Source organism: Jaculus jaculus, chromosome 7 (genome assembly GCF_020740685.1).
Source record: "Jaculus jaculus isolate mJacJac1 chromosome 7, mJacJac1.mat.Y.cur, whole genome shotgun sequence".
NCBI classification, from domain to species: Eukaryota; Metazoa; Chordata; class Mammalia; order Rodentia; family Dipodidae; genus Jaculus; species Jaculus jaculus.
Window position 1 is genome coordinate 122,304,697 of NC_059108.1, and position 1,153,433 is coordinate 123,458,129.

General features: G+C 43.8%; 6 protein-coding genes, 1 long non-coding RNA gene and 6 pseudogenes across 10 annotated transcripts; 4 read left to right on the forward strand and 9 right to left on the reverse strand.

Annotated features, from left to right (window-relative positions):
- The first annotated feature begins 295 nt into the window (after window positions 1-295).
- Arg2 (arginase 2) lies at window positions 296-35,562 on the forward strand. The gene is made up of 8 exons (XM_045154248.1): window positions 296-514; window positions 1,409-1,481; window positions 26,607-26,784; window positions 29,541-29,700; window positions 30,735-30,829; window positions 31,012-31,116; window positions 32,349-32,485; window positions 35,163-35,562. Exons 1-8 carry the CDS (start codon window positions 404-406, stop codon window positions 35,366-35,368), a joined length of 1,065 nt encoding a protein of 354 aa, XP_045010183.1. The 5' UTR covers window positions 296-403; the 3' UTR covers window positions 35,369-35,562.
- A 41-nt stretch (window positions 35,563-35,603) lies between these two features.
- On the reverse strand, window positions 35,604-56,470 carry Vti1b (vesicle transport through interaction with t-SNAREs 1B). 2 transcript variants are annotated; one of them, XM_004649274.2, is made up of 6 exons: window positions 56,277-56,470; window positions 47,795-47,853; window positions 44,919-45,110; window positions 40,148-40,321; window positions 38,304-38,365; window positions 35,604-35,924 (listed from the first exon to the last, which is right to left on the reverse strand). In XM_004649274.2, the coding sequence occupies exons 1-6, from the start codon at window positions 56,389-56,391 to the stop codon at window positions 35,828-35,830; spliced, it is 699 nt and encodes a 232-aa protein (XP_004649331.1). In that variant the 5' UTR covers window positions 56,392-56,470; the 3' UTR covers window positions 35,604-35,827. The 2 variants fall into 2 exon arrangements, with proteins under 2 accessions (XP_004649331.1, XP_045010184.1); XM_045154249.1 differs by lacking the exon at window positions 47,795-47,853 and having other exon boundaries at window positions 56,277-56,403.
- Window positions 56,471-58,301: 1,831 nt separating this feature from the next.
- Rdh11 (retinol dehydrogenase 11) lies at window positions 58,302-83,079 on the reverse strand. The gene is made up of 7 exons (XM_004649275.2): window positions 82,967-83,079; window positions 77,650-77,768; window positions 77,184-77,339; window positions 75,064-75,168; window positions 73,915-74,124; window positions 64,354-64,543; window positions 58,302-60,414 (listed from the first exon to the last, which is right to left on the reverse strand). Exons 1-7 carry the CDS (start codon window positions 83,026-83,028, stop codon window positions 60,312-60,314), a joined length of 945 nt encoding a protein of 314 aa, XP_004649332.1. The 5' UTR covers window positions 83,029-83,079; the 3' UTR covers window positions 58,302-60,311.
- LOC123462585 lies at window positions 67,058-67,179 on the forward strand (annotated as a pseudogene).
- Window positions 83,080-99,266: 16,187 nt separating the features above from the next.
- LOC123462051 lies at window positions 99,267-100,050 on the reverse strand (annotated as a pseudogene).
- A 3,325-nt stretch (window positions 100,051-103,375) lies between these two features.
- Window positions 103,376-120,528, forward strand: Rdh12 (retinol dehydrogenase 12). Its single transcript, XM_004649276.2, has 7 exons — window positions 103,376-103,536; window positions 106,127-106,245; window positions 107,634-107,789; window positions 108,527-108,631; window positions 110,419-110,628; window positions 112,746-112,935; window positions 119,784-120,528. Exons 1-7 carry the CDS (start codon window positions 103,469-103,471, stop codon window positions 119,884-119,886), a joined length of 951 nt encoding a protein of 316 aa, XP_004649333.1. The 5' UTR covers window positions 103,376-103,468; the 3' UTR covers window positions 119,887-120,528.
- Window positions 120,529-121,561: 1,033 nt separating this feature from the next.
- Window positions 121,562-123,491, reverse strand: LOC101596560 (annotated as a pseudogene).
- A 5,879-nt stretch (window positions 123,492-129,370) lies between these two features.
- Window positions 129,371-130,445, reverse strand: LOC101596853 (annotated as a pseudogene).
- A 9,174-nt stretch (window positions 130,446-139,619) lies between these two features.
- Zfyve26 (zinc finger FYVE-type containing 26) lies at window positions 139,620-221,971 on the reverse strand. Its single transcript, XM_045153927.1, has 42 exons — window positions 221,896-221,971; window positions 221,159-221,436; window positions 216,730-216,808; window positions 212,823-212,912; window positions 206,873-207,398; window positions 206,379-206,509; window positions 205,610-205,774; window positions 205,394-205,482; window positions 203,330-203,493; window positions 201,701-201,901; window positions 199,210-199,818; window positions 198,664-198,750; window positions 196,394-196,441; window positions 195,646-195,797; window positions 192,772-192,973; window positions 190,005-190,268; window positions 189,651-189,770; window positions 189,391-189,555; window positions 188,443-188,661; window positions 186,885-186,987; window positions 183,424-184,160; window positions 181,056-181,252; window positions 178,736-178,840; window positions 177,073-177,195; window positions 176,309-176,485; window positions 173,381-173,627; window positions 171,573-171,671; window positions 170,640-170,803; window positions 168,843-168,979; window positions 166,771-166,802; window positions 165,957-166,093; window positions 163,084-163,304; window positions 158,019-158,166; window positions 157,561-157,770; window positions 155,239-155,457; window positions 151,716-151,913; window positions 150,248-150,447; window positions 148,892-149,033; window positions 147,373-147,432; window positions 145,713-145,895; window positions 144,896-144,940; window positions 139,620-141,806 (listed from the first exon to the last, which is right to left on the reverse strand). Exons 2-42 carry the CDS (start codon window positions 221,350-221,352, stop codon window positions 141,603-141,605), a joined length of 7,593 nt encoding a protein of 2,530 aa, XP_045009862.1. The 5' UTR covers window positions 221,353-221,436; window positions 221,896-221,971; the 3' UTR covers window positions 139,620-141,602.
- A 125-nt stretch (window positions 221,972-222,096) lies between these two features.
- Rad51b (RAD51 paralog B) lies at window positions 222,097-853,137 on the forward strand. Of its 3 annotated transcripts, none has more exons than XM_045154309.1 (11): window positions 222,097-222,213; window positions 231,213-231,307; window positions 235,442-235,555; window positions 237,213-237,329; window positions 253,019-253,155; window positions 260,907-261,026; window positions 262,185-262,368; window positions 672,564-672,660; window positions 799,041-799,144; window positions 841,274-841,352; window positions 852,671-853,137. In XM_045154309.1, exons 2-11 carry the CDS (start codon window positions 231,224-231,226, stop codon window positions 852,685-852,687), a joined length of 1,053 nt encoding a protein of 350 aa, XP_045010244.1. In that variant the 5' UTR covers window positions 222,097-222,213; window positions 231,213-231,223; the 3' UTR covers window positions 852,688-853,137. The 3 variants fall into 3 exon arrangements, with proteins under 3 accessions (XP_045010244.1, XP_045010243.1, XP_045010245.1); XM_045154308.1 differs by lacking the exon at window positions 222,097-222,213 and adding an exon at window positions 225,900-225,958; XM_045154310.1 differs by lacking the exons at window positions 222,097-222,213; window positions 841,274-841,352 and adding an exon at window positions 225,900-225,958.
- LOC105944124 lies at window positions 512,232-513,057 on the reverse strand (annotated as a pseudogene).
- Window positions 853,138-865,812: 12,675 nt separating the features above from the next.
- On the reverse strand, window positions 865,813-897,286 carry LOC123462119. The gene is made up of 3 exons (XR_006638118.1): window positions 896,800-897,286; window positions 875,717-875,762; window positions 865,813-865,916 (listed from the first exon to the last, which is right to left on the reverse strand). It is a non-coding gene; the product is annotated as an uncharacterized LOC123462119 (long non-coding RNA).
- A 228,133-nt stretch (window positions 897,287-1,125,419) lies between these two features.
- Window positions 1,125,420-1,126,130, reverse strand: LOC101597735 (annotated as a pseudogene).
- Between the last annotated feature and the right edge of the window lie 27,303 nt (window positions 1,126,131-1,153,433).

The following is a 1,153,433-nucleotide window of genomic DNA, read 5'->3' on the forward strand; positions in this document are numbered from 1 at the left end:
AGCTCATAATGAGGGGCGGGGCTCGAAGGCTCCGGGGGTCCGGAAACCCCGCTTCCCGCCCCGGGACGCACCTGCGGGCGGACCTCGCGCTCTTTATCCGCTCGTCCTCTCCACCGCCCCGGCGGCGTCACGGAGGGGGGCGTGTCTCCGGCGGCGGGGCGGGGCCAGCGGCGCTGACGTCACGGGGCGGGCCCGGGCCCTGCGAGGGAAGGTGTGCTGCGGGGCGGGGGCGCGGCGCGGCGGGGCGGGGCCAGCGGCGCTGACGTCACGGGGCGGGGCGCCGGCGCCAGTCCGTCAAGAGGGTCAGCGCGGCGCGGCGGCGGTGCTCGCTGGAGGTCGGGAGCGGCTCGGAGCCATCCTCTGCCGGCTTTTTTTCCCCCCGACTCTTCCCCTCCTGCCAGCCATGTCCCTGAGGAGCAGCGTGTCGCGTCTCCTCCGGACGCAGGTGCACTGGGTGCTGAAGAAATCCGTGCACTCCGTGGCTGTGATAGGCGCTCCCTTCTCCCAGGGGCAGGTGAGAGCGGGGCCCCGGCCCGCATCGCCGGGGCGGCCAGGGTCACCCGCCTTCTGCAAGCCCGGTGAAAGGATGGGGCAGGAACCGGCGCCGCGAGGGGCCGACGACGCCTTCCCGCTGTGGGGAGACCACGTGGGCTGCTTTCCTCCCCGGGATGGGGATGGGGATGGAGGGGCCACAGCGGGCATCGCCCCCTTCCCGGGTGCGGTGAGTTAGGGCGGCGAGGGGACGGGCTCCTGCGGCCTCCGGACGAAGAGGGAGAGGTCGGTCGCTCCCGCGTGGGGTGATGGAGGGGAGGCAGGATTCCATGCCGGCGGGGCTGGAGAGGACTAAACCGGTCGGAATCCCCGGTGGAACACTGACCCGAGTTGGAGGTGGAGGGAGTGCGAGCTGGGATTAAGGCTTCAGGACCCGTTCTTCCAAGGCAGAGCGTTAGTTAACCTGGAAAGAAATTGAAATTGGCTCTGGCCTCTCCAGCATCGAGGGGAGCCCGGGCGCTTTGTTCTCTCCACTGGAGGAAACCTGCAGCCGCGGGCGCCCGCTCACTGATGGGGGAGCCCGGCCCCCCGGCCCAGTCCACACACACATGTCCAGCCACCACATCCTAGGTTTGTTTAGCTGTCGCCAGCCTCCCTTGGCCGTCCCACAACGAGGGGCTTGGAAGGTTGATTTGCTTTTAACAATGGAGTTCCCCACCGCCCCCTCCCCCGCCACGTTCCTTGCAAGGATTTGGTGAAATGACGAGACACCTGAAGTTTTAATGCTGTGGCCGCAGGTTTGCAGAGAAATCTGTTAGGATTAAATGTAATGGCATAGATTTCTGTGTGAAAGTTTTTCCGTCCTCAGCCCCAACCATCTTCCCTCACATCTGTGTAATTGGTGTGATTTTTGCAGAAAAGGAAAGGAGTGGAAAATGGTCCAGCTGCAGTTAGAGAAGCTGGCTTGCTGAAGAGGCTCTCCAATTTGGGTATGTGTCTGGATTTCAAACGTTTGTACATGATTGAAAACAGACCAGTATGGGGTCTCCTCCCTCTCTCTCCCCCCCCGCCCCGCCCCCCCCCCCTCTCTCTCTCTCTCTCTCTCTCTCTCTCGCCTTTTTTTTTTTTTTTTTTTGGTTGGTTTTTTTTTTTTTCGAGGTAGGGTTTCACTCTGGCCCAGGCTGACCTGGAATTCACTATGTAGTCTCAGGGTGGCCTCAAACTCACAGCGATCCTCCTCTTCTGCCTCCCGCGTTGGAGTCTTATCCCTTTATATCCAGGGACTGTGGTATTGGCTATGTACTTGGAAACAGTCTGTCTTATCCCTTGGTCTCCTTTAGATTCCATCTGTAGATTAAAATATCAAAGAGCCTTCAGGGGGAATCTTCCAGGAATAGTGAGAAAGGCAGGAACGCAGAGCCAAGTAGAGCCTCTGTAGAGAACAGGAACAGGCTTCCTGTAACTGAGGAGTGGAGCTAAGCAAGCTGGCCCCAGCTTTAACTGTACAGTTAACCTTTCCCTTAAGATTCTAGCTTTCCTAACTCATTGAGGTACTTCTGAGTCATCAGGGTCATCAGTTTTCTTTCTTGACATCATTTCCGCTTTGATGTCAATGGCTTTGTGTTATAGTAAGCAGGGTGTGGATCTGTGTCTTTCAAACTTGCCTAATTGTGAAAATTACTTGGGTCACTTGTTGAAAATACAAGGTCCGATGGAGAATGGAATTTCAAAGGGGAAAGTTTGGGGGAGGGAATTACCATGGGATTTTTTTTAATAATCATGGAAAATGTTAATAAAAATTTAAAAATAAAAAAAAAGAAAATACAAGGTCCTAGGCTCCTTTATGGAAGAGTTTGGCTTTTTGGGTCCACATCATGACCCAGGTATGTGCATTTTTACAAGGACTCCAAGTTTACAAGTTGCACCTTTGCAATTAAGATAGCATTTAGGACTGGGGAGATGGCTCACCAGCTAAAGGTATTTGCTTGGAAAGCCTATTGGCCTGGGTTCAATTCCCTAGCACCCATTAAAGCCATTCTCCAAGTGGAGCATGTGAATTACACACAAGTAAGTAAATTAATTAAATAAAATACAGTATTTAGGTATTTTAAAATCAAAAGTGAATCTGACCCAAACGTAAATGGTATTTATATAGCAATGGAGAAACTGTTGCAACAGGGCACCAAATTTCAATACCTTCATGGCTAAGATGATTTCTTCCTTTTATAGCTAACCAAAATGTTTCTAGCTGCCATTTTCTCCATTCTTACTAGGGCTATTTAGATTTTTAAAAAAAATATTTTCATTTCAGTTTACACTGAAGACGACAATCTCTGGTAATCACTACTTTTAAATGCTGGGTGCATTTCTGTAGCCCATCTGATGAAATGGTCCTGGCACTGCTCAAATTGTTGTATTGTCTCCAGATTCTGCCTCAAGGGACTCTTGACAAGAAGAGGTTTCATCCTCTACAGAGACCTTTGTAGCATTCAGCTGAGCCTGCTGAGGGTGAGGGGCACACTTATAAGAGTTTCTCTCATGCTTTATAGAACCTTCTTTCTGTCACAGTTCTTGGTTATTTTCCACTCTACTTCAGGGAAAGCCTTTCTTTTAAATACTCTTCCTTATACTTCCTCTTTAACCTAAACTGATGGTAAAGTTTCAGTGTTTCCCTTTTATTTTTTCAAATATATATTTTTAAAATTTCTTCATTTATTTATTTTTTGAGAGCTACAGACAGAAAGAGGTAGGGAGGGAAAGAGAGAGAGAGAGAGAGAGAGAGAGAGAGAGAAAGAAAATGAATGGGCATGCCAGGGCCTCCAGCCACTGCAAACGGAGCTCCAGAAATGTGCGCCCCCTTGTGCATCTGGCTAACGTGGGTCCTGGGGAATCAAGCCTCGAACCAAGGTCCCTAGGCTTCAGAGGCAAGCACTTAACCTCTAAGCCATCTCTACAGCCCCTATTTTTTCAAATATTTTCAGTTATGGAATTATGTCCCTATCCTATGGGTAGCCTGGCATCACCAGTTGTCTGAAACAATCTCATTGCATGTTAATAAGGTGTGACACTCAGCATATTTCTAGCTCTTGGTTTTGGCTAATCTCCTGGAATATGTTGGAGAAAAGTACCAAGAGGAGTTTCAATTGACCTACACCTAAATAGTACCAAAATAACTTTGGTCATTTGAGCTCTTTCAAATTATCGTGGATCAGATTTCAAAGGAGAAGGCCTTGAAAAGGTAACTTTCAGGAATCATTGTTCCCCTTGCCTTCTGCTTGGATTTCATAGGTTGCCTGTGTTGCCAGGACATCACTTTAACTTCCTGTTTGCTTGGATTGATAGTATTTGACTTAAGGGTATCCCAGGTATCTGTTCCTGTGGAGAGCCTACGAGAAATGAAGAGACATAGAAACGGTTCATCTGCTCCTGGTTCTAGCCAACTCTGACAGTCATGGAAGTTTGTCCAGTTGTCATTACAAGCTCACATGTTCTATGGGTAAAGATAGTGGTAAAACCAAATGAACACTTTGAAGTTTCTCTGTGTAATTATGGTCCTGTGAGCTCAACTATGATAGGGAGTCACTGAGAAGACTGTCAGTGTCACCAGGTCACAGGTGCTGGAGTTCAAGAAGCAGTTTTGAAAACTATTTTGGTTCCTCTCAACTGGGCTAACACATTTATTCTCCCTAATCCACTTGGCACTCCTTTAGATAGCAGGATAGAACTGCCTTTGGGTGAGAATGGTTAAGACCCAAGAGTATGGCTTGATAATGCAAGAACTGTGGATATAGGCCCTGAGGTAGTTCTTAAAGATTATAAGAGCAAATCAATGAGTTCAGCACCTGTGGGTAAGATTCGTGGAAGGCTTGAGTTGTGCAATAGTAGTGTTCTAGCCTTGCTTCCCTCATGCCGTTCTACTCGCTGCCTTGCGCATGCTCAGAGTTGCCAGCCTGATTTCACTGCCCTTCACATCACCCAGTTCTTGCTTTGTTCCTGATCATCTCCTCTGATACTCAGCCCTTCACTCTTTCTCCCTTTACATTTAAGTGGTCCTTTCTGGATCCCTTATGGAAGATGCTCCTCTTTTTATCCCTTAAATGATTTAGTGTGGTATTTTCTCAAATGAATGCCCAGGTGACCAATCTCATTCACTCCCACCTTAATCTTAGAACTCTGCCCTTCCTCTAGAAAACCATGCTTGTGTTTAATAGTTTTATCTAACTTGTGCAGGTATCTCACTCAAACCCAACATGTTCAAAACCAAGATTTATTTCTTTTCCCTCAAATTTGCTTTATCTGCTATTTTCTGCTTGACCCTATCACCCATTATTTACTCAAGTCAATTCAAAAAGCACCGTGATTCTCTTTTCCTTCTCTTTCATCCCTTTGATTAGATTCTTTCCATAACAATATTGTGCAAGTTCTTTAAGAAAATTATTTGCAAGCAGAGAGGGAGAAAGAGGAAAAAAATATGGGCACACCAGGGCCTCCATCTACTAAAGATGAACTCCAGATGCATGTACCCCTTTGTGCTTCTAGCTTTATGTGGGTACTGGGGAATCAAACCCAGGTTGTCTGGCTTTGCAGGAAAGTGCCAAGTTCTTCTCACACTTAAATGTAAAATATAGCTTTCAAATAACAACCTGGTTTTTTTGTTTTTGTTTTTGTTTTAAGGTAGGGTCTCCCTGTAAACCACGCTGACCTGGAATTCACTATGAAGTCTCGGGATGGCTTTGAACTCACAGCAGGCCTCCTACCTCTGCCTCCCAAGTGCTGGGATTAAAGGCGTGCATCACCATGCCTGGCTCATTTTTGTTGGTTGGTTTGTTTTGAGGTAGGGTCTCACTCTGGCCCAGGCTAACCTGGAATTCACTATGTAGTCTCAGGCTGGCCTCGAACTCACAGCGATCCTCCTACCTCTTCCTCCAGAGTGCTGGGATTAAAGGCATGTGCTACCACACCCATCTCTGGCTCCTATTTTTTGTCTTCCTTACTTTGTCGTCTTCACTGTCACCCTCCTAAAATGCTTGTCCCTTTCCTCACAAAGACAAGTTAATTATGATAAATGTAGAAATTTGGGCTGGAGAAATGTCCCAGCTGTTCTGTTTGCTTCCTGTGCAAGCATGAGGGCCTGAAAATGCTGGAGTTGGAATTTCCAGATGCCACACAAACAGTTGGGTGTGCTGGACACGGGCATGCCTGCCTGTAACCCCAGTTCCTCAAAGGGGGAAGCAATGAGGCCAGGATTGTCCCTGCTTACGAAGAACCACAAGCTCTGGTATCGGAAGAGACTCAAATAGGAACAGGCAGAGTGATGGAGCAGCTAGGCCTCAACCCCCAGGCGAGCACACATGGGAGGCTTTGCAAGGGAACATAGATGTGACTACACGTGCATGCTTATAACCCCCCCCCCACCATTTCCATGCACATTTCACCTTGTTTGCATCGTAACTAAGGATGTGGCCACTTGACCTACATTCCACCAACAGAAGCATCCATGCCAAATTTTGATTTGAAATTCAAGAAGAGGCAGCAGTAATGTGTACTGGACCATTCTGCCTTGTGACTTGGGCATCATGGAGGGGGTGGGGTGTGTCAGTGTGTCATTATTCCTGGCAATGAACTAAGGCATTTAAACTAGACTGAATTTTTTTTTTGAGTCAAAGTCTCACCGTACCCTGGCTGGCCTGGAGCTAACTATGCAGACCAGAACGGCTGCAAACTTGCAACAATGCCGCCTGTGCCTCCCTAGCGCTGACGTTACAAATGTGTCACGATGTCTGGTTTTAGACTTGGATGCTTAAAGATTCTTGTAAGATTTTTGGGAATGACTCAGACTTGATAAGTTGTTTTTCTTCTGAAATTAAGTTTCTATTGCTTGCAGCCTGAAGACCCTAACTAGCAAACTAGTCTGTTTCTGAAAGAGCATGCAAAGGATTCTCTTCTCAGGACCTTAACTGTAAATCTTGTTCATTTCTTGAGGTAGGGTCTTGCTATATACAGCCTAATTTGCAATTCACTATGTAGTCCCAGGCTAGGCTTGAACTTAGAGCAACCCTCCTACCTCTGCCTCCCAAGTGCTGGGACCAAGTGCCACCATGCCAGCTCCTTCTGATTCTTTTTACCTTAGTAATTCGCAGTCATTGTCTTTCTTTCTTTTCTTTTTTTTTTTTTTTTCCCCTCAAGGTAGGGTGTCCCTAGCTCAGGCTGACCTGGAATTCACTATGTAGTCTCAGGGTGGCTTCAAACTCATGGCAATCCTCCTACCTCTGCCTCCCGAGTGCTGGGATTAAAGGCATGCGCCACCAGCCCGGCTTGCAGTCTTCTTGTAAGTTAATGTAACTCATTAGGTTAGCTTCTTTAGCCTTTAATCTTGGACTGCATCAGAATTATCTGGCATCTTAGCAAGTCCTTGTTCTTTGATTTTTGAACTATCACATTCCTTAATGTGACTTTTGAAAATAGTAGCCCAGTGTCTTGATTTGTTTAAAGATACCAAGTTTCAAGTATACCTGACAGTAGTAAATTACTTTAAAAGTAATTTCATTGTTCTCCATTTTTAGTGTGGTGATGGTTATAGAACTATATATTTGTTGAAATACATTGAACTTATAAAATGTGAATTAATATAAAATATGCTTCAAAACTTCAGGTTTTTTCTTTCCTTTCCCTTTCCTTCCCTTTGATTTTTCTCCCTCCCTCCCCTTTTCTCTTTTCTTTTCCTTTCCTTCTTTATGTATCCCAGGCTGGCCTCAAACTCACAATCCTGTTACCTCAGTGTGATGACATTACAACCATGATTTCCAGCTTTTTAATTTATTTTTCTTTGGAGCAGCTTGTAGGTGCTAAAAACTATAGTAAGTGCGTTCATTTACTGATCTATGTATGGAGACTGTATTTTTACATACTTGCATTTGAGCATGCTAAGCTCCAGGTGTTAGAAATATAGTAGTGAACAAAACAAATCTGTCAAGAAATTCATTCCAAGAAGGTGTGGTTAGAAAGGTCTAGAAGTGAAACCTACAGTAAGTCTATCGAGTGGCAGTGGGTGCTCCGAGAGCAAGTAAAAGCAAGGGGTGGGGATCAGAGGTTGGAGATGGGGTAAGCATTGCCCATGCAGACAGCAGGTCTCAGTGAGACAGTACTAAGTGAGCAGACCTTGGGAGTAAAGCAAGGAGCCTGATCATATTTGGGAGAAGAGTATTTAAGCCCTGGGGACAGGAAGGTATCTGGAATACTCATGGAACAAAAACTGCTCCTGAGCACTACATGTGTGAAGGGGTGAACCCTCTACTCCAGCTTTGTATTTGGAACACCTGCAAAGATTATTCCTAGAGCATGGCAGTATGTGGCCATTCTGGTAGTCTTCTGGAAACCCCACTTGCAAGGCTGTTTATTTGACCAACACAAGTCAATAGGGAAACAATAGTCTTGAGTAGATAGTGCTGGGCCAACTGCATGTCCATGTACAGAATTAGTGTGTGGGAAGTGGGTCTCCTATCTGAAAGCATAATATAAAATAACTCAGAGTAGATTAAAATTCTAGAAATCATGCTAATAATATGAAAATAGAAAACCTAAGAACAAATTGACATGATATTGGGTTAGACAGCTGTTTATTTGCTATCTAACCCAAATCGCCAAAATCACAAGTGGCAGAAAATAAAAATAGACCAGGCATTTGGGGCTTGAGATGGCTCAGCAGTTGAAGGCGCTTGTCTGCAAAGCCTGACAGCCTGGGTTCAGTTTCCAGCACCTATGTGAAAGCCAGATGTACAAAGTGACACATGCGTCTGGAGTTTGCAGTGGCAAGAGGCACACCCATTCTCCCTCCCTCTCTGATTGCAAATAAATAAAATACTTTAAAAAAGTAAAAACATTTGTGTTTCAAAGGACAGTATTAGGGAAGTGAAGACAGCCCATAAGAGTAGGAGAAAATATTTACAAGTCATGTGCCTGATAATGTTCCAGAGTTCCAAGATATGTAAATACAACAATCAAAATTTTAAATGGATAATTTATAAAGAAAATGAGAAAAGACAACTCAGAAATTTGCAATAGAGTCGCTGGGCCCGGTGGCACACACCTTTAATCCCAGCACTTGGGAGGCAGAGGTAGATTTGCTGTGAGTTCCAGGCCACCCAGAGACTACATAGTGAATTCCAGGTCAGCCTGGGCTATAGCAAGACCCTATCTTCTAAAGCCACCAAAAAAAGGGGGGGGGAATAGAGGGCTGGAGAGATGGCTCAGTGGTTACAAGAGCTTGCTTGGCAACTCAGGTTCCATTCCCCAGTACCCATATAAAGCCAGATATACTAGGTACGTGTGTCTGGAGTTTATTTGTAATGGCAGGAGGCCCTGGTGGACCTGTACTCTCTTGTGTCTGCCTCTTTATCTCATTCTCAAATAATTAAATAAAAAACATAGAACTTTCAGTTAAGATGGTGGCATAGGAGCCATGCCAAAGCAGCCTAGGGGCAAAAAAGCCAAAAATAAACAGTGAGCTAGAGAGGTTGCTTAGTGGTAAAGGTACATGCCTGCGAAGCCTAAGGACCTAGGTTTAATTCTCCAGGTTCCATGCAAGCCAGATGCACATGGTGGTGCATGCATGTAGAGTTTGTTTGCAATGGCTAGAGGCCTTGGCACACCCATTCTCTCTATCAAATAAATAGCAATAGATGAGCTAGAGAGATGGATCAGTGGTTAAGGTGTTTGCCTGCAAAGCCTAAGGACCCAGGTTAAACTCCCTGGAACTCACATAAGCCAGATGTACAAGGTGGCGCATGTGTCTGGAGTTCGTTTGCAGTGGCTAGAGGCCGTGATGCTCCCATTCTCTGTAATAAGTAAATAAAAATTTTTTAAAAAGGCAATAGAACCAGGTGTGGTTGTACATGCCAGCACTAGGCAGAGGAAGGAGGATTGCTATGAGTTTGAGGCCAGCCTGGAGCTACAGAGTGAGACCCTACCTCAAAAAATTTAAAAATGGGCCAGGCATAGTGGTGTACATCTTTAGTCCCAGCACTAGAGGTAAAGGTAGGATCACCATGAGTTCAAGGTCAGCCTGATACTACATAGTTAATTCCAAGTCAGCCTGGGCTAAGTGAGACCCTACCTCAAAGCTCCCCCCCCAAAAAAAAAATTAAAAATGGGCTGGAGCCAGGTGTGGTGGTGCACACCTTTAATCCCAGCACTTGGGAGGCAGAGGTAGGAGTATCCCTGAGTTTGAGGCCACCCTGAGTGTACATAGTGAATTCCAGGTCAGTGTAGGCCAGAGATCCTACCTCAAAAAAAGGGGGGGGATGCTGAAGAGGTGGCTTAGCAGTTAAGGTGCTTGCCTGCAAAGCTAAAGGACCTAGGTTCGATTCAATTCCTCAGGACCCACGTAAGCCAGATGCACAGGGTGGTGCATGTGCCTGGAGTTTGTTTACAGTGACTGAAGGCCCTGGTGCACTCATTCTCTCTCTATGAAATAAATAATACAACTAAAAAAACGGCAGAAAGATAGTACCAAGAATTAGGATGTAGAGCCATTGGAACTTGCATTTTCTACTGGTGAGAATGTAAAAATTGAAGTACTTTAGAAAAACAGCTTGGAAGTTCCCCCAGATTAAATATATAGTTATCATATGACTGGGTGCTTGTACTCCTACATTCACCTAACACATGTCCACACAAAACCTTATAAACCAGCTGTTCCCAGCAGTAGTATTACAGCCAAAAAGGAGAGCAGACTCAAATTTCCAACAATTGTGAATGGGTGAGAAAACTGGCATATTTGTACTTTTTCTGCTTGCTTGGGTTTTCTTTTCTTTCTGTTTTTTTTTTTTTTGTTGTTGTTGTTTTTTTTTAAAGACAGGGTCTCACTTTAACCTAGACTGACCTATAACTCATAATAAAGCCCAGGCTGGCCTTAAAATCATGGTGATCCCCCTACCTCAGCTTGGATCAAAGGTGTGAGCCAGAATGCCTAGTGAAAAATGGCATGTTTGAATAATAAAGTATTGAGCTACAAAAGGAATGATGTATTCATTTGTGACTTAATCTGGTTGCCCTTGAAAGCATTTTGCTAAGTGAGAGAAGGCAGACACAAAAGGCCGTATCTATGACCTCACGCATAGAAGATTTAGAATAGGCAGCTCCATAGAATGTAGACTGGTTCCTAGGAGCAGAGGTTATGGGAAGTGGTGACTAATGGGCTCAGGTCTTTTGGGAAGGTAATAAAGCTGTTTAGGGATTAGGTAGGATTGATTAATAATAGTAAAACTTTGTTAATATATTAATACATTAAAAATTTATTTGGAGCTGGGAGATGGCTCAGTGGTTAAAGGTACTTGAGAAGCCTGCTGACCCAAATTCAATTTCTCAGTACCCATGTAAAGTCACAGGCAAAATGCCACACACAAATCCCTCCACACTTACATACAAATTAAGAAATCTGATTTTTTTGTAAATTCCAAGTAAGTTTTCTGGTTTATGAATTCTCTCCATAACCATAAATTATAGATAGCTGTGACTGGAAATGATATATGGGACTTCTGAATTGTCAGTACTGGTCTATTTTATGACTTCATTATAGGGTGTTTGCTTTATAACTGTTTATTATAGTTTATATACTGTCTTTGTTTTATGTTATGGTGTGAAACAATGTACAACAAAAATACGACAAATTTTTATATATCATATCTGTTGGCAGATTTGGATCTTAGGATGCCAAGTTTCTAAAATTATTATGGGTGGGGGGGAGGGAGAGAATGGGTGCACCAGGGCCTCCAACCACTGTGAACAAACTCAAGATGCATGCGTCACCTTGCACATCTGGCTTATGTGGGTCCTGGGGAATTGAACCAAGGTCCTTTGGCTTTCCAGGCAAGTACCTTAACCGCTAAGCCATCACCTCAGCCCTAATTTTTTTTTTTTGAGGTAGTCTCACTGTAGTCCAGACTGAACTGAATTACACTCTGTAATCCCAGGCTGGCCTTGAACTCATGGCGATCCTCTTATGCCTCTCAAGTGCTGGGATTAAAGGTGTGCACCACGAGGCCTGGTTCACAGATTTTTTTCATGCATGCAGTAGGTGTGGTGCATGTGTCTGTGCAGTTGCACATGCCTTTGTGTACACATGGAGGCCAGAGGATAATGTCCGTGTCTTGATCATTTACTTGTGTATTGCCTTGAGACAGAGCCTCTCTCTGAATGCAGAGCTGCAGTTCTTGCCTCAGTGATTCTGTTCTCTGCTGCCCATAGAAGTGGGGTTACAGATGTGCATGGCCATGTCCAGCTGTTTACATGGGTCCTGAAGAATTGAACTCAGGTGGTCTCAGGGCCTCTTAAGGCTTTGATGCTTAGAACAAGCGCTTTTATCTGCTGAGCCATCTTTCAGCCCAGGCTGGCAGTTTTCAACCTCTAGTTTGGGGAAAAAAAAGATAAAACCATCATTAGTAGGTTGCTGGTTGAACAGCATTCTTTTTTTCTTTTTAATATTTTGTTAGGGAGAATGGACATGCTAGGACCTCTAGACACTGCAAATGAATTCCAGACACATGCACCACCTTATGCATCTGGCTTTATGTGCATACTGGGGAACTGAATCTGGATCCTTTGGCTTTGTATGCAAGTGCCCTAACAGCTAAGCCATTAGTTTATTTTTTGAATAGCATTCTTATCTTTGGGTTGAAAATTGGTTTCTAGGTTACCTTAAAGCAAACCCAACTGATGAATATGTTAGAGGGAAGTATAGGGTGTATGTATTCACTCTTCTATAGAGTCTGGACCACAAGGTGACACAAGCACGCAAGGTCGCACGTGCACAAGTTGGCACATGCATGTGGAGTTTGATTACAGTGGCTGGAGGTCCTGGTGCACGCAATTCTCTCGCTCTGTTGCATTAAAAAAAAAAAAAAAAAAAAAGGCCAGTCTGTTGGGCTTGCCTCAAAAAAATAAGACAGTCTGAGCTGGTCATGGTGGCATATGCCTTCTAATTTTTATTTGAAAGTGACAGACAGAGAGAAAGACAGATAGAGGGAGAGAGAATGGGCGCACCAGGGCTTCCAGCCTCTGCAAACGAACTCCACACGCGTGCGCCCCCTTGTGCATCTGGCTAACGTGGGACCTGGGGAACCGAGCCTCGAACCGGGGTCCTTAGGCTTCACAGGCAAGCGCTTAACTGCTAAGCCATCTCTCCAGCCCGGCATATGCCTTCTAATCGCAGCACTCAGAAGGCAGAGGTAGGGGGATTGCAGTCAGTGAGGCCAGCCTGAGACTACAGAGTAAATTCCAGGTCAGCCTGGGTGTCACAAGCAAGCAAGGGCTAAACTCATTAGTCAAGAGGCAGATTATGTAGATTCAGTTTACACACTTTATTCACTCTTCACACGTTAATTAAGCCAATTCCCTTTTTCTTATCCTCTCAACTACCCTAGCCTCCTGGCCCTAACCCTCTGGGGTACTCACAAGCTACTCCACGTGGTCCACAGGCAACAACGTCCTGGTCTGGGCCTTTCTTCTCTCAGTACCAGGCTGCTGAGGGGTCCCATGGGCTGCAGCTTCTTGCGGCGGGTGTCAACACAGAGACGTGGAGTCTGCCTCTCAGAGTTGAGTGACAATTTCCAGAGCCTTTGCTGGAAATCTTATACCCATTTTTTCCTCATTCTGGCTGCTGATAACTACCTTAGGGGTAGTTCATTTGCATATCAGCTCGCAGAGGATCTCTGGTCAGTCTCTGGTCTTGGCCCCTGGTTGCCATGGTGATCTCACCACTGCTGAGTGCCCGCCCATTTCTACTTCTAATTATTGCTTCTAGCAGTTCCCATTTTACTTCTAACTATTGCTTCTGACAAACCATTTTTACTTTTAAGTATTGCTCCTGACACTGGGCTAGAGCAAGAACCTGCCTGGGGGCGGGGGTGGGGGGGGGACGGGACAGTCTTTGTACTAAGGAGGAAATACAAGCAGAGCAACACTTTTTGGTTGGTTGTTCTAAAAACAATACCAAGGGCTGGAGAGAGAGCTCAGTGGTTAGGCGCTTGCCTGTGAAGCCTAAGGACCCTGGTTCGAGGCTTAGGACCAGGACCCACATTAGCCAGATGCAGAAGGTGGTGTACACATCTGGGGTTTGCTTGCAGTGGCTGGAGGCCCTGGCATGCCATTCTTTCTCTGCCTATCACTCTCAAATAAGTAAAATAAATAAGCAAACAAATAAAAATATAAAAACAATACCAAAATATCCAACCAAACAAAAGCAGTCTAGGTCTGAGTACATGATTGGAAGTTGTTAAAATAAGCTTAAGATTAGTAAAGTTTTAGCTTCTGTTTCTAAAGTGACTTGGATATATTTTTGGAATATGAGATGTCTAGCAAATTGGCTCTAGGTCTGGAGGCTAGCAAGTCCGAGATCAAGGACCACATTTGGTGAGACCAACTTAGTGCTTCAACACATGGCAAGAGTGAACAGGAGATTAAATTTAGAACTCAGACAGTTCTGTAGTTGGCATTAATCCATTAGTGAAGGGCTTAAGGAAAAATAATTCATCGTACTCTCAACCAACTTGGAGAGATGAGTCCAGAACTGGTTTGGTGGTCGTGTCCCATCAGACCTATGTTCATCACTTGTGGTGATAGCAAGGCTTCTGCCTAGTGGTCCCACATACTTGTAGCCTCATCTCTGGCAGCAAAATAGAAGATTGAACAAAGTGTGGCACAGAGCTTTTCCCTTTCTAAGAAGTTACTTGTCCAGAGCTGGTCACATGGCCTGGTCCAGTTTCTGGGAAAGCTAGTGAATGTAGTCTATTTTAATAGGTCATGCTCAAGATAAAAATCTTCCCTGTTAATGTTAATAAAAATTAAAAAAAAAATTTAAAGAAACATGACATAAATAAAAGCTGGAATAATGAAAAAAAAAAATCTTCCCTGCAGATCAATGGAAAAAAACAGATTTTGGTCAACTTACCCTCAACCACATCATCTTCATGTGTTCTGCCTTTCTCTCTGTAGTACGTGTAGTGTGTGGTATATGCATGTGTGTATGCAGATGAGCATGCCCTGTGTGGGCAGGTGTGGAGGCCAGAGGAGTGTCACATGTTGTAGCAGAAATCACCCAAAGGGAAGCTTGTGGGGGGTAGGGGGAAGGGTTTATTTTGGCTTGCAGACTCGAGGGGAAGCTCCATGATGGCAGGAGAAAGCGATGGCATGAGTTAAGAGGGTGGACATCACCCTCTGGCTAACATAAGGTGGACAACAGGAACAGGAGAATGTGTCAAACACTGGCATGGAGAAACTGGCTATAATACCCATTAGCCCACCCCACAGTACACCACCTCCAGGAGGTTTTAATTTCCAATTGCCATCAGCTGGGGAGACGCATTCAGAATACCTGGGGACACCTGAATCAAGCCACCACACATGTCCTCTTGTCTGTCCCTGAACTCCGGAAGTGCTGTCTTTGGTCAGTCTGGCTGAGCAGTAAGCCCCGGCAATTCTGCCATCTCTGCTTTCTTCAGGACTAGGGTTATAGATGTGTGTGGATACATACAGCTGTTTATGGGCTGAAGATCAAAATCAGATGGACTCAGGCCTCAGGACTTCTTGGCCTTTTCCTACTTATTACTCTCCCCCCACCTTGTTTTTTTTTGAGGGTCTCTCTAGCCCAGGCTGATCTGGAAATCACTATGTAGTATCCTCTACCTCTGCCTCCCAAGTGTTGGGATTGAAGGCGTGCGCTACCACTCCCAGCTTATTACTCTGTGTGTGTGTGTGTGTGTGTAAGCAAGCTCCTTTAACTGAAATGGCTTTTTATTTCTTTAAACTTTATTTTTATTTGAGAGAAAGAGAATGGATGCGCCAGGGCCTCCAGCCAATGCAAATGAACTCCAGATACATGTGCCCCCTTGTGCATCTGGCTAACGTGGGTCCTGGAGAATTGAACCTGGGCCCTTTGGCATTTGCAGGCAAATGCCTTAACCGCTAAGCCATCCCTCCAGCCCCTGAAAGGACTTTTAACCACTGAGTCATTGCCCCAGCCTGGTGATCTTTACTTAAATTTTTTTTTTTCCAGTGATTCAAACTGAAACTTTTATGCAATCCCAGGGATATAAAATAGAAAATAAATCATACATTTTAAAACTTCTGTGGTATACATATAATTTTACCATTTAGCAAAGGCAAATCTGCACACTAAAGAGATGGAGAGGCTTGTTTATGTAGTCTCAGGATGGCCTTGAACTCAGTACCTCTGCTTCCCAAGTGCTGGGATTAAACATGTGTGTCACCATGCCCAGCTTAAAAAAAAAATTATTATTGACCACTTCAATAATTGGAGACAATAAGCCATGATAATCCCCCCTTTCCCACTTTGCTCTTCACAACACCACTCTCCATCATATCCCCTCCCCCTCGCAGTCTCTTATTTTGATATCATCTTTTCCTCCTCTTATACTGGTTTTATGTAGGCAGTGCCAGACATTGCGAGGTCATGGATATCCAAGCCATTTTGTGTCTGGAAGATTGCATTGTAAGGGGTCTTATCCTTCGTCTCTTAAATTCTTTCTGCCACCTCTTCCACAATGGCCCCTGAGCTTTGGAAGGTATGATAGAGATGTTTCACTGCTAAACACTCCTCTGTCACTTCTCAGCACTGTGTTGCCTTTTGAGTCATCCCAGAGATCACTGCTATCTGAAAAGAAAATCTTCTCTAGCCAAAAGTGAGAATACCATTAATATATGGGTAAGAACATTAAGAAAAGTGCTCCAGCATCAAAAAATATATATATTTTTTGAGAGAAAGAGAACGAGCACCCGAGGACCTCTAGCCACTTCAAACACCAGACACATGTGCATCTATCTTATGTAGGTTCTGAGGAATCAAACCTAGATGCTTAGACTTTGTAGGCAAGTGCCTTAAACATTAAGCCATCTTTCCAGCCCTCAGTTGACCAGTATTTTTCTTTTATATTCATCAATGCTGAGAATGCCATTTCACATAAAAATGGAAGAAATAGCTGGGTGTGGTGGTGCACACCTTTAATCCCAGCACTTGGGATGCAGAGATAGGAGAACTGCTGTGAGTTTGAGGCCACCTTGACACTACCTAGTGAATTCCAGGTCAGGGTGGGCTAGAGTGAGACCATACCTTGAAAAATTAATCAATAAATTTTTAATGGCAGGAGTTTAAGACCATTTTAGCAATTGTTGAAAATTCTGTCCTAATCCCAAGTTAAAATTCATTTAATACTTTTTAATTTGAAAGAAACAAAGAGGCCTCCAGCCACTGTAAATGAACTCCAGATGCATGTGCTACCTTACATGGGTCCTGGGGAATTGACACTGGGTCCTTTGGCTTTGCAGGCAAGCACCTTAACCACTAAGTCATCTCTCCAGCCCTTATTTAAAAAAAAAAAAAAAAAATTATGGGACTTAAGCCAGCAACTAAAGGAGCAAGTTGTGGTTTTTGAGGTAGGGTTTTATTCTAGTCTAGGCTGATCTGGAATTCACTATGTAATCTCAGAGTGGCCTCAACCTCATGGCAATCCTGTTTTTTGAGGTAGAATTTCACTCTAATCCAGGGCTGACCTGGAATTCACTATGTAGTCTCAGGGTAGCCTTGAACTCATGATCCTCCTATCTCTGCCTCCCGAATGCTGGGATTAAAAGCGTGTGCCACCAGGCCTGGGCAAGTTTTATTTTTATGTGGGGAATGACTGTTTCTTGCAGCAATCCTCCTGTATCAACTTCTCAAGTTCTGGTACTACAAGCATTCGCCACCACATTGAGCACAAACAGCACCTTTCAAAATCAAGTATTCTCAGTGGTTCAAGGCACTTGTTGGCAAAGCCTGGTGGTCTGAGTTTGAGTCCCAACCAGTACCCACATAGAGCCAGATGCACAAAGTGATGGATGTATCTGGAGTTTGTTTGCAGTAGCCTTAGGCCCTGGCATGTGCCCATTCTCATTTTCTTTCTCTACTTGCAAATAAATATTTTTTAAGAATATAGCCAGAGGGCTGGAGAGATGGCTTAGCGGTTAAGCGCTTGCCTGTGAAGCCTAAGGACCCCGGTTCGAGGCTCGGTTCCCCAGGTCCCACGTTAGCCAGATGCACAAGGGGGCGCACGCGTCTGGAGTTCGTTTGCAGAGGCTGGAAGCCCTGGCGCGGCCATTCTCTCTCTCTCCCTCTATCTGTCTTTCTCCCTGTGTCTGTCGCTCTCAAATAAATAAATAAAAAATGAACAAAAAATATTTAAAAAAAAAAAAAAAGAATATAGCCAGAAATGGTGGCACATGCCTTTAATCCTAGCACTCAGCATACAGAGGTTGGAGGATCACTGAGTTCGAGGTCAGCCTGGGCTAAAGTGAGACCCTACCATGGGGAAAAATAGAAATAAAATAGTAAGATCAAGCATTCTATGATGGTACAATCCAAAGATGTCCTAATACACTTACATGCTAAAGAATGATGGTAGAAAAATATTTTCTTTTCCCCAGTTAAGTCATTTCTTGTTACAACATCAAATTTTGTACACTAAAACACTGCATTCTAACATACCGTAGTCTCAAATCTGAGGTGAGGTGTTGCAGGCAGTATTTATTGCATGGCGTAATGCAAAGATCACATGTGTGTTCAGAACCCAAGCTGCAGTATAGCTGTGGGATGCAGTTCAGGCTCATGTTGCCAGAAACACTTGGGATTGGCTGTGAATTTGATTTTTGAATTACTTTTTGGTCATTGAATATTCAGAAATCTTTTACTGTTAGCTTTTTTTTTTTTTTTTTTTTTTTAATGACCATTCCCCCTACACTTGTTACAGTTTAATAAGCTCTAATTCCAGTCTCTTTCCTTCTGGGCATCCCTATTCCAGCAAGCCTCCCTCCTCTATGCTGTTTTCATTTATTTTCATTTATTAGAGACAGCTAGAAGGAGCGGGGAGAATGGGCGTGCCAGGGCCTCTAACCACTGCAAACAAAACTCCAGATGAATGTGCCACCTTGTGTATCTGGTTAACATGAGACCTGGAGTATCGAACTTGGGTCCTTAGGCTTGACAGGCAAGCACCTTAACCACTAAACCATCTCCTTTAAAAAAAATTTTTTTTAAATTTTATTTATTTGAGAGAGAGCGCATGCAAGAGCAAGCAAGCGCACGCAAGCACACCAGGGCCTTCAGCCACTGCAAATGAACTCCAGATGCATATGCCACCTTGTATATCTAGCTTACATGGGTCCTGGGGAATTGAACTTGGGTCCTTAGACTTCGCAGGCAAGTGCCTTAACAGCTAAGCCATCTCTCCTCTCTTAACTCAACTTCCTCCTAACTTGTTTATCAATAATTGTATAAACTTATAAAAAACATTCATTTAAGACAGAAAGAGGCAGATAGAATGGGCATACTAGGGTCTCTAACCACTGCAAACAAGCACCAGAGGCATGTGCTCACTTGTTCATCTGTCTTGACTTGGGTACTGGGAAATCCAAATTGGGTGCTTAGGCTTTGCAGGCAAGCACCTTAACCACTGAGCAATCTCTCCAGCCCCTGGGTGTATAAATTTACACTTATCATCCTCATCTTACCCTTCTTGGGTTTATGTAGCCCTCTAGCTATCAGTTCATTAGTTTTCCTTCAGAGCTATGTTTTTGGCTGTCCCACTTTCTTTACAATTTAACTTGCTATAATCTGGCTTCTGGGCCTTCTTGCTGAGGTCCTTGACCTCTTACTTTCTAGTGGACACTGGAGCACTCATCTCAGTTGTCACTGTTAACCATTCCTTCCTTATTGAAACTGGCACTACTCCCTCTAGTTCTAACTCAGGTTCCTCAGCCACACCTTTTTCTACTTATCCCTCATGTTAGTGTGCTCAGGAACCTATTTTTGGTCTTGTTTTCTGTCTTGATTCCTGGTCTGTGTATTCCCCTGGCCCCACCAAGTCCAGTCTTTCTCTACAAGCTTTATCTCTAGTGCTTATTTCTCTAAGCTCCAACATGCATATGTGGTAGCTACCATGCATTTTCTCTTTTTTAATATTTATTTTTATTTACTAGTGACAGAGAAAGAATGGGCACACCAGGGCCTCTAGCCACCGCAAACGAACTCCAGACGCATACGCCACCTTATGCATCTGGCTTAAGTGGAACCTGGAGAGTTGAGCCTGAATCCTTGGGCTTCACAGGCAAATGCCTTAACAGCTAAGCTCTCTCTCCAACCTAACATTTTCTTTTTAATACTATGGAAGCATAGTGAAAGTGAAGCCCTAAGCAGTAGCACCAGCTTATATATCAGTCATGAGTCATTGTCAGCCATATGGCAGTGTTTTCTACCCTCCTTCCAGAAAAGGCAAAACATACATATGCTGTTTCACCTGCAAAGATTTCATTCTGGCCAGGGAAAGATGGCTTAATGGTTACAGTGCTTGCCTATGAAGTCTAAGGACCCATGTAAGCCAGATACACAAGGTGGCACATGCCTGTGGGGTTCATTTGCAGTGGCTGGATGCCCTGCCATGCCCATTTTATCTGCCCCTTTCTCTCCAAAAAGTAAATATTTTTTCCCTTGTTTGTTTTTTCAAGGTAGGGTCTCACTCTAGCTCAGGCAAACTTGGAATTCACTGTGTAGTCTCAGGGTGACCTCAAACTCACTGTGATCCTCCTATTGCTGCCTCCCCAGTGCTGAAATTAAAGGTATGCACCACCACACCCAGCTAGTTTTTCTTTATCACTTAGCTTGTCTTTATTTGTAATTGCTCAGAGCAAAAAAAAAAAAAAAAAAATCCTGAGGTAGGGTCTCACTCTAGCCCAGGCTGACCTGGAATTCACTATGTAGTCTCAGGTGGCTTCAAAGTCATGATCCTCCTACCTTCTGCCTCCTTAGTGCTGGGATTAAAGGTGTGCACCACCATGCCTGGCCAAGAAAATCTTCTTTAAAAGATTCCATTCTGTTTTCAAAATATACACAGAAATTTTTCCTTTTTTTCTTAAATTTATTTGAGACAGAAAGAGACAGAATGAGGCATAGCAGGCCTCTAGCTACGGCACATGAACTTCAGATGCATGCGTCACCTTGTGTATCTGGCTTATGTGGGTACTGGACCACTGAACTTGGGTCCTCAGGTTTCACAGGCAAGCACCTTAACCACTAAGCCATCTTTCCAGTCCTCCTTTTTCCTATCTTTAAAGATAAGGTCTTGATGCGTAGCCTTGGCTGGCCTGTAAATTGCTGTATCATGCTGGCTTCAAACTTGCAGTTATGATCATCCCTCTATTTCCTGAATGCTGGCATTACAGCTGTGCATCATCATGCCTAGATGAAATACTGTAATTCTTTAAGACCTAACTACAGTGCCATTATCACATCTAAAATTAAAATCAGATATCTGGTTTTAGGTAATTTCCCAATCAATGCAGAAGACCTCTCCACACAGGTATTAAGAGAAAAACAAAACAGCTTTGTTGAAGTTAGTAATAAACCAGAATGTGTTGTCTCAATGGGAATCTGCCAAGAGATTAGACAGAAAAGTCACCTTTTCATTTAGTCAAGCAGTTATAACCATTTCATAAAAGTTTCAGAATCAACAAAAAGTTAGTGCTTAAGATCTGACAAAGCCTTTTAATGTTTTGTTTATTTGCAAAGAAAATGGGCATGCCAGGCTCACTAACCCCACCACAAACTCCAGATACATGCACCATTTTGTGCATCTGCCTTTACATGGATACTGGGAAAAATCGAACCTGGGTCATTAGGCTTTGTAAGCAGGTTCCTTAACTGTTGAACAATCTTTCTAGCTCCCACACTTTGGGCAGGGGGGCAGTATTTTATACTTGAGCTTTAAATAAGATCTTTTATGGCTCACACATGTGCATGCATATGGTGTGTTTGTCTTACAGGTTACTTGTAAAAGAATCTAGGTTATTTGCAGTATCTTTTTGGATTTTTCAGTTCACTTCCCCAGGTATTCCAAGTTGTTTTTTTAATTTGTTTCTGTCTCCACACATTTTCAATGGGATAGTCAAGTGCCAAAGTGTCTAAAACAACTGAGTGTCCTTGTTATCTTTTCTCCCCCTTCCTCTTCCCTCTCACCCACCCTCTCTCTCATGCTTGCTCACGCGCTCTCTCAAGGATTAACAGGCAGGTGAGCTAGAAACAGCTTTCAACTGTCTTGCATACCCCTTTAATATCTGCAATCTGTTCTGACCCCTCTCTTCTCCAGGCCACTAGACTGGCTAAGATACATTTGCAATGTGAGACTGGGGATGTGGTTTAGAGGTTAAAAATCCTTGCCTAACTTGGACAGGGCTCTGTGTTTGTTTGATCCTCAGCATGGCAACCCCTCCTCTCTAACCCTAAACAAAGCATTAAAATGAGTACTGATTTGAAACTTTAAATTAAAGTGGAGGCAACAGGGAAGCTGTTAAATGACTTCTGCTGGCAATATACCCATTTAGAACTCTCCGTGCACTCATCTCTTCACAATCTTCCTCACGAGCCTTTGACCAAGCAAACTGTTCTGTATTCTGTGCCTCTTCCAAGTCCTTCCTCTCCCTTTCATTCATGGCCAATACCTTCAAGATTCAGCTATAGTCTCTTCTGAGAAGCCCTCACTGCTCTTCCCTTCTCTGGTCTGCTTCCTCCACACCCTGTGTAGACGATCTATCCAGGACTGGACTGTCACCTTCCCATGTCTGTCTGCTCACCAGGCTGTGAGTTCCTTTTGTGTCTGTGTACCCAGGACCTAGCTAGGTACACTGAGCATAAGAAGGGGGCAAAACATCATAGCTCCGTCTTGTAACTTCCTTCCCAGTGTGACTCATGGGATTTTTGCAGGTCACCATCTCCTTTCTCTCAGTAACTAACTGCTCAGAAGCCCAGTGGTTTCCCAGATTTTCAAGCTAAACAGTAGCAGGTAATAATGGCTAACTCCCCACCCCGCCCCTTCTGAAACATGTTTTGAACCAGTATGTGAGCAGATAATGACGTTTTCAAGGAAAGCTGATTTCTAGTTACTTTATATAGATGCTACATTATTCTTTTAAAATTCAAACTAGCACAGTTCACCTTACTGGGGATGTAGTATAGACATATAGGGCTTGCCTAACATGCATGAGGCCCTAGCTTTTATTTTTAGCACTGCCAAAAAAAACCGTTTTTGTAGGAGCCAGGTGTGTTGGCGCACGCCTTTAATCCCAGCACTCGGGAGGCAGAGGTAGGAGGATCGACATGAGTTCAAGGCCACCCTGAGACTACATAGTGAATTCCAGGTCAGTCTGGGCCAAAGTGAGACCCTACCTTGAAAAAACAAAAACAAACAAAAAAGTTTTTGTAATGCAGTAGCCCCTCCCTCTTTTCTTATTCCTGGCCATTACCAATACCTTCAACATTTAGCTGTGGCCTGTTCTGAGAAGTCTTCCTGTTTGTCACTGGCTTAACCAATTTCATCTATGAATAAATTTATGCTAGTTAAGATCAAACTTCTACTGTTAAGGCTGCATAAAATAGGTGTGGTCATGTTTTGATCTGAGGTGGTGGAGTCTTTTCTTCCCTCACTACAAAGAGGTGAATTGTGAATAGCAAAAGTAGAAAAGCCTTCCTGTGTGCTCCAAGAGTTGTCATAGCACTGTCATTAGGCTTTCAGAGAATTTCTGTTCCAAGAGTTACTTCCTACTGGCCTTGCTGGTCCACACCTTTAGTCTCAGCACTCAGGAAGCTGAGGTAGAAGGATCTAGGAGAACTGCCATGAGTTTGAGGCCAGCCTAGGGCTACAGAGTGAGTTCTAGGTCAGCTTAGGCTAGAGTGAGAACCTACCTCAAAAAAAAAAAAAAAAAAAAAACCACTAATTTCCTGGTCTTTATAGTCCTGCATAGGGGTAATAGAAAATTCAAGCTGAAATCAAAAGTTATTTCACTGAGAAATCAGTGGTATATGTTGGTTACTTAAAGTGTTTTTACCAGAATAATGAAGCCATATTTCAAACAGGTTTGGGGAAGTCCTAAGTTTCATCAGTTTTAAAGAAAAGAGAAAGAGAAGGATGGCGAGAAAAACCACAAAGATGCCTCATCCAGTTGTATTCTGTACTAGTAAGCCAGTCCTCATTCTCTTGGTAATCCTTATGACCTCTTTTAAACAGCAGTGTGGCAAGACAGGTTTAAGTTGGTGAGAAGTCCTCACTCTTCTAGGAAGTCCGATGCCAGTAGGCAGGGAGACTTGCCAATTGCAGAATCCAGCATATCACTTAGCTTCCAGGCCTTTCAGTGTTTACTCCACTTTGAGTCCTGAGTAGTATCAGGTTTCAGATTCCTGTGCAGACTCCCTAGGTGTCAGTCCAGGCTCTGGGCTGCAGCTCCCTATCAGAGCTGGTAACTGTCAAAGCTGTAGTCATTAGTCTGATGTTTCCCTTTAAATCTTTTTTTGAGCCAAGGCCTAACCTAATGATGTTTAACAATAGCATGTTTGGGGCTAGAGGGGAGACCTTGCAGTTAAGGCCATTTGCCTATGTAAACCTCAGGACCCATGTAAGCCATATGCACAAGGTGGTGGGTCTGGAGTTTGTTTACAGTAGTTGAAGGCCCTGGTGTGCCCATATTCTCTCTCTGTATCTGCCTCTCAATTTTTATGTTTTGTTTTGATTTTTGAGGTAGAGTCTCACTCTAGCTCAGAATGACCTGGAATTCACTATACAGTCTCAGGGTGGCCTTGAACTCACGGCACTCCTACCTCTGTTGAGTGCTGGGATTAAAGGTGTGTGCCACCACCTCCAGCAATAAATTTTTTAAACTATATTTAAAAGCAGAGAGAGAAGAGTGGGGAGAGGAAAGAGAATTGGCATGTCAGGGCCTCTAAGTGCTGCAAATGAACTCTAGATGTATGTGCCTCTGTACATCAGACTTTTATGTGGGTACTGGGGAATCGAACCTAGTCATTAGGTTTTGAAGGCAAGCATCTTATCTGTTGAGCCCAATAAAATAAAATAAAAATTTTTAAACTCAGGTTTGTTGCCATCTTTCTCTTTGGTTAGATTTGAGAAAGATGATCAGCATATTAAGTCAGCAGATCTTTGTTTTTTCAGAGCATCTTAGCAGTCTTGTGGACAACCCTTCTTACCTCTCATCCTTACCCTGTCTCTGCTGGAACCAGGCCACTAGCTTGCTATCCACTGGTGCTTAGAGGCTGGCCTGAGTTTGGCTCAGGGGGTATGTTACTGTCATGAATCACTGATACTCTAATCTGTTCTCTTTGGACAAAAAGGACAGATGTGACTGGAAAACCAATGCTAACAGCAGGAAACAAATCACTAGCATTGCGAGTCATGTTACTATTTAGAGCTAAATTTTAGATTGTTTTATATTTAGCACTTTTTTAACTTCTGGGATCACATTAGTGCAGATGAATCTAACATCATATATTGTGTGGTCTTGAGGTCAACTCTGGTGTTACAGTAGACAAGTCTGAAGTGACTGGCCAGAACCCCAGGTCACCTTCCATCCGTGAACCCCTAGTGCCACTCTTTCTGCTCTTACACTCCTCAGGCAGTCTTTACTACTTGGAGAACACCTGCCTGGTACAGAGCCAACAGGAGAGCAAATGAAGGAGATGAAGAAGATGAAGTAGAGCAGTATGTCTACTTGCATGAGGCTTTCTTTCCCTAGAATACCAAACTCATTTTGGAGACCATATAAAGAAGCAAAGAGGTGTTTGAGAGTATCTCTGTATTTTAATGGTGGTGACTAAAATAGTTCACCTAAGTAAGTCTTCATTTTGAATCTTGAATTAAGTCCTAAAGTCAGGTTTTGGATTTCTACTGAATATAGTTGGAGGGGCAGAGTCTCACTCTAGACCACGTTGACCTAGAATGATGAAACCAGAAAAGGATGTGAGAATTAGCAGGTATCTGTAAAGTGCCTAGCACAGTGGGTGTGTGTGTGGACACAGACAACTATGTTCTATTTCCTTCTTTTCTGTCACTGGCTTCCTGCTGGGATTCACTCACAACTCCAGAAATAGAAGTGCTGTCCGCAGACACAGCTAAGGTCAGGCAGGGCTGTTCTAATGTCTTCCTCACCACTGGTTACATCATCCTGTTGGATGCACTTGTATTTTTGTTCCTCTCTCATGAAGCCTGCAGAGGTTTATCAAGGCCAAAGGTAACACATGGGCCTGAAAGATGAGAGTAGTGTTCAGCGTGTTTTACTACTAGTACTTGGGACAAAAGGAAAGTGGCAATGTCAGTATATAAAAGTGGAAGTGAAAAATTGAGAGAATGGGGCTGGAGAGATGGCTTAGTAGATAAGGAGCTTGCCTGTGAAGCCTAAGGACCCAGGTTTGATTTCCCCAGGACCCACATAAGACACATGGTAGTGCATGCTTTTGGAGTTTGTTTGCAGTGGCTGGAGGCTCTGGCATGCTCATTCTTAAAAAAAAAAAAAAAAAAAAAAAAGAAATTATACACACATATATATATTATTGAGAGAGAATGGGGACACCAGGGTCTCCAGCTGCTGCATATCAACTCCAGACGCATGTGCTACATTGTGCATCTGGCTTTCATGAGTCCTGGGGTATCAAACCTGGGTCTTTTGGCTTCGCAGACAAGTACCTTAACTACTAAGCCATTTCTCCAGCCCCTGGTGTGCCCATTCCATCTGCCTCTTTTATTTCTCTAATTTTTTTTAATTATTATTTTTTTTTAAATTTTTTATTTATTTGAGAGCGACAGACACAGAGAGAAAGACAGATAGAGGGAGAGAGAGAGAATGGGCGCGCCAGGGCTTCCAGCCTCTGCAAACGAACTCCAGACGCGTGCGCCCCCTTGTGCATCTGGCTAACGTGGGACCTGGGGAACCGAGCCTCGAACCGGGGTCCTTAGGCTTCACAGGCGAGTGCTTAACCGCTAAGCCATCTCTCCAGCCCTCTCTAATTTTTTTAATTTAAATTTTTTTTCAAATGAGAGAATGCCTTCAAACTGGTCTAAAGTACAGCTGCTGCATGCTAGGAAGATTGAGATTATCTGGCTAGTCATGTGATGTTTTGAATATTCTGTGATAAAATGAGTATGTGTACTTTATACTGCAAGTTACTATTTATGAGAGACCAGCAAGAGTCAGAATAGCACGTGCAGCTCATTTTGTCACCCCATTTGTTTCAGGCTGTCACATAAAAGACTTCGGAGATTTGAGTTTTACTCCCGTCCCCAAAGATGACCTCTACAACAATCGAGTAGTGAATCCCCGCTCAGTGGGCCTTGCCAACCAGGAACTGACTGAGGTGGTTAGTGGAGCTGTGTCAAGTGGCTACAGCTGTGTCACCGTGGGAGGCGACCACAGGTAAGGGGGCTGAGGGGCTAGACTTCATAGTACTTGGGCTTACCGCTGGCTTTTTTCAGTGTCCCACCTAAAAAAAATACCTAAGAAAGAGGGCATGTGTCTAGCACAGCAAGTGTAGAAGCAGGCTAAGCCAGGTTTTTGAGAAACAGTCTCAGGACTGACATTGGCTATTTGGAGAACTGATAGGATCCATCAACAGGCCGGATTTAGGTGTTACGGGTACTTCTGTTCATAGATTTGTTAGAGATCACTCTTAGACATGGGAGTACATTTTCTGTCTCTATAATGTGGACCCTAGGTGACCAATGTGATCAGTCCTTTGCTCTTTGCTTACTGGATCAGTAGGTTCTTTGCAAAGGATTTGTACTGCTGGTTTTGTAATTTATGATTAGGACTAAATGAAATAAATCCATGTGAAATGAGACTGAAAAAGATGGGCTAGGGAGAGGCTCAGCAGATAAGAGCACTTGCTGTGCACACATTAAGATCTGGGTTGGATCCTCAGCACCCATGTAAAAAGCTAGGAGTGGGCTGGAGAGATAGCTTAGCAGTTAAGGCACTTGTATGAGAAGTTTAAGGATCCAGGCTCAATTTCCCAGTATCCACATAAGCCAGATGTACATGGTGGTGCCTAAGTCTGAATTTGTTTGGAGTGGCTGGAGACTCTGATGTGCCCATTCTCTCTGCCTCTTTCTCTCAAATGAATAAATAACAATTTAAAAATTAAATTTTTTTAAAAGCCAGGAGTGGTCAGAAACAGGAGCAATGCTGGGGCTATCTGGTCAGCCCAGCTGACAGAAAAAATGGCAGCTCCAGATTCAGGAGACTCCGTCTCAAGGAAACAACTGGAAGAGCAGTAGAGGAAGGCACCCAACATTCTACTCTAGCCTCCATACAGGCGCACAGAGTATGTGCAACTGCACACACATTTGCATACTCCATACAGCCACATGTAAAATTAAAACTGGCTGGGGAAATGGCTTAGTGGTTAAGGCTCTTGCCTGTGAACCCGAAGGACCCAGTACTCATGTAAACCAAATGCACAAGGGGGCACATGTGTCTGAAACTCATTTGCAGTAGCTGTCAATGCTGGCACACCCATTGTTTCTCTTATAAATAAAAATAAAATATTTAAAAAATAAAACTGAAAGACACTGAATTCTACAGATTTGAAGAGGAATGGGTCAGCCTGGGCTATGGTAGTCCTATCTCACAGGGGAGTGTGATATGAGCTAAGCAGTAAAGGTTTGGTTAGGAAAAAACTCAAGTACTGGGAGCACATACAATACATTGTTAGTCCTAATGATGAGGTAGATATGGTTTATCTAGTTGATTGCTGGAAGCTCTGAAGGACAGAAGTCAAATGATCTTTTTTTTTTTTAATTTTATTTTTATTTATTTATTTGAGAGCGAAAGATGGAGAGAGAAAGACAGAGAGAGAGACAGACAGACAGACAGACACAGAATGTGTGCATCAGGGCCTCCAGCCACTGCAAACGAACTTCAGATGCGTGTGCCCCCTTGTGCATCTGGTTAACGTGGGTCCTGGGGAATGGAGCCTCGAACCGGGGTCCTTGGGCTTCACAGGCAAGCGCTTAACCGCTAAGCCATTTCTCCAGCCCTCAAATGATCTTTTTTAAAAATTTATGTTAGAGACAGAGGGAGAGAGACAGAGTGAGAATGGGCACATCAGGGCCTTTAGCCACTGTGAATGAACTCCAGACACATGTGTCATCATGTGGATCTGGCTTATGTAGGACCTGGAAAATTGAACCTGGGTCCTTAGGTTTCACAGGCATGTACCTTAACTGCTAAGCCATTTCTCCAGCCCTAGATGACTTTTTCAGGGCCCAGAACCAGGAAGCAGCAAAGCTGGGGTTCAAATTCATTCCTCTTTTCAGATCCAATCTAACATTTTTCACCGAAGTGCTCAGAATTCTTTAGATGGCTATCAAAAGTTAAACCTTGGGGCTGGAGAGATGGCTTAGCAGTTAAGGCACTTGCCTGCAAAGCCTAAGAACTCATGTTTGAATCTCCAGGTCCCATGTAAGCCAGGTGCACAGTGATATATGTGCACAGTGTTGCACATGCACACAAGGGGGCACACACACCTGGAGTCCATTTGCAGCGCTGAAGATTCTGGCATGCCCATTTCTCTGCCATTTTCTCTCTCAAATAAAAAAAAATTTGAAAATTTGAAAAAATTAAACCCTGGGCTGGAGAGATGGCTGATTTAAGGTACTTGACTACAAAACCTAATGACCCAGGTCCAATGCCCCAGTGCCCAAATAAAGCCAGATGCAGAGTGGGACACGTATCTGGAGTGGCTAGAGTCCCTAGTGCACCCGTGCTGCTTGCAAATAATTTAAAAAAAAAAAAGCTAAACCTGAGCCAGGCATGGTGGTGCATGTTATATGTCATATACTTGAACTTTGAAGTCATTTTCTGGGCCAGAGCTAACAGATCAAATTAACATGGATTTGGGGAGCAGCAATGACAACTGTCACATTGCAGGGACAGCCAGTCATCAACAATGGCATTTAAATGGCTTCACCTTTCTCCCTTTGTTTAAGGTCTAACCCGTTCAAAAGTTAATCTTGGGGAACTTCAACTGAAGGATTTTTATCTGACCGTAACCTAGGCTTGGTCCAGGCCCTGACTTTGCCCTGAGGACACAGTATAAGCTATGTTGGCCAAGGTTGTTACTGGGGATGCTTGCCAAGCAGAGGGCCTTTAAGATTATTTGTTCTTTGCAGCCTGGCAATTGGTACAATTAGCGGTCACGCCCGGCACTGCCCAGACCTCTGTGTCATCTGGGTTGATGCTCATGCCGACATCAATACACCCCTGACCACTTTAACAGGAAATCTCCATGGACAGCCAGTTTCATTTCTCCTCAGAGAACTACAAGACAAGGTAAGTGGGCCAAAATGAGCAGGTGAATGTTTTGCTGGTTATTCTGGGGTTTTGTTTGGGTTTTTGAGGTAGGGTCTCAATCTAGCTCAGGCTGACCTGGATTTCACTATGTAGTCTCAGGGTGGCCTCAAACTCATGATGATCCTACCTCTGCTTCCCAAGTGTTGGGATTAAAGGTGTGTGCTACCACACCTGGCTCTTGTCCTGGGGTTTTAGGAATCTAGTTAAACACAATTTGGGTTGAGGTTGTCCTGGGACTTTAGGAGTATAGTTAAGATTTTGGTGGAGAGTGGCTTACCACTCCTTCATTGGTTCAGTAAGGGCCAGTCTGCTAGGTACTAGGGGTAATAAAGATGACTAGACTGTGGGTCCTGTTTGGAGGAGTATGGGGTGGATTCATAATCCTTTAGGAAGATAAGACGGTAAGAGGCAGTAACTAGTGACGGATACTCCCAGAGCCAGAGGACTTCTTGGTTAGAGACTTCTAGTCCACACTCTTAGGCACACCAATTTAGAAGCTAAGGGACACTGTGATTACCTATGGGTTAATATTTTTCTGAGCCCTTCAGAAGCCATGGGAGTCCATGTTAAGTATGACAGAATATGTATAACCCTTTCCTCAGTGAAAAAACAATGTAAGCCAGGACAGATAATTTATCAAAGATTTAGGAAAGATTATTCACTAAAGCAGGAGTCATTCAGATATTGGCAACTAGTCTGTGCCTTAAGAACCAATCTATCCAGTTCAGTAATGAGCAAAGGAGTACAAAAGGCTAATCAATATACTCCAAGATTTAGATAAGTTAGTGAGAAACCAAGATCACCCTAGATTTTTTTTTCATTTTTTTGAAAGAGCTGTATATTTTGCAGCTGCCTTCCTGAAACATTTCCACTTGTGAGTTTTCTTTCCTAGCTCAAGTATGTTGCTTTACATAAACTATGGACAGAAGAAAGTCCAGTCCTAGAAGCAAATGGAAATTATCTTGGTGAGAATAAGAATTTTTGATTAATCCTGCTCATTCCTCTTTTCATAGGTACCCCAACTCCCAGGATTTTCCTGGATCAAACCATGTATCTCTTCCCCAAACATTGTGTACATTGGCCTAAGAGATGTGGACCCTGCTGAACAGTAAGTTGATGCAGCAGAGTTAAGCTGTGGATCTGGCCTGGCCACTGAGTCATTTTAGAGTTGATGCTTGACTTAATCTGTTGTAGGTAGATATAAAGGAAAACGGAAAAAGAAAAACCCCCAAAGCCCTAAATTTAGTTTGTTCAAACTGTTTGTTAAAGATTCTTTCATTTATATTGTAGTTTTATTTTAAAGAACTACGACATCCAGTATTTTTCCATGAGAGACATTGATCAACTTGGCATACAGAAGGTTATGGAACAGACATTTGATCTGCTGATTGGCAAGTAAGTAATAAAAACATATTTACTTCTAGATCTCAGGGAGAGACAGGGCAAACTCCCCAACAGTAGTACACTTAAGTCTGACTTCAGCATAGTTACTCACAAGTACATATAAAATTCTCATGTACTTCCAAAAGGCAGAATATGAAACAAATCATGTTTTCTTCTGGACTTGAGAAAGGGTTTCCGTTTAGTTATTGCCTCAATCCCTCCCATCTCATAATTTTTTTTAAATCCTTTTAATGCTTCTTTTGAGATAAGCAGCATAGGTTTTTTTGTTGTTGTTTAGTTGATTGGTTTTTGTTTTTTTCGAGGTAGGGTCTCACTCTGGTCCAAGCTGACCTGGAATTAACTCTGTAGTCTCAGGGTGGCCTCGAACTCTCAGCGATCCTAACTCTGCCTCCCAAGTGTTGGGATTAAAGGTGTGTACCACCATGCCCAGCTCAGCATATTGTTTTAATGGGCCTATTCTTTCTAGCCTATGTGGTCTCATTCTAGCCTCAGACCTGAGTTTATATTAAGCACAATCAAATGCTAGTTTAAAGAGCATATTCCCAGGTTTCCATCTGGGTGATTAAAGTCAGAATTGCCATCTGGTAGTCTGCCATTCCCTAAGCTGTTAAGAAAATTAGTTACTTGGTATAAGGTAGTATATGTTAAGTTTCAGCCATTGGATACTTGCATTCATTTAAAACTGGAATATGGCAGGGCGTGGTGGCGCACGCCTTTAATCCCAGCACTTGGGAGGCAGAGGTAGGAGGATTACCATGAGTTCAAGGCCACCCTGAGACTACAGAGTTAATACCAGGTCAGCCTGGACCCAAGTGAGACCCTACCTTGAAAAAACAAAAAACTGGAATATGGTAAATTTGGAGAAATAAAATCATAATTATGCTTAGCTGCTGTTATACTCAGGTAATAAAAACAATTATAACTCAAATCGAGTTATCTTAAATTGGTATGTCAGAGTCCAGTCTTACAAAGGTAGAGTTGCCTGCACAAGAGGCTGATTGCCCAGGGTAAGCCAGAAATATGCACTGGAGTTTGAGGCATGCAGAACAAATGGCATTATCATGAGGTACTCTGCTACTTAGTAATTTCTAGGAAGAGAAAAACATATAAACACACTGAATTTACAAAGTGTCAGGACCAACAGCCACAAAAATCAAGAGCTGTGATCACACTGACAAGACGAGAATAACCAAGTACGTATTCTCTGCCCTCTTCCTTTCCAGAAGACAAAGGCCTATCCACCTGAGTTTTGATATTGATGCGTTTGACCCTACTCTCGCTCCAGCCACAGGAACCCCTGTTGTTGGGGGATTGACCTATCGAGAAGGCATGTATATTACTGAAGAAATACATAATACAGGTGCGTGGCAGCTGCACTTGCAGCCTGTTAACTATGTATGTAAAACATACTGGTTGCGCCTTGAATGGTGGCATACACCTTTAATCCCAGCATGTGGGAGGCAGAAATAAGAGGATCACTGAGTTTGAAGGCACCCTGAGACTATGTAGTGAACTCTAGGTCATCCTGGACTACAAGACCCTACTTGAAAAATCAAAACGATAATAATTTGAAAAATGCTGGTCTCGTTTGCAGAGGTCTCTAATTCAACTGTCACTGCAAACTAACCTTTTGTAGCTCAGTCACCTGGCTAGGTTAATAAAGGACATAAATATCTAGAGGCATGTTGGGATTTGGATTCTACCCAGATATGCCAAGGTACTATTGGGTACACTTTCTTTTGTTTTTGTTGTTTTGTCTTTGTTTTTCCAGGTAGGGTCTCACTCTAGCCCAGGCTGGCCTGGAATTCACTCAGTATTCTTAGGGAGGCCTAGAACTCATGGCAATCCTTCTACCTCTGCCTCCCGAGTGCTGGGACTAAAGGCATGTGCCACCACACCTGGCTTGTTCATATACTCTTAACAGAAGAACAAATTGCCAGATAGATGCAGTTCCATGTGTTGAAATGTTTACAGGTAGATTAAGGCAAGGCCAATTTCTACTTTTGTAGGGCTGGGGATTGAACCCATGGCCTTGTGCATGCTATGCAAACACTGTCCTACCAAGTTATTCCCATAGTCCCAATTTTCACTTTTTACGCTAATAAGAGGTTGTTGGTTTACTGGGAGTTGAGAATTTGGATTTAAGACAGACTGTTTTGGAGACAGGAAGGTCTCATAGTCCAGCTGAGCCTTAACTATGTAGATCAGGGTGAATTTTGAATCTGAATCCACCTGGCTTCCCTTCACAAGTGCTGGCAAGTTACCACACCTGGCTTTTGGCATGATCTATTAAGTTGGACAGTGTCTTGGTCTTTTTTTAAATATATTTATTTGAGAGAAATACATGGGGGCAGGGAATGGGTGCATCAGGGCCTCCGACTACTGCAAACAAACTCCAGGCGCATGTACCACCTGTGCACCTGCCTTACAGGGGTCCTGGGAAATCGCACCAAGGTCCTTTGGCTTTGTAGGCAAATGCCTTAACTGCTAATCCATCTCTCCAGCCCTGTCCTGGTCTTTCTAAGTCTTGTAGTATAGCTTGCTTGGAACTTTCAAAAGGACTGGATGATGGACAGAAGAACATGATGAATTCTGGATCAATAGTGGCTCTTGGAGATTAACTCAGACTTGTTTGCAGTTTCAATTCTGTAAAACAGCTCCTGGCTCTTTAGACTTCTGGAAATGAACTTGCAAAATTTTAATCAGTTGCCACATAATGTTCTATATAACCATTTCATTAAACTGAGGTATATAAAGAAACAGACTCCAGGTCAAAGTCTGTAAGGAATCCATGACTAGCTAGGATGAGACAGGTATCAAGTCCTAAGGCATGCTAGAATTTCTCCTCAGGCAAGTAATGGCTATATCTGACAAAGATATAGTCCCATAATCATAAATATTGACAGTGGTCTTTTGGTTAGAAGGTCAGTCAGTACTTGAGCTCACCTCACTCTGGAGAGGCAGGAGGAATACAGCCTGGGATGTACAGCAAGTCCTTGTCACCAAAAAAAGTTGTAGCAATAACTACATTTCAGGGCAAGTGGTACTATAAGAACTACTGAGGAGGCTGAAGATGTGACTCCACTGTGAAGTATGTGTTTCGTACGTGCAGGACTCTGGGTTCATACATAGCACAGGGAAAACAAAACAAGGCCTGACACCTGGGCCTGTTGGGATAGCTTAACAGGATAGATTTGTTTCACTACCTTCAAGGTTTCTTCCAGTCCTACTCTAGCATACTATTTTCTGTTAGATTTGGTAAAAATGAGGTCCAAGGGCTGACAATGGGCAGTCTTACAGTGGAAATTGACTTGCTTCTTCAGGCACAATGACTGCCATCGAAAGTAGTAGCCAGGGAATTTCAGGAGGTTCTTTTTTGGTTGTCTTGGTTTTTGTTCCTGGTTTTGTTTTTTTTTTTTAATGTGAGAATTGGTGCACTAGAGCCTCTATCCACTGAAGTTGAACTCCATGTGTACACCACCTTATGCTTATGGCCCCTTAACCCCTAGGCACCATCTCTCCAGCCTGATGGGTTTTAATTTTCAAGGTAGGGTCTTACTCTAGCTCAGGCTGACCTGGAATTCACTATGTAGTCTCAGGCTGGCCTCAAACTCATAGCAATTCTGTATCGGCGTCATAAATGCTGGAATTAAAGGTGTGCACCACCATGCCTAGCACAGAGAACGGGTGCAGCAGGGCCTCTAGCCACTGCAAACAAACTCCATACACATGTGCCACTTTGTGCATCAGGTAGATACTAGGGAATTGAACTCAGGTTGTTAGGCTTTAACTGCTGAGCCATCTATCTAGCCTGAGGTTTTTTTATCAATATTTTTTATAATATTTGAGAGAGAATGGGTGCACCAGGGCCTTCAGCCACTGCAAATGAACTCCAGATGCATGTGCCACCTTGTGTACCTGGCTTTATGTGGGTCCTGGGGAATCAAACCTGGGTCCTTTGTCTTTGCAGGCAAGCACTTTAACTGCTAAGCCATCCCTCCAGCCCCACCTGAGGTTTCTATACTTCATTCTTCCAGGGCTGCTGTCGGCACTGGACCTTGTTGAAGTCAATCCTCAGCTGGCCACTTCAGAGGAAGAAGCGAAGGCCACAGCCAGCCTCGCAGTGGATGTGATTGCTTCAAGTTTTGGTCAGACAAGAGAAGGAGGACATATTGTCTATGACCAGCTTCCTACCCCAAGTTCACCAGATGAGTCAGAAAATGAAGAACGTGTGAGAATTTAGGAAATACTGTGCACTGGCACCTTCTACAGTGGGCATTCCAGAGTTGCAAAGCATTTTAGGAGACAGATATTAAATGGCTGTCTGGGTCAATACTGCCTTAATGAGAACATAGGTGCATTCTCACAATTGCAAACTTCTGTTCTCCATTATGGTAACCAATACTACTACTGTAAATGCATTTTTTTTTTTTTTTTTTTGCTGCTCACTAGGTATTAATGTCATAATACCATGTAAATTTTAAGAAGTGATAAACAGCATTTATTACCTTGGTATATCATAGTGGTCTTGTTGCTTTTCCTTGACATTTATGTGGTTTTCCCATCACTCTCCCTTCTCCCACGGTTTGGCTACACAGTGCATTCTTGCATCTAACCCAGGGCAGCAACACATTTAACATCCCTAACACCATTCGTTCACGGGGCCAAGGTTCTGGTCCACAAACCCTTCTGTACAGGATGTTCAGTGCTTGTGAAAGAATTTGTAATAAACCAGACCAGCTAGGATGGCCAGCTCCAGTAAGATGATGATGGAGAGCAGCAGCTTGTTGGTTGTCACTCTACAAAGAGAAGAGTCAGTCAGTCTGGATACTGAGACAGGAGCACACGTGCCATGGTGCATACACGGACGTCAAGACAGCTTTGGGCTGGTCCTTGTGCTTACTATTTCTATTCACTGCTCCATTTTCCATGCTAGCTGGCCCGAGTTTCTAGGAAATTGTTTCCACCTGTTTCGTGAGCTGGGATTATAGAAGCCTGCCAGCTTCCAGCTTTTTACATGGGGTTTGAGGATCTGAACTGAGGAACTTGGGCATTTGCTTTACTCACTGACTCACCTCCCTGGCCCCAGACAGGGCTTTTGTTGCTCACACAGCCACTTAATACTTAAAGTTCTTTGGAAAGTAACATCAGTGTTCTTTGGCTGCAACTAAGGGATAACATGGGCTACCTCAGAGGAAGGTGGGAAACCAGGACAACAAATATCAAAGAATGAAAAAATGGTTTTTAGGTCAGACATGGTGGTACATGCCTTTAATCCTAGCACTCGGGAGTAGGATTGCTGAGAGTCCAGGTCAGCCTGGGCTACAGACAACTACCTCAGTGGGGGAGGGGAGCTTGTATTTCTGTTTTCTACATAAGGCTCTGTAAGGGTACATAAAGAAGTTATCAGTTACAGAAAACATGAATATAGATGGGTCCTTCCTGCTTTTCAACCTCTTGTAAACTTATTCTCTCCACCCTCTGTTCTTCTGCTTATCTCTAGTCTAAAACTTCGTATGAACAAAGTCTCTAGTTCTCATTGGGTGTGTCTATCCCAAAATACATTTACCATTGTTTTGGAAAATTTTATATGCTAGGACACATGTACCTAAGGAAGTGTCACACTACTTACCTGGCTTCAGTCTCAATGACAGTACTTCCCTTTGGTCCCAGTTTGATTGCTGCTATACTTAATAGGGGTTTTTGTTTTTCAAAGTAGGGTTTTACTTTAGCCTAGGCTGACCTGGAACTCAGCAATCCTACCACCTCTGCCTCCCCAATGCTGTGATTAAAGGTGTGCACCACCAAGTCCAACAGGTTTTAATTTTTGGTTTTTCGAGGTAGGATGTCAGTCTAGCCCAGGCTGACCTGGAATTCACTCTGTAGTCTCAGGGTGGCCTCGAACTTACGGCAATCCACCTACCTCTGCCTCCTGAGTGTTGGGATTAAAAGCGTGTGCCACTGTACCTGAGGTTTTTGTTTTGTTTTGTTTTTCCGAGGTAGGGTCTCACTTTAGCTCAGGCTGACCTGGATTTCACTATGTAGTCTCAGGGTTGCCTCAAACTCATGGCAATCCTCACACCTGTCTCCTGAGTGCTGGGATTAAAGGTGTGTGCCACCACACCCGGCTGGTTTTTATTTTTTAAGATGATTTAAGACAGGACTCTCAGAAAAGGGCCCAATTGCCATGAAAGATAAGTAGCTGCAACAACAGCAAGAAAAACTTTTCAAATCAAGTTACATATATATGTGTATATATATATATGTAATATATATACATATGAAACTTTTTTTGTTTTTCAAGGTAGAGTCTGGTCTCACTATACCCCATGCTGACCTGAAATTCACTATGTAGTCTCAGTTAAGCTGGGCCTTGATCTCACAGCAATTCTATCTCTGCCTCCTGAGTGCTGGGATGAAAGATGTGCCATCACACCTGGCTTCTATAAATATTTTTAAAGAGGTATAAAAGCTCTATTACTCCCACATATCTTCCTTAAGGAATGTTAGTAAATTTAAATCCTTTTAGTGAATAAGTTTTTCACTGCTTCAGCTTGGAGCAACACATAAATTTCTGCATGTGTATATGTGGAGGCCAGAGGTCAACATTGGGTTTCTCCCTCACCTTCAACTTTATCTTCCTCTCAAGTGCTGGGATTACAGGCATGTACCACACACCTGGCATTTACATGGATGTTGGGGATCCAAACTCAGGTACTCACGCTTCACGATAATCACTTTTTTTTTTTAAAACCAACTGAGTCATCTCCCTAACACACAATACATAATCTTTAAAAATATTTTATTTTTATTGATTTGAGAGAGAGAATGGGTGCACCAAGGCCTACAGCCACTGAAAACTAACTCCAGGTGCATGCGCCACCTTGTGTATTTGGCTTATGAGGTTCCTGGGGAACTGAACCAAGGTCCTTTCTTTGGTTTTGCAGGCAAGTGCCTTAACTGTTAAGCCACCTCCCCAGTCCCCAATACATAATTTTAATAAAAGATTTTATCCTTGGACATTAATCTGTACAAAACCCTAGATCTTCAGGAACTGAAGGTGAGGAACTATGTCAAGGTGATTTATTAGGATTCATTATGTTACTGTTAATGCTTTCTTAGTTGCAAAAGATCAAAAGTTAAGAGATGCTAAAATTTTGTGACTTTTTGATACTTACTTTCTGGACATCGAGCGGAGAATCTTTCGACTTTTGCTCAAGTTTTCACTTGTATTTACCAGCTGAGAAGGGAAAACAACAATTATTTCCTCCTCCTTTCAAAAGTATGTACTGTTTAGAATTTGAACATTCCTACCCTGGATGTTAAGAAGTTTGTGGGAAAGCATGAAATCAAGCCAATTTAATAGCTGTGACTACAAGTAAGAGAACATGGAAAGGACAAGACATTTTGGTGCACATTAATGAGATTTGGGAATCACTATCCCCCAACACTGCTGGAGGGGGAGGGCAAGTGGCTGAGATGGTGCTAATCCTTCCCTTGGCTACTCAGAATGTACCAGGCCAGTGACTGAAGCAACGGAACACTTAAGTTTCATCAGTTAAATACTAGGAGAGCCTCCAGAGTTGGTGTTTATTTTTGTAGGTGGGTGATCTAACAGTTTGGGATCTTGGGTTTTTTTTTTTTTTTTCTTTCCATGTTTAAGGCAATTACATTTCTTTCTGATTTATCTGAAAGAGAAAGAGGCAGATAGAGAAAGAATGGGCACATCAGGTCCTTCAGCCACGGCAAATGAACTCCAGACACATGCAACACCTTGTGCATCTGGCTTAAGTGGATCCTGGGAAACTGAACCTGGGTCCTTTGGCTTTGCAAGCAAGTGCCTTAACTGCTAAGCCATCTCTCCAGTCCATGAAGGTTTGTTTTTGAAAAGTAAAATGTAAGCCAATTTGGGGGGAAGGGGAATTTATTTGTGAGGCAGTTATTTAATAGTGAAAATAATTGCCCTGATGGACTTTCCCCATTTCATCACTTGTTACTAACCGAGATAGCCAGAGGATATTTCAAGGCTGCTCCTTGCCATCTGTTCCCACTCCCTAGTGGCCTTGGTAAGTTGATCTCAGCTCATTCTTTGGTGTTTAAATTGAACCAATCCAGTAGGTATGTTGAAAACTCAAAACCCACACAATTTGTTAGCATTCTCCACAGCTGGCCTTGAAACTGGGACTTTACTGTGAAATTTCACTAAAGAGGGAAAAGGGGAATCACTTTAAATGTGGAGACTTGCAGCTAATAAGATGTACAAGAAAATCTCCCCAAGTCCCCACAATGAGCTTGTATTTATCTGTCCAAGTATTGGTAACAACATCTGTTTTTCCAGTTTGGATTTGCCTTAGGCTATTAAGGATACAGCATTCACTAGCAAACTGTACTGTTTTATAAATCCTGCATAGATTAACCCATTGGTAGAAAAGAAAAATTATTTTTCAAAACAGTTATTTTTCAAAGCCTCTTAAGAGTCATAGTAGACACCCCCCCCCCACCTCATCATTCATCATTTGGCCTACATATTTTTGTTTTCTTCCCACAGTGATCCAACTTATCTTAGGATTGAACTACAATTAATAACTTAGGGATATTACTTTTGCACATATGGAAAAATAGCCTTTGCTATAAATGATAGTCTCACAAGCAGATGTAGTGTTATAAGAATAGAAAAATATGCTACTAGGTATGAAATTAAAATCTCAGATTGGTGGCTTTGAATGCTTACATGCCCTTTGACACTCCTGCTAATTGATAAGATGTGAGACTGAATGGCTGCAATCGTAAATATGCAAATGAGGTCCCTTCATTGTCTTTTTGCCATGAAATTAAAACAGTCTGAGGGGTAAAATTACTTCTAACCAAGCAATTTAAAAATTGAGAAAAGTGTAACTTAAAAAAAAAAAAAGTATTCTCTGAATTAAAAAATATTTCTAGTCTCAGGTATGTATGGTCCCTAGATGTAGTGAAACTACCTACTTTACCCAATCTTCCCTCTTTCCCATCTGTCCAAACTTACTCTGCTTTTGGTACGTTCCAATTGTTCTCTCTGTTCCCCAAGCTCTTCTATGATTTCTGAGCCAATCTGGTCAGTTTCTGTAGCAATTCGATGAGAACGCTCAATGCTTTGGGTAGCTCGGTTCAGGCTTTCAGTGCCTTGTAGAAGCAATGTTCTTTGTGTCTGTAGCCGATTCTGACAGGAGTATAAAAGGGAAGTGTTAAGACTTCTTCCATTACCAATTCATTGACAGTGCTTTCCTTATGAACTGTCTTGTATAAAGGGGGCATAGCAAACAATAATTTCCATTTCAGTTGTCTTAGTATTTATAAGGAATTGGTTCCAAAATCTTTGGATGCTCAAGACTCTTGTGTAAAATAGCATAATATTTGCACATAACCTATACAATCCTCTCCTATCCATTAAATTATCTCTAGATTACTTATAATACCTGTTATAATACAAATGCTATATATACAGCAGTAATAACAAGTGTTCAGTATAGTACTTTTCTCTGTTTAAACTTTGAGAGAGAGAGGCAGAGAAAGAGAATGGCCCCATCAGGGCCTTCAGCTGCTGTAAACAAACTCAAGACACGTGCACCCCCTTGTGCACATGTGCAAAATTGCATGCTTGTGTCAATGTGCACCTGGCTTACGTGGAACCTGGAGATTCCAACACCAGTTCTGGGGCTTCTCAAGCAAGCACCTTAACCACTAAGCCATCTCTTCAGCCTGTACTTTTTTTTTTTTTAATTGGAGAGAGAATGGATACAACCGGGCCTCCAGCCACTGCAAATGAACTCCAAACGCAGATGCAATCCTGTACATCTGGCTTTAAATGGGTACTGGGGAATCAAACTTGGGTCATTAGGCTTTGCAGGCAAGTATCTTAACCATTACACCATCACCATCTCTCTAGCCTCCTCCTTTTTTTTTTTCTTTTCTTTCTTTTTTCTTCTTTTTTAGGCAGGGTCTCACTCTATCTAGCCCAGGCTGGCCTTAAACTCACAGTGATCCTTCTACCTCAACCTCCTGAATGCTGGGATTAAAAGCAGGAGCCATCACACCTGCACTATTTTTAAAACTGTTTCAGTCCAAGGCTGGTTGAATATTCAGACACTGTGGATATGGAAGGCTGTCAGCTGTACTTTTAAGATAGAACCAAAAATACTACTGAACTATTGATATCCTGTTCAAGGTCACAGACTAAAGTGGAACCTAAAGTCCAATGAAGATTGCAGCAGGACCATAGTGCTGCCATTTCACCACTTGTTACACTTGAGTGATGCACAGGCGGAAGACTAAAAACAGTGTTGGCTGAAATTCATCGTAGGCATGAGGCTCTGGGATCAGAACTTCAGAAAGGTAGCAACGCACACTGAGAGATTTAGGAGCAACCTGACCACGCAAATAACCTACCTCAATTTTTGTTTGCTTATTTTTTTGATAGGCTCTCACTCTGTAGTCCACGCTGGCCTCAAACTCACTATGGCCCTCCTGCCTCAGCCTCCCCAGAGCTGGGATTATAAGTGTGGGCTGCCATGTACTACAAGTAAACCAACTAGCCTGTACAGCTCTAGAAAAATATGAGTCACTGAAGATTCCCACTTGACTAGTACTCGGGACTTAGGGGCCATGAATAAGTTAGCTATTCTGTCTCAGCACATAAATCATTAAAAGCCCAACATTACTATGCTGTGGAAGAAACTTAGGTGGCTACACTACACTTGGCAACACCCACCCTCGACACTCTCCTACCTAGACAAAAAGAGAACTTCACCTCAGGCCAAACGCATACACAGGACTTGGAAATTACCACACAGGTGATCTGCTGTCCCGGAAGGCAGGATGTGATGACCAGGCAAGCTTCCCCAGCTGCCCTAACTTTCCAATCACCCTAATTTTCTAAATTCCCATGGAAGCTCTCCTCTACCTAAGCACAGACAGCATGATGACAAAAGTACTTTGTCAGGCCAGAATTAGCAACTATGAACAGCGATGGCAGCACTAAGTTCATAGGAATGCAACATACAAAATCAATAGAGGCTCGGCTCAGAGCATACCACAACAAGTGACAAACAGCAGCAAGATGTCTTCAGTAGACTCTCAGGGCAGAGGCATGAGAAGCATGTTCGCCTAACAAGGAGCATGCAGAAGATGAAGCCATTAAGTTAAGCCCAGGTAAGCCTGTTATGTCTGCTCAAAGGAAGATAAAGATTTTAAAACAAAGGTGAGATTTTCAAATGACTAAGCTAAAGAAAAACAGGAAAGACAGTAGCATCACCTAAATCAATCCCAGACAGAATATTACTAAAGGCATGCACTATCTAAATTATGACTTTGAGAGCTGGGTGAGGTGGCAAGTGCTAACATTTTCAGCTTGGGGTATTGAGGCAGGAGGATCACTTGACAACAGGCATTTGAGCCCAGCCCAGGCAACACAGATACCCCTTTCAAAAATAAATTTTGGGCTGGAGGGATGGGTTAATGGTTAAAGTGCTTACCTGTGAAGCCTAAGGACCCAGGTTTGATTCCCCAGAACCCATGTAAGCCAGATGCACATGGTGGTACATGCATCTGAAGTTCATTTTCAGTGGCAAAGACCCTGGCATGCTCATTCTCTGTCTCTCAAATAAATAATAAAATAAAAATACATGTATTTCTTTTTTAAAAAAAATTAAGAGCCAGGCATGATGGCACACACCTTTAATCCCAGCACTCTGGGGACAGAGATAGGAAGATCACGAAGAGTTCGAGGCCACCCTGAGATGACATAGTGAATTCTAGTTCAGAACTTCAAAAAAGCAAAAAAAAAAAAAAAAAAAAGAGCTGATGCACGCCTTTAATCCCAGCACTTGGGAGCAGAGGTTGGAAGATCATTGTGAGTTCAAGGCCACCCTGAGACTAGAGAGTGAAGTCCAGATCAGCCTGGGCTAGAGTGAGATCCTACCCCACCCAAAAAAAAGTAAACTATGACACCATTTCTGAAACTAATTTTTTTGGTGTGTGGTGTGTACATGTACAGCATATGTACAGATGTGTCTGCCTGTGCACTCACGTGGAGAGCAGAGGAGAACACTGGGTGTCCTCCTCTATTGCTCTTCCATTTTATTTCCTTGGGTCAGAATCTCTCACTGAACCCGGAACTGCCATTTTTTTCAATGAGCCTGGTTGACCAGTAGTTCTCTGGTCTTCAGGCACCCTCCCACCCACCATGACTGGGATCACCTCTTCATGGGTGCTGGGGATGGAGCTCAGACAAGTCTTGTGCTCTCAGGCTCTCAGGCTTGTATGGCAAATGGTCTTATCCGTTAAACCATTTCCAAAGCCCCCTGAAACTAATACTCTAAAGCAAAATGTTTGGGCTTGTTAACCTTCCAAAGTCATTTTTACAAGTTTTTTTTCCTCCATTTTTTAAGGTAGGGTCTTGTTCTAGGCCAGGCTGACCTGCAATTGGTCTGAAGCTGACCTCGAACTCACAGTGATCCTCTTACCTCAGCCTCCCAAGTGCTGGGATTAAAGGTGTGTGCCACCATGCCCAGCTTACTTTTACAATTTAACAAACTCACCCTGCTTTTTTTTTTTTCCAGTTTTCCTTCACAAGTACACTCTTAGGTATCCATTTGAAAGTTTTATATTACTTTCAAAATGCTGTGTTTTAACAGCAATGTGAGCCAGTCTCTCAAACTATCATCCAGATGTGTCAAAGTAGGATTTAATTTTTTTTTTTTGCACATGTGTGCGCATGCATGTATGTGTAGTCCATGTGCCCCAGGGATCCATTTGTCTGTCTTCTCAGCCTTGTATCACAGACATGCAGTACCACACTGAGCATTTATGTGGGTGCTGGGGATCCAAACTCAGACCGCATGCTGATGAAGCAAGCACTTTGCTGACTGAGCCAGGACCCTAGCCCTTAAAATCCTATTACTAGCTTTTCCTTACATATCCTCAGTTTGCTGTGGTGACTTACTTTACATTTCTTAAAATATTTTATTCATTTATTTGAGAGAGAGAAAGAATGAGCATGCCAGGGCCTCCTGCCACTGCAAACGAATTCTAGAGGTCTGTGCCACTTTGTACATGTGGCTTTGCAAGAAAGTACCTTTAGCCACTAAACTCTCTCTCCAACTCTTTCCATTCCTTTTACATGCTACTTGCCAGAAAATGCTTACTCTGAACTTTATTTGTGAAATATAATCTAAATGTAATGTATTAAAGTTAATCTTTGTGAAGTTTTCTCTCTCTCTTTTTTTTTTTTTCCTTTACCTGTCCAGCTTTTCTAGATGGTGTCAGCATACAGGTTTTCAACTGACTGGCTCAAAACAAAATAAAAAACTAAATAAAGGTTGGAGAAACTGCTCAGCATTTAAAGGTGCTTGCCTACAAAACCTACTGGCCTGGATTCAATTCCCCAGGACCCACATAAAGCCAGACACAAGGTAGCACATGTGTCTGCAGTTTGTAGCAGTAAGAGACCCTGGTGTGCCCATATACACACACACATGAAAACGAGTAACAGGTCATAGAATACAGGGTCCAGGTACGAACAGGCAACATACATTGTTAGACACAAAGCACTGCTCTATATACACACACATGCCCAACTAAACAAACATGGTTTAGAAGCACCTGGATTAAAAAAAGAGCAGGAACTAGAGGGGAGAAAGGGAACTAGGAAGCAGGAAAGAGGACAAGTGTAGAAAACTGAGACCCCAGGATGCTCTGATAACATGAACTAAACTTTAGAATAGACCCCTTGAGGAGGAAGGGAAACAGCTAGCAGTTACCATGTGCTCATTCTCTAGGGCGTATGCGCCATACTTCATGTCTCCTCGGCCCCCAGGTGTGCCTGTCAAAGGTGTGCTTCTCACTTCCCGATGGAGTTTGGCAAGGTCTTTCCGGTAGTTTCGAAGCTTAGACATCATGGGGTTACGGAAAGACATGGGTGCATATCGTAGTTCTTCCTCCATTTCTGCCAACTAAGAAGGTAGAGAGGAATGAGTAGGTGGCTTGGTTCACCCTTTTACCTGGGATTAGTCTAGTATGAATTCTCAAACTGCACACTACACCGAATAAGACCAAAGGATCCATGAGGTAATGCCTTATTCACTTCAAGTGCAGAAAATAGTGCCTAACAGGCATTCAATTTTAAAAGTCTGATTAATGAATGAATGAAAAAACTAGTGGGTAAAACAGTGGCAGAGTGCTTGCCTACAAATACTAAGTATGTGCAAGGTTGTGGGTTCTATACCTAATGCTACAAATAAACAAAAACAACAAAAAAAAGTACCATATAATTATGAACCATTTTTACATATCCTTTCAATCCCAATGACAAGTCACTAGGGTGGAAAATAATTTCTCCACTTCATATATGACTTAAACTGACTTCAGGTTAAGCCATAGAGAGTCAAGATTCAATCCTTTTAAATTCTTGGATTGTATCTACAGTTTTGAGACTGATGCAGCTTAATACTGCTGTCAAGAAGTGAAGTATAGTGTATTAAAACAGCATAGGGGGTGCCAGTTGTGGGGGTGCACTCCTTTAATCCCAGCACTTGGGAGGCAGAGATAGGAGGACCACCTGAGTTTGAGGCCATCTTGAGACTACAGAGTAAACTCTAGGTCAACCTGGGCTAGCATGAGACTATGCCTCAAAATCAAACAAAAAAAGCCCTAGAAACAGTATAGGTCTGTTTGTGAAATATAATCTGAATGAAACACATTAAATTTAATTTTTGTTATGTTTATACCAATGTTTGCTTGTTTATTTAAAAGAGAGAGAAAGAGAATGGGTATGTTAAGGCCTTCAGCCACTGCAAAAAAACTCCAGATGAGTGTGCCTCCTTGTGTGCATGTGTGACAATGCACTCTTGTGTCACTGTGTGCATCTGGCTTACGTGGGACCTGGAAGTTCAAACATGAGCTCTTAGGTTTTGAAGGCAAGCACCTTAACCACTAAGCTATTTCTCTAGCCCCAATGTGAAGTTTTAATGCCAATACTTCTGTTGAGGCAGGTACATTTCAAGATCTAGGCCAGCACAGGATACATAGCAAACCAAAAAACAAACAAAGCCCTAAAAACAGGATGGGTCTGGTCTCAAAATTATCCTTCTTCTGGAATTTCTGAAAATTATGATTGTCTCCATGATAAATAACTAGGAGCCCACAGAGCAAGCTGCTTTGAAGAATCAACTCTCCATTTACCTGGGGTAAGTAAAATGTAACTTTTAGATATATTCACAAAAGCCATAAATTATTTTCGTTTGTCTAAAATAGAGTATAATTGCTAATTTTGCTAATTTGAGAGAAATTATCAGAGAATCAAATGAAATCAGTAGTGGCTAGAAGATATTTGTGTTTGTTTTTAGACAGGCTATTACTATATAGCCCCTGCTGGCTGGGAATTCACTGTGAAGACCAGGCTGGCCTCCAGCTTGTCTGTCTGTCCTCCTGCCTCTATTTCCCAAGGGCTGGAATTACAGGCATGGACCAGCAGACCTAGCTTTCCTGGGAGATTTTTTAAATGCTAACAAGTGTTAAATGAAAGAGATGATTGGTTGCATAACAAGAATCATGGATACGCCCAGCTGTATACTGGTATCAAAAGTGTCCAGTTCTCCTGTTATGAACGAGATCGTTTCCATGGCCTAGTGGCCTGTGCTTCTTAAAATACGTCTCATACTTTCATTGGGACCAAGCCTCATAGTATACACCTTTAATGCCAATACTCCTGCAGAGGCCGGAACATTCAAGATCTAGGCCAGCATAGGCTATTTAACAAGTTCCATGACAGCATAAACTACTACAGTGAGATACTGTCTCAAAAACAAAACAAAAAAGGGCTGCAGAGATAGATGACTTAACAGTTATAGCACTTGCCAGCAAAGCCTAAGGACCTAGGTTCAACTCCTCAGAACCCACAGAAGCCAGACACACATGGTAGTACATGTGTCTAGAATTCATTCGCAGTGGCTAAAGACCCTGGCACACCCATTCTCTCTTATAAATAAATAAATATTTTTAAAAATTTAATCCATAGAATAACCATTGGGTTAGCTGGAAAGTTGATCTTTAACAAGTTAAGGAAGTTCTCTGGCTTAAAAATAATTTTCTCCTCAGTCTATTTGCAGGACAGCAAAAATTAGGGGAATTTATTTCTGTGTGAGATGACCAGAGATCTGGATTTTACCCTATTTTAATGGATTCATTGAAGCTAGAAAATAAAGACACACTATTTCTAATAGGCTCTGGGTCCTCACTGGAACAGCTCCTCTTCATATGAGTCTTTCACAGGGAACTGAGTCCAGCTATGATGTCTTTAAGACATAAAAGAACATGGCTAGATCAACGTCAGAGCTATACTTTCTATGGCATTAAGTTTAACAAAGGTCAGTATCCTACCTTAATAGCCAGCTTAGACAAAGACAGGAGCATGGCCTTACATGAGGAATATAGATAGTGTCAAGAGCTCATAGCTCAGAAGAGGATCTTTACCCATTTGTGTTGTCAAACTCATTCCCATCAACTAGCCTCATTGAATTAACCATCAAATCAAGACCAATATACAGGAAAAGATAATCTGTGGACGTTATGGTATTGTTTCTAGGAAAGTCCAACAAGAAGTAGAAGAAACAAGGACTTGCTTGCTCCCTGTTCTCACCGTTTCATTTGCTTCCTGTTGCTTTTCATCAAAATCTCTGACCAACTTCTTCTTCTCTTCTAGAAAAGATAAGTTTCAAGCATCCATTACTGCTTCCAAACATTTGCAGAAGCCACTGGGGATCTTTGCATCCCTCCCTGGGTGGGGTAACATACTTCATCACCTCAGAAAGATTTTACAGTATATGGTGACTTGCTCTCAGTGGCAAAGGGAGAGACAATTACTATTGGCGTTTAAAGTTTGGGGAAACAACATCATCCCTACTAAGAAATACAACAGGTTTAACTTTGTTTGTTTGTTTTTTTTTGGGGGGGGGGCATTTCAAGGCAGGGTCTCACCCTAGCCCAGTCTGACCTGGATCTCATAGTCTCAGGGTGGCGTTGAACTCAAGAGATCCTCCTACTCCTGCCTCCCAAGTGGGGATTAAAGGCATGCGCCACCAGGCCCAGCTGTACTTTGTCTCTTTTACTTTGTCTATAGCTTTTGTGACTTTAAACCCTCTCTAGATGTGGCTACTTGCCTGAAAGTACAAGTGACACCACCCCATGAATGACTGTCTCATTCATTGTGACACTCCCTGAACATACACAAGGCTCTGTCAATGAACTATCTCCACACTGCTCACAAAACCCATGCAAATGGCGTGGATCCATGGCAGCACTGGAATGAACACTCAAGCAGCGATTACTGTTCCTAAGGAGCCATGCTCTTAGCACAAAGGGTGAAGAAATGAAACCTGCAGTCAAGAATGGTTACATCTCTGAAGAACAGAAGAGCTGAGTACCATTATTCCTTGATCTGGCCTATCTCTAAACTCAAGCACACTGCTCCATGACCCAAGCTAGACAGTAAAATGCAGTGGTGAACACATCCATGCATTCCTTTCCTAGCTCTGATTTTCCTACATTTGTAAATTCAATATGCTTTTTTAATCCTAGAATGGTTCTAGAAAGTACACTGGTGAAGTGGTACCCAATGAACTGCTATCCTTTCACTACCTTCCCTGTGCAATCATCTGTTAGTCTTACTCATTTTGGAATTGCAGTATTACACTTTCTACTTTCATAAAGTACACTTTCCCCCCTACAAATGCTCTATGGTTTACATGATTTTAAGAAATATACTCCCAGCTGGACATGGTGGCGCACGCCTTTAATCCCAGCACTTGGGAGGCAGAGGTAGGAGGATCACCGTGTGTTTGAAGCCACCCTGAGACTACATAGTGAATTCCAGGTCAACCTGAGCTAGAGTGAGACCCTACCTTGGAAAAAAAAAAAAAAATGGAGGAATGAATGAATTTCCCATTTAGGAACTCCTTTATGGACTTCTAAGATTGAGAGCAAAAGGAAAGCCTATGAAATTGTCCTTGCTAACAATGAATAAAATAAAGGTGCTGGAGAGATGACTGAGCAGGTTAAGGCGCTTGAATACAAAACCTAAGGACCCCAGATTTTAATACCCAAGTAAGCCAGATGCACAAGGTGGCACATGCATTTGGAGTTTGTCTGCAGTGGCTAGAGGCCCTGGTACACCCATTCTCTCTCTCTCTGTGTCAAATGAATAAAATTTTAAAGTCAAAAAAGGGACTGGAGAGATGGCTTAGCAGTTAAGGTGCATGCCTGTGAAGCCTAAGAACCCAGGTTCAATTCTCTAGGTCCCATGTAAGCTAGATGTACATGGTGGCACATGCGTCTGGAGTTCGTCTGCAGTGGCTAGAGGCCCTAGCATGCCCATTCCCACTCACTCTCTGTCTCTATCTCCCTTTCTGTCTGTCTCTAATAAATAAATAAATAATAATCTTAAAAAATAAAATAAAAAGCCAAAAGGCTGATCTTGGGCTGGAGAAATGGTTTAGCGGTTAAGGTGCAAACCTGTGAAGCCTAAGGACTCTGGTTCCATTTTCCAGGTTCCACGTAAGCCTAATCCACATGTGGCACATACATCTAGAGTTCGTTTCTGTGGCTAGAGGCCCTGGCGTGCCCATTCTCTCTCTCTCCCCCCTGCTCTCTGTCTCTAATAAAGTAAAAATAAGATCTTTAAAAAAAAAAAAAAAAAAGGCTGATCTCTACCCAACTGAGAGGGGTCTTGAGCTGTTCTTTAGGCCTTATTCTCAAATGTCAATGAACAGTAGCACTGGGATGGACCTCACAGATCACCTGGCCTAACCTTCTTATTTTACAGTTGTGGGAATTTGAACCTGAAGACACTGAGTACCTTTCCCAAGGCCAGAAAAGGGATGAAAAGTGTGACAGCTGAGTTCTAGAATACATGTGTCCTGACTCTAAATCTAATGTTTTTATACATTCCAGTATACAAATGAATGGTGCTCTTAAGATATAAAGCCTTTAACAACCAGTAAAATGTGCTTTATGGAAAAAAAAAAAAAAAAGCAAAGATGGGGATGGTGGCTTATGCCTTTAACCCCAGCACTTGGGAGGCTGAGGTAGGAATCTGAGGCCAGCCTGGGCTACAGAGTGATAGGAGGTCAGCCTGGGCAAAGGAGTTTGATTTATTTGTAGAGAGTTAGGATTGTTGCTGCAATCAACTATACAATCAACTGCATACTGGAGAGGATGAGCACCAAAAATAAAAGCGAGCCTGTCAAGAAGCACTGTTCCTCCATGCCACATACATACATTCCCAAAGCTTCATGTGTGAGGGACAAACTGTCCCACTTGATAAACTGGGTGAGTGGTGGCACCAGCACCAGGACACAGCATAAAATGGAAATAGCTTAAAAAACAGAGCTATAAAAGCCAACCTTAATGTCCTACAAGGTAGGTAGCCTTTATTCCTTAGAAGAATTTGAATGACTAATTCAAATGACTAATTGACTACTCTTGGCCCAATAGAGTTGTAGAAATAGTTTCTTTTTCACCAGGATCTTTTTTTTTTTTTTTTGAGAGGAAGGAAAAAGATAAGAATGGGCATGCCAGGCCCTCCAGCCACTGTAAATGAACTCCAGATGCATGTGACCCTTTGTGCATGTGGCTTACGTGGGTCCCGGAGAGTCAAACCGGGATCCTCCAGCTTTGCAGGCAAACGCCTTAACCACTAAGCCAGTGCTCCAGCCCTTTCAGCAGGATCTTTAGAACACAAGACTCACTGGCCTCTGGAACCTCAGCACAGCTACGACCCACAACCTCTATCAGCAGACTACCTGATCTTACAACACACCAGAGTTAAAAGCATCAGTTCTAAACCTGCTTCCCAGCTGTAAATAAAATATATTACTACTGATTCCACATGGTTATTTGAAAGGTAAAAGACATACTGTAAACAATTGAGACTTACCCAGTGCCACACTTAGTAAATTCAATAAATATGAATAGGAGTAACTAGCCGGGCATGGTGGTACACACCTTTAATCCTAGCATTTGGGAGGCTGAGGTAGGAGGATGTCTGTGAGTTCGAGGGCACCCTGACTAGACAGTGAACTCCAGGTCAGAGCAAGATCCTACCTTAAAAACAAAGAATAGGAGTAATTAAAATCCCGTGGTCTGAGAGCAATTAGTGTTTACCAGCCTGCTTCAATGTTCTATACTACAATTTTTCTTTCCTGGCTTTCAAAATCTTGTGCCTAAAATCTTGGTACTGAAATTTAAGCAAAATAGGAAACTTTCCATGATTTTCAAATGATTTTACAAGTATAGGATACATAATAAATGAAACAAAAATATTGACCTTATAGTCTAACTCATTAGCTTTCAAACTTGAGCTAGCACCAGAAATCCTCTAGATGTTCATTAAAACAGGCTGTCAAATCAGTTTCCAATTCTGCAAAACTGGGTGGGGTTTAAGAAAGTGCATTTCTGACAAGTTTCCAGGTGGTGTTGATGGTGTTGGTTCATAAACCACACTTTCAGACTCCTTTTTAATGACAGAAAGACAAATGATACATATATATGTATTAATAATATGTAAAATGCTAAGTTAAAAATATGCTCTGGATTTAAAAAGTAGAGAGGGCTGGCAAGACAGCTTAGCAGTTAAGGCACTTGCCTGAGAAGCCTAAAAAGTCATGTTTGAATCTCCAGGTCCCATGTAGCCAGATGCCGAGATGCAAGCATGCAATGTTCCAGATATACCATAAGGGGGCACACGTGTCTGGAGGTTATAAACAACAGCTGGCCCATTCTCTCTCTCAAAAATATAAAAAAGGGGCTGGAGAGATGGCTTAGCGGTTAAGCACTTGCCTGTGAAGCCTAAGGACCCCAGTTCGAGGCTCGGTTCCCCAGGTCCCACGTTAGCCAGATGCACAAGGGGGCGCACGCGTCTGGAGTTCGTTTGCAGTGGCTGGAGGCCCTGGCGCGCCCATTCTCTCTCTCTCCCTCTATCTGTCTTTCTCTCTATGTCTGTCGCTCTCAAATAAATAAAAAATGAACAAAAAAAATTTTTTTAATTAAAAAAAATAAAATAAAATAAATAAAAATAAAAAAGTAGAGAATCCCAAGAGTAACTATAAAGAGTATTATTTTTTTAATTCTTTAAAATTTTTTTTAATATAAAAAAATTGTTTGAGAGATGCACAGAGAGACAGTGAGAAAGAATAGGCACATCAGGGCCTCAAGTGACTGCAAATGAACTCTAGATGCATGTGCCCCCTTGTGCATCTGGCTTACTTGGATCCTGGGGAATTGAACCTGAGTCCTTTGGTTTTACAGGCAAGCACCCTAACCATCAAGCCATCTCCCCAGCCCTTTTAAAAAATATTTATTTTGGGGCTGAAGAGATGGCTTAGCGGTTAAGCGCTTGCCTAGGAAGCCTAAGGACCCTGGTTCAAGGCTCAGTTCCCCAGGACCCACATTAGCCAGATGCACAAGGGGGTGCACGCATCTAGAGTTCGTTTGCAGTGGCTGGAGGTCCCGGTGCGCCTATTCTCTCTATCTCTGCCTCTTTCTCTCTTTGTCACTCTCAAATAAAAGTTAAATTAAATTAAATTAAATTTTAAAAATATATTTATTTTTGAGCCAGATGTGGTGGTGCATGCATTTAATCCCAGCACTTGAGAGGCAGAGGTAGGAGGATTGCTGGTGAGTTCAAGGCCACCCTGAGACAACATAGTGAATTCCAGGTCAGCCTGAGCTAGAGACCCTACCTTGGAAAAACAAAAAACAAAACAAAAAATACTTATTTTTATTTATTTATGAGAGAGAGAGAGAGAGAGAGAGTGGGTACGCCAAGGCCTCTAGCCACTGCAAATGAACTCCAGACACATGCACCACCATGTGCATCTGGCCTACATGGGTTCTGGGGAGTAGAACCTGGGTCCTTAGGCTTCACAGGCAAAGCCTAACAACCCTAGTTTGACTCGCTAGTATCCATATAAAGCCACAAAAAGGCACATGCATCTGGACTTGTTTGCAGCCCCTGACACAACCATTCTCCTCTTTGTTTGTTTTTTTTTGGGGGGGGGGTTCAAGGTAGGGTCTTGCTCTGGCTCAGGCTGACCTGGAATTAACTATGTAGTCTCAGGGTGACCTCGAACTCACAGCAATCCTACCTCTGCCTCCCGAGTGCTGGGATTAAAGGCATGCGCCACCACGCCTGGCTATCTTCTACCTCTTTTAAACAAATAAATTTTTTTTAAATATTTAAAAAAAAAAACTGCAAACGTACCATGTAAAATTAGCTCTAATTGCTCTTACCATTGTCTGGTAGTACTATTAAGGAGGGATAAGTAAATAGATACTCCTTGCTCCTCACAAATCCCTGTGACGTTAGAGTCTAACTTATCTCCACTTTGTACGGAACATTAGTCTGATTAAAATAGCTTGCAAGGGCAAACAGCTATGAAGTGAACTTAGGGCTGGGCATGGTGGCACCCACCTTTAATTCCAGGTCAGCCTGGACTAGCGTGAAGCCCTATCTCGAAAAACCAAAAACAAAACCCCCCAAAAGTGGATTTAGTTCATGCAGTCTGGCTCTAGAATTCTTTTAAGTTAATTACTGCCTTTCAAATCTACATTAATTTATTCTTCGTTAATGTGTGAATGGCAGAGGAAATATTCTGTCAGACTAGAATAGACACACATTGTTAGGTCAAGATGGGCTTCCCAAAATGGAGTCACCAAAGAGAGCAGGATGGCATAAGGAAGTGGGTCATCCATATTCCTCAAGGAATTGCCCAGCTATTACCCCCTTCCCTACCTAACAATGCCCCAGGTCTAGGTTTCAGCCCCCTGATCTCTCACCTGGTCACTTCTGCTCTCACACCCTATGGCTAATGTAAAGTACAAAGAAATTCCTTCCCTTCCTCACCTTCCCCCAACTGAAGAGCTCTTTATAGGGCACTATCCATAACCTCAAAGCTAACTGCTCTGCTCTTGAGAGTCAGTCCTGGCAACTTGTGTGTCCCCCCCCCACACACACACCCATAAATCCATCTTTGCCTCAGAGTGGTCTCCGTGGTCTTGGTCACTCCTGAACCTTACAATTATGATCTTTAATCAACAAGTACCCCTGACTCTCTCATCTACAACCCAAACAAATCTTTATTTAAGTTCATTGTTCACTCAGCTGGCCAAGTGAGAAAACACAGAAACTCTTAAATCTTTCTCCCTAATTCTTCATAACCATTTAATGTTCAGTCCTGAGACTCATGTTACCTGGGAAATGGCTGCAGAGGCTTCTAACACAGTCCCCTTTATTTTGTTGGTTTCTCGCTCTCTTTTTTTTTTAGACAGGGTCTCACCCTAGCCCAGGCTGACCCGGAACTCACTCTGTAGTCCCAAGATGGCCTCAAACTCATGGTGATCCTACCTCTGCCTCCCAAACAGGTGGGTGCCACCAAGCCTGGCTTCCTGTATCAGCTTTTAATTTCTACAACCCTGCTTCGAAAATAAAATGCATGTTAATCAGCAGCTTAACTCCCTGATTTTTCCTATCAAATAAAAGATGTCTTAATGTAGAGCTGGGCATGGTGGTGCATGCCTTTAATCCCAGGTGGATCGCTGTGAGTTCGAGGTCACCCTGTGTGATGGTTAAATTTGTGTCAACTTGTTCTGTTTAGAAATCCACCCCCCATAGTGAGCGCTTCCCCCAGAGTGGATGGCCCCTCTCAGAGGGGGAGGCTTTATCAAAAGAAGCTCTGGGAAGAAAGGTCTTCTCCTCCCCTCCCACCTGGCTGCCAGTGCTGTTTGCTGCTTTCCAGTGAGGACCAAAGACCAGCGTGGACCTCCAGGCCTTCAGTGCCAGACTGGTACTGCTGAGGCGTCCAGCCTCGTGGACTGAGCAAGTACCAGGTTCCTTGACTCTCAGGCCTGTAATCCGCTGTTGTTGGATTTTCATAAAATAATACAATAAATCTCTTTTAATACAATTCATTCTATCAGTTCTGTTCCTCTAGAAAACCCTGACTAATACACCCAGAGACTACAAAGTGAAATCCAGGTCAGCCTGAGATTACCTCTAAAAACAAAAACAGGGCTGGAGAGATGGATTAGCGGTTAAAGCATTTCCCTGCAAAGCCAAAGTACTCAGGTTCGGGCTGGAGAGATGGCTTAGCGGTTAAGTGCTTGCCTGTGAAGCCTAAGGACCCCGGTTCGAGGCTCGGTTCCCCAGGTCCCACGTTAGCCAGATGCACAAGGGGGCGCACGCATCTGGAGTTCGTTTGCAGAGGCTGGAAGCCCTGGCGCACCCATTCTCTCTCTCTCTCCCTGTATCTGTCTTTCTGTGTCTGTCACTCTCAAATTAAAAAAAAAAAAAAAAAAAAAAAGAGCTATTTGCAAAGTACCCAGGTTCAATTCCCCAGGACCCACGTAAAATGGATGCATAAGGTGGAGCATGTGTCTGGAGTTTGTTTACAGTGGCTGAAGGCTCTGGCATGCCCATTCTCTCTGCCTTTATCTGTCTTTCTCTGCTTTCAAATAAATAAAATAAATAATAAACAAAAAAAATCTTAATGTGACATTTAGGTTCCTCTTCAATGTGGCTCATTGTCCTCATCTACTTTCCTATGTATAACCTAAACTCCATAGCTAGAAGTATTTCTTTCTTTTGAAACAGGCCCTCACATAGGCTCAGCCTGGCTTTCAAACTCACTACATAAAATGCAGCCAACTGAGTCACATCCCCAGCCCCAATTATTCCGTCTCATTCCTTCACAGCCTCCTTTCCCTTGCCCCCAAAAAGTTATGACTTAAAATTTTTAAAAAACTCATTCCACCGAAATACAGGACTGCAGATTTAAGAAGCCCTGTGCTATCGAGAGAAAGAGAATGAAAACTCGGGGAACCAGGGGCATTGGAGGATCCCCAGAAGACGACACCAGGACGTCCACCCTGCACACGCCCCCAGGCTCGGAGCGGCGGCAGGCAGACCCAGGGCGGCAGGGAGCCTGCGGGCCAAGCCGCAGGGGGCGTGTCTGAGGACGAGTATTGGGGAGGGAACCAGGGTCCAAGGTGTCGGACGAAGGAGGAAGCTTTTCAACCCCAAGAACACCAGGCCGAGCCTTCCGGATCTGACCTCGCCCCCGCCTCACCGGTCCCCGCCGTTCCCAGCAGCCGCTCGGGGACCCCTCGTAGGTCTTCATGGAGGCCGCGGAAGATCTCATGCAGTTTCTCAAAGTGCTCGGAGGAGACGGCGGAGGTAGCCATGACGCCGGCTTCCTTACAGCTGCGGCCGCCCCCTGGCTCCGAGCGCTGAGCCCACCCCTCACCCCGGAGCTCAGCCGCCCAGCCCCCACGCCATGACGCCGAGCGACCCACCGCCGCCGCCGCCCGGAACGAGGCGCTTCCGGGGCCGCGGGAGGGGTCCTTCGAGCCGGACCGCCCACCGCTCAGCTGTCACCGCGGGGGCTCCGGGAGCGAATGCCTGCCGGAAAAGCCGGATCAGGCGACGCTGCCCCAGCGACTTCTGGCTAAAAGACTCCGCGCCCGGGCAAGCAAATGTCCATAACCCTGGGAATAAGCGGCTCTGGCTGGAAAAGACGACACAGCGAAGGGCCCGAGAGAAAACGTAGGACGGGCACCTCGGCCACCTCATCCAGTCCTGGTGGGGGCCCAGCGAGGGGGGCGGGTACTTGCAGTGCATGCTGGGAGTTGTAGTTCGGGTAAGGCTGCTCAGCCAAGCCTTCACACGCAGCACCTGGTCAGCAAGGTCGCCTGGTGACATAGAGTATCATCACGTGCACCTTAATGTCATCTTCGCTGTCATCGCACTTTGGCCATCCTGACTCCCTGGGTTCGCGTCTTGCTTAAATGTTCGCTGTCAGCCCTGGAGACATAGGCGAACTAGGATCCCACCTGTGCTCAGTTGGTAGCCCACTCAGGCTGGGGAGATCAAGTGATCAGAGAAGTGGACCCCCCCCCCATATGCCCACAGCCTCCAGCGACTGGATCGGCCTTCTGCAGTAGGCTACCTCGCACATTTGTTCTCTACAGGTTTGGCAAGCATAGGTATTGTGTAGTGATGTAGGCATATATTGTAAACAAAATAGATTTACTGTCTGTCCTTTGGTAAGTTGAGGACTGGGGTGGAAGGCAAATCCGACTTCATCAAGTCTAATATCAACAATTATGAAGGCCTTGATTGCCCTCTATGAGTATAAATTCCTATGTATAGCTATTACAAGGTTTGCCTAAGGAGCACGTTCTTAAATGTTTGCTGGAGACTCCAGTATTTAAACTGCCCACACACAATGGAAGGTATACGTGGGTCTGAGGAGTACAACTCTTGCCTAGCATGAGCAAGGCCCTCCGTTCCTACAGGGAGGTGTGTGTTCTTGGGGAATGTTTGGTGATTTGTATCTTTTTGCTTTTACTAGCTAGAGTTCATTAGCCATTGATTCAACAAATAAATGTGTTGAGTGTATTATGCACTGAGCATAGATAACTGAGGTCAGCAGTAATGTGGTGTTAACAGTCCCACAGCATTGTATCACAGAAATAAAGAGCAGATACATAAAGGACAGCCTGGGAAAGAAGTATGGAAAAAGTCATGTCTAAATAGTGTCATAAAAGTAGGATATAGCAGCTGGGCAGATGGCTCAGTGGCTAAAGGTGCTTGCTTGCATAGCCTCCTGGCCAAGGTTCAATTCCCAAGTCACCCACATAAGCCAGTTGCATAAAGTGGCACAAAGGCTGGAGAGATGGCTTAGCAGTTAAGGCGTTTGCCTGCAAACCCAAAGGACCCAGGTTCCATCCCCCAGTACCCACAAAGCCAGATGCACAAGGTGCATGTACCTGGAGTTCATCTGCAGCAGATGAAGGCCCTGACACACCCATATTCTCTCCCTCCCTCTCTCTCTCTGCCTCTATCCCTCTTAAATAAATAAATAATTTTCAAGAATTGGGTGTTCCTTCACAGCACCAGAAAGCCCTGACATGTCCATAGACACACACACACAAAAAAAAAAAAAAACTTTTAAAGAATGAAATGCATCAGTGGTCAACTTATCACAACCTAAATTACTGACTTAGGAATTGAGGTTATAGTGTAATGATCCTAGAACAAATTCATTGATTCAACAAATCAGAATGAGAAATAATTGCATAACTATAAGTGATTTAACTACAATTAAGCTTTTGTTTAATTCTGTAGTAATCTGGTACTAAAACATGATAATCACAAAGAAGTTTTATTTACATTGACAGTTCAGTATAAATTAAGTAAAATATTAATTCAGTTATTCACTACATTATCAAAAGTTTTCCAATTGCCCCATAAAACGGTAATTTCTAAATATATAATTTAATGGTCAAAACAAGCCCAGCAAGATTACTAATTGACAAATATAAAGAGGTGAGGACTATGATCCTATAACTCTTACCTAGCAAAGCTGAAAATGCAATTAGTCCAAAAAAATCATAGACTCTCTTCCCATAACATATCCCAAACAAGTGATGAGAACATTAGCAATTCCTCAGACTTCCTTTGCCTACATTACTTTTAATAAAGGCTCTCCAAGTAAAACACAACTTACGAATTTTTTTTGACATTTGTCTTTTGTGGTGTAGAGGATCAAATCTAGGGCCTTACGTATACCAGGAACACATTCTACCCCTGAGCTGCACCTCCAGCCCTCAAGTTGGCATCTCTTGAGATATTATAAGGAAATGACCTGAAAGACTGATTTCAGGTCTGTTCTTATATTTTCTAAATAAAAAGTTTAAAATGTTGTTTGCTTTCAAGGTAGTCTCACCGTAGACCAGGATGACCTGGAATTCACTGTTGTTTTTTGAGTCAGGGTCACCTTCACTCTGTAGCCCCAGACTCATGATGATCCTCCTAGTTCTGCCTCTGGCAGGCTGGGGTCGTAGGTAGGAGCCACAGCAGCCAGTTTCATGTTAATGTTTTTTAACCCTTGTGCTTTGGGCTTTTTTCTGCCACATGGATTGGTGGTTAAAATAGTACCTCATCAGCCTTGCTAACCAGAGTTCTCGCCCTCAGTTCTTCCCTAGCTATACAATTCCTGCCTTTCAGTTGTGTTTTTAGATCCTGAACCAAGCCCTTCATATCATGCATTATGTCCCAGAATCCTCTTTTAAAACAAACTTACTCCCTGTTATGCATGTGCTTTGTGGTGATTGGTTAGCATCACATACAGAATCTACTTCCTTTGGCAACTGTATTTATTTCTGTCAGTGACTCCACACTGGTTTGCTCCACTTCTGGTCCTTTATCTGCACTAGGGTCTGATTTGTGGCCGCAGTGAATTTGGTGAAAATACTTCCTACTGCATAAGTAAATAGGAAAGACACATAAAGACAGGCCCAGTGACAATGAGCAGGCCTTTCCTGTCCTCTTGGAGTCTTCTAAGAGGAACTAAGGCACAGAAAGGAGGCCTCTGTGGGTTCAGAATCAGTCAATGAAGCCATGTGGCCTCGCTTCTCATAATGCTCCTTTCCTGACCTCCTGACTGCAACGAGGAACAGTAGGAAAATGAGTTTAGGTTTGTTTTTATTCTACCCTTCCCAAAATTCTACAAACTTCTTAGAAAGGTGTAGACATGGGACGGTGTCTCAACAGCAGTAGCTTCCAATTGTCCAAGACAAGGCTAGGCCAAAATCCAGATTCTGTGATGTTTGCCTAAAAGGATCCAGAAGCTGGGGTCGTGAAGCCCTGCTCTTGAGACTCTTGGCATTCTGCTGGGGTTCCACTGGGGCCAATGGTCCCCTTCAGGTGAAGATAGGCTGGGGGAAGTACGCCGTGACAAGAAGAGGACAGAAACTAGACCACGTTCCCATACACAAACCCTGTCAGAGTGTCAAGTCTCCCAGGTTGAATTTGGTTTCCAGAGGAACATAGGAGCTGTGCAGGTCATATAGGAGCCATCTTAGACAATGACACTGCCAGAAGTGTTGGCAGGAGCAGGCACAAAGTATGTCTGGAGAGACACAAGTTTAGAGGAACTGGGCAGTGTGCTGGACTTTAACTGGATGGACACCAAGCAGGCAAGACTGGAAGACTCTTCGCTATATGCTCAAAGTTTTGACCACTTCAGAGGAGAATTATTTGGTAGGGTGTACTGTATCGCATACTGCAGTCTTCTTTTGGGTCCATATACCACCACTTATCAATCCATTGGGAGGCCCAGTAGGTCACAGCTGACGTCCCATAGCCGCCTTGCTACAGTCTCATTACGACCTTGGGCAGAGACCCATGCCACATGGCAGTCACTGGAAGAGAAAGAGAAGCATGGGGCAGAGGGGTAAAATGGGATTTGTTCTCTCTGTGGGATAAGGAGTATGATACAAAGACAACCAGGAATCATGTGTCCTCCAAACCCTGGGTTTAATCTCTAGCACCGCAATATACACCTCCCAAATTAAAAGCTTTCCTCCCAAAAAACAAGGTCTCACGTAGCCCAAGCTAGCCTTAAGCCCGCCATATATAGCTGGGGCTGATCCTCCCAAACGGAGGGCTGAAGGCCTGCACCCTCACAACCGGGTGCACAGTGCTGGGGATCAATCCCATGACTTGATCAGGCTGTGCAAGCACCTTTTCAAGTGAGCCCCATCCTCGGCCCTCAAAGCTTTTATACTTCAAAGGACACCACTTAAAAAGTGAAAAAATGGGGCTGGAGAGATGGGTTAGCGGTTAAGCACTTGCCTGAAAAGCCAAAGGACCTTGGCTTGACTCCCCAGGACCCACGTAAGCCAGATGTAAAAAGGTGGCACATACACCTGCAGTTTGTTTGCAGTGGCTGGAAGCCCTGGTGCAACCATGCTCACTCATTCACTCTCTCTCTCTCAAATAAATAAATAAAAATAGAGTATTTTTTTAAGTGAAAAAAATGGGCTGGAGAGAAATCTCAGTGGTCAAGGCACTTGTCTGCTAAGCCTAGCAGCACTGTTTCAATTCCTAGGTACCCATATAAAGTCAGATGCACAAAGTGACACACACATCTGGAGTCTGAATGTTCATAGCAGTATTATTCAAATAGACAAAAAGTAGAAATTCAAATGTACATCAACTGATGAATGCAAAAACAAACAAACAAAAATATTCCTATGGTGGCTTGAATCAGATGGCCCCCATACATTCAGTGGGTTTTCAAAAATATATATATTATTTAGGAGAGATGGGGAGGGGGGGTGGGGAAAGGAACAGAAAGAAAGAAAGAAAGAAAGAAAGAAAGAAAGAAAGAAAGAAAGAAAGAAAGAAAGAAAGAAAGAAAGAAAGAGAGGGAAAGGAAAGGAAAGGAAAGAGGGAGGATGGATGGAAGGATGGAAGGAAGGAAGGAAGGAAGGAAGGAAGGAAGGAAGGAAGGATGGACGGAAGGAAGAAAAGAAAGAGGAGGGGAGGGGAGAGGAAGGGAGGTGAATGGAGAAGGGGAGGGGAAGGGGGAAGGGAAGGAAGAAGGAAGGAAGGAGGGAAGGAAGGAAGGAAGGAAGGAAGGAAGGAAGGAAGGAAGGAAGGAAGGAAGGAATGCACTCCACAGCCTCCTGCCACTACAAAACAAATGCTAGGACACCTTCACCACTTTGGGCGTCTGGGGAATCGAACCCTGGTGGGGAGGCTTTGCAACGAAGCACCTCTAACCACTGAGCTCTCTCTAGCAACCCCTTTTGAACTCATGTCTTTTGAACGCTTGGTCCCCAGCAGATGGTAATTTGGGCGGGGGGAGCCTTGTTGGAGGAGGTGTGCTGTTTGGGACCCTCTTTGAGGTGTTAGAGCCAGCTTCCCCTTGCCCAGGCTCGACTCACTCTGGCTGCCGCTGTCTCCACCTGCCGTGGCAGACTGTGATGCCCAGCCTTTGCTCTGCCATTGTTCCCCGGCCACCCTGAAGTTCTCATCGGCACAAAGCCTTTCCTCCCATCAGCTGCTTTGGTCAGGTGATCTGTCCCAGCAAGGGGCAAGTAACTGCAATCCTCAGGCCAGTAGTTCTCCATTTTCTCCTCTCTTCTCAATGGCAAGTTTTCCTGGGAAACTCCCTTCAGCCTGAAGGGAAAGGCTCCCACTTCTAGCAACCTTCTGTCTTATCATACTTTAAGAGATAACCCTTAAGAGGCATATTTATCACCTCAGACTTGTACTTTGCAAGCAAGTGCTTTTAACTGTTGAGCCATCTCCCCAGCACCCCAATAAAATTTCTCACTTTGTTTTATTTCTTAAATCCTTTAATTTTAATTTTCTTATTTAATTTGGGGGGCATATGTGTGGAGGTCAGGACAACTTTTGGTTTGGTCTTCACCTTCGGTGGTGGTTTGATTCAGGTGTCCCCCATAAACTTAGCTGTTCTGAATGCTTGGTTCCCAGCTGATGGAGATTTAGGAATTAACACCTCCTGGAGGGAGTGTATTGTTAGGGGTGGGCTTATGGGTGCTATAGCCAGTTTCCCCTTGCCAGTGTTTGGCACACTGTCCTGTCCCTGTTGTCCACTTTCTGTGGGCCAGGGAGTGATGTCCACCCTCTGCTAATGCCATCATTTCCCCCTGCCATCATGGAGCTTCCCCTCGAGCCTGTAAGTCAAAATAAACCTCTTTCCCCACAAGCTGCTCTTGGTCAGGTGATTTCTACCATCAATGCAAACCCAACTGCAACAGTGAAGTGGTACCGAGGAGTGGGATTGCTGCTGGACACCTGACTGTTTGGCTTTGGCCTTTGGGGGGTGATTTTCAAGAGGAATGTGGAAGGATTTGAAACCTTGGCCTAAGAGATGCCTTGCAGTGCTGTAAGTACAGCTTGATGGACTATTCTGGTCAGAGTTGAAAAACCTGAATGCCTGGACTAGCAATTTGTGTGGGAAGCTTGCTGCTATGCCCGTGTCCTGAGAAGTTGTGCAGGGTTGCTTTGCGTAGAAATGAACTGGTGTGAGCAGAGGGGTATGGCACAGAAAGAAAAAAAAAATCTTTGGGTGATTTGCTGCCCCTTCAGCTGCAATTGAGAAATTACAACCTTTGAGATTGGGCCAGCTGACCTGCGCTGGGGCAACAGGAAGAATGTCGACTCTTTTGAAGGGCCTGAGTGCTCAAGGAATGTCCTGTTCTTCAAAGTCTGTTTAATATATTCCGCCATGGATTAACAAATTGGCACCCTACCTGGTATTGTGGAGTATAAGAAGTGCAGGGAAGAGAGGGTCATTGAGTTTGCAATGTGGTCTTCTGTTCTGAGAGAGAGAGAGAGGGTGAATGGGTGTGCCAGGGTCTCTAGCCACTGCAAAGGAACTCCAGATGCATGCGCCCCCTTGTGCAACTGGCTTTTACATGGGGTCTGGAGAGCTGAACTCAGGTCAAGAGTTATGCAGCATGTCTCTTATCCTCTCAGCCTTCTCTTTCTTTTTCTTTTTTCATTTTTGTTCGAGGTAGAGTCTCAGTCTAGCCCAGGCTGACGAGGAACTTGCTCTATAGTTCCAGGCTGGCCTCAAACTCACATCTATCCTACCTGTCTCCTGAGTGCTGGGATTAATGGCATGCACCACCATGCCCAGCCAGCCCCTATTTCTTAAATCTTTTTATATTTATATATTTTGAAAGCTGTTTAAGATATCTGGAATTTTCTTTGCTATTCCTAAGTGATAGAAATAATGCTGTTATTGGTTTTGGTAAAGCCCACTGTTCCCTTGCAGAGTTCCTGTACTTTCTCTTTAAATAAACCTTGTGCTTTGATATCTGTGTGTACTTTTTAAATTAGTTGGCATTCATTTGCAGTGGCCGGAGGCTCTGGTGTACCCTCTTTGCTTGCAAATAAATGAATAAAAATATTAACAATAAATTAGAAACCTAGAGTTAAAAGACAAAAGCTATATTAGATGGACAAAAAGAGAATATGACAGGCTGGAGAGATGGCTTAGTGGTTAAGTGCTTGCCTGTGAAGCCTAAGGACCCCGGTTCTAGGCTCGATTCCCCAGGACCCATGTTAGCCAGATGTACAAGGGGGCGCATGCATCTGGAGTTCATTTGCAGTGGCTGAAGGCCTTGGCGTACCCATTCTCTCTCTCTCTCTCTCTCTCTCTCTCTCTCTCTCTCTCTGCCTCTTTCTCTCTCTTTCTCTGTCGCTCTCAAATAAATAAATAAAAATACAAAAAAAACAAGAGAGAATATGACATACCAGACAATCTAAGTTACTTCCCTTGAGCAAGAAAATCTCATTTTCAAAAACAGATACATTCCTACCTGAAATGTTTGCCACTTAGTGCCTCAAGACCTTCTGTTAAGGCGCAGTGCAGGCTGGTCTGGGCTCCCTGCTGAGGAGTCTTGATGAAGGGGGAGAAAAGCCACCACATCCATCTCATTGCAGCTGAATGCCGAACCAGTTCAGACTGGACTGTGCCGGGGTGGACGGAATACGTCGTTACTCCAGAGCCTGGTGCGGGAAGGTACCGTGTAGGGAAGAAAGACAGGACTTGATGTTACCAAAGCGCAAAGGACGGGAGAACACACGCGCCCGACCCCCACAGGCGAGCTCTCTGCTCTTGGTGACGCACAACTACTGCTCACAGTCACTTTCCTGTCCATCTCAGCTTCTGGTTCCAGGCAGCAGAACCTACCCTCGGCCCCTGGGCAGCTCTTGCCCATGTGAACAGACCCACCCGTCTCCTCCTGCTCCTAACCCTCTGGCTGCTTTGACACATTTCTGCATGTTTTCAGTCATCATTGTCTTTCTCTTTCTCTTTGTCTGTGGTTTTTCAAGGTAGGGTCTCGCTCTGTAAGACCCCCAAAATGGGGACCCCACACTCTGCCCTGATATGGCGACACCCCAAATCACTCACGAGAAGCGGTCTTGATGCAAACTGCAAGAGGATTTTATTTCAAGCGCGCTGGGGCCCACAGTCGTACACCGCACAGGGGTAGAGGACTGCAGAGCCCCGAATGCAGGAACAGGACAGTTTTTATAGGGTTTCTAACAAAGCCTGTGCATTAGACCAATCATTTTTTAACATGAGGAGCCCGCGGGGTGCGAGTCAGTCAGTTTGTGCCACTCCATAGTTTGTAAGCCAATTAGTTTAAATTGCTCAAGCCCCTCGTGGACCAGTCAGTCTCCTATGACCTCGGTGGTCAGCATTTGCGAGGGTCCTTGGGTGGGGGTAGCAAAGTGTGGTCTAAGGCGGGCTACTAAGGCTTATGGTGTGGGCTACTAAGGCTTACGGTGCGGGCTACTAAGGCTTATGGTGTGGGCTATTAAGGCTTATGGTGCAGGCTATTTACAGAAACCAAATAAGCGGTTTACTTCATTACTCATTTCCCATCCTTGAGGGCTATCTCATGCCCTTTTTACCTAGTTTTATATTAGGAGTGGGCTCTGATATAATGAGAAGAGGGATTCTTTACTTACTTCCAACAGAGAGTAAAGCCTGGAATTTGATGTATGCAGGGGCCCGCTTAAGCTCCCTTTGGAGCATGATAGTATTTCTGGGCTTCTGGATTCTTGGGCCTTTCAGCTCTAGCTCAGGCTGATCTGGAATTCATTATACAGTCTCAGGCTAGCCTTGAACTCATGGTGATCCTTCTACCTGTACCTCCCGAGTGGGCCTAGTCAGCATTTTTTTTCTTTACTTTTTTTTTTTTTTTTTAAGTTTTTCGATGTAGGGTCTCTCTCTAGCCCAGGCTGAGCTGGAATTCACTATGTAGTCACAGCGTGGCCTCAAACTCATGGGGATTCTCCTACCTCTGCCTCCCAAATGCTGGAATTATAGGCGTGCACTACCATGCCTGGCTGTATCATTTTCTATCCAAATTTTAAATCTTGGTACTCTCATGGCTCATTTAAGCTGCCTCTCTATAATTTTATGATACTCACATCTGTAAATCTGCAGCCCATGCTGCTCCTTTGAGTTCTAGACTGACCATATCAAGAAGCCAACATGAGACGTGAAGAGCATGGACTTTGAGGCTAGACTCTTCAGTGTCTGCTTTCCTGGTTATCTGTGTAACCCTGGATAAGCTCCTGTTGCCATGTCTTCATCTCTACCATGGACATAATCATAATGCCTTTGCCTCACAGGGTGCTTCTGTGGATTAGATAGTTTGGGGCTTATAAGTGCTGAATGATACTCTTGCACATGCTATTTTGGATCTCCAGTCCTTTACTGGCAACTGATGGTTTGTATTGCTGTCAATTTAGCAGGAACTAGAACTACCTGTGAGGGATTATGTGGTTTAGTCTCTGCATGTCTGTGAGGGATTACCTTGACTAGCCTAATTACGGTGGGAAGACCCCCCTTAACTGTGAATAGCACTATTCCATGGGCTGAGGTCCTGGACGGATGAAAAGGACAGAGCTGACTGGGCAGCAGCAGCCATCACTCTGTTTCCTCCCTGTGAACTGAATGTGACTTAGTTACCTCAAGTTCCTGTAGCTGTGTCCTCCCCGCCACAGTGGACTATGACCTGGAACTGACAGCTGAAATAAACCTTTTCCCGAAGCTAATTTTTGTTTGTTTGATTTTTGAGGTAGATCTCGCTCTAGCCCAGGCTGACCTGGAATTCACTATGTAGTCTCAGGGTGGCCTCAAACTCATGGGGATTTTCCTACCTCTGCCTCCCCATTCCTGGGATTAAAGGCATGTATCACCACGCCCAGCCCCAAAGCTGATTTTTGTCAGGTATTTTGTCTCAGAAACAAGGTAACTAATACAGAAACCCTGAGGCAAAAAAAAAAAAAAAAAAAGCCTCACATTTCTTATTTTAAAAAGATAGTATGAGCTGGGCATGGTGGAGCACGCCTTTAATCCCAGCACTGGGGAGGCAGAAGTAGGAGGATCGGTGTGAGTTGGAGGCCACCCAGAGACTACATAGTGAATTCCAGGTCAGCCTGAGCTAGAGCGAGACCCTACCTCAAAAAAAAAACAAAAAAAAACAAAAAAAAAACAGAATTTTCCTGAAGCCAATTAAGCTAACTGGGTTCCTATCCTCATGGGGGCCCAGTGTGTAATAGCTGCAGACAGTAGTGTAGTAACCTGTTGCTTATATAGGTGGCCCTAAGGGACCTGGGAGAGAGTTTCTGGTGGATCCCTGTGTTTCTGATCTCATGCTATTCCCAATCTAGGCTACAGACCGGTATTCGAGGTGCTTTAGGAAAGCACCAGGGCACAGTGGCCAGGTTCATCTTGGTCAGGTTATCATGTCCACTGGCACCACGCTACAGAATAAAGAGCATGTGATGGAGACCTTCAGAGCCAAGTTCAAGTTTCCTGGCCGCCAGAAGATCCACATGTCAAAGTGGGGCTTCACCAAGTTCAATGCAGATGAGTTTGAAGATACGGTAGCTGAGAAGCAGCTCATCCCCAATGGCTGTGGGGTCTCTCAGATAGACCCCAATTGTGGTCCCCTGGACAAGCAGTGGGCTCTGCACTTGTGGGGGCTCCCACTGCTCATACCTTAGCAACCACGCTCACCTAAAAATACCTTACCAATAAATACCTCACTCAATAAATCTCACAATACAAAAAAAAAAAAAAAGGCTAGAAAGATGGCCTAGCAGTTAAGGTGCTTGCCTACAAAGCCTAAGAACCCAGGTTCGATTCTCCAATACCCACATAAGCCAGATACACAAGGTGGTGCATGCATCTGAAGTTTGTTTGCAGTGGCTAGAGGCTCTGGTGTGCCCGTTCTCTCTATGTATATGTCTCTTTCTCTCTCTCCTAAATAAATAAATAAATAAAAATTTTTTTAAAAAGAGGGTTGGAGAGATGGCTTAGTGGTTAAGGTACTTGCCTATGAAGCCTAAGTTCAACTCTCCAGCCCCACGTAGGCCAGATGCGCAAAGTGACGCTAGCATGCAAGGTTGCACATGCGCAAAAGCAGGCTCACGCATCTGGAGTTCAACTGCAGTGGCTAGAGGCCCCAGTGCACCAATTCTTCCTTTTTTTTCTCTCTCTCTCTCACATAAAAAAGGAAAAGAAAAAAAGACCACCATGCATGGTGGTGCACACTTTAATCCCAGCACTCAGGAGGCAGCAGAACTGCCATGAGTTCAAGGCCACCCTAAGACTACATAGTGAATTCCAGGTCAGGTCAGCCTAGGCTAGAGCAAAACCCTAGCTTGAAAAGCAAAAAAAAAAAAAAAACCAAACCAAAAAACCCAGAATTTTCAGTTTTCTGATTTCACAGCTATGAACAAAATACTGTGTGTCTATATTATTTCCATATGCTCACTCCAAATCCTAGACGATCCACAGTAACATAGACTCTGAAGTCCTAAACCAACCTCTCCTATTAACCTGATTTAGAGTGTTCCCGACATGCACCACCTGGCACTCAGGAGAAGGTCCACACCGTACATGTCCATCACCGAGCTCTGTGGTTTTCACATTTAAAATTCCCTCAGGAGTGTCTGTTACCTCCCTCTCCATCACAGCCCAAGCTGCCCTCATGTCTCACCTCAACAACTGGAGCTGCCTGTTGTAACTACTTCTGTTTATTTCTAAAAGGCTTTCATTTTCAAATTGTCTGCATTCTTAGAAGGCACACTCATATCCTTCCTGGGGCCTCTACCTACCTTTCAGTCTATGCTCAATGCTCTATGCTAACAGCCATCAGAACTCCCATTTTTCCCAAGCCAAGCCCACACCTTCATAATTTATCTTCCTTTTGCCTGTAATGTTCACCCCACTGGCACCTGTAATCTATTTAATTTCTTTTTTGTTATTGTGATTTTTGTCTGTTTTTGTTGTTCTGGTTGAGACAGGGTCTCACTTTGTAGCAGAGCCTGGCCTGAAACTATGTACCCATGTTGGCCTCAAACTCATGGCAATTCTCCTGCCTCAGCCTCCAAAGTGTGACGATAAATGGGCACAAACCATTATACCCAGCGAAGGTATTTAATTTCTAATCATCTTTCCTCAGTCTTCCTGAACCTTTAGACTGAATAAGGTTCCCCCAAAATCCATTAGATAAGTGCTTGTGCTTCTCCTTTATAACATTGTCACAATTATAATTAAAGAGAAACAACGAGCCAGGCGTGGTGGCACACGCTTTCAATCCTATCACTCGGGAGGCAGCGGTAGGAGGATTGTCATGAGTTCGAGGCCACCCTGAGACTACATAGTGAATTCCAGGTCAGCCTGGGCTACAGCAAGACCCTACCTCAAAAAACAAAAACAACAAAAAGGAAACAGTGTAGATGTTGTTAAGGAAGTGGGGCAGTAAACTGAGGCACATTTCTACTACAAAATATGATGTGGCCAACAAAATGAACGGGGATAACTCTGTATGTACTACATGGAAAGATCATCAAGATTAATTTTGGGTTGAAGGGATGGCATAGCAGTTACAGCACTTGCCTGCAAAACCAAAGGACCCAGGTTCAATTTCCCAGGACCCACATAAGCCAGATGCACAAGGTATTTGCTTGCAGCAGGTGGAGGCCCTAGCACACCCATCCACAGTGCACATACTGAGGTTAGAGACAACTTCTAGGTATCTGTGCTCTACCTTCTTTTTTTTTCTTTTGACAGAGAGAGAAAATTGGCATGCCAGGGCCTCGGCTACTGCAATTGAACTCCAGATGCTTGCGCCACCTAGTGGGCATGTGCGACCTTGCACTTGCCTCACTTTTGTGCATCTGGCTAACCTGGGATCTGGAGAGTCAAAAGTGAGTCCTTAGGCTTTGCAGGCAAGCGCCTTAACCACTAAGCCATCTATCCAGCCCCGTCTACCTTCTTTAAGACAGGGTGTCTTCTAGAAAGTGGAGAAACATCCCTTTTTCCTGGATTGGAAGAATCAATATCGTGAAAATGGCAATCTTACCTAAAGCAATCTACACATTTAATGCAATCCCTATCAAAATTCCAAAGGCTTTCTTCATGGAAATAGAAAAAACAATCCAAAAATTCATTTGGAATCACAAAAAACCTCGAATATCTAAAATAATACTGAGCAACAAAAAAGAGGCTGGTGGTATCACCATACCTGATTTTAACCTATACTACAGAGCCATAGTAACAAAAACAGCATGGTACTGGCACAAAAACAGACATGTAGATCAGTGGAACAGAATAGAGGACCCAGATGTAAGCCCAAGTAGCTATAGCCACCTGATATTCGATAAAAATGCCAAAAATACTCATTGGAGAAGAGACAGCCTCTTCAGCAAATGGTGTTTTGAAAACTGGATATATATCTGCAGAAAGATGAAAATAGATTTGTCTCTCTTGCCATGCACAAGAATTAAGTCCAAATGGATTAAAGACCTTAACATCACACCAGAAACTCTGAAACTGCTAGAGGAAAAAGTAGGGGAAACCCTTCAACATATTGGTCTTGGCAAAGACTTTCCGAATACAACCCCAATTGCTCAGGCAATAAAACCACAGATTAACCACTGGGACCTCATGAAATTACAAAGATTTTGCACCTCAAAGGACACAGTGAAAAAAGCAAAGAGGCAACCTACAGAATGGGAAAAAATCTTCGCCAGCTATATATCTGATAGAGGATTAATATCTAGGATATACAAAGAACTCAAAAAGTTAAATAATAAGGAATCAAACAAGCCAATCAAAAAATGGGCTATGGAGCTAAATAGAGAGTTCTCAAAGGAAGAAATACGAATGGCATATAAGCATCTAAAAAAATGTTCTACGTCACTAGTCATCAGGGAAATGCAGATTAAAACTACATTGAGATTCCATCTCACTCCTGTCAGATTGGCCACCATCATGAAAACAAATGATCATAAATGTTGGCGGGGATGTGGAAAAACAGGAACCCTTCTACACTGCTGGTGGGAATGCAATCTGGTCCAGCCATTGTGGAAAACAGTGTGGAGGTTCCTAAAACAGCTAGAGATTGATCTACCATATGACCCAGCTATAGCACTCCTAGGCATATATCCGAAGGACTCATCTCATTTCCTTAGAAGTACATGCTCAACCATGTTTATTGCTGCTCAATTTATAATAGCTGGGAAATGGAACCAGCCTAGATGTCCCTCAACAGATGAGTGGATAATGAAGATGTGGCACATTTATACAATGGAGTTCTACTCAGCGGTAAAGAAAAATGAAGTTAAGAAATTTGCAGAAAAATGGATGGACCTGGAAAGTATTATACTAAGTGAGGTAACCCAGGCCCAGAAAGCCAAGCACCACATGTTCTCTCTCATATGTGGATCCTAGCTACAGATGACTGGGCTTCTGCGTGAGAATGCAAATACTTAGTAGCAGAGGCCAGTAAGTTAAAAAGGAGACATAATGGGTAGAGAAAGGAAAGGGAGGAGGATACTTAATAGGTTGATATTGTATATATGTAATTACAATGATTGTAATGGGGAAGTAATATGATGGAGAATGGAATTTCAAATGGGAAAGTGTGGGGTTGGGGAGGGAGGGAATTACCATGGGATATATTTTATAATCATGGAAAATGTTAATAAAAATTAAAAAAAAAAGACAGGGTGTCTTGCTGCTGCAAATGAACCACTAGACTACAAGTATGCATCAGACTAGCTGGCCTGTGAGCTTTGAAGTCTCCTGACTCTGACTCCCATGGTTAAAGGCACATTGGGATCACAGATGCATGAGCCACGTTGCATTCAGCTCTACATGGGTGCTGGGGAATTGAGCCTGGGCCAGCAGTCTTTGCAAGGAAACACCTTTAACCACAGAGCCATCTTCCCAATCCCATTACCAAGATCTTTAAGAATTATAGTTCCTTGCGTATGATATATACACATGCAAATGCCTAAGAAAGGGACTGAGAAGAGGCAAAATCAGCTGCTACCAGTGGTCACTTGAAGACAGAAAAGCATGAGAGGTAATGAATGGAAGGAGCTTTCTACCTTTAATTCTATATGCTTCTAAACTATTTGAACTCTTGTTTTTTTAATTTTTTTTGTTCATTTTTTATTTATTTATTTGAGAGCGACAGACACAAGGAGAAAGACAGATAGAGGGAAAGAGATAGAATGGGCACGCCAGGGCTTCCAGCCACTGCAAACGAACTCCAGACGCGTGCGCCCCCTTGTGCATCTGGCTAACGTGGGACCTGGGGAACCGAGCCTTGAACCGGGGTCTTTAGGCTTCACAGGCAAGCGCTTAACCACTAAGCCATCTCTCCAGCCCTATTTGAACTCTTTATAGTGAACATTAGTCATGTATAACTAGACTGATTTTACATGTGGCAGTTGTACAACACTTGTTAATGTCTCTGCCCATGAGCTCTAAACCTAATCAAGGAAGAGGCCGTTCCTATCTTGTCCCTCATCCCACAGTCCCTGAGCAGGGCATGAGAGACATGTCTGTGGAATGCAACACAGCTCCTCTCCACTCACTGCTCACCACTGTCAGGGCTGCCTCACTGGTGTGCCCTCTGCTTTTACCTCATTCTCACATTGGACCTCTCTCTACCTCCTGGCCACCCGAGCTCCCGGACTAGCCCTTGACGGAGCTCACCATCTGTTCTCACCCTTCCTGGGCTGATAAAGGCTGTCACACCCTGCACACAGACTGGGCATGTGGCCTGAGCTGACCACCGTCCTCCCTTTCATCTTGTCTATGTGGTGTGACAATCCTGTCCCCACAGTGGGGCTTGTGCAGCTGGTTCCTTGAGCCTGAATTGTGCCTGCCTCAACTCCTAAGCTCTACCTATCCTGGATTTCCTTTGTATTAGAAATCCACAGTAAACCATGCTAAGGCCCTCTGTGTGCTTGTGACTGGAGATCCCTCCTCTCAGAAATGCTTTTCTTCTTCTTTAACCCTTTGTTATTAAGGAGATGCCCTAGGTCCACCCAGTACATGTTCCAGCCCAGGCTTACTCTAGTGCTACTTTGGTTCACTGCCTTTATTCAACACAGGTATGAATGAGAAACCCTGCCTGGTACCTGGTTTGTGAGGACTGAATGAAATATGACAATAACCTGTGAAGCAGTCCTCATTTTACACAGTAGAAACTAAGTCTTCAAAAGTTTAGTAATTTAACAACAACAACAAAAAAAATAAAACATTGCTGAACCTGAAAGTCAGCACCAGGGTGAAGGAGACAAACCCTGAGGACACTCAACACTTACCAAGGCAGAGATCCAGAGGCTCCTAAGAGCTCATTACTGAAGTAGACTTAAAACTCATGCACCACAGCTCAGGGAATTTTGCAGAAGAGTGGGTAGAAAGATTGTGAGAGCCACAGGTAGAGACATCATGCCCAGAGGCATTTCCTCCCCCCAAAATAACTGACTTCTGCTCCCACAATGCATAAACCACAACCCCATGGGGAATACCTGCAACCCCACTGAGGAGCCTCCTCAACAGAATGGGGGCAGGGATGAGGGAAAAGAGATACCAACACATGATGTACCCTCACAAAACATGTGGTTAATAATAGCCAGGCATGGTGGTGCACACCTTTAATCCCAGCACTTGGGAGACAGAGGTAGGAGGATCACCATGAATTCGAGGCCACCCTGAGAGTACATAGCGAATTCCAGGTCAACCTGGGCTATAGCAAGACCCTACCTCAAAAAACCAAAATAATAATAATAATAAACATTTTTTTTAAAAAAAAGAGGTTAGTAACTTGTTTCACGTCACACAGCTAGTAAGCGGTCAAGCCAAGCTTTCAGCTCCAAAGTCAGAATTTCCGTGTCTCTAACCAGCCACCTGCAATATTCAGTATCAGTGCCTTACTATGACCATACCTGATTATACTCATAGCATGTCCTGTCCAGGTGGCAGGCTCTGGAAAACAGTACCTATTCTGTGCCTTTTTGGTATCTTCTACTGACTCATGTCATCCACTCACCTTTCAGCCTCCTGGCCAGTTCCTGGGTGAAGAGAATGTTGGCTAACTTGCTGTGACAATAGGCCAGACCTGCACTGTAGAATGTCTCACCATGCAGGTCATGGAAGTGGATTCTTCCCAGATGGTGTGCCAAGGAAGACACGTTGACTACCCTTGCTGGGGCTGAGTCCTTCAGTTTCTCTAGCAGCAGATGAGTTAGTAGGAAGTGACCTGTCAAGAAAAACTGGGATGAACACAATTCAGTGTCAATGCAGGGATAAGAGGGGAAGCAGGGGCTGAAGAGATGGCTTAGTGGTTAAGGCACTTGCCTGCAAAGCCAAAGGATCCTGGTTCAATTCTCCAGGACCCATGTAAGCCAGATGCACAAGGGGGCGCATGCATCTGGAGTTCGTTTGCAGTGGCTGGAGGCCATGGCACGCCCATTCTCTCTCTTTCTCCAATAAATAAAATAAAATAATTTTTTTTTTAAATGGGGGGAAGCAGGACTCAGCTATGGAAGATAGGGAACTCAGAAATGAAGCTTTCCACTTCAACTTTTCATCATCAATTACAGCAGTTCAGTGAAACTTGAAGGAAATATAAATAGCCAAAAGGCCTGAGACACCGATCTGCAGGGTGACTATGGGTCTGGAATATGAATGTGAATCCTGTCTCATGTCAATGGCGGTTATCATCAGTCTGTAAGAGCAGGTGGCCTGCCAGGTGCAATGGCACACACCTGGGACCCTGGCACTCAGAAAGCTGAGGCAAGAAGATGATGGGTGGGAGGCCAGTCTGGGCTACAGAGCAAGATCCTGACTCAAAAAAAAAGAACAAGGCTGGAGAGATGGCTTAGCAGGTTAAGGCACTTGCCTGCAAAAGCAAAGGACCCAGGTTGAACTGCCCAGGACCCACATAAGCCAGATACACAAGGTGGCACACGCATCTGGAGTTTGTTTACAGTGGCTGAAGGCCCTGATGCACCCATTCTATCTGCCTCTTTCTCTTTCTCCCTCCCTCCCTTTCTCTCTCTCAAAGAAAACATAAAACATGTGGTCGATTATGACCTTGAGCTCCCATGATGGCACAAAGAAGGTTCAATCTGACTTTTAAGTTTTCCAAGGCAACTTTAGGTTCCCTTTAGCGCTGCAGCAAGGCCAGACTTCTTACCCAAATGGTTGACTCCAATGTGCATCTCAAAGCCATCTGCTGTCTTAGAGTAGGGGCACATCATCACTCCGGCATTGTTGATGAGGATGTGCAGGTGCCGTTCCTCTGGAGGGAAGACAAAGCAGTGTGTGGGGGGTGGCTGGCCAGCCACAGCTTGTGCAGCCCAGAGACCTCACTCAGCACCCAGGCCTAGGCTCCAAGGAAGGTAAGTGAAAGCGGGGACACAAGACTTCAAATCGTCTCTGCCTTTACCCTTCAGTTGTTTTTTGTTGGTGGTGGTGTTTGGTTGTTTTTTTTTTTGTTTTGTTTTGTTTTTTGAGGTAGGGTCTCACTCTAGCTCAGGCTGACTTGGAATTCATTATGTAGTCTCAGGGTGATCTCGAACTCATGGCGATCCTCCTACCTCTGCCTCCCAAGTGCTGGGATTAAAGGCGTGCGCCACCACGCCCGGCTCCCTTCAGTTTTGTGTGTGTGTGTGTGTATTTATTTATTTATGTAATTCATTTGAGAGAGTGAGAGAGAAAGAGCCAGGAGGAGAGAGAAAATGGGCATGCCAGGGCCTCCAGCCACTGCAAATGAACTCCAGACACGTGTGCTACCTTGTGCATCTGCGTCCTTGTGTATGTAGGTCCTGGGGAATTGAACCGAGGTCCTTTGGCCTTGCAGGCAAACACCTTAACTGCCAAGCCATCTCTTCCAACCCATTTTTTTGTTTTGTTTTGTTTAGTTTTTTGAGGTAGAGTCTCACTCTAGCCCAGGCTGACCTGTAATTCACTATGTAGTCTCAGAGTGGCCTCGATCGAACTCACAGCGATCCTCCTACCTCTGCCTCTTGACAGCTGGGATTAAAGGTGTGTGCCACCACACCTGACTTTTTTTTTTTTTTTTTTTTATTGTAGGGCTTCAGTTGAATCTCACATACTTTCACTAGGCAAAATGCTGTTTCACAATATTGAATGATATTTTCCAGGCTTTCCAGTTCAGGAGCTACACAATGCTTCAAGAAGTGCTCCATTTGCCAATTCTAACAGAAAGACTTTCCAAGCTGAATGGAAAGATTCCAAAGCCAGAGGGAAAGGATGTACTATAAGCACCCTTCTCTGGGCTTTGAGTCCCAAAGAAGCCTACCAACTCTCTTATAGTTCACTTCCTTATATGGTTTGTAATCTATGATTGTAAGCTCACAGCAGTAGAAACTGTTTTCCTAGGAAGGACTATAACCCTGGAGACCAGGGAGTATCTATCCAGTACTCTTAGATTTGCCTTTAAGTGAGATTCCATGGGCTTTTATGATTTCTTGCCCAAGAATCCTGGAGCAAACGTAAACAGAAGGAAAGGAGGAAAGGAAAGGATAGGACAGGACAGGAAAGGAAAGGAGAGAAGGGAGGAAAGAGAGGGTGGGAGGGAGAAAGGGAAGAAAGGATCTCTGCTATTTGGTGGTGTAACTACATGGTTTCTAATTTCTTTTTTTGGTTTTTCGAGGTAGGGTCTCACTCTAGCCCAGCCTGACCTGGAATTCACTATAGAGTCTCAGGGTGGCCTTGAACTCACAATGATCCTCCTACCTCTGCCACCCAAGTGCTGGGATTAAAGGTGTGCGCCACCATACCCAGCTGGGTTCTAATTTCTTACAGATCACCCTTTATTTATCCAGTGCCTAAAGAGATGATAAGCTTCTCTGTCATACCCCTGAGCTGGTGGCCAGGAATCTTAAATTTTTTCCCCTCTACCATGGAGCAAGCAGATGGTCTTCTGTGAATCTCAACCTTACCTACAGCTCCAGCTCTAGGTCCCGAGGCCTCTGCCAATTCCTGCATGGGTGCTTAGACACCACACCCCACCAACACCATATCTCAGAACTCTCATGGCAGTTTTGGTTATAACCTGTTGCTCACTGCTATGGCTTTTTAGATTCCCTCTTTGTTTCCCCTCCTGGAGATGTTCCTTTGATATAAATCATGTCCCAAGAATCATGACTCAGCTATGTATTGAACATGGAAAGTTTTGGCTTACATTTTAGCTGTTGTTTCTATGTACTGGAGGAAGTGGGATCTTTCCCCTGTAGCTACATCTGCCATGTGGATCGTGAGACCAGCAACACAGTCTCTGGTTCTACTTACCTGCTAAGAAGTCCTTGGCAAAGGCTCGGATAGACTTAGTATCAGCCAGGTCCAGTTTCCGCACCAACACCTGCTGGTTCCCTGTGGTGGCTTGGATCTCCTTGGCCACCACTTCCCCCTTTGGCACATCCCGGCAAGCTAAATACACTCGAGCTCCTGTCAGTCAACAGAGGCAAGAGAAAACAATCAGCTTGGTTTTGGAGTGAGCATTAAACACTGAATGCCCAAATGACCCTGAGGGTCATTTTCTCCTAAAGGTTTACAGAACAGGAATTTTCACTCCCATGTCACAAACCAGGAGGAAAAAAAGAGAGATAGACACTTTTAAGTGCCCGTTATATGACAAGCTTCTTCGGAGCAAATCTATGAGGGGCTTGGAGTATTCTTGCACTCCAGGTCTGGGAGGAAATAGTTTTAATGACCATCATGGGAGGGAGGAAGGGAGAAGATGATCAGGTGCACTTGCCTCTTTGAGCCAACTCTTTGGCTGTCTCTTTCCCAATGCCTGTGTTAGCTCCAGTGACTATAGCTACCTTTCCCGGAAGCTGGACGGTAGATGTGCACACCCCACTGGATAGCATTTTCCTACAGACAGAGGAGAGAACATCATTTCTTCATATCCCACTCCCGATGAGGGCTCTCTGTAACTTCCTATGTCTTCAGTTCCCAAAGTTGAGGTTTACTTACTTTTTTTTTTTTGGGGGGGGGTTTCGAGGTAGGTTCTCACTCTGGCTCAGGCTGACCTGGAATTCACTATGGAGTCTCAGGGTAGCCTTGAACTCACGGCGGTCCTCCTACCTCTGCCTCCCAAGTGCTGGAATTAAAGGCGTGCACCACCACGCCCGGCACTCTTTTTGGTTTGTTGTTGTTTTTTTTTAATTTAATTTGTTAGTTTTCTTTTCAGCAAATACAGGCAGTTTGGTACCATTGTTTAGGCTCATCTATGATCTACCCCCTCCCATTAGACCCTCCTTGTTGATGTAAATGGGTCGTGCATTGTGGAGTTAGCCCACAGTTATGGGTAAGATAAATGTCTCTGCATATCATGACCCAACATGTGACTCTGACATTCTTTCCGCCCCCTCTTCCGCAAGATTTCCCTGAGCCATGTTGGGTTCATTTTTGGTCTGCTTCAGTGCTGAGGTGTTGGGGGCCTCTGAGGCTCTGGCTCTCTGATTTGGTAGGAGTTGATTTTTCTCTGTGTTGGTCTCCGTCCCCTTTGTGCTGGTATCCGGTTCACAGGAAAACATCACCCTTGCTTGTTTTGCCAATTGTCCTTAGTTTCAGTCGGGCCCCTTTTGAGGTATGGTGGGGCAGCTCTCTCCTTAGGATCTGCATCTATCTCTCTTTCCCCGGTATCTGCAGCGCAGCTAGGCGGTTGCCATCTTGGCCGGAAGTCCCCCCTCTTTTTGTTTTTTTGAGGTAGGTTCTCACTCTAGCCCAGGCTGACTTGGAATTCACTATGGAGTCTCAGGGTGGCCTCAAACTCATGGCAATCCTCCTACCTCTGCCTCCCCAATGCTGGGATTAAAGGTGTGTGCCACCACGCCCAGCTCAGGTTTACTTTCTTTTTGTAAAAAAATATTTTCTTTGATTGCTTATTTATTTATGCATGTGTATAAGAGAATGGTCACACCAGGGCCTCTCGCCACTGCAAATGAACTCCCACACATGGCGCCACCATGTGCATCTGCCTTACATAGGTTCTGGAGAATTGAACCTGGGTCCTTAGGCTTCACAGGCAAGAGCCTTCACCACTAAGCCATCTCTCCAGCCTGAGGTTTACTCTCATTTCTTCCACTGCTGTCCTTTTGTAAGTTTAAGGAATATTAGAGGAAAGAAGGAAGGCAGTTTTCTACCCTTAAGGTATGGAGGCACACAACTGTAATCTCATCTCTCAGGAGGCTGAAGCAGGAGGATCAAGAGTTTGAGGCTAGCCTGGGCTATATACCAACTGTCTCAGAAGACAAAACTGGGGGCTAGAGAGAGGGCTTAGCAGTTAAGGCACTTACCTACAAGGCCGAAGGACCTAGGTTCAATTTCCCAGTACCAATGTAAGCCAGATGCACAAGGTGGTACATGCATCTGGAGCTGGTTTGCAGTGGCTAGAGGCCCTGATGCACCCATTCTCTGGCCCCCCGTATCAAATAATAAATAAACAAAATATTATAAAAGAAAACCAGGGCTGGGAAGATGGCTTTTTCTAGCACTGCTGTACAAGCATGAGGACCTGAGTTCAGATCCCCAGCAGCCACCTAGGTGACAGGCATGGTGGTTACATGCCTGAACCCCACTACTGGGAAGGCAGAGATAGAATTCCCAGGGCTGACTGACTGGCTTGTCTAGCTGAATTGGAGAGCTCTGGGATCAGAGAGACCCTATCTCAAAATAAGGCAGAGACTGACAGAGGAAGATCCCTGGTATCAGCCTCTGGCTTCCACACACACAAACATGCAAACACACATGTGCTTATAGATATGCAAAAAGTTTTTTGCAGCCGGGCATAGTGGCGCACACCTTTAATCCCAGCACTCAGGAGGCAGAGATAGGAGGATCGCTGTGAGTCTGAGGCCAGCCTGAAAATTACATGGCAAATTCCAGGTCAGCTCATGGTAAAGCAAGACCCTACCTTGAAAAAAACAAAACAAAAAAAGATTTTTTGTTTTTGCTCAATGACAAAACTGATGGTATTTAAAAGGCAAAGGTTAGACCTGTACCCTGCACATAAAAGCTTGATGCATATTTGATTAGCCAGGCACTGACTTCAGACTGAGCTCTCTGTGAGGCACTCTTGACTTAGGAAAACTAAAGACTCTGCCAAGGAGAGAAACGAACTGATCTCTGCATGTCCATCTGCCCACAACTAACATTTAATGGTCTTGAGAATGGCTAATTCAATTCAAAGAGTTGCAATTATGACAGCTTGTGATCTAGGACAAAACCACCTCAGCCCCCCCCCCCAAATAAGCGCATTAAAACAGTTAGAAATAAAACTGGGATTGAGGAGGTAGCTCAGCGGTAAAGCATTGCAAAGCCCTGGGTTTGATCACCACACACACACACACACACACATGCAGACACGCAAGCAGAGAGAGAGAGAGAGAAAGAGAGAGAGGGAGGGAGGGAGAGGGAGAGGGAGAGGGGAGAGAGCGCCAGAACGGAGTTAAGCAAACAGAGGAGTACAGATGCAAGTCTTGCTCCATGTAATCCATCCCTGCTCCTAAATATGCTACATGCGATACTGCCTTTCCAAATGAACAAAGCACATTATTTTGTGTGTGCATGTTTGTGTCTGTGCACATGCACGTGGAAACCAGAGGACAATCTTAGGTAGCATTCCTCAAGCCCTGTCCATCTTTTGTGAGACAAGGTCTCTCACAGGCTTGAAGCTCAACAACTGGGTTAGACTGGCAGTCTCTGCCTCCCTGGTACATGCCACCATTCCCAGCTTGCTTTAAACATGGGTTCTGAGGAGCTCATGCTTCCATGGCAAGCACTTTAACCCCTGCGCTATCTCCCCAACCCAGATTGTTTTGTTTTTCTCTATAATCTTGGAACTAAAAGTATCTGTTGACTAAGAGGTGAATTTTTTAAAAATTATCTTATTTGCTTATTTTTAAACATTTTATTTCTTTATTTGAGAGAGAATAGGCACCCCAGGGCCTCTAGCCTCTGCAAACAAACTCCAGATGCATGTGCCACATTGTGCATATGTCTTACGTGGGTACTAGGGAATCAACCCTGGGTCCTTAGGTTTTGTGGGCAAGTGCCTTAACCTGCTAACCTATCTCTCCAGCCCCTTTATTTTATATTTTATTTTTAATATTTTTAATTTTTAGAGAGATAGAATGGACGTGCCAAGGCCTCTTGCCACTACAAACAAACTCCAGATGCATGTGCCATTTTGTTCATCTGGCTTTACATGGGTATTGGAGAACTGGACTCCAGCCGACAGGCTTTGCAAGCAAGCTCCTTTAACTGCTGAGCCATCTCCCTAGCCCTTGTTTTACTTTTTTAGTTGGCATACAGAGATTTAGGATCATTCAGTCTGGCTTTTTTTGGTTGTTGTTTTAGGTTTTGTTTTATTGGGCTTTAATATTTTTATTTTTATTTATTTGAGAGAGAGGGAAAGAAAAGAAGTCAGAGAGAAGGAAAGAGAGAAAGAGAGGGAGAGAATGAACATGCCAGGACCTCCAGCCACTGCAAGCAATAAACATATGTGCTACCTTGTACATCTGGCTAACATGGGTCCTGGGAAATTGAACCTGGGTCCTTTGGTTTTGCAGGCAAATGCCTTAACTGCTAAGGCATCTCTTCAGCCCTCATTCTGCCATTTTTCAAACACAAGATGTTTTAGTTGATTCTTGCCCCCCTCTCCTATCCTCCCCCCCCCTTCTGTTTACATATGACAGAACTTTCACCCTTCCCTCACTCCTCTTCCAGGTCATCTCTTTATCTTGTTTTTCTGTAATCATTCTACATTTATAGGTTTTACCCACATTTGCCTCCCCCACCCCCCCGATCTATATACAGCCCCTGGGCTCTGCTTCCCACAGTCCTTCAATTTGAGTTCCAGAAAGTGACACATTCTGGGGACCAGTTCTTGGCTCTTTCCTCTTAATCATCAGGAATGTAAGTCCAAGTGTGGCTGGGCTCCCACAAGCTGTCTGAATAGAGACAAAGTCCTCAGAGTAAATAAAATCGTTCTCAGAAAAATCTCGTGATTTTGTGGTTCCGGTTTCAACTTTTCGTTGAGACTCTATGTGGATAAGAAAATCTTGTGGTGGAAAGAGAGAAAGATCCGTTTTCATATAAGTTGCCATGTGTACCTAAAAGTGGGGGCTGCGAGTATTACAGAGAGAAGAAAAACTACAAATGCAAGAGGGTCAGCAGGGAGGGAAAGGAAGCCGCCAACGAAGGAGGGGAGGCCAACCTTGACGGACCAAGAGGAAAAAAAAAATAATCAAAAAACCAATTACAGTGGGACCTGGCACAGCTTCAGGTTCGATGGGAACTCTGACCATGCCTTGTCTGTTCAGTCACTGGCCCATCGTCACTCCTGGTGACTCACTCGGAGCCAATCAGAAGGCTGACCGTTGTGCTGATTTCCCGGGTCAGCCTTGGGCTGGTCAGACCACCGGGTCTCCCCTGCATGCTCCCGGCCCTCCCTTCCCCAGGTCCCTGCAGGTCCAACTCAGCACGCACACACACCCACACATACACGCCCCGCTGCGAAGGCGGGAGAAAGCTCACAATCACCTTTCCTTTTCACATCCGCATGGAGGAGAGGAGGGACTCCAACAGCAATCGGGGAAGCATGCAATGGAGCTACTGATGTCCCATCAGGTTCAGGGAGCCAAAAATGCAATCGCATTTCAAAGGATGGAAGCTAGACAGAGGCTGGTTCAAGGCGCAGGAATTACGGTGAAATCGTGTTGAGGGGCACATTCTCCCCTGCCCCCCCCCAAAAAAAAAGCATTTGAGGTAGCCCAGAGGCAGGAGGTACCAGACCAGAGAGTCCAGGAGAAGCAAGCAGGATGCTTGGGACCGTAGCCCTGTCCCAACTGCCCGAGGTCTGGCATCTTGCCGTCCCCGTATCCAGGGCACCTGGATCTCGCATGTAAATTTACTGACTGTCAAGGTCTCGGCCATCTTGGGGACCCCCATCCCCTTGGGGAAAGTTTTCCTATGCCTTCTTTTGAAGAGAAGGAAGAGCTCCGGGGAGGATTCACGCCCCTCCCGAAAAAGGCTTCTCGAGAGAAGCCCGACGCATTTGCACAGACCTGATCCGGGGCGCGGCCACCAACAGCACGACGGGGAGAACGAGGAGCAGGAGGCCAACCATCTCTTCGGCAGGGCGGCAGCGCGGCCGAGCCGACGCCCGCGAGCCGCCGGCCCTCTGCGGCCGCTTTCTCCGAGACACGCCCTGGTTCGCTCGCAACCGCCCCGGAGCAAAGCCCTCTGGGAAATGTAGTTCAAAGGCCCGGCGGTGCCCACTAAAGATGCTGCTTGCAGATAGCGTGACATGCGCGACACGGTTTCCACCGTCTAGGGCCCAGGGTCTGGGGCTGGGGATGGAGCGGGGGGGGGGGGGGGGGGGGCTCGTTCTGCCAGCTCGACCGCAGCCTTGTGGCTGCCAGTGGTTCCTGTGACAGCCCCCTAGCCCCCTTTCTCTAAAGAAGCCCGATCCTTGCTTCAGTTTTCCCCAATCATGATTAGGAAGCTAGCTCACTTCCGCTAGAGAACTGGCTTATGGCCTCTGGAAGTGTTCTAAGGCCTGTTAACCAGGGGAGAAGCCATTGGTCTTGACAGGTGTTGGGGGCGGGGAGGGCGTCCCTTCTCAGAGATGCCCTTTATCCAACGGAAGGGAAGCAACCATGGATCCTTGAAGACATTCCCTGAAGAATCACTGGATTGTCTCTGTTTTGAATTGCAATGTTAACCATCATAATTTTCCCAGTGTCTGATTATTTGATTAAAAAAAGGAGGTGGCGGGGAGGTAATATGATGGAGAATGGAATTTCAAAGGGGAAAGTGTCAGGGGGGAGGGAGGGAATTACCATGGGATATTTTTTTATATTCATGGAAAATGTTAATGAAAATTAAAAAAAATAAAATAAAGGAAAAAATTGTGAAAAGAGAAAATAACAACAACAACAACAAAAAAGGAGGTGGGGGCAACAGGTACAGTGACGCACGCCTTTAATCCCAGCACTCGGGAGGCAGAGGTAGGAGGATCACTGTGAGTTCGAGGCCACCCTGAGACTACATAGTGAATTCCAGGTCAGCCTGGGCCAGAGTGAGACCCAATCTTGAAAAAATAAAAAAAAAAAACTTTTTAGAAAAGAAACAGTTTTCTTAATAGAAATTTAAAAAGAGGGCAGGGGATATGATGGAGAATGGAATTTCAAAGGGGTAAAGGGGGGGAGGGAGGGCATTACCATGGGATATTTTTTATAACCATGGAAAATGCTTTAAAATTTTGAGAAAAAATAAAATTAAATTTAAAAAATTAAAAAAGAAAGTTTTGTCTTCTTTTTTTTTAAGTTACCTCATCTTTTTTTAAACTTTTTGTTTATTTTTATATATTTATTTGAGAGCGACAGACAGAGAGAAAGAGGCAGAGAGAAAGAGAGAGAGAGAATGGGTATGTCAAGGCCTCCAGCCACTGCAAACAAACTCCAGATGCCTGTGCCCCCTTGTGCATCTGGTTAACGTGGGTCCTGGGGAATCGAGCCTCAACCCCCGGTCCTTAGGCTTCACAGGCAAGAACTTAACCGCTAAGCCATCTCTCCAGCCCAACAGTTTTCTTAATAACTTGTATCTTATGTACGAACCCCCAGGGTAGCAATGAACTTCTTATACTGGCACAGTTGGTTTTGCCAATTGATGAAAGGATTCAATCCTGTCTTGAATAAAGGCCATGGGCATGTTCTCTAGAAACAGGCAAAATCCTCTGTTCACAATCTTTTCTTTCATCAGAGGTCTGTCTCCAGGGGAGGCTGAATGTAGAAGTTTAACAAGTCATTATCTACCTATGATTTCCTGTCTACACATAGTATTGCTTTCTGGTTTGTTTGTCTTTTCACAGTTCGTTTTCATTTGATTGAAAGACACATGTTCCAAGAACAACTTGAACCAATAAATATTACATAGCATTGGAGAGGTTTCCTTCACACAATACATATTTATATTGATTTAACATTAGATTATCTAATGATCACCAGATTTTTGTCATTTTCTTGTGGTGCCTAATATTTGTATAGTAGCTTATAACTATAAAATCCTTTCACATGTTTTGTTCCTCGTTCGTTTAGTCATTCTTTTTACAAGTGTTTGTGGTATTGCTGGCAGCTAGCTGGTGGGTTCTTCTCTGACAAAGAATTACGAGACAGGAAGATGGTGTGGCAAGGCTGAAGTAAGAATTTGTTGACATAAAAGCGTCCACAGACACAGGGAGGGATCCTAACTGGGTTATCAGGGACGGCAGAGGGTGGGTTTTATTACTTTGGAGTGCCCCTCTCACCCCTCCCTGTCCTTGGACTGGCATTCAGGGTGTACTGGCTCTGTTCCTGTGCGCTTTCTGGACTTGCAATTGGATCTCCTGCCTTAGTCCACTTCCAGCGTTGGTCCCTGCAGGAAGCCTGATATTATCTCGAGGAACCAAAACCACATGGAGTTGCCAGAAGCTGGGGCCCTAGTTTCACATGGGAACCAGAAACCGCCCAGAGGAGATCCCAGCCTGGGAGCAGAAGCCTTAGTATCATCTTGTCCTCACAGAGCACTTGGCATCCTGGAACCCCCAAAACTCCTGGGGCCATCGGTCCCAGTATTTGTATAGTGAGCTACACTGGTTTTTTTTTTGTTTTTTTTTTTTGTTCTTTTTTTGAGGTAGGGTCTCACCTCTCACTGTAGCTCAGGCTGACCTGGAATTTACTCTGCAGTCTCAGGGTGGCCTTTAATTCATGACAATAATCCTACCACCACGCCCCGGCTGAAAAACTGCACTGTTTTGAAGCCCAAGGGGATTCAGACAGATATGACCTCTACCCCGCCAGAGTTTGTAACATGTCCTGGGAAACCTTAGCCCAGGGTTCTCTATAGATAAATGGTGATGAGGTTATGATGGAAAATAGAAAATAGAGAAAACTTGGGGAGTTGATAGCATTCGGAATTCTCCTGGTCTAGAGATTGACAGACACTTCTTTGAGAAAATAACATTTGAGCTGAGGTCTCTGGGAAGGTTGAGAGATAGTGAACAACAAAGCCACAGACGAAAATGCTCAAGGAAAGAGCCCGCCTGAGGGCTCAGAGTCAGGGATGCAGGCGCATGAGAGCCTCAGGAAACACTGGCCCAGCTGGGCCCTAAGGGCTACAGTGAGAGCCAGAAATGGCAACAATAGCCAGCACTTAAACAGTGCTTAGTACGTGCCAGGTCATGTCCAAGTGCATATCTCTTTCTCCCCCCTATCCCATCTATTTAAATTGTCTAGGCTAGCCAGGCGTGGTGGCGCACGCCTTTAATCCCAGCACTCAGGAGGAAGAGGTAGGAGGATTGCCATGAGTTCGAGGCCACCCTGAGACTCCATAGTGAATTCCAGGTCAGCCTGGGCTACAATGAGACCCTACCTCAGAAAACCAAAAAAAAAAAAAAAAAGGTTTCCTAAATTGTCTGGGCTGGCCCTCAAACTCGACATGTGCCCAACTAGCCTGAAATACATTAACTCTCCTAATTCTTCTAACAGTTAAGTAGATACTATACTTTCCTGGTTTATTTGTTTTGTTTTGTCTTTTGGTTTGGTTTTTTGAGGTAGGGTCTTCCTCTAGCCTAGACTGACCTGGAATTAGTCTCAGGGTGGCCTCAAACTCATAGCAATCCTCCTGCTTCAGCCTGCTGAGGGCTGGGATTAAAGGTGTGAGTCCACTGTGCCCAACAACTTTTCTGTTTTAAAGACCAGGCAGTAAAGGCACAGCAAGGTTAAATGAGTTTTGGTCATACTGATAACGGCAGAACTGGGGTTCTGATTTCAGCAAGTTGTATTCCAGGCTTCTGCCCTTAACCGGATACAATTGCCAAAACAATTAACTTGGAAACCTTCTCACCATACATATGCACGTTACATAGCTATATAAAATTTGCACATAATTTCAGATCATTTGGCACATGAGACTCATCCATGGAATTCTGGTTAAAAGCCACTGGTTAGGGGCTGGGAGAGATGACTTAGTAGTTAAGCACTTGCCTGTGAAGCCTAAGGACCCCAGTTCAAGGCTCAGTTCCCAGGACCCACGTTAGCCGGATGCACAAGGGGGTGCACGCCTCTGGAGTTTGTTTGCAGTGGCGGGAGGCTCTGGCGCCTGGATCTCACTATGTAGTCTCAGGGTGGCCTCGAACTCTTGGCGATCCTCCTACCTCTGCCTCCCAAGTACTGGGATTAAAGGCTTGCGCCACCACGCCTGGCTCTCTCTCTTTCTATCTGCCTCTTTCTCTCTCTGTCACTCTCAACTAAATAAATAAATAAAATGAACAACAACAGCAAAAAAAAAAAAAAACACCACTGGTTAGGACTGGAGAGATGGCTTAGCGGTTAAGGTGCTTGCCTGCAAAGTCTTTAGGACCCAGGTCCAATGTAAGCTGGATACACATGAAGGCACATGTGTCTGCAATTCATTTGCAGTGACTAGAGGCCCTGGTACGTCATTCTTCCTCTCTCTCTTTCTCTCTCTCCCTCTTTTTCTCTTTCGCTCCCCTTCTCTGTCTCTAATAAAATAAATAAAAATAAACTTAAAAAAAAAGTTCTGGTTTGTGCTGGCCTGCAGCACGAAGGTCAAAACAGACCCCGAAGGAGGGAGTGGGAATGGATCTGAGACAAGAACACAAGGAATAGAGCCAAGACAAGTTCTGATCAAGGCTCAGGTTTATTCAGGCAGACACAAGCTTATATACAGAATAAGAAACTTTCTTGACAATGCCTACATGCCTAAAGTCAGCTTCACCAGGGCCGTAGGGTAATTTATGGCTCTGTGTCTGGTGCCTGCTTCATTTAGGCCGTACGATAAGGCCTGTGTGCCTGGTGCCCACCTCACGTTAATTGCTTCTGTGTCAAGAGGTCAAAGAGCAGCTTCAGTTCCCAAGGTCGAAAAGAGGCTGCAGCTCCCGACACTGGCTAAGCCAGGAATGCTAGAGCAACCCTATGATCCCAGCACTGAGACGGGAGAATCAGAAGCTCAGGGCAAGCCTGGACTACATAGCAAGACCCTGTTTCAAAACAACAACAGCAACTGTATAAGCAGTGAATTGTTTAGAGAGGTGGTTTCAGGGAGCAGTGAGGGGAGTCTGGAAGAGCACTAACTGAATGGAATAGAGAGGGACAGAAGCTGAAGAGGGACTGAGAAAAATGACCAGAGAGGCTGGAGATGTTCAGTCAAGTTCATTGCTGGGTGAGTGAAGGGGCAGTCTCAGCATGTCAGGCAGAGATGCAAAGACAATGAAGTGACTGAGCTGAAAGTGTTCTAGAATGAGACTGAGTCTGGATTAAAGGGTGGGAATATACAGAGATACTTGCACATCCATGTTTATTGCTGCACTATTCACAATATGGAACTGCATAGATGTCTACAAACAGATGAATGGATAAGGAAACTGGAACGTATGTGTGTGCGTGCGTGCATGCATGCGTGTGTGCGTGTGTGCGTGCGTGCGTGCATGCGTGCGTGCGTGCGTGTGTGTGTGCGTGCATGCGTGCGTGCGTGTGTGTAATAGAATTTTATTGAATTATGAAGAAGAATGAAATTAGACCATTTGCAGGAAAATTGATGGAACTGGAGATCCTCATGCTGAATGAAATAAACCAGGTTCAGAAAGCAAATAACCATGTTTTCTCTCATATGCAGAATGTGATTCAAATATGAATATATGGGGCTGGAGAGATGGCTTAGTGGTTCAGCGCTTGTCTATGAAGCCTAAGGACCCCAATTCGAGGCTCGGTTCCCCAGGTCCCACGTTAGCCAGATGCACAAGGGGGCGCACGCGTCTGGAGTTCGTTTGCAGAGGCTGGAAGCCCTGGCGCGCCCGATCTCTCTCTCCCTCTGCCTCTTTCTCTCTCTGTCTCTCTCAAATAAATAAAGAAAATAAATAAATATGAATATATGTATACAAAGGACATGAGTATGAGGCAGATTATGAGAGGAGAGGACTGAAGGGACGGCTAAGGGAGGAACAAGAAGATAATTGGGGGAAAGACAAAATGCTACATGTCTTCTTATGTAGAATCTTGATTTAATGACATATATACACACATACGTGACAGGAAAGCAGAAAGAGGTTATTTGGGGGAAGGGATCAAAAAGACAGAGACAAGGGCTAGGAAGGGTAGTAGCTGGGCAAATATGAGCAAGGTAAAATCGTATAGGTATTAATTTATCACAGTGAAACCTATCATTATGTATGCTAGTTAATAATTTAAAAGGCAGGCGTGGGCACGTGTATCAATTACCCTCTCACTGTGGGGACAAAATGACCCTACCAGAAGCAGCTCATGGAAGAAAAGGGTTGATGTCTGGGTTATAGCTTCGAGGGAAAATTTCATCAAGGCAAGGTAAGTATGGTAGGGGCAGACAGCTGGGCATCATATCTTCTCACCAGCAGGGAGGAAGTAGAGTGAGCTAGCAGTGCCAAGCAGGGCCAGGCTATCACACTGTAAGGCCTGCACCTAGTGACACACCTCCTCCAGTAAGGCTCTGCCTCCCAAAGGCTACACCAACTGAGGAGTAAATATGAGGCTTAATCACAAACATATGAGGCTGGGGAGGGGGCATTTTACATTCAAACCACATCAGCAAGGGGGAATAGGTAAGCTCAGAGGCACAGCAGAGTCCAGGGAGAGCACAGGGGGGCCTGGGTTGCAAGTTAGAGCTACGCCTTCATCTTCAAATCAAGCTTGTGGAGTGGGGTGGGCTGAAGATGCGCGATGCTGTGTCCCACCCTCCCAAAGAAATCGCAATCCTCCAGCAGAGGAAATGGCCCAGTGATTAAAGTGCTCGCTGCACAGCCACGACGGCCTAAACGTGGATCTCTGTCACCCACATGAAAGAAAAGCTGGGCATAGTGGTTTGCCTATAATCCCAGCTGTGGAGAGGTAGAGACAGGATAATCCCTGGGACTTGCTGGTTAACTTGTCTTGCCTAACCGGTTCACTGAAAGACCCTATCTCAAGGAAGTAAAGTGGAGAGCAACCGAGGAAAATGCTTGTCATCAATCTCTGGCCTCTCCACGCACACACCCCCGACACACACATAATGAAATACATATACACTGCCCACCACACACATACACATGAAAGGAAGAGTTAGGGAGATGGTTCAGCAGTTAAAGGACTTGCTTAGAAGCCTGCTGAACTGAGTTCTGTTCTCCTCATCACCCCACAAAAAGCCCGATGCAAAGTGGCACATGCGTCTGTACTCCTAATGTATCTACAGCAATGGAAGGCAGTACCAGGAGAATACAGACGCTCATAAGCAGCAGTTAAACCAGAGAGACATGGTCACTGAAAGAAGGTGGAAAGAAGCTGGGCAGGGTGGCACATGCCTTTATTTTACTTATTTATTTTTTTTAAATTTATTGATTTGAAAGTGATAGAGAGAGAGAGAAAGAGGCAGCTAGGTAGAGAGAGAACGGACACTCCAGAGCCTCCAGCCACTGCAAACGAACTCCAGATGTGTGCACCATCTTGTGCAACTGGCTTACGTGGGTCCTGGGGAATCGAGCTTCGAACTGAGGTCCTTAAGCTTCACAGGCAAGCACTTAACCTCTAAGCCATCTCCCCAGCCTGGCACGCACCTTTAGTCCCAGCACTTGGGAGGCAGAGGTAGGAGGATCACCATGAGTTCGAGGGACTACAGAGTGAGCATCAGTTTAGCCAGGGTTAGAGTGAGATCCTACCTCAAAATAAATAAATAAAGGTGGAAAGAGAAGCTGCCTGTCATCTTACCTTTACACATGTGCTGTGGCACATGTACACATACAAAATAAATGATAATAAAAAGGAAGGAAAGAAGCTGGGCATGATAGTGAATGCTTTTAATCCCAGCCTTTTGGAGGCTGAAGTAGGAGAATGGCTGTGAGTTCATGGCCAACCTGAGAATACACAGTGAATTCCAGGTCAGCCTGGGCTACGGTAAGATCATGCCTAGAAAAAAAAAAAAAAAACAGGAAAGAAAGAAATTGCAATGTTCAGTAAACCAATTTCTCTTAACCAGCTCTAATTTTAGACTTCTCTATTTTGGTATCTTGGCTTCCCTGATGAGTTTCTTAAATTTGGTGAATGAGGGCTAGAGAGATGGCTTCATGGTTAAGGCACTTGCCTGCAAAGCCAAAGGACCTAGGTTTGGTTCCCCAGGACCCACATAAGCCAGATGCACAAGGTGGCACATGTGTCTGGAGTTCATTTGCAGTGGATGAAGGTCCTGGCATACATCTCTCTCATCTGCCTCTTTCCCTCTCAAATAAATAAATAAAAATAAAATATTTTTAAGAATTTTTTAAAATTTGATGAATGACACTGTTTATCTGTGTTTACCCTGAACCTGATGGGTGCTGGTAGAGTATGGTGCTCCTGGTTAGGTTAGTGCCTAGAAAAATAACCAGCAAGTTTTCTAACATGCAAGTTCATTAATCCGTGCCACTAACATGCTTAGTAGATGTTTGGAGACAAAGTGAATGTCCACAGAGCCCAGTCAATATCCTAGGTTCAAAAGTGCTAACCTATGGCTTAATTGTTTTTCCTCTTTCAAATTTTTTTTTTTTTTTTTTTTTTTCCTGAGGTAGGGTCTCACTCTAGCCCAGGCTGACCTGGAATTCACTATGTAGTCTCAGGGTGGCCTCAAACTCACTGTGATCCTCCTACCTCTGCCTCCCTAGTGCTGAGATTAAAGGCATGCACCACCATGCCTGATTTATAGATTGGCCTCACCCTTGCCTGTTTCAGGGTCACTCATTATGTAATTTCAGGGTGGCCTTGAACTCACGGCAATCCTCCTACCTCTGCCTCCTGAGTGCTGGGATTAAAGTCGCGCCGCCATGCTCCGGCTTCCTCCTTCAAATTTTTGTCCAAAAGACAAAGGCAAGGATAGTAAAATTTCATTAGTAAGAAACCTTCTATTGCTTAAGGAACTTATTTTGCAAATGCAAGCTTAGCAAGCGTTCCCCAGGGCAGTCCTTTTAAATCATTATTCCAATTATCTGTAGTTGTATAACAATCCACCCACACAGGGATTAAAGAAAATGTGAGTTATAATGGCCATGATTTGGTCAGGCTGAGGCGCTCAGGAGGGCTTCACTACATGGCTTTTCTACTCCATACGAAGTTGTGTGTTATGGCTCCATGGGATACTGCCAGGGTCTGGGTAGCTCTGGGGGCATCCAGGAAGGTGTAAGTAAAATGCCTAGAGTTTTGGCAGGGAAAACTAGAAGTTAAGCTCTGCCTGGCTCATCTCCCACCTTTGTAGTTGCAAGCCTCTCCATGATCTTCCCAACATGATTGTTGCCTTCCTCCTTCTCCACGTCCTCCTTTTTCTCTTTCTTTTGCATTTTTCTTCTAATACTTTGGGATTTTTTTTTTTTTCAAAGTAAGGTCTCACTCTAGCTCAGGCTGATCTGAAATTTACTATGTAGTCTCAGGGTGGCGTCAAACTCATGGAAATTCTCCTGCCTCTGGCCTACTGAGTGCTGTGATTAAAGGCATGTGCCACCACGACCAGCTGATTTTTTTTTTTTTTTTTTTTTTGGTTTTTCAAGGTAGGGTCTCACTCTGGCTCAGGCTGACTTGGAGCTCACTATGTAGTCTCAGGGGTGGCCTCGAACTCATGGCAATCCTCCTACCTCGACTTCCCAAATGCTGGGATTAAAGGCCTGCACCACCACTCCCGGCTTACTTTGGGAATTTTATTTATTATTTAGAAACTCTTTTGCATAGTGCTAGTTATAAGGGAAAAACTCAACAAATATGAAGCCAGTTACCTATCAACACTAAGAACATGATACAGAGAACCTTTGATGAGGGATAAAGCATTGAGTGAGATTAGAACTCCAATCCCAACTTCTTTTTTTTTTTTAATTTTTTATTTATTTATTTGAGAGCGACAGACACAGAGAGAAAGACAGATAGAGGGAGAGAGAGAGAATGGGCGCGCCAGGGCTTCCAGCCTCTGCAAACGAACTCCAGACGCGTGCGCCCCCTTGTGCATCTGGCTAACGTGGGACCTGGGGAACTGAGCCTCGAACCGGGGTCCTTAGGCTTCACAGGCAAGCGCTTAACCGCTAAGCCATCTCTCCAGCCCCAATCCCAACTTCTTATCTACATTTATCTACAAAGAATTGAAAAATCTAGACACAAAGTAAATCATTAAAGATGCATTTTTTAAAATATATATATATATATATATATACATATATATATATATATATATATATATATTTTTAAATCTGCTGCTCTTTATGGCAACATTTTTTTTTTGGTCATTATTTATTTATTTATTTGAGAGCGACAGACACAGAGAGAAAGACAGATAGAGGGGGAGAGAGAGAATGGGCGCGCCAGGGCTTCCAGCCTCTGCAAACGAACTCCAGACGCGTGCGCCCCCTTGTGCATCTGGCTAACGTGGGACCTGGGGAACCGAGCCTCGAACCGGGGTCCTTAGGCTTCACAGGCAAGTGCTTAACCGCTAAGCCATCTCTCCAGCCCTAAAATATATTTTTATTTTAATTTATTTATTTAACAGAGAGAGAAAGTGAGAGAACGCACACCCCAGGGCCTTCAGCCACTGCAAAGGAACTCCAGACACGTGTGCCCCCTTGTGCATCTGGCCGGCGTGGGTCCTGGGGAACTGAACCTGGGTGCTTTGGTTTTGCAGGCAAATGCCACTAAGCCATCCCTCCAGCCCTGAAGATGTATTTTAAGGATATAGGTAAGAGGAAAGAAGTAAAGTTCCCAAACTGAGTAGCTGGAAGTGGTCTTGAATAGGTTGCCACATGACAGCCCAATTTGGGCTTCTTTTAAGTCCTTTTAAATGCAAATTAAGAGGCACAACATTGAGATGTGTCTCATTGTCAGGCTGAGGTGTACAGCACAGATCACAGTTGGGTGGTGGGTACACAGGAGAGAAGTGCATGCTTAGGAAGAGCCCTCCAGCCTGGGAGGGGAGGAGGCAGGTTTGGAGAATACCCCCAAAGCCTTTCAGGGTCAAGGACTGGACAGTGGCTCTTGGTGGCCATTTTCTTTCTTTTTTTAAACATTAATTTATTTTTTATTAATAACTTCCATGATTGTAAACAATATCCCATAGTAATGCCCTCCCTCCCCCACTTTCCTCTTTGAAACTCCATTCTCCATCATATCCCCTCCTCCTCTCAATCAGACTCTCTTTTATTTTGATGTCATGATCTTTTCCTCCCATTATGATGGTCTTGTGTAGGTAGTGTCAGGCACTGTGAGGTCATGGATATCCAGGCCACTTTGTGTCTGGTGGAGCCCAATGTAGGGAGTCCTACCCTTCCTTTGGTTCTTACATTCTTTCTGCCACCTCTTCTGCAATAGACCCTGAGCCTTAGAAGGTGTGATAGAGATACTGCAGTATTGAGCACTCCTCTGTCACTTCTTCCCAGCACCATGATGCCTTCCGAGTCATCCCAAGGTCACTACTGTCTGAAAAGAGAAGGTTCTCTACCAAAAGTGAGAGTAACATTAATATATGGGTATGAACACTAAGAGAAGTGCTTACTGGGCAGTTTGATAAGCATAGTATATACATTTAGCCAGACAGCAACAGACGTTACACCCCTAGGGCTCATGACTACCCCTGTTTTAAGGTTTTTTGTTTATTTGTTTGTTTTTATTTTTGTTTTTGTTTGTTGTTGTTGTTTTTTTTTTTTTTTTTTTTGAGGTAGGGTCTTACTCCAGCCCAGGCTGACCTGGAATTCACTATGGAGTCTCAGGGTGGCCTCGAACTCACGGCAATCCTCCTACCTCTGTCTCCCAAGTGCTGGGATTAAAGGCATGCACCACCATGCCCAGCTCTGTTTTTAGTTTTCTTATCAGGGATGTATTCCCTCCCATGGAGCGGGCCTCCAGTCCAATTACAGGGCAGTTGGTTTCCACCATGATAGACATGCCACTATTGCACTGGTTGGCTCATTTGGCCTGGCTGGCCAAATATAAGGCTTGCAGTGTCCACTGTGGAGTATCTTCACTGGTGATTTCTCTCTCTCCCATTGAACTGCAAGCAGAATGGCTTCTTCCAGCTTTCTGTCAGCTGGTCTACATGGAGGAGGTCATCAGCTCAGTTCCAGCAGGATTTCTCAGTGACCTTGCAGCCCAAGTATGTGTAGTCTTCAGCAGTAGGGCCTTATCGTCTATTCCTGGTGGGAAACCAAGGGCCTTGGCAACGGCCTGTAATGTTTTGGGGGCATCAGAGACCTCCCTGGCCAACATCTCACTGGAAGGAATCCCATCCCTGGCACTGAAAATTTTCTAGCAAAAATATATGTCTCCTGAGTCTTCCATTGTCCAAAAAAGTATGTTTCCATATGATGTTTTTACATCCTCTTAGATTTTGATTAGCCCTCTCCCCACCTTTCCTTACTCAATCTCTTCCCCTGGCCTCAGGTTGGTGGTCGTTTTCTATTCTTGCCAGGGAGGCTGGCATCTATGTTCTTCTTGGGCCCATGGCCCTGACAGCCTATGAGCAGCCGGCCTGCTCCTAATCTGTGTCATTTTGCTTGTTGAACTTCTTACAGGCTGAATTGTACACGTTTCTGGATGAGCATATGTGTCCATTGTCCTGAGTGTATGACCAGGAGTGCCATTTCTGGGCCATCTGTTATTTCTGTGCTCAATTATCTGAAGAATGGCTAGATTATTTTACAAAGGAGCGGTAGTAGTTTGAACGGATCAGGTGTTCCCCATAAACTCCTATGTTTTGAATGACTGGTCCCAGCTGGTGGGAAGTGGGGAGGTGGAGCCTTGCTAAAGGAGGTGTGTTCCTGGGGGCAGATCTTGTAGTGTTATATAGCCCAGTTGCCCCCCTGCCCGAGCTCAGCCCCTTCATTCTCATTCTCCCTCCCCCCTCCCTCCCTCCCTCCCTCCCTCTCTCTCTCTCTCTCTCTTTGGTTTTTAGAGGTAGGGTCTCGTTATAGCCCAGGCTGACCTGGAATTCACCATGTAGTCTCAGGGTGGCCTCGAACTCATGGTGATCCTCCTACCTCTGCCTCCCGAGTGCTGAGATTAAAGGCGTGTGCCACCACACCTGGCTCTTATTTTTTGATTGGGTGTTTTGTCCCAGCAATGCAAGGTGACAACATCTATTTCATGACATATTCTCACCAGCAGTATGTGAAGGTTACAATTTCTTTTCTTTTTTTTTTTAATAAAAATTATTTGCAAGCAGAGAGAGTTAAGAAGTAGAGAGAGACAGAATGGGTGGGCCAGGTTCTCCAGCTCCTGTATATGAACTCCAGACACATGTGCCACTTTGTGCATCTGGCTGTACTTAGGTACTGGACTGAACTCTGATCATTAGGTTTTGTAGGCAAGTGCCTTAACCACTGAGCCATCCCTCCAACCCTGCAATTCCTTTACATCATTTCTGACAATTGTTATTTGATTTTAGCATATCAAGTGGGTTAAGTTTCCCTGATGACTAAAGACACTGAGCATCTTTTCGTGTACTTATTAAATTAAGTGGTTTTTTTTTTTTTTTGGTTTTTCAAAACCCAAATTCCAGCTCAGGCTGACCTGGAATTCACTTTGTGGTCTCAGGGTGGCGTTGAACTCATAGCAATCTTCCTACCTCTGCCTCCTGAGTGCTGGGATTAAAGGCATGCGCCACCATGCCCGGCTGAATCAAGTTTTATTTGTGTGTATGTGTTCCTGTGTGTAAGAGAGTGAGTATGGGCGTGCACATGTAGAGGTCAAAGAACACCTTTTGGGTGGATCTTCATCCTTCTACCTCATTTGAGGCAGGGTTTCCCTCTCTGTATCTTGATCACCCTGAACTTCCAGAAAATATTCCTGTGTCCACTTCTCATTCCTTTCTTCCTTCCTTCCTTCCTTCCTTCCTTCCTTCCTTCCTTCCTTCTTTCTTTCTTTCTTTCTTTCTTTCTTTCTTTTTTTTAAGTTAGGGTCTCACTTTAGCCCAGGCTGACCTGGAAGTCACTGTGTAATCTTAGGGCGGCTTCGAACTCATGGTGATCCTCCTCCTACCTCTGTCTCCCTAGTGCTGGGATTAAAGGTCCCGCACCACTATGCCCGACCAGCTTCCCATTTCACCATCAGTATGCTGGAATTACAGAAGCCTCCACACCTTGTGGCTTTTGCGGGGGAGGAGGCAGTCTTGCAACATTTTAAAAACTTAATTAACAAAAACTTTTTTGGTGTTTCGAGGTAGGGTCTTGCTCTAGTCCAGGCTGACCTGGAATTCACTTTCTTAAAATACATTTTTATTTGAGAGGGAGAAAGAAGGAGAGAGAGAGAGAGAGAGAGAGGGAGGGAGGGAGGGAGGGAGGGAGAGCATGAGCATGCCAGGGCCTCCAGTCACTGTAAATGAACTCCAGATGCATGCATCTCTTTGTGCATCTGGCTTATGTGGGTTCTGGAGAGTGGAACTGGGATCCTCTGGCTTTGCAGGCAAGCGCCTTAACTGCTAAGCCATCTCTCCAGCCCCTGACCTGGAATTCGCTATGTAGGCTCAGGGTGGCCTGGAATTCACGGCAATCCACCTACCCCTGAGTGCTGGGATTAAAGGCATTTGCCACCATGCCAGGCTAAATTAATTTTTTATTAGCATGCAAAGAATTAGGTTTCGTTTTGTTGCATTTCACAATTTTTTTTGTTCCCTCCATCCTTTTCTTCTCCCCCTTTGCTGTCTTCCCCTACCATAGCTTCCTTTCTGCTTTCATACTGCATTTTTCCTTTTGTCTCCCACATTTCTCATCACCTCTTGTACCTCTCTCAGGGTCCATCTCTTTTTAAATTTATTTATTTGCACATGAAGGTGTGTGAGTGAGAGAGAGAGAGTCTGGACACACAAGGGTCTCTTCTTACTGCAAAGGAACAGCAACACCCTTCCAGCTTTTGAGTGGTTGAAGCATTGAACCTGGGTTTTGCAAGCAAATGTCTTTAACTACAGAGCCATCTCTCCACCCTCTCTCATTGTCTAGCTTGACTCAGAGTCTATACTCACTCTCTCATGCCATTCTTTACTTATATACAAATATTAATAATATGATCATCACATTTATGAAACATTTTTGTCTTTCTAGGCCTGGATTACCTCACTTAGTATAATCTTTTCCAATTCCATGTACTTTTCTGAAAATTTCATACTGTCATTTTTATTTTTTGTTTTTTGTTTTTTTTTTTTTTGACATAGGGTCTCCCTGTAGCCCAGGCTGACCTGGAACTCACTATGTAGTCCCAGGCTGGCCTCAAACTCACAGTGATCCTCCTACCCCTGCCTCCCAAGTGCTGGGGTTCAAGGTGTATGTCACCACACCTGGCTCATTTTTTAAAATTGATTTGAAAGAGCTTGAGAGAATGGGCATCCCAGGGCCTCTAGCCACTGCAAATGAACTCCAGACACATGTGCCACCTTGTGCATCTGGCTTACATGGATACTAAGGAATTGAACCTAGGTCCTTAGGCTTCACAGCCAAGTGCCTTAACCACTAAGGCATCATTCCAGCCCATCTTTATATTTATTTATTTATTTACAAGCAGGTGGCGGGGGGGGGCAGAGAGAGAGAAAATGGGCATATCAGGCTCTCTAGCCACTGCAAACAACTCCAGATGCCTGTACCACTGTGTACATCTGGCTTTACATGGGTCCTGAGAAATTGAACCTGGGGTGTTAGGCTTTGCAGGTAAGCTGTTTAACCACTGAGCCATCTCTCCAGCCCTCAGTTCTCTTTACAGCTAAATAAAATTCCATTGGATATATTTACATATATTACATCTTCATTATCCAATAACCAATTGATGGACATCTAGGTTGATTCCATTTCTTAGCTATTGTGAATAGATCAGCAATAAACATGGGCATGCAAGTATCTCTGTGGTGCGATATAGACAGTCCTTGGGTATATACCCAGGGTATAGGTAGGTTATAGTAGGTCAATATTTAGCTTTTTGAGAAACCTCCACACTGATTTCTATAGTGACTACACCAGTTTACACTCCCACCAACAGTGAATAAGAGTTCCCCTATCCCCATAACCTCACCAGCATTTGTTGTCATTAGGTTTCTTTTTTTAATTAAAAAAAATATTTTGAGAGGAAGACACAGAGAGAGAGAGAGAGAGAGAGAGAGGACGCTAGGGCCTTCAGCTGCTATGAATGAACTCCAGATGTCTGAGTCCCCTTGTGGCCCATTGTGACATTGCATGCTTGCGTCACTGTGCTACGTGGGACCAGGAGATTCAGACATGAGTTCTTAGGCTTTGCAGGCTAAGCCATCTCTCCAGCCCCTATCTGTTAATTTAAAAAAAAAAAAAACAGGCTTAATCCACTTTTATTTTTTTGTATAAAATCCCTATGTGGTAGCCACAGCTGGAACCTGGGTCCTCTGCACTGAGACCCTGGTGTGGGTTTTCACAAGATGGTCAGTGAACTCCTGGCAGGGAGGCTCAGTGAACAGTCTCCTTCCAGAGGTCGGGGTCAGAGAGCTGTAGGTCTTAGAGATGGCATCAAAAGTGGCCTTAGCAAAGTGTAGCAGGCATCAATACCAGCCATCAGCAGCAGCTCCTTGGGCATGGGGGCAGAGACAATGGCAGTGCCCGGGGGCAGGGATAAGGCGCATCAGTGCAGAGCCGCAGCGGCCTGTCACCTTACAGGGGACTGTGTGGGGCTTGCCCATCTCGTTCCTCCAGTAGCCTCTCCAGACAGGCACTATGGAGAGCTTGGCCAAGATGATCCTCGCATGACAGTGGCTGCTCCCTCCGAGCACTTAACACCCAGGCTGACAAGACTGCTGTAGTCCCCAGTGGCAACAAAAGCCTTGCACCTGGTCCGCTGGCCAGAGTCTGCTTCTGCACTGGCACAATCTTCAAAACCTCCTTCTTAAAGGACACCCCCAAGAAGAGGTTAATAATCCCAGAGTCCTTGACGGGCAGGGAAAACACATGGATCTCCTGCAGGGACTGGATCTTCATGTCCTTGACCAGGCGTCCCAGCTTGTGATGGGATCCACTAGCCCTGTGGTCGGCTTTGCCTCCATGGGCACCGCAGCAGAAACCTCTGCGGAGGCCGCCGCGGCCTCCTAGTCCTGGGACCCCGGGTCTTCCGGGGCCTCCCGCTGCACAGGTGTCATCCACCATTGGGTGTTTTCCCAAGGAAGAAGAAGGTCTTCTCATTTTTTTAAACTATTTTTATTTATTTATTTGCAAGCAGAGAGAGGTAGAGAGAGAAAGAGAGAATTGGCGTACCAAGGCCTCCAGGTGCTGCAAACAACTTCCAGATGCATGCTCTTGATTTATTTATTTATTATTTAAAAAAAAATTTTATTAGCATTTTCCATGATTATAAAAAAAATCCCATGTTAATTCCCTCTTCCCCCCCCCAACTTTCTCCTTTGAAATTCCATTCTCCATCATATTACCTCCCCATCACAATCACTGTACTTACATATATACAATAGCATGCTCTTTTTTGTGCATCTGGCTTTATGTGGGTACTAGGAAATTGAACCTAGGTCCTTAGGCTTTGCAGGCAAGTGTGGTATCTGTTGAGCCATCTCCTCAGCCCTGTCCATTTTTATTGTCTCTTTCTGTATGTGTGATATGCATGCATATGCGTGTGCACGTGGAGGCCAGAGGTTGACATGGGCATCTTCCTCCATAGCTCTCCTTCCTTTTCAGTTTAACTTGTTATCGGCAACTTCCATATGTATAGACAATATAACATGATCGTAATCCTCTCCCACCACCGTCACTTTTCCCCACCCAAGTCCTCCCTTCGCTGAATCCCCTCTTTCCAACTAGTCTCTCTTCTATTTTGAAGTCATCATTTCTCCCTTGTTATGCAGGTTTTGTAGAGGTATTTTCAGCCCCTGTGAGGTCATGAATATCACAGTCTCTGTGTCTTGAAGACGGTATTATAAAAACAGTCCTTGGGCCAGAGAGATGGCTTAGTGGTGAAGGGCTTGCCTGTGAAGCCTAAGGACCCCAGTTCGAGGCTCGGTTCCCCAGCACCCACGTAAGCCAGATGCACAAGGTGGCACATACATCTGGAGTTCATTTGCAGTGGCTGAAAGACCTGGTGTGCCCATTCTCTCTCTCTCTCTGTCACTCTCAAATAAATAAATAAAAATGAAAAAAACTCCTCCCCTTCCTTTGTCTTACATTCTTTTTTTAAAAAAAAACATTTTTTTAAAAAGTTACTATTATTTTATTTTTGAATGAGAGACACAGAGAGAGAGAGAGAAAAAAAAAGAGGCAGAGAGGGAGAGAGAAAATGGGCATGCCAGGGCCTTTCAGCCACTGTGAACAAACTCTAGATGTGTGCGCCTCCAGTGCTGGGATTAAAGGCTTGCACCATCAGGCCCAGCCAGTGTGGTTTTTTCACTTTTTTTTTTCTTTTTAAATTTTTTGAGGTAGGGTCTCACTTTAGTCTAGGCTGACCTAGAATTCACTTGGTAGTTTCAGGGTGGCCTTGAACTCCCAGCAGTCCTCCTACCTCTGCCTCCCGAGTGCTAGGATTAAAGGTGTGCAACACCATGCCTGGCCAGTTTTTTTCTTTTGATGTAAAATTTACTTACAATGAAATGAATAGGTTTAAAATCTATATTTGACATTTTGACCACTACATAGATCTATGTAACCCAAATCCCTAACAAGATAAAATATTCTTATCACCCCAGAAAGTCACTCATGTGAGGTAATAGTTTGAATTGTATATGTGTGCAGAAATCGTAGGTTAATGGAGCAATCAGAGTTAGAGAGCATTAGGTTGGAGAAGATAAAGTTTTGAAGGTCAAAAGGATTAGCAGGTGGCCAGCATCCTGGACTCTAAGAAGAGGCTAATAACTCGCTGTGAACAGTAAGCAGATTAGGTTGACTGGAACTCAGCCAAAATCATGAGATCTAATGTTATAGCAAACTTTTTGTGTATTACCATAATTTGAATAATTTATATCCCTTCTAATGTCCAGAGTTGGGTGTTTTTTTGTTTGTTTGTTTTTGTTTTTTCAAGATAGAATCTCACTCTAACCCTTGCTGACCTGGAATTTATTAGGTAGCCTCAGACTCAAACTCAGCAATCTCCTACCTCTGCTTTCATCAGTGCTGGGATTAAAAGCATGTACCACCACATCCAGCACGCAGAGTTCTTTATTTTTTATTTTTATTTTTGGTTTTTCTAGGTAGGGTCTCACTTGAGCTCAGGCTGACCTGGAATTCACTGTGTAGTCTCAGGGTGGCCTTGAACTCACAGTGATCCTTCTACTTCTGCCTCCTGAGTGCTGGGATTAAAGGCGTGCACCAACACTCCCGGCACCTGCTGGATTATTTTTTAAAGTATATTTATTTATTTGAGACAGAGAGACAATGAAAGAGAGAGAAAATGGGTGTACCAGGGCCTCCAGCCACTGCAGGTACCACCCTGCGCATCTGGTTTACATGGGTCCTAGGGACTCGAACTTGGGTCCTTTGGCTTTGCAGACAAGTGCCTTAACCGCTAAGCCATCTCTCCAGCCTTGGGTTATTTTTTCGTTTGCCTGTTTTTCTTATTTTTATGGGGTTTCTTTTGTGTGTGTGTGTGTTCGTGTGGCGTACACCCCATGCACATGCATGTGGAAGCCCGAGTTGGACGTTGGGGGTCTCCTCTACTACTTTTCTGCCTTATTTCCCTAGGCCAAGTGTCTCAGTGAATCTGGAGCTCCCTGTACTCTGGCGAGGCAGGCTGGCTAGCGTGGTTCTCCTGTCCAGGCCATGCTTATTGCAGGAGTCACAGGTCACAGGCACGCGCAGCCATGCTCAGCCTTTTTTTTTCGTTTTTGGTTTTTTGAGGTAAGGTCTCATTCTAGCTCAGGCTGACCTGGATCTCATAGTCTCAGGGTGGCGCTGAACTCACAGAGATCCTCCTACCTCTGCCTCCCAAGTGCTGGGATTAAAGGTGTGCACCACCACTCCCAGCTCAAGCTCAGCTTTTTACGTGGGTGCTGGGGATCAAACTCAGGTGCTCATGCTTGTGCAACAAGTGCTCTTAGCCACTGAGCCATCGATGGCCCCAGCCTGCTTGTTTTTAGTTTTTTGAGACAGGGTCTTGTTATATTGCTTAGGCTGGTCTCGAACTTATAGGCTCAAGTGCTCGTTCTGCCTCAGCCTCCTAAGTTATTTAGGCTACAGGAGGGGCATCACTATGCATTGCTTTTCTGAAGTCTGTTGTTAAAATCCTATCTCGCAGGAACAGAGGAGAGGTTTTTGAAGAAACACATCCTCTGGAAAAGAAACACAACTTAGAGTGGGAAAACCAAGAGGCAGTTAAGTCCAGTTTCCCCACATTCTCTTTGCCAGTAAATGTAAAACCGCAGTATTTCCTCAAGCTCCTCCCTTCCAGGACTACATTTCCCAGGAGACTCTGCTCTGACAGCTCTCGGATTTAAATAGGATTCTGCGCTCTCTGCCAAAAGCCAAGGCTGTTGGAGAACGTCCCGGTGTAAGAGGAGCAAGAGGCAGACCAGGAGCCCAGCCTGGGGTTATAGCAGCAGCCGCCGCTGCCGCTGAGGAAGTTCCAGAGATGCTGGTTGCTTTGGGACTGCTCACCTCCTTCCTCTCACTCCTGTACCTGACCGCTCCATCCATCAGGTTTGCCTTAATTCAACAACTAGCAATAGTTTACAAAACCCTGCCTTGGTAGCCGGTTCTCAGATGCTACAAAAAGAGCAAGGGAAGGAGGCTGAAGGAAAAAAAAAAAAAGTTAGAGCAGGAAAAGCATGAAGAAAGGAGGGGTTCTAGGTGCCCGGTGGAAAGGGAGAAGGCAGCCCGTGGGGTGGAGGGAGGTAGGGCTGACGTGAATGCTGATGCCAGCCGAGCCTGAGTGGGTGACTGTGAAGTAGTTCAGTGTGACTTAGGTGAGAGACCCGGTGTCGTCATTCTGTTCCCTTAGGTTTTTCTTTTCTTTTCTTTTCTTTTTAAAATTTTTATTAGCATTTTCCATGATTATAAAAAAATATCCCATTGTAATTCCCTCCCTCCCACACTTTCCCCTTTGAAATTCCATTCTCCATCATATTACCTCCCCATCTCAATCATTGTACTTACATATATACAATATCAACCTATTAAGTACCCTCCTCCCTTCCTTTCTCTTCCCTTTATGTCTCCTTTTTAACTTACTGGCTTCTGCTACTAAGTATTTTCCTTCTCATGCAGAAGCCCAATCATCTGTAGCTAGGATCCACATATGAGAGAGAACATGTGGCGCTTGGCTTTCTGGGCCTGGGTTACCTCACTTAGTATAATCCTTTCCAGGTCCATCCATTTTTCTGCAAATTTCATAACTGCATTTTTCTTTACCACTGTGTAGAACTCTCTCTCTCTCTTTTTTTAATGTGGGCTGGAGAGATGACTTAGCGGTCAAGGCGCTTGCCTGTGAAGCCTTAAGGACCCAGGCTTGATTCTCCAGATCTCACGTAAGCCAGGTGCACAAGATGGTGCATGTGTCTGTCACTTGTTTGCAGTGGCTGGAGGCTCTGGCACACCCATTTTCTCAAATTCTCTCTGTCCTTCCCTCTTTCTGTCTCAAATAAATAAATAAATATATACACATGAACTCCAGACACATGTGCCACTGTGTGCATCTGACTTTACGTGGGTATTGGGAAATCAAACCTGGGTCATCAGACTTCCAGGCTTGGCAAGCAAGCGCCTTTAACCACCAAGTGGTCTCTCCAGCACCCCCACCTTAGGATTTTTTTGTTTATAATTTTTGAAAATTTATTTATTTGAGATAGAGAAAAACAGAACAAGAGAGAGTGTGGGGGGCACCAGGGCTTCCTGCCACTGCAAATGAACTCCAGATGCATGTGCCACTTTGTGCATCTGGATTTACATGGGTACTAGGGAATTGAACCAGGGCCATCAGGCTTTGCAAGCAAATGGCATAACTGTTGAGTCATCTCCCCAACCCTATTCTCTTAGGTTCACCTGGGAAGGAAATGAACTTCCTCTCCTCGACACTACTCTCAATAAATGTTGTGGAATTGGCACTTTCACTGTAGGATTCCTGGAGGTGTCAAAGACATGTGTGTTCCTAGTAGAGAGTTTTAAAACTACCAATAATTAAGAAGGTTAAATGACATATTGGTGACAGAGTGTCATTCCAGATCCTAACATAGACAAGTGGATTCAAATTCCAGTTTTGCCATTATTTGAAAGGATGTAAGCTTCTCTGGGCTTCAGTTTTCTCCACTGTAATGTGGAAATGATACTGGAGAGGCAGAGAAGATTCAAATACAGGAAATGGGGGAAGGTGCCTGTCCTGAGAAAGTAGTGTGTATGGAAAGTGCCTAGCCTGGTGTCCGACAGTCAGTGACACCCAGGAAATGTTGGTTCTGTCTTCACTAGTCCTGTTTTGGGGAACTTGAGGAGTCAAACAAGGGAGATTTTCTGTGTGTGCCAATGGCCATGTTAAACCCCTAATATGGGACTGGGGAGATGGCTCAGGGGGTAAAGCACTTACTGCACAATCATGAGGACCTGAGTCTGGACCCCAGAACCAGTGTAAAGCTGACTGCTGCAGTGAGCATCTGTAATCCCAGCATGCCTCTCTGGGGAGCCAGAAGAAACAAGAGGCCCTGCTTTAAGGGGGAAGGTAAGGGCCTGCACACATTGTTATCCTCTGACCTCCACACATGTACACACAAACACACACATCATATGCACACACACCCTACAATGCACACCCAGATTCCTAATAGGATGGCAGAAAGCCTCTGAGGATGCCCTACTGTCTAAGGCTTAGGGTGGCCCAAGGGTGGTATTTGTATATTCTATTCCCCAGTTCCCATGGTATCTACTGGAGACCTAACACCCAGAACCACTGGTTCCATTATGTTCATGACGTTGACCTCTGAGAACCTCTAGAAATGAGACTGTTATATCTTCATGATCCAACAAAGAATGTCTACATTGGCCCTGGCTCAAGAGCACTTATTCTGTTTGCCCAGATGACCATGTGTAGCCTCTGAACACATGAACTTCCAACCTGTGCCTATGAGCTGGCAACTATATTGCCTAATAGAAAACAAAATGGCCCATGTAAATTAGCTCCTTCAAGTGATATGACTCCAACTTAAAAGATCTCCCACTTTGGGGCTTGGGAACTTGATTTTGTGCCTCTCATCAGGAATTTGTGGGAGACGGTGTATGGTACTTTTGTTTTCCTTGGTTGCAGGAAGTTCTTTGCTGGTGGAGTTTGTAGAACGAACGTGCAGCTTCCTGGGAAAGTAGTGGTGATCACGGGTGCCAACACGGGCATTGGCAAGGAGACAGCCAGGGAGCTGGCTCGCAGAGGTGAGTGTTTATTCTTCCGGCCCTGTAGGGCCATGCTTCCTGCCCTTATTGGCACTCTGCCCTCATTTCCTTGTCCTTCTTCCTTCCTGGGTTTAGAGTCTGTGATAGGAATTCATGGAAGCTAGGCTCCAAGTCCAATGTAATACTAACTCATACTGTGACTTCTAACACACCTCCCTTCCTCCCTGTCCCTTCCCTATTACAGGGAATAAGGAAAATGATGTCTGTGTGACATTAGTCATCAGTTATTTCTTTGTTTTGCTGTCAAGGTAGGGTCTCTCTCTAGCCCAGGTTGACCCTGAACCACACAATCTTCCTACCTTTGCTTCCTGAGTGCTGGGATTAGAGGCATGCACCACCATATACTAACCAAAATTATTTTTATTGTTATTTAGTTATCTTATTTATTTGAGAGACAGAGAGAGGATGGGTGCACCAAGGCCTTCAGCCACTGTATACAAACTCCAGGCTCATGTGCTACCTTGTGCATCTGGCTTACATGGGTCCTGGGAAATTGAACCTTGATAACTTTTTTTTGTTTTATTTATTTTTAGTTTTTGGTTTTTCAAGGTAGAGTCTCATTCTAGCTCAGGCTGACCTAGAATTCACTATGCAGTCTCAGGGTGGCCTTGAATTCATGGCAATCCTCCTATCTCTGCTTCTCAAGTGCTAGGATTAAAGGTGTGCACCACCATGCCTGACATTATTTTTATTTTTTTAAAAATATTTTATTTATTTATTTGAGAGAGAAAGAGAGACAAATAGAGAGAGAAAGAATGGGCATGCCAGAGCCTCTAGCCACTGCAAATGAACTCCAGATGCATGCACCACCTTGTGCATCTGTTTTATGTGGGTACTAGGGAATTGAACCTGGGTTTTTAGACTTTGCAGGCAAGGGCCTTAACTACTAAGCCATCTGTCCAGTCCACTAAGCAAAATTAAATGTCATGGGTGGGGAGATGGCTTAGCAGTTAAGGTACTGGCCTTCAAAGCTTAAGGACCCATGTTTGACTTTCCAGGTCCCACATAAGTCAGACACACAAGGTAATGCAAGCTCATAAGGTCGCACATGTGCACAAGGTGGCGCATGTGTCTGGAGTTGATTACAGTGGCTGGAGATCCTGGCATGCCAATTCTCTCTCTCTCATTAAAAAAAAAAAAAAAAGACCAGTCTGTTGGGCTTGCCTCAGAAAAAAAAAAATTAAATATCAAAGTGTCCGACCAGGTTTCCAGCCTGGGGTTAAGGTGACAGCAAGACCAAGCAGCAGTGCCAGCAGACGGTGGGGATAGAAAGACGCTTTAGGAGTGGCTGGAGAGCACTCTGTCCACCAGCCCCGTCCTCACTTATTGTGCCTCTGAACACACTGCCCACCTTGCTTGGGCCCCAGGAGCGCGGGTATACATCGCATGTCGGGATGTACTGAAGGGAGAGTCTGCGGCCAGCGAGATCCGAGCAGACACCAAGAACTCCCAGGTGCTGGTGCGGAAACTGGACCTCTCGGACACCAAATCCATCCGTGCCTTTGCCGAGGGCTTCTTGGCAGGTGAGGCTCCCGTGGAGGAGCTAGGAAAGCAGGAATGGCTGCTCCACCCTGGGCCTTCGCCGCTGTCATGATCCCACTGGACAGGTTCTGCCACATGACTCAACAGGGCAGGGAAGGGCAAGGGATGGTGGGTGGACAGGCTAGGCGGGATCCTTATCAACGTTCTGCTCCACACTGGGAACGTTGCAGGTGTCATCTCCCTGTCTGGGCTTGTGCCTTGGCATCCAGGTGTGGCCTGGATGCCACTTTCTTCTTTACTCCAGAAGATCAACCACCTATGGCCACACAGGCACTAGATGAGTTTGTGCCACTGCCAAAATGCACCTGGGTTTTGGAAAATGGCCAGCGTCTACCAAGGACTACAGATTCTCTGAGGGGCAGGGGTCAGGTCTGCCTTGTTTTTATCGCTGGATTCCCAGGACCCAGCAGTGTGGGCCTGGCCCAGGGTCAGTAGTTAGTACACATCAGCCATCTAAATGAACAAAATGTCCAGGAGCAAGGGAAATTAGAAACCCAATCATGATGGTGGTTGAATACCACTGAGATAGGTTCAAATGGAGTGTGTGTGTGGGGGGGGGTAGCTGTTGGCAGCTGACATTTTATTTAGAGGAAAGAAGCAGAGTGAGAGACAACAGAGACAGTTCACAGATGAAAGCAAGGGGTGAGTGCTCAGGGCTGTGATGGATGGCCAGTAGACACTCTGCTAACCACGACTTCTCCTTGGTTGTGTGCCACAGAGGAAAAACAGCTCCATATTCTGATCAACAATGCAGGAGTGATGATGTGTCCATATTCCAAGACAGCTGATGGCTTTGAAACTCACCTAGGGGTCAACCACTTGGGTGAGTATCCTAGGGTGGCTACAAAGAGAGGCATCCTGGCATGAGACAAGCCATCTCTATCACATCTGCCAGGGCCCAGGAGACATTACAGAGGAAGTACTGGATTAAACATGAGTGCTGCTCTTACTGATAGCCTGGGACCTCCTCCAGAGAGATGGTGGTTGACACTGAGGAGACTCAAAACTCATCAAAGTAGGGGCTTATAATACACCCTCCAAGGCTTAAGATGGGGACAGAAAAAATGCAACAACCTTGGGGTAAGAAGGTATAGTCTGAGGTATTATCCCTCCTCAACACATACCGAAAGAGAGAGAGAAAAACTGGTGCATTCATGAACCCATAGTGATTACCAATAACCCTGCTGAGGCAGGCCCTCAGGAAAATGGGACTGAGGGAGAGGGGACACAAGATTAGAACTCAATGGGAATATGACCAGTTTGCAATCTGTTCATGTATTAAAGTTCTCAATTTTAAAAGTGTGAGGCATTCCTACCTCATTCTCTGTAGGAAGATGGCCTTGTACCAGTGGTGAGGATCTCCCCTCTAGAACCTTCATCTTGAACTCCTCATTGATCTCCACAGAGCCTAGGATTCCAGTATACTGCACATATTGCTTCTTAGCACGGTATCCTACTGAGCAGGCTAAAAAGTGACTCTCCTGCCAGCTCCAGTCAGAAAACACAGGCTCAGCAGATAGCAGGGAGAAGGTTATTCTTGGATGGGTCAGGGCCAGCGCAGGGCTTGCCAGACAGGGCTAGACGGTAAGTGTGCAGCAATCTGGGTTTGGCTGGAGGAGTCACATTTGTACGGGAGCCAAAAATAGCTGAAGATTTGTCTGTAGAGTTAGTAAGCTTTGAAAACCTGAGACACGAAACAGGCTAGGGGTTAGAGTTCAAGTGGATGGACCTAGAGGTCAAGGTGGTGGGGGTGGGCAGAGCATGGACCATGTTCTTGGATATGAAGCAAATGCTATTTTTCCCTTACTAGTGTAGCCTTCTTTTAAAAATATTTGTTTTAGGGCTGGAGAGATGGCTTAGCGGTTAAGCGCTTGCCTGCGAAGCCTAAGGGCCCTGGTTCGAGGCTCGGTTCCCCAGGATCCACGTTAGCCAGATGCACAAGGGGGCGCACACATCTGGAGTTTGTTTGCAGTGGCTGGAGGCCCTGGCGCGCCCATTCTCTCTCTCTCTTTCTGTCTGCCTTTTTCTCTCTCTGTCTGTCACTCTCAAATAAATAAATAAAAATAAACAACAAAACAAAATTTAAAAAAATATTTGTTTATTAGAGAGAGAGACAGAGAATATGAATGAACATACCAGCGTCTTCTGCCACTGAAAATGAACTCCGGAGACAGGTTCTACCTTGTGTATCCAACATTACATGGTTACTAAGGAATCAAACCCTGGTCGTGAGGCTTTGTAAGCAAATGCCTTTAACCACTGAGCCGTCTCTCCAGCCCTGGTCTGGCTTTCTTTCCATACCTGAGTATACAGGGGCTCTTCGTTGTGTGTGTGTGGGGGGAGACGACTGTGGGGAGCCAGAAGTGGGACAAAAGCAGAGTTACAAACAAATGTAGATTAAGTATTGTTGCTTTACAGTCTGGCTGTGCTCCTTGTCTTGGAGAATATGCTAACTCAGACCGGGTGACCATCAGCACTGAGTTACTCCTGTTATCCACCTTTGTTCACACCCAGAAGATAGTGAACTAACAATGCTGAAGTCTTGTCATCAGCTCCCACACCCTGAGCCTGGGCTGCCACTCTCACTTTCTCTGCCCGCTGTCCTTGTAGGCCACTTTCTTCTTACCTACCTGCTCTTGGGGCGCCTGAAGGAGTCTGCCCCCGCCCGGGTGGTAAACCTATCCTCAGTGGTCCACCATGTCGGCAAGATTCGCTTCCACGATCTCCAGGGTGAGAAGCGCTACTGCAGCGGTTTTGCCTATTGTCATAGCAAGCTGGCCAACGTCCTTTTCACTCGAGAGCTGGCCAGCAGGCTCCAAGGTAAGTGTCGGAGAAGTACCAGGGTTAACATAATAAAAAGCAAGGTCTGCGGTCCAGATTACAGGTTCGTAGAACCTTCTGGAGCCAGGCTGCTAAATGTGTATACTTCAGTAGTAACTGTACACTAAGAATGAGTTTATAGGACTGGAGAGATGGCTTAGCGGTTAAGGCGCTTGCCTGAGAAGACTAAGGACCCAGGTTCAACTCCCCAGAACCGCATGCACATGGTGGCGCTTGAGTCTAGAGTTTGTTTGTAGTAGCTTGAGGTCCTGGCACACTCATTCTCATTCTCTCTCTAATAAAAATCAATAAATAAAAATAAACAGAACATAGTCTTTGCCCTTCAGGAAGCTTCATATTGACTAGGTATTAGGCACCCTGTTTGTTGCCTATTATCTTATATCTGTCATCTCATTTGATTTTCACAATCACTCTTTGCAATAGGCAGAGTGGGCATTATTATTCCTATTTTATAGGTCAGAGGTGAGGTCCAAGGAAATGGCCAGTTTAAGATTATCTGGCAAGTGAAGGAGTCATCAGACTATATCTCAGGGACTCCTTCTATAGTCCATAAAGGAGTCAGAATTCTGGAGCCCAGAGTGTTTCCTCTTGTATGCCATTTGCCAAGTCCTGTGGTGAGTTGAGCTACAGAGTGGTCATTGCCTGCAGCCAGGGAGCGGGGGCTGGATTTCAGGCCCCTGGGTTTGAGTTCTTGCTCTCCTTCACTTGCCCTGTCTGGATGTGAACAGGTCCCTTTAACTTCCCTGACTTCATCTCTTTAGCTATAAAACGAGGTGAGGCCTGGTTTGTTTTTTTTCTTTTTTCTTTTTTCTTTTTTTTTCTTTTTTTTTTGTGGTAGAGTCTTGCTCTAGCCCAGGCTGACCTGGAATTCACTTGTAGTTTCAGGCTGGCCTTGAACTCACAGCAGTCCTCCTAACCCTATCTCTGCCTCCAGAGTGCTGGGATTAAAGGTGTGTACCACCACACCTATTTTTTAAACAATTTTATTTATTTATTTATTTGAGACAGAGAGAGAGAGAGATGTAGAAATAGGCAGGGAGGAAGAGAGAGAGAGAATGGGCATGCCAGGGCCTCCAGCCTCTGCAAATGAACTCCAGATGTGTGCACCCCCTTGTGCATCTGGCTTATGTGGGTTCTCGGTAATTGAACCTGGGTCCTTTGGCTTTGTAGGTAAGCGCCTTAGCTGATAAGCCATTCTCCAGCCCTGTTTTTTTTTTATATGTTTTATTTTTATTTATTTACTTGAGAGAGAGAGAGCAAGGCACACAGAGAGAGAATAGGCATACCAGGGCCTCTAGCCATAGCAATAGCAAACAAACTCCAGACACATCTGCCACCTTGTACATCTGGCTTATGTGGGTACTGGGGAATCAAACCTGGGTCCTTTGACTTTGCAGGCAAGTATCCCAACTGCTAAGCCATCTCCTCAGCCCCACACCCAGCACCCCTTACACCCCCCACCCTAGGTAAGGTTTCTCTTTCTAGCCCAGGCTGACCTAGAATTCACTATGTAGTCTCAGGGTGTCCTTGAACTCACAGCAATCCACCTACCTCTGCCTCCCATGTACTAGGACTAAAGGCCCAGCTCCCACACCCAGCTTTTTAAGAGGTAGGATCTCCCTGTAGCTCAGGCTGATGGGGAACTCACCCTATAACCCCAGCCTGGCCTCGACCTGCTCTTCCTATCCCAGCCCGATTACTGAGACTGAAGGCATGTGCCACCTTCCTGGCCCCCATTAATGTGTTTTAATCCACACCTCATACAATGTGCTTCCCAAACTAGACCCTACGCCCAACTCTCATACAGATTGCTGCCCAAAGCTCCTCCTGGCAAAGGTACTGCTATTGATAATCGATACTACTACTTCTCGTACGTTGTTTTATCCATGGTTCTTAAGTCCCAGTATAAAGAAGAAATCGAAATAGAAGGACCCTTCTCTTGGAGCAGATCAACTCAAGACTGAGTTGATTCCGCCTGGCTAGGCGTAGAACCTTCTGAAGCCTGGACTTGGGTTTCTCAAGTCCCTTCTCATTTGTATATTTTGCGGCAGGGCTCGGAGCATGTCCCTGGCCTCACTGTGTTCTCTTCACCCTAGGGACAGGGGTTACCACCTACGCCGTGCACCCAGGCATCGTCAGCTCCGAGCTTGTCCGACACTCTTTCCTGATGTGCCTGTTCTGGCGGCTTTTCTCCCCCTTCGTCAAGTCCACCCGGCAGGGGGCGCAGACCAGCCTGCACTGTGCCCTGGCCGAGGGCCTGGAGCCCCTGAGTGGCAAGTACTTCAGGTGTGCAGTGACGGTGTGGGGGTCTCCCCCCGCCCGTGGATGTGTGAGTCACGCCCTGATCTGTGACCAGTTATGAAATCTAGGCTTGGCTGGGCCTGTTAGTTTTTCAAGAAAACAACGTTGGACTATTATGGTTGACCAAATCCCTGTTTATGCCCCTACTTTCACACACATTTCCTTGTAAACAGTGTAGCTTTCTGGAAGCTCTTGAAGTCCGTCTGTTGGTTATGCCATGGGAGGAATGCAAGCCAGTCCTCTCGATTCTTTTTCTCTTTAAGCTTTTGGCTGACTTGTCTCATGAATTCCTTGTGTATGTGCATGCACGCATGTGTGTGTGCACACATGTGTGTTTTGTGTGTGGTGTGTGCATGTTCAAGTGTGGGCATATGCATGTGTGTGGAGGTCAGAAAATAACTTGTGGGTCCTTACCTGTCCACCTCATTTTGATTTTGATTTTGTTTGTTTGTTATTTTGTTTTTCAAGGTAGGGTTTTACTCTAGCCCAGGCTAACCTGGAACTCACTAAGAGTCTCATGGTGGCCTTGAACTCATGGCAATCCTCCTACCTCTGCCTCCCGAGTGCTGGGATTAAAGGCGTGCGCCACCATACCCGGCCTGTCCCCTCATCTAAAGCAGGAGTTCTCTCTGCCTTCTCGCTGTACTGTTCTCTTCTGTGCTTGCCATGGTCTTCTGGGAAGTGGTCCTGTCTCTGTCTTCCATCCTGCCATTAGCACAACATGCTGGGATTGCGGAAGTCCACTGTGGCTTCCAGCTTTTTGCCTACGGTCCAGGGAATGAACTGGGGTACTCTGGCTTGAGTGGTGGGCACTGTATCCACTGTGTCATCTCCCTCCCCTGGCCTCATGAACTCTTTGATACCACTTGGCACAGAGTGTGAAGGGGAGGGCTCATTGCCAACCCTGTCTCCAGGCGCTGTCAAGATTGATATTATCTGTTGGGATATAGAAACAGGTATTTCAGTACTGAATCTAAAAACAAGCTCAATGTAAGATCACAGCTTGAGAATCAAGGGAAGCCCAGCATTATACCTCTTCCCCATCTTATGACTTAAGCTAGCCCAGTCTGCTCCGCTCTCTTGGTTAAGCAATGCACCATTTGTCAAGGGAAACACTGGGAGTAACTTCAGCTTCCAGCCACAGGGGAATGGATAGACGATAGCAGCTAATGCTGCTTGACTCTGATAATGTGCTTGGCACTCACCTAAGTGTCGTATGTATATTAATTCTGAGAAGTAGGTAATTCTATCCTCATCTTATTTAGGAAATGGAAGTACAGGATAATTTGAACACTAGTTAAAGTACATGGAGTTCATAATTAGTAGACCTGGGGTTTATACTGAGGAGTCTAACATCAGAGCTGTGCCAGTTACTGTGGTTACCAATGGACACTTGAAATATTACTAGTCCAAGAATGTACTATAAGTGTAAAATTTAAGATGGATGTGTTGAAAAGAAATGCAAAATGTCTCATTTATAATTTTTATACCAATTATGTCTATATTTGGCTAAACAAGATATATAGTTTTAACTTTTATTTATTTATTTATTTATTTATTTTGGTTTTTCAAGGTAGGGTCTCACTCTGGCCCAGGCTGACCTGGAATTCACTATGTAGTCTCAGGGTGGCCTCGAACTCAAAGCGATCCTTCTACCTCTGCCTCCTGAGTGCTGGGATTAAAGGCGTGTGCCACCATGCCTGACTAAATTTTTTTATTTATTTATTTATTTGAGAGAGAGAGAGAGAGAGAGAGACAGAGAAAAAAATGGGCATGCCAGGGCCTCCAGTCACTGAAAATAAACCAGATGCATGTGCCGCCTTGTGTATCTGGCTTACGTAGGTCCTGGGGAATCGAACCTGGGTCCTTTGGCTTTGCAGGCAAACACCTTAACCACTAAGCAATCCCTCCAGCCTTTTTGTTGTTGTTTCTTGTTTTGTTTTGTTTTGTTTTTAAAGATTTATTTTTATTTATATACTTGAGGCAGAGAGATAGAGAGATAATGGATGTGCCAGGGCTTTCAGCCCCTGCAAACAAACTCCAGACACATGCCCACCATGTGCATCTGGCTTATGTGGGACCTGAAGAATCGAACCTGGGTCCTTAAGCTTTGCAGGCATGAGCTAAGCCATCTTTCCAGCCTCCCCCTTTTTTGAGGTAGGGTCTAGCTCTAGCCCAGGCTGACCTGGAATTTACTATGTAGTCTCAGACTGGCCTCAAGCTCACAGCAACCTTACGTCTGCCTCCTGAGTGCTGGGATTAAAGGTTGCGCTACCACACCTGGCTCCACCATTTCTTTTTACTTTTTTGTTTGTTTGTTTGTTATTTTTGATTTTTTAAAAAATGCTTTTTGGGGCTAGACAGTTAAGGTGCTTGCTGGCAAAGCCAAGGGACCCAGGTTTGATTCCCAAGTACCCACATAAAGCCAGATGCATAAGGTGGCACAGGTGTCTGGAGTTTGTTTGCAGTGGCTAGAGGTCCTGAAATACCCATTTATTTTCTCTCTCTCTCAAATAAATTAAAAAATTAAAAATTTATTCATTTGCAAGGAGAGGGAGAGAAAAAGAATGAGCACACCAAGACCATTGCAAATGAACTCCAGAATCATGTACAACTTTGTGCATTGGGAATCAAACCCAGGCTGGCAGGCTTTGCCAGCAAGTGCCTTGAACTGCTGATTACTTTTTTGAGACAGAGTCTCACTTTATAGCACAAGCTGGCTGTGTCACCTGATCTTGTCTGAAACTTGTGATCTTCCTATTTTAGCCTCCTGAATTCTAGAATTACAGTCAGTCCCATCATGCCAAGTTGATTTTATTTTATTTACTTATTTATTTATTTTTTGAGGTATGGTCTTGGTCTAGTCCAGACTGACCTGGAATTCACTATGTAGTCTCAAACTGGCCTCTAACTCACAGTGATCTTCCTACCTCTGCCTCCTGAGTGCTGGGATTAAGGGTGTATGCCATGACTCCCAGAAAAAAAATTTAAATTATGTATATAGTTCATGTTTGTGGTTTGTAGTGTGTTTTTATTGATCAAATTGACTCTAGAATGTGTTACTGCATTAAAGCTATGACAAATATCATACAAACATATTTTTAGATAATATTTAATTAATAAGAATAGTTTGGTAATATAACATTATGAGGAAAACTATAATGCAAAACTATGTAAATATTCACTGTAAACACTTAGAGAACAGCCTGAAAAGACACCAGGCCATTGGTTAGTAGTGGTTTATTAAAAGGTGTTTGAGAGAGAGTCAGGCATTGTATGAAAGCAGATTTTAACTTTTTATTCTAGATATTTTAAATTTAAATATCTTTTTTCTATATTTATTTGAGAGAGAGAGAGAAGAAGAGGAGGCAGAGAGAAAGAGAGAATGGGCGTGCTAGGGCCTTTAGCCACTGCAAACGAACTTCAGACACATGTGCCCCCATGTGCTTCTGGCTTATGTGGGTCGTGGGGAATTGAGCCGGGGTCCTTAGGCTTTGTAGGTAAACTCCTTAACCGCTAAGCCATTTCCCCAGCTCCCTAGATATCTCTTTATTATTTAAAAAGCAGACTTTATTTATTCATTTGCTTATATAATTAAAATACAATTTAACAAGAGAAAGGATTTCTCTCCAAACTGAATTTTATATAAAAGTTTGTATAAAAAAGACAGAAAAACTATATGATAATACATAAACAAAGGCAAACAAGACTTTTGTTTTTTTTTTTTTTTCCAATGTAGGGTTTCATTCTAGTCCAGGCTGACCTGGAATTCATTATGTAGTCTTAGGGTAGCCTTGAACTCACAGTGATTCTCCTACCTCTTCCTCCCGAGTGCTGGGATTAAAGACATGCACCACCATGCCTGGTTTAAATAAAACTATTTTTAAAATATTTTATTTATTTATTTGAGAGAGAGAAAGAGGCAAATAGAGAGAAAGAGAGAATGGGCACGCCAGGGCCTCCAGCCACTGCAAACGAACCCCAGATGCATGTGCCCCCTTGTGCATTGGGCTTACGTGGGTCCCAGGGAAATGAACCAGGGTCCTTAGGCTTCTCAGGCAAACTCCTTAACTCCTTAGCCCAAGACTATTTTTTTAATTTTATTTATTTATTTGAGAGAGAATGGGCGCGCCAGGGCCTCCAGCCACTGCAAACGAACTCCAGACACGTGCACCTCCTTGTGCATCTGGCTAACGTGGGTCCTGAGGAATTGAGCCTTGAACTAGGGTCCTTAGGCTTCATAGGCAAGCGCTTAACCGCTAAGCCATCTCTCCAGCCCCCAAGACTATTTTTTAAAAGTGGTTTAGGGCTGGAGAGATGGCTTAGTGGTTAAATGCTTGCCTGTGAAGCCTAAGGACTCAGGTTCAATTCTCCAGTACCCACATAAGCCAGATACACAAAGTGGTGCATGCATTTGGAGTTTTTTTTTTTTTGCAGTGGCTAGAGGCCCTGGTTCACCCATTCTTTCTCAGCCTCTTTCTCTCTCTCTCAAAGAAATAAATAGATTAGGGCTGGAGAGATAGCTTAGCGGTTAAGTGCTTGCCTGTGAAGTCTAAGGACCCAGTTCAAGGCTCAGTTCCCCAGGACCCACATAAGCCAGATGCACAAAGTTGTGCATGCAGCTGGAGTTTGCAGTGGCTTCAGGCTCTGGTGCGCCCCTTCTCTCTATCTATCTGCTTTTTTATCTCTCTGTCTGTTGCTCTTAAATAAATAAATAAAAATTTAAAAAGTAAATTTAAAAAGAGTAGGTGGTCGGGCTGGAGAGATGGCTTAGCGGTTAAGCGCTTGCTTGTGAAGCCTAAGGACCCCGGTTCGAGGCTCGGTTCCCCAGGTCCCACGTTAGCCAGATGCACAAGGGGGCGCACGCGTCTGGAGTTCGTTTGCAGTGGCTGGAAGCCCTGGCGCGCCCATTCTCTCTCTCTCTCTCTCTCTCTCTCTCTCTCTCTCTGTCATTCTCAAATAAATAAAAACAAACAAACAAACAAGAGTAAGTGGTTTAAGTGATAGACTTTTCTTCATTATCCAAAGGCCATAGAGGAAGTTAGAAAAATACTATTTCAAAAAAAAAAAAACACTGTGAGAAATATACTCCTACCTCATTACCCCTGTAATGCCCAGTACCTTCTGGGGCACTCTAGAACAAGACAGTGCTTAGTGTAGGGATACCAGTGACTCTGGATAGAATAACTTCATCCTCAGATTCACAAATTTCCAAATGAAATAGCATTTTCATATGTGGTGAGCATTGTGATGGCCCACGGTAGCAAGGTGATGTCTGTGCCCTTGTCACTGGAGCACAACCGATGTTTTCTTGCCTCTTTATAGTTGCAGGTTCATAATACTATTTCTGCTGGTGGTGAGTTCTGGCACTAGACTTGCTGTAGAGTATACTAATGAAGAACGCCACGTCACACATTTGCAATACACATACTGTTTTGCACATGTGTGTCATATGTGTGGTGTGGCATGTGTATATATGGTGAATGATGCATGCATGTGTGTGTGTGTGTGTGCAGATGTGGTGCCCTGTGCACACACATATGGCAGCCAGAGGAGAATGCTGAGTGTTCCCTCCATCTCTCTTCCACTTGTTTCTCCATGAGACAGAGTCTCTTACTGATCCTGGAGCTTGCTCTCTCATCGCCCCTTCATCCCCCAGGCAAGCCCCACTGATTCTTTGACCTCTGCCCCCTCCCCACAGAATCCGGGTTACAGATGTGTATTGCCACACCCAGATGTTTATGTAGATGCTGGGGACTGGAACTCAAGCAGTCTCGAGCCTCCTCAGACCCTTATGCTTGTGCAAGTAGCGCTCTTAATCACCGAGCCATCTCTCCAGTCCCCAGCATGTGTGTGTGTGTGTGTGTGTGTGTGTGTGTGTGTGTGTGTGTGTATGTTTTTTGTTGTTGTTTTTTCGAGATAGGGTCTCACTCTGGCTCCGGCTGACCTGGGATTCACTATGGAGTCTCAGGGTGGCCTCGAAATCACGGCAATCCTCCTACCTCTGCCTCCCAAGTGCTGGGATTAAAGGCATGAGCCACCACGCCCGGCTACATATATCATTTTTTTTTATTAATAATTTTATTTATTTATTTATTTTTTTGAGAGTGACAGACACAGAGAGAAAGACAGATAGAGGGAGAGAGAGAATGGGCGCGCCAGGGCTTCCAGCCTCTGCAAACGAACTCCAGACGCGTGCGCCCCCTTGTGCATCTGGCTAACATGGGACCTGGGGAACCGAGCCTCGAACCGGGGTCCTTAGGCTTTACAGGCAAGCGCTTAACCGCTAAGCCATCTCTCCAGCCCACATATATCATTTTTGAGACAGGGTCTCATGTAGCCCACGTTGACCTCAAACTCACTATGTAGCCAAAAATGACCTTGAACTCCTGAGCTTCCTCCTTCGGTCTCTCAAGTGGTAGGATTACAGGCACATACCACTACCCCTGACCTTAAAATATCTTTAAATGTATGTCAATGTAGTTTCTTTGATTCTAGTACATGATGTTTTTTAAAATTTTTATTTATTTATTTATTTGATGGAGAAAGTGGGAGAGAGAGGTGGGGGGGGGGAGAGAATGGATGCACCAGGACTTCCAGCCACTGCAAACAAACTCCAGACGCATGTGTCCCCTCGTGCATCTGGCTAACGTGGGTCCTGGGGAATTGAAACTGGGTCCTTTGGCTTTGCAGGCAAATGCCTTAACCGCTAAACCATCCCTCTAACCCACCTTAAGTTTTTTGTATTTACAAAAATATTCTGAGAAGAGGGCCAGAAGCATTCCCAGACTGCCAATTCTTGTTCCTAATACCCACCCCTGTCTGCTCTCTAGTGACTGCAAGAAGACCTGGGTGTCTCCAAGAGCCCGAAACAAGAAAACAGCTGAGCGCCTGTGGCATGTCAGCTGTGAGCTTCTAGGAATCCAGTGGGAGTAACTGGAGGGAGGCCATGGCTTTATCAGGCTCAATCCACGCCATAAAGAAAGGAGAACCAAAGAAAAGGCTAACCCTAAAGAGTTATCCTCCTGGCCAGTTGCAGCTGTGAACCTTGCCTGCTCTGAGCCTCCTGACCCTTCTCCTTCAAGAAACCTTTATACATCCAACCTTCTTGTGAGGCTACCTCAGTACATGGTGTTCGTACCCACAAATTACTTTTCTCAAAAATTTGGAGACTTGGCAAACTTCTAGGGCAAGAGGACCAGGCATATGCCAGGCTGGCCATGGGGGTGGCAGAAGAGCCTGGAAAACAGGGTCAGTTTCCTCACAACACCTGTAGCACTCACCCGCATGCTCAGTGGAGGTGACAGGAGCATTCGCATCACGTATTTCCATGGACTGTAGCCTCAAACATGATTGACTTCATTTCCTATTTGAAATGAAATGCTGGTCATAACCTTGGAGTCTGGACCAGCTCAGGAAGAGCCCAGCTAACCTTGGCCACATTTGCTGTCTTCCTTCGAGCATCCTGAAGCCACTGCATGAAGCTGGAAGTTCCCATTTTCTATTATGGAGATGGCGTCTTTTTTTTTTTTTTCCTAATGAGTTCCCTTTATTTCAAAGTTTAGAGAAAATAAAGACTTGTGCCGGGTGTGGTGCCACACACCTTTAATCCTAGCACTTGGGAGTCAGAGGTAGGAGGATCGTCCTGAGTTCAAGACCAGCCTAAAACTATAGAGTGAGTTGCATGTCAGCCTGGGCTAGAGTGAGACTCTACCTCAAAATAAAATGAATTAAAATTAAAATACTAAATAAAGATTTGCATTCTTGGCAGTCAGCTTGCTTTATTCCATGGGACTCCAGATTGCAGGGCCCAGCCTGAAGCACCTGAGAAGACGCCCCCCCACCCTCTCCCTCTGGCACCCTTGTGGCGATTCCATAGCAGTGCTTTGTGCTGGCCCACATCCCGACACCCACTTTACAGCAGTTGAGGTTGGACATCAGGTTCCTGGGTCCAAATACCAGTCCCTGCTCTTCTTACTAGCACTTTACTAATCCAGCCTCTGTATAATGGGGGAAACTGAACTACCTAGTTATGGTAATACTCAACTTGGCAGTGCATCCGTCACGTTCCCTGGCCCTTGCCCATTTCAGCATAGGACCTGAAAATCTGAAATTCAAATTCCAGAGAAGCACCATGTTTATCAAGTTACCACTGAATCTGAAGTCAATGACCCTCTCAGGAAGATGTAGTTACCCATTCTTTCTTTTTTTCTTTTTTCTTTTAATGTATTTTATTCAATATTTGAGAGAGAGAGACAGAGGAAGAGGCATATAGAAAGAATGGGTGCACCAGGGCCTCCAGCCACTGCCGATGAACTCCAGATACACATGCCACCTGTGCATCTGCCTTACATGGGTCCTGGAGAATCGAACATGGGTCCTTAGGCTTCACAGGCAAGTGCCTTAACCACTAAGCCATCTCTATAGCCCTATTACCCATTATTTCTTTCCACCAGGAAAACAGCTGTCCAGGACATTACTAGAGGTTCCAAAAAGTAACCACAAAGGTGAAAATGACAACCCCCTCAGTGCCTGGGGGGGAGCCTGGTGCACAGCTGAGGTTTTGGGGTGAGCATCTTCAAGATCTATAGACAACAACCCAGTCTTGAGGTTAGGAGAGTTGGGGTACAGGCTCAGCTTTCACCTGAATTCTTTGTGTCAACTCACACAAGTTGGGTCTGCTCTGAGGGCCAGGGGAAGGACCAGAAACTGGGCTCCTCGGGTCTGAGGGCACTTGGAGAAGACAGGGCCTCTGGGTCCTCAGGCTGGGGATCTTCATGGGGACCACCCTCCTCCACAGGCCCAAGCCCTGCCAGCCTTTTGCTGGCTTCCCATAGCCGATGGGCCACCCAGTCATCTCTGGCTGCTGGAAGTGCCTCCTCTGCGTGGCAGTTAGCAAAGTAACTCCGACTGAGGATCTTGATGCCCTCCTGCAGAGCACAGTACAGGGGTGCCTGGATGGCCCCTTGGGATACCCAGGGTACCAGCCAAGCCAGTGGGCACAAAACAGGTTGCAGCCATCCAAGAAGGTGGCACAGGAACAACTCTGAGTTCACAGGCTCTGGGTGGGCTGCATAGCAGGTCATACTGGTGCCCTCAAGCTGGGTGGCGAGCTCCTGGGCAAACAGTACGTTGGCCAACTTAACTGTTGGCATATGCCCACAGCTCTTGTCACTGGCCCACCACTAGGCAGTTTAGTCTGTGACGTCCAGGCACCCACGCCGACGGGCAGCAGAGGACACCACCACACACGGCCTGGAACACACATGCTCAGGCAGGGCAGCAATGTGTGTGTCAGCAGGAATAGGCCAACATGGTTTACCCGCAGCAGCTGGTTAGAAGGTCTCACAAGGGCTGGAGAGGTGGCTTAGCGGTTAAGCGCTTGCCTGTGAAGCCTAAGGACCCCGGTTCGAGGCTTGGTTCCCCAGGTCCCACGTTAGCCAGATGCACAAGGGGGCGCATGCGTCTGGAATTCGTTTGCAGAGGCTGGAAGCCCTGGCGCGCCCATTCTCTCTCTCTTCCTCTATCTGTCTTTCTCTCTGTGTCTGTCGCTCTCAAATAAATAAATAAATAAATAAATAATTTTAAAAAATAAACAAAAAGTATTTTTTGAAAAAGTTCTCACAAGAACTGATCCCAGCATTGTGGATGAGGATGTAGAGGCTCAGAGCTCAGGAAGACAGTGGCAAAGGCCCGAACTGAAGTGAGACTGGCCAAGTCCAAGGCCATAAAGATGACCTCAACCAGGCATGTGGCGCCCACCTTTAATTCCAGTACCTGGGAGGCAGAGGTAGGAGGATCACTGTGTATTCGAGGCCACCCTAAGATGACATAGTGAATTCCAGGCCAGCTTGGGCTACAGTGAGACCCAACCTCAAAAAACAAAACAAAACAAAACAAAACAAACAACAAGAAAAGATGACCTCATTGTTTCCACTCTCCAGTCACCATGGCTTTGAGACCTTGCAGGATGCCAGGCTTCCACATGGCAGGGCCTTCACCAGATTGTAAAAGATGAGCACATAGGTGCTCAGGTGCCAGGTACCATTGCCTCCCCACCCCCCACATTCATCTTTTTTGTTTTTACAAGGTAGGGTCTCACTCTAGCCCAGGCTGACCTGGGAGTCACTATGTAATCTCAGGGTGGCCTCGAACTCACAGCGATCCTCCTCCCTCTGCCTCCCCAGTGCTGGAAGTGAAGGCATGTGCCACCACACACAACTTACTGACTTCTTTTTCCCAGGGATAAATGAAACAAGGAGGGGAAAGCAGCCTTCTAGTTTAGGGAGACAAGTCACCGTATTAGTTAACTTGATCGGTTTAAGGAAGGAAGGGTTTCTTTCCTCTTACACTTCCAGGCCACAGTCCGTGGTGTTGGGGAGGGCCCAGCAGCAGGAGGTCCAGGCTGCTGCTCACATTCAGTCCACAGTGAGGCTGTGCAGAGAGATGGATGCAGGTGCAAGACCCCAGCCCATGCCATGGCCCCACCCACAACCTAATCCAGATGATCCCTCACAGACCTGCTCAGAGGCTCCCCTCATCTACGTGATCCCTCACAGGTGACCGTAGATCCTGTCAAGCTGACCGTCACTGTAAGCCACCTCAGTCACACGGCCTATTCACTCACCGACTGTCTTCAGACGTTGTGTCTGCATGCGAAGGAGAATGGCCAGGCTGGGTACTTCCTCAAGCTTCTTTCATTGCTGGCCTCGTATGAGCTGAGAAGTGAGAGGAGAGCTTTAAAGGCAGAGCCTTTCAGCTCCATCACACATTAAGTTGACATGTAGATGCAGAAAGAGTAAGGCTCTGTCAGTCCTAACCTAAGCTCATAACTCCCCTTCCTTCCAAGCCTCCTGCTCTCTCGTGCTGTGGACCAGGCCACCTTCTTCATTTTTTTATTTGAGAGTGACAGACAGACAGAGAAAGAGACGGGGGGGGGGGCGGGAATGGGTGCATCAGGGCCTCCAGCCATTGCAAACGAACTCCAGATGCATGTACTACCTTGTGCATCTGGCTTACGTGGGTCCTGGGGAATCAAGCCTTGAACCGGGGTCCTTAGGCATTCACAGGCAAGAACTTAACTGCTAAGCCATCTCTCCAGCCCCAACTTAAAATAATATTTATTTTATTCATTTATTTGAGAGAAGGAAAGAGAGAGAGAGAGAAAGAAGCAGAGAGAGAGAGGGAGAGAGAGAGAATAGGCATTCCAGGCCTCCAGCCACTGCAAACAAACTCCAGATACATGTACCACCTTGTGCATCTGGCTTACATGGGTCTTGGGGAATTGAACCTAGGTCCTTTGGCTTTGTAGGCAAGTGCCTTAACCGCTAAGCCATCCCTCCAGTCCCCACCTACTTCTTGATTCAGGTGCTGAAGGTCACCAAGAAGTGGGGGGAGATGTGCTTCTATTTCACTTAGGCCAGGAAGAAGGGGGAAGTGGGGTCACATAGCCATCCACCGAGGTTCCTTTCTCCCTATCTGTCTGCCTAGCCAAGGAAAGTGCCTGTCTGCTACAGTGTTTTAGCAATGCATACCATGGATGTGTGGGCTCGGGGTCACACGTGTTCACGTGTCGGGTCTACAAGACAAGAGTGAGAACAGTGGCTTGGGGAGCAGGCTTGAGGTGGAGGTAATATACATGCCAGAACGGGGCTAGCTATGAGAAGAAACAGCCATGAGTGCCATCCAAGCAGCTCTGGCACCCACATCCGGGACATCACAGTCATATTGGAATCAGTGGTGCTTACATTCCAAACTCCCTTGCTTCTTGTGCTGTTCAGGTACTCCCAGAAGCCACAGCCCCCCCCCCCCCCAGAATCACACCTTCAAGCTACCTCCTGCATCTCCACAGCTCCCGTCCCCCCCCCCCCCATTGCCAAAAGTATTAGCTAGTCTGCTCGGCCTGGGCAAAGAAGAGACGTCTGCCTTGGCCTCTTGTCAAATTTTCAGAAGAGACTTGCCCAAGCAAACTGAGCAAGCAAAAAAATAAATAAATAAATAAAATAAACCTTGGCCCTGTACCAGTAATGCTGGGATCAGTAATGTCATCACTGACCCTCCCGTCTTAGGTCTCTCCTGTGACCACAGAGAATGTTGTTCTTCGACCTACTTGTGTTGACGTGTTGATATGCTTCCTGCCTTGGCACAAGGCCTTTATAGCCCAGGAGACAAGATCCTGGATGGGAAGGGATCAGGGATGACAGTCATCCCCACTGTCCTCCAAACTGCCCCAGTTCTGCAGGCCTTGTGATTCCTGGCTGCCCGGAGGCTCTACCACCCTTAGCTAGGCTAGTTCAGGGGAGAAAAAAATTTCTTTCCCCTTTGACTTGCCTGAGAGACTATCATAGATGTCTTTAAAATAACACTTAACCTGGAAAACTAAGAGGAAAGGCAGAGCTGGAGAGATTGCTTGGTGGTTAAGGTGTTTGCCTACACAGCCAAAGGATCCTGCTTTGATTCCCCAGGACCCACATAAGCCAGATGCACAAGGGGTCACATGCACCTGGAGTTTGTCTGCAGTTGCTGGATCCCCTGACGTGCCCATTCCCTCTCTCTCTTTGCCCCCCCCCTTTTTTTTCTCTCTCTCTCAAATAAAAATTAAATAAATAAACATAATCTTTAAAAAGAAAGATAGCAACTTCAAGCTGGGTGTGGTGGCGCATGCCTTTAATCCCAGCACTCGGGAGGCAGAGGTAGGAGGAGCGTTGTGAGTTCAAGGCCACCCTGAGACTACATAGTGAATTCTAGGTCAGAGTGAGACCCTACCTCAAAAAAACAAAAAACAAACAAAGAAACAAACAAAAAAGAAGCAACTTCAAATCCACCAAAGTCCTGTGCACATGACTATTGTGAGGACAAGGGGAATGACTCTCAGCTCTCGGGTGTGGCTTACTTTCTGAGCATCTCCCTTTGCTCTTAACCCTCAAGCTTAAATCTATATTAAAATATCTTTAAAAAGAAAAAGAGGAAAGGAAATCCGTGATATGAAAGTGAAGGAGCAAAGAGCTTCACCTAAATGCTGATTAACTGTAGATGACTTTGGCTGCCCATGGCCAACTCAACTCTGCACAGGTTGCTGTCAGGCATTCTAGGCCCTGGAGAATCCACTTTGCACATTTAGTCTCTTTTGGTTATAACACGGACAGACACCCACCTCCAGCAAGCTTGGGCCAAAAAGCAGTCTGCTTAGAAACTCAAGGAAGATTTAAAAATAAAAAGTGGGAAAGGAGGGCTGGAGAGCTGGCTTAGCGGTTAAGCGCTTGCCTGTGAAAGCCCAGGGACCCCGGTTCGAGGCTCAGTTACCCAGGACCCACGTTAGCCAAGATGCACAAGGGGGCGCACGCTTCTGGAGTTCGTTTGCAGAGGCTGGAAGCCCTGGCGCGCCCATTCTCTCTCTCTCTCTCTGCCTCTTTCTCTCTCTGTCGCTCTTAAATAAATAAATAAGTAATTTTTTTAAAAAAGTGGAAAAGGACTGGGATGTGCCTCAGAAATAACTAGAACTCAAGCAGTGAGGATGACCAGGGCCTTCCTTCCCTCCTTGCCTTTCTCTAAGGACTTCACATCAGAATAAGTGGCCACTGACATGACTGTTGACAGCTCCTAAGCTTCACACTCCTGGTTTCTGTCACTGAGGGCACTCCAGCTGAGCCTGGCGTATCGAATTTAAAGAACGAATTTAAAGGTTTGGCTTGGCTCAGTCACCACAAAGCACTTAGCTGTGGTAAGGCAGAAGAGTCATGTGAGATGTGGTAGGTGCAGAGGTGACATTGCAAATTATTCAGTACAGGGTGTTATGCAAACTTTTCTTTTCCCCCGTAAGGTAGGAAACTATGTTTTCATTTAGAAAGAACCACCAGAAAAGAAAAAAGATTATCTTAGAGCCTTTGGAAGTAGGGCTTTCTTAAGACCCAAGAAGAATACCTGGGTAAAGAGGGATAAATCTAAGAATACCAATGCTTAGCAAGTTAAAAACAAGAGAGAGGGCTGGAGAGATGGTTTAGCGGTTAAGCGCTTGCCTGTGAAGCCTAAGGACCCCGGTTTAAGGCTCGATTCCCCAGAACCCACGTTAGCCAGATGCACAAGGGGCGCATGCGTCTGGAGTTCGTTTGCAGTGGCTGTAGGCCCTGGTGCGCCCATTCTCTCTCTCTCTCTCTGTCACTCTCAAATAAATAAATAAAAATAAATTTTAAAAATTAAACAAAAAAGAAGAGATGATGGTGAATGTATTTGTAAGGTGGTCAGGGAAAGTATCCTAGAAAACAAGACTTTGGGTGGATATTTACACATAGAAAATTTATTGGGAGGTGGGTGTAGTGGTGCATACCTGTAATCCCAGCACACGGGAGGCAGAGGTAGGAGGATTGCTGTGAATTCAAGGCCAGCCTCATCTATATAGGGAGTTCCAGGTCAGCCAGAGCTACAAAGTGAAACTTTAAAAAAAAACCATTTTATTTATTTTTTAATTTTTATTTATTTAGGAGAGAGAGAGAAAGTGGTGGGGGGGGGGGGCTGGGGAGAATGGGCACAACAGGGCATCCAGTCAGTGCAAATGAACTCCACCTGCATGTACCACCTTATGTATCTGGCTTACATGGGTCCCTGGGGAATTGAACCTGAGTCCTTTGGCTTTGTAGGTAGGCACCTTAACCACTAAGCCATCTTTCCAGCCCAAAGTGCAACACTTAAAAAGATAAAAGAAGGAGTTGGGCATGGTGGCACACACCTTTAATCCCAGCACTTGGGAGGCAGAGGTAGGAGGATTGCTGTGAGTTTGAGGTCATCCTGAAACTACACAGTGAATTCCAGGTCAGTCTGGGCTAGAATGAAACCTCAAAAAATCACCTCAAAAAATAAATAAATAAAAGATAAAAGAAGGAAAAGAAGGGGCCAGTAAACTAGAAAGGGGATATAAAGGGAATAAAAAGGGAGGGAGGGGGGACTTAAGAGGATGGTATTGTATATATATAAGTAGAAGAACAGATTACTGGGGGTGAAGAGGCCTAAGTGAGGTCAGAGGGAAAGAATGAATAAAGGAAAAGTGGGGGCAGGGCTAATCAAAATATAAGAGGGTATGAAAAAGTCATACGTAAATCTACTGTTTTGGACAATGGTGCACCCAGAAGCCATAGATTTTTACTAGAAAATTTTCATTGCTAGGAATGGGATACATTCCTGTGAGTTGTTGGCCAGGGATATCCGTGGTGTCCCCCAAAACATTACAGGTCATTGCTGAGGCTCTTGATTTCCCACCAGAAATAGATTGCAAGATCCTATTGTTGAAGACTCCACATGCTTGGGCTGCAAATGTCACTGAGAAATCCTGTTGGAACTGAGCTGATAAACTCTTGATCTGGCCAGCCAGCCAAATGAGCCAATGGGTGCAATAGTGGTACATTTGTTACGGGAGAAACCAATCATTCTCTAATTGGACTGGAGGCCCACTCCATGGGTAGGAATACATCCCTGATACTGAAAACCTGCAACAGGGGTAGTCATGAGCCCTAGGGATGTAATGTCTGCTGGTGTCTGGCTAGATGTAGATACTATGATCACCAAACTGCCTGGTAGGCACTTCTCTTAATATCATACCCATATATTAATGCTACTCTGATTTTTGGTTAGAGATGTTTCTCTTTTCAGACAGCAGTGACGTTGGGATGACTCAGAAGTCACAATGGTGCTGAGAAGTGACAGAGGAGTGCTCAGCACTGAAATATCTCTATCACACCTTCCAAGGCTCAGGGGCCATTGTGGAAGAAGTGGCAGAAAGAATGTAAGAGCCAAAGAAAGGAAAGGACTCCTTACAATGTGTTCCTCCAGACACAAAATGGTCTGGATATCTATGACCTCACAGTGCCTGACACTACCTATACAAGACCATCATAGTAGGAGGAAAAGATGATGACATCAAAATAAAAGAGAGACTGATTGAGAGGGGGAGGGGGAATGATGGAGAGTGGAGTTGCAAAGGGGAAAGTGGGGGGATTACCATGGGTTATTGTCTATAATTATGAAAGTTGTAAAGAAAAAAAAACTTAAAATAAAAGGAAGGCAGAGGAAGGAGGATCTCTGTGAATTCGAGGCCACCCTGAGATTCTATAGTAAATTTCAGGTCAGCATGGGCTACAGCTAGACCGAGACCCTACCTTGAAAAATCAAAAAAGAAAAAAAAATATACATACATATATACATATATGTATATATATATATATATTTATAGAGAGAGAGAGAGAGAGAGAGAACTTCTTTTCAAGTCATTACCCATGGGAGAATGATGGAAGTAGGCCTGGACAGAAGGTACAGTTGAAATATGATACAACCATCATAAATTTCAGATGATCCCATCCCACAGGGAACCCTGAAGCCCATTTGTCTTGAATTAAGGAAATGAGATTGGCCTTTGTAACTCCACAGTGACCTGTCACTGGATGTGGACAGCTTCTAGTAACGGGTTATGACCTGGGTGGAGCAGAACAGTTTAGGGAGGGCAAGTTCTAAAGGAAGGTGAGAGCTGTGAGCTGTCTACACACTTTCAGCAGCTGGTGGGAGGTGCTTTGTTTCTGAGGGGGGCATCAGTGGCCGCAGCATCTGCGGCAGGATGGGGAGAAAGGTGTGCAGACCGCAGGCAAAACAGCCGGACTATATTACGGAAAAGCTTGTACTCTGAAGTGGGGCTAGTTGGGAAGGAGAAGGAGGTCCCTGGGAGGCGCAGGGGGACAAAGGAAGGCGGGGGGGGGGTGAATATGAGGAGATTTGAAGAAGAAATGCAAATGTCTCTCTCCTTAGCCAGAGATACTAAACCTTACCAGTGATTGGAAAATTACAGATTAAATAAAATACCATGATGTCTTAACCAGCAGATTCTTTTTAAAAAAAAATATTCATGTTTATTAAACAAATTTAAAAAGTATTATAAGATGTTTAACCCTCAAGCTGGGCATAGTGGCACATGCCTTTAATCCCAGCGCTTGGCAGGCAGAGATAGGTGGGTTGCCGTGAGTTCAAGGTCCCCCTGAGAGTACAGAGTGAATTCCAGGTCAGCCTACCTCAAAAAAAAAAAAAAAAAAAAAAAGTGTAACTCTCATCAGCTTCAAGGTTTATGTTGCTGCCGAATTTTGCATGTAACTGAACTTTCAAATCCGCTAAGACCCGCTGAATCGATGCCACCCTAGATTCTGAGGGGTCAGTGTCTTCCTGCAAGGTTTTCTTTGCTTCCTTGAACATTTCTTGTGTTTCTTCTTGAGAGTAGTGAACGAAAACGTCTCCAAGTTGATATGGCATCATCAAGCAGCCGTCCCTGGCAAGCAGGATGTCATTGCAAGCATCTTCTAAATTCTGGACTTGCTTCTGTGTTTTGGTTTTTTTTTTTCACTTCTCTTCCTTTTTTCAGCTCCATGATTTTACTCATGTTCCGTGCAAATTTGTTTATTTTTCTGTTGATCTTAAAAGGTAACACTGACATCCTCTGCAGCCACCTGCTTCATGGTGGCCGCCATCTTGGACTCCAGATTCTTAATATTAGAAAGATTATCAAATGTTGGAAAAATTGAATTGAACCAGTTGAAGAGACAGATTCTCTGTGTATCCAGAGGTGATCTTGAACTTCAGATCCTCCTGCTTCCACCTCTAGCGTACAGGGGTTACAGGCAGATGCCACCACATCGCACTTATACTGCTGCTGGGACTGAACCCCAGGCTTCATGCATGTTAGATAAGCACTCTACCAACTCAGCTGCATCCCCAGGGCTCTCCCACCCCCTCTAAAACCATGGGGAGGCTGGTCTTGTCAACCAAAAGGTGAAGAACTTTTTTTTAATTTTTGGTTTTTCGAGGTAGGGTCTCACTCTAGCCCAGGCTGACCTGGAATTCACTATGGAGTCTCAGGGTGGCTTCGAACTCATGGCGATCCTTCTACCTCTGCCTCCCGAGTGCTGGGATGAAAGGCGTGCGCCACCATGCCCGGCTTGTGAAGAATTATTTTTGTCACACGCTCCCTCTACCATGATATTTTGCCCAAGCACATCCTGGTACTGTGAGCCAAGATAAAAACCCTTCTTCCTCAGTTTGCTTTCGTCATAGCAGTGAGAAAAGTAACCCATACACCAACCAGTAGTTATTTACTACTCCCTCTCTTTTCTGGTTCTGATTTGCCAATTTCAGCAATTCTCAGCTCTATACCAAAACCTAGACTTCTTTCACCCTGGTGATTCATATTTAACTGTTCTATTCTTTTTTTGTTGTTGTTGTTGTTTTTGTTTTTGGAGGTAGGGTCTCACTCTAGCTCAGGCTGACCTGGAATTCACTCTGTATTTTCAGGGTGGCCTCGAACTCACAGCCATCCTTTTACCTCTGCCTCCCGAAAGCTGGGATTAAAGGCGTGTGCCACTGGTGGCTAAGTGTTGTATTCTTTTTTTTTTTTTTTCCAAGGTAGGGTCTTGCTGTAGCTCAGACTGACCTGGAATTCACTATGTAGTCTCAGGGTGGCCTCAAACTCATGGCAATCCTCCTACCTCTGCCTCCCAAGTGCTGGGAACTGTTCTATTCTTGAGGTGTTCCCAAATTCTTCCTGTATGATGTGGATGTATAGCTGGCCTGGAGAGATCAATCACAGTGATCACATTCCCTCTGCAAACAATTGGTTACAGAAAAGACATGTGACTGAATCATAGCCAATGGGATGTAGAAAGTTTTGGGTAGCTTCTAGGAAAAGTTTCCTCAGTTAGGGAGGGCATTACCATGGGATATTTACAATCACGGAAGTTGTTAATAATTTTTTAATTAAAAAAGTCAATATATATATATATATATATGTATGTATTTCAAAAAAAATCACAAGCCGGGCATGGTGGTGCGCAACTTTAATCCCAGCACTCAGGAGGCAGAGAGGTAGGAGGCTCACCATGAGTCCAAGGCCACCCTGAGACTACATAGTTAATTCCAGGTCAGCATGATCCAGAGTGAGACCCTACCTCAAAAAAAAAAAAAAATTAAAGATAATGTATAACAGCATGTAATACCATCCCTTAGGGATGGCCAGGAGAATCTAGAATTCCAGGCCAACTTGGGTTACATATATAACACCAGTCTAGGCATCAGAATGAGATTCTATCTCAAAGAAATTAAAATCTTGAGAAAATACATTAATAAGTCTGTCTGTTTTATTGAGCCCACTCTTTTCTAAACTAAAACCAATATCAGTATTTCACATAACTTGGTGTTCTGTATTCACAATGCAAGAATATCTGACTTATATTAAATATATATTAAAATTCCAATAAAGATGGTTTGCCTCTTCTGTACATTATAAAAAAAAGTTTCCTCAGTTAAAATGTGAGACTGAGGCTGTCAGGCTGGTTTTGATTTCCCCAGTACCCACATAAAGCCATATGTGCTGGGCAAGTAACCTGACATGTCCATACACAGACACACGTATATACACAAATACAAATGCATTAAAATGAGAGAAAGTGTGGTGGTACATGCCTGTAATTCCAGCACTCAGAAGGCTGGGTAAGAGGATGGCAGGTTTGCGGCCAGCCTAGGCTACATAGTGAGTTTCAGACAAGTATTACCTACATAGCAAGACCCTGTTTAAATAAATAACATAAAAGAAAAAGTGAGGCATGGGCAGAATTTTTCCATTTTGTGCTGCATGCTATCATGGTTAAATGTGATGTCATCTTAAGTCCCTGAGTAGAGCTAAGCCGGCCCAGCAAACAACGTGTGGAGGGTATAGACGGAAAGATGGAGAAAACCTGAGTTGCTAACTACAGAATACTGAACTAACCATTGTCCTCCATTGAAAGTTCTTGTTACATGATAATAGATTGTCCTCATTGTTTAAGTTTGTGTCCTGATACAGTAGTAGTAGTATGTTAAACTACATAAAATTTCTGATATTCAGCCATTCGACCTACCCTCTTCAGATATCTTTTTTTTAATCTTGTTTTATTTTTTTCTCAATTTTTTAAAACATTTTCCATGATTATAAAAAATATCCCATGGTAATACTATTCCTCCCCCCTTTTCCCCTTTGAAATTCCATTCTCCATCATATCCCCTCCCCATCTCAATAAGTCTCTCTTTTATTTATTTTATTTATTTACTTATTTATTTATTTGAGAGCGACAGACACAGAGAGAAAGACAGATAGAGGGAGAGAGAGAGATCGGGCGCGCCAGGGCTTCCAGCCTCTGCAAACGAACTCCAGACGCGTGCACCCCCTTGTGCATCTGGCTAACGTGGGACCTGGGGAACCGAGCCTCGAACTGGGGTCCTTAGGCTTCACAGGCAAGCACTTAACCGCTAAGCCATCTCTCCAGCCCAAGTCTCTCTTTTATTTTGATGTCGTGGTCTTTCCCTCCTCTTACGATGGTCTTGTGTAGGTAGTGTCAGGCACTGTGAGGTCATGGATATTGAAGCCATTTTGTCTAACACAGATGTCTTTATGGTCTTTCTTTTTCTTCCCCTTTCTTTCCCTTCCTTTCCAAGCCTTTTCCTTCCTTTCTCTTCCCTTTTCTCTTTCTGGGATTATAGGTACATGTCACCATACTGGCTTCCTGGCCTACTTTCATCACTCTCAATTTCTTCATCTTCCAAGTGAAATTTTGACACTTGTCTTATATATTTCTCCACCCCCAGGTCCTGTCATTGTCAAATGACTTCAGAGGTTAAGTGTCCTAACATTCTACTATAGAGAATCTTACATAGTCCACCCTCACATGTGCTCATCCAAATCCTTTTTCTGAAGTAGGGTTTCACTCTGGTCCAGGCTGACCTGGAATTTCCTATGTAATTTCAGGGTGGCCTCGAACTCTCACCAATTCTCCTACCTCTGCCTCCCGAAAGCTGGGATTAAGGGCGTGAACCACCATGCCCAACTCCAAATCCAAATTTTGTCCAGTGTGTTCAATCTATGTTTTCTATAATGGCACCTATTAGCCAAAACAGTCAGCCGGACTGGAGCGATGGTTAAGTGGTTAAGGTGCTTGCCTGCAAAGCCTAATAATCTAGGTTCAATTCCCTGGTACCCATGTACAGCCAGATGCACAAAGTAGTTCATGAATCTGTAGTTCATTTGCAGAGGCTGGAGGCCCTGGTGTGCCCATTCTCTCTCTGTCTGTGCCTCCTCTCTATCTCTGCTTGCTTGCAAATAAATATTAAAGAAGATATATATATATATATATTATATATATATATATATAATATATATACATATATATATTAGTTTTTATTGTTTATTTATTTATTTATATGACACAGAGGGGGACAGAGAATGGGCACACCAGGGCCTCTAGCCACTGCAAATGAACTCCAGATGCATGCGCCACGACATGCTTCTGGCTAACATGGAACCTGGAGAATCGAACCGGGGTCCTTGGGCTTCACAGGCAAGTGCTTAACCACTAAGCCATCTCTCTAGCCCTATAATTTTTTTTTTTTTCCGAGGTAGGGTCTCACTCTATCCCAGGCTGACCTGGAACTTGTTATGTAGTCTCAGGCTTGCCTAGAACTTACGGTGCTCCTCCTACCTTTGCCTACTGAGTGCTGGGATTAAAGGTGAGTGCCACCACGCCTGGCTCAGGATTTGGCCTTCCATTAAACATGTGCGAAACAAGAAGAAACAGAACAGATATTCCTAACCCAGGAAGCTTGCCTGATCATAATAATATTAATTATACTGATATTTACTGGAGGAGGATGCATTCCATTTTGGACATGCTAAGATTTTTAGGTGCAGGTCAGCCATGTAGGCAAATTTCAGCAGATAGATGTGATGTAGGAGAGTTAAGGGGAATAAATTTGGTTTAAAACTCAGCCAATGAAGATGATTCCTGGAGCTATGGGATTAGAATGTGTAAGTGTCCACAGGGAATGGCAGAATCATGAAGAAATGGGAATATAAAGCCAGGTGTGGTGGCGCACACCTTTAATCCCAGCACTTGGGAGACAGAGGTAGAAGGATCACTGTGAGTTCGAGGCCACCCTGAGACTCCATAGTGAATTCCAGGTCAACCTGGGCTAGAGTGAGATCCTACCTCGAAAAATAAAAACAAACAAACAAACAAAAAGAAATGGGAATATAACCAGAGGCAAATAATTTGTAGAGCGGATGCCACTGAACATGGACTCCAAGGAAGGGCTTTCACAGTGGTAGTCTGGAGAGTGGGCTTGGAGGGCGGTGTAGGAAGGGTTCCAACCAGTAATGGTATGAAAAACAGGGGACAGGAAGGCACTTCACCAACACCCATCAACTAAAATGCTAAAGGCACCAGCTGCAGAACAGGTAATTTCAAGCCTGGCCAATCAATAATTATCACAGTATTGTGTAGCTATTTCCACCGAATTGAAACATTTCCTTTCAGGGAATTGGGAGGCTTATAAGACTCAGGAAGCCCACAAATCTTCTAAGACTAGAAAGTTCAGAAAGTTAAGTCACAAAGCCACTCACCAAGATTATATAAACACCAAACAAGTGCTGGGGAAGAGAAGACTGTCTTTGGTGGACCAGTTTGCAAGTTGGGCAGGGAGCTCAGGGAAACAGCTTTTGTGATCATCACCCATACTGGTGTGGGCGTTTTTTTGCTGTTTTAAAAAAATATTTTTATTTATTTATTTGACAGAGAGAAAGGGAGAGGTAGGGAGGGAGAGAATGGGTATGCCAGGGCCTCTAGCCACTGCAAACGAACTCCAAACGCATGTGCCACCTTGTGCATCTGGCTAACCCGAGTCCTGGGGAATTGAACCTGGGTCCTCTGGCTTTGCAGGAAAACATTTTAATTACTAAGCCATCTCTCCAGCCTTGGGGTGGGCTTTTCAGTGAGGCAGCCTCCTCACAGTCACCATGCTCCTCTAAGTGATTCTAATAAACTCACTAAGACTTGAGTGGAATTGTTTCTTTGGTCTGTCATCAGAGCTCCACATGAGTGAACAGATGTGTGTTTGTGTCTCCCTGAGAAAAGTCACACAACACAAAAATGGCTATGAAGATTAAGAAGAGTCCATTTTCACCAGGGTAGCCATGACTGTTGATATTTGGTTGTGTGGGTATTAAGAGTCTAATAGCCTATGATCTACTTTGCTGTAGCCAAAGACATCTGGTAACTTCAGTGTGTCTCAAGTTTCTAAACAAAGCGTTCCTCTGTCCTACATTTAGATCGAATGTTCCAGTATTCTTCCTTGGGACATACCTTTGTGTCATATCCACATCAGGTGGTTTTCAGGTCTACTTTCATCATTATGATTTGTTGTATTTCTTTTTGAATTTTTGAAAATGAGAAATTAGGTATGATCATGTTTCTGGGATTAGATAATAGCAGTGATGCTAATGCTTGCAGCTCATTTCATTCTGCAGAAAAATGCCCCGAGGTTAGCAACAAACAGTTCTTTAAAATTATGTACCTTTAATTTTTATTCATTTATTTGCAAGGAGAGAGAGAGAGAAAGGGAGAATGGGTACACCAGGGCCTCCAGCTGCTACAAATGAACTCCAGGTACATGTGACACTGCACATCTGACTTTATGGGTACTGGGGAATCAAACCCAGGAAGTTGAGGCTTTGCAGGCAAGTGCCTTAAATGCAGAGCCATCTCTCCAGCCCCCAAAGAGTTTTCTTTTCCCATATTTATTCATTTGAGAGAGAAAGAGGAAGAGGCTGATGGAGAAAGAATGGGCACATGCCAGGGCCTTCAGCCATCACAGACAAACTCCAGATGCATGTGCCACCTTGTACATCTGGCTTATGTGGGCACTGGGGAATCGAACATGAATCCTTAGGCTTCACAGGCAAGTGCCTTAACTACTAAGCCATTCCTTCAACCCCCAAACCATTTTTAAAGCTTGAGTTGTGCTTTCCTTAAATACTCAACAGCTGGTTTCAGAAATTTGTAATTTGGCTGCTATCAGAAAAAAAGTAGTTGTTTGGCTTTTTTTGTTTGTCATGCTGGGGATCACATACAGATTTTAACATGACAAGTACATTTTGGTTTTTCAAGGTAGTGACCTAGCATCTCAGGGTCACCTCAAACACATAGTGATCCTACCTCTGCCTCCCAAGTGCTGGGACTAAAGGTGTGACCCAAGCCCGGCTCAACAAGTATCTTTGAAAGAAGGTTTCTGGGTACCACCTTTCTCCTCCAATAGTGGCAAAGATCTATAAAGTTTGCTCGCTATTAAAGCAAGAATAGGGCTGGAGGGATGGTTTAGCAGTTAAGGTGCTTGCCTACAAAGCCAAAGAATCCAGGTTCAATTCCCCAAGACCCAGGTTAGCCAGATGCACAAGGGGGCGCATGTGTCTGGAGTTCGTTTGCAATGGCTGGAGGCCCTGGCATGCCCATTCTCTCTCTCTGTCAAATAAATAAATAAAAATAAAAATTAAAGCAAGAATCGGATGCTCTCTACACAGCTGGGGGGAGAGTCAATTGCCATGTCCTCTTTGAAGGTGACTCAGGTTATTTGCAGGAGGTACACATTCCCTGATCAGATATCATGGCAAAAAATAGCACCAAGGGCTGGAGAGATGGCTTAGAGGTTAAGCGCTTGCCTGTGAAGCTGAAGGACCCCGGTTTGAGGCTCGGTTCCCCAGGTCCCACGTTAGCCAGATGCACAAGGGGGCGCACGCGTCTGGAGTTCGTTTGCAGAGGCTGGAAGCCCTGGCGTGCCCATTCTCTCTCTCTCCCTCTACCTGTCTTTCTCTCTGTGTCTGTCACTCTCAAATAAATAAATAAAAATTAAAAAAAAAATAGCACCAAGCCCAGACACAAAATGGCCTGGATATCCATGACCTCACAGTGCCTGACACTACCTACACAAGACCATCATAATAGGATGAAAAGATCATGACATCAGAATAAAAGCAAAACTGATTGAGATGGGGAGGGGATATGATGGAGAGTGGAGTTTCAAAGGGGAAAGTGGGAGGAGGGAAGGTATTACCACGGAATATTTTTTTATAATCATGGAAGTTGTTAACAAAAAATTTGAGGGCTGGAGAAATGGCTTAGTAGTTCAGCGCTTGCCTATGAAGCCTAAGGACCCCAGTTCAAGGCTCGATTCCCCAGGACCCACATTAGCGAGATGCACAAGGGGGCGCATGCATCTGGAGTTCGTTTGCAGTGGCTGGAGGCCCTGGCGCGCCCATTCTTTCTCTCTCCCTCTTTCTCAGTCTGTTGCTGTCAAATAAATAAATAAAAATAAAAAAATTTAAATTTGAAAAGAAAAAAAAATAGCACCAATCTAAGCTGCCAATCAATAAAGACTGACTGAATCACTATGACATTATCTCTAACATAGAACACTTTAGTCATTAAAACTTTTGAACTGGACACTACATATTGGTAAGACTGGTAGCCTCTGGGAGGAGACAGGCTGGGGGACAGGGATGGGAGGGGCTTTACATTTATGTTTTACACTTGTAAATGCATTATCACCACCATCTCAACTGAAGCAAAAGGAAAAAAAAAGTTGTTCTAGTGATAAGAGATACACTCGTTAAAAAATTTTCTTAAAAATTTTAAAATGAGGGCTGGAGAGATGGCTTAGTGGTTAAAGCACTTGCCTAAGAAGCCTAAGGACCCAGGTTCAATTCTCCAGGTCCCATGTAAGGCAGATGCACATAGTGGCACATGTGTCTGGAGTTTGTTTGCACTGGCTAGAGGCCCTGGTGTGCCCATTCTCTCTCCCCCACCTTCTCTGTCTCTGATAAATAAATAAAAATAGAACAACAACAACAACAAAAATTAAAACGAGGCAAGAGAGAGTGGTTAAGGCACTTGCCTGTGAAGCCTAAAGACCCATGTTCAACTGTCCAGGTCCCACATAAGCCAGACTCACAAGGTGATGCAAGCATGCAAAGTTGCACATGTACAAAAGGGGGCGCACATGTCTGGAGTTTGACTGTAGTAGCTAGAGGCCCTGGCATGCCAATTCTCTCTTTCTCCCAAGAAACAATTAAAATTTTTTTCTAAAGTTTTTAAAAACTAAAAAAAAAAAAAAAATGTTTTAGGGCTGGAGAGATGTCTTAGTGGTAAAGGTGCTTACCTGCAAAACCAAAGGACCCAGGTTTGATTCCCAGGACTCATGTAATCCAGATGCACAAGGTGGCCCATGCAACGGGAGTTTGTTTGTAGTGGTGGAAGGCCATGGTGTGCCTATTCTCTCTGTATCTGCCTCTTTCTCTCTCTCAAATAAATAAAAGTTAAAAATTGTTAAAAGCATGCCAGTGCTTTACTACGAAGCTACATCAACACACTATTTACATGTATGTATATTGTAAGCCAGGGTCTCTTGCTGCTGCAATCAAAATGTCTGCCAGTTTTATGTGGGTGCTTGGTTGGCAGGCTTTGCAAGCAAGTACCTGTAATGGCAAAGCCATCTCTCCAGGTCCACACACTAAGTTTTTAATCCATAGATAGGTAACTTGAGAAACTCCTAACTGACGAGTCACTAAGTCATTCTAGAGAGTGTGGGCCAGTTGAAGGCCACCTGATCCTTCCAGGTCACCTTTCCTTTCTGCAGAGAACACCAGGACAAAGATGGGGTGTGTGTGTGAGAGAGAGAAAGAGAGCACACAGAAGTCAGGAAGCAGTAAGGATGAAGGCAAGAAGGTCAGGACAGGTTTCTACAGCCCATCTCCCTGCTGTCCTGCCCCCCAAAAGAAAGCCACGAGGCCAGCCAGGACAGACACTTTATTGTGGCTTGCTCATAGTAGAACATTTTACTCCTCGGTGAATACAATTGTTTTGGTGTCACTGTCACTTTGCTGGAGACCACAGTGTGATGCTCAACCTCGTCTCTGCCAGTTTGGTCAATGGTTACCTGTTTTACAGTTCAGCTATTAGAGGAAAGTCAGAAAAATCTGGTTGTTACATCCCGAATTTGCAACTCATTTGTATAAAGTGCATATGCTCAGTGCAAAAAGGGCAGACGTGGAGGTGCAGGCAGACACCAGGCCATGGCGTTTCCTGGGGGGCTGGGTACCTTCTATGACTCAAGGAAGGAGAAGCTACTGTAAGACTTCACCCTGGGGGGGGGCTAGTGTTTGCCTTTAGCCTTGCTCCTCCACTGCGACCAAACCTCAAAGGGCGACAGTGCTACCACACCTGCTTTCTACTGAAAACACGTGGTTTTGAGGGAACCCACAGCAATTCTTTTTTGTTTGTGTTTGTTTTTCGAGGTAGGGTCTCACTCTAGTCTAGGCTGACCTGGAATTCACTAGGTAGTCTCAGGCTAGCTTCGAACTCACGGCGATCCTCCCTCCTCTGCCTCCCAAGTGCTGGGATTGAAGGTGTGCGCCACCACGCCTACCCTTAACCCACAGCATTTCTATGCACCTGTCCCTGACTTCAGGTTCCGTTCTGTTTGTCTCACTATCAAAGGTGAGATCAACAGACTGATGCCTGGTTGGCAAGACATAAGGTCACAGAGCCTTTCTTTAGGCCCCTCATTTGCAAATTCATTACTGAGAAGGACACGCCTCTAAAACCATGGTCGCATCTCTGGTGGAAAGGCAAACTGACCAACTCATGTTACAGAGCTTCACCCAGCTTTCCACCAACTGGGTGCGACATAGTCATTATCCCTTCATTCTGCCTTACCTACCAACTCTGAAATGAACCCTTGGTTCCCTCTATTAAGACAGGGAGTATACTGTTGCCTCAATGGCCCGGTGTTGCCTATCCATCCAGGGGTCCTGAGGAGGTTGAAGAAAGCATGAGGAATGGGGAAGTGACTTCTTAACCAATTCAAGACGCATAAGTAGGACTGGAACTCAAGTGTAGAGTCCCACCTATTCACTCCTCGGATCCCGGCTACCATTTTATTTCACAGACTCTGAAAGAGGGAGCCACATTCCCTCACTCGTCAACTTGGCAGCACAGACAGTCACAAGAGCCAGCTCTGGGCTTGGGAGAGGCCTGCCCTGCCCTCCCCTCTGGATGATTCCTGTGATGGGGTCTCTCCTGTGATGGGGTCAGCCTCCCAAACCTCTTAACTCATGCTGCAGCTAGAGCTTTCAAGTGCCCGCGTTGGAAAACCTTGAGTTCGGCTACCGTTCAAAGACTCACATCCACTCCTTGTGCTTGTAAGAAGAGGTACCTGGAGAGTGGTTATGGCCATCTGCCCCAGGCAGTACCTGCCCAAGGCTACCTCTGAACTCTGGGAGGGAAAAGGAAGCAATGCTCTTGGCATTGCTCTGTAATTCCATTCGGCCCCTTCAGTTAGGAGGGGCTGCTGGAAGTCTCAGCACAGGGAACAGCATACAAACAGGATGACCCGGGTTAAGAACCAAAACGCAGGGAAGGTTTTTGGACCAGCAGAAGTGGAAAGTAAAGTGCCTCTTTTCCCAGGGAGGAGAGTCATGTGTTCCTAAATGCATGGGTGTAAACATGAGTGCACGGGAGCATGCACACGCTTACTCTGAGGTAGAAAGAACTGGCCATCTCTGGGCGAACACACAGATTCCACAACTTTACAGACACATGGCACTTGTGTGAAAGGTCCTGCTCTTGCCCAACCAGGCAAGGAGGGCCCAATGCAGCCTTTTCCCATCCAGGCAGAACCAGAGATGTCCCACTCTACAGGAGGAAAGAGGCCGAGGGCCTCGCTCCTGTTGCCATAGTTCTCTGGCTACGCTTTCCCGGCCCTGTTGCGCAGGGTCACTTCCTGGAGCCCGAGCCAGGGCCACCACGGGGGTGGCTCGTCAGCAGCCACTGAGCACAGATGTCTTGCACTACAGCGTCCCCGCTGCTCTTCGCGGCCTGCTGCACCTGCTGGACGAGGGCCGTGGCCCGGGAGAAGTCTTGCTTCACAGCAACCAGGTAGGCGGAACGCAGTTTGCAGCATGTCACGTAGGCCCGGACCTGGTCATTGGATGTGAGAGACACGTGAAAGGAAATGATCGCCGAGGGCGCCAACAAATTCAGAGCTGCACCAGAAAGCACGGGGGCGGGGGGGGGGGGGGGTGGGTGGGTGGATGGGGGGGGTGGGGATGCGGGTGGTGGTGGTGGTGGTGGCGCCTCTTACTGAATTAATCACTAGGCACTTGCCTTTTATTGTTTTGTGGCAACTTGAAATACTCTGGTGATTAAACTGTTACATGATGTTATTTAGAGTGGATATTAAAAAAAAAAAAAGGCAAAAAGGCAAAAAGGCAGGCGTGGTGGCACACATCTTTAATCCCAACACTCAAGAGGCAGAGGTAGGTGGATTGTGGTGAGTTCAAGGCCACCCTGGGCTAAAGTGAGACCTTACCTTGAAACCCACCCCCCAAATTAAAAAAAATATTTATTTATTTATATATTTTATTTTCGAGGTGGTATTTCACTGTAGCCCAGGCTGACCTGGAACTCACTATATAGTCTCAGGGTGGCGTCAAACTCATGGTGATCCTCCTACCTCTGTCTCCCAAGTGCTGGGATTAAAGGTGGCACCACTATTTCCTGCTTTTATTATTTTTATTTATTTATTTGAGAAAGACGAGAGAGAGAGAGAGAGAGAGGGAGAGAGGGAGAGAGGGAGAGAATGGGTGCACCAGGGCCTTTGGCCACCACAAATAAACTCCAGATGCATGTTCCACCTTGTTTATCTGACTTACGTGGGTCCTGGGGAATCAAACCTTGGTTCTTTGGCTTTGTAGGCAAGTGTCTTAAATGCTAAGCCATCTCTTAGCCCTCCCCCCAAAAAAATTCTTAATAAGAATTTTTGGGTAAAATTGATGAACAATTAGAGGTTTAGTTAGACCTGTTTTAACTGCTTTTGTCTGGATCTGAGGCAGCTCAGTTTGGGGGTACGGATTGCCCATGCTGTCTCATAAGTCAAGAACCTGGTCTGTCCTTGGCCTGGGTCTCCCTAGTGCCTTCCTGGCCAGCCAGCCCTCTGAGCAGCGGAGCACTGAGGTCCCACAGGCTGCCACAGATCTCCCAGTGGCAGCTGCCTGCTCTTAACAGTTCTTCCTGGTAGCGGGGGAGACTTTTGCTCCATGTTTAATGAATATATGTATATTTTGTTTTGGTCACAGTCACTTAAGATTGTTTTTCCCCTTAGCCTGATTATAGATAATCTATCATTAGAAATGTCTGGTGTGGCCAGGTGTGGTGATGTACACCTTTAATTCCAGCACTTAGGACGAAGAGGTAAGAGGACTGTCACCATGAGCTCCAGACTAGCCTGGGACTAGAGTGAGATTCAGGTCAGTCTGAGCTAGAGTGAGACCCTACCTCAACAACAACAACAAAGCGACTTCTTGGGGCCAGGTGCGGTAGCATGTGTCTTTAATCCCAGCACTCGGGAGGCAGAGGCAGGAAGATCACCTTGAGTTCAAGGCCACCCTGAGACTACATAATGAATTCCAGGCCAGCCTGGGTTAGAGTGAGATCCTGCCTCAGAAAAAAGAAAGAAAGAAAATAAAGAAAAGAAGAAGAAAATGTCTATAGGGAGCTCACTTAAGTGACTGGGTTCTGCTCCTGGTGTAGGTACATGATGCCCTAGGGGGTGAACCCTCGCTCAGGCCTCTAGCTCCAGTTAAGCCCACGTATGTGAACTGCCACGAGTTGGCAGGCAAAATTCCTATCAAGAGGACAATGGTATTTTGTCGGAAAGGTCAAGCTAGTTTTTGGGTAAGACCCTGTAGCCTGACATCATAAGTGTATTAGAATAGCTGCTGAGAAGGAAAACAAAAAACAAAAAACCCTCCAAAAAACAAAAACCAAAACAAAACAAAAAAACCTAGAAAAATTTGTATCACCTGTCTAGATTGTCCAACACGTCTTCTCAGGAACAAAGCTATTGTCTAGCTGAGGGAAGACACAGTGCAGCCTTAATAAAAGGACCTGTGTTTGGGATTCAAGGGACCTTGGTGTCTGTTATTTTAGAAAAGTGATTCTACCCATTTCCAAATGTCAGAGCCTCATTCTTTCTAAGGACCTCATTAAGACATCACAACAATACTGAGGAGATTCCAGAACATGTTCTTCTTTATCCCTAGGTTGAGAATATATCCCAGTGAGTAACCATCCTGCAGTGGGGAGCAGTTTGGTGGTGGAGCGAGAAGCCATTTGCATAGCATTCGTTTTTTGTTACAGGGGACTCGGTGGCCAGGGCATCTCTACTGATGGCCGGTCCAGTGTGGCTGGGCTTTCTCACATCGCTCCTGGCCAGAAGGCCATCCTGCAGATGGCAGGAAGACTGATCTCAAGGGCAGCCACAACCAGGGGCAGCTGGGAATACTTTTACCCTGGCTAGCACGCCTCACAGAGGCAACACAAAACAAAAGGTTCATCCATTTCCAAAACAGGGAAGAGTTCCTTGGCCCCAGAGAAAAGGCTCACTGGGTGAATGAGAAACTGGCTTGGGTGGGGCTCTTTCTTACTGTACCCCTTTCCCTGCAGAATAAAGAAATCCATGCCCACCTTGGTTACCTCACAGCCAACCTAAAGATGGAAAAGAGGGAATGCCTATTTACTTTCTGCTGGAGATCTCAGTAGAACATGAAGATTTCAATGTGGTTTCAGAGATCAAGAACTGGGAATGGGGGCTGGAAAGATGGCTTAGCAGTTAAGGCACTTGCCTGCCAAGCCAAAGGAACCATGTTCGATCCCCCAGGACTCATGTAAACCAGATGCACAAGGTGGGGCATGTGTCTGGGGTTTGTCTGCAGTGGCTGGAGGCCCTGGTGTGCCCATTCTCTCTCTCTCTGGCTCTGGCTCTTTCAAATAAATAAATAAATAAATAACTATTTTATAAAAAGGAACTGGGGAGAGAAAGGCTTAGGCCATCTAGTCTTTCCCTTTTCAACATCTGTCCAGGGCCAGTTTCACTTCTGGATAACAAAGAAACTGGGATAGGAGACTGCATGGGAAGGGGGTGCCGTGAGGAGTGAGGAAAGCCCTGGGCACTCAGGAGCGTCACCAGTGTGGGGTGAGGGGAGGACGGACACGATGCCTGTGCTCACCTTGTTGTCATCACTGTGTATCGCCTGGATCAGGCCCTCCAGCTCCTGTGCGGAAGAGACACAGAGGTTGTGAAAGGGAGAAGAACCAAGTCCAGTCTTGGCCCAGCTGCTGTGACTGCTGGGTGGGGATGCCTGCCTGACTTCTCTCTAAACTCACTTCCCACTGAAAGAGCCACAGAGGAAAGCTAAGGAGAACACCCAGCTTGGAATTGGTGGAGGAGGGACATCGCCCAAGAGGTCTGTGCATGGTCTCCATGAATGTGGCTCTGCTCACCTTCCAAGTGCAGACTACGTGCCTCAAAGACCATCTGCTGGCTCACTCTGACCTCTAGAATGGCAGGGAGTAGTGTAACCTTGTCAGGCCACAGTCATTTCCAAGTGTGTACCATATCAGCCAAGGGGATGCTGAGGGCCCCTCCCTGCCTTCCTTGGTGCACCACAACCTCAGCCACCAAAATTGAATGCCAGACACTTGCGCCATCTAGCGGGCACATGTGACCTTGTGCTTGCCTCACCTTTGTGTGTCTGGCCTACATGGGATCTGGAGAGCCGAACATGGGTCCTTAGGCTTCTCAGGCAAGCACCTTAACTGCTAAGCCATATCTCAGCCCTGAGGGCCACTTTCTGTGTATCGAGGTCAAAGTCATGACTTCTTTACCGGGAGAGTTGTTCAGAGTGAGGCCATTGTTACAGAGAGGTCAGAAAGAGAAAGGGATCTTGAAGCATTTCAGGCACATCATGAGGACAGAGAAATGAGGGTGGCATGGGGTGATACTGCCCTGGGTGGAGGACCTGAGAGGTATGGTTGTGAGCACACCTGGGGTGGGATTCTCTTGAAGGCTTCTAGGCAGTTGAGGAGGATGGCGTCCCCGTCGCTTTTGGCTGCCATGCCCGACTCGCTGACACATTTGAGCAGTTGGCGGATCTCGCTGTACTTCCCCTTCTCCACCAGCTGCCGGGCAGCTCTGCAGTAGGTTGCAGCGGCATCCAGCTGGAAGTCCTAGAACAGAACGTGAGTGATGGACGCAGGAGAGCAGGGGACGCCCACAGAGGGGAGGCAGCATTTAGCAGGTACCCACTAGGCTTGCAGTATGCGAGCCATCTCCACTGCAGTCCCAACAGGGAATGTGACCAGCATAAAAGCTAGAAAGATCCTCTTGGATGCTAGGCAAACATTTAGGAAGCGTCTATAAAAGCTGTCACCTTAATACCTGACATGGAACATCTCACTTGCTTCCATGAAACTTTCTTTTTTGGTGGGGGATGGTAATGGTCTCACATAGCCCAGGTTGGCCTTGAACTCACAATGTACTTATGATTTACTTTGAACTCCTAATCCTCCTGTTTCCACCTTTCCAGTGCTGGGATTACTGGATTGTGCCACGGTAGCTGGTTCCATGGGACTTTTAAAAATGTTCTACTTGCCAGGTGTGGTGGCATGTGCCTTTAATTACAGCACTCGTGAGGCCAAGGTAGAAGGATGGCTGTGAGTTCAAGGCCAGCCTGAGACTACATAGTGAATTCCAGGTCAGTCTGGGTTAGAGCAAGATCCTACCTTGAAAACATTCCCCCCCATTAAAAATTAAAAGAAGGTCTACCTGATTCCTAAAACCAGGCCATTCTCTCTCTTGAGTTACCTTTCTCTGGTAAATTATGTGGGGAGCTGGTGTTAGCCAGCCTGGACAACTGGCACTCAGGAGCTGCCTTAAGTGTTCAAAAATAGATGGGTCTGCTGAAAACTGCCTGATAAGCATCTTAACTCTAGTTCAGCAGAACCTTTATGCCTCAGGTTTTGGGTGAGCCATCCCAGCTTCTCTCTCCAGCCATGCTTCCCTGGAAAGGCACGTGGCATTTCTGCATGGGACCAGCTGTGGGGAATTGTCCTAGATGTGGCTCTAGGCACTTACTTGATAGCTTTGAATAGGTCATTTGGCTGTTGGTAAAGTGGCCCAGTTCTATGACAGCCAACTCCCTTCTTCATCCTAATACATATTTACATGTACTTGTAAATCTTCTTTTCCTGGGATAGAGCTTGCTAACAAACAATGCCTCATGGAAATGTGTGGTGGTCTGAATGTGAGAATGCATGTCCCCCACAGACTCATGTGTTTTATTATGCTTGTAACTTGGGTCTCCAGCCTCCTTCCTGGAGGAGGTGTCACTGGGGGTGGATTCTGGGATCCAGCCTAAAGGTGTGTTTGGGGGTCGATCTGATTCCAGCCCATAGGTGTGCAGAGTAGGCTGAGCTCTGGCATATTTTTGCTGTGTTTTTTGGTGTTTGCTGGTTGTTGTTGGTTTTTCCCTCTACTTGGATCAGTGGAAGTAAGCATTGTCTGCCACTGTGATGGAGCTTCCCCTTGGGTCTGTAAGCTGAAGTAAATCTCTTCCTCCCCTAAACTGTGCCTGGTTTGGATGTTCATCCCAGCAGTGTGAAACTGTCTACAACACCAGGCCCAACATTGAGTAATCTATTATACCTGCAGGACACGGAATGCAATTCCAAAACCATCTTCCACATTTTTCCCTCCCAGCATGACCTGGAAAGGAGAGGGAAACATGCTTAAAGCAATTATAATTAGTAGAATAGCTCCTCAGTCAAAAATGAAGGCCTCCTATTTACTCAATTATTGAACAAGTATCTGTTGAGAGTTTAGTAAGCACTAGGGACACAGAAGTATGGACTCCTTCCCTCGCCATCTGTTGTCCACATTCCAGTGGGGAGGCAGCTATCAAACAGCTGAGACAGTGGCTGGCAAGATGGCTCCAAGGAGAAGAGCACTTGCTGCGCAAGCATGAGAGCCTGAGAGAGTCGGGATTGCCACACATGTGGCACTCCAGTCCTGAGGGGTACAGAGACCAAAGAGTGAGTAGTTGGGGATTGTGAAAACAGCAGCTCTGGGTTCAGAGAGAGACTTGTTGTAAAGAAAATACACAGGGGCTAAAGAGATAGCTTAAAGGTTAAGGCGCTTGTCTGCAAAGCCAAAGGACCCAGGTTTCATTACCCAGTACCCACATAAGCCAGATGCACAAGGTGGCACATGTGTCTGGAGTTCATTTGCAGTGGCTGGAGGCCCTGGCATGCCCCTTCTTTCTCTCTGTCTGACTCTTCCTCTCTCTCTTCCTCCCTTCCTCTCTCAAATAAACAAATAAATATCCTCCTCCATCTGCCTCCCTAGTGCTAGGATTAAAGGTGTGTGCCAGCACCCGGCAAAAATTTTTTTTATAAAAATGGAAAAATACAGTCTCTGATCACTTGGGAACTTCCAGCTGTGGGAGGGGCTTGGTCTGGGCCCTAGCCCTTACTCTCCATGTGGGTTCTTTTTTTTTTTAATTTTTATTTATTTGAGAGTGACAGACACAGAGAGAAAGACAGATAGAGGGAGAGAGAGAGAATGGGCATGCCAGGGCTTCCAGCCTCTGCAAACGAACTCCAGACGCGTGCGCCCCCTTGTGCATCTGGCTAACGTGGGACCTGGGGAACCGAGCCTCGAACTGGGGTCCTTAGGCTTCACAGGCAAGCGCTTAACCGCTAAGCCATCTCTCCAGCCCTCCACCTGGGTTCTTTATCCCCTCCAGCTCCCCACATGGCAGAAGCTCCTTGAACTTTCTTTTCTCTTTCCATGCTTTTTTCCAGGCCCTCCATGTGGGATCTCTAGCCATGTGAGTGCCTTTCCTTGACTCTGTACTTCTTTCAATAAATATAAGAATTTAGTAAAAAAAAAAAAAAGAAGGAAAATACATAGATGAGCACTATAGGAAGACCCCCAGTGGTCTCTCCTGGCCTCTTCATGTATGCAACTTGGGGCACACACACCTGCACACACATGTGCACGTAGACACATGACACATACATACTACATATACACCATACCACAATACTATGTATGTCCACACAAACCAACAAGACAAGCCAGCTGAGACAATCAGACAACTACAGTTGAGACAGGTGTTCTAGAGGATGCGAGCAGATTGCCAGACATGAAACAGTACACGTACCTTGCAGGCAACCTCCATTTTCATGTGGTTATTTCCAAACAGCGTTGGCAGAGGCAAAGTGGTGATTTGAGAGGTCCCAGCACTTTCACACCGATGTAAGAACCTGGTTACTTCCATCTGCAGCTGAAGTGTGTTCATGTGTCTATGGGGACAAGGCAGGCATGGTCCAGTCTCATAAAGGCTCTCAGGGGTGAGGTGTCTGGGGCTGGGTAACTGATTCACAAGAAGATAGTGATGGAAAAGGCAAAAGAAATGATATGAACGGAAGAGATCGTAAATACCCTCAGTGGCTCTGACATGACAGAAACAAGAGGTCTACAGTCCAGCACAGACACGTAATCGTTAAAGTGCGCTACAGATCCCAGCATTGGATCAAGTACTATTTACTGAGGACCCATGTGCCAGCTACAATACCAGGAAGGGAGGCATGAGCCCCACCTCCTGGTTCAAAGGCCAGAGCAGAAACTAATAGTAAACAAACACAGAAAGCATCCAGTGTTTGAGTCTATGTGGGCGAGAAGCTGGAGTGGCAGAGCATCTGTTTGTGTGTTTAGGTTTTATCTTTTTGTTGTTGTTGTTTTGTTTTTGTTTTTCAAGGTAGGGTCTCATTCTAGCCCAGGTTGACCTGGAATTCACTATGGAGTCTCAGGGTGGCCTTGAAATCACGGTGATCCTCCTACCTCTGCCTCCCGAGTGCTGGGATTAAAGACATGTGCCATCATGCCTGGCTATGTTTAGGTTTTTGTTTTTTAAATTTTATTTTCACTTATTTATTTATTTGACAGAGAGAGAGAGAGAGAGAGAGAGAGAGAGAGAGAGAGAATGGGCATATCAGGACCTCCAGCCTCTGCAAGCAAACTCCAGATGTGTGCGTCCCCTTGTATGTCTGGCTAATGTGGGTCTTGGGGAATTGAACCGAGGTCCTTTGGCTTTGCAAGCAAATGCCTTAACCTCTAAGCCATCCCTCTAGTGCTAGTTTTTTGGTTGTTTTTTTTTTTTTGGACAGGGTTTAGCTATGTTGCCCAGGATAGCCTTGACCTCAACAGTCATGCCTCAGCTTCCCAAGAGCTGGGATTACAGGTGTGCACACCTGGCTAAGCATTCCCTTTAGACGCTGTCTTCTAAGTTGAGGATTTGGCAAGAACAAAAGCCCAGAGGAAGAAAGCCTTTGGCCGAACACCTCTGGAGGCCAGTGAGTGATGCTTATAAGGGAGACAAGAGGAATAGATGGGATTTGACAGGATCTTTTTGCCCATTGTAAGGAGTGTGGGGCTTGGTTTGGCTACAGCACAGCTTCCTAATCCTCCTCCCCAAGCCTTTCAGATGTAAAGGATCAGGTAACAAGTAGGAGCATACCTGGACACGTCAGCTGCAGACATTTTCTTTCGGAAAAAGGTGGTTTTCTTCCTTCCAGAGCTGCGAGATGTTTCTTGGAGGTAGATCTTCAGGTGGTCCTTGGCCTTAAGCAGCCATGACAGCTTCTCTCCCAGCTCTGTGTAGGACTTTGCTTTGTGACTGAAGAAACGGATACAGGTCATGGCGGCCCGGACTTGGTCCTAGAAGAGAAAAACAAATATTCAGGTCAAAAGAAATAGAAGCCGGGCGTAATGGCACATATCTTTAATCCCAGCACTTGAGAGGCAGAGGTAGGAGGATCGCTGTGAGTTCAAGGCCACCCTGAGACTACATAGGGAATTCCAGGTCAGCCTGGGCTACAGTGAGACCCTACCTGGAAAAACCAAAAAAAAAGAGCCAGTCATGGTACATATGCCTTAATTCCCAACTGAGACTACATAGTAAACTCCAGGTGAGTCTGGGTTAGAATGAGACCCTACCTCCAAAACCCAAGAGAGATCAGGGATGTCAGAGGGTGGATGTGATGAGAATTCTAATCTGATTCCCCCTTAAGAAGAAGAACCAGCCTATTTTGGCTGATGTCTCATCCTTATCTTCTGCTCCTTTGTTTTTCCTTACTAAGTATTGGTATCTGGAGCCATCCATGGTGGCACATGCCTTTAATCCCAGCACTTGGGAGACAGAGGTAGGTGGATCGCCATGAGTTTGAGGCCACCCTCAGACTACATATGGATTCCAGGTCAGCCTGGTCTAGAGTGAGGCCCTACCTCGGAAAACAACTACTCCCATCACCAGCTGACCTAGTGTTGGTGTTAGTAACTTCAAGGTCCCGGAGATCCTGTACTGAACTGCCTGGGCACCAGGACTGGACATTATTCTACCACTAAAAATAGACATTTCTCATGCTCTGTTCAGAATGGCCTCACTCTTAGCTTGGCATTAGATAATTTAATTTCTTTGTCATTTAGTGGAAAATTATCTCCTCTCCTTTCATGCATTTCCCCCTGAAGACACTAGCCTTTTCATCACTCTTCCTGAATCCTGTAGACATTTTTTACAATGCCATTAGGGATAAATTTGGGGCTGGAGAGATGGCTTAGCAGTTAAGCACTTGCCTATGAAGCCTAAGGACCCTGGTTTGAGGCTCGATTCCCCAGGACCCATGTAAGCCAGATAGATGCACAAGGTGGCACGTGCATCTGTAGTCTGTTTGCAGTGGCTGGAGGCCCTGGCACATCCATTCTCTCTCTATATGCCTCTTCCTTTATGTCTGTCACTCTCAAATAAATAAAAAATAAATGAAGAAACAACAACAAAAAGGACTTAAGTTTGCCTCTTATGTCCAACAAAAATCCTCATGTTTACCAATGCTAGAAGGCAAGAAGGATTTGCTCTCAGGTCAAATAGCAAGGCCAGGCATCCAATGGCCGCTCTGTTCCCTTGTAAGGCAGGTCGCGGCTACGGTTACCTTCATGAACTGCTGCAGCTCATACAGGATGTGGTAGTAGTTCTTCTTCTGGAGGTGCTGGCAGGCAGCGATCAGGTATGTTCCCCAGCTCTCCAAGGTTGGATCGATGGATTCTAGCAAGTTTTCCAGCATGTGCAGCTTCCCATTTTTATAGCTTGGCTGGAAAATGCCTTCTATGAAGACTTCTGGAGGACTTTCCTACAGCAGGATAAGGCCAGAAGTCAGCAGCCTGAGCCTGGGTCTGGCACAGTCTGGTTCCACTTTGAACTCCTCCCACTTGGGCACCATCAGCATCCTCCATGGGCAGTGCTGCTCAACCTTCGTGTCCCACATGTCTCGGACAGTCACACTTCTCTCCCTCCCCCCCCCCCCGCCCACAGAAAAGGCCCCTGACGCGGTTCTCTACACAGTCTCTGCTGCGTTCTCTCCAAGCATTTTCTTTGAACACACTCTAACCTTGCTTTGATACCCAAATGCCATTGAAATAGCACCTTAGGTCACGAGGGAGGCTCTAAGCTCTTAATTCCAGCAGTTAATTTTTGGTCTTTTTTTTTTTTTTTTTTTTTTTTTTTACCAGATATATCTCAGCACCTAACTTCCCTCCCTCCCTCCCTTTCTTCCTTCCTTCCTCTAACTCTCTCCTTACTGCTTGCCCCAGAAGCTGCCCACTTCTCACTACTTCTTATTGTGCCGTGCGGAGAGAAGTTAGCAATTAAATTCCAAATAATAACAATGCCTGATATTATTTGTGATCACCATCAACTACAATGTACATTTACTTGTCTTACTTATTAGCTCTCCACCCAGGTTTTGTGAGACAGACATGTCTATGTTTTTTTCACTGCCACATTCCAGGTCCCCAGCACAGTCCTTGAGTCAGTAACTATTTGTCGGATTCATGAACTGATGAACATTACAGACCATCTCCTCTGGAAAGTGCACACACTATATTTTCCTCCCAGCCTCTGAAACCCACTAGTGGTTCAGAGGCCTTGAATCATAAAACCCTAGTCCACAGTCATAGAAAAGAGAAATTAGGGCTGGGAAGATGGTTCAGAAATTTAAGGTATTTACAAGGGTTTCTGGCCCTGGGTTTAATTTCCCAGATCCCACATAAAGCAAGGGGCCCTCACAGGACCCCTACCCCCACTCTGTCTCTCTTTCTCTCCCTTACAAATCAATACAAATATTTTGAAAAACAAATCATTTTGACATTCAGCTGTTAGGTAAGGAGCCACTAGTGAAGAATAAAGGCTGGCTACAAATGTCTGGTGGTGTGGCATGCTGGATGCAGCTACTTAGACATGGGCAGGACCTGTGCTTACAGAACATCCACAGTGGACAAGGCTTCTTTTCTCGAATCTGGCTCGTCCTAATCAAGAAACCCAAACCTAATCTAAACTCTAGAGGCCGGACCTTAAGGGGCAGGGGAATCAGTTCTGTGAAAAAGGTGGAATTCCTCAGGAGAGCACTTTAAGAACATCCATTTCATCAGCCATCCATCCACTTGAATGTGAATGGTACCAGGTGAGATGACTGAACACACAGGTAAGGGAGTCTAGGGCTTCCCTGTCCAGATGGGAACCTCTCTTGTAAATCAACAGTAGCAGTCAAGTGGGAGAAATGCAGTGACAGGTGCAAAGGCGGGACAGAGGGAAGGTGACTTACGCTGTTTGTACGTTCTGTAGGGGCTTAACAGGGAGGGCCTGAAAGGAAAAGAAGGGATTTTTCAAGAAAACAAGAAGGGGCTGAAGAGAGGGCTCAGTGCTTAAAGCACTTGCTTGCAAAGTCTGACAGCCTAGGTTCAACTCCCCAGTACTCATGTAAAGCCAGACACACAAAGTGGCACATGTACCTGGGGTTTGATCTGTCTCCCTGGATAGGACGGTTCACAAAGACTTGTGGAAATGACATACTACATGGTAGTGCTTTGATGAGTCTGGAATATGGGGCAACATTAGGATTTGTGGTGAAAATGCGAGAAGTGTGGGAGGCAGATCACGAGGGGGCTGTAGCATGCTGAGGAACTGGACTTCATCCCAGGTGCTCACAGAAGGCCTGTTAAGGGCGGGAACAGCATGAGGATGTTATGTTATGGGAAGCTCACTGAGATCCATGTGGGGGAGTGGCTAACACGGACAGGGGAAAGATGAGAAACAGAGTATCTTCCACATGCAAGGCACTCAGGAGTCATTTCCACAGTATGTTCTTTCTGCAGCCCTCCTTGCTTGAGAATAAATGCAGCATATTTCTGCTCAGGGGTAGCTGATTACAGGAGATCAAGGAAGGCTTCCTTCCTTGCTCTGACAAGCATAAAGCAGGGTCAGTGCTGTTGTCAGCTTCTACCAGGATAATGAGGTAAGCAGCTTAACTGTGGGCTGTATGATTTCCATTCTCCACTTGTGCCTGCTAGAAACAGCTTTATTTTTCAAATTCATTAGGAAATGGGAAAAAAAAGGGGAAAAAATTAACAATTAAATTCCAGGACTGGAGAGATGGCTTAGCGGTTAGGCACTTGCCTGTGAAGCTTTGAGGTTTGATTCCCCAGGGTCCACGTTAGCCAGATGCACAAGGGCGTGCACGCATCTGGAGTTTGTTTGCAGTGACTGGCAACCCTGGCGCACCCATTCTCTCTCTCTCTCTGCCTCTTTCTCTGTCTGTCACTCTCAAATAAATAAATAAAAAATAAGCAACAACAACAACAAAAATCCAAATAACAAGACTTCCACATGATTCCTGAGACTTGGTTAGTAGCTGAGTTACAGAAGTAGCCCGGGAGGGGGACACAGGCATTTCCCCTTTACTGACCCCCGAGGGTCTGATTACCACGATGCTGAGTTGTTGCTTTTTCTTGGGGTCATCTTACAAGATATGTCTCTTTGCAAACTTTCACTGGCTGCTGTTTTGATTTAGGGAGGCTGCATGATGCGAGCGCTTGCTGTGAATTCCTTTACTGCTCTATGAAATATGGCAAATGTCAGCCAGTTTCTCAAATGTTTAAATAAAGAAGGAATGCTGAAGAGTCATGGGGAAATGGAGATGGAGTCCTGATTGCTTTATATTGGCGACTCTAAGAAAAAATAATGCACTTTGGTGGCTCTAAAAAAAAAGTAACATACTTCAGTGGTGTCTTGCCTCCAGTGGTAGGAGCTGGGGGTGTGAGAGCAAGAGAAGGGGAACATGTGCTTCTGTCACCCTGCACCATCATGCCTGTGCTCTGTGGCCCTGGAGGCGGTAACTCTGGGTGGACACCCTTCCAGGCCAGGCGCAAAGCAGGTAAGAAACCCAGAGGCTCAGCAATGCTCTCAAGGCCATACTGGACACCCATGAAGCATCGCACCCCAGAGACCAGTTCTTCGACTCCTCCACGTGAACTTGCCGTTGGCAGTCAGGAAGGTGAACTGCGATCCGAGTGAAGACTTACCGGGCGCTGCAGGCAGTCTCCCTTTTGAACCAGACTCTGCCAGAGGCCCTCTGACAAGAGAAGTGGTCGAAGCCACCGCTGCCCTTCTTGGGCACCCACCTTGTTGAGGAGGTGTAGCAGGGCTTCGCGCAGGCAGCTGTGCCTCATGAAGAAGCTGATGATGGCCAGGTTGGTGCTGTAGTTATGCAGGTAGAACAGGCATTCTTGGTAGTAGGTGTTGTTCAGGATCTTCCCTTCTGGAATCAACTCAAGGGAGAGGCTCTGAGTTCGAAGGGTGGTTTCCAGCTCCCTCAAGGTGGCTAAGTAATCGTCGTCTTGCTGACAGGAAAGGAGAATGTGACGGGAAAAAACAAATAACCAAAACAGAAAGCATAGTTTCAGCAGCTGCCGGAAGCAGACATTGACGGATATTTAATAGTGGGAAAATGCTCACATTCCAATGTCCAGAGTAGAAAAGTAGGCAGGAAACAAAATTCTATATAATGTGTGAGGGTTAATCTTGATTGTCAACCTGACAGGATTTAGAGTCCCTATGGAAACCCACCTCTGGGTGTGTCTTTAAGAATGTTTCCAGGAAGGTTTAACTGAGGAGGAGGGAAGGCCTACTCTGAATAAGAACAGCACCATCACATGGCCTAGGCTCTGGGACTGAATGGAAAGGAGAACGAGAGTGGAGTCCCCGAATCCATCTCTCTGCTTCCTGACCGAGGACGCAGTGTGACCAGCTGCCTCAGGCCTCTGACACCAGGACGTTCTGCTACAATGGACCAGACCCTCAACTCATGAACCAAAATAAGTCCTTCCTTAGTTCCATTGCTTTTGCTGGGTATTTCACAATAGCAATGAAAAAGTAACTGATATAGTAGGGTACAACACTAATTTCACGCAAAAACATTGTCCAGCCAATTTACTGTCTCTCTCTCTTTTCTTTTTGAGACAGTCTTGCAATGTTGCCAAGTTTGGCATTGAACTCACAGGCTCAAAAGATGTCCCCCAACTCCAAGTAGCTATATGTATGCATCTCTACATTTGAGTTCAATCAAAATCTCAGTGCTAGCTGAGCTTGGTGGCACATGCACAGACTGAGGCAGGAGGATTATGAGTTTACGGTTTCCATGGATTATATAGTAGGAGCCTCTTTGCAAAAACAAAATAAACTGGAGAGATGGCTTAGCAGTTAAGCATTTGCCTGTGAAGCCTAAGGACCCCAGTTCAAGTCTTGATTTCCCAGGACCCACATAAGCCAGATACACAAGGGGGTGCATGCGTCTGGAGTTTGTTTGCAGTGACTAGAGGCCCTGGTGCACTCATTCTCTCTTTCTCTCTCTGCCTCTTTCTCTCAAATCATAGTAAAACTAATTAATATGGGTATGGGGTTATGTGTGATTTTTACTTTTGTTTGTGTGTGTGTAGATATGAGTGTGTGCATGCCACAGCACATGGATTGAGTTTGGAGGACAACCTTGGGGTGTCAGCCCTGGCCTTCCACCTTGTTTGAGACAAGGTCTTTCATTTTTGCTGCTGCAAATGCCAAATTAGCTGACCTGCAAACTCTGGAATTCTCCTGGCTCTGCCTCCCATTGCCATGGGTGCACTGGGATGTATCTGGCTCTTATGTGGGTTCTGGGGCTCTGCACTCCAGTCTTCAGGCTTATGCAGCAAGTACTTTTGACCATAGAGCCATCTCCATAGTCTAATGTTTTTGTTTTTTAATTTGTTTTCAGGTAGTGGGGAGATTGCTCACTGGTTAAAGGACTTGCTTGCAAAGCCTGCCAGTCTGAGTTCCATCCATTCTAGCACCCACATAATGCTGTACACAAAGTGGTGTGTGTATCTGTGATCCCAATGTGCCTGTAACAATGGAACCAGGTGAATCCCAAGCCCACAGGCCAGTTAAGCAGGCATTAGTACACAGTGGCGAAAGACCTTGTCTCAAAGGTGGAAGAAGAGCACAGACACCTTGAGGTTGTCCTCTGACCTCCATATGTGTGCCATAGCATGAAATTTAAAAAAAAAAAAAAATTAAGTTTTCAGTTTCCTTTAAAAACTTTTAATTCTGAGCCAGGCATGGTAGCATACGCCTTCAATCCCAGCACTTGGGAGGCAGGGGTAGACGGACTGCCATAACTTCAAGGCCACCCTGAGACTACAGAGTGAATTCCAGGTCAGCCTGGGCTAGAGTGAGACCCTACTTTGGAAAAAACAAAACAAAACAAAACAATTTTAATTCTTTAATACTTACCTAACCATGTACAATTTTTTTTAACCTAACTGTATATAAGATAAACATACAAAGAAAATATCAGCCTAGCAACATCTGGGCCAAGACCACTACTGACTACTAATCCTTTCTCCAGATCAGAGCAACACGGTTCCTAGCCCCCCTCCCAGAGCGGGGCGCTCCGCCTGCTTTCCTCTTACCAGGGAAACGAGGGGCCTTGCTGTGGACTCCAGGTATTCAATCACATCCTGGACCAGCCTCGAGCCATGGCTCAACTGATTGAGGTCAAAAGGGGGCTTCAGACAGCGACTGAACTTCTCCCGTGCGGCAGTAAGGTTTCCGGCTTTGAGGCAGGCCATGCCCCAAGCGTGCCATGCCCCTGCGGAATCAAGCCCAGTCTTTGTGGAGACCTAGAGGAAAAATGGCTCTTTTTGGTGAGAGATGTCTCTATGTAGGTCTGAGAGTCTCTCAAAAACGTATTCCCTTGCACCAAAAACTTCCCCACCACCATGCCTGCAATATCTTTCACAATGGCAAACTGGTCATGCCCTGGGCGCTTCTCATGGGCAGGACAGTGGAGATGACAAGACCTGCTTGCAAGGCTAAGCAAAGGCCACTCGAGACAGTGGGGTAGAAGGACACTTTATCTTTGTCTCACCTCAACACCCAGTTGGTAGTATTCAGCTTCCAGCAGTTGGTTCCTAAGCCTGGTTACCGCAGCCGGCTGCAAGATCTGATCTAGAGATGGCACGTGGCGATAGGCCGCAGCAACTAAAATATTCAGTACGTCTACTTTGCTGATGTAACTACAGGGAGGAAGAGGGCATGGCAGTGAGGCTGTGCAGAGTCTCAGAACAGTTGTTGCTTGAAGCTTTTCTATTTCATTTTCTTTTTAAAAAGATTTTATTTTTCTTTATTTGAGAGAGAGAAATAGGCAGGGAGAGAGAGACTGAGAATGGGCATGCCAGGCTTTGAGGCAGAACTCCAGATGCATGTACCCCCTTACGTGGCTTATGTTGGTCCTGCGGAACTGAACGTGGGTCCTTTGGCTTTGTAGGCAAGTGCCTTAACTGCTCAGCCATCTCTCCAGCCCTCTATTTCATTTACAACGTGAAGTGTGATCGTGAGAACTGAGAAGTACACAGCGCAGACACTGCAGTCAGACTCTGAACCCAGCTCCATCATTTTTTTTTTTTGTAATAAATTTATTTAGGTATAACTGACAAAAGTTCTATCTAGGTAAGTTGTACAATATGATGTTTTGGGATGCATGTACATTATAAGAGTATTACCAAGATCAAGGTAATTAACATAAATATTGTCTCATATGGTTCCTTTTGGTATGTGGTAGGAATGCTTGGGGTCTGCTCAATCTTGTTAGCACATTTCAAGTATATACAATACATTGTTACAACTATAGTCATCGTGGTATATATAAGGTCTCCATACTTTCATTTTATCACTGAAAATTTATTTCCTTGGTTCACCATCTCTCTATTTCTCCCATACCCAGTCCCTGGTGTCAGCATTCAACTTTTTTTTTTTTTGGGGGGGGGGTGATAGGGTCTTGCTCTAGCCCATGCTGACCTGGAATTTACTACATAGGCTCAGGGTGGCCTCAAACTCACCGCAATTGTCCTACCTCTGCCTCCCAAGTGCTGGGATTAATGGCATGCACCACCATGCCTGGCTCAGCATTCTATTTTTGTTTTATTTTGTTTTTTGAGGAAGGGTTTCACTCTAGCTCAGGCTGACCTGGAATTCGCTATGTAGTCTCATGGTGGCCTCAAACTTACAACGATCCTCCTACCTCTGCCTCCCGAGTCCAGCTCCATCATTTGGTAGCTTGGATACTTAAGGCAACTTAATTGACTTTTCTCTGCCTCAACTTACTCATCCATGCAGTCAATAGAACAGAGGATTTAGGATAATATCAAATGTGTCAAATGAAATTGCTAAGGATAGTGTCTACAACTTCATCAGTAGTCATAACATGTTAATGTTTGGGGTAGGGATTTACATAGAATCATGGGGGCTTACAAATTCCCCATTTGCTATTTGGTCCTTTGAACTGCTGTTTGGTTGGGAGAACACAAATTACATATCACTCTGGCCCTTCTAGTGTAGTCTCTTGAACTTGATATCCTCTCCCCAAGGCTAAGAATGGCATTCTTAGAGCACCCTAGGACTGCCTTTTGTGATCTTACTCTTGACACCTGAGGACTGTAAAATTGTGACCAAAAGGAACATGGAGGGCCTGGACATTCTGCCTGGTGTTGTCTGAAACAAGCCCACACCCATGGTGTCTGCATCGTGTCTCATAATTACTGCAAAAAGCCTTGGGGACCCTGACTTCTTTGCCCATCCATTGCCCTGGAAAGGATTTCATATGTCAGTGATTTTTAACCTTGATAGGAACAGGGCAGGGTAAAGAATGGGATATAAAAGCAGACTTGGGAGGTAGATAGGGCTTAGTGGTTAAGGAGCTTGCCTTAAAAGCCAAAGGACCTAGGTTTGATTCCCTAGGGCCCACATAAACCAGATGCACAGGGTGGGGCATGTATCTGGAGTTTGTTTGCAGTGGCTAGAGGCCCTGGTGCACCCCTTCTCTTTCTATCTGCCTCTCTCTCTCTCTCTCTTTCAAATAAATAAATAAAAATAAAAATATTTTTTAAAAGCAGATTGAGAGCCGGGCACAGTGGTGCATGCCTTTAGTCCCAGCACTTGGGAGGCAGAGGTAGGTGGATCACCATGAGTTTGAGGCTTGAGTTCAAGACCACCCTGAGACTACATAGTGAATTCCAGGTCAGCATGGACCAGAGTGAGACCCTACCTCTTCTTTATTCTCAGCGTGGCCTCAAACTCATGGTGATCCTCCTACCTCTGCCTCCTGAGTGCTAGGATTAAAAGGCATGTGCCACCATGCCCAGCTACAAATTTTTTTAAAGTAAATTTTATTTTATTTATATTACTATTATTTGTGATATAATAAGATATATTTTATTTTATTTGTTGATAATTTTTGTACTTTTTTTTGGAGGGGGTTTCGAGGTAGGGTCTTGCTCTAGCTCAGGCTGACCTGGAATTCACTCTGTAGTCTCAGGGTGGCCTCAAACTCATGGTGATCCTCCTACCTCAGCCTCCCAAGTGCTGGGATTACAGGTAGGTACCACCAGGCCTGGTTATACATGTATTTAAAAAAAAATATTTTATTTATTTATTTTCGACAGAAATAGACAGAGAAAGACATACAGAGAAAATAGGCATGCCAGGGCCTCTAGCCACTGCAAACAAACTACAGATGCTTGTGCCACTTTGTGCACCTGGCTTTACATGGGTACTGGGGAACCAAACCTGGGTTGTTAGGCCTTGCAGGCAAGTACCTTAACTTCTGAGCCCTCTCTCCAGCCCTATAATGTACTTTGATCATAATTCCCTGCTCTTCCCTCCTCTTGTTCCTTTTCTCCCTTCCCACTAACCCCTTCTTCCAAAGTAGTCCCTCTTTTACTTTGATGACTTTTCCTTTCCTTGTGTGAGTGACTCACTGCATTTAGTTAGGGCCCCTGCATGGGCATGAGTGGAGGGCTATTTACCAGAGCAGTGCAACTTACCAGTGGTGACACCAATGAGGTATTCCCCCTCCCTCAGCAATATGTTTATTTTGTTTTTAAATAATATTTCATTATTATTTTTCCTTTTTCCTATTAGTTATGTACACAGTGTGTATACAACCACGTTGGTACCATCGTGAGCCTCCTCCCTGTTCTCCCCCCTCTGCAGGGACCCTCTTAGTTGGGCAATGTGGGGTAGTGCATTATGGGGTTAGCCATCAGTGATGGGTAAGAGGCAATGTCTGCGCATAATGCCCCAACATGTGGCTCATAATATTTTAGTTTTATTTATTTATTTGTAAAAGAGACACAAAGAGGCAGATAGAGAGAGAATGGGCACTCCAGGGCCTCCAACCACTGCAAAGTAACTCCACCTTGTGCATCTGGCTTACCTGGGTCCTGGGGAATCGAACCTGGGTCCTTTGGCTTTGCAGGCAAGTGCCTTAAGCACTAAGCTATCTCTCTAGCCCAATATATGTTTATTTTTGCCTTAAACACCATTTTGTCAAGTTTCTTTTGCTTTCTACCTTTTGCTACATAGTGGTGTTTTTTTCTCCTTGTTTTTCCACCATTCTTCTAGTAATTTGCTAAGTTTTTTGTTCTTTTCGTGGCCATTATTGTTTTTTATCTATTATTTTTATGGTGCTGGGGATTAAATCCAGAGCTTCATGTATATTGAGTACACAGTCCACCTCTGAACTACACTACTACCTCTTAATGTTTACTTATTTTTAAGATGGAGTTGGAATATGTTGTCTAGATTAGCCTTAAACTTGTAGGCTCAAATGATCCTCCTGCCTCAGCCCCTCAGCTTCTCATGTACCTAATACTAAAAGCTCATGCTATCATGCCTGGATTTTCATAGATATTTAAAAATAATACTTTATTTGTTTATGAGAGACAATTGGAGAAAGAGAGAGAATGTTAATAAAAAGACCAACATTTTTGGAGTATTCAGTATGTACCCGGCTCTATGTCTCAGTTTTTGACACAGGGGATCTCATTTTACCGTACCAGCTCTGTATTTTATCATCCTCCTTTTATAGGGACAGGGGTGCCAGAGCTAGGAGGCAGCAGAGGTGGGGCAAGTGCTCTGAGCAAGTATCTTCGGGGAAGCATTTACACTTCGAAGAATGTTAGGACTTGTGCTGGGAACATACAATATGAGTCACACATCTTCGTGAATAAGCAGAGAATTAGGAGTTTTCTTTGTCAGTTAATGAATGAGGTCAAAGCAGGTTGTGTGGGAATCTGAGGGAGAAGGAGGCCTAGTCACACTTCTACTGGAATGACTCACACACCACTCCCTACATGCTTTTGTAGATCTATTACCCAGAACTCTCTGGAGACACAGTCAAGATTGGGGTAGAGTTCCACACAGCGCTAATATTGAGCACTAAAGGACACATTACTTTTACAAACGAGAAAGTTCCACAGGCACTAAAGTACTTCCCTGACTATACTCAGAAATCAAGCAGTCTTTACTTTCTTTGTGAGAGGGTATAGCTAGGAAACCCTGCTCTGAGGGACTTGGGGAAGAGCAGGCTAAAGGCTGACAAGAAAAGGCAAGGGAGATCACTTGTGATCAGGTTATCACATTTCATCCACAGCAAAACGAGATACATTTCAGCACATTTCATCAGACAGGATGGGAAGATATACAAAATTCATAATGGGGTCAAAAAGAAAGCAGAAGAAAAAGATGATGACATCAAAAATAAAAGAGAGACTGATTGAGGGGGAAGGGATAGGATGGAGAGTGGAATTGCGAAGGGGAGGGAATTACCGTGGTTTATTATCTATAATTATGGAAGCTGTCAATAAAAATAAATTTAAAAAAGAAAAAGAAAAAGAAAAAAGAAAGCTGGACCTCTCACCTATGTTTATGCAGATGACCCTAATTTTAATTGGTGGGTCAAAAATAAATAAATAAATAGACACAAAAGTAGGATGGAGGACAAGGGGAAGGGGAGGAAGAAAGGTCTTAGGGGAGGGAGGAGAAGAGGATAATTGGGAGAGCAGGATCAGAAACCATTGTGTACACGTGTGAAAATGTAAACCGTACGAAAGAAGATGCTGCTACGTGAAAGCAAGGCGGCCATTCTTACGCACCTGTCACAAACAGCCAAGTCCTGGCTTTGGCCGGCCTTGACGAACATCATCTTGGCGCTGAACAGCAGCTGCTTCATGACGTCTGTGAGCAGCCCCGCATCCACCTCGGGGTTGGTGAGGCCTTTGGACAGCCTGCAGCAGTGCTCGATCAGCTGGTGGCCGCACGCAGTGCTGTCCCGGTGCAGGTTCATGATGGCGATGCACAAGGAGGCGCTGGGGGCCTGGCCGGGGTGGGAGGGAGAAACGCGCAGTGAATTCAGGACCCCAGGCAGTCTTCCAGTGCAGCTGGATGGCAGAAACGACCCTTCCCCCTTCATGTCTGGAAACCGCCAGAGGAGGGAGCCAAGCAGCCACAGCAAAGGGAAGTGGAGTTCAACGCGGGCTGCTCAGAGAAGGCAGCGGTGTTACTACTACTTCCTGACAATGTCCATAGGTCCTCTTCTTGCTCTGGCCTGCGGTGCCATTAACACAATTTTCCTTATCACTGGCTTGGGCTATAACAATCCCTCACTTATCTGCCACCTGGAGAAGCCTCAGCTTCAAGTCCTGAAAGTGCTGCTGCTAAGTCAATATCCCCAAAGTATTCTTGGAGAAGTTCCTAGGTCTCTGACACCTACCAAATACATATTTTGACTGCATAATTCACTGCTCTACACATAAACAGTCTTCCTCAATCTTACCATTCACCCTCTATCTCCCTCCACTTTAACCTCCAGTTCCCCAATCATGCTCTGTGATTTTTAAAAATATTCAATTTGGGCTGGAGGAATGGCTTTAGCGGTTAAGGCGTTTGCCTGCAAAGCCAAAGGACCCAGGTTCGATTCCCCAGGACCCACGTTAGCCAGATGCACAAGGGGCGCAGGTGTCTGGAGCTTGTTTGCAGTGACTAGAGGCCCTGGCGTTCCCATCTGTGTTCTCTCTCTATCAAATATGCAGAGAAACAGGAAAGAGAAAGAGAGAAAGAGAATGGATGCACCAGTGGCTCTAGCCACTACAAATGATCTTCAGATGCATGCATCACTAGGTAAATCTGGCTTTACGTGGGTACTGGGGAATTGAAACCTGGTTGTTAAGGCTTTGTAGACAAGTGCCTTAACTGCTGAGCCATCTATCCAGCCTTCCTGTAAATTAAAAAAAAAAAATGTTAATAAAAATAAAATATTTTAAAAAATGGGCTGGAGGCATGGCTTAGTGGTTAAGGCCTTTGCCTGCAAAGCCAAAGACCCAGGTTCAATTCCCCAGGACCCACATTAGCCAGAGGCACAAGGGGGTGCACTTGTCTGGAATTCGTTTGCAGTGGCTGGAGGCCCTAGAGTGTCCATTTATTCTCTCTCTCTCTCTCTCTCTCTTCCTTCCTCTCTCCCTCTTTCTCTCTCAGATAAACAAATAAATAAAAATATTTAAAAAATGGTTTCCTTGGGGCTGGAGAGATGGCTTAGTGATTAAGTGCTTGTTTGTGAAGCCTAAGGACTCTGGTTTGAGGCTCAATTCCCCAGTACCCATGTAAGCCAGATGCACAAGGTGGCACATGCATCTGGAGTTTGTTTGCAATGGCTGGAGGCCCTGGTATACCCATTCTCTCTCTGTCTCTTTCTCTCTCTCTGTTGCTCTCAAGTAAATAAATAAATAAAATATTTTTCTTTATTTATTTAAGAAAGAAAGGAAGAGAGAGTGTGAGAGAGTGGGCATAGCAGGGTCTCTTGCTGTTGTAAATGAACTTGAGACACATGTACTTTGTGCATCTGGCTTTAGGTGGGTGCTGGGGAATTAAACCTGGGTTTCCAGGTTTTGCAAGCAAGTGCTTTTAGCCACTGAGTCATCTCTCCAACCCCTCTTCCCTGTGACTCTTACAAAATTATTTATTTGCAAGGAGAGAGAGGGAGAAAGAGAATCAGCACACCAGGGCCTCCAGCTATTGCAAACAAACTCCAGACACATGCATACTTTGTGTATCTGGCTTTATGTGGGTACTGGGGAATCAAACTTGGTCTTTAGGCTTTGCAGGCAAACATCTTAACCCCTGAGCCATATCATTAGCCCCCTTGTATTTTTTTTTTCTGTTTTATTTCTTTATTTGCAAGCAGAGAGAGGGAGGGAGGGAGGGAGGGAGGGAGGGGGGAGGGAGAGGGAGAGAGAGAGAGAGAGAGAGAGAGAGAGAGAGAACAGACAGACAGAGAGAAACAGCTTGCCAGGACTTCCAGCTGCTGCAAATGAGCTCCAGATGCATGCACCACCTTTGCATCTGGCTTTATGTGGGCCCTGGGGAATTGAACTTGGGTCATTAGCTTTGCAGGCAAGCACCTTAACTGCTAAGCCATCTCTTCAGCCACGCCCCCCTGTTTTTTTAAAAATATTTTTTATTTATTTTCAAGTAGAGACAGAAAGGGAGGGAGAAGAAACGAGAAAGAGAGAGAAAGATAAAGTGAAAGAGAGAAAAAGAAACTAGGCAAGCCAGGGCCTCTTGCTGCTGCAAATGAACCCCAGATACATGTGCCACTTTGTGGGTACTGGGGAACTGAACTTGGGCCCACAGGCTTTGCAAGCAAGTGCCTTTAACTGCTAAGCCATGTCTCCAGTCCTCTGTGATATTTTTGATGCTGTCTTTGCTCAGACACTTGTTTTGTACTCTGTCCTCCTATCCTCACTCCCTTCTCAATCCAAACAAATCTCTTCTCGTTACACTCCTGCCCCTCTTCCCAGTCTTGCACGTTTACTAAGACGCTTCTGCCATCTGCCTAACTGGATTACTTGTCTGTTCCCATGAAACCACACAGCAGTAAACACACAAAGTCCAGGTTGTGCGCACCCAGCCCTGTATTTCCCACCACACTAGGACACAGCTTAAAATGCCCAGTACATCGTGTTGCTATTACCTGCTCATAGTAAAATTCACTCCGCACCATCTCATTTTCCTCCTCATTCAGACTCAAAATCCATTCCACCTCAGGTGCTTTAGGCACTCTCACCACAGCTGAATAGGGAGGGCTTTCACTCTTAGAGCTCTCTGGGACTGAAAAAAGAATTGTCATTTACATGTCAGTCACTGGGTGGCAATTCAGTCCAGTCCAGTCTAGTCCAGTCCAGGGAGCTGATATGAGTTACAGGCAGATATCTGCTTGCCGTCTGAGGGCCCCTGTCTTTCTCCTCAGTCCTTTTGATTTGCTTTGGGAAATGCCATCAGACACCTCAAACTTTCTTCTCCAAGCACAGTCCTAGAGTGAATGTCAGTGCTTTTCGCATGACCTTGCTTTCGAACCTAAGAAACCCTGAAAGGTACCTGGTTCGTCAATGGATGGCTGAGCCCTTGAGTCCTCTGAAAAACTGACATGCCGCGAAGGACACTGACAAAGCTGCTGCTGGAAGGGGTTACCTGGGGGAAGTGGGGGTACTGGGTGGTGGCTTGGTAGTGGAGGGGAGCCTGGGGGTGATGGGAGAAAGAACTTAACTAAACCATGAAGCATCAAATTCCCTGGTTGTTGGCTTTCTCAATGCTGGAAGCTAATGAACCCGTGTGAGGGTTCATGTGCAATGCTTCACAGGAAACACGTTAAGGGAAAAGCCACGACTTTTCTTTGCCAAACAAAGGGGACTGAGCTGCCACGGAGTCTATCAGTCGTAGCTGGCACACCAACCACAAAGCCCACTCTAGCCTATGAATGAAGTCACCAGGAATAGCAGTAGGCTCACCTGCTGACTGGCCCGGATCACCCTCTGGTGCACTAGAAACACAGAAAGGAAAAGGAAATGAATGCCTAAGTCGTGGCTTCTCTTGGTTTTGAGCTCAGTGTGCAGCACTGACTCTCTCTTACTATTCAGCGAGGTACCAGGGATTCAATCAGCCGTAACTCTTTTCCCTCCCTTCTCTGCCACCTAGCTAATCTTTCACCATGTCCTGTCCGTCTTGTCTCTTACACATCCCTCTAAATGTCCCCATTTTCTCTTTATCCCTGTTTCTGCGGGTGCCCTTGCCATTTTACACTGGAGTCTGCAATGCCTTTCCTGTTGGTGCCTTAGATTCTGTCCACCTGGTCTCTGCTTTGCAACGGCAGCCAGCTTCCAAACATGCGAAGCTGGACACATTCGGTTCCTGTCTAAAACCCTTCCAAAGCTGCTCAGGGTGAATACACGCTACATTCAAAGTCAAGCAGCCAAAGCCTTTACGATCTGGCCTGATGACCTCTTCAGAGCTCTCTGCTGTCTGTGTCCAGTGCACATGCGATGAAAGTCCCCTGTGTTCTGTCACTAGCCATGGTCAACTTGTGCTGGTGCCACCAAGGACTAGTGCCAATGTCACAAGGAAGAGTCCCAGTTTATCACCTGTACAGGGCGCCTGGTGGTCAATCCCAACCAGGAGCAAGGGGCACCAGAGAACAAGCCCCAAGCCTTGTGCCATTGCCCAAGTCTTGCCACTTTAGCCATCAGGTCTAGGGTTCACTGGTTAGAACCCTCACCCATCACCTGCCTGGTATAGTTCCTCAAATGACCTCCATTTTCTCTTGTCTCTGTCTTTGCAGTGATACTCTCACCTCTGACCAAAGATTTTTCTTTGTTTTTGTTTTTTTCAAGGTAGGGTTTCACTCTAGCCCTGGCTGACCTGACCTGGAACTCACTCTGTAGTCCCAGGCTCATCTCAAACTCACAGCAACCCTTCAACCTCTGGCTCCCAAGTGCTTGGATCAAAGGCGTGCACCATCACGTCCAGCTCTAAATCACTTTTTATAAGGCTCTGGTAATCTCATGGAAGAAGAGATGGAAAAGATAGAACCAGAGGATGGGGAAGAATACCGTAGAACGCTTTCTTCTGGATACATAATGTATGTTACGCTCATGAACTCATAGCACTGCAGTTTCCTGCATGAGATTGACTTTGTCAACATTCCACCATGAAGTTAGGAAGGTCTCACACGACCTCACTCCTCCTACAGTAGCTATTGGCAGTTAATAATTGCTGGAGGAGGGGAAGTCATTCTTTCCAATGCTGTATCCACTGATAAGTTGTCCATACCCAGTTAATAACGTTCCCCCCATGCTCATGCAAGCAACCCATTTAACTCAATGGACGCGCACACACACACACACACACACACACACACACACACACAATATGAAAGTAGGAAGTGGGGAAAAGAAAAGTTTTAGTAGGAGTGGGCAGAGAATAAGATAGGATAATGGGGAGTGAATAAGATCAAAATACATTTTGAGTGTGTGTGTGTGTGTGTGTGTATGAAATTGTCAAAATAAAAAATTGAGCAATATTGAGTCAGAAAGCAAGTCTTGCCAGAGGTCAGAGTAGTTTCTGAAATTTATCTGCAGGTGAACTATGTGGAGGAAAGTGTAAGGGATTTTGTGTACTTGTGGGTAACGAGCCAGGATGACAACCTAGGTTAGAGCTATTGCAAGTAGTGTTCAAATACCCAGGAAGTATGAACATGTCCCTTCAGGTCCACACAGAACCTCGTGAAGCAAGAGTGGCCAGCAAATAGGTGAGGTGGCCAAGTAAGGTCATGACATCAGTCTGGGGAAGGGCTGATGAGCCCAGGGTCTTGATTACTTCTTCTCCTGGTAGTTTGCCTGGACGAGGCCAGTCTAGAAGCATTTCACTGTATGACTCATGGCACTGCAGTGTGAATGTCAAATCAAACACTGCTGTGAGTGTTCCAGCTTCGAAGAACTTTCCACAATGAGACTCCTGGAAGTGTAAGGACTCAGGGAGGGAGCAATGGTCAATGACAGTATCAGGCCTCCTAGAGGACACTCACTCTTTGTTGTAATAACTGTAGCACTGGTCACACACCCGTGTCGGGCTCTCTCTGTAGCCTTCTACAACCATTTTCTTAGTGGAGCAGGAACCGCATACTAGCCGGCCACAGCGACGACAGTGATGACGCCTGTTAAACTGGAGAGAGCCATTGGGATACAAGGAAGAGGGAGGAGGTGAAGGCGAGATGGCCACCAGTCCAGGTATTGGGCCACCACTGAAAATGAACATTGCCCCCCCCCCAAGTGGCATTTAAAGGCCTGTGGATATAGGTTAATGTGCAAGACTCTGGGTTTAATTGTGCATGTGTGTACACATACAAATAATCTTCAAAACAGACATTTTAAGCTATTGCTGGCTGATGTTCTAAATATTTCAAGTCAAAGCAATTGGTAATCAACACTGCCAACAGCTGTTAACTTTTGTATGGAAGTAACATGTGGAGACATAGCAAAAAGCAATGGGGAAGGTATGCTGGTGGCTCACCCCCATAATCCTAGCTCCTGGGAGGCTGAAGAAGGATTGCTATGTCACTGTAAGCTACATAGTGAATTCCAGACCAGCCTGGGCTACAGAGTGAGATTCTGTGTTGAAATAAAGAAAGAAAAATAAAATAAAACAACAACAAAAGCAGTGGAGAAGTGACTCTCTTAGCCAGTGAGGATCATGCTTCTATACACTTCTGATGATGATGATAATGAAAAAGTTTCTTTTTCTCAAGTGTTAAAAAAAAAAAAAAATCAGGCCTGGTGGTACACGCCTTTTTAATCCCAACACTTAGGAGGCAGAGGTAGGAGGAGCGCCATGAGTTCGAGGCCACCCTGAAGCTACATAGTGCATTCCAGGTCAGCCTGGACCAAAGTGAGACCCGGCCTCAAAAAAACCAAAAAAATAAAATAAAACAAGTACTGGGCTAGAGAGATGGCTTAGCAGTTAAAGTGCTTGCCTGCAAAGCCTGAGAGCACTTGTTCAAGTCTCCAGGTTCCACATATAGCCAGACGCCAAAGTGCACAAACGTGCAATGTCGCACATGTGCGCGCAGAGCCGCACATGCACACAAGGGGGTGCACATGTCTGGAGTTCATTCAAAGCAGCTGAGAGGTCCTGATGCACCTATTCCCTCTCTCTCTCTCAAAAACAAACAGAAACAAGTATTGCTTCACTTCATTATAAGAGGTTATTAGACATCTTACACACCTTTATAACTGAAGAGGAAAGAGACCCAGAGAAATTACGTCATCACTGTTTTCATCACTACTGAGCTAATCTGCCAGAGAGATACTGTGTCAGGTGTGGTACCATTTGTTATCATATGCAGTTCTAATAGCTTCGTCAACTAACGAACTTGTAATCCCTGGTTTATAAGTAGGCACATTAAACTAAAAATGTTTCTAGACTTGTTTCTGTTAGGAGGCAAAGTTGGGATTAGGAACCAGGTATTCTTTCTCATGTGCAGCATGTATAACCACCATCAGGTCACTGTCTTATGTGAAAGACATGAGAGCTAGAAACAAGATCCCATGAGATCTGGTGACTCCCATTGCCTGTTACTTATTAAAATGGCTTATACAACATACACGTGCACACACAAAAATGGAAATAGCAAAGGTTTTAGAACTAGGGCTATCTAAAGATGTCTACTGCAACACTGAATCCTGAAAATATAGTCAGGTCAGGTCACAAGTAAATTTAAGTTTAGTCTTATGTTTGGAGACTGGAAAACAGCACCATGTGCTTGGGAACAAGTGACTAAGAGTGGCTTTCCTTTAAGGTGGTGCTGAGGATGGACGCGGCTTACCATAGTGAAGTGTTCTCTGCAGCAGACCATGCAGATGTTTTCACTCTCGTCTGGTACCCACTGATCTCGGGCAGGGGGTGTTTCTGGGGGAACAAACTCCAGCAGGGGCTGAGTCTGAGGGAAACTTCTCTCCTTTGGACTGGGGGAATGTACCAGGGAGACACCTAGGGTAAGAAGTCAGAGCAAAGAGTGATCTCTGCTCCAGCTTACAAGTGAAGAGGGGAGGATAGCTCCTTGCCATTTTCCAAGACCCCACTGGAATGACAGATCATCTTCAATGGCTGCCAGAGTCACACACACACACACACACAGAGACAAGGCGACACTGTGCACATCCTGTTGAAAATGTCCAACAAAACTTATCAAATATATTTAGTTTAAAAAAAATACTAAGTCGTAATCAAGACAAGCAAGACCATAGAAATTTAGGACACAGAGACCTGGACTTCATGAGGCTACTAACAAAATCCAGCAGGTGGGAGGTTCTATGAGCCAAATGACCTGGATTTTCTTCACAAGTAAATGAAATGCAGGAATAAAAATTTATAAAAAAGACAAAAGGTAGGCAGACCAATTGATCAAAATAGATTTAAAGCCAGGTGTGGTGGCACATGCCTTTAATCCTAGCACTCCTGAGAGTACACAATGAATTCCAGGTTAGCTGGAGCTTAGGTTGAGACCTTACCTCTAAGAAACAAACAAACAAAAAAAAAAAAAAGAAAGAAAGAAAAGAAAAAGAAACTCCAAAACAAACCAGATTTAAGTTCTTGGGAAGTTGGGCTTAACGTAACTGCTTGCTCAATCTATTGATACATGCAAAGCTGGAATGAATTATGAACATAAATGAATAAGAATATCATGAAAACAGAGGCAAAAGAATCAGAAAACAAGAACAAAGCAGAACTGAACTAACAAATGGGAAGCAGTTCTTACCAGGAGCAGCAGCTGCTGAGAACTCAGCAGATGATGATCTTGACAGGGCCTCAGGGTCTGAGGCTGAATGGACAGTCTCCTGGAGATGAGTCACAGAATCTGTTGGGAGGGAAAAAGCTGGTAAGATACTGGTCTACTACCTGCATCTTTCTTCACTGTGCTACACATTTAGTTCAAACTTCTGTTGGCTTTCCTGACTGCCACACCTGGGTTCTATTACGTATAAAGAGAGTGGTGGAGGAACTTCCAAGCAAAAAAAAAATGTATGTTCATAGCTGGGTGTGGTGGTGCGCACCTTTCATTCAAGCAGTTGGGAGGCAGAGGCAGGAGGATTACCATGAGTTCAAGGCCACCCTGAGACTATAGAGTGAATTTCAGGTCAGCCTGGACTAGAGTGAAACCCTACCTTCAAAAAAAAAAAAAAAAAGCTCTTTAAACTCTTTAACAATAAGTCTTATTGGACTGGAGAGATGGCTTAGTGGTTAAGGCGCTTGCCTACAAAGCCTAATGACCCATGTTTGACTCTCCAGGTCCCATATAAGCCATATACAAGGTGATGCAAGTGTGCAGGGTTGCACATGTGCACTAGGTGGCACACATGTCTAGAGTTAAATTACAGTGCCTGGAGGACCTGGTAAGCCAATTCTCTCTGTCATTCTTACTCCCACTCTCATTAAAAGGCAAAAAAAAAAAAAAAAGGAAACAAAGAGGTTGGAGAGATGGTTTAGTGGATAAGGCACTTGCCTGCAAAGCCAAAGGTCCTGGTTTGACACTTCAGGACCCACATAAGCCAGATGCACAAGGGGGTGCACACGTCTGCAGTTTGTTTGCAGTGGCTGAAGGCCCTGGCACGCCCACTCTCTCCCTCAAATAAATAAATAAATAAATAAATAAATAAATAAATAAATAAATAAATAAAACATATTTATAAAAAAAGAAAAAGGCAGGGCATGGTGATGCATGCCTTAAAAAAAAAAAAAAAAGAAAGAAAAAAAGCCCAGTCTGTTGGGTTTGCCTCAAAAGAAAGTCTCGTTTAAAGTGAGATAATGGAGCAGGCGCTAGGATTTTTCAAAGTAAATCTAAAAATGCTTGACACGAAGTGGTGCTCCTGTGGAAAATAGGGAGTAACAAAACGAGTGGGCCTAGTCTGCACTTATTTCCTTTTCTTCATTCTAGGAGAGGCTCAATCAGTTCACACACAAGGGATATGTGATGTGACCCTGGAAATGAAGCATGCTTCTCATATAAAATGATAGCATTTACAAGCCCACCGTATCAAGGAAGACAGAGATTGCATCAAGCAATATTTGATTCTCCAAACTTTTTATTTTTTTTTTTACTATCATTTTTATGAGAGAGAAAGAGAGCGAGCATTGGCATGTCAGGGCCATCAGCCACTGTAATTGAACTCCAGACGCATGCATCACCTTGTGCACATGTGAAAACTTGCGTGCTTGCATCACACTGTGTATTTGGCTTACGCTGGACCTACAGAGTTGAATGTGAGTCCTTAGACTTTGCAAGCAAGTGCCTTAACCACTAAGCTAATTCTCTCTAGCCCATTTCTCCAAACTTTAATGTTGTACATGCAGCGTTTGGTCAACTTCTCCCAAGACCAAGATTTTGTCTAAATAAAGAGCTTTATCTCCTGAAGTATACTCCTTGCAGTTTATTTGTTTTTTTGTTTTTCAAGGTAGGGTTTTACTCTAGCCCAGGCTGACCTGGAACTCAAGGAGAAATTAAAGCCAAGAATGTAGCATGCATTTCTTTCTCCACGTAGAGCCACTGTCTAGAATGTTGCCAGTTACCTGAGCGCTTCTCCCTGAGAGGGTACGGGAGGTCCAGGGCTTTCCCTGCGTATCTGGAAAGCAGCGAGTCAACCTCGTCCAGAGTGAGGCCCATCTCCTGGCTGGCCAGTTGCTGGTGCAGAGTCTGAACAGCTACAGTGGCCCAGTCCACTTTCATGTTCATCAGCAGCTGCTCCAACATGAGCAGTGGATTGGAGGACAAGTGGGAATAGCTGGCCCGATGCTGCTCAGGGAGGGTCAGCAGAATCTGTGAGGTAGAGCCACAGAGCAAAGCAAGTAGCATGCAGACATTAGCAGATTCTCAAGGTTCCTAATTGGAAGGGGATGGATTACTGGGACCAAATGTCCCACTGCAGCTGGCCAGGCATCTTTCAGGAACTAAGGTGGTCTCCCAACTAAGTCCTCCAGGTGGCAAAGGACCCTCAGTATCTTTATCTAGGCAAAGGGTTAGTTCTGTAAAAGGACTAGTGAGTAAATATTTTAGGCTTTAGGACCATAAAACTATTTAACTATTTGAGCAACTATAGGCAAATATATAAATATATGAATGACAGGCTGGGGAAATGGCCTAGCAGTTAAGGCGTTGGCCTGCAAAGCTAAAGGACCTAGGTTCAATTCCCCAGGACCCACGTAAGCCAGATGTACAAGGTGGTGCATGCATCTGGAGCTCGTTTGCAGTGGCTGGAGGCTCTGGCACACCCATTCCTCCCCCCCCCCAAATATATATATGAATGCCTACGCCTTATTCTAGTACCTCACTCACAGAAAGTGGACTTCAGGTGGTAATCTCCTGTCCTCTGGCCTAACCTTGCAGGAGTGACTGAGCTCTGTAGAACCCCTAGTGCCGCCATTCTGCCGATGTAAGGGTTAACTCAGAATGGCCAATACAAGGTGATGTCAGCGGGCAGCCCAATCCTCCTGTGTTCTAATCATACATTATGGATCTAGACTCCTTTTAGAGGTCAGGGTTACTAGACTTGAAGTAGGTTTGCAGGTTCTGCTCTGCTTGCTCTTGAACTCAAATGCAGTGAATCAGAAAGATAAGAGAGCTGAGCATTGTGGGACTCACCTAAAATCTCAGCACTGGGAAGGTGGAGGCAGAAGGATCCGTTCAGGATACTCTCAGCTACTTAGTGAGCTGGAAGCCAGCCTGGGCTACTTAAGACCCTGTCTCAGTAAAACCAAGAAGAAAGAAAGAAGGAAAAAATGTATTTCTTCTTAAGGGGAAGTGGCTGTAACTATGGGTTTCCTGGCACTTGTTCTGTTTGTGGGGCAACATATATGATGCCAAATCAGAATTAGGAGAATGTCAGAGAGTTCCAACTCTCCAAATCCTTCTTCACTGGGTTATTTATTCTAGCTTGTAAAATGGCCCTCTTCCATGAGCACAGACTACTTTATCAAGCAGTGGATTGAAATCTTCACATTAAACTACCAAGTCTGATCCCAAGACCACTTATAGCTGGTATGGTATGGAGGTCAACTATTGGTAAATTTTCAATATTTTATTTATTTGAGAGAGAGAGGGAGAAAGAGCAAAAGTAGAGAGACAATGGGTGCACCAGGGCCTTTAGCTACTGCAAACAAACTCCAGACACATGTGCCACCGTGTGCATCTGGTTTACATGGGTACTGGGGAATCATATCAGGGTCCTTAGGCTTTGCAGGCAAGTACCTTAAACATTGAGCCATCACTCCAGCCCCTAACTATTGGTAGTTTTTGTTTTTTTTTTTGAGGTAGGGTCTCACTCTAGCCCAGGCTGACCTGGAATTTACTATGTAGTCTCAGGGTGGTCTTGAACTCAAGGCAATCCTATCTCTGCCTCCCTAGTGTTGAGATTAAAGGCATGTACCACCATGCCTGGCTTATTGGTACTTTTTTTTTTTTTTCAGTTTTTCGAGGTGGAGTCTCACTCAAGCCCAGGCTGAACTGAAATTCACTACATAGTCTCAGGGTAACCTTGAACTCATGGTGATTCTCCTACCTCTGCCTCCCAAGTGTTAGGAGCATGTGCCACCATGGCCGGCCTGGTAATTTAAAAAAATATATATTTGTATTTATTTGAGAGAGAGAGGCAGATAGATAGATAGATAGATAGATAGATAGATAGATAGACAGACAGACAGACAGAGAGAGAGAGAGAGAGAGAGAATGGGCATACCAGTGCCTCCAGTTGTTGCAAACGATCTCCAGATGCATATGCTACCTTGTGCATCTAGTTTATGTCCTGGGGAATTGATCCTAGGTCCTTAGATTTTGCAGGCAAGCACCTTAACTGCTAAGCCATCTTTCCAGCCTCTACTGGTAATTTTTTTTTTAATTTTTATTAACATTTTCCATGATTATAAAATATATCCCATGGTAATTCCCTCCCTCCCCACCCCCACACTTTCCCATTTGAAATTCCATTCTCCATCATATTACCTCCCCATTACAATCATTGTAATTACATATATACAATATCAACCTATTAAGTACCCTCCTCCCTTCCTTTCTCTACCCTTTATGTCTCCTTTTTAACTTACTGGCCTCTGCTACTAAGTATTTCCATTCTCACGCAGAAACCCAGTCATCTGTAGCTAGGATCCACATATGAGAGAGAGCATGTGGCGCTTGGCTTTCTGGGTCTGGGTTCTACTGGTAATTTTTAAAGTCCAGGTGGTTCTAATATATAGCTGGTCTTGAGAAGCACTGATCCAACAGGTGCCACAGAAAGCCCAAGGGCAACCTGAGAGGTTTCAGTAAATTCTCTTTGTAGGCAGGGCAGGAAGAGATTCAATTAGCATTAGGTGGGCTAGGTCAAGATTTAGATGGTCAAGGATAGCAGATCTTGGCAGAAGAGGCTCTGAAAGGGCAGGTTCTGAAATGGAAGTGGGCCAGCAGTCCCCGTCTCAGGCAACGTTCCTTCAAAACTATTTCATACTCACCTTGGATCCCATGTACAGTGCCTGGATTTCACGGTGTCGGGCAGTGGTCAGTTCTCCGTAGAAGTGGGTGGTGAGGTAGTTGGCCAAAAAATGTGAAGTGGCCAAGCTAGGATGCTGGTCAAGGGATTGCTCTGTGACCTCAAGGCACATGGTGGGGTCAGGAACTCTTCTAAGGAGCTGTGGCAGGAGAGGGGAGAGGGGCAAAGTCAGAAGAGTTCTCTGGCCAGCCTTGTTTGTTTTGAGGAAAGAACATTTAGGTGCATTTACTTTAAAGAACATTTAGGTGTATTTACTTTGAGTTAAATCCTTTCTCTATACTTTTTTATGAGAGAGAGAGAGAGAGAGAGAGAGAGAGAGAGAGAGAGAGAGAGAGAAAATTGACCTGCTAGGGCCTCCAGCCACTGCAATTAAACTCCAGACACATGCACCACCTTGTGCATCTGGTTTATGTGTGATCTCAGGAGTCAAACATGGGTTCTTAGGCTTCGCAGGCAGGCACCTTAACCACTGAGCCATCTCTCTAGCCCCTCTAAACATTTTAAATCACTGCTATAGCTTTACTAATGAGCTATGGCTTTGACAGGACCCATCTTGGAGCTCAAGATGACTGCAACTGACTGCAGAAGAACACCAAGGAACGGATATATCTATGAGTGCAAGCAACATTTTTAGCAGTAAAAAAAAAAAAAAAAAAAAAAGCCATCAGGGTCCACTAACTTTCTTGTCTTTCCCCTAGTGGAAAAGGAGAAGAATCAAAGACTTACTTGCAAAGCGCTTTCATGATCTCTTCTTTCTAGCAGGTGGAGAAGATGCTTTTGATGTAAACTGATCAAATCCTCCCTTGGCATGGGGTAGAGGCAGCCCCATTCCTCACACAGCCCATACTCCTGAAAGATATCACATACACACTTAGAATTATTTTACTGCTTTGTCACCAAAGCTCTAGCCCAGGCTGACCTGGAATTCACTACGTAGTCTCAGTGTGGACTCGAACTCACAGTGATCCTCCTACCTCTGCCTCCTGAGTGCTGGGATTAAAGGCGTGCGCCACCATGCTCACCATCCTTAGACGTTTTTGAGTGTGCTAAGCTCTAGGAACATTTGGTCAGTGTTGATTGGATTTCTGCTATGGGATTATGTGAAATCATAAGTGTAAAGACCTAGAGTAGCAAGATAAGGCATGAACAGGGTTGAGGCAGACTGGCTGTTAATATCACTTTCCTTGTGACTTTTCCGTAAAAGAGATAATATGGGTGACTGACGTTGGTGCTATTCCTGGAGGCATCAAAGAGGACGAAACTGACAAGGCTCTGTTCAGCTTTGATTTGCGGCCACTGGAATGTGAAGGCCTAGTGTTGTCAGGCTTCTAGGCAATTAAAATTAGCTCCTTGAGTTAAGGATGTCCACACTGTAATATTTTGGCAATGAAGTCACTATCAATAAATTAAAATTCTGTGGACCAGTATTACATGGGCCAAACAAAACATGCTGTGGGATAGATGTCCTCCTCCCTTTTCCACCCCAAGTTGTGAATTCCTCATGGAAGTTTCAGAAGATGGAATTCACAGGGCACTACCCGAATATTCCAACACACTAGTGTCTGGGATACCTTCCTTACACCTGTGCCCGGGATGCCCTCTTCACACCTGTGCCCGAGGTGCCTTCCTAATGCTTCCTTGTTTCTCAGGCTTTTGATATTTGAGCTTAATTCTGCCACTTGACATCCTACATGGCAACTGCCTTGGGAAGCATCTTACATTGCCCCCACCCTAAAGTAGTCCTTGCTCCAGGGCAAGGACTAAGCTTAATTATCTTCGTCTTACTGCCATCTAGATCAGTGGCCAGCAGTCTTCAGTAAATGCTGCCTCAGTGACGGAGCATTGCAATGAGCATCTGTACGGACTGTGGGGCATCCGCTTCTTAGGATGTAGCTATAGATTCCTAATCGGTGCTCAAATAGACAGTAAACATGGGAAACTCATTCACATTCATTGCTAATCATGGAAATGCAAATTGGAAGGATGAGATACCATCCTAGTGGCAGAAAGTGAAAAGACGGACAATATGAAGAGTTGGCAAGGATATGCAGCCATGGGAACGTAGTGGGATCGTCACTGAGAGCCCATCTGCTGACAGACTTAGAACCATCCTCGTAAAGGAAGGATGCTCATATCTGCTGACATGGCAATTCCAGTCCTAGGAAGATACTCTGTACCTAGAGTGCACAGTACAGAAAACCTCTCGTAGGAATACGGGGTAGTGATAGCATTATCCTTTACACCTGCTTGCATTGGCACGTCTTACAATTTAAAGGAAGTAAAAAGCAGTGATGTGGCTATAAAAAGAACACAGACACTGATACAAGGAAAGAGGCCTACAAAACCAGCCAGGAGTTGCAGCTCTGGAATCGTCCCTGGAAAATGGTACCTGTGCTTCTAGGATCCTGTTCATGACAGTGGATGGGTCATCAACACAGGAGTTCCTCAGGGTCTGCCAGTCACACCACACTGGGGGATCCTGCAAACCTAGAATCTAAGGAAAGACATGCAAATCCATCAGACAGCTCTGCAACCTCTACCTCCATGAACATCGTTGATGTGTCTGGGAAAAGGCCTCCCTAGATTTCTGCTCCAAAGTCACACTGTCAGAACTTGCCAGGCAAGAAGAAAGCAAATGGGGCATAAACTGTCTAAAGAGAATGAATTTCTCCAGGAAGTAAAACCAGGGGAAAGGGCTGAACCTGAGACCAGGATGGGGATGTTTACTGGCAAGGACCACGCCAAGAGGCTCAAAGCTTGTCTGGTGGCCTTCTGAGTTCATTTGTCTCAAGTTACTCCATTTCAAAACTCCACCCAAGAAATTCTTCCAGCTTGAACCCTCTGTGGGATCCCCTTTCCTATAGGGTTTTGTTTTGTGTGAAAATTGCTAAAGAGGCATGAAAAGACTCCTTGCCATTTTCTCCTTCCCTGGGAGCCTCTGTTTTGTTCTAAGGATACAGGAGAAGGTTAGCATTACTATTCACATCACAGACATGCACCTCCTGAGTCTGTCCCCTAAGCCTCTTTTTTAATATATATATATATATATATTATTTTTTTTTTTTTAACTTTTAAATTTATTTGAGACAGAGACAGAAAGAGAAAGAAGCAGACAGAATAAATGAGCCAGGGCCTTCAGCCACTGCAAACAAACTCCAGACATATGTTCCATCTTGTGCATCTGACCTGAGCCTCTTTTATTTTTTTAAATTATTTTATTTGTTTGCAAACAGAAAGAGAGAGAGAGAATGGGCACACCAGGGTTTCATGGCACTGCAAATGAATTCCAGATGCATGTGGCACTTTACATCTGGCTTTACATGTGCACTGGGGAATTGAACCTGGGTTGTTAGGCTTTTCAGGCAAGTGCCTGAACTGCTGAGCCATCTCTTCAGCCCTCCCCTACTCTCCACCCTGAGCCTTTTTAGCTTGGATATAACATGCCCCTCAAGAATCTTTCACTTTAAAGACATCCTCAAAATGGCAATGGAAATTTGGTTGAAATGTATTTATTTTTAAAATTAATGTGTGTTGGGCTGGAGAGATGGCTTAGCGGTTAAGCGCTTGCCTGTGAAGCCTAAGGACCCCGGTTTGAGGCTCGGTTTCCCAGGTCCCACGTTAGCCAGCTGCACAAGGGGGCGCACGCGTCTGGAGTTTGTTTGCAGAGGCTGGAAGCCCTGGCGTACCCATTCTCTCTCTCTCCCTCTATCTGTCTTTCTCTCTGTGTCTGTCGCTCTCAAATAAATTAAAAAAAATTAAAAATAAAAAATAAATTAAAAAAATTAATGTGTGTGTGTGGGGGGGGATGAACCAGCCCCCCCGCCCCCGTATATTTTTGAGGTAGGGTCTTATTCTAGCTCAAGATGACTTGGAACTCAGTCTATACTCCAATGCTGGCCTTGAACTCATAGGGATCTTCTTAGCTCTGCCTCCTGAGTTTTGGGATTAAAGGTGTGTACTACCATGCCAGTATGAGCCAGAATCTCTTACTGCTACTGGTATAATTGAATGCCAGACATATGTGTCCCGCCTAACCCCCCACCCCTTTTTTTTGCGTCTGGCTTTACATGGGTGCTGAATCCAGACCAGCAGGTTTTGCAAGCAAGCACCTTTAACAACCACTGAGTCACCTCCTCAGCTCAGCTGAAATTTAGAACACTCTTTAAGAAAAGATATAATTTAAATAGTATATGCACAAAGCTCAAATAAATGTGAAAAAAACCTGTGGCTGTGAAGCACCATTCCAACACTAATTTATTATTATTCTTGTTTGATGCAGATGTATTAAAATAATAACAGTAAATAGCATAAGAACCATATAAAAAGTCTCTTTTCTGTTCACCTAAGAACAGGTACCAGATTTAGAGCAAAAGCCAGGCACCTACTGTCTCACATATCATACCTTATGGTATGAGAGCTGGCTGAGCACGGACAATGGGTGTGAAGCCTGCTTGCTACTCTCTCTCTTTTTTAAAAAAATATTTTATTTTTATTTATTTGACAGAGAAAAGGGGGGGGGGAGAGAATGGGCACGCTAGGGTCTCCAGCCACTGCAGATGAACTCCAGATGCATGTGCCCCCTTGTGAATCTGGGTAACGTGGGTCCTGGGGAATCAAACCTGGGTCCTTTGACTTTGCAGGCAAATGCCTTCACCACTAAGCCATCCCTCCAGCCTATCACTTGCTACTCTTGATGCTCCAGCCCGTACCTTCTGATAGACCTGCAGCTCTGCCAGCTTCCTCTGCAGTTCAGATTTTAGTTCTTTCTGGACAGCTGCATCTGAAATGCAGTAGGCCAGGATCTCCAGGCAAGACTCCAGAGGCCACCTGTCCATAAACCGTAGGGCCAGTTGACTTCTCAGGGATGCATCATTCACAGGAAACAGGTATTGCCAACCTTCTTTGTCTGTAAGACAAAACAATATCCAGAGGCAGCAAGTCTGCCCTGAAAGAGCTGAAAGGCCCACGTTAGTTTGTGCGTGTGCGCCATGGCACAAAGGTGGTGAGAGGCCGACTGTGGGTGTTGCTCTTGCTTTCCACCTTGTTTTGAGGCAGGGTCTCTCTTGATGTTCTGACCTGTGTACCAGGCCAGCTGGCCCGTATGCTTCTGGGTTCTCCTGCCTCCCCCTGCTTTCTGGAATGACAGATGCTAGTGCTCTGCATCTGTCTTTAAGTGGGTTCTGGAGATCTGGACTCAGGTCGTCAAGCTTGCAGAGCAAGAACTTTACCTATTGAGCCCTCCCTCCTTCCTTGGCTAGGTCACTTCTTAAAAGAGAGCTTTACTCCATCTTATAAAACAGGAGCTTGGAGGATCCTTAAGATCCATGTGACTTTACTAGTTCTTGTGCTGTGCTGGGAACCACTGTATGACAAGGAGCAATCCTACACCCCTATGTGCAAATCTGATTGCAGTCATGATATTTTCAGAAGGGAGAGATGGAAGGAAAGATGAAGGAGAGGAGAGAAAAGGAAGGATGAAAGAGTGAAGAGAAGCTGTTGTCATGCTGCAAGTGTGGCACTCTTGCAGACTCCTCTTGTCGGCTGACTTGTTTCCCCTGCAATTTCCACTGTGCATTATACACATAACCACTTGGAAGTTATTGCACATAAACAAGTTTCATTCGCCGGATTGTCTCTAATTGGTAGATCTAATACCTATAGATTGGACCTTGGAGATACAAAATAAAACAAAACACAAGACAAACCAACCCACAAACCCCAAGCTATTGAGATGTCACAGCCTTTCAGGGATTTTCTCCTTTCAAAGGACAGTCAAGCCTTTACCGCACACCCCACTTTTGCTCTTCCTAGTGGAGTACTGCAGCTGATTGGGTTTTTTATTTTTGTTACATGAAAATCTCTTGGGGTGCTCTTAAAGTAGAGCTGTCAAGAATATCTACAGTTTTGTACTTGAGCATTTTAGAGACAGTTTTGCTATGCAGCCCAGGCTGGCCTAGAACTCACGATCTTCCTGCCTCAGCATCTTTAATGCTGGAATAACAGGGATGTGCCAATAGACTCGCCTATAGTTTTATAAGCAGTTTTATTAGGGTACAGCCACTCATTCCTTTATGTACTGACTATGGCTGCTTTCATGCTACAGTGGCAGATCTGAGTATCTGGTAAGCTGAGACCATATGGCCTGTAATGTACTGCACAGAAAAAACATGGCAATAATCATCTCCTTGAACTCCATCCTCCACTTCTGAGGGTGTGGCCAAGCTTACTTGTCATTTACAGACTTTCACAATGATGCTATTATACAGGATTGATAATACTGGATATTGACTGGAGTATCTGCAGTGATGTGATTCAGGTGTGCCCCACAAACTTATGTGTTCTGAATGCTAGGTCCCCAGCTGGTGGCATGTTGGAAATTGAATCCTCCTGGAGGTGATGTAACGGAGGCAGGCTCATGGGTATTATAGCCAGCTTCTTTTCGCCAGTGTTTGGCACATTCTCCTGTTGCTATTGTCCACCTGATGTTGGCCAGGAGGTGATGTCCACCTGCTGCTCATGCCATCATTTTCCCCTGCCATCATGAAGCTTCTCCTAGAGTCTACAAGCCAAAATAAACTCTTTCCTCCCACAAGCTGCTCCTGGGTGTTTTCTGACAATAACGAGAAGCTAACTGTAACAGTACTCATCCTAAAGTCAGATAAATTTGGGTTCCCAGGCTGGAGAGATGGCTTAGCGGTGAAGCGCTTGCCTGTGAAGCCTAAGGACCCTGGTTTGATTCTCCAGGACCCATGTTAGCCAGGTGCACAAGGGGGTGCATGCATCTGGAGTTTGTTTGCAGTAGCTAGAGGCCCTGGTGTGCCCATTCTCTTCCTCTTTCTCTCTCTCTCTCTTGCTCTCAAATAAATATTTTTTAAAAATTTGGGTTCCCAGCTCTAGTCCACTTACCATTCTGGCAAATTTTTGAACGTCTCTGAGCCTTAGTTCAATCCTAGTAAAATGACATTATGGTCACACTTCTCCCTAGTGTTATTACTGTGAGGGTTAAATGTGATTGTTTACTCAGCAAATGCTGAATATTATCTGGCTAGTGAAAGCAGGAGGCGGTTTTCTGCTTACCACAGGCCACAGCACAGCTCAGGACCGCATCTTTCACGTTGTACAGCTCGTCCGCCTCTTGCCCATATGTTTCAATAAGATGAAGGGCTCGTGGCCAATCTGCAGCCACCAGGGCTTCCTCGAAGGCCTCAGTCAGTACATCAAGGGCAGCAGGAGAATGCAGGCCCAGAAGCACAGTAGAGAGACTTGCCTGGCCACAGAGACTGGCTGCCAGACTCTTTTCTTGCTCAGGGGACCCTTGGAGAGGCTTCCAGGCAGCCAAGAGGAAGGCCTCAAACATAGGAAACCGTTCCAAGAGGTGCTCACACTCCCGGGCTACCTGTTCTGCGGTCAGAGGAGCCTCCCTGCGGCCTCGCAGCTCCTTCCACAAGCTGGGCTTGGTGACCTTTGTCCCCGGAGAAGCCCCCAGGCAGGCCACTGTGGACAGCAGCTTTGAGCAAGACTTAAGGAAGGCCAGCGTGGAGGAGGTGAAGGCTGGGGGTGGTAAGTCTTTGGGGCAGGAGCGGGGCTTTCTCTCGGTCATGGGGCTCTTGCCTGTTCTAGGGGAGCTTGGTGTAGAGTGGTTTTCCAGGCAGCGGGAGGCATGCTGCTGAGCCAGGAGGTGCAGGTGGGTTAGAAGGGATGAGGCCTGCTGGCTTTGCCTAGAAGGGCAAAGAGTAAGGGGTTCACAGCAGCAGCTGATGATGATCTGTGGCACACTTAGTCTGAGACCCGCTCGAGCCAGAAGGGCTGCCAACCTGGAGAGACAGAGCATAGGGCATGTGAGGCCTAAACACACAGGCACCAGCCTTCCAATTTCTCATTTTAAAATTTAATTAATTTACATGTGTATGTGTATACACGTGCATGCGTGCGGGGTTCTTTTATCATTTTATTTATTTGTTTATTTATTAGACACAGAAGGAAAGAGAGAATGGGGGGTACACCAGGGCCTCTAGCCATTGCCAATGAACTCCAGATGCATACACCATGATGGGCATCTGGCTAATGTGGGACTTGGAGAATCGAACCTGGGTCCTTAGGCTTTGCATGCATGCACCTTAACTGCTAAGCCATCTCCCCAGCCCACATGCAGGGCTCTTTTGCTACCAGTCTGGCTTTACGTGGGGGACTAGCGATTGAACTTGGACAGGCAAGCTTTATAAACAAGCAAGCACCTTTAACCACTGAGCAATCTTCCCAGCCCCACATGTCTTTTTTTTATGTACCACCATTTTTATTTAATTAATTAATTAATTTTATTTTTAATTGGAGAGAGAAAAAGATCACGCAAGAGCAAGAGTATTGCCGTGCCAGGGCCTCTAGCCACTACAGTTGATTTCCTGATGTATATGCCACATTGTGCACATGCATGACCTTGTGTGAATGTGTCACCTTGTGCAGCTGGCTTACCTGGGTTCTGGAAGTTGAACCTGGGTCCTTGGGCTTCACAGACAAGTGCCTTAACTGCTAAACCATCCTGCCAGTCCTATTTATTTACTTTTGAGGCAAGGTATTGCTGTGTATTACAGGCTACTAGCCTTGGATATTGATCTTCCTGGCATTTATTTATTTATTTATTTAGAGAAGGGGTGTGCTAGGTCCTCTAGCCGTTGCAAATGAACTCCAGATGCATACATCACCATGTGCATCTGGTTCTACCACATGTCTTTTTATTCATTCATTCATTTAGGGTTTTGAGGCAGGGTCTGGCGGTGTAGCCCTAGCTGTCCTGGAACTTGCTTTGTAGACCTGGCTGACTCTATACCTCCCAGGAGATGGGATTACAGATGGGTTCCATCTCACATGGCTCCCGTCTTAACATTTTTTTAAATGTTTGCACAGCAAATGTAAATGAAAGCTTTTAATCATTCTCCTCTTTCCCTCCCTTTAATTTTTTTTTTTTTTCAGGTAGGGTCTTGCTGTAGACCAGGCTGATTTAGAATTCACTATGTCGTCTCAGGTGTCCTTGAACTCATAGGGATCCTCCTCTTCTGCCTTCTGAGAGCTGGAATTAAAGGGGTGTGCCACCACACCCAGCTTCAGCATGATTTTTTATAGCTACAAAGTATCCATTTTAAGAATGAACTAACCGAAGTGGGGTGTCATGCACACCTTTAATCCCAGCACTAGGGCGGCAAAGGTAGGAGGATCACCATGACTTTGAGGACACCCTGAGATGACATAGTGAATTCCAGTTCAGCCTGGGCTAGAGTGAGACCCTACCTCGGAAAAAAAAAATAAATAAAACTATAATTTGACTAGTGTTAGTGGACCATGGAACATTCTAATGTGTGCATATATCACTTTTTTTTTGTTTGTTTCATTTTGTTTTTTTGAGGCAGGGTCTCACTATAGCCCAGGCTGACCTGGAATTTAGTGTCAGGTTGGCCTCAAACTCACAGTGATCCTCCTACCTCTGCCTCCCGAATGCTGGGATTAAAGGCTTATATCACTTTTCTCATGTAATAAAACTGCTAGATCAAAGGGCCTATCAACTTATTTATTTATTTAACATATAAAGTAATAGGTCCAATTTTGGTATTTTAATATGTAATGTGACACACACACACACACACACACACACACATATATATATTTTTTTTGAGGTAGGGTCTTGCTCTAGCCCAGGCTCACCTGGAATTCACTGTGTCTCAGGCTGGCCTCAAACTCACAGCAATCCTTCTACCTCAGCATCCTGAGTGCTGAGATTGAGTGCTGGTGTGCACCAACATGGCCCGCTGATAATTTGCCTGTGTTAATCATTCTCCCTTCCTCTTCTCCTCTATCCCTTACTCCTTCCATCACCAGGAATCCCCTTTCTGCTTTCATATCATGTGTTCTATTAAATAAACCCTTTTTTCCTATTGTGGTCTCTTCCCAATTTCATGAATTATACCCATACCCACATTATTAAAAGCAAGGATGTAAGCTGGGCATGGTGGCACACACCTTTAATCCCAGTACTTGGGAAGCACAGGTAAGAAGGTCGTCTTGAATTCAAGACCACCCTGAGACTACATAGTGAATTATAAATCCAGGTCAGCCTGGGTTAGAGCAAAACCATACTCTGAAAAACAAAAAGCTAGGATGGAGAGAGAATGTTTGGTATTTGTCTTTTTGAGCTTATTAATAATTCTTGACAGACTGCTTTCCTATAGGGGCTATGACAATTTATACCCTACTGGTAATGTCTGAGAATGTTTATTTTCCTATAGCCTATATAACCATCATTACCAAATTGACTTTTTTGCCTACCTATAAATGAAGGGTCATCCATTAGTCTCTACTTGCAGTGCAAGAAAGGAAAAGAAACAAGGTTCACTATTTTAATATGCTATACAAGAGTAAGTGAATGTCAAGGCGAAAGTTGGGAAGCAATCTACCCTCTGTGAAGTCGGGCACGACTCCAGTGAACCCTTGGCACCTATGATCAAGCAGTAAGCAGGCCCTCGGCCAAGCCCCATGGAAGTGGCTCCTACCTGTCTGGAGGAACTTGTCTCTCAAGCAGGAGGTCTGACACCAGTTGGGAAGAGCTCTGTTGCAGGAGAACAAAGGGATTTCCAACCTTGACCTCCACATTATCTGTAAAGGAAAAGAAGTGACCCTTTCTTGCACTGAGCCCTGTTTCCCAGACTAGTTAATTACACTGTAAATCATCAAGTCACAATGAAGACAACATTGAGAGCCCTTTGATTTATGTTAGATAAAGAGCATTCTCAATAGATACTGACCACAAATACATCTACACCTTCCAGTGGTAAGAACTTCCCATCCAGATAAACTTGAGCAGTCTACTCACAGGCAGCTCACTCCTGCTCACATCAACCTAAATGAACCGCAGGCAGGACAGGCTGAGTCTCCCATGTCCAACACGCTGTAGCTAGAAGTATTTTGGATTTTGGAATATTTGCATGTACATAATGAGATATCCTGGGAACAGTACCCAAGTCTGAGTTTATTTAGGTTTCATTTACAACTCATACACAGAGCCTGAAGGTCAGTGTGTGTGTGTGTGTGTGTGTGTGTGTGTATGTGTGTATGTGTGTGTGTTTATAATTTATTTATTTATATACATACACATTCATATTTAGTGCACCTGTGTTTTGACTATGACCTGTGATATAAGTATTTTGGATTTTGGAATATTTGCATGTACATAATGAGATATCCTGGGAATAGTACCCAAGTCTGAGTTTATTTAGGTTTCATTTACAACTCATACACAGAGCCTGAAGGTCAGTGTGTGTGTGTGTGTATGTGTGTATGTGTGTGTGTTTATAATTTATTTATTTATATACATACACATACATATTTAGTGCACCTGTGTTTTGACTATGACCTGTGATATAGATCTCCCATTCATCATATAAAATTGTTGTTCAAAAGTTTTGGATTTTGGAACATTTAAGATTTCAGGTTTTAAACTGGGCGTGGTGGTGCACGCCTTTTATCCCAGCACTTGGAAGAGGTAGGAGGATTGCTGTGAGTTCAAGGCCACCCTGAGACTACATAGTGAATTCCAGGTCAACCTGGACTAGAGTGAGACCCTACCTCAAAAAAACAAAACAAAACAAAAAAACAAAAAAAAGATTTTGGGTTTTCAGGTTAGGGATGTTCACATACACTTGCTTTGTGAACTTAAGGATATACTCCTTGTATAAAAAGCTCAAGTTTTCTACTGGATCCTCAAATCTACAATGGACCCAGGGTGTAAGAGTTTATTTATTATTTTGTTTTTTTTTCAAGATAGGGTCTCATTCTAGCCCAGGCTGACCAGGAACTCACTCTGTAGTCCGAGGCTGGCTTCAAACTCATGGGGATCCTCCTACCTCTGCCTCCTCAGTGCTGGGATCTCTTGCCATGTGCCACCACACCCGGCAAGAGTTATTTTTTGAGTCACTCTTGTGCGCTGTATACATGTACTTAGTACAAGGACACAGAGAACGGACACGATTAAGAGGAGAATTTTACAAATCTGGTGTTCTTGGCTTAGCCTTCCTAGTCAAGCACCTTGCTTCCTCCTGGTCTGTTACTTACCAGGCTCTGAGCTCAAACTTTGAAGGAGGACTGCAGCCAAGGTACTGCAGTAGCTAAAGAAAGCATCCACATAATCGGTCTGTCTGTTGCCTGCTGGGGTCTGTCTGGCCAGGTTCTTCTGGAGGAGCTGAGCTTGGATGTGCACGGGGTGGCCCTCTGCCTCTGAAGCTTTCTGGGCAGCCTGCTCAGCCAGAGAAGCGAGAGGAGTACTCTTGGGATCTGAGAAGAATTAGGGTGGGGGAAGGGACAGTAAATTTCTGGCCCAAGATATAGACTGAGCTTCCTATACAGTGCAAGGGTATCCCACAGCTTGGGTGCTATACTTGAAGGGTAGACATAAATGCCTAATTCAGTCCCTGCACAAGTGATTCTCAGCTAGGAAGAGCTTCGAGTTTGTTTGTTTGTTTGTTTTGTTTTGGTTTGGTTTTTTCGAGGTAGGGTCTCACTCTGGTCCAGGCTGGCCTAGAATTAACTCTGTAGTCTCAGGGTGGCCTTGAACTCACGGCAATCCTCCTACCTCTGCCTCCCGAGTGCTGGGATTAAAGGCATGAACCACCACGCCCGGCGGAAGAGCTTCGAGTTTGGAGACATCAGAGTATTCTGTTCTGTTTCACCCTGTTGTCTCTCAGGGTGAAATAGCTTGATGAAGAACAAAGCAACCTTTTGGGGAAAAGGTTGACCAATGCTGCCTTAGTACTGGCTGGGCACATTCTTCATTAGCAGTAAGGAAAATGTATTCACTAACAGAGAATTAACCATCCTTTCAATAGAGATGGGGAAATGGGAAGCTCAGTTCTGAGATGTGCCTTGGTTAGCTGAAAAGGGCTGGCTGAGCCCAGGTCTAGAGTCCAGAGCATCAGCTCCAAAGGGGCCATTTATTCTTGATTGCTTCCTCTCTCTAGTCCAGTCCTCATGTGTTGACCCATTCCTACACTGATAATCCTGTACCTGGCAGTGCCAGGGCCTCTCTCAGTGACTGAAGAGCCTGGTCCAGCTGCTGGCAGAGGCTGGTGTGGCTGGCAACACAGTCCTCCGTCAGGCTGGGCCAGCATGTCTGAAGCAGCTCAGTGACGCTGCACCGAAGAGGGCCTCCTCCCTTTTCTTCTGGATTCTCTGTGGAGAGGGAGCAAGAAAGGGGCCGGGTGGATATGAAATGAAGGCTGCTATCGATGCATCCAAGTCCAGGAGAAAAAAAAAAAGGAACTCACCTGACTTAGCTTGTCCAGCTAATGTAACTTGATAATTGAGAATCTTACTTATTTGTTGAAGGACAACTGGAAAACCTCGAATGCCATCAGAATTGGGGGGTACTTGGTCTAGCTGCCGACCTGGAAATACACGCAGAAGGAGGGAATGCAGGAGAAACAAGGGACTTTCAACTCCACCAGTAGCAACTCTCCTGCAGAAGTTCTCAGTTCTCTGGAGCGCACCTCCAAAGCTGAGAATGACCAGAGGAGGCAGAGAGCATCCACTCAGCCCGACACACAGTGACAGGAAGAAGAGAACAGCACCCACTCACCCTGACCCTCAGTGACAGGGTTAGGAGGACAGCACCCACTCACCCCGGCTCTCCAGGCTGCTGTTCAGACGCCGCTCAGCTGTTTCCAGGAGCTGTTTGCAGGTTTTCCAGAGCTGGCACTGAGAACAAGCTAGGTCAAATGCAGCCATGGCAGGGGGACTGAGGTCTTCCAGGACCTCTCTCAGAGGTGTGGTAGGATCTGTCAGCAGAGTACGTATCCAAAAGTCCTCCTGGAGAATGGGTATGGGGTCTTTGGGGGTGCTGAGCAGCTTGTCAGTTACATCAGAGATAGAGTAAAACACCATTCCTGGATACAGAGCAGTATAGAAAAAAAAAACAAAAAACCTAAGGGTTAGGGAGGTTTCAACTACTACTTTTTTTTTTTTAAATTTATTTATTTGAGAGCAACAGACACAGAGAGAAAGACAGATAGAGGGAGAGAGAGAGAATGGGCGCGCCAGGGCTTCCAGCCTCTGCAAACGAACTCCAGACGCGTGCGCCCCCTTGTGCATCTGGCTAACGTGGGACCTGGGGAACCGAGCCTCGAACCGGGGTCCTTAGGCTTCACAGGCAAGCACTTAACCGCTAAGCCATCTCTCCAGCCCTCCAACTACTACTTTAAAAAAAATATTTTATTTTTCTTTCTTTCTTTATTTCACAGAGAAATAGGGAGAGAGAGAGAGAGAGAGAGAGAGAGAGAGAGAGAGAGAGAGAGAGAGGGAGGGAGAGAATGGGCACGCCAGGGCCTCCAGCCACTGCAAGCGAACTCCAGATGCATGTATCCCTGTGTGCATCTGGCTAACGTGGGCCCTGGAGAATTGAATTTGGGTCCTTTGGCTTTGCAGGCAAATGCCTTAACCGCTAAGCCATCCCTCCAGACCCTTAACTACTACTTTTATTAGAAAAGAAGTTATTGGGCTAGGGAAATGGCTTAGTGGTTAAGGCATTTGCCTGCAAAGCCTAAGGACCCCAGTTTGATTCCCCAGGACCCACGTAGGCCAGAAGCACAGGGGAGCACATGCGTCTGGAGTTCGTTTGCAGTGGCTGGAGGCCCTTGCACACCCAGACTCTTCCCCTCTCTCTCAAATAAATAAAATATGTTTTTAAAAAATGAAAAAGCAGTTACTTAAAGATTGGCTCTTCTTGGGCTGGAGAGATGGCTTAGTGGTTAAGTGCTTGCCTGTGAAGCCTAAGGACCCCAGTTCAAGGCTCGATTCCCCAGGACCCACGTTAGCCAGATGCCCAAGGGGGCGCATGCGTCTGGAGTTTGTTTGCAGTGCCTAGAGGCCCTGGCACACTCATTCTCTCTCTCTCTCTATCTGCCTCTTTCTCTCTGTGTCTGTTGCTCTCAAATAAATAAATAAATAAATAAATAAATAAATAAATAAATAAACAAACAACAAAAAAGATTGGCTTTTCTGCACACTACCAATGCATATATTATATCATTACAGCCTTCTCGTAGAGGATCAAAACAAAAGCCTGATCCAGGCATGGCAGCTCATACCTTTAATTCCAGAAGGCTGAGGTAGGAGGATCACTGGGAATTTGAGCCCATCCTGAACTACAGACTGCAGTATAGGTTCCAGGTCAGCCTGGGCTGAAGTCAAACCCTACCTCAAAAAAAAAAAAAAAAAAAAAAAAAGGCATGAAAAAAGAAGACATAGATAACTCAAAATGGTGGAGATAAGAGAAACATTCCTCCCAGTAAGAACTTAAAAGCGCCACCATGCCTTTAAAATTGGGAGGCTAAGGGAGGAGGATCTCTATGAGTTTGAGGTCAGCCTGAGATTGCATAGAGAATTCCAGCTCTGCCTGGGCTAGAGCAAGACCCTACCTTGAAAAACAAAAACAAAAACAAACAAAAAAAGATGTTAAAAGCAGGCATAGGAAAAAAGATCCGCATGTGCCAGGTGTGGTGGCGCACGCCTTTAATCCCAGCATTGGGAGGCAGAGGTAGGAGGACTGCCAAGGGTTCAAGGCCACCCTGAGACTGCCTAATGAATTCAACATCAGCCTGGGATAGAGTGAGACCCTTTCTTGAAAAAACTAAAGAGATCAGCATGCGCTAATTGGAAAATGACTCTAAGATGTATTGCCAAGCAAACAAACCAACAAAAAAGTATGTGTTATAAAAGCCCATTATATCACAAACATAAAACAAATGTGCCTTTTATTTAAATGGGCATAGAAAAACTTCTGGGAGTACAGGTAAGTATAGATAAGAAGCAACAGATGATGTCCTATGACCCATGGGTCACATGGATCCCAGGATAGGTACAAATGCAGCCCAACATGTTTCTAGATGACAATGTCATGTCTCAGAATCAAAAGGTTGGACAAGCCTACAGAGCCAAGGCGATATGAAAATATGGGACAAGATTCCACTTTGAGAAATAAGAACAGCTGAACTTCTAAATTACACAGCCACAGCTAGGGACGGAGCCATGTGGACCCCAGGCTATCAATGTTAATATACAACTTCTCCCCCTTACGAACAGTTAAGTAATATGCTTCATCGCTGAATAAATTATAAAGGTCTGAAATAAATACCAGTGTCCTGACCTAAGGGACATCATTTAGGCTCTTTGGCTTACATCATGAAGAACAAGCTGGCATGGCACAAATGGCAGCTTTGTGAGGGAGGTTGGATCAGCTACTCTGATGGGCGAGGAAGGCTGGGTTCTACAAGCGTCGTCCTGCTTTGGGTTTCTGTCCATTTCCCAAAGAGCCTCTCTTTTGTGGTTTCGTCCCTCGTGCCGCCTTCCTCAGCTCCCTTCCCACCCATGATGATGGCGAGGAAGACCCACCTGCTGCTACAGCGCTGCCTATGGCCTGGAGCGTTGAGCGGCCGCTGCCAGTCCTCCGAATGGTGCTGCTGGCCCCATCGGAGTTCTGGTTTTCAATCTTGTGCTCTACTTGGGCCAGCTCCTGGATCACTTCTTGGTAGCGCTCTACAAACATCAGCTCCCCTGCGCCGGGAGAGGCCTCCAGGTTGAACATGACTACCACCTGCCACGGGAGAACAAGGAGTGTCCACAGCCAGGAGGGCTTGTCAATCATGAGACTACATAAGGTTGAAGAATGGTAAGAGCAGATCAAGCCGGCTGTGGTGGCGCATGCCATTAATCCCAGCACTCAGGAGGCTGAGGCAACAGGACTGCTGTGAGTTTGAGGCCAGCCTGAGACTACATTGCGAATTCCGGGTCAGCCTGGGCAGGAGCAAGACCCTACCTCGTAAAACCAAAGAGTAGATCAAATACAAAAATTGCTCGTAAAAGTCAATAATAAAACCACCATAGGCCAGTAGAAAATGAGCAAGAGATGTTGATAATTTCAGAGGGAATATTTATGACAAGTACAGAAATGAGAAAACTTTTTTCCTTACCAGCAGCCTAGGAATTTAACAACTATTTCGCATGGAACACACTAGCAAAGAGAAGGCATCTCTCCTTAGGTGGCAGTGTACCATCTGAACTGTTTTGAAAAATAGTTTGACAAACTGCCAAACTTTTTTTTTTTTTTCCTGAGATATGGTTTTGCTGTAGCCCATACTGACCTGGAACTCACGATGTAGTTTCAGGGTGGCCTTGAACTTATAGCAATCCTCCTACCTCTGTGTCCCAAGTGCTGGGACCAAAGGGGTGGGCCACCATATCTGGCTAAAACTTTTAACATATCTTTGATCCAGTAATTAAAAAACAATATTTATAGCCGGGCATGGAGGTATACCCCTTTAATCCTAGCACTCGGGAGGCAGAGGATCGCCATAAGTTTGAGGCCACCCTGAGACTACATCGTGAGTTCCAGGTCAGCCTGAGTTAGAGTGAAACCCTACCTCTAAAATCAAAACAAAACTAAACAACAAAAAAAAAAATTATTTATGACAAAGAGAGGAGAAAAATGGATGTACACCAAAGCCTCTAGCTACTGCAAATGAACTCCAGATGCATGCGCCATTTTGTGCATCTGGTTTTATGTGGGTACTGAGGAAATCAAACCTGGGTCCTTAGACTTTGCAGGCAAGTGCCTTAACCACTAAGCCATCTCTCCTGCCTATGACCCAGTAATTTTAGTGAGACTATTTCATTCTTTTCTTTTTCCTTGCAAGAGAGCTTTCACTCTACAGACCTGGCCAACCTTGAACTCACTGCAATTCTGTTGCCTCAGCCACTTGAGAGCTGGGGTCACTGGCATGAGCCCCCAGGACCAGCTGTAAGAATCTTTCTGTTACATTTAACTACAATTTTCCTATGAAGATAGTGAAGCTCAGGCTCTTTTTTTCTCCAGTATTGTTTTCCTTACATACCATGGGCATTCTAGTTTGCTACGTCCTCTGTTGTCATCATCATCATCATCATTATTATTATTATTGGTTTTTTTGAGGTGGGGTCTCTCTCTTGGGCCCAGGCTGACCTGGAATTCACTATGTACTCTCAGGGTGACCTCGAACTCATGGCGATCCTCCTACCTTTGCCTCCTGAGTGCTGGGATTAAAGGCGTGTGCCACCATGCCCAGCCTTTTTTTATTATTATTATTATTATTATTATTATTATTATTATTGTTTGTTTTTGGTTTTTTCGAGGTAGGGTCTCACTCTAGCCCAGGCTGACCTGGAATTCACTACTGAGTCTCAGGGTGGCCTCGAACTCTTGGCGATCCTCCTACCTCTGCCTCCCGAGTGCTGGGATTAAAGGCGTGTGCCACCACGCCCGGCTCTTTATTATTTTTTTATAAATTAAAAAAATATATTTATTTTATTTGAAGGGTGGAGGAGAGGGAGAGAGAGAGAGAAAGAGAGAGAATGGGTGTACCAGGGCCTCCAGCTGCTACAAACAAACTCCAGGTACATGCACCACCTTGGGCATCTGGCTTATGTGGGTCCTTGGGACTCGAACCTGGGTTCTTTGGCTTTGTGCAAGCAAGTGCATCAACTGCTAAGCCATATCTCTAGGCCCTCTTTTTAAATATATTTTTTGAAAAATTATTTTATATTATTGGAGAGAGAGAGGTAGATAGAGAGAATGCCCTGTCATTCTTGAACATTGAACTGTCTTTTTTTTTTACTGAAAATGGTCTACGTTATGATGTTTAACTAGATGAAACCATGAATGTGCTCATAGATGGAGTATGAAGAAAGAAACAAAAATCTTTCACTGTTCTGAAGTGGTAGGATTGAGGCTAGATATTTTCTTATATCTTGCTAAAATACTGTTTACACTGAGAACGTGAGCAAAGTTAAAGGTGTTTGCAAAACCTGCAGACCCAGGTCCAGTTCCCCAGAGCCCACGTCAAGCCAGATACAATCCTACACTTGCAACTGTGGCAACAAGAGACCCTGTCTCTGAAGGGAGCACAGACAACCTGAGGCTGTCCTCTGAGCTCCGCATGCTCACCATGGCATGGGTGTGCCCATGGGCATACACACGTACATACAAAACAAATACTAGTAAAGATCGGGACATGAACAATTCATGTTTCTAACTGCAGTGTTGAGGACTGGGCCTGGACATTTGGGACTTCCCTTCTGTTTCTTCTGCTCAATGTGGCCTCCTACAAGCACTCGGGCTCTGCTGTCACGCGCACTTGGCTTTCCTGGAGGCTCAGTGTGACGGACACAGCTAGCTAAGAGCTCATTTAGCCATGCTTTACTATGACAAGGTGTGGCTAAGGCTCCCCTCACCTGATGGGCTTCTGCAAAGTTTCCTCGGAGAATACAGGATGCCAGCAGTGACTCAGGAGGGGAGAACATCATGGGGATGAGAGAGCTCTGAGGTTGGGGCTGCAACCGGCCATCCAGCTTGCTCTGCCCAGACACAGCACTCAGACTCCCTTCTGTTGGGATATAAGAACATGGGAGGCCAGAGACACTGATGGACTATCATACTGCTGCTGCTTCCCTCCACACTCATGTCTTCAAACATGTGCTGCCATCTTGCTTGGTTATGTGCCATTTTCTCTCTGCTGCTGGGCACCTCAACTGAGAGCAAAGGCTTTTTCCTTTATGCTAGCGGACATCTGTGCAGCTGTTTAGTTACCTGAAGAACAAATTGTCTTCCTTCCTTCTCCTACCTCTGCCTCCCAAATGTTGGGATTGAAGGTGTGTCACCATGCCTGGCTCCACCTTAATTTTTGAGATGCCTACCTCTCAATGAAACTAGAACTCACTGATTTAACCAGGCTAGCAAGCTAGTAAGCCCTAGGGCTTTTCCTTCTTAGCACTGGGAGTAAGTGCACCACATGTCATTTTACCTGGGTGCTGGGGACCGGAATTTACTTTACCCACTGAGCCATCTCCCTAGTCCCAGAACAAACCTTCCTGAACATGTGTATTAAGACAAGCACAGTGCTGGCTTTTCTACAGTGGCGTATGGTAAATATGTATCAGGACAAAGCTGTCTCAGGTTAGCAACCTGTTGGCCCCCACATACCTGAAGTACTTGTGCTCAGCTCACTACTTGAGCCTCTGTCCCGGCCATCTGGAGTTATCACAAAAAAAGAGAAAAATCAATCATTAATTCCTTACAGTGTGAAAGGTCCAAAGTGAGATCGCAGGCCAAGATATGGGAAAAGGGGGGGTGGGTGGGAGGGAAAGATAAAGTGTGCCTAAACCTGCATCTGCTTCTTTCTCTCTCTCTGTCAAAATAAATTAATAAAAATTAAAACAAATAATTTTAAATAAATAAACAATGCTACAGTCAGGAATGATGGCACATACTTGTAATTCTAGCACTTAGGAGGCTAACGCAGGAAGATCTCAAATGGGAGACTAGCCTAGGTATATAGTGAAATTCTGCCTCAAACAAAACAAAATAGGGCCCCCCCAAAATAAACAGTGTTGTTATGTCCTATATTTCTTCCATTTTTTCTTTTTAACAAATTTTTTTAATTGGAAACTTCTACATTACAGACGATAAACCATATTTCCCTCCCCTTCCCCACTTTCCCCTTCACAACTCCACTCTCCAACATCTCCCCTCCCTCTCTCTGTTAGTCTCTCTTTTATTTTTATGTCTTTTGGACATCTGGGTTTCTGTGGGTACTGGGGAATCGAACCTGGGTCCGTTAGCTTTGCTGGCAGGTGCCTTAACTGCAAAGCCATCTTTCCAGACCTAACATTATTTTATTTTAATTAATTTATTTAGTGTGTATGTGTGTGTGTGTGTGTGTGTGTGTGTGTGTGTGTGCGTGCGCAAGTAAGCACCAGGATCTCTAGACACTTGCACCACTTTTTGCATCCAGCTTTATGTGGGTGGCTGGGAACTGGAACAAAGGCAGGCAGGCTTTGCAAGTAAGAGCCTTTAACTGCTGAGCCATCGCCTTAGCCTCTGTAGAATGTTTTGTTTGTTTTTCAAGGTAGGGTCTCACTCTAGCCCAGGCTGACTTGGAATTCACTATGTAGTCTCAGGGTGGCCTTGAGCTCACAGCGATCCTCTTACCTCTGTCTCCCAAGTGCTGGGATTAAAGGTGTGCACCACCACGCCCGGCCTAGTGCTTTTTATTTTTAATGAGAGAGAGAGAAAGAGAAAGAAAGAGAGAATTGGTGCGCCAGGGCCTCTAGCCACTGCAATTGATCTCCAAACGCGTGCGCCATCTTGTGTTTATGTACGACCTTGCACGCTGGCATCACCTTTGTGTGTCTGGCTTACATGGGATCTGGAGAGTGGACATGGGTCCTTAGGCTTTGCAGGCAAGTGCCTTAACTGCTAAACCATCTCCCTGGCCTCTAGCACTTTTTTCTTGCTCCTGCTTCTCCCCCCCCTTTTTTTTTGAGGTAGGGTCTTACTCTGGCTCAGGCTGACCTGGAATTTACTATGTAATTCTCAGGGTGGCCTTGAACTCACAGAGATCCTCCTACCTCTGCCTCCCCAGTGCTGGGATTAAAGGTGTGCGTCACCATGCCCGGCTCCTAGCACAGCTTTTAATAATAGAAAACTTAACACAACTTAAATGTCCTCTAAGAGTATGTATAACAATGGAATGCTAAGTAACTTTTAAAAGAATAAAAAAATTCTCAATATATAGAATGAGGACTTTATATATAAAAAAGGATATTAATAAAAAAGCACATTGTAGCTGGGCATGGTGGCACATGTCTTTAGTCCTAGCACTTGGGAGACAGACATAGGAGGAACACTGAGTTCTAGGCCAACCTGGGCCTACAGAGTGAGTTCCAGGTCAGCTTGGCTACAGCAAGACCCTACCTCCAAAGAAAAAAAAGCATGCTGCAATTCTTAGTGTGCACATATATATTATTTTATTATTATGTGTCTGGATATATGAAAGGATACATATTTGTATTGGGTGGAAATTTTCTGGATGGATATGTAACGAACTGTTAAGCATTAAATCAGGGAGCTGGAGAAATGGCTCAGCAGTTAAAGACGCTTGCTTACAAAGTCTGATGATCCTGGTTCAAATCCGCAGTGCTTATGTAAAGCTACATGCACAAAGCAGTACATGTGTCTGGAGCTGGTTTGCAGTGGCAGGAGGCCCTGGTGTGCCCATCCTCCACCTCCTCCCCCACCCCAGCTTGCATATAAGTTTTAAAAAAATTTTTTTATTTAAAGTGAACTTAGGGAAGAGTAGGACTGGCATAATCTGTCAATACTGTTTTTTTTTTTTTTAATTGACTATATGCTCTATTTCAAAGATCATGAGACAGGCGGCAGTATGCCAAGGAGAAAGATCTTCAGATTACCTGCCCGGCTCCTTCTAGTCCGACGACTTCTGCAGAGACTAGAGCGCCTTGCGGGAGCGGGCCTGAGTCTTCGGGAAGGTTGTGCCTCTGAAACAGCAAACACGGGCAGTGGTCAGCTTTCATTTAACCCCCTGGGTGAACAGGCAGGGATGACTGGCGCTAAGCTCTGAGACTACCTCTCTCGGCTCTGGCTTGTGATGACAGGTCCTGAGTTAGGAATGACTACCATGTACCCGATCTTCTGCCTGTTGCTGGGAGGTTTCCCTTTTTTAACATTCTAAAAATATATTTTTTAAAAGATTTTTTTGTTTATTGGAGAGACAGAGGGTGGGGGACAGATAGAGAGAGAATGGGCATGACAGGCCCTCTAGCCACCGCAAAGAACTCCAGATGCATGTGCCACTTTGTGCATCTGCTTTTACACGGCTACTGGGGAATCAAACCAGGGTCCTTAGGCTTCCCATACAAGGGCCTAAACCACTAAGTAATCTCTGCAGTCCTCCCTTTCGACTGCCTAGACCTTCCGTTTCTGCTCCCTCCCCTCACCTGAGGCCTGGTTGCTTGTCACCACTTTGTATCTCCACTGGGCCTCAGAGAGCACCTTGGCAAAGCGCAGCAAGCGGCTCTGCAGCCCATCTCTACTCCCCAAGCAGCTTGGGCCTTCTAGCACCTTTGCCTCCTCCAGCGTGCTGTGACTGCTGATCTCATTCAGCTGCTCCTGAAGAAGCCAGAGGAACTTTCCCATTGCAAATTCATCAGCCAGGAATCCACTGATACCACTAGTAAAGTGCTTTAGATCCAAAAAGTTGTGCCCATGGGGGCCTAGAATGCTGGCTTTTGGTTCTGCCTTTGGACCTCTTTGCATCCTATGGGCAAGGCTCCTGGGTGCTGGGGAACCTTGCTCTGGCTTCCTCTCAGGTGGCATGATGTGCTGAGGGCTCTCCGATGGGGACCTCAAGCGTAGGGAGCCTTTCCCCTCGACGTCATCATCCTCGGCATAGTCCTCAGGCAGGTGAGGCTCAGGGTGGAGATCCGCAGAGGTGACGAGCAGCAGGGAGAAGATGTTCTCGAGAAGTTCCAGGCACAGGGAGTCGGGGACGCTGCGCAGATACTGTTGGCACCTGGCCAGGTATGTGGAGAAGACTTGGGAGGCACCTAAAGCAGGCGGGAGGGAGAGGCCAGGGGAGGAGCAGAGGCTGAAAACACTGACAAGCACGGCTTACTGAGCGCTCCGTTGCTTCCGCTCTTTCAAATACGAATCATTCCTCGGCTCTAACAAACACTCTGTATTTTAGTTCCAGGACTTAAGGTAGTGTGGACTCCTCCTTCACTTCAATATGAACCCAGTGATCCATCAAAGATGATAACAGCTGCCTAGATCTCTCTCTCTCTCTTTTCTTTTTTTTGGTTTTTCTGAGGTAGGGTCCCGCTCTAGCCCAGGCTGACCTGGAATGCTCACTCTGTCGTTCCAGGCTGGCCTCAAACTCACAGCGATCCTCCTACCTCTGCATACCAAGTGCTGGGATTAAAGGCGTGCACTACCATGCCCAGCCTAGTCAGTAAACTGGGTGTGGTGGCACACGTCTGCAATCCTAGCAATCAGGAGGCTGAGGCAGGAGGATTGCCTTGCGTTCAAGCACAGCGTGGGCTACACAGTGAACTTCAGAGCAGTCTGGCCTATAGAGTGAGACCCTGCCTTAGACAAGATGTGGGCAAGGTGCTGACTATGCTAGGGAGGCTTGAGTTCGAAGCCAGCCTGGACAAGCCCAACTTCTGTTTGCCATACACAGAAAGACCTTATTAAGGACATAGCTCGGTGGTAGAGTACTTGCTCAGCAAAAGCAAGGCCCTATTTATATTCCCTAGGCCATAAAAAAAAAAAAAGAAAAAAAAAGGCAGATATGATGGCCTGCACCTATAATCCTGCACTTGGAGGCTGAGGTAGGAGGATTTGCTACAGAGTTCTAGGCCAACCTAGGTTACATTGAGACCCTCAAAAAAAAAAAAAAAAAAAAAAGAAGAAGAAGCCAGGCATGGTGGCGCATGCCTTTAATGCCAGCACTCAGGAGGCAGAGGTAAGTGGATTGCCGTGAGTTCAAGGCCATCCTGAGACTCCATAGAGAATTCCAGGTCAGCCTGGGCTAGAGTGAGATGCTACCTCAAAAAACAAAACAAAACAAAACAAAACAAAACAAAACAAAACAAAACAAAACAAAACAAAACAAAAAAAGATATGGAATAGAAAAAAAAAAGTCATCACAAATGTGCTCCATTTGGAGGGGTCCTGTTTCTTTTTCTTTCTTTTTTTAAGGCAGGGTCTCACTCTAGCCCAGGCCTTACCTGGCATTCACTATGCAGTCTCAGGGTGGCCTTGAACTCAAGGTGATTCTCCTACCTCTGCCACTTCAGTGCTGGGATTAAAGGCATGTACCACCACACCCAGCTAGAGACTGCTTTCTTGAAACTTAGTTTTAGTTTATATATTACATGTACTTGCACATAAGGTCACTTATATATCAAGAAGCAAGTTGCATGCCCAAGTTCAAGCTGGCATGTGATGTGAAGCACCATTCTTTTTTTTTTTTAATTTTTATTTATTTATTTATTTGAGAGCAACAGACACAGAGAGAAAGACAGGTTGAGGGAGAGAGAGAGAATGGGTGCGCCAGGGCTTCCAGCCTCTGCAAACGAACTCCAGACGTGTGCGCCCCCTTGTGCATCTGGCTAACGTGGGACCTGGGGAACCAAGCCTCGAACCGGGGTCCTTAGGCTTCACAAGCAAGCGCTTAACTGCTAAGCCATCTCTCCAGCCCTGAAGCGCCATTCTTACCATGTACTCTAGCTACAAGGAAGAGAGTGTTTGCCTAACCCTACATCGATGGTTTCCCTTTGGTTCAGGAACTTGTCTGTGCATAAAATTATTCTTGAGTTCTGTCAAGTCAAGGACAATTCAGTCCTGGTGAAAGAGCTGATAGCCAAAGCCCTCTCTGGGGCAGATCTCACCTGCATCTTCCTGGATGGGGAGGAAGTTCCGTACCTGGGAAGGGGGGAGAGTCATCCCCTGGCTCCCCAGGAGCCAGGTCCTCAGAGGGGCCGTCTTTGTGGTCCTGGCACTGGGAGTGCCGATGCGAGTTCACACAAAGGGCATAGATGGCATACTTCATGGCACAGAAGCCCTGGTAGAGGGTCAGGTTCTGGCACTGACTCAGGTGCTCGGGGTCGGAGGCATCAACTGTAGCTAAGAGCAGAAACAGGTAGGACTTCAGTCAATTACTTTAGGCCCAAACAGCAGGTATAGCTAAAGTGAAGAGAAGCTACCTGTGTAGGTTCTCACCCTCGCTCCTATGGGTCACACGTGCAGCCCTTCCAGGCTTTTCCTCTAGGCAGCGCCCACTTCCTCTTGGCTTCCTTTCCTCATTGACCTTCTTTCTACATGACTAGGACCTCAATGTGATGCTACTGCCAAGGGCCATGACTTGCAACTTCTTAAGTTTTGGTCCCAACCCTGTTAGTGCCTTTTTCAAGTTCAAGTTCCAAGCTTATCATAGTAGGTTCCCAGGGATCAAATTTAAAGTATTTCTTGGAGCCAGGTATGGTGGCGCATGCCTTTAATCCCAGCACTGAGGAGGCAGAGGTAGGAGGACTGCTGTGAGTCTGAGACCACCCTGAGATTACATAGTGAATTCCAGGTCAGCCTGAGCTAGAGTGAGACCCTACCTCAAAAGATTTATTTTTATTTTTACTTATTTATTTGGGAGAGAGAGAGAAAAAAAAAACACAGAGAAAGAGAGAATAGGCATTCCAGGGCCTTCAGCCACTGCAAACCAATTCCAGACACATATGCCAGCTTGTGCATCTGGCTTACGTGGGTCCTGGGGAATTGAACCTCAGTCCTTTGGCTTTGTAGGAAAGCACCTTAACCACTAAGCAATCTCCCCTGCCCTGATAAGATTTTTGACAGCAAAAAAAGAAAAATCTTATCAATAGGATCTTGAATTTTTAAGCAAAGATAAAGATTAAATTGAGGCTTTGTTATTGTTTCTGGCAGGCTTTTTTCCCTCAAACTTTTGATCCGTTCCTTAGAGTGTGAAGGAGGCATGGGAAGGAGGGAGGGCTGTGAGGAAGCTCATGGAGCATGAAGCCACTCACTAGAACTTCCATAAGCACTGACAAAGACACTGCTGTGAAGGCAGACGACATTTCCTAATTCTTCCTCACTGGCTTTAGGGCATGCTAGTAGCTCCTGACATGATTCCACAGGACAACAGATGTGGGAGCATCTCCATGGGACTCTCTACACCTCACCAGGAGAGGGGTTGGATTGCCACTACATCCCAGAATCTGACTGGAGCAAATACCAATAGTTCACATGCTGAACCACACTCTTTTATTTTTGGCGTGGGGGGGGGGGCGGTTTCGAGGTAGGGTCTCACTCTAGCCCAGGCTGACCTGGAATTCACTCTGTGGTCTCAGGGTGGCCTCGAACTCATGGCGATCCTTCTACCTCTGCCTCCCGAGTGCTGGGATTAAAGGTGTGCGCCACCATGCCCGGCTGAACCACCCTCTTGACAGATATCCCAGCAGTCACAGCTAGATCGATCTCATACTGGAGGACAGAAGAGCAAGACTATTCCAAGAGGGAATCCTGGCCACACTGCCAACTCACCCTGTTCTTGTTGGAGGCCCTTGGCTGGTGTCTTCTGTAAGAGCTTGAGAACCTCTTCCTCCCTGAGGGCTGGGAGGCTTGTAAGGTGGTGGAGGGAGTAGAGCACGGAGTGGCTGTCTCCACCATGTAAATGACACAAGAGGTCTCTCTCTGGTATGGGGGTGCTGAAAGGGAAAGTTGGCATGAATGGAAGGGAGGCAGTTTATATTGATTCTTGCCCTGCAGAGAAAGAGGAGCCTCTGTTTCTTCTTGTCCCTCTTCTGGCATATGACACCATAGGATTGACTTCCCCAAACTCTATGTGTCAGCATGTCTGGGACAGAGCCTGACATTAATTTGCCTTTAGGAAAAACATTCATCCAGTTAGCTTTGTTTGTCCAGAAAGGATCTAGGACAGGCTTTCTGGTCAGTGGGGTCTAAAAAGGGCTAGCAGATTGTATTTCCTGATTTCTACTCTGTCTAGCTTTGCCATGGGGTTCTCTGGCTTTGCTGTGGGTAAGAGCCCCTAGTTACTCACCCCTCCGCCTACTTTATTTCAGGAAGATAGACACTCAGATCTAGGCTACATTATCAGGGAACATAAAGTTTTATACAAAGTTCAATGAAAAGGTTTTATGTTTTTAAAATATTTTATTCTGCCAGGTGTGGTGGCACATGCCTTTAATCCCAGCACTTAGGAGGCACAGGTAGGAGGATCACCGTGAGTTTGAGGCCACCCTGAGACTCCATAGTGAATTCCAGGTCAGCCTGGACTAGAGTGAGAAAACCAATATGTATATGTATATATATAATTTTATTTATTTGAGAGAGGGAGAAAAAAAGAAAGAGAAAGAGGCAGATAGAGAGAAAGGGCGTGCCATGACCTTCAGCCACTGTAAATGAACTCCAGACACATGTACCACCTTGTGCATCAGCTTACGTGGGTCTTGAGGAATCAAACCTGGGTTCTTTGGCTTGGCAGGCAAACATCTTAAGTGCTAAGCTATCTCTCCAGCCCTAAAAATATTTTTAAATTTGTATTTACTTATGAGACAGAAGGGTGAGGGTGGGATGGGCGGATGCCAGGGCCTTTACTGCAAACCAACTCCAAATACATGTGCCACCATGGGCATCTGGTTTATGTGGGTAATGGGAAATTGAACCTGGGTCCTTAGGCTTCACAGGCAAACACTTTAACTGTTAAGCCATTTCTCCAGCCCTAATGAAAAGTTATTGAACAAATATGTGATCCCGGATAGCATATGACTAAGAATATGGATGATATTTACTCATTATGTAACTTGGAGCAAATTATTTAACAGTTCTAGGCTTCAGTGTTTTGCCTTTCAAATGAAGCTAACATGGGTATCTGTTTCACAGGATTGTAAGGGCTTAGATCAATGCCTGGATGATAGCATGTGCCTAGGAATCATAAACTATTATTCCTTTTTTTGGTTTTCCAAGGTAGGGTCTCACTCTAGCTCAGGCTGAACTGGAATTCACTATGTAGTCTTAAATAGGCCTTGAACTCATGAGATTCTCCTACCCGTGCTGGGATTAAAAGGGTGTGCCTCCGCATCTGACTGCTATTGTTCTTTTTTATTTTATTTATTTATTAGCAATGAGAGAGAGAGAGAATGGTTGTACTATGTACTGGGGCCTCTAGACACTACAAACTCCAGATGCATGCACCATTTTGTGCAGCTGGCTTTACAGGGGTACATGGGAATCGAACCAGGGTCCTTAGGCTTTGCAGACAAGCACCTTAACTGCTAAGCTATCCTTCCAGCCTGACTGCTCTTTTCATTATTGTTACTTTGAAATTATCCTCTGCAGAGCTTCAGTGGCACAATCTGTTAGTATGCAGCACTTATATAACATTATCCTCTGGTTAATCATTTATGACTTATAATTTACCCCCTTCTGGGTTAATAGCTGGGGCAATTCTTCATGTCTCATCAACACTGTCAACTGAAAACAGTCCTGTGGAAGATGTTCTTGAATGGCTGCCCACATGGAGCTCACGGATGAGAGTGCCTAGGGGTAAGAATGGGATGGGAAGGGAGCTGAGGGAACAGGACATACCGGCTTTGCTGCACACACCACTCCAGGACCTCCAGGTGAGCCCACAGTCCTTCACAGGCACCCCTGAGGAGTTCATCATGGCGTTGGTCCTACATCAGTACAGAAGAAGGCACCTGGCATCAGAGATCATGACCAACCTGGGGACCCTGTACCCTGTCTGTACCCAAAGCTCCATGGAACTCGCTTCCGGAGCAGTGTCGGGGCTGCAGGAGATACCTGGGTTCTGTGGAGTGTTTGGAGCAGTTTCTTAGCTGACTCGAGGCTCTGGCAGTGTGTCCAGCCCAGAAGCACGAGCAGGTGACTGAGAGGTTTGAATTCTCTATCGAGCAGGTGGATGAGGTTTGGGAAGTCTTCCTCTTTCAGCAGGGCTAGTGCCGTCACCTGCAAGTTAAAGAAGGCCACCGTAAGCAGCTATCTGGACTACAAAAGGTAAGTTCTAGCTTGTTGCTCATTAGGGAAGACGCTTTTTAGTACAGCAGGGAGACTTCTGATAATGGCAAAATTGACATTGTGTAAAATAACGGTCCACAGAAGCACACAACTCCAAGCTCTTTGAAGCCAGGGATTGACTTCTGGTATGACCTCAGCTCCCAGCACATAGCCCAAGACACACAGGATGGGATCCATCAGTATCTGTGGAGTTAAATGAAGTTGAATTGCAATATGGAGGTCAGAGTTAGAGTAATTAAACTCCCCTGTCAGCTGGGTCTTGTTGTACTGTTTTGGTCTTTTAGTTCTCACACCCTCCAAAAAGCTCACACATATCTGATATAATACTTACAGCTGGAGGATGAACATAAAGTGACGACCGCTATAATTATGAATGGTACTGATGCTCACAGCTCCCTCTTTCCTGGGACTGTGGGGTGACAAGCAAATGACTTGTCACTCATCAGACTGCTTGAGTGGGAGCAAAATGAAGTCAGGAAAGGCCAGGGAGAGTTCTGAGCCCTTCTGGGACGGAGCATGATTAAGCTCGACTCACCAGGACCTGCTCCAGGAAGTGCTTGTTGTTGCTTAGGCAGTAGAAAAAAGCCATTTTCCAAGCTTGAGCTGGGTCAGGAGTGGAGAACAGGGCCAGCATTGCCCTCTCTGGATCTGGATGGTCCAGGGAGACTGAATGGCAAATCAGACAGGGTTACTGGGAAATAAAAAGACTTTTTCCTCACTATGCCAGAGCCCATGTGATAAGCCACTTGACATGAGAGAAAGCTCACTTACACTGGATTTTTTTTAAAAAGATACTTTACTTCTCTCAGTAGCTTCTATCTTTCCTGCTATTTCTATTCCTTTTAATTTTTTTCTCATTTTCAATTTTCACTAGAAAAGCTGTGACAGCTTTTACAAAAGAATATTGTATCCATTTTGCCCAGCCTCTCCTGTTAGGTGTCCTGGACAAGCAAGGTAGCAGGCTAGCGGAACTAGCCTGGGCAGAGTGGAACTACCAAAACATAGGGAGAAACAACAAAAGGAACATACGTTTTCCGGAGGTTGGAGCCCTTTGTGGCTTTTCTGCAAACTTCTCTGCATAGGTGTGGCCGTAGAGGGCCAGCAGGCCCCTGCCAGCCTTGTGTGACATGCAGCTGAGCAGCTTCTCCTCCCGCACAGGACTGCCCTCCCTCGTGCAGGCTTCTAGGAGCTCCTCACACAGGACATGCCACTCAGCGTCAGCTGGCTCTGCAGGGCAATGCAGAACCCGCAGGGCTCCATAGATGGCATCTACTACCCCAGGGGGTCCAGAGGCAGGGCCTCGCAGAGCCCTCAGGGCCTTACAAATGTGGTCCACCAGTGCCTTCTGCAGAGGCCTGTGACAAGGGCTGGTGCCATGGTGTTCCTCCAGCAGGAGCTCCAACAGGGCCTGTGCTGGCCCCGGAGCCTGCCTCAGAAGATTCCAGATCACAGAGATAGCTTCTGAGCTGAGCTGAGGCACCCAGTTCTCCTGCCTGTGACCTCCATCAGCCACACAGCCTGTTGGGTCTTGTGTAGTTAAGGTCTCATACAGCTCCTAAATAGAGAAGGAGGACAGGGGTGGGGTGGCCATCTAGAATGTAGGCCTTGATGGCTTAGTAACCATAGTCAGCACGTCTGAAGGAGTTACTATGTGCCAGACACTGTCCTAGGCCCTTTACACAGGAATCAAGTCAATCTTTACAGTATCCTAAAGAGGAAGATGTTACTATTAACTCCATCTTAAGCTGAGGGGATTAAGGATGAGAGATGGGCTCAATTACCCAAGTCCTTCATGCTCAAGCTAGTCCCACCTCACTAGCTCCAACAAGTGGAATAGTGACTTAAACAGAGAACTGTAAATTATAGATCAGGCAGATAAGATATTATACCCACCTACAGACAATTCAAATGACTTTGCTTTTTGTATGTGCATGGTGTGTGAGTGGTATATGCAAGTGTGTGTGCTGATGCAGTGCCCCCTGGGTGCACCTGTGGCGGCCAAACAAGAACATCCAGGTGTCCCCCTCCGTCACTCACTCAGCTGTGTTTCCCTGCAATGCAGCCTTACTGATCCAGAGCTTGCTGTTCACAATGCTCGAACATGCTCCTCCACAGACTAAGGTCAGAGGCTCACATGGCCACTCCCAGCCATTTACATGGGTTCTGGACCTTTTTTTTTAAAAAAATATTAATTATTTAAGAAGAGAAAGAGAAAAAGACAGAGACAGAGACAGAGAAAGAGAAAGAGAAAGAGAAAGAGAAAGAGAAAGAGAAAGAGAAAGAGAAAGAGAAAGAGAAAGAAAGAGAAAGAGAAAGAGAGAGAGAGAGGGAGAGAGACAGGAGAATGGGTGCGCCAGGGGCCTCCAACCACTGCAAAGGACCTCCAGATACGTGCGCCCCCTTGTGTATCTGGCTAATGTGGATCCTGCAGAATCAAACCTGGGTCCTTTGGCTTTGCAGGCAAATGCCTTAACTGCTAAGCCATCTCTCCAGCCCATCTTATGGACTTTTGAGCTTGGGTAGCCTCAGCCTCCCTTACACTCTCATGCTTATATGGGGAAGTGCATTTAGCCACTAAACTTTCTCACCAGCCTTCCACTTATTTTTACTTATTTATTTTTTATTTTTTATTTTTTTGGTTTTTCGAGGTAGGGTCTCACTCTAGCCCAGGCTGACCTGGAATTCACTATGGAATCTCAGGGTGGCCTCGAACTCAGGGTGATCCTCCTACCTCTGCCTCCCGAGTGCTGGGATTAAGGGTGTAAGCCACCACGCCTGGCTCAACTTACTTTTAAAATTTATTTATTTGCAAACAGAGAGAGATAGAGGAAGAAAGAAAACAGATATAAAGAATGGACACACCAGGGCTTCTAGCTGCTGCAAACAAACTCCAGGTGCATGTACCACCATGTTTATCTGGCTTCACATGGGCACTGGAAAATCAAATGAGTCATTAGGCTTTGTAGGCAAGTGCCTTAGCCACTAAGTCATCTTTCCAGCCCCATTAATTTACTTTCTATTTAATTTTTTTCTGCTTTTTAAAAATTTATTTATGAGAGAGAGAAAGAAGGGGAGAGAGGGAAGGAGACAGTGGATGTACCAGGATCTCTAGCCACTGCAAAGGAATTCCAGATGCATGAGCCACCATGTGCATCTGGCTTATATGGGTTCTGGAGAATTGAACCTAGGTCCTTAGACTTCGTAGGCAAGTGCCTTAACTGCTAAACTATCTCTCCAGCACTATCAATTTGCTTTTAAATAATTTTATTTATTTATTTGCATTTTAGACAGTAAGAGACAGAGAGGAACTGGCACACCAGGGCCTCAGCCACTGCAATTGAACTCCAGGCTCTTGCACCGCCCCTACTGGGCATGCACAACCTTGTGCTTACCTCACCTTTGTGCATCTGGCTTATGTGGGATCTGGAGAGTTGAACATGGGTCCTTAGGCTTTGCAGACAAGCACCTTAACCACTAAGCCATCTCTCCAGCCCCAATTTATACGTTTTTTTATTTTTGGTTTTTTGAGGTAGAGTCTCACTCTGGTTCCAGGTTAACCTGGAATTCACTATGTAGTCTCAGGGTGGCCTCGAACTCTCGGCGATCCTCCTACCTCTGCCTCCTGAGTGCTGGGATTAAAGGCGTGCGTCACCACTCCTGGCTCACCAATTTACATTTTTAAAAAATTTATTTATTTATTTGACAGAGAAAGAGGGGGAGAGAGAGAGAGAATGGATGCTCCAGGTCCTCTAGCCACTACGGGCAAACACCAGACACATGCGCCCCTTTGTGCATTTGGCTAATGTGGGTCCTGGGGAATTGAACCTGGGTACTTTGGCTTGCAGGCAAACACCTTAACTGGTAAGCCATCCCTCCAGCCCAAAGATAGAATCTCTCTCTCTTTTTTTTTTTGGTTTGGTTTGTCATGGTAGAGTCTCACTCTAGCTTAGGCTGACCTGGAATTCACTTTGCAGTCTTAGGGTGGCCTCCAATTCATGGCAATCCTCCTACCTCTGCACCCCAAGTGCTGGGATTAAAGGCATGCACCACCGTGCCCGGTACCCAGTTTACTTATTTATTTATTTATTTTTAATTTATTTATTTGATTTTTATTTATTCATTTGAGAGAGACAGAGAGAGAAAGACACACAGAGAAAGAGAGACACAGAGAGAGAGAGAATGGGTGCGCCAGAGCCTCCAGCCACTGCAAACGAACTCTAGATGCGTGCGCCCCCTTGTGCATCTGGCTAACGTGGGTTCTGGGGAATCAAGCCTCGAACCAGGGTCCTTAGGCTTCACAGGCAAGCGCTTAACTGCTAAGTCATCTCTCCAGCCCTCAATTTACTTTTTTAGTGTTTTTTTTTTGTTGTTGTTGTTTTGTTTTTTCGAGGTAGGGTCTCACTGTAGCCCAGGCTGACCTGGAATTCACTATGGAGTCTCAGGGTGGCCTCGAACTCACGGCAATCCTCCCACCTCTGCCTCCCGAGTGCTAGGATTAAAGGCGTGAGCCACCATGCCCGGCTTCAATTTATGTTTTTAAAAGAACGTTACCTATCAGCTTTCAACTCCCGATGTAAATCCTATCCATGCTTTAGGGTAGAGTCCATATTTTATCCTTTCACAAAACTTTCCTACTATGGTTTGAATGTGTCTCTTTAATGTTTATATTTTACCCGTCAGGCATGGTGGCCTGTAATCCCAGTACTTGGGACAGTAAGGCAAGTTGATCCAGAGTGTGAGGCCAGCCTGGGCTACAAAGCAAGACTCTGCACTTTGGAAATTACCAAACCTGTGGTATTCAGTCATAGCAACAGAAAACAAACTAAGGCACTTCCTTAATACTTCTAACCTACATAACGTCAACAGAATTACTAAATAATTGTCTCACATTCAAGGACAAATAGGAGAAAGCTAGCTTCTTTTAGGTAGTTTCAGTTAGAAACAGAGGCCCAGAGAGAACCCATTCCACCTCGCCTTGGCAGAAATGGAACCTTTGTCTTCAAGACTCATCCACAACAGCTGCAGTGCCCCTGCTGCCCACCGTCTAGCACACTGTCCGTCACTACCCAGGTGGGCTGGCCCTGGGCTCCACCCTTCAAATCTACAAACCAACCCGGTCTTCCTCTACATACCTGAATCTGATGAAAGGATGTATTTCCAGTCTACCATTAAGGCTGTCTTTTAGCTTTCTTTCCCTCTCTGTGTTCCTCCTTCCCCTTCCCTGTGCTGCTTGGATACACGAGTCCGCTTGGACCGCACAGCTGGGGTAGGGTGGGGAGAGCAGAGTTCTCTTTCTTCATCTGAGTTCTTCTGTTTGCCTCCGCCTTATACTTTGGGGTAACTTCTCACTTGAATTGCACGCATGATTTTCCTTTGGTCTCTGAATCTACCACACGTGTGTTTCCCTTGCACTCCAGATCTACTGTAATGTAGGTGCTTTCTCTTAACTCTGGGCCGGTTACCTGTGTAATTTCTCTAAACTCAGGTAACCATGGGTAAATCTTAGTCTCTGCTTTGATGTTTTCCCCCTGCAACTCTTCCTTAAGCCAGTTCCCTTCTTAACTTTCTTCCATGGGGAAGCTCAGGGTAGATGCCCGGTGAGTTCCTTCTACGTCTCCGTACACAAACTCCCAGGTTCCATCTTCCACATGCTTGTGGCTCCTCTCTAGCCCTTCCCTAAAAACCTCAATTTCTCCTAAACAAATCTCACGGACTTCACTGTGTCTTACACACGAGTGTTTCCTTCCCTCCACCTGCTTATGACTCTTCTGTAGCCTTTTTCTTGGATCCCAACTTCCCTTAAATAAATTCCACAATTTGATTCCTCTCTAAACAAACTCAATAATTCATAATTTATCCTTATTGAGTCCATTTTTATCTATTTTTGTTAAAAATAGGACATGAGTGCTGGAGAGATGGCTTAGTGGTTAAGGCACTTGCCTGCGAAGCCTGAGGACCCATGTTTGACTCTCCAGGTCCCACGTAAGCCAGATGCAAGGTGTTGCAAGTGTGCAAGGTCGCACAGGCGCACTAGGTGACACATGCATCTGGAGTTCAATTACAGTGGTTGGAGGCCCTGGTGCGCCAATTCTCTTTCTCTCTTGCTCCCAGTCTTGCATTAAAAAAAAAAAAAAGGCCAGTCTGTTGAGCTTGCATAAAAAAGTAGGATATGATCCAAAATTGGGGTTCATAAATTTGGGGGATCCATCCTGAACCCCAAAATCCTGCATCAATATGTGTATTCTGCCTCCCCCACTCAACTGTTATTCCTTACAAGCAGGAAGCAGGAGCCTCTAGTTTGTTTATGGAGTGAGGTAGAGGGACGCAAGGGGTGAAGAAGCAGGTTATTTCCCACAGGGATGCCTCTTCATTAATCACAGGCTCATGAGACCTTGCACTACTACAAGTGCCCACCTGAAATCCTACGTAAATATCTCTTAACTGGTAGTGGGGTTCTTAAGAAAATTAAAAAAAAAAAAAAATGAAGCCGGGAGTGGTGGTGCATGCCTTTAATCCCAGCCCTCGGGAGGCAGAGGTAGGAGGATCACTGAGTTTGAGGCCACCCTGAGACTCCATAGTGAATTCCAGGTCAGCCTGGGCTAGAGCGAGACCCTGCCTTGAAAAACGAAAAAAGCAAAAAAAGAATGGACTGATGAAAGGTGTGGCTCAATGGTCCAGTGCTCGTTTAGAATGTGTATGTGAAAGAACCTGGATGCAATCCTGTAGCCACACACATACACCACACACCCAAAGGGGGGGGGGGGGGGAGAAGAGAAAAAAAAAGAAGTACTGAGCCTCAGACACTTAAGTAGTAACTAATAAGTGGTATATATGACACTAAATCTAAACTCCACTAGGAAGGACCCTCTACCTTGCTTTCCCTGAGAATAAAGTATAGTGAAGAGCTTAGAGACCTGTCCTTCTGGGACTCTGGAGTTGGGCTTGTTGAGTGACTGAACAGATAGCCCAGGTCTCTCACCTTGAGGATGTCCTCTGGGATGCTACCTTGCAGGTCTTCTGACAAAAAAAGAAACTCGAGTTTTCTCCGGAAAACAGCAGGGACTAACCTCTAGAGGAATCACAAGAAGGAATGATACAGATTAGGTATATGCTTTACACATTATAAGGAGATGTTTTCTTGAGCCACTTATTTCTGTTGCTTAAAAGCAAAGTATTTTTAGCCACTAAATTCTAGGATATGGTTTTAGATACTTGTACACTGATCAGCCTAACTCCAAGGTTTGTTCATTTCATATGAACCATGTTTTTTTAATGAGATGGGTGGGGCAGGGTCTTGCTCGATATCCCAGGATGGCCTTCAACTCCAGATCCCTCTGCCTGCCCCTCCCAAGTACTGGAATTAAAATATATGTGTGTGTGTGTGTGTGTGTGTGTGTGTGTGTGTTCCAAGCTGGACATAGTAGCCCATGCCTTTGATCCCAGCACTTGTGAGGCAGAGTTAGGAGGATTGCTATGAGTTCAAGGCCACTCTGAGACAACATAATGAATTCCAGGTCAGCCTGGGTTAAAGTGAGACCCTATCTCAAAAAAAAAAAAGAAAAAAGAAAAAAGAAAAAAGAGAAGAACATTCCTATAACTATTTAAATAAGTGAGCCACTGAAGCTTTAAAGATTAAATGATGTATGAAGTGAGTATGACACCAAAATCTTTTTTCTTTCTAAAAAAGGACACTTCAGCTTTTTCCTTCAAGAGTCCCTTGTTGTGTGTAAAATCTCCAGTTATATAAGGGTTAATTCAAAAAGCTACGGCCTTCATAATTCTCTCAAAAAAAAAAAAAACCAGAATAATAACAAGTTTAAAAAAGATTATTATCTACAATTCTCAAGCTGATAAGCTCATACTTACTTCTGGCAACATTACTTTTAAGTAACCTTAAGCATGCATACAGGATGACATTCCTAAAATAGTTAAGAACTTGCTTAATATATATATATATATTTTGGTTTTTCGAGGTAGGGTCTCACTCTGGTCCAGGCTGACCTGGAATTAACTCTGTCATCTCAGGGTGGCCTTGAACTCATGGCAATCCTCCTACCTCTGCCTCCCGAGTGCTGGGATTAAAGGCGTGCGCCACCACGCCCGGCAAGAACTTGCTTAATATTTTTAAGTACAGTTGTCCTTAGTAGGAAATCAAGACATGTTTAATGGAGGAAAATTAGAAAGTACATATATGACAAAACATTATTAATGTGGTCTGAGGGAACCCATGTCGTTTTCTGTGAATGCGTACAAAATGTACTTTCTATTTTTTTCAGGGCTGGAGAGATGGCTTAGTGGTTAAGGACCCAGGTCCGATTCTCCAGGTTCCATGTGAGCCAGATGCACATAGTGGCACATGCATCAGGAATTTGTTTGCCGTGGCTGGAGGCCCTGGTGTACCCATTCTCACTCTCTCTATCTCTAATAAATGAATAAATAAAAATAAAATCTTAAAATTTTTTTTCAATCTAGTAGAGTATGAATATTCTTCTGTCCCTGAAAAATTAATTTCCTGTTATGTTTTTTAATTGTGGCATAGTGTTTTACACATAGGTATGTTTCCATTCATTAATCAGTACTAAGTACTGTAGACATGGGGGTTATTTCTAGTTTTGTCTATTATAGGTAGCATATCATTGTACATCTTGGCACACATGTTTACACATGGAGAGATAAGCTACTGCAAGACAAAGAGGCAGGAGGTACAGGGGAATGAAAGAAAGGCAAAACAGAACCACTGCTTTACCCAGACATGAAAAAGGAAGCTGTTAGTAGATGGTGACTACCAGAAAGGAACAGGCAGCTAGCAATGGCCAGGCGTGGTGGTGCACGCCCTTAATCCCAGCACTCGGGAGGTAGAGGTAGGAGGATCGCCATGAGTTTGAGGCCACCTTGAGATTCCATAGTGAATTCCAGGTCGGCCTGGGTTAGGGCGAGACCCTACCTTGAAAACCCCCCAGAAATAAAATAAAATAAATAAATAAAATTAAATAAAAATAAAGTCACACTGGCCTTCTAGAACTACTCCAAGAATGCACTTAGACCCACGGTCCGTATATAAAGTTTTAAAATCCTCTGAACAACAAAAATATTCCTGTAACTGTGTAAGTAAGCAAATCACTGGAGCTTTAAGGACTAAATGATCTCAGATACTTTTGGTCTTTGCTAAGGGCCAGGGAAGTGCAATCCACTGGCTGAGGTGGTTGCGCAACTGTCCAGAACACAAGCAATAGATGAGGCCACGGCAGGCAGGCAGGCAGTCCCCCCAAGGGAGAGTTCATGGGTTGACAAACGGCATGTTTGTCATAGAGAAACCCTTGACCAGCAACAAAGTTCCCTTCCCGAACCCCCACCTCTGCCCTGCTTTCAAGGTACTGCTGCAGCTATGGTATTTCTACTTTAGCTGCCTGTCCCCCGCCCCCCCACATGCTGCCTTTTCTTCTTTTAATTGACTTCTTTGTCCTGAGTTTCAGTAGTTTTCAATATTGCCTCACTTCTCCTTCCCACCAGTCTTTCTCTCGTTTCTCTCCTTCTTACTAGCCTGTCATTTCTCTTTGCTTGATAGCAAGATAAAACCCATCTAAGAGATACATTTCAAATGGTGAGGCAGCTGAGCATGGTGACACACACCTTGAATCCCAGTACTCGGAAGGCAAAGGTAGGAGGATCGCCGTGAGTTCAAGACCACCCTGAGACTACATAGTGAATTCCAGGTCAGCCTGGACCAGAGTAAGACCCTACCTCAAAAAAAAAGAATGATGAGGAACTGATTGTTACGGAAGGGATACATGCTATGCAAAAATAAAACTAAAGATAAAATTAATCCTTATGACTAAAGAGCAATAAGTAAAAATAAAATAAGAAAAAATAGGATTAAATGATAGACATTTTAAAAAATAGAAATAAGTCTACAGAGGCTAAAAAAAATGTCGAGAAGTGGACAAAAAGGAGAGGGCTGGGGGTTGGATCTTGGTTTCAGCTCCATTTCTGCTCCACTCATTTCACTCGAGCCAGATGTTCTTTAAGTATTAAAAAAATTATTTCATTATTATTATTTTTTATTTTTATCTCTTTGGTTTTTCTTTTTTTGTTGTTTATTTTTATTTATTTCTTTGAAAGCGACAGAGAGAAGGAAGGAGAGAGGGAGGGAGGGAGGGAGGGAGGGAGAAAGAGAGGGAAGAAGGGAAAGAGAGAGAGAGAGAATGGGCGCACCAGGGCTTCCAGCCACTGCAAACGAACTCCAGATGTGTGCGTCCCTTTGTGCATCTGGCTAATGTGGGTCCTGGGGAATCGAGCCTCGAACCAGGGTCCTTAGGCTTCACAGGCAAGCACTTAACCGCTAAGCCATCTCTCCAGCCCTTGTTTTGGTTTTTCGAAGCAGGGTCTCATTCTAGCCCAGGCTGACTTGGAATTCACTATGGAGTCTCAGGGTGGCCTCGAACTTACGGGGATCCTCCTGCCTCTGCCTCCCGAGTGCTGGAATTAAAGGCATGTGCCACCACGCCCAGCTTCATTATTATTCTTAAAGACTGAATCTCACTCTGTTTTTAAGCTGATGTTGAACTTCTGGCCTCAGGAATCCTCCTACCTCAGCATGCGAAGTACAGGCCTATGCCACCACACTTTGTCACCTTCACTGAGTTCCATAAGGTTCTCTGCAGGTGCAAGATACATGGTGGTACCACTTCAAATGGTACTATATGTCAGATGTGAGAGGGTGAATCCAAGTAAGGAGACAGTTTTAATCATTGGCACTGTCACCATGGAGACAAACTATGCCTAATTTCATAATTAAAGGAAGGAAGAGGCAGAAGGGAAATCCCATAAGTACTATACTTCTAAGTTTTTCTCAGTCCTTGAAGACACTGAAATCTAAAGCTACTTGCCTTTTCCTTGGCAAACCATTCTTCCAGTACAAGAAGCCAGAGCCAGGCTAATCTTTGAGAGTTGATGTCTGGCCCACATCTGAAAAAGGCAAAAAGAAAGATTTTGTAAAAAGGGGGTTCAACTGTCCATTTCTCTTTTGTGATCCAAGATTTAGAGTCCCCCTCTTCCTTCAGTTCACTTTCAATCTAAAGAGGTACGTCTTAATAAGAACGTTTCCATGGCATATGACAATTCAATAGGACAGAACCAGGTTATAACTGGCAGCTTTCATTAAAGCCTCAATCCCATGTCTGCCTTCCCATCTGATTTTTTTTTTTTTCAGATGGAATGTTGCTGTTACTCAGGCTGGTTTTGAACTCCTGGGTTCAGGAGATCCTTCCATGCCTCAGCCTCCAGAGTCTCCGGGACTACAGACATGCTTCAGTATACCTGACTTAATCTTATTTTTAAGTACAATATTACAGAGAAAATCAATAGTCAATGCATCTACATACTTAAAGCAGATATACTTTTTTAAGACAAGACCTCATACTGTAGCCCAGGCTGGCCTGAAATTCATGGCAGTCCTGTTACAGCTTCTAGGGCACTGGGGTTGCAGACTGAGCCACAAAGCCTAACTCTTGTATTTTAGAAATGAGGGTCTGCAGAAGTAGGTAAGAGCACTCGCTGCACAAGCTTGAGAACCTGAGTTTGATCCCCAGCACTCATGAAAACTGGGTATATGGGCTGGAAAGATGGCTTAGTGGTTAAGGCACTTGCTTACAAAGCAAAAGGACTCAGGCTCAATTCCCCCAGGCCCACCTAAGCCAGATGCACAAGGGGGCGCATGTGGGCACATGCATGCGGAGTTCATTTGCAGTGGCTAGAGGACCTGGTGCACCCATTCTCTCTCTATCTCCTCTCTATCTCTTTCTCTCTGCTTGCAAATAAATAAATAAATAAAATAAAATAAATTTAAAAAACAATAAAAGAAAACCTGGGTGTAGCCATACATGTCTGTGTCCCCAGCACTGAGGAAGGGCAGAGACAAGAGGGCTGCTTAGGCCCGCTGGTCAGCCAGTCTGACCAAAAACAACGGCGAGCTCCAGGTTCAGGGAGCCTGTCTCACGGAAATACCTGATGTCCTCCTCTGGCTTCCGTACATGTGCTGCGCAGGGTGCATGCATCTGCTCATATATGTGCCTCTCCCCACCCCCCAAAACGAGCTAAATGTAAATAGAGAAAATGGATGGCCAGGGCTGGAGAGATGGCTTAGCAGTTAAAGCACATGCCGCCAAAGGACCCAGGTTCAAATCCCTAAACTTAAAAAAGATTAGCCAAGCCGGGCGTGGTGGCGCACGCCTTTAGTCCCAGCACTCGGGAGGCAGAGGTAGGAGGATCGCCGTGAGTTCGAGGCCACCCTGAGACTCCATAGTGACTTCCAGGTCAGCCTGGGCTAGAGTGAGACCCTACCTCGAAAAAAAAAAAAACCAAAAAAAAAAAGATTAGCCAGGTGTGGTGGTATACACCTTTAATCTCAACACTCAGGAGGCATAGGTAAGAGGATTTCCCTGAGTTCAAGGCTACTCTGAGACTACATAGTGAATTCCAGGTCAGCCTGGGCTAGAGCAAGACCCTAGCTCAAAAAAAAAAAAAAAAAAATCAAATAAATAAAAATGGACATTCATAAACTTTGTTTTTTTAGAGACATGGTCTATTTTGAATAATTTGTACAAGGAATAACCTTATAAATTGAGGATTTTAAAACACATTTTAAACATTTATTTTATTATTATTATTATTTTGGGTTTTTTGAGGTAGGATCTTAATCTAGCTCAGGTTGACCTGGAATTCACTCTATAGTCTCAGGGTGGCCTTGAACTTACAATGATCCTCCTACCTCTGCCTCCCAAGTGCTAGGATTAAAGGCATGTGCCACCAGACACGGCTAAAAATTTATTCTTTAAAATTATTTTTATTTATTTATTTGAGAGAGAGAGAGAGAGCTAATACAGAAATAGGCAGGTAGAGAAAGAGAGAATGGGCACGCCAGGGCCTCCAGCCACTGCAAACGAACTCCAGATGCATGCGCCCCCTTCTGCATCTGGGTTATGTGGGTCCTGGGGAGTTGAACCTGGGTCCTTTGGCTTTGCAGGCAAATGCCTTAACTCCTAAGCCATCACTCCAACCCTAAACATTTATTTTTAACCATATGATAAACACAGAGTTGTATATATATGTATGTATATATATATATATTTTCATCAGTCTTTCTTTGAGACAACAGCCACCTAGAACCCAAATTTAAAGGGAAAAAGTAAAAGGAAAGAATCATTTGTTTCTTTACTATTTATGTGCTAGCATAACACTTCAACAGTACAATATAACAAAGTAAGGACAAGCCAAGGAAAAAATAAAACTGTACACTTGGCTCTGACACCACTAGCTAACATCACTGCCGAGAACTTCATTAAAAATCCAAGATGAGGGCTGGAGAGATGGCTTAGTGGTTAAGCGCTTGCCTGTGAAGCCTAAGGACCCCGGTTCGAGGCTCGGTTCCCCAGGACCCACGTTAGCCAGATGCACAAGGGGGCGCACGCATCTGGAGTTCGTTTGCAGAGGCTGGAAGCCCTGGCGCGCCCATTCTCTCTCTCTCCCTCTATCTGTCTTTCTCTCTGTGTCAGTTGCTCTCAAATAAATAAATAAAAATAAAAATAAAAAACATCCAAGATGAGGACTGGAGAGATGGCTCAGCGGTTAAAGGCACTTGCTTACAAAGCCTGATGGCCAGGATTCTATTCCCTGATACCCATGTACAGCCAGATACACAAAGTGGTGCGTGCATCTGGAGTTTGTTTGTAGTGGCAAGAGATGCTGGTGCACCCATACTTTTACTCTCTCTCAAGTAAATAAATAAAAACATTAAAAAAATCTAGGATTTAATTTAATTTAATGCCTTTAATCCCAGCACTTGGGAGGCAGAGGTGGGAGGATCACCGTGAGTTTGAGGCCACCCTGAAACTATTTAGTGAGTTCTAGGTCAGCCTGGGCTAGAGTGAGATCCTACCTTGGAAAATAAACAAAAATTTAGGATGAAGAAATATGGTTACTGGGGGACAGGGAGCAGAAACAGTGCAAATACAAGGTGAAGTAACAAGGAGGAAGGATTCCTTTTTTTTTTTCTTTTTTTGGTTTTTGGAGGTAGGGTCTCACTCTAGCCCAGGCTGACCTGGAACTCACTATGGAATCTCAGGGTGGTCTCAAACTCATGGTGATTCTCCTACCTCTGCCTCCCGAGTGCTGGGATTAAAGGCGTGAGCTACTATGCCCGGCTGAGGAGGGATTCTTTTCTTGTGGCTGACATAATAGTTGTCTTTATTATTGTAGGATTATATGAATCTACATATGGATAAAATTGCATAGAATTACAACTAAAAATTATTGTAGATTTGAAAATATTGAAGCCAAATCAGACGTGCATTGTAATTAACAGTAATGTACAAATGTTAATTTCCTCATTTCAATGTTTTATTACAATTAGATGAAGTTGGAGAAAAAGGGTACAGTTAACTCTATGTTATCTTTGTAACTTCTTGTGAGTCTATGATTATTTCAAAATACAGTTTTTAGTTGATGAGTTTTTAAATCTTTTTTAAAAACATTTTTTATTTATTAAGTTGAGAGGGAGAAAAAGAAGGAGAGAGAGAGAAAGAGAGAATGGGTCGGGCGTGGTGGAGCACACCTTTAATCCCAGCACTCACTCGGGAGGCAGAGGTAAAAGGATCACTGTGAGTTCAAGGCCACCCTGAGACTCCATAGTGAATCCCAGGTCAGCCTGGGCTAGAGTGAGACCCTACGTTGATATAACAAAAACAAATACAAAAACAAAAAAAAGAAAGAGAGAATGGGTGCGCCAGGGCCTCCAGCCACTGCAAACAAACTCCAGACACATGCGCCACCTTGTGCATCTGGCTTACATGGGTCTTGGGGAATTGAACCTAGATTCTCTGGCTTTGCAGGTAGGCACCTTAACCACTAAGCCATCTCTCCAGCCCATTTGATGCATTTTAAATCCTTTGGTAAAGCTATAATATCTTCAAACTCGGAAGCAAGAGGGGAGCTGGGTTTGATTTTTTTTGGAGACAAAATATAATACTTTTTAGTATATGTACACCATCTTCTTGAATGATAATGAACAGAAAATGGTTTCAGGCACACCTTGGTGGCCAGGCGTACAGTTAGCTCCAGTGGATAATGCAAGGGCAGTGGTTTATATTAAATGTAATAGGCGTATATTATACAGTCAATTTTCAGAGCATTGAAATACACTCTACTGCTAATTTTTCAGAGGGAGTTGAATGGAGCACAAAGCCCAGGGTCTTTATAAATACTGAACCGTGTGTCTTGTCTCTTGCCTCTGGGACCCTGGCAGGAAGTGAGATCCCTTACCTCAGTAGATCGGGACACAGCACCAGCGCCTGTAATATGTCTTCCACCTTCTTGGGGATGTCCCCTTGCCCTTCGTGCAGCTGGTGTACACAGGCCTGTGCCAGCTCCCATTCTCCCCTCCGTAGACACTCACAGAAAAATCCAAAGAGCTGCTTCTCATTAGCGGTTTCCTCCTGTCCAAATGGGTAACTCATTTTCCCAGCACTGAGTGCCGGGGAGGCAGGAAGAGATGCTTTAGGCAGAACGCATTCTCAGTCTTCCCATTTGTGGAGTAACTCCTAGAAAACGATACGGAAACGAAACTGTTTAGATAAACAACCAGCTGCTGGCAGGACGAGAAAAGCCTTACTTTCCTAAATAATTGTTTTAAGTTTAATTTGACCTGTTAACAATTTTAAAATCTCTCTCTCTCTCTTTGAGAACTGTCACTTTCTTCACGGGGTGGCTCCCTTCTATCACAGATGCCGTATTTAATAACGTTAATCTTCGTATTAGCCAGGGGTGGAGACCCTTTTCTCCCGTCTTTCCCTCCTGAACATCCCGTGCGCTCGGACTCCCAAGGCCCCCAGGTGGGGTGCCTTTGGTAAGGAAGGGAAAGTCAGCAGTCTTCTCTTAAGAAGGCTGCGGATCAAGAGAAGCCACGTGGGACTGGCCTGGAGGGCGGTGTCGGGTTGGGGGGGGGTCCGTGGACCGCGCCTCCATCGCCCCCCCGCCCCGGGGCAGCCCCACTCCCTCACCAGCTCCGGGAGCCACAAGCAGGTTAGCCTCCCGCGCAGCCATGTTGGAGCGGAGTCAGGTGACAGGCACCACGGCGGACCAGGGCGGCGGCGACGAGCGCGAGCGCCACTCCCATTGGTTCGACGGAGGAAAGATGCAAATGAAGTGCCGAGGTCCGACGAGTCACGTGACGCCCCCCCCCCCCCCGCCGTGTGCTGAGAGGAAAGCCTTAAGGCAGCTCGGTGCCAGGCTAAGGACCAGACTTTATCACAGCGCCGCCCCTCACCATCTTCAGATCGGAAGGTGGAGGGACTGGCTAGTGGTGTTCCTTGATTTGTGTGAGTTGTTGTTGCGTGCGTTTTCCTCTTGTCACTCTCTTTTCTCCCTTGCGTTTGACGTTGGCATTTTACTCAGTGCCAACCAGTGACAGGCGCTTGGGGCTGTCCACGGCTAGGAGGCCTGGATCCCGGCTCGAGAACTCTACACGGTTCTTACATTTCTCTGCTTCGTTCCATTCGTTTATTTCTTTTTAATTTTTATTTATTTACTTTTTAAATTTTTATTAACATTTTCCATGATTATAAAAAAAAATCCCATGGTAATACCCTCCCTCCCCCACCCACACTTTCTCCTTTGAAATTCCATTCTCCGTCTCGTTTATTTCGTCATTTGCCTGACAACTGTTAATTGAACCACATGCTAGGCCCCGTTTTATTTCATTTTAAATATTATTTATTTGCAAACAGAGAAAGAGTGGGGAGTGGGATGGAAGAGAGAATGGATGCTCCAGGGCCTCTTGCCACTGCAAATGAATTCCAGATGCACGCACCACTTTGTGCATCGGGCTTCACTTGGGTACTGGGGAGTTGAACACTGGCCATCAGGGATTTTCAAGCAAGCACTTTTAACTGTCCAGCCATCTTCCCAGCCCCCTAGTTTTACTTTTTATTTTTTTAATTTTTATTTATTTATTTGAGAGCGACAGACACAGAGAGAAAGACAGATAGAGGGAGAGAGAGAGAATGGGCGCGCCAGGGCTTCCAGCCTCTGCAAACGAACTCCAGACGCGTGCGCCCCCTTGTGCATCTGGCTAACTTGGGACCTGGGGAACCGAGCCTCGAACCGGGGTCCTTTGGCTTCACAGGCAAGCGCTTAACCGCTAAGCCATCTCTCCAGCCCCAAGTTTTACTTTTTTACATTTATTTATTCATTTGGTATTTTTGTTTTTTCGAGGTAGGCTCTTGTTGTAGCCCAGGCTGACCAGGAATTCACTATGTAGTCTCAGGGTGGTCTCAAACTCATGGTGATCTTACCACTGCCTTTTGAGTGCTGGGATTAAAGGCATGTGCCATCATGCCCGGCTTATTTTTTTTAACTTTTTTAAATTGGCAGTTTAAAAATATTTATTTATTTATTTGCAAGGAGGGAGAGGGAGAATATGGGTGTGCCAGGACCTCTAGCCACTGCAAACCAACTCCAGATACACTTTGTGTATCTGGCTTGAGGTGGGTACTGGGGATTCGAACCCTAGTTGGTAGGCATTGCAGCTATCTGAGTGATCTTTCTAGCCCCACGTTTAAAAAAATATTTTATTTATTTGTTTGCAGTTTTCAAGCATGTGCATAATGTCTTTTTAAAATAAATTTTATTTATTTGACAGTGACAGACAGAAAAAGGGCAGATAGAGAGAAATAGAGAGAATGGGTGTGTAAGGGCCTCCAGCCACTGCAAATGAACTCCAGATGTGTGTGCTCCCTTTTGCATCTGGCTAACGTGGATCCTGGGGAATTGAGTCTTGAACCGGGGTCCTCAGGCTTCACAGGCTTAACCACTAAGCCATCTCTCCAGCCCACATAATGTTTTTTGATCATTATTTCCCATCACTTTTTTTTTGTCCCTACTCTCTCAATCCCTTCCACAGAACCACTTCTTTCCAGCTCTTCAATTTTGATATCTTTTTTTTTTTTTTTTTGCCTTCCTCTATTATCCATGACAACATGTAGATGCTAACCCCAATCTTAGAAGTCCAATTAGAGGGGCTGGAGAGATGGCTGAGCCATTAAGGTGTGGGCCTGCAAAGCCTAATGACTTGGGTGTGTATTTGGAGTTCATTTGCACTGGCTAGAGGCCCTCTTGTGCCCATCCAGTCTCTCTCTGCTTACAAATAAATAAGTAAAAAAGTAAATAAGTAGATAAATAAATAAATAAAAAGAAGTGGAAAAAGATGTGGGCAATCTTGTGAGGCAACTGTGCAGGCCAGTAATTAGAATGAGGTGGGCAAAAATTAGAAGACAGAGGTTTGAACAGAAGAGTTGAACTGCAGACAGCAAAGAATGAACAGGTTTTTTTTTTTTTTTTTTTGGCAAATATAGTAATCTGAAACCAGGTCTTGTTTTTATTATGTTTTCTCACCACTGCTGCTCTTATGCTAAATTTGTTTGATTTCCTTATATGTTTTTTTAACTACAGACTCAGATTTTCTCAATGTATGTTTCAGTTTGAGAAGTTTCATTTAGCTTTTTTTCCCCTGTTTTTGGATTTTTGAGGTAGGGTCTTGCTCTAGCCCAGGCTGACCTGTAATTCACTGTGTAGTCTCAGGCTGGTCTTGTACTCGAGGGGATCCTTCTACTTCTACTTCCTGAGTACTGGAATTAAAGGCATGTGCTACCACACCCAGCCAGAATATATAGTTTTTTTTTTTTTAATCAAAACATTTTCGCCATACAAGGATGGTGAAAAGAATAAAGTAAATGAAACAAAATTTTGGGCTGATACACACACACACACACACACACACACACACAGCCATCCTCCTACCTCTGCCTCCCAAGTTTCCAAGTGCTGGGATTAAAGGTATGAACCACCACACCCAGCTGATACCCATATATTAATGCTACTATCACTTTTGGTTAGAGAAGTTTCTCTTTTCAGATGGTGGGAATGACTCAGAAGGCAACATAGTGCCGAGAAGAAGTGACAGAGGAGTGCTCAGCACTGAAACATCTCTATCACACCTTCCAAGGCCCAGGGTCCATTGCAGAAGAGATGACAGAAAGAATGTAAGAGCCAAAAGTAGGGTAGGATTCCTCACAACGTGCTCCTCCAGACACAAAATGGCCTGGATATCCATGATCTTGCAGTGCCTGACACTAAATACACAAGACCATCATAATAGGAGGAAAAGATGATGACGTCAAAAAATAAGAGACTGACTGAGAATGGGTTAAGGATATGATGGAGAGTGGAGTTGTGAAGGGTAATGTGGTGGGGAGGGGAGAGGGAATTACTATGTCTTATTGTCTATAATTATGGAAGTTGTCAATAAAAAAAATTTAAAAACCAACAACAAAAAACTTTGGGCTGGAGAGATGGCTCAGTTGTTAAAGGCGCTTGCAAAAGCCTAACGACCTGGGTTCATAAAGACAGATGCACAAAGTGGCACATGCATATGAAGTACTTTGAGTGTAAGAGGCACTGGTATGCTCAGACTCTCTCTCTTTCTGCTTCTTCCTCCATCTGTCGCTCAAAAATATTTTAAAAAAGAAACAACTTCCAGACAGATGGATTGTCATCTGTTCCCAGAAATCAGGTACCTGGGAGCCATTAAAACTTTTTTTCTTTTTTTTTTTGGTTTTTCGAGGCAGGGTCAGCTCAGGCTGACCTGGAATTCACTGAATTCTCAGGGTGGCCTCCAACTCAAGGCGATCCTCCTACTTCTGCTGGGATTAAAGCCGTGTGCCACTACGCCGGGCATTAAAACATTTAAAAAATCTTATTCAAGAAGAAAAAGAAAAAGTTCCAATAAAGGATTTCCTTGTTTTCCACTCGTCTAATGATATTCCTCCATCGGGTTTTGATAAGTCACTATAAAGAGAAACAGTCAGAGGAAGTGTTTTAAGACAGTGCCCTGCGAACTACAGTTCCCAGAAAGCAGCGGAGCCAACCTGGGCCTCTTCCTGACTCTGATTGGATAAATCTCCAGAGGACCGACCAACCAGGGCCCCAGTTGTTGTTTTGCGTGCTTTTCGCGGGCAACTGTGCAAGGGCTGGGGGAAACTTTGAAAGTTGGATGCTGCAGACCCGGTACTGGGAAGCTTGCTGTGGGGGGGGCAGTTGTGGGGAAGCTGGGGTGCTCATCATGTCTTGCTCCCTCTCTGGGCCTGTGGATCTTGATATTGGGGTGGCGGAGAGTCTTTTTCTGGTGCCGGCCACGCCCCCTTCAGCCGGTTGGGATTTCCCGAACCCAGCTGGGGTCTCGAGCTTCCGACTTTCCTTGGGAGGCCTGGCCATGCTTGGAAGCTGCCCTTTGGTATAGGGCATGCTGGGGTGATGTTTTCCATCTCCACTTGGGTCTTTTTTTTACTGTCTAGGGAAGGGAAATATCGTTAGGGAAAGTTTAGGGACTGTCACACTTTAGGTGTTGAAGAGCGTGGAATTCGGAATTTGGAGTAAAAATCTTTGCAGCGTTTGGAACAATGTCTAGCACGTAACAAGGGCTCAGGCAATAAATATTTGGTGTAGTTATCTCGCAGTTTTCACTCATCTAACTTGTCTTCAGGGTTGGCAACCCTCTTGTTTCCAAAACACTTAGAAAGGCATGCAATACACAGCAGGGAGAAGCTAATGCGTCCGCTGTAAACGCTGATACGATTATGAAACATAGATGCGCAAAATGTGGTGCGAGCCCCCTGGAGAGGAATGAATTGATTGGGGAAGGATTTGTGGAGGGATCTGCCTCCCCAGCACTGGGATTACAGGCGCAGGCAACCACAACCAGCATTTTCCGTGGGTACATGGGGGATCTGAACTCAGGTCCTCATGTTTTTGTAGAAAGTAATTTACTCAGTGGACCATCTCCCCAGCCCTCCACAGCATATTTAAATAGAGGCTCCTGAAACCTAACAGATATACCCTTGTAGCTAGAAAGCAGGTCATATAAGGAGCAGCGAATGATGCTTGGTGAATAAACGGATGACTGATGAGTGTCTACCTTGAGTAGTATGTGCCAACCACTACCCAAGTCCTTTTACCCTCACTCCAGACCTAGAAATAAGAACCACTCTTGTTTTACTGATAAGGAAGCCAGTAAACTGGTAGGTGAAGTAACTTTGCAAGGGAGGTCAGGATTGGAGCCTTACAGTCTGAAGTCTGAGTGAGAGCTAAGTAAAGAACCTCTTTTTCAGGCTTTAAAAGATGTTATCTTAAGTATAGAATTCGTGCCCTCCTCTGATGGTCTTGTAACACATGTTAAACAATGAAAGTAGTATTTTAGGTGCTGGAGAGATGGCTTGGTGGTTAAGGTGCTTGCCTGCAAAGCCAAAGGATCCAGGTTCGATTGTCTGGGACTCACGTAAACCAGATGCACAAAGTGGCGCGTGCGTCTGGAGTTCGTTTGCAGCGGCTGAAGGCCCTGGCATGTCCATATTCTTTCTTTCTCTCTCTCCAATAAATTAAAAAAAAAAGTAATTTAAAAAGAAAGTCATATCTTAGGAAGCTACTTCTGGCAGGATTGTATTGCTGACCTAATTTTTTCAGAGCAATTTGGGACTTTCTGCTTGCTCCCACAAGCATATTGGTAGAATTAAAAAAAAATTTTTTTGTTCATTTTTATTTATTTATTTGAGAGTGACAGACAGAGAGAGCAAGAGGCAGATAGAGAGAGAATGGGCATGCCAGGGCCCCCAGCCACTGCAAACAAACTCCAGATGCGTTCACCCCTTGTGCATCTGGCTAACGTGGGTCCTGGGGAGTCGAGCCTCAAACCGAGCCTTGAACCGGAGTCCTTAGCCTTCACAGGCAAATGCTTAACCGCTAAGCCATCTCTCCAGCCCCATATTTGTAGAATTTATTTATTTAGTTTTGGCATGTTTGAGTGTGTGTGTGTGTGTGTGTGTGTGTGTGTGTGTGTGGTAGCCAGAGTATGTCAGATGTCTCTTGAGTTATTTATTTATTTTATTAGGGTCTGTAGAGCTCACTGATTCTGCTAGACTAGCTAGCCAATAAGCCCTGGCATGTTCATGTCCCTGTCTCCCCAGCACTGCAATTACAGGCCCAGGCAACCTGGCCAGCATTTTACGTGGATACTGGGGATCTGAATTTGAGTAGCAATTAGTTTACCCTTCCCCACCCCCACCAGCCATCCCACAGCATATTTAATAGTGATTGTGATACTTGCTGTTTAGCTGTAGTTACTTGAATGTGTATCTTTATCTCTCAACTGTGAGTATGCAAAAGGGACATAGGCTTAAATGGTTTTTGTAATCCAGAGCTCAGTAGAGTATGTGTTTAAGAAATGTCTATGGAAGGAACAAATGAAGCAACAAATGAAAGGAGAGTTTTTTTCTTTCTTTTTTCTTTTTTTTGGCAGAGTGAGGAATGACTAGAAGTATGCAAAAAGTCCAGAGAAATGAAAGCATAAATAGTTATTGCTCAGGCTTCTGTAGCTTGCAGCTTATAGTTTGTTTTTTATTTTTGTTTATTTATTTGAGAGAGACAAAGACTCAGATAGAGGGAGAGAGAGAGAGAGAGAGAGAATGGGCATGCCAGGGCCTCCAGCCTCTGCAAACAAACTCCAGATGCATGTGCCATCTTGTGCATCTGGCTTATGTGGGTCCTGGGGAATGGAGCTTAGGTCCTTTGGCTTTGCAGGCAAATGCCTTAACCACTAAGCCATCTCTGCAGCCCTATAGTCCTTTTTTTTTTTTTGACTGGTTGAATTTATTGGTCTAAATAGTATTATTGCCCATAACCACCTGATCTGAACAGACACTAAGTTACATAGCAGTTACATGATACTTGTTAAATTGTCTTTTGGGGAAATAGGACTCAGTCCTAATAAATTTCCATTGAGAGAAATGAGGAGAATGTAATTTGTTTTTGTGGAGAGGAAGGGAGATGGTGGAGGGGGGAGGGAGAGAGATTGAGATTTCTAATTTTAAATGATTTAGGTGTTAAATAGAATTGAGCCATAGTATTGGAAGAAACCTTAATTCTCATTTTCTATTTTTGTTCTAAGTGACCAATAATTCTATTACTTTATCCCCTGGAACAATGAGTTCCTATTTCCACTCTTTCCAGAGGATGCTTCGCCATGCATGTCAGTGAGCTCCAAGGCTTCTCCTTTGCATTACTAAAGGAGTTATAGTGATTGTAAAAAGAAACAGTTCATGATCTTCATTCTCCCTCCTCATTGTACAAAAAGAATGAAATTTGACAGGGTGTGATGGCACACACTTTTAATTTTAGCCCTAGGATTCAATCCTAGGCAGAGATAGGAGGTCTTCTGTGAGTTTGAGGCCAGCCTGGGACTACCGAGTAAATTCTAGGTCAGCCTTGGCTAAAGTGGGACCTTGCCTGGGGGGGGGAGGGGAGTGAAGAAAAGAAAAAGAAGAAAATTTAATTGCATGTGGGAATGTAAGCATGTAGTATTATAAAGAACAATTTTATTTATAATACCCATAATAATTATATGTCCTTTGTTTTGGGTTTTAGAAAATGCAAAAATTGAATTTGATTATGGTCTTATAGTAGAGTATGATGGTTAAGAGGATGTCTTAGAGTCAGATTGCCTCAATCAAATTCTAGCTCTGCATTTTTTTAAATTGTTTATTTTTATTTATTTGAGAGAGAGAAAGAGACAGAGAAAGAATGGGCATGCCAGGGCCTCCAGCCACTGCAAACGAACTCCAGACACGTGTGCCCCCTTGTGCATCTGGCTAATGTGGGTCCTGGGGAATTGAGCCTCGAACTGGGGTCCTCAGACTTCCCAGGCAAGCGCTTAACTGCTAAGCCATCTTTCCAGCCCCCCCTTTTTTTGTGACAGTGGAGTAGCTGATGTTTTCACGCATATAAAAAAGAGGAAATAATCTACTCTAACTGAGGTTCATTGAAAATATTAAATATGATAATTAAAGTTTGGTATGCTGCTCAGTATAATTTATCTATTTTTGTTATGGTACAATGTAATTAAAGACTAGGGTACTATTTGGAAATATATCTTGAAGCTTCATAACATATCCAAATATAATTTGTAAATACATTGAACATCTCAAATGCTATGTAAATATGCCATGTTATTCGTGTCATAAATACCCAGAATTATGTGAGATGCACATCCTGACATTGCCTTTTTCCTGTGTGCTTGTTTGATAAGCAAATGTCTCTCTTATTTAAGACATTTTAAATGCTTTCATAGTCTCCCTTTATTTTATGAGTAACTTACATACACTTAGACATGTTTCGTTTTGTACATGTGGAAGCCAGCAAGATTTTTTTTTTTCAAGGTAGGGGTTCACTCTAGTTCAGGCTGACCTGGAATTTACTATGTAGTCTCAGGGTGGCCTTAAATTTATGGCAATCTTCCTACCTCTGCCTCCCAAGTACTGGGACTAAAGGCATGCACCACCATGCCCGGCCCCATTTATTTTCCTTTTTTTTTTTTTAACAGAGTTTTGTGTAATCCACCCACTACCATGTATGTTATTTTCTGATTTTTTTTTGAAAGGTTCTCTTCTTTTTTTAAAAACAACAACAACAAAAAACCCCGCTTTTAAAATTTATATTTATTTATTTTTTGTTTTTTGAGGTAGGGTCTCGCTTTAGCCCAGGCTGAACTGGAATTCACTGTGTTGTCTCAGGGGTCCTGAAACTCAACAGTGATCCTCCGGATACCTCTGCTTCTCGAGTGCTGGGATTAAAGTCGTGTGCCACCATGCCTGGCTCTCTCTTTTATTTATTTATTTTTTTAAATTTAATTTATTAGTTTTCATTTCAGTGAATACAGGCAGTTTGGTACCATTATTTAGGCTCATCTGTGATCTACCCCCTCCCATTAGACCCTCCTTGTTAATGAAAATGGGTAGTGCATTGTGGAGTTAGCCCCCAGTTATTAGTATGATAAATGTCTCTGCAAATCATGACCCAACATGTGACTCTGACATTCTTTCCGCCCCCTCTTCCGCAAGATTTCCCTGAGCCATGTTGGGTTCATTTTGGGTCTGCTTCAGTGCTGAGGTGTTGGGGGCCTCTGAGGCTCTGGCTCTCTGATTTGGTAGGAGTTGATTTTTCTCTGCATTGATCTCCTTCCCCTTTGTGCTGGTATCCGGTTCACAGGAAAACATCACCTTTGCTTATTTCGCCAGTTGTCCTTAGTTTCAGTTGGGCCCCTTTTGAGGTATGTTGGGGCAGCTCTCTTCTTAGGATCTGCATCTATCTGGAAAAGAGAAGCAGATTCTTTTTTCCCCCTTGTTGTTTGTAGTGCAGCGAGGCAGTCGCCATCTTGACCGGAAGTCTCTCTCTTTTATTTTGATGTGATCCTGAAAGTGTCTTTTCTTTGCAGGATCTGAAGGTATGAGTGGCAAGAAACTAAGAAGAGTGGGTTTATCACAAGAGCTCTGTGACCGTTTGAGCAGATATCATATTGTTACCTGTCAGGTAAAATTTATATAATTTTTAAAAAGTTTTATTTATGTATTTATTTATTTGAGAGAGAGAGAGAGAGAGAGAGGCAGATAGAAAGAGAGAATAGGTAAGCAAGGGCCTCTAGCCACTGCAAACAAATTCCAGATGCATGTGTCCTGTTGCAGTCCGGTTCGCTGGTAGCAATTGCCCAATTAAGAGCAGCTTGTGGGAAAAAGAGGTTCATTTTGGCTTACAGGCTCCAGGGGAAGCTCCACGATGGCAGGGAAAATGGTGGCATGAGCAGAGGGTGGACATCATCCCCCGCCAACATAAGGGGGACCATAGCAACAGGAGAGTGTGCCAAACACTGGCATGGGGAAACTGGCTATAACACTCTTAAGCCTGCCCCCAACAACACATTGCCTCCAGGAGGCTTTATTTTTATTTTTTTGTTTTTCGAGGTAGGGTCTCACTCTGGCCCAGGCTGATCTGGAATTAATTATGTAGTCTCAGGAAGGCCTGGAACCCATGGCAGTCTTCCTACCTCTGCCTCCCGAGTACTGGGATTAAAGGTAGTTGCCACCACACCCAGCTTTCTTTCTTTTATGAGTGAGAGAGAGAAAATTGGTGTGCCAGGGCTTCAGCCACCACAGTTGAACTCCAGACGCTTGCACCACCTAGTGGGCATGTGCAGCCTTGCACTTGCCTCACTTTTGTGTGTCTGGCTTACGTGGGATCTAGAGAGTTGAACATGGGTCTTTAGGCTTTGCAGGCAAGTGCCTTAACTGCTAACCCATCTCTCCAGCCCCCACATCTGGTTTTTAATGGGGGTACTGCTGGGGATCCAAATGCAGCTCCTTGTGCTTGCATGGAGAGTACCTTATCCTCCAAGTCATCTCCTCCTCAGTCCCAGATTTTTATCTTTAATAAAGCAAATTATCAAAGCCTATAATTTTTGATTGCTTTGTATTTTAAAGATATCTTTGTTTTCTCTGCAATACATTTAATAATAATTCTCATGCTCATGTTTTTAAATTGTTTTACAAATGTGAATGATAGGGTCTCACTCAGTCCAGGCTGAACTGAAATTCACTTTGTAGCCCAGGCTGGTCTTGAACTCATGGCAATCTTACTCCTTCCCAAGTGCTGGGATCATAGCTGTGTACTACTGTGCCTGGCTTAGAAGTGTGATATCTTCACATATGTATATTGCATTTTGGTCATATGTGCCTCCTTTTTCCCCCCAGTCTCACTGTACCTCTTCTTCCCAGCACTTACTGTGCTACTGAAGAGAGTGACTTCTCCTCCCCCTGCACTCATTAACTGTCACGAGCTGCTCAGGGAGGGGCGTGGCCTCATATTGCCTCCCACCTATCCTGAACAGAATGTTGACTGGCCCCGCCCTGTGCAGATCTTGTGTGGGTAACCACAGCTGTGGAGTTCAGGAGTGCAATGGCCTTGTCATGTGTGGATGACACAGCTCTACAGTATTCCTCGCCACCCTCCAACTCATCTTCTTTCCATTTGCTCTTCCTCTTTGTTCCCTGAGCCTTGGAGGGGATGTTGTATATGTCCTGTATAGGGCCAAACATTCCCCACTGAATTATTATTCAGCACTTTGAACAGTTACAAGTCTTGGCATTAACTGCTTCCCACTGCCAAGGTTGGGGTTTCTTTTTTTTTTTTTCTTTTTAATTTAATTTTTATTAACATTTTCCATGATTATAAAAAAAATCCCATGGTAATACCCTCCCTCCCCCTCACACTTTCCCCTTTGACATTCCATTCTCCATCATATTACCTCCCCATCTCAATCATTCTACTTACATATATATAATACCAAAGGTTGGGGTTCTGATCAGGGCTGAGACTAGAACTGATCTGTGGATATAATGATAAATATTGAAAAGTGTCCTAGACAGCTTCAGGTTGCTGGGATGAACTTCTGAAAACCAGGCACCATTATGGGAGGAAGGGATTTGTTGACGCTTACAGATTCAGGGGAAGTTCCATAATAGCAGAAGAAGCTGGCCGGCTTCCACAGGTCCAAGCAGAGAGAGAGAGAAGCAACAGCTACCCCCAGCATCACAAGCAAGCATACTCCAGGACGCCATGATGGCAGAACTCTAGCATTGTGCATGTCTTTTGTCTGGAAACAGATTTGCTCCCAAACATACCTTGGGGCTGGACCCTAGGATCTGCCCACAGTGATACCTCCTCCAGCCAGGTGGCAGGAGATCTAAATTACAAGCTTGAATAAACTCTGGTATCTATTGGGGGCCATCCATTCAAACTACCACAAGAAAGCAGTTTGACAGTACATCCATTTAGCAAAGCAACAATAATAGGTTCTCTTCTAAGGCCTGTGGTCTCCCCAGCTATGGGCTCTTGACCTGGTTTTCAGTATCAGGTATGAGTAACCTCCTGTGATAGAATAGTTGGTTACCCCCATAATAATCATGTCACTCTGGCACTAGAGAGCATGCCTTGCTTGATGGGTCAATTTTTTTTAAGTTCAGAAAGATTTTATTATAGCTTAAAGCTTTAGAAGGATGAAGAGAACAGGGCTTAAGCCTAGAACAACAGAGGAGGAAGCAAGGTGAAGCTCTTGCCCAGGGAGGCAAGAGGGGAGTTGAGGGACCCCCACCGAGACACAGACCTCGGTTTTTAATGGGTCGTGGCTATGTGAGGAAGACCAGGTCGGCAGGTTACTATGGACAAAGACCATATTTTACAGCTTTGCCAGTATGTTATTTATTTATTTTGTTTTTTCGAGGTAGGGTCTCACTCTGGCCCAGGCTGACCTGGAATTCACTCTAGTCTCAGGGTGGCCTCAGACTCACAGCGATCCACCAACCTCTGCCTCCCGAGTGCTGGGACTAAAGGCGTGTGCTACCATGCCTTGATCATTTTTGTAGAATGCCTTGGTCATTTTTGTAGAATGCAGGATTCACTGCTGGGTGAGATTGTTTATGACTTTTTCTCTGCCAGCAGCCTGCATAGCACCTTTAATTATCTTGAGAAGTAGCCGGCAGGAAGGATGCGTCCTCCTCAGCGTCAACTTGATTTCCCTGTCCTGCCGCCAGTGGGTGTGGTGTCTGCAGCAGTAGGGGTTTGCCTTGTATTTCTGATGGGCAGCCCAGAGCATGGCAGTGGTTTTGGGGCTTCTCAGAATCACAGCTCAAAGCCTGGCCCTGATATTCTTATTGTATAACACCAGGAGCTACATCATACATCTGTGTGGTGTACCTCCAGTCATTGTTCTCATTATTACTTTACATGTATTTTTAAGTTAAGTTTACATACTAGTAGGTCTTCTTAAGGCTTTTCATGTTTCCTCTTTTGGTTAACCCTTCCCCAACTTCCTAATCTCCCCCATTTCCCTGTCTTCATTGCTGATTAACCCTTTCCAATCCTAGCATCTTCTTTCTTTCTTTATTTAATTTTTATTAACATTTTCCATGATTATAAAAAAAATTCCCATGGTAATACCCTCCCCCCCCCACTTTCCCCTTTGACATTCCATTCTTCATCATATTACCTCCCCATCTCAATCATTGAGCATCTTCTTTTCCCACTATTTTCCTATCACTTGTGTTTGATCTCCTAAACTTAAGGCCTCATATCCCCCTCTCAATTATTGAATACTTTCTCTGAGTAAACTTAGCTTAGAAAAAAAACACCTTGCATTTCAGTAGAACACTTTCTGGGCATGTATTTGAACCCAAGCTCAGTGCAGTGCTCATATATTCACCTGGGCTGGAGGCTACTGCTGTGTGATATTACTTGGCCTTTCTCTCCTACATGCCAATGGCACCAGATAATTAGAAGATAAGACTTGTCAGTGTGTCTTTGAGTGAAAGCATATTTTTGGGTATAACTCTTGCCACTTCAAATGAACTCCAGGCATATGTGCCACTGTAACATATGCTTAATATGCCCAAGGCCTAGCTTTGACCCCAGCACCAGAAAAAAAGGGCATTTATATGCAATAAAGTATACCTTCTCTACATATGAGCAGTAATAATCCAAAGGTTCTTTTTGCCTTGTATTTCCTTTTTTTTTATTAAGAAATCTCACAATGAAAGTTTCTTTTTAATTCCAGTATCTTTGTTACTGATGCATGTTTAAAATATTTCTCTCTCTTTTTTTTTTTTTTTTTTTTAGGATTTTTTATGCCTTTCCTCTTTGGAACTTATGAAAGTGACTGGCCTGAGTTACAGAGGTGTCCATGAGCTCCTACGGACAGTCAGTAGGGCTTGTGCCCCACAGATGCAAACGGTATATTAACTCAACTACAAGATATGACTTACTTTGGAGGTCAGGATGGCTCCCGCAAGGAAGCAACACTTCAGCTAAACTGTAAAGGTTGGATAGGGGAGACAGACAAGAGTGTTGGGAAGGGAGGTAGGCAGGGAAGATTGGTGGGTCCTTGGGAATAGCAAATATAAAGGCCCTGTGGTGCTTGGTGGTAAGACTGGGGGCTGTGTCAGTGGGATGCAGTGAGGAAGAGAGTGGCTGAAGGTAAAGCTGGAGAGATGAGAACATTAGGACCTTGCCATGTTAAAGAGAGTTGGGGCATTATTCTAAGAATTATGGGAAGTCATATAAGAATATGATCTGTGTTTTTATTTATTTATTTATTTATTTTGGTTTCTCGAGGTAGGGTCTCACTGTAGCGCAGGCTGGCCTTGAACTCGTGGCGATCCTCCTGCCTCTGCCTCCCAAGTGCTGGGATTAAAGGCGTGTACCCGCCACACCTGGCTTATTATTTATTTTTAAAAATATTTTTATTTATTTGCAAGGGGAGAGAGAGAGTGTGTGAGTTGGGCGTGCCAGGGCCTCTTGTCACTTTAAATGATCTCCAGACACATGCGCCACTGTAGCATTCACAGATGGGCTCCAGAGACTTGAGGTGGCTATCTTTTAGGGGGCCAGTTCCCACCTACCTCCTCAACTTCCTTTCAAATCATTTTTCACAATCCAACCTAAGTTTGCACGTGGTCTCATGCCGCTGGCTGTTGCTGTCAGCATGAACTCCCAACTTCCCCCAGCCCTCTCCAGCCTCAGCACCGGCTGCCCTGCGCCGCTGCCCTTCATTCAGCTGTACGAAATGACCACTGGGGGGGGGGGGGCGGGGGGGTGAGGTAGCGTCTTGCTTTAGCCCAGGCTGACCTGGACTTCACTATGTCGTCTCAGGCTGGCCTTGAACTCAAGGTGATCTTCCTAACTCTGCTTCCCAAGTGCTGGGATTAAAGGCATGCCCCACCACGCCTGGCTTGAACTTAATTTTTCTCCAGTTTTCATGAGTTTTTCTTTCCTTTCTTGCTTCTGTCTGAGCGCTGTTTGTCCACTCTGTCCTCTTTGTCAGGAGCACTCACGTTCTGTTTCTCTCGCAACTGGTTCATGCTTTAGCACATGCCTCTTGCTCTTCAGCGAAGTCTTCTAGCTCACCACTGTGTATGTCAGGCATACTGCTATATATACTTTGGTTTTTCGAGGTGGACTCTCACTCTAGCCCAGGCTGATCTGGAATTCACTCGGTAATCCTAGGCTGCCTTCAGTCTCACAGCGAACCTCCTACCTCTGCCTCCCGAGCGCTGGGATTATAGGCGTGCGTCACTGGGCCCAACAAGAACAGATATATTGTTGGTTGTCTCCACAGTCATCTCTTATTAATCAGATACAAGTTTCCCAGTGTCTAGTCCTTATTTCATGCTTTCTGGTTGACGATAAGCCTGTGAGAATGGGGGCTTTGGGTGTCATATCACATCTCCGTAATTTAGCATTATTTCTAGCACTGAGTAAATGTTTGGACAAATAATAGAAGAAAAAGGGATGGAACAGGGCCACAGTTGCTAAGTCAGAGGTTAGGGGTTGGCTTATGTTGTCGACTAGATTCGCGAGCTGAGAAGAACTTAATCATTTTCTTGTCCAGGCTCATGAGATAAAGACACAGAGATCTGCTAATCTGTCACCAGCCTTCTTGTCTACTACCCTTTCTGCTTTGGATGAAGCCCTGCATGGAGGCGTGGCTTGTGGATCCCTCACAGAGGTAAAGGAAAACCTTTTCACACTGTTGCAGTCAGGTTCGCGTTGCTGGCAGAAAACACCCGACCAAGAGCAGCTTGTGGGAAAAAAGGGTTTATTTTGGCTTACAGACTCAAGGGGAAGCTCCAGGATGGCATGAACAGAGGGTGGACATCACCTCCTGACCAACATAAGGTGGACAACAGCACCAGGAGTGTGCACCAAACACTGGCAAGAGGAAACTGGCTATAACACCCATAAGCCCGCCCCCAACAATACACCGCCTCCAGGAGGTGTTAATTCCCAAATCTTCATCAGCTGGGAAACCCAGCATTCAGAATACCTAAGTTATGGGGGAACACCTGAATCAAACCACCACACTCACATTCATCTACTGACCTGTACTAGAGCCAGGAGGAAAAGTTTAGTTTAAAAAAGAAAATACCTTTAATCCCAGCACTCGGAAAGCAGAGGTAGGAGGATCACCGTGAGTTTGAAGCTACCCTGAAACTTCATAGTGAATTCCAGGTCAGCCTGGGCTGGAGTAACACCCCACTTCGGGGGGTTGGGAAGGGGGAGAAAAACATAAACTGGAGGCTGGCGGGATGGCTCAGTGTGTAAAGTGCTTGCTGTGCAAACATGAGGTCCTATGTCCAGGTACTCAGCACCCATGTAGGTGCCCGGCACAGCAGCGTGCACCTGTGGTCCTAGCACTGAGCAGGCTGAGACCGTGTTTGTGGTTATGGGTGTGATCACTGTGGACTCTGTTTTCATTACACTCCCGAGAAGTTCTGGCCTGAAGGGTCTAGAAGCATAAGTACTTTTAGCAAACTTTAAATATAAGAAGATTCTTTGTGTGTGTGTGTGTGTGTGTGTGTGTGTGTGTGTGTGTGTGTGTGTTGGGAATTGAACCAAAGGCCCCAAGCACGCTAAGCAAGCACTGCCTCCCCAGCCCTTTATTACACTCTCATAGTTTAATTTTGGATTATTTATTTTTCTGTTTTTGTATGTGTGCTTGTTGTGTCTACATGTATGTGTTCATATGTGCACAGTATGTGTGTGCAGGTCTCTCTGCATGTGTTTGTGTGTGCATGTGGAGGCCAGAGGTTGGCGTATGGTGTCTTCCTCAGTTGCTCTCCACCTTATTTATTTTTAAAATAATTTTTATTTATTTTATTTATTTGCAAGCGGGGAGAGAGAGAGAGAGAAGAGACAGACAGAATGGGCGTGCCAGGGCCTCCAGCCACTGCAAACGAACCCCAGACTTGTGCGCCCCCTTGGGCATCTGGCTTACGTGGGTCGTGGGGAATTAAATCTGGGTCCGTTGGCTTTGCAGGCACGCACCTTAATCGTTAAGCCATCTCTCCAGCCCCTCCACCTTATTTATTGAGACAGGATCTCTCATTTGAACCAGAACTCACTGGAGCCCCTCACTCCACCTCCTCAGTGCTGGGATAACAGGCAGGCTGCTGCTTAACTGTAGATTTTCTTGGATGTAGGGGTTACTTTATGGAATATTTTTATTTCCTATCTTTCTAGATAGATTAAAAAATATATGTGAGCCGGGCGTGGTGGTGCACACCTTTAATCTTAGCACTTGGGAGGCAAAGGTAGGGTCGCTGTGAGTTCGAGGCCATCCTGAGACTACATAGTGAATTCCAGGTCAGCCTGAGCTACAGCAAGACCCTACCTTGAAAAACTAAAATATGTGAACTATGTCTAGTGTATACCTAATGAATAAGCCAATTAAAAGGCCAGTTGTTGCATTGTATTTCCACCAGATGGTGCTAGGATCACACTTGATAAAACCTTTACAATCAGGTTGGACCTGATTTTTATTTTTTTTATAACAATGGTTATTTTAAAATTTTGAATTTAAGGTAGATTAAACAAGTGAACAAGTGCTGTTTTCTTCGTTTTTGTTTTTTTTTTTAAATTTTTGAGGTAGGGTTTTACTCCAGCTCAGGCTGACCTGGAGTTTATTATATAGTCTCAGGGTGGCCTCAAACTCATGGTGATCCTCCTACCTCTGCCTCCTGAGTGCTGGGATTAAAGGCATGTGTCACCATGCCTGGCTTTTTAATGTTTTATAATGACTTTCAGTACGTTTACACTAAACAATTGTTTTTGGATCCAAGTGTAAGTTACAAGCCCTTTTAGGTGTTTTGTAGTGATACCTGACTGCTGATTAGTGACAACTTTTCTATTTCTGTTCCTGCTATATGTAGTCTCTTCAGTTTTGGGGGACTTTCAGCTGAAAATAGGGAGTATCTCTACCTTCTATTAGGGAACAAAGTTTTTAAAATACATATGTAAGTTAGGAATTTTTAAAAAAATATTTTATTTTTGTTTATTTATTTGACAGAGAAAGAGTGAGGGAGGTAGGGGGAGAGAGAGGGAGAGAATGGGCGCACCAGGGCCTCCAGCCACTGCAGACAAACTCTAGACATGTGCATCTGGCTAATGTGGGTCCTGGGGAATCGAACCTGGGTCTTTTAGCTTTGCAGGAAAGCGCCTTAACTGCTAAGCTATCCCTCCAGCCCATAAGTTACAAACTTTTAAAAAAGTTGTTTTTATTTGTAAGAGTAAAAGGGACAGAGAGAGAGAGAGAGAGAGGGAGAGAAAGTGGGGGGTGGTGAATGGGTGTGCAGGGCCTCCATCTACTGTGAACAAACTCCAGATGCATGTACCACCTTGTACATTTGGCTTACTTGGGTCCTGGAGAATTGAACCTGGGTCCTTTGGGTTTGCAGGCAAGCACCTTAACCATTAAACCATCTCTCCAGCTTAAGCTATATACTTTAAAAAATATTTATTTATGGGCTGGAGAGATGGCTTAGTGGTTAAGCGCTCGCCTATGAAGCCTATGGACCCCGGTTCGAGGCTCGGTTCCCCAGGTCCCACGTTAGCCAGATGCACAAGGGGGTGCATGCGTCTGGAGTTCGTTTGCAGAGGCTGGAAGCCCTGACGCGCCCATTCTCTCTCTCCCCTTCTATCTGTCTTTCTCTCTGTGTCTGTTGCTCTCAAATAAATAAATAAAAAATGAACAAAAAAAAATTTATTTATTTATTTGAGAGATAGGGAAATAGGCAGGGGGAGAAAGAGCCGGCGGGTGGGGTGGGGGAGAGAATGGGCACATTAGGGCATCTATCCACTGCAAACAAACTCCAGATGTATGCCTCACCCTGTGCATCTGCCTTATGTGGGTCCTGGGGAATCGAACCTAGGTCCTTTGACTTTGCAGGCAAGTGCCTTAATTGCTTTCTAGCTCATGTTATGCACTTTAATGAGCCTATAGCCCAATACAATAATTAGAATAGCTGGGCATGGTGGCATATACTTGTAGTCCCAGCACTTGGGAGGCAGAGGTAGGGGGATCACTGTGAATTCAAGGCTACCCTGAGACTACATAGTGAGTTCCATGTTAGCCTGGGCTAGAGAGAGAGACTACCTTGAAAAACAAGACCAACCAAACAACAACAAAAAATACTAGAATAATACAGAACTATTCAAACTAACTGTGGCTTCCTCCTCGTCTTTTGGGAGGTAAACTGCATCCTGAATTAAAAAAAAACACAAAACTATCTTATTTTATTAATTTGATAGAGATAAAGAGGTAGAGAGAGAGAAAGAGAGAATGGGCATGCCAGGACCTCTAGCCACCGCAAACGAACTCTTGACGCATGTGCCACCTTGTGCATCTGGCTTACGTGGGTCCTGGGGAATTGAACCTGGGTCCTTTAGCTTTGTAGGTAAGCACCTTAACCGCTAAATCATCTCTCCAGCCCCTGCATCCTGAATTTTTACCATTCTCTGGTTTTCGTTTGTTGCACATTGAAAATATAAGGCTCATTTATTTTATTGTACGTAGAAGATATAAGTATTTCGTTTATTGTACATAAAAGATATAACTATTTTATTTATTTTATTGTACATCAAAGATATAAGTATTTTCATTTTGCTGATTTTGCAACTTTAAAAAAAAATCATGTATTTGCGATTATGTAATAATATCTCATGTCTCTTCTGTGGGTTGTTTTGCTCACTAAATGTTGACTGTTAGATTTATCCCTGTTGCGGGCGCAAGAACATGACTCACTTTCACTGCTGTGCCACACTTCCATGTGAAACAGTGCCACCATTTATTTACTTCTTTTCCTGTGAGCGGACATTTGGTTTGTTTCTTGTTTCCTGCTAATATGAACAAGTCCTGTGACAATTTTTGTACTTGTATCCTGGATTACATGTGGAAGTATTTCTCTAGGGCAAGGATTGGTAAATTACCACCCAGTAGTTAAATTCAGCTCACTGCCTGTTTTTGCAAATAAAGTTTTATGGCTGTGCTCGCTTGTTTACATTTTGTGTGTGGTTGTTTTGTGATACAAGGGCAGAGTTTAGTTAGTTGTGACAGAGACCATATGGCGTGCAAGGTCTAAAATATTTTCTATGTGGTCCCCGCTTTGGCGTCTCCCTTGGTGGTTTGGTGACCGTAGGCTATGCACATGAGTAACTTTGCACAAACAGGACAAACTGTTTTCCGGAGAGCTTATGCCTGTTTATGCTTCTGCCAGTCAATGCACAACTTCTTTGAGCTCTGTATTTGCTTGCCTTTGAATTACCAGACTTCTGTCCATCTTTATGATCTTAATTTTCTTTTACAAAAAACATATTTTTATTTATTTATTAGAGAGAGAGAGAGAAGGAAAGAGAAAAACGGATACAGAATGAGCGCTCAGGGCCTCCAGCCACTGCAAATAAACTCCAGATGCATGTGGCCCCTTGTGCATCTGGCTTAGGTGGGTCCTAGGGAGTGGAACCTGGGTCCTTTGGCTTTGCAGGGAAATACCTTAAAGGCCAAGCCATCTCTCCAGCCCAATTTTATTTCATTAATAGTGAACTTTCAGATAGCATTTGGGTATTTTTTAAAACAACTCTATTAAGGCATAACTTAAATACCACGAAATCCAAACAACATTGCAAGGACCTGTGATTTTAGTAAGTTTATGGTTGTGCACTCATCAGTGCACCAGAGCCTCAGAACACTTCAGTCTTCTGAACATGCATTTGCAGTTAATCCTTACTCATCCATAGCCCCAGGCAACCTCTGATCTGTTTTCATTCTATATAAATTTGCTTTTTGTAAACATTTCATATAAATGCACTCATATCATATGTAATCATTTGTATTTAGTTTCTTTCCTGTAGCATTTGTGTGTGTGTGTATTAGTGTGTGTGCTGGTACACATGGCATACATGTGTTTGTGCATGTGTATGGAGGCTGGAGGACAACCTTGGGTGCTGTTCCTCAGGCCTTATCTGCCTTTTTTAAAACCATCGTCTTTTATTGGCTTAGAGCTCACCCAGTAGTCTAGACTGGCTTGCCAGTGAGCCCAGGATTCCACCTGTCTCCATCTCCCTAGGGATTACCAACTGTGGTAGTTTGAGTGGATGTCCCCCAATAGATTCAGGGGTTTATTATTAAAGCTTGGCCAGGAGAGGTGTCACTGTGGATAGATCCTGGGGTCCTGTCCTAAGGTATTACTGGAGACAGATCTGATTTTCAGCTTAAGGTATGCAGAGGCCTTGAGCTCTTGGGGTTCCTGGAGTGTGCTTGCTTGTGGTGCTGGGGCTGGTGTTTCTCTCTGCATGGACCTGTGAAAGGGGGCCAGCTTCTTCTGCCCGGATCTGTAAGCTTCGATAAATCCCGTTCCTTCCACAAACTGTGTCTGGTTTGGAGTTTCATCCCAGCAACGTGAAGCTGTCTACTACACAAGCATACAGCACTACATCTAGCTTTTTTCACATGGGCTGTGAGGAATGAGGCTCAGGTTCTTATGCTTGTATGGCAAGAACTTTATCAATAGAGCTATCTCTCCAGCCCTTATGTAGTATTTTGTAAAGGTAAATGCATGTTATAACACGTATTAGTAATTATTTACTTTTAATTATTAGTATTTTGTTGTATGACTTGCATGTTTTGCTTACCCATTCGTTAGTTGATGTTTAGAATGTTTTCAGTTTTTTTCTATCAATCATGTCATTGTGAGCATACATGGGAATCTTTAAGTGAAATTGTTTTTTGTTAACCTTGGGGAGATGTTGAGGAGTTTGAATGAACAGGTCATTTAATAAGTATATGCTTAACTTTAAAATTTTTAAAAATTTTTTATTTATTTGAGAAAGAGAGAGAGAGAGAGGCAGCTTCTGCAAACGAATTCCAGACACATGCGCCACCTTGTGCATCTGGCTTATGTGGGTCCTGGGGAGTTGAACCTGGGTCCTTTGGCTTTACAGGCAAGCACCTGAACTGCTAAGCCATCTCTCCAGCCCATGCTTAACTTTTTAAGACTATGCTAGACTGGTTTGTAAGGTGGCTATACCATTTTACGTTTTCCTTAGAATGCATGATAATTTGTTTCAATACATCCTTACCAACACTTAGTATTATTTTTGTTTTTGTGCTACAGATTGGTGCTAGGACTTCATTCATGATAAATAAACATGAAATGCACACTTTTCCACTGACCTATGCCAATGACTCTGCTTGTATTTTTGATTTTAGCTCTTCCAGTGGGTGTGTAGGTATATTTCATTGAGGATTATAGTTCTCTGTCTCTCTCTTTCTGGGTATGTAGCTCTCTCCTCTGGCTACATAGCTTAGGCTGACCTTGAACTCATGATCATTTTGTTTCAGCTTCTCAGTTGCTAGAATTATAGGTACAAACCACCATGCCTAGCCTCTATACTATTTTAAAGAATCAAAGACACTAATGAAAAGGAAATGTGTATCTCACCATGTCATGAATATTAATATGGAAATCTTAAATGTTAGCAGATTGAATTTAGTAGTTTAAAAATGGGATATTTCATGATCAAGTTAAACTTGTCCCATCTGCAATGGTGATTTACCATTTGAAAATCTGTAAATGTTATTCACTATGTTTACTAGATCAAAATAGAAAAATGACCATTTTTGGGCTGGAGGGATGGCTTAGCTATTAAGGCGCTAGCCTGCAAAGCTGAAGGGCCCAGGTTTGCTTCCCCAGGACCAACGTAAGCCAGATGCACAAGGTGGCGCGTGCTTTTAGAGTTTGTTTTCAGTGGCTGAAGGCTCTGGCATGCCCATTCTCTCAAATATGAATAAAATAAAGTATAAAAAAGTTACAAAAGAAGAAATATAACCGTTTCTCCTGCACAAGATTGAGTTTGTCAGCATTCTGCCATGGAAGGGGAGGGCCTCATGAGACTTCATTCCTCACAGAGGAGCTGTTGGCAGTTAATGGTTGTTGGGGAAGAACAGTCATGTTCTTCAGCGGTGTAACGGCTGGCAAGTGGTCCATATCCCAGTAAGCAAGCACCCCCATGCTCATGCACACAGCCCCAATTTAGCTCAGTAGTCACGCATACCAAAAGGACATGAAAGTAGAAAAATGGATTTTGAAGGAGGGGGATAAGAAAGAAGGGGTGAATATGATCAACATATATATATATATATATATATATATATATATATATATATATATATATACATGAGCTTAATGAAAATAAAGTCACAAAATGATCATTTCAATGAGGCAAAAATATTTGATAAAATTCAACACCAAATTTACATTTTAACTAGAGTAAGAAAGAAAACTCTGCCTTGGTTCTGATTAAAGATATCTATCAAGGGCTGGAGAGATGGCTTAGCGGTTAAGCGCTTGCCTGTGAAGCCTAAGGACCCCGGTTCGAGGCTCGGTTCCCCAGGTCCCACGTTAGCCAGATGCACAAGGGGGCTCATGCGTCTGGAGTTCGTTTACAGAGGCTGGAAGCCCTGGCGAGCCCATTCTCTCTCTCTTCTTCTATCTGTCTTTCTCTCTGTGTCTGACGCTGTCAAATAAATAAATAAAAAATTAAAAAAAAAAAGATATCTATCAAATACCCACAGCAAACATCGTGGGTTCTTTTTTTGTTTTTAATTTTTTTTGTTTATTTATTTATTTATTTATTTATTTTTGTTTGTTTTGTTTTTGGTTTTTCAAGGTAGTGTCTCACTCTAGCCCAGGCTGACCTGGATTTCACTATGGAGTCTCAGGGTGGCCTCGAACTCACTGCGATCCTCCTACCTCTGTCTCCCGAGTGCTGGGATTAAAGGCGTGCGCCAGCACGCCTGGCTATTTTTATTTATTTATTTGAAAGTGACAGACAGAGAAAGAGGCACATAGATAGAGAAAAAGAGAGAATGGATGTGCCAGGGCCTCCAGCCACTGCAAAGGAACTCCAGACCTGGGGAATTGAGCCTCAGAACCGGGGTCCTTAGGCTTCATAGGGCAAGCACTTAACTGCTAAGCCATCTCTCCAGCCCCATCGTGGGTTCTTTAAAGTCCTTTTCTTGGGCTGGGAAGATTGCTCAGTGGTTAAAGGTACTGTTTGCAAAGCCTGCTGGCCTGAGTTTGATTCCCCAGTATCCACGGGAAGCCAGATGCATAGAGTGGGGCATGTGTTTGGAGTTCGTTTGCAGCATTCCGAGGTCTTGATGCACCTGTACTCTCTCTGCTCACAAGTAAATAAATAAAAATAAAAATGACCATCAAAACCCCATTTATAAGCCAGGCATGGTGGTGCATGCCTTTAATCCCAGCACTCGGGAGGCAGAGGAAGGAGGATCACTGTGAGTTCGAGGCTACCCTGAGACTCCATAGTGAATTCCAGGTCAGCCTGGGCTACCTCAAAAACAAAAACAAAAACCAAAACCAAAAAAAACACCCCATTTATATTCATTTCCCATATCCACTCACCATTTGTTAACAGCAACATTTTGTCCTGTTTGCTATCATTTTGTTTGCCCATGTTTGTATTTATGAGATACATAAGTATTTTTCTAAATCACCTGTGTGAGTTGTATACATTAAGGTCATTTACTAAATACTTCAGTACAAATTTCTATTAAGAATATGTTGTTGCATAACTCCTGTCCAGCCAACACATTTAGTAAACGAAACATGGCTAAAATGTTTGAATCTGCCAGTTTTTACCATTGATTCAGTCAGACCCACCATCATGAGGTTACAGTTAAAATATTGACTGAGGCCGGGCAAAGTTGTCTTGAGCTGGGAGAATGGCTTCCAGAAAGGCTCACTCACATGACTGGGAAGTTGCTCCTGGATGCTGGCAGTTGTTTACAGTGTGAACTTCTCCACAGGACCGCTTGAATGACTTCATGATGTGACAGCTTACTTTCCCCATAGTTGTGATTCAAGGGAAAAGGGAGAAGTGGCAATGACTCTTAGAAGCCAGTCTTGTAAATCACATACCACCATTCTTCTAGAGTCTATTAGGCACATAGCCAAATATGGATATGGTGCAGAAGGGGCCTACAAAAAACCGTGAATACCAAACGTGAGGATTCCTGGGCCTATCTCGGAGGCCAGCTATCAATTAACATGTGTGTATGCATACATGATACATACTTACATACATATCTATCTGTAGTCATACAATTTTCAAACCCCTTCATTTATTAAGGCACGGGGGCAGGATTTCTAATGTGACTTCCCAATCGTGTTGCATTCTCATCCCTGGTCCCTGTGAATATAATGAAATGTCACTCCTGTGATTATGATTGTAAGATGAGGAGGCACTCACATTTAACCACAGAAGCAGCAAGCTTTCACTTGCAGAAGATTGGATGGGGAATGTGATGGCATTGCTGTGTTGGAGATGAAGGGGGCCCTGTGAGAAGAAAAGCTGGTGGCCTCCAGTCGTAGTAAGGAAGAGAGAACCTCTAAGCTGCATCAACCCGCCTGAGCCTGCATGCTGACGTCTGCCCTGCTGGTAAGAGGGGAGCTGGCATAGCTGGTACCTTGATTCAGCTTTGTGAGATCCTGAGTGGAGAACTCTGTCAAACCCACTTGCACTCTGACCCATGGAACTTTAAAATAATAATAAGTGAGTATTAGTTTTAAGTTGCTGAACTGTGGTAAATTGTTCTAGCAACAGAGAAGTAATACAAGTAATCAGTGGAGATATCTAATTGCACGACATGATTTTTGTTTCTCTTGCAAAGGTCTGGATTTCATTGAGGGAGCAAATATAAATCTGGAAACATTCTGTTGTTATTTTTATAGGCGGTCTTTCCTAACTTTAACTGAAAAAAAAAAATTCCGGAATTTATTTATCATCAATTTTGATTTGCACAAACTCTCCAAACCTGGGTATAGCTACGTATTCAGTTACAGCACCAGGATGAAAAGGGATTCACGGAGTTGCTACTCTGGGTCAGAAGCAGAGGGGAACCTCGGGGACACCAACTCAGCTGAGCTGTGAAAGGGAATGGTTTATGACTGCGTCTCCTTGCCTGAGAAAAGCAGGTTGTTCACCTGTGGAACATATAAGCAGACACTTCCAAGTCTATGTTTTCTTTACTTGTTTTTGTGTGTGTGGTATGTGCAAATGTGTATGCATGTTCGCATGAGCAAGCCTACCTGTGTGCATGCATGTGTGGAGGCTGGTGCTGTATTGCTTTCCATCTTATTTATTGAGGTAGGGTATCTCCCTGAACCCAGAGCTCAGCAATTCAGCCAGACTAGCCTGCCAGCTTGCCCCTGGCATCAATCTGCCACTCTTGCCTTCCTAGGGCTGGGATCACAAGCATGTACTGCTATGCCTGGCTTTTACATAGATGTTGGGGTTCTGAATGTAGGTCCTCGTGTGCATGGTAAGCACTTTACCCCTACAAGCCATCACTCCACCCCCTTATCCTGAAACTATTATTACTGAAAGTGAATAGTGGAGATAAACGTGATGCTTAAACTTTAAAAAATTATACTATGCGAGATTAAGCCAGTCAGTAGTGATAAACAGTGCTTATCAACCATTTTTTTAAAAATTATCACCAATGAAGGAGTCTTTAAAATATTTTTTCCTTCCTACCGTATAACCTTGCTTTCTCTCCTTCACTGTCTGTGGAATTTTTTTTTTTTTTTGATTTTTTGAGGTAGGGTTTCACTGTAGTCCAGGCTTACCTAGAATTCACTATGTAGTCTCAGGGGGGCCTTGAACTCACGGCAGTCCTCCTACCTCTGCCTCCTGAGTGCTGGGATTAAAGGCGTGCGCCACCATGCCTGGCATGTGGAAATTTTAATACTTCAGAGGTGCTGTGTTTCTGTTTCTGTACTGTATGTACATCTGTGCTTCACACACACACGTACACATACACACACATACACATATACACACACATTCACACACACTCATACACACATACACACACATACATACACACACCCGGTCACACATACATACACACACCCATACACACACACATACATACACTCATACACACGCACATACACACTTGCACACACACACACACACACCTTTGCCTTCTCCCAAACCAAGATCCACTCTCGGAAGTCAGTATCACTCTCTTCATATGTTTGAGTAGATGTTATTGTGACTAGGTAAAATTACAGTTGAATTTAAAGGTATCATCAAAGCATCACAAAAGTTACGCTCATTTTGTAATCTAGAGATTACAGACTAGAGAACTGGTCCAATCTTATGTCAACCAAAAGAGATGTAGCATTTGCATATCTTAGTTCACCTCTGGAAGACTAAACCCACGAAGCCTTGCCAAGTTTGTACAACATGAACACTGATGGTTTACCCAGCTCCTCGCTCCAAGTCATGGGGAATGACATAGCGCATACCTATATTATTTGTATCTCCTGGGCCATTGCTGAGATTTCTTGATTTAAGATCAAGTGACCTTTGGTGGGGCGGTTTTGATTTGAAATTGATTCCTGTACTGTCCTCAAGAGGTATGGGCCGGAAGCCAGATCTAGCATTCCTAATTTTTCCTTGGAAAAAGTCACATTGCATTTCTTTATCTTTCTCACTGGCAAGATATGTTGTGACCTACACAATTACAGAAGATAACCGAGCAGGGGTTGTCAGCTCAGGGGCCTACAAGACGGCGTCGTAGTGAACTGCAAGACTTAACCACGTTATCAGACTCTCGGCTGCTGACGACGACGGAAGGGCTAGCATGCCCTTTCCCTGCTTCCCGGCCTGCGGCCTGTGAAGGCGGGTTTCCTCTCGTTCAGCTGCAGTGAGGCTCAGGTGGCCATGCGCGCAGACAGCAATGGGGAGGAAGCACAGGGAGAGATTTCTTATGGGCATGGGCATTCCTTGAGGATGGTGTGCTGGCATGGTCTGTTAGTCCATCCCAGCAGCTTAAAAGGCAAGGTTATAATCCTTATGCAAGATATGGCTTGGGCTGGAGAGATGGCTTAGCGGTTAAGCGCTTGCCTGTGAAGCCTAAGGACCCTGGTTTGAGGCTTGACTCCCCAGGACCCATGTTAGCCAGATGCACAAGGTGGCGCACGCGTCTGGAGTTCGTTTGCAGAGGCTGGAGGCCCTGGCTTGCCTATTCTCTCTCTCTCTCTCTCTCTGCGCCTCTGTCTGTCTCTCTCAAATAAATAAATAAACAACAACAACAAAAAAGATATGGCTGACAGGACCATTCTCCTCAGTTCTTCTCTCACTCCTTCAGTTATAAATACACTTTTCCATGATGTTTCTCAGGGGCTTTCACCTGGCAGGTGTTCAGAAGAAGTGAATGAATGGTTGAATCTTCGATATGTTTGACTTCTGTTAACCTGGGATATTTGTTATCTCTGTGTCCTGCTTCTTTCTGCTCCGTTCCTGTCCCATTTCCCCCTCTCTGTCTCACTGACTTAAAGAATAGGAATAGAAATTTCAATGGGAAATCAGAAGAAAATTTGGAGAAATCTACGATAAAAACACTTGCATGTGTTACAACATAAAGTAGTTTATGATCAAGGTTTCCTTCACAAGGCAAAGTGTAATCTGGCCCTTCTGAGATCCTCTGCTTTTTATTTTATTTTATTTATTTATTTATTTTTTTGTGGTTCACAGAGTCAACACAGTTTATTGCTGCACTGCACTTTCACCTTCACACAGACTAGTTCAAAGAGCTGGAACAAGTGTGGGGTGGGTTTTTTTTTTTTTTTTTTTTTGAGGTAGGGTCTCACTCTGGCCCAGGCTGACTATTCACTATGTAGTCTGGGGGTGGCCTCGAACTCAGGCGATCCTCCTACCTCTGCCTCCCTTATACTTGGATTAAAGGTGTGCACCACCACGCCCAGCAGAATGGCCTTTTATTTTATGAGAGAGAATGAGAGCAAGAGAAAGGAGGAAAAAATAGAATTGGCCTGTCAGAGCCTCTAGCCATTATGATTGAGCTCCAGATGTGTGTACCACTTTGTGCAAATGTGCAGCCTTGCACTTCTGTCACACTTACATGGGATCTGGGGAGTTGAACATGGGTCCTTAGGCTTCCTAGGCAAGTGTCTTAACTGCTAAGCCGTCTCTCCAGCCCTGAGAGTTAGTTATTTCAAAAATAAATTCTATACATCTGAAGACCTAATCATTTACTTCTGCATAATTGTTGGGAAAACAGAGACACGTGGTTAGATACTTGGTTCATTTGAAAACAACAACAACGGGCTGGAGGGATGGCTTAACAGTTAAGGCGTTTGCCTGCAAAGCCAAAGGACCCAGGTTCTATTTCCCAGGACCCACGTGAGCCACTTGCACAAGGGGGCACATGCATCTAGATTTTGTTTGCAGTGGCTGGAGGCCCTGGCGTGCCCATGTGCTTGCTTGCTCTCGCTCTCTCCCTCTCTCCCTTCCTCCTTCTTTCTCTGTCAAATAAATAAGAATAAAATATTTAAAAACAACAACAAAAGATGTGAATTTTACACGGGCTTTCTTGTGTCACTTCAGAGCCAGACATTCCTTCATTTTCTTCCCCCAAATAGTGGCCTGGCATCCTGCTGCATCCTGCTGCCCCCACGTTGAATGAATGGACAGTTAAGTTGCTAAGAGTTGAGGTCCTAACAGGTCCAGGTTTCACATTCTTCTCAACCATGCTATTGAACATAAGATTAACGTGGGTAGAGTTCATTTTTTTCTTTAGTATAATTAGGTTTTTCTTTTTTTGTGTGTGTGAGGGGAATAATCATTTTTTTTTCCTCAAACCAGTCACTGATTTTTGCTTTCTTTTTGGTATTTGAGGGATCTTCAGTACAGGTTTTCAGTTGGTTCTTTTGCATTTTTCATGTATAGTATAAACCCATCAACCCTGACTATATGCAGTTAATTATATTTTACTGGTATTTTCTATGTGTAAATGTTATATCCAGTCTGTGTTTCCAAGAAAGAAATAGTGCAGACTGTTCTGGTTTGGCATGTTTTCTCTTTCTAACCACAAGTGGGACTGAAGCTGGGAACTGAACAAAGCTTGAAATTTTGTGGTCTGACTGCTAGAATTCAGGGCTAAGCTGTCTGAAGCTAAAAAATTATTAATGTTGAAATGTTTTCTCCCCCTAAGTCAACCTGAAAAAAAAAATAATGAAATTTAACACCAGGCAGCCCATATAATTGTGTATGTGATATTTTTTTGAGGCTAGCACGAGAGGAAAAATATATGAGGAGGATGTAGATAATTATAAATAGCTATTCTAGTTGAAAGTGTTATGATCCAAACTCTAATCCAAACTGAACAAAGCCCAAACAAACCAAGATATCACATAATGTTCTGCTCTCCCCACGGCTATGCTAAATCAGTGCATACAAGTAATGAGGTAGAGAAAATGTCATCTTACCTTTCAGGGTTTTAGATATGTTTTCTTTAAAGGCAGAATAGTAAATTAATACCTTACATTTTCATGGTACTTGAGACTTTGCTGAATATTTTCATGTCATCCTGATTACAACTCTGATTTGCTTTCATGAACATTCACAAAGCATTTACCAGTTTTAAGTTCATTAACTCTGAGAACATATCTGAAACCTGGCACATGGGATGTGTAACCATCAATTCTCAGGACATATCATAGACCTGAGACAGAGATGCTGGCTAAGAAACTTGCCAGGTGATTCTAATGCTCCTTCCAGCTAGAGAACACCAATCATCCCTTCTAATTCCTTCCTACTTACTTCATAATGTAATTGAGATAGCTTCCTTCCCTTCTCTCTTCATTTTTCTTCTTTCTTTCGTCTGTTCTTCTTTCCTTTCCTCCTTTCCTTTCCCTCCCCTTCTTTCCCCTTCCCCTCCCCTTCCCTTCCCTCCCCTCCTGTCTCTTCACTTTTCTTTCTTGAAGTAAGGTCTCACTTTAGTCCAGGCTGGCCTCGAACTCACAGCAATCCTCCTCCCTCTGCCTCCCAAATGCTGGGATTAAAGGCATGTGCCACCACGCCTGGTTTCTTGAGATCGTTTCTTACAGCTATTGAGTGTCTCAGTCTTAGCTCGTATACTTTTACGATGTCATTTGTCAATGCCAGTGATACACTGAATGAATGACTCCTGTAGCCCTCCTCATTTGCAACTTCTGTGAGTAACCTGACACAGAGGCTGATTTGAGGTCCTCCCAAGGATAGTCCATGACTAGCACCAACCACGATGCAGAGGGGAATGAATGTTTTGGGGGAGCAGGGGGTTGATTCTTTCCTAGGAACCCAGGTTAGCTGGACTGTTTTTGTAGCAAGTTTCTAAAAGGATTTACTTTGAGTGGCTTCAAGTATTTGTCAATGTAAACACTCTCTCAGTCTCTATTTATCATACATGCATGTAGCTCTATATAGAGATATAAACCACACGTGTCTCTAAATATCCATGTATCTATGTAAAATCACCTTTCTTTTTAGATTACAGGTCCACCCGGTTGTGGGAAAACTCAGTTTTGTATAATGATGAGTGTTTTGGCTACATTACCCACCAACATGGGGGGCTTGGAAGGAGCTGTTGTGTACATTGACACAGAGTCTGCGTTCACTGCCGAAAGGTACAGTCTTCTATTCTATTCCATTACTATGCTTTGCTTTTGTAATTTGTATGCAGTATAGAACACTTAGGTTAACATCACATTTATTTATTCTGAAACAGGCTCTGGTTAAGCCCCAGACTGGCCTCTGACTAACGCCCTATATAACTGAGGATGATCTTGAACTCCTGATTCTCCTTTTTCCACCTCTCAAGTGCTGGGGCTGTAGGATGAGTGCCACCACGCCCAGTTGTGTGTGCTGATGAGGACTGAGCTCAGGGCTTTGTGCACGGTGGGCAGGTACTCTACCCACTGAGCCACATCTCCCAGCCTGCCTTTTGTTTGTTTATTTGTACTCCTACCTCTACCTCCCAAGTGCTGGGATGAAAGGTGTGCACCACCACAATTGGCCTTAAATTTATTAAAATTTATTTTTAAGGAAACACACACACACACACACACACACACACACACATACACACACACACACAGAGAATGGGCATGCCAGGGCCTTTAGCCCCTGCAAACGAACTCCAGTTGCATGAGTCACTTTGTGCATCTGGCTTTACTTGGGTACTAGGGAATCAAACCATTGAGCCATCTCTCCAGCTCCCCTTTAATTTTTTTTATTATTTATTTTTGAGAGAGAGAGAATGGGTGCACCAGGATGTTAGCCACTGCAAATGAACTCTAGACCCATGTGCTCCCTTGTGGCTCAGTGCGACATTGCGTGTTTCTGTCACTATGTGGCTATGTTGGACCTGGAGGTTTGAACATGAGCTCTTAGGCTTCATAGGCAAGCACCTTAACCACTAAGCCACCACTTCACACCCCCTTTGATTCTTAAATTTAGTGTTAGACACTGAATTTTCTGTGTTAGATGCTAGATTTTACTGTACAGACTTTGCTTCAGTATATAGTTAAAGCGAACTCTATTCTTTTAAAGCTTACTCTTAAATGTTGTTGTGGCAGATCCCAGTGGCCCTTTATAAGCCCCAGTGCTGTGGTGGAACCCCTTTGAGAATGCTGCCCACTGCCCATTGTGTTGGGAGGCTTCTTTACCCCTCACTCATTACTGTTCCTGGCCATGTGAGCACTGGGAACCACTTAGTTTAGTATTTCCTCCTGGCTCCTCCCTGGATAGTTTCCTTTCACACATTATTCATATTGGTTCTTGAGGTTTTGCAGAGCTCACTAGAGTTCACTGTGCATGGTTCCTCCTTTGTGTGTTTTGCCCCCTAAATTCTAGCCAGCTTGGAGTGTCCAGACTCTGACCCCCATCTTCTCAATTCAGCTTGTCTATTAGGCTCACTTTGGTTCCCCCCCGCCCCACCCTTTTTAAGTTTTGTTTATTTGAGAGAGGGAGAGAGAGAAAGAGAGAGAATGGGTGTGCCAGGGCCTCCAGCCACTGCAAACAAACTCCAGACATATGCGCCACCTTGTCCATCTGGCTTTCATGGGTCCTGGGGAATTGAACCTGGGTCCTTTGGCTTTGCAGGCAAATGCGTTAACTGTAAGCCATCCCTCCAGCCCATTGGTTCCCCTTTTTTGTGTTGGAGCCTGAATCACCTCTAAAAGCAAACTGGAACAATCTTAGGGTTCCCTTCTGCTTTTCTTTTGCTTAATAGTCACAGATTTGAACTGTTGTTCAGTGTCTGAAAACTATTGATTCTCATACTTTACCTGTTTCTCTCTTTCTTTATGATGCCAGTGTAATTCCCAAGCCACTTAATCCTTTGTGCACAGAAGTGGAAATCCCCTTCTTATTTGATCTTGAATTCACTTTACATAGGCTTTATTTTCTAGCTCCATATTGAAATTAATTCTTAAAACTTTATTCAATCTAATAGTAGTTGAAACACAGTTATGTTTTTCTTAATGATGGAGACATGTTATAAGAACTGTCATTGCGTGATTTGTTATGTGAAATGGTAGGAGTGTACTTACACAAACTATATAGTTTATATTTATTATCAGTGTGGCCTCTGTGTACAACCAACAGATACGGTGAGTGAGTGATATGAGGTGGCTGCTCGTATAAATCAGCATATGCTCCTTTACAATAGCTTTAGGAAATGTAGAAACATACTCTTAAATAATGATTACTAGTATATTAAGCATATGAGCCAGAAACACCCATTTTTTATCATGACCAAGTATCATGATCTGTACTGTTGTGTGAACTCTTGTCTGAGGAGAAGCTGATGGACGAGAGTTGCTCTTGGAGGCATGACACCCCTGACAACTAAAGGCCAATTGCCTCAAACTTTACCTTGGTAAACCAATGAGTTTATTGGACTTTCTTACTGAGCATGGAGACCTTAAAGCCCTGCATCGATAACCATCCCGTGGCAGGATAGGTGGCGCTCTCGTCCCTTGATCGTCTCCCCTTGATGCACTCATCTTCCCCTGAGGCCAAGCAACTTTGTGTATCATCGCGTACAGCTGGCCTGGGGGTGGCTGAGATCTCAGGTGAGGGCTTGAGGATCCCCCCCCCCTTTTTTTCTTTTTTTTCGAGGTAGGGTCTTGCTCTAGCCCAGGCTGACCTGGAATTCACTCTGTAGTCTCAGGGTGGCCTTGAACTCACGGCGATCCTCCTACCTCTGCCTCCCAAGTGCTGGGATTAAAGGCGTGTCCCACCATACCTTGCTCCTCTGCCCCCTTTTAAGGGAGAATGTCAGCAGGCTCAACCTGAAGAGTCTCTCCCATGGGGCCCCTACTGCTTCTCACAGCATGTGTACTTTCCGTGACTGGCAACACTGGCATTAGTCCAGTCCTGTGAGGAATGCGCTGCTCTAGGACCTTGTGATGCCTGGAACACTGCTAGGCAGTGGGAAGGTTTTAGCTCCATTATGGAACCGCCATGGTGTTCAGTCCACCGCTGACTACGTTCTCCTGTCGGTAATAAACCTAAGTACATAGCTTGTATAAGTACATTCCTATATTGTGTTCACATAACGGATCTGGTGACACAGTTCTGATTTACCATACCCTCAGCACATGATTCTTGGTGCCTAGTGAAAGTTTTTACTAAATGTTGTTTGAAATGAATTTTCAAAAGTATTCAAAGGAATACATTTTAATAAAAATACATCCACTAGATGGCGATGTTTTCAAATTTTATGTGATTAATGCAATAAAAGATCGGTCCTTTTCTGTGACTTACCCTAAAAAAAATGACCTCTGTGATGAAGAAATTACTGGGATTATTACAAGCCATACAGAATGCTGCATTTATATTAGTTAATGATTTATACTTTTGTGATTTTTCTTTTTTTTCCTCTCTTTTTCTTTTGAGTCAAAGTCTCATGTAGCTCAAGCTAGCTTTGAACTTACTATGTAGCTGAGGATAACCTTAAACTTCTGGTCTTCTTTTTTTTTTTTAAATTTTATTTATTTATTTGCAAGTGACAGACAGAGAGAAAGAGGCAGTTAGACAGAGAGAGAATGGGCACACCAGGGCCTCCAGCCACTGCAAACGAACTCCAGATGCGTGTGCCCCCTTGTGCATCTGGCTAACGTGGGTCCTGGGGAATCGAGCCTCGAACCGGGGTCCTTAGGCTTCACAGGCAAGTGCTTAACCGCTAAGCCATTTCTCCAGCCCAAACTTCTGGTCTTCTTGATTCCATCTCCCCAGGGATTAAAGGCGCAGGCCACCATGTTGGGTTTAGATAGTGCTGGGATTGAACTCAGGGCGTCATGGTTACTAGGCAGGTAATCTACACACTCAGCCTGAGTGTTCTCTTTTCAAAAATAAAAATCTTTTGGAAAATACCTAGACACTGCAGCAGAGGGGCTGGTGAGATTTCTCAGTGGTTAAAGACTAGTTGCAAAGCCTGTCAGTCCAGGTTTTACTCCCCAGCGCCCATGTAAAGCCAGATGTAAAAAGGAGTCTATGTGTAGTAGACAGTCCCACTCTGCTGGGCTGAACGTCCAACCACAGGTTTGTGGGAGAAAGGGATTTCAAGCTTACAGATCCAAGGGAAATTCCATCAATGGTGGAAGAAACTGACTCCTGATCCTAAATCCAAGCAGAGAGAGAAACCACCAGCAGCCAACAGACACCAGAAGCAGCAGCACAGAACCCAGCAGGACGCCCCGGAGCCCAGACTGCTCTCACACCTTTGGGCTGGAATTCAGATTGGCCCCCAGTAACACCTTAGGGCTGGACTCCGATCCTTCCCCATCGACAGCTCCTCTGGCCAGCTTGCCAGAGATCCTAGTTACAAGTTTTATTTTAACGCCCGAATCAAGGGGGGAAGTACGTTCAAACCACCACATGTGTCAGGCATTCCTTCGCAGTTGAAGGAGACTCTGGTGTGCCACCCTCCACAAATAAATGAAAAAGAAAGAAAAGAAAAATAGCATCTTGGTATGCTGATAAGCCATTCATAGTTATTTAGCATGGTAAGTGTGACTAGCATTCTTTCTGGGAAGGCTCAATACATACTACATATATACATACATACATACATACACTGAGAACCTTTTACCATTCGTGTGAGCCATGCTGGTGCTGGGGCAGACATGTACTCTTGCCTGTCAGTCCTGTGCAGCTGCTGGTGAGCGAGGTCCACTCAGTCTGGCTCCTGATCAGACAGCCAGCCGAACTTTGTGAAGCGTCTGTGTCTGTGGTAGGTGTCACGGTACATAACGTAACGTAACGTAAAAGTGGTGGGCACCAGGTACCAATGCTTTTTAGCTCACTTCTCCGGTGACTAGCACTGTCCTCAGCAAACAGTTGCCATAATGTTAAAATACAATTTACACGTTTTTACGAAACCCTCAGAATTTGCCCATTCTGCCATTGCCAGTGTCATACCATTTCTTCTTGCTTTTCTTTTTTCCCTCCTGCCCTTCCTTTTAGTGGCTTTGTGTGTCTCAGGCACATCGGAGTGATCATGCTGTGCGTTTGCTTTCTGTCTTTACAGCTCTTTGAATACTGTTCTTGTTATGCCTCAAGCTTTTTTTTTTTTCAACGTAGGGACTCACTGTAGCTCAGGCTGACCTGGAATTCACTATATAGACTCGGGCTTGCCTTGAGCTCATGGTGAACCTCTTAACTCTGCTGGGATTGTCTCAAGCTTTTTACTTCTTGTTCAATTTAATTATGTTTTTTCTTTCCAATTTATTGACAAAGAGAGAGAGAAAGAGAGAGAGTGAGAATGAGAATGCCAAGGCCTCTTGCTTCTGCAAATGTATTTTACATACGTGCACCACTTTATGCATCTGGCATTACATGGGTACTGGGAAGTCAAACCCAGACCATTAGGCTTTGCAAGCAAGTGCCTTAACTGCTTTTAAAATTGGGCTGGGCATGGTGGTGCACGCCTTTACTTCCAGCACTTGGAAGGCAGAGGTAGTAGGATTGCTGAGAGTTCAAGGCCAACCTGAGACTACATAGTGAATTCCAGGTCAGCCTGAGCTAGCGTGGGACCCTACCTTGAAAAACCAAAAAAAGTAAAAAATTAAAAATAATATTCTTTTTAACATATTGTTGATTGCTTTTCTTTCATTTTTAAAATTGTAAATTTTATTTATTTATTTGAGAGAAAGAGAGAGGGAAAGAGGGAAATAGCGAGAATGAGAAAATGGCTGTGCCAAGACCTCTAGCCACTGCAAATGAACTCCAGATGCATGTACCACCTTGTACATCTGGCTTACCTGGGCACTGAGGAATCAAACCTGGGTCGTTGGGTTTTGCAGGCAAGCACCTTAACCGCTAAGTCATCTCTCCAACCCTTTCTTTTTAATTTAATTTAATTTTTTTGGTTTTTCGAGGTAGGGTCTTGCTGTAGCCCAGGCTGACCTGGAATTCACTATGTAGTCTCAGGGTGGCCTCGAACTCACAGTGATCCTCCTACCTCTGCCTCCTGAGTGCTGGGATTAAAGGCATGTACCACCACGCCCGGCCTTTCCTTTTATTTTTTTAAAAATTATTTTTATTTATTTATGAGGAGAGAGAAAGAGTGTGTGTAAGTATGGACACACCAGGGCCTCTTGCCATTGCAAACAAACTCCAGACACGTGAGCTACTTTGTAGATTTGGCTTTACATGGGTAATGGGGAATTACACTCAGGTCAACAAGCTTTGTAAGCAAGCACCTTTAATCACTGGGCCATCTCCCCAGCCTCCATTCTTTTATTTTTCTCTGCTCTTCCTGGTTTAGGTTTTCCCCTTCCATTTCTGATCATAGCAAACTTAAGGAATTTATTTTGTTTATCTCTAAAGTTCTCAGCCTCTTCTCGGAACTCTTTAACTGTTTAGAGATGAAAACACTGTTCTTTTGTACTTCTGTCTCTAAGTGGAACATATAATATAGGATGGTTTTAGTGTTTACAAGCTCTCTTCCCATTCCCATGGGTGGCTAAGTGCTAGCACTGATGAGATGTCATTTTTTAAAATGGGATACAGTATGCTCAAAGAGTTGTATTTTTAACATTTTAAAGCTAAGCCTTTATAATTTCTAGTAATGCTCTCTAAGTCTTGTTCTGTTGATGATGATAGTTACCTCAGTTTCAACCTGTCACTCTTTTGCACTTGGTCTACCCATATTATTAGACCTAACCTTGGGATCAGAATTCTGTGTTCAGAACATCATTTTTTGTTTACTAAGAAACATCTGGATAACATTCCTTTGTTTAGATAATTTTCTGTTTGCTAAGGAACTATTGGAGAACATTCAATTTTAACTGAGTAAACATTTTTCTCTGCAGCGAGAAATGGCAACTTACTTAAAATCTGATTTTTTATGCTAATTTACTATATTTGTTCAACTATACTTTCTCACTCAAGAAAATGAAAGCATTTTCTTTTCTTTTTCTTTGTTGTTTTTTTGCTTTTCTTTTTACTTATGAGAGAGAGAGAGAGAGAGAGAGAGAGAGAGAGAGAGAGAGATCGAGGGAGAGAGAGAGAGAGAGAATATGGGTGCTCCAGGGCCTCTAGCCACTGAAAACAAACTCCAGACACATGTGACATCTTGTTGTGCATATGGTTATGTGGGTCCTGGGGAATCAAACCTGGGTCCTTTGGCTTTGCAGGCAAGCACCTTAACTGCTAAGCCATCCCTGCAGCCCTGTTTTTTGTTTTCAAGTTAGGGTCTTACTCTAGCCCAGGCTGACCTAGAATGTACTATGTAGTCCAGGGTGGCTTCATACTCAAAGTGACCCTCCTACCTCTGCGTCCCAAGTGCTGGGATTAAAGGCATGCACTGCTATGCCTGGTGAAAGCATTTTTATTTACTAGTATGTTAAGATATCTGCTAGACAAAATATTATTTATGAAAACATTTATTCTCAGAAACATAAATCTTAGAACATTGTTGCTTGCTCAAAATTAGGTGATACTTGGGGGCTTGGAGAGATGGCTTAGTGGTTAAGGTGCTTGCCTGCGAAGCCTAAGGACCCAGGTCCAATTCCCCAAAACTCACGTAAGCCAGATATACATGTTGGTGCATGAATCTGGAGTTTATTTCTAGTAGCTAGATGTCCTAGCACACCTACTCTTCATCTCTCTCTCTTTCTCAAATAAATAAATAAATAAAATGTTTGAAAAAGTAGATGGCACCTGAAGTCTTTGCTTGTCTTATGCCCTGGCAAGGAACCTCTGTTAGTCTTACAAAGACAACCTTGTACTCAAAGCTCGTGTTTTTAGCTTTTTCTTATACTTGCCAAAGCTTAGAGGCTTCCCAAGTAAAATCACTAGAGCCTCAGCAATGTGGTTTTAAATGTTACTTACCATTTTCTCTTGTGCACTTTTTTTTCCTATACAGATTAGTTGAGATAGCAGAATCCCGTTTTCCTCAATATTTTGACACCGAAGAAAAATTGCTTTTGGCAACTAGTAAAGTTCATCTTTACCGGGAACTCACCTGTGATGAAGTTCTGCAACGGTATGCTGTTTTAGACCTTTGTTGTTTTTTTGGTTTCCTTTTTATTTATGAGAGAGAGGGGGGGGGGAGAGAGAGAGAGAGAGTGGGTGCTCCAGGGCCTCTAGCCACTGAAAACAAACTCCAGACACACGTGATATCTTGTTGTGCATCTGGTTGCTCTTTTACAGTGTGGAAGGGACTGAGCTCACAGGAGTGTGACATACAGGAAGGCGGAGAATGTGGAGGCCCTTTTGGAGACTGGCTCTCAGAAGTAATTTTATTCTGAATTTGGAAGCTTAGTAGTAATATAGGAGAACATGAAAATTCTTTGTTTCCAGAAGAATACAATATGTATATGAATGTTAAAATTAAGTTACATGCGCTGATTTTTGGTTTGTGTTTTGAGGCAGGGTCTTATTCTTGCCCAGGCTGACCTGGAACTCACTGTTTATCCCAGGCTGGCCTCAAATTTATGTATTTATTTGAGAGAAAGAGGGGGAGAGAGAGAGAATGGGCACACCAGGGTCTCCAGTCGCTGCAAATGAACTCCACAGGCATGTGCCACCTTGTGCATCTGGCTTACATGGGTCCTGGGGGATCAAACCTGGGTCCTTTGGCTTTGCCCCATGCTGAGTATTTCTAATCATCACTCTAAGTAGGGAAGAATACAGTTTGTGTGGAGGAGACTGGGAATGAGCCCAGGGCCTTGTGAGCACCAGGTAAGCACAGTATCAAGGAGCTGCAGCCCCAGTGCTTTTTAATTTCTTTAAAAATATATTTATTTTAGTTTTTCATTTATTTGAGAGAGAGACAGAGAGAGGGAGAGAATGGGCACACCAGGGCCTGTAGCCACTACAAACAAACTCTAGATGCATGCACTGCCTTGTGCATCTGGCTTTACATGGGTCCTGGGGAATCAAACCTGGGTCCTTTGGCTTTCCAGGCAAGTTCCTTAACTGCTAAGCCATCTCCAGCCCTGATTTCTTATTCTGAGACAGACTCTCATTAAGTTTCCCAGTTAGCCTTGAATTCTGTCTATGGCTGTGGCAGGACTTGAACTTGAGATTCTCTTGCTTCAGGCCTTTGCCACTAGGCCCAGCCCGTGATTTGAAAGTCGGTGAACCTTCGTAACAAAATGCCTTAAATTTGTGCACTATTTTATAAATTCTACTTTCATAGGATTGAAACTTTGGAAGAAGAAATTATCTCAAAAGGAATTAAACTCGTGATTATCGACTCTGTTGCTTCGGTGGTCAGGAAGGAGTTTGATACACAGCTTCAAGGCAACATTAAAGAAAGAAACAAACTCTTGGCCAAAGAAGCGTCCTTATTGAAGTACTTGGCTGAGGAATTTTCAATCCCAGTAAGTTTTTATATTTCCTTCTTTTCTAATGTTCACTGGCTTATGAAACCAAGTAATAAAATGAGAAAAGGTTATGAAATAGGCGATTTTTAAAGTAACACAGTTGAATCCTGTCACAGATACCACTCACTTCTTCAGCGAGTTCACCAAGCTGAGAAGATTTTACCCATTCTGAAATTTGAGACTGGGGCTGACTTAAACAATCTTTCAGTTCCCACAGTCATTCCTCTTATCCCTTCTCTTCATTGTGTATTTTTTTTTAAATCACATCTGTCATATTGATAAAACTACTAAGTAGTAAAACTCCATGGAATTGTCCCGATCTGTTTCTTCTACAGCTGTAGTTGTCAGTGTTGTAAACATTTTTGGTTACATTGTATGTAACTGGGCTTAGTGCTGTTTTGGTTTGCTTCCAGTGACCAGAGTGATAGCAATAAAACTGCCAATAAGAAGACCTTGAAAGATTACTGTTGGTCAGACTCTCAGATGTGGGCATTGTGATCAGAAAATCTGAACAGAGAGGATATTACAGAGGTCTGTGGTGTGCAGTCTTGTCCTACAAAAATATATACTGAGGGCTGGAGAGGTTGCTCAGTGGTTAAGGCATGTGCCTATGAAGCCTAAGGACTCAGGTTTGATTCTCCAGGACCTACGTAAAGTCAGATGCACATGGTGGCACATGCGTCTGGAGTTCGTTTGCAGTGGCCAGAGGCCCTGGTGTGCCCATTTTCTTTCTCTCTGACTCTCTCTTGGTCTTAAACAGATAAGATATTTTAAAAATATTAATATATATATATATATAATATATATATATATATATACTGAGTTTTATGCTCAGCTGTCACATGTGGAAGAGTTGTACCTGCTGCATAGCCCAAGGAGCATTCGGTATTGTTAGGGTCTCCTTTCCTTTTTTTTTTTATTGAGACAGGGCTTTGCTCAACTCAGACCCTACTGCCTCTGCTTTGAGTGCGGGGAGTCCAGGTACGCATTAGCATGCCCAGCTTAGGCTTTTCGATTTTAGCCATGCCTCGTCCAAACAGAAGAAAATTCTTTAACCTGAGATGAAATTTGTTCAAGAATTTTATAATTTCTGCATTAGTTTTTGTGAAATTAAAATATTAGCTCTCTGCATCAAAGGATTATGTGTAGATACTGCAGACACCATGTGGCCTTTTGGGCCAGTCGTGCTGCCCAGAGGAGCAGCTTTGACCTGCCCCACCCTTCAGTCACAAAGCAAAGCTCAGTCAAGGGAGAAAACATGACATCCGTAACGTTCTGCACTTTAAAATGGCTTTTTAGATTGTAATTTGGATTCAAATCAAGTATGGCTAGGTTTATCGTGGATGGTGCATATCTTTTAAAGTTTTTGGAATTGGATTAAATGATAAGTGTGAAATCATGTTTTTCTTGGTCAAGGAGAATAGAGAAATGTAAAAAGAAATGTTTCATTAAGACAATTAAATGGTCATTTCAGAATAGTTATTTAAGAATATCATTTGGAGTTAAATAAAAAGGCTGAAACTAAAAAATAAAAAAAAAACAATAGTTATGTGATGATGATGATGGTGATTATTGTTATTATTTTGGCTTCTCAAGGTAGGGTCTCACTCTAGCCCAGGCTGACCTGTATTTCACTATGTAGTCTCAGGGTGGCCTCAAACTCATGACAATCCTCCTACCTTTGCCTCCTGAGTGCTGGGATTAAAGGCATGTGCCACCATGCCTGACATATGTGGTTATTCTGTTAATTTTTTTTATTTTTAGAGAGAGAGAGAGAGAAGGAGGGAGGGAGGGAGAGAGAGAAGAGGTAGAGAATTGGCACACCAGGGTCTCAGCCACTGCATTTGAACTCTAGATGCTTGCTCTTGTTTCACCCTTGTACGTCTGCCTTATGTGGGATCTGGAGAGTGGAACATAGGTTGTTTAGGCTTTGCAGACAAGCATCATAACCGCTAAGCCATCTCTCCAGCCCTGTTTTATTAATTCTTAATGTTGCATGATCTAAACCTATGAAAATTCTTTTAAAAGTTGTGTTTATTATTTTTTAAAATAATTGCAGGTTATCACTTTGCAGTTTGTTGAAGGTAATTTATCTTTCTGAGCAAGGCAAGGACTTTGCTTTTCCATGTTCTTATAGACCCCTTAAAGGAGCAGTTACTTAGTATCTGCATGTTTTTGTCTTTAGAGATAGAAATGCACATTGTACTGTATACTTGCATTACACCATATGGTATTGTTTATAGCAGGTAAATATTGGTTTTGAAAAAGGTTTTTGGTAACTACTTCCTTTAGGAAATGTTGGAATTTTCTTAGCCTAATTGCTTAATTTTAGTATAAATTAGGAACCTCTTAGATTTTGTTTTATACAGAGAATAAATTGCTTCATATGGAATTAAATTCTGCCTTCTCATCATTTGTTCCTTTTCTTCCTTTCTCTTTCTTTTACTGTCCTTCTCTTCCCCCCTTCCTTCTTAGATTTTTTTTTTTTTTTTAAGGCAGAGTCTCAAGCAGCCCAAGATAGCCTCACACCTTTTATGTAACCTTGGACTCCCGATCCTCCTGCCTCCACCTCCCAAGTGCTGGGGTTATAGGTGTATGCCACCACGTCATCCAGCAGGAACAACATTTCTTTTCGAGGGAGGGTCTCACTCTAGCCAGGCCGACCTGCAGTTCACTACATAGTCTCAAGGTGGCCTTGAACTCACAGCAGTCCTCCTACCTCTGCCTCCCAAGTGCTGGGATTAAAGGCATTCACCACCATGCCTAGTTTAAATTTCTTAAAATAGTATGTTGTTTTCACATTAGCAAACCTTATGTCTCCTTGCAGTTGTTTAAGCACACCAACAAATACTTCTGTGTGGAAGAGTGTTTGTTCTGCCTCAAACCTGGAGTATTACCCCCCCCAAACAGCCATATGGCTTTTCTTTCACAATTCTTTTTTTAAAATATATTTCATTTATTTATTTGAGAGAGAGAGAGAGAGAGAGAGAGAGAGAGAGAGAGAGAGAGAGAGAGGGAGGGAGGAAATGGGTGCACCAGGGCCTCCAGCCACTGTAAATGAACTTTAGACGGATGTGCCTCCTTGTGTATCTGGCTTATTGTCCTGGGGAATTGAACCGAGGTCCTTTGGCTTTGCAGGCCAACACCTTAACCGCTAAGCCATCTTCTCCAGCCCCTTTCATGATTCTTTGTTAGGGAGGACTTTCCTAACTATGTATTGTTCACACCCACCTCTCATACTAAGCTTCATTTCCTTCTGTATCTTCTGTGTCTGTATTTTTATTGTTTATGTGCTCCGTCTACTCCATAGTGTAGTTCCACTTGACCTTTATTCTCAGCATTAGGAATAGTATTTAACATGCAGTAGCTATTGGGTAAATATTTCTGAATATATGAATTGCAGTTACTGTTTCTTTGATTTTCTTTGGTTTCTTTAGTTAATCTTATATCTCTTGGTACTGAACTTAATATTTTTCTGGGTGTATGTATGTGTGCATGGTGAATTTAGATTTTAGCATTTGCTTTTAACCCTATTTGACCCTACCTTTCTTTGCTATTATTATTTCTAGTAGTGAAAAAGTACAGCTTTTGGTGGCAGACTATCTTATCATCTAGAAATTATCCTTATATTGCACTGGAATGTTGTAGGAAGGAAAAAGAATTCTTCAGATTCTTAAATTTGGAAATGGTCTCAGAATCTGGACTTAACAGAGAAACAGGCAGTAAGAGAAGAGGTTTATCTCAGCCGGATAGAATTGGCATAGGTGAGTGTGCGATGGCCTCTGAGGACTTGGTGGGAGGCTGTGCGTTCCAGGACTTCTTGGCTGAGGTTCTGAGAAGGTGGATGGGCCAGGACTCTGCTTAGTATTTTGATATACTCCAGATCTCTTCAAGTCACAGAAAGGAATACTGTGGTGATCTGTTGGACATTTGTCAAAAATTTTTAAATCTTTATTTTATTTATTAGAGAGAGAGAGAGAGAGAGAAAGAAGGGCAGTTGGAGAATGGGTGTGCAAGGGCCTTCAGCTGCTGCAAATGAACTCCAAATGTGTGTGCTCTCTTGTGCATCTGGCTTACCTGGGTCTTGAGGAATTGAACCTGGGCCTTTTGGCTTTTTAGGCAAGTGCTTTAAACCTCTAAGTCATTTTTCCAGTCCCCCCCTAATTTTAAGTTTCTATATAGTGAACCTGCAATATTTTTTATAACATGGACAATAACCTTAAGTATATTCAAATGCTTAGGTATAGATATATGTAAGCCTGCCTACATACATGAAGATTCTACCTTCTTACTTAGTAATTGATAGGACCAGTAAACAGAAAGTTGTTAAGATATAGAAGACCTGAATCACATAACAAATTGGTCTCATTGACATTTTTAGAATGTCAGAACCAGCAGAATATGCATCATTTCAAACACATGTGGGGTATTAGTCACCATAGACCATATCCTGGGACATAAACTTAAAGATTGAAATGGAATAAATTTTAAGGAGTTTTATTTTATTTATTTATTTGAGAGAGTGAGGGAGAGAGAAAGAGGCAGATGAGAGAGAGAGAAAGAAAGAGAGAGAGTGAGAGAGGGAGGGAGAAAACAGGCACTCTAGGGCCTTTGGCCACTGCAAACGAACTCTGGACGCATGTACCACCTTGTACATCTGCTTTACATGTATCCTGGGGAATTGAACCTGGGTTCTTTGACTTTGCAGGCAAACGCCTTAACCACTAAGCCATATCTCCAGTCCAAAATGGAGTAAATTTTGACATTAGAGAATGAAATTAGAAATCAATAACAGAAATAAGATGGACAATCTCTAGGTACTTGGAAATTAAATAAAAACCTACATTACTTATGGATGAAAGAATAAATCACAAGTGAATTTAGAAGATATTTTCAAGTAAATAAGTGTGAAAACACAAAAGTCAGAATTTGTAGAATATGGCTAAAGCATTGCTTAGAGGAAAATTCATACAATTAAATGTGTGTGTTAACAAGAACAATTAAACCCAATTAAGCAGAAAGGAGGAAATAATGATTAGTATGCACGCCTTTAATCCCAGCACTCTGGAGGCAGAGGTAGGAGAATCACTGTGAGTTCAAGGCCACCCTGGGACTACATAGTAAATTCCAGGACAGCCTGAGCTAGAATGAGTGAGACCCTATTTCGAAAAACTAAAAATAAAATTTAAAAAAACACATTATAGGGCTGGAGAGATGGCTTAGCGGTTAAGCGCTTGCCTGTGAAGCCTAAGGACCCCGGTTCGAGGCTTGGTTCCCCAGGTCCCACGTTAGCCAGATGCACAAGGGGGCGCACGCGTCTGGAGTTCGTTTGCAGAGGCTGGAAGCCCTGGCACGCCCATTCTCTCTCTCTCCCTCTATCTGTCTTTCTCTCTGTGTCTGTCGCTCTCAAATAAATAAAAAAAAAATTAAAAAAAAATACTTTAAAAACACATCATAAATAAAAATCAATGAAATTCAACGTTGGGGTTTTTTCATGTGTATGTGTGTATCTATGTGTGTTTGCATGTGTGTGCAGATGCACATTATATGTGTGTGGAGGCCAGAAGTTGATGTCAGATGTCTTCCTCAATCGTTCTCTACTTTATTTACTGTGGCAGGCTCTCTCACTTGAACCCAGGGCTCAGTGATTCCACTCATGTAGCTATACTGCTTGCCCTGTGGATTCTCTCTCTCTAGCTCTGATCTCTGGAAAGCTGGGCTTAGCTGTGGGCTTGCCCCGCCCCCTTGCGTTCACATGGATGCTGCGGCTCTCAACTTCAGTCTTCAAGCTTGTGCCACAAGTGCTTTACCCATTGACACATCTTCCCAGACCCCTCAAAGTTGGATATTTGAAAAGGTCAATATAACTAATACAGTTGTGAACAAGAGGGACATGGTGGCACTCACCTATAACACGATGGCAGCACCGAGCCAGAAGTCTCATGAGTTCCAGGCTAGCCTCAGCTACATGTCAAAACATCAACAAAAACCACTCCCTGCAGGAGAGGGCATGGAGTGGCAAATATCAGGGGAAAAGGACATCTATGTATGAAAATGTCATGATGACACCTGGACATCATGGCATAAGCTAGGCATGGTGTCATCCACCTGTAATCCCAGCACTCAAGTAGTAGAGGCATATAGATTATGATTGCAGGGTCACACTTGTTACATAGTGAGTCTGAGGCCAGCCTGGGCTACTTTAGACCTTGTGTCAAGCACATAAACAAACAAGTAAATCAAACAAAATTATAAAGATCAACACACTAAAATATGCTGATCTGTATAGATAAAGGACTCCTGTTGATAATGAAAACTCTCAGCAAGCCAGGAAGAGAGATGGAGTTGTTTTTTTTTTAACCTGTTAAAGGGTATCTACAAAAACATAGTGGACAACATACTTCATGGTGTGCTCTTCTCTTACCTAACACTTAATAATGTACTGAAGATCCTAGCCAGCTGAGCATGGCAAGAAAAAGGCATTGAATATATCAGTTTGGAAATAAAATAAAGCATCTTTGCTCATAGACAATATAATGTTTTAGGAAAATCCCAAAGACTGTACCAAAAACACCAACCAGCCATAAGATCTAATAACAAGGGCTGCGGTGTAGCCGGATGGTGGCTCACGTACTTCATAGGCACAGGGCTTGGGTCCCTTTGGTAGTGTCAAAACAGCCAGTTGGGGTGGCTTATGTTTTGGTGGGCATAGTGGTGCACACCTTTAATCCCGGCACTCTGGAGGCCGAGGTAGGAAGATTGCTGTGAGTTCGAGGCCACCTTGAGACTGAATTCCAGATTAGCCTGGGCCAGAGTGAGACCCTACCTTGAAAATCCAAGAAGAAGAAAAGACCAGTAAGTAGCCAAGAAGACTGAATATTGTGAAACTGCCACTTGTGTCTAAATTGCTATATATATTCATTTTGACTTCAGTACAAAACCCTAGCATGCCTTTGGCTACTCAAATGAAATGTACTGATTAAACACACTTGGTAATTTTCCTTTCTTTGAGGTTACAGAAAAAAAAAAACTGTTTGTAAATGCAACTCTGTTTATTCCAATATCCAATGGATAGACTCATATTCATAAAATGGACTGTTCTTGAAACTGAAGGAAAATTTAAATCAATCTTTTTTTTTGTCACTTGCTTTACTTTCTTTTATTTGACCTTGAAAATCAGTAATTTTGGAAGTCATACAGTGGGGTAACCTGTTATCAGACTCACACTAGCTTTGCCATAGATAACACCTCTGGTGGATGAGCTATGATGATAATAGTTGTCTAAAATTATTTTTCAGGGACTTGAAGATTCTTTTGTTGAAACCTTTGATTCTTACTTGGGCCTGGGCAGGTGTCCCACTGGTGACCTTTGGACATGCCTTAGATCATGCCAACAACATTATTTTCTGAGCAAATGCCCCATGCAGTCTGCTTATGTATGCTCAACACTGTTACCTCACCTCCCCACTTTTCTCCACACGCCCATCACGCTGCTTCTTTATCCCATAAGTACTCCCAAACTCTTTCCCCAGATGAGTTTGGGTCTTGGGTCTCCTGTTCCTTATTCTTGGCTTCGTTGTGAATAAATTCACTTTCTCATGTAGAGCCCATTCTTTGAGTGGCTACCATGTGCTGGGAAAAATGGGCCTGACTTGGTAATGTTCCAGCAGTGGAATATTACAATTTAGCAATAAAAAGGGCCAAACTACTTCCCAACCAGCAGAGGCTCAGATGCCTCATGTTATGTGAAAGAAGCCAGGTCCCAATGGTTACCTTTTGTATGACTTGCTTTATAAAATTCTTGCAAAGACAAGACTATGATGAAATGAAAATTAGTGGTTGCAGGCACTTGGAGCTGGGGGTAGAGTGTAAGGGATTGATTTACAAATAGGCAGGAGACTTTTTGGAACAATGGAAATGTCCTATATCTTAATAATTGTGGTGGTTACCTAAGTATGTAGGTTTGACAAAACATCCAGCTGTATGTCCAAAAACCGTTTGTTTTTTTTTTTTCTTCTTGGGACTATATAAATTTCACCTTAAGAAACAACAATAAAAAGCAAATGAAACACTTAATGCTAAGGGCTTCCTTAATATTATTCTTTCTTTCTCTGGTTTTAATTTTCTGTAACCTCAAAGAAAGGAAAATTACCAAGTGTGTTTAATCAGTACATTTCATTTGAGTAGTTCAAACTTTGGCCTAGCAGCCTTCTTTTTAAAAAAATTACTTTATCTTTCGAGCTCATAGAACAATATAAAATGGTTGAAATCTTGCTGTGTTGTAATTCTAGCCTTCCTTAAACTTATTTTTGCAGGTTTTTTTCCCAGTTGAGTTATAGAAGCAGTACATTGATGAAGATGTACAAGTTGGAAACACAATATAATAGTTCCTTAGCGTCTTGTTAGTTTTTCTTTCTGGAACATTTTCTTTTTAACCGATCATCTTGATGATGAAGCTATTTAGATCATTTATGAACACTATTGGCATGTTCGAGGCTGCTGGAAATGTCAACCTTTATGAAAATGCTGAGGCACATATTTAAAATATTTCAGTTGCAGTACAGATAGTTTTCACCTCAAAAATAAAACAGTAACCTGTACTTAATTTATTTTATTTTGATGGTCCAGGGAATCAAACATGCTAGGCAAGTACTCTGCCTCTGAGCTACAGCCCCACCTCAGTAACTTGCATTTCAAGTTAATGTCCTCTCTCTCTCTCTTGTTTTTTTTGGGAGACAGTTTGTTTATAAGCATGTGAGAGAAAATGTCTTCCCTCAAGGTTGAAGAAAATCCAGTCTCTTAAATACTTTTTATTTTCTTTCTCTTCTTTATCAGTATTATATAAAAGAGTTATTTTTTCAATCAAAATGTACATCTATTTTATTAGTCTTGTGGAAATTCACACAAAAGCTCTTTGGAGTAGTTTATACTGGGACACTCTTGACTAATCTTTTTTTTTTATATAGTGAGAAAGTAGGATATAGAACATATAATTCTAAATTTTAGGGACTTTTAGGGCCCTCCTTAGGCCTTAAAGTTCTGATCTTTGGTCTCTGTGGGCAACTTGAATCCTCACAGAGCTTCTAAACGTTCAGGTTATAACATCTTGATATTTGAACAAGACTCTGCCTCTTTGTCTACAAGCAGGACAGAGAATTACTATGACAAAATATAATTCTGCCTCTCTTTTACTTTCTTTCCTAATGGCAGGTCATCAGCCCTTCTTTCCTGGAAGCTGCCTTTGTTAGCTCAAGGGTGGTGCAGAGGAGCATATGAGCAGACTCCTGCATTGCTTCTCAACTTTCCCGTCTTCAGGATAATGCCCAAAGCTGCCCCTCCTTTGTATTGTCTCTCCTCTGAAGTTTATGGGTTTAAAAATATTTATTGATATTTGTTGTAGTCCGGTACACATTGCTGGTAGAAATCACCCAACCAAGAGCAGCTTCTGGGAAAAAGAGATTTTGGCTTACAGGCTCAAGGGGAAGCTCCATGATGGCAGGGGGAAAGATGGCATGAGCAGAGGGTGGACATCACCTCCTGGCCTACATAAGGTGGACCACAGCAACAGGAAAGTGTTCCAAATACTGGCATGGGGAAACTGGCTATAACACCCATAAGCCCGCCCCCAACAATACACTCCCTCCAGGAGGCATTAATTCCCCAATCTCCATCAGCTGGGAACCTAGCATTCAGAACACCTAAGTTTATGGGGGACACCTGAATCAAACCACCACAATACTCATGCTAGGAAGTAGACAGATACCATGAATATACTGCTTATATACTAGGAGAACATTTCGTAAGTTATTTTCTACGATGAGAAATGTATAGACTATGTCACTATTTGGACATAGCAGCATCTTACATGGCATCAGGAGTAATGTTCATAACTCTTGTCCCTTCCTCTCTGCATCGGCTTCTGTCCTAGCTCTCCTACCCCCACATGGGACCTTTCCACTCTTCAGCTCCCTAACCTACAAGGCCTTCCACTTATCTGGATTAAGGTCACCTGGGTTTTCACCCCCACGTGAGACTTTTTTATTCTTAAACTTCCTAAACTACAAGGACTTCCACTTATCTGGACTGAGATCACCTGGATTTCTACACTCATGAGGGACCTTTTCACTGTTCAGCTCTCTAATCTACAAGGACTTGCATTTATCTGGATTGAGGTCACCTGGGTTTCTACCCTCACATGGGACATTTTCACTGTTCAACTCTCTAACCTACAAGGACTTCCATTTATCTGCATTGAGATCGCCTGGGTTTCCACCTCCACATGGGATCTTTTCACTCTTCAACTCCCTAACCTACAAGGACTTCCACTTATCTGGATTGAGGTCACCTTCCTCTTCCTTCCTTCCTTCTTTCCTTCCTTCCTTCCTTCCTTCCTTCCTTCTTTCTTTCTTTCTTTTTTTTTTTTTAAATTTAATTTATTAGTTTTCATTTCAGTGAATACAGGCAGTTTGGTACCATTATTTAGGCTCATCTGTGATCTACCCCCTCCCATTAGACCCTCCTTGTTGATGTAAATGGGCCGTGCATTGTGGAGTTAGCCCCCAGTTATTGGTATGATAAATGTCTCTGCAAATCATGACCCAACATGTGACTCTGACATTCTTTCCACCCCCTCTTCCGCAAGATTTCCCTGAGCCATGTTGGGTTCATTTTTGGTGTGCTTCAGTGCTGAGGTGTTGGGGGCCTCTGAGGCTCTGGCTCTCTGATTTGGTAGGAGTTGATTTTTCTCTGCGTCGATCTCCTTCCCCTTTGTGCTGGTATCCGGTTCACAGGAAAACATCACCCTTGCTTATTCCTTCTTTCTTTCTTTCTTTCCTTCCTTCCTTCCTTCCTTCCTTCCTTCCTTCCTTCCTTCCTTCCTTCCTTCCTTCCTTCCTTCCTTCCTTCCTTCCTTCCTTCCTTCCTTCCTTCCTTTTCATAACCTTCTGAGTTAAATTAGGGTTGTTTGCAGGAGTATGGGTTGGGGGTTATTTACCAGAGCATAGGAAACTTAACAGTGGCTTCACGGCAGAAGAACATGACTGCCCCTCTCCCAGCAGTAGCTCCTCTGGGAAGAGTGAAGTCTCACAAGCCCTTCTTCCCATCCCTGATGGAATGTTGATGGGCTCATTTTTGTCCAGGAAACCACAGCCGCTGTGAGTTTATGGGTGCAACACTCACGTCACATCCAGAAGATAGTTCTACAACACTCATCTCCATCTTCCAGCTCTTATTCTTTGTTGTTTTTTTTTAATTTTTATTTTTTATTTATTTGAAAGCAACAGAGAGAGAGGGAGAGAGAGAGAAAGATGCAGAGAGTGAGAGAGAGAATGGGCGCGCCAGGGCTTCCAGCCACTGCAAACGAACTCCAGACGCGTGCGCCCCCTTGTGCATCTGGCTAACGTGGGTCCTGGGGAATCCAGCCTCAAACCAGGGTCCTTAGGCTTTATAGGCAAGTGCTTAACCGCTAAGCCATCTTTCCAGTCCAAATTTTTGTTGTTGTTGTTGTTGGTTGTTTTTTATTTATTTTTTATTTATTTGAAAGCGACACACACACACACACACACAGAGAGAGAGAGAGAGAGAGAGAGAGAGAGAGAGAGAGAGAGAGGGGCAGAGAGCGTGCAAGAGAGTCCAGCTCTTATTTCTTCCCCTTTTCTGTATTGTCCCAGAGCCTTGGAGGGAGTGATATGATGTCCTGCTTATGGCTGAGCACACAGCAGTCTATTGTTTCCAACACTTGTGCCGTCTGTGTGTCTCTGCATTAACTTTTGCCCAGCACTAAAAGAAACTGCAATCAAGTCATGTGATGTCTTCAGCAATATGGACTTACAGTATTTTTGGTGGGCAGCCAAGAACAATGGCAAAATCCTATGTTGTTTTAGGGGCTTCTGCAGCCTCCCTAATCAACAACTCATTGGGAGGTATCTCACCCCTGGTACTGGGATTTTTATTAGTAACCTATGGCCTCTGGGATTAGCTTTATCTAACCATGTAAGGTATCTTCAGTCAAACTCTTTTTAATTGTATTTCTAATTAGCTTACAAAGTAGTAGGTTCCCATATGGCTTTTTTTAAATACATCCTTAGGAAAATAGACATATTAATATTTTATGAATGATTTCAGTTATAAATACTTACAATAATATTTTGAAGCTATGTTTAGGATGAAAATATACATTTAAAAATTACCACGAGAGAATTTTATACACTGTTGAACACATTCCAACTGTAGTCTGAGAAGCACAGTTGCCAAAGTCTGGTAGAATCTTTTCCCCTGAAGCTTTGGGGCTCATGGCAGTCACCTTCTCATTGCTGGACGGAACATCCAACCAGAAGCAGCTTCTGGAAGGAGCAGGAAGGAAAGGGTTTATTCTGGCTTTAGTTTTGAGGGGAAGCTTCATGGTGGTGGGGAGAGAATAAGTACAAGCAGAAGCCACAAGAGTGAACTAACTAGCACTGGCAAAGGGGCTGGACTCAGCGACACACTGCCTCCAGCAAGGCTCCACCTCCCAAGGGCTCCATCAGCTGAGGGCTGAGGAGGCTTAATCGTAAACATTTAGGGCTATGGAGGCAGGCTGCATTCAAACCTCCACAGAGAATGCAAGGGACATGCTCCCATTGGGGGCAGAACTTTTGTCTTTAAATGTATGTTCATACTAGTAACGAAGAAAACAGTAGTCATATCTAATAAAGAAAAAAATGAAAACAAAACCAGTAGGTTATGAAACTGTTTATGTATATTTGGTGAGAGTGATGTAAGAAAGGCATTTAAGTATTACCTTCTCAAGTAAATGGTGGTTATGGTTATGTTGCCTGTCCATTATTCCCATTTTACCATATACAGAGCAGTAATAGTGTACACTATGGATTTTTGTGTCAGACTAAAATGGTAGGATTTTCTTGTGAAAAAGATTATAAAAAGATTCAGATCATTTTTCAGAGGGCACTGAGGCCAAGAAATGACCAAATTCAAGAATTCGTAGTATAGGAAAGGACAAGTAATGCATAGAATACAAAATCTTTGGGATGCCAAATTGCTTTTTTGCTTGGGTATGTGTGCATGCATGTGTGTACATAATGAGGTATATATATGTAGTATATGTGGTGTATGCATGTGCATATGCCCTTGTGGCACTCCATATGTTTGCCAGTACTCTTGTCTGTGGCGAAAACCACCTGCCTGGTTTTTGGAGGTAGGGTCTCGCTCTAGCCTGGGCTGCCCTGGAATTCACTATGCACTCTCAGGTTGGCCCTGAGCTCACAGTGATCCTCTTACCTCAGCCTCCCAAGTGCTGGGATTAAAGGCGTATGTCACTACCATGCCCATATTAATCCCGTTTTCTTACCAACTAGTCTTTCTTCTATTTCGATGCCATCATTTTTCCTCCTTCTATTATGCAGGTCTTGTGTAGTAGGTGGTGTCAGCCACTGTGAGGTCATGCATATCAAGGCCACTTTGTGACTAGAAGATCGTATTGTAAGCACTCCTCCTTTTCCCTTGGCTTTTACGTTTTTTCCACCACCTCTTCCGCAATGGTTCCTGAGCCTTGGAGGGTGTGATAGAGACGTCTCAGTGTTGAACACTACACTGTCACTTCTTCTCAGCACTTTGGCCATTTCTGAGTTATCCAGTGGTTACCACCATCTGCAAAGAGAAGCCTCTATTACTAGAAATGAGAGTAGCATTAGTATATGGGTATAAACACGAGGGTTTATAGGCCAGTTTGGTGGTTATAATATATCCATTTAACCAGACAACAGCAGCAGTTTCTCCCAAGGGTTTATGACCACCTTAGCCATAGGCTTTTTTTTTTTTTTTTTTTGGTTTTTCGAGGTAGGGTCTCACTCTGGTCCAGGCTGACCTGGAATTAACTCTGTAGTCTCAGGGTGGCCTTGAACTCATGGCGATCCTCCTACCTCTGCCTCCTGAGTGCTGGGATTAAAGGCGTGCGCCACCACACCCGGCTAGCCATAGGCTTTTGACTGGGTTTTCAGTACCAAAAATGAATTGCCTTCCATGGAGGGGGCCTCAAATCCAATCAAAGAGCAATTGGTTTCACCCAAAACAGACATGCCACCATTGTACCAGTTGGTTCATTTTGCCTAGCTGGCCAGCTGTATACCTTGCAGGGTCCACTGCTGGTTAAGATCATTGATGACTTTTGTCCTCCCAAAGACTGTACAGGTCTTTCCAGGATCCTGAGGGCTAGTTAGTAGAGAGGGAGGGGTTTCTACCTCAGCTCCGCCCAAACTTGTGAAGTCTTAAACAGTGGGGTTTTACTATTTAGTTCCGGTGGGAAACTAAGAGCCTTGGCAATAACCTGAAATGTTTTGGGGGCATTGCATTTCTTTGTCTTATTTTGTGGCAGGGTTTTGTTAGGTAGCCCTGATTGGCCTGGTTTTTGCTGTGTAGTCCAGACTGGCCTTGAACTTGTGGCATTCCTCATGCCCCAGTCTCCTGAATACTGGAATCACAGGTGTGTACCACCACTCATGACTTTTGTGGCTGAAATTCTTGCCTTTTGTTTTATCATTTTATTTTGTTTTGTATGTGTATCTAGGTGCATATGTGTGTGCATGCCTATGTTCCAGGCCAGTGGAAAATCTCACTTGTCATTCCATAAATGACACCTAGTTTTTTTTTTTTTATTTGTGGTAGGGTCTTGCTGTAGCCCAGGCTGGCCTGGAATTTACTTGGTAGTCTCAGGGTGGTCTTGAACTCACAGCGATCCTTCTACCTCTGCCTCCCCAGTACTGGGGTTGAAGGCGTGTGCCACCAAGCCTAGCGTCAGCCTAATTTTTTAAAATTTGTGTTCTTTTTTATTTTTTAGTATGCTATGTTAGCTGTATTACTTTTATTCTGTTTTGTTTTCCATCTTAGAGTTTTATCTACTGCCTTAATAAAAAAGAACAAAAATACATTGCATGGCCAGTAGGACCTTAAACTTCGGAAGGTTCTTTGAAAATGTTTTTATTTTTCAACATGCCAAATAAGATTTTAAAAATTGCACCCAATGTCAAGATCCAAATGTTTACTATTTCAGAGAATTTAACAAACCACGGGACTACACTTTATCTCAGGTGCAAAAAGTCTGGCTTGGGAGATGGCTCAATAATTAAACGTGCTTGCTATTCACATCTGTGGACTAGAGTTTGGATAATCAGCACTTCTGTAATGTCATTATATGTGATTCTAGTCCCACAAAGGGGAGCAGAGACCAAGGAATCGTTCAGGCTCTTGAAAAAAACCAAGGTCTGGAATCAGTAAGAAACGTTGGCTCAAATAAGAATGGGCAGAAGAGCCACGCAGAGGACACCAGATGTTCTGCTGTGGCTACTGCAGGCAAGCGCCCACTCCGAAGGTGAGCCCCTCACCCTAAAGGTCAGCACATGGGCCTCACAAGAGCACATAGTTTGTGCATATATCACAAACACCACAAACCACAGTACATACACAAAAGCAAACAAAACCAAACCAAACAACCCGGATTGAGATAATTCAGAAAAAGCTTAACCGTTTGTGAGGAAAGGGTTAGCTCAACTGGTCCAGGTTACTCAAATCCAGAAAAAGCCCCTCTTTAGAACTGACTCCTGCCTGGCTACTGGGAGATGAACTCTGAGGCCTGGGAATATTCTGCCTACTGTGTAGCTTTGTACCCATGAGGGCCTGGGCAGAGGTACCAGTTTGATCAGGTAGTTTATACCAACAACATGACTTGTGGTAAACATTGACTTTACCCTGGAGACTGGGAACTAACTGAGGTCATTTTTTTTAAAATATTTTTTTGTTCATTTTTTAAAAATTTATTTGAGAGCTATAGACACAGAGAGAAAGACAGATAGAGGGAGAGAGAGAGAGAATGGGCGCACCAGGGCTTCCAGCATGTGCCCCCTTGTGCATCTGGCTAACGTGGGACCTGGGGAACCGAGCCTCAAACCGGAGTCCTTAGGCTTCACAGGCAAGCGCTTAACCGCTAAGCCATCTCTCCAACCCCTGAGGTCAGTTTTGTGAGTGCTGCGTGTCTCCTGGCTGACCGCAATAGAAATGCTGGATACTGAGATGAACATCACATGTTGTCACTCATCATTGCTGAGACTGTTAAGCACATCCATGCAGCTCTCTTGGGAAAGGAAACCTGGGAGCTTGTGCCTGGTTTCAACTTGACTCTGCCCATGCTTTCCTTCTTTGCTAATTTTGCTCTGTATCTTTTTGCCGCAAAAGGCCATAACTATGGGCTAGGAAGATGGCTCAGTGGTTAAAGTCTGCTTGCAAAGACTTCCAGCCCAGGTTCGAATCCCAGATGCACAATATGGTTTGTGTGTCTGGAGTTTGTTTGTAGTAGCAGGAGGCCCTGGCGCACCCATGTTCTCACTCTACTTGCAAATAAATGAATAAAATACTTTTAAAAAAGCTATAACAAGCCTGGCGTGGTAGCACACGCCTTTAATCCCAGAGCTTGGGAGGCAGAGGTAGAAGGATAGCCATGAGTTCGAGGCCACCCTGAGACTATATAGTTAATTCCGGGTCAGCCTGGACCAGAGTGAGACCCTACTTTGAAAAACCAAAATGAATACAACATTTTCGGAATCTTGTGAGCCCTTCCAGCACATCTAAGCCAGAGGGTGATTTTGGAGACTGCTGACACACAGGGACACTATTAGTTCAAGAGTGTCCATGGCAGTTTTATATTTTTAATCTTCTTATTATTGTGTATTGGCAGTCTATAATTTTAGAGATTTTTTATTTTTATTTTTTTGGTTTTTCGAGGTAGGGTTTCACTTTGGCCCAGGCTGACCTGGAATTCACTATGTAGTCTCAGGGTGTCCTCAAACTCATGGCGATCCTCCTACCTCTGCCTCCCGAGTGCTGGGATTAAAGGAGTGCACCACCATGCCCGGCTATAATTTTATAGATTTATGAGGTCAAAACCAGTGTTATGATAGCTTCAATTATAATTTCAAGACCGAAAATACTTAGCTAATGGTGTTTTTATTTTTGTTTTTTTCTGAGTGAGGAGTAGGGTCTCTCTCCAGCTCAAGCTGACCTGGAGCACTCTGTAGTCTCACGCTGGCCTTGAACTCACAGCAATCCTTCTACCTTGGCCTCCCGAGTGCTGGGTTTAAAGGCATGTGCCATTACACCCGGCAGATTTAGCTAATAGTATTATATTAATCATAATTCAGTTTTTTGATAGCTGTACTAAGTAAGATGGTAATTTTGGAGAAGCTGGGAAAAGGGAATTCTGCTCTCTTCGCACCTTTATGGTGGATCAACTTATTTGAAAATAAAGGTTTTTGTTTTTTTTTTTAAAGGAGAGTGAAGTGGTTGGTTTTATATCCCTGAGTTGGCTTTGGACTCTCATACAGATACCCTGGTTGTTGTGTCTGAGGAAGGGATATGTGTGTGAGGTACTGGCTCTCCTTCCTTTGGTTGACTGGTTCTGTAAATATTATATAAAATATATAAAGCCTCTGTTTTTCAGCACTGCTTTGCATCTTGTGTGTGGTGTGATGTGACGCTCCAGGTGTTCACCTGTGTTGGTGGTTTTGGGGGGGTGGCGGGGAGGGCGCTTTCCTAAGGTAGCTGGAGAGGATCTTCTGCCTGGTCTTGTTTTAGCTGGAGACTATTTTTTTTTTTTTTTTTTTTTTTTTACTGAATCTGGAGCTTGCAGGGCTCCAGATCATTCTGGGGGCTCTGTTCCCCAGAAGGACTGGGTGGGACATTATTTCCTGAAACATGGGCAACTTACCAGTGACTACACCATAGCAGAAAATGACTGCCATTACCTTCCTGGATCCACTTTCAAAATAAATCCAGTATTTGTTTACTTTCCATTGACATCAGTCCTATCTCCATGGGTCCCGGTGGTTGATTTCAGTACTGGCTTTGAAGTTAGATGTTGGTGTGACTCATAGCCCTATCCTTGCTAAAATCCTTGTTGAAAAATGGAGACAATAATATCTGACTCATGGAGGAGTTGGGATTAAATGAGATGATGTCTGTAATGTTCTTTCACACAATGTTCAGTGTAGCCTATAAAAGGTAGCCATTAATTATTCATTTTAATAGTTATATTGTTCCAGATACATAGCAACTTTTTCATCTGTCCTTGTATTTTTTACAAGGTCACAAGTGCCATAAAAGGATAGACCAAACTGTATGCAAAAATCAACAGAAAATGGACTAGTAATTCTATTTTTTCTTCTTTAGCAATTCTTTTTAAAAAATTTCTTATTTAATCCAGGTGTGGTGGTACACGCCTTTAATCCCAACACTTGGTAGGCAGAGATAGGAGGATCACTGTGAATTTGAGGCCACCCTGAGACTCCATAGTGAATTCCAGGTCAGCCTGGGCCAGAGTGAGACCCTACCTTGAAAACCCACCAAAATTTTTTTTTCTTATTTATTTATACATGTGTGTGGGGCATGCCAAAGTCTCTTGCTGCTGCAAATGAATGGCCATTCAGCTTTACATAGGTGGCTGGGGAATTGAACCTAGGCTGGCAGGCTTTGCGAGTGGACATCATCTTTGCCACAACAGGTGAAAAAGAACAGCAGGAACATGAGCTGAACTAGCACTGGCAAGCTAGGGCTAATAAACCTCCAAGTATACTTCTAGCAACACACCTCCTCCAGCAGAGCCCCACCTCCCAGATTGCCTTTACCTGGGAACCAAGCATTCAAAACACATTAGTTTATGGGGAGCAACTAATTCAAACCACTATGTTATACTCCTGTCCCCCATAAATTAATGACTATTCATGATGTACAATGCAGTGCATCCAGTACAACTTGAAGAGTCCCCATAGTCCAATGTCTCTAACTGTGAGTCTATAAAACCAAAAACACGTCATGGAACAGACTTCGCACTGCAAAGGATGGCATTGCAAAGTATGGTAGTTTGGATGTATGTTCCCCAGTAGACTCAGGAGTTTTTTTTGTAAAGCTTGTAACTTGGATTTCCAGCCATGTAGCTGGAAGAGGTATCACTGGGGGCGGATCCCAGGGTCCAGCCTAAAGGTATGCAGAGTGCTTGAGCTCTGCCTGGGTTCCCCACTGTTTGCCCATTTTGCTCTTGCTGTTGGTGCTGGTTGGTGGTTGTGTCTCTCTGTTTGGATCTTTGAAAGGGGCAGCTTCTTCTGTCATCAGTGGAACATCCCCTGGATCTATAAGCTTCAAATAAATCCCTTCCTCCTATAAACTGTCTGGTCTGGACGTTCATCCCAGCAGCATGAAAGAAAGATCGAACCAATCAAGATTTAAAACAAACAGGTGTGGTAGTTTCAATAGATGGCCCCTAATATATTCAATGATGTATTAGTTTGTAGTTTGGATCTACAGCCACTTGGCTGGAGGAGGTGTCACTGGGCAGATCTTAAGGTGTAGTAGTGGGTTTGAAATTCTAATCTGAAGATATGCAAAGTGCCTAATTCCACCTGGAGTTCCTGAAGTGTGGTGTGTGGCTTTTTTGCTTTTGTATTGTGGTTTTTCCCTCTCTCTGCTTGGACCTGTGAAGGCAGGCCAGCTTCTTCCATTATGGAACTTCCCCTGGATCTGTAAGCTTCAATAAATATCCCTTCCTCCATAACTGTGCCTGGTCTGGAAGTTCATCTCAGCGAACCTGAAGCTGTCTACTACACAAGGCAAACATCAAATCCTATAACTCCCAGTCTGACATCTGACCAGTGATTAAGTCTCTGGCATTTCAAGTCTTCCCCTTCAGCTGGGGTGATCACAACTGGGGAAAATTCCATCCTGACTTGCCAGTTCTCTTGCCAGCCATCCCATCGTCCTGGCATCTCAATAGAACCTATGGTTCATCCTCATGGCTCCATCAGGCCTCCAATTAGGGACCCCATCAAGCTTCCTTAAATTTCCAATAGCCATTTCCAACAACAAACTGTGTTGCAAAACCAGTGACCCTCTCTTGTTTGCATTTGTTATATACCCATAGCACCAGGTGGGGTACTAAATTTGTTAATCCAGGGTCCAATAAAGCTGGCTTTGTTTGTTCATTTACTTAGTTATTATTTGCAAGCAGGGAGAGAGACAGAAGAAGAGGGAGGGAAGGAAGGGGAGAGAAAGGGTGGGGGAAATGGGTTTGCTAGGGCCTCTTGCTACTGCAAACTAACTCCAGATTCTTGTGCCACCTTATGCATCTAGCTTTATGTGGGTATTGGGGATTTGAACCTGGGCTGTCAGGCTTGTAAACAAGCACCTTAACCACTAAGCCATCTCTCTAGCCCTAACGCTGAGTTTGAAGAGCAGGACACTCCTTCAGCATTCAGGCCCGTACTTTCAAAAGAGTCAGCATTCTTTCTGCTGTTCCAATGCAGCTAACAGCTAACCCAGTGTCAATGGTGTTAATCTCTCAAACAGTTATCACTGCATGGGCAGCAGTTTTAGTCTAAAGTTGTCATTTCTTTCTGTGCCATCTTCTTCTACTCATACCAGTCCATTTCTTCAAAACTCAACCCTGCTCAAGGTCTCAAGAACTCAGTCCACAGTTCTTACTGCATTTGGATCTCAAACCTTGACCAGAATGACCCATCAAACTCTGCTTACAGCACTGCAAGGCCAAAGCCATTCAGTCGTGTCTTTATTTATTTATTTATTTATTTATTTATTTATTTATTTGAGAGCGACAGACAGAGAGAAAGACAGATAGAGGGAGAGAGAGAGAATGGGCGCGCCAGGGCTTCCAGCCTCTGCAAATGAACTCCAGACATGTGCGCCCCCTTGTGCATCTGGCTAACATGGGACCTGGGGAACCGAGCCTTGAACCAGGGTCCTTAGGCTTCACAGGCAAGCGCTTAACCGCTAAGCCATCTCTCCAGCCCCAGTCGTGTTTTTAGCAGCAAAGATCCCATTGCGCTGGTACTAATTTTCTGTTGCAGTTACCTTCTCATTGTTGGAACAAAGCACCAGACCAAAAGCAGCTGATGGGGGTGGGGGAAGGGAGAATGAGTTATTTTGGCTTATAGTCTTGAGGGGAAGCTTCATGATAGCAGGAATAGGATGGTAGAGCAGAGGCTGGACATCACCTCATTGCCAACATCAGGTGGACAACAGCAACTGACTAACAGTGCCAAGCTAGGGCTAATAAATTTCCAGCAGCATACCTCCTTCAGCAAGGAGGACAGGCTCTCGCTATACAGCTCTGGCTGGCCTGGCAAGGAACTTGCTGTGTAGACCAGATTGGCCTTAACCATGGTGATCCTCTCTCTCTTTTTTTTTTAATGTACACAGTGTACTGTATGCAGCCATGTTGGTACCTCCTCCCTGTTCCTCCCCTTCTTCAGAGACCCTCCTTGTTGGGGAATGTGGGTCATGCATTGTGGAGTTAGCCATCAGTTATGAGGAGGAGGCACTGTCTCTGTGCATGATGTCCCAACATGTGGCTATAACAATCTGCCCCCCTCTTCTGCGAATTTCCCTGAGCCATGTTGGGTTCATTTTAGGTCCTGCCTCTGTCTTCTGAGTGCTGGGATTATGGGTGTGAACTACTACTTTTGATATAACTTATTTTCTTACAGTTATTCTATGCTTTATTAGAGTAACAGACTATATTAGCTGTTTTTGGCTTTAGTTATTTGAATGATGGGTCAGAGTTTTCTTTCTGGTGCTGGGAATAGAACCTAGAGTCTATGTGTGCGAGGCAAGTACTCAACCATCAAGTTATGCCCCAGCCAGGATCAGAGATTTCTAAGCTCAGAAAATGTACTTAATTTGTTTTATTAAAAGTTTTGAATTATTTTATGAGTAGTTGTTAAGATTTATTTAAAAAATCACTTGCAATAATGTAATAATGTGCTTTATTATCATTCTAATTATTTTTTAAAAATAGTGGAAATGACAGTAAGAGTCAGGAGTGATGCGAGGTAGTTGGAGGTGAATGCCCTTTTTGGAAATTTTAACGAAGTACCTTTTTTACTTACAGTGTGTAAGATTGTCATTTGGTGATAAATTATTATGGTTATTTAATAACAAATATTTCTTTATTTTTATTTTTATTTTTTTAATTTTTATTAGCATTTTCCATGATTATAAAAAAATCCCATGAATAACAAATATTTCATGTTCACATTTACAGAATGCCCTGAAGTTGCTAATTAGCCTGAAGCAGTGTTTATCTCTAGATAAATGGCTGGCAAGTGACTGTATTGGCCAACTTTGAGCAGGATTTCTAGTCATTTGAGAACTCTTTAACTCTGGAGTCAGGTGATATTTCTTTGTGTATTAAGGATTCTTCAAAGCAAATTTGATTATTCAGTCATCCCAGCATTTTTAGTTCTCAGAGAAATCGTTCTGAAAAACTACCTGTCCTCAAATGATACGTGGTGGTAGAGTGCCCTCCATCATTAAGTAAATAGTTCTTGAGCACCTCCAATGCCTTGGGCTCAGTTATGGGGATGCAAACACAAGCAAGGCATAGATACCGCATCAAAGCAAGGGCGGTCTAGCGCAGTAGCTCTCAAATTGTGATGTGAAGTCTCCCTTAGGTCCTTTAGACCAAGAAGATCACCTCAAAAATATTATCATATGAAGATAGCATTTGCTTTTCCCCCATGTTTCTTCTTTCATGAATAGAGAAAGGAGAGGTTTGGTGACATGCAATGACAGCCAATGTAATATGTGATTATGCCTGCTCTTGGTTTGAATATTTTCTCAGTTATAAGTTAAACATGGAACCAAAGATATTTTTTAAAACATTTATTTTATTTATTTGGGAGGGAAAGAGAGGGGGAGAAAGGGAGGAAGAGAGATGGGGAGAGATGATGGGCACTCCAGGGCCTTCAGCCGCTGCAAACAAACTCCAGACACATGTGCTACCTTATGCAGCTGGCTTACGTGCGTTCTGGGGAATCGAACCTGGATCCTCTGGCTTTGCAGGCAAGTGCCTTAGCCACTAAGCCAATTGTCCAGCTCTGGAACCAAAAGTATTATTTTACTTATTTAGACAGAAAATCAATAAGGGATTACTATCAAAACGAATGTGACAATTTGGTTTCAAAAATCCTGAAATTAACTTTCTTTTTTTAAATTTTTATTAACATTTTCCGTGATTATAAAAAAATATCCCATGGTAATTCCCCCCCCCCTTTCTCCTTGAAATTAACTTTCTATGGGTATAACTGTAGAAAGTTATGTGTTTCATTTTGACCCTTTTCATCACATCTACCTTTATTATCTTTGCTTGTTCCTCCCTTCTTTTCCTTTTTTCCCCCATTCCTTGTTGCCTTATTTTGCTCTTTTTTTTTTTTTTTTTTTTTTTTCGAGGTAGGATCTCTCTCTAGCCCGGCTGACCTGGAAATCACTATGTAATCTCAGTCTGGCCTCAAACTCACAGTGATCCTCCTACCTCAGTCTCCCAAGTGCTGGGATTAAAGGTGTGTGCCACCACACCTGGCTTCCTTTTTTACTTTTTAGATTTTTTTTTCATTTATTTATTCAAGACAGAATGGGGAAAAAAAGAGGGAGGGAGGGAGGGAAAGTGAGAGAGAGAGAGAATGGGTATGCCAAGGCCTCTTGCCACTGCAAATGAACTCCAGACTCATGTACTACCTTGTGCACGTAGGTTTACATGGGTACTGGGGAATTGAACCCGGGTCTTTAGGCTTTGCAAGCAAGTGCCTTAATCATTGAACCATCTCTCCAGCCCCTCTTGCTTTTATGTCCTTTTTTCCCCCTCTAAATTCTGCACGTGAGAAAAACATGAAGCTTAGGTATATACACGCACCAAATTTTTCTTTTCTTTTTCCCTCCCAACCTTCTCTTTCCTATATTTTACATGGTTTTTAGCCATTAATGCATTAGTGGGCACATGTGCTGGCTCTGTATCTTGGCTATTGTGAGTACTGTGGTGATGTATGTTGGAATCTATAGTAAGCTGACTTTGATTCTTTTGGGCATATATAGAAAAGTGGCACAGATGAATCACGTGGAAGATCTGTTTTTACCTTCTTTTGGTGGCTAGATTAATTTATTTGTATACCCACCAATAGTGTATAGAGACACCCCTATCTTTAATAACATTCATTTTTAAATTTTCTCAATCATAGGCATTCTGATTGACATACAATCTCACCATAGTTTTGATTTGCATCTCTCTGGTGGCTATTTGCACTTATTTGAAAAGTGATTGTTCAGTTCATTTGGTCTTTTATTGAATCATTGGTCCTTTTGGTATTTAAATTTTTGAGGTTTCTATATTTTTGTGGCTCTTAATCCTTTGTCAGATGAATAGCTGTTAAAGATTTTCTTCCATTGTACACTCTGTCTCTTCAGCCTGTGGATTGTTTTGCTATGCAGAGTCTTTTAATTTGGTGCAGTCCTGTTTTGTTGTTCCTTGTTATTATTTCTAGAGCTGTTGGAGGGATATTTATTTATTTATTTTTTTGGAGGGCTATTTAGAAAGCCATTGCCTGTGCCTCTGTCTTGAAATTGTTCTTCCATGTTTTCCTCTTGTTAGTGCTTTCAAAGCTTCAGTTGTAATTTCTTGGTTTTAACTTGGTAAACACTGGTCGATCCAAACAGTATATAGCTTTTTGGAATCTACAATAGCTTCTGAAGGATGTTGAATCCAGAAGCCAAAAAATTTGAGTACTCACTGGTTCAGTGAATAGATTGGAGGAAAAAACTCATGGAAAGCAAATGTTTATTACATTAATCCAGGCATGAGGGTAAGAAGAACTTCAGCTAGAGTAATACGCAGGAACCGGGGAAGAAGTGGCAGATTCAGTAGACACCAAAGACTGACAAACATGAAAATCCCCATGTAAACTGTGAGGAAATGGGTCCTGCTGGTGAGTCCAGAGCTCAGCGCCAGTCTTCTGGAGGGCAGTTTGACTTAGTGGATTGTAGACCCTATGCTGTATGTCTCATTACCACAAAAAAATAAATACATAAATAAATCAGAATGTCTTTGTAGTTTTGTTTATTAGTAAAAACTTAAGAAACTGAAGTGTCTATCAGAGAATCTTGATTAAATTTATTATATTTGTTTGCTAGAACATTGTGTATGTAGTAAAAATAATGTTAAACATCTAACAATATAAAATTGCATTTACGGATACCAGCACAAAGGGGAAGGAGACCAACACAGAAAAAAATCAACTCCTACCAAATCAGAGAGCCAGAGCCTCAGAGGCCCCCAACACCTCAGCACTGAAGCAGACCCAAAATGAACCCAACATGGCTCAGGGAAATTTTGCAGAAGAGGGGCCAGAAAGAATGTCAGAGTCACATGTTGGGTCATGATATGCAGAGACATTTATTGTACCAATAACTGTGGGCTAACTCCACAATGCATGACCCATCTACATCAAGGAGGGGCCATTGGGAGGGGGTAGATCATGGATGAACCTAAACAATGGTACCAAACTGCCTGTATTTGCTGAAAAGAAAACTAATAAATTAAATTTAAAAAAGGAACAAAAAAATAAAGAAATTGAGCTGGAAAAAAAAATTGCATTTAAAGAAATCTCAGTTGTATCATAGAGTTCTTTCTGTTATCAATTTGATGAGCCTTGGTTTAAGGTTTATGGTTTGAAATAGTTATTTTTGTAAAGCATAAGGTCAACCTATAAGTGTAGTATTTCATTCCAACTTTTGGCATTTTTTTTTTACAATTGTACGCAAAGATATTGATTCACAGTGGACATTGTGCATTAGTGAGGAGGAGTCTTGTTGACTGAAAGCTACGTGTGGGTTTGGGGGATGGCTCAGAGCTCTGAGCACTTGCTGCGCAAGCGTGAGGACGTGGCTCCGACCCCCAGCGCTCACGTAAGAACATGAGCGTGGGCGTGCGTGCCGGTAACTAGTGCTGAGGGATAAGACAGGAGGATTACTGGGGTTCCCTTATGAGCCAGTCCAACAAAAAAAAAAAAAAAAAAAAAAAAAAAAAAAAAAAAAAGAGTTTCAGGCTTAGTGAGAGACTCTTAGGGAAATGAGATGGAAGAGCAATAGAGAAGGACCCCCAACATTTTCCTTTGGTCTCTGCATGCATGTGACTGGGGTCCACACACACTTTACACAGACAGACACTTGCACCAAAAACAAAACAAAACAAAACAAAAAGCTACCATGTAATAATGCTATTACAGAAATGATACTAACTGGACTTGGGACTATAGCGTTTAGTTTCTGTTTTAATTCTAGATATTTAAGCTAACATATTCCATGGAGGAGAAAAGAAAATGTATTATATTAAGAAACAACCTTGGGCTGGAGAGATGGCTTAGTGGTCAAGTGCTTGCCTGTGAAGCCTAAGGACCCCGGTTCAAGGCTCGATTACCCAGGATCCACATGAGCCAGATGCACAAAGTGGTGCATGCATCTGGAGTTTGTTTGCAGTGGCTGGAGGCCCTGGTGTGCCTATTCTCTCTATATATATCTATCTGCCTCTTTCTTTCTCTGTCTATCATTCTCAAATAAACAACAACAACAACAAAAAATTTTAAAAAACCTAAAAATTAAGTACTGTACTGATTCTTTGCACATTGTCAATTGTTTGGTTCTCAACACTTATGGTCAATGTTGATAGCCTTTAATTTCTTACATCTCATTAGACTGATGTTGGACCATATTTATGCCGTGATTTGGGCTAACTGAATTCAGGTTGAAGAGCATTGACCCATAATTGAAGACAGTCTTGTTGAATAATAACAATTTATACTATCTATAATTTTTACTTTGAATGTTGTTTTTAAAAGTTTATCTATTAGATAGATACATAGATAGAATGGGGGCACTAGGGCCTCTAGCCACTGCAAACAAACTCCAGATGCATGTGCACATGGTGGCATGTGCATCTGGCTTGCATGAATTTTGGGGAATCGAACCTGGGTCGTTAGGGTTCGTAGGCAAGGGCATTAACCACTAAACCATCTCTCCAGTCCCTGTTTTTTACTTTGAAATAAGAACTCTTTCCAATAGTGAGCCCAACCTGTAAAAATGTTCACATCCCTTTAGTCTACTATTAATAGTGTTGTAGAATGTCTCTTCTTTTTTACAGACTTTTTTTTATTGATAGTTTCCATAATTATAGAAAATAGACCGTGGGACCATGGTAATCTCTCCCCCACTTTCCTCCAACATATGCCCTCCTCCTCTCAATTAGTCTCTTGTTATTTTTATTTTTTTTTCAAAGTAGGGCCTCGTTCTACCCAGGCTGGTCTGAAATTCACTGTGTAGTCTCAGGGTGGCCTTGAACTCATGACAATCCTTCTACCTCTGCCTCCCAAGTGCTGGGATTAAAGGTGTGTGCCACCACGCCTGGCATCTCTTGTTAATTTTGATGTCATCATGTTTTCCTCATATTATGAGTCTTTTGTAGGTAGTGCTGGGCACTGCAAGGTCGTGCATATCCAGGTTACTTTGTGTCTGGGAGATGTCTTGTCTTTTTTGGGGGGGCGGTGGTTTTGAGGTAGGGAATTGACCTGGAATTCATTCTGTATTTTCAGGATGGTCTCGAAGTCATAGTGATCTTCCTACCTCTGCCTCCCAAGTGCTGGGATTAAAGGCGTACACCACCATGCCTGGTGATGTCTCATCTTTTGCTAGTTATGACTGGGATGTTTACCTTTACTTGCTGCATCTGATCAAAGAAAACACTACAGGCCTGGAGAGATGGCTTAGTGGTTAAACGCTTGCCTGTGAAGCCTGAGGGTCCCGGTTCAAGGCTCGGTTCCCTAGGACCCATGTTAGCCAGATGCACAAGGGGGTGCATGCGTCTGGAGTTTGTTTGCAGTGACTGGAGGCCCTGGTGCACCCATTTTCTCTCTCTATCTGCCTCTTTCTCTGTCTGTCGCTCTCAAATAACTAAAACAAACAAACAAAAAAACGAAAACACTACATTTCCTGAGTCCAGGAGTTCTGTGAGGTAGAGCAACCTTCATGAGCACATCACATTCATATTGTGATATTCCTTTCAGTGATATCTTATACATATTAGGTGAACCTAATTTTTGTTTGAATTAAACTGTTGATGTTTGGCATTGGTGACATATGTGGGCCAAGTTTCTTTTACGAATTTTTTTCTCTATGTTATAAATGAACTAAAACTGTAGTCCTTACTACTTGTGGTCAAAAGGATTCCAATGTTATTTTTGGCAAGTCGGGGTATAAGCTTAGTTCTGTTGATTGAAAGTCAGCTTTGGGGGTTGCGTTTCACCTCCCTAAGCATTATGTCTCCTTTATCTCCACAGCTCCATCCCTTATTTCAGCTAGGGTTTTGTGATGCGTTTTTATTTCAGAATCATTAACTTCTGGGGAGTGACTCATGAAAACTGCTGCCTTCTAGACCAGATATGTATTTCATTTTCATGAATAGAGATGCCGTTTCATTCCTCAAGAAGCCGGGTGTGGTGGCGCATGCCTTTAACCGTAGCACTTGGGAGGCAGAGGTAGAAGGATCGCATGAGTTCGAGGCCACCCTGTGACTACATAGTGAATTCCAGGTCAGCCTGACCTACAGTGAGACCCTACATGAGAAGAAAGTAATCTTTTAAAAAATATTTAATTTATTTTTTTGAGAGAGAGAGAGAGAGAAAGAGGCAGATAGAGAGAGTTGGCATTGCAGGGCCTCCAGCCACTGCAAACGAACTCCAGATGCATGTGCCACCTTGTACATCTGGTTTTACATGGGTACTGGGGAATGGAACTTGGGTCCTTTGGCTTTGTAGGCAAGTGCCTTAACTCCTAAGCCATCTCTCTAGCCTAGAAGAAAGTGATCTTAAAAACAAGTTTGTTCATCTTGTGATGCTAAGAATTTAGCTCAAGGCCTCGTGCATGCTAGGTGAGTGCTCTTATCACCGAGCTATGTCCCCGGTCCTTGGATTTTGAGACAGGATGCCCTAGTGTGGCTCAGGCTGGCCTCCATCTTGAGGTACTCTTGTCTATACTTCCCAAGGGCTAGAATTACAGGCCTGAGCCACCTCATGCTGCTAATTAAAAACAACCTTATCAAAGTATAATGTCTGTATCACAAACTTCATCTTAGAAGGAGGTTTTGCTTTCATGGCTTGGTGGCTTGAATGTAAAATTCCCCCTCTCCCACTCCCCAGCCTTATGTGTTTGTGATTAAACCTCATACTTGATCCCCAGCTGGTGAAGCCTTTGGAGTCTTGCTAGAGGAGGTATCGCTGAGGGTGGGCCTTGGCACTGTGTCATGTAACCTCCCTCGCCAGTGCTAGCCAGTGAGCTCGTTCTTGCTGCCCCTCCCTGCTGACTTGTGGCCGTGTGAGCCAGCTTCTCGGTCCTGCCGCATTTTCCCACCGTGATGAAACTTCCCCTTGAAACTGGGAGCTAGAAATAAATCCTCTCTTTCCATAAGCTGCTTCTGGTCTGGTGTTTTGTCTCGGTAATGAGAAGGTGACTGCTACACATGGAAGGATCAATAAATATTTATTAATATATTATTTCTTATTATTAGACTGATAAAATTATGTTGCTATTGTTATTATCTTATGTCTATTTCTCTCTCTCTCTTTTTCTTTTTGGTTTTCTGAAGCAGAGTCTCACTGTAGTCCAGACTGACTTGCAACTCACTCTGTAGCCCAGGCTGACCTTGAACCCATGGTTATCTTCCTACCTCAGCCTCCCAAGTGCTGGGATTAAAGGCATGTACCACCATACCTGGTTTATGTTACAGTTTTTTTGTTTTTGTTTTTGTTTTTCGAGGTAGGGTCTTACTCTGTAGCCCAGGCTAACCTGGAATTCACTATGTAATCTCAGGATGGCCTCGAACTCACAATGATCTGCCTACCTCTGTCTCCTGAGTGCTGCGACTAAAGGCCTGTGCCACCACACCCAGCTTATGCTATAATTTTAAACGTCTTATTAATAAACTTCTTGGCCATTTTGTACTGATAAAGTATTTCAAAGTTATTACAGTAGTTATGTTTCACAGTGTATTACTTGGAGTGTTGAGGATCACACTCAAGGCTTTATGCGTGGTAGACCAGCATTCTACCCCTGGATCCCCAGCATACTGTAATGAGTTGTAATAGATGCAGGCACTTAGACCTTACAGAGTACTGTAAACATTTTAGAGGTGATTCAACCTAAGGAGAATTCAAAAGAAGGAAAGGTGATACGGCGAACTTAGAACTAAATGATAACATTGCAGGATGAGGAAGGAAAGCAAAGTATGTTTGTGTTAGCCTGTGAATCATATGTTCTTTCTTCATTGTGACAGATTCATGACTTTTTTCCTATTTGTTCTTCTCTTGTGCATGGTCCTGTGTGTATCGGGAAAGCTAATTCCACCCTCAGTGACTGATTCATGTAGGCATTGTCTATCTTCTTAACCAATCTGCACTTAGGAATAAGCAGATAATGTAATTCCACCAGATTTAAGCTTCTAAGAATGTTGTCTTTTGTTCTTAGGAGAGGGCTGTAGATGTGCTGGTTTAAATGCAAAATGTCCCCTGTATATTCGTGTGTTTGAACATTTAATCCCTAATTGGTGGCTTTCATTTCAGAAGAGTGTGGAACCTTTAGGAGGTGGAGTCTTGCTGGAGGAAGTGCGTCACTAGTGGGCGTGGGGGCTTGAGATGTTACAATCCAGCTGGGCTTTGCTGGGCTCCCTCTCCCTGTTTTTCAAGGTAGGGTCTCACTCTGGCCCAGGCTGACTGGAATTCACCATGTAGTCTCAGGGTGGCCTTGAACTCATGGCGATCCTCCTACCTCTGCCTCCCGAGTGCTGGGATTAAAGGCGTGCGCCACCACGCCCTGCTACAGGCTCCCTCTCTGCACTTCGGATGTGAGGATGGGACTCTGGTTTCCTGCTTCTGCCATGTTTTCCCTGCCATGGTGGACTACCCCTTGGAACTGCAGCCCGAATGAAACCCCTTTCCTTCCACCCATTGTGTCTAGCTTTGTATTTTGTCCCAGCAATGGGAAGGTAACGGATACGGTGGGCGACCACTCTTTTTTCTTTCACAGCAGGTGGCCAAGGAAGCCTGTTGCTCTGGCTGCTAAGTCCTCCATGATAGTATAATGAACATGTCTGATTTCTGGCTTCGCATTTATGTTATCTGTGTGTTTTCCCGTGGATATGTTCTTGGCAGCGGCATTCCCTGCGAGCCTGTGACGTCCAACCCTTAGCCAGCCCCACTCGCTGTGCTTCTCCAGGGGATTCCCGCACACACAGGGCTGCAGGAGCGTCATTTTCCAGAATTTTGAGTCTGACCTTCCTTTACCTGCCACTGGAGCCATCCTGACATGACATTCTCAGTTTCTTCCTCTGAGGAGGTACGACCTTCTCCCATGCTTGCCATATAGAAACAAGGGTGGTTGGACCATTTATTATTGTATGTAACCCAGGACCCTTTGCATGTTAGGTGGGCAATCTACCACTTCCCTGTGCCTCTAGTGACAATATGAGATTTTACAATGTAGGGTATGTGATTGCATATTTTAATAGACACATCATTTTTGAATCATTGCATACACAGATTTTTTATCACACTTTGATGCATAGGGTTTTTTAAAAAATAGCTATTTTTAGATGAAACCTAAAACTCTAGTCCTTACTACTTGTGGTCAAAAGGATTCTAATGTTATTTTTGGCAAGTCAGGGGGTATGAGCTTAGTCCTGCTGATTGAAAGTCAGCTTTGGGGGTTGCGTTTCACCTCCCTAAGCATTATGTCTCCATTATCTCCACAGCTCCGTCCCTTATTTCAGCTAGGGTTTTGTGATGTGTTGTTATTTCAGAATCATTAACTTCTGGGGAGTGACTCATGAAAACTGCTGCCTTCTAGACCAGATACGTATTTCAGTTTCATGAACAGAGATGCCGTTTCATTCCTCAAGGAGCCGGGTGTGGTGGCGCACGCCTTTGATCACAGCACTTGGGAGGTAGAGGTAGGAGGATCACCATGAGTTCGAGGCCACCCTGAGACTTCCAGGTCAGCCTGAGCTACAGTGAGATCCTACCTTGAAATACCAAAAAAGAAAAAAAAAAAAAGAAAGAAAGAAAAAGAAAGAGAAAGTGCAACGATGCCAATGATGCTTCTTGTTATCTCTGTGAGTTTTTACTACGTGTTAGGCATGTAAAAAATGATCTTGTGGACAGAAATGGTGGCATATATCTTTAGTCCCAGCACTTGGGAGGCTGAGGTAGGAAGATCGCTGTGAGTTTGAGGCCACCCCGAGACTAGTGAATTCCAGGTCAGCCTGGGCTAGAGTGAGACTCTACCTCAAACTCTCCCCACCCCCCCAAAATTATTTCTAATCTACATTGCAGACATGATAAAATTAATTGACAGATTAAGTAACACAAAGCCAATCATACAGTTAGGAACCCTGGGCTGGTGCTCCAAAAGCCTATTCAGCTCCTCAAGGACTTTAGGTGAGAAACTGACATGTAACTAGCTCATTGCAATATAGTGCAAGGTAAAGAAAAAAATTGAAAGGGAAGCAAAATTTAAAGATATAAATATAATTTAGTGAGAGCATAGAGGAAAAAGGGATTCATTCTGATCAGGAGATTAAAGGGAAAACTCACTTTCTCCCTCCTACTTTAGTTCCTTAATAAGTTTGTCCTGATTTTTCTCATTCCTTTTATTGTGTAATGGAGTTTTCAGTAGTTGAGTCTTTTTAAAATATTTTTTTATTTTTATTTATTTATTTGAGAGTGACAGGCAGAGAGAGAGAGAGAGTGAGAGAGAGAGAGAATGGGCGCGCCAGCCCCTCCAGCCACTGCAAACGAGCTCCAGATGCATGTGCCTCCTTGTGCATCTGGCTAATGTGGGTCCCGGAGAATCGAGCCTCGAACTGGGGTCCTTAGGCTTCACAGGCAAGTGCTTAACTGCTAAGCCATCTATCCAGCCCAGTAGTTGAGTCTTAAAACTTTTTTTTTTTAATCTTAATTTTCTTTAATTCCTCACATGTCATTGATCTGTAAAGGCTTTTGGTGCTTATGCACAGGGGTCTTTTTTGCTAACCACCCCCACTGTCCATTCCCACTGTCATCACCCTCGGTTTTTTATCTATCACCACACTGTCTAGACCAGTGATTGTCAACCTCTGGTGGCCCTTGGAATTATTTAATGGTGTTTTGTCAAAGTACCAAGAGATTTTGATTGATTACATTGAGGTCCCAGCTGGTTGTGATACGTATCCAAGTTGAGAACTGCTTTGGGAAGTGATTCCCCAGACAGGACCTGGCACCATTGCAGCATTTCTGGGACTTTGCCAGGGACTAGTCTGAGAAGTCACGACTGTTTCCATGGTTACTCTATGTCACTTACCTTTTTCATCGTGTGAACATTGTGCTGATGGTGAGGTATTAGCGGTAGGTAAAATTTAAGGTGCCTTAGCACAGACTAAGGCAGTGGAATTAATCTAAATTAGTAATGAGTGTATTACTTACTTTCACACACTTAGGAAAAAAAAATCAATCTTGCTTAAAAATGTCCTTAATGAGTCAATTCAAATAATTAATTTTGATAAATCTCCCATCTTGAGTACATGTCTTATCTTATCTGACAGTGTAAAAAAATTCACAGGAGGCCGTTCTTCATTCTGAAGTACAATTATCTCAGGAAGCACCCCATCTGCAGGAGTTGGAGTTTGTGAGTTAAACCAGCTGCTTTTTTCATGGAACACCCCTTTCATTTGGAAAAAAAAAAATGGTGGGCAAGCAAACTGGTTATTCAGTTTGACGTTTGGTGACATTTTTCCAAAAAAGTGAACACATAAGAAATTGGTTATTGCCCGTGATAAAAAATTTGCTGTGTGCAAAAGCAAAGCGCACGTGCAAAGCAGACATGGGGGTCAGAAGGTCGCTGAGGCTGTTCGTCCTCACTTTCCGGCCTGCCGCAAAGTTCTCTCGTTGTCGTTTACCATTGCATTTGCCACGCCAGCTGGCCAGTGAACTTCGGAGCAATTCTCTAATTCCTACCTTTCTTCTTTCAGAAGGTGCACTGGGCTGACAGAAACCTGCTACAGTGTCTGGCTTTTACGTGGGCTCTGGGGATTTGAACTCAGATACTCAACCTGTGTGGAAAGGACTTTACCCACTGAGTCAGCTCCCCAGCCCATCAGTGATTCAAACTTAAGCTTTGACACAAAACTGATAATTTGGAAAACTCATCATTGAAACCTTGGTGATAATGGAGGTGTGTTAGCATTAGGAAGATCTGTAAAACCAACACCTTCCCCATGGTTGATGTGTGGATTGTAAAAGCATATTGGTAAAAAACAAAACAAAACAAAACAAAACAAAGCAAAGCAAAAACCTCCCAGAGTGCAAAGAAGAGCATCAGACTTCAGTGGAGCAAAGCATAAGAAGTTGATTTAGTTTCAGAATTTGTATGGCAACTGCCTTCTCAAAGTTAACACTTACTGAGTGTTGGTGCATTTTCAAAGAAGCATATTTGTAGTCATCTGAAAAGAACATCAAAATACTTCCTTTTTTCCCCCAGTTAGGTATCTATGTAAGTTCATTTTTTTTTTTTTTTTTTTTTTTGGTTTTTTGAGGTAGGGTCTCACTCTAGCCCAGGCTGACCTGGAATTCACTATGGAGTCTCAAGGTGGCCTTGAACTCACAGCGATCCTCCTACCTCTGCCTCCCGAGTGCTGGGATTAAAGGCGTGCGCCACCACGCCCGGCTGTAAGTTCATATTTTTTAAAAATATACTTTAGTCAGAGCAAGACATTGCAACTAATCATGGAGGTAAATATGAGAATATTGTTAGATAACTTCTGTTATGATTTTCAGACATATGAAACACTGCTACCTTTTTTATTCCTTTGGAAATAGAGTTACTTTTCATTAAGCATGTTAAGGTGCAATGAGGGTTTAATTAGTATCTTGAAATATATCATAAGTGGTGGCACATGTCTATAATCCCAGTACTTGGGAGGTGTAGACAGGAGGATCAGGAATTTAAGATCATTTCTGGGCTTTGTGAGACTTTACGTCAAAAAAGAGAAGTATTTAGGCACTTAACTTGTTTTAATTTCTTTTTTTATTTAAAAAATTTATTTATTTGAGAGAAAAAGAAAGGGAGGAAAGAAGCGAGAATGGGCATGCCAGGGACTCTAGCTATTGCAAAGGAACTCCAGATGCATGCACCACCTGTGCATTTGGCTCATGTGGGTCCTGGGAAATTGAACCTGGGTCTTTAGGCTTCGCAGGCAAATGCTTTAACTACTAAGCCATCTCTCCAGCCCACTAGTTTTAATTTATAATATGTTGAATACCAGAATGTAAGACATATATAAAAGCTCCTTGGGAACATTGGTTTTTCAAGGTAGGGTCTTGCACTAGCCCAGGCTGACCTGGAATTCTCTACGTAGTAACAGTGATCCTTCTACCTCTGCCTACCAAAAGGTATGTGCCACCACACCTGGCTTGGGAACATTAATAATTTTTACAAGTGTAAAGAAGTCTGTGGTGCATCCAGAAAATTATCACTGTTTCTTTTTTAATATATATTTTTAAGTTTTATTATATTTTTATTCATTTCTTAGAGACACAGAGAGAGGAAGAGGGAGAGAGAGAAAAAAAAGAGAGAGAGAAGGAGGGAGAGAATGGGCATGCTAGGGCCTCTAGCCACTGCAAACCAACCCTAGACGCATGCATCACCTTGTGCATCTGGCTTATGTGGGTCCTGGGAATTGAACGTGGGTCCTTTGGCTTTGCAGGGTAATGCCTTAACTGCTGTACCATCCCTCCAGCCCCTATCAGTGTTTCTTTATCAAATAAAGTTAAAGTTCTAAATTCTCAGCCAGAGCCATATCATCTGGCTCTTACCTACTTTTTCCAACCTGTCTTAATTTTATATTTCCCTAAATGCTATACCATTCAGAACATTTATTGGGTGTGCAGTCATTCATTTGTGTATTCTGGTTTTTTTTTTTTTTTTTTTTTGAGGTAGGGTCTCACTCTAGCCCAGGGTGACCTGGAATTCACTATGTAATCTCAGGGTGGCCTCAAATTCACATTGATCCTCCTACCTCTGCTTCCTGAGTGTTGGGATTAAAGGTGTGTGCCACTACGCCCGGCTCATTTGTGTATTCTTTTTAATAAATCAAAGCTTCTATCCTCACTGCTTTTACTCTGCGTTATCTAATACGAGTCCCTAGCCATAGGTGGTTATTCATTTAAAATTACATAAACAGTTACAAATAAAAATTCCATTCTTAGTTTTTTTTTTCAAGGTAGGGCCTCACTTTAGCTCAGGCTGACCTGGAACTCGCTCTGTAGTCCCAGGCTTGTCTTGAACTCAGGGCAATCCTCCTACCTCTGCCTCCTTAATGCTGGATTAAAGGCGTGTGCCACCACACCTGGTTTAAAAATTCCGTCCATTATGAGTACCTTTCAGGTGTTGAATAGCCACATGTGACACATGGCTACTATATTAGACAGTGTACACAGAAAGCGTGACCACATTGTTGAAAGTTCTATTAGGTAATGATAGGCTTTTCTTTAAAACATTGTTGTTTGCTTATTTTTTTTTATATTTTTTATTTGTTTATTTGAGAGCGACAGACACAGAGAGAAAGACAGATAGAGGGAGAGAGAGAGAGAATGGGCACACCAGGGCTTCCAGCCTCTGCAAACGAACTCCAGATGCGTGCGCCCCCTTGTGCATCTGGCTAACGTGGGACCTGGGGAACTGAGCCTCGAACCGGGGTCCTTAGGCTTCACAGGCGAGCGCTTAACCACTAAGCCATCTCTACCGCCCCTATTTGCTTATTTTTATGATATTCTTTTATTTTTACTTTTTGAGGCACAGGTTGCCTTAAACATGTGTTCACATGCCTTGGCCTCCTGATTATTGGGATTAAAGATATGTTCCAATATACCCAACTGGTAGTGTTAGTCTTAGAGGGATTGTACCTAATCACTTTCCCCCACATCACTTTGAGACTATGTAAGTAACTGTAGCTCCTCCATTTCACTGTTTTGGCATTTATTAATTCTCCTCTCTGAATCACCTATAGGTTCAGTATCCCTAATATCAAAGTCTAAAATCCAAAATGTTTCAAAGTTTAAAACATTTTGAGTACTGTGTGAGTTAGCTTTTTCACTGCTGTGACAAAATTCCTAAGAACATCCAATAGGAAGGAAGATTTATTTTGGCTCACAGTTTCAGAGGTTTCAGTTCATGGTTGGCTGGCTCCACTGTTTCTGGGTCTGTATTCTGACAGAGCATCAGGGTGGAGGGGCGTGTGGAGCAGAGCTATTCACCCCATGGTTCCTCTCCCCTGCCCCAGTTGACTCACTCATTCCACCTCATACTAGGGAGTAACCAAGCCTTCAACACATGATCTTTTTGAGTGTGTGTGGGGGGGGGGTTGGGGAGACTTAATACCCAAGTCATAACAAGCATGTTTGACACTCCCTGTGATAATGGTTCACATTTAAAATTCAGACACACTAAAAATATTTCATAAAATTACTGTCAGGCTATATATAAGGACTATATGAAACCTAAATAAACTTCACATTTAAACATGGGTTTCATCCCTAAATGTCTTGTTGTATTTATATATGTACATATATGCATACATATACATGCATGAAATTCATGTATGTATATATTTACACACATGTATGAAATTCATGTGTATATATATGTGTGTGTGTGTGTGTGTATATATATATATATATATATATATATATATATGGTGAACAATGTCTTTTCATATTTTTATGCTTTTCATTGCTGATTTCTCTATTTAAAATGGCTCCCAGACATAGTGCTGAAATTCTGTGTGGTGTTGCTGAGTACAGGAAGGTTGTGATTATGGAGGAAATCCATTGCTGACAAGCTTCATGTAGGCATTGGTTATAGTTCTGTTGACAGTGAATTCAGTCTTAATGCATGAACTAAATGTTAAATAGTGTAATAAAAATCCAGGGTTGGAGAGATGTCTTAGCAGTTAAGGCACTTGTCTTCGAAGTCTAAGACTCAGGTTCGATTCCCCAGGACCCATGTAAGCCAGATGTACATGGTGGCACATATATCTGGAGTTCATTGCAGCATCTAGAGGCCCTCTCTTTCTATCTGCCTCTCTCTCTCAAATAAATAAAAATAAAACTAAAAAAATTAAAGAAAATGCAAGTAAAACAAGTTATATGTTGGTCAGTTGATAAAAATGGGAAGTTTGCAGAAGAGGGGTCTGAAAGAATGTCAGAGCCACACATTGGGTCATGCATGATACACAGAGACATTTCCTCCTACCCATAACTGATGGCTAACCCCACAATGCATGACCCATAGACCCCAACAAGGAAGGTCCAGGTGGAGGGAGGAGGACAGGGAAAAGGCTAATGATGGTACCAACTTGACTACTCACTGAGTACAAAACTAATTCAATTTTTTTTTCTGGCCAGATGGTTATATAAACTCAACTCTGTATACGCATTGGGAGAGATGATTCAGTGTTCACTAATTCAGTTTGTGGAGACTAGACAAAAACTGCTGCAATAAGAATCAACTGTCATTTCCTTTTTTCTTTACAACTTTTTGTTGTTTTGTTACTTTGCTGAGGCGTGGACCTTCCCTCTGCACTTCAAATGCTGATTGGGCAAGCACAGGTTGTGATAGGTTTCTGACCAACCTGTTACAAGCTGGGGTTTCCACAACCTCCTCATGGGGTTCACTTGTTTTGCTAAAGGGACTGGTAGAACTCAAGGAAACAGTATTATGCTTATCTGTTCATAACAAAAGACAATTTAAAGGATACAGATGAGTGGCCAGCTGGAAGAGATGCATCTGGCATGTTATGCATAGAAAGGGGTGGCATGCTTACTCTGGGTACCCCACCTTCCAAGTGCTTCCAAGTGGTCCGCTAGCCCTGAGCTCCCTGTACCCAGGCTTTCCATGATTATTTTACGAAATGGAAACTTCATTATGTAGGCCAAACTGATTGTATCACTGGCTCTGGGTAATCAATTTAACCTTCAACCCCTTTGTTCTTTCTGTAGACTTGAGTTGTGATTGAAAGTTGGCCCCCCCCACCCCCCCCATTAGCATACCTTAGTCCCCATCTTGAGACTATCTGGAGTCTATAGCATCAAGCCACGTTGTTAGCATTCTCGTTAGCATTCGAAGAATGCTCTCATGACCCGAGCTATGTGTTAGGAAAAAGGAACAAAAGCCAAATGTATCTTTCACACTGCCACATTCTTTGTGATTCTTGTACACATCATTAGGATGGATTCTGGTCAGAAAAGCGTGCGTCATATATCTTAACTGTGGCTGTGGGTTCGTTTCTCCTGTTGGATTAGACCCACCCCACCTCTATTTGGGGGGGATGCCTCTCTTCCCAAAAAGCATGATTCGAGAGAGTGTTTTGAGAGGTGTGTGTAAATTTCTGAATGAGGTTTATTTCCCAGAAGGAGGGAATTAGATGCCAGACAGATAGAAACAAGAACTGTTTACTGCGATATTTGAGTGAGGTTTATTGGGTAGACCTGAGTTAGTAAACGAGTAAATGTGTGTTTCTGAGCAGTGACAGATCCCGAGTGAGGGTTTTTGGGAATTTGATTTTTGCTGCTTCCTTTCCCCACTCCTTTGGTCCAGTTTGCTGGTTTCTGAGAACTGATTTCCTCTAACGTTACTGGCATCTGTCATCCTTGCTGGAGGGAAGTGATGTCAAGTGAGTGCTGAGCGTTAAGGAAAAGGCTCATGGAGGTTCTGCCTGCCTGCGGCTGCAGGCTTGTCTACCAGACCTTCTGCCAAGCACACAAAAGACCTTTCTCTTGACTCTAGGGGGTAAAATGTGTCACGCTCACATAATACATAGGACATATATCAAATTACAGTCTTATACCACAGGACTTTAGTTCTCTTTGTTAGTATTGTCTAAAGTTACAACATGTAAAAAAGTCTCTATTCTTACTTTCTAAGCCTGCCAATGCAAAAAGGAAAATATAAAAATACAAAAGGAACATTTCCTTTTGGAATCTGAAGTCCCCCCCCCCCAGCTTTTATTTTAAGAGAATCTATAATTTAGACATTTGAATAGGAATGGTGGAAGTAGCCCAAACTTTTCAATAGCCTGGTTAAAATACATAATTACTTTCCATCAGCAAGAAACCATACTGGAAAGGGTAACCTTGGCTTCCCCACTGGGGTCTGGTAGCGTCTGTGCCTCTCAGGGCGGGTTACATCTGGGAACCCCCTTTCTTCCCCGGCCCTCTTCTCCTTCTACCCCCCCCCCCCCAGTGTTCCTCTCTCCCTCCCCCTTCTCCAGAACAAGAACACAAAGCCTCATTCTCTGCCCAAGTCCTGGGAGCATTAGACTCCTTTCATCCTTCTCTTAATTAATTTTTCTCCATTTCGGAGCTTTGGAAATGACCCGGGCCTCCTTTTCATCCTAAAGGCACCTGTCCTTTCCCTGCCGGGCCAGGCACACACTTCACAGCCCTGTTTTGGCTTTGGACCTGGGGCAGCTTTGACAGGCCATCGTCTCTGAGCAGCCGCGAGCCGTGTCTTCCTGCATCTCGGTGCCCTTCAGCTCAGCGCAGCCAACGGGAGGCGAGGGAGCTGCGCCCGTGCCCTTCTCGAAGCCAGCTTCGCCTCAGCGTGTGCGTCCTGCTCTGTTGAAGTTCTCTCTTCACTAAATGGTGCCAAACCCTCAGGACCAACCCCCAGGCCCTTCCTTAGTTCCGTGCTTGAGAGAGTTGGTTGAATGCTCCAGTGACGTTATGACTTGCTAGCAGACTTTGGGGGAGATAATTTGGGTGATAGTTGTTGGAACCCTCCTTCAGCTTAAAGGTCTTGCTGCTTCTTGCTCCCAGCTGTGGGCCCTGGCTGCTGATGCTGGGATGGAAGGGCAAAGCCAGCTGCACATGGTAGTCCGTGAGCACCTTAGGGAGCACCACTGCCGGATAAGAAAGTGTAATTAGATTTTTATTTTTATAGGATTTAATTCAAGTAATCCCAGCAAAAGGTCTCTTTGGAATTGTAACTTTAATTCTATCCGGAGGGAAGTAACACAGTTTATCTGCTTTAGGGTAAGAAAGAAAGTCAGTATATATTTGAGCAGCAAGGTCTCATTCAAATCCAGGTTGGCCCGGAACTCGCTCTGTAGCCCCAAGCAGGCTTCATACTCACAGCAGTCCTTCTACCTTAGCCTCCTGAGTGTTGGGACTAAGGACCTCTGCCACCATGCCTGGCTGCGTACACAGATTTGTAGACTACCAACACTGATAAATTACCACTTGATGTGGATGTGAAAGGACATGGGGTCAGAGTGTCTGATGGTGCCCTTACCGTAGAATTGGACTTCTCTCAGTCTTCTGCTTCCTTAGGGATGAAGGAGGATTGAACCACTAGATGGTGCCTTTTAATTACAAAACCACACATTCTACTGCTAGAATCATTGGGACCTAGTCAGTAGGAAAATAATTGCCATTGACAACTTTGGGGGCAGTTCCTGAAACCCAAGACATGTTTCAAATAAGAGAGAAAGGAAGATGTGAAGGTAAAAGGAGAGAAAAGAAGTAGGAGGGCAAAAGAAAGGCAATAATGAACAGGAATGCTATGAAGGAGGTAATAAAACATCAGTGGTTACCCCAGGGACGTGATACTGATAGCATTTGTTGCTGACTGTTGGTTTGGTTCTTTGTTTCTTCATCATTGACTCTTGGGTAAAGAGAGTCGGGAGTTCTAGTGGAGGTTCCCATGAGGAAGAGGGAACCCACTGAGAGTTTATAGGTAATGGGAACTTAAAACAATCTGAATTTAAAAACTTGACATCCTTCTTTGTATAATGTGTTAATACCAGAAAAATACTTTCTGTTTGTTTCATATTCTCTATTCCTCTACCAGAAAAAAAGACTAGAATTAAAAAAGAAATCTTATTGATATACTTGGAAAATTAGCTCCTAGTGGTCAGGGTGTACATACTATTCAGGACTTTGGAGCATGTGATCTGATACCTGGCTTTTTCTGGTTGGGGTAGGTGGGTACATGTGTGTCCATATGTGCTAAATGAATGATAGGATCAGATGGGAAACTCAGCAAGACATCTCATGGTTATAGTCTTCCGCATGTTATTTTCAGCAAGCCTTTAAAGAACAGGAATTTTTAAAATAGTTTATTGAAGTTGGGCATGGTGGTGCATGCCTTTAATCCCAGTACTCGGGAGGCTGAGGTAGGAGGATCACTGAGACTACATAGTGAATTCCAGGTCAGCCTGGCTAGACTGAGATCCTACCTTGAAAAACCAAAAAGTACCAAAAAGTTTATTGAGATATAATTCACATGACATACGTATTTACTTTTCTAGAATATATAAATCAGTTTTTCTTAAAGATAATAACAGGGCTGGAGAAATGGCTTAGCGGTTAAGCGCTTGCCTGTGAAGCCTAAGGACCCCGGTTCGAGGCTCGGTTCCCCAGGTCCCACGTTAGCCAGATGCACCAGGGGGCGCACGCATCTGGAGTTCGTTTGCAGAGGCTGGAAGCCCTGGCACGCCCATTCTCTCTCTCCCCCTCTTATCTGTCTTTCTGTCTGTGTCTGTCGCTCTCAAATAAATAAATAAAAAATTTAAAAAAAAAGATAATAACAGACTGTGGAATGATTACCACCATACAATTCCAAAATTTCATTAACCCCCAAAGGAGACTGTATCCAACAGCAGACACTTTCAACTTCTATCCCCACCCTTACCCCTGGCAAACACCGTTTTCTGTTTCTATATGTTTTCCTGTTCTGGAAATTCCTGAATCACAGAATATGTTGTCTTTTATGATTAGTTTCTTTTTTAAAATTATTTTGGAGAGAGAGAAAGAGAGAGAGAGAGAGAAATGAAGGAAGGAAGAAAGAAGGAAAGGGAAAAAAAAGCAAGAACTGTGGGCTTCTGCAAAAAGCCTCCAGATGCATGTGCTACTTTGTGCATCTGGCTTTACATGGGTACTGGAAAATCATACCTGGGTCCTTAGACTCCACAGGCAAGCACCTTAACTGTTGTACCATTTCTCCAGCCCCACTCGTTTCTTTTATTTAACTGTTTTTTTACATATTATAGCACGTTGTCAATGCTTTGTTCTCTTTTGCTGCCACATAATTTGTCATGGTATAAATGCATTTCATTGTTATCCAGTCATCACTTGATGGACATGGTTTTGTTGTTCACATGTTAGAAATCATGCACTTGTGAACATCCATGCACAAGTCTTTGCATGGACAGGTACTGTCATTTCTCTTGAGATAGCCACAAGTATTACTGGTTCATTTGGTAACTTTATATTTAAAATTTTGAGGGACTACCAAACCTATATATATATATATATATTTTTTTTTAGAGCAAGAGACAGAGGGAGAGAGAGAGAATTGGCCAGATGCTTGTGCCACCTAGTGGGCATGTGCAAATTTGTGCTTGCCTCACCTTTATGCGTCTGGCTTACATGGGATCTGGAGAGTCGAACATGAGTGCTTAGGCTTCACAGGCAAGTGCCTTAACCACTAAGCAATCTCTCCAGCCCCCATACTGTTTTTTTTTAAATTTAAATTTAAATTTATTTTAGGGGAAGAGACAGGAAGAGAGAGAGAGAAAGAATGGGCACATCAGGGAGTCTAGCCCCTGCAAACAAACTCCAGACACATGCGCCTCTTTCTGCATCTGACTTATGTGAGTCTGGGGAAATCAAACCTGGGTCCTTTGGCTTTATAGGCAAGCTCCTTAACTGCTAAGCCATCTCTCCAGCCCATCTCCCCAGTTTTTTAAAAGTGAGTTTACTATTTTACAGTCTCATTAGGAATAAACAGGGTTCTCATTTCTCTACATCTTTTTTTTTTCTTTTTTTGCATCTGCCTTTTTTTTTTTTTTTTTGGTTTTTCGAGGTAGGGTCTCACTCTAGCCCAGGCTGACCTGGAATTCACTATGTAGTCTCAGGGTGGCCTCGAATTCATGGTGATCCTCCTACCTCTGCCTCTGTTTTTTCTTTTTTGAGGTAGGGTCTCACTCTAGACCAGGCTGACCTGGAGTTCATTATGTAGTCTCAGGGTGGCCTTGAACTCATAGCAATCCTTCTACCTCTGCCTCCCGAGTGCTGGGATTTATTAAAGGCGTGCACCACCATGCCTGGCTCTACATCTTCATTAGTACTTATTAATGTCTTTAAAAAATGACTGCCATTCTACTAATGGATATGAAGTGGTTATCTATCTCATTGTGTTTTAAAAAATATTTTATTTATTTTCAAACAGAGCAAGACAGAGAGAGAGAGAGAAAGACAGAGAGAGAATAGGTAATATAAATGAACTCCAGCCAATTGTGCCACTTAGTGCACCTGACCATATGTGGATACTGGGGAATTGAACCCAGGTTGGCAAGCTTGTAGATAGCCCCTCCAGCCCCTCTCATTGTGTTTTTATTAGCATTTCTCTTATGTCTAATTATGTTAAGAATCTTGTCATGTGCGTTTGGCCATTTGTATATCTTTTTGGAAAAAATGTTTATTTAAGTCTTTTGCCCATTTATGATTGGGTTATCTCTGTCACTGAGTTGTAAGAGCTTATTACATATTAGATACAAGTCTCTTGGGAGATGATTTGATTTTCAAATATTTCTTCCATTCTGTTATCTTACTTTCTCGATAGTATTCTTTGAAACAAATATGTTTGATATCTACATAAATACAGTCTACGCAACACACTGAAATAAGGTGGTTTAGAAGTGTTGTAAGTATTTTGCTTGTGTTAGGTAGGTTGCCTTTTATTGAAATTCAAAGCTGTGCCTTAACTCAGTATGCAATGCTATCCTCCTCAAGGCCTTTCCCTGAAATTGTCAAGATGAAGCCGCTGAGGATTCGTGACACGAGCCTTTCAGCTGTGCTATAAGAAAAGATGTGGGTTTTGTAAAGTAGCCTGGCCTGTGGTCTAGTTCCTATATATATGTATAATATGAGAATATAAGAACTCATTTGTTACTGCAGATAATGGGTATTTATGTGAACAGTTCCCTATCTTGTTCTCTAAAGTGTGGCCTTTAAAACTTTTGGAATAACAGTGCATTCATCTGTCCCATAAGAAAGGCCATCCAGCAAGGTGTGGTGGGGTGCTGGTAATCTCAGCCACTTAGAGGCTGAGGCACGGGGTGCACATTCTAGGGTGTCTGGAATACATTGCAAAACCTTGTTTCAAAAATAATAAGGTAGCAGCGGGAGGAGGGGTTTGAGGAGATGGTGCAGAGGTTAAAGATGGTTGCTTACAAAGTACAATGGCCTGGGTTCGATTCCCCAGAATGCACAAAGTGGCACATGCATCTGGAGTTTATTTGCAGTAGCAAAAGGCCCTGGTGCACCCATTCTTTCTCTGTGCTTTCACATAACTAAACAAATAAATAAGCTGAATTTAAAAACAAAAGTGCTGGGAGTGATGGTGCATGCCTTTTATCCAGCACTTGGGAGGCAGATATAGGAGGATGGCTGTGAGTTCAAGGCCACCCTGAGACCACATAATGAATTCCAGTTCAGCCTGGTCTACAGTGAGACCTTACCTGGAAAAACAAAACAAAAAAAACAGGATTAAAAAAATAAGAAGGGGAGCTGGAGAGTTGACTTAGTGGTTAAGGCACATGCCTGCGAAGCCTAAAGACCCAGGTTCGATTCTCTAGGTCCCATGTAAGCCAGATGCATGCAAATGGTGGCACATATGTCTGGAGTTCGTTTGCAGTGGGTAGAGGCCCTGGCATGCCCATTCTCTGTCTCTCTGTCTCTAATAAATAAATAAATAAAAATGAATCTTTAAAAAGTGAGAGGGGTGTTGAGAAGGAAGTAAAGGATGGGAGGATAGGAGGATGGGAGGAGGGAAAGAAAAGGCCCCTGGAGACAATCCTTTGGGTTGACGTCTTGTGACCAGCTTAAATTCTTCAAGCACTTTCTCTCCTGGCTCCTCTCCATACCCAGATAGTATTTGATTTTGATCTTAGTCTTGAGCTTTGAGCACAGTGAAGAGATGGGTCAGACACACTTCTACAGTAATGCTTTTAGGGGAGATCTGACAGCTTTTGTTAGAACCTGAGGTTACACGAACTGTCAGCTTTGCCCCTTTGAGCTGCTGGACACATTGTTCACCATGGGAGCATTGCACAATGCTGACATCATTGAGGGTGTAGGCTTAATCTTCAGAACACAGCTCCCGAGAGAATGTGGAGCTGCGTTGAGAGGATTGTGAAGCCGCTCGGTGTCAAGGGGAAGGGTTTCTCAGGTCTTGTGCAGTGGGTTTTATAGATGATGCTGTTTTTCAGGAGGATACCGTTTTTGTCTCAGTGTTCTGTTGGCATCTGTGGTTAAGTATAGCTCAGATCCCTTTAAACTAAAATTTCACGTGTGACCATGAGCCGGCCCAGACTACAGAGGCAGCTGTGTATTCCTAAGTTAATGATGATTTCAATGCCACCTAAGATTTTTATCCAGGGTGTTACGAGGTGATACAGTGGTTGTTGTCTTGACCCACAGAGCAGAGTGATCACTGGGGAGCAGGTGTGTGGGAGTAGGAAGTGGTCTGTTAGGTAAGGGAAACAGTGATCAAAAGAGTAGTATTTGTTGGTGGCCATACTCTAATATAAAACATTTAATGTGTTTGGGCTATAAATGAGAAATTAGTGGAAAACTATTGATATGATACTTAGCACTCTGCTAGGCAGAAATTAGAGTAAGACCTACTTATTGTTTTAAGAAATTAAAATTTGTGGAGAGACCCTGTGTGTGTGTGTGTGTGTGTGTGTGTGTGTGTGTGTGTGTAGGAAGGTAGGTATGTGCATTTAAAAAATGTATTGAGAGCCGGGCGTGGTGGTGCACGCCTTTAATCCCAGCACTTGGGAGGCAGAGGTAGGAGGATCGCTGTGAGTTCAAGGCCACCCTGAGACTCCATAGTGAATGCCAGGTCAGCCTGGACTAGAGTGAGACCCTACCTCGAAAAACAAAAACAAAACAAAAGATATAGGTAGAGAGAGGTAAGGGCTTTCTTTCTTTTTCCTTTTCTGATATGGAAACACCCAGAAAGGGGAGCACAAAAGAGGTGATAACAAACCTACTTTAGTACATGCACAAAATGCTCAATGTGTGATGGGTGTTATCTTGCTGTAACATATAAATTTAAAAAAGATAGAAACCAACTTGTGTTTGTGTGTTTTTTTAATGTAGATCCTTGTGTAAATTTGGTAGTAGATATCAAACTGAGAAGAGGAATAATAATTTCACTTTTAAAACTTTTTCTTAATTTAATTTAATTTTAATTTATTTGAGAGAGAGAGAGAGAGAAAGGGCACACCAGGGCCTTTGGATGCTACAAATGAACTCCAGATGCATGTGCCACCATGTGCAACTGACTCACATGGGTCCTGGGACATTGAATCTGTGTTCTTTGGCTTTTCAGGCAAGCACCTTAACAACTAAGCCATCTCCCCAGCCCTAATTTAATATTTTTTTTTTTAAAGAAAGTTCCCCAGACTTGGGAGGCTGAGGTAGGAGAATTGATGAGTTTGAGGGCAGGCTGAGCAACAGAGTTCCAGGTTAGTCTGGGTTAGGGTGAGACCTTGCTTCAAAACCTTCCCCACTCCAAAAACCAAAATTCCAAGGAATGTGGTAGAAACCATTATTTAAAAGGCAATAATGACTTAGGTACAAAATTTAGAATAGTGGTGGGCATTGGGAGGCAGACGTCCTCTGCCATACCATTCTGTTTAGTCAGCTAGGGCTACGTAGCATAGTGGACTGGGCAGCTTAAACAACCAATTTTTATTTCTCACACTTATGCATGCCGAAGTATAAGGTCAGGGTCGAGGTCTAGTACTGTCAGGTTCATGGGGAGTGCCCTTGTCCTGATGCTCCCCTCATGGGGGTTCTGCCTTCAAGACCTAAGCAATCACCTTCCAAAGGCTCCACATTCAAATCTCATTACAATGGGAATAAACCTTCATCCTGGGAATTTTGGGGGAGAAGCACGTATTTAGTCCCTAGCACATTACCAGCTAAGAAATATTCTTCCCCTCAGGCCTCTTTCATTGGTAGGGATTGAGCTCATGACTTTAGGCATGTCAGGCATATGCTTTACCACTGAGCTGCATTCCTAGCTCTTCATACTGGAAATATTTTAATTCATAAATTGGTTGGGAGGTTTATAGATGTATATTCTATAACTGTTCATCCTAAGCTATATAGTATATATATATATTCCTTTACACTTGTCAGTTGTTACATAATTAATTTTTTTTTTTTGTTTTGTTTTTCGAGGTAGGGTCTTACCCTGGTCCAGGCTGACCTGGAATAAACTCTGTCATCTCAGGGTGGCCTTGAACTCATGGCAATCCTCCTACCTCTGCCTCCCGAGTGCTGGGATTAAAGGCGTGTGCCACCACGCCTGGCTTAATTTAAAAATTTTACAATTATTTATTTTTTATTGACAACTTCCATAATTGTAAACAATATCCCATGGTAATTCCCTCCCTCCCCCACTTTCCCCTTTGAAACTCCACTCTCCATCATATCCCCTCCCCTTCTTAATCAGTCTCTCTTTTATTTTGATGTCATCATCTTTTCCTCCTATTATGATGGTCTTATGTAGGTAGTGTCAGGCACTGTGAGGTCATGGATATCCAGGCCATTTTGTGTCTGGAGGAGCACGTTGTAAGGAGTCCTACCCTTCCTTTGGCTCTTACATTCTTTCTGCCACCTCTTCCATGATGAACCCTGAGCCTTGGAAGGCATGATAGAGATATTTCAGTGCTGAGCACTCCTCTCTCACTTTTTCTCAGCACCATGATGCCTTCTGAGTCATCCCAAGGTCACTTCCATCTGAAAAGAGAAGGTGCTGTAACCAAAAATGAGAGTAGCATTAATATATGGGTATGAACATTAAGAGAAGAGCTTACTGGGCAGTTTGGTGAGGATAGTATATACATTTAGCCAGACACCAGCAGACATTACACTCCTAGTGCTCATGACTACCCCTGTTGTAGGTTTTCAGTATTAGGGATGTATTCCCTCCCATGGAGTGGGCCTCCAGTCCAAGTAGAGAATGATTGGTTTCCCCCGTAACAGACGTGCCACTATTGCACCCGTTGGCTCATTTGGCCTGGCTGGCCAGATCTAAAGCTTGCAGTGCTACTGTTGAATATCTTCACTGGTGATTTTTCTCTCTCCCATTGAACTGTATGCAGCATAGCTTTTTCCTGCTTTCTGCCAGCTGGTTTACATGGAAGAGGTTATCAGCTCAGTTCCAACAGGATTTCTCAGTAACCTTGCAGCCCAAGTATGTGGAGTCTTCAGCAACAGGGTCTTACCATCTATTCCTGGTAGGAAGCCAAGGGTATCAGCAATGGCCTTTAATGTTTTGGGGATATCAGGGATTTCCTTGGCCAACAACTCATTGGGAGGTATCCCATCCCTGGCACTGAAAATTTTCTAGTAAGTCATTACATAATTTTTAAAAATCATACTTCAATAACTAAGCATTTTAAAAAATATTTATATATTTATTTATTTGACAGGGAAAGAGGGAGAGAAAGAATGGGCATGCCAGGGCCTCCAGCCACTGCAAAAGAACTCTAGACATGTGCGTCCCCTTGTGCATCTGGCTGATGTGGGTCCTGGGGAATCGAACCTGGGTCCTTTGGCTTTGCAGGCAAACCCTTTAACTGCTAAGCTATCCCTCCAGCCCAAATTTAAGCATTTTATAATCTGGATTTCTTCAAAAATTTTGTTTAGGGTTAGTTGTAGGAGAAAATATTGAAGTTCCTAGTAGGCCAAATAATTTTTCTGTCTCCCTTAGACAACCATTCCATTCTTTTTACTTTGATATTTTAAAAGTAAAATTAGAGTTTTAAGAGAAGATTTTAATAGAAATTTAAATGTGGGACACACACATACAGAGAGAGAGAGAGAGAGAGAGAGAGAGAGAGAGAGAGAGGGAGGGAGAGAACAGACCAAGCTTAAGAAAAGGATAGCTGTAACTTTTACTTTAATTTCTAAACATAACAACAGTAATGCAGACGTACTTTCACATGGTCTGACTGTCCTGTTTCTCTGTCCTCAAATTTCCATGTACTCTTTTCAGACCCAGCTTATAGGTCAAAGGGATTCTGTCTGGGCTGGCCAGCCAGACATTTAAGTATTCATTACCTCAGTGAGTGTGTATTTGTATTTAATGATGTTTGTACTTGGCTTAGTTAGGGATTTTGAAATCTTTGTAGAGCTTCCCTATTTACAGGCAGTTTTAGAATTAAGGGTCATCCGTGGTGGCGGGTGGGGGGGCTCAGCAAAGAACTATTTCCTCTCTCATCTGTATCTCTTATTATACAAATGTTTCCTGACAAGAGCAACCGCTTTCTGGGAAAGGTTCTGACTTGGGACTGTTCTCACCTTCAACCTACTCTCCCATTCATGTTTCCTTCTTATGGTGTGGTCATGTGCTTGTCCAAGCCTGGCTTATGATCCATGTAGAACATTTGTGGGGTTTTGTTTCTTCAGCCATACACCGTGCACATGATGCAGTATTTAGTTTGGAGCGAGTCTGAGTTTCGTCACACGTGCTTCTGGTGGTGTTTACCTTGGAATCCACAAACAGGAGGAAAGGAGTTTTGCATTTTATACATCTGGACATTGTTCATGGTCCCTCTGTGACTTGGGAATTGTGTTTGGGGCAAAACTCAAGGAACAGTATTAAAAATAACATGGATTTATAATGACATTGGAGCAAATATCCTTGAGAATACCTTTCTGATCCCAGCAGAGTTTGATTTTGAGGTGGTGAACTTTTCAATTGCGTGCTTCACTGGTGCCTTAAGTAGATTGCTAGGATTATAAAGCTACTGGACACCTTTCCATGTAGGTGTGCTCGTAGGCTACCAGATATTCTGAAAGTCTATAGCAAATTTGACCTTAAATTTATTTATTTATTTATTTAAGATAGAGAGAGACAGAGAGAGAAACAGAGAGAGTGAGTATGAGTGCAACAGGGCTTCTAGCCACTGCAAATGAACTCCAGAAGCATGTGCCACCTTGTGTATCTGGCTTACATGGGTCTTGGGGAATCGAACCTGGGACCCTAAGCTTTGCAGGCAAGTGCTTTAATCTCTAAGCCATCTCTCCAGCCCTAAATTTGACTTCTTCTTTTTTTTTTTTTTGGTTTTTTGAGGTAGGGTCTTTCTCTAGCCCAGGCTGACCTGGAAGTCACTATGGAGTCTCAGGGTGGCCTCGAACTCATGGCAATCCTCCTACCTCGGCCTTCCGAGTGCTGGGATTAAAGGCCTGAGCCACCACACCCAGCTAAATTTGACTTTTTAAAGGGAGGAACTTTTGCTTTTGAGACAGTATCTCATATAATCTAGGTTGGCCTTTAACTGGCTGTCTAGCTCAGGATGACCCTGAACTTCTGATCCTCTTGCCTTCACCTCCTGAGTGCTAGAAGTATAGTCATGTCCCACCATGGGCAGTGTATGTGGTGCTGAGGGTGGAACCCATGCTAGCAAGCCCTCTGCCATCCAAGCTACATCTACACTATGAAGAAGAAGCCTTTGCCTGGCCTCTCCAAGATAGGTGAGATGAGCCGGACGTGGTGGTGCACGCCTTTAATCCCAGCACTCGGGAGGCAGAGGTAGGAGGATTGCCGTGAGTTCGAGGCCACCCTGAGATTCTGTAGTGAATTTCAGGTCAGCCTGGGCTAGAGTGAGACCCTACCTTGAAAAACCAAAAAAAAAAAAAAAAAAGATAGGTGAGATGAACTCTGCTCACTGCGGCTCTGCCTGCCACCTTCTTGTCCTGTAGCATCTATGAGATGCTCTTAGGGCCTCTCTATTTGCTGTCTTGATCAGTTCATCCATCCCAAATCTACTTCTTTTATTTGAGAGAAAGAGAGAGATAAAGAGGCAGATATAGAGAGAGAATGGACGTGTGAGGGCCTCTAGCCATTGCAAACGAACCCCAGATGCATACTCCACCTTGTGCATTTGGCTTACGTGGCTACTTGGAAATCAAACCTTAGGTTTTGCAGGCAAGTGCCTTAACTGCTAAGCCACCTCTCCAGCCCCCATCCTAGATCTAAAAGATGGTCTTGAGAACACCTGCTCTGCATAGGGGATGACCTTATCTTTTGTATGATTTCATATGTGAACCTGTTGTTAAAACAAGATTAGGCATGATATAGTTCAGTGCTAGCTCCATTTGGACAGAGACGGTTAGAATGGAGAAAGTGGGGAGGAATGTACAGAGCTTAGCTGCTCGGCGAGCGTCTTTACATGTGGGCCGCATTGCATTTTGGCCTCAGCTTACTCTTCATCTATTCCCATGTCTCATCTTTTATGTGCTGCTGAGAGCAGGCTGGGAAAGCAAATTAAAGCCCAAACAAACTCGCACTTGAGTGACAGAGAGTGGTGCTTTTTTGTTCCCAGTACTGACCATGTGAAAGCTGTTTGGTTTTTCACTTTCTGCATAAGGACTGTTTGCTTTTCCTTCCTTCCTTCTCTCTCTCTCTCTCTCTCTCTCTCTCTCTCTCTCTCTCTCTCTTTTTTTTTTTTGAGGTAGGGTCTCACTGTAGTCCAAGCTGACCTGAAATTCACTATATATCTCAGGCTTCCTTGAACTCTCAGGTCCTCCTACCTCTGCTTCCAGGGTGCTGGAATTAAAGGCATATGCCACCATGCCAGCTACTTTTCTTGTACTCGGTGTAATGAAGAGAAGAAAAATCTAATAAAGTAATCAGACCTGCTGGTTACAATTCATACAGAATTTTCAAATGTATTTATTAAGGTCTCATACAGTTGTAACAGAAATAAACAGCTGGAAAGGAAAGGTCACAGTCCTGTTGAAGTTTGAGAATCAGATGAGTCTGAGGTGGTTAAGTGCTTGGATAAGATAACTCAGCTGGGAGCTGTCTCTCTTTTGCTGGTTTCTCTGGCTTTTCCTTTGGGACTTCCCTCCACCCTGCCCCATGTCTACTTTTGTAATGCATTTTTCAAACTTCAGTTGAGAAATAGCCATCAGTGGACTGGAGACATGGCTTAGTGGTTAAGGTGTTTGCCTGAGAAGCCCAAGCACCCAGGTTCGATTCCCTAATACCCATGTAAGCCAGATGCACATGGTGGCACAGACATCTGGAGTTCATTTGCAGTGGCTCGAGGCCCTGGCATGCCCATTCTCTCTCTTTCTCTCTCTCTGTCAAGCAAGTAAATAAAAATACTAACAAAAGTAGCCATCAAATTGTGAACTTTTAGCATAAGCATATCCTAGTTCTCGGATGGGAACCACGATGTAGCAGAGAATAGCTTAGCTTCAGCTGGAATGAGGTTCAGGGTAGGAGCCCCAAGGGTTGATACCAAGATCATACTTGTTTGGTGCTTTTGGACTAATGAGTCCGAAAGGAAATGGCGAAATCTGCTGATGACAACAAACTGTTTTGCTGATCCTGATAGGGACTTCTGGGAAGCTACTTTACAGTGTTTGGAATAGTGGGAGGATTGGGCAATGTGGTGGCAGACACTGAACTTGAAGGGAAAGCTTATGGGGAGCAGCAGAAGTACATAAGTGTTCTGAAATTACAAAGCCTGCAGGTACTCCAAGAGGAAGACTGGAGTCTCTAGAAAGGACTTGGCTTTGATTCTTTTCATGAAAGTAAGACCTGGGCAAAGAACGTTTTGATACATTGAAAATGAAAGCTATTATGACACCAGTTACCAAGGGCAGTGACTAAAAAATATGATGTCTGTGTTTCGTTTTTGATGCCTCCGTAGTATATCCAAGTAGGTGCTATTCCCCTCAAAGTAGTCATGGCAGATCATATGCTTAGGTTATTATTATTTTTCTTAGGTCTAGCCCTTCATAGATATCTTTGACTGTTTTCTGTGGTAGTAGATCCCTCATTTATAGATTATTTTTGAAACAGTCAACTGTTATTTGGGGCTAAGTCTGATGAATAAGATGGCTGATCAAACTGAAATTTAAAATTTTAAAGGTTTAAAATATACATGAAATACAAAGTAACAAAATGAATTATACTGCCTCCAATACTGACTCTGTAGACATTAACTTGAGAAATTTCAAGGATACAAACATTATTCATGTACATGTATAAACCATAGGGGCTTGTTAGCACACATATTTCATTATATTATAGGCTTTATTTATTTATTTACTATATGTATATGTGCATATATACATACATTTTGAACCCAGGACCTTAAGCATATTAAGAGGACACTCTACTACTGAGCTATGTTCTCAGCACAAGGCATCATATTTGTAAATAATTGTCTTTTTAAAAATTGTCTTCTCTGTTCTTGAGGTATATTTTTAGAGAGAAAGCATTATGTTGTAAAGTAACTAGAAATACCCTTAATGTATTGGTATTTTCTGGATAATGTCTATATCTATGTAATTAAAAAAGACCCAGTGGGTTAAAAAGTAAAATAGACATTATCATGGGCATTGCTGGCTGGAAGACCATATCCCTCCATTCACCCCAAAAGAACAGGGGTTTTGTTTGATGGTGGTGTGAAAAAAATCAACAGTAGTCAGTTGCACTGATGCCGGAGGAGAAAGTCAGTGGTTTTCTGATTTCATCTATGGAACGTTTGTTTTAACTAGGAGGGAGGAACAGGGGGCTGGACCCTTGTCTTCTTGTCTGTCCAACTATCCCTGGAGTAACTTTGGAAAACAACTGCAGACAATATGGTACCTAGAGGGTCAGAAGAGAGTTTGTATAAAAGGGGAAGACTTACTTCATTTCTTCCTGACTCTTCTGAGACTATTGTAACAAAATTACAATTTTCCATTTGCCAAGTGTGTACTTTCCTGTTTAGAAAGTCATTATAAAGACACAAATCCCCTTTATGTTTAAGTTTATGACAGACGTTTGCTTTCACAGTTCTCTTTATTTAAACACTTAAAAACAAAGTCAGGAGAACTACCTAAATATAGAAGAGTTCCTCTTTTGAGTAATGTTAACCTGAATAATTCAAGAAAAAAGTACAACTCCATGGTTCTAAATTCAGGGACTCAAACTGTATCAGAATCATTGGTGGCCACTTGTTAAAAACTGACTTCAGACCCTTACAGGCCATGTGAAATCTGGAAGCTGTGGTAGGGTTTTGTGATCGCAGCTGGGAGGCGGAGACAGGAGAATTTCCTGAAAGCTTGGGGACCAGCCAGCCAGAAGCCACGAGAGACCCGCCTTCAATGTGGCGGAGTGAGAGGCCCAACTGCAGAGCTGTCCTCCTGCCTTCACCCGGCCCTCACCTGAACAGCCCCCACCCAGAGATTTCACACTCCAGGGAGGTAGTTCAATGGTAGAATTCTTGCCTCACATGCACAAGGTCTGGGATCCATCCTAGCATTGACAAAACAAAAAACAAACAAACAGAAAAGATTTCAAATTCCATTTTAGATGAATTAGAATCTAGAGTAGGGCCCAGGTATTTTTAGCATATTACATAAAACAATATAAAACAATACTTTATAAAATAAGTGTTCACAACCTTCCTCATCCAAAGCCAAATGAATTCAAAAGAGAATTGTGTTGGAATGTATTGAAGTAAAGGATAACATTGTTTTATGCATTTTTTCATGACCAGTGTGTGATTAATTATTTTGAATCCACTGATTATAATAGTGCAGTATCATGTTCTGGGGCTGGAGAGATGGCTCTGCAGTCAAGGCACTTGCCTGCAAAGCCTAACGACCTGGGTTCAAGCTCCTCAGTACCCACGTGAAGCCAGATACACAAAGTGGTGCATACATCTGGAGTTTGTTTGCAGTAGCTGGAGGCCCTATCATGCCCATTCTCTCTCTCTGTCCCCCCCCTTCTGCTTGCAAATAAATAAAACTGACGGGCTGGAGAGATGGCTTAGCGGTTAAGCGCTTGCCTGTGAAGCCTAAGGACCCCGGTTCCAGGCTCGGTTCCCCAGGTCCCACGTTAGCCAGATGCACAAGGGGGCGCACGCGTCTGGAGTTCGTTTGCAGAGGTTGGAAGCCCTGGCGCGCCCATCCTCTCTCTCTCCCTCTATCTGTCTTTCTATCTGTGTCTGTCGCTCTCAAATTAAAAAAAAAAAAAAGTTTGTAGAGTGACATACTTGGTTCCTATACTGATGCTTTCTTTTCATGAAATTAGGCTTAGGAAGAAAATGAAAAGAAAGGTCTCAGTATATTCAGTAAAGCATATGATGTGGGAAATTCACATCTTCATTTCTTTGGAGCAGGACTTTAAAGTGACATTCTCCATTCACTGCATTTCTAATTTCTGTAGCACACTCTTGGATTAAATCTGAAAATGTGATATAGTAAGAACAGACACAGTAGATGGCGCTTTAGACTTAGTTTTTAGAAAAAGTAGACTGTGTGTGAGAAAGAGAGAGAAAGAGAGAGAGAGAGAGGAGACACATTTTAGTGAACTTTAAATAAACACCAAGACCATTTCATCTTAGAGTATGTGCCTCTAAGAAACAGCGATTTTTCTTTTATTAAACTGTAGAATAACTACTGCAAAAAAAAAAAAAAAAACAAAACACAACTTCTTGTTGCTATATCTATGCTAGGATATTTACTTGGAAATAATTGTGCTTTAAGCCATAAAAATATAGGGAAGTTATTTTCTTTCAAAACATTGCCTTATTTATGAGGATTCTCTATCTTTATCTCTGTATTTTAGTATTTCTACTTCTTCCTAAGTTTTTCTGACTTTTCTTGTTGTTTAATAAAAATGTGGTCATGAAGGCAATTTGAATAATACAGATTTATAATGAACTTGGTTTTTGTTTGGTTTTTCAAGGTAGGGTTTCACTCTAGCCCAGGCTAGGCTAGGCTGACCTGGAATTCACTATGCAGTCTAAGGGTGGCCTCAAACTCCTGGTGATCCTCCTACCTCTGCCTCTTAAAGGTGTGTGCCACTGTGCCTGGCATAATTAACTCATTTTAAAATTCATCTTTTCATATTATTCATTCAAACAGGCTTAAGGTATAGGTCTACATTAATTTCTTATACATCTATACTGTGCTTTAGGTATTTGATCTTGTTTAATCTTTGTAAAAACTCTGAGAATTGTCATCTTTTCTAGATGAATAGTCTCAGAGATGCTTGTGAATTGCCAAACTCTCAGAGTACATCGTTGAGTTGTAGCTGCTTCAAAGGTTTTTTTGTTGTTGTTCTTGTTGTTTGTTCTGTTTTGTTTTGATTTTTTGAGGTAGGGTTCACTCTAGCCCAATAGTCTCAGGGTGGCCTTGAACTCATGGCGATCCTCATACCTCTATCTTCCAAGTGCTGGGACTAAAGATGTGTGCCCCCACGCCTGGCTTGCTTCACACATTTTATTAGTACACTATTAGATTGTTTGACTTACTGTGGGCCAGGCTTGTTGAGCACTGGGCATCCTACAGGAACCAAAGCTAACTTGGGCCCTGCCCAGTGGATGTCGCAGTTGTTAATACTCAGGAGAGCTTCTTTGAAATCTGGTGGACTGAGAGTGGGTTAGAAAGACACAAAAACTCATTTCAGGGTAACTGATTATTGGCTAGGTTTGAGAGCAGCTTTTTCACCAAAGAGAAACATGGAATCATATCCATCTTTCATGTATTATTATATATTAAAATATTTATTTAGATATACTCCTTGAATCGCAGTAAAAGCAAGACCTTCTTCTCCCCACAGCTGTGTCAGTAAATCATCAAATCAATAGTACAACACAGAGTAAGGTAAACTCTTCCAGATAACAACCAAGCATAAAGTGAATCCATCTATGCCAGAATGTCTAAATTTTCCACCAAATAAGTAACATTCAAATATCTGAAGGAAAGTGCTAGTAGTGGAAGTTTGCAAAATTAATACAAATTTTACAGTCTTAAGATCATAGTAACTTTGAGATGGTTTCTCTAGAGCCCTTTAATGACATTTGGTGAACAGCCAGCCTAGTGGCACCCCAAATTGGCTTAGGCCCACTTTTCTTCGTCTTGGGCTGCTTTGGCATATTTCTTCCAATTAACTTTTCTTTAACAAGTTTCAACTTATTGTTTTCACATACGATACTAAGATGCTTTGAGGTTGAAGGAAACATGGTTGAAGAGGAAACATAGGCCAAGAATTTTAAATTGAAATCCATGACCAGGCTTAAATAAATCTGTGCGACTGCTTAAATTATGCAAAATCTTGTGTGTATGTGCTTAGGCCATTATTCTAGGAAGAAAGTCGATAGCTTTGTGAAAGTCTCAGCTTCCTGAACCTTAAAAGGTTAAGGGTTGTTGTAATTATGATCCAAAAAGGCCTTCCAGATTCTCTCTGGTTTAGGATTATGGGAAGAGAACTCTGTTCCCAAACAGGCATCTTGGAGCTGGAAGGACTATTTTGGTTCCTTTTAAGGGCCAACCTCTGACTGAATTTGTATTTGAAAGTATGCGTTTAACAATAGAGTTTTAGAACTTTCAAGTCTGGGTAAAATGTCCTATTTTGATCTTGATCTTTTGGGGAATTTGAAACCACTTCTTGCTAATTCAGATTTTTAGTCAGATTAATGGTTATTTAAAAATATTATTTATTTGCAAGTAGAGACAGACAGACAGACAGACAGACAGACAGACAGACAGACAGACACACACACACACAGAGAGGGGGGGGGAGGGAGGGAGAGAGAATGGGCACACCATGGCCTCTAGCCACTGCAAACAAAACCCAGATGCATGCATCCCTTTTGTGCATCTGGCTTTACATGGGTACTGGGGATTTGAACTCAGGTTCTTAAGTTTTGCAGGCAAGCACCTTGAACACCAAACCATCTCTCCAACTCTTTTATTTTTAAATATTTTTATTTATTTGAGAAAGAGATATGGATGTGCCAGGGCCTCCTGCCAATGCTTCAGACTCACACACTGCTTTGTGTATCTGGCTTTATATGGGTACTGGGGAATTGAAGCCAGGCCATCAGGCTTTACAGTCAAGTGCTTTTAACCACTGAGCAATCTCCCTAGCCCCTAATGGTTACTTTTAGAAAATGAAGAAGAAACTAGGAAAGGCAGGAAAAGCATTATATCTATTCAATGGAATAAACAATTTGGGGAAATCAAATCGTAAGTCTTAAACTCCGTCACTAGTTGAAAGAGTTCCTTTAGCTTAGCTAAGTCTTTGGTATTAGTAATTTTGTAAAACACAAATTATGTTGTGCACTTTTTTTTTTTTACACAGATTTATATGGGGAATTCCTAACTGTTGCCATCATCACCATCATTACAAACAACATCTTGATTACATATTTCCATGGCTGAATGTGTAGCATCAAGCCTAGAGAGAAAACACGAAGGAGAGGGGGAAGGTCAAGTTGAGGAGCCTCTTGATTTGAGAAGCAGATTATTCCAGGGGTTTGGAGAATCTTTCATAAGACTTCATGTTTAGTTAGGGATCCATGCTAATATAAATAGCTCTTTTGTTGTGAGAAAAAACATAATAATGGATCAAATCAATGAGAACCTTTGTGAGGGCAGGGGCTGCATCTGTTTTGTCACGTGTGTCCTTAGTTCCTATTTTAAGGTCTGGCTATGAAAAGGTATGCCATTAAATGCTTGTCTTCAGTGATCTGTGTTTTTTCTTTGTTCTTTGCCTTTAGCTTTTAAAAATAGTTGCTGTTTTCTTATTCAGCTTTTTTTTTTTTAACTAGAAAGTCACATCAGTAATTTGATTCCTTGAGATCTGATGATTAAAATATGGAGTTTTCTTGGAAGGAGGTTGTTTGGTTTGAAAGAGATGACTTAGGAGACAAGATTTAATTCAACTTAAGAACTATTTAGGCTTATGGTGTTTTTCTTGGTAGCTTTCCTGTTGCTATAACAGAATACCTGAGATTGGATAATTCATCAAAGACATACGTTTATTTTGGCTTCAGTTCTAGAGCTGGGAAGTTCCAATGCATGGTGCTGGCATTTTCTCCACCTTTGTTGAAGACATTGTGTGGCTCATGGTGGGAAACAGAAGGGCAAGTGGGTACATACACAGGAAGAGAGGCTCAGTCCCATGCGGAGCCCACTAACCGGTTCATGGTAACGTGCCCCATGATCCCGACTTTTCTCCCTAAGCCTGCCTTTCAAAAGTGACACATTTGAGAAAAAGGTCTCACTATGAATTTTGGTGGGAATAAACTATTTCTTTTCTTTTCTTTTCTTTTCTTTTTTTTTTTTTGTTTTTCAAGGTAGGGTCTCACTCTAGCCCAGGCTGACCTGGAATTCACTATGGAGTCTCAGGGTGGCCTCAAACTCACGGCGATCCTCCTACCTCTGCCTCCTGAGTGCTGGGGGAATAAACTATTTCTAACCCTTATAGCATTTTTTTTTTTTTTTTTTTTGTAGAATGAAAAATATTTGGCTTTGGGAAACAACAACAACAACAACAAACAATATCTTTATTTAAATTCCAATAAATGTTAGGCAACCCTTAATGTTTGACATAAGTTTCCATATGTGTATATATATGGAAATTTACCAAAAATCCTCACCTCCCCTTCCTCTTCTTCTTCATCCTCTCTTTTCTCTTTTTCCTTTTCCTCTTCTTCCTCTTCTACCTTCTCTCTTCTTCTTCCTCCTCTCTTCTTCCCCCTCCCTCCCTCCCTCCCTCCCTCCCTCCCATGGTACCTCCCTCCCTCCCTCTGTCTCTCCCTCCCTCCTTCCCCCCTCCCTCCTTCTTTCCCTCCTCCTCTCCTCTCTCTCTTGATCCTTGGGCTTCACACATCATAGACATAGCTCTCCCACTGAGCTGTATCCCAGTTCTACAGAGTTTTCAGTACTTGTTTGATTTTCTTAGATGAAGTGTCGCTGTTCTCAGGCTGGCCTGGAACCCACAGGCTCAAGTGATCTTCTTATGTCCGCCAGAGGTGGCGGCCGGCCCATGTCATGCACCTGCTTAGGAGCGCTTCTCAAGTATTTGTTGAGGCTGGTGCAGAGGTGCAGGCCTTTGATCCCAGCCACCTGGGAATACCTGGGAGTCTGAGGCAGGAAGATTGCTTGAGTGCAGAGTCCCTAGGCCTGTCTGGGCAACATAGTGAGATTTCATTTGTAAGCAAGCAAGCAAGCAAGCAAGCAAGCTGGCAAATAAACAATGTATATAAAATAAATAATTTTATATCCTGGAGGGAAACTACATAGCTCACTTATTTCTGTATATTTTTAAAAGACTTAAAATTTTATTTATCTGTGCATGCATGTGTGTGTGTGTGTGTACATGTGTGCTTGTGTGTGTGTGTGTGTGGCATGCATGCCACAGCACATTTGTAGAGGTCGGAGGACAACTTTGAAATGTCAGTGCTCCCCTTTCTTTGAGACAGAGTCGCTTGCTGCTGCAAATGAACGCATGTCCTGCTTTGCTTCCAGCTTTGTGTGTATGTTAGGGAATTGAACTTGGACTGACAGGCTTTTCAAGCAAATGCCTTTAACCACTGAGCAATCTTCCCAGCCCCTCTGTATCTTTTTTTTTTTTTTTGGTTTTGTGAGGAAGGGTTTCACCACACCCAGCTTCCCTCTGTACCTTTTTGACCCAACACACCATTTAAAACTACAGCAAATGTAATATTTTTCATTTCTGATCATGAAAAAGGATGGCAACTCTGGCCAAATGAGGTAAATAGTTGTTCCCATATGTTAAGGACAAGATCTGTCCTTTGGAGGTGTTTTTAGGCTAAGCACTATGTTGGCTATATAGGCTAATATTCCTTTTGCTTACTGGAGTCTGGAGGTACTGGGTTCAGAGTAATTTGTTACAGTTCCCAGGAATGTGTACGGAGAGGGTCCTGTTTGAAATGAGCTCTCATGAGGCATGGTTGGTTCTAAGATCATCCTGGACTGAGTTACGATTAGAAGACACTTGTACCTCTCTGGTTATAGACTTACTCTTTCCCCATTTCCTACAAATATACAGTGAATTCTGGATGTTCTCTGTACAAGGTGAATCATACCTGCCTCTTACAAACGAAAACATTGCTATTTTTGTTTTTGTAGCGAATTTTCTTATTGTTTGTATATTTGGTAGTCTGTGGTTTGGAATCTCTTAAAATTTGTTATCATCTGTTTGCTCTGGAGTTGGGTGGGGGTTGTGGTAACTGTCAACTGGCTGTCAAAGAGATCTTGGCCTTTTTTTTTTATGTGGTAGTTTGATATTGTCAAGTGAATTTCTTACAAACTTTTTAGAACAGAAATTGAATACTGTTTTTTTTTTCTTAAACTAAAATGCGACAGTTACCTTTAGCCTTTAATACAGTATCCATTTTATCCTAAAGCTTATTGTCCTGTAGTGTAAAAGGTTTGGCTAGGGAGGAAGAACAATACAGTTAAAAATTTTCTGACTGGAAAATTAGAAGCCATCTCTTCATGATCCTCTCATCCAAGTATCACAAAAGAGTAGGTAGAAGGATTATTATTTTATCAGTGGTGAAGTTTCAAGCTTATCTGACTTTAGAATAAAATTTTAACATTAGGCCGGGCATGGTGGCGCACACTTTTAATCCCAGCACTCGGGAGGCAGAGGTAGGAGAATCGCTGTGAGTTTGAGGCCACCCTGAAACTACATAGTGAATTCCAGGTCAGCCTGGGCTAGAGTGAGACCCTACCTTGGAAAACAAAAACAAAAACAAACAAAAAAAAATTAACATTAGCTTGTTTTGTAACTTATGTAAGTTGATATTATGCTGTTCTTTTTTTAATGAGTTATCTTGTGGTTTTAAAGTTGTTTATAGTTAACCCTGAAGATACCTCATTCTTACATGGAGATCTTTTATAGCTTAGTGTTCATTTGCACAACAAATCACATTTTTTTTTTCTCTTGTCTTATTAAGCTGATGGAACCATTTTCTAGCATATGGAAACATTTCTCTACCTCATGTTCTTTTGAGCAAATAACCCCTTGTGACTTACAAATGCAACAGATATTTCCAAATGTTATTAGAATGATTAAACTAATACATCCTTTTGGGACAGAAGCAGGTTTTTGTTGGGATAATGAATATCAGAATGAAGTCTAGTCATTCTTTTTGAGAAGCTCAGCCACTCTTTCCACTTCAACTTCAGAATTTCGTTAATTATTTAAATTATTTGTGTTACACCGTTTTTTTTTTTTAAATAAAATATTTTAGGAGCCACCTCCTTAGCCATATGTTGCACAAACTATATGTAGGAAAATTTCTCTGATTTCATTTATGGAGAAATCATAATTGGAAATTCTAAACTTTTGAAATGTAACAATATATTTTCCTTCCTTCCTCCCTCCCTCTCCTTCCCTCCCTCTTTCTCTCTTTCTTTCTTTCTTCTTGGTTTTTCAAGGTAGGGCCTTGCTATAGTCCAGGGTTACCTGGAATTTTCTATGCAATTTCAGGCTAGCCTTGAGCTTACAGTAATCCTTCTATTTCTGCCTCCTGAGTGTTGGGATTAAAGGCGTGTGTGACCATGCCTGGCCAATATATTTTATATAATCATTGTTAATAATAAGGTACATAGCAGTGTAAGATTTCAAGCAGCCCTAAAAATCTGTGCTTAAAGAAGAGTAAATGAAGTATGTCTGTAATATTCACAAATGGACAGATATATGGAGAGTTGTAATATTCAAGTTGTTATACATTCTGACGTTGTGCATGAATGGGGCCAGAACACTTATAAAGATTAGTAACATTTTACTGCAAAGAGCTGCATTTCCTGTGGTCTAAACTTGCTCCTAAATGACATTTTGAAATTTGGCCCTGTCCAAAACTATCTTTTGAAGAAAGACACACAGTATAGCTGCTGTCATGGTGGTGGTGGCGGGGGGAGGGGGGAGGAACATCACAACCCTATATTAAAATTAGTGAAGTGGGGCTGGAGAGATGGCTTAGTGGTTAAGGCACTTGCCTGCAAAGCCAAAGGACCTCAGTTCGATTGCCCAGAACCTATGTATGCCAGATGCACAAGGGAGCACATGCATCTGGAGTTTGTTTACAGGGCTGGAGGCCCTGGCACACCCATTCTCTCTCTCTCTACCTGCCTATTTCTTTTTCTCAAATAAATAAATAAATAAAATTTTTAAAAAAATTAGTGAAGTGGAATAAGTTGTCCTTGAAGTTGGAGAGGAGGAGGAATAAAAAGAGGGAGGGAAGCTTCTTAATAAATAGTAGTTGAAAACATTAGGGAATCTATGATTGTTAAGAACACTGCATGCAAGTGATTGTAGGTATATCACTAAAAGCAAAAGAAAAAAGTGTTTTTCAACACGACTTCTGAATCAGAGGTTCTTTGGCAAAGTAAACTTAATACCAATAAGTACATCAGCTGTTTAGTGGGATGGCATTAATTTAACACCTATTCTAATGCTGCCTGGTAAAGAACTTTATGTAAGCCTTGTAGGAAGAGCCAGATAAATAAGATCTTATGTCCATCCTGGAGGACTTATTACCTAGCAATGGAAAGAATATAAATATGTAAACACAGAACAAAGCTGAGTTAACACCGCAGAGGCGAGACAGAACAGGTCCAACTCCTTTGTTCACATGAGTGACTCATTGAAGTGGGAGCGTGCAGCTTCTTGACAAGGGAGGATGCTCAGTGCAGAAAACAGCTGTTTTGGTTTTGGTGTGTGTGGGTTTTTTTTTTTTTTAACTTATTGTTTGTTGTCTCTATTTCTTCAGTGGTTACTCTTGAACTGGAAAGAAAACAACCTTATAATAGATTTTTTTAAGCTTGAACTGTTATTATCGCCATTCAGTTTAATGGAATGCTAAATATTTTTTAACTTCTTAAAATTAAGTTTTATATTTTATTTGAGAGAAGAGAGAGAGAGAGAGAGAGAGAGAGAGAGAGAGAGAGAGAGAAAGAGAGAGAGAGAAAGAAACACAGAGAGAAAAGGCTGATAGAGACAATGGGTATGCCAGGGCCTCTAGCCGCTGCAAATGAACTCCAGTTGCATGTGCTACCTTGTGCATCTGGCTTATGTGGGTAGTGGGGAATTGAACCTGGGTCCTTTGGCTTTGTAGGCAAGCTCCTTAACCACTAAGCCATCTCTGCAACCTGCTAAATAATTTTAATATTTTATTTTCTTATTTATTTGAGAGAGGGAAAGAGGGGGAGAGAGAGAGAGAGATTGGGCATGCCAGGGCTTCCAGCCACTGTAAACAAACTGCAGTTGCATGCATTACCTTGTGCATCTGGCTTACATGGGTACTGGGGAATCAAACTGAGGTCCTTTGGCTTTGCAGGCAAGTGCTTTAACCGCTAAGCCATCTCTCCAACCCCTGCTAAATATTTTTAAAATGTTTAAGTATTTTCAATGTTTAAGAAAATGGTGAACAAGATGATTCCTGCCCTCAAAATGACATATTCAGTTAAGGGAAGTTTGAACTTTATTAGTAAACTATGCTTTAAAGTTCAATATGTTCAACAACATAAGCACACCTAGAATGGTGGTTTGATTCAGGTGTTCCCCATAAAGTGTGAGTTCTGAATGCTTGGTTCCTAGCTGGTGGTGGCAGTTTGGGAATTAAAGCCTCCTGGAGTTGATGTATTGTTGAGGGCGGGCTTATGGGTGCTTTAGCCAGTCTCCCCTTGCCAGTGTTTGGCACACTCTGTTGCTGTTATTCATCTGATGTTGGCTAGGAGGTAATGTCCACCCTCTGCTCATGCCATCATTTTCCCCTGCCATCATTTAGCTTCCCCTCGACTCTGTAAGCCAAAATAAATCCTTTCTCCTCACAAGCTGCTCTTGGTTGGGTGATCTCTGCCAGCAACATGAAGTTGACTGCAACACCCAGTTATACATAATGTTTTTTGTAATCAGTAGCCTTATGTGGCTATTAAAATGAATGGAAATTAAATAAAATTGAGAATTCAACTATTCTAATTACATTGCCAATGCTTACTGTCCAGTGGTTAGTCGCTAGAACATTGGCTAGCACAGTGTGTTTAGCACTGCGGGCGTCTCAGTCAGGCAGTGCTGGTCCAGAGCTATTGAACATATTTTAAGTGTTTCAGTGAGGTGAGTGGCTTGTCATTCATCTTTTCAACAAACCTTTATTAAATGCTTACTGTATTGTAGGTATTTTTGCTAGAGTCAGATAGGGAATTCTTTTCAGTCTAATGCGGGATTGAGATAAGAGAAGAGATGAGTAAAATGGGATATGCTAAGTACCACTATAGGAGGAAAAAGAAAATCCAGGAAGTACAAAGCAAAACTCAAGTCTTGCCTCTAGAGAAAAGTTAGTAGGTTTTGGAATAAGATCAAAATATGTTATATAGGGCTGGAGATATGGCTTAGCAGTTAAGGTGCTTGCCTGCAAAGCCAAAGGACCCAGGTTCAACTCCCCAGGACCCACATAAGCCAGATGCATAAGGGGGCGCAGGTGTCTGGAGTTCATTTGCAATGGCTGGAGGCCCTGGTGCACCCATTCTCTCTTTCTGCCTTCCTATTTCTGTATCTCTCCCTCTCAAATAAATAATAAAAATAAAGTTTTAACAAAATCAGGATTTCATTTAAATGCTAAAATGAAATGTGCAAGAACGCCACAAAAAAGTGTTGGTCTTTAAAAAAATCTACACATGTATGAAATGTCAAAAAGTGGGAAAACAAGTAAAAATTACAAACCTAAGCAGGAGAATCATCAAAGAAGGCACCCAAGACACCTAATGTCAACCTCTAGCCTACTACAGACACACATGAATGTGCATGCGTGTGCACATACATGTATATACATACTTGTACACATGTGTGCTCACAACATATGAACATGCATAAACACATTCACGCACACACACACACACACACACACACACACACGTCTCCCTCTGCAAAGTATGATTCAAGCAGTATAAAATATCTGGCCATAAAAAATCGTAGCACATTTGAGATACTGAAAGATGTTCACTGTGTGCCTCTATTGTCTACTGCAAAGTCTTCATTATGATGGCACACTCCTTTAATCCCAGAACTCTGGAGGCTGATGTAGGAGGGTCGTTGTGAGTTCAAGGCCAGCCTGAGACTACATAGTGAGTTGACAAAATAATAATAATAATAATGATAATAATAATAATAAAACCCCTTCTTTTTCAAAACTGAAGAGAAAAATAAAAACTAAAGAGGAGGCTAAATGCATTGGTGTGCACCTCTGTTCTTAGCCACTTGTGAGGGTAGCAAGATCTCAGTTAAAAAAAAAAAAAAACTAGGTAGGCTTGGTGGCGCACACCTTTAATCCCAGCACTCAGGAGGCAGAGGTAGGAGGATTGCTTTGAGTTTGAGGCCACCCTGAGACTCCATAGTTAATTCCAGGTCAGCCTGGGCCAGAGTGAGGAAAAAAAAAAAAAAAAAAAACTAGACAAAAATGTAAAACCTGTATGGAAAAGGTCCTGGCTCCTTCCCACTATTTGGAGTGCTGTTTATACTTATACTGGGGAATTCCACAGCCCAAAAAGGACAAGCAAAGGTGAAAGGAAAAAAGGTGAGACAAAAAGGACCGATGAGATGACGATAGCCAGAGAAAGGTTCAGAGAAATAAAACAGGTGGCATTTGATGGGAATGACATTATCACTTATAAAGCTCAGATTATCTATTTCTGATCAAAAGTTTCTGTCAACCATTTTGCAAGTTCATGTCCCCAAACAAATGACTAGATATTTTGAAACATATCACACGAGAAGGCTTTTGAGAAGATACTTAAAAATTGAATTTCTATGCTGGCTCACTTCATCAGAAAGCATGATAGAACTTGCTATTTTGTATTTCATACTCTATTCCTTTGTGGTGGGTGCAACCTGGATGAAATTTAAATGCTTTCATTCCATATTTATAGGACACGTAAAAAAAAGTCCCTATCTAATTAGAATCTAAATATAGGATAGGTTAGAGATAGAGTAGGATCAGGAAACAAAAGAATTCTAGTTTTGGACTGGAGAGATGGCTTAGCAGTTAAGGCACTTGCTTGCGAAGCCTAAGGACCCAGGTTCAATTCCCCAGGACCCACATAAGCCAGATGCACAAGGTGGTGTATAATTCTGGAGTTTGTTTACAGTGGCTGGAAGCTCTGGCATGCCCTCTCTCTGTCTGCCTCTTTTTACCTCTCTCAGATAAATAAGTAAATAATAAAAATTTTTATTTTCCCTCACCCAACACCAGTTCTAGAGACAATTATATATATTATACAAAATACATGGCACATAATAAATCTCTCACCATCTATAAATATTTAGCTGTTGTTAATTTATTTCTGCCTTAATGGCAGCCATCATGTCTCTGATCTATATTGTGGATGTCTGTTTATATGTCTGTGTCAACATCATCTGTTCTAGGATGGAGGCTTCTGGAAGGCAGGATCATGTCTGTTTAGTTATATAATGGTTAGCATGGAGCTCTGTACATGAAGCTTTATTTTTATTTGATAATGATGATGATGATATTTTTTCTTTCTCTGTCTTCATTTTGACTGAATCCTCTGTTCTCTGTTAACCCAGTAGAACAGAGAGGTGGCCCTATATGCTCAGTGCCTGCCCAGGCCAGAGGAGGCTTTTTCATACAGCCCCAGGTCTTATGCTAACCTCTTGTAAAAAGACAAAGAACACAGAGGGAATACACATATTGGTTTCCATGAAGAAAATGTTTGGTGTCTAGGTTTACCACCAGGAGCTTATCAAGTAGAGTTGGTATGACCTTAAGACTGAATACAACAAACAGAAAAAATTCAGATTAAAAGTTATAGTGAGAAAATATTCTTTGCTTTGCATCTTTATTCTTATTTAGGAAAAGTTTCTGGAGTAGTTTTGTCAGTTTGAATGTCAATTAGACAAAATGAAGTTGTAGCCAATGAGTAAGGCTTCAGTATTGTTTGAAGGTGCTGCTAAACAAATTTTAGTGTACATTGTCCATCAAAATGTGCATCATTAGACCACGACACTATCAAAAGCATCCAGTCATTCACGTGAATAAAAATGTCAGGCTTACTTCCCTCTATTTGAATGTTCCAGATGCTAAAATGAGACTTAGGTTGATAAGTTAACTTTTAATATGTCCTTGAAAAATCTTTTTTCCATTATCTTGACTATTCTGCCCTTTTCCTAGGACTTGCATCACTTTTTATATTATACTTCAAGGAATACTTAGGGATTACTTGCCAGATCTTTTATTGTAGAGTTTTCATTATATATGTGTGTGTGTATGTATGTATGTATGTATATATGTGTGTACATGTGCATATGTATATTAAACTTTATAAGTGATACTTTTTTTTTTCAAGGTAGGGTTTCACTCCAGTTCAGGCTGTCCTGGGATTAACTATATATTCTCAGGGTGGCCTTGAACTCACTGTGATCCTCCTACCTCTGCCTCCTGAGTGCTGGGATTAAAGGCGTGCGCCACCATGCCCAGCAAGTGATACTTCTTGTTTTATTTTCTAGGTAGATTCTTCAAGTTTATGCCTTATTTTATAACCTACCCAGACTTATATGTATAAATTAGAAATCAATTGCTAATATAATTAATCCTGAAATTTAGTTTATTATTTTTGGATTTAAATTTTTTTTTATTTATTTGTATTCACAAGGAGAGAGAGAGAATGGACATGTGGGCATGCCAGGGCCTTTTGACACTGTAAATGAACTCCAGACGCATGTTCCACTTTGTGCATCTGGCTTTAGATAGGTACTGGGGAATCAAACCTAGTTAATTAGGCTTGTAAGCAAATGAGCTATCTCTCCAGCCTGATTTTTGGATTTTTAGAATATTTCTGGGTTTTTTTGAATATTTGGGTCAATAACTCTTTTTGAAATTTATTCAAAAAAGTATATGTTGACAACTAAACCTTTTAACTATTAACTGTATGTTTGCTTATTTCTTCCAAGAATCAAATATTCTTTATAAAAACACTTTATTTTATTCATATTTAGATATAAAATTAATATTATAGGTTAAATGCATAAATATACTACATTGCAAATAAATAATATTCCTATTGTGGGGATGAAGAATCAAGTTCTAACAAGTTAAATTCCTTATTCAAAGTCACACAGACTAGCAGTGGTTGAATCACAGATTCAGATTCACCCAACACTTGAGTGGCAGAGGTAGGAGGATCACTGTGAGTTTGAGGTCAGCCTGGAGCTACAGAGTTCCAGGTCAGCATGAGCTAGAGTGAGACCCTCCCTTGAAAAACAAAGCAAAACAAAATTCAGAAATGTTTTGACTTCATCTATTTTGATTCTTTCTGAAAAGAATTAAAATTCTTTGTGATTCTTTTCTGTACCTCATCTTTGATTTCATTCCCTTCAGTAAAGCTCAAATCACATATTTGTTTTAGCTCAACATTTCAGAGACCTGGTAATTTTTATCTTTCACTTTAGAAAGATAGGAGGTTTTTGTATCCAGGCCCTATCCCAATATTTTAGGAATTTGATAACATGAGAGTAAGTGTGTTCTCACTTTGTGCACCTGGCTTTATGTGGGTACTGCAGAAGTGAACCAGGGTCCACAGGCTGTAAGCAAGTGTCTTTAATTACTGAGCCATCTCCCCAGCCCACGTAGGTATGTGAATATACCCACATGTCAGAGACATATGTCTGTAAGGATACTGGGTGAGTTCCAGACACAATTTGCCAGAGTCTTGAGATTGAATTGGAGATCAAGTTATAGCCTGAGTTTACTTTAGATACAGTTTGTGTGTGTGTGTGTGTGTGTGTGTGTGTGTGTGTGTGTGTGTGTGTGTGCATGTTTTTATGTGTTCGTATGCTTGTGCTAGTGTGTGTGTACACGGGGGCCTGTGTGTGTGAGTGCAGGTGTGCAGTGCTGTGGCACATGTGGAGGTCAGGGGGCAACTTTTGAGTTTGTCCTAACCTTTATACCTCATTTGAGGCAGGGTTTCTTTCTCTGGATCCTGCCCTGCTGTCATTCTTCAGCAAACTTCTGGAAGATTCTTCTGTTTCTGTTTCCTACTATCTCAACATCAGCATGCTGGGATTATGGAAGCCTGGCATGGCTTCTGGCTTCTGGCTTTTTTTTTTTTTTTTTTTGTATTTTCAAGCTAGGGTCTTGGTCTAGCCCAGGCTGATGTGGAACTCACTCTGTAGTCCCAGATTGGCTTCAAAGAATTCATAGCGATCCTCCTACCTCTGCCTCCCGAGTGCTGGCATTAAAGGCGTGTGCCACCATGCCTGGCCTGGCTTGGAGCTTTTTATGTGAGGTCTGGGGGTTGAACTTGTGGACTTAGGCTTGAGTCGTGCATGCTTTATCCACTACGCCATCTCCCCAGCCCTAGATATGGTTTTGATGTAGAAATTTTTCTGAAGCCTACACTTGCTTAAAATCTCTGAAATGGAAAAGCAAAATCAGCCGCGGAGACAATTCATTCTCATCCACTGTGCATCTCCGTCTGCGCACAGGCTGGGCGCTGTGCAGATTCCTGCCCTGGTTTCCCAAGACTACAATGTACACATGGCTTTGGGAGAATATTGTTCTTAGAAAGTCATACATTTTGGATGGCTGACAGAGATGTTCTGTCCCTTGGCTGGATATTTTAGTTCTCTTCAAGCATATAGCTGTTGTATTAGTAAACAGTATAGGATAGTTGAAGGAACAATTCTAACAACTGACTTGCTTAGACAAATTATTTCACTGCATTTTTTTTATGGAAACCTACTTTTGTTTGTAAAAATGTCCAATGTTTACATGTATGGCTGTATAAGTATTTTTTAAAAAATTTTTTCTTGGTTTATTTTTATTTATTTATTTCAGAATGACAGACAGAGAAAGAGGCAGAGAGAGAGAGAGAGAGAGAGAGGATGGGCGCGCCAGGGTTTCCAGCCACTGCAGATGATTTCCAGATGCGTGCGCCCCCTTGTACATCTGGCTAACGTGGGTCCTGGGGAATCGAGCCTCGAACCAGGGTTCTTAGGCTTCACAGGCAAGCGCTTAACTGCTAAGCCATCTTTCCAGTTCTGTATAAGTATTAATATGTGTGTTTATTATGAAAAAAATCAGGAAATTCAGATAGCTCCCCTTCCAAAAGAAATCATTGACTGCAACAGAAAGTTTCAGTTTTTTGACTTTTATAGTACACAGGTATGTGCACAAACACATAGAATCACATGTAAACATACATATAAGTGATAAGTAAAATTTCAAAAATGTATCTATATAGCTGCAAAATGAAATTACAGCTCTCAGAAAACAAATAAAGAAGAGACCACTATCATTGGAACACTTACAAGTGATGTGGAACCAGTGAGGAACAGAACAGAGTTGGCTGAAAGTAGAACATTTTGGAACAAAACCATGAAATAATCATAATATACCTGGGGGCAAAAGGCAAGGATTAAAGCAGTCTGTTCACAGTGTCAGACGTGTCAGAAACACACATCAATAAAAGGAGTACTAATGTCTGTGGGGAAGAGGATTCTAAAATAAAATTAGAAATATTTTTGTAGAGAGCAAAACTTTGTGGAAATGAAGACCTGAATCTATAGATGAAGAGATATACTCAGTATTGAAAGCTGGACCAAGTCCTCTCCTGATTGTTACTGAAGCAAGAAAAATGGCGTCAGTTATGCAAACAACAGTGAAAAGCTAGGCGTGTACAAGGAAGAGCAGGCAGATGTCTGCACAGCAGTGTGCCACGCAGAGCAGTGACGTCAGCACAACCTTCAAGCTCGTGTGTCTCACTCGGCCATGTTCCCAGCCAAGGTGTTCTTGAGGCATAAAGGCCACAAGCCTGTGTTCTCATGTGTGAGAGAACACAGAAAGCACAGCTTCTGTAAAATCTGTCTGAAAGTATTGTTAAAAGATACTTATGGGGGATGGAGAGGTGGCTTAGTGGTTAAGCACTTGCTTGTGAAGTCTAAGGACCCTGGTTCAAGGCTCGACTCCCCAGTACCCACGTAAGCCAGATGCACAAGGTGGCTCATGCATCTGGAGTTCCTTTGCAGTGGCCGGAGGCCCTGGTGTGCCCATTCTGTCTGCCTCTCTGCCTCTTTTTCTGTCTGTCACTTTCAAATAAATAAAAAGAATATCTATATCTATATCTCTGTATATATAACTTGTGTTAACTTACGTAAAAGTGAAATTTAGACACTATGGTAATAGAATAGAATATAAATGTTCATATAGTGGCAAAATAAAGCTAACCAAAAATTAGAAATTGATGGAAGGGAACTGAGATAAAGATGGTAATCCTTGTCTTTTGTAGCAGCAGTTTAGTTAGAGCTGCCTAGAATTTAATGTAGTTTAAATGTGATATTAATCTACTTCATTCTTAGGATTTTTATCATTTTAAATTTAGAAGTTTTTTACAGATAATGTTTCTTAGTGAAGAATGATTTATTTAAGATTTTAAATGTCTTCATTTTCATTTCTGCTTCTATAGATTTCAAGTCAAAGTAGAATTGATTTATTTTTTATTTATTTATTTTGGGTTTTTTGAGGTAGGGTCTTGCTCTCTAGCCTAGGCTGACTTGAAATTCACTATGTAGTCTCATGGTGTCCTTGAACTCATGGAGATCCTCCTACCTCTGTCTCTTGACTGCTGGGATTAAAGGTGTACACCACCACACCTGGCTAAAAGTGATCTTTTTTGAAAAGTGATTGTAATTTTGTCCCAGGATAGTTCTTTCTGTTTCTCTGTCTACATATTGGCTAGGTGAGTAGTTGTCTGGAATGGCATTCACTCATTAGCACTATTGACTCTTTCTCAGTGGTGAGATTTTGGGTGATTTTGTTGCATTTTGGGGTACATTCTATATTATTTGAGTATGAAGAATACATGAATGATTATGTTACAGTGAATTTATTGCTCTGAAAAATGAATTTGTACTTATGCAGTTTCATATCATTTCTTTAAAAATTTACCATGACTCTTTTTCTCTTGGCTTCATTCGAAAGCTGCATGGTATATTCTGGATGTCCTGAATTTCTTCCTGTCCTGGTCTTACTTCTTCACCTGTAATTACTGAGCTCGATTGTGGGTTGCAATCCTTGTCTGTACGTGGTTGGGATCTTTCCAACAAAGAAAACAATTATTTTTGGCTGAGCCATTTCACACAGAATATAGTTTAGTTTAAAAATTATACATATTAGATAATTTCCAACTAGATTTGTGTGTGTGTGTGTTTGTGTGTGTGTGTGTGTGCCTGCGCATGTGTGCAAACACTCACTTGCATGTTTGTCTGTCTAGGGATTGAACCCAGGGGTGTTAGCATGCCAGATAAGTGCTATACTACTGAGCTAAACCTCTAAGACCTTGGAATCAGATGTTCTTTTTCTTTCTCCAGGCTGACCTGGAATTCACTATGTAGTCTCAGGCTGGCCTAGAACTCCTGGCAATCCTCCTACCTCTGCCTCCCAAGTGCTGAGATTAAAGACGCGTGCCACAATGCTCAGCTGGGATAAGACTTTTAAAGGTAAAGGGGTCTTAGAAAATCATCTAGTCTTTCTATAATTTGCTTAAACTAACATTATATAACAACATGAAATAAATGAGATTGATCCTGGACTTCCTATGCTGCAGTTTTCCCTACAGTACACATAAGTGTATTTAAAACACATGAGAGTTAAGGAAGATGAAAATCTTATCTTAACCCATTTCACATGTCTGGTTAACATAAATGTCCAGGAATAGACTGAATTTATTAGTATTTCTTTTCTTCATCATGGAAAGAGACCCATATTTTAGCCATTATTGAGCCCCAAAGTATCAGAAATTAGAAAAGAAAACTGAGTGGGATTCTGGTGAGGAAGAAAACAGTTACATGTCAAAAATGTGGAATTTACTGTGGTTGCTGAGATTAAACTAAAACTAAAACTCAACTTGGCAGAGGATTAAAAACCAAGCAGTTCCAGGGTGTGTGCACATCATGGAGAAGATTCCGTGGCTCCTTTAGGCATCTGTGGGGGAGGGAATCTTGTTTCTTTGTGTTGCCAGGGCTGATTTATTTAGCTAGAATTTCAACATGCCTACAAGGCAAGCCCCAGAAAGCATTGCACAACATTAACCAGAACAAATCGTCCCTTTTCCCCCCCTACCTCTCCCAAGGTTTTTTTTTTTTTTTTTTTTTTGTTTTTTTAAATAAAACAGGCAGTGGGTTTCTCTCCCCACCCCTAGCCCAAATTGTTTAAATGGCTCCGATTATGTTTGACTATTGGGTGCATCTAAAGTGGTAATACAGGTTTGTGAGCAGGAAAGAGAATCAGAGGCAATGTGACTTGATTATTGGAATGTGTAGCATGTTATGGTGAGAGGTACCATAGTCTACCGCAGGCGGCTCTTGACTGTAGGCCATCCAGCGTGTTAAGAGCTCGATTATTATTGGACAGTTATTTTGGAACCTACTGAAGAAGAAACTTGACAGCAAGGTAAAACAGACTACCTCGCCTTGAGTTTCCTTTTCCACACAGGCCCTTTGAAGAGCTATCTTAGACATTGTCTAGTCTCCTGGCATAGGTTGGCAATGTCACCCTTCTCACAAGCTTGACTACAGTGCACAGAGAGAAAATTAGCTAAAGGAATCTTATCGTTTTGGAGCTGAGTAGGAATTGATAGCCCAGCAAATAGTTCCACAAATCCCCAATTCATTTTTCCATTCACGCCCTGAACACTACCACCTTCTTCCTGTATTCTCTGTCTTCACCAGTGACCTCCCTATCTTTTCAGCCAGAAACCTCACATTCATCTTGAATCCTGATTTTCCCCAGTTTCCACAACCAATCTATCAACAAACCTTGTCTCTTCTATCTCAGAAATTGCTTTTGAAAATGTCCATTCCTTTTTTTTTTCCCTCTCTTCTCATGGCCATTGCCATGGGTAGGCCTTTTTCACTTTTCATTTAAGTTCTGTAGAGAGCTGCTTATCAACTCTTGGTCTTTTCACTTTCTAATCTATCTGCCATACTCCTGTCAAATTTCTTTAAAGACAGATATGATCATATTCCCTGACAACCTTGATGAATCCCCATTAATGTTCAAGTGATAAAGTCTATGAATAGCTTGTCAGGCCATGGTTCCATAGTCTGGTTCAAACCTGCTTATTCTTGCCTCAGTTCCTGCCATAATCTTCCCTCCCCTATCTTGTGTCCACTTCCTGTTGTCTATACATAACATTTACTCTAGTTCCAACAGTTTCTCCTTAGTTCCGGTGGCTTGCGATTTCTCTGTGCTTTCGATGGTGCTATTCCTTGCCCTATGGCCACAAAATATTGTCCTGAGTAATAAACTCCTCCTAGTGTGGAGGAACTTGTGGGGAAGAGTTTTAAAGAACAGCTTTAGCTGACACGTTGGTGCATGTCTGTAATTGCCCTGAGTTTCATGCCAGCCTGGGCTACCTCATGGATTCCAAGACACCCGGGCTGGAGAGGTGGCCTAGCGGTGAAGGTGCTCGCCTACACCCAGGTGTGATTCTCCAGTACTCACATAAAGCCAGATGCACAAGGTGGCACATGCATCTGGAGTTTGTTATCAGTGACTAGAGGCTCTGTGCACCCATTTTCTCTATCTGTTTCTTTCTCTCTCTCTCTCTCTCAAATAAATAAATAGGTATATTAAAAAAAAACCCAAAATTTAGAAATGAAACAAAAGCGTGGCTGGGAAGATAGTTCAGTGGGTAAAGGCCATGCCTTGTAAGCATGAAGACCTGAGTTTGATCCCCAGGAACCACATAATAATGCCAGGCTTGGCGGAGCTAGCCTGTTATCCCAGGATTGGGAAGGCAGAGACAAGTGAATCTCTAGAGCTCACTGACCAGCCAGCGAGTGAGAGACCCTAGCTCAGAGGAGGTGGATGGTGTTCCTGAGGATAATACCTAAGGCTGAACTTAGGGCTCCACACATCTGCATACACTTGCAAATGCATGTTTACCCAAACACATGTGCCCACACATACGAACACGCACACATGTGCAAGGATAGTAAAACCAAAAAATAAAAAACACCACCATGAACAACAATAAAACTCTTGCCAAATAAGCCACAGGAAAGAAGCCATGTGCCTAGAACTGATCAACAAAGATAGTGGTTATAGCAGCATTCAAAATAGCATCAGCCTTCTTCTGGGGAGGTCAGGAGAAGGGATTTGTTTCCAGAAGGTGTTGGAGCCAGTAGTAATGAAGCTGTCTTATAAAAATGTTCAATATGTGCTTTCTTCCTAGCATTACAACCAGTCAAGAGCTAGTTCTTATTTTTATAATTACAGACAGGGAAAGAGCCACAGAAGATACCCTGTGTGGGGATCAGGTTAAAAAATTATACTACCGAGCCGGGCGTGGTGGTGCATGCCTTTAATCCCAGCACTCAGGAGAAAGAGGTAGGAGGACTGCAGTGAGTTTGAGGCCACCCTGAGACTACATAGTGAATTCCAGGTCAGCCTGGGCTAGAGTGAGATCCTACCTTGAAAAAAAAAATACACTACCTACTACTATTACAACCTTGTCTCACTTTCCAAGGCAGTAAAAGAATGGCTAGAACCAAGATTTTTCACAACGCAGTTTTTAAAATCAACAGGATTGGTGCTGGGGTGTAGCTCAGCTTGAGTTAGCCTGTGTGAGGGCCTGGGTTCATCCCTAACAAAACAAACAAGCGAGCCAAGTGTGGTGGTTAATGCCTGTAATCCCAGCACTCAGGATTATCACGTATGCAAGGCTAAGCTGGGACATTCCCTATTAGCCCGGGCTACAGAGTGAGATGTTGTCTTATGGAAAACCAAAATAACAGCAACAAAACAATCAACACGATAGAGCAAGGGAGGGCAAGCTTAGAATAAACTGAAGGAAACTAGCAGCTCTTGGAGTTCGTGAGGAAGTGGAGACCTTTACCCTACTAGTGCCCAGGCATACTCCTCCATCCCCTTCATTCTTTCTATCCATGTCTAGCTCCTCTGAAAACTTCTTCAATATATGACCTGCAAAGCAGTTGGGATATCAGTAAAGGCTCCTTTCATACTGGCCTCACCAACAACACCCCAGTCCCACTTCCTCACCAACGCTTGGAAACGATGAGTATTTCCCACTTGGTCTTCTGACCCTTCAGACCCTCTCCTTTGCCTTGACTTGGAAGTGGTGTGCTGATGGAGCAAGAGCCTGTGCAAAGCACGCCATGTTGTCTTGGTGGGGGTTGTCCTCACAGAATCTTACTTTGTTTCTCTTCCTGAAAAAAAAAAATTCTTTTCACTCTAGAAAGCCAGATTGTTTCCTATTACTACATATAGATGTTTTGTCCCAGTTTTTTCAACTTTGATGCTACAATCTTTTAAAAAATTTTTTTTGTTTATTTTTATTTATTTATATGAGAGCAACAGATGGGGAAGAGGGAGGGAGAGAGAGAGAGAATGGGTGCGCCAGGGCCTCCAGCCACTGCAAATGAACTCCAGATGCATGCACCCCCTTGTGCATCTGGCTAACGTAGGTCCTGGGGAATCAAGCCTTGAACCGGGGTCCTCAGGCTTCACAGGCAAGCGCGTAACCGCTAAGCCATCTCTCCAGCCCTGATGCTACAATCTTTAGGGCTTGCTTAACCCTTTATTCTTCTCACAGTAATTGCATGTGGACAATTGGAAGGTAAAAACAGTAAAAAATTTAAATAAGGAAGAAATGGGTCTGATGCCAATTAAATATGAAAAGGGTTATAATTGTTGGCTTGGGAAGAGTTGTTTTCCGTAGAAATTAGACTGTCTTGGAAACAGTGTTGGATTAAGTTCAGAGAACGCCACTAGCGTGAACACTCTGCCCCCACCCCAGTTACTGACATTGCTGGAAACTAAATGTAACTGGGACTTTCTGTGGTATGAATATGTCTGGTTTTCCCTTTCCATATGCCTTGACTTCTGTCTCCTGAATTGCTTCTGTTTAGCTCTAAAATTCCTGAATTAATTTAAGAAGGAAATTTGAAATCTATAAAATGAAAGTGTTTTATAATTGTCAGGGCTTTTATAACTGAGATTCAATTAAGTTATTGAAATAATTTATTTTCAGAGAATACATTCTACTATACTGAAACTTTTTGTGCTTCACTTAAGTTATAGTTAATTGTGACTATAAAAGATGATATTGTTTTCACCTGTGCTATGTAGTCTGCACTCTTTTTAGAATATTGGTAATGATCATTTAATGTTCAGAGCAAGCCTGAAAAATGATCTGATAGTTTTCAAGTAAACTGTAGGCTTTCTTACATTAGAATACTAGTAACTGATTGTTTTTATTATATAAAGCTAAGAAAAATACGACCAAGTTCAAAGTGAACAGGGTTTTCTGAGAAAGTACTTGTAAGATGTTTGCACTTATATGCTTTTGAGTGTTCGAAGATTTAGGAGGTATCAACCATCAGATACCAGGAACTAAGGGTTGGGAGTCAGGAACTGGGGAATTATTCCCAGCCCATCACTGTCTCCCGCTGTGATTACAAGTCACTCCTTGCTCTTAAATTTTCCCATCTGTAACCTGTAGTGGATTATTTCTGACTTTTAAGTTATCAAGGTTATTTTTGAAATAATCAAGACAATCACTGCCACTTATTTTGTGCTTCTCAATACTCTGTGCAAGCGAATGGTGGTGGTAGATCGTGGGTACAGTATTTAAGCTGGTTCTGGAAAGTTAGAGAAGTATTCAGAGCAGGCCACTCTAAGTGTCTGCTTATTTCTTATAGGCCAGTGGAGATGTCCCATGTTAGGTAGAATGATGATGGAAATTGAGGCAAAGCAAAGGTTTATGATGCTGTAGAAGCCAGCCCATGATATGTATACTTAGTTCTTTCCCACTGTAGTCATTTGCTGCTTTTACGGCAGTTAGTGGCTCCACCTTTTGGATTTTTTAGAAAGGTGTATTCGTATGGTTATGCTGTTGCATATCGTCCATGAGTTCTGCTGTTTAGATAACCTCAGAATACAAAGTTATATAAAAGTTCCCCTTTATTTGAATTAACAATTTCTCTATTAGAAATCCTGCCAGGTTCTCTTTCTAAATTCTGTTTTTCAAAACATGTAAGAAACTCCTAGCCTTCTGTTTTACTTCTTGTTGATGAGAAACACCAGAAAAAAAATGTCTTATAAAAGAAAAAAAAAAAAAACAGTTGTAGCTAAAAGTAGATATTTATTTGAGGGAACAATTTCAGGAAAAATTTTTTTCTCATTGTTCTTCCTGAGTTGAAATCACTCAACGTAAGAGGAAGAATTCCCCCAATGTCTGGTGCCCACTTGGCGAACAAAGCTCACAGCTGACTGGGTGAAGCCCAGCAGCGTTTGTTGTGTGTCCTCCACATATGGGGACCATTCTGTTATGATGTGAAAAATATTAAACACTGCATTTTTAAACGGTATGTTTCACAAAGTATTTATAAACACAAATGTAACATGGAAGGGTAACCTACACTGAAACGAGATGGCTGTGTTTATAACTGAGTAGGTAAGTTACTCTGGGATCTTTCAGACCAGCCTCAGTGGAGGCAAGACATATTGAACTGATAATGTAAGAAGGGTCTGTTTTCTTATTCAGCAGATTCATATGAGTTTACAAAGATAACTTTTTTGTTTTTTAGGATAGTTTCAAGCTTAAGTTTGTCATACTTCTTATTCCAGTAGAACTTGTTTTCTTTCGTTCTGTACATTTAGTAGAGTTCCTTATGTACTATGAATGTGCAAGTAAAAAAAAAAAGCTACTATTCTGATTTCTTTTGAACTTTAGAAATCAAATCAATCAAGTTACTATGAAGGGCATTGTGAGAGGATACCATTTGAGTCTATGTCTTTGTTTGCAAATTTAAACTTATTTGAAACTCTGTGCTTACAAATAAATTATTTATTTGCTTTATGTAGATGCTAGGGATTGAACTCAGTTGTTCATGCTTGCCCAGAAAGTGGTTTTATTCACTAAGATATCTGCCCAGCACATTAAAAATAAATTATCAGCTGGGCGTGGTGGTGCACGCTCTTAATCCCAGCACTTGGGAGGCAGAGATAGGAGGGTCACCATGAGTTCAAGGCCACCCTGAAACTACAGAGTGAATTCCAGGTCAGCCTGGGCTATAATGATGCCCTACCTCGAAAAATCAATAGTAATAATAACATGAAATAAATAAATAAAATTATGCAAAGATAATTTAAAAAGTTATTGTGTGTATGTGTGTATGTGTGTGTGTAGCAGGGTTTCTTGCTGCTACAGTTGAAGAGCCATCTAGCTTTATGTGGGTATCTGGGAATTGAATTCCAGGCTGGCAGACTTTGTAAACAAGCACCTTTAACTGCAGAGGTATCTCTCCAACCCCTTAAAGACAATTTTTAAATTTTATTTTATTTTATTTTTTTTTGAGGCAATCCCAACAGGCTGGCTTTTTGTTTAATGCAAGAGAAAAATAGAGAGAGAGAATTGGTGTGCCAGGGCCTCCAGCCGCTGCAGTCAAACTCCAGACACATGCGCCCCCTTGTGTCCATATGTGACCTTGAGCGTTTTCATCACCTGTGCGTCTGGCTTATGTGGGATCTGGAGAGGCAAACATGAGTCCTTAGGCTTTGTAGGTAAGCGCCTTAAACACTAAGCAATCTCTCCAGCCTCCTAAAATACAATTTTAATAGCACTGTAGACATCTTGGAAAAATGGAAAGGAATGAACTGTAATAGTGAGGGTTTGAGTTTGAGCTAAGTCTTGACGAATACATAGTTCTTGTTATACTCCAGACTGCTCCTGGGATATTTTTTTGTTCTGTGTGATAGTTGAATGTTGTATGACTATTTGTATTCACCTACATTGGTAGAAAGACTTGGTTTCTTATTCTCTAACTACAATGCAGCCTAATACATTGTTTTGGGCGCGTTACATCACCTTACTTTGCCTTAATTTCTTCATCTGTGAAATGATAATGATTGTGTAATTTGAGATTAATTTATTGGAACCAAACTTTTAAAGTTAATGTAGAACTGGCTTTCACTGTGAATGAGTTTAAGATATAAGATAGTATTGCCACAACAGTGTACGCCTCAACCTTTAAGAAGGCTCTTCTCTACTTGTCTCTCAGGACTCAAACACAGATTGGGCATCTAAGTTGCTTGAATGCCTTAATCATGTTCTAGCTGGTAATAATCTGAACCATCCTGTACTCAGCATCTGGTTTGTTTGTGAGACCCTAGAACTAGCTAGTAGGACTTTGGAATCTTCTTTTTTCGGAAGGTTTCTCACACACTTCAGGTGGTGTTAAGTAGCATGTAGCAGACTGAATCACACCATCTGGTAACTAGGAAGACATTTGTCTATGATACCAATATTGTTTAAATAGGAATAAAAAAAAGTTACTTTCCCTGTTCATTTGACATTATTGTAACTGAACTGTCTGAACAACCAAAGAAACTAGTTTCCTGGATGTGGTTTTCCAGGTTTTAGGACAGCTGGGAAGAACACAGGCTTTAGAAAGACAGCCTTGTGGTGTGTTCTGAAATGCTATGTAAAGAAAAATAATTAGGCTACTTTTCATGTTTGTATTTGTGAAAATAAAATACTGTAGAGACAAGAGTTGTTTCACTCCAAGTATTCTTATATTATTGTTCCCAGGACAAAATGAGTTTATAAGAATACAACTGCTATAGATGTAATGAATATCAAATAGGATGAGTTTGCTGTTTTTTTGATTGGTTATCAAGTTGATATATTCTGATTTTGGTTTTGTTTTTGCATGCTAGGGAAGTACCCTATCACTGAGTTACATCTCCAGCCCTTATATTCATTCATATTACTGGGTTTAGCTTAACCTGTATTTACCAGAGAAATTTTTTCATTGTTTTTTCCTTCCATCTTTCCTTCTTTCTTCTGAATGAGGCTTGTCAATTATACTATACTCTTTTGTTTGGAATTATTATCATACCATGAATTAAAATCTGCTTGGGCATTCTACTCATTTGGAAAATTATCCACCTCAAATTTTACTTTCCTAATGGAAAGGTCATGGTGAGGGGGCAAGACTAAATTTTTAAGCCCAGATCTTTTCCAAAAGAGATATCCTTGTACTCAAATTGCCTGGTATGCGTAGATCCCAACAAGGCTTAGGGACTAGTTGATTTCAGGACATTTTAGCTAAACATTTTCTAAGGATAGGTCTATGCTAACTACACTTGTAGAAATAAAAAAAGATCAACACCGTGATGACAATGTAATTAGGCACATCTATCAGCAGAGATAATCAGCCACATCTGAGATTCCCTACAGTAAAATTCTGGCTCTGCCCTTGATGTTCCTTAATGACCCCAAGGATTTTGGATTAAAGCCCGTTAGTGGGTTTAAATCTAACCTGGAATCTGCCCTGTACTTCTGGGTAAATAATGTGCTAAGTTATGAAACCAGATCACAATGAAACATACAGATAGTAGAGATTGGGACAGAGTAAGAAATCGGTAGTAAGAAGTTCCAGCAAACGGCGTCCTCAACGGAAGCTTAAGCAAGGGCTTGCTGCTGTCAGGTTTGAAGAACAAAACTGTTCAGACTGTTAAAGTGGATTGTAGGTAAATTAGTCATGCCACACATTTTCATTATATATTCCTATTCCTTTGTACTTCTCATTTGATGAGATTTTCAAAGTGTGGTTTGCTGGAGGCTGGGAGGGGGGGGACACAAGCCCAAACCCAAACCACATAGGACAAATTGAATTACAAACCTGGTGTGGTCCTTTAACTCAATTATGTCTAATTTGTGTTATTTTAGTCATCCTGGGTGGCAGCTGTTCTGTGTAAAATCCCACAAACATTTTCAGTGTAAGAATTTATCCTGATTACAACTCCTTGAGATTGGTAGTAGCTCCTTTATATTTTAAATGGCAGGGTTGTGAATTAATTTGGTGTATCAGGACCAGTTTAAAATTGAATATTTTGTTGTTCTTTGAATGAACTTAAAAATATTGAGTATTCAATATCTATTTTAAATGTTAATTTTTTAAAAACTAATTTTGTATTTTCTTCTTAAATCTCTTCTAAAATAGCTTCTTAAGTATTTCAGTCAATTTGAGGACAAGAGAATGTAGATATTTATATATTTTTTTGTTTATTATTTTTATTTATTTATTTGAGAATGACAGATAGACAAAGAGGCAGATAGAGAGAAAGAATGGGTACGCTAGGGCCTCCAGCCACTGCAAACAAACTCCAGACATGTGCACCCCCTTGTGCATCTGGTTAACGTGGCTCCTGGGGAATGGAGCCTTGAACCTTCAGAGGCAAGCACTTAACCGCTAAGCCATCTCTCCAGCCCATTATATTTATATTTTAATATACTCAAAAAAAAAGCCCTTTGATGCTTTAACCCCCAAATTTAGGATGAACTAGGAAAAAAACCCAACATATTGGTCTCCTGGCACTCAAAGCTCCCCCTATTTATTCACCTATGTTACTCAAATTGTTGTACATCTTTGACCAAACCCTAGCTCCATTCCTAATACCTACCATATGCAGAATTTGACTTTCTACCCTGTCTTTTCACACTTAACAGATTCCGTCTGCTCAGATCTCATTGTGTTCCTTCTACCACAATTTTTTTTTAAATTTACTTATTTATTTATTTGAGAGAGAGAAAGAGGCAGACAGCGACAGATGGAGGGGGAGAGAGAGACAGAGAGACAGACAGAGAGAGAGAGAATGGGCACGCCAGGGTCTCCAGCCACTGCAAAGGAACTCCAAATGAGTGTGTCCCCTTGTGCATCTGGCTAATATGGGTCCTGGGGAATTGAACCAGGATCCTTTGGCTTTGCAGACAAAGGCCTTGACTGCTAAGCTATCCTTCCACCCCCTTCTACCTCTTTCATGAAGACTTTTCAAACTTTTCCTCCCCCAATTAGTTTTTAAACCTTTAATTCTTTATATTAATATGCAATGCCAATTTCTTCCTTTATTTAGAAAAATATTTTTATTTACTTTCAAGGAGAGAGAGAGAAAGAAAGGAAGAGAGAGAGAGAGAAAGAGAGAGAGAGAGAGGGAGAGAGGGGCCAGGGCTTCTACCCAGTGCACATGAACTCCAGATGCATGTGCCACTTTGTGCATCTGGCTTTACCTGGGTACTATGGAATCAAACCCAGATTGTTAGGCTTTGCAGGCAAGTGCCTTAACTGCTGAGCCATCACTCCAGTCCCCTTCCTTTATTTTTAATTAAAGTGTGTTAATTTCCTTTTCCAACAAAAATCTCACTTATCTGAATTCTTTCACTTCAAGTGTGCCTTTTGTAGTGTGCCCCGAGTCATATTGGCTGGCTGAGAAATTAGGGATCTTGACTCAGCTATAAAAACTGCTCGTTGTGATGCTGCTAAATGAAGAATGGAGACCCCCTTCCCGCCAGCCATTCATGCGGATCAGCTGACTCCAGGACACTATGGAACTGTAGGCCAGCATCTCCCTAAAGAGCATGGCTATACGAAAAGATTAATCACAAAAAAAATTTTTTTCCCCTCTGGCCAACTGACAGAATTGGCATTTAGCCTTGAATTACAAAAGCACAACTTCCAGTGTTGCCTAGAGCCGAACAGATAGGAACCAACCAGCAGTCCAGGGTCTCTGAGCCATCCCTACCTTGCTTCAGGCAGGTAGGCCAAGCCCTCTGGCTTAGATAAACAGAACCAGGCATTTACTTTTATCTTGTCTCTTGAAAGTCTCCTGGATTTGATTCACTAAGAAAGGGCAAATAATTAAAATTTTGTGTCAGCATTTTCTGATTATTCACTGAGAAAAAGTTAAAATAAATGTACAACCTGAAATGCAGCCTGAAAGTCATGCAGCTGACTGTGTCCCATACATTCTCATTGTCTTCATACTGGCCTCGAGGGTGAAACTGACGGCCCTGGCGAGTCAGACTCCAGGACCGGCACCTTGTGTGGTTTGGTGCATTTGCTAAGATATAATTCTTAGTTTCTACCCAGACTCCCTTATTTCTTCTAATGTTTTTGTGTTCTCTCTTTCTGCCTGTTTTTCTCATTTATTCCCTAAATCCATAGATCGAATATTCGGTCAGAGTGGGAGCACGACCGTCTCAAGTTCTATTTAGTTTTTAGGATTACTTACAATTTCAGTCTGCTATTGAACTTACTATTTTCACATCTTTTGGTTCCCTTGTGGCTAAATTACGGGTGTTTATACCAAACCAAACCAAAACAAACAAACAAACAACAACACAAAAAACAATTTCCTCCCTTTATTTGCCCGTGTATATGGTTCAGCTCACATAATTAGAGAAAATGAGGAGTGAGGATTAAACCTCACCGTTCTTATCTTTGATTCTTACAGCCAGTGATTTGGGAGAACATTTCCTTGGTGAAGGCAGACCATACTGGCTATGCAGTCACCTGATTACTGCCCAGATATCCCAGTTAATACCTCCGGTGGGCATTCCATAGGCCATCCCCTCACCTGGGGATGCCCCAGTGATGCAGCTCTGTGACACCTCTTTCTTTTGGCCTGTCTTATACTCACTCCCCACACTTCTGTACCCCCTGGCTGAGAAGTAGGAGGAGAGAGACAGGCTTGGAAAGAGAAGAAGCCAGAGAGTAGTTCTCAAAGAGCTCTACTGCTTCTCTAACTGCCTTCCCAGTTGGCTTGGACTCTTACCACTGCTTCAGCATTTGTTGTATAAGGAGTTTAAAGTAAAAATTAAGCAAACTCATTTGCAAATTTCAGTCTTCAACACTGACTCATCTTTTAAAAAAAGACTTCCATGATGTCCTTAAGATCGAATCTTACGGTTTTTCTTGATTTCCACCTTCCTTGATCATTCTGTTGCATTTTATACAAGTCTGAATGTTCTTTTCTTGAAAAGGGGGAAGAGATTTATTGAATGCAACTTTTGCCACATGAAACTTTGTCTAATCAGCCTCACTTGAAAGTGTACATTTCACCAAATGGCATTTGCAAATCGTTTTCCTCTCCACCCCACCAGAACTGACAATAGGAAAATGCTTCCATATGCTAAAAACTGGTCTATTTATTGTGCTAAAAAGGGGGGGCAGTGGGGAGCACGTTACTTGCTAGCCATCCTATAACCATGAATCTCTAGTGTGGGCAGATTTGGCAGGGGAAGCCCCTGGGAGTTCACTGTAAACAGCTCTGGGCCCGAGGCCTCAAGACTGTTCAGGATGAGTGTGGAGACTTGTCTTTACCCTACAAGAGTAAAAACTTGAAAGTGCAATCACAATTTGCCCATGGTCTTAGAACATGTAATTGAATGCAGTTAGAATAGAATATCAAACTTAATTTTTAACAGGTTTGAAATTTTTAGGTAAATAAATATCTTTGCTTTCAGGTTGCTTGTCTGTCTCAAGGTCATGTGACCACTCTGGGCTGGCCCTATAAAAAATTTAATTATCAATGTACTAAGAAAAATTAAGAGATTCCAGAAATTTTAGGTACCTAATAATCCTTGAGGTTAGTGCAATCTGAATTTGTTACATTGTTAACCTACAAAAAAAAAAAGTAGTTACTGGAGAAAAACTAATCATTTGAATTTTAGCAGATGATACTAAACTAATTGAATGTGCATGTGACAAAACAATTCTAGGCACATTTTATACCGAGTAAAGACAACTCAAAATGGGTCATCAATTAAAAATGCATATTCTAAAACTGTAAATCCTGTAAAAATAATAAATAGGAAGAATTTTTTGTTATTTTGAGGCACAGATTTCTTGTAATGCCCATGTGCACAATTCATGAAAGAATAAAAACAAAAAAAAATTTTTTTTGAGGCAGGTTCTTGCTCTAGCCCCAGCTGGCCTGGAATTCACTATGTAGTCTCAGACTGGTCTCGAACTCACAGTGATCCTCCTACTTTTGCCTCTCAAGTGCTGGGATTAAATCACCCAGCAAAACAACAAATTTATAAAGTGAACATCAAAATTCTAATTTTTTTTAAAGGAATGAGAAAGCAAACTGCAGACTGGGGAGATTTGCAAAATGTATAATAAATGTGAATAGATAGAAGATAGAACCAGGATAAATAAAGACTTCTCAAAATTCAATAAGAACACAAATCACCACCAATGAAAGTAGACTGAAGGACTGGAGAGATGGCTCTTCCAAGTACTGGGATTAAAGATGGTGCTACCACACCCAGCTCATTGGCTTTTTTATATAAAAAGAAAAACCAGCCCCCCAAAGCATGCTATGTAGCCTCCTTAATGTCAGTACCAGTTGGAGTAAAAGAAAATAATGAATTCATGCTGAGATACAGTTACAACCCTTAGATAACTTCACATTTATGTGAACAGTATTTAAAAATAGCTAGTTTGATCATTTTCATGTTGAACATCAGGCAGTGGTGTTTATTTCCTATATATAATGGTGTTTACTTAAAGAGGTTTGGCGGTATAGCTCAGTGTGATAGCGCTTGACTCACATATACAAGGCCAGGCCCAGGGTTTGGTTGGCACCATTGCCACCATTACCACCACAAAAGGAACACACACACACACACACACACACACACACACACACACACACACTTGATTTAAAAGCTCTGTAATGTCTTGTTATAGATGAGCCTGAAGGGTTAATATTCTTTAACTTATGTTTAAAAAAATCTCGATTATAGTAACAATTAGGTCAATCCTTGATTTTTATATTTCAAGGGAAAGAGTTTGAGCAGCTGACAATTTGAGTTTAAAATAAAAATGGAAAACCAAGTGATGGGCACTGGAAATTGCTGGGCATGTTTGATGGAAAATCCACCTGAGTCTATAGTTATGTAATTTGTTCAAGAAAAAATTAGACCAGTCTAGGTTTTTTTTTTTTTATGAAGGATTCCATTTGTTCTTAGAAGTTATCCTCATAATTAAGTTAGTAAGAACTTCCCCATCTCCCTGAATTTATTTTGCAAAACATTTCTACATCGTACCCTAAGCAAGGTAGATTTTAAGACACTCAATCCTTTGGGTATCACCCAAAGGTCACTCATTACCTATGATATAAGTCATTCCTACCTTTTGTCTATATAATTTTATTTAATTTTTTAAAAATTATTTTATTTGAGACAGAGAGAGAGGGAGAATGGTCATTCCAGGGCCTCCAGCCACTGAAAGCGAACTCCAGACGCATGTTCCGCCTTGTGCATCTGGCTTAAATGTTCGTTAAGGTTTAAAAAAATGAAACAAGGGCTGGAGAGATGGCTTAGTGGTTAAGCGCTTGCCTGTGAAGCCTAAGGACCCCGGTTCGAGGCTCGGTTCCCCAGGTCCCATGTTAGCCAGATGCACAAGGGGGCGCACGCGTCTGGAGTTCGTTTGCAGAGGCTGGAAGCCCTGGCGCGCCCATTCTCGCTCTCTCCCTCTATCCGTCTTTCTCTCTGTGTCTGTCGCTCTCAAATAAATAAATAAATAATTTAAAAAAAAAATGAAACAAGGGATTGGAGAGATGGCTTAGTGGTTTAGGTGCTTGCCTGCAAGGCCTAAGGACCCAGGTTTGATTCCCTAGTACTCAAGTAAAGCCAGATGCACAAAGTGGCGCATGCATGTGGAGTTCTTTTGCAACGGTTAGAGGCCCTGGCATACCTATTCTTTAAAAATCTTTTTATTAAACCTTTTTAAAGATTCATTTTTATTTATTAGAGACAGAGGGGAAGAGAGAGAGTGAGAATGGGTGTGCCAGGGCCTCCAGCCACTGCAAACGAACTCCAGATGCATGTACCCCCATGTGCATCTGGCTTACGTGGGACCTGCAGAATTGAACCTGGGTCCTTTGGCTTTGCAGACATGTGCCTTAACCACTAAGCCATCCCTCCAGCCCACACCTATTCTTTTTGTCTGTCTCTCTTCTTTCTATCTCTCTCTGCTTGCAAGTAAATAAATAAAATATTTTTAAAATTCCAAGTATAGTTAGTACAGTCAGCTCTCATAAGCCAGCCACATGGTTTTATATACTGCTAAGATTTTGCCAACTTTTCCCTTAGTCACTGCAATGTACATATACAAATATATATAACATCATTTCTGTGCCACTTGCTGGTCAGTTTCAGAGATTGTAACCTTTTACCCTAAATACCTTAGCATGTATCTATAATCATGGTATTGTCCACATTCAGGCTTTTACCTATTGACCCAATATGAACTTTGCACATTTTTTTTTTGGCCAACCTAAGCATTGAGAAAAAGTTCATTATCATATCTCTTCAGTTTCCTTTACTAGAGCAGATTCTTGGCTTTTTTTGGTCTTTTTGACATTGACGTTTATTATAAATATAAACCTTTACTTTTGTCTCATTTTGCTTCATTAGGATTTGCATAACTGCTTCGTTCTGGTCCAAAATATAATGCGTGGAGTGCACAGGGCACTGCGCTCTGAACTACTGGACATCTGTCATTTCTCTTTACCATCCCTTTGAAGAAGCCCTTTATAATAGTGTTTGACCTTCTCCAACATAGAATTTCCATGTGGCTTCAGATTTTAGTGAGCAGTGAAATTAGCATGAAAGATCTTTGACTTAAAAGTACATTTCTCAAGATTGGAAATATCATAAGTGGCCAAGAAAAACTTTAAAAAATATATATATTATCCCTTATTATCAAGCAAACATACCTGTAAGAAAGTGACTCACTCAAAGTTTTTAATGATGATTACGTTTTCCATATTTGAAGTCAACATCTAAAAAGATACACTGTAGCCTTTTAGGGGCTCTGGTTTTCCCCCAAACCTTTTACATATTTGTAAAGTTCTATAGGAAGCTTAAATTTATTATTTAAGGCTATTTAGATTTTTAAGTCTGTGAGCTTTCAGGAAATCCTTAAACAGTGTTTTTTTTCTGACTTAATATATAGGTTCTATTTAGTTTTGACTTTCGTAACTGTCATGTGGGAGCAGTTCTTATCTCCATTGATTATTTATCTCTGAAGCCTATTCCTAACTCTGCACTTATCTCTACTTACCAGTAACTCCTCATTACTCAGCACATACTTTAGTGGAGAGATTCTTAGGAGTAACGGCTGACATTCTCCATATTGTGGTTTGTTGTGTGTATGCGCCTGTGGATAACTTGGCAATCACTTCCTCAGTGAAATAACAGCCAGAGTGGTTCAGCCAAAGTTGAGAGGAATAAAATAACTGAAGTGGGAGGATTTTTTTTTTTCTTCTTCTTGAATAATGCCGAGTGTTATCCGTGGTTGTTTTTCTGTGAACTGCTCAGGTAGTAGGTAATGTTTCATGGCTGTGGCAGATATTAAAACCAAAACAAGGCAAAACAAAGAAAGAAAATCTCAACAAATGGAGAAAACCTGGTAATTAAGATTTGCACATTATGAAACAAAGGACTATTCCTGTAACTCAGAAAATCAGATCACAACCTGATTTAGAAAATGAAAAATAACATCCTATTTTTGCCAGGGTCATCAAACTCAACAAAAACACTTTTTTTTTCCTACAGATATGACTTGAGAAGATTTTATATGCTCAAACGAGGAAGCCGTATTTCTTCGAGCTTATTTCAGCTATAGTAAGAGGAGGCTTGTGTGACTCACCAAATTGTGTGAATTAAAGGCATGATCAAGGAACAGGGCATTGAAAATGATGGCCCTGCAGTGTTAGAGGCACTTTGATCTTTTGTTTTGACACGTTGAATTTATCTTTAATTATATGTGATGACATTTGATTACTGTACACTTAGACCATTATGATGCGGTTTGTAAAATGTAGTTTATAGAGTGTAGTAACTTCAACACCTGTTTTTCTGTACTTAGGAGTCTGCAGAGTGATGTTTTAGTCTTGTTTAAGAGAAAACCTTTAGACTGGAATTATTAGATATTTAAAATGTAAACGGTTCAGCAGTCAGGTAAAGTATGAGCTCTGGATAGTCATGGTTATATGTGTGTTCCGTGGCTTCCGATCTTCTTTTACAAAGGCAGCAGCATTATGTGTGGTGGTTTTCTGTCCTATCTGCTAATTGGCTACTTTACTTCAGGACAATCACTTAGGTTCCTTGACCTTTTAAAACATGGAAGCCTTAGACTAGATGCTATGCAGGCCTTCACTTAGGAAGTCCTATGATTCTCCTGTGATTTCTGCAACAGACAGGCTGTATTCACCTGTGATTGTTGTTTCAGATACATTCTCCAAAAGGATCTTTTAAAAATACTGCATAAGCTGATGACTCTTTACTTAGTCTTTGCTATAGAAAGGAGATGTGGCAGAAAGGAGAAGCCCAGTGTGTTTTTCAGCTTTAAGGGAGGGCTATGTGTGGGTAGGCAGCCCCTCTATAGACTGCGCTTGTAGGGAGAACTTTCTTTGGAAAGTTCTGTCTTGTGCCAGTGCTTTAGCCTTGGGGACGTGATGCTGTTCTTTGAACTCTGCCTTGCTTGCGTTTACTTGCTCAGCACTGCATTTATCCCAATTTAGGCAGCTAAATGTTCTACCAGTGAAGAGTCTTGAAGAGTTTGGGCTTGATCCTAATTCTCTAGGGGAAATTTAAAAGTTATTCCTTCCTTTGATAGTGATTTGACTTTAAACACCACTTAATCAATTTTACCACTATTTCTTAAGAGAAAGGCAGACTAGAAAAAAAATAAGCAAACAAATAAAAAAGCAGAGTAGACCTGACAAAATTCCGTACGTCCTACAGGTAGTTCCATGATACTACCAGGAAGCATGGTTGATATTCCATGTACTTTTATCCCAAATTGTGCTTGCTTTTACCATATACTAGTTCTTGACTTTTGGGGGACAAATGTCTGCTGTACATAATTATTAGATGTGGTTAGTAACTGCCTAAGAACTTAACTGTGGTGTTCACTGAATAGCTATAGTATGTTTTATCTGTAGTAAGCCTGGCACATCCATATTCTCCTTCTGTCTGCTGGGTATGGTGGTGCACATCTTTCACCTTTAATTTCCAGCACTCAGGAGGCAGAGATAGGACCTCAAAACCAGCCTGAGACTACATAGTGAATTCCAGGTCAGCCAGGGCTAGAATGAGACCCTACCTTAAAAAGGCAAATAAACAAAAAGAAGGCCATGTTATTGAAAGCACCTACAAATTCAATGTAATTAGCATCAACATTTAAATGATAATCTTCACAAAAATGAAAAGAAATTCTAGAATTCATATGGAAACAAATAAGACCTATATAGCCAAAATAGTCTTGAGCAAAAAGAGAAAAAACAACACTGGAGTATCATACTTTTCATCAAATTATATGACAAAACTGTAGGAACAAACACAACTTGGTACTACCATGAAAACATACACATAGATTGAAGGAATAAAACAGAAGTGACAAAAATAATCACAAGCTGCTTCAGCCAACTGGTTCTCAATAAGGATGCCAAAAACATGTGATGGAAAAAAACAAATAATGCTTTGAAAACTGGTTATTCATATGTACAAGACCAAAACGTGATTCTTACCTCTCACACTATACAAAAATCAATTCAAACTAGATCAAAGACTTTAATGTAAAACTTGAAATTTTAAAACTAAAAATGGCAGTAACATCAAGATACAAGCATAAGGAATGACTGGCTTGGCCATTCTCTCTCTCTTGTACATATATTTATATAAATAAAATATTAAAAGGAGAAAAGCTATTTGATTTTTTAAAACTTTTTATTGACATTTTCCATAAATATTGAAAATAACTATGATAATTTCCTTCTCTCCCCCCATTCTCCTCCTCTAATCTCCACCCTCCATTGAATCCCTTCTTCTCTCCAATTAGACTCTTTTCTATTTTGGTGTGACCATGTTTTCCTTCTATTAAGAAGGTCATTTGTAGATAGTGTCAGTCACTGAGAGGTCATGAATATCAAGTCCAGTTTGTGTCTGGAAGATAGCATTGTAAACAGTCCTACCTTTCCTTTGTCTCTTACATTCTTTCTTCCACCTCTTCCACAGTGGACCCCGAGTCTTGAACATGTGATAGAGATGTATCATTACTGAACACTCTACTGTCTTTTCTCAGCACTATGGTGTGCCTTTGAGTCCTCCCAGTGGTCACTGCCATCTGGGAAGAGAAACTTTTCTAACCAAAAATGACAGTAGCGTTAATATATGGGTATAAATATAAAAGAGTGCTTACAGAGCAGTTAAGTGGGCATAATATATGCATTTATTCAGATAGCAACAGGTGTTACCTCCCTAGGACTCACGACCTCCCCCACCCATAGGCCTTTGACTAGATTTTTAGTACCAGGTATGTATTGCTTCCTGTGGAGTGGGTCTGCAGTCCAATTAAAGAGTACTTGATTTCCCCTATAACAGACATGCCACTATTGCACCAGTTGGCACATTTGGCCTGACTGCTAATCTTGTGGCTTGCAGGATCCACTGCTGTTTACCATCCTTGATGAGGTCTCTCTCCCATACAGCTGCATGCAACATAGCTTTTTCCAGCTTTCTGGTAGCTACTCAACAGGGAGGAGGTTTTCAGTTCACTCCAGCTTGATTTCTCAGTGACCGGCAACCCAAGCATGTGGAGTTTTCAGCAATAGGGTCCTACCAACTAGTGAACAAGCAAGAGCCTTGGCCTGTAATGTTTGGGGGGCATCAAGGACTTCCCTGGCCAACAAATAACTAGAAAGGTATCACACTCCTGGAACTGAAAATTTTCTAATAACAACCTATGGCTTCTGGGTATACCATTATCCATGTCCATAGGATACTTCTGCCCATTCTCTCTCTCTCTCTTAAAATACATATTATTGACTAGCAAAGAATTAGATTTCTATATGGCTTAATTCAAAACATCTTAAATTTTGATTACCCCTTCTCTCACTCTTCCCTTTACTCTAACCCTTCCCTTGGTTCTACTTAGGCTATTTGTTTTTATGTGTTAGTTTCATATCCTGTTACTTTGCTGAAAGTGTTTATCAGATCTTAGAGTCTTCTGATGGAGTTTTTAATTTAAGTATAGCATTACATCATTTGCAAATAGTGATAATTTGACTTCTTTCTTTCCTACTTTCACTTTTTTTTTTTTTTTGAGTTACAGGAATAGTCTTTTGTTTCATAATATCCCTTTCACTTTTTTCTCTTATATTATTTCTCTAAGATTTCGAGCGCTATATTGAACAAGAGTAGTGATATTAGACAACTTTATCTCATTCATGACTTTTGAGGAAATTCTTTCAGCTTTTCTTTATCCAGTTTAATGTTACTTATAGAGCTTATAACATCTAGCTTTAAGGGTTATGGAAGTCTATCAACTCTTTTGTGTCTGTTGAGATTATGTGGTTTTTATACTTGACTTTATTTATTGTATTTACTGATGTGCATATATTGATCCATCTTTCCTGGAATGAATCTTACTTGATGATGATATATGTTTTTAAAAAAGATTTTATTTTTATTTATTTATTTATTAGACACAGAGAGAGGTGAGAGAGAGAGTGAGTGAGAATGGGCACGCTAGGGCCTCTAGCCACTGCAAATGAACTCCATACACATGCACCACCATGTGCATCTGGTTTACGTGGGACCTGGAGAATTGAACCGGGGTCCTTAGGCTTCACAGGCATGCGACTTAACAGCTAAGCCATCTCTCCAGCCCAGGTATATGATCTTTTTAATGTGTTGTTGAATTTGGTTTGCCAGTATTTCACTGAGGAGTTTTTCATCCCTATTCTTCCATGATATTAGCCTGTAGCTTTATTTTCTGCTGTGTTCTTATTTGTTTTTTATATTTACTTATTAGAGAAAGAGAGAGAATATGGGTGTACCAGGAAAAGTCCAGAGGAGGTGATTAAGCAGACGGAATAAACAATGTTGATCTCTTAGAGACAGCCTGAGTTTGCAAAAAAGTTGTTGTGCTAGGCTACATTAATTTTATTCTTTTTCTGAAGAACGTTAGGCTGTTGAATGCTATGAAGTCTATGAATACTATGACTCCTTTTGACATGGTCCATCTCCTGATATGAATGAGGGGGATAGGTCAGTATAGCTTTATTGATGTATAACTGATGGAATGCCATGTGAAAGAGTTAAATAATATATTAACTGAGAGGCTGGGCCTTGAGGTACTATAGGAGTCTCCATCTTTCTGTTAAATAATATATAAACAAAGAGTTTATATATCAAAATTATGTAAATTTTATATTAGAACTAGCAGTGATGGCTAAATTATTAGCTCATACAGACAGGTCAGAAAGGTCAAATGTGTTGCGATGATGGTTTCTACTAACATGGTAGAATTTCCTGAGGAAATATTTACAGTGTAACGTGTAATGCAGTGTGGAATTAGGGATATAGGACTTAGATGTCGGGATAGAAAAATAAGATTTAACATCTTTCAGGGTACTGCAGACTTCATATAAGCACTGCATGACATTCCTTTCTAAAAATGCATTATGGTCGTGGCTGCTTTAACAGAATGCCTAGAACTAGGTTGATGCCAGCAGTTTTTATTTGGGTGAGGTTATTATGATTAGTACCTTTTTGCATGTGTGGCGTTGTGAAGCGTATATGGTGTGTGCAGATGCACACCCCCACGTGTATGCAGAGACCAGGGCAGAGTGCTGGGGGACCTCCTGTATTGCTCATCTGTAGTTTTCCTTGAGTCGGAGTCTCTCCCTCAACCCAGAATTTTTTTTTTTTTTTTTTTTTTTTTGAGGTAGGTTCTCCCTCTATCCCGGACTGACCTGGAATTCACTATGTAGTCTCAGGCTGGCCTCAACTCACAGCAGTTCTCCTACTTCAGTCTCCTGAGTACTGGGATTAAAAGCACGTGCCACCATGCCTGGCCTGTTTATTTATCAGAGTCCCAGTGATTTTCTGGTCTCTGCCCTCTCCCTCACAGGACTGGGGTTACAGATGTGCGTGGCCATACCTACCTGTTTATGCACGTGGTGGGAATTTAACTTGGGTGATCTTAGGCCCTCATGCTGTATAACACCCACTGAGCCCTCTCTCTAGCCCCCAGTGATGCACCTTAATAGTGACAAACTTTGAGCACTTTAGAAAAAAATGGCTAAGGAAATAAGGGGATTTCTATAATCACAGCCAAATTTAAGAATTAAGGCTGTTTCTTCTATAAAATGTCAGAGTAGCCACCTCCTAGAAGTCACCGGATAGTTGTATGAAAGTGGACCTAGAATGAGGCTGTGGAGCTCCAGAGGCCAAAACAACAACCAGTTGTTTGGTATCATCATATGGAGAGAGATTTTGGGTTCATAAAAAGGCAAATTCTTTGGTCCTTTGAACTGTCAAAAGAAAAAGAAAAAAAAAACCCACAGGAATAGACATTGTTGGGAATTATGTAGTGAAATTTTCGGGGTGTTGTTGAACTACCTATGGGCACAAGGCAATAAAAGAAAGTTATTCATCAAATAGGGAGTAAAACTACTTGAGTTCTAAGATTCCGCCTTTCTGTTTGGTGATGTGTTCCCTACTGTGTACAGCTAGTCTTGCTCACTATCATTTAGTTAAGAAGCTGAGAATGTTTTTGACCACAAGTTAATAAACAGGAATCATTTGTATATGACATTACCAAAACATGACTCTTAGCTTTTGCAAGAAGCCTTATCCCTGTCTACTCATTCCTAACATATCTTTCTGGAATTATAAGGACTTGACATAGGATTTGAGAATTGAAAATAATGTTTAGGAAACATTATTTACATTTTACCTATTTCAGCAAGGTGAAACGAAGGTGATCATATTGCAGCTATAAGCAGATGGTGCTGTGACGTGGATACACACAGGCACCAGGCCATCAGTTTATTCACTTGTGTTATTTTACTCATTCATTAATTTATAAATATTACTGGCTACCTGGTAGGTATTAGTCACTGTGTTAAAGTACAAGGGAAGTTGATATAATACTACAATTCTCTATGTATCTAAAATCTTTTATGAGGCCTATTTTTATAATCTTCTAAGAAATATTTTTATTAAAATTAATAAACATTATTCTTTATGATTTGAACTATAAAGCATAACCAGTAAAAAATTCTGATACTAAGTGTTAGCTATTATATGTAATTCATACAAAATTACACATTCTTCAGTATTACCATTACTTGGAAATTGAATTCTGAGGTAGATCTTGTTTTTTCAGAATTATCTTTACTTAGTGTCAGACTTTCCTGTTCTTTCTTCTTTGCATTATTAATTTACACGTTATTCTTGGAAAGGAAACAAATAAAATTTTGTTCTAGAGGTTTGAAAGTACATACTGCTATTATTTAGAAGGAAAAAAAACCCTATTCTTGTTCCCTTGGCTAAATGTTTTCACCCTATTTAATTTGAGTGTGCATCATTGGCTAAGCAGACAAGAAGGATCTTGCAATGAAAAAGCTTTTGAAATATAAGGCCAACAAAGGCCTTGCCTGCAGGATATGTTAATAGCTGAACATATTCAGTGGCTACATGGCCAAATATTATCTTTAATTTATTTTAATATAAGATAGTTACTTTCCTGTCTTTCTTCTTGTAGGCACACATTATTAACAGTAGCTTATAAATCATGACCTCACTAACTGTGGTAACTTAGTAGCTTCTAGCTTACACTTAGAAATATAAGATGAGAAAAGTCAGTGCTACTTCGTGTGACAATAACCAGACCTCATTAACATGGGGGGAGGGTTTTCTTCTGTTTGATCTTCAAGTCTTATCAACTCATCTGAAGCCATTGCTACTTTCATTTGCTCTTTTTCTGTTTTTCCAAGATTCCTGTCCATCAGCTTTCTCACTCTTCATGGACATCTCTAAATTTCCCATGGTGTCTTTAAGAGATGTTTATACACCTATATTCATACCAGCATTATTCATGCTAAATGAAGTCAGTCCAGCTGCCCATCAGCACATGAGTAGAAAAAAATGTGGCATGGAAATATTAGTCAGTCTTAAAAGGTAAAGAGATCCTTACACATAACATGGACTTATAACACTGAGGACATTATGCTATGTGGTCTAAAACAAAAAGATGAATAATATATGGTTCTACTTACATGATGTATCTAGAATAGTGAAACTCATAAAAGCAGAAAGTGCAGTGGTATTTTCCTATAGCTATGGGGAGAGAGAAACAAGACTTGTTTACTAGGTATAGAATTTTAGTTTTGCAGAATGATAAAGTTCTAAAGATTAGTGTGTGGTATGAAAATATGTCACACAAACTGGGTACTTAAAATGGCTAAAATGGTAAATTTGTGTTATGGGTATTTTTCAATAATTAAAAAGACAGCTTTCAAAATGATTTCAGAAGATAAATTAAATATAATATTCCCTTAACAAAAAGAATTTTAAAAAAGAGAGAATAAGCTGGGCATGGTGATGCATGCCTTTAATCTCAGCATTTGGGAGGCAGAGGTAGGAGGATCACTGTGAGTTCCAGGCCACCTTACGACTACACAGTGAATTCTGGGTCAACCTGAGCTGGAGTGAGTGAGACCCTACCTTGAAAAACAAAACAAAAGAGAAAGAGAGAGAATAGCAAAATAAGCCAAAACCCTAAACCAAAGAAAACAGGCCATTACCACAGACAGCAGACTGCTTAACAGATTCAACTTTGACCCTCAGGGTCTAGGTCATCAGGCAAAGTCAAGGAAGGATCTAACCAACTCATTTGTCCTCCATGTCCAAAACTAAGCCTGGGCTCTTTTCCTGTCAAATTTAACTTTGTTTTCTTCATTCTAAGTTACAAATGTGATATCACCCTCCAAATACTCTTTTTGACCACATTCTGCTGATTATATATTCTTCGCCTTCCTTTCATCTGCCTTCTATGTTCTAGGTGACTGAGATTTAAAAAACAAGCAAACAAAAAACTGGGGCTGGAGAGATGGCTTAGCAGTTAAGGCATTTGCCTGCAAAGCCAAAAGACCTTGATTCAATTTCCCAGGACCCACCTAAGCCAGATGCACAAGGTGGTGCATATATGTGGAATTTGTTTGCAGTGGCTGGAGGCCTTGGCGTGCCCATTCTCTCCCTCTCTCAAATAAATAAATAAATTAAATAAATAAGCTTATTAATTATTTGCATGTGTGTGTAGGCATGTGTTTGGGGGAAAATAGGGTCTCTTGCTGCTGCAAATGAATGCCAGTTACTTGCACCATTTTTTGCATCTTCCTTTACATGGGTGCTACAGAACCGAACCTGGGCCGGCTGGCTTCGCAGGCAAGTGCCGTTAAATACTGAGCCATCTCTCAGCTGAAGACTGAGATATATTTTTTAAAAATTTATTTATTTCAGAGAGAGAGAGAGAGAGAGAGAGAGAGAGAATAGGTGTGTCAGGGCCTTCAGCCACTGCAAATGAACTCCAGATGCATGTGTCACCTAGTGTGTCTGGCTTAGGTGGGTCTTGGGGAGTCAAACTGAGGTCCTTTGGCTTCGTAGGCAAACACCTTTTAACTGCTAAGCCATCTCTCCAGCCCAAGACTGAGATATTTTAATAAACCAATCAAAGATCCCTGGTCTCATGAAGCCCGCAGGGAAGACAGACAATGGACAATTTGGCCTAACAGTAAATTATAGAGTAGTTCAGAAGCTGTTCGTGTCACAGAAAAGCTAGAGGGTTGGCAATGTGTGGTATGGAGAGATTGTTGTGGTTGAAAAAGTAGTGATGTCATATGATTAAAAAAAAAAAAAAAACGGAGGAAATGAGCCAAGTGGATACCCAGGGGAAAGGAGTCTTTCCAGATAGAGAGCAGCCTCTGCAAAGGGTGTCTGCATGCCTGGGAATTCAAGGAATACAGTAGGAGAAAACATATCTGGGTAGGGTGGGGGACAGCACAGAGAAGAACCATGGGAAAGAAGACCACAGAGGTTAGCAAAGGCCTAAAAAGGCGAAGAAAACTTTTCTTTTTGAAGAAGAGTCTCGCTGTGGCCCAGGCTGACTTGGAATTCACTATGTGGTCGCGGGTTGGCCTCGATCTCACAACGATCCTCCTACCTCTGCCTCCTGAGTACTGGGATTAAAGGCGTGCACCACTGCGCCCAGCGAAAATGTTATTTTTGATTTAAAAATTTTGCCAGGTGCTCCCAGAGGTCTATGAAGTGCGCTCCTTACGATCGATCTCAGGATCTATGCTGTCTCCGCTCCTTCGTCTCAACCTCTGCCCCCTTTCTGCCTTCCACTCCCATTCGTGAACCATTGCCTGATCTCAAACTGTCTCATCCCTTTTGTCTTTCTAGAATGCATTGCAGTTTGCTATTATTTACCTCTCTGTCTTCCTCATAAGCTTCTGGAGGGCAAATTTTATTCTTTTCTTTGTGCACTGTGGTGTCTGCGGGGTGCGTGCATGCATGTGTGCTTGTGTGTGTGCTTGTGTGTGTGTGTGTGTGTGTGTGTGTGTGTGTGTATGTGGTATATGAATGAGAAAGCGCTGATGCATCCGTCCCATGCCCTTCCTGTCGCCTCTGTGGTTCACTTTCAGCGGCTGGAGGAGAACACCGGGTGTCTCTCTTCATCCCTTACCTGCCTATTTTTCCTTGTCTCTTACTGATCCCAGAGATTGTAGTTCATGAGCGCCAGTGCCTCTACAGTTTCCAGTCCCTATGGAGACAGAGACAGAGAGAGGGAAGGAGGAAGGGCAGGAGGAAGAGAGAAAGAAAGAGAGAGGGAGAAAGAGAGACAGAGAGTGGGCACACTAGGCCTTCTTGCCTCTGCAGACGAACTCCAAATAATGCAGCACTTTGTGCATCTGGTTTTACGTGGCCCTGGGCAATTGGACCCCAGCCATCAGGCTTTACAAGCAACCACCTTAACTGCTCATCCATCTCTCTGCCCTTCAACGCAGGATTTTGTTGTCTTGTCTTTAGGGAGTGTTGGGCTTTGTGCTAATGAGCTGCTTGAGTTAATTGTGGGTCAATTCAGTTCTTTTGTAGCAGTATGTGTTTCTATAAAACCTCCAAGTTGTTCTAATATACTTTAACAGCCTAGAACCCCTTCTCTGGAGCCATTTAACCTTTTTGCTTTTTGCTAAGATATGACGATTCTGGAGTCTTTGCAGTGTTCTAGATATTGAATAAGGTCTCTGTACTTTAGTTGGCTAAAATGTCCTCTAATGTCTTACGAGTTCTGGAACAAAGGTAATGAAAACATACCATTCCTGGCATTGTAGGTAACTCTGTGGATGTGTGGCTGAGTTTTCACTCGTGGTGTCCCTGTCCAGATTGTGTAAGCCCGCCTCTCTGTACCACTTCCTCCTCTTTAGTCTTCTGCACCATGGATTCCTTGCCTTGAAACCCTGACCTCTGTCCCTCTAACAACACGACCCCTGCAGGGTTACGCTCCCTGTGTTGCATCCCAGGAAGTGCTCAGGGATGATTTGGAGCCTTAATTTTTACTTTTCTGCAAATTACAGTTTTACACTGGTTTTTGTCACATGTGTGACAATAATGCTTTTGAATATATTCCCTCCCCTCTCCCCCAGTTTTCTTAGTGTTTTCAGTATGAGGACAGGTCTGGTGTCGGTTCCTGCTGAAATCCTAGGTATTTATTTATTTTTCTTATGGTTCTGACGTGACAGAAACCAGTCGCGTGAGGGAACGAACATTGCACAAATTTCCTCACATTGCATCTAGCACTGTGACAGTGTGCAAGAATGGACTCGTGTATAAACTCATCTTGAGCCGGTCTATGATAGGAGTTCCAAACAGAGGAAGCCAGAAATTGTATCAAGACTATGGACTTTGAGACCAGTTTAGCTTCATTTTAATCCTGTTGTGTTGAAGAGTCTCTAAGCCTTCTGTTATGGAGATAGTGGTCTTTTATAAACTGCTAAGGAGATTAAAATGAAACATTTTTATAAAGCATGCAACAGAAGTTCATTAAATGCTGGCTTCTTTACCCCTACAGAAGGTGCAGGATGGAGGAGCAGTTAATTTAATTTCTGTAAAATTCTTCAGGGAGGTAATGACTTTTAACTTGTGCCTTGAGGCCGGGTGTGGTGGTGCATATCTTTAATCCCAGCACTCAGGAGGCAGAGGTAGGAGGATTGCCCTGAGTTCGAGGCCACCCTGAGACTACATAGTGAATTCCAGGTCAGCCTGGGCTACAGTGAGACCCTGCCTCGAAAAACCAAAACAAAAACAAAAATGCACCTTGAAGGTTGAACAGGATTTTGAAAAATGTTAGATGGATTCTAAGGCCATTCATTAATCTTTTAAGAAATTCAAATGAGCAAGGGTTTGAAGGTATAAAATGTGGTAAAGCCTGTAAATATACTTATGAAAGCTAGCATAGTCCATAACTTCAAGAAATGGTTTGGCTAGGTATGGTGGTGTACACCTGTAATCCCAGCATTTGGAAAGCTGAGGCAGGAGGATTGCCATGAGTTCTGGAACATCTTAGTCTGTAGAGTGGGACTTTGTCTCAAAAACAAACAATAATACAAAGAAAACAAAAGCAGTATAGATTTAAAAAAAATCTTAGTGGAAAAATTAAAAAAGAAAGAAAATAGAACAAATAGAAAATCTAAACCATAGAAAAATATACTTCCTTAGGCCATTCCTATTTACTGCCATGACTAATAAATTTGGGAAGGCCTGTGGAAAATTCCTGTGGGCTGATCTTTCTTAACCACTGTTCAAGGCCACTTTAAATTGGTATTCTAAGCTGATCATTTCATTAATATTAAACTCTAGAGAACATGTTCCAAGTTCCCACGAGTTGCTGTGTTGTTTTTCTCTCTTACCTGCTTCCATTCCTCCTTTCCCGTGTAAGTTGATTCTCTAGCTTTTCTCAATGACTGAGAATGTGAGAGGCCCACAGAAGCCTTTCTTGATTGTTCTGTTCTCTTTAGTATGGATACTGTCGAAGGTTTTGTAAAATGCATCATATATGTATTTATGTACATTCCAAATATCTTTTTAAAATTCTTTTCCTTTTTTTATTTTTTCTTTTTAGCTTACGTGGGTCCTGGGGAATTGATCCACGGCTCATTGGCTTTGTAGGTAGGAGCCTTAACTGCAAAATCTCTCTATCCCTATTCCAAATTTTTTTACAGTATGGAATTCTAAGCTTGAGTATTTTATTTCTTTGAGTTAAAGATTTGTCTTAAAATTTTTTTGTATCCTAGGGGTGTAGCTCAGTTGGTAGACCACCTGGATAGTGAGCACAAGCAGGTTGTCAGCACTAGGAAAAGTGGTGGGGGAGAGATTTTTGGTTTTAAGTTATTAGTAGTTTTCAACTATTAAGAATCAGATGGGGAGCCGGGTGTGGTGGCGCACGCCTTTAATCCCAGCACTCGGGAGGCAGAGGTAGGAGGATTGCCATGAGTTCAAGGCTACCCTGAGATGACAGAGTTAATTCCAGGTCAGCCTGGACCAGAGTGAGACCCTACCTTGAAAAACCAAAAAAAAAAAAAAAAAAAAAAAAGAATCAGATGGGGGCTGGAGAGATGGCTTAGTGGTTAAGCGCTTGCCTCTGAAGCCTAAGGACCCTGATTCAAGGCTCGATTCCCCAGGACCCATGTAAGCCAGATGCACAAGGGGCATGCGTCTGGAGTTTGTTTGCAGTGGCTGAAGGCCCTGGTGCACCCATTCTTTCTCTCTCTCTCCTTCTCTCTCTCTCTCCATCTCTCTCTCTCCCCCCCTCTTTCTCTGTCTGTCTGTCACTCTCAAATAAATAGATAAAAATAAACAAAAAGAGAGCTTAAGAAAAAATCAGATGGCTCGGCTGGAGAGATGGTTTAGCAATTAAGGCACCTGCCTGTGAAGCCTAAGGACCCTGGTTCCATTCCCCAGGCCCCACATAAGCCAGATGTACAAGATGTCACATGCATCTGGAGTTCATCTGCAGTGGCTAGAAGCCTTGGAATGTCCATTCTTACCCTCTCTCTGCCTCTTTCTCTCTCTCAAATAAATAAATAAAAATAATGTAATATTAAAAAAAAAAAAGAATAAGATGGCCTTGCATGGTGGCACACACCTTTAATCCCAGCACTCAGGAGGGAGAGGAAGGAGGATTACCATGAGTTCAAGACCACCCTGGGACTATAGAGTGAGTTCAGGTCAGCCTGGGCTGGAGCGAGACCCTGCCTTGAAAACAACAACAACAATAACAAAAGAATCAGATGGTTTCCTGGAGTATTTGCTCCATGAGTCCAACTGCTAACTTATCTGATCTTTGGGTCTAATATTGTTTGGTTTGTTTTCTAATACTTTGGAATGTTTTGGAAGAAACAATGATCTTGAAAGAGGGCTATTATCTCCAAAGATGAGAACAGTGATGGGGATAAATAGAAATAAGAGATCAACCTTGAAGTGTGGATTTCAGTTTTTGGAAGTTCTTCCAAAACTCTCTGATGGTAATCATTGTGCTTCTCTGTTAAGTTCACCAGTGCAAGTGCATGCGTGCATGTGTACACACACACACACACACACACACACACACAGAAAAAAGATCTTGGGTATGCATTAGAGTTACTTTGATCTCATAAGTTGAAGATAATTTATGTATATTTAATAGTCTTCTCATTCATAAAAATGCTTACTTTCTCTACAAGGAATTCTTCAGTTACATAGAGCTCTAACAAAAAACCTCACACATTATTTTCTTGTTAAATTCATGCATAGTTTTAAAATATAGTTTTAAAGGCAATTGTTTATATTACATAATCAAATTGATGTGTCAGAAAATTATGTTTTGTTTTAAAAAACTTTTAAATTTATTTTCAAGAAGGGAGAGAGATGGGTGCACCAGGACCTCTTGCCCCTACAAACTCCAGATGCATATACCACTTTGTGCATTTGGCTCTATGTGGGTACTGGAAATTGCCCCCAGACCATCAGATGTTGAAGCAAGGACCTTTTTTATTTTATTTAAATTTTTTTTATTAACAACTTCCATTAATATAAAAAATATCCCATGGTAATACTCTCCCTCCCCCCATTTTCCCCTTTGATCTCCATTCTCCATCATATCTCCTCCCCCTTCAATCAGTCTTTATTATTTTTATGTCATGATTTTTTCCTCTTCTTATGATGGTCTTGTGTAGGTAGTGTCAGGCACTGTGAGGTCATGGATATCCAGGCCATTTTGTGTCTAGGGAGAGCACGTTGTAAGGAGTCCTACCCTTCTTTTGGCTCTTACATTCTTTCTGCCACCTCTTCCACAATAGACCCTGAGCCTTGGAAGGTGTGATAGAGATATTCAAGTACTGAGTACTCTAGTCACTTCTTTCCAGCACCATGATATCTTCTGAGTCATCCCAAAGTCACTGCCATCTAAAAAGAGAAGATTGTCTACCAAAATTGAGAGCAGCATTGATATAAGGGTTTGAACATTAAGAGAAGTGCTTACTGGGCAGTTTGATTAGCATACGATCTACATTTAGTCAGACAGCAGCAGATGTTGCAACCCTAGGGCTCATGACTACCCCGGTTTTAACTTTTCAGTATCAGGGATGTATTCCCTCCCATGGAGCAGGCCTCCAGTCCAATTAGAGGGCAGTTGGTTTCCACCATGACAGATGTGCCACTATTGCACCCGTTGGCTCATTTGGCCTGGCTGGCCAAATATAAGGCTTGCAGTATCCACTGTTGTGTATCTTCATTGGTGTTTTCTCTTTCTCCCATTGAACTGCATGCAGAATGGCTTCTTCCAGCTTTCTGTCAGCTGGTCTACATGGAGGAGGTTATCAGCTCAATTCCAGCAGGATTTCTCAGTGGCCTTGCAGCCCAAGTATGCAGAGTCTTCAGCAATAGGGTCTTACCATCTATTCCTGGTGGGAAACCAAAGGCCTTGGCAATGGCCTATAATGTTTTGGGGGCATCAGGGACCTTCCTGGCCAACAACTCACTGGAAGGTATCTCATCTCTGGCACTGAAAATTTTGTAGCAACAATCTACGGCTCCTGAGTGTTCCATTGTCCAAAAAAGTAGGTTTCCATATGACTTATCTATATCCTCTTAATTTTGATTAGCCCTCCCTCCACCTTTCCTCTTCTCAATCTCTTCCCCTGACCTCACTTTGTGCCTTTTCACCCCCATTAATCTATTTTTCTACTTACATATTTACAATACCATCCTATTAAGTACCCCTCTCCCTTCCTTTCTCTTCCCTTTATATCTCTTTTCTAGTAAAGCAAGCACCTTTAACTACTCAGCAATCTGTAGCCCATGTGCATGGGTGTTTGTGTATAGGTGTGTTTGGTGGGGGGGGGCACACCAGGACCTCTTGCCACTGCAAACAAACATCAGATGCTTGCACCACTTTTTACTTCCTATGTAGGTGGGTGGCTTGGGAATTGAACCTGTGTTGGCTAACTTTGTAAGCTAGTGCCTTTAACTGCTGGCCAATCTTCCCAATTCTCAGATAGTTATTTTTTTTTAATTTTTTATTTATTTATTTGAGAGCGACAGACACAGAGAGAAAGACAGATAGAGGGAGAGAGAGAGAATGGGCGCGCCAGGGCTTCCAGCCTCTGCTAATGAACGCCAGGCACGTGCGCCCCCTTGTGCATCTGGCTAATGTGGGACCTGGGGAACCAAGCCTTGAACCGGGGTCCTTAGGCTTCACAGGCAAGCGCTTAACCACTAAACCATCTCTCCAGCCCATCAGATAGTCATTTTTTATAAATATATTTTGAGTTTAGAAAGCTTGCCTTTCCATGCTTATTACAATGGTTTCTAATGTATCTTGTATTTTCCATGGAATCACATGTGTAGTGATAATTTTTTCATCCTTTCCAAGCCCCACACTTTATTATTTTAAATATACACAGTGATAATGGAATTTTATTTTGCCCTGACATAAAAAAGACTCCTAATAACTCATTTTTTATGTTAGAAAATTTTACTTTGTTGCTGTATTGGTAGAATTTCTTTCCTGAAGTAATAAATTAATATGGAATTTAACATTTTTTTTTTACTTCTAGAAATAAATCATATATAGTTTCGTTTTTATTGTGTTAATGTGGAAAAATTGTATTAATAGATTTTCTGGTGTTAAACTACTCTTACATTTCCAGATAAACTCTTTTTGCCTATTTAAGAAGAGTTTGTTGGTAGATTTCTGTTATTATTTTCATTAGGAATGTCCTGTGGATCTGTGGGTTTTCTTTCTAGTACTATATAACTTTCTAGGTCAGACATTAAGATTATTAACTTTTCTCATTTTCTATTCATTGATAATTTTGTATAAAAGTTTTCATGGGGCTGGAGGGATGGCTTAGCAGTTAAGGTATTTGCCTGCAAAGCCAAAATACCCAGGTTCAATTCCCTAGGAACCACATTAGCCAGATGCATAAGGGGTGCACACGTCTGGAGTTCGTCTTCAATGGCTGCAGGCCCTGGCACACACATTCTCTTTGTCTCTCTGTCTCTCCCTCTCTCCCTCTCTTTCTCTATCAAATAAAAAAAATATTTTAAAAAGGTTTTCATGAAAATGGTTAAATTTTATCTGTTAGAATTCTTAGGCAAGTATTCCTTTTTGTTTATATTTTTTGTGGATTAAACCCAGGACCTTGCACATGCTAGTCAGCTACTCCACCACTGAGCTGTGTTCCAGTGGGAATTCCTTTTTCTTTTTCCTTTCAAGGTAGGGTCTCCCTGTAGCCCAGGCTGACCTGGAATTCACTTTGTAGTCTCAAGGTGGCCTTGAACTCACACGGATCCTCCTACCTCTGCCTCCCAGGTGCTGGGATTAAAGGCATGCGCCACCATGCCTAGCTGGAATTCCTTTTTATTTTTTAATTTTTTAATACATTTTTATTTATTTATTTGAGAGAGAGAGAGAGAGAGAGAGAGAGAGAGAGAGAGAGAGAGAGAGAATGGGTGCACCAGGGCCTCCTGCCACTGCAAACGAACTCCAGATGCATGCGCCCCCTTGTGCATCTGGCTAACGTAGGTCCTGGGGAATCGAGCCTTGAACCAGGGTCCTTAGGCTTCACAGGCGAGTGCTTAACCACCAAGCCATCTCTCCAGCCCAATGGAATTCCTTTTTAAAAAGTACTTGTTTTTAATTTTATTTTAGGACAAGAGAGAGAGAGAGAGTTAGAAAGAGAATTGGCATGCCAAGGCCTCAGCCACTGAAATTGAATTCCAGATACTTTCACCACTGTGCTAACTTGTGTTTGCTTCACCTTTGTGTGTCTGGCCTCACATGGGGTCTGGAGCATTGATCATGGACCCTTAAGCTTCATAGGCAAGCACCTTAACAACTAAGCTATCTCTCCAGCTCAAAAGGTCTTCTTTTTCTTTTTTTTAAAAATATTTTATTTAGTTATTTATTAGAGAGAGATGGAGGGAGAGATAATGGGCACTTCAGGGCCTTTAACCACTGCAAACAAAACCTAGAAACATGTGTCAACTTGTGCATCAGGCTTATGTGGGTACTGGGAATTGAACCTGTGTCTTATGGCTTTGGTGGTAAGTAGGTTAATTGCTAAGCCATCTCTCTAGTCCCCTTTAAAAGTATTTTTGAGTTATAACATATATGTGAAAAAACACACACAAGTCATCAATGTACAGGTCAACAGTGGACAGGAATTACCTTTTGAGAATGGAATTAAATTTGATTTTATTTTCTCCTTTATGTACTTCTGAACATTTTAGATTCTTGAGAATAAATGTATATTGCTTTATAGGTAGGCAAAAATCATAACAATTAAGAATAAGATGTTTTCATATAGATTAGATTATTGTAGTATGGTGAGAATTTTCCTCATATGGATTTGGCATTTTCCTTATTTGGCTTGCAAGTTGAAAGTGTTGACAATTGTGAACTAACTGGCTAAGTGGTAGGAAGCAGATTTGAAATGAAGAATTTTAATTTCCTAAAGAGTTAACAGTGACCAAAACTCAGGCAGATAGTGCCAGTAAGTTCCAATGTATATTGGCTACTTGTCACTAATTTGGCTAATATCTGTGAGGTAATAACTGTATTTTCTTCCCCCATTAGTTATACCCTTCTATCTTACCATTTCCAAGCCACTGTATGTAGTTCTCATTTGATGGGATAAGTAAGCTCTTGGACCCATTTAAGTTTTTCTGATCCCTTTTATTAACCTTTTACTTTTCCTTTATATTGTCTATTTTATTGATTATTGTGTTTTTTCATGTAATTTCCTTAAATATGGAGAACTATTTAAGGTCTCTTTAACTATAATGAAATTTTAAAAAATATGTTTATTTGTTAGAGAGATACAGAGAGAAACAGAGGGTGAGAATGGGTGTGTTAGAGTCTCCTGCCACTTCATACAAACTCCAGATATATGCACCAGTTTGTGCATCTGGCTTTACATGGGGACTAGGGAATCAAACCTTGGCCATCAGGCTTTGCCAACAAGCATCTTTAACTGCTGAACCATGTCTCCAGCCTCATATAATGAAGTTTTTATATTTTGTTTAGAATGGTGTTATAGTTACCTTCTCTTTGGCTGTGAAAAAGTACCCAACCAAAAACAGCTGATGTGAGTAAAGTTGTTATTTTGACTGATAGTCTCTAAGGGAAGTTCCATGATAGCAGGGGAAAGCGTGGCATGGGCAGAGGCTGGACATCACTTCTGCCTCAGCAGGTGGAAAATAGCAGCAGGAGCCTGAGCTGATCTCTGCCAGGGGGAATTGGCTATAACAGTCCCAAACTCACTTCCAACAACATTGCCATCTTCTGGAGACCAAGCATTTAGAACACATGAGTTTACTGGGGATAGCTCATTCAAACCACTACATTCTGCCCCTGCCCCTCATAATCTCACTCCTATCCATGATGTAAAATGCAGTGCATTCAGTCCAACTTTTAAAGTCCCCATAATTTTTTATCAATCCCAACACTGTTCAACATGTCCATAGTCCAAGGTCTCTTAACAGTGAGCCTGTAAAACCAAAAACAAATAATGGCATAGGGAAATATTCACATTACAAAAGACTGCATTGCAAGGAAAGATTGAGCCAATGCAAGATCTAAATCAAACAGAGCAAACATCAAATCTTGTAGCTCCAAGTCTGACATCTATACATCAATGATGCAGTCTCTGGGGTTGCTGTTCTGTCCCTCCAGTTGGACTGCCCATAGCCCAGGGAAAATACTACCTCAAAAGAGAATTTTGTTATGCAATGTTTTCTAGAAAACAGCATTTAATTTATTTTATCTTGCTCTATTTTCTTCATTTCACTCAACATTAGCGATACTATATTATAAATGTATTTATTTTGCATAGTTTTTGTCTTCTCTAGTAAGGACAGTTTCATTTATTCCTTTATCTCCAATTTTGTACTAGGCACATGTGGTCTCTTTGAATGAATTAGTGAATTAAAGCTTTACACATATGGATGAATAACTGAAGGATTGTGACTTTTTAATAGAGTTGCTTTGGTAATGCAATGAAAAAATTCAGTTACTGGGCTAGAGAGATGGCTTAGCAGCTAAGTGCTTGCCTGTGAAGCCTAAGGACCCTGGTTCGAGGCTTGATTCCCCAGGACCCACATTAGCCAGAGGCACAAGGGCGCGCCTGCGTCTGGAGTTTGTTTGCAGTGGCTGGAAGCCCTAGTGTACCCATTCTCTCTCTCTCTCTGCTTCTTTCTCTGTCTGTTGCTCTCAAACAAACAATTAAAAAAAATTTAGTTACTTTTGGTCAATGTTACTTCTCTTGTTGCTGTGACAAAATATCTGAAACAAGCTACTTAAAGAAGGAGAAATTTATTTTGACTAATGATTCAACAGGGTACAGTCCATCATACCAGGCAAACACAATGAGCAGCTCACATGATGGTGGAGAGGAAGATGAAAGAGAGGAAAGAGTTGGGTGTGGTAGTGCATGCCTTTAGTTCCAGCATTTGGGAGGCTGAGGTAGAAAGTGAGAGTTCGAGGTCAGCCTGGAGATAGAGTGAGACCCTGCCACAAAAAAAGAAGAAGAGGGGCTGGAGAGATGGCTTAGCGGTTAAGCGCTTGCCTGTGAAGCCTAAGGACCCCAGTTCGAGGCTCGGTTCCCCAGGTCCCACATTAGCCAGATGCACAAGGGGGCGCACGCGTCTAGAGTTCGTTTGCAGAGGCTGGAAGCCCTGGCGTGCCCATTCTCTCTCTCTCCCTCTATCTGTCTTTCTCTCTGTGTCTGTCGCTCTCAAATAAATAAAAATAAATAAAAAAAAATAAAAAAAAGAAGAGGAGGAGGAGGAGGAAGAGGAGGAGGGAGAGGAAGAGGAAGAAAGAACACTGGTACTTTCTCTTGTTTTTTTTTTTCCTTTATTCTGTTGGAGTCCCTAACCCATGGGATAGTTCCCCCACATTCATCTTTGTTCTCTTTATTTTTTTTCCACTTAATTTAATTTATTTTATTTTTAAAAATTTAATTTTTTTTTATTTGGGAGAGAGAGGGGCAGACAGAGAGAGAGACTGAATGGGCATGCACGTCTCTAGCCATTGCAAATGAACTCCAGACTCATGTTTCACTCTGTACACCTGGCTTACGGGGGAACTGGGGTCCCTATGCTTCACAAGCAAGTGCCTTAATCACTGAGCCATCCTTCCAGCATGCCCACTAAGTTTATATAGAATGTCCTCACAGATGCGTTCATAAGTGGGCCTCTCTAATCTTTTGGTGGTTCTAATTCCGGTCTAGTTGACAACAAAGATTAATGATCACACTTTCCACAGTGACTGATATAAGTAGACACTTAACAAATGTTCGCCACATGATAATGGTACTCAGAATTTCTAATTCTTACAACAAATTTGTAAGATTAGTATTTTTTGTTGTTGTTCTTTTTTAGGTAGGGTCTCACACTAGCCCAGGCTGACCTGGAATTCACTCTATTCTCAGGATGGCCTTGAACTCATAGCAATCCTCCTACTTCTGACTTCCAAGTGCTGGGATTAAAGGCATGTGCCCGTACACCAGGTCTTTTTTTTTTTTTTTTTTTGAGTTTTCAAAGTATGGTTTTAGGCTAGCCCAGTGTGATCTGGAATTCACTATGTAGTCTCGGGGTGGCCTCCAACTCATGGCAATACTCTTACCTCAGCCTCCTGAGTGCTGTGATGATAGGACTGCACCACCATGCCTGGATTAGTGCTTTTAGGGTAGGGTCTCACACTAGCCCAGGCTGACCCAGAACTCTGTAGTCCCAGGCTGGCCTAGAACTCATAGTGATCCTTTATACCTCTGCCTCCCTAGTGCGGGAATTAAAGGCATGTGCAACCATGCCTAGCAAGATCAGTATTTTTAATTACTATTTTATAGATAAGAAAATTGAGGCTCAAGATTCAGTTTTGATATGTCAGGGGTATTTCTGGGATTCAAATGTCAATTTGCCATGCTCCTTAGATCCTTTTACTGTGCTGCTCTGAAGGAAATATTAAAAAGTTTCACTGGAAAGGGAACATTTGGGCTAGGGACATGGCTAGTGGGGAAAACACTTGCTGTGTGAGCACAAGGACCAGGCTTCAGATACCCAGAAGCCCCGTGAATGCCAGGTGGGTGTGGCAGCTCACTTGAAATACCTGCACTGGGGAGGCAGAAACAAGATTCCCCCATCAAGGTGGTACGCTAGACTAACCGAGGCTGTGAGCTTTGGCTGGACTAAAATGAATAAATGCCACGTCTATTCCTATTTTTATCCTACAACTATTCAGGTTTTAAAGTTGTGGGTTCTCTTTTATCAGTAGAATATTTGCTTTGCTGGAAGAATTCAGCTGCTTATATAGACTTGCTTAAATATTATTTTCTCAATGTTGTTGGGCGTTTTCCCAGGACTTCAAAAGTGCATGCTCTTGAGCTATTTTTCTGATCAGCTTCTACTGTGAGCACTTAGTTTGAAGTCATATTGGAATGATTTGAAGAAAATTAAGATTTGGCAGCTATTGTAGTATTTAAGTATCTATTGTAAAATTTAGGTTTCATACAGGACATGGCCTAGTTTAAACCCAACAAACTCTGTCAATTATGCAGTAATAAAAGTTCAGAAAGTGCTATTTTTTTCTGAGTGTAGATTTTTCAGTATGTTTACCTGCTCCATCTCATCTGTGTTTAATGTTCTGGATTATTCCTTGGGTGAAAGAAATACGAAGCCATACAAAATAGTGAAAACTATCAGAAACCTTGAAGTAATACTTCTCATTTTCTATGAATTTCTAAAAGTGGAAGAAACAAATTTGATAGTTGTGAATTTTGAGTTATTGGCTTGGTAACTGCTCTGATGATTAACTAATTAATCCATAAGACCTCCTATTTTTTATTAATATGACACATTTGCCTTATCTGCTAGTAATAATCTTTTTCAGTCTATAAAGGGAGATGTGCTTAAACCCAAACTTAGGACTGTTGTTTTACTCAGTTAAATTTTATTTACTTTTACATTCTTGAGCAAAATGAACAATTTTTTTTTATATACAAATGAGTTCATTTCCTCACTCCCATATTTATCCCAGTTTCTAAGAGCCTTCTGATTTATAGGCTCTCAAAAATTTTTTCCTTTCCAATTTAAATCTAAGTAATTAGCCTCTTCCTAGTTTAGGACCTCGATTTGAAAACACATGTGTTTGACTTGGCACTAGGCAGGTCATCTCACTAGATGACATCATGCAGCCCCACTCGGATGATCACAGAAGTCACTGAGCAGCATCTTTGTAGCTTTTAGGAAAAAGAAAAACAACTTTTTCTACTAGGATTATGATTCTCCTTGACATCTCTTTAACTGTAGTTAGGTACTAGTTGTACCAATTCCAGTTTCAACAACTGGACTTGAATCTGGTTTTAATCCGATTAAGAAGTTTACCTATATATATTACAGGAAGACAGAGGCCAAGCCTATTAACAGCTAACTATAAATTTTGTTGATGAAGCTATGTATAGACAATTTACTGGGGGGGGGGGGCGACAGGTCTCTAAAAATTCCAGTTAACCTACATATGAAGGCAGGCTGGCTGTTTCTTTCCATTTCTATAATTTCCCACCTAGGATAATAAACATTTTCTTGCCGTGCATGCACACCAAAGGCCAGAAGCATTTTGTTTTATTAAGTACAGAGAGGCCTGTGGTGAATCCTAACAAACATACATGAAGATATCTCTGTAGATTTCTGGAGAGGCAGTTAAACTCAACAGGGATCATTTTCTTCAGATGAAGGTCTAGATCTTTTCAAAGGCAGGTAGATGAATGTCAGTCATGAAGAGACATGTACTATAGTGGATGCTTTGGCTTACATTTTCACTTGCCAACACTCCAGGGACACTTTTAATGGAAAATGATAGGCTGGAGTCAGAGACAGAGAGTTTTAATTTGTTAAAACTGTAAATTAGCCGGGCGTGGTGGCGCACGCCTTTAATCCCAGCACTCAGGAGGCAGAGGTAGGAGGATCACCATGAGTTCGAGACCACCCTGAGATTACATAGTGAATTCCAGTTCAGCCTGGGCTAGAGTGAGACCCTACCTCCAAAAACAAAACAAAACAAAACAAAACCTGTAAATTAGAATTCTACTAAAAATAGGTTTGCTAATTTTGACTTAGAGTATTCAATATTTCCCTGTCATGGTTTGTCAGGCAAGTTATGGGTTGTGGGTCCCATTCAAGACATGTTTTTATAGGACTTGCAAGTTAGAAGTAGTTTTACATTTTTTAAATGGTTGCAGCAAGTAAACAAAAACCAAAGAAGAATGTGCTGAAAGAAGTACATAGAGAAAGTATTCAAAGACCAAAATAGTCATTGTCTGGTACTAACGAAAAAGTTTAACGACCTCTGGTCTTAGTTAGTGATAGCCATAAAGATGATTTATTCCAGGGATATAAAACGTGGCATCAGTAAAGCAAGACAAAAATATCTTTTCCTAGTTTTATTATTAGGGTATTATTTCATATTTAGGATTAGGGCATTTTAATTATTATTTGTATGTGGTATATAAATAGAAATCATAGTAACATCTTTATGGTGTTGGTAGGATTATTAAATCGTGGCTTTTGCATGTCTTACAAAATGGAAAACAATATTTACTAGCTGTAGCTATTATAATCATAAATATGTTAGATGCCTGGCAATTGTAGCTGCTTTGTTTTATGCATCTCTCTTGTTTTATCTTTACCCTGTTTGCATTATGTTTAATTTTATGAGCCACTTTAAAATCCCTTTTGATTTTAGTTGAGCACAAGCGTTAGGGATGTAGTAGCTGTTATTGTTGCTGTGGCTGTGCAACAAGTGAGCACTGAATCTCAGTGGCATCTAACAACCGGTCGTTATGCTCACAACCTCTGTGGGTCAGGAACTTGGACAGAGCCCAGAGGATGACTTTTGTGTGTCGGAGTGTGAACCTGGGCCTGGGATCTGAAGGCTCCTCATTCACAGGAGGACCTTCGCTGCCAGCTGTTGGGCTCAGTTCTTCTCTGCATGTGATTCTCCATGTGATTGCTCCTAATGGACTTGCTTGGGCTTCCTTAAGCAGTGATTCTGGGGTCCCCACAGCAAGCACCCCAGAAAGAGAAACCAAGGCTGAAATACTACATCCTTTCTGTGATACAACTTTGGGAGTTTCAGAACATCATTTCTATCTTGCTTTGTTGGGCAGAACAGTTATGAATCCACCTTGGTACAAGGGGGAAAATAGATTTGACCTTTTGCAGGCAAGTGGCGAGGTCCTAGCGAGTGTGTAGAACCAGAACCCAGTGCTAGAGGCACAGTCACACTCAACGACATGGTATTCACTTAGCAGTTGTTTGCATAGCACTTACCTATATGCTGGGCATTATTTTCAAGTACTTTACAAATAGTAACTCATTTGATTCACAGTAGTCTTACTTCACAGGTGAGGAACTGTAATCAGAATATTGGATTAAGTTAGAATCAGTTCTTTGGCCTTGATGGGTGACAAAAAATTTACTATGATTTTATTTATTTATTTGTTTATTTGAGAGCGACAGACACAGAGAGAAAGACAGATAGAGGGAGAGAGAGAGAATGGGCTTGCCAGAGCTTCCAGCCTCTGCAAATGAACTCCAGACGTGTGCGCCCCCTTGTGCATCTGGCTAACGTGGGACCTGGGGAACCGAGCCTCGAACCGGGGTCCTTAGGCTTCACAGGTAAGCGCTTACCTGCTAAGCCATCTCTCCAGCCCTGATATTTTTTTTTTAAAGAGTCACCTTTTTTTAAAATTTTTAAAATTTTTATTAGCATTTTCCATGATTATAAAAAAAAATCCCATGGTAATTCCCTCTCTCCCCACCCCTACACTTTCCCCTTTGAAATTCCATTCTCCGTCATATTACCTCCCCATCACAATCATTGTACTTACATACTATGATTTTTTTTAAACTTGCATAATATTATTTATTTAAACATTTACATGTATTTCCAATAAATATTTGTATGTCTTATACAAATCACTTTATGATAAATTGTAAAGAGGCCTATTATCAATTGATTTTTTTAAATTTATTTAAGTAAAGTGGTCAGGCTTATACTTTTTTTTTTTTTTTAAATAAAATAGGGTCTCATTCTAGCCCAGGCTGACCTGGAATTCACTATATAATCTTAGGCTGGCCCTGAACTCACAGAGATTCTCTTACCTCTGCCTCTCAAGTGGTGGTGTGTGTCACCACCATGCCGAGCAGGCTTACACAGTTTTGAGCTGGGGTATAGGTAACATGATTTCTTCATGAAGCACTCCGAATGCATGAGTAAGTTATATATATTATTTTATTTGACAGTAATTTTAGACTAACTTCTCAAAGCTGATTGATGAATTAGTTCTGTTGCCTTTTGTTGGTGTGTATGTATATATTGTATGTGTGTTCACATTTGTGAGTGTGTGTGTGTGTGTGTGTGTGTGTGTGTGTGTGTCAAGGCCAGAGGACAGCCTTTGGGTGCCTTTTACCTTCTTTTATTTATTTATTTGAGAGCGACAGACACAGAGAGAAAGACAGATAGAGGGAGAGAGAGAGAATGGGCGCATCAGGGCTTCCAGCCTCTGCAAACGAACTCCAGATGCGTGCGCCCCCTTGTGCATCTGGCTAACGTGGGACCTGGGGAACCGAGCCTCGAACCGGGGTCTTTAGGCTTCACAGGCAAGCGCTTAACCGCTAGGCCATCTCTCCAGCCCCCTTTTACCTTCTTTGAGACAAGGTCTCATGTTTTGCACTGCTACTGATTTTGCCAGGCTAGCTTGGTCCCGAGCTTCCAGTGGATTTCTGGGGGGAGGTATTTTGAGGCAGGGTTTCACTCTTGCCCCAGCTGACCTGAAACTCACTCTGCTGCTCAGGCGAACCTTAAACTCCTGATAATGTTCTTACTTCAGCCTATGATGTGCTGTGATTATAGGCATGAACAACCATGTCCAGTTCATGTTTGGCTTTTTATGTGGGTGCTGGGGTTCCTACCTCAGGTACTCATGTTTGTGTGGCACGTGTGCTATCCACTGAATCATCCTGGCCCCCGATTCTATGTCCTTTTATGGAAATAAATATAATATCTTGATCTTACAGTGATAATCTTACTTAATGACAGTCTTGTCCTCCATTGGTGTTAAATCTGACTGTTGTTAAGCTTAGTAATTTGGGTTATATTTTATTCCTTGTTACCATTAATGTATTTTGTTGGGATAAAGGTTGCTTTTTTCCCCTTCCTCTTCTTTTCTATTTTTCACATACAGTTGATGGAGTAATCTGTAAGGGATTCTGTGTGAGTGATTGTTGGGTCTATTTTAAGCCTTATTGATTTGCTATTTCTGTTTTACATTTGTTGGGTCTGGTTTGGAGATTTATCCGTTTCTGTCTGAGTTGCTTGAAGGCCTTTCAGTCTGCTCAGCGGTGCTGCTTTAAGCTTGGTGAAATGGGCCTTCATTGCAGTGTATCTGAGGCTCACTTTGTCTCCCCATTGCGACCCACGAAAATGTAGCACCTGCAGGACACACAGACAGGGACACAGTATTCATGCTAGGCTACCAAAACTCAAGTGAATTATCTAAAATCTTTCAAAAGTGATTTAAAATTTTTTTTTCTGTAATTTATTTGGAAGAAAGACAGAGGGAGGGAAGGACATGGGCATGCCAAGACCTCTTGCCATAGCAAATGAATTCCAAATGCATGCACCACTTTATGCATCTGGCTTTATGTGAGTGCCAAGGCATTGAACCTGGGTCAGCATGTTCTGCAAGCAAGAACCTTTAACCACTGAGCCATGTCCCCAGGCCTACTTTTGAAATTAAAAAATTAGGGATGGGCTGGAGGGATGGCTTAGTGGTTAAGGTGCTTGCCTACAAAGCCAAAGGACCCAGGTTTGATTCCCCAGGATCTACGTAAGCCAGATGCACGAGATGGTGCATGCATCTGGAGAGAGAGAGAGAGAGAGAAAGAGAGAGAGGGAGGTGCTAGGGTCTCTTGTTTCACTCAAACTCCAGATGCACGCACTACTGTGTACATCTGGCTTTACGTGGGTACTGGGGAATCGAACGTTTTCTGGCACTTTGTAAGCAAGCACCTTTAACCACTGAGCCATCAGTGGGTTAATTTCCTAATCCCTCTATAGCTCACTTAGATTGTCTGTAAAATGACTGAGTTTTCCCGGTGGTAAAAATAGCACCTACCTCATGGTATTGAGGTGAAAAGTATATGAAAGCCTGTCGAATAGTTCTGAGCACAATGCCAGCTCGTAAATGGGAGCTCTTAATTTATTCATCTGGTTTTTCAGTTACTCCTTAATGACGTTTATTGAATGTTTTCTATAATACGAGACAAAAATGAATATTTGGGAGCTATAAGCAGTATAATGGCAGTAGAAAAAAGATACAGCATAGTCACTATACCCTAGGATGGAGGAAGTATGCCATGTGATATGCAAAGTGCCTGTGAGAAGAGGATGGAGAGCTTTTATTTATTTAAGATGAAAGGGAAGGGAAACCATAGCCTGTGCAGGCTGGGCAAGTGCTACCACTGAGCCAAATCCCTCACCCCAAATATAGACTTTGCCATAGCTTTAAACAATTATTTTGCTTTTCTCTTATACCATTTATAAATATAAAAATGCCTTACTTAAATATTATCATAGACAAGAGAACATACACAATTCACATTATCTTTTGGCAAGTTGCTACTGTATTCCTTTTTGCCCCTAAATTTTATATGTAAACCATCATGGATTTCCATGGGAGATTTGAATTTTTATTAGAGTACTGCTTTCAAAAATAAATTCTAATTCCTGAAGTACTTTTTTTTTTTTTTTTGAAGCAGGGTCTCTAGCTAAGGCTAACCTGGAATTCACTATATTGCCTAAAGGTGGCCTTGAACTCAATGATCCTCCTACCTCTGCCTCCCTCCTCTGCTGGCAAAGTACTTATTTTAGAAACTGTATTGTATTTAAATAGTTGTCACTAGAAAACATTCAAGGTATGTTGTTCAAAAACAGTCTGAGTTGTGTGTGTCCTACATTCCTGTTCTGGTCTATGCATTGTAAAAAATTTATTTGAGCATTTCTAGTTCATTTTACTCTGTGAAGGAATTTCTCAGATCTTTTCAAAGTAGCTTCTAATACAGATAATCTAATTTCACACACTCCTAGAAAATTTTTTTTGATTCTCTTCCCTGCCCCCTTTAACTGGTTTATTTTAGTAGACAGTTTAGACAAGGTACGCTTCTGTGTAATTTTCCCTCCTGAAGATTAAGATATGATGAAACAAATCACCTTAACGTGCCTTGTAGAAGGAAATTCTGTTTTGATGGCTTTTTAAAGGTACTAATTTAAATGTCAAAGCAAGTTCTCTTAAGATTTTACCTTTATCCCAGAGTTGCACTATCTCTTACCACTTAATTGACTTGCTGCCGACAGGTTTCGACAAGGATTTGGTTTTAGAAGTAGTTCTTTGTGTGGGAGGGGAGTTGAAGCACTCACGACCTGCTGAATTCAGTGATCTTTCTTCTTAACTCCTAGTGCTCTTTCTGTCTGTTGTGAATGTACTTTTTACATATTAAAATACCGTTAGTAACTCGGAATTATTCATGTTTTTGTTTGGTTTGTGCCTCTGAGATATTGTCAGCTCCCGGAGTCAGACCTATGTGTGTGTTGGGGGCGGGGGCTGGAGGGGCTAGATAATGAGAAACGGACTTTGAAGTAGTAAATAAGCCTGGATTCAAAGTTTTAATCATCTAGTTACCATGAGACCCTGGATGATTATTTGGGCCTCATGCCTACCTCTGAAATGACAACAGTAATCTCTGGCTTGCAGAGAGCTTAGAAATAAAATGTATACGGGCCCTGGTCTATTCTAAGCAGCCAATAAATGACCAGTTAGTTGTTACTGTTCATGAGTGAATGGCTGCTTCAGGGAATTTTTACATTAAATACACACACACACACACACACACACACACACACACACACAGTACTTAGTCAAAACTATTTAGGAAAAGTGGCGACTGGATTGAACAGGAGTCAAGCAAGGAAACTGAAAACAAGGACGTAAAGAGACGAGAGCACAATTTACAGCGGAGCTGAGAGTTTCAGGACGTTGGAATGGTTGACTGGGCAGATTCTATAGAGAATTTGAATTGGAGAAAGGTTGAAAATTGGTCATTTGTGGATTTAGCCATCTTTACAGACTTTTGTTATATGACTTTATAATCAATGTTGATAAAAGTAAAGAAGTATTAACTTCTGGGAAATAAAATGATTCAGAAGGTGATACCACCAGTTAAGGTTAGGACAACCATATGTAACAAAAACGAGACAACGATATTATTGCTTCCTCGGCCTTTCTATGTTGCATTGTGGTCCAAGATGGCTCCTAGGGCTTCGGCGGTCTCATCAGCATTACAGATGGAGGGAGAGAAGACTGCCTCTCCCCTTCCTGGACTTTCTGGGCAGTTGCACATGGCACTTCCTCTTTGGCTAAAATTTATCACCTGGCCACAACTAACTATAGAACGATGACCAGTAAAGTTTTTCTTTCGAGGATCTCATCACTGCAAAGAAGGGGAAAATGTGGAGTGAGAGACAATTAGTAATGTATGTTGCATAAGTCATTTTTACTTTCAAGTGGTATAGTGTTGCAGTCAGTTTCACATTGCTGGTAGAAATCACCTAAACAAGAGAGCAGCTTGTGAGAAAAAGAGGTTTCTTTTGGCTTACAGGCTTGGGGGAGGGGGGTAAGCTCCATGATATCAGGGAAAATGATGGCACGAGCAGAGGGTGGACATCATCCCCTGGCCAATGTAATGTGTACCATAGCAGCAGGAGAGTGTGCCACACTCTGGCTTAGGGAAACTGGCTCTAACACCCATAAGCCTGCCCCCAACAATACACTATCTCCAGGAGGCATTAGTTCCCAAATCTCCATCAGCTGGGAATTTAGCATTCGGAACACCTAAGTTTATGGGGACACCTGAATCAAACCACCACATATAGTACTTGCAGTTGTCCATGTGGATTTTTTTCTTCCTAAAAAATAAATTGAAAAGTTGAGTGGTTTGAGATCACTTGCAAAATAACTAATCCAAATCTAAATAAGGTGATGAGCATGGCTGGCTCCTAATCCTGCTTTCAAACTATCAGGTTTTGTTTTGTTTTTAAATAGGTCACTTCTAAGAAAGTTTTTTATTTGGGAGGCAGAGAAACAGAGAGATATGGGTGTGCCAGGGCTTCCTGCCACTGCAAACAAACTCCAGACACATGCGCCACTTTGTGCATCTGCCTTTATGTGGGTACTGGGGAATCAAAGCCGATCGTTGGACTTTCAGGCTTGGCAAGTAAGCAAGTGCCTTTAACTGGTGAGCCATCTCTCCAGCTCCTCTGGGACACTTTTAAAATATTTTATTTTTATTAATTTATTACAGAGAGAGAGAGAGAGAGAGAGAATGAGAATGGGCATGCTAGAGCCTCCAGCCACTGCATTGTTTGTTTGTTTTTTGAGGTAGGGTCTTGCTGTGGCCCAAGCTGACCTGGAATTCACTTTGTAGTCTCAGGGTGGCCTCAAACTCATGATGATCCTCCTACTTCTTTTTTTTCTTTTAAATTTATTTATTTGAGAGCGACACAGAAAGAGGGAGAGAGAGAGAGAGAGAGAATGGGCATGCCTGGGCTTCCAGCCACTGCAAATGAACTCCAGACACGTGCACCCCCTTGTGCGTCTGGCTAACGTGGGTCCTGGGGAATTGAGCCTCCAACTGGGGTCCTTAGGCTTCACAGGCAAGTGCTTAACTGCTAAGCCATCTCTCCAGCCCTGATCCTCCTACTTCTGCTTCCCAAGTGCTGGGGTTAAAGGCATGTACCACCATGTCTGGCTACTATCAGTGTCTTACAAATCATTTAAAATTAGAAATTTTACATTAGAAAATGCAGTTCCCTTTAGGAAAAAAGTCAGAAAATATAGAGGAATAACAAACAAAAAACAAAATACCTATCAGTAACATTTTTGGCATGGCATCTGTTCAGAGTTTTTCTGTTGCTATCTAAACGTTTATATTGTATCATTGACAAATATCCATAGTGTGTCAATGGATGGTGGTGGTGGTTGCACAGTAATGTAACTGTATTCCATATCATTGACCTCTATACCTGAACATGGTTACAATGGTATAGTTTATGTATATTTTGCCATAAAAAACACCATTGATTGCTTACAAAACTGTTATCATACTCAGCATATTATATACTTTGTTTTTTTGTGCTCAGTGATGAAAAGAGAACACCTCTGCCTGTATATAAATGTTTTCACAGCATGGCTTTTGTGGCTGAATATTAATGTTATCCTCTGGAGGGCTTTCTCTATGGAGGGGAAAGTGAAGCCAATGAAGATGCGCTGGCCGGTTCCTTTTTATTTATTTATTTATTTATTTATTTATTTATTTATTTATTTATTTGAGAGCGACAGACACAGAGAGAAAGACAGATAGAGGGGGAGAGAGAGAGAATGGGCGCGCCAGGGCTTCCAGCCTCTGCAAACGAACTCTAGACACGTGCGCCCCCTTGTGCATCTGGCTAATGTGGGACCTGGGGAACCGAGCCTCGAACCGGGGTCCTTAGGCTTCACAGGCAAGCGCTTAACCGCTAAGCCATCTCTCCAGCCCATGGCCGGTTCCTTTTGAAGCGCTTTTGCTTTGTGGTGTGTGAAGGGCACTGGGGGAGGAGCAGGTGTGGGAAGCTGGACCCTGCTGGGGTCTTTCCACCCTGTCTGCTTGTTCCCAGGACTAGATAACTTTGCTCTTCCGATGCCAACATGGCGGCTTTGCCGTCCCTTTCCCCCTCTTCTACCTCACTTTTTAAAATTTTTGTTTAAGGGCTGGAGAGCTGGCTTAGAGGTTAAGCGCTTGCCTGTCAAGCCTAAGACCCCCGTTGGAGGCTCGATTCCCCAGGACCCACGTTAGCCAGATGCACAAGGGGGCGCACGTGTCTGGAGTTCATTTGCAGAGGCTGGAAGCCCTGGTGCGCCCATTCTCTTTCTCTCTGCCTCCTTCTCTCTGTCACTCTCAAATAAATAAATAAATAAATAACAACAACAACAAAAAAATTTCTTTAAAGGATGTGTTTTCCAGACTAGTGGCTCTCTTGAATTTCTTCCCAAGAAGTTACTGCTGTGTTAGAAAAGCCAGGACAAAGGAAGCCCGAACAGAACTCCTCTGCACAGGCAACAGACGCCGCTGAACACGAGCTTGGCCGAAAGTCCCTCTCCACCTGTGGTTGGCTTGTCCCCGAGACGCATTTCACCTCTGGCCGCAGAGAAGGTGCTTGTCGTTTTCTCGGCTTCATCGTCACAGACTTCTTGTGCCCCCGCACCCTCGCTGCCGGTTTTGGAACATCATTTCCTTTTCCACTGCTGTGAAACGCTCGCTCTCTCTCTTGAGGATGCTGTTAGACCCTAGTTTGAAGTTGACAGTTATTTCTCTTTTTGTGCTGTCACCAACGATCGGCTCTCAATTTCTCTCCACTTATCCTTTGTCTTCTTGTTTCTCGATCTTCACTCTCCTTAAGATATACCCTTTTTCTAAAAAAGTCACATCTGCTACCTTTTCTTTTCATGCCACTTTTCTTCTTTCTGTCGCTTCTCTTCTTAAATGCAGGTGTTTTCCTTTTAGACTGTATCTTCCACATCTTGCTAACACATGCACCAACTCTAACCCTTAAGGAAACTTGCAGTTCCATTGGCACAAATTCCTCACTATTCTTTCTTTCTCCCTCCCTTCTTTCTTTCTTTCTTTCTTCTTCTTCTTTTTTAAGCTTATAGTTCATGGACCTTACCTCTAACTTCTTTCTTGTCAAATGTATCCCTGTGTCCCATTGGCAGTTATATTTGCCTAGTAAATTCTCAGTAAGACATGTTTTCCTGTAGTCGCCCCTGAGCTGCTCAGCTCATTTGAAGAAAACTAGAGAGGAGGGAAGGTTTGACTATAAATATAGGACATCTACCTCATCTAGCCTCTCGGCATTACTCCGCAATCTTATTTTATTTGCGAAATAACTCTCTCTTCAATTCACATTATGACATACTTCATATAGTCTTCCTCCAGTCCCGGCTTGTGTCTAGCCTAAAGCACCTATATTCTCCCTAAACATCCTCAATCCAATTACCTGTTTAATTTTTTTTTCTTTTTAGAGTTTCACAAGGCAAAATTATATTTTGTTTACTTATTAATTTAGGGCTTCTCCTTCAAAACAAAGTCCATGGAAAAGGAATTACTTTTTTGTGCTCTTATTATTAGTATAACCCAGTCTCTAGCCAAGTACCCAGAGCATTGTAGGTACTCAGTAAAATGCACGTTCAAACTGAGCTTATTGGCACACACGCCTTTAATCCCAGCACTTGGGTGGCAGAGGTAGGAGGATCCTGTGAGTTCAATGCCACCCTGAGTCTACATAGTGAAATCCATGTCAGCCTGGGCTAGAATGAAACCCTACCTCAAAAAAAAAAAAAAAAATGTGTTCAACTGGGCATGGTGGTGCATACTTTTAAACTCAGAACTGGGGGCTGGAGAGATGGCTTAGTGGTTAAGGTGCATGCCTGCGCAGCCTAAGGACCAGGTTCGATTCTCCAGGTCCCACGTAAGCTAGATGCACATGGTGGTGCATGTGTCTAGAGTTCGTTTGCAGTGGCTACAGGCCCTGGTGTGCCCATTCTCACTCTCTCTCTTCCCTCTCTGTCTAAAATAAATAAATAAGTATACAAATAAGTAAATGAATAAATCTTTAAACCCAGCACTGGGAGGCAGAAGTAGGAGGATCACCATAATTTGTGGCCAGCCTAGGATTACAGAGTGAATTCCAGGTCAGCCTGGGCTAGAATAAAACACGACTTTCAAAAAACAAAAATAATGAGTTCAGTGAATCCCTGAGAATTTCACTTGTCTTTCATCTTTCTTAAACATCTGACACATTAATTCTATCTTGATGGTCAGCAAATGACTACTTCCAAGTAAATGGAAAAAAATAGAAATCCTCAGATGGAAAACTCCTTCATTTTCCATCCAGACTACAAACCTTCTCATATGTGTATTTTTCTCTGTTCTTTGGAAAGAAAAGGATTTCTTTTTCTAAAGTTCTGGCTTACTTTAGAGGCATCAGGATTTCTCTCTTCCTTCCAAATCCTGTATTAGTGATTATGAGCACAGACTTTGTGGTCAGTCAGACACACTTGGATTCAAATTTGAAATCTGTTACTATTATATCTTGGGCAAAACATATAACATCTCTCAGCCTCAGTTTCCTCATGAATTGAAGATATTAAAACCTGTGTTATAGTGTTGTTGTGAATGCCAAAGAGAGGAAACATTTGAAGTGCTCTCAACACTGTGTCTGGTACATAAAGTGCCTGTATTTTGATTCCTTTTCTATTGGCTCCTAACCTTATCATCCCTGGGCTGGAGAGGTGGCTTAGCTGTTAAGGTGCTTGCCTGTGAAGCCTAGGGACCCAGGTTCGATTTCCCATTACCCATGTAAGCCAGATGCACAGGATGGCGCATGGTTCTGGAGTTTTTTTGCAGTGGCCAGAGGCCCTGGCTTTTTCCATTCATTCTCTATCTGCCTGTTTCTCTCTTTTTCAAGCAAATAAATAAACAAAATTAAATAAAAAATATTTTTTAAAAAAGAAAACAATTATCCTACTTGGGTTTGAGACATTGCTTAGTGGTTAGAGTGCTTATTGCGAAGATTAAGGACCCGTGTTCGATTCCCCAGTACCCACATAAAGGCAAATGCACAAGGTGGTGCATGTGTCTGGAGTTCATTTCCAGTGATCAGAAGCCCTGATATGCTCATTCTCTCTCTGTTTTTCTCTCATGAATAAAAATAAAATATTAAAAAATAAAAATAAAACTTATCATATTTATCACTGTCTTCCCCCATTACAGCTGTTCCCTACTTTTTATGTCCTACACACTTTGGAGCCAATTTTGGTCTACCTTCTTCAACATTGTAAATTTGATTCCTAATCTCATTGCTCCCCCCCAAACCCCATTTTGCTTCCAGTGACTTCATTTTGCATTGGCTTAAGTCAGAAATTTGGAAGATGCCCTCCTACTTTTGACTTTCTTATTTATTTATTTATTTATTTATTTATTTATTTATTTATTTATATTTACTTATTTGAGAGCGACAGACAGATGGAGAGAGAAAGAGGCAGAGAGAGAGAGAGAGAGAGAGAGAGAGAAACAGAGAGAGGCAGAGAGAGAAAATGGGTACACCAGGGCCTCCAGCAACTGCAAACGAATTCCAGATGCAAGTGCCACCATGTGCATCTGGCTTACCTGGGTCCTGGGGATTTGAGCCTTGGACCAGGGTTCTTAGGCTTCACAGGCAAGCGCTTAACTGCTAAGCCATGTCTCCAGCCCCTTCTCTTGACTTTCTTGCATTCTATTATCAAACAAAGTTTGTGATTTGATCTTCACATAATTTCTGAATTCTTCCACATACCTTCTTTGGATGCCTCCATTCTCGTCCATCGCACTAGCTTTCCCTTCTGGGGGCTTGTGACAGTCTCCTACCCCGCATTCCTTTACTATGCTGTTGCATAATCCATACTACAGCAGTCTATAAAATACAACGCTGGCAAAGTTATTCCCTTTTCTTGTCCACATTCTAGGGATTTCTTACTGCTCATAGGACAGAGCGAGCCGCTTGTCCAGCCCCACTCATCTCTTCGCTTTATCCTGTATTTTCCCGTTGCCCTGGGGGTGGTTTCACCCTGCAGAATCGAAGTTCCTTCCATTCATTTCAGCTCTATCTTGCTTGTTTCCACATATCTGGAGTTTGTTTGCAGTGGCTGGAAGCCCTGGTGCGCCATTCCCTCTATTTCTCTCTATGTCTTTCTGTCTTGAATAAATAAATAGAAATGTTAAAAGAAAAAAAAAATAATGAAACCCACTAAGCTGTTTGGTTCTTCAAGAAGTTGAAGGGAAAGCATTCGGTGAGTGGAGGACTCTAACACTGTCTTTTTTTAAAAATTGTTTGTGTTTATTTTTATTTATTTGAGAGTAACAGACAGAGAGAGAAAGAGGGAGAGAAAGAGAGAGAGAGAGAATGGGCATGCTTGGGCCTCCAGCCACTACAAACGAACTCCAAATGCATGCTCCACCTTGTACATCTGGCTTATGTGGGTCCTGGGGAGTCGAGCCTTGAACTGGGGTCCTTAGGCTTCACAGGCAAGCACTTAACCACTAAGCCATCTCTTCAGCCCCTCAAACATCTTGATCACTTCATTGCCCTTCCTGCTGGCTTCTCCTTGCATGGAGCCTGTTCACAGGGAGCCTGTTGGTGGATTAATGATCTTCTCCTTTCCCCAGAACACTGAACTGAAAGTGGTCATAGGGCTAACTTAACCCTTCTGGGGAAAATGAGTGCTCTGGAACGACTTGGATGCACATACAGGAGTCTTCCCTTATCTGTGGTTTTGCTTTCTCTGCTATCAGTCACTCATGTTCAATTTCAGTTCTAAAATATTAAATGGAAAATTCCAGAAGTAAATAATTCATACATTTTAAATATTATTTATTGTAGTGTTACTGTTGCATTTGTTCTACTTTTATCATGAGTTGATAATCTCTTACTAAGCCTAATTTATAAATTTAAATTTATGACATGTATGTATGTATGCATGTATGTATGTATAGTGAAAGAACATAGTATTTACAGGGTTCAGTACTATCCTTGGTTTTAGGCACCTAAGGAACATCTTCGAACATATCCTCCATGGACAAGGGAAGAGGCTAATATAACCTAGCTAAGAAGTATATCTTTATTTAAGAAAGACTTACTATGGAAGGTAGTTGGTGTCAGTTATGTTTGATTATGTTGCCCCTAAGAAAAATACTGTTGACTTTATTTTTTTAAATCTGAGGGACAAAGGCATCACTATTTAATAGTTTTCTTTGCCATTCTTATGTGACACTGACTTTTTAACTTTTATAATGTCATTTTGGGGAAGATTTTTTTGGGTGTACTTAGCTAGAATTAAATGAAATGATTACAGTCTAAAAGAGTCCTGATTGTGAAGTTACTGGCCTTTCATTCCCCTGGAGCATAGGATTTGTCAGAAACCTGATTGACCCAGATCAAGTAAGACATTTGGGTTTTGCTTTAATGTTTTAAAATTTATTTTTATTTGTGTGCTTTTGTTTCTTGAGCCAAAATCTTGCTATGTAGCACAGGCTACTTCAAGCTTGTGATTCTCCTGCCTCAGTCTTCTGAGTGCTGGGATTACCTGCGCCATGCCTGGTGGCTTTTGTTTTAAATCAATGAGGCCTAATTGCCTGCTTAAGCCTGTCAGAATGTTGGAAAATAGCTTCTATAATCCCATTTGATTCAAAATTGACATCAAATAGAAATAATTGGATAATGGAAACAATATCTGTCACGCACAGTTTTAGAAAATACAATTTTTAGCAAAACAAAACAAAACAAAAGCTAGATCTTTTGTCTTAAAGTCCCCAGAGGAAGGTCATGTAGCTAGGATAATGAAGTTCCCTAGTGGCAAGTCCTTTAGAGAGAAAGAGCAACAAATCATGGCCACTTTCTTTTCTTTTCTCTTCTCTTCTCTTCTCTTCTCTTCTCTTCTCTTCTCTTCTCTTCTCTTCTCTTCTCTTCTCTTCTTTTCTTTTCCTTTCCCTTCCTTTCTTTTCTTTTTTCCCTCCCTTCCCCTCCCTCTCTCTTTATCTTTCTTTCCAAATTCTTCTCTGGCTTCATCTTGCCCAGAACTCCTACAGAACTCATCTGAAGAGTTTGGGAATCTTAATGTAAACTATGCAAATTTACCACAGTATTTGGGAACTTGAAGTCCCAGGAAGAGGAGGGTATAATTGAAGGAAAATAACTTTGGGCTTCAAATTAAATACATTCCAAACCCATGCTGATCTGTTTCTTGTTGCACTCAAATCTCTGGTTCTTTTGGACTCTGATTTATTCATCAATTCTGCACCCTTATATAAATTAAACAGTGGAGAATCCATACTCAGTTGAGTTGAGCTGTTTCCAAAGTTCACTTGTTTTTCTTTCTTTTTTTAAATTTTTTTATTATTTTATTATTATTTATTTATAACACAGTGGGCATGCCAGAGCCTCCAGCCCCTGCAAACGAATTCCAGATACAAGCACCACCTTGTGCATCTGGTTTTAAGTGGGTCCTGGGGAATTGAACTTGGGTCCTTAGGCTTTTCAGGCAAGTGCCTTAACCACTGAGCAATCTCCCCAGCCCATGTTTTTCTTTCTTTCTTTTTTTTTTTTTTCCGAGGTAGGGTCTCACTGTAGCTCAGGCTGACCTGGAATTCACTATGTAGTCTTAGGGTGGCCTTGAACTCATGGCGATCCTCCTACCTCTGCCTCCCAAGTGTTGGGATTAAAGGCGTGCGCACCACGCCCGGCTCCATGTTTTTCTTTTTTAAAATAACTCGTGTGTTGGGAAGATTGGTGGAATGTCAGTTTTATAGTGTTAAAAAAAAAAAAAGCCATTTTGTGGCTGGAGAGATGGTTTAGTGGTTAAAGTGCTCACCTGTGAAGGCTAAGGATCTAGATTCTATCCTCCAGGTGCTATGTAAGCCAGATGCACTTGGTGGTACATGCATCTGTGGTTCTTTTGCAGTGGCTAGAGGCCCTGTCATGTCCATTCTCTCTTTTTCTTTCTCTCTCTCTCTCTCTCTCTCTCTGTTTCTAATAAATAAATAAAAATAAAAACTTTTTTTAAAAGCCATTTTTTTTGGGGGGGGGATTGAGGTAGGGTCTTGCTGTAACCCAAGCTGACCTGGAATTCACTTTGTAGTCTCAGGGTAGTCTCAAACTCACAGTGATCCTACCTTTGCCTCTTAAGTACTGGAATTAAAGGCATGTGCCACCATGCCCAGCTAAGTTTTTAAGATATATATACTCAAATACTTCATGAAAGTATTAACAAATACAAGGAAAATTAATTCAGATTTTAAAAGTAAAGAATTAAGCCAGGTACAGTGGCTCACACCAATAATCTCAGCACTTGGGAGGCTGAGGTAGGAAGATTGCCATTTGTTTGAGGCCAGCCTGAGCTACATAGTGAAGTCCAGATTTGTCAGGGCTAAAGTGAGACCTTACCTCAAAAAAAAAAAAAAGTGAAGAATTACTTTTTTTCCCCCACAGATGAAAATATCTTGAGCTCTATTCTTGAATAAGACATGAAAATAAATTTTACATCAGTCTATTGTTGAGTACTAATATATAAGGGAAGGCTTTCCTTATAATTATGTTACAACTTTACCTCTCCAGAAAGAAGTTCTAGCTTCCATGTATAATCCTGATTTTATGGGAAAAATATGTTCAGAATTCAGCAGGGAACAGTAAGCAATCGAAATAGTTTTCCCATTTTACCATTTCCTTTAAACACTTCCTATAAATGCTGCTCCATTGTCATATAGAAGGTTGTTAAGTATCTAGTATTTAAAAATGTGTGGAACTGTTGTGACTTGAACTCCTAGGGAAAATCAGGACTAAGCTGTTGCCATCATTATTCCTTGATAGTTAAAAATGGAAATTATATAAATTACATACCTGCAAGTCTTCAGAGAGAAGATTCAATGTGAATGGTGTATACACATCCTTAACAACTTAAATGCAAATATTGGCATGTGTCCAGGGACTGAGGTTAAATTAAGTGTAATTGTTTCATTTTACAAAATCTTTTTCCCACCAAGAAATCTTGGCAGTCATAATGATGACTTCTCATGAAAGAGGCAGAGACTGTAGAGAGGCCTGAAACTCAAATATCAACTGAATATCAACTTCCTAGTTCTTCTAAAGGCAGGAGTCTGGTCTTGACATCAGGCATCCTGGTTTTTCTCTGGTTTTCTAATCATGAGTTGGTTACTCAGTTCTTTCTTACCTATTCACAAGTTATAATTTTTAATGATGGCGTAAGTGGATGTTAGAGAAGTGGAAATTAGTTATGATCTGTTTGTGGGTTTTGTTTCAAAGACCGTATTTATGTAGAAAATAAGTAAGCAGGGTCAACAGGCACTTCCTGTGACCAGTGGCTTATCTGTTCCTCGTGTTCCCCCCCTTGGTCACTGCTGGCTTCCCCGGGGAATCCCTCAGACCTCTGCTCCCTAAGTCACAATGCCCTCCACAAGAGATGAGAGCTTTTATGTGCATTATTGTTTATTGCAGCCTCATAATATTCTACTGTTAATGCAGTTCCAACTTTATTTTCAAAGCCAAGTAAGAACAGATAAATCTTTTCACTCAGGTTACAAAATAAGGCAAGCAGTAGAGGCAGAAATAGACTCACTAGTGAGACGCGTGTTGGCCCTGGCTTAAGATGCAGTAGACTGGCCTTTCTCTAAACAGGCCTTTGACATTTAGGGTGTGTGGAAAGTATGTGCTCCCATTAGAAGTTTGCTGTTTACTCATTGCCTGTTAAAGTAATGACCAGAGGACTGAGCAAAATAGAACACTCAGGCCTCATTTTAGCCTCTGCGTGAGTTCATGTGAGCTTTACACAGACTGCTTTTATTTCCTGGGAATTACTTTTCTGTCTTTATACTTGACTTAGGATTTTTTTTCTTTAGTGTACTGATGTTGAGAATTTGGAGAAACTTTTTTTTTTTTTTAATTTAGACTTCTTGTGTGAAAGCCTGACTTTTGAAACAATATATATTCCCACATTAGACCACACTGAGAGAACTGTAAAATTCTACATCTTAAAATGAATTTATATTAACTTCTCCATTTATTGAATTCCCCCCTTTTAAAATAAAACCTGAAAATCTTTATAAATGGATTAAATTTAAAAGTTGATTTAATATAGTAATTTATGTTACTGTAGACCAAAATGTTTTTAAAAATAACCTCCTGTTTGTCTTATACCACCTATTTTAAAAAATAATTATCACCTATATTTTTATTTGACTATCACTCAGCTTTATAGTTTTAGTTGATTTATTTGTATTTAAATAATTTTTAGAATCCATAATACTTACTTGAATTTTTGTTAGCACAAGGTAGGAGTGTTTTTCTTTTTTCATTTTTTAAGAAGGGCTAGTAGATCTCAAGTCAACCCACATGCAGAAACCTGTGTAATAATTAAAAAGGAACACCCAGATCTCTTGCATACAATCTGTTTATAAAGCCAAGATTAACACTACTGTCCTGAGGATGTCTTAAGCATTGCAGTTTTTGTAAACTCTTCCATGTGCCTCCAGCACCTCCAATTTGTGGAGGAATCTCACTGTTTATCTGTTATGCTCTTCCACATGTTTGTTTTGCAGTGTAATAGCACTTGACAGTTGTAAATTTTTCCATATGCTCCATCTTGTAGAGATAAACATTTTCCTCAGCTTTGAAGACTCCTTTTGAAATAAACAATTCCATAGGATTTTACAGTAGGTTCTGGAAGGTGAGCCCAGGAGCACGTTCTCCATGATGGAAGATAATTCACTGAATTTTCATTCTTTTAAGGTAAACTGGTAAATGGAAGTTTTGTAAGGGATCAGGAGCAACTTAATAGATTTTTGTTTTTCAAAGATTTACTAAAGCAATGCAGACCTGCATTTGAAAGCCTTTAAAAGTACTAGTTTACACATAAATGACTATTTAATGGAATATAAATTCCTTAATTTTCTGAGTGATTTACTTTGGCTAGAAGGATCAGTGAAATCGCTTTGGATTTACTTGCAATTTCCCCTTTTATCTTTTACAAATTAAAAAGTTGATATTGGCATGTAATATTGACATCAAAAGCCTGTTGTGGAAATTGTATCATAGAACCTATGATTTGTCTTATAAGTAGCAATTTCTTTAATTTTTGTTCTTTTAGCAAATGAAAATTTTCTGACATGTTTTACTTGTTAAAAGCAGTGTACATACATTACTCTTAGCTTGATGTCTTTTCCTTGCCCAAGCCAATATGATTGCCTACATTCCCCTCCCTCCAGATGCAAAGGTGCTTTTATTGTTTGATTTCCTAAGAGCTTAAGGGTAGACATGTTTCATAAGTTTTCCATTGTTAGCTATAAACTCAGCTACATAAAAACAAGTTTTAATACTTCCATGTTTATTTTTATTGTTGTTGTTATTGTCATCTCTTTAGCACACAAATTCATCACATTTATTCAAGAGATTTTTGCCTTTAAGAACTCAAATTTGGCAGGTAAATTTGGTGTTAATAGCAACAATGTGTGGGATGTGGTTCATGGCCAATGGTGTGCTGGGACCAGCTTCTACTCACTCCTAAGAGCTAATAATTACATTTTCAGATTTTTTTTAAGTGGTTTAATTAAATATTCAACTATACAATCTTGCAACTAAGTTATTTTAAAGACAAAAATCGTACTTAAAACCCAACATTTTATAATTATTTTGGTACATTTTTAAAAATTTTTATTTATTTTATGATAGAAAGAGGCAGATAGAGAAAATGGGTGCTGTAGGGCCTCTAGCCACTACAAATGAACTCCAGACACATGCACTACCTTATGGCTAACGTGGGTCATGGGGAATCGAACCTGGATCCTTTGGCTTTGCAGGCAAGTGCCTTAACTGCTAAGCCATCTCTCCAGCTCCCTACATTTTATTTTTTTTAAATTTTTTTTGTTCATTTTCTATTTATTTATTTGAGAGTGACAGAGAGAGAGATTGAGAACGGGCATGCCAGGGCTTCCAGCCACTGCCAACGAACTCCAGATGCGTGCGCCCCCTTGTGCATCTGGCTAACGTGGGTCCTGGGGAACTGAGCCTCGAACCGGGGTCCTTAGGCTTCACAGGCAAGTGCTTAACCACTGAGCCATCTCTCTAGCCCTCTACATTTTATTTTTAATCTATGCTTTTGAAGTTATTTGTATCTGTTGTGTATGCAGGTGATTGGAAATACTGTGCATTGGTATATGGTACTGCATATTTCTTTACAATTTCATTTTTACTGACATCATATTGATAGCTTCAAGTCAGCCATGATGAAAGTATTAATTAACATCATGGAAGTCAGCAAACATAACAAATCAGGACTTATGTATTTAAAATTCTTTTTAAAGATTTTTTTAAAAAATTTTTTAAATTTATTTATTTGAGATAGACAGACACAGAGAGAAAGGCAGATATAGGGAGAGAGAGAGAATGGGAGCGCCAGGGCTTCCAGCCTCTGCAAACGAACTCCAGACGCGTGCGCCCCCTTGTGCATCTGGCTAACGTGGGACCTGGGGAACCGAGCCTTGAACCGGGGTCCTTAGGCTTCACAGGCAAGCGCTTAACCGCTAAGCCATCTCTCCAGCCCTTAAAATTCTTTTTAATAATTTCATACATCCATATAATGTATTTTGATCATATTTATCCTCTATGGTCTTCTCTTGTTCACCTCTCACTCCTGCTTAGCCCCTTCCTTTATTTTTGGTGACTCGGTGAGTTTAATCAGGATTGTTTGTTTGCAGGGTCATAGGTAAGAGGCCATTTACTGGGGCACAGACTACTTAAGAGTGGCTATACTACTGAAGAAAATGTCTCCCTTTTCCCCGTAATCACTAACTACCTATGAATCTTGTGAGTCCCTCCCCCAGACGCACGTGATGGAAGGTGCACAGACCCAGTGCTATGCAGGCCTTATGCAGGTAATGGCAGCTGCTATGAGCTCATGAGTACTCAGCTTGTAATGTCTGGAAGGCAGTATTCTACGCTACCATCCCCCTCCTTCAGCATTCTTTCTGTCCTCTTCCGAATTGTTCCCTAAGCCTTGCAGGGGGTGATATAGATGCCCATTTAGGGCTGACCACTCAGCAGTCGCTTATTCTTAGCGTTTTAACTAGTTATGAACTTCTTTTTTGTTTTTGAATTTTGAAATAGAATTTTTAATTAATTTATTTGAAGATGGAGAAAGAGAGAGAGAGAGAGAAAGAGAGACAGGAAGAGAATTGGTGTGCCAGGGCCTTTAGCCACTGCAAACAAGCTCCAACACATGCGCCACCTTGTGTATCTGGCTTATGTGGGTCCTGGGGAATTGAACCTGGGTCCTTAGGTTTCACAGGTAAGTGCCTTAACTGCTAAGCCATTTCTCCAGCCCAGTTATGAGCTTCTTGAGGTAACTACCGCCCACTGAAGAAGCTTCTCTGACCAAAGCTGACAATAGCACTAATCTATGAGCATAAAACATTAATATTTAGAAAGCAATTTGATAGAAAAAACATATACATTGAGCAAAACAACAGTGCTGGCTTCCCCACTACAGTCTGTGACCTCCCTAATGACACACTTGCGACAAGGTTTAGAGTATCAGGCATGAATTACCTCCTATAGAGAAAGCCTCAAATCCAATCAGAAAAGGGATGGATTACTCCTATGACAGTCATGCCACTATTGCACCAATGGGTACATCTTGCCCAACCGATGGACAGAGTAGCATGCGCAGTACACAGTTGTGTAAGACTGTTGATGATTTGAAACCCCAGTAGCTTGCATATCACCTTCAAGCGCTACAAAAGCTAGTCAACAAAGAGGAAGCCGTTAGCTCAGTTTAAGCTCAATTTCTATGTAGGACTTAATGTTTTTTATTGTATTGACTCGAGAGTGATGGAGGAAATGTTAGTAATGCATGTTGAAGTGTGTCATATTTTTATAGCCATTATGTTATAAGTATCACAAAATTCTGAGCTGTTATTCAGTCACAAATCTCATGGACAGTTAAATAAGTGAAATTTTGGCACATGTGATGCTTACTTTCTTTCCCCTCAACTAGAACAAAGCCCTCAGCCATACGTACCGAATGGTAAGGATGATTTGTTGCTTCAAGTCTATGAGACATCAGATGTTAAAGACATCAGAGAACGATTAAAAAAAATTTTTTTTGAGAACTATGCTGCTTATAACATGCCGCCTCTTTTTCAACTCACACATGACCCCACTTCTCCTCTTAGCTCTACAGAATCTTGTTATAAAGTTTTCAGTCATCCATATCCATCTTTGGCCACAAATTACTTCAGAATGGTGCTATAAAGCTTTTGTGGGGAAAGAGAAATATCATCCTATTGGATATTATAGCTTTCTTTTCCTTGGGAGAGTAAGTCTCTTATTTATCCCACTGTTGGGAGGTGGTTTAGATTGATTATGTATCAGTGGGGGAAATGCTCCATTCCAGAGGATGTTTTCCTTACTCTTTTGGGTCACTTGTTAATAAAGCTGTACACTAGGATAAGTACATGTGGGTGGGTCATTGCTTGGCTGAGATGTGGTTTTTAAACTTTGGATTAATCAGATGATCCATATTGAATGTGTTTAGATCTCTTTGTTTGTTAGGACTGAAAACCTGGAGACTTACCCCCAATGTCCTGAATTGGAATCTGCAGTGTGATAAGATCCGCAGGTGATTCTGGTGCACTTAAAGCTTGAGGAGCTGCTCCTGAGCGTCTCCCTTTCATGAGAGACGAAGAGCTTATTTGACTCGTCTTTCCTCTTCCTTATGCTATACTGTTTGGAGTTATAGTAACTTTAAAGACATTTGGTGTTGATGGAAGAATAGGAGATAATATTCTGAAATAACTTGTTTATTTCTCCATGATAATGTTATCGTTTATCCCCTTTGCTTAATTGGGGCACCAGGGCAAAGGTGAGAGGTCAACATCATTGCTATTTCCCCACCACCACCCAATCATTTCCTTCTCCAGAAGCCAAAGATCAATTTCATGCCTTTTGGAATGTCCTAGTCATTCCTTATTTTGTTGCTTAGTCCCTGAGCACTGTCTGCAGACCTAGCGCTAATTCTCAGTTATTCCTGAGAGGTTTTTTTTTTTTCTTTTTTCTTTTTTGGGTAACTTTTCTTATTAAAAAAAAAAAAAAAGTTCCAGGCTGGAGAAATGGCTTAGCAGTTTAGACACTTGCCTATGAAGCCTAAGGACCCAGGTTCGATTCTCTTGGTCCCACGTAAGCCAGATGCACAAGGTGGCACATGCATCTGGAGTTTGTTTGCAGTGGCTAGAGGCCCTGGCATGCCCATTTTCTCTCTCTCTCTCTCTCTCTTTCTTGTCTCTAATAAATAAAAAATAAAAATAAATTCCCCCATGCTGGGGATTATACATAGGACTATGTGCATGGTAGACAAGTGCTAAACCACTGAGCAACATTCCAGGCCCTCCTGGCAGGTTGTAAACAGTATTTATGCCTCTTTGCACTTCTCTGCAGGTGTAGATGCTGCTACTTCTGTATCCATGGGGCCTGCTTCATTTTACCGAGCAACCTTCTTCGCTGGTTTTTCCTTTCATGCTTGCGTGTTTCATATCATCAGCAGGCTCAGGGTTCCCTGGAACTCAGGGACCATCTAGAAATGCTCCAAGTGTTGGGGGTTTGACGGCTAGATCTGAAACGGCCAGGACTGGGTATGATGAGCGCTGCTGGTAACTGCTTCTGAAGACTCCAAGTGCGTTACTGGAATTTCATAGGTGTATTGTCTCTGCGGCTTTTCATAGTTTGCCGTTGAATCCTGTATCTGCAGGATTTGTAGACGGTGTACTTTGTTTATACAGCTAGAGACCTTCTTATGTTTCAGTAGTTATATAACTGTTTGATGTTAAAAATGATTAGTTAAGAGTAGAAATTGTACCTATTGGTGAGGCCAGAGCTTGCTTTCTTGCTCACTGGTGGCTGGGAAGAGGTCATAATACTCTTGCATTTTTCATTCGAGCTTTAAAGTTCAAGTCACTGTAAAGGAGAATTATCTCATTTGAATTAAAGGAGGTGCAGAAAGAAAATTCTATTATTCATCCTAGTACAGTGAAGAGACCCCTGTGTTATTTATGCATTTTGTAAAGCAAGAAACAAAGAAGAGTGGTTGTTTCTTACCTTAGTAATTTTAGACTCTGATAGATTTATTTGTTGGCCAACTCTAGACACACCTCTCTCTTAAGCCCAGATTTCTTTTAATGGTCTTCAATTTTGCAATCATTTAGAAGACAGGGTTTGTTTTTTTTTTTTTTCTTTCTGGCACATTTTTTTGTACACGCCCTTCTTCCCTCCTCTTTGCCATACTTTTGTTTCCTTAAGAAAGGCAAAGTCTCTCTTCAGCATAGAGTCAACACGTCTTTGTGAAGCGTGACTTATTTGTGCTGCAGGGGTTGTCAGTGTCCACACAGTGGAGAACAAGGACGAAGGTGATGGAGGCGGCTGGCGTGCCAAGTCAGCACTTTGTGCGTGTTGGGGCCCAAGAGCACGCTAAGCAGGCTGAAAAAAAATTTCAACAAGTCAGAACATTTTTACAATTTCCTTATTTATCAAACATGTCAAGGACGGGATCACAAAACCTTCCAGGGATTAACCGCCTCTAGGACTTGAAATGTTTTATTAAGATGGAGGAAGCCAAGTTTTCAGTACCCAGTGATTTGCTTTAATAACCACAAGAGTCAGAATGTAGGTGATCCTTGCTGAATGAGAGGTAATCCTAAGGCTAAAATGTTCTCTGAATGGTGGGGTGCGGGGAGTCTTCTCTCAGCAGACGAACTACGTGTGAATCTCTCTGACAGAGCTTAGCAGCTTTGAAGTTGATTTACCTAGAGCTGCAGTTTTATTAATTCTTCGGTTGGTGGTACTTGACCTTCAACACTGACAGACTATGAAGTGTAGGGAAAGGTACTGAGACGCATGCAGGCATCCCCAAACAGGTGGCCGCTGGTTTTGGGGGCCTTGGCAAAGCATCCTGGAGTTCTTATTTGTTTTCGAATGTTTGGGGTTTGGCAGATCCTAAGCTACATTTTGCCAAGCGCTTTTCTTTGAATTTCAGTACAGAAGTATCTTAGGGTGAAGAGAATAGGTGATTCACTTGCATTGTACCTATCTGAATGCTGTTTTGGAGAGGGCATGTGATGACTGAGGCATATTAGGAGCTTTATAAACAAGTTTTGAGTACCAAAAATGGAATTTAAATCTCAGTTGTTTTCTGTAAGATTTGGAATTTGGGAGGTGTGTGTGTGGTGGTGGGGGGTGGGGATGGCATGGGTAGGCCGCAATGTATGTGTGGAAGTCACTGAAAGAACTTAGAGTTTTTTTTTTAATTGTTTTAAATTTTTATTTATTTATTTGAGAGTGACAGACACAGAGAGAAAGACAGATAGAGGGAGAGAGAGAGAATGGGCGCAACAGGGCCTCCAGCCACTGCAAACGAACTCCAGACGCGTGCGCCCCCTTGTGCATCTGGCGAGCCTCGAACTGGGGTCCTTAGGCTTCACAGGCAAGCGCTTAACCGCTAAGCCATCTCTCCAGCCCAGAACTTAGAATTTGAAAGTAGTAAGTAGTTACAAACTTTACATGGATTTCTCCACAAAAGTAAACCAGACTCTTCCTCCCTGGTCTGGTCTTTAAATCTTTAGAAATTTGCTGAACTGATTTGTAACCCTGAGCCAATACTTCATTTAAAAGTTAATATTAAAAAATGTTTCCAACAAATAGATAATGAGAGCCACTCATTTCTGGAAAAATAAATTGGATTTTTAAAAAATAAACCAAAACACTAGAGCATGAGATATTTTTCAGTGGTTAATGATACTTGTGGGCTGGAGAGATGGCTTAGTGGTTAAGGAGTTTGCCTGCAAAGCCAAAGGACCTTGATTCGATTCCCCAGGATCCACGTAAGCCAGACGCACAAGGGGGCACATGCATCTGGACTTCGTTTGCAGTGGCTGGAGGCCCTGGCATGCTTGTTCTCTTTCTCTTTTGCCATGTCTGACTCTTTCTTTCTAGTTTTCTCTCAAATAAATAAGTAAAATTGAAAAAACAAAAACCAAACAAAATTGGTAAAGACACTTGCTTACGAGTTCTGACAGCCTTGGCAGTTCCCTAGTACCCACATAAAGCCAGACGTATGTGGTGACACATGCATGCAGGTGGCCCTGGTGCACCCACTTATCTCTCTCTCTCTTTTTCTTTCTTTCTCTTTCTCCCTCTGTCCCTCTCTCTACCTGTCTCTGTCCCTCCCTGTGCTCTCAAATAAGTAATAAATAAAAATGTCAAAACACTGAAAAGCCAGAGACTAAATGTAAGGTAGCTCTGTGGTACTAAAACCAAACTTCCAGAAATGACGAAACCCCTGATAGGACTGAAGTTATATAAAGTGCCATTAGGTAGCTTTTCCATTACAGTTTGTAGAAAAGGCTTTTAAAAGACAGAAGCATGCTATTATTTTGTGAATGGAGAATTAAGCTGTAAGCTTTTTTTTTTTTTAAAGAGAAAAACAGTGTGGCAGAATATGGCACCCGACCTCTTTTTGCCCATCAGGCTTCAGGGCAACCTGGTGATAAAACAGGTTTCTTCTTGTCTGCCATCCGCTTCCTATCTTTTGTAACCTGCCCAGAAAAACCAGCATCAGCAACTGGAAAGATGACTCAGCCCTCTCTGAGAACAGAGCGCCCATGAGCCCTCCAGCAGGAGAAGGAAGTATTTGAAGCGAACTGACGTGGATATCTTCAGGTCCAAAGTATTTTGAAACTAGCTGCCAGGAACTTGTAGTTGTGAATGGTTCACATGGTTATGAAAGGATGGGATGGGAAACCGCTCCTTGCTTCACCTGGTGAGATGAAGGCCGCTAGAGGCGAATCATGGGCCCTTCTGGATGGTTAATCCCTATGCTCTTCACACTGTTGGATGTTCCCTGCCAGGCAGAGTCTATTATCTTGACACTGATTTAGCTGGTCAGAAATATTGGGTGGTCTGCAGAGATCTACTCTGGTTTAGGTCTAAAAAAAATTTTTTTTAGAAAAATTTGGTCAACTTTCCCTGTACTGCTTTAAGAGTTTCTTTTGTCATAATAAAAATTCGTGATTTTCTTTTTAAACTTTGGCCCTTCTTATTTTAAAATGGGTGATTTAATAATGATAATCTCCCCTTTTCCTTTCTCTAACTTTTTAGTTCTCACCCATTTCTCCCTCTTTCCCTTTCTTTTTTAACTTTCATTATTATTATTTTAGAGATACACACACACACACACACACACACACACACACACACACACACACACACAGAGAGAGAGAGAAAGTGAGAGGATTGGTGTGCCAGGGCCTCAGCCGCTGCAATCAAACCCCAGATGCTTACACCACCTAGTGGGCATGTGAGACATTGCGCTTACCTCACCTTTGTGCATCTGGCTTACATGGGATCTGAAGAGTGGAACATGGGTCCTTAGGCTTCTCAGGCACTTAGTATAATCCTTTCCAGGTCCATCTATTTTCCTGCAATTTTATTTATTTTTTAATTTTTAAATTTTTATTTATTTATTTGAGAGTGACAGACAGTGAGAGAGAGAGAGAGAATGGGCGCGCGAGGGCCTCCAGCCACTGCAAACAAACTCCAGACATGTGCGCCCCCCTGTACATCTGGCTAACATGGGTCCTGGGGAATCGAGCCTCAAACTGGGATCCTTAGTCTTCACAGGCAAGCACTTAACCACTAAGCCATCTCTCCAGCCCTTCCTGCAAATTTATGAGTCAACTTTTAACAAATTGAAATGAGGGGTGGAGAGATGACTTAGTGATTAGGGCATTTGTCTGCAAGCCTTAGGACCCAGGTGTGATTCCCCAGGACCCACATAAGCTAGATGCTCAAGGTGGTGCATGCATCTGGAGTTTGTTTACAGTGGCTAGAAGCCCTGGCATGCCCATTCTCTCTGTCGCTATCCGCTTCTTTTCTTCTGTCTCTCTCTTTCAAGTAAATAAATTTTAAAAAGTTTTTAAAACAAAGTGAAATGAATTTATCACATTATTGAAAACATACCTTAAGTTTGGGTGATAGGGAATCTAGATGAACTTTTTGTTTTTCTTTCAAGGTAGCGTCTCGCTCTAGCCCAGGCTGACCTGGAATTCACCATGGAGTCTCAGGGTGGCCTTGAACTCATCGAGATCCTCCTACCTCTGTCTCCCAAGTGCTGGGATTAAAGATGTGCACTACCATGCCTGGCTAAATGAGCATTTTAAGGGCAGGTCTTGTTCTAAGCTATACTTCTTATTTCTCACCATGCCTTTTAGACAGTAGGGGCAGAATAAAACTGTTACTGTTTTTAACTCAGTTAATTTTTGAGCGTGAGGGAATATGATTTAGTTATGTATCTTAATATGTAAACCAAGAATAGTGAGCACTTTTCTGCCAAAAATCCATTAATCTTATAGGAAACAGAACCTAATGAGGATCGCATAAGCAAAAAGTAACTCAATTTAGTTTTTACAAGTTGATATTTTATATGTTAAAGTCATCTGCACATCTGCACTTTAAGTTAAAATCAAAGTCATGCTCATGAGTGAGCATTTGTAATAGTAATTTGAAAATCTAACTCTGTATTTATTGCTGTCTTGCAGTACCTATTAGGGCTTTGGGGACAGCCCCGTGTCACATGTTTAGGAGAAAAGAGAGCAAGATACAAAGCTCCTTGGGGACGAAGATATAACTGCTTAGTAGAACTGACAAAAGAAAGCCTCACAGAAAGTTTTATGGTTGAAAATTATTAATTCAGAAAGTATTTCAAGTTTTTCTTTGAGTCTGGAAGCAGATCTGTTCCTCGGTTCCTCTCTTCCCGGGGATAGCAGGGGCGGCAGCCCTGGCGCTGGGCTCCTGTGCACTTGCAGGGAAAAGGTTCTGTGATGGGCCTGGCTTATCTTGTCGCCTTTTAGAATGTTGTTTTGAAGAGAATTTTCAAATGACCTATCCACACTCTGTCATTTTTCAGAATAAAAAATAGGACTAACTTCTCTTTGAATCAGGTAAAATTGAAGTTCAACTTTATCAGAGTAGATATATAATCTATGTTATGATGTTTATACTAAGCATAGTACAACTTTGTGAGAAAAAATTTTAAGGATAATAGGATTCTCCCTGTGTGTTATTTAAACATTTCCTGTAACCCCAACTAAAAAACCATTTCATGTCATGTGCTCACTATAAGAGACTGAGTAAGTGTGTTTACATAAATAAGGTTTATAAAGTTTCATAAATAAAGATTCTACTTAGAAGAGTCTGTTTGGGGGTTTTTGTGTGTGCATTTAAAATTTCTAGCTTAAAGACCAGAAAGAAAAGGCAGACAATTTCCAATGAAGTAGAGGGACCAGGTAGATGGAAAATAATGAGAAGAACTGTAGTCTTGACGCTGAGGGAGTCAAGGCTTCAACAGAAAGAAAATCCTATCAGCTTGTGCTTGCCAGGAGCAATGAATCCCTCCATTCGTTCCTCTTCTTTTTAAAATCCTACTAAAATCAGTTAGTCAATTTCTTATTAAAAAGGAAGGTGCTCATACCATAGAAAACCTGAAAAGAATATGGAAAAATAAGAAAGACCAACATTCGACAATCCCTCACTTTAGTGATAATGACTCTTAACCTCTTAGTGTATTTCTTTCTATTCTTTATTAATTTATTTATTTCAGGGGGTATTGGCACACCAGGACCTGTAGCCAATGCAAAGGAACTAGAGACATATGTGCCACCTTGTACATTTGGCTTTACATGGGCATGAGAGGATCGAACCTGGGTCCTTAAGCTTTGCAGGCAAGTGTCTTAACTGCTAAGCCATCTCTCCAGCCCTTTCCCTCTATTCCTTTTTTTTTTTTAAATAATATTTTATTTATTTATTTATTTATTTGAGACAGAGAAAGAGGCAGATAGATAGAGAGAGAATGGGCACATCAGGCCATTTAGCCACTGCAGACTCCAGACACATGCACCACCCTATGCATCTGACTTACATAGGTACTAGGGAATAGAACCTAGGACCTTAGGCTTCACAGGCAAGTGCCTTAACCACTAAGCCACCTCTCCATCTCCTTCTTTCTATTCTTTATCCATTTAGTTTACCATAGTTGAAATCATGCTGAATAAACATTTTGTTGGCCTGCTATTGGTTTTCTCCATCCCTATTTTTGGCTCTTTTTTGAGTAATTCTAGCATGCCAGACACCATGTTAAGCATTTTACAAATGCCATCTCCTCTTACAGTAATGTGAGGGGAGATATTGTAAGGTCTTGAGCTCGTGTTTGAGGGATTGCATGTAAATAAGTCTCTAACCAGGCCTTACTGTATTAAGAGAGTGCAGATAATAGGAAAGAAAAACTTTTTTCACTAACGCTTCTTTTTTGACATGTTGTTTTGAAGTACTATTGGAGGAAAAGAGGAAACCGTCCCCTTTAAAGGCTGAAATATTTGCAACTGAAACCTTATCTACAGTATTTAGTGTGTCAACTCCTTCTAAGTTGTGGAGAAGCCTTATCAGAGTCAGGGCTGTTTTGAAAATGATATAGAAATGTTTGTTTGGTGTTGAGGGTAAGGAATTCTATACTATTTAGATAGTGACTAATGGCAGCATTCTTTAGGCATTTAATAAGAGGTTAAGATCAGCCTACCTAGAGCTTAGATGACAGGACTGAGTCCAGGAGTCAGTAACGTGGTTACTTCGTTAGCTGTTAGACACCCTGGGCCAGGCCAGCACCTCTTCTGTAGGGTGCCAGGACACGTCAGAGTGGGTCGAGATTGCGTTGGTCCAACTAAGGGCCTAGCTCATCTGCCAACAGCCAATGCTGCTTTCTCCCCCCTCCTTCATACTGTTCCCAGATCATGTGTTTTAAAGCACATTCCTCTGCTCAAGGCTGCCTGAAGCATCAAGCCGGAAGCTTGTCCCTCCAGACCCTTTATGATGTCCCTGCCTGCTGCCCAGGCACCTTTGCTTCTCACTCCAGCATGACGCTCCTCTGTGGTCCAGTGGTGTGTATTTCAACTCATATGCTTTTGCTTGTGACCGCCCCTTCCCTGTCTTGAAAAAAATCCATGCTCATTGATTTAGTCAAATCTTTCTAGTGTTCCATGAAACACTTCTAGTTCTTCCACGAAACACGTCTTAATTCAGTTCATGTGTTATTCCTTTCTCTGTACACCCCTTACAAACAGCATCCAACAGAGGAAGGCACGTTTCGGTGGAAGTTACTGTTCCTCACCAGGTTGTGAACTTCATCAAAGAAATGGCAGTAGTAAAAGCAGATGCCCTTCAGAAGGGATTCTTTTCTATTTCTTTTCCAGCTCTTTCCTCACCCCATCAGCCCTCCTTGATAATCCACATTATTGTACTGTATCTCCTTTCATCAGGGTTCCTTTCTCTTCTTACTCATCAAAATACCAGTGCACCCTATCATTACCATTTTTAGTCTGCAACAGAGAGTTCATTTCTTTCTTCATAATAATACATATCTTCATGTCAAACATTTGCAATCCTACTTAAAAAAAAAATCCTACACAAAGAATCCTACATAAGGGATGGGGGTGTATTTCATCATTAGAGTGCTTGTCTAGCATGCATGAGGCCCTGAATTTGATCTCTGGCACACTTCTTAAAAGCAAAGAAATTCTACTTAAAGAAGTTAAAAGTATCTGAAGTCCCATCACATGACTGTTTGAGTCTTTTGAGTCGTCTTTATTTACACATGCCTACACACACATTGACACAAGGGCCATACTGTTTTTTTCATGAGTGTAAATATTTAAATCTTTTTATTATTGATGAGAAAACATACCCTTAAGAGCACTTAACCTGTGTGTGAAGCCGTCAGGTAAGAATACAGAACTCTGCAGCTGCATTCAAAGAGCTCATCCCAGTGACTGGGTAGGTGGACAACCAAAGGTGGAAATGCATTCACAAGTTGTCTCTCAATTTAATTAATGGAATAAATGTATATATCTTAAAAGTCTCTTTGCCACGATAGTTCCAAAGCTATAGTTCTCTCCCTTGGCACTGTTACCAGCCTTGGAATTATGCTTCCAAAGATAATTTGTCATGGACAAACGTGTGTGTGGGTATCTGTCTTCCTTTCACTGTTAGTTGTTTATTATTCATAGTCTTGTATCTTTTTTATTTTTATTTTAATTTTTAAAAAATATTTTATTTTTATTTATTTGACAGAGAAAGGGAGAGAGAGAGAGAGAGAGAGAGAGAGAGAGAGAAAGAATGGGCATGCCAGGGCCCCCAGCCACTGTAAACGAACTTCAGATGTGTATACCCTCTTGTGCATCTGACTAACGTGGGCCCTGGGGAATTGAACCTGGGTCCTTTGGCTTTGCAGGTAAACGCCTTAGCCGCTAAGCCATCCCTCCAGCCTTAGTCTTGTATCTTGCATTTTCATGTCTAAAACAGATTCTTTTTTGACGCTGCATAATACAGCTTTGTATCATTTCTTTAAACATTGTTAGTTGATAAGTAGGTTCTTTCAAAGGCCAGTTTAGAGTCCTATATGTATGGGCTATTTAGAAACAATGTTGTGTGTGACCTTTGAAATTCTTAGATTTGGATGAGAGATGTTCTATGACATGACTTCTGAGAAATAGAATTTCTAGTAAAAAAAATGTACATTTAAAATTTTGTTAGGCATATAAAATTGCCTACTTAAAGGATTAAACCAATTTATACTTCCACTGGTAATAAATATATAAAAATATCTTTTTTCTCCACTCTTGCCATCTACATATATTTCCAAGGCCAGTTATTTCATACAGCCTATGTAAGATACACCACTTTATGGAAAATGTTTATTCTCTTCCAGAGAGTATCACTGGCAATCAACATAAGCCTGTACATTCCCATCTTTTTATTCTCTCCTGGGTTACTCATGGCCAGTGTCCTCTTCCAGCAAGCTCACTTTCCATTCCTTTTGTCTTTTTTTTTTTTGTCTTTCCCATCAGTTGCCCCTGACCTCGGCTTGGCTCCACCCCTATGAGCACCTCCTTTCCATGCCCAGTGACAAAGCCCTAACTCTGGCCCTCGTAACCTCTCTTTGATTGTTAGGAAGCCAACTGATTTTCTTATGGTTTCTTCTCCTAAGTATTTTAGTTTTCATCCCAAGAGTTGATTATGTGATTGGCCTATTTCATAAATATTTCCCTTGCCAGCCTGGACTTTATAGGCTGACCTTTAGACACAGTGTCCTGGCCTTGTGTTTCCTTTCCAGTTTTATTCCCATGGCTATCTGTTTCATGTCCACCCTTTCATGAATGCTTGGCTGTGGCTACTCAGGATTTTTATAATTTCCTGAGCGCTCTTCCTTTCCCTGCTCAGTCCTTTTCCTTTGGCTGTTGGTGCATATGCCCAGAAATGCTCTCATTTGTATTTCTACTGGGTGAAATTCTGTCCATTTTTTAAAGCCTTGGTCATATGCAGTCTTTTTCATAACAGTTTCTCAGCCAAAAATTGTTCTTTTTCTTTTTTTAAAAAATATTTTATTTATTTGTTTGAGAGAGAGAGAGAGAGGAAGAGACAGAGAGAAAGAAAGAATGGACACGCCAGGGCCACCAACCACTGCAAATGAATTCCAGGCACATGTGCCATCTTATGCATTTGGCTTATGTGGGTTCTGGGGAACCGAACCAGGCTCCTTAAGCTTCACAGGCAAACGCTTTAACCACTAAGCCATTTCCTCAGCCCTGTTCTTTTTCTTTTATGAGCAATTATAATTAATATCTTAGGACATTTTAGATAGTGCTGTGTTAAAAGCAGCACTGACTATTTTTTTAAATATTTTTTTATTTTTTTATATATTTTATTTATTTGAGAAAGAGAGAGAGAGAATGGGCACACCATGGCCTCCAGACACTGCAAACGAACTCCAGATGCATGTGCCCCTTGTGCATCTGGCTTACGTAGGTCCTGGAGGATCGAACTGGGATCTTTTGGCTTTGTAGGCAAATGCCTTAACCACTAAGCCATTTCTCCAGCCCTGTTCTTTTTCTTTTATGTGCTGCATAGTAATTTATGTTGAGATATCATTGGCATAAAAATATTCTATTCTATATTTTAATTTCTCTCCCTTGAGAGATTACAAATGCTTTGAGGGCTGGGTCAGTATCATATAGACTTAGATACACTTCTCTATTCCATGTATAACATATGTTTTTAGTAAACTGAAATTGTAAGTGTTGAATTTCAAAGCATGATTTATTGTATAGTGATTTTAGAGGTTTTCTCGTCTTTGACTTTTATGATACATTAAATGGAGGGTCTAAAGGTTTCATATATAGCTAAATTAAAACTTGGAATATCTTTCAGAGCTGCTGACAGAAAGGCAGTATGATATGAGAAGAAGAACAAGGTCTTGCAAATGATGTATATGTAGACAAGAGCTCCATTGCCTTAATTACGTGTTATTCTGTAAATGCTGGACTTGTCTGCTTGTCATTAAAACTAGAAGATTGGAGTACTTCAGGGGTTCTTAACCTAATTTTGTCACAAAGTACATGGCAGGTTGTATTGGTCCATTTTCTGTTATAATAAAAGAAAATGCCTGAGGCTGAGTACTTCATAAAGAAAAGAGTTTTAGTTAGCTAACGGTTTTAGAAACTAGAAATCTAGGATCAGTAGTCCTATTGATTTGGCCTTTGCTGAGATCTCCATAACTATTACACATTTTAGCAGATGACCTCATGGCAGGTGTGAATGCAAGAGGGGTGATCACGTGGTGAATCAGGAAGTCAGAGCAAGACAGGGCCAATCATGCTTGTTTTTTTTTTTATAAGAAATCCTCTGTGGTGGTTTGATTCAGGTGTGTCCCATAAACTTCGGTGTTCTGAATGCTAGGTTCCCAGCTGATGAAGATTTGGGAATTAACACCTCCTGGAGGCAGTGAATTGTTGGGGATGGGCTTATGGGTATTATAGCCAATGTCCCTTTGGCAGTGTTTGGCACACTCTCCTGTTGCTGTTGTCCACCAGGTGTTGGCCAGGGGGTGATGTCCACCTTCTGCTCATGCCATCATTTTCCCCTGCCACGATGGAACTTCCCCTCGAGTCTGTAAGCCAAAATAAACCTTTTTTTCCCCCCAAAGCCTCTCTTGGTTGGGTGATTTCTGCCAGCAATGCAAACCTGGCTACAACACCCTCTCATGACAGCTAATTAAAAACATATTAGTATTGTGTTATCTTTTATTAATGCAATGATACTTCTTTTGTTAAACTGAGGTCTTTTTCCTGGCCTTCATCTCTTAAAGGTTCCATCACCTTCCAATAATGTCCTGTTAAGAACTAAGCTTCCAACATAGGAACCCTTAGAAGATATATTCAAACCATATCCAACCCATAGTTGAGGTTTCTCATCAGCATATTTAAAAATTGACAGGAGATAGAATAACCAGAGGGTTTTGATTTTAATCAGACTCTGTATTTGCTATAATTATGTCTGTCTGACTGGTGTATCAGTGAGTGGCACACTTCAGAATGCAGCACAGAAAAGATAAGCTGCAGGTGGTTATGAACTCTTGTCTTGCTTCCCAGGAAAGGCGACTTCTTTCTCAGAATGGAAGTGAGGCTGTTATAGAGATAACCTTGACTGCAGCCTAACTTACGCAGAATTTGTCAAAACATTCGAAGTATCATGTTCGTTCATAGGAACAAATTTCCTTTTACAATTGGTTGTGATACCTGCTCCTGTTGTGTTGGTAGGAACATTTGATAAGTTGATACTGAAATTTTCTGCTAACTCTGAATTCTAGTTGTATAATTAGGAATGACATTTAAAATTCCCTGCAGTTCTCTGTGGCCTTGACTTATGTTAACATGTGAATTGGAAAAAAAAAAGTGCTTTCAGTTAATATAGTTGATGATGTAATGAGCATTTCCTACTGAAGGTTAAAATATCCCAAGCAAAAGTAATTTGGTTTTATGTGAGGATTTTTTTTTAAAACCAGATATCTTGTAATCTATCAAGTAGCTTCAGTCATACCAACACTTATCCACTAACACAGAGAAAGAAGAATTTATGGGCAGCAAAATGGAAGGTGTGTAAGTATTTTATTCAATAAGGAGTTGAGAGTTTACGTAATTCAGCACAAAAGAGGGCTGACCGCTGTGAGGGAAAACGAGCATCCAGCAAGCCCATCAGCTGACGGCTGGTCTCTCTGGCAATGAGTCTTCAACGGAAAAAAAAAAAGACACTCCAGGCAACGATGTACCCTTTGTGTTGAGTCACTGTCTTTCCCACTTTCTTAGAAAGCAGTAAATTGTTAGGACCTGCTTTATTTCTAGGATAAAGTAAAAAGTGGGTCATTTTCTTAGGACTTTTTTTGAGTGGGGAGTAACATTTTATTTCATAAATCACATAGGACTTTCTCATCTGAGTTTCATCAAGCTAATTCTAATGATTTTTCTTTGGGAATGTGAGAATGAGTAGTCAAGGCTGGAAGGATGGCTTAGTGGTTAAGGCATTTGCTTGCAAAGCCAAAGGACCTCCATTCAATTCCCCAGGTCCCTCGTAAGCCAGATGCACAAGGGGACACACCTTTCTGGAGTTCGTTTGCTATGGCTGGAGGCCCTGGTGCACCCACTCTCTCTCTCTCTCTCTCTAACTCTCTCAAATAAATTTAAATAGTTGCAATGACCCAGAAATTATTTAGCACTTCCCTCTTTGGTGTTCTTCCATAGCTGCTGTAGTACATGTCTGTTACAGCTTTTCTCAGTCTTAAGAATGACAGAATGTAATACACAGCTGTTAGATGTCACATGGTAAAATTTTTTGAATCAGTATTTGTGCTGCCTCATACTTTCCTTTGAAATTCATTGTAGCAGACAGCTTCAGGTTCACTGAGATGAACTTCCAGACCAGGCACAGTTATGGAGGAAGGGATTTATTGAAGCTTACAGATCCAGGGGAAGTTCCATAATGGCAGAAGAAGCTGGCCTGCCTTCACAGGTCCAAGCAGAGAGAGAGAGAACTCCAGCTAGGCACACTTTGCATATCTTTAGATTGAAATCTGAAACCCACCACCACACCTTAAGATCTACTCAATGACACTGCCTCCATCCAGGTGGTAGCAGATGCAAACTACAAACAAATAAACAACTGAATATATTGGGGGGGGGGGGCATCTATTCTATTCAAACCACCACATTCTGCCCCTGGCCTCTCCAATAGGTTTATAACCGTCACACATTGTAAATTGTACTCAGTTCAATTTCCAAGGTCTTCACAGTCTTGACCAATTTAAGATATTAAGACCTATAAAACCAAACAACTTAAACATTTCTAACATATAAAGGCACTGAGTAAACATTTTCAACTGGTATAAGGCATAGCAAGGAGAGACCAAAACAATGCAAACTCAACCACCATCAAACAAACATCAAAGTTCTGCAGTTTAAGTTCAATACAACCAGGGACCAACAGTATCCAGATTTTCCAATTCTGTCCCTCCAGGTGGGCAGAGTAACCAGGGAACACTTCCATCTTAGGCCAACAGTACACGCTATGGTAGCCCTTGCATTGTCCTGGTATATACAAAACATCTTCAGGTCTTCCGGCAGACCACAGTCCATCTTCCAAAGGCTCTTTCAGCCTATCAGGCACCATGCCCTGCCTCATGCCGCATCTCAGTAGCAGCTCTTGGAAGCATGTGCAATTCACGATCACTCCTCACATTTTTCATGCTTTTGAAACCAATACCAGCTGTGTAGGACACAGCCATATTCTTCATTCACAGACAAAATAAGTCGTAACCTTGAAAAGCAGGTTCCTTCTCCAGTCAACTCTTTCCAAAAGTGTTTGCATTTATATAATAGTCTTTCCTCAGGCATCCTTTACATGGTAAAGCAATTGTACCATCTTCCTTTAAGATTGCTAATGTGTTTGACAATAGCAGATTCAGTAACCTAAACCAGTCTCAGTGCCTCTAATTTTAACTTGCTTGAGGTTTTCCAGCTTAAAATCTTAAATCTCTCAGTCCAATATCTCTAGCCAAGCACATCAGTCCATTACAAATGTAACCTTGATCAAACTCTCTGGGCCTCAGCAGCAGAACACAGCCAGCCCTTATGCCAGTAGCCCAGTTCTAACAAAGTCCTGTGCAGTCTTTCCTTCCTCTTAGAAAGCTCATAAGCCAAGCCTCAAAGTTCAATGCTGTCTGCACTTATCATTCTCTGACTCTCATCAGAATAGTCCATAAAACTTGGTTTACCACTCCAGAAGACATCTTCAGTTGCAAGGACCAAGTCCATGCCTATTCCTCTAAAACAAAGGTCCCAAAAATCAACATCCACATGGTCAGGTTCATTTCACCCCACTCCTGGTACCAAGTTCTGTAGCAGACAGCTTCAGGTTCGCTGAGATGAATTTCTATACCAGGCACAGTTATGGAGGAAGGGATATTTATTGAAGCTTATAGATCCAGGGGAAGTTCCATAAATGGCAGAAGAAGCTGGCCTGCCTTCACAGGTCCAAGCAGAGAGAGCACAAGCCAAAAGCCACACAGCACAGCACACTTCAGTAACTCCAGCTAGGTACACTTTGCATATCTTTAGATTGAAATCTGAAACCCACCACCACACCTTAAGATCCACCCAATGACACTGCCTCCATCCAGGTGGTAGCAGATGCAAACTACAAACAAATAAACAACTGAATATATTGGGGGGGGGGCATCTATTCTATTCAAACCACCACATCCACTTCGGGGCTAATATACCTTAGCACATACAATGCCCTGGGCTTCATCCCCATCTGCACAAAAGAATCAACTCTTATTACGTCTAATTTGCATCTAGTAAACTTCAAGCTTCTGGCTACAGGTCAATGAATTTTGACAAATGTATACATCCTTGGACACCTCATACAATCAGATATAAAGCATTTCCATCTTCCCAGAAAATTTCCTTGTGCCAGTATGCTGGCAACCCCTACCCTGTCCCCAGGCGGAAATGGAATTGAAATCTATCACAGCAGCTTGTTTTTTTTTTTTTTTTTTTTTTTGTCAGTTCTAGAATTTTATTTGAGTGGAAGCTGTAGTACATACTCTTTTTGCAGTAGGCTTCTTCACCTCAGGATAATGATTTTGAAATTTATCAATTGTGGCATGAACCAATAATTCATTCTTTTTGCAAACAAATACTGTTAACCCATTTTCCCAGCCCCAGTTTGTTCTTTATTGCTGGATAGTATATCCTCAAACACACATGCTGTCATGCATCCCCTTATCTGCTAATGGATATTTTACTTGTTAAAAATTAAAGTATTCTTTTTTGTTGTTGTTGTTTGTTTGTTTTCTGAGGTAGGGTCTCATTCTATCTCAGGCTGACCTGGAATTCACTAAAGTCTCAGAGTGGCCTTGAACTCACAGCAGTCCTCCTACCTCTGCCTCTCAACTGCTGGGATTAAAGGTGTGGGCCACCATGCCCGGCTTAAAACAAAAGTATTCTTGTATTTATTTATTGTTTTATTAATAACTTCCATTATTGTAAACAATATCCCTTGGTAATGTCCTCCCTCCCCCCACTTTCCCCTTTGAAACTCCATTCTCCATCATATCCCCTCCTCCTGTCAATCAGACTCTCTTTTATTTTGATGTCATGAACTTTTCTTCCTATTATGATGATCTTGTGTAGGTAGTGTCAGGCATTGTGAGGTCATGGATATCCAGGCCATTTTGTGTCTGGAGGAGCACGTTGTAAGGAGTCCTACCCTTCCTTTGGCTCTTACATTCTTTTTGCCACCTCTTCCACAATGGACACTGAGCCTTGGAAGGTGTGATAGAGATATTGCAGTGCTGAGCACTCCTGTCCCTTCTTTCCAGGAACATGATGCCTTCTGAGTCATCCCAAGGTCACTGCCATCTAAAAAGAGAAGCTTCTCCATCAAAAGTGAGAGAAGGGCTGGAGAGATGGCTTAGTGGTTAAGCGCTTGCCTGTGAAGCCTAAGGACCCCGGTTTGAGGCTCGGTTCCCCAGGTCCCACGTTAGCCAGATGCACAAGGGGGCGCACGCGTCTGGAGTTCGTTTGCAGTGGCTGGAAGCCCTGGCGCACCCATTCTCTCTCTCTCCCTCTATCTGTCTTTCTGTCTGTGTCTGTCGCTCTCAAATAAATAAATAAATAATTTTTTAAAAAAAGTGAGAGAAGCATTACTATAAGGGTATGAACATTAAGAGAAGTGCTTACTGGGCAGTTTGATGAGCATAGTATGTACTTTTAGCCAGACAGCAGCAGATGTTACACTCCTTGGGCTCATGACTACCCCTGTTGTAGGTTTTCAGTATCAGGGATGTATTCCCTCCCATGGAGCAGGCCTCCAGTCCAATTAGAAGGCAGTTGGTTTTCACCATGACAGATGTGCCACTATTGCACCTGTTGGCTCATTTAGCCTGGCTGGCCAAATATAAGGCTTGCCGTGTCCACTGTTGTGTATCTTCACTGTGTTTTTCTCTCTCTCCCATTGAACAGCATGCAGAATGGCTTCTTCCAGCTTTCTGTCAGCTGGTCTACATAGAGGAGGTTATCAGCACAGTTCTAGCAGGATTTCTCAGTGGCCTTGCAGTCTTTAGCAATAGGGTCTTACCATCTATTCCTGGTAGGAAACCAAGGGCCTTGGCAATGGCTTGTAATGTTTTGGGGGCATCAAGGACCTCCCTGGCCAACAACTCACTGGAAGGTATCCCATCTCTGGCACTGAAAATTTTCTAGTAGCAATCTATGGCTCCTGAGTGTTCCATTGTCCAAAAAAGTAGGTTTCCATATGATTTATTTGTATCCTCTTAGATTTTGATTAGCCCTCCCTCCACGTTTCCTTTACTCAATCTCTTCCCCTGACCTCACTTGGGCCTTTTCACCCCCATTTATCTATTTTTCTACTTACATATATACAATACCAATCTATTAAGTACCCCCACCTTTCCTTTCTCTTCCCTTTATATCTCTTTTCTTGCTTACTGGCCTTTGCTACTGAGTTTTCTTCCTACTCACACAGAAGTCCAATCATCTGTAGCTAGGATACACATATGAGACACAATATGTGACGTTTGGCTTTCTGGGCCTGGGTTACCTCACTTAGTATAATCCTTTCCAGATCCTTCCATTTTCCTTCAAATTTCATAACTTTATTTTTCTTTACCACTGAGTAGAAATCCATTGTATAAATGTGCCATGTCTTCATTATCCACTCATCAGTTGTTGGACATCTAGGCTGGTTCCATTTCCCAGCTATTGTGAATTGAGCGGCAGTAAACATGGTTGAGCAAGTATCTCTAAGGTAATGAGATGAGTTCTTAGGATATATGCCTAGGAGTGCTATAGCTGGGTCATATCGTAGATTTATTTTTAGCTGAATTAGGAACATCCACATTGATTTCTACAATGGCTGGACCAGATTGCATTCTCACCAACAGTTAGAAGGATTCCTCTTTTTCCTCATCCTCACCAGCATTTATGGTCATTTGTTTTCATGATGGTAGCCAATCTGACAGGAGTGAGATGGAATCTCAACATAGTTTTAATCTTCATTTCCTTGATTACTAGGGATGTAGAACATTTTTTAGATGCTTATACGCCATCTGGATTTCTTCTTCTGAGACCTCTACTTAGTTCCATGGTCCATTTTTTAACTGGGTTGTTTGATTTCTTATTATTTAATTTTTTGTGTTCTTTTATATCCTAGATATTAATCCTCTATCAGATGTATAGCTGGCAAATATTTCTTTCCCATTCTATAGGTGGCCTCTTTGCTTTATTCACAGTGTCCTTTGCTGTACAAAATCTTTGTAATTTCATGAGGTCCCAGTGGTTAATCTGTGGTTTTATTGCCTGAGCAATTGGGGTTGTATTCTGAAAGTCTTTTCCAAGACCAATATGTTGAAGGGTTTCCCCTAGTTTTTCCTCTAGCAGTTTCAGAGTTTTAGGTCTGATGTTAAGGTTTTTAATCCATCTGACTTAATTCTTGTTCATGGAGAGAGAGAAGAATCTATTTTCATCTTTCTACAGACACATATCCAGGTTTCCCAGTACTATTTGCTGAAGTGGCTGTCTTTTCTCCAATGAGTATTTTTGGCATTTTTATTGAATATCAGGTGGCTATAGCTACCCAGACTTACATCTGATCCTCTGTTCTGTTCTATTGATCTACATGTCTGCTTTTGTGCCAGTACCATGCTGTTTTTGTTACTATGGCTCTGTAGTATAGGTTAAAATCAGGTATAGTGATACCCCTAGCCTTATTTTTGTTGCTTGGTATTGTTTTAGATATTCGAGATTTTTTTTTGTGGTTCAAAATGAATTTTTGGATTGTTTTTTCTATTGTATTTTCTATTTGTTATTCTATTTCCATGAAGAATGCATTAAATGTGTAGGTTGCTTTAAAATAAAATATTCTTAATGTGTGGATATCTTTTTATAGATATATGGCTTAATTTTCTTGGGTAAACATGTAGGAGTAAACTTGTTGAGTCATAAGTAGTGTATAATTAACTTGATCAGAAATTACTGAAGCATTTTCCAAAGTGGTCATACCATTTTGTAGTTGACCAGCAGTTCATGCTGAATGGTCTTGGTATTTGCTAGTCTTTTTAACTTTTATTTGTTGTGGTATTTATAAAGTATATGTCCTTGATTTTTTTTTTTTTTTTTGAGTTAGGGTCTCACTCTAGCCCACACTGACCTTGAATTCATTATGTAGTCTCAGAGTGGCCTTGAACTCACAGTGATCCTCCTACCTTTGCCTCTTCAATACTGGGATTAAAGGTGTGCACCACCCTGCCTGGCTTTCTCTTTGAGATTTTTTTTTTTTTTTCCAAGGTAGGGTTTCTCTTTAGCTCAGGCTGACCTGGAATTCACTGTGTCATCTCAGGGTGGCCTTGAACTCACAGCGATCCTCCTACCTCTGCCTCCCAAGTACTGGGATTAAAGGCTTGCACCACCACGCATGGCCTCTTTGAGTTTTTAATTTGCATTTCTCTAATGACTAATAATGTTTAATGCCTTTTATATGCCTATGAGCATTTTTCTGTTTTCCATCATCAATTTCCATATCTTTTGCTGACTTATAGTATAGACTTTTAAAATATATTCTAGATATAATTTCAGTATTTCCTTCCATTGTGTTATGTTATTTTAAAATGTTTTATATATTTATTTGAGAGAGAGAAAGAGGCAGGGAAAGAGAGAGAGAGAGAGAGAGAACGGGCATGCCAGAGCTTCTAGCTACTGCAAACGAACCCCAGATGCATGTGCCCCCTTGGTTCATGTGGGTCCTGGGGAATCAAACTGAGGTCCTTTGGCTTTATAGGCAAGTGCCTTAACCACTAACCCATCTCTGCAGTCCTTGTTATGTTATTTTAATGGCAGATGTTGAAAAGCAGCATATTTTAATTTTGGTGAAATCTAATTTCCCAATGTCTTTATACTTAAGGACCTTTTATGTCCTAAGAAATCGTGCTTTTTCTGTTGTGCAGACTTTTTCCCATGTTTTGTTCTAAAAATAAATAAATGTGTTTTTATCATTATGAATTTCATTATGCAAGAAGAACAACAGTAAATTGAATGCAGGTATTAGGTATGCACATATATATTTAAAGATCAGTATATTATGTCATTAGGAACCAATTCCTGTAAATGTCTTTTATTACAAAGTACATCATTCAGTTTAGGACTTGTCTTCTCATAGGGAGACAATATTATACTTCTTTACTTATCAAGGGTCCTTGGAAGAGACTGAGTAAATAGTGGGCACTCAACAAATTTTTGACCAAATCCCAACCTTTGATTTAACCTTTATTACTAAATTTGAAATATTTTAGAAAATCAAAGAACATCCACAGATGAGACAAAGAAGTAGGAATGGAGATTCTGGTGTGGAACCAAGAGTTCTATGGGGTTCTGTCCCAAAGCTATACAGAGTAGTTCATTGAACGTGGGCCAGTTCCCTGGTATGAATGTTCCCCTCTCTGGAGATTCCACTTCTGCAGCTGAGGTTTCCCTTATCACCACACACATCCACATACTCTCTCCCTGGATGTTTATGATGTCTGGTAGCTGTGGGGTATAGTATTATTTTTGTCAACGAATACTGCTGTCTAAGTTAAGATACTCTCAACAATCAATGTTACATTCTCCAGTTCCTAGCTTTAAGTACTTTTTGAAATTAGTTTTTTATCTACTTTATGAAATTAAAAATCCTAATTTATTTATCACTATCTAAAAAAGGACCAAGCTTGCTGGTTCCTGAACTTCCAGGTTCTGATAGGCCTTCCCTTCCCTAGTCTTAGCCCTGGGCTGAGCCAAGGGGAGAACCTCCATGCCCACCCTTACTCCCACATGGGCTCTTTGTCCCCCACCCCATATGGCAGGAGACCTCTGCACTTTCTTCTGTTTCCTTCTCTTAATCTAATAACGTCTCTCTAAACCTGAAAAATAAAATTAAAAAGGACCAAGCAATTAGAACTGGTCTGTTCTGTTGAAAACATTGTTATCACAAACCGCTTCTTAGGGAGACTGTCAAAGGGATTCCTGATTGTGAGAGCATTTGAACTAACAAAGTCAAGGACCTATCTTACTTGAAGTAGATGTAAAATATTTTACATGCGTTGAAACACCTGTGAAGAGAAGCAGCTTGCCCGAGGTTCTTATGTTAATAAGCTTTAGTTTATGTCTTTTACTTCCTAAGAGTGAAATTTGCTTGCGACTTCTTGAAATTCAAGGAGAAATTTAACAGGCAGATAGACCCTCCACCCAAAGCCCCCAAAAGACTTAAAATAGCTCTGAGAAACTCAGCTGAACTCAGCTTTCTTGCTCTGACATTCAGATATTTAGCTTACCACTCACGGCCTGCATGCCCAAAAGTTCCAATTCTGAAATAAGACATTCTAAATTTCTTCATTTGAATCATAAATTTACCTTTTTCAATCAACTATGTCCAAGGAGAAGGGCCGTAAATTAGCAGTAAGGTTAAAATGAAGGTATGGGTGGGCTGTTTCTTCTGGGTGGTAGTCTGTCGTTCCAAGGGAAGGAAGAACTTATGGGCTAGATACCCTGAAAGGTGTTTATTACATTTCCAGACGTGAAGGTGGCAGAAGCAGCGCTGCCCTGGAGTCTGGTCGAGTCTGTTTCAGACAACTGGTTTGTCTTAGCGGTCTGTTATATGTGAGGCACCATGCTGGATGGCAGACGTGGTTCCTTTTCCCAGGATCTACAATCCTTCTATTGAGTACACTGTTCACTTTTAATAAGTCATCCAGCTTAGGTTTATCTTTGGGAGTGTTAGCCTACCGATTATGGAGAGAGGCTCCATTGAAAATTTTTTTTAAAGTTCCAAGTTCAATGTTAAATTATTGACTCTTTAAAAGTACCCATACAGGGCTGGAGAGATGGCTTAGCGGTTAAGCGCTTGCCTGTGAAGCCTAAGGACCCCGGTTCGAGGCTCGGTTCCCCAGGTCCCACGTTAGCCAGATGCACAAGGGGGCGCACGCGTCTGGAGTTCGTTTGCAGAGGCTGGAGGCCCTGGCGCACCCATTCTCTCTCTCTCTCCCTCTATCTGTCTTTCTCTCTGTGTCTGTCGCTCTCAAATAAATAAATAAAAAATGAACAAAAAAAATTAAAAAAAAATTAAAAAAATAAAATAAAATAAAATAAAAGTACCCATACATACACTATTTGTTTAGGCCAGCCCTAAAGGACTGTAGTAAGCTCAAAACCCTAAGATAAAATCAAAAGTCCCACTTACAGCGCCCCACCTCTTGTTCTTGGGACAGAGTCTCACTATGTAAGCCACACTGGCCTTGACCTCATGGCAGTCACCCTGCCTCAGCCTCTGGCATGTTGTAGTGTTACAGGTTACCACATCCAGCTCCAATCTTCTCGTTTTAAAAAAAATTTTTTGTTTATTTTTATTTATTTGAGAGCAACTGACAGAGAGAGAAAGAAGTAGAGAGAGAGAGAGAGAGAGAGGGAGAGAGAATATGCACTCCAGGGCCTCCAGCAACTGCACACAACTCCAGACACATGCGCCCTCTTGTGCATCTGGCTAACATGGTCTTGGGGAATTGAACCTTGAACCGGGGTCATTAGGCTTCACAGGCAAGTGCTTAACTGCTAAGCCATCTCTCCAGCCCCAGTCTTCTCTTTTTGAAACAAAGAAAATTATGAGTTATATGTTGTCTTAGTTATTTTTGTGTAGATGTGGCAAAATACCTGACAGAAATAACCTATGAGAGAAACGATTTACTTTGGTGTATGGTTTGAGAGCGTTTGACTCCATCAGGGTGGAGAAGGCGATGGAGCACGTAAGTCAGCGGTGGTGAATGTGTGGCAGAGGCTTTGCACGTGGCTGTGCCTCAGGAAGCAGAGAAAGGCTAGAACCAGGGGCTAAGAAATAACCTACAAAGGCTTGCCCTCGTACATACTTCTGCCAGCCAGGAGCCTCTGTTAAAAGCTTCCACAGCCCCACCAGCTGGAGAATAAGCACTCAAAACATGAGCCCGTAGGAGGCGTTTCAGATTCAAATCATAACAGTGTCTTATAAAGGTGCCTTTAAGTTTGAAAGATATTATTTCTTGTTTGCTTTCATCTTTTTTACTTTTCTACCCACGGAATAGTTTATCAACACAAAGCTATAAAGCTATGAAGTGAAAGTAATTCACAGTTACATTGAGATTTAAGCTTAAAAATATGTGTATATGCTGGGCGTGGTGGCACACGACTTTAATCCCAGCACTTGGGAGGCAGAAGCAGGAGGATCACCGTGAGTTCAAGGTCACCCTGAGACTACATAGTGAATTCCTGGACTAGAGTGAAACCCTATTTCGAGAAACCAAAAAACCAGAAGCTTTCATATATATATATATATATATATATATATATATATATATATATATATATATATACATACATACATATACACACACACATACACACACACACACACGTCGTGTGTGTGTGTGTGTGTGTGTGTGTGTGTGTGTACATGCATGCTGAGAGAATGACATGCTAGGGCCTCTTGTCCCTGCAAATGAATTCTAAATGCAGGCACCATTTTGTGCATCTAGCTTTATGTGGGTACTGGGGAATTGAACCCAGGCTGACAAGCATTATAAGCAAGCACCTTTAACCACTGAGTCATCTCTCAAACCCTGCCTGTTTTTCTTCCAAAAAAGATGTGAAGGGGCTACAGAGATGGCTTAGCAGTTAAGGTTAAGGCACTTGCCTGCAACGCTTATGGACCCAATTTGATTCCCTTGTACCCACATAAGCCATATGCACAAGGTAGCATGTGCATCTGGAGTTTGCTTAAGTGGCTAGAGGCCATAATGTGTCCATTCTCTCTCTCTCTCTCTTAAATAAGTAAATAAATAAATAGATAAAATATTTTTAAAAGGCATGAAGAAAGTTGTCTAGTTACAAAGTCATGTTAAGACCCTGTAAAGTAGTAGCTGACTTAGCAAATTTCAGGGATGTTTTCTAAGAGATAGGCTTTAGTTATGATATAAAAGATATTTTATTTTGACTTGAATTTGTCATTGGCCTTATCAATTTTTTTTTTTTTCAAGGTAGGGTCTCACCCTTAGGCTGACCTGGAATTCACTATGTAGTCTCAAGATGGCCTCGAACTCATGGTGATCCTCCTACCTCTGCCTTCCAAGTGCTGGGATTAAAGGCATATACCACCATGCCTGGCCTTATCAAGGCTTTTAAAAAATATTTTATTAATTTATGAGAGAGAAGGAGAAAATGAGTGTACCAAGGCTTCTAGCCATTGCAAACAAACTCTGGACACATGTGCCACCTTGTGCATCTGGCTTATGTGGATACTGGGGAATTGTACCTGGGTCCTGGGTCCTTAGGTTTTGCAGGCAAGTGACTAACCTTTAAGCCATCTCCTCAGTGCCAAGACTTTTTTTGAGGCACATTCTCTCTCTAGCCCAATTTGACCAAGAACTCACCCTATAGCACCTGACTGACCTTGAACTCATGGTAATCCTTCAACCTCAGTCTCCTTAGTGCAGGTACTAATGGAGTGAACCACCTTGTCCAGCTAAGACTATATATTTAACTATGACTTGGTCTATTCAAAATCATAGATTTGGGGCTGGGGAGATGGCTTAGTGTTTAAGGCGCTTGCCTGCAAAACTGAAGGACCCAGGTTTGATTTCCAAGAAGGCACATGCTTCCGGAGTTTGTTTGCAGTGGCTGGAGGCCCTAGAATGCCCACTCTCTCTCTCTCTTTCTTTCTCTCTACCTGCCTCTGTCTCCCTCTCAAATAAATAAATAAAATATACTTTTAAAAATCCTAGATTTGATTTAAATGCCTATTTAAACTTTCATGTTACAAGAGAGTTAGTATGTTTTGCTTTTTTGATTTTGGAATCTCTTTGGTTTTAGGACCTAACCAGTTTTGGTAAGGATATTTCTCAGAACTTATTTTCCCAAAATATTCTTTTCTTTTTTAGAGTTTAATGTGTGCTTTGGTTAAGTTGTTTACCATTGTTCACATAATGTTAACTATCCACTCTACTGGCATGATTTCAGGAAAGATCAATTTAGGCATAGTTTAGTGAAAACAACTGCAGGTAAATTATAATCTTTGCTTTTTTATTTCTGTGATCTTGACAAATTATGTTAAATTATAGTTTAAGTCTGCTTACAAACTTCCTTTTGTATTGGTTTGCATAATATGTGTGGTCATTTAAACATGAGATCTTAGATCTGCTTGACAGTAATATTTAGCATTTTCTTCTAATCAAACTGATATGCTTAGGAAACAGAGGGTACAATGGTGGTATTTTCACCTTCATTATCAAAGATTTAATATTGCTAGTAAGTAGTAAAATATAAGTAAAAGTTTAGGATGATCATGAACCTGTATATCTCAATGACATTTTAGTCTTTTGTTTTTAGTTTTTAAATATATTTAATTTTTTTTAAATTTATGTTATTTTATTTTATTTTTTTTTGGTTTATTTTTACTTACTTATTTGAGAGCGACAGACAGAGAAAGAGGCAGAGAGAGAGAGAGTGAATGGGCACGCCAGGGCCTCCAGCCACTGCAGACGAATTCCAGATGCATGTGCCCCCTTGTGCATCTGGCTAACGTGGGACCTGGGGAATGGAGCCTCGAACCGGGGTCCTTAGGCTTCACAGGCAAGCGCTTAACCGCTAAGCCATCTCTCCAGCCCTGTTATTTTATTTTTGAGAGAAAGAGAGAGACAGAAAAAGGGAGAGAGAATGGGTGCACTAGGGCCTTTCAGTCACTGTGAACAAACTCCAGACACATGCACCCCCTTGTGTGCATGTGCGACATTGCATGCTTGCATCACTGGCTTACGTAGGACCTGGAGGTTCAAACATGAGTTCTTAGGCTTCGCAGGCAAGCACCTCAACCTCTAAGCTATCTCTCCAGCCATTTTTCTTTTTATTTTTATTGCTGCTATACCCAGTGTTATCTGAATATTTAGTCAGAATATATTGAAAACACACAAGGCAAAAAAGCAATTTTTTTCAAGTAGGTATTTTTTCTCATTGTATATGGTAGTAGGCTACAGCTGTGCCATTTATTTTGAGGCCAATACTACATTTTCCCATCTGTTTCCAAAGAGATTCAATATGGCACATAGGCTCTCCACTCACTTTCACACATTCTTTCTCTCTAACATACAGGTCAAAGATGTTGTCTGTTCCCCTAGCTCTGTTATACCTGAGCAAAGTGCCATTCTGCATTCATGGGAGTTAGGTTACTTATTGCTTGTGGTTATTAGTAAAGTCACAATTTTTTGTTTTGTTTTTCAAGGTAGCACAAGCTGACTTGAAATTTACTATGTGGTCTCAGGGTGGCCTCGAACTCATAGCGATCCACTTATCTCTGCCTCCTGAGTGCTGGAATTAAAGGTGTGCGCCACCATGCCCTGTGAGGTCACACATGTTTTGAACAACAAGGTAGCAACAACTAGTGGGGTCCTCCTGTGATAAAGAAAGGTGAGCACAGTAGTCGATGTGGCATCAGGAGATTTACCCTGAACGCACTGCTCGGCCCTGTAACTCCCTCCCCTCACCTGTGTTACCCTTTTTTTTTTTTTTTCCTGTATACCTTGACTTTTCCATTTGTAAATGAGGATGAAGGAGTTGTTTTTCCATTTACTTCATGGGAAGCCAAGAATGAATGGGGCTAGTGTTTCCATCCCCAGATGTATCAACTTAATCTTATTTGTTTATTTTCTGTCTATACTTCTGATTCCATAATGTCCCATTGTATATAGAGTTTCCATTCTTTCATTTACATTCTTTTCCTTCTCTGGGATTTTTCAAAATCGAAGAATGTTAATCACTTTTCATAATGCACTTGAGAACCCAAGATACTTTTCAGATATAGACAAATGTTTGAATAGCTGTATTTGCTTTTGAATGTCTGTCCAAACCCAGGCCCCAGACTATCAAAAAGTATAAGGAGTGTGTGTCCCCAGCCTGTAATGCAGACCAGTGTCTAGGTAAGTGCTTTCTCAGAATACTTTCACCTATTCAGAAAGTCTTTCTCTTGGCTACTCAGATGCCTTCCTTTCTTTCAACCCTGAGGATCGTCTAAGAAATGGTGCTGTGACTGACAGCTGAGTTTGATCAGTACAGAGTTCTCTTCAAGAGCATTAACTGAAAAGTCTTAATTTCTCACTAGAAAAACAGATGCCTTACCATAGTCTTCATCTTGGATGGGCCTGGTCTTTCTAATACTGACTGATAAAAAGAAAAGTAACTTAGAGCTCAGTATCTGGTGCCACCACCAACTTCAGATAAACTATTAACAGTTAAATTTCAACACAAGAACAAAAGGGGGACACTGAAACTTAGAAACAAAGTGTTCATTGATAGAATTTCGTGAAAGGTTAGAGCCAAAATAATGCCCCATTTATGAGACTGAGCAGAAACCCCAGCCCTGACCTGATTTATGGATCTGATGACAGCAAGGTCTTGGCTGAAGACCCAGAGTTCTGTAGCATGGCCATAAGAAGTTATCTTCTTCTATCAAAATCTTATCGTGATTTTGAGGCCAGGATTTAGCAATCAGAAATCTCATCACTGTGCTGTGACTCATAGGTTAGAAAGCTCTGTTCCATGAAAGGCTGCAGTTATTTACCATTCATCTGAGGACTGGAGTGGTTTCGGTATGTGGTAGGCTTTGAGTGAGTGTATCTGATAATGAATTGTATATGCTTTATTATTTTTTTCTGCCAAAAGGCAGACAAAGATTTAAAATTTCATAGAATTTAGAGTCTCCTAAAATGTTCTAGCAGAACTGTGGTCCCTATCCAGAAAGGAATCCTCCACTTAACTTTTAGTCATGGTCCAAGGACACATGTCTGGGTCATTCGATCACATCATAATACAGGGGTTGTTTGAAAGGACAAGAAGGCTGGAGAAGTGGCTTGCCAGTTCAGGTGCTTGCCTTTGAAGCCTAAGAACCCATGTTCAACTCCCCAGATCCCATGTAAGCCAGACACATAAGGTAACGCAAGTGCACAAAGTCACACATGCACACAAGATGACCCATGTGTCTCGAGTTTGAGTGCAGTGGCTGAAGGCCCTGGCATACCAAGTCTCTCTCTCATAATTAAAAAACCAGTCTGTTGGGCTTGCCTAAAAACAAAAACAAACAAACAAACAACAACAACAAAAAACCAAAACAAAACAGGAGAATAGCTAGGGCAAAGGCTTATGTTCCAGTATTTAAGTTTGGAACTACTTGAGGCAATAAGTTATTTCTATATATATGTGTCTCCTAATTAATAATAAACATATTGATTTATAAAGTGGAAAAGCTATTCCTGTAGTTTTTGTTAGACTACTCGGGGTCTTGTGGTGACATTTGAATGAAAGAAATCTTCTCTTCTTTAGGGATGAGGGCTGGGAGATGGCATAGTGGTTGAAGGCACTTGCTTGTTGGGCCTTATAGCTCAGGTTCAATTCCCCAGTCCCCACATGGAGCCAAATGCACAGAGTGACGTACATGTCTGATATTTGTGTGCAGTGGAAGGAGGCCCTGGCTCTCTTGTGCTTTCTCTCCATCCCCCCCTCCCCCCCGGCAAATAAATAAAACATAATTTCTAAAAAGTTGGGAAAAGGCTGGACAGATGACTCAATGGTTAAGGCACTTGCCTGCAAAGCCTGAAAACTTAGGTTTGATTCCCCAGTACCCATGTAAAGCCACATGTGCAAAGTGGCACATGCATTTGGAGTTTGTTTGCAGTGGCTGGAGGCCCTTACATGCCCATTCTATCTCTCTGTCTTTCTCCTTGCAAATAAATGAAATATTTGTTTTTAAAAATGTTGGACGAATAAGGCAAGAGAAAAAGCATCTTGTGATAGTGAAATCCTTTGCATGTGGGGAAAATAAATTCCATCTGTGGTTACTAACTGCATTAGGAACTTTCTTTGTTGCTGTGACTAGACCTGATAGGCGCAATGTGAGGAAGGACAGGCTGACTGAGTTTGCCTCACCGTTCAGGGCATACAGGCCAACGTGGCAGGGTGGGCATGGCCATAGGAGGTGACTGGAGTCTGTTGAGGCACCTGATCCCCCCGTGGTGGCTGACCAAGAGGCAGAGACTCTGGTGGAGGCCGGGCTGGGCGGCAGCCATGGCAGGCTCGTCTCCAGTGACCCACTGCCAGCCGTTCCTCCACTCCTCCAGAGGTTCCACGGTCTTCGAAAACCACACCACCGGCTGGGGACCAGGAGTTCAACAACATGAGCCTGTGAGGGACATTTCACATTCAAACTGGAACACTAATAACCTTACTGCTACCTCATGTTCACTGTAAGTGCTGCCTTAATTTCAACAGTTATCGAGGAGGAAGCAGGTGACTTGAAAGTCAGCTGCTTGTCTTGTCTCGAGCGCGTAGGAACACTGTTCATGTAATGCTGAGATACTCATCTGGCATACATATATGCAGAATGTACTAACGTATAGAGTGACAAATTATTCCTCCTGTCTTAATGAACGTATGCACTGTTTGGCAAATAATCTTTGTATTACAGCCTTTTGAGGAAATAACATTCACCTGGTTCAAAATTTCAGAGGTCTGTGAAGAGCTGTTTTGTTTGCCTTGTTTCTCAAACTATTCTGTTAGCTTCCTTGAAGGCAGCTCAGATTACTTGTTTCTTGTATTTCATCTCAAACATACATTATGCATGTAGAAGACATAGGCATGTGTATCCATGTTAAATAAATACAAAAATTTCCCCTTCTACACAAGTGCTTGCTTATTATAACCTAGTGTTCTACACTTTGCTTATTTTTCCTTAATAATATTTTATTTCCACTTGTCATTCCATGTTGATACCTAAAAGTCATCCTTGTTCTTTTTTGTGGTGTCTGTTATGTGGATAGATCACATTTTTTTAAAAGTTATGTGCCACCATACCTGGCTTAAAAAAATGTTTTTATTTATTTATTTGTAAGCAGAGAGAGAGAGAGAGAGAGAGAGAGAGAGAGAGAGAGAGAGAGAGAGAGAGAGAGAGAGAGAGGGAGAGGAGAAACAAACAGAGGGAATGGACATTCCAGGGCCTCCAGCCACTGCCAATGAATTTCAGACCTACAAACCACCTTGTACATCTGGCTTTACATGGGCACTGGAGGATCAAATCTAGGTCCTTTGGCTTTGCAGGCAAGTGCCTTGACTGCTAAGCCATCTCTCCAGCCCTCAGCTCTCTCTCTCTCTTTTTAAAATGTTTTGTTTTGTTTGAGGTAGGGTCTTGCTCTAGCCCAGGCTGACCCGGAATTCACTATGTAGTCTCAGGCTGGCCTCGAACTCATAGCCATCCTCCTATCTAGGTCTCCCAAGTGCTGAGATTAAAGGTGTATGCCACTACACCTGACGGATCACACTTTTTTTATTCATTTTTTATTTATTTGAGAGTGACAGTCAGAGAGAGAAAGGCAGAGAGGGAGTGAGAGAGAGATAGAGAGAGAGAGAATGGGCATGCCAGGGCCTCCAGCCACTGCAAACAAACTCCAGACGCGTGTGCCCTCTTGTGCATCTGGCTAACGTGGGTCCTGGGGAACTGAGCCTCAAACCGGGGTCCTTAGGCTTCACAGGCAAGCGCTTAACCACTAAGCCATTTCTCCAGCCCAGCACATTTTTAAACACTAGTTCCTTAATGATCAGCTCCTGTGTTATTGCCAGTCTTTTGATTCATTTATTACCTTTGCTTTTTGTTTTGTTTTTACTTTTGAATTCATTTCCTAGCTTTTGTCAGGACTTACATATTAGTACCAAAAAAATAAGGTATTTATTCTGTTCTAACATATCTGAGATCACAAGTAGTCATCTGGGTTCAGGTAACACTGGTGACTTGTCCAGTTCTTGTTTCTTTCCTCAGGGAACTCACCTAAAGCAATGCTATGTATTGGAATCTTTATATTATACCAATTGCTCAGTTAACTAGAAAGTTCCAATAACTAACCTGTGATTTTTTTTTTTTTAAATTTCAGTGATATAGCCTGTATTTCAGTTAAAAGAGACAGTCGCTATTTGGTGTAGTGTAAATGAAAATTTTATCTTTGATTAGTTAGGCCTAACAAAATAGAAACCATCTCAGATGTTAGGGCAAGTTTATTACAGATACCAAAACAGTTTCACTCTGTGTTTATTTATTATTTCTGTGTATGTCAAATAATTCTGTTCAGAACCTAGCTAATATATTTGATGATCCTAAGTTCTTAAGGTAATGACTAGACACAATAATGAGACAATACAGGTATGGAACAGGTTTGAGGGCATGACTGGTTGCTGTAATTCTTTTTTTTTTTTAAATTTTTTTTGGTACTTTTATTTATTTGAGAGCGAGAGAGCAAGAAAGAGGCAGATAGAAAGAGAGAATGGGCGCGCCAGGGCCTCCAGCCACTGCAAACGAACTCTAGAAGCGTGCCCCCTTGTGCGTCTGGTTAATGTGGGTCCTGGGGAATTGAGCCTTGAACCGGGGTCCTTAGGCTTCACAGGCAAGCAATTAACCGCTAAGCCATCTCTCCAGCCCAATTCTTGACTATATTGTATGTAGGCAGCACAAAAAGAAAATGTTTCTCAAATAGGAAGGGGAGGTTTTGATATTCCCTTACCATTCTTTCCCTTTAATTTTGCACTTATTGGATTTTATAACTCCTGGTCTCTTAGTCTACTCTTATTTTTTACAAATGACATATAATTCTTTTAAAATGTGTTATTTAGGAAATGATAAAAAAATCCATTAGGACCAATTTGTAATCTGATCATATATTAAAGTTCTCAATAAAATTATTTTAAAAGGCATTAGGATTGCTATACAATATATATAAATTATATATAATATATAAATATATAAAAATATTTAATACAGTATTTTTTATTTTTTGCTTACAAGGAAAAGAATGCAAGAAGAACATCATGATTTAGGATTTTGGATTTTGCCTTATTTTTGTTTTGTTTTCTGAAAGGAACCTAAAGAATTGCATTTATTTTTCTAATCCTGGGAGAAGGGAGCCCAGCACACAGGCATGGGAGTTTACTCCTTGCCTCTGTTAGAGTTGGTTAAGTAAAGACGAGTGGATCAGGTAGAGGAAGAAACAGTTCTTTTGTTTAAGCAACAAGACAACTTTGTGTGTGTGTGTGTGTGTGTGTGTGTGTGTGTGTGTGTGTGTACATATACATGCATGCTGGGGTATTTATTGTGTTTATTTTTGGATGGAGTTATAGGAGAAAGAAAGAAAACACCAATGAAATCTTACTAGAATTTACTATAACCTCTTCTTTTTTTTTAATATCTAGAGTTTGAACTCTAAGCCATTTTTATTTTCATGTCTCTATTCTGGTAAGTGGAGACACTCATTAGTTTTTACCCTAGAAAGAGGAGTATATCATATCTCATTTTACCAAGGAAATGAATAGGTTTATTGTCTTGTTGTGGCATCCTAATCCTGAGCCTACTTGTTTATTATTTTGAGACAGGGGTCTCACTGTGTTGGCCAGGCTGGCTTCAAATTCATGATCCTCTCATGTTAGCCTTCCAAGTACTGGAATTACAGGAGAGTGCCACCACACTTGGATTGCATGACCTTTTAAAATCATAGTATTATAGCAACGTCTTGTTTTTATAAGTCCAGACTTGGCACTGCTGACATTTTAGACCTGATCGTTTCCTTTGGCAGGGCCTGTTCTGTACACTGTAGGACATTTAGCTGTATTACTAGCTTGTACCCATTGGATGCCACTGACACACCCTCCTGGGAGACAGAAACCACTTCTACTTGAGAACAACTGCTCTAGACATATATGCTGGCCCTACATATTCAGCTAAGAGGCTAGGTAAGATGAAGACTAAGAAAATGGTGTCAGATTTGCAACTAAACAACATTAGCAACTTTTTGAGAGCTTTTTGGGTCGTGTGGTAGTTGCAGGATTTGAGTACATAGGAGGAAGTGGGAGTCTGAGTGGACGGACGCAAGAGTGGGTGGATTTTGACCATGGAGAAGAGCAAGAAAATAGCATGTGGAGGAGCATGTGCTGGGAATGTGTGTGACCTTGAGCTCATTTACATGCTGGTAGGAAGGCATCAAGGAGAAGAGGTTGAGAGAGGTGAAAATGAGGATAGGCACAACTGGAGGTGGATGAATCCAGACGCAGCGAGGATGCATCTCAGGATGGGGATTCTCCAAGCTGGAGAGGGTTGTTTATGACGAGCAAGGCCCATATCTGGCTGGGCTCAGCTTCTAATCTGGGGACAGTCCAAGAGAACAGTAAGTCTGGAGTTTTCTGAAGGCTCAGGGTGTCCGAGCTGCCCAGGGTAGTCCACACTATTCAGAATTCCCTAGAGTCCATTCATCCACACACATTCCATGACTCTATTTTAGGAGACAGGCATATAGTAACTAGACTTGGACTCTTAAGACTCTGGGTGTGTCAAAATAGTCAGATCAGTGGGCTGTTCTGAAAAACCTCAGGAGACTTCCCAGGCATCAGAGACCCTCCAGCCATCCCACTTTTAATTAACAAAGATGTCACTCTCCACTATGAGTTTTTGATGAATACTGGTTTAAACACATTGGCTGTTGATTATAGAAGACTCCAGATTATTTTAGTATTAAGTTTAAAAAACTATCCTGTTAAAATGTTAAAGGACGAATAAAGCTCTGTTTCTTTGTAGTTTAATAGAAAGTAGACTTTGGAGCCAGAAAATAATTGGATTCAAATCTTGACTCCATTACTTACCAAGGTATATAGCCTGAGCAAGTCATTTGATATCCATGATATCCTCATAGTAATACCTGGTAATGTATAACTTGCATCTTGGGTAAGATTACAGGTCCTGCATCTATAGTAGCACATTGTTGATATTAATGAAATAGGGGCCAATAGTATTTTTAATTATTTCAGAATGATTAAACCATTATTTTACTGTGACAAGGCCCTTAGTATAATCTGAATTTATGGTCAGAATTCCAAACCAAATCAAGAATTTCATTTCTCCATAGATCTAAGAGAGATGAATGGTGATGCCTTTGGTCTAAATTTTGGTAGGAACAGAAGTTTTGTGATAATCCTGGGCCAACTAAAACTTTATTTTAAAAACATACATGTCATCATAGTAGATATAAAGAGGCAAACTTCTAGATTGTTTTTAGGAACATAAAGTGAATCAAATGTTTTGATCACTGTTCCTTTCCATGGATGTATCTCAGAAGGTGTCACTTAAAATAGAAATAGCCTCTTCAATCCTCTTTCTTGTGTTTAATAATTCCTTATTTATTTCTTTATTTTCCTCTTTTTTTCCCAGATTATTGGGAACTTTCTCAAGTTGTAACATTTGCTGCTTTCAGTTATGCTGAGAAAGCTTCTTGTCTATGAACTGTGCTGTGGGGAGGGAGAAGAGAGAGCGGGGTTGGGGGGTTTAAAATGTGATGAGAATCATGTCTAGGATAATTGTGCCGGTGTTTTTCCTCCTTGAGAGAAATTCAGATGTCTGTCTGGCTCTGGTTCAATTGCTGTATGGGCGCAGCTAAAGAATGGGTTTGGGGAGGGGCAAAGGCAATTAAAGCCTTGAACATCATAAATGCCCTTCCTAATTAAGTGGTGAGGATGGAGAATGAAATACCTTCTTGGGCTGTATATCTACTCTTTTAAGAGTCTGCTGAAAGATTTGTGTTCATGTCTTTTAGACAGAGTAGAATTTTCCAGTAACTCTGAGAAAAAGTTTTTTGTTTTTTTTTTTTTAATTCTCATCATTTCCTGCTTTTTGTAAGCCTTTCATACTTGATTTTCCTGGGCCATCTTACCTATGTTCTCCTCCACCCTCACTAGTGACTCCAACATTGAAGAGCCAGACCCAATTCTCCGGTGTATTAATGGAGACAGTTCAAGTATCTAACTGCTGTGTTTCCTTTGTTCAAGTTGCTTTTGGTCCTTGCTGGGAAATGCTCTGAAAACTGAACCAGCAACGGAACACAAAGGCCAGCCGATGTTGTCCTTCCCTGTAATGCACTGTGTGATTTGTTCCCACCTCCTGTTCACGACTCATTAGTCCCTAAGTACAGAAAAGGTTGCTCCTCTGGAATAAAAGGAGTGGACCCGGCTCGGAGTCCTTTTTCGCCCTTTCCTGTGTTTTATTTGGGTGCACTCACAGTTCTCCATCTTCATTAGTGACCTGGCGGGGGGCTGGCACAGTGCTGAGACGAGCTTTTGCTGGTTCCCTGGGGTGTATCAGAGACCTCAGAACTCAATACCCTACTATAAAAATAAAATACTATGCTTCAAACGATCTTTTGATGGAACAAAGCCATACATCCCAATCTGCCCGGCTCTCAAATTGCATCCTTGCCAAGTGCCTCCTTTGCATTTTGCACGTGTCCTCCCAGCCCCCGCTTTGCCTTGCCTTCCACTCAAAATGTGCTTTTTTTTTTTTCCCCCCCCTATAGCCTGTATCAGGTAAATGTTTATATGTCTGTGAAACATGCAGGCTGTGGCAAAGATTTGGGATAGTAGTTTCTCAGGAGGGAAAGTGGCAGCAGGTATTTTTGATGTTCATCTTAGGCGTATGACCAAACCTTAGGAAAATAAGTGAAGACTAACTGTGCTTCGGAAACGAGTTATAAGCCAAGCGTGATGGTATGTGGCTTTAACCCCAGCCCTTGGGAGGCAGAGGTAGGAGGATCTCTGTGAGTTCAAGGCCAGCCTGGAAATACAGAGTGAGCTCCAGGTCAGCCCGGGCTACTCTGAGACCCTACTGCTACAAAAAAAGAGTCACAAAGCAGGTATTGGGAAGGGGTTGTGATCAATTTACATTACCTTCATGTATGAAAATTATCAAATAACAATAAGTTACATGTTAATAATTCAAGTTTTTCCCCTCCAAATTTTCCAGGCTCACCAAATTACTGTCTTATTTACTCTTAAGCACTTTGGGACCTTTCTGTGACTCAGAGCCACATGTGTATGTGAACTGCAGAATCAAGTGTGACAGTCACATGAGCATGGTGTCCATCAGACTTTTCTTTAGGGTGTCTGGAGTTCCCAGAGAACTGCGTCTTGGTAAACTTCTAGCATTTGGGTGTGATAACTCTTGAGAACTGATTATACTACTTCCACTTTATTTACTTACTTACTTATTTATTTATTTGAGATAGAGAGAGAATGGGTGCACCAGGGCCTCCAGCCATTGCAAACAGACTCCAGATGCATACGTCACCTTATGCATCTGGCTTATGTGGGTACTAGAGAATCAAACCCAGGGCCTCCTACATGCTGGGCAAGTGACCTGCCACTGAGCTACACCCCAGTCCTTGACTTTTTTTTTTTTTTTAAAGAAATGTATAGAGCTAAGAGATATTTATGTTCATAGTTCAGGTCTGTACACTTTCAGTCTGCATTTACTTTTTTAAAAAGTGGATAGTCTCTTCTTCCTTGCTACCACAAACAATTTGAGGACTTTCTACTACTCTGGCTTGTACACATTGTAAGGTCACTAGTATTGCTAGATTTCTCGCTGAATTGTCTCATGGATGGTGTAGGATCATTGCTGCTGTCTACTTGTTTGCCAACACTTCATGTTTAAAGTTTCTCATTTTCCCAAACTGATGGGTATCAAGTAGTAGTTACTAAATTGCATTTCTCTGTTTACTAATGCACACCCCTTTATTTACTAGTGATGTATTTGAGTTTTTTTTTATTTTGTATTATGACTATTGAAGATATGTAGACCTTGCTTTTTTAAAAAATTATTTATTTATTTATTTATTTGAGAGCAACAGACACAGAGAGAAAGACAGATAGAGGGAGAGAGAGAGCATGGGCGCGCCAGGGCTTCCAGCCTCTGCCAACGAACTCCAGATGCGTGCGCCCCCTTGTGCATCTGGCTAACGTGGGACCTGGGGAACCGAGCCTTGAACCGGGGTCCTTAGGCTTCACAGGCAAGCGCTTAACCGCTAAGCCATCTCTCCAGCCCTAGTCCTTGATTTTAAGTTGGTCAAACATATCAATGTTTTTAAAATCTTATAGTTCTTAATTTTAACATGTGGGGCTATAGGGTTCTTCACACACTTAGACTTGGTTTTATCTGGAAGTCACCTTTGACTATAGAGGCATTGTTTGAGATAGGAGCATCATATTTTGGAAAGCAATGTAACAGTTTAGTGCGTACCAGAGGTCCATAGTGTATTGTGGATTGTGGATGAATAGTTTTTTGGTGCAGAATATAAGAAAAGGTTATATACAACACATTGCCTTTTATAAAATTTAATGTATAGGCATATGTAATGATAATACAATGTGTTTTTAAAGAAACAAAGACAGATACTAGGAAATTAAATATTTGTTTATGTAGATATAGTGGAGAATGAAGGGTGGATATGGGAGGGGGGATGAAATAAGTCAGAGAGGCCTTATAGGGAAGGCTAGAGAGTGAGATTAATCCAGTGGTTTTGAGATGGGATAAATATAATTTAAGAGAAGTGATAAAGAGAGTGGGTCAATGATAAGCCAAAAAAAATTCATTGAAGAAAAGCAGAAATGAAATATTTTGTTATGATTCATAACTGAGCTATACATAAGGAAGAAAATACTCCTCAATAGCTACATCTGGATATGCTTTTTTTTTTTTTTTGACTTTTTAGGCTGTTTTTCTTTAAAAAGATTTTGTGGGAGAAACAGGAATGTCTCCCCCGACCCACTTAGGTGAGGATGTCTTAGAAGGAAAGCAGATGTTTCTTCTCAAGTGCATGTGTGCACCTGTCACAAGATGAAATGAGTAGTTACTATTGAAAGCAGATTTTGGTTGTTTTTTATGTTGCTGTTAAATTAAAATTCTCTTCCTGGCAAGTATAGGTTTATAATTAAGTCATTTCTCATGTGTGTTCTTTTGGCTGCATTTGAAACTTGATGATATACAGAAGCAATATGTGGGTGGTTTCTTAGAAATGAGATGAATGAGTTATTTTATTGGCATTTATCATCTGATGTGTAGGCTCTTCCTGTTTATGCCAAACACTGAAGACTGACAAATTATATTCAACTGAAGGGAGAGGGAAGGTCTTGGCTGTGAAAATAACCTAAGAAATTATATTTTCAATTTATTTTAACCTGCCAACACTTATGAGGAATATGATATGTAGTGGAAGCCATATTCTGTTGGGTTCATACTCAATTATGTTTCAACAAAAAGATGGATTCCCTATCCCTTTTTAAAAAATATTTCTTATTTTTCTTTATTTATTTGAGAGAGAGAAATAGGGAGAGAGAGAGAGAGAGAGAAAGAGAGAATGGGCGCACCAGAGCCTCCATCTGCTGCAAACGAACACCAGATGCATGCGCCCCCTTGTGCATCTGTCTTACGTGGGTCCTAGGGAATTGAACCTAGGTCCTTTGGCTTTTCAGGCAGGTACCTTAACCACTAAGCCATTTCTCCAGCCCCCTGTTTCTTATCTTCAATTTCATGCATATATTTGGGGGGGCTGAATTAATTCTGTTGATGTTTACCCTTTTCTCATCACCATTTATTTTTATGTCCACATACCAAACACTACATTCACATTTTGTATTTCTCTTGTTTAGTCCCCATTATACTATGCATATTTTAGTTAAGAGAAACATATTCAGATCTGGGGAGATGGCTCAGCTGTTAAAGGTGCTTGCTTGCAAGGCCTGCAGGTCTGAGTTCGATTCCCCACTATCTATGTAAAGCCAGATGCACAGTGATGCATGCATTTGGATTTCATTTACAGTGGCAAGAGGCTCTGGTTCTCCTATCTGTCACTCTTGCTGTCTTTCTCTCTCTCATAAATAATTTAAAAAACAAACAGACAAAATAAACAGATTCAGAAAGGCTGAGCAGGTATCTGAGATCATGCTGTATTAAGTAACAGATTTGGAGCTAAGCCTAACTCCAAAGTTTACCCTTTCTTTCTTTCTACCTGATGATATGATTTTTTTTTTACCCATGGGCTATATCCAGAATTCATATTTGTTACATGATGTCTTCATTAAGCTCTTTTGTGTGTGAAAAGAGCATCTGAACGATCTGGGCACATTTATGTTGCATTGCAGAAAATCTGTATTTAGATTCCCCTTAGCAATTGAATGTTGAATCCTCTGCTGTCCAGTTGCTAAAACACCAATTTCTGAGAATTGTACATATAGAAAATCTCTTCAAACTATTTGCAATTTAGTTTTAGGCCAAGTTTTTTTAAAAATATATTTTATATATTTATTTAAGAGAGAGAGGATAGATAATGGGTGCGAGACACATGCACCACCTTGTGTATCTGGCTTACATGGTTCCTGGGTAATTGAACCTGGGTCCTGTGGCTTTGAAGGCAAGCACCTTACAACCTGGGCTAGAGTGAGACCCTACCTCAAAAAAAAAAAAAAAATGTCTGTTTCTTCTCTCTCTCTTTCTTTGTGGTACTGGAGATTGAACCCATGCCAGGCAAATGCTCTACTTCTGAGCTGTATCCCCAGTCCTCTTTTGATATTTTATTTTGAGGCAGAGTCTCACTAAATTGCCTAAGGTGGCCTTGAATTTACTTTAGTGCAGGCAGAATTTATGATACTCTCCTCTCTTCCTCTAGAATGACTAGGAATATAGGCCTGAACCACCAGGCCAGCCTGTTCTCTCTCTTTCTAAATCTACCACACTGCCCCATCTTTATTTAATTTAATTTAATTTATTTATTTGAGAGCGATAGACAGAGAAAGAGGCAGAGAGAGAGAATGGGTACACCAGGACCTCTAGGCACTGCAAACGAACTCCAGATGCATGCGCCGCCTTGTGCATCTGGCTAACATGGGTCCTGGGGAATCGAACCATGAACCAGGGGTCCTTAGGCTTCACAGGCAAGCGCTTAACCGCTAAACCATCTCTCCAGCCCTGCCCCATCTTTGAGATGACCTAGACTTGAGATTCTTCTCAGGTTTGATGGTCAGGAAGCAGTATTTTTGTTGTTATTTTTAAAAATCCTGTAGTTGTTATGAATGTTATATACATGGTTGTATTTTCTTCTTTAGTTGTTAGAAAGGTTAGAGCTAAATTGGCAGATTTCATCTGTTAACCATGGAGAAATAAACTATGTTTTTGTGCTACCCCCCCGGAGTTATCTCATAGTCTTCTTTGATCTCATGTTTCCTAATTATTTGTCTTTCATGTTTGTGTTGGGTGAATTTTTATACATGTAGCCATTTTTCTGGTAATGAATATTTAAATAACATAAAGACAATTAAACTTTCCTGAGTTGATAGTTAAGCCATATTTCTCCTAGAAAAGTCACATGTTCCCATTCATTTTCCTCATTTTTCATAGTCAATTATGGATTGCTGTCATGACTAATATATTAGTAGATTCTAGAATTATTATATATAAAATTATTTTTCTTTAAAAATTAATCTCTTTTTAACTTCTATTTGCCCAAGTTCATGTTTCTTATTAAAGGTATATTCCATTTTTATGAAAACTTTTCTTCCCCAAAGAAATTTAACTGATTTGAATGTGTTTTTGTCCAAGGATAGATAGGAATAAGGAAATTTAGAGTCTTAAAGGTATGCCAGTGACAAAAGTTTTTGAGAACTTATATAGAATGAAATGATTTTTAAGCTAATTCTCATGAGGATAGTGAATTGCTACCTATTGCCCAATCGGGTGTTTGGCTGGTACTCTAGACCATCCAAAACTTCACATATCATTTTCCTCCAAATACGGTTACCCCTATTGTTCATGCCTTTCCCTACCCTCTCCATTTCGTGTTTTTGTGACTGTTCTACTCTATATCCATTCTCCCAAATCACGTATGTGACAGTCATGTTATTCTCTGCTACTTGGTCACCTATTTATAGGTTGCAAGCTTGTCTTTTTCCATTCTCACATTTCCAGGTCCCTTGTACATAGCCTCGCCTAAGCAAGCACTAAGAATTTTCAGCTGGAGAGATAAGGAAAAGAATGAATGAGAAACGAATTGTCTTAGATTCATTGTTTCTGTCTGAACTGATGGAGAAACCTATCTTACTCTATTCTTTCCCCCTTCCTTGTGTGTGCGCACACTTGCAAACGCGTGTCTTGCAGATTAAACCCAGGTCCTCACAAATGGTATTCTGAACCTTTCTAATCCCCCCCACGGTTCTACGATGTTGTGAGAATGGTATTCCTTAATGTCCGTGAGATTCTGTCACTCCTTGGCTTTAAACTTTTCATTGCTTCTTCCAGATTCCAGCGTCAGTTTATTTTAGCATCCAGGGTCTTCATGCAAAGTCCACTGAATCTTTTTGGTCTCCTGTCCCACCTTTTCTGTCTGCTGCTTTATAATTCTGTCACATGACAGCATAGCCCCTTTTCCTCCTGTGTCCTGTTCATTCCACAACTGCAGCTCCCCTGGAAGACCTTCCTCGCGCTGCAAACTGATTCAGGTGCTTGCTGTCATCACACCAGAGTGGGATCATGACTTCCTTTCCTGAGTGCTGTCTCTTGATCAACACCGGTTCTGTACTCCTAAATAACACCCACATTCAGTGAGCAGCAGTGGCTATCTGAATATGGACTAGAATAAATCTGGCGTCTCACCGTTCCTATGTACTTGCTATGTTCCAGATATTTGTGTGTGTGTGATGTTTGCAATATTGCAGGGAACGAAATAGTGTCTGTCCAGGCAATTGCAAAGTAAGAAAAATTGCCACATGTAGGGCTGAGGGTATAGCTTACGGGACAGAACGCGATTTGCATAGGCAAGGCCATGGTTCAACCTTTAGTGTTACATAAAAGAAAAGAAAACCACATAAGCAAAGAGACATACAGTACTGGGTTGCATCAGTGCGACAGGGAAGGTGAAGAGGTGAAGGGAAGGTTTGAAACATGCAGTCCAGCAAACCTGAAGAGGCTGTGGAGCCAAGCCCTGTGGGCACCCGGGAGCCATGCCCACAGTGGTGGTGGTGGTGGGGAGCTCTGGTTGTGGGGAGAGAGAGTAGCATTCCCGCCCAGCTATGCATAGGGTCTAGAGATACAGTGGATGAGACTGTTACATCAGTGTTGTTTATTTAACTACGCCATCTGTTTTTTTTTCCATATTATATGCCATGATTCAGAGCTCCTTGTGTCTTTAATTGCTTGATTTTTTTTTTCAAAGTTGGGAAACATAACTTGGGAAAGACCCTTTGTTCTCCCCGCTAATTATTTCTTATTCTTTTCTGTGGAGGCAAACCCAGAGTTTCCTATGGATTAAAGTTTCCTAGCATGAAGCATACTGGTTCAGTACCACCCCCCCACATCTACCCATATGTAATTATCACACTCAGGGATGTGTGAAAGTGTCTTAGGTTTTCAGTCTCTTTGAGGTTTGACCGGGTTGTGTATACATAAAAAATTCTCTCAGTGTAGCTAGATATAAATACTTTTGCTGCCTTTGTTCAGTCCTAGCCCAGCCTATGACCACAAACAGAATCTTCTTTCACCTTTTGTCCTCAGCAACACACACACACACACACACACACACACACACTCACACTCACACTCACACTCATAACTTTGGATCTCATTATTTGTTCTGTCACCTTCTTACTGCAGCTAAGTGTGCTCTGTGGCAATTTCCAACAGTCATTAGGGCATTCTTCCATAGAAGTTATAAAATTTTATGTTTAGTATGTCCTGTGCACTTAAAGGAGAAGGAGGTAGAGGAATGTGGGGGAGGAAGAGAGAGGGAAGGAGAGAGAGAAAGTGAGACAGAGAGGGAAAGAGAATGCAAATTTGCAAATACATTGTCCTCTGGCCAGGGACAGGTGGACTGACAACCAAGCAAAATAACACTAGGGCCATTGTGATGGGAAGGAACCTAATATTGTTATTGTTCCGCATAGACAACATTCATGTGAGGTCATGCCAGCCCTTGTATTGAGAGAGCCCAGTCGAGCAGAAGTTTCTGGTTTCTGAGTTCAGAGCTGCCAAACAACTGATGAAAACTGATTAAATCTGGAAGGAGGCAGCTCACTGACAGGCTTCTCCAGGCACCTCTGAGGACAATCAAAGATAAATAAATGCTGTTTTATGAGCAGCGTATGGGGTGAGAGGGAGGGCCTGGACATGAGTTAAAATTTCAAAGGAGGAGAGAAGTCCTCTGACTTTCTTCCTCATCAGACTCTGGCCTTATGGCTGTGCTTATGCTTGGAATGGTTTGTTCATGTTAATACAAGTGACTTTGATGGGAGAGGAAGAAGACAGTCTACTGTCCTTATTAAAGAGAGAAACATGATCAAATGTTGATCACTTGACAGACTGAGGCAGGAGAATTGCCGGAAGTTCTAGGCAAATCCGGGCTACGCCCTGGGAACAAAGCAAGACTAGGTCAAAAAGAAAATCAATAAAAAGGTTTTGTTTTATGAATATGCATATTTATAAACATCACTTTTGATGTTCACTTGCCCATAGAATAGAAAAACTCTGGCCTATGGCATAGAAATTTAAGTTTGAAAGTTTGTTATAGTTTTGTTCTCTGGAAGATTTTTGGACTCTTAATGTGGGCTCTCTAAAGTTCAGTAAGCTACCTTAGGTCAGGTAGTTCTTGGCCCCTCAGATATTCTGGGGGCACCCTGGCCTTTCAACTTACTTTGTGCCTTTAAACATTAAATTCAAGGGGTTGGTAAGATGGCTCAGTTGGTAAAAGGACTTGCTACACAAGCACAAGTGCCTGAGTGTGTTTGATCCACCCATGTAAACAATTGAGGGTGGCCACACGTGTGTTTAACCCCAGTTCTGTGCTGAGCAGAGACTGGAGAATCAGTTGGTCAGCCAGTCTGATCAAAAGGGCTGTGCTGTGGGCTGGAAGATGGCTTAGTGGTTAAGGCACTTACCTGTAAAACCTAAGGATCCAGGTTCAATTCCCTAGTGACCACATAAAGCCGGATGCACAAGATGGCACATGTGTCCAGAGTTTGTTTGCAGTGGCTTAGGACCCTGGCATGTCCATTATCTCTCTCACATGCTCTCTTTCTCTAAATAAATAAGTAAAATATTTTTAAGGCTGCTTTATGGGCTGGAGAGATGGTGTAGAGGTTAGGACATTTTTCTGCAAAGCCTAAGCACCAAGGTTCGAGTCCTCAGTTCCAACGTAAAGACAGATGCAAAAGATGGCACATGCTTCTGGAATTTGTTAGCAGTGATTAGAGGCCCTGGCACGCCCATAGTCTCTCTGTCTGCCTCTCCCTCTCAAATAAATAAATAAACCAAAATATTTATTTTTAAAAAAAGGCTGCTCTGGGTTCAGTGAGAGCCTCTGTCTCAGAAAACAAAGAGGGTAAACAATAGAGGAGAACAGCAGACATTATCTGCTGACCTCCACATTTATATCCATAAGGGATGTGTATCACCACAGACACATACATATACCACTCACATCATACCACACAGACCGTGAGACACATACTACACAGCACCAAAGCAACAACAAGAAAAACCTTTAAATTTAAATAGGACTGGATCAGGGGCTGGAGAGATGGCTTAGTGGTTAAGGTGCTTGCCTGCAAATCCTAAGAACCCAGATTCATTTCTCCAGTACCCACGTTAAGGTAGATGCACAAAGTTGCATGCATGCATGCATCTGGAGTTTGTAGTGGTAAGAAGACCTGATGTGCCCATTCTCTGTCTGTTTGTCTATCTTTCTGTCTGTCTCTCTCTTTGCTTGCAAATAAATAAATATTTTTTTAAAAAGATGAGAAATTAAAAAAAAAAACAGACTGTATCAAATAAACCTCCCAAAGAGAAGAACTTTCAGATGAATAATATAATTAATTACTCCTGCAAAAATAGAAGGATTTTTGCAGGTTCGGTATATTTTGGTTCCTATTAGAAGCACTAATTGGCATTTGTCAGTATTAGGATTGTGGCTTGGGTGGGCACTCTCTTGCTGTGTTTATTTTAAGAAACAGAGATCACCTAGTCACAGTTGTGAGAAGAGCTGAGGTAACCTCCTTGGTGTGACACAAGTCCTGTTTGTGTTGGAGACAATTCCCAGAACCTCAAGGTAACAACATATACAGAGCAAGAGTATGTCCGCAAGGTTTTTTATTTGACATTTTTACTGCTAACAATCTACAGAAGCCTTAGAATTGAATACCAGGCCAGGCTTAAGGGACAGTTTCTATGCCTGTGTGACTTTGAATCGTTTAAAGAATCAGCAAAAGATTATATAGTAGATAACTAAGGTAGAGAATAAAGATTATAACTTCCATAGAACCTCACAAGCTGAGAGGGAAGCCAAACTACTTCTAGGTGTGTGTGTGTGTGTGTGTGTGTGTGTGTGGAGAGAGAGAGAGAGAGAGAGAGAGAGATTGACTGTGGTTTCACCAATCACATGGTTTTATTGCTGTACTAAATGGCACCACACTCCCTTTAGGCTCACAATGCTTATTAGAGAAAGGGAGAATTGTGAGAAAACAATTTCCCAGGGAATACATTAACCACACAGTTTTAAAATCATTAATATCTAGATGCTCAGCAAGTATGGAAGCAGGCCTCTGTGGTAATTAAAGTCTAAGTATAACAAAATATGCAAAAGCCAAGTTGGGGGTGCTGGAGAGATGACTTAGCGATTAAGGCACTTGCCTGCAATGCCTAAGGACTCATGTTTGAATCTCCAGGTCCCAGGTAGCCAGATGCACAATGACACAAGCATGCAATGTCTCACATGCGTCACAAGGGGGCGCCTGCATCTGGCATTACTTTGCAGCAGGCTGAAGGTCCTGGTGTGCCCATTCTCTCTCTGCCTCTTTCTCTCTCCCTCTCAAAAATAAACAAACAAACAAATAAGAGCCACACGTGGTGGTGTGTGCTTGTAATCCCAGCACTGGGGAGGTGGAGACAGGAAGATGCCTGGGATCACTGGTCAGCCAGTCTAACCTATTGGGTGACCTGCAGCCCAAAGAGAGACGTCTCAAAGAAAAAAAAAAAAAAAAGACAGCCTTCTTCAGAGACGACACTAAAGGTTGCCTTTGGCCTCTGCACGCACATGCGCTCACATAAACATGCACACACATATATGCACACAAAAAACTCAAAAAAGCATACTAGATTCTTTGAGTGTCATCTTTATTGTTACAAGTTTGTGAACACCTCCGCATCAGGCGATCAACACTGAGTAATTAAGGAAACAGGTAAACTGAGAAACAAAATACCCGGAGGTAGGCATAGGCAACGTTCTCCGTGGTGAAGGTGTGTTTTTTATCTAACCTTCCTGCTGCACGCCCGCAGCAGCCTGGCAGCCCCTGACATCACCCTGAACCTTATCAAGCACACGGCTTTCGAGCAGCATTGTCTCTAGACCCTGTGGACATCATGTCTCTGCTCACATGCCAACTGCGTGAGTATCGGCCTGTCTGATTCTCATAAGCGTAGTACAAGAAATTCACCATAGGCTTCATTCCCTTCTCACGAAGCCAAGCGATCCTTCTCAAGTGAGTTAACAAGATCTTGTTATTCCTTACTGCACAGGCTGCAGGTTGGGGCTCGTGAGCTCTGAATTCTTTGGTGCTGGACCCAGAAAGCCAAAGTCATGATTTTACCATCCTTTCACAGGAATTAGCTAAATCCATAAGGTTTACACTTGATTTTGGCTTGTTTTCTTAAGAATCTAGATGTGAATATATCTGTTAAATCTGCCCAGGAGACAGGACTGTTGTTTTGTATGAAACTAAATGAACACCTTGATCCCTCAGTGAAGTGACATTAACAACAGTGGAAGATACTTTTTTTGGGGGGGGGGTTCTCAAGGTAAGGTCTCACTCTAACTCAGGCTCACCTTATTATACTCACATTATGTTGTCTCAGGTTGGCCTTGAACTCATGGTGATCCTCCTACCTCTGCCTCCCGAGTGCTGGGATTAAAGGCGTGGAGCTTTTGGAAGATACTTTTAATGGTGTGTAACTTCTTCATTCTAAACTTGAGGAATTTTTTTCTTCCTATTGAGTAAGATTCTGAGGTCTAATAGGAAACAGCACCATCTTTCAGATAGTACAAGGAACAGCTTTGGTGCTAAGAGTTAGGAATAGAAGAGGTAGCACCCAGTTTTGGACAATTTACCCAATTAACCAAGCAGCATTTTCCAGAATTATAAAACAAGGGATGTGTAGATGCCCTCCATATTGCTTCTTACTCTTGAGGTTCTCTCATTACACTTTTACAGTCAGGAAAGAATAATACAAGTGAGTTATGTGTAGAATTTTATTTTGTATTAAAGTAGATGGTTTATACTTGTAAATAACAGAATATGTTTCTTTTGTGAATGTATGACTGCTCTTCAAGTTATTAAACAAGAAACAGTGGTTTCGTTTGGGGACAGTTATGGATCTGGAGATTGGGCAATGAAAGCTTTCCATTTACATTGTACTTTTTGATCGCTTTTTCAATCATATATCATTTAATTTTTTTAAACTCTGCATTTATCATGTCTTGATATTTTTATTCATTTGCAAGCAGAGAGAGAGAGAGAAATAATTGAAGATAGACAGAATGGGCTTGTCAGAGCCTCCAGCTGCTGTAAATGAACTCTAGATGAATGTGCCACCTTGTGCAGCTGGCTTTACGTGGGCACTGAGGAATCAAACTCAGGTTGTTGGGCTTTGTAGGCAAGCACTTTAATCACTCAGCTATCTCTCCAGCCCTGTTCTATAATTTTTTATAAGGATAAGGATAGAAGGAAGACTTCAAAATTATCACAGAATGACAATCACAGCATAGCAACATTTGAAATTTCATTTCGGGCTCTAAATATTCTATATAACCCTAAAATATTTGTGACTATAACTAGATTTTGGCTTTTATTATGGGAGTTCCTTCCAATCCTCCCCATGAATGAAAACAACTACTAGTGACAGGAAGATGTGGCTTCTACTTACTGGATTCTCTAGATCTTATTGTTACTTTACCGTAATAGTTTCGAGAATGATCTTCTTTTGATTTGCAGCCATGAGAAAGTGGAAAAAATGATTTTTAAACCAAATAGTGATAAATTGTGCCAAGTTTAGAGTATTTCAGAGCCCTGCCATTTCTTACACAAAATTCAGTCGCTCCCTCCTCATCTTTATAGAAGACAGAACTGCAGGAAATGAAAAGTAGTCAGTTGAAACATCAGAAAGATTTCCAAAGTCTGTGGCTGGCTAACTAGGCTTGAATTTTGGTGTGAATATTCATTTTTGTTCTATTTTCTTTTTAAAAAATATTATTTAAAAAAATATTTTATTATTTATTTATTTATTATAGTCAGAGAGAGGGAGAGAGAGAGAATGGGTATGCTAGGGCCTCTTGCCACTGCAAATGAACTCTAGTTGCATGCACCACCTTGTGCATCTGGCTTATGTGAGATCGAACTTGGGTCCTTAGGCTTTGCAGACAAGTGCCTTAACCCTTAAGCCATCTCTCCAGCCCCTATTTTCTTTCTTTTTTTAATACTATATTATTTGTATATTATATTATATTATATTATATTTTTATATATAAAGTATTGAGAAACTGTAAGATCTAGACACTAGATGTCTGTAGCCAGGGACACTTGTGTTTTGGCCTCTTATACTTTGCTTTCTATAAAATATGACCTTAAGGAAATTTATAGAAAATGGGAACCTAAGGAACCTTTGATCCTAGTTTTGAAAAATTAGAGTACCCTCCTACTACTGTCAAGATAATTATCATAATCAGCATAAGGCAGACATGCTGGGTCATTGGTAAGTTACCCTGTCTAAGCTAGCTCATGTGCTGTTACGTGACACCATGGGTTCTAGCTTTTCCCATGTGCAGCCATATCAAGCAGTGAACTGCTACTTGCGCTAATTGGGGCTGGCAAAGATCTCATGTTTTAGTCAGACTCACATTGTCTCTGGCTAATTTATTTTTACTTCCGTTCCTTTCAGAGAATAGCACCTCTGTAGTTCAGCTTCCTTATCGCTTCGTTGGAACATCATGTTATTCATGCCAGAGTTCTTTTAGGTCAGGGACTAGGGAATGAATAAGAAATGTGACAAGGTCTTAGCCCTTAAGAAGCCTCCATGAATCATTTCTAGTCTATGTCATAGCCTCCAGGTAAATGTCATCCTCGTTGTGTGGATAAGATAATAGGCTAAAAGAAAACAAGATTTCCAGGATTCTGAAGCCTGTAACCGACTGGGCTTTGGTGTGAACCTATTATAGTTGGTTGTAGACTGTCCTCTGCTCTGTATTACTGCTTTCCACAGGCTGGTGCTGTGTCTCTCATCACTAAGATGTTTATTATTATCTGAGATTGGTCTAAATCTGCTTGACTGTGGATGTGGTTCAGCTGACAGGAGAGTAATTGCTGCAGTCAGGTTCGCAACCAAGAGCAGCTTCTGGAAAAAAGAGGTTTATTTTGGCTTATAGGCTCGAGGGGAAGCTCCACGATGGCAGGGGAAAACAATGACATAAGCAGAGGGTGGACATCACCCCCTGGCCAACATCAGGTGGACCATAGCAACAGGAGAGTGTGCCAAACACTGGCATGGGGAAACTGGCTGTAACACCCATAAGCCCACCCCCAACAATATACTTCCTGCAGATGGCGTTCATTCCCAAATCTCCATCAGCTGGGAACCTAGCATTCAGAGCACCTAAGTTTATGGGGGACACCTGAGTCAAACCACCATAATAGTGTAAGACAGGAAGTTCATAAACAACTTGCTTTTAATTTTTATTTATTTATTTGAGAAAGAGAGATACAGAGACACGGAGGATAGGTGTGTCAGGGCCTCCCGCTGCTGCAAATGAACTCCAGATGCGTGTGCCCCCTTGTGCTTATGTGGATCTTGGGGAATCAAACCTGAGTCTTTTGGCTTTGCAGGCAAGCGCCTTAACCATTCTAAGCCATCCCTCCAGCCCACAACTTGCCTTTGTAAGCCTGGAGCAAGGCAGCCCAAAAAGATGCTAAATTTTATTTGTACATTGAAAAGTATAATATTTTGGCATAAATTAAACCAAAGTCTTGTTATATTTGAACAATGAAAATTATGCAACATTGTTGAAGGAAATTAAAGCAACCTAAAGAAATAGAAAGCTGTCTCATGTTCATGAATTGGAAGATTAATATTGTTTAGAAAAGAAATGCATTCTAAATTGAGCCACAGATTCATCACCATCCCATAAAATTTCAGGTGATTCTGAAATTCATTTGGTTCCAGAACAGCCCCAGACCATGTTAAAACATTCTCTAACAAAGACTCCAGTTGGAAGGTTCGTTCTCCCATTCTTCCACTACGAAGTGGTAGTGACCTGACGGCGAGGTTCTGACTGGGGACGACACAGAACAAATGAATGAGAGAGGCAAGCTGAGGAGTAACTTTCCATTTAAGGCCGGTTGATTTTTGTTTTGTTTTTTCAAGGTAGGGTCTCACTCTAGCCCAGGCTGACCTGGAATTCACTATGGAATCTCAGGGTGGCCTCAAACTCACAGCAGTCCTCCTACTTCTGCCTTCCGAGTGCTGGGATTAAAGGTGTGCACCACCATGCCCGGCTGGCCGGTTGATTTTTGACAAAGGCTACAATGGGTGAAAATTTGTTTTATCGAGAAATTATACTGGTAGAATTCCATAGCCACATGCAAAAGAATAAAGCTGACCACAGATCACATGCGAATGGCCAAAATATTGAAATTTGAGATCCCAAACTGTATAACTATTGAAAATGTCGAAACAAATCTTAGGACTTTTGACTCAGGTCATGGCTTTCTAGATACGACACCAAAAGCAGCCAAAGTAAAATACAAGTTCCTAGGTTTTTGTTTTTTTTTTTTGGTATGTGTGTTTCTCAGCAAATCACTGAAAGACAATCAAGACCCTGAGAGGCAAGCTGTAGAATAGATGAAAATAACTAAATCTTACATTTAATAAGGGTCCAATATTCAGAAAATGGAGAGAATTCTTTTAACACAATAATACAAAGACAACCCAATTAAAAACAGGTAAAAAAAAAAAAATTAACTGGAGAAATGGCTCAGTGGGAAAAGTGCTTGCTCCACCAGCATGAGGACCTGAGTTTGGATCCCTATTGCCCATGTAAAATGCTGGCATGGTGGTGCCCATCCATAACCCCACCCCAGGGGAGGCAGGAACAGGGAATCTCAGGGCTCAGTGGCTAGCTTTCCAGTTAAATTGGTGAGCTCTGGGTTCAGTGAGAGACTCTGAAAGAATAAGATGAAGCGATAATTGAAGATGTCTGATACCAATCCCTGTCCTGCACAACAGCACCCATTTACATGCACCCACATATAAGCATGTGAACACACATTCACACACCATACACAAGCATACATGCCAACAAGAAAAAGAAAACCGAGACGTTTGAGTAGGTGTTTTTCAAAGAAGATAATACACATAGCCATTTAAACACACAAAAAGATGCTCCATTGTTTCAGTCATTGGCAGAATTTAAATCAAAATCACAATAGCAGTTAACTCCACTAGTATGACTATAATAAAAATGATAGACAATAGCAAGAATGTTCCAGAACCCTCATACCCTGCTGATGGGAGTGCAAATTGGTTTTGGCATTAGAAAAAAGGTTGGTATTATTCAAAAAGTTCAAGAGAGTGACCCTATGACCCAGCAAGTCCACATCTAAGTATACGGCCCAGAGAATTAAAAGCATATACTTACAAAAACAAACATATTGACAATAGCATTATTGATAGTCAAAAAAGTAGAGGCATTCCCAATGTCTATTAACTGATGGCAGGGTAAACAAAGTGTGGTATATACATTGGCCTGTTATGTAGTGATGAGCAGTACAAAGTATTGATACATCCTTTTACACGGATGAACATTATGTTAAAAAGAAAAGGGTAGTTACACACAGGTATAGTATTGTATAAGTCCATGCATATACAGTGGCCGGAATAGGCAAATTAATAGAAACAGAAAACACAGAGTTGCCATGATCTGGAGAGATGGAGGAATGTGGAGTGACTTATTAATTTGTATGGTTTTGGGGGGGGGTAATTAAACTGTTTTGGTGCCAGTTATTTATTTTTTTAATTTCTTGTTTTTTATTTATTTGTTTGAGAGCAACCGACAGAGAGATAAAGAGGCCGATGGACAGATAGAAAATGGACATGCCAGTTATTATTGATGGTTACAAATTTCTGCATATATTAAATACAATGTTATATAGTTATATCTCAGCAAAACAGTTACATGTATTTAAAAACACCAGTTATTGGGCTGGAGAGATGGCTTTGCAGTTAAGGTGCTTGCCTGGGAAGCCTAAGAACCTAGGTTCAATTACCAGGACCCATGTAAGCCAGATAAACCAGGTAGCACATGTGTCTGGAGTTTGTTTGCAGTGGCTAGAGGCCCTGGCATACCCATTTTCTCTCTTTCTCTCTCTCTCTCTGTCTGCCTCTGTCTCTCTCAAATAAATAAAAATAAACTTGTTAAAATCACCCATTATTTAGACTTGGGGGTTTGAAACCAATCTATCACTTCAAGTATCTATATTTGGACTGTTTTGATTTAGGCACAATACAATTTAGGTTTTCATGATCTATTTAGACTTTTAGTTTTCCTTATCTTACTTTTTATTTTGATCTTTTTATTTACTTTTTTTTGAGACAGGGCCTTACCATTTAGTTTAGTTTGAAATTGCGATCTTCTTGCTTTGATCTCTCAGATTCTAGGGTTACAGGCCTGCACCACTGTGTTTGCCTCGTAATTTTTCTTTACTTGTACCTGTGTTTTCTCTTGCCTTCCTTTCCACTAGCTAGCTTTATTACATACAGGCCAAACCTGACAGAGGGCAATATGATGTCATAGTTCCCTGTTGATCTCTCTCTTTTTCAACCTTAATGGTAAATTAATTGCCACGCCATGGGTGTCATATTGTAATTACATCATTTGGAAATGTGTTTTCAGGAGTATGGCTTTGATTTAGAAACTGCTTTTCCTTCATTTTCTGTTATTGGTGGGACTTGATGACCACACGCTTAAACTCCCTGGGTGAAGCCCAAGCGCCTTGGGGGTCAGTGTTGAAGTGATTCATGATTTGATATAATGCAGGCAGGTTGACTATGACTTTTATAATGTGGTTGTGAGCCCAGCTTATGGTATATATTCATACATGTGTCTTTCTTTTTGTAAACATGGTGTTCAAGCAGCTTTTATTTCTTGGATACTTTGGCACAGTGCTAGTTAGAAGTATGAGTGTCCTATCCATAGCATTATAGAACAGGAGAAGTGAAGTTTTCTGAGGGGAATCAGGAGCTTAGTAGAAAGAAAAGATAAAATCTTTCCATTGGCATTCCCGCTGCACGTTCCGAGGGGTGTGCCTAGGGATCCTCTGCTATTTAGTGTTTCCTTATTCAGAGCAATTGGATAAAGAACCCAGTTATTTGGGGCCTGGAGTGTAGACAGCAAGGAGCCATGGTTCTGGATGTGGTGTCTGGCCAGACATCCTTGCTGGTGTTGACAGTGGGCTGGAAGGGAAGATGAGGCCGTGGTACTTGATAACACAAGGCTCGAGCAGCCTCGCTTCATTTCTGGTAACCCTTTGTCTTAGTGTCTTGTCAGATTGAATGCCGAGCATCCCTGCAGCTGATGCCTGCCATGTTGTTGGCATACTTGGGGAGAATTCTACACCAGAGCTTCAGTTTCTAGATGCATTTAAATTGCTAATTTTAAATTTTTTTTTTTTTAATTTGAGAGCGACAGACACAGAGAGAAAGACAGATAGAGGGAGAGAGAGAGAATGGGCGCGCCAGGGCTTCCAGCCTCTGCAAACAAACTCCAGACACGTGCGCCCCCTTGTGCATCTGGCTAACGTGGGACCTGGGGAACCGAGCCTCGAACCGGAGTCCTTAGGCTTCACAGGCAAGCGCTTAACCGCTAAGCCATCTCTCCAGACCTTAAATTGCTAATTTTAATCAGCTATTTTATTCCTTGGTCTTGCTCATCAACTTTCCCTCTTTGCCTCTTAGTCTTCCCCACTCAAGAAATAGGAGCCTCCAATTTAGGTCTCTTAATCCTTGATTCACCTTTAAATTTTATATATTTGTTTGTTTGTGTGTGTGAATGTGTGCATGTGTGTATAGGAGTGCCGTGGCCTCTTATCACTGCAAACAAACACCAGACGTCCGCACCACTTTCTATGTCTGGTTTATGTGAGTGGCTTGGGAATGGAACCCAGACTGAGGGGCTTTGTAAGCAAGAGCCTTTAACCACTGAGCCGTCTTTTAATTGTTGTTTCCAACAGTTCCATGAGGAGATGGCATATTTCAAAATAAAACAAAAAAAGCTATCTTCTATTCTCCAAGCAGGTTTGAACGTAGATGAATTCATTGTGTCTAAACCAGAATAGATTATAAAATTTTTAAGGGTGGTGGGAGTTGGTGGTACAATGGCTATTGTTCATCTGTGTTTCTAAAAGTGATAGGTCTCGTGTGGTAAAAGTTTCATTATTACATAATCTTGAGGTTTAGTGAAATCTTAAACGATCATCACCTCTTCTTCCTGCAGGAATGTTTCAGCTTAAAACATTCTAAGCAAATAATAATCTTAAGTAATTCCAAAAATATCTTAAGGAGATAACTCATTCCATTTACCATTTTTTACTGCTAGGAACATTGTGCTTATAAAATTCCTTCATTAAAAGGTTAATTCAGGGCTGGAGAGATGGCTTAGCGGTTAAGCGCTTGCCTGTGAAGCCTAAAGACCCCGGTTCGAGGCTCCATTCCCCAGGACCCATGTTAGCCAGATGCACAAGGGGGCACACATGTCTGGAGTTAATTTGCAGTGGCTGGAGGCCCTGGCGCACCCATTCTCTCTCTCTCTCTCTCTCTCTCTCTCTCTCTCTCTCTCTCTCTGCCTCTTTCTCTGTCTGTCACTTTCAAATAAATAAATAAAAATAAACAAAAAATTAAAAAATATTTTATTTATTTATTTATTTTATTTTATTTTTATTTATTTGAGAGTGACAGACACAGAGAGAAAGACAGGTAGAGGGAGAGAGAGAGAATGGGCGCGCCAGGGCTTCCAGCCTCTGCAAACGAACTCCAGACGCGTGCGCCCCCTTGTGCATTTGGCTAACGTGGGACCTGGGAACCGAGCCTCGATCCGGGGTCCTTAGGCTTCACAGGCAAGCGCTTAACCGCTAAGCCATCTCTCCAGCCCTAAAAAAATATTTTTTAAAAAAGGTTAATTCAGTGTTCTCAGTTTATTTTTTCCCTATTGTACCCTAGGTGAGTCCTAAGTATATTCACTCTCAATGAAGCAAGCCATCCTTTTCAGCTTTTCACTAGATATTTTCCCTGTAAATGGGGGGCGGGATCTCTTGGGCAAAAGACTCCCATGAGTCAAGCTTGAGTGTGGCGGCCCACACCTGCCCTCCCTGAGCTCATGATGCTGAGGCAGCGGCCTGACACAAGTTTGAGACCAGCTTGGTCCGTGCGCAGTCAGGTTCCAGGTCAGCTTCTGCTGCATTGTGAGGAGCTGTGCTATCTCAAGAACAGAAATGATACAACAGTACAAAATGCGCACAGTCACTCTTGAGGTATATTTTTCTTGAACCTAAGTTGCAGTTGAATTGAACATGGAACGATCACAGAACTGGATATAGCATTGCAAGCCTGTAACTAAGTCTGTATTTCCAGCACTTGGGAGGATGAGGCAGGGGAACTGAAGTTTGAGGACAGCCTGGGTGAAGAAAAGGAAGATGGGGGTGGGAAGGAAGATCTAGTTTTATTACCTGGAGCAATTAGCATTAGGACTGGGAAGAAGTAGAGGATAAATGGTGAACTATATTGTAGGAAACTGAAAAATGCTCACCTTATCCCCTAATCTCTTCTTCTTACCTCTGTTGCACAGGTAAAGAGATAAAGGGAATTATTATCTCAGGTCTGTCTCAAGGCTGTTCCTACATTTGTATGGAAGGGAAACCGTTTGCCTTTTTTGGTCTTTAGGTCCAAAAGCTTTTGCATTTCATGAATAGAAGATTGATAATTATTAGTACTTATTGGACACAGTAAGTGTGCCAAACCCTTTAAAACATTATTTAATCTATATATATCTCTGTTATCTAACCATTTATGTACAAGTTAATATATTTAAAGCACTTTGAACAGTGCCCAAAATATAAGAGCCCAAGAAATGTTTATATCCATTTTGAAGATTAGTGAAGTATACTTATGATCTAAACTCTTACACAATATTATGTCATATTCCTTCAACAAATCAGTTTTCTTTATAAAATTCTTTCTTGATGTTCTCCAGCACACACGCACACACAAACACACACACACATATGCACACGCACACACACATATAATGTTCTAGGATCAAACTTGGCTTTTAATTCTATTATCTGACTAGTTCCAGTTTATGTGAGTCTTAAATCCTGTTTTTCCTCTGCCCTTATCCCCAGGGAAGTTCATTTTTCAAATTATCAGTGTCTGAACCAAATTTATTTAGTAAGAATGTGGAATTTTTCTTACATGATTGTAAAAAGACAAGGAAGATAATTGTATGAAAGGACCTGTTTAGGCTCTTTCTGCATGGTAGGGGGTGGACAAAATAACCTCTGGATCACTTCCACTTGTATAACTCACCATTTCGGCAGGACGGCAGCATTTCAGGCCAAAGTTCAGCTTTTTTGTTGTTGTTATTAAATTCTTTTATCGTCACCAGGAAACTAGGGAAAATGAATTCTTCACAGTATGCTTGTGCGTGCAACTTGAAACGGCCTACACACTAAATGAAATTAAATGAAAGGCAGCTGTTTGGGAAAGGGCTGTCAGAAACTGGCGGGGTTCTGTTGGAGCGAAGAGAAGGCAGGAATACGCTTTCAGAAACAGGATATCAGCGCAGGAGAAGAGCAGGCCGGCGCACATGCACAAGCTCTCCTGTGATTGTGCCGCTGCATGTCTGTTTAGTTCACCCACCCTGAAGCATCATTTGCCCTTGAAGAGGAGGTGTCTGCTTTCCCGTAGCAAACGTGTGGCACTTCTCTCTTTGCCGAGCAGTAATTACAGTCCAATCACAACACAATGCCATCCTAATAGGTACTTTGGTTTTTGGTGAAACTGGAAATCCAGTAATTCTCAGCAAACCACTTCCTTTACCCAGTACCTTTCTGCTCCTGCCAAAACACACCTGGGAAGGACCACCCTGGGCAACTTGCCAGAGGTGCCATCCACGCTTCCTGAAATGGCTGCCAGCAAGAAGGTAGCAATTACCTCCCACAACAGACTCGGAGCACATGGGCGTCCGTGGTGATAAGTGTTACATTATGGAGTCTTTGATCTGTGGTTGTACTTTGTGATTCCGAAGCACATCAATTATGTCACCTGTGGGGTTCACCTCCCTGCTCCCCAGGTTTTGTTGCCCACTGTTTAGACATGTGTTGCTATGACTTCTCCAGGCCCTTTGGCCCCGGAGATGCGTCCCTGCTCTTCCTTCTAACCCTGCTCCTCCTGCAGGTAGCCTGTAGGAAGAACCCTGCCAGCTGCAGATGGCGATTATACAGGTTCCTGCCTTCAAAGGCAATTTCAGAAGACCTCTTTTAGGGTTTTACCATTGAAGTATAACCTACCCACAGCTTAACTTCTCTTAGGACATTTAATGAGCATTCACAGAGGCCTCCTAGGACAGCGTGTATAGCTTTCTTCTTTAGAGCTCGCCTTACATTGATCTTTTTTTTTTTCACCTTATTTAATGATGGTCTTCCATAACTCATGGAGGCCTGGTCTCAACAGTCTTCCTTAAGGTCTTCTTGCTTGCTTCCCACCTCCAAGCACCTTCTTCTTCGTATCTTACGCCTTAGACCACGAGAATCCACAGTCCTTTCTTTGACTGACTCGTGATAAGAGTCACAGATTCCTCCTTCTCCCTACCTACTGTGCCATAGTGTGGACCCTCTCACTGCTCCTGGGTATGGGATCTCACGTCTCCTGCCTACTGGCACATGGCACCCAAGCCAGTCTCACATACCAAGCCCTTGGGTATATTTCCAAACGGAGTCAGAGGAACCTCCTGGGGATCCCATAGTTTCTCATGTACCATGCTGCACCTAGATAATTACAAAAGACTGAAATGGTGGTAGTCTTGAATTGAGATCCAGCCTTCTCTTCACTGGGGAGAATAGTGCTAGCCGAGTAATTACACCCTTTTTTTTTTTTTTTTTTTTTGGTTTTTCGAGGTAGGGTCTCACTCTATCCCAAGCTGACCTGGAATTCACTATGGAGTCTCAGGGTGGTCTCAAACTCAAGGTGATCCTCCTACCTCTACCCCCCAAGTGCTGGGATTAAAGATGTGCACCACTATGCCCGGCTTATAATTAAACCTTTAATACAGTTTCTTCTTGTTTCTCCTGCCTGTCTGGTGTGAATGCATGTCATCTGTATGAGCAAGCAAGTGGCCTCCACGGTCACAGCACAACTCCTGCCCTCAGTGACACCTCCTCAGAGTAAGTAGATGTGCTCGGTCAGAGGCACCAGCAAGCTTTCTCAGCGTAAAAACGATGTTTACGGAAGCAGATGCCATTATTGAAAGTCAGATAGGGATTTCCAGTGGTCACGTTCACGCAAATATTTTTTTTTTAATATTTTTTGTTCATTTTTTATTTATTTATTTGAGAGTGACAGACACAGGGAGAAAGACAGATAGAGGGAGAGAGAGAGAATGGGCGCGCCAGGGCCTCCAGCCACTGCAAACGAACTCCAGACGCGTGCGCCCCCTGTGCATCTGGCTAACGTGGGACCTGGGGAACTGAGCCTTGAACCGGGGTCCTTAGGCTTCACAGGCAAGCGCTTAACCGCTCAGCCATCTCTCCAGCCCTCACGCAAGTATTTGCTGCTGAATTCTAGAACAGTTTCTGGTAACTTCTCTGACTGCTTCTTATAGCTCCTCCACTGAGCCCCAAATGATTCTTCCCCGTAATCAAGACATTTGAGAACACACATTCTATACAAGTCATGGCTATATGTGACCAAGTCTGTGAAAATGTAGAGAATTCTGTCTATTTTTGCTGGTCACAGAGCTAAATCAACAGCTCTTTTTCATTACGTCCCTTTCTCATTCATTCAGAAAACATTTACTGGGTCTGGTTATGTGCTGGGTACTACGTTAGTCAGAAAAATTGAAAAGCTCTGTCCCTCATTCTTGAGCTTATAGTCTGGTGAGTTGTGAAGAAAGTGTTTTCCTCAATGGCGTTGTCAAGAATTTCCTACTATCAGTGGCATTTATGTCAACAGCAGCCTGTAATACTTTTTGTTTACTTCATTCACTTAGGATACGTTTATCTCACTCACAATCTAACCAAGTCATTCCTCTGCCTGGCCCAAGACGAGGGAACAAAATGTGTATACAGGTACATGATGACACAGCCTCAAATACAGACAGTCTGGCTGAATTCTTGGCACATTTTCATTTTTTACGTGGTGAGCCTTAGCCATAGTAATTTGGATTTAATGATCCTGCGATCCCGCTAAGGTGATTGTTTTTAATTGAGCCCTAGGAAATCAAAGCCAGCAGCTGGACTGCAGCTGTGTCTCAGCTGGTTGCATCTGAGCAGAATTCAGAGGGAAAAGTGGCAACAGCCTCCCTAACTCCAGGAGATCGTCTGTGGTCATTCCCGGCCATACCTGCCAGATGCTTTTAAAGCCAGTCCAGTAAACACTCAGGAAGTAGACCTCAGTGAAAAGATATTAAGAATATAGTGTGTGTTTAGGGGCATGCCATCATTGTTCTTTTCTCAACAAATTAAACTCACCACATAGGATATTTACCTCAGAGAATTGACAGTATTAAATTACAAAGGCTTGTTCTGAGGGTTGGCTGTCTTAAAATGTTCAGAGCTCTCATAAAATTTTTAGCTAACATCTCCAAGTTTCACATGGAAATATTTTAGATGCAGCTGAGGACAGCAACATGTTTGCGTTCCCTTGTTTTACTGGGTTTATTTGTTGTAATAAACTTTTCATTCATTCTTGGAGGAGAACCTAGTATTATCTGTTACTTAATCAATATCGCCTCTGTTGTAAAAGATGCTGTAAGAAAATCTTGAATAATAGTCTTGCTGTGTATGACAAAGGGTGGCTAATAATTTGAAAGTCATATTAAGAAAGCAATTCATTAGAAAAAGAGATAAGAGTTTTGAACAAGTAGTTCAAAATAAATGAACTATAATTTGCCAAGAATAAACTCACTAACCCTTCAAAAAGTGCAGATTTTAGTGTGTTCTACAGGGAGGCTCTTTCTCTCTTGGTTCATTAACCTGTCAGCACCTCATCAGTGAAGCTGGTACAAAGAAGGAAGACTTTCTTCCCATAGACATTCTTGGAGGTTCTCTTGGGGATGACCTCTCTCTCTCCGTAGACATTCTTAGAGTTTCTCTTGGGGACAACTTCTCTCTCTCTCCATAGACATTCTTGGAGGTTCTCTTGAGGGTGACTTCTCTCTCTCTCTCTGTAGACACTCTTGGAGGTTCTCTTGGGGATGACTTCTCTCTCTCTCTCTCTCTGTAGACACTCTTGGAGGTTCTCTTGGGGATGACTTCTCTCTCTCTCTCTCCATAGACATTCTTGGAGGTTCTCTTGGGGACGACTTCTCTCTCTCTCTCTCCATAGACATTTTTGGAGGTTCTCTTGGGGATGACTTCTCTTTCTCTCTCCATAGAAATTCTTGGATGTTCTCTTGGGGATGACATCTCTCTCTCTCTCCATAGGCATTCTTAGAAGTTCTTTTGGGGACAGCTTCTCTCATACTCACTGAAGTCTTTCTTTGTCACATGCAGCACATTCATCCCATCCCAGAAGCATGGAAGTGCTACTTTAGATCGGATTTCTGAAGTAGGCTTTGTGAATTTCAATAATAATAAGAATGTGTGGGGGCTGGAGGGATGGCTTAGCGGTTAAGACGTTTGCCTGCAAAGCCAAAGGACCCAGGTTCAATTCCCCAGGACCCACGTTAGCCTGGCATGCCCATTCTTTCTCTCTCTCTTTCTCTTCCTCTTTCCCTCCCTCCCAAATCAATAAATAATAATAATAATAAGAAGAAGAAGAAGAATGTTTTTCTTTCAATTGTGAATGTTCTGATTCACAAGAACTGATTGCATAGATTCAAGGATAGCTGACAGAGCCCATAGCACAGTCCCTGCATTGATGGGCTGTATTTTACATATAAGCTTTTAGAGTTTCCTCATAGCTAACCTGTTAATAAAGCTCTCTTCTCACAGTTTATACATAAGTTTTTCTCATGTCTTCATTAAATGATGCTGTCAAAGGTGTGATTTTCTAGTAAAATATTTCTCACAGGTCTCAGTGTAGTTTCTTGGCAATATGAATCTTCTGGTAAGGAATCAATTCAGATTTCTGTCTATAGGCCAACCAAATGCAGGACAAGCATAGAGCTTCTCTCCAATATGACTTTTCTGTATTAAAGAAAAGTTAATCTTGTAATGAGTTTTTTCCATAATGATGTGTGTGTATATATATATGGTTTCTATCATCATTAGTAAAAGCCATCCAGTCTTGAGCCATGGAAGACTTTATATGGTCACCGGATACTTGCTTTGCAGCAAATTGTGTGTGTAACATCTGGAATTATTAAGGTGGATTTGTACTATCTTATTTAATATAATTTAAGCTGGGGGCTGGGAGACAACTCAGTGGTTAAAGGCACTTACATCCTAAGTTCAGTTCCCAGGCCACCTAGTTGAGCCAGATGCAAAAAGTGGCACAAGCATATAGGGTTTGTGTGCAGCAGCCAGAAGCTCTACACCCATGCAATACACACTTACTCATACACACATGCATGCAAATTAATCAATCAATAAGCTGTGATAATTACATTATTAGAAACCATTTATCTTATACCAATCCATTTATAATATTACATACTGCCCAGCCATAGAATAAATCCTTCACTCTGAATCTGATGTAATATAATCTAATAATAATCACATCTGACATTTTTGTATGATAGTCTGTAAATAAGAGCTTTTGAGGGTTATATGTAGCATTTTGTTAAATTTATACAGTTATATATGATGGCTTCTGGTTTTTAAGAGCATATCAATACAGCTTAGCTTATCATTTTGTGTGAGTTGTCAAATATAAATACTTCTCAGTTTGTGTTTCATCTTCATGAGTTTAATGCACAAGTAGAGATACAGATATTTCCCAAGACTTCAATGATTAAATATTTTTGGACATCAAATGATTTGTCAGAATTATCATTGATTATACATTTTATAAGTTACTGTGTATTTTTTCACTTCTTTTTTTAAATATTAGCATCCATGTTAATGGGTTTCATTATGGCTTTAAAATTTTAATTTTAATTTTATTCTACTTACTTGAGAGAGAGAGAGAATGGGTGCTGCAGGGGCCTCTAGCCATTATAGATAAACTTCAGACACATGTGCTACCTTTTGCACCTGGCTTTACGTGGGTATTGGGGAATTGAACCTGGGTCCTTTGGCGTTGCAGGCAAGTGCCTTAACTGCTAAGCCATCTCTCTAGTCCTCAATATGCCTTTTTTTTCTTTTTGGTTTTTTAAAGTAGGGTCCAGCTCTAGCCCAGGCTGACCGGGAATTCACTATGTAGTCTCAGGCTGGCCTCGAACTCACAACCGTCCTCTTAACGCTGCCTCCCAAGTGCTGGGATTAAAGGCGTGCGCCACCACACCCAGCCCGATTATTGCTTTTTATATGTGTTTTGTTTTCAGTGATCCTGTCCTCCTGTCACTCTGCCCTCCCTGCTAGTCTTCTTTCTCCCCAGTAGTCCTGATTCTGCCTTCATGTCTCACGTGTTCTAAGTAACCAGTTACCCGGCGTTTGCACGGAACAGGCATTGCACAGAGTATTTCATATACTCTCACTGAGTCATGTTAACGATCTTTCAAGACAAAACTAGGTTTTCAAGTTGGTCACAGTTGGGTGCTGGTTGTGGACAACATGAGTAGCATGTAGTCATTCACAAGAACAATGTGGGAAACTAAAGCAGAGGCTGAGTTACTTAAATCTTGTTCAGACATAAAATCTTCTTTTATCCACAGAGGGTCCTGCACTTTGGTTGGTGAGAAAATATTGTCTTGTATTGAAGTAAACCATCTGTGAATCGTTCCATTCCATTACACTGAGAACTTTTACATTTTATTAGCTATCAGTCAATGACTACATTTCTGTTGCAATTCCCTACTGGAGGTGCTGAATGAATATGGGTATCACCAAGGTGCCCAGGACGTGTGCACAGGTTAGAGCCTCACTGACTTCTGCGTTCGGTTTTTGGTTGGGTTCCTTGTGTTTGTTTCTGGCTCTGCAGCCTATGGAATCAGACTTTGCTTATACAAAGAGAAGTCTGTAAAGCCACAGGCAAGAAAAAGCTGCCATTTCTTCCTGGGAGGAATCTCAAGTATAGAGTTATAAGTAAATACTAAGCTTCAAAGTGGGCCCTAAAATGAACACATTCAAGGAACTAGAAAGTACTTATTAACATTTCATGTTTGCAAAATGTTTTATAGCTATATTATTAATTTACTTAAGCCCCCTGGAAGGTAACAATGTTATTACATCTGTTTTATATGCAAGACAGGCAAAATACAGGCAAATTAAGTGACAAAAACGGAAGAGAAATTCAGACACTGACTCTAAGGTTTGGGTCTGTATCCTAACCACACTGCTTCAGCAGGGAAATAAAGGAATAAATTGCTTCTGTTAGGGATTTGGACATGGGGCCAATTTGGGAAATTGTTGATGTATATTTGCTTAGTGGCTCAGTGCCTTCCAACACAAGTTCCAGCAAATGGATATCTGAGCACAGTGACTGATGGACAAACTATAGCTTTTCCATAAAATGTTGCATATGCCATGGGCAACAGATTGACGGCTATCTAGGGGATCCTCAGTATTGGTCTAGATCAAATGCACTGTGAGACCCAAAAAGGTATGACCTAGGAGAACTGCACTGGTGACCATAGGAAACCACTTTTTCTCCATGAATGTGTTCCTCTTGTTCTTTCTTTCTTTCCTCCTTTCCTTCTTTCTCCTTTCTTTTTTCTTTCCTGTAGTCACCGAAAAACAAATTACTGTTAAAGAGTAATAAAATGTCTCAAAACCCCCAAAAGGTGGAGTGAGATGCTATTCTATAACAGAAGAAATGAAACACAACTCAGACTCTCTTACCTTTGGAAGCAGAGGGAGACATGATAAATTACTGCCTTCCATTAACTTTTCCTTCATTTACTGAGTACCCAGAAACTGCTTTAACACTCCGAGGTGTGACCATAAGGTAATAAAGAGTGATTTTAAAAATAAATATGCTATAAGGTACCCTGGTTAAATGAACGCCATTCTTCGCCCAGGTCTCTTTACACCAGTCCAATGATGCTGTCACTCCAAAAAATATTTTTAGAACTTGTCTTTTGAATACCTTTATAAGCCATTTATGAACTGTAAAAACAGTTTCACATATTTTTTTAATCAAACCCTCTCTTACAAAGAGATTTATTGCTCAGTGAGATTGCTGACCTTTCCTTTAGCCTTTGTTCTGCATCGATTTTTCTCTTCTTGTTTTGTTTCCAGAATTGGGTCTGAATTTAAAAAAGAATAATTTACAGTCAATGAGTATTTTCTTTTTTCCCAAGGTAGAGTCTTGCTCGAGCCCAGGCTGACCTGTAATTCACTATGTGTTCTCAGGGTGGCTTCCAACTCGCAGTGATCCTCCTACCTCTGCCTCCTGAGTGCTGGGATTAAAAGTGTGCACCACCATGCCTGGCTAGGATATTTATTTTTAGCTTTGAAATACTTTGGACTTACCACAGAGATATTAGAGTTTTCCTATGTCTTTCACCCAGCATTCCCTAATGTTAGCATTTAAAATATGTGTTGTAGTTATCTAAATCAGGAAAGCAACATCAGCAAGATATTATTTGTTAATAAGTTTCTCCAGTTTCCTCTACCAGCACCTCTCATTAGTAAGGCTTCAGTCTATATTTGCCCTTTTTTCCCTTTTTTCTACTTTCTTCCATGGGTTTTGATACCAAACATGTACACCCTATTAACTTGGCTGAGATTATTTCTTCTTTTGAGATTCTCTGCAGCAATTTTGAAAGATTGAAATCATCTGTTTTTTTAACAAATGTGTTAAGAATGTGGTGAAGCCAGGCATGATGGCACACACCTTTAATCCCAGCACTGGGGATGCAGAGGTAGGAGGATCGCCGTGAGTTCAAGGCCACCCTGAGACTACATAGTGAGTTCCAGGTCAGCTTGGGCTAGAGTGAAACCCTACCTTAAAAAAAAAAAAAGAATGTGGTGAATGTGTCTGTGAATATCATTTAGACTTTATGTGTATGTGAAGGTTTACATACTACTCTCTTTCTTTGATTGTTTTAGGGCATTCATAGCCTCTTTTCTGAGTCAGTTTTGCCAGTTTACATTTTTTCTTGAAATTTGTTCATTTTATTAAAAATTTCAAATTTAATGGCATGAAAATTTTTTATATATTTTATTTATTTGAGAGAGAGAAAGAGGTAGAGAGTGAGAAAGAATGGGTGTGGCAGGGCCTCCAGCCACCACAGATGAACTCCAGATGCTTGCACCCCCCTCATGCATCTGGCTAACATGGGTCCTGGAGAGTCGAACTGGGATCCTTTGGCTTTGCAGGCAAACGCCTTAACCACTAAGCCATTTCTCCAGCCCATGAAATTTTTTATAATATCTTCATATAGTCTTTTAAATCTCCATTGAACTAAAAAAATTAAGTCATTTGTGTTTCAATCCTTTAAGAGCTTCTCTTTTATTGGTTTTAAAGTGTGTAACTAATTATTATAGCTTATATTTATCCTATACTGGAGGTGATAAGAAGACTATCCTGTTTTGATTATCATATTTTATATACTTATAAATAGAGAGCTATATATATGTAGATAGATTAATTTTATCACATTATATCAATCTATCCTCTCTTCATCCATCATCTATCCATTCATGTAATGGTTCATGAGTGTGTATTCTAGAAACCTTTTGAAAGGTCTCGAAAGACCACTATTTAAAGTGCTAAAGTGTGTTCTTCAAGGGAAGATTCTCTCAAATATACACATACACACACACACACACACCATATACATATATTTGAAGCAGTGTATATTGAATATATGTATATGTATATATATATATATATATATATATATATATATATATATACACACATACATTTTTACATGCACATAGTATTGTACCCTGTTAGTATGTATAAATATCATGTCAATTAAAAAACAAGAATTCACATATTAAACAAGTTCATGTTTAAAATTCTGTACTTACTCTGTTTCATCTGAGTTTTGTCAGTTTCATTAGTCTCTTCAAGAATCTATTGGAGCCGGGCACGGTGGTGGACACCTTTAATCCCAGTACTTGGGAGGCAAAGGTAGGGGGATCACAGTGAGTTCAAGGCCACCCTGAGACTACAGAGTGAATTCCAGGTCAGCCTGAGCTAGACTGAGACCCTACCTCAAAAAAAAAAAAAGACTCTATTTTGGGGACTGGAGAGATGGCTGAGTAGTTGGGGCTCTAGCCTATGGAGCCTACGACCTGGGTTCGATGCCCTGGTGCCCACGCAGAGCCGGATGCAAGGAAGGGTGCATGTGTGGGAGTTTGTTTGCAATAGCTAGAAACCCTAGCACAACCATTCTCTCAGTCTGTGTCTCTTCTCTCTCTCTCTCTCTCTCTCTCTCCTGACAAATAAATAAATAAAAATATTTTAAAAGATCCATTTCTGAGCCAGGCGTGGTGGTGCACACCTTTAATCCCAGCACTTGGGAGGCAGAGGTAGGTGGATCGCCACGAAAAACCGAAACAACAACAACAAAAAGCGGTTACAAAGCAGTGTTTAAGGATGAGAGATGATACATGAAAAATGTCAGATGTATGATAGTGAGTCAGCTGGCATTAATAACCAATGATATAATAATAAAGAACAGTCTAATATGGAGCCCAAAAGAAAAATATCTAAAATTTCCATGAGTAAAGAGATCATGTCATGAACTCGGAGATACTACTTTCTTATAACCAACTATTCTACCTTCATTTCTATATTGTATCTCTCTTAGACGTGTGCTTATAGAGAACCCTCCATTTAGCATTGAGAAAGATTACTACATTGCACCTAAAATTTCTGGCTAAAATGCAAAATATATCTATTAAAAATATGATCCAACTAGAAACAATGTAGTCCAGAAAACAATGGAAAAAATAGATTTTCTTGGAATGAAAAATCTTGGGAGAATTCTCCCTTGAGAGTAGCTACCAATTCATAGTGAGATAAAACCCAGCTTATTAATGGACACAAGGCACATGGAGAGTTGTGGAGGAGACAGGAGCAGAGGAAAAAGCTCAGGTCCAGGTAGGATAATAGGTGAAAGGAAAATCCATGCCTCTGGAATTCATTTGCAGTGGCTTGAGACCCTTTTAAGCCCATTCTCTCCATCCCCCCAATAAATAAATAAATAATAAAATATATTTTAAATATATATAACTTTAAAAAAAAGACAAAAGAAATTTAATTTGCCCAAGGGGTAATTCTCTGTTCTGGTTTAAATGTAAAATGTGCCCCATAGGCACATTGGTTTGAAAACTTGGTCCCCAGTTGGTGGCACTATTTGGGAAGGTTGTGAAATCTTTAGGAGGCAGACCCTTCCTGGAGGAAGTGATTCACTGGGGGTGGGGCTTTAGGTTTTATAACCCAGCACCCCCCTTGTTGTTTAACCTATGTTTCCTAACTGCAGCGTGACTGCTCTGCCCATTGCCCCGGCTGCCATGCCTTCCTGGGCACACAGCTTCCCTTGGAAACTAGGCCAAATTAAACTCTTTCCTTTCTTCACTTGCTTCCAATCAGTGTTTGTTCTCAGTGATGAGATAATAACTAACACTCCCTCAGTAGGTAGAAAAAATATGCCCTAATGCAGGGACCTGCCCTTCTCAGAGATGGCTAGGAACTGATCAGTAACAGAAGGGGAGTCTCCCCATTCATTTTTCTTTTTTTCTGATGTAGGGTCTCACTTTAGCCCAGGCTAACCTGGAATTAATTCACCATGGAGTCTCAGGGCTAGGATTAAAGGCATGTGCCACTACTCTTGGCTCCCATTCATTCATTCTTCATTCACCAAATACTCTCTAAATGCCTACCCCATGTCAAGAATCATTCTACACACTGGGTAACAAAGATTTCTACTCTCAAAAGAATTTCTAACTAAAGCCTAACTAACGTGGTGTAGGATTAGAAACTCAAATCACCGATATGGCAATAGATTAAAACTTAATATTAAAAAAGACTGGTTTGAGCTGGGCATGGTGGCGCAAGCCTTTAATCCCAGCACTCAGGAGGCAGAGGTAGGAGGATCGCTGTGAGTTTGAGGCCACCCTGAGACTACATAGTGAATTTCAGGTCAGCCTGGGTTAGAGTAAGTCCCTAACTTGAAAAACCAAAAAAAAAAAAAGACTGGTTAGGACGCTGGAGAAATGGCTTACTGGTTAAGGCGTTTGCCTGCAAAGCCTAAGGACCCAGGTTCAATTCCCCAGTGCCCACATAAACCAGATGTACAAGGTGCTGCATTGCCTCTGAGTTCATTTGTAGTGGCTGGAGGTCCTGGCCCATCCTCTCTGTCTTTCAAATAAGTAAATAAATTTTTTAAAAGACTGGTTTGATGGTGTTCACAATTATCTGACTGGAGAAAATGTGACTCTTCCCTTGCAAATCACACTTTAAACATTGGTCTCAAACACTCTCAAAAGGTTCCTAGAGAAGTAGGAAATGCTTTAACACACATAGTAATAACAATGCTATATATAATGGCTTGGAGGTGGCAGCTATATTGATACTTAGAAAAAGTTACAGCCTTAAATGCTTACATTATAAAAGAAGAATAACTTAAAACTAAAAAGCAAAGGACTCAATCAAAAGGTTTGAAAAAAACTCAACAGATTAAACACATAAATAGTAGGAGAAAGGCAAAGGTAAAAGAACCAAAATTAGGGTTGGAGAGATGGCTTAGCGGTTAAGGTGCTTGCCTTCAAAGCCAAAGGACCCAGGTTCGACTCCCCAGGACCCACATAAGCCAGATGCACAAGGTGGCACATGTCTGGAGTTTGTTTACAGTAGTTAGAGGCCTTGACACACCCATTCTTTCTCTGTACCTGCCCCCCAAATAAATAAAATAAAACTTATAAAAATAAAAACTATAACAGAGTGAATCACAAAAGCAAATGGAAAGCTGGGGTAATAGCTCAATAGTAGAGCATTTGCTTAATTTATAGAAGATCCCAGATAAGATCCCTATTAACATAAAAACATTTAAAAAATCCAGAAATGGATTGAACTTTTTTTTCGAGGTAGGGTCTCACTCTAGTCCAGGCTGACCTGGAATTCATTATGTAATCTCTGGGTGGCCTTGAACTCAGAGCGATCCTCCTACCTCTGCCTTCCGAGTACTGGGATTAAATGCATGTGCCACCACGCCCAGCTTGTAACTGCTTTTTAAAAGCTCTGTTGTAAAAGTGAGGAAACTGAAACCCAGAGCATTTCTGAATTGTTTACAGTGATCCCAGGCAGTAAGAAGTTGTAGTCCATCTGCTTGCCCACGAGCATGGAAGGGACATTCATTGCTTCATCTTGGTGGTGGGTAGCAGCCACAATCTACACCATGTGAACCCACCCCCTTGCGCAGGCAGATGATTGACAGGACTATGTTTGCTTGCAGAACCATCGTCCACAGGTTGGTGAGTCCCCTTTTACCAACCCAAAAGCTGATCTGAGCCAGTCATCTGATCCCTTTTCTACAAGAATTTTTCCAGTACTCAAAGTTTTCTTTAAAAGGTGAATATGAAGCAAAACAAAAAATCAAGGACATATAAATAGGCCTTGGACTGTATTTGTTCAGCTGCCTCCTTTATCTTTAGAAATCAAATATTTGTGCTTAATAAGAATGACAGCTTAAGGGATAACACTGTATAATGTCTCCTATAAAACTGTTCTACTGCTTTGCTACATCTCAAATATTTATGAGACAGAGGAAATGGGAAAAAGGCCACTATGTGCTTAAAACTTTTTGTTTGAATTGGTTAACTTTAAGTCAACTGCACATATTGACGTATGCATATATTACTATACTAAAAGGAGTCAAAGTCAATAGTTCTGTAAAACATGTATTTATACCTTTTAATCATTACTAATTAATATTCATTCAGTAAATATGTATTTTGAGTACTTTCTTTACTCTTAGAATTATGTTAAGTTCTAGGGATATAGTGATTAATAAAATATACATGTTCCTTGTCTTCATATACTTATATTCTGCTAGGAGAAACAGACATTACACAAATAATGACAGATATAACTAATAAATTATAGTATCAATAAATACTATGAAAAAGGACTATGGCCTGGAAAGATGGCCTAGCAGTTAAGGCACTTGCCTACAAAACCTAGGGGCCCAGGTTTGATTCCACAGTGCCCAAATAAACCAGGTGCACAAGGTGAAGCATGTATCTGGAGTTCATTTGTGGTGGCTATGGGCCCTGGGGTGCCCACTATTTCTCTGTCTGCCTCTCTCTCTCAAATAAATGAATAAAAGTTAAATGTTAAAAAGGACTAGAGAATGAGGAGTATCCTAACAATTCATATTGTAGATACATCTCACTTATTATGTATAAAATAATTCTCAAAAGTGAAAATCACAAAGAATCTTATTCATTATAAATAGAAACTTTCTAAATAAAAGAATATCAAAACAAATCTAGAACCCTGAAAGAATTAGTAATCTGACCTAAATGAGTCATCTTAGAAATGCAAAGATAATTCAATATGAGAAAAATCTGTTAACATAATTTATTGCATTAAGACATCAAAAAGAATTATATGTCCACTTCTATATATGATGGGAAACATTTTATGAACTTCACTGTTTAAGTCTCCATTAAAATTCATTAAAATGCATGGAAATACCTGCAATCTCAGCATTTGGGAGACAGATGTAAGAGAAATAGGAATTAAGAGTTATTCTCAGCTGCAGAGTGAGTTCAAAGCCAGCCTTGACTACATGAGACTGTCTCAAACAAACAAATGATAAAGTTAAAAAGAAAATGTGTATGGTATGTGTGTGTGCTGTGTGCATGTATGTGGAGGCCAGTGGAAGATGTTGAGCAGCCTCCTTCCTCTATCACTCTTCTGCCTTATTTCCCAGAGAGGAAAAATCATCAAGTGAGGGCTGGAGGGATGGCTTAGCAGTTAAGGTGCTTGCCTGTGAAGACTAAGGACACAGGTTAGATTCCCTGGTGCTCATGTGAGCCACATGCACAAAGGGGCACATACATCTGGAGTTTGTTTGCACTGGCTGGAGGCCCTAGTGTGCCCACTCTCTCTCTTCATCTTTCTCAAATAAATAAAGAGCAAAACTGCTTTTTTAAAAATCAAGTGATTCAACAAAAAAACTACAAAATAGAAGAATTCATATTAACACACACAAAGAAAGAAGAACAATAAAGTTGAACAAGTCCGGTTTTCATAAATGGTAGTAACCTACAGTAATTTAACTATTTTAGTATTAATATAGGCAGTTAAATGGAAAATATTGGACATACAAGAATAAATGTGCAGTAAGTACAAGTTTATAAGTACACTTGGAAATGACACATTGAAATGTCATTGACCATCAAAAAGGAAATAGTGTGCCATTGCATAAGTTCTACCACTACATAAAGAACTGCCTTAAGTTTTCTCCCACAATAAATGCCTACATGAGGGCTGGAGAGATGGTTTAGCGGTTAAGTGCATGCCTATGAAGCCTAAGGACCCCGGTTCAAGGCTCGATCCCCCAGGACCCATGTAAGCCAGATGCACAAGGTGTCGCATGCATCTGGAGTTCGTTTGCAGTGGCTGGAGGCCCTGGCACACCCATTCTCTCTGTCTCTCTGTCTGTCATTCTCAAATAAATAAATAAAAATTAAAAAACAAAAAAAATTAAAAAAAAATGCCTACATGGAACAATGATTTTACATTTAGAAAACAAAACTCCGATAAGTTTTAGAAAAATATGCCAGAGATCATTTAAGATAATCCCTGCACGAGAAAGGATTTTCCAAATATAATACAAAACCTATATGCCACAAAATAACGTATAACTAAATTCTTAAGAAGACTTGTATATAGCTAGAAAATCTACTATAAGTAAAATCAAATGACAAACATAAATCTAGAGAAACTATTTCACATTCGTCATTGACCATAGACTATTTTCTTTAATATATAATGAACATCTACAAGTAAAATTAAAAAACAATGACTAACAAGCTGGATGGACTGTAAAAGAGAAGGTAAAAATCTTAGAAAATACAGCAATGTATTTTAGTTTTTTTTTTTTAAGCTACCATTTCTATTCACAGAGATAAAAATGAAGTGAAGTGCTGGGGAGATGTCTTGGTACTTAGTGTGCAATCATGAGGACCTTAATTCAGATCCCCAAAACTCATGAACAAGCTGGGCACAGGGCCGGAGAGGTGAAGCCTAAGAATGCATGTTTGAACCTCCAGGTCCCACCTAGCCCGATGCATAGTGATGCAAGCGTGCAATATTGCACATGCGCATAAGGGGCGCACAACCTCTAGAGTTCGTTCACAGTGGCTGAAAGGCCCCGGCATGCCCATTCTCTGTCTCTCTCTCTCTCTCAAAAATAAAATGATAATAAAAGAAGTTAAAAAGAAAAAAAGCTGGGCACAATAACATATGCACCTGTGCTCCTAGCATCAGGGATATGGAGAAAGTAGATCTGTAGGGCTTGAGGCCAGCTAGTGAAGCTGAATCAGAGAGGTGCAGGATCAGTGAGAGACCCTGTCTCAAAAAGAATGTGAAGCCATGGGCTGGAGAGATGGCTTAGCGGTTAAGCGCTTGCCTGTGAAGCCTAAGGACCCCGGTTCGAGGCTCGGTTCCCCAGGTCCCACGTTAGCCAGATGCACAAGGGGGCGCACGCATCTGGAGTTCGTTTGCAGAGGCTGAAAGCCCTGGCGCGCCCATTCTCTCTCTCTCCCTCCATCTGTCTTTCTCTCTGTGTCTGTCGCTCTCAAATAAATAAATAAATAATTAAAAAAAAAAAAAAAAGAATGTGAAGCCAGGTGTGGTGGTGCACACCTTTAATCCCAGCACTGAGGAGGCAGAGGTAGGAGGATTGCCATGAGTTCGAGGCCACCCTGAGACTACAGAGTGAATTCCAGGTCAGCCTGGGCTAGAATAAGACCCTACCTTGAAAAACCAAAATAATAATAATGTGGACTATAGTGAGATCCTTTCTTGAGAAACCATAATAATAATAATTATAATGTAGAGAGCTAGAGTGATACCTCAGTGATTAAAAGCACTTGCTTGCAAAGCCTGACAGCCTGGGTTCAATTCCCCAGTACTCACATAACAGCAAATACACAAAGTGGTGTATGCATCTGGAATTTGTTTGTAGTGGTGGTAGGTCCTGCAATGCTCATTCTCTGTCTGTCTGTCTGTCTGTCTGTCTGTCTGTCTTTTTCTCTCTTACTCTCTCTGGGCTTGCAATAAATAAAATATTATTAAAAAACAAGGTAGAAAGGCTGTTGAGAAAGATAATTGATCTCTAGACTTCACATGCAAATACTTACACATGCATGTATGCACACACATGTGCACCCACATACATATACACATGCACGTTTACCACGCACACATACAATCATGCCAAAAAATTTAGTAAAATATTACTTATCACATTATTGACAATAAAGAAGTTTGATCAAAACTGCCTTGTCAAAGCTTTGAAGAAGTAGTTGGTGTCCTGGTGGAATGATAAATTGATACAACTTTTATAAATATTGCATTAACATTTGAGTGCATCCATCTTTTCGCTAATTAATTCTTTTTTTTTTTTTTTGGTTTTTCGAGGTAGGGTCTCACTCTGGTCCAGGCTAACCTGGAATTAACTCTGTCATCTCAGGGTGGCCTTGAACTCATGGCAATCCTCCTACCTCTGCCTCCCGAGTGCTGGGATTAAAGGCGTGCGCCACCACGCCCGGCTCAGCTAATTAATTCTATATTCTATGTTTAGGAATTTTCCTACAATCATACCCTCACTTCAGCAACATTACTGACATGAACATCATTGCTTATGTAATAGTAGAGGATTGGAGGGAATATCCATCAGTGGGGAGCTGACTAAATACGTTAGGGTGTATCAGAGTGTACAGTATGACTTAATCAAAGAATGAGGAAGGGCTGGGGAGGTGGTTCAGTGTTTGGAGGCACTTGTGCTAGGGCCTGCCAACCTAGGTGTGATTTGTCAGGATTCACGTAGAGTGAGGCACAAAGGGTGGTACACACCCATGCATGTGCACATGTGCAAATAAATAGTTTTATAAAGAACGAGGAGGTTTTATCGTAGCAATGGAACAAAATCAAAGCAATATGTCTAATACATTAGCAAGTCGTTATACAAAGCCACTTTACCCTACAAATAAATAGCTTATTTTTATTAGAAGATTATTTTATTATTTTATTAGAAGATTATTATGTTTGGGAAACAGGGAAATCAGAGATACTTTCTTTCACTGCATATCTTTTCTTATTATATGTCATATTTGGCCTTTGACTATTCCATTAAAAATAAAATTAACAGGCTGGGCCTGGTGGCACATACCTTTAATCCCAGCACTCGAGAGGCAGAGAGGTAGGAGGATCACCATGAGTTTGAGGCCACCCTGAGGCTCCATAGTGAATTCCAGGTCAGCCTGAGCTAGGGTGAGACCCTGCCTCGGAAAAATAATAATAAATAAAATAAAATAAAATAAAATAAAATAAACCATGTAAATGTAAGGAGTTTGGCCTTTTAAAAGTGGAATTATCAATTCATGGTTATATTTTAAATGTCTTTTTTCTTTTGTTTTTTTGTTTTTAGTTTTTCAAGGTAGGGTCTCACTAGCCCAGGCTGACCTGAAATTCACTATGTAGTCTCAGGGTGGCCTTGAAGTCACAGTGATCCTCCTACCTCAGCCTCCTGAGTGTTGGGATTAAAGGTGTATACCACTACTCCTCGCTAAATGTCTTTTTGAAAAGACCTTTGTGCACAGGAAACTGCATGTCATTTCGTTTATCCATGCTGGACACAAAGCTAGGTTGGCCCTGTTGTGGTTTGACTCAGTGTTTCTGTAAGCTTAGAGCATTCCAGTGATATGTGAGTTCCCCAGATTCAGGGATGAGTGGTCCCTAGGTCACCTATGTATGATACGCTGTTTAAATTATCTGGCAGAAATAGATGTTGGGTAGGTGGAATACTTTCATTTTCAAATACTTAATTTTGTGGTGGTGTCATAAGTATACATGAAGGGTTAGAGCCTTTATTTTGGAAATGTCTTCAATGGAAGGAGGAAGTGCCATCTGACAATGTGGGTTCACCAGCCTTGGCTTTCCGTTCTTGGCGTGGAGCTGCGAGGTGTCTCCGAGTAAGCAGTTTCATCCCGTTTTACTCAAGCCTCTGCATTCCTCACGGAGGAGCCGTGGTGTTAATACTGCTTTTATTCAGAGTGGCAGGTTAATGAGGCTGTGGGTGACTTCTGGTTTCTAGTTAGACAAAGAGGGCTTTCATGTACAAGATGGTGTGATTTTGCACTTAGTTATTCCATGTGATGGCTCTATTCTTTGAGGCCATGTAAGGATTTTTCATAAGGTAAAAGAGTAACCTAGCTTCTTGATGTCACTGCATTTGTTTTTGTTCCTTTTGAATGATGAATAGGCCTCACAAGTTAATAATAAAAAATCAAGAGGACAGGTTTTCTTTCTTTCATTTTAAAGATGAGATAAAGGTACAGTTGAAAGTGATTTTGTAACTTTCCCAAGCTCTTATGACAGCGCTAAATTTTCTCACGTAATGTCATTTGGGGATGAGAAATGTACCCTTATTTAAAATGCTACATTAAATGAGTCATTATGCTTTATGGAGTACTCAGGCCAACAGGAACATTCTTGAGTCTTATGCTAGGCACACAATAAAGTGGTCTGAACCTTGGACAGTGTTGTGACATTCAATTACACAGCATTCAAAACAAAATTAATTCTGAGTCAAGCAATTGGATTTGCAGGATGTAAGGGGGTGAGAAATCAATTATTTTATGTCCACTTTTTTTTTTCATTCTCTCATTTTCTTTAGTTGATGTTCTTCTCAGATCCAGAGACCAGTCATTGTTGCCAGATGACTAGGCGCTGTTGGCTCATCCAGGGGCTGTGGCAATGCCTGTTTCCATGAGAGCTGGAAGGAAAGACGCAATGGAAAAAGCACATGCAGTTGTTTAGAAGTGGCTGGCCGTGTGCCTCTCAATGTCCTGTGTCCCTCTGAATGTGAATGTCATCTGATAGCTCTTAGAACCAGGGCTTCATGGGATACAGGTTGCTGGGCTTGAAAGCTGAGTGTTAATATTTGTGAGTGTGGACAGAGCACTTGTTAATGTCTGTGCATCCAGGTTTGTAGGAATGACTTGTATAATTGGACTTTGGGCCATTTGGATGCCAGGAAGATTGGCTATTACTGAGAAAAGAAAAGAAAAAGGCCTGATTTCTAGAGATATTAAAATAGAGTTATTGAAACACCCATGAAGTCAGAGCGGCAGCCCTTGCTGGCTCTTCACCAGACTTGATGTTTCCCCATGGCTTTGGTGGTGCTAGACCTCATTTGGGTACAGTAACTGTCGTGGAATGGAGGTGACTTACATACTTCTGTAGTTTGTAGACATATGGTTCTTTATGCTAACATTATAGTTTCCCAGAGTACCAACAAAAAAACATTCCTTTTTAAAAAAAATATTTATTTGAGAGAGAGAGAAAGAGAGAGAGGGAGAGAGAGAGAAAATGGGCGTGCTAGGACCTCTAGCCACTGCAAATGAACTCCAGACGCATGTGCCACTTGGTGCATCTGGTTTAAGTGGGTACTGATGATTCAAACGTGGGTCCTTAGGCGTCATAGGCAAGTGCCTTAACTGCTAAGCCATCTCTCCAGCTCACATTGTTCCTTTTTATTTAAATCAGCTTTTAGACATATATGTTCATACTTAGTCCTTTCCTTACTTCCTAGTCACTTTCACTGCTTTTTGTTTGTTTGTTTGTTTGTTTGTTTGTTTGTTTGATGGAGAGCCTCTCTTGTGTATCTTGGCCCTTGCATCCTGGCTTGCCATCCTTATGGAGGAATCTATTTTCACGTTTTTCCAACGTCAGTCATGGCAAGTCGAGATTGCAGTTCACGGTCAGAAGTGTTCTGTGCAGATGAATGCAGGTCTTACGTTGAGACTCCTCATCCATCTGAAAGTGCTGAGCAAATACAAGGTTGTGCAGTGACTCTTGACAGCAGAGGTGCCTTTTGCTCCCCATATTCCCTAGCGCCCAGCATCTGGTCCATACCCAGGGGCGAGCAGCTTGTTTTCCAATCAAAACATACTCTGCAATTTGACCTTGTTTGGAAATGAGGTACACTTTCCAGCATCTATGCTTAGAGGCCCTTGGGTATTTGAACCATTTCCTAGTCTACTTTCCCAGACATAAAAGATACCATGTGTGGAATATGTGGAATGAGAATACCAAGGTGTTTGGGTGGATTCTTTCTACAGAAATATATTTGCTTATTGCAGTTTTTCTGTGAAGGCTTTAAAGTACCTCAAGGACTGTCTAAAGCACCTCTGCAGAGCTGAAATAATTTATGTCTGCTGTATAAATAGAACCTTCTAGAGTATAAACCGATGAGCCTCCTCAACTACCACCTCCTTTATGAAGCCTTCCTTCTTCAGTGCCCAGGTGAACAAGAAGGCAGTCATCCACCTCTCTGCTTCTCCAGAGCGCTTTGCCCGTCCACAGAAGTGCTTATCTCACTCAGTCTGCCAGGAATTACATTTTATACCATTTGAATACTACCCAGTGACTTGTTTCCGTAGCTGTCTCTCCCATTAGACTGTAAATTCCGCAGGCAAAGGCGCGTGCTCCCATCTCTATTTCCCCAGGGTCTAGCATAGTGTTGGGACAAAAAATACTTCCTAACTTTCTACTGAATGAATGTTCAGTTTTATTTAATGAGTAATATACCTTGAAGATATTAATTAGAAAGACAGGGACCCATTTTCCATGGCTAGATGGACTGCATCTTAGTAACTAGGCATAAATAAAAATTATATCTTATAATACATATATGTTATGGTGCTTTGGGTATACATTGATGTGCATGTTTGTGGAGGCATCTGTGTGTGTGTACGCCATGTGTGTGTGATGGTGTGTACATGTGCGTGTGGAAACCAGAGGACAGCCTTGGGTGATGTTCCTCAGGAATGCTATCTTTCTTTCTTTCTTTCTTTCTTTCTTTTTGTTTTTTGAGATGGGGATCTCATTGGCCTGAAGCATTCAAGTAGGGTAGACTGGCTGGCCAGCAAGCCCTAGGGGTCCATCCACCTGTCTCCACCTCCTCAGCACAGGAATTACAAGCAGATAGCACACCAGCTGATTTTTTAATTTAATGTTGTTATTACTTTACATGGGTATTGAACTCAGTTCCTTATTATTATAAGACAAGACTTTATGAAACTCACTATATAGTACAGTTTGTGTGTGTGTGTGTGTGTGTGTGTGTGTGTGTGTTAGAGAGAGTGAGAGAGAGAGAGAGAATTGGTGCCAGGGTCTCAGCCACCTCAATTGAACTCCAGATGCTTGTACCACCTAGTGGGCATGTGTGACCTTGCGCTTGCCTCTCCTTTGTGCATTTGGCTTATGTGGGATCTGGAGAGTAGAACATAGATCCTTAGGCTTCACAGGCAAGTGCCTTAACCACTAAGCCATCTCTCCAGCCCTCTACCACAGTTTTTAATCCCCGGAGAACCACAAATACCAATCAAGAATTCTTTTTCATTATGTTCATATCTTCAGGCCAGGAAGGATATTGTTTGTTTCCTTATTTTTACTTTAAAACTCAAGTTGTCAATCTATTGTAGTTAAATATAAGGTTAAAGAGTTAATTTTTCTTTCTTCTTTTCTCTGATCTGTTATCGGTAGACGTAAATTTTTGAGTTTTCATCATATCTAATAATAGACTTGCCTGTTAATTAGTCTGTGTTCTATCAGGAACATAAGCGCCATATGTTCAGGCTCCAAGCCTCCTGCCCAAGTTCCCAACAGAGTACTTAGCATGGCAGGGCGGGGGGGGGGGAGTAATCAACAACTATCTATTGAGTCAAATATAAAAGTGTATCTGTGATCCAATTGTAAAAGCCTATTGCAATTCCTTAAGAATGAAGGTTCTTTTCACTGGTTGAGAAGAATCACTGGTACCAAATGGTTTTTGAGAGACATGTTGAAGGCATTGAAGCTGTTTAGAAGCTACAATATGAGTCTGGCATTGGTTGTTCCCAGGTGACTCCTTGAAGAAATGATGTTTCCTCCCTTTGGAGGCTTAATGCTATTTGTTTTCTCATCTCTTAAGCGTCTTCCCCAGAGAACAGTCCTCAGAGAAGGTAATATGAGGACAAGTCTATTAGATTGCTTTGTGATTTTTGCAGGTCAAATATATGCTAGTAGTATAAGTTAAAGGGGCTTTATATCCTGCTCTGATTCTCTGTTCTCACATGAAATGATCTTGGTAATAAATATGCAACCTTTATCAAATACTTTCTTTATTCTTTGTGACACCGGAAGTTTTTAATTTAAACTTTTAACCTAGTTCTGATAGCTCTTGATTTTAAAATTTCATCAGTAATTTATTATTGAAATTGCTTTTCTTCCAAAGATTACTTCCCAGAAATGAAAAGGTCTTTCCCTCATCTTCTGTGCATAGATTAAGGTACTTGCAGTCGTATAAACTGTTTTGTGCCTTTCTTTCTTATCCTTAAAGATACTGGCCTGCTTTTGGATAAAGCTACAAAAAGATCTAGGCAGCAGATTCTCGAGACCTCTCATTTGAGTTTTCCATTTTACAGATGGGGAGACTCAAGCTCTGATTTGTGGCTGGAGGCCTAGGCACACCCATTTTCTCTATCTATCTGCCTCTCTCTCTCTCTCTCTCTCTCTCTCTCTTTCTCTCTCTCTCTGTCACTCTCAAATAGATAAATAAAAATAAACAACAACAAAAAGTTTTCAGCAAGTCTATGGCCAGGTCCCCTGCCTGCTTGTTCCAGATTCGTTCTGCCTTGCTTTGTGGCATTTCTTTATGTGGTGAGGAAGGATGGTCACTTCTACACAAGCATCGGCTGCCGAAGCTATCAAAATACTATGAGCATAGCGTGGCAGCACACAGCTAAATACTTAGTTATGTATCATGACAGGTTGATCTCCACATCACAAGGGAGCAAGGTCGATGCTTCTCATCAGAGGAAACTGTTTCAATGTGCTAAATCACAATCACACAGCTGTCTTAAAGAACATGATACCAAAAGAAGAGTTGACTGAAAAGGAAATAGCAGGTATCAATACACCCAAAAAGTGTATCAGTCAGAAAAGACCCTGGTCAGCTGTAGAGCACCCTCACTCAGTCACATCGCCAGGGACCGGAAGCCTGCGCCACCTCAGCACTGTGTTCTCCAGTGCTTCTCAGTCTTCCATGCGCCTCTGGATTAGTGGAAGGGATGCTGGGAAGGCCTATCTGTTTGTCCTGCTGCCAGATTCTTAGGACCCAAGAATTAACTTAAGAAAACTTTTTGTTGTTGTTTATTTTTATTTATCTATTTGAGAGCGGCAGAGAGAGAGAAAGAGAGAGAGAGAGAGAGAGAGAGAGAGAGGCAGATAGATAGAGAAAATAGGTGTGCCTAGGCCTCCAGCCACTGCAAATGAACTCCAGACATGCTGCCCCCTTGTGCATCTGGCTTACATGGGTCCTGGGGAATTGAGCCTTGAACTGAGGTCCTTAGGCTTCATAGGCAAGCGCTTAATTGCTAAGCCACCTCTCTAGCCCGAGAATTCACATTTTTTTTAATAATTTTTTTTATTTATTTATTTGAGAGTGACAGACACAGAGAGAAAGACAGATAGAGGGAGAGAGAGAGAATGGGCGCGCCAGGGCTTCCAGCCTCTGCAAACGAACTCCAGACGCGTGCGCCCCCTTGTGCATCTGGCTAACGTGGGACCTGGGGAACCGAGCCTGGAACCGGGGTCCTTAGGCTTCACAGGCAAGTGCTTAACCGCTAAGCCATCTCTCCAGCCTGAGAATTCACATTTTTAAAAAGCTCCTAGGTGCTGAGCTCTGCTTGGCGATCTAAGCACTAATAGAGGTGAGGGTCTAACTGATTTTGATAACTGTTTCAGTCATGCAGTCACAACTTTTAGATGAGAACCACAGAGATCCTTACTGAACCAGTACTCAAAAGTGTAAGGTCCTCTTAGAAATGACTGTTTTGGGTGACTATTCTCTGTGGACAGGGCACAACTCTATTAGTTCCTGTTTCTTCTGAGCCAGACGCCCTGTCAAAGAAGGGACCATTCATTTTAAAACTCACCTGAAGCACAGCTGGACTTGGGGCTTGGTATGAATTCCCTATTTCCATCCTGATACTTCTGATTCCTGAAGTCCCGGCACACTTCCTCCTCCCTCCTAATTATAAAACACATATAAAGATCTTAAAATTATACAGTATATTTTTAGTTGTAACTAAGTTCAACAAACTTTGTTCAACTATTACTTTGTAATACTAACCTAGCAATGAAATTATCATTCTGTCTCAAAAAATATATATAAAGCCCCCATATGATAGTAATGCTAGTTGGAAAAGTCAAATTTGAGGGCCTGGAAGAGTAGCTAACAAAATCATTGGACATCTTATTTGGATTTCTATGAACTTTTCCATATACAAAGAGAAGTTTGAAGCACAAGTGCACTTGTAAAGCAACTGGCTTTTAGTGTAGAGGTGTGTCCACTTTCTGTTGCTGCGTAACCACAAATTGAGCAGCTTAAAACAACACTCATTCATTAGCTCCTAGTTCTGCAGGTCAGAATCTGGGACAGCCTGGCTAAGTTCTCTGTTGAGACTGAAATCAAGGTGTTGGCTGGCAGATATTCTCACCGGGAGCTCAAGATCCACTTCCAAGTGTATTTCTGTTATTGGCTGTGGTCATTCCCAGGCAGCTGTAAAACAGAAGACTTGTTTCTTCTGCTGTCAGCTGGGAACTGCTCTCAGCTCCTGGCTTGTCCTGAGGTCCATCCGTAGAGGGTGCTTTTCAGGGAAGGAAAGGTGCTACTCTCACTGACTTCAAGAGTCCCTGGTCTGTGTATCAGTTGAATTTATCTCAGGAGATTAATAAATTGGAATTATGATTATATCCATCAGCTGCTTTGAATGTGTTGAAAAATGGGTCCTCTTTTGCTATATTGATAAGATGGAGTTTGAAATTGATGAGCTCAAGGATTCAGATCCTGGATAAAGATGAACCCTAAGGTTGGGAACCAGAGTGGACGCAGCCAGGTCACCCGCCTCGGCGATGTCTGTCTGTTGCTTTACCATTGTACTTGTTCTTCAAATATCTTGAATGAAAGGCATGATCAAAATTAAAATTGGAAAATTCTCAGAAACTCAAACAGAGTATTACCAGCAACCTTTGCAGCAAGCACTTTTAACTGCTGAGCTATCTCTACAGCCTGCTCAAAAAAAAAAAAAAAAAAAAAAAAAAACAAAACCGTGGTTTTGGGCAATCAGGCTTAGGTCTTCAAGGCAAGTCCCTTCTCCATTAGAGTTATTACAACATCAGAGAGGGGTGCATGGCAATTCAAATAGTTGACAGTGATGGTGAGTGATCTCTAGATTTTTGTTGTTGTTGTTGTTGCTCAATTTTTATTTATTTATTTGAGAGCGACAGACACAGGGAGAAAGACAGATAGAGGGAGAGAGAGAGAATGGGCATGCCAAGGCTTCCAGCCACTGCAAATGAACTCCAGACGCGTGAGCCCCCTTGTGCATCTGGCTAACATGGGACCTGGGGCACCGAGCCTCGAACCAGGGTTCTTAGGCTTCACAGGCAAGCACTTAACCGCTAAGCCATCTCTCCAGCCCTGATCTCTAGTTTTTAACAAGTGATGTATATGCCTTTCTCTCTCTCTCTCTCTCTGTGTAATTTGTTTGCCATATTTATTCCCCTAGGAATTATCTACCTGTATTTCTCTGAATATTAATGGCTCAATGGCTCAGAGCTTCTTTTACATAAATATATTCAGTTAACTACTATTATATGATGCAGGCATTCAAATTTAGAATTCTTAAATTCCTGAGCTAGGGATGTGGCTCAGTGGGAGAGCACTTGCTTAGAATTCTTAAATTTCTCTAGAGAAAATTGATGAATGGGAGCAGTCTCATGTTGTCAGAAATAAAGCTCAGTGTCCATTTGAGTTCATTCTTCTTGTTAGTAACAAGGACACTTGATAAACCTTTACACACTTAACTAAGGCTTACAGGCTGAAATGCTGCTTAAGTTTTAAAAAGTCTTTTGTATAATATAGAATAGGAAAAATTTAACTCTACAGAAATTAATATAAAAAAGACTTAAATATTTCATTCATGGTAAACTGTAAACCCAGCTCAGTGACCTATGCTGCAACATGGTTCTAGGTTAAACAAAGTCCATGTCTAGACAAAAGATGGATTGTTTTTTTCCTATCTCTGTTCTAGTCAAGCCACTTTTTCTTTGACTGCCATGTATTCAGAATGACATTTTATTGTAGTGTGTGAATTTTTTCAAGGTATGGTCTCACTTTAGCCCAGGCTGACCTGGAACTCATCTATAGCCCTAGGCTGGCCCAGAACATACAGCAATCCTCCAACTTCAGCCTTCTAAGTGCTAGGATTAAAGGCATGTGCCGGTATGCCAATCCCAGAATTATTTTGATAAATGAGTGTATTTAGGATGAAAGCAATCCAGTTACAGATTGGAAATCAAGTCACATGAAGCCAATGAACTTAGATTTCTTGGTCTAAAAGGAAGCCAGGCATGGTGGTGCATGCTTTTAGTCCCAGCATTTGGGAGGCAGAAGTAGGAGGATCTCCGAGAGTTCGAGGCCACCCTGAGACTACATAGTGAATTCCAGGTCAGCCTGGGCTAGAGTGTGACCCTGCCTTGAAAAACAATAAACAAAAACAATAGCAACAACAAAAAAAGAAAAAAAACTTGGGATATGTTTAAATTAGGATTCTTAGACTACCTAAACTCAATAACTTGGCCAATGACACACCTAATTGGAAGGATTGTGAAGAATTTGCAGGGCCAGATGTGATGATACACAACCCAGCACTTAGGAGGCAGAGGTAGAAGGATGGCTGTGAGTTTGAGGCCAGCCTGTGACTACAGAGTGAGTGCCAGGTCAGCCTGCACTAAAGGAAGAACCTACCTTGAAAAAAAAACAAAACAAAACAAAAAAAAATTTGCAGAACTCCATCAGTAGTGTGCCGTGCAAACATAAGGACCTGAGTTCTAATCCCCAGAACCTATGTAAAAGCATGTCTGTGATCTCAGAAGGTCCTCCTTCTCCCTCTCGGCTCGTGTCCCCCATCCCTGTCCTGGTCCTCCTTCTCCCTCTCGGCTCGTGTCCCCCATCCCTGTCCTGTTCCTCCTCCTTTTCTGTTCATGTCCCTCATCCCTGTCCTGTTCCTCCTTCTTCTTGGCTCATGTTCCTCATCCCTGTCCTGTTCCTCCTTCTCCTTCTCTGCTCATGTCCCTCATCCCTGTCCTGTTTCTCCTTTTCCATCTCTGCTCGTGTCCCTCATCCCTGTCCTGTTTCTCCTTCTCCTTCTCTGCTCGTGTCCCTCATCCCTGTCCTGTTCCTCCTTCTCCTTCTCTGCTCATGTCCCTCATCCCTGTCCTGTTCCTCCTTCTCCTTCTCTGCTCATGTCCCTCATCCCTGTCCTGTTCCTCCTTCTCCTTCTCTGCTCGTGTCCCTCATCCCTGTCCTGTTCCTCCTTCTCCTTCTCTGTTCATGTCCCTCATCCCTGTCCTGTTCCTCCTTCTCCTTCTCTGTTCATGTCCCTCATCTCTTTCCTGGTCCTCCTTCTTCCTCTTTGCCAGTGTCCCTCCTCTCTGTCCTGTTCCTCCTTCTCCCTCTCCACGCATGTTCCTCATCTCTGTCCTGTTCATCCTTCTTCTCTGTTCATGTTCCTCATCTCTGTCCTGTTCCTCCTCATTCTCTGCTTCTTGGAGAGAATTGGCTTCATCCCCTCTTGCAGCAGCTTCAGTTTCAGGCACACCGTGTGGCACAGGATTGTTGAGAGTGCCTGAACCTCACATCTCGCAGCACTGCAGAGAAACACTCTTGATCACATTTAGAGAAAAGACTTGCACATGCTCTCTGTTTGTAGCCAGCATGTACCACCTGTCTCACCCACGCTTGCTGTCCTTTATCGCTGGCAACCACCCATCACTACCCATCCATATATCTATTTTGTTTCAGAAATATTGCACAAACAGAATAATGTAATATGCATTCTTCTGATTTTTTTTTCATTTTCCTTAAGGTTCATCCATTCCTTTTTGTTGTTAATGTTTGTGACACCAGTATTCCCTAGTTTGTTTAACCATGCATACTTTTAAGTATGTTTAGATAGTTCCCAGTTTGGGAATATTGTAAATTAAGTTTCTATGAATATTCATATACCTGTTTTTACATGAATTAAGTTTTCGTTAGTCTGGGATATATGCCTAGGAATCCAACTCTGGGTTGTGTGATTAATCTGCACTTAGTTCTAAAGGAGCTCCCAGATTGTGTTCCAACATGGCGATTCTGTTTTACATTTCCACCAACAATGTCTGCATCTTCATCCTCTCTAGCTCTTGATGTTAGCAGTAATTTTTATATTAGCCATTTAGTGACTTACATTTTCCTAAAGGCTAATTATGTTGAACATTTTTTCATGTATTTACTATACTCTGGATATCCTTTTAGCTCAATTAGCTGTATCTACTGCTCCTTTTCTAACTTGTTTATTTTTAAATTTGAGTTTTGAGAATTTTGTCTACTTTCGATACAAGTTTCTTGTTGGTTATACTTTTTTTAAAGCTTAAAAAATTTATTTATGACAGAGAGAAGTGAGCAGGAGAGAATGGGCACACCAGGGTCTCTAGCCACTGCAAATGAACTCCAGACACATTTGTATCTGGCTTATGTGGGTCCTAGGTCCTTAGATCTAGCAGGCAAGTGCCTTAACTGCTAAGCCATCTCTCCATCCCTGGATATATGCTTGGCAAATGATTTTACCCAGTCTGTAGTATGTCTTTTTATCCTCCAGTATGGTCTTTCACAGAGTAAAAGCTATATGTTTGTGTGAGGGAAGGTTTCATGATACAGCCTAAGCCAGTTCTTGAACATGAAATCCTCCTGTCTCAGTCTCCCAAGTGCTGGGATTACAGCCATGTGCTGTGATGCCCAGCGTTTTAACTTTTGACAAGGATAATTTTAAGCCATGAAGAATAGATTTTATATGCTTATGATTCATCTAAAGAACTTTAGAATACCAAATCACCTACCTTCACATTCTTTTTCAGCTCGACAAGTTACCAATGCAAGTGCAGTTAAGCTGGAGATGAACAAAATCATTCATTGGATGATGTTCAGGTGCAGTGGAGTGCCTGTGGGACTGACAGTTCAGTCTGTTCTTCTCTGTAGTGGTGCTTTAATTAAGGGAGAAAAGGAAAATTCAGCCCTATTAAGGAAATAGTTTTATTTTGAGTTTCAACAAGATTTTTTTTTACCAACTAGGAAAAGAATTTGATTTTGCTTGCACCACTGACTTCTGTAACCGGCACCTCATGTCAGAGAAATACTGCTCTGTTTATATGTATCTGGTTTTTAGGATCTCCCGTTGTTCAAGAAATATAGCACAACTCTCAGTGTGTCAGGACTGCACCAGGCTCTGGGTTTTGATGGCAAACAGGGTAGATGTGGATTCTGCCTCTCCCAGAGCTTACGGTTTAGTTTGCATTTCTTACTGTTCTGAATAAGCTTGTGTTACCTGTGAGGGTGTCCTAGATTCATTTGAATATACTCATTTCTCATGTCCTATCACAGGATCTTCCTTCCTCTTCCAAAAGGCAGCATGTCCAACTCTAAAGTGAATGGTTTTAATGTTTTGGGAGTGGCTACATTCCATTAAGATGAAAACTAAGCCAGGCAAGTAATACAAGCACATACATGAATATGTCATGAGGAAAAGCAAACCCTCATATTTAGTTCTTTTCTTGCCAGCTGGGGAAATTTTTTGGCAGAGCCTTAGGTTACCTCAAGGGTGAATGAAAACTCTGAATATGAACTCCAAAGCCCACTCACCATTCACCTTACTGTGTAAAGAGAAGTCTAGGCCTTTGAATGCCAGTCACATGCCTTTTGCATAGCGCATATATATATATATGCTATATATATATATATATTTGTTTTTGTTTTTGTTTTTGTTTTTGTTTATTTTGAGGTAGAGTCTCACTCTAGCCCAGGCTGACCTGGAATTCACTATGGAGTCTCAGGGTGGCCTCAAACTCATGGCAGTCCTCCTACCTCTGCCTCCCGAGTGTTGGGATTAAAGACATGCGCTACCATGCCTGGCTATAGTCCATATTTTTAAAGATCCTGATCTTGTATTATTTAGAAAAACTTGTTTGCATTTTACTTTTATGGTATGAATGAGGCAATTTTTTTCTGTCTGTAAACTGGCTGATTTCTTTCTAGTTTAGCTTCATGTTGATTTGGCCAAGCACCGGGGAAAACAACTAAAATAGGTTTAAGCTATTAGCTAAGCAATCAAAATTTATTAAAAGTCAACTTTTGGAGCTAAAGCTGAAGGTTCTTGCCTGTAGCCTCAGTACTTGGGAGAGCGAGGCAGGAGAAGCACCTTGAGTTTGAGACGGGTCTGGACTATCAAGTGAGTTCAGGGCTAACCTAGACCATGCAACATATATCTATCTCACCTCCCCGCCCAGAATTCCAGAATATCAATTAACATTCAGAATTGAAATTTTCTTTTGAATAAATTATTGCCCAATAGCTTTAACTCTTGTTTTGTGGTCAGCAGGTTCATATGTGATGGATGAGATGGTTAAAAACCATATTTTAAACTTTATTGTAGCAAACCCTCAGAGCTTATTCTATACTGGTATGCTTCATTTATTTATTGCAAATATTAACCAATTAAAACTTCACCATAAACCTGTAAGATAGATACTCTTAGCACCATTTATAGATGAGGTGCAAAGAGATTAGGAAGCATGACCAAGTTACACTGGTAACAGCTGCCAAAGCAGGTCCAAAACCAATCCATCTGGATCTAGAAACCATGTACCATTGTACAGTGATCCCAGATCATGATTTTAGTCAGGCATTATTATTTCCACACAATCCAGTAAAGGTATTGAACTGAAATTTTCCTATCTTTGAGAACACACTATAGAAATAAAAGTGATGTATAGAAGTTTTTGATAAAAACAAACTGGAATAAAGTCAAAAGACCTGTATTCTAACATCACTAGTCCAGGATCCATTATTCTAGACAAGGTCACTTTTGGCTTCTTGCTGGATTCTGTAACATATGACTGCAGATTCAATGGCATAAGACAACACACATTTATTCTGTTAAAGTTCTGGAGGTGAGAAGTTTGAAGGCAGAGCACTGACCGGGCTGTCTTCCTCTTGGAAGCTTCGGGGAAGAATCCATTTACTTGTCTTCCAGCCTCTAAAGGCTGTCTTCATTCCTTGGCTCACGGTTCATTTTCCATCTTTAAAACATACCACTCCAATCTCTGCTTCTATTGTTACTTTTTTTTTTTCTTCATTTTTGACTCTCCCAAATTTTTTGTGGGGATAGGGTCATGCTGTTCCAGGCTGGCCTCAAACTCACGGCACTTCTCCTGCCTTAGCCTCTTGAGTGCTGGGAATACAAGCCGCCACTTCTGGCTCTTTCCTTATTTTGATGAGATCTCTTATAACTATATTGATTCTACCTCAAAGTCCTAAATTTAATCATATCTGTGAAATCCGTTTCTCCACAGAAAGTAGCATATTTTGAGATTAGGATGTGACCATCTTTGGAGGGCTATCATTTTACTTAGCACAGTTATTCTATTTCTATGGACCTCACTTTCCTTTATTATAAAATGAAAGATTGGAAGAAGATAGTCTCTGGATTCTTCAAATTCTGGTAACTAATATTTCAAATGCTATCCTTGAATTCTGTTGCCTTCATTGAGCAGAAAGCATTTATGGCTAAAATCTTATTTGTAAGATGTTTTTTCATATTTAATTTCTAGTTTTTTAGGGAAAATAAATAGGTTAAATAAAAAGTAATAACAGGAAGGAAAAAGCTGAGATGCTCAGATCTGTGAAAGACAGTGCATTTTAACTGAAGTTTCAAAGAGAGAAGCTGTGTTCTACCCAGACTTTGAGATCTACATTGAATTGGAAAGTTTGTATAGTATGTTATATAGTATTTGGATTGATATAGAATTATTTTATTAGAGAGTAACGCAAAAATGATGTACAGCTGTGTTATTAGTTTGCATTTGTTGATCAGTGACCAAAACTCCAGTTCTAAATAATAAAAGCCATAAGAGGATTTATCATTTGCTGTCTCACATAATGAAGGTACAGGGTTGGTAACACTTAAGCTCAGTGATTTCTCTTTTAAAAAATTTTATTTATTTGAGAGAGAAAGTGAGATAGAGAAAGAGGCAGACAGAGAAAGAGACTTAGTATGGTCACAGCAGGGCCTCTTGCTACTGCAAACAAATTCCAGAAACATTTACCACTTTGTGCATCTGAGTTTATGTGGGTACTAGGGATTAAACCTGGCATGACAGCCTTTGCATGTAAGAACCTTTAATTGCCAAAGCTCAGTGATTTCTCATATTCTTCCATTTTTGTGGGGTAGTTGGCTAGTTAGACTGTATCCCATCATGTTCCTAAATGACCACAGCATGTTCATCGGAAGAGACATCATCTCTAATATTAATATGACTGCTTTAGAAGACAGACAGCATTACCCAAAAGCCAGTTAACAACTTTCCCCCCATGGTTCACTGACAAGAATTACATTGCAATCCCATTTTCCAATCATTTTCAAGCAAGGAGAATGGGATTACCACGTCAGAGTAGCCCCCACTCCTGAGTGAAGTGGGGGTGTTCTGTCTCTGTGCTGCCCCACACCAGAGCCATTAGCTACGGGGGCAATCGCTGAGCACATGGGGAATGGTTTCTGTGATTGAAGAACTGAGTACTGAAAACCAATTTGAATGTATGTAACTATACGTAGCTGATCGTTGCCATATCAAACAGCTGCAGCATCTTCTAAGTAAAGATAAGGTGGGCAATCATCATATGCCAGCCTGTGGCATGGTTGATTCACGGAGGTTTTATTGGGGTTTAATTGGATAGGGACCCTGCTGGTGGATCCACCCTTCTCCGTCAGGAAACTAGCTTGTTTTGCATTGTAGTACAAAGGCTGGACTTGCTTGAAATACTGGCCACTTCAAATTTGGCTTGTCTTGAAATTCATACAGCTGGGGAAGTATATAAATGGCAACCTGGAAGGATCCACTCATCCAATCAATGATTACAAATCATTTGCTGTGAGCCACAAACTGTTCCAGGTATTGACAGAAAACAAGACAAGGTCCTGGTTCTCATGAACTCAGAGTTGGTACAAACAAATGAATTTTAAATGAGTTTAAAATTGTGGTAAATGTTAAGAAAATAAATCAAGGGAATGGAATAGAGTGAAAAACACAAACTTGAACAAATTCCTAGTCCCATGACTGTTTTTCAAAACCTCAGGTGATTTAGGTTTTTCCTTTGGGAAGAAGACATTTAGTTTATAGGCTTATTTGCTCTCAAAGCAATAAATAAATAAATAAAATAAAAAAAAGAAAGAAGGGAGAGTAAGCATTTGCTTTTTGCCAGAAGAAATAAAAGTTAAATGAGTTCATGGAAAGGCAGTGTATTTCTCTCCTGTTTGAAAGGTGTGTTTAACCAAAGATATGGTAAGTCGGACTGATACGTCCCGTCAGGAAAGCAAAGGCCATTTATAGTTTCATTGTGTTCCTCTGTATCTTTTGCCTTATCTAGAAAACTTTGGCTACCTAAAGTAGATTTCTGGCCCTCAGCTTTCTCAACCATAATATGGGATTATCCTCATAATATTTATGAGTCATATGGTTCTGGAAAGATCTGCCATCAATCAAAATAATTACCAAATGTTTAGTAAAGTTGTAGGCCAAAGAAAGCATTTAACTTTTCTTTTTTTTTTTTTTTTCATTTAAATTGGACAAATCACTTAACCTCTCTGGGTTTTTGTTTTTCCAGTGTTAAAATAAAGTTGTTACAGTACTGTCAAGAATCTTAGGAAATACATCCTCTCGAGCCTGGTGGAACTTGAGATTAGCATAACCTTTCTGGAGAGCCAGTTGGCAGAACAATTGAACATTCTTTAATCTATGCATACATAGTTGCCTCTGGTTATAGAATTGAGCTAGTGTTCCACGGTTAATATTTAGGAGGATGTTCATTGCAGTTTTGGTCACAGTGACAGACAGTAAGCAGCTTAATTGCTCCACAGGAGGGACTTGGTTCAGTTGTATCCTTCCATGGGAATTCTACGTAGCTATTAACAATAATAATAGATATTAACAGAACTGAGAAAATGTTCACAATATATTAGAATCTGTGCTGATCTTGTTTTGTCTCTTCAGGCTACTCCAATCAAGGATAGTAATTATGATCATTAAACATTAATAGCAAATCACTTGTGAATGCTCCGGTGTTCCTAGGCAGTATGCTGACATTGTTGCTGTGTTATCTCATTGAACTTTCATATTAACCCTATGCATAAGAATGACTTGGAATCTTATTTGCAGATAAGGAAATGATGGTTCAGAGGAACACAGTAACATATGCAAGGTGTCACATTCAAAGGTGGCAGAGACAGCATTTATATTCAACCATTTCTCCAGTGCCTATGTCCTGAAACCATAGGCCAGACCACCTCTCTGTAAAGTTCCTTATATTCTAGAAGTGATCATCATTGCAGGCATATTGTGGAAACTCCTTTAGATCCCTTCCTGTGTCTGCACCCTTGAGAGTACTTTGGTCTAGACATATACTGAGGAAGAGGTGAGCTGCCCTTCATTGAATTCAGAGGTCATCAAAAGATGCCTCGTGGCCAAATCCTGCTGTCCCTGGGTTTTGTAAGTCATGTTTTATTGCAGCCCAGTCATGCTCACTCATCCATGTATTGCCTATGGCTGCTTTCCCTGTAGGGGTAGAAATGAGTACTTTCAACAAAGATCATATAGCAAAGAGAGCCTAAAACTGTTATCAGGCCCTTTACAAACAACATTTGCCAGTCTCTGCCTTCATACATTGAAAATCTGGAAGGCAGTGTATCCTGTTTCAGTGACCACTTTTCTGTGGTTAAGGTGAATAACTAAACAAAGCAATAGCTTCTGAGTTACTGCCTTGCAGGAAACACAGGCCACAGGTGTCTAGACACTTGATGGAGGTCTTGTGAGAAGGTGAGCCAAGAGTGTTCTTTCAGAACCTCTGAAGTCCCCCTGTGCATGGCTAACTGGGGTGCCCTAAGTGGGCCTGTTGCTGTTTCTCTGAGGTGGAATGTGTATTCACAAGTGAGGGTTCCATTAGTCATGGTGCATTTCCTGGGCCCTAGAGACGTGGCATGACATCACCAAGGACTAATGAGAAAAGAGCCTCTGTCCTGCCAGCCCTCCCTCCTCTTCAGAGGAGTTTGGATTGTGTGTTCTGTTTCTAGCCCTCAGGGTGTGATGTGAAACTGCCTTCCTCATCCAGCCATATTCTGGGCACAAAAGTCTAGCTTCCAGACCCAAGGGGCCATGGCAAGCTTAAAACTCTGCAGTGCTGGAGGCAGATTCTCACTGAGTCTTTTTTTCCAGGGCTCAGGATTTTCTTCCCAGAGTTTTCCAGTCCTAATGACGATGATGCTTTATGTGGTGAAGGGTGGGTGGTGAAAGATGAAGTCTGCATTAGATAAAAGATGCTCGGCAGTTAAAATTTCTGGATAAGTATAGGTTGGGAGCATAACAAAGTTAGAAGCATACTTTGCTGTTTTGTTATTTTGCTTTTGTGTGTAGTTTAACATAATAAAACAACAGCTTTTAACAGCAAAGGCTCCTAGGAAATTAGAGCGGCTTAAAAATAGGGCAATTACTAAAGGAACTTTTCTGAAGGGATTAGTACCTCTTTAAATCTTTTATCTTTAAGAAGAAAAAAAGGGGGACCTAAGCATTTTGAATTTAAATCTTTCTCTTTTTCTCTCCCTCCCTCATTTCTCCAGTTACCTTTTTCTTTTCTCTTCCTAATTTTTTTCTATTTACTTTCATATGAAAATGATTTATAGAACTTAGTTTTAAAGATAACTTTGCTGTACAGAATTTCCCTTCAAAGATTTCCTTTGTAACTGGCTCAGTGTCTTGCTAGTAAATAATAGTAGTAAAACTCCTCCTTTAAACATTATTCAAGGAGCTGGGTGTGGTGGCTCACACCTGTAATCCCAGTTTTTCCAAGGCTGACCCAAGAAGATCTCAAGTTCAAGGAGGTAGACCTTATTTCAAAATTATTGTCCCAGGACCAAGGCTTAGAATTGATGTTGGGCATGGTGGCTCCTACTTATAATCCTAACGCTTAGAAGGTCTAGGTAGAAGGATTGATGCAAATTTAAGGCCAGCCTAGGATACATAGTAAGATACGTAGTAAGGCAGCCTGGGCTTTAGAACAAAACTCTGTGTCAAACCAAACAAAACAACCTTGATGTGAGCTTACATTGCACACACTTTAATGGTTTAGTCCAGTATTGAATCCAAGAGCCATGCCTTCTAATCTTCCTAGTCAATCTGTGGCTGGGAGTGATCCCTTTAGTACTTTTTCATATTTGATTCCTTTTAGATAAAGTCAAAGATAAATCGAGAAAGGAACAATCTCTTAGTTTATCTGAGGCTGCCATAAATCATGGAGGAAATTGGCTATGCTATGTTTCAAAAAAAATCTTATTTCTACAGGGTGACCATATACAGAAATTTTTTTATAATTACAGAGGCTTTTGTTTTTGAAAGTCACTTGTGAGCATAGGAATTCGTCCTTATTTCTTATGAACATCTTTACTGGGAACCAGAGAAGAGGGCACTTTTCTGTTTAGCACTATAGAGATCTTCCCTCAAAACTTTCAATGCAATTCAAAGCATGCTTCAAACTTCAAACTCCTTAGATACATTCTATGATTTATTTCTTTTAATATTTTATAAATGAGGAAACTGAGGTATAGAAAGATTGAACCCTGTACCAGATGTCATTTGTCGATGTAAATCACTGTTTTATCTAAGCCCTTAAGAGGACAACCCTTTATGTCTTTTTATAAAGTTCTTCTTGTTTTCCTTTGATGGCTTAGAGCTTTACGTCATTAGCAAGAATCCTTATTTTCCCAACCCTTTGATTGGAACAAAGCCGTGAGTGAGTCTAGCCTAGGCAGAGCTGGCGCAAGGCCTGGAAAGGGGGGGCTGGTTATCGGTGTGGCAGCATGGGAGTCTGGGGGTTCCGTGAGCTCTCTCACAGCCTTCCTCTTAGCAGAGGTTTTCCTCCTCCTCACTCCCACCCACCAGTTCTCCCACCTGAACTAATATTTGCCACCTCTTTCATGGAGGGTTACCATGACTACCAGTGAGTTAATGTCGATAACACGCTTCAAAGCTTTTGGAAGAAAGGTCTTATAGAAATGCACAGTCAGCCCCAGCCCCAGTGCCCATCAAGCTTCCCGAGTGGCCACTGGGTGCCTGTGGATTAGGTTCACCACACCCCTGGTTTTGGTGAGGATAAACTTAGAGGAAAAGTTGCACTTCTGCCTGGAGAGATCACATCTGGTTCCCAACACAGTTCTTCAGACACCCACACAGCAAGGTCTCTTTACTGCTTCTGTCCTCTGCTAATGTGGGGAGCAGCAGACACCTCTCTCCAAAAACCCTCCTAGGGGGGTTGCCACATGATGCCAGAATTCCCATTCAACCCTAAACTTTTCCTGCAGAAGAAAATTCTCAAAAAGTTTTTCCAGAATATGACAGGGAGAGGTCATGACGTATAATCAGATCAGTTTATGAAAAATTAAGGATGAGTCATGTCACTCCTAAAGGGGTTGGCATCGAGTTATCGCAGAGAACCGAACACTGGAGGAAGAAAAGCCTTTAGTCTCATTAAGGAATCCAGACAAAAATCCCACTTAATCTGCCTTGCTTTTCCTTCTCCTCCCGTTCAGCTGGGGTGCAGGCGCAGGGCAGCTTGGCAGAAGCTCTGAACGTTTGGAGAAGGGAGTCACTACTGACACACACTTCCTTGGAATGCCGCTGATGTCATGGAAAACCAGGACCTTAGCAATAACCCCTAACAACCAGAGCTGCAGTAAACAGTGAACGTTACCTCCACCAAGGCATTGGTTTTTAAAGAGTTTTAACAGGCTAGGGCTTGCCAGCCACAACTCATAAAAATGTTCTTATAATTTTGCCCTCCTCACTAACAGCATTGGATAACTGTTGAGGTTTCTTTGCCACTTGGGGTTGCAAAGCCAAATTCATGTCAGTCTCAGGGTTCACTGATCAGACTTTACAGCACTTCTTTCCCAGTTCTCCCCCACCCCCTGCCATGCTCATGGGCTTAGGCCTGAGAGATTTAATACTTTTTCAAAGAAGTTTCTTGTCTTACTGAGTTTCCTCAACTTCTGGTGATGAGGTGAATGGACATAGGAGGTTTTGCCTAGCGCTTTGTTAGTCTGGTGGCTAACCCGGTCTGTTAATTGATAATCTTAATTTACATGTTACTTTCAACTATTTGGGAGCCACCTTCACTAGTATAGTGGTGAGTATCCCCTGCCTGTCAACCATTTGAGACAGTTGGGGACAGTGACATCTTCTCATTGAAACTCTGAAAGGGATACATAGTAAGAAAGGAACTGGCTTGTGCTGCCATGGAAAACGGATAAAATGACAAGAAAATATAGAAGCTATGGTGGGAAGTTTTCTCCCTGGGTTGACTCTAGAAGAGAATGGTGGAACATTATTATGTAAACAAAACCCACTACGACTTGTTTTGTTTGTTTTGTTTATTGAGGCAGGGTCTCATTGTAGCCCAGGCTGGCCTGGAACTCATTTTGATTCTCCTACCTCAGCCTTCTAAGTGCTGGGATTAAAGGCGTACAACATCACGAACTCAGCTCCAGCATGACTTCTTTAGACCTGTATACATGGTGGTGGGAAGGAGCCTAATGGTAGCACTGCTTTTAAAAGATATTGTCATACTGGGGCTGGAGGGATGGCTTAGTGGTTAAGGCGTTTGCCTGCAAAGCTGAAGGACCCAGGTTCAATTCCCCAGGACCCATGTTAGCCAGATGCACAAGGGGGCGCACACATCTGGAGTTCGTTTGCAGTGGCTGGAAGCCCTAGTGTGCCCATTCTCTCTCTCTCCCCCTCTTTCTCTGTCAAATAAATAAATAAATAAAATTGAAATAAAAAGTTCTTTTAAAAAAGCTAAAAAAAAATATTGTCATACTGGAGACATTGCTTAGTGGTTAAGGCACTTGCTGGCAAAGCTAAAGGACCCAGGTTCAATTCCCCAGTACCCACCTAAAGCCAGATGCAGAAGGTAGTACATGTGTTTGTAGGTCATTTGCAGTGGCTTAGAGGCCTCGTGGCATGCCCATTTTCTCTCTGCCTCTCTCTAATAAATAAATAAAATGTTTTAAAATGATATTGTCAAGGTTATTATATAATTTATCACCCAAAAGAAGATGTTTCAAAGAGTGAAGTGTTCTATTAATAGATGCTTTTATTTAAAAAAAAACAACAACTTAGGGCTTCCCAAGCAAATAAGGCATATAATTACTCACACCTTTGTGCCCAAGCTCACCTAGCCCAAGCCTTTTGAGAAGGCATCTTCACAGTGCTAGGAAGAGTAGACCCATTCATATGACTCAGGTCATCTCAGTTACAAGAAAATAAATCTGCTCTTATGATTAACTTATGGCTTCTGTTCCTGCAAGATTTCCCTAAGTTAAAGCTACAGGTAGTGTAAACCTGAATTCATACTCTCATTTACCCAGTTTAAAAAAAAAAATTATTTATTTCAGAGAGAGATAGAGAGAGGGAGGGAGAGAGAAAGAGACAGAGAAAGAATGAGTACCCCAGGGCTGTTAGCCACTGCAAACAAACTCAAGGCTCATGCACTACCTTGTGCATCTGGCTTATGTAGGTCCTGGGGAATTAAGCCTGGGTCCTTTGGCTTTGAAGGAAAGTGCCTTAACCGCGAAGCCATCTCTCCAGCCCTCGTTGACCCAGTTTTGAACTGTATGTCTTTTTTTAATTTTTATTTATTTATTTATTTGAGAGCGACAGACTCAGAGAGAAAGACAGATAGAGGGAGAGAGAGAGAATGGGCGCGCCAGGGCTTCCAGCTCCTGCAAACGAACTCCAGATGCGTGCGCCCCCTTGTGCATCTGGCTAACGCGGGACCTGGGGAACCGAGCCTCAAACCGGGGTCCTTAGGCTTCACAGGCCAGCGCTTAACCGCTAAGCCATCTCTCCAGCCCTTGAACTGTATGTCTATTGCTGTGGAACAGTGGTTCTTCGTATGTGGTCTTGGGTCACTAAAGGTCATGGCAGTCCTTTTGTTAGGTCTGTGACGTTGAGCAGTGTTCATCATCATCATCAGACACATTATTTCTCTTCCATTCTCCTCTCCCCCCCCCCCCCCCGTTTTTCGAGGTAGGGTCTCACTCTAGCTCAGGCTGACCTGGAATTCACTATGTAGTCTCAGGGTGGCCTCGAACTCTGGGCAGTCCTCCTACCTCTGCCTCTCTGGCTTCCCTTTTCCATTCTTACTCTCTTTCTGCTGTATATATCCTGGAACACCTTGAATGCAGAACCCATTATTGGACCCAGCTGTCATTTACTGAGTTAGGCATTAAGGAGATTAGCAAGAATGGTAAATCAGGTTACTTTTTTTTTTTTTCACTAAAGTTCTTTGTTCCAGAGCTAGTTTTTTTTTTTTTAAATAAAACATTTCTGCTAAGATGCTTTGAGGTTATTAGTATTACTTTGAATGAAATAAATGCCTTAAATTCATCCACTATCACTTTTAATATGATATCATGAAAACTTTACAGGTCATCAATGGCTTCCAAAAAGTTTGAAAACCACTGCTCTAGACCTTTATTTCTCCCTAGGAAGAAGCATGCAGGTAAAATAGGTTCCTGACCAAGAGAGCAACTTATTCATTGCTGTGTCTATTCTAGCACCTGGCTTGTGTTTTATGACAAGTCTGAAGGTGCCATGATACCTGGCAATTGTATGTCACATGTAACTAGTCTGCACTCTGCTAATATTATTTTATTACACCAGTAATATCATTTTTCTTTTTAAAAGGTTATAAACAGATTTAATTCTCTTGGAAAACAAGTATACTAGGGAGTTTCTCTCTCTCTCTCTCTCTCTCTCTCTCTCTCTTTCTCTCTCTCTCTGTCTGGGGATTGAATCTGGGGCCTCCATCATGCACCACTGAATACACACTCAACCTAGAACTCTATACTTTTTAATTTTTTGTCTAAGTTTTGTCTACCCTTCATCTCAGGTGTAGTCACCTTCTTGATTTTGCCTTCCTAGACCAAATACCCCTATGCGTTTTCTGGTGTCCTTTATCACTCTTTACTAATCCACATTGGTCCAAGTACATTTTTGGTGTACCGCAGCTTGCTTTATGTACCTTATGTCAGAAGCAATGCCTTTAGTCTCCTTAGACACAGCTTTGAATACTGTATCTGAAGAGGATCTTTTCCAAGATGTTCCTTGGATGCTGGAAACCAAGGATAGTAGTGAACCTTATAGATTATTTCTATTTTTCAGTATGTGCATGCCTATAATAAAGCTTAAGATATAAACTAGGCATAGTAGGAGATTAACAATAATAATAAAATAGAGAAATGTTAGCATATTCTTATAAAAGTTATTTGAGACTTACAAATTATTATTCCCAAACTTTCTATATAAAATTTTTAGATCATGATTGACTTAAAAACCATAGAAAACAAAACTGTGAATTAGGAGGACTTCTGTAGTCCATGGTAAAGATATTAAAGAATATGTATGTTGAAAATATAGAAAGGGCTGGGCGTGGTGGTGCAGAGGTAGGAGGATCACCGTGCGTTCGAGGCCACCCTGAGAATACAGAATGGCTACAGTGAGCCCCTACCTTGACAAACCAAAAAAAAAAAAAAAAAAGAAAAGAAAAGAAAATATAGAAAAGGAAAAATATAGTTAGTGAGGTTTTTTTTTTTTCAATGTCATATACTATGGTTACTAGAGCACTGTAAAATAATTTGCTTTTGAGTTAAAAAGCCAGTTTGATTAAAGAAGGTAGATTATGTTTTTAAGACTGTATGCATGGGCTGGAGAGATGGCTTAGCGGTTAAGCGCTTGCCTGTGAAGCCTAAGGACCTCGGTTCGAGGCTCAATTCCCCAGGACCCATGTTACCCAGATGCACAAGGGGGCAAGTGGCTGGAGGCCCTGGTGTGTCCATTCTTTCTCTCCTTCTCTATGTGTCTATTTCTCTCTCTGTCTGTTGCTCATAAATAAATAAATAAATGAAAAACTGTCATGAAAAAAAAAAGACTGTATGCAAGCCAGTATGCATCCATCTCTCTTCCTTCACATTCACAAACTGTTTTTCAGAGTTAGAATCTATGCAGCCTTTAAAGGGTTACTTTTTCTGAGTTTTTGATGTCTCTTGATAAAATAAACTCATTCCATTGGCACAAAGGAAAACCTATAAAGTATTTTTAATACATATTCACTTTTACCATAAGTAATATTTAATTCTTTATTTTTAATTATTGTGTTTCAATTTAAAATATTTTTCTCTGATTTTTAAAATTTGTTCCTTCAGTTAGAAATTCTGTAGTTTGTTTTCTGTTGCTACTTTTTTTTTTTTTGAGATAGGATCTCACTGTAGCTCAAACTGAACTGCAACTCACCTTGTAGTCCCACAAGCGTGCCTACGACCTCTGCGTCCTTACCTCAGCCTTCTAAATGCTGGGATCAAAAACATGCACCACTGTGCCCAACTAACACTATAGTTTTATTTATTTTATTTTATTTTTATTTATTTATTTTTTTTTTTGAGGTAGGGTCTCACTCTAGCCCAGGCTGACCTGGAATTCACTATGGAGTTTCAGGGTGGCCTCGAACTCACAGCAATCCTCTTACCTCTGCCTCCCGAGTACTGGGATTAAAGGCGTGCGCCACCACGCCCAGCCTATTTTATTTTTTTATATGAGAGAGAAAGAGAGCAAGTGAGCAAGAGAGACTTGGTGTTCCAGGGCCTCCAGCCACTGCAATTGAACTCCAGATGCGTGCACCCCCTTGTGCACATGTGTGACTTTGTTTGCACATGTGCATCTGGCTTACATGGGATCTGGAGAGTAGAACATGAGTCCTTAGGCTTGGCGGGCAAATGCCTTAACCACTAAGCCATCTCTTCAACCCTAATACTGTAGGTTTTTTTGTTGTTGTTGTTGTTGTTTTGTTTTTTGAGGTAGGGTCTCACTCTAGTTCAGGCTGACCTGAAATTCACTATGTAGTCTTAGGGTAGCCTTGAACTCACAGTGATCCTCCTACCTCTGCCTCCAGAGTGCTGGGATTAAAGGTGTGTGCCGCCATGCCCAACTCTAATACTGTAGTTTTAAAATATATATTTATATATATATATATATATGTTTATTTATTTGAGAGCGAGAAAGAGGGAGGGAGAGAGAGAGAGAGAGCACGTCAGGGCCTCCAGAGAGTGCAAACAAATTCCAGATGCATGTGCCTCTTTGTGCATCAGGCTTACGTGGGTCCTGAGGAATTGAACTGGGGTTGTTTAGGTTTGCAGGCAAATACCTTAACTGCTAATCCATCTTCTCCAGCCCCCCTAATACTATAGTTTTAATGTCTGTTTAATTAAAAAGATGTTTTCATGGGCTGGAGAGATGGCTTAGTAGTTAAGGCACTTGCCTGCAAAGCCAAAAGACCCAGGTTTGATTCTCCAAACCAGGTACACAAGCTGTCACATGTGTCTGGAGTTCATTTGCAATGGCTGGAGGCCCTGGTAAGCACACATTCTCTCTCATAGCAGCGTGATCTTCATATGAAAGACACTTACATATATGTGAAATTCAGAATTTCGGTTTTATGACGATAATTTTTAGTGACAATCATTCTGCTTGTCTTTGGGTTATTTTATTCTGAATATTATTAAGTTACATATGTCTTTAAGTTGTTTCTTTCTTGAGGGGAGACAATAAACATTGTTGAATTCTTTCTTGTCAATGTGCAAGTTCTATTTTTATTGAGAACTTTAATGCATAAGTGTACTATAATTTGATTATATTCCCATCCCATAGCCTTTTTTTTGTCCCCATCCTCCACCTCCATTCTCCTGAAGATCCTCTGCTTCCCAAGTAGCCCTTTGTTTTGATGTCTCATTCTTTTTTTTTTTGTCTGTTGTCCTTCAGGTCACAATGTTGATGGACTCAAAACAGTGCAGGTCTTGTTGGGGTACCAACAACCACTGTGGGTCATGAATGCACCAGTTAATGCATGTCTGGATGAGTGCCCCAAAGTATCCCTTCCTACTCTGTGGCTCTTACATTTTTTTTTGTCCTACCTCCTCTTCCACAATGTTTCCTGAGCCTTGGAGTGTGTGACAGAGATGTGTAGTGTTGAGCTCTTAACAGCCTCTTATTTTCAACTGTGATGAGATTTTTTTGTTTTTGTTTTTTCGAGGTAGGATCTCACTCTAGCCCAGGATAACCTGGAATTCACTATGTAGTCTCAGGTGGCCTTGAACTCATAGTGATCCTCCTACCTCTGCCTCCTGAGTGCTGGGACTAAAGGCGTGCACCACCTCGCCCAGCTCTGTGATGAGTTTTGAGTCTCTTCATTGTCTCCCACAATCTCCAAAGAGAAGCTTTTAGCAGTGAGAGTAGCATCAATATTCTTCCCACCCCTTCTACAATGTTCCCTGAGCTCTGCGGGCAGCTGTGATTGAGATGACTCACCCAGTGCTAAGCATTAGGCTTTCTCTTCTTCTTGTCCAACTTGATGACTCTCAGGTCTCTCTAGTATTCTAGTATGTAAATTCCTGATCAGAAAGTAGACAGAGAGAACACACCACAGTTCTTGCCAAATCACTCTTAAAATAGGGCTGGGAGTAGATTAAAGGCGTTTTGTCTGAGGTGGCATCCTGAAGGGAACAATGGGAGAGCTGGGTACTGGTGGCAGCGTTGCTACTCCTAAAATCAGTGTGACTTCAGTCACTCTCCTCATGTCTCTTAGCCACTGTTAATGGATTTCTTCATCTGTAAAATGAGGTTGGGTCAAATGGTCTCTACGACCTCTGATTTTTTTTTTGCATGATAATGTGTCAGTATTTCATGTCCTTGAAGTCTCTGGTTGACAAATATGATGTGCGAGGAAATGATGCACAGAGCCTAACCAAAGTGGATTTTGACCACACTGATGTGCTAATCCCCAAAGAAGAAGAAAATACGAAACGGGCCAGAGACCAAACATGAAAATGGTGACAGTGAGAAAAACAGTGAAGCAGACGGCAGAAAGCTCCGGTTCCCAGCCCGCCGGCTATGAGGACGGCTGAGCTTGCCAAATCCTCCAGGCCGTCGGGGCCCAGAACTTTGGCTAGCTCTTCTCCTCAGCGCCTCACACCACGGCAACAAACCACACAGGCAAACTGTCTCTCTTCCTTCATTCTTGTGCCTTTTGGCTACACTTCTGTTTATGCCAAGCGCTCGCCTAATCCCTTCCTTCCAGCTGTCACTGTATTCTAGCCGCTGCTTTCTGGAGGCTTCGGGAAGTTACTGTAGTCCTCGGGGGAGGTACAGGCTGGTGGGTCTGTGGTAGAGTGGTGGAAGGGAGTCGCTTTTACCTGTTCCCAGGCCATCTTTTCATCTAGGCTGTCACTTTTATCGCTGCCTTGGCAAATGTTAGGGCGGGTGGCTTTAATTTTCCCCTTTCACTCACTCTTTGGAGAGTTCCCTCTACCTTGCACATTCTTCAGCAGTTTTGACTGCAAACATCCAGTGGAAGATTTGGTTTATCTTGTTTTCTGTTGCCAGACTTTTCATCATCTGTTTTGGTTTGTTTTTCCCATTCCACATAAAACATATGTCTCTATTGAGAGAAGTGAAGATGGATAACCAGAGCCTCTCTCTCTCTGTACTCTCTCACACGTTTAGAAACCCGACCCCATGTCAGCCTTGAGTCCATCCAAACCACGAGGTCTCCCAAGGCCCAGCCTCTTGCTGTCCATCCAGCCCCAGCTGCTGTGGTAGCCTTTCACCTCCGGCCTGTGGCATCTTTCCCGAGGAGCTTGTCTGTGGGCATCTCCTACTGGCTCTTCAGGAGGGCCGCTAAGCAAAGAGGCATTTAGTTCCCATCATATTAGAAAAGCGAGGAGGAATCCGGAAGTGGGACTCAAATGTCTTGGCCCAATGCAAGGAGCCGTGGGTTATGAAAGTTCTAAATTGTTCTGCGGTGCAGCCTGACTTTGCTGGCCTGAATGTTGAAAGCAAACCCAACAAAAGCCCCACACAGTCATTGTTTAGTACTAGGCTATTGTCTTTTGTTCATGAACAGAGCTTTTTAAGAAACAATGGCTTGTTCTTCTCGGCCACTCTTTTTGGGACCCCTGTGACTACTGTACCCCATACCTGACAGCACCCACCCACAGTAGAACTCCATGGAGTTTTCAGAACCTCATACAACTAAAAGCAAACTCAAGGTATATTTGTTCTGGGATTTGTCTGTTTCCTCATATCTGTATGTTCTTTGTATTTTAAGTCATTAAAATATTATTTAATGCTAAGTAGGCCAATCTATTTGATAAAATCTTTGGTCATGGGTCTTGGTTCACTTTGGATGTATTATGTAAAGTCTTTATTCATATTGACAATATAATTCTACAAAGCCTCTTTTCTTTCATTTCTGCTTATCCAGTCATTTTGTCTATATTGTTTCTCATACTTAATTATGGTATAGTAGAATATGACCCAGAAGTGCTTTTAGAAGTCAGCTATCTGAACTCCTCATTTCATTAGTGGAGAAAAGAAAGCCAGAGAGGAACAGATTAAATGAAGGTCAGACCCCTACCGACTCCAGGCTTGTGAGCCGTATGATCACCGTCAAAAGTTTCACACCCTGGGCTGGAGAGCTGGCGTAGTGGTTAAAGCACTTACCTGCAGAGCAAAAGGACCCAGGTTCCATTCCCCAGGACCCACAGTAGCCAGATGCACAAGGTGGTGCTTGTGTCGGGAGTTCGTTTGCAGTGGCTGGAGGCCCTGGCGCGCCCATTCGCTCTCGCTATGTGCCTCTTTCTCTCTTCCTATCTCTTTCAAATAAATAAATATAAATATAAGTGACCTCTCCCTTTAAAAAAAAAAGAATTTTCCACCAAACCATGCAGGCTCCAAAGCAGTAGTGATAACGTCTTCATCGGACAGGGGGAAATCCTGAAACGAGCACAGGCTTGGGAACCAGATTTGAGCTTGACAGTCTTGTCTTGCTGCCTATTGAGAGAGTAACTTGGGCAAGTAATTAGTGCTTTGTGGGGACCTTATTTCTTCCTCTGTAATAAAAGAATAATATCACTTATATTTAGGGTTATTGTAAGTATGAAATGATATACATATGCCATTCAACAAATTATTATAAAAGTCTACTGATAATTTAAATAATAATTTTAAGTAGGGATCTTTCTATTGGGTAGTGTGAGTCTCTTATTCAGCGGCAATTTTGTCAGCATATATGAATGGAGTGAATTGTCTGGAAATCAAGTCCTGAAATTATTTATAGCATGAGTGTGAACCATTTCCCTTTTCTTTATGACTCTCATCTGTATTTAGCTGCAGTGCTTTGTACAAGTTGAGCCAACCCAAAGAAGACATCTGGAGTATCCTTGAACATGGCCTCTGCTTTTCATTTAGCTCAGTATTGGGCTATAAATCTAGAAATTTCATCTGTATAAAATGTTTTATTCACATTTATCAGAAGTTTGGGAGATTTAGTGGGATTCTGATACCTGTTGACCTTTGTGAGAAACAGTTTCGATGTAAAAACTATGCATACCTGTTTGGACTGTAGGTAGAAATCAAGTTCATTAAAAACTAGCCCAAGACTGTTCTGTGAGCAGAAAGTGGGACTTAATAATTAAGCCTTACAATATGGGGAAAGGGCCATGCTGCAAAATCAAAGCTGTGGGTTAGCAAAGACCAGAAGCAGGAGCAAGACGTTTGGGAGCTTTGAAAGAGGAGATTCAAGGGGGTTTCAACTGAGGGCTTCTCAAATTGTCTTTGGCTGCCTGGAATGCACTTGAGCTTGAAGTACTGGGAAGGAACTTGAGAAACCATACAGAAAGAATTTTGCTTCTTTAACAAGCCTCAAGAGAAAGATCTGTGGCTTAGATTTCAGACAAAAGTTAAGCGTGACATGCGGGGCAGCATGGAGCACGCTGAGGCAGGAGAATCACTTGAGCCTAGAACTTCAGGGCCATTGCTGGTTTGAACTCTGTAAAACAGTTCCCTCTCCTCTGCTGTCCCCTGATGCTAGTTTTGAAATCCATCCCTCTCCTTTCTCCCCGGGAGAGCTGGATTCAGGGTCACTGCTCTTTTGGGGAGGCTGTGCATTACATACAGCTCAGATTCCATATCTCACAGAGGCTAACAGATCTAGGAAAGTGGCAATGACAAACCCACAGAGAGGACTGTGGCCAGTTAACTTGAAGCTTAGGACAGACAAAGAGCAAGACGCTAGGTAGAATCCATTAGCACTAGTGTGTCTCTAATGATGGGCACTGAGACACGTGTGGTAGTTACTAGTGTTTCCTTTAATAAAAGTGGGAACAAACGTATGGGGGTGGAAGGGAAATGCCTTTGCTGTTGTTTAACGCTCAGCTGGAGACAATACTCATTCTGTCTTTGTATAAGCACTTATAATTTTTGCATCTGACTATTATTTTTTCTCCTTTGAACTTGCTCACATGTATTCCAAGTATCCGTTGGGTGAATATTAACACATCATCATTTATTAGGTACCTACCAAGTGATAGATGCCTAATACCTATGGCTAATTCATCTTCTCACATATATTAGAAATATCTGTGCACAGTTGAGTCAGAAGTGAATCCAATTCTGTCCAACAAACAGGTGCCCATTCTGTCCACCTTGTCTTACTGAGTCATTCTTGAAAGATGTGAGAAGGTATTTCAAAAGATTCTCCAAGACTCATGCTCTGAGGCAGGTATGAGTTCTTCATGAAATGTAGAATCCCTCTGGAAATATATTAAAAAAAGGAAAGTTATTGTTTGGAAAAAAAATAAAGAAAAAAATAAAAGAAATGGAAGTCCAGTATGGGCAACAGAGTGAGGCCTTGTCTCTTAAATAAAACACACACAAAAAAAAAAATAAAATAGAACACACAAAAAAGGCTAGAGGGAGGTACCATGTACCTATCACATAGCGAATCCTCCTCATGGGACCTGTGATTACCAGGAAACTCTCAAGTTCATATAATCTGGCCTGTAACCTTGGTTAGATGTCTAATGAAAGTGAGAGGATAGCAGTGATAGAGAGCAGAGTGAATACTTTTGGTGCCTGTTTGTACTTAGTGGCATATTTTATATTCAAAGCTTTAGGCTAGTGTTTTCTCAGGGTTGGAAGCAGCCATGATTTTGGAGGGATATTGAGTAATCAAATATGGCTAGGAAGTTAAAGGTCCTACTTGGCTGGATTTTCAATTCCGCCAGATGGGATCAAACCAGAGGAATTTGGCAAGCATTGAGAGTCACCACTTAGAACCATACTGAAATAGTTGTGGTGGCAAAAGAATTTCTCCAGGAGTCTTATTCCATTCCAGGCATGACAGCCAGAGCCGTCTGGCCCTTGCCAAGGAAGTCCATAATAGATAAATTTTATAAAAGTCAATGGAGATCTATAAATCCAGGAGAAATGTTCAATTGAATGAGATTTGGGCAATATGTTTTTGTACTTTATTATATAGAAGATATACTGTGAGTAAATTTGGCATGTACTTTGCTTTTTACAACTAGCTCTTCCCTAATCTCATGTCCTCCCATTAAATATATTGTATTCTAGTTTAATAAGTGGCAAGATGATAAAAGAAACTTTAAGAACCTGTATTTGACTTCTTCTTTTTCTTGAAATTCTGCCATAATAACTTTGCTCCTTCTTTTGTATTTGTATTTTTATTTTTCTGATACAGGGTCTCAATGTGTAGCTCTGGCTGGCTTGGAACTCATGATATAAACTCAGTTGTCCTCAAATTTACTGTAATCCTCTTGCCCCTGCTTCCAAGTGCTGAGATTACAGGCATGTGCCATCTTCCCTGTCCTTACCACTCCACAGGGACCCTCCTTGTTGGGGAATATGGGTCGTGCATTGTGGGGTTAGCCATCAGTAATGGGTGGGAGGCCATATCTCTGTGTATCATGACCCAACGTGTGGCTCTGACATTCTTTCCGCTCCCTCTTTGGCAAATTTCCTTGAGCCATGTTGGGTTCATTTTAGGTTTGCTTCAGTGATGAGGTCTTGGGAGCCTCTGTGTCTCTGGATACCTGGTTTGGTAGGAGTTAATTATTCTCTGTGTCTATCTCCTTCTCACTTGTGCTGGTACCAGGTTCACCAAAAAAACAGCACCCTTGCTTATATCCCCAATTATTCTTGGTTGGAGCTGTGGCCCTTTTGAGGTGTGATGGGGTGGTTCTCTCTATCTATCTGAAAAAGAGAAGCAAATTCTCCAACGGAGGGTAAAGTCAGCACCAGATAAATGGGATAACCATTGTTTTTTTTTTTTTTTTTTTTTAAGAGAGAATTTAATAGGTGTAGGCCCTCTTGTAGTGATTGGTGGGAACTTGATAATGGAGAGCAGGCTCATTTTTAGATATGGTCCTGACTTGCTTCCCAGCTCCAGCTATGGGTTCCGTTCCACTGAGCAGATCAATTAGCCAAATCAAGAGCAGCCGTTTTCCCACCATGGCTGTGTGCCACTATCTCACTTGTGTGAGCATTGTGTCAGGTTGTTTGCTGCTGAGTAGCTTAGACCATGCGTTGTTTGGACAGATATTGGTCATTTTCCCCTAGTCGCTCATGTAGTACCTCCTGACACTAGATGTGCTAACTGTCTGGGGATTGACTCTCTTCCAGCTTGTAGTCATGTCACTCCATGTTACTTGCCAACAGCATATGGTTCTTCAGCAGTAGGATCTTACCAATAACCTTTGGTGGGACATCAAGTACTCTGACAGAAACCTGTCATTCTTTTAGGAAGCCTTGTAAGTCTGTCTGATCAAGAGCTCATTGTGGATGATAGCCACATGCTGGTACTGGGAGTTACAGGTCAGCATCCAAGAAGAGAAGGAAGAAAGTGACAAGTAATATAAAAGAGATAAAGAGAAGAGAGACAAGAGGGAGAGAGAGAGAAACAGAAATAGAAGATTAGGGTCAGTCTTCATCATACCCTCCCCAGAGCCTTATGATTCAGGTGCTCCTTCTAAGGGCTGGTTAAGGTTCAACCATGTAGTCTTTTAAGATGTAGAGTTTTATGGTACCATTGCCATTTGGGTCCAGTTTTGTGTCCCCCACCGCCTCCCTTACCCTCCCTCCCTCCCCACCCTCCCTGCAGTCTGCTCCTCAGGTGCTCGTTTGGTAGGTCGGCATCTGGGGTAGATTCAGGTTAGGAGCTGCAGATGAGTGACACTTTGCGGCAATTATTGGGTGAGTTCACTGAGAATGATCTGTTCCAGGTTCAAGCATTTTTCTTCAAATTTCATTGTGTCATTTTTCTTTACTGATGTGTAGAATTCCATCATGTAGATATACCACATCTTCTTTATCCATTCCTCTCATGATGGACATCTGGGTTGATTCCAGCTCTTAGCTACTATGAATTGAGCATCTATAAACATGGTTGAGCAAATCTCTCTGGACTGAGGCACAGAGCTTTTAGGGTACATGCCCAGTAAGGGAATAACTGGGTCTCTTGGTCACTCTGTAGTCAACTTTTTTAGGAGTCTCCATATTGCTTTCCACAGTGGTTGTGCCATCTTACATTCCCACCAACAGTGGATGAGGGTTCCTATTTCTTCACATCCTCACCAGCAGTTATCTCCATTTGATTTTTTAATGTTGCTGGGGTAAGGTGGTATCTCATAGTTGTTTTAATTTGCATTTTCCTGATGATTAGGGATGATGAACAAAAATATTTTTTTTTATTTGCAAGGAGAGAGAGAGAGAGAGAGAGAGAGAGAGAAAAGAGGCAGACAGAATGAGTACACTCGGAACCTCCAGCCACTGCAAGCAAATTCCAGATGCATGTGTCACTTTGTGCGTCTGGCTTTATATGGGTACTGGGGAATTGAACTTGGGTCATTAGGCTTTGCAGGCAATTGCCTTAACCATTGAGCCATCTCTCCAGCCCCTAACCTTGCCATTCTAAAAGCTTTCTGTCGAATGCTCTTCACAAACCTGAAACTGGCCTTCTTGTTTTATCATTTTAGACTCTAGTAAAGCAAATGGCACCTGCCCTTATCTTCACTGTCATCAGTATTATTTATCCTTTCTAACTATTCCTGCAGCATCAGTGGAACCCAGACCATTGGCTTACATATAATGGGTGTTCAATAAATACTTAAATTTAATCATGAATGAAGAAATAGTTGCTTATGTTTTAAGCAACTGAGTATTATGGAGACTTATGACACAATAGGAAGGAGCTATTGAGATTAAAGAATCAGACATGCAACTGAAAAAGGAAATGCAAGATAATGTTAGAGATATTAACAGCTTTACTGCAACATGACTAACATCCAATTAATTAATTGCATAAATAACACAATTAGTATAATCTGGGTTTTTTTGTTGTTGTTGTTTTTTGAGGTAGGGTCTCACACTAGCCCAGGCTGACCTAGAATTCACTATGTGGTTTCAGGGTGGCCTTGAACTTGTGATGATCCTTCTACCACTGGTCCCTGAGTGCTGGCATTATATATGCATTAGAACATAACTACAATGAAAATAACGGATATACCTATCATCCCTATAACTTTTACAATTTTCAACTCCTACCCTTCTCACCTTATCCTCCTCCAGCAAACCATTTAATCTACTTGATATTACATATTATATTTTATTTTCTTCAGTTTTGTATAAATGTAATCATACATTATAAGCGTTTTAATTTGTCTTTTAAATTCAGCTGAATTACCTTGAGATCCATATTGTTGCATGAATCACCACTTCATTCTTTATTGCTAAGCAATATTTTATTATACGTACACATTTCTGTTGCTTATTCATTCATCTACCAATGGATATTTGGGACATATTACAAATAAAACTACTCTGAACATTTGACTACAGATTGCTGAGCAGAGTAATGCTTTCTTTTCTCTTGGATAAACACATACAAGTGAAATGGCTGGATTATGGGGTTGGTGTGCATGTTTAGCTTTATAAGAAACTGCCAAACCACTACCCACCTTGCATTCCCATCAGCCATGACCAAAAGGAGTTCCTGTTGCTTTACATCCTCACCAGCATTTGATGATGTCACTGCTTCATATTTTAGCCATTCTGGTAGTGTTTAGTGGTTTCTCATTTGAGTTTGCAATTCCCTCATATCATATTTTTTTATCATTCAAATGAGTTTTTATTGGTGATGCTGGAAATTGAACCCACAAAGCCAGAATCTTCCCACAACAGGCAGGCACCCTACCATTGAACCAGCTTGTTTCTTATTTTTGAGTTTAACTTTTTGCATATTTTGGACATAAGTCCAATATTTTTGTTGAGGAGATTTTTTTGTCAGTTTAGGCTTGTCTGTTTTTTATTTTAGGATTCTTTTGGCAGAGCAGCATTTCATTTTCATGAAGTTCAACCTGTCACTTTTTTTTTTTTTTGAGGTGGGGTCTCACTCTAGCCCAGGCTGACCTTGATTTCCCTATGTAATCTCAGGCTGGTCTCGAACTCACGTCGATCCTCCTACTTCTGCCTCCCAAGTGCTGAGATTAAAGGCGTGCTCCACCATATCCGGCTTTGTCACTTTTTTCATGATTGAGTTCTTAATTTTTTTCATCACAGGTTTGTAGTTCTATAATTATTGTTATTGTATAGTCATACATATTTTGTTAGATTTATCACTATATTTCACTTTAGTTATTTATTTTTATTTATTTGAGAAAGAGAGAGAGAAAGAGAATGAGCACATCAGGGCCTCTAGCCACTGCAAATGAACACCAGACACATGCGTCTCTTTGTGCACCTAGCTTATGTGAGTACTGAGGAATTGAACCTGGGTCCGTAGGCTTCATAGGCAAGTGCCTTAGCCACTAAACCAGCCCACATTTCACTTTTTTTTTTTGCAGGCTTAATCCACTTTTATTTTTTTCTGTATAAAATCCCTATGTGGTAGCCACAGCTGGAGCCTGGGTCCTCTGCACTGAGACTCTGGTGTGGGTTTTCACAAGATGGTCAGTGAATTCTGGTAAGGAGACTTGGTGAACACAGTCTCTTTCCAGAGGTCAGGGGTCAGGTAGCTGTAGGTCTTAGAGATGGCGTCAAAAGTGGCCTTAGCAAAGTTGCCCAGGGTGGCAGTGCAGCCCCTGGCTGAAGTGTAGCAGTTGTCAATACCAGCCATCAGCAGCAGCTTCGGACATGGGGGCAGAGACCATGCCAGTGCCCCGGGGGCAGGGATAAGGCGCATCAGTGCAGAGCCACAGAAGCCTGTCACCTTACAGGGGACTGTGTGGGGCGTGCCGATCTTGTTCCCCCAGTAGCCTCTCCGGACAGGCACAATGGAGAGCTTGGCCAAGATGATGGCCCCTCGGATGGCAGTGGCTGCCTCCTTAGAGCACTTGACACCCAGGCCGACGTTGTAGTCCCCAATGGCAACAAAAGCCTTGAACCTGGTCCGCTGACCAGCACAAGTCTGCTTTTGCACTGGCATGATCTTCAAAACTTCATCCTTAAGGGACACCCAACAAGAAGTCAATAATCTCAGACTCCTTGATGGGCAGGGAGAACAGATAGATCTCCTCCAGGGACTTGATCTTCATGTCCTTGACCAGGCGTCCCAGCTTGGTCACGGGGATCCACTCCTTGTCTTCAGCTTTGCCTCCACGAGCCCCGCGGCCTCGGGCCTGACCCCGACCACGGCGATGGTCCTCTGGGCCCTCCCGCTGCACTGGCCTCACCCGCCTTTGGTGTTTTCCCAAGGACGAAGCCCATATTTCACTTTTTAAGTGCTAATATATATGCTCTTCTCTGTTTATTTCTCTCTCTCTCTCTCTCTCCTGGGAATTGGACCTATGGTATAGTGCATATTAGGCAAAATGCTGTAACCAAGGGAGCTGTCTATCTAGCTCTTTTCCTGCTTTCATTTTGAGACAGCTCTCATTAAGTTGTCCAGGCTGGACTTGAACTCAAGAGCCTCCTGTGTCAGCCTCCCTGCTAGCTAGGATTATAGACCTGTGCCACTAGGTTTAGCTTTTCATTTCTTTAGTCCACTACTGATAATTAAATATTTTTAGGTTTGGTATGTCTTAAAGTCTTTATTTCACTTTTGTTTCTGAAAGTTTTTTTTTTTTTGTGAGTTTAGAACTTTAAATTGAATGACTTTTTCATTGTACTTTATTTTTATTTATTCATTTATTAGAGAGAGGGAGAGACAGAGAGAGGGAGAGTAAGAATGGGCAAACCGGGGCCTCTAGCCACTGCAAAGGAACTCCAGATACATGTGCCACTATGTGCATGTGGCCTATGTGGGACCTGGAGAATCAAACCTGGGCCCTTAGGCTTCACAGGCATGTGCCTTAACTGCTAAGCCACTTCTCCAGCCCCTGTTCAGTGTAGGTTTTAATCATTGTTCCACTGTATTCTCTTTTTGATTATTCCTAACTAGAAACTAAGGCCAGACATGGTGGTGCACACCTTTAATCCCAGCACTCCAGAGGCAGAGATAAGAGGGTCAGCGTTGAGTTCTGAGACTCCATAGTGAATTCCAGGTCAGCCTGGGCTACAGTGAGACCCTACTTCAAAAAAACAAAAGCAACAACAACAACAAAAAGCTAACTAGAAATTATACTTGTCTTTTTTCTTCTCTGTTTGTACTTCTTCATTCTTCTCTTGTTGCTTTTAAGATTTTTATTGGTTTTGAAGAATTTGATTATGTTGTATCTTTATGTAATTTTCTTTATTTTTTAATGTTTTGGAGTTTTGTTGACCATTTTTGATATGTGGGTTTGATGTTTACATGAAATTTGGGAAAATTATGGCCTGTGTTTTTTCAGAAAAAAAAAAAAGTCTTGCTACTTTATCTTCCTTATAGATGCTTACATTTTTGTTTATTTGTTTGGTTGGTTTTTTGGGTAGGGTCTTTACTGTAGCCCAAGCTGACCTAGAATTCACTCTGTAGTCTCAGGGAGGCCTCAAACTCATGGTGATCCTCCTATCTCTGCCTCCCGAGTGCTGGGATTAAAGGTGTTCACCACCACTGCCTCTTACATATTTGAGGCCAGCTGGGGGTTGGGGATTTAGGTCAGTTCAGTGGAAGAGTGCTTGTATAATGAGCACTGATTCAGTTTTCAACACTGGAGGAAAGAAAATAATCACAAAAAGACCAAGAAACAAACAAAAAGACAGAGGAACAGAAGATCATAGGGGCCAAGGAGATGGCTCAGCAGTTAAAGGCAACTTGCTTGCAAAGCCTAGAGGCCTAGGTTCAATTCCTCAGCCTCCCACATAAAGCTAGATCGATGTTAGTTTGTAGTGGCGCGAATCCCCAACACACATGCATGCATATACATGTGCATGCACACACACGTGACACGTGTGCAAATAAATAAAATATGATATTCACTATTTTTAAAAATATGGCAATTGATGTTGTCCCAGAGCTTATTGATGCTCTTTTGTTGTTTCCCCTTGTTTCTTTGCATATTTTCTTTCTTTCTTCTTTTGTATATTTTTTTCTCTTTCTTTGCATATTTTGTCTCTTTCTGTCTCTCCCTCCTTCCTTCCCTTTTCCTGCCTTCCTTCTTTCCTTCCTCCTTCCCTCCCTCCCTTCCTTCTTCCTTTTCTTCCCTCCCTCCCTCCCTCCCTCCCTCCCTCCCTCCCTCCCTCCCTCCCTCCCTCCCTCCCTCCCTCCCTCCCTCCTTCCTTCCTTCCTTCCTTCCTTTTCTTCTTGTAAGGTCTCACTCTAGCCCAGACTGGCCTCAAACTGGGATGAAAGGTGAGTCACCACACTGGCTCATTTTCCATTCTTTCTATGGTTATGTATTCAAGTTCACTAATTTTTCTGCAGTGTCAACTCTGTCATTAATTCCATGCAGTTTGTTACCTCAGACATTATATTCCCCCCTCCCCACAAGGAAGCATGAGGTTTTAAAAAGGTTTTCGTGTTTGTGTTTAATGTTGCAAACATGTTGACCATAGTTAGAATAACTATTTAAATGACTTTGGATCATCTGGCTTTCAAACACACAGTCTGTCGTGAATGGCATATATTTTGCAGCGGGACGATCATGGATGGTAGGCTTCCTCTCACAAGGATGTTCTGTCACACTTTTATCTGAACGTATATCAGCCTCAAACACTAGAGTCCAGAACATATAAACCCATGATTTTGCTGGGCACATTGAGGGCTTCAACTGCGTGGTAGGACTGTTCTGTCGGGTGCTTCTCCCAGGTTACAGCCGGGCGCCTCTGTCCACTTTCAAGCTAATCTCTGAATTCTCAACTGCCAACACTGGTGTGGCTTGCTGATGTCGAGAGACCTTGAATGTCACTGCAGATCTCTGTCGTGTTGATCAAACCATCTCTCCCTAGAAACTCATATGGAAAGGTACTCCTAAGACTTGTGTTCGATTTTACATCTGCAGCTGCCTGCCTTCATCACAATTAAACAGCGAGGCTTTGATAGTTAATATACTCCACCTATTGAATATATTCCCTGTGGCGATTGTTATTTCCTCACCTTTGAAGATGGTCGAAAAAGATGATTGACAAGAAACCTTGTCACTCATGGAACCGTACTTAGAACACCATGGGACCATGTTAGTTCTAGCGTTTGTATTGGTGCCATTTCAACTTTTCTCCCCATCGTGGGTCACAGTTGTTTGCTTCTTTGCATTCCTCATTATCTATTACTGGGTGCAAGACATTGTGAATTTCCTCCATCATCCAGGCAAAGTCCTTCTGAGCCCTCTACCTAGGATTTCATGAATTACGATTAAATGTTTTTTAACTTGGTGGTCATGGTGCTTATTCCTGGACTCAGGTGAGTTGGGCCAGGCACTCTCCTCCCTCTACGGTTGCCTTATATACTAATGTATATATGGCTGGTAATACCTGTACCCATCTGAGTATTGAGGTGACCTTTCACAGCTCTTGACTTCACCAGCACAGTGGATCCATGCAAGAGCCCAAGTAGTGGGAGGGCAAGGATTTTATAGGGATTTGAACAAAGAAGTAGGGGGAGGTTGCATGATCGGTTGGTTTAAACAGTAACTGTACTTGTATTCTTCTGATTGGCTGGGGCAGAGAGGCAGAAGGGACAAGTCTTGGGCAGGTCTCTGGCATGCCTGGACGTGTCTAGGGGCTGACTCAGGTCCCCTGCCTAAGCGGGAATTTGAAACTTAGGCCTAGCCAGGGCAGCGCCTTATTGAAGCCTGTCATGGCGCCAGTCTGGTTTCTAGGTCTTTCAGTAGAGCTGTCTGTCATCTCTCAGGGATCCCTGTCTCTCTGTTGCCCATGTCTTATTTATTTATTTATTTATTTTGGTGGGGGAGGAGTCACCTATGCTTGTCTCTTTAAGAAAGTGTCCTGGTGACAGGTGTGTTTGCACACACCTGCAATACCAGCACGTGGGTGGTGAAATGTAGGAAGATCAAGAGTTCAAGGCTAACGTCATCTACATAGTGAGTTGGAAACCAGCTTGAGCTACATGAAACCCTGTTTGAAAACAAGGGATTGGATTGACAGATAGTGTTCTCATTACTTCCCAGCCCATTGCCCTGGAATACTCAATTATTTAAAAAAAAAATTTTTTTTAAGTAAGTTTGGTTGTCTCAGGTGGTATGGTCAATGTGTTGCTCCATCCTGGTCAGAAGCAAAAGTATTTTTAGGAATCTTCTAGGTGTTCAGTGGTAGTTATAGGGAAGACCAATGCCAAATCAGATTGTCAGTAGTAGAAATGTAAGGGTTCATCATAAAACTACTGTTAGAAAAGAGAATTGTTTTCAGAATTACCACAATATAGTTTTTCTCTCATTCATATCCATCACAAACATTTACATAACAAGTTTCTTGGTATACACTGTGGACCACCTCAGTGGGTAGATTATTGCATTGTAGGAAAGGCATGCGTAAGTAATTAGAATGGTGTTTCACTGACCATAGTTGCTTAAAAAGGCAGGGAAGCAAACCGACCTGGGTTGGTATCATATATTATTATTGGTATCAATACTATTCCTCTCATAATAGTAAATAACTGAGAGTTTTCATTTTATGTTGTTTATTTTAATCTTTTTTCTGTTTTACTTATTTATTTCAGAGTGACAGACAGAGAGAGAAAGAGGTACAGAGAGAGAGAATAGGCACGCCAGGGACTCCAGCCACTGCAAACGAACTCCAGACGCATGTGCCCCCTTGTGCATCTGGCTAACGTGGGTCTTGGAGAATCGAGCCTCGGACCGGGGTCCTTAGGCTTCATAGGCAAGGGCTTAACCGCTAAGCCATCTCTCCAGCCCATTATGTTGTTTTATTATTTAGGAATCAAAAGATTTTTGCAGAAACAAAAAAAACCCAAATAAGTAGAAAAACATTTAAAAATACTAATGAAATGCAAGTTATCTTCCTGTTCTTACAGCCCCTGTAATGTCAGCTAAATTAATAAATGTCAGCAAAATCCAGCTAGACTGTGCTTAATAGCTCCTATACCCTCTGCATTTGATAGCTTCAGAAGCACCGAAGTTCATAAATAGCAGTGGATAACTGCAAATGCCAACCCTGGTAATTTGCAAATGTGGGTATGGGTTTGACTAGGTCCTCCGAGCAAAAAGAGACTCCTTGGGCTGGAGAGATGGCCTAGCGGTTAAGCACTTGCCTGTGAAGCTTAAGGACCCCGGTTTGAGGCTCGATTTCCCAGGACCCACATTAGCCAGATGCACAAGAGGGTACATGCGTTGGAGTTTGTTTGCAGCGGCTGGAGGCCCTGGTGTGCCCATTCTCTCTTGGTCTCTCTCTCTCTCTCTCTCTCTCTCTCTGCCTCTTTCTCCCTCTGTCTGTCGCTCTCAAATAAATAAATAAACAAATAAATAAATAAATAAGCAATTTTTTTTTTAAAAAAAGAGAGACTCCTCTACGTTTTATTAACAAGACAGGCACAAAGATTTGAAATTCATTCTGCTTAGTTTATATGGCTAATTAGCTCATACAGTTTAAGAAATTAGTGAAGAAAGAACTAGATAATGTCTTAAAAGCTGTTTTTCCTCCTGTCTTGTAGTTCTTACAAGAGGGACTTGGGGTGTTGAATTTCAGTGAAACAATTAAAGAGACTTTAAAGTTAAGCCCCAGCATGCTGTCTGCCCTCAGGGCACCGCTCTGTTGGGGCAGCATGGACCCAGGAGAGAGAATGCTGTTTCTGTTTGTTTGTTTCCAGGCCATTTCCTGCGTCATCACATTTTCCTATGAGCCAAGTGTTTGAGGTTGATGTTGACAGAATCCTTGCAGAATGGAAGAAGTACATCTTCACTGAGAAAAGCTTTTGTATTTCAGGTTTTAAGATTGCAGAATACGTTGCTATTAAAGTGTTCAGTTTCTCTTTGTCTTGGGGAGGGGGCGGAGAAAGTTCCAGTTATTGGCCTTTTAGGAGAGTCCGCCTTTTAAGTCAAGGAATCATTCAAGCAAAACTATTCCAAGCCTGTTTGAAGCTCACAGTAGCTTATCTGACCTTGGGTCTTAGTTTGGCAATTAAGTTGTAGATGCAATATTCCCAGAAGGCTTAAGTATTTTTTTATTGTAAGCTTTATTATAATTCATATTTAATTTCATTCTACTGGGATTATTACATACTAAGTGATATTTATTCATGAAATGTTTTGGAAAGTATAAAATGTGTTTGAGATATAATGAAATATAAATTCTCTCCTATTAATTACAGTGCCCTCAAACTTATTCTTGATAGGAAGTAGAAACTTTAATAACATTTTTTTTTTCTCCTAGGAGGACTTTTTAACTCTTTTACATGAAGGTATAAAACTTTGGTATTACCAGGCGTGGTGGCACATGCTTTTAATCCCAGCACTTGGGAGGCAGAGGTAGGAGGATCTCCATGAGTTCAAGGCCACCCTGAGACTACATAGTGAAACACCCCCCCCCCCCCCAAAAAAAACTTTGGTATTAAGAATTCTCAATCTTGGGCTGGGTAGATGGCTCACTGCTAAGGTAGTTGTCTGCAAAGCTTAATGACCCAAGTTTGATGCCCCAGTACCCATGTAAAGCCCAGTGCACAAGGTGGCGCATGCATCTGGAGTCCATTTGCAGTGGCTCTAGGCACTGGCACTGCCATTCTCTCTGTCATCTTTCTCTGGTTACAAGTAAATAAATAAAAATATTTTTAAAAATAAAAAATGAAGACTCAGTCTGATTCTACCACATCTCTTTGATTCTAAGATATGTTACAGTTTGTAAAACATATTTGATATTACTGTTGGGATGATGGGGAACAAAGGAATAAAATATTAAGTACTCAAATATTTAGCATCCAGTCTGGAGAGATGGCTTAGTGGTTAAGGCACTTGCCTGTGAAGCCTAAGGACCCATGTTCAATCTCTGTCCAGATCCCACATAAGCCAGACACACAAAGGTGAGGCAAGTGTAGGTTGTACATGCCCACTAGGTGGCTCAAGCATTTGGAGTTTGCTTGCAGTGGCTGAGGCCCTGGTGCACCAATTCTTTCTCTCTGTCAAATATATATATCTTATATCTTAGTACACTTGTGTTTGGATTGCAAGCCTGTTACATAAGGTCAAGTATGAATTTTCTACATGTGGCATTTTGGCTTTGAAATGGTGTAAGATCTTAGATTTAGGGACTCAAGAAGCTGAGTTGTATATAAGAAACCATAATCCAGGGCTAGAGAGATGGCTTAGCGGTTAAGGTGCTTGACTATGAAGCCTAAGGACCTAAGTTTGATTCTCCAGGTCCTATATAAGCCAGATGCACATGGTGGTGCATGCATCGGGAGTTCATTTGCAGTGTCTAGGGGCCCTGCCACACCCATTCTCTCTCTCTTTCTCTCCAATAAATAAAATTTTAAAAAAGGGCTGGAGGGATGGCTTAGTGGTTAAGGCATTTGCCTGCAAAGCCAAAGGACCCAGGTTCGATTTCCTAGGACCCACATTAGCCACATGCACAAGGGGGCACACACGCTGGAGTTCGTTTGCAGTGGCTGGAGGCCCTGGTGTGCCCATTTTCTTTCTCTCTCTGTCTCTCTCTCTCCCTCTTTCTCTGTTAAATAAACAAACAAATAAATAAAAAAAATTTTGAAATTAAAAAAAACTATAACCTACATGAGTTCTATATCTCAATTAAAACAATAATAATGGTAACTAGTTTCTTAAAATATGATTTAAACCTATTTGGATTTTTTTAGTGGTGGATGGGCTTTGTGTCTGATGTGCATGTGCATGTTGATATATGTGTGAGTGTGGTCACATGCACATGTCTCAGCACACATGAGGTCAGAGAATAACCTCAGTTGTCAGTCCTTGCCGTCCTTCCCCCTAGGTGAAGGTAGGCTCTCCCATTGCTCATGTTGTCTATTAGTATTCCATAGGCTAAATGCAAGCTTCTGGGCCAATCTCTTATCTTCACCTCCCTCCTTGCCCTAGGCATGCTGGGATTACCCTCTATACAAAATGTGCCTTTATATGGGACCTGGGGATTCAAACTCAGGTACTCACACTTGCATAGCCAGTGCTATACTGACTGAACCATTTCCTTAGCTCTTGTTTTTTTTCTTAATTTATTTATTTGACAGCAACAAATGGACAGAGAAAGAAAGAGGCAGATAGATAGAGAAAGAATGGGTGCCCCAAGGCCTCTAGCCACTGCAAACGAACTCCAGATGCATGTGCCCCCTTGTGCATCTGGCTAACATGGATCCTGGGGAACAGAGCCTCGAACAGTAGTCCTGAGTCTTCACAGGCAAGGGCTTAACTGCTAAGCCATCTCTTCAGTCCTCTTGTTTGTTTTTTTTATGTGCTGACTGGTTTACTTATATTTGGCTTGTCAGAAAGCCACAGTCTTTATTTTTAAGTTGGAGAGAATTAGTGAAAAAAGATCCCCTTCTTTCTCTGTGTGTGTGTGTGTATGTATGTTCATCTGTACATCCATGTTACAGTGTATGTATGGAAGTCAGAGAACAGCTTTCAAATGTCATTCCTCTTTTTTAAAAAAAATTAATTAATTTATTTGAGAGCTATAGACAGAGAGAGAGAGAGAGAGAGAGAGAGAGAGAGAGAGAGAGAAAGAAAATGGGCATGCCAGGGCTTCCAGCCACTGCAAACGAACTCCAGACGTTCACCCCCTTGTGCATCTGGCTAATGTGGGTCCTGGGGAATTGAGCCTCGAACCGGGGTCCTTAGGCTTCAGAGACAAGTGCTTAACCACTAAGCCATCTCTCCAGCCCTCATTCCTCTTTTTTTTTTTCTTTTAATTTTTAATTTATTTATTTGAGAGCGACAGACACAGAGAGAAAGACAGATAGAGGGAGAGAGAAAGAATGGGCGCGCCAGGGCTTCCAGCCTCTGCAAACGAACTCCAGACGCATGCACCCCTTTGTGCATCTGGCCAACGTGGGACCTGGGGAACCGAGCCTCGAACCGGGGTCCTTAGGCGTCACAGGCAAGCGCTTAACCGCTAAGCCATCTCTCCAGCCCTCATAACTCTTTTTATACCTCATTTGAGGTAGGGTCTTTCACTGTTCACTGCTCCATTCGCCAGGCTAGCTAGTCCTCGAGCCTCCAGAAGATTCCCCGGTCAGTGCCTCTGCTCTCTCACAAAGGGATGCTGGGATTAGTCACGGCGCTATGGCGCCAGCTTTCGGCGGGCGCTGGGGATCTGAGCTCAGGTCCTCCCTGGCGCTCAGCATGCACTTTATCTAACACTGAGCCCTCTCCCCGGGTCCCAAGAAGTCTCTACTTTTATAAACCGTAGTTTAAGAGGCTGTTGATTTCTCTGTGATGGTCCCAGAAGATGGTGCTTAACCACAGCGGGCCTTTCTTGAAACCGTCGAGAGGAATGGTCCAGCTCACGACATGGCTAATAGGTGCTGTTGAGGGAGACTCACCAACTCATGGCAGACTCTGCTCACCACACCCTTCACCCAGCTTTTTTTTTTTTTTTTTCCTTCTCCCACCCCATCCCAACATGCCTTGACCAAACTCAGTGAACAAGACCATTGTATGAATCGGAAGGAAAATGTCTTAAGTATACGAAGTTATAATGACTTGGTAAGTGCTGTAAAAATACTCTGTAACTGAGTTGGAAGTTGCATCACCCATGCCTGCGGCGCTATGGACTGGGCCCAAATGGTAGAATACTTCAGTACAGCACTGAAGTAATTTTTGCATCAGCCAAGTAAATGGTTTAAGTTTCAGACCTATGAAATGCCAAGCTATAATTGTTCAAGTCCAGTGAACCACAGGTGTGTTTAATTTTCTTCCTTTATTTCTTGCCTTTAAGTAAGCCAAACCAAGTAAAGAGTTCTTGTATGAACCTACAAAGTGATCTTTAAAGTCAGCTAATATATTTGAATGCCCACATATTGCTAACACTTCTTTTTTAAACGTATGTAACTCCTTAGAGCAAAAGTCTATTTCATATAGAGAGAACAGTTGTTTTCATGTACAGATATGATTACAATAGAATTGGCATATTATAATGACAGAATATGAGGAATCAGAAAGCACTGACCTTTTTTTAACCTTTATTATCGATTTTTTAATTTGATCTGGCTAGGCTAATTTCCTTTTTTTAATTTCCTATATCTGCTAAAGGTGAATAATACTTTCATTGGCCATGCAGAGGTGCTGGGAGAATAAAAGAAATTCTTCCAAAACACATTGTGCTGCTTAGAAGACAGATTTATCTAGTAATAACAACAATAGATTTAGTTTCCTATCTTATTTTGTAACATCCAAAGACCACCGTGTCCAAAGAGCCTCAAAAGGTGTGGTCAGGGCTGGAGAGATGGCTTAGCAGTTAAGCACTTGCCTGTGAAGCCTGAGGACCCCAGGTCTGATGCACGATTCCCCAGGACCCACGTTAGCAGAAGGGGGCGCACGCGTCTGAAGTTCGTTTGCAGTGGCTGGAGGCCCTGGCACGCCCATTCTCTCTCTCTCTCTGTCTGCCTCTCTCTCTCAAATAATAAAAATAAATAAATAAAAGAGTTTAAAAGGTGTGGTCATTTTTCATGTTCATTTGTAGACAAAGGTTTGCATAATAATTGCTTGTATTTACAAATAAGAAAACTAAAGCTCCCAGAATATTTGTTTAATATTGAGCTTATAATTAATGTCTTATTATGCGAATAGGCTGAAATTGCTGGGATTATAGATGAAATAACATTGGCCATGAGTTGATAATTATTGAAATTCATTATAAATGTATAAGCAGTCATTTATAGTGTCATATCTACTTTGTGTTTGAAATTGTGTATACAAAAAGGTTTTTTAGTGTTGACTTTTACAGAAGGAAATTCCTGTTTTCATTATAAGTTTCTTGTAAAAATTGCTGAATCCACCTACCTCTCAGGTATGGAGAATTCTTTACTTCTTAGAGTTACGTAAAAAGTAGACAAAATGTACATGAATGAAGCCTGAACACAAATTTTAGTTTCTCACATTCAGGTTTTACATGGTTCCCGGTACTTTCTAAGTCACTTACTACTTTTTAGCACTTGTAACCTGTGGTATTTGTTTAGAGTTAATAAATTTCTTTTTTCTCATTTCTGTTTCTGCTTGTCACCTTGTCATTGTAGCTGTTGACTTTAGATTTTCATTTTCCTATTTCTGGAAATTGTTGGAAATTATAAGCAGTCACTTATTAACCTGATTACTTTATGCGTCAGTGGGCTTGTCAGTGGGTGGCCATGTGAATTATTTCAGCTTTTGGAGAAACAGATCAACCATGTCACTCTATACCCACAACAAAAAGCTGCTGACTTCCCTGTTGTAGGATCTTATAATTGAATGGCATTTGAAACATGTGAGGGCACTGTTATTTAAAAAAAAAAAAAAAAAAAAAAAAAGAAAGAAAACCTCAACCTGGGTTGTTTTCATGGTCGACTTGAATGGTTAAACCTTGTCAGTTTATAAGCTCCCAGATAGCACAAATACTGGACTGGAATTACAACATAGTTGGTATGATTTGTTTGTAGGCATCAAAAGAAATCACTTTTACAATAGGATCATAGAGGCGAAGAGCTAAATCTTACTAATAACCTACTATAGACCTTCAATTTATTTAGGAAAAAAATACCTTGATATTAGAAAGGCCAGGTAATTTGTTCAGTGGTGCTTTCCTGAGTACTGGCAAAGCTGCAATTTGAACCTGAGTCACTTAGCTTCGGTTCAGAGTTCTTAACTAGGTTGCCTCTCCAGAGTATTTGAGTCTTGGATATTGTTTTCGAACACTAGGTAGTATTTCTACTGTCTACAATTTAGAAATTCTACTGTTTTTGTAGAGTCTTGCCAGACCATAGTGGAGCCTGAGAAAAATAAAAGGCTAATGGTACTTACCTGTCTTTATCTAATGGTATGGTATTTTCTTCATTGTGGACTTTTGGCATTCATTTTGAATTTTTTTACAATACTGCATTAAATATCATTTATCTTAATTAGTAATTTTTGGAGGGGGGCAGCTTCTATAATTTTGTAGCAGATACCTGGCTTGATTCACTCAAGTCCTGACCCTAGTATTTTGCTTTAATCTACTAACTATAAATCCTTTCTTTCAGTGTAATGACATTAAGATAAAATTGACCTATGGAACCTTTGTACTCAAACCCTTCTTGTTAGCCACCTAAAAACAATGAGAGTAAATAAAACACCTGAGAGTTTTCAAGTGCTCTCCATTGGCTTGATGGTAGGTAACTTTAAACATGAATTTTTCACTTCACAAATTAAAGCTCTTTTAGAATGTTTAGCAGTTTATTGGAAAGGGGTCAAAGCTAAGTCAGGGGATCTCTTGTTCTACCCTTCACTATGCTGGGCTTTGAGTTCTTGTGTAATTGTGAAGGTTTGATTGGTATAAATTGTGAGTTGAAGGGAGTTTTTTATGGGCTTATGACATTTATTGTTTTTGCTTGGTCCTATCAATAAATTCTAAGGTAAGTAATGTGGAATAGGATGCTTTCTTTTGGTTCTAAGTGGTCAAGCCTAACTCACCCAGACTTAAGTAAAATAAAAGGGAATTCATTTGTTGACCTTATTGCTAACCTGCCTGTAAATAGACCTGACTTGAGGTTTAAGTATTATTTCTTCAGGTTCAGTTGGCTCTTCAATTTGTTATTGTTCGGATTTCTTTCATCCAGGCTCCACACAGCTGAATAGAAAGGGAATGAATTTTTCCTAATTGCTCCAGCAAAGGTTATAGAATTGAATCTCATTGGTCTAAAGCACCAATCACATGTTCGTCCCTGAAAACCATATATTAAGGACTAGGTTTTGCATTTATTTCCGTAGTTAAATTTGGTTCATGTACCCAGCTCTGCAGCAGAATCTGAACAGAGAGTGGATTTGCTTCTTCAAAGGAAGAGAGGATGAGCTGGGTCTAATGGCTCCTAATGAAAAGCATTTTAAAATGTTTGATGGCAATAGAAACTTTAATATACTACACAATGTATAGAAAGTTTCTTCCTACCAGTAAGTGCTTCATGCAGTGTCCATGACTGCTTGAGCTGAAGCGTGCCCTGAAAAAGCAGGCACTGTATGAAGAATAATGGAAGCAGAAGAGAATGTTTAATGCATTATGCTGTTTGTTGTTGGGTTTAACACTTAGAGAAATCAACTTTCTTGTTTAGTGATGTGAAAATAGTCTGTCTACCTCCTTGAGACTGCAAGTGGTTCTGAATTGTGCACATGCACGCATCTGAGTGGTTGCTAGGACAGCTGACCTGGAGTCAAACCACAGGTCTTCAGGATTCTAGTAGAACAGCTCAGAGATTACGGTGATACCATAGATGGCATTCACATAAGATATTTTTCACAATCCAGTAACTCACAATTGTTTTTGAAGTTTGATTTCCTAATTTTCCTAGTTTTATACTAAAACTTTTTTAGTGTTGCATTCTAAAGCCTCGTGACTATATATGCATAGAATTATAGATTTATCCCTCTCTTGGGTTCTTTTCAACCATGTTGGGTCCCACCCAGATCAACTGACTTCAGCCAGTAATTCCCACTTGCCTTGATATCTCACGTGGCTGATGGCTGACTGTCCTCCCACTTCTAACCCCTTGATGGCCCCGGGCTCGGGCCTCTCATCTTCCTGGTGTGGCCTTAGTTCTTCGTCTGGCTTTGCTACCTAATCCCAGAAATACTCCTTGCTTTTTCTGCTTCTTCTATTTTTCTTTGGCCTGTCTTCCCTCCCCTGTATTAAATTACTCCTTGCCTATTACTCCTACCTTCTTCTTTTCTCAAGCCCTAATTACTGGCTCCATATCCCGAGGCTTCCCAGCTTCATAGTTCAGGTCCTCATCTACTAAAGTATCTGATGTCCACCCACCTAGCATGTTTTACTAAGGCTGTGTGTTCATTGTTGATCAAATCCAATTTGCAGTTTCCTTAGAAATGAGGCAGCTGCTGGTCTTCAAATTACCCACAGCTTTAACACAAATTCCTTTGTCAGATTAGGAAAAGCAATAGTATTTGCCAAAAAGAGTCAGAAAACACCTTAATCAATGGTGTGGCATAAAATGTCATAACTTATCACTGATAGGGGCCTATTACTTTTCTTGAGGGAAAAAAAATCTTGTATAGAATTGAAATTCCTTATTTCTTATTTACAGACATTTTCCTGGCACTGTCCTAAGTTTTCTTCTCCTCTGGACAGCTTTGTAATGTGGGTTTTACAGAGCATAGAGAGGAAGAGTCCCTTGACTAAACAAGCAACTTGTTTCAAATTTCACAGCAAGCTAATTGCAGAGTCCTTGAGTTTCCTGTCTCTGAATTCCTGTGACATGAATATAGAACAATTTATTTTGATTGCTTATTTATATGGATGCCTTCAAGCATTTCCTTTCCTTTCATAAAATTGTGAAAACTATTACTCTGTGAAGGGACTGTTACGAGTAGAGAAGAAATAAACTAGGCACAGTGCACCTGAATTTATTATGGCTTTTCAACTGACATTAATAACAGGGTCTATTGGTCCTTAGTCCCCCCTCTTGAATATTGAAAACCATACTCAGTTTTTTCTACCTTGCCGAAGCTCTGTAAGAGTTCTTTAAAAAGAAGCAAACACAAAATTGAAAGTGTAAAGCGTTATTATTGATTAACACAAACTAACCCTTGTTTGTTTACAAAGTCCCCAGGATTCCCTAAGGCAGGTGAACTCCATGGGTGAGTTAGTAAGCACCATGTGGGAACCAACCACGGCTTGGTGATGTCTTTTTGATTCCTAAAACTATTTTCCCCCCATTGGTAGAAAACAGCATGTGGACCTACTTTTGGTGCTGCCAGGAGAGTGGGAATAAAGAGCGCATTCCAATAGTATGTTAGGGAGAGGTTAGCTGTTCGGGAAATATAACCCTTACCAAAGGTAATGGCTCCCGCTAGCTTTTTCGGTAACAAGTACCAGATGTGGGTAGTTAATTATTCTCAGATCTGATAAGTACCTGCCAGCCAAGGCTAATTTTATTTTCAGTAAACAGTGGCCAAAGGTCCTAGCTGTTCATTTGATAGGATAGGGCCTGTTTGCACTTATCTATTAATAAACGTACAACACTCCTTTCGTTTTCCTTTCCCAGGGCCAGATAAAACATTTCAGACACTCGATGTATTTGTCTTAGTAAATCAGACAAAGTAAACAAATCTGACAGATTAACTTGGTAAACAGAAGAACGGTTAAGTGTTACCTTTGGAGTTTAACTCAATGCCAAATAAATAACATTAATCGCCTGGTATTTTCAATAACCTTTATGAAGTAAGACAGTTTCCTCCCTCTCTCTCTCTCTCTCTGAACCACCAGGGATATAAGTATATCTCTTAAGTACTTTCAGATGTCTTTCTATAGAGAGATTTGAAAATCATTTTAAAATGAAATTTATTCTATGTCTCAAAAGTAACTCACTGGGAACTTTGCACCAGTTAACATTGTATATAAACCTGGAAACCTTTGTGGTCCATCTCAGAAGGAATATGGCTGCCCAGGGGCACACAAGCTTTGTCATATTAAAATAATGGCCATCTAAAGGTTATTGATTTGGATGGAGCCATGCAAAAGTGGCCAGCTTTCATATTGGAAAGAGGAATAGGTCAGAAGACAGTCATTTTTCTACTCATCTAGATTTTTTTCTTTTGGACAGAGGGTCCCATTAAAGACAGAAGTGGCTATTTATCTTGTGATATACATGCTTGTCTGGTGAGAACTAACAATGAGCAGACCAATTATTTCGCACTAGCCAATGCAATACTATTATATCAAAGTAACTTTCGTTCATTCTAAGCTTGAACTAGATTTTACTGGTAAGCTAAAGGCTCTAACTTTACTGCCAGTTCTCTGTATCTTCTTTTCATCATTAAGCTTTCTTCTTTAGTCATGATCAAAACCCATTTGCTCTATCAAAATATAGTATCCTAGCCGGGCATGGTGGCACACACCTTTAATCCCAGCACTTGGGGGGCAGAGGTAGGAGGATCACCAAGTTCGAGGCCACCCTGAGACTACATAGTGAATTCCAGGTCAGCCTGGGCTAAAGTGAAACCCTACCTCGAAAAGCAAAAAGAAACAAGCAAACAAATAAAAGTATCCTTTGCATTGACTTGAAACGAAGTTTCAAGTAGTCTATAAAGTACTTTTTTGGGTTTGCATGCTTTATAATAATTCACCTAGTTTAGTAAGCATAGTACATAAGAAAATAGCTGAAATGCTTTAGAGAAAAATTCCTTGCATCTCTCTACTTATAATAATCTCTTACTCTGTAAGAGAGTGTCTTGGCACAGTGCCATGAATATAGTACCAGGCACCCGGTGGTAACGTATTGAGGATGATGGTAATAATAATAATAATGACAGTGTAGAGAAAGCAGTGAAGACAAGGAGTGTGGAGATCTGTGTTCTGATTCCAGCTTCACCTTAATGACCCACTGGGAGGCCAGGCACATTTCTTCTTTTTAAGTTTTAGTTTCTGTAGTTATGCATGGAAGACAAAAGTCCTAACCATTTGCCTACCTGACAGACATATTAAAACTCATGGGAAGCTGAGCACGGTGGCACATACATTTAATCCCAGCACTTAGGAGACAGAGGTAGGAGGCTCCCCATGAGTTCCAGGTCAGCCTGGGCTAGACTGAGACCATACCTTGAAAAACCCCAAAATAAAAACAAAACAAAACAACTAATAAGAGAAAGTATAAAGTGCTTAGGGTTTAGAGGATAAAATATTATAATATTTTCATTATTGTTATAATTTAGACGAGTAAACATTTTGGGGTAATTTTTTCTACCATATTTGTTATTTTTCTATTTATAAATATATAAAATGATTTTATATTTACTAAATACATATTACATATTTTATCTGATTTTATTTACTTGTAATTAGCAATCATTTGCCATGTTTATTTATTTTTCTCCCTTTTTTATTCTTTTGAGATGGCATCTTGCTATTTGTTATCCAAGCTAGCATCAGACTCCTAGGCTCAAGCCATCTTTCTCCCTCTACCTCCTTCGTAGTTGAGACTCGATTTAAATTAGACCCAGATTCTAGTTAAGTCCATGGCATAGTTTTCTGAAGGAGCTGTTTTTTTTTTTTTTTAATCTATACTGGATCTTCAGTTTAACAAGATCATTTTAGCATAGATATAGTTGCGTCTTCAAAACGTCTTCTATTTTAAATGATCTGAGAATAGTTACCTAGTAGAGTGGGCTAACTGAAGTGGTAATGAGGAAAATATTAGAAATACGTTTTTGAATTCATAATGCCAAAGAATAGTAACCTGCTAATCATTCCCACATTCGTATTTCTATTCCAGATCATTTTACTGATCCCCAGTCTCATAATTTCAATTAACTAGTCAACTTTTCTACTTGAATGTGCCATAATATCGCCCAACACAACACAGAAACTTAATATCCTATGTCTGAATGTACTTTCTTTGAGTGGAATCACCATTTCCCCATCTCTCAGGTCAGGAAACCCTAGCTCCAAGCCCTCAATGTCTGTAAATTTGACTACCTTCATATTATGTGTGCCATCTCTCCATTCCTGTTACTACCTTCATTAGGCTCTTGCTCTTTTGTCTTCCTGCTTCCAGTCTTCCCACATTACTATCTCCATACTACATGCAGATTAACTTTTCTAAAATACAAATCATAAAGTATATTTCCTGACTTAAAAATCTGTGATGGTCTCTGTCTCTCTCCTATCCTTCTTTCTGCTTGTAAATATATAAATAAAAATATTTTTAAAAATAAAGTTTGGTCTGAGGAGATGGCTCAGCAGATAAGACACTTGGCTGCAAATGGTTCCATAAGCATTATCTTATTTAATTTTTAAAAAAATATTTATTTATTTGAAAGAGGCAGGGGGATTTGGGGAGGGGGAGAATGAGAATAAGTGTGCCAGGACCTCTAGCCCCTTGGAAATGAACTCCAGAGGCATTGGTCACCTTGTACATCTGGTTTACGTGGGTTCTGGGGAATTGAACTTGGGTCCTTTGGCTTCTCAGGCAAATGCCTTAACCACTAAGCCATCTCTCCAGCCCACTTATTTAATTTTTAAATAAATCTTATTGATAATTTTTTATTATATAGCTTAGAGATAAAGAAATGTAACTTCAAAGCAGTTCATTGATCTGCTTGAAGTCATTCCATGTTAAGATGGAGCTACAGTTTGAGCCTGGATCTATTGATGGTATTGGTATCCTTTGTTCTTAGCCTCTAGCCTTAGAGGAAGACATAAATATATTAGATGCCTAGTGTTGAAAATCACATCTTTCATATTCCCAGAGATGTTCTTTAAAAGATTCAAATTTTTAAAGACTATTTTATTTATTTATTTGAGAGAGAGAGGAAGAAGGAGAGAGAGAGAGAAGAAGAGAGAGAGAGAGAGAGAATGGGTATGCCAGGGGTCTCTAACACTGCAAATGCATTCCAGATGTATGTGTCACCTTGTACATCTCGCTTATGTGGGTCCTGGGGTATTGAACCTGGGTCCTTTGACTTTGCAGGCAAGTGCCTTAACCACTAAGTCATCTCTCCAGTCCTGTTTTATTAAAATTTTAACATGATTGGTTCATTAGAAACCTAGATGTTTTTGAGATGGTTACCACAGTTGGGGGTTATGATTTACTCTGTCTTTCATGCTAGAATCTTCCTTCAAAACTCTGGCAATCTATGTATGGGGACAGGTTTATTAGTTGATAACTTTGTAGGTGTTACGTTTTTTTGTTGGTGGAACAAACACCTGACCAACAGCAGCTTATGGAAGGAAAGGGTTTATTTCAGCTGACAGTTTCTAGGGCAGGTTTCATCATGTCAGGGAAAGCCTAGCAGAACAGACAGCAGGGCATTGCATAATGTCACATCAACTGTAAGGAAACAGCCAGGAAGAGCTAGCTCTGAACACTCAGTAGGCTTGACTATTAGACCCCATGGTCCACTTGCAGTGGCATACCTCCTCCAGCAAGGCTCCACCTCTCAGAGGATCCCAAATTGCCACCAGCTGGGGACCAAGTATTCAAAACACGTGAGCCTATGGGGAATGTTTCATTCAAACCGTCACAACCTTCCTTAGACAGCTTTAGGAAAGATCCTACTATTTTGTGGAGGAACTTCCAAGCGTATGCACCTCTTTGTTAGAGAGGAGCTTTCTACATTTCTTGTGGAGCTAAAGCAGCTGGTTTCCAAAGTTTGGGGAGTGCAGGGAGAGAAAGGGACTAGGTCTAAGGGTGGTTTTCTCTCCCAGGTTGTAGAGGAGATGCTACATGAATAGTAGATCCTAAGGTTACCTGTTTATGAAGTTACATATTCTTTTTTATAATTTGTCCACACACACACACACACACACACACACACACACACACACACACACACCAGTGAACCAATTCTCTAAGAATGTGAGAGATTGCCTTTGCAGCTTTGTCACTACATGTTACTAGAGTGTGTCACATAGTCAATGAAGTCAGAGACCCTAAGACGAGAAGAGACTCTAAAGGAGTTTATCCTCACATCATATATGGGATTTTATTAAATTTGGCAGAAATGCCTCTTTGTTGGTATTTTACTTCATGCATACTACACCACAATGCAAGACAAAGCTTTTACACATTGCCTAGCATGCCTCTAAGTTCTTCAAAGGCCATTTACACTTTTAATAATGATAAGGATGATGACTAAGAAGCCAGTTTACCTGTAAGTGTTATCCATGCTAAATCAGCTTTCTCTTTTTTCAGTCTAGAGGAGAAATATTTATATTGAACTCAGATACCAATTTCTCTACTTCAGACTGTTTGCACCAGCCTTCAGATGTGGCATGATTACACAGGCACTCTGGAATTTAGATAAAACAGCATTCAATTTGAAAATCTAATCGCATCATCTAAATATCATTAAGTTATAACAGGCCGATCGATAGAGACCAAAGCTGTTTTAGCCTGGTGCTGCGTGCCTCTCACTCAGCCAGCCTTTTCAAACGAAGAAGTTGATAAAGGGGGTCTATAAATCTTAATAGTTGGAGACAGTTTAAAAGCATAGTTCACTGGGTAAGGTCACACCCACTTAAGTGACCTATTTTGTATACTTTTCAAAAATAGGTTAATTAACTTAATAGAAATAATAGGTCTCTGGTATTGATGTACAATTACTACTAAAACAGGTTTTTTTTTTTCCCTTTCCAAGTGAACATGATGAAATTGAGAGCATAATAGCGATGACAAAAACCAGGTTTAAGCAAGGCAAGTTGTGTTCCGCAAATGCATTTCAGACTTGCCCTTTAAAAATCTACCTTTACTCCCGGTGCTAGGACACGGCCACACCACCACTAAAGTACTCTGTTCCTGGCACTCTCCTATTTGAGAGTTTTTGAAGGGATTACTTTAGCTGTTGTCATTTTCCTAAACGCTATCACTGCAGTTTCTAAGCTCCTGTTCTCTGGAGCCTGAGCAGACATGGAAAGCTCAATGAATTTTGGTCTCCTTTTTCCTTTTTAATCTGAAGGCATTCTCTTCATGCTTTTGACAGATGGCTCATTTGCTCTCCTGAAAGAAACATAGCTTCAGAGGAGGGTGTAGTGTAGGGGGCAAGAATGTGTCCACACCCGAGTCATGTTTATGACAGCTTATACTCCCCTAATATAGCCCAATGTCTTACTGTTGTTTTCCTTTTTTGTTTGGTGCCCGAGTCAATTTTCCTGCTTCCAAAGCATTTTCTCTCAGCCTTGGGCAAGAAATTAAAAGCTTCTTATTGTATTATTGGCTACTATCTTTATATAATTTGATTTTTTTTCTGTTCATCTGTTCATTAAATTATAAGCAATCTGGGGCTGGAGAGATGGCTTAGTGGTTAAGCACTTGCCTGTGAAGCCTAAGGACCCCGGTTTGAGGCTCGACTCCCCAGGACCCACGTTAGCCAGATGCACAAGGGGGCGCATGCGTCTGGAGCTTGTTTGCAGTGGCTGGAGGCCCTGGCGTGCCCATTCTCTCTCTCTCTCTTTCTACCTGCCTTTCTCTTTGTGTCTGTCACTCTCAAATAAATAAATAATGAACAAAAAAAATTAAAAAAAATATATAAGCAATCTTTTATATTTTATGTATAAGACTTTTATTATGTTATTCTTTGAAATTTTAAAGTATACTTTAACAGTATCTAATTCTAGAAAAGGTAACCCCCAGCTAAGCATGGTACCATATGCTTGGGCTGTATGTAGCAAGAGACTGTCTCAGAAAAAGGAAGAGAGGAATGGAGGGAGGCAAAAGAAACTCCTTCCGTTTTGTATCTGACATCACACTCAACTCTCTAAATACATATTGCTGAGTCCAAATGGCTTGGATTTTTCCCATGGCCCAGTTGTCCTGAGGAGCAGAACAGATACTCACTCATTCATGTGAGAGCAAGGTAGTCTTGCTGGGTGCATTTTCAAGTAATGGACATGTTTTTAACTGCATTTAGAACCAGAGCTTAGTGATAGAAAGTTGCTTTACAGTGGTGCCATTTCTCTACCTTGATTATGTGCTTTCGGCCAGTCCAGCCTTTGCTAAGTGAAGCACGTCTTCTTTGTATGTGAGCGAGTGAGTGTGCATTATCACGGGAAACGGCAACTCACACCATTCCATGGGATCTTAGCTATGTTGGGAAGAACCTTTAAAGCCTCTCTCTCGGTCCCTCATTGGGAAGACACCTTTCTCCCAGTGGCGGCAATGAGTCTTGGCTTGCAGCAAGGTAGGTGAGGGAAGCCTTTGGCTCTATGTTGTGTGATGGACTGGTTTGCTCCTCAGTCAAGGAGGGAGCCCGCTCCACTCCAATTTGCTCTACTCCTTTATTTCCTTGGTTTGTGTTGGTGGTTTTTCCCTTGTAAGCATTTCCTCTTCAGTTTAGCAACATCCTTCCTTTTACACTAAGACTTCATTTCCTTTTTCTTATTTTTTTATTTTGTAGTTTTTTAGCGAGAGACAGAGGGAGGGAGAGAGAGGGGATTGGTGCACCAGGGCCTCAGCCACTGCAATTGAACTCCAGATGCTTGCGCCACCAAGTGCGCATGTGTGACCTTGTGTGTGTGTGTGTTACCTTTGTGCGTCTGGCTTACGTGGGATCTGGAGAGAAATCAGACATGGGTCCTTAGGCTTCACAGGTAAGCACCTAAACCGCTAACCCATATCTCTAGCCACTCATTTTCTTTTTTTCTTTTTCTTTTTTTTGTTTTGGTTTTTCGAGGTAGAGTCTTGCTTTAGCCCAGGCTGACCTGGAATTCACTATGAAGTCTCAGGGTGGCCTCGAACTCATGGTGCTCCTCCTATCTCTGCCTCATGAGTGCAGATTAAAGGCTTGTGCCACCACGCCCGGCACATTTTCTATTTTTTTTTATAGCTTTTAATTTGCCCAGTCCAGGGTTCAATTCAGAGAAAACATTCATTAACATTTTCATTAATTAACTACAAAATGTCTTCCTTGGATTTAGTTGAGAATGATAGATTGGCCAGAGGAAGTACTGGAATGCAGGAAGATTAATATTAGGGGCTATATTTCTGTATTGCTAATGTTATCTAATAACAATATTACTATATGCTCTTTATGAAAAATGAGGGAAAAGCCTTAACAATCATATATTCACAAGATGTATTCTGAGATAATTGAAAATAAGTTGTATGTAAATGTATGTAGCATTATTTATGGTATCAAAAAGTTGAGACAACATAAACGTCTGTCAATGATGAGTGAAAAAACAAATGTGGTGTATTCATATAGCTTAGTATTATTTTACAATAAAAAGAAATGAATTATGGGTACATGGTACAATGAACCTTGACAACAAAGAAATTCATATGAAATGTCAAGGAAATGTATAGAAACAGAGATTAAATTAGTGGTTGCTCAATGATAGGAGAGAGGGATTTGTAGTTAATAGCTAAAGCCCAAAGGCTCTTCCTCCCTCCTTCCCTCCCTCTCCTCCCTTTCCTCCTTCCTTCCCTTCCCTCCTCAAGCGCTGAGGCTTGAATCCAGGGCCTTCCATGTGTATTACTAATGCATACCTGAGATGTACGCCCAGCCCTGCAGTGATTGCACAACACTGTGGATAAATTTAAAACTGTTGAAATGTTTTCGGCAGGTAAGTTATATAAATATTATCTCGCTGGAGCTATTGTAAGAATTAAAAACCTAAAGCCCTACCCTGAAGTTATTACTGTTAATAGCATTTGTCATGTTTCCTTCTAGTCTTATTTTATCCAAAGTTAAAGCTTTAACCTAGTTCAGCTCATATTCTACATATTCCTTTGACATAGTATTCTCATGAACTATTTTGTCATGAGAATTTGCTCATCTTAGTAAAATCTAGCAGAATCATTTATCTCACCACTTTAACATAATTTCTACAGCCCATTCTTCCAGGTGTTGGACATGTAGATTAAATTCTGTTTTATCCCAACTGTAAATAACAGGTTGGATTTTGAAAGGCTATGAAAGTGTCTTCTCATTCCTGAATGTAAAACAAACAAAAAATGTATAGGAAGTGGACTCTTCCTGTCCTGTGCTGCATGTGCGTGTGCGCGCGCGCGCGCGCTTGTGTGTGTGATGCACGTGGGTGTGCATGTGTGTGAGTATGGACACACAATGTGGAGGTCACAGGACAACTCAGGTGTCAGTCCAAGCCTTCTGCCTTGCTTGAGGCAGGTTCCCTCATGACTCACCACTGTCTGCCAGGCGAACTGGCCAGCAAGCTTCGGCAAGATTCTCCTGCCTCTGTCTCCCTTCTCACCCCAGGCATATTACAGATGCCTGCACTATAGTGCTAAGCTTTAAAGTGAGCTCTGGGGGAATCCGAACTCAGGTACTTACACTTTTACAGCACACCTAGCCATCTCCTCAGCCTGGGAGTGGTGTTCTTGTTGCAATTTAGACCAAGGTTCCAAGAAATAAAAGCTTCATGTCTTGGGTTTGGCCTTTGGGCAGAACAGCGTGAGCTTTCATCTCATGTTATAAAAGGGCAAATTCTTCTGCCCAGGAGTTTCAGGCTCCTCTTTCCACGCGCAAGTGCAAAAGTCTCTGGGCTTCCTGTGTGAGCAGGGCCCAGGTCCAAAGCCTGACTGGGCAGGGATTTGTAGAAAAGATTGTCTTTTTCTTAAAGAGTTTTTAGTTACTGATTCTTCATTTTCTCTTATTTGTCACCTAGAGCAGGACAGAATGGAAAAGAAACTAAGTGTTCTGCAGTGAAATCTTTTTTTTTTTTTAATTAATTAATTTATTTATTTGAGAGCGACAGACACAGAGAGAAAGACAGATAGAGGGAGAGAGAGAGAATGGGCGCGCCAGGGCTTCCAGCCTCTGCAAACGAACTCCAGACGCGTGCGCCCCCTTGTGCATCTGGCTAACGTGGGACCTGGGGAACCGAGCCTCGAACCGGGGTCCTTAGGCTTCACAGGCAAGCGCTTAACCGCTAAGCCATCTCTCCAGCCCTGCAGTGAAATCTTTATAGAGAAAAGTTCAAGACCACAGTCCTTTTCACTAGCAACATTATTTTATGAAGAAAATGTTAATCACGATGTTATAGACGACATGAACTACCCTTCATCTTGGTCACTATATGTCACATGATTAATTTAGGCTGACACAAACATTTTGAAAACAAACACATCTGTTTCATAGCTATGCTTAAATTTGTATGTCCACTAGCCAATTTTCTTCTGTTTCCTCCTCCTCTTCTCAACTCTCTTTCTCTCTATCCCCCCGCCCCCACCTTTGTTCCTCTAGGGCTGGATTCCAAGGTCTGCACACACTGGGCAGGCGCTCCACCGGCTGAGCTCCATCCCCCGTCCCCCTAGGCAACTTTAATCTACTTGTCTCCATTGCATTCTGTCATGTCCTCAGGTGAGCACACCTTACTGATCTCACCTCGTGCCTTACCTCTCCCCTTAAAACATCCAGTTACCATTTGAAGAGGTAAGGACATGCATTATCAGCTGTTGAGAGGAGGATGTAGATCTTGTATATTTTTTTGTCATTGTGTTCTTAATCTCTTTCATGTATATCTGCCCTATGCTTACTGATTTGACCTCTGAACACAGTGCAAAGTATAAATTTATTCCTTAAGGAGAGTGGAACAGTGATAGATTTGCCTCTTTATTAGCCAGGGCCCAAGTCACAATTTCTGTTTCCTAACTTGAGGGAGTAAGAAGCTTAACTAGATTAAGAGACTTTTCTAGTCACATAACTATTTGTAAGTTTCTAAGAACAGGATTGATCACTCTTGTGAAACTGTCCTACAAACTTCTATAAGCTTGAGGTTTATTCATATGGTATGTAAGCACTACATAAACAAGAAGAATAATTGAATCTATATCCATGTTGAACTAATCCCACCTCAAGTTTGTTTGAAGAAAGACCCTTAAAGAGAGAACCAAAAGGATGTGACTTGAACCACAGTTCCTTTCCCATTCGGTTATTATTGTTAATTTTTTTTAGCCGCCGATGGCTTTTTGTGCTCGGCTGGGTAGGCTTCCAGCTAGTCAGGCCTGTGTTATGAAAGAATGAGAGCGAACTAAGACACTTAATCCTGAGAATGATTAACCTGCATTGGCTGCCCTCTCTAATAGCTTTCCCTTCCTTTATTGTATCTGTTTTCTCATTTCTGAGCCAGATCTCCAACGACTCTTATTATTGAGCCTAGGAACACCTGGATCATAGGGCACTGGTCCTTTGTTTCAGTCTGAAGATGCTGTCAGCTCCAGACATCTTCTTTCTTCCCTTCCTCCCTCCCTCCCTTCTGCTTCTCTCCTTTCCCTCCTCTTCTCCCCTACCTTCCTCCTTCTTTTCTTCCTTCCCTTCCTTCTTCCCTCCCTCCCTCCCTCCCTTCCTTCCTATTTACCTACAGATCTGTGTCTTTATTTTGAGATAGGGTCCCATTATACAGCCCATCTTTCCTTTAGCTGATTGTTATAAACTCTCGATCCTCTTTCAGCCTCCCAGATGCGGGGACATTAGCCTTGGACTACTACACCCAGCTTTGGACTTTTCAAAAGCATGTTTTTTTTAAAGTTCATTGCTTGTGAAAACCCAGTTAGCAAATTATCAGTTTTAAACTTTACATATGAAGAAGTCAAGCTCAGAGATGTTTTACTTGCCAAAAATTCCACGGCAGCATTCAATGGAGTATACACTCTTCCGTGTTTAGCTCAGTGTCTTAGCTTACAGAGGCATAATTTTAGTTATTTGTAAGGCTAACTAGGGATGGCTAGAGCCATTTGTAATTAATACATTTTTGTTTGATCTGTTGTCATTGAAAGCTAGATAGCTTCAAGCTAGAGTCATATTCTCCGTTGTATTCTTTGCAAAGCTCTGATTGTCATCTTGCTATTCTGCCTGTGGGAGCACTGTGACCTTAGAACCTAAGATTTATTTTCCAAAACTTCAGCCAATAAATGCAATGAAACCTAAGTGGGAACTGACCCTAGCTTGGGCTGAAGATTTTTTTTTTTTTTTTCAAGGTAAGGTCTCACTCTAGCTCAGGCTGACCTGAAATTCACTATGTAGTCTCAGGGTGGCCTCGAACTCATAATGATCCACCTACCTCTGCCTCCCTAGTGCTGGGATTAAAGGCATGTACCACCACGCCTGGCTTGGGCTGAAGATTTTGAACAGGAAATCATAGTGAGGATTCCAAAGGTGACGAGAATGGGATGACTACTCATTGATTTAGATTCCCAGGTCTTGGCACTGTCCATGGATGAGAGTCACATGGAATATGAGTAATTTTAGTAGTACTTGATCGAGGGGCATCAATTTTCTGGTTCGTCAGTCGAGGAAACGCAGAGAAGAAGACCTGACTTGCTGGCTGTCAGGCTGAAGAGCAGCAGGAGAACATGGGGTACAACTGACGTTTGCTCCTCTGCTTGAGCTGTTCCCAGGGCACTGTAAAGACGGACGTTTGCTTAACGGGGAATGTAGAGCTTTGCAAAGAGTGATGTCTTAAGATGGCTAAAATAACAAACTACTTCTATGTAGGTCATTATATTGACATCTGTGGCCACAGATTGGTCAGTGAGGGGGAACTTGTAGCCACCAAAACCTCAGCCACTAGAAACACTCTACCAGGCATCTTTGTGATTATGCCGACTAAGCCCATCTCAGATTATTTCCTCATGATGTTTGCAGTTTTAACATCATATACATGAATAAATAGTTGCCTAATAATTCTTGTCACCTACACTCATCTTCCTAACTACCTACATTTGCTGTCTTTTAAAAAAATATATATTTATATGTAAGCAGACAGGGAGGGAGGAAGGGAGAGATAAAATGAGTGTGATTGAGTCTCTTGCCACTGCAAAGTAACTCCACTTTGTGCATCTGGATTTACATGGGTACTGGGGAATTGAACCCAGGCCATCAGGCTTTATGAGCAAGTACCTTTAACAGCCTCTTGCGTCTTTCTTAGCATGTCCTCGTTTTTACTCTGCATGTGAATGCTGGAAGTTTCACTGTCTGCTAGATGTTAGTCCATTATAAGTAAGGGATAAAGATGATTCTAAGGGCAGTCAATGTTAACTGAGATAAGAATATAGTTTTGAGTTAGAGAGATGGTTTAGTGGTTAAAGCACTTGTGTGTAAAGCCTTAGGACTCAGGCTTGATTCCCCAGGACCCACATAAGCCAGATGCACAAGATGGTGCATGTGTCTGGAGTTCGTTTGCAGTGGCTAGAGGCCCTGACACACCCATTCTCTCTGTCTCTCTCTTTCTCTCTCACCTGCCTCTCTCTCACACTTACCTCTCTCTCTCTCTCTCTCTCAAATAAATAAATTAATAAAATTTTTAAAAAGAATAGAGTTTTGATGGAACTCAGTGTCTCCAGGATAAGAAAAGAACAACTTAGGTACAGTATCTCAAGCCTTTTAATGAAAGTTATTTTTAAAGTATATTCCCAAAGGACAGGGCATACTGGAAATGCTGAACAATGCTGGAGTAAAGCCAATAGCATGTGGATAAGACTTTATCTAGTGGGGCCAAGTTCAAAGGGCATTCGGTTGGATCAAGATTAGTGACACAAATGCTCTTCCCCTGATCTGCACATGACCAGCTCCCTTACCACTTCAAGTTTCTGCTCAAACGTTACCTTCTCAAGGCGTGCAACCCTTATTTTGGTTCACCTATTTAAACTTAGAGCAAACTGAAAGAACTAATTGGAACCTCATGCTGATTAATCCTCTTTTCAGAGACTGAGCTGCATTTCACAAGAATATTTAACATTATAGACAGTGGACTCAGTGCTACAATCCACATCTACATTTTAGCTTTATTCTCCTCGTAAATAATAGTATTAAGTTAGTATAAATATTAATGTTTGGTCATGAGAACGGGACAGAATGTTCTTGCTCTCTCTTCAGCCATACTGTGAATCCTGGGGATTCAGCATTTCCCAGAAAGATTAAATTTTAAATGAAATAAAGCAATAAGTTGATTCAGTTGAGATAGTGATCATTTTATATACTAATATACCACATTCTTCCCTGTATTGTTTTTGTGTTTTGTTTTTTCATTTGAAGCTTCTAACTCCCAACTTTGTTTTTCCACCCTTTCACTGTTTTTACGAGGGAAGGAATTCAAGGCACATTTACTGACCCTGCAGTAAGTTGGTTTGTTTGTAAGAGAAATAAAGCATACCCAAGAGATACAGTAGTTGAGTTTCATCAGCCAGGGAGAGTAATTTAAGCATTGAATGCATCAGGGCCAGAGGGATGGCTTAGTGGTTAAGGCACTTGCCTGCAAAGCCAAAGGACTCTGGTTTGATTCCCCAGGACTCAGGTAAGCCAGATGCACAAGGTGATGCATGCATCTGGAATTTGTTTGCAGTGGCTGGAGGCCCTGGTTCCCCTTATTCTCTCTCTCTCTCTCTCAAATCAATAAATAAATAAAATTAAAGTATTTTTAAAAAAGAATTGAATGCATTCAAGTGATTATTTCCGTTTTATTCATTGGTGGCCTGGCTTATACGGACGTGGTAGGTGCATGTGTGCACAGTGCTCCCACCTTCACGTAGATGAGCCTCACACCATGCAAGCGTAGCTGGCTAAGGACAGTCTTTAGACGGGAAAAGCTAAGAAACATTAAGTTTGGATTGTGTAAGGCGAGCTTTTGCGAACATAGTCCATGATACTTTTCTTTCTGTTTGGGGCATAATGCTCAACAGTCTAGGTTCTTTTATGGTTCTTAGCCACATTCAAATTCCATGGTGTCTATTTACTTTCAGATGAATGAAATAAGTTATAAGTTAACATTTAAAAAGATTTTTAGGGCCAGGTGTGGTGGCACATGTCTTTAATCCCAGCATTTGGGAGGCAGAGGTAGGAGGATTGCCATGAGTTTGAGGTCAGTCTGAGACTACATAGTGAATTCTAGGTCAGCCTGAGCTAGAGTGAGACTCTACCTTGAAAAACAAAAAATTAAAAAAAATTTTTTTTAAGGTGATATATTTATTTATTTATTTTGTGTGATATCTCTAGAATGAGCCTCTCTGGGCCTCTACTTTCTTATCTTGACAACTTCAAAGGTCAAGCTGAGTGTGGTGGCACATGCCTTTAATCCCAGCACTTGGGAGGCAGAGGATCACCATGTGTTTGAGGCCACCCTGAGGCTACATAGTGAATTCCAGGTCAACCTGGGCTAGAATGAAACCCTACCTCAAAAAAAGAAAGAAAAAAAACTTGAAAGTTCAAGCTGGGCATGGTGGTGCACACCTTTAATACCAGCACTTGGGAGGCAGAGGTAGGAGGATAGCTGTGAGTTCGAGGCCACCCTGAGACTACATAGTGAATGCCAGGTCAGCCTGAGCTAAAGTGAGACCCTATCTGAAACCACCCTCACAAAAAAATTAAAGTTAATGATTTCATAAGTTTTCAACTGCATACTCATTTTCTAGAATAACTGCAATAGAGTTTTCTGTATCTATCATCAAAATGGTGCCTATTTCTCTTTCCCTCCTTTCCTCTTCCACTGGTGAGTGCTAGTGAGCTCTGCTTACTACACTCACTAGTAAATTACCAGGCATATGGCATAAGTGACTGGCTTCTCCCCCTGAGAGCAGACACCATGTGGCTGTTCTGTTCTGTTGGCTGGACTCTGAGTGTGGGCAGACTGCAATCTACCTAATCCTGAAGATAGCCCTAGGAGATGAGGAGGCAGATTTTTATCTCATGCGTGTATCTTGGAAAAAAAAAAAAAACAAAAAAAACCATCAAGTAACACTGATTTACTTTTCTTGAGCTTTGTATAGATGATTAAAAATTGAAGCCCAGAGAGGTTAATCCAAGGTCTGCAACAGCAAATAGAACTGGGATTCAAACCCTGATCCTGCTAATTCTAAAATTTCACTCTTAATGAATATGCTGTTCTCAAAGAATTAGCTTCTAAATCCTTCGTCATTTCTGAAAATCAGATAATAAAATCTAGTGCTACAGTAGTAATTAGGGAAGTTTAACTTTTCCTCCTGAACTTTCCCAGTGACTTCACCTCCACAGCAATTGCCATCATGTGATCTCTCCAAGAGGAAATGGGGGTCACAGCCGCCTGTGACTTGAGGATAAGTAAGCAATGAAAACTAAAGCTAAACAGCATCTTTAAACATCTTCTGATCTCCAGACAGGATGAGGATTGCATGATTTTATAGTATTAATATTTCATGGCGAAGACTTCTGAACAGGTTCAATTTAAATACAAAAAGGTGAAAAAATGGGGTAATGGTTAAGAGCACTTGCTGCTTAAGCTTGAGGGTCTGACAGATCCTGAGATCAACCAAGTTCAATTCCCCAGAGCCTATATAAAATGCTGGGCATTGCCACACGCATCTATAACCCCAGTCTGCTAATGGTGGGGGCAGGAGGGCTGCCGGGGCCCACTGACTGAAAGTGGCATCTCTAAGTTGCGGGAGAGATTCTATTTCAAGGAAGTAAAACATGAACATTAGAGAATGGCTCCTGGTCTTCTTCTGCGGCCTCTACATGCATGCACACTGCACCCATATGCACGTGCACATAGCACCCATAAGTGACACCTCACATGCTCTACACACATATGTGCATGTACACTGCACCCGTGCATCTACATATACACATGCACACACCACACATGATAAGTCATACCACACATGCTCTACACACATGCATGCCAAAAAAGTGATAGATTTTGGACCACTTGTTTCCAGATTCTGAGATTTTAAATGGTAACCAATCTTGAAATCACTTGTACTAGCCCCACCAGAAGTGGCTAGGGTAATGGAACAAGATCACCCGGGCAACATCCAGAGAAGGCTTCTGGCCTATGTCAGTTAGCAGAAAGAGTATGTATTCCATATGGCCAGGTCATACCAATGTGTTACACTAGCCAAATCTGAGTTCTTTTATAACTACAGATGGGTTCTAAATCGGTGTATTTATAATATCGTCATCAAATTTGCCATCCACAATTGAGGCACATCACAAAGTGAGCAAAGGAGGTCTCCTCCCCCGAGTATAACCACCAGAACAATCCAAGAAAAGATAATGCAGGAATGAGATTTGTTTCTGTAATAAGTTTTTTCTTCCAAACTCTAGACAGCCACCCAGTACAAAATGCCACATGGACTTCCAGAGGCAGGCAGCAAATGATTCTATATACAGACTCACTCCATGAATGTTCTCCCTTCGAAGGTGTAAAAGCACCACCTTGGGGCTGGAGGGATGGCTTAGTGGTTATGGCATTTGCCTGCAAAGCCAAAGGACCCAGGATCGATTCCCCAGGACCCACATTAGCCAGATGCACAAAGGGGCACATGAGTCTGGAGTTCGTTTGCAGTGGCTGGAGCCCCTGGTGTGCCCATTCTTTCTCTCTCTTTCTCTGTCAAATAAATACATAAATAAAAATAAAATATTTTTTTAAAAAAATCTTCCAACTAGAGCTGGGTGTGGTGGCACCCGCCTTTAATCCCAGCACTTGGGAGGCAGAGGCAGGAGGCTTGCCATGTGTTCAAGGCCACCCTGAGATTACATAGTAAATTCCAGGTCAGCCTGAGCTAGGGTGAAACTCTACCTCAAAAAAAAAGGCACCATCTTTTCCTAGGTGCCAGAGGGGAACTCGGCCTATCAGCAGCTGCCTCCGCCTGTGCATGCATCCCTTGGGTCTTGCATGGGTGTGCCATGGCATGCACCCACACACACATGAAATAAATAAATAAGCAAATAAATAAATTCTAATTATTAACATATTCGTGCTGAGTGTGTGGTCTGCAAAGAGATATGATTTTCAGTTTATACCTGCTATTGTCAGGTAGCCTTGGGACAAGGCAGGACATGGGAAAGGAAGAAGACAGCTCTGGTTAATGCTGAGTGAACAAAGCAGCATGGTCGTTGTTAGGGGAAAAGTATAATGAAAGCAGCTCCCGGACAACTGGGGATCCCACCTACTCGGATGAGTAAGCTGCCTCCTTTCAAACCAAGGTCATGTACGTGGAGCTGGTAACGATCCCTGCGTTTGAAACGTGGTCTGGCAAGGTAACGTCCCTTGGTGAGCTCAGCACCTGCACCCGAGAGCTCATCACAGCAACAGCGCAGCAATCAATAGCAGGTCAGGGCAAACGGTCAAAGTCCAGAAGATCTGAACCTCTGGGCTGGTGAATCAAATTCTCTTAACTCTTTGGAGGCTGGTTTTCTTTTCACCAGACTTTTGAAATAGAGTCTCACTATGTAGCTCACGAAGAGATTGAACTTGTGGTGATCAGCCTGTCTCTGTCTCCCAAGTACTGGGTTTATAGATGTGCCGCACCATGCCCAGCTACATATCACTTTACTTTCTTAAATTTATTATTAACATGTGCTATCAGGAGTTTAAGTTGTTTTTTAATTGAATTTGATTTCCTTTTGTTTTTATTCATTTTCTTCTACCTGGTCCCTTCATCCATTTAAGTTGCTTAAAGCAGCTTTATGGCATTGTTAAAATTAAAGCTATTTTGGGCTGGAGAGATGGCTTAGCGGTTAAGTGCTTGCCTGTGAAGCCTAAGGACCCCGGTTCGAGGCTCGGTTCCCCAGGTCCCACGTTAGCCAGATGCACAAGGGGGCGCACGCGTCTGGAGTTCGTTTGCAGAGGCTGGAAGCCCTGGCGCGCCCATTCCCTCTCTCTCCCTCTATCTGTCTTTCTCTCTGTGTCTGTCACTTTCAAATAAATAAATAAAAAATTTAAAAAAAAATTAAAGCTATTTTATACATGCTGGCATATGTGCATATATATATATATATATGAACATATGCAGACGATGTTTACCCTAGTGAAAGAAGGGACTCCATGTGACTAAATGCATGATTCTCAAGAAAAACTTCACTGAGAAAGCCTACTGAAGTCTGTGGCTAAGCATGGCCGGGCCTACTTAGTACTTGTGTGTGCATGCCATGGCACACATGTGGAGGCCAGAGGACAACATCTAGGTGTCTGTGCTCTTTCTTTGAGATGGGCTCTCTTACCTCTCCAAAAGAGCTACCAGGCTGAACGCTGTCAGATTTACAGGCCCACAAGCCTTGGCTTCTCCTGGCTCCGCCTCCCAGTGTCACAGGTCCATTGGAATCAGACGCATGTACCACTTTGCACCTGGCTTTACTACCTGCATGCTGGGCAACTGGGCCTGGACCAGCAGGCTTTGCAAACAAGCATCTGTAACTGCCGAGCCATCTCCTGAGCCCTTAAAGAAGCTTTTAATAAAACATTTAGCTCTTGTACTCATTTATCACCATGCTAGTTAACAGTGATTGCTTCTTGTTACCAAATTCATTGAAATCGTCTTTCTGAAGCTACAGGAGAAAGATTGGTAGCCGTTAGATGAATTACACTGCCTTTATGCCTTTTCCAGCTTTGCAGGACCAGATAGCAGAAAAGAAAACAAAAGGAAATTAAATTAAATTAAATGTAGATGCAATTTAAACTCCTGATAACAAATTATGCTGGGTAGGCTTTTTCCCCCCTGCTACTGCATTTCTGTCCCCCTTCTCTGTAGCCAGTGTCATGAAGAAATGGGGTTAGTTACTTGTAAATGGTCATATAATCCACTTGGAACATTGGATTAAATATTCCATCCTCTAAGTAATTGGGCCTGTTGAATCACATCCTTTTAATTTTTTTTTTTTTTTCTTTTCAAAGTCTGGCAGCAAATCTTTTTGATTCCCTCCCCCTTATTCCACTAAACGAACCAAGGTTGTTTTAAGCTGGGTTTGGAGATTTGTAAACTTGTCGGTGCAGGTTGGTAGCATATTGCAAGATGGCAGAATGTGGGGTAAAGAGAGGAGGGAGCTCTCCGAAAATTCCCCTACACTGCACATCTATTCTCTAACCTCTGTTTTATGGCTGCGAATGATGCTGCTTGTGGTTATAAAACTCCACCTTAAAATAAACCATCATACTCTACCTCTGTAGGCCGATTCCAAACGGGATTCCTTGAGATCCGAATCAGAGCAGAATATCGGTGGTGTTGAAATAAGAACCGTTTTGCAGGAGATGGGTAGATAAAATCGCTGCTCTGGTGTGAATCATAGTGAATGCCCAGGGTTTGGTTGTACAAGGATTGTGGGATGGCTTCCTCTGTTGGCATTTTGACACAGGGCCAGTGAGATCAGTGCCACCTTCCTGCAAAGCACTTGTAAATGCTCATTCATGGTTTTCCTTTAAAGATCAAGGAGTTACTGCTGGTATGTGTTAAGCATTCCTTTTACAGCTAATTGGTATGTGATTTCCTTTCTCTAAGTGGTGGTTGGTAGATACTCCTCACCTAGCCCTAATTTCAGGCTTGTTCTTAGAATGAAGCTCTGTCATTCTTTTCTTTTATTCCTTTTTGGCAAGAATCTCCCCAGATAAGAAACATTTTATGTATCAAATTAAAAATAATATTTAACTTTATTTTTCATCTAAAAAGTACAGGATACTTAACAGCTGAGGTCATTCCTCTGAGACAAGTGTATCACTTTCAGGGTATAGATCTTAAAGGCATAACCTTACACGCTAAGTACTTAGAGGATATTTGGAACTTACTGCAGATTTTGTTTTGCTTTGTTTTGTTTTTTTGAGACTAGGTCTCATGTAGTCAAGGCTGGTCTTTGAACCCATTGTGTAACCAAAGATGACTTTGAACTCCTGACCCTCCTGCCTGCACCTCCCAAGTGCTGGCATTATGGACCTGCACCACCACACAGGGTTCTGCAGCTTCCGTTTGCATCTTAGTTTAGGGCAGTGACTCATAGCCTTTACCATACTTGGGTGTACATAAAAACTGACAAAATTGCTGGGTGTGGTGGCGCACGCCTTTAATCCCAGCACTCGGGAGGCAGAGGTAGGAGGATTGCCGTGAGTTCAAGGCCACCCTGAGACCTGAATTCCAGGTCAGCCTGGGCTAGAGTGAGCCCCTGCCTCGCAAAAAAAATTGACAAAATTTACATGGTACATGGAATACTTTTTCAAAGATTTTCTGCGGTGATAACATGCTTCAGAGAGGTGTACAAGTCCAAAATGCTGTGCCGTGTGTCAGAGTCCTCATCCGTGACATGGGCGCCAATGCTCAGAGCAGTCTACTGTGAAGTGTTTTGCCTTATATAGGAAGCTAATTAGGGGCTCCAAACACAAGAGCTGCACCCAGCTCCATTCCAAAATTGATTCTTACACAAATGGTAGAAAGTACGTGTGTGTGTGTGTGTGTGTGTGTGTGTGTGTGTGTGTGTGTGTAGATGCTCCGCATTATACCCCTGTTCTCACCTGGCATTTTATGACCAGAGCTGAGATGCCCGACAGTGTCTGAGTTATGATACATCAGCCTTGCCTGGCACTGTGCCCCACAAGTTATCCTAGTAAGAGGTGTGGTCCCTGCCATCTTCAAACACTCCATCTTGGAGCAGGGTTGGAACCAGAGCCTACACTGTAGTTTTGAGTGTTCTGTTTGGTAGAATACATAGGGTTTCGTACAGCTCCATCTCCTCCATCTGAGCTTGGCTCTTGTGCATTATTTGGCCCAAACCCATTTATCCTACAGTCTGTTCATTGATGAATTTGCTTACCCTAGGTAATTGGGGTTTGGGACTATGGAGTCATGAAAAGGTTGGAAATACCAGAGGGCAAAATGTTAGAGGAGTGCTCCATCTATGGAAAGTGCTCGACTTTGATCATGAAGAGAATCACCATGACCATCATCATGCTACTGAGGGCTTTATAGCATTTCAAGCATATACTTAATTCTTCAACAAACCGAGGCAGTTACTAAGTTACTTTTCCAGGATCACACAGGCTGTAGAAGGAAAACCGGAGCCTGTGGCCTTGTGCTCCCCTTCTTTGGGTAGCTGGCCATAGGAGGGAGACCTTAGTGAGCAGATGCATACTACACAGGAATCATGGTGACTGGGTGAGACCTAGGCAAAGTTAGACTTCACAAAACTCAGGATACAGATGAGAGATGTGGGACTCCTCTGAATGGTTTTTCTGGACATGAGCAGCCATACTAGCCTCCATGGCAAAGTTGGAGCCTGGTGGTGGCCACAGTGATATTTCCACTTCATACAGGCTGGGGGTGGGGGATGATGAGATGATAAGAGAGGCCAGCGTCACCTCCATAAGGAGACAAGCAACAGAGGAACTGGTGTTTGTCTATAGATGAGCTGCCTACCTGGAAACTCATGAGTTACGAGACGCACGAGAATGATTTGAGGGTGGGTTTTGGTCTTGACCTGTGCCACTGCAAACAAAATGAAAGTCTCCTTGAGCTAAGGTAATCAAGATGAAAGTGTGTTTACACAGACGAGCAGTGGGATTTATCCAGGATTCTGGAAGGTAATCCCTGGGTTCAACACTTCATGAATACCATGCCGTGTTCCTAAGCTGAGAAATTACTGTGTGCTTTTATGAGAGTGGATTGTGGGAATCATGTAGGACGTGAAATGTAGCCGGTTTCGCCTTCAGTCCAGGGCCCACTAATGCACTCCAGGTGTGCAGGCTACCCAGGCTTTCTGCCCTTCTGGAAGCCTCAAAGAAGAACTTTCAGCCCCAGAGGGAGGCTTTGAAGAATACCAATGGCCTTTCTATCTCTCCTTGGCTTTTTTTTTTTTTTTTTTTTATTCTTTCTACCCACATTTGGTAATTGGAGATAGTTGTGGTGTTAAAGCCGGACTTGTTCCTTCTTAGCCTGCCCCTTCAATGATGAAATCTTAAGCCCATGGCTTCAATTGTGCTTGTGCGCAGTGGTGATTTCTCTGCAGTGTCCCTCAGATGTAAGAGGAGAATGGCTGAAATACTAGAAAGGGGGTTATAGGAAATCACCAAACAACAATTTTCCATGTCTATAGATGCTTTCATCTGAGGGCAACAGAACCTGAAGGGGGGGTGCCTCCAAAAGGAGTAGGGTGCACCATTTAAAACTCTCTGGTTATAGGCTAAGGAACTCAAGATCAAAGGGCTGTGTCCTCAGAATTACACAGTGAGCCACTGGAAAAAGTGAATAGAAGTCAGGCATCCTGTTCTCCAATCTTATATGGCTAATAAGTACAACTGGCTTTTAAACAGTACACTTTTTTTTTTCATTTGGATCTAATTCTATCCTAAGGAATATAATTATGTGTGCATTATAGATTTCCAAGCCCTGAAGCATTATGAAGTGTTTTCCATGATAATATGGTGGGAGAGGTGAAAAGGTAATGAGAAGCCACACATCTAATGTGTGGTCCCTGTGCTCCCCGGGGACTGTGACTTTCATACAAACCACTACCACCACTATGCAGGCCATCGAGTGGCTTCACTTTAGACGTTCCCTTTAAGAGAGCCCCCACCTCACCCCACCCCAACTAAATTAACTGCTATGGATTATACTAGTAATTGTGACCTACTTTTTCCAATTTGGGCCACTGTATGCTTCTCAATTTGTCACTTAACTTTTCAGTTGTTCAAGTCAGTTATAACTTCATCTTCAAATTTAACATATGTGGTTGCCGAGTAAAAGGCAGCAGGATTTGCTTAACTAGAAAATATGCGAATTCTCTAAATGTTTAATATTCTATTCAGTTTATATTCTTCTTTATGCATACTCATAAGCCAAGATGATGATGATGATGATGATGATGATGATTATTATTATTATTATTATTATTGTTTTTCGAGGTAGGGGCTCCCTCTAGCCCAGGCTGACCTGGAATTCACTGTGTAGTCTCAGGGTGGCCTCGAACTCATGGCGATCCTCCTACCTTTGTCTTCCCAGTGCTACCATGCCCGGCTTCATAAGCCAGCTAAAAAATAATATTTTTTTAAGGAGAAAGAGAGAGAATGGGTGTGCCAGCGCCTTCTGCAACTGCAAATGGACTCCAGATTCATGCATCACCTTTTGCACCTGGCTTATGTGGGTACTGGGGGATCAAACCTAAGCCATCAGGCTTTACAAGCAAGTGCCTTTAACCATTAAGCCATCTCACCAGCCCCATAAGCCAGTTTTTTAAATCTTATTTTATTTTATTTTTTCTCAATTTTTAAAACATTTTCCATGTTATAAAAAATATCCTATGGTAATACCCTCCCTCCCCCCACTTTCCTCTTTGAAATTCCATTCTCCATCATATCCCCTCCCCATCTCAATAAGTCTCTCTTTTATTTTGACGTCGTGATCTTTCCCTCCTCTTACGATGGTCTTGTGTAGGTAGTGTCAGGCACTGTGAGGTCATGGATATCGAGGCCATTTTATGTCTGGGGGGAGCATGTTGTAAGGAGTCCAACCCTTCCTTTGGCTCTTACACTCTTTCCGCCACCTCTTCCGCATTAGACCCTGAGCCTTGGAAGGTGTGATCAAGATGTTACTCAGTACTCCAGTCACTTCTTTCCAGCACAATGATACCTTCTGAGTCATCCCAAGGTCACTGCCATCTGAAAAGAGAAGATTCTCTACTGAAAGTGAGAGTAGCATTAATATAAGGGTATGAATATTAAGAGAAGTGCCTACTGGGCAGTTTGATAAGCATAGTATATACATTTATCCACATATCAGCAGATGTTACACCCCTAGGGATCATGACTACCCCTGTTTTAAGTTTTCAGTATCAGGGATGTATTCCCTCCCATGGAGCGGGCCTCCAATATAAGCCAGTTTTTTGATGATACGTGATCCGACTTGCAGGTCAGGTGACCTGAAATGAAGATGATTCAATTATGTTTGTGCACGCATGCACACATGCATGCACATGCGTCAGTGTCCATATGGTAAAAGAGAGCTAGAGAGATGTTTGATCTTCTCACCACCTGTTGGGAGGTGGAAGGAATATGTTCTGCAGGAGTGAATTCTCAGTTGCCTTCCCTAGGTATATTGGAAGAGGTCATCTCCTAGGGCAAAGGTCAAGGCATTTGCAAACATGCCTTCCTTCTTATTCACGCACTCTCTGACTTCCCTTGAGAGGCAAGTCAGTCACCTTCGGGCCCATTCAAGAGGTCTGTTAGAGTCTAGGAAACTTTTCAGATCTCTTGAGACACGTGCAAGCATCAAGTCAGTGAAGATATAAAGGAAAGAGCTTAAGCTTTGAGCCAGATAGTTAGGCTTTAATGCTGGCCCCACCCCTTCCTTCCTAGATGAGTAATTTTAAATTGATTGATTAATTGCCTTGAGCCTCAACTACATCTTTCACCAAAAATCAGGATAGTAATAACCACATGGATTTTTTTTTGTGAAGATTAACTAAAAATGTTTATATGAACGTCTCTGATATATTTATGATTTGATAAAGGCTAGTGTTGCTTTCCCTCCCTTCCCTCCTCCTCCCAAATCTATATCCTGTAATATGTTTTAATTATCCCACCAGTAAAACATTAGCAAGGTCTTCCTAAATCTTGAGTGGGCATTTGTATTTTGCTGAATCTTGTCACGACTTGTTCGTAACACATATATGATTTCATTTGTTTGGTGACAGCAGATTAACCTGTTGTCATTCAGGTACAGCAAGAGTTCATTGACAGACGATGGTTTAGCATCTGTTGGCATGTTTCTTGCGAAGCCTGGCCGGCAGGTACAGCCCTGAACTAATAAAGATGGGATGATCCAAGACTGTATGGAATCTAGCCTTGCACATATGGCCTAGCCATTTATCATCTGTCAGAGAGCCTACAGCCCTTGCTGTTGTAATGCATACTCCACATCTCGGTTCCTTGATACACGCAAATTTACCTCTTGTTCAGGCGGAGCTTAATTAGAGGCTGATGATTTTGATTGGTGGGAAATTCTTCTCTGAGCAGTAATTCTCGGAGTGGGCTTCTCTGTCCTTGACTCTCTATTTTAAAAAATGAGGTCACCCTGGAAGAAGAAAGCATGAAGAAAGATCTTGAGAAGCAAAAGGGAGGTTTATAGGGGAAGTATCATACATCCTCTCTACCCACATTCCATCGGCTAAGATTTCCTTGGCCCCACTAAACTATGAGGCTTGGAAAGCATGATCTGGCTGTGTGTCCAGGATGGGCTAGCAGCGACCTGACCAATGGGCCTTTTGTGTTGTTCTTTCAGGTTCAGTCTTCTGCATCTATGTTCCTTTTCTTGCCTCGATTGACTCTTCTTCCAACCTAGGAGGTTGTTTTATGGTCCTAATTTTAGCTTGGTTAATTCCTTATCTGGGGGCTTTTGACTTAATTTCCCTTCATCTAATAACCTTTAGATCCAGATCTTGACCTCTGTCCCTAATTACATGAGAAAATTAGAATTGTGACAGAGTTAAACAAAATCTTAGAGATAATTGTGCTTGACAACCATTTTTGTGCTTATAGGTGCTTCTCTCCAAACATCATTATTAACTTTACTTGAAAATGGAAGAAACATGAAAACCTGAAAATCTTTAGCTAAAATTTCCTCCCTTATAATGCTTGGGCATTTTGAAAAATAGGTGAGTGGGAAGGAAGGGACCTCTAGACACCATGCAAAATGTTCACACTACCCTGATTACCCATATAAAAATGTGTTTATCTTTAAGCAGGCTTGATAGCACACAGAAAATAATTGGAAATATTCACAATTCTTACAATATTCATACAACTTGAGTAGTAAAAATGTTATATTTTGTGGTAGGAGTATGCAAGATTCTTTGCTTTTTTTGTAGTCACGCATTTGTGTCCTTCCTCCAAACTGTATGCACTGGGAATGTATTCCTTTTGTGGTTTTTTTAGAGAGAGAAAGAGAATTGCACTCCAGGGCCTAAGCCACTGCAACCAGACCCTAGACACTTGCACCACACAGTGTACTTGTGCGACCTTGCTCTTGCTTCACCTTTGTGCATCTGGCTTATGTGGAATCTGGAGAGAGATCAAACATGGGTCCTTAGGCTTTGCAGGCAAGCACCTTAACTGCTAAGCCATCTCTCCAGCCCTTCTTTTGTATTTTCTACCCCCTTCCAATACTTCTTAAGAGAACGAAAACCTTGAGGAGAAAAGAAAAAAAAAAAACACAAAAACAACAACAACAAAAAAACCTTGATAATTTTCAACCTCAACTACTTCATAGACAATTTTGTTTTAGAATCAGCTTCAATAATCTGTCATATACACTTGGAAAAATATAGATTAACTATATGAAAATATATTGTCAGCATGATAGTCTTAGCCTGGAATTCAGAGACTACATAGAACAAGGGGAATGGCATACAAAAGTCTTGAAGCTCTTGAATTCACAGTTTGGGTTTGGTGCTCCTCCATGAGATAGCAATTCCAAAGGTCCACAAATGCCTGTTTATTTCTCATTAAGACAATAACTTAAGAATTCATCAGCATTAAAATGATCATGTCTAAAGCCACAGGAAGAAAATATCATCTTAGCAAGGAAGTAGACCATTTTGGGGGGTAAATTAGTGAGGGGGAACAGAAGGCACAAGTAGGTGAGGCTTGTCTGCTAATCTAAAAGCTCTTCCTTGGGTGTGCTGTGCTGACCACATAGAAATGTTGGGAACCTGCTTGTTAGTGGTGACGGTCACATGGAAGTGCTTAGTTTGTTTATCTGGGTTCCCACAGTCTTTGTGATTACAGGCCACCATCAAGAGATTTTATTTAAATTAAGTTGACTCTTCATATGTTTTTCTGTTTGTAAAAGTAATGCATACTCATAAAATTCAGTCCCTTAAGAAGTACATTGTGGAGAAAGGGGAAAAGTCTCCCATAATCTTTGACTTAATTGCTGTTATCATGCTTTTGTACACAGTCCTTCAATTTTTTCAGTGACTGTGTTCACATTCACTATTCATCTTCCTAACAGAGAATGGGCTTTTGTATTACATGTTGTTTGGGATATTTTCCCCTCTTATTTCATCGTGGACAATATTTTACAGCAGAACTTTCACTAACCATTTTCTTTTCTCATATTTCTTCAGAGTCCCATAGTCCCTGATTCAGATGTATATATTTTAGAAAAATAAAAAAGAAACCTGACCAGTGATTATTTTCCTCCCTCTCTCCCATTTTCCCTTCCTATTTTTCTTGAAAGAGTCCTTTAGAACAATCATTCAGAAGGAGTTTTAATGACAACGATATTAGGTTTGGCCATGACTCTACTTTCCTATTGGCCAACTGATTACTTGTGCTTATTGTATTGATAGTATGAATCATGTTTAATGATTTCAGAAAAAGAATTTTTTTCTCACTCTGACATTCTTTCCTGCAATAGGCTTGTGAAAACTAGTTGATTTTAGGAGTGATGTTGCACTCTTCTGGGAAGATAGAATGAGTTATCCACCTAGAGCCTAGCTGACGTCTTCTGTAGTGGATAGAAGCCAAATTCACGAATTTGCTTTGTAAGATCTTCGTGGCTCACCTCTCCAACCTCAGCTCTCAGCACTCCATTCCATATTCATATGATTCAGAGAAGATTCAGATTCTTGCTGCTGATCACTTTTGGATTCTGTACTGACTTTTCCTCTGTTCAGACGCTTTTGCCACTTCTCCACGTGCTGAAGCTGGGTTTGCAGTTCTTTGATGAGACTGTGTTAGGCTCCGCAGCAGAACTTGTCCTCTGTGTTCTCTGGTTCTGCTATGGTGGTTCTGAAGTTATGGCATAATGTAACCTGTTTTAATTAATCAGGATTTTGTGTATGCCATTCTGGGGATTGAACCCAGGACCTCATGCATGCTAAGCATGCATTCTATCACTGGCCACATGCTCAGCCCTATTATCTTATTATGTATAATATACACAGAATGAAGTGTACAAAGCTTAAGTTTTCAGTTGATGAATCTGTCATGTCAGAATTTGCCCCTGGACTATGAGCCTGCAGAAGATCAGAAACATTTTATGCATTGTCATATTCCCAGAGTTGGTTCAACAAGTGCTTAAATTAATATGAATGACCAATGGGTAATTCCCCCAAGTCCAGTCAGTGTACATTTCTTTATGAAAAGAGATGATACTGCTTTGTTTGGTTTGGAAAGAGAGGGAAACCAACAAAATCCTTGCTAATTTTTTTACCACTAATCTCAATACATAAAGAGATACAAACTAAAACATTATGATGCCTTCAGTGGCAATTATGGATCAAAGAATTTTTTAAGACGCTGTCTATTTTCTATGTATTTGATTTTATGAAGCTTTATTAGAAGCTGAAATCTTGTGATAAGACAAAAAGGTGTAGGTTACTATTAATCCTAACACAAAAAGCAACTATTCCTTTTCATAAATTTAAATATAGAGTGCTTAAGAAGTAGAATGATTTCCCTTGATTAAATTCAATGCTGGTGCATTAAGAAATGATACTTAGGCAGTTTTTAAAACTAGAATATAGAAAATTTGTTCTGAGTAACTTGGTTCAACATGAGGCTTCAGTAGTCTTCCTTGAAAGATGATCGTGAAATCCATCCCTTTAATTTACATTAAACCATCAAAGGAAGTAAACACATTTCCCAATTCAAAAGGCTGGCCCAGTTACCTTCTTTGTGTTAGAGAATCCAGGCTGCAAGATATCATTACTTTGCACTGACTGAGATACTAAACTCTTCTTTGAGAGGTATATATGGGAATACCCTCAAATGGGCCTAGATGGCCTTATCCCTTCTCAGCTTGTCCTAGTTTTATTGTACAACTGTCCTTCTTGCATTAATTAATTGATTAATCAGCTCATTAATTCACATATTCTGCCATTATGAGTGTCTACTATTTCCAACATACTCATTGCTTTGAGATATCAAAAGAAGGTTAATATTTTGTCTTGACTATTTTTAAAAAGTTAGTTGCATCCCATGTTATTAATTGACTAACTTTAACAACTATTACTTGGTATTTAGAATCTCTCTGTGCTTGAGCCAGGCGTGGTGGTACACGCCTTTAATCCCAGCACTCGGGAGGCAGAGGTAGGAGGATTGCCATGAGTTCGAGGCCACCCTGAGACTCTATAGTGAATTCCAGGTCAGCCTGGAGTAGAGTGAGACCCTACCTCAAAAAAACAAACAAAAAAAAAAGAATCTCTCTGTGCTCATTACCATCCAAGATGGTAATCTATAAGCTTTAGATACTAATGTTCAATCTCATTGATTGAAATAATAGCTAATGAGTTTTAAGTTCTTTGTGTGGTTTTATACATTCCGTTACAAGTTATGAAATGGAAGATTCAAACAAGCTTTTCTCATTGGTTCTCAATATTATCTAAGTACTACTAGTTAATGCCATATCGCTATAGGTCTTTTAAAAGGCAATAAGTACCCTTGTCTTAAAAGGATATTATATATAAACAGAAGAAAGTATTTGTGTTATATACATGTTATTAGTTAGTTTTTAAATGAGTGGAGTGGCTTGTTGACAGGTTTTGGAGTAAAATGGAATTGCCTAGGTCTTCAACTGAGTTGAACTCATTGCTTAGACACCCCTACTGTAGTGTCAACATTGGAACTAGGGAAAAACAGGCAAAAATGACGCAATGGGCTTGGATCATGGTTTTAGAAAAGCCATAGATCTGCCTTCTGGAAACTCGAGCTTCTGTAGAGCAGCATCTGAAACCATTACAGGGCCAGATCATTTAATAGGCCAGTCCAATAAAAGGTAATTTGAGACCCTACGATAAGAAACTAAATACTATGTGATATGATTACTTACCAGTTGGAATGAGAAAAATAAGCTCTTCCTTCAGTTTTCATCTCATGTGGGAGTAAGGAAAATAGTTTTGAAAATTAAATCCTGAATCCACCTAAGACTTTGGGAATATTGGTAGCTTCTCATAGCATACTTTCTAAGGACAGAGATAATAGAAAACCCTTTTATCCTGTCTTCTGTGGCCTCTTTTAAAAGCCCAGGTCTGATTCAGGAACAACATCTCATAGTCAGAGAAAACTCAGCTTGCTTTGGTCTTTGACTATAAATCAAGGATTGACACCTTTTTGTGTTCTCCTTGAGAGAATTTTGCTCTCACTAGAGGGCAGAGAAAGAGTATGTCATTAATCACTCAAGAATTGTTTACCACTATGATCTAGAGGGCTTTTGCCCATGGCAGGCAGCAAAATTACCTCGGTTGTGTAAGAACAGCCTGAGTGGTTTACTTAGACTGGTCACAAATGTCTGGGCATTATTCAAGGGCTGTCTGAGACTGACGAATTAGCTTTATTTATTTTTTCGCTGCCCTCTTCAGATTCACCTTTACACCATCCAATCACATTTTCAGGAGTGGAGGTTCTTGAAGTTGCAACATTACTGACTTCCAGCCATGTGACATAGGTTTTCAGACACTGAGTTAAATTTTAACCCAGACATTTCTCTTCAACTCAGGTCACCTACAGGCCAGACAAAGCCAAGGTCGTATGTTCAACCAATATAAGAGTTTTGTTGGTTCCTGTAAGTATAATGTTAGTCACTGTTTGAAATACTATACCATGGTTAATCATAAGTCACAGCTGTTGTGTGCCTTTATTTATGAGCCCTTAATCAGGAGGACACACCAAGAGTCACTGCCTGAAAGGAGCCTTTCATGAGGCCTTCTTTGTAGACATTCCTTCCTCTTTCATTGTAAAAAGAACACATCTTCATGTTGGCTTGCAAAAATAAATAAATAAATAAATAAAATCATTAGCTAGAATATGTTGGCCTCTCCGAAAGCAAATTTTCTTGTTCCAAAATTGAATGAGCAAACTATACTCTTCATTTCCCAGATAATGACAATAGAAATACCAAGCCAGTTGTCTCCAGACAGTTCTCTTTAATGTGCCACAAAGTTGATTAAATCTTAAATGTAAACCCACAGATGGTATATACTGGCTCTGAAAGAAAACTTTCCTATTTAGAATTCAGGTTGCCTAAAACTTTATGTTTTCGTTGATGTTGAGGTAAGCGCTTAGACCAGCACTCTTTGATTGCTTCTCCTTACTGGTCCTCACCCTGCACATCTTCCTGAGTCTGTCTGTCTGTCTGTACCCTTCTCTCACAACTCTCCTTCCCTTCCTCACTCCCTCCCTTCCTTCCTCCTTCCTCCTTGTTTATTTCTTTACTTCTTTTTTTTTGTTTGTTTTTGCTTTATATATATTTTTATAAGATCATCCCGTGGTTTATCTTTGTTCAAAGAGGGCCATATTCATGTTCATTGTGTGAGCCAATATTGGACTATGTTCTTTACATGAATAGATTTTTTAATCAGATAATTTAGTGACATGTTCCATTGTCAGATTTCTTGATTGATCAGCTTCATACTAAATTGGATTTATAAAACTAAAATGCAATTCCTTTCTTTCTTTCTTTCTTTATTTTTTTTTTTTTTGAAGTACTCAAAATGTTTCCAAACTTTAAATTCATGTTTACTTTTTCATGGTAACACGTTTGTGGTTTTCATTCCTGTGGATGTTTACTCTTCACTCAGTGATCCCATGTGAATTCTCGACTCCAACCACACAGGTTCCACAGTATACATGCACCCATTTTTACCATTTGGATCATGCTATCACCCCAAACCAGTGGTCTTCTCTCATCTCCTTCCATCATACTCGACATCCTTCAAGCTCATACTCGAATGCCACTTCATTAAATTTCCGCTCTGCTTTTCATGTTTTCCCCATTAGCAAGGGACAGCCGTGCTGAGGACCCGAACCATATTTCTAGGCAGCGTACATGTGATTAGTTTGGCAGAAAGTCATACGTACCTCTCTTGTTTTCCCAATGACATATGGAAACACTGGAATTTAGCTTCTCAGAACTGCTCTGAGGAAGGGATAGTGAATTCAAAATTCCTTTAAAAATAATCCATATTGCTCCCAAAAGGATTACCTAAAGTGTTCAGTGACCAATGTATATGTATGTAGGTTTCCTACAATATCTAAAAACAAAAGCTGGAGTGTCAGTCACAATCAAAGGTGATACTTACCCTCTGCCTCCAGTCTGCTTGACCAAGCCACCATGAAGCAGGGGCACTGGGGCGTGAACCTTTCTGAGTCAACACGTTTGTTTAGGCCTTCTTTGAGCTCTTTAACCTCTGGCTTTCTTTCCATGGTTTCCGCCTTTTTCAATGGTCTTTTTGTGTAGGATGGCATCTTAACTGTTAGAAATGAGAGGGGTCACGCCCATTGTGCCAGCAATAATCTGCCCCAGTATGATCACACTCTCTGGGCTGGTGACCAGCTAGAGCTCAGGGAGAAATGGCATGGGACATGAGAACAAGCAAGCAAGTTAAAAGGGCTGTCTAGGCCCAAAACAGAATTTCTGGATTTGTTTAAAGAATTAAGCTTATGAATTACACTTTCCCTCTTTGCAGCACAGATGAAAATCGTTGCTTGAGGAATATTTCAACATCCCAGCTGTAAGTGTAACTTACAATGGAAAATGTTTTTCAGTTTTGAAAAAAAAAATAGGCAATTCCTATTTTCCTTATTAGTCTATTCAGTTGATAATTACTTATGGAAAGCCTATATCCCTTAAAACCCTGAGGATATAAAGTTGAATATATGAGCCTTATCACTAAAAAGCCTGTGAAGAGAAACCAAGGAAGAAAATAAGTACCTCTTATTTTAAATAGCCAGGAGATAGATGATAGATAGATAGATAGTACACTTATGTTTGAAGCAAACTACAATTTTAGCCAGATTGACCATACTGTCTTTATTACTTGCTGGTTCACTCATTCATTTGTTCATTTTGTCAAGCTAGTCAGTGCTGGAAATGTGACCTTGAGTCACCCTTTGTCTTTTGACAGCTTTTTCCTTTACTTCATGTGGAGTCACCAAGTTCTTTCAAATGTCTGTCTCTAAGTTGTGATGAATATGTTGGTTTTATTTCAATTTATTTATTTATTTATTTATTTGAGAGAGGGAAAGAGGCAGAGTGAGAGAGGAAAAGACAGAGAGAGAGAGATTGAGAATGGGTGAGTCAGGGCTTCCAGCCACTGTAAACTAACTCCAGATGCGTGCATCTGGCCTACATGGGTCCTGGGGGATCGAACCAAGTTCCTTTGGCCTTGCAGGCAAGTGCCTTAATGGCAAAGGCGTCTCTCCAGCCCAGTCTCACTACTCTAGCCATTTTCTAACGGGTTTCTCAGTTTCTAGCTTTCGAGCTTTTTGGATCGTGAGCCACTATAAATACCACATTCGCAAATAACGACAGTAGAAAAATGTACGTGTTGCTGTATTTCTGCTCTGAAACAATGCAGTCACAAAATAACACATGTCTTTACCATGGATGATTCATTGAGTTGTTAAAAAAAATTTTTTTTTTTCATGCTTGGCATGATCAACTAGATTCATTTCATGAACCACTAATGGCTTGAAATGTGTTGTTGGTTCAGTCCCTTTCATCATAGCAGCCTACCTAGTAGTTTTATATAATTTCCCTGCTTGAAGTCTTTCATTGACTTCCAAGGTACTTGTAGGATTCAACTTAGAGATGATAGCATTGCCTGTGACCATCTTTGTTTCACCTTCACTCTTTCTCACCTCACAGTACGTCCATCCATGTTCTGTTCCTGCCATCAGCTCCCTTAAGAATATTAGCTTCCCACTCACAACTCCTGTCTCTCTTCTTGACTTGTTATTCATTTTATGTTTTAGTTAGTGTGTTTTTATGTTAACTTTGACAGAGTATTGACCAGCCTGGCCTTGAACCTGTGATATTTTTTTTGCCTCAGCCTAGCAGGGATTATAGGCCTGTGGCATCCTGCCTGGCTTCAAGTGTTTTCTTTGTATGACTTGTTGAATATTGCTAGCTTTACTAGACAGCAGTTGCTGCGGTAGTGATGACCCGCTGTTTTGTTTTGGGCTGTATCCGTAGCCTCTATGTAGCCTCAGCAGAAGCAGAAGTATTTTTGTCACCTATTTTGTATCAAATTCTGTGGTTGGCCCCAAGGTACCAGGGTGAATAAGACATAAACCCTATTTTCTTCTTTTTTAAAAAAATATTTTATTTTTATTTATTTGTTTGACAGAGAAAGAGGGAGGAAGAGCGAGAGAATAGGCGCTGCAGGGCCTCCAGCCACTGCAAACAAACTCCAGACACGTGTGCCCCCTTGTGCATCTGGCTAACGTGGGGAATTGAACCTAGGTTCTTTGGCTTTGCAGGCAAATGCCTTCAGTGCTAAGCCATCCCTCCAGCCCAATAAACTCTACTTTCAAGGACTTCTGCTTCTTTTTTTTTTTTCTTTTTTGTATGTGTTATAACTGAAGACAAAGTATCTAAGTGGCAAAATAGGTTAATAAATGTATTAGAGCATTAAAATGATGCAAATCTTGTACACAAGGTTTCTTCAGCTTAACTTGATGAGGAGGGGAGGAGGTTTTCTTTATTTAATCAAAACACACTCAAGGCTCTGCAGTGGGATTGATGAGTGACTATGAATTAATATTCCACTGATTGGAGTGAGATTCAAGCCACTGATAGGTACCTATTTATTTGAATGTTATTTCTTTATCATTATGTAGTTCTCAGGTTCAGAATCTTAATGTTTAAAAGACCTCCTACCTTGAAAAACCAAAAAAAGAAGAATCTAGTGGTTATCTAACCTGGTCATCCACTTAATGCTGGAATGCTTAACTATAACACCTCTCACAGATGTCCATTAGACTTGAGCCCTTCCCGTGCTAAACAAGTAACCATGACACAAAACAACATATGCCATTTGGGGACCATGTGAGTTATTAGAAAAATGTTTCTTATGGGGAGCTCTTTTTCTTCCCCATTTGTCTGCCCTCTGGAGACCTGGAGATAAGTTTGCTCTTTTTTTTTTTTTCATAGACCGGCCCAGAAGCTATTTTCTCATAGCTCATCTGCCCAGTAAGTTCTGTTTGCCCAGTTGACACCATCCTAGCTTCTCCATTTGGTCTGCACATGACAAGATTGCATGGCTTCCACGCCCTGTCTTCCTGTGGCTCTGCCCACGTGCTCCAGGTGTTTTAGCATCAAGGGCAGAGGCAGCACTCCTGCTGTGCCAGCCCAGTGAGCGGCACAGGAGAGCTGTATTTCCCCCTTTACTCTGAACACTATAGTTTTTGCTAATCTGGCCTTAAATTGCAGTGGAGCTTTCAGCAGCCAAGTGACAGTACTGGCTCATCTACTTCTCACAAACTAAAGCCCCTAGATCATCTCACATGAATTCTGGTCCAGCCTGTTCACTCTCCCCTCCCAAGCTTAGGCATTCCCATTTACTCACATTTAGTCTCATCTCATTAAGCTCAGCACACTGTTGTAGTCAGTCATTTGTGGGGGTCTACAAGTTTGGCAAAAGAAGAAGAGAAAACTCAAACTCCAGTGAATACCACAAACAGTTATTTGCTTTAAGTTCAGGAAATGAAAAGTTGTGCGGGTTTTAGGTTTCTCAAATTGCCTCCCTCCTCCAAGCTCACCACCTTCCTCTTCAGTGCTTTGGTCCCAGGCCCTGTGGAGGACATGTGCAAGCCCCAGACTCCCCTTAGGGAGGGTCTGCTCCCATCCTCCACACCATCATTCAGTAATAGCTCCGGTCTGTCTTGGGTAAGCCCAAGGAACGTATCTGAGAAACCCTTGCAGCCTAGCCCATGCCACCTACTTGTACGTGGGTTTTGCCTCATTGTTTCCCCAGAGGAAAACAGCTTCCCCCCAACATGGTCCCTCGATCTCTTTTGTCCCCACAACCCAGCTCTGGAAAATATCTGAAGGCCACAGAAGTGGGAGTGCCCTTTGATGTTTATATTGGCTGGCTCTTTTTTCCTATTAATGTCTTCATATTCTTTCTTTCTTTCCTTCTTTCTTTTTAAATAATCAGGGTAGTAGAAAACGTGGAGAATTAACCGCATGACAGCAGCAGAGGAATTCATTAGAGAAATTGAGAGGAATTCTGCTCAGATTTCAGGCTTTCAAGCAAGAGGCACAAAGAAGCAATCGTCTTCTAGTTGTTTTTCATCATTTCTTTTGTGGGACCTTCCTTGTCCATGAAACCAATCTCAGCATCCATCCAGCCTGGGGGAGCCTGAGAATGCAAGTTGCCAAATGGTGGCTTTTAATTTGGAGATTACTACAATGATATTAAACGCTTCCTCCTAACCTCCCTTTGATAAGATGGAGCTTGTCCGTGCCTGAGAAGCTAGTGAACAGTGTGTTTATTTAAAGGGTTATCCATTTAAAATTTGTTTTAGAATATTGTTTTTGAAAAGTATGTGAAATTTTGCTATGGAAAATTCTCAAATATACCAAGAAAGGGTGAGGAACAACATTGTGCAGTTAATTGTGTTCTCAAATTTTATGTTGCCAGAAATCCTTCCCTTCATGAACCTCAAAGCAGCTTCAGTGATGGCTTGCCCATGACTCAATGTACGCATAAAATCTGATGTGAAGAAACTCACTGAAATGAAACAATGGCTTCCTCTATAAATGTATAAAGGCCCCATTGGGTCCCCCGATACTCTTGGGGTTAGTAAGATTTCACCTCTATAGTCTACAGTAGTCCCATGCTTTGCTCAAATAGTAGAGTTTCTTACCATTCTAATTCTTCATGAATTTTTATTGTAAATCTAATTATATTAGCAGGTTTCATATTGAAACTATTGAGAAAAGAATATTTTCTCTAGTACTTTTATATGCTCAATTAGTTCATATTCATATATCATTTATTGATCTTATAAATCATCGGCATCTATTTTTATAGAAAGGTACATACAATTCTTGTTCAGTTATTTTTATAGCATGGTTCTAAGTGAATATATCTGTCAGGAAGCAATGAAAAGCAGTTCTTGAATATTAGTGATATTTCTGGAGACAGATTTTCTTAACCTGAAAGATTCATTCATATAATTGATTTTAAAGTCATTTAGTTTTGACATTAAGCAGGTCCACTCAACTGTGCTTTTATCACACATGTAGGGCCTCACCCAGACAGGAATAGTAACATAAAACATTTCTCAGGAACTGCTCTCCTTGTGACTTGTTGAAGGGTATAGGCTTTAGAACTTACTGAGGCTCAAAGTCAGGCAATTGTGTCACCTGTCCATGCCATATTTCTTTTGCCTCCCAAGTAGAGAAAGACACAGGTATTTTCTACCTGCTTGTCAATGAGGGAATATATACATCAGTCTTCTTCTTTTTTTTTTAATTTTTTTTTCTCTGATTTATTTTTATTTATTTATTACAGACAGAGAGTGGGGGGAGAGAGAGAGAGAGCAAGCTAGAAAGCCAGGACCTCCAGCCACTGCAAACAAACTCCACAAGCATGTGCCACCATGTGTATCTGGCTTACATGGGACCTGGAGAATCGAACAAGGGTCCTTAGGCTTTGCACACAAGTGCCTTAACCACTAGACCATATCTCCAACCCTTGTTTTGTTTTTCGAGGTAGGGTCTCACTCTAGCCCAGGCTGACCTGGAATTCACTATGGAGTCTCAGGTTGGCCTCGAACTCACAGCGATCCTCCTACCTCTGCCTCCCAAGTGCTGGGATTAAAGACGTGCGCCACCACGCCTGGCTTTACATCAGTCTTCCTTTGTATCAATGATTAATAAGAACAAGTAATAGCTGTTGGGATTCTAGGGAAGGATCTAGGGAAGAGGGTACTTGATCAAAGCCCTCTTCAGGCATCAGCCATTCAAAGGGCTTTGTAAAATATATTTTATTTATTTGCAAGCAAAGAGAGACAGGAGAAAGAATGGGTGCACCAGGGCCTCTAGCCATTGCAAAGGAGCACCAGAGACATGCGCCACTTTGTGCATCTGGCTTTATGTGGGTACTGAGGAATTGAGCCTCAGTTGTTAGGCTCTGCAAGCATCTGCTGAGCCATCTCTCCAGCCTTCAAAGACTTTTTTTTTTTTTGGTTTTCTGAGGTAGGGTCTCTCTCTAGCTCAGGCTGATCTGGAATTCACTGTGTAGTCTCAGAGTGGCCTTGAACCCATGGCAATCCTCCTACCTCTACCTCTGCCTCCCGAGTGCTGGGATTAAAGGTGTATGCCACCACACCCGGCTTCAAAGACCAATTTTTAAAATTATTTACTTATTTGAGAGAGAGAGAGAGAAAGAGAACATGAGCATGCCAGGGACTCCTGCCACTGCAAATGAACTCCAGAAGCATGTGCCATTTTGTGCATCTGGCTTTATATGGGCACTGGGGAATTGAACCTGAGCTATCAGGCTTTGCTTTTAACTGCTAAGGCATCTCTCCAGCCCCAAAGACCATTTTGGAGGATCACTGATGCAAAGGCATTTAAGATATGTTGCTTGCTTATGATTTCAATTGGAATAAGGCAATGTGAGTGAAGCACAAGAATGAAGAAAGTGTGTTTGGTGTATACCAAGTAAGGAAAGATGCGATTCAGCTTAACTTTTCAAACAATAGGCAGCCACTGATTCTAAGGAAGTCTTCAGGACATGATCACAACCATGAATGTTTTTATTTGTGCTACTTATAGAAGTGAAAAATTAAAACCAGGGAACTGACTAAATTACTTAAATTGCAAACATATTCTGTGATTATCATGTTGTATAAAATACTTATTCAAATGGGGAAATGCTCATAATATAGAAAGGAGTGAAAAAATGGATTTTAAAACAGTGTAATGTGACCTATATTTTGTAAAATTCATTTATATTTTTTGACAAGGAAAAAACAGGATGCTTAAGGTGTTAATACTAATTGTATATATATTTATGTATATTCATCTTTTTCTTTACTTTTGATATAAACATCAGCAAGAGAGAGAAAGAGAGAGAGGGAGTTTTCAGTGGCAATAGTATTGCAAACCATGTTCTAGCCATAGTTGTCTTTGCTTCTTGGGCCATTCATTAGACACATTACGTACACATAGATGTGTTTTAGGACTCGCGAATCACACTGATATTTCCAATTAAATCCATCTTCACAGACTTCTTATCTGCTTAATTCAGTGCTAAAGTTGTAAAAGGAAAATTGAAATAATAAACTTGAGATAACAAGGTGCCCAGTGGAGGAAAATCAAAAATGGAAACTGAGATGGTTAAGGCTAGTGGTCAAGACTGGTAAGTCAGCCACCCAGAGTTAGTAGTAAATTCAACCCAGAGGCAAGGCTGTGAGAAAGATCCTGCAAGACAAAGAGCACAGGGCGCCTGCTGAATTTTGCAAGAAGCTACCAACAGGAGAAGGAAATGAATCAGAACAGCCTAGAAAGGACATGTAGACAGTGAAGTGGAAAAGTGGCCAAGTCTGTTGGCGTACACTGTAATCTTAGCATTTAGAGGCCGAGTCAGGAAGACTGCTCTGAGTTCAAGGTCGGACTGGGTTACATAGTGATTTCTGGGCCAGCCTGAGTTACAGAACAAGACCATCTCAAAAAGCAAATAATTGGGGAACCAGTCCCATGTAGAGTCATGGTAGTCAAAATTGGTAAGAATTTAAGAAGTCAAGTACTTAAGAGTGGTCAGAGAAAGTTGAAGACCAAGATGGTGCCTTTGAATCTAATGACTGATTATGAAAAGATTTTTTTAAGTATGTATTTAGAAACTCATTTGGACCCTTTTTAAAGAGTACTACTTTAAAGTAATAACTCAACTGATATTAATTGATATTTGTTTAGTGTTTGGAGGACATTTCCATTAAGTTTTCCTTAACCATTTAGACATGTTCACCAAATATTAAATATTTCTAATTGTATGCTAAGCAAGTTGTACTCTGTGTAGAAAACACCCAAACCTAAGAGGCATTGTAGAAAAGCTATTTTTAGGGAATTCGTGTTTTTCTTTAAAAGCTTGGTTAGCATTTGGAATCGATATGCAGAGTAATATTTAAAAAGAAAACAACATATTTCCTCATCCCCCAAGAGGTTTCTTAAAATAGCATGTAATCTTACCTACAGTGGGAAAAGCTTTAAGTTTTATAAATTGGCTTGGATCTAACCCAGATTACCTGACCAGAAGGGCCCCCAAGAAAAACAAGGTGTGGTAAAGGTCAAAGTCATGGTAATGAAGAAATTCGTGTTGTGCTTGCTGGACCTCACTGAAAGCAGTGGCCCGGCCTGTGGCTTCTGGCGTCCTTTCCACTGCTGAGACATGCTGTCTTTTTGGAGAGAGATCCAAACCAAATCTGTGCCCACTTTGAAAGCCAAAATATTCTTCTCATTCCTTTTGGCCACAGAGAGCTGAGCTTTTGCTAATAAGATCCATGTCTGTGTGAACTGCTGATGCATCAACCTGTTTTCTACGCACTATATAAGCAATGAAAAGTTTGATTTTGACCGCTGTGCTTCGCAGTCCTGGGGTGTTGGAAGTTACAATACATCTCTGGGGTTACCTGTCTTAAACCTCGCACTTTGTAGTTGAGCACCATAGGCCCAGGGAGGTGAGATGACGCCTGTAGCCTTCCAGCTGGAAAATGGGAGGGCTTTGCCTTAGGCCTCCTGGTCCTCCATCCAGGTCACAGCTGAGTCTGCTGTAGCATCTCTGTTCAGTGCAAATCCTCTGTGGGGTTGTACATTCTATTCCATGTGGTAGGTACTAGAACGTCATGATGCTCAAAGAGCTCAAAGCCAACCTCAGTTACTTATGTAGTGAGCGCAAGGCCAGCCTGGACAACGTGAGACCCTGTCTTAAAAACAAGAAGCGGGGCTGGAGGGATGGCTTAGTGGTTAAGGTGCTTGCCTGCAAATTCCAAGAACCCATGTTTTGCTCTCCAGATCCCACATACGTCAGATGCACAAAGGTGAGGCAAGTGCAAGGTCACACTTGCTCACTAGTTGTGCAAGCATCCAGAGTGTGATTTCAGTGGCTGAGGCCCTGGCATGCCAGATCTCTCTCTCTCTGTTTCTCTTTTAAAAAATTAAAAATTAAAAAAAAAAATCACAACAAGAAAGGGGATTAGGGAAATGGTTAAAGGTGTTTGCCTACATAGCCAAAGGACCCAGGTTCAATTCCCCAGGACCCATGTAAGCCAGATGCACATGGTGGCAAATGTGTTTGGAGTTTGTTAGCAGTCTCTAGAAGCTCAGGTGTGTCCATTCTCTCACTCTCGCTCAAATAAATAAAATATTTTTTTAATTCTAAAAAAAATACAAGAAAGGAAGAGAGAAGGAAAAAGAAAGAAATAAAGGAGAAAGGAAGAGAGAAAGAGGGAAGGAAGGAGGCAGGGTGGGATGAAATCTCCATAGCAACCGGCAAAAGCAAGGAAATGTGCTTGTGATTATCATCGCAATGACTTGAAGTCCTTTCCCAGATATTCATGATCAGATGGTCCAAAAGGAGGAGGTAGGTCACTTTGCCAACAGAATTCCCCAGTCTGAGTCATCAAGTAACGTGAACTGAGAAACGTCCTTTATATAAAATGTTCATTTCATTTTCACATTCCATTCTTTACCAATGACACAGTTTCCCTTTACTTCTGATCACTTGCTCTCAGGTTCTGTGCTGTGGCTTATGGCCAGGGGCATTCCCAGGCTCACGTGCTTGCCTCGTCTTCCTTGTCCTTCTCTCTGGGAAGACGTTCACTCACTTCACTGTGGCTGTAGTGAGAACACTGCTCTGGTTGCAGATCTAGGTAGAAACATGTAAAATCAGTGTTCTGTGACCTCCTCCTGCTGCACTCTGATGTGTTTGAAAATGGACTGCTCCCACTGGTTCAAGCACTGGACTTGCTTGCACAGGGATCTATCTGGCCATGGTGCTCTCTCTCACTCTGTTCCTATTGAAACCAGTGTTTGGAGAAGAGATAGCAATAAAAAACAAAAACAAAAAGAAAACAAACAAACAAAAAACTAGCCAGGCATATTGGCACACACCTTTAATCTCAGCATTTGGAAGGCAGAGGTAGGAGAATCGCAGTGAGTTCGAGGCCACTCTGAGACTATATAGTGAATTCCAGGTCAGCCTGGGATAGAGCAAGACCCACCTTAAAAAAACAAAAACAACAACAACAACAAAAAGTAAAAGAGGGCCGGAGAGATGGCTTAGTGGTTAAGTGCTTGCCTATGAAGTCTAAGGACCCCGGTTCGAGGCTCAATTCCCTAGGATCCATGTTTGCCAGATGCACAAGGGGGCGCACATGTCTGGAGTTTGTTTGCAATGGCCCTGGCATGCCCATTCTCTCTCTCTCTGCCTCTTTCTTTCTCTGTCTGTTGCTCTCAAATAAATAAATAAAAATAAATGAAAAAAAAATTTTTTAAAGTAAAAGAAATGAAAAAGAGGCCAGGTGTGGTGGCACACGCCTTTAATCCCAGCACTCAGGAAGCAGAGGTAGGAGGATTCCCATGAGTTCCAGGCCACCCTGAGACTCCATAGTGAGTTTCAGGCCAGCCTGGGCTAGAGTGAGACCCTACCTCTAAAAAAAACATAAATAAATAAATAAATGAATTACAATAAAATAAAGGAAACAGTATTATTTTTGTCTTAGGTCTAAGGCTTTAAGTTAGAGATAAATTATAATGTAGAGCAAAGACTAGAGATGAGGCTCCCTTGAGACTGGTTGGGAAATAAAAAAGCACTAGAGAATGTGTCAGAGCAGTTTGAAAAGTCACCTACAAAAAGTGGTTGTCTTGGGGCTAGAGAGATGGCTTAGCGGTTAAGCGCTTGCCTGTGAAACCTAAGGACCCCGGTTCGAGGCTTGATTCCCTAAGACCCACGTAAGCATGTGCACAAGGGAGCACACACGTCTGGAGTTTGTTTGCAGTGGCTGGAAGCCCTGGCGCGCCCATTCTCTCTCTCTTTCTCTCTATCTGCCTCTTTCTCTCTCTGTCTGTTGCTTTCAAATAAATAAATAAAAATAAAAATAAATTTTAAAAAAGTGGCTGTCTTTAGCCCTAAGTAAACTACAGACGTTTAGAATGGGGGCTGGCCAACATGAGAAGCCCTCCAAGGTAAGTACTGATTGTACCCTTTGTCCCAAGAGCTGCCCATCACTATGTGAATGTTGGCAGACCTCATCTTGTAGTACCACTAGCAAAAATCCTCCTTCACTGAAAATCCAGTGTTATACTTGGGTCCTCCTTTTATTCTGATAGCTTGTGTTTACAGTTTGCTTCTGGAGGAAAACTGCCCACACGTGAAAATACCCTGTTCAGATGGTTATGATTGTCTGGTGCATGTGATAGATACTCAGTTGAAAATCAACAAATTGATCTGGTTTATTATGTCAGTTTATTATAAGCGTCTTTTAGAGGAGGCACTGTGCTAAAGTCTAGTCAGCCCTGGGACATTTACGAAGTTTCTGTGCCTATAGGACTCAGAATGGGCCCCAGCCGTAGAGCTCATCCAGCCAGGATAGCCCTATGGTACCATTTATTTTGGGAGAAAAAGAGAAAGAGATAATGTAGCAGTCGGTTGGAAGCTTGGGCTCTACAATCTAACTGACCTGGATTTCAGTCCTAAATCACTTATTTGTAAGCTATGTCGCCTAAGCCTGATCCCATTTCTGTACACAGTGCCGTTCCAGCAGCTTCAGAGGACTGCTGGGAGGATCTGTTAGTACATTCAAAATGCTTGGTCCAGAGCCTTCTGCAGAGCTGCTATCATTACCACCATCATTACCACCACCACCAGCAGCAGCAGCAAAGGGACATGTTACCTTGTGTGCCTTTTGGGTGATCAGCAAATTGGACTGGCCTAGAACTCTCCTCTAATTCACTGGGACTTTCCCTTCAAACCACTACATAGGGTAGAGACAGAACTGTCCATTTGAACATACCATGGCCTGAGGAGATGGCTCAGCAGTTAAAGGCACTTGCTTGCAAAGCCTGAGGGCTTGAGTTTGATTCCCTAGTATGCATATTAAAGCCAGATATACAAAGTGGTGTATACAGCTGGAGTTCGTTCGCAGTGGCAAGAGGCCCTGGTATACACAGTTTCTCTCTTTGTCTCTGTTTAATAAATAAATAAAAACATAAAAAACTAAACACATCATTTATGAGAAACTATAGCCAGAGTATTTAAAAAAGAAAGAAATTCTCATTTTGAAATATGTAGCAAGGAAGTAGAAGGCACATTTTAGAATTTGCAAAACCTTGATCCTCAACAAATTTAAGATCAGTAAATGATTACTTTTGAGAAAAATATTAGTTGGGAACAATACAAGCTTGCTAAAAGGAAATAATTCTTATTTCTAACATAATTTCATTCTTTCATAGTTCATCAGGTTGGTCATGGAGATGTCAAAACATGGATTTTTATTTCTGGGAGCAATTTGGCAGAGATTTTTATGATATTCTTGTTGTCTTGCTGAGGTTAATTAAATAGATTTGTGGCTGGTTGAACAAATGTATCCCGGCAGTTTGGAGCTGGGTGATAGATTGATGTCCATCTGAAAGGACATTATGGTAAGCCTCAAGAATCTGTTTACTGGCCAATTTTCTCATTTAAAATTTTGATGGATGACCAAAAGATGTGCTTTTGCAACATATGGTTGACTCACAGTTAAAAGCAAAGTCTGGGGCTAAAGTGATGGTTTAGTGGTTAAGGCACTTGTCTGTGGAGCCTAAGGATCTAGGTTCCATTCCCCAGTACCTACGTAAGCCAGATAGATGCACATGGTGGTGTATGCATCTGCAGTTCGTTTGCAGTGGCCCTGGCGCACTGGTTCTCTCCTTCTATTCCTCTTTCTCAAATGAATAAATAAAGAAGTGAGGGCTAATGCAGCCGGTAAGTAAGACTGGATTTTAAAAAGGTCTATGTAGACTGTTGGGTGAATGTGCTGAAGGTAAGTATCATTAGCATTTATTGAGCATTTTCTATGTTCTGAGTAGTGTGCTAAATGGCCTGTGTAGAAATCTTCATTTAATCCTCATGATGACCCTCTGAGATATATATTATTAATATTCCAGTAAAGCAGCAAAGCGTTCCTAAGCCATTTACTGAGGTCCCACAGCCAATTATGAGAGCCAGTAGTTCAATGCCAAAGCCCATGATGCCCTTAAACTCTGTATTATGCTACCAGAGCTAGCGAGTCAAATGTAGCTAGGAAGTGGTTTACAAAATGTTAAGTCTGAAAAAGGAGGGAGCTTGGCTTGGTAACAAGTGATGGGCAAAAGTTTTAGGGGTCTTTAAGCTGATGGGAAACCCAACATGAACCAGCACTGTCCATGTACTTTGATACGAGGGTGCTTTATCAGAATGGGTGATGGTCACTCTCTGGTTGTCAGCTTGTCAGGATTTATGATCACAGCACCATAGGAACAACGCTCTGGGAATGTCTGTGAGGTATCATCTAGATTGGGTTAGATTTTTCTAGCTTAGGCGGAAGTGGGAGGGCCCACCCTAACAAAGGGCATTCCTGGGGAGGGGTTCTGGACTGCAGAGAAAGGGAAGGCGTGCTCAGCAGCGGGTCGCCTTTCCCTGCCACTTGATTGTGGACGGAATGGGAAAAGCTGCTTCAGGCTCCGGCTGGCACGCCTTACCCCCCATAAGAGACTATAACCTCCTAGAAACCTTTCCTTCCTTAAGACCGTTCTCATAGTCAGGCAATTGGCCCAACAATGGGAAAGCAACTTGTGCTGCAGATCCAGGGTGGCCATCGCTCTTCTACTGACAGGACATGTCCAGAGCCCCAAGTCACACCAGTCATTAACGGAGTCCTTGACCACTACTGTCAGGAAAAATAAGCAGTCTGAATTCATAGCTGATGAGAAGCGCTGAACTCACCCTGTTGCCATGGACAAGGGAAAGCTGATGGAAACTCCCTTCAGATATTCACAAGGTCACGTGATAAGAAGGGTAGTCCTCACCGGTGTTTAAGAGAGCTGATGTTCTTTTCATCCTCGGTTGAGAAATCAGACTCAGGCATGAGACTGATGGAGAGCAAAACATCAGCATCGCTTGAGGAAAATGATGCTGGGGAATGTGCTTTTGGATTCCCAGCTCTTTCCATTTCCTGGCTAAATAGTCCTGGAGTCAGGCAAGGCAGCTGGGCCCCCGCAGACCAGGCTTTACAAGGGCAGGTCGGTCCCGTGGAGAGAGGGAGGAAGATATTCTGAGCCGTGGGGGCTGCCTGATTTTCTCTACTCTGAATGAGAGAAAAGGGAACCGAGTACTGATCCCCACAAGAGTCCTTCTTGGATTCCTTGGAGATCTCCAAAAAGATTAGGGCACTGCTCTAACAGGAGGCTTCTTCCTCATGGTAAAACTTAGGGCCAGGCAATTCGGTTGCCTTTGACATTTGTCAACCATAATTCCAGAGAGCAAACAAGCCCAGGGCATTGTTTTTTTAATTTTTCCTTGAAATGTTAATTCTTTGTACAGAATGGAGTGAACAAGACTCCTCCAGCATTGGTGGGGGTGGGAAGGATATGTAAATGGCTTCTGAAGCCCCCTCCATAAGGTCCTCTTGAGATCAGTTAAGACATGCATTGGGTAAACAACAAAAAGTCCAAGTTAAGCAAGTCAGTAGTTTCAAGACTTTGAGCAATGAGACCTGGTCAGTGTTCTGAGTCCCGTGGCTTGCCATGTTCGCAAAGTGGCTTTGCTCCAACCGTTTGTTCACCAGTGTTTTGAGTTAAAAGGAATGACAGTCTAAAAATTTATGCATATGGCACTCATAGAGCAGAGGAGGCCAACTTCTGGGCTCTGGTACCCACATGCAACAAATATAGCTACGTCCTTCCCCCAGGACTCAATTTGTGAGCCTCTTTCTTTCATTGTGTTGTAGTAACAAGTCCCCAGTTTTGTGGGCAGTCTGTGAAAGCCAGCCTTCCCTTTATTTCAACTTTGTTGTTGTTGTTGTTTTCCCTTTATACTCTGAATTAAATGAATCCTTAGGGGTTCTAATTATATTATGGTTAAAAAAAAAAAAAAGAACTTGGAGTTCTGAGAACCTAAAGAACAGCTTGTTTCTTTCAGTTTGATGTGTTGGGATTTGATTATCATTTTTAAAACTTTCAGGGTCAGGGAGGTAACTCAGTAGGGAAAGCACTTGCTGCGTAAGCCTGAGTACCTGAGTTCAGATCCTCATCACCTACGTGAATGCCAGGCATAATGGTGCATGCACACTTACAATCCCAGCACTAGGAAGGAAGAGGCAGGGAATCTCTGCACCTTAGTGGCAAGCCAGTCTAGCCAAATCAGTGAGCTCTAGGTACCTTGAGAGACCTTGTCTGCAAGAGGAAAGTAGAAAGTGATTAAGACATTTGATATCAAACTCTGGCATCCACACTCACATGCCACATGTGCACATGTACCTCTGTCCCATTTACATACATGTACAGGTACATGTATATACAGGCAAGAAAACAATTTTCAAGATTAATCACTCCTGCTGCTCATAGTTACTGAGATACTATAAAAATTCTCTTCTGAATTATCATCATCATAACTCTATGTTATTATGTAGTCTTTACATTTTTTAAAATTTATTTTTATTTTTTTATTTGAGAACGATAGACAGAGAGAGAAAGAAGGAAAGAGAGAGAGAGAAAATGGGCACGCCCAGGCCTCCAGCCACTGCAAACGAACTCCAGACGCATGTGCTACCCTGTGTATCTGGCTTACTTGGGTCATGGGGAATCAAGCCTCGAACTTGGGTCCTTAGGCTTCACGGGCAAGTGCTTAGCCACTAAGCCATTTCTCCAGCCCATCTTTACATTTTTATAAAGTACTATTTCACATATAATAATCATCACAGATAATCCTGCTCGGAAAATCGAGCAGAAGGCAAGACAAGAATAATTGCCACCATTTTAGAAATAAGAAGCACAAATTCCAGAGAAAGCTGGTGGTAACAATTACAGCAGACATTCTCTGAACACTACCTCGATGCTACTACCTGGGATAGAATGTTGAGTCTTTTTTTTTTTTTTAATTTTATCATGTATTTACTATGAGAGAGAGAGAGAGAGAGTATATACCAGGGCCTCTTACCACTGTAAATGAATGACGCATGGGCCACTTTGTGAGTCTGACTTTTACATGGGTACTGGGGAATTGAACTCAAGTTGGTAGGCTTTGCAAGCAAGCACCTTTAACCACTGAGCCATGTCTTCACCCTAGGATGTTTAATCTTTTTATACTTGTTCCATGAGTTGCGTGCTATTTTTTTCCCATTTTGACATGGGGAAGCTATGTCTCAGAAAGTAACTTTGCCCAAGGTCATACAGTAGTAAGTAGAAAAACCAGAATCAGGCCCAGAGCTTTCTGATTGTACAATCTCTGCTTTTAGTCACTATATTATTGCAAGGTAATGATGCTGCCTGAGGCCACTGGCTGCTTATTAGCCTAGACAGGGCTGAGCCTCTCTCTCTGGACTGCTTAGCACTCTTTGCATCCTGTAGCTGCGTCACTGGTTTTTATTAATCATATTTTTCTTTTGTCTTCACAACATAGGGAAGAAACAAGTGAAAGAGGAGCCAAAGATTTCTCTCATAACATAGAGGAACCTACTCAGTACCAGAAAACCTTAGGCTCTGAGGGGATTTTTAAGTACCTAATGTTCTCTCTTTTTTTTTAATATATTTTTAAAATTTTTTATTTATTTATTTGAGAGCGACAGACACAGAGAGAAAGACAGATAGAGGGAGAGAGAGAGAATGGGCGCGCCAGGGCTTCCAGCCTCTGCAAATGAACTCCAGACGCGTGCGCCCCCTTGTGCATCTGGCTAACGTGGGACCTGGGGAACAGAGCCTCGATCCGGGGTCCTTAGGCTTCACAGGCAAGCGCTTAACCGCTAAGCCATCTCTCCAGCCCTCTCTTCTTATTTTATTTCTCCTCACCTCTTCTACCCCCTCACCATCATCAGTTCCTGTAGATGGTTCTTGAATAATAAAGATTCACATGTGAACTTTGCTGGGTACTCCTTTGCTAGCACTTTGGGCATTGATAGTGACAGTATGTTTCTCAAAAAGCTTGGGGAGACAAGTTCTCATATTAATTGCAGGAGAGAAACAAGTGAGAGAGTCAGGGTCGCTTGTGGAAAGAGCTCAGACTAACCGACCTTTGCCAACAGCCAAGCAGGTTGAAAGTTCCAGCTCAGCCTCCTCCTAGTAGAGGGGCCTTAAGCGAATTTATTGAAGCTCACTAAAAACTTATTTCCACATTTTAAAATGAAGCCAATGCTGACCTCATGGGTTTGTGAGAAAGAATAAGTGAGAAAGGTGGTTCAGTGTCCAGTGAGGGTGGATACTGCTAGGTGTCATGCTTATGCTGGCCGTGGTTAATCCCCAAGACAGTCCTGGCACATAGCTGTTGTGAGTACCACGTGACGAGTAAGGAGACAGAATCCCAAGGAGATTTGATCATTCTTTTTTAAAAAAAAATATTTATTTGTTTTTATTTATTTGAGAGAGAGAGAGAGCTAGAAAGAATGGGTGTGCCAGGGCTTCCAGCCACTGCAAGTGAACTCCAGATGTGTGCGCTACTTTGGGCATCTGGCTTACATGGGTCCTGGGGAATTGAATCTAGGTCCTTTGGCTTTGCAGGCAAGGGCCTTAACTGCTAAGCCATCTCCCCAGCCCAATTTGATCATTCTTCAAGTGAACTCTACCTTGGAGTAACAAGTGTATTTTCCAAATGCTGTGAAATATATCTTAAGTGTCTCTAAAGTGTTTCCCAGTAAGGCTGGTATATCTTCTTGCACAGTTACATCTAAATTGCATGTATCCCAGTGGTTCCTTTGTCTTTTTAATTGTTGCTATAAAACCAAATCTGCAGAGGCTGGAGAAATGGTTCAGTGATTAAGGTGCTTGTCTGTAAAAGCTAAGGACCCAGGTTTGATTCCCCAGTACCCGTATGAAGTCAGATGCACAAGATGGTGTATGTGTTTGGAGTTTGTTTGCGGTGGCTAAAGGCCCTGGTACGTCAGTCTCCCTCCCTCCCTCTCTCACTCTCTCTCTCTCACTCCTATTCTACCACTTTGGGCATTGATAGTGACACTATGTTTCTCAACAAACATGGGAAAACAAGTTCTCATATTAATTGCAGTAGAAAAATGAGAGAGTCAGGGAGGCTTGTGGAAAGAGCTCAGACACAAAATAAATTTTAAAAATGCCTTTTAAAAAAGGACAAAACCCTGTCAATCTATAATTATGAGATACTTCAAAAAAAAAACCACACGGTATTCCTCTTCTGTGTGGATTTATATATCACCACCTTCATCATCAGGGAGGAAGAGGGATATAAATGCCTGGATAAGACCCCATTTCCTTGAACTTCCTCAACTCTATCAAAATCAAATTTGAGGTCACGGGGAGCCTAAACAGTAATCCCTCTGTGACCTCTGACCTCATAAATCACTGGGATTTGCCTCCATCTATTCTCATGATGCCTTTGATCATTGTTTAGATTAGTCATTCTTAGAAGCCAGGCTAGTTTTGTCTTCCAAACTCCAGTTCTGCTAGTTAATGCCTCCCCAAGTCACATGTTCCCTCAAATTCAGAATCCATCATTGGCAAAATGTATGCTTCTGGATCCTTCTGGATGCATTCCACTCACTTCTGACTTTGACAGGATTGTGGTTCTCCCTTCAGAATGCTGCCACTCCTGTCGTTTGCCTCTTACGTGGCTACAAAGCCGATTCCACAGTCAGTTTAGTCAGCTCCTTACTGCTGCTTTTAGACCATGTTTAAGCTCTCCTCCCCTCACCTCCAAAAACAATCATGATATGTGTCGCCTCAGAGAGCTTAATCCTCCTACACAGCATAAAGGTTTAATTTATAGTTGATTAATGGGAAGTTTGTGGCTCTTATATAAAGCAAATGGATCCTTAGCCCTTGGCCGAGAGCACACGTTCTGTTTTTTGACATATTTTTATTTATTTATTTGCAAACAGAGAGTGTAGAGAGAAGAGAGACAGACAGGAAGAACGGGCGCACCCAGGGCCTCCGGCCGCTGCAAACGAACTCCAGATGCATGCACCACTTTGTGCATCAGCTTTATGTGGGTACTGGGGAATTGAACTCAGGTTGTTAGGCTTCTCAGGCAAGCACTTTAACCGCTAAGCCATCTCTCCAGCCCACAAGATCTGTTTTAATTAGTACTGTGTGACAGAGGTGTGTGGTGAGGAGCAGTCGCCTCTAGCAGCTGAATGAGAGCTGGGGCCTTATCCGACTCCGAATCAAGGACTACTGTGCCAGTGAGTGGGAACTCAGGCCCTCTCCTAGTGCTAATGACAAGCTTAGCTTCTTTAGCACTATGTTAATATATGTGATTTCTATAGACTTTGTGGAGTAAAGAGAGGAAAAGACTGTGGGGCAGAATTGGACATTCTTGTAGAAAAATATTTTCCTAAAAAAGAGGAAGTCTTGGAAGACTAAGGATCTAGAGCATATAAAGTATTTGTCTACTGTTTTTTTTTTTAAAGATGACTTTGTATAATTTAGCAAATCCTTGTTTAAAGTTCGTCTCAACTAAGTAAGAGAGCCTTATTGGATATCTCCATAATTTTCTGTCATTACCAGAGGTCAGCAGTGTTCCTTATCTGCAGGTAACAGGCCTTTAGACTATAGACCTAGTGGGGAATATAACTTTAACGTTGTGTAGTTAAACCAACTTCACACTATTTACAAGACATGTCATACAACACCGAAAACAAGAAATTAGAGTACGTGGAAAGTATGCTACTAAAATTAAGCAGCACAAGGAAAATTAACGTAAGCTTGCAAGTCACAACCTGACTTCTGTTTCAGCAGCTGACCCAGGGGCAAATGGAGCCAAAAACAATTTTAAGACTTGTTCTGCTCTGCCTCATAAAGATTATTTGAAGTTGTCCCCACCTCTATCCGATTCCAAGTGAGCACCGGGGGTTAGGAAAAAGATTGTAATGTTGCCTGGGTAGTCTTTAGTCTAACTTTGATTCTGGCCTCAGCAAGGTGAGAGAGATGTCTGCTCTTAAGTATTGTTGGCAGTTGGTAGAACATTTCATAACAGTTTATGTCACTCAGTAATATTTGTCATCCTCTGGCGACAGGCACTAGAGACATATGTGCCTGTGGGAAAGCCTGCTGTCATGCAGAGGGGTGACTTGATCTTGCTGCCCTGTGAATGTGAGTACTATGAGATGGCATTAACGTGAGTTTCTAATCTCTTCAGCCACGTGAAGGACATTGGAATTTCAAATATACAGTATATATCTGGAGCCAAGGCTGGTTTCAAACTCACAGCAGCCCTCCTGCCTCAGGCCCCAAGTGCTAAAATTATTAGGGTGACTCATTATACCTGGTTTGTCTCTCTTTGAAGATAAAAAAACACAGAGAAGAATTATGAAAAAAAATGGCTCTGGTTATAGCGGAGACTTCATGAATCTATTTTGAAAACTTGGGCAACTAACATAATTTACCATATAACCCTGAAGTTTGAGTTTGTGAACTTTTCAGCGTAAAGGTAGTGGGGTATATATGTTATTGTAGCGTGCCACTCTTAGACGTGGTAGATTTTGCTGCCATAAATAGATGTTGTAATGGATAGTGACTGGGAAGCAGAAAACTTACCAAGTGTGGTGACGAGGCAACGGGAACGTTTGTACAACCTCATTTGCTGGGTAGAACGAGGGAAGACTGATAGAGACACGCTTTCAGAATTAGGGGGACATGACAAAATGCTCACAAGATTAACGAAGAGAGCGGCAACTTCTCCATAGCTCAGATTCCTAGCATGGCTGCGCTATTGACTCAACACCTACCTCCTGGGTACCAAGACCTCTTAGTTCTTTGTGGCCAGGAGAAGTTGTAACTTTTTTTTTTTCCTGTCAGGAGGAGGATTTGTGAGAGAAATCAATAGGAAATTGAAATTGTTTTCAAGAAATATAGCATTTAATCTGGCTGGACTTTATCTGTTTAGTCCATTGCATTTCTTTTCTGTGGCCTCACTGAGTCATATTAGTATTAAAATAAAAAAGGGCATTCTTGAAAATACTTAGTAACAGAGGCCAGTAAGTTAAAAAGGAGACATAAAGGATAGAGAAAGGAAGGGAGGAGGATACTTAATAGGTTGATATTGTATATATGTAATTACAATGATTGTAATGGGGAGGTAATATGATGGAGAATGGAATTTCAAACGGGAAAGTGTGGGGGTGGGGAGGGAGGGAATTACCATGGGATATATTTTATAATCATGGAAAATGTTAATAAAAATTTAAAAAATTTTAAAAAAAAGAAAATAAAAGGGCATTCTTAAGATGGCATAAGTTCCTAAATAGGGCTTTGAAAATAGTCTTGAAAAGTCCTGCACTGAAGAGGTCACTAGCATCACCTCTCAGTCTGAGGATGACCTTCCCATGTCTGTCATAAACCCATTGTGTTATCTCATGAGCCCTCCTCATTCTGCTATATCTTTCGAGGTGAGGAAAAGTTGCTGGTTACTATTTTCTGCCTCAGAATCCTTGTAAACTTGAAGAAGCTGCTAGTAAGTCATCCCCTTGACTTGAAATTTTCAGATAAAATCATTCCCATCACTTGAATCTTCTATATAAATCCCATTTGCTAAGTGTACTCAACCTGTGGCCTTCCTTTACACCATCTAGGTTCTAGAATTTGGTGTCATAGTCTGCCCTTTAGTAAAGTGGTTATTTTCCTCTCTCTGACCTTCTCTCTCGAAGGAAAGAAAGAAAAGAAAAGGAAAGGAAAGAAGGAAGGAAGGAAAGGAAGAAGGAAAGTAAAGGGCTGGAGAAATGCCTTAGCAGTTAAGGCACTTGCCTGTGAAGCCTAAGAACTCATGTTTGAATCTCCAGGCCCCATGTATGCCAGATACAGTGATGCCAAGTGTGCAATGCCACACAAGTACATAAGGGGGCGCACGCATGTGGAGTTCATTTATAGTGGCAGAAAGGCCCTGGCACTCCCATTCTCCCTCTGTCTCTCCTTCTCTCAAAAAAAAAAACATTATTATTTTGAGGTTCCTAAGCCCTCCTCTTTGTGTCTGACATTGTTCTGCTTGAATTTTCCAATCTCTAAAGTTTCAAATTGTAACTTTTTATTTTTTTATTTGCACTGGTGTGCGTATGTGCATGTATATGAGTGTGTCAGAGCCTCTAGTCACTGCAAACACATTCCATACTCCAGACCCATGTGCCACGTATGTGCCTGGCTTTATGTAGGTACTGGGCACTCAAACCTGGGCTTGCAGGCTTTGTCAGACAGCACCTTTAACTACTGAGCTATCTCCCCTGCCCTTAAGTTATAATTTTTAACTAAAATACAGTTTGTATATTCATATAACATAAAATGAACTCACTTTGAAGTACGCTATCCAATGATTTTCCCCTCTGGGTTTAATAACTGTCACCATTATCTAATTTCACAACATGTTCATTACAGCAAAAGAGAAATCCAGTGCCCATTAGCTGTTACTCCCAACCTCCACTAAAACCTGGAAAGTCCTGAAAACCAGTAAATCTATTGTTGCCCTTGTGAATGTGCCAATTCTGGACATTTCTTATAAGTGGAGTCATATACAATATATCACCTTTTGTGTTTGGCTTCTTTTTTTTAATTAAAAAAAATTACTAATTTGGGCTGGAGAGATGGCTTATCAGCTAAGGCGCTTGCCTGCAAAGCCAAAGGACCCAGATTCAACTCTCCAGGAACCACATAAGCCAGATGCACAAGGTGGCACATGTGTTTGGAGTTCATTTGCAATGGCTGAAGGCTCTGGCATGCCCATTCTTTCTTTCTCTTTCTGCCTCATTCTCTCTTTCTCTCGCAAATAAATAAAATAAAATAATAACTTTAAAAAAATATTAATTTGCCTCGAGGGACAGGCACAACACAGTCCTTTGTCACTGCAAATGAGCACCCATTCAGCTTTATGAAAGTGGCTGGCAAATTGGATCCATACCAGCAGACTTTGTAAGCAAATGTCTTTAACTGCTGGGCCCTCTTTTATCTCCTTAGACCTTAGCATAAATGTGTTGAAGTTTCCTTCATGTTATATCACAAAATAGGATTTCATTAATTTTTATCACTAGATATTATTCTGTCATATGGACACCCCATACTGTTTATTTTTTGCTTGATTGCTAAATTCAAAGTTGCATTAATGTCAAATAATCCTCATTATGAATCTCTAGGAAGACTGTCAGTTTTGAGTTTGAATCCTCTTAGTCTTTGAATTTTTTTTTTTTTTTTGAGAGAGATTATAGGTGGGCCAGGGCCTCCAGACACTGCAGTACATCTGGCTTACATGGGTCCTGGGGAATCAAACCTGGGTCCTTTGGCTTTGTAGGCAAGTGCCTTAACCACTAAGCCATCTATCCAACCCATCTTTTAATTGTTTCCTCTGCAATCTCATAATATCCCTTTAAATCTCTATAATGCTCAACATCTTATTTACAAACTGAAGAAAAGACTGGACCTTTGTACAGAATCTACAGAACAGTAATTATTCAATTTTCAGTAGCACAGAACATTACTTAGTTTTTATGAATTATGTTTTAGATATAACAATTATGTCATTTTGGTATGGATCTAATAGTTCCTTTTATTTGATGGGTTTTTATTCCTCAAAAGTTTAGATCTATACTAAACAATCTTAGAGAAGAGTATTTCTTCTATATGATAATGAGTTTACTCAGTCATCCAAGGAGTAGGTGGGGTTTGATGAAGGAAGATACTGAATGAAAGATGCCATGTTGTTAGAAGGTCCATCTCTTGTCCCTGATAGGAGGGATATATTTCCTCTGCCTGAGGTGCAAACATGTAGAAACAGCTGGAAGATTTTTATAAGCATGGCTTTACTCCTATGAACATGGTGTAGATTTGGGGTTGTAACTCAGTTATGTTCTTGCCAGCAGTTGTACCCTAACTGTGGCAATCTATGATTTTGGAGTAGCAATACCAGCCAAGTAGGGTGATTATGCTATTTAAATAACTTCTATAAAGCACTTTAAATAATATCTGACCCACGGGATATGCTCAGTATGTGACGGTTATTATTCTCATGTAGTCTATAAATTTTTAAAAAGACGGATGGGAAGGTGATCTAGCTACGACATCTGTCACCCCATTAATCACCAGGGTTGACTTGGAGCATCTGGCTGGCTAGGCGGGTGTCCCCTTCCTCCATCACTACTCCATATGCATCCCTCCCAAAGCTGTGCATTTGGTCGAAGAGGACGACCTTCCCCCAAAAGAGGACCAGTCTTAGGACAAGGGTTCAGGAATAGCTGTGCTCCCTGCTGGAACATCCAGAAAAGCTCTCAAAAAGAAATAAATTCTATACTGGGCCCTGTTATCAGTGCAGGTAGTGTTCTAATGATAGAAACAAAATGGATAGTTGATATTACTAAACTTAAGAACAAAATTTAAAACTTGCAGCCAGGCATGGTGGTGCACGCCTTTAATCCCAGCACTCGGGAGGCAGAGGTGGGAGAGTCACCGTGAGCTCGAGGCCACCCTGAGACTACACAGTGAGTTCCAGGTCAGCCTGGGCTAGAGCAAGACTCTACCGTGAAAATCAAAAAAATTTTAAAAAAATTAAACTTAGGAAAATGTACTGAGAAAACATGGAAAGCATACAGCCATATTTTATTGCATTTTAGTGAGTTTATGGAAGTAACTATATGGAAAGTACTATCAGTTTCAAGAAAGAAATTTTTTTTGACTTAAATATCCCTAGGAGTAGAAATTTCTGCAAGGGCTGGAATTCTATTTCCTTTATCCATGTCTGGAAGTGCTGTACAAAAGGACTGCACAGAGTGGTGACTGGAGGGGTATTTTGAATTGCTCATTCTGGCATTCTAGGTGCCAACCTTGGTGCTCACTGTACCCATCTCATATATGCCAGCGAAATCCACCCATATCTTTTTCTTTCTTTTTTTTTTTTTTTTTCTTTTTTTTTGGTTTTTCGAGGTAGGGTCTCACTCTGGTCCAGGCTGACCTGGAATTAACTCTGTAGTCTCAGGGTGGCCTCGAACTCATGGCGATCCTCCTACCTCTGCCTCCTGAGTGCTGGGATTAACCACCCATATCTTTTTAAAATATATTTTTTATTTATTTGAGAAAGAGAGAGAGGTAGAGGCAGAGATAAAGAGGCAGGCAAAGGGAGAGTGAATATGGGTGCACTAGGGCCTTCCTGCCCCCTGCAAACTAACTCTAGACACATGTGCCACTTTGTGCATCTGGCTTTACATGGGTACTGTGGAATTGAACCCAAGTCATCAGGCTTTGCAAGCAAGTGCCTTTAACCACTGAGCCATGTCTTTAGCCCTCTCCACCCATATCTTGATCTGCACCTCTAGCCCAGACATCTCTCCTGCCCCACATATCCAGCCCCACATATGCAGAAATCTGCTGGGAATCTTGAACTAGATGTTGAGTGGTTCCCACCAGCTTACAATGCCCAAGTCTGTTCTATGTCTTTCATTCCAAAATAGCCGTCCCTCACATTCTCCCTGTCTTGTTTAGTGGGAAAAAATCATCTTTACAATTTCTTGCCATGATTTTAGGGCACATTCTCTCCTTATTTCTCACAGCCATATATTTCTATTTCTTTTTTCTCCTGGTTTTGACGTCCCCTCCAAGACAGAGATCCTGTCTCATTGCTTATTACCTCTGCTTCGTCTCCCAAGGCCTGATTTAGGATGTGTATGTTTTTAATAAATGTCAGCAAATAGGATTCTGCTTCTGTGGCTCTTCATTTTCTACTGAGAGGACACGTGCAGTCACGGACATGTGCGGGCCTGTGAGCGCAGGCCCAAGCCCGGAGCGCTCACCACGTTCACCGGCTCCTGTCCAGTCCTTCAACTCCCTCCTCAGTTCATGGGTGAGATTTTGGTGCAATGGTTTGGGGGATGTAGGCTGAGAACTCTGCCATGATAACTCAACATTCCTTTTGGCGAGTTATGCCACATAACCCATGCTGCCAAACCATTCTCAGACATTTCTCAACCACTTTATTTCTCCTTGTTCAGTTTTTGTTAAATGAAAGAAAAAAAAGAAAGAAAGAAAGAAAGAGGAAAAAAATTCTAACCTAAGAAATTGCCTTGGCTTTAATGAGAATATAGTTTGCATTCCCAGTTGACCATTTTCCATTCCGTCACTATGATGTATTTGGAGAACAACAGCAAATAACCCCCGAGTCTTGCCATTGTTTCTGTTTGGTTTATGTTTCATGCTCTGCTGCTTAGCCGGCAGGGAGGAAGGCGTAAGTGACCAACCCAATTTCTATAGCTGTACTGATATCACCCATGATTCAAAACCACACTGAAAATGACAAATCAACCTCAGCCATAGTTTTTTTTTTTTTTTTTAATTCCTCTCATTATTGAGAAAAACACAGGCACAAAGAAGTTCATGTTTGCCAAACAACCCTGGAATGGAATGAAGAAAAAAAAAAAAGAAAAGAGTCAACTCATGGACGGTAAACTTATGTAAACTTATGGAAGCAGAGAATGGCTTTCCCAGGACGGCCAGACCTTGCAAACCACACCCTCTGTGCCGCGTCATCCGGAGGAGCACCTGTTGGGGGAACTAGATGTTTTCTCACTCACAGGTTGCTTTGAAACTGTGTCGCAGGACTTGGATGACTCTCGAGAACAGATTGCAGTTAGAAAATTATAGTGAAAACAGCTCTTTAGGCTCCGGTTTCATTCTCTCCCAGTCACTGCCTTTGCCAGGCCTCCTCTGCTCCTGCCCTGTCTGCCATCAGCTTGACCATTGCCACTCATCCCTTGTCCACTTTCAGTGCCATCGCCTCTGAAACACCCTCAGATTTACGCTATCCTCTCTGAGCACCCAGTGTGTACGTATTAGGCATTCACTATTCAACTTGATGTTAATGTTAGATGCAGAAAATGGCTAATTGTACACTACCATGATCTGACTTAAGATTCTTGCAAAAGAATCTTTAAAGGTTGTTTGCTTTTAAGCCTCAGTGGCACATATGGAAAACATAGGAGAAAAGTAAATTGGTTCGAAAAAATCTTTAGGGCTGGAGGGATGGCTTAGCAGTTAAGGTGTTTGCCTGCAAAGCCAAAGGATCCCGGTTCCATTCCCCAGAACCCACGTTAGCCAGATGCACAAGGGGGCGCACGCGACTGGAATTCATTTGCAGTGACTGGAGGCCCTGGTGCGCCCATTCTCTCTCTCTCTCTCTCTCTCTCTCTGTCTCTTTCTCTGTCAAATAAATAAATAAAAATAAAATATTTTTTTAAAAAGTCTTTAAACATTCTGTTGTAACGTTTGCAAAAACATTTTTATAAACATCAATTTGGAAAAGTTGCACAAAGAAAAAGAAAGCACAGTAGAGACAAGAAGGTAAATTGTACTTCAGCAAGCCTGTCTTCTTGGACATTACTAAACTACCTGCATCAGTAAAGGAACAATGATGTGCAAATCCAAACTGACCCATATTTATTTCTTTTCTTTTTTGTAAACTTTTTATTGACAACTTCCATTCATATATACATGCATATATATATTGCCATATATATATATATTGCCACGCCTTTGGTCTCTTTTTATCCCATCCCTCCTTCACTGAAGCCCTTCTTCTTTCCAACCAGTCCCTCTTCTATTGTGTATCATCATTTTGCAAAGTTCATTTTTATTTTTTTAAACATTTTATTTATTTATTTATTTGTTCATTTGACATAGAGAAAAAGTCAGAGAGACAGAGAGAGTGAGAGAGAGAGAGAGAGAGAGAAGAAAAGAGAATGGGCACCCCAGAGCCTCTAGCCACTGCAAATGAACTCCAGATGCATGTGCCACTTTGTGCATCTGGCTTTATGTGGGTCCTGGTGGATTAAAACGGGTCGTTAGCTTTGCAAGCAAGTACCTTAACCGCTGAGCCATCTCTCCAGCCCCATCACCATTTTCTTTTTGCCCTTATATTATGCAGGTTTTGTGAAGATAGTGCTGCTTTATTTATATTTGATACATATCTTAGAATTTCTGCTCAGCTCATTTGCTTTCTTACCTATGTTTTACCTGAGTTCTTACGAATTGCTTGGGGAAGTAATCAGAAAGATGCTGAGAACTGATAGGCAGTTCAAGTTTAAATTTGCTACGAAGGTGCTACAAATAATCTACTTTCTGTCTAGATTAAGGTGTGGAGTGCTGCAAACCTAAGCATGGTTATGAGTTGCTAATTTAGAGACCTGTTCAGCAGGAACCATAGCACAGTTAGCTTGCCAGTTGATATTCAGGGCCATAGTTGGAAATTGTGCCCAGTTCTGCAGTTTATAATTAATAGGGAGGGGTTGATTCTCGAGGTAGCTGAGAGTTCAGCCATAAAGATGATTAAAGGATTGGGAAAGAACTATAAGGGGATTTAAAAGAATCTGGGGTTAGTCAGCATGGAAAGAAAGGAGGACAAAGGGCAATTTAATAGCAATCTTTATGTACACAAAGACGCTTAGTAGAACCCAGTGACCAGTGTTTTCCATTTCACCTGAAGAAAACACTAGAAGCTTATACTACAGTATTGATTTGGGATAGATGTAAGGAGGTATCTACCAACAAGTAAACTTGAACTATTCAGAAAAATGCCAAGCCCCCTTCCCCTGATTATTTTACAATGAGTCATGCTGACATGGTAGTGCACCCTTGTAACCAAGGCATTTTGGGGAAGAGAATCTTGAGTTCAAAACCAGCCTGGACTACATAGGAAGTAGCAAGATCCTATCTCAAAAGAAAAGGTGAGCCGGGTGTGGTGGCACGTGCCTTTAATCTCAGCACTTGGGAGGCAGAGGTAGGAGAATCACCATGAGTTCAAGGCCACCCTGAGACTATCTAGTGAATTCCAGGTCAGCCTGGGCTAGAGTGAGACCCTACCTTGAAACACCCCCCCCCAAAAAAAAGAAGTGGATCTTGCTGAAATACAATGGTGAAGAATTGATGACTTCATAGAACCTTGTCTGTTGTGTGACTTTTTAAATTTTTTTTTTGTGGTCATGGAGTTTAAACCCAGGACTCTGCACATGCTTAGTGGTAGGCAGAGTCTCTGCTCCTGAAAAAAATGCCTCAGGCATGTATTGTTATGCTTAGAAACTTCTCTAGGAATAGTCAAGAGGAGCAAGAATGTCAATTAAGTGAAGAGCTGCTACAGTGTAGTTTCATTCCTATAGAATTGTTCTATAGGATGGTGCCATTCTCATTATTAGTGAGAATCATGATAGCTAGTATTCCCTGAGGCCCTGTTCTTTGCCAGCACTGAGCTAAATGCTTTGTGTACATTATTTCTAACTTTTATGGTAACCTGCTTAGATAGTTTCATCTCCATTTTATTGATGAAATGGTTGAAACTAAGTTGTGTCTAAAGTCTCACACTAGTGAATGGCAGACCCAGAATGTAAATTTCAAGCCAGGTGTCTTAGCTCCAGTGTCCCAAACCCATGATTTTTTTCAGTCCTAGATAAGGCTGGGCATTTCATCTCTAACCTGGAGACTCAAGACACACTGGCTTATTATCCTGTTTAGGAAATATGATTGGCTTGGTGAGAATGTTCACTTATTGCTCATAACCAATTCATATACTGCTTAATTGAGGCTGATTCATTATTGTGAGTGAGACAACTGACGTCATTCTCCTGCCTTTACAAATTGTACTGAGTCACTGAGAAGCGTCATTTCTAGAAACTACCTTCTTTGATTCATTTTTAAAGGAATTTAGATTCGCTTTGTGTTGATACCTATTATAGCTCCTGCCATATCTGATGTGTTTGATAAACTTGTGTTGAGTGAGATGAGTGAACTAAAATTTAACACCGATTAAAAGTAGCTTTGAGCCGGGCGTGGTGGCGCACACCTTTAATCCCAGCACTTGGGAGGCAGAGGTAGGAGGATCACTGTGAGTTCGAGGCCACCCTGAGAATACATAGCGAATTCCAGGTCAGCCTGGGCTAGGGTAAGACCCTATCTCAAAAAAAAAAAAAAAAAAAAGTAGCTTTGGGGCTGGAGAGATGGCTTAGTGGTTAAGCATTTGCCTGTGAAGCCTAATGACCCCAGTTCAAGGCTCGATTCCCCAGGACCCACGTTAGCCAGATGCACAAGGGGGTGCACACGTCTGGAATTCGTTTGCAGTGGCTGGAGGCCCTGGCGCGCTCATTCTCTCTCTCTGCCTCTTTCTGTTGCCCTCAAATAAATAAAAATAATGAAAACAACAAAAAAATTTTTACGTAGCTTTGTTTCTAAACATTTGCCACTGATCAATATGTGACTTATATCATCAATACTTTGTGTGTGTGTGTGTGCGCACGCATGCAGGCACAAATGTACCCCAGTGTACATGTGGAAGTCAGAGGATCACCTCGGGGTGGTAGGCCTTATGCTCCACCTTATTTGTGACAGGGTTTCTCATTGTGTGCTGCTATGAACACCAGCCTAGCCGGCTCACAGGCTTTGGGATCCTCCCGGTTCTGCCTCCCATGCTTAGCTGCGTTGTGATTACATCCACGGGCCGCATGAGGTACTTGCATCCAACTTCACGTGGGTTCTGAGGAGCCAAACTCAAACTCTGGCTGTCACGTCTGCTATCTCCTCAGCCCCATCGCTGCTGCTGCTGCTTCCTCCTCTTCCTTCTTCTTTCTTCTTCTTCTTCCTCTTCTTCTTCTTCTTCTTCTTCTTTTTCTTCTTCTTATTCCTTCTCCAAGGTAGGGTCTCACTCTAGCCCAGGATGACCTGGAATTCACTATGTGGTCTCAGGGTGACCTCAAACTCACAGTGATCCTCCTGCCTTGGCCTCCCAAGTGCCGGGATTAAAGACGTGCGCCACCACGCCCGGCTTTCCATCATGACTTCTTGACTGGCTTGTTCGCCCATCTGATTGTTCCTTTGCAAAATGATGAACTTTAACCCAGATAGTTGCCAGTGCTCCTGCTAAGTCCAGGCTTTTGTAACTTTCTATGCACAGTTAACATGAGCATGACGTCATTTTTCTAGAACTCTAGAAATGAGTAAATTTAGAGAAAAAAAAAATCTAATGTTCTGGGCTGGAGAGATGGCTTAGCAGTTAAGCGCTTGCCTGTGAAGCCTAAGGACCCCGGATCGAGGCTCGGTTCCCCAGGTCCCACGTTAGCCAGATGCACAAGGGGGCGCATGCGTCTGGAGTTCGTTTGCAGAGGCTGGAAGCCCTGGCACGCCCATTCTCTCTCTCTCCCTCTACCTGTCTTTCTCTCTGTGTCTGTCGCTCTCAAATAAATAAAAATGAACAAAAATTTAAAAAAAAAATCTAATGTTCTCTAAAAAGGCTATAGATGTTCTAAATTTACAAAGAGGTTCTAAAAATTTTCTTGTTTGTAAGCCTAAAAAATATTGTTCATGGAATAACAACTATTTCTTGCTGATGGGCAAAGCTGATGGACAGATTTAGGTATTGTTTCATATTTGTGATAGTCTATAGATTAAAATCTTATTTGCAAACAAGCTTCTATAGATATCTGAGAAGTAAATATTTTCTCATGTATTACTATGTAACTCAATCTTTTGTTTTGACTTTTAGTTATCTCTCTGGTCAAGCTAACACATTTTGTTGGCCAGGAACTAGAAAACTGAGTCACTATCGGCTGATTGGTATTGCTGGCCTGCCCATAAAATTCTCAGGGGGAGGACCTTGCTTCTTGGAGGGGGCATTCCATTTTAGAATAGTATGTGATAAGAATCAAAATGATGAAGTAATTTTTGAGAGTGATTGAAAGTTCTCACTGAAAGTAAAACTGAGACATTAATAGATGGTTACTTGTTTACATTAGAATTGGACTTTGCCAGTTTGCACTGCAAGATGCGAAAGAAATAACTATGGAGTCATAATCTTTTCACAGCTAGTTTCACAAAAAGGCCATGTCTAGGCTGTGAGGAGGAACTAGGGCTGGCCTCCAGTCCTTGGTTCAGTGAATTCCTGAAAGACTTTTACCATATAGTTAACAGTGCTCCTGTTTCAACTAGTGAGTCATCTTGTCTCCAGTCAAAGAAGGTGGCCCTCCAACATAGAGCTGAGAAGTGATGGAGGAGTGCTCAGCACTGAGACATCTTTATCATACCGTGTCTCCAAGGCTCAGGGTCCATTGCGGAAGAGGTGGCAGAAAGGACATAAAAGCCAAAGGAGGGGCACCACTCCTTACAATGCAACTGTCCAGACAGAAATTGGCCTCGATATCCATGACCTTGCAGTGCCTAGCAATACCTTCACAAGACCCTCATAACAGGAGAGAAAGATGATGACATCAAAACAAAAGAGAGACTGCCAGAGAGAGGGAGGGGATATGACAGAGAACAGAGTTGTGAAGGGGAAAGTGGGAGAGGGAAATATTATGGTTTATTGTCTATAAATATAGAAGCTGTCAATAAAAAAAAATCACAAAAAAAAGAAGGTGGCCCTAAACAGTGTAGCCAACAGGATCAGCTCCCAGCTCCAGCTTGGGGTTCGCCCATGTGCTTTTGTTAGACAGACCTTCCACTTGGGAATAAGATCCAAGTTGGGTCATAGATCTGTTAGCCCTTAACACCTTGTATTAGTTTTCTTTCCTTTTGCCATGACAAAATACTTGACAAAAGTAACTGAAGGGGGAAAGGCTTATTTCTACTTAGGGTTCAAAGGTCCAGTCCACTGTGTCAGGAAAGGCATGGCAACAGGGAGCATGCAGCAGCTGACCTCATTGTATGTGACATCAGGAAACAAAGAGAGATGACCATCTGTGCTCAGCTCACTTTCTCCTTTTTATGCAAACCAGGACCCCCAGCCCATAGAATGGTGCTACGCACAGTCAGGATGGGGCTTCCCATGTCAATGAGCCTCTTCTAGAAGGTCTCTCAAAGACAAGCCCAAATGTTTGTTTCCATTGTGATTCTGAATCCCATCAGGTGGATAAGATTAACCATCATATACCCCCAGCCATCAAAGTGTTTCATTTAATGACTACTTAGATTTAACAGGAGGCCATGACCATCATGGGCCAACCTTCCATCTTCATCCCATATTAAGATTTCAATTCTTACTAGGTTGAAACAACTCACATCATCTATAGCATGTCACCCATTCTCCCTTTACTGACCTTTTCAGTTGGGAGACCAGGACTGAGAAGACAGAGAGGAAACCTGACCTGTACCAGTTGAGCAGTAACAAAAACACCTAACAATCTTAGATAGATAATTTTCTCATTCAATTTAATATGAGTTGGATTAATTCAGACTTTTGTGTGTGTGTGAGAGAGAGAGAGAAAGAGAGAGAGAGAGGGAGAGAATGGATGCCCCAGGGCCTTTCAGCCATCATAAATGAACTCCACATGCGTGCGCCCCCTTGTGGACATGCATGGCATTGTATACTTGTGTCACTTGGCATCTGGCTGTCTGTGGGATCTGGAGGATTCAAACAGGAGTTCTTAGGTTTCGCAGGCAAGTGCCTTAACTGTTAAGCCATCTCTCCAGGCAAGTTCAGATTTTTTGATTGCAAGTAATATAAAATAACCTTGGCTACATACAAAATATGTCCATATCTAATCATATATATATATATATATATATATATATATATATATATATATATATAAAGAAAGAAAGAAAGAAAAAGAAAATACCCTTGGCTGACTTAAAGAAAAACAACTGGAGTGTGTCACAGAACTGAAGGAATTGTAGCATGGAGTCCCAAAGCAAGCCAGCTCTGAAAATACAAAGAACTAACACTTAGAGACAGCCACATCAAGTTATCACTGCCGGGATGAGTCCAGTCCAGAGACTTCAGTTAATTATTCAAATTCCCAGGAGAGGGCTTGAGTGCCTGGCTGGAATTTAAGCTTCGCTAGGACAGGGAAGGCCCTATGCTGTGGAAGATGCCTTACTAGTACTGCTCATAAGGAAGGTAGATAGGAAAGTCTAGTCTATAGTCTTTCTACCAAAAGAATGGAAAGCAGGCTCGGGAACAAGTGGTAATGACTAAAACCTGTTCAGTGGGGTTTTACAGAGGGAATAAATGTAGCATTTCAGCCAATGAAGTATGTTCAGACACACAGATCTCTGCTCTTAACAGTTGACAAAAAAAAAAAAAAAAGAAAGAAAGAAAGAAAGAAGAAGAAAAAGAAAGAAAACTCGTCCAGCTTAGGAAGTCTTTTCTGAAATTTAATGTTCTTTTGCCTCAAATGTACTTTGACAATTCAAACCAATAATTAATAAGAAGTATCTTTTGTCATTAGAGTTGCTTGGAATAGAATGACTTTTTAAAACATTCTTAGAATGGCCAGGCATGGTGGCACACGCCTTTAATCCCAGCACTCAGGAGGCAGGGGTAGGAGAATCGCCGTGAGTTCGAGGCCACCCTGAGACTACGTAGTGAATTCCAGGTCAGCCTGAGCTAAAGCGAGACCCTGCCTCATAAAACAAAACAAACAAAAAATTCTTAGAATGTGATAAAATATTACATTAGGATCACACTTAGGCCAGAATCTGTCAGAATATCCCAGTTACTTTCTCACTTTTGAGTTGTGCAAAATCTCCCTATCTCTATCTTTCTCTCTCCCCTACTCTGCTTACAAATAAACAAATATATTTAAAAGTAATAATAATTTCCAGGCATGCCAGTGCGTGCCTTTAAGTCCAGCACCCAGGAGGCAGAGGTAGGAGGATCACTGTGAATTTGAGGCCAGCTTGAGACTACATAGAGAATTCCAGATCAGCCTGGGCTAGAGTGAGACCCTACCTCAAAAATCAACAGAAAAGAAAAATATTTTCTTCAAAAGGATTTGAGTCCAAGAGAGCTTTGACTAAGTGACTGACTTCAAAAGAATTGCGAGAAGGATCTTTTCTGCTTCCATCAGCTGAAGGTTTTTTTGTAAGAAGCCATATTGCAGAAAGTAGATTATAACAAAGGGAGTTTGAAAATGAGGATGACACATTGATTTGGAATGTTTTCTCATCTGCATTTACTTACTCCAAAATATTCTCACTCATACCTTCTTCCTCGAGTGGATGGCCAGCCGTGTGCCACCTTTTTCTGCTCTCTGCTTCTGATCCTGATTTCTCTTTTCCTTAACCACTCTGCTTTCCTTCCCCAGCTCTGTGTTTTCTCTCTAACAAATCTTTTCTCTAACTTAACCTCATTTCTCTCTTTCTTTTCCTTTCTTGTTGCTTGGCTTGTAAACTCTATTCCTTTCCCTGAAATTCTCCTATTTTTCCTTCTCTGAACCACAATTACGGTTCCCCAGCCCAAACTGCTTATCTCTTTGCTACTAATCTTCAGTGTGTTTACTGAACTTTGTGCCAAAAGGCAGACCCTTTTCATGCCAGTGCAATGAAAAGCAGGCACTCTCATGGCTCAACAAAGTCCCTGTGACCCATAAATCAATGGATAAGCGCCCTTGCACAGAATGTCTACATGTATGTGTGTATGTATGTATGTATGTATGTATGTATGTATGTGATGTAGATAATGTTTGCTGGTTGGAGAAGTACTTGGGTCTTTTCTGGTAAGGAAGAACATTAACCAGAGCTTTGCCTAAATCTATTTCTTTATTAAGTTAGTGGATGAGATCTTAAGACATTGTATAAGAAACATGAATAACATTAAAGAGAGACACAGCGACAGGAGACCAATAAATAACCAGGCATTAGAATATCCCGCTGACATACTATTGATAGCAGACACAAGGAATATATCATAGACGCCATGGAAGGACAGAAAGCAGAACCAGCAAAGAAAGCAATGGTAATAAAATCCAAGTGATTCGTATGTTTAAATGACAGAAGACAGAATACATAACGTGAAAGGGCAAAGACGTGGAGGTAGAGGCATAACCAATAGAGACAAATACATCAGGAGAGTGGGAACCCCTCCTAGATGAATAAAGCATTACATGGTAAACAACAAGCAAAGGCAAATACATTTGTACTTCACCGTTGTACTGTCTGTAGTACTTTGGGATCTGCAAGCTAAATGGTACTAGAGTAATGTCTTCAATAAAAAACAAAAACCAGTAACTTCAGAAATCAAGTCCTCAGTAAAACTGGGAGAATTTAGAATAAGTGGAACAGGGAAGTTATGTAAACCTAAAATGGTGGGGAGTGATTTTAACTTGTGCTGACAGGGAAACCGTAGACAGGGAAGGAAAGCAAGATAGTGTTAACTATCCCAAGTGTTAGAAAACCTACCTGGCCTAACAGAACGGCCCAGCTGACCGTCTGCCAAGCACTGGGCTCGCTGCTTTGCATCCACTTCTAAGTGAAACCTTGCTGTGTGTACAAGTGGAGCCAAGGATGAGAATGTTATCCACCGGGAAGAAAAAAAGCAGAGGGGATTTTCTGAATTAGTTCCAAATTCATAAGGCTCAGGGGGGAATGACTTCGATTTTGTCAAGTCAGAGTGAGCAGCCAAAGGCTGCAGACAGAGGATATTGTCAGAGGTAAATCACCCAGCGAGCTCTGTTCGTCTTATTGCAAGGTCAGAGGAGCATAGCGAGCCAGCCAAGTGTTTTCAACCATGGAAATCCCCTAACTTTCCAACTGCCGCAGTCCCACAGCTCCAAGCCTTTACTCACAGGATGGCTTCGTTCCAGCTTTCAAACTTCTCCAAGTTGATTAATCATTTTCTTGTTCTGACTCATTCAGGTCTCGAGAAAATAGCTAAAGGTGCTGGGTAGACAGTGTAGATCAAGGAGGTCAGATAAATTGGTTTGATGTTCGTCTATAGAAAAACCTAGAAGACGCTGCCAAAAGGCTTTAAGCATATGTCCTCCGATGCTAGTATTTGGGCTATGGCCAAAGGCTGCTCGCTCATTCATGTGTTCGAAGCAGAATGTTTTCATGTGCATTGGGAAACTTGGGTGTGTGTTTTACTTTCTTAATGTAAGGTTAGGTATTTTGTAGGCTAGTAACTTTGATGTTAGCATTCCATGATGAGAGCTTATTTTTACATCTATTTAGATGGACTATGGGCCAGCTCACGACCCTCTAACATTAACAACAGCCAACACACACACACACACACACACACACACAGTGCTTGTTTATTTGTCAGGCACTGAATTCTAGTTTGCCCTAAGAGGCCGTATTCATAGCATTAACAGGTCAGCTCTGATTGTCTTAGCCAAGGCTATATATGTTTCATTATTTTGTCTAATATTCATCATCATAAAGTTTATTTTTATAAACGTAATTCGTTTCTTGGTTATCCTTTCAAGTCATGCTGCAAAATCTTTCTTTGGCTTTTGGAATGTATTAATCTTTTGTCTTAGTCACTGAGTTCTTAGACATTTATCAAGCACCTGAGTGTACTCTGGAGATACTGTTGTAAGTCCTAAGATACCGTGCCAAAGTTGGTTACACACTGTGATAGTGCCCTGTGACTGCTGTGAATAAAATACCAAAGGAAGCAGCGAATATTTCTGCAAGCTAGAGGTTGAAACCCTTACATTGGAACTTCAAGAATAAGGAGACATTTGTGAGATCGATGAAGTTCAAATCAACACCATTAGCAGAGGAGACACATGAAACATACAAGGCGGCATAATATGTTCGGGGTAAACAAGAGTTTTTGTTCTTGTTGGGTCATGACAAAAACACAATGAGCCTAAGTAAGTTAAGTTGAAGTAAGATTGTGATGGACCTTGTACAGCGTATCATAGGTGCTAGAAGGGCTTATGGGACAGGGGCAGTTGGGAAATAAAAGCAACTTTTCAGGAAGAAAATTCTGAAAATGTAGAGAGTGGGAGAAAAGGGTACCAAAGGAACCAGTTGGAAAGCTACTTTGTGTCCTGGGGGGTGGTCATAGTCATGGAAGAGAGGAAGGGTCGGACTTAAGATGCATTTCGGAGGTCAGCTGGGTGGACGCCAGGAACTGGCTGGGTACAGGAGTTGATTGATATTCAGATGGAACCTTCAGTGAAGGACTTGGGTGCCTTCAATCAGAAAGCTGTCTCGGGAAGTGTTGAAGACCCTTTGTAACGTGTTGAGTTGGAAGGAAGACTCCACTTAAAGGTAAGACATTCAAGTGGAGAAAAGAAAGCATTCAGATGGTGATCAAGAGGGAGCCAGGGTCAAAGAACTCAAAGCCTGGACAGATGACTGGATGAATCAAACAGAAGAGAAAGGGGGGGGGGGGCACCAAGGACAGCAGGGGGTGAATCGTGTTCAGATTGCATGTCAAGGAGTCTGTTTGGGCTACAGCAGCATTTTAGGAATCATAAAGAGGATGTTTTACAGCCATGTTTATTATTTATAGGGAAAAATATACTTTAGGGTTCTAGGTTTTTTGTTGTTGTTGTCATTTGTTTGTTTGTTTATTTTTGTCCTATATATAAGTGACATTTTTTTTAAAGTTTCAGTCAAGGCTTGTAGGGTGTTGACCCCTTGTAGGCTGTTACATTCGCGTCTTCTTTGGGGAGACTTTGGAGGTCATTCTCTACAATGCACAAACACATGTTCCTGCTCATCTTCTCCATTAACCCAAATTCCCAACAACTGCTGGAGCTGGGTCGCTTTGTGGATGTGTCTCCCGTTTGTAGCCCCTTAACTTATTGCAGCAATCTGCTTCTCAAGTCTCTGAGAAAGCATGCAAATTGATCCCCCAGCACTTGTCCATTTTCAAGGACACCTGTATGACCTTCCATCAAATCAGCTGCCCCTTCCCCTTGCATTCCCCTGCTGTTTCAATTATGGGAGCAGTAATGTATCAGCCTCAAAAGTCCCTGTCCTGGGAAATTTCTTCATAAGAGAGTTATCGGAGACAACATTTTTGCCGTAGAGCCAGCTCGGGGATTTGAATTTCATCCAGCGTACAGAGCACCTGGGTTCAAGTGTCTAGTCCTGTCTGACGCTGAAGCTCATAATCACATTGAGAAACTCTAAGTCTGTTCTTCCTGCTGTTTGCTGAAGCAGTGAAAAGTCAACGAATTCAGATAGTCGAGAGCCAGGTTGAAGGCTCACAAGCAGGAGGCCCCGACAGTGTTCTGGAATGCGTGAGCCTTGGTTTTAGTGCTGTGTGCGCAACTGTCTGGATGGAGCTGCCTCCTTCCCCAGTGCAACACTTTTGTGGTGAAAATCAACTTCTCCTAAACTTCTTGTTTCGTGTTTCGTGGTGCCCCTAACTTCTGGTGCCTTCCACCCCAGAGTTTAGTAATTAGTATCTGTTAACTGGTTAGATTTTACTTAACATCAGAAGACTTCTGAGCTACTTGAATGCAATCCATTTAAGAAAGTACATAGGACAGACACATGTTCTTACCCAGGGCTACATGCAGGCGCCCTGTAAATCCACCAGCCTGCAGAGATATTTTGCCTGGCTCTAATGATGATGTCTTAAAAAAAATCCAATGTAGTGTCAACATGTAACTATTGAGAAATGTCACAAATTCACCCATTTAAAGTGTGAAATTCCATACTTTATTTTTAATTCACAGAATTCTACAAGGATTGTCACCATCAAATTTTGGAACCTTTTTTTTTTTTTTTTTTTTCGGTTTTTCGAGGTAGGGTCTCACTCTAGCCTAGGCTGACCTGGAATTCACTATGTAGTCTCAGGGTGGCCTCGAACTCATGGCGATCCTCCTACCTCTGCCTCCCAAGTTCTGGGATTAAAGGCGTGCGCCACCACGCCCAGCTTGGAACCTTTTTTTAACCCCCAAGAGAAATCTTATCTCCATTAGCAAGTACTCTCCATTCCTCATTTCATTTTCTCATTCCCCTTAAGCAACTACTAATCAATCTACTGTCTTGGGAACTTGGCTTTTTTTTTTTCTTTCTACTTTTGGCTATCATAAATATTTCTACATCTGTGTACAAGTTTTTGGTAGTTATATGTTTTCATTTCTCTTGGAAATATACCTAGGAGTGGAATCACTCATTCATATGTTAACTGTATTTTAACATGCTGAGGGTCTGCCAAATTGTTTCTCAAAATGTCCACAGCAACAATATATATGAGGGCTCCAGTTTCTCCACATCCTTGTCAACAACTTTTATTGCCAACCTTATAGCCAATCCTAGTCACTGTAAAGTGATATTTCGCTGTGAATTCAATCGAAAGCATTTATTGATAGGTTGTGATGATGGTTACTCATCCCTGGGACTCTCAGCTTGACCTCAACTCTTAAAGCCAGCCCACATAATGTCATGTAATGTAATAGGTCCCGGAGCTGTGGTCTGTGGAACACCTGCTTGTTAAGGATTCAGGTTCCTGGGTGCCGCTGAGGATCAGATTATCTGGGGATGGAGAGGGGTCTTAAGGAAATTACACATCACTGTTAGCCCTAGTTTCTCAGCTGGCCAGTTTCTGCATCGGTTTTGTCAGGAAATTGGACATCATAATATCTATCCTCCATTTCAGCGATGATCAAGTCCTGAGCATTCTGTAACCACTATTGTAAAGCACAAATTCTGGAGGAATCTTGGCCCCTTGACAATCATAGACATTTACTGAGCAGTCCAATCTTGCAAAGCACCGTACTGACTGATCAGGTCACACAGATGACTGTCTTCCTGACCTTGTGAGAATAGTCTCTTTGGGGGAAGTTGTATCCCAGTGAGAGCCACCTATCATCTGAGGAAGATGCCTGTCACTCTTTTGTCACTTCCCTTGGGAACACCTAGAGAGTGGGTGTGTCGCTTTCCTGTGACCCGTCCCACACATCCTCCTCTTACCTCCTTCCCTTTCTCTTTTCTTTTTTTTCTGTAATGTTCTTTCTTACTGTGTCACAAAACAGCACCGTGAGCACTCTTGGTGGGGTCAAGTGAGCCTGCACCGAGGGGCGCTCCGTGCATGGCTCTCCTCTCTGCCTGGCTGGAGCGGTCAGAGGTCACCGCTGCTTCCGTCTCACCCTGGATGGGGGGGGGGCAGCGGTCACCCTGCTGCAGCCCCAAGGTGCTTACTGCACCCCGGGAAACTGACCTCTCCACAGTCCTCATTTATTTATTTATTTAATAATTAATTGACAGCAAGTCCAGGTGGAGAGACGCTGCCTCAGGGAAGTTACTTGGGATGGCGATAGAGAAGGGCACCCACAGTTCCCCTCTGGCCTCCGCACTCACTTACACATCGCGTGTACATCTGTGTGCACGCATGCACACGCAAGAAAAGCCCTAAAAAATAAATATTCTTCTTCTTTTTCTGTTTTCTATCTCTTCTTTCATCCTTTCTGACTTCTACCGACACATCTCATCAACCCAGGCCAGTGGTACCAACCCATTTCTGAAAGCCCGGAGGTGGCCCTATGATAATCTTGACCAGCAAAAACAGCCACGCGAGGCCTTTCCTCTTGTCCAGCAGAATCTCATAGGACTATGGATGTTTCAACCATCTCATTTCAGATATTTTTGTCCCATTGACCTCTGGGTTTTAGCTAAGACAATTTCTCTGTTTCACTGTAGCTCAGCACCTACATAAAATGTTGAAATGGTGGGGAGTGTAGCTAAGTGACAGAGCATTTGCCTAGCATGTGAAAGGCCTTGGGTTCCGTCCCCAGCACTGAAAAAAAAACAAAAAAGTTGAAAGGTTTTAGGGCTATAGGATGAGATTACCTTAGAGTATTATTCGGATCCACAGGTGGTTCTTGGTTTTAGATAGCCCCTGTACCTGGAAGGGCACAGTGTGACCACAAGAACATTCACGAAGACATCTCGAAGCTGGAGACCTTTTATGTTAATGTAGCCCTGACATCATCCAGGACTCCGTCTGTCTTGGTCAGCACCCTTGTTATCCTGGGCATTACATCTACGATAATAAAGATGACTTCCAGTCTTTAGTTTTGTCATATACAACAACCTTATTGTGCGTATTGGGAGCCACAGCCCATGCCTGTTATGTCTGTGGTAAGTGAGGTGACAGAAGGGCACCTTTCACCCCAGGATCTGGAACCCTTTAAGAGCTTCAATTCCACTTCCACGAGTAATCACTTAGGAAAGACAGACAGACAATACACAGGAACTTCTGCTGATTGTCTACTGAGGGCGAGTGGAGAGAAAAACAGGACGATAACCACGAGCAGTGTGAGCCTCTCTCCTCAGGAGAAAGGCCGATATGACTCACGCTCATGGGAGTGACCAGAGTGTTCTTTGAGGACCTTTCCTACAGTGCAAATATAATGAGTGCCTTTTGCTGGCCCAGTGTGTCATTAAGAGTGCTTCACTCATCAGGATCTGGGAGGTAAAGTGGCAATAAAGGATGATTATTTATCTAAGTGAAGAAGGGCAAACAGAGGTTTCAGATGGCACACAACTTGCTCTCTTGGGGAGTCACCAGTAGAATAAAATAAAAGTGTTGAGAATCCAAAAAGCCTCTCATGTTTGTTCACCTTCCTGCCCTCAGTTTCTCCAGCTCACAGGCGGCGCAAACACTCCAGGACTTTAGCCTAGGGACTTTTGCCTTGGTAGTTTTCTTTCTCATAAACTACAAGACTAACTCATGCTTTTTCCAGTTAAGCTGTCAGAGAAATAAGATCTATCTTACCTTTTTAAAAATGTATTTATGGGCTGGAGAGATGGCTTAGTGGTTAAGCGCTTGCCTGTGAAGCCTAAGGACCCCGGTTCGAGGCTCGGTTCCCCAGGTCCCACGTTAGCCAGATGCACAAGGGGGCGCACGCGTCTGGAGTTCGTTTGCAGTGGCTGGCAGCCCTGGCGCACCCTTTCTCAATCTCTCTCTGTCTCTTTCTCTCTCTCTGTCACTCTCAAATAAATTAATAAAAAATGAACAAAAAAAATTTTTTTTAAAAATGTATTTATCTCAGAGAGAGAGAATGGGCACATGGGGCCTCCAGCCACTGCAAACGAACTCCAGACGCATGTGCCCCCTTGTGCATCTGGCTTACGTAGGCCCTTTTAACTGCCAAGCCATCTCTCCAGCTTGCTGGGTATGTTTGGAAGAAGCCGGGAAGGAAAAGGAAAGGGACCCTGGCACTCCTTCAGGCCTGCTCAGGCCACGTTGGTTATAGAGCTGCCCATCTTTGTCTGTCTGTTCGGTTAGCCACACGCTGTCATATCACGCCTCTAACCCTGGTGGATACCTACGAGGCCCAGTCTGCAAGTCTTCTTGTCTGTCCCCAAAGTGCCCATTCTTCCCACTTGGAGGCTGCAGCGTCACCTGCTTCTTCTCTTTCCTTTTTGTTTTTCTCTCCGGTTGTGAGAACACATGGCATGGCTTTTCCGTTGTCGGCCATGGTGTCGTGTTAGCATGTTGGGTCTCATTTTGACTCAGTCTAATAAATGTAAGTGCTATATTTACGTTGCAGTTCTTTAAATTCTCAGATTATATTTTTGTATAGTTTCTGTCTGCCTTCCCCATCCCGGTGCCACGCAGTTCAGCCAGTGAATTTCCCCTACTCCCATTTCCCACACTGTCACGTGACTGCCCTACCTTGTCTCTCTTTGTGAACTCTGGAGTTCGTAGCCTGCCCCATCTTAGAGGAATATCGTGACTCTGAGCATGTGCTGCCTCAGTTTCCCCACCTGAGCACTGGCAGCATCTGCCTGGTCTGAGGCTCTCCCGCATGGGTCCTCCACCACACTGCTGTCAGACCAGTTTGTCAGCAGGGTCCTGGTGGTCCCTGCAGCTTCTCTGGTTTCTGCCACCTGTGTCTCAGTATCTAAGGCCCTTGCAGGCAAGTTCACAGTGCTCTTTCTAGACCAGTCTTTTACAGCTCCCCAACATAAATCCCGGCTTTCCTGCTGGCCTGGACTAGTCAGCGTTTTTACAGATGTATATACCTTCTTCATTTCACACACTCCATTCTGCTTACACAGAATGAACTCTCTTCTTTTTTTTTTTTTTTTAGGTAGGGTCTGACTCTAGCCCAGGCTGACCTGGAATTCATATTTAGTCGCAGGGTGGCCTCGAACTCAAGGCAATCCTCCTGCCTCTGCCTTCCAAGTGCTGGGATTAAAGGCATGTGCCACCACACCCAGCTTCTCTTCTCATCTTTGCTTAACAGAATCCCATCGCCCAAGATGCCAGTCATGCCATCCTAACCAAGGAGCCCCTGAAGGGGATTGGCCACCTCTGAACACCTGGAGGTCTCTACTGAGATGGCACTGATCACAGCTTACCTAATTTCTCATACCCATATGCACTTAATAAATCTTTTTTGAAAAACAGAAAAATCACCTTTGGTCACTTTATTTTGTCTCCTCAGTTTGAATTAAGTAACTTTATCCAATGTCCAAACCGAGGAGGGTAGGTGGTATAACCACCAGATTTAGCAAGATTTCATTAACATATCCTTTTCCTCCTCTTTCTTGAAATGGGATCTTATGAAATTGCCTAAGCTGGTCTCAAACTCCCAGTTTTAAGCAGTCTTTTTTCCTCAGCCTCCCTGGAACTATATATCTGTATGACCTCACCTGGTTATAGCAACATACACCTTTGAGAGCATACTAGGTGTTAGAATCTATGATAACTGCTGGGGTTAAAAATAATAATTATAGGGCTGGAGAGATGGCTTAGCAGTTAAGGCGCTTGCCTGCAAAGCCTAGGGACCCATGGTCTACCATCCAGATCCCACATGAGCCAGACGCATAAAGGTGAGGCAAGCGCAAGGTTGCACGTGCCCACCAGGTAGCACAAGTGTCTGGAGTTTGATTGTAGTGGCTAAGTCCCTGGTGAACCAATTCTCTGTGTGTGTGTCTCCGCCCCCACCCCCCATCTAAAAAAGAAATATATATAAAGCCAGGTGTGGTGGTGCACGCCTTTAATCCCAGCACTTGGGAGGCAGAGGTAGGAGAATTGCCATGAGTTCAAGGCCATTCTGACACTACATAGTGAATTTCAGAACAGCCTGGGCTAGAGTCAGACCCTACCTCAAGGAAAAAAATATATATGTGTGCGTGTGTGTGTGTGTGTGTGTGTGTGTGTGTATACACAAGAGCAGAGGTCAGAAGACAGTCACTCCTCAGCTTCCGCCTCTTTTGAGGCGCTGTCTCTCGTCATTGTACATTGCTAGTCTGCTCTGTGAGCTTCTCGGGAACCGCTCCCACCTCCACTCCCCTCTTGCCCTTGCTGTGTTGGGATCGCTGAAGCCTGCTTTGGTTTCTTTCTTGTACGTGGAGTCTGGGGATATGAACTTGGTACTCGAGGTCAGCTGTAGTGCTTTCTCTATCCACTGAACCATCTCCCTAGCCCAGTTCCAGATGTGTTAAGAGAAACTGGCACTAGTTGCCTTTTGGTCACTCAGTACTTTGATATATACATGATAATGACATTTCTTTCCTTTTTCTTTTTATTATAACCACAATTGTGGGGTATTATAAGTTTTAGTATTCAAATTTTTTTTTGTTCCAAAAACATGTCCAGAATGTTCATGCCTATTTTATACTTAGGGATGTATCTTCAAGATGATTAACACTTTTAGCTTTTGCAAGTTTTGGAAAGCTAAAGCTTCTTTTTTTTGTTTTGTTTTGCTTTTTCAAGGCAGGGTCTTACTCTAGCTCAGGCTGACCTGGAATCCCCTCTATGTATTCTCAGGTTGGTCTCGAACTCACTGCAGTCCTACCTCTGCCTCTCCAGTGCTGAGATTAAAGGCATGCGCCACCACGCCCAGCTCTCATTCTTTTTATAAAGTATTATTCATGTTTTTGTGCCCACCATAAACTTTCTTATATTATATAGATGTTTTAGACACAAATGCAACTTTTTCCATACTTTTTTCATTCTTCCTAGTTGTTTATCTCTGAAGATAGGTCATCTAGATTATAAAAACTGTTGAGCAGCATCACTATTAAATTGTCATGACTGGTGTTATTTTGTGTTTCCTGAGGTCTAAAGCCCATGGACTTTTTTTTTTTTTTTTTTTTTGATCCAGCCTTTTTCTTCCTGGGGGAGATCAGCTTCCCTTTGTTCACTTATTTATAGCTCTGCTGTGGGTATGGTTTGGAGCCTTGGATTTTATTGCTTCAATTACTCCATAGTAATTGACACATTATACACATTCCCGGTTCCATGTTGCCTTTCCCTATGGACGCACACTACTTGATGATCATAATGGACTGCCTTTATTCTGGGGTATCTGTGAGATTCTGAATTACTACGTTGGTTTGTTCCTTTTAAACACAGGGCCGACCACAATGCCTATTGTAAACAGGCAGTGTTTTATTTCTGCTGACATTTCATCACCAAGGGTGCCTCTCAATCTAATTATATGTTGACTTGTAATCAACAGAAGCTTCCTCTCATTTGATTTCTTGTTGACTTTATATTCTCCCCCACACCCATACCCCAAAGCCCCCCCCCCCACCATTTGGAAACCTCCCAGATTATTGTCTCAATTTCAGACTTATTAACTAGATTGTCTTTCAGGATAGCCTGCCTTTAACTTATAACTTTTCTGTTCAGTGTCTCTATTAACCTAGACTTCTCTGTTTAAAAACAAACAAAGCACACTAATACATGGTTGGGTTCTGTGTGTACATCTGAAGTGTTAGGAAAAGCACTATTTATGTGACTGTTAGTCCAGTGGCATCTATACAATAAGATGCCTGACCTTTAGGAAACAAAAGCAGTCTTAACCAGAATCCTCACCGAAGTCTGATTTGGGTACAATGAGAAGTCATCAAATACGTAGAAACTGCATTTCCTAGGGAATCCAGGCTTCTTCCTGAATCTGAGAGTGCTGTAGGATACGCCCAAGCACTTGGAACAGATACAGCTTTGGCAGACAAACAAAAGAACTGTAGGGCGGGACTTCCTTTTTACTCCCCTGAGCTTTCTCTCCCATTATCTTTGAGAAGATGGAGCAACTCCGCAGACAGAAGCGGCCTCGGTATTGTCTTTTGTCGATAGACCACTTGTGTGTGGAGATTCCTCTGGCCCATAGTGTCCGCTGGACAGTTGGAGGCTTTTTGAAACCATTGTACTATTAGAGAATAATTAGAGTGAATGAAGCAGGGAGTAAGGTTAACAACAATTCTTTGTTGTGAGCAATTGCTAGTCCTGGCATCAAGATTGGTAACAAGGCCAAGCTACTGGAAGGAATCAAAACAAAAGATGGAAAGGTTGCGGTTGGTTTGTCTAATCCATCCAGTAAATCCACCCATGCGTGCCCATTGTGCCCTGTGAGCTCTCTGAAAATGCCTTTGGTCACACTGCATTCCAAGCCCCTGGGTGGGTGTTCTCTGCCACAGTGCTGTGCATGGATTTCCTAGAACGCTGCCCGTTCCAAAAGATAAGGCAGGGGAGATGCACAGGTGTTGCCTTGGCAGTTAGTTCTCAAAGAAAGTAATCTCCTCGCAGTTGGGTAGATGAATGGGCATCTTATGAAAAGCTCGTGATCTCTTTCTTGACTGGATGAGTTAGAGAATGTCCTAACCCAAAAGAGTTGGAGGTGTCTATAGCTACTAAGGCAAAAAACACCTAGGCAAGACCCTCATTGTCCTTTCCATCCCCTCCAGGCCAAGTGGGGACAGCTCCAGACCTAGGAGACTTCTTCATTTCACTTGTGTATGATCTGCTTAGAGGTTCCGCCAGCCAGAGCAGGTCTAATAAAAACTAGGGTGACCATAAATTTGCTACTTCAAAGACAGTCTTGTGGCTGAGGATGTAGCCTCGATAGAGCGCTTGCTTAGCTCTGGGTTTAGTCCCGGCATTGTAAAAAAAAAAAAAAGTAAAAACAAAAAAAAAAGCAAGATAGATATTAGTTCTTACCACTGAATGTCTGTTTTCTTTCACCAGTATGGGGAACTGTAGTTGCTGGTAAATTGTGAGTCAAGTTGACCTGCAGCTATGGTTGGTTGGATTCTGAATGTATTAAGAACACGTGGAAGGAGTGTCTTCGCATTGGAACCCTGGTTCCTGCTTGGAGCCCGTCATTCATGTTTCCTACAAATACATGATACCTCATGTATCCTCCTCCCAAATCAGCTTCCCAACAAAGGCCCCGAAGTACATACAGGCTCACCTCAATATTTGTTTCAAATTGTCCAATACTTGCTTTCCAAAAGGACAGAGACACTAAGGCTATAGAAGAGTGGAGGTGGGGATGTCTCCAAGAATACTTCGGACCACATAATTCTAGATACATCTCCCTGAAATGTAGATTTCTGTACTCAGCATTGAATGGGCTTCTAATACCACAGTCTAATTTAGGCCAAGGATGACTATTCAAGACCAACATGGAAGTCAAGGTGGTGTTCACCTAATAATGCTGGTCTTAGCGTAGTAGGTCTGCGTCTCAGGGGTGTGTCTGAGGAATACCAGCACACAGGGGCTCTCGCTGTGTGGAGGGAAGGAGCGGGGACAGCAGTATGCTTATTTTCAGTTTGTCAGCTGCTCTGGAAAACAGCCAAAATGAATGAGATATGACAAGCCTTTGGGGTTATTGTAAGCCAAAGACAGGCAAGGCCCCTCCTTTTAAAAGCTCTGTGGAATTTAAAGTTTCATATATTTGGTTTGATGCAAATGTAAAACCCCTGAGCTTTCCCCAGGAAAATGTTAGCTCCCAGGAGCACCCAGTGGTCCCTAACTCCCTAGATAGGCTGGGTCCTGAGGGTGCTAAAAAGAAGCCGACATCATCCTAATGAGCCTCTGGCTTTGGCCAGTGTAGAAAGATTAATGAAGACCTTGGTCAGACCTATCTCCATGGCCGATGGCAGATTATTAGAAAGACTTGGAAAATTCCGTTTGTCCTAAAGGATGGAAGCCTAGTCGATGGAGGCAAGGAAAGGGATGCATTTTGTGGGCCTAGTGTGCCAGGAGGCACACAGACACCATGTCCAGGAAGACTGAAGAAAGCTGAGCCCTGGCATCGCCCCCAGAGGAGAGGGAAGGAGGCTGGCCACTGGAAACAAGGCAGCCCACGTGTGGGAAGAAGAGCTGGTGAGCCCGCTGTGGTCGCTTTCTGGAACGGAAGTCCACGCTGGGCTTTTTCTAGGCACTGGTTGCACCCTTTACTGGCAGTCATCTTCTCGGGCTGACCCTCCACAGTGTGACTTCGGTCTGATGTCCACATCATGAAAATGCCAGGCTGTTTTTACTGTCTTTCCTGACTAGTGTTGACATTTGTAAGGAAAGAGGAAATCTGGATAAAAAGAATTCTGTTTTTGGCATTGTTAAAAAAAAAAAATATTACTGAAAAGAGCAAAGGCTGTTTGCAGTGCTACATGGAAGCAAAGTCATTCTTTGCCATGTTGGAAGGCCAGGGAGTCTGTCTGTTTGTTTTAGCCCACAGTGGTTACTAATGGTTTCAGAACAGCTCAAAGAGATTCCAATACAGGACACAAATACCCCTGCTATAATGGCCATCTCTGCTATCGCTGTCTTTTCTATCGTATGACTGTTAGGATTTGGGGGATTTTTCTTTTCTTTTTTTTTTTTTAGGTGGGGTCTCACTCTAGCTCAGGCTCACCTGGCATTCACTCTATAGTCTCTGGGTGGCCTCGAACTCATGGCGATCCTCCTACCTCTGCCTCCTGAGTGCTGGGATTAAAGGCGTGCGCCACCACGACTGGCATCTGTTGGGATTTTTCTAAAGGATTACATTATACTTGGTCTGTGATGAGCTTGTGTTTTCTTTGAATTCCAAAGAAACCCGGAGTGATCCTCTGGATGGTTCTGTGGTGGCAATAGGAAGAGTGGAGATTGTATCCAGCTTTTTATCAGAGCCCTGAAAGTAGATGGTTGTTGAGTTTGCCTCTTACTTTTTATGTATTTGGAAACTGAAATTGAGAGCGGTCACGTGACTTTTTCTGCAGCTACCCAGCTAGTTAGCCTGGGAAACGAGAAGTTCTGTTTCCTGAGGCCTAGCTTGTTATCACAACACGAGCTCTGTCCACAAGAAGGGAATTCAGTTCAGACTCCCGTAGCTTTCAGATGCCTTGTGAATATGCCAGTTTTAGTAGAAACAGCTAATCAAGGTAGCTATATCATCCCCAATGAAGCATAATTGTAAGGGAAGATATTTGAAATAATTTAAACTACAACACTAATTATTAGTCTAGTGGGGGATTTTTCTCATGCTGTATGATGTATTTGAACATAGTCTTAGTTAAGACTTTATTTCTTTCTTTTTTCTTTTTTTTTTTTTTTGGTTTTTGAGGTAAGGTCTCACTCTGGCCCAGGCTGACCTGGTATTCACTATGTAGTCTCAGGGTGGCCTTGAACTCACAGTGATCCTCCTACCTCTGCCTCTAGAGTGCTGGGATTAAAGGTGTGCACCACCACACCCAGCTCTTATCTAAGACGTCATTTACCCCTAAGACCACTTCTTTGAGAGTAAACACAGGCACTGTAGGACAAGTTTACACAGCCACACACAAATAACAGACATAAGCCAGAGAAGGGAATAACATAGAGGGGAAGTGGTCCTCGTGGTGCTTTATTTACAGAAATGCCCCCTTTATGTCTTTGTAACTGATCCTCAGGGCAGCTTTGTGGAAGCGGTAAGAGTAGGTAAGTACAACTGCTTTCCAGATGCAGAGCTGAAGCTTGTAGGCACTGGGTGACTCACCCACACAGTTAAGAAGGTACTACTGACTTGGAGCTCACACCCTGGCTAGCACTCCATGCCCGCAGCTCAGCCCTTACCTCATGACACTCACGTGTTGCTGATAAGGCTTTAAAAAGCAACCCCCCACGTCTTCCATTTACTTTATCCTATCTTCTCCAGGACAGACACTTCAAGGGTTACCCTTCCTCTGCCCCTTGCCAGCTGCTTCCACTGCCTCATTTGTATTACTGTTCTCATGCCCTGCACGGAGGGAAGAAGTCTTTGGACATCCCTAAGGTGAAGTTTTAAGGGAATATTCTTTTCTAACTTCAGACCCATTTATATGAGAAGAGCTGTTGTAATCGTTGGCAATGCCTCACCGGGCTGCCAGTGTTGAATAAAGGGCCTTCAATTTTAGAAAGAAGGCAAATAAAAAATAAAAAAATTCAAGTTAGCAAAGTTCATGGTTCCTTTTTTATTTTTCTAACCCAGCATGCATTTTTAGCTGTTATTTGTTTTTTGTTTTTCACATATAACACTAGATGGCAGGATAGCTACACTCCAAAGCACCATTTCCTTTGTTTCTTGCTAGCTGGGGGTACAAGGCCTTGAATATGAAGCATAAACCATCTGTGACTCCAGGAGATTAGACCAACCAACCTGGCCGATATTTTCTTGACAGGGAACTGGCTGCAGTGATTCTAAAACATATGCTTCCAAGATACTTTTTTTTTTTTTTTTAAAGTTTCCCTCGCCTCCCCCCCCCCCCACTCTGCCCCAAGCTCCTTTGCATTTTAGTTTTTCTGCCACATTGCATTCTGGTACAGTGGTTAGATAAGGCCTGTAGGGAACTGCTTCGAAATGGCAGGTTGGCATGGATTTACCAGGTAGTGCTGGTACTCTTGCCTTCCCATGCCACTGGGTCATGGAGGTCTTGCAGGTAAGACACCTAAGCTCTTGCCCTGAGCAACAGCTGTCATCAGAGGGACCGCCGTCTCAGCTGGGTCAGCGCAGAGACTTCCCTTGCTCACCCACATATACCGAGCAGGACTGTGATCTTTTTTGTTTTTTTTTCATTATTGCTGTTTTAAAAGAAAGCACCATCTTGATTCTCTGTGTAGCTAGTTGCAAGTACCACTGCATGGCCAGTATGTTTCCTAATAATTTACTGGCGTCTCCTACCATGGATGCCTCACATACCACAGGACATACTAAGCTAAATTCAGCTGTAGAACATGTTTCGTCCTTTCATGTCATAAAGGGCATAAACTTGGGCTATAGAAATACTTCTTTGGATTTTTTTTTTTTAACTGGAAAGGAAAGAATAGTATTAAAACAAAACAGTACATGCCGACTGGTAATAATAATAGTGTGCCTTGCCTTAAGAAACTCCAGTAAAACCAAGTTTGAATGTAGAAAATTGATCAAACAAAAACAAATTGATTTTAATTACAAAAGCATTCTTTACAGCTGAAACCCCAATCAGATTTCATTAACTGGTGAGCAGCAGACCCTGATGTGAATTGTAAATGATTCCACCTACAAAAATAAAGGGGACAAAACAAAACCTACTTCAATCGCAACTTTTTAGGAACCCAATTGTTGCATAAAACAAAAAAACAAGTAGCTTGCCATTTCACACACGTACTTACGTCACATCCTGTACCACTTCCCAACCCCAAATCCCATGGAAGTTTTCGGTTTTTAGCAGGGTGTGTGTGGTTGGGGGGGGGGAAGAGTCCTGATAATATCCTAATGTTGCACATGCAGCCATGGTGACAGGAAGGGGTCTTGATGATATGACCAAGGTGAGTCACAGTCGTCAGGGCAATCCTGTAGATTAGGGATCCAGGGGTTTTGTTGATGCATTTCCTGACTGGGTTGCAATTCTCTCACTAAAGCAAACTATATGACTTGTAGGAATTCCTCAAACATCCATACATCAGACCAGGGATATTAGTTGCAGGCCACCACCATGGTGATGCTTTGAAGCTTGGAGAGGGTGGTGAGGTCTTCTCATTTGTTCCTTAAGAAAGAAATGTCATAAAAATTCCAAAGCAGAGATCAAATTTCCAGGGGGTGGGGCCTCTTTGCTGTGCCTTGTTTTTGCACTTTCATCAATTATTGTGTTGTACAGAATACCCTCAAGAGCATGCTCCAAGCTTCTGAACTTAGCACTTATTCTGAATTACTAATTTATGATATTTTTGTTGTTATTCCTTCCTCCATCCTTCCCCGCCTCTTTGTCCTGTCATTATTTTGATATTTCTTTAATTCATTGATATTTTCTGCCTCTAAGTCCACAGCAAATGTGTCTCTGCATTTTTGAATGGCTTTTCCCTCCGTTCAGGCCATGCGTTTATGTTTCTGGAATAGAAGGATGGCAAAAGTGAGTCATAGTTTGTTTCTATATTTGCTTCTGCATCAATAAGCCGGATTTTCTCCATACAAAGCCTAAGCTATAGAGCTCTGTAGCATACTTTTCGGGGGAACAATCAAAATGTAGTCCATTTCTTTAATTAAATACTTCCAAAAATTACAAAATTCTTTAGATTTATAATCTCAAGTGGTACTGGTCTTTTCATTTTTCTTGTTTTTTTTTTATTTTTATTTTTTATTTTTCAAGGTAGGGTCTCACTCTGGTCCAGACTGACCTGGAATTAACTCTGTCATCTCAGGGTGGCCTTGAACTCATGGCGATCCTCCTACCTCTGCCTCCCGAGTGCTGGGATTAAAGGCATGCACCACCACGCCCAGCTTTCTTTTTCTTAATAAGAAAAAAACATACTGAAGATAGACAAAACTATCTCCGAAATCCTCGAAGAACAGGCTTTTCAGGGGTTCTCCAAGCCTGTTCACAGCCCTAGGATACCAGTACTGGTTCACTGAAGGCCTCAGCTACATCCCAGTGACAGCTCACACCTGGGGGGCTAGGATCCAACCCTAAGAAAGTCAGAAGTGGAGCTGGGGTCAGGAGGCATCTGCAGAGGGGAGATACTAAGGGCAAAACTAAATGTCTGCCACAGCCAGCATGTAGCCAGAGGCTCACCAGTCAGAGCACTTCCATTCTCGTGGACAAGCTCTGTGCTTGCCTTGATTTCCGCATAGAAACACAGTGAATATTCTTGAAGGTCAGTTTAGTAAAGTCTCCAGCACAGCCTCATAATTTATATGAATTGGGAGGGAAAATGCTTCCAGAGAAAAGAGAGATGCTAGGCAAGCACCTTTGTCTTTGACTAATTGTCAAAGGCTCTGCTGTTTGAAGTCATTGACAACTCCTTGATTTTTATATGGCAGAGTCAAGGAGAGGAAAAAGGAAAACATTCATCTTCTTTGTTTGTACTTTACAAGGTGGAACTTTCTCTTCTCCTTTCTCTTCCCTTTTCTTTCTCTCGCTTTAAAGCGAATAAGCAGGACCCTTTATTTGTTGCTGATATGGGAGTATACCAATATATTCCTATAGTTCATTTCTTCATGAAAAAGTAATCTTTAAAATTTTTCTTTTTTAATTGATTTTTATTGACAACTTTCATAGTTATAGACAATAATAACCCATGGCCTCTTTTTTTCTTTCTTCCTTTCTATCTCTCTTTTCCTCTTTATTTCCCTCCCTCCCTTTCTTCCTTCTTTCCTTCCTTCCTTCCTTCAATAGATTTTTGTTTTTAGACTTCGCATCACTGGCAGTGGCCAGTTGGCTCAAACTCTCTGTAAAGTCTAAATTTACTGTTGGGTCCTCCCCCTGAGTTTGTGCACCTCAAGGAGCCCAGCCTATTAAAATTCCTTCTTGAAAGCATAAGGTGAAAGAGCCAAACATGTGTTGTTTTCTCGGAGGGAAAGCAGCTTTGGAAGGGAAGAGGTCCCGGCCCCCTTTCTATTTTAGATACTGGTAAATAGCTTGGAACCTGTGGAAGCTCTTGAAGGAATGTAGAGGAGTTGTCCTTTTGACTCCAGTGTTCATGACAACAAAATAAAGGGAATAATTTTAAGTTAAGAGACTTGTCTAGGATGGGCTCTGCTCTTGGAAATACCCTGCTGATGTCACATCTGTCCCTGTGGGTACACAAACTCATTCACAGACTTTAAGGTCTGATAGATTCAATATCCTTGTCCACTGCCTAAATGGACCTAAATGGAATTCTTCAGGCTTTCATGCTATACTTTTCCAGCTTGGCCCTTACCAAAGTATGAAGTACTGTTTTCAAGAGAGTATAGTGTTGCTTAGGCTAACATGCTAATATGTGTATGTAAAATTCTCCATTTTGTAACATTATGGTGTCTGTTCTCACTCTGCCACTTCTATTTAGTCATTTTCATGAAGACCGACCTGCATGAATCAGTAAGTATGGAAGGAACTTGGCTCATTTAGGTTTAAGAGGAATGTCTATCATAGATGTTCTTCCTTTTGAGCCCTTATTTCTAAAAGGTCTCTTGTAGTTTTTACAAAACAGAAGCTTAAATTCTTCTTTGAATCCTACAGGAACTGAGTATATCTCATCCAGGCAGAAAGATGGTGACTTTGTAAAGCCATATTTTATCTCTGGAAATTCTGAGATTTTGAGAGTGACATAGTCTTAATTTTCATGGGAACAATCTGTGGGCAGACTCAAATGACGGTCCTTTCTACTATTATCCCAACAGTATGAGAAATTATACAAATAGAGGAGGAGAAACAGGACTATCAAAAATATTATATAGGTATCTTGGGTGCATGTGAAGGCTACAGTATAACATCAAGTGTTGTTTCTCTCAGGTACCATCCACCTTTAAAAAAATATACCTTATTCATTTATTTGAGAGAGGAGAGAGAGTGGGCATGCCAGGGCCACAAGCCACTGCAAATAAACTCCAGATGCATGTGCCACCTTTGTGTATCTAGCTTTACAAGGGTACTGGGGAATCAAACCTGGGTCCTTTGGCTTTGCTGACAAGTGCCTTAAACCGCTAAATCATCTCTCCAGCCCTATCCACCTTTGTTTTTGAAACAGGGTCTTTCATTGTTCTGGAGCTTGTCCAATAGAGTAGACTGGCTGATCAGACACCCCTGAGGACCTGTCTGTCTCTTCCTTATCAGCACTGGTTTGACAAGCACACACCATAACACTAGGTTTTTTTACATGGGTTCTGGGGATGGAATTCAGCAAAGCAAGAACTTTACCTAATGAACCATCTCCCCAGACCCTTGGGTTTGAATTTACATTTAAGTATGGTTTTAGTTTATATTTTGGAAATTTAATACACTTCTCTTAGTCTTAATCTATTTTCCAACATTTCTTTCATCACAATTATTTTTATTATTCATATACTCATAGACAAGTATACATGCACATCTCCCTTTTGCCAAACAATGAAAAAAAATGTTCATAATATTTCTAATAGAGTCATATAAACTGTTTTACAACTTCTCTTTTATATAGCAATATTGCAGAAATATAGTTTTTTTGTTTGTTTGTTTATTTTTTTTTCTGAGGTAAGGTCTCATTCTAGACCAGGCTGACCTGGAATTCACTCTGTAGTCTCAGGGTGGCCTCAAACTCATGGCGATCCTCCTACCTCTGCCTCCTGAGTGCTGGGATAAAAGGTGTGCACCACCATGCCCAGCTTAGTTCATTCTTTTTTAACAGCTGCCTGTTGTCACATTGTGTGTGTGTGTGTGTGTGTGTGTGTATGTGTGTGTGTTTGTTCATTCTTAACCCATTTGTTGGACCAGGCATGGTGACACACACCTTTAATGCCAGCACTCTGGAAGCAAAGGTAGGAGGATCGCCAAGAGTTCGAGGCCACCCTGAGACTACAGAGTGAATTCCAGGTCAGCCTGAGCTACAGCGAGACCCTGCCTTGAAAAACAAAACAAAAACAAACAAACAAACAAACAAAATTAACCCATTTGTTGTTGATGGGCATTTAGGTGGTGTGTTAGTCTCTTCTTGTTTTCTGTCGCTATGCCAAATAGCTGAAAGAAACAAAGGGGGAAAGGTTTATTTTGGCTTTGGGTTTGAGGTTTACATCCAGGATTTGCTGGCTCCAGTGCTTGTGGCAAGACAGAAACGTCACAAGGGAAGATCATGGCAGAGGAAAGCTGCTCACCTCCGAGCAGCTAAGAAGCAAAGAGGAATCACATGAACAGGCCGAGGCCAAGACACCCCATTGAAAAGCACACCCCCAGCAACCCACTTCCTCCACCTAGTTTCCCATTTCCACACTTCCCCCACCTCCCAATACTGCATTCTGAATCCATCAGTAGATTGAACCATTGGTGAGGTCAGAGCCCTCGTGATTCAGTGGTCTCTGGAAGTACCCTCATTGACACACCCCGAGATACTTCCAGAGACCAATCAAGTTGAGTTGACAGTGAAGATTAGCCATTACAAGTGGTTTCTGATTTTCCACTATTTTAGTCAATACTATAGTGTTATGTTCTCTTTTTTATATTGAAATAACCTCTCTTTATAAATTTGGTCAGATTCTCCATTCAAGGCAGAAAAATATAAAGAAGAAAGTAAAATTTTCTTAGTCATAATTTTCTCTAGCATTGTGGTATATTTCTTTCCAGACTTTTAAAATTTATGTTTGTACATTAACAAAATTGATGTCATACTATCTATAGAAATTTTTCCACTTAACATTTTATTTTACATATATTCTCACATCCTTTAACCTTTCTTTTGAAAAATTTCATCTTTGGTTTATGGCTTATTTTTCTATTAAAGTAGAAATGTGTGTTTTATATTGATTTACAAGAAATTTTTATATAGTAAAACTGTTAACCCTTTATCTTACATTTGCTTCAGTTATTTTTTCTTAGTTTTTCATTTGATTTTTAATTATGTTTATGACATCATTTGCCTATGAAAGTTTTATGTAATCCAATATTTCAGTATTGCAGTTTTAGAAAGAAAGACCTTAAGGGAGGCTGTAACACTAGTAGATATGTTCTTCAGTACTGACTCACTATCATTTCAAGTATTTTATATGTATAAATATCTGTACACTTACTATTTGCATCAGTCCTTTGTTTCATTAATAAGAGAATTAAGGCACAAGGCATCGTATAAGTAGTAGTGAAGGGCTGGAGAGATGCTCAGCAGTTAAAAGCACTTGCTTGCAAAGCCTGATAACCCAGGTTTGATTCCCCAGTAGCCATGTAAAGCCAGATGCACAAAGTGGTACATGCATCTGAAGTTCATTTGTAGGAATAGAAGGCTTCAGTCTCTCTCTAATCTCTCTTAAACAAGCAAATAACAATTCAAAATTAAAAGTCAAAAAATTCAAAATCAAAGGAAGTAACATTGAGATTGAAATTCAGACAATGTGGCTGTGAGCCCATAGTCTTACCCATGGCATATATTGCCACCATATTTGACCTCAAGTACGGTCCTGTGTCTCAACAGTCACTAAAAACAAACGAAAAGTATTCATCTTTTTCTTCTAATTACTTAGTGTTATATTTCATTTTACTGTGGCTGGCTCTTACCTTGATGTGATATAAAGTGGACTCATATTGAATTATTTCAGTTAACAAATGTTTCAGATATATTCTCCCTTCACATTAATTATTTTCTCAATTTTTTTTTATTTCATCAGAGTTCTTGGTTTGGTTTCTTTATTGACTTTGGTTTGCATGATTTTATAGAATCTCGCATTGTTCTTAGATTAAAAGGTTTATGAAATAAAATGGATTACTGCTTCAAGTTCCTTAAAATTTATATGCATTTGCACATATCAGAAGCATCTAGGCTAGCCTGGGCTACACAATGAGTTTACAGGCCAGCCTCGGCTATAGAAGGAGACACTGTCTCCAACAAACAAAACAAACACAAATAGGGCTTCAATTAACACCCCTTATTCTCCAAAATTAAGGAGGTCCATGAAACTGGATGATAAAGTATGTCTCCATTTGTAATAACTTTTAACAAAAATTGAGCACTTCCTTCAATTTAAACATAAACAATAATCACAGTCATATTAGTAGTACCTGGGACTTTTCATAGCAGATAGTTAATATTATAGATGCATAGTCTTTTACTGCTTAAGAAGTACATTTATGAATATTTCTTTTTTTAATTTAATTTATTTGAGAAATAGAAAGAAAGAGAGAAGGAGAGAGAGAAAAAAATGGGTGTGCCAGGACCTTTGGTTGCTGTAAACAAACTCCAGATGCATGTGCCACCTTGTGCATCTGGCTTACATGGGCCTGGGTAATAGAACCTCAGTCTTTTGGTTTCCAGGTAAATGCCTTAACCACTGAGCCATCTTTCCAGCCCATTTACAAATATTTCAAATGTTCAAAATTATTTCAAGCCAGGCATGGTGGCACATGCTTTTAATCCCAGTACACAAGAGGCAGAAGTAGGATTACCATGAGTTCAAGGCCACCCTGAGACTACATAGTGAATTCCAGGTGACCCTGAGCTAGACTGAGATGCTACCTCAAAAAAACAAACAAACAAAAAATCGAAACCTGTATTTCTATAACATTGGTTCTCTTATATCCCTATGTTTTATTATATGCAGTTGAAATCATATTTCTGAGACAAGGTAGCTAGGCTTCATCAATCACCTAAGCAAGCCAGTGGGCTTTATAAATACCCACAGGGTAGGTGGGGAGGCTGAATGATCAAGAGAACATTTGGGGGGATCTGGAAACTAGGCCAGCCTGTGCCTCTCTGACTCCTTGATTCCTTCACCTCTTTGTTTTCTTTTCTCTTTTTTCCTTCTTTCTTTCCTTCCTTCCTTCTTTCCTTCTTTCCTTCTTTCCTTCTTTCCTTCCTTCCTTCCTTCCTTCCTTCCTTCCTTCCTTCCTTCCTTCCTTCCTTCCTTCCTTCCTTCCTTCCTTTCCTTCCTTCCTTCCTTTCTTTTTCTCTTTCTCTTTCTTTTCTTCGTTTTTTTTTAGAGGTAAGGTCTCACTCTAGCCCAGGCTGACCTGGAATTCACTAAGTAATCTCAGGGTGGCCTCGAACTCACAGTGATCCTCCTGCCTCTGCCTCCCCAGTGCTGAGATGAAAGGCGTGCGCCCCATGCCCGGCTCCTTCACTTCTTTCTCCTCTTAGCAGAACTGTTTGTTCTCTTCCATCTCCTTCTCATTTCACGTTCCTGCCCATTCCTTTTCACTCAGGGTCTCTTTTTCCCTCTGTCTTCTGTCCCTTCCGTTTCTTTCTCACTGCCTTCTTCTTCCACGCAGGTCTTTTCTTTTTCTTTCTCTACCTTTTTCTTCTCTCTTTCTCCCTTTAGGAGTTTGTGATCCAGCTATTTTTAAGAAGACAACAACACCTTTTGTCTTTGTGCTCTAAGAATGAATTCAAGCACAGAGATAAATGAAAAGGGCAGAGAGAAAGAGTTGATCATATTGACAAGAAGTTGAGAGCAGGATTTGCTCCAGGCATAAAGGTAAAGGAGGGAGATTTGAACTGGCCTTAGAGGGCATCTGCCTGGCTCACATGGGTGGCCCCAAGACAGCTATAGACCCTGGTTATATGGTTTCCTAGTATCAAGCCCCAGTTTCATAACAGGCCTATTGAACTCCATTTATAATATTTTCCCTCAGAAGACAATCATTCAGTCTGATTATCAAAGAACCCACAAGGAGATCGTGTTTTAGAGAATGAGACCATTAGACTGTATTGTTGAGTTGTAGTCATTTCTTTGGGATTGGTTCCAAAAGTGCATATCTTTTATGGACAACAGTTACCATATAATTTTATCACCTGCAGTGGAAGCTTTTGATGCCTGAAATGAGTTAGTTTTTAGTTACTGGATGTTTGCGCTATGATATCCCTATCCAATGCAACCTAATAGTCACTGGTTGCAAATGCCATTTATATAATCTGGGTGGCTATAGAATTTTTCTTTCTTAAAGTAATTTCTACATCTGGGATAATGCCATTTTTCTACACCAAAAACATTAGCTCGTCTTACAGCTAATATAAGCTGAAAATTAGAGGTGCCTGAGGGAGGGAAATGAGGCAGATGGATTGTTTACATGAGTGCTATAGTTTCACTTTTTATGCACCAGTCACCTTGGAAGAATTAATGCCCTGTAAGTGTGCCAATCAGATTGCCCCAGCCATCTCTAAACATTCCATTTGGTTTATTAGAATAATAAATACAGTGTGAAAAAAAGTTCATGTGGATCCAGGCATGTTACACTGTGGTGAGTTGGAGAAATACGCGCTGCACCTTACCTCTGGCTCGACTCGGGCAGGAACAAGGACTCGGACAGGTGGGGACAGGCTTACTGTTTGGGTATTGAATGTCACGACGGATCTCCACCATTATAACCCTTAGAGAGCTCCGTAGGCTATTCAGAGCCAAAGCCAGTGGCCACTTCATTGTCTTGTCATTTCACGTCTACTGAGTGGTCAATTTGGAAAGGATTGGAAGGTTTTTTAAAATCATCCTTCTGGGTGGATTTGGGTAACTGTAGTTATCCCAGAAAACTTATCAGAAAGTCCATTCAGGCTTTCGTCTGATATTATCACTGGAAGTCTACATTCATTTCTGTGAGGGAAAGTTTACTTTTTTAATATGCCTCTTCTCATTTTCTTGAAGCTCGGGTTCAGCCAGCAACAAGCCCGCTGGGCTCAGGTAAAGAGCCCTGGAAGCCATCACTCTGTGTTTTCTCTCAAGCTGCTTTCCTGACCCAAGGCCAGTTCTCTCTCCTACCATGTTTCCAAGGCCCAGGTCAAATCCCGCCTTCTTCCTGAACCTTTCCTGTTGTGTTAATCATGTCACTAATCTCTCTTGCTTCTAAACTTTTACAGTTCTGATGCTCATAGTAAAACAGAAACTTTTGGCATAGGCAGCAATTAAGTAAAAGAAGACACGCACTCAAACTTCAGCCTAGGGTTTCTTCATATAAGAGACATCGTAAGTAATCAGTTTTCCCCATCCCCCTCTCTTCACCTGCCCCCTTCATAGTAGGGATTCAATCCAGGACATCAGTCATGTTAATCACATACGCTCATTGAGCTAATCCCAGTCCGTCATGGATATTTCTAAGAACAAAGTTTTGATTTTCTACTTATTTGCTTACTTTCTGGAGTATAGATTCTAGGAAAAAAATGAATAAAATCTGAAATTGAAAATGACAGTATAAAATGACCAATGCACTAGTCAAATTCATTAAGCATACTTATAAAGGAAAAATTATTTCAATGTCTAACAACAGAAAAGTTGGCTGTGATATGTACATACACTATATTGTTTATATTATTTGATAATTTGAAATTAAATGATTTTGAATATTATGCATTAGTAAGAATTTAAAAAAAATTTTTTTGTTTATTCTTATTTATGTGAGAGCAACAGAGAGAGAGAGAGAGGCAGAGAAAGAGAGAGAATGGACGCACCAGGGCCTTCAGCCACTGCGAACGAACTCCAGACATGTGCGCCCCCTTGTGCATCTGGCTAACGTGGGTCCTGGGGAATCGAGCCCTGAACCAGGGTCCATAGGCTTCACAGGCAAGCTCTTAACCACTAAGCCATCTCTCCAGCCCACATTAGTAAGAATTTTATATAAGGTTAGGCAGAATACAAATTCATGAAATGTATATATTAGGAGCAAGATTAGAGGGAAACACAGGGCCGGAGAGATGGCTTAGTGGTTAAGGCGCTTGCCTGCAAAGCCTAATGATCTATGTTCTACTCTCCAGATCCCACATAAGCCAGACACAGAAGGTGATACAAGTGTGCAAGGTTGCAGACATGCACAAGATGATGCACACATCTGAGGTTTGATTGCACTGTCTGGAGGCCCTGGCACACCAATTCTCTCTCACACACACACATACATTAAAGAAAAGAAGGAAACACAAGACACGTGTGGTAGTACACGTCTTTAATCCCAGCACTCAGGAGGCAGAGGTAGCAGGATCATGATGAGTTCAAGGCCACCCTGAGACTGCATAGTGAATTCCAGGTCAGTTTGGGGTAGAGCGAGACCCTACATTGAAAAACAAAAAAAAAAAAAAAAAAAAAAAAGGTGGGAACACAAATAAGTGAAAACGATTGGTTTGCTGAGGTTGGGCAATTTGTTAACTGAGAGATTTTCAGCATATTATAAAACCCAAAGGTTTATTATATGACTATGCTGTGGCTTGATGGTGTGTTCTCTGTGACTGCTTTTTGGGATCCTAACTCAACCGTAAGCTCTGTAAAAGTGGAGCCCGTATCTTTCTCCCGCCCCTTTGTGCTTTTAAAGGGTGGAGTGTTACCAGCAGGTAATTAATGCTTTGGGTTCATAGATAGACTTGCTAGTTATGAGGGAAGTAAAGACAGTCCAGGGCTGGAGAGATGACTCAGCAGTTAAAGGTGCCTGTGTGCAAAATCTGTCAGCCTGGGTTGTTTCTCAGATCCCAAGTAAAAGCAGATTCACAAAGTGGGGTATGTGTCTGGAGTTCATTTGCAGCTGCAAGAGGCCCTGGAACATCCATATTTTCTCTCTGTCTCGCTCCCTCTCTCTTTTTCTTTCCCTTGCATATGTGCGTACTGTCACTCATGAATAAAAATATTATAAAACACAAAAAAAATTTTAAAGACATTCAAGCTAAAGCATGGAATTTATTTTTTTGAGCACTCATTAGGTGGCAGATGCTGGGCTTTGGGCTAGATATTTAATATCAGTGATTTCATTCAAATATTTATAAAATCATGGAAGTAATTGCCACTCACTTTTAGTGATGAGGTACTCAAAATTCAAAAACATAAATGACTTGTATGAGATGATCTGGTTAGAGAGATTAGAAACTATGCTTTAAAAAATTATTATTATTTTTTTTTAATTTAATTTATTAGTTTTCTTTTCAGTAAATACAGGCAGTTTGGTACCATTGTTTAGGCTCATCTGTGATCTACCCCCTCCCATTAGACCCTCCTTATTATTGAAAATGGGTCGTGCATTGTGGAGTTAGCCCCCAGTTATTAGTATGATAAATGTCTCTGAAAATCATGACCCAACATGTGACTCTGACATTCTTTCCGCCCCCTCTTCCGCAAGATTTCCCTGAGCCATGTTGGGTTCATTTTTGGTCTGCTTCAGTGCTGAGGTGTTGGGGGCCTCTGAGGCTCTGGCTCTCTGATTTGGTAGGAGTTGATTTTTCTCTGCATTGATCTCCTTCCCCTTTGTGCTGGTATCCAGTTCACAGGAAAACATCACCCTTGCTTAAAAAATTATTTTATTGAGCCAGGCATGGTGGTGCACGCCTTTAATCCCAGCACTCGGGAGGCAGAGGTAGGAGGAGCACCGTGAGTTCGAGTCCACTCTGAGACTCCATAGTGAATTCCAGGTCAGCCTGGGCCAGAGTGAGACCCTACCTTGAAAAACCAAAAAAAAAAATTATTTTATTTTATTTGAGAGAGGGAGCAAGAAGGAGATGGGGGGAGGGGAGAGAATGGGCACACCAGGACCTCGAGCCACTGCAAATGAACCCCAGGCACATATGCACCTTTGTACATCTGGCTTGTGTGGGTACTGAGGAATTGAGCCTGGATCATTAGGCTTTACAGGCAAGTACCTTAACTGCCAAGCCATCTTTCCAGCCCAGAAACTATGCTTCTTTTCTTTGTTTTGTTATTCTAGAAATGTATCTTTTAAATCAATAATATTATGTTACCATAGCCTAGGAAAGTTCCCATGAACTTTGTATCTTGATAAAACTTAAAGACTGTAGCTGGTCCTTGTGGCATACATTTGTAATCCCAGCTACTAGAGAGGCTGAGGCAGAAGGATCACCGTTTAAGGCCTGCCTGAACTACAGAGCAAGATCAAGGCCAGTCTTGGTAAATTAGTCAGAACCAACCCCCAAATAAAAAGGTGTTTTTTTTTTTTTTTTTTAAAGGGCTGGGCTTGAGAGATGGCTTAGTGGTTAAGGTGCTTCCCTGAAAAGCCCAAGGACTCATGTTCGACGCTCCAGGTCCCATGTAAGTCAGACGCACAGTGACACAAGCGCATAAAGTCACCTATGTGCACAAAGGGGGCACACACATCTGGAGCTTGATTGCAATGGCTGGAAGCCCTGGTGTGCTGACTCTCTCTCTCTCATACTCTCTCACTCTCGTGCATTTAAAAAAAAAAAAAAGGGCCAGTGGCAGAGTGCTTGCCGAGCATGTGCACTGCCCAAGTTTCAATCCCAGGTACTGAGAAAAGGAAGGAAAATAAAGAACAGGGAAGAAGAAGAGAGAAGAAAATCTAAAGGCTTTAGATTGTAATAAATTTGTATGTATATTACTAATAATGATTCTATAGTTCCTTGAAAGTATAATCTATTGTACAAAAATATGTCACCTACGAATACTCTTCTGGGGCTGGAGAGATGGCTCAGCAGTTAAGGCACCTGCCTGCAATGCCTAATGATCCGGGTTCAATTCCCCAGTACCCAGGTAAAGCCAGATCCCCAAAGTGGTGCATGCATCTGGAGCTCATTTGCTGTGCTGGAGGCCCTGGCGCTCTCGTTCTTTGCAAATAAGTGAATAAACATTTAAAATTTTTTTGAGAAAAAGGAATAGTCTTCTAATGTGTGTGTGAAGTCTGTGTGCACATGTGTGTGAGCACCAGGAGTGTCAAGCAGTGAATGCTTCACCTTTCCAGCCACGTTTCCACTCAAGGCTTTCCCACAGATTGCCAGTTGTTTGAGTCATGACCCATAAGACAGTTTTTCAGAAAGCATTGTTTCCCCCTCTTTACACAGTGGTATTGTTTAAGTCAGACTTTTGTGGTTGTGAAGAGTGGAGGCCCAGTCAACCTTCCTCAAATGACAAAAATCTGTACTGCAAAGGAGGAAAAATCTCTCAGAAATTGAAAGACAAAAGCCGTGGCTGGGCAGAGATTCACTGATGCGTCTCAGCTACAGTCCCAGCAACCCTTCTAGGCTCACCTCCCACTGGCAAATTCTCACCTTACTTTCTGCCATTGACAGTGAAGTTTGATTGGAGATACATCAGCTTGGCTTGAAAAGTGGCCAGCCAGGCCACCAGTAGTGGAGGCTCCAGAATTCTTACGTGGGAAGTTTATCAAACAAAATACCCAACCAGAAGCAGCTTATGGAAGGGAAACTGGTTTAATTAGGCTTACAGTTCCAGAGGAGCCCATCATGACCAGGAAAGCGTGGCAGCCTGGAGTGGGAAGAAGGAGAAAGAGAGAGGGAAAGAGAGAGAGAGAGAGAGACAGTAGCAAATGTGGCTAGGCTATGAATCCTCAAGGCCTGCTCCAAGTGACTTACTCCCTCCAATAGGTCTCCACTTTGCAGATTCCATAACCTTCCCAAACGGCGTCCACCAAGCTAGGGGTCAATTGTCAAACACATGAGCCTGTAGGGACTATTTTACATTCAAACCACCACACTCTGTGATGTACGTGTGCGTGTGTGTATGTGCGTACGTGTCTGTGTGAGTGTGTGTGTGTGTGCAAGTGCGTGTGTGTGTATGTTGGGCACTGGGACTTACATTGCTTGCTATTATACATATTTAGTTGTTTGCCTATATTCTTTTTATATGATACTAGATTACAAATTAATCCTGAATAGTGGTTTAAAATACTAACAGTGGGGCTGGAGAGATAGTTTAGTGGTTAAGGCATTTGCCTGCAAAGCCAAAGGATCCTGGTTCGATTCTCCAGGACCCACGTAAGCCAAATGCACAAGGGCCACATGCACCTGGAGTTCGTCTGCAGTGGCTGGAGGCCTTGGCATGCCCATTCTCTCTCCTTCCCTCCTTCTCTCTCTTAAATAAATAAGTAAATAAATAAATAAAATACATTAAAAATATTTTTGAGCCGGGCATGGTGTCGCACACCTTTAATCCCAGCACTCGGGAGGCAGAGGTAGGAGGATTGCCGTGAGTTCGAGGCCACCCTGAGACGACATAGTGAATTCGAAGTCAGCCTGGGCTAGAGTGAGACCCTACCTTGAAAAACCAATAAATAAATAAATGAAAATAATAAAAAATAATTTTTTTGGACAACACTAACAGATTTATGTTGCTTCAGAATGTGGAGTTGAGGAGATCAGCAAGTGAGTTTGTACACGGGGCTGCTCATGCAGTAGAGGGGGCTGGCTCCCAGCCTGTGGTGCGGCTGGGGTGGCCTTGAAGGCTTCTCATTTAAAAGTCTGGTGTCTTGCTAAGATAACTCAAAGTAGCTAGAACTGGGATAGCTAGAGTTTCTCCTCCTCCTCTTCCTCTTTCTCCTTTACCTTCTTCCACTCCCCCCTCCCATCTTCTCACACAGCGGCTACATGGTAAGACTTCTTACCTGGCACTTGAAGTCTCTCAGAGTTAGTATCTTGAAAGAAACAAGCCAAAATGATATGATCTTTTGAAGTCTAGATCCAGAAGTCAGGTAGCACCACTTCCAGAACATTCTGTGCCTCTGGGCAATCCCAGAGACCCATCTGCACTCAGGGGAAGGGTACATGGATCCAGTCCTTTTTTTTATTATTATTTTTTGTTCATTTTTATTTATTTATTTGAGAGTGACGGAAAGAGAGAGAGAGAGAGAATGGGCACGCCAGGGCCTCCAGCTACTGTAAATGAACTCCAGATGCGTGCACCCCTTGTGCATCTGGCTTACATGGGACCTGAGGAATTGAGCCTTGAACCGGGGTCCTTAGGCTTCACAGGCAAGCGCTTAACCGCTAAGCCATCTCTCCAGCCTGATCCAGTCTTTTGGGAGAGTTATATTATAGAGCTTTCAAGCACAGTTTAATACCAACACCATCTTCCCGAGCAGGAGCGCAGGGAATTTGTCCTGGTTGTTTCTATAATCACAACATCTAAACAGAGCCTGCCACACAGAAAGTCTTCTATTACATCAGTTGAATGAAGTGATTAGAATTACTCAAGTCTGGAGGCTTTTTTTCTTTCCAAAATAAAAAAAGGAGAGATACTAAATAAACATCCTCTCCGGCTGCCGTCAATGAATACAAGTGCTTCTTTCAAACTATGGGATTTTACTTCTCTTTCATGCACTAGTTGCTAGTAATGATATGATTATAAATTATAATCAAATTCTTGAATTTCTCAAGAAATCTAACTGTGGCTTTTAGGTGATTGTGAATAAATCTTATAATGTTGAAAATCACATTTGGAGGTGGAGGCGAGCCAGACAGCGCCCCAGTTCTTTCCCACTCGGTCTTTACTCCATCTGGACTACCTAGTCTCTTCATATTTGGGGGTGGGGGAACCTGACCAAATGCAAAGGCAGGGAGGTCACTTAGCTGCTGAGAGAGGGCTGAGAGCTATAGCTCAGTGGTGGAATGTGTGCCTAACCCCATGTATTCCCAAGGCCCTAGGGTTGCTACCTAGCATGCAAAAGACAGATAGCCGATCAAGGTAGATACAGATCTGTGATGAGCATGTACCATTATACTTTTTTTTTGTTTTGTTTTGTTTTGTTTTGTTTTTCGAAGTAGGGTCTCACTCTAGCTCAGGCTGACTTGGAATTCACTCTGTATTCTCAGGGTGGCCTTGAACTCACTGTGATCCTACTTCTGCCTCCCGAGTGCTGGGTTTAAAGGCGTGCACCACCATGCCCTGCTCGCCATTATACTTTAAAATATATACACATGTATATTTTATTTATGTATTCATTTATTTGAGAGAGAAGGAAAGAGACAGAGAGAGGGAGAGAGATGGAGACAGAGAGGGAGACAGAGAGAATGGGCACACCAGAGCACCCAGCCACAGCAAATGAACTCCAGACACAAGCCACCTTGTGCATCTGGGTTTCGTGGGTCCTGGGGAATTGAAACTGGGTCCTTTGGTTTTGCAGGCAAGCACCTTAACCACTAAGCCATTTCTCCAGCCCCCACTATACTTTTTATGTTAGTTCAAGTCTATTCAAAAGCATGTTGGCAACAAATTTTATAAAATAAACTCTCTTATGGCCCTAGAAAAGTTTGGGAAGTAGGAAGTTATTTAGTATAGTCTTTAATTTCCACTTGGATATCTTCCAATGCATACTTTTGTCAAAAATTTCAAAAAACAAAACAAAACAAAACAAAACACGGCCCAACACTTGTATTATTAGTATCTAGAGGAGAAACTGCCTTCCAGAATCTATAGATTCTCTCAGTCATTTCCTTCATTGTTTTGTTTTGTTTAATTCAAAAGTGTTTGTGGATTCCTCATCAAAAAAACCTAGACTTTGAAAATTCTTGTGATTGTGGTTTTCTATCTCACAACAAAATGAGCTATATTATATCTTAATTGAGAAAATGGTTTGGGGGAAATAGAGTGAATATTGGTTGAGTCTCAGGGCTCAGGTTCAACTTTATGTCCTTTAAAATCATGTCACTTTTAGCCGGGAGTGGTGGCGCATGCCTTTAATCCCAGTACTCAGGAGGCAGAGGTAGGAGGATCACAGTGAGTTTGAGGCCACCCTGAGACTCCGTGGTGAATGCTAGGTCAGCCTGGGCTAGAGTGAGACCCTACCTTGAAAAACCAAAAAAAAAAAAAATCATGTCACTGTAAGCTCCAGTTTTCTCCTGTGTAAAAGCAAGGAAAAAAACCAAATTTCTATCTGCATTATCATAAGAATTAAGTAGTCTGTATAGAGGTAACTAAGGTGATGACTTGAATAATAGAAGATATTCTGGAATATATTATTTATACACCCATTCACAATGATATGTTACAACCATGCTAATGTTTAGGGTTAGAAAATGATACTGCAGGTCTGGAGAGATGGCTTAGCAGTTAAGGCACTTGCCTGCAAAGCCAAAGGACCTAGGCTCAAATCCCCAGGACCCACGTAAGCCAGGTGGACAAAGTGGCGCACGCATCTGGAGTTCCTTTGCAGTGGCTGAAGACCCTGGTACACCCATTCTCTCTCTCTCTCTCCCTGCCTCTTTCTCTCCCTCCCCCCTCAAATAAATAAATAAAACTAAAATAATAAAAAGAAAAGAAAACAATAGTGCAAAATATGGCCCTGAATATTGTGAATCAGTGAAACCACAAAGACTTCAGGCATGATCGGAGAAACAGTCTTCCTCTGGACTTCTCCTAGTCTCCTGTTTCTCTCTCTCTCTCTCTCTCTTTTGTTTTGGTTTTTTGAGGTAGGGTCTCACTGTAGCCCAGGCTGACCTGGAATTCCCTATGTAGTCTCCGGGTGGCCTGGAACTCATGGGCAATTATCCTACCCCTGCCTCCCAAGTGCTGGGACTAAAGGCGTGCGCCACCACGCCTTTAGTCCTGTTTCTCTTTGGGACTTTAGTTAGAAACCCCATGTCACTTAAAACTTGGGCTATATAAATGAGCTATGATTCTCTTTTGTTGAGCTGTCATTTGTCACAGGAGAGTCAGCTGTGCCCCTTATGATAGGCGAGGGAAGGTATTAACCCTTTCTGCCCCTATGTTAGTCTTGATTCTCTACTTAAAGCTATTTAGTAGCTTTCCTAGTTCAGAGTATGGGGACAGAAATTCCTATCACTGGTTGCCATGACCACCTGTGTTAGTCACAGTAATGAGTGAATCTTGAAGCGAGTACACTTTGGGCCTCATCGGCCACATCAGTGAGCCATACTTCTCTGTGTGTATGATGCCTTCCACCATTAGACTGTCGGTGTGGAATTCGCTGACTGTCTTCCTTCCCTCTCCGTGTAGCATGTGCTCTTCCATATGTGCTCAATAAAAGGCTTAATTTTTAATTTGAAAGAGAGAGAGAGAGAGAGAGAGAGAGAGAGAGAGAGAGAGAGAGTATGGATGTGCCTGGGCCTCTTGCCACTGCAAGTACTCCATACCACATGTGCCAGTTTGTACTTCTGCCTTATGTGGATACTGGGGAATTAAACCCAGGCTGGCAGGCTTTGCAAGAAAGTATCTTTAATTGCTGAGAACTCAGGTAGCACCACTTCCAGTACGTTCTGTGTCTCTGAGCAATCCCAGAGACCCATGCACATTCAGGGGAAGGGTACACGGATACCATCTTTTGGGACCATTGTGTTATGGAATTTTCAAGTACAGTTTAATACCAATGAGACCATTCTGACTACAATGTTGGCTCCAGGAGGGCCATCTCCCTAGTCCCATAAAAGGCTTTTAAATGAAAGCTCAGCAAAAACCAGACAAGGAACTTGGCAGGGAAGAAGGCATTGATCTGTTGGCTAAGCCTTGACAATTTTCTTCCTCTGGAGAGCTCTGTGGCCGTAGGGAGGCTTCCCGGGCCGGGTGCAAGGAACCTGGGCTTTAGTTAGTAGCATGGGGCTTGGGTCCGTTAGAGGACGCGGCCAGCGTGTATCTGGTGTTCCTGACAAGTAACGGTTCTGCGTTTCTGATTTCTCTTTCCTCTTATCAATGGGAAGAAAAGGGATATGGTGTATAGAGAATCCTCACACCAGCCATGGTCATGCTTGACTTCCGGTCACTTTCAGCTGGGACACTGAGCTCTTGAAATCTTTTTAATTTTTTTGTTTATTTTTTATTTATTTATTTGAGAGCGACAGACAGAGAGAGAAAGAGGCAGATAAATAGAGAGATAGAATGGGTGCGCCAGGGTTTCCAGCCACTGCAAATGAACTCCAGATACGTGCATCTGGCTAATGTGGGTCTTGGGGAATCGAGCCTCGAACCGGGGTGTTTAGGCTTCACAGGCAAGCGCTTAACCGCTAAGCCATCTCCCCAGCCCGTGGAAATCTTATTTTCCTTCTTCACCCCTTTCTTAGTGCTTGGGCTAGCACGCACCACCTAGGCACGGTCTCTTGGTCAGAATACCATGGTCCAAACAGGAGGACTCTGGTTTTGTGGCTGTTTGTCTCAGAACCGTTTACTTTCACATCAGGTGTTTATTAGCCATCTTCTTTGGGCCAGGCAGGTGCTAGGCACTGATGAGAAAGTGAATGAGACAGAGCTCCTATATTCAAGGAACTTGAATTCCAGTGAAAGGATTTGGGTGATAGGCAACATACATATTTAAGATAAATTGTCATTAATGCAACGAGGAAGGTGAACCTTACATAGATGATAACTGGCATGGGCGCAAGAATTGTTTGCTTCACAATGGGTGGTCAGGGAAGGCCTTTCTGATAAACTTGAGCTGAGATTTATATCACGCAAGAACACTTCAGCCAGGCGTGGTGGCGCACGCCTTTAATCCCAGCACTCGGGAGGCAGAGGTAGGAGGATCGCTGTGAGTTCGAGGCCACCCTGAGACGACACAGTGAATTCCAGGTCAGCCTGAGCTAGAGTGAAACCCTACCTCGGAAAAACCAAAAAAAAAAAAAAAAAAATGAATACTCCAATCATGGAGGAGAAATGAGAAAAACACACTCAAACAGAAATAAATCGCCAGTGCCTAGCTCCTAGGGTAGAATTAGCTTAGAGTATTTCAGAACAACAACAAAATATAGTGCACTGTGCCATTTTATGCATGTATATCAAATAGGGGGAAGAGGAGGAGAATGACCATAGGGAAGAAAAAGTAATAATGGTTTCTTTACCTATTCCAAGGCTCATGGCTAACAGCCCCTACAACTAAAGACAGATTCACAAGAGAAAAATATAGCAAACAAACGAAAGCCTTAGGTGACACAGCAACCATGGAATGAAGACTTGAACCCAGAGAAAATTCTACTTTTATGGTTACCTTTGATAAAGAATACGCAGTTGTTTACACACAATATCGAACAGAGGGTGCAACCCACCAGGAATAAATTGAAGGGAATTTAACAAGGCCTGTTTGTTCAGATTCTCCCTGGCCTGTCTGTTTATCTTTTCTTCCCTCCAGGTAGAGAGGAGGATACCTGTCACATGAGGATCTTTAAGAAAGAAGTGCTGGGAGGGAGACCATCTTGCTTTCGCAGTTTCCTCAGTTTCTCTCAGCTTAAGATACTCAGTGTGTCAATGTGCACATCTGAGCTAGCATTTCTTGCACCCCAGTCGTAAGGCCGTAATTTCACATGTATAGGAGCATTCAATGGTTAACATTAATAATTATAGGATACAAAATATAGGATGGGTGGATGGCTGGATGGGTCAATAGACAGACTGATAGAAGGAAAGACAGATAACTTGGTTTTTGGTGGTTTGGTTGAGATAGGGTCTTTCCATGTAGCCTAAGATGTCCTCAAACTCAGATCCTCCTGCCTCAGCCTCCTACATGATGTAATTACAGGCCTGTGCCTCCAAACCTGGCCTCATACTCTATTTAAGGATGTATCTAGACAAGAAGTCTTAAAGACAATAAACATATCTTATCTTCCACTAGCTACTATGCCTAATTGAGCCATAGTTTTGCTTTTTTGATCTACTCTGAGTAAAACCTTACATCTGAAGGACTCAGAAACCAGAGGGACGCCATGACAGGCTTCAGAGTCCTAAGTAGGCCTAAGTTTCTGTTTCCAGCAAGATCTGTTTTGTTTTGTTTTTTTAATCTTCTGGTATGGACAGACAGGCTTAACAGATACTGGAAACTGATCATGCCATACATTCCTGAAGTCATAAAGTTCAATTCCTCTAGCTCCAGCCCGCTGACCTTGCCGTAAGGGTAGGCTTAACAGTTAAACCGGTTATGCCATACATTATGCCATACAGTCCTGAAGTCATGAGGCATTCCTGTAGTCATAGATCAGCCCAATTCCCCTAGCTCCAGCCCGCCAACTTTGCCGGCCAAAATCCTAAGCCAACCAGAAGAGTATACTGTTTAAATCAACCAATCATGTACCCATCCCCTTCTTCTATGTCCAAATCCCTATAAAAACCCTGCCCTCCCGCTACTCGGGGCTCTTGTACGAATCCACTGCATTGGTGAAGTCAAGAGACCAAGCTTAAACCCGAATTAAAGCTCCTTGCCTTGCATACGTGTTTGGCTCTCCTTGGTGGTCACTGGGGGTGCCGAGAACTGGGCATAACACATCCTCCACAGACTGTAGACCACACTGTCACTGGTACAGGAATATTGGGGTTCTTTGTATGCAGCACACTGATAATTTGGGTATTCTCAGATCCTTGTCCTGTGAATTTGAAGAATGCAATCCACGGGGCTGAGGATGTTAAGAAAGATTTTTATTATAGCTTAAAACATCGTGGGGTAGGGAGAGAAGTGGACTTAAGCTTAGCACACAGAGAAGGAGGCGAGGTAGAGCTCTTGTTCAGGGAGGCAAGAGGGGTTCTAGGGAGCCCTCCTCAGATCCGTTTTGTTTTTATGGGGAATGGCTACATGAGGAAGACCAGGCATAGTAAAAGACCATATTTTAGAGCTTCTCCAGTAATCTTAGGTAAGGATCAGAGTTTCTGTCATCTAGGAGGGTACAAGCTTGATATAGAAATCTTTCCTACAGTGTATAACAACCAGGTTTCTGTAAGTTTAGTGACATTTCCTGCTTTTCATCAACAGAAAAAAACAACGAAGTGGTCTGTTACCCTGATTGCCTAGCCAATTTCTTTCTCCTATGGTCATGAAAACCCTCGCAGGGCTTCAAGGCTATGTGCCACGGATGTGGCAGGTGAAGTAAGGAAGCATTCTGAAAGTGGGTATCTTCCAGGGCCTGGTGCAGAAGTTATTGCCTGCAGTTTTAATAGGCTTTCTCTTTCAGAAATCTTCTTTTGTTCCTGCCACAAGGCAAAAACAGGAAAGAGATCTGTGTGAAAGAATGCTCTCTCTTTTCCTTTTGTGGTGATTGTGTATCTTAAGAGAAGGCCTCAAAGGTTCCCGGAGCTGTCTGTCTTTTCATGTAAATGGAGCCCTTAAGCCTGTTTAGCAGTGTGCGAAAAGCCTGTGGGAGTTGAGGTGCAAGATTCTGAGCAGTAGCATCGGGTATTTCATTTGATTTCTTCAAGTTGAGCTGTATACTTGCTGGTATTTAATTTAAAAAAATTTAGATCCGTATTTTACACTTGTGCTTTTTAAATTACGTTCTATGCATATTACTATATACACATATTACTCTGCACCACTTTACAAAACGAAGTATCTTGTACTGAGAGGGCTAAGGGATTTCCCAGGGTAATTTTGATAATGTAAAATTGTGCCTCTAGAATTCGGCCTCCACGTAAAATAAAGCACCCCCCTCTATACTAGGTATCCATCCGTCCCTGCTTACCCACAAGTACAAGGATGAGCACAGTTGGGGTTCTTATTTACCCCTCATCCCCAACCAGTAACTGGCATGAATTGGTGTAGGACTTTATGAGGAGAAAAGGGACAAGGCAGCAGGAACTCGTGACATTCTGGGGAGGAGCACAGACCAGAGAGGCCAGAGACCAGAGATTGGGGACTCCTAGGCAAGGCCGGGGGGGGGGGGGGAGCAGGGGGGCTGACAGGTCATGGATGGGACTGTTGAGTTCAGTGAATGCAGGGCTCGAATGAATGCCAGCTCTGCACTCAGTTGTGTTTGTAAGAGGGAGTAAGCCCTGTTGGATGGATATTAGCCCCTTCCTCCAGAATCTTCCACCTTCTGAGAAGGCTTGCCTGTACACTGTTCCAGGTGAATTATCTTATAGGAATTAGGTTTGCAATGCTGCAGCCGTAAGTAGAAAGCAAGAAGAGGAGCCGGGCAGGAGAATTAAGGGATTAGGGCCCCAAAGTTTAGGAGCAAGTTTGGCTTTCTGTTGTTCAATGACCAGGGCAGTATGGGGGAAGGGCTGAGAAAATAGAGTGTTGGGGGAGTTAAGGTCAAACTTTGTTGCTCTGAAGAGACACTCCCTTGCCCTCTCCCCACCCACCCATGACCCTAAAGTAGAGTCTATTTAATCAGATGCAAAACACATTCTGAGGAGAAAAAGTAAACAAATCACAGGCCCACTTAAGTGCAATTTAAATTTATATTCATGGCCGCTTGCTGTGGGATGTTCACCTACCCGCTGACCCAAGTCCTTTAGGAAGCTAATAGAATTCTGAGTCACATCCTCCTGAGTTGGAATCCTTCCCTTAACTCCTGGGAATGGTAGGGTTAAGAACATGTTATTCAAAAATATGGCACCCTGACACTTGCAAAAACTTGCAGAAATGGGAAGGTTACTCTGTCTTTCCTCTCTCTCTTTTCCCATAAAGAGGTCCTAAGACCCTCATTGGGTAGGTGGCTTCCATAGGTCCAGGGAAAGAACACACCCTTTACTGTTGAAGACCTTGGGACATAGGGAAGGAGCTGAGCAAATAGCCCTCACTAACTCCCTCCCCAGCCCTTTTTATTTTCCACTGCTTTTCTTTGTCCAATGATACTTCTTCAACTGTCTCCTTCTTTATTAAGAATAAAAGTGGGCTGGAGAGATGGCTTAGCGGTTAAGCGCTTGCCTGTGAAGCCTAAGGACCCTGGTTCAAGGCTCAGTTCCCCAGGTCCCACGTTAGCCAGATGCACAAGGGGGCGCACGCGTCTGGAGTTCGTTTGCAGAGGCTGGAAGCCCCGGCGCGCCCATTCTCTCTCTCTCCCTCTATCTGTCTTTCTCTCTGTGTCTGTCGGTCTCAAATAAATAAATAAATAAAAATTAAAAATTTTAAAAAAAAGAATAAAAGTAAAGCTGTAATTGGGCTGCGAAGATGGCTTAGCACTTAAGGTGCTTGCCTATGAAGCCTAAGGACCCAGGTTCAATTCCCCAGTACCCATGTAAGCTAGATAGGCAAGGTGGTGCTTGTGTCTAGAGTTCACTTGCAGTGGCTGGAGGCCCTGGCATGCCCATTCTCTATCTGTCTCTTTCACTCTCTCTCTCTCAAATAAATAAATAAAATATTTTTTAAACTATCTGATCTTTAAAAAAATTTTTTTTTGTTCATTTTTATTTATTTAGTTGAAAGCGACAGAGAGAGAAAGAGGCAGATAGAGAGAGAGAGAAAGAATGAGCGCGTCAGGGCTTCCAGCTACTGCAAATGAACTCCAGACGCGTGCGCCCCCTTGTGCATCTAGCTAAAGTGGGTCCTGGGGAAAAAGTAAGCCGTCCTCTTGAATCTTCACTGCTGATTAAATAAATGTGTTAGGAGCTAGAAGCTGACTCCCTGTTGGCTAGGTGTCAAAGTGCTGGAAGGTGTTATGCAGAGTGCTGGGGAAGAAAAGTCATCAATAATCTTGTTGTGACTACACAGTGACCAGCTAGGTCAGATGTGTCCACTGGTATAATAGTGGCATGGCTGTTACAGGAATAACCAACTGCTCTGTACTTGGATTTGAGGCTTGCTCCATGGGAAAGAACTCATACCCGGTACTGAAAACCTAGTTGAAAGCCTGTGGCTAGGAAGGTAATAGACCCTAAGGGGAAGCTTCTACTGTCATTTGGCTAAATGGATATGTTGTGCCCATTAAACTGCCCTCTAAATATTTCTGTTTTTGACTATATGTTAGTGCTGCTCTCACATTAAGTGAGAAAAGCTTCTTTTTGTGGTTGGTAACTACCAAGGAGACTGAAAACTCATCACAGAGCTGAGAATAAGTGACTGTGGAGTGCTCAGCACTAAATGAGACATCTGTATCACCCTCTCCAAGACTCAGGAAACATCGTGAGGGGAGGGGATGGAAAGAATGAAAGAGCCAGAGGATGGGGAGGAGTGCTGTGGGATACTGTCTTCTGGAGGAGACATGGTCGTTGCCTTGGTGACCTCACAGCAGCTGTCCTCACCCGCACACCACCGGCCTCACCACTGTTCCGGATTGGGTGATGGAAAAGGACATGTGCCCTCCCCTGCCCTGAGGAGCGCTTGGCAGTTAATGTTATCAGGGGGAGAGGAAACATGTTCTGCAGTGGCACAGGCACTGGTAAATAGCATGCGTTCTGGAAAATACTCCTTACCCCCACTCCTGCAGGCAACCCTAGTTAAACTCAACGGGTCACAGATACACATGAAAAGAAAATGGCATCAAAGTAGGAAATGGGCTACTTGGGAAAAAAAGACCATGGAAGGCAGACAAAAAGGGGGGAAAAGAGCAGATAATGGGAAGGGATTATGATCAAAATACATTATACATATACAGTTGTCAAAAGAGAGAGAGAGAAAAAACTCCCGTATGGCAAATATCTCTGAAGGCGGGAAAAGTACATGTGTCATGCTTTTCTCTTGATGACCTGTTGTCAGATAGACTCGGCTATGAACGTGGCAATGAGTAAGAAAACAAAATCTTTTCTTCCCTTGCAGTAGCAGTGAGTTGTTGAGCAAGTCTCTGAGCCTCGTTGGCTTCATCTGTAGAAGAGATGGCATGTGCCCCTCCCCCCACGTGCTGTGAAGAGGAAGCGAAGAGCTTGCCTGTAGGAACTTTCTTGCAGTTTTTAGATGGCCTATAAAGAAACTACCCTAGGGCTGGAGAGATGGTTTAGCAGTTACGGTGCTTGCCTTCAAAGCCTAAGGACTCAGGTTCAGTTCCCTAGTATCCATGTAAGCCAGATGCACATGGTGGCACATGCATCTGGAGTTTCATTGCAGTGGCTAGAGGCCCTGGCATGCCCATTCTCACTCTCATAAACAAATAAATAAATAAATATATAGATAAATAAATAAATAATAAACTACCCTAGCAAAAGCATCGGAACACACAAAAAAATTCTAACACATCATACATATTAGTAAAGTGATCAAAACCCAAAATATGACCAGTGTATTCAAAACTCAATTTTTTTTCTTTTCTTTTTTTTTTTTTTTTTTTTTTTGGTTTTTCAAGGTAGGGTCTCACTCTGGCTCAGGCTGACCTGGAATTCACTATGTAGTCTCAGGGTGGCCTCGAACTCTCGGCGATCCTCCTACCTCTGCCTCCCGAGTGCTGGGATTAAAGGCGTGCGCCACCACGCCCGGCAAAAAATCATTTTTTTTTTAAATTTTATAGAATCCTGGGAAGGCCAAGGAGTGAAAGGGGAGCAAGGGTGAAGGTATAGGGGAGAGAGGCGAGTGAGGGCACATGAGAAAGGCAGTTCTAGTGATGTAAACTTAATTTCAACAAAAAGTTCAATAAGCTGAGGGGCTGGAAATGGCTTGTTTGACAAAGTGCAAGCAGAAGAACCCACATAAACAAGACAGGCACAATGGCAGGCTTATGGTCCCCACGCCGGGGAGGCAGAGGCAGGCGGATCCCTGGGGCTTGCTGGCCATCCAGGCTAGCCTACGTGATGAGCTCCAAGCCCATAGCAGACCCTGTCTCCAAAAAGGTGGGAGGTACCCAAGGAATAATGCCCAAGACTATCCTTTAACCTCCATTCGCAAATATACATATATGCACTCACACCTGCGGGCCCACACGTGAACATCTACACACAAAAAGCAAACAAAAAAATAACTTAAATGTTAATTTTATAATATTCATTTAAACACACAAAACTTTTATATTTTTAGTTACATGGTTAATATTGCTTCATGTGCAGTAAAGATTAGAATATGCTACATTGGTTCCCCCCCCCCACCCCCCGGCCAACACTAATTCTTGTTTGAATACACAAAAGTACACTTTACTGTAAGCAAAAACGAATGTGTCAGGCTTTCAATTCGGAAACCTGAGTCAATACAGCAGTCTCTGGGAGGAGGAAAGTTATAAGCCCTATGTTCTTTCATAACGGGCCCAGCCCTTCCCCCTCATTTGACGTTTTCTTATGGAAAACATCTGGTTTCAATAAGCACTAATGGCCGCCTTGATCATCAGAAAGCAGGATGTCAAAATCACCATATATGCAAGGTAAAGGAGCTGCCAAAAAGAACATGCAAGGAAAAATCAGCAGCAAATTTCTTTTACATATAAATTTCACCTTTTCTATGTGTATCTTCCACTTGTCTTGTGTTTCTCTCCTGAGAACAGCCACAGACCACAAAATATAAAGGTGAGTGATTGCCCTACTCTGCCAGATCCTGGAGATGCCTCAGCAAAGATACCCTCTAGCCCCACCCTTCGTGAGGGCTCACTTCACGAGCAGTGAGTGCGGGGACCTCGTGCTTAGGGAGGCACGATCATTCAAGATCAATCTCCTAAATTAATAGTCAATTTTGATTAACCAATCTCTGCTGGTAATCAGGTATAGGAGGATCATAATGACCAACAGTTCTGCTATTTAGAACGTCCCTAAAGGAAACCTAAATGTCTCAAAGACCCTGGTCATTGACTAGGGTTGGGAGTGACTTATAAGCAGGAATGGGACCAGACTCTTTTTCTGACAGTGTCAGAAACTTACAGGATCCACGGCCATACCTCTCTGAACACAGTCAGTGTCATCTGATCTTGGAAGCTAAGCATGGTCAGGCCTAGTTAGCACCTGGACAGGAGAAGTTTATAGGCCTGGTGATAGAGTTTAGCCAAGTGGAAAGGAAAAGTTACTGAGTCGGTCATGTTTCGATAGCCAGGGGTTTGGAACGCTCTCTGTAGTTCCAGGCTGGTCTCAAACTTACAGTGATCCTCCTACCTCTGCCTCCTGAGTGCTAGGATCGAAGGTATGCATCACCATGCCCAGCTCAAAATAAAATTCTTAAACTGGGTGCAAAAGTAGGATTATAAAAGCAGAGTTATTGGGTTGGAGAGATGGCTTAGCAGTTAAGTGCTTGCCTGTGAAGCCTAAGGACCCCGGTTCGAGGCTCGATTCCCCAGGACCCACATGAGCCAGATACACAAGGGGGCGCACGCGTCTGGAGTTCCTTTGTAGTGGCTGGAGGTCCTGGTGTGCCCATTCTCTCTCTCTGCCTCTTTCTCTCTGTCTGTTGTTTTCAAATATATAAATAAACAAAAAATTTAAAAAAAAGAAAATAAAAGCAGAGTTATTATATGTTTGGGGAAGTGATTTAATCTTAATAAAGTACATCCTCAAGATTTAGCACTCATTTATGGCTAAACATATCACAGTCATTCTTTGATCTCATACTGAGAATTCAGCAATTAGTTCCCAAGATCCACTATGCTGTGCTATGCACAAGAAAATGAATAAAATGTGGTCCTTGGTGGGGTGTATGTGTGTGATGTTTTTCTTGGTGGTGGTGGTTTTTTTTGTTGTTGTTCTTATTAGTTTGTTTTGTTTTTGTTTTGAGGCAGGTTTCAGTCTAGCTTGGACTGACCTAGAATTCATTTTGTGGTCTAGGATGGCCTTGAACTCAGTGACCCTCCTACCACAACCTCTCAGGTACTGGGACTATAGGCATGATCCACCACCCCAGACAGGATATGGTCCTTGATATATATATATATATATATTAGCAGAGACAGAAAAGAGGGAGAATGGGTACTCCAGGCCTGTGTAGTCACTGCAAACAAACTCCAGATGCATGTGCCACTTTGTGCATCTGGCTTTATGTGGGCATTGGGGAATTGAACCTGGGTGGTTAGGATTTGCAAGCAAGCACCTCAACTGCTGAGCCATCTCTCCAACCTGTCGTCCTTGTTTTGAAGATGCTCCTAGGTTAGCAGGACAGACAGGAAATCACTGAACTATGTAACCTAAGGTGACAAGTGCTATTCTGTTGATACAGATCAAGCAACACAGAGGAAGAAAATAATTCACTCAGGAAGATCAGAGAAACCCCGGAGGAGGAGTAGTAGCTGGTTCACATTTAGAGGGTGAATATTTAGAGGGTGATTATCCTCAGCCAAAAGTGAATTGTAAATACAGCAATGTGAGAGGTGCATAGCTAATATGTTGTAATGCCACCAAATTGGATTGAGTATATGCAACTGGGCTTATAAATGGGTGGTCCCATCACATTTGTTCCTCACTTATCTTCCTATTCACAAGGAAATTCTTATCTGGCAAAGTAATCAGTAATCAACACAGGGACAAGATAATAATATCCTTTCCTCACTCACTGCAAGGTTCATGGCTGACATCCCTGTCACAGAGACATATTATTATCAAGAGAAAAAACGTAACACATTTGCTCAACTAAAGGGCACAGGCACCTTCATGAAGACTCAGACCCAGCAGAAACGTGACTGGAGGACAAGGGAGTATGATAATGGTAATAAACTGGGTGTGGGGGGGGGCACTTAGCAAAGCTCAAGTTTGTTCAGTTCTTTTTGGCCTCTCAGGTCTGGACAGGGTTTCTCCAGTATGAGGGTCTTATGACCTACTCCTAGGGGAGGTCGTTAGAGACTTCTTCTGTGGCCTATGTCAGAGAGTGACCTTCCTGCTTCTGGGACTATGAATAGATGAACGATACATAGATAGCTAGACCCCCGATACAGCTCTTCTGGTATTTATGTATGTATATATACATACACATACATTTCTTTAGCTTAAAATACTCAGTAGACCAAGGTACTATATCTCAGGGAATTAAGTTCTGAATCCCAACATTTCTTTAGAAGGAGAATTACTTTAAATTTTTTTTTTTTTTTTACTCTAGCTCGGACTGACCTAGAATTTTTTATTTTATTTTTTAGTTTAATTATTTTATGTGTGTGGGATATATATGGGTGTATATGGTGTGTGTGGGGGGGGCACGTGGAGTCAGAGAACAGCCTTAGTCAGACCTTTCTGAAACAGAGTCTCTGGCGAGGTCGCTGTTGCGCGTGTGTTAGTCCAGTTGGCTCTGAGCTTCCTTATTGAGTCCCCTGACTCTGCCTCCCATTGCCATAGGTGTGTTGGGATGACAGATGCGTGTGTCACTCCACGTCTGGCTTTTCCCATAGATGCTAGGGAATTGAACTTAGGCTGGTAGGCTTGCAAGCAAGTGTCTGTAACTGCTGAGCCATCTCCCCAGCCCAGTAATAGCTTTTTGATATAAATGAAGCCATCACATGCAACGTGGTTGGAATAAATAGAGGACCAACTGCACAGCCAAGTTGACTCTACCACTTAAGAGTAAAGTGACCTTTTTTTTTTTCCAAGTGACTTTTGATGTCTTGTGTATTCTTGGTGTCTCTGGCATCCCTATAAAATAGGGGTGATACAGTGCCAGTCTCAAATGTTGTGCCTCAAGTACAGAAACTAATGTGAAATTACTTTGTAAAGTGCTCTGAAAACATGTAAACATTGTTGTTGTTGTTTTTTTGTTCATTTTTTATTTATTTATTTGAGAGCGACAGACACAGGGAGAAAGACAGAGAGAGAGAGAGAGAGAGAATGGGCACACCAGGGCTTCCAGCCTCTGCAAACGAACTCCAGACGCGTGCGCCCCCTTGTGCATCTGGCTAACGTGGGACCTGGGGAACCGAGCCTTGAACCGGGGTCCTTAGGCTTCACAGGCAAGCGCATAACCGCTAAGCCTTCTCTCCAGCCCAACATTGTTGTTTTATCAAAACCATCAGCACACCATTTAGTCATGCAGTTCCATGCCTCAAGTGAGCAGCTGCAGCAATGAAGGACCTTTCTCTTAAGAAATCAGAAATAGAGGGCTGGAGAGATGGCTTAGCAGTTAAAGCGCTTGCTTGCAAAGTCTAAGGACCTAGGTTTGATTCCCCAGGACCCACATAAGCCAGACGCACAAGGTAGCACACGCGTCTGGACTTCATTTGCAGTGGCTGGAGGCCCTGGCACACCCATTCTCTCTCTGTGTGTCTGTCTCTCTCTGTCAAACTATTTAATTAATTACATTTTCTTTAATAGCAAAAGAAATCAGAGTTGTCAGCCCCAAAGTATAAGAACAAAATCCTCAGTTCCTACCTGGCGTTCTTTCCTCTGATGCATTGAAGAGTTCCTTGGGTCATCGTCTCTAATGACCCGGGTAAAAGCACTTTGACAAGGGGAAAAGTCTGTAATCTCAGCAAAAAAAAAAAAAAAAAAAAAAGTTACTTTTTGTTGTTGTCTTTGGTTTTTGAGCTCTAAAGGTGGGCCATTTGGTGACCCTGAGGTCCTCTAATAATAAAAACACCATGACAACCACAGATATTAGAAACATACCTCAATTTAAGCAATGTGGGTAAGGCAAGTACATATGGTATTATATGGAAAAATCCCCTCATGCTAACTAGAAATGTAATTTAATGTCATTGCGTTGAACATCAAAGGGATGCTGACAGAGAGAACATGTTTACCATCGGAAACTTCAAGTGAAAGAATCAGTCTTTTAGACAAAGGCAGGAGAAAGGAATGAAAATCAATACTTTCTTGCTTATGGGAAGAAAACTTGAGAGATTACATTAATAACAAATTTTCTAAAGCTTCATTTGTAACACAGCAAAGTGTAAAGTTCAATGAGTTTGGGCAACTGTGTACACTGCTAACAATCTTTCTATGACTCCAAAAAGTTGCCTCATGCCTTTTTTTTTTTTTTTTTTTTTTTTTTTTAGTCAGTGCCCTTCCTCCTCCTGGCCTCAGGCAAACATTTTTTTTTTTGATGTTATAATTTTTGCTAAAGTTTAATTTTGATTATGTTATTCTGGCTAATAAAAAATGATGTAGCCGAGTGTGGTGGCACATGCCTTTAATCCCACACTCGGGAGGCAGAGGTAGGAGGATTGCCATGAGTTTGAGGCCACCCTGAGGCTACATAGTGAATTCCAGGTCAGCCTGGGGTAGAGTGAGACACTACCTCAAAAAACCAAAAAAAAAAAAAAAAGATGATGATGATGATAGTAATTGAGCATCATCAAAATGTGAGATTTAGATCTTACATCCTTTAGAGAGAGCACTTCCAGGAAACTCTGAACCTGTTTTCTCATCTGCCAATGAGGATAACAATAAATTTTCTGTCTACTCTTAGACTTTTTGGTGATGAATCCAAAGAAATAATAAATGAAGCTGGGCTGGGAAGATGGCTTAGTGGTTAAGGTGCTTGTCTGCGAAGGCTAAGGACCCAGGCTCAATTCCCCAGTACCCATATAATGCCAGATGCTCCAAGTAGTACATGCATCTGGAGTTTGTTAGCAGTGGCTGAAGGCCCTGGTGTGCCCACATTCTCTCTCTCTTGTCTCTTTCTATGCGTGCAAATAATAAATAAAATATTAAAAAATGAAGCGACTTTAATTCCACCACTCCAGCAGCTGAGGTAGGAAGATCACTGTGAGTTCAAGGCCAGCCTGGGCTACATAGTAAGTTCCAGGTCAGCCTGGGCTAAGGAAGAAAAGAAATAATAGATGAGAAATAGTTGTGTATGCTTTTTGATTGATTATTTGGAAAATATTAATGCTAATCAGAAGAATAGTGCTCCTAGGTATTGGCCATTTAGCAGAATTACACATGATCTCCCATGTTAGCAAACCTTAAAGGACAGTGTTTGAGGGTGTTAAGGCTTTTCTCTCTCTCCCTCTCCCTCTCCCCCTCCCTCTCTCTTTCTTTGTTTTTCGAGGTAGGGTCTCACTGTAGCCCTAGAATTCACTCTGTGTTCTCAGGGTGGCCTTGAACTCACAGCGATCCTCCTACCTCTACCTCCCAAGTGCTGGGATAAAGGCATGCGCCACCACGTCCAACTGAGGGAGTTCTTTTGAAATATTTGACTTAAGGGTCCAGAGTTCTGTTCCATGGCTGTCTCGCTGACATTCAGGAGAGAATAATCTACTTGGCTGATGCATCTCAGTTAACCTCAGATTTATCATATCACTTTAGGTGTGGAGATCACAGCATGCTCCATGGCTGCTGTTGTCACAACGTTCTATCATCATTAAATGGTTTATTTCATGCTCAAACAGCCACGGGCCCAAACTTTGAGAACTGTCAGATTTAAGGTTCCCGTTTACACAAAGAGGTCTGAAACTTTCAGATGGCAAGTCGTGTGTCCGAGGCCTCCGTGCGCTGCGGCCAGCTGCTGTGCTAAGTCACTGTTGTCCTGAGCAAGTGCCTGGCCTGTCATTCTTATTGGACACGGAGTACAAAGGAAAAACTGACCAAGCCTCTGATAAGAGTTCTAGTCATTTTTCTTGAGCAGCAAGAAGAGAAGTATGTTTCTTGCTGTCGAGAGAAACCAGATCCATTTTGTTGTCCGTGTCTGAGAGATAGTCCTTTGGCAGTCTGCAGGTACACCTGGTATATTCAGATCTCACTGGTTTTTCTTGGATGAGCTATTAGAATGCACACACACACACACACACACACACACACTGCTGTTCACTACTGCATCTCTCTCTCTCTCTCTCTCTCTCTCTCTCTATATATATATATATATATATATATATATATATATCTCACTGTGTAGACTGTACTTTTTTTTTTAAATTTTTTTTTAATTTATTTATTTGAGAGCGACAGACACAGAGAGAAAGACAGGTAGAGGGAGAGAGAGAGAATGGGCATGCCAAGGCTTCCAGCCTCTGCAAACGAACTCCAGACGCGTGCGCCCCCTTGTGCATCTGGCTAACGTGGGTCCTGGGGAACCGAGCCTCGAACCGGGGTCCTTAGGCTTCACAGGCAAGCGCTTAACCGCTAAGCCATCTCTCCAGCCCTAGACTGTACATTTTCAAAAAAGGCGACCGGCCATCAGCACGTCACTCTCACTTCCCCCCATGTACATTTTGCAGCTTCCCCATAGGGAAATGAAACTGGTGGTGGTTGGAAGAGACTGACTTTGCTAAGGTGGAATCTGCCAAGTGGCTGTTAGTGGGTGGTGACCTTTGGGTACGGGGAGGGAGGGAAATAGCAGGAATGACAGAGTTTTAATAGAATATCTGAAAACATCGCATCACAAGTAGATTCACAAACCACAGGCTCCGTGGGCGTGTTCACCAGAGATAGAGAGAAACCAGGAACCCAAAGACCCCCCCTGTTGAGTTGTCTCTGGAAGTCGAAGTGTTTATGAAGATGGCTTTGTGTACCACACTGTGCATGTTTTCCCCTCCTCTGGCTTTTCTTCTCCACGGAACTGCCAAATCCTCAAAGGCACAGTGCCTCTTTAACTTTCACAATATTTACCTTATCATCTTCGCTTGGTAGAGATGTCGTAAATACTAACTCACTGCTAGAGCTGGACCACCTCCCGCCTAGGACGAGCTGAATTTCTGTTTGAGCGCTTCCAGCTGAAAATACGTTGAGCCAGTGCTGCAGATACGCAGACTCATTCGTTGTCACCACCCTGAAGAGATTCAGCTGGGAGGGTCCCTAGCTCCCTGAGGCCCCTGATGGCCTGTCCTCCCGTCTGCTCCCACCCGTCTTTGCAGCTCAGAGTCTCAGTCTCTGTACTTCTCCCAACTTTGGGTAGCAATGAAAAAAGAGCTCTTTGATATATTTTCTCTCTCTCTCTCTTTCTTTCTTTCTTTTTTTTGTCTGCAGCAAAAGAGATTAAGCACTCAAGAATATTATTTTATTTTATCTATTTATGACAAAGAGAGAAAGAGAGCAAGGGTGTACCAGGGCCTCTAGCCCTGCAAATGAACTCCAGACACATCACTGCCATGTGCATCTGGCTTACAGGGGTTCTAGGGAATCGAACCTGGGTCCTTAGATTTCATGGGTAAGCGCCTTAACCACGGAGCCATGTCTCCAGCCACACACGTGAATGTTTAATGCAGGTTATACAGGACCAAAAAAACAAAAAAAAAAAAATCTGTATCTTCATGAAAAAGATTCAGTGTTGGAGCTTTAACTTCTCAGAATCAAGCACGTCTTAAGACACAAGCCAGCTCATATCCATCCCTGCTTCAAACCCACCAGTGGCTTCTCCCCACCCCAAGTACTTGAGAGACCTCCAAGGCACTGCCTGACTCAGCCTCACCATTCTCTGACGGTGCTCCTCACTCACTAGCCTCCGGCCACACTGTTCTTTGGGTCCCTAGAGTGTCTCATGTTTGTTTCTCCTTCCAATCTTTATACTCATCTCCTCTGCCTGGTACTCTGGCTTGAATTCTGGCCCACCCCACGGTTGCCCCTCAGATCTTAGCTGACATGGCCCCTCTTGGACAGAGTGGCCTCTTCCCGTTACTTTCCATACCCAGTACTTTATTTCTTCACACCCCTCATCTTGTCTGAAATTGTCTCATATACCTTCTGGTTTCCTTGCTTATTATTGGACCCTGGCCAGTGGTCTCACTCCACAAGGGCAGACAGACTTTGTTTGACCTGTTCTCTGCTATTGCCTCAGAACCTGCAAGGATGCCTGACCCCCAATGAGTGTTTAGCCAACATGTGGATTCTGTGAGGGGCTGGAACTGAGGGTATTTGCTCCTTTGCCTTTCTCCTCTCCCATGAAAAAATAGCACAGGGCTAGACAGATGGCTTAGCAGTTAAGGCGCTTGCCTGTGAAGCCTAAGGACCCATGTTCAAGCCTCCAGATCCCACATAAACCAGACGCACAAAGATGAGGCCAGCACAAGGTCACATATGCCCACCAGCTGGTGCAAGCATCTGGAGTTTGATTTCAGTGGCTGAGGACCTGGCATGCTCTCTCTCTTAAAAAAAATAGCGTGATCTAGTACTGAAGTACAGGATGTGGATCAAGGTCCTGGGTTCACCTGCTCTGTTAACCTGAAGGCTCTGGTTCCATCCAACTGTGGTTCAGGAACAGTTATTGCATAGAATCAAAAGTAGAAACATTTCAAATCATCAAGTAATACTGTCCTAAAGTCATCTCTGTTGGTAGTGTTGCATCCTGCACTTTGATCACCCACTAGACAGTTTCGTCAGGACTTACTTTGTGGAATGCCCCATGCCCCGTCCCCAGTACAGGGAAGGGCCTATCGCATGTGCATGGTTAGACCTCAGGTGAACTTGCGATCCAGAAGGAGAAGATGGTTCACCTAGGGCCATTCATAGAAGAGGCCAAGCTCCAGAACTGTGTGTCAGGTGGTAATTCCTCCTGCTAGAAATCTAGTGAGGATGAGTTCTCTGGAATGTCCCTCATGGAGGAGCGCCTCTTCCATTTGGACGAAGTTATCTCTGTACCTTCCCACAGTCTTCAGGTGGACGCCCCATCGTCCTGCACCGTGAAGTGAGCACTTCCTGCAGGATGGGCTAGGCTCTGTGAACTTGTGGAGGGTGTAAAAGAGCTTGCCATGTTGGGTTTGTTGAAGGTATCACATTTGGGTCACAGGGGTTCAGCCAGTCATTGGCTGTTATGGAGTGTAGTTTTTATGGGAATTATTTAATAATGTTAACATCAGTCCTCTGAGAGCTTGATGAAGATATCATACATATTGCCTGGGGAAGGCCACTGATGTTGAGAGCTGATTCTTTTTTTTTTTTTTTTTTTTTTTTTTTGAGGTAGGGTTTCACTCTAGTCCATGCTGACCTGGAATTTACTGTGTAGTCTCAGGGTGGCCATGAACTCCTGGTGATCCTCCTACCTCTGCTTCCCGAGTGTTGGGATTAAAGGTGTGTGCCACCATGCCTGGCTAAGTGAACTGATTTTTGATAGGTAAAATATTGTGCACTCTCTTTTTCTTGCCTAGCCATAGCTACCAACCTTACAATGTAATGACAGATGAACTGTGCATATATTTTCTTATCTCCTTGCACTGTACATTTTTGGCAAGTTTGGAGACAAAGCCAATGCCCTTTTTGACTTTTCTGCTCCCAAGTGTTAGAGGATTTCTCTTTAAAAATTCTGAGTAATGAGGTACAGAACTGACTGGATGTATACCTGCCTCTTGCCCTTCGTTCTATATTCCTATTTCTCCTTTCCCAGAAAGCCTCCCTTGCCTACTTAAGACTGCAACCTATTCCCACACCATACAGACCCCCTTGACTTCCGTTGTTTCCCAAAGCAGTTTTTACTTTCCAACACACGATATCGTTTTTCATCTGTTGTGTTTATTTTTACCCCACACTGCTTGAATGTAAACTCCAGCTGGGAAAGATTTCTTTCTGTTTTCTTCCATTGTATCCTGAGTGCCTAGATGGCGACTGCCCCATGCATAGGAGCTTTGATGAATATGAGTCGGAATATGAGGTGCATTGCCACTTTAGTGAAAGGGGTTGGAGCAGTCACCTTCCTGTTGCTGGGACAGAATGCCTGACCAGAGGCAGCTTGTGGAAGGTCAGGGTTTAGTTGGGGCTCACAGGTTCAAGGGGCAGGAAGGCGTGACACAAGCAGGAAGCTGTCATATATCTGGGTGGAAGCATTCCAAGTGAGCTAACTAGCACTGGGCTAATAAACTTCAAAGTCCCCCCCCCCACACACACCCCATGACATTCCACCTCCAGCAAGCCTCTACCTCCCAAGTTACCACCAGGTGGGGATCGGATATCTGAAACCCATGATGCTCTGGGGGACACCTCGTTCAACTGGCCAGTGACGTCGTACGGCGATGACGAACTTCAGCTTCGCTATGCGGCGGTGCTGGTTTTGGACTCCAGCTTTGTGACTTGCCAGCTGCGTGTCCCCAGAGAGTGATTTCATCTCTAGGAAATAAAAGGTGTGTTGTAAAAATCATAAAAAGATAAGGAAGCCAGCCGGGCCTGGTGGCGGACAGCTTTAATCCCAGCACTTGGGAGGCAGAGGTAGGAGGCTTGCAATGATTTTGAAGCCACGTGGAGACTCCATAGTGAATTCTGGGTCACAGACAAAAAGATCAGGAGGCAATAGCACATAATGGTTGAGAGGCCATGCTTTCTATTCCAACAGTCCTGCTTTCCAGGAACCGACTTCAAGTCTTCTCTTTACCTTGTACAATCATTATAAACGCTGTAAGTTCATTTTCTTCACCTGCCAAATGGCTATCATACTACGCCCTGTCTCACAGGACAGTGGTCAGGAGGCAAGGACTGCGCAATGCTTAACAGATTATTCTGCTCACGAGGGATTGGGGATGACACTGATGATATCTGTAAGGTGCTTAGTCTCATCACTTACAAATAGTAATTGCTTAATAAAGGGTATTTCTGAAAAATATAAGTTTGCTAGCACACTGTGAACCGCCTAAACTTGCCATTTTCTTTGCATTCACACTTCAGAGGTGGGGGAGGGAGGCAAATGCCCGAGGTGGTCTTGTAAGATACCTGTTTCAACTTGAAAGTGGAACCATCGGGACATTTTGAAATGTCATGCTCTTTTCTTTGTCCTGTAACCAATCAGTTCTCTTACTGATTTCAGGAGGATTCTCTTCGCAGGTTTGAAATAGCCAGCACAGAGGCTCTGCTCCACCAAGGGATCACGGGGTGGACTGACGTAACCTATGCGATTCCTCAGCTGATCAGGAGCTAAGGGGCTTGGCTACAGTGTCTGTGGTTTGGAGAGAGATTGCGCTGTTTCAGAAGTTCCATTGGCTTCCATTGCGAGCACCGGTCCTCTAGCAGAACCACCTAAGCATGGCCGTGCTGTGTAATCCTGGCCATGATTCAGCATTGCTGTAGCTTATGTTCTGCCCTCGCAAGCAAATAAATACGTGGGGTCTTGTGAGGAGTAGGGGAGATATTATATGTAAAGGGTACTTTTAAATTACTCAATTACTTAATATTTATTATTATGTTTACCTTATTTGAAAAGTTGAAGTGTTCTAGCACCTTGGGATTGTAAGCTTCTGAACAATTTTCACACTTTGAAAGTTCTGGAACTTCAGCTTCTGCCCATGTTGTCCTATCAGACCCTGAAAGCCCCTTGTGAAGAATAACTCTGCTTGAAAAGAACCTCGCAGTGGGGCCCGGGGAGATGGCTCAGCAGTTAAAGGTGCTTGCTGGCCCAAGCTCAGTTCCCCAGTATCCATGTAAAGCCAGGTGTGGCACTTGCATCTGGAGTTTGCAGTGGCAAGATGCTTTGGCACACCCATACAATCTCACTCTCTCTTTGTCAAATAAAAAAAAGAACTACAGTGGTGCTCCTGTGTCTTCCTGAAAGTGGCCAAACACAGTGACCTCTTGATCACTTAATAAGGAAATGGCATTGGGATTGTGCTCAGAGAAATGTATGGAGGACCCTGAGGTGAGGACAACCCTAAGGGAAGATGCTGCCAGCCAGTCGGGAAGGTGGTTTTGCTGGGTTATCAAGCTTTGACTGAGAGCTTATCATATGCTTGTGGATTTGGCCCTAGTCTTGGACCCAAAGCTCACAGCCCGTGTGAACAGAAATCATAATGCCCAACAATGACTTTACAGTGCAAAACTAAGCTGTCCTGTTCACTGGAGAGGCGTGTCTGCCTAAGTTCCCCTTAAAGACGAGTTAAATGAGAAATCTCACATTATCGAGTAGATGCAGGGCGAGCGCAGAACTGATGAGGCGGAGTTAAGTGAGCCAAGGGCTCATGGCATGGATCAGGCCTGGCTGCTCAGCCTCCAACGTGAAGATCTACCTGCCAGGTGGCTCCTGTACCCATGGGAACCACGCAGGCTCCCTGGCAGCCTGGGTAAGATTTGGAACCAGCATCACCATCATTTATGTCTTTGGCTGTCCTTTACATGTAATTATTTGGCTGACAACTTCCCCACATCTTACATATTATTTTTCATTTTCATCAATCTGAAACATGGATATCATTTCATAAACCTAACACAGTATTATTTTAATCTGAAAACAAAGTTCTCTGCCCCAATTCTGCCGCTTCCCCTCCTTCTTGTTCTCTGCAAGCAGCCATTTTCACCTCCTCTGAGGTGGATTCGGAGTTTCATTGACATGCTTACACCGCGGCTCTGAATCTTCCCGTATTAGACATTCTCCCATGTTTTCTGTGGATAATGACCATTGAGCACTTGGGCTTCCTTTTCTTCGTTGTTGTTGTTTGCTTGTTCTTGCTTTTGCTAGGTAGGGTCTCACTCTAGCCCAAGCTGACCTGGAATTCACTACGTAGTCTCAGGCTGGCCTTGAACTCATGATACTCCTCCTACCTCTGCCTCCCGAGTGCTGGGATTGAAGGTGTGCACAACCCTGCCTGGCTCACTTGGGCTTTTATCGCATTCAGCTTCCTTCTCCCCTCCATTTTTTTCCAGTATGCTTATCATAACGTTTAATTAGAACCATCTTTGGCATTTACATTACTGTGCAATGGAAGAATTCACAGTACAACTACAAAATGTGCCACGCTTACGTCTCCCTTCCTTTTTTGTTTTTAGATTTCTGTCTGGAACACCCATTCTCTACCAACCCTTTAAGGACATTGAAACCATAGCTGCTATTACATCACTGCCTCTAACAAGTGAGCAGCAGTGTCAGTACTGTCTAATACTCAGCCCATCCCCCCACTTTCCTGAGTGCCTCGAAGATGTTTGTTACAACTGACTCCCTTGAGCAGAGTCTAAATAAGGCACGTGAATTGCATGTGGTTGTGATATTCCCTTCCTTTTACTCTGTAGCACTTCTTCAGCCATTACTTTATTTATGATTTTGAGGTTTTGCCAAAGTTGGGTATAACGTGTCTCAAATTCTAGATTTGGATGCTGGATTCCTCACCATTTCCTTTAATTTCTTTTTCCTTCCTTTTTTTTTTCCTTGGTTTTTCAAGGTAGGGTCTCACTCCAGCCCAGGCTGACCTAGAATTCACTCTGTAGTCTCAAGGGTGGCCTCGAACTCAGGCAATCCTCCTACCTCTGCCTCCAGAGTACTGGGATTAAAGGTGTGTTCCACCATGCCTAGCTAACTAACATATATGTGTGTGTGTGTGTGTGTGTGTATGTATGTGTGTGTGTGTATATATATATATATATATATATATATATATATATATATGGATATCATATTCCCCATGCCAGTAGTTACAGTTAGGGGTTTAATAGGTTGCTATTTAGTTATATTTTAGGGCAAAAACATTCTTCGGTTGGCGCTACGTCCCCCTACTTTGCAATAGTTTTTACTGTACTTCCGTGAGCAGATTCAGGGATGGTGTCATTGAACTTGGGACTGAACGGTGAGTGATTGATCAGTGAGTTTCCATTGTGATAGCCCAATCTCTCCATGACCAAGTTCTCAGTCATCTTTTCAGCAGATGGTTCTAGTATCCATTCACGATCATGGTCGAGGTCTCTCATTTGATAGCACTCATATTCAGTCTTTGTGTAGCTGCCTGATCTCACCAGCGCTGATGGCTCACTGTAACTTACTTGGCTGTGTCCACATCTGTGTTAGTGTCAAGGGCTTCTGTGTGGCCCCTCCCCTTGCAGTGTCCCATCAAATAACTACATTCCTATGAAAGTAACATCTTTATAGTTGCAGTGATTAAGAGTTTTACTTGGATCTCTACTTGAATTTTGCTATTAGCTTCAAAAATATAAACAGAGAAGTGGAAAGGTTTCTTGTCAGTTATATTGAGAAGTAACTGGGGAAAAAACAGCAGCAGATTTTCACATAGGGGAATAATAAAGGGATTCTGTCTTGCCTTTGATGCCTCTTCTTCAGGGTGGGGAATGCAGTCTAATGAGTTCCTCCTGATGGTGAGGGGATGGGGGGAGGATTCAGTGTTGCACACACAGCCATATGAGGATGTTTAGGTTGTTGTATGTTAGTTTTTGCTCTTTGCTAAAGAAAGATTTATTTTCCCCTTAAGCCCCATTGCATATGAATTAGGGCTTTTCCCCTCCCCCCTGTAATGGGGCCTCTTTGATATATCTTAGCAAAATTAGTTTCTATGGGCTGGAGAGATGGCTTAGCAATTAAGGCATTTATCTGCAAAGCCAAAGGACCTCGGTTCAATTCCCCAGGACCCATGTAAGCCAGATGCACAAGGAAGCGCATGCAACTGGAGTTCATTTGCAGTGGCTGGAAGCCCTGGCGCGCCCATTTTCTCTCTCTCTCTCTGCCTGCATCTTTCTCTCTCTCCCTCTCTCTCTCTCAAATAAATAAATAAAAATAAAATAAAATTAATTTCTCAATACAACTTGAAACTTAGCTGTCTTTGCACACACACAAACACACTCAAATCTCACCTCACTTCTTTTTTTCTTTTTTTTTTTTTTTTTAATCAAGAACACGTCCTGAAAGAACTGCCTTCTGTGGCAGGAGGGTACTATGGAAGCACATTGTTTCTCTTCCCAGAAGGCTGGGCCACTAGACCTGAGAAACTGGTGAAGGGAAGTCCTTGTGTTTCTCAGCTGGGGGCCTGTTACCTTGCTTTTCAAGAGGGCTCCTTCTTTTTTTGTAATGTTTTTAATGAGAGAGAGAGAGAGGAGAATTGGTGCACCAGGGCCTCTAGCCACTGCAATCAAACTCCAAACATGTGTGCCATCTTGTGCTCATGTGTGACCTTGCACACTTGGGTCACTTTGTGCATCTGCCTAATGTGGGACCTAGGGAGTCAAACATGGGTCCTTAAGCCTCACAGGCAAACACCTTAACCACTAAGCCATCTCTCCAGCCCCAAGAGAAATCCTTTTAAATACACACATATTTCTGATATACATATCTGTTCTGTAACTATAGAATGCAACAGAGAGAACACTTTATCCATGACTTTTAGTATTCCCGAGTTTCAGGACTGCCTCTACAATACTCTGAAAATTGAACTTCTCATTTGTTTTTGTTTTGTCATTTTGTGGAACTAGGGATAGACCTTTGGGTCTTGTTTATACTAGGCAAGCTCTGCCATTGAGATATAAGCCCTAACATTGCAAACTTACAGTGCCAGGTTCTTTGTGTGTGTGTCTTGATTTTTTTTTTTTTTTTGAGGTAGGGTCTCTCTCTAGCCCACTCCTGAGTGCTGGGAGTAAAGGTGTGCACCAGTACACCCAGCTTCCAGATTCTTACAACAAGAGGGGTTCTGCTACTTGGAATGACCTTCCACATAACTAAGTTCCTTCCAAATCCCAGGTTCAATGACACCATCCCTGAATCTGCAGCAAGGAATCATCCCTTGCCACCCCTGTGCTCCCACAGCTCTCTTGACACCTCTTCTGTGACAGGCATTATTTGCCCCTTTTCAGTTACTTTAGGTTTTTTTTTGTTTTTTTTTTTTTAATTTATTTGAGAGTGAGACAGAAAGAAGTGGCTAGACAGATAGATGATAGATGATAGATAGATAGATAGATAGATAGATAGATAGATAGATAGATAGATAGATAGAGAATTGGTGCACTAAGGTCTTCAGCCATTGCAAATGAACTCCAGATGCATGTGTCACCTTGTGCATCTGGCTTATGTGGGTCCTAGGGAATTGAACTTGGGTCCTTTGGCTTTGCAGGCAAGTGCCTTAACTACTAAGCCATCTCTCCAGCCCTACTTTAGTTTATTTATTTATTTTTTAAAAAAAATTTTTGTTGTTGTTGTTGTCATTTTTATTTATTTATTTGAGAGCGACAGACAAAGAAGCAGAGAGAGAGAGAGAGAGAATGGGCGCACCAGGGCTTCCAGCCTCTGCAAACGAACTCCAGACGCGTGCGCCCCCTTGTGCATCTGGCTAACGTGGGTCCTGGGGAACCGAGCCTCGAACTGGGGTCCTTAGGCTTCACAGGCAAGCGCTCAACCACTAAACCATGTCTCCAGCCCCCTACTTTAGTTTTTTAATGGAAAGTAATAGGCTTTGCTTCATCTTAACCATAATTAGCAGTGAATAAATATTTCGCAATATTTTGAATTTTAATAATGAAAATAATTACTTGAGTAATTTCATTTTTGCCTACATATCTTTAGGGGTCTTTCATCAAGTACACAGACAAATCTTAAACTTCATAAAAGGGGAGAAAAGAATGTTTAAGGGAAATAATATGGATCTGAGAGTCAGACAAGCTTGCTTCAAGACCCATGTCGCCACTTCAGAGTCCCTGCTTTAGAGCAATGGCTTATTAGTTAGAGGTCCTCTCTGGTCACAGCCAAAGTCACATTAAAACTCATTAAAGACCTAGTTCATCAAATAGAAGGAACTATAGATTCCTGAGTCATGGTGGGTGACACATGGCTGTTGGGTCATGGGCTCTCAAAGCCCTTGAAAGCAGTGCCTGTGAAGAAAGCAGGCCTGGCAGAGGTCCTGCTTTGATGCCCTTGGAAGGATGGGCATACAACATCCATGGATGAGGGCAGAGAGAACGCAGTGGTGCTGGGGAGAGAAACCTCAAATATAAACTATTCCTTCACCTCCTTACAATCTTGCCTGGGCCTACCTGGTCCCAGACTGGCTTTCTCTCACTTCTTGCCTCTCCTGTCCTTTCTTGGCAACTCTGACAGAGTCAGAAGGGGGCAACTTCTGACAAACTATGATGGACAAGCCTTACCTTGGCAATCGAGGACTACCTCGGTGACGGTGCAGGTTCTAACGTCGTTCAGAGCTAGGATCTATGTTGAGAAAACAGTGAAGCACAGACATGCAGTCATAGGACACCACAGTTCACAGGCGGCCCTGTTTTATCTCAAAGACATTGAAGCCCGTGGCAGTTTTTCTTTTATCATCACTCACCTATCTCTGGAATGTGGACTCCTCTTCAGGACCATGGGATATAGAGTCAGACCTGGACTTGGGTCTGTTAATACGCTGTAAACTTTATGGAAGTTATGGTTTCTCCCTAATGTCTAAAATAATGTAATGTCTACATTATTGCTGGCATCCAGAAGGTTCAGACATTCACATGTATTATGCATTTAAAAATAGTACTTAGGGATGGAGATATAGCTTAGAGGTTAAAGGTACTTGCTTGCCAACCTGGGTTTGATTCCCCAGTACCCACATAAAGCTAGATGCACAAAGTGGTGCATGCATCTAGAGTTTATCTGTGGTGGCAGGTGACCTTGGCATGAACATTTCCCTCTTACTCTCTCTCTCTCTTTCTCCCTCTCTCTATCTCTACCTATCTTTCAAAAAATATTTTAGGGGCTGGACAGATGGCTTAGCAGTTAAGGCATTTGCCTACAAAGCCAAAGGATTTAGGTTTGATTCCCCAGGACCCTCGTAACCCATGTGTTCAAAGGGGCACATGCGACTGGAGTTCATCTGCAGTGGTTGGAAGCCCTGGTGTGCCCATGCAATCTCTCTCTCACTCTGTCTCTTTCCTTCTCTCAAATAAATAAATAACATATTTAAAAATATTTAAAAAAATAGTACTGGAGGTCCTGGTGTGTTCTTCCCTCTGTGTCTCTCTTAAAAAAAATAATAAAATAATACTTTCATTTTTCTAAAGTAAGCGAAAGAATTCGTCCCTATGACTACATTATTTACAAGGCTACGTCTCATAGATTAAAAAAAGAACCACACTGTGTTCTATTGGCTTTTCTGACTACCAGTGCAAATAGCTTCCTCTGCCTCTTAGCACTTTGCTTTCTTCTCTTCTAGAATGGGTTATCCTAGAAAAGAAACTTACGGTAGACTTAGTACTGATCAAGTTACCAGTATATTATTTCCCACACTACCTATTTCACTTCTTCTTCAGGATTTTGATTTCCACAATAGGTTTCCTCATACCATACTTATACGTGGGCTGTCAGCTTGAGAAAGGTGGTTTTTAAAGGTCATTCAAAAATAAAATTTTTTTAAAAAATTATTTGGGAGACAGAGAAAAAGTAACTGAATATGGGTGCACCAGGGTCTCTTGCCACTGCTAATGAACCCCAAACATATTTGCCACTTTGCGCATCTGGCTTTGTATGGGTAGTGGGGAATTGAACCCAGGCCATCAGGCTTGGCAGGCAAGTGCCTTTGACTACTGAGCCACCTTCCCAGCCCAAGAGAGATGGTTTTATAGCCATATGATAGTGCTTCTTGCTGAAAGCTCAGCTAGTCGCTTGATAACTTTATTCCTTTTAATAAAATGCTTCTTTGTGTGTGTGTGACAAGAGCATGCATGCCATAGCATCATGGAGAGATTAGAGGTCAACCCCGGGGGTCAGTCCAAGCCTTCCCTCTTGTTTGAAGTGGGGTCTCTGGTTGTTCATCACTGTAAACAACAGGTTGGCTCCCTATAGGCTTCTGGGATTCTCTGGTCTCTGCTTCTCCTCTCACCATAGGAGTGCTGGGATTACAGATGTATCTGGCTTTATGTGGATTCTGGGGATCCAAACTCATTAAGCACTTTAACCACTGAGCCATCTCCCCTTCCCTGTGTCTGTATTCTTAAGATGGAGGAATGCCACCTACAAAGTAAGGATATTTTGAATATTAAAGGAGGTTGTTTGTGTCTTTATTTATTGCAGTGCTAGCCTTTGAACCTAGGGCCTCATGTATGCTAGGCAAGTACTTTACCTCTGAGCTACACATACACCCCAAGTCTCTTAAAGAAGGCTATTTAAACAAGGCACTGAGCATGGTGATTGGCACTGAGTCAATATTGGGTTTTCTTCCCCTCGCCTCTTCAGTTTTCATCCTCATCAAATAGCAATGTTAGAAATCCAAAGTAAGGTGCTGTCTTGGGAACTTTTAACTTTGAATAAAGGAGTGTCAAGGGAAGGTCAGCTTTGCGTAGAGGGCTTCAGGAGCCAGTGATGTTTGTTGGATTTTTAATAAACAATAGCGGCTTCTCTTCTCCTTCCCCTGGTCTCGGGCCTGCTGAGTCACTGCTCTAACCCCTTGGCACCACGCTCTCTGCTGTGTCTATGGAGTCAGTGAAACCCACAAGAACCCAGCACTAATAAATGGCAGACCGTTTGAGGGATTTCTGTTTGCGTTCCTGCGCTTGCTCCCCTGGTGAGATGGGAAACCTTTAATAAGACTTTCCTAAATCATGTTGCATGTGAAATGGGGATTTTTTTTTTTTCTCCCTCTGTTCTTCTAACAAATGACCATTTCATGAGGTTTCTTTTCATTTTCTCATCGTCTTTCCTGCTCTCAGCTCACTCCACAAAGAGCTCATTCCTCTGCTGGTTACTGATTGATAGGCTGCTCTGTGTGCCCTCTAATTTTGCAATAAGCCAACAAGGAGTTGAGACCGCAACTTAAAGGGAATTGACTTATTTACTTGCCTGGATTCACTGGAGCTACAGGCTGATTCAGTCATTTCGGTGTAGTCCTAGGAAGGGCAGGAGTCTGTGAAGAGAGCACTGCGGTGTCAGAAGCAAGGAAAAGAGGGCTGGAGAGATGGCTTAGCGGTTAAGGCACTTGCCTGAGAAGCCTGAGGACCCATGTTTGACTCTCCAGATCCCACGTAAGCCAGACACACAAAGGTGAGACAAGCGCAAGGTTTCACATGCCCACTAGATGGCACAAGCATCTGGACTGCAGTGGCTGAGGCCCTGGTTCACCAATTCATTCTTTTCTCTCTCTCTGTCTCTCTGTGTGTGTCTCTAAAAATCAAATCAAATTAAAAAAAAAAAAAAAAGAAAGAAACCAGGAAAAGAGCTCACTTGCTCAAATTCCACCCCCCCCCCCAATCCAAAGAAACAAAACATCTATCCTCAGCAGTGGTTCCTTCTAGAAAGGCAAACACAAGACTTGCTGCAACTCCAGGATTCGGAATTCCATAGAGCTTCAGCTCTGTGGAAAGGGATAGCCACTGCCCACAGGTTTTCTGTCCCCCCCCCCCTTTTTTTTTAATCAAAAGGATCATGGTAAGTCAGAGAAAAACAGCTATAAGCCTCCTTTGTCGGTCTTCTGAGGCCAGGCCTCCTGGTTAAATGCCTCCAAAGACCAAGGACAAACCTCTGACCTACCACCTCCCTCCAAGCCTTGTCTTCACCACAAGGCCAAGTTCTCCATCAGGATGCAGAGGCACTATTATACTTCATGATTTCATGAGTGCATGTTCGAACATGCTAATTAGTTTTTTCTTTACATTCTGCTATACATAAACACTACACATAGAATAACCAGTCTGAAATACACACATGTCACTTGGAGTAGAAAAACAAGAACAAATCTAAATGGCTCAAAGAGACCCCAAGGAAACTACAGATGGCCCTTACAAGATGGTTTGTTTGCTTGTTTGTTTTTCAAGGTAGGGTCTCACTCTAGCTCAGGCCGACCTGGGATTCCCTCTATAGTCTCAGGGTGGCCTCGAACTCACGGTGATCCTCCTACCTCTGCCTTCTGAGTGCTGGGAACAAAGGCGTGAGCCACCACACCTGGCCTCCTTACGAGATGTTTTCAAATATAAGATACCGTTGAGCCTTAATGACTGCTCCATAACCACTGCTACTCTGTACGGGTCAACGTGAAGCTGGAATGACAAATGCCCAAATGGAATTTGTCCCAGCTGTGAACTCCCATTCCAGAGCCCAGCGTTGTCTGCGGCTGAGCCACATTTAACCCACTAACTGCCTGCTCTGATTCTACTCATATGTGGCAGCTCTTCTCCTGAAACTCCTGTCATCACATCTTAGCAGAAGTGAAAATATCAGCAGAGTGGTTAGTGGCCAAGACAGAAATAGAATCCAGGAATCTTTGTCCTGTCCCTCGCCGTACCTATCGGAGCATGATTCCTCCCCAGCCTGAAAACTCAAAGTTTCCAGCTCTACCAAGCAGAATTCTAACAGTTGACTGGTTTCTTCTTCCTACCGAAAGTTTTATTTTATGCCTAAACGTCTTAAACAGTTTTTTTTTTCATATGTGATTTTTGCACTAAACAGTTTAATACCAGCAAATGTCTTAGTACTTGGAAGGCTGAGAGGTAAGAGTTCAAGGCCAGCCTTGAACAAACAAACAAACAAAAAACTAGTTCCCCTTCTTTTCCCTTTCCTTAGAATGGGGTCAAAGACACGTTAGTATGTAAAATCTCATGAAGTCCACACTGCAAGTGGGAAGAGAAAAATAACGCACAACACAGAAAAAAAATTCAGGCACATGTATGCCCACACTTATACATACATAAACACATGCAACACATATACACACAAAAGGAAAATTCATATAAATTATTTGGTTCTGATGCTGAAGAAGTTGTACAAAGAAATTAAAGTTGGGGCTAGAATAATTAGGAAAAAAGTTTAAGTGATGGAATTTGAACCTGTTGTCAAATTTGGAAACTTGAGTCATGGGGGATATTTCTGACTAGGGCATTTGGGATGGGAACAAGAACCAGAGGAATTAAGCCATGAGATAGGAACATGTAGGATGAGAATGTCACAGCAGTGGTAAAATTTGTTGGTACCTATTAAGTGTCAGGCACTCTCTCAGTGCTTTGTGTACTGTCATTAATCTGCACGATAGGTATGATTTCTATATCAATTATGCAGTTGGGGGAACTGAGGCACGGAATAGTGTCCCTGAGTAGGCGTAGACTAGGTGTTCCACAAGTGATGTGGTGAAGCTGAGATGCGAGCCCGGGGTGTTTGAGTCCAGGGCCTGGACTCCTCACAGTGGTGGCTGCTTCGTTCAGGTCTCCTCTTTCCTCCTGCGCTGGTGAGGAACACCAGCTAGGAACAAACTCAGAAAGGGATGCGGTTGGTTCTTGATAATGTCGGATGAGAGGTGACAAGTAACCACCTGAAAACGAGGGCGGCAAAAATGCGGGACCTAGGTGCCCTGTGCAGGTCTATCAGGCAAGCTTAGCCAGTGGGCAGCATCTGCGCCCACCGTCCCCCGAAGCCGCTCTAACCCTCACACTGCCTCCCGTCTCCTGTTGGGCCTATCCACAGGTCTACATCTCCCCCATATAGCTGCTTCCAAGTCAGCGGAGTATCAGAGATTAAAAACCTGTTTGTTATCTGGCATTGAAGCTTATGCCTATTCACCAGGTAAATATTTGGCCATTTAGTGTATTTGTTCTGGGGCTATTCTTCTTTTATCTCTCCTGTGTTAAGTGTGTTTAATTATAGGTTGGTATTATTTGTCTATATTGATGTCATTTATTTAACTATGGACACAGAAGCATGACATTATACTCCTATTTAAAAAAATAACACCTTACATAATAGGTCATTTTTGAGGACATCAAATAAATAATTTTTGTCTAAGGGCATATCTGATAAGGCTGCAGATTTGAGAATTTGTTCCTAGGCAGATCTTTCGGCCTCCTTTTGAGCAGACAGCCGTTGCTCCTATCTTATGCCATAGCTTCACTCTATAAATAGAATTGTATCTGTCCGGTCAGTGAGTTTGGTGAGCCTGTGGTAGCAAGGATGTTATGCCATTTCCATGCATGACATAGAGGTTCAAAGACAAGCATTGGCTCATCGGTCACAGGAGGTTTCTCAGGGCTCTGGCTTCCGTCTACTACAAGCTACTGTAAGTGTAGCTGGGGCTGAGGGGATCAAAGTTGGTGTCAGTCAAGTTGGATTCCCCCAAGAGATGTATTTTCAGACCCCACGGGGAGCAAATGACTCAACAGAACTGTTTTCTTGGTCCCAGATGAATCTGAGGAGGGGAAGTCAGTTAATCCCATCCATCTCTGATGGGGCAAAGCTGTGTCTTTCTAACCCCGCTTGCAAATCAAAGAGAGGGGACTCTCCGGCACCAAGGCAAACACGTGAATAGAAAGCACCACCCTGTAACCAGAGCACCTGAAAAGGTCAGCAGAAACTCAGGGGCCGCTGGAAATTCACCTCCTCCGCCTCTCTGGGGCACTCGGTGGGCAGGGGCAAGGAAATGGGTGAAAACAACCAAACAAACTTCACGCTGAAGTGACTTGGCCACAGCCAGTGAACACACAGCTGGTAGGAAAGTTTCTTGCATGTCCATGTGAACCTCAGAGTCATCTGACAATTGGCCTTGTTCTTTGCCACGCTCCGGCCCGCCAGACTTCTGGCCCCATGCTAACTGCAAAATTGCACACATTTGGTGAACGCACCTTTGGAAACCATGGTGGTGGTCCTGGCACAGCGAGCCAGTGGAGTGTGCCATTGCCTGCACTGGGCCCAAAGATCATTGTCATGATGCCACCAAGGGCCAGGTCAGGCTGAAGGTAGAAACAGCACACTGGTTTTCAGCTTGTGATCTCCACTGTCAGCCCTGTTGACCCGGAGAACTAACCTCAGCCCACAGGAGCCAGGGGAACAAGAGCTCTGTGTGTCACACGTTTCCCCTGGGGTGTGCACCCCCAGGGGACGTGGGCCAAAGAGAAGGCCTCCCTATCTGCTGCTGCGCAGGTACAAACACAGGCACTGTCCCTTCCTGAGGCCACTTCCTCCGAACCCAGTGGCAGAGGCAGTCGCTGCAATGAGGGGGAAGTACGCTTAGCAACCCTATTGATTGTGACAATGTGTCTGGCTCAGAAGACTCACCTCTCTGGGCATCTGACAGAGCCCACCTCATCTCCAGGGACTCTGCTGCCTAGAAGGACATTTCTCCAGCCTTGGTGTGCGCTGCACAGTGCCGTCCCCTAGAGAGATCCCCCCACCCCCCAGGGTACTTGTGAGAGGCATGTGAAGAGTGAAAGTATTCTCACCATGAACACAAGCAAGGTCAAGTTGTCTCTCCCTCCCTCCCTCCCTCCCCCCTCCCTCTACCTGAGCCACTGGCCAGGCCCCACTCTGAGCAGGAAGGCTTTTGCAAGGGTGGAGATGGTGACAGCTGTGGAATTTTGAATACAATGCTAGCACAAACGTGAACGGAAACATCGGAAGCATTTCTTTCTTCTCGGCTCACCCCACCCACAGACAGAAGGCATTCTTTCCCTTCGTAGCTTCTGTGGACTCAACACTTGAAGGTGCAGAGGGGTTAGGCACCTTCCCCAGAATTGCACGGCCGATTACTATCAGAGCCAAAAAATAAAAGACAGGCTGCTGGAATCCCACACCCATGTTTCCTTCAAGCCAAAAATGAAATTTGGGATTTTATGACACGTATTTCAAAAAGGAACATCCCCCACAGTTTTACATATTTTCCCAGATAACCATGGCCATGCAGGCAGTCCTTCAAGATGGACATAGTAGACTGAGATACTAAAACCTTATCAGTTCTTTATTCTGTAACTGACAATTGATATTCTCTGAGCTTAAAGAAAAAAATATATATATTTATTTATAAAAGGTCTGTTTTCATCATGGAATGATTTATAATTTTCCAGAGCTTTGGCAAAACTAAGCCAGCGAATAGTAAAACCAGATTTGTTTTTGTGATGCTCACATTCCCAAATATTTGGTCGGAATTTTTCCTCACAACAAATCTTGAATATCTCTTTCCAACGCTGGAAAGTAGGCAGGAAAAGAGGGGGACGGGGAGAAGCCTGGGTCTGGGAACATGGCCCTTTGGACTTGCCTGGTGGGCCCTAGCCTGTGCTTGTCCTTTTCCCTGGCCTCTTGCCCTTACTGCTTTCCTTGCTTGCTCTCTTTTTTCCTGTCTTCTTCTCACAGGGGGATCTGTGACAGCCGGAGGGTTGAGACACACATTGTCATGGTTAGGAAGCGAAAGGAGAGCATGCTGAAACCCACTCCAGGGCCTTTCTCTCAAGCCTTAATGATGAAAGGACTCGGTGAACCTGAACGATTTCTCACAGGAAAGTTCCGGCCTCTGTCTCCTTAAAAGCAAAGCATTCTTGTGTAAGCCTTAACGGAGCTAGGATCAAAATTCATAATGTCTGACTTATTCAAGGCCTTGTTTGGATAGAAAGGCCAGGTCACTATCATATCTGCAATGACAATGCTTTAAAGGTTACCATAAATAACATTTAAAAACAAAACAAAACCAAAAAACAAGGACTGGAGGGATGGCTTAGTGGTTAAGGCATTTGCCTGCAAAGTCAAAGGACCCAGGTTCATTTCCCTAGCACCCACTTTAGCCAGATGGCGCATGTGTCTATAGTTCATTTGCAGGAGCTGGAGGCCCTGGGGTGCCCATTCTCTCTCTCTGTGTCAAATAAATAAATAAATAATTTAAAAAGTTTTAAAAAACCCTGGTGCCTGAAGCAGATAGGCCACTCAGTACAAAAATAAGAAAGAGTATGCCTTCAGAACCCATCAAAGGCAGTGCCTCATCATTTTGAAAGCACTGTGCTTGGGCCCAGGCTGGAGGTGAGTAGTTAGCACCCACATTCTCCTCAAGAGCTCTTTCTCTAGCTGGCCCTGATACACACACACACACACACACACACACACACACACAGACACACACACACATACTTGGAAGTGGACAATCACTGCACCCAGCCCTACTGGCCCAGTTAAAGTGATTTTGAAACTTCTCTGATTCTGTGTGTCAGGTTGTGGCCAATTTCCGCCAAGGAGTAGGCAAAGGAGGAAGCAGCGTTCTGGACATAGAAGTTGCTGAGATGCCCGAGGTTGCCTCGTGAGTTCTCTAGCCAGCCTCTTTGAGATCTGCTGCACATAGACATGGGTTCCACGCTGAGCTTCCTTTCCCGGCTTCCTATAGCCTCAGAAATGACAAGCCACTCCTATCAGGGACCACTCCACCCACCAGGAAGATTGACACCACTTACATATGCTTGACTTTCCTGGAAGCTGAAGCTGTTTGCCTACCTGGCTTATGAGCATAAAATCCTGGGCTTGTTATCACCTAGCTTTTGACAATTGTTTAGTGTCTGTCTAGACATTAGATTCCTGTGTTCATGACTTTTATAGATTGATCTGTGGATCAACACATCCAGGCATAGGGAAGTCCCCCGTTACTGGGCCTGAGCTGACAGATCATATCTCCTCTCCTCTCCTGTCCTCTTGCTGGTGGAAGGAGACTAGGCAAGAAGGCCTACAAGTCCCTCCTCTTAGCAGAGCTGATGATTTCAGCCAGATGACTGCTTCACTCAATGGAAAATGGAGATTACAAATTTTGACTCTCACATGCCCCTACAGAAAGCTAAATGATGTCATTTATCATATTCACAGATTCTTTAAAAATATGACAATAAAAATTGAGTTATAGCCAGGTGTGGTGGCACATGCCTTTAATCCCAGCACTCAAGAGGCAGAGGTAGGAGGAGCGCTGTGAGTTCGAGGCCACGCTGAGACCCCGTAGTGAATTCCAGGTCAGTCTGGGCTAGAGTGTGAGACCCTACCTTGAAAAATAACAAAAAAAAATTGAGTTATTATTTCTTTTTCTACTGGCCAAATGAGACCAGATATCATGTTCTAACCTATTCTCTCCCTGGATGACCACAAACTCCCTCTTCGTTATCTTCTAAGAAGCAAGTGCAAGGGGCTTCTGCCATCTAAGGTGCCCTTGGGCCTGGCAGTTCCCTCCCCTGTTTCTGACAGAGCTGTCCCATTTTCTGTCCTGTCCACTCTGTGATCATGGTTGGCCCCAGGGGGCACTCATCAGGGTCTCCACCAAGATACATGTGGAGTGACGCAGACTAGCCATGTACAGCGGTCCTTTAAGGCAGAATGTGCTCTGGACTAGGAATAGTAAGTTGCAAGTTGGAGTAAGTATACCCATAGCATAGTTGGAGAAAGATGGGCCAACGGAAGACAGGTGGTCAGCACTGGACACATATCCTAGTGGACAGCCGGCTCCGACGGCCTAATTCCCTGGCCCCTTTGGGTGCTTCTACTCTCTGGTTTCAAAGCATTTGCTGTCTTAAGCTGCCTACTTAATACTTAGTGGAAATGGGCCATATATATTTGGCTTTTTATATGTGCATTGGTTGGTTTTTCATTCCCAGGACCCTTTGCCTTCTAAACTAAACTACATTGATTTCCCAGACATTTCCCTTAACACTGGACTTCAGTTTACCTGGTTCATGTTTTCTCTCTCACGAGTACTTGTCTCTGTGACAACGGGATCTGTCGGATTGTTGGTGAGCTTCTGCTTGAATTTCCTTCTTTTCTGGAGATGCTAGTTGTTTCCTCAGGCATGGCTCGGCACCACGGTACACACAAAGACTGAAAGATGAGTTTATAGAAGCAAGAAAATGTTAGGGAAGAATGAGAACCCAGGGACATGTCCTTAAAGAAAGAAATGTTCACTAGGCGTGGTGGTACACACCTTCAATCCCAGAATTCAGGAGGCAGCAGGTGGGAAGATCACAGTGAGTTTAAGGCCAGCCTGAAACTACAGAGTGAGTTCCAGGTCTGCCTGGACTAGAGAGAGACCCTACCTCCGAAAAATCAAAAGAAAGGAAGGAAGGAAGGAAGGAAGGAAGGAAGGAAGGAAGGAAGGAAGGAAGGAAGGAAGGAAGGAAGGAAGGAAGGAAGGAAAGAAGGAAGAAAGGGTGGAAGGGAGGTAAGAAGGAAGGGAGAAAGGGAGGGAAGGAGGGAGGGAAGAAGGAAGGAAGGAAGGGAGGGAGGGAAGAAAGGAGGGAAAAACGAAGGGAAGACAGAAAGGAGAAAGAAATCTTCCCTCATTTGTATGGAAAGGCAATTAGCTATGGGACTGAAGTCTTTGGGAAGCATATGAGGGGACCCTTTGCACACAATTTTGCCTCTTTACTCATCCTTCAGCCGAGAGGACAGTGCTAGGAAGCCTTAGGAGTAAGTTGTCATTCCATAGAGTTGAGTTGAGACAATACTCTGCACAATTTATAGAGCTGCTTCTGTCCCCCAGCAGGAGGATTCTCTTCTTCCTACTGAGTGAACTTTGAGCCGGATTCTGTCTCTTCCTGGCCTCAGATGTAATCATGACCATTCAAAACTATCTTTCCCTCTCTCCAAGTGTTCCACTCTGGCCTTTGAAGTTTTAGCTGATGGTGGCTGGGCCATTGTTGGATATTTTCGGTAGCCATACTTTTAGAGAAATGGCAAAACCAGCAGATACACTTTCAATTAAAGTTGTATTGCTTTTAAAGACATAAATAGAAAATATCAAATAAAAAAGAAAATATCTGGGGCTGGAGAGATGGCTTAGCGGTTAAGCGCTTGCCTGTGAAGCCTAAGGACCCCGGTTCAAGGCTCGGTTCCCCAGGTCCCACGTTAGCCAGATGCACAAGGGGGCACACGCGTCTGGAGTTCGTTTGCAGAGGCTGGAAGCCCTGGCGCGCCCATTCTCTCTCTCTCCCTCAATCTGTCTTTCTCTCTGTGTCTGTTGCTCTCAAATAAGTAAATAAAATTTCAAAAAAAAAAAAAAAGAAAATATCTGTTCTTTGTCAACAGTGAACAATATGCTTTGCTAAAGGGAAGTGGACTCCTGTTTATAATTTTTTAAGATGAGCAACTATTTTACTTTTTAAAGCCTTTTGTATATCTGGACACATTTTCACATAATACTGAGAACCACAGGCTTTTAAACAAGCAAAGAACAAATCAGCAAGGGGTCACTCATGGCAGGGATGGGGTAACATTTACTGTACAGTACATGCTAAGGACTCTGTCAAGTGCGTGTGGGTTATGTGCTGTCACCTCCAGAGAAGTTAAACTACTTGCCAGTGTCCCATAGGTGGGAGATGATAGAGCCCAGGATGTGAGCATGAGTCTGTCTGAAGCCAAAGCCTTTGTCTTACCCACTGTACAAATTGCTCTTGAACAAAGTCGGTACCCAGCATCAGAGGCCCCAGTTGGTCCAGTGGAGCAAAGTCTAGGGAAGGCCCTCTGAAATGTCAGAACTATTTGTTGTTTTGTTTTTTTTTTTCCTTTTCTTTTCAGAAACCAGATAGCATTAAGACTCTTTGTAACGTGTGGTACTATTTCATAAGTTATTTTAAGAACACAGTTTTTACGTCTCCAGATTGCCTCAGAGGAAAACACATCTGGAGGCTTCTGCCAAAGTGACAATTATTTGTAATCCATGCTTTTGGAAATGTTTCCAGTCTATAATTTTTTGCTGCATACAGATTTAGAAAAAGCACTCACTCAGTCAGATGATATGATTAGCAAGCCCCTGAGTTTTGGTCTGTGGGTCCCTTCCATGATTTAAGACTCCTAATAAAAAAAGGTCGAAGATAATCGGCACTTATGCGTGTGTTCTTTGGCTACTGGAGAATGAAAATGTTTTCTTCTCCATCCGTTCACCCAATGGAACAGAAAATGAGGGTGATGTTTTGTTTTTGTTTGTTTGTTTTGGTTTTTCAAGGTAGAGTTTCACTCTAGCTCAGGCTAACCTGGAATTCACTATGTATTCTCAGGGTGGCCTTGAACTCACGGAGATCCTCCTACCTCTGCCTCCCGAGTGTTGGAATTGAAGGCATGCACCACCTCGCCCTGCTGAGGGTGGGTATTTTTCTTGCCCTTTTTGTGCTGGTGATCAAACCCAGATCCTCACACAGACTAGGCAAGTGCTCTGCTACTGAGCTGCATCGTAGCCCAGGACAGATGGTTTTGAAATAATCTGTAGCTTGTTTGAGGCTTTGCAGGGTATCATTTCATTAGTTCTGTGCAGTAGAACCATCATCTTAGTATGTTTCTGTTACAAAACCAAACTTGAGAAAAAAAGTGATCAAATATTTTGGCTGAGGCCTTCTCATTTAATGTATACATTCCTGGAGAAGGCATACAGTGCCTTTACCTCTTAATGTTCCCCAGTCATGCGGTGACATACCTAGCCCTCTTCAGTCTTTTTTTCTCATACGGTGCTACATTACTGGAGTCTTCTAGTCATTCTCATCTAAAAGAATCCCATTAAAAAAAAAAAAATATCAAAGTTTACATCTCTCAGAATCCACAAACTTTTTTTTCAAGGTAGGGTCTCACTCTAGCCCAGGCTGACTTGGAATTCACTATGGAGTCTCAGGGTGGCCTCAAACTCACAGTGATCCTCCTACCTCTGCCTCCCAAGTACTGGGATTAAAGGTGTGCGCCACTCTACCCGGCTCCACAAACTTTTAAAAACTGGAAATGGATACATTATTTTTAAAATACTGTTTATTTATTCATTTGAGGGAGAGAGAAAAAGAGAAAGGCCAATACAGAGAGAATGGACACACTAGGGCCTCTAGCCACTGCAAACGAACTCCAGACACATGTGCCACCTTCTACATCTGGCATTACATGAGTACTGGGGAATTGAACTTGACTCAGTAGGCTTTGTAGGCAAGAACCTTAACCACTGAGCCATTTCTCCAACCCCTACATTATTATTTTTCCCTCTTGGTAGATAAAACATATTTTCAGAACAATGTTAGTGTCTGATGACTTGCCCTCAACTGATTGCTCTATTTTTCTTACTGTGATTTTGTTATTGTTGTTGTTGTTGCTTTTTAGGGTCTCGCTCTAGCCCAGGTTGACCTGGAATTCACTATGGAGTCTCAGGGTGGCCTTGAACTCACTGCGATCCTCCTACCTCTGCCTTCCGAGGGCTGGGATTAAAGGTGTACGCCACCACGCCAGGCTCTTACTGTGATTTTTATACAAATTTTTTATAGTTAAATCAAAGGACTAAAACTGTTGGTAATGATAAGTGCAAAAATATTTTCTGATGTGAAAATTGTCATTAGTGTCCTATTATTGGAACCAATATCTGAAGCATGTGGCAATACTTCATCAACTCATACATCATTATTTCAAAGGGAGTAGGGAAGCAGCAGGATGGGGGAGATGACTCAGTGGTTAAAGATGCTTTCTTGCAAAGCCTGATGGCTGAGGATCAATTCCCTAGTGCCCATGTAAAACCAGACACACAAGGTGGCGCATATGTCTGGAGTTCATTTACAATGAATGGCAAGGGGCCCTAGGCAGAGTATCTCTCTCTCTTTAAATAAATATTCTTGGTCCTTGAAAATGAGATTAAAGGAAGTAGTAACAGCAATAATTTCTATTTATTAAGCATTTATTAAGTACCAGACACTTCATTTACTAATTTGCATTGATTTACATTTGCATAACAATTCTATGAGAACATTTTGCCCGTGGATACACGGCACTCAACAGTTTAGTGTTTAGTCACCTTCCCAAGGTATACAGTGTCAGAGTTGGAATTTGAATCCAGTTTTTTCTTTTTTTGGTGGGGGGTGTCGAGGTAGGATTTCGCTGTAGCTCAGGCTGACCTGGAATTGACTATGTAGTCCCAGGGTGGCCTTGAATTTACAGCGATACTCCTGCTTCTGCCTCCTGAGTGCTGGGATTAAAGCATGCACCATCACACCCAGCTTCCAGGGTTTTGTTTTTAATTTTTAAATTTGATTTATGAGGGAGAGAAAAAAATAGAGAGAGAGGGAGAGAGAGATAATGGGCACACTAAAACCTTCAGCCACTGCAAATGAACTCCAGACCCATGTGCCATGTTGTGCATCTGGCTTATGTGGGTCCTGGAGAGTCAAACCTGGGTCCTTTGGCTTTGCAAGCAAATACCTTAAGTACTAAGCCATCTCTTCAGCCCATGAATCCAGTTTTATTGAAGCCTAAAACTCATACCACATATTAGGAAGAGAGACATGAACATAATTCTGTATTCATGCTAAGTTTTTAGAAGGGCAGGCTATTTGACTGTCCCAGGCGTTTGCGCTGAAGATATAGCGGGTGTGATTCTGAGCAGTCTAGATAAGGGGGATGAGATTAGCAGGTCCGAGGGGATCCTATAATACCCTGTCAGCGTCGCAGAGTAACTAGAGACTCCCAAGTCTCCTTTACACATAAGGACCTAACAGGTTGTCTCTGCTAAGAGGGCACTTCATTTCTTAACATGACATGGCCATCCTTCTCCCCCCTTAGCCCTCAATTAAGCTGCCATTGGTTCAAGATTTATAATGTGTCAGTAGCCCATTCAAGAGACAATGACAGAGGTGTGGTGGAAAAGCTGGATAATAAAAACGGGAGGGCTAAGGATGCACTTGCCTCGCATTCAAAAAGCTCTGGGTTCAATCCCTAATGCCACAAGAAAAAAAAAAATTGGAGATTATTTCCATTTTTGTTCATATCAAAACTGACTTTCAGGACACCAAGATGGCCCTTCTAAGTGCATGTTCACGCCAAGCGCTGAATGGTGGACAAGGAGTGTTTCCTGCACGTGGCCAGGATGCTCAGTGGTTGCTCCTCATGATGGAAACTCCACCCAGACTTTCAAAAAAAGATCATGTTGAGTGCATTACCATTTTCCAAGAGAAAAATATGCATTAACTTTTTCCTTTAGGTTTCTAAACAAGACAGTAGATTTTATTAAAGGGGATTTTTCTGTTTTGTTTTGTTTTTCAAGGTAAGGTCTCACTCTAGCTCAGGCTGACCTGGGATTCACTATGTAGTCTCAGGGTGGCTTGGAACTCACGGCGATCCTCCTACCTCTGCCTCCTGAGTGTTGGGATTAAAGGCGTGCGCCACCATGCCCGACTTTAAGGGGGATTTTTAAGAACAAGACTTATCAAATGTGAAAATATTGTCTGGTGGCGGACCACGTGTGTTCAGTAGCTTTAGAGTCCTTTCTGGGAAATGTAAGTGTTATGAATGGAATTTTGTATAGGTTGAATTATGTTAACTTGTGTTTTCAATGTGTAGTGAAACTCAGGGCTTCTTTGTGAAGTCAACAAATTCAAAGGATCTTAGTCTTGTTTCCTAAATTGGAAAATAAAGCTGACTTTTGAAGCAGTAGGGGAAGAAATCACATCCAGAACTTTACTGATTCCTTTTAATCAGTACCAGCAATATCTCAGGTTTTGGAAAAAAATTTCAAAATTGATAAAATTCATAAAACCTGTACACGTGCACCTTAATCTTCTTTTTTCTATTTTTTAGCTAATATGATAATACCCTCGGGCTCAATTTTCTCAGCATTTAGGAGGAATCGATTAGCCATTTTAAGCTTTGGAAAAATGTCCACCTGTTTTCTGTGTTCTGGGTTTTGAATAACTGAGAGGCCTTACCTGAAGATAAGCTGGTGAAAGTTAGAGCTGGGGTTTTCCTACCTGGGCACTTATCAGTCTTCTAACCCACAGGCTGCCTTTTGATAGCTCTAGTAATTAATTTGGTCTTCTCCCTCTTTCTTCTCCCTTCCCCCTTCCTTCTCCCGGTCTGTTCGCAGGTTATCTTGACGAATCAAATTACAACCCATCTGAGCGGAGCCCTCCCTTCTCAAGCAGACCTGGTGTCTCCGGCTGATGATTTGTCCCTGTCTGAAGGTAAGGGAATCTGTCCTGCAGAGGCTGAAACCTGACACTGCCGTACAGTTCCACTGTCCCTCAGCCTCCCGTGGAGAGCTGGTAGAGCGGAGCCTGGAGACTTTTTGGCTTGGCCACCTTGCCATTGCCGCCGATCTCCTTGTCTTTGGAGTGTCTCTTGTCCTGACTCTCAGAGTGAAATCCCTTCTCACTTAGTGAGTCATCTCCCCAGGCATCCATCAGGTCCCTCTGAGGGAGGGCTGGGCCTCTTCCCTGGGTTGTCTTGGGTCCTTACTATAGGGCCTGGCAGAGTGTTAAATGATTGTGTCAGGGTTACCACTGGGGAGCCTGATGCCCCAGAGTTGCCCTTGCTAGTTAGTGGTCCCATGGCAATTTAGCCTTTTGTTTGGATTGGCTAAGCATGTTTGCTAGCTCCATGTGTGGGAGATAGTGGCGTTCCTGATCAGCAATACAGAACAAGTAAGAAAAAAAAAACAAACACTCCTCATTGGTAAATCAGCCAACTTTTCAGCACTCTTCCATGCCAGCAAAGGTCAGACTGGCTGTGGTTTTGACAGCAGTGAGCTTTACGTAGCTGGAGGAACTACGTCAAGAAGCCAGAGGTGGTTTCTGGTTTTCTTGAAAGCTCTTCAAGTCGTAGCTGACTTTCAGGCCTGGGTGAAGGTGTGTGTCCCTCTCCCAAGCCCCTCTTCCCTGTCTACTTCTGAGAATTGTTTGTGATGGAATGGGAGTGGGGAGACTTTTGGGTTTCGAAAGTCTCTGGAGTGACTGGCCAGGTGGTCTCCTAGGGATCAGCCTTGGTATCTTTCAGAGTGAAAAACTAACCGCACGCTTAGAAAAGCTTCAAAATATTTTACGCTGTCATCCTCCTGCCACCGGAGCTGCAAATCTGAGTTATCTAGAATTCATTCCCCTCAACTCCTTTCATTATCAAATCTACTTTAGCCTCTCTTTCCAAATATAGTTTTCCTCTGACCACTTCTTTTTTTTTTTTAATTTGTGTTGTCATCAACTGATTTATTAAACTCATAATCGGTCTCCATCATATCCTCTACTGTCAACTTCCTCAGTTTGGCTCCTTTCTAGCGTCCTGAGAAATGTCTTTCCCGAGAATGAGCTAAAGTCAGCAAACCAATTTTAAAATGTTCAGAGATTTGGAGTTTGTTGTAATCAGCCAGGGTAGAAATGGGGATCAGTGAATGCCAAACTTCCAGTATTTTCTTTTCTTCTGGATAAGCCAGTTTCTAGATTATTAGACTAAAACTAAGGTTATTCCTAGCCCTTCAGAGTGTGCCCTTTCCTTCCCATTTGATCTACCAATTCTTTAAATGAAGATTCAAGGCAAGTGTGCTGTTGGTCTGCGGCCTGCCTTCTCCGCTCTGACCTCCCCCTGCATTCCTTTGCCCAGACAGTTCACGGTGTCTAGAACAGCATTTTCCACTTGGGCTTTTGCAATCCCTTCTCTTCCAAAGGCCACTCCAAGTTTAAAAACTGCCTCTCCCTCAGAACCACCTGGCCTGTACAACGAGCCTCGCCCTCTCCTCCTCTTCTATGGCCTCTCAACCAGCTCAGTTGTGGAAATCAAAGGTCTAGGAAAGTTAACTCTGCATGCTCTTTTTTTTGGTTTTTTGAGGTAGGGTCTCACTCTAGCCCAGGCTGACCTGGAATTCACTATATAGTTCTCAGGGTGGCCTCGAACTCTTGAGTGCTGGGATTAAAGGCAAGCGCCACTATGCCCAGCTGTCTTGCTTCCTTATTTCAAAGTCAGCAAGTACTTTCTGTACATTGGCTTCCTGTTTTATATTAAGCAAAGAAGATCAAAACAGAGAAAAGAAGAAACGGCCTTGGATGCCATTATCGCTGCAAGAAAATGGTGAAGTGTTTTTAGTAAAGGACATTACTAGCTCATCCTAAAATAACTGCTCTTTATTATGAAACCCAAAGGGGAATGGAAGCAGTTTTTTTTTTTTTCTAAATATTTTTCTTGTATAGCTGAACAGGTAAAGAGGACCACAGAACTATTTTTTTTTCCCTAATATTCTCTAATGAAGCTACTTACTGAATGAATAAATTTGGGATGGGGGTATAGCTCAGTTATAGAGCCCTGCATGTATAAGGCCTTGGTGTTCTATCTCCAGCACTACAAAAAAGAGAAAGAAAAGAAAAAGATTTCTTAGAGCATGTATTCCCCCTTCAAACACTGAACTGGTTAATGAGATATAGATATATGACATATCCATCTCAGAGATATAAAAAATTGATTTGTTGTAGTTTCAAGTATTTATTCAGTCAGCTTTGCCTGGGTGTTAACTGTGGTCATCGGCCAGTCATTTAATCACTTTGGGTCTCAGTTTCCTCTTCTGTTCAGTGTTAGACTAGAAAAATAAGACTGTTCAAGTCTTTTCCAGTGCTGATACAATTAGACAGGGGGGGGGGTGTTGAGGTGGTCTACAGCTGAGGGGCAGCCACACACAGATGGGTGGAGTTCTGATCTACCGAGGCCTGTGATGGATTTCAGTTGCAGAGTAGAGGCCATTGCTGAAACAGTGCTCTCTTGAAAACAGCCGTGGAGTGAGCACAGCAGCCTGGAGCAGCCAGCAGTACCACGAGCTGAGGTGACCTGAGAGGGGTGCCCAGCAGGGACCAATTCAGGGAAATAAGGTCCCTTCTGCTCTGACGCAGAGGGGATACAAGTGACCTGGCCCAACTGAGAGATCCCTTCTACCAGAGCGGATACTGTGCTATTAATATCTGCCAGCTGCAGGCCCAGAGCGTCCCCCTGCTGAGATCAAAGGAGCTCCTATCTTAGCTGGGACAAGGTCATCTGCACAGGGCTGTAAAAGTGAGTCCTGGCTGGCTGCAAGGAAGGCTCTTTGGGGGGGATGGGGGGGAGAAGTCAGGAGACGGGGGAGGTGCTCTCCTGCTCCTTTAATCTCAGCTGACCAGCTGTTGCCCTCCCAGTGTTTGCAAAGTGGAGAGTCCTTTGTTTTTGTGTTGCCGGGTCACCCTCACTACACTTACTACATTTGTAGCTGGGTTGTTGCTTGGACCAAGCCGACCAGTGTTCACCGCCTGCAGTCCATGGTAGGATTCCTTTCCTTAGACTGTTGAGTTACTCAGCTCCTGGGCAGGACAGCCAAGGATGGAAGACGTGAATGCCATTGGCCCAAGGACTTTTCCCGACCCGCTCTGCTTTAATTGCTTGTGCCAGGAGAAGGAATGAGAGGGCAGATTACATTTTCCATCTTTAGTTAAAAATAACTCCTCACGCGTGCTGTGTGCTTATCCACTAGCAGCTTGCCTTTCGCAAACTTTCTCATTTCTTTGGGAAAATAGAACTTTCAGGACTTATGCACACTGGACAAAGTTATAGTCATCCCATTCCCAGGGTGTTTCTCACTCTTCTTGCTGGTTGACACACGCTTCTGGTTGTGTCTGTTTGTGTGGGAGATGTATGGAGAGAGCAGGAGACTGGCAAGCCCGGAATTCTATACAAAGTGAGAAGGATGTTGCAGGTACACCAAAGTAATCCAGACTACCATCAGCCACAAGTTCATTGTTCTTGCTCAATAGATCAGAATTAAAATCCTATCAGTAGATTTAGGCCAGGGGTGGGGGCGGGCACACGCCTTTAATTCGGGAGGCAGAGGTAGGAGAATCGCTGTGAGTTCGAGGCCATCCTGAGACTACATAGTGAATTCCAGGTCAGCCTGGGCTAGAGTGAGACCCTGCCTCAAAAAACAAGACAAACAAACAAAAAATATTATCAATAGATTTATCTTCTTAATCTTTAGACCCACTTTACAATATTTATCAGAGCTGGGAAAGGCTTTAGTAATATTCTGTCTGCACAACCTATTAATTAACAGAATATATATCTATATATGTATATATTAGAGGTTTTAAGTTTTATATCCTTCTAGACCTGGCACTGTGATTCAAAGTATTTTCTTCTTCAGTTTTTGTTATTTTTGGCAAAAATTTCAAGGTATAGATTATCACAGATCTCATTTACTGGTCGTTGTGACTGTTGTATTTCTTTGCTCTTGCTAGTTCCTCTTTGTGGTCATTGAAGATTCTAAGGATTACTGACCTTAGTCCCAGGGAGCCTTCCTTTTCTCCATGTTAACCATTAGGGATGGCCAGGGAGATGCTCAGTAGTTAAAGGTACTTGCTTTGCCAATCCTGCAAGCCAGGGCTTGATTCTTCAGTACCCATGTAAGACCAGGCGCACAACAAGGCGCATGCGTCTGGAGTTTATCTACAGTTACAAGAGGCGCTGGTGTGCCCATTCTTGTTCTCTCTCTCTTAAATAAGTAAACACAATCTTTTTCTCAATTTTTATTAAATTTTCCATGATTATAAAAAGTATCCCATGGTAATACCCCCCCACTTTCCCCTTTGAAATTCCATTCTCCATCATATCCCCCCCCCCATCTCAATCAGTCTCTCTTTTATTTTGATGTCATGATCTTTTCCTCCTCTTTTGATGGTCTCGTGTAGGTAGTGTCAGACACTATGAAGTCATGGATATCCAGGGCATTTTATGTCTGGAGGGAGCACGTTGTAAGGAGTCCTACCCTTCCTTTGGCTCTTACATTCTTTCTGCCACCTCTTCTGCATTAGACCATGAGCCTTGGAAGGTGTGATCGAGATGTTACTCCAGTCACTTCTTTCCAGCACTATGATACCTTCTGAGTCATCCCAAAGTCACTGCCATCTGAAAAGAGAAGATTCTTTACCCAAAGTAAGAGTAGCATTAATATAAGGATATGGATATTAAGAGAATTGCTTACTGGGCAGTTTGATAAGCATAGTATATACATTTTTCCAGACATGAGCAGATGTTACACCCCTAGGGCTCATGACTACCCCGTTTTAAGTTTTCAGTATCAGGGATGTATTCCCCCCATGGAGCCTCCAGTTCAATTAGAGGGCAGTTGGTTTCCACCATGACAGACGTGCCACTATTGCACCCGTTGGCTCATTTGGGTTGGCTGGCCAATTATAAGGCTGGCAGTGTCCAGTGTTGAGTATTTTCACTGGTGGTATCTCTTTCTCCCATTGAACTACATGTAGAATGGCTTCTTCCAGCTTTCTGTCAGCCAAAAATATTTTTAAAAAACCATTAAGGAAAGGATTTAATAGTCTAGGTGGCTAAAAAAATGCGTATTCTATTCTGCCCTGGGGTTTGAGCAGAGCTGGTTGACTGTCCATCTACTGGGACATAGCTGGTAGGTGACATTGGTGTACAGAGACAAGATTGAAGCTCTGCTCAGCTCAGACCAGTTTAGCTTACTATCATCTGAGGATAGCAGTTCTAAAGTGTGGCAGCATGGCCCACTGCATGGGAAGGTAAACATTGTTGAGTTGTCACCCTGGCATTCCAGCATCTGGCATATTGGTATTTTTTTATTTCCTTGAATAGTTTCTGGAAGATTCTAGCACATGAAGGCTAAAAATGAAAAGTGTAGGGAAGGGTCAAGGAAAGAACAAAAGAAAAAAAAGGCAGCCCTTATTCAAACCAAGTGTGGTTTCCAGTTTTAGTGCTGGGAGCCTTTCTATTCCTGTCGAGTCAGGGAACTGATGGCTGATTTCATTTGCAAGAGAAAGTATTTTGGGATTCAAATTCCCCTAACAAGCCACCCCTGCAAAAAGCTGGAGTCCATTTGAAAGATTAGATGCGAGTGTGTGGCTTGTGTCTCTTTTAAAATAAATTCAGCAAGCAAGAGCAGCTCGGAACAGTTGGGGGAATCGGGGACTCATGGTTGTGAAAGAGGCAGACTTCAAAGCATGGTATGAATTTTCGAGTTTTATTTCCACTCTTGCTTTCCAGCTGGATCTGCTCTGGATTTACTGCAGGATGTTTGAAAATGTGGCTCCCTGCTAATCTCAGACAGTTGCTATGATCAATGGTTTCTTTCATTTCCGATAAAAAACACTGGTGTTTCTGCTTAAATTGTGTGTACTTTCAGCTTTATTATTTTAGTTGTGATTTATTGTTCTGCATTACCCAAATTTGTAATCCATTAACCACAAACTTTTGGGTGGGTTGCTCAGGTTAGCCAACTCTCTCCACACATTAGCTCCAAGGCTCTTTGCAGCACAGGCTCACACTGAAGTTCATTGGTTTGTGCAGACTGTGTCCAAAGTGTGTGGGGTGGAGCAGGTTCAGTCCTCAGTCATGGGGGTACGGTGTAGGTTAGCTATAATTAGTGCTTTGAAAGCCTAAGATGTCACCATGTGACTTCAAGGTTAATATTAAAAATTGTGATCAACAGTATTAGCATTAGCATTTCCATAGCACTTTAAGATGTCTGAAAATGATGAATTTCTTAATTCACTTCAAGCAACTGAAGCATGAAGGAGAGAAGGGGAGTCACTCAAAGGCCACACAGTGAGGGAGAAGGGGCAGTGCCAGGAACAGAAGTCACAATACTTCCCATGAAATCTTAGATTTGGACACTGCTGCTTCTTAGGAGCGAGTTTCGGATAAAAAATATTTAAAGGACCTGGTGATCTTTGAGCCTTTGATTCCAAAGCCACAGACATATGTCAACATGCAAGACTTCGCGTGCTCTTATTCACAAGGACACACACATCTGCCCACGTTTCACTTTGCCTGGTATCCAAGAATTCACAGCACTTTGACTATGTTACTTCCAACAACTATTCAGATGCCATGAAAGATCTAATTTATAGAAAAAAAAAGATTAAAAACACCAAAAAAAAAAAATGTGTGGCATTTGGCTCAAGAAGATCTAAATATTATGTGAGGCAAGGAAAACTAGAGTTGAGAGGAGATGGGCACGGCCTACAAATGTCAGAAAAGCTATAAATCTCAAGAGGGAGGGGACCTTGTTGAGGCTTTTCAGCAGGGAGGCTTTGGGGGGGGGGGCGGCTGCAATATAACCATGGCTGAGAGATCAAAAGGAGAAAGGGAAAGTCGACCACCAGGAAATACTTCTAGTCAGGAGCTCTGTGTAGTTTGCCAAAGGGAGACTCACTTGAAGCACAACGTGCCTTGTCATCAAGTTGGATGAGGGGATGAGACTTGGGAGTAGTTTGTGTGAGGGGTGAACCACATAGTTGTTTTGTTTTGAGACAGGGTCTTGCTTTATGTAGGCCAGACTGGCCTTGCACTTCCAATCCTCCTACTCCCGAGTCCCAGTTGCTAGGATTATGAACCTGCATCTCTATGCCCTGTTCTGGGATAATTTTTTTTTTCTCTCTCTCTCACAAATATTTATTTATTTAAGAGAGAGAGAGAGATTGAGAATGAGAATGGGCGTGCCAGGGCCTCCAGCGACTGCAAACCATGTGCGCCACCATGTGCATCTGGCTTACGTGGGTCCTGGGGAATCAGACCTGGTCCATAGGCTTCACAGGCAAGCGTCTTAACCAGTAAGCCATCTCTCCAGCCCCGGGGTAAGTGTTTTGAAAGGATTTCCCCCTCATTCTCAGACCTCTTTACCATGTAGAATTTATGGTCTAGTCTCCAACATCCAGACACATTCCTATAAATTATTAAGGTCAAAGGGACCAAAAGTTTCAAGATCAAAAACACCAAAGCCAGCCTTTGTCAGTTGCCTCAGCTTCATAGTAACAGGCTAAAGCTCAGAGAAAGGGTTGGCATGATCCTTGAAGCTTTCAAGTTGGAAGGATTCTCTGAGAAAATATCCTTATTGGCCATCATCACAGAGAATTCTCCACCAAGGGCTGGAGGCTGGTAGGCCTGACTGATCATGAAGAAGGGGAGAAGAGCTGGTTTTGTCCAGGGGATGGTTTAGTTTGTATTGTAATGTGGTATGAAATATTTACACAATACATTTGTGACGTTTAGTAAGATTAGCGGGAGGAATATAAAAGGTCCAGCCAGGTAGTCTGCCCCAAGAATGGTCCAGCTGAACTCTGATCTCAGTTCTGATGTGTCACATGCTCAAAGAAGATGGATGACTTGTCCCAATATACTAGAGCTGTTCTTCAGTCAAAGACACAGAGTGGGGTTGGAAAGATCACTTAGTAGTTAAGGCGCTTGCCTGTGAAACCTAAGAACCCAGGTTCAACTCCCCAGAACCCACATAAGCCAGACATGCAAGGTCATGCATGTGCACAAGGTGACACACACATATGAAGGTCTGTTGCAGGGGCTAGAGGCCATGGTGTGCCAATTCTCTCTCTCTCTCTCTCTCTCATAAAAGAAAAAGTTATGCAGTAGTTAAATGTCTCTACCAGAACCTGTTTTATAGTGGTTCTCATACTTTAACCAACATCAGAATCATGGGGAACTTTTATTAATACACATGTTCTTGGGCTCTCACTCCTCGAGTTTCCATTGGTCTGGAGAGAGACCAAAAAATGTATATTTGTAACAACTTGTGTGCAGTTGATGACACCAGGGACCACAGTGAGAACTACTGCTATATTCATTGGTTCTATCCTTGCTAAACACCAGAAGTACCAAGACAAGTATGTCTGCCCATGAGCGCTCAAGGAGAAAACATCCTTAAGAGGGGAGGCAGATACGTAGCAGGGGGTGCCTTGGCACTCATGCAGCCTCCACTGGATCATACGTAGGCTGGGATAGAGCAGCTATTAGAAAGTTTCAGGGCTCTGTTGAAAGCAAGAACAGAAAGCCAGTGGAGTTCCCTTTTTAAAAAGAAATATATATATAAATAAATATATAAATATATAAATAAATAAAAAATATATATATATGTATATATATATATTTGGTTTTTCGAGGTAGGGTCTTACTGTAGCCCAGGCTGACCTGGAATTCACGATGTAGTCTCAGGATGGCCTCACACTCACGGCAATCCTCCTACCTCTGCCTCCGGAGTGCTGGGATTAAAGGCGTGTGCCCCCACACCCGGCTATTTATTTATTTGAGAGAGAAAGATACAGAAATGGGTGGGGAGAGAGAGAGAGAGAGAGAGAGAAAGAATGGGTACACCAGGGCCTCCAGCCACTTTAAACAAACTCCACGTGCATGCGCCGCCTTGTGCATCTGCTTATGTGGGTCCCGGGGAATTGAACTTGGGTCCTTTGGCTTTGCAGACAGGCACCTTAACCAATAAGCCATCTCCACAGGCTAGAGTTCACTTTTTAAAGAGCAAGGTTATTAGTAAGAATAGCTGACGTTTATAGTCCTCACAACAGCCTTCTAAGGAAACATCACCCATTATGATCCCACGTTGTAGACAAAGAATCCAGGCGTTACTTGGCAGCACAGTTAATGGTACAGCCAGGATTCCAACCTATGGAGGCTGGGTCTAGAACTATCCACAGAGCTCTTCTGAGAAGAGGTGAGATTCTCTTTACCTATATGCAAATGGGAACCAAAACATAGATCACACAGAGTTGGAAAGGTTGAAACATAAGCCATTCTATTTGGTTTTCACCTTGTAGTTTTTTTGTTTTTGTTTTTGTTTTTAGAGGTAGGGTCTCGCTGTAGCCCAGGCTGACCAGGAATTCACTATGGAGTCTCAGGGTGGCCTCAAACTCATGGCAATCCTCCTACCTCTGCCTCACAAGTGCTGGGATTAAAGGCGTGCGCCACCCTTCCTGGCTTCACTGTTGGTTTTATTATCCCTGACCCTTGACCTTAGGACATCATTGGCCCGATTCACCTGTAACTCTATACGTGGGTTGTCCTCTCATCCAGTCAGCTGTAGCTAAGATGTCATATGACAAAGACCATGGCCAATGTGCTGCTCCTTTCTGCAGTGCCAATGAATGAAGGCAGTATGGGTTCTATGTGAAAGACAGAGTCCTTAGGAAGGAGAACCCATGAGGTTTGCACCCCAATATAACAGCTAATGGAAAGACTGGCTGAGAAGATACTAGTGTAAGTTGGCTAGATAGGAGGATGGTACCTACTGACCCTTTCAGTCTGTCACGAGAAACTTGCCCCCTGGGGAGACAAGAACACATGTCTTCATTCCAAACAGGGCTCAGATGGCAGACCAAAATATGAGCCCACCAGTATCAGTTCAAAGAACCGGGGAGTTTGTTGGAAGGTCACTTACAGAGCATAAAGAGGGGTTAGTTATAGGAAGATGGGGCCCCTAGTGCAGCCATTTTGATGGAAATACCTGTGTCACAGTTACTCCTTGGGTACTCCTCCCTCAGCCTCAGGATGAGGGCTTACTTCCTGAGCACTGGGACCCCAGAGCAGTGGCACCACGGAGAAGTCTCATTTCACCCTCAGTGATGACTTCACTGTGGCTCTTCTAGGAGATCCTTGTCCCTGTCCAGGACACTTGTAATCCCAACACTGGAGAGGCTGAGGTAGGAGAATTGTTATGAGTTTGAGGTCACCCTGGGCTACAGAGTGAGTTCTGGGACAACCTAAGGTAGAGTGGGACCCTGCCTGAAAAGAAGGAAGGAAGGAAGGAGGGAGAGAGGGGGAGAAGGAGTTAAGTTAGTTAGTTCAAGGCTTGCTTGGGCTACATACCAAGACCCTGTCTAAATAAATATATAAATAATGTGTGAAAATGACATGATGCAATCCATTGTTTTGTATAAATTATATACGCCAATAATAAGAACAGATAAATTGACAAGGAGAACATACTCTCCCCCAAAGACCTGTAAACTGGAAATAAAACAATCAATTAAAATTTTCAAAGTAGATTCCCCCAGAAACCTGTCAGTGAGTAAGTAGCCCCAGAGCCCAGGGACAGATCCAAAGGCTCCTTCAAGGAACAAGCTGAATCCTGGGGTAATACCTTTCCCTTTGAGCCAATAGCACTAAATCACCTTAGCTCCCAGTCTTTAGAATGTAAGTTCCTTGAGAGTAGGATATTTGTTTCTTCTGCTCATTGCTAGATCTTCACAGACAAGAATAGCGTCAGGCAGCAGCATGTACTCAACAAATATTTGATGAATGAATGAGGCGAGGAGAGGGGCAAACGAAGGATTGTTTAGAGCCTTGGACCTATATTTACCTAGGAAGCATGGCACCACTATTGTAGTTTTTATTTATTTATTTATTTATTTATTTATTTATTTATTTATTTATTTGAGAGTGACAGACACAGAGAGAAAGACAGATAATGGGAGAGAGAGAGAATGGGCGCGCCAGGGCTTCCAGCCTCTGCAAACGAACTCCAGATGCGTGCGCCCCCTTGTGCATCTGGCTAACGTGGGACCTGGGGAACTGAGCCTCGAACCGGGGTCCTTAGGCTTCACAAGCAAGCGCTTAACCGCTAAGCCATCTCTCCAGCCCACTATTGTAGTTTTTAATCACTCACACATCATAAATACTCCCAAATATCTTCAAAGTATGTCAGCACTAAACTATGATAATTGACAATAAGAAAGAACCCAAATGTAATGAGTCAGCTGTGCGGGAGGAGGAACGAATCTCATTCACACAAGGGTGGTGACTGTGGTAGGTTACTCAAATACACAATAAGGATATTTATTAGGCAGATGCTGCTGGGGAGGCAGATGGAAGTTCCAGTCAGTGCTGTTTGGGAACCTCACAGGTAGTGTTGGGGAGCATGATGGGCTAGTAATGAAGTAGACTGGATGTCATCATGGCCCAAGTGTTAAGAGATTGTGGGGTGAGCTCGTGGGAGTCCCAGCTTGAGGACGGGACTCTCTAGAAAGACTCCACAGCAAGAAGACAGACACTTCCGTTGAAGTGTCTTTGGTAGTTCCTGAGAAGAGACAGAGAAGGGGAAGGTTCTTCCAGCAGAGAGGAAAATCCCTGTGACAGAATAAAGATGGCACACGGACCAAGGTGGAGCCAGATTGTGAAAGGACTTGTCCACCATGCTGATCAGTTTGAATTCCTGCCACCCGTGGCGATGCTGGGCCCATGGAAACCGAAGTAACAGGTCATTCTGTAGTTCAAAGATAACTCTCAGGAAGCGCTTTCTAGGCTCTAGAAGTAATGGGGATGAAACTAGAGAATTTGGATCTTGATCTCTTATCACTTTGGAGTAGAGACAGCTCTACACTCCTTTAGAGAAGTGAGAACTTTGCAATATTGGTTTAGCCTTTCTAAGATCTTGAGTAGCCATGTCTAGTTTTTTTTATTTTCCATTTCATCAACCTTGAAGAGAATTCTTTGCTATATTAAGCTACTGTAAAACATCAAATGACCCTGGCATGGTGGCTCACACTGATAATTCTTGCTCTTGGGAGGTGGAAGGCAGGAGGAACAGGGGTTCAAGCTCCTCTGAGGCTACATAGTGAGCCTGGAGCCAGACTGAGCTACATGAAAACAAAACAACAATAACCACAAATCAGAAGAGCCCTTTCTCTATTTATCAAAATATCTTCCAGTGAGAATAAGTGTCAGGCCACCTTTGCTAAGAGGTGAGGAAATAGCAAACGATTTGAAGTTCCAAATGGAGCTATGGAAGCCAGGCATGGCGGTGCATGCCTTTAAGCCCAGCACTTGGGAGGCAGAGGTAGGAGGATCACTGTGAGTTTGAGGCCAGCCTGAGTTCACAAAGTGAGTTCTAGGTCAACCTTGGCCAGAACTAGACCCTGTCTTTAAAAAACAAAGCAAAATAAGATAAAATGGCGCGATGGAAACAGATGCATCTTTCACGTTCCTTTTGCTAGTGGTTACAGCAATAGTATTAAATACCTGCACTACAGCAGCTGTGCACTGAGCACAGGAAAGCTCAGCAGGTTTGTGTGGTCAAGTTTCTGTTGTTGTTTTTGCAGTGCTGAGATTGAGCCTAATACCTTGTGCCTGTGGGATTCAGTTTCCCCCTCATTTTAGAAACAAAGACACTGATGCACAGACCTCACTTGCTGGTGGCCACATCACTGCTAATTAGTCAATATTCAAACCCAGATCCTGGCTCCCGTGTCTGCTCTCAGACACTACACCTGTGCTCAACTTTTCAGAACCTGCCTCGGGTATAGATATAGCCCCATATTTCTGTTGTTGCCACAGTTGAACCCCATAATTCAATATAATTGTTGCTGTTTCTATACCTTGAAAAACCATCTGAGCTATTTTGAGCAGGTCATGAAGTCATCTAATTTCTCTGGACCTCCTTTCCCTCAGCCACATGCTGAGAGAACTGCTTTAGATGATGCCTGGCTGGCCTTTTCAGGCTTTTGACCTTTACAAGAGTAAACTTCCCTCTTGAGCTTCAGATAAGCTTCTCTATTAATCCTTTAAAGATGATCAAAGAGAGGGCTGAAGAAATGGCTCAGTGATTAAGGCACTTGCCTGCAAAGCCAAAGAACCCAGGTTCAATTCCCCAGGAATAAGCCAGATGGCTGGAGGACCTGGTGCACCCATTCTCTTTCTCCTTGCCTCTCTCTGTCTCTCAAATAAATAAAATAAATTTTTTTTTAAAAAAAGAACAATGACAAGAAACCTGAATAGAGAAAGCCTGGGCTGGATCAGCCCTCCTGGGGCTTTTGGTGAATCTCTGTTACAGTTATTACATTGGTTATCAAGAGTAGAAGTCTTCATTTTTTGAATCTATATCCCATCATTTTTTTTAGCGTGCTATCCTCAAATATGTAAATTGTTGTCTATGAAACATAGCACTACTATACTATTAAGTTATATAAAACATTCTGGAAATAGAAAAAAATGTTTTAGATAAAATAAGATTCTAGTATTTTCTTGCCACATCCTACTGAGTCATCTCATGTATGCCTATTGCTGGGTCTAGTTCAAATTTTTCCCTTATTGTCATTGGAAAATTCTTTACTATCCCAAGAATAGTGAAACTGAACCCAAAATTTCAGCATTGGCTCTATCTGTTGAATAGTTCATTTGTTCGTTTGTTCAGTCATTCATTCAGAATAAAGCATCCATGATATGAAATGCCTCTTGGCTGTTCAAGGTAATGATCAACTTTTGCCTTGGCCCTTGCCATCTCAAATATAAAGGCTAATTCTGATTGTCAGCTTGTTTGGCTGGAATCCTAGAATTTCTGCCTACTGTAATTTACTTTCATCTAAATTGGCCACGTGTTGTGCTATAGTGTATGCATTGGACAGGGAAAGATAAGCAAATAAGGAAAAGCCAGAAAAGGAGGTTTGTGTATAATGAGTTGTCAGTATGAAGGAGGAAGATTTTGTTTATTTATTTATTTGAGAGAGAAAGAGGTAGCTAGAGAGAGAAAGAGAGAGGGAGGGAGAATGGGTGCATCAGGGCTTCCAGCCACTACAAATGAACTCCAGATGTATGTGCCACCTTGTGCATCTGGCTTTACCTGTGTACTGGGGAATCGAACTTGGGTCCTTAGGCTTTGCAGGTAAGTACTTGAACTGGTGAGCCATCTCTTCAGCCCAGAAGGAAGATTTTAAGGTCAGCAACACTAATACAAAAGAAAGGTCATCAAGAGTTCGTGATGGTGGCATGGACCACCATTGTAGCATATCAGGACAGAACATTTTAGTTCCTTTGCTGGTCTATTGTGAATCATAGTGTGTGCAACAGCCTGATATCAGCTAATAGACAACCGTGATCACTGGTTAGGCCCACCCCTAAAGTAGCTGGCTGTGACTCAGCATGTATCTCACCAAGAACTCACTGGGTTAGCCAGGGTAGGTCGGCACAGCTTCCATTGTGGTGGGTGGCTGTTTTTCTTGGCAGGCTGTTTAATGAGCACCAAGTCGGATCAACTGTCACTTGGTTCTTAGGGTTGCGTCAGACACAAACAATTCATGCATCCTGGTGAGGTGGTCATGTTAGAGAACCTGGTTTTCCTGTGCTGATCATCTGGTTCTTCCTGCCCCTCGGGGCTAGAATTTGGAGGAGCTATTGAAGCAACCTTGAGGAAAGCTGCTTGCCCTTCAAAACTTAGCTGTTCATTAAGTATATTCAAAAATTACTTATGGCCAAAGCTTTACTAGCAAGGAGAGGTCAAGTTAATTATCAAAATAATAATTTAATTAACTTCCCCCTTGATCTAGAGAACTCAGAGACTATGATTCATAGGTCTTTCTGGTGTGATAAGCAACGTGTACTCTGTAATTGGGGTAGTCACCTTGTCCTCCGTTTCTTTACCTATTACTAGACCAAAGTTGTTTACACCTTAGACCAAAGTTGTTCATGCCTCTGATAAAATTCATGAATGAAGCCTCACCTTGTTGTTGGTTTTTTTTTTTCATTTTGTAAGAAATCATTTTCCATCATGATAAAGTACTTACCAGTTGAACCTGGCATGATTTGTTCTAGATGTGTGTTAGAGCAAATCCAGGCCGTATAGCTTTCCCAGAAGTCATCCACCAATGGTCATGGCCTTTGACAGTTGACACTGGGAACCACAATGGGAACAGAGGAAATACAGTTTTGATCCTCTGGCCTGCTGATAAGCATCTTGCAGTTCTACCTGTACCTCCAATTTGTAACAAGTATACACCATTGGGGAAATCTTTGAGAACATATAGCTGGTAACCCATCTATTTGGGAAGACGTAGTTGGCACGGCCAAAGTAAGATTGCATTGGGTAGGGCCTGGTGTAGAAAGAGGGGAGAGAATGTGTTGACCCCCGGAGGACATATGATGGTGTGCAGGCAGTGAGTTCCCGTCGGGAAAGGAATCTAGAAAGGTGAGGAGTCTCGTGACAAAGAAGGCGATTCTGTTGACCAGTCACCCTCGTTCAGACGGAACGTGGATGAGAAAGGGAGAAACTCAGCTCCTCCTGGATTGGATGAAAATATTGATACATTTTTTTTTTTCCTAGTTGGAATTTGACAGGGTCAGTTCATGTCTGGGTTTTCAGCACTTAAAACAGGGCCCTTTTGTCCTGGGAGGCGGCTGGACTGGTTTTTCCTCCAGGCAGGTGCACAGAGGGCGTTTATTGTAGCCTGAGACACAAACACCAAGGCCCTAGGCCCCGATCCGCACACTCTCCTGCATGGCTCAAGGAAATAAAGCGAACAATGACTCTTGCAACAGGCAAGTACTGTAAATGCCACTCCTGAATGAAATATTTCTTAAAACTTTGTATCCGTAACTTGATCGGCTCTTAAAACTTAATTATATGTCAGGGGAAAGGAAGCCATTGGCTCCTCCAGCTGTCCAGGTTGAACGAGAGAACGCACAGCGGAGCATATCCGATTCGCGGCCTCACTTAGGTAATCAGATTAATATCTCCCGAATTGAATTCACCCTTTTGATAGGGAGCCTTTCAGCTGCCTTGTTTCACATCTCGGATTCTGACAAAGCTGTGCGGCCTTTGGGTAATTTCCCTGAAATCTATATGCGGGAAGCCTGCGCTCTTTCGAGCACTTTTTGGGACTTGTACCAATTAAATCTGTTTCTGGCACACTTTTAATGGCATACTTTCCCCTGAGTCAACAACTGCTCCAAAACCTGAGGTCATTTGTTTAATTTAAAAGCAAAGGTTATGGAACAACCATTTCGGGCCTCACCAGCCAAGCCCCTGCGGCTTTGAAAGGAGGGATGAGGAAGGGGGGAAGGCTAATCAACTGAATTTCTTATACACAAAATTAATTAATTAATGTGTCTCTGTTAAATGAGAATTAACCCGGAGTTGGTCCATACCCGCTCTTGCCAACCATCTGTCTGTCCCTTTCTCTGCAAAGCTCTCCCCCTTTCTCTAGCTTTCTTACGGGGTGGGGGGGGGTCACCCTGTTATTGTTGTTCTTGCAAAACAAACATCTGGACTGGATTTTTGTCAGCTGGAGTCAAGAAAGAACTGTAAATGATGCAGTGATTTTTTTTTTTCATCCTTATTAAATTTATTTATAGCCAGTCTGAAGCCAGGAAGCATGCCTGAGCCCTTGATTGGAGGTTCTCGAGGAACACAGGGGTGGATGGTATTTTTCTCCCTGTTGTTTTCTAAATAATATCAAAGATAGAATTACATAATTCCCAACGTGGGTTTGTTTGTTTTGTCCCTGAAGGACACTTCATTAGGACATTTTGTGCGTCAGAATTCTTCTATTGTATTAGCTTATCCAGCATGCCTTCCTTTCTGTCAGTGAGAAGCAAGGAAATGTGGCTGCCATGGTATTTCTGAAAAATCACAGGGATACAGAGTGAGTTTCTGGTTTGAGACATGAAGCAGTGTTTCAGGAGTTCCTTTGCCAAAGGAACACAAGTTGGATCCTGTTTCTACCATTTTCCATTGAACAAACTCTCAAATCTTAAAGCTGCCAAATCTCAAAAACTTCTCATTCATTTTTCTCATTGTGGAGGATAGTGTAGGGTTCCAAGAGAGGTATCCAGATATTTTGCTCTAACCTTAGACCTTATTACATAACAATGCCTTGGGATTTATACAATTATTTAAGAAACAAAACTTGCCAGCAGAACTAGCCAAATGATTTCCTGAGTTCTTCCTAATACTATGATCTGAAGGGATTCTTTGATTTTCTTTGACTGACATTTATATCTGTTTTTTAAAAAAGGCGATTGGAACGAGGCTTGCTACCCACAGGCATTTTCCTCTCCAGAGAAGACACTGTTCGGCTTTTGCCACCCAAGTCAGCCATCCTCGGCCTGAACAATGGAACTGAATGTTCCCCATCTTGCTAAAGGTTCATCTCTGTTGCTTTGAAAGTGAATTAGAACCAAATGCACATTCTGTTGGAAAAGCTGCCGTTGATGTCAGCACACAGACAACCAAGAGAAGAGAGGCTCTTAAGAAACAGAAGGGAAAGCTCACAGCAATATCTTAACACTGATTTTCCTTTTTTTTTCTTTCTTTTTTTTTTTTTTTTTTTTAAGGTAGGGTCTCACTCTAACCCAGGCTGACCTGGAATTCACTATGCAGTCTCCGGGTGGCCTTGAACTCATGGCAATCCTCCTACCTCTGATTCCCGAGAGCTGGGATTAAAGGTGTGTGCCACCACGCCTGGCCAGTTTTTCTTTTATTTGTCCCACAAACCTATCTTTGACCTAACAACATCAGCTTCATGACACTGTCGTGCCACTTGAGGATGGGTGTTCTCAAAAATGTTTGAGTCTTCCATGAACTGTCTTAGGGAAGCTCTTCTTAGAGAAAGACTCCCATGAATTTAGGATGCATAAAAGATAGTGTTCTCCACCAAGAAAGGTGGCCCCGTATCCACAGGACCCATCAGGTGTGGCAATCTGCTATCCACTCTCCAGCTGACTCAATAATGCCACTTCTGGCCCTGGCAGTAAAATGAGCCACAGGGAGGTCATTTATTACTCATCACTACCACAATTGAGAACACCGGATCAGAAAGAAAGAGGCCCGGGGTAAAGAGCATTAGCTGTCAGGTAGGGAAGAAAAACCAGTTACAGAGTGAGGGTGAGGAGTTCTAAGTCTACACTTAGTTTCTTCCAAGGTTTTCATAACGACTTTTATTACATTTCCCTGAAGAAGCCTTTTTGTTTGTTTGGTACTAAAGATTGAACCCAAGGCCTCCTGAGTAGCTAGGATTATAAACCTATACCACCATATCCAGCAAAGCAGCATTTTACTTTTTTCCATTTTAAATATTTTCATCTATTTATTTGCAAGCAGAGAGAGAGAGAGAAGAGATACAGATAGAGAGAATGGGTGCACCAGGGCTTCCAGCTTTTGCAAAAAAGACTCCAGATGCATGTACCACTTTCTGCAGCTGGCTTTACATGGGTACTGGGGAATCAAACCTGTGCCATTAGGCTTTGCAGGCAAGTTGGCTTAACCATTGAGCTATTTCTGATGCCCCAAAGCAGTATTTTAATTATGTGCTGCTAACACATATAGGTAATGGTATAGGAGAGAACTGACAGTTATGGTGTTGGATACTGACAGTTTTTCTAGAAAAAAAATGATGGGAAAATGGTTTTTCCATCTGCGCTGATATGTAATGAAAATTTTTTAGACATGCAGGATACCATATGCAAATTAACTTCATTGGCTATCATGGGAATTTATTTGATTTTTTTTTTTTTTTTTTACATATCTATGAAGCCTAAAACCCACATGACAGATACAATCCATGACAGCATTAGGAAGCGTCTCACGGCGCTGTCGGGGCCACTGTTACAGGTGTGGGTGCTTGAGGTGGGGCAAGTCAGGCTGAGTGATGAGGACCCTGGGTAGTCTTTTGAAAAATAGGTCACCTTTCTCTCTGAGGAAATCTGGCTTGTCTAAAACCAAGTCCACAGGGTGAAGGATGCCTTTGTTTATGTGCACTGGCTCTAGGCTTTTCTCTTGCTTGGTCTCACTGGCCCCTCTGTGAGCCTTTTCGCTTTTTCCCTCATAGACCATCCCCAGAAATGACCTGACGGTGCAGCCTTACTCATGGAGACTTTGCCCCATCCTGATCTCCCAGCCCAAAGCTCCTGCCAATCTTCTGGAGATAAATCTGCTTAGACCTTGGTCTTGTATCCATTGCCTCTTACCTCAGCCCTGGGCTCCTCATCTTTTGTACAAGGAAACTTGGCTTTTCTAGAAAGTTTCTTGGAAAGAAGAGCAGAGTCTGCTTTGCTAATGGCAGCCTAGCATGAAATCTAATTTTTTGTTGTTGTTGTTGTTGTTTGGTTTTTTGTTTGTTTGTTTGTTTTTGAGGTAGGGTCTCACTTTAGCCTAGGCTGACCTGGAATTCACTATGTAGTCTCAGGGTGGCCTTGAACTCTTAGCAATCCTCCTACTTCTGCCTCCCCAGTGCTGGGATTAAAGGCGTGTGCCACCATGCTTGGCTATGAAACCTAGTTTTTAAAAAACTAAAAAATAAAATAAAATAAAATCATCTGAATAGACTACTCCTAAGCACCTTTGAAGAGGAAATCATTGTAAGAAAATGAGACTTAATAAATAGGCAATTTGGGAAGTAGGCAATAGTGATTTGAAAAGCTTGACACATTAACATATATGTATACTCTTTTCCCTCTTTTATAAATAGATAGTAGTTTATGTTAGGAGGACGTTCAGGAAAAAAGCCTTCTCTTTTTTTAATTTCCAGGAAATCTGGCCCGTGTGTATCTGTAGCCAGTGACATGAGGAGTGACTTAGTGCATCCTGAATTCCTGCTCCCGTGAGGACCTTGCACTCTGTTTTCAGAGTGGTCCTATTACAGTCTTCATGGTATCTCAACTCAGGGTCATCATTTTCCCGTCTGCTGTCATGCCTAAAAATAGCCTTAGTGCTGGTTGAAGATTCTCCCCATAAACGCTGTCATTTGGGGGAGGGAAGGATCTAAAGAGACGATAACTGGATATGGGCCTCAGACATTATGATTCAACAAAGGGAGCCGTCGAAACTCAGCACTGTTATTCATGTCATATGTGTCACGTAACTATTGGCTTGTATATCTGTGGGGATAACTGGGCTTCACAAAGGCCCAAGTAGCATGTGGGGGATACATGTAGTTTTGTTTTGCTTTCTAGCTGGTGAAAGGCATTCAGTGCATCTGCGCTGACAAACCACAGTAAGTGAGAACACAAAGCCGGTCCAGGAGCCTCCCAGTTGTCTGTGTGCAAAGCAAAATACAGAACTGAGCCTCCCTGCTGTCTTCCCATCGAGTTTATGTTGCGAGTCAAGGTCCAGAGGGCGAAGGCTCCGTGGCTTGGGAGGATCAGTCGTCAGGGACTGCCCAACTGCCAGTGGGTAATAAGCCTGGGTCTGAGTGGCTGGGTCAACAGCTATGCTTCTGACTTCCAAAGAATCAAGGCAATTGGACTTTCAAGGAAAGGAAAAAAAAAAAAAAAAAAAAAGAACCAAAGGTAACCCAACCCTGGTAATCACAAAGCCCAATTCAACAAGAATGTCTCATTAGACCTTCCTTTCCATAGTTTATAGATTTTTTTTTTTTTTTTGCCAGCATAATTCTCAAGTTTTTAGTATTTATCCTTTCCACATCTTTGATTTGCTTGGTGACATCATAGCCTTTCTATTTGTAGAATTAGCGGACGATCAATTGTTGCTAACAGCAATACGGATACCACGGAAAATATTAAGAAATATACATGGTGAACAAAATATCCAGGAATGGCCATGGGAAGGTGGCCCAGTCGATAAAGTGCTGGCGCTGCAAACATGAGGGCCTGTGTTTGGATCCCTAGCACCCACATAAAAGCTGGGTGCAGCAGTACATGTCTGTAATCCCAGTACTGGGAAGACAGAGACAGGAGGATCCCTGGAGTTTGCTGGCTTTAGGTTCAGTGAATCTCCTGTCTCAAAAAAAAAGAAAAAAAGAAAAGAAGCCAGGTGTGGTGGTGCACGCCTTTAATCCCAGCACTGGGGAGGCAGAGGTAGGAGGATCACTTAGAGTTCGAGGCCACCCTGAGACTACATAGTGAATTCCAGGTCAGCCTGGACCAGAGTGAGACCCTAAGACCCTACCTCGAAAAACCAAAAAAAAAAAGTCGAGAGCAATTAAGGAAGACATCCAACATTAACTTCTGGCTTCTACATGAACAAGTGTGTCATGTACACACACACACACACTGCCTAGGTATCAGTACTAAGCATGAAAGAGAATGATTACAGCCACTGGGCTATCTATACAAAAATACCTTTATTTTAATGACCACAGACAAATCTCATGAGTTGGGTGTCTTGAAGAGTCAGAACCCAGGGTGGTGGAGACCAAGTTCCTGATTTCGGGCATTGAACACCCACTTCCAAATGATTACACCTTTCAAAGTTTATACAAAAACAGTAATTTATGACTTTTTTTGTGGTTTTACAAGGTAGAGTCTCACTCCAGCTCAGGCTGACCTGAAATTCACTATGTAGTCTCAGAGTGGCCTCGAATTCATGACGATCCTCCTACTTCTGCCTCCCAAGTGCTGGGATTAAAGGTGTGTGCCACCACACCTGGCGTAATTTACAACTTTTGAGGACTTTGCTGGTTTCTTATTTGAAACATATTGCAGTTCCAAGCAGCTGATGGCAATTGTGATTGCTTATACCTGGTTAATTCTGATATTCTGTATGGGAAACCACACTGCATGTCCATGGGGCCTTCCCATCTGCCTTCTTTGTGAATCTCTCCTTCTTTCAGTGCCTCCAACTTGGGCCCCAAAGAGGGGGTACAGCAGCTGAATGTCATTCACTTGGGCTTCAGCCCTGGCATGCATCTTTCTGGAAGGATGACTGAATCCCATTCTTAAGTCTAAAGTTCCTCTTGATTAGCGGCTCCTTTTGTGTGTTGTTTTTAACGGCATCTCTGTCTTTCATGGGTAGCTTACAGGGACGTATTTGAGAGCTCCTTCCAGCTGGGAAGCTGCCCAGCTCCCACCAGCTGAGTCGGGGGATGGCTTCCCTTTAGTTCCGCTGCCTGTGGACTACAAGGGCTCCACTTCCAGCCCGGCCACAGTGGCCCTTGTCCTCTGTGCAAACTTGGCTCTGTTCTGTGGGTTTTCATTCTCCAGCCATCTGGGCATTTTGAGCACCCCTCTTATCTTAGTACCTTGGCACTCAGGACCACATGTCATCCTACCATAGAGATGGAAACAAAGGAATCCTTCACCTCTGGCTTACAGTTCCCTTGGAACCATCATAGCTTGAGTGACAGTCAGGGAGAATGTGAGAGCCGGGCATAGGTCTACAGTGATATAAATGGTTTTGCTGATAGAAGGCCCACAGATGGGTGACAATAGCTAGGATTGTTCCATACCAGGATTCCTAGTGCCTAGCTTCCTCCGGTTTTTCCTTGGCTATTTTGAAATCTAGAAGGAAAGAGATTAAAGACCCTTGTGACCTCTGGTGTTGTTGCAGCCTCTACAAGCCTAGATGACTAAGTGTATGTGCTATATGAATGTATCCAGCCTTTCTGTAAAGTATTCTGAGAATGAAGCCTAGGGGTAGAGTGCCTTCCTTACAAGCACAAAGCCATGGGTTTGATTCCCAGTTCTACTCTATACGCATCACTAGTTTTTAAAATTCCTCTTTCTACCTCTTCCACTGTTGATTTGGGCAGGGTTGGATCAGTCACTCACTCTTCAGAGAAGCATCTGGAATGATTCATTCAAGAGTGCTGATGACAAGTTCACTATAATTTTCCTGCCTGGAGAAAAATAAGCATTTGATCAAAGATAGTTCCACTCCACTGAGTCTCTTCTGTTTTCACCCCAGCCCTCTGACTCCTGGGCACTCGTTCTGATTCTCCAACCTACCCAAACCTCTCTTGGACGAGGTCAACAAAACACTATTGTAAAACTACTTCCAGTTGGGGATGTGAAACACAGTCCCCTGAAAAGCAGACTTAAAGTGACTGCATCTTTTCAGAGACTCTGATATTATATTTGGCAGCTAGTCATTTGGTCCTTGGCATTTATTCATATGTTAGAAGCCTAAGATTCCACATACTTGGTTCATCAAGGCACTGTAACAGTGAGAGATCTTGTTTATAAAGTCAAAGGTGATGCCACCTCATTTCACACCAAAAGCAAGTAGGTCTTACTTATTTTGATACTAGTTAAGATTGAGGAGATACAGACAAGTTAAGATTCATTTACATCATCCACTGAGTGAAAATTTTAATCTTCTGGTCCCTGTGACAGTCACTGGTGGGCACTTTCCTATAAAGCATGTGACCAGTTCAATCAGAGTCAAGTTCTAAATCATGGCTTCTATTACCATCCATGGCTGGCTGTCAGAGCACAATTTTCTACCAAAAAAAGATAGCTTATGACACTTGGTGTAACAGTTTCTTTCTCATGGCTGGGACAAAATACCCAAGCAGGAACAGCTTCTGGAAGGAAGAGTTTAATTTGGCTTACAGTTCCAGAGGGAAGAGTCAGTCCATCATGGCCGGGAAGGCACAGCGGGAGCAGGAAGGTGGCATCGTCACACCGTAGCACAGAAACTGGAGAACGGCACTTGGGACCGGCTGTAACACCTCCAGGCCTGCCCTCCCCCAGCAACACACTTCCTCCAGCAAGGCTCCACTTCCTTAGGGTACCACAAGCTTCCAGAACAGTGCCACCAGCTGGGGATTAAGTCTTCAAACACATGAGCCTATTGGGGGCATTTTACTTTCAAAGCACCACATTTGGGACGGGTTCACCCAGAGGTGTCAGTCCTCATCTTGTTTGCATCACATATCTCAGTTCTCATGTGAAGATCAACTTTCCACATGTTACTCCCTCTAGCTGGCTCAGTTTCTTTCTAAGACTCAGAGACGTGCCAGTCCCAGGCACGTGTCTGGCAAGGCTGCAAGAAACAGTGGAGTTAGCATGCAGGGCTGTTGCTCCCAGAGCACATGAATGACACACTAATTCCCTGGGCATGCGTCTGTGAAGGAGCTGTATGCTTGGGTACATGCTACATGCTAAATGGCCATTAGAAGAGACTTGGAGAAGCATGGCAGCAGATCTATGGCCAGGTAATTAATGTAAAGGCTATAGCTTTTTTCCACATAGGAGATTAAGTGCTTGCATCTGGTCAGGTGGAAAGAGGCCTCTTGGACAATCTGACCCAAAAGGCCCCATGTCGGGCCAGCACAGCACTCTTTGTATGTGTTGCTCCTCTGGTCATAAAAGAGATCATTTTGCTTGTGTAAGTAATTAGGCCTGCCAGTATGTGTAGCTTTTTACCCAAAGTAAAACATTATTTTTACTTGCACCGACTTTTATTATCATTTTGTTGTCGTTGTTGATTTTTCAAGGTAGGGCCTGCCTCTAGTCCGAGCTGATCTGGAAATCATTATATAGTCTCAGGGCGGCCTCGAACTCACGGCCATCCCCCTACCTCTGCCTCCTAAGTGCTGGGATTAAAGGCGTGCGCCACTACACCCAGCTTTTATCAGTTTTTTCTCATTAAAATAAGTCACTATTTCCTGAAGTTGAGGAAGAAATATTAATTACTGAAGGCATTTCTGATGAGACCAGTAGCATAGTTCTTCAGATAGAATATGTTAAACTCATATGCTATTTTCTTTAGGGCATTAACAAATAGAATTTATGTAGTCTATTATTCTTTTATATATCTCATTGAGACAGTTTAGGTATTGGTTCTGTATTCTCCATGTGTCAAATAAAAATAATAAAAAGCCAAGCATCAAGTTCAACTTAGTTGAATGGCAAGAAAGAATGCAGTCTATGGCCCAAGTTGCCAAAATGCTGCCTTGAGCTTTTACATTTGTTAGGTTCTACATTTTTCCCTCCCAAGGGCATCTGAGCAGTGTGTAATTTGGGTCAAGGGATAAGCAGTCCACAGCCAGGTTGAATGAAAGAAACACATGGCACTAGTTTGAGTTGATCAAGCTGGCGCAGATTCTGCTGGTCAAAGAAGTGTTTTTCAAATCATGGGGAGCCACTAGTGACAGTGCCTGGGTGCTTTGATGGTGGCCTTTGGAAATACTTTTATAATTTAAAACTATTCTCATGGTAGGCCAGGGGTGAGGTCTTACTTTAGCCAACATGCAGCATGAGGCAGAAGAAACACAGCCTTTCTGGCTGATGTGACCAGTGTGTGGGCCCTTTTCCACATGTTTCTAATTAGGGATGCAAGAGAGTAGATCCTCTGTGGAGACTGTCCTTCCCTTCTTTTCTGTGTGGCAGAACAACAGGGCCTTTGTGATGACCTTTCTAGAACTGTTTACATTTGGTGACCTGCCTGAGCGCTCCTGCCACAGTGGACTTACCTCCTGACTAACGAGAAACAGCCATGATAACGCTTACCCTAGTAAGCCTGGGAGTTTAAGTGAAAATTAAGAAGTTTACCTATTGTTGAGTACTTTAAATTTTATATTAAGTTTCTTGAGGTTTAATTTACATAGCAGAAAATTCATCCACTGTAAGTACTGTAAGTAAATTCAGTGGCCTTTAGTAAATGAATAGAGCTATGTCGTCAACACCACCATTCGGTTTTGGAACTTAAGTTGGGCTTATTTCAAAACTTTCAATAATCATAACTGGAATGCAGGTTATGCTGAAATGCAAAGTAAAGGCTATCTTGGGCTACGGAAGAGGGCCACCCAGGAAGTCATTTGAGACATTTAGTCTCAGGCTTCCCAGAGTACAGGAAGCCCTGAGATTAGCATTTGTAGAGAAGAAGATTTTCCATATTTTGGCTCCCCAAATGACAGTACCAATTTGAAAACACTGAGAAATTGCTGCAGAGCCTGCCTCACATGTCATCATCAGTTAATGTCTCCTGAGTATGAAGAACAGATACAGAAGATGAGCATGTCACCTCTCCCCAGTGAGCTTATCTTTCACACTCAGCATCTGCCATTCATGTGCCCTCTCATTTTCCGATTCTATTTTAGATGCAATAGATAGTGAACCAATATACTTACCTTCAAAAACTAATATTCTAGTGGCCTATATGATAATGTCAATATGACACTATGCTGCGTGGTAGAGATAAGTACTGTGTGGAATCAGAAATGTCATTAGTAAAGGATAAGTTAGAGGAGAGAATCAGTGCCACTGAACACTTACCTCTGTTCTGTCAGGAGAGGCTCCATGACAGCCCTCACCAGGTCCTTGTAACCCATGAGATTCCAACTAGATGTAGCGACTAGAAAAGTGGAAAACAGAAAGCACACTGAGGACCATTTCACAGAAGTTTTCCTCCAAGCAATAGCTCTGGAGCTGAATTTGGACCAGTAGGGTTTCAGAAGGTCTGGACAGGCAGAGGAAGCAGCCCATATAAAAGCTGTGAGCCAAAGCTCAGGGCAGGAGACTTTAGGATAGGTTCTGGGAGCAGGGAGTAGAAGTTCAAGATGGACTAATATATGTATCATGTTATTTAAGTTATTTCTATATATTTGTGTCAGAAAAAGGGAAGTCAAAGGGTTGACAGGCAAGCTCTGACTTCCCTTGCCTGATCCAAAGAAAGGCTTCCAGAATCAGTTCATTTCACTGCTTCTTTACAGATTCATCATAGTGTCACCATTGCTGGGCCACCGTCAGGGCACCAGTGAGTCTTTACTCGTGACTCCCAATGACTTAAAAAGCACTTATTTGGTAGTTGGTATGGTGGCTCCCATCCCAAATCTCAGCACTCAGGTATCTCAGGTAGAAGGATCACCATGAGTTTGAGGCCAGCCAGGGCTAGAGTGAGACCCTGCCAAAATAAAACCAACCAAACAAACAAAAAACACATTTCTTTGTCTAGCTCATAATTAGTGCCAGGTTGGTAAGCTGGAAACAGTTCCATTTGTTTGTCCAGTTCGACCTGATGGCAGACCTTTGTGCCCGAGCCAAGAAGTATAGCATAATCCTTTCAAGATGAAAAAGAACACTACTGGTTGTTTCGAAAGAGCCATTACTGTCCTTGAACAGTTTTAGAAAGAAGATCTAAGAAAGGAAGGGGTAGAGAAAAGTAAGAGTACTATTTATTTAAAAGTGTTGGGACCCTACATAGTAAATTTATTTCTAAATGTGAGTTGCTGAAGACATTGAATCCGGGTTTTGTTTGGGGATATTTGAAAAGTAGGGAATATCATTGTCTACCACTCAGGAATGGGATGAGACAAACTAAGTTGGTCTTGATGTTACCAAGGAAAAGGGAGTTTCTCATTTGTTTGTTTGCATGGATGATCTACCTACTGTGTGGCCTCTCTCTCTCTCTCTCTCTCTCTGGGATCAATGTGAATAGCCAGGCTGCAGTTGGAGCTGGAGACAATGGCCAGCATTGTTGGGCATTGCCCTTTAAGCCCCAAAGGTTAATTTCATAGTATTCAGTGGCATTGAACCTGCCAAAGAAAATGCTGCTTCATTTGGGAGAATATAATTTCTGGATGTTTATTTTTCATGAAGAATAACGATATAGAGATTTTTGGAAGAACATAGCTTAGCCTGTTAGCCTTACCAACAAGCTTAAAAAGCAAGGGTCAGTCATCTTAAAAGTGTCACATCTTAAATGTCAGCCTACCAATAATTATTTAGATGTCATCAAAGGAAAGTCCATTGATATATTTTTTTTCTCTAGACTAAGATGGTTAAAATAAACGCCTACATGTGGAAGTCACTATTTTTTAAGTACATACAAAAAAAAAAAAGTCTGTGAATTTTGGACTGTATTCACTGGGAAGTAAAAGCCCTAGGAATTGTGTGTGGGTTTTGCTTGGTTTCTGTAGCTTAGTTTCTAAGGGAGTACTTAATTATGGATTGGGGGCTGGTGACTTTGCCACTCTGCATGCTAAAAAGGCAAAATTTTGGCCACTGTTTTAAGTTTGTCAAAATCTAGGACACTCAGTGATCAGAATTTTAGATAAGCAACATATAATTAGCATGAACACACCCCAAATACTGTGCCAAGCTGGGCCTAGACTGAAAAATGGTTGGTGGGACTGGGAAGATGGTTCAGTTGGTAAAAACATTTGTCTGAAGGGAGACTCCCTTTGAAAGTGAAGGTCCACTTCCGGGGTATTCTTAGGTTCTTGGTTCTGTAAAATGGCCACCTGGTGAGGTAGTGTCCCACTGGATGTGTCTCTTGAAAGACAACAGCTGTTATTTACTGACTATTGTGCTGATCTCCCGCATCTACCTACATGAGTTCATATTGGTTCATAACAACCCTATGACATAGATAATGCCATCCCTATTTTACAGACAGGTAAATGAAGGACAAGAGAGTCTAAGTAACTTGAACTGAAAGGCAGAGCTGCAATGAACATTTCCAGCAGTCCATTCCAGAACCCTTGCAACCTAACCACAGTACTGCCTTGGGGGCTGCCCTTAGATCCCCACTTTCCCACTTCACTAGTATGACTTGATGTTGGAACCAACCCTTTTTCTTCTTATCCCATACTAGATGGAACCAACAGAAACTTGTCCTAAAACTCTCCATCCACGGTGTCACAGGCCCGCCTCCCCCAGAAACCTTTGGCCTAGAAGATGTTAACTTCAAATGCTCCCTATTGGGTAGGAAGCTGGCTAAACCATAAAAAACAAAAAGCCAAGGATCTTCATGACAACATTTTTAGATGGGTTGTCATTTTACTATTCTGAAATGGTGTCTTTAAATCGTGTCTTAGTGTCTTTAAGACAGTCTCCATTGAAGTCAGTCTTCATAATCCATTACCAGCCAAAGATACACTCGCCTGGGGATCACCATTGGTCCACGGTGGCCGTTACTCTTAGCCGCTGGGCCTCAAGAGTTGTCACCCGAGGCAGAGGGCAAGCCCCGCTCCACCACCCACTCTCTCCTCTCAGCTTTCTTCTTGGTTAAGGAGTAGCAAAAACCATGTATTGCCCAACACCGCTTTCGTTTTGAACTAACACATCTCCCTCCTGGTACTCAAATAATGAAAAAAAAAATCAAGTGTCAGCATTTGGTCTTATGTAAAGCATTTTACTTGCTTCAGCTGGGAATTTCAGGCCATCATCTGTTTTAGCCATAGTTGACATGTGTCAGACATCTCCATGGGTATCCCAGTGGTGGTTCTCAAACTTGTGGGCTGTGGACCCAAGGGTCTGAAGAAATTTCTCTCTGGGTCACAAGAGGACTCTTTCCAGCCTCCTTCCTCCACCTCCTGTAACCTCTCTCACCTTTCTGCCCGCTGTATGCATCAGCGAGTCCGCTCTTCCTTGTCTTCCCTACCCTCTCCCTGTCTCCTAGTCCTGGCTGTGCTACATTTTGCCTTCTTGCTGAGGCCTGATTCCTCCATTTCTAAACTCAAGTCCATCCAATTCCAAAGGAAAAAGAGAGAGAAAGAGAAAAGAGGAAAAAGAGAAAGAGAAAGGGAGAGGGAGGAAGGGAGACAGGCAGGAAATGGAGTGGGGAAAAGCAGAACAGGGAGGCATGATGTTACAGTCAAACGAGGAAACAAAAGGCATCTGAAAAGAGTAACATAGGTTCTATTCCCCAAAAGCAGGATAGCCCCGGTCACCCCTCCATCCTTTTCTAACGGTCTCCCAGCTGCAGCTCTAATTTGGTCAGATCATATGCTGTTTCCCGCCTTTTGAGCGCTGGACTGCTAGTGCCCTGAGGGCTTTGGGGAACAATTTAGTGAGTGGTAGTCTGAGATGATTTCAAAAGCAGCACTGGCAAGACCGGGTGTTGATGAGTTCTTGCCTTTGAAATTCTGTTGTCTCTGAGGAGGCTCAGCAAGGAGCAGGATTCGATCTGTCGTCTGCTTCTTCCTGGAAGCGGGAGGGCCAGCACTGGTGTGGACCTCGAGCAAGTTACTCAGGGTGATCACTATTTAGACTTCCTGGTGATGCTGGGAGAATTCGGTGGGCTATTACGCTTAGAAATCATTCACAGTGTGCTTAGCACATACTAAGCACTATAGCAAATTAATATAGAAGGCAAAACAAGAAATGATCGTAATGCCACGTTAGTCCCATACCTAAAGAATTCTATTCGGCTTCCCTATCTGGTAGCTCAAAGGTCCAAACTAAATGCAAGTGGCAATTTGTAAAAATGATAGGGGGGCTGGAGAGATGGCTCAGCGAACGATAGCACTTCCCACACAAAGCAGGAGGACCTGAGGGGTCCCGAATTCGATCCCCCAGCCCCCATACAGAAGCTGAGCATGGCCACACATGTCAACAGCCCCAGTCTTGTGGGGAGCAGAGACCCAAAAATCACGGGGGCTCTTGAAAACTGTAGGCTCCAGAATCCGGGAGAAACTCCAGCTCCAGGAAACACACGGGTGAGCAGTGGGGGAGGGGAAGAGGGGCGTCTGCACATGCGCACACAGGGCCAATGGGTCTGCATATTCGCATGCGTATACTATACACACCACACCACAATACAGATGCCACCCTACACATTCTATACACACACACACACACACACACACACACACACACACCACATTCCATTATTTTCATTCAAGGGTTTTGATGGCCACTCAGCCTTGCTGTACATACAGCTCACTGAAAATGTGCCTCACCCACTATTAAGCATTCCAACTCCCTTTCCACTAGGCCCTCCGCATGGTATCCGTTGCTCTTGCTGCCTTTCACCTAGGCTGTCAGCATGAGTGGAACTGTATCATCAGGTTTCTGTTTGCATACAAAGCCTTCCTCCCTTTTGGTCTTGTGCTCCTATTGAGGGGTTAGCCCCGCATTTATGATCATTGTATGGCATTCTCTGGGCAGTATACATAACCGGTACTCTGACCACATGCTTTGATTGGTTTGCTCTGAGCTTGTGCATAATAGGAGAGTGTTGGTCTGGGATCTGAGTGGCATCTGGTAGACTCTGGCCTCCAGGTCTCACAGCTCCCTGCTTTGTATTGGGACAATTAGAACCTCCATTGCAGGCCAGGGAGATGGTCATCTTGAAGCTAAAGGTGTTGGGGAGTCTGCCGGGATTTGAACATGGGTTGAGGAGAAGAGTGTCTGCAAGCAGAAAGGGTTACCTTTGCATAATTACCAGGAATGCTTTCAAGTAGCCCCTTGAAAGCCTGGTTAAGAATCGGGCGTGGTGGCGCACACCTTTAATCCCAGCACCTGGGAGGCAGAGGTAGGAGGATTACTGTGAGTTCAAGGCCACCCTGAGACTACATAGTGAATTCCAGGTCAGCCTGAGCTACAGCAAGACCCTACCTCGAAAAAAAAAAAAAAAAAAAAAAAAGAATGTACTTTCTTTAAGGCTAGCCTAGTGAGAAAGTGACTAAATTCAAGATCTGCTGTAAGGTGTCCACGGCTGAAAGGTGTGCAGGTGAGGTCAAACAGGTAGTCCACCACTGAGACTTAGTGGCTGTATGGCAGCCATCCAGGGGCGGGCTGTGTTTTGTATCCTGTGCAGATTTTGCTGAATTTGTAAATAAAATTACATGGGTGAGAGCCGGGCGTGGTGGCACACACCTTTAATCCCAGCACTCGGGAGGCAGAGATTGGAGGATGGCTGTGAGTTCAAGGCAAGCCTGAGACTATGGAGCAAATTCCAGGTCAGCCTGGGCTAGAGTGACACCCTACCTCAAAAAACAAACAAACATGAAAAGAATACATGGGAGAAATTGTTTTACAAAAAGTAAATTCTGCCACTCCAGTACAATGCCACCTACATCCTCACTGTCATAAATATATTTACACAAACCCATGTGGCTCTGTAGACCTCACGTGTTGGAGATAAGGTTGGAAAACACAGTTGGGAGAATTCAACTGCGCTTCCCACCCCCATTTTGGGGTACTTTTGAAGTTTGTTAGATGTATGGCTTTAATAATCCTGGCCAGTAGATTTGGCGCCTGAGAATTTCAGAAGAGGAAGAACTGAGAGAGGACGATGCGTCTTGCTTCTGGGGGTCAGCCCTCTTGGCAGCTCACAGTTATAAAAGCTATTTTCCTCCAAGCAGAGCACAGAGACAAGATAAATAGGCCTTCCTGACTCAAAGGCAGGGGCTCTCAGGGAGCCCATTGGGTCTGGAAACCGGAGCCGATTGGAACAATGCAACATGCAGGGGAAGTCTGGCATTGGTTCCCGCTGGGCAGCCTGTGGCCGCCGCAGATAGCCGTTGGTGCCGCTTAGGGCAAGGTCCCATAGAGACTCCAAAGATGTGAGCAGTCCTCACGCTGTACCTTGTCCTCTGGCCAGTGTTTACTGAGTACTTGTTACGTTTCTGATACTGGGCACCAAGTCTGAGGCTTTGGCACCAAAGAGCAATATACTTAGGGAGCTGGAAAGCCAGCAAGACATGAGCCACAGCACCAACAAAAAGGTACCAGGGAGACCTTCCTGGCATCAGAGAAAGGGATGGTTGATATCCCCGGAGAGACAGCGGGAGCAGAGACCTTCCTCTGAACACTCACGCCTGACCTTCAGCCACGCTATTCAGATACAAAGAGAACATTGTAGAAAGCGTCCAGAGGCCTGTTGACTGGGAGACCACTGTGAGTTCTTAGAAGCTGCAAAGACAGCCCAGGCAATAGGAGAGAAACTGAGAGAAGGTCCTAGGACAGGAACTCCAGTCACCAATAGCTGAATGAGTTTATAAGCCTCTTTGAGGATGATACGGCCAGTAGTATACAGACTGTGACTTGATAAGTACCCAACAAGTGTGTATCTGTCAGCAACTTTCAAATAATCTCTGGTTTAATATTCTAAATACCAGTGAGGCCATGTTGAAATGGACCAGTCAAGCTGAGGAAGATCGAGCAAGCCAACACATATGTCTGGCTGGCCTTTGGTGAGCCTCCCAGGCACCATCCCACCGACCATTCATCCCTTGTTATCCTGGATGCCACAGAATATTACAGAATTGCCAAGTAGTTTGTCTTTCCCAGAATATCTCGTGTTTCTTCATTCATCCCTTTAACTCTAACACCAGGCACAGAGCCCAAAACAAGGTCAAATTCGGGATGGGGGCCGGTCCGTCTTGGATGTATAGGCCACATATAGACAGAAACTGACATGCGGCTTTAGGGGACACTTGTTCTGGCTTTCAAGTGATCTCTTCTGATGATATAACAGATCTCTCTGTAACTTTTCTCTTTTTTCTGAGCTGGGCATGGTGGCACACACCTTTAATCCCAGACGCAGGAGGCAGAAGGAGGAGGATCGCTGTGAGCTTGAGGCCACCCTGAGACTACATTGTGAGTTCCAGATTAGTCTGGCCTAGAGTGAGCCCCACCACAAAAAAAAATACCAAAAGTAAAAATAAAAAAAATTGATCATAAAATACAAACTTCTGTTTCATGCTATAGATTAACTGTCAAACATAATTTTTTTCTTTCTAGAGCATAACTCTTATTTTTTTTTTACCAGTTTCTTCCACTTTTATTCTTAGCCATTGGTTTGTTTTTTGCTTTTTTTTTTTTTTGTCTCTGCGTTTCTGCTCACGTTTCCTTTTTCCTTATATTTTATGTCATCTCTCAGGCTGTCTATGACCTATGGGCTCGTGCTTGACCCTTAGCAGACCTTTGGCTTTGCCTCTGCCTTCCTGGTTTCTCAGCCTCACCAAAAGGTGTTAATGCACATGATGTACCCTGGATTCTGTGCGTTTTCCAGAAAAATTGCTCTCCAGTGTCTCTGGGTCTTCAGGAGCAACTGACACAGCACCTTAGTGCTCAAGGAGTGGGTTTCAATAAAGATCCATTTGGGGGGCTGGAGAGATGGCTTAGTGGTTAAGCACTTGCCTGTGAAGCCTAAGGACCCCGGTTCGAGGCTCGGTTCCCCAGGTCCCACGTTAGCCAGATGTACAAGGGGGCGCACGCGTCTGGAGTTCGTTTGCAGAGGCTGGAAGCCCTGGCACGCCCATTCTCTCTCTCTCCCTCTATCTGTCTTTCTCTCTGTGTCTGTCACTCTCAAATAAAAAAAAATAAAAAAAATAAAAAATAAATAAATAAAAATAAATAAATAAATAAAAAGATCCATTTGGGAAGTGGACAGTTACGAACAGTAGAAGACCTATTAAGAGGTCAAGCCTTTGGGCTGGGAAGTTGGCTTGGCAGTTAGAGGTGGTTGCTTGCAAAGCTTGCTGGTTCAGGTTCAACTCCCCAGCACCTGTGTAAAGCCAGATGTGCAAAGTGGCATTTGCAGTGGTAAGAAGTCCTGGTGTGCCCATTCTGTCTTTCTCACTCCTTGCAAATAAATAAATATTGTTTTAAAAGGAGGTCAAGCTGGGTGTGGTGGTGCACAACGTAAATTCCAGTACTCTGGAGGTGGAGGTTGGAGGATTGCTGTGAGTTTGAGACCAAACTGAGATTAATTCCAGGTCTGCCTGGGATAGAGCAAGACCCTACCTTGAAAAGCCAAAAAAAAAGTAATAATAATAATAATAAATGACAATTAAAAATAACAGGCAGTCAAGCATTTGGGTGGGGCTACTAGACTCTTATTCAAACTGCTAAAGTTTCTGGTGTCTTCTTTAAAATCAAGATCCTACAAGTTGGGCATTCTTAATTCAAAAAAATCCAAAATTTGTACCTTTTTGAATGCCAACATGATGCCAGACATTTCTTTTATGGCACATCAGAGTCAAAATGTAGGCACCCTAAGAATGATTACATAAAATATCTGCAGCCTGTGTGTATAAGGCATGCATGAAACACAAATGACTTTCACATTTAGAGTTGTTCCTGTTCCCTGAAATATTTCATTGTGTATATGTAAATATTCCCAAATCCAAGTGGTTCCCAAACCTGAAACACTTCTGGCTATATCCCCCACCCCCCTAAGGAGCTTGAGAGGGTTAAATGAAATGAGACGTGAGAGTCTCCGTGTGGCGCTGGCCCCAGTGACAGCTCAGCCGTCAACAGTCATCCACAGCCATGGCTCTGTGAAGCGTTGGGAGTTGGGAGATTTGGGTAAAGAACAAGCGTCTCCCTAGGTTACATTCTTATGAAGTCTGAGCTGGGAAGGTTGTTTTTTTCAGCTACCTCCTAGAGTACTTTGTGCTCTGCCCTTTTCTACACAAGAACTGTCTGCTCTCATGGAAGATGGAACATCTTGATTAAAAGAATTTTTTTAATTTTTATATTTATATTTTTATTTATTTGAGAGAGACAGATAGACAGAGAGAGAGAGAAAATAGGTGCACCAGGGCCTCCAAGCCACCACAAACAAACTCCAGATGCGTGCGCCCTCTTGTGCATCTGGCTAACGTGGGTCCTGGGGAATCGAGCCTTGAACCTGGGTCCTTAGGCTTCACAGGCAAGCACTTAACCACTACGCCATCTCTCCAGCCCAAGATTTTTTTTTTTAAATTTTTAGTCCTTGATCTATGTTTATCTTTTAAGTGTCAGATAGGTATATTGCTTTCTTCAGAACTTCAAAGGGGAAGTCCATGACCCAAAATAAGTAAAAACCCTGCAGAGGCATCTGTGGTGTTCTGTGAAGCAGAGTGAAGCCAGGCATGGTGGCACACACCTGCAATCCATGCATATGAGAGACTGAGGCAGGGGGATTGCGTCTCAGGCCAGTCAGGCCAGCCGGGATACATAGCAGTTTCTAGGCTAGACTGAGCTATATAGCAAGACTCTGAAATTAAAAAAAAAAAAAATAAGAGTGAGAAGAAAACCAGGTACATGGTGGAGGTGCAGTTGGGGTAATACAACTGCTGTTACACAAAGCATTTTTGCCATTCCACTGAGTCTTAGAACTTAATGTCATAACTCACATCCACCAGAGTTTTCATGGGGTGTGTTTTTTTTTTTGAATGCCTGTGTTTTGCTAGGCCTGGGGACTAGACAGATGTAGACAGATGAGTAAGACGTGGTCACTGCTGTTGAGGTGCTCGTTGAGTTAAAGTCCCCCCTCATCTTTGGGTAAACACTATTGGATAATTTTATTATTCATACTTTGATGGAACTGCAATGCGCTTAGTACTGTCCTGGACAGCCTTAGCGACAGTGCTGCGTGTCCCCACACTACCTGAGGAAAAGAACAAGAGTGGCAAGTCGCAAGGGCAGCCAGGGGTTTGAGCAAAGGGAAGAGAGACTGTGCCACAGTGATGAAAACCAAGCAGTCCTGGTTCCAGGACTCTTGTGACTGGGTTTTGAGTAGAAAACTAAAGGCTTGATCTCATCACAGACCTCCTTAAGCCTAGGCTTGGCCTGCATTCAACTCTAATAAGGATGATAATAAATGTTAGGACTACACATAAAAGGAAGTGCAGGTTGCCACGAGAACTTTTTCTATCATTTAATAACTTTTCTTCAACCTAATGCATTCCATATTGTGTTGATAGCAGGATGCTATCAGGAAAGAGACAGCATAATTTATCGGGGATGATTCAGGAAATTTAAATAATCTCAGGAGTATGTTCAGTGGATGGATGGGTATGGAGAAACCTTGGGGCTGAATTCAAATGAGCTCCATCAATGTCGCTGACTAAGAATGACACAGTCTCCCCCTGGTCCAGTCTCCTACTGGTGTTTCTCAATAGCCAAGCCTGAGAGAACCATTTTAAGATAATCCACACAGTCTGGCATCATCAACGTGCCTTTTTAATCCCAGCACTCAGGAGGCAGAGGTAGGAGGATCACTGTGAGTTCAAGGCCACCCTGAGACTACAGTGATGGCAGAGTAAATTCCAGGTCAGCCTGGGCTAGAGCAAGACCCTACCTTGAAAAAAAAGAAGATAATCTACACAGGCCAGATTCCAGAGGGAGAAGGAACGACAACAGATCAGAAGGGACATACAGGCAGATGTCTGACAAACTTATTTTCACTCTTAACTGTGCAGATCAGTCAGCATGTGTGTGTGTTTTAATTTTTATCTCTTTGGGCAAGCTTTAATTTTTAATAGGTTGTAAAATATTCCTGCCATAGTTATTACATGATCAGTTTGACAATTTCAGTTATTTTACTCACTGTCTTTTCAGTTTGGGCTTTTCCCCTTTCCTGCCTAGGGAAAGTTGCATATAAATTAGTACCTATGGGCTGAAGCAATGACCCACTTGCTTGCAAAGCCTGATTTCCCAGGTTTGACTCCCCATTGCCTACATAAAACCAGATGCACAAAGTGGTACATGCATCTGGAGTTTATTTGCAATTGCAGGAAGCCCTGGTATGCCCATGCTCACTTACTTTGTCTATTTCTCTTTCTGTCCCTCTCTCAAATAAATCAATAAATAAAAATATTTCTAAAAAATAAATAAATTAGGGATAGAGAGATGGCTTAGCAGTTAAGTGCTTGCCTGTGAAGCCTAAGGACCCTGGTTCGAGGCTTGATTCCCCAGGATCCACATTAGGCAGATGCACAAGGGGGCGCACGCGTCTGGAGTTCATGGCAGTGGCTGGAGGCCCTGGTGCGCCCATTCTCTCCCTCTTTCTCTCTCTGTCTATCGCTGCAAGTAAGTAAATAAAAATAAACAAAAAGATATTCTCATTAAAATAAATGAATAAATTACTCTGTTTTTCTCCAAAACACATACAGCAATCAATTTTTTCAGAAATTTGGCTTCTTTAGAAGAGGACTTTCCCCCCATCTTTCCTCTATTGTCTCTTCCACTTTCCCCTTCTATGCTGAGGCCAAGAGTATGTTACATTTGGAGACATCTAGCCTGGTACTTCCCCAGCTTTTCTCAAACAAAGACTCCTTTGGGAATCCACCTAAATTTCCTGGTTCCTTTCGCTTTTAATACCAATGCCCATATTGCTCAGTGAGGTTACTTTTATTACTTACAAATATTTTTATAATTAACCTAAGACTCAACATGGAACCAAAGGTAAACAAGACTGTAATTACTTCAAGTTATAGCCACTATAAGTGAATATTAATCTTGAAGAAGATATTATTAAAACATAGAACAGTCATAAATTAAATACCAACTTATAATTGTAAAAGTACATTAGTGACTGTTAAAGGCAGTGTAAAGTAGAATTTAAAAGTCAATCACTGCACCTCAGTGATTATAGTGACTATGGCATACTTCTTTTTTTATGGATATTTTTATCACACACATAGCGTAAATACAAAGTCTTACGATTGATCTCCTGGTAGTAAACGCTTTCATTTTTATTAGGTACGTTTGCTTTAAGAGTAATAAATCACACATTGTGTCACAGATTTTGAGAGTGAAGGGACCCATCTCAGCCTGGATGGGCTGGACTTGAGGCATGCCTAAGTAGAATTAAGCGATGCGGACAGGGAGGTGAGGAGGGCAGATGTAGACTTTATTAAGGAAAACACAGAAAAAAGATTCCTGGGAGAGTGGGAAAGTTCCCCAAAAGAAAGAAGGTGTGGGGGGGGTTGCTGGATCAGGGGCTTAAGGCCAGGAATATAAAGGTTGAAAAGCCCCCGATGCCAGGGCAAGCGCACTTAGGATTTTCACCAGCATCTGAAGAAGAGAAAGAAAAGGAAAAGTTATGTTTTTTGAGTTAGAACTCAGAAAAGCGGGCAGGCTCAGGAGTGTGGGTCTTTAAGGAACTTCTTAGGGCTACAGGAATTCCTGTAGGTAAGGGGCCATCTCTTGACCAGGTAAGTAACTGGCAGGCTCTACCCAGGACCAGAGGAATTTATTCCTGTGGTTGGAAGCGTCTCTTCCCTTTCTAATGTTAAGGGAAGCAAAAGGTGGGGTCCTTCCTCCAGTCACCTCTGAGCCTAATGTCTGCCTACCTACAACATTTCTCCTTTGACAGTTAAGACCCTAAAATCATTTGGGAGATCGGTGGGACATAGAGGGGTTTGTAGGGTCTCTACTCTTGACTTTCAGGCCTTGGAGGGTGACCAAAGGGGACCCAGGTGGATGGAGTTAGATCACTGTAGGACTGTCTGATATCATATTCTAAAGACCATTGTTTCTGGGACTGCATTTTATTTTATTTTATTTTATTTTTTTAAAATTTTTATTTATTTATTTGAGAGCGACAGACACACAGAGAAAGACAGGTAGAGGGAGAGAGAGAGAATGGGCGCGCCAGGGCTTCCAGCCTCTGCAAACAAACTCCAGATGCGTGTGCCCCCTTGTGCATCTGGCTAACGTGGGACCTGGGGAACCGAGCCTCGAACCGGGGTCCTTAGGCTTCACAGGCGAGCGCTTAACCGCTAAGCCATCTCTCCAGCCCTGGGACTGCATTTTCTATAATCCCTGCTTGAATCTTGTAGGGCAGGTCAGCGTGTATGTTCTCTTAGGCCCGTGTCCTTAACTACCTGCCTCGCTTCTCATCTCTATTAATAGGAAAAAAAAAAAAAATGCCGATTGAGGGGTAAAGTTGGGTGTTTGTTCAGGCAATTGTGGTGCATTTCAAAACAGTATTTATACGTTTCATAATAGGATTTGTCTTCTCATTGTTTATTTGCTCCCAGCCATTTTACTATCATATTCAACAATAAATCACTTTCCAAAAGTCGGTGTTTTCCTACCTCTGATCTAGGTACCTAATCTGCTTACTCTGCCGTCCTCCTTCCCCGTGGAGCCCTCTGTTCCTTCTCCCTCTCCAGATATGCCGTATACCTGACTTAATCCAATCTTGTCCTGTGACCACCCTGTGTGGTTTATGGAGCTGCACTGAAGTCACTGTAAATTTTTGATTAGAGTCTTACTGACTCACGGGACAAGGAAATGGCTCGCTTCAGGCTTTAAGTACGCCCTTTGTCTTAGGTCCGTGGGGGCAAATTTCTCTTAGTTTTGAGCTTTTGTTCCCTGAAACTATGCAGAGGACTATATATCTCTTCAACCCATTCCTCTGTGCCCTCCAGCCTCATCCTGACCCAACATTTTCCTGTGCATTGTTGGGCAATGTGGTCCTTAGTGTCTGAGATCTTGTACTGATAAAGAGCCAGTGGCCACACAGCTAGGCATTGGTGACTTAAAGCCTTGGCTGATTCCATGCCACTTGCCACAGCTAGTGCCATTTGTGGACTCCCTGAAAGCCACGGGGAGACACAGAGGGCTGTGGGTCGACGATTGTTGAGCTCCGTCCTGCTCAGCTCCCGTGTTTTGGAACCAGCAGCTCATTTTTCCTTTGAGGAGCAACCCTATCCTCCTCTCCATCTGTGTGGTTCATAGGCAGCTGACACCCCCTCCAGCTCTATAATAAGTTTGTCTGAACCTAGAACTGGCCAAGCAGATATTTGAGGTTGGTTTAGGAATGAATATGTGACCCAGCCTAACTATATGAAAACCTTCTCTAAGAGCTTAGCCAGTTGGAGAGAGAGCTCGGCACTTAAAGCACTTGTTTGCAAAGCCTGAGGGCCTAAGATTGATTCCTCACTACCTACATAAAGCCAGATGCACAAAGTGGTGTATGCAACTAGAGTTCATTTTTAGCACCGTGGCACACCCATTCTCTCTCTCTCTCTCCCGTGCAGATATATAAATAAACATTAAAATTTTTTTGTTTATCTTTATTTATGTATTTGAAAGCGACAGACAGACAGAATGAGAAAGTGGCAGATAGAGAGAACGGGCATGCCAGGGCCTCCAGCCACTGCAAACAAACTCCAGATGCATGCACCACCTACCTTGTGCATCTGGCTTACGTGGGTCCAGGGGAATCAAGCCTCGAACCAGGGTCCTTAGGCTTCACAGACAAGTGCTTAACTGCTAAGCTATCTCTCCAGCCCAGTAAACTTTTTTTTTAACAACAGCTTGGCCAGTACTACCAGGAAGAAGGAGCCACTGTCTACTTTGTTACTGACCTGGTAGACCGTCAGCATGTAGCCGTGCTTTGAAAGGGCCCAAGGACACTGCAACTGCAGAGCAGAGCGTGGAGCCAGAGGAAAAGCTGCGTCTTTATCTGAGCGTGTGGGCCCAGTTACCCTGGAGCTGTGACCCTGTTAGGTCCACTCTCTGCCCTGTTGTTGCTTTGCCTACTACACTGACCTGAGTGTGTGCGCAGTCACTTAGAACCCACATTCACATCTCAGAATCCAGCACCTCCTGGAACCCACAGTCCCACCAGCCCACAAACTGCAACAGTAAGACCAGTATGTTGCTTATCACTATGACAAATACCTGAGCAACCATAACAACAACAAAACTTAAAGGGAGGAAAGTTTTGTTTTCTTTTTGAATTTTGAGGTAGGGTCTTGCTCCAGCCCAGCCTGACCTGGAATTCACTATGTAGTTTCAGGGTGGCCTCGAATTCAGTGATCCTCCTACCTCTGCCTCCCAAGTGCTGAGACTAAAGGTGTGCACCACCACACCTGGTTGGGAGGAATTGTTTTTTTTTTTTTTTAAAGATTTATTTTTATTTATTTATTTATTAGAGACATGGGGGGAGGGAGAGATAAAGAGAGAGAGAGAAAAGATGGGTGCGCCAGGGCCTCCAGCCACTGCAAATGAACTACAGACGCATGTGCCACCATGTGCATCCTGGCTTACGTGGAACCTGGAGAATCAAACCTGGGTCCTTAGGCTTTGTAGGCATGCGCCTTAATGGCTAAGCCATCTCTCCATCCCAGGAGGAACCTTTTTATCTTGGGCTAATAGCTCCAGAAGTTATAGTCCATTGTTCTTGGCTCGTTCTGGGCCCACAGTGAGGCAGAGCATCATGGCCATGGGAGCATGCGCAGAGGCTGACACTCACGGTGGATATAGAGGGGACTGCACAGATGGCCCCCTGGGACTCCCCCTCCCCCCCAGTAACCTCCTTTCTCAAGTTAGGCTCCATCTCCTGAAGCTCCCAGAACCTCCCAAAATAGCACCACCTCTGGGGACCAAGCCTTCCTACGTGGGCCTTTTGTATTGAGGTACTTCATGCCTAAACCCTCACAGTCAGCTGAAGCTGACAATTCCAGACAGCTACAGAGCGTGTTCTCCCTTTTCCTCGGATTCAGAAAGCACAGTGACACACATATGGAAGTCAGGAATTCCAAGAGGAAACTTGGGGCTGGTAACATAATATATCACCAGCTGTGTGGAGCATCTGTAATTAGATACAGCTATCCCTCATGTCCAAGGGGGATTAGTTCCAGGATCTGCCCCAACCCCAACAGATACTGAAGGTATTGGACGCTTAGCCTCCTTATATAATGTGATAGAATAAAGATGGAAAAGAATGTAGATGTTATGCAAATAGTTGTTACAGGGCATTGTTTAGGGAATAATGACAAGAGAAAAAATAGAAGGTCTGTGGGTGTTCCATACAGATACATATTCCCCCTAAGTACCTGTAGTCCACAGTTGGTTTAATCCATGGCTGTAGAACCATCAGACACTGAGTACCAATGGGGCATCAAAACCCTGGGAGTCTGAATTATTACCTTCTAAAAGCCATTCTAGGGCTGGAGAGATGGCTTGTGAAGCCTAAGGACCCAGGTTCGACTCCCCAGAACCCACACAAGCTAGACGCACAAGATGATGGCATGTGCACAAAGTCATGCATGCTCACAATGTGGCACACACGTGTGGAGTTTGATTGCAGTGGCCAGAGGCCCTAGCATGCCAATTCTCTCTCACACTCATAAAAAATTTTTTAAAAAACATTCTAAATCATTCAAGGATTTTTTTCTTTTAAGTAAGATAATCATAAAGATATCTTTATGACATAAAAATTCCCAGTAGGGAATCAATTATGTATTTTTAAAAAATACTTTTTAAATCCAACATGGTGTTGGGTGGGGTATGTTAGCAGAAGCCTGGCATGAAAAGCAGAGTCTCCATATTCAGCATTAATAAGGTTTTTAGTGGCAAAGCTGTCATTCGGCTACCATGCCCAGCTCGGGACTCTGCATTTTCAGACAATGTGGAAAGCAATTGAGATGATTAAAAGCACGGAAAATCAGATCTCTGAAGAATGATGAAAGTGTACTATTTAGCTGAAAGAAAAGAAGATTGAAGGGAGACAGTAAGTGGTGTTTTAGTATAGAAAGAGTTCGTATGAAGAAAAAGATAGCCAGATGTTTTCTTCTTCCACTGTTGCCTAAGACACTTCATTTATACCAAAGAAGTGTAGGGTTCTTTGACTGCGTGAGCGGCTGGGCCGGGTGACCTGAAGAGTCCTCTTCATTAAGATTGCTTTTCAAAAGACACAAAACCAGTTGCTGCATATCTTAACAGGTAAGCCGCAGAAACACTGGCTGGTCTGATTGAGATACATTTCTGCCTAGGAGTTAATTCCAACACTTAGAACTTGCTTGTGAAGAGGTAACTATTGTGTGTGAACAAATAGCCCAAAATAATGGGAACAAAGGGGAAGAATAAAAAATGAATGCTTATGATAAAAATCTAGGAATTCTCTTTTTGTCATTGGAGTTTAGCTTCATGATCAGTTTCTCTACTAATTATCCAAGAGTGGCAAACCACAGACGAGGGTAGCAATAGCGGCCAGTGTCTGAGGTAGGGTTTCCCTGTAGTTCAGGCTGACCTGGAATTTTCTCTGTAGTCTCAGGGTGACCTCAAACTCACGGTGATCCTCCTACCTCTGCCTCTCATGTGCTGGGAGTAAACGCGTGCGCCACCTCGCCTGGCAAGAAAGAGATTTTTAATTAGTGTAATCATTCTGGTTTTATATACAGAAAAGTATTTTGTATTTTGAAAGAGCAGAAGCTTTGGCATTATTGCTTGGATGAATCTAAACTTGTTTAGAAGTTCAAGTAAAAAAAATGTAAAGGCTGTCTGTTGCTTCACATGTTTCTCTACTAGTTGGACCATTTCATTAAGTTCTACCTTGTGGTACTCCGAGTGCATCCACACACCTACTAATTAACTCCACAAGTGAGTTCTGCAATTTCCTGGGCCACGTCGCTTAGACGGTTTCCGCATGTTCCATACAAGTAGTCATTTCCCCTTGGTGGATCACACGTGGTCACTTAAAAGTAATGTCTCCAGGAGGCCTTTAAGGGATGATACTAATAACAGAGGCTTACTGACTTCATAATAGGTTATTCTGAATGTTTTCAAGTGGTTAACTTCTAGGTTTGTACTTTCAAGTTATGGGGGAAATAACTGGGAAAAGAAAATCAGTGTCACAACCTTGATTTTGAAAGGTTTGAGGGAAAGTTTGTTGAAGACGATGATTTTGGTGGCAAGGGGCTTTACAATACCCTGTTTGTGCTTATTTTCCAACTGAGAAGTGCAAGGTAAATTAGCTTGGAAACAAAAACAAGCAAGCAAACAAGCAAAACGCTCCCAAACAACAACAAAACCCTGACCAACCTAGTTCGTGTTGTATGCTGACCTTTAAAAGCGATCAGAAATCAAGAAGCTGGCCGGTCAATTTATTTGCGCACTTTCCCTGTGAATCCTGTCTTGTTGAAAGATTCACATAACAAATTCTCTCCCATAATTTCCTTTCTTCAGAATCTACTATATTACCCACCCGCCCGCCAAATAAAAATGGCTAAAACAGCTGCCCCTGTCATCCTTGGTACATACATGCAGACACAAATGAGAGGCGTACACCCTCCCCGTGTATCATACATGTCTCTGCATGTAAACACACGCTCCGGTCCTTTATTTATTTACTTATTTTTAACAGAATAAAAGTCATTAATCACGACACAATTCATTTTAAGAGTTCAGACTTGACAAGAGATCATTATTTCAAGAAAACCCTAGGCGACTAACCTGCTTTTCATAGTATTGCTTTCTTTCTAGTCCTCTGTGGGGTACACGCCTCTTCCTCACTGGGAAAGATGGGTCCAGCTCCATTGAGCAGCCTCTTGTCTACATTTAAAAGATTGAAGTCCCCTCGGGGAAGGAGTTTATAGCATAGATTCACACACCTCAAAGAAGAGAAAATGTTGTTATCTGTTTATTTCTAAGACAAGGCTCCAGTTAGCCCTGGGTAAAGAAGCTAAACATATTTCCCACACTTTCTTTTCTTTAAAAATTCCAATTTAGCTTAGTTTCACCTTCTCTTCAACATTTTATAAGCTGAGAAGAAATATTTTGAAGTCATCTCATCTATTTCTTAGCTTTATAAAATATTTTGATTTATTTGCAAGCAGAGAGAGAATGGGCACGCCAGGGCCTCTGGCCACTGCAAATGAACTCCAGATGCTTGTGCCACCATGTACATCTGGCTTATGTTGTTTCTGGGGAATTGAACCTGGGTCCTTAGGATTCACAGGCAAGCACTTAAAATTTTTTTTTGTTTATTTTTATTTATTTATTTGAGAACATCAGACACAGAGAGAAAGAGGCAGATAGAAAGAGGGAGAGAGAGAGAGAGAGAGAATGGGTGTGCCAGGGTCTTCAGCCACTGCAAACAAACTCCAGACGCATGCACCCCCTTGTACATCTGGCTAACATGGATTCTGGGGAATCAAGCCTTGAACTGGGGTCCTTAGGCTTCACAGACAAGCGCTTAACCACTAAAGCCATCTCTCCAGCCCCACTGGCAAGCACTTTAACCACTAATCCATCTCTAACTCAAATTTTAATTTCTTAATGACATTATTTTCTATTTTTTATTATTTTTGGTAGTTTTTTCTAGTTAATTTGTGGGCTACCTTTACATATTATGATACAAATATGCCCACCTCCTTAAGCTAGAAGAATTCCTAGCTGTCCCTGACTGTACCAAGATACACCCCGATCTGGTGGCTGTGTGGGGGAGTCTCTGGGCAGCAGCAGGAAGGGTTGAGGGCTTCCACCCTGGGCAGGACCCTGCTAACTGGTTGCTCAGCTGAGACCTGGGTTATCTTTCGCTTACCTGGCTGATCACCTGGCCACTCCACCACTTGATACTTCTATTTCCTAGTGACTCAGGGAATCAAGAATGAGGGAAAACAAGTCTGCATGCTCCTGAGCTGTCAAATAAAAGCCAAGAAATAGAGGCCAGAGAGATGGCTTAGTGGTTAAGGTGCTTGCCTGCAAAGCCTAACAACTTAGGTGTCCCGGCTTCAACTCCCCAATACCAATGTAAAGCCAGATACACAAAGTGATATCTTTCTCTCTAATAAATAAATATAAAACAAAAAGACATGAGGTTGCATTTTTAAAACTATATAAAAAATTAAAATGTAATGCAGAAATGAAAGGGTGCTCTTGCTAGTCACTTTGACAAAGCAAAACAAATGCTGGTGGACATGTGAGGAAGGAGGAACTCTGATACTGGGAGAGCAGATTGGTCTGGTCACCTTGAAGAGCCACCCAGCTATAGCTGATTGGACATGGAAGGGTCCAGAGGTGTCGGTGAGAAGCCACAGTGCCTAGGTGCCCAGGTGGGTGCCTCAGAGACATCCTGTGCCTTATGTGTAAGATTTGAACAACAAAACCTGTGTTTCTATCTATGTACTTAATGCCTAGAAGGATGAATGTCATTTCCTGATAGTGATTGTCACTAGACAACGAACTATAACTGTGGTGCTTCAATTTGAGTTTTGTTTTGTCTTGTATTGTTTTGTTGAAGAGTCTTGCTAAATTGCCCAGGTAGCTGAAACTACAGATGCAGCAACTTAGTACTTATATAGATAGACAAATAGATGGTTGGGCTGGGTGTGGTGGTACATGCCTTTAATGCCACCACTTGGGAGGTAGAGGCAGGAGGATCACTGAGTTTGAGGGTAGCCTGGTACTACAGAGTGAATTTCATGTCAGCCTGGGCTAGAGACCCTTACCTCAAATAAATAAATAAATAAATAAAGGAGATAGACTGGCAGATAGATAGATAGATAGATAGATAGATAGATAGATAGATAGATGAAATGTAGAAAGAAGGAAGAAAGAAAAGAAAGTCTGGAAAAATATAGACGTAGTGTCATATTCTTTCTCTGTACTTTTCTGCATTTAGTTTTTCTCAAGGTTAGGAAAAGATCACCATCCCTGCAGTTGACTAGTAAGTACAATCAGCATTCTTTAATCCTTCCTGATCATCTGCTTCACATTTTTATGGCTCTGAAATAGTCAGCTTTGCTTTGCGTTACTAACAGGTTTCACCAGGACTAACTCACCTGCCTGGAGCTGATGATAAGGAGGTACTGAAAAAGCCTGCCAACACAGGGCTGGGGGGGTGTGCGGGGGGCTGTAGAAAAGGCCTAGAATCTTTTTTTTTTAAGTCTTTTATAGCATTTGACATGTCGCCATGATCATCTACAATACCTTTATTGGAATGAGGAAGCCCAGGCCTTTGAAAAGATCCACTTGGCTAACTAATGGTGGAGGAGGGCCCAGCATCTGTGATATGGGAATTACTGAGATCTCTACAGAGGCTTCACTGAGAAAGCACCTACTGTGAGTTTGGTGTCATGGAATCGGCCATGGGCCAGCAATGCTTCAAGAGACTGTAAAGAAAGAAATAAAAAGGTGTGTGGTCACCATATTCAAAGAAGCAAGTTAGCAACGAGGTTAAAAAATTAATCAGGGCTGGAGAGATGGCTTAGCAGTTAAGCGCTTGCCTGTGAAGCCTAAGGACCCCGGTTCGAGGCTCGGTTCCCCGGGTCCCACGTTAGCCAGATGCACAAGGGGGCGCATGCGTCTGGAGTTCGTTTGCAGAGGCTGGAAGCCCTGGCGCGCCCATTCTCTCTCTCTCCCTCTACCTGTCTTTCTCTCTGTGTCTGTCTCTCTCAAATAAATAAATAAAAAAAATAAATAAAAAAATTAATCAGAGGCACACTTGCCTAACGTGGATCCTGGCTGTACCGTGTCCAGCTGTTTTACCTTTGGCAAGTTACTTAACCTCTCTTCCACTGTCTCTTTCACCATGGAAGTGAAACAAGAGATAGCTTAGCGGTTAAGGCCCTTGCCTGCAAAGCCTAAGGACCCATGTTTGACTTTCCAGACCCCACGCTAGCCAGACACACAAAGGTGAGGCAAGTTCAAGGCTTCACATGCCCACTAGGTGGCGCAATGTCTGAAGTTTGATTACAGTGGCTGAGGCCCTGGCACACCGATTCTCTTTCTCTGACTCTGTCTCTCTCTAAAATAAAAATAAAAAAAATATTAAAAAAAGAACAACACCTACTTCAGATATTATTCCGAGGGTTAAAAGAGCTAAGGTAAGGGCTGGAGAGATGGCTTAGTGGTTAAGCGCTTGCCTGTGAAGCCTAAGGACCCCGGTTCGAGGCTCAGTTCCCCAGGTCCCACGTTAGCCAGATGCACAAAGGGGGCACACGCATCTGGAGTTCGTTTGCAGTGGCTGGAAGCCCTGGCTCACCCATTCTCTCTCTCTCCCTCTATCTGTCTTTCTCTCTGTCTGTCACTCTCAAATAAATAAATAAATAATGAACAAAAAAAAAAGAAAAAAAGAGCTAAGGTAATATGTGAAAACAGCATCTGATGTATAATGTGTTCAACAAAGGCTAGCTGTTATTACATCATTTGTAGAACTGTTGAGGAAGCTAAGGATTTAAGTATGGTTCTTCCATCTATTACCTTAAACCACATACTTATCACTCAGAACTGTCATTAGTGTCTTCCTTTGTATTTGGCTTGGATGAATCTCAGTTTTACAGGAAGCAGAATTCAAAAGGTAAGGTTATTTATTTGCCCAAGAACGAGGTCATAAATGCATGGTAGTGATCAGTTCTTTTTCATCCTGTCTCACTCCTGTTCATCCTTCTGGAACATGCAGGGCTATATAGAGATGGGATACACAGAGCAAGCAAGATAGCCAAGACTCACTCTCTGTGGCTCTAACTGTCCAGCACCCAGATTGCTGTTATGGTAACTATTACCATCAAGCTCTTAAGGTTTTGAAGGAAGAAAGTGCCCCTAAATCTTTGCACTTGTGTTGCTAGAAATTCTTTGAATCTTAATATAAGATGATACAGAGTCCTGTTCCTGGTTAAACTTGAACCTATTTGATAGGAAAGGTTTCTAAGTCCCAAATTGCATTCACTTTCTCCCTATCAGTTCTAGAAAGTGATGCCATTGTCTATTAATCCCGATGTGCCTTTCAGATACCAACCCACTCATTAGTAGAGAATCCATTTCCAGGGCTTAGAGGAGAGGTACCATCTTTATCTTTTCCTAGTTTTAAACTAGACAATGGAATTCTTAAAAAATGAATTTCTATAGAAACTATAAATTTCATTTGTCTGGTCCCTCAAAAATTATTTTTACAGAGGCTGGGGAGATGGCTCATCAATAAAGTGCTTGCCACACATCAGGAGAACCTAAATTTAGACCCCCAGCACCCAAGAGAACGCCAGGCATGCCTATAAGCCCAGTACTGAAGACAGGAGGGTCCTTGGGGCTTCCTCACTAGGTAGTCTAGCAGAATCTGTGAGTTCTAGGTTTAGTGACAGATTTAAAAACTATAAGGTAGAAAGGGATTGAGAGAAGACACCAGACACTAATCTCTGACCTCCACATGCGTGTGTAAACTGCACACACATAGCATGCATAAACACACACACAGAGAGAAAAAAAATCTTGTAAAAATAATTTCTTTTACAAATATTCCAGTAATTTTTCTCATCTAGCTTAAAAAAGAACCATGCTCTCACACTGAAATAATTTCCTTTGTCAAAGTAATGAGGGTGATTTCACTTGCAGTTTACTTACTAATTTATTCCATAATTTGGGTGCTAAGCTTGCTGTCAGATGAATGCAATCAACTTTTGGACTCAGTTTCTTCCTGTGCAGGGAGAATTTCTGTACCAAATTCTTATGTAATTGCTTCTTGTGCACACACCCATGTCTTATTTTCATGAGGACCAAGCCAAGCCTATCACAACCTATAACTGCCCAACTAAATAATCTTTTTAAATCTTTGATGCCATGCACAAAAGTGACTTGGATTTAAATCTTCAGGGGATAGTTTATTTTACTTTACTTTTGTTTTGTGACAAGATCTTGCTGTCTCGTTCTGGTTGGTTTTGAAGTTAGCAACACTCTTGTCTCATGCTACAATTGTAGGCATGGGCCACCATGCTTAGCATGATAGTAGTTCACATGTAAGTCAAACATGAATTATCCCAGCCCCTTAGATCCTTCAATCTCTCTTTTTTTTTTTTTTTTTTTTTTTTTTGGTTTTTTGAGGTAGGGTTTCACTCTAGCTCAGGCTTTCCTGGAATTCACTATGGAGTCTCAGGGTGGCCTTGAACCCACGGCGATCCTCCTACCTCTGCCTCCCGAGTGCTGGGATTAAAGGCGTGCGCCACCACGCCCGGCTTCCTTCAATCTCTTAAGACAGATGGCTGAACTTGACCTCAGTTTGCGCAGTGTGAAGTCGGTGCTAAGGTTAGTCATTGCAGCATGCAGCTTTGTGGAAATTGTGCTCGCTCTTCAATCCTAGGATTCCTTCTTCCCTATTTGCCACTGTAATCTTGACCCAGAATACCCTCCTGCCTTGGGTGCCTGGCAGAACACTTCCAGCTACCTACCAGTTGCCATTCCCTGTGCCTTGGTTCTCAGGTTGAACTTTTAAAGTTTCACCTTATCTCGCCTATATCCCAGATCTGTTGCATCAGAATTTCTGAAGGCAGGGCAGAGGTTCTCACAAACCTCTTTAGGGGACCAGCACGGTGGCGCACGCCTTTAATCCCAGCACTTTGGGATGCAGAGGTAAGAGGATCACCATGAGTTCAAGGCCAGCCTGAAACTACATAGTGAATTCCCGGACAACCTGGGCTAAAGTGAGACCCTATCTCGAAAAATTAAAATAAAACTTCTTTTAGGGCATTTTGATGCTCAACCTAAATTAAGAACTACTCTCTTGAGCTGGGGAGATTGCTTGATGGTCAAAGGTATTTGCTTGCAAAGCCTTTCACCTGGCGTTCAATTCCCCAGTACCCACATATAGCCAGATACAGAAGGTGGTGCATGCAACTGAAGTTTGTTTGCAATAGCAATAGGCCCTAGCATGCTGATACATTCTGTCTGTCTGTCTCTCTCTCTCTGTCTCTCTGCTTGCTAATAAATAAAGAAATAAAAATATTTTAAAAATAACCACCTTAGGCTGGAGAGATGGCTTAGCAGTGAAGTCACTTGCCTAAAAAGCCAAAGGTCCCAGGTTTGATTCCCCAGGACCCATGGAAGCCAGATGCACAAGGTGGCACATGCATCTGGAGTTCGTTTATAGTGGCTGGAGGTCCTGGCACGCCATTCATTCTCTCTCTCTCTCTCTCTCTCATAAATAAATATAAAATATAAAAAGAATTTTTAAAAAAAACTCTCTTATTGCCCAGGTTAAAAGTCATTTGTAAATAACTGAAACCTGCTTGAACTATCCCAACCAGAGATAGTTACTATAGGGAATAGAGATCACAGAACCCAAGGTTAGGAAATCCAGCTGAGCTTCCCTCAGAGACCAGAGCCAGCCTAAAGAGATGGCTTAACAGTTAAGGCACTTCCCAGGTTTGATTCCCCAGTATTCACATAAAGCCATATGCACAAGGTGTTACATGTATCTGGAGATTGTTTTCATTGGCTGGAGGCCCTGGAGTGCCCATTCTTTCTTTTTCTATCTGCCTCTTTCTCTCTCTCAAATAAATAAATAAACATATTAAAAGAGGACTGGAGAGATGGCTTAGCGGTTAAGTTGCTTGCCAGCAAAGCCAAAGGACCCAGATTCAATTCCCCAGGACCCACATAAGCCAGATGCACAAGGTGGCGCATGCATCTGGAGCTCATTTGCAGTGGCCGGAGGCCCTGGCGTGCCCATTCTCTCACTCTCTTTGTCTCCCTGTCTGCCTCTTTCTCTCTCACTCTAATAAATAAATAAATAATTTTAAAAATTAGTGAGAGAGAGACCAGGGCCTAGAATGGGAGCACTAACAAAGGCCAAGGTGACTTGCCCCTACTCCCCATGTGGGCCTCTCAGTATGTCCAGCTCACTGCAGGCCTTGGTGGCCTCAGAGCTCCATCGGATTCTGTTTTCTCCTTCTCTGCTAGCCAACTGCCTGGTGAGCACAGAGTTAGAAATGGTGCGTGTTCAGAACTCGAGTTTTCATGTTGCTAGCTCCGCTTTCCAGCCCGGACAGACTAGGATGGACCGATCCACCCCGGAGAAGGGAGCTGATGGCCGAGCGCAGGGCTGCGTCTGCCCTTCATGCAGTCACGATGTGCTGTGAGCATGGTTACAGAAGGCCCGCCTGGGTGTGGGCTTAGGTTGAAGACTATCTAGATATCTCTATGTGTAGCTCTGGTTTCCTTTAAAAATACTTGATTTATTTATTTAAGAGAACAGGGGGATGAATCAGAGAGAGAGAGAGAGAATGGGCACTCCAGGGCCTCAAGCCATTGCATACAAACTCCAGACATATGCACCACCTTGTGCATCTGGTTTATGTGTGTACTAGGGAGTTGAATCAGGGTCCTTAGGCTTCACAGGCAGGTTCCTTAACCGCTAAGCCATCTCTCCAGCCCTCTTTGTTTTGTTTTATTAAACGGTCGCACATAGTCCAGACTGATTTTGAACTAGCCAATGCTGGTCTTGAACTCTTGTTTTCACTTCCTGAGTTCTGGGACGACAGGTGTGCACACACATCCACCTCAAAGTGTGCCTTCAAGCTTGCCATAGTCTTCATCCTACCCCAGCATCTACACCAAATAATTGTTTCTATTTCAGCTTTATTGATGATATTGAACCTTTCACACTAACTTCAATATAACTGGGGGATTCTCTTGTACATATTGTTAAGGTGAACATTGAATTATACTATCTCTTTGTACCTCCATCTCCCTTTTGTAAATATGAAGCAATCTAAATGGGAATATCAGAGCCTTAGGAAGTTCGCCTCTAAGTAATAAAGCCACATACACCTTAAATCTCCGCATGAAAAATGTTAAAGGGGACTTAGCTCATTGAATCACAGATGATGCTGAGATGGGAATCTCATAATGCTCTTTTACAGAGAAAGATGCTGCGTTTTGTCTATGCAAAGGTTAAGAGAGGAGGAAACACTGTCAGGTGTAATATAATAGACTGTCTGGCACCAAGCTAGTGTCCAGTACTATCTTATTAATAGTGTTTACTTTGCAATATTTCTCAGAAATGACTTGCAGCTGGTTTTGGACCAGTGGAATGAGTTACCAAGGAAACTAGATCAACTTTTCCTGTACACTCCTCTTCTATATTGTCACCATCTTCTATGAATGAGATAGCCAAAAACTTCCATGACACTTGGCTGTCTAAGAGACCCGATCTGGAAGCAAAATACTAAGCCCCCACGGCTGCCTTCAGTGCTCAGAGATCTCCAGTGCATTCAGCTGTTCATTTCATCCCTGCAGGTGAGGGAGAACAGTTAGTGTGTCCAAATTCTGGTTTTCCTGACATTTACACCTTCAAGGAAGTGTGAAAAACAAGGGACTTCACATCGCAGAGGTGATTAATCCATGCAGAAGCCATTAAGATGAGCTGGAAAAAAGAAAATGTTAAGATAAAGAACAATATGGTAACCAGTTAGAACCAAATATGAATTTGGTCTCTAAAGGACAACGACCAAGGTGACTATATTTCAGTAACTTGCAGTGCGCATGGATAGAATAAATCACAGAAGCAGAGCAAACATTGAGCTCTAAGTATGACATAATCGTAAAAAATGAAAGCTGACAGTGAGGGGCTAGGGAGATGGCTTAGCAGTTAGGAGCGCTTGCTGTGTAAACATAAGGACCTGAGCTGGAGCCCCAGCCCCCACATAAAGAGCGGCTGCCCGCAACTCCAGGGCTGGGGTGCCGGGTGGAGACAGGAGAATCACCGGTGCTCCCTAGTCAGCCAGTCTGACTGTTAAAGCAGCAGCTCCGTGTTCAGTGAGTATCTCACCGTAGTTTTAATTTGTATTTCCCTCATATCAGGAAGGTTGAGCATTTCTTCATATAGCTATTGACCATTTGTATTTCCCCTCTCAAGAAATGGATGTAGGGTGAATTGAGCCAGCTTCCTCCACCATGATGAAGTTTCCTCTGGAATCTATAATCCTGAAATAAATCCTCTCTTCCCATAAGCTGCTTAAGGTCAGGTGTTTGACCCTGCAGTGGGAAGGTCACCACAACATCTCTTCCCACCTCCAGAAAGCGTTTTTAAAAAGATTCTACATTTGTCTTTGGATATATCCAGAGAATAAAATAAAAAAACTAAATACATTTATTCATATTCCCATCTCCTCCTAAAACAGAACGTAAGATGGTAAAACGTGGCAACCTGGCCCATGACATTCAAAAGCCACAAGGACTGAGGAAGAATTTTCCAGAGCATCCTGAAGCAGTTTCACTCGATATGGTTTCCTAGCCCAGGATGTAATTGTGGTGGTTTTTAAGCCCCCAAATCCGATTCTTCATTTTCTGTCCCCTCCCATAGAGATTTGCCCTAACTGATACCCAATCACCAAAGCACTTCCTTCCTTCCCTGCTGCCCTTGGCCCATCTTCTCAAAGGACAAGCTTTCTTCCTTGGTGCCTTTCTCATCCTACGTCTGATGCCTACATTCAGGTGTTAAGATTCCCCTGACTACTCTAATCCCTTCTCTGCTTCAGGGTTAAATATCCTTTCAGATCTAACAGTGTGCTCTGTCTCTCCCAAGCCCGAACTTCCTAGGATAGTGTCTTTTCACTGTCTCTAGGATTTAATCCAAACACCTGAGCAGGCTCACAGGGCTCTGAGGGTCTGGCAGCAGCTGGCTGACTTCTCGAGCAACATGTCTCTGAACAGCTTCTCCCCCGACTCTTCTCTCCATCACCCTCCTGCCCTCAAACACTGAGCCCGTGTGTACTACACAGCATAGCTCTATGGTCTGGGCTGCTTCTTTATCACCGTCCTTCCTCCAAGGACTCGGGCAAAATGCCTCTTTAAAAAAAAAAAAAAAAGTTTATTCAATCCAGGAAATAAAAGATGAATTGGTACAATTAGGATTAGATAAAGAATTTGACAATTAGAAATTATATATATTTAGGTCTACCTGACTCAGAGTAGTAATATCCCTAGAAACCATAATAAATCTTCAACTTATGTGAGCTTAATGAATCAGATAAACAATTATATTGCCAATATCTGCGCATAGGCCATTCTCAGTGAGGTGGATTTTCTTGCTCATGAGGTCCACATGGAAAGCAGCATGCTCAGAAATGAGGGTCTTCTCAGTGTGCTCTCTTCCTAGGACTGGAACTTGTCTAGGCCCCAACAGTGGACCATCAAACCTCATGAGCTTCACTTGGAAAGGTCTTTGATTCCTCGGTCTATTCTCATTAAATGCCTGATTATCGATTCACAGTTATCTCCTTGCCTGATACCAATTTTGGTTGAGAAGTGACCATGGAATGGCTGGGGCTACACTAGAGAAAGTGGTACACCAGGTTCTGTTCTCAAAATGCCTGTCAGACCGCACCCTCTTGAAGAATCCAGCATTCTCTTCCTTGTGCTCCGTTTGGTGCCTTACAATCTTCAACAGAGTTTTTGCCCATGAAATGTTGTCATAGTATTTAGCTTTCAGTGGAGTAAAAGATCATAAGGACAAAGGACAAGTCATCTTATTTTTCCTTTAGCATATAGCGTTTTACCTGGCAATATGCTACAAATGCGTGTTTATATACATGGAGGAGTACTAATTTAGGGAGATAAGTTAAAAACATTTTTAATTACGTATTTGACAGAGTGACAGAAAGAGAGTGAGTAAGGGCACACCAGGGCCTCCTGCCACTGCAAACGAACTCCAGACACATGCGTCACTTTGTGCATCTGGCTTTACCTGGTTTCTGGGGAATTGAATCCCAGCCACCAGGCCTTGTAAGCAAGTGCCTTTTACTACTACTGAACCATCTCTCCAGTCCATAACTTAGTAAATTTTTTTACTTCCTCTCATTCTGGGATATGGACTAGCTAGTCCACACAGTGGTTGGAGGTCCCCTGAATCATAAAGGCTTGGCTTTAGAAAGCATGTTTATGAACATCAGCAGGCTCTGCCTATAGTCGTTTCAACTATTGATATTAAAGCTTAACTTCTGGGATCTCTCTCAAGTGTACACCCTGGCCAGGTATGGGTGGAGTTCTCTTCCAAGCCCAGGCTGATTGGCTGGGGCACATGGTATAGATGTGTCCACAGGGGATGGTGCAAGTCCTTGTCTCTCTGGACCCATGGAGAGAGTAGGACATTTTCCCCTCTCTCTGGAGCTGGCAGCAACATTTTGGGGGGCTTTCTGATGGGCAAGAGCTTTCTCCTAGCCAGCAGCCATGCCAGAGTAGGAAGACTTTTTTTTTTTTTCCTTTCTTTTATTACTGTCTTCACTTTTTTTTTTTTTTTTTTTGTTCTGGTTTTCAAGGTAGTTTCACTCTAGACCAGGCTGACCTGGAATTCACTGTGTAGTCTCAGGGTGGCCTTGAACTCACGCCTCTGCCTCCCAACTACTGGGATTAAAGGCATGCACCGCCACACCTGGCTTGCCTTCTTTACCTTTGAGCCTTTATTGAAGCACACATTTTTTTTACGTCCCTTCACATATTTTTTCCCCTAAGACCCATGTTCTGCTACTTGGAATTCTGGGCTACATACGTGTGGCCTACATAGGCTTTTGGGCTCCATGTGGTGTACTTCTCTTTTTATCACTTTGCCTTCCCTTACTTCCCAGTTTTCTCCCTTCCCTACTCCTTTGTACAATTGGAGTAAAATGTGGTATTTTAAAAATAAAAAAAATAAAAAGCAACTTCTTGAGTATACAGAAGGAAGGCTCCTGGTCAACTTTGGTCTTTAAATAATACACAGAAAGACTTCATGAGAATCCAAGGCAGAGGGTATCTGTGTGGCTTGAGAAAACATCAAAGCTTTAGAATACCTCATTCCTCTCAATCAGCTTAAATATACACCACCCCACGGCTGGGATAAGGTAAATTAATCTTCAGTACTCTACCCATACTCTGAAAATCAGCAAGGCAAGACACAAGTCACAAAATGAAGAATGTGGCACATGCCTTCAATCCCAGTAGTTTGGAGGCAGAGGCGTGAGTTCGAGGCCACCCTGAGACTCCATAGTGAATTCCAGGTCAGCCTGGGCTACCTCAAAAACAAAACAAAACAAAACAATGAATAATACTGCTAATAATACAGCACATGCCAAGTAGTCTTCACATGATTCACGCTATGGGAGGGCACAGTCAGAACATAAATGAAAAGACATTCTCTACGAATCGATAGTCCAGGGCTGGGACTTAGGATGTCAGAGTGCTTGCTGAGCATGCGTGGCTGCCTGAGTCCAGTCTCCAGCACCCATGCGTGGCTGTGCATGTCTGTAACCCACCCCTGAGCAGGGTGGGGGAGGGAAATTGCTGAGGCTCTCTGACAGTGTGAGATCCAGGTTCAGCAAGAGACTCCGTCTCAAGGAAATAAGGCAGAAGAGTCACAGAGAACACCCGACGCCCACCTGTGGCACACAGGGCACACATATGTGTACACACACTTACCATCTACTACTATACACACTCCCACCCGGCAAAGCATTTACATTCCAAAGCTATTAATGTTGTGGCACATAATATACCCCCTGTGACAAATTCTAATGAAAATGTAAGCTAACTTTTTTTTGTTTTGGATTTTCAAGGTAGGGTCTTGCTCTAGCTCAGGCTGAACTGCAATAAACCATGGAGTCACAAGCTGTCCTTGAACTCACAGCAATCTTTCTACCTTAGCCTCCCATGTGCTGAGATTAAAGTCATGTGCCTCCAAAACCAGCAAGACTACTTTTCTAAATTATATAAAGTACTTTGCAAAACACAGACAATTTTCCTAAGGCTTGGCTTAGTAGCAGCCGGCTGGTATGGAGTCACATAATCTTTAAACTTGGGAAATTTTTATTAATAATTAAGACTTTTTACTGAGGTTCTTTGTGATCTGGGGTCTAAATGGTTTGAGGGAATACCTGCAAAGGCATCCACATTTAGGTATATAGATTCTGATATCGTGTTCTGAATACACCATGTGTATTTAGCTTACTGTGTGCCCCAGGCATAAAGCAGGTGTGTTGAAAAATAGAAATAGAAACTGAAGAGTACCTTCATTTCATCACTTAGACATGAAATGAAGAGACCTTTTCCATAAAGGACTAAATGCATATTTTAAGCTTTGTACATCAGATGCTCTCAACCCTGCCATTACAGTCCAAAATCAGCCATAGATACTTCGTGAATAATTAAACACGGCTGTATCCCAGTGAAAGTTGGTGGATCATAAAATTTGAATTCCATACGATTTCCATACGTTACAAGATAGTTTTCACTTGTCTTGTTCAACAATTAAAAATGTAAAAACAACTCTTAGCTGATGGCTCATATAACAACAGGAGGCCGACTTCATCTAGTACATAGGCCAAATGGATATTGACTCATTATCATTTTAAATGCTTGGGCTTGGGCTTTTTCCAGCTGATTAGCCCCTCCAAAAGAACAAGCTAGGATGTTCTGTCCTGTATATAAGAGAAAGGCTTTCTCTTTTCTCCAACTTTTTTATATTCTGAAGGAGCTGGATTGATATCTCACAAACATGGGAAAGCCAAGTTGTTCACCTTATGTTGTGTAAGCCACATTAGTCCACATTTCACACAGCCCAGGTGATGAGTGAGCCCTGTGTTTTCCACCTGGATCCTTACACCATTAGCATGTGTGTCCCAGTCATATTTATGTATGGAAAGACTAAGTGAAATCTATTAATATCTTAGCTCAAAAGAAAACTATAAAATTACACATATATGCAAGCTTGTGTGTATTCTGCAGTTCAAAGTGTAGTCAGCAAAAAAAAAAAAAAAAAAAAAAAAAATGCATGCTATTGCACAGGGAGGAAATCGGTGTCTTTGAAATCAAATACCCTGCCATTGGCATATCCAGGCTTGAAACCCGGCTGCAGCTTTTAGCTTCCACCACATGTTTACATTGGAAATCTCTCTGTGCACATATAGAGTTTGTTCTCTTATGAAATCATGTCTCTAGGGAAGGATAATTTAAAGCCATTTCCGTTTGTTATGTCTGAGCTGAACTAGACCATTAGGGCTTGTTAACGCTGGATAAACTTGAGCCCTGTAACTGCCTTCATCTGCAGATTATAGAATCTGTCCAACAAATTGCATTCTGATGTTTGCAGAATGATGGCTACGCGAGCAAGGGCCCTTTAATTTATATTCTATCACAGGACAATCTTCGTAATCACAGATCTGATGTTCATGCTGACTTAGGATTGTAGCGATGATAGAACTCTCAAATAGGCTAAATGCGGCCAAAATCAAGACACTAAACTCTATCTGCATGCTTCTATAGCAGAGCAAGCAAAGGCTGGCAGCAGAAAATTGCTGGCAAAGCATCTTTCTTCAGAGCATCTCCGTACCCCCAGCCTTAGCATAAATCAATGTTAAGTCCACTGAGATATCGTGTGTGGTCTGCATTTAGAAATTTCATTTGAAAATTATATTGTGGCAACCATGAGACAGATGGATAAACTACACTAAGTTTCTCTGGGCTAGTGTTTAAGTAAATAGAGCTAAGTGAAAATAGACAGTTGCCCTGTTTTAGTGAAGGGGAGGTGATGGTTGCTCCAGTACATCTTAGCTCCCTCCACCTCCATTCATCAAACCCACTGAGCACACTTACCGTAATACTAACATTCAAGTGTGTGGCTTATTGTTCTATGTTGTTAGATAGCAAGGCATTAGAAAATCAGAATTGCATCTATGTGACTTCTATGAAAGAGTCTGCCAGAACTGTTAGTACAGATGCAGTAAAGTCATAAATAGGGTAACACCAAGCAGTCATGTGACTATACAACATGGTGTCCCCTCGGTCTAGAAAGGAACTTTTCCCTCATGGCTCCCCTGAATTCAGTTCTTCTCTCAATAAGCTTGTGAAAGGCACTGTCCCAAGTCCCAAGATTGGTGGCAAAACGGAAGGGCACACATAGGGTAGTGGTATTCTGAACGAGACCAGGATTTTCACTGGGAAAAGAAGCTGCCACACCAAGGGAACAGCAATAAACAAAAGTTCCAAAAGTAATGAAATACATGCAGAACATGTGGAGGGAACATGAGAATAACCCCTCTGCTCCCCTCCTTTGTTCCGTAATCATTTAATGAATGCCTATAGTGAACGAGAAAAACCTGGCCTCTGCCCACACAGAGCATACAGTCTAGGAGAGGAACAAGCACGAGTCAAAGGGGCTCAGAGTAAATAACAAATTACAGCCCTAATCCCTGCCTCGAAACAGAGGACACTGAGGGCTTAAGAGAGCACTGCAGGGGGCTGGAGAGATGGCTTAGTGGTTAAGCGCTTGCCTGTGAAGCCTAAGGACCCCGGTTCGAGGCTCAGTTCCCCAGGTCCCACGTTAGCCAGATAGCACAAGGGGGCGCACGTGTCTGGAGTTCGTTTGCAGAGGCCAGGAAGCCCTGGCGCGCCCATTCTCTCCCTCTCCCTCTATCTGTCTTTCTCTCTGTATCTGTCGCTCTCAAATAAATAAATAAATAAAAATACTTTTAAAAAAAAAAAAAGAGAGAGCACTGCAGGGGCTGAGAAAGGTTGCTCGGTGGTTACAGGTGCTGGCCTGCAGATGCTACAGGCCAAGGTTTAGCTCCCAAGACTTCTACTTAAGCCAGACACAAAAAATGGCACAGCATCTGGTGTCTGCTTGCGGTGGCTCGACGTGCTCATGCATGCACGCAAATAACTGAGAGTGGAGCTCACTTGAGGTGCCTGCCACTGGAAAGGAAGTAGCATTGGTGAGAGCACTTATGGAGGGAAGCCATCGTGTCCATAGCCTATGTGAAAGGCTGCAAGACAGTGTGGGTGTGTCGTGTGGACACACTTGACAGGAGCAGCCCACAGTAAAGCATGAGTCTTTAAGAGCAAAGGGAAAACTCTGTCCTAGTTTAAGAAATGGAAGGGGTTAGGGCATGAGATTTGCATGTTGGAAAGATCACTCTGAGTATAGTGTGGAGGATAGATTAGCAAGGTGGTGAGGAGTTCTGTTGGAAGGCACATATGATTGTCCAGGTGGGCTATGATAGCTTCTGTGGAGTGCTGGTAGTCACAGGCTGGGGGTATAGCTCAGTAGTAGAGCATTTGTCAAGCACGTGCAGGGAGGGACGTTTGGGAGAGAGGCAGAGAGAGAGGTGGATTCAAGGTCTGGTTATCAGTTTGGTTGTGGAGAAACTGAGGTGCTTTGAGACGCCAAGAAGATGTGGTGGGAAGATCTCAGCATGTGGAGCTCAGTGAAGAGATCTGGGCTGGAAATGAACATTTGAGACCCATCTCCCTACAGGTGACTATTGAACTATCAGTGTAGATAAGTAAATATTAACCGGGTATGACCAGAGTTAGAACTGGTACCAAGTTATAACCCAAAGGGTCCATCCCCAGTGACTCACTTCATCTAGTGAAGCCCATCTCATAAAAGTCTCATAATCTCCCAAAACAACACCACTAGCTGGGGACCAAGACATGAGCATATTGGCAGCATTTGTACATCCAAACCATAGAATTGCACCCTTGGCGCCTACAGGCCATTTCATAATGTGATATGGATTCAATCAAGCATCAAAGTCTCCATAGTCTTCCAGTGACAATGTTGTACAAATGTCCAAAGTTACTTTTGAGACTCAAAGTCTCCTCTTAACTGTGAACTTCCATAATTTTTTTAAAGTTACATACTTGCAACATGCACTGGCACAGAGTAAATATTACCATTCCAAAAGGGAACAATAAAGGCATAGCAAGAAAATATTGGATTAAAGCAAGATCAGAACTTGGGAGATTAAAAAAAAAAACTTGGGCAAAGCCAGAGGACCCAGGTTCAATTCCCCAGGACCCACATAAGCCAGATGCACAAGGTAAAACAACAACAAAAAAAAATTAAAAAAAAATTTTTTAAAAAGCAAGATCAAAACCCAGTGGGACAAATATCAACTCCTATAGCTTTGTATCCAGCATCTAAAGCTCCTGTGGTCTCTGTGTCCCAGCATGCTTGCATAGCACCCCCCCTACCTAAAGCACACATAGCTTCTCTCTTAGGCCGGCTCCACCTCATGCCTCTGTCTTCTTTTGGAGCATGCTCCATGCTCCTGGCATCTTCAGCGTCTTGGGGTCTCCACTGTAACTTAGACTTTGCCTTCACAGCTTCCACGTACAACCCATTCAGGGACTCCATGCGGGGAACTGACTCTGCTACACGTGCCCAACTCCAGCAGCTTTCTAGAACCCTGGTGATAGCCTGCACAACCCCATAAACCCTCTCATTCTGCATGCCCGAAGAACCAGAACTCTCTGGACGATACCCAGTTCTGTTGCCTGCTGGAGATGGAGCCTGGCCCCCATGTTCCACAGCTGCAGCTGCCTGTGAGTGTTTGGGCAGCTGAGCCTGAGAAAACATTTCCCTGGGCAGCCCTGTTGGAGAAGGGTGCTATTACCATGGCACTCTTTGCTCAGGCAGACACTTTCCTTTGAAATAAAAGCTTTTCAAATAAGTGTGCATTATTACGTCCTGAAGCTTCCAGTGGGTGAAGCCTTGCCGTCCACATAGCATTGTTATGGCTTCCTTGATTGCATGCATCTCTTAAACCATCACAGCTGATTTGCCCACGCCTGCCCTGCCTGCAACTTAACTGTATTCATATTCCTTGTACATCCAGATTGCTGTACTGTTACAATGATGTCCTGAGGATATATTCCAGAAGTGGTATTGATGAGTTTTAGGCATGTTTTCGTTTTTACATGTATCGCCAACATACAAATCACCAATGTACAAATTTGTATGGTCATCAGTTGTGAATTTTTGGTCCTCCACACTATTTGTCTAAATGGTAGTTAATCTTTTCCATTTTTTGTGGCTCTTTTAAGTGAAACTGGTATCATATTGTTTTTCATGTTTGCTTTACTTTGATGGCTGGGGGGGAATGAGCGTCTTTTTTTTTTTTTTTTATTGTCCATTAGTATTTCCCCTGTGGTGACTTGCTTGTTTGGTCCTGTCTGAGAACCCTGGGAGAGTTATGGTCTGGTTGGTCTATGGAATGCAGGATCTGGGCTATAAATTATTCTTCAGTTAGATGGTATGATATGCAAACCTATGGTAAAAGAAAATATTGAAAATCATTAGAAAGTTATTTTGAGAATATCCTGTTTCATGATTAAGCATTCCACAGCGTTGGAGTGTCCTTACAAAAGAAGAAACCCACAATGCCAACTGGAGACGTGCCAAGCCCAGACAAGGTGGGACTGGGCTGGGCCCTTCAGCTGCAAGCAGCGGCAGCAATGCTGGACACCTCAAACCCACCCTGCTGGGGAGGAGCTGCTGCCAGAGCGCGCACACCCACCTGCTCCAAGCCCAGGGCCAGCCTTGTTCGGGTTTTATGATGCGTCTGAAACCAACTTTTACTGCATCCTCCCACCACCTCACGAAAGACCACGGGGGTGAGGGGGGAACAGAGCCCACCAAAAGGAGCAAGCGGAGCTCGCTCTCCTAAGTGGGGGATTGGCTACTCCAGAAGGCAGCAGAGAGCAAAGTACAAAAGACATAAAGCACACCTCGCCTTAATCCCTTCCATCCGCCCAGAGCTTCCAGAAAGCTCATAAAGTCTCCCTTTCTGGGTGATTGGATTCCTTTAGCTCAGGGGCAGGCGGGCGTTTTGTTGTTTGAGGAGAGGGCTTGGGGAGCTGGGGAAAGGAGAAAGGCGGGCACAGGGGAAAGAAATCTCTTCTAATTCAAGGTACCGCTCACGGTAAATACAAACAGCTGCCGCCCGAAAACACGCAGGGGTCGGGGCGTGGGGCAGTCTGTCCATCAGCCGGCCTGCACCCCCCCCCCAGGCCCAGCCTGTGCATCAGCCAGCCTGCACCCCCTCCCCCCAAGGCCCAGCCTGTGCCTTTGCGCCCGGCCACCTCTGGCCCTCGTGGGGGAGCCACACGGAGCTGTGAGGTTTCACCTTTTCAGCCTCCTTTTGGCCAAGTCAGAGGAATCACTTTGAACGCTGCTGGCAAAAATGTGTGTGGTGGGTGGTGTGTTTCTCTCTCTAAAAAGTGTGGCTGCTCTTTGCCAATAGTTAGAAGCTGAAACTGTCTGTTCTTTTTGTTTAAAATAAAGACTTTACAGACCAGTCCTTTCAGACACTGAAAAAAAAAAAAAAAAAAGGAGAAAGGGGGAAGAAGGAGAAGAAGGAGAAGAAGGAGAAGAAGAAAAACCTTCTTCGGTCTGCATTTGGTTTACGTCCTTTTTACATGTTTGCTTTTGACCTTTCACAGTGTTTGCACGGTGCAAGGAACTGCTTGGCCTGGGCGGGGCTCCTGGGTCCCCCCCACAACAAACACTTAATCAAAACAATTTATTTGGCAGTTACAAGAAGAATCTCCCAAAGTGTGCCTAGCCATTCTCGCTTTTGAACTCCCACTGAAGGCAGAGAAGAATGTGCCCACTTGTTCTTGCCTCTCTGGCCTACTCTTCCTCTCTGTCCTCCCCACACAGCCGCCTGGCCTGGGGTGCCCGCTGCCTCCCAGCTCAAAGCTCGCCCATCACCTCTCCCGTCTCTCTCCTGGAAGGCCTTTTCCTCACTGCAGGGAAACTCATGCTCACCACCATAGAAGGCTGGTGTGAGCACACTGAGCATCCTTAGAAAGCCCCTGGTATCGCTGTGACTTCTGCAGCTCCCTGCTGGGAATAAGCCCTTAGGTGCCCAGCCGAGGACCTGTGGGAGTCAAAGCAACAGATGCAGTAAGGGGGTGGCTTGATTGAGAGCGCGCCAGGACCACGCCTATCTGTGGCGCACAGGGCACAGCGTCCTCCATACCATTGTCTCGGATCCTCCTAACGCCCTCCCCCCACCCCTGGGTCGTTGATCGTAGTGTCCCCACTTATGGATGAACTTGAGTGGTAGTTTGAGGCTGATGTCACATAGCTAACAAATGGCTGGGCCAGAGTTAGCCTCCAGATCTGAACTCATTTCTGCTCTATTTCAGGACCTCTGAGTTGGTGCTCTAGAGAGGCCTGTTGAAGGAAGAAAGCAGTTCTGAACTAGTTTTGTTTCTTAAATACTTATTTGAGAGAGAGAGAGAATGGGCACATCAGGGCTTCTAGCCACTGCAAAAAAAAAAAACGAACTTCAAATGCATGTAGCACCTTGTGCATCTGGCTGTAGGTGGGCACTGGGGAACAGAACCAGGATCCTTAGGCTTTGCAGGCAGGCGCCTTAACTGCTGAGCCATCTCTTCAGCCCCGAAATAGTTTTGAACCTAAAGAAATCTTAGAGGTAATTTCAGGAACCATGGCTTTTCCATTGGGTTCATTGGCTTTGCTCCCTAGAGCTTTAGTCTCTCCGCTTCTGAACCCCATATCACCCCCATTCCCCACCCATACCCCTGAAGTCATACTCAGGCTTTTTTAGCAGGGGTAGTGTTGGAGAGGAGATAACACGCGCTCATTCTGTCTTGTGTCGTGAGTCTTATTCCTCTCAAGTCCCTATAGTTGCCCCCAAAGAAATGAAGCTAAGCTAAATGAAGTCACTACTTTGTATAAATCCAAAGTAGCCGCATTTTACAACTAATACAACAACAAAGTTAGCCACATTATACAACTAATACAGAGCCCATGAGAAGACACCTGTAAACTTCCTTCATGGAACTGTGAACGTTTGACACAGACTACATCTAAAGAGCGTCCCGCATTAGTACACACATGGACTCTACAAATATATGGCTGGGCTAAAAATCTTTACATTTTTAAAATGCAAATGAGCCAAGAGCATTTCGTTAATATTAATAATTATTACAGTGACTAATATCCATTACTATATGTTAATCACTGTTGTAAGGATCTTTTTCGTATATGAACTCATTTAATATTAGCTAATTTTCAAAGAAATCCATTGTGTAGATGAAGAAATGGAGGCACAGAGAAGTTGAGGAGATTGAGTCCAAGTTTCTGACTGCAGCACATATGTTCTACCAAAATCACACTATAAAAAGCGTGGTGGCGCACGCCTTTAATCCCAGCACTCGGAGGCAGAGGTAAGATGATCGCTGTGAGTTCAAGGCCACCCTGAGAATACATAGCAAATTCCAGGTCAGCCTGGATTAGAGTGAAACCCTACCTCAAAAAACTAAAAACCGGGCTGGAGAAAAACTTACCACTTTTGCTAATCACTTTTTTTTTTAACTCAAAATACCATGTCTTCATGTTTTGTAGGGGCCAAACCAAACTGTATGGATAAATAGAATTTTTCCAAGTCAATGTATTCAGAAATCAGTTCTGTGCATAGAGTAAATGATGAATGAACAGGTAATTCATTAATCAGTAAAAAAAATGTATAAACCTATGTAGTATATATTTCCACATCTAAATTTCATATCTAAACAGTATGATATGCATAGATGTATTACTATATACTTAATTAAAAAGTGTGTGCAGGGCTGGAGAGATGGCTTTCTGGCTAAGGTGCTTGCCTGTGAAGCCTACAGACCCATGTTCAACTCTCCAGATCCCACTTAAGCCAGACACACAAAGGTTAGGCAAGCGCAAGGTCGCACATGCCCACTAGGTGGTGCAAGCATCTGGACTTCTATTGCAGTGGCTGAGGCCCTGGACACCAATTTTCTCTTTGTGTTTCTCTGTTTCTCTTTCTCTAAAAATGAAAATAAAAAGTGTGTGTATGTGCATATTGTAAATTCTGCCCAATATAGAGACAGAAACATCGTTGGTGGTACCAACACTAGATCAAGCAGTGTGCTACATTCCTCTCACCTCGGCTCCCTCTGGCTTTCCCTCATTTTGTTTATCACCCTGTGGTCAACATAGACTTGTGGTTCAAGCAGCAGGGCTAGGGGCTGGTGTCATCTCTGAAAGTAAAATGAAATGTTTCTCCTGTGAGGGAGAGCTGGACATTGAGATGGGTGGGGAGTGAGCGTGTGTGTGTGAGTGTGTGTGTGTGTGTGTGTGTGTTAAAGGTAAACATGTCTACTTCACAGAGACCCACGGAGAAGAGACCAAAGAAATGTGTTGGCACCCATGAGAGTGACTGGCACGTGGGAAGGCACATTTCTGGCTGCACGACATGTTTGCTTTTCCAAGGGAGAGCAAGGCCTCCGTCGGCTGGCGTCTCCCCTGGCACTGTGTGTGGCAACGCCAACACCTGTTGAGTCTTTACCTTAGCTTTGCTCTGCCACTTTCCCTCTCTGTCCTCTTCCTCCTCTCCCTCCTCCATCTCCCCTTCCTCCTCTCCCTCCTCCATCTCCCCGGCCCCTGGATTGCCTTAAATTGTTTGTTCCCTGCCTCAATGCCCAGACAGCACCTCTCAGCATCTCAGCATTCCCCCTGCACTGTTCCCGGCCCATTCCCTTGAGCAAGCTTCTCAACTCCAGACACCCATGAAACAGAGTGCGACACTAGCCATCAGCAGGCACTTTGTAGCCAGGGCCAATTAGAGGCCACGGTGACCAGGAGGAGCAGCAGGACATCCAGAAAGACGCTGCGCTGCTGGGGAAGCGGGCCGCAGCGGAGGCTCCTGGGGCCTGCAAGCCTCCTTCCCCGCTGTGCCTGGAGGGATACCATTGAGGACTGGCGGCTGCGCTGGGCTCTGCTGGCCAGCAGCCCCCCCTCCCCCCAGGCCCTCCGATTCTCTTTTCTTTTCCAGTGACACACACTGCAGTGCCTCTGAGGTCATTTGTTTCCCACAGCCTCACAGGGCGCTGTGGCAACAAGGGGGACAATGATCTCTCACAGGAATGATGGGAGGCCTTGTTTTGCCTTAAATAAGCCCCTTCAAGGGAGCAGTAAGGTCTGTTGTGTGTGCGGTTTGTTTTTTCAGAAAATCCTCTTGCCCCGTAGTCCAGTGTGAAGTACTCAGGCAACTTCAATGGAGGACATAAAGAATCTTATGTGTGTGTGAGAGGGTTTAATTTTATTTTTATTGCTGCTTTGAGACCAGGGTTGTGTTTTCCCTTCTAGCAGTTACCCTCTTCCCACTTGTGCTCCCTAGACCCCCCAACATTCTTCGGATAGTTTTAGGCAGGAATTGGCAGGTGTTGGGGGCAGAGTGATGCCCACGTCTCCCTGCTGGCCTCCGGTTACCCTCTCCTTCTGGTGAGGGGGCCCAGCAGGAACTTAGAAACGTGTAACTGCACAGTTTCCGTCTACTGCTGGGTCCGAAGGACGTGCTTGCCATGGGGCACGGGGAGCTGGGATTCACAGCAAAGGGAACGTGGAAGCCCCGGCCAGAGGAAGGAGGGTCTTGTGCCGCACATCAGAATGGACGGTCTGCTTTAGCCCCACGCCTCCGGGGAGTATGCAGGGAGAAGGAGATGGGTGTGTGAAGTGAGGAGAAGTCCGGTTCTGCCCCTGGCTCAGCTGTGTGAGGACGACTGACTGAGTGTGCCTCACCCTCACCCTCATAGCGCCAGGAGAAACAAAGGAAGTGTCCCCTTTGTGTCCCGGCTCTGTGTCTCAGGTTTCAAGTCTTCAAAACGAAGAGCGCAGTTGAAGTGTGGAGCGCGCATGGCCGTTATCCGGAAAGGCCTTGCATGCTGTATCGTCATATCGTCTGGATGTTCCATCCGGAGAAACTGAGGTCGGGCAGATTAAAGTCTTTCTTGAGACCACACAATGAATTCATTTGAGGGCTTTAGATGAAAAACCAGATCCTTTACTTTCCAGATCATTAAGTAATCCATGTGATCTATGAATTCTTGCTTCTCATTAAAAAAAAAAAAAAAAAAGGCAATCAAGACGCTCTGTGATCAGAGCTACCTGAGCAGTAGATATCAGAAAGTCATCTGTATAGAGCACGGTGTCTCGCTTATATTGTAAGGACACCTTTTCTTCCTTTGATGTTTATAAATCATTTCTGTTTACAACATTTTGTCACCTCTGTTCTATAGCAGGCTCAAAAGCTGTTGGTGTTCTTGACAGGACACTAGGAGAATATATTTGTTCACTTAGCTCTTCATTTCCTGACTTTTTTCCAGTGACAATTTGAATGTGTGTGTGTGTGTGTGTGTGTGTGTGTGTGTGTGAAAATACAGGAAAGGAGAGTTTTCCAGATGTGTCAATTGATCACTTTCTTATAAACATGTAACAATTCAATGACTGCTATCACCTTGTACTAAATTAAAGAAACAGTTTCCAATAACAAGTTATCCTCAAGTTTAATAAGCATCCCCAAGGTTAATTCTTCTCTTAACAACCTCAGTGTCGCTGCAATTGTTCACTGCTTCTAAAGTGGAAGGCATGGGAGTTTTGATAAATGGATTGGCATATTGCTCTGTTTCTTTGCACCATCTGTTAAATGCTTATTCTCAACTGAAGCACTGTTCATCAGTTTCAAGAAACAAACACCCTATAGTCAACTCCAACAGATATCCTGTGTCTCTTCATGACAGGGATAGGACATTGGCCAGACCATCCTCTCTGTGGTCACGATGGAAGCATTCCAGTCTTAGTTAAATCTGGACTGAACTGTGTTTTGCATTCATTGTAAAAGAAATAACAATCAAAATAAGTAGTTAAAAATCACCAATATAATAATGTCTCTGACAGATGATGAATAAGAGAAAACCACCAGTCTGCAGTCATTAACAAGCCAACTTTGGAAGTGTTTAAGGAAGTACAGAGCATGTGTAATCTGCCTCATGACCCTGGACTCAAGCAGCCTTCCTCTGGGGCTCATCTAACCTCCCCTCCTCCTTCAAGCGTCTCACCTTTTGACACATCCTACCATGGCCTCCATTTACACAGAAGAAGGTTTCATTAGATCCAAAATGGTAACCGAAAATGTGGAGCTGCAAGGAACTGGCAGTAGTGGCCTTGGGAGCTGGTAAATAAATAACAGGCTTGTTGTCCCACACCCCAGTTTAATGCTCTCAAGAGGTTCTTATGTTGCTCGCATTAGTGGGCATGTAAATGAAACCCCTGTTGGCCTTGGCAGATATTGGCCTCTTCCTTGACCTTGTTTGACTGAAACAAAAAGTCATTGGTGGAACAAAAATTCAGAGCTCTGAACTTGGTTGAAAGAAAAGGGCAATTCTCTGAATTGGGTAATTGGATCACCCTCCCAAGTGCCCTACGGCTTATATCAAACATATAAGAAGAGGATTAATAACTTCAGTGTATAAATGAGCTTCAGGGTGCTTCTGACTATAACATTTCGCTCTCAGGAGCTTTAGGACATAACAGATTTTTTTTTTTTTTCCCCAGAGCATTTTGAAGTGCTCTTTATAAAATGCAGGAAGGGTCTGAGACTTCCATGGAATCCTTGTTGTGTCTGGTCTAGTCTGACAGGCAGGCAATCTAGAAGTCTCTACAGAATGACCACTTAATGAAACTACTCATGCAATGGATTATTGGGGTTGAATAAAATGCTGATGAAAATATTTGTTTCAAATTATGCTTGTCAGTTACTTTCTTTAATATATTTTTTGTTTTATTTATCTGAAAGAGTCAGAGACAATGAGAAAGAGAGAGTGGGTGTGCCAGGGCCTCCAGCCACTGCAAACAAGCTCCAGACACATGCATCCCCTTATGCATCTGGCTTACGTGGGTCCTGGGGAATCGAACCAGGGTCCTTTGGCTTTGCAGGCAAACGCCTTAACCGCTAAGCCATCCCTCCAGCCCATGAGGTACTTTCTTAATCATGACTTTATGATCTAGATAAATTAGCTGCGTCTATCAAATGGAAACTTCACTGTATTCCTATTTCTTACAGTTAAGTTTGAGGGCCCCCAACAATTGATCACAGACCCACATCCTTATGTGTGGGTTGTAAGGGATCATCTCAAAAGCAGGGAACTTTTTATTAACATTTGTTAATTTGTTTACTAGTGTTTGCTGAATGCCTTTATAAATCAGGCTTCAGGGTATGAGTAGCATGAAGTAGTGGAGTCATTAACAGTTCTTGAAAAACAGGTTCTTAGGGATTGAACAAACACATGAACAGGGAACCATTACTTCTTAGGAATGTACAACTTCAGAGGAGACCACAGGAGATGGCAAAAGATGAGTTTCTGAGGCAGTAAAACAGGGACGAATTTTCCAGGCAGAGACTGTGTATATGTGTGTATGTATACATACATACATATATGTGTGTGCGTGTGTATATATATATATATATATATATATATATATATATATATATATACACACACATACATATATATATCTTGAAGAAGTACATACTATTTTAAAAAACATTTAGGGCTGGAGAGATTGCTTAGTGGTTAAGCGCTTGCCTGTGAAGCCTAAGAACCCTGGTTTGAGGCTCGATTCCTCAGGACCCACGTTAGCCAGATGCACAAGAGGGCACACGTGTCTGGAGTTTGTTTGCAGTGGCTGGAGGCCCTGGTGCGCCCATTCCCTCTCTCTATTGGCTTCTTTCTCGCTGTCTGTCATTCTCAAATAAATAAATAAAAATGAACAACAACAACAAAAAATTTTGTTATCATAATTATTAGGTTTTCAAGGTAGGGTCTCACTATAGCCCAAGCTGACCTGGAATTCATTATGTAGTCTCGGTGGCCTTGAACTCACAGTGATCTTCCTACCTCTGCCTCCTGAATGCTGGGATTAAAATTAAAGGTGTATAACCACCACAACTGGCTTTAATATTCTATTTATTTATATTATTTATTTATCTATCAGAGAGAGAGAATGAGAATGGGTGTGCTAGGGCGTCTAGCCACTGCAAATGAATTCCACATGCATGTGCCACCATGTGCATCTGTCCTACATGGGTTCTGGGAAGTCAAACCTTGGTCCTTAGGCTTTGCACGCAAGTGCCTTAACCACTAATACATCTCTCCAGCCCCATAATCCTTTTTTGAAAATTGAGTTGGTGATTGATCTGGAGGAAAGGTTTTATTTTGGCTTATAGTTTTGTTGTTGTTGTTTGTTTGTTTTGTTTTTTCAAGGTAGGGTCTCACTCTACTTCAGGCTGACCTGGAATTCACTATGTAGTCTCAGGGTGGCCTCGAACTCATGGTGATCCTCCTACCTCTGCCTCCTGAATGCTAGGATTAAAGGTGTGTGCCACCATGCCTGGCTGGTTTATAGCCTTAAGGGGAAACTTCATCATGGTTACAAAACCATATCAGAGCAGGGCTGGGCATCATATCTTGACACTGAAGCGTGGCAGGAGCAGTAAGAGTAAGCAGACTCTGGCAAGAGAGAGCTGGTTATAATAACTCAAAGCCTGTCGGTCTCCAGCAACACTCCTCCTCGAGCAACACTCCTCCTTGAGCAACACTCCTCCTCCTGCAACACTCCTCCTCCTGCAACACTCCTCCTCAAGAAACACTCCCCCTCCAGCAAAACTCCTCCTCCAGCAACATTCCTACTCCAGCAAAACTCCTCCTCCTGCAACACTCCTCCTCCAGGAACACTCCTCATCCAGGAACACTCCTCCTCCAGCAACACTCCTCCTCCTGTAACACTCCTCCTCCAGGAACACTCCCCCTCCTGCAACACTCCTCTTCCAGCAACACTCCTCCTCCTGCAACACTCCTCCTCCAGGAACACTCCTTATGCAGGAACACTCCTCCTCCTGCAACACTCCTCCTCCAGGAACACTCCTCCTCCAGGAACACTTCTCCTCCTGCAACACTCCTCCTCCAGGAACACTCCTCCTCCAGGAACACTCCTCCTCCTGCAACACTCCTCCTCCAGGAACACTCCCCCTCCTGCAACACTCCTCTTCCAGCAACACTCCTCCTCCTGCAACACTCCTCCTCCAGGAACACTCCTTATGCAGGAACACTCCTCCTCCTGCAATACTCCTCCTCCAGGAACACTCCTCCTCCAGGAACACTTCACCTCCAGCAACACTCCTCCTCCTGTAACACTCCTCCTCCAGGAACACTCCCCCTCCTGCAACACTCCTCTTCCAGCAACACTCCTCCTCCTGCAACACTCCTCCTCCAGGAACACTCCTTATGCAGGAACACTCCTCCTCCTGCAACACTCCTCCTCCAGGAACACTCCTCCTCCAGGAACACTCCTCCTCCTGCAACACTCCTCCTCCAGGAACACTCCTCCTCCAGGAACACTCCTCCTCCTGCAACACTCCTCCTCCAGCAACACTCCCCCTCCAGCAACACTCCCCCTCCAGCAACACTCCCCCTCCAGCAACACTCCTCCTCCAGCAACACTCCTCCTCCTGCAACACTACTCCTCCAGCAACACTCCTCCTCCAGGAACACTCCTCCTCCAGGAACACTCCTCCTCCAGCAACACTCCTCCTCCAGCAACACTCCCCCTCCAGGAACACTCCTCCTCCAGGAACACTCCTCCTCCAGAAACACTCCTCCTCCAGCAACACTCCCCCTCCAGCAACACTCCCCCTCTAGCAACACTCCCCCTCCAGCAATACTTCCCCTCCAGGAACACTCCTCCTCCAGCAACACTCCTCCTCCAGCAACACTCCTCCTCCAGCAACACTCCCCCTCCAGCAACACTCCTCCTCCAGCAACACTCCTCCTCCAGCAACACTCCTCCTCCAGGAACACTCCTCCTCCAGGAACACTCCTCCTCCAGCAACACTCCTCCTCCAGCAACACTCCCCCTCCAGGAACACTCCTCCTCCAGGAACACTCCCCCTCCAGCAACACTCCCCCTCCAGCAACACTCCTCCTCCAGGAACACTCCCCCTCCAGCAACACTCCCCCTCCAGCAACACTCCCCCTCCAGCAACACTCCCCCTCCAGCAACACTCCTCCTCCAGCAACACTCCTCCTCCAGGAACACTCCCCCTCCAGCAACACTCCTCCTCCAGCAACACTCCCCCTCCAGCAACACTCCTCCTCCAGCAACACTCCTCCTCCTGCAACACTCCTCCTCCAGGAACACTCCTCCTCCAGCAACACTCCTCCTCCAGCAACACTCCTCCTCCAGCAATACTCCCCCTCCAGGAACACTCCTCCTCCAGGAACACTCCTCCTCCAGCAGCACTCCTCCTCCAGCAACACTCCTCCTCCTGCAACACTCCTCCTCCAGCAACACTCCTCCTCCAGCAACACTCCTCCTCCAGGAACACTCCCCCTCCAGGAACACTCCTCCTCCAGGAACACTCCCCCTCCAGCAACACTCCCCCTCCAGCAGCACTCCTCCTCCAGCAACACTCCTCCTCCAGCAATACTCCCCCTCCAGGAACACTCCTCCTCCAGGAACACTCCTCCTCCAGCAACATTCCTCCTCCAGCAATACTTCCCCTCCAGGAACACTCCTCCTCCAGGAACACTCCCCCTCCAGAAACACTCCTCCTCCAGCAACACTCCCCCTCCAGCAACACTCCTCCTCCAGCAACACTCCTCCTCCAGGAACACTCCTCCTCCAGGAACACTCCTCCTCCAGGAACACTCCTCCTCCAGGAACACTCCTCCTCCTGCAACACTCCTCCTCCTTCAACACTCCATTTCCCAAATTGCCACTAGCTGGGGACTAAGTATTCAAAGCACATGAGACTCTGCATGACAGCTCATTCAAGCCACCACAGGGGAACGAAAAGTACATTGTTTTGAAATATATCTTTACAGATGTGGGCTTCCTGTGAACTGGCAACCACATAGAAAAAATGAGCTCTTAGAGGACATTCTGCAACCAATTCTTATCTTAATGGCTATAGGTCCATTTGAATGCCAAAATAGCATCTTACCATTTATTTACTGCTAGGTAAAGTTAGAGCTAGAGTATTTTACTACTGAGGCAATATTACTAAAGCTAGGTAGAATTGCTTCTATGAACTAGAATACCAGAAAAGATAATCAGGAATAAAACTAACTTTAATTGTGAGCTGAGTATTTCTTTTCATTTTTCTCCTATAATTTTTACAGAAACCCTGTGAAGCATTTGTTTCATCTGAGTTGTCACAAAAGAGTAAACCACCTCAAAGAATTTAGGTGCTATCTCCAGAATGCCACAGCTAGTACATGGCAAAGCTTGTGTCCTCTCATTTATCCAATTTCTCACTATACTAACTGGCTCCACAAGCTAATGCCCATCTGCCAGAATATTTGAATTCTCTTCTATTTCTTTTGATTTTTATCATTGGCCATTGCTTCTAGCAGACATAGCAAATGGATTTCACCTTGCATTCAAGTCCAAATGTTGAGTGGCTGTGCTTGGACTGCTGTGTCGGAATGACTAAGCAGCCCCTCCCGCAGGCTCTGTGATAGGGTGGAGTGCGTGAGCTGCACTGTCAGCAAGCACGCGGCCCTAGCACATTCACTTCCTCCTGAATGGATGGAGGATGAGGGAGATTATCCAAAGTCCTCTACTAGAAGACTACAACCACCCCCAAAGCAAGAAACACTCCACTGTTGCCTAAGCAAAATTGACCAGTGGCTTCATATAAGAGATTTGTGAAGAATTGAAAGGGAAAATGAAGTTAGGGTGATCTGAAGTAGACTGCACACACCCAAAACGTGACTACAGGACTGGAGAGATAGCTTAGCGGTTAAGGCACTTGCCTGCAAAGCCTAAGGACCCAGGTTTGATTTTCCCAATATCCTCCTAAGCGGGGGATGGCCCATGTGTCTGGAGTTTGTTTGCCGAGGCTGGAGGCCCTAGCATGCCCATTCTCTTGTGCATGCTCTCTCTCTCTCATAAACAAATTTATTTTAAAGTTGAAATTTTGACTCCACATTCAAGTTCAGCTTTTGTGGCTCATTTTTAGGGTAGCTGCTGGCATGTGTTTGTTGCTTTTCTCATTTATAGGGCTATCGTTTTTTTCCCCCTCTATGTGGAGTGAGATGGCAACCACAAAAAGAGCAAGAGCCTTGGCTGTAAAGTTCCCTGGCTAGAGGGGTTAGCCAGTACCCAGCTCTTCCCTACAGCGAGTGCTTGTTCTGAAGGGGCCCATGGGTCATCCCTCTGGGGATTCCATATTGATATCACCACTGGGCTTGTTGCTTGAATCCCCAGATTGTTCTAGTGTTTGTTGACTTTTTACCCAAAAATAAAAGTTGCTTAAGTCAAATAGTCTAGCGCCAATGGCCTGGCTGTTTGTAAAATTTGGAAACTCATTTAGGAAGCTACCATCAAGATGTTCCTGGCCCTGCATCGGTTTGGCATGCTATCCTGCAGCATGCTAGCTCTTTGCACAGATTGGTGCAGTGATCTGGGTTATGGAAACCCAAGCCTGCTCTTTAAAAGATTAAAGCACTTGCGAACTAGTATTGATGGCACACCGAGCATTTCTCTGCCGTCCCAGGTTCTGTCTCGGCCATACTGTTGTTCTTGGGCAAAATATGAAACTGAGGTTCTACCTTTCTCCACGGTTACTTGTTAGTTGTTTGACCTTGACACTTTTTGTTTGTTTGTTTATTTTTTGAGGCAGGATCTCACTCTAGCTCAGGCTGACATGGAATTCAAAGGGTAGCCTCAAACTTATGGTGAACCTCCTAAATTTGCCTCCCGAGTGCTGGGATTAAAGGTGTGCGCCACCACGCCTAGCTTGACTTTGACATTTTGATATAACCCACTCAGTGAAATTGCCTCCTTCATAAATTCCTGCTGGTCTTTAAAACAAGGGCTACTCCCTTTACTTTCCCTCCTAAGATTCCTGGCTGCTAGGTTCTACTGCAATCCTTTCACATTTGGGGAATAAATGGGATAATCATAATAATGAGTAGCTTCATACAAGTTGCAGAATTGGAAACTGTAGTCATCTCTCCAGGTCACACATGAGCCATTTCTGGACAAAAAAATAAAGCAAAGCTAAAAGTGCTATATACATTGTATATTTTGTTAAAAATGGTCTTTATTCTTTGTGTTGCAAAAACAAACTTTGAGAGGATGACTCTCACAGGATATGGAAATGGCCTTGGACTAAGTCCAGGGTGAATGGCACAGCTGCTGTTTCCTGTAAGAGACAGCCGCATCCAGAAGGGAAAAGACAAAGTTAAATATATAGCAGGAGAATAATGCCTGGAACTATTAACAAGAATGAAAGGATTTGCCTGCTACAGTTTGTCTGTAATGACATATAGCCATTGGCAGGAATTAGTTTGTTACGAAGAAATATTTAAAGTTATTTATCAGATCAGAGTGCAACTGATCCACTAATAACATGAGCAACAATAGCAGCATCTCTTTATATGACCTTATAATTTTAAAGTTTCTTCACATATCAGTTGTCCACCTATAACCACCCAGTAGGATTGTAAATTGACTGGAGAGTGCCAGGGCCTGTGAGGTCTGAGCTACGGCACATAAAACTAGCCAAGATTTAGAATTCTCTCCTAACCATGATAACAAATTTCAAGCCAGGGATGGACATGGTTTAATTTACACTTTCAGAAAAATCATTCAGACTGCGTGGGGGAAGGAGGAGCAGAAGCTGGGAGACCAGTCAGGAAACATAGCCCTAATCCAGGAAAGGGATTGTTATGGTGGGTTCGAGGAGGAGTTGAGAGGGTGAGGAGTGGTGACACTCAGCCCAAATTTTGAAGAAATTACTTAGAAGACTGTCAAATAGATTGGATAGGAATTGTGAATTTTTTTGAAAACTAATTATCTCTAGATTACAGTGTTCATTAATACTGGGAATGGTATTAAGTTTTCCATGTTTTAAAAAATATTTTTATTTTTATTTATTTATTTGAGAAAAAGGAGAAAAGGAGGCAGATAGAAATTGAATGGACACACCAGGACCTTTTCAGCCTCTGCAAAGGAACTCCAGATGCATGAGCTACCTTGTACATCTGGCTTATGTGGGTCCTGGGGAATCAAACCTGGGTCCTTAGGCTTCACAGGCAAGTGCCTTAACCACTGAACCATCTCTCCAGCCCCTTTCATCTTTTTAAGTAAAAAAAAAAAAATCTGGAGATGTTGGGCAGAATAATCAGGATAAGTAGGTAGGTATTAAGAGTTCTGGCTAGAACAATTGTGTTTGAGATGTCCACTGAGTATGCATCTAAAACTGAGAGCATAGCTGAGCTGGACAGGAAGACAGAGTCCATTAGAAGAGAGACTGGGACAGAGAGGACAGCACGTGGGAGGAGATCCCTGGTCACATGGTGTTCTAGAGACTGGGGCGGACTTCCGGTTAAGATGGCGGCGTAGGAACCATGCCAAAGCAGCCTAGGGGAGAAAAAGCAAAAAAAAAAAAAAAAAAAATCAAAATCAAAATCCACACTTTTACTAAAAAGTGGGGTTATAAGAAATTAAAATGGCAGCAGAGAAGTAGGAGAGATCCAGAGCATCCAGAGCCCACACAGGCAGGCTGAAGCGGCTCTGGCAGTGGTGGCCCCGGCAGCAGTGCCCCAGCAATGATGGCACCAGGTCCACAGGGCCACAGCTGCCAGGCTCGGCTTGAGTGGCACAAAAAGCCAGGACCCAGCTCCGGTGAACAGAGCAGCAGTCCAGAGACCCAGCAAGCCAACTTGAACCCACAGTGCACCAAACAGGTACCCAAGCAGGAGGGCAGCATAACTGAGATCAAAATCATCCCAAAAGGTAACTGGGATTACACCAGGTCAGGACCCGCCTAATAAACCTGGTATATAGCCCTGAACCAGAAGTGCTAATTGCGCCTTTCATATCAGGATAAATTATATGTTAAGTCTGATGGATGGTCAGGTTTGCCATTCTTAAATAAGCTATATTTTGGGCTTGTTATTTGTGGCTTCTTGATTTATAATGGCTTTGTTTCCTCTTCTGCTATACATTAGGGAAGTGTCTCACTTGGTCACAAGCTGACTTGGAACCCTCCACAGACCAGAAATCTTAACCTCCTTGTTGATAGAGGATCTGGTTATCATAATACCTACTCTTGCATAAATACTCTTTGCTGTTTTTCATTGAATGTGTACATTGTTTAGTTAAATTTTAGAATCTATCTGTATTTTGTTCCACTCAGCCTACTTGAATACTCCCATAATAGGCAAACCCAACACCTAAGTTCACTATTGTAGATACTCTGAGAGTCTTAAGTGCCACACCTAGCACCTTAAGCTTCTACCCTGAAGATATAGAACATCAGATAGATTGATATATCTAATAATATCCAGCTAACTAGAAAAATCCAAGCACTAAATTAATCCAAGATGCAAAAATATATACATTATAACACAAGAAACACCAAAAATCAAGACAATATAAAACCACTAAAAAGTATTAATGCATCAGAAATGAACTCCAATGAGAATGAGTTAGAGGAAAATGCCTGAGAAAGATTTCAAAAGAATGATTGTAAATATGTTCAAAGAAGTCAAAGAAGGAATGAAAGAGGAAATCAGAGGAATCAAAGAAGACATAGGACACCAATTTAATGAAATAAAGAGGTAAATGCAAGACATAAATAAGGAGGTAGAAATAATAAAGAAAAAACAGTCAGAATTACTAACAATAAAGAACACAGTTAATGAAATGAAAAACTCTGTAGAAAATCTCACCAGTAGAATGGATGAAGGAGAGGACAGAATATCTAAGCTAGAAGACCAGGTGGCAGACCTAATACAGTCCAACAAAGAGAAAGACAAACTTATAGAAAAGTATGAGTGGGAATTTCAAGATATTTGGGACACTATGAAAAGACAAACATAAGAATTCAGGGTATAGTAGAAGGAGAAGGCATAATAGGCATCTTCAACAATATCATAGAAGAAGCCGGGCATGGTGGCACATGTCTTTAATCCCAGCACTCAGGAGGCAGAGATAGGAGGATCGCCATGAGTTCGAGGCCACCCTGAGAATGCAGAGTGAATTCCAGGTCAGCCTAAGCTAGAGTGAGACCCTACCTTGAAAAACAAAACAAAACAAAAAAATCATAGAAGAAAATATCCCCCAAATTGGGAAAGAGGTGCCAATGCAGATACAGGAAGCCTTTAGAACACCAACCAGACAAAACCTGGAAAGAACCTCTTCTTGCCATATTATAATCAAACTACTAAACACACAAACCAAAGAAAAAATATTGAAAGCAGTTAGAGAGAAAAATAAAGTTACCTACAAAGGCAAGCCCATCAGGATTACAGCAGATTTCTCAACACAAACTTTAAAAGCCAGAAGGGCATGGAGTGATGTATTCCAAGTTCTGAAAGATAACAACTGTCAACCAAGGTTACTTTATCCTGCAAAGCTATCCATTCAAATAGACAGAGAAATAAGGACATTCCATGACAAAAGCAAGCTGAAGGAGTATTTGAAGACAAAACTAGCCCTACAGAAAATACTTGAAAGAATCCTCCATGCTGAAGAAAAAGAAAAGCACACATATAAGGAACCTGCAAAAAAGAAACAATACTCAAGTACTAGTTAACACAAGAGAGCAAAGGTAGAACTGGAAGAACTACAAAAAAAAAATAATAGCAAAAATAAATACACACCTTTCAATAATATCTCTTAATATCAATGGCCTCAATGACCCAACCAAAAAACATAGGTTTGCAGACTGGGTTAAAAAGCAGGATCCCACAATTTGTTGCCTCCAAGAAACCCACCTTTCTACAAAGGACAGACATTATCTTAGGGTGAAAGGTTGGAAAACAGTGTTTCAAACAAAAGGACCTAGAAAACAAGCAGGGGTTGCTATCCTAATATCTGATAAGGTAGATTTCAGTCCAATGTTAGTCAAGAAAGATAAGGAAGATCACTTTATATTGATTAAGGGCACACTCCACCAGGAGGATATTACAATCCTAAACACATATGCACCTAACACGGGGGCTCCCAAATTCATCAAACAAACACTATTAGAACTAAGGTCACAGATAACACCAAACCCAGTGGTAGTGGGTGACTTCAACACCCCACTGTCATCAATTGACAGGTCATCCTGGGAAAAAATAAACAGAGAGGCATCTGGACTAAATGAAGTCATAGAAGAAATGGACCTAACAGATATATACAGGACATTTTATTCAAATGCTGCAGAATATACATTCTTTTCAGCAGCACATGGAACATTCTCTAGAATAGACCATATATTAGGACACAAAGCAAATCTTAAAAAATACGGGAAAATTTAAATAATTCCTTGCATTCTATCTGACCACAATGGAATCAAACTACAAATCAATAGCAAGAAAGGCTATAGAGCATACACAAAATCATGGAAACTAAACAATACACTACTAAATGATGAATGGGTCAATGAAGAAATCAAGAAGGAAATCAAAAAATTCATAGAGTCAAATGATAAGGAAAACACAACATGCCAAAATCTCTGGGACACAATGAAGGCAGTATTAAGAGGTAAACTTATCGCTTTAAGTGCCTATATTAAGAAATTCGAAAGGTTGCAAGTAAACGAACTAATGCTTCACCTTAAAGCTTTGGAAAAAGAAGAACAAGGCAAACCAAAAATCACTAGAGACTGGGGCAGAAAAACAGCACATGGGAGGAGATCCCTGAGCACGTGGTGTTCTAGAGCCCAGCAAAGGTAGTGCTTCAAGTAGGTCCAGAAAGCTAGAAGGGCCATGGTGAGGACTGAGAACTGGCCCTTGGGTTTGTCAGGGAAGAGTCAATGGGACCATTATAAGACTGGTGACAATGGAATGTTGAGCCACAGGCCTCGCTGAAGCAAGGTGGAGAGAATTAGAGAGCCTGGAGCCATCTCTTAAGGTCTTTCACAATAAACAGAAACAGAAATGAAGCAGTAGCTAGAGAAAGCAAAGGTTTTACTTTCTTAACATGGGTGTTATTGTTATTTTATACTTTTATGGTTATGTACATGATATGATGTAGAGAAAAACCTCATAAGGCTGGAGGAAGAAATGAGCGGTCACTGCTGAAAGTCCTGGGAATATAGGAAAGAACTAAGATGAGGGTTCAAGTTTACACCCTGGCTTTTGGGTGAAGCGAAACTGTTTATCTGCTGAAAGAGAAAGGGAGGCAGTCACGTGAGTGTAAGTGTGCAAGCGCTTTAGGAGATTTGGCGATGTGAGGTTGCGCTGGTTTTCTTATGGGTTTACTCTCCTCAGTGAAGTTAACACGAGATGGTCAACGGAAAGCAAAGAAGGTAGGAAATGATAGAAGTGGGGCAAGATATCCAATAGTTACTGTTAATATTTTACCACAACTAATTCTGAGTCCTTAATGACTTCACGAGAAAATAGATCCAGGTCTAGATTTGGTAACTTGTTTAACATATAGAAATGTCAGTAAGAGGCAGGGATTGTGCTTGGCCCTCAGCTCTGTGTGTTGGAGGAATTTGGGGCATATGAAGGATAAAGGAGGGATGCAAAGTGGCGGCCATGTCAGTTGAACTCCCTCTGTGGACTGCCTACACCCATGTAATTCCTCTCCCCCACCACATAGAGTAGTGGAGTGGGGAGATCATCAGAGCCTCTTCTTCCAAATGACCCACCCAGTGGAAATCACGGATCCTGAGGCATATTTCCCATCTCTCCCAGGGGTAAAGCTGACTACACTCATTCTCTTCCCTTTCCGTGATGCTCAGAAACACTTACCAGAGTAAGTAAGTCATCACCTTGCACCCCACTATGCCTCTTCTGGGGAAAGAGCATCTGCATACGCTGCTCCCATCAGGGAGGAAGAAGATGGGTGCACAGACTTCCCAGAACAGATTAGGATTCTAGTCAAAGGCTATCAGTTTGGGCGGGTTAATTTAAACTCTGCTATCCTAAGATCCTTCAGTTATGTTTAGGAACTGGGTTTGTGGATAATTAAGAAGAAATAATGGGGGCTGGAGAGATGGCTTAGTGGTTTACGCTTGCCTGCAAAGTCTAAGGACTCAGGTCTGTCTTCCCAGGACCCACGTAAGCCAGAAGCACTTGGAGGTGCATGGACCAACTTTGTTTGCAGTGACTGGAAGCCCTGGTGTGCCTAGTCTCTCTTTCTCTCTGTCTTTCTTTCTCTCTCTCAAGTAAATAATTTTTAAAACGAGGAGGACTGGAGAGATGGCTTAGCAGATAAGGCACTTGCCTGTGAAGCCTAAGGACCCATGTTTGAGTCCCCAGATCCCACGTAACCCAGATGCACAAGGTGACACATGCACAAGGTCACACATGCGCACAAGGTGACACGCGCATCTGGAGTTCAATTACAGTTGCTGGAGGCCCTGTCATGCCAATTCTCCCTCTCTCTCTCTCGAGAAAAGGGCTTGTCTTAAAAAAAAAAATAAAGAGGAAATAGTGAAGATGAGGGTGGGGGTAATGTGTTTTGTTTTTTGTTTTTTCCTTTCTGGAATCTCTAAAAGAATGGCACTCTAAGAACCAACCAGAGTTATCCTTTCCCTTTAAAGTGATGAAACTGTTCTTTTATGACTCTTTTTGTTGATAATTCTGCAGTGATGTACTTTTTCATAGGGCAATGAAATTTGCTTTGTATCTCTGTGAATCTCACACATAAATAAAGACAAATACAACTGAAATTAAGTCAAACGAGCTCCTTTGAGACAATGTCTGTCCCCATTACTTGCTAACCATTTAGTTGCCACTGCTTACTAACACCAGATATATTGTATTTGCCATCTTTTTAATATTAATTTATTAGTTATTAGTTATTTGGAAGAGTGGAAAATAAGGGCTGGAGATATGGCTTAGTGGTTAAGATGCTTGCCTATGAAGCCAAGGAACTGGTTCAATTCCCCAGGACCCACATAAGCCAGATGCACAAGGTGGCTCATGTGTCTAGAGTTTGTTTGGAGTGGCTAGAGGCCCTGGTACACTCTCTCTGCCTATGCATATATATACATATATTTCATTCATTAATACATTATATATTAATATATAATATATACTATATACTATATAATATAATAAATATATATTATATATATAATATAATAAATATATATTATATAATAAATATATAATATATAATATAATATAATATATAATATAATGTACTTATATTAATATATATGCCTCTCTCAAATAAAAATAAAATACGATTTAAAAAAGGAAAGAGAGAGAAAATAAGTGCCAGGGTCTCTTGCCACTGCAAACCAGCTACAGATGCATGTCTCCAGATGCACGTGCCACTTTGTGCATTTGGTTTTACGTGGGTACTGGGAAATTGAACCTGGACTGGCATGCAAGCAAGCACCTTTAATCTGTGAGCCATCGCCCCAGCCCCTGTTTGTCATCCTATTTAATTCTCAAGATTGCTCTCTCCTTGACATTTCACAAGTGAGGAAGGATATGGAGGCCCAGAGAAGTTTAAGTGTCATGTTGAAGGCCATGTGACCAGAATAGGAAAGTCAGGATGCTAGACTCTGAAAGCCACAGATTTTTACCACACTGCTTACTACTGTGTGGTCAGTGATAATAATCACTTTCTCATTTGCAAATTAAAGGATCTTTCATTTGATGAGCTGAAACTATGAGCATTGTCTCCTTCATTTGTGGTTTGGAGAGAAGCAAAGAATTAACATGCCCGGGTTACGTCATGTATGTCAGATGTAATTTTAGTTATGTTTGCATTCCAAACAGGTTGTATTTACCGTCTTCATTCTGCAGAGAGGAAACAAAACTTAACAGGGAAATTAAGTTGCACGATATTGTACAGCTTACAAGGAATTATGTGTGTCTCTTGGTACAGCCCATCAGCAAACTCTAGGCTCCATTGGAACAAGGAGGAAGTCTGTTTTATAACTAGTCTCCCTAGTGCCTAGAATAGGGTCTGAATCTGGTACATAGAAGATGCTCAAGAAAAACATATGGCATGAATAACGAGTGGCATGCCCTAAGACTCAGTTGGAACGCATGGAGCCCTGCTTTGTACTTGGTGGCGTCTTCCGATCGACATTGACATGCAGTGAGAAGGTTCTGAGAATCAGTGAGTGCATGCATGCTTCTGGTTGCAAAACTCATATTCTGTTCAACTTAAGTGGTGGGATCAATTTTCTATTGCTGGGAAAACTGAGGCACAAAAGCTAGCGAAGGCAAATACTTTGTTGCAAGTCAGTGAACAATTTGTGGCACAACTAGAATTTTGAGATACTCACCTTCACGGCCTTAAACCACTTAACAACGCTGTGGTCCCGGTAAGGTTATAGCTTTCCATAAACCTGGTACTTAATCATTTAAAGAGATGGCAATTTATCTTAAATACGCGCCTCATTATGGATGTGACACACTTAGCGCAGATGGTCTCAGAAGTTGTTTTTTTTTTTTTCTTTCCTGGCATCCTTTACCTTAACAGTATCTAGCATGCTAATGTCAATATTAGCTTTACTGTTTTAGGTAACATTGGTATGCTTCTCATTAGCTGGAACTGTAAAGAGTTCAGTTTTACCTGCGCTGAGGGATCGCTAAATTCCTGCTGGCATCTGCACGCACAGTCCCATGTCGAAAGTGAGGTCATGTTTCTCCTGGATTGTGCCTCTATCTGATGAGCCTGGGCTGGCGTGAATCCGAGACAATGAAATAATCACACCCATTAGCTCACCGGGGCCTTATTAAGATGTGGCCTGGCTTTCCATCCATTTCTCTCCCTTGGAAAAACTGACACAGTCATGGTTTATAAGAAAGCTTAGTGGAGGTGGAACTGCTTCTGTAACCAAACACGAGGGCTGCCCTGCTTCAGCTCGGGGGCACATCTGCCGTTTGCCCTGGGGAATTAGCATGGCAGGAGGCAGGGGCACACATATTTTTTGTTTGTTTGTTTGTTTGGCTTTTCAAAGTGGGGTCTCACTATATGTAGACCTGGCTGGACTAGGAGTCCTCTGTGTAAAGTAGGCCCAACCTCAAATTCATGGTGAAGCCCTTGCCTCTGCTTCCTGAGTGCTGAGATAACTGGCATGTGTCTTCCTTAATCTCTGCGTGGGCGATGGTGCAATTGAATTTTCCTAACGCCTTCTTACCCCCCCTTCCGACTAACTTGGTTTCTCTGTGGAGCAGTGCTTTCCACACATCCCACTGTTTATTGTATTTCTCTTTGTAGACCACCACATCTTTTTTAAAAAATTTATTTGAGAGAGAGAGAGAGATAATGAGAGAATGGTCACACCAGGGCCTCTAGCTGCCGCAAATGGACACCAGACGCATGTGCCACTTTGTGCATCTGGCTTATGTGGGTCCTGGGGAATCGAACTGTGGTCCTGTGGCTTTGCAGGCAAATGCCTTAACCGCTAAGCCATCTTTCTAGCCCTGGACCTCCACGTTCTGAAGGCCTGGGATCTAGTTACCAAATGTAATGGTTTTATAATGATTTCATGTCTTCACCAGTACCTGGTGCCATTGTGCTGAAGCTCCTGCCATAACCTCCCTCTGTGGTGCTTTTGTAGGGACACCATCCCAGACCCTGTGCCTGGCCTTGGGCTGTAGCCATCAGGTTACCCATTCAGGATCAGGATTCCCTTCGCCTCACCCACTGAGCCCTTCACAGTTCAACTTGTGTAATGGTTTGCTTGTAAGGGCAGGTCTTTCTTGTTCACAGCTATTTCTCCAGTGCCTAAGTCATTCCTTAATACATAGTTGGCAGTCGGCGAACATTTGTTGAATGAATTAAGGAATTAGCTGATTTAATTGTGATGAAAAATAAAAGAAATGTATTCTTTATGTTCTAATTTGGTAGGATTTCTGAGCTGGAGAAAAGGCTCAGCAGTTAAAGGTGCTTGCTTGCAAAGCCTGATGACCTAGGTTCAGTTCCCCAGTACCCACATGAAGCCAGATGCACAAAGTGGTGCATGTATCTAGTGTGTGTTTGCAGTGACCGTGCAACCATACTCTATTCTCTCTCTCTCTCTCTGTGTGCATCTTTCTCTCTGTCTCTCTCAAGTAAATAAATAAAAAAGTGTCTGTGTATATATATAGTACTATATATATATATATATATATATGAAATTTGGTAGGATTTCTGAAATGCTGACAATAATTTAAATGAAAATCACTGTGTTTAAAATAAAGGTTAACTTTGAGTGGGAGAAAAAATGGTGCTTTTAGAACATTGATGTTGTGTAACACTACCCTCTGAGAGAAACCCTCGAGACTGGGCCTACTGACTTTCCCCTGTAGAAGGATAGGAGTGAGGAAGGACATCAGACCTCATCTGAGATCCCAGCTGTATGCAATGACACATGTGGTCAGCAGGAGATGGATTCTATAGGAAATAGATCAAGGGATGGGGAAGAACACCATCTATACAGCTATGGGGAGGTTGTTGTCCATATTGAGACAAGACTTTGCTATGCTACAGCTCCTCTGGGGTCTCTCTGCTCAGTAAGTAACCCCTCACCCGTGTTCTACAAGGAAACCAAATAAATTCATTGGTTCACCAGGCTGAACTTGGGTGAAATATCCTGTAGTATGTCACAGTTACTCTGCCTGGGGGTTGGGGGAACAGCAAGCACTTGCTGACTTCCCAGGAAAGAGTTCATGCAATAATTGGTAATGTTCTATTTCTTAATACGAAAGACTCCTTGGAGTCCAAGGGCCCCATACTTACTCCTGACTGCAGAGATATGCCACATCAGTGACCTGCCACTTATTTCATGAACACCCAGGGTAATGCTGTTGAGGCCACTTCCGATTTCCAAAATGTGAGGGTGATGTTAGCATAGCACTTTTACTTTATAGCTTATATGATTGTTCACCTGTCTTGAAAAAATCCCTATTTTCTCAACTCACATCTTTGGAGACACGCAGAGCCCCTGCCAGCCAAGCCAGCCTGCCTCTCCTTTTGTCCTCTAAACCACACAGAGAAACTAACAACCTTTTACCTAGCAGTGCTTGGTTGAGAACCTATGTGCTTTTTCTTATAAACTTTAATTAGAATTAGAACCTTGACTCTTGACCCTGAGCTTTATGGAACCTTCCAGTGGACATTGTCATGTCAGGATGAGAAAGTTACCAGAAACGCTCTGATGTCAGGGTAGTCTTTCAGTCTTTCCTGACGTTTGATATCTTCTGTGGGTGTCATAGTCTTTGGAAGTATTAGAGATTTCCTGGAAAAGCCACATCACCTGCCAACACAGTCGGGCAGGGACCCGAGCAGAGCGGTGTGCTCATTGCTCCCTGGTCGTCACAGACCACCTCCTACCAGTTCGTTAGAGTCAGCACTGGGGGAGTATTCATGGAACAGGCCCAGCCAGTCCTCTCAGATCACAATTAAAAATCGCCTGATCAGTCATTCTTGGCAGTCTAGATCGACCACGGTCAGACTATACTTTCTATACTTAAAATGAGTTTATTTATCCAAGAGCCGGAAGTGACCAAAAATCACTGATTGGCTAATTATGAGTAGCTCAGGGGCTATAACGCTTCAGTCATTATGGGGGGATATTCATAAAGCACTTGAGTTCAGCTCAGATAAAGCACCTGAGGAAACCACAGGGTAGAAGTCTGGAATGTATAGTATAGGACTTGCCGGGGAGGGCCCAATATACCACCAAATCTTGCACACAAACCTTGTCTTCTCAAGCTTTCAGCTGAGACATGAAACCAGGGGCTTTAACCTTTACCTGAGGATGTCAAAAAGTCTACCCTATTTTTCTTAGGAAGGGAAGCTGTTGCCTTAACAGCCTGGCCAGGTTCCCAACATGAACAGGGTGGCCCATTTAAAACAGGTCTGTGGATGCTTCCGAGTGAGGGAAGGGGTTAGTTGTAAAGTACCATGTGTATGTGGGTGTTTAATGAATATGAGCTGATTAAATTGGCCACCCTGAATCATAGCCTCATACCTTCTGTAGTTCCTCTCCAGTTCTTAGCTCACGACCATGTCCTTCCTACTTTTCTGCCCAACTTGTTAGGCAGAAGTGCTCCACTTTTAAAACTGCTTGGGTCTTCCACCGAAAGTTTCTTTGTTTGAATGATGAGCAAAAGAGCACAGCCTTGAAAATACCTTCCTTTCAAATAGAGGCCAGCTGCAGGGACTCTGCCCCAGCCACACCCACATCACTTCCTCTGCAAACCTTCTCGCCTCCATCTGCTTCCCTGTCCCTGGACCCACACAATGCACGTATCTGTCTGGAGCAGATAGCGAGCTCTGCCACAAACAGAGGAGGCCTTGTCTAAAGAAGGAAAATGTACTGTTCTAGAAATCAGGCAACCTGGGCTTATGGCTTGATTTGCTAATAGCCATCTGTGTGACTTCTGGATGTCATTTTGTCCTCATCCAGAAAAGACCAGGGTGAGACAAAACCATATTTCTCAAATTGAAGACTCTGTGTTCCTGGGGTCTAAACACTCTATGAGATTTAATTTTTTTTAATGGTCTTACAATGAAAGTTATTTAAAAATTATAAAGACAGTATTTTATAAATGAAAGATTTCAAAAAATAAACCTCGAGTTTCTTAAACTGGTGATTCTGAAACTTAATCTGACATCTAGAAATTTTCTAATGTGTTTTGGAGATCTCCGATAGATTTTCCTTTTTAAAAAGGACTCCATATGTTAATCCAGTTGGAGAAACACTGGGCTGATTCCATACACTCATAAGTTGGATATAGAAGCAGGACAAATAACTTAGTTTTAGCTTTCTTATTCTTATCCTACTGAACCTAATTACTCTTGGACCACCCCAATGTGCATAAATCTTTTAGCATGTGAATTTCTTTTGTTTTCATAACTGAGATATTTCCTTTTTGCAACCACTCTGTATTAAATATTGTACAGAGTGTGTTTCTTACAATAACCCTTCTTTTTTCCGTTAAAATTTAGATCGTGTAATTCATTGCTGACCAACTTGGTTAACTGAGACTACCTTCCTCATATTTCTCAAACCATATAAAGGCTCCAGTGTTAACTGAAGCAAAGGGATGAGCCGCTCGCATCAGTAAACCCAAGTTTGCGTGTGAGGCTGGCTTATGTATGCATTTGCCTTACAGTTTACTAAGTGCGTTGGTGATGATTTTCACTATAATGTCACCTCGTAAATGAAGCAGGTAGTATGGTCCCCATTTAATAAATGAGGACATCAGAATGGCCAGGAAGAGTTCCTCATATCTTATGACTCACTCTATTCTTCCCAATAACACCTCTTATTCCAGTAACGGCAATGAAATTGATTTGGTACCTGTTTTTCAGCGTATTGCACAGCTCCGTGATTACTTCTCCCAGGAAATCATATGTTGAGCTTCTCATACAAGGACAGTCTGATTTGCCCAGCATAAATCACATGCCATCATTTACTGCCATGAGACTTAGCCAGTCTCAGTCCAGTTCCCGGTACATAAAAGTACTCAGTAATTTTTTAAAAAAATAATGAGCGAATGAATGAACAAATCAAAAAAGACATCGTTCTGCTGGCAGTGATATAGCATGCCTATAATACCAGCACTCTGAAAGGCATATGCAAGAGGGAGGGACAAGAAGATCACTGCACATTTAAGGTCTACAAGGGCTTCACAGTAAGATCTTACCTCAAAAAGTTTCAAAAGGCATATACATTAGAGGCCATGTTTTGCTGCATAGATTTGCCAACATCTTCTCAAGTCCTGAGTCTGTTGGACTTACTAAGGGGCCACCAAGTGCTTTAAAGAGAAAGTAGAGGGAATTGATGAGAGAGGGGGTACATTGGTAGGCCAGCAGAAGAAATCTTTCTTCTTTCTGTTTTCCTGTCCGGGAACGATTTGGTCTGCCTCCAAAGGGGAGGACTGAGACACTCACTCCTCCCGTGGGGAGAAGAGAGGTGCGCCAGAGGTGTGTAGAGAGTAAATGGAAAGGCAGCCAGGTATCTGATGTAACAAGTAGGAAGGAAGAACAGAGGATCCAGTGGGAAAGACCGTTTCCACAGTCAGGATGTGTCCACATGGGATGGAGAACGCTGTCTGCCCCTCCCATAGTGTGGTTTGGCGAATTTCCCATTACTTCCCAAGAGAACCATTAGTGACCAAGGACATCACATTTTAATCAAGGCAGCGCTTGCTGGTTTGGTAAGCTAGGTTCCCGTGGGTATGGTGAAGTTATAGCAGGGTGAAGAGAGAGGCTGCTGGTCACAGAGGGATCTACTCACCCATTTCCATTGTTGGCAGCTGCTGTGGTATCTATAAACATATAGTGTGTCCTCACATACTCATAAATGCTGGTTATTGTCATATGACTGCATTGTCTATGGAAGAGGATTTGCCTGGAAAAAGTGATTCCATTTCATTTTTATATACTCATTGTTCTTGGAACCACTTCCTGAAATTTCAGACTTTTCTTTTGCTTTCATTGCCTCTTTGTTGAAGTCTCTGGGTTCTGGAGATGTTCTTGTGCTTAAAGCATGCCTCTGAATAGCTTCTAAGAACCATGGAAGATGGTCTAGCTTTGCTTGACCAATGAAGAGATGACTTTCCTCTCAGTTATTTCTCTCTAACAAGGTTGTTGGTCAACTTGAAAAGCTAAGAATGTTCGAGGGGACCACAGTGAAACTGCAGAGCGTGTTCACCCAGCCAGACCAAAGCACACGTGATTCACTGACCACACACATGGGCTCGAAATGACATCTCACTCAAGGAGTAAAAGCCAAAGGTTGTGGTTAATGCCCCAGCAAGTCCCAGATGGTTAGAGTTAATATACACCTATGTTTTCTGCCAGGTAGTTTTCATCAGTTTCCTTGGGATGTCAGTGTGTGTGTGTAATTAAGATTATTTAATCATATTAGAATTCTCCACAGGGAGAGGGCGTGGGGGATGGAGGAGAGTAAGGATCACTGGGTTTTAACTCCAGAGTCATCAGCTGGGAAACAAAACAGAAATGCCCGGTCTCTGGGCTGCATCTGTGCCGTCACTTACTCAGAAGTCTGCCTGGCACCCCTCCCCATGTCATTTTCAATCAAATTAAAATCTTAGTATTCTCACTATTTCATTTTATTTTGTTGAATTCATTCATTTATTCATCTTTTTTTTTTTTTTTTTTTTTAATTCTTGGTGGTTGCTGGATCCACCCCAGAGCTTTGGGCATGCTAACAAGTGCTCTGCTCTGTGAGTTACACTCTGGTCCTCATTATTTAGCATTAGGCTCAGTGTCTGGATTGCCAAAGAAGAACTCTGCTCTATTCTGCCTTCACCAAGGCTGTGATTTTTGTGTGCATTCACGCAAGTTTCCCTTTGATTTGAAAGGGTGATGGCTCCAATCCTGTAAAAACAAATGAGATAGGCATTTCAGTCATTTTGAGTTAGAGCTGATCGATAGGGTGACTACAGCTTAATCAGCATCTATTGACAGACTTTTGAGTTACAAGAACGAAATATAGAACCATCGGTCCAGGCCATGAAATCATGTTCATGTTTATTCCAAATACTTCACTCCTTTTAATTTCTCTATACGCTCTGTCTTCTTTATCCCATCAATCATCCAAATTAGCTGCTGGCAGTAGTCTCTGTATTTTCAATGAAAACAAATCCCGATGACAGTGACTTTTTATAGCCACACATCTGGTTAACCTGTTAGAAACCGGATCATCAGAACGCAGTCTTTCTACTTGATTAAATAGTCTACCTGTTGGCGGGGGGGGGGGGAGTATTTTACCCATTCTTAGAAGAATTGACTAATGTGAGCCTGAATTAAAGCAATATTGATTTATCTCCACTTTCCCCTACATTGAGCATGGTGAATCTCTGTTAAAAAGTCATAGAGTTTCTCTGTAATTAGCTCCTAACCACTTCTTCCCCTGAACCATAACTGTGCCGTGACAAGTGGATTGGATTAGAAGGGAAGCCACTAATTTCGTCTGTAGCCAGAACCTTTTCCAGGTGTCCTTTCTAGGGGGAAGAAACAGCTTTTGTTCTATTTTACCCACTATGAAACCTTCCTGGAAAGGGGCCTTGACCATTGTTTCTATCACTCCATCCTATGCTGACCTCAAATTATCTTTGAAACAGTTAGATGCAATGGCTAGTAGATGAAAATCCACATGAGATTTGGGATTAGGAGGCTCAAGGGGGGCATATATAGGAAAGAGGTAGGAAGAAAAGGACTGGCACAAACTCACTTGGAAATAATGTTCATTTATTCAGCTCTGGCTTTGGATTTCTCAACCAGTGCACTAATTATCTTTGGAGCCAACTATTCTTCATGATAGCCGATCCAAGCAGGACAGGGTACTTATCAGCATTTCTGCCTCTTCCCACTGGGCAGATCCCAGTGCCTGCAAGTGTCTCCAGACATGACCAGCTATCATGAGTAAGGCTGGAGGAGAATTGTCCCCACTGGAGATTCATTAATCTCACTCAAGGTGCTGTCTTTGACACCAATGCCATGAGATATTTTGTGAGAATGGCCCTCTTAATTTTAATGTCAAAAGTTAAAGCCTTAGACATTCCTTGACTGGTACAAATACTTGGTTATTTATATGTTCAGAGAACAGCTATTGCAGATGACATTATGTCAGGTACTTGCTGAGATGAGATAAAAAGCAGAACCTTGCCACAAGGGCTTAGAACTTAACACTATTCAAATTCTTCCAAGCACAGTTGAGTTGCTCATAAGATAGGATTTTTTTAAAGATGTTGAACACTATAAAAAAAACATTAATTTTTATCAGAGAGAGAAACTGTGCACCAGGGCCTCTGACCACTGCAAACAAACTCCAGCACATCTGGCTTACATGAGTACTGGGGAATCAAACCTGGGTCCTTAGGCTTCTCAGGCAAACACCTTAACCACTGAGAAATCTCTCCAGCCCCTAAAGTTAAGATTTTGAACATACATTTCTTTACCTGGTGTAAACTTGGACCAGCACAAATATCTACTGAAAACGACTTCAAATTGTATTGGTGGTATGTTGAATGCTTTTTTGGGAGATGAAAATAGCATAGTAAACGTGAATACAACCTTACCGACCAATGGAAAAACTCCTGCTAAATGGCTACGGCAGAGTCATATTGTGGTTGTTGTTGTTCCGGCTCAGCTGGACCAGCCTCCTGCTCCCTGAACTTCCAGATCCTTCTGTCACATTGTATTTCTTTTATTTATTATTTATTTATTTGACAGAGAAAGAGAATGGGTATGCCAGGGCCTCCAGCCACTACAAAACAACTCCAGATGTATGTGCCTTCTTGTGCATCTGGCTAACGTGGGTCCTGGGGAATCAAACCTGGGTTCTTTGGTTTTGCATGCAAATACCTTAACCACTAAGCCATCCCTTCAGCCCAACAATGTATTTCTTTCTTTCTTTTTTTTGGGGGGGGGGGTTCAAGGTAGGGTCTCACTTTATCTCAGGCTGACCTGGAATTCTGTATGTAGTCTCAGGGTGGCCTCGAACTCATGGCAATCCTCCTACCTCTGCCTCCCAAGTGCTGGGATTAAAGGAATGCGCCACCAATGCTCCAACATTGTATTTCTTTAGCTTTTGCAGGTCCTTCTCTTTTGGATAAGAAATCAAACCTAAAAAATTTAATAATTCTTAGTTTATTCATAAACTTACCCCCATTAGAAGGAGTTCGTGCCTCTTATAATTTGGTGCTAATGTCCTTTCATTATTTGACAAACTCATAAGGTCATTTTAATTGTCAAAACTCTCAAAAGAAGCCAAGCATGGTGGCTGGTACCTTTAATCCAAGCATTCAGGAGGCAGAGGTAAGAGGACACCGTGAGTTCAAAGCCACCCTGAGACTACATAGTAAATTACAGGTCAGCCTGGGCTAGAGCAAGACCTTACCTTCAAATCCTAAAAAAGACCCGGGTATGGTGGCACACACCTTCAATCCCAGCACTCGGGAGGCAGAGATAGGAAGATCACCATGAGTTCAAGGCTACCCTGAGACTACAGAGTGAATTCCAAGTCAGCCTGAGCTAGAGTGAGAACCTACCTCGAAAAATCAGAAAACAAAAACCAACAACAAAACCTTAAAAAAGCCAACCTTGTCATAAGAGTTGGTGAGTGTCCTGGACATGGACCAGAGATGCTACCCAGCCTCCTGCGCTGCAGAGGCCCCACATAAACCAGATGCACGTGGTGGCACATGCATCTAGAGTTTGTTTGCAATGGCTAGAGGCCCTGGTGTTCCCATTCTCTCCCTCTCTCTCTCTCTCTCTAGTAAATAAATAAAAATAAATCTTTAAGTTACCCAGACTTACCCAGCCTCAAGTGACAATAGTGCTGATGGTGCAGAAACACACAGCGTGGGGAATGGAACAGAATTAAATGCTCATTGGTCATTGAGCAGCACCTCTTCTTCAGGATATCTGCCTCGTGGGACAAGGAGATTGTGACTAGTTACTTCCCATGCAAGGCAGCTGACCTGTAGAGTTGTGGGTCCTGTCCATTCCTATGTGCAATAAGTGACAATATTCATAATGAAAAGTTCTAAAATGTTCTGTTGGGTTCCTTCAGCACCTGATACTCAACACCCAGACTTTAAGGCTTACATTTTCATATTTTGCTATCACTCACCGTCAGACCAAGGCTCAGAAGTATATTGTGTATCCCTAAGCACCATTCAGTTTAAAGTTGTGTGTGCCAGGTAATAAACTATAAATTATTTGAGCTGATCGCTCTTTGGTCTTTGTCATCCCAAGGCTCTTCTCTAAGGAGACAGTAACTCCTTAGAGCGTTGCTGGGTAAGGAATTTCAAGGGTATTCATGGAAGTGGGAGAACTCTTCCTTTAAAAAAAAAGATCTATTTTTTTTTTATATTTATTTTTATTTATTTACTAGAGACAGAGAGAGAGAGAATGGGCATGCCAGGGCCTCTAGCCACTGCAAACAAACTCCAGATGCATGTGCCACCATGTGCATCTGTTTTATGTGGGACCTGGAAAAGCAAACCGGGGTCCTTAGGCTTCACAGGCAAGCGCCTTGACCACTGGGCCACCTCTCCAGCCTGAAAGAACACTTTCTTTTTGCCACTTTTTCCTCAGTGTGCCTATCCAGATACACATTCCATCGAATAACTCAGTGATCACTTCAGTTTCTTCCCATGAGTCAGCTTTTGCACTTTTCAAAAGCAAAATCTGGGCTGGAGAGATGGCTTAGCGATTAAGCGCTTGCCTGTGAAGCCTAAGGACCCCGGTTCAAGGGGGCGCACGTGTCTGAAGTTTGTTCGCAGTGGCTGGAGGCCCTGGTGCGCCCATTCTCCCTCTCTCTTTCTCTCTCTCTCTGCCTCTTTCTCTCTGTCACTCTCAAATAAATAAATAAAAATAGATAAAATTTTTTTTAAAAAAGGAAGACACTTGCATTATTAAAAAAAAAAAAACACAAAAGCAAAATCCATTTGTATGAGTAAAGCTTAAATTCTTAGACTTCCTTATCACCTCATCGAATTACAGAACCAGGTAGAACAAGAGAAAAAAATATTTTTTAAGACTGTTTTTATTTATTTATTTGTTCATTCATTCATTTATTTGAGAGAGATTAAGAGAAGGAAGCAAATAAAGATAGAATGGGTTCACTAGGGCCTCTAGCCACTGAAAATGAACTCCAGATGCATGCTCTACCTTGTGCATCTGGTTTTATGTGGGTACTGGGGAATTGAACCTGGGTCCTTGCTGGCAACTGCCTTTAACCACTAAGCCATCTCTCTAGCCCAAAAAATTAATTGTTAAGGCTCCCTCTTTTCCTGAAAATCTTCTATTGTTTACATAGTGGAAATTTTATTATTAAAAAGAGTATAAATAATGAACCAATACTCAAAAGACAAGGATCTTCCAAAATGGTTCCATCCTGACTGGCCTTGGGGCCAGGTCAGTTTCATGTTCGGGACTTAGCTTGGTAATTCTACCTGGAAATGATGACCAGTGGGAGAAAAAAAAATGTGTGTTTATTTTATTGGTTTTTCGAGGTAGGGTCTCACTCTAGCCCAGGCTGACCTGGAATTCACTATGTAGTCTCAGGGTGGCCTCAAATTTATGGCGATCCTCCTACCTCTGCCTCCCGAGTGCTGGGATTAAAGGTGTGTGCCACCATGCCCAGCTTTATGTGTGCTTATTTTTCAAGCCAAAATTCGAAGGAAAAAAAACCCTTAAAGAGGCACAGAGTGGTAGACAGTTTGTAAAGCAATTAAATGGCTCCCAAAGTGACAGATTATATGACTGGTCTCACCGTGCGCATGCTCTGGCCATGACCCCTCTCCCCAGTGCATCTGAATGAGGCTCTTGCACCGCGTATAGATCTAAATGGTAACTTGTTGCAGGGGAGGCACAATAAAAGTTGCTTTTTAGATTTCACCTCCAAGTTACAACCCCTTTTAGCATTCTCACATCTACTCTACCTCTTAAGGAGTTGTTACAGAGAATTAGTACCTTGAGTGTAAAACAACAAGAAGTCAACAAAATTACTTTGCTCTCCCTCTAAAACCAGCAGCATTGCTCCAAAGTCTCCAGTACACTCCAATCTTGGGTGACAGTTGTGTTCTGAAAGTGTGGTTGGAGCTGCTTTCCATGTACGGTGCCCACTCTGTGCCCGCGACCTTCCGGGGTTGGGCTGAGCGGAGTTAGAGAGCACAGGGACCGAGGAGACGCTGGGGAAGTGCATTGCAAACAGAGATGGGCGAGTTAAGTTACTCAATTGCCATCTGTCTCTGTTTTGCTAACTCATTAGCTCGGACACCGCCTTGTGTTAATCCTCACTTCCCCTCACTCTGAGCTTGATCCAAGTCTCCAGGGAGCAGAGGGACTGCTCAGTCTGAATCTGCCATCAGCTGGGCCACGGCTTCTCTGAATGGGCAGCATGCCAGGCCGGCCACCTTTCCCTCTTGCCTCACATTGAAGTGAAGCCTCCCCTAGCTCCTGCAGAAGAAGTGGAAACCTCTGGACGTAGCTCCTACTTCCAAAGACTCTCCCATGCAATGGGATAGATCTTGGCCTTTCAACCCCTTAAAGTCACTCCGTTCCCTCACAGCACCCCTTCAGGGCACCTGCCAGTTTTAGGCTATCTTGGAAGCTTGAGGGCTCTGTGTGCCTCCAGCCTGCAGGCTCTTACATGCTTTCTGTGTCTCCCAGAAGAGCCTGTCAACCAAGGCTGAGTTTGTTCCCCCTGAAGGCAATGTCCTAATCCAGCATCAAGAGCAGCCAATCACGCTGAGAGTAATTGTTATGAAATGCCATTGATTCTTCTGATTGTTTGCCTGGAATATTTAAAAAAAAAAATTGCACTGACTTATTTTGACCTCTCTGGCCCTCAGGTTTTTCACTGTGAAAGGGTGTTTTCTGAGCAAGAATAGACATTTTGTGAAGCCTTTTGTAGTTTTAAGAAAAGTTAAAGTAAAAGTTAGGCATGGCAGTCCACAATGCCAATTCCAACACCTCAGGAAGCTGAGGCAGGAAGATTGCCAGTTCAAGGCCAGCCTGGGCTATATAGAGACCCTGCTTATAAACACACAAACAAACAAAAATAGCGAAAGTACACTATGCTTATTGGTCAGGAGATTTGCTAGTATTTATACATGTGTCAGATATTAAGCATACATGATTTCGTCTGATACCATTACCATCTCTGATTTACAGATGGAGAAACTGAAGCACAGAGAAGTTAAGTCATTTTCTAAAGACAGACACTGAACTAGTAAGTGTCAGAGGCAGGATTCAAATCCAGAGGTTGGCTCCAGAGTTTATGGCCTTAAAGCTTTTGTTGAGGTTACCTCTGGAGGTCCCACAGTCACGTCATCCTTTTCCTTCCTGTGTTCTTTCCAAAGCTTGTGGGTTCTCAGACATGATCTCATCAAAACTGAGGACAGCACAGGTGTGGTGACACACGCCTTTAATCCCAGACCTCAGGAGGCAGAGGTAGGAGGATGGCCATGAGTTCGAGGCCACCCTGAGACTAATACTGAATTTCAGGTGAGCCTGGGTAGAGCAAGACCCTACCTTGAAAAATCAAAAAATCAAAAAAGAAAAAAATTAGGGCAGTATCCTTTGGAATTTATTAGTGTCTCCTCCTTACAAATGGCACTTCAAGATAAAAGCAGGGACAAGGCTGCATACAAAGTACCCAGTAGAACTCAGGAGTCCTGCTTTTGTGCTGGCCTCTCCACCTGCCAAATGTCTTTCTCATTCATAAATAGGGTGAGCAGAGCAGAAAATCCAAATATTACTTTTCCTTTGACTCACTTAACCCTTTCAACCAGAAACTGCCTATGGTCTAGCCTCTGAGGCAAAGGGTTAAGTTGCTTATTGAAAATGCTGAGTGATCTGTGCAAGATCTAAAGGCATTTATAAGCCTGTGACTCATACATGTGGGGCAATAGCATGCCATTCCCAGTTCCTCTACTTGCTGTCAAGACACCCACTGAATAGCTACCACAGCTCTGGATAATCGGAGTTACAGTAAATTCTGCAAAAACCCTCCCACATTCAGCACACACAGAGCTCATCCGGGAATTTCGTTGCAGGAAATAGTGGAGAACATGATGAAAGACTTACTCTTTCTAGTCCTTTCTGTCTTGGTTCTGATAGTGCCTAGTGCCCCAGCAGCTTTCCTATGCCTTCCAGAACCATTAGACTCTGTGTGCCTTTAAGAATTGTCACTCCTTGTCTCTCTTCCTATTTCCAGGAGAGGTTCTCTACCAACCGGTGGAAAATGGATCGCTTCTGCCTCTCATTTAGTCCAGCCTTTCAAACTTAATGGCATGACACCACCTGCAAAGATGGTCCAGAAATCAGAGTAGCATTTACAGCTAGGATGTCTGAAGCTAGGCAAAAGTGGAATTGAGAGGAATGACACATTGTACCACCTCTTCCATGTAGATCTGGACCTTGAGGGAAATGGACACAGGGACCGAAATAACCAAACTTATCATCCAATCACCAAGCAACTTGGGTTTTGGTGTCAGAGATAGCCTCTGCTTTTCCCTCAGGAGTTGTTAACCATTGACCCATTTCCCATCAAACTCCAGTTCCGTGTTTAACTGAACACACGCAGAAGTCAATGGGTGTTGGCAGGAAGACAAACCCTGAGACGAAGCAGGAGGTGTGCTGGCTGATAGAAAGGCTGTTATTTTAATTTCTTTTACATTGCAGCAGTCTCAGATGGATAGTATCCAGGTAACTTGTAGTGCCTGCACCTTATTAAACTCCTGTTTGATTCAGAATTTACAGCTAAAATGCACCTGGAATTCTTCAAGTAGGAACCTAGACTTGGGTCCATTTATTTGCAAAAGAGATGGACAAATTGCATAACCTATAGCAAATGATACAGAAATCTTGGAATAAAATGGTGGTACATTTTGGTCAATAACTATTTCTTAATTTATAAATTCAGCAAGGCTGATTTCACATCTACTGTTTGACAGCCTCTAAGACAGGATGTAATCATGGACATGTTTTCGCTATATCTGTCTCCTTTTATTGCGCATGACAAGAACCATACTCAAAGTAGCTGAAACAAAGAGTGAAATAATCACAAGTATACTAGCATGTCTATAAAAGTAAAGAATTGGGACGCAGTTGCCTTCAGAAACAGACAGAGCCAGTTCATTTCTCTGTCATTCCCTCCCTCACACAAGACTAACCCCACCACCAGCACCAAACAGAAGTTCTCCTAGACCTGCAAGGTCCATACAGTAGTGTGTGTATTATGCAACTGCTGAGTACTTGAAATGTATCGTAAGATCTGGGATGATGGCTCAGCAGTTAAAGGCACTTGCTTGAAAATGTATTATAATTGCAGTGTGCACTGGAGTTCAAAGACTTGCTATGGAGGGAAGACAATGTGTATGCATTTACATGCTGATATAACACCTGGGGTATATTGTGCTAAGTAAAATAGATTGTTAATGTTTGTTTAACCTTTTATGTAGCTATTAGAAAAATCTAAAATGACATGTGTGGCTTTCATTTTATTTCTTTTGGACAGTTGTGTTCTTCTACATGATTTTGCTAGACATTTAAAGCAACACAAATCTCCTCATGCCTTAGCTAACCTGACTGAGCTTACTTGAGGAACACAGATGGGCCAATCATCAGTCCAGCCCGAATCATTCTAGTCCATCCTTTTAGCTCCCTTTACTGTTCATGATGACTTCCACTTGAGCTGGAACGGCGTCTTTTTCTCTCTTTTGAACATGGACTTACACATTCACTCATTTCCAAAAGTGTTTCTTGAGCCTCCATTCTATGACGGTCCCTCCCAGCAGGTTCAGCCCCTTGTTTTCATGAATAGGGTTAGCATGAGGAGCGGGCCTCTGTGATGACTGCCAGCTCTTTCAGAGTGGAATGAGACACAGACTTTGGGAATCGCCACTGATACCAGCACAGGGTGAAATGCGAAGGATGCTGATGTGCACATGAGTCAGGGCCCGTTGGTGCTGTCAGTTTGTGTTTTTCTGCCTGCTTTTAATGGAGCCAGGTTCCAAATTCCCTTTCTCAGAGATGGAGCTATGGAATCTTCTTCTTTTTATCCATCTATCTATCTATCTATCTATCTATCTATCTATCTATCTATCTATTTCAGAGAGGGTAAGAGGCAGAGAGAGAGAGAGAGAGAGAGAGAGAGAGAGAGAGAGAGAGAGAGAGAGAGAGAATGGGCACACCAGGGCTTCTAGCCACTGCAAACAAACTCCAGATGCATGTGCCACCTTGTGCATCAGGCATACATGGTTACTAGGGAATCGAACTGCAGTCCTTTGGCTTTGCAGGCAAGTACCTTAACCTCTAAGCCATCTCTCCAGCCCATTGATTGTCTTCTCATCATTACCACCACTTGATGGAGACAACTCCCCTGCCTGTCCCAAAGAGCCATTCCTCTATACTTCCTGAAAGCATGTATAAGAAAACTTCTGAATTTAGTATTTGTTTTGCTTTCTTAAAATAAGGCATAAGGGCTGGAGAGATGGCTTAGTGGGTAAGGCACTTGCTGGCAAAGCCAAAGGACCCAGGTTCAGTTCCCCTTTACCCACGTAAAGCCAGATTCACAAGGTGGTACATGTGTCTGGAGCTCATTTGCAGTGGCTGAGGGCCCTGATGCACCATTCTCTCCCTCTCTCTCTCAAATAAATAAATAAATAAATAAAACATGTTTTAAAATGGGGAATAACATTCAAACACAAATGTGTATGTATTCTAAGGGTACAGCTCCACTGACTTTCTCAGTGAACACACATGTACAACCAACACTCTGATTAAGACGCAGAATATTAATGCTGCCCAGGAAGCTCTCCCTCCCTGTCCTTACATGATTCCATCGCTCCACTCTCATCTTACCATAACGAACCACTCTCAAGTCTTCTGCAGCCATAGACTTGTTTGCCCATTGTGGAACTCTATATAAATGGAGCCATGTAGCAGATGCTCTCTTCGGCCCTGGTTGGTGTGCTCCATATCATGTTTGTGAAGCTTTTCCATATTGTCTCTTATACCAGTATAAGATGTAGATATCCAAAAACATGGTGGCACATAACTGTAATCCCAGTACTTGGGAGGCTGAGGCAGGAAGATCAAGAGTTCAAGGCCAGCCTGGAAGCAAAATAGTCTCCATCACTTATGACATAATAAGAATCTGTCTCAAAAACAAAACAAAAAGCTAATGTAAAATATCTAGCCATATATATTTTTTAAGGTAAATATATATATGTGTGTGTATGTGTATATGTGTGTGTGTGTGTGTGTGTATATATATATATATATATATACATATATATATATATACATATATATATATGTGTATATATATATATATATATATATATATATAGTAAGTTATTTAAGGGGTCTCAGTGCAGTAGGTAGAGCATTAGTCTCATATATTTACATAGAACACAGACCACAATGTATATACTACTTTGTGATACACTTTTGTGTTCATTATTATCAACATTTTCTAAGTGTTAGCCTATCAAAACAAGGCTGCATTTGGAATTGAACTGAAGGGTAGTATAGAAATGGGGAAATTTATTTTTTACTCCAAGAACTCATATCAGTATTTATATTCATCATTTTGGAAAAAAAAAAAATCTAGATTTGGTCCATCCTGATTAGGCTTCCAGAAGATTTCCAGGTGCACCACTGAGTTGCTCAGTCTGCTACTCAAGACTGAGGTGGACCTCTTGTTTCTCAATGGATTTTCTGTTTCTCTCTGATATTTTAAATTCAGGGATTCTGCTAATGTGTATCAGACTGGCAACCAGATAATTCTGAGAGTGACTTGCTGGATTCTCTATCCAAGTCCTAGCTTACTCTATACCACACTGTAAAATGTTCCTTATTTCTCAGATGAATGGTTCTTCACCACATCTGTTTGGGATCATAAGAAGTGAGACTTACATAACATTTTGGAGCCCTTGAATGAAAAGTTCCTGGGAGTTGCTGACTATTCTTAAAATTTCCCCAAGTAACATTGTGGAAATACATTGTTATGGATATAGTTGCTGAGCCGGGTTACAGACTAGATTGCAAAACTTGGCTCGTTGCGGGGGGGGGGGTGGTGGGTGGGAGGTGGTGGGGGGAGAAACCTGAGGTATGATATTCTGATCATTTATTTTAAAAGCTACCCACCCCTTTTACCTCTAAGAGGTTTACATAATACTTTTAGCCTGGTAGAGTTTAGGGGTTGTCTTATTAAGTCTTCCCATTTGGGATATTCATCCTGTGTCGGGACATATACTAATTGGGTTTTCCTGAGCGAGGTCAGCTGAAACAGTAGAATTCATAGGTTAACTCCTCAGACACTGTCAGGGACTCTTAGGAGATAGCGTTGGGTGAAACTTAAAAAGTAGTGGGCTGGAGAGATGGATGGCTTAGTGGTTAAGTGCTTGCCTGTGAAGCCTAAGGACCCCGATTCCCCAGGACCCATGTTAGTCAGATGCACAAGGGGGTGCACACATCTGGAATTCCTTTGCAGTGGCTGGAGGCCCTGGCGTGCCCATTCTCTCTCTCTCTCTCTCTCTCTCTCTCTGTTGCTCTCAAATAAACCAATAAAAATAAACAAAAAAAAAAAAACCACTTTTTAAAGTAGAGAGTAGGTGCACAAGCAGTTTGACCCTGTCATCTAAGTAAAAAGCCAAGCACAGCTGTGATATCCGCCATCCCAGCACTGAAGGGGGCAGGGACACGAGGGTCACCTGGGCTCTCTGGTCAGCCAGTCTAACTGAAAGAGGACTTCCAGCCTTAGTGAGAGACTCTGCCTCAGGGAAACAAGATTAAAGAGTGATAGCAGATGCACAATGTCGTCCTCTGGCCTCAGCATGCATGTACACGAGACACATCTGCAAACACACATGGCTATACCACATATGTACACGCACACACACACCAGAAAAATAAACTTCAAAAGGCAGAGATTATTCTGTTGCCAGACAAATAGGCACAGGGCACCCCCAAGGTGGGAGGGATGTTAGAAGGCCTATCGTCCTACTCCTTCGTTTTTTCAAGTGGGGAAACTGAGGCCTGAGGAGGTCACAGATGCGTAAGTCACAGAGACAGGTTAGAAGCTTACTTTACTATCTCTTCAACTACCCGGATGTCTGCGCTGATTAGGAGATACGGGGAAAGACCTTGTCTGAGCAGTGCTGAGGGCAATCTCCTGACCCTGTTTACCAGTTAGATCTAAGGCCTTACTCTTCTCTGGACTAGCCAAGAGTATTGATTCATGCTTCCCCGATTTGGTTTGGATGATGAGAAGAATTTGGTATTTTATTTCATCAGCATTAGAGAATTCAAAAATTCAGTTCAGGAAATATTCACAAGATCCCTTCCTCCAGGAGACCAAGAGTTATAAAATTATGTCATGAAATAGCATTGTTATTAAATCCTCCCACTGTTTTGTGTGTTGTTCTTTTCCAGACCTGTTTCTGATGACCTCTTCACCCTATTTCTCTAGTTGCCTTACATTTCAGCTGCCCCTGCTATCAGAGGTTGAATCCTCGGAATGCCCAGGCGCTTGAGCCTGCCCCTCCAAAATTCTTCCGGGTCAACTCACATCATGGTCTACTTCCAGGAAATGTGGATATTTCCAACTCCCAGGGGACCGTCTTAGCCGTCAGCAGAACTGGGGTCTGAATTATTACCTAAGAGAGCTTTGTAGATTGTCACAGTTGGCAGCCTGGGGACTTGAGCTAATCCTGGAAATTCTTGAGCTTCCCAGAAAGAAGGTTCCACAAGGTCAGGCTGAGGTCCTTAGAGAGAGGAGATGGAATAGAGCTGGCAACCAGTTGCCTTTATAGCTGGACTTGGAGATAAATGAAATTAAGTCTTTATTCCCTTCCTTTAAAAAAAAAAAAAAAAAAACTCATGCAGGTTTTGTGTTTTTTTACCCTTATGTAGAAAAAGAAGAATGCTCTGTAATCTCTGAAAGGAAAACAGCAAACTTGACTCAGTTCCCATGGTGAATGCAAAGATGGCCAGGCCAACAGAAATAGCTTCATTATTACAAAAATGTGTTTCTCCTGGCTGCTGCGCAGGCAGTGTTTTATCACCAATCACCATAACCAACCCATCACCCCGAACCCTCCCCAGGGTCAGCACTCTGGTTGCGGAGGCTGCCTCTACAAACAGACTTTACTAACTACCCTCACCTCCCAACTCCGTGGCACAGGGAAAGCAGCAAAGCAGCAGTGAGGAAGAAGTGTAAAACAGAGAGATGGGATAGTGCAGCTCTCTGAAGGCTCGGGATTATAGAGCTCAAGCAACACATTATAAACAGTGAAACCTGCATAATCCAGCTTTAACTGACTTGAAGACAATGCTGTCTCATTAAAGTGAAATTCCAGTTCAATGGAAAACCGCCACTGCGGGTTACATTGGGGTATTGTTCACATGTTTGTTAGGGGTTGTAGCAGATAAATCCTATATTTATAAATGGCAAATCAGAGGCTGGAGAGATGGCTTAGTGGTTGAGTGCTTGCCTGTGAAGCCTAAGGACCCCAGTTTGAGGCTCGGTTCCCCAGGACCCACATTAGCCAGATGCACAAGGGGGCGCACGCGTCTGGAGTTTGTTTGCAGTGGCTGGAAGCCCTGGCGCGCCCATTCTCTCCCTCTCTCTGTCTCTCTCTCTTCCCTTCTCTCTCTACCCTCCTCTTTAAAAAGAAATGACAAATCAAGCCTTGTTTCTGTAGGGCCTAGGAAGATTTACCGTAGGTTCCTTGGAATGTGGTACATTCCCCCGGTGACGACTGAGGCACAGCTCAAGATCTAGTTTGCCAGGCCTTTCCTTAATGACCCTTCTAGTCTCTTCCTGCTCCTAGCATGTCTCCACCTCTCTTTAGTTCTTGGCCTCCATGCCCAGGGACCACTTCTCCTCTTTGCCCTGTCATACTGACTGATCTCACCCTCGCTATCCTCTGGGTGGACGGTGGAGGACATGGAACGCTCTATATGGAGACAAAGACACTATTTCAGGCCCCAAAAGGAATGAGGCCCAGATGGTCCCAGGAGCTGGTGAGAAATAGAAGCTCTGTTTTGAAACTGTCTTCACCCATTGTGTAAGATCTGGAAAGGGTCTCTCATCTAAGCTCCTCCTTTTCCCAGGAAGACATTGAGATGCAGGTGAAGAAACTTGTCTGACTTCCTTCTGGCCCTGAAGTATGGCCTGTCCATCTCCATCCCTGCCTCTTGCCCTCCAGCCCAGTGCCTCCAGTGGATTACAACACAGTCCACAGGAGAAATCTCGCCCTGTCAGCAGATCGGCTTTACAAGCTGACATGGGACATACGCACATTCAGACTCAGGAGAATGGCCGGGTTTTAGTTCCAGTTCTGCCTGGCCTTGAGTCACTTCTGCCTTTGTCTGTTTCCCCTGTTGGTAAAGAGAAGATAATGAGCCTTTCCACCTATCAGGCTCACTGGAGTGCCATAAAGAATAATGAGGTGTTATTTGTAAAGTGCTTTGAGCTACTGGGAAAGAGGAGGGGGTGAGCGCAGCACAAAGCATTATTGGCTGGAAGTACTTATCAAGTGAGCTGCTTAACAATAGAGGGGAGCAAATATACTCAGAAATGAATTCCAGGGACTAGCCCTGCTTTGAATTTAGGAGGAGGTTTGGGGACCTAATAGGTAATCTAGTTCTCCAGCCTCTTTAGCGTACTGGTACCTAGGAAACATTGTTCTACATCCAATGCAGCCCGCACTTTGGGTTGGGAATGTACAGTGTGCATGTCTGCCTGTCTCCTGTTCTCAGACTGAAGCTGGGTCGTGTCGTGGCTGTTGTTAAAGCCTCCAGCATCTTCCATCCTTGGGGTGGGGGAGTTTCACTGAGGAGCTATGCAAAGCAGTTTCTATGCAGAGGCAGGACTGCTTGCTGTTTATAAGGCTGATTAATGGAGTTTCTAAGTCTCAAGTGCCTGGGGAACAATTTGGATGAAGCAGGAAAAGTCTTGATCATGGTTGATCTTGTTTACTATGCCACTCCATGGGAATTTTCTCGGGAACTTGGATCAACGCCTAAGGCAGTGTGGGGCTCGACAATGGCCACTGTGGCATCCTTGTACAGGTTGAAATGGGCACTTATGCCTAGGCAAAGGTGAGCTTGCCAGATCACTGTATATATCCACAGCCTTCTCTTAAACCCCCTTGTGCCACAGAAAGTCAGACAAGAGATGTTTATGGGGCCTGACATATGGAAATGGCCCCACCTGATTGTTCTGGTGAGACATCAGTCTACATACCCAAACTCCATTGTCTCAGGACCCTCAGCCCCTGGAGCAGGTTGCTGTCGTTTCCAGGGTCAGGGAAGGAGAGAGGAAGCTGAGCTGGGGAAATGATTTGAGCTCACATAGCTCTGTGGGCTGACTGGACAGTGAGTGGGAAGAATGTGGCTGCCTTGCGGGGGGCGGGGGGGCAGAAGGAGGGCTGAATTTATCATCCCCCTTAGAGGGTGCAGGAAGAGGTCAAGGGGGCATCTGGAACAATAATTTTCCTGATCAAAGTTATACTAAGGAAATTATACTGATTGCATCTTAGTCCCCTGAAGTTTATGAGCCTCTTTGTAATTGCTGCTTCCGCAAACCATTCCCCTCTGTTCACTGGTTCTCCAGGCCTCTGTCTGCGGACTTGCTAGATTTTCCCCTCCTAGAAGGATGGGTTCCCCAGCCAGCCAAGTCTCCCCACTCTGGCTCTGCTCTGAAGTGGCTTGTGGGTCAGCGCACTGGCATCCCATCCCCATGCGGGCCATGCACACGGCGACATGCCTGGGCTCCTCTGCTGTGTGCCCACTGTGCCAGTGTACTCGGCCACCTGGACCCCTGCAGGAGCTGACTGACCCCCGCAACCCAGCGAGCTCCCAGCTCCTGCCTGTGTTTCCCTCGGCAAGTCACGCCTCTGCCTTAAGACGCCAGCCTTTCTTGGAGGCCCAGATTTCTTGTTTGTTGTTTGAATGGCTCAATCTAAAAATCAGTTGGACTCCTTCATTTCCCTCTCCCAGGGTATCCATTTGATCCTCCCCCAAAGAGTTCTCAGGGAAGGATAATGAGACTTTGGCCTGGGCGCCTGTCCTTTCCTTCACCTCTGCCAGAGCAAAGTCCAGGGCGGGCCTGACCTTCCCTAAGCTAGGCCAGTAGAGAAAACTGTGGAAGCCCTCCGTTCCTGGGGCTCCCCACAGGCTGCGCCCCCAACCCCCACTTTTAAACACACACACACACACACACAGACTCTTTTTCAGCACCAGTGCCCCAGTAAGCCACTGGGAACACAGGTCTGGTCAATGCAGCGGCCTCAGCTCCCCACCCCAGAACATCCCAGCATCAATGGGAAACAGCACGATCTGTCAGCATCGCCCCTTTCTTCAGGCTTTCAGGGCCACATTCTCCACGGCCATCTGTTCCCTTTCACCTCTGTGGACAATGTTGCTTTTTCAAGTCAGCGATTCTTCCTCTTTATCCCCTCCCGCCTGCGCTCCTGCGCTTCCACCCTCTCTCCCCTCGCCTCTCTCCTTCCGAGCCCTGTGAAAAGTAGCTTCTCTTAAGATAAAACGTCCCCCGTCCCCCCCAAGACAAAGCAGTTTTCCAACCACTATGTGTTGAATTTTTATCTTAAACCCCCCCTCCTTTTTTTTAAGTGGGGGCTCACTACTTTTAAAGTTTGTGATTGTTCTGGGGTTATTCTTCTGAGAGGGAAGGGAGGGGGAGAATAGAAAAACTTTTCAGTCATGAGTAAAGGAAATGCAGAATAATAATGGGTTTAGGCTCCTTCTGACAGTCGCTTGCCTCTTTAAAGAAGGAACCTCCCTTGGCAATTGGGTTTAAGGAAAATTTTATCATTTTGAGGTCTCTCCACCATTTATCTTGTTATTATTCTTTCATTGCTGCTGTCTTAGTTGCCATTGTTGTTTTTGTTCTTTTGTTTGTTTGTTTTTTCCAGGTAGCGTCTGGCTCTAGCCCAGGCTGATCTGGAATTCACTATGTAGTCTCAGGCTGGCCTTGAACTCATGGCTATCCTCCTACTTGAGCCTCCCGAGTGTTCTATTTTGAATTTACAGCTAGAACTGCTACAGACCCTGTCATCTTGCAAAGAGCCATAGCCAGTTACAGAGGTGCCCACATGTAGACAGTGCATCACCAGGACCCTCTAACAGAAGCAGTAGTCCTGACCCAAGGGGTGGATGCGAAGGGGTATTTGTCTCAGTCCTGACTAGTGACTAAGTGACTTTCCTAAGGAATAATGATGATAGTCTTTAAATTAGTTTTATTTATTTTTCTGTTTTTATTTTCTGTTTTTGAAGTAGGGTCTTACTCTAGTCCTGGTTGACTTAGAACTTATTCTGTAGCCCCAAGCTAGCTTTGAACTCACATCAGTGTGTTACCTTAGCTTCCTAAGTACTGGGAATAAAGGTGGATACCACAATACCTGGCTTAGAATCTCTCATTTAAAAAAAAAATTCTTAACACTTGATTTTTTTTCTTCTTTGAACCATTATTTTGCTTCATAAATATGATGTGCCTGTGGTAATGTCATGAAAGCTTTATGGGCCATGCACAGTGAGGAGGCTATAATAATCCACTGCTAGGATCTAATTTAGCTGCTGACATGAGAAGTATCCAGAACCAAGGTCTGAGTCCTGGTTGTCTGGCAAAATTGGGGGGTGGGTGGGCAAGGCAGGCACATGGGCCCTGGAACTCAGACTTCAAGAGTTTGAATCCTGGGAGCTGGAGAGATGGCTGAGTGGTTAAGATGCTTACCTGTGAAGCCTAAGGACCCATGTTTGATTCTCCAGATCCCACCTAAGCCAGATACACAAAGGTGAGGCAAGCACAAGGTTGCACATGCCCACTAGGTGACACAAGCATCTGGAGTTTGATTGCAGTAAATGAGGCCCTGGTGCAAAAATTCTTTCTCTTTCTCTCCCTTCCTCCTTCTCTCTTTCTCTCAAGAAAAAAAAAAAAAAGTGTTTGAATCCTGGCTCTACACTTTGCTCATTCTCCAAATGGGGGTAGTTTGATCATCTGTAAATAGGAGCAATGATAGTATCTACTTCATATTGTTGAAATGACTCAGACTACCATGGAATGCATTTAGCATGGTTTCTGGCATACATACATCCTTGGAGGCATTATCCATGGTCACCATCCCTCTTCCTGCCTCATAAGCACAGCACAGATAAAACATGGACTACCTACCATGTTTGTTCACCTTTACCTGCTTCTTCATTGTAGAATTACCACTGATAAATCATAAAATGGGGCTGGAGAGATGGCTTAGTGGTTAAGGCACTTGCCTGCAAAGCCAAGGGACCCAGGTCTGACTCCCCAGGACCCACATAAGGCAGATGCACAAGGTAGTGCATGTGTCTGTGGTTCATTTGCAGTGGCTGGAGGCCCTGGTGTACTCATTCTATCTGCCTTCCTATCTCTCTCTAACAAATAAATAAAAACAATACTTCAAATAGAGAGAAATCATAAAACTATCAATAATGACTAACATAGCACTTCTATTTAGAAATGTCATAAAACACAGAAGCATCCTGAGGCATAAAAAGATATGAAGTCAGGCATTTCTGGCAAAGAAGGTAAACCAGATGTGTAAGAGAAAGAAAGCTAGTCATGATTTTGGCGACTGATATTATTTTACATATTTCTAGTTGGAGAAAACCTGGAGATTTATTTTTCTTTTGGTATCAGTTTCTTGAAACCTATCACATGACTGAGTTTTCCAACAGTATGGAGAAAGCATTATTGAAATATGCTTTTCTAGAAAGGTGCAAATGATACTTAATAATAAATTATACATTCAAACAATGAGGAGAAGAGGGGATCCAGAAAATGGGGTGGAGCTGAGGGTCCATGTTTTCCCGCCTAGAGGGGAAAAAAGAAAGGAGAAACAACTGGTCAGGGTGTGGGGTTTAAACCTAGCTCTGTCACTTGCCAAGCGGCCCTGCTATTTTTTCTTTCTTTCTTCCTTTTTTTTGTAGCTTAGCTTCCTCTCCTAGAAAATTAGTATGATGAGGGTGCCTCCCTCATAGAGATGAGTAAGGTGTTTATCCCAGCACCTAGGACACACTCATTTTTCCCCAAAATGTAACCTTGTAAGTCTCTACTATTAATGCATGATGTCAACCGATGTCTGAGATGCAGGGCCCATTACACTGGTCCGTGGTCTTGATTGCACCGCTAATGCTGGTCATGTTAGGTAAACTCCTAGTTCTAACCCATTTCTGCATAAACAGCGGTTATGAGGAAGAAGAAATTGCTTTACTTAAGAATTCATATTTCACAGATGTGTCCTGACTGCCTGACTGCCCACCAAAACCAGTTCCCCCAGTTAAAATAACCCTGCTGGTATCAGCACATTTGTTTTGTTAGGTTCCTCTCCTACCATGAGGCGACTGCCTAAGACTCCCCCACTATACCCTAGGGATTGGGGCACCCCAAGGGAACAAGAGACCGCCAAACCAAGGTTATCTCCATGGCCTAAAACACCTGCTCCACAATACACACACACACACACTCTCTCTCTCTCAAACCTTTTGTTAGGACCTTATAACATGTTACCTGGAGCTCACTGTGAATGCTTGTTCCAAATACAGCTTTCTTCTCTAGTTTGTTGTGAGCCTTTTGTTGATGTGGTGGTCCTAGGGACCACCCTCCTACACATGCAGTCCTGTGTGAGTGTGAGTAGTGTGTGTGTGTGTGTGTGTGTGTGTGTATGTGTGTGTGTGTGTATGTGTGTGCAGAATCCCCCCAAAGAGAAGTACAGCAGCTTCGCCCTGTCTTCACTCAGGAAGCCCAGTTCCAGATGTCGAGGAAACACAGGCCGCATTAAGGGAACTGAGCAGCCAGGCTGGATGCAGATCCAGCAGGGGGGATGAAAACCCTCTGGGTTCTTGTCCAAAGCTCAGGGAGTCCGGGACAATGGGCCCTCGCTGCTGGTCTCCTTCTCTCTCCACTCCTCGGAGCCTGCAGGGGCGGCGGGCACATGGGCCGCCAGCATTCCATTGCCTCTCACGCAAGTGGCTTGCGATTCCTATCGGTCCTTCTCCATCCCAAAGGGACGATTGAGACTGAGACGGGAGGGAAAGAAGCCTAACAATAAATCCTCGCATTGACGCTAGGTGATAATTAAAAGCATTCTCCACTTGTGATGTGCTTTCAGATGCCAGAAGGGAGGCAGCTGGGATGGCGGGAAGGCCTGAATGCAGGCCTGAGCAATGCCTCCAGCAAGGTGGGTTTCAGTGGCCAGGCCACTCCCCATCTGTGAAACCGGAGTGACACTATATGCAAGTCTCGGGATCAAAGGAAAGAAACACTTCAGTTCACTTTATCAGCTGCACTTATATCCTCAGAGTTTTCAAGCACCTCAGGGTGTCTGTCTCCTGTCCCCCTTGATTCTCTTGACTCCCTGAGTGACATTGTTCCTTCCTGAGTGACACAGAGATCTGGACCTCTGAAAGTGAGGCCATGTTTGCCACTCTGAAGAACTGCAGGTCGGGGAGCCTGACTGAGCAGGGACCTTAATGAGGGGCTGCAAGGGAGGGACCCGCCTGCACTGGCCCTGGCCTGTTTCATGCCACAGGCTGTCAGCTGCCCCTCCTCCCGCAGGCCTTTCTGAATGCATTGGGTGGCTCCTTCTGACAACAGCTCCAGTCAGATGAATTATGACTGTTCTGGAAAGCACTTCCATCTCTCCTCGCACTTCCTCTTGGGAAGGGAGAACAGGATAAAGTCAGCAGACTGGATTTTTACACACTGGGCCAAAGGACACTGCCCACAATCATGTCTTCAAGATGGAAAGGACATGGGGCCCCATCACAAGACTGTGGGTGGAGATTCTCTAATTCAAATAAGTGCATCCGGGCATCGGCAAGCAAAGCTGCAAATCCCTAGTATGTGACTGCCTGCAAATGTGTGTGTGCAAGTGTGCTTACCATCTGGGAGAGCGTTTTAAACATGCAGATCCCCGGACAGCACCGGAGATGCTGATCCCTGGATTTGGGATGAAGCCTGGGATTCAGCATTTGAACTGTTAGCCAGGTGATTCTGATGCATAGAACACACATTTGATCCAGTCCCATGTCCTGCCAAATGATTTTTTAAAAATATTTTATTTTTATTTATTTATTTATGTGAGAGAGGGAGGAAGAGAATGGATGGGCACACCGGGGCCTCCAAAAACACACCACCATGTGCATCTGGCCTATGTGGGTCTTGAGGAATCGAAACTGGGTCCTTTGGCTTTGCAGGAAAGTGCCTTAACCGCTAAGCCATCTCTTCAGCCCAAATTCTATTTTCATACACAAAAAGTTCCAGGAAGAGTGCAGTGAATGTGCGTGCCCCTTACCTGAATTGTTGACATTTTGCCCTATGTTTTATCTTTCTTGTTGATTATTGTTCCTTGTCTGTTTTATAGTATTATGAATTTATTATTTGTGGAATCATTTATAGATGTCATGATCCTTTATCTCCAGATAGCTTATCATTTGTGTCCCAAGAACAACAGTACCATAATTTAGTTATTATTTCACCCAGGATGTTAGCATTGATACAATACAAATAATCTAATATACCAGTGGTATTCAAACAGCCATGCATCGCAGTGACGTCCTCATGGCAAGTCTTTCCGGATAGACAGCATACTTAGCTGAAAGGTCATTTTACATTGATAGTTTTCTAAGCCACTGAGATTTTTTTTTCAAGAACATATTTCCTCATAAATCACAACATTTCTTCTCGTCTCCTGTCCTTACTGCAAAGAGCCAGTGAGTCAGTGCAGGCATGAAGCAGGAACATCCAACCCAGGCCTGAGTCCAGATCAGCTAATGCTCTGGGAAGGGACCTCAGCCCCCAGGCTTGGGAGTTCCTTGTGAACTGAGTTCCCCAAATCAAACCCCATAACTATCAGGGTGTCCCTTCCTGTTTTGTTAGCTGAATTGTCCAAACTATGTCCTCAAATATGTAAAGCTTCTGACTATTATCTCACTGTAGTCTGAATATCCCAGGAAGAGTAACTGAGAAGGAATGCACCATGTTTTTACCCTTCTCAGCTCTCTCCCACAGCAGCTGGCTGCATGCAATGTCTGAGGGTCATTTCTTTCTTCGAGCAGTCAGGGTTGTAATCAATCTGCTGTCAGGATAAGCAGCTGTGTTCCTTCTACATCATCCATTGTCACCTAAAACTAATATCAGATAGTCAAAGGAGGAGATGGCGACCATGTATATAAAACTCGAGACTGACCAAAACCAGCTCTGGGATCCCCTGCGGCCTCAGATTCCACAATGGGGCACAAGACAAATCTCAGGCCAAGGCAGCTGATAAGTGCACTTTGAAGAATTCACAGACAGCAAGTAGAATACATCGTGGGGGAAAACACAAACATTTCATGTAAGCATCTTCCTTGGATGGAATTTGAAAATCAAAAATAATATGCCTTGGATTTCTTTAAACGGGTCCAGTTTTTTATGTTTTATCTTACTAGTGTTTACCCCAAGGTGGTGTATGTTTTCTCCAATAAGTGAATTCGTTTTTAATTAAGAAGTTCTTTTCAGAGGGTCAGGAGATTTGGTTACAGGTCACCATCTAGGATTTTCTCCCTCAAGTAAGAAAGTCACAGGAGGAATGATGTGCTGCTGGGAAAGAGGTGTGGGGACTCTAGAAGCTGTCTGGGGAGTGTGGTCAGCTAAGATGGCAAGAGAAGTGTGTTTCTTTCTACTCAGATGTTGCGTTCTCAGGCTGTTGCTTTCCTAGCTGCCCTTGAGGACACTAATGCCTGTCACCTCAACCCCACCCGAGAAGCCCTGGGCAGTCTCCCCTTCTGAACAGTTTGGTTGGCAGGTGGGATGATTTCCAGACTTACCCTTTGCTCCTAGAGCGCACGTCTTGATTCTAGACAGTTTCTAGCTGCTATCCCTGAAGGGTGACCATACATCCTGGTATCCACAGGACAGACCCAATTTATCAGTGTTATCCCAATATTATTACTGAAAGGGCCCCATTTCAATTTCAAAAGCGTCCTGATTCGATGATAACGTGCACAACCCCTCCAAGACCCCAAAATATTTTCTCTCCACGCAAAAGCCAGTGGCAGTGCGCACCAGTTTTCAGCCGGTGGTTGGCTTGGCCCCGCCCCGCTCCTGCTCCTCCTGCCGAGGATGATGAATCCACCTGTATGCCATGCGCTCTAGAAGTGCTGAGCACCCCTCCTCTGATGGCTTCTGCTCTGCATTTCTTATTTTCCCCACTAATGACTTTTACTGAGACTTGAAAGGGCCTAGGCAAAATATGAACTGTATTTATCTTTTTTTTCCCCTTCTAGCCAAGAAATACTGGCGATGAGGATTTTTGCTTGAACGGTGAGGCAGCCCAATGCCTCAGCAGGCCCGTGGTATTGGGTGAGGGAGTTCTTGCATAGTTTTAAGCCTCTGATCTTTTATTTGTAGATCTGAAAGACTAATAGCTTTCAAGTATTTTTGAGAATTTCAGTGCTCCAAAGGGTATAAATAACACAAGATATTTCTTTCTCATCTAAAATGGCTGCACAGATACTGCGGTTTCTTACTCGATAAATAGCGTGTGGTCTCTGGGCCAGTCAGTGGAACTGATGTTTTTTTTTTTTTTTTTTTTTTCCAGTGCTCTATTTATAGAGCTAGGTCAGAAATATCACTTCCGCTGGAACTTGACCTAGAGACCACTGTCAGTCTTAGAGACCCAAGGAAGTTGAGAGCCTACTAAATACAGCTGACTCACCCGTTCAGTTAGCAAACTGTAAGCCCTCAAGGGAGTTAAGTTTGCTGAAGAATAAATATCTGAGCCTTCCCAATCCCTTTTATATGACATTTTCCCGCTGGCCTCGTGGAGTGTGTAGTTCACCCTGAGTCCTTGTTCTAAAAGTCTTTTGAGTTTCTAGTCTCCCTTCCTTTTCTCAGGTCCCCATTCATTTTCTTCAGCTGCGGTTGCTGAAATTGTCTTTTTTGCATTGAATAGAGTGAAAGCTGGTGAACCACTGACAAGGGTAGCTTAAACTGATTTGGGGTAAAGCAGTCTAGCTTTCTCCTAGCTCATCTTTTTATTGGGGTAGCCAGGATGCTCAGTGACTGCCCTATGCCCAATAAACATAAACACATACATGCTACATCTCAGCAGCTTCCCTGGGACTGGTTTGAATGGGAGAAGCTGAGTTGAATAAAGATAATCTACTTCTTTAAAAAAAATTTAATCATTTTATTTATTTATCAGAGAAAGAGAGAGAATGGGTGCGCCAGGGCCTCTAGCTACAGCAAACAAACTCCAGATGCATGCACCACGATGTGCATCTGGCTAACATGGGACCTGGAGAATCGAACCTGGGTCCTTGGGCTTCGCAGGCAAACACCTTAACCGCTCAGCCATATCTCCAGCCCAGATAATCCACTTCTGATGCTGCTGTAGCGCTTACACACCTGTATTAACCTTTGTTACCATGAAGTTGTGTTTGCTAGGCCATGGTCACTGGCCAATGCATGTTTTCTTAACATACAGTTTTAATAGGTAGAACAGCCTAAGAAAATAGTCTGAAGAGAAATCTGCTATCAGAAAAGGGACAACACATTTGTGTATGCACTGTCTTCAGGGACCAGTGGGTGCTGAGCAGGGCACAGCAATTCAAAGATAGCATGCAGCATACAGTGTGCTCAAATTTCCTATAACAGTTGAGGCTCTGGATAAGGGACTATTTTGTTGTTGTCAAAATATCATAGACACAATAAAAATTAAAAAAAAAAAAACAACTCAACTAGGAACTTTTGAAGTCATTTTGCACTCCTGACCCGAATGAAGAAATTGAGTCTTAGAAAGATGACATAACTGGTCATTTCTGAAGACTGCTCTCACGGTCTCTGTTATACTTGTTAAAGACCCCCCCCCCCCACCTTCTCCTACGTGGTACATCAGAGCCCACAGCTAAGTCAGAAGCAGAAGTGCAGTGCAGTCCCCCGTCCCCGCCCCCCAGTCTGCTAGAGCTGACGATAAACTACCGTGAATGACACAGAAAGTTCTAATGGTAGCATGCCACTCCTTCCCTGCACTTATTTGAGTCCTGAAAACATTTGTATTGTTATCCCCTTTCTTTTCTTTTTTAAAATTTTCTCCCTTCTTGTCTCAATAAGTTGCTTTTCATCTAGGAACAAGAGGGACCAAATAGCCAGCATATCTCGTTGTCTAAGGCCACGAACTTTCCTTCCCCTCTGTTCCTATTCTGGGAGTCACTGCTTTGTTTTTCCTCTCTCTCTTTCTCTCTCTTAAACATGGAAAAGTCTATTCTTTTAAAGTTGACCCTTCTGCTAGAGGGCAAACATGTTTCTGTTATACACTAAGATTCAGTCTGACCTCCCAGAAATGCTTAGCAGAGAAGTCATAAATTGAACTGTTTTCAGAGAAGAACTTTCTCATTACAGGCTCCCCAAATGGCCCCTTCTAAATACTGACACAGCTTGGTACCAGATGCCCATTACCTTTCTAGAAGCCAGGGCTACATAACAACCTGGTTATCCTCCTCCAGCCTGATTGCATGAGGGCTACACCCTGAATCGACAGAGCAGGGAAACAGTTTCTTGCCACGTGCGAAATGTGTCTTTATATCCAACTCCTACTCCAAAGAAGTAGGGAATTGGATCCAAAAGATAACAGTCATGAAAGATATTTTAGTATCCAAATCTTACTGTTTTAACCACTTCATTACTCATGTTTTTCTATCTTGAGTATTATTGGAATTAAAAAAAATAGGAAAAGTGGTGATTAAACTTTCCTTCTTAGATTTTCATCTTCTGTATTTGATCACCATTGTTCCTGTCATTTATCCATATCATGTATCCCCATCGAGGGTCACCAAGAACTTTCAGTTGCCTGGAGGCAAGAATTACTATTCTCATTTTACAGATGGGTAAGCACTCACAGGAAGGGAACGGGCTTTGACTCACCTAGCAGAGTCACTGAGAGAATGGGGAACAAATGTTCTCACAGTCGTTTTGAGAGTGATTTGACTTCGGTGTAAATAAAGTAGGTGTGTTCTGTGGAACACACCCAGATGTTTCTGCAGGTTCAACCCTGTGCTGGTGAAAATTCCCCGATAATGAAAATGTTTTCAAAGCTCAGTTAATTTATTTGATTTTTCTTTTTTAAATTTGTATTGGAATCCACCAAATTCCAGACAATGAAGTCATACCATGTTGGCAGATCTAAATATCACAATCATTCACAAAGGAGCCAGAGGGAGAAAGTGCCCCAGTTATTAGAACTTCTACTTACAATGAACAAAGGGAAGATTGACTTATCTGTTTTCTGACCAATTAGGTCACCATGCAGGAAATCACCTATTATGAAAAGCCAGTAAGCAGATTTCTCCTCCTTAAATTTCCCATAAACAGCACTAGTGATCATTAATGTCAACCCCGGTAGGAATGCTGGAAACTCAAAAGACGGAAAAGAGCACTAAGTTGAAAATAGGGTTTATAGTAATTTCTAGTAACTTCCAGCTTTCCCATCTACCTGTATCAAGGATTCTACCCAGTCACCTTTGGCTCTTCTATTAAGTGAAGTAGCTTTCCTATCCTGACCGTGTTTTGAAGCCTCTAACCAGGGAGGGTCAGTCCCAGGCCAACCTGACTTGCATGAATCCAGCTGCTAGGCCAGTTGGGCAAGGTGAAATAACTTGCCAAGCTGGGGCATGTGCTCTTTTGTGGAAACTCCTTGCCCTGGGTTATCACTGAACATCAGGACAGAGGAAGCTGAATGTAGAGCCTGAATGACAAGCAGGGTTCAGATGAGTGATAAGATACTTGCAGTATACCTGTCCGGGCCATTCCAGAGACAGGCCTTGAGCAATCCACGCCCTTACAGGGGCCCCTGTGGGCTGGGAGAATGACAAGATAGGTGACTTGAGAGAAGTGACGAGGCCAGGGAAGGCTAATCAGAGTAGTGGTGAATGCTTAGCCTAGTTTTGAAACTTAGCTCTGTTTTTCACCAACCACGTGCCTCAGTCTGTCAACAGCATTGATAATGTTGCCTACCTCATAGGTTGTTGTGAGGATCAACAACTAAGATCCGTACCTCACACAATGTAAGTCTATGTAAGGGGCTTACATAGTGCTTGATATATAGGACCTTAAAAACCAGCATTGAATTCTCAAGCTCTTCCTGTGATTTCTCGTCTACTGGCTTCGTATTTGGAAATGCTTCTAAAAATACATCTCCTTAAGTTTGCTCACTCATTCCAAGTTCTTAATGGATAAGTTTCTGTGGCCCTTAAGTTTAGGACCTGAGTTTACCTGTCCAGAAAACAGTCAAGTGTATGGGTACCATTTTTACTATTGTCATTGGGTTGGTGGCATGGGGAATTTTTAATGTTTTTATTTTATTTTATTTTTTTAGTTATTTGTTAGGTATTTATTTGTGTTTATGGAGTTTTAAAAATAGTTGCTCATGGCTCTGACCTCTGAAAACATCCTGTGTCTTCTTTTATACCCAGGAAACTTCAGCTTTATCACCAGAAAATGTTTTAAATTCTTAACCAATTAGTAACTTCTAATTATTCACATGCAGCTTTTTCTTGGCAAAATTTTAAACTGAACCTTCCTTCATCCTATCCCTTAACAGACACATAAGCAGCTAGCTTCTAGAGTTTGCTTGGAAAATATGACTCTATTGATTTTAGCTTAAGTGAGGTAGAATTAAGAATGTAAATACGCTGCAACAAGTATATAACACAGTTCAACCTTCAGTGGCACCAACGTATGAGTCATTTAATCAGTATTTATAAGCATTACTGTGCCTCTGACTTGTGTTAAGTGATTCAGGCCTGCTGGCACAAATCAGCTGTGCCTTTGGCCCATTTATAAAACATATTAAGGTCAATAGGAAAACACACAAATAATGTACCATGAGAGGATGAAACAAAGTGCATTGGAACTTTAGAGGAGGAATTCATTATTTATGTTTTGGTTAGAGAAGTTGGCACGTGAGAGGTGCCATTGGAGGCAGGGTAGATTTTAGACATGAAGACACAGGAGGATTTCAGATGAACCAGGGTATTTGGGAGAGAAATGATTACATTGAAACAAAGGCTGTGGCAAATGGAATGAAGAGAAGATGTGTTGAAAGGCAAGTTGGGCACAGGGTAAGAGTCTCGACTTCCCATCTTGGGGATTTAAAGTTCTTTGAAAGCACTTGGGAGCCATAGAAATCTTTGGGGCATGTTCATGGTGAGTGGCAGGATAGTGAGCTTAGGTGTGTGCTTGGAGGCAACGTAGCAGGTAGGAAAACCGAGGATGGGCCTCAACAATGAGAAGCAAACAACAGCAGTCAGAAAGCTCAAGCAGAAAAGCTGGGTGTGGTGGCGCACGCCTTTAATCCCAGCACTCGGGAGGCAGAGGTAGGAGGATCTCCGTGAGTTCGAGGCCACCCTGAGATGACATAGTGAATTCCAGGTCAGCCTGGGCTAGAGTGAGACCCTACCTCAAAAAAAAACAAAAAAGAAAAACAAAAACAAAAACAAAGCTCAAGCGGGCATCCCAGGTGGGAGCTGCTATGCAGCGGAGCTGAAGGGAGATGAGAGGAACGGCAGGCAGGACATGGCCATGGCTGGGATTTTATAGGTAAGTCAACAGAATTGGAAATAAGACACATAGAAGGTGAAATTTTTAAATGGAAGTGAATTAAAAGAAGGAAGGTTGAAGAAAAAAAACAACAAGAAGGGGCTGGAGAGATGGCTTAGCAGTTAAGCACTTGCCTGTGAAGCCTAAGGACCCCTGTTTAAGGCATGATTCCCCAGGACCCACGTAAGCCAGATGCGCAAGGGGGCGCATGCATCTGGAGTTCATTTGTAGTGGCTGCAGGCCCTGATGTGCCCATTCTCTCTCTCTCTTTCTCTCTTGGTCTGTCACTCTCAAATAAATAAAATAAAAATAAAATAAATAAATAAATAAAAAAAAGAACAAGAAGAAGTGGTTAATGTACATGGGAAGCCATGAGCTTGATTTGATGATATGGAAGTAACGTGTGAAAACTCACGTCAGGTTTGCGGTTCTTGTGGGTGAGGATAGAGGACAGCTGGGTGTGGTGACACACACCTTTAATGGAGCGCTCAGGAGGCAGAAGTAAAAGGGTCACTGTGCATTTGAGGCCAGCCTGAGACAACATAGTCAATTCTAGGTCAGCCTGGGCTAGAACGAGACTGTAGCTCAAAAACCAACCAAACAAATAAAAAACTATCTAACACAGAATAAAGGACAAGTACTGAGACAAATCAAAGGCTGAAACAAAGGCTTAGAAATGATCCATGCTGGGTCATGCTTGTCAACAGTGAGACCATGCCACATGGGACAGATATGGCAACCTTGATGGAAGTGAGGCCTATCAGATTCCTAAGTGTTTGTGAAAACTTAAAAATGTAAAAAAAACAATGCTTCCTCTTTCTCTCTCTCTCCCTCTCTCTCTCTCTCTCCCCCTCTCTCTCTCTCTGTGTGTGTGTGTGTGTGTGTGGTGCTGGAGAATCAAACCCAGGACCTTGTGCATGCTAGGCAAACATCCTACCAGTAAGCTATGTCCCTTTGAGCACTCGGGAGGCTGAGAGGCAGAGGTAGGAGGATCCTTGTGAGTTTGAGGCCAGCCTGAGATTACATAGTGAATTCCAAGTCAGCCTGGGCTAGAGTGGGACCTTGCCTCAAAAACAAAAACAAACAAAAAAGTTAGTTGAGTTAGTTGCTGAATCTGTAGAAGGAAGAGCAAACCCATTGTTTCCTAGAGCTCCGAGTACGGTTGGGATACCAGAGACTGAGAGCTCATGGTATTAGGGTTTATTTTGGGTCTGAAGTTGATTGTGCTGATTAGGTATAGTAAAAGTCATTCACCTGGGGCTGCAGAGATGGCTTAGCTGTTATGCACTTGCCTGTGAAGCCTTAGGACCCCAGTTCGAGGCTTGATTCCCCAGGACCCACATAAACCAGATGCATCTGGAGTTTGTTTGCAGTGGCTGGAGGCCCTGGTGCACCCATTTTCTTTCTCTCTCTTTCTGCCTCTTTGTCTGTCTGTCGCTCTCAAATAAGTAATAGAAAATAAAAAATTTCAAAAACAATCATTCAACTGTACATTTTGAATGGGTTAATTATATGGTGTATGATTTATCCCTAATTATATGATGTGTGATTTATCCCAGCAAGGCCATTTTTAAATTGGGGTGTGTGTGTGTGTGTATGTGCATGCGCGCATGTGGAGGCCTGAGGTTGACGTTTGATGTCTTCTTCAATTACTTTCTACTTTATTTTTGAGACAGGATCTCGTACTAACTTGAAGCTCACAGATTCAGCTAGACTAGCTAGGCAGCAAGCCCCAGGCCTTCTCCTGTTCCTGCCTTCCTAGTGCTGGGGTTCCAGGTGTACACCCCCACTCTCAGCTCTTTATGTGTGTGCTGTGGATCTGAACTCAGGTCTTCATGCCTGTGTGGCAAGCACTTAACTGACTAAGCCATCACCCCTGCCTAGTAAAGCCCTTTAAAAATGTATAAATGTATTGTAATTATCCTGATACTGTAGTTTTTCTGTAGCAATTTTTCTCCATATACATGTCTCTTTTAAGAAGTAAAAAGTGATAGCCAACATGGAAATCATTATGGGAGTTTTAAAAAGACCCTAAAAATAGATCTACCATGTGGCGCTGCTCAGTATTTACCCAAAGACCTTCTAGTCAACAGGTCGCAGAGCCTCTTGCACATAAGTGTTTACTGCAACATCATTCACAGTTGCTAAGTTGTGGAGTCAACGTAGGTGTCTGTCAACGGAGGCATGGGTAGTGAACATGTGCTATATACACACAGTGAATTTTTCAGTCATAAATAAAATTGCATTCATGTCCTTTGCAAAAACGTGTGCAATTCATATTAATGATACGATGTAATAATGTTCATATTAAGCAATGTTAAGTCACTCCTAGAAATTTGGATGTCACATTTTCTTTCATTTGTGGTTCCTAAATGTCCCATAGAGGGCTGGAGAGATGGCGTAGTGGTTAAGCGCTTGCCTGTGAAGCCTAAGGACCCCGGTTCGAGGCTCGGTTCCCCAGGTCCCACGTTAGCCAGATGCACAAGGGGGTGCACGCGTCTGGAGTTAGTTTGCAGAGGCTGGAAGCCCTGGCGCGCCCATTCTCTCTCTCTCCCTCTACCTGTCTTTCTCTCTGTGTCTGTCACTCTCAAATAAATAAATAAATAAATAAATAAAATTTTTTAAAAAATGTCCCATAGATATCAAGTATCATGCATATATGTCCTAAAAGTAGAAGAAAACAGTAGAGGAACACAGGGCCCTAATGGAGAGGGGAGAAAGGAGAATGGAGGGATGTATGGGTGGAGATATGTTCAGAGCACATTGCATGTGGTATGAAAATGACCTTATGTGAGCCAGTACTATATAAACAACGTATGCCAATGAAGCAGGTAGGAAGGGTAGACAGGGAAGGTACACTAAGGGAGTTGTTTATTTCAAGACAATGGAAGCAAGTGCATCTCTATGGTAATAAGGACTTTCTCCATAAGAATAGGCAAATCCCTGGCCTCTTTGCCGAGGAACTTTAACTTTATAGCCACTGAAGGCATTTAGCATTAGACAGGAAGAAAACTGACCGTGCCCAGTTCCATGGAGTCTGCGAAGTAAGCAGAAGAAAGGGGCGCAAAAGGCATAAAAGAGAAAGAAATCACCCCTTGGTAAAGCCAGTCTCAGAGAAGGCCGGGAGACTGGTTAGCAAGGGAGGGGGAAGTTTTAGCAACTACTCACAAGCCGTCAAGATGGGTGAAGGCAGAGAGATCAAGAGGTCACAGGAAGCCATTCGGTGAGGGAGTTGGGATGTGGGGGTAAGAGGAAGACCCAGAAGCAAAGAATGAAGCATGCGGAGGGCAGAGTTTGGGAGTCAGTTGTGCATTGTCAGACACGGAGGGGTGCTCATGGTTGCCATGAGAGAAATGGGGTGATCAGATCCCCACAGGCAGGATTATTTGTTTTCACGTGAATTTGTTCATGTTTTGAACCGTGTTCACAGTGAACCAAGGTCACCTCAAATTTTGTTCTTTTCTATGCCCAATTCTCTTTCAAGCCAATATTCTCACCTATTGAGGTCCCTTATGGTGGTATGATTCACGTGTCCCCCATAAACTTAGGTGTTCTGAACGCTAGGTTCCCAGCAGATGGTTATTTGGGAATTAATGCCTCCTGGAGGGAGTGTATTACTGGGGGCGGGCTTATGGGCACTATAGCCAGTTTTCCTGTGCCAGTGTTTGACACACTCTCCTGTTGCTGTTGTCCACCTTGTGTTGGTCAGGGGGTGATGTCCACCCTCTGCTCATGCCATCATTTTCCCTGCCATCGTGGAGCTTCCCCTCGAGCCTGTAAGCCAAAATAAGCCTATTATTCCCAGAAGCTGCTCTTGGTTGGGTGATTTCTACCAGCAATGCAAACCTGACTGCCAACATCCCTGTTACTGACTTCCATCTAATTATTTTCTCCATGGACTGGGGGAAACATTAGGTATGTGTATGTTGAGATACATATATATACATATATACATATGTATGTATATGTATGTACATATGTATGTATGTATATGTACATATGTATGTATATATATGCATACATATATATCTAGATCTATCTATTTATCTATATATATATATATAGAGAGAGAGAGAGAGAGAGAGACAGACAGACAGACACATATATTTGGTATTAATGAACATAACATCAGGATTCTCCATCTAGCACTATTATGCTATTGTATTTGGGGCTGGATAAATCTCTGTCGTGGGATCTGTTGTGAGTGTTCTAGAATACTTAGCAGCATTACAATCCTCTGCCTGCTGCTTGCCAGTAACTCTCACATTAGACAGGTAACAAAATCACTCCTAGCGAGGAACCTCTGAGCAGCATTGATGTGATGTAGCACTTGGGCCCAGGAGCTTAAGATTGCCTGCAGTTGGTGCCACCTTGAAGTGCTTGAAAGGAAGTTAAGTTCATCCTCCATATTGAGGGTACAAATCACAGTCACACGATACCATAAGGGGACAACAAAGAAAAGCTCAAAGCCTCATTTTATTGAAACTAATTAAGTGAACTGGAACCTCTGAGTTCTTGTATCCTTGTGGAAAAGAGATGGTATCTCAATGATGTGAGGCAAAATGTCCAATAGCCTCCCCCCCAACCCCGATGTCCAGTCTTCCTGCCATGGCCTGGGATCCTAGTGGGCACAAGAATGAGGATGCACCAGACACTATCTTGGGGACTGGCTTCTCCACAGGGGGCTTGGAGGCTTGCCCCTAAAGAGCGGGGAGGGCAAAAGCAGGAATGGTTTTCTCCTGGCAATGTCAACAGGGACCAGAGACGGTTTGGAGGTGTAACTTGGGGTCGACTAGGAATTCAGCTGAAGTTCACCTCAGAACTGCCTCCTTACAAGAAAGTCTTAGAAGGCACAGGAATGTTTCTTTTGGAGTCAAGCTGGCCAGATATAAAATGTTGAGATCTTCCAGATTCCTGTTCTAGGTGTGTGTGTGTGTGTGTGTGTGTGTGTGTGTGTGTATGTTTGTACAGGAAAGGGAGGGTAAAGGAATTTTATATGTATATACCATCAGTTTTTCCATATTGATGAGGAAAATTGAGTTACGATTCTTACCAAGCTAAAAGAAATTGAGCATGTCTATTAAACTAAGGCTAGTTCATACCTGGCTTTTATTTTATGGAGTGGTATTATGCCCTTCTGCCATGGGTATGGAGAGGCTTGGCTTGTTATTAGCGGTGGTTCCAGGCTGCCTTACAATGCAAGTTCTTAACCACTAAGCCATCTCTCCAGCCCATAGTGTAGCTTCTTATTGACGTATAACCGCCATCAGTAGCCCAGTGGTGGTCGTGTTCAGTGAGGCTGAACATATTGCTTCTTTTTTGTTGTTGTTTTTTCGAGGTAGGGTCTCACTCTAGCTCAGGCTGACCTGCAATTCACTATGTAGTCTCAGGGTGGCCTTGAACTCACAGCAATCCTCCTACCTCTGCTTCCCAAGCACTAGGATTCAAGGCATGCGCCACCACGCCCGGCTTTGGTTCTTATTTTTAATCTCATATTCCTTAGTGCTCTCTACCCTCCACTAATTCACCAGCACTTGTGGAAATGGAGTGAACTTGGAGAATTCTGAGCATGAGTACTGACGAGGCATTATGATGAATGTCACTATAAGCAAGGACATCCATAAATCTGGCTCTGCCCTGTCTTGTTTCAGGCACTTCTGGATCTAGCTGTGTAGTGGCTGCCCTGGGAAACACATGGAGTCACAGCGTGAACACCCGGCTGATCCTCCAGTGCCTGGATTCAGAGAGGAGACAGGTGAGTTCTTTGACAGAGTTCTCGTGACTTAAAAGTCAGGGGACAAGTTGGAACTAGAAACCTAGGTGAACCATCTTCTGAAAGGATTTGCCACCTTGTCTGTCCTGGGCTCTAGCAAGGAGAGCATGCAGAACCCTTTCTTTTTCCAACTGCAAATAAAATAATGTGGGGGACTAATCCCACCCAGGAAAACAACATCAGAGGAGGCCTCACAGAGTTAGCCTCCCCCTGAGTACAGTTCAAACCATTTGTGAGTGACCAAGGGCCACACCTCGAGGGATTTTAAATTATCCATCTCGAAATGATTGTTTCACTAGATATTTGTTAAGGACCAGCCAGCTTTGTGAATGAATTAAATAGCGTCCATGCTTTTTCTGGGTGCATGTGTGCTTCTAAAACCTTAAACAGACACGTCCTGCGAAGTGCATAAACCCAGATTCTGGGCACTTTGACATCGCCACATATGCTAGTGGTTTAAAGTAATAAATGATGTCAGAGAGGCCTCTGGAAGGATAATGATGTTCTCGGAGCTCCGTGCTTCTTTTCATGCTCTCTCAGGTGATAATGTTCCCTGCCATCCACAAAGGTCTATTGTCCTCTCCCTCCTTCCTCTTCTCTCCCACATCCCGAAAGGGATCTCACAATCAGACCTCTTCCATAATTAGGAAATTTATTTATTTTATTTAAAAAAATAGTTTATTTATTTGAAGAAGAGAAGGAGAGAGAGAGAGAATGGGCTCACCAGGGCCTCTGAAAACGAACTTTAGACACATGTGCTACCTTGTGCACCTGGCTTACATGGGCACTAGGGAATCGAACCTAGGTCCTTAGACTTCACAAACAAGTGCCTTAACCACTAAACCATCTCTCCAGCCCCAGGAAGTTTATTTGGCCTGATGTCCTACCTCAGCGACATCCTACTATGCCACCTGAATGAATCACCACCATGTCTCCCACAAGCAGGAAAAGGAAAAAGACAGGGTGAATATTCGAATGTTTTAAAGGCAGCAGAATTCAGAAGCCAGACTTGGCCGTCTGGCTAAATATGTGGCAGATCTTGGTTATGAATGAAAAAAGCATGAACTTTCATGCTGGCGGCCCTTTCAGGAAGCCATGTGGGCAGAATGCTGTTGCTTTTACCTGCATTAGGTAAGCTGGCTCTTCTTCAAGGAGGCAGGGATCCTCAGAAGCAGACATGAGCCATTGCCTGTTCAGACATAGCTTCATGAATGCCCTTGGTTGCAGAGCAGAGGATTCCTCCTGGTTTTCTTGAGTTTGTGTAACTGACTGGTAACATTCCCGCTTGCACATTGGTCAGCCCTCTTCTGAGAAGACAGAGAAGCTTATTTCCATCTATGGTGGCACATTGGTGTCTTCAGGCCCTGACATGCTCACAGCCTCCAGTAAGTCCTTTTCCCTGGTCATTCAGGAATCCTAGGTTCCACGTCCAGAGTCCAGTACTTATTTTATTTGGTAGAACTCATTCAAAATATTCTTGGAGCATTTAATGACTTCTGGTGTGTCCTCTAGGGAGCAAATCATGGTAAACAAACACTGTGCTATCAGAGACATCACAGAGGACTATCAAGCTCGCATATCTAAACTCCACCAGCGAAATCAAAACTCCTTGTGAATCAGCATTGATTCATTTACTTCCTGGACCCTTGACTACTTCTTAAAAACCCATCGTCTATCTCTGCTTAAGATTTTTGAGGGCATTCTTACCGTAACATATTGATTTTGTGATTTGTTCTCTTACATATGATGTCATGTTTTTAAGGCTCCAAGATCCTAACTTTACTAATTCTAGTTAGAATTTGTAAATAAATAAATAAATTAGAGCCACGTTTTCCTTCTCCTTATAATAAAATATGTGGTCATTTCCATTCTGTCAGAGTTAACAGGAGGTACCTGGAAGATGAAATGCTTTAATTTTGTAATTCTTTGATAACAAGGATTTGGGTGGCTCTGGGCTGCTAGAGTCAGTGCAGGCAACTGGTCAGTCACAAGAAGAACCAGGAATAGTGTGGATGGATCAGTGACAGTCTTTCAACTCATGTCCTATTAGATGGGTCATTAGTATTTTCTTTTCCTTTCCTTTCTTTTCTTTCTTTTTTCTTTTTTTTGTTTGTTTTTTGAGGTAGGTTCTCACTCTAGCCCAGACTGACCTGAAATTCACTATGTAGTCTCAGATGGGCCTCAAGGCCCTAAACTTGCAGCAATCCTCCTACTTCTGCCTCCCAAGTGCTGAGGTTAAAGTCATGCACCACCACACTGGCTCATTTTCTTTTTTAAAGTAGTTTGTAGGGACAATTCGTGTGTTGGTACTATTTCCCTTGCTACCCCCATTCCACTGAGGACCCTGGTATTCACGAGGGGTTATAAGTTCAGTCACTGAGGAGAGGGGAGAGGTGATTCCTCTGGATAATCCCTCTCATCCTGTGGCTCTTCCAGTCTTTCGGTGCCCTTCTCCAAAAGATTCCCTGAGCTGTGGTAGGTGTATTCTCTTTTTTTTAAAATAATGATAATAATAACTTATTATGATGATGATGATGATGATTATTTTGGTTTTTTGAGGTAGAGTCTCTCTGTAGCCCAAGCTAACCTGGAATCCACTATGTAGTCTCAGGGTGGCCTTGAACTCATGGTGATCCTCTTACCTCTGCCTCACAAGTGCTGGGATTAAAGGCATGCACCACCATGCCCAATAATTATTTTTATTATTAAGAACTTGGTTGGTATTGTCTTAATGTGCAAAGGACTTGTTATTATTCACCAGTCAGGGACACACTTAAATACCTTTAAGTCTTGTTTTCAAATAATAATTAGCAGTTTATGTAAAACACAATCAGTGCTACAACAGCCAATCCAGCTGCAAGAACATACATTTAATTTCTCTGTAGAAATAAGTTGTTAAGTTGTTAAATGTGTGACCTAATATCCAGGATAGAGTTCGATACAGAAAGTGTTTCTCAATCTGATGACCTTATCTGGCCTTAGCAAATGGTGTACTTAGTGATTCACTGGGTCTTTCCTGTGATCTTATTTCATGTCAAAGAACAGAAGCCTTATGAAGATAAGCCTTTTTTGGTGATATGTGCAATAAACAATACTTTAAAGCTAGTCTAGAAATAATGCTTTCTTATAACACTGCTCAGTAGGAGAGCATGTCTGGGTCATTCTAGGATAGCCATACCTCTGGGACATCCGCATTTGGGAAAGATACCAGGTTGTTTTATTTCTTGATTCCCCCCGCCTCTCTAATCCACAAGCAGAGATCACTGCACCAAAGGATCAAGGCTATGGGATAAGGATTGTGTTTTATCCTGTTTCTATGACATTGAGCTTCTCCACTAGGGCTCTTGAATGTGAGGCTTAGTCTGGGATCACAGGCCTGGAAGGGGGTCAGGTCAAGCTGAGAAGATCTTTGAGCTGATTAACCCAAGAGGCAAGTTGTATTGTCCAAGGGAAGGAGTCCTCCCTGGCTGATTATTTTCTTTACACGCTGGAAACTTTGCAAAATTATATAACTAAGAAAGAAATCTCCTAATCAGGGCACAAGCCAAGTTAAATCTCTTGTTTATTTTGCTTCAGTGTTTGCAGAATCTCTCTTAAGAAGCTGGGATACATTTTTCTTTGGACTAATTTAGTCTGTGTTCCCCCCTCCCCCCGATCACACTTGACTTTCATTTACTCTTTTCCTGCCCTGTTTCAGTCCTGCCCCACCCCTTCATGCAGCATTTTTATTCTTACCAAAGACATATCTTTAGGTGGAATTAAAATGGCCTTTACTGGGCCTTTTGCCATTTTAAATCATGAAAAGGATGTTCGAGTCTACCATGCACATGGCGCAAGAATGTCAGGAAGAAAGCAGACATAGCTCCTCTTGTCTTCCAGTCTAGGAGGGAAGGTTTTATGTGGATTCATATGTATACTCATGAATAATCAAAAAGGCATTCAAAGTAAGGAAAACTTAGGTACCATCACAGGCAGTATTTAATTTATTATCAAATGAATGGTTAGAACAGTATCTGCTATGAGCCCAGAGAAATGCAAAATCATGGGGGTGCAGGGGGACACATTGGGAAGACATCAGGAGAAGGTGGGACCTGAGTGTCTCTTGAAACCAGTGGTGCTTAAGCCTGGCTGCGTGGCAGACTCACACGGCAGCTTTTACGAAATACCAATACCAGGAAGCCACCATGAGCAGTTAGGGGTATTGGGAGAGTGGGCTCCTACATCAGAGTTCGTCTCCTTTGTGAAGCTCACCCCAGTGGTTTTAATGTGTGGCCAACAGTGCGAGTCTCTGCGTTAAACAATAGGTCAAATCAGGCTCATTAGGAAGGCAGAATGCTAGGTGGCAGCCAGTACAGGAAGGCAGGAAGTCAGTCACATCATGGGTGGCGAGACCTTGGCATCAAATGTGAGGGTTGCTGCTCATTTGATGAACTTTTATTTAATGATCTCTTGACTGCTCGTTACCGTGGAAGATTCTAGACTCACAGGATGAGGAAAGGTTCATGCCGTAAGAGCATCATGAATTATTAAATGTGTAGGAGATGGAGGACCCTACCACAGAGGAAAGCTCTGGAGTGATTGGAGAGGCAGAAGCATGCAGAGTAGATTGGCCAAGGCCAGCATTTGGAAAGCTCTCGCAGTATCAGGTGCCTTGTAACGAGAGCTGGAAAAACTGGCGTGTGGGTGGTTCTATTTTAAAATGATGCAAAAACCTCATGAAGCATCCACAACATTTCTCATCAAATCCTCATGCTTTCTATTCCTACAGGCCACATATGGCATTATATAAATTTTGAAGTACCCTAGAAGGAGTAATGAAATAAATTAATCCTGACTAAGCCTTACACCCTCTTGATGAAATAAATATTATGACTCTCTTATTTCAACAAATTGGAAAGAGGTGACTTTTTCATATAGGAGGTTTATTTGAATGGACTTTATAATAATATTTTCATCTTCTATTTAGGAGGCATCCTAACGTTGCAGGACACTTGAGGGATGAGCCAGATGCTTACTTAAAGTCCTGATCCTCACTTGGAGTCACAGGCTTTTCCCCAAGCGCCAGGCTGTTTTGCATCCTGGAAGGATTCAATGTTGCTTTTCTGGCAATAGAATTCTTGAGTCACCATCCATTTGGTATTTTCAAAGACTCAAGCATCATCACAGTGGAGACACCAACCTTCATCATGCCCTCTTCCCTCGGGTCCACCACCACACTGGTGTTTGTCGTTTAAGTCCTGAAGTGAGCCCACTGAGGACATGCTCTCAGAGATAAGGACAGTACGGGACACACATGTGATACTTTTTTTTAGGAAAAAAAAAAAGAAAGGAAGAAAGTGAAGAAGAAAGGAATAATTTCTTCTCAGGAGGCTAAGGCAAGGGGGTGGCAAGTTTGAGGCTACCCTAGGCTACATAGTAATCCTGTCCCCAAACAAACAGAAAGAAACACATTCTTTTATCAGTTCATGAACCCAATCTTGAAGAAGAGCGCGCTTCTCATTTAGAATCACTCCTCCCCATGGGAATCGAGATTTCCAGTTTAATAGTTCCTTTAAAGCATTAGTGGTTGTAACTAAAGAGGAACATATCAGACCTTGACAGTTACAAGCAGGGAGCTGCAGAGAAGCCTGTAACAGGACTGAATCTAACAACACTGTTGGTATAAAAGCAATCTACTGGGAGCTGAGGCTGGGAGCCAGTCTTCCCCTAGAACCCCAGCTGTGACTAATAGGAACTCTGAACATGAGTGATGCCACACAAATAAAGGGTTCAACAGCCACTTTCAGTGACCAGAGGCTTGAGGACTTTGTTGCCATCTTCCACAAATTTTAACTTCTCTCTGTGGTTGGGAAGGCTTAGTGGAGGACTGGATAACTAAAAAGAAGATAGAAATTTTCTCCAAGGTAAACTAAAAGTTAGATTCGGGGCAGAATGTCAGGCTGGTATCCATATTCACCCAAATAGAGACATTGAGATGGTGATACAAGACATAGGTTCATGCCTGCCTACTCCCAGATTCCTCCCAGGAGGGATCAGGCTTAGTTACCCTAATTCAACATGAAGCCCTCTCCCTTAGTAGAATACTTCCAGACCATCATGCTGTCTTGATTTCTCCCCCAGCTCATCTGCTGTCTTTAGGCAGGGAGACTGTGTGTGTGTGTGTGTGTGTGTGTCTGTGTCTGTGTGTGTGTATGTGTCTGTGTGTGGGTGCGTGTGTGTGCACGCGCATACATCTCAACCCAGCCAGAGACAGGTTGGCCATGCTACAGGGTGAGAAAATTCTTCTTAAGCAAAAATATCTGCAGAACTAGCAAATGGAACATGGAACCCCAGCCAAGTACATTGCCTTGGGTGTAAATGTTCCCTTCCTTTTCAGAGTCGCTCATGTGTGAAATCCGAGTCCTGCCCACACTCTTCCATCAAAAGTGTTCTAGCAGGTACTAAGTATGAGCAGATTGGGAAAACGATGACTTTAAAAGGACTTCTTGGGCTGGAGAAATTGCTCAGTGGTTAGGGCACTTTCTTGCAAAGCCTAATGACCCAGGTTCAATTCTCCTGTAGCCAGATACACAAAGTGGCACATGCATCTGGAGTTCGTTTGCAGCAGCCGAGGCCCCGGTGCGCCCCTTCTCTCCCTCTCCCCGCCCCCACTCCCGTGTGTCTCTCCTCTGTCACTCTGCTTCAAATAAATACTTTTTAAAAAAAAATCTTTTTTAGCTGGGCATGGTGACACACACCTTTAATCCCAGCACTCAGGAGGCAGAGGTAGGAGAATTGCCGTGAGTTCAAGGCCACCCTGAGACTCCATAGTGAATTCCAGGTCAGCCTGGGCTGGAGTAAAATCCTACTTTAAAAAAAAAAAAAAGAAAAATACTTTTTATTCTAAAAAAAATGGAATTCTCTTCAAGAAGATGTATAAAACTCTGAGGAAATTCTACCTGAAAGGATGTGGTAACCTCAAATAGCGGCCACGAGTTGAGTCCCAGAGCAGGGCTGTTAGAGAAAGCCACATGCTGATACAAGTGAACACCCCTGATTCTGTCTCCACCCATAGGGCTATCCACGTCCTTCCTGGGCCTGCAAGCAAACTCGACCTGGCTCCTGTTGAAAACCGCCAGTGTGCCCTCCTATCGCTTCCTTAATGAGCTGCTCTCAAACAGGTTTCACTGGACACTGCCTGTTTAAAAAGCATACATAGGAGCTGGGTGTGGTGCACGCCTTTAATCTCTGCACTCAGGAGGCAGAGGAGGATCGTCATAAGTTCAAGGCCACCCTGAGACTACATAGTGAATTCCAGGTCAGCCTGGGCTAGAGCGAGACCCTACCTTGAAAATAAAATGCATACATAGGGCTGGAGAGATGGCTTGGCAGTTAAGGCACTTGCCACTGAAGGACCCAGGTTCAGTTCCCCAGTACCTGTGTAAGCCAGATGCAAAAGGTGGCACATGTGTTTGGAGTTCATTTGCAGTGGCTAGCGGCCCTGGTGCACCCATTCTGTCTCTATCTGCCTCTTGCTCTCTCTCCTTCTCTAATAAATAAGTAAATAAAATGTATATATATTTTTTAATGCATGGATAGCAGAGCATGTTGGCACATACCTTCAGTCCCAGAGCTTGAGAGGCAGAGCTAGGAGGATCACTGTAAGTTTGAGACAAGCCTGGAACCACAGAGTGAGTTGCAGTTCAGCTTGGGCTAGAGAGAGACCCTACCTCGGGAAAAAAATATAAGAAGCATAAGTACAGGGGCTCCCTGTGGTGCTTGTGACAGGGCCCCTCTTTCTGACTGTTAGCTAGGACAGAACATATACCTTCACCAATGAGTCACTTTCTTCTAAGAAATTTTGAGCACCTGGAACCATTAAATTTTAAATAAAAATTTAAAAAAAAATTTGTCAAGTAGAATTATATAATTTGTTGTTTCCACCTTTTCAAAAAGGGGGAAAATTTAACTCCAAAAAGTAGAAGGCTGTATGAATCCACGTGTTAACGTGTCAGGCGTTTACTTGCATAGGTTTATTATGATGTTTTCCTTCTCTGAGGATCATGCTTTCTGACCGTCAGGGGCCCAGTGTTGGGTCCACGTACAGGGCATTTGACAAATAAATTCTCCTGCAATGAGCCTTCCATTCCCCTGGTTACTTTATCACCTCCATCATATGCCTCCAGCTCCAAGTAGTTTTGTTTTTATATCCTATTTGTCTAGTTCCAACTACCCTTATGCAGTGACCCTCTCAGCTCTAACTTGTTAAGGAAACCAGGCCAAATAGCTGGGTGAGACTTTTTTAGAGAAATCTGAGCTATTGCAGGAAGTAGAAGAGACGCAGAGCTTTGGACCCAAACTGAAGACCCTGTTTATCTGGCTAGGAAAGAAAAATGCTTTCAGTTGGGAAACATCATAGGAAACAGCTATGAGATCTCTTGGACAAGGCAATGACCTGAGAGTCAAGGACGCTGAAATGTATTTGGCTCATGTGAGAATGAAACTTGGACAGGATGTTGTAGTTTAGCCTTGGTTCTTTTGCCACTAGTGAAGAGAAAATGGAGTGCATCTCTGATTGGGGAAAGCAAAGGGGGAAGGGGGCCAATACCTGCTTTAACTATGACTAACTGATGCCTGAGTCAGCACTTTCACCAAAACAAAAGCATCTCAAGCACAACAGGATCCCATCTGAGAGAACTTCTAGAGCTCTTCTTACCCAGTGACTTGATTACAGTGTGTCTAAGGACACATGCATGCCAAGGTGCATAGGGTCCTAAGCTCTGTCCCCACCAGTGGACTCAGAGACAGTATGGGCATGCCGAGCACAGGGTCTGCAATGTTTAGTAAGCTGTTGGGTGATTGTCACATAGGTGGGTCTGTGGGTGGGTCTTAGACTCATTTTCCATTCTAACCCCTTCATTTTACACATTCAGGTAAATAGGTTAAGTGATTTATTCAGTCATGTAACTAGTAAATAGAAGAAATGGAACTAGAATTCAATTCTTCTAATTTCTAACCTATTGCCTCTTTCACTCTATCTGATGACTTTTATTCGAAAGACTGGGTAAAAAGAAAAAGTCCCCAAATTCAGCCAAATTATTGGTTTTGCAAGTGATATGATACTTATCTGCCATAAGATGTTAAGTAGTACATAAAAAGATTTTACAGAAGTCTGTAGAAAAAATCATTTTTTAAATACACACACACACACACAAACACACACACACACCAGGGTCTCTTGCCACAAACTCCAAACACATGTATCACATTGTGACTGGGTTTATGTGGGTGCTGGGGAACTAAACCTGGGCCAGCAGGCAACTGAGCCATTTCCTCAGCCCTAGAAAAAAAAAACAAAAATCAAAAACATATTCTATTTTTTAAAATTTTTTTGGTTTATTTTTATTTATTTATTTGAGAGCGACAGACAGAGAAAGAGGCAGAGAGAGAGAGAGAGAGAGAGAGAGAGAGAATGGGCGCGCCAGGGCCTCCAGCCACTGCAGACGAACTCCAGACGGGTGTGCCCCCTTGTGCATCTGGCTAACGTGGGTCCTGGGGAACTGAGCCTCAAACCAGGGTCCTTAGGCTTCACAGGCAAGCACTTAACCACTAAACCATCTCTCCAGCCCAGATACATATTCTAAAAGTACTATGTCACATAGGATTGCAAAAGTCCACTTATTAAAATATTTGGTTCAAACATGTAACTATCAATTGAACTTCCCAATAAGCATGAGCTGCCCAGTGGAATGACAGGGCATAGAGACAGCATCCTGCGAGGCTGGCTATGCGGCCCCCAACCTACAATGGTCACCCGTCCTTCCCAAGGGACACCATTAAGCCTGAGCTTCACGTTGCCTGTCTTCACAGGCTAAATACATGCAGTCCTTTGGAAGAACCAGTGATGTTTTCCTGTCTTTATCTGTCAGGTCTGCTCAGCATGGAGGAAGGGTTGTGGTTATCACACATTTGAGTCTCACGTACTTATTTTGAAAACACAGAACAGAAAGAAGCCAGAGGCAGCCTGCGTGCGACGGGCTTCCTGCGTCTCAGGGCCCCTGGGTGTGGTCCGGGCATTCTAGCAACACTAACTTAAAGCCTGAATCAAGGACTTGCAGGCATCAGTTTGAGCCTTGTTTGCAGTAATCCTCACAAGAGTCCTTGACTTCAGATTTTCCTATCCCCGGTCATTAAAAAACAAAACAAGGGCTGGAGAGATGGCTTAGCGGTTAAGCGCTTGCCTGTGAAGCCAAAGGACCCCGGTTCAAGGCTCGGTTCCCCAGGTCCCACGTTAGCCAGATGCACAAGGGGGCGCACGCGTCTGGAGTTCATTTGCAGAGGCTGGAAGCCCTGGCGCGCCCATTCTCTCTCTCTCCCTCTCTCTGTCTTTCTCTCTGTGTCTGTTGCTCTCAAATAAATAAATAAAAATTAAAAAACAAACAAACAAACAAACAAGCAAACAAAAACAGGCTAGTCAATAGCTTGTACTTCAGTGGTAGTTTCAAGATTTGGAAATAAATTGTAGAACTCCAGAACCCATGTTCTTTTCTTTCTTTCTTTTTTCACATGCCATCTTCTCTGAGGTGCAAGCATTCTTTGGGTATTTTTTTAATTTTTTTTTGGGGGGGGTGGTTTGGTTTTTCAAGGTAGTGTCTCGCTCTAGCCCAGGCTGACCTGAAATTCACTATGTCGTCTCAGGGTGGCCTCAAACTCACAGTGATCCTCCTACCTCTGGGATTAAAGGCGTGTGCCACCATGTCCAGCTGGGTTGTTAGTGTTACTGCTGCTTAAACTTTTAAGTTTAGGAGTAAACTGAGGTACCAGGAAACAAAGCCATGTCTTAATGATTCTTTTGGTTTTCAATGAATGGTCATTGTCTTCTCCCTGAAGAAGAATGGATCTAGAATGCCATTTCTCTTACCTGCAAAGTTTCCTGAGCTCCCTGTGAGAATAGCAGCCTATGAGGACAGTACCCCTCAGGAGCAGGAACATGAAAGGAAGGGGATGATGAACTGTTTGTTGTTTTTCTCTTGTTCTTGGCATGGGTTGGTTTAAAAATACCCCTGGCACATGACTGTGGTAAGAAGTACTCCCTGTTCTGTCTGTGTGTGATTCAAAACACAGTTTGTCACACACATTTCCGAAGCAGGTCCAGGTCTGGCTGCCGTTTCTGGGAGACCGCTTACTGTGCACTTCTAGACTTCTTGGGCCTGTCCCCTGGCAGTCTCTGCTGGAGGGCTGTGGCTGAGAGGTGCTCAGCATGGTATAATACTGGTTTGCATTTCAAGTCCTTCCTTGAGGTCACTGATTGGAATAGTGACTAGAGTGAGGGAATTCAGGCCCTTCCAGCATCCTAATAGCTCATGAGGTTTGGGGGGGGGGGAGGTGGGCAAGGAGTGGGACATAAACAAAGAATTTACATGATGGAAAAGGAATCAAGTAAGTCTCTAGCATTCGGTTTGAATTTATGTAAGTCTTATTATGTTACCATACATTTTATGATACGTTACACAGTATCTGATGTATGATTGATTGTCAAATGTAATATAGGTCATTGGTCTTCCCTGATTTCTGCTGCTTTAAATAATTTGGAGTTTCCAGTTACCATAAAGTTGACATACGCCTTTCCTCCCTTAACTTAAAAATATTTGTATTATTTGAGAGAAACAGAGAGAGAGAGACAAAGAGAATGGGTGTGCCAGGGTCTCTAGCCACTACAAATGGACTGCAGAGCATGGACTACCTTATGTATCTAGCTTAAGTGGGTACTGGGGAATCAAACCTGGGTCCTTTGGCTTTGCAGGCAAGTACCTTAAGTATTAAGCCATCTCCCCAGCCCAACTTTACTTTTTTAAAAAAGAAGACTTTATTGGGCTGGAGAGATGGCTTAGTGGTTAAGCCACTTAACCTGCCAAGCCTAAGGACTCATGTTTGACTCTCCAGGTCCCACATAAGCCAGACACACAAGGTGATGCAAGTGCGCAAGGTCACACGTGCACACTAGGTGGCATGTGCGTCTGGAATTCCATCACAGTGGCGAGAAGCCCTGGCATGCCACTTCTTTCCCTCTCCCTCCCTCCCTCACACACACACAAAGGCTAGTCTACTTTGCTTGCCTCAAAAAAAAAGGTGTTATTTATTATTTATTTTCTATGTGTGTATGCGCGTATATACGTGTATGGCACACATGCACCACAGCATACATGTGGAGTTCAGAGGACAACTTCAGGGGATTAGTTCTTTCCTTCTACCTTGCTTGAGACAGGGTCTCGCTTATTTTGCTCCCAGCAGGGCCAGGGATTACAGGTGTGTGCACTGCTTCTCCTGTACACAGATGCTGGGGGTTGAACTTGGGTAAGCAGGCTTGCAGAATGAGCTCTGTTAAGCATCAAGCCATCCCTCTCCCCCCAAGCTCTAACTTAACTCTTACACCATTGCCCCTCTCCCTGTCCCCAGCCTTCCCTAGATTTTTAAATCAGGCAATGGCTTCTGGCCACTCTTTTAGTTAAAATGTTTCAAGCAGAGGGTTTGGTTTTTTTTTTTTTTTTTTTTTTTTTTTTCCTCTGAAGGGTCTCTTTCTGGAAGTTTCCTTTCTTGGCTTGGCAGAACTTAAGAGTCCTGGCATCTTGGACAAAGGCTGTGTGTGCTTTGAGTCTTGGATTCCTGTTTTATTGTTACCAAAGGGACTATGATGTTGAGAACACCTTTGGATAGCCAAGCTACAGTGGTTATGCCACACTGCCTATTTTCTGAAGCCTCTTTACAGAATTGGCACTGAGAGATTGAACTGAGATCATGATCCAGAACACTCCGACCAAAATCCCCCTCGTGTATCAAAGTACCAGAAGGAGATATACCTTGACAAATCTTCGAAAGCTGGAGGGGAGGTGCTGGGTCCCCCTGAGATGGCTGGGAACAGTCCACCCACTGCCCCATCAGCCTAGCTTGGAGGTTGCTTTGCCCTCTCTTCCCAAGCCATTTATTAGGTTTCCCTTGGGCCAATTAGTCTAAGTGCTTTGTGGGCATTTTCTTGTTCAAGCCTCACAATAACTCTGTGAGGTAGGTATTTCTAGGTGTGATTTATAGATGAATACATGGAAGTTTATAGTGCCTTGGCTCTAAGACATATGGCTTCTAAGGAGGCAAAGCCAGACTTTTTCTTTCTCCTCTGCCTGCCCCCCACTTCCCCCAGCCTCAATCATACACATGCACCCCCTTGTCTATATCTCTGGGGTTCTTAACCTCCCTCCTATACTCTATTCCACGTTAATGTGAGGGTATCCATGCATTCTCCTTGGAATTAATTTTCTGTTCAAGCCCTGTAGGGTGACCGCCTTCAATGATTATACTAAGTGGGATGTTTCCCTCAAAGAGTAGAATGGTCTTTTTCCTTGAGAGAGCTATTTTGATCTCTGATGAATAATCGTGTTGTACCTTATAACTGTGTGGCTCTGTGTGGCATCAGAACAGTTTCAAGAAAGAATGAGCTCCACATGGCACAGTTCCCTGATTCTCACCAGTCAGTCAGCGGAAGTCCCGGCCCTTCCACTCTTGGCATCTACGCTGTGGCTTTTCCAGCAATCTGGTCCATGTCAGGGGATCAACTTAAACGTTTTGCCATTTGTTTTTAATGGAGAGACAGGGAGTGAGTGGGTGAGTGAGTGAGTGAGAGAAAACCCCTAGGGAGTCTTGCCCACAGTGGGGCTAGGTCTGTGCTCATCTGTCCAGGTTATTCTCCAGTGAGAATGGGCTGTGCCCATGATGTTCCCCATAGGCGCCTCTCTTCCTTCGTGGATGATGCAAAATGACCTATAAATGATAGCTAGTCCTTCTCTTTTCCTCTGTAAACTCTGTGTTCTCCTACTGGGGCTTCCTTAAGACAGAAGGGTTTAGTAGATCCAACATGGCCTCCAACCCTTCAACAGCTGTTCCTTTTTTAAAGTATTTATTTACTTATTTATTTGAAAGACAAGAGAAAGAGGCAGATATAGAGCAGGAATGGGCACACCAGGGCCTCTGTCCACTGCAGATGAACTCCAGTTGTGTGGGCCACCTAGTGCACCTGGCTTTACGTGGGTCCTGGGGAATCAAATCTGGGTCCTTTGGCTTTGCCAGCAAGCGCCTTCACCACTGAGCCATCTCCCCAGCCTGTCAACATCTGTTCTTATGCCAAGTGGTTCTCTCTCATTTATAACTACTGGTACAATGGTCTTTCCAGACACACTGTCCAGTACTTTGTAGCAAATATTTGTGACTGATCTCTGTTTCCTACTTGTGACACTGGTACTGGTCTGGACAATCTCCCATCCACATACACTGAGGCTGCTCTGAGATCCTTGTGAGTGGCTCTGCTAACAGCCTATCAGCATCTGGTCCCTCAAACTCACGGTGATCCTCCTACCTCTGCCTCCCAAGTGCTGGGATTAAAGGGATTAAAGTGCTGGGATTAAATTGATCTTAATTTCAATGTTCAGCACTCTCTGGGACCCTTCTTGCTACGTGTTTGTGGTTGTTCAGAGGCCAAGCATTTCCTACAACACCTGAGAGAAATAAGTTGAAAGAATGAGTACCATAACATCTCTGAGGCTCTACTCACTTTTTAAAATCTATTAAAATATATTTAAGCTGCTGGGCTGGAGAGATGGCTTAATAGTTAAAGTGCCTGCTGGCAAATCCATGTTTGATTCCCCAGGACCCACATGAAGCCAGATGGATGAGGTGGTGCCTGCATCTGGAGTTCATTTACAGTGGCTGTAGGTCCTGGCCCATCAGTTCCCTCTCTCTCCCTCCCTCCCTCCCTCCCTCCCTCCCTCCCTCGCTCCCTCTCTGCCTTTGTCTTTCTCTCAAATAGATAAATACATATTTTTTAAAATATTTAACTTGCAACATTTTTCCTCAGTTAAGGAAAGATGAATGCTATAGTTAGAATGTGCCCTTTTTTTGACACAACCCCAACAGACTGACTCTTTTTTTTTTTTTTAATGAGAGAGAGAGAATTGGCATGCCAGGGCCTCCAGCCATTGGAGTTGAACTCCAGACATGTGTGCCACCTTGTGTGCAGTGTGACCTAGTGTATTTGCACCACCTTGTGCATCTGGCTTATGTGGGCACTGGGAAATTAAACGTGGGTCCTTAGGCATCACAGGCAAATGCCTTAGCTGCTAAGCCATCTCTTTAAAAGGTACCATCTGGGCTGGGGAGATGGCTTAGCAGTTAAGTGCTTGCCTGTGAAGCCTAAGGACCCTGGTTCAAGGCTCAATTCCCCAGGACCCACGTTAGCCAGATGCACAAGGGGGCGCACGCGTCTGGAGTTCGTTTGCAGTGGCTGGAGGCCCTGGCGTGCCCATTCTCTCTCTCTCTCTCTCTCTCTATCTGCATCTTTCTTCTCTCTGTCTGTTGCTCTCAAATAAAGAAAAGTAACAAAAAAAATTTTTTTTAAGGTACCATTTGTGCAATAGTAGATGGAGGGGAGGGAAGGGAGCAGCCTTCAATGACCATAAAGCAAGGAAAACTAGATGGCCCAGAAAGCTCTCAGGAGACCCAACCAAGGACTCCCCACAAGTTAATAAGCTCCCTTGAATAAGAGTTTTCCATTTGCATTTGGAGGGACTAGAAATTAGATGCCAAAACAAACAAACAAACAAACAAAAAATCCCAGCCAACTAACCAAAGCAACAGCAACAACAAAAAAAGGAGGGTGCTGGAGAGATGGCTTAGCAGTTAAGTGCTTGCCGGTGAAGCCTAAGGACCCCAGTTCAAGGCTTGATTCCCCAGGACCCATATAAGCCAGATGCACAAGGGGCGCATGTATCTGGAGTTCATTTGCTGTGGCTGGAGGCCCTGGTGTGACCCTTCTCTCTCTCTCTCTCTCTCTCTCTCTCTCTCTCTCTGTATTGCTCGCTCTCTCACTCTCTCAAATAAATAAATAAATTTTTTTTAAAAAAGGACCTGAGCCTAGGTAGGGCTGTAGAATTAGAAAAGAGGGAAGAAATATGAGACAGTACGAAGGCGGGATCTATAGCATCTAAGCACAAAGAGATCTCGGTGAATGGGAAAGGGAGGTGTCTTCTGAGGCCATAGGTGAGCAGATGAGGTTATTATCCCCTTGAGATGGTCTGGCACTAAAAAATGAGCCAGCAGACAGGCTGGGGAGGGAGGCGAAAGCTGGCTCTGCATGGGGATGCTCAGTCCCTGCATTTGTGACTGGGACTGCTTCTGTCCTTCCACTCAGACTTCTATGAGTCCTGCCAGAGACTAGGCTGGAGATCGGAAAGGGGTCCTTACAATTGCGCAGAACCTTGGGGAGAACTCTGGTTCCTCCTGCCTTGCGCGACTGCTTCTCACCCGCATGCCCTTCTCCTCCATCCTCAGTGCCGTTTCCATTTTAGAACCCTGGTTTCTAAACAGAAAATGGCCATCGGGATTTGTGGGAAATGAAAAGTTTGGTGGTGCCTGCTCGGGAGAGGGGAGAGAAGAGATTGTTTGTAGTAGGGCCTCTGCTTGTGGGGACTGGGTCCAATGGGGAGTCATATCTCATTCTCCAGGGAATTCTGGCAAAATGGAAGTGGTATAGCAGCTAATACGGAGAACTAGAAGTTTTGACTTCCAAGTTTTCTTAAAGGACCCATCTCTACATTGGGACTCGGGAATCCCAGCCTTTTATAGACTTGACCAGTCAGTAGCTTGCTTGCTCCCGGAGGTACCACCTGCTCTTTTAGGCTTAGCATGGTACACAGGGACCTGACCCCTGCAAGTTATACTTCCCAGGCTCTGTTTCCATTGATTCTGCTTATTCTGACCCAGGGAAAGCAAATATGAAAGCCTTGTATTCCTGTGCGGCACCCCAGGCCCCCCCTTCCAGTGGTACCCCTGTTAGTTCCACCTCCATGATCCCTTTGTGCCCTGGGTCCTATTGGGCAAACTGCAGCCCCTAGGCTCCAACAGCAACCCCCCCCTTTTTTTTTTAATTTCTTCAGCCCTGGGGATGGAGGTAGCTTCTTGTCATTGCATTGTCTCATTGTTCTCCATTCTTCCTTCACTTCTCCTAAAGCATGTGTGATAAGTTCCCAAAATTAAATCTCTCTCTTGAACATCCTAACATGAGTCCTATTCTTCTGACTGACCCAGATTCATATGGATCTACATAAGTTCTCGCTTAGTGAATGGTTAGTATAAGACCCCAGGTGTCTCAAAACTTGCCAAAGTGCTAAGAAGATGTGAGAGATGAGTATTCAGTACTAAGTGAGACATCTCTGTCTCGCCTTCCAAGGCTGAGGGACCATTGTGGACGAGGTGGTGAAAAGAACGTAAGAGTCAAAAGGAAGGAAAAGGAGTGCTTTGCAGACACAAAGTGGCCATCGCATCCGTAACCTCACAGTAGCTGACGCTACCTACACAAGACCTACGTAATAGGAGGGGGAAAATGATGACATCAAAATAGAAGAGAGACTAGTTGGAAAGATGAAGGGTTCCGTATAGGGGAGTGTGGTGGTTTGATTCAGGTGTCCACCATAAACTTAGGTGTTGTGAATGCTAGGTTCCCAGCTGATGGAGATTTGTGAATTAACGCCTCCTGGAGGGAGTGTATTGTTGGGGGCGGGCTTATGGGCTTTATAGCCAGTTTCCCCATGCCAGTGTTGGGCACACCCACCTGTTGCTGTGGTCCACCTTCTGTTGGCCAGGGGGTGATGTCCACCCTCTGCTCATGCCATCGTTTTCCCCTGCCATCGTGGAGCTTCCCCTCGAGCCTGTAAGCCAAAATAAACCTCTTTTTCCCAGAAGCTGCTCTTGGTTGGGTGATTTCTACCAGCAATGCGAACCGGACTGCAACGGGGAGATTTCGGAGGGGGCAAAAGAGAGGGCAATGGGAGGGGGTTCTGTTCATGATATAGTGTCTATATGTATTAAGGGTTCCAATCAAAAGTTGTTTGAAAAAGACCCTAAATGTGTTCTTCATTGGCCCATTTCCCGCCCCCCCCCCAAAGCTCCCCTATCTATCATGGTTCTCAACCTTGAGACTTGGGCTGGGCTGTCTTGGAGGGAAAAGATTTTGTGCAGTGCTTCCTGAATGCTATGAGAAAAAGAGTTCTTTTGGCCTAGTCTCCTTCCTGTAGGATTTTCCAAAACTTTCCAGATCTAAGTTCAGGAAACATTTTAATGACTGGAAAGAGTGTCTTGTGGGGGTTGGGGACTTGAAACCAGTAAGAGCCCCCTCTAAAACAGGTATGTTGAAGTGTTCCAGGACCTGCATATACACATCCAAACTCTGCCCCTCCCTTGTTGAAAGCATAACAAGCTCCCATCCTTTAATGGGTCCGTGTCATAGAAGAGATCTTGGCATTCTCTAAATGCCCTGATGACATGAAGCAGAATAGGCCAGAACTCTCTGCAGGATGGAGAGCATTGTGAACCGCTTCGTCATAGAGTTCAGTTCTAACTCAGGTGTCATTCCAGATCCTACAGGGAGACTTCTGTGCCCTCCTGTGGGGTGTTGACTTATTCGGAACATAACAATGGTTATAAAACTGACCTAGATCATCATATGTCTTTTCTAGGGCCAGTATTATGAACTTAGTGAATTGGTGCTTTCTCAGATTTTTGTGAGAACGGATATCATCCAGTTGCAGAATACAGTGTTGCTTTTCTTTACTTTTTAAAAATTTCGTGCACCCCCTTGTGCACCTGGCTAACATGGGTCCTACGAAATCGAGCCTCGAACTAGGGTCCTTAGGCTTCACAGGCAAGTGCTTAACCGCTAAGCCATCTCTCCAGCCCCTAGTGTTGGTTTTCTTGAAGCAGCCAATGGCTTTCTTTCATGTTGCTGACTTTTTTTTTTTTAATTTGTTTATTTGAGAGCGACAGACACAGAGAGAAAGACAGATAGAGGGAGAGAGAGAGAACAGGTGCACCAGGGCTTCCAGCCTCTTCAAACAAACTCCAGACGCATGCGCCCCCTTGTGCATCTGGCTAACATGGGACCTGGGGAACCGAGGCTCGAACCGGGGTCCTTAGGCTTCACAGGCATGTGCTTAACCGCTAAGCCATCTCTCCAGCCCCATGTTGCTGACTTTTAATAGCAACTTTCAGAAGGAACTGTGTTAGGAGAATGAAGATAACTACTATTTCACATACCCATTAAAGAAAAAAATAGAATAAAGAAACTCTCCTTATAAGCCAACTCAGACCCTTTAGCAATGGACCCAGGGGTAGAAAATGATCACCATTTCTATTCTGGGAGCAAAAACCTCAGGAATTGCTAAAAGATTCTCACATCTTCATCACTACAGGGCATAGCTGAAACAATACCCTTTTGAAAAATGACTTGAATCCTGTCCTGATTGAATTACCTGGGTTGTGTCTAAGAAGTTCCCAAGTTCTTCATCACAGTAATCATTAGCCAAGATGTCTAATGACACGTGAGACTTGATAGACCCTGAGGTTGAGTATACGTTTAATATTAAAAGCACAGGATTCTAATGAGAGGGAAGCAGGTGATGTGTACAAAGTGTAACTCTGTAGTTTTTAGTATCTCTGAGGCATCTAGCAGTGTGTGATCTCATTCATTTTCTAACCATGCTTCCTTAATTAGCCTGGACGGGAATCTACAAAATGAAGCAGCTTGAGAAATACCATGAGCATTTGAATAGATCAAAAGTAAAGATTTTGGGGGCTGCAGAGGTGGCTTAGCAGTCAAGGTACTCACTTATGAAGCCTAAGGATCCATGTTTGGCTCCCCAGATTCCATGTAAACCATACACACAAGGTGATGGGTGTGCAAGGTCGCACATGTGCACAAGGGGGCACACACGTCTGGAGTTCGATCGCAGTGGCTGGAGGCCCTGGCATGCCAGTTCTCTCCTTATTCCCTCTTTCTCTCATTCATTCTCTCCCTCATAAAAAAGTAAGGATTTTTAAAAAAATATCTGAGATAAAGATTAATTTAGGGCTGGAGCAATGGCTTAGCAGTTAAGGCACTTGCCTGGGAAGCCTAAGGATTCATGTTCAACTCTCCAACGCCCATGTAAGCGACACGGCACAAGCATGCAAGATTGTACATGTGCACAAGGGGTGCACATGTGTGGAGTTCGATTGCAGTGGCTGGAGTCCCTGGCATGCCAATTCTCTCTCTCTCTCTTGTTCTCACTCTCTTGCATAAAAAAGGCCAGTCTGTTAGGCTTGCCTCAAATTAAAATAAAAAAAAGGTTAATTCATTGATTCTAGAATAAAATATACATCCAAAAGATAGTGCCTTCATCTCTAGGTATCAAGAAAAAAATTACACTGCCCAAAAGATAATAATAGTTTAGAATTAAGTTCTAGCTCTGTCTACAATGAGACATGTCCTCTTGGGTGGATGACTGAGTCACAGAGTCATCTGCTATAAAGTGGGAGAAATGTCGTAGAAGACAATTGTATTTTCTGTTCCATGAAGAGATACAACGCCACAATCTACCTCCTGTATTGTTTTGGGCAATGGGAATTTCATCATCTACCTGAGCTTGCCACATTGTTTGTTTGTGCTAAACTATGAAGCACAGCCCTAGCACTCCGCGCAACTGCATAGTCGGTTCATGACTTCCTTTTGCCATGCTTTGACGTCGGTGGTCAGAGGAGTGCCTCATAGATGCTACTCGCAACACACATGAAAATTTCTCACTTCTGGGCCTTCCCAGATTGAATCAGCAAGTGTGGGGTGGGCCAAGAAACTGCATGTCCACATTCCTGGCTCAGCTTTAGGTATGCAAAGTGTGAGATCCACTGTTAGCCAATAGCATTTGTATGTTCTATGATGGGAATGGCTGGCTGTTCTTTAAAAAAAAATTATTTGGGCTGGAGAGATGGCTTAGCGGTTAAGCGCTTGCCTGTGAAGCCTAAGGACCCCAGTTCGAGGCTTGGTTCCCCAGGTCCCACGTTAGCCAGATGCACAAGGGGGCGCACGCGTCTGGAGTTCGTTTGCAGAGGCTGGAAGCCCTGGCGCGCCCATTCTCTCTCTCTCCCTCTATCTGTCTTTCTCTCTGTGTCTGTCGCTCTCAAATTAATAAATTTTTTAAAAAATTATTTATTTACTTATTTATTTGCAACAAGAGAGAGAGAGGGAGAGGGAGAAGGACAGAGAGAGGGAGTGAGAGAATGGGTGTGCCAGGGCCTCTAGACACTGCAAACCAACTTCAGATGTAGGTGCATCTGTCTTTACATGGGTACTAGGGAATGGAGCTCTGGTCCGCTAGGCTTCGCAGGCAAGTGCCTTAATCACCAAGTCATCTTCCCAACCAAGCCTCTTGCTGCCCAAATGACCTGATAAGAGCCTTTTATTTCTCCAGGACTCTTTTGTTCACATGTGTCCGTGTGTGTGTGTTTGTGTGTGTGTATGTACATGAAAGAAGGTCGGAAAACAACTTCTGGTGTTCTTAAGTGCTGCTCATATTTCCTTTCCTCCTTCCTTCCTTTCTTCCTTCCTGCCTTCCTTTCTACCTTTCTTTAAGACAGGGTCTCTCACTTGCCTCCAGCTTGCCAATCAGGCTAGGCTGCCCGACCTATGAGCTCCATGGATCTTCCTGTCTCTACCTCCCAGCGCTGGGCTGATAGGCTTATATAAGCCACCACATCCAGCTCTTTAACATGGGTTCTGGGGATCAAACTCAAGTCCTCATGCTTGTGAGGCAAGCACTCTACCAAATGAGTCATCTCCTCAGCCCTTGGTTGTTTTTTTGTTTTGTTTTGTTTTTTTTCGAGGTAGGGTCTCACTCTAGCCCAGAATTCACTATGTAATCTCAGGGTAGCCTCAAACTCACAGTGATCCACCTACCTCTGCCTACCAAGTGCTGGGATTAAAGGGGTGCACCACCACACCTGGCCCTTCCCCATTCTTTTTCCTCCTTCTTCAGCTCAAACCCAGGGCCTTGTGCACGCTATGCACATTCATTACCACCAAGCTACAGCCCCTGTCCTTCATTTTTAATAACACACACCACTATTTATTATTACCATGATTATTATTTACACTTGACACAGAATTAAGGCTCGGAAAAGTGAAGTGACTTTTCCAAGTCTACTTAGTCAGTGAGTGGCTCAACAATGAAGCAGGTTAGACTGAGGCCACGCACAGGTAGAGAGCTGCCTGGTAACAGTTTCCCAAAGCTGCCAAAGACCTGGGGCTCATCCAGTGTTCTGCTCCCTCACCGCCTGTTCCTTTCCAGCAAAGGAACCTGGTTTTGGTTTCCTTGGATGTTTACTTGGCCTCTTGCTTAAGCATTTGCCTTTTCTACTCAATAGCAGTGAAAGGACCAAAAAAAAAGAAAAGAAAAGAAAAGAAAAAAAATCCCAAGGCTGGAAACATTTTGTTTCCTACAAAAAGAATATTTTGCAGCCAGCTCTGTGGTTGAAAGTATTTCGCCTGTGGTCTCGGGGTGGGTTGGATCCCTTCTCTTCTTGGCTAGTGTCTGAGAACTTAGCCTGTGGCTTCCCAGCAAGTCAGCACACAGCACACTGCTTTTTAAGCAAGTGTCCTTAATGGTGTTGTGTGCACAAGTGGACAGACCGGTCTGTCTGGGTATGTGTACGCATGTGTACATGAACCTCTGGCCCTTTCAGGGCGAGGAGAACCTGGGAGTGGTTTTCCACATTCTGGACATATCAACATAGCTTTTAAGTTTTCGTCACTCACATGACAACCAAACAAATTCAGATGCTGACAAAATGAGAAGAGAGGGATATGTGAGCCTTATGCGGATTTGCAAGAAATCAGAGAGCCACGGAATCTGAGATTTTTGACCTGTCATGTTTCTTTCTGTTTTCAAATGCTCAAAATCAAGACATGACATTGGGTTTATTAGACAGTAGGGTGGTCTGATGGTGCTGCATTAGGTGAGAATTCTGAGGTGGGCCTCTAGTTTGGCCACTTTCAGAATTCAGTACACTAACCTTTGCTGAGCCTTGAATAAGTCGTTTCTTAAAGAATACATTTCCCTGGGGGGAAAAAATCAATTTACTTAAATTTAAAATTTGTCAAGCTGTTGTGCTTCCAAAAATAAAGGCTCTTTAAGTAAGAGAGAGAGAGAGTTTGACATTTCAAACAGAACTCACAGCTAACAATCTTCACTTAAGAGTTTATAAGCTCCCACTAAGACTTTACATTATGTGGTAGTACCTGAAAATTTTTAACCTTGTCTTACATGAAATAAACTTCTCCAGAGATCTGTAACATCAGGATTCTCTTGTGGGAAGTCCACTATCCAGTGTTTTTGATTGGAGACATATTTAGAACTCAAAACATCTTGCCTTCCAGGAAAGAAGGTCGTAGGAAGCATTTGAGGTAATTCCACAGGTGGAAAGAAACCTGAATCCTGTTTTCTGGGTACTTGGAGGTGGAAGCTGCCAGAGATAATCCGAAAAGTTACAGGAATAGCACTTGACCCCTGCGACTGAGATGGACTCAGCCCTGCTCCCAAGGTCGCCCCAGCCCTGGGCTGCTGCAAAAAGTGCCCCACTGGAGTCTGCCTCATGGGAAAGAACGACCACAAAGAGATCCAGAATCACCACTGGGGAAAACTGGCATTTGTTCCATTTTGTCACGCTGGGCCAGAGGCCTGTTCTCACAGTAGGGGGTGGAGCGGAGTGGTAGTGATTTGAGTAAACCAGTTTTCAGATGGGGGTGGTATTTTTGTTTCTATCCTTAACAATGAGACAACAACCCAAATAACAGATCCCTTGGTACATGGAAATGCCAAGACTAAATGGACTGGTGGAGCTTTGTGGCTTTGGCTCTTGGCTGACAGGCGTATCCATGCATTAGGGCCATGGCTTGGCATTAGACAAAGCGGCTGTGTGGGTCCTTGGGGAGCTCTTTGGCTCTGCGGCTTCCTTTGATACGCAACTGAACTTTGGCGAGTTGTTCCTCTCATGGCTCTGTTTATGAAGCCCAGAGGTAGGCAAAGACCTCATTATGGAGCCCAAAGGCAAGAGCAGAGGAGCACAGGACGTCTTCCCACAGTCATACTGTGCTTTCAGCCTTATTAAGAGATGGCCCACAAGGCCTACAACCCAGGGGCAAGCTGAGGGAGGATGCTTAAATTTCCCTTCCTTCAGAAGGAATGATGTCTTGGAAAGGCTCAGTCAGAATTACTAAATTACTGGTTTCCCATGCTGTGGTGCTCAACAACAGTTATGGCTAATACTTCTCAGGTATTTATCCATTTGCTAGGTACTGGAACGATTCACATGTAATAACCATTTAACCATCCCGTCTTTATGAAATAAGTAGTTATCCTCCTTGCTTTATACATGAAGAAAGTTAGTTAGAGTTGCGAGGTGTTATCATTCTTATTACTCCCCAACTTAAGGTTCGGTTCTGCAAATGCATCTAAAGGTTGAGGGACGTCCTTCAGTCTATTATACTGATCCACAGGTAATAAATAAGTGAATGGGAAGAAGCTGTCTTCATTGCTGACTCATTTACAATGATTTTGAGCCTTGACCTTGTTTTCAAGCCATACCATTCTCTATAGCAGGAAACCTGAAAATCAGAATTTTCCAAAGTCACGAACGAGCATAAGTGAAATGATTGTCATCAAATGGGGGTCATCCATCCACCAAAGTCCCATGGTGGAATGTCGACAAATGTGGTTTTGAACCTAGGGCTACTGACAGAATTGGAGGCAAGGATTCTGCTCAAGTGCCAGGGTCAGTTCAGTGGACTCGAGAGGAGCTGAGAAGGAGGCTGTACGTCAGAGTCCAGCGTCAGAGCTATGGCTGCACCACTTCTTTCCTGCTCATTTCCACGAGAGCCCTGGGGCTTTCGATGGCTTTCCCCAAGGAAGGCTGCAAAGACTGTTAGCAGCTGTGAGCTTCGCGCAAGTGGCGGGCGCACAAGGAGGGCTGTGTGCATGTCCTCTTGATGATATTCTGTGGGGCAGATTTGACACATCAAGTTGGAATTATTACTATAAATTAACCAATGGGAGAAATAGGTCGAGAAATCAAGACATATCCTAATGAGAAGAAGGAAGACATGTAAAATATGGTTCACCTACTCACCATGTCAGGGCCAACCACAAAATGGTTAAGACCTGAAGGCAGATTTGGCTCTGTTTGTGCGGATCCCCAGAATTCGCTACTTTTGTGGGAAAAGCTGACACAACCATTAAGTGACAGAAATGGTAATCAAACTCAGGACTCCAAAATAACTTTTTGCCATTAGGTTGTCTTGCCTCATAAACAGGGTAATAGGCATCTGGTATTTTTGCTTGCCCTTGACCTTTTACCCAACTTCTTTTAATACCTGCACCATGATTATCCTATAAGGAAATACCCTTCTTTAATTTTCAGCCTGTGTTGTCTAGGTGAGGCTGGTTGAACCCACTGGACCCATGTCTGACCAAAGGAAGGCTCATATTCCCTTCCTACAGAGATTGGTTTGCAAGTTGTTGGTTAGCCCAAGCTAAGTCGATTAAAGTAAACCCAAGACTTAGATGAACCATCAGGATGGTTGGGTTAGTAGAATGTAAGCACAGAGCTGCTGGTGGGAACCACGTGGAAATGAAAATGAGATCCACCCACTGTAAAGGAAGACCAAAAGCTCTAAGGAGAATGTCCACAGGAGAGGAGGAATTTCTCAGATCATTGCCTGAGGCTCTTGGTTGTCTATGCCTGAGGTCATCACTCCTGAACATTCTAGTTATAGAGCTAAGAAGTTTCCCTTTTTAAACATCTTATCTAGTCTAAGTTTCATCTCTCTTATTTGAAACAGAAAAAAACACTAAATAATACATATATTAAATACTCACAGTGGCATAGCAATGAGAGGCCAGAAAGTTCTAGTAATGAAAGCCTTTATCATTAAGTTGATGATCATATCCAGAGACAAATTTTGATTATTCAAGTCTACCTTTCTCTAAATTTTCCCATTTCTTTGCTTCTCTTCTTCCTCCTTATGCATGTGTTCTTCTTCTTCCTGGTTTCCTGTTAGACTTTTCAATATTCACCTCTACCACAGTAATGAGAGAAAGAGGAGAGAGAGGTTTAGAGAAGGCATGAAAGCAGCTTTGCTGCCTTATAAGGCCCTTTGAAAAGATTCAGATAAAGAGTTAAAAATATTAAAAATCACAGGCTGGAGAGATGGCTTAGTGGTTAAGACACTTGCCTTCAAAGCCTAAGAAGTCATGTTCAAATCTCCAGGTCCCATGTGGCCAGACACACAATGACTCAAGCACACAATGTTGCACATGAACCACAAGGGGGCGCATGCATTTAGTGTTTGCAGCAGGCTGAAGGTTCTGGCGTGCCCATTCTCTCTCCCTCTCTTTCTCCCTCTCTCTGCCTCCTTCTCTCTCTCTCTGTCAAAAATAAAAAAAAAAAAAGATTAAAAACCAGCTGAGCATGGTGGCACACACCTTTAGTCCCAGCACTCAGGAGGCAGAGGTAGGAGGATTGCCATGAGTTCAAGGCCATCCTGAGACTGCACAGTGAATTTCAAGTCGACCTGGGCTAAATCAAGACCCTACTTTGAAAAAAAAAAACCCAGAAATATTAAATATCATTTGGGGGTTTTAGCCAGCCATTCTGCCCAGATGGGCTGCAGAATATTCTTTCCCATTCAAAAGTGGCATCAAGTAAAGAAGATGAAATCAGTCATCATTTTGGAAGTGTGATCACGTAGGAAGTGAGGCTTACTAACCATCTGTTGTTTACTAGACTAGATTACAGAAAAGGCAAAGATGATTAGAACATAGCTTTTAGGATCTTGCCAGATTGCATCTCGGAACCCTGACCAGAGTGTGATGGCCCGGGATAGGGAAGATGCCGAGCACAGAAGAGGACCAGACAGACAAGATGCCAGACCTTGGAGAACGAGGTGTGGGTCCTGGTGCCACCCACCACAGTGTGGCAGTAACCTCTTAGTTGCTGTGTCATGTAGGACCTTCCTGGAGCTGAGGCTGCCAGGGCCATTTGAGGACTTAAGGGCAAGTGACATGGCAGAATATGAGTGTCAGCACAACTGCCATAGCTGACCTGGTGCAGCTGGGCTGAGGAAAAGCCCAGAAATTGCTGTGCAGCAGAGAACTCCTCAAAGCATACCCAGAAGAACTCAGGTCCTGCCTGAGCTGAGAGAGGGTGAAGTGTAGGCTCAGAGACCTCTGAGTTTTGATCAGGGCTCTCATGGAATTCATTCAGAACAGGAGCAAAATGTCCAAGTAAAGGCAGCCCTGACAAGTTTACTCCGCAGAGTCAGATCTGAGGTAACCAGGAGGGAAGAGAAGATGCTACTGAAGCAAGGTGGCCTAGATGGGAAGGGACCTGCCAGAGGGTGAGAAAAATTGACACAGAGGAGCCTGTGATGACGCTGAAGAAGTTAAAAACACAGCGAGGACATTTGTGAGAAAGCTCACTTGAACATTATTTACATATATGATCCATACCCTGTACTGGAACACCTCTGATATATTGCTCACATTAATCTGAGAAAGCATTAAGCCTCTAAAGCCCCGGGCTGCTGCTCACCCTGAGCAGGGCCGTGGGAAGCAAGTGTTTTGTTTTGTTTTTTTTTTTTTAAAGCATGTGTCATCTCTGGATTCCGGAAGCCTTCTGGGTTACCTCAAAGCTGGCCCCCTATGCTGCTTATGAGCCAAGGTGGCATCGTATTCATCTTTGTTTTCCATAATGTCTAGCTCAGTACCTGGGACATAGGAGGTGCTCAGTAAATATTTGTTGAATGAACATAACATGAAATAAGTCATTCACTTCTAAGTAACCATTGCTTATGCTTCTTGTAAATATGGTTTTATGTAATTGCAAAATGTGTCTGCCCTTTTTAGGTCTTGAATTTTTATCCTGGCCTGAGAGCTGTCAGTGGCACTGGGCTAGAGTCTGTGCCTGCTCCACAGCAAAGCTCTGGCAAGAGCGAGTTGCAGATCCTAGCTTGACTGCAGACCGAATATGGCAGAGCCCTCACTCTCTTCCACTTGACTTTCCCTACCTGCCTAAGGGAGAGTTTGTTCCAAGATGAAAAACAAGAGTTAGCATATGAGAGTTGTAGGGAGAGAATCAAACATATAGAATAATATAGTATAGCAAGAGCAGAGACAGTCCGCCCTGGATAGATAATCTGGCCTTTCTCTCTGTTTGTGATACCCCTATGTAGTAATGCCTGCCCTTTTTTTTTTTTTTTAAGGTAGAGTCTCACTGTAGCTCAGGCTGACCTGGAATTCCCTATGTAGTCTCAGGGTGGCCTCAAACTCTTGGTGATCCTCCTACCTCTGCCTCCCGAGTGCTGGCATTAAAGGTGTGTGCCACCACACCTGCCTATGTGGCCTGCTTTTAAAAGGTCCTGGACATCACAGGTAATCTACCCATGTGTGTACACTTACTAATCCATCCTCACGGGAGCGGGGCGTTCTACGTACACTTCCTGGTCCATCCTCACGGGAGCATGGTATTCTATGGTATGGACATACAACTGTGCAGTCACAAGGATGCTGGCACTAAAAGGAATGAAATTTTGAGTTCCTTAAACTCATACCAGAAAACTTGGAAGCTTTTTATTTTAATTACTTAACATCATCATCAGGCTGGGATGTGAGTCAGTTGACCAAGTGCTTACTTATCATGCATGAAACCCTGGATTTAATCCCCCCCACCCCCCCAGACCCAATAAACTGGGCATGGTGAGAGGAGGCAGAAATCCCAGCACTCAGGAGGTAGAGACAGGAAGACCAAAAGTTCAAGGTCAGCCTCAATTGCATGGCAAATTCCAGGCCAGCCTGGACTATATGAGATCCCATTTCAAAAGTAATAATAGGGCTGGAGAGATTGCTTAGTGGTTAAGGCACTTGCCTGCAAAGTCAAAGGACCCAGGTTCGACTCCCCAGGACCCACTTAAGCCAGATGCACAAGGTGGTGCATGCATCTATAGTTTGTTTGCAGCAGCTAATGGTCCTGGCCTGCCCATTCTCTCTATATATCTGCCTCTTTCTCTCTCAAATAAGTAAAATAAAAATTTTAAAAACAAAAATATATTTATTAAAAAAGTAATAATGATAATAACAAAAAAGCCTATCACAACAATGTTTGAATCCACAAGAAGTGGCATAACCTTTAGAAACATCTGAACATTACAGCCCCACTTTACCTCACTCTTAGCCTGGTCCAGCCACTCCACCTTGGGGCCCCAAAGCCCAGTAAATACTTTATGGAGAGTCCATTAATATTGATCTGGACTGAACAGCAATTTTTTTTTCTTTTTGATTTTTCAAAGTAGGGTCTCACTCTAGCCCAGGCTGACCTGGAATTCACTATGTCATCTCAGGGTAGCCTCAAACTCATGATGATCTTCCTACCTCTGCCCCCCCAGTACTGGGATGAAGAGTGTATGCTCAGCTCTGAACAACTCTTTAAATATAGTTACTTCTTTTAAATGTCTTAGTTGGACTTACCTGAAATGAGATTTACTCCCACTCTATGATGAGATTTTTTTAAAGGAAAATGGGAGGCTGGTGGTATGTGGCTCATGGTAGAGTACTTGCCCAGAATGTGCAAGACCCAAGATTTGATCCCCAGAAAAAAGAAAGCTCCATCAAAATAACAATTAAGGGGGAGATGTCAGGAAACCCTAAGTCACCAGATAGATCCAAGCCTAGAACAACGAGGTTCCATAAAGCCTGTCCCACAGCTGTCCCTAGGCTCAGACTCCCTTATCCTGTGGCCTGTGCAGGTCAGGGACTCTGCAGCTGTGCCCGAAGGGGATGCGATTCCCTGGGCTCTTATGTTTTTGTTTTTGTTTCTTTTTCCATTCTCTTGTCTCTTGCCCTTTTCTTCCATGGTATCTGATTCCTCTTAGAGTACCACGTGGTTTACCAGGGAGGAGTCTGCCTGGACTACACAGAAACCCAGGTTTCAATTTCCATTTTTCCTCTTGCTATTAGAAACGCGGGTAGGCTCTCATCTTGGAGAAAAAGGTTTGTCTCATAGTAATTATGCTGAGCTCCACTTCACAGTTTGTCAGGAAGGAGGGAGAGAATTGAGTTGTTATTTAAGATGGGAGCCCTCGGTGTACAAAGGGAAGTTTTCTACCTTATTGGCCCCCCTTTTAGTACAAACTCAAGGTCCCTGTGTGCCACTGCAGGAGGCAGATGTCTGCCCAGGGAGAGGAAGATCAAGTCCTCTCAACTTGCCGCCGCTGTCCCTCGACGAGGTTCAGGGAGTGAGGGCGTTCACAGCAACCCCTGCTCGGACACTCTACTCTCCAGCTTGAAGCATCGTTTCCCTCCGGCAGAATGACTGAGAAGGGGCTGGTTTGCTTTAGTCCTCCTCATGCTCTGTATTGCCTGGCTTGTTTATCACGAACATGTGTTATTTATATAAGCACAAAGACCTAAAGCCATTTTCATAAGACGAGGAGACACATAGTCCCATAGTGGAGTCAACACTAACGAAAGGCTTATGGGATTCCGATCGTGTAGAGGGCCCCCAGGAATTTGGAGCCAGGCTATTCCCAGCATAACAACAAAATAGGAAGACTTTAGCCCCTCCCACTCTTCCTCTGGAGGCTCCGTGCCAGCTACACTGGATCCCACAACGGACCCTGTCCAGACTTCCCAGCCCCCAAAAACATCTTATATAATTTTTTGACTCCTTTGATGGCCAATATTCATCTGAATTCTCAGTTTCAAAGCCATGTGTTCCAGGCAAGAGAATCTACTCACTTGTTTGGAAGAATGTACTTTGCTGGGAGTACATGAGTGCGCGTCAGCAAGGTGGGCTGCTTGCAGACACAGATTTAGTCCAAATGTAGAACTCTAACAGGAAGTTCATGCTTTGTCAAGTAGGGGCTGGAGTAGGTATTGACTAGGGACCTGAGCACCCCACAGGTTACGTCTCACAAGTGGCTGCCCAGTGGGCCTGTTTGGTCTTGGTCTTCTAGAAAACCAAGGCACAGGCATCCTGTGTTTCCTCTTTTGATCACAGTGGTCTCATTTAACCTATGCCACTTCCCTCATCAGTAAAATAACAATAATAATACTTACTTCCTAAAATTGACATTAGGGTTATATGCCCTGGAAGACGCCTGACGTATTGGAAGACAGCGTAATGAAAGAATGTTAGTGCTAATCAATATGATTATTCAAACTGTCTCTAGAGTTTTGATGCTTGAAGTAGGCCGACAAATAGAAATCTGGTGGGTTCTCAACAAGGTAGTACGGCTTTTCAACTCCTTATACAACAAATCAGGTTGCTATTAAGCTCTTCTAGCTAAGTTCTTTCTATTTTTTTTTTTTTAATTTTTGGTTTTTCCGAGGTAGGGTCTCAGTCTAGCCCAGGCTGACCTGGAATTCACTATGGAATCTCAGGGTGGCCTTAAACTCATGGCAGTCTTCCTGCCTCCCAAGTGCTGGGATTAAAGGCATAGGCCACCATACCTGGCCCAAGTTCTATCTAAAGTCCTCTCATTCAAAGCCCCTTGAATTATTTCAGACTATGAGCCAAAGATGTCATACTTTCCCAACAATGTCTCATATACAGTATGAGATTAAAACTATAAAGTCTAAGCTGGCAGGAATCACTGTGAGCTGGAATTACTATATAAAGTTCCAGCTCTCTTCCATTTTCCTGAGGTTATTACAAAGACTAGTTTGAGCCAGACTGAGCTGTCAAGAAAAAGATGGGATGGATACTCCACTCCGCCCCCCCTCCTCTTTGTAATACTTTGGACTTCATCTGAAATCCTGCCTGGTGTTCTGTTCTTGTCCTTTGTCCTCTCCTTCCCTGGGAGAGGGCTTTGGAGAAATAGCAAGAATGCTGTGGTAACAGGAATTAATTTGACCATGCTCTGAAGAAAGAGCATGTTGATTTCTCACATGGCTTCCTCCACCCATCACAGCAGGGCCAGGGATGTGGTCCATTACACAAACCAGTCCCACTTGACCAGCTGTTTTTGGATATGTCCAGCCCAGATTTCGGCCTCTTTACACAGAAACATGTTGCCTTCCTTGAATTGGTTCCTGTGAGACTAAAGAAAATCCCGTGTGGCCCAAGCGTGATGTAATAGGGATGTGTGCTTCAGAACTCAAGACACACCCTCTGAGTTCCTGGCATCTTTTTTACCATAATAATCACACAACCACAGCCTTCCTTCTGTGACCCTTGAAGGCCAGAAGCTGCCTCGCCTTGGCAGTGTTTGCTTGCGAGCCTGGACAAGAGGATCCAGCTCTGCTTCCTGTGGGTCTGCGGATGGTGCTGGGAAGGCAGGCCTGCCTAACAGGATGTTCAGAGACTCAGCATTTACAGCTGAACAGGACTGGTGTGTGTCTGCTCTCTTGGCCTGTTTTATTCTCCTGTTGTAAGGGAGGAAAAGGAAATGGGTCTCTGTCACTTGAAATCATCTGTTATAATGTGTGGTTGCTTTAATTTGAACTAGAGCGAAGTTTCCATATTCTGATGACAATGAAACCAGTTCATACTTATTTGTAAGTTGAATTTACATGTTACATTTTGACTTTAGAAAAAAAATTGTAGTTTATTGACTTATTATTCCACTTTTGTCCCATAAGATTCCTTCACCATAGTGAAAAGCAACAAACATTCTTTGCTATAATGGGCTACATTGTTCCTTGATTTTTTTTCATTTCATGAATCTTTACACTAAGCCTATGAAAGATCAGTATAATTGTGCTTATTCTAGAGATGAGAAAAGTAAGCCTTAGGGTGGAGTAGCCAAATCAAGTTGGGATTGTTCTGAACTAAATAATTTTAGGTTAAAATATTAATATCAATCTCCAAGGCAATCATTAAGAAAGTACCTCAAAGTATATCTTAAAGAAACAACAAAAGAATTAAAACTTGTATTCTAGAAAACAAGCCATTAAAGAAGCCAGTAATAGAAAAACAAAGGAATAACAACAAAAATATAGCAAAATGACAGACATATATTGTAATTATCAATAATTACATTAAATGTAAGTAGATTAACTGCTTCAATCAAAAGGCAGAGACTGGCAGAATAGTTTGAAACTAATCATGATCCAACTAGATACTGTCTATAGAAGATACACTTTAATGTCAAAGACACAAATAGTCTGAAAGTACAGATGGGAAAATACAAAGCAAACAATAAAAAAAAAAGCAATATCCAAGTATCATATAAAATAGACTCTAAAACAAATTTTTTAAAGCTATTTTATTCATTCATTTATTTATTTGAGAGAGAGAATGGGCACACCAGGGTCTTTAGCCACTGCAAAAGAACTCCAGAGGTATGTGCCACTTTGTGCATCTCCCTCCCATGAGTACTGGGGAACTGAACCCAGGTCCTCAGGCTTTGCAAGCAAGAGGCTTAACTGCTAAGCCATCTCCCCAGCCCCAGAATTTTTACTAGAAACAAAAAGCTATATTGTTTAAGACAGGGTTTCCCTATGCCTAGCTAAAGGTAGAACATTTCATAATGACAAAATTGTTCATGGGCTGGGGATATAGCCTAGCTGGTAAAGTGCTTTCTTCACAAGCATGAGAACCTGAGTTCAATCCCAAGAATTCAAGTAAAAAAAAAAAATGCCATGCATGGGGGTGTGTTCATAATACCAGTGCTGGGTTCATAATACCAGTTCTGGGAAGGCCAAGACAAGAGGATCCCTGGGGCCTGCTACCGAGCCTGGCCTAATTGTTGAGCTCCAGGTCAGTGACAAGCTCATAAAAAGGTAAATAGTGGTGGTCTAGAAAGATGGCTTAGCTGTTAAGGAGCTTGCCTTGCGAAGCCTAAAAACTCATGTTCAGATCTCCCAAGTCTCACATAAGCCAGACACAGTGATACAAATGTGCAATGTCACACATGTGCACAGGGGGCACATGCATCTGGAGTTCATTTGCAGCTGCTGAGGGCCCTGGCATGTCCATCCTCTCTCTCTCTCTCTCTCTCTCTCTCTCTCTCTCTCTCAAATAATTAAAACACAAAAAAGTAAATAGTACCTGAGAGGAATAACATCTGAGGTCCTCTGGCCTCCACATACATGTGAACACATGCACAAATTCACCCACACATGTCTACCTGCTCACATATGAACACACATTTGCTCAATAAAAATTAATAAACAGTTGATCAACTTGATCATAAAAGTTTTTCAACTTTGTTGTGTACTTGAAGTTTTCATAAGGAAATGTTGAGGAAAAAGCAATAAATTGAAAATATCACTTTGACTCTCAACCTGCCCTACGATTTACTTAATTAACATCCCATAGATCTAAGGAAATTAAAATTTTCTTTTAGAACCAAACTCTTTTCAAGGCAAGGCTTTGGAAGTAATCACCAGAAAGCTTATAAACAAGCATAATGATATTCTGTGAGGGAGGGAATAAGATCTGGTAGCCTCAAGTGCAAACTTTCTAGGAGATTCTTCCCAGGGTCTAGAATTACATTTCATTAGGCATGTAGACCAGCTTGTTTTCTGTCCCCTAATGGCTAAAGAAAAAGTGAAGTTGGCCGAACATAAATAAATTAATACAGTCATGCCTGCTTAAATACATCTCATTTTCCACCCTGCCATTTTCCAGTACTATATTACTTCTGCAGCTTTTACTCCCTTTATTTTGAGACAACAATTAAGATGCCCTTAAGCTCGTTCCCTGCTCGCCTCCCCAGCCAGGGGAGTTGGTGGGTGTTGAGGTGTTCAGTGGAGAGCCATTTTCCAAGTGATCAAGCAGATTCTAATCAGTGGAAGATCCAGATATGGACAGACGAGAGAGAGCTGGACATTTGCCACCTTTCCCTGCAGTTCCCTCAGCACAATGACAGGGAATTCCTAAGAGGATCACAGGGTACTTCAAGCCTCCTCCCCCCCCCCCCCATCTTATGGCCTCCTTCCAGTCACAGCTCTTCCTGTCTGGAGCATTTCCGGCCCTTCTGTCCTTGCCTTGGAGGGTTCAGCTCAACCTGGGGAAAGGACAGAAGACTTGAGGTTATCAAAAAGCCTGTTGAATTATCTGTTGCAAGAGTAACTGGCTTGTTTGCCTCGCTGGCTCTCTTCCTGGGCTTCCAAGCAGCTGAGAAAACAACCTTTTTTTTTTTTTTTTTAAAGTCTTGGACAAGGAGGAAAAAAGCCCTGGCATGAAGGATTTTTGTCACAGACACTTGGCATGGCTAGAGGAAAGGTTTGTTTAACTTAGCAATGGGTTTTATTAGCTCAAGACTCCAGTTGAAGTGAGATAATAGGGTCCCTGTTGAAGGCGGTTTCAGAGGCAGTAGGTCTCTCGGTAGACTCATGTATGCAGATGACAGCATCAGATGTCCCCAACAGGCGCCTCACTGCACTCATCAGCACCCCCATCATCTGGCTGACCATGGGTGACAATGAGGTAGACTGATAAGCTAGCAGGTCAGGAAAGTATGGATGGGCACAAGCTCCTGTCTCCAGGCTATCTCCCTCAGTTTCTTCTCACCCTAGTTTTCTAAGCTAAACATGTTACATTCTCATCATACACCAGAGAGCAGACAGAAAGCCAGCCACCCCTGCCCTTGCAGGAAGAGAGTGCTCTGCAGACACATTTCCTCTGCCAGCCCCATTGCTCCATGCTCTTCAGCCCCCAACTATTGTGAGCACTGGGGTGTGGGAAGGGGAAGGAAACAGAAGAGAGGAAGGATGCATCCCCAGGGTTGAAAGAAGCCTTCTTGGCACAGGAATTGGGGAAGAGAAAGTGAAGGAGTTGGTGCCAGCTTGCCTTCAGTATATGACTGCCTTTTCACATCTGCTTTCCTGAGCTGCAGGGGCAAAATTCACTGTTTTCCTGAGGCTAGGCTCTATTGCAGGTACTCATAGAACCTTCCAGAACCGGAGCTTTCCAAAAGCAGCCTCTAGGAAAGCCTGTACTCAATGCCTCTGTGCCACCCATGCAGAAGGAGGGCTGGTCTGGGTGGTTCCAGATGATGACACACCTACACTTTAAAAAGGAAGACATGGTCCTTATCCCTGGAAGGAGTCACCATCTTGGAGAAGGCCTCCTGTGCTCGGCACTCTCTGTTCTGTGGCTCCTTTTCCACTTTCTGAAAGTGGGCTCAGGCCAGGGAAAACATGTGAGGCTATAGCAGGCTGGAACCAGAGGTTTGTCTTTGGGTCCTGCCCAAGCTGAGAATCCTGGCAGGAATCAATGGGCTGCAGCCTCTTTTCTATGGTATTGGCTTTGCTAAGTCCTGTGACTGTGGACGGGGCCCCCCGATAAGTCTTCCCTGTGGGTATGTGGGCAGAGCTGTGGGGGTCACCACTTTGCATATGTTTTTTCATTCACCCTTGCATTTTGTAGATGAGTTTCTATTTTAGATAAAACAATCCTGGGAAATATGGGACCGGCTACGATGATTGTGATAGTGCCTGCCCTCAAACAGATGGTGGCAAATCTGTTAACTGTCATAACATTCACTGTAAGACAGTGAAGAAAGCAGTTTCCTGATTGGAGAGGCTATAGAGAAAACAGGCTGGGACTAGAGAGAGATGACCCCAGGTTCGATAAATGAACATAAACTTCTGGAAGAGTTGGCATTTGTTTGGGTCTTGAAAGGTAAGTAATGGTTGGACATTAAGCAATGAAAGGCAGAATGAAGAATGGCAATGCAGAAGCCGTGAACAGCTGAGGCTAACGCATGGGTACCCTGTGCAGTTCCTTCTTTGACTTGAATTATGCAATAACTACTTAGCAGGTGGGGTGGGGGGAAATGCCCTTAAAATCTGCCACGTATCTCGCCTCAGCTGATGTTTCATCCCAGAGGAAATCAGGTGGATCGATCTGAATGTGACGGCATGGGGCAGATAGGGGCTGCTGTCAAGGCAGTTGTTAAGCACAGACTGTAGAACGTCCAGGGTTCCAGAGCCAACTCCATACAGTGCATGCAGGACTACATGTGACTGAGGTTTTTCACCAGGGGTCTGGGGTTTTATTAGCAACCCCAGGCCTCCCGCTAGGCATATGTGTTGGAGGAGATAGAATAAGACCTGACCAAGGCCTGGGTCACACAGATGAGAACAACCAAAACATGAGGTAGCTGAACATCTGAAGTAGACTATCTTCTGGAGAACTGTCTGTCATGGAAGAAAACAGCAGAAGATTTTAGAAGAATGGTAGTAAGGAACGAGGGCAATGGTTCAGACCTTGAAAGGGAGGAATGTGTGTATTCACAAAGGCATGTGGCCTGCAACACTAGTTTCCCTGAAACCCGTTGCCTATGAAGCTTATTTATACTTCCCTTTGCTTGTATGCGTGAAGCATGTCTGAAAACTCGTTAAAAGCAACGTGCACCTCTACCCAGCGCTGCCTTCATGGTTGCATTAAAGTGTCTGTGGTCATGGATTGCTTTAGGCATTTTAATTATCTAACTGCTTCTCCTTTTTATCGGTTTTATCTCCCATTTATCAGTTTCCCAGTTGGACTTTCTGGGTTCCCATCCAAATACACCACATTTGCTATGGTTTGCTGAGGCCAAGGGGCCGCTGGACTGTCAGCTTCCTTATTGAAGATATCATAACATGCTTCCCTTGATAGACCCTGAGGCCATATGAGCCGCTGCTGCTGCTGCTGCTGCTGCTTCTCCTCCTCCTCCTCCTCCTTCTTCTCCTTCTTCTTTTTCTCTTCCTCCTCCTTGTTTTTCTTTTTTTGGTTTTTCAAGGCAGGTCTTGCTGTAGCCCAGACTGACCTGGAATTCTCTACGTAGCCTCAGGGTGGCCTCAAACTCCCAGTGATCCTCCTACCTCTGCCTCCCGAGTGCTGGGATTAAAGGCGTGCGCCACCACATCCAGCTCACACAAGGTCTTTAAGAATCACATCTACCTGACTTCATTGGACCAACAGCCCTAGTCAATTGTCTGAATGAGAAATCCCATCTCCCCCCAGTGTGTCACTAGGATTTGACCCTCCATTCTCAAAGACAAGGCCTTCCACTTATCTCATCCTAAAAGATATTAAAGGATTCTCTGGTTCCTCTTAATGCCATAGAAATCTTTTGCTTTTTACTAAAGCACTTGTAGTACTTGCCTCAACATTTCAAGTAAATTAAGATCCACTTTGGTGTCACGGTTGTCTGATCGAGGAGCATGTTGGAGCATTACTTGTCTTGCTCCTACCTTCCAGTCCATTCAGTGTCCCATCAGCCTGTTCCGTTTCATGAGCCTCAGGCCTTCTTGCCCTACTCCATCCAAAACTGACCTCCTCCCTAATCACTGCATACTCCCTGCATTCTTTTTCTGCCTCCCCCCCCCCCTCCATGGCACACATGATCTAACTTAGCAGACTGCACTTACTTCATTATCTGTTGCTTCCTTTAAAGGGTAAGCCGTGTTAGGGGAGCAGTTTTTGCCCATTGTCTTCCCTGCTGGATTTCCAGATTTGTGCCACGAATGCGGTTGAGTGCAGCCACATCCCCTAGCCTGCTCAGTAAGTGCTAAACACGACAGGACCAGGACTAGAACCCAGTACACCCTGCTCGAGGGAGGCGGTCACCGATCTTCAGTCATTTACAAATCCACTTCCTGTTCTCAGCCCAACTTGTCCTTATGTAATAGGCTATCAAGAAAGCTTATCACAGCTTTTTGCTAATGAGACATTTTGTGTTGTGTTGGTATTATATCAATCTGGAAGTTCTCCTCTCCACTCCTCAAAAAAAGGAAGTGGGCTTCATCTGACATAGTTTGTCACTTCCTCCTTCTAACTGTGAGCAGACCATTCTTCTGATGACTCATCCATCTGAAGCTGTCCTCCAAGACATCCTAACCAGTGGCTCGCTCAAGCCTGCCAAATGCCTGTCGGGAGGTCTTGCTAGGTGTGAGAGCCCCTCGACTCAAGCTCAGGACTTGTTTTGGGGGTGGGCATTCGATGACAGACATGGCTCCACAGTGCCAACGGGCTCAAAGGCATTGTTCTGTCAAGTATCAGACCATTATGTCCTTTTTTTTTTTTTTTTAGCCTCTGCAGCCTACAAAAATGGTAATATAAGGCTGGGCGTGGTGGCACATGCCCTCAATCTGAGCAATTGGGAAACTGAGATAAGAAGATTTGAGGTCACTCTGAGATTACAGAGTGCATTCCAGGTCAGCTTGGGCTAGAGCAAGACCCTATCTTGAAAACCAAAAAAAAGAAGAAAGGAATATAATTTTCAAAAATATAGCATGATACTTATGATACTGTTTACTGGTTACTGTTTATTTATATACCCTTTTAGTTCATGTGAAGTTGCTACATATAGACAATAAAGATCCTAAGTTTGGGATATGATCACTTTCTTTAATTGCTATTGCTCTAAAGGGTCTAGATTTCTTTTATCCATTTCCTTTTTGGCCTCCTGTTTTTCTGACATAGTTATGGTTTCAGCCCTTAACTCCTCATCCCTGAATTGCCCTAGTAGCCTTCTAACTGGCTCTGGGCCTCTTGTTTCTTGCTTTTCCATCACAGACTCCCGGCCACTCACATGTGATCTATGGGCCACAGCATCACCATCTCTGAGCCCATTAGAAGTGCGCACTCTCTGGCCCCATTCTCAATCTACTGAATCCCAGTCTGCATGTCCACAGGATCCACAGTGATTACGTTAAAGCTTGAGAAGCATTTTCTGTTTTGGGGCCATGTCATTCCCTGCTGAAGGGGCATCCCTGACTTTAAAGATGAACCACAGGAGTCATTTTCAAACTGTCTCCTCCAGAAAAATGAACCACCCTCATGTCCAGATGGCATGTTTTGGTCAGGACTATGTGAATGTCCCTCTTTTCCTTTCACATTTGGTTCTGAGGATGATGAGCAAGTTTATCAAACCGCTTCAGATCAAGTATAAAAATGATCAATATTCAGTTGGAGTCTTCCTTCCAGTAAAGTGATGTGTATTGTTTCTTGGTAAATGAGTTATGGACACTTAGGAAGTATGTGTGATAGGTTGAGTTCCTGTGGCTTATTTTGAACTTACTGTGTTGGACATAGCTCGAGGTATTTTATATTCTTAATTTCATCCTCACAGCAATCCCATGTGGTTAGGTATTTTTACTCTTTGTTTTGTATATGATAGGCATGTCAAAGGTATGACATAGATTGTAAGATTCCCTCTGTTAAGGGCCATCCTGTCTACCTGTGCCTAGCCTAGCCTCTCTCGTCCCCTAGGCACCTTGTGACTAAACCTGTGATCTTTTCATTTAATTGATAGTCAGTAAATGTTGGTTGAATTGAATTAGATTGAAATATTACGTGTGAACCTTTTGAAATTATCTCTTCCTCTTCCTGGCTTTCCTCATTACTGAGGTCGTTCTGTGCTAAGCTGTCACTATTTTTGATGATGCTATGTTTATTTATAAAGCAAGAAACAGATTCATCTTCATTCAGTCTAAATATTATGATAAAACAGTATACCAATTGTTTATTTAACTTTTTATGAACCCTTATTTTATTCCAAAGAATACATGTTCATTGTTTTATGTTTTAGATAGACCAATCCAACCACTCATTAGGATCACTCGATATATAGAAATACATGGATACATGCATATATGTCTTTGCAAAATGAAACAACTACACTAAAATAAACCATTCTTTACCAAAAACCCATCTTCTTTAAGACATATACTTTAAAACATATTCTTTAAAACATACTTATCAGCTTGGGGTAGTGATGCACGTCTTTAAGCCCAGCACTCCTCAGGAGACTGAAGTACAGGGTTTGCCATTAGTTCAAGGCCAGCCTGGGCTACAGAGTGAGTTCCAGTCAGCCTCGGCTACAGTGAGACCCTGACCCCACAAAATAAAACAAAAGATGCACTTGTAGGAGAATGTCCTTGTTCTAAACACTCCTGCTACAATATTCTTTCATGATACCACCACTGAAAATGGTGCACCGAAAATTTAACTCTCATGAGTTCCGGGGGGGCGGGGGTACAGGATGGGACAACTATTTAGGCGAAGGCTTGCTTGGCAGCCCTATTCCAGCTATCTCTTCTTCTCCTGAGGTAGTACACTACTTGGACATGTTTTCCTCTGGCTATGGTAGGGCCGTAGGAGAACAAATGGAAATACTTGAGGCTTCCTGAGGCTTAGGCGAGGAACTGGCACAAGCCAAAACAAACCATGTGGCCAACCCCACAGTCAAAGGCCAACCAAAATGCACTGAACCTTAAGTTAGAGAAAATACCATCACTCTATCCATTGTCATTGACCCACACATGTACCATATAGTCATAATTATAATAACTCCACACTTGCCCTGAAAATTGAGTATTGGGAGTCTTTCTCAGTCACGTTTTGGGTCTTCCAGTTTCGTTGCCTTTTCTTAGACATGTTATAATAAACGAGTATAGGATTTTCAAAGTTGGAAAAATTTTTCAACAACCTGGATTTCTGATGTCTCAAGGAATTCTGAGTGATCTGGTTCTACCCCTGCCTGGTGATGTTTGATTGAAGAGAATGGTGGCTGACCCCTTCAGGTGGACATCTGCTGACCTTACCCTTACTCCTTCTTGTCATCTCTTTGGCCAGCCTCCCGCCTTTTCCCATACGGATTCTCAGCCCTTGGGGTGGATTTCTTCTTGGTACCTCTGGCTATGGGGAAGAAAGGAAAGGAGAGAAGAGGAAAGGACAGGAAGGGAAAGGAAAGACAAAAAAGGAAAGGGGAAAGATAAGGATGGATGGATGGAAAGAGAGGGATGGTGGGAGGGAAAGAAAGTATCACATGGTCAAGGGTGAAAATAAACTTGGTAAGTAATTGCAACCCATGAAGCACCTAGTCATTGCTTTGCCTTTAGCAAGTAGTCCCGAATATTGGCAATGATAGTAACTATTTTAAAGGGAGCTTTGATTTTCTTTTAAATGTTTATGGATAAAATTAGAGAATCGGGATAGGCTTACCTTTGAACAGAAAGATAGTTATTTAATTATGTAGCTATTTAATGAGTCATATTTCTGCAGAATTGGTTCAAGACTATGGTACTTAGTGACAGAATGTTTGGAATTATTGTTTTTCCCAGGTAGTCACTTTGAAAGGGTGGCACCCATTTGAAGATTTGTATCTGAAATATCTTTAAATAATAAATCTGGTGACTTACAGTTATGTTACCACTCTCAAAGTAGGACGGGGAATCAATGGAGGCTTATCCCTGATCCTTTGTCTAACTCTGATAAAATGTGCATTCTGTGCAGATTCTCATTGCCAAGTCCCCTCTGGCTCCCTACACCTCATTTGTCTACACCATAAAGGAGGAGGGCCTGGTTCTTCAAGGTAAGATTCTTGGGTTAAGCTGATGTTGCTGGGCACTGCCCATTGCTACTGGGAGGTACTGCTGTGGGCCCAGGTGAATTAGCCAGTGATATTTAACTTCCCCGAGTAAGATCAAGCGATCTGGCAGCTGTGGCAAGAATTTAACAGAAGAGGGAAGAAAGAATTACAGCATTTGATAACATATGTATCTTAACGGCTGCCTAGCTTGTATAGGACCTTGGGTTTGTTCACTATCATAACCCAAAAATAAATATGTTTTTAAATATTTTTTTAATTTTATTTATTTATTTATTTGAGAGTGACAGACACAGAGAGAAAGACAGATAGAGGAAGAGAGAGAGAATGGGTGCGCCAGGGCCTCCAGCCACTGCAAACGAACTCCAGACGCGTGCGCCCCCCTGTGCATCTGGCTAACGTGGGACCTGGGGAATGGAGCCTTGAACCGGGGTCCTTAGGCTTCACAGGCAAGTGCTTAACCGCTAAGCCATCTCTCCAGCCCAAATATTTTTTTTTTAAAGGGACAACCAAAAGAAAAAAATGCAGGTTAAATCCACTATGAGGTTATACAGAACCATAGGAAGTATGATAATGAGCAGTTGACGCTGATCTTTTAAGTTAACAAGTGAGCATCTCCTTCAGAATTGGCATTTGTGTTACGAGAGGGCCAAGGAGACCTTTGATATTTTGTTTGCAAGGACTTGCTACTACCCACCTTCTTTGCAGATCCTGTGATGGGAACTGGGAGCCAAGTGTCTGATGCCAGTGTGATCTGGCCCTCTTTTCACAAACTGCAGCTCCCTTGGAGCTGAAACCTATCATACTGTGTGTGGCTCCCAGAACCCCTTCCCCCATTCCCCACGTTCAAATCTCATCAGGCCTTTCTGCTGAGGACCAGGCCTTGCTGACCTCCCCGCTCCTTGTGACATGGGCCTGGGACTTGGAAGAAGTTGGGTTTATGTTCAAACACCACAAGGCCACATCCTGGAACCCGCTGCTCAACAGGAGTGGTTCAGTGTCAGGTGCTGGCCACTCTGGTGGTTAGGAAAGGCTCTTGGATTGCCAAGACTTGCCAGAGAACAATTCACATACAGGGGTAAATCAAGACTTCGAACAATCAGCCTTCAGGGTCAAATGTCTGAAACCGCTTTGTGGATCCAGAAGGGCACAGTATACACATCTGTCCTCCACTGTCAGGCCGGAAGCCTCACCCACAGAGATGTGTAGGAGAACATCTGGCCTGATCATTGGAGGAGCACATGGCCAGTGCTGTCCATGGGAGGACTGTCTGCCCTGAGGTTTATCCCCAGCTTTGTAAAATAGGGCCACCCCCATGGAGAGACTGGGTACCGTAGGGGCTCAGCAGGGATTTTGTGGGGCCGGCTGGCAGTTCATGCTTCTAACTGAAGCACAGGCAGCGGCCCTCCCTTTCCTTCCCCTTCTAAAATGTCTGCTTCTTAATGGACTCCCGAGCAGTGTGTTTGTTTGGTGCAGCTGAGCTCCTCAGCGGGAGACTCTCAGGTCCACAGAAATTTGGGGTAAGAACTGCTGACCTTTGACTCTTAGCCTTTGACTTATGCTATCCAAGTTCCTTGGTAAATATTTTTTTTTACAATTGCAAATATTGTTTTCTGACAAAGAAGCAGAGATTTTAAGACCAGATTAAGCAAAGCAAACAGCGGGCCCCTTTGTTACATAGTCTCTGAGGGTGTATAACTAATAAGCAATCAGAAAGCTGGGTTTATATTTACCCAGTGCAGTGTGGGCTTTGAGCTCTTCATTTTTAGAGGCTGTCTTAAGAGATTAGAAGTCTATCAAATCAAAAATTTAGGTGAAGATTTCAAGAAATACTAAGGAAGATCACAAGATAAACTCAAGAGGAAAAGAATCAGTTCTGTCCAGATGGCTTGGGTTGAAAGCCTTGCATACCTTGAAAAGGAGCCTTTCTAAGCCTTGTCTAGTGTGGATAACTTTGGGGATATTTGTAGGATTTTCTCCGGTTTGCCTCCCTAATGCTCACTGCTAAGGTCTTGATCTTGACAGAAAAGGAAATTTAGTGGAAACAGAAATTGGAAATGCAACAGTGTGTACAGGTCAAAACCACAAAATGACTATCAGAAAAGGGCGAGCATCCGGGCAGAAAGTGGGCCACTAAAGGAGACTGACCTGAAAGGCTACCTCCAGGAAAGCGAAGTTCAGGAAGATACCTTAGCATGCCAGGTCCTCAACAAATTTTTAAAAAGAAAGAAAAAGAGGGGGAGAAAGAAAGGAAGGAAGGGAGGGAAGGAAAGGGAAGGAAGAAAAGAGGAAAGGAAGGAAAGAAAAGAGAGAGAAAGAGAGAAAAGGAAGGAAGGAAGGAAGGAAGGAAGGAAGGAAGGAAGGAAGGAAGGAAGGAAGGAAGGAAGGAAGGAAGGAAGGAAGGAAGGAAGGAAGGAAGGAAGGAAGGAAGGAGGGAAGGAGGGAAGGAGAGAACCTCACCCGGCTGCATTCTAGGCTGTTCCCTCTGTTCTACCCCTCTCCCCAAGCCCCCTTCCCTCCCTGAGGTCTTGGGTCCCTATGAGCAGTACCAACTGTTGCATGTCCTGCCTTCGTGCTGTGTGTCCCCAAGACTTCTGGAGGGCAGGGGAGGAGCTGTGTGCTACCTAGAAAAATCAGGGACCTCTTCTATTAAAAAAAAGAACCCTTGGATTTTAATTCTGGCTCCAATGTGATCTTAAGAAATCCTCTGGAGCCATAATTTTGTCAGCTTCAAAATGGAAATGTTGATTCAAGGCTTGGAAAACTATGCTGCAACCCATTAGTGGGCTGTGCAATGAAATTGATGGATCACAACCAGCACTTAAGAAAGATGGAAGGCAGAGAGGGAGGCAGGGAGCATAGGAAAACACCAGGTTATATCCCTCTTAGCGGGTCCTTTCGTGAGCTGTTTGGTCTGTGTGAGCACACCCATGGTCATGACAAGTTTACGTGTGTGGCTAGATGGCAGCATGCTCTGTAACCTGAACTGCAGTAGCTAGCCTGGGCCATTGCTAAAGGCCTCCTCACCTCGGCTTCAGCTGCTCCTGGGAGGCGATGTGCTTACCATTCACTGGAGATCATTACATGTCAGAACATACAGGCTGTTTTTACCCTGTTCTTTCCCAACAACCCTGCTAAGAGACATCTGCGTGCTTCCCAAGGTGTAAAGCCGAGAGACTTTGCTCCCTGGGTGGTAAACTTGGAGAGAGGTATCAGCAGTCAAGAGGCCAAGAAGCTTCCAGGTTAGAGGGGCTGCTCTGGTAGACTGGCCACAGTTGGCATGGGGCTGGCCCCTGGAGCTCTGGGTGAACCTTCAATCCATGCCTGTGGGGCACAGAAAGAGAGAGAGAGAGAGACCAGCTAGGAGGCCGAGGCAGGTCCTGTGTTACCCCTCAGAGAAAAGCAGGTGCCACTGTGGTTTGGTGTCCGGCTCTGGGAGGGAGCCAGGCTGGAGTGGTGGGAAAGCACAGTCTCTGCAGACCGGCTTGGGGGTGGGGCTGTTAGTGACCGTGGGAATGATCCCTCGGTGCCTTTTATCCCTCCGCAAACCCCAAGATTCCTATGGCTGCTGACCCGGAGGTTTTCTAATACCTGAAGCCCTCTGAGTGCGCAGCAGAGGAAGGGAATAAAAGGTGAGGGCAAAATGCGATTGACCAGCTCGGCAGGCCATTCCCCTCACCGGTTCTCAAGGATTAAGACGCCGAGAGCAGGCAGCCACCGGGGGCCTGACACCCTTCCCTCCCCTTTGTTCCCTGGGATGGGAGGGACAATGAAAGGGCAAGCTAGAGAGACCAAGGGGCTGGTTAGAGATTTCTCAGGCCGCTTTTTGAAACACTTGAAGGAGCCAGTCCCTGCTATTGTTGTAGTAAAATAGAAAGCGGAACTATTCTCCTTTTGCAAAAGAAAAAGAAAGAAAGAAAGAAAGAATGACAGAAAAGAAAAGAAAGAAAACCCACCCTCCCAGCATCTTCAGGAGGCCGTGGACTGGGGCCATTAACATGGTAATACCATCCTGTTTGCATCGTCTTTGTCTGCTGCACTGGCCTGGGATCCTGCCTGGACCGCAGAAGTGCTCCTGTCCCCAAGGAGAGGGAGTGTGCGGCGGCCACCAGCTCCATGCTGGTCAGTTGGTCAGTCGTCGGGCCTCCAGGAGGAGGCCAGATGGAGGCAAAGGGCAAGTTCTGTCTGGTGTAAGAAAGTTGAGGGTGAAGCAAAGCTGTGTATCACTTTTCCTTTTACCACCCCCACCAGTGGAAGGCCCAGTCCACACCAAGTGGAAAGCTTGTCGAGGGCCGACCAGCCCTGAGCGAAGTGATGCTGGGGGTGAGTTTTGAATGGGATGGGGCCCCAGAGCCCCTGACTGCAAAAGGGAACGGAGAGTTTACAGTGAACTCCAGCCTGCATGTGCTCTGGTCATGCCCTTGGTCTCTTCAGCAAGCTCCAGAAGCTCTGTCACCCCACGCAGGCTTGGAACCCTGGAAGGCGGCCAGGTGTGTTGCTGGCGCTGCCAGACATCCTTAGGAAGCCAGCGGGGGGCCACCCATCCCGGAGCCAGCCCGTTCCCGTGGGGGTCTGTGGATTGGTGAAGCAGCTCCTAAGGAGGATGTGGGTCCAGAGAGGGGAGAGGCTGCATTTGTCAGACCCACTGTTTACTCCTTTGCCCTGAATGCTCCTTTCCTCAGGAATCCAGGGAGTGGTTGGAAAACAAAACCCCAGCTGTTTTGAGCAGGACAGGAGACGGGCTCATCTCCCAGGAAGAGAGAAGTGTGTTTCTTGCAACATATTTACAACACCAGGGTCAGGTCGGGCGTGGCTGGTTTTGGGTTCCACGCTGTCCTCTCCTAATTTAGGGTTGAGTGAGCTGCAGTGGGCTGGGGAACCTAGTTCAAAACCAGGCCACCCCGACACAGGTAGAGAAGGTGCTAAACACAAAACTAGCTGCAGCTGCCTGGCGGAGGAACTCAGATGAAGCCAGAAAAGAAAGTGTTATCTTTTTTGTAAGAGCCAGAAAGCTCTGTGCCTCGTGTTGCTATGTTTTCTGGTCAAGAGCTCCTTGTTTGATCACCTTTGGAAGCAAATCAGGAAAGACATTCATCTGCTCTGTTTGTTTCCCGGTCACAAGCTTGAATTCAATTCTTCTAGCCCCATTTTCTTTTCTTTTCGTTTTTTGTTTATTTTTATTTATTTCTTTGAGAGTGACAGACAGAGAAAGAGGCAGGTAGATATATAGAGAGAATGGGCACACCAGGGCCTGCAGCCACTGCAATCGAACTCCAGATGCATGCTCCCCCTTGTGCATCTGGCTTACATGGGTCCTGGGGAATCAAGCCTCGAACTGGCGTCCTTAGGCTTCACAGGCAAGCACTTAGCTGCTAAGCCATCTCTCCAGCCCTAGCCCCATTTTCTTAATACTTAGCCAACCAGAAGACTAATTGAAGAATTCTCTGACCCTTCCCCTACCAAATCCCACCATCTGAACTCTTCAGCCTTCAGATGAAATCAGTGGCCTGTCCAAATGAACTCAAAATGACCTGAAAGGCTCTTGATCTATTTCCATTCAGGCAGACAGGTGTCTGCCTGGCGTATGCCTGCCACTTATCTCGTGCAGCTTGGCATTCATGTAGGAACCTGGGCAAAGGGCTCTGGGGTAGCACAGTGCAGACAGCACAGACTCCTCCCGCCGAGGTGTAGAAGAAGAAGGCAAAGTTGGCATAGCTCAGGTGTCCCTGGCCTGCCCAGCACAGTGCAGCCTCAGAAGACTCTTCCAGACCTCTTGGGGGCAGGTTCTCATCTTCCCCAGTGCTCCTCCTCTGTGTCATCTTCCCACACGGAACTTCTGCCTAGTTCACTTCTTTTCCTCTGTTAACCTCCAAGAGAGATCTCATCATTAGTATAGAACCCAAGTGACTTGAACCTGGCTGATAAATGGTCTACCATTAACCTACACACATGCCCCCCGCAACCTGCAAAATCTTCCCAACACACAACAATCTAGAAAAACAGCAAGCATGTATTTTATGTAAATCTAGCCCCCAGAATTAACAATTTTTAAAAAATTCCCAAGGCTGGGGCGTTAGCTCAGTCAGCACAGTGCTTTGCAAGCTCAGAGACCTAAACCCCAGAATCCCACGTAAAAATGCTAAGCATAGCAGCATGTGCTTACAGTTCCAGTGCTGGGGAGGTGAGACAGGAGGATCCCTGGGACTTGCTGGACAATTAATTTAGCCTAATTGGTGAGCTCTAGATTAGTGAGAGGCCCTGTATGAAGAAAAAAAAAGGGAGATGAGGGGATTGGGGAAATGGCTTAGCAGTTACAGCATTTGCCTGTGAAGCCTAAGGACCCGGGTTCGATTTCCACAGGACCCACGCAAGCCAGACGCACAAAGGGGGCACATGTGTCTGCAGTTCCTATGTAGTGGCTACAGGCCCTGGTGTGCCCATTCTCTCTGACTCTTTCTCTCTCATAAATAAATAAAATATATATTTTTTAAAAAAGGTAGATGACACCTGAAAAGAGTGACTGCCACATGAATGTGCATGTGAAGCCACATACACATGAACATGCACTCACACATACATGCATACGCACACACTTCCTATTGGTTTCAGTTTCTTTCTTTTAACTACAGGGCAAAAGTTGACAAAACTCAGACGTTCTTTGATACTAGCCTCTCTAGCTCTCACTCTCTGCCATGGCGCTGAAAGCTCCCCACAGTTTGGTGTATTCCTTTCCTTGTCTATAAAGCTTTTCTACCCATGGGTGAATCCGTATACCATGATATCTTCTGAGTACGTTCTCAAAGCTGCATAAACATTTCACAAGTTGCTCTTGTTATTTAACATGTATATGATATGCCTGCCTTGACTGGCACACCGTCATGTGCTTTTAGTTTAGGCATCTGTGTCCATTGCATGAATGTACCATATGAAAATCCACTCCTCCGCATATGGAGCTTTTCAAAACTATTTATGTATTTAAGAGAGAGAAAGAGAATGGGTACACCAGGGCCTCCAGCCACTGCAAACAAACTGCAGATGCATGCGCCGCTCTGTGCATCTGGTTTACATGGGTCCTGGGGAATCGAGTGTAGATCCTTAGGCTTCGCTGGCAAGTGTCTTAAGCCATCTCTCCAGCCCTGGGAATTTTGATTACTTGTAACAATGAATTTCTTTACAGGTCTCTTGGTAATCAAGTATGAGGTTTCTCTTTGGACGTATTAGAAACGGAATGACTTGCCAGGGGTTGTGCACATTTTCATCTTTATTTTATGTCCCCAAATTGCTTTCTGAAGTTTACCAGTTTGCATTCCTTCTGGAGGTAGTGAACCAATTTCTGTGCACTCATATATAATCATAAACTTATTGTAATGTTTCCATGGTCAATTTTCTTACACATTCCTTATACCCCTTTCATCTCCGCCTTTGGCGTATAAGCTTGTTATATCCTCTAGCGAGATCTTCTACACAATGTGTGTGTTGTATGCATGTTCTTAGATGATTACTGATAAAAATTACTTCACTGCCCCCAAAGTTAACTGTATACATATTTTCCACAAAGAGCCTTCAGTCTTATCCATTACTTTCATCTTCAGTTAAGGAAACTGAGCTAAATAAAGTGAGACTCACTGGCTCAAGATTATATCCCTTTCCAAATACTCAGCCTGAGTCTAAAATTTTATGAAATAAAAAATAGGGTTGGTGAGATCACTCAGCACTTAAGGTGATTGCCTGCAAAGACCAATAACCTGGGTTAAATTCTCCAGTACCCATGTAAAGCCAGATGCACCAAGGTGCATGCATCTGGAGTTGGTTTGCAGTGGCAAGAGAACCTAGCATTCTCACTCTCTCTCTCTCTGTATGTGTATGTGTATTTGTGTTTGTCTGTATCTCTGTGCTTGCAAATAAATAAATAAAATATGGGCTACAGAGATGGCTTAGCAGTTAAGGTGCTTTCCTGGAAAGCCGACAGACCCAGGTTTAATTCCCCAGGACCCACGTAAAGCCAGATACACATGGTGGTGCATACATCTTGAGTTTGTATGCAGCAGCTGGAGGCTCTGGCATGTCCATTCTCTCTCTCACTCTCTTTCTATCTGCTTCTTTCTCTCTCTTGCAAACAAATAAAATATTTAGTAATAAATAAATAAAATATTTTAAAAAGTGGATTTGGACCCCCACATCTTCTATCATGGAAGTAAGTCCCTATAGCCACTTATATCTCAGCTATCCTGGGCCACTGTTGATATACTCCAGGCCCATCCTGAATCTTGAAACTTAAAATTCTAAGCTAAAATGTATCATTCACACCCATATCATGATCCTCCGAGAAATTCCCTGAGAGTAGTTGGGTTACAAGTTTGGTTGACTCTAACCACTAAGTAAACTCTGCAGAGGAATGCGGTTCATAGCTGGGGTGGGAGCGGGGCCCCACAGGTCTGTCCAGGAACCAGGCTGGTGACTTAGGGCTCCATCACACCTCAGATTTCACTGTTGTTTTCATCGTCCAAAGTGGCTCAGCTTCTCTTCCATCCAGGCAGCAGGATTTGGGTGCTATAGAGAAAGGTGGTGAGGAGACTCCTTGTTCCTTTAAAGACATTAACCAGAAACTACATAAAATTTCTGCTTATATCATGCTGGCCAATCTGTAGATGTTTAACAAGAAAATCTGAAAATTATATTAATCTGAGTGGGCATGTGCCCAGACAAACTAGAGAACTTTGCTATCATTATAGAAAGGGAGAAAATAAATCTTCAATAGCATTATCTCCTTAAGCGGAATCCAGCTGTAGAGATTAGTCTCCATGGTGCCATAGTATAGACTCAAGGACTGTTAGACTATTGGAACACAATATAAATATCATGGGTGCTAAAGTGCTATATTTCTCCCTGGTTCCAGAATTTATAGCAAAATTATAACAACCTTTTGCTTCCCCAAGGATCAGCATCCAAAAATTTTACCCTCTTCTCACTCCAGACCAAAGCTGAAGCTCCCTCAGCCAGGAACGTTAGTGTATGCTTTGCAATTATATGTGAGAGAAACTTGAAGCTAGGTGTGGTGGTACACACCTTTATCCCCAGAAGTTGGAAGGCAAATGTAGGAGGATTGCTCTGAGCTCAAGGCCAGCCTGGGGCTACAGCAAGAGTTCCAGGACAGCCTGGGCCAAAGTGAGACCTTACCTCAAAACAAAGAGAGAGAGAGAGAGAGAGAGAGAGAGAGAGAGAGAGAGAGAGAGGAACTTGAATGGCAGAAACTGATGCTAATAGTACCAAGTAGGATATGAACTTGGGTCCAAAATCATAGACTAAACATTTTCTTTCCAAATGTTTTTTTCTGTCTGCACTTTGTTTTGTTTGTTTAACATGGAACAAAATGTCAGTTGAAATAAGGTTATAGAGAAAGACTCTATCCCAAGAGTTGGACTACAATGAGACTGGATCCACATTGTTCCTTTAGACCCTGGAAGACATTGGCTGGGTGAATAATGTCCATTTGTGAAAATGCCCAGGTAATAACACTGAAAGATGTGATATCAATTCAGGTTGTTGACTTTCTCTCAAAGTCTTTCCCAAAAGAACTTGGCGTTCTTTCTAGAATATGATTTAAGCATCGTGAAGGTTAGTCGCATGCAGCACGTATTAGTTGAGCATCTATTGTTTGCAGAGCTTGGTGCTCTGGCTTCAGAGCATATTGAATTGGGAGAGAGACAAAAAGAGGGGGAAGAAAAACCAAAAATGTCCCTTCCACCTTGCATCATTTGATATGTTTAATCGAAAGCAAAGAGTGACACCTGTCCCCGAGGTTTAAACAGTGGGCTGCGGAAAAAGAGAGATGGACTCACTCCAACTTAGCAGGAGTAGGAGACTCCTGAGAGCTTGGGGACTTGAACTGGATTCAGCTGCCGAACACTGATGAAAACCGCACCCCATTGTCTCCTGACTGAGGCCAGATTTTTTTTTTTTTTTTTTTTGGCTGTTTGAGGATAGATTTGAGGACACTGGGGGAAGCTGATTAGTTCCATCACTAATGCTGATTAGTGACTAACGTTGAATCATGCTGACTAATGTGTTCTAAATAGATTGACTCAACAATAAAGGGAACATTGAGTGTCAAGAGTTCAGGTCTTGAATCTCACCATGTGATGAAATGTAAATCATTTAACCTGTTGGTTCTCCTCCTTTTATTTATTTGGGATTTTTTTCCAATTAAAATGTTTTTATACTGAGAATCTACTGTGTCATCTTGAGTAGTAAGAGCTTTATCAACCTCGAAGGTAGCAAAATTGTTTGACAGTTACCAGGACAGGCTCATGCACACAGAATCGGAATGCCCCCGACAAGCTGCACTCTCGCCCCTCGAGACCTCCATTTCTTCACACATTATGGGAAACTGCCACACAGGGAACCCCATCTCCCAACACCTGACAAAGAACAGAGCTTTTGAAAACTCTTCCTATTCCACCTACTGGGGTGCCTGCATCGCTCCACAACGAATGCCATCACAAAACTAAGAACTCACGTTGCACACACGGCTCTTTCTCTCTTTTGACATCTCCCCAGCTAGACTGCTTGAGAACCTGGCCTTCCATGTCCAGATGTTTACTGAATTCTGAAGGCCCCCCAAAGGGCCCAAGTTCTTTTGTTGCTCTCCAAATCATTTCCCACAGAGACTGACCGATGTCCTGAAGGAGCCCTTCAATAGGGAGGATAAATGAAGGCAGATGAAGACATGACCCCCTGAGGCCTGCCCGCATCCACGCTAACAAAGGGTCTGAGGCACAACCTTGTAAAGAGTGTTTTGGTCAGCAGCGTCCCTAAGAGAGGCCAAGTCTCCCCCACAGGGCCGCTTTCAATGGCGACCATCACAGTGGAAGTTCTGGGCATTTGTTAAGGGCTATGGTGTGCTAGGTATAGGACAAAACATCTAAATCATGGTCCGCGGCCTTTGTGAGGGTTTCCTGGCCACCGATGGCAGCTGGCTTTCTCAAGGGAAACTTGAGCATAGCAGAGAAAGCCAAAGAGGGGCTGTGGCATCTTTGGGCGACCTTTTCCCACCGGGTGCAGATAGACTTCCCCTTTGTGCGTAGCTATAGGCAAAGCAGTCAGGCCTGGGCTGCCCGCCCTGAGACCCTGCCTGTGTAGTTTCTGGGTATCTCTGGGGTGCACAGTGATTCATTTTGTGGGTAACAGGAATGCAAGGGACAACTGCCCTAGAGAAAGTTTGATGTAGGTCACCGGTGGGAAGCCAGTGCATTGCATAACAGCATTTGTTGTTTTCCAAACTTTCTCTTTCTCTTTCCTTTCAGGCCAACAGAGGCCATAGGGATACCATGACCTTTGTCTAGAGCCAATCGAGGGGTGTGATTTATGAAATGAAACAGGAGCGTGCTGCTTGGAAGAAGGAAACGGAAGCCAACGTAATGGGAACTAATTAGTTGATTGCTGTTGAGATGGTAACAGATTTGCTCCTCGACCACTGAGCCAGTGATTTCAGACCTCGCCTGGAAGGTGAACATGAAGAAACCCTTGTTCAAGGGCTGTAGATGTGGAGGGCTAAGGGCCTTGCCACCATGGGATGTCAGCAGCCATAATAATAATAATCACTTGCACTTATAAAGCACCTTTCAACCATGAACCTCAAAGCGGTTTAACCACATTCATTAATTAAAGCCCACAATCTCCCTGGGGAGAGGAGGAGGAGGAGGACTAACGAGATTTGTAATTACAGGAGGGAACATTTCCAAATAAAGTATTGTCCATCAAATAAAAGGAGTAGGTGTAAAGGAATTGGGGGTGGGGGGGCGCCCCAAAGAGTAACTGATTCACAAATGAAATCACAGAATTGTGGGGAAGGCCGGGGCGGGCATGGCCGTGGGGGTCTGCTCCTATGTCAGAGGGAGGTCGAGGGCCTCAGAATTCACTGACAGGTTCAGTCAGAACCACGAAGCAGAGCATGTAGGGTATTAGTGGCGTTTGGAAGGTCATTAGCGGCATAACTATTGTAGTGTTAATTCGTTTCACTGGTATATTGTGTATAGCTTCGCGGAACAAAGCATGAGATTCCTGCAGTATTTAATCAAGGATGTAATGATTTCTTTAGATTTAAAACCCCAAGCCCAGGCCACTTAATTAGCAAATAAATCAATTGGTGACCCATAGGATAATGTAGTCCTTTCTAGCCGAACACTGAGACCACCAGTCCCTAATGCCCTGCGGCTCCTGGCCAAAGCATCAGGCTCAGTTAACTCACTGCACTGTCTGGGGTTTCAGTTCCTTCCAAGCCAGCTCTTAAATCTCCCAGCCTTTGGCACTGGAACCCTTTCACCCAAGGTGTTAGTGACCCCCACGCTGTCTACTGGAGAATCACTTTGTACCTGCTCTCCCTTCCGAGATTTTTAAGTGCTTCAGGAGCTAGAATCAAGCCACACCTTATTTTCTGCTCCGGTCAGTGCCCAAAGCATGCTGTGTGCTAAGTTGAAGGGAGTGATGAAGAGCAGACAAAAGATAGAGCGATGGAATCCGGTTTAGAATTCAGAAACTGGTGAGCAACGACAGAGCAAGTGCGGAGGTGAAGCTCAGAAGAAGCCGATGGATGCTTCTCCTCAACAAATGTATCATTCAAAAACCAATAACTAGGGCTGGAGACATGGCTTAGTGGTTAAGACGCTTGCCTACAAAGCCAAACAATCCAGGTTCAATTTCCCAGGACCCACGTAAGCCAGATGCACAAGGTAGCACGTGCATCTGGAATTCATTTGCAGCAGCTGGAAGCCCTGGCATGCCCATTCCCTCCCCCTCTCTCCCTCTCATAAATAAATAAAATATTATTAATAAAATATTTTAAAAAATCAATAGCTGTAATATATAGCAAAATAAAACAAGGTGACATGATTGACACATGTTTGCCCCAGGCTCCAAGTGCAAATGGACGGACATCTTCCTGGGCTGGAGCAAATCAGAGAAAGTGTTCCTGGGAAGCAAGTACACTCACTGGGGAAGAAGATTCAGATAGACCACGGGGCAGACACCATGTGCCTCCCACGACATGACGTACACTTCGAGACTTTATGGTCTTCCACAGAATGTAAAAACCAAGCTGAGTTTTGAAACCAATTAAATGTACAGTTCCCACAATGCTTATGACCTAAACTAACTAATGCATAATGATGAGGTTTAGTACACACTAGCCCAGAGCATAAGAAAACAGCAGAAATAGGAAGGTCACTGTCTCCTTCCCCTGTCCCTTTCTCCTGAAGCAGCTCATAAAAGCTAGCTGTCCTTCCCCTGAAGTGGGTCATAAAAACTTCATTCCAGAGGTACCCTCCTTCTACCCCAGGGGGGAAAGGAATGTCCTTATCTCTGAAGGTGTGTAGGGATGCCAAGTAGAATATGAACAAACAGACCTTGCTATGTCTGCCCTAGTTCACTTCCATTAAATCATACCCTTTTCTCCTCTAACTATAATTCCTTCTGTCTGCCTGTCAGACAATCCACAGCTTTCCCTATTTTGGTGGTGGTGGGGGGGGTGTCTTCACTTCTGAGCGCTCTGTGTCACATAACACCTACATTAAATCCACATGTATGTTTTTCTGTGAGTAATCTTCCTTTTGCAGTAGAGGCTTCATCCCTGATCCTTGCCATGGTAAGGAAAAAATATCACTCTTGCTTGCTTCAAGTTTCTGGTGCCCAGCATGGGGTGGCTGGCACCCTCTACTTGTTTTGAAACCTGCAGATGAAATCCTTGAACAAAAAAACAAAAACAACAACAACAAAAATCCTGATGGGGCTAGAGAAGTGGCTTAGTGGTTAAGGCGCTTGCCTGTGAAGCTTAAGGGCCCAGGTTAGATTCTCCAGAACCCACAAGAGCCAGATGACCATGGTGGCTCATGACTCTGGAGTTCATTTGCAGTGACTAGAGGCCCTGGTGGACCCATTCTCATTTTTTCTCTCTCTGTCTCTGTCTCTCTCTCTTTCTCTCTCTATTCTTTCTGTCTCTCTCTAGTAAATAAATGAAAATAAGAAACTATTAAAAAAAAACAGTGATATCAGAATTCTTACCAAGGTCAGCTCTCCCAGGGCTCTGTGCCTGGTTGAGAAAGGAAGGTGGAGGTGTTCCTTTGTCCCATCCTTTCCAGATGTGCATTAGCAGGACAACACTTGTTTCAACTGCAACCAAAGTTGGCCAAAGTTGGAGCTGAGGAGACAGCTTAGGAAGCACTACTGCCTTCATCACTCTCACCCCTGCTCCCAGACTGGCTGCGTGGTCCTCTGATAGGCAGTTCTAGCTCTGAGTATGTAGACATTAAGGAGAAGGGAGGGGGATACTGGAGGCAGAGGAAATGGAGGGAGAGGGATTTGGGGGGAGAAGAAGGGAGATAAGAATCAACTAAAACAAGTGGTATTTAGAAATGCCAAGAATGAATGATACCTAAATCTCTGTATGCCAACTAAAAAATAATAATAATTTTTTTAAAAAGACTAAGAAACACATGCAGGAAAGTGGCCTCTGGGAAGGAACACAGGAAAGAGGACATGAGTGAGAGTCTTCTCCAAGAAGCTGATGCCACCCACGGCATGCTTGTGAGGAATCTTATATTTTTACTTGCATTGAAAATAATGAGACGACTCTGATCAAGAGAGAATGAGCATGCCAGGGCCTCCTGCACTTGCAAACAAACTCCAGACACATCTGCCACTCTGCACATCTGTATTTGTGTGTGGACTAGGCTGTCAGACATTAGAAGCAAGCACCTTTAACCACTGAGCCGTCTTTCCAGCCCCAACCCTTAGGTGCTTGATCTCTCTCTCTCTTTCTGTCTTTCTCCATCTCCCCCACCTCCGTGTGTGTGTGTGTGTGTGTGTGTGTGTGTGTGTGTGTGTGTGTGCAACTCCAACTTTGTCACGCACTCTGCTAGTCTCCTATCTGTCCTGGTAAAGTACTACTATTTTAGTTAAGACAACATTTCTGGCTTAGCCCAGAGATGCTAAACCCTATGCATACTGTCTTTTTGATTTTGTATTGTGAGCAAAGCAAAACTACCACTCAGGACTACAAAGTTTATTTATCAAAATATGGATTACCGAAAGAGAATTTTAGGAATGGAGGATAAAGATTTGGGTAAGAACAAAGAAAAGTAGAAAATACTTGATTCTGGTTATGGTCTTCGAACCACTTGGCAGTGCCGTTCTGTGTAAATTGTGGTTTCACTTTCATGACCATCACCTCTGTCCTATGGCTGTGGAAGGACCATCTTTATTCCACTACTGAATTCAGAGGTCTGTTTTGTTCAGATGGAAGGAAGGAATCCATCACACTTCTCAGCTGATAAGAATGAGAGGAAACATATTGTCTATGCCTCTGAATTCCGGTGAGGACAAGGCTCAGATGAAGCACAAATTTCCCAAGCAGTCTACCTAGACCTGGGAGGAATCAATGAATCGCTATGTACAAATCAGGAAGTTTTATTCTGATGTCTAATGACCTTCCAAATAACAGTGACCTAAAGCCCGTGAGAGCCTGAGAGACTCTAGACACAGTCTCCTTGTGCAATGGCTCAGTATTTGCTTTGTGTCAATGTATACTTCCACACTGTCACTTTGTTGTTTGTGGTGGGCGAGGGAGACATCAAGGGGCCTGGAGAGATAGCTCAGTGGTTAAGTGCACTTCCTGCACAAGCATGAAAGCCTAAGGGGACCGGGCACCCCCAAATTTTATTCCCCCAGCAGCCACGTTAATAGCCGACCATGTCTGTAACCCCAGTCCTGTGGAGAGCAGAGACCAAAGAATCATGGGCTCACAAAAAAATGGCCAACTCCAGAATCAGCAAGAGACTCCACTACAACCAAAAACTGACATGTGAGTGATGGAGCGGGACACCCAGTGGTTCTCCTGTAGCCTCTGTAAGTGTGCTCACTGGGCACCACTTGAGCAGCATATATACTACAATCACCACCCACACACACATATACATATTCACACACACACGCAACCCATATACATATACATATATATATATATATGGAAGGAGAAAGAAGAGAAAGAAACACAATCATTAGCGATTAAGTTGTCCCCCTACCCCCAAGAAATGGAACACATCACTTCTAGTCTTGCAGCTACATAGTCATGCAGCCACACCTAACAGAGGGAGGAACGTACAAACTGCCCTGTATTTGGTAGGGAACACATATAACATCTGCTATAGTAAACTAACAAATATTCAAACCACACCTTGTATATACCTTCCTGTATATATCTTTGGATTACTTGGTATAATCAAAGATCTGTGGGATAGTGTTGAGGAATTACCAAATAGTTCTGCAGCCCATTATCTAGAACTAAAAAAAAAAAAAAAAAGGAAGAGGAGGAGGAGAGAAAAAGAAGAAGGAGGGAGAGGAAGAAAAGAATACCACTACCACCCAGGAAAGACCAGTTAACTCTGAGTGACTCTTGGAAAAGTTAGTGGGTTAAAGGGAGCCATGGCTTACTCAGTAATACGTTTAAGATGGAACAAGTCTAGCTTTGAGCTGCCCAGGACCATCATACTTGGTGTAAAAAGGCTTGTGGAAACATACCTTTCCATCCCTCCCTTTCTTACCAGACGTGATTCAAATTCCCCTCTAAGCTCTGTGACTTTTCCAGAAAGCAGCTCTCCCTGGGGGGTAGGGGATAAAAACTTTCCCTTATTATTCTTCCAATAATGAATTCCTGCCCCGAGTGGACTGCTACCATGTGTTTTCAGTCAAGAGCTGATGGCAGTCTTGCCGGAGGACATTTCCAAGAGGTTGTGGACATAATAGATGAGGTCTTGTATTGACAAGCACTGCTCTTAGTTTTCCATCACAGTTTATCTTTCTTGAGCACTGAAATTAAAGATGAGAAATGATTCATGAGATCCTGTTGGTCAATCAACATGGCCACCTCACCTCTTTGCTCCCTTTTAGGCAAAAAGTCATGATTTCAAAATTCTTGAATCTGGACTTTTAGTAACTTAAAAGGGTCTTCTTAAGACTAAACTGTAGAGCTGGGTGTGGAGGTGCACGCCTTCAATTCCAGCACTTGGAAGGCCGAGGTAGGTGGATCACCATGAGATTACATAGTGAATTCCAGGTCAGCCTGAGCTACAGTGAAACCCTACCTCAAAACAAAAACAAAAAACAACAACAAAAAAACCCTGAAGATTATATCTTTTCTTCAGGACCGGGGCATAGTCTTGGCCTACACTGACATCCTGAAAACAAAGGGAGAAATCAAATCACACCATTTCCTTCCAAATCCTAATCTGGATTACACAAACAGCTTCCAAGTAAGCTATGGTGATAGGCTATGTTTGCCAAAAGAGCCAATCTATACATTCTCCCAAAGCAAGCTACCTTTGTGGAGCTCATACAACCTTTACCGTTAGCCTCTTTTCATTTGAGTAAGTGGTATTCATTTCCTCAAGTAAATGGTGACATGTCTTGTTAAAAGCTGAGTGACAGGACATTGGAAAACCTTGAGGATTGGAGGAGACAGCCCTGAGAATTCATTAACTCGGAGTTTTTGCCTTTCTCTGCATACATATTCTTCCGATCACAGTGCTGCTCACTGAAAACTTCAATTTACATATGGGTCTCCCCTGACCCCATGTCTCCAGCTCCTTAGACCACATCTCAGCCTTGCAACTTTCATTCTCTCAAATCTCCAACCCCCAACCCACACACTGGTTTTCCTCCTTGGTTAAAATGCCTAAGACAGGGCTGGAGAGACGCCTGTGGAGCCTAAGAACCCATGTTTGACTCTCCAGATCCCAAGTACACCAGATGCACAAAAGTGAGGCAAGCGCAAGGCTGCACATGCCCACTAGGTGGCACAAGTGTCTGGAATTCAATTACAGTGGCTGAGGCCCTGGCATGCCAATTCTCCATTTCTCCTCTCCCCCCCCCCCACCTCTCTCTCTCTCTTTGCTCACTAAAATAAAACAAAGCCTACAACAGAACTGATGGATTCAATGGATTCGGGCTTATCTTACTGTTTTGACTCAGAGAGCAACATTGGTCACTCATCAGCCAATCTGTTGTGGACTGCAGAAGTAACAGGAAACATGATTCCCTGAACCCCAGAGGGGGTGAGCAAAGCTGCTTCCTCCAGGGGCTGTGAGAGGACAGGGCAGGGTACAGATGAACTCTAAGGCACTCTCTATCCTTTAGCTGGGTTGCCACAGGGTTACCCATTCTCTCATTTGCTTCTTCCCCCTCTTCTGTGACTGCAGACCCGACCTTCTTACACGGCGAAAACATCTACCTTCTCCTATTCCTCCTCCATCCCCCACCGCTGACATCAGTATCCTGCTTCTCTCTCTCTCTCTCTCTCGCTCTACTCGGTCAGGGAGCTCTAGGCTGGGTGAGTGGGGGAAATGGGAGCTCTGGAGCTTTATATGAGAATGTAACGAAGATTGAGGGAGGGATGATCAGGAAAGAGGAATGGAAGCAAAACCCTCTTAGCTAAAGCAAATCCTGTTTCCACCATGAGGCCCGAGCACCTAAGCCTCTTCCCAGTCCTTCGAGCCATTTCCACTGCCCAGATACCATAATCAGAGGAGAAACTTTCAGTGAGCACTCCTCACTAAGCCAAAGGGAAGATTCGTCATCACGAATCTCCCCAAATCTTCTCCAGTCGGAGACTTTTGACTAACAAGTCCCAAAATTGACTTCCAAACTAAAGCTTAAAACACAGGCGAAGGGCTTGGTTTGGATAAAGTTTTTGCTAATTGTGTTCTTCCAAGATGTTCCCAAACTCTTTATTTGAAATTGTTCACAATCTTCATGATGGGCTTCAACTGCTATAAACTGTAGTCCATATAAATTGAGACAAACCACAGGGCTAGGGGGAAAACTGAATTGTAGCACTCAGCCTCCCCTTTATTCATTTGACATCATTACCTCAGACAGCTGGAAGTCCAACCCAAGCCACCTGCCTTCACATGTCAGTATTTCCACGTTCTTTTTAGTGCGCATGAGGGTACGAGTGAAGTAGAGGTAGGTCTAAACAAGTCCATTTCCCATTGCCCTTTCCTGAGCTCTGGCTATGTCAGCAATGATTAAATCATCACTTGAACTTTTCCTGCGACTGACACGTTGATCTGCTGACTAAAATTGCAGCATCCCCCAAAGAGACACATGATGGCAGAGAAGGTGACTCTGGCGGCATGTCTCCAAACCTGCTGTTGTGGGATTCTAGAGCCAGTTCCGCTGGATGACTTCCAGATCCCTGCTCATTCCATTTAGAATCCGAAGTTGATGTCTATTGCCACTGGCTGTCCTCTGGGGTCCAAGAACCCATCTGGGGTTTGTACAGCCTCTCAAGCCAACACCATCATCTGAACTGTGCAGTCCTCTCCAATCTAACAGCTTGCAGGCTGATGTAGAGATGAAGCAGAACTCGGTCTGGCTTTCTCCCAGTTCTCGCAGCCCCTCTGGGGTTAATCAGCAACTACCTAGCTTTGGGTCAATACCACAAGCCTCTCTACAACACCTGGTAGAGACCCACAGGAAGGCTGGAGATGAAGCAAATTTTGTAGCAGTTGTTCCAGCTGTCACTGTTTAAGTTGAACTCAGAATCTCAACTGTTCTAAAAACATCTTGTTCAACCCAAGCAATGAGCTGGAGAGACCTACAGCCCTCGGCATTCCTCTAACAACCTCGAGTTTTGCAAATATTTTGCATGATCCATGTCTCCTGACGCTTTGAACCTTAAGCAACATCTCCCACGTGGGAGCGCAGGGTTTAGGGAAATGGCCTGAACTCGTGTGTCTAGTCAAGTTCAAGTGGCGTCTTCTCTTCCCTTCCCCCATCTTCTCAGCCCAAACTGGCACTGCTGACGACTGCTTTTAGAAGCTGGAACTCTTGCCTGTCCTCCTGCCTCAGCCTCCCAGAGTTCTGGGATAACAGGCATACGTCATGACTCCCAGCCTCTCTCTCTCCTTTGTAAAGATGACAAGTCACATAAATTACTGTTTCAATATATGAATTTGAGGGGAAACCATTCAGTCCACAGCACCTGCAATAGCCAGTATCTTCAACAGATGATCTCCCACCCTTCTGCCATTGCCTGTCTAATCTGAGTGGGAGAGAAGCGGATGTTGACTAAAAACTGAAGGTGGAACTCTGTGCAACTTGAGAATCGTTAAGGCGGGCGAGGAGGATGCGTTAGAGGAAGAATGGCAAGATAGATGACAACATGAATGGAAGGCTGGGTGGACGGTCAGAAAAAGGAAAGGTGACTTGGTAGTGTGTTGATGGCAGCAGGACAGAAATTACGTTCTGCTTCTTTGGGATTATTACTTCCTACGGTCCAGAGGTTGCAGACTGAAATGCCCATGCTAGAAGGACTGTAGACAGAGGTCAAGTGCTATAATAAGGGGTGGCGAGGGCTGACAAATAGGAAAGAATATGACTTGTAAATTTGGCAACAGAGCCTGGGGGAATGGCTTAGTGGGTAAGGCACTTGCCTGCAAAACCTAAGGATCCAACCAGATGCAGAAAGTGGTGCATGTGTCTGGAGTTCGTTTGTAGTAGCTGGAGGCCCTGGCATGCCCATTCTCTCTCTCCCTCTCTTTCTCTCTCTCTCTCTCTCACACACACAGAAAATAAGCAAATAAATAAAATATATATCTTTTAAGTTGGCAGCAGCTGGGTGTGGTGGCACAGGCCTGTAATCCTAGGGTTGGAAGGCTGAGATAGAAGGGTCGATGTGAGTTCAAGGCCAGCCTGGGCTAGAGCAAAACTCTACCTCAAAAAAACAAACAAATGGGCTGGAGAGATGGCTTAGTGTTTAAGGCCTTTGCCTGCAAAGATAAAGGATCCTGGTTTGATTCTCCAGGATCCACATAAGCCAGATGCACAAGGAGGCGCATGCAGTAGCTGGACACCCTGGAGCGCCCATTCTCTCCCTCAAATAAATAAATAAAATATATTTAAAAACAAACAAACAAACAAAAAGTTGGCAGCCATTACTAAGGGTTGACCAAAACTGAGTTGAGCTCCTCTGAGCCTTCTTTCCAAGTAGACATCAACCTTGACTTCTGTCCTTGGTTTGCTTAGTTCATTTTAGCAAGAATAGTCAGAGTCAGTTTGTGCAAAGGTCTCTTGCCAGGGCATAGTGGCTCACACTGGTCATCCCAGCATTCAGGAAGCTAAAGCAGGAAGATTGCTATGATTGCTCAATGTTCTGTGGCCCCAGCCTGTGCTGTCTTCAGCAGTGGAGTCTTTACCATTTAAATCTAGTGCTAACCATGTGCTTTGGCAATGGCTTGTACTGTTTTGGGGACCTCATGGATCTCCCTGACCAATAGCTCACTATGGCACTAGGATTTATCAGCAACAGCCTATGGTTTTAGGGTAAAGCTTTCTCTACCTTTATAGGGCTCTTCTGCCCAAACTATCCCTCTCTTTCACTATTTTCATTGTCTCTTTCTCTCTGAGCTACATCTTTTAATTATCTAACCAAGAGGTAGGGGGTTTTGTTGTTATTGTTTATTTTTTCGAGGTAGGGTCCCATGCCCAGGCTGACCTGGAATTCACTTTGTTGTCTCAGGGTGATCTTGAACTCATGGCCATCTTCCTGCCTCTGCCTCCTGAGTGCTGGAATAAAAGGCATGCACCATCATACCCAGCTAAGAGGTAGGTTTTTATGGTACTGATTCATGCCTTCATTAGTGTTTTTTTTTTAATATTTTTTATTTATTTTACAAGCAGAGAAAGAGACAGAGAGGGAGATAGAATGGGCATGCCAGGTCCTCTTGCCACTATAAATGAACTCCAGATACATGTGCCACTTTGTGCATCTGGCTTTATGTGGGTACTGGGGTATTGAACCCGGGCCATCAGGCTTTGTAAGCAAGTGCCTTTGACTGCTGAGTCATCTCCCCAGCCCCAACGACTCGTTTTTTTTTAAGAAGTCAAGAGCCAATCAGGTACAGATGATGTCCTGGGGGAAAGGATTTATATGCTGGATATTCTGTTTTGTTTTTGTTTTTGTTTTGTTTTGTTTTTTTTACAGATAATACATTGTTTTGACCTTAAGAAAGGTGACAGAAACAGGATACTAAAACTACTGATTTTATTATTTTTAAGATTTTAGACGGGGTGTGGCATAGCACACCTGCAATTCCAGCACTTGACTGGCAGAGGCAGGATCAGACGACCCAAGGTTGTCCTCTGACCTCCATACGCAGAACTGTGGCACCCACATGCCTGCACTCATGTCACACATGTCACACGCATGTCACACACACACACAGATCCATAGCACTCTAGATTTTCCCCCTATCTGAGAATAATCCTCAAAGATACATGAACTTCTCAAGACCACATTCCTGACAGCCTGGGGTATCTAGTCAGAGGCTGAAAGAATCTAATTCCCAGCCCATCACTTCCTAGCTCTGGGCCTCCAGAGAATGCTTATAACCTATCTAAGGAACAGTTGACCAGTGTGTACAATGGGACGGAAATCACCCGCCTCACCTTCATGTCAAGAGGCCCCGAAAAGACGACAGTGCAGCTAGTGGAGGCTTCTCCAGCCCTCACTGGAGGCCCAAGTCTGGCTTCCTGCACTGACCTGTCCTGCCGTGTCACGACTGGAGCTAGATCGTGCCAGTCCTTGGCTGCACGCTGTCTTTTCACTCAGACTCAAAGCAAGTTTCTTCCACAGCCCGTAAAGCCCCAGGTGCCCACGCACCCCCTCTCTTATGCACCCCCAAACCCCTGCAGCCAACCATCTCCTTGCTCTTCTCGCGTGGGTGCCTCCGTCACTTCTGAGCCCTGCACTGCCGTGCTTTTCAGCTAGTTTTGAGGCCTTAGCTCATTCCCCAGATACTGTCTGAGTCCCTCACCCCTGCTTGCCCACACGTCACCTTCTCCAGAGACCTATCATGTTTAAAATTGTCACGTATCCTCCCTGTTCTACATTTATGTTTCCAAAGCACATACTCCATATAGATTGCTTTGTTCACAATTCATTGGGCATCCTCTCTGCTATACCATAGGCTTGGCAGGGCAGGCATCTTTGAGTCATCTGCTGAGGTATCCTCGGGCCCTAGAGCTTTACAGCCTTATCAGTCATGCCAGAGACACTCAGTAAATAACCTGGATCTGTCTTAGAGGTATAGGACATGAACTCAATAAAAGAAGGACCACTCTAGTTGTCTAGTTTCTCCCGCATCCCTGAAGGCTCTAGCCTGATAAACAAGTGTGGGAACCTCTGACATAGTTCTCACTTAAGAAGCCATCTTTGAAAGGGTCGGGCACAGTGGGCTGCACACAGTAGGCTATGGGCAGCGAAACCCTCCCATCTGTCTTCTTGCCCTGCGTCTTGTTTCTCTTGGGCACCGCGGCCTCAGAAGACAACGCCCAGGCTCCCAGGCCCCTCTATCCAGCCCCGCATCCTGCCGGGTGCTCCTGCTAGGGAGTGCTCGGAGCTCCGTGGCATCCTGTTTGTTCAGACCCCTTTGTCTTCCACTAGAGCAATGGGAGAGAGGATTCCTCTGAGTCCCTTTGCTTCGGGCTTTGAAATCAGATGCTGGCACACCTGATTACACTCAATAGCTGGAAGTGGTAAGGATGTCCGATGGCAGAGGGAAGGCTCTTGTTTTGAGCTCTGCAGGCCCGGAAGGCCGGGTGGGAAGGGGGTGGGGGCTGGGTTTTCACCTCCTCTAGGCCGTGCTGGAGGTGGCAGGATGCTCTGGCAGAGAAAGCAAACAGTGTAACTGGGGGGAATCTCGTCACCTGTCAGAAGGCGTATGAGCTGTCCCTGGGGACACACACTGGGGTCACATCCATGCTCTCTACTACACATCCCCAGATGGGAAACATTCACTTCTAGCAAACCTTTGCCACCACAACCAGGAGGGCCAAATGTGTGGATGCTGCTTCTCCGTGGAGTACTGCCTCTGAGGCCTTGGATGATGCCTACCCTCTACCACAGTGGCAACCTCCTGCAGCATGCCAGTGAGCTTTAAAGGGCCCTCAACCTCAACGTACTGCCTCCCTCCCAGCAGAGAGGCCACACTGTTCATTAGGCCAATGGCTTCAGGAGTCTTTGGGGGTGGGGGGTGGTCAGGCTGGAGAGATGCTCAGTGGTTAAGGCACTGGCCTATAAAGCCAAAGGATCCAGGTTCAATTCCCCAGTACCCACATAAACCAGATGCACAAAGTGGCACATGAGTCTAGAGTTTGTTTATAGTGGCTAGAGGCCATGGTGTGTGCCCATTCTCTCTCAATTTCTCTCTCTCTCTCTCTCTCTCCCTCTCTGATATATGTATATATATTAAAGTCATTGGGACCATTGCCACAAACAGAAAGAAGAAAGAGTAGCCATGTGCCCATGCCCGGTTTGAGAAATGAAATGAATTAGTCCCAAATAGTCAAAGCCTTGCCATCCATCTCAGTGGCCCCCAGGAAAACTGCGCAGTCATTCTCATGCATTTCCCAGTAGACTCTGTCCCAGTGATGTGTCTTTCATTGTGGGAGTTGATTAACCTTCTGGAAGCTTGCTGTCTTCATCTGTATACAGGGCTCCTGAGAGGATTAAAGGAAATGAGGTATGATAAATATTCAGCTGTTGTTCTGAGAAGGAAAAAAGTCAGCACAAAGAATTAGGTTGAATGCCAAGCCCTTCCCCAGTGTGGCCCTGACTTGCCCTGGCAGCCGCCTCCCCTCCTTGACTCGCCACTTCTTTTCACGTCACTGGGCCCATGTGGGGGCTGTGCTCATCCCAGCGTTGCTAGGTCCTGAATCACTCTGCCTTCAGCCCTGGGCTCAGACCTCACCAGCTCAGGAAGACCTTATCCAGTGCCTCAGTCTGTGACTTCCCATGGCTCCCCATGACACTCCTGCCCTGGACACTGGCTTCTTACTGAGCCACCTGGACAACAAAGATAAGGACAGAGGGTCTTTAGCCAGTGCTGGGGAGACAGCAGGCCCCTGTTCAGTAAGTGAATGAATGAGTACATGAATGAATGACAGTTCGGTCACCAGACCTAACTTTCAGGCCCAGCTACAACGGGGCAGGCAGCCTCCACAGCCTGGCTCTCCTTCTGGGCATCTTGCTCAATGAAGTGCCAAGTCTTCTCTTCTGGAAGCACAAATCTAAAAGGTCTTGAAAGTCCCCCAACACGGGTAGAATGGGAGCAAACGGAGTGTAGGCATGAACTTCCTTTCCTCCAAAATTCTTGAAACAACAATTTCAAAGAAAACCCTACATGGGGAGGAGGTATTCACCCAAACCTGGGACCATTTCTTCTGTGTCCTGATGTTTATATTCTTTTTCTTCTTGAAGCCTGTAAAATTTATTTTTTAAAAGAAATATCCACTTTTTATTTTTGAGGAGAGAGAGAGAGAATAAGCACACCAGGACCTTTTGCCGCTGCTAATGAACTCCAGACACGTGCACCACTCTGTGCATCTGGGCTTGATGCGGGTCCTGAGGAATCGACCCCAGGCTGTCAGGTTTTGTAAAAAAGTGCCTTTAATCACTGAGCCATCTCCACAGCCCCTGTAAAAATTCTTAAAGGCAGAAAATGCGAGCTTGTTCCTCTTGCCTAGAAAATACACTTTACTGTCAGAGAAGCTAATTACTGGTGATTTAGGTGCTCTTACCCATGCAATGTGGCCTGTGCAAGGGTGTATTTAATGCTGTGGACTCAGCTTTCGCCATGGACTTTCAGGGGATGTGGCTCAGAAAGGGGATCAAGAGCAGGCATGGTGGGAACCTTCACAATGAACTGTTTTGGTACATGGCACATGGAAGGAAGTGTAAACTGAAAACATGAGCAGGTGCTAGGGTGTGGCCTCAGGACATGGAGGCTACATTACTGCTATCGTTATTCTATTTCTTTAGAAACTTTAAAATGTCTTTAATTTAAAAAAAAATTTGTTTATTCTTATTTATTTATTTGAGAGCAACAGACAGAATGAGAAAGAGGCAGAGAAAGAGGCAGAGAAAGAGACACAGAGAGAATGGGTATGCCAGGGCCTCTAGCCACTGCAAAGGAACTCCAGATGTATGCACCTCCTTGTGCATCTGGCTAACGTGGGTCCTGGGGAAATGAGCCTGGAACCAATGCCCTTAGGCTTCACAGGCAAGCGCTTAACCGCTAAGCCATCTCTCCAGCCCAAAATGTCTTTAATTTTTATTCACCTATAATTCACATAATACAAAACTGACCATTTTAAAATGGCCATTAGTGCATTCACAATAATATACAACCATCACTTTAATCTAGTTCCAAAATGTTTTTATCACCCCTAACCATTAAGCAATTGGAACCTTACAGTATGTGACATTTTGTGTATGGAGTCTTCCACATTGTATCATGTATCCAAACTTCATCACTTGCGACAGCCTATTAATATTCCATTGTGAAGATACAATATACCTGGGGAGTTATTTCCACCTTTTGGCTACTGAAGATAAGGCTGCAATAAACTTGTATGTATCTGAACGCCTTTTTTCAATTCTTTGGGGGCATATGCCTAGAAGTTGACTTAGTAGGTCATATGTGGATTCTGATTTTTCCAGTTTTTTGAGGCTCCACCATGCTATCTTCTACAGTGATAGAATCATTTCGCATTCCCACCAGCCAGGTGTGAGCACAGGTCAGTTTATGCTTTCAGGAGTCACATTCTGCAGTGGCACAAGACCCTTCTAAATGGCTGGTTTCCGTGCACAGAGAACTCACTATTTGCATGTAAAGACACAAACTTAACATGCATATGCAGACAGAAAAAGGAGAGACAGTGGAGCCTTCGGCTGCAAGTTGAAGGATGGTTCAGAAATGTGATGGACTTCCCTCGCTCCTTGTCATGCTCGGAAGGGGAGAGACCTGAGGTGTCTTTGTCTACTTATGTCTTATCTTCATTTTGTGTTTTGTTTTAATTAGTCCCCACTTCTACCCTGTTCTCAGGACAATAGTGTCATAGTGACCTTCTAATCTTTAGCCAAACCCCATAAACATGGGGGACCCCAGAACAAGATCCAGAAATGCCAACTATGTAAAGAACAAACTCATCACGGCACTGATTAGCATCTGCAAGCCAGAAATAGAAGGGCACCTTTGAGATGAAAACATGAAGTTGTTCATAGGAGCTGCTGAGGAGAAAAGTCAGGCCACCAACCCATCAGAGAGGAAGAGGCACGAAGCTGGTTTCTCTCTTGAAACCCCCTGGAGGAGCTGAGCCCCTTGTAAAATGTACATAGAAGTATTATTTGACTAGAAGAATCAGAAACGATCGAAGCTGAAAAAACACGAGTTTGCGAGGGAAACTTCTTGTAGAGGCCCAGAAAGCCCTGGGAGAAAGTCCTCTCTAGTAGATGTGCACCCTTGTGGTTGACTAAAAGGCTGAAGGAGGAAACAGACGGGAGAGGTCAGGCCATGGCAGGGCCAGAGGGGACTGCTGTGGAAAGAAAGGAGTTGGCTATCTGGACATTTTCTAACTGTAGGGCCTAGGAGGTTACAGACATGGAAGGAAAGACACCAGGAGAGCCAGTGCTTCCGTGGGGTCTGGCAGGAAAAAGATGCAACACGTAACAATTCCTCATAATTCACTCATCAGCTACAGGTTCATACTCCGTCTCGCATAGATGAGGACACTGAGGCTCCGAGACGTCAGGTCACCTAGGTGAATGCTGGCACAGAACCAGACCTTGAACCCAGGTCTGCCTGTACTCAGTTTGCAGCATAAAAGGATCAACCGTCCCCCCAGGGATGGGTGGATCAGCACCCCACAATGCTCAGCTCAACTTCATGATGAGAAAGCCTTTCTTTCTTCTTCCTCTTAGCAGTGAAATCAAGGCTCTTATTTAACACTGCAAGGTCGAGCACTGACGGAGATAAAATGGCAGCCGCAGCAAGACTTAACTTCTGATCACCAGCAGCACTGGAGTTTCTGTTTGTCGGGAGGTGGGCTGAGAGCAAAGTTGTGCTGGGACGGCCCGGTCAGGCCCTGCTAGCAGCAGCCAGATGGCAGACCGTCTGCCCTCAGGGGGAAATGTAGTCAAGGACCCAGCCAGCTTCTCTTAGCCCCAAGGCTCTGAAGTCCTTTCTCCTCTCTCAACCACAGAGAGAAAAGTGATGACGCCCTTAGATCCGAGGTCTTTTGGTGTGAAAAGCTAGAGTGTGCACTGCTGCGTGTGTCCCCTGCCTTTCCATCCTCACGGAGGACACAGCCTGACGTGGCCCCCACCCCATAGCCAGCAGGAGAGAGGACCCTGGCTGGGTAGAACAGCTCAGTAAAGTCCTAGCCCGGGCAAATGGACAGTGTATTTGAAGTCCTTTCTTTGCAAGAGTGGGCTCACCAAGTGCCACATGTTCTCCCTCATATGTGGACCCTAGCTACAGATGACTGGGCTTCTGCGTGAGAAGGAAAATATTTAGTAGCAGAGGCCAGTAAGTTAAAAAGGAGACATAAAGGGAAGAGAAAGGAAGGGAGGAGGGTACTTAATAGGTTGATATTGTATATATGTAAGTACAATGATTGAGATGGGGAGGTAATATGATGGAGAATGGAATTTCAAAGGGGAAAGTGTCGGGGGCGGGGAGGGAGGGAATTACCATGGGATTTTTTTTATAATCATGGAAAGTGTTAATAAAAATTAAAATAAATTAATTAATTAATTAAAAAAAAAGAGTGGGCTCACGTGAACTCCACTTATCAGGGGTGCCCAAACTTTCAGGAGAATCCTGTTTTCAAGAAAGTCTTGGGAAGCTGGGTGTGGTAGTGCACATCTTTAATCCCAGCACTTTGGAGGCAGAGGTAGAAGGATCGCCATGAGTTCGAGGCCACCCTGAGACTACATAGTGAATTCCAGGTCAGCCTAGGCCAGAGTGAGACCCTACCTCAAAACACCAAAAAAAAAAAAAAAAAAAAAAAAAAAGTCTTGGGAGATCAGCCCGGGTCTCCCTCTTGCCATAGCCAAGGCTGAGGTCGGGCCACTTGTCCCCATCCTCCCAGAAGTCTGTGTGAGAGGGAGTGCAGCTTCAAAGAGACAACCATGGCCTTGCCAGATTTCCTCCCACACAGACCTCTGCACAAGATAAAGCCAGCGGGGCACCACCATGGGACAGTCACATAATAAATCCCGGTCAGGTCTCCTGCGATCATTGTTCTGTGCGGTTGTTTTGAGTCCAGGCGAAAGGAAGGAAGAGCCCTGTGCTATCAGGCTGAGGAAAGAGGATGCTCTCCTGACGGCTCTTGTTGCCCTTGGCCACCCTCATTTTAAATGTGAGGAAACCAAAGGGCAGCGTGTGGGCTAACCCCACCCACGGTGTGAGGAGCCGCCAGCCACGGCCCGGTCAGTCTGCGCTGAGCCTTCTGGGAAGGCGGCAACCTCCGTCCAAACCAACAGCAGCATCTTGGTGGCCCGGCCCTTATCCTTTCACTCAGCCGCGGAGGCTGACAGACGAAGCGCAGGGTCGGTGGCACCAGGAGCTGGAAGCAGGCCTTGGAGGAGCCTGGGTGGCCGCTATGCAGCCCTCGGGCTGAGAACCAAGGCTTGTAAGGCCTGCTGGGCCAGAACGGGACTTCCCAAGTTCCTCCGGCCTACTGCCTGTTTCTCAAGAGAGTGAGAAGTTCACGGTCCAGGGGGACAGTCCACTTTGGGACTCTAGGCCTTTCCTACGCCGGGCCTAGGTTCAAGCGCAAGCGTGGGACGAATGGCGGGCCCCTTCAGCCACGGTGGCCGGATTCCTTCAAGGAACTCGAGCAGAAACCCTCGGCTTTCCTTAAACCGTTTGCTGCCAAGGGAAGGGCAGAACTGAGCGTTCCTCTTGACAGACTCTCAAGCTCGGGCAGTCCTTTGCCTCTAGCAGACATCTCTCCTGCCCAGCACCCAGACTCTGACTTGCCAGGTGCCTGGCTGCCACAGCTTGGTCACCTTTGTCTGGGCTAGAAGGCCATGTCTGAGCCATCAAAGGAGCCTCCACGAGAGAAGACGTCAATGTGCTTCCTCAACCAGAAAGGTGGTTTCAGTTTGGCCAAAGCAGTCCAACCAAACAAGCAAAAGCCTGTCAAATGAAAGATGGGGGTTTCTGGGAGATCACAAAACAACAAAATGGGAGCCATTATCAGACTTGTCCCAGCCCGAAGGAGCAGAGCCTTTGAAGCCACAGACAGGCTGAACAGAACTTTCCACCTGAGAGACGCTGGAGATGGGAGGACAGGCTGCGCACAGCCCCCACAAAATCTGATCAAAGCCTGTTGCAGAAGGGAGGGGGGCACACAGCTGCAGCTGGCTCCCCTCGCCCCACCATGGGGCCACCTTGGGATCTCTGAAGGCAACTGGACTGTCTTTGCAGGGGCCTGTGGGAAAACCCAGCACAGATGCACTGTGCAGCCACGCCCCTGGAGCACTGCTGGGAGAGGGAAAATAAACCCCTCAGTGGTCCTGAAAAGAAAGGCAAGGAATCAAAGTGCGCGCACACACACACACACACACACACACACACACACACACACACAAAGACCACCCACCTGATGGCCTACCTTTCGGAAACAAATAACTCCTGGCTTCCTAGGCCTGCTTCTAAAAGAACAAATGCACTGAACACTCCTCAAAGGTCTGGGCACCCCAGGATTTGTGGGAAGCTGAGGCCCCTTCTAAGCATCGGAAGCTTAATTTAAAGTAGTGCCTATTCAAGGGCTTCCTTGTATCCACTCGGCCCTGGGAACCTGGAAGACAAGAGCTCTCTGGTAGGGGCTTATGTACATGCTGTTAGCTCAGAAAGTCCTCTCAAACTAAATGGCTGTATCTGCCAGGGATAATTCTAGGTGCATCTTCCAGGCTGGCCCAGGGGGAAGAGGACACGTCCAAGTCGTCTCATCCCTAGATGGCTTTTATAGGTCCTGCCAGACTTGCCCTTGCAGGATAACCTTGGCCTCCTAGCCCGGCTTCGCCACTCTTCCTCCTGCTTGAAGTGCCTTGCCCTTCACGGAGCCTGCCCTTTGAACTTGCCTGCAGCGAGTACAGCAAACCAACGTCCACCATCCTCTCTCCTCAAGGATACAGGACATTGAGCAATGCTGTCTTCTTGACCTTGCACCTGAGCCACAGCAGCTGTGGTTACCCGCACAAGACCTGAACAATATTGGGCCTGTCAACAGCCCATCATGGAGGAGGTGGAGCCCACCAGGCTTTACCCGTCTGAAGAGGGGGAGTCATTTTCTTCAGTGGTGTAGCCACTGATGAGTTACTTATGCTCCTCTAGATAACTCCCAGCATTCACACACACACACACACACACGTAGAAGGGGGATAGTGGGGAAGGAAAAGGGCTTCAGTGGGGAGAGGATCAAGAGAGTTAATGGTGGATGAATATGATCTAAATACATTATATTACGTGTATGAAATTGTCAAAATAAATAAGAACTGAATGAAAAAAAAAAGGAGAACCCTTTCAGACTTCCTCTTATGAATGGCTTTAGAGGAGGGTAGAGGAGGATTTGATATAGGGGCCTTGGAAGGTTTGGACTGGGGAGGGAGGATATGGAGGGAATAGATTGCCTGGAGGAAGCCTTAGGGAAAATTGAGACAAGAAGAGCCCAGGATCAACCAGCTGGCATTCATTCCAAAGTAGGCTCAGGGCTAGAGAGGGCTTTAGGGAACCAAGAGCAGAATCAGAAAGAGGCATCTCCTTACCCCTCCTCCAGAGCTAGATCCTGAAGAGGTAAGGCAGTGGGAGAGCTGAGCTCCCAGCCCCCACTCGCTAGATCTGAATTTTTGTGTCACATGATGGTGTGAAACGGGTGGGGTGATCTCCATCTTCGAGGACACTTAAGAGATTCAGAAGAGTGTCCAGCGCTCTCCAAGGACATTTTTGGAACTGTTGACTTGAAACTCAGCCTGTAGGCAGCCTGGCTCTGAAATTCACAACCTTTCATACTGATTTTACTGCTGCCCGCCCTGCGTCTCAGGGATAGGAAGATGTCGGTAGATGTTCCATAAATATTTATTAAGTGGAACTGACTTGAGCAGCCAAACACACACAGACCTCCTCTACCCTGACCAAGAGGAATCTTTTCAGGTCCTGGTTCTAGAAAGAAATTCTCTAAAGTACCAAATAAAAATCCTGCTCTGAGGTGCAAGGAGACCTTTTTTTGAAATGAATACCCAATAAAGTTTATGTGCCCCCCAAAAAAGAAAATACAGAAGGGAACTGCTGTAATATAAAAGGCAGAGTAGGTAGATAATAAAATGCCGCAGCGTTGCCTTTCATCCAGGAAGCACAAAGCCTTTATAGGCTCTAATTACATCTTCATCCCCACCACCCCTTCAAAGTCGCTAGGCCCATGTTTAACAGTGCCCCTTATTTCAGGCATGGACACATTCCAGTACCAAAAGCTTTAGCGTTTCTCAAGGCAAACAGAGAGCAGAGCAGAGCTTCATTCCTCAAACCTGACTGGGTGCTATCTCCCGCTGCTTTCTAGCTTAACTAAAGAAACCGAGGTTTTCATCGAGGAGTCTGGAGGCAAAGAGAATCGGAAGGCCTAGAAACGAGGGCGAGCAGAACTGAGCAAGCAGGCTTCTGCTTGGGACCCACATGATAAAAATGCCCTCCTTGCCCCTTTGCACAGTGGACCTCTACACACCTCAGTGGGTTTGTTCAGTCACAGGGTTGGAAAGGTGTGGGCTGGGTCATACCAGGCAATACCCATGGAGGCTGGAGGAAAGTTCTGGAGGAGTCGGGTCCTGCTGGGGATGGAAAAGGGAGTGTGGTGGTTTGAGTCAGGTGTCCCCCATAAATGTAGGTCTTCTGAATGCTAGGTTCCCAGCTGATGGAGATTTGGGAATTAACGCCTCCGGGAGGCGGTGTGTTGTTGGGGGCGGGCTTATGGGTGTTATAACCAGTTTCCCCTTGCCAGTGTTTGGCTCACTCTCCTGTTGCTATGGCCCACCTTACGTTGGCGAGGAGGTGATGTCCACCCTCTGCTCATGCCATCGTTTTCCCCTGCCATCGTGGAGCTTCCCCTTGAGCCTGTAAGCCAAAATAAATCTCTTTTTTTCCCCCACAAGCTGCTTTTGGTTGGTGATTTCTACCAGCAATGCGAACCTTCTTATGCTAGTTTATTTCCAGTCATATCGTTTTTCTGCCAAATAGCATTAGATACAAAGTCTGTCACTGGATCCTGAAGCCCATGGTGGTATGACTCTCTCTGGCAAGCCAGTCATTTCTGATTCCTCTCTGGCTTTCACTAGCTAGTCACTGCTCCTGAGCTGCAGATCCGTGGAAGGCGGGGACCCATAGCAAGAGATCCCTAACTCTAGATCACACCCAACACGAACATACTAAATAGTATGTAAAATCCACACTGATTTGAAAGGGCTATGAAATTTCTAGCTGATCTTTGTCACTGCATGTTCTCGGGCCCTAAAGTCTAATACCCAAGCAAATCCAGCACCATGGGGTTTCCAAACTGGTGCCAAGGAACCCTTTGGAGATTCGCCTAATATTTAAGTAGGGGAAAGATCTAGCATGAGCAAATTGGATATTGGACACACACACAAATAACCCATTCCCAAAGCAAAGACATTGCTTTTGGGGGCTGGAGAGATGGCTTAGCGGTTAAGACACTTGCCTGCAAAGCCTAACGACCCAGGTTTAATTTCCCAGTACCCATGCAAAGCCAAATGCACAAAGTGGTGCATGCATCTGGAGTTCGTTTGCAGTGGCTGGAGGTTTTGATATGCCCATTCTCTCTGTCTTTGCCTGTCTCTTGTTCTCTGTCACTCTCTGTATGCAAATAAATAAGCAAAAAATTTTTTTTATATAAAAAGCATGCCCAAAGACAGTGCTTTGACCAGTTTTGTGTACTATGCTTTTGAGCAAGATTGTATTTGAACTCTGCTGAGGTTGGGAATAGGGAGGAATTTACAAGCCAAGGCTATGAACATAGTTCATGCACTTCCAGCCTGCCCTTTGCCACAGCTCAGTGGGGGCACACAGAGGAATCCGTCCACAGCCCCAGTGCGCACACTGTGAGAAGGCTATGCTGTGTGTATGATGCACCACAAGATGTTACCTCCTATCCACACCCACTAGGTAAGAACTTGGGCACACTAGGCCCATCTGACATTTGGAAACGAAAAATGAGCTTGTCTATTAGCTTGTTTTATTGTCAGTGCAAACACAGTATTCATAGTACTTATGCTGAAGAAACCATTAGACTAGTCACCGCTGTTGGGGCTGAAGCCAGGAATTGTTTCAGTTTTTCTGGTGACTGTGGATTCCCAGGGAGACATTGATCACTTGGGGGCCAACTTTTTTTTTTTTAAATCTCTTTCATTTTCTACCCAAATTTATCTTTGCTTGTTTGACTGTTACCTCTGTCCAGGTTTTCAGAAGATAGCTTATTCCAGAGAGACTGGGCCTAAAAAGAGAGAGAGAGAAATAATAAGAGACCCCCAAAACATCCGATTTCCAGAAATCCTTTAGTCAAGCTTCTGTCTTCTCAGGCTGGTCTCAGACAGGATGAGCTAAAGCATTCTTCCAGCAGTCCAGGGGAGTTCAGGCAGGAGGGGTCACCTTGGTCACTGCTTCTCACTCCACTGCTCTCACACAACATGAAACCACCTTTCCCAATCCTCTAGTTCAAGAGAAGTGCTATGAAACAGGTGACAAACTTCTCTGACCTCCTTCTCTCTTGACTGATGGCAAAACAATGGCAAACAAACCCAGGCCTGTGTTCGCTGTACAGGAGCCCATTGGAGCGTGGCTGTGTGTGTATGTGTGTGCGTGTGAACACATGGGAGCATAAACATCCTTGGCTTCAGTGTGAGTTCCTGTGTGCTGGGGGTGTGCACAGGAAGGAAAACGGTCCATGTGTTTAAGGAGCGAGGGGTGTACCACCCAGCAACTGGGTACTAGCAGTTAGATGTGAGGGGACTAAGGGAAGGAAGTACTGGGTAGGGGCCTCTCTCTCTCTCTCTCTCTCTCGGTTGGGGGGTTGCTGGGGAAATACCTTTGAGCCTGTAACAGCAGTGCCCACATTCAGTGGTCGGGGGAGAAGACTGAAAGCAACAGAGATTCCATGCCTGTTCTCAGGTAGAAACGTCTGGCAGCTGCCCATACCACAGGTTGGTACACATTCACCGCTGGTGGAGTTCACTTCCTCTGCTAATTACCAGCCCTTGTTTACACAGGACAAAAAAAAAAAAAAAAAAAAAAAGGACTGAAGCTTCAGGTCTCAGCTGTGCCTCTGGTGACGTGGCAAGGTGAAAGACAAATGAAGTCCATTTTCAACATTACCCCACAGCCCCCACCCTTCTCTCTCAGTAAAGCTTTGCTCGAGAACCATTCTGGCGCCCAGTCCGCCCGGCTGGTGGCAGCTTGGGCATTCTTGTGTGCATGTGTGTGTTTTCAAACTTGTCCGGCTTGCTCAGTGAGCTGTGGTTTGTCAGCCAGCCCCAGGAAGTGTTTATGAGCCCTTTCAATGTTACGTCCTGGTTCAGCTTTGTTTGGTAGCATAGGAGGGTAGAGCTGGGCTTTAAGCTTTAATGCCCGGTTCTCCGTGTGAGGGTGCTAGATGGCCTGGCGGCCCATAGTAAGGTGGGGAATTTGACCAACAGCCACCAATTCATACATGTGGGCAGGCAGTTCTCACCTCCACATGGCAAGAAACTGCACTCTGTAAACAAACTCCTTGGCATGTGGCCTCTTTCAAGTCTGCCTTGCTGGTGGTACGCTCATCCAGGCAGTACCCAGCCTATAGTACCCACTCGGTGACCTCTATTTAACCATGGTGCATTCCATTCCATTCAAGAGCCACGCAGTTGTTATGAGGGGTGCCCGGTGCCAGCACTGCCCTCAGCACAGCTCTGGACCTGCTAAATCAAGCGTTTTACACATCTACCTGGATTTCTGGTGCAACTTCTGTTCTCCTTCCAGTCTAGACTCAAGGAAGTAGAGGGGGGAAAAGTCTGGCCCAGGGATCCTGCAGAACAGAGCCTGAACGTATCGGGAACCACAATGTAGACATAGCAGCTCTGAAGGCCGAGCTACGACCCCCGGTTCTGCCTGGTCCCAGGGAGGCCTTGGAAGCTCAGCGAGGGGAAAAGGCTGGGAGTGCTGGACTGTTCTTCACTGTGCCACGGTCTAGCTCTGCAGAGCAGTTTCTGAGTCTAGACTCCCTAAGCTGGGAGAGAAGACCCCAAGATGCTGCTGGGGTCATTTCCCAGGCTTCACCTCGACCCTACACAAACTCGTTCATGGCGGGTGATAGGGGTTTCCTCAGTCCTTCCTCAGATGGAGTTCCACTGTCACTTTCAGACAGGTCACATTCTCTGTCACTAAGAAACCACCAAGCAAAGGCAGAACTTTAAAGATAGGCACTCCTGACTCCTCACTGGCTTTGAGCTGCTGCCTACAGTACGAGGAGAAGCTGGCTAAGGAAAAGGGTCTGGGACAGCGATGGCAGTGGAAGCAGTGGGGTCCAAGACCATTGTTCCTCATAGGAGCTGAAGCTCAGCTCTTGATAGCCAGAGGCCCCTGCACCGAGCCAACGTTCTATGCAAGGTAGTATGGAACTTTGTTCCTGGCTGCCCCAACTCGCATACAAGCCTCCGAAAGGGCAGGAACTGTCGTGGAGTCACCGTGGCAATCTCGCATGGGGTTTCCATGAAGGGAAGGCCAGTCTAGGTCCTATAGGCCTGAAAGGAGGGTGCTCACCCTAACTAGCCAATGGGCAGAGATGGATTTCAAGGGTGAGGGAAGTCTGACCAGTCTGATTCTCATCCTCAGCCCTGATTCTCCTTTGCCTTTAAAATGGAGACATGTTACCCCAAAATTCCCACACCAGAGTGCCATAGAACCACTGGCGAGAGAACTTCATAATGTGGGCAATGTGACACAGCAGGATGGCTCATTATTCAAGCACCCCAGTCCCCTGTGTTACTATCACCTCACAAACAGGAGTGACTGGTGACTTGGAGACTCAGAGCCCCCCCCCCGCCACCTGCAGTTTCCATGGGAGACTGCGTTTTGGAGGCTCTGTTCCTTTACCCGTGAAATAGGAAAGGAGGGATTTTGGGCAAGAACGTAGCTGGTATTACTTTTCATTTTTTTCACTGGTCAAGTGACTATGAAGACACTTCCAGAGGGGTGATGTCTGGGAGGAGTCTTGACCTCAGGATGATGTGGGAACAGAGACACCCTAAATCTGTCCTTCATTGTCCTATGAGCGAGGTGCTGGTCCTCTGAGATTAGCAACCTCCTCTAGCTCAAGGTTGGCAAATGTTCATGGCCACAGGGCAGACAGCAAACACTTTCAGCTCTCTGTCACAGCTATTGAAGTATCCACAGACAATACTAAGCCAATGGGCTCTGTTGTGTCCCAACTAAACTTTACTTACAGAGCTGGGCTGAGGGCCACATGGGAACAGCTGTCTGTGGTTTCCTGCCCTCGGAACTAGCTTACGGTAGGCACCCAGCAAGAACTTGGGGAAATAATTTGTTGAAGATAGGTGAAACGATGCCTCTGCTTGTCCAAATCCTTGGCTTTCAGCTGTTTACGTAGGCCTAGGCGCTGAGTGTCTGCCACACGATCATAGCAGGAAGACCCTCACCTCCTCCAAACTACCACCGCCCACCCCCCAACACAGCTTTGAGAAATCGCAGGCTCATTCAAACCGGCTGCCTAATGGAGAGCAGAGATTTTGTGCCTTCCAGGATAGGTTCTCCCCCACCCCCAAGGCCTTTCCCCTCCATCCCAACTTTGTGGGACACACAATTTGTAATCTCCTTAAAAACCAAAGAAGCAAAGTTTCTGATTCATGTAGATTAAAATCAGCTGCAACCTATTAATGGCCCAGAGCCCAAGACAGATTTTAGGAAACAAAAACACTGGACCAAATTAGACTGCACTGGCCTCTGTCTCCAGGGGAGGGAGGAGGAGTCTGAGGCTAGGGGAGGGAGGAGTGGCCATGTGGTTTGAATTAATCTGGATTCTCTTCCTAAGGCTAATTCACCCAACACAAAGCATGGGGACTGCAATGGCAGCAGCTAGCCTGGGGAGCCTTGCTCTCCCCGATAGAAGCCCCGGGTCCTTACTTGGGGGGTGGGGGTGGGCAGGAGGGCTGGCTGTGTGTCTGTAATTAACAGGTTTCAAAGTGGTTATTTTGGAAAAGAGAATTTCAGTGGCGCGTTAAAATCCTTTCATCAGCCATCAGCTGGCGTCCCAAGGCCTTCAGCAAGGCCCTTGCCACTTAGGGCTTCAGAGAGCTCTGAGTTCCCAGGGTCTCCTCTGAGAAAGAACGGAGGCTTTCGCCATGGGTTTTTATGACACTGATGGCTGCCATGATTTTCATTACGTTGTTTCGTTACTGGGATCATAAAAAATGTTTCTCTTTTCCTAGAGTACCTATGATCATTAAAAAGAAAAAAGTCCCTGGCTTTGGAGGAGTTACATAACATAGCCCCCGTCATGGGAAAGAGGCCCGCAATGGGCTGGAAAAAGCAGAGCTGGCCTCCCATCTTAGGGAACTGAGGTCCACGGGAATCCTGCACCGAGACTCCTCAGCGCAGAGGCTCAAGGCTGTGCATAGAGTTCAGAAAGGTGGAAGTGGGGTGTGACATTTGGTAGAATGGTGCTCTGGGATCCTTGTAAGAGCACGAGGAAAAGGCTGAGTCAGAGGCAGCTTCAAGTCACATGCCAAAGAGGATAGTGGTATGACCTAGGCAAAAAGGCATCTAAGGGCCCCATGGCCCCAAGATGAGCTATGGAAAAGAGAAACATAGATAACAAACTGTATAAGCAATAGATGCAATTTCTCCCTGCTCCAAACAGAACATCTCCCAAACCTGGCCCAAAATCCCAGAACCACATGAGAATGATAGGAACTTTGGTTAAGCCTGCACTATCTGATAAAGTGACAACAGCCTGGCTCTACTTCCTATTTTGATAACTGCTACCTTCTAGAACCTTCTTTCACGGAGAACATGGACAATGTTCTGGAAGAATTGCTGTTGAATCATGTGTGGTGCTTCAAAATAATGATGAGCTCCAGAGCAGCTGTCCTCACTCTCCAGAAGACACACATAAGAACTAGCCCAGAGCTGGAGAGATGGCTTAGCAGTTAAGGTGCTTGCCTGCAAAGCCTAAGGACCCACGGTCGACTCTCCAGATCCCACATTAGCCAGACACACAAAGGTTAGGAAAGCACAAGGTTGCACATGCCCACTAGGTGGCACAAATGTCTGGAGTTTGATTGCAGTGGCTGAGGCCATGGTGTGCCAATTATCTATCTCTCCTCTCTCTCTCTCTAAAATAATAATAATAATTTTTTAAAAAAAGAACTAGTCCACAACAAAGCAATGAAGGTGTATATTCAGAGAATTAGAGAGTTCCAAAGAGGAGAGGGAATTAGTGTCCAGCTAGGCTGGACTTTCAAGTCAGGAAACAGAGCCATGTCTAAAGTTCCATAACTGTTACAGAGTCCAGCTCATGGTTCCTGGTCCTCACTTACTATTACTTGGTGACACCATTCTACCAGCGATCCCTTTTGGCTTGGCATTTTCAATAATTCATTCAATATTTACTGACTACCTCCTATGAGTTAGGCCTTTCTAGGCAATACTACTTTTTCTTCTTTGAGGTTTAAAGGTGGAATAATGAGATACATTTCTAAGGCTGTAGAAATGGCTCAATGGTTAAGATGCTTGCCTGCAATGCCTAACAGCTAGGGTTCTATTCCCCACTACCCACCAAAAGTCAGATGCACAAAGTGCTGCATGCATCTGGAGTTTGTCTGCAGTGGCTGGAGGCCCTGGCACACCCATTCTCTCCTTCTTTCCCTCTCTCCCTCCCACCTTGTAAATAAATAAATAATGTAGCTAGCACACTTTAAGGAAGAAAGACTCTCCTTTCATTCACGATTTAGGAAAGCTGATGACCTTGGTGAGCTTGGGCATCTTTGGGAAATGCCTGCTTTTCTAGGTGCCCTTTTTCAGATGGGTACAGATCTCATCATTATCGAATGATGGAAATTATTTATGCCACCCCCTCTTTCAGAGACCCTCCCCCCCACACACACTCTCAGCAGCCACCAGGGCATCATGACCCAAAGGACTCTGGGAAGCAGCAGGATTCTCTGGATGCAAGTTTGAGCATGTGCTGACAGGAACCCAGCCCAGTTGAAGGCGTGCAGATATTGCATGGGTCTCTCCGTCTGTTTCCCATCACTCTCCTCCCACAGTTCTCTTGCTCTTGTTTACCTCTGAGTGAATAGTTCCTTGATTATAAATCAGAGAACTTGGCACTGAGTTGTGGATTATCTGTGATCTTTAGCTTTCCCAGGGCAAAAGAAATTAGACCAGCAAATCTCTTTGTTTCTCATGGTTCGGTGTCCAAATCATGAAAGCACTGATCTGTGTAGAGCGAGCCAAGTCTAAGCCTACCTCTGCCTTGACCCCTGTACTCAAAGTAATCATTCATTCATTAATCCAGAGAATAGTCAGTGAAGAGCTACATGGTAGACTATTTCTGGAAACTGGAGATCCCAGGTTAAAGAAAAGCTCTTTGGGTTACTGCAGGTGATAATAACCAAACGAACATATAGTCATCCCTAATAACTACAGAGCACTGGCTCTGGGACCCCCCAGAGACTGGAACCCACAGGTGCTCAAGTTCCTACATAGATTGATGTGGCACTTGCATGTGACCTTTGCACATGCTTTTATATACTTTAAATCATCTCGACGTTACTTGTACCTAATACAATGTAAATGGTACGTAGATAGCCAGTATACTGTATTGTTTGGCGAATAAAGACAGGGAACAAAGTCTGTGCATATTCAGAACAGATGTAACTTTTTTTTTCTGATTATTTCCCAACGGTGGTTGATTGAATCCACAGATGCAGAACCTGTAGATGTACAGAGCTGACTACATACAAGTGATCAATGCCTTCAAAAAGGTAAATCAGGGGCTGGAGAGATGGCTTAGTGGTTAAGGTGCTTGCCTGCGAAGCCTAAGGACCCAGGTTCAGCTCCCCAGGACCCATGTAAGCCATATGCACATAGTGGCACATGCATCTGGAGTTTATTTGCAGTGGCTGGATGTCCTGGTGTGCCCATTCTCTCTCTCTATCTGCCTCTTTCTCTCTCTCTCTCCTTCTCTCTCAAATAAATATATAAATAATTTTTTTTAAAGAAGGTAAAGCAGGGCTGGAGAGGTGGCTCAGCAGTTAGGGTTATTTTATGCCCAAGCGTGAGTGCCAGAGGGGGGCCTGAGACCACCTGAGTTCAAATTTCCAGAACCCACATAGGCAGCTGGGTGTGGTCATGCTCCTCGGTAACCTCAGTTCTGCAGAGGAGCAGCAAGCAGAGCATAGCTGGAGCTCGCAAACAAGGATCAGCAAGAGATTCCACCACAAGGGCTTGAAAAATGGTTTAGTGGTTATGCGCTTGCCTGTGAAGCCTAAGGACCCCGTTTTGAGGCTTGATTCCCCAAGACCCAAGTTAGCCAGATGCACAAGGGGGCACACGCGTCTGTTTGCAATGGCCGAAAGCCCTACCACGCCCGTTCTCTCTCTCTCTCTCTATACCTGCCTTTCTCGCTCTGTCTGTTGCTCTCAAATAAATAAATAAAAAATGAGCAAAAATTATTTATTTATTTATTTAGTTATTTATTTATTTGAGAGCGACAGACACAGAGAGAAAGACAGATAGAGGGAGAGAGAGAATGGGCGCGCCAGGGCTTCCAGCCTCTGCAAACGAACTCCAGACGAGTGCGCCCCCTTGTGCATCTGGCTAACGTGGGACCTGGGGAACCGAGCCTGGAACCGGGGTCCTTAGGCTTCACAGGCAAGCGCTTAACCGCTAAGCCATCTCTCCAGCCCCCCAAAATTTTTTTTAAAGAGATTCCGCCACAAGGAAATGAGGCGGGTGATGATGGAGGGGCCACCCAATGTTTTCTGTGACCACTGCAGCCCCGGGCAGGTTCATACACCGCGCACGCCAGCGCACACGTACCACACTGCACATCCTATGCATATGCAAAACAGAACAAAGAGGTAAAGCAAGCTAGAGGCATGAGGAAGGGCGCGGGCAAAAGTCGGGGACAAGGACAAGCTCGCGGTGTCTGCCCATCGGCAGAGAAGCCAGGCGCCAAGCAGAGTGGACGGTGGGCCCGCAGCTGACCACACGAAATCACAGCGGGCAGCAGGGAGCAGCCGTGGAAGTGGCAGCTCGTGATTCTGTCCTGCGCCTCGCGTGGCTGCAGAGGTTTGGCACGGGGGGGGGGGTGGCACGGAAGCGGCGAACGCTCAGGCTCATGAGACAGTACCCACTGGGCTCGGGCTGTGCGCTGGCATACAGGCACGCGGTGGCTGGACTCGTGGGCAGTGCCCCAGGTGGGAGCCCCTGAGAGTTGCGTGTTTGGACTGGGGTGAGGCTGAGCCAGGGAGCTCACCATCTCTCTCCACCAATCAGTTGATCAATGGGAAGCCGGGAAGAAGGAAATGCTGCTGTCTAAAGAGCAGGGTTGGGATTGGTGAGGCATAGAACCCTCAGCCCACTGGGCCATGACAGAGTCTGGGAAGTGGCCGGGATTAGGGTGTCAACCTCCAGCCGGGTTGTTTGGTCCCCCGTGGGGCCTTCGGCACAACAAAACAGACCCAGTTTTTAGAGGAGTTGGCTTTTTTTTTTTTTTTTTTTTTGGTTGATTGCATACTGTCTAGTCAGTTCCTTCCTGGGCCTTCCACTTTGTGCGATGCCAGTCTCTTTACCGGGGAGAGGGGAGCAAAGAGGAAGGTGCGTACTTTGGGTTCAGCCAGCTCTGAGATTGCAGCCCCTGCCTTGTCGGTTCACTAGCTTTTGGAATAACAGAACCTCCTAGAACTCGGCTGACCAATACAGCAACCACTGTGAATAAATTCAAATCGAGATGAAACAAATAAAGTTTTTTCAACTCGGTTCCTTGGTCTCATTCTCCACATGTCAGTCACTTCACGGTGGCCAGTGGCTCCTGGGTCAGACGACATAGACATGGAACGCATATCTGTAAGGTCAGGAAGCTGTGTGGGATGGTTTTAAAAGTCCACGAGATGGAGACCTGATCTAGGTGACATGCATGAAGCAGAGGACCCTGCCTAGGTCGTGACAAGAGCCAGCCATAGTAGTCACTGTGACTTGCAAGTCAACCATCAGCTAACTGACCTAAACCAGAATTTGGAAACTCCAGTCTTGCCTTAACTTAGTAAGAACCTTAATATATAGTGGCTCGATAATGGCTTCTGGAGATTTTAGCCAATGTAAAGAGCTGGACCATGGTTAGTAATTTGAAGGTCTAACAAAATAACTGAGGAAGTCTGATCAAGAAAAGCAAATTGGGCTGGGGAGATAGCTTAACGGGTAACGTGTTTGCCTTCCTTGCAAGCATGAAGACCCGAGTTCAATCTCCTGCATCCATGTAAAATGCCAGGTGTGTGTGTGGGGGGGGGGCATGTACCTCTAACCCCAGCACTGGGGAGGCAGAGATAGGAGGTTCACTGGAATTCACAGGCTAGCCAGTCTAGCCTAAGCAATGAGCCCCCAGCCAATAAGAGACCCTGTCTCACAAAGAGGTAGATGGCATTTCTGAGGATGACACCTAGGTTTGTCCTTTGGCTTATGCACACACATACACACCTGTGTACATGCACCCACACACCCACATACACGTGTGCCTGCACACCAAAGAAAGGAAAGAAAGAAAAAAGAAAAGAAAGGAAGGATGGAGGGCTGGAGAGGTGGTTTAGCGGTTAAGGTGCTTGCCTGCAAAGCTAAAGGACCTCGGTTTGATTCCCCAGGACCCACGTAAGCCAGATGCACAAGGGGGTGCATGCGTCTGGAGTTCGTTTGCAGTGGCTGGAAGCCCTGGAGTGCCCATTCTCTCTCTATCTTTCTCTCTCTCTCTTCCTCTGCCTCTTTCCCTCTCTCAAATAAATAAATAAAATATTTTAAAAAAGAAAGGAAGGAAGGAGAGAAGGGAGGAAGGAAGGGAGGAAGGGAAAGGAAGAAGAAAAAGATTTTGGTGCTAGGCCTGGTAGTACAGACCTGTAATCCAAGCTACTTGGGAGGCTGATGGCAGAAGAAACACAAGTTCAAGGCCTGCTGGGACAACTTAGTGAGACCGTCCCAAAATTTAAAATGCAAAAAGGGGTGGGGTGCAGCCTGGTGGTACAGCTCTGCCCTATTATGTTCAAGGCTCTGCATTTGATTGCCAATACTTAAAAAATAAAAAGGGGCGGGGGAAAGATCATTTAAAAGTTATTTATTTATTTATTTGCAAGCAGAGAGAGTGTGTGTGTGCCTCTAGGTAGAGCCTCTAGCTGCTGCGAAAGAACTCCAGATGTATGTACCACTTTGGGCATTAAGTGGGTACTAGGGAATGGAACTGGGCTTTGCAGGCAAGCATCTCGACCGCTGAGCCCTCTGTGTGTGGGGAGAGGGAGGGTCACTTTACCTGAGTGAAGTACCTGCCCGGCTAGGGTCCTCTGAAAGAAGTCATGCCCCAGCCTCAACTTCCCTGCTTTGTCATGTCCTCTGAGCACTGTGCTTTGGAGAGCTGTGCCCCAGCAGCCCTTCTGAGATGTCGCTCTCCAAAATCAGTCTTTCTTTTCTCACTTTGGGGTTTTGTTACTGTTGAAGGTTTATTAACTACAGACATTTGGTGGGTGGAAGTTGGGATTTGCCTGGGGCTGGGAGGAAGTGATTTGCTGGGCCAGGATAAGGTATGGCTTAACAGTTAGAGCAGGAATGCTCTCCACCTCCTCCAGTGTACTTCAGGGGAAATTTGTCTTCAGCTCCCAAATTACCTGCAAGGATTGTTAGGCCAAGATCCTATCTCCACTGCCCATTTTCTTTCATTTCTGATAAGAAAAACAAAGAGAGAGAGAGAGAGAGAGAGAGAGAAAAGAGTGAGAGGCTAACATTCTTGCACTCCCTTAAATAAAATTTCACACAATGAGTGATTTGCTTCAATTGCCTAAAAACAAACAAAAACCAGGCAGGAGAGGGCCTGCCCTAGCTGCTGCAGTCTCTACCCCTGAGGAGGCATGGCTGGGTCTTGGGAGAGCAAAAGCTTCTAAGGTCTTGTGGAAAGCTCAGAGAACACCCCAACTTACTGTGCCCAGTGGAATGTTCTGAATTTCTCTTCCCTTCAAACCATCACCTGCGACTTTCTCTTCTTAAGTGAAGCAACTCCAAATTTCCAGATGTTTATGCCCCAGATCCTGGAGTTATATCCTTGTGCCCCACCCCACCAGGCTCCCCCACTTTCAATTTGCCAGAAAGCCCTGTTGGTTTCACTGTCAAAATACATCCACCCTCCAACCGGCTCTCATCAACCCCACCGGCGTTCCCTGCTGTAAGCCAGTTCCGCCTCTTCCCTAGCTGACTACTGCAAAAGCTGGCACAAACACAACAAAACAAAAGCAACCAAACACAGTTTCCCTCTTTCCATTTTCCACCAACTGGTCTCCCTACTTCTAGTTGCCCTGAAATATCTTCTCAACATACCAACCAGACTAGCTCCCTCAAGGCCATCCGAATGGGCTCAAAATAGCTCCCATCTCATTCAGAGAAAAAGCCGCAGCCTTTACTATGACCGCGATCCTGTTAATGGTCCAACCTCCTCTCGCCCTCTCCCTCTCTCATTCCACCCCTGGCTTGCCCCAGGCACCAGGTGAGCGTCCACTTCGGACCCTTGGCGGCAGCTGCCCTCTCTTACTTTTCCATGTCTTCAAATCTCTCCTCAGTGAGGCTGACGAGGACCTAAACATCTCAGTAGCGTGTGGGAAGGCTTTGCACTTCTCGTCCATGTTCCCATGTCCCCACCGTGCCTTCCCTCTCTTCCTTGTCACTTTCTAACACAGCACACAGACTGCTTCTGTACTGGGTTTCTGGTTCCTTTGTCCACCCGCCTGTAGACCCGTAGGAGCGCCATGAGGACAGGGGCCGTGTACGGTTTAGCTCACTGTTCTCTCTGTGATACCTGCAAGCACCTGGCTGACCATTGCTCTTCTTTGCCCACGAGTGACACCCTCTTGGAAACCAGGACTGCTGAGGAGTGTGATCTGAGAATGACTGGAGCAGAAGCAAGCCCAGACATTGACAGGCAAACCCCCACCCCTCAACAAACTGGGGTCAGAGGGAGGCTTACAACCCACCAGGGAGTCTTCAATAGGCCAGCTCAGAAGAAACAGGACCAGGAGGAACCGAGTCCTGGTTTATGGAGGGTGAATGAACCCAGAATGATGATGTAACCATGAACAACAGAACATTAATAAAGTCAACAAATGACAAAGACTTTGAAGATATGGACCAACTTCTTTAGTCTAACAGCTCTCAAATGTTCTGGTCTTAATTTTTTTGTTCTTCAATTTCATGGAAGACCCCAAAGAGCCTTTGTTTATGTGTTTCAGATCTGTGGTAGCCCCTGGGACAAATGGCAGATGGCAGGAGTGATGGTGTGAAAGCCAGAGGCTGGGTCATAAAAGGGACTACAGGTTCTGATCACACTGGAGAAATCCAACCTCTGTGTTTTGAGTATAGCAGCAAACGCACAGGGACAAAAACCAAGGCTTCGTGTCAACAGTCAGAAACTGGCCAGGCTGTGAGGGAGCCATCCTCTCTCAAGGCAGGTCCTCCAGCCCTACTGCAGCCTTCAAAGGGCCACAACCTCTTGGGAGACCCTGACCCACCCAAGCTATGCCTGAATTCCTAAAGCCCAGCGACTGTGGGAGAAAAGGAATGAATGCCTTTCCCTTAAGCTGTTAGGATGGAGGTCCTTTGCTGGGTAATAATAGGCAAATAATTTGCTATAATAATAATTCAAACCAAAAAAATAATATTTGTCAGCTCATTTATATTTATATGAATGAATTTAATCTTGAGTAGTTTGTTAAAATTAATTCATTTAAAAGCTAAAAATAACAGTTCATTATAAAAATAACTTTACTAAAAACAAAATTTAGTGGGAGGAATGGCAGTGTAAGACATTTTTGCAAATCTCTTTAATGTCTGACTTAATAGGAGACAGCTGGGTTCTCATATCTACTTCTGCATCCAGACGGAGTGATAGTGTTGTTTTGGTTGAAACATGTGGAAGAAACCCGGCTTCCTCTCCATAGACACAGTGTTGGAAATGGGAGAAATACTTTAATGGCCTTTTCAAATAATTATGAATCTCCTTTGTCTGACCAAAACTCAACGACAGGCAGTTTACTAAAGGTTAATCACAATACGGAATCTGAAACTGCATCAGTGAACATTTTACTCACATACGTTAACATCCATTCTGTCTGGCTTGTACTTTGAGTGGGTCTGTTGGCTATGCATGGTCATACTAAGAGTGAGTTGGGTTCCATTTGGAAAATATTACTCCGTTACATTACACAGATCTTCCTAGTTCGATATATTCCATGATGAAAACTAAAACTTTCTATTTGCTAATATCTACATTGATTTTAAAGGTTGCTGTAGCAGATACAAGTTTTCAAAAATTCTAATTTTTGCTCCAAAGCTTCCATTTTGACCATGAATGCTGTCAATTATCTTTCTTGGAGTGAAAGTTTCAGGGTTTTTTTTTGTTTTTTTTTTTTTTGAGAAGATGTCTGTCAGATGGCTAAGCGTAAATAGCCCTGGTTATTCGGTCCTTTTGTGGACAGGGATTCTGTGACTCACCCACAGGCACCCCCTGCACACAGCAGAACGCACCCACAGTGCTCCAGGCCACCTTCCCAACTGGTTACACACAATAGTAAACAAGTGAATTTTGGGCATTTTATAAAATTCATAATTTTGACTGCCTCATCTAGAATATTCTGAAATGAAACTGGGGTTGTTTTTGTGCTTTTCCTACAAGTTTACAGTGGTGAAGAGTACTGTGACAGCTGCTATAGTCTGGCGCCAGCAATTTTGCCCAAACGTCAACACAACGAAGAAGGAAATAACATCTTGGTATTATTATGAAAATAGTTTTGGCCTTGCAGATACCCTGACAGGGTCTCAGGGATTCCAAAGGCCCTTAGGCCTCCCTGTGAGAACTACTGCTTTGGGGAAAGGGGTGTTGTCAATCCCTTACTCATAGCACTTCAAGGTGACCGTGTTTCATACTAAGACACATGTGTGCCATGTCTTTATGCACAATTGTAATGGCCAATACTGCCACTGATTGCATAGGCCAGGAAACATAAAACATATCACTAGGCAGCAGCTTGTTGCTGTGAATGGATTAGATATGAGATGGGTTCTTTATTCAACAGAGATTGGGGTAATCTTCATGCTTCTGTTTGTCCCACTTGTGGCTCTAAGAAATTCCTCAGACTATCAGTGTTAAATAAACATGGCCAATGAGGAAGCTAACACCTGCACCCTTCCTGTGTAGCTTTTCTTCCCCATTGTCATCCAATGGCCAGGGAAGCTCTGTGGATCCAAAAGAGCCTCCTTTTAGAGTCGTGAGGTTCCTTCCGGCCCCAGGCCAGCACGGGCCAGGTTCTCACACCAGCAATGCTCTCAGCTCGCACCTAGAGAACAGCAGCCCACGGGCAGCGTGCGTGCAAAGGGCGAAGGCATCGCAGCTTCCCATCGCCGTGGAAGGACCGAGGCGTCGCCTCTCCGCACTGCTTTAGGGTTCCGACCACAGAGCAGGGAGGGGTCGTTTGGCATTCTTGATCAGTTTAGCGGGCAGAAATGCCGGGTGGGCCTAAGCCCCACACCTGACCGGGATCGGCCCTGTGCTGAGTGATGGTGGGGTGGGGTGCCGAGGGCAGGCCCCGGTCAGCCCGGAGCAGCCAGCGCTGTGTCCCGAGCCCTGGGAACTGCAGAGCCCGCCACATCTGCTCGCCTGGTTGGGGGCAGGAGGAAATCACCAAAACCTTCAAACATGAGGCCCGAGCAGGGAGACCAAGGGGAAACCTTAAGCCATAGGTCGACCTTGGGTCATATGAGCACCCCATGGTCCTCCTCCATCTTCTTTCATCCCCTCAGGTCCCCGACACCCAGCCTTTTTATCCTCCTCCAGGTCAACAGGATCAGGTTCATGAGAGATGACCAGAGAGCTTATCCAATGAAGGCAGAACCAGGTGTTTGACAAGCCTTTCCCTGCTGAAAGCCAGTTGGATAAAGTGAAAACAGTGTGACTGCATTTTCTTTCCTGGAACTTTTTTGTTTTTTTCTCATTTCTCTTCCTCGCTTTCTGGGTTAGAATCCTGTGAGATCTCTGGGAACTGGTCACCAAAGCAAAATATTCAAAGAGCTAAGAATTTAGGGAGAGACCTATAGGATATGACATCCTATGTTAAGCAGTGTCCCCCTATGGTGGAACCCAGGACCCAGCATCAGAGGTATCTGAAAATTTCCACCTAATGGTATGGTGGAACCAATTACTATGAGATTCCAAGAAGTGATTGCTCACACCTTGTCCTACCTTCACAAACATGATGGCGTGGTGACAGCTTGAATTAATAGCAGTGGTGTGAATATGTACCCCGCACATAATGACAAGCTACAAATGAGACCTCCCGATTCCTGTAGTTATGCATTTACCAGCTCACCAGTGCCTCCAATGTAGCAATTATCACTCTACATATGGTTCTAAGAGCAATCAGATTGGAATTTTCCAGAGAGATAGGTGGGATGGGAGTGCTGTTATTTAACATGCAGTTTTCCTGGTCATCCTGAGTTAAGTAAGTCTGGTTCTCTGGAGGCAGAGACTGGAGAGCTCTTTTAGCAAGTCTCTAAGGCTATTAACGAATTCAATAAAATTTGAGACTTCAGGCTTAGGGAGTGGGAGAGAAGAGTGGGTGTGCATCTGGTTCTTGGCATCTGGAATAAACAGCTGGCGTCAGTCCCAGTTGGCCGGAGAATGGGCAGCTGTTTTCCCTTGAGATATAACTTCGTGACAGGAAAAGGGGGTGGGATCTCTGGGGTCCCAGCTACTCACTGACAACATGACGAGCTCTGCCTTGGATCTCAGGATGTCTCCCCTTTGCAGCTGTGAGACTTTGACCCAAGACAGCACAAGCACATGCCCAGATATATATATATATATATATACATACATACACACCACAGTGAAGAAAGTCTTCACCAACTGTACAATGGGGCTAGCGGAGCCCAAGGAGAGCCCACAGCTAGTATTCCATACTAGATGGCTCGGGACAGCAGTTTTCTTTTTAGATAACTATAGACAGAATCAAGAGCATCCACAACTAAGCACGCTTTGTAAAGCAAAGGCACTGTAGACTTCAACCCACTGAGCCTGAAGAGAAGGCAGGTTATAAGGCAGAAGTAAAAGAATAAAAGGAGAAAAGACAAACGTTCCCTTTCCCCAGATGTGAAACAGAAAGTGTGTGGGGAGCCCAACTCAGCTTTAGGCCTGTTTTGCACCTGCCTGGGGAGGTGATTGCGATGGTTTCTGAGAGCTTTGCAACATTGCGCAATCGTCCTAGGCAGTAAGGATTAATGCAAAAACAAAGACCAGCCGAGATAACATGAGCACAGAGCTAGCGTGTGGCGGTGGGGTTTGGACACCAACTTTCATAACTGAAAGCCAGTGCACTTTCCTCTCAAGCACAATGCAGTACTTTTCTGCACCTATTTGGAGAGCAGGGGAGTCCTTACTAGGCAAATGGCACTAGTGGCCCTGAGGCCGGGGCACCAGACACAGGAGCTAAATAAGCTATGGATTCCTAAACCACCAGAGCTCCCTATATCTGATGTGAATTCAGAAACACAACCCAAAACCACATGTAAAAACTCTCAGGGTTATGGTCTGTTAAATTGCAAACTATTAGATTATTGGCTGTTACATTACACATTGGAATGGGTAACTGTGAACCATGTTTATGCATATAATCTAGGCCCTCCCCTATCAGGCATTTAAGCTTGCAGTGGTTCACTAAGTTCATGCTTGTGATCATGCTTCATGTGTTTCTCCACAACTCTTCAGTCTCTTATTAAACACAGAACTGCATCAAACAAGGGATAAGGCTGAGTGACCCAGTTCAAGAAAGCAAGATGTACTCTCAAGTGTTTTATGATTTTTTTTTTTTTTTTTTGCACCCCAAAGCTCATTTCTGACTTCAGGAGCTGTCTTCATTGTGAAGTCATCCTTCCAGGGCTGGGGATATAGCTCAGCAGTAGAATGCTTGCCTAAAATGCTCTGGGCCCTGGGTTCAATTCCCACTGCCACAAAGAAATCATTCAGCAAGTATATATGTAATGTCTGTATAAGATGGTTTAGATCTGCAAAGGCAGAATGAGGAAAATTCTCGGGCAAGTGATGCACTGGGTGCAGAGGAGACCAAAAAAGAAATTTGGCCTCACTCATGTGAACCTTAGTTTACTGAGAAATAAACATAAAACAACTAAGTATCAAGACAAATGTGTGATTCTGCATTGTCTTCGGGGCCAGTAACCAAAAGTACGTGGTATAAAGGTATAGGCCAACCTCTTTGAAAGGTCACCTGCTGTGAAAACATCTACATGGGGACCTTGCTGTGCTGGAGGGATTATTTTTCTGGGTTGTGGTAGCATGCAGTCAGGGTTAGAGGACTCCGTGAGTTCTGTGTGACAGACATTGGGAAGGAGAAAGTCAGTTTGGGCATCAGTAGCAGAGAGGACACCAGCCCTCCATCTGGATGTGATATTCCTGATGTAGAGTAACCACAGAGGCGGACCTGAGGCCCACTCCTTGGGCCACCACGAGAAGGCAATGGGGGACCCCAGGACATGTCTGACTCATACAACTTCTTTTCCCTGGCTGTCTGTGGGCCAGTGAGTGAACCGAACTTGGACTCTCAGAATTTCAACAGTTAGCCTTGTCCCGCATGCAGCTTCATGACCAAGTTATTACTGTCCCCTCCTTCCTCCGTCCCTAACTACACCCGATCTTTTTGCCCCTTGGTGCTTCTAAGTGGGGAGGTGCTGGGGAGAAAGCAACCAGCCAGTACACGCGGAGCCACGAGTGGCACGTCACCAGTGTCTCCGAGATGGATCGTGAAAAAGAGGCACTGTTCAGTCTCCATTCTGTGGTACTCTGAGCAGCCTCGGGTGGTTGAAGGGATGCTCCCTAGAGTGAAGACATTTTGAGTTGGGACCTGTTACCCTGTTCCCTTCCTGCTTTCATATGTATTATTTTCCCATTTAAAAAACATTTTATTTATTTATTTGGGAGAGAGAAAAAGGCAGAGACAGAGAGCAAGCACATGCCAGGGCCTCCAGCCACTACAAACAAACTCCAGATGCATGCACCCCCTTGTGCATCTGGGTCCTGGAGAATCGAGCCGGGATCCTTTGGCTTTGCCGGCAAACACCTTAACCGCTAAGCCATCTCTCCAGCCCCTATTTCCCCATTTCTGAATCCCTAGTCTTGAAAATGTTGGGAGTAGATCTTTTGGCACCAGAAGCCATGCTCTGATCATTATGATAGCTAATGTGCATCAAGCGCTTACTACAGATCTAATACCAAGCACTTTACATGCGCTCACCTCACACCAACCTCACGGTCACCCCCCGAGGTCCAGCAGGTTACTGTTCTTGCTCTGTGCAGGAGGCTCTGCCAGTCAGTGGTCCGTGGACACAGCAGAAAGGCCTGGGGTTTGAAGCAAGGTCTCGCTCCCACATCCACACTTGGGAAAATAAAGGAGGTAAGCCCAAGGCAGCCCGTGTTTGGGTTTATTGTTTTAGGAACACAGGAAGATGAGTTCCTGTTCTGGTTCTCTGAGACAGATCTTAGCCTGGCTGTGGTGGGCCCTGCTCTGAGGCTGGGCAGCCTAGGTCAAGCACTTGGTTGCTGGTTTCAAACAAGACAGGTGTTATATGAGTGTGTTGCAGGGAGGGGTTAGTTCCTACCTCTTGAGAGAGAAAACCTAAAAATACCACTTCCCATATTTTCAGGATATTGTTGAAGACATTGTCTTCAGGCCAAATCTCTTGGGGCAAACTTGAAGGGACAGCAGAAGAAGATGGAAGCCTCTCCCAGCATTTCTGAGATGTCGGGATGTGTGTGTGTGTGTGTGTGTGTGTGTGTGTGTGTGTGTGTGTGTAGCAGAGGCTTTGTAAGGTTCCATACTCCTCCTCGCTTGGGGGCCCAGCTGCCCTCAGTAAAACAACCCAGAGCCATCTGATTTGAGGCATGTACCGGCTCGTGTGTGGAAGACAGTAATTACCTCCAATTCCAGTTAAGAAAGCTGAAACCTGCCTTTTTCATGCCTCAAACAATTATCGAAGTGCCTTTTGAAGCTCTGGATAGAAGAGAAAAGCAAAACAAACCAGAGCCAATTAGAGCCTGGGATTTGAGGGTGGCTTAGAATTGTGCAGTGGGACTCAGGAGTAACTGTGGGAGAGGGTCAGAGGTCACCTGAAACCTCCAGCTGCCAACCAACTCTGCCTGTGCCAAAAGAGCCATTACACAGCATTTAGAATCAAGGTCCTCTTCCTGGCTGGGGAGCATTTTGCAGAAACAGCCTCTGCAGGGCTGTGGAAGAAGGCTCCCTGATTAGATAAGGCCTGGAATGTGTTTGATGTTGCGCAAAACAGTTCCCTGACAGCTCTCCCAACTTGCCATCAGGATGGTTTTCCTCAGCGGAAACTTGGTCAAGAGAAACTGAATCGTGGGGACCTCTCATTTAGGGGTGCCCTTTTGACTAACTGATGCTTCTGTGTACCGTCGAAAGTTAAGGAACTCTACTGGGCGAGGTGGTAGCGTTTGGCTGTTGGGAAGAGCAGCCTGAGTAACTAACTACTGCTGGAGGTGGAAAGTGTGAGGTCAGAGGGTTGAAAGTGGCCTTGGGGAAGGAAGTCTGAGGACAAGTACTTCTTTACAGAACCCAAGGCCAGTTCCATGACATTCAATGCAGGGCCACAAAGGGCAGAGTGGGAAATGAGTTTCCACATGGAGACTGGAGGCAGGCGTTTTGAGTTAACAGGGCAAAATGGTGCCATTTGGGAGTTCCTTTTTAAGTTTGAGTTCAGACCAAGGTAGACATTGGGCACCAAACTTCGCAGAGGGATACGACTTTGCCTATGTACATCCTAACCCTGGCTATACAGAGGAGCTGTCTTTGGGCCCTGACCCAAGTGCCCAACTCTTTATCTGCCACTTGACAGTAAGCCTTGGTATCTGCTCTCTCCTGTAAGAAACAGCCTTTGTGGGAAAGAAAGAACAAGGAGATGGTCCTGGATTGTCCACCTGTAGAAGAGGGAAGCAGGAGAGACCGTGTCGGCATGCGCTATGAGAAAGACTCGGTGAGCCTTGGCTAGCTTCAAGACGCAAAAGGCCATAAGCCAAGGACTACGGGCGGCCTCTAGAAATGCTCAAAGGCAAGATAATCGGTTCTTCCTCCGAGTCCCCAGAGAGAGGAGCACAGCCCTGACAGTGACTTAATTATAAGCCAGTATCTGACTTTTGACCAACCAAAGAATAAGATAATAAATTTGAATTGCCTTAAGCCACTATGTGGTGAGCTGTTAAAATAGCCACTATTTCAGTGTTATTCATGGTTTCTACCAAAGGGGTATAGGAAAACCTTCTCCAGGTCCCATGGCGTGGGGGTTCAAAACCATGATAACCATCTCCGCATTTTCCTGGTGGCAATCTGATGTGTGCAGTCTTCCCAGCCGCGCCCCTTCTGAAAATGAGTACTTCAGCCAGCAGAGCTCTTGATGAGTGATGCTCAGTGAATGGACCTCTCCACAGTGGAGCTCCTCACACCCTATGGCATTACGGAAGCTATTCACACCCACCTAGATGCCAAGTACTTCTGGACAGCATGGGGGGGCACGGGCGCTGGGGTAATTTTCCCTTCCAGAGAGGCCCAGCCATGAATTCTCTGAGCTCTAGAAAATGGAACTAGCATGACAAAACCATGTCATGACAAGTGCCAGGAGCCTTCCTTGGGTTTGCAGTGATTTGGGATTTCTTCCCTTCCCCAGCACTTCTCTCCCATCAACATCTAAGCTGTTAACAGACCGGAACTGGGGTTGGGGAGACAGATGGCTCAGTGGATAAAGCGCTTGCCATCCAAGTGCAAGGCTCAGATCCTCTGAACCCACACAAAAAGCCAGACACTGTGACAGGCATACAGCAAGAAGGTGAAGAGATGAGAGATTTTCCAGAAGCTTGTGGGCCAGTTAGCCTGGTGATTGCAGCTGTGAACGACAGCAAGAAAGGGAGACTTTGCTTCAAAGAAGGTGAAGGTGAGGACTGCCACCCAAAGTTATCCTCTGACTTTCACACCGTGGCATGCATTCACTGTGGCACATGCGTGCTGGTACTCACACACATGAACATACACACACACACACACACACACACACACACACACACACACACACACCTATAATTCCTGACGCTATGCCTCAAACTCTTAACTAGCGATGTGACTTTGAGAAAGTCATTTAAGCCCATGCCTCAGTTTGCTTACCTGTATATGGGTAAAATACTTAGATGAGGGGCTGCAACATCGTCAGGGCAATGAAAATGTTCCCAGTTTTTGTTCTTGTTCTACGATCTTAGTCTTTGTTTACTTGCTTGTTTTGAGATAGGGTTCTGCTATGTAGCCCAGGCTGTCCCCAGACTTGTAACCGTCCTGCCTCAGCTTCCTGAGTGGCGTGCTCCACAATGCCCAAGCCACATGTCATTATCAACCGAATCTCAAACCTCTGAGCAAGTTCCTCCTGCCTCAGCCTCTCCCATGCTGGAATTACAAGTGTGAACTATCACATTGGCTATTGTGTGACCAATGTGGCCATCGTGTGTATGTGTGTGTTATTTGCAAGTGTGTGCATGTGTACACAGATGTGCACACCCAGGGACCAAAGGAGGGTGTCAAGTGTTCTTTCCTGTTGCTCTTCTACCTTATTATCTTCAGACAGAGTAACTCATGGAACCTACATATACTGAATATATTTTATTTATACTGACTGACCACCAGCTCCAGCAATCCTCCTGTCGTCTCCCCGTTCAGCACTGGGGTTACAGGAATGCGATGCCATCTGTAGCTTTTTACGTGGGTGCTGGAGATCTAACTCGGGTCTTCACGCTTGTGCAACAAGCGCTTTTACCTACCGAGCCATCTCCCCAGCCCAGGAAAGCCATCTTTGCAGTTCGCTGTGTATCATAATACTTCCAGCAATTGATTTTTTTTGTTGTTGTTGTTGTTGTTTTGTTTTTTTCAAGGTAGGGTCTCACTCTAGGCCAGGCTGACCTGGAATTCACCATGTAGTCTCAGGGTGGCCTTGGACTCACGGCAGTCCTCGTACCTCTGCCTCCCGAGAGCTGGGATTAAAGGCGTGCGCCACCACGCCCGGCTACTTGCAGCAACTGAGAAGAATTGCCGTTGCCTGCAGTGAGGAAACTCAGGGGCACAGATCCTCTTTGAAACTTTGTTCCCACCACCATCTCCTCCAGGAGGTAGGCTCTGGTATTCCACAGTCAGATGGGTGATTGCTGGGGAGACAAAGCCTATGTTTAGAATTATGCAAGGGCCACAAGGAGAGAGCATTTTGGTTACTGACTCACACACCAGCACCCAAGCCTGCCTCATCCCAACTGCAGAGCGCTCTGCACAGGCGACCTCCACCCGGGGAGCCTGGCTCTCTGCAGAGTCAACCAAGCGCTTGTGGCAGCAAGGCTATTTGGTTCTTTAGGACTTAGGTCATAGGACCCCAAACATGGTAAAGGAGAGAAGAGAGGACTTGTTCATTTTCAGACAGGAGGTGCCCTTGGCTCCCAGGACAGTGCTTGCGTTGGACAGAGGTCACGGCCAACACGCTGCCCCTTCAAAGGGTGGCAGCCAGCCTTCACCGACAACCTTACAGCCTGGGTCTGTCTGAGGAAGTGGACTCTAGGGCACTGTTAAAGATAATTTTCCCAACATAGAAGTTTCTGGACAGATCAGAGAGCTCAGGAGAGAAGAAAGTTATGTCTGCATAAAGTTCCAACTATAAACCACAGTATTATTAACAACGGAATGCTCCATCCACCCTTTTGGGTATGTGGGATTGAAAACAATAGAACTGGGTTTCTTCACTTTCTCTTAACCTGATGCCGTGGAACAGGTTTGAATTACAATAGTTTATCAAAGCAAAATGCACCAGCTACCTATGCGATAACTAGGAAATTTAGCTGCTTGACCTCTTGCTTTGTAGGAAAGGCAAGAAAGGGAGAGAGTGGAGACAGAGCAGCCCCTCCTCTGTCCTGTGCTGTCCATTTGGGGCCCATAAACCAGCGGAGCCGCCACCCGAACCTGGCACTCCTGCTTCCAGGAGTCACAAAAGAGCAGCAAGCGTGGGTGGTGCCCGCCCATGCCTCTGGGAAGCAGCACGTTGTCTGAGAAAGAGAATATACCACATAAACACACCCACATTTACATAAACACACCCACATTTCTGTTTTTGCTCCTCTTTTCACTCGGTGTGATTTAGAGAAATTACATAACTCTGCAAACAGGGAAAACTTCCTCATGCCTGTTAGTTTTGGAAAAGCTAGAACTACTATCTAATTTGCCCATACACTGTGGTAGACGAGCAGTGGCTATTTTTATTATAAACATAAAGACCACTTGACCCAAAGACCACCAATTTATTGAATCATCTAGCTAGGAAATTAAATCATCTAGCTAGAAAATAAAACTGCAAGAAATGAGCTCATGTAAGTATCCATAGAAAATTTGAGAGGAAACATAAAATATTTGAAAAGATTGTACCTGAATGGGATTGCTAAAATATTTGTATTTTCTTCTTTGTACTCATATATTTTCCAAACCATTAATAAATGCATACTTTTATACATGAGTCTTTAAACAAACCTGTTTTTTTTTTTTTTAAGCTTCAGTCTCAGTTTGCTGCTGGCTCCAGTCTGTTTGTGGGAAGTCCTTGCAAACCAGAGTGGTCCAACCTGTTGCTAAAATGGGAGGAGAAAGGACAGACATGGACAGGGGTGTATGACACACTGCATCAACCTGCAAAGAATCCCTACTTTTTCTGCACCATACACCACGGTGGAGAGTAACTCAAAGGTTTTCTAGTCCATTAAAACCTTGCTAAATGGGCTGGAGAGATGGCTTAGTGGTTAAGCACTTGCCTGTCAAGCCTAAGGACCCCGGTTCAAGGCTCGATTTTCCAGGACCCACGTTAGCCAGATGCACAAGGGGCACACGCATCTGGAGGTCCTGGGCAGAGGCTAGAAGCTCTGGCGTGCCCATTCTCTATCTATCTATCTGCCTCTTTCTCTGTCTGTCTGTCGCTCTCAGATGAATAAAAATAAATTAAAAAATAAAAACCTTGCTAAGTTATTTAAGAGAAAAACTCAGCCACCTACGATTAAGTCACCCCTTGTATTTCCTCCTCCGCTTCTTCTTCTTTTGCCTTTAGCTGCCAGGAAGACTTGAACAATTTTCATTTGTTTTGTTTTGGTTTTTCGAGGTAGGGCCTCACTCTAGCTCAGGCTGACGTGGAATTCACTATGTAATCTCAGGGTGGCCTCAAACTCACGCAATCCCTACCTCTGTGCTGGGATTAAAGGCGTGTGCCACCATGCCCGGCAACTTGAACATATTTAATGCTCAATTACAATAGCAATTAACTTGAGTTTTGTGCCTAATTATTTTCCCTTCCTCCTCTGTGACTTAAATTACTCTTTTTGTATTCAGCTAACTTATTGTATGTATCTTTTACTACTTCACAGTTTCTCAAGTGCACGTTGAAAGTTGGACATAAGTCATAAAGAATGAACAAAATAAGTGAAGCTTTACCTGATTTCTTCATGGTCAGCTTGTTAAAATTTCTATAACTGAACATCTTGACCAATGAGTGCCAGGAGAGAGGCATCACAAGCATGAGGGAGAAAGCCCCAGAGATAAGCTCCTAGACTTAGTGGGGGGGAAAAATCCCGGTAAACATAGACTTGACTGGAACTAATTATTTATCTTTTCAAATGGTGACTTGTCACTGTGTGAGCACAGAAAACAGGACATCAGTTTCCTAACATGATTACTTGATACTCATTTGAAACATGTACTGTGAATATCTATCAGGTACCAGGCAATGTTTCAACTTTACCCCATCATCTTCTGGGTAGGTTTTACTTCTGGTTGACGAATGAGAAAACTGAGGCTTGAACAAGTTAGATAACCTGACCCAATCTCCCAGCTAGTAAGTGATGAGTCTGGTTGAAACCTTGATCTGTCCAATTCCAAATAATTCACAACTCCGTTCTCCTTCAGAAAATGCAGATTTTCTTTCTCTAGGTAGATTATGTGTTGATCCGGAGAACAGAGCTAAAGGTATAGATTGACAGATTTCCAAATACAAAAGTAGTACAAGAGGATCTTGTGGGATACCAGGGACTAAAATTGCCCCAAGTGTGGTAGATTGGTTCTTAGAGTTAGGCTCACTGCCTAAAACTGAAGTTGAGAGAAGGTTAAAAAAAAAAAAATGTACCAGCACTAGGGAGGCAGAGGTAGGAGGATCACCATAAGTTCAAGGCCACCCTGGGAATATATAGTGAATTCCAGGTCAGTTTGTGCTAAAGTGAGACCCTGCCTCGACAAAAAAAAAGGCTACTGCATGATTCCTAGTTGAGACTATTGCTTCTATGAAACTGTTGGCCTATAAGAATTTGGGGATGTAGTCTCAGCCCAACAACCAGAAAGTGAGATGCTTTCACTAAACAGAAATTTTCACTAATAGCAGGCCAGACAGGATCTCAAACTGCCACTTGGTTCTGAAGCAAAGACATCTTTCAAACCTCTAGGAGAGAAAAAAAAAAAAAAAAAGATAGGATAATAATAATTTTTTTTAAAAGAACTTTCACCCAAAATTAAGAGCTGTAAATAATTTTTTTTTAAAGAAAAGGGGGGCGGTGGAGAGATGGCTCAGCAGTTCAGGCACTTGCCTGTGTAGCCTAAGGACCCAGGTTTGATTTCTCAGTAGCACATAAAGCCAGATGCACAAAGTAGCACATGAATCTGGAATTCGTTTACAGTGGCTAGAGGTCCTGGCACACCTATCCGCTCTATCTCTCTTTTCACTGTCTCTCTAGTCATGCAAATAAATAAAATATTTTATAAAAAATAGCCAGGGCTAGAGAGATGGCTTAGTGTTAAGGTGCTTGCCTACAAAGCCAAAGGACCCAGATTCGATTCCCTAGGACCCATGTAAGCCAGATGTACATGGTGGCACATTCATCTGGAATTTGTTTGCAGTGGCTAAAGGTCCTGGTGCACTCATTCTCTCTCTCCCTCCCTCTCTCTCTCAAATAAATAAATTAATACAAACAAAATACTTAAAATAAAATTAAGAGCCAGGCTGGAGAGATGGCTTAGTGGTTTAGGTACTTGCCTGCGAAACCCAAAAATGTTTGTTCAAATCTTCAGGTCCCACATAGCTAGACACAAAAGTGATGCAAGTCTGCAATGTCACACAAACACACAAGGGTTTGCACACATCTGAAGTTCATTCACAGTGCTCAAATGCCCTGGTACACTCATTCTCTCTCTCCCTCTCTTTCTCTGCCTCTTTCTCTCTCTCAAAAATAAAATAATTTTAAAACATTAAGAAACAACATGAAGAGAAGCACTGAACAAAATCAACATTTGCTAAGGGCATTTTGCCCAAAAAACAAACGGAAATGATAGAGCCAGAGAGATAGCTTGACAATTAAGAGCACTTCCCGTGCAAGCATGAGGCATCAATTCTTTTAAACTTTATTTGCCTTTCAAAGTATGAATCCAAGACACTTTCAGGAAATCTACTCTTTTTCTTTCTTTCTTTCAAGGCAGGGTTTCAGTCTAGCTCAGGCTAACCTGGAACTCACTTTGTAGCCCCAGGTTGGCCTTGAGCTCTTAGAGACCCTCCTACTTCAGCCTCCCAGGTATTGGGATTAAAGGCATGCATCACATGCCCAGTTTAACAAATCTACTTTTTAAAATATATGTATTTTTATTTATGAGAGTGAAATCATGTCAGGGCCTCTAGCCATTGCAAATGAACTACAGAAGTATGTACCATCATATGCACCTGGCTTATATGAGTTCTGGGGAATCAGATCTGGGTCCTTAGGATTCTCAGGCAAGCACCTTAACCACTAAACCATCTCTTGAGCCCAAGAAATCCACTATTTTTTTTTTCTTTTGTTTGCTTGTTTTTCAAGGTAGGATTTCACTCTAGCCCAGGCTGTCCTGGAATTCCCTCTGTAGTCTTAGGGTGGCCTTGAACTCAGGCCTGAGTGCCTCCCAAGTGCTGGGATTAAAGACATATGCCACCATGCCTGGCTATTTCTTAAACTTCAAAATACAATATACCACTCCTTTATCGCATGTCACCAGTTATAAAGATTATTTATATTAGTAACTTTTCTCCTGCTAAACATTGGAGTAAATGAACATTATTACTTCCCCAAACTCTGACACATAATAGACTTCCTTTTTTAATGAGAGAGAGAGAAAGAATGCATGTGAATTGACATGCCAGGGCCTCCAGCCACTGCAATTGAACTCTAGACACATGTGCCACCTTGTGTGCATGTGTGGCCTTGTGTATGCATCACCTTGTGTACATGAGATCTGGGGAGTCGAACATGGGTCTTTAGGCTTCACAGGTAAGTGCCTTAACTGCCAAGATACCTCTCCAGCCCTGTTTCCTCTTTTCCTTTCCATTCATACCAACAGTAACTTATATACCAATACACATAGTACTATCAGGGAAAGGAACTCTCTTAAACAATTTTAGCACTTAAGTTGTGATTGCTTTTCAGTTAACTATTGCTATGTTTCCCTAGTGTGCCTACCACTGAATAACTATTATCATAGCAGCATTCTATTCTCAGGGGAGTACTGAGAGTTGAGCCTGGTGCCCTGATCACCAAACAGAGGAAAATGAACTCTCAACTCCTACAAACTAGTTATGGGATCTTGCAAACACTTCTACTACAAGATGAAAGATGCCTGAATTTTTTAAAATTGACCAATAATCTTATTTCTGATGTGCAAGTCCAAACACAAAAAATATGAAAAACTGGGCTGGAGAGATGGCTTAGCGGTTAAGCGCTTGCCTGTGAAGCCTAAGGACCCCGTTTTGAGGCTCGATTCCCCAGGTCCCACGTTAGCCAGATGCACAAGGGGGCGCACGCGTCTGGAGTTCGTTTGCGGTGGCTGGAGGCCCTGGCGTGCCCATTCTCTCTCTCCCTCTATCTGTCTTTCTCTCTATGTCTGTCGCTCTCAAATAAATAAATAAAAAATGAACAAAAAAATTTTAAAAAAATATGAAAAACCAAACAAATATCTCTTCCAAAACTTGCCAATCCCACAGTAATGGTCTCTAATAAGAGTGACTTAGAACAAAATTCCAGGCAAAGAATTTATGGTAATCATTATGTTTGTTTAAAGACATCAAAAATTACATTTAAAAACTCCTGAATGAATTCCAAGAGAACCCAAACAGTTGGATGAAATAAGGAAGTGAATACAGGATATAATAATTGAATCTAATAGATAGAAATACTGAAGCAAACCCAAACTGAAATCCTAGAAATGACAAATCCAATGTCAAAAAACTCAGGGGGAGCCTCACCAACAGAATATGTCATGCAGAGGATAGTCTATCCAGACTTGAAGACAAGGTACAAGAATTAGAATGTTCAATCAAGAACAAAGACAAATTAATAAAAAGGTATGAAAATCATGTAAGATCTTTGGTATAGTATGAGAGACAAAGGTCTATGAGGTACGGGCATAGAAAAAAGGACAAGAATTCCATGCCACAGGCATAGAAAACATTTTCATAAAATTGTACTCTTTAAATCCATGGAAAGAGATGCCCATCCAGGAACAAGAGGCATTTAGAACACTAAATAGACAAGTTGAGAAAGGAAACTCCCCATGTCATATTATAGTTTAAACACTGAAGATGCAAAGCCAAACAAAGTATTATTCTAAAGTTTTTTGTTGATTTGTGTGTGTGTGTGTATGTACACCAGGTTCTCTTGCTCCTGCAAATGAGTACCAGATGCATGCATCACTATGCATCTTGCTTCATGTGGATGTGGGAGCATTGAACCTGGACCTATAGGCTTTGTAAGCAAGCAACTGTAACTGCTGAGCCATTTCCCCATCTTCAAGAAAGTGTTTTGAAAAGTACAAGAAAGGAATACCAAATCACATCCAAAAGCATGCCCATCAGGATACAATCAGGTTTTTTTTTTTTTTTTTTTTTTTTGATTTTTTGAAGTAGGGTCTCACTCTAGCTCAAGCTGACCTAGAATTCACTATGTAGTATCAGGATGGCCTCGAACTCACAGCAGTCCTCCTACCTCTGCCTCCTGAGTGCTGGGATCAAAGGCGTGCACCACCACATCCAGCACAATCAGGCTTTACAACAGAAAGTTTTAATGTTAGGAAGGAATGATCCCTGAAATTCTGAAATATCACACCTGCCAACCCAAACTACTACACCCAGATACATGCTATCAAAATTGGAGGAAAAGGAAAAACTTTCCATGATAAAAGGAAACTAAAGGAATTTATGATCACTATGTCTGCTTTACTGAGACTACAAAAAGGAATTGTTTGGACAGAAGACAACTATAAACACATCCAAGAGTCTTTAGGAAAGTATAAAACATGTCAGAATGGTAGTTAGACAAATGAGGAACAAGAAAGCACTAGCCATGACAAAATCAACAAAGACATAGGAATTAATTCACATTCTTCAGTAATAACTATTAATATTAATGGCCTAAAATCTACAATCAACAGATACAGGCTAGGGCAAGGTGCGGTGGCACACAATTTTAATCCCAGCACTTGTGAAGTAGAGGTAGAAGGAATGCTGTGAGTTCAAGGCCACCTTGGGACTACATAGTAAATTCCAGGTCAGCCTGAGCTAAAGTGAGACCCTACCTCAAAAAAAAAAAAAAAAAAAAGAAAAGAAAAGATATAGACTAGAAGACTGGACTGCAAAGCCCAAGGAGCCATGTTCATCTCTTCAGATCCCACGTAAGCCAGATGTACAAGGTGATGCAAGTGTGCAAGGTTGCATGTGCACACATCTGGAGTTCAATTACAGTGGCTAGAGGCCCTGGCACACAAACTCTCTTTCACACCTTTAATCCCAGCACTTGGGAGGCAGAAGTAGGAGGATCACCATGAGTTCAAGGCCACTTTGAGACTACATAGTGAATTCCAGATCAGCCTGAGCTAGAGTGAGACCCTACCTTGAAAAACAAAAGCAAAACAATGATAATAATAATTTAAGATAAATGAATAAATAGGATATATGCATTTGCTGCCTCTGAAAAACACACATCACCATCAAAGACGGATATTACCTTGGGGTAGAGGGATGGAACAAGGTATTCTAAGCAAATAGAACTAGGAAACAAATAGTCACTATTCTAATATCTGATAAAATAGACTTCAAAACTAGTCGGAAGAGATAAAGTTGCCTCATACTGATGATGAGAATAATCCATCAAAAGGACATTACAATTTTACACATGCACACACAAAATATGGGTGCACCTAACTGAATAAAACAAATCCTACTGGACGTAAAGTAAAACATTAACTACAAGATAATAATAGTGGGTGACTTCAATATTCCTGACAAGAAAAAAATGAACAGATAGACAGTTGAGTTAAATTCCATCATAGATTAAATGGACCTGATGGAACAGTTCACCCAATGCATAGTCCATATTATTCTCAGCAGCCCATGTAACATTCTCTACAAGAGATCATATATTAGGCACAGAGCAAGTCTCAAGAAATATGGGAAAATTGAAACAACTTCTTGTAGTCTGTTTGACTACAATAAAATAAGGCTAAAATTAAATAGATAGCAAGGGAAACTCCAGAAAATACACAAACTCCTGGAGATTAGACAACATACTACATTGAAGTTGAGAAATGGTTCAGTGGATCAAATGCTCATCACTCAAGCTGGAGTGCTCAAATTTTATCCCCAGATCCCACATACAAATCTGGAAACCATGGTGAACTTCTGACCCTAATAGCAAGGTGGGAGGAAGAAGCAGGGAAATTTCCCTGCAGTTTGTGGCAAGTGCAGGAAAGAACAGCAGAGTAAGAGTCCAGAGACAGAAACCCCACTTCAAATGGGTGGAAAGGTGAGGACTGACCCACCTGTGGTCCTCTGACCTCCACATGTAAACTGTGACAAGCACATGTCTAGCACACACACAAACACACACACACCACACACAAGAATGCACACACAAATTAAAAAAATAAAAGAAACAAAAACCATATTATTAAATGCTGAATGGGTCATTGAAGAACTCGAGAAGAAACTTGGAAATTTCCTAGAATCGAATGAAAATGAAAATATACAAGCTGGGCGTGGTGTCGCACGCCTTTAATCCCAGCACTTGGAAGGCAGAGGTAGGAGAATCACTATGAGTTCAAGGCCACCCTGAGACTACACAGTGAATTCCAGGTCAGCCTGGGCTAGGGTGAGACCCTACCCAGGAAAAATAAATAAATAAAAAGAAGAAAGAAAGGAAAATACAGTATACAAACATCTATAGGTTACAATGTAAGCAGCCATAAGACAGAAGTTTATAAACATATACGCATATAAATACTTACATCAAAACATCAGGGTGATCACAAATAAATAAAAATGCAACTTAGAACTTGGGACCAAGAACAAGCGAAGCCCAAATGCAGTAGGTACAAAGAAATGAAGATGAACGTAAAAATTCATGAGATAGAAATGAGCTAAAACAAATCAATAAAATGGAGTCAATTTGTTGAAAAGATAAACAATAACAACAAACTCTTGGCCAGAAACAAGAGAGACAAGACCTAAATTAATAAAACCAAAGATGAAAATGGAGACATTACAATAGATACCAGTGAAATTCAGAAAATTCTAAGGCCATACTTTAAAAACTTATATGCCACTAAACTGAAACATATAAACAAAAATGACAAATTCCTAGAAGCATATTGTGTACCAAAGTTAAGCCAAGATGAGACTAAACAATTTAAGCAGATCTATAACAACTAATAAGGTTAAAGCACTAATTGTAAGACAAAAACAAAAATGAAAAACAACTCCCAACTAAAAAGAAATCCCAGTCCCAGATTGATTTACAACTGAACTCTACCAGACCTCTAAAGAACTAACATGAATATTTCTCAAATTACTTCATAAAATGTAGGAAAAACACTTCCAAATGCATTTTACAAAGCCCGTATTAACCTAACAACAACAACAAAAAAGGATAAAGGTACAACAAAAAAAAGTCAATCTTGCTGACATAGGTACAAAAATCCTCAATAAAATATTTCAAATTCAAGAACTCATAAAAATGACCATTCACCATATCAAGTTTACTTCATTCTAAAGATGCAGGGGGCTGGAGAGATGGTTTAGCAGTTAAGCACTTCCCTATGAAGCCTAAGGACACAGGTTCGATTCCCCAGTACCCATGTAAGCCATATACACAAAGTGGTACATGCATCTGGAGTTCATTTGAGGTGGCTGAAGGTCCTGGTGTGACCATTCTCTTTCTCTTTCTCCCTCTTTCTCTTTCTCATAAATAAATAAATAAAACTTTTAAAAAAAAGTATCACAAAGCTGCAGGAACAGTTCACCATATAAAAATCACCAAATGTAATATATCACATAAATAGACTCAAGGACAGGAATCACACGATCACTTCAATGGATGCAGAAGGCTTTAATCTAACATCCTTTCATAATAAAACCCATGAAGAGTCTAGGAATGGAACATATCTCAATACAATAAAGGCTATATAGGACAAAAATAGTCAACATTATAGTAAATAGAGAAAATCTCAAAGAATTTCACTTAGATCAGGAACAAGACCAGGGTGCACATTTTGCCCACTTCTATTCAACATAGTGCTTAAAACCTTAGCTAGATCAGAGAAGAGAAGAGAAGAGAAGAGAAGAGAAGAGAAGAGAAGAGAAGAGAAGAGAAGAGAAGAGAAGAGAAGAGAAAAAAAAGGGATTCAATCAGAAAGGAAGAAGTTATAGTATCCTTATTTGCATATGATATGATTCAGTACATAACAGTCTCTAAAGACCCCACCAGAAACTTCTTAATGCCAATCATCACTTTTAGCAGTGTCAGGATACAGAATTAACATAAAAATAGTAGTTTTCCTATATAACAGTAACAATCATGCTGAGAAACAGATCAGAGAAACAATCCCATTCACAATTGCCTCAATAAAAATAGAAGAAGAAAAAAAAAACAACCCTTGGAAAAACCTTAACCTAGGAAGTGAATGACCTCTACAATAAAAACTTCAGAACATTGAAGAAAGCCTCCCCTCCCCTATACCCTTTCCTCACCTCCACTCCCCCCCACCCCCTCCCCACACACATAGCAGAGCCTGGCTTAGTCAAGACAAGATGACCGAGTACCAAAGAGGGAACTGTCTGCACACCTCAGTGTGGGTGCTAGAAATGCTCTCCGTAAGATAACTGGTCTGATCTCCACTGGGACAGTACTTACCCTAAATGTGGTTATATAAGGTTGAACTAGAGGGTGTAACTTCTGAACTACACATCTAAGAATACAGCTGACATAACAGAAAGCAGAAAATCCAAGCAATGAAATAACTGGAGATGCAAAAATCCCAATGCAATGATATAAGAAACACACACACATCAACACAGCCTAACTCTAAAAATTATTAAACTCAGGGCTGGAGAGATGGCTGAGTGGTTAAGGCGCCTGTGAAGCCTAAGGACCTGGGTTTGTTGCCTCCAAGAAACACATGTAAACTATTAAAGACAGATGCTGCCTTGGTGTGAAAGGATGGAAAGTGGTTATTTCAAGCATGGAAAGTGGTTATTTCAAGCAAATAGGACTAGGAAACAAGCAGGAGTCATTGTCCTAGTATCTGACAAGATGGGCTTCAAACCAACATTAGAAGAGATGTTTTAAAATATTTTATTTATTTACTTATAAGGAGAGAGTGAGAGAGAGAGAGATAAAAGAGAGGAGGGATAGACAAAAAGAATGAGCACACCAGGGTCACCCAGCCACTGCAAACAAACTCCAGATGTGTGGGCCACTACTGTTGTGATTGATGTTACCTCTCCTGAGACCATGTTAGGAGAAACCTGTCTTCACACAAGGTAGAGCTCCAAACCACAGATTCATCTCATCATGTATTCTACAGCAAAAGAGTCAAGTTTGAGCCTATTGGTCCTATAGGCTGATCATGGTAAGATATAGCCTTCCACCCAAAGACTGGGAATGAATGATGATATTCCACCCTGCCATTACTTCTGTTCTGGAGCTCAGCTCATTAGTTAGTATGACATTCACCTAATTTGAGAAGACAACACTGAACCTACATTCATCCTGTATTATGAGTATATCCCATTCTTTATTGAGAAACTCTCAAAATACTGAGACTACAAACCAGCTATCATGCCTGAAAAGAAATGGTTAAAAATAAGTTGCTTTTCCTAAAGTAGAAGAATTGAAGGCAGATAAACCAGGTGGAGTGACACATTTAGTCCCAGCATTCAGGAGGCTGAGGTGGAAGGATCCTCCTGAGTTCCAAGCCAGGCTACAGATCCACCCTATCACTGAAAGGCTCGGTGCCCTTCGGGAATACACTTACCCTATTGGAGTCAGAGAGTGAGAAGCTCAGAGGCTGGGCTGCAGATCCATCCTGGATATGCACCACTTGGACCTCAGGATGAACCGTGGCTATTAAAGAAAGTGGTTGTATTCTATGCTTAAAGGACAGAAAAAAATAAAAATAACAGCAATAGTAGGCCCGCAGAATCCTAAAATCATAGCCTTTGAGTCTCAAACATGTAAAGCAAAAACTGAGATGATTATAAGACTGCACAACCATGGCAGGAATCGTCAGGGGCCTCAGGGCCGCGAGAGCTGGAGCTGTAGGTAAGGTTGAGATGCACACAGGACCATCTGCTTGCGCCATGGTAGAGGGGAAAAAATTAAAAATTAAAAATTCCTGGCCACCAGCTCAGATTATGACAGAGAAGCTTATCATCTCTTTAGGCACTGGATAAATAAAGGGTGATCTGTAAGAAATTAGAACCGAGCCGGGTGTGGTGGCGCACGCCTTTAATTCTAGCACTCGGGAGGCAGAGGTAGGAGGATAGCTGTGAGTTTGAGGCCACGCTGAGACTCCATAGTGAATTCCAGGTCAGCCTGTACTAGAGTGAGACCTTACCTCAGGAAAAAAAAAAAAAAGACACAATCTTAAATTTGTATACCTTTTTCTTAAAATCGGATAGATACTGTTTTTAAGACTGTTTTTTTATAAACACTCATATAAATTGACATATTGAACCACACAAAGGATCTCTCTGTAAATTTGTAAGAACTGATTAACATAAAGATACATTCTCTGACCCACAGTGGGCTAAGATTTTTTTAAAACCAATGAAAGAAAGTTAAAATATGTGTAGAAACCAATCTCCCAAATAACTCACATGTTAAGAAGAATCATATATAATACGGAATTATGTATCAAGGGTTAAAGATGTAACTAAAGTAGCATTTAGTAGGAAATACATCACCCTTTAATTCATTAACTTAAAAGAACAGAATAGAGCTTAAGATATAGCTCTGTAGTAGAGCATTAGGCTAGCATGTATGAGGCCCTGGGGCTGGTCCTCAATATGAGAGAGAGAGGATAAGCAAAACATATAAGGGAGTTAACAAAACATAGTACCAGCCTGGGAAAATGGCTCAGTAATTAAAGGCATTTGCTTCCAAAGACTACTGTCCTGGGTTCAATTCCCCAGAACCCACATAAAGCCAGATACATGAAGTAGCATATAGGCATCTGGAGTTCGTTTGCAGTGGCAAGAGGCTCTGGTGCATCCAGTCTCTCTCTCTCCTTGTAAATATAAATAATTTTAAAAAGTACTTACAAACCTAGAAGTTGATTATTTGAAATTACTACTAAATAAAACTCTAGAAAGACCTTCCGAAAAAAGAAAAATGTAATAAATTATATTAAGAATTAAAAACTCAGGTGTGTTGGTGAACACCTTTAATCCCAGCATTTGGGAGATTGAGGTAGGAGGATCTCTGAGCAAAAAGCCAGCCTGGGCTACAGAGTGAGTTCCAAGTCATTCTTGGCTAGAGTGAGACCCTGCCTCAAAAAACAAAAAAAGTAAATCAGTGGTAGAGCAATTGACTAGCATGTTCAAGGCTCTGGGTTCAATTCCTAGCACAATAATAATCATAATTAATAATGAGCTTTGGGGCTGGGAAGATGGGTTAGTGGTTAAAGGTGCTTGCTTGCAAAGCTTGCCAGCTGGGGGTTCAATAACTTAAGTCACCCATGTAAGCTGGACATAAGAAGTGGCAAAGGAATCTGGGGTTTGTTTGCGGTGGCAATAGGCCCTGATGACCTCGCCCGCCACACACACACACACACACACACACATATGCAAATTAATTGATTCATTAAAAATTCATAATGTAGATAGATATAGTCAGAATGAAAGGAGTCATTAAATCAGAATGAACAGTTTAATGCCAAGAGATGAGGAAAACTCTTGGGAAAGTGAGCTTTTAGAATTGGATCAAAGACAATTATAAATCCACATCCACCAATAACCAAGACACACAACCTTAGACACTGGGTCTTGGTGGTTTTCAGGAATGCTTTCCTAAACCCATCAAGGGACAGCTCACCCCTTGTAAGACAGACTGAGTACCTAAATTCAACTCCCTAGATCCCATGTAAAAGCTGGAAGCTAGGGCTGGGGAAATGGCTCAGCAGTTTAAAGGCACTTGCTTGCAAAGCCTGCTGACCCAGGTTCAATTCTCCAGACTCCATAAAGCCAGATGCACAAAGTAGAGCATGCAGCTAGAGTTTGTTTACAGTAGCAAGAGACCCTGGTATGCTTATACTGTCTCTCTCTTTCCCTCTCTCTCTCCTCTCCCTCTCTTTCTCACAAGTGAATAAACAAAGGCTGGAAGCTGCCATGGACTTCTGCAGTCCCAGCATTCTGGTAGGGAGATGGGTGGCAGAAACAGGAGAAATTTCTAGATGCTCACCAGCCAGCTCGCTTGGCTAAGGCAGTGGTGAGCAATGAGAGACCCTGCCTCGCACGAGGTGGAAGCCAAAGGCTGTCATGCAAAAAGTTATCTGTTGGGGCTGGAGAGAATGGCCTAGAGGTTAAGTGCTTGCCTGTGAAGCCTAAGGACCCTGGTTCAGGCTCGATTCCCCAGGACCCACGTTAGCCAGATGCACAAGGGGGCGCATGTGTCTGGAGTTCATCTGCAGTGGCTAGAGGCCCTGGCGCGCCCATTCCCTCTCTGTCTCTCTCTCTGTCTCTCTGCCTCTTTCTCCCTCTGTCTGTTGCTCTCAAATAAAAAAAAAAGTTATCTGTGGTACGTGTGTACTTGTACTCAGTATGTACACACACTACTAATCTATTGCAGACATGGCTAAATATTCCTAAATAGCCTATTACTAGATATATGTTTCTATGTACATACAGAGTGTGTGTGTGTGTGTGTCTAAAGAACATTCCTGTGGAATTTATTTTTAAAATTCTAGCATCAGAAATGACTAAGAGAATTCCACAGCAATATCTTAAAGTGGAAAATATTTATGATATCCTAATATAAATTGAGAAAAATCATGTGATATAATCTCCAATTCCTCCATCATAAAACCTCTTAACAAACCGTGAATAGGGGGAGACTTCCTTAACTTGAAAAAGGACATATGAAGAGTGCACTCAGTGATGAGACTTTAGATATGTTCTCATGAGAATAAGAAACAAGATGAGGTCCTCTCTAGCACCCCCCCCCATTACTCAACATCATCCTTAATGACCTACCAGAGCAAAGAGACATAAAAGAATATGGGAGAAGACTTGGAAAGAGAACAAAACCGTCTTTCTTTTAAAGATAAGATTATTTGTATTGACACCAAAAAAATCCATTCTACTGGAAAACTATTGTAAATAGTAAGAGAGTTCCACAAATTTGCAGAATATGGCATGAATATATAAAAATTAACCACATTCTGTAAACACCAGGGAAAGCTAAGTAGAAGGGGGGCAGAAAATAAGATGCTATCTAGAGAGGAATACTGTGTAAAAGGCTGGTTTTGTTTAGTTTCCTTTTTATTGAGTTTTTAAAAAATTGTTTTTATTTTTTATTTATTTATTTGAGAGTAACAGACAGAGAGAGAAAGAGGCAGATAGAGAGAGAGAGAGTGGATGCATCAGGGACATTAGCCACTGCAAACGAACTCCAGACATGTGCGCCCCCTTGTGCATCTGTCTAAAGTGGGTCCTGGGGAATCGAGCCTCGAACCGGGGTCTTTAGGCTTCACAGGCAAATGCTTAACCGCTAAGCCATCTCTCCAGCCCGAGAATTTTAATATATGAACATATAGTAATTTGAACATATTCTCATCCCTTTATCCTTTTCTTGGTCCCCTCTCCTCTGCCTGACCCCCCCGCAGCCCTGATGACCTTCCTCTTCCAAAGCAGTGCTTCCTCCGTTTTGTTGTCTTGTTTCTTTTGTCCTCTTCCGTCTTCCTTGTCAAAATGTTCTTGGGCTCAGAATTGTGCAAGTCTTGGTCGGGGGTATTGGTAGCCACTGTGGGGTCACGAAGGCACTAGCCAGTTCATGTTGGGAGGTCAGGGCTCCAAAGTATGCCTATGTACCCTGTGGCTCTTATACCCTCTTCCTCAATGCACCCTGAGTTTTTTGGAGGGGGTTAGTAGAAATTTACTTTAAAGTTGGGCTTTTGATAACCTCTTATTTTCTACTCTGATGAGTTTTAAGTCTCCTTAGTGTCTACTACCATCGCCATAGAGATGGTTCTCTGGCTTGAAGTGAGCAGGACTCTTTTTTTTTCTGCAGCTACCTCCGTAATGTTCCCTGACCCCTGGTGGGTATGATAGAAATGACTCACCCCATGCTAAGCCTGGACTTTGTCTTCTGGTCATCTTGATGAGTCTTGGGCCTCCCTAGTACTTACTGTGAAAAGTACTTTACTAGGGCTGGAGAGATGGCTTAGTGGTTAACTGCTTGCCTGTGAAGCCTAAAGACCCCAGTTTGAGGCTCGATGCCCCAGGACCCACTTTAGCCAGATGCACAAGGGGGCGCATGCATCTGGAATTCATTCGCAGTGGCTGGAGGCCCTGGTGTGCCCATTCTCTCTCTCTCTGCCTATTTCTCTCTCTGTCGTTCTCAAATATATAAATAAAAATAAAAAAATTTAAAAAGTACTTTACTATAAAAAGGTTTTCTAATCAAAGTGAAAATAACATTAATTCAAGGGCTTAAACATACACACTTAGAAGGCTGATTGATGGGCCTAAAATCTCTGTTTAGCCCAAGGACAGTGGAGGCTTCCCTCTGGAGTTTATGACCTTCAGAGACACAGGTTTTTGACTTGATTCTCAGTACCAGGTGTGACTTTCCTCCCACGGAGTACAGCCTCTTATTCAATCAGAGAGCGGTTAATTACATCCATAACTTAAGTGCCACTATTGTGCCGTTGGGGAATCTTGCCTCACTGGGTGATTACGTGGCTTGCAGGATCCACTGCTTTGCTTTTCTCCCCAAGGAGCTCTCATAGCGCCTTCCACAATGAAGACAGGCATCTGGAAGGGAGACGGACGTGCATCCCAGTCCCAGCTTGATGTCCCAGCATCCTGGGACAGCTACCTGAGGTGTCTGCAGCAGTAGGGTCTAAAAAGTAATGACAGCATGAGTAAGTACCATAGAAACCTACTTTGTTAACTAATTTATGAGACAATTTTTTTTTTTTTTTTTAAGAAAAAGAAGAAGGAGCAGAAGAATAGAGAGAGTTTAGGCAGAACTGTCCTGGTGGAGTGGAGAAAGCTTTACTCTGAAGCCATAGGTTGTTGCAGGTGCATCTCAGTGCTGGAAATGGGTTACCCTCTCCCCAAACACACACATACACCAACAGTGAGCTCCCCGTGAGGATCCCAAAATAATACAGAACATGGGGTGCTTTGTTTTTGAAACAAGTTCTCTTTATGCAGCCCACACTGGGCTTGAACTCATGATCCTCCTGCTTGTGGCTCCTGAGAGTTGGGGACGTGTTGCCGCCACCACCACCCTGAGAGGGAAGGAAGATCATCAACGCTGGGAAGACAGGCGCCGGAATACCACCCTGCTGGCTGGAGTGATCCAGCTCTCAGCACGAGTAGAAAGGGTGCTTCCAGTGGGAACAGGGAGACTTGATTATTATGACAGAAGGAAAGACAGACACTAGACCAGTTGCTTTCCAGATGTCATAATAGAATGATGATGAAGTTTCAGTCTGATTTTTTTCCTGTTTTTTCAGTGAGCTATATACATGGAGATCATTGTCTAAGAGTGGGTAATCGACAGGAATTTGAGGGGAAAGGCAAAGAGCTGCGGCTCTTACACGAGTTGAAGTGTATGGTTGGACGTGGTGTGGTGCACACTAATGACCCCAGCGCCTGGGGAGCCAGGGCAGGACTGCAGACTAGCCTGGGCTACAGAAGACTAGCCTGGGCTACAGATAAGCCCTGTCCTGTCAAAGCACAAACACAAAGAAAGCGAACAAGGGAGGGAAGAGAAAGAAGAGCAAACGTGAGCTTGTTAGGAAAGCGGTGCAGCACAGCATAGCCTTTCTGGGCAATGTGGAGTATTCATTAGGACTAAGGCCTGGATTTAAAGTGTAACCAGTCAATTCAGTGGAATTTTCCCTATTAATCTTCAACTGCCTCAGGGCCACTGCAGCCTAAGCCAATGGCAGAGTTTAGCCAGATATTGGTGTTTTGTCAGGCAAGTTTAGCGTGAGGAAAGAGGGTCAGATTTGTGAAGGTGGTGTTTATTACTAATGCACCATGCAGTTGATGATGAGGAAAGAAAAAAGAAAGACACAAGAGGAGGTGATGAATGTCATAAAATAGCAAGAAGCAGGTAGATTCCATTGAGTCAGCGCGTGGAGAGATAGTTGATGAGAACAGTGAGGTGGGAGAGGGGTCTATAGTCTGAAGGTATAGACATCCAAATAGCTGTGGTTTTCAAGGGTTAAAGAAAGGGTAAGTGCGCCGGGCGTGGTGGCGCACATCTTTCATCTCAGCACTTGGGAGGCAGAGGAAGGAGGATCGCCGTGAGTTCAAGGCCACCCTGAGACTCCATAGTGAATTCCAGGTCAGCCTGAGCTAGAATGAGACTCTACCTTGGAAAACCAAAAAAATAAAAATAAAAAAAAAGAAAGAGAGAGAGAGAAAAAAAGAATAAGTGTTTGCAAGTAGCAGGGGAAGTGAAGAAGCCATCTTCTTCATCTTCAGGTTCTGAGACATACGCATAGTGACATACACATAATAACCCCATTAAAAATATTTTGCTTATTTATTTGTGGGGGGCATGTACATGTCACAGCATACATGTAGAGGTCAGAGAACAGCCTTGAGGTGTCTGTGTTCCACCTTCTTTGAGACAGGGTCTCTTGCCTCTGCAAACCAGCTTCAAATTTTCCTGGCTCTGCCTTCCATGCGGAGCCTACAGGGATGACAGACAGAAATGCCACTTTGCATCGGGCTTTATGTGGATCCTGAAGAATTGAACCCTAGGCCAGAAGGCTTTGCAAGCAAGTGCTTTTAACCACCAAGCAATCCCCCTAGCCCTGCAAGCCCAGGTTTAAAAAATATTTTTATTTTTTCATTTGCAAGTAGAGAGAGATAGAAAGAAGAGAGACACACTGAGAGAATGGGCACGCCAGGACCTCCAGCTGCTGCAAATGAACTCCAGATGCATGTGCCACTTTGTGCACCTGGCTTTAAATGGGTACTAGGGAATCAAACCTAGGTTGTTAGCCTTTGTAGGCAAGCACCTTAACTGTTGAGCCAGACCCCCCCCCCTTTTTAAATATCTTATTTATTTATTTGAGAGAAAGATAAAGAGGAGAGAGAGAGAGAAAGAGAGACAGAGAGAGGGAGAGAGAATGGGTGTGTCAAGGCCTCCAGCCACTGCAAACAAACACCAGACATGTGTGCCATCTTGTGCATCTGGTTTACATGGGTACTGGGGAATCAAACCTGGGTCCTTAGGCTTTGCAGGTGAGCACCTTAGCCACTAAGCCACCTATCTTTCCAGTTCCCCCTCGCCCTTTTTGAGTGCTATGGGAAAGTTTATTTTGATCACTATATATTTCCGGAACGGAAATGGTGTCTAAATCACTGTCAGCACTAAACAAACATTTTGGCTGAATGACAGCAGCTAGTGTTTTCTGAACCCTATCACTAAATGCTTTGTATGTGTTGTTTTTTTTTAAGTTTTACTTTGGTTTTGTCGTGCATGGGATGAAATGCAGAGGCTCATGCCTATTAGACAACTGTTCTAGCACTGAGCTACATCCCCAACTTTTTGTTGTTGTTGTTTTTAAAATAATTTTTTTAATTTTAATTTTAATTTTTTAATTTTTATTAACATTTTCCATGATTATAAAAAAAAATCCCATGGTAATTCCCTCCCTCACCCTCCCCACACTTTCCCCTTTGAAATTCCATTCTCCATCATATTACCTCCCCATCTCATTGTACTTACATATATACAATATCAACCTATTTAGTATCCTCCTCCCTTCCTTTATCTTCCCTTTATATCTCCTTTTTAACTTACTGGCCTCTGCTACTAAGTATAAAATAATATTTTTAATTAATTAATTTACTTATTCAAGAGGGAGAGGAAGAAAGAGGCAGATAGAGAGAGGATGGCCATGTCAGGGCTTCTAGCCACTGCAAAGGAACTCCAGACACATGCGCACCACCCTGTGCATCTGGTTTTACATGAGTACTGAGGAATCGAACCCAGGTTCTTGGGCTTTGCAGGCACGTGCCTTAATTGCTGAGCCATCTCTCTAAGCCCAGCCCCAGCCTTTTATGTCCTGTTGAGATTATTGATATTATTCCTGCTCCTGTTCTATAGAAGAGGGTGCTGAGGACCCAAGAGATTACACAGGACATGCCTAAGGTCGTGGGGCTACAAGTGGTAGAGCCCGAGCTGAAACATTTTAGCTTTGCTTTGGCTCTCAGATCTCTGTATTCTCTCTCTCTCTCTCTCTCTCTCTTTTTTAGAGAGAGACAGAATTGACATACCAGGACCTACAGCGGCTGAAATCAAACTCCAGACACGTGTGCCATCTTGTGCACATGTGCAACCTTGAGTGTTTGTGGCACCTTGTGTGTCTGGCTGACGTGAGATCTGGAGAGTTGAACATGGGTCCTTAGGTTTCTCAGGCAAGCACCTTAACCACTAAGGCATCTCTCCAACCTCTGTATTCTTTTTAAAAAATATTTATTTATTCACTTATTTGAGAGAGAGAGAAAGAGAATGAGTACAGGCAAGTCAGGGTTTCCTGCCACTTTAAACAAACTCCAGATACATGGGCCGCTTTGTGCCTCTGTATCTATGTGGGTACTGGGAACTCGAATCCAGGCAAGCAAGAATCTTAACCACTGAGAAATCTCTCCAGCCCAAATCTCTATATTCTTTTTTAAAAATATTATTTATTTGAGAGAGAGAAAGGAGGAGATAGGCGGGGGAAGAGAATGGGTGTACCAGTGCTTCCAGCCTCTGCAAATGAACTCCAGATGCATGTGCCACTCCGAGCATTTGGCTTATGTGGGCTCTGAGGAATCAAACCTGGGTCCTTAGGCTTCACAAGCAAGTGTCTGAACTATCAAGCCATCTCTCCGGCCCCAAATCTCTCTATTTTATTTATTTATTTATTTATTTATTTATTTATTTATTTATTTATTTATGTGTGTGTGTGAGAGAGAGAGAGAGAGAATGGGTGCACAAACGAACTCCACAAGCATGTGCCACCATGTGCATCTGGCTTATGTGAATCCTAGAGAATTGAACCTGGCTCCTTTGGCTTTACAGGCAAGTGCCTTAACCACTAAGCCATCTCTCCAGCCCAAATCTCTCTATTCTTAACGTCCGTATCATCCCCACTTTCCTGTGGCTGGAAGATACACACAGTAAATGGCCACAGATACTAGACTCCGGTGACAGCTGAAGTTAAGAGAGAAGCAACAACTATTCAAAACTTACTCCCACAGCCAGTGCTAGAGCATCTGCTGACCCCGGTGCCCTAAAGTCTGGCCGATCTCTCCTGGTGATCAGCTACTTTCTGTTGTCATCTTCCCATTTCCTTCTCCCCAACATATTTACCTACCATTCAGACACACACACACACACACACACACACACACACACACACACACACATGGGATACCCAACAAACCTTCTGCCTCTTTTCCAGCAACTTCTCTCAAGGGCAATCAGGTACATTGGAACCTACTTCATAAGCATGTGATATTATTGCCACATCAACCTAGCGGCAGGTCCTCCGGCACCAGGCTGACTCACTGTTACACTGATTCCAACTACAAACTCATCCAGGGAGCGTCCGCTGAGATGCTGTCATTCTGTAGTTCATTTTGTGAACAGCTCATAGGATGAAGTAAAATTGAAAAGAAAAAAAAAAAATCACTAGATGAATGTTCCAACATTCCAGGAAAACCAAGAAAGAAAAATGTGTAACAGGGTGGAGAACGTCCGAGATGAAGGCACGATCACAGTGCCAAGCCTTTATGTCACAGCCCCCTTGGGCTACGCTCGCACTGGGGTCAGGGCACGTGACAGGTCTCAATAGCACTTGGTAAACTGCCCTGCGTTCAGTGCCTGCCCTTCCCTGGTCTGTTATCTACATCAGGTTCTCTGGATGCGTGCAACTGCAATACCTCCGGCTAACATAAGCTAAAGGGACTTGAAAAGAAGGCCCGCAGGACACAGAATCCGTCTTAGAAATTGGTAAGAAGCAGGGCCAGGGGTGTGGCTCAGTGATAGAGCACTTGCCTAGCATGCTATGGGCCTGGGTTCAATCCCTGGCACCACTGAGAAGGGAAGACAGAAGAGGGGGCGACCCCAAATTGTCACAAAGCTCTGAATTCACACCTGGCTTCCAGGTCATTAGGAGGACACACTTTTCACTGTAGGCTTCATAGACAGGGGAAAGAATGGGAGAGAAAGAAAGGGGAGAGAAGGGAGGGGAGGAGAAGAGAGGGAAAGGGAGGGGGAAGGGAGAAGAGGGAAACAAGCACTAAGAAGCAAGAAACACAAAAGTAACCAAAGTCTGGGTAGGGTAATCCAGTTGGGTAGAATGGAATCCCCAATAGATCGATTCTCTGTGTCCCTCTGTTCAAAATTCACCTTCCATTAAGGGAGCATCTGATTGGCCTTAGATCACCAATTGCAATTTACCCAAGATCACATAGTAAATCATAAAACCAGGCCAAGAATCAAGACACCTTGTCTTCTAGGCATATCCTTAGGTAAATCAGAGATATCCTCAAACTGGGGCCAATACCACACTTAGATGTTGGCTAACAGGGGCCCCTCCCTTGGGGCCCCAACCTTAAAAGACTGACCACTGTGGCCCTGTCCAGTCCCAGGAACCAAAGAGAAGTGAGCACTCAAGATCACATTTTTCCTTCTGGCTATACTGCGGGTGGCAGAGCCCAGGGTCTGCTTAGATGTGTTCAGGCTCATTCGCATGTATGCGCCGAAAGCAGTCAGTCCCTCCTATGGCTGAAGCCGTACTCCAGAGGTGGCTGTTCGCAGGAACCAGGAGCAGACAGAGCTTGACTCATAGGCGGGGGTTTCCACTTGGTCAGGTGAAGCCCTCAGTAATGCAGGTTGGAGCTGGGGGTGAGAAAGGAGGGAGAGGCAGGCCAGGACCCAGCTCTCCTCACAGTGCGTCATCATCTCCATCAGAAACTCCAAGTTGTCCCGAAACTGAATTCACACCTGGCTTCTAGGTCTTCAGGAAGGCCTACTTTTTCACCGTAGGCAAACAATATATTTTGCCAAACAGCTCACGAATCTGATTCATATCTTCTTTTTAAGATTTTATTTTTATTTATTTATTAGAGACAGAGAGAAGGAGAGGGAGAGAGAGAGAGTGAGAATGGGCACGCCAGGGGTTGGGGATTTAGCTCAGTGGATGAGCGCTTTCCTAGCAAGCGCAAGGCCTTGGGTTCAGTCCATAGCACCAAAAAAAGAGAGAGAGAGAATGGGCGCACCAGGGCCTCTAGCCACTGCAAGCGAACTCCAGACGCATGCACCACCATGTGCATCTGGCTTACACGGGACCTGGAGAATGGAACCAGGGTCCTTAGGCTTCGCAGACATGCACCTTAACCACTAAGCCATCTCTCCAGCCCTGATTTATATCTTTTCAACATTTAGACATAGGATATGCAGGCATCCATTTGTGCTTTTGCCCCAGGCCCTGAAGATGTTTAGGGTGGGCTTTCAGTATACAAGCATATTTTGTTGGCTAGCACACTGGCTTTATTATTATAATTTGTTTGGGTTCTTTTTGGTGTGCTTTGTTTTTCACATCTTGAATTACTTTTCAGCATGAACAGTTGGGAGACTTCTTATAAGAACAGAGACATCTGCTGAGAGAAAGGGAAGGAGAAGGGCATAGGAGAGCCACACAGCGGTCTGGGTGCCTGCCTACCTATGGCAGAAAAGGCAGGAGCTGAGCAGTAACTGCCTACAGTCAGGACTGTTCTGAGTTTTCTAATTGGTCACAGCTCCCACCTGTCTCCCTTCATTCACTTTTGTGACCTCTGGCCTCCCTGGTCCCTGAGGGCATTTGAGTCTCTTACCCCTGATTTAAGGGCTTCATTTAGATCTATCCTTTCTATACAAGGCCGCTGGGCTATCACATTTATAACACATGGTTTTGACCTCTTCTCTCCAATGTCCCTCAAAGTTTGGGCATGGTTTTCTCATTAGCTAAGTGTAAGTTCCTAAATTTCAATGTGGGATAAGTGCCTGTGGTTTGGGGGGGGGTCAACTTAGTCCCTAACTTCTCAGTGTTGGAGACTCATTAAAACAACTAAGAATTTCAAGAGAGCAGCGTCTCTGCGGGGGGTCCCTCCCCTTTCACTGAGCCATGTGAACTGGAAACCAGCAGAATGGATTTTCTCACTTTGACCCCAGCCAAGGAGGCAGATTTTTGATAACTGACAATGGGCTTTTGTTCAGGTTTGCGTCAGGATAAATCAGCTCATCCCATCGCATGGCTCCTTAACTTCTAGGCTCATCTTCCCTTTCTGTCCCCCAAAGAGTCCTCAGCCCTTCCTCCACCCGTCCCTGGCATCCCAACCCCTCCTCCGCCTTGCAGTCTGGAAAACAGCTTTGCACGTTAACCTCCAGGGGCATTTGCTGGGTTTCCAGCGGGGTCCCCGCCCCCCCCACCCCCAGCCCCACCAGGGCTGCCAAAATAGGCTCTTTAACACTCCATAGATGGGAGAGAAGAATCTGCTTGTTCCGTTGCAACTGTCAAGCAAAGGACGTGCTGAGCTCAGATAGAAATAGCAGCAGGGTCAGGGCAGGGCAAGGCCCCAGCATTTCATTAGCTCGGCCTGGCCCAGGGTGATTCAATGCACACAGTGGCCCATGAATGGGGCCGTGGAGGGAAGCTCAGAGCCGCAGCAACAGAAAAATCATTCTTTAGCTGCTGTCAGCCGGCTGAATGGAGCTTAATTATCGGGATAATGAGAACTGATTTTCATTGTTTTAATTTGGGGGAAGGAGTGAGAAAGAAGGAACTTTTTCCCCCTTCTGAGTGAAAAGATGCTAAACGCGGCCTCCAATGTGGTCCTGCGTCCTCCAGGCTACTGTTGGCTAAGCCCCTGGGGCTTAATGTTTTTCTTTTTCTTTTTCTTTTTTTAACCAGGGCAGAGAGGAAAGGGCAAGGATGGAGTTTGGCGTTGGTGCTTCCCTGTCATGCCACCAGGATGTGCCCTCCCAATAGCAAGTCTGTGCTGGCATCATCCCCAGCAGCTGCGCCAAAGCAATGTGGATGGAGACCATCGGCTGGAGGACATGCCTGTGCTCCCCCCAAAAATGCTGCCAGTCAAGGACCCTACCTTGTGCCCTTTGCTTTGCTCTGCTCTTCTCTCTCTCTTTTTTATTTTGACCTTCCCTTTCTCCTTGTCTTTCCTCTCTCTCCTTTTCTTCCTTCCCTCCTTCCTGCCTCTTTCTTTCATACAAGATATAGAGAATTCAAATAACCTGCTCAAGATAAATATAGAACTTGGAAGTTTTTGTTTATTTTTATGTATTTATTTGAGAGTAACAGACAGAAAAAGAAGCAGAGAAGGGCGGGGGGGGGGGTGGAGAATGGGCGCACCAGGGTTTCCAGCCACTGCAGATGAACTCCATCCAGATGCATGCGCCATCCTGTGCAACTGGCTTACGTGGGTGCTGGGGAATCGATCCTGGGTCTCTAGCCTTCACAGGCAAGTGCTTAACTGCTAAGCCATCTCTCCAGCCCCAAATTCTGAATTCTTTTAAAAGAATATTTCACTTATTGGCATGCCAGGGCCTCTAGCCACTGCAAATATGCTCCAGATATATGTGTCACCTTGTGCATCTGGCTTATGTGGGTACTGGGGAATGGAACCTGAGTCCTTAGGCTTCGCAGGCAAGTAATTTAACCGCCAAGCCATCTCTCCGTCCCAGAACTCTGAACTTTTTTGCACCCAGGCTCAAAAGCCTAGGCCTCCACTGTAAACTTCACTTCAGCACTATAGGGTTGGTCATAAGTGGCTCTTTGCTAAAAATGCTCACTTAGCATGCACAAGACCTTGAGTTCAGCCCCCGGCTCCACAAGAACAAACAAGCAAACCAGAACTAGTGAAGATAAGCTCTGGCTCCTGTGAGCCATGAAAGCCTTTAACCATCAGCCACCTCTTCCTCAGTTTGATTCACCCGCCCCCTTCCCACTTCGTATGGAAACAAGAGCGTTCTTTATCCTTCAACTTGAACACTCATTTTGGTAAGAAGTTCATTATGACAAATGAGCCTAAGCAAGTCAGCTGAGGAGACCTAAAGCAATTGGAGGAACATACCAGGGGGCCTTCATTGAATTCGAATCTCTAGCTGGCCAGAGGGAAGTCAGCGTGGGTTCAGCAGCAGTGAGGGACACTTTATAAAAAAAAAAAAAAAAAAAAAAGACCAAGGATAGAATTCGACTCAAGCTTGGCACTCACAAGCCAAGAACAGAAAATGGAATTGGGTGGTATGTTTGAGAACAGGAAACAGGCGTGATTGGAATGAGGAATCCATGTGGGGAATAAGATTCGGTTGCAGAGCGAGGCCAGATGATGTGGGATTGTGAAAGCCAGGCAGAGCGTGCTTTGCTCCCCCTGCTCCATCTGTGGCCATAAAAAGTGGTTGTGGTTGCAGTCATTTGTTTTTATTTTCATTCTTTCCCTCCCAAGTTCTTCAAAGAGATGCGCCCTCCTTCATGGAACCCAGAGGAAGAAATGCTCTTTGATGAGTGCAGATTTTGAGGCTTGGGCTTGAGACCAGTGCTGGTGTGTTCTCAGGAACTGCCCAAGCCGAATCCCCAAAGAGGCTGTATGGAGCCTCATGCGGAGGAGTGCGGGCTAGAACCCTCTGGGCTCAGAGACAGGGTCTTACTGTGTAGCCTGGAGCACCTCGGAGTGCTAGGGTTACAGGTATGCTCATCACACCTGGCCCTTTCCTTTTCTTCAAGACTAGTCAGAAAGAATATAGGTTAAGTTCTTCAGATCGGATAGTGATGGCTAAAGAGATCTGGCTGCGAGTTAATGGCCTACCTGGCTCCTTCCCAAAAAGATGTGCCATGGTCCTTTCCCAGAAACCACATCCTATGCATATGCTGTTCCTAGAGTGATCCTGCCTATCAGACTCGCTCCCTCATGCCTGCCAGGAGCGGGCATGGCCTCTGTGTCCCCCTGATCGAAGAGTCCTTGGGGAGCTCATATAGGCCAGAAAGGAAAATTGAACATAGATAGCATTCAGTATTCCCACTGACCCCTCGCCCCTTCAACTTTATGTCACCCAACGAACTGCTCACTGGAAAGCTATACTGTCAGGGTAAACCTTGGGACCCTTGCTTGCGTCCAAAGCCATTCATTCCTCAAAGAAGAAAGAGATGACAGTATTGGATTTGAAATAACAACTCTCAGAATAAGACCTTTTATTTCAAGATCTCCAGGCAGTCAAAGTGACTGAAAGTGATCACTCTGTAAGATGTCTCTCCTCTGGTCTATCATGGCTGCCTGCAGAATCCTACCCAGATGATCCTGTCTTCTTTACTGGGATCTTCACTGGCTCTCTACTATCTACAAATATGATCCCCAGACTTTCTTATTGTTATTTTTCCGGTGCCAAGTGCTGAACCAGAGCCTCATACATGCTAAGCAAGGGCTCTACCACTCAGCTATGAACCCATTCCCCCAAACTTTTGTGACTAAATATACCACCAGTAAGCAATTCTTGGATATATATCCTCAACATACATATATTGATTTACTAATTTACTGATTTATTAATTGCTTTACTAATATATTATGCCTATTATAAAACAAAATTAAACTTTTAAATAGTGGCAGTAAAGTTGAAAGATCCAGGCTGGTGGTGCATGCCTTTAATCCCAGCACTCGGGAGGCTGGGGTTGGCAGATCACTGTGAGTTCAAGGCTAGCCTGAGACTACACAGTGAATTCCAGATCAACCTGAGCTAGAGCGAGACCCTACCTCAAAAAATAAAAGGGGCTGGGGAGATGGCTTAGTTGTTAAGGCACTTGCCCACAAAGCCAAAGGACCCAGGTTCAATTCTCCACTACCCACATAAAGCGAGATGCACAAGGTAGTATATGCATCTCAAGTTCATTTGCAGTGGCTAGAGGCCTTGGTGTGCCATTCTCTCTCTCTATATATATATACCTTCTTCAAGTAAATAAATAAATACAATATTAAAAATAATTAAAAATAAAGATGAAATAAATAAGGTTTGGGGATGTGGCCCACTTGTTAGACTGTATGCCTGGCATGCACGAAGCCCTGGATTTGATCTGCATCAATTGTGTATTGTGGTATATACCTATACTATAATCCCAGCTCTCTGGAGGTGGAACCATGAAAATCAGAAGTTCAAGTTCAGCCTTGGCTAAATTGGGAGTTTCAGACCAACCTGGGGTACATTAGACCCTATTTTTTTTAAAAAAAGAAAAATAATCAGTAGCTTTAAATATTTTATTAAATTATGATGGCTTCATATTGCTTCATAATACTTCAGATTATATAGTTAATATCATAGATCACAAAAAATATGTCATTCAAGATTGATCAGAATGCTATGACTATAAAACCTTATGTCTAACAGTTTTCCTGAATTTTTTAAATTTTTTTGATGTAGGATCTGGCTCTACCCCAGGCTGACCTGGAATTCACTATATAGTCTCAGGCTGGCATCAAACTCACAGCAATCCTCCTACTTTAGCCTACTGAGTGCTGATGCTGCTTTTTTACCTATTCCCATTTACTTGTTTGTTTGTTTATTTGCTTATTTGTTTGTTTGTGAAGGAGTATCACTCTACAGTAGTCTAGGCTGGCCCAACGTTCACTACCTAGACTAGGCTGATCCCTAAGACATACCTCAGCCTCTCGAGTGCTGGGGTGACAGGTATGAGCTGCCAGGCCTGGCCATGGTCCCTTGTTTGTATGGGAGAGATTTTTAATCCTTCCATTCCACATTGCAAATGTTAGGTTAAATTAGGTAATATCCAAAATCCAATGAACCAGGAACATGCAAAATGTAGCAACTCCTATTTTCTTGAAAGCCCAAAGGGAGGGAGCATTGCGTGTACCACTGCTGCCCTGGTTGCATCACACAATTCCTAATCTTGCTGCAGGATGACTCTGCTTGATGCGTGATCCTTGAGAGAGGAGGACCCTATTGCCGTGTGTCTGCTGAATATTGTAAAGCCAAAATTTCTCATTTCTTTCTTTAATGTTTTATTTACGTATTTGAGACAGACAGACACACATACACACACACACACACACACAGAATGGAACACCAGGGCCTCCAGCTGCTGCAAACCAACTCCTGACGCATGTATCACCTTGCGCATCTGACTTATGTGGGTACTGAGGCATTGCAGGCAAGTACCTTAACTGCCAAGCCATCTCTCCAGCCCAAATTTCTTATTTCATATATTGAAAAGAAAGCTAAAGGTCCAGTGAATTTTGCCTGAATTCCAATGGATCAGCTGTGTTACTCTGGGATGTGCATCTCATTTAAAGCCCAAAGGACCACCGATCAGCTCCTTAAGCTGCAGGTCACAACACTCATATGGGGTAGCAGAACTGGATGTGGGGGGTTGTGAAACATTTGACAATAGCAAAAGGTTTCTGAATGTGCAACAACAAAAACTTAACTCAATCCAGGCGTGGTGGCACAAGCCTTTAATCCAAGCACTCAGGAGGCAGAGGTAGGAGGAGCCCTGTGAGTTTGAGGCCACCCTGAGACTCCATAGTAGTGAATTCCAAGTCAGCTTGGGCTAGAACGAGACCATACCTCAAAACAAAACAAAACAAAAAAAAAATTTAAGAACTTCATTCAAAATCAAACATGCTCGCACCTTTAATCCCAGCACTTGGGCGGCAGAGGTAGGAGGACTGCCGAGAGTTCAAGGCCACCCTGAGACAACATAATGAATTCCAGGTTAGTCTGAACGAGAGTGAGACCCTCCTCAAAAAAACAAAAACAAAAACAAAAGTGTAGCAAATACAAATTACAAGTGTTTCTGGCAGTATTTGCCTGTGTTGCACTGTGCAAGCTCACCAGTCTTGGTTCTGGACTACGCACCAATGCCACTGCACATGCCATCACACCACACAAGACCAACGTACTCTGCCTAAAACACTTCTGCTCACATTTGGGACTATATTTTGAATTTCAGTGTTTTTATTGCACAAGGTTTTTCTGCTCTTATAGAAACATAATGGTTTAATTATGGAAAACAAAGACTTTTAATATTTTCCTACCATCAATCCTCAGCATGTAAGTACCAAATGTTTTGTTTTGGTATTGTATTATTAGAACATTTAATTTTAAAAATGACTCCTTGTGGGGGCTGGAGAGATGGCTTAGCTGTTAAGGCACTTGCCTGTGAAGCCTAATGACCCAAGTTCGATTCTGCAGGTCCCACGTAAGCCAGACGCACACAGTGGCGCATGCGTCTGGAGTCCGTTTGCAGTGGCTGGAGGCCCTGCTGCACCCATCCTCACTCTCCTCCCCCACCTATCTTTCTCTCTCTAATAAATAAATAAATAAAAATTATTCCTTGAGTTACTGACTTGTTTGATTAAAAAAAAGTACATGAAGCCGGGCATGGTGGTGCACGCCTTTAATCCCAGCACTTGGGAGGCAGAGGTAGGAGGATCGCCGTGAGTTCAAGGCCACCCTGAAACTACAGAGTTAATTCCAGGTCAGCCTGGACCCGAGTGAGACCCTACCTTAAAAACAACAACAACAAAAAAGTACATGGGGCTGGAGAGAAGGCTTAGAGGTTAAGTGCTTGCCTGTGATGCCTAAGGACCCCTGGTTTGAGGCTCAATTCCCCAGGACTCACATTAGCCAGATGCACAGGGGGCATACACATCTGGAGTTTGTTTGCAGTGGTTGGAAGCCCTGGCATGCCCATTGTCTCTCTCTCTCTCTTTCTCTCTCTCTGCCTCTTTCTCTCTGTGTCTGTCACTCCCAAATAAATAAAAATAAACAACAACAAAAAGTTTTTTTGAATTACATGGGGGGGGGAGATGACTCAGTGGTTAAGGCACCTGCTGTGAAACTTAAGGACCCAGGTTTGATTCTCCAGGTCCCACATAAGCCAGATGCACAAAGTGGTGCATACGTCTGAAGTTTGTTTACCATGGCCAGAGGCCCTGGTGTGCCCATTCTCCCTCTCTCTGTGTCTCAAATAAATAAATAACTTTTTAGATATGTGAATTTTGGTGGGATTAGGACAGAATTTCCAATAACTTCTAAAATGGCAGTAAATATACTTCTGCCATTTTGTTTTATATAGTTGTGGGAAGTAGTATTCTATGCATTGATGATTACAAAATCTATCAATCTATTCTGAAAAGTGTTGAAGATGCTATACATGTGACAGTACCAAATATTCAGCTAAGATTTAACTCTTTATGTAAAAACATGCACATGAAATAAATTAAAAGATAAAGTAATTAATTAGTTAAAAGCTAAATAAATAGGGCTGGGATTTAGTGATTAAAGGTGCTTGTTTAAAAAGTTTATTGGTCCAGGTTAATTTCCCCAGCATACACACACACATGCATGCAAATGAATAAAGGAAATATAAAATAAGATCATGCATCTCCTTTAGTATGCAAATTGACTTTGATCTTTAATAAATAACAAAACTAAATGTGTATCAAAGAATTGTTTTAAAACAAATTATTTATGATTCATTATCAGTAAGTAATTGATTTATATGTCTGTTTTATATATCAATACACCTCCATAAAAATATCCATAAAAATATCTTGGGTAAAAGGGAGTTGCCAATGGGGAAAGTTTAATAAGCCCTGCTTTAGTGGGGATTTCAAACACATTAGCATTGACTAAGAGTGTTCTTCCTTGTCTGGTTCCAGTCTATCTTTCTAGCCTCATCTCCATTTGTTCCCTATCTTTTTTTTAAAAAAATGTGTTTATTTTTATTTATTTACTTGAGAGTGGCAGACAGAGAGAGAAAGAGGCAGATAGAGAGAGAGAGAAAATGGGTACACCAGGGCCTCCACCCACTGCAAATGAACTCCAGATGCATGCGCTCCTTGTGCATCTGGCTAACATGGGTCCTTAGACTTCACAGGCAAGCGCTTAACTGCTAAGCCATCTCTCCAGCCCATTTGTTCCCTATCTTACACCAATTAAACTCCCCAATCTAATTTTTCTTCATGCTAGCATTTTGTTTTGTTTTGTTTTATTTTTTGAGGTAGAGTCTCACTCTAGCCCAGGCTGACCTGGAATTCACTATGTAGTCTCAGGGTGGCCTCGAACTCATGCAATCCTCCTACCTCTGCCTGTTGAGTGCTGGGATTAAAGGTGTGCGCCACCATGCCCGGCGATGCTAGCAATTTTTAATGAAAGTTGTACATTTCCTTATCCCTGCATCTTCTCAGTTGTTTTTTTCTTCATGTTTGTCCTTTCCTTTCCTACTCATCACGATTTAACTCTCCATTGAAGGATCTTTCTGTGATCTTTGCCCAGCTTTAGCCTAGTGACAACCACCTCACTGGGGTAACTAGCCCAGTGGCCAATTGTGCCATTAGCCTTTTCCTCTGTGTGTGTTCGATGTATGTGGCATATTTTCTCCTATACACCTGAGTTACTCTGCTACCCTGTGGACCAGCAGGGTGTCCTTGTACAACGTAAACTTCAACATCCCTTTAGATGAGCCAGGGTTGGAATTATTCCTCTATCCTACCTTTTTTTAAAGAGGGGAATCCATAACCTTGTGTGCTAGGGGAGGTGCCTGAAAGTACCCTTTATCTCTTGCTTTGGTCATAAAGAGATTGAACTTCATTATGACCACTACCCTTTCAGCCTTGCCCACAAATAAGAAGAGAGCTAATGGCTTTTTATACATGAAATACCCTCAAGCAACTCCATTCCTCTGTACTTTCCAACTGAATGTCTTTCTTCTATATTCAATTGTAAACCAAATTAAGTTTTGGGAGACTTCTCAATCCCTTATACCAGAGGTCAACAAACTTTTTTCTGTAAAAGAACAGAAAAGTACAAAGTAAATATTTTAAGCAAGATGTTTAATATTGCCAGCCATACTATTTGTATTAGTAAGACTTGGTGTTTCTTTTTAAATATTTTTATTTATTTATTTGACAGAGAAAGAGGGAGAGAGAGAGAGAGAGAGAGAAAGGGCACACCAGGGCCTCCAGCCCCTGCAAACAAACTCCATATGTGTATGGCCCCTTGTACATCTGGGCAACGTGGGTCCTGGGGAATCAAACCTGGGTCCTTTGGCTTTGCAGTTAAATGCCTTAACCACTAAGCCATCCCTTCAGCCCAAGACTTGGTGTTTCTGTGACAAAATACCTGACATCAACAACTTAAGGGATGAAAGGTTTATTTTGTTCATGGGTTTAATGACGTTTCAGTCTATCATGGCAAAGAGGACAAGGCAGAGCGGAATAGCTCACTTCAGGACAGCCAAGAAACAGAGAAGAATATCTATGCTGGCTGCCTTTCTCCCTGCCCCCTGCCTTTGCTTGTTTTTGAGACTCTGTCTGGCCTAGAACTCATCAAGTAGACCAGGCTGGCCTCCAACTTGCAGCTGTCCTCTCATCTCTGCCTCCTGGATATTTTTCCCCCTTTTATCCATCTGGGGCTCCAGTCTATAAGACAGTGCAGCCTGCATTCAGGGTGGATCATTATCCCTTCATTGATACTCTCTGGAGCCACCTTTATTGAGGGCAGCACCCTGAGGTGTTTCTTACTAATCTCTGAAACTTTTCAACACAATCAGCTTGACAGTCAAGGATAATTGTCTCGCTGTTTCTGCCACAACTACTCCGTTCTGCTGCTCTAGTACAAGGGCAGCTAGAGACTATTGTCAAAGCACGCAGGGGATGCCTTCTGTTCTAACAAAACCCCCTTTCTAAAAAATAGGGCATGGACTGGATTTGGCCCAAGGACCATATTTTGCAGACTGCTGCCCTAAAAGTGTGTTATTCTTCTGCTTCCCTCCATCTGGCTCTTCCCCCCATGGTTGTTTACAGGCACATCTTTCCCAAAGTACTGAATTCCTTCCCTTGGGCTTTGTTCCTACTGCTCAGAAGTGAGATGTCTAGGATTTAGAAGCTATTAGATATAGGCATGCGGTTGAATATCAAGAAAGTTCTAATGAGCCCGGTGTAGTGGCGCATGCCTTTAATCCCAGCACTTGGGAGGCAGAGGTAGGAGGATCACTGTGAGTTCAAGGCCACCCTGAGACTATATAGTGAATTCCAGGTCAGCCTGGGCTAGAATGAGACCCTCCCTTAAAAGAAAAAAAAATCAATGTTCTAATGAAGCTGCTTCCTCTGACATGGCCTGACATGACCCTGTACCATCTTGGAGCAAAGGTTGCTATGGTGACCTCCAGAATACCTTGGCCCTACAGTCATCGTAATTAAACAGGTGAAGCAATTTGGTGATGGCCAGATCCATAGCAATGGTAAACGAGGCTTTTGCTATTCCTAGTAGAAGAAGGGAAAAGGTTCATCAAATGGTCATCTGAAGTTCCACTCATCCCAACCTGCTGCCCTCAGCTCCGTGTGGTCTCGGGAGTGCTAAGTTGGATCGCAGGTAGAAGGTTGGCTGGGTACTCAGATGCCATCCATGCAGCTTTCACGAGTCCTCACTCCTACTGAAGTGGGACTTCTTTGGTGACGCAGTTACTTTAAGTCACCCGTGCTTGTGGAACTAACCCTAGTGAGCTCATTGGTGCACGAAGCCGGACTTGATGGAGGCATTTCTTTGGACTGCTGCCTATCAAGACACGCACGTCTTTACATCTCCCCGAGAAAGGTAATGCCAAGTGAGAATTATCACTGTGCTCTCCTGGTAGAGAAAAAGGACAACAATTTTCCCACTGGGTATGAGGTTAAGTGACTTACTTCTAGTGTCTAAATTGAGAGATTGTATGAAAATCCCAATGAATGAGATCAAAGGGTTTTGCTTGAATTTTAAATTCTAACAGGGCATTCGGTGTCCCATCCTACTGCTCTGACCACCATCTTTGTCTCCATGTCTTGTCCAAACCATCCACAGCTTCCACAGAGCCCACAGCATCACCTTCTTCCCAATTCCACACTCTGCTGAGGCCAAGCCCTCTCTGTATTTGAAGTGCTTTATGCCATCCACAGCAAGTACCACAATCCCTATGTTCTAGATAAGACAGCCAGAGCATCTTAAGTGATTTGCTCAGTGACGGATGTAGCTGGGATTGCTGACTTCCACCCCTAAGACTCTTTTCATTATACCAGGCAGCCTTTCAGGTAAGTAAAACAAAATTATACATTGAAAAAATAACATAAAATAAACCAAAAAAGAAATTAATCCCATTTGAAATTCCAAAGAGACCTTGGGACAAATGTATATCAGAATTTCAGCGGCGTTTCATAGACTTGGCCCAGGGAAAAGGTAGGACACCCTGCCAACTTTGTACAAGATATATAAATCTTGCAATCAATTTAGCTAACCTTCATTTATCTTGGAAATGTAAAAAATTTAGACCAGAACTTGGCTTGAATGAGGAGATTCACACCAAACCTGCATCCCCGCCACTCTCGTAAAACGTTTCCCGAACCCCAGTGAAGACCTCACTGTTTTGCTTGACTGTGGAGGCCGCCTACGCATCCGCGTCCTTGCTGCCAGGGCAAGGTTAGCCCTGACTCAGAAGGCCAGAGGACCACTGACTGCATCACTACCACTTACTACAGCCGTCTGCTCTGTGTTCCTTGGAAACCTCTTGCCTCAGTTTGGGCTTGACCCAACCCACTTAGAAGGAGAGAGCAATTTTACAGCCCCGCATGGAGTGCCTCCAAGCCAGTCATATCTATTTCCAAATGATCTGACGCAGCAAGCGGATCATGTTTCCTTTGGAGGCTTGGCTGAGAATAGCTTGGCTGGCAGGATTGAGCCAGAATGAATAAAGTGACTGTCAAGAAAAATCCGAAATGGCCTCCAAGGAGGGACGACTAATGAAATGTTCGGGTCAGGGGTGGGGTGCTTTCTGGGAAGATTGTAAAAAGAGAGGAAGGCAAGGTGACCATGTGTGAAATTCGAAAGAGTCAACAATCACAGGAGGTGGGGGAACCCAAACAGATTGGCACATGTCCAGGTTTTTCCCCAGAGCAGGCAACAAGCCTAAAACAACTCACAAAATCTACCTCTTATTTGGATTCTTCCTTTTAATCAGGCTTTTTTATGGGAGTATCTTATGGTTGGTTACCTGTGTACCTTGCTCCCATTCTGCCAAAGGAGGCAGAGACACTGGGTACATTGGCCAAAGACCAACAGAACCTGGATTCAATTATTCTGATCTTAGGGATTAGTGATTAGGGAGTTCCAGGAATGGGATGTGGGAACAGCAGAGAAGTTAGGTTTCACTTACGATTCCTTGAAAAGAAATAAATATTCTTTTGTTAGGATGAAACTATCACTGGGTCTTCTCAGATCATTGGAAGGGATAAGCTGAGCCCTAGAACCAATTTCTAATCCACATAACTTTTTGCTTGATGGATCATGGCAGACCATTGATCATCAGACTCCGTGGACACATATCGGATTTACTGTCTGTTGCTTTTCACAGGAAAAGACATTGTGACTAAGTTGTGTTCTTTGAGACTATTCCTCAAGCATGAGGTGTGTAGTTCTGTCCATCCACTTGACCATGGAAATCTTCACAATTCTTCCCATGAAAAAATTATAGGCATCAGAGATGTTAGGAGGAAGTAGTGTAAGAACAATAGTAACCACTTCGCTTTCCACCATGGTCTTCACTGTCAACCCAAGTAGACTGTTGTGGGCATCTGCTGTGTGCCATTCATTCTCCCATAATGGAACAAGACATCTCTTACCATTAATGTCTTGGCTATCCATCAGGAAAGACCATATTGGAGATGTGATGGGCAGACATGGTGTGAGGAAAATTGTCAAGACTTAGAAGAAGAAGCTTTGTAACAGAAAAAAAGATGCAAGAAAGATAGAGGGTGTGCTAAAGCACCTCGTGGCCCTACATTGATCCCTTTCTTTTGTTTGCAGTGGCCTGGGGTTCAGTGAAGAATAGGACATGGAATACAGCAAAGAGATTGTGGGGAGGTAACAGAGAGACAAGAGGCTATAAAAGATTGGGTCGTATGTGTACTGGTTTTGCTTGTCAAGCCAGGTGTGAATGAATCCAGTTCTGTAGGTAATGAAGACCCCCTTTAGGTCTGTCTACAGGTGGTGGTACAGATAACCAGTGTATTCTATTATTTCCTGCCATTGTAGTCAGCTTCACATTGATGGGGCAAGCATCCAACCAGACACAGTTTATGGGAGGAAGGGATTTATTTCAAGCTTACAGGTCCAGAGGAAGTCCCATCAATGGTAAAAGAAGCTGACCCCCCTTTTATAGGTCCAAGCAGTCGGACACCACCACACAGCCAGCACCTCAAAAAAGCTCAGGAACCAGCCGAACTCAAGCTGCTCTCACCACACACCATTGGGCTGGAATGATGATCTGCCCCCAAATACACCTCCTAAGGCTGGGCCCCAGGGTTCACTCCCCAGTGACACCTCCTCTAGCCAGGCAGCTGGAGACCTAAACTGCAAGATCGTATTTTAATAAAATACCCGAGCCTACGGAGCCATACATTTACATATTGCCTTCAAACTACCACACCTACCCTTCAAGCAGAGGTATTTTGTTCATGTGCCTGTTTTGTGTTTGTTTCTATCTGGTTCCCCAACTGAGATACAAGCCACATAAGAATAGGAGCCCTGTCTGGCCATATTCATCTTAATTATCCCCAGTTCTGAGCAAACCCAGTACAAATAGCTACTAATGAACAATCCTGTCTGAGTTTAGCTAGTTGTCTACAGTTTGTGAAGTAGGAAGAGAGCCAAGTATGGGAGATCCTGTAGGGAAGATCTCTCATCCTAGAGAAGAGCTAAGAACCAAACCCAGGGCAACATTGGCATTAATGGTCAGGACATCAGCTTACAGGACTCCTCCTAGCTAACACTGACAGATGTTGATGAGGAAGAAGGGAGGGGTTAAGGTGATTTTAAGGTTTCCACTTGCATGTCTGCATGTCTGGTGATATTGTTGATTGAGAAGGAAAGATAAGGCAAAATTTGAGGAGGGGCTTGTCATGGGAAGCAAGGGAGCATAGATAATGAGATCAGGTTTGGACATGTGTGATTTGAAGCACCCATAGAATGCCCAACTGGAAATGCCCAGTAGGCAGTGGGAAATTGGCACGGGCGATTCAGAAAGATGTTTGGGGCTGAGGTCACAAGTTTTTGGTGATAAATGAAGCCAGCAGAGGGTAACATCACTCAAAAAGAGCAGACAGTCTTGAAAGAGAAAACATAAGTTCACACTTAATAGAGCAAATATCATTTGTTTTGTTTATTTATTTATTTATTTGAAAGCGATGAACAGAGAAAGAGAAAGAGGCAGAGAGAGAGAGAGAAAAAAAAAAAGGGTGCTCCAAGGCCCCTTGGCCACTGCAAACAAACTCCAGGCACGTGTGCCTCCTTATGCATCTGGCTAACTTGGGTTCTGGGGAATTGAGCCTCGAACTGGGGTCCTTAGGCTTCACAGGCAAGCGCTTAACCACTAAGCCATCTCTCCAGCCCAGCAAATATCATTTGATTGGGAAGGTGGCGAATGTCTTTCCCTTTGAAAAGCAAAGAGCAATGAACCAGATATGGGCCTGTGAGATCTTGTGGTCAAAGATCTGTCCTTATCAATTTAGGCAGAAGGTCACCACCTGGATTAGGAGTTGGCTTAGCTCTTTGAATGATCTATGAAAAACCAGCTCTAGCCCAGAAACAGGGTATTTATTTCTTTTCAAGGACCTTAAATGAAATCTAATTTCTCTGCTGTTTCCACATCCCTTCCCTGAAACTCCCTAGTCACCTCAGACAGAAGGTGAGATCTGAGAGGTAGGAAAAGAAAGGCTGCTATTGGCAAATTCAGAGCCAAGGTCAGGGGGTATGGGAGCTGCCATCTTGGGTGACTAATCTGACCAGTTCCTACCACTTTAACAAGGAACTCTCGTCAATTCTGGGCCATGACAAGAGCAGAACATATCTGTGGAGCTCATTAAGACCTACTCCTTCTAATAGATCTAGTTGAGTGCTGAAAGTCGTGCCTATATAAGGATGTCCTTGGCTCAGCAATACCAGAAACGCTTGTCTCTTCATCAACCAAGAATGGCACTCCTAGACTAGATAGCAAGCAGCCTACACTTGGGCTTCTGGGTTCAGGTTCCAGTAGGATTATCAGAGATGCTTTTGCTTCCATCTTCTCCTAGGAAAGATGGCTTCTTCTGAGGGCTAGATCACACATTAGATCTGGTCCCAGCTTATTTTAGGATTAACCTTCTTTCTTAGTATCCCCAGCTATATCCAGTCCTCTCTCCCCATCTCTCTCTCTCTCTGTGTATGTGTGTGTAGTATGTGTGATGTGGTATATGTATCACATGTGCATGTTATTAGAAGCCAGAGGAGAAAGAACAGCAGGTTTCCTCTGTAGCTCTTTCACATTGCTTTCTTTCTTTCTTTTTTTTTTTTTTTTTGCTAGATAAGCATAGGTGGTTTTTAAATTTTTATTTGTTTTTTTTTTCATTTTTATTTTATTTTTAAAAAATTTTTATTAGCATTTTCCATTATTATAAAAATATATCCCATGGTAATTCCCTCCCCCCCAACACTTTCCCCTTTGAAATTCCATTCTCCATCATATTACCTCCCCATCTCAATCACTGTACTTACATATATACAATATCAACCTATTAAGTACCCTCCTCCCTTCCTTTCTCTTCCCTTTATGTCTCCTTTTTAACTTACTGGCCTCTGCTACTAAGTATTTTCATTCTCACGCAGAAGCCCAGTCATCTGTAGCTAGGATCCACATATGAGAGAGAACATGTGGTCACATTGCTTTCTTGACACAGATTCTCACTGAACCTGGAGCTACTGTCGAACAGACTAACCAGCAAGCCCCAGCAATTCTTCTGGCCTGATGAGTCCCTGTAAGACTGGGGTTACAGGCATGTATGCAATGCCCAGCTTTTTACATGGATGCTGGGAAGCAGAGAGAATCGGGCCCTCTCAGACATTCGTGCTCTGAGCCATCTCCCCAGCCTGTCCAGTCCTGTTTCTACAGACAGCTTGTCCTCCTTCTTGCCACTCACTAATACCTTTCACATCTCGTCTACCAGCACAGGCCAGTGTTTTCTACACTTGGTGTAGTTACTGAAACAGTCGTAAAAATGACACAAACATTTAAGAGAAGCCAGTACACAAAACATCACCATGGAGATGCCTGAACAGAAGGGAGGAGAGTTGGGGTCTGGGTAGCCACTCACTCTGTGCAACCTCGGAGCACCATTTGCTGAACCATCGAGGCAGGACAAAAGGTGCTGGTCTTCTAGTCTGCTTCCGCCTGGGTGTATGTAGGGCTTTCCTCACTATGAGAGTGGGCAGGCAGGTTGCCAGTCCCCACCCTCGTTTCCTGTGCACTCTCTCTCCCTGGGAAAGAACAGGCCAGGCTTGGGACAATGTGTGTTGGAACATCTTGACATAGAATACTCCCAACGTTCCTATGCTCAGTCTCCAAATCACTCTGACCTTCAGATTCCTTTTATGAATGGAGTCTTCTCCAGATCTGTCCAAAGCATCCCTGGAAAAAGCTACTTGGGGGCTGGAGGGATAGCTTAGTGTTTAAGGCGTTTGCCTGCAAAGCCAAGGGACCCAGGTTTGATTCCCCAGGACCCACATTAGCCAAATTCACCAGGGAGCGCATGCGCCTGGCGTTCATTTGCGGTGGCTGGAGGCCCTGGTGAGCCCATTTTCTCTCTCTCTCTCTCCCTCTTTCTCTGCCAAATAAAGAAATAAATAAAAATAAAATATTTTTTTTTAAAAAAGAAAAGGCTACTTTGGCAAGGGGGGGACACACAAGATATAGTCACTCTAGTGGCTGAATGCAAATCAAAACCCCAATGGAGGGTGCCCCCTCCCCCACATACACTGATGAACAGCGGAAACTCAACCTAGAGATGCTGGCCTGGAGGGAATCCTGTTCAGGCAAGATAATGCCCAGGGCAGGGAGAATGCCTGGCTTGTTCCCCCCCACCGAGGGCTATGTGAGGTTGGAGTTGGGGGAACACTGGAGGTGAAGGGGAGCCCTCTGACTCGTATGAGCTCAGTACCCTTTCTGTCCTTTGTCTCCGCAGGGACTTCAGGTTGCTCTCACCATTGTCAGCTAATCCCACCCCCCCCAAATGAGATCTCTGCTTGAAGAACCCATTTGCATTTCATTGCAGGACCCCAGAGTGGTGAGTCAGCCTGGAAGATTTGAATCCCCTGGGAGTTCCTGAGACTGACATTTTTAGGCTGCAGGAGTCCCAGCGATCTGGGATTTTATTTTATTTTATTATTCTATTTTTATTTTTATTTTTCCGAGGTAGGGTCTGGCTCTAGCCCAGGATGAGCTGGAATTCACTATGTAATTTCACGGTGGGCTCCTCCCACCTCTTCCTCCCGAATGCTGGGATTAAATGCCCTTCCCGGAGAGACCTGGGAATTTCAAGCTCCGTGGGTGTCTGGTCCTTCTAATGCCACCAGAGATGCTCCTAGTTGCCTGTCTCATCTCCTCAGAACTGTCACTGGACTAATTCCAAGGCTTTTGACTGAGTCAAACTTGGAACCACCCCAGGTTCTGAGCCACTATCTATGGGGCCTGGGCACTGGGCAGAGGGCAAACTCTGACAAGCCCTAATTTGACCAATGAGAAGCAACTTGTGCCAAATGTCACATCCTTAGAAACATCAGATTGCTAGTTCATACCTGGGGCTTAGTCTCAGAGCCAGAAGGAAAGGAAGTCTGGTAGGCATGTCTCTGCTACCAAGTCCTAAAGATGGAATCTTGCTGCTGTCCCCATTGAGTGACGTTGAGTTCATGTTCGGTTGCCTCTGGTGACAAGACCCTTGTCCCCTACAAAACGGCCTAGTAAACCTTTGGCTGGCTTTGAGCATCACCCAATCGCTCTTTATTGCTGCAAGTGTCCCTGCTGTCCACCAGCATCTGTTTGGGACCTGAGGGGAGGATTAAGGGAACTCAGATGGAGGGCAGAGGTCATCCAGCTACAAACAGAAGGAGAACCTTCCGGACTGTTCTGAGGGTGACCATGGAGAGGTGTTCTCACCTCTCTTCCCTAAGCTCTGCCCACGACAGTGTCATTTACAGCTGTCCAGGTGCCAGTCACCACACAATTGAGTTGTCTGCCTCTGGAAACAGGTACACGAAGGGCATTTACTCCCTTTTCAAAGCAAGGGATCCTTTTCCTGTGGAATTAACAAGACTTAAACATATGTATCCCTGTGACAGTTGTTTATAGTGATTATCTGTGGGGGAGCTTAAGTGATTATTCATGGATTCCTTCATGCTAAAGCTGCATCCCACTGAAACTTCTCTGCTGAGACAAACTCAGGTTGTCGTCTGCAGAACCTCAGCCTCTAGCCATCCCTAGCAAGATTGTCTTACTGGTCTCCATCCTGTAGAGTCCATCAGAATTCCAGCCAACAAAATGTCCCCTAGGAGAGGTGTGCCTGGCTGACTGTTAAAAATAGATGCACCTCCTGTGTAAACAGCACGTTGCCTGGTGGACTGAAAATTGATATTGTTGGAATGCTTGGAGACAATTTGTTCCTTTAGTGGATTAAAAATTTCCCCCTGAAAATATTGTTTCACAGCATTTGCTAAGCATCTCCTTTCTTGATATGTGCTGCAGAATTCCCTTCCAGCCAGCATGGTTGAGTCAAACTGGAAGCTTCGTTGTCTCCAACTCAGTAACCCATCAAGAACCCACCGATAACGCTAACAGCCAGCTGTCTCTAGAGAGCGAAGGGTGAAATGGACACAGGTTTTCTGGAAAGACTGAGGAATAACAGCAACTGAGCTAAGAAAAATTTTTTTAAAAGTTTATAATCATGTGAAGAATAGCTGAAGAAAGAAAAAAAGAAGTATGGGAAGGAGCAAACCCATCACTGGGAAGTTGAGAGAGCCAAGATGTCTAATAAGACAAGAGTTTAAAATTCTGGTCCATTTTGACAGCAAACCCACGACTTCCCAAATTTGGCTTGATAAAACCTCATCCTCAACACCACTAACAACCTGTTCTCAGACCCCAGGGTCATGCAGGGTCTCCCCAAAAGTATGGCGCTGGTCTGCACGTCTGCCCCTTCCTGTGTTCAAGCCCAGAATACTTCTGCAACAAGTCACCTCCTTATTTTCATTTCCCCATCAACAAATGAAATACTCATAGTCTAGCCCCACAGTCAGCACCTGTCACCTGGCTCCTGGGGACCATTCCAGTCTCATGCCTTATCACCCTATACATAGGAGACCTAAGGACCAAGAGGCACTTTATTACTTCATAGAACACTCAGAAAGTGCCTGCTATGTGGTAAACCTAGTCCCAATCACAACAATCACATTCCTATAAGTGACCAGCTCTTGATACTATGTTCAAGGTTTACCTGTCATTCCAGAATCAAAATGCCTCTGAGTCAAGGGCTTTCTCTGACACATATGTATAAGCCCTTGACACCCAGCACAGCATGCTGTATACAGTAGGTGCTATTTTAGACTATAAGGTCCTTAATAGTACTAATGATAGTAAGAGCAGAAAGCTCTGCTTTTTAATTTTTTTGTTTATTTCAATTTATTTATTTGAGAGTGACAGACAGAGAGAGAAAGAGGCAGATAGGTAGATAGAGAGAGAATGGGCGTGCCAGGGCCTCCAGCCACTGCAAATGAACTCTAGACGCATGCACCCCCTTGTGCATCTGGCTAACATGGGTCCTGGGGAATGGAGCCTCAAACCCGGGTCCTTAGGCTTCACAGGCAAGTGCTTAACCACTAAGCCACCTCTCCAGCCCAGAAAGCTCTACTTAAAAATTTACTTTTATTTATTTGTGAGAGAGAAAGGCAGGGGGAAGAGAGAAAACAGCAGGGCCCTCAGTCATGCTGCAAATGAACCCCAGAAGGTACACTACCTTGTGCATCTGGACTATGTGGGTCCTGGGGAATTGAACATAGGTCCTTTGGCTTTGCAGGCAAGTGCCTTAACCACCCTCCGGCGCCCCAGCTAGCTCTACTTTATTATTTTTCATGTGCCAGGCACATCTTGAAAACAAACCAAAGGGTATTATCCTTAATTCCAAATTTATGGAGTAGGGAAATAGGGTCTGAAGGATTATGCTAGACTGAGGACATGGTAATGAACAACAGAACTGTGATTTGAACCCAGGTTCACACTAAACCTTGAAGTCACAAGGGTTCTGTTATACTTCTCGTAAAGACAGATGCTGTGTCTTTTCCTAAGCTGGAGTTGTGAATTAGCAACCTGAGGACCAAATCTGGCCCGTACATATATTTGGTTTGGCCTATAAAGTGTTTTTTTAAAATCAGAAAATTATACATCACCATCTAGATTTATAGCTTCACTGGAAAATCTGGGCGCTCCAGGAACCCCTGAATTACAGCATGACGGTGCTGGGCTGTGACTGGGCAACAGCTGTCTGGCTTCACCACAGCGCGTTCTTCTGTGCCAGGGAGGAGCAGAAGCACTAAGGTTTGCATCTTCGGAGCTCAGCCGTCTAGATCAGGGCCCCCTCCCGGGGTTAACATCTGGGGCAGATCAATGCTTGGTTTTACAGGCCTACCCTCCAAACCTAACCCATAGGTGGGTTAGCCATTCTGGCCCCCACCCACTCGATCAATAGCACCTTTCTTTCAGTGGCTCTGATGATCAAGAATACCCCAACCATTCCCCAAGTCTTTGATATGGGATCTCACGTCACCACTGTGGAAAACCACTGGCAGATAACCGCTTGTTTCTACTGGGCTCCAGCACACAATAGGGCTTCAACTACATAGATTCAAAACTACCAGAATGTGTCATTCATGACTGAAGGCTACTGGATGTCAAAAGTTCCCAGGAAAACAAAGGCAGAAGTCAATTTATTGCATTCCCTTAAACACCTGTCCCAACATGGCAGAAGTCTTAGTAACAGCACCTTCCCAATGAGCCGTTCCCATTCGGCACGCCCCGGCTCTCACTGTAATGTTCATTGGTTATGGTTTTTTGTTTGTTTGGGGTTTTTTTTTGTTTTTTGTTTTTTTTTCTGCTAGTGCTTACATAGAATGAGAGTTACGGAGCAACTGGACACCAGGCACTACCCGGAGGAAGGCAACAAGAGGAACTATATCACATGTGGCTTTTCTATGGAAAAATATTTGCTGATGCTCCTTGCTTTGTTTTGATTATAAAACGCTATAGTCCAACAGTGGATATTTCAGAATCAGGCTAGGGGAGGTGACTCAGTGGTCAAAAGTGCTGCTCCCAAAGCCCGTTAGCCTGCACTCAATTCCCTAGTGACCCTGTAAAGCCAGATGTACGAAGTGGAGGGTACACGCATCGGGGTGCGTTTAACAGTGGCAAGAGGTCCTGACATGTACACATTCTCTCTCTCTCTCTCTCTCTCTCTCTCTCTCTCTCACACACACACACACACACACACACACACAAATAAATAAAAATTTCACTGGGGCATAGTGGTACATGCCTTTAATCCCAGCACTCAGGAGGCAGAGGTAGGAGGATCACCATGCATTCAAAGCCACTCTGAGACCACATAGTGAATTCCAGGTCAACCTGGGCTAGAGCGAGACCCTACCTCGAAAAACCAAAAATAATTTTTCTTTTCAGAATATAGCACAGTAGTAAGAAGAAGTAGAAATCATGTAACAGCTCATCACTGTGTATTGTTTGGTGTGTTTCTTCTAGTCTTTGCTCCTTTATGCATGCATATTTATGTTTGCCATTGCAAACTTTGCTTTGTTTCTGACAAAATTGGGGTTGCACCCAATATGAAACCACCCTGGCCTTCTCATGGCTGCACCATAAGCAATTTAACTAATCTCCATTTGTTGGACCTAACAGCTACTACCCAGTTTGTTTTCATATACAATACAATTGACTTCTGTATTCATAAGTTTTTCTAAACCATTCTTTTAAAATATTTTATTTATTTATCTGAGGGAAAGAAGGAGAGAGAGAGAGAGAGAGAGAGAGAATGGGCACCCCAGGGCCTCTAGCCACTGCAAACAAACTCCAGATGCATGTGGCACCTTGTGCATCTGGCTTACTTGGGTACTGGGGAATTGAACCTGGGTCCTTGGGCTTTGCAGGCAAACACCTTATCCACTAAGCCATCTTTCCAGCCTTTTAAAAAACTACTCTGCTTCTTCCTTTGAAAAGTGTGATACAGCAGTGAGGACAGAAAGCAGTGCTCTCTCCACTGGAGAGGTGGAGCTGGCTCTGGCCCTGGAAGGGATGGGTGGAGTACATGGCAGGTGTGGGTAGAGAAGGTCCCGGCAGGAAGAAGCTCATATTGAACTTTCTGGTCCGAGCACAGCCAAAGACAGTCGTGTGCTAAGAGCCAGGGGAGGGATGAGGGCTTGGGGACTTGGAGAGGGCGGGGAGAGTTTGGAACGCCTGTTGCAGGAAGCAAACCAAGGCCTCACCAAAGGAGAAGGGCTTGGCAGCACCGTGAGCCCAGTCGAGGTCACCCATTGGCACAGACACGCAGCTCCCTCCGGTGAGGCTGGGAGACAACAGCAGAGGTGGCTTGGAGGTGGGAGAGAAAGATGATCTCAGATTTGAGAAATGGCCTGGCAGAGCCCGCCAAAGGTCAGAGGGGCTGGCCTGAGCTCCTGTAATCCTTCCCCACCCCAAATAAGATGACTGTAACACATCAGTAAATATAGCCTTTGTGACCCAGCAAAGACATTACTCTTGCTCTTCCCCAAACTGGGCTTTACAGACCCCACATGAGCTGGACGTAGCTCTGGTGTCCATGGTACCATAAAAACAACAATGAACATTTTCTACAGCAAGACACAGTTCACCCAGTGCTTCGCACACATTAAGCCTGGTTTCCTAGAGTGAATAATATCCAGTACCCACCCCCATTTTGCTGAAGAGAAAGCTCAGGCACAGAAAGAGTGATCTATGTGCATGGAGACAGATTGACGGCATATGGAAATAGTTTCGGGCCAGCTCCAAGGACACTTTCTGATGATCCATTTTCTTGTGATCATCGCTTCTGTCATTGCAGAAGAGATGGGAAAAAAAATATATATCCTCCTCGTGCCCTAGGACCCTGACGTCCTACACAAGCTGAATGAGGCAGGTGAGCTAACAGGAAAAGCCAGTTCTCCCCTCTTCAAAGAAAGATGTCCATGTGACACCTACCAGAGCAACTGCTTTTTCAGGGCTGTAACCACCAGCCCTGCTCTGGGACCTGTCTCTACATCTGGAATCTTCTACCCAAGTTATGGCTTATGACTTACTCCATGACCTATTCAAGGGTAACTTGCTATCCCTAACCTCAATGCTTCCTGTCTTCCCTTCCCACTATAGCATCTTAGCATTTATTTTACTTTTATTATTATTATTATTATTATTATTATTATTATTATTATTATTTTGAGATAGGTTCTAGCTCTAGCCCAGGCTGACCTGGAATTCACTATGTAGTCTCAGGGTGGCCTTGAACTCAAAGCAATCCTCCTACCTCTGTCTCCCAAGTGCTTGGATTAAAGGCGTGCACCACCATGCCCGGCCTTTTTTTTTTTTCTAAATTTTTTTTTCATTATTTATTTATTTATTTGAGAGTGACAGACACAGGGAGAAAGACAGATAGAGGGAGTGAGAGAGAATGGGCACGCCAGGGCTTCCAGCCACTGCAAACGAACTCCAGATGCATGTGCCCCCTTGTGCATCTAGCTAACATGGGTCCTGGGGAATCGAGCCTCGAACCGGGGTCCTTAGGCTTCACAGGCAAGCGCTTAACTACTAAGCCATCTCTCCAGCCCCGGCCTTTTTAATTGACAACTTGCATGCATATACATAATGTATTTTAATCATAATCCCCTCCCATTATCGCTTTTGTCCCTCCTTCCCCACACTCTTCCCAACTTATCCCTCTTCTATTTTAATGTCAACTTATTATTATTATAATTTTGCCTTCTCCCATCTGACAATGTGTTGATAGGCTCAATGTTACGCAGGTCTTGTGCAAGAAATGACAGCTGCCGTGAAGTCATAATGCAACCACCACTTTGTGTCTGGAAGACACTACACCAGGGCACTGCTCCCGATCCTTTAGTGCTTGCTTGCTTCCTGCTACCTGTTCCACAATGGACCCTGAGCCTCGGAGGGTCTGATGGGGACGTCTCATTCGGGGCCGAACACTCCACTGTCCCTTCTCAGTGCCTTGATGAGTTCTGAGCCTCGCCCAGGGGCCACCACCATCTGAAAAGAGAAGCTTCTCTAACCAAAAGTGAGAGCAGCACTAACTACTATGTGGATCTAAGCCTAAATATTTAGAGGGCCATTTGGGGAACATTTAGCCAAACAACAGAAGGAGCTTCCACGCTAGGGCTCATGACCTTAAGTTTTCAGTACTGGCCATGTCTTTCCTTTCTGTAGCATTGGGGCTCAAATCCAGCTAGAGCTGTTAACAGACGTGCTACGACTTCGCTAGTGGAAACGTCTTGCCTAGCTGACCAGCCATGTAGCTTGCGGGTTCGCTGCTGCTGAAGGCTGTTGATAACTTTTCTCTTCCAGCAGGGTGCATAGCGCGTCCGAACACGACAGCTAGCCAGTAGGAAGGAAGCTTCCATCTTAGTCTGAGTCGACTATTTCAAAGTCCCGCAACTGAAGCATATGGTATCTTTAGCAGTAGGGTCTCACCATCTAGTTCTGGTGGGCAACCGAGAGCCTTGGCAACAGACTATATTGTTTTGGGGGAGGACCCAGTGACCTCCCTGTAGGTACTTGCTCTTGTATGGCAAGCATTTTACTGACTGAGCCCCTAGAATTACAATAGTTTGGGGCTGAGATAACATGTGAGATCTTAACATAGAGCTCCTTAGAGCAAGGAAGGAACCCACCAGCTTTCAGGGGAAGCGGGCCTGCCTCACGCTGAAGGAGCCAGGACCTCACTGTCTAGCCCAAGAGCGCCCACAGGGATTCACGGTGCCAGTGTTTCCAGTGCCGCCTGTGGTTTGTCCAGCTGGGAAGCAGGTCAGGTGGAACCTGGAGCCAGGTACGGGATCCCAGATAAAGCCACCTGCCTTCCTCCTGCTGGCACCCTTGCCTTTTGAGGCAGCCCATCGCTGTCACAGGGTTGCTGAGTTCCTCGTTGCCACACTCACTCATTCACCCCCACATTCAACTGATAGATTCAGGTGACATACTTGATGTCAGCTGTGTGCTCAGTGCTGCACAGAATGAAGCAGACTCAGATTCCTACAGACCGCAGTGGGAAAGTCCACCCTGGGGAGCTGGGGAGACAGCTCAGCCAGTAAAGGTGCTGGCTGGCTCAGGTTTAATTTCCAAGCCAGGAAAACATACACACACACACAAAATTGATGGGAAAATGGCATTGTTTACAGCAGCAAGAAGCCCTTATAAGCATTTACAAGCACACACGCACACACATGCGCATACACACACCCATGCACACACACCCACACACGCTTGCAATTAATTAGTTAATTAATTTAAAAAGTTTATCCAGGCTAGAGCCACCTTAGGAGCTCACAATGCTCATCCCATTGTACTTTCTCTCCTAATTTGGGGGTCTGTTCCTTCCCTGGGCCTTGTTCCAGCCCCTCCTGGAGCCCAAAGCCTCCTAACCGCTTAGCCTGTCTGTGACCTTCCTCCCTGCAGATCCCTTCTAGTGGGTTCCTAAAGGACACAAACCGGAGGATCCAACTTCAGGGGACCAGTTCCTCGGGGAGCAGATAGGTGGGGGGGGGGTGGCACTCTGTGCTGAAGGGCAGGTATGGGGAGGCTGTGGGGCGCAGGGTGGGTCAGAAGAGGAGGAGATGGAAGGAGAGCTCTTAGCAGTGAGGGAACCTGAGGGGTGGTGAGTGGGGTGGGGTGGGGCAGTGGGAGACAGTGACCTGGGAAAAGTTAGTGGCCAGGAAGCAAAAGAGAGAAAGGTTGGGTCATTTTTAGTGTGCGGAAGCTGAGGCGCAAATGTCTTGGGCAGGGTGGGAGAAGGTTTGGTGTGAAGGCGCCACGGGGAACCCCTGCACACCTGCGCAGTCTGCTCCACAGAGGTCACGGGAGGCCTGGCGGAATTTGTGGGCGTGCGTGTTATTTTGAATTCAAGACTGAATTGGGGGCGTCCACTAGTTAGGCCACCCCATTGATGCAGATAACTGGCCACCGTCCCAGCATTTCAAACCACAGTCCTGGACCAGGCCCTTAGGGTATTTTGTTTTATTTTTTAAACTTTTCTTTCTTTTTTTTTTTTAATATTTTTTGTTCATTATTTATTTATTTATTTATTTGAGAGCTACAGACACAGAGAGAAAGACACATAGAGGGAGAGAGAGAGAATGGGCGCGCCAGGGCTTCCAGCCTCTGCAAATGAACTCCAGACGCGTGCCCCCCCTTGTGCATCTGGCTAACGTGGGACCTGGGGAACCGAGCCTCGAACCGGGGTCCTTAGGCTTCACAGGCAAGCGCTTAACCGCTAAGCCATCTCTCCAGCCCTAAACTTTTCTTTTTAAATTGATAGCTTCCATAGTCATAGACGATACACCGTGATAATTCCCTCCCCTTCCCCACTCTCCCCCTTCTCACAAATCTACTATCATGCCCCCTCCCCGTCTCAATCCGTCTCTCGTTTATTTTGATGCCATCATCTTTTCCTCCTATTAGGAGGGTCTTAGGTAGGTAGAGTCAGGCACTGTGAGGTCATGGATATCCAGGCCACTTTGTGTCGGGAGGAGCACGTTGTAAGCAGTCCTACCCTTCCTTTGGCTCTTACATTCTTTCTGCCACCTCTTCCGCAATGAGGTGTGATAGAGACGTCTCAGTGCTGAGCACTCCTCTGTCACTTCTCATCACTACGGTGCCTTTCGAGTCATTACAGTGGTTACCTTCTTGCTCCCTCCTCTGTGGAGCTAACAGGTGTGCCCAGCATCTGCCTTTCCTCTTCCTCCTTGTTCCCAGGCCAAACTTCAAACTTCCATCCAGAGCCTTCCTCACACCCTCCAGAGGAGACCTTTGCTGGTCTTCTGATACCTCTTTTGTGCACTTTTCATCAGCTCCCTGAATAGGGACATTACCTTGAAATAACATGTGTTACCTATAGCATCAACTATAGTAAAACCCTTCTTAAAAGAGGAGTCGAGATTAAAATTTTCTTTAATCTTGCACAGATTACTACAGGGCTGTGCACAGGGCGCCTCTAAAGCATTACTGACTGAATAGACTTCCCAGGACAAACCCAGAAAGATTTGCCCATCAAAAGCGCTGACAGAGGAGAGGTCCAATTTACATGCCTATCTTTGTGGGTCTGGTCTCCAGAAAGCAATTCCAGTGCCCTTGTGGGAATTAATATTACCCTCAGAGGGGCATGCCCTTCAGTGGAGCAGGCCTGATAGCTCTTGTTATATGCAAAGTGGAAACGGTACTGGGGACTGTTCTCTGCATTTCCTGCTTTTCAATTGAGTGAGGACAGACAGATGATTTATTGGGCATTTCCTAGCTTCCCCTTCACCATAGGAAACCAGGCTAGAAAAAAAAAGAAAGAGAAAGAAAGAAAGAGGTGCAAATTTTAAAAAGATGTGTGAATGTTTCAAGGGGGGGTCTGAGGGAGAATTCCTCGGTACCATTAAAGTAAAGAAGGAGAGAGAAAGAGAGAGAGAGAGAGAGACAGAGAGAGAAGTCTCTAACAGCAGGACCTCTGATCTCAAAGCATACTGACCATAAATTTGCTTTACTCTTTGAGAGCTTAAAGTTGCTTAGGGCTGGGCGGGGGGGGGAGGGTAGGAGGAAGTGGAACAGGGCTGAGAAGCTGCGAAGTTCTGTCCTTCCAGGGGCTCAGGCTTGGACTTAGATGGTGGCCCTCGAGTTTTAGCCTAGGAGTGGAGCACAGAGAGGCCTTCATAACCTTCTGGTTTCTGTTGGAAATAGCTGGACACTTGCACCCCATGAGAGAGAGTGGAGAGAGTGAGAGAGAGAGAAACAAGAAGCAGGGGCTGAGCAGCTACCAGCCCAACCGTGTCACGAAGCTCTGTCCCGTTCCACTATGCATGGGTTATGTTCATTTCCTTGGGCTGCCCTGACAAAAGACCGCAGACTGGCACCTAGCTGGGTGGCTTAAGACAACAGAAATATTTATTGCATCATGCCTCCGGAGGGCAGACTTTTGGAATCAAAGTTTCAGCCGAGCTGTGTTCTTCCTGGCGGCTCCAGGGAAGATTCTCTCCTTGCTGTATCCAGCTTCTGGCCAGTGCCACCACCCTTGGCTCATAGGTGCACGATGCCAATCTCCGCCTCTATCTTCCTATGGTCTCTTCCCTGTGTCCATGTCATCATGTGGTGTCCCTCTGTGTGAGTCTATCTGTAAATCTTTCTCTTCTTTTCTTGTAAGGACACCAGTCCTATTGGATTTAGGGTCTGATGTACTCCAGTATGAACTCAACTTAACTTATATCTTACTCATAAATCTCCAAAGGCTTTGCTTAGAAATGAAGGTCACTGGGGCTGGAGAGATGGCTTAGTCGTTAAGGCACTTGCCTGTGAAGACTAAGGACCTAGTCAATTCCCTAGTACCCAAGTAAGCCAGATGGACAAAGTGATACAGAAGTCTGAAGCTCATTTGCAGAGGCTGGAGGCCCTGGTGCACCCATTCTCTCTCTGTCTCTCACTCTCCTTTAAATAAATAAATAAATAAATAAATAAATAAATAAAATTTTAGGTTTTAAAAATATTTTATTTATTTGAGAGATTGAAAGAGGGAGAGATTAAGAGAGAGATAGAGGGAGAAAATGGGCATGCCAGGGCCTCCAGCCACTGCAAACAAACTCCAGATGCATGGGCCCCCTCGAGCATCTGGCTTACGTAGGTTCTGGAGAATTGAACCAGGATCCTTTGGCTTTGCAGGAAAACCCCTTAACTGCTAAGCCATTTCTCCAGCCCTAGGATTTTTTTTGAAGTAAGATCTCACTCTAGCCCAGGCTGACCTGGAATTCACTATGTAGTCTCGGGGTAGCCTTGATCTCATGGCGATCCTCCTACCTCTGCCTCCTGAGTGCTGGGATTAAAAACATGTGCACCATGACCAGCTCTAAATAAATAATTTTTTAGAAATGAAGGTCATGGGGGCTGAAGAGACAGCTTGGTGGTGAAGGTGCTTGTGGTAAAGCCAAAGAGCCCAGGTTTGATTCCCCAGGGCCCACATAAAGCCAGATGCACAATGTCGCCCATGCATCTGGAGTTCATTTGCAGCAGCTGGAGACTCTGGCACACCCATTCTCTCTTCCTTCCTCTCTCACTTTTTTTCTCTCTCTTAAATAAATAAATAAGTAAATTACATATAAAACATTTTTTTAAAAAATGAAGGTAATTTCCATAGGTTCTAGGAATAAAGGCTTTATGATATATTTTGGGTGACATAATTTAACACCAAAGGATTTGAATACTTATTGTCCATGGCCTTAAGCCACTGAAGCAGTTACTTTGCATGTATGTGTATATATTTACCTGTGATTTATATTCCTGTAGTGCTATATATACGTGCACAAATGCCTATAGACACATACATAAGTGTCTATAAATACCTATACGGATACCTGTGATTTGTACTTATGGAGGCATGACACAAATATATATTATACATGTGACAGTGCATGTCATATATATTTGGCATGTATTATATATAATATTGCACATAAAATGTTTTGTATAACAGATGCAATCACAAGTCAATAGCACCATATATATATATGACACAACATAAACACAAACCACAGGAAGAATTCTGAGTAATACTAAACTTTGTTACTCAAAGGGAGAACTTTCTCTGTGGTTTTCTTGTATTGAAGAGATGGTTGAAAGGTCTGTTTAGGCTGCAGACCCAGGAGCTGGACCTCATAAGAGGTTTCTAGCATTGTGAAGAACCCTTGTGTGTCTGCCTGGGCATCCCCAGTGCCACAGGGCAACTGCTCTGCCAGTGATGTAGGCATCTTCCCTTGCCTTACTTAGCTTTGCTTCTCTTGTGAGACAGGCTCTGCCTTTGTAGCCCAGGCTAGTCTTGAACTCAGAACAATCCTCCTGAGTATACAGGTATGAGCTCCCTGCCTTATTTTAGATGAGAATACCAAGACTCGGAGTCAGTCCTGAAGTGGCTTGTCCAAGTCCACTTGGACACAAACAGTTCTTGTAATGCAAGTCACATCTCTGCGTACCGAGCAACACTGTCCACTCAAACCACTTCTGTTCTCCAGCTCCTCCTTACTCCATTTTTCCAGCTAATTATCAGATTTTTCCTCTGAGTTACTTCTGCTGAGCATGCCCAGATAATATAGGTAGCCACTATTAAAAAAAAAAAACACACTGTTTTTCCTTCAAATGAGTTGAGAAATGACTTTTCATGGAGGTCTTGCCACATGCCAAAGTTAAAGTACTTTGTGTTCAGTTGTTTTGGAGTCGTTGGTGAGGTATTAAAAAAAAAAAAACCTTCAGTTTTAAGATTTTTTTTTTTTTTCCATTTCTCAAACTGCAAACTGATTGAGCTAAAGCTTGACTTCATTTTCTGCACCCAGTAGCGGGTCTGGAGTGTCTGTTGGTGACAAGTCTGGAAAGCTGGGGCCCCTCGGGGACTGCCTGAGCCCCTCCATTCATGCTTCTGCCCCTGCTGTCCACCTCTGTGGACCTTCCTCTGCTCTCCCTTCTCCTGGCAAAGTCACCTGACTTCCTGTCTAGAGGCCTCAGGACCTGACTCCCTCCATGCCGCTTGCTGGGATCTCCAGCAGAGAACAAAGGGAAACAGGGTCAGCTTCTCAGGTGCTGGACATGGGCTCTGGAGGAACCGTAGGCAGAGGAATGGTTTTGCCAGGGCCTTTACCCATCCTGGACGGAGTTCCAGGCAACTGACAGAAATGTTGCCCAGGTTTCTACATCTTTCTCTGGCACCTCTCAATTTCTTCTGTCCTGGCCTCCCTGCTGTAGAGCAGCAGAGTTGGCACCCTGACTCTCCACTAGCTCTTCACGCAGGGCTCGCTCCTTACAGCCTCAAAGGCATCCCAGGCTAACTGGTTTCTGGTTGACTAAGTCCAGTTTGTGATCAACATGTCTGAATTCACAGAAAAGCCCAAGCCGTGGATTGCAGACTTTAAGCAACGTGAGAATCACTGCCCCAAGGCCGAAAGCCTCACAGAGACCTCTAGCAGAGCCCGAGAATCTGCATTCTTGAGGCACCCCAGAGGGGTCTGTGCGAGTCGCCGTCCTCTAGAGTACACTGTTCGAGGGCAGGTGTGCTCATCTGAGGCTTTAACTCCGCAAAGCTTGCCAGGGGAGCCAGGGGAGGCGACTACAAAGAAGCAAAAACCAGAAGAGCGAGGGCACAAGCCGAGGTACAAATGCCAGTCGGGTGGGCCAGGGGCTGGGATCTGGGCAGGAGGAAAGAAGAAGGGGCTCTCCATGTGGCTGTCCAGGGGCCAGCAGCACAGGGTTCCAGGTGGGGACATTGCTGGGCAGGCATCTGAATCTTCAGCCAGCGTGGGAGCTGGAAGTGTCTTCTTATGGGTCTGGGACAGGCCAGAGAGCCGGAAAAAAGAAGCCACGCGGCCGATGACACGATTTAATGCTGAGATTTAATACTTCAGAAGCAGCACGTGGTGAATACAAATAGTGCTCTTGGCATCTCACGGCTGAGTTTAGGTTCCAACTTGTCGGCCCTCTCTGGGCACAGTCCCTCTGTGCCTCAGCTTCCATACCTGGAGGAGGGGGACAACATTTCCATTTCAGAGGGTTCTTGGGAGCAATGAGGGAAGGGACGTGTGCAAAACTCCGTGTCGGACCACTGGAGCGAGGCTGCATGTACGTTAGCCGCGGTCTTTGTTCCTCACCTTCTCCCATCTGCCTCACAGTGCCCCTCTAAAGCTGTCTTTGCATAATTTGACCACGTGAGTAATTCAGGTAGTCTATAAATGTTCTCATCCCCTGCTCCCAGAAAGCTTTCAGCTTTCTCTCTTCTCTTCACAAAAGCCCTTGTTAGCTGGCAAGTAAGTGCCAGTTTAAAGCATGCAATGTTTCCAGAGGCACCAACCCAGCTCTCCAAATGACCCCACCTTGTAGACATTTGCACTAGTTCTGCAATGTGCAAAGGGATGCTCGACAGATGGGGGCCAGACCTTTGCAACTTGAAAACTCTGTATTTTTAAATTCTAAAGCGCCACCTGAGGAAGACAGTGAGGCTGTGTGATCTACAAGGTGAGATGAGAGTTCAAGGTTGGAATCAAAGGTTCAGATGCAGAAAGGAAATACATTTACAGGGGCACCCCACCTCACCCAATTAATCCTGCCTTTGCCAAACCCCCTGTGGGAATTGTTCTGAGGGTCTAAGCCTCAAAGAACTCTCTTCTTCAGCTCCCTCTGAAGCATCACGCAGCCCACAGCAAACTAACTCTTCTTGCCCCTGGAAGAGCATGAAGACCACACAAAACAAAAACAGGAAAAGAAAACTACACACCGATCTTCCTCATGAACACAGATGGAAACATTCTAAACAAAACACCGGCAAGCCAAATACAGAAACACAACAAAAAGATCATTCATCCTGATCAAGTGAACCCTGCAAGTTTTATAGCTGGGCAGCCAGGCCAAACGTATCAATTGGTACAATGGTGGCATGATTGTTATGGGGGAAACCAAGTGTTCTCTGAATAGATTTGAGACCCACTCCACAGGAGAGAATTCTTGCCTGGTACTGAAACCCTAATGAAAACCCTATGGTTTAGGTCATAAGCCCTAAGGGTTGTATATATTATGTCTATCAAACTGTCCTCCACACACTTATGTTTATTCCCATATATTAATGCTACTCTCACTTTTGGTTAGAGAAGTTTCTCTTTTCAGATGGTAATGCCCATTGAGGTGACTCAAAACTCACGAAGGCCCTGAGAAAAAGTGACAGTGGAGTATCCAGCACTGAGCAAGACCCACCCCTTCCAAGGCTCAGGGACCATTGCAAAGAAGGTGGCAGAAAGAACGTAAGAGCCAAAGGAAGGGGAGGAGTGTTTACAATACAGTCTTCCAGACACAAGGTGGACTTGATATTCATGACCACACAGTGGCTGACACTACCCACAGGATGCCTGCATAATGGGAGGAAAAAAAATGATGACGTCAAAATAGAAGAGATTAGTGGGAAGAAGGGGGTCAGTAGAGGGGGATTTTGGAGAGGGAAAAGGAGGGTGGTGAGAGGGGGATTATAATCATGATATATTATTTATATTTATAAAAGTTGTCAACTAAAAAAAAGTTTTTCAAGGGGCTAGAGAGATGACTTAGCAGTTAAGGCACTTGCCACCAAAGCCAAAGGACCCAGGCTCAATTCCCCAGAACCCATGTAAAGCCAGATGCACAAGGTGGCGCATGCATCTGGAGTTTATTTTCAGTGGCTGGAGGACTTGGCATGCCAATTCTCTATCTCTATCTGCCCCTTTCTCTCTCTCTCTCAAGTAAATAAATTAATTAAACATTTTTTTAAGTTTTCAAAAGAACACTAAGATGGCAATATTACTATTACCTCTCCATTCTTTTTTATTCGATTTCTATTTTATATGTTTGAGACAAGATCCCACTATGTGGCCCTGGCTGGCCTGGAAATCATGATCTCTTGCCTTGGCTTTCTTAGTGTTGGGATTACAGGCATGAGCTCTGATGGTCAGCTGTGAGGAGCTAAGCAAGTAAGCGTTGCTGTTGCTTTATGTTTTTTTAATTTTTTTAAAATTTTATTTGAGAGAGAAAGGGAGGGAGAGAGGGAGGGAGGGAGAGAGATAGAATATGCATGCCAGGGCCTCTAGGCACTGAAAATGAACTCCAGACACATGCATCACCATGTGCATCTGGCTTACGTGGGTTCTGGGGAATTGAACCTGGGTCCTTAGGCTTCACAGGCAAGTGCCTTTACTGCTAAGTCATATCTCCAGCCCTCCTGCTTTATAGTTTTTTTTGTTTGCTTGCTTATTTGTTTGTTTTTGTTTTGAGGTAGGGTCTCGCTCTAGCCCAGGCTAACCTGGAATTGACTATGCAGTCTCAGGCTGGCCTCAAACGCACAATGATCCTCTTACCTCTGCCTCCTGAATGCTGGGATTAAAGATGTGCGCCACCCACGCCTGGCTTGCTATTGCTTTATGATGAAAAGATCCTAACTCGTCTTAAGAACCCATCAACTAGTTAACCTCTGTGCTTTCCCCCAACGATGTACTTTTGGACAAGATACCTTGCCTGTGACCCAGTCCTGTTTGATAAGCTTCTGGAATATGCTATGGCCACCACAGGCAAGGGCCCCAAGGTCAGAGAAGTGAAAGCACACCAACACACCCATTGCCTGCATATCCAAAACCCCGACTATGTCTTGCTACAGAGGAAGATCCTCATGGAAGGATCTGGCTGCTGCCAATCCCACCAGGGTTCACTGCTAGGTACCACGTGAGTGACCTCTCTCTCGTCCTGGCTGCCTCCCTGGCCAGCAGAAGGGCAGAGCTGGCAGAACAGCCTCTGGATGCCTTGTTGACTCTGCTGGGTTCAGAGAGGGCTTCGCAGCTGACTTGGCAAGAGAAGAATTATTTATTTCCCCTAGCCTTGAGGCCTGCCAAGCCCAAGACTGAGGTGGGCAGTTTAGTCCTCTCTTGTCTTTCTGACTCCCACATGGGCACCTGAAGAGCTCCATGGACAGCCAAGTGTGCAGCCAGCCAGCGCTGCCAGCCCGTTTCATCTCCCTGGCCAGCTCAGCCAGCCAGGCCGGCCCGGTGACACTCCCGAGCTGAGGTTCTTTATTTCTTCCCCGAAGTCCAGAGCCCAGTTATTTACCCAAAGAAAACAGGGAAGTGACAGGTAACAGCTCACACGCTGTGAAAATACGCAGGCTGGGGCCGAAGAAAAGAAAACATTCTTCCATAAGTAGCTGCCTTGTTAATTCATTTTTTCCCCCCTTCTCCAGATTAGAACCAGTCATTTCTTGTGCTCCTTCAAGCACCTTCTGGGGTTTCCTGACAGCTGCCTGCCAGGGGTGAGATTTGGCTTGAAAAATGGGCCATGGGTCATGCTTGGTGGTGGTGGGGGGGGGGGGCTGGAGGGAGCAGCAAAAGCCCAAACTCCAAGATCGCTAAAATTCACCATTCCCTTCCTAGATGGGACGGAGGAGGGTGAGGTGGTGGGGAAAGGATTCTAATAAACGTTGAGGCGTAACCTGATTTTCCACAAGAAGCGACAGCTCAGTAATGAACAGTCCTTGGAACGAGTCATTTCAACTCCTCTTGAAGTTGGTTTCCGATCCTTGGCAACCCCTGGCTCTGTAGCCTTGAGTAATGGCCACGGGCTGATTCTCGGCAATTAAAAATAATATTGGCCCTGATAGAGACCTCTTGGGTACCCCCCCCCCATATACACCCTTTTCATTATGTGCCAAAGATCACTTTCCCAAACCTGTTTTAGAACAGCTGGCCAGTCGGAGGGACAGGCTTAGCTCTGCAAGGCTTGGAGAGAGGCCGTAGTTATTAATAGCATTTGCTGTGCCTGGTGTTTGGGGCAGGAGTGGGGTAACCTGTGTCTTTTTTGGAAAGCTGGGCCCTAATCAGTTCGGGGCCCACTTTCCCTTTGCTGAATTCTCTAAACCTCAGGCCTTACAGATTGTGTCTGAGAAAGCCTGAAAGAAGGCTGGCTGGGGCCAACATCTCTCTGGTACAAATCTTGGGGCTTCTAATTTTTTCCCCCTCATCAATGTTCTCTGTCTTTTTCAGCCTGTGGGTATTGGTTCAAGGCTTGGCTGTGTTCCTTTCAGCAGAGGCCTGGGCAGCCCCTGTTAGCCATTTCTATTCACGGAGGCTGTTGAAAACCAAGCAATAGATCCCAGGCCTGGAAAGCAGAATGGGATGTGTGCCCCTTTCCCGAAGGGGCCAGTACAGGCCTAAGGGGGAACACGGGTTGGGGAAGCTTCCCCACCCTTACTTACAGCCACAGAGTCTGCCAGCTTCCCATGGCGAGCACCCGGCAGGCTTAACCTCAGGATGGGTGGAAATTCCACCGTCTCCCCACATGGCTGACCACCACCACAAGGGCACCTTCCCAAGAGGCCAGGATGAGGCTGGGTTTCAGGCCTGGAATCGCCTTGATTATCAGGTTGGGTTGCAGCTGAAGTGGAAAACCTTGAGAACTGGGCAGATTCTGGGCCTGACGATAAGGTTTGGCTTCCAGGTGGACATTTCCCAGGGAGAGGGCAATGGTGGGCAGAAGCCATGCCCAAGCAGAACCCATGGCTTCGTGGGCTGAGGGGGCTTCAGGACCCCAGTGTGGAGAGACTCAGCCATCCACCTGAGCAAGTATGCTTAACATGGGCCATTGGCTCCCACAGGGACAGCATAGCCTCTGCCGCACTGGGCCGGAGTCCAGTCTCTGGTTGTAGGTGAAAGACTATTTCCGATGATTGTTTTCAGATATTTTATATTCAGTGTATGAAAATATAATAGAACTGGAAAAATACATACACAGACACGCGCGCGCGCACACACACACACATGCACGCACGCACACACGCACCCACAAAGGTGCTGCCATCCCTCTCTATAAAGAAGGTCAGAGGACCCTTTTCTCATTGCAGTCCTTGATGTGAATCCAAGGGAAGCAGCTTCTTTGAAGTCAGCGGCAACCACAGCAGGGCCAGCTGTGAGGGTGTGGCGGGGAGTCAGACAGGATGCTCGGGCCTTATCAGGGGCCAATCTAATTCCCTCCTGTAAGGACCAAGCTTCCTCTGGCAAAAGGTGACTTGAGAGCCATTTGTTCACACATCTGAGGAAGACTCATTATAACTTAGGGGGAGTAAGGAATCTTGCTTGGGCAAAGGCAAGCCTTTCTGTTTCAGGATTTCAGCACAGGCCTTGGAAGCAAATTTCTCTGTGTTCTAATTCCGGGCAAGTCTTGCCCTTGAGCTAAACTCTTCGTTTTCTCATGTGTTGATTTCATCCATCTTGAAAATGCATCCATGCAACAAATAATGGCTTTGGGGTTGAATAGTCAATCAGGTAATGACAACTCTACAAATCAGATACAGGGTTCCTGTGATTGTTACTGAGCCATTATTGTCCAGGCAAGGGTGGTCCTCAGATTCCTCTGCCTTCCTACAGCACAGTCTGAGAACACTTGAGGGTTTCGGTCCTAGAATTCAACATCCTTCAAATAGATGACCATACAGGGTGTTTTGAGTTCTTCCGGGGTGGGGTGCTTACTAGTGTGTACCGATGTCTGAGTCATGCTTTGGAAGTTTTCACCCTCAAGAAGTCTCATCCTGAGTGTTCCAAGTATGTATGAGACAAGCAGATTCTCGCTGTCATTCTGTGTCGTTTCATGATGACCTGATATGCCCGCATCAGTGTTCTCTGTCAAATATCACTGAAGAGAGTCCAGCTTTGAAGAACGATGCTTCACTCTATCAGGTTCCCCCACTGGAACTGAGGATGGACCTGTATCACTTTTAAAAGCTGGGGAGGGGGTCTACCCTGCTTACCCCTCCCTGACATCACCATGGGAACCAGCCACTCTTGCTGAAAGAAGGGTTTGCTTCGTTTTCAATATACTTCTTTTGAGTTAATCTGCTGCATAAATTCATACTTTCTTCATATTTAAATTTTTTTTTTAAATATTTATTTGCAAGCAGAGAAAGAGAGAGAGAGAAGACAGAGACAGACAGACAGAATGGCACACCAGAGCCTCTAGCCACTGCAAATGCACTCCAGAAGCATGCACCACTTTGTGGCATCTGGCTTATGTGGGCCCTGGGGAATCAAACTGGGGTTCTTTGGCTTCACAGGCCAGTGCCTTAACGACTAAGCCATCCCTCCAGCCCACTTTCTTCATATTTATAGACCTTTAGCCTCACAGAAAAATGGTTCAAGTGCCGAGTTCTCATGTATTCTATCCCATGACCATACACAGCCTCCTCCACTGTCAGCATCCCCCACCAGAGCCCCACATTTGTTGTGCAACCCGAAGTTGTATATGCTAAGGATTTGGACAAATGCATAGTGACCTTTGACCACCTTTGCAGTATCACACAGTGTCATGAGCGTCACTGCTCCATGGCACTTCTGTGCCCTGCATACTCTTTCATCATTTCTATTTTCTGCCACAGTCAGCATGGACAGCGCGATCTCCACCTTCCTCACCGTGACGGGGGCTGCAGCCCACCCAGATCTGCACATTCCTATGTTTCGGCAGGTTCGCGTTGCTGGCAGAAATCACCCGACCAAGAGCAGCTCTTGGGAAAAAAGGGTTTATTTTGGCTTACTGACTCGAGGGGAAGCTCCATAATGGCAGGGGAAAATGATGTCATGAGCAGAGGATGGACATCACCCCCTGGCCAACACAAGATGGACAATAGCAACAGGAGAGTGTCACCAACACTGCCAAGGGGAAACTGGCTGTAACACCCATAAGCCCGCCCCCAACAGTACAGCACCTCCAGGAGGTGTTAGTTCCCAAATCTCCATCAGCTGGGAAGCTAGCATTCAGAACAGCTAAGATTACGGAGACACCTGAATCAAACTACCACACTGCCACATCAAAAGCAGGGTACCCTTGGGCTGTGTTATTATTGCTCTTCCCATATTAACTTTCCCCTGTGGGTTCCCCCATTGTGCTTGGCCTGTAGCAGGCACTCCATAAACAGGGCTGCCATATTGTATTGCTCCAGAATCCCATTCACATGATATGAATTATGCAATATGATAGGCCTCTTCCTAAGTCTTTGGCGATTGAATAAAACCCAATCCAGCACCAGAACTCAATTCGTTTCTTCAGGCAATTGTTGAACAACTACTAATGGGGTCACTCATGTGACCACCAAGGAAGATGAACAAAACTGTTGCCCTTACATTCTAAGACTCTATCGTGCAATGAGATAGAAAAGTGAGTAAACAGCATATAATCATAATACGGTGTGAAAAGCTGAGATATGAGTAGGTATAAAGGATAGACCTTTTGATGTGTAGCTGAAAGGATAAATAGGCCTCTGCCAGGTGTAAGTGGCGCGCATTGCAGCAAGGGTTAACATTGGTGCAACAAAGGACATGTTATACAGAGAGAGTTGCAAGTGGGACAAATGATTTTCCGAGGATAAAACCAGAAGCTCAACATTAAAAGATGGTTCTTGGGCTGGAGAGAAGTCTTAGCAGTTAAGGAGCTAGCCTGCAAAGCCTAAGGAACCAAGTTCGATTCCCTAGTACCCACATAAGTCAGATGCACGAGGTGGCGCATGCATATGGAGTTTGTTTTCAGTAGCCGGGGGCCCTGGCGTCCGCATACTCTCTCCATCTGCCTCATCCTCTCTCTCTCCCTCTCTCTCAAGTACATAAATAAATAAAATATTTTTTTAAAGATGGGCCTGTACTGAATCATGGGTACAGCAGGATTGTGTGCTGTCCCTTCAAGTACGACTCGTGGAACCTGAAAGGAAAGGGCAGAGCCCTGGCCTGTCTGAGTAGCCCTGGCTCTTCAGAGAGCTGGACTGTTTATTGTTCTCATGCATAGTCCCCTGTGTTGCTCTGGGAACGATGGGGTGTACCTTTCCAGGAAAGAGGCTAGGTGTCACTAGAACCTTCGGCAGAATGGCTAGTCATTCTCTACAGACCTCCGTTGAAGTTTCCTCCATTTGGGGCCTACTCCATCAACTAGTAATTCTTTTAAGAATGTTTTATTTATTTATTTAAGACAGAGAGAGAAAGTGAGAGAGAATGGGTTCACCAGGGCCTCTAGCTACTGCAAATGAACGCCAGAGGCATGTACCACTTTGCGCATCTGGCTTTACTTGTGAACCGGGGAATCAAACCTGGCTTATTAGGCATTGCAAGCTAGCACCTTAACCACCGGGCCATCTCCTCAGCCCAACTAAAAATTCTTATTCTTCCACTTATTCTTCTTTCCCTGTTTCTTCTCATCTTCTAATATTTTGGATATTGGAAGCGTGGTTAATTAGAAGATGAAGAAAGAACAATGGCCAAAAACAAAGCCATTTTCTCCTCCTGGATGGGCTTCCTTGCTCCAATACCCTTGCCAGGTACTGTCTTAGGACCAGCTTGGATGTGGCTGGCTCCTGCCTTGCACGCCTGGTCCCAAGCTCTGCAAAGGGTGTTTGGATCTGATTGGCTCTGAAGGCTGGGCGCCGTGCTTTGGTTCTGGACCCCTCGCATTCCCCTTCTCTCTGGGTCTCCTCTGCGTCACCAACAAGCCTGGGTTTAAGCCTGGTTTCTGGAGCTGGTCTTTGTTTTACCTGGGAAAGTCCCTGCCAAGAGAGCTCAGATCTCCCCACCACCCCCAAGAGGAGGGGGCCGCAGCGCTGACCTCTGTCACCCGAATTGTTTGGGCCACGAAGCCCCCAGAGGGGTTAGGAGGGTGATCAATAGGCAACCTGACGAGTAAAGCCCTCGCTCTCCCTCTCCCTGCCGCCCGCTGTGCTCCCAAGGGCAGCGGGGTCAGCGGCCGCAAACTGAAGGGCCAGCTAGAGCCCTGCCTTGAAAGAGGCTTGTTCTGTGTTTCAGTAATGAGCACTCTTTCTCCCCTTCGGTGCACTCAGATTTCACAAGTTACAGGGAACCTGTCAACTGCTGTTTTCATTGTATGAGGCTCACAGGGAACTTGGATATAGGGCAAGCTTGTTTCAAAGAAAGTGGGGGGAAAGAGAAGTCCTGAATGGCTGCAATGTGCTGTCATATGCAGATCACAGCTCCAGTTGCCATGGGACACCTCTGCCTCCGAAAGGGCAAGATGCCTAACGTCCCTTATTGACGTGCTTGCCTCCTTGGAGATGGGAATGCCATCACTGAAAGGGCTTGCCAGCAGCCAGGATGGAGCCAGGACTGCCAACAGCCAGAATCCCAGCAGCCTGTGCCCCCCACTGACTGTTTCCTAGGAAGCCCCTACCTAACTAGGGCATTAAGGAAACAGGCCTTGCTAAATCTGAAAAAAAGGGGGGAGCAGATAGAAATGCTCCCTCTATAGAGCGCTCAGAGAAGAGCTGCTGGGGGCCTGGGTTGGGAACCAGGAACCTGATGATAAAGACAGGTTTCACCTTCTTTGTTTGTCCTACCCTCTGAGAACACTTGGCAATAACATTCCTTTCCTGGCTGGTTCATTTTGTAGCCGACAGACATTGTTTTCTTTCCCCTGTTTACCTAATGTGGCCCAGAGTAATAGGACAAGCTGTGCCAATGACAGAGAGGAGAGTAAGCCTGCCCTGGTGGCTACTGGCTCTCCCTTATCCTGTATCTATTGCCCCATATGTGGGATCAGCAAGTGCCCAGAGGGTGTCCTTCTTGGAGCCCAGCACAGGCTGGACCTGCAAGGAAGTTGTAATTAGCAGAAAGGACCAGAAGGCAGACTGGCTCGGGCGGGGGGGGGGGTCCTCTGACTGTAGGCCAGCGTGTTCCCTCAAGGCTGTGATGAACTAGTCTTGCCACCTAATGTAGGACAGGCAAGTAGAAGCAAGGACTGGAGCACGGGGTGGGGGGTGGAGGCGGGGGGATCCAGAGGAAGTCATAGGGGTGGGGGAACCTGAAAAGTACTAGGGAAGGGGGACTATGAGAGATGTATTTCCAAGTGCTTAGTGCATGCCATATTTAAAAAGTATCTCTGTCATCAGGAAGTCTTACGTCCAGGGACAGTGGTGAGCCAGATGGTTCATACAGTGCCCTTGGCAGCCTGTGGTAACTCCCTAAACCTCTGGTCTCAGGACCAGTCCCCCATTTATTTTTTACCTCCAGCTCAACTTCTCCCTACAAGGTTTAGCAAGATAAGTGCTTCAGTTCACAATCCTTCCCTCAAGGAAGCCTCAAATCTAGTCAGAGAAGAACACGTGCATATATAAGGCTATAATGTAAGAGTGTGGTCAATGCCCTATCCCTGAAGGCATTCAGAGTCCTTGTGCTGAAGAGCCACACTTGCACATAAATCTCAGAGAAGTTCATGTTTGTAGGAGCAGCTCCCATTTGTGAATCACTGGCCTGCATGGCCTCCTTCCCATCAAGAAATGAAGGGGCTTTGAAAGCCTGACTATTCCCTACAGAGGTAACATGTAATGACTCTTCTGAGAAGCATCTAGCCATTGGCAGAGGTCAGGGCCAGGGATTAGCGAGCAGGTGACCACGGGCGCTGAGGTATGAGTGCCATGTCTAAAATGCCACTGGGCTTCATCATGCAGAATGTAGACGCAGCTTGGAGTGCGTGCTGTCTATAGCCACGATAACAGCTACCGTGATCTTAGTGGCTTTGACAGCGCATGTTAATTCTCTTACGATGGATGGCCCAGAGTCCAAACTGAATGGCACTAAGTTAAAACCAGTATTGCCAAGATCTTATTCCTTCTGAAGGATTCCAGGGGAGAGTCCATCTTCCTGCTTTTGCCAGCTACTTGAGGCTGCCTGCCTACCTTGATTCGTGGTCTCCTTCCTCTGTCTTCAAGGCCACCAGCACTGCTGCTCTCTGGCCATTTGGTCTCTAGGCACATCCCCTTCTGACTCTGATACTTCTGTTTTCCTCTTCTACTTTTAAAGACCCCGTGACTGCAGGAGGCCCACCTGGATCATCCAGGACAATACACCTATTCCCAGGTCAGCTAATTAGCAACTTTAAATCGCCTTTTCTAGGTTTTTCTCTTTTAAAAAAATATATTTATTTATTTGACAGAGAGAGGGGTAGATAGAGAACGACAGAATGGGCACGTCTGGGCCTCTTACCACTGCAAACAAACTCCAGACACATGCACCACCATGTGCATCTGGCCTACGTGGGTTCTGGAGAATCGAACATGGGTGCTTAGATTTCACAGGCAAGTACCTGAACAGCCAAGCCATCTCTCCAGCACTAAATCCCCTTTTCTTGTAAGGAAACACATTCATTAAACTCTGCATGATGGAATCTGGGCATCTTCAAGGACTGTTATTCTCCTTACAATATGATGATCTTAGTTGGCTGGTTGTGCATTGGTCAGCTCTCTGTTGGTTGGTTTGTTGTTTCGGGTCATCTGCCTCCTTAGGTCTTTATGTAGGAGTATTAAATAAGAAAAATAAGAGTGAGTCCCAAACAGGAAGATTGGGCCATTAGGGCAGACATAGAAAGTGGACGTGGATTTGGCATCATTGTCTATCAGAACGAGTTGAGAAAGCACAAACCCAAGAACTAGAAAATACGCCATTCTGCGGAGACTGTTGTCCCGGACGCCTCCGGGGTTCTGCTGTTCTGTGCTCTACACAAGAACCTGTCCTCAAGTCTTCAATGTCCCCTGGCTTGGAAGCAAGGATGTTTGGAACCCACTTTCAGATGTCTGGCCAAACTTTTGAGATGTTATCACTAATCCAAATACAATAGTGGGTTTTGCTAAGTGTCTCTGAGTCCCTGGAGCCTCCCCAACCCACAGTGGGTTTAGGCCCCTTTCCCACGCAGTAGCCCCGTCCCTGCCCCATGGGACCTGTCCAAGCTCCCCCAGTGTCTTGAAGCTGGACCTGAGTCAGCAGCTGTCCTGCTTCCTACCATGTTGGAAGCTGAAGCTGCCCAATGCCCACCAAACTCTTGAAGTAAGATGTGGGCATTGGGCACTTGCTCTGAGCTCCCCTACTCACTGGCTGGCTCCTTGGTTTGATCTCTTGGCAAGCCTCCTGATCTTTGCTTTGCCTGGAACCCAACATCTCATTTCCTTGCCTCATTCCAGTCAGCAATCCAGATAAATCCTGGGGTGCCCCCACTGCTCACCTGCAGGCTGTCTCCTGGCTTTTGGAGGGACTGCAAAGGTTGTTCCTACTAACCCTGGCCACCTACTCATCTGGGACCAATAGCCTTTGCTAAGCCCCAGTGTATGGCTTCAGTGCATGGCCTCCTAGCTTATAGGACTGCCTTTCTAGCTGGTTACTTCAGTGTTTTTATATTTTATTTTATGCACTGTTTCATTTTTGAAACAGGGTCTCATATAGCCCAGGCTGGCCTTGAACTTGATGTGTTAGCAAAGCCTGGCCTTGAACTCCTAATCCTCCTACCTATGCATTCCAAGCACTGGGACTACATCACGCGCAGCTCTGCGACTTCAATCTTTATACCCTTTGCCCCTGATGACCTTGACTTCTCAGCTCTAAATCACCCATATTGTATGAACAGAACAGTCACAGCACAGCTGATGTTCACTGTGGACTAGGCGCCATGCACGGCTTCTTCCGGTCCTGTGATGAGCTCCATGGAGAATGAGCCCACGTCCACTTTACAAGTGGGATAGTAGAAGCACAGAGAGAGTCGCTTCCCCCAAAGGACACAGGTCATACGTTGTGGGGTCTAGACCCAAACCTAGGCCCTGAGGTGCCATCCTCCTCATCTGGATTACTGCTCGAGTCATCCATCCCCTTTTGACTTTGTTTGCTTACAGTCAGCCCTCGCCAGCCCGGGGGGCAGGGGACACAGCCCTGCTCCTTGTCCCCCAACTCCTCAGTTCCCCATCTGCTCTCTCCCCATCCTCTGCCCAGGCACATGAGGTTCCTTACTTTTTCTCAAGAAAGCCAGTGAGGGGCTGGAGAGATGGCTTAGTGGTTAAGCGCTTGCCTGTGAAGCCTAAGGACCCCAGTTCGAGGCTCGGTTCCCCAGGTCCCACGTTAGCCAGATGCACAAGGGGGCGCACGCGTCTGGAGTTCGTTTGCAGAGGCTGGAAGCCCTGGCGCGCCCATTCTCTCTCTCTCCCTCTATCTGTCTTTCTCTCTGTGTCTGTCGCTCTCAAATAAATAAAAAAAAAGAAAAAAGAAAAAAAAAAGAAAATGTTTTAAAAAAAAAAAAAAAGAAAGAAAGAAAGCCAGTGAGCTGCTGACTCACGGTCCCTGCTCTTCCTTCAGCATAGATTGCTCTATTTCCCCACTCCATGCCTGCTTGGACCATTCCCTTCTCAGGTATATCTTTACTCTTACTTTACATTTAAACAAACAAGCAAACAAAAAACTCAAAACACCTGCATGTGCTGATACCCCTTTCCAAAGACTCTCCATTCCCCTGTGATGGTGGTTAACTATGATTATCAACTTGTCGAAATTTAGAATCACCGATGAAACAAACCTCTGGGTATGTCTATGAGGCCGTCTCCAGAGAAGTTGGACTGAGGTGGGAAGAGCCGCCCTGAGGACTTCAGTCGCAGACTAGGTAAGAAGAGGAAAGTGAGCGAGGGGACAGCAGCCATTCATTCCTCTTTGTGTTTTCTCACTGGGGATGTGATGTGGCCAGCTGCCTCACACTGCTGCTGCTACTGCCACAGCGGGCTGTATCCCCCAACCGTGAGCCAAAAGAAACCCTGCTTTTTTTTGAAGTTGACTTAGGTATTTTTTTTTAAATGTTTTATGGCTGGAGGGATGGCTTAGAGGTTAAGGCATTTGCCCGCAAAGCCAAAGGACCCGGGTTCAATTCCCCAGGACCCACATTAGCCAGATGCACAAGGGGACACACACGTGTCTGGAGTTTGTTTGCAGTGTCTATAAGCCCTTGAGCGCCCATATTCTCTCTCTCTCTCTCCTCTTTCTCTGTCAAATAAAGAAATAAAATATTTTATTTCTTTATTTGAAAGAGAGAGAGAATGGGTGTGCTAGGGCCCCCAGCCTCTGTAAACAAACTCCAGACACATGTGCCACCTTGTGCATCTGGCTTTTACGTGGGTCCTGGGGAACCCGACCTGGGTCCTTCAGCTTTGCCAGCAAGCGCCTTGAATGCTAAGCCATCTCTCCAGCCCTTAGTCAGGTATTTTGTCACAGTAATGAGAAAAGTAACTAATACCCTTTCCCCCCAAACCTGGCTTTATTTTTCTCCATCAGTGTGTCACCAGACAACATCCGGTATGTGTACTCATGGTTTAAAGTTCTCTCTCCCCCTCCTGCTGTGAATGGGGTCCAGGAGGACAGTGCCTGCTCTCCACTCTGCACTTTGAATGGTACCTTGTGAGTACCTGCTGAGCGAATAGAGGAGGTCCCAGGGCTCCCTTCAGGACCCCAAGGTTCTGGAAAGCTTCAGGCCCTCACCCACCCTATGTCTGTTCCTGGACTGCCAAGGTGGAGGAGCTGTTTATGGGGTTCACAGACGACACTGCGGCTTCTCTTTGGCACTCAGTACCCCACTCCCATAGAGCCTGGCAAATGAGAACATGCAATCATCTCTCTCATTTTTTTTTTTTTTTTTTTTTTTTGAGGCAGAGTCTCACTTTAGCTCAGGCTGACCTGGAATTCACCATGTAGTCTCAGGGTGGCCTCCAACTCACAGCGATCCTACTACCTCTGCTTCCCAAGTGCTGGGATTAAAGGCATGTGCCACCATGCCCGGCAAATCATAGCTCTTGTTTGAGCACAATTTCTGTTCTTATCTGGGCGTGTGTGTGTGTGTGTGTGTGTGTGTGTGTACACGCGGCGCATGTGCCCTAATTTACCTGTCGGAAGAAACTCCAGTACTCTCCATTACCCACTCCAGCTCCAGCAAGCAGAGGGCAAGAAGGAGCTACATTTTGCTGACCACACAGGTTTGACTTCTCGATCCTCATACCCCTGTCCAGCTGTCCAGCCTCCTAGACGTTACTTAAAACCATAAAGTTCCTATTCTCCTTGCCTGTACTTTAGTCGCCCATGCAAGATACCCAGGGATTCACTGCAGTCTATACTGGGCACTCTGGCCTCCGTGGTGTCCCCACCTGTCCTGCTTCCAATGTGCCAGGGAGCTGGGTCAGTGAGTCAGAACCAGTGAGCCAGCTATGTGCTTCTGTGACTTGGCCCTATGGTCGGGAAGCACAATAGCAGCAGCCTGGGGCATGTGTCCCCTCATCACTGCACTCCAGAAAAGGACAGTTTGTTTTCATGTTTTCGTGGCTGGCAGCTAGGCAGTACCATCAGCACCCTCCCTAGTCAGTTCCAAGAGCTCCTGGGCCAAGACAAGGCTGGTGATTGAGCCAGGGTTTTTGCCTAAGGTCGCCGGGTATCTGGGGAGTGAGGAAGCAAGAGAGGCCGTGAGTAAGAGAAGTCTGCTCGTCCTAATCCACTCCGAGGTTCAAGAAAAGGACAAAATGTCTTTGGTCTTCTGATCAGCTTAATAAGTCCTTTAGTAACCTCAGCTTCCAAGAAAGTTCTCGAGGACTATTTCTCTAATGGGAAGCCAGGGAGCTGAGCTTCGGTAAGTTGTGCCTTTACTAAGCATCTGTTATGTGCCAGGCATTTTGCCAAAGTCCTTTCGAAGCGTCGCCCCAGTGGGAGCTGCTCGGCCAGGGGTATTCTGTCAAAAGCACTGAGTCAGCAATCCTGGGGGACATTTATTTTTTCCTTTTAATTCTCAATTTACATAGAAAGATAAAGTATTTAAGGGCTCAGCAAGAGATAATTCTTTTCAGAAGGGTTTAACTACAAGGAAAACCAGTAGTGAAGGGCCAGTTTCCAGATGGATAGGAAGGGCTCTGGAAGGCGACAGGAATGCCAAGGCCAACAGCAACTAGCCACAGTGGGAAGCTGTTGGCATCCCTGAGCCTCGAGGAAACGAGTGCTTGCCACTTAAGCATGACAGCCCCTCTGTCCAGAGATCACCAAGTTCAACTCCCCAGAGCTCATATAAAAAATTGGACGCTGCCACACTCTTCTGTCACCTCGGTCTGCAAGGGGCAGAGACCACAGACTCCCTGGGCTCCCTGACAGACAGTATGCTGAGGGAGAGACCCCTCTCTCAAGGAAGTGCACAGATAAGGGATAAGGGACATTTTCCTCTGGCCTCCACCCACTTGCACACACATGGCACGTGTGAATCTGCACACATACACGCATGCACACACACCAAGGCCCCTGGTGTCCTCCTCTCGTGGCACTTGGTACTGACAAATGAGTGCTGAGAGATTCAGGGAAGGATCCAGACTTTGGTATCCAGAGCTTCAAGGGTGGAGGCCTCTTGACAGCTACACCAGTAATCCTCCTTTAAGTACTGTTGCCCTGAAGATGAGAACTGGCTTGGGCCTTCACTGGGGCGGGGGCAAGGCTAAATTCTTCTTCTTTTTATTTATTTATTTTATTTTTTAATTTTTTTTTAATTTTTAATTTATTTATTTGAGAGCGACAGACATAGAAAGACAGATAGAGGGAGAGGGAGAGAATGAATCCAGACACATGCGCCCCCTTGTGCATCTGGCTAACGTGGGACCTGGGGAACCGAGCCTCGAACCGGGGTCCTTAGGCTTCACAGGCAAGCGCTTAACCGCTAAGCCATCTCTCCAGCCCAAGACTAAATTCTTCTTTTTTTAAAAAATTTTTATTTACTTGCAAATAGAAATAGAAAAGAGACAAGAGAATGAGTGTGCCAGGGCCTCCAGCCGCTACCAACGGACTCCAGATGCGCACGCCACTTGGTAAATCTGGCTTTTACGTGGGTACTGGGGAATCAAACTGGGGGTGTTAGGCCTTGCAGGTAAGTACCTCAACTTGAACCACCTCTCCAGCCCAAGACTGAGTTCTTGAATCAGAAGAGTGAGAAGTAGGTCTGGCTAGGTGGCCCTCCTCCTCATCCAGAGTCTGAGGTCTTTGCAAAGCTTTCTGTTGCCAGAGGATCTGCCACCACAAAGACTTCAATAGCAGGGGAAAGTTAATTGTCTCGTATTTAGGGGGGAAAATGCTGGGGCTGGAGAGATGGTTTAACAATTGGGCGCTTGCCTGTGAAGCCTAAGGACCTAGGTTCGAGGCTCAATTCCCCAGGACCCATGTTAGCCAGATGCACAAGGGGACACATGCGTCTGGAGTTCGTTTGCAATGGCTGGAGGCCCTGGCGCGCCCATTCTCTCTCTCTCCCTCTCTCTATCTACCTCTTTATTTCTCTGTCGGTAGCTCTCAAATAAATAAATAAAAAGGAAAAAAAATGCTGCATAAAGGAGAAAGAAACAGAGTAATTCTTGTTCTGGTTTTGCTGGGATTCCCTGGAAAGCAAGCTTAGGAGGCCAGGGTCTATAACAGAGCACGAGACCAGGGCCCGCTCCAGGACTTTGAGGAAACAGAGGAGCCTGCAAGCTGGCAGGAGTTATGGGAGGGAAGCGGGGTTTCCAATTTGGTTCCGAGTCTTTTCCAGCCTTGACCTTTAGCCTAGAAGCAGAGCCAAGCTGAACTCCACAATGACTGTAACTCAAGAGGACAGGGAGAGGGACTGCTGAGGGACAGTATTCAGTTGGCATGTTCTAGGTCCATCGAACCCCAAGAAACTCACTACCCCTTCACAAGATAACTGAAGCAAAGCCCTTGGAGCTTTCTGGTCCTATGGCCTTGTCCTTCATTCCATCTTGAAGACAATGGCCTCAAAAAGGATGAACTTAAGACAAATTATCCCGTTCTTTTCCTAGTCTAGAGGCTTCTATGGTGAAATATGAAATTATTATTTTTGTGCTTTTACTCTTTATTCATGGTTTTTTTTTTTTTTTTTTTTTTTTTTGCTTAAAAAGAAAAAAAAAATCACATCTAATCCTGGGCTGCCCACATGCCACAGTGTCCTCCCTTCCGAGCTTCGCCGTGGATGGTCCCCTTGCGGCCACCTGGACCCTGCCCCACCCACCCTGGATCTGGTCTCTGTAGTTCTGCCCACCAGTCACATGGCTGGCAAAGTCCCTGCTTTCTCTCACCAGAACGAAAGGGAGAGGCCGGCGGGTCCCAGACTCTTCTAAGTCTCCCCTCTACAAACACCGTGTGGGCAGCAACGCCTTAGTCTTCCTCGGGGGAGGCCAGCCTGGCTGCCAGCGCAGGGGCCAGTTCAGTCCAGGTGCCCGGCCTTAGGACCTACCTGACGTTGTGTCCACCTCCGCCTTGTCACACTTGAAGAAAAGAGTGTGTTCTTTCTGACACCTCGTTTCTTCTGAGATGTGCTTCTCTCATAGACATAGTCCTGTTTCTCAAAAGCATGATCGCTTCCATGTTTTATGTTAAAATTAGTTATTTCTAGAAACTGGATTCCTGTTTGAGGATCAACTCATAGACAGTCACGGGAAAGACACAGAGGTGGACGTGAAAGAGATGCACAGGAAGGTGTGGGGCAAGAGCTACGCTTCCCCATGGCTTCCCCAGGCACACCAGCCTCCTGGCACCTCCATGTATCGCCCAGGAAGCTATCCATCCCTCACCATTCACGGCCTAAGTATGATTGCTTAAATCATTAAATATTGGTGAGTAGCTCAATCTTTAGTCCTTCTCTTGTCCCTGGAGGTCAGGGACTGGAGTTTAAGGTTCCAACCTCCTGATAAGCTGGTCTTAGTTGACTTTTATCATCTTGGTGGCTAAAATCTCTTACAGACAGAGTTAAAGGTTCAAGTCTGCTCATTGCATCGGGGACTTCAGTTTGTCATGGCAGGGGGGACATGGTGGTTCTGTCTGTGGTGGCGGGAGCAGAGGCAGCAGTTCCCTCACAGGACACAGACTGGGAAGCTGAGAGGGAAGACCTAGAACCAAACACTGGTGTCACCTTCAAAGGTCTCCACCTAGTAACCTGCTTCTGCCAGCCTTCCAACCACTCCACGGTTTTCAAGTGAGCATCACAAGCCAAGGATCAAAACATGAGCCTGGGGCTGGAGACATGGCTTAGCGATTAAGGTGCTTGCCCGCAAAGCCAAGGGACCGAGGTTCGATTCCCCAGGACCCATGTAAGCTAGCTGCACATGGAGCCCAATGTTTACAGCCTAGTCTTGATTTAGAGAGCCTGCATCCAAAAGGAACCAGCTGCTGCTGAGGTAACACGAGTCTCCCTGAACTCTGAACAAGGCTCTTCAGTATTCAGAAGAGCCCAGGGCTCCAACTTCAGGCTTTTTCTCTATCTTCCTTCACCCTCTGTTGCATGTAGCTTTAGATGACGTCCAACTGCTGCTCCCAAATTGGACCTCAGGCCTAACCATCCCCATAAACTGTTGAATTTCCTTGGCCTTATCATCTCCTCCTTAGACACCTTCTCTCTGGCCCCTTCCATGGCTGTGTGCAGAGTGAGATGCAGGATCCAAAGCAAGCCTCAGCCCTCTTTGTTCTCCTTGTTGGCAAGACCACCAACTTCCCTGTATCTATATTGTCTCTCCTTAAAAAAAATTATTTAAGAGAGAAAGAAGGAAGGAAGGAAGGTAGGAAGGAAGGAAGGAAGTAGCAGACATATATAGACAGAGAATGGGCCCACCAGGGCCTCTAGCCACTGTAAACGAACTCCAGGTGCATGCACCATCTTGAGCATCTGGCTTTACATGGTTACCAGGGAATCAAACCTGGGTCCTTTGGCTTTGCTGGCAAGCACCTCAACCACTAAGCCATCTCTCCAGCCCTATACTACCTCTCTTGACTCAGAAATTCAAAGGTGTAAAGACAAGTCACTTCCACACCTCTCATAAGCCCAAAGTCTTCTAACCCCACCCCTCCTCTCTGACGACCACCCACAAAGAGAGAGACCCTCCAGAATGATCCAAGGAGGAACGTTGTCACTTCTCAGGCAATGGAGGGAGCTCAGAGATGGCTCTCATTCCTGGAGCCCCGGACTTAACACAGGTCTGCTAGGTCCAAGGGCCTGGGATTGTCTTTGACCACATCCTAGGGGTGCAGAGGGTGGGGGCAAGGAAAAGGTGTTGACCTTCGAAGAAAGGAGAGCCAGATGTCACAAATAATAAATAATGAGTAATTTTAGTGTAAACATGTTCCATAATTTTACACACTCATACTGAGAAATGATTGCTTGCACGTCTGTCTGAAATCCAAATATCTGTATTTTTTCCTTAAGATACTACCAGCTTCCAAGTCAGCATGATTAAGCAGAACCTGATGGAAGGGACACAGCTTACCGCCCCAACCCCCCCCCACATCTCTTCCTAGGAGGTCAGTTGACCCCTCTGTCAGGCACCCAGGAAAGAAATGGAACAGAAAAAAATAATGCTCCGGGGTCACAGCAATGCCTCCAGGCCCAGCAAGGACATCTCCTCCTTGTCTATGTTTTTCAAAGTCTGGAAAGTGTTCCCAGAGTAGAAGTCACGGAGATCCTGCTGCTGCCCCATCCTCTTGCCCCTGCTGTTTGGCGTAAGTGTATTGACACAGATGGTCTCCCAGGGTTCAAATCCCATCTTTGCTGTTTTTTTTTTTTTTTTTTTTAGGCAGGCTCTCACTCTAGTCCAGGCTGACCTGGAACTCACTCTGTAGTCCCAGGCTGGCCTTGAACTCACAGTGATCCTCCTACCTCGGCCTCCCGAGTGCTGCTGGAAGTACACCACCCTGTCTGAGCATCTTTGCCTTTTACGAGCTATGTGACCTTAACTCACTTAATGATCTGAACCCCAGTTTCCTCATCTGCATATGGGGACTCTTGTCAGCTTAGGTTAACAGTACGAAGTGCTGAGAGCACAGACTAGCACCGAGTAGGTATTTAGACCTATGTGGGATTTTTCTCGGCTCTTTTTGCTTCTCTGAACTTGTGTGCTCAACCCTCTCCCTGAATTTGTTCTTAGTTGTAGCATCTTATTAGCCACGTGCCGTACCTCCCTCTTCCCTGCCCTTGTCACCAGAGCACTCTGGGCCCTTCCTTGTGTCTCCTCCCCTCTTCAACATCTCTGCTCCTTTTCTTAGTGGTCGGCTTTTCTCAAGTCCCATCTAACCAGGTCCAAGGTTCTCAACAACGGTCTGAGTCTCCCCTCTCTGGAACCCTGTCCTCCCTTGGCAAGCTTCAACACCAAGAGAGAATCGTCTTGGATGTGCACATTTCTCCAAGAGACAGAGACAAACCGTGGAGAAGTGCGGCTAGGACTCAGGAGGATGAGGGAGTGATCGCCTTTGTGCTTTCTACTCTTCTGGATGCATTAATCCCCCCCACCCAAGCATCGATCACTTTTATAATGGTAATTTCATTCATGGTGGGGGTTAAAGAAGAAGGAATGGAATATTCCTCTGAGCTCTTGGACCTTATTTGAGAGTCGTCTGACTTGAAGATGGGATAGAGGAGGAATTCAAAGTGTAATAAGCAACAACAGACAGAGACGGAGACAAAGAAAGAAGTAAAAGGCACAGGAAGAAATGCCAGCCCCTCCCTGGGACAGGCAATGGGCATTGCAAGGTTCAGGTAACTTGGGAGGCCAAGGCAATCTTCCTGGCTCCCTCGGGTCACCCAGAGACCCACCCTGCCTCTCTGTAGAGCACATCCACTGCGAGTCCCAATCCTCATGTGATCAAGGCCACAGGGACATACCCAAGGGAGCGCAAGGCTATCAGCTGGCCTCCTGGGGCTGAGGCAAAGATTTTAGGACATAGGCAGGTCTTGGGGTTCACCAAGGCCTTGAGTCCATCGGGTCTGTCTACCTATTGTTTGTTAACAGCACCTGCTAGAAAAGAGTTTATCTCTAAGCGCTCCAGCCCCTTAATATGTAAGCAGGAACAAGGTATAAAATGAGTTTAGGGAATATAGACTCAATGTATAACATTTCAGGGTCCAGGGAGGAGTTCAGTGGAGGCCATCTTACACATGTCCAAATTTATTTTTATTACTTTTATTTATTTATTTGAGAGAGATTGACAGAGAGAGAGAGAGAATGAATGAATAGGCTCACCAGGGCCTCTAGCCACTGCAAACAAACTCCAGACCCATGTGCTACCATGTGCATCTGGCTTTATGAGGATCCTGGGGAATCAAACTGGGTCCTTTGACTTCATAGACAAGTGCCTTAACTACTAAGCCATCTCCAGGCCCCAGTGTTTTTCAAAATTATTTTATTTGTTTATTTGACAGAAAGAGGCAGAGAGAGAGAGAGAGAATGGGCTACTGGGGCCTCTAGCTGCTGCAAAGGAGCTCCAGATGCAAGTACCACCTAGTATATCTGGCTTACAAGGGTCCTGGGAATCAAACATGGGCCCTTTGGCTTTGTAGGCAAGTGCCTTAACCACCAAGCAATCTCTCTAGTCCTATTTTAAAAAATTATTTTATTGATTTTTCCAGCTCCCAAATTTTTAAAAAAATATTTTATTTTTATTTATTTATTTGACAGAGAAAGAGGGAGGGAGGGAGAGAAAGAGGGAGAATGGGCATGCCAGGGCCTCCAGCCACAGCAAACAAACTTCAGATGCGTGAGCCCCCTTGTGCATCTGGCTAACGTGTGTCCTGGGGAATGGAACCTGGGTCCTTTGGCTTTGCAGGCAAACGCCTTAACCCCTAAGCCATCCCTCCAGCCCAGTCCCAATTTTTTTTTTAAGTTAGTCACCAAGCTAGCAAAGGTTCAATCTTTCCTCTTACCTTAACAAACACATTTTCATGATATCCTAAAAGCCAGATTTGAATTTAGAATTTGGAGTAGCCAGAGTTCAGGTAGAATGCTGTGGCCTATACTGGCTTTAGACCCTGACTCCATCTAGCATTGGGAAGGGTCTTGAGGACACAAGTGCAGACACTCTGAGCCAATGTACACACTCCACTGCCCACAATACCCCTTGCTCACCCCTAAGGCCTTTGGCTCTACCATTCTCAGCAGGACAGACTTGGCTAAAGGCCTACACTGGCCTTGGGGTTAGGCCAGGAGAATCAGCCAGGGGCTTTCACACTCTGAAAGCAAGGACCGACAGAGGCATATATGTTCATGGTGGACACGCTCCTTTGACCCATGGACACTGTGGTGCCTTGATTCAGGTGCCCCCATAAACTTATGTGTTCTAAATGCTAGGTCCCCAGCTAGTGGCAATTTGGGAATTGGAGCCTTCTAGAAGCAGCGTATTGTTGTGGGTAGGCTTATGGGTGTTATAGCCAGCTTCCCCTTGCTGGTGTTTGACACACTCTCCTGCTGCTGCTGTCTACCTGATGTTGGTTCATGCCATCGTTTCCCCTCTGCCATCACGGAACTTCCCCTCAAGTAGGCCGAAAGGAACCCTTTCTTCCCTCAGGCTGCTCTCCACCTCATCCAGGAGTTGCCCGCGAGTCCCTGCTGCTTCCTTACATGGAGTTTGTGGGGGCCATAGGACCGGATCATCAGGAAGGACAAATGTGTCCCATTCTCATCAACTGGGCAAAGGGACAGAGCCTGCAGCTGCAATCCCACCTCTCTTTCTATGTGCTTTCTACGTGAAGCTGATTGCAACAGACACTTTGCCTGAAGATGGCCTATGGCTGGTGGGAAGCCAGAGCAGACCTCGGACATATGGACAACAGCACAGGCTTTTCTTGTCACCAGACCAAAGCCAAAGCCAGGTAGACAAGAGGTCATCTGGTGAACGAGCAGAGAAAGAGCTTAGACGTTTCCTGGGAGAGTCCTTGTGGCACTTCCTGCTGCTGGAGCTGGGTGTCTGCCGGCCACCTTGTGCTCCGAGGTCACACAGGTGTCACCATCTCACGCTCCCAACACAGTGACGAGTTTGTTTTCCTCCGCCCGTACTCCCTGACAGTAATTCCCACCAGCCTGTGCCACTTGGCTGGCCTCCTTGGCAGAAAGGTAACATAAAGGATGAGTTTTGGGAGAGTCGGATCCCTTAGCCACCAGCCCAAAGCCTCCTTGAGGCCCCGGGAGCCCGAGGCCAAGAGTCCTGCCCTCTAGTCACTGCCCAGGTTTCCTTTCACCTCCGGCTCGGATGTTGGTGGGTGTGTCTCAAAGCAGGTTCCTCTTAAAGGCAGGAGCTGTCGCAGCGCTCAGAGCAAGCCTCTGTCCTCTTCATAAAAGCTCCTGCAACATGGCCTGGACTAGCCTTCACCACTGAATCTTGTCTTCCTAGACTTCCCAGAATCCTCCTCGGCCCTTGCCAACTGGCCTCCCCACCCCCACCAAATACCTGTGCACCTGCCCCCCAGTTAACGGCTCTTACTTCTGTCCAAATCCTTTCATCCTGCCAGGAGCGCTTGAAGCCTTGCTTCTGTGAAAGGTCCACGGCGCTGCCGTGAACCCTTCTCCTGCTCTGTCACTGCCTGCACCTCACGTGAGGGCCATGAATGACATTCAGGTCAGTGCTTTTAGAGCATACAGCCTTTAGATCCTGGCCTTGCTGAACAGAGCAAAAAGAATGAAAACAGACCTTCCAGATCACCTAGCCCAGACCTCATTTTCTAAAGATGAGGAAAGTGAGAGAGGGAAGATTTCACGTCTTCATGGCACTGAAGTCACCCTCAACCTCTCCGCCTCATCCAGGACTTGCCCGCGAGTCCCTGCTGCTTCCTTACATGGAGTCTGTGGGGGCCATAGGACCGGATCGTCAGGAAGGACAAATGTGTCACATTCTCATCCACTGGGCAAAGGGACAGAGCCTGAAGCTGCAATCCCACCTCTCTTTCTCAAATCTTTGCAGTTTAATAACCATCAGACAAAATAAGTAATTAACAGAGTAATAAGTAATTAACAGATTGTCTCAGTCTAGTTTTTTGTTGTTTGTTTGTTTGTTTTTTGTTTTTACAAGGTAGGGTCTCACTCTAGCTTAGGCTGACCTGGAATTCGTTCTGTATTCTTAGGGTGGCCTCGAACTCACAGCGATCCTCCTACCTCTGCCTCCCTGAGTGCTGGGATTAAAGGTGTGCACCGCCACACCCGGCTCAGACTATTTTTAATTCCCTGCTAAGTCCATGTGAGAAAGTTCAGGAACTACCTTTTCTTCCGAGGGCATACACCCCAATGCCTGCTCCCCAAAACAAGAAGGCCAGCTTCTCGGGTTGCCATTGTCCTTGGTCCCTTGCATCTTTATTTTAGGAGCACAGGGCTTCCTAACCATAGTCTGTCCTTGGAGCCTGTCACAAAGCCCCAAGTGGAGGCTGGTGGGGGACAGAGAAAGGGGGCCGAGGAAGCAAGCCGCCAGCTTCAACAGAGGGCGGAATGAAATCGAAGATAATCTAGGGGCCACCGAGGAGGAAGGGACCAACGCAGTAAGTAAGACCCCTGACTCTTAAGCAAACGCGCTGATTCAGAGTCACCTAAGAGAGCAGAGCAAACATTCTCTTTCCTCCCTCCCTTGCTGGTTGTCTTGTTCCCTGTGAGGAAGAAAAACAGAATAATGAGCCACGTTGGAGACTGTCACCCGAGCAGCTCCGGAAAGACGTGGGCAGACGCCTGGCTGGACCGCTGACTTTCTCTGGTTCTGGTAGAGATTTTATAAATATTCGGGGAGTTTGATCCGAGGCTGCTGGTGGGGAGGCGAGGAGAGCTGCCGAGGGGAGATAACTCAGCCCATGGGGGTTCTTGGCCCTCCCTGAGGCCTGCTTTTCATTAACGTTGCCAAGGCAACGGCTCATCTGCTACGGAGCTCATCTGGGCCTGCAGAGCATCCCTAGCACGGTCTGCTTCCTGCTTTACCGTGGATCTCCGCAGTGAATCACCTCCCTCCAGCCCCTGCCCCTCGCCCAAGCATCTCCTAGCCCGAAGAAGGAAAGATAACTAAAGTGGGGGACAGAAAAAAGGTTACAACAGCTTTCTGAGGCTGCTGTGCAGAGGCGGAGCTACGATGATCCTGTGACAAGGGTGACCACTTGCCATGGCATGGTTCAACGCTGGGGAGTCGGGGGGCCCCCCAGCAGGCGGAGGGACCTGTAGCAGCACCAGCGTCTCCTCTGTGTGCACCCCAGCCTTCTCTCCTGTCCCCACCTGCCCACACACTCACGCTCCCCCTTTCCCCTCCCCGCACACCTTTGCTTTTGACCAAGGCAAGCGTCAACAGCCCTCCCTAGGGACAGTCTCTCTGGTTATCGTGTTGATCGTTTCTCAGCGCCCATGCAGTACGAGCCCCACATGGTGGCTCTGGTTTGAACTAAGGAGTCTAGAGGGTTCTAGAAGGGTGGTTTCAGGGGAGAGAGAGGCAGGCCATGGGGTGAAAAGAAACCCACGTCAGGCCTGGCGTGGTGGCGCACGCCTTTAATCCCAGCACTAGGGAGGCAGAGGTAGGAGGATCACTGTGAGTTCAAGACCACCCTGAGATTACAGAGTGAATGCCAGGGTGAGACTGTACCTCAAAAAATTGAAAAAGAAAGAAAGAAAGCCATGTCAACAAAACAGTGTGAGAATAGGAAAATCAACCCAAAGAGGAAGGACGGAGGCCAGGTGGAGAATAAGGGCCACAGCTCCATAACCCCTGCCTTCTTGGCATTTGCTTGTGGTTGATAAGTCAGTTCCCCCTATCCATGAGCTCCGCAGGGCCAGAGCCAGGAAGCCCCTTCGCAAGTCAGCAGCCGGCACAGGAGGCACACATTAATGCATGTTTCCAAAAGGGTCCCCTCTCCTGATGCAAAGAAGGGGAGGAGAATCATCATCAGGCTGCTGTGGAGGGTAGAGTGGGGTGAGGGGTTTCTGGGTCGTCTTGCTAGCTTGGCTCTGCGTTATGGAGCAAACCTGGGCCCCAAGCCTCTCCCAGCCCATCCTTTCTGTGGAATGCAGATCACCCCAGCCCTCCTGAAAGACTTGGACTCACAGACCTGGAGTGAGCCCTGGGGAAATGTGTACTCTTGGCCTGCAACTAGAAAAAAAGAAAGAAAGAAAGAAGCCAGAGGAGGTTTAAATTAACCTAACCTAGAGCTCTAGTCACATGGGTACAAACTCATAGCAATCCTCCTGCCTCAGCATCCTGAGTGCTGGGATTACAGACATGAGCTACCACACTCAGGCCCTAGCCTTCTCCCTTCTTGTTCACACTGAGATGAGAGGCGAAAACTCTGAATTCCTCTGTTGGACCGAGCAGGAAATTCCTCTCAGGTTGTGGGAGAGGCCATTTGAGGGAGATGTCATCATACCTCTCTCCCTGAGAAACAATATTAAGGTCTTATCCTTGCCATAGATTCTGGCCTTTGTGACCCAATACTGGTGTCAGAGTTTTAATACTCAGCTGAGTAACAGGGCCGAGTAAGACAACGTTGGACCTGACTGGGCTACACAGTGTGGCACTCCTTGGTCAGTCCTGGCACTCTGGGGAGAAAGCTGTGCTCAAGAGGTCGTGTGCTGCCAACCCAATGGCCACAGGGGTGAGAGTTAAAGAGGGCAGTGGCGTCCCCTCCCCACCCCCCAAGGCTGCAGCGTCTTTATTAAAAATGCGGTCCCCTGATGGATGGATCAGGGAATGCATTGTCGGATGTTGACCAGGTGACATGGGGCACATCGGAGTCTGAGACACAATGGAGCACAGGCAAGGACTTCCAGCGCTCTCATCTCGAGCCTTGCGGAGTCCGATTCCAGCTTTGCAGTCAGTAATACGCGACCTCACGAAGGACAAGGCTTTCCTCTGAGGCTGCTTCCTGCCCTTTAAAGCCAAGGTGATACGTCCTGTCACAGGGGTTGGTCTGAGGCAGGTGCCCAACCTTATGAATGACGGCAGTGCGGTCATCGCCCAGGGACTGCTAATATTCTTTGCTACCCTGAAGATGGGACTTTAGTCTCTATTTTGCCTAATCTATTTTTGTATTTGGGGGGATTTATAGCGCCCTGACTGTGAACGCTGATGCCAACAGTGGTAGCCTTTTATCTCTGACACCCCTCCCCAAGTGAAATAAGGGTTCCGGGACCCTGGCAGGAACTGATCTGTCTCATGTAAAATGGATAGCCATGTCAGTGAAAGTAACCAGGTCAGGTCAGGGCTGAGGAGGAGTTCTAGAAAAAAGAGACAGATCTATCCTTTATGATAGAGACTTCCAGAAGCTTCTCTGTTCTGCACAAGCAAGTGGGGGCAAATGATGGCTTTTGCTGCTTTCAATGCTGTGTGCTTCCTTGGGAGACAGCGGGATTCTGTTGTCATCATGCTGTTTGGAGGGTCTTTTTAAAATAATTTTATTTTATATATTTGACACACACACACACACACACACAGAGAGAGAGAGAGAGAGAGAGAGAGAGACAGGGAGAGAGGCAGATAGAGAAAGAGAGAATGGGTGCACCAAGGCATCTAGCCACTGCAAACGAACTCTGGATGCTTGCACCCCCTTGTGCAACTGGCTTATGTGGGTCCTGGGGAATGGAATCTGGGTTCTTAGGTTTCACAGGCGAGTGCCATTACCGCTGAGCCATCTCTCCAGCCCTTGGCTGAAGATTTAACTCATGCCCCTTGGTTTGGGGATTTTTGTGCCCTATAGCTACAGTTTCTTCTGCATACCCAGGCCAGCTTAAAGTACTGTAAGGATGGAAGGAGCCATGAAGATATGAGGGGTCCTCAAGGTCTCTATAAGCACTAGACTGATTCCAAGAAGCTGTTTTCACGTTCGTTTTGTGGGAGGAAGGAGAGATAGCCTGTATTTGCTCTTTGGGATATACTGTCTAGGCGAGCTGGGGCGTCAGCCCTTGCTTAGCCTCAGTGTCCTTCTAGGCTATAACATTAATGCAAGAACCTTCCAGAAAATAGCTGTGCACATCTCTCCCCAACAGCAATGATACCTTTGCTGGCGGAGTAAACGTGGTGGTACTTATAAGTAACGTGGTACAGAGAGTATTGTGTGGTAAAGGAATGGGAGCTGTCACTTAGGCAGTAGTGAGAACAAGGGATGAGCTTCAGGCGGTTAGCTCAGGTCTACATGTACAAACAGCAAGCACAGCCATGGAGGTTAGTGATCCCCCACCCCCACCTTTACTTGTCCTGCAGGAGTTGGGACATGTGGCTCACCAAGCCACCCCAGTGAGTTAAGGCCTTAAATAAATACATGCTCGAAACTGCTGTCACGCCCCTGCTTCTGGTTGCCACAGACCCCTCCCTCTCCCTTCCTCTCCTGCCAGGAGCTCTGGAAAAGGTATCTCTTCTACATACACGTCTACTGTCCCAGGGGCCTGCTTGGGACCAGGGTAGTCCTGATCCAGCACAGACTCTCCTCTTCCTGGGTTTGTTAGAAGCCTGACCAGCCTGGAGTCTTATGACTTCAACAGATGTTTCTGCTTAAGGAGCCCTGGCATCTTTATGGCCTGTTTTTTCCATTCTCGCCTCTCTCCCTCTGTCCCAGCAGCCCTGAACACAATTTGGACTTCATTTTCTTTCTAATAGTCACAGGGATAGAAAGAGCTGGTTTTGTTTTTTTGGATTTTTTTCAGATTTTTTTTTTCCTTTTTCCTTAGCTCTTCAACACACACACACACACACACACACACACACACACACACACACACACACACTTCCATTTAGATTCAGATCTATGTTTATGGTACATATTCTTAATATCAAATGTACATTTCTGGTCCCTGAGGACCTAGCTCTGTTTCAAAGCCTCCCAAAAGCTCCCACCCACACTTCACATTTTTCCCTGCCTATTCCCGCACAAGTTACCCCAGGACTGATTGGGGTGTCCGCCCACATGCTGATTCTGAAAGCACAGGCTGGCCTCGGCTCCTAGCTTGTCCCTCCAACAAAACATGAAGAGTCTCGCTGCTTACCAGCATCTGGGAGGCATGGCTGATTGACAGCGGCAGCTCTCCCCGTGCCCTGCCTACCCAGAGTGCCTACCTGGGCTCAGGTGGGGCCAACTTGACAGTTGTTTAAAAAATGGAACCAGTTTTCCATGGGCAAGTCACAGACTGGAAACCAGTCTGGCCACTCTTCACATCACACCTGTAATCCCCCCACCCCCCCGGCTTACCCACATGCCAGGGTGTTCCCAGTCACCTCCCCTGCAGGCTTAGGGTGACCTGTCCCACGACCTCGACTTTTCAGCGTATGGTGTACGTATGCCTGGGGCTGAGGCCTCTTTATTGCCTGCCAAGACTGAGGAGCAAACTGGAATTTCTCCTCGGGACTCCCTCTGGAGGTCTGAGTAGCTCTACCTAGAGTCCTAAATGTTGACTCACTTGGATGCCTTAGCTAAAGTTGGAGTCGTGTCCTATAAGGGGCCAAGCCTGGCTCTTTGCATCCTCTGTACAGAGGCATACTTATCTCCCAGGCTTATCCCAGGTGGTGCTAGAGCTAACCACCCCAAACTGTGGGTTCACCCTGAATCTGGTCATGGGCAGAGGAGGTGGGGTGAAATCTTCAGATGTCCATCTTTCATCACCTCTCTATGGAAGGCCTTTTCTTGTGGTTAAAGAGTGCTTCCTGAAGCGCTCACTGGGTGGCGGCCTCCCCCCCCCCCATCTGCAGAGGCCATCATACCCTCCTTGCTCCTACCCAGGGCGCTGTCACCCATGCCTCCCCTGTGACCCTCTTTTCCTTCCCTCCTATATAAACACATCACAACTCTGATTCCTCAGATGGGAGGGTGCTGGCAAAGACAGCGATGGCGGGATGGCCAGTTTCCAATCTCCTAGTGCCTCGCACAAGAACAGTGGGAATGGGGCTGGAGAGATGGCTTAGTGGTTAAGCGCTTGCATGTAAAGACTGAGGACCCTGGTTCGAGGCTCAGCTCCCCAGGACCCACGTTAGACAGATGCACAAGGGGGCGCACGCGTCTGGAGTTCGTTTGCAGTGGCTGGAGGCCCTGGCGCGCCCATTCTCCCTCTCTCTCTGCCTCTTTGTCTCTCTCTCTCTCTCTTTCTCTCTCTCTGTCACTCTCAAATAAATAAATGAAAATAAGAACAGTGGGAATGGACGTTGGAAGAAGCAGGAGCTGCATGACCATCTACCAAGGAAGCTGGATGGACTAACCACAGCCATGCCTAGAGTCACGAGAAGCTCCTGGTCGTTGGCTTTGCTTTCCTTTTCCTTGGTCTGCACTTTCTTCCTCATTTGAGGCAGGAGCTCTCACTGTTGTTCTCCACTAGGCTCGCCAGGCTAGCCGCTCCACGAGCTTCTGGGAGATTCTCATGTCTCACAGTCTGTATGGGAATTATAGAAGCTTGCCGCAGCTTCCAGCTTTTATGTGGAATCTGGAGAGCTGAACTTGTTATGGCAAGTGCTTTATCCACCGAACATCTCCCCAAAAACTCCTCCTGGACTTTTCCATCAGTAAATGCACCCCTTCAGAATCCCAATCCAATATGGATGCTTCTCCAGAAACGACCATGTGATGATTTCATAAGCAGACATCCTGCAGCTATTTAAAAGCATATGTCTGGAACGCCCTCACAAGCTGGTGCTCTTCCCCACTTTGCATATGCCATTGTCTGGCCTCAGTGCATGGGGCAGGGGAGAGGGGACTCCCCATGCCAGGAGGGTCAGGTACCTCTCCCTTTGTTGCCAAGTGCTGAGATCCTGCTGCCAGGTGGAGCTCTGGCTCTGCTGGGACACGAAGTGACCACTAGACTTGCAAACCTGAGCCTGCAGGATCTGAAGTGATGGTCCAACTTCCTGGATTCCCCATCCCGTCACTCTCTTTCTACCTGGGATTGGCCTGGGACCCAGACTGTGAGGAGTCAAACACAGGTTCTATGGCAAGTGACATTCAGGTGACCACAGGTGATAAAGCACTGTGGCTGCCAAAGGTCTCCATTCCTGAGGGATCTGGCCACACCCGTCCTTCTGGGTGACCATGTCCCCTCAGCGTCAGGAATGAGGGATAAGCTGAAGCACCAAACTCTTTGTCAGGGACTGAAGCGATGGTTCCGTGGTTAAAGGTGCTTGCTTGTAAAGCCTGACAGCCTGGGTTCAATTCCCCAGTACTCACATAAAGCCAGATGCACAAAGTGGCACATGTGTCTGGAATTCGTTTGCAGTGGCAGAAGGCTCTCTCTCCCTCTCTTTCTTTCACACACAAATAAATACATAATTTTTTAAGATTTTTTTATTTGACAGAGAAAGAGGGAGAGAGAGAGAGAGAGAGAGAGAAAGAGAGAAAGGGTGTGCCAGGGCCTCCAGCCTCTGCAAACGAACTCCAGACACATGCGTCCCCTTGTTCATCTGGCTAACATGGTTCCTGGGGAGTCGAGCCTGGGTCCTTTGGCTTTGTAGGCAAATGCCTTAACCACTAAGCCATCCCTCCAGCCCAATAAATATTTTTTTTAACTCCTTGTCAGAAGACACTGGAGTGTCGAGGGATGGCTAAATTGCAATGTCAGTGTGAGGGGAGGTGAAATGTGGAATTGCATGCAACGGTATGCATGTGTGTATGTTCATGTCCATGTGTGGGTGCGTGTGTGCATCTACGGAAGAATTTGTCACAGAAGAAGTATTGAATACCAAAGATGTTTCAACACACGCACCTCAGTTTTAACATAGAACACTGGGGCTACAGATACAACTTAGTGGTAGAGTACTTGCCCAGCCTATGTGAAGCTCTAGGCTCCGTGCCAAGCTATGTGAAAAGAAAGGAAAGAAAGGGAAAGGGGTGGTGAAAAGGAAAGGAAAATAAAGAGAGAATTAAGAGGGACGAGTATGATAAAAATACACTATATACATGTATGAAATTCTCAAAAAGACCTTTTTTCAAGGAAAAAAAAAGAGAGTCAGGTGTGGTGGCACATGCCTATAATCCCAGCACTGGGGAGGCAGAGGTAGGAGGATCTCTATGAGCTTGAAACCAGCCTGGGACTACATAGTGAATTCCAGGTTAACCTGGGCTAGAGCAAGACCCCACCTCAAAAAACCTTTTTTTATTTGTTTGTTTGTTTTTGTTGTTTTTTGAGGTAGGGTTTCACTGTAGCCCAGGCTGACCTGGAATTCACTACTTAATCTCAGGGTAGCCTTGAACCCAAGGCAACCCTCCTACCTCTGCCTCCCAAGTGCTGGGATTAAAGGCGTGTGCCACCACGTCTGGCTCTCGAAAAGCTTTTTTAGAAAGGAAAAAAGAAAAGAAATATAAGCCAGACATGACTATAATCCCAACACTCAGGCGGCAGAGGTAGGAGAATTGTCACAAGTTTGGGGATAGCTCGGTATGCACAGAAATTCCAGGCCAGCCAGGGTAACATAACGAAGATTTTTTTTTTAAATCAGAAAGGAAGAGAGAAGGATTGTTAATACTAATGATGTTTTGCAATCATTGACTGATCTCTGCACTAGGCACATACATTGTCATACGTCACATATATTGTCTTGCTTAAGTCTCAAAACTTGCTGCGAGGCACAAGTACCAAAGGCTACATCAGTTCTCTGAGCAATGTTAGGGACAGAAGTAGAACCCCAGAGCCTCAAGTCTCCCCCATGATGTCCTTCCACCAGTGCGTGTGGTGAGAAGCAGAGCATCTATGCTCATCAGAGGGAATCCCTGTCCCCACAGGCAGGAGCCATGTGCCCCGCACTGCTTTCAGTCCTTTACATAGACTCACTCAGTTCCCATAAAGCTCTCTGCAATTGCTTTCATGACTTAATTGTATATGTGAGGAGACTGCAGCACCGAGCATTTGGGCGTGGATTTCTGGCAACAATTGTCATTGAAATACTTCCTGTGTACCAGGCGCAGAACTAGGGCTCTGTGTGAATAGAGCTGAGTGATGTTGCTATCATCAACTGGGATGCTAGCCATGGCCTTCAGAATTGGCTCAGAGTGGCATTCCAGAGCTGAAGGTGTGTGTGTTTGGGGAAGGGGGGGGGAGGGGTTGCTGAGGGGAAGGAGATAAAAATAACATATCCTAGGGAAATGAATACCCCAGGCTTTATAGGACTTGAACCACTGTATCCCTACCTGCAGTGTGGCTGTAAAATCAGGACTCCAGAGCCAGGCTACCAAAGTGAAATCGTCACTCTTCCACTCTTTAGCTGTGACACCTTGGGCAAGTTCATGAGCTCCTTTGAATTTCACTACCCTGATCTGTAGAGGAGGAATGGTGTCGGAGCCTAGCCCACGGCTTGCTGAGAGGACTACATAAGGTAATATGTGGGATGCCTTCAGGCACAGCATTGCCCGTGCTGGGTCCTCCAGACTGACTCTCAAACTCTTGTCAGCTTCTCTTGTCTTTGGGCATATCATATCGCATAGAGGGAACAGAGGCTGCAGGTACATACAATTCGACTTGTCCCTGCAGTACAGGAGAAAAGTGTTAACAGGAACGGATCGGAACCCATCCGTCAAGTGGGATTTAGCGAGGGAATTCACATCTTGGGTGTAAACAGTTGGCAAAGGAGCGTGGGCTCTTCCTTCTACATCACCAGAGGCCCGGTGGGAGGCCCTAGGCACCTGGGCTGCTTAGAAATGAGAATTTCTCTGCCCTGGCTTATTGTGGCGCCACTGTTGTCCAATTATGGGCATGAAAAGAAGTTTCCTCTGCCTCTGCACAGTTCCTCATCACCCAGGACAGGAATATTGATCTGTTCTCAGCAGCCCCTCTATAAACTTCCCCAACCCCAGCCTGGAGCTTGGAAGAAAGACAGGGTGGTGGGTGGGGCGGTGGAAAGAAGCCATGCTCTGTGGCAGTAAATCTTTCCTGGGAGATGAGACAGCTGAGCTCATTAGCCAGCCCTGGATCTGCTCAGAATGAATCCTTTCCAACCCCCAGAGGACCCCCCTAGGCAGCTTGGGAAAGGAATGGCTCACTGGGGTGCTGGGTTTGTGTACATGGGACTGTCAGACTGGGCAGGAGTGTCTGGTGACATATTAGAGCAGCTGAGAAGAGAAGACCTTTTGGAGTTCAGACAGAAAAATGTTGGCCTAAGGAGAGTCTTGTGATCCCAGCCCGGCCCCCACCCCCACTTGCTTTTGAGAGTGTGTTCCAGAACTTTTCATATGCTTATGAGACCACACTTTCCTCTCTCAGAAACCCTATTAAATTGTGAGTGAGCAGTGTATGTGTGTGTGTGTGTGCACGCGTGCGTGCGCACGTGCATGCCCTCGTGCATGTGTGCCCACGTACCAGTACTTCTTCCTCACCTTCACTTCTTTGCACATTTCTGTAAGGATGTCTGTTTCCCATCCTAGTACCCTTAGATCATTCTTTCTCCATTCATTCTCTCTCATCTTCTCTCTCCCTCTTCTGGAACTTTCAAGGCCTCAGAAAAAGTTCAAAGGGGTCTGTAGACAAAGGAGAATTTCTTTCTCAGTGGTTTCACTCAATATCTTGCTAAAATACATACATACATACATACATACATACATACATACATACATACATACAAATATATACATGTGCAGGGCTGGGAAGAAGAGGGCAATGGAGTGGGAAGGAACTTCCAGGCTTCCCCACACAGCCCTGGCCCTCCACTAGAGAGCACATTTCCTGTCTGGCTTATTGATCGGCTGAAGGACCAGAGTTACAGAAGCAGGAGACATCCTAAGGCACAGCTCACTGAGCAGTTTGAATGGAGAGCCAACTGCACTGGGGACCTGCAGCCTCTATTTTGCCCCAAATCCTCCAGTGGGAGTTTGATCAGTGCTGGGAGCCCAGTGCCTTCCCTCCTCTGCTTAGGCAAGCCACAGCTTCTTAGCCTGCCCGGAGCCCTGGGCCTGTATTCTACTCCCCTGCCGATTATGTCCTCTCATGGAGCAGAGCAGAGACATGAAAATCCTAAACATGGAAAATGATTCACTCTGGAAGGCACACTTCCAGCTGCTTCTGCAGAAGGGCCTGGCATCAGACATTGAGCTCCTATTGCTGCTTACACTGAACTTGCCTTTCCTGTAGATGAGGTGGTCAGCACGAAAGGAGATCAGTCCGAGAGGCCCTGCTTTGTCTGGACAAACGCATCTATGAATAAAGTTGCGCTGAATTGAGCCCTGTCTTTTCACACTGGTGGGTGTTTCTGTGGATTTACAAGCACATTCAAACTGCTGCTTGACTGAATGGATTAAATTTGCCCTTGTGTTCTGAGAAGGGGTTGTGAAGTGACTCTGTCCTCCAAAGTGACCAATGGCTTTTGAGGAAGGGCTAAGTGACTTATGACCAGAACAATGGAGCAGCCTGAATCAGTCTCTCCAATGTTTACATCATCTAATTTATTATGGAAAAAAAAGAACAGACACAAGCTAAAGACAGAGACAACTATATGGTATTAGTTAAACTAACATCTGTGAGATGAAGTACTAGGCAGTTATTAAAATTATGGGTCAAAAGACAGCTAAACATGATGGAAAACTGTTCACAACATCTCATATGGGGAAACAGATTATGAAGTACTATGCATGGGACAAAGAAATTTTGTTAGAAAAACAAGCACTGCATATTGTTTAAGGTCATGTGGTGATTTGATTCAGGTGTCCCCCATAAACTTATGTGTTCTGCATGCTAGGTCCCCAGCTGGTGGCAATTTGGGAATTGGAGCCTCCTGGAGGTGATGGATTTTTGGGGGTGGGCTTGTGGGTATTATAGCAGCTCCCCCTTGCCGGTGTTTGGCATACTCTCCTGCTGCTGTGGTCCACCTGATGTTGGTCAGGAGGTGATGTCCTCTGCTCATGACATCATTTTCCCCTGCCATCATGGAGCTTCCCCTGGAGTCTGTAAGGCAAAATAAACCCTTTCCTCCCACAGGCTGCTCTTGGTCAGGTGTTTTCTGGCAGCAACACAAAAATGACGACAACAGCCCAATGGATATATAGTACCATGGTGCTGTCTCTAGATAGCTTATGTTTGACTTTTATTTCTTTTGGAAAATTGTGTATATTTTTTAGTTTTATCAATTATAAATATAGACTTTCCAAAGTCAAGGGAAATTACATGAAAGATTATGTGAGGGGCCAACAGATGCTTTCCATTTCTTACCCACATCTTCCCTGTTTGACTTTGTATATTTGAATTCCCCAACCTTTCCCACTACAGATACTTATGGGTCCAGAGACAGGCAGAGCTGAGGTTCCCAACATGACCAAGGTGGCCGTTTGGCTGCCAGTAACAGCTTTGGAAAGATTTCACTTCTACCTGACATGGGAAATTAATCAAACCTAAGCCTTTTTTTTTTTTTTTTTTTTTTTTTTTTTTTTTTTTTTTAGCTAACCCAGTAATAAACATCTCCAAGGGATCCTAAGTACATTTCCAGGGCTTTTCAGAGGACAATGACAAACCCTGAGGCCTCCTTAGTGAGTTGTCAAACATGAGTGCGATTCACCCCTTTTCCTGGGCCTCTTCACAGCACCCTGTCCCTCAAAGCTTTGAAAATCTGCTGTAGATGCTGCAAGGAAGAAAGGAGCTGAGGGTAACAATGGCCCTTCTCCTTCTGTGGAAGGATGATGAAGGGACTTGGAGAGAGAAGGACAACTTAGCTTTGTTCATCTAGTTCATAGAACAGTGTTCTCCATAGAGTGGAGCCCGATAAGTGGACGAATGAATGAGTTCACAGAGGGAAACAGTCAGGCCACTGTAAAATCTGCTACAGAGTAGATAGGCCTGTGTATGCCATTTCTGTCACAGAGTTTAAAGAACTAGCTAGCTTTCAGCTGCTCTTCACTGCCACCTCCTTCCCAAGCAGAATCAAGATCCTGTCTCTTCTCGCCGTACAGAAATGGTACTGTGACGCTCCAGCTGTCTCGAAGTCAGTCACCCCATCGATGGCAGATCTTAACAACACAGCCAGAAGGTGATGGGAGCCCAGGAGATCACCTCTGCTCTTCCAAAGGTGCCACGTTACCTAATTCCGCTACGCGGTCAGATGGTGGCTTTTCTCGGTCAGCCTGTCCTTGGAAGATTAATTCCTCTGTTGTGTTGGAAAATTCCTCTTGTGCCTGTCATTGCACACATTGGGAGACTGAGGTTTCCATTTTCTCAGAAGAAATTATCCAGCTACTTTCATTGAAAGCAATGCTGCTCCTGGAATTTTTTACTCATCCTCTTCGAGCCACAGTTTGGGAGAGGCAGTCTGAGGCCCAGGCCTGTGCTTTCCACAGCAGAAACACAAACTGTGGAGAGACTAGGTGCTGTGCAGGGAATCTGGGGGTTCCAACCCAGTGGGGTATGGTCAGCTGGGTGAAATGCTGACACCTCTAGTGTCATCCACCGCTGGCTACCAGGGGACATCTAAGGCTTACAGAATAGACAGAGGGGAAGGAAGGGACAACCAAAGAGTATGTCCATGGTAGAATGAGAGTCCCCTACCCATGCTCTTAAAAACATCCCTCAAACAACAACCACAAGAACAACAGCAGCAACAACAACAATAATAAGAAGGATACAGGCACAGGCTAACCCTGATGGGGGAAGAGTCCATCATATCTTGGTAGGTCACAAGCAGGGGAAGCATTCACTTTTCAAATGATTAACCCACAAATGTGAAGAATGAAACCATATTTAAGGCAAACAAATCCTACGCCCTAACCGAGGACCCTCACCATTTCAGCTGCTGAGATTCAGCTTGAAAAGCTGATAGAGCTTCTCTTTGCCCCACAGTCCCCATGGTGGTTGGGTCAGGTTTTAAACCTGAACTCTCAAGTGCAGGTAGCTTCTTGGAAAATGGCACATGCACACAGTGGTGGAATCACTGGGGGGGTTCTTAGGCCCAATGAAGGTAAAGTTTCCTGTTGAAGCCATTGTAAGATTTGACGGCACATGTATTGTCTCACCCATGTTATCTATTTACCCAATGAGCACTTCCATGTATCTGTGAAACAAATATCGGGCTAAAGTTTCAGAAGGGCCTTAGCACGGTCCCCTCTGCAGGAGCTCACAAGCCAGGGCAGGCGCAGTGCTCAGGAAGACCAAGGAGCTGTTATATGGTAGGTGAGAGCTGAAGCGCAAGTTAAAGTCAGAGAAGGAGCCTCAGTAGCACAAATTCCACCTAAGGTTTCTGGGCATTTCTCAGAAGGGAGGCTTGGAAGTTGAGGATGAAGATGAGCAAGGGTCTTCCAGGCAACTGAACTGGCTTTTTTTTTTCATGCTTAGTATAAATATATGGCCCTGAGTGTCTGAGCTCTGGGGAGTCGGAAGCACAGTGGGTGACAAGCTCTTACAGGACATGTCTTACACCCACTGGAAAGGAAACCATGGCTGTGCTCCTGGACAGTGTGCCCAGCAGGCTAGAGGCCCAGAGCATGTCTTAATGGTTGAGCTAGCCAAACATCTTGGAGCAGAGTCCCAAAGCCAGTAGCGTGTTCTTCCAGGGACTTCTCTTGCTTCCAGAAATGAAGGGGCAGCCCCTCTGCAGCATGTGAGCAGAAATGTCCGGAGGAAGACCCGAGGGGGCTGGCACGAGCATGGGCCCAAGCCTACCATGGGTGACGCTTCCTGCTCACCCCCACGGCCTTACGTAACCACCTGCTCCCCCCTAGCATCTGACAAACGTCTATGCGTGACTCAGACCTCAGCTCAAAGTCATGTCCCCTAGGGAGATGCTTAATGGGCTCTCAGAGCCTTCTCCTTCCTTGCCCCACCTCACCCTTAGAACAAACCCATCTTCCCTGCAAGAAAAGACACTGTCCTCACATACTTACCAAAGTCTACCTAAAGGCAAGAAGTGAGTCTTTTTCATCCCTGAAACCCTCACTCCTAAGAGCCCATGAAGCATTTTTGTTGTTGTTGTTTTTAATGAGAGAGAGAATTGGCATGCCAGGGCCTCCAACCACCGCAGTTGAACTCCAGACACATGTGCCACCTCATGTGCATGTGTGACCTTGCGCATGCATCACCTTGTGCGCCTGGTTTACTTGGGATCCGAGGAGTCGAACATGGGTCCTTGGACTTTACAGGCAAACGCCTCAATTGCTAAGCCATCTCTCCAGCCCCCGTGAAGTTTTTAAATTTCTTTTTTAATTTTGTATTTATTTACAAGCAGAGAGAGAGACAGAGAAATGGGTGCACCAGGGCCTCTAGCCACTGCAAATGAACTCCAGAGACATGTACTACTTTGTACATCTGGCTTTACATGGGTACTGGGGAATCGAACCAAGGTCATTAGGCCTTGCAGGCAGTCTCCTAAACCACTAAGCAATCTCTCCAGCCGCACGAAGGTTTTGTTGAATGGACTCAGGCTACACTAATATGCCTAGTCTGCTGTGCTGCCTTCTAACAAAGCAGAACCATGTTTCAATTGCAAAAGGCTCCCTGATAAAATCAGGGAAGTCCCAGCTATAGCACTCCTAGGCATATATCCTAAGGAATCACCTCATTTCCTTAGAAGTACGTGCTCAACCATGTTTATTGCTGCTCAATTTATAATAGCTGGGAAATGGAACCAGCCTAGATGTCCCTCAACTGATGAGTGGATGATGAAGATGTGGCATATTTGTACAATGGAGTTCTACTCAGTGGTAAAGAAAAATGAAGTCAAAATCAGGGAAGTGCCTTAATAACCTTGTTTCAAACATAAAGAGTGCAGATGGAGGCCAGTCTGGAACTGAGTGTGTGTCAGGCTCAGGAGTATAACCGGTACTCATCAGTCTGTGGCAAATCCCACCAGGACTGTGTTCAGACCAAAATTCCTGAGTCCACAGGCCACCCCAAATGAGACGAAATTCTCAACAAGTCATGGTGCCGGGCTCCAGTATATTCTGGAAGGTTCTCCCTGGCTTCCAAAAGGTCAGAGCAGAGCAGAGCCCCACAGGCCCAGGGCAGTGTCAGGTTCCCCCTGTTCTGTCATCAGGCCTGGAAGAGCCCTTAAGAAAACGGAGTATTATTATTTGTTTGTTTTTACAGTGACTCAGTCTGTAGTAACTGGGTTAGAGTCCACTTTGAGAAAAGGAGAACAAAAGACCTCCTGTTAGTGCTGGAAGTTTGCCTCTTAAGATATCACTGAGAGGAACTGGGAAGAAAAAAAAAAAAAAAAGCCAGCAGGCAGAGGAAGCTGCAGGCCTTGGGGAACACAGCGGCACTTTGGAAAGGAAAACACGCTGCCTTTCATCTTCAGCGCCCTATCTGCGCAGGCCGCTCCCTTTGCCGCTGTTTTATGGCCCCGCTGCAGAGCTGACTGTCGGACACGGGCCAATGCCTGATTCCCACACTCTGGGATCACGGCAAGGCTGCCAGGGCTTGTCGCGGAGTGGACGGCTCTCCCCACCCAAGCAGCCCCGAGTGCGGGAGGAAGGGGAAGAAGGAGAGGACCACTACAATCTGGCCCTGCAGAATTCACTGTATGCCAGATGCTGTTTCAACAGCATCCATGGTAACCCATCTCCTAAACACCCAGGAAGCTGGCTTGCTACTTCCTGAGGAAAAAGCCACAAGGGAGCAGTACGGCCCCGCGGTCTTTAGGATACCCCACTGACCTCAGTAGAGTCGAGGAACCGCAAGACTCATAGGCTGGGAGGAATCTTCTGGTTGCAAACCCAGGCTGTCTGATTCCAGAACCTGAGGACTTTAGCCTACTCTCTTCAGAGGAGAAAAAAGAAAGTCGAGGAAAAGACAAGAACAGATTTTCTTTGCACAAACTACCGTCAAAACAGCCACACCTGCATTAAACTTGTGCCCGTGACCTTTTTTCAAATGGTGCCCTCATTCTTGACCACCCAGATGATGAAGTACATCTGGGCTGTGGTTGCCCTGTCTAGAATTGGCCCTCTGCCCCTTAATTTTATGAAGCTGGGGTTCTCTGCTCCGAGACCATGGAGAACAAGATGAAAAGATACGAGCCAGGAGCGGTGGGGCACACCTTTAATCTCAGCACTCAGGAGGCAGAGAGGAAGGAGGATCACTGTAAGTTCAAGGCTAGCCTGAGACTACATGGGGAATGCCAGATCACCCTGGGCTAGAGCGAGATCCTACCTTGAAAACAAAACAAAACAACCAAAAAAAGAAAGAAAGAAAGAAAGAAAGAAAGAAAGAAAGAAGGAAGGAAGGAAAGAAAGAAGGAAAGAAAGAGGAAAAAGAAAAGATGGAGATAAGAGATAAAAGAAAACAAAAACAGTGATATCCTGAAAGTCTCAGGACCTCCCCCTGTTTAGAATCATTTCTTCCTTCGCAGGGGCTCCTAAGATTAGGCCTTAGCTTACAGACGCCCGGCGCTGCTTTGCAGAGTGGCTAGACCTTCTGGGTCTCCTGGCTTAGTTGATAACTCATTATATTTACTGAAGTTCTATTTTTGCTGCTGCGTGACCGAACGGCAGAAATTCCTCCACAGAAACCCAAAGGTGCACATGTTACATGCTAGCCTGTCCGCTGCCTCCCCGTGGGCACTTTGTTCCCACAGGGTGCAGCAGCAATGGACGCGGGCAGCTGAGGTATCTTGACAGCCCTGTGCACGGACTGGTCTCCTGGGTTCCTGTGGCTGCTGGGTGGGGGGCGACTTTGGGAGGATTATTTGCGCTAACAAGCGATGCCTCCACAAACAATGGCATGAGGGGAAGGCTCTTTGTGGTGCTTCTCCCTTTGGCTGGCCTCAGGAGGATCAGGCCCCTTGTGGAATCACTAGAGATTTGAGGCTCATTAAACCCTGGCATTGGGCCAACATGTCGGTAGCCCCTTGAGTTTCCAGGGTCCAAGTGGCATAAGCAGGAGACTGGGAATGTAAACCGCTTAGCCAACCCCACAAGAGCCAATCCTTATTAGCTAAGAGTGAGTATCAGACTCTCACAGGGCTCCCCCCAAGGCTGGCAGGGAGACTTGAAAGCAAACACCCTCTGGGGTCACAGCAGGGGCTTTGAGAAACACCACCACCAGTTGAGGCCTTTAGCATTCCCTTCCTTTCTGGGCCCATAAAGCCCAAGCTTACCACCAAGGGGACCGAATCATCTTCTTAGTGGGGCATGCCCAGCCTTATCCACGCTTTGAGGGAATGTGGCTTCTGAGCGCATGGTGGGCTCATGCACAGTCTGAAGCACGAAGGTTCCCACAAGACAAACTGAGTGACCGTATGCTTTCTGAGGCTTGACGGTTCACTGAGTCTTCAGCCTCTGAATGTGCTTGCAGTGAATAAGGAAGCAGAAATAAGCCGCTCGGGTCCCCATGTAGCCCAAGGTCAAGCACAGGGATGATCCGTACGTGACTCCAGCGTCCTTCTGAGATTGTCCTAGAGCCACGAGCTAAAGCGTCAGATGCTGTGATCCATCTCATAGTCATAGTTTGACAGTGGCATGGTGGGGGTATGTCTTGGCAAGCTGGGAGTGATTTAGAAAGGACCCAGCAGCAGGTGAGCCAGTAGACACTCTCTACTACAGACACTTTATGACATTGGTTGACAGCATCATTCTCATCCTTGCCACAGTGCCCATGCCTGTAAACCTAGTGATGATGCCTGCCTCCACCCCAACGTTTTCTTAAAGGAGGCTGGGGGAGTGAATGAACATTTATTGAGCACTTGGAATTCTTTGGATAAAGGCCTTCATAAATATGTTGATTAAAGGCAATCAGTTTGCTAACTGTCAGAGGAAGTACTTAATGGGATATATACATGTATATATGAGAGTTTTAGTCTCTATTCAAAAATGCACAGAGCTCCGGTCACTCATGTGGTTCTTAGGCTACTTTCCCACTTCCACATAATCATAGTGGGAGTGTAATAAACATTGCTCTCCTATCATGCCTACTCCCTGTCTTCTCTCCCATATTATTAAACCCGACAGCTTGGGCTGGAGATCTGGCTTAGCATTTAAGCGCTTGCCTGTGAAGCCTAATGACTCCGTTTGGAGGTTCAATTCCCCAGCACCCACATAAGCCAGATGTACAAGGTAGCACATGCGTCTGGAGTTTGTTTGCAGTGGCTGGAGGCCCTGGTGCGCCCATTCTCTCTCTCTCTCTCTCTCTCTCTCTCTCTCTCTCTCTCTCTCTCTCCCTCTTTCTCTGTCTGTTGCTCTCAAATAAATAGAATAAAATAAATCTTTCTTAAAAAAAAACTTGACGGCTTTTGCTCATTCCTCATTTTCCTTGTCCTTCCTGCAGCAGGACACTGGATGCCGTTCCAGAAAGTCTTGATGTTTGGTTTCCTCAACCCCAGTTGTTTATGTTGCTGTTGTTGCTCTGTTTGGTTTCTGTGGTGCTTGAGAGTGAACCCTAGGCCTGCTACATGTTAGGCAAGCTCCCTCTACTGAGCTTCATTTCCAGCCCTTTTTGAATTTCGAAATCTTGCAGTAGCATCTCACTAAGTTGCCAGGCAGGCCCTGAACTTCCAATCCTTCTACCTCAGCTCCCGAGCAGTCGGGATTACAGGCCTGAGCTCAGACAGGCCCAGCCCAGCCACATGGTCGGAACTGAAGTCATCATCCCCTCATGATCATTTCCTACCATGACTGCCCAACTGCCACTTTTCCTCTCATTCTCATGGGCCCCATCTCCAGGTCTCCTTTTCCATTGCTCCCCCCAACCCCAGTGCAGGTGCTTATTCTTCCAATGTGCTTGCTTCCTTTAAAATCCTGTCTCTAAGCTGGACGTGGTGGCGCATGCCTTTATTCCCAGTCACGTGGAGCATACGTACGCTGACATGCACAAAGGCACACACGGGCATACATAACACTGCAAGCATATGCTAACACACTCATTTGTATTGCTCTAGCCAAACAGATCTCCCTCGCCCTCTCCAAATGCTCTGATTTCCACCTTTCTACATTCCTGTCTATATTAGGGTTCTTCAGAGAAATGGAACCAACAGATGTGGATGCATGGATGGATGGTTGAATTGACCAATAGATTTTAAGGAATTTGCTCATATGATTGCAGAGGTTGACTAGACCAAAGTCTTCAGGGAAGCCTGGGCTGGTGCCTAGAGACCCAGAGTGAACTGCTGTTGAAGCTGGAGCTTAAAGGAAGTCGGGAAGGTAGAATCCTCCTTTGGGTCTTCACTAAGGGAATGAGGTCCGCTCCTTCTACGCAGGGCCGTTGCTTCATTCCAAGTATACTGATTTAAATGTTACTAGTAAAATATCCTTCCATAGCAACATCTAGACTAGTGTTTGACCAAATTTCCAGATACCGTGGCCTCCCTTAAGCAATAGAAAAATCCACCCATCACACCATCCTGCGTTCATACAAATCTCTGAAAACTACTCTCATCACATGCCTCCTGTTCTAGACCCCGGATTCCTCCACACCTGACACACAGTAGGTAGAAGGCAAATACCTATGGAGCAGCCCTCAGGAGGGACTGGATCTACCCAGCCAACCATCCCAAGGGTCATCCCAAGGCCAGCTCGGCCAGGAGCTGCAGACATAAGCATCACAATCTCCCCTCGTGAGCTGTTCACTTCTTCCCTCTAGTATTTTAATGTTCTTTTGTCATCTCTGACTTGCTTCATGCCCCACCCCCCACACACACCAGTGCCTGACAGTGCCTTTCTCAAAGGATGTCTTCAGTTACTCATACATTAAGTTTTGTTTATTTTTTTTATTGATCTCTGTATCAAATGTATCAGAGATGTTAGTGTTTTAGGACCTCCCCTATAAAATCATGAACCTAAATCTGTTTCCACTTTTATTGTTAAAGTAGATACGTAGAGAGATATTTTCAGAATCACATGTTTATGATATTTAATATAATACTCAGACCCTAAAACATTGATAGTTGTCTCTATGGATAGGATTGTAAGTGACCTCCATTTCTTTTTCTTTTTTTTTTTATAGCTGTCTGTCTTCCAAATTGTCCTCCATGACCACGTTATTTTTAGAACCATAAAACACAATCCATGCTTTGTTTTGTTTTTCTTTTATCTTTTCAGTTCTGAATCTGAGGAGGTCTGGGGTTATGTTCGAAGCTCTAGCCACGGCATACCTCTCGCTTCTCTGACAATAAGGTGACCTGGAACTTCCTTGTAGTCACATCTGTGAGGTCATAAAAGGCAAAGTTAGCTGCAAACGGTTGGTTATTCTGTTTTAATTACCCGCAAGTGTCAGTTAACTTGGAACTTGTAATGAAAGCAGGGAGAGTTAATAATGAAGGGAGCCTGGTACCCTGCTCCTCCCCTCAGGCCATTCCCTCAGTCTGTCCTGCCTCGCTGGCTGGTCCTGGGCTGCTTGTCAGCATGCTGTCCCGGCCTCGCAGACAGACAGACAGCTGTGGTGGAAGCGACTGTTCCTTGAACTTTGCTTCAGCCCCCGCCTGCTGGGGTCTCCGGAGGGAAGTGTTCACCTCTAGCCCAAATGAAACGGAGCTTCAGAAAAACCACAGCGGCCTCAGGCCCTGAACTTTGTATTTCTTAGACTGCCAGCATCACCCGCCACTAAGTGTCATGTAACTCCCAAAAATGCGAAGGGGAAACCAAAGAACCAGAGGCACGCAGATGTCTCGGGGCCGGAGAGACCATTCTAGAAAGTGGCCTTTCACGGCGTGGCCAGGTGTGCAAGAGGGGCCGGAGGCCTGGGAGAAGGTGGGGGATCCCAGAACAGGGAGGCCACCGGAATTCAAGAACCTTCTGCTTCACAAGGCTGAGTCTGTGAAATCCCCCTCATTCTGGAATGGCTCCTACACAAACCGCTGGGGTTTCCAGCCTGATATTTGATAAGTGCAAATGGGCTGAAAATATTCTGGAGACGGTCTGGTTTTGGTACACTTAGCGGTGGCTGAGGAGCCCGTCTCGCCTCCTGCAGCGTCTCGCCAGTGGCTGCATTACCAGGCGGGGACCAGTCATCCTGACCTTGGCCCCCCAGTAAAACAGACTTCATCGCACAGGTTCTGGCCCCTGAAGCTCTCTCTGCCTCAGACCTGCCTCATCTGGGACCACAGAACATGTCCCAGAAGCAGCGCAACAGTCTCTAAGCCAGGCGTCTTCTGTCCTCTTCTGTGCTCGTCAAATGCCAGAGCTGGAAGAAGAACCAGGTTCACCAACACCACCTCTTCGGTGACACACACAGTGTCCCCACTGTCTCAAGCTCCCTGAGGACAGAGCCTTGGGTTCGTTTGTGCTCTGAGAGTCTGGCTTGTTTGTGGTAGATTACACAGGCCGGTAATGAGTGAGCGAATGAATGAGGGAATGGATGAATGACTCCTTCATTCGCACCCTTTCTTTAGAATGACACTGGGCAGGTCACATCTGTCCCCTTAGCTTTCTCAGTACGTGAACTTTCCAGTGCCTCTTCCCTCTCAGCCATGGAGAGCCACGCAGTAACACTGGCTCCTCAGATGGTCGTGCAGTGTGACTGGGCCACTGGCCAGAGTCCCTCTTGTAGCTCAAGAGAGGAACACTGGTGACCAGGTAAACTAACAACAACATCTGTGCTAGTTTCTTACAGCTCCTGTGATCAAGCCTCAAAAAATAAGTAGTTTGACTTCAACTAATAGAAAATGTATTCTTTCACAGTTCTGTAGACTAGAGGGCCCCCCAAAAGCAATGTGCTGGCAGGAGTGGCTCCTTCTGGGTCCCTTGGGGCAAAGTCTGTCCTAGACCTTCCTCCTGGCTTCTCATAGTTGCCGGTAATCCTGGAGCACATCGCTGGTTTATGGGCACACTGTTGCGGCCTCAGCCACCATACTCACATGATACTCTCCTGATGTGTCTCCCTCCTCCTTTTTTTTTTTTTTTTTGAGGAAAGCCCAACAGACTGCCTTTTTTTTTTTTTTTTTTTTTTAATGTGACAGTGAGTGTGTGTGTGTTGTGGGGTAAGAAAATACCAGGGCCTCAGCCACTGCAATCGAACACCAGACACTTGCACCACCTAATGGACATGTGCGACTTTGTACTTGCCTCACCTTTGTGCATCTGGCTTATGTGGGACCTGGAGAGTTGAACTTAGGTCCTTAGGCTTTGCAGGCAAGAGCCTTAACTGCCAAGCCATCTGTCCAGCCCTCCCTCCCTCCTCCTCCTCTTCTTCTATTTTTTTATATTTTTTTGTTCATCTTTTATTTATTTGAGAGCGACAGACAAAGAGAGAAAGAGGCAGATAGAGAGAGAGAATGGGCATGCCAGGGCCTCCAGCCACTGTAAATGAACTCCAAACACGTGTGCCTCCTTGTGCATCTGGCCAACGTGGGTCCTGGGGAATTGAGCCTCAAACTGGGGTCCTTAGGCTTCATAGGCAAGCGCTTAACCACTAAGCCATCTCTCCAGCCCTTCTTCTTCTATTTTGTTTGTTTTTCGAGGTAGGGTCTCACTCTGGCCCAGGCTGACCTGGAATTCACTATGTAGTCTCAGGGTGGCCTCAAACTCACAGCGATCCTACCTCTACCTCCCAAGTGCTGGGATTAAAGGCGTGTGCCACCACGCCCCGCTCTCTTCCTCCTCATCTTATAAGAACAGCAGTCATATTGGATTAAGGGACCTCTCTGCTCTAGTTTCGTTGGCAGTGACCCTACCCTATCTCCAGATAAAGTCATTCTGAAGCTCTGGGAAAAGGCATAAAGATTTGGGGGACACTATCCACCACAGTACCACTTCCTGCCCCCTCCCCTACAAGGCTGCATCTTATTCTTCTCCTCCCAACTAGCCCGTCAGTCCTTTCCTTTGGGGGAATGGGCTTCTGCAGTTCAGTCTCGCTGGAGCACTAGCCCAGGAAGCATTATAAAGAGAGCGCAGCAGCTCTCTGCGCCGCGTTCCCTCCACGCACACGGACACTCCCGGCATGCCTGAATCCTGAAGTCTGAGCTATAGCCAGTATACCCAGCCCAGGCTGCACACTGGAATCACCTGGATGCTTTTCAGACGCTGAGCCCTAAGCGCATTCCCAAGAATGCTGGTGCGCTTGACCAGAGCGGAATCTTGGCATGGGTATTTTTGGAAAACTTATCAGGTGGTGCTAAGGTGTAGCCTAGGACAAAACAACCGGAAAACAGCTGCCTGCAAGAAGAGTGCAGCAGCTGCCTCGTGTTCCCCTGGGATGTGGCTGCTGCTGCCTGGCAGGCCCACGTCACCATTAGAAAGAACCATCCAGGCCTCCCCAAGGCTGGGCTCAGGGTGGGCCCCCAGGCAATCCTACCAAACTGTCAAATTTCAGGGGGGCTGGAAATAGGGACACCTCAAACAGACTGTAGCAAGTACAACCTTCTTTAAATATATACATTTATTTACTTGTGAGGAGAAAGCGAGACGGCACGGCTTGCCCAGGCCCTCCTGCCTCTACAAATGAGCTCCAGATGCATACATCACTTTGTGCATCTGGCTTTTCATGAGTACTGGGGAATGGAACGTGGGCTGATAGGCTTTGTAAGCAAGCACCTTTACCCACTGAGCCATCTTTCCAGCCCAGCACATGTCTTTAAAGCTTCCTGTTTGGCTTTTGAATTTTTAATTTTGCATCTCCTATCACCAGTGCTGCTTTACTTCTCTGTTATAGAAATACCTTAACATTCCCATTCCACCTCATTCTAGAGTTGTTGAAGACTCGGGTGAAGGACCTGCATGATGTCAGCCCTTTGGAATTATGGGGAGTCTGGGCTGGGCCGGGGATGTGGCTTAGTTGCTAGTGCGCTTGCCTTGCATGATAAGGCTCCAGGTTCAATTCCCAGCACGACATAAACTGGGTGTGGTGGTGCATGCCTGTAACACCCCTACTTGGTAGGTAGACAGGAGGAGCTGGAGTTCCAACTACATAGAAAGTTCAAGGCCAGCTTGGGCCACAGGAGACCCTGTCCAAAAAATGAAAGAAAAGAAAGAGAAAGGAAAGAAGGAAGGAGAGAAGGAAGGAGAGAAGGGAGGGAGGGAAGAATTACAGAGCGAACATAATCGTAACTCTTGTGGACAAGCCACGAATTCCATAGGGAGTGACATTCCTGGAGTTGGGTTAGACAGAGGGCAGTCCTCACGAGGGCCAGAGGGACGCTGGGAAGCGCGGGAAATCCTCATCCCAGGGAAGGCTGAGGCCCCGGGGTGCTCATATCAGCACTCCATTTGCTCTCGGTCAGCGGAGCGCCTGCGACAGGCCACAGAAGTACTTCCCCCAGAGATCTTTACATCCCAATCCTGAGGTCACCTTTCCCAAAGGAAAGTCATGAGCAAGGAGTGGTAGACAACAGCATGGCCTGACTTCTTCCTCCCTTAGCAAGTTGCAGGCTCTCCCCTCCAGAGGAAGTCACTACCACCCCGCCCCGCCCCACCGGCCCTGTCCCAGGCCCGCAGCCCGTGGCCCTTTTCTGTTTACACTGGGAGATGAGCTTCTGCCGAGCTTAAGTGCAGTTCTGGCCCTTTTGTTTGTTTTTAAGTCAAGTTACGACTTTGCTCCCGGATTTATTGCAAATTCCATTTATCTCCCTCTGCCCAGGGTCTCTGCACAAATCCTTCAGTGCTGCCCTCCCTGCTGGGTCCAAATGTGAATGGATATAGAAAGAAGGGGGCATGCCCACGGGGGGGAGGGGGAGGCCCACATAAGGGCCAGAGGCTGTCCCCAGGTTAGTGGCACAGAAGGGTAGCTGCTGATGGGGTGGGGGGGGGGGGAGGACAGACCAAGGGAACCAGCTGCCCGCCTCCCATCTCCTTCCTACAGACCTTAATAGGAAAAGAAGAGGCAGGCCCAAAGCAATCCCAGAACTGAGGAGGGAGAGTAAACAAAGGAAGACTCTGGCTGGGAGGAAAGGAGCCTGTTGCAGTCTTTGACAGGAAGTGATATGAGGCCACGGGTTCTGCTAGGCCTGGAAAGGACACCTCCCTGGGCTTGGTTTGACAGGGCTGAGTGCCTGAAGGTTGGGCCTGGCCTCACGTGCACAGAGACCCACCATCCCCACCCCGGGTCTTGCTGGACGCAGCTCAGCCTCTGAGTGTTTCCTTTCTTCTTCCAGGAACCTGGTCCAAATCCTCCCGTGCCCACAAAGCATGGATGAAGGGCAAACAATGCCACGTTGAATCTCACTAGGGAGAGAAAGAATCAAACTGAGCTGAACAAATTGGGAGTAGAGAGTCCCACTGAGCCGTGGGCTCGCCCCTCCCGTGCACGCATTCCCTGGCTCCGTGGAAGGGCTCCAGTGGGCTCTGCAGCCTGGTGCGGGGGCCTCAGAGACCAGAGGTGACCTGTGGGGAAGTCAGGTCCTCGTCGCTTGTGCCCAGGATGCAGTTGAGCCCTTCCCCAGCCAGGAGAGCAGTGACTGCAGAAGGGCCCGGAGCAAGCAAACTGGCAGCGGGCAGCAGGCAACCGTAGCCCTAACCCCTTCATAACCTCCCTGAGCATCATGCAGGGTGTGAAACTAGGACCTCCGTGTCTCAGGCCAGAACCCCAAGAGTTTGCGGTTAGGGCAGCAAGAGCGGGGCAGCCCCCGCCTTAGCTCTAGGAGCTGCTGAGCTGGTGCTGCAGCCTGCGAGAAGGACTTTGCCCAGGCACTGCACCAGAGAGCCCGGGCTCCGTCTATCTCTGCCTATTAATCAGCTCGGCCACTAGCCTAGCCTCTCCCAGCCCCAGGAGTTGTCTCCTCCTGCTTCTTCCCCATCTCTTCAGCACCCCTCCACACCCCACTTGGGACTCCATTTCTTAGTGGCCAGGCTCCATCAGATACCTCCCAACCGCTCACTTCAAGACCAGGCCACTTACATCTATTTTCTGACCACAGCTTCTGCTTCTCATTTGCTTCTCCTGCGACTCGCCGCCGGTGCCCTGCACCTCACCGGGTCCCTTCGGCAGCTTCCCTAGGCTGCAATCCAGGACTTTCCCCGGGGTGTCCTGAGGGACGCGGCTGGCTTGGTTCCAATCCTTCTGCACCTGCAGCTGCCAGGCTCTGCAAGGTGCCGCTCAGCTCCGGCAACTCGAGGCCGCAAGTCAGCAGGGACGTTGTCACGGGCGTTCTCACTCACCCCGGGCCTCCCGCTCCAACCCCAGCCCTCACCTCCCACCTGCAAAATGTGTCACCACCCTTTCTACAGGCCCACGCCGATCTCGGCTTGCTCATCTCAGAGTTCCCGTCATAGGACTACCCTTTCCTCCTGGGAGAGCAGCATGCGCCCCTACCTCCTCTACAGGCTAACTTACTTCCCCAGTCCAAGACAGCAATGGCTCCTGTCCCCTCCATGCCACATAGGTCGTTATTATCTGTCCTCCTTCCTGGACCAGAAGCTTTTGTGAGGTAACAAGATCTCCAAAGATCCAAAGGCTCATTCGCGTTTGAGAAGCAGGGCCTCAAGTCACGGCCTCCACTCCCCTTTCACCAGAATGTTTCCCCTGAGACCTGCTCTTTCTCATTGCCACATTTTCACCCATTACTTCCATGAGCCCCATTTCTCTACTGCTGAAATGCTCACATTCTGCCCATCTGCTGGCCACCTCCACACAGACACCCTACAGAATTGCTGCACAAAACTGAAGTGATCGTCTTTTCCTAACCCCATGTCTCCTCTTGAGATGGTCCCGCTGTTCATATAGCTCTACTCTCCCTAGTGCCCAGGCCCAAACCCTAAAGCATCTCTATCTGCTCCCTCTTCTTTCGTCTACTATCGGCTTCCAGGAAGAACCTGAAAACAGGAGTCTTCTGCGCCTTTTAAAAATATCCCTCCAGAGCCGGGCATGGTGGCGCACGCCTTTAATCCCAGCACTCAGGAGGCAGAGGTAGGACAATCGCTGTGAGTTCGAGGCCACCCTGAGACTCCATAGTGAATTCCAGGTCAGACTGGGCTAGAGTGAGACTTACCTCAGAGCCTTTTCTCCTGTGATCCACCTAACCATGGACACAAGGTTCCTCATAGTGATCTGTCTCCCTTGCAAAAACTTAGAGGGACACCATATTGCATATAGTTCCCCATCCAGGTAAGGGCCTTATCTTGCTGCCAGCCCCACTCTTACCACTTCACCATTGCCAGCACTATTGACCAATGTCCTGCTATGAAACAAGTATCTTCGCCTGGATCACAACCACCTATTTTGTATTCCTCGTGCTTGCCACCCCACATACACCCAGGTTTTGTTGGCCCCTCTTTTTGTTCACTAATTCTGTCTGCAAGGGACACCTTCTTCTTTCTTGCTCTGATGTCTATTTTGTCAGCATTTTCTCCAACCTTACTCAAAGCCCTGTCTCCTCCAAGAAACCTGTAAGACTCCAAAGGTACAATCCACTGCCCTGCTTCCTCATTACCCCGGGACTATCGTTCCCTATTACAACTGCAATCTGAATTATGTGTGTCTCACTTTCCTACTTGAAGCCAGAGACAGTTCTTACTCAACATTGTGTATATCCTACACATGCTTAAGAACAGTTTGGTGCTTTTGAATTGGGTCTTATTTCCTTATTTTCCAGATGATAAAACTATGGTCAGAGTCAGAGGGTAGGTGAGGAACCTGACAGCGTGCTCAGAACAATAAGGAATCTTAGAATCAGTTGCTCAATGTCTGACTGCATGTGCACGCCACAGATTCACTCAAAGTTCCACTCCTCTGACCTTCCTCCTACAAACCAGGGCTGGAATCAGAACAGCTGGGGCTCATTCAGCCTTTTTTCCACCTTTACCAGCAGAGAACGCACAATTCGGCTCTCTGAACCTCCAGGGCAATTGCTTCCTTCTTTCTTTCATTTCTTATGATGACTTTTATGATGCCAGTGGTGGACAGTCTTTCCTGTTCTCTAGATTTACCTCTCCCACCTCCAACCCTTGATGCCCACAGTATGTCTGTGACCACGAGCTGGGTCTCATGAGAAGTGGGAGAACTTCTCTCCATTCACAAATATCTTTAGTGTAGATTTCTGAAGCTGTGAACCCTTGTAGTTCCTGGAAGGAAAGCAACAAAACACACCAAGGAATGTGCTTTTATTTTTGAATATTTTATTATTTATTTATTTATTTAAGAGAGAGGGAGAGAGAGAAAATGGACACTCCAGGGCATCCAGCCACTGCAAATGAACTCTGGATGCAAATGCCTTGTGCACCTGGCTTACATGAGTCCTGGGGAAAGGAATCTGGGTCCTTTGGCTTTGCAGGCAAGTGTCTTAACCACTAAGTCATCTCTGCAGCCCTAATATTTTATTTTTATTTATTTGTTAGAGAGAGAGAATGGATGTTCCATAGCCTCTAGCCACTACAAATGAACTTCAGACACATGTGCCATCTTGTGCATCTGCCTTACATGGGTCCTGGGGAATCGAACCTGGGTCCTTAGGCCTCACAGGCAAGTGCCTTAGCCACTAAACTATCTCTCCAGTCCCTAATGTGTTTTTAAAGCTGAATGAGATGCCACATATCTGAGGCAGTCCACACTGATTGTCCCACAGCAAGAATTTGGAAAAAGCTAAGTTTGTCACTTGGGAAAGGACACACACAGCACAGCTTTTGACCACCTTGTCTAGCTTGGGACATCCCAGGGTCTATTTGGTCCACCTTTGTTTACTAGTCTCCCTGCTTCTAATCTAGCTGTGGTCTTATCCCCAATCCAGCAGTGGATTCTCTTTCTTAGTAAAAAGAAACTGGTTCATTCACTTTCACAAGGGTCTTCTATGAGACTCAGATCCTTGCCATGAATTTCAAAGAACGGGCTAAGTAACTAAAATGATCAAGCCAACCCAAGGTGGCATTAACTGCTGTGAGAGGCCCAAAAGCACAATTTGAAAAGGCTTCACATGAGCTCTATGCAATCTGGAACGGAAACCAGCCATGGCTGTCAAGGAACCGGTGTTCTCCGTCAAGGGTGAACTGGAGCAGACTGACCCAAGAGCAAGCTGTCACAGCTGAGTGCATCAGCTTGCGTGGGAAGTCCAGCTGTCTCGGTGGGGCCCAGGAGACAGACTGACTAGGGAGAATTCCTGTGTTTGGAATTGGGCTTGAAAAGTCTCTTGTTTGTAACACTCAACTCACAGAAGAGCAGAAAGAATTTCCAGCTGTCGTCAGGGTGAGGAGAGCCCTCCTGATTCTGTCTGGGACTGTTTTAGTGCAGTGGCCTCTCCCAGGCCTGGCTTCCACATTGAATACCCCAGGGGCCAGCTTGGAAACAACATGACCCTTTGCTATCAAAAAATGGCACAGACAACTGTTCTCTGATTGGACTTGAGGCCCTTTCCATGGGAGGGATTCATGCCGGGTACTGAAAACCTAATCAAAAACCTATGGCTGGAAAGATTATAAGCCCTGGGGGTTAGGGGGGAACTACTGTGGTTGTTAGCTAAATGGATATAGTATGCCCACCAAATTGGCCTCAATTTATGTTTATGCCTCAACTTATGTTTATACCCACATATTAATGCTACTCTCACTTTTGGTTGGAGAAGCTTCTCTTTTCAGATGACGGTGACCATGGGGTAACTCAAAACTCATCAAAGTTTTGAGAAAAAGAAACAGTGGTGTGTTTAGCACCAAGTGAGACATCTCTATTGCATAGTCCAAGGCTCAGAGCCAAAGGAACGGGAGGACTGCTTACAACGCTGTCATCTAGACACAAAGTGGCCTTGATATTCATGACCTCACAGTGGCTGATGCCAACTACACAAGACCTGCATCATACGAGGGTAAAAGTGAAGGCATCAAAACAGAAAAGAGACTAGTCGGAAAAAAAAAATAAGAGATTCAGTGGAGGGGGGTTGGGAGAGGGAAAAGAGAGGGTTGTGGGAAGGGATTATGAGCATGGTATATTATCTATAGGTAGGAGGTTGTCAATAAAAAGTATTTTTTTAAAAAGTGGCACAGGCTTGTGATCCCAGCTACTCTAGAGACTAAAGCAAGAGACTATCAAGCTCAAGATCAACCTTGGCAAATTAAGAAACCCTGTCACAGTGAAAAATTTAAAAATGGGTGGAGGATATAGCTCAGTGGGAGAGCACTTACCTAGGAGAGATGAGAGACTTTAATTCCTAGCATGTAAGAGAGAGGGGAAAGGGAGGGAAGAAGGGAAAGAGAGGGAGGAATGGAGAAAAGGAGAGAGGGAGGGAAGAAAGGAAGGAGAAAGGAGAGATAGGAAGGGGAGGAGATGCGGAGAGGAAACACAAGAAGCAAAGCAAGGCTTAATGATGTGTGGCTCCTCTTCCACGAAGTACAGCTTAGCCAAATTCATAAAGACTAACAGTAGAAGTCGGTTGGTGGGGGCTGGGGTGGGGGTTAGGGTGGCTCATGGGGCACAGTTGTCAGTTTGCAAGATGACAAAGTTGTGAAAATGAATGGTGGTGTTGGTAGCAGAGCAGTTTGAATGTACGTAACGCAACAGAATTGTGGCACATTCAAATGGCTGGAATGATTGATTTTGTTACATATAATTTACCATAGTTGAGGGGGTGCAAGGGAGAGAAGGAAGGATAAAGGAAAGAAGGAAGCAAGGGAGGGAAGGAGGAAGGCAGGCAAGGTTGAAAGTCCTATGCAGATGTTAAATGAAAAGGGAACTCAGTCCTGGTCACCCGGTACTGTCGGCAGGAGGCATCCAGGTGACTCAGACCCTGACTCGGAAGAGGAGTGCTCGTCTGGGTGTGCATATCCCTACAAGCGCAGAATGGACCCACAAACAGCGTGATGAAAGAGGTGAGCATATAGGGCCAAGCCATTTAATCTCTGGCCATTACCCTCCCCATGACTAATAATTGAGGTCATTGTGTATAACACAGACCCATATAAGCTTTTCATTGGAAGCTATTCTTTATATGCCTAAGAGCCTTCACAGTATCCTTGTAAGGAAGGATACTTGTAGGAAGCCACTTCCCCATAACCTGTTAAACACACAGTTTAGTTGTGCTAAGACTTGATTTTTAGAGCCTGAGAAATTATGTCTAGCATTCAGGGCCTGCCACTGTATGGGCAGTTTAAATGTTTAAGAGCAAAAGAGTGTGAAAATGCTTTTTGTTAATTGTAAAGTGCCTCATGATCATTTCTTCTTTTTACTGGATCCTGGCTATGGGAATAGGTTAGCAATAGACTTTAAGAAAGTAATACTGTAGGAAAATGAGCATGGATGATGCTAAGGAAGAAAGTTCAACCTTTACTGCAGGCCATGGAGGCAGTCTATGGAAACCACAGATAAGACCCTAAAGTCTTAGGGACTGGACTCCAAGAAAGTAAATGCTATAATATTTGGGTAGAATAGTCAACTTGAGTTAAACCAGATGTTGGTAAAGGCTCACATCAGACCCTTATCAGTTATCAATGTTGGGGCCCAAAGTCATTTCTATCATATTATTATATTTTTATATTGAGATACTATAATGCACATGCCATAAGATTTCCCATTTGAAAGTATACAATTCAGTGAGTTTTAGAATTGTAGGGGAACTGGGCATGGTGGCGCATGCCTTTAATTCCAGCACTCAAGAGGCAGAGGTACGAGGATCACCATGAGTTCGAGGCCACCCCAAGACTACATAGTAAATTCCAGGTCAGCATGGGTTAAGACCCTACCTCAACAAAAAGTATCTCTAAATTGTAGGGGAGATGGAAAAACATTACCTTTGCCCTCTTCAAGGTCACTGGAATGAATTGACAACAGATAGATTAGCAAGAGAAAACAGCACAAACATGTATTTAACTACCATAGAGTGGGATCACCAGCAGCCTAGTAAGACTCAGCTCCCTACATACCTTTCTTCATGGGGAATGGGGAAGTGGAGGACTGCAGGCAGGGTGGTGAATGAGTGATTGGTGTAGGGGGAGAGGATGAGTGAGTGAAGAAGATAAACAGTAGTCCAGAAATAATTCTCTTGAGGAGGTGAATGAAGCCAGGAAATGAGGAGCTCCATGAGAGCTTGTGACAAAGTCCACCCAGGTGACTGACAGGTGCAATACAACTTCAGTTAATGAAACTTCAGGGAGTGGACCAAAAGCAACTGTGTGTCCTCTCTGATGGGTCTGGTCTTTAGCCAGATAAAGGGAAATCAGAGGAAAGCTCTGAACATACAGATAGATAGACAGATGATAGATGAGATAGATATAAACATACATAGATAGATATCTGTATGAATTATGTATGTATATATCTTTCTTATAATAGTTGTATTCCTAGCTATTAAATTTATACTTTTGTTTCCATTTTGAGCTGATTTTTGTATATGATATGGGATAATGCATCAACTTCATTCATTTAGACGTTCCAATAGCACCTGTTGAGAAGACTATTGAGTTATATCGGCAAACGTGCCAAACAAATATTCCCTCTTGTCAGATAGAAGCATTTGAAGGTTTAAAATCCTATGCAAATGCTAAATGAAAAGAGCGAGACCTACAAGACCATACAGTATAAAATTTTACTCATGTCAAATATCTAGAATAGGAAAATCCTCAGAAATAGAATGTAGATTAATGACACCAAGGGACATAAGAAAGAGGAAGTAGGAACTGCTAAGAGATGTGGGGTTATGGGAATGTTCTGGGATTAGATAATGGTGATTGTTGGACAATATGGGGAATCTAGTAAAACCCACTAAATTTCACATGTTAAAATGGCATCTTCAATTTCATTCAGTTCAAAATAAATTATCCTCACACTTTCTTCTTTCATTCATAGTTTACTCAAAATATAACATTAACTTCCAAATATCTGGATATTTTTCAAATATATTTCTGTTTTTTTAAATTCCAATTTAATTATTTTGTGATGAAATTTCAATCTTCTAAAATGTAATCATTTTTATGACTCAAATTATAACCAATCTTGGTGACTGTCCCACGGAAACTTCCAAGGAAATGAGTGTTCAGTTGTTGTTGAGTGGAGTGTTCTACAAATGTCAGGTCAAGCTGATTGATTATGTTGTCCAAGTTTCCTGACTTATTGATTCTACTAACATTTATTTTTCTGCCTATTTGTCCTATTGGTTCCTGAGAAAGAATGATGAAATATTTAGATTCAAGTTATAATTGTGTGTTTATTTCTTCTTGAAGTTTTGTTAGTTTTGTTTCAGGTAGTATAGAACTCTGTTAATGAGGCTGGAGAGATGGCTCAATAGGTAAGTGTGCTTCCTGCACAAGCATGAGGTCCTGAGAAGGCCTGAAACTGCTCGAGTTCAAATCTCCAGATCCCCTGTAAACAGCTGGGCATGGCCAGGAATACCTATGACCGTAGTCCCTCAAAGGGGAGCAGAGACCAGGGAATTTTCTTGAGAAAAGCAGCAAGCTCTGGTGTCAATAAGAAACTCAAATGAAAATGGGCAGAAGAGCAATGGAGCAGGATACTCAGCATTCACTCTGGCCGTGGCAGGAGAGTAAGCATTTCCCCACTTCAGGCAAGCACATGAGGTGCTACAAGGGAACATACACACACACACACACACACACACACACACACACACACACCAAAACATCCCTCTGTTACTGGATACACAGACACTTCGGATTATTATATTGCCTTAAAATTTTCGTTTTATCATTATGAAATTACCCTTCATTATCTCTGGTGATATTCCTTGTTTTTTTGTAGTTAAACAACTCCAGCTTTTAAAAAATATATTTATCTATTTTATTTTTATTTAGAGAGAGAGAAAATGGGTGTGTCAGGGCCTCCAGCCACTGCAAATGAATTCCAGATGCATGTGTCACCTTGTGCATCTGGCTTTATGTGGGTCCTGGGGAATTGAACCTGGGTCCTTTGGCTTTGTAAGCAAGTGCCTTAGCCACTAAGATATCTCTCCAGCCCAACTCCAGCTTGTTTGTTTGTTTGTTTGTTTGTTTGTTTCAAGGTAGGGTCTCACTCTAGCCCAGGCTGACTTGGAATTCAATATGTAGTCTCAGGCTAACCTCAAACTCACAGCAATCCTCCTACCCCTCCCTGCCTCCCAAGTGCTGGGATTAAGGACATGCACTAACATATCCAGCAATTCCAGCTTTTTGATAAATATTTGTGGTGGTTCAAATCTGATGCCTGCCATAGACTCATGTGCTTTGAATGCTTGGTCCCAAACTGGTGGCAGTTAGGGAGGTGGAGTCTTTCTGGTGAAGGTGTATAGGGAGGATGTGTGTAGCTTCCTCCATACCAGAGCACAGCTCACTCTTGCTGCTTTCTGCCAGCTGCTGTGACAAGATGCCATGTCTAGCCTCTACTCTACCATCCTTTCCCTGCCATGCTGAAATTTTTCCTTGAGACTATAAAACAAAATAAAACCTTTCCTCCCATCAGCTGCTTTTGGTTGGGTGTTTTGTCCCAGCACCATGAAGGTAGCTACAGTAGTGTGTTGCTAATCTTTTGCATTCTTTTACTTGGAACCTATTTGTGTGTGTGTGTGTGTGTGTGTGTGTGTGTGTGTGTGTCTATTTTTTGTTTTGTTTTTGTTTTTTGTTTACAAGGTAGGGTCTCGCTGTGGTCCAGGCTGACCTGGAATTAACTATGTAACCTCAGGGTGGTCTCAAACTCATGGCGATCCTCCTACCTCTGCCTCCCAAGTGCTGGGATTAAAGGCGTGCGCCACCGTGCCCAGCTTCTGTTTTTATATTTAAGAGGGGTCTCTAGATGTGTATACTTCACTATTTTTTTCTGTTTGTCTCATCTGTACTTTGTAACCTTTTCTTTTTGAAGTATTTCTCTGCCTTCATGTGAAATGAGTGCTCCATTGTAAACTTCATCTTATCTACACCACTGACTTTCATGCTCATGTTGTGGGATCCTCGTGTTAACCATTTCTGGCACTTTCCATTCTTTTGTGTAGATCTAAACATTATTTTCCTTTGGCCTACAAGAATTTCCTGTTTTTTGTAATGCAGACCTGCTGGGAGTGAACTCTCAAGTTTTGTCTCCAAAAGTCTTTATTAGGACACTTCCCCCCCCAACACACACACCTGGGCTCCCAGGTACAGTCTCATTCTAGCCCAGGCTGACCTGGAACTCACTCTGTAGCCCCTGGACTCACAATGATCAGCCTACCTCAGCCTCCCAAGTACTGGTAGTAAAGGTGTGTGCCACCACACCCCACAGGCTTTAGTTTTAATTTTTTTATTTATATAGCTATTTGTTTATTGGAGGGAGAGAGAAAGAGAGTATAGGTGTGCTAGGGCCTCTTATCACTGCAAAAGAACTCCAAACACAGACACCACTTTGTGCATCTAGTTTTACATGGGTACTAGGGAATCAAACCCAGGCAGACAAGTTTTGCAAACAAGTGCCTTTAACCACTGAGCCATGTCTCCAGTCCAGCCTTTACTTAAAAAATATTTTTTTCCGCTGGGCATGGTGGCGCACGCCTTTAATCCCAGCACTCAAGAGGCAGAGATAGGAGGATAGCCAAGAGTTCGAGGCCACCCTGAGACTCCATAGTGAATTCCAGGTCAGCCTGGGCTAGAGTGAGACCTTACCTCGAAAAAAAAAAAAAATTTTTTTTCCCACTGGATTCAAAATTCTAGTTGACTGTTTTTTCTTTTCTAATGCTTCTGCTAAGATTTTATCTTTACTGCTAATATTCAGTAATTTGATTATGTTGTACTTTAACATGATTCTATACATTTTGATTGGGGGCCACTATAATTCCTTAATCTGTGATATTTTTAGATTTCTAAATCACATTGGAAAAATTCTGACAAATATTTTGTCAACAATTCTGTTCACCTTTCCTTTTCTCCAATTACACAGTGATTTAAGACTTTGTCCACTTATTTCTTTTTATTTCCTTAAGTTTGTTTTCTCTAATTCATTTTGCATAGTTTCTATTGCTATTTCTTTTAAATTTTGCTTATTTTTCTCCTGCAGATTCCAGTTTACGTGTGTGTGTGTGTGTGTGTGTGTGTGTGTGTGTGTATACACTCATATATGTGTGAATGCATGTGAAGACCAGAGTGCAATCTTGAACACCATCCATGTTTTTGAGCCTGGGTCTCTCATTGGTCTGAAGCTTGCCAAAAAAGTTAGACTAGTGGATAACAAGCCCCAGGGATCTACCTGTCTCCTACCTCCTCAGTGCTGGGATTAGAGGCATGTATCACAACACTGGCTTTTTAAATATGGATTCTGGGGATCAAACTCAATTCTTCATATTAACGCAAGCAAGGACTTTACCAACTGAGCTATCTCCCCAATCCTCCAGTTTACTTTTTTTTGTTTTGTTTTTCAAGGTAGGGTCTCACTCTAGCCCAGGCTGACCTGGAATTCACTATGGAGTCTCAGGGTGGCCTCGAACTCATAGTAATCCTCCTACCTCTGCCTCCCAAGTGCTGGGATTAAAGGCGTGCTCCACCATGCCCGGCCAGTTTACTTTTAATTCCATCATTAGAAGTTACATTTGGTTCTTGTTTTTCAGCACTACCAGTTACATTTGGTTCTTGTTTTATATCTTCCATTCTTTTTCTCATTCCATTTATTTTTTTCTTTAAATTCTTGAGTACATTTTGCATACTTATAATTCTTATTTTAATGTGCCTGTCTGTTCATTTAATCAACTGTCATTTTCAAGTATGTTTCTATTAACTGATGTTTCTCTTGGTATGGGTCACATTTTCCTCACTTGAGGAGTCTCATTTTTGATTGGCTTCTGTATTCTTTAAAGGGTGTGTGTGTGTTTGTGTGTGTGTGTATCTCTCTGTCTGTCTGTGTATTTAGATAGCTCTTTATAGAATTTTGGGTTTTTATCTGATAAGTCTTTTGTTACTTATGAATAAGATTTTTTTTTTTTTGAGGTAGGGTCTCACTCTGGCCCAGGCTGACCTGGAATTCATTATGGAGTCTCAGGGTGGCCTCAAACTCATGGCGATCCTCCTGCCTCTGCCTCCTGAGTGCTGGGATTAAAGGTGTGTGCCACCACGCCTGGTGAATAAGATCATTTCTTTAAGGAGTTCTTTTAATCTTTGTTAGGGTGAGCTTAATATTTCTTTTTTTTTCTGTGGAAAGTTTAGTTCTGCTATTTGCAAATGGGCTGGTATTTATATACTTCATAGTCCTGTATGAATTTTTAAAATATTTATTTATTTGCAAGCAGAGAGAGATAGAAGAGTGATGGAGAGAATGGGCATACCAGGGACTATAGCTGCTGTAAACGACCTCCAGATGCCTGTGCTGCTTTGTGCACCTGGCTTTTTGTGAGTACTGGAAATCAAACTCAGGTCGTCAGGCTTTGCAGGCAAGGTCTTAACTACTGAGCAATCTCTCCAGCCCCCATATGATTTCTGAATTGCTATATGACTGCTCTAACACTTCACTATTAAGCAAACACTCAACAGAGCACTTGTGTAAGATTATCTCAAGCTTTTTCCACAAACCCTGCCGTCTCTACGACCTCCAGCTAAAACCTCCTTGACCTTCATTTCTATTATTTTTCTCTTGCTATGTAGCTCAGGCCAGCCTCAAACTTGTGATCCTCCTGCCTCTGCCTACTAAGTGCTGGAATTATAGGCATGTGCCACTCACTATACCTGGCAATTTCTGTCTTTTACCTCACCAAAACCACCAAGCTGTCCTTGGAGCTCCTTTCAGTTTTGTGAAGTCCAGAATGTTGTCCTTTGCAAAACGGGGAACTATAGGGTCCTTCACCCGATCCATTGCCTTCACCTCACCGACTGCGATCCCGCACTGTCTGTCAAGCAAAAGCCAAGGCTGGCGGTGCGGCCTGTCCTTCGGTTTTTTAGTTGGTTACAGTGGAGGTGAGTCTGGATTCTGCTGCTCTGTCACTGCAATGAACAGAAATCCTATGCATTGATTGGTTTGTGGTAATCTAGATATAGCCTAGGAACTAGATCCTAATGACCTGGCTAGGGGTCCAGCGGTAGAAAGAGCATGCCCAAGGCAGGTTCGACAATGACCAAGGAGGACATTTTAGAGGCGACTGACACAAATCTCACCTGTGTTTCCAGGTGGCTGTCTAGCACCCAGTTACCACTCCAAGGGATGAGCAGGAAACTGGAAAGCAGAGTTCGTTCTTTTCCTGTCTGATCACTGGATTCTGCTAACCACTTCTTCTCCTTGGCTTTCCAGATTGGGGATGACAATGTTTCCTAGATATTACTGAAACCAAAGTATTGTACCTTCCATTATTAGCTTCCCTAAGCTCTGCCCATTGTTCAATAAATAGTTCTTTTATTAAATTCTTCTGCATCTTTCTCTCGACAAAACCCTGATTGATACCATAAGTTGTTGCTGCTGATCCTAAGGGTAACAGAAGGCCTTAGACAAATTGTTTACTAGCTGTGATGGTTTGATTCAGGTGTCCCCCATAAACTTAGGCGTTCTGAATGGTAGGTTGTTTCCAGCTGATGGATATTTGGGAATTAATGCCTCCTGGAGGGAGTGTATTGTTGGGGGCAGGCTTATGGGTGTTATAGCCAGTTTCCCCATGCCAGTGTTTGGCATACTCTCTTGTTGCTATGGTCCACCTTATGTTGATCAGGGGGTGATGTCCACCCTCTGCTCATGCCATTGTTTTCCCTGCCATCGTGGAGCTTCCCCTGGAGCCTGTAAGCCAAAATGAATCTCTTTTTCCCAGAAGCTGCTCCTGGTTGGGTGATTTCTACCAGCAATATGAACTGGACCGCAACACTAGCCCAGGCTTCCATTTGCCTTGTCCCACCCGTGACTAGTTCAGTGTTGGTAAATCCCATCTCTACAGACACTGCAGACCTGAGGGAAGAAGCTGTCCATCCCCTACCATCCTTTCTTTTCCTTACTCTCGGCTGGGCTGCTGTCCGCTTCTTCCAGGGGTCAGCAACAGAAACCAACTGGCAAAGGCTGACAGAACAGGTCAAGTTCACGTCAGCAACTCAGCTTTTAGCTCTGGCCAGTAGGCTTAACAAATGCAAGGAACTCTTTTTCCTCTTGGCACATGTTCCCTAGAAAGGGCTTCTTCGTTTGTTTGATTTATTTATTTACTTACTTATTTATTTATTGAAGCAAGGCATCACTGGAGTCCAGGCTAACTTGAAACTTACTCTGTAGCCCAGGTTGGCTTTGAATTCATAGTGCTTTGCTCTATCTCAGCCTCCCAACTGTTGGGATTAAAGGTTTCAAACATGACAAGCTAGCTATTCACTATTAAAGGCTGAAAGTTTTCTTTGAGTTCTCATTGATTTTTAAAATATTTTTATTAATTTATTTGAGAGGAAGTGAGAAAGAGAAAGAAGAAAGAGGCAGATATAGAGCTTGATAGGTGCCTTAGTGGTTAAGGCTTTGCCTACGAAGCTTGTGGACCCAGGTTCGATTCTCCAGTACCCACGTGAGCCAGATGCACGAGGTGGTGCATGTGGCTGGTGTTTGTTTACAGTAGCTAGAGACCCTGGTGTGCCTATGCTCTGTCTCTCTAATAAATAAAATACAATACAATAAAATAAAAAATTTTTAAAAGAGGCAGAGAGAGAGAGAGAGAGAGAGAATATGGGCACACCAGGACCTCCAGCCACTGCAAAAGAACTCTAGACACATGTGCTACCTTGTGCATCTGGCTTTACTTGGGTAGTTAGAAATCAGACTTGGGTCCTTAGGCATATATAGGCAAGTGCCTTAACCACTGAACAATTCTCCAGCCCAAGCTCCCCTTGATTCTTGCCCTAAATACAACACACCTTTCTGCTACCCATGTTGGGACTCAGTACCAAAGCCTGCCACTTCTCCTGAGTCAGCCCTTCTCTCTCCCTCTCCCTATAAGACTCCTTCCAAGGCTTTCAGAAAGGTTAATATTTCCTTAGAAATTTAGACCTCCAGGCTGGAGAGAAGGCTTAGCAGTTAAGGCACTTGCCTGCAAAGTCAAAGGACCCAGGTTCAGTTCCCCAGGATCCATGTAAGCCAGATGCACACGGCACATGCATCTAGAGTTTGTTTGCAGTGGCTGGATACGCTGGCACTCCCATTCTCTCTCTCTCTCTCTCCCTCTTTCTCTCTGTCATAAATAAATAAATCAATAAAAATTTTTAAAAAATAGAAATAGAAAGAAATTTAGACCTCCTCAACCTTATTCTTGTATAGGCTTGAATACAACATTGTATCTTTTTAGAGAAAAGGCTCGTGTGTCCCCTGTTAAATGTTGACATTAAGGGCCAACTCAGACTTCTCTGAGAACACACCCATACGAGTTGCCAGACTGAATCTACTCAGGAATCCAGAGATTCCCAATAAGTTAACAAGCTCCTGAGGTAATGAAGACCTAAAATTGGCACCTTCCTCTCTGACATCTCCTTGACCTCTTCTGTCTCACCGTGGGTACCTATTGTACTTACCATGTCCCTCTGTCCAGCTCTGGTTTCTGATGAGGACCTTCCACCAAAGAAGAGCCTTGCTTGGTCCCCAAGAGCTAGCTGCTCACATTGTTGGTTTACATGCTGCAGACTGTTTCGCTTTGATTCCTAACTCTTAACCCTGATTCTCATGAACTGTTCCCTCTGGGCTTTCCATGGGGAAAAGCTTGTCTTTAACAGAAGACAATGTACCCAGTAATTTTCCATTGTTGGAGTAATCAATACCCTGAGCCCCTAAGTACCAGTGACTAAAAGGTTTAAGGTTCTTTAATGCTGCCTATTCTCAAATGAATCCCTGCCTCCTCTAACCATGTTTCAGACCCTCACCTGTCGCTAGGGTCAAACACACCTGGTCTGGAACAGTACTTGGTGAGAGTAGATGCAACACCTTCCAGGTGCTCGTTTTTATTTTTATTGACAACTTTCATAATTATAGACAATAAACCATGATAATTCCCTACTCCCCTCACTTTCACCTTCGGAACTCCACTCTCCATAATATCCCCTCCTCTCAATTAGTGTCTCTTTATCTTAATATTATCATCTTTCCTCCTGTTATGATGGTCTTGTGTAGGTAATGTCAAGCACTGCAAGGTCATGGATATCCAGGCTATTTTGTGTCTGGAAGAGCATATTGTAAGGAGTCCTACCCTTCCCTTTGGCTCTTACATTCTTCCCGCCACCTCTTCCACAATGGATCCTGAGCCTTGGAAGGTATGATAGAGAGGTTTCAGTGTTGAATACTCCTCTATCACTTCTTCTCACCACTTTATCTCAAGGTCACTACCATCTGAAAAGAGAAGCTTCTCTAACCTAAAATGAGAGTAGCTTTTATATATGGGTTGAACATTAAGAGAAGTGCTTACTTGCCAGTTTGGTGAGCATAATACATGCATTTAGCCAGATACCAGCAAGCGTTACACCCATGGGGCTCATGACCCCACCCCCGTCATGGGTTTTCAGTATTCATATACATGCCTGCATGTATTCCCTCCCATGAAGGGGGTCTCTAGTCCTATTAGAGAACAGTTGGTATTCTCCATAAAAGACATGCCACTATTGCACCCATTGGCTCATTTTGCCTGGTTGGCCCAACTAAAGGCGTGGAGTGTCCACTGTTGTTTACTTCACCAGTGATTTCTCTCTCTCCCATGGAGCTGCATGCAAAATAGCTTTTTCTACTTTTCTGTCAGCTAGTCTGCATGGAGAAGGTTTTCAGCTCAGCAATAGCAAAGTTTCTCACTGATCTTGCAGCCCAAGCATGTGGAGTCTTCTGCAATAGGGTTTTACCATCTGCTTCTGGTGGGAAACCAAGAGCCTTGGAAATGACCTCTAATGTTTTGGGGGACATCAGGGACCTCCCTGGTCAACAAGTCACTATAAGGTAACCCATCCCTGACACTGAACATTTTCTAATAACAATCTATGGCTTCTGGGTACAACACTGTCCAAAAAACTAGGTTTCCATATGACTTATTCATACAGTCTTAGATTTTGTTACTTTAAAAAATATTTTTTTACTTTTATTTATTTATTTATTTATTTATTTGAGAGAGAGAATGGGCACACCAGGGCCTCTTGCTGCTGCAAACGAACTCCAGATGCATGTGCTACCTTGTGCAACAGGCTTACGTGGGTCCCAGGGAATCAAACCTTTGGTCCTTTGGCTTTATCGGCAAGTGCCTTAACTGCTAAGCCATTTCTCCAGCCCACCCTCTTAGATTTTGATTAAGCTTCCCCCATCCTTCCGTTAGTCTCTTTCCCTGACCTCATTTAGGCCTTTCCACCCTCAGCAATGTGTTCTTCTACTCACACATATACAATATCATCCTCTTAAGTCCCTCTCTCCTCCCTCCCTTTCTAATCCCTTTGCATACTCTTTCTATCTTACTGACCTCTGCTACTGAGTTTTATTCCAACTCGCATACAAGTTCAAGCATTTGTAGCTAGGATCTACATATGAGAGTGAACATGTGACATTTGGTATTCTGGGCCTGGGTTACCTCACTAAGTATAATCCCTTCCAGATCCATCCATTTCCCTGCAAATTTCATAATTTCATTTTTCTTTACCACCAGATAGAGCTCCATTATATAAATATACCACATCTTCATAATCCACTGGCTTTTAAAGTTTGTGTTGAGTATTCTGATATTATCTTGATGGGCTTGCCTTTGTAGGTGACTTGATTTTTCTCTCTAACTGCTTTCAATATATTTTCTTTGGTTTGGGTGTTTGTAGTCTCATTATAATATGATGGTGTGAGGTTCTTTCCTCTGTTCAACATTCTATAGGCTTCCTGTATATGTATTGGCATCACTTTCCCTATTTGGGGGAAGTTTTCTTCTATGATTTTGTTGGAAATACCTGCTATGGCTTTGGGGTGAAATTCTTCTCCTTCTACTATACTCTGAATTCTTGTTTTATCTCTTCATAGTGTCCCAAATGCCGTGAAATTCCCATTCATGCCTTCCTATTACTTTGTCTTTCTCTGTGTTACACTGTGTTAGATCTGCCACCTGGTCTTCTAGTTTAGATATTTTGTCTTCTCCTTAATCCATTCTACTGATGAGACTTTCTACACAGTTTTTCATTTTACTTACTCTGTTTTTCATTTCTAGCATTTCTGATTGATTTTTTTTTTCATTATTTCTATTTCCTTACTCATGTTTTATGTTGACCTCTTTATTTCATTAAGTTGATTTCCTGTGTTTTCTTGGAATTCCTTCAGTATTTTTTTTCTTTTTTGTTTATTTTCTTCCTTGATTCCTTTGATTGCTTTGTATATAGATATAATCTTTTTTTTTTTGTTTGTTTTTAATCTTTGTCAGACATTTCACCTAAAGCAGTCTCACTGGAGGTCATTTCTGGTAGAATTACATTTTTGGTGTGATTGTAATGTCTTGATTTTGTGTTTCTTGTATTATAATGAAGAGATTTTTGCATCTTGAGTTAATTTTTTTTTTAATTTTTATTAACATTTTCCATGATTATAAAATATACCCCATGGTAATTCCCTCCCTCCCCACCCCCACACTTTCCCATTTGAAATTCCATTCTCCATCATATTACCTCCCCATTACAATCATTGTAATTACATATATACAATATCAACCTATTAAGTAGCCTCCTCATCTTGAGTTAATTTGATGGTCAGGTTTTCTAATTGTCTGCAGTGTTCTTAGCTGTGTAAATCCAACTTTATATATCTTCAGTATAGGTGTTTAAAATGCCATGCACAGTTCTTATACTACAAGAGAAATAGCAGAAGTGACTCTAGGTGTTGAGTTTGCCTGCTATTCAAGTAGTGTAGTAGACTGGGTGAAGCAAATTACTGGAAAATTCTAAACTTCAACTGAGCAATATACACATTCAATTAAAACCAGCACAGAGTATTTATGCAAGTGGGGGCATTAAAACAAACAGATAATCTAATAAAGTCAAAGTTACTAAGGATGTGAGTTGCCCCATACCTTTAATCCTGTCGAATAGACGGTTGAGGTTTCTGGTCTGAAATAAGTTCCAAGTCAGCCTGGGGCCAAGTTAGACGCTGCCCCCAATAATGACAAAAGAAAAAGACAAAGGCCCTAAAAATCAGGAAACATCAAAGGCAATAATAGTCAACACCAAAATACAGCTTATTTGAGAATGTTAAAGCCAACCAAGAATATAACATTCAAATGTAACACATAACCTCACCTGACATGGAAAGAGAGATTAGCACTTCCATTGCAGGCCTAAGTATTTGGCTTGGTGTAAGTAGGCCCTGTTACCTTTTGGGATGGCTTCCAGCCTCATCAATGTTGAGTGCGCACCTTTGTCCCTCTCGGTTGCACGGTGGACTCTGTTATGCTGCGTGGTCATGGGATCTGGTGTTCTGACGGGCTGGGCTGGATACTGCGGCACTGGTGGTTGGGAGATGGGAAGCAGTGCGGAGTGTCTGGAGTTGTACCAGAGCTGCTCAGCCAGACCCATTTGTGTTCTCCTTCAATGGCTGTTCAGCTGGTCCCTGCTGTCTTCCCTCCAGGATTTCTTGACTTTGTGAGGGACTGATGTGAGTGGACAGTCCCTTCACCGGGTTTCTACTCCTGCAGCTCTGCGGCGGCCCGTCATCTCCTGGTGCCTCAGCAGGATTCTGGCTGGTTTCCTCCTTTCTAGAAGATATGAGTCTCTCCTACTTCTTTGCTGAGGTTGGTAATAACTTACACACCTTCACTTTTCAGTATATTTTGCTATTTTTCTGCTTATTTCCTTCCCTAGGCTGCTTTGGTGTGGCTACTATAATGCCATCCTACCCAGAAGTCCCAGGTGTTCTTATTTCCTCCCTTCTTCCTTTTTAAGGGTAAATTTATTTTGAAAATTTATATAATCCCCTCTAATCACCCTCCTTCCTCCCACTTCTACTCAGCTTTGAGGGGCTCAGGATTTTTCTTCTAGCTGTTTTCTCTGTAAACACTGCATTTTGCACTTAGATTTCATGCTTACTTGGTATTAATTTAGGAGGTTGGCTGAGGGGAGAGCAGGAAAGCCATCACAAGCCATCCCTTGGCACCAACTTTGTAGTTGGAAATCCTTGCCTAATATAGTTTAAACCCCCTATCTGGATTATCGCATTTTTCACTTTTTTTTTTTTTTTTTTTTTTTTACTCTCTCAATTCCTAGCAAATCTCATTTCACTGTTCTTTGTTCGGTTGGTTTGTCCATCCATCCACTTACCCATCCATCTATCCACCCATCTTTCTGCCCAGGTATGGTGATTTGAATCAGAAGTTCCCCCATAAACTCCTGTGTTTTTAAGGCGTGGTCATCAACAATTTGGGAGGCAGAGTCTTGCTAAGGAGGTGTTTCACTAGGGCAGACCTTAGAGGTTTATTAGTCCCAAGCTTGCCAGGGCTGGTTGTCTCACTCTCCTGCTGCTGTTTCCCACCAGTTGTGGCAGAGGTGATGTCCGGCTTCCCCTCAAGACTGCAAGCCAACATAAAAAACTGTCCTCTCATCCTCTGCTTTTGGTCAGGTGCTTTATCCCAGAAACATAAAGGTGACTACAACAGAAAATTGGTACCAATGGAGTGAGGGGTTTGGTGCTAGAAACCTGACTGTATGGCTTTTGGCCTTTGGAACTGATTTGAAAGAGGATTGTGGGAGGACTTACAACCTTGGCTTAAGAAACGCCTTGCAGGGCTGTAAGTATGGCTTGACTTGAGAGAGTTTTGTGACAGTTGAAAGACCTAAATGCAGAAAGAACTGTGGACTGTATAGGTTCGGCTGATGAGACTAAGAAAGAGCTTTGACGAAATTCTAGAATCAGTTTGTGTAAGAGGCTTCAAGTGTTCTGCTTGTGTTCTGAGAACTTGAGCAGGGTTCAGTTTAGAAGAAGTGGACTGGTATTAACAAATGGATATGACACAGAAAAATATGAAAGTTCTGGACTGCAGCCCCACTTGTACAGCAATTGTTTGAGAGATTGCTACCATTGAGGTTAGGCCAACTATTCTTCATTGGGATTTAAAGAAGAATGCTTACTCTTTTGAAAGAGGAACTCTGAATGCTGAAGGAGTGTCCTGCTCTTCAAAATCAGGTGTTTTTTTTTTTTTTTGCCGCCCCCCTCCCCCACCGGATGAACAACTTGTAGTCTACCTGGTACTATGGGAATATAATGAATGCAAGAAAGAAGGGATTATTGGATTTATAAAATGACTTGTGGCATTTGGAAATAAACACTGGGCAATGTGAGGTAGGGTTGTTGAGAGTCCCTGCATGGAGAGCCAATGCAGCCTTTAGGATAAACTGTGAGTTGCAGAGAAAACCACAGGACACTTTGAGATGTCAGGACTATGGGACAGCTGTCAAGGAGAGCTGCTGGCTTGTGATGGAATTTTTCCTGGGCTATGAGTAGCCCAGCTGGAGGGGCAGAATTAGAATCACAGGGACTTTGTGTCTCTAGTTACAGATGTTTGACTTGGAGCTACATGATTTGATGTGTGTCCTATTTGTTTTTAATCTTGCATTGAGTCAATCTTTCCTTGCTATGCCCCATGCCACCTTTTGCAATGTGAATGTTTACTCTGTGCCATTATGTGTTTTTGGTTTTACAGGCTCACAGATAAAAGACCTTGGACTATGGTGCTGTTTGACCAATGTGGGATTGATTAAAAAAAAAAAAAAAACTATGAGGACTCTTTTTCTTTTCTATGTTTGGTTTTTGAGTTAGGGTCTCACTCTAGCCCAGGCTGACTTGGAACTCACTAAGTAGTCTCAGGCTGGACTCAAATTCAGTAGTGATCCTCCTACCTTGGCCTCCAGAGTGCTGAGATTAAAGGTGTGCACCACCATGCCCAACTATGGCAACTTCTAAAATTGAACTAAATACATTGAATTTTACATCATGGGTGGTTGTGAGTTATGGGTTCCAGGAGTAGAATGTGGTGGTTTGAATCAGATGTCTTCCATAAACTCATGAACTTGGAAGCTTGGTTCTCAGCTGGTAGCTGTTTGGGGGATGGAGTCTTGTTGGAGGAAGTGTGTTGCTGAGGGTGGACCTGCAGGTCCATTCAGGTTGCCAGTGCTAGTTGGCACACTCTCCTGCTGCTGTTTTCACCTGCTGTGGCAGAGGCGATGTCTGGCCTCTGCTCATGCCATGCTTTCCCCTGTCATTAAGAGAGTTGCCCTCAATGCTGTAAGTCACACACACACACACACACACACACACACACACACACACACACACACACAAAATCCTCCCATAATCTGCTTTTGGTCAGGTGCTTTATCCCACCAATGTGAAGGTAAGTACACCAGGATCTGCAGGGCCATCACATTTTGACTTCACATCCCAAGTGATGTTCAAGGCTGTTGATAGTGTCACTTTCTATCTCTATGGTCACATTTCTTTTCTTGCCATTCTCTCCCATGCCTTTCTTCACACTGTTAAATTACTTTTCCCCCCTCCATTCCCATGCCTTAAGCCTATCCAAGGCTGCTAACAGGGGTATTTTGTAACCAGTTTACATCAATCCCAGAGGTGACAACTCCCTTTTGTGGGACCCCCCCCCCCCATCAATCCAGCCACCTCAGTTTTCCTGGGGCAGAACTAAACTGACTTTCTCTTCATAGACCACCAAAGACCTAAGACAAGGCCTCACTGAGCTCCCTGGAACATCAAGCTTCTAGGATGGGGCCCTGAGTATGTTATAATTCATCCCACAGAATAAGCTCCCAATATGGAAAAAAAACAACCTTAGCCCGGTGGGGTGGGAGGATGCCTTGGATCCAAGCACCTGAGAGGCAGAAATAGGATCACTGTGAGTTTGAGACCAGCCTGGAACTATACAGTGAGTCTCAGGTCAGCCCTGGGCTAGAGTGAGACCCTGTCTTGAAAAACAAAATAGCAAAAAAGAAACCTTTCTTCCTGTGCTATTAGAAATAGAACAACAGTGAGCAGTTAGCTGTCCAGCAAGAATAAAACAGTGCAGCCAGGAACCAGGGCCAGAGCTAATCTGCTTCCCAGTGGTGATACAGTGACAATGAGTGTAGCCAGACATAGGGCTCTGGGGTACAGGAGGACAGCCAAGCATCCCCCTCACCAAACCCCTCTCCTGTGTTGTCTCCTGGCTCTGGAAGACCCTCCAAACCTAGGTCACATGGGTTGTGGTAGAGACCTCAAGCTCACTGGGTGGTCCTTATCACAGTCTAGTCTTTCTTCTCAATGAAAGGTCAGGCCTGAAGTGCCCGGGGTTGCATGTTGTTCTGAAGCTATTTCCTCAAGTCTGACCAGGAGGGAGGAGGAAGGCTCCTAAGACTCAGGGAAGTAAACAGCTTACAAGGCTCAGGAAGCTCCTGAAAGTTAGAAGATATGCAAGGCCCCTTCCCAAGGTTATAGAAACAGCAAATAACTGATGGTGACCCTCTCCTAGGTGGAGCTGTCTGCAGTTGTACAGGGAGCTCTGGAGATACAACTTTAATGAGTTGTCTCTGATGGGTGGGCTTTCCAGTAATAAAGGTCCCTTTGGGTAACCCGCATACGTAAACCTTACCTATTCCCCAGCAAACTCACTCGTTCACTCAACTAGATCTGGTTGGAATTATTTTTTTGGTGCTCTCTGACATTTATGCACTGCTCCCCAGGAAACATCACACAACACACCTCCTTGTCTATTTACCCTTAGTATCCATCCCTTTGTCATGTCAACGTCAGAGACTGTCAGGACCAGAATCACTGGTCATCTAGTCCTGATCCAATCAGGACCCTCACTTGGGAACAGACCCTTGACAGAGGCTAGATTTTCATCACTGGAAGGAAATCCATTCTGATTCTAGCATACTTGGGCAACAAGTTGGTTGAGCCAACCCATATCACCTTGTACCAGGGGTAAGTCAGTTCTATAAATGTGGTTCCTCCTCCTAAGCTGAGTTGAGTGGGGAAGACAGAGTACATAAAACAGCTACAGTGGGGGCTGCCTCTCATAAGGGGTCTCAGGCTAGGGAGGAAGTAACCAGGAAGGCCTTTCTGAGGAAATGCCATTTCATCTGAAGCCAAGAGGGTCTTTTTCACACTTGTCTCTTCACCCAGAGCCTAGAACAGGTCTGGCACATGATAGATACTCAGTAAATGTTTGTGCACTGAATGAAAGAGTGAAGAAATAATGATCTCTACACTGCCTGACAGCCCTTGCTTTCTGACAAGACTTGATCTTGGATCGATTTATGTATCCATTTACAAAATAGCTAAACATGAAGCTATGGCTGCGCCTGAGGCCTGTGCATGTGGATGTGCTGTGTGCTGTTCCTCTGGTTTAGAGGTGGTTATTGCAGGGTCACAGCTGGGGAAGATGATACCCCTGAGATCTTGTAAAGAATCTTCCAGGCTCGCCCCCACATCCCCGAGACCACACCATGAAGAACTCTGTAATGGATTTATCAAAGCTGGGACAGCACGCCTCCTGACAGGTGATTGGATTTAGATCTGAAAGCAGAGCTGTGCTCAAAGTCCCTGCGCCCAGATGTCCTAACCACAGGCCAGGCTCCAGGGAAGGCAAGTACTCAAGTCTGAGTAGCCCTGTGGATCTACCCTCTCTTTCTCAGGAGAGGGTGATGGTTCATGGAAATTCCCTTAAAGCATCCAAATGAGCAAATCTAGAGCTATTTGCTGTCAGGTTTCTGGGAAGGATTATGGCAGACTGACCAGCTGTTCCATCCCCCAGGAGTACCTTAGCTTCAAAAGCCTAGTTTTCTGTCCTAAGAAAAGTGGGACCTGCCGTTAAATGTCACCTGAATCTCTCCAGACCTTAAAGCATCCACATCAAGGTGCTGTTCTTAGGCCTCCAGAAACATGTCTCAAATGTTCAGCAACAGGATCCTCTTCACAAACACCTTTCCAAGAACAGAAGCAAGAGCTGGCAGCACTGGGTGGGGCCACAGCACGTGCAGCAGTGCCAAATTCCACCGGGGGGCAAATAGGGACTGAAATCCATCTCGGTAAGTCGGGCCCTGACTGGGCTGTGTCCTCATAGAAGGGGTTTCTACAGATTTGAGCATAGACGTCGCAGGGGCTAGCTATGACCCTGGATGGAGAGAACAAAGAACTGCTTCTGGGAGGAAAATAGACCAGTCATTCCCAGGTGCTCCTCCATTGATTATATATGTTAATGAAGCAAACTTCTTTTTTTTTTTAATTTTTATTTATTTGAGAGCGACAGACAGAGAGAGAAAGAGGCAGACAGATAGGGAGAATGGGCGCGCCAGGGCCTCCAGCCACTGCAAAGGAACTCCAGATGCGTGCGCCCCCTCGTGCATCTGGCTAACGTGGATCTTGGGGACTCGAACCTGGATCCTTTGACTTTGCAGGCAAATGCCTTAACCACTAAGCCATCCCTCCGGCCCTGAAACAAACTTCTTAGAAGGTAATAGAATGTGGTGGATAAACCAGTTGGACCAGCGAGGTTTTATGTTTTAGTCTCAAGTCCTGAGGTTAGGTGACAGTGAAATGCAAACTACTGGGGCACAGTAAAAAGGGATCCAATATCTGCTTTCTGTTAAACCACTTGAAGGAGAGTGAAGATTTACAATAAGCATAACCTCTCCAGGTTGGAAACACCAGGGGTTTGGACTCTGGCCAGACATAGTGCTGGGGCTTCACTTTCCTTGAGCCTGTTGCTCAGGAAATGGGCCCCTGGAAGATGAGGTAAAGTGAGCACTTTCTCAAGAAAAGAGCTCTCCCCACAGAGGTCCAGGCATCTCAGCAGACTACATTCCTTCCTAGACTGAGGAGCTCTCGGGCCATCTGCATGCTGGTATTACATGGATGTGGATGTGCTGCCTAGAAAGTAACCGTGGCTCTAGCTCAAGTGGAACGGGGCTGGGGAAAGTGCTTTGCCCCTTGTGCATGGCTTTACGTCGGGAAACATTTGGCAAAAGACAACAAAGACCCATGGATCGGTCAGCTGCCTCCTCTCAGAAACCTATACTGCTATGATGTCATTTGCTATCTCCGCATCTGTCTGTCTAGTCTTCCTTGAGCCAAATCAGGACTTGTGGGGCTGGCGAGACCGCTGAGCAATTAAGGCTCTTGCCTGTGAAGTCTAAGAACCCAGGTTCAATTCCCCAGTATCTACATAAACCAGATGCACATGGTAGTGCATGCTTTGTAGTGGCTAGAGGCCCTGGAGTGCCCATTCTCTCTTTCTTTCTCCCTGCCTCCCTCCTCCTTCCTTCCCTCTCTCTTTCTCTTTCTGTTTCTCTGAAATAAATAAGTCAATAAAACAAATAATACAAACGGCTTATGGTGCTAGGGACGTAGCTCAGTGTAGAGTGCTTGTCTAACATGCACAAGGCCCTGGTTCAATCCCCAATACCATTTAAAAAAAAAAAAAAGGTGCCGGGCATGGTGGCACACGCCTTTAATCCCAGCACTCGGGAGGTAGAGGTAGGAGGATCATCACGAGTTCGAGGCCACCCTGAGGCTACATAGTGAATTCTAGATCTGTGTGAGCTAGAGTGAGACCCTACCTCAAAAAAACAAGACAAAAAAAAAAGGACCTATGGCTCTAGGCTGCAAATCACAGCTCTCCTGATGCTTCTGGGGTCTCCACAGGTTGGAGTTTGACATCAAGACAGAACTGAAATACCTCCTGGGGTTCTGGGAAACCCTTCCTCGGTTCTCTGCCCTCCTAACCCCACATCCTCCCTAGTTTCTGGGTCAGGCAATTAGCTAGGTGGCTTATCAGAGGGAAGCCACAGTCACCTCAAGTTCAGCATGAGGAGCTGAGACTCTGGAGCCGTGCAAAGGTGCAAGATGTGTGTGCACCATGGCCCATGAATGATGACTCTTGGGTGGTCCTCTCAGGATCAGCTGCCAGGAGCAGCCAGACCCCGAGGAACATGGCTCCCAGGGAGCCCCCTTCTCTTCCTTCATTATGTCTTACTTTTTCTAAGCAAAAGCTGTGTTACCTCAGTCAGGATATGGCAGGGTTTCAAGCACAGAGCTTCCATGCCACGTGGGAAGAACAGGTGGTTCCTGAGCACCTGCAGGTACCAAGTGGGGGCTGAGAGCTCGCGCTGTGCAGCAGAACCCCTCGGAATCCTCCTCCGACCCTCAGTGAAGAGTGCTGTTGCTGTTCAGACCGTCACTGATGAGAAACAAGATGACCACAGTCTGTGGTAGTCAGGAATCGGACCCACGTCCTGTGTGTCTCTGGCAACCACGCCCATTCTCACCTTACAGCGTAAGGAGATGCTTAATGGAGTCAGAAGGTGAGATGTAATGAGAAGGCAAGACCACGTCTCCTCCTACACTGCGGACAGCCAACCTCTGTCCACATAGTATGATTATGTGTTACACTCCAAACATTTTGCCCAAAAAGTGTAGTCTCTGCCTTCCTCTTCACTGCATTTCCAGGGGCTAGAGCCAGGACTGGCTCACCAAAGTGATTACGGAAGGGATGGAGTCTTCCCGAGCTGCTCTGCATTTCCCCATGTCCCCAAAACTCGGAGTGTGCCCCGGAACCATGATCTCAGAAGTTAACCTGTGACCTTCCTGCTCACCCCAGCATGGCCTGACCACACTTACGCAGATGATCAGGCAAGGGAGGTGCTGGACCTATGGAAAGGTCCTCCACAGGGTACGTTGCCAGCTGTCCCTGAGGCTCACACCCACACAGTCCCAACCGCCCCCCATCACTTTCATGTTCCTGGGGCTGCCCTGAAGGCAGAACAGACCAGCACTGCCATGGTCTCCTTCCCTGAGAGGTCACAGTGTGAATGAGGTCCGTGGTATGGCCAACTCCTGGATGAGCCCAAGCAGAAGCCACACAAGAGCAGGTGTCAAACATGACAGAGCCGAAGCCAAGCCTCTCAGACATGTGGAAATGCTGCTCCCACTGTTGATCTCTATGCTGACCCATGTCGTGGCACTGGGGAAGGAAGGAAGGAATCAAGTAAGAGCAGACCTTGCCCTCTAAGCTTCGTGTTGAGACTGAGGCCCATGAAGCAATCAGCAACATGCAAGGTTTATGCAGGGCTGCATAACAGGCACGGCTCCAAAAGGAAGAGGAGTGCATTCTGGGGACCCAGAGACATAAGAGTTCTTCAAGGTGGCTGAGATTTCAGAAGATCCTTTTCTTTCTAGTCCCCATCTCCTTCCTGTTCAGTTACCTATGACCAGTCCTTAGGCTGCCGAGGCTTAGCTAGCCAGTTCACTCAGGCACCCTTGCCATTACAGTCACATGGAGGCTAAGGGCTGGCACCATCTGAAAAGTCTGTGAGCTGGATGCCCAAGGCAGGCAGGTGTCACTTATTCCATGTGGCCGGATCCAAGCTACAGAAGTTCCAGAATGCCACTCCACGCCATATTCTCTTGGCCAACCAAGTCACTGTGGCTCACTCAGGTTCAATGAGGAGAGAAAGAATTCTAGGGATGCCATTTTGGAGCCTTTATGACCTTCCCAGTGGAAGGAGGGAGAAGGAGAGGATGCCAGAAAGCAAGAGACAGAGAAACTGAGCCACAAGCTAGGGGAGTCAAGCAGAAAGAGACTTTGTCCTGTGCCTAAAAGAAGGCACTTCTCCAAGTCCCACTCACGCTCTTCCCTTACCTCACATCCCAAGTTCATTCCTAGACTAGGTCCTCGGCCCAGGATTCTGGAGCCAGAATGTGGAAGAGAACAGGAAAAAAAAAAAAAAAAACATCATCCCAATTAACTGGCTCACATTTAAAAACGAGTTTGCTACGTGACCATGGCTGTGAAATTGCTTATCTGCCCTTGCTGCAGTGTGGCCTTTAAGGGTCATGATCTGGTGCCTGTGACTTCCCAGCAGCAGCTGCCCTGGAGACCTGGAGGTCAAGGATGGTGAAGAAGAAACTTCTTGCCAAGATGATCTCACATAAAAAAAAAATCTTGGGCTGGAGAGATGGCTTAGCGGTTAAGCGCTTGCCTATGAAGCCTAAGGACCCCGGTTCGAGGCTCGGTTCCCCAGGTCCCACATTAGCCAGATGCACAAGGGGGCACACGCATCTGGAGTTCGTTTGCAGAGGCTGGAAGCCCTGGCACGCCCATTCTCTCTCTCCCCCTCTATCTGTCTTTCTCTCTGTGTCTGTCGCTCTCAAATAAATAAATTTTAAAAAATTTAAAAAAAAATCTCTTGCCTGGGACTGAAGCTCAGTTGTAGTGGGTACTCAAGGCCCTAAGTCCAGTATCCAGATCCAGTGGTTGGGTGGGGGGAACAACCTTTGTCGTCTTGTGACCACCTGGTAACTGAGCTATGGAAGCAGAAGATAAAAAGTCCTATATTTCTCACAGGTATGTTCACAGGCAGAGCATGGTGGGCTAATGTACAGCATCCTGGCCTCCCAGTCATGAGATGGCTTTGATTCTTTTCACTGCCTTGACTTTCTCTGCGACGGCTGTCCATCTAACCTCACTGGACTTGGGCCCCGGGGCCTCATTTGGAAGGCTGTAGAATCATCTGGCTGTTTGAGATTGCCTTTCCCATCCATCTGGATAATTCAAGCACAATAACTCATTTCTAAGACTGCAGTTGGACTTCCCCAGCCTGCGCTTGTCCCTCCTCCATTATATATTGGAACAATCTTTGTCAGAGCAAGACAGAATGAGGCATTTTGTCCATCATATGCTCCACACACGCTGTTAATATAGCCTTCTTGAGAGACCTCTTCAATCTCTTTCCTCAATAACAAAAATTTAATCATCATTCTCATTCTCAAGTTATATCCCTTAGTGCATGACACAATTTCATCTTTGTACCATGTAAACCCCACTTCTATTTAGCTAGTATTTTTTAGTTATTTGCAAGCAGTGACCAGGAGTGAGAGAAAGGGAGGGAGAGAATAGACATGCTAGAATCTATTGCCTCTGCAAATGAACTTCAAGACACACGTGCCGCTCTGTGCATCTGGGTTTGATGTGGGTACTGGGGAATCGAACCCCAGCTGGCAGAGTTTACAAGCACCTTTAACCGCTGAGCAGTCTCCCCATCTTAGCTAATATGGCCAGCCCACAGACAAAAGCCAAAGCCTTGACAAGAAACCACATCTCTTCCAAATCCCAAGTGAAAAAAAAAAAAAAAAATCAGGAAAACAAAAGGGTGGGTCACCAAAGCCTAAGAGGCTCATTCCTTCAAAAAGATTTCACTTCTTGCGTCCAAAGACGGCGTCTTTTCCAAATGCCTAGAATTTTTACACGGCCCAAGTGTCCTGTTATTCCCGGTCATCTAAAAAAGAAAACCTAGGTTCCCAATTGCTCTGTCATTTTGTTTTAATGACCTATGCTTCCTACAGAAGAAACATGGAAAAATGACTATTTCTTTTTTTTTTTTTTTCAATTAAACACGATGCACCCTCCCCAGCAACTTCTCTTTCGCCCGCCACTGGAGCGGGCTGGGAAGGTTGCTGGGGGGGGGGGGCGGGGGAGGCGGTTAACGCGGCGCGCGTGCGCAGAACCCCGCGAGGCGCGGCTCCGGAAGCGCGCGGGACGGCGCGTCGCGCATGCGCCCCTGCGCCTGGCCGAGCGCTGCGCGGCCCCGCGGCTTCGCGGGCTCCCCGCCGCCGCTTTCGTTGCACAAAGGCCCGCTTTGTTCTCTCGGCCCTGTTTTAAATATCTGACGAATATTGCCCCCATCCCTGCCCCAAGTCAACCCCCCCACCACCCCGACCCCGGCCTGGCTGCAGGCCCGGGCACAAGGGCGCATTGTGGGGCCGAGCGAGCGAGCGAGGGGCTGGGGGCGGCCGGTAGGGATGCTCGGGTTGCGCCGAGTGGACGCGGCCATCTGAGTCACCTGGGCCGAGCCGAGGGCGGTGGGTGCTGAGGGTGGAGGGGGAGATCGGCATCGGTTTTTTGTTCTTGCTTTTTTACACACACACACACACACACACACACACACACACACGAATCCCAAAAGTAGAAAGAAAAAAAAAAAGTGGAGATCCTGGCAGGGGATTGATCCTGTCATTTGGGGGTGGGGGAATCAGGACGTGGGGCTTGAACTCGCCGAACCCCACGCTTGGTCTCTTTGTCTAGCCATCGCTGCACATACGTTTAGAAAGTGCCTATCTCTGGGACACTTGGAAAAGCGTGGCCACCCCGAACGCGCACCAAGTCCCGGGCTCAAGAGGCCTGCAGAAAAGGCCACACCCGGTGGCTTCCTGCTGCCGCAGAACCACTGCGGTGGCCTCTCGGGAAAATCACACCTTCCGTGGTCCGCGCCCTCCCGCCTGATGGGGAGGGAAGACTGTTGCCGATGTGGGTCAAACAAAAGTAGGCTTTCAGCAGATGGGAGGGAACTGCCCCACCTCATCCCCCCCTCCCTCTCTGGTTTTGCTGGCCTCCACTTTGGGCCGCAGGTAGAGTCCCTTCCCAGCTCAGGTGTTTGGTTTCCTGCGCTGCTGGTGAAGGATTTCTTATAGATGTCTCCGGGGAGGCTTGCAAAATAGGAATCACAAAACCCACCTGTCTGCCCTGGTTTCTTCTTGAAAGGTCAAGGGAAAACTGCCTTTTAAAGTAGGTCTTGTGAACCCTGAGCAAAACACAAAATGTGGTCTTAGCAACTCTTAAAAAACTCTTAAATGTGTTTGAGCTGGGCGTGGTGGCTAACTCAGGAGGCAGAGAGGTAGGAGGATCACCATGAGTTCGAGGCCACCCTCAGACTACCTAGTGAATTCCAGGCTGGAGCTAGACCCTACCTCAAAAAAAAAAAAAAAAAAAGTGTTTGGCCTTAAATTTAATTAAAAAGAATTTTTAATGTCCCAACTTGCGGACAAAGGTCAGTCAGCATCTTGAAGGGAATTTGCAGGTGAGGGAGGAGAATGGAATGGCTTGGATTTCTTTCAGAAATAAATGATGTTCTAATTTTGTGTGTTTGTGCTAGTCCTGAATGGGAGCGCCAAATCCTCCCTCTCATTATTAGTTTGTTATAAAATCTCAGGGTCAAACTTCTATTTCCCAGGCTTCCAAGACCATAAGGACCTGGCTCCTGCCCCTGTGATTCCGTTCTGTCCTTCCTGGGTGCTGGCTACCCAAGAACTAAGATTCCAGGTTTTCAAAAGCCTACCAATTCTTCACGTTTTTCCACACGAGGAGAATTTCAAGAGCAAGGCTCTGAGGCAGGCTCTTGGCTTTCGGGGGCCTCTGAGGAGAAGGGGTCAGAGTAGCATTTGCAAGGCCCACACTCCCAACAGGCTTAAAGACAGTCACGTTCCTCCGAGCACCGCTAAGTGACAGAGAGCCCCTGAGTGTCCATTCCCAGGCACTCTTAGGCTTCCCGAAGAATGTCTTCAGGGAGCCCTAAGTGTCCCTTCACCACTCTGTCGGTCCTATCTCAGCAAATGATGACAACAGCCTGCTGCCCTCCTCGGGCCCCTACTGGCAGGTTTTGGGGAAAAGTCACCTGGAACCTGATCAATCTCTGAAGCGTTCTAACCATGAAGGCGGATGGCAGATCTTAGAACGTGCCATCTCCAAATTCACAGGTGATGGAAGGTTGATAAGCACGTCTGTGAGGCGTGGAGAACGGTATCCACCCACGGCCTCATTGTCTGACAGTGTCTGCCCAGGAAGACCGTGAGGTGCCAGGATCTACACCCACTGAACTTCAGAGAGTGAGACCATTCTAGGTGACCTTTGACACGAGCATAGCCTTCCTACAGTTTGCCTGGACCTACACCACCACTACCTCAAGCCCGTGAACCCCCTCACCCCCATTTCAAACTGTCCCGGGTGGGCAGGTAAGCCAACCAACACTTCAGGCTCTCATGGTGATGTCGCAGTTCCATTTCGGCAGCATTACCTTTTAACTGCTCTGTGGTGCTTGTGCAAGCGTTTAAATATTTTCTTGCATTTTAACCTTATTTTATAAGAGTGAGTGGAAATGGAAAAATGAAGTGCTGATGCTAGGGATAAGAAGGGCAGGTCGTACAAGCCCAGTGTAATTGAGACAAAGATGGAAGTCATTAGGCGCTCAGAAAGCAAGCAGGGAGTATTTAGCCCCAATCAGATGCTCACTGGATGTAAGCCAGACAACTGTGTGTTCAATTGTGGAGGAAAAGAATACACTTGGAATGTGTATATAGAATTGGGACATATACAATTAAAGAGTATATGTCTTAAAAGGCAGCAGGTAAAATTAGACATTTACCATATTTCCTCAATTCTAAAGCAGCACTGGGGGGTTGGGAATTTAGCTCAGTGGAAGAGCTCTTGCCTACAAGGCCTTCTGCGTTTGGTCCTCGGCACCAGAAGAAGAAGAAGAAGAAAATCCAAAGTTGCACTGGCTTAATAGAAAGTTACAGGGCGTTGGGGGAGAGGTACTGTGAGACTGCAAGTCAGGAAAATGCTATGATGTTGTTTTGCTCCCTGGGAACAGAATCTCCCGTTCTAACACGCTTACAGGTTTGCGTGCCTCTTACACATTGGACCGGTGGACTTTCAGGAAAGCATTAGGTATGAAAGGACTAGGTAGCACAGAGATGAGATCTCTGTGGGACTCATCACAGTCCTAAAGACAGAGACAAAGCCTCAATGTGCCGGAAGGAATGGAATCTAAGTCAGTAGAAGTCCTTCAGCCACGAACTTTTCACAGTCCCACATGTCCAACTAATAGAAAACAATGAGTCAAGGGCTGGAGAGATGGCTTAGCAGTTAAGGTGCTTGCCTGCAAAGCCAAAGGACCCAGGTTCAATTCCCCAGGACTCATGTAAACCAGATGCACAAAGTGGCACATGTGTTTGGGCTTTGTTTGCAGTGGCTGAATGCCCTGGTGCACCCATTCTCCCCCCCCCTCCCTTCCTCCCTCCCTCCCTCCCTTCCTCCATCCCTCTGCCTCTTTCTGTCTCTCAAATAAATAAAACATTAAAAAAGAAGAAGAAGAAAACCATGAGTCAAAAGCAAAGAATAAAAGCCGGGTATGTTGGAACTCTGTAATCCCAGGACTCTGGAAGCTGAGGCAAGAGGATGGAGAGCTTGAGACCAGCATCAGTCACTTAAGGAGACTCTGACTCCAAAGGGGAGAAAAGAAAATCAGCAAGCAATGTTGGGTACACCTTTCCCTCTTTGGGCACCAGCTCCTTGTGTGGCCACCGTCCCAGCTCTCCCTCATGGGCAAGAGCATGTTTCACTCTCAGCCTCTGCCTGCTCAGGTCCTCTGCCTGGATAACCCACAGGCCTCACTGGCTAATCCTGGCCCACCCTTGAAGGCTCCACGGAGGCATTCACGACTCCTGATCCAGTGTCCCCCCGGGCACCGAGTGCCCTCAGCCCACCTCCCCTCCGCTTTCATGCTGTGTACTCGTCACTGGCTTGCCTGTGAGGGGACTTTTTTCCTTATTCACTTGGTCTCCACAGCATCCACTCTCAGTGAAGGAAGACACCTTCAACACATTTGATTTTTTACCTTTGGGTCAATGCTTTCCATGCGACCTCACACAGCTCCTTTGAACTTCTTAGACACTAAACCCCTGCCTTTGTCCTCCAGAAGCCAATCATTTGTTCTGAATCTGTCCCTGCTCCCAAGGGCCTTCCTTGGGGACATCTCTCTAGTGTCTTCAGTCCCAGCCCTTACAGCAGCATTACCTGGATGGGTTTTTTTGTTTTTGTTTTTTTACTAATCCTTTAGTGAACGAAACCACTGGCTCTCCTTCAACTATAAGCTTCTCACTGAATTTTTCCTGCTCTCCTCAGGCAAAAACAACCCAGAAGTGCTCTCTGATCCAAAGTATTTTTCTCAGGCAGAGCGGCCAAGTGCACACAAGACCCACTCGGCCTCGTGGGACTTTGGAGTGATGTCTGAACAGCCTCTTGAGAAACACTAGGGCCTGTCCCAAGGATACCACCCAGACAGGACAACACTCAAAGCTGTCTGAGGTCCTGGGGAAAGCCAAAGCACTCCTGATCAAATTTAGCCCGCTGAGGATTGATGGTGTCACTGGCCAGCTGTGAAGAGAAGGGGCCTGATTTCCGTTGACACCCCTCTGGTCTAGTCCCCAACCTCTTCTTGTCTTAAGATGCTCTGCCCCCACTGCCCTGAGGTGTGACAATGGGAAGCAGTAGTCTAAAGAGGACTGAGGGGAGCCAGCTCAAAAAGCCACAACATGACCCCCACACAGCTCCCTAGCTAAACTGCTCTCGGCATGGTTTTTAGCTCCTCTGCTCCCCAAGTCCGGTGGACTTGGATCTCCCTGGGACTACGCCCAGAGTCCTCTTGGTAGAAATCGGGATTCTTTGCCCGTGGAGCCAACAGCTCTGATCAGGCCATGACTATCACAGGGTGGCCTGCCAGAGCTACAGCTGCCAAAGCTCAGACGTGTCCTTTTCTGTGTGATTTCCCAAAATCCAAGCAGGAAAACATGTCTTCACTCGACGTAGCCACAGCTTCCCCCACCACCATTTGCATTCTGCCAATGAGGTATGAAAGAAGTCAGTAGCAGGCCCCATGGAGGACAAGGCTGTAATTCAGCCAGGCCCCAGTGACACCCCGACCGTGAGAGTGCAGCTGGGCAGCTTGTGAACAGTGCCCGAGTCCCAGGGGGAAGTCAGCCCTGTTCTCTAGCCCACAAGCGCCTATTGTTCGCTTGCTTGTTTTTCTCCAAATGTTTAGATGTGCTCAGAGCACAGAGAAGTCTGAAACCAGGGCCATCAGCGGAGGCAAGCATGAAGCACGGAATCCAGAGCACAGTGGGAGCTCTGAGGGCTCCCCCCCAGGTCCCCCTCGGTTGTTCCCATCTCTCCCAACCATGTGGCCCTCATGGGGTTCAGAGGTCCAGGGCACGGCCTCTTGCAATAGGCTTGAGTTGTTCCAGCAAGTGAGGTGTGAGAGCTCAGCCCAGGCCAGCTTGCTTGCTTACTGACTAGGTGCAATTGGCCACATGACCTTGAGGCTTGCCAACTCACAGGCTGGCAGAACCTGGGTAAGCTGCCTTTGATTGCTTGCCACCGACCAAGCTGGCGGCGGTAATGAGTGCTGGGCCCCACTCTGCCCTCAGTCACGGGGACTCCGAGGTTCAACGTCTTGAGTATGCCTCCTGGCTACAGCTCTTAGTGGACAACCTTGGGCAAGTGACATGTTAGGCTCCTTGAGCCTCAGTTTTCTCCTTGGTAAATGGCACCTGCCTCATCAAACTAGACTCAAGTTGATCAGAGCAGAGGACTGGCATAAAATGAGCCCTCAACCCCTATGGGTCATTTCCTTGCTGTTGTTACCAGCAGTTACCATGACCCCATCCTGACGTTGCCCCTCGTCTTAAAGCAGAGGATTTGTGTACCTCGTCTTCCACTGTGGTCAGAACAGCTGCGAGGGAACAGCAATGCCAAAGGAATGAAGGACAAAGTGCCTTGTGACGCCAGGGAAGAGAAAACATGCTCGAGTCTGGTCTCCACCCGCTCCCTGTTCCCTCGGCCCAAGATCCCTTTCTCCTGGGGGCTCATATTGCCTGCTCTCCCACACACCTGGGATTTCAAACTTCCACATAGCTGCAGGTCCCTACAAAACCAGAGAACACCCCCAACCCTGCCTAGACTCCCCACGTACCACGTTAGCTGCGACCACTAGTCAAAGCCATGAAAGTGGTTGCAGGTGGGCAGAAGCAGAGGCTCTGGAAATCACTAGATCAAGGCAAGGCTCTATTCCCGAGCAGGTCTGGGACACTGTGTGCAGTATAGCTATTGGGGGGTCTCAGGGCTTTGGTGTGAAGGGAGATGGACCGAGGGAGCAGATGAGCCCCACTGAGGTCAGAGAGTCAGACTAATAGGATCCTGAGTTCAAGTCCTCCATCCCTATGGACAGTTTACCAGTTTACATCCCCTCCTCACTCCCCCCCCCCCCCGTGGGGCTTTGGGGCCTCTACCTCCTCCAAAGAACTATATGGTCTCCCTTCAGACTCATTAATCCTCTCAGAAATAAGCCCAGGGAGCCTCCGGTGACAGGGCCATATGGTTTCCTTATCTCCCTGCACTCACCTTCCATTTGGAATGTTTATCCCAAGATAAGGATCAGATTCCACTTAGGGTGATTGAACTGGGGCCTCCCCACAATTTCAGATGAATGAGCGATCTGATCCAATCATAGATGAGCCCGACAAGGCTAGCCAATTGGATAGAGCTCCTCCTACACATCCCCACTCCTCCACATCTCCTGCCTTTATTCCCCAGAATGGCTCCTCCTCCCAGGAAACTCCAATTTTACCTGCTTTATGCAGGGCAGAAAGTTCTAGACAACACGTCCACTGAACAAAATGCAGCTGCTGTGCACCATGCTTTAAAAAAGAAACCCACAGATCTTATACACAGCCAGTAACTTGTAGAAATGTAAAGGAATCCCCAAACACAAGCTACACATGTAACTTGAAATTTTCTACTAAGCCACAATGAGAAGGTAAAAATAAACAGGTGAAATGAATCGTTTTATAATATTTTTATTTTGTTTATTTATGTGAGAAAGACAGAGGCAGACACATATATAGAGAGAATGGGTGCACTAGGGCCTCTAGCCACTGCAAATGAACTCCAGACACATGCTCCACCCTGTGCATCTATCTGGCTTGCGTGGATCCTGGGGAATTGAACCTGGGTCCCTTTGGCTTTGCAAGCAAGCACCTTGTCCCCAAGTCATCCCTCTAGGCCCGGAGAAATTAATTTTAAGGAAATATTTTACTCAGAATTCATTGTTATCTATACATATTTACTGTACTTAATATAACAATACATTTTATTTAACCCCCTACATGAAATTTCAACATACAACCAATACAAAAATTGCAAAATAGTCCACTTTCACTTTGTGATGCTTTTATTTTTTTTTTAAATTTATTATTTTGGGGGGGGTATGCTACACTTACAATGTATTTCCATCTGGATGAGTCACATTTTAAGTCCCTGTGGCTGGTGGCATTGCATTAGTCAGGGCAAATCTGATCTAGCCCACAATGAGAAACCTGGGGCAAGAATCCTGTGTGTAGGCAGGGCAGCTGTCACTCTAGCTGGCTGCCAAAGAAAGCCACCGTGAGAAGATGAGCAGCCCACAACTTTTCCCCCAGTCTAAACTTCTTCGACCTGGACTTTAACTTATTCCCCTCCTTTCCCTTCTCCTCTTAGGAAGGAAAGATCATATAAGTGGAGATTTAAAAAAAAAAAAAAAATAGTAGCCTTTTGTTTGTTTGTTTTGGTTTTTCAAGGTAGGGTCTCACTCTAGCTCAGCCTGACCTGGAATTCATTCTGTAGTCTCAGGGTGGCCTCGAACTCACGACGATCCTCCTACCTCTGCCTCCTGAGTGCTGGGATTGAAGGCGTGCGCCACCACGCCCAGCTTGTGATAGCCATTTTTGTTGCTACTAACTCAATGTCAGCTGTCTCACCGGCTAGTGTAATCAGTCGCCGAAACCTCTATTGTGGGGCGCTTCTTCATATGCCACTTGATAGAAAAGATAGCAGCCATGGTCATCGAGCACCCATGGCGTGGGCTCTGCTGCCTAGTAGAAGAGGAAACCCTGTTTGTGAGTAGATAGAGTTGGCTTTGGGTCCCTACTACCTTGGATGCTTCCTGATGCCAGGGAAAGGCAGACACCAATTCAGTCATGAACAGGACAGTAAGACAGAGTGGCACTAGTCAATCATATTTAACCAAATTTAAAAGACCACTCATGAGTCCAGTGGGACTGCGTGGGAAAGAGCTGAGGTCGTGTTTGGGGATCTGTGTGCGCACATGATTTCTTCCAGCCCTAAGGAGTCTGTGCATTGCTCATGTAACAACAGGTCTCTTGCTGAAGTAGAGCTGAGCCCAGTGGCCTTAAGATCCAGATACATGGTCTGGAGAGATATCTCAAAGTTAAGAATGCTTCCTGAATGCAGGCACGAGGCCAGAGGGGGCCTGAGAACCTGGGTTTGATTCCTCAGAACCCACATAAACGGCTGAGGGTGGCCATGATCATCTGTAACCCCAGTCCTGTAGGGAGCAGAGACAGAATCATTGGGTCTTGTAAAGCCACCCAAACCTTCAGAAATAGTGAAGAACTTTGTCTAAAGAAACCAGTGAGCAATGGAGGGGGCATCTGACTTTCTCCTCTGACCTCCACACCTGCATAGGGCACCACATCTGCACACACACATGCATACATTATACCACACACACACATCACACCTACTACACAGACATGAGCAAGCAAAAAAAAAAAAGGTTCCAGCCTCACACAGAAGAAATAAAGAGCAGATGGATCCCTCTGTCCCAGGTGCCCTAAACCCAAAATGAAGAAAGCAGAAGGTGTTTCAGGCCTCAAAGACACCTTTCCTCCGCTCTACTCTCTGCTTGATTTTTTTTATTTTCTTCCAAGCACTTCGAAGTTTTTGATGCTATTATATTGGTCTGTGCTTCCTGGTGTCCTAAGTTTTGGTTTTTGCTTCCCGGTGCCTGGGAGAGTCCCTGTCACTCTTTTTTTTAAAAAAAAAAAAAAAAAATTTATTTATTTATTTGAGAGCGACAGACACAGAGAGAAAGACAGATAGAGGGAGAGAGAGAGAGAATGGGCGCGCCAGGGCTTCCAGCCTCTGCACACGAACTCCAGACGCGTGCGCCCCCTTGTGCATCTGGCTAACGTGGGACCTGGGGAAGCGAGCCTCAAACCGGGGTCCTTAGGCTTCACAGGCAAGCGCTTAACCGCTAAGCCATCTCTCCAGCCCCCCTGTCACTCTTGATACGTATTTGTTGGCTGGGGAAACAGCGCTGGAAGTGGCACTCTGCATAGTGAGTAGCCTGAGAGAGCCATGATGTCACAGCAGCAAAAGGGTGACAGCAAGCCAACACGAGAGGCAGGAAAGATGGGCACGGGGAGACAGCGCACAGACGGAGACCCGCGTGTAATCTCGCCAACGAGGGGAAGACAGAAGAATTTGCAAAAGTGAAGGAATGCGATTGCAGCACAAAGGCAGTGAGATTATTTTGTCAGCAACATTTGGATCCCATTGGTGACGAGAGACATGTGGGCCCGGCAAGGAGACAATTGTGGTAGTCAAGACAGGATGTGAATAAGACATAAAGAAGCGTTTCATCAGTGCGGATGGAAAAGAACCAGGGCTGTGGGGCCAAACGAGGGAGTAGGAAGGGTCGGCCCCAGAATCCACACATGCCTCTGCTCATGTCCTCTCTGTGTGTCACACACGCACACACGCGGGCTGGCTGACCCTGGGAGCGTGCATGCAGAGCTTCGAATCACATCTCGCAGGGCCACAAACCCTGGGATGTGCTTCAAGCTTTTGGGCTTTGTCTCACTTGCTTTTGACCCTAGAATGCTGTTTTATGGGAACGAAAAGAGCAGAGCACGGACACTGGAGGAGGCAGTCTCTTCTCCAAGTAGCTGGTTGGATTCTGGCTATTAGAGAGGAAAAGGGCCTCAGAGAAGTCACAAGGTCCTCCGGGACCGAAGTGAGAGAGGAGGCCCAGTGCAGGAAGACCTAGAAGAGGAGAGAACTCCGTCTTTGAACTGGGCTAGGAGGGCGACTGTTAGCTGATGTCCTAATTGTCATGCTCACACACGTGCAGGCCACGTGAAGGGTCTGTGACTGAGACTGTGGGCCCCTCTGGAGACAAATGAGATTCTTGGAAGGAGTGGGCGGGGGGCATGCTTGCGGATCCAGCTGAAATAGGACTTTATTTTTAAAGAGCCTTAGATTGATGTCTCTGCTAGCCTAAATATAACTGAGCAGCCAACTTCTTCCCAGCCAGGCCAAGGCTCTGAGTAAGCTCCCAGACTGTGCATATAAAGAGAGAGAGAGTCCCACAGATGGAAAGGTCACACAGTTAGCCCTCTGGGTGTGCTGGGGAGTGAGATGGATGAACTGGTGGTGGACGCTGTGCAGTCCCCTGGACTCACAATCAAGGAGAAAAGATTGAGACTGCTGAGCAGTTGGGGAGGAGAGCCAGCACCAATTTCTACCTGCTACAGTGAGGGACATGCAGGACCCAGGCTTGTGCTCAGAGAGCTGACAGTCCATCGGAAGGAGGACTGCGCAAGCATGCACACCGTCATAGGCCATGAGACAAACGGGGAAGGCATCCCGTGTGTAAACCAAGCAGAGGGCCGTGACCAGCCACAGAAAAGCCACTCTCTAAGGGCTGGATGATCCAGAAAGTTCATCTCAGAAGAGGAAGGAGTTCAAATAGACCTCAAAGGGCAAGGACAAAGATGGATAGAAAACAGTGGGAAGCAGGGACAGGAGAGGACATATGAGGGACTCTGAGTAGTCAGATTAGATAGGAGTGTCAAAATGCAAGAGAACATGGGAATTAGAAGCTTGGAGCCCAAGGTCTCCATACCTCTCCCAAAAGGTAGTCCTTGGGTTCATAGGTAAAAGGAATCTATGGCAGGACTGGAGTAGGGGAAGATGTCCACACAGCCATATTAAGTAAGGGGAGGTTAATTTGGCAGTGTAGTGTAGCACAGAGGCTCCTAGGGGCATGGAGAGCCCAACAACGTAGAGATCAGACCACATGAGCCAGTGCTAGACACAGAAACCAAACTGGTGCTGAGCTGAAAGCCCCCTCCCTGCTGGCTAGCTGCCATCATGTTAGAAATGCCATGCAGGCTGATGGGGGATAGAACCATCAACAGTCTTACCAGCAGAGAGCCCAGTGAACTATACAACCAGCCAGTCAGGAAATGTGAGCCCACCAGCGCAATAGTGGCATAACGGTTGTGGAGGTAACCAAATGCTCTCAGATTGGATCTGAGGCCCACTCCGCGAGGTGGAATTCAAGCCTGGCACTGAAGGCAGAGACTAAAAGCCTATGGCTTGGAAGATCATAGGTGATAGAAGGGAAACTACTTCTATTGGTTTGGCTAAATAGACATGTTGTGCCCATCCAATTGCCCTCTTAAAACTCATGTGCTCTTACTTTTTTTTTTGTTTTGTTTTTTGAAGTAGGGTCTCACTCTAGTCCAGGCTGACCTGGAGTTCACTACATAGTCTCAAGATGACCTCGAACTCACAGTGATCCTCCTATCTCTGCCTCCCAAGTGCTGGGATGAAAGGTGTGCACCACCATGCCAGGCTCTGCTCTCGCTTCTGATCAGAGAATCTTTTTTTCACAGATGTCATCAACTACAGGGGATCCTGAGTGAAGGTGGCTGTCCCATCTTCAGCTCATTCTGAAGCTAAGGGTCACCCTGGAGTGGACATGCATCTAGCATAGGAGGAGTCCTGGATCTCATAGGAGGGGGTTATGGAGCAGATGTCACACAAACTTAGCCGTGTGCAATAAGGACTAGAGGAAGGATGCTGTCATTTGGATCTTTAATGTCCCCCAAATGCTCCTATATTGAAAGGCTGGTTCCTCAGCTCAAGGCATTATTGGGAGGTGGGACTTAGTGAAGCAAAGTTAGATAGTTGCAAATTTTCCTTTGAAAAAGTTATTGGGACCTCCTTCCACCTTTCTTTACATTTCAGCCATAAGATCAACAACTTTGCCCCACTACCCACTGCTGCCATTCTGCCTTACCGTGGGCCCAAAGGCAATGGGACCCAGCAACCATGAACTGAAACTTCTGAAACTGTGAGCCAGACGAGACCTTTTCTTCTTAGAAATTGATTACCTCGGGCTCCTTTTCATAGTGTCAAAAAGCTAACAGACACAGTGGTCATCTCTGCTATAAGACAAGAAGAGGAAATGATATCAGAAGAAGGATTTTGGCCACAGAAATGAAGTGAGAAGTTGGCCAGGAGGTGTATAGCTATGTGTGCACAGAATTAGGAGAAAGAGAGAGAACCAGATGGTGATGCAGACTTCAAGGAAAGCAGAGACTGAGAAATGCCCTTTCCATTTGCCAGCAACGACTGTGAGGAGTGGAATGGAGACAAGTTCCAAGACTGGAAAGTTCCAGCAATGACCCCATTTTACTGACTCTAAACATATCCCTGAATTAAGCATTTGTGACACCCTGGAAGGTCATTAACTTTACTTCTAAATACCCAACATGCCCAGAATGAACTCCTTTCTAGGCATGTTCACGTGGTGCAGTAGCAAGAGTATAGGCTTTGAAGTCAGAAGATCTTGAGCCCAGAATTAGTCAGCTTGACTATGAGCAAACAAATTAATTTCTGAGTCTCAGTTGTCTCATCTATTAAGTGGGCCTACTGGTAAGCTACTTTTTAAGCATTTGATTTTTGCAGGCCTTATCCCAGTACTGGTAAATAGTTCATGCAGCAAACATTTATTTAGCACCTACTGAGGGTACCTTACTATGGGCTAGAAATCCAAAGCAACCAAAATTTCCATCTCAAGAAGCTTATACTTTGAATAGGGAAACAGAAATAAAGGCTATTCTTAAAATATAGTGTGGTAAATGCAATGATGCTGATCTTCCTGGAGGAGGGAAGAGGGAGACCTGGTCCTTGTCATAAGAAGTCATCAGCTGAGGGCTGGAGAGATGGCTTAGCGGTTAAGGCACTTGGCTGCAAAGCCTAAGGACCCATGTTCAACTCTCTAGATCCCATGTTAGCCAGCCACACAAAGGTGAGGCAAGCACAAGGTTGCACATGCCCACTAGGTGGTGCAAGCATCACCATTTGGTGATTGCAGTGGCTGAAGCCCTGGTGCGACAATTTTCTCTCTCTCTCTCTCTCTCTCTCTCTCTCTCTCTATGTCTAAAAAAAAAAAAAAAAAAAAAGTAGTCATTAGCTGCCTGTTAGTGGAGAAGAATTCCTTAACAGTTGATCTGAGTTTTCCAAGACCAAGGAACTGTCGGAAGAAAGGAGCAGCACTGAGTAGGAATAAAGTTAGTGTATGTGTGCATGCATGTATGTTGCGTGCACACACTAGCAAGTTTTGGAACATGGGTGAGGCAGGACTTCCACAGAGCTTGTCTGTGGTCATAAAATTGAAGCAGCAGAATGGAATAGTGTAAAGAAAAGTACTGGCAGGATCCTGAGCTCTGGAGTCTTATTCATTATGTCAATGGACTTTGCCAGATAATTCTTGAAGAGTTTTAAGTAGGAGATTTACAATGGCCATATTAAATTCTAATGAGCTCATCCTGGTTGTTATTTGAAGGGGAGATTTGAGGAAGGACAGAGGCAAGGAAGACAAAGTCAATTCAGATAAAAGATGATAAAAGTCTGCAGGGGGCTATCGTGATAACAATAATGACTTTTTTTTTTTTCAGGTAGGGTCTCACTGTACCTGAAATTCACTCTGTAGTCCTAAATTAGCCTCAAATTCACAGTGATCCACCTATCTCTGTTTCTCAAGTGCTGGGATTAAAGGCATGCACCACCACAGCTGGCAAAAATGCCTATTTGTGATCATGCCCACCATGTAGTGTATGTATGCTACATGCTAGCCATGTGCTAAAGGATTCCATTCCAAATCTTTTCATTGATGACATATAGGGAGATAATTGATAATTTTCTGTTAACTGTATATCCAATACGCTTGCTATAACAGTTTATAACTTCCAGTTCTTTGTCAATTCTTTGGATTTTCTATGTAAGCAATCATGTCATCTATAACAAAGGGAGGCTCATTTCGTCTTTCTCAGGCTGCATGCCTTTTACTTCCCTTTCTTTTTTTAAAATTTTTTTGTTTGTTTTTACTTATTTATTTGAGAGTGACAGACAAAGAGGGAGAGGGAGAATGGGCACACCAGGGCTTCCAGCCACTGCAAACGAACTCCAGATAGATGCGCCCACTCGTGCATCTGGCTAATGTGGGTCCTGGGGAATCGAGCCTCAAACCGGGGTCCTTAGGCTTCACAAGCAACCACTAAGCCATCTCTCCAGCCCCCCCTTTTCTTGTCTCATGGCATTATCTAGGACTTCTAGTATGGTGTTGAGAAGCAGTATCTGGTCTTAATGGGCAAGATGAGTTTCTACTCTTAATTAAAATGTTAGCTATAGGGCTTTTGGTAGCTATTCTTTATCAAGTTGAGGAAATGCTCCTCTGTTACTAATTTACTGTTTAATTATGAATTAGTGTTGGATTTTGTAAAATGTTCTTTTGCATCTGTTGATATGATTATGTGTATTTTAAAATTTAATTAATTTTCAAACATTGAGTGAGTTTTGTATTGTTAGGAAAAATCCCACTGGAACATGATTTATAACCCTTTTTGTTTATTTCTGAGTTCAGTCTGATATAATGTTTTTATTCATTTGCAAGCAGAGAGAGATAGAGCAAAGAGAGACAGAGAATTGGTGTGCCAGGGCCTCCAGCTGCTGCAAATGAATTCCAGGTGCATGTGCCACTTTCAGCAACTGGCTTTATGTGGGTACTGGGGAATCAAACTCAGATCATTAGGCTCTGTAGACAAGTGCCTTAACCACTGAACAGTCTCCCAGTTTGATATAATTTTATTGATTTTTGCATCTATGTTCATGGAAAAGAGTTGATCAGTAATTGCTTTTTCTTATAATACCTTTAGATCATAGCATTAGGACATATTCCCTCTTTTCCTATCTCTAAAAAAAGATTGTACAGAACTATTAGCATTTCTCCCTTAAAATTTTGGTAGAATTTACCAGTGAGCTCATGTAAACCTGGTTTTGTTTTTAGGAAGTTGTTAATTATTTATTTGATTTGTTAAGTAGATATAGGCCTATTCAGCTTGTCTGTTTCTCTTTGTGTGGGTTTGGCCTGATTTTATCTTTCAAATAATTAGTCTATTTCATCCCACAAATTTTGATAAGTTGTTTCTATTTTCATTTAGTTCAAAATATTTTTGAATTTCATTTGAGGCTGCTTCTTTCATACTAGTCTTAGTCACAAGTATGTTGTTTAACCTCTATTTATTTGAAGATTTCCCAGATGTCTTTCTGTTACTGATTTCTACTTAGTTACTATGTGGTCTGAGAGCAGAAATTATATGACTTACATTTCTTTTCTCTTTTTTTCCTGTATTTTTAAAATTTTTTATGAGAGGGAGAGACTATTGGTATGCCAGGGCCTCCAGCCACAGCAATCAACCTCCAGACACAGAACCACACTGTATACATGTGCAATCTTGTGTATTTGTGTCACCTTGTAGGTCTAACCTACGTAGGACCCAGAGAGTTGAACATGGGTCCTTAAGCTTCACAGGCAAATGCCTTAGCCACTACACTATCTCTCTAGCTATTCCTTTTCTCTTTTAATATTTCAGATATTCAAAATGAAATTTCAGTTGAGTATGGTAGTCTACATCTGTAATCCCAGCTCTTGGGATTGTAAGGCAGGAAGACCATAGGTTCAAGGCCAGCCTGGATTATGTAGAGGGTTCCATGCCAGCATGCGCTACATGGCAAAACTCTCTCTTGAAAAAAAGAAAAATAAATTGCAACAATAATGTATGCATAAATTTTCCCTGTATTCTAGATTATTTCTGTAGGCAATGAGGCTATAACTCATATATTCAATAGTTGAGTATCTTCTGTGGATTGGGTATCTTACCTACATAAGATATTGTCATAGTCAGCTCCATGTTGCTGAAAGGAATATTCAAATCAGACACAGTTTATAAAAGGAAAGGATTTATTTCAAGCTTAAAGATCCAGGGGAAGTTCCATCATTAGCAGAAATAGTTCCTTTTCATATATCCAAGCAGAGGGAGACTACCAAACAGCCAGTAAACACTAAAAGCAACAAGCACAACCTACCAGAGCCCAAATTATTCCTTCTACACCTTTGGGCTGGAATTATGTCTGCCCCATGACATGCCTCCTCCAGCAGGCTGCTAAAAACTTAAGCAGGAAGCTTAAATTCCTAAGGCTATAGGAGACATATATTCACATCTACACTACCACATTCCACCCCTGGCCCCATAGATTCATGCCTGTAACACAATGCAAACTGTATTTAGTCCAAATTTAAAGGTCCTGTAGTCTTAACCAGACACAGTTTATTGAAACATAGAATTTATTTCAAAACATATATATCCAGGAGAATTCCCATCAATAGCAGAAAAAGCTGGCTCCCTTTCATAAATTTAAGCAGAAAGAGACAACCAACAGCCAGAAAAACATGGAAAGCAGCAAGAACAACCTGCCAAAACTCAAATAATTCCCTCCACAACTTTGTGGAGAGGAATAATTTGCAGGAATGGGACATGCTCTCTCCTGAAGGCTGCTGGAGATTTAAGCAGGAAGCTTAAGTACCTAAGCTATGGGGGGCATATTCACCTTCAAACCACCCCACATATCTTTTAGCATTAAAATTCTAAGACAAGAGTTGCCAGATAAAATACAGAATACTCAGGTAGGTTTGAATTTCAGATAAACAATGAATAATTTCCTAGTATGAGTATACTCAACACATTGTTTAATATAAACTTACTCTTTAAAAAAGTATTCATTGTATATGTGTGATTCAAATGTAACCAGGCAACTTATCTTTTATTTGCTAACTCTAACATCCACACTCACTCCCAGGAGTGAGTCAAAATTGATGAGCATTTTCAAGGTTCTGAGCACACATGCACACATGGCCAAAGATATGTTCAGAAAAGTGCTGTCAATTTCTCTCCCCAAGTAGGAAATGAGAATGCCTGAATTTCCACAAGAGTAACAACTTTGAATAATTTCTTTTAAAAACAAACAAAACTCAAACAAAACATAATACATCTATGTAGACAGATCGTGTTAGGTGCATATATGATAAGATATCAGAGTGCTTACTATAATATATGACAATATACAACAAAACTTTTTTGCTATTTTATTACAGTCCAATAGATGATATTTGTGGGATTACTCTTCTTTGTGAAACATCTGCACATTTGTTTCTGTTTTGTTTTGTTTATGAGCTGAGAGCTCCCTATGCAGCCCAGGACTGATCTCTAAAATCCTGGGCTCCAGTAACCTTCCTGCCTCAATTTCCCAAGTACTCACACTCATTTATTTTTAAAAATATTTTATTTATTTTAAAGAGAGAGGGGGCAGATACACAGAGAGAGAGAGAGGAGAATGAGCATGAGCAAGCTGGGGCCTCCAGCCAGTACAAACTCCAGAAGTATGCACTACTTTTTTCATCTGGCCTTACATGGGTGCTGGGAAATTGAACCTGGGTCCTTAGGGTTTACAGGCCAGTGCCTTAACCACTGAGCAACCTCTCCAGCCCCCACACTCATTTCTATCAGTCATAGAGGATCACAAATAATGTGTCTGAAGCTAAATATACATAATCAAAAATGTCCTCTAAGGCTAGAAGAAATTTATAATTACTCGAATAAAGCTCAGTAGTGGTAAATCTCAATCTCTCTCTCTACACACACACACACAGAGAGAGAGAGAGAAAGGCAAGTTATTGGGCTTTACCTAAGCTTGACTAATTTATACAGTCTCTTTGGGACTTAGTTTCCTCATTGTTAAAATGACAGGACAGGTATAGATGACAGCCAAGTCACTTCCTAAACTGACATTTGGTGACGGTGATGACCCTGAGGGGAGGCTCGCGTTATGGGAGCAGCAGATCTATGGGTCAGTCAGTAGACACCTCTGTCATTAGAAAAACCAGGCAGAACACAGTCCTGGGGCTGACGACAAGGAGACAGCAGACACCAGTCCTGGCAGTCTCTAGAGGCAGCCCTGGCACCAGTCATAGCGACAGAACATGAAGGCTTTGGAGACCTTCAGGAACTGTGACAGGAAGATAACATGACGATTAAAGCCTTGGCAAGTGGGTTCTTGGAGAAAAATCAAAAATCAAACGAAACAGAATTCCTCAGCCTAGAGAAAGACACATCCAGATGGATCCAGCTTTGAGTCCCTAGCATTAGAGCAACTGTACTGTAGAGAACAGAGCAGCTGTGGGTAAAGCTCTTTCTGTTGCATGGAACGGAGACCTACTTGGTCCAGCAGCTCTTAGAAAGTCTTAGCTCGGAACGGTAATGTAGGTAGAGCTCCTGAGACAAGCAAGCCGGGCTCTAGGGACTCGGATTCTCAATGCCTGTCCCCTCCTTCCCTAAACCTCTCCCTTCTCCACTCTCTGCATCTTACTCCCAATTTGCTTTTCATTGTTGTAAGGTCAGCTTCCAGATGGTCCTTTGGCCTCCACTCCATCCCCTGCATGACTTTATGACTTCTCAGCTCCAGTGACCATAGCCAATTGGCCTGTCTCTCCAGTGTCAATTCTAGATTCCCCACAGGGGATTCATTTACCCAAGTTTGTCTTTCTGTGCCAAGCCACATCAACCTCTGATGGTCACTGGCTAGCCAACAAATGGGTCACCCTCAGGTGTCCAAATGGCGGGGAGATGGGGCATGTGCTGTGGGTCATGGATCTGTGGCGCATGAGAGCAAGTCCAGTCAGTATGTGAGCAGACTGGCCATTGACACGCACCTTCAGCAAAGGGGCCAATGCCTTAACATAACTCTACATGAGAATAAAACAAATCTGACTCTAAACTTTTATAAGGAGTTAATTGTAATAACCCTTCTCAGAAAACCTTCTGAAATCATGCAAGACCCACGCTGCCTTGAAACATGCTAATAAGGTTACTTCAGGCTGGACTGGGTTATAGGGCTTCTCAAAGTCACTTCTTGCCCTCTTGACCTAGTAGAATGTAAAACCTCTTCCACCTTTCCATCCCGATTTCTCCATCAGAAACGGGTGGTCTTTGCAGCTGGAAGGGCAGCTGCTTGAGGACTTTAGAAAGCACCAGTACTGGTCACTAGTTACCACAAGAGCCAGAAACAACCCAAAGACCTTTGGACCTTTCTCAATTGGCTTAGCCTATTTTCATCCATTTCAAATACATAGAGTCTACCTTTTCCTCTGAGCCAATTTACAATTCAGTATCTTTGAGTGACTATTTTCCTATTTTCTGATGCTATACACGATTCTTTTTCAGAGCACCATGCCCGAAATCCCTACTGCCTTTTAGAACCAAAAGAGTGAAACGTCAGTGAGCACAGTAATTGTTTTTTGTTTTGTTTTTTTTCCTACGCTGGCTTTAGTCACACTACCAGTCTCAAATGTAGGCATATAAAAACTCAATCACCTCATTAGCAAAGGTCTTAAGAACAAAGACTTCCAATTAGAAGAGAGTTCCTCTACCCGGAACACAGCCTCTCAGACAGCTAAAAATCAGACCATAACCTGGGGGATGAACCAAAAGATGTCTAAACACCCAAATATACCCACATAAGCCCATACTGGAGTATTTAAAGTATCATATAAGCAAAGCAACTGTGGCCAGGTAGTTCTGGATGGCTGTGACCCTTTTAGACCAACTGGGTGAGTCAATGGAATAGGAAAGCCTGGGTTCCTTATTCACAACATGTTTACTTTTGTTTACATAGAAGTTTAATAATGTTGCATATCTGGTTTCTCAACCTAGAACAGACTAAAGGGAGCAAATTAGGCTAAAAGGAGATGGATTTTGAGATTGCTACCAGTGAATACTATCTTCTTCCAGGGTTGGAGGGATGGTTCTGTGGTTAAGATTCTTGCCTACAAAGCCTAAGGATCAGGCTTCAATTTCCCAGTACCCACATAAAGCCAGATGCACAAAGTGGTGCATGCATCTGGAGTTCATTTGCAATAACTAGAAGCCCCAAACGTGCCTATTCTCTCTTTCTCTCTTTCACTCTCAAATAATTTTTAAAAAATATATATACGTGTATATATATGCACACACACATACACACACACACATTCCTGACTTCAGTGTAAAGTTTGCTGGCCACAAGAGAGGAGATAACAAAAAACAACAGAATATCCATGAACACCCAAAGCACCTGAAATACACATACCAAAAGGTTTGAGGCAAGACTGGAATAATATATTGCACAGTACTATAATTTATAAAATCATAAAAGTTACTCTAGCAGAATTTCAAAAAGATAAATTAAGATCAATCTATCCTAGATGCATATAATGGTGTGTGTCTATAGTCCCAGATACTCAAGAGACTGAGACAGGAATATCTCTGGAGCCCAGCTGTTTAGAGCTTTAAGACCCCTGTTTCAAAAAATAAAATAAAATAAAAGCAAGTATATTCTATTTTAAAATCTGGCAAGTTAAAAAATACTATCAGAGTTTGGGGGTGACTTAGAGGGATAGAGGTAGGGAGGGTGGGGAAAGACTTACATAAAAGTGAAGACAATATGAATCAGATCCATAGAGACCCTCATTCTGTCCAGCATTCTACAAAATATAACCATCAAGAAAGGGGGAGGGGGGACAGTCTGGGCAAAATGTGGACAAAGCTTAACTTCAAAATCATGGACTCTGGCTCATCAGTCCCCAGGCCCAGAATTGAGTCCCCTCCCCCCCCCCCCCGCACACCCATAGACTACAGTGAGCTGTTAGCCAAGGAGACCCATGAGGTCCCCAAAACAATGCAAGCCATTGCCAAAATACTTGATTACCTGCCAGATCTAAAAGGTAAGACCCTATTGCTGAAGACACCACAGGCTGTGGTCACAGGACATCAGACTGTCATGCTGGAACACAAAGGGAAACTAGCTCCCTCCTGGCTAGTCCTCATACTGCTGGAAAGCCCTATGGGAGCTGCAGGAGGAAAATGGTCACCAACGGAATGAATAAGCAAGAGACCTTACAGGTTACAAAATCAACCAGCCAGTCAACAAGTACACACTTGTGCAATAGTGGCACACACCTCTGTGGGTAACCAAGTGTTCTTGGACATAAGGCCCACTTGGTGGGAGAGAACTCATATCTGGTACTGGAAACCAAGTCAGAATCCCACGATCAGGAAATTCATAGACTCTACAGAGAAGTCCCCACTGCTCTCTGGAAAAGAAGAGTGGGCTTGCACAACAACAATGAAAAAAAAATTGCTCAAATTTTCATACTCTTGTTTGGAGAACCTGCTTTATTTTACAGATGGCAGAAAAAAAAAAAAAAAAAAAAAAACAGAGGAGAACCAAAACCCATCGATAGCACAAGAAGTTAGAGTTAGTTGACTGTCCACCATGAGTTGTGTGAGATGTTTGTAGGCAAACATTTGCCAGGGCTCAGGAGAAGTTGCAGGGAAGTGAGGACATGAACACTGCTCATACTGCTAGCCTGACAACCAGCTCAAGGTTGATGGTGACAAGCACAGTGATCAACCAAAACCGATCAAGACAGAAATCCAGAGGCTACAGAGAACTTAATACCAAATCAGACTGCAAACAGGCCTGCTATGGCTCAGGGAACACTGCAGAAGAGGGGACAGAAAGACTGCAAGAGCCACAGAGTGGGTGGGAATATCCTGAAGCACAGTCCTCCACTACTCCAAAGGGACTGACTGAGGCCTTCATGACCCTTCAATGAATACCATAACCCCAATGAAGAGGGTCTCCAGGGTTGAGGGGATAAAATTAATGTAAAATAAAGATTAACATTAGAAAAGTAGAAATACCTTGATTTCTGGTGTGTGCTATGCATGCATGCGTGTGTGTGCGTGTCCAAATGTGTGGGGGAGGGTGCAAGTGTACATGTGTGTGTGTGGAGACCAGAGTTTGATGTTAGGTGTCTTACTCAATTGCTCTCCACTGTGTTCTTTGAGACAAGACCTCCTACTGAACCTGGAGTTCACTGATTCAGCTAAATTAGCTAGCCAGTGAGCCCTAGAGATTCTCCTGTCTCTGCCTCCCTAGTGCTGGCATTACAGTCAGGTGCCATCCAGCATTTATGTGGGCTCTGGGGCTCCAAATGTAGTTCCTTATGCTTGTGCCACAACCACTTTACCCAGCCTGTAGGATGAACAGACAGGCACATACACACACACACACACACACACACACACACACACACACACACACACATTTGCAAGCATAGAGAAATAAAGAGAAGAGAGACAGACAGAGAACAGACACACCAGGGCCTCTAGATGCCACAAAAGAACTCCAGACACATGCACTTTGTACATCTGGCTTTACATGGGCACTGGAGAATCAAATGGGGGTGGTTAGGTTTTGTAGGCAAACGCCTTAACTGCTGACATCTCTCTGGCCCCTGTAGGTGACTTTTTAAAAAGAAAAACTTTCACTCAAAATGATTAAACTTTTTTTTTTTTTTTTTTTGGTAGGGTCTCACTCTAGTCCAGGCTGACTTGAAATTCACTGTGTAGTCTCAAGGTGGCCTCGAACTCACAGCGATCCTCCTACCTCTTTCTCCCAAGTGCTGGGATTAAAGGCATACACCACAACACCTGGCTTAAACTTGTTAAAATATGTTACTTAAAAGGATCACCCTTAAGGCAGCTACAATGTTCTCCCATCCAGACTGCTATTCAGTAATCTTGATACCTGAGGATTCACCATAGCTCTATTCAAGACCTCTAAACTACTTCCTAAAGGACAATTAGGCACCCACTCAGCTAGGAAAGTGCTGTGGCATGGACTTACATGCTATTTGGAGTCAACCAACAGGGGTTTAAGGAGGTTTTACTGTATTTGGTTTGCCGGCTGCGCTTGGCACCGTCTCTTTAAAATGCTGCCTGCCTTTGAACTAATCCTCTATTTATAATCTAGCTGGAGAAAGGCCTCAGCAATGTATACACATTCCTCGAATTTACCGAGAGCTGCTCGCATAAGCCCTGTCCAGAGCCCTGCCTAGCCCCTGCTTCCCTGCCCCCCAACACCACCCTGCACCATCCCAGAAGCATCTGGGTGCTATGAGAGACAAGCAGCCTGGCATGCCCAGGAATGCACCCCACATTCTTGTTGGGGAGCACAGGGCATGTCTGGGGCTGGGGCATAAACTGGATTAGGCTCAGTAAACACTATTCTTCACTGCTGACAGCCTGCTCAGCTCAGACACCCTCTCCTAGCAGCCAGGGGCCAAGGCCTCATGCACAGCTTGCCCCTCCAGCCGTTCCGTTCTTATAACTCATTCCCTCCCCCAAACGATGCCAACTTCACATTTTCCTATCCCCCCCCCCCAACACACAAATTATTGCAAGTCATGGCAGTCTAAATATAGCCCCCGGTCTGTTTTCCAGATGCGGACCTCACCAGCCAGCCTCGCATTTTCCTGATGTCCTTCCAGCTGTCTCTTCGCTCTGGCTTTCTTTTCTCTTCCATCTCACCTTCCCCCCCCACCCCCGATACTCTTGCTGTCTCCCAGGCTTTCAAAAGAAAGTTCTAGGAACCAGGCCTACAGCCTGACAGTCTCTCTCCTTCTCTCCAACAGTACTATTGACAAGGTAGCGACGTAATAGATGAGGCAAGACATGGAGAGTCCCCATGCACCCTCAATAATAAAGTTCTCTGAACCCTGCCAACCCCACACTTACTTGCTTTGTCCAGAAGCCATTGGACCTCCTTTCTCTTATCTGTTTCTCCCTTTTGGGGTCCCAGTTACTAGGTAACAGCTATCAGGACACACTTCATGCCATTAATTTCTTCAAATTGGTAATATCAATTCCTTTTGCCTGTCTTCATCAGACCTTGGTGTCCAGAGTTGAACCATCTTCAAGATTCTTTCTGTACCACCTCCAAGCTGGCCACTTCCTGCCTAGGATGCAGAGCTGGGCCTCGCACTTCTTGACTGATAATAATAAGGGTCTGATGCCTGATGCGTGGGTGTGTTCGAGCAATTTCCTTAAGACTTTATCAAAGACCCCTACTTTAAAGAGTGCTACAATGGGTGATGTGTCTTCATGTCCAACCTGACGTCTGCTGTAATGACACACCGGTCCTCTCCCGCACCGAGAGCAGAGCATTCAATTCACATGCGTGTCCTACTTCATCCTTTCCGGTACGTTTGCCATTCGTGAAGGGTTATTTGATGGTCTCAAGAGGACCAAGTCCAATGGGAGGGACTATGTAGCAAGTAGGCCAAGCTGATCTTCTGCTTACTTCAAAACCAGTTAGTAGACATCTCTTTAGGCCAAGCGCTAGAGGTACAAAGGTACAAACAGGAATTCAGGAGACATATCACCTAGACCAAGTGTCTTCTTATGCTCAGCACCCTCAACACATAGGGCCTCCTAACTGTTGGGGAAACTGTCCCCATGCCTTGTGGAAAGTCGAGCAGAACCCTGGCCTCAATCCACTAGATGACAGTAGCACACATACAAGCTATGACAACCAAAAGTATCTCCAGGACTGGAATGATGGCTTAGCCGTTAAGGCGTTTGCCTGCAAAGCCAAAGAACCAAGGTTCGATTCCCCAGGAACCACATTAGCCAGATGCACAAGGGGGCGCACGCGTCTGGAGTTCATTTGCAGTGGCTGGAGGCCCTGGTGCACCCATTCATTCTCTCTCTCTCTCTCTCTCCCTCTTTCTCTGTCAAATAAATAAATAAATAATAAACTACATATTTTTTAAAGTATCTGCAGACATGGAGCCAAATATTCCCCAAAGGCAAACTCGCCATGAGTTGAGAACCACTAGCGTGGTGAGATAGACTGATCAGCAAATGATCATTACTGTTCAAAGAAGCTCTTCAAGGCTTGAAGGCAGGCCCAGTTCCTGGAGTCGGCACCTGCCTATGTTCTGAAGGACAGGGTGTGTGTCCCCATAGCCACCGAGAGTGCTCCGGCATGTACACAGGCTCCGGAGCCTCAGGGAACAGGGAACGAGCTCAGTTACCGTCCATGGTGGGTACCTGATGAGAACAGCAAGAGAGGAAGATGCCCTAGCGGAGTTGGGCCCAGGTTAGAAAGGGCCCGTGTGATGAGGACGCTTGCGTTAACCCACGCCCGAGGCCAAGGGAGGCTTTTAAGATGGGGAGTGTGAAGAATAGACGCAACTTGGGTCTGAAAGCAAAGATGGGGAGAAAGGAAGTGGTGAGGGGATAGTTCAAGAAGAGGTCACTTGGATTGAGGCAATGATGCCTGAGAAAGAGACGAGGTGGGGGCAGGATTTGGGGGAGGTGGGTTTATTTGTGTGGGATTTTAAAGACAGCGTGTCACTCTAGCCCAGGCTGACCTAGAACTCACTCTGTAGCCCAGGCTGCCCCTCCAACCTCAGCCTCCTGAGTGCTAGGATTGAAGGTGTGAGCCACTGCACACAGACCAAGGCTTTTTGGAAAGGGAGGCTACGGTTCTCAGAGCCAGTGGGAGAGGAGAAAACTGAGCGGAGGTGACTCAAGTGCCTCGGAGTTGAGAAGGATCCTGGGGGCCAGTTTTCACACTGAGGACTTTCCTGTCCTCAAAACGTTCTGGAGGGTGGCCTGTGTCCACCTCAGCTGGGCAAATGAGGCTCTGAGACCCATCCCACTGGGAGGCGATTATGTAAGTCTTTCCTCCTTGCTCCCTTTAGAGTCAGGCTCATGAGAGGCGCCTGGTGAGTAGAACCCACCCGCTGGGAAATGGGTTTAGAAACTGAGCTGCCAGCCCCTGGGAGTCAGTTGATTCAGAGCCCCCGTTTACGTATTTGTGATTGAGGAAAGGCCCTGTCCCCAACCTACAAGGACATGGTGGGTGTGAATATGGCTGTTGCAGTGGGTGGTTCAGACCCCCGTGGGCACTTGGCACGCAATGCCTGCAGTTGGCAAGGATCGTGAGCAGTTGTAATCAGGCCTGATGGAAAGGCCCCCTGACTCCACCGCAGCCTTGAGCCGCTGCCAACTCCACAGCCAGGCCTGCTTCGAAACTTGCCTGCAAGGTTGTTGTTGTTTATTTCTTCTTCTTCTTCTCCTCCTCCTCCTCCTTCTTCTTCTTTTCAGGGTGTCTGCTTCCTGCAAAAAGGCTTTCCAAAACCTTCTCAGGCTTGAGCAAATCTCCTTTGGCTGTGGCTGTGCATCCACTGTCTTTCATGGTCCCCAAGCTCAGCGGAAGCCTTGAGACAAAGCCACTCTATTTGGCTGCAGGCAAGCCCTCAGCCCTCCCCTCCAGCTCCCTCCCAATCTCCCCAGCTGTTAGCCTGAAAGGCTAGAGTAGAAGGTTAGGGTGGAGGTTTCGTAGAGATAGGCTGGCTAATGGTGATGGCCTTGGGACTGCGGGGTAACACACCTGGGTGGACAAGATGGACGGATGGCGCTCGGAGGCAAAGGGTGTGTGTGTGTGTGTGAGAGAGAGAGAGAAAGAGAGAAAGGGAGAGGGAGAGGGAGAGGGAGAGGGAGAGGGAGAGGGAGAGGGAGAGGGAGAGGGAGAGGGAGAGGGAGAGGGAGAGGGAGAGGGAGAGGGAGAGGGAGAGGGAGAGGGAGAGATCCCTGCTCCCAGGAGCCTGGTGCTGATGGTGATCTTGCTCTGCAATCTGGAACAGGGTCTGCATTGTTAGCAGCCTATCTCCTGGTTTCTCATTCACCCCAGGCCACTGCAGCCCGAGCAGGTTCACAGCTGCTCAGGGATACACTTTCTAGCACATTTAGCACTTGGAACAGCCCCAGGTTTGAGGGAACACATGGTGACGGGGATGGGGGGGGGAGGGAAGGGGCTCAAATAGACTAGGAAGGGGGAAACGAGTTCCTTCTTTCTTTCTTCAAGATGGATCTCCATTTTCATCATCTGATATCAGGAACAGCATGTGAGGACGGCAGATGAATTGCAAACCTGTGCAGGTCGGGGAAGAGGGCACGCAGGGGGAGGGGGTAGATGGGGAGATTTTGTTCAGCCCGGCTGAGGTCTCCCTTGTACGGCTCAGTCCCCTCTCACGTGCAGCTTTCACTCCAGTCACAGTCTCCTCCCAGCCCCAGCCCACCAGGGATGGTCCAGCCCACATGGGAAGAAGTCAGCCCCTGGAGTGGAGCTCCAAACAGCCAGGGCCAAGGCAGCAAAGGAAACACTGAATACTGTCCCTAAAATCTGCAAAGCTAGGGAGCCTCCCAGGTCCAGTCTTACAAATCAGTTGTCTCCTTCCTTTCTGCTACTGATGGCCTCTTAAGGAGGGCATAGACACAGACTTTCCCAGACTCTGCCATGTCTTTTTCTCTGAGGCAAGTCACTACCTCACTGCCGCCAGGAGCTAAATGACACCACTGTCCCCTGCATTTGGCCCATATTCAACCACAGTCATCTTCCATCATCTAATGGATGTCTACTGAGGAGCTTCCAAAAGTCAGGCATGACCCGGGGGAGGGAGGGGAGCTGGTTGACAGCAAGAATAGAATCCCTGCCCTCCACGAGAATCCAAAGGAATGGGCAAGTGCCTTTAGCACCAAATAAAGGTGCTTGAGCCAGATCTGATCACTCTGCTCGCTGCCTTTGGGAGACCTGTGCCTAGCTCACTGGGCTGTGGGTAGCTTCCACCATGCTGGCCACCTAACTGGGACAGGTTTCCTCGGTGGGCATCAGTCAGTTCAGCAAGGCAGCGTGGTGCCCCACCTACCTGGCCAGGATGTCTGGAAGACTCCAGTGAGACATTGTGCGCGCCATTCCTTAGCAAACCAGAAAGGCTGTGCCTGATTCTCAGGTTCCTCTTCCCGCCTCCACCCCCTCGTTTCCACGGGTGCCTGAATATGCAAGACCATCCCGCAGGAGCCGGGGTCAGAACAGGAAGGTTGATGTGTGGCTAGAGCTAGCCGCCCTTCCAGCCCAGCCTGCCTGGACAGTTACTGCACAGAGCTGGCCTCTGTGTGGGGTTCAGAGCAGCTCCTGGCTCCCACACAGAGCCCCTTTCTCCAGTACTCCAGCACAAAGCTCACTCACAAGCTCCCATTCAGAGGGCCCTGCTGATTGAAAAGTCCAGGCAGGGTGACCTTTGGGCCTGCCTGGGTGGGTCAGAGACTTAGACACCCAAGGCCCCCAGGCCCTGAAATGACCAGCCAGGCTCTGATTCTTCACAGACAGCTTGGAAGATAACCTCCGAGCAAAGAAAACTTGCCTGAAGTGCTGGCTCCCAGCCCCAGGGGGGTCACTTGCCCCTTCTCTTCACTGTTCCCATTCACAAAACTGGGTAAATAAATAATCGTCCCCTTCTCTCTAGGTAGACTGGGAAGGGAAGGCTATAGGTGTTTTGCCAGCTAGATGAATTTGCAGCTGAATAAAAGGATTTAACCAGCATAGTTAAATTAGGACCGGAGTGCAACCTAATCACCATGTTAATAGTGCTTTCTGCAAATAGGAATGTTCCATGCTTCTCTGCCCCACAGGATAGCCACTAACCACATGTGACTACTGAGCACTGAAATATAGCTAGCTTGACTAAAGAACCAAACTTTTCACTTAATTTAATGAGGTTCAAATAGCCACATGTGACCAAACAGCCCAGGCTTAGTGATCTCTGAGATCACAACCGTCCCATCCCATGTTCAAATCCAGGCTCTATAGCATACACTGAGTAACGAGGACATGCTTTTGGATCCCGGTTTCCCTATCATTAAACAGGTAGATTTTTTTTGGAGGGGGGAGGGTTGGTTTGAGGTAGGGTCTTGCTTTAACACAGGCTGACCTGCATGCAATTCAATACGTAGTCTCAGGGTGGTCTTGAACGCTTGGCAATCCTACCTCTGCCTCCCGAGTGCTGGGATTAAAGGAGTGTGCCACCACACCACCTTAGATTAATAATAATCCAGTGAGTCTGGAGTGGGCCAGGCTGCTGGGCACCCAGCACCAAGATCCAGGGTGGGGGGCAGCTGCCCGGCTTCCAATCCATCTTGCCACCATGGCCCCAGCCAGGCACACCTGTGCAGAGGCTTCTGGGTGTGGAAAGAGGGTGCATGTCCTGACCCTTTCCTCCTCAGCCTTTACTTCAGGAGACTCGTTCTCCATGCATAGATTTGACAGAGCAAGTCCGGAAACCTCAGGACTGGCTGTCAGGTTTGGGCCTAATGTTCTGTGTGAACATTAACCACATGTGAACAGATGTTCCTGGATTTAGCCAGTGAGGCTGACAGAGCCAGGTTGGACAGTGATGGGACTAGAAAGAAGGTCCCCACCTTGGTTCTCAGAAGCCAAATGTCTCTACCTGAGCACCTGCCCATGAGCCAAAGTTTCTTCCTCCTCTTGCTGAGGCAAACCTTAGGGGTTCCATGTCCACCCTGGTGAGAATCTGCTCTTTATCTCAAAGGACATCTGCCTCCCTGTGGTCCCAGGTACCGATGCCCTCCTAAGATCTGGCTCTGGCCTTTCCAAGTAGTGTCAAGTGCTGTGGCAAAGGGAGGTGACCTTGGCCGAGTCAGCAGGAGAAAGGAGACGAGCTCTCCCAAGAGCTCTGTGGGCAACCAGACCTCTGGCTTTGCTCTGTAGACACTTCCAAATCACGTGCCCAGAATCCCTGGTGCTACCCTCGCCAGGTACGTAGCGGATTCCTGGAACAAGAATCTGGACCCAAGAGCCCAGGATTCCCAGGACTATCCTCATGGGACAGGGCAGCAAAGTTTCATTTGGATGACAAGGGCTACTGGCTTCCCTCCTTTGGCGAAACAGCCATACAGAGCTGGCTAAGGGAGCCAAGAAACACAGAGCAAACCAGCCCTCATCATGCCCAGCATGGTGAATGCTCCCATCGCCCCTTCACCGCATGTGCACTTACCCCCCCCACCACCGTACCCCATCCCCAACCAGGAGGCAGGGAAGAATTCAACTCCATTTACAGAGGGGAAGACCAGGGTCCAGAAAGCCAACTGGAGATTCTGGGTCTCTGTCCTCTCGATCCACCACCAGCCGATCATCATCTTTACGTATTCAGTGCCAAGCTCTGTGTGGAGGCCGCTTCATTACTTAACATTTCTGCCTCGTGGTGACTTTCCAAAGTTCCATCATCCTGACTTTGCCGATGGGCTTCAAGTCCTTTCCTACCTCAGAGGAGTTCTCATCCAAGTCGGTAACTTTCTCTGGCTCTTAGATTCGCCAAGTGTCACCCCCCGTGCCGCCCAACTGCTCCGGAGAGTGGGGCACAAGAGAGAACAGCTGTGTGTGTGAGGAAGAGCAGCTCTGTTCCCAAACAGGCCACCAAGACCTGGACAGTGTAGAACAGGGGGAGACAGACACCCCAGAGCAGGCAGGAGCCTCCCCGCCCAACCACCACCACCACAGGCCAGCTGAGGATGGACAGAGGTCTGCTTTCCCCTCTAATCGACCATCTCCTCTCAGAGGCTCTCCTTCAGGTCACCCTGTTCCCCTGGAAAACCAGCCTGCTCTGCCTGGAGACCCTGGCTGGCTGGGCCTCCATTCAGATCTAGTTGCCTCTTCTGTAAGGACGGAGGGGAGGGGGCGTCCGGCCTGCCGATGGAAACCTCGGGTGAGGCTCGAATCTTCATCTGGCCCTCTTGAAGCCAAGCAAAGAAAAACAGCCCTTTGCCAAGATCTTTCATCTCAGTCATTTACCCTCACACATGTTTTCTGCAATATAAACAAGAAGCAAGGAATGTTGGGGAGGAGACGGGAGCAGGAGGGAGATGGGAGGAGGAGGAGGAGAGAACTGACAGCTTTTGAAATCTGCCCTGCGGAGGACAAGAAGAGGGACATCAGCAGAGTCTCCCCTGCCCTAAGAGTTTAAGCTGCCTCAGGTTCACTGTAGCATGCCAAGCAGAGGGTCGCTTGCCCTGGGTGTCTTTGAAATAAGGTTCTGAATAAATAGGCTGGTGTGAGCCATCGCCCTAGACGACGCCCCCATGCCTGGGAATCCCTGAGGCTTCGGAGCTAACCTGGAGCGCTGCCATGCTGGGGCCCACACTTGCTCACCTCAGCACCTGGCGCTGGGCAGGGTTCTGGGAGGACCTTGCAGAGCTGCCAGGAAGACCCATGGGAAGTGTGGCTGGCACAGTGGGAATCAGGATTTGGTTGTACCGTGAGGAAAAAGCATCTTGGGCTAGAGGGGGTTGGAAGAACACATGCTACAGTAAGTCAAAAAATAAACCCAGGAAGTTGGATGTTTCCAAGCTTGACATTTCCTGGGATTGCCATTGATGTCAGCCTTTAAACTAATAAGCTGAGGGTTGCAAGCGTGAATGCCTATGGGAGTTGGCAGGAGCCCAAAGTAGCAAAGCCAGGCAAGCACTGTGTGACCTGAAGATGTCCGCCCGTGCAGAGGAGGCAGACACACTCAGTTTCTGCTGGGTACTTAAAAGAGCTCAAAAATAATTTTTTTTAAACAGTGCTCAGAGATTTGGGAGGTGTGGCTCTACACACCTTTAATCCCAGCACTCCAGAGACTGAGGTAGGAGATCGCCAAAAATTCAAGGCCAGCCTGGTCTACGTAGTGATTCCAGAGTTGGCCTAAGCTAAAGTAAGACCCTGCCTCAAAAAAAGGCGGGGGAGGGCTGGAGAGATGGCTTAGTGGTTAAGCACTTGCCTGTGAAGCCTAAGGATCCCAGTTTGAGGCTCAATTCCCCAGTTCCCACATTAGCCAGATGCACAAGGTGGCGCACACATCTGGAGTTCACAGTACGCCCATTCTTTCTCTCTCTCCATCTTTCTCTCTCTGTCTGTCTCTTGTTCTCAAATAAATAAATAAAAATAAACCAAAAATTTTTAAAGAAAACCTTCAAAGACAGCTCAGAAACTCAAATTTATGCACACAATCTCCTATTTTTAACAATAGTTGCAATCATTAAAGCAAAACCAAAAACACTCCCGTGCGAGCCACATGAGAGGAGCCTGTGAGGTAGGTTTTAGTCTGTGAATCACAAACATTTGCACAATTGAATAAATGCTAACTTGGTGCTTACTCTTCCTGGGAGAGGGCTGAAAGTGAATCAAACAACAAATTTTTATTGGACCCCCTACTGTCTCCCCAAAATGGAGCTAAATAATCAGAATCTGGCAACAGGTCCTCAAGAATGTGGTCTGCAGACAGAGCCACACAGTGGATGGTGACTGTCGGAGGGAAGGGGCACCAGGCTTCCCTGAGAAGGGCAGGTTAGGATGAACCTGGGCAGATGGATAGGAAAAGCCACTCATTTCAAGCTAACAGTGAATTCTGAGACTGAAAGGCTTCTGATATGATTAAAGACACCAATGTCTCCACGTCAGGTACCCAAGAGCTCAGAAAGAGGGGAGTCTCTGCTCCTGAGAAAGTCAACTCCCCACTCCTACCACTGGCCTCTTTCCACTCACCCAACCTCACTGTGACCATATCGTAAGGGTGCCAAGGGACAGTGTGTTAGAGTGTCCTTGGGAAAATTCGTGTGTGGGTAACTCAAGTACTTGCAAAGGCAGGGAAGCCACCCAGGAAGCAGTGACAAGCAGCCCTGATGTTCAGCATCCTTTGGAAAGGAAACAAGGGCCTATGTTTCACAGAAGGGCCCCGTGTGGGTTTCTGGTATCCAACATTTCCTAGAACTGGCCATGACTTTAGGCTCCATGCACAAGAGGGAATGGAAAGGAAGCCAGTTCTGGGTTGGCTCCAGATTTCCCACATAGCAGTCAACACATTTCTTGCAACACGCTGCGTGGCAGCCATCGCTGTGCCCACATCACAGAACAGGAGGGAGACCAGGGCAGCAAGCTCCCTGGGCACAGGAGCCCCTCAGCTCCCCTGACAGCCGAAGGTGCTCAGGGTAAGTGGCGTGTCTGGGGTTGCATAGCCACAAATAACAGAGGAGCTTCACGCCCACATCTGCCCGAGCCCGCTAAGGCCAGGCTCTTCCACGATGCCGAGAACACTGCATTTCCAAAGATTCCCGAAGGTCACTTGAAGAGAGTTGTCCAAGTGCCGAAGACTAATGACTGGGGTGCTCCATCACCCCCTCACCATAGCTGATGAATAGCATGGAGGATGCATACTATGAAGGAGGTACAATGCAAACACTGCTTACAGGACCAGGCATGGGAATTTGACAGAGATACTTTAAGCCACACGGCCTTCCTATGAACCAAGTTTATTCCCCAATATACACCTCCTCCAGCCTGCACATGGGTAGTTCCATTTATTTCAGCACCAGAGTTCCAGATTGACATCGGGTCCTTTTATATTTCATCCCATTTCCCTCAGCCCCCATTCATTAACCCATGTTGCTGGGATCTTTGAAGATTGCCATTCTATTTCATAAGGTGTGAGATACTCCTGTGAGCATCCAGCGGGCAAGCCTAGCCTCTAATGGTTCTTCCGAGGCTTTAACACAAGGTCAAAGAGAAGGTCTGTGGGGGAGCTGCAGGACACTGGCTGGGGACCCCCTACCTAGGCTGACTCCCATCTGCTTGTCAGAAGTCTTGGGGCCAATCACATCACACACTCTCAGCCACAGTGTCATGTCGTCTTCCTCCAACCCTCATGGTCTTCCATTGCTCTAGAGTAGCCATGTGATGCCACCAGGCCTTACCGTAGGAGTTCTATTCATTCACTTTAAAAAAAAAAAAAAAGGACATACTGGGGGTGCTGTGCACACCTTTAATCGCAGCCCTCGGGAGGCAGAGGCAGGAGGAGCGCTGTGAACCCGACACCAGCCTGGGGCTACATACAGGTCAGCCTTGGCTAGAGTGAGACCCTACCTCAGAAAACTAAATAAATGAATAAGTAATAAATAAATAAATGAAAGGGCACCTGGCAGCTCATCTCTTTTCTTGGTAGAGCGACCTGATTCTGAAGACTTTCCTAAATTTTTAGGAGCCACCTCTTTGCCTGGCAACAAAAGAGCTGTCCCTGAACCCCAACGCAAAAGCTTCATGCAGCTGGACTTGTACCTTTGTGCTTTTGAGCATGCCCATTTTCCCCTCAGATGTACTCTCCATCCGTCTCCCCCACTGCTCTGTGCCCCAGCAGGTTGGGCTTGTGGACAAGGCCCCCCTTGGCCCCTGGCTTCAGCTGGGTTCAGCCAGTAGGAAGTGATGAAGTGAGGATAGCCATCCCTTTGTTCCATTCTCCTGGGCCCCTGCGTGAGGGCATCTCTTGACTCCCCCTCCGTCTAAGGCTAGGGTTCCTGGGGTGTATCCTTCTGACACACTGACAGATTCACTCATATTTTGAGTCACGCTTCTTAAACAAAAGCCCAAACTGCGCTCAGGTGGAGGAAGGGATGCACACATGGGTGAGAACAGCCTAAGGCTTTACGTGCACAGTATCTGTGGTCTCACCAGGCTTGAATTCTCTCTTTACCCCTGTTGCAATCAGGTTTGCATTGCTGTAGGAAACCCCCGACCTAGCCGGGTGTGGTGGCGCACGCCTTTAATCCCAGCACTTGGGAGGCAGAGGTAGGAGGATTGCCACGAGTTCAAGGCCACCCTGAGACTACACAGTGAATTCCAGGTCAGCCTGGGCTAGAGCGAGACCCTACCTCGAAAAAAAAAAAAGTTCTACAGAAAACACTTGACCAAGAGCAGCTTGTGGGAGGAAAGGGCTTATTTTGGCTTACAGACTCCAGGGGAAGCTCCACGATGGCAGGGAAAATGATGGCATAAGCAGAGGGTGGACATCACCTCCTGGCCATCAGGTACACAACAGCAGCATGACACTGTGCCAAACACCCATAAGCCCCACCCCCCAACAATACGCCACCTCCAGGAGGCTCCAATTCCCAAATTGTCACCAGCTGGGGACCTAGCATTCAGAACACGTAAGTTTATGGGGGGCACCTGAATCAAACCACCCCAACCGCTTTCTAATTAGGGCCATTTTTCTTTGAACTTCCATTTTTCTCTTCTGTAAAATGGGGGCATGGATGTATCCTTACAAGTTCATTGTCAGGATTTGATATTATTATATTCACAAAGTAAAACTTGGTGTCAGGTGCATTAAAGAAGACATAATACATGTGAGATATTATAGATTTTTATAAGGGTATTGCTTTGGTGCTAGGATGTGCCAGCAGTGATCTACATGGTTTGACTACTTATGGCTACCAGGGTCTTTAGACGTTGTGTAATCTTCCCTTACACTATAGGAGAAAAATAAAATAAGCAATGGTACCAGGCATGTTCTCGCTCAGGGAGGCTGAGGTTGTAGGATCACCAGGAGTTCAAGGGTGCTTGGGGTTACTGAGTGAGTTCTAGGTCAGCCTGAGCTAGAATGAGTCTCTGCCTCAAAAGAAGTACTGTTACTTTATTATTTATAGCCAATTTGATTATTTAAAGTGAAACTTCTAGCAAAGAATTCCCCCAGGAGGCTGCTTTTACATTCTCTCTGACACCCCTTTCCACCTCTCCCTTACTTGTTTAAGCGGAAGAAAGGCAGCACCCTTCACCCCACCCTTACTGAGTTGCTCCACCCCATCCTCCCCCAATGCTGTTCTTACTAAAATAAGCCTCCGAAGAGAGTCTCTTAACTTCATCCAAAAGCTAAATCTGAAAGAGGTCAAAGATTCTCTGGTCAGTCACATTTCACCCAAGTATTTTTAACTGGTGTAGGGCAAAACAAGATTCCCCAAAGAGCCAGGCCTGTGAAAGTAGGACATCGTGCCAAGATGGAGGGATATAGCCATTTGTTCTGGAAAAGAGAGACTGGTTCCCTCGTTCACTGCCCCGGGGCGTCTGTTTGTTGCCAGTGAATCTGCCACCTGCACTGGCTTGCTTACACTCGACCCCGCTGCTTGGTCTAGCTTGTTGCTCCAAGCCTCACCTCTGCTATGAAGCCTAGACTACCCATGTGTCAGTCACCTCCCCTCCCCCAGGACGACCTGTCTCCTGTACCAGGAGCTTGCTGGGTTTCTGGATCGATGGGCACACCCGAGGAAGCATCCTGGATCCTCAACCCAGACAAATTCCTTTCCCAGCCTCTGTGCCCATGCCTCCCCTCTGGCTCCCGTCCCCCGAGAGCCTGAGCCCTGCCATGCTACTTCTGCCCTTTCTACCCCTTCTGCTCCCAATCACAAGGCTGTACCAAGGATAACCATCTTCCTATCCAGTCATATCTGCCCTTCTACATACTCCTATGTGACCCTCCACTCACTGACCTCTGTGGCTCGAATCCCTTGAGTTAGAAAACCAGAGATGTTTCCATGACTTTTAAGGCTCTTGTTGGCAAGATAGCAAAGAAAAGAGAGTGAGGGGCCAAGCTCAGAGTTTTGGGGCCTGACCCTAGATTTCGGCTGAGGGCAATGCCATGGGAAGGTGACCTCCACTCCCTCAAGCCTGGGGGCTGTCCCAATAGAATGACACATTTGGATACTCAGTGCTGGGCTCCTCCGTTGCTCTGCTCTAAGACAGGACCTTGGATGAATAGAAATTGAATTCGAGTTAAAAGATCTGGCTAGAGCTTCATTCGGTGATTTATGGCCTAAGCCAGGCTTTCCAAAACTGCACTAGAATAATTTTTGGCCACGATCCTTGCTAGTCACATGTGTGAAGCGGAAACATCAGCTATGTTAGAAATATTCTTACCTCTCTGTCCCAAATGGTGTCTGTAATCCAGGTCTTGGTGGGAGATCCTGATGACAGAGCTGAATGCTGGGAAAGGAACCACAAGGGAAGAACACATCACAATAGGACCGAAGTACTAAACACATAAGGGGTGGGATCAAAAAAGGGTGCAGAGGGGGCTGGAGAGATGGCTTAGCAGTTAAGGCGTTTGCCTGCAGAGCCAAAGGACCTTGGTTCGATTCCCCAGGACCCACGTAAGCCAGATGCACAAGGTGGTGCATATATCTGGAGTTCAGTTGCAGTGGCTGGAGGCCCTGGCACACCCATTCTCTCTCCCTCTCTCTGCCTCTTTCTCTCTCTCTCTCTCAAATAAATAACTAAAAATAAAGTAAAAAAAAATTTTAAAGGGGTGCAGAGGCTGGAGAAATGGCTCGGTAGTTAAAGGTGCTAGCTTGCAAAGCCCATGGCCTGGATTCGATTCCTCAGTACCAACATATAAAGCCAGACGTACAAAGTGGTACATGTGTCTGGAGTTTGTTTGCAGTGGCAAGAGGTCTTAGCAAGCTCATATTCACATACATAGTCTCTCTCTCTCTCTCTCTCTCTCATAAATAAAATTAAATTTTAAAAGGGTACAACTCCCAGAAGTGGTCTTCCATAAGCGAATAGATTATAAATGTTTGGTTTTTCTTCTTTATCATGTTGACTATTTAGTGCTTATCTACTTTTTTTCTGATGCCCAGTCTCCAAATGCTCTCAGTCCATGAGCTTTTGTGGTACTCACTTCACTGCCCAACTCAAGGTGAGGCATGTGGCCTGGGCTTAAAGCCAATCAAGGTGTTATGTTTTCTTGGTCATAGTGATTGGCTTAGCAGTGGACATGGCCATATCTATCAGAGCCAATGATACATTGTGAGATTTTTTTCCCTGGATTTACGGAAAGAATACTCACTATTTCCCTTTCAAGCTAAATTCTAGGAGATAGACAGCTTGGAACTCTAGTCCTTTTTTGTTTGTTTGGTTGGTTGGTTGGTTTTTGGTTTTTTTCGAGGTAGGGTCTCACTCTAGCCCAGGCTGACCTGGAATTCACTCAGGGTGGCTTTGAACTCATGGCGATCCTCTTACCTCTGCCTCTGAGTGCTGGGATTAAAGGTGTGCGCCACGGCACCCGGCATTGGAACTCTAGTCCTTTTACTATCACCTGAAACCTGTATCTGGAGCCGGCAGAGCAGAGAGGAAGGTGGAGGGATAGACCGTAAGCAAGTTCTGGTAACATATTATTTGATTGTGTCTAGTTCTGGATCTTTCTATTTCATGGACCACTGGATCTCCCTTTAGCTAAGTTTGAGACAGACTTTTAGTCTTTGGTAACCAAAGAGGCCTCCTTTACAGTCGTTGTTTACTTGAATAGGTTAAGTAGAACGAGGAGAAAGGAGACAGGCCGGCAAGAGGCCTATACTTTGCAAATGCAGGCATACAAACAGAGACATACCAAGTACTTAAATGCTGGGGAGCAGAACCAAGAGGCCCCTAGACAGGAAGAAAGAGCACTCCAGACAGGAAGTTCCACCAGCCAACATCACTTTTTAGAACTGAAATTGCTAAAAGACTGGACTATTTTGTTAAGTATCTGTAACACTCTCTGTTGTATATTTAATATAATAAGCCTTACTGCTGTAGTGGAACTCCCTGAGTCCTACCATGATAACTTACATTTTCCTATAATTTACTCCCCTTCCCTATGAATTAACAAAAATGTCTATTAATCGCAACATGCCTTTTTCTGATGTAATCTGCTTTCTCTCTAGGGTATTAGTTTAGGTTCTCCAGAGAACAAAAGCAAATGCATCTATGTTTTGTTTTAATTTGTTATTTTTAGCAGGTAGAGAGATTGCTCAATGGTTAAAGGCACAGCTTGCAAAGCCTACTGGTCCAGGTTCAATTCCCCAGCTGGGCAGGTATTCATTTGCAGCAGCAAGAGACCCTGGTGCATGTGCACACACACACACACACACACATACACACACACAAATAAATAAATTATTTTAAACATTATTTTGGAGCTGAAGAGATGGCTCAGCAGTTAAAGTACTTGCCTGCAAAGTCTAGAGACCTGAATTTGATTCCCCAGTAACCATGTAAAACTGGATGCACAAGATGGCACATATGTCTGGAGTTTGTTTGCAGTGGCTAGAAGCCCCGGCATGCTCATTCTTTCTCTCTCTGCCTCTTTCTCTCACTGTCTCTTAATTAAATAAATAAACAAAATATTTTATTAGGCTGGAGAGATGGCTTAGCAGTTAAGGTACTTGCCTGTAAAACCAAAGGACCCAGGTTCGATTCCACAGGACTCCATGTTAGCCAGATGCACAAGGGGGCACATGTGTCTGGAGTATGTTTGCAGTGGCTAGAGCCCCTGGCGCACCCATTCTCTCTCTCTCCCTCTTTCTCTGTCAAGTAAATAAATAAATAAAAACAAAATATTTTTTAAGTCAGTCTTGGCTATATAGAGAAATCTTGTCTTAAAATTTTAAAAAATACATAAAAATATTTTATTAAAAATTATTTTTAACTTTTTTAGTTAGCATACAAAATAATGGGTTTCATTATGAATTTTCATACATATATTGTTGTACTTTGTTCATACTCACCCCCATTACTCTCCCTTGCCCTGCCTCCCTCAGATAGTCCTCTTCCTCCCTTCAGATAGTCCCTTTCCGCTACACACACACACACACACACACACACACACACACACACACACACATTCATAAGTGATGATCTCCAGTTCTAGCCATTATCCTGCAAATGCATCATTCCATTCTTCTTTATAAGCTGAATAAAACTCTGTTGTGGGGCTGGAGAGATGGCTTAGCCATTAAGCGCTTGCCTGTGAAGCCTATGGACCCCAGTTCGAGGCTCAATTCCCCAGGTCCCACGTTAGCCAGATACACAAGGGGAAGCACGTGTCTGGAGTTCGTTTGCAGTGGCTGGAGGCCCTGGCGCGCCCATTCTCTCTCTCTCTATCTCTCTCTCTCTGTATCTGCCTTTCTGTCTCTGTCACTTTCAAATAAATAAAATAAAAAGAAAGAAAGAAAGAAATATAAACTCTGTTGTGTATTTATACCACATTTTCTCTTTCCATTCATCTAGCTGTTTGCTTGTTTGTTTCCAGACAGTATCCAAGGAATGCAGACTACCCTGAAAGTCACTGTGTATCATTATGTAGCTCGGGCTAGCCTGGAATTTACTATCTTTCTGCCTCAGCCTCCCAAGCACTGGAATGATAAGCCTCACCACCATGACCAACTTAGTCCTCTATCAATTGCTCTCTTTACATATTGGACAGGTGTTGTCATGGGCTTTGCCCTGGCATCATCAGCCATAGGCACCGGGACCTGAGGAGCATTCTCAGAGGACCTTCCCCCTCCCCTGTGGGCAGCAGCAGGTCTGTGGACTGACTTGAGTTCATTAGGAAACTTGAAAGACAGTTAGGTTTCCAGGCCCTACACAGTGCCAGGCCACTTCTACTTGACTTAAAAGTGAGAAGAAGATACCCTTGTTAGAGGCCAGAAACAGAATCTTATCTGTTGAGAATGAGTGCAACTTAAAGCTCCTTCATACAGAAAGCCTACCGGGCCTGCCGCGTGTGTGACCCATGACTGTGGGTGGGACTGCTTGGTATTTTCATACGGATGGAAACAGTGGCCTTGTTGATCTCGAGAGTCCCAGATTAAGCTGATTTCGCTATTTTTAATCTCTCCGGAAATAAGCAAAGAAGAGAAGTCTAATTGCAAACAGACTGAACTTTACATAGGAAATATGTAGGTCCCCTGAGGCACCTCAAAGTTGTCTGAAACCCACACCCCTCTCAGAAGCACTAAACCACACCGGGGAGGCCTGAGAGGGTTTGCAATCAGCAGTCCAGCCTTGGCCTCCAACTGGCCAAACCAGCCTAGCCAGCCAGCCCACTGGGCCTGGGGACAGAGGTTTTGGATGAGAAATCAGAAGACATTTGCCCACAGCCAGCATCGTGACTTTGGGGAGCCTCTTAGTTCTCCTGCCCCAGTTATTTGGGGTTTTCTAGTCTTTCTCTATTCTGTGCTTTTCAAATTCTAGGTGTGGAAAGATTTCAAATACTACCATCAAGACTATCAAGAGCGAGCACACACACACGTGTACACATACACTCAAACACACAATCTCTCTCACATATACTCTCTCTCTCTCTTTCACACACACACACACACACACACACACACACACACACTTCCCACCTCATTTCTTTCCCACCAGAATCCCATTTGCCATACTGTCCTGCGATTCATAGCCAAGTGGGGCCCAGCAAAAGCTTTGAAACCATTCACATGGTCCCCTAGCCTTCCACATGAGCTCCAGAGCTAAAGTCTCAGCCAGAACCCTGGGTCTTGCTGGCAGCTGTGTTGCTGGGTCACTGTGGGAGGTGGGACAAGGCCCTGTGGCCTGCTGTGCCTCAGTTTCCCTGCCTGTCAGTTTGGACAACCATGACCACAGCTAATTCTGTATCGTCTGCCTACTGGTGGGATCAGGCACTGAGGGGGTTCAGATTTATGGCACAAAAGTCCCAGAATGAATCAAAGGGGAGAGAGACCAAATTAGATTGGGTACCCAGCTCCCAGAAAGGCAGCCAGGGACGATTAGACACGCTGCTGGAAGAACCGTCCCAATGGCTTCGTTGAAGGTTCCTGCTCATATGAGCAACCGCTGTGTTACTTTAATTTCCATGGGCCAGCCTGACCCTTCCTGGTAAGAGGAAGTTTGGGGTTGGCGCCGTCCACAGGCTGTTACTTGAAGTCACTCTGGGAGCTGGGGCTCTTCCAAAAGAAATCAGCATGGGACTCTTAAGCTTGGCGGAATGGCTGGACAGATGGACAGTCTTTGGTTGAGAAAGTCATAGCTATGAGGCAGGGAGAGTGGCAAGGCTCCTCTGCTGCAGTGTTTAGTGAAAGTAGAAATAAGTCTTTCTTTCTGAACCCTTTTTGCTGCGAAGCCTTTCTTACCTTGCATTTGCCACTCGGTCTCATGGTCCATGTTCACAGCAGTAAGCCAGGACACAGATATGGAAAGGGCCCCAGAACTGCTACCACAGCCCCCACCCCCTGGAAGCCTAGGTCCCCAGCAATCGCTAGCAATAATTTGTTTTTTCTCACATCCTCACCCCTCACCTCCTGTTTCACGACAGGGTCCATCTTTGCCCTTCTGGCCATTTGCTTCTTTAAATCTCCCTTTCATGCAGAGCACAGCTCCAGGTGGCTCATTCTACTCTCGACTTCCATTGATGTGCTCCACGCACATGGGCAACACAGTCTAAGGAGTATTTACAGATTGGTGTTCACAGTTATCTCTGTAGCAAGAACCATTTCTTCTTAGAATCACCAGCTCTCAACCACCCACCCAGCTCCTGCTCATCTCTGCTGGAAACACTACCAGCCAAGGCAAGCCAAACATGTGTCGGTGGGCTCTCAGACCCTCTGAGGACAAGGGTCTTTCTGTGGCTACCAGATTGCACCCTGATGCCAGCCAGCTCTTACCGTCTGCCACTGGCCCTCCCAAGAAGATTCTATGGGGACACAACCCAAACACTTGGTCCAACTTCTTCCCAGTCCAGCTTTATTGGCAAAATGAAACTCTCTCACGAGGTACCCATGATAACTGGCAAACCACACCGGCCCATCTTGAGATGGCCAATGTGCTTCAAGACTTCCACACCCTGCAGCTCAATGTGAGGAGGGAGACAAGAGGAAGATGTCCAAGATAGGTGGCAACTTTTTGGCAACGCAGTGCTGACGACACAATCTTTTTCCTGCAAGCAGTGCACAGAGGTGGCTGGGAAGATAGCTCAATGGGTAAGAGTTTGTTGTGCAAGCCTGAAGATCTGAACTCAATCCCTGGCACCTGCATAAAAAAGTGGACCCTGCCGTACATGCCTGTAATCCCAGCACAGGAGGATAGGGACGGAAACAAAAGGATCACTGCAGCTCACTGGTCAGCCAGTGAGTCCCAAAAATAAAATACAATGAAGTACATGAGCTACAGATTTAGCAAGAGACCCTGTCTCAAAAATAATAATAATAATAATAATAATAAGGCAAAGGATAATAGAGGAGGACACCCAACGGCCGCTTCTTGCGCACATGCAGACACACACACACACACACACACACACACACACACACACACAGGGATTTATAGTGGAAAAATAAGCTATAAAACCCTCCACAGCCAGGCGTGGTGCACACGTATTTAATCCCAATCCTCGGAAGGCAGAAGTAGGAGGATCTCAATGAGTTCGAGACCACCCTGAGACTCCATAGTGAATTCCAGGTCAGCCTGGGCTACAGTGAGACTCTACCTCAGAAAACAAAATGAAACAAAACCCTCCACCGTGTAGCTGGGTCTCATTTGCTCCAATCTGCTGCACAGTGCGTTTCCTCTACAGGAACTCACCTTGACATAGCCCACACATCCACACGACCCCTGCCCTTTGTCCTTGCTCACTCTGTTCCTTTGCTCATGAGATCCCCTGATATTCTTCCCATTTTCTAAGAGGCTAAGCTCCAACTCCATCCTCCCCAGACCCTCACCCCACACTCCAACAAGCTTTGGGAAGGCCTGACACTACATCACCTCTCTGTCAACTCACTGCATTTTTCGGCTGCTCTCTACAGTTCATTTTTTTTGTTTTTAATTTTTAAATAATTTTTTTATTTGAGCCGGGCATGGTGGCGCACGCCTTTAATCCCAGCACTTGGGAGGCAGAGGTAGAAGAATCGCCGTGAGTTCAAGGCCACCCTGAGACTACATAGTGAATTTCAGGTCAGCCTGGGCTAGAGTGAGACCCTACCTCGAAAAACCAAAAATAATAATAATAATAACAATAATAATAATAATAATAATTTTATTTGAGACAGAGAGAGAAAGAGAATGGGCATGCCAGGGCCTCTAGCCACTGCTAATGACCTCTAGACGCATGAGCCACCTTGTGCATCTGGCTTATGTGGGAGAAGCAAAGCTGGGTCCTTAGGCTTTGCAGACAAGCGCCTTAACCACTAAGCCATCTCTCCAGCCCTACAGTTCATCTTTTTATTGAAGATCCCTTATGTTCTCTGTTGCAGATATATTGGCCTTTGAGTCTTTAATGAATCTGTGTGTCCCTCAACCTTGACCTAGAACTCTTTGTATGCCCCTGCTGATGTCTGCACAGTGCTCTGAATGCTGCCAGACCTTAGACGACACTTCAAGATTGACTGTTATTGAAAAAGGAATTTACGTGGCCAAAGGGATATATAGCCAGGGAGAACTATGGGCGGGTTTAATAAAACTGTGAGACTGGGCCCAGGTGGGTTCCTTCTGGGCAGTGGTATAGTGGGTTTTCCTGTCCAGGCAATCCCTTGATAGACCTAGAATCCCAGAGAGGGTCCAGGGAAGAGAGATGGTTGGATGAGCAGTATTTGTCAATTAAACAAGGCCATAAATGCAGAACCAAAGATGCTAAACAATGTTAGCTTTACAACCCCAGGTGATGAGAATGGTATTTATAGGCTCAGTGGCATGTCTGAAGCACCGAGTCCCAGAGGCTAATATTTTAAGCTGGACACCCCGAGCCCCTGATGATCTGTTTTTATTCTCCTCCCCATCCTTTCCTCTCAGAGCCCCTGGAACTTTCCATGCAATTTGGGCGAAAGCATGAATCCTCTATTATTTCTCAATCCTTACTCATGCTGGGGAAGGATTTAAAAACTTCTTTGTAAAAGGGTGATTTGTGAAGAGTGGAAAACATTCTGATGCCTCAAAATGACATTTGCCATTACTCCAAAGCCTCCATGAGAGAATTTCAGAATTCTAGGCAGAGACAAGGCCCTTTCTGCTTTCAGAGACCTTGAGAGGGCAACAGGGCTAGGAATAGGACCAGTGATCCCTCATTGGCAGATAGACCCATCATGGAATAGAGGCCTGGAGAACCCAAGTCCACCTAGCTAAGAATTTTCTTTTTCCTGAAGCCCTTTATTCATATTGAATAATAATGCCTGGGACAAGTCTATAAGCAAAAGAAACTAAACCTCTGCTATTTCTATGACCCAGAAGAAAAAAAAATGTGGAAATCAGTATTTTTCTTCAGAACAATCTAGAAAGTACTAGCCAAAGAACAAATTAAAAACAGCTACACAAACATCAAGGAACTCCTGTCTATCATAAGGGATGGAAAATAACCATGAGCTCATCACATTTATCTCCCCTGGGAACTGGACAGCCAGGATACAGCCCCACAAACCCTCATCCAGAGGTGCCCCAGTCTTCACTTCTTGATTTCACATTATGAACAGCACCCCTCATTAATCTGTGCATCCCCAAAGACCGGCAGCACCTATGAAACATGTTCCTCATGAAAGAGAACTAAGCCCAGAACATTCTCTAAGAGGTGTTTTGTTGTTGTTGTTGTTGTTTTGGGGGGGGAGGGTTGTTGTTTTTTGTTTTTTGGGGTTTTTTTAATGTCTGTTGTTTATAATTAATTCTGGATATCCCTCCATAGCTCACTCAACTGTGCTAATCAGGCCTATGTACTGGCCAGACCTGGCCAAGCTAAAACATGCACCAAATTCTATCTTTGACTGTGGAGATTGAACCCAATTGTTAGAAGCTTTCAATGCAGGAAAAATGTTGGACTTGTTTTCATGTTAAGAAAAGCAGACCAGCCGGGCGTGGTGGCACACACCTTTAATCCCAGCACTCAGGAAGCAGAGGTAGGAGGATTGCCATGAGTCCGAGGCCACCCTGAGACTCCATAGTGAATTCCAGGTCAGCCTGGGCTAGAGTGAGACCCTACCTCGAAAAACCAAAATAAGAAAGAAAGAAAAGCAGAGAGCTAATCTGTACCAAAAGCAATGAGCTGTTACTTAAAGTTTTGTTTTCACTGAGAGAAGCATATAAAGTGAAACACACACACACACACACACACACAGGTTTTTTCTCCTAATTATAAAAACAATAAATGTTCAATGCAAAAATCTTGGAAAATACATGAAATGATAACTAGAAAAAAATGTTGATATGTTGTGGCATTTCTTCCAGAATTTATCTTTGAATATAGTCATCTATATTCTAATATGTGATAGATTATAGTTATATATATATATATATATATATATATATATATATATATATACATACATACATATATATATATGGTACATTATATTAAATTATACAGCATACAAAATTACTTTATAAATACTTGTGTTTATACATGTATATTTCACTAAAAGCTTTACAGGAAATATAAGAAATCATCAATTTTGCCTTTTAATTTCTATTTTAAAGTAACATCTATTAAATGTGCAAATAAACCAGAAAGTGTGTCTAAGCCAGAAGAACAAGCTGAGGCTCACGTAGTCTCATCACTTAGGAGGACCTTCACGTGAATGTCTTTCTCACTGACTGCAAGCATAATCCTGTAAGTATACATGGGAAGTCTAATTATACTGAAGTGATGTCAAATATATGTCCCATTTGGAAACATGCCAAGAGTATACCAGTGAATAAAGGATACCATAAATCATAATATCTGATTTTCTCCTGTTAAGTCATCTTTTTAAATATTTTATTTATTTATTTGACAGAGATAGAGAGAGAGAGAGAATGGGTGCACCAGGGCCTCCACTGCAGCTACTGCAAATGAACTCCAGACACGTGCATCCCCTTTGTGCATCTGGCTAATGTGAGTCCTGGGGAATCGAACCTGGGTCCTTTGGCTTTGCAGGCAAATGCCTTAACTGTTAAGCCATCCCTCTAGCCCTTTTAAAAAAGTATTTTATTTTTATTTATTTATTTGACAGAGAAAGAAGGAGAGAGCGAGCTAGCATGCTCCTAAGTCATCTTGGGCTACAGCTTTCCCACCATGGACCCGTGTGCTTCCCTCCTCGCTACAGGAAGAAATCCCCCACGTGAGACAGCGAGCCACTGCTCAGCCCTGAGAGTCCATGTTGATTCTCTTGAATTTGCTAAAGGTTTGTGAAGATTTTAGCTCTAAAATTTTAAATTTTCCTGCACACAGCAAGGGCAAAGTCAAAGTAGTCTGAAGGTGGTACTTTGCGATAAGCCATGGCCCAGAAAGCAGGAGAGAATCAAGAACCTTCCCTCCAGCTTGGGAGGGAAAACACGCCGCTCTGCAGGCCAGGAGGGGGGAAAGAGGAAGAGAGAAAGCAGTAGGCAAATGGAACTTTCCTGCCTCCCTTCCTAGGGATCACATTTTCAGGCACTTGGGAGTCACTGACACCCAGAAGGAGTTGGGGGGTGTCTAAAACTATCTGAGTTGGGGCTCTGCCTTCCTGAGACATGGTTTTAAGGATATTTCAGTCTCTTGGACTTTCTCTGCATAGATCGGACATGGTACCTGTGTTAGGCAGACATCCGTTGCACGATGACGTAAGCAGCTTGAGGAAAAGTTCATGTGGGCTTACGGTTCAGGGGTTTTATCCCCCGTCAGAGCCTGGCTAAGTGGCTGATAGGACCGTGGCGAGGCAGAAACGACAGCGCAGAAGGGCATGGTGGAGGCAACCTTACACCTCATGACCAGGAAGCAGAGAAAGCCAGACAGGAAGGGACCAGGGAACAAGACCTCCTTGTCAGAGGTATGCCCTGAGGCACTAACCTACTTCCTCCAACCAGACTCCATCTCCGAGTGCCCATCATCTCAGTGACGCCATCAAGCTGTGACTCTATCAACAGTTCGATTCACTGGTTAGATCAGAGCCCTTCCGATCCAATCACTTCCCCAAAGCCCCACCTCTGAACCCTGCACTGGTGATCAAGCCTTCGGCACATGAGACTTTGTGAAATAGTTCATGTCCTGATCACAGAAGTGCCAGGGGATGGGTTAGGAAGTGACAGAGAAAATGGATCAATCTCTAGGCACAAGTGGACATGGCACAGGACCCCTATTGCATAGCTGACTTGGAGTTCTAGGGGAGTCTGAACTCTAGCTCAAATGCCTGAGTTAGTACCATGTATGTTACAGCCTACGTCATAGGTGCAGATATGATCCTCATATTATTTATTTACTTATTTAAAAATTTTGAAGCAAGGCCTTACTCCAGGCTGACCTTGAAACCACTGTGCTCCTCCTACTTCAGCCTCTGAGTGCTGAAGACTTAAGGTATGTACCACCAAGCCTGGCTTATGATCTTCATTTTATTATTGTTATTATTATTATTATTATTTTGGGTTTTAGAGGTAGGGTCTCAGTCTAGCCCAGGCTGACCTGGAAATCGCTGTGGAGCCTCAGCGTGGTCTTGAACTCATGGCAATCCTCCTACCACTGCCTCCCAAGTGCTGGGACTAAAGGCGTGTGCCAGCCACCACACCTGGTTTGATCTTCATCTTAAAGATAAGAAAACCTAGGCCCAGAGAGATTAAAGTGACCCTAGCAGATGGAAACTAGAACCTCTATCCCAGCAGACTCAGTAGGTGACAGTTGGTAGCACCAAAGACTCTGGAACTGGAGCAAGACTGTATTTGGGTTGACAATGTAGGCTGGTTCATGGAAGCATCATAGAATTAAAAAAAGGGGGGGGGGGAGATGATACATGTCTTTAATCGCAGCACTCGGGAGGCAGAGGTAGGAAGATCACCATGACTTTGAGGCCACCCTGAGACTCCATAGTGAATTCCAGGCCAGCCTGGGCTAGAGTGAAACCCTACCTCAGGAAAAAAGAAAAAAAAAAAAAAAAACCTCTCCAAGAGCTTTTGGAAACTGTCTCAGTAGGCAGGCTCCTGCCTTGCCCCTGGAAACTGAGCCCAGGGCCATCAGGGTAACGTGACGTGTGACAGCTGTGGACAGTGGGATTCCAACTGCTCACGGTGCGGGCGCTGAGCCAGCGCCGAGGAAGAGCGACCTGTCTGCACCTGCACAGGCCTTCCGAGGAGTCGGGGCGTGGCAAGCCCCCAGCTGAGGAATGCAGCAGGGAAGGTCCCTTTGTCTCGCTTTGGTGGTTCTCAAAGCTAAGAACCCAAAGTGCTCTGCAGGCATCCAATCACAGGCTGTCCACCCAGCACCCAGGGGCTGTGTCTCCACATGCAGTTAGGGCCAATGGCGGGTCAGCACTAACCAGAGGGCCTGTGCTCCTCACAGGGCCACACTGGACCAGAAGACCTGGGAAGTGAAGGGTCCTTGGAAGCACAAAGTAGGGAGTGCCCAGAGCCAAAAGCCTCAGAGGTGAATAACAGAGGATCCGTTACAAAGGCCTGGTAGAGAAGCCAGGCACGCTCCTCCTCCCTGCGCCACAGGTGAGGAAACTGAGACTGGCCAAAGGTAGAAAGGATTTCTTTGGAACCTCAAGCCACCTCTCCTGTCTCCAGTGCTCTCCAGTGCCAGGTCCTCACATATCCCATTCTGTCACCAGCACCCACACCTTACAATGTCAAGCAGAAGGGGAACCTCTTGGACCTCCTGGGCAGTATGCTCCCGGGACCCTCAGAACCCATCACACACGACCTTGCTCGCCTGATGAGGTCCAACCTGGAGGCTGAACTGTCTTCTACAGGCACTGCTTTCCCTGCTGAATTTGTCACTTTTCTCATCGTGGTGACAGAATAATGGATAGAAAGCAACTTCGGGGAGGAAGAGGGTAAGTCGGGAAGCAGAGAGCTCACCCTGGAACTAAGCCTAGCCTCTAACCCTTGAGCTCTGCCTCGGTCGATAGCCCTACGTCTGCCAGCTTAGATCTCGTATCCAGAAGGTTCCACAGCCTCCCAAAACAGCACCACTAGCTGGGGGCCAAGTGTGCAAAACCACATGAGCCTGTTGGGGTCACTTCATATTTAAACCATAACACCTGCCTTGTCCTTTTAATATGAGCGCTAACACCATTGTCCTCCCCTCCTTTCGCCAAAACCCTCGCCTTGCAACACCTCTTAAAACCCCACCATGGGCTGGCATCAGGGAGAAAAATGAAGCGGCTCTCTCCGTGCGCCCTGCTGGGCCGTGAGTCAGCTCCAAACCCCAAGTCTGGTGAGTCATGTGTCCTCGATCCTTGGTCATGGATTCCTCCCTTCTCTGCTTTTCCGCATGCTATGGTACATTCATAGCTATCTGGCCCAAAGGAAGATGGCCGTGTGAAATGCCATACCTAGAGGCACCGTTGTCTCTGGAGCTGTGACAGTGACTGCTCCCAAGCCCTGGCATAGCCCCCGAGTCAGTGTCAGTGCTCTGAGGGCCCCGCAACAGGCTGTGAGGGTGCCACCCACGCCTGTCAAAGCAGGGCACACTGGCACATCTGGCTTTCCTCACCCCAGTCCAAATTCCCCACCTCCACAAGGTGGTGGAGGCCTATGCTTTTCCCCATGCCGGACTCTGATAAGCACCAGCCATGCTTTATCTCATTAATCCACTCTGCTCCAGCCTTATGGGGGAGATATGTTTATCCACATATTCAAAATATTATTCACAGATAAGAAAAATTAGACTCACAAAGATAAAATAACTTGCCCAAGGTTACGTGGCTAATAAGTGGCAAGCCCTGGATTTGAACCACCATATTCTATTGTGTGCATAGGCATATATATGTGGTTCCTCAGGCACTGTCCACTTTTTTCCCTCCTTGGAGACAGGGTCTTTCAATTGGCCTGGAACTCATTAAGTAGACTAGATTGGCCAGTAAACTCCAGAGATCCACCTGATTCTGCCTTCCTGGTGCTGGCATTACAAGCACATGCCACCAGGCCTGGCTTTTTTTTAAAACTTGGATTTTGGGGGATTGATTGTTCATGCTTGCAAGGCAACTACATTACCTACTGAGCCATCTCCCCAGAAGGAAACACGTGCTTTGTTAGTTAGTTAGAGGTCAATATAGGGTCTCACTCTAGCCCAGGCTGACCTGAAACTCACTCTGTAGTCCCAAGCTGGCCTTCAGCCCCCAGAAATCCTCCTACTTCTTCCCTCCAAGTGCTGGGATGAAAAGCAAGGCCCGTCATGCTCAGCTGGAACCATGTTCTTAACCAGTGAACCCTGTTGGCTCATTCAGTCCATGAGAGCAGGTCAGGACCATCCCCCGGGATCTGCGTTTCTCCAGGAGCAACGCCTCGGAGCCCTGCCAGCACCCTCACTGCAGGGCTTACACTTGGGAGACCTGAGCCAGGACAGCGAAAGAATAATGATCTATTTCCACTCTGTTCTTTGCACCATTATTGTTGTTTTTTAATTGTTATTACTACTGTATCCTACTTATACAAAATAAGGAGTTTCCTTAGGACATTTTCATACATGTCTTCGACATGCCTTGGTGGGCCTAGATCCCAAGTGAAATACATAACCAGCCCCGGCCTCAGCAGGTGACGGTCGAGAACATGACCCAGCATGCCACACATTGTTGAGTTCTAAAGAGGAAGATAAACCAAGGAAGGAAAGGCAAGAGTGGCTGTGACCACCTCCCTGCAAGGGAGCTGAGGAATGGCCCCTACGCCATGAAGGAGAAACAGTAACCTTGGGGAAACTCCTTAATTTCCCAGTGCCTCAGTTTCCCAGCTGTAAAAATGCAGATAGCTACCTCAAAGTTCTGATGATCATATGAGCTCACGCAAAAGGAAGGCCTTTAGAACCCCGAGGCTCCAGGGGTGTACAGTTAAGTCTTATTGTGAATTTAGATCTGACTTTTTTGCTGTCCATTGGCACGCTGCTCAGCTTAGCATATCTGGTTTGTTTGCCATATCATCCGTGTTGCTCTGTTCCGGATCAGCATCTGCTCTCCTGTGGCTATCCCGTGGACACACTTCTTACTGCTCAGTTGTAGGGATTATCAAATGTTCTCCCAGCTAGGACTCCAAGGAAGTTGTCACACACCCTCCTTTCCAGCAGTGTGCTGGTCAAGAGTCAGACATGTATGTTGGTTGACAAGTTGGTTTAAAAACTATTGCGTAAGAAACGTGAAACAGCAAAGATGCCATGTGCAGTCACATGCCATATCACAAAGTTTTGGTCATGAACAGCCTGTGTAAACATCAGTGGTCCTGTAGGATTGTATGGCGTGGTGACACTTTGGCCATCTTAGTTTGCGTAAGTACACTCTACAGTCACGTAATGGTGAAATTGCCTATGAGCGCAATTCTCATTACATGTTCCTGTGATTAAGTGATATATAACGGTACTTCGGAATTTCAATTTTTTTCCTACGATCTGAATCTCTTTGCCTAATAGGTTAATATTTATTTTTATTTTAGGATATTTTTGTGCGTTTATGTGTTTGTGGGGGGAGGAGCGCATGTGGGCATTCCAGGGCCTCTTACCCCTGTAAACAAACCCCACACACTGTACCACTCTGCATCAGGCTGGCTTATGTGGGTGGCTTGGAAACTGAACTTGGGCTGGCAGGCTTTGTAAGCAAGCACCTTATTATTTTATTTTATTTTATTTTTGGTTTTTCAAGGTAAGGTCTCACTCTAGCCCAAGCTGACCTGGAATTCACTTTATATTCTCTCAGGGTGGCCTCGAACTCATGGCGCTCCTCCTACCTCTGCCTCACAAACGTTGGGATTAAAGGCATGCGCCACCACGCCTGGCAGCAAGCACCTTTAACTGCTGAGACATCTTGGCTCCTAATAGGATAATATTTTTTGAAAACTGGAAGAACATTGCCTCAGTATTTTTGCATTACTCACAATGTCACTGCTAGAAACACAGCACACTTCTGCACCTCATCTATCTTGTCAGTGTTTTCCCTGTCAGTTGCTTAAGTCTCTGTCCTGTTCTTATGTCCAGATGATCAACAAAACAAAAACAAGCCCTAAACATAGTTTGCCAACTTCTCTGGGGGTAAATATTCTTACCGTGGCTGATTTCAAGCTCCCAATGTAATAATACTGAACGTGGAATTGTAGGGATCACAGTACTGCTCATATATATAAAAGACATGCAGCTCAAGAGCGTAGAGTAAAATGTACTAAAATTGTTAGGGTGTGCCCTGGTTGTAACATTTATGATCTTTATTTTTTTTAATTTATATTTATTTATTAGAGACAGAGAAGAGAGAAAGAATGAGTGAGGATGAGCACTCTAGGGCCTCCAGCCCTGCAAACAAACTCCAGACATATGTGCCACCATGTGCATCCAGCTTACGTGCTAAGTGGAGGATCAAACCTGGGTCCGCTAAACCATCTCTGTAGCCCTTATGATCTTTATTTTTATGTATTTTGATTAGACTAGTTTATTTATTGACTTGCAATCAGAGAGAGACAGAGAAGGGGAGAGGCAGGAGAGAATGGGTATGACAGGACCTCCAGCCACTGCAAACAAACTCCAGATGCATGAGCCACTTTGTGCTTCTGGATTTATGTGAGAACTGGGAGATCAAACCCTGGTTGTTAGGCTTTGCAGGAAAGCACTTTAACCACTGAGCCATCTCTTCAGCCCTCATTTTTTTTTTTTTTAATAATGGCATCATCAACAACAAATTTGCAAAAATTCTTGAAAAATTCAGCCATCAGCTTTCACAACCCAACTCCATCCAGAACACCCCTGCCCTTCCCTCTTTCCATTAGCTCCTTGGGCCCGAGGCCATAGATGGTCACACCCTTTGTTACATAGCTGCAACTAATCCCAGTCCGCATGATTGAGGGAATATTAGTCAGTGCTTGGCCTCTCCAAATAAGCAATGTCTACGGCTTCAGTCCAGTGGAGTGACTTAATGATCTGTTTCCTTCGATAAACTGTGATTTCTGAACTCAACTCAGATACCTGAGTGTGGTCGTAAGCTGAGAGACCCGGGGCATTCATGATGTAATATACCCCATTTAAACTTGGCAAATGGGTGACTGTGAGAAATGGATTTTCTTAGGCTCAGTTTGGGGTGTTTTTTTAAGAGTTAAGCTAAGGCAAAAAATAACCCTTCTAACACATCACTTCACAGCTGGTCAGCCTGGGAGAAGCTATTCTGGGCTATCCATGCTATGATGCCTCTTTAAGCAGCAGTTAAAGGAGGGGACCAGGTTGTAGGGTTTCTATTTCTGTCAGGGTCACTGACTTGCTGGGTAGACCGGCCAGTTGGTGCCCTGGCCTGTGCCTCAGATAACCCTGTGGCAAAATTAAGCCAACTGTTTTTATCAAGAACATTAGATCTAAACTATCGAAAAGAGAGAGAGTTCCCAGGATGACTGCTGCCTCATTATTAGAGGCGCAGAATGTCTCCCTGAGGTGTACTTAATCTGGGGGCAATGAATCTGGAAAGAGTCAAGTGTAAGTAGGAGATGAGTAGGCAGTCAGCAAGTTTAGAGAAACACCCACCTTTTGGACACCCCTCTCCATCTATAGGCATCATGGTCCTCAATGTAGCCAGCCCCTCTCCTCCACTCAAAGCATGAGCGAGGCCTTTGGAAGAATGAGATTAAAAGGAAGGAAGGAGTCACTGCCAGTGTCTTTGTGTCTCACACCATGCCTTGTGCTTTAATCGTCTTCCTTCTCTGGTCAGCAGCTGAAGGGAGGGGAAACTACCCCAGTCTTATCCCAAGAACTGGGACCTACAGACATTCAATAACTAGTTCCACCATTCACGACGGAGACTCAAACCCGCCACCGGGCCGCAGATCCACATTCCATCCTCGTGGGAGTGAAACCCAGCTCGCTAGTCAACTTTTCCCACCCATTGGCCAGACACCTTTTGAAATTAAAAGCCATTTGATCTGTGGAAAAACTGAAAGACCACTGCCCGTTGTCAGATGCTACAAGCTAGAGAGAACCTCTTCCAAACGTTCTCTGGGAAGCCCATAGCTTTGGAATTTCAAAGCCCGTCAAATTTGGACAGTCCCTCCCTGTTTAGAACATACCCTTCCTTGTTAAACTAGTTTCATGTTTTCTAATAACTTTTGCTTACACCACAAATTGTCATAGACTATGGAAACACAAAGGCCTTGAAGGTTGGGGGGGGGAGGCCCAGAGCCCCTGGAAGTCATTATTCCTTCCTTTAGCAATTGCTGAGTTAAGCACCATAAATATGGTTCCCATCCTGCTCTCTTCCCCGCCGCCTGCCACACACACACACACACACACACACACACAGAGAGAGAGAGAGAGAGAGAGAGAGAGAGAGAGAGAGAGAGAGAGAGAGGGAGGGAGAGACATGCACGGTCTGCTGGACATATGTTCAGCAGAAGGCAGGGATGTGGGGGTGGGAGGGAAGATTCACATGTCCTGCGTCAAGAGCATAAGTGGTTGAAAAGAAACGGAGAGAAGGCGGAGACTTTGCAGCTCTGGAAATGGAATATCCAAAGGATTTATAGCCTTTGAGTATCTCACAAGGCTTTTCTTAATGTATAAAAATCTGTAGCTTATGGCATTTTTTTTTTTTTTTTTTTTTTGGTATAGGCCAGTAAACAAGAGCTCTGAAAGGGGAAGGAAGCCAGGAGAAAGCCAGCTCCATTAGTCACGCAGCTGCATATCCTGTCACAAAGGACCCCAGTTGAGTAATCGCCCAAAATATGCCTGTTATTTTTTTTTTTTTTCTGTCAGAAAAAAAAATGGGGCCTGCCAAAATGTACTGTAAAGAAGGAGAAGAAGAAGAAAAAAAAAAAAATCTGGTCTCTCAGCCCTTGGAGGGGGACAGGAAAATAAAGAAGAAACAGACGTAGCTTCGTGATGAACTTCCAATCCTCTCCCTAAATTTTCTTTGTAAGAAAAAGCCCTCGGTCCATTCACAGTGATGGAACCCACAGGGCTGAGGAAAGCGGGCTCCCTGGACAGCCAGGTCCCAGAATTCCTGCTGCCACAAGGTGCTTAAGATGGCCTGGGGCAATAGGAGAGGACAGGAAGAGGCAACCTGGAGGAAGGAGGGGAAATTAATAGAAAAGGGGCCAAGGGAGTGAATAAGTGTCTTGAAGATCCTTACGTGGGAGACCTCATGGCTCCACGGGGACCCTGTGGTGGCCCACACCGGTTCCACAAGCCCCGCGGGAGCCCTGCAAGGACCACTAACTTCCAGCCAGTGGCCTTGCCCGCTTCATGGTCAGCTTTTCTGATGGCTTCAGCAAAACCACATTGGCTCAGGCCTCCACCGTGTCTCTGCTATTTTTGTCACCAGCGGAACAAGCGCTACTGTGGAAGGATGTCTAATCTAACTCTGGGGCCGGCTGAGGAGCAGGGCTGGGAGCTGGGTCAGGACTAGGGATGGAAACCCGCGGGGTGGTCTGCATCTTAAGTCTTTGTTTCTTGGGAGGCTGAAGCAGAGGGGTCATTTGAGCTCACAGTTCAAGGCAAGCCAGAGAGGGAAGGAAGGAAGGAAGGAAAGTAGGGGAGGGGAAGGAAAGGGCGGCCAAAAAGATGAGAAAAGAAAGAAAATTAAAAAAAAAAATTTAAAAACAGCCAGGCATGGTGGCGCACGCCTTTAATATCAGCACTCGGGAGGCAGAGGATCGCTGAGAGTTTGAGGCTACCCTGAGACTACATAGTGAATTCCTGGTCAGCCTGGACCAGAATGAGACGCTACCTCGAAAAACCAAAAATAAAAATAAAAATAAAAAACAGAAAACAAGGCAGGGCAAGGACCAGCAGGTCAGAGGTGCCTGCAACCTTACGTGTTTTCCTGGATCAACTTTCTGAAATCCTTGGACGTAAGCTCCTGGTTGGAAAACCAAAACACAGCAAACAAGGGTGTTCCAAAGCTCGGTCCCCCACTGTCTCCATCCCATGCTCTATGTCCATTGTTCTTAGGACCTAGCCACAAAGTGGGAGCAGGATGGGGGGTGTCAGTCCAAGTACAGCAAATTCTTGAAAAGTCATACTTTCCCTCCTGCTAAGAATGATCCAGTCAGAGCTGTCCCTGAGGAAGGGGGCTTTCTATGTCCAATTGACCAAAACTCAGCAGGAAGCTTCTCTTAAGAAAGGGAAGGATCAGGGCTGGAGAGATGGCTTAGCCGTTAAGGCACTTGGCCTGCAAAGCCAAATGACCAAGGTTCAGTTCCCCAGGACCCACGTAAGCCAGATGCACATGATGGCACATGTTTCTGGAGTTTGCAGTGGCAGGAAGCCCTGGAACTCCCATTCTCTCTCTCTCAAATAAATAAATAAAAATATTATTTTTAAAAAGGAAAGGATCAGCAGAACAAAGTACATATGAAAATGTCATAAGAAAACCCACTACTTTGTGTACTTATTTTAAAAATTAATGAGGAAAAAAAGAAAGGTGGTGGAGCCTGCACCACAGTGGGAAAGTAGACAGATGCGCCCTTGCTTTCTCTTCTGGATTGATCCAAGAAAAGAGACCCATAGCAAGTGCAGCTTGGGAGAAAACACTTGCAGGGATACCTCCTGGGCCCTGGGCCCTAATATTTAGCTGCTCAGCTGTCCCCTCTGGTCCAAAGGAACTCCCTTCTCAGCCCCAGGATCAAGTTGGGCCCTGTGCCGATAGATGACTGCAGAAAAGCTCAGCTTAGCAACGCAAGACCTTCCCAGTCCCTCATGCCTTGGATCCTGTCTGAGGTCCAGCCCCCGCCAGTGCTGAGCTTCACAGTCTAAGCATGTCCTGGCTACTGCTTGCTCTGGGAGCACACATAGACACCTAAGCCCCTTGGAAGGCCACTTACAAAGCTTGGGGATGGCCTCCTACAAGGAATGGCCCCTACGGGTTGCAGGGGCCACATGTTTCTGGCTGTTCCGTGTGCGATGGAAATGCCGGCAACTCCACTGAAGTCTCTGCGGCTATTTCTTTTTTCCTCCCCTTCAAGATTTGTCAGCTACAGTCACTCATCACTTAACAACTGGGACCTGTTCTGAGGGATACAGCGTTGCATGATTTTTGTCACCGTGTGGACATGATAGAGTGCACTTATACCGGCCTCGATGTAGAGGTCAGTCACTCAACATGGCCCTCTGATGAAATCCAGACATACAGTCATCATGACATGTACGAGGCTGCTGCTGATGGGGGATGGCGGATTATTTCACAGAAACTACTTTTACATAAATAGAAAAAGTGCACACGGTGTGATACAGGAAATACATGAGCAAGTAACAGGCCTGCATTATTATTATCAAGTACAATGTACTGTACATAATTGTATGTGCTCTACTTTTACACAACTGGGTGCACAGGACACACACACACACACGAGGAATGAGCTGTGCCACCACCTCAACGGCTGCAGTGTCACTAGGTGAAAATGGCTCACCTTCGTGACAAGCTGATGGACCCGCTGTCATAGATGCTGACCGCTGCTGCTATGCAGTGTGTGACTATTTTAATTGTACCCTCTGCATGCCCATCACGTGCAAGGCCCTGGAATCCAATGGCAAACAATACAGGCACAGTGCCTTTCTGCATGGAAAGCTGGGGCAGTCTGTTCTGTTCCTTCTGCATTCCTTCTTTCCTTCCTTCTTCTTTTTCTTTTTCTTTTTTTTTAGTTTCCTGATAGCAAATCTTTGGATGGGTGAGCCAAGGATAGAAAGGGAAGAATAAATATGCCAAAATATAAACCCATACACAGTGCAAGCAAAAACATTTTGCAGCAGTCATATTTCCCAAATGCTTACAGGTAAAGGATGGTCCCTTAGCAACCGGATCATAATGAAAATTCCACAAGGGCATCTGGAATTTACTGTCAGACATCCCAGCTGATCAGGAGAGGAAAAGGCCCAAGATAGTCTTATAATACACAATCTCTGTTATTCTCATGCTAACACCTGTCACCTAGCTGATGTGCAACTCAATGATGGGACTACCCCTGGGGGGGGGTCACTCCTCCTCTTGGCTTTGACTACATCAAGGCTATTGTTTTCCTTGGGGCTTAACCCCTTTTTCAGTGCAGACCTTCGTGAACCCTCAAGTTGGGATGAGCACTGGCAGCCAGGCCCTTTGACAGATGTTCAGGGCTTGAGGTCTGATACATGAACACCACTGACATGGGTGAGGAGATCACTGGGGCACCCACATTCATATGGTTTCCTTGAGTGGTAGCTGGGACAGCTAAGTCAACAAGTATAGGGCCACCACTTAGGTCCCCTCTCCCCTCCTTAGCCCTGGAAGGGCTGGGAACAAGTCCTCAGGAAAAAAAAAAAAAGCCCACATCCTCCAAGCTCCAGACAAGTTTCAGCCATACCAGCTCTGACAAGCCTGCAGGCACCTGAGCGATGAGATCTTTCATAGCCTGTTGATCTCTCTCAGGCGTTTGATGTTTCCAAGCTGACAGGGTCAGCATCTTCCAGGCTGCGGGGAAGAAGCCCGTCAGGTACACCTTCCAAGGCGCTGATTAATATGTCATGAATCTCTGGTCAGACGAGAGTCAAAGAAATTGCCGCAAAGACGGGGTTAGCTCTGCCCCAGGGACATTGGGGGAGCTGGCTTGTCAGCAAGAGGCCCTCAGCTGAAGGGACTCAGGGGATGGCCAATAAACCACATCCTAAATGAAGACGCTTGACTCCTGCACCTTCCACGACCTCCCCCCCCCCCCCAACCGGGGCTTGAGCCCTAAGCTCTGCTTGGGACTCACAGCCCCACAGTGATTATCTGTCCTGGTGACAAGAAGCCAGCAAGGGGGGAAGTCCCCTGGGACCTCCAGGGCCCTCTCAGGCCGTTATTTCTGGGCGCTGCCACATCTACCCTGCGGGTGGCGTCACAAGGGCCTCTGAGCGTTTGAAGAACTAATGGCCTGACAAAGCACTTACTGACCAAGGAAAATCAACTTCAGGTGCAGTGGGGAAGGTCTGGTACCAAGAATGTCTGGGGTTTTGAGACGCTGGAAAAGATTGCCTAATAATGTAATGGGCTCCTGCCCTGGAAATATCTGGAAATAGGATAAGGACTCTCCAGTCTTGGCTACGGCAACCCAGGGAGAGGGTTTGCCAGCAGTTCTGCATACAGGAACGGAAGGTTTGCACACAAAGAAAAAACATGGGGTTTTTTTTTTTGTTGTTGTTGTTTGTCTATTTCTTTGTTTCTTAAGTTGGGTTTTTTGTTTTGTTTTGTTTTGTTTTTGCTTGCTTGTTTGTTTGTTTTGAGACAGGGTCTCACTCTGTACCTCCAGCCTGGCCTTGAACTCATGGTGATCCTCCTACCTCAGGCTCCCAAAAGCTGGGATTAAAGGTGTGCCCCACCAAGCCTGGCTGGAAAAAAATTTTTTTTTCATTTGTGACAAAAATATGTATAATACAGAATGTGCCATTTTGACCAGTGATATAAATACACTAACATGCTCTAGATCAATTCATTAGCATCTGTCTCCACTGCTTCTTCACCTTCCTAGACTGGAGCTCTCCCCAGGACTGCTTTGCGTGCCCCCTTTGCGTGGTCTAGCCTCTGCTGGTAAGCACCATGTGATTTCTTTTAAAAAATATTCTTGCCGGGCGTGGTGGTGCATGCTTTTAATCCCAGCACTCAGGCAGAGGTAGGAGGATCACTGTGAGTTCAAGGCCACCCTGAGACTACATAGTAAATTCCAGGTCAGGCTGGGCTAGAGTGAGACCCTACCTCGAAAAATAAAAATAAAAAATATTCTCATTTGGGGCTGAAGAGATGGCTTAGCAGTTAAGGTGCTTGCCTTCCAAGCCAAAGAACCCAGGTTCAATTCCCCAGGACCTATGTAAACCAGATGCAAAAGATGGTACATGTGTCTGGAGTTTGTTTGCAACGCTGGAAGCCCTGGTGTACCTTTCTCTCACTCTCTTTCTTTTTCTATCTGCCTTTCTCTCTCAAATAAATAAATAAAAATACAACATATTAAAATAGTTTTATTGATTCATTTGCAAGGAGAGAATAAGGGCTGGAGGGGTGGCTTAGCAGTTAAGGCATTTGCCTGCAAAGCCAAAGGACCCAGGTTCAATTCCCTAGGACCCCATGTAAGCCAGATGCACAAGAGAGTGCACACATCTGGAGTTCGTCTGCAGTGGCTGGAGGCAGTGACACACCCATTCTCTCCCCTCCCCATCAAATAAATAAATAAATAAAATAACATATTTTAAAAAATAAAGTTAAATTTAAGAAATTAGAATGAACTCCATATATGAACATATGAACTCCAGATACATGCACCTCTTTGTGCATCTGACTTTACATGGGTACCAGATTATCAAACACAGGTTGTTAGGTTTGCAGGCAAGTTCCTTAACCGAGGAGCTATTGTCGACTTTTGGTTATTATGATTTTGAAGACTCTGAGTACTCATGTAAGTGGAATCTCACTACTTGTCCTTTTGTGACTGGTTTATTTCACTTAGTCACACAGGTCCTCAAGGCTCACTGTGACATGTGTCAGAACTGCACTTCTTTTCACGGCTGTATGATATTCTCTGTGTGCATGCGCATGCGCGCATGGATGCACCGCATTTTGTGCCCTCATTCTTCTCTGATGGACACTTAGATTGCTTCCACCTTCTGCTCCTGTGAATAAATCTGCCATCAACTTGGGTGTACAAAGATCTATTTCTGCTTTCAGCTCTTTTGGATATATACCCAGAAGTTGTGACCCAGGAGGAAAGATGTCAACATCCTCACCTGAAAGTCTAATATGGGGCTGGAGAGATAGCTTGGTGGTTAAGGCATTTGCCTGCAAAGCCAAAGGACCCAGGTTCAATTCCCCAGGAGCCATGTCAGTCAGATACACAAGGAGGTGGCACATGTGTCTGGAGTTCATTTGCAGTAACTAGAGGCTCTGACATGTCCATTCTTTCTCTCTGCCCCCTCAAAAAAATAAATAATTGTTTCTAAAAAAGATCTAATATGAGATTATCCACCTACAAAACCTAAACTCCAGTAAGACTAGACAAGGAAGGCTAAGGAAGTGTGGAAGAGGGATCCAGTTGGTTTCCAGAGCAATTGGAGATTTCACAGAGATGAAATCTCAGCCAGATTTGCACAGATGCCTAGTTTGCCTGGCAGAATAAAAATAGAGAAAGTCAAGAAAGAAGGAATGCTTTTCCCAAAGAGGTGTAGACAAAACAGTAAGCACACATTTCCTTTGACTCCGCAATGGACTGGCAGAAATTCTACAGTTATCTTCGCACACATATACTCAAGGCTCACAGCCAAAGATCATGTCAGTAATGTTTGTAAGACTTACAAACCGGAAGCTGCCTATATGCCCACTGGTTAAATAAACGACAGCACAGCCATACATGGATTCGTACCCAGCCATCCAAAATAATGAAGCAGACTTTTATGTGCTGAAATGGCAAGAATTCCAGACTTATATTTAATTATAACTAAATTCTTTCTCTGGAATGATACGTAAGGAACCATGATCAGTCACTGTCTTTAAGAAAAGCATCTGTGGCTGGGGGGGGGGGGGGCAGGGGGGACAGGCTAAAGTTTCATGTAATATCTTTTAATGCTTTCTTTTAAAGCCACGTGTATGTAGTACATTAAAAGAAATGTTAGTAGGGTTCTCCTGAGTGATAGGGTTATGGGACATTTTTATATTCTTTATGCTTTCCTTATTTAAGATATTTTAAAGAGGAAAGCAGCTATTTTTCTGGAATTGTTTAGTCGCAGTGGCTCCTAAAGGCAGAGGGATAGAGTAGACCATTAAAGGGCCAGCCTGGAGGAGTGTCTCTCAAAAGGACGCCCTTCAAGGCAGGATGGTGTCCTTGACTTCTGGTGAGAGACACTGGGGACAGTGAGGAGAGAGCTGGCCATGGAAAACGTGCAGACTGGGGTGGACAGAATGCCTGGACAGCTCTAGGAAACCTCAGGTCTCCAGCTCTTGGGCACTTTTTCTGCACTCCTGGGGACGTATCTCTCAGGGACAGAAACCCAACCACAGAGGGTTAACCCTTGTGCTTTGCTTCACTGAGCATGGGGAGGGGTGAGAGCGGAGGGGGCTCAGCCCAGCCCCAGCTCCAGGCGGCATTAATAAAATGCAGGTGTTTATACAGTTGCTTTAGAGAGGAGGAGGAGAGTCTTGGCTGTGGCCACCATATAGAAATGAGCAGAGTGTGGTAGGGGGGAAATGTGCCTGCAAGTCATGAGAAAGCATTTTGCAAAGTGGGTTGACTTGGAAGAGAAATGCAGAAGTTTCTGTCACAGGTTTACCTGGTTGCTGCTCCCCCTGAGCAAGTGTGTGTGTGTGCGTGCGTGCGTGCGTGTGTGTGCACGCACGTGCAGACACAGGCTCCCATTCTCACACCATCATCATAGATATTTTCCCCAAAGTGCCTCAGACTTCTTGAATTCAGTTGTTACCCATTGCGATACAGGATTGGATGTGACAGTCCCCTGTCTATGGTCAGTCTATATGGACTCTGCATCCTGTCTCTCCTTTCTGCCCTCACTCCCTTCCCTCTGAGGCCTTTAGACGACCGTCTTTCCACTGCATCTGCCTTCTGTCTCTTAAATGCCTTTGGCTCCGCCTTCAAGTCAACATTTTGGCAGTCTGACTCCCTTCCTCTGTTCCTAAGGTCCCTTGCTCCTTGTCGCCCTGATAGGAGAGAAAACAACATGGTGCCTGTGGCCTGGGGAGAGTGACGTAGCTCACCCCCAACGGGCACCCACCTTCTGTTGCCTTAGCACTGGGTAGGTGAGGGAGCCTTCTCCTTTTAGCCACCCAAGGCAGGGCAGAGATGAGGAGGTACAGAGGTGACTGCCTTTGTGAGGTACACCGGGGAGCAAGTCCTCGGCTCTCCTTCCTCTCCTCCGAATGTCCCAGGGAGGTGGGCCAGACAGCCCTGCCTTCTAGGAGTTGGCTTGCAGTTTTCCTAAGATTAGAAGCTTCTAGCAAGTTACTTCAGTGGTTTATGTAGCTTGAAATCCTCCTAGTCTGCGACCCACTGAGGAATATGCTTATAAGCGTGGTTTTTTGCTTTGTTTTGTTTTCGAGGTAGGGTCTCACTCTGGCCCAGGCTGACTTGGAATTCACTATGTGGTCTCAAGCTGGCCTCGAACTCACAGTGATCCTCCTACATCTGCCTCCTCAGTGCTCAGATTAAAGGCTTGCGCCACATCACCATGCCCAGCTGTGAGCATATTTTGGTGCTGGGTGACTCACATTGGGCCCCAGGTAGACTGGAAATGTGAGTGGAAATTACAATGGAGGTAAACATCCTCCAAAGGGAGTTGAGTTCCTCCTATTCTTGAAGAGAGAAGGCTGGAGAGATGTGCTGGGAGGCGCAGGAGAAGTCCCCGTGCTGATCCCACAGTGACAGAGTGTTGCTGTGTATGAGGTTCCAGCCCACAGTCAGGGCTTGTTTGGGCAAAGTGGCCAGTCCAAGTCACAACAAAACATGTGCTTCAGAATCCGGAGCCCCAAGGTCAGAGGGGAGCCGGGGCTGGCAAGAACCCATCAGCTTCCTTCCCCTCCAGCCTGATAAAAATAGGGGGCTGGGGCCCTGAACGATCACGTTTTTCACTTTCTCTGCTCCCATCCTTCACTACCCACAGCACCCCCCCCCCAAAAAAGAAAAACAGACACAGCAGGGGTAGACAGGCGGCAAAACGCTCCCCTCTCTCTCATCCCTACTCAAAGCCGACCCACTAGGCTCTAGGAAAGGGAGATTGTCCACCAGCTCACTGAGCAGCTCTGAGGACTCGCCCTATAATGCTCCTGGGGGCTGCTTGTCCCAGACCCCAAATCCGAGCATTCACCCTGATAAGCCCAAGGTTTGGACTTGTCACTTGTAGAGACAACGGTGGCGACCACGCTGGAAAATCCAGGATGCAGGGTCCACAAACCAGCAACAAATGGTCTTGATGTCACTGGGTCAGCCGGCCCTCTCTTCCTTTCTGAGGAATGGGCAAAGTTGCATCTTTGAGACCACACCCTTGTCTGAAAACTCGCATGGAGCCCTCCCTCGACCCCATCCTGTGATGGAGAGCCGCGAGCCACAGATGTTTCTAATGAAGGGCCTAGACCAGCCCGGAGGTAACAGGCCAGCCGTGCAGCCCTGGATCCCAAGAAGGGGGCCACAGCCCCCAGCCCTCTGAAAGCACAAGGCTGTCCAATGAATGGGACCCACACTCACTTGCATTCTCAGCTCCTTTCAGGAAATTGCCAACTTAGCCCTTGGCTTTCTCTTCTTACCAGGAGCCCTCCCCGTTTCCATAACAACCACCTCCCCATCCTCCAGAGCCTCTCTGGGTACAGCCTGGCCCCTCCTCTCCACTACCCCTGCGTCTCATCTGTCTGGGTGGGAACCAGGATTAGAGTGCGTTGGGGCCCGGGCGCTTTTCCCAGGGCCGCTGTGCCTCCGTGATTCCTTTGCAGCTAGGGGCTCCTGTCCCAGGCTTTTCAAGTCCCCAGACTTAATGACCAGCCCGGGTTTCTTCCTCTTCTCTTTCTAGGCCTCCAATAAAGTAGGAGAATTAACCCAGGTTTTAAGTGCCCCGGGGTTCCAAGCTGCATATCAAAGGCAACTTCCCAAGCTGCTTCTGCATTTCAAAGGGTCTGATTTATCACTTTCACTTAACCTCCCTCCCCCCCACCCACCTCCTCACATTTTGGGGTAAGAATTTTACCCAGAGGTCAAATTCTGGAAAAACAAATGGATCCCTGCTCCCCTCTCCAGAGGTGCTTTGCTGTGCCTTATTAATATCTAAACTGCCCACACCCAAGGTGGGAAACACGCGGCGTTGCTCCCCAGCAGCTCAGGGTCCCCATCACTCCCCTTCCCCAGGCTCTTGCTGTGAAGAAAGGGAAATACCAGGAGGCCTTCCTTGCTGGCTTCTCCTCGGGCCCGGGCGACCCCGTTCCAAGGTCTGTCGCCGGCTCCTTGACCTCTTCTGGGGCACTGGCAGTGCCTTCAGCCACCTGCACAAGAAGGGTGCGTTCCCACAGCTGGCACCCTGAGGCGTCTGATTAATTTTCTCTTCACTGCAAAGCCTTTGCAGGCACCTGATATTCAGCGCTACCCTCACAGAGAAACCTCGCCCACCCCTCTGTGTCCCGCACAAGCACTGGCTCATCTCTCCACCACCGGGGCCATCACCCCACATCTCCTCCCATCCCACCTCAACTCCATCAGATGTGTTTACGATTTGCCACTCCCCAAGGTCCTCCTTGCGCCGCCTCATCACTGGAGGCTGCAGTCTCTCCTTCCTCTGTGAAGTGTCCTGAGCAGTTATGTCAACCTCCCACCAGAACTGAGGTTCTTGCCTGATTCCCAGGCTTTCTCCAGCGTTAAGGTCCATGACAAACATACAGGTCCTGCCTGCGACTGGCCAGGAAAGCCAAAGCAAGCTGGCAGCTGATAAAGCCATCCTAGCGAGAGGCAAGACAGGTGGCCCACCATCCTCAAGAAGCTTCATGGCCATCACTGAGGGGCATCGCCTCTGAAAGAGGCATCTTGAATAAGATAAGAGGCACTGCATGGCAGTTTCCCTTATGGGTCACATCTGTGTTTCCTATTCTCTGCCTTGCCACCAGCTCATTCACACATTGCTACACTCCCAGAACCACCCGCCACAGGTCAGGAGAATTAGAATGGGGAGGGAGGACAAGCTAAGTTCTGTGTCCCACAAATGGGCCAGCAATGTGTGCAATCATGCCTAACCCTGTCCAGGAAGAACCAGAAAGACTCCAGACATTTGATTTGAGCTAGAAAACTGGGTAAGAACTTAGCAGACAGAAAGGTGTGTTCTCGGCAGAGGGGACAGCAAGCACAAAGAAAAATGTGGTGGTGGCAGATAAAACTATGCATCAGGCACCCAGAAATGTGGAGGGAGGTATTGAGAGAAGAGCCTGGAAGGGCACAGGTGTATGTCGGTTTGTAAATGCCAAGCCAAGGAACCCACTGCCTCCACCATACCCCCCACATTTGACCCCAATAAGATCAAAATTGTCTTCCTGACATATATCAAAACCAGAACTCAGGGCTGGAGAGATGGCTTAGCCATTAAGGCACTTGCCTGTGAAGCCTAAGGCCCTAGGTTTGATTCCCCAGAACCCATGTAAGCCAGATGCATATGGTGGTGAATGTGTCTGTAGTTCATTTGCAGAAGCCCTGGTGTGCCCATTCTCTCTCCCTTCTCTCTGTAACAAATATATAAATAGAAATGAAATACTACCAGGAAGAGATGGTAAGACCCTATTGCTGAAGACTCCACATACTTGAGCTACAAAGTCACTGAGAAAACCTGCTGGAGCTGAGCTGAAAACTTCCTCCATATAGACCAGCTGACAGAAAGCTGGGAAAAGCCATGCTGCATGCACTTCAATGGGAGAGAGAGAAATTACCAGTGGAGATACTCAACATTGGACACTGTAAGCCTTATATTTGGCCAGCCAGGCCAAATGAGCCAATAGGTGCAACAGTAGCATGTCTGTTATGGGGGAAACCAACCACTCTCTAATTTGACTAGATGCTCACTCCATGGGAGGGACTAAATCCCTGATACTGAAAACCTACAACAGGGCCTAGGGGTGTAACGTCTGCTGCCTAAATGTATATACTATGCTCACCAAACTGCCCAGTAAGCATATCTCTTCATGTTCATACCTATATATTAATGCTACTCTCACTTTTGGTTAGAGAAGCTTCTCTTTTTAGATGGCAGTGACCTTGGGATGACTCAGAAGGCACGATGGTGCTGAGAAGAAGTGACAGAGGAGTGCTCAGCACTGCAATATCTCAATCACACCTTCCAAGGCTCAGGGTTCATTGTGGAAGAGTTGGCAGAAAGAATGTAAGAGCTAAAGGAAGGGTAGGACTCCTTACAACGTGCTCCTCCAGACACAAAATGGCCTGGATATCCATGACCTCACAGTGCCTGACACTACCTACACAAGACCTGAATAATAGGAGGAAAAGATGATGACATCAAAATAAAAGAGAGACTGACTGAGAGGGGGAGAGGATATGATGGACGGTGGAGTTTCAAAGGGGAAAGTGAGGAGAGGGAGGGAATTACCATGGGATATTGTTTACAAATATGGAAGTTGTCAATTAAAAAAGAAGGGTAATTATCTGCTGTAGATCTATATAAATAACTTCACCAGTTACATTTTATGTTATTGAGTCTTACATTTCAAAAGATATAAAGTTTCAACTCAAAGTTCCTTAAAGTGTGTTTAGGATTTATGTGTTTGTCATGTGTGTCCGTGATATGTTCATGTTTGTTTTTGCATGTTGTCAAAAAATTGATGATAACAACATAAAACTTCAATTTTTCATTATTCTTTATTATGCTTTTAATATGTTTTGGTATATATTACAGTCAGCTTTATGTGCTGGGATGAACTTCTAAACCAGGCGCATGTTATGACATGAAGGGACTTATTGAAGCTCACAGATCTAGGGGGAGTTTCACAATGTTGGAAGAAGCTGGGCCCTTTCACAGATCCACACGGAAAGAAACACCACTACCACAAGCAAGCACAGTCCACTGTCCCCTGGCAGAACTCAGGCACTCTGTACACCTTTAGACTGGAATTCCAGGTCTGCTCCACACCTTAGGGCTGGACCCTAGGATCCACCCACAGTGACACCAAGTTACAAGCTTTAATAAAACCCCTGAACCTAAATAAAATGAAATAAAATATATATTTAAGAAACAGGGCTGGAGAGATGGCTTAGCAGTTAAGACGCTCGCCTGCAAAGCCAAAGGATCCAGGTTTTATTCCCTAGTACCCATGTAAAGCCAGATGCACAAGATGGTGCATGTGTCTGAAGTTTGTCTGCAATAGCTAGAGGCCCTGGCTGTCCCCATTTTCTCTCTCTCTCTCTGTCTCTCTCTCTCTCTCTCTCTGTCTCTCTCTCTCTCTCAAATAAGTAAATAGAAATTTTTTAAATAAAAAAATTAAAACCCAGAACTCTGTCTCAAAACAGATAATAACACAATGTTAGTGAGACCAATACCAAGGCGACCAGTGATGACCCTGAGGAGGGCAGTGACTGGCAGGCTGCGGGGAGACAGCCCCGCCCACCTCTGCAGGGATCACCAAGTCCTCAAGGTGCCACACAGAGGCAAACAAACAGAAGAGCACTAAGCACCATGGAAACAGTACTGATGATGATATCGGCGGCACCTCCCAACGGAGAGATGATGGCTCTAGCCCAAGAACTGTCTGGGACCGTTAAAGAGGCGCTGGGATCTGTCTGTTCTTATAGGCTGAAATTCTGGTGGCACCACCCTCATGACTTCACAAATGACATCAGCCATGGTTTGTAGAATGCCTAGATGATTAAGAACTGTAAAAGAAAACAAACTCAGGAAGAAAGAAAAGAAGGGACTGAGCTGAAGAAAATAAGACAGGGACATGGAAGGAAAAGGTCCCGTTGTCTCCTTGTTACACTGTAGAAAACATGCTCAGCTCCTGCCTCTGTTTACCATCCCCCAGGGAAGCTCTGAGCGAGATGTGGAGAGGGTCAGTGAGACCAGGAGAGAGGTGAGGGAATCACACAGGGCCTATGGGTGCACAGCACCAAGAGTAACTTGAATCTGCAACTTGTCAAAGGCTCCTCTTAGGTCTTAGCTACCCTGCTTGTCCCCACTGACATCTCTGAAAGTCCCAGAGTCACCCTCAGTGACTTCCTTCCTTCTGCACCCTTTTTTATTTATTTTTTATTTATTTGAGAGTGACAGACACAGAGAGAAAGACAGATAGAGGGAGAGAGAGAGAATGGGCACGCCAGGGCTTCCAGCCTCTGCAAACGAACTCCAGACGCATGCACCCCCTTGTGCATCTGGCTAACGTGGGGCCTGGGGAACCGAGCCTCGAACAGGGGTCCTTAGGCTTCACAGGCAAGCGCTTAACTGCTAAGCCATCTCTCCAGTCCCTGCACCCTCTTTTTATTTATTTATTTATTTGACAGAGAATGAGGGAGGGGGAGAGAGAATGGGCGCACCAGAGCCTCCAGCCACTGCAAACGAACTCCAGACATATACACCCCCTTGTGCATCTGGCTTACGTGGGTCCTGGGGAATCGAACCTGGGTCCTTTAGCTTTGCAGGCAATGCCTTAACCTCTAAGCCACCCCTCCAGCCCCCAACCCTCTTTTGAGCAGCTAAAGTTCATGGTGCTGGTAGGATGTGCAAGAAAGAAGGGAAAGAAGAGAAGACTCCACCTTGCTCTCAAGGAGCTTCCCTGGGGTACTCCTTTCCCAGCTGTCTCTCTGGGGAGTGTGCAGAGCCTGAGGGCCTTAGGAAGCCCCTGCTTGCTGGTACCCAACACCCAGAGAGCCCCTCTCCCCACACACAGGCAATGTTCCAGCCCCACAGGCAGTAAGTCCACAGCCTGCTCATGCTTATAAGAAAGCAGACCCCAGAGGCTGCCTGTTTCCAGAGACTTCCTTCCTAGTTTTGTTTCTCCCGATCTAGCTTCGAAACAAAAGCTAGAGAGAAATCCAGCCCTGCTTTGCGCTTGGTGTCCCACCACATGTTTCCACCTTTCTGTGGACGCCATAGCCATGTCCTTTCATCTGGACATCCGTCCTCTGTCTTCTGTCCAGGCCAGCCCCTCAGAACAATCTCCTGGAGAGTTCCTTTCTCTAACTCGTCCCAGGACCACAGTCAAGTCACCATCCTCAACCAGCCAGAGCCCGTGCACAACTCCATTTCAGCAACGTAGACAGGTGTTCTGAGGACTCTGCTCTGGTCTCTAGGAAATGAAGGGAAAGAGCCCTGGTCTGATTCAGGACTGTGGAAGTGAGCCAGCTCCCCACCCATCAACCCTTGCTGTCACTTAAGATCACACCTGCGTTATTCATGGATTGCCGTCCTCCGCTTCTTAGACAGCAGAGCCCAGCCAGGACGCTTGGGAGCCTGAGGACGACCTATGGGTCTGCTGAGGACTCAACATGCCTTACATGCTTTAGCTGTGTCCACAAACACAGCGTGAGAGCACCAAATCAGGACTGCTCACGGCCCACAGGCTCCTCTCAAAGCCTCTCGTCAGCCCTGAGCAGACTGCTCTATATTCCCCACCTTGAAAAAAAAAGCACCTTATAAATTTGTGGAAAGAATGTCAGAGCCACGCGTTGGGTCATGACACACAGAGACATTGCCTCTTACCCACACCTAATGGCTCACCCCACAACGCACGACCCACATTCCCCAGTGAGAGGGTCCCTGCGGAGGGGAAGAGGACAGAGAGGAGGCTAACAATGGTATCAACATGACTCTACACACACTGTGCACATAACTAATTAAAAAAAAAGTCCCTTATGAATGCAATAAATGGGGAAATTCTTGGCTACTGGGTCCAACTGATGCCCCAGCCCATCCTCCACCCACGGGTGTTTTACATGGCAGGATCTTGAAAGCCTGGACCCTGCTGCCTCCTCGAACAGCACCTGTGCTCACCCATGAAAGTTCCTGCATGATCAGAAACACCAACATACTGGAGGAAGGGGCCATTAACCATGAGGAGATCAGGAGTCATTTGTGTTTAGTTGCCTTTAGGAAGTAATCTCCCACAGCTCAGCAGACATAGCTCAGTCAGTGAAGTGGTTGCCTCCCAAGCATGAGGAGCTAAGTTCAGCCACCAAAAGTCACTAGATCATGTGATTAGTAGATGCTCAGCTTCATGCTAAGCTGTCAAGCCCTTTTCCAAGCTGCAGCTCTTTTTGCATTCCCACCAGCAGTGTGCAAGACTTCCAGTTGTTTCATATTATTTCTGAGCAGTGGATATGTCAGGGTATTGGGTTTTGTGCATTTTTTTAAAATTTTTAAGAACTTTTTATTTAATTTATTTATTAGAGAAAGAAAGAAAGACAGAGAAAAGGAGAGAGAGAATGGGCACTCCAGGGCCTCTAGCCACTGTAACTCAACTCCAGATGCATGCACCGCCTTGTGCAGCTGGCTTGTGTGTGTCCTGGGGAACCTGGGTCTTTAGGCTTCATAGGCAAGTGCCTTAACTGCTAAGTCATCACGTCAGCCCTAGGTTTTGCTTTTAATGTCTTTTATGTTAGCCACTCCAAAAGACATGTAGTGGCTTCTCATTGACATTTCAACTCAATGATTAATGATGTTAAATATCTCTTCATGTGTTTATTTCTTTGTTGGTGAAGAGTATGCTCAAATATCTTGAGTATTTAAAAACTTGGGTTATTTTCTTCTTATGGAGTTTTAAGAACTTTTGTAGACTTTATATGCAAATCCATAGTCAAGATATAGGTTTATGGGACTAGAAAAATGGTTCAGTGGTTAAAGGCTCTTACTTGTAAAATTTGATAGCCTGAGTTTGATTCCCCCATACCCATGGAAAGCCAGATACACAAAGTGGCACATGTTTCTGGAGTTCATTTGCACTGGCTAGAGGCCTGGATGTGCCTGTATTTGTATCCTCCCTCCCTCCCTCCCTCTCTCTCTCTCTCTCTCTCTCTCTCTCTTTCCTTGCAAATTATCAATATGATATTTTTTAAATACATAGGTTTTGCAAATATTTTTCCTAGTCTGAGGTTTGTCTTTTCACCTGCTTAACAGAGTTTTAATTTTTTTTAATTTTATTTTATTTAGGGACTTCCAGGTAAGATGGAGGCACACTAGCCACACTAAAGCAGCCTAGGGAGGGAAATAAAGAGAAACAGCAAAATACACTCTTCTACTGAAAAGTGACAGCGTATAAGTCATTATCAACCACAGCAGAGAAACAGGAGAGACCAAGATCTTCCAGAAAGGAGGAAACTGGCCCGAATCCCACCAAGGCACCAGCCACGATCCACAAGCCCACCCAGCAGCTCCGAGCTGCAGGAGCAGGACAAGGTGAGGGGCTCTTCTGCTCACCTCAGCCTCCCGGCAAAGTCAAGAAGCGGGAAGGGGAAGACGGCAGCGCAGCTGAGCGGCTCCGGTGCGACTCCATGACTCCCGCACCTGCAGAGCCTCCCGTCCCCCAACCGGCAGGGCCGTGAGTGTCCTGAGAACTCATTCACCCTCGGCTGCCCAGCACTGAGAGGGATCAAGGTGGGCACCAGCATTGGTGAGATCGGAAGCCATCCCCAAAGGCAACAGGGCCTGCTTAAACAAAGCCAGATACATAGGCCTGCACTGGAAGTGCTCATCTCTCTTTCCACGTCAGGAAAGGGTATGTGTTACATTTGAATTACATATTCTTGGTTGGCTTCTCAAATAAGCTGTATTTTGGTGTTGACTATTGTTGCCTTTGATGTTTCCTAATTTTTAGGGCCTTTGTCTTTTTATTCTGTCATTATTGGGGACAGGGACTGACTGGCCCCAGGTTGACTTGGAACCCATTTCAGACTAGAAATCTCAACCTCTTAGTTGACAGTATTAAGACTTTGGCTTTATTCGCTTATCTGTTTAGTTTAATCCACATGCTTGTATAAATACTATGTGATAGCTTTGATTGAATGTCTATATTGCTCAGTTCAATTTTAGAATTTGCCAGTAATTTACTCCACCCAGTCTACTATAATACTTGAGTAGCAGGCAAATTCAATACCAAGGGTAACTTGTGCTGTTTTTCTTTGAGTATAAGAGCCATACCTGGCACCTTAAACTCCTACACTGAAGATATATAAAGTCAGATTTACACAGCTAAGAACACTGCAGATAATTAGAAAACCCAATCATCAAATTAGCTCAGGATGCAAAAATTATACATTATACATTATAATACAAGAAACACACATACAAAAAATAAACAAGACAATACAGTCACACCAAAAATTATAACTCTTATCAGAAATGACCTCCAGTGGGACTGTTTTAGATGAAATGCTTAACAAAGATTTTGAAAAATGATTATATCTATATTCGAAGAAATCAAAGGAATTAAGGAAGAAAACCAACTCCTGAAGGAATCCCAAAGAAACCAGCATAATGAAATAAGGAGGTCAATACAAAACATAAGTAAAGAAATAGAAATAATAAAAAAAAAATCAATCAGAAATACTAGAAATGAAAAAGAGAGTAAGTCAAATAGAAAACTCTGTAGAAAGTCTCACCAACAGAATGGATTAAGGAGAAGACAGAGTGTCTAAACTAGAAGACCAAGTGGCAAATCTAATACAGTCCAACAAAGAGAAAGACAAACTAATAGGAAGGCATGAATGGGAATTTCAAGACATTTGGGACACTATGAAGAGATCAAACATAAGAATTCAGGGTATAGTAGAAGGAGAAGAATTTCACTCCAAAGGCATAACAGGTATTTTCAAAAAAATCATAGAAGAAAACTTCCCCCAAGTAGGGAAAGTGATGCCAGTGCAGATACAGGAAGCCTATAGAATGCCAAACAGCCAAATCAGGAAAGAAGCTCTCACCATCATATAATTAAACTACAAAACATACAAACCAAAGAAAATATGGTGAAAGCAGTTAGAGAGAAAAATCAAGCCACCTACAAAGACAAGCCCATCAGGATAACAACAGATTACTCAACACAAACATTGAAAGCCAGAAGGGCTTGGAATGATATATGCTAAGTTCTGAAAGATAACAACTGTCAACCAAGGATACTTTATCCTGCAAAGGTATCCATTCAAATAGACAGAGAAATAAGGACATTCCACCACAAAGCAGCCTAAAGGATTATTTTAAGACAAAACCAGCTCTACAGGAAATACTTGAAAGAACCCTCCATGCTAAAGAGAAAGAAAAGCATACAGATAAGGAACCTGGAAAAAATAAACCATACTCACATACTAGTTAATACAAGATAGCAAAGGTAAAACTGGAAGAACTACAAAACAAGAAAAATGGCAAAAATAAAGACATCTTTCAATAATAACTCATAATATTAATGGCCTCAATGCCCCAACCAAGAGACATGCATTTGCAGACTGGGTCAAAAAGCAGGATCCTTCAATTTGTTGCCTCCAAGAAACTCACCTTTCTACATAGGATGGAGACTATCTTAGGGTGAAAGGTTAGAAATGGTGTTTCAAGCAAATGGGTCTAGAAAACAAGCAGGGGCTGCTATTCTAGTATCTGACAGGGTAGACTTCAGTCCAACATTAGTAGGAAAGATAAGGAAGGTCACTTTATATTGATTAAAGGCACACTCCAAGAAGAGGACATTACAATCTTAAATATATATGCACCTAACATGGGGGCTCCCAATTTCATCAAACAAATGCTAATAGAACTAAGGTCACAGATAACACCAAACACAGTTGTAATGGATGACTTCAACACCCCACTTTCATCAATTGACATGTCATCCTGGCAAAAAATAAACAGAGATGCATCTGGATTAAATGTAGTCATAGAACAAATGGACCTAACAGATATCTACAGGACATTTCATCCAAATGCTGCAGAATACACATTCTTTTCAGCAGCATATGGAACATTCTCTAAAATAGACCACATATTAGGACACAAAGCAAATCTTAGCAAATTCCAGAAATTTTAAATAACCCCTTGTACTCTATCTGATCATAATGTGATCAAACTACAAATCAATAGCAAGAAAAGCTATAGAGCATATATAAAATCATGGAAACTAAGCAACACACTACTAAATGGTGAATGGATCAATGAAGAAATCAAGAAGGAAATCAAAAACTTCTTAGAATCAAGTGATAATATGAACGCAACATACATAACCTTTTGGATACAATGAAGGCAGGCCTAAGAGGGCAGTTTATATTTTAAGTGCCTATAGTAAGAAATTAGCAAGGTTGCAAGTAAATAACTTAATGCTTGACGTTAAGGCATTGGAAAAAGAAGACAAGGCAAACCAAAAATCAGTAGACAGGAAGAAATAATAGGGATTAGGGCAGAAATTAATGGAATAGAAACCAAAACAATAATCCAAAGAATCAATGAAACAAAGAGTTGGTTCTTTGAAAGGATAAACAAGATTGCTAAACCCTTAACAAATCTGACCAAAAGAAAGAGAAAAGACACAAATTAATAAAATTAGAGATGAAAAAAGCACCATTACAATAAATACCAGAGAAATTCAAAAAATCATAGGGACATACTATAAGAACATATACTCCACTAAGTTTGAATATCTGAAAGAAATGGATTATTTCTTGATTTATATGACCTACCTGAATTAAATCAAAATGACATTAACTACTTAAGTAGACCTATAACAAGTATGGAGATCCAAGCAGTTACAAAAAAAATTTCCCAACTAAAAAAAGTCCAGGCCCAGATGGACTCACTGCTGAATTTCACCAGCCCTTCATGGAAGAACTAACATAAATGCTCCTCAAACTTTTCCATAAAATAGAAAAGGAAGGAATCCTACCAAACTCCTTCTACAAAGCCAACATCACACTGCCAAAACCAAAGATAGAACAAAAAAAGAAAATTATAGACCAATCTCCCTCATGAACATAGATGCAAAAGTTCTCACCAAAATACTGCAAACAGAATACAAGAACATAGCAGAAAGATTATTCACCCTTACCAATTAGGCTTTATCCCAGGGATGCAGGGATGGTTCAACATACACAAATTGATAAATGTAATACATTATATAAAGGGACTGAAGAACAACAAAATCACATGATCATCTCATTAGATGCAGAAAAAACATTCAACAATATCCAACATTGCTTCATGATAAAAGTCCTACAGAGACTTGGAATAGAAGGAACATATATCAACATAATAAAAGCTATTTACAACAAACCTACAGCCAACATAATACTAAGTGCAGAAAAACTTGAAGCTTTTCCACTAAAATCAGGAACAAGACAAGGGTGTTCACTGTCTCCATTTTTATTTAATATAGTACTAGAAGTCTTAGCCATAGCAACAAGGCAAGACACATACATAAAAAGGGATACAAATTGGAAAGAAAGAGATGACATGGTTCTATACATAAAGGACTCTTAAAGTCTTAAAGACTCTACCAGCAAACTGTTAGAGCTTATAAACACATACAGCAATGTAGCAGGATACTAAATAAACACACAGAAATAAGTAGCCTTCCTATATGCTAACAACAAACACCACAGGATGAAATCAGAAAATCACTCCCATTCAAAATTGCATCAAAAAATACAAAGTACCTTGGAACAAACCTAACCAAGGAAGTGAAGTATCTCTACAATGAAAACTTTAAGACTCTCAAGGCAAAAATTGCAGAAGACACTAGGAAATAGACAGACATCTTTGTTCTTGGATTGGAAGAATCAATATTATGAAAATGGCGATCTTAACAAAAGTGTTCAATGCAAGCCCCATCAAAATTTCATGGAAATAGAAAAAAATCCAAAAATTCATTTGGAAGCACAAAAGTCCTCAAATATCTAAAACAATTTTGAGCAACAAAAATAAGGCTGGTGGTATCACCATACCTGATTTTAATCTGTATTACAGAACCATGGTAACAAAAACAGCATGGTACTGGCACAAAAACAGACATGTAGATGAGTGGAACAGAATAGAGTACCCAGATGTAAGTCTGGGTAGCTACAACCTCCCGATCTTCGACAAAAATGCCAAAAATACTCCTTGGAGAAAAGACAGCTTCTTCAGCAAATGGTGCTGGGAAAACTGGATATGTATTTGTAGAAGGATGAAAATAGTCCCTTATCTTTCTCCATGTACAAGAATTATGTCCAAATGGATCAAAGACATTAATATCAGACCCAAAACTCTGAAACTGCTAGAATAAAAAGTAGGGGAAACCCTTCAACATATTGGTCTTGGCAAGGACTTTCTGAATATAACCCCAGTTGCTCAGGCAATAAAACCACAGATTAACTGCTGGGACCTCATGAAATTACAAAGCTTTTGTATGACAAAGGACACTGTGAATAGAGCAAAGAGGCAACCTACAGAATGGGGAAAAAAATCTTTGCCAGCTATACATCTGATAGAGGATTAACATCTAGGACATACAAAGAATTCAAAGAATTAAATAATAAGAAATCAAACAAACCAATTAAAAAACGGGCTATCGAACAAAATAAAGAGTTCTCTAAAGAAGAAATACAGATGGCATATAAACATCTGAAAAAATGTACATCCCTAGCAATCAAGGAAATGCATATTAAAACTACAATGGGATTCCATCTCACTCTTGTCACAATGGCTACCATCATGAAAACAAATAACAATAAATGCTGACAAGGATGAGGAAAAGAGGAACCCTTCTACACTGTTGGTGTGAATGCAATCTGGTCCAGCCATTGTGGAAATCAGTGTGGAGGTTCCTGAGACAGCTAAAAATAGATTTACTATATGACCCAGCCATAGCACTCCTAGGCATATATCCTAAGGACTCATGTCACTACCTTAGAGATACTTGCTCAACCATGTTTATTGTTGCTCTATTCACAATAGCTAGGAAATGGAACCAGCCGAGATATCCCTCAACTAATGAGTGGATAATGAAGATGTGGCACATTTATACAATGGAGTTCTACTCAGCAGTAAATAAAAATGAAATTTGCAGGAAAATGGATGGATCTGGAAAGGATTATACTTAGTGAGGTAACACAGGCCCAGAAAGCCAAATATGTCTCATATGTGGATCCTAGCTACAAATGACTAGACTTCTATGTGAGTATAAATAAAACTCAATAGCAGAGGCCAGGAAGCTAGAAAGGGAATAGAAAGGAAGGGAAGGAGTACTCAATAGGATATTATTGTATATATGTAAGTAGAAGAACAGATTAATGGAGGCAAAAAGGCCTAAGTGAGGTCAGGGGAAGAGATTGAGTAAAATGAAGGTAGAGGGAGGGCTAATCTAAATCTAAGAGGATATAGATATGTCATAAGGAAATCTACTGTTTTGGACAATGGAATACCCAGAAGCCATAGATTGTTACTAGAAAATTTTCAGTCCCAGGGATGGGATACCTTCCAGTGAGTGGTTGACCAGAGTGGTCATCGATACACCCAAAACAGTACAGGCCATTGGTGAGGTCCTTGGTTTCCCACCAGGAATAGATGGTAAGACCCTGTTGCTGAAGACTCCACATACCTGGGCTGCAAGGCCACTGGGAAATCCTGCTGAAGCTGAGCTGAAAATCTCCTCCATGTAGACCAGATGACAGAAAGCTGGAAAAAGCTATGCTGCATGAGGTTCAATGGGAGAGAGAGAAATCACCAGTGAAGATACTCAACAGTGGACACTGCAAGCCTTAAATTTGGCCAGCCAGGCCAAATGAGCCAACAGGTGCAATAGTGTCATATCTGTTATAGGGGAAACCAACTGCTCTACAATTGGATTGGAGGCCTGCTCCATGGGAGGGAATATATCCCTGATACTGAAAACCTACAACAGGGGTAGTCATGAGCCCTAGGGTTGTAACATCTGCTGCTGTCTGGCTAAATGTATATACTATGCTCACCAAACTGCCCAGTGAGCACTTCTCTTAGTGTTCATACCCATATATTAATGCTACTCTCACTTTTGGTAGAGAATCTTCTCTTTTCAGATGGCAGTGACCTTGGGATGACTCAGAAGGCACCATGGTGCTGAGAAAACGTGACAGAGGAATGCTCAGCACTGAAATATCTCTGTCACACCTTCACTCTGTCTCTAAAATAAATAAATAAATAATAATAATAATAATAATAATAATAATTTAAACAAGGATTCAAGAGAACACCAAGAACAGCACTAGTTTGGTTCTGGAGCAGAGGGGAGCCCTTCAAGCGAAGAGGACTTTCTAATATTTATTTATTTATTTATTCACTTACTTACTTATTATTTATTTACTTGAGAAAGAGAAAGAATAGGCAGCCAGGGCCTCCTGCCACTGCAAATGAACTCCAGATGCATGCCCTACTTTGTGTCTGTCTTTACAGTGGGTACTGGAAAACTGAACCCACGCCAGGCCCTGCAAACAAGTGCCTTTAACTGCGGAGCCACTTCTCTAGCCCCAAGAAGCCTTTCTAAACCTGAGCCCCTGAGCTGTGGACAGGAGACCAGGGGAACACTGTGGAGGTAGAAGAGGCTTCCAGCCCAGCTCCCCTTGTCACTCTCCCCATCTTCAGCCTCCTCAACTCTCCTGATCGGTTCATGCCATCCCCCTAGGGGGTGATGGTGCTGCAAAGGGCAGCACAGAGGCCCCTGACCAGATCCAGTCTCTAGGAGGGCAGTGTGCTCTACCCAGAACACTCCTGGGAGTCCCCAAGAGTGCAAAGGGCATTCTAGGGAACAAGCAATAGGAGAAGAGAGTCTGCTCACCTCCTGCAGTCCTTCATATCCTGAGCCCACCTCCTCCTTGCCTAGGGATTCCTAACTTCCAGGTTCCTTGGGCTCCCTCCTTCCAGAACCATTCAGCGCTAAGGAGGGCGGTGGGGGGCCCGGCCCTTTTGGGCTGGGTACATGGTATGTGGGGTTGGGAGGAGAGGTGGCCCTGTGTCTGCTCGCGCCTCAGGGAGGAGGTAGGGCATTCTTGTGAGTCCACTCAGCCGCTCAGCTATTTCCTGCCCTGCTCCAGCACGAGAGAGCGCCACCTGCTCCTACTTAACCATTTCCTGTTTACTGCCTGCCTCCTGCAGCCTCCCTGCTCCAGGGCAGCAGCCAGAGAGAAGACCCAGGAAGGGCTGGCCTGTTTAAAGCTTCAGGGGTGGACTGAGTGCCCTCTGGTAGGAACCTCATCTTTCCTCTCAGGCAGCTTAATTGATCTCGGGGTGAGAAGTATGGTTTGGTCTCCCCAAGGTAGGACATGGAGGGGGCATTTTCCAGTCAAGTCTGACTCACCACTGTTAAGTCATCTCCTTTTTGTATTAAAAAAAAAAAAACACTTTATTTATTTATTCATTTGAGAGAGAAAAAAAAGAAGCAGAAAGAGATTGGGCACACCAGGAACTCTAGCCGCTGCAAACGAACTCCAGAAGCACGTGCCACCTTGTGCATCTGGCTCACGGGGGTCCTGGAGAATCAAACCCGGGTCCCTAGGCTTCACAGGCAAGCGCCTTAACAGCAACGTCATCTCTCTAGCTCTTCATGAGAAGAGGCTATGGCCTCTTGGATGGCCTCCTTCCTCCTAGTGGCCCTGTTCCCAAATTGTTGCCTGCCCAAGTGAAGCTCCCTCCTGGCCTCCCCACCAGAACCAGGCAGACACAGGAGTGCCCGCGGCATGTCATTAGAAAGGTTCCTCTAAGGCTGGGGACGTGGCTCAGACGGTAAGGCACTCGCCATGGGAGCAGGCAGCCCTGGGTGTGGACCCTCAGAACACACTTGAAAGCGTATAGTGACAGCGTCTGCCTGGGAGCCCGGCCCTGGGGAGGTGGACACCGGCAGATCTTCCAGTCTCGCTGAGTAGCTCGTCTAGTCCAATCAGTGACCTGCAGGCTCTGTGGGAGACCCTGTACCAATAAGTAAATAAATAAAATAAATGAGGTAGAGAGTGACTCAGGAAGATAGCACTGGCACACACAAACATGCATACACACACCCATACACACACACACAAACAAACAAAAGGCCTAAGACAATGAGTTCCTGGGTGGGGGGAATCTAATGTCCTATTTGAGGGTCAAAGACTTGGTTCCCATCTCAGCACGACCTATTTCTCTCGCCACTGCAAATGAGTTCCAGACACATATGCCACTTTGCATGTCTGGCTTTACTTGGGCATTCACCCCAACGATCAAGTTTCGTAAGCAAGTGCCTTGAGCGGCTGACCCATGTCCCCAGTCCCAGCGCTAATGATTTCTACCTCTGCAACTCGGGTGAATGATTTCAGGGGGTGATAATTTCATTCTGGTAAGGTTAAGTAACAATGAGGTCTTATAATGCAGGTGAATGTTCCTGTGCAAAATACGTGGTCAACTCATGGTAGTCTACAGTGTTATTTGATAAGGAAAGTAAAACAAAAAATTTGTTCCATTATACAAACATTTTTGGCATATGTGTGGTGCGATTGCATATATGTATTGTGTGTTCATACATGTGTGACACACATGTAAGTGTGGGCACACATGTGCATACATGCATGTGGAGACCAGAGGTCAATGCCTCTCACTGAGCCTAGAGCTCGCTGATTTCACTAGGCTAATTGGCCAGTAAGCTGTATGGATCTGCCTATCTCTGCCTTCCCAGCACTGAAATTACAGGCCCATCCCACCACACTAGCCTTTCTTACATGAATTCTGAGGATCCCAAATCAGGCCCTCTTGCTTTGTGTGGTAAGCACTGAGCCATCTCCCCAGTCACTACAAAGCACTTTTTAAAATAACAGTAACAGCCGGGCGTGGTGGCGCACGCCTTTAATCCCAGCACTCGGGAGGCAGTGGTAGGAGGATCACCAGAGTTCGAGACCACCCTGAGACTCCATAGTGAATTCCAGGTCAGCGAAACGCTATCTTGAAAACCTAAAATAAATAAATAAATAGCTGGAGAGATGGCTTAGCAGTTAAGGCGCTTGCCTGTGAAGCCTAAGGACCCAGGTTCAATTCTCTAGGTCCCACAAAAGCCAGATGTACATGGTGGCACATGAGTCTGGGGTTCGTTTGCAGTGGCTAGAGTCCCTGGTGCACCCATTCTTTCTCTCTCTCTCTTACAAATAAATAAAAACAAAATCTTTAAAAAATATAATAAATATAAACAAAATCTTAAAAAAAAAAAAAAACTAACCAATTCCTTGCTTCCTTGTGTCTCTGAAACTGTGATTTGATGTGGGGAAAAAAAAAAGTGAAAGGAGGTAGAAAATACACTGAACATCTGATGTCTACCAGTTTTAGAAACTGCCACCCTCTGCCTACCCTGCAGCCACCACTGGGGAGTGAGGAGGGCACGGGAGGTGGGATTGAGAAACCGCGTCAGTGCAGAGAATTTAGGCTTCACGTAAAGATCCGGTGGGGCAGAGAAGCCTGTAGAGGTCTCCAGAGAAGAATGCACGCTCTGCTCCTAGAAGGCCATTTCTCAAACCAAAGGCACCTCGTCCCTCCTGACCCCAGCCTTCATCTCTAGATCGGGCTTTCTCAACCTGGGGCGTGACACTTTGGGCTACTTGGTTCTTGCTATGTCCTGTTCTGTGTGCTGTACAATGGCTAGCAGCAGCCCCGGCCTCAGTGTCCATACTTGACACTGGTCGCATTCCTTCCCTCCTGTCCATTGTGACACTAAAATATCTATCCACTGACAAAAGATGCCTCCCTCCCACTGACAACATCTGGTCAATGGAGTAGGCTCCTTGGTTCCATTACCCATCTCCCACCTCCCTGCCTTCTATTGAGTTCTCCTCCAAAGCTCCTCGCCCTCAGACCTGGCAGGATCATCTCCCCAACACCCACTGGAAGAGGCGACACCAAGCAGCCCAGTGCATCTCAGGAAAGCATCCAGACTGAGCTGCCGGCAATGAGAACCAACAGGCTGACTGGACAGGAAAAGTGAGCTTGGGGCCAGGGAGCAGCCATGGAAGACCCTGGGGATAAGGGAGGAACCCAAAGCCTCAGAAAGAAGCCGGAGTTGGCCACAGATAGTGAGGCATATGCCCTGGACCAGGCACCTCTGATTGGTCAGCAGCCCACCCCTAGGGATGCTGCTGGGAGCTGATAGGGAGCAGCTTGGCACTGCCTCCCAGTATCCCTGGAAGTCCAGGCTCAGGGGTTAGACTGAGTGCTTAGGAGCCCCCAGCTGAACGAAGTATGTGGCAGGGACAAAGTTCAAAGCTTCACACAGGGTTGGGGGCACCGAGTTGTTAATCACTCTCTCTACAGCCAAGGGACAGGAGCTATCAAAAGAAGCAACTGGCAGGCCTCACAAGGAAAGTGACTTTGGAATAAGTTTTGTCAGAGAAGCAGGCAAAGAGCGATCATTCCTTCAACTAGACTTACAAGGTGGGTGCATAGGCAAGGAACCCAAAGAACAGGTCCGATAGGCCTGGTGGGGGTGGGGGGGCAGCACAGCTTTACCCTTGGCTACTGCTGAGTGAAGGCAAGATGGGTTTGTTTTCCACCGGAAAGAGGCTGGCTCAAAGCATCAGGATAAAAGGCCAGTTTGCAGAGCCTTCCCCACTCAGTTCAGATCCCCTTGACACTGAGGTCGACCAGTAGCTGGTGTGAGCAACCCAGCCATTGTTCCTATAAGACACTTAAGCCCAAGTACACGTGGGTCTTGGGCAATTCCATGAATACCCCCTATCTTGCCCGCATACAGTGACGTTAAGAGGTGGGAGTCACCAGCCCAAGCCCTGCAGTGACACGGGTTCTGAACACCCTTGTTTACACAGAGGACTGACACGCTGGGGGCCCATGTGTTCCCTCTTAGGCATACCCACCTGGGCGCATCCTCCCTCCGGGCTACTCTGGAAGGTTCCATGGCTATAAGGCTCGCCCTGTCCTCCAGGGCAGGGAGATCAGATGGAACCAGAGTACCAGGCCCAGCCCTGGCTAGAAGAAACTCCACCCAGTGCTGGCCCTGACCCATGGGCCTGCCCCATCCCACCCAGCCTAAGAAAGGGCTGAACAGTTGCCATTTCCATCCTGTCCACCTCGCCTTTCTTGTCAGGTGGCTCTGCTGGGAACTACTGAACAGCTGAGCAGGCTTTTCAGGACAAGCTAGACTCCAGAGCCCAGCAAGGGCTGAGTGAGCTGCGCAGACATTTCCCTAGAGGATCTCAGAACATTCACCAGGCTGGGCGTGGTGGCGCACGCCTTTAATCCCAGCACTTAGGAGGCAGAGGTAGGAGGACTGCCATGAGTTCAAAGCCACCCTGAGACTCCATAGTGAATTCCAGGTCAGCCTGGGCTAGAGAGAACCCTACTTGGAAAAAAAACAAAAACAAAAACCAACAAACAAAAAAAAATTATCAGATATGGAGGTGACTGAGCTCTGGGAGGGCCTAGAGCAGAAGGCCATAGCTAACTTCAGACAGGCTCGCAGAGAGATAGAAGCAGAACCCAGAGGCCACATTGCACCCTAGATAAATAGTACTGGATTTTGAACAGAAGTTCACTGTTTTTAATTTTATTTTTTTTTAATATTTTTATTTATTTACTTGCAAGCAGAAGAAGATAGAAGAGAGAATGGACTTGCCAAGGGCCTCAAGCCGCTGGAAACAAACTCCAGATGCATGCACCACTTTGCGCATCTGGCTTTACGTGGGGACTGGGCAATCAAACCCTAGTCATTAGGCTTTGCAGGCAAGCACCTTAACTGCTGGGCCATCTCTCCAGACCCCAGAAGCTCACTTTTAATAGACATCTGTACAGGCCTGGTCAGCATAGTACATGCGTGTCGGGGAGGTATGTTTTGCTGTGGTTCTTGCAACAAGGGGGTAGGATAGAACAAGATGTGGCTCTCATTCTCCCCGCCTCCACCTGGTTTCCAATGGTGACAGGCTTCTGAGGGCACCCCTAACACGAATATCTTCCCCCTGAAATTCTATACCTATTGGTACCTCCTCTTCCCTTGCCCAGCAGGGCTCAGATCTCCCACCCGAAAGAGCTGGCCCCTGTAGGCTTCCTGTGGTCTTGATGGGCGCCTGTGTCTTGGCTCCGTACCACTATGTATGCACTGACCAGTCCTGCCAGTCTCACAGACTACTACCAGGTTAATCTTCCCCAAATCTAAATTCAATTCCTCCCCCCATCCCTGACCAAATCTCTAGTTGGCCATTCAGGACCCTCCCTAGGCTGACCTCCCACCACCGGTGCTCCCCAAGAAGAATCTCCTCCACGCATCCCCATCTGCTGGTGTCCGCCTGTGTTCCCCCAGCCTCTCTGCCTCGGCCCCCCCCCCACATTCTCCCCGCCTTCCCAGGAACCTGTCCATCACCAGGCCCCTTCCAGGCTTGCTGCCCAAGCCACCATGTCACCTCCTCGTGCTTAAATCCCAAAATTCTGTCTTCTTTAACCAAAGGCCTCGTGATCTGCATTTCATGTTCTGCCTTATTACACAGCCTGGGTTCAGGGATCTCTCCCCCAAAACATTGAGTTGCTAGATTTAAGCAAATGGTAATAGCAGACTCCTGGTTAAATTTGATGCAAATAAACAGCAATAGCAACAAAAGCTTTATATCTGGGGTTGTATTTGGAACGTTGACGTTTACCTGAAATTCAGAATTAACTCTCTCTGGCAACTCTACAAAAAAAAAAATCACAAGTTCTTGTCTCATGTTCTACATCCCCGCCATTCCTCAGTACATGTATGTGCTTCTTTGTTGGTTCGTTTTGCAGTGCTGGGATAGAACTCAGGGCCTTGAACATGTGAGGTAAGTACACCACCACTCAGCTACACGCATAGGCCAGGACCCGTATTGTTGGTTGATTCTTTTTTTTGAGAGCGACAGACACAAAGAGAAAGACAGGTAGAGGGAGAGAGAGAGAATGGGTGCGCCAGGGCTTCCAGCCTCTGCAAACGAACTCCAGACGCGTGCACTCCCCCTTGTGCATCTGGCTAACGTGGGACCTGGGGAACCGAGCCTCGAACCAGGGTCCTTAGGCTTCACAGGCAAGCGCTTAACCGCTAAGCCATCTCTCCAGCCCTGTTGGTTGGTTCTTGTGTGCGCGTGCACATGCCATAGCATGGATGCAGAGGTCAGAGGACAATCTCCAGAGTCAGGTCCCAGCTTCCACGTTGTTTGAGGCAAGGTCTTTCTTTCTGCTCACAGCTGTGTACTCCAGGCCAGCTGGCCCTTGAGCTTCCGTACTCTCTTATCTCCGCTTTCCATCTCACCGTAAACTGGGATTCCAGACAGATGCTACTGCGTGCAGCTTTGTGTGGGTCCTGGGGATTCCAGCTCTGATTCTCATGCTTGCTTAGAGAGCACTTTTACTACTGAGCCATCTCCCTGGCACTTGGCTATTTTTTTTTTTTTTTTTTTTTGCAAGGAAGGCTGGATGAGAAAAGGGGCATGCCAGGGCCTCCAGCCACCGCACAGAAACTTCCAGATGCATGGGTCACTTTGTGCATCTGGCTTTATGCAAGTACTGGGGAATTGGACCCAAGTCATTAGGCTTGACAGGTGAGCACTTTAACAGCTGAGCTATCTTTCCAGCCCTTGATTCTTTTTTTTTTTTTTTTTTTTTTTTGACTCTGCAAAGAATCTCTGGCTTTCATCCGTTGCTGGACCCCAAACCCAAAAGCCACTTAAGTGCCTTTGGTCCTGTCTGAACATCTGTAACAAACTCCTAGCAGGCCACCTGTGTGACTGTCTCTTACTGTCATGATCCTCTTAGACATTCGTCCTCTGGTGGAAGGCAGGCTTCAGGCCATAAACTCTGTTTTTTGCTAACTAAACACGGCAGGCGCTCTGGAGCCAGACTGCTCGCTTTCAAAGCTCAGGTTAACTGAAGAGTGGCCACAAGGCCTCCAGCAAGGGATTTCAGTGTCTCTGGATCTCAATCTCCCCTTCTACAAATTGGCAATGATGCCCACTTTATGGAGTTGCTGTGTGAATCGAATGTCAGAGTGGACAGACACTGGTGAATACACTCTTAGACGGAACGCACTCGATGAATGGGTCCTGACATGGTCGGTGTAATCTAAATCTGCAAGCACGTGCTGCCCTAGGCCCAGGATCCATTTGAAGAAGAAGGCTCTGTCACTAGCTGCCCACCAACGTGATGGCCACGTGTAACTTTTAGAAGCAATAGAACTAAGCCAAGTCACAGGAAGGGTCCCCCAGAGGAGGAGGGAGGCTGTCACCCCTAGGCGAGGCCGAACAAAATATGCAGCGTTTTCCTCCAAGGGCACAGGTTGTCCTACTTCTCCAATCGAATGCAGACCTGCACCTTCCCTTCCCAAGCTTCCAAAGGCATAAGTCGCATGTCTTTAAAAGCTTGTTCAGCGCTGCTCTCTCCACGAGGAACCAAGCAGCAGGTGTAGGCAGACCTGATTGCTTGGTGACCGAGGAAACCTACCATGGGTCATTTTAAGACCCGATGGGTGACCATCCAGGAGGCCCTCAAGGGAGAGAAAGTTTTCTGTCTTTGTCCTTCCACCCCCTTCCCAGCCTCCTGGACCCCTAAACTGCTTCTGAGCTTCAGCAGGAGTGAGGAACCTTCGGCTTCTCAGGGGGACTCAAAGACCTAGAAAAATTCCATTTTCTTATAGTCTTCTCATGGATCTGTCTTACTTTTAAATATACTACATTTTTAATTCAAATATTTCATTTTTTCTCATGAATGTAGTTGCAAAAAATTCATGAAAAATATATTGGAGCCAAGCATGGTGGCGCACACCTTTAATCCCAGCACTCGGGAGGCAGAGGTAGGAGGACTGCCATGAGTTCAAAGCCAGCCTGGCAGCACTGAATGAATTCCAGGTCAGCCTGGGCTAGAGTGAGACCCTACCTCAAAAAAAAAAAGATAATAAAGAATATGTTCTCCTTCGTTCTTTCTTTCTTTTCAAGGTAGGGTCACACTCTGGTCCAGGCTGACCTGAAATTAACTATGCAGTTTCAGGGTGGCCTCGAACTCACAGCGATCCTCCTACCTCTGCCTCCCGAGTGCTGGGATTAAAGGCATGTGCCACCACTCCCGGCAAAGAAAGAATATATTCTTTTTTTTTTTTTTTTTTTTTTTTTTTTTTTTAATATTATTTATTTATTTATTTGAGAGCAACAGACACAGAGAGAAAGACAGATAGAGGGAGAGAGAGAATGGGCGCGCCAGGGCTTCCAGCCTCTGCAAACGAACTCCAGACACATGCACCCCTTGTGCATCTGGCTAACGTGGGACCTGGGGAACCGAGCCTCGAACCGGGGTCCTTAGGCTTCACAGGCAAGCGCTTAACCGCTAAGCCATCTCTCCAGCCCGAAAGAATATATTCTTAATGCATAATTACTAACATCTTCTGACAGAATACAATTATATGATCACAGAGATTATATTCTTTGAATACATTTCAAAAGATTATTTTTGAAGCAAATTTTGGTAAACTAAGATAATAATTTCCAAGAATCAGCAAGTTAACTCTCCCTCTTGCCATCTGTTTTCAGTGTGTGTCTGAGAACTTCTAGAACAATGGTCCTCCAACATGAACATGCATCCTGTCCCTGGGAAGCTTAGCTTTGGTTCTTGGATCACAGCCCCAGAGAACTCTGTGCAAAGAGGGGTAGCGGTAACAAACTCACATGCTGCATGCAATTCCAAGATCACTCAGATAGCTGCAGATTTTATATTGTACCTCATTTTGAAAACAAGTTTAAGGGTGCTGGAAAAAATGCTAATCACAAAGGATTTGAAAGATTTTTTTTTCTTTTTTAGCATAGTATAAAATTATATCCAGGGTTGGAGAGGTCACTCAGTGGTTAAAGGCACTTGCTTGCACAGCCTGCCAGCCCAGGTTCAATTCCCCAGTACTGATGTAAAGCCAGATGAACAAAGCAGCACGTGCACCTGGAGTTCATTTGCAGTGGCAAGAGGTCCTGCCATACCCATTCTCAATTTCTCAATCTTTCTCTCTCTGTCCCTCCCCGCTTTCTGTCTGCTTGCTAATAAATAAAAATATTTTTAAAAATGAAATTCTAGGGGCTGGAGAGATAGCTCAGCAGTTAAGGCACGTGCCTATGAAGTCTGAAGATCTGGGTTTAATTCCTCAGTACCCATGTAGGGCCAGATCCACAAGGTGGTACATGCATCTGGAGTTTGTTGGTGTGCCCATTCTCTCTATCTGCCTCCCTCTCCCTCTCTCTCTCTCTTTCTCTCTCATAAATAAAAAAATATTTTAAAAATGAAATTCCAGAGCTGGAGAGATGGCTTAGCAGTTAAGCGCTTGCCTGTGAAACCTCAGGACCCTGGTTTAAGGCTCGATTCCTCAGGACCTACGTTAGCCAGATGCACAAGGGGGCGCACAAGTCTGGAGTTCCTTTGCAGTGGCTGGAAACCCCGGCGCGCCCATTCTCTCCTTCCCCCCCCCCTCTCTCTCTCTCTCTCTCTCTCTCTCTCTCTCTCTCTCTCTCTCTCTCTGTCTCTCTCTCTGCCTCTTTCTCTTTCTGTCGCTCTCAAATAAATAAATTAAAAAATGAAATTCTGTCCACTATTCTGCTAATTTTGTGGGTTTTTTTTTTTTTTTTTTTTTGAAACAGGGTCTCATATAGCGCAGGTAGACTTCTAACACAGTATGTAGCCAGTCTTGAACTTTTGATCCTCCTGAGTCCAAATCCTGAATTCTGGGATTACAGGCGTGCACTACTATACCCAGCTCTTTCAATGCTGAGATCAAACCCAGGGCTTTGTGCAGGCTGGGTAAGCATTCCACCCAACTGAGCTATGTCCCCAACCCATTAATTATGTAACTAATGAAATTACTGACATCCTACCTTTCTACCATGGTTATCTTTTTAAAAAAAAAACTACCTCCAATATGTGCATATACTTTGATGATTGACAAACTGTACATTGTCATTTGTATCTATCTTTTCCATTCATAACCATTAAAAAAAACACCTTTGGGGCTGGAGAGATGGTCTAGAGGTTAAGGCACTTGCCTGCAAAGCCTAACAACCTGAGTTTGATTCCTCAGTACCCACATAAAACCAAATGCAGTGGTGCATGCATCTGGAGTTTGTTTGCAGCTGCTGGAGGCCCTGGAGTGCCCATTCTGTCTCTTTCTCTCACACACACACAAATAAATAAATAATAACTAAATTTATTTTCAAGAGAGACAGAATGGGCACACCAGGGCCTCCAACCCCTGGAACTAAACTCTAGGCGCATGCGCCACCATGTGCATCTGACTTATATGGGTTCTGGGGAATTGAACCTGGGTTCTTAGGCTCCTCAAGCAAGCACCTTAACCACTAAGCCATCTCTCCAGCCCTAAAAATATTTCTTAAATCTTATTTATTTATTTGAGAGAGAGAGAGAGAATAGGCATACCAGGGCCTGTAGCCATTGCAAACAAACTCCAGACACATGTGCCATGTTGTGCATCTGGCTTACATGGGTCCTGGTGAATCAAACCTGGGTCCTTAGGCTCCACAGGCAAGTGCCTTAACCACTAAGCAATCTCTCCAGCCTCCATAATATATTTAAAAAAAAACACCTTTCACCATTTTGTAAAGGCACTGTCATTATCACTTGTCATGGATGTGTAATAGGCCACTGCTTTTGTTTATGAGGCTCCTTAAGAGTTCATATATTGGAGACAGTAGCATTGTTGAGGTACTGGACGCTTTTTTTTAACCACAACACTGAGTTTTATTAAGGATTTCTTGCTTTAACATTTTATTTTTATTTATTTGTTTGACAGAGAAAGAAGGAGAGAGAGAGAGAGAGAATGGGTGCGCCAAGGCCTCCAACCACTACAAATGAACTCCAGACATATGCACTCCCTTGTGCATTTGACTAACGTGGGTCCTGGGGAATCGAACCTGGGTCCCTTGGTTTTGCAGGCAAACGCCTTAAGTGCTAAGCCATTCCTCCAGCCCATTATTAAGGATCTCTTTAAGGTTAAATCTCTAGGGCTGAAGGAGTCCTGGGTGGAGGGCAGGAAAGCCCACAAAGCATCCTCAGATCTCACAGTGAACCACTGGCCCAGGTTCTTTGGTGGGATCACGGCCTCCTTCCAGGGACAGATTATATAGGGTTACTGCTTTGGCCCCACAGTCTGGGAGCAGGGGAATGATGTTTCCCCCACCCAGACCATGAAAACCATGACAACCGTGAAGCCGAAGAGCTGCTTACACACGACATTCCGCGAAACAGGCATGGGGGAGGGATGTATCCACACGGTTCCTGATAGACATGTCTAGGCCCCAGGGTAACGGTTCCCCTCAGTTCAACCTCAAGTCTGAGTGGTCCCATTACAACCATGGATCCCTCTCGTGCCCTGAGCGGTCAGGGCGCTGCGGGTAGTCCCCAAACCCTTCACCATCATCCGGGTAAGGCTCGTGGTCCTGCACGTGCATACTATACTTCGTGGTGGTGGCTCGATCTTCTGGGGTCCTAGGGTGGGGCCCGGGCAGCCATGTCCTTGGTAAAGTGGGAGGCTGTCTGTGCCACTAATGGCACCTTGCTGCTTGTTGCCATTTGCAGCCACGGGACACCCAAGGGCCCTGCCCTGTTCCGGTACTGCGACTTTTAAGAAATAGGGCCTAGTGGGAGGGCCTTAGGTCAATTGAGGACAGTTCCTCACAAGGAATTGTGGAACCGGGATCTCTTACTGGATCCTGCCTGGTGACGTGATCGCTTCTGCATCCACGTGCTCCGGCCGCTCCCATACCGTCCACCATGGGTCCTCACGGAGGCTGAGCCAAGGCCGGCACCATGCCCTTGTTCCGGAAATGCGAACTAAGTAAACTCTTTCTCTGTAAAATTATGCAGCTTCTGGTATTTCATTCCAGTAATATGAAAATAGGCTCCTGCAGTTGCATGCACATTTGCTACAATTTGTTCAGCTAATCTTCTAGTAGTGTGTATCTCCTCTGTATTAAACTCCCAAGGCATGCAGTTTTTGCTGGGCATAGTGGTACATGCCCATAATCCTAGCTCTTGGGAAGGGGAAGTAGGAAAATCACTGCGTTTGAGGTCATCCTGGGCTACACAGTAAGTTCCAGGCCAGCCTAGGCAATATAAGACCCTGTCTCAAAAAAAAATAAAATAAAATAAAAATGCAAGCCAGGTGTGGTGGTGCATGCCTTTAATCCCAGCACTTGGGAGGCAGAGGTAGGAGGATCACTGTGAGTCCAAGGCCAGCCTGAGACTACATAGTGAATTCCAGGTCAGCCTGGGCTAGAATGAGACCTTACCTTGAAAAAAAGAAAATCAATTTTTGTTTCTGTTGAATAATCTTTGTTAAATCCCTTTCTAATACTGGAATTAGTGGTGTGGTGAGCATTCATGATGGTTCTTCACAGTAAGGCCGGAGTAGAAAAAGGGCCCAAGACCATTCCTGAATGCCAGGAAACATGAATATTGTAATCCTCCACGAAGTCACTCTGTCAGAGCCCTAGGAAAAGAGTCATGGTTGGTTTTATAGATCAATTTAAGGTCAAGTCATTGAAGAAGTTGGATATGGAAGGATTATGAGCTTCTCATAGAAGCATGATTTTAATGTAGCATTCATGGGGAAGGTCTGAGATGCCATGGATGCTTAATATGTTCCAGTATTTGATGCATAATAAGATACAACACTAGCTTATTAACAGCCCAGTGTAATTGAATTGCATCACACAAACACTCCTTGCCACACCACCCCAACATGTCTGGGTGCTCCCCACGGGTGGCCCAGGGAGTCTTAAGACCTTGGAAACAGTGGAGGCCCAGTTCTCATCCTACTCTCTCCCCAGCTGCTCCACCAGTAGCGTGGAGGAAGTCGAAGTGTGAATGTGACAAAGACCAGTAGCCGAGTCTCACTTCCTCCCTAAAGCTGATGTTGTGACATGTGCTGAGAAGCCAAGGACACCATGAGGAACAGACTGCCTTCTAGATGTGTGCTGTGAGGAAGCTGTTCTGGTTCCGCCTTCAGAAAGAGGGTCTTTGCTTCTTGTCACCATCATAGATGCTCAACAAACAGTTGTCAGTGGACGAAGCCCACTAACTGCCTAGGCTCCTAGACCCCCCCCCCCGGCGGAGGCTGCCTCTCCCTGATGCGCTCTGCAGGGGTCGCTCTCACCCACCTTTGCCTCAGCCTCAGCGGGGATGCAGCAGCTCCCACCCCTCTGCCCTTCCTCCCCTGGCCTTGCTGACTTGAGATTTATTTATCAGCAGGATCTGACCTCTTGGAAAGTCAGCAGTCCTCGCTCTGTCAACTGGTTTGCTGAGCCTGGCACGAGACAGGCATGTGGGGGCATCAAAGCACAAATCACATGCTGTGTGCTTCTTAGCTGGTTGATCTCCCAGTAGCCATGGACTGCCAGTAGAGTGGGCACTGTGGGAACCCTCGTCCTCTGTTGGGCCCTGGTTCTAGCTTGGCAGTCTTCGCCCTCTCATTGTAACTTACTTAAATTCTCTCCCTGGCAAGCAGCAGCTCCATGCAGGGCCCTCGTCCTCTTCTGAGATAATCTACCCCGGCTAGGAGTGTGTTGGTAAACCCAGAGCCAGCCGTGTTTTGTTTGGTTCTGTTTTCCCTGTGTTCAGCCTCCTCGGACCATGTCCTTCAGCCTCACGTGGGATTCCTGAAGACCCCAGTTTTACAGCACGTGATGCCACAGCTGTCATTTTATAACCCCCCCGGAGTCAGCCGCATCTGTAGCAAGGACAGAGCTTTGGTTCCACAAACCACAGACCATGCACCCAGGTAGGGACAGCTGTGGGGAGTCATTACCTTCCCTCTTCCACTGGCCCTGCCAGGGATTATTCCGCGGCTCAAGTAAGCATTGGAGAGAGGCGAGCTTCCTGGTCCCGCCCGGCCGTCAGCAGATGAGCTGCGACGGCAGCCCCAAGCCAGTTGGCCCAGGTTGTGGCCCAGACAGCCACACACCTCCTAGTTCCCACGCTCAGGCAGCAGGCCTGAAGCAGAACGGGTTTCATAATCCATAATCTCACCTCTGACGGTGCTTGTGCATAATGACCTGCCATTTGGTTCCCACATCACAATCATAGTATTTATCTATGCAAAACAGCACCTCATTAAAAAAAAAAAAAAAAGATGGAGCACATCACTAGTGGCCCAACCCCTCATTAGAGTAGAACTCACAGGCCCCGGGCACGCCCAGGGTGGAACCTGCACTCTGGTCAGGTGTTGGACCTACGGCTCTAGGTCTGTCCCCACCCTGGTCCCATTCCTCCTGAGCGAACTACCCTTCTCCCCGTATCTGTGTGGTGGGAAATGACCTATATAAGAGCCCTTTTGGGATTCAGAGATGGGTTCACTGGGGGACCCTCTCTCCTGCAAGAGCCCTTCTCCATATTCCCAATGTCTCCTGCCCAGCTTGTGCCATGACAGTTGCTGATCACTACTCAATTTTCACCTTGGTTTCTTTTCTTTTTTTTTTTAATATTTTTTTTTGTCATTTTTATTTCTTTATTTGAGAGTGACAGAGAGAGAGGGAGGGAAAGAGACAGATAGAAAGGGAATGGGCGCGCCAGGGCTTCCAGCCACTGCAAACGAACTCCAGACGCGTGCGCCCCCTTGTGCATCTGGCTAACGTGGGTCCTGGGGAACCGAGCCTCGAACCGGAGTCCTTAGGCTTCACAGGCAAGCGCTTAACCGCTACGCCATCTCTCCAGCCCTCACCTTGGTTTCTTACCCCAGTGGCAGTGTCCTAAGAACTCAAACCACATTACACTTCTCGGTGCTTGCCACAGATTTGGTCTTCATTAAGTAGCTGATTTTTTTTTTAATTTCATAATCAGGAATTTCATGATTGGTTCTCTGCCAACTGACTCCCCGCCCACTCTAACTGGAAGTACACGGTCCCTCCCGTGGCCTTAAGTGGTTTCCCCGATCCTTGCTATGCACATCTTCTGCCATATTCATTTTTAGTAATAATCTTGGGCTTTTTGCATTAACTGAATAACTTTAGACTGCAAGATTTAAGATATGTGGAAAAGAAAAATATTACAACCTTGTCCTCACTACACAGTACAGGGGGAAAAAGACATTCTAAAACATTACCATTACAAGTGAAACCCCAGATCATCCAACACCAGATACCAACATTCGCTCCCCCTGTAAAGATACCCATGTGACAAATGTGGTGGCCACACGCAATTTTTTTTTTTTTTTTTTACATTCTATCTCTCTGAGGTTTACCATCAGCATGTTCTGCAAGCCAGGGTCAGACCTGTGTTCTCAGCCTGGGTTCCACCCCCACACCACACCTGCTCCGTGCTCCAGTTTCTCTATCTGTCCACGGCGATAATCATACCCATGTCTTCCCCACTTCTGAGTGTGCAGATAAGTGAGATAAAAGTGAAGTGCTTGGAGCATCAGGGAGAGAGAGGTGCTAGGTAGATACCCAAAGCAGTGGGCAGGGCACAAAGCAGCAACGGGCAGCCATTGCAGGCTTCTCAGGCTAGGGAAGGGCATGCAGAGAGGGCTTCCTTCTCTAGGCCCAGGGCCCCGAGCCAGCTGACCCACACCATCAACCAGTCTCTGCCGGAGCACCCCCCCACAAGCCACATCAATACTTGCTGGATCCCAGCATCATCCTCAGGCCCCAGGAAACTCATTTCATCCACAAAATGAGCAGCTCCTCACCAGGCATTTCCTTCTCTCCAGAGGGTCAGAGCACTGCCACCCATACTGCAAGCCCCTCAGCCATGGTGGGGGGGGATGAAGAAATGGGGAGAAAAGGGATTCGCCTGCTGACATGCTCAGTGCCAGCAGCAACTGCCGGCACTACGGTTGGCGCCCTTGTGCCAAGTAAATAGCCAACAAAAACCTACCACAACTCTCTGCTCCCAGAAACCAGATGAGACGCAAGGTTAAAAACTACAAACTGACTAGCCTTCATCTCTGTCTGTGGCCTCACTGTGACTTCTCTTGCCATGCCTTCCCCACCACGGTGACTATAACCTCAAACGACAAGCTGAAATAAACCTTTGCGCCCTCGAACTCATTTTCTTAGGAATTTTCCCCAGAAATGAGAAAGGTAACTAAGAAAGCCCTTAAGAAAGTCAGTCTTGACAATGATCTGTACGGCGTCATCATTTTTAATGCTTTTAAGCGGACATTTTCCTGATGCACTAAGCAGTGGTACTTCACTGAATGTGATTTAAAAAAATTTTTTTGTTCATTTTTATTTATTTATTTGAGAGTGACACAAAGAGAGAAAGAGGCAGAGAGAGAGAGAGAGAAAGACAGATAGAGAGAGAGAGAGAGAGAATGGGCACACCAGGGCCTCCAGCCACTGCAAACGAACTCCAGACGCGTGTGCCTTCTTGTGCATCTGGCTAATGTGGGTCCTGGGGAATCGGGCCTTGAACCAGGGTCCTTAGGCTTCACAGGCAAGCGCTTAACTGCTAAGCCACCTCTCCAGCCCTGAATGTGACTTTTGAGTGGACATTTGTCAGATGCACTAAGCAGTGATACTTCATTGAATGTGACTTTTGGGTTAAAAAAAAAAAAAAAAACACAAACAGGACAGAAAAATCAAATAACAAACTGGGTAATTCCAACATGAGACTATCTACTCACACTCACACCAGAGGACTTCAAGTGTGGGGACAAAGTAGGAAAAGCAGAGTCCCTTCTGTCTGTCTGTCCCTGAGGCTCAAGAAGGGGCATGATGGAGAATAGACAGTCAATAGACGGTCATCAGGCCTGTGGTTTGCCTGAGATGAAATCACTTGGACCAGTGGAGGCCACTGCTCCGAAGCAGTAAGGTAGCGTGCATGAAGAGCGTGCCTGCTCAGTAGGTAATGGTTTACTAACACAGATGTTATCTCTGCTGACGGGAGACGTGACTGTCACCAGAAACTGTCCCCGACATGCTGAGTGCTTCCCACACTCCAGCCAGAGAGACGACACGGCACCCTAAGGTAGTGGGCAGGAAGTAGGGAAGCAGCTGGGAGCACCTCTCATCCACAGTCCTCCACCTCAAGGATGTGCTGTCTACTCCAAGCGCCCATCACCCATCCTGTGGCTAGTGTGCAAGACAGCCCTAGTGTGAACACCAGAACTATCCCAAAGAGTTTGTCCGGAAGGTAACTCCGCCCCCCAAGAATGCTGAGTTGGAGGCTTGGGTCTCAGGAGATGTGCAGATGAGGGCCAAGGGAGTCAGGACTAGAAAGCAGGGTCTTTAATGGGAGCCTCCTTGGTGAAGGAGAAAGAGTCGTGGGCTGGTGGCTGAGAGAGCTGGGATAGACCTAGTGGTAGAGCTCACCAATCAGCGTTTGTGTGAACTTGGGTGAGTCATTTCCTTCCTCTGTCCCTCGGTTTCCTCATCTGTAACACAACAGGATTACAGTAGTCCCCTTTTCCCCATGGAAGACAGTTTCCAAGAACCTCCCCCCCATACACACCGCATTTCTGAGACCATGTATAGCATGAAAACCTTCACATACTCTGCTTTTGCCTAAACATATATGCCTATGATTAAGTCTAGTTTAAGGGGCTAGAGTAATGGCTCAACATTTAAGGCACTTGCCTGAAATGCCTAACAACCCAGGTTTGACTCCCCAGTACCCATGTAAAGCTAGATACAGAAAGTGGTGCATGTATCTGAAGTTTATTTGTAGTGGATGAAGGTCCAGGTATACTCATTCTCCCCCCCCCCCACCGCCTTTCTCTCTCTCATTCTCTCTCTCCTTGCAAATAAATAAATAATTTTTTTTTTAATTTTTTGGTTTGTCGAGGTAGGGTCTCACTCTAGCTCAGGCTGACCTGGAGTTCACTATGCAGTCTCAGGGTAGCCTTGAACTCATAGCGATCCTCTTACCTCTGCCTCCTGAATGCTGGGATTAAAGGCGTGCGCCACGACGCCTGGCAATAAAATATTTTTTAAAGTTTAAATTAGGCATAGTAAGCCTGGTGTGATGGTTCACTTCTTTTTTTTTTTTTTTTTTTTTGGCAGGGTGAGGTTTTGAAGGTAGGATCTCACTCTAGCCCAGGGTTGACCTGGAATTCCTATGTAGTCTCAGGCTGGCCTTGAACTCATGACCACCCTCCTACCTCAGCCTCCCAAGTGCTGGGATTAAAGGTGTGCACCACCACAACCAGAACAAGTTCAAAAAAAATTGGGGGGAGTTTTTGAGGCAGGGTCTCACTCTAGCTCAGGCAGACCTGGAATTCACTGTTTTCTCAGGGTAGCCTCAAACTCACAGCTATTCCCCCTACCTCTGCCTCCCAAGTGCTGGGATTAAAGGCGTGTGCCACCACACCAGCTTTAATGGGTTCACATCTTAAATCCCAGCACTTGGGAGGCTGACATAGGAGGATACTCGTGAATTTGAGGCCAGCCTGGGGTCCACAGTGAGTTCTAGGTCAGCCTGGGCAAGAGTGAGACCCTGCCTCAAAAAGATATCCAAATAGGGGCTGGAGAGATTACTTAGTGGTTAAGTAAGGCACTTGCCTGAAAAGCCTAAGGACCTAGGTTCAATTCCCCAGTACCCACATAAGCCACCTGCACAAGGAGACACATGTGTCTGGAGTTCATTTGCAGTGGCTGGAGGCCCTGGCATGCCCACTCTATATATCTGCTCTGCCCCTCTCTCTCTCCTCTCTCTCTCTTTCTCTCTCTCTCTCTCAACTAAATAGAATATTTTTAAATCCAAATAGAAAAAATGTAGGCACAGGAAGGGAGGGACAGCACTGACAGTAACACGGAACAATTGAGGTGGGCTGCTGTGGTAAAGTTATGTGAGCATGCTCTCTCATCTACTATCTTATTATAGAGCGCTCATTCTTCTTGTGATAATGAGAGGCAATGCAAGGCTTATGTGAGGAGATGAAGTGAGATGAATGACATCCCCACTGTGACACAGCATTAGGCTACAACTGGCCTCCTGAGAACACGTCAGGAGGGTCATTTGTTTTATTTAAGAGCAGGACAGTATAAGATTTCATCATACTAACTCATTCCTTATTTTTTTTGCAAGGGTAGGGGCTGCTGGAGACAGAGTCCTATGTATTCCCAGGCTGGCCTCAAACTTGGTGTGTAAGTCAAGAACGACCTTAAACTCCTGATCCTCCTGCTTCTGTGTACGGAGTTCTTGGATTATCGACATGAACCAAGACACCCAGTTTTTGGACTGCTGGGGTTCAAACCCAAGACTTGATATCCTCTAGGCAAACATTCTACCTGGTGAGTTACAGTCTCAGTCACCAAAGTTACTATTTATGGAATTTTCCATTTAATATTTTTGGCACTGCAGTTAATTGGTCCAGGTAACAGAGCCCAGGTAAAGCAAAAACCACAGGTAGAGGGGAACTCCTCTACCTCTATGATCCATCATACTGACCTGGCCAGCATCCAAGGACAGAGGAAGAACCAACAAGAATATCCCTAAACATAGTGCTGGATGCCAGGGGAACAAATAGAACACAGGACTGGAAGTCGTACTTAGGAGCCATCAGAGCAGGTTAGTAAGGCTCTCCTGCCACCAGGCCACCTGCTTCCCAGTCGCACGTCCTCCAGACCTCATCTCACTGCGGTCACAGCGTAAGACAATGGGCTCCAAGGTGGGCAACTTGATTCTGGGACCAGGACTTCTGCTGGCCGCATGACTTCAGGCCAGGCAGTTAGTTATCTTTTTGCTGAGCCTGTTTCCTCATCTCTAATAATCTGTGCCTCCTCCCTGCCCCAGGAAAAAACTGTGAGAATTCACTGAGTAATGTGCATAAAGCACTTAGCTTGCAAGAGGAGAGTCCCACATACACAGAAGATCATGATGACTGTTGTCACAGCTGCTTGATTCCCTTTATTTGCTGCTGATGGAAATTAGCCTCCTGTGAGTCACTACTGTCTTGTTCCCAAGGTTTGGTTAAGAGAATTCCCCTTCAGCCTATAGTCATATGTGGCTGCAACTGAGGAGACATCAGAGAACAAGGCTAAGAAAATATGCTGTCCCAACTTCCCTAACACCTCACTCCGCTGTGCTTTTTACCCTCTAGACTGTCATTTCATAAGGGCAGGGATGTCTGGGGCCATCAAGTTGCACTGCCACTATCGGGGCATCACTCACTAGCATTTGGTTGACATGCAAAAATATTTGTTGAATGAATGAATGAATGAATGAATGGCACACTCCTCAGCTAATATCTAGGTAGAAACTAATATTTTTGAATGCCTGTTATGTAAAAAGAGGGACTAGGGACATGGCTTGGTGGTTAAATCACTGGCCTAATTGCCTAATGGTCTGTGGTACCCACATATAGCCAGATGCACAAAGTGGAGTTTGTTTGCAGTGGCAGCATGCTCTGTTGTGCACCCATTCTCCCTCTCTATCTCTCTCTCTCTCTCTCTCTCTCTCTCTCTCTCTCTCATCTCATAAATAAAAATAATTAATAAGTACATTTTTAAGAGCATTATATATTCTTTATTTTAGTCATTCCTCTCAGAAGCCCCATGGAACCAAATTTACCTTCCCATTTTATGGTTGGAAAAACTGAGGCTTGAACATTAAGTAAATACTTACCAAGGCCTTACACTAAGAATGTGGACCTAGGCCTGTCTGACTAGACTCTCACCATAGGACCTTGAATCCAAGAAGAGTAAGCAAAGTCTTTGAAAGCCAGGATAAGCTGCCCATCTTCAATCACCCAATCACGCAAGAGAGAATCTAGGCTGCAATCTTGACTCCTCCTTCCATTCATACCCACTTCTCTCTCTGCCAGGCCTGCATTGTTTCAGCTAAACCAAACGGGGTGGGGGAAGGTTTTGCCTATGAGCAATACAGAGGCCTCATCCAAGCAGGCTCTTAGGTTACAAGCAGAGGAGAAAGAAGAGCTCAAGTTGAGTAGCTTCTCGAAACTTCTGGAGGAGCCTTTGGAACTGTCTTTTCTCCCCACAAATACGAGTACACAGCCATACAACATCTATTATTTTATTTTATTTTATTGTATTGAATTGTATTGTATTGTATTGTATTGTATTTATTTGATAGAAAGAGGCAGATATATTTAGAGAGAATGAGAGGGGGTGCCAGTGCCTCTAGCCACTGCAAATGAACTCCAGACACATGCACCACCTTGTGCATCTGGCTTACATGGGTACTGAGCAATCAAACCTGGGTCCTTAGGCTTCACAGGCAAGTGCCTTAACCGCTAAGCCATCTCTCTAGCCCACAACATCTATTCTTTAATGGAAAAACTCCTCAGCTGCCAGGATGCTAGGGAGAACTCACAAGCACGATCATGGATAGTACCAGTTATATAAAGAACCATGAGTGACCACTGAGTATTCTCACCCTGACACTGCTAAAACTCAAGAGGAGATGAAGTGGCCTTTCCCCCCTCCGTTCCCTGTTGAGAACATGTTCCTGGTGTACTGCCATGACTTCCCTGGTCTCGTGGATTGATCCAGGTTCGACTCTGTCCTTTTCTGAGCCCAGTTGATCTTCATTCGTCCTTTGACATGGGAACAATCATCTCTGGTCTAATGTAACAAGGAACTCTCATGCTTTCAAACTCTTACAATGGGCCTTGTTTGAGTAGCAATCTTTAGGAAAGCCCACAGGGAGAAGTACATATTGACTCAAGCCCTTGGCACTGGGAAAGGAATTTCTGACAGTTGAGAGGCACTTCCAGGTGAGTGCATATCCCACGGTGGGGTGACTCCCCTCACCTGGAGCCTGATAACTGCAGAGCGACCTGTCAGCCAGATAACTGCTCCCGGCTTCCCCACCTGTTCCCTGGAGCCCAGTGGCGGGACTTAGTGAGCCCAGAGAGCTCCTCTTACTGAGCTCTTCCCAGAGACAAGACGTCTAAAGGAAAACTTCCCCAGGACTTCACTAAGATAAAACCTGTGGGGTGGCATCACTGACCAGGGGACCCAGGACCAAAGACTTGATCTTCCATTTGGGAGCCTCCATACCAGCTTAGCCAATCTACCTGCTGTCTGCGTTTTCAAGGCAGCCGTGACAGACTACTTGCTTCCCAGTGCTTGGACCTGCAGAGGTCTGAGATCAAGGTGCCAGTAGGGTTTGTTTCCTCGGCGACCTCTCTCCCTGTCTTGTGTACGGATACCTCCTCAGAGAGACCTCACATGGTCTTCACTCTGGGTCCAGGCACCCTGAAGTCTTTTCATGTGTCTAAATTTCCTCCTTGTATAAGAACACTAGTCAGATTGAAGCAGTCGGCACCAATGGCCTAATTTTAACTTAGTAAGCCCTTTAAAAGCCCTGTCTCCAAGCCGGGCGTGGTGGCGCATGCCTTTAATCCCAGCATTCGGGAGGCAGAGATAGGAAGGTCGCTGTGACTTCGAGGCCACCCTGAGACTACATAGTGAATTCCAGGTCAGCCTGGACCAAAGTGAGACCCTGCCTCAAAAAAAAAAAAAAAATGAGAGAGAGAGGGGGCTGGAGAGATGGCTTAGTGGTTAAGCACTTGCCTGTGAAGCCTGAGGACCCCGGTTGGAGGCTCGATGCCCCAGGACCCACGTTAGCCAGATGCACAAGGGGGCGCACGCGTCAGGAGTTCTTTTGCAGTGGCTGGAGGCCCTGGCGCACCCATTCTCAATCTCTCCCTCTCTCTCTCTCTCTCTCTCTCTCTCTCTCCCTCTCTCTCTCTCTTTCAAATAAATAAATAAAAATAAACAAAAAAAAATTAAAAGAGAGAGACAAATTTATGTCTCCATAAAATATCTGATGCTGCTATATAATTTGTTAATTTGTGTCTGGGCCTCAAGAGTAAAGGATGGAGGTAATACTATCGTCATGCCCTCACTCCATTACCCCATAGTCACTACACAATTGTGCCTTTAGTTATGTGTGTGGGGGGTGCACATGCCACAGCCCACATGTGGATGTCAAAGGACTACTTTGAGGTGTCTGTGCTCCACCTTCTTTAAGACAAGGTCTCTTGCCACTGCAAACGAACTGGCAGACTACAAATAAAGGTCAGAAGCTTCCTGTTCTCCTGTAAGTGCATTGAGATCCCAGACACACGTGCAGCTTTGCCTCCAGCTTGATGTGGGTGCTGGGGAATGAACCCCGGCCGGCAGGCTTTGCACGTAAATACCTTTCACTCCTGAATAATCTCTCTAGCACACAGTTGTGCTTTTTGATAGTCTTTAATATGTGCATATCCTTGTAAAACATATGGTATTATTTCACGGGAGTTTGCAGTGTCAACCTGCAAATGGTATGCTCTAAATAGCATTTGTTTCCTAGGTTGTTTATTTGTTTTTTCCAACTCTAAGATATTTGCCATATTATGGTAGGCGCATGTAATACCCTACTTTCTAAGAATTGAATTCCATAGTGTGGCCACCACAGTTAACTAATCCAGAAACAGGGTGACAGACAACTAGGCTGTCATAAGCAAGGCTGAAAATAGCATCCTGATGACCTATGCAAGAATCACTGTGTGAGAATCTCAGGAGGGTTTGTGCCCCAAGTGGACACACTGGGCCCTTACAGATTGTTTTCTGACTGTGGTGGTTTAAATTAAATGTCTGCCGTAAACTCGTGTATTTGTTTGTTTGTTTGTTTGTTTGAAAGAGAGAGAGAGAATGGGTGTGCCATGACCTCCTGCTGCTACAAACTCCAGATCCATGCCCTATGTTGCACATCTAGCTATATGTGGGCCCTGGAGAATCGAATCAGGATGGTCAGACTTCACAAGCAAGTACTTTTAACTGTTGCTCCATCTTTCCAGGCCAAACTCATGCATTTTGAAGGCTTAGTCCTCAGGTTGTTTTGGAGGTGGAACATCGCTGGAGGAGAAGTGTTTCTGGGGCAGGATTAGGGGTATTCTAGCCAGCTCACCCTCATGCCAGAGTTTGACTCACTCCCCAGCTGCTGGATTTTGTTGTTGCTGTTGTTTTTAAATATTTTTACTTATTTATTTGAGATAGAGACAGAGAGAAACAGGCAGACATAGACAGACAGGCTATGGGCTTACCATGGCCTCCTGCCACTACAAACAAACTCCAGGCTCATGTGCCGCATCGGGCACCTGGCTTGACGGTACTAGGAAATCAAATCCAAGGCATTGGGCTCTGGAAGCAGGTGCCTTTAACTGATGATCCATCTCCTCAACCCTCCAGCTGCTATTTTCCACATGCTGTGGCAGAGGTGATATCCAGCCTGCTCGTGCCATGCTTTCCCCTGCCATCATGGAGCTACCCTTGGAAAGCATATGCCAATATAAAAACTTTTCTTCCTGTAATCCTCATCTGGCCAGGGGCTTTATCCCAGCAAGGAGAAGGTAATTACAACCCTGACCGAGACCATGCAGGTCTGTTTTGTAAGAAGTTTAGTATGACCTTATTGGGGTTTGATCCAGCTATGCCATGTGCTGGCTGTGGGATCTTATAAAGATCACCTCATGTGGGCTGGGAAGATGACTTAATGGATAAGGTGCTTGTCTGTGAAGCCTAAGGACCCGGGTCAGACACCCCAGAACCCACATAAGCCAGATGCACATGGTGCCTCATGTCTCTGGAGTTCATTTGCAGTGGCTGGAAGCCCTGGCATGCCCATACACTCTCTCTCTCTCTCTCTCTCTCCTGTTCTCTCAAACAAATAAAAACAAAACATTAGTTTTAAAAAAGAAATCACGTCATGTGACTGAACCTCAGGGACCTCTTCTGTTAAGGGATTATACCAGACAAAGTCAGCTCTAGGTCAATCCTACCCTCAGTCAGAGGACACCAGAAGGGCAGAGCAAGAAGATGGGAAAGACTCAGCTTTGGGTTAGAGAGATGGCTTAGCAGTTAAGGCACTTCCTCATGAAGCCTAAGGATCCAGGTTCAATTCTCCAGGTCCCATGTAAGCCAGATGTACAAGATGGCACATGCATCTGGAGTTCATTTGCTATGGCTAGAGACCCTGGCATGCCTATTCTCTTCCTCTCTCTCTCTCTCTCTCTCTCTCTCTCTCTCTCTCTCTCTCTGTCTCTAATAAGTAAATAAATAAAAATAAATATTTTTTTAAAACTCAGCTTTGTCCCCAAATTCTGGCTTTGAAAGACTCAAGAGCATTTCCTCACCACTGCCTTGGAAATACATATGCAATGAGTCCTTTGACAATTAAAGAAAATAATGTACATAAAGTTCCTGCACTTTGAGCGGGGTGTGGTGACACACACCTTTTATCCCAGCACTGGGGAGGCAGAGGTAGGAGGATCTCCGTGAGTTCGAGGCCACCCTGAGACTACGTAGTGAATCCCAGGTCAGCCTGAGCTAGAGCGAGACCCTACCTCAAACAAACAAACAAAAAAAAAAAAAAAAAAAAAAAAACAAGAAAAAAAAGTACCCGCACTTTGAGGAAAGGTTCCAGCAGCTGTGACTTCTTTTTCTCCCAGCCCACGCCTCTTGTTGTAAATGCATACAGGAAGACGAACTCATCTTTTACTAACAGGTCTGAGACGTACCGTAAAGCATATGATGTGGACTGGAGAGATGGCGTAGCGGATAAGGCCTCACAGCTCAAGCTCCAGTACCTGAGTCCACCCCCCAGACCCACATAAAAAGCCACAACCAGTGGCAGTTCTATAGCCTCGGCACCCTGACAGTAACAGTGAGGCGGGAGACAGAGACAGGACAGTTTCCCAGAAGGAAGCTAATGGCAAGTCACATGAAAGAATAGAGCTAGAATCCACAGAAACAAATCCTGCCTCCACCCAGCTGGACAGCGAGGGTCTGCCCAGAACTGCACACGCACGCCGTGCTACACCTGTGCTTGGGCCCACATGCACACAAATAGATCATTTGAGCTTTTTTAAAAAAATCCCATAAAAAAGTATATGATGCAGGAGTTCTGATTATACTCACAAAACTATTGAACCACCACAGCCGCTTAATTTAAGGACACTTTTGTCACCCCGGAAAGAAACCCTATGTCCTCCAACAGTCACTCCCCATTTTCTCTTCCCCAAACCCCAGGCAACCATAACCTACTTTCTGGGTACTATTACTTACATTTTCTCTACATGGGATCAGTCAACATGTGATCTTTAGGAAAAACTCACTTAGCATGTTTCTCAAGGTTCATGCATTTTGTAGCATGTATCAGTCCATTCCTTTCTTTAAAAATTTTTTTATTTTTATTTATTTATTTGAGAGTGACAGATAGACAGACAGAGAGAGAGAGAATGGGTGCGCGAGGGCCTCCAGCCACTGCAGACGAACTCCAGACACATGTGCCCCCTTGTGCATCTGGCTAACATGGGTCCTGGGGAATTGAGCCTCAAACCGGGGTCCTCAGACTTCACAGACAAGCACTTAACCACTAAGCCATCTCTCTAGCCCCATTCCTTTTTAAATACTTCATTTTATCTTTATTATTTATTCATGAGAAAGAGAGAGAGAACGGGTGTACGAAGGCCTCTAGCCACTGCAAATGAACTCCAGATGCATGTAACGCCATGTGCATCTGGCTTACGTGGGTTCTGGGGAATTGAGCCTGGGTCCTTAGGCTTTGCAGGCAAGTGCCTAAACCAGCCAGCCTTCTCTCTAGCCTTAGTCTATTCCTTTTTATTGCTGAGTAACTTTCAAACCTATGAACACACTGCATTTTGCTCTATCTGTTTCATTCATTTATTTTGAGGAGGGTGAAAGTGGACGTTCTAAGGGAAGCACAGAACCTGACCCCCACAATAAGTGGGAGTGTTTCCCATAAGAACCAGAGAGAGGGGGTTTTGCAGGATCAGGGCCTCAGAGCTGCTGGGAAGAAAAGCCTCCAAAGTGTCATGGCAAGCATGCTTAGTGTTTCCAAAGGGGACAGCTGAGCCAGAGAAAGAAAGGGAAAGTAAAGAAAGAGTTATGCCTTCTAAGCTGGGCCCAAGAACAGCGAGCTGGCTGGCCTGAGCGGTAAGAGTGTCTTCAAGGGGCAGGTCCCTTCCCTGCTTTGACTCCACGCCGCATTTTGTTCATCAATTCATTGCTTGATACACATTCGGATTATTACCCCCTTTTGCCAACTATGAATCAGGCTTCTATGAGCAGTCATGAACAGACTATTGTATAGACTTATGTTTTTCTTTTCTGTTAGGTCTATACCTAAGAACAGCATATGCTGGCCATATTCTGAACTTTGTAAGGAATTTCCAAGTTGTTTTATTAAACAAAAAACTTACTTGAGCCAGAGGGATAATTTAGCAGTTAAATCACTTGCCTGCAAAGCCAGAGGACCTAGATTCGATTCCCTGGGATTCACGGAAGCCAGATGCGCAAGGTGGCATATGCAATTGGAGTTCATTTGCAGCAGCTGGGGGCCCTGGTGCACCCATTCTCTCACCCCCCACTTCTCTCTGATAAATAAATAACATTTTATAGGCTGGGGAGATGGTTTAGCTATTAAAGGCACTAGCTTGAAAGCCTGCTGACCCAAGTTCAATCCTCCTCAGAGCCCACGTACATGGTGATGGGAGGCAGAGCCAGGGGAAACCAGAAGCTTGAAAGCAGCAGCAGAAACCCTGTCTCAAAAACAAAGCGTAGGGGCTGGAGAGATGGCTTAGCTGTTTAAGGCGCTTGTCTGCAAAGCCAAAGGACCCAGGTTTGATTCCCCAGGACCCACATAAGCCAAGCGCACATGGTGGTACACAGGTCTGGAGTTTGTTTGCAGAGGATGGAGGCCTTGGTGTGTCCATTGTCTTCCTTACTTCCTCTGTCTCTCTCTCAAATAAATAAAAAAATCAAAAGTGGAAGGAGAGCAGAAATACCCTGAAGTTATCCTCTGACCATCACACTTTATTTATTTACAAAGAGAGAATGGGTACATCAGGGCCTCTTGATGCTACAAACTTCAGATGCATGCATCACTTTGTGCCTCTAGCTTCATATGTGGGTACTGGGGAATCAAAACTGAGCCAGCAGGCTTCACAAGCAAGTGGCTTTAACCATATGCACAAGGCCCTGGGTTCAATCTGCTTGGCTTAAATCAGGCATGGTAGTGTACATCTATAGTCCAAGCAATCAAGTGGTGAAGGCAGGAAGATCAGAAATTCAAGGTCATGCTTCTCTACCCAGCAAGTTTGAGGTCAGTCTGGACCTCATAAGACCTGTCTCAAAGAAAAAAGGCAAAAACAAACCATCAAAAAAAAAAAAAAAAAAAAACAGTTAAAGATAGTTGAAGTTTTAAGTGAATGTTTAATGAAGCTTAAGTCAGTGGTTCTCTTTTTTAAATAGAAAATGTTTGTTTTCTAATGAAGTTATGAAATTTGCAGGAAAATGGATGGATCTGGAAAGGATTGTACTAAGTGAGGTAACCCAGACCCAGAAAGCCAAACATCCATTTTCTCTCTCATATGTGGATCCTAGCTACAGATGATTGGACTTCTGAGTGAGTAGGAAGAAAACTCAGTAGCAAAGGCCAGTAAGCTAGAAAAGAGATATAAAGGAAAGAGAAAGGAAGGGAGGGGGGTACTTAATAGGATGGTATTGTATATATGTAAGTAGAAGAATAGATTAATGGTGGTGTAAAGGCCCAAAGTTAGGTCAGGGGAGTAAAGGAAAGGTGGAGGGTGGACTAATAAAAATCTAAGAGGAGGGCTGGAGAGATGGCTTAGCAGTTAAGCGCTTGTCTGTGAAGCCTAAAGACCCTGGTTCAAGGCTCAATTCCCCAGGACCCACATTAGCCAGATGCACAAGGGGGCATACGTGTCTAGAGCTTGTTTGCAGTGGCTGGAGGCCCTGGGCTGCTCATTCTCTCTCTCTCTCTCTGCCTCTTTCTCTCTCTGTATGTTGCTCTCAAATTAAAAAAAAAAAAATTTTTAAAAAATCTAAGAGGATATAAATAAATCATATGGAAACCTACTTTTTTGGACAATGGAACACTCAGGAGCCATAGATTGTTGCTAGAAAATTTTCAGTGGCAGGGATGGGATACCTTCCAGTGAGTTGTTGGCCAGGTAGGTCCCTGAAGACCCCAAAACATTATAGACCATTGCCGAGACCCTTGGTTTCCCACCAGGAATAGATGGTAAGACCCTATTGCTGAAGATTCCACATACTTGGGCTGCAAGGCCATTGGGAAATCCTGCTGGAAGTGAGCTGATAACCTCCTCCATGCAGACCAGCTGACAGAAAGCTAGAAGAAGCCATTCTGCATGCAGTGCAATGGGAGAAAGAGAAATCACCAGTGAAGATACAGCAGTGGACACTGCAAGCCTTATATTTGGCCAGCCAGGCCAAATGAGCCAATGGGTGCAATAATGACATTTCTGTAATGGTGGAAACCAACTGTCCTCTAATTGGACTGGAGGCCCACTCCATGGGAGAGAATACATCCCTGATACTGAAAACTTAAAACAGGGGTAGTCATGAGCTCTAGGGGTGTAACGTCTGTTGCTGTCTGACTAAATGTAAATACTATGCTTATCAAACTGCCCAGTAAGCATTTCTCTTATTGTTCATACCTTTATATTAATGCTACCCTCACTTTTGGTAGAGAATCTTCTCTTTTCAGATGACAGTGACCTTAGGATGACTCAAAAGGCAACGTGGTGCTAGAAAGAAGTGACAGGAGTGCTCAGTACTACAATATCTCTATCATACTTTCCAAGGCTCAGGGTCTATTGTGGAAGAAGCAGTGGAAAGAATGTAAGAACCAAAGGAAGGGTAGGACTCCTTACAACATGCTCCCCACAGACACAAAATGGCCTGGATAACCATGACCTCACAGTGCCTGACACTACCTACACAAGACCATCATAATAGGAGGAAAAGATCATGACATCAAAATGAAAGAGAGACTGATTGAGAGGGCAAGGAGATATGATGGAGAGTGGAGTTTCAAAGGGGAAAGTGGGCAAAGGGATGGTATTATCATGGGATATTTTTTATAATCATAGAAGTTGTTAGTAAAGTAATAAAAAATAAAAAGGAGCTGGGCATGGTGGCGCATTCCTTTAATCCTAGCACTTGGGAGGCAGAGGTAGAAGGATCACCTAGAGTTTGAGGACACCCTGAGACTACATAGCTAATTCCAGATCAGCCTGGACCAGAGTGAGAACCTACCTCGAAAAACCAAAAATAAAATAAAATAAAAAATAAAAAGGAAAACAATGTTTTCTATTTAATAGAAGGAATAGTTGGAAGACCATTAGTGATTTTTCAAAGACCATGTACTCTGTCTTCAAGTCAGGGGAAAGGGATGTGGGAGGTGAAGTTGTAGAAGATTCCTCAGGCTAATCACATGAGAATGGCTCTAGGAAGACGGAAGATGAGGCCATCCGTGGGGCCCCATCCCCATAGAATAGGACAGTGAGGCTCCAGGGTAAAATGAAAATAACTGTCCTTGGGTGAAGGTATTTCAGACACTGGATGTGAGGTCAGATACAGAGTTCCCAGATTTCCATACTGTCCCATGGACCAGGACCTTCCCACCCAGCAAGACACTTTCGTATTGTCTGCCCAATGAGTATCACTGATATGTTTATTTCTTATTAAAACATCAGGGCAAAGGAGTAAGCCCCACACTACAGCAAATAGCAAAAATCATCCCACAACCTTAATCAAATACTAAAACAATTTTTCAATGTGGAAAGTTTCTTAATAGGAAATGGAAAGTTACAGATATAGAATCATATAATCTTAGAGCTGAAAGGACCTTGGAGGTCATCAGTGGAATCTCTTGCCTATTTCTGCAATTCACATTACGACATCGCCTGCTGTCCCTCTGTTTGGATGGTCCTGAGACTGGGACCTTTCTCAGTACTTCCAAGGAAGTTTTCCACTCATCATTGGGCAATTGGTAGATAATTCTTACGTTGAACCAAATTCTCCTGGAAACTTCCACCCTGTAGTCTGGGTTTGAACAAATCTATTCCCCCTATACTCTAGCTAGCACTTTGAGAACATTAAGGTTCTAAGTCTGATTTCCTCTGAGTCTTCCTCCATAAGCTAACGCAGACCTAGTTTCTCTGAATACACAGTAACCCATGTTAAAACTTGGTCATGGACACCATCGAGTCAGCAACTTGGAGTCTTGAAAACTGGGCCCACATAAGGGTCAGAAGTACACTCATCTTGGGGATGGCCCAATCTCTCAGTGGAGGAGGGATGGAAGGAACACCCTATCAACGAATAGAAGAAATTTTATTTTAAAAAAATTTGTACGTTTTAGTATGTTTAGAAATAAAAGTGGAAAGGCTAGAGAGATAGCTTAGTGGTTAAGGCACCTGCCTGTGAAGCCTAAGGACCCAAATTCGACTCTCCAGATCCCACATAAGACAGACACACAAAGGTGAGGCAAGTGCTAGGTTGCACATGCCAACTAGGTGGCGCAAGCATCTGAAGTTCGAAGGCAGTGGCTAAGGTGCTGGCATGCCAATTTTCTCTTTCTTGCTGTCTCTAAAACATTAAGAAAAAAAGAAGGAAGGAAGGAAGGGAAAGAAGGAAAGAAAAGTGATAGTATTGATTCCAATCTATAACAAGCAGTGAAAACTGGTTTGAGTTCTTGGTAATTCAGCCACATATTTTGGTTTATTTTAAGTTTTTTCTAATGACCCAAGAGAATAGCAAAGTAGTTCTTTCAGAAAACTACCGAAGTGTCCTTATACCTGGTTTTATTTATCTGGATAAAGTGACCTGGACCAGCACAGGAGAGGATGAGGACACAGAACCTCAGGACAAGAACTGGCACAAACATCTATGAGCCAACCTTCACTGATATGCCAGCAAGCTGGCTGCATCTCCATTTCAGGCCTTACAGCTCCGTGCCTAGGGAGTATATGCACAAGTGTATACAGACATACATACACACTCACAGGCACACACACACACACACACACACACACACACACACATACACACACACAAGGCCTTGCATATCAGCTGCCCCACCCTTAGTCAGTTATCCATCAGGAGCAAAAAACAAAACCCTGGCCCTCTCAAGAAGAATCCTGGCCTCTCCTTGCAGGCTCAATGGTTTTATGGTGGAGGCAACTGTGAGCAGCCAGCAAAACAAGACAAAGGTCTTGTTTGGTTTATCAAGCCCAGGTTACACCCACTGTTCAGCCAGCCAAACAGTGTTAATCAGTACCTAGAGCTTTGAATACAATCTTTACTAAACAAATCTGTAAAGATATTCTTGCTTCATAATGGTTACAAGTACTATTTCTGACGAGAGGCAAAAAAAAAAAAAAAATCACTAAAATGTTATGCAATAGCCTGTCTTTATCTTTAAAACATGGTAGCTCCTGCAGTCAAATAAAAGTTCTTTTTAAATTCTTTTCCGAGCCAGGGGCTCACACTGTATCTTATCCCAGCCTAGAACTCACAGCAATACTTTTCCCTCAATTTTGGATCCTTTGAAGGAAAATCTATAACATGCGAAAACCAATGGTCAAAATAATACTAAATGGAGCTTTCTGGAAAAAAGATATGATGAACAAAGTGCCAAATAAAATTCCTCTCCCCAATTTCTTTTTATGTCCGTATGCAAACACACAAAGCAGAAAGCTGCACTATTTTAAATCCAGCATCTTGTGATTTTTTTAAATCGTGCATTAAAATCTGAGAATGCAAAAAAAAAAAAGTCTAATTACAACACTAGGGGAATGATTATGAAATGCCAATAGCTGCTAAGTGCTCAGTCTATTCAATGGACTGCTAGCACTAACCTCTGGCCAGAAGCCCCAGTGACGTTAGCTCACTGCTGGTGTCACACACCTCTGACAAGGAGGAAGGTCATTAGAGATGGTGCCTCCCTTTGATGAGCGTGCTCTGAGAAGCCCAGCTAAAGCTGGAGCTAGAAATAAGCAGCCTTTGTTTAGGAAAGGGCTTTCCTTGATCTTCCTCGCTTATCAAGGGGGTTCATGCTCCGGGGCTAGCCTCCTCCCGCCTGGGTGTTAAGACCAAGCTGTGGAGAGGCGTTCCCAGGCACGTTGTGGACCTGCTTTAACAGGGGAAACCATCTTCCCAAGACCAAGCTAGAGATGAAGAAGCAGGTTTTCTTCGCAGCCTCACAATACAGACTCCCATACGCGGGTCACAAGGACGCCCGGAGATGGGGCAGGCTATGCAGGTGCATAGGAGAGTCCTGGAATGTGTCATTCCTTCAGAAAGCTGCCTCGCTAGTTAATGTAGGCTTCTAAAGGATGACATCAACTCCAAGGATAACTCCATGTAGGCATTCCTTCATATTCTCTTCAACTAAACATCATATCATGATGGGTGGAGATACTATTGTTACTGCCCTCAACAGGGGAACCCACTTTTTTAAAGAGCAGCATGCCATGAAGCCTGTTTCACCCAACAGGGCTTCTCCTAATCTAAGTACAGTATAGGAGCTGACCGTTTTGTCAGAAATGTGTCTAGAACCTACCTTGGAATTATTGTAAGAATTAGTTAAATGAAGGTCAAGCTTCAGCCTAGTACCTGGCACATGACATCCAGGAAACATCAGCAATTATTATGCAAGCTGCTTCTCATTGTCAACTCATTCATGAACTAGGGGTTTTGTGCAGAAGAATCAATATCATGAAAATCAATGATTCAGTAGGTGAGGCAATGTTATATTCCGGGGCATCTAGAAACAGCTGAGTCATGAAGTACTGGAATCCATGTGGCTGCTGCTCCTATAATTCTGAGCAGTTTGCAGTTCCATAAGATCTGACCCGTCAGGACTGCCTTTGATACAACTGAAAGGGCCTCGGGTTAAGTCAGGGGTCCAGCCTCACTACCATTCATCTCCCCAAGCAAGCATGGCAATGTTACCTAGGGAATCTGTCAAGTGTCTACACAGTTTAATAACTGGACAATGCTGAGTTTTATGTCTATGGTCAGTTGCATTTTAATGGCAAGTTCTTGAATTATTTTGCTGTTGTTGTTGAGATGGGTTTTTGTTGTTATGTTGCCTAGGCTGTTCTTGAATTTGCGATCCCAAGTGATCCTCCTGCCTAAGGCGCCAGCACAGCTGAGGCTATGGGCGTGCATCATGGCCAAGACCTCGGGCTGGAGAGATGGCTTAGTGGTTAAGGCACTTGCCTGTGAAGCCTAAGGACTCAGGTTCAGTTCCCCGGTATCCACATAAGCCAGATGCACAAGATGTCACATGCATCTGAAATGTGTTTGCAGTGGCCGAAGACCCTGGCACACCCATTCTCTCTCTTTGTATCTGCCTCTTTCTCTCTCTCTCTCTCTCTCAAGTAAACAAAATAAATAAAACATTTTTTTTTAAAGTAACTTTTCCTGGAAGTCAAGTTTGGTGGCACGTGCTTGTAATCCTGGAAGCTGACACTGGAGACCAGCCTGATCTATGAAGCAAGTCACAGGTCAGTCAGGGTTGTGGAGCAAGATCCTGTCTCCAAGATGGACCATGCCCGGAGAGTCCTCAAACCATTCTCTCTATCTGCTCCTCTCTCTCTCAAATAAATAAATAAAGTATAAAATAACCAAAAAAAAAAAAAAAAACTCAAGGGCTGAGGAAATGGCTTAGCAGTTAAGGCATTTGCCTGTAAAGCCAAAGGACCCCAGTTCAATTCCCCAGGACCCATGTAAGCCAGATGCACAAGTGGGTGCATTCATCTGGAGTCTGTTTGTAGTAGCTAGAGGCCCTGGCATGCCCATTCTCTCTTGCTGTCTGTCTACCTCTTCCTCTCTCTCTCTCTCTCTCTCTCTCTCTCTCTCTCTGTCTCTCTCTCTCTCTCAAAATAATAATAAAAAAATAAAATATTAAAAAATAAAGACACATTCTAAATTGTTTTATTCTTAAATTAGAGAATGATAATCCATAGTTTGGTAAGCAAAAAAAAAAAAAAAAAAAAAAAAGATATAAAATTCATTCTGTCCAGTATGATGGTGAGCTCTTACAGTTCTAGCACTTGGAAGACTAAGGCAGGAGGACGGTAAGTTGAAGGTAAAACCCTGTCTCAAAAAAACAAATGGAGAGGCTGGAGAGATGGCTTAGTAGTTAAGGCACTTGCCTGTGAAGCCTAAGGACCCATGTTCGACTCTCCAGCTCCCACATAAGCCAGACACACAAAGGTGAGGCAAGTGCAGGGTTGTACATGCCCACTAGGTGGTGTAAGCATCTGGAGTTTGATTGCAGTGGCTGAGGCCCTGACACACCAATTTTCTCTCTTTCTCTCTCTTTCTCTGAAATAAAAAATAAAATTTTTAAGCTGGGTGTGGTGACGCATGCCTTTAATCCTAGCACTTGGGAGGCAGAGGTAAGAGGCAGAGGTAAGAGGTACTCTCAGGCCACCCTGAGAGTACATAGTGAATTCCAGGTCAACCTGGGCCAGAGTGAGACCCTACCTCAGAAAACCAAAATAAGTGTAAAAAATAAAAAAGAACCAATAGGCATAATTGTACTTCCTAACAAAAGCTCCATCTTTTCTGTGCTTTTTCTTGCAATGACAACCTTGTCAAAACCATGTTATCATATGTGGATCCTAGCTATAGGTGATTGGACTTCTGTGTGAGTAGGAAGCAAACTCAGTAGCAGAGGCCAGTAAGCTAGAAAGGAGATATAAAGGGAATAGAAAGGAAGGGAGGGGGTACTTAACAGAATGGTATTGTATATATGTAAGTAGAAGAACAGATTAACAGGGGTGAAAAGGCCTAAGTGAGGTCAGGGGAAGAGACTGAGTAAAGGAAAGGTGGAGGGAGGCTAATCAAAATCTAAGAGGATATAAATAAATCATATGAAAATATTTTTGGACAATGGAACACTCAGGACTTGTAGATTGTTACTAGAAAATTTTCAGTGCCAGGGATGGGATACCTGCCAGTGAACTGTTGGCCATAGAGGTCCCTGACACCCCCAAAACATTTTAGGCCATTGCCGAGGCCCTTGGTTTCCCACTAGGAATACATGGTAAAACCCTATTGCTGAAGACTGCACATACCTAGGCTGCAAGGCCACTGAGAAATCCTGCTGGAACTGAGCTGATAACCTTCTCCATGTAGACCAGCTGATAGAAAGCTGGAAGAAGCCATTCTGCATGCAATTCAATGGGAGAGAGAGAAATCACCAGTGAAGATACTCAACAGTGAGCATTGCAAGCCTTATATTTGGTCAGCCAGGCTAAATGAGCCAACGGGTACAATAGTGGCACGTCTGTCATGGTAGAAACCAACTGCCCTCTAATTGGACATATTCCATGGAAGGGAATATGTCCCTGATACTGAAAAACCTACAACAGGGGTAATCATGAGCCCTAGGGCTGTAACATCTGCTGCTGTCTGGCTAAATATATATACTATGCTCATCAAACTGCCCAGTAAGCACTTCTCTTAATGTTTATACCCATATATTAATGCTACTCTTACTTTTGGTAGAGAATATTCTCTTTTCAGAAGGCAGTGACCTTGGGATGACTCAGAAGGCATCATGGTACTGGAAAGAAGTGACAGAGGAGTACTCAGCACTGCAATATCTCTATCACACCTTCCAAGACTCAGGGTCTATTGTGGAAGAGGTGGTGGAAAGAATGTAAGAACCAAAGCAAGGGTAGGACTCCTTATAACGTGCTCCTCCAGACACAAAATTGCCTGGATATCCATGACCTCACAGGGCCTGACACTATCTACTGAAGACCATCATAATAGGAGGTAAAAGATCATGACATCAAAATAAAAGAGAGACTGACTGAGAGGGGCAGGGAATATGATGGATAATGGAGTTTCAAAGGGGAAAATGGAGGGAGGGAGGACATTACCATGGGATATTGTTTACAATGATGGAAGTTGTTAATAAAAAATAAATTAATTTTAAAAATGTCATGATCTTTCTCACCTGTCCTCCCTTCTTCATATTCCTCAAATATTTTACTGGCTTATTAGACTAACAAAAATAAATTACACACACACACACACAAATCAAGACAAAAAGGAAAAGTACATAAACTTTAAGGATTCTATCAACTGGATCCAGGTTACCCTGTGGCCTTTACTAACTTTGCATGTGCTCAACAGACACCAAGTTTCAACTTACATGGGCATTATCAAGAGGGGAACTGGGCACGCCTCACTTACCTTCCCCCCATGGGTCTGCATATTGCATTACTGACACTGGTGGATGCTATCCCCCCAGAAGTCTGTAAAAAGAGTCCTGAGGAAAGGCAACCAGCAACCTAGAAGAGTGTGTGAGCCAGCTATGCAAAAAGTTGCTTAGCACATTCCTGTTCAGGAGGCCAACTGCTGAACATGGACCTCCACAGAATGGAAGGGGAAATATGGCAACAGAAATACACCACTTTCTGGGCTGGAAAGATGGCTTAACAGTTAAGGTGCTTGCCTGTGAAGCCTAAGGACCCAGGTTTGATTCTCCAGAACCCACATAAGCCAGATGCACAAGGTGGCACACGTGTCAGGAGTTTGTTTGCAGTGGCTAGAGGTCCTGGTGCTCCCATTCTCTCTCCCTCCCTCCCCCTCTCTGTGTGTGTGTGTATCTGCTTTCTAAAAATATTAATTTCAGCTCGATAATAGATAATCTTCATCTGTGAATAATAAATACAAATGTAATAATAAACATTTTTACACTAAACCATTCCTCTTCCAGAGGTTACCCACCAGTCAGGAAGGGCCTGTGCATCCTGGTCTCATCTCTAGTCCACAGGTACCACATAAACAAGCGCAGTACCAGGGTGACAAGGATAGCATCCCCATATGTCTTTGTTGAATAAATACCTGAACCAACCCACCCCCTCCAACAGCCTGGCCCCAACATTACTTTTTCATCTCCATTTTCCTTAGTTAAAACAAAAACCACCCCCCTACAAAAAAAAAAAAAAAAAAAAAATCCCTAGCTTCTCTCTGCCCTGAACCTGGACTCAAGGACTTAAGGAATGTTAGATCATATGGAATAGGGAAGGAGACTATTCATCCAGGGCCAACAACCACGACCTTATCCTACCTTCAAGTGTTTCTTGCCTCTCTGTGTGCACCGTGGTGACACGTGCCTCATCAGGGGCAAGCTTGCCTCCATGTTAGTTCAGTGTAAGAGTCACATCTGTGAACGCAGGAGCCTGAGCAGATGAGGGAGGGAGGAGCATGGCCCTTGTCAAGAGCATGCCAGGCCTCCACACTGACCTGGGCCCCGCAGGAGTTCAGGTATCAGATAAGTTCGGGCCCTGTCCAGGAAGGAGCTGGCCCGTGAAGTCAGATAAGGGGAGGAAGTGATCCATGGGAGGGCCTCACCAATAGTCTGCAGGGAGGAAAGCCACAGGCTTGCCAGCCAGGCTTAGGGGACTGCGGCGGTATGGATGGCCAGAGGAGGCTTTGGCCTCTGGGTGTTGACACTGGTCCCCTCACGTGCCACCAAAGCTCACTGAGTTAACGATTCTGCCCATTATGAGGAATTCCAGCGTTACAGAATCATCTGGGATTTACTAGGTCCGACTTTTTCCATTCTAAATTCTGGGGTGAAGCACCTCAGTTAGCACACTGACCCCAGAAAGCTTCCTCTGAAAGTCAGACAGGACACAAGACTGTGAGATGCCAAAACCCACCTTTTTTTTCTTGGTTTTTCGAGGTAGGGTCTCACTCTAGCTCAGGCTGACCTGGAATTCACTATGTAGTCTCAGGGTGGCTTCGAACTCACGGTGCTCCTCCTACCTCTGCCTCCCGAGTGCTGGCATTAAAGGCATGTGCGACCACGCCCAGCAATTTCTTTTTGTAATTTGTTATTTATTTTCAAGCAGAGAGGAAAATGGGAATGCCAGGGCTCCTGCCACTGCAAATGAACTCCAGATACATGAGCCACTCTGTGCATCTGGCTTTACATGGGTCTTGGGGAACCAGACCTGGGCCATCAGGCCTTTTACAAGCAAGTGTCCTTAACCACTGAGCAATCTCTCCATCCCCAAGGACTTCTTAAAAATCTAACTTATTTTCCTTTCCCCAATGCCTTCTTTGGGGTAGGTGCTTAGCAAATATTAGTTTGAGTGTCAGAATGAGCACACAAATGAGGGAATGGGGGATCTCAGCCTTTCTTGGGACTATGAAGATGGAACCTGAAAGCAGGAAACATATCAATGTGGGAAAAGCCCCAGAGCTTACCCATAGCTTCATGACCTTCAACTT

Coding starts and splice junctions, on each gene's coding strand:
- Zfyve26 (XM_045153927.1), bottom strand. CDS start 221,352: ATGAGTTACCCATTTGGACAGGAGGAAACCGCTAATGAGAAGCAGCTC. Junction 177,196..178,735: donor ACAGGATCCTAGAAGCACAG/GTACCATTTTCC, acceptor GATATCTTTCAG/GAGTATGGGCTGTGTGAGGA. Junction 141,807..144,895: donor TACACAGTGATGACAACAAG/GTGAGCACAGGC, acceptor TCCAATGACCAG/GTCCGGGCCTACGTGACATG.
- Rdh11 (XM_004649275.2), bottom strand. CDS start 83,028: ATGGTTGGCCTCCTGCTCCTCGTTCTCCCCGTCGTGCTGTTGGTGGCC. Junction 77,769..82,966: donor GTGGCCGCGCCCCGGATCAG/GTCTGTGCAAAT, acceptor CTCTGTCTGTAG/GAAAATGCTATCCAGTGGGG. Junction 64,544..73,914: donor ACTGGCCAGGAGGCTGAAAG/GTGAGTGGATGA, acceptor TTCCCGCACCAG/GCTCTGGAGTAACGACGTAT.
- Rdh12 (XM_004649276.2), top strand. CDS start 103,469: ATGCTGGTTGCTTTGGGACTGCTCACCTCCTTCCTCTCACTCCTGTAC. Junction 106,246..107,633: donor CAGGGAGCTGGCTCGCAGAG/GTGAGTGTTTAT, acceptor CTTGGGCCCCAG/GAGCGCGGGTATACATCGCA. Junction 107,790..108,526: donor TGCCGAGGGCTTCTTGGCAG/GTGAGGCTCCCG, acceptor TGTGTGCCACAG/AGGAAAAACAGCTCCATATT.
- Arg2 (XM_045154248.1), top strand. CDS start 404: ATGTCCCTGAGGAGCAGCGTGTCGCGTCTCCTCCGGACGCAGGTGCAC. Junction 1,482..26,606: donor GAAGAGGCTCTCCAATTTGG/GTATGTGTCTGG, acceptor CATTTGTTTCAG/GCTGTCACATAAAAGACTTC. Junction 31,117..32,348: donor TTTGATCTGCTGATTGGCAA/GTAAGTAATAAA, acceptor CTTCCTTTCCAG/AAGACAAAGGCCTATCCACC.
- Rad51b (XM_045154309.1), top strand. CDS start 231,224: ATGAGTGGCAAGAAACTAAGAAGAGTGGGTTTATCACAAGAGCTCTGT. Junction 672,661..799,040: donor TGATTTGTCCCTGTCTGAAG/GTAAGGGAATCT, acceptor GTCTTGTTTCAG/GCACTTCTGGATCTAGCTGT. Junction 799,145..841,273: donor TGGATTCAGAGAGGAGACAG/GTGAGTTCTTTG, acceptor CATTCTGTGCAG/ATTCTCATTGCCAAGTCCCC.
- Vti1b (XM_004649274.2), bottom strand. CDS start 56,391: ATGGCTACCTCCGCCGTCTCCTCCGAGCACTTTGAGAAACTGCATGAG. Junction 47,854..56,276: donor GCTGGGAACGGCGGGGACCG/GTGAGGCGGGGG, acceptor TATCTTTTCTAG/AAGAGAAGAAGAAGTTGGTC. Junction 35,925..38,303: donor CTCCGCTCGATGTCCAGAAA/GTAAGTATCAAA, acceptor TTCTCTTTGTAG/AGTGACAACCAACAAGCTGC.